The 1,153,433-nt window shown below is 39.3% G+C and overlaps 4 protein-coding genes, 1 long non-coding RNA gene and 2 other non-coding genes across 17 annotated transcripts; 3 read left to right on the top strand and 4 right to left on the bottom strand.

Annotated features, from left to right (window-relative positions):
- Positions 1 to 18,517: 18,517 nt before the first annotated feature.
- Positions 18,518 to 22,369, bottom strand: LOC127125738 (uncharacterized). 11 transcript variants are annotated; one of them, XR_007804795.1, is made up of 8 exons: positions 22,193 to 22,369; positions 21,656 to 22,022; positions 21,438 to 21,559; positions 21,245 to 21,354; positions 21,099 to 21,171; positions 20,894 to 20,971; positions 19,729 to 19,833; positions 18,518 to 18,874 (listed from the first exon to the last, which is right to left on the bottom strand). XR_007804795.1 is itself a non-coding variant. In XM_051054546.1 (8 exons), exons 1-8 carry the CDS (start codon positions 22,259 to 22,261, stop codon positions 20,697 to 20,699), a joined length of 807 nt encoding a protein of 268 aa, XP_050910503.1. In that variant the 5' UTR covers positions 22,262 to 22,369; the 3' UTR covers positions 20,107 to 20,696. The 11 variants fall into 11 exon arrangements, 5 of the variants coding, with proteins under 5 accessions (XP_050910501.1, XP_050910504.1, XP_050910503.1 ...); XR_007804796.1 differs by having other exon boundaries at positions 18,518 to 18,837; XR_007804797.1 differs by lacking the exon at positions 18,518 to 18,874 and adding an exon at positions 19,437 to 19,503.
- A 7-nt stretch (positions 22,370 to 22,376) lies between these two features.
- LOC127130002 (uncharacterized) lies at positions 22,377 to 23,585 on the top strand. Its single transcript, XM_051059088.1, has 4 exons — positions 22,377 to 22,537; positions 22,708 to 23,146; positions 23,243 to 23,373; positions 23,457 to 23,585. The coding sequence occupies exons 1-4, from the start codon at positions 22,469 to 22,471 to the stop codon at positions 23,583 to 23,585; spliced, it is 768 nt and encodes a 255-aa protein (XP_050915045.1). The 5' UTR covers positions 22,377 to 22,468.
- Positions 23,586 to 325,632: 302,047 nt separating this feature from the next.
- LOC127128976 (protein argonaute 5) lies at positions 325,633 to 326,562 on the bottom strand. The gene is made up of 5 exons (XM_051058320.1): positions 326,440 to 326,562; positions 326,275 to 326,348; positions 326,073 to 326,167; positions 325,938 to 325,969; positions 325,633 to 325,854 (listed from the first exon to the last, which is right to left on the bottom strand). Exons 1-5 carry the CDS (start codon positions 326,444 to 326,446, stop codon positions 325,685 to 325,687), a joined length of 378 nt encoding a protein of 125 aa, XP_050914277.1. The 5' UTR covers positions 326,447 to 326,562; the 3' UTR covers positions 325,633 to 325,684.
- Positions 326,563 to 461,855: 135,293 nt separating this feature from the next.
- LOC127133072 (small nucleolar RNA R71) lies at positions 461,856 to 461,962 on the top strand. The gene has a single exon (XR_007807067.1). It is a non-coding gene; the product is annotated as a small nucleolar RNA R71 (small nucleolar RNA).
- An 80,599-nt stretch (positions 461,963 to 542,561) lies between these two features.
- Positions 542,562 to 542,668, bottom strand: LOC127133685 (small nucleolar RNA R71). The gene has a single exon (XR_007807635.1). It is a non-coding gene; the product is annotated as a small nucleolar RNA R71 (small nucleolar RNA).
- Positions 542,669 to 847,631: 304,963 nt separating this feature from the next.
- On the top strand, positions 847,632 to 849,090 carry LOC127125737 (uncharacterized). The gene is made up of 2 exons (XM_051054542.1): positions 847,632 to 848,805; positions 849,018 to 849,090. The coding sequence occupies exons 1-2, from the start codon at positions 847,632 to 847,634 to the stop codon at positions 849,077 to 849,079; spliced, it is 1,236 nt and encodes a 411-aa protein (XP_050910499.1). The 3' UTR covers positions 849,080 to 849,090.
- Positions 849,091 to 849,099: 9 nt separating this feature from the next.
- Positions 849,100 to 849,790, bottom strand: LOC127125736 (uncharacterized). Its single transcript, XR_007804794.1, has 4 exons — positions 849,742 to 849,790; positions 849,519 to 849,616; positions 849,364 to 849,418; positions 849,100 to 849,240 (listed from the first exon to the last, which is right to left on the bottom strand). It is a non-coding gene; the product is annotated as an uncharacterized LOC127125736 (long non-coding RNA).
- Between the last annotated feature and the right edge of the window lie 303,643 nt (positions 849,791 to 1,153,433).

The raw sequence follows: 1,153,433 nt of genomic DNA, 5'->3' as shown, positions 1-1,153,433 counted from the left end.
GTTGCTATGCTTTGTGTAGACCTTACATTGCTGGTTATTTTGCACTTTGAATCATTAAAAACGGCTGAGTATTTACAAAGTTATGATGAACTGAAATCTGGTGCTTAAATGTGTTTTTGCTTGTTGTTTATTTGTTGGTTCAAATTGATGTAAATGGTTGTGGGATTTGTTTTGTACATGCTCTAAAGCTTCTATTGGTATGCCCATTGTCCATTTCTGGAAAGTTTCATTCATGAACAAAGTTTGATGTTCATATTTCTTCTGCTCGATTCATGCATATGACTGTGTTTTGTGGAAAATCAATGCTGGATTGTTGTTCACCTTGCCTTGCTGATCATGTCTATGTATTTATTTGGGATTTCTGGAAAAATTTCATCAAGCACGATTTTGTAGATGATGAATGTTGTTACTGTATGTTTAAAAACCCTAATTGTTGAAAGCCATGCCCAGAACGACCAATAATCATGTTGCAATTTACTGTTCCATTGGAACTGACCAATGGGAACATTTCCCTGGCCGTGAGCAAAACGCGGCGTTTTGCTAAATGAGGCGCACAATTACAAAAGTGCCACTGGTCAACTTGTTTGACTTTGGTTATTCATGTTCTTTGTCCATGTTTGCTCCAATTTGTTCATCATCTTCTAAAATTCACAACTCACTCAATTTAGCTCCAAAATTCATGAAATTTTTTCCATCATTTTCACATGAATGTCTATTATTTAATCATGATTTTTCCAGATTTTTTGGATCATTGGTTTTTAAATGGCCTTAGGGTTTGTGTAATGTGACCATATCTTGTACATGTTGTCAAAACCATTGTGAAATGATCATGTTAAATACATTTGAGTTGAAATTTTTTGTGGTTAATCTACACTCATTCATGCTCATTTTGATGTAAAGTTTGTGCATTTATCATATGTGGTGTGTGAGATGTGATTTTCTGAAGTAGGGTGTGACAATTTGTGTCACACCAATGATATGTCATTTCATGATTTTTGTTCACATGCTTTCTGACCTTCAAATAATGTGAAATTTTGCATGATTGTTCTCTCATATGTCTAGTTTGTGTATGATTTTTCCTGGATTTAATTGTGCAATTTCTCATTTGTTTGTGATTTTTCTTCCCTGCCTAGTCAAATGTTGACTTTGTGTGACACTTCTGGCCATTCCATTTGGGAAATTCTCATGCCTTATTGTATGATCATGAAACTTTACATGTGCATACTAGACATCTTGAGCTTTGCATTGGTGTTAATCCCATCCATTTCTCATCTGTTTTCATTTAGTTATGATTTTTTGAAGTTGACCCATGTATGTTTGACTTCTTTGTGCATACTTGAAACTTGTTTGACCTCCTGATTTTAATTGACCATCTTCCCATGATCCAATTGAGCTGAAATTTCATATGCATGTTATGTTATGGATTGTGATTGAGTATGAATTATTTCATGATTTTTTGGAATTGGTTATGTTTGCTTTTGAGCTGAGTTTTGCTGTTGACCTTTATATGCTTTCATTTGCCATGCCTTGCCTTCTTTGGTTTATGAAATGACAATGATGCATGATATGAGTTTGAATCCAATTGTGCTTGCTTCTTAAATGTTTGACTTGACTTTGGTTGACTATTTGTTTGCTGTTTTGACTTTCCCTTTTGTTTTTGACCCTAGGCTTGTCCTAGTGGTCTTTTGGACTTATGTTGAGTTCATCTGTTTCAGGTTAAGCATAGTGCTTCAAAGAAACCATACAAATTTGGTTGAATTTGATTATATCATGTGCTAACCTTTGTTTTGTAGGTGTGACTCATGTGACTTGAGTCTTGTGCTTTGCACATTGGTCCCTCTGATTTAATTGTTTGATTCATTTCCTTTTGATTTAAACTGTTGAACTGTTTGCTGATTAGTTGGACTATTTCAGGTACCCTTTTAGTTGCTTAAGTTCTCTGAACTTGCTTGCTTTGCTATTTAGCAATTGCTTTTGAGGTATAATTACTTCTTCTTCATGTAGTCTGGAGACCCGGCTCGTTATTTGGCCGGGCAAACTGTCTGAAGTCCTCCTTAAGAGGCAATGCTTGTGTATGTTTAATTTGTCCTTGTACAGAGTCAAAGACCTCCTAAGTGAAGAGGCAATTGGCAGAACCCAGGGATAAGCAATCTATCCCCTGCTATTCAGTGTGTCTTCTGTCTTGCTCACACCACTGTGTTGATGCATTTCAGATAAAAACCCAAGATCTTGTGCAATTGCACAGTTGAGTCAGTATCTAATGTGTAGAAGGGTTCCCACTTTCTGAACCCACACATTCTTGTCAAATGCTCTCCCAGGCCAGGGATAGAAGCAATGAGGCACACCCCTCATCTCCTTTCATCTGCTTCACCTTAGCCCCTCAATGGCAAGGTTAAGAGCAACACTCACCCCATTTCAGAGGTTTGTTTGTCGAGGTTGATATGACCCCTCGACTAAAACCTAACCCATGTTTGAGCCCCCTTGTTGGTGTGTTTATTTTATGCTGAACATGTTTGTGTGTGCTTGTGGTGTGATTGTATCCCCTAGGTTGTTAGACTCCGCGTAGTCTCGTTTGCATGACAATTAAGGTAGCACGGTTCCTTCGTATAGGACTTCCTTTCTTGCTTGTTTTTTTTAAAACACAAACAAACACCGTCCCCTCTTAAGGATACATTCACTCCTTCTACTACAGATGAGTAAGTCTCCAAAGGTCGAGCATCAGGTAGATTGTGCAGTGATGTTGTCCACTTAAAAAACACAAACCAACAGTAATTGTTTTGCCGAACTACGGCAACTCTGATTCTCATGTCCAGATGAGATACGTAGGCACGAGACGCGATGTCTTGCCGAGTTTGACTAACCACTAACACTAATTCTTTTCTCTCGCCCTCGTTGCGATTGAGACCTCCCCTTTCTCTTGCCCTAGTTGCAATCGAGACCCTTGCTTCCTGTGCAAGCCGTGTCCAGGATAGGTTGGCCCTCGTGCCATTTAGCTAGAAACCTTAACTTAGGGTTGACTTTGCATGACAACATCTAGGCTCGAGTCGTAGTCTCCCTAGAGTTGTGTCTCCCTCTGTTATCTGGTTAGGCTAGTCCTTTGTCCCTGCGTAGGGGAACTACATCGCCCTGATCTTCATACCAGATGAAGTATGTAGGCAGGAGATTGAGTTGATCTCTCCGGGCGCCCTTTTTCTTTTTCACCCTTTGTGTCTTAACCACCCTTGTGTGTGTTCTGGTTGGAGTCCGACATAAGTCCAGCGATTGGCAGTTGGTTTCCTGTGTGTGTTTTCTGGTTCGGATGCTGATGTAAGTCCAGTGATTGGCATTCGGGCTCCACGTTTGCCTTTGTCTTGTTTTGTTTGTGTGCGTGTCAGCCGAGCTACGAATGCTCTGATTCTTCTCTCGTCCGAGAAGATACGTATGCATAGGATACGATATCCTAGCGAGCATGTGTCGTCTCCCCAGTCCGAACTACTTCGACTCTGATGTCTATGCCTAATAGACTAAGTAGGCCCAGGATACGATGTCCTGCCGAGTCAGTTTCAGTCAGTCTCTTTTGTCTCTTTCAGCCAGTGTGTGTGTGTTTGAGCAGCGTGTTTAGCAACCAATATTCCTTCCTATTGTGCGTGGATCCCGTAGAGTACTACGGATGCGTAGGGGTGCTAATACCTTCCCTTCGCATAACCGACTCCCGAACCCATCCTCTTTGGTCGCGAGACCATGTTCTTTCCTAGGTTTACTCTGAGCGTTTCCTTTCCCTCTTTTGGGATAAATAACGCACGGTGGCGGCTCTGTTGTTTCTTTCTTTTCCCGCCGGTTTTTCGCGTGATGCGACAGAGGGACACAGGACTAGCCTAACCAGATAACAGAGGGAGACACAACTAGGGAGACTACGACTCGAGCCTAGATGTTATCATGCAAAATTATCCCTAAGTTAAGGTTTCTAGCTAACTTGCACAGGAAGCAAGCCTATCCTAAACATGACTTGCACAGGAAGCAAGCCAAACCAAACCTATCTTGCACAGGAAGCAAGCTAAAGCAAACCTATCTTGCACAGGAAGCAAGCCAAACTAAACCTAACTTGCGCAGGAAGCAAGCTAAACTAAACCTAACTTGCACAGGAAGCAAGCTAAAGCAAACACACAAGCACAAGTAGCACACACTATATGCAAGCAATGGGCTCAATCAAGGTTAGGTTTTAGTCGAGGGGTCATATCAACCTCAACAAACAAACCACTGTAACTGGGTAGTGTTAGCTCTTAACCCTAACATTGAGAGTTAGGGTGAAGCTGATGAAAGGTGAGTGAAGATGAGACTTCACAGCTCTTATCCCTGGCCTGGGAGAGCTTAAGACAAGGATGTGTGGGTTCAGAAAGTGGGAACCCTTCTACACATTTGACACTGACTCAACTGTACAACTGTACAAGATCTTGGGTTAGTATCTGCAATGCATCAACACAGTGGTGTGAGCAAAGCAGATGACACACAGAATAGCGGGGGATGGATTGCACATCCCTTGTATCTGCCAATGCCTCTTCACTTAGGAGGTCTTTGAATATGTACAAGGACAAATGTAAACAAACACAAACATTGCCTCTTAAGGAGGACTTCAGACAGGTGCCTGGTCAAGTAACAGGCCAGGTCTTCCAGACTACATGGAGTAAGGAAATTATACCTCAATGCAAATTGCTATCAAGCAAAGCAAAGCAAAGTTCACAAAGAACTACTAGCAACTAATGTACCTGAAATCAGTCAAACACAATTAGTATACCAGACACAAAGTTAAAACAAACAACATAAGCCAACAGACAACACAGTCAAGCATATGTGCAAAGCACCAGCTCATAACAAGTGAGCTAAGCAACCTACAAAACAAACAAGTTAGTTCATGATAAACAATCAAACTCATTCAACTTGTATTGATCTCTTTGAAGCATTTGTTGCTTAACCTGAAAAACCAAGCTTAAACATGAGCAACAAGACCACTAGGACAAGCCTAGGGTCAAAAGGGGATAAAAAATTCAAAACAGCAAGTGACAAGTGTCCAAAGTCAAGACAAATCAATCAAGAAGCAAACCCAAGTGGTTTCACATTCATATCATTCATCATTATCATTTCACAAGTAAATTAGGTCAAAGCATGGCATATAGAACCTCAAAGAAGTCAACAGAATGTCTCAACTCAAATTAAATCACAAACATTCCAAAAAATCCTCAAATAAATCATGATCAAACATCATCCACAACATGATAAGCACACCAAATTTCAGCTCATTTGGATCAAAGGAAGTAGGTCAATAAAAATCAGAAAGTCAAAGCAAGTTCAAGCATACTCATACAAAGCATCAAAACATGCACCAACTTCAATTAATCATAAAACAGAAACAACATATGATAAATGAATGGGACCAAAGCCATGATATACTTCAAGATGTCTATAATCCACATGTTAAGTTTCAAGTCCATCCAATTAAGCATTAGAATTTCACAAATCATATGGCATCATGTGTCATAAAAGTCAACAATTTGGTCAAACAGGGGAGAAATTGTCAATCAAATAGAAAATGCATTCAAAAATTCCAGAAAAATTCACATGTAAACTAGACATCCACAAGTATCTTCATGCAAAAATCCAGACCATTTTGAGTTCAATAAGCATGGTAATTAAAATCATGAAGTTGGACATGAATGGTGTGACACAAATTGTCACACCCCTATTCAAAAAATCATATCTCCACAACCAGTAATGATAAAATTACAAACTCTATACCAAAATCACCATGAACATGTCTAGTTTAAGCACAAAAAATTTGAGAGGCATTGGATTATGTATCATCATTTCACAAGCAATTTGGCAAAGCATACACAAAATGGACACACATGAACAAACCCTAGCATATTTAAAAATCCACACATGCAAAAAATCTGGAAAAATCATCATAATAAACTAGAGATCATGAGGAGCATTTCACAAAAAATCCCATCCAATTTGGATTAAAATTGAAGAACTTATGAATTTTTTAAGTTGGCCATGCAAAATGAAATAAAATTTGAAAAAGGAAAATGAATTAATTAAATAATAAACCGGTCAGTGGCAGAATGGTAATATTGGGGCTCACTAAGTGAAACGCCGCGTTTCACTTAGTGAGGTGGCGCTCAGTCATACGCTACATGGGCCATAAACATGCAAAGTCATGCAGGGACACGGTTTAAGGATCAAATGCGTTCTGGGTAACATTTTTCTAGGGTTTCTGGGCAACAGCAACATGTTCATCCACACGATGAACAATATTCTCAGATTTTGGAAGTGAGTACACTAATCAAACCGTCTAACCACGTACAACACAAATCCAATCCTATTTTACCCTAATTCGTACTAACAAAAGAGAACTAAGCAAAAACACAATTGACCAACAAACTTAAATTCCAAGTTTCTCTCTCAATAATCAACCATTTTCCACGATTCAAGTTTCAAAATAATCAGCATGGAAAGACCTTCAAGAAGCATAGCATGATTTGGACAAAGGTGTGGTTCGAAAGTTTACCTTGCTTGAAGCACAGTGTTGGAATGGTGGTTTTCTGGCCGTGTAAAGTATAAACAGATGAACAATGATGTCCCAGATGATGAATGAACAATGGACTTGGAGCTCAGCTGCCTTGATTTAGCTCAAAATTTGAACTGCCATGAGAGAAAGCTTAATGGAACAGTAGTGATCTTGGCCTTACAGTTGCGGAACAAGGCTTGCAATGGCCTCAACAATGATGAGAGATGGTGAATCAATGGACCAAGGCACGAATTCCTTTGAGATTTTTCAGAAAAGTTCCAAAATGAAGAATGAGAATTTTGAGAGGAAATGATTTTCAGATCTGATTTGTGTGTTGTGGCTAGGGTTTTCAGACTGAAAATGTGCACTATATACTCTGATTAGCAATGCTTAAGTGTGGTTAGTGAAAATGGTAATTGGTTTTAGCTTAAATGAAGTGTTTTGACAATTTGCTAAAACCAACCAAAAATGCATGGGGTGCATGTTAATGCACGAAAATGGGCTTTAAACAACCTCCAAATGTGATTTCTGAACATTGGCAAATGGTAAAATGCATTGGCAAGGCTTAAATTGAAAGCTCATTTTTTCACCTCTCTCTTTTTTAATTCATGCCACTTGAAAAAGGCCATTTTGCTTGGATGATTTTTGGTGAATTGTTATGAAGGATTTGGATAGAGCATATCAAATATGACTTGTAGCAAAAAACCTCACTCAATTTGGCCAAATGGTTTGGAAGATATGCCACTTTGAAGTTCAAAAATTTCTGAAAATGATTTGATCATAACTTGCCAACCATAAATGAGAAATGAGTGTTCTTGGACTTTTTGGAAAGGTGAGAGCAAGATCTTCAACTTTCATGTTGGACAAAATTTCATTTGAAGCTTGTATGATGATGTAAATTTGAGGAGAAAAACTTTCTATTTTGGGCAGCTGAAAATTACAGGTCACCTACCATTTTAGGAAACTTTTTGTCTGACTTCAAATTCTTCAATCTTGATCTTTGAAATGTCAAATGAGACTTGTATGGACATGAATGAACCCTTTCAAACCATCTCCCACCTTGAAATCCATAAAATCAGGCACAGTTGACCACAGTTGACCAAGGTTGACTTTCTAGGGTTTCTGGTGGACTGAACAATGACTGATGACTTCTGAGCAACCAATCCTTGACCAAACCATTTCAAAAGGATCCCTAGGTCATGTGGACATGTTGGACCAACCCTAGGGCCTTGTCTCAATGGAAATTGCACTTGCTTGCTTGATTGACTGATCTCCTGACCAGTTGACCTAATTTGTCTGAATGACTTGCACTTGGGCAAAGGACAATGCAATGCTATGCAATGGACTATGTTATGTTAATGACCTAATATGAAAATGTATGTACAGAAGGTAGGTGCAAATTTGAGGTGCTACAACGAGTTCTTTATGTCTAGGGTTTTGTCTCGTCAATCCAAGTGACGAGCTATCACATGCCAATTTCCTCACGCATTTCCCTCTTTCTCTCTCCTCTATTTAACTTAAAATTAGCATGTGATTTGGATATTGTATTATATTCACACCAGATCAAATTCATATTTCCTATAAATACTACTACTTCCTCATTTACATTCACCAAATCAAATCCTCATTTATATTCACACCAAATAAAATCCTCATTTATATTCACACCAAATCAAATCCTCATTTTATATTCACACTAAATCAAATATTACACATCCATGGCTCAAAGAAATTTAATTGTTTATATCCATTCCGAAGGGTCACTTTTCACAGATTCAAGTGAGGGATTCTCATTTTGCAATACGAATTTAACTATGTTCAAAATCCACATCAACTCCGACTTTCATCATTTAAAAGACCGTATTGAAAAGAAGTTGCAACGTTATGTTGAAGACATCATTTATCGTCAACCATTATTTAATGGAGATGATAATACCGTCTTTCACATGATGACACTGATTAAGACCGACGAAGATGTCAGGTCGATGTTTCAATGTCATGTAACATTATCTCAATTACCCAGCATTGAGATATATATTCGTCTAGTCAATAATCTTGAAGAACAACCGAGTGACAATGTTGAGGAACAACCGTCTCACAACGAAAATCACGGTTATCCAACGCAATCTGTACAGTCACACGACTATGGAATGAGTCAAGCCATTGACGAAGAGCCGACTCAAAATAATGAACCTTTCATACCAAATGAAGAGGTGGGTGAGAATAGTGAGGATGATCTTGAGGAGGTTCGATTTGAAGATCTATTCAGTGTTAGCGATGACGATGGCAATGAGGAAATATTCGACACACTGGCCGTTGCACTAAGAGCGCAACCAATTAGTTTGTACAACCCACCTGCGCACATGCAAAACATAAGTTTGGATGATGCCGAACCAATCTCCGTTTTCGGCAGTTTCATACCAACTCACAACTTTGACGAAATAGAGGAGGGCATAGAGTATGAAGATAAGGAAGAGTGTCTTCTGGCGTTGCAACAATATAAAACGTAGTCTAGATTTTTCTGTGGTTAAATCTGACAGTGTACGTTTTGTCATCAAATGTAGAAATTCAACATGCAATTTCAAATGCAGGGTCTCTTTGCGCAAGGCCAACTCAAGGTGGAGAGTTGGTAAGTCTAGTGGGCCTCATACGTGCACAACCACTTCCATGTCACAAGACCATAAAAAACTCAGTTCAGAAATGATTAGCAAGAGCATAATGGAGCTTGTAAATCGGGACGCTTCTCTTAAGGTGAAGGTTATTAATGCTCATGTTGTTGAGAAATACCGGTATATCATATCATACAAAAAGGCATGGATTGCAAAGTGTAAGGCGGTTGAGTCGCTCTATGGAAATTGGGAGACATCTTACAACGATCTTCCGCAGTGGATACTGGTAATGAAAACATATTTACCAGGTACTGTAACACCCCGATAAAAATAAGATAATTATTTAATTTAAGTTAATATTATATTTATTAATTTAATTAAATAATTGGAATTATTGGATTATTATTATTATTGGAATAATAATTATTGGAAAGTATATAAGTGGGAAATAAGAAAAGAGTTCCATTTTGGAAAAGAAAGTTTTTCACGTGAAACAGAGAAGCGGCTGGGAAGTGAGAAAAGGGCAAAGAGGAAGAGCAAGAGAACGAGGGTTGAAGAAGAGAAGAGCTTGAAGCTTAAAGATTCGCCGGATTAACTCAGGTAAGGGGGGTTTATCGTCGTTTAATGGGTATTATGGGTTAGCATGTAATGGGTAGTGATAAGCCGTTGATTTGACCCTAATTGGGATTGTTGAATGCTGAAAAATTGTGATGAATAAACTGTGTTTAAGCTGTAATTGAATCTGTAATTGGATGGGTAGTGATTTCCCGAACGTAGAGCTTTTTACGGAATTGGAATCGGAGGTCCGGAAGTCCTCCAACGGCGGAAAATGCGGAGAATTCTGCATTCTGCTTAGTGTTAGCGCAGGAACAACTTTCTGTCTTGCATTAACCGGTTAACTCAGGGTGTTAACCGGTTAACACTGTTAGGAATTGTGATGTATTGCTGTTTTGCTTGCGTTAACCGGTTAACCCAGGGCGTTAACCGGTTAACACTGTTGTGATTTGTGGAAATTGCTGTTCTGTTTGCGTTAACCGGTTAACCCAGGGCGTTAACCGGTTAACACTATTGAGTTTTGCCAGAAAGCGTGTTCTGTGTTGCGTTAACCGGTTAACCCAGGGCGTTAACCGGTTAACACTGTTGGAAATTGGAAAAATTGATATTTTAATGTTGTGAACATAATTGGTGATTGGCCTATATCGGTGTGTGACGTAGTAGGGATTATTTCCCGTTGTTTTGAGTAGGATAGGTATTAGTAGAGTGTGCTAATACTGTGATTGAATTATTTGGCATGACATGATATAATTATGTGATAAATATGCTGATGATGTGTGAAAATATGCATAATGTTGTGAATGTATATAATTGTGGATGGACTGTTTTATGGCTTAGAGTGTGAGCATATGTCCATTGTGGATTGTTGTTGATGTTGCATGCTAGGTGATTTCGCATAGCATAATGTGGCCTTTATGGTGGTAGCTAATTCCCACGGTGAGGAATTAGTGATGTTAGTCAATTTGGATTGTTGTTGATGTTTGCATGCTAGGTGATTAGCGTGCATAGCATGGCCCTTGGGGTGGTAGCTAATTCCCATGGTGAGGAATTAGTGATGTGAGTCACTAGGTCTCAAATGAGTGGGACTAGTGAGCTTGGTAGCCGTACCTGGATTGGTCGGTGAAGTTGAACTATATGTTCACGAATAGTCGGTACCGCATGCATGGAGTCTCATTGCATAATATATGTATGGCGTATAATATGAATGGATGTATTCCAATATTATACGTGTGTTTGTGTTGATATTGAGTATGAGTATGAGTTGTATTGGCATTGAGTATGATATTTGAGTTGATGTGCCGTTACTGAATGTGTGATGTGATTAGGGTGATTAATGTGTTAAATTACTTAACATGACATGATATTTTATAATGCTTATTATATCGATTGAAGAACTCACCCTTACAACTATTTTTCAGGTAACGAGCAGTGATTGAGTAGAAGCTAGTGCTTGGAGTCTAGTGTAGTTCCTTAGTGGGTCATGCTCTGATAGATGTAACATCGGGACGGGATGTTTTACCTTGTTGAATAATTTTACATGTAATGTGTTACATGTTTTGAATGATCGATTTGATCTCTATCCGCTGCGTATTGTGCAATACTTTATGTTTGGAGTTAAATAATGAGCATGACTAAATATTATGGTGAATGGTGTGAAGTGTTTGTGTGACACCCTTAATTGCATATTTACTCTGATTGATATATGTTGTTATTTTAAATTAAATATTTGGGGTATTTTAGAAGGGTGTTACATTAGTGGTATCAGAGCATAGTCGGTCGAGTCGAGTCGTAATTATTCTGTTTCCCCTGTACGGGATAGGTGTTGTATAACCCTATCAGTACTTATTATTTTATCTTGTTGGGTTCTCAGAATAGAGATGGCTGGAAGAAGTAGAGACGATGCTGCGATTGCTGAGGCTCTGGGTATGCTAGCTGGAGTACTTGGGGGAAATCCGAATGTTGTGGGAATGGGAGCTGCTCGTCAACTGAGTGAGTTCCAGAAGAACAATCCTCCAATGTTCAAAGGAGCATACGACCCAGAGGGTGCTCAGAAGTGGTTGAAGGAGATCGAGAGGATCTTCCGAGTGACTGAGTGTGCCGATAACCAGAAGGTCAGGTTCGGTACGCATATGCTGTCAGAGGAAACAGATGATTGGTGGGTTGCTACCCGCACTGAGTTGGAAGCTGCCGGGAGTGCTGAGGTCACTTGGGCGGTGTTCAGAGAGAGATTTCTGAGGAAGTACTTTCCAGGGGATGTCAGAGGAAGGAGAGAGATAGAGTTCTTAGAACTGAAGCAGGGCAACCGATCTGTTACTGAGTATGCTGCTAAGTTCACAGAGCTGTCGAAGTATTACACTCCCTATGATGAGGCAGTAGCAGATGGGGCATAGTTGTTTATGCTGTTAGCGACTTTGGAGGCTAAAGATAAACTGGTGATTTGCGATCTAGCCGTGGTGTGTGATTTTCCTGATGTGTTTCCTGAAGAAGTGAATGAATTACCGCCAGAGCGTGAAGTTGAGTTCTCGATTGATTTGGTACCTGGTACTAGGCCGATATCGATGGCTCCGTATCGTATGTCTGCTGTTGAGTTAACTGAATTGAAGAGTCAGTTAGAAGATCTGTTGGATAAGAAATTTATTCGTCCGAGTGTGTCACCGTGGGGTGCACCAGTGTTATTGGTTAAGAAGAAAGAAGGTACTATGAGGTTGTGTGTGGACTACAGGCAACTGAATAAAGTGACGATCAAGAATCGGTATCCTTTGCCAAGGATTGATGATTTAATGGATCAGTTGGTTGGTGCGAGTGTGTTCAGCAAAATAGATTTGAGATCGGGATATCATCAGATACGTGTGAAAACTGAGGATATTCAGAAGACTGCTTTCAGAACAAGGTATGGACATTATGAGTATTCTGTAATGCCTTTTGGTGTGACTAATGCGCCTGGAGTATTTATGGAGTATATGAATAGGATTTTCCATCCGTACCTAGACAAGTTTGTTGTGGTGTTTATTGATGACATTTTAGTGTATTCGAAATCTGAAGAAGAGCATGCTGAACATTTGAGAGTGGTTTTAGGAGTTCTACGAGAAAAGAAGTTATTTGCTAAACTATCCAAGTGTGAATTTTGGTTAGAAGAGGTTAGTTTTCTTGGTCATGTGATTTCAAGAGGTGGTGTTGCTGTTGATCCTTCTAAGATAGAAGCGGTATCTAAGTGGGAAGCTCCGAAGTCAGTTTCTGAGATAAGAAGTTTTCTTGGACTTGCAGGTTATTATAGGAAGTTCATTGAGGGATTTTCTAAGTTGGCGTTACCGTTGACGATGTTGACTAGAAAGGGGCAAGCGTTTGTTTGGGACTCAAAATGTGAAGAAGGTTTCCAAGAGTTAAAGAGAAGGTTAACTACTGCTCCTATTCTGATATTACCAAGTCCATCGGAACTATTTGAGGTTTTCTGTGATGCTTCATTGTTGGGTTTGGGTGGTGTTTTGATGCAGAATAAGCAGGTTATAGCTTATGCTTCGAGACAACTGAGGGTTCATGAGAGGAACTATCCGACGCACGATTTAGAGTTGGCAGCTGTGGTTTTTGTTCTGAAGTTATGGAGGCATTACTTGTACGGGTCAAGATTTGAGGTTTTCAGTGACCATAAAAGTTTAAAGTATTTGTTTGATCAGAAAGAGTTGAATATGAGACAGAGGAGATGGTTAGAGTTTCTGAAAGATTATGACTTTGGTTTGAATTACCATCCGGGTAAAGCAAACGTAATGGCTGATGCATTGAGTCGGAAATCATTGCATGTGTCTATGTTAATGGTTAAGGAATTGGATTTAATTGAGCAGTTTAGAGACTTGAGTTTGGTGTGTGAGAGTACTCACAATAGTGTTAAATTGGGAATGTTGAAGTTAACGAGTGGTATTCTGGATGAGATTAGAGAGGGTCAAAAATCCGATGTGCTTTTGGTTGATAAGTTGACTTTAGTGAATCAAGGTCAAGGTGGTGAATTCAGAGTTGATGAGAATGGTGTTTTGAAATTTGGTAATCGGGTGTGTATTCCGGATGTTACCGAACTTAAGAAGAGTATTCTTGAGGAAGGTCATCGTAGTGGCCTGAGTATTCATCCTGGAGCTACAAAGATGTATCATGATTTGAAAAAGTTATTTTGGTGGCCGGGAATGAAAAGAGAAATTGCGAGTTTTGTTTGTTCTTGTTTGACTTGTCAGAAGTCAAAGATTGAGCATCAGAAGCTGTCTGGGCTAATGCAACCGTTGGCTATTCCAGAGTGGAAGTGGGATAGTATCAGTATGGATTTTGTTTCTGGTTTACCGAGGACAAGTAAGAATTTTGAAGCTATTTGGGTGATTGTTGACAGATTGACAAAATCGGCTCATTTCATTCCGATCAGAATGGATTATCCGTTAGAGAGATTGGCTGAGTTGTATATTGAGAAGATTGTAAGTTTGCATGGTATTCCGTCGAGTATTGTTTCGGACAGAGATCCTAGATTTACATCGAAGTTCTGGGAAGGTTTGTAGAAGGCTTTGGGAACTAAGCTGAGATTGAGTTCTGCATATCATCCGCAGACTGATGGTCAGACTGAGAGGACGATTCAGTCACTGGAGGATCTTTTGAGGGCTTGTGTTTTGGAAAAGGGAGGTGCTTGGGATTGTTATTTACCTTTGATTGAGTTTACCTACAACAATAGTTTTCATTCGAACATTGGTATGGCACCATTTGAAGCTTTGTATGGTAGAAGATGTCGGACACCGTTATGTTGGTATGAGTCCGGTGAGAGTGTTGTGGTTGGACCGGAGATTGTTCAACAAACTACGAAAAAGATTAAGATGATTCAGGAGAAGATGAGGATTGCTCAGAGTCGTCAGGAGAGTTATCACGACAAGAGGAGGAAGTCACTTGAGTTTCAAGAGGGAGATCATGTGTTTCTTCGGGTTACTCCGATAACTGGGGTTGGTCGAGCTTTGAAGTCGAAGAAGTTGACACCTCGATTTATTGGTCCTTATCAGATTTTGGAGAGGATAGGGGAGGTAGCCTATCGTATCGCTTTACCGCCGTGACTTGCGAATTTGCATGAGGTTTTTCATGTGTCTCAGTTGAGGAGGTACATTCATGATCCGTCGCATGTAGTCCAAGTAGATGATGTACAGGTGAGAGATAACCTGACTGTCGAGACATCACCTATGAGGATAGAGGATCGAGAGTTGAAGCAATTGCGGGGTAAAGAGATTGCTTTGGTGAAGGTAGCTTGGGGAGGACCAGCAGGTGGCAATGTGACTTGGGAACTTGAGAGTCAGATGAAGGAGTCTTATCCTGAGTTATTCGCTTGAGGTATGTTTTCGAGGACGAAAACTCTTTTAGTGGGGGAGAGTTGTAACACCCCGATAAAAATAAGATAATTATTTAATTTAAGTTAATATTATATTTATTAATTTAATTAAATAATTGGAATTATTGGATTATTATTATTATTGGAATAATAATTATTGGAAAGTATATAAGTGGGAAATAAGAAAAGAGTTCCATTTTGGAAAAGAAAGTTTTTCACGTGAAACAGAGAAGCGGCTGGGAAGTGAGAAAAGGGCAAAGAGGAAGAGCAAGAGAACGAGGGTTGAAGAAGAGAAGAGCTTGAAGCTTAAAGATTCGCCGGATTAACTCAGGTAAGGGGGGTTTATCGTCGTTTAATGGGTATTATGGGTTAGCATGTAATGGGTAGTGATAAGCCGTTGATTTGACCCTAATTGGGATTGTTGAATGCTGAAAAATTGTGATGAATAAAGTGTGTTTAAGCTGTAATTGAATCTGTAATTGGATGGGTAGTGATTTCCCGAACGTAGAGCTTTTTACGGAATTGGAATCGGAGGTCCGGAAGTCCTCCAACGGCGGAAAATGCGGAGAATTCTGCATTTTGCTTAGTGTTAGCGCAGGAACAGCTTTCTGTCTTGCGTTAACCGGTTAACCCAGGGTGTTAACCGGTTAACACTGTTAGGAATTGTGATGTATTGCTGTTTTGCTTGCGTTAACCGGTTAACCCAGGGCGTTAACCGGTTAACACTGTTGTGATTTGTGGAAATTGCTGTTCTGTTTGCGTTAACCGGTTAACCCAAGGCGTTAACCGGTTAACACTGTTGAGTTTTGCCAGAAAGTGTGTTATGTGTTGCGTTAACCGGTTAACCCAGGGCGTTAACCGGTTAACACTGTTGGAAATTGGAAAAATTGATATTTTAATGTTGTGAACATAATTGGTGATTGGCCTATATCGGTGTGTGACGTAGTAGGGATTATTTCCCGTTGTTTTGAGTAGGATAGGTATTAGTAGAGTGTGCTAATACTGTGATTGAATTATTTGGCATGACATGATATAATTATGTGATAAATATGCTGATGATGTGTGAAAATATGCATAATGTTGTGAATGTATATATTATGTATGTAATTGTGGATGGACTGTTTTATGGCTTAGAGTGTGAGCATATGTCCATTGTGGATTGTTGTTGATGTTGCATGCTAGGTGATTTCGCATAGCATAATGTGGCCTTTATGGTGGTAGCTAATTCCCACGGTGAGGAATTAGTGATGTTAGTCAATTTGGACTGTTGTTGATGTTTGCATGCTAGGTGATTAGCGTGCATAGCATGGCCCTTGGGGTGGTAGCTAATTCCCATGGTGAGGAATTAGTGATGTGAGTCACTAGGTCTCAAATGAGTGGGACTAGTGAGCTTGGTAGCCGTACCTGGATTGGTCGGTGAAGTTGAACTATATGTTCACGAATAGTCGGTACCGCATGCATGGAGTCTCATTGCATAATATATGTATGGCGTATAATATGAATGGATGTATTCCAATATTATACGTGTGTTTGTGTTGATATTGAGTATGAGTATGAGTTGTATTGGCATTGAGTATGATATTTGAGTTGATGTGCCGTTACTGAATGTGTGATGTGATTAGGGTGATTAATGTGTTAAATTACTTAACATGACATGATATTTTATAATGCTTATTATATCGATTGAAGAACTCACCCTTACAACTATTTTTCAGGTAACGAGCAGTGATTGAGTAGAAGCTAGTGCTTGGAGTCTAGTGTAGTTCCTTAGTGGGTCATGCTCTGATAGATGTAACATCGGGACGGGATGTTTTACCTTGTTGAATAATTTTACATGTAATGTGTTACATGTTTTGAATGATCGATTTGATCTCTATCCGCTGTGTATTGTGCAATACTTTATGTTTGGAGTTAAATAATGAGCATGACTAAATATTATGGTGAATGGTGTGAAGTGTTTGTGTGACACCCTTAATTGCATATTTACTCTGATTGATATATGTTGTTATTTTAAATTAAATATTTGGGGTATTTTAGAAGGGTGTTACAGGTACCATTATAGAATTACAAACCCTACCTGTGATTTCAAATGATGGTTCATACTTGGGTGACCAAAGGATATTTCATCGTCTGTTTTGGGCGTTTAGACCATGTATACGTGGCTTCGCGTATTGTAAACCAATTGTGCAGGTTGATGGAACTTGGTTGTATGGCACGTACAGAGGGACTCTGCTGATGGTTATGGCACAGGATGGGAACGGGAACATATTTCCGATAGTGTTCGCATTGGTTGAAAGTGAGATAAAGGAAGCCTGGAGTTTCTTTCTTAAGAATTTGAGAATACATGTTACCCCCCCAAGCAAATCTATGCCTAATATCAGACAGGCATGAATCAATAAAGAGTGCATACAACAACCCGGAAAATGGATGGCAGTTTCCTCCTTCATCACACGTCTATTGCATTAGACATATCGCGCAAAACTTCATGCGGGAGATTAAAGACAAGGATCTGCGGAAAATAGTTGTTAACATGGGTTATGCGTTAACAGAGGCAACGTTTAACTACTATCGAGGGGAAATCCGAAGAACAAACAACGACGCTTTATCATGGATAGACAACATCCCTCGCGAGAAGTGGGCAAGGGCATTTGACGGAGGGCAACGCTGGGGTCACATGACAACTAACCTAGCAGAAGCAATGAACGCGGTGTTGAAAGAAACCCGGAACCTTCCAATCACTGCATTGGTCAAATCTACGTACTATCGTTTAGGATCACTATTTGGTAGAAGAGGCCATCAGTGGACAAAAATGTTAGCCTCTGGGCAGGTTTTCACTGATAACTGCAACAAGGGGATGGCTGAGGAAGTCATCAAAGCTAACACGCATAACGTCATGCAGTTCGACCGAGAGAGATTTTATTTCATGGTCCAAGAGAAGATTAATCATAACGACGGTCGACCAACCGGAACGTTCAGCGTTGGTCTGAGGAAACAACACTGTGACTGTGGGAAATTTCAGGCATTTCACTTACCTTGCTCCCATGTAATCGCAGCATGTTCGAGCATACGCCAGAACTATTCCATTCACATTCCAGACGTCTTCAAAATTCTTAACATCTTCAAGGTCTATCAGGAGAGTTTCCTAGGACTTCCCCATGAGGAGAATTGACCACAATATGAAGGATTTACTCTTTGCCACGACGACTCTATAAGAAGGAGGAAGAAAGGGCGCCCAAACAACACCAAGATTAGAACCGAGATGGACGACGTTGAGAAGGAAAAGAGAAGGTGTGGAATTTGCCGTGAAATAGGACACATGCGTAGGAAATGTCCTAATGTTGCAGGACCATCCCAACGACCTTCCAGATGATTATGTTGTTTTAAATATCCGTTCAGATGACTATGTTTTTTTATTTATTTATTAACTACTATGCACGTAATATATATAAACCATTGTGTATTTCTAATGTCTTTTGGGAACAAACATTTATGAAATACATTTGTTAATCAAAGGGTTATGGTTACAAAGTAAAACCACATTAACTAAACAACAACAACAACCAACACAACTGGTAATTAAAAAACTAATCAACAACAACAACCAACACAAGTGGACCGTCAACTCCTCTATTAACTTCACCACTATGTGTCGAAAACATACACTGGACATCTTCATCATTTTCTATACGATCCAGGTAATACATGTACGTACCATCGGGGCTTGCATCAGTCAACGTTATGTATGGACAACGATACTCTACTTTCCTCACCTTCATACGACGCCCGCCCAACTGTCGGAAGCCAGTGTGGATGGCAGAAATCAGTGTTCTGAAATTTCATTGCGGATCAAGGCAAACACTCATTTTTTCAGCGTGTCCATAAAATACAAGACCACAAACAGACATTCTGAACTAAAGAAAGGATTTGGTGGTCTGAGTTACATTTCTACAAGTTCTGCTATTTATACAAAAATTAATAGTTGAATACTCGGTCATTCATTGGCCGAGACAGTACAAACACAAAAACTTTTTGGCAGGAAAGATATCATTCCCAAAAAATGATTGACATTTTAGAGGGAAAAATAACAATTTTATTATTAATATATAAGACACAATTATTTCTATTATTAATATTCTAAAATTTAATCATTTTTATTATTAATATTTCAAAAATAATAATATCACAATTTTTTTTATTAACATGAAAAACTATAATTATTTACTATTTATTTTAAATATTTTTTTATAAAAAAGTTATTATTATTTTTAATTAAATCAATTATATTAATTAAATATAAAATTAATAATTAAAAATCAATTTATTAATTATTATTAGTATTTAATAAAATATTTTAAAAAAAAAAAATCTATCTTCATGTCCTCATCACTTGAAGTGACGAGCCCTAACTGCGTAAATTGGGCCTTCATCCCCTCGTCACTTGAAGTGACGAGCCCTAACTGAAAAAGGAGGTAGATTGGGAAATTATTTTCAGACTGGAGCATATTGGGTAAAAAATTTCAATAGGAGGGCATATGAAGCAAAATCTTGTTTTTTGAATGTAAAACAATTCTAATAGAAGCACACTCGATGCATTAAAGTGTTCCTCAATTTTATATGTATATAACAAATTCATATTCCAAAAAGTGGAATGAAATATTAATAGCAGACGCATAAGTACATACTATGAAAGCACATGGGCGCGAAATAAGTGCTTCTCTTCGCTCACATGGGCGCGAAATAAGTGCTTCTCTTCGCTATAGCAGCAGCTTCCACTCTACTTTTGCCACCTACAAAGTCATTTGTATAAAGTCATTAATTAAGACTTAAATAAAATCAAATGTCATAACGATTTAACACCCAAAAATTATATATATATATATATATATATATATATATATATATATATATATATATATATATATATATATATATATATATATATATATATATATATATATATATAAAAGATGAAAAAAAGGTAGAAGTTAAATTATGTTTTCTTTTCATTAATAACATTAGTTAAGTTGTTTTTGTAAACTTGAAATTGACAAAGATAAAAGTTCCAAATAAAATAGTTGTGATTTACCATTATTTTCAACTGGAAGTCTCGAAATTGCTTTAACAAGCAGACACAAAAAGGATAGTCATCCTTTTCTTAACAAATGTACTACAAATCTACCTTTTTTTATAAGCAGAGCATTAGGGACACTATCCCTTACACAAACCAAAAGGGCCAAACAGACCCAAGAAGAGCAGAACCAAGACCAAAACTAAAAAGAACCGACCCAAAACACACCCCCTGCAAGCAATCAAATCAAGTTAAATGGACAAAAGCTTAAACAGACCCTGCAGCAATAAGGCTATCCCTTCTAGCCTACGAAAAGCACCAAACACATGAACAAAAGAGGAAGATCGAAATGGCGCATGCACACAAACTGCAGCCAGCAACAAGCAACCAAATTGAAAATGGCCAACCAGCGCAGGACCCAAAACCGAAACAGGGCTGATTGCAAATAACCTGCTCAGAACACCAAATAAACCAGAAGCAAACCTCTAGCGAGACTACAACGCGAGTTCCTCGAAAGCCAGAACAGCGGAAAACAAATTCAAGCCGACAAAATGCAATCCATAAAATCCTTGTCTTTAGCCATCAACCATTTCCAATAAAATAGTTTGAATCTATGAAACTTACTCGATAAATCTTTAAAGCCTACATTAAAAAGCACTCTTTATGAGATGCAAAGGGCCTAAAGACTACATATACCACTTTATACTTGCCATCCCTATTGACATATCAATCTGATTAAGGGTCTTAGCACAGCTATAATTTTTAGTTAAATATATTACCTTGGCAGGATAATAGTTAGTTATATCAAGACCATGGTTCTCAGGCTCTGACCCTTGAACCGAAAATTCCTTCCTAATCTGAGGTCACGGAGAAAGATGTTGCAGAGAAGAGAAGACCTCATCAAAACATTTTCTTTTCCATTTCTCTAATATAAAGAAATGAATGGTGATTTGATGCACATATTTACAAAACAATATTGATTACCTGTTGGGAAATTGTTGGAGAGGGTGAATCATTGCACCTTTTAGGTGGATATTTGTCAAAAGATTTCAGCTCCCTGATTAACAAGAAGCAAATTAAACATTTTTCTTTGCATGATTTTGCAACATATTTACAAACTATTACAATACCTAATTAGATTGACGTTACTATCATTTTCAATCTGATCAATAACTTTTATCTCCTCATCTTCAGAAATCTTAAGTTCTTTCTTGAAACCATTTAATAAATTTGTCCTTTCCTGTCAAGACACATGATAAACAAAAGTAGTTAAGGACAATTTTCAAATACCATATAATACAGTTTTTATATTCATATGAATACCTCATTGAAATGGTTGTTTTTGTACAACAGAGCAGTCAACAGACAAGCATACGCTTCTATTTGTTTTTGATGAATTAGAGTTTTAAGAAACTCAGATGAGACGCCATCATTGACATGAAAATCTGAAATTAGTTTACATAATTCCAGTATTATTTAAAATCAAGAAAGAATGGAAGGGGATAAATGATCAAAAGCAGTAAAATAAACTTTTAGATTACCAGAGTAAGGAGTCAATTGATGCCCCGCAACAGGAACAGCAGGAGGAGTCAATTGATGCCCCGCAACTGGAACAGCAGGAGGAGTCAATTGATGCCCCGCAACTGGAACAGCAGGAGGAGTCAATTGATGCCCCGCAACTGGAACAGCAGGAGTAGTAGTAGGAGGAGTAAATTGATCCTCCACGTCTGCAATCAGATGTGTTGCGATGCCGGAATTATTATCAGAATCTAAGTCAGGAGTAACTTCACGCCCCACGATTGGAACTGCCGTAGTCGTGATGTCGGAGAATGAAGAATGAAGAGTCTGTGTCTCAGGATTCTTCCTCTTCCTCTGAGTCTTCTTTGTTTTTGTCTTTCTCAGCGGTTTCTATTGACATATGATAAAATGAAGGGTCAGAATCAAAAACAATTAAAAAAAGCAATTCTAAAGGTTTTGAGTTAAGCAATCTAAAATTCTTTAGTAGTTGCACCATAACTCCACTTAAGTGCCGATTCTATGGCATTAAATCCACCGCCATACAGCTCCTTATACCTAACCTTTCTGTCTTTTAATTCTTTCAAGAACTCCATACGGATTCTAGGCCAATCTTCCTCATTTTTCGACATCCCGAGCAAAGATGCTACACATCTAAAACCGCAATTGCCATCCGACTTAACATCAACAATTTTGTCCAAATATGGTTTGATATTATCGGGAATTTGAGAAAAATATTTTCTCAAATTCCCGATAATATCAAACCATATTTGGACAAAATTGTTGATGTTAAGTCGGATGGCAATTGCGGTTTTAGATGTGTAGCATCTTTGCTCGGGATGTCGAAAAATGAGGAAGATTGGCCTAGAATCCGTATGGAGTTCTTGAAAGAATTAAAAGACAGAAAGGTTAGGTATAAGGAGCTGTATGGCGGTGGATTTAATGCCATAGAATCGGCACTTAAGTGGAGTTATGGTGCAACTACTAAAGAATTTTAGATTGCTTAACTCAAAACCTTTAGAATTGCTTTTTTTAATTGTTTTTGATTCTGACCCTTCATTTTATCATATGTCATTAGAAACCGCTGAGAAAGACAAAAACAAAGAAGACTCAGAGGAAGAGGAAGAATCCTGAGACACAGACTCTTCATTTTTCATTCTCCGACATCACGACTACGGCAGTTCCAATCGTGGGGCGTGAAGTTACTCCTGACTTAGATTCTGATAATAATTCCGGCATCGCAACACATCTGATTGCAGACGTGGAGGATCAATTTACTCCTCCTACTACTACTCCTGCTGTTCCAGTTGCGGGGCATCAATTGACTCCTCCTGCTGTTCCAGTTGCGGGGCATCAATTGACTCCTCCTGCTGTTCCAGTTGCGGGGCATCAATTGACTCCTCCTGCTGTTCCAGTTGCGGGGCATCAATTGACTCCTCCTGCTGTTCCAGTTGCGGGGCATCAATTGACTCCTCCTGCTGTTCCTGTTGCGGGGCATCAATTGACTCCTTACTCTGGTAATCTAAAAGTTTATTTTACTGCTTTTCATCATTTATCCCCTTCCATTCTTTCTTGATTTTAAATAATACTGGAATTATGTAAACTAATTTCAGATTTTCATGTCAATGATGGCAATGATGGCGTCTCATCTGAGTTTCTTAAAACTCTAATTCATCAAAAACAAATAGAATCGTATGCTTGTCTGTTGACTGCTCTGTTGTACAAAAACAACCATTTCAATGAGGTATTCATATGAATATAAAAACTGTATTATATGGTATTTGAAAATTGTCCTTAACTACTTTTGTTTATCATGTGTCTTGACAGGAAAGGACAAATTTATTAAATGGTCTCAAGAAAGAACTTAAGATTTCTGAAGATGAGGAGATAAAAGTTATTGATCAGATTGAAAATGATAGTAACGTCAATCTAATTAGGTATTGTAATAGTTTGTAAAAGTTTATAGGAATAACTCAAACTAGTGGCATAATAAATGCTGCAAAACTAGGGCTCAAAATATACTGAGTTAAAAGAACTCAATTATCACGTGGACACAGAAAACGCGTTCAGAGTCTCCCATCTCCGGCAAAGAGCCTCACCGGAGCGGACCAAACGTTCAAATTCAACCACCAAATCTCTGCGTCCTCGCTCTATACCCTCCCTTAATTTCCATCAATCTTTCACCAATTAAACGAGGCAAACCGTACATGAGCCCTAGTTCACCGAATCTTAAATTAAATAAATATCATGCGTTAATCCAGTCCCAAATCTTAGGGTTAACGTTCCTCAGGGTGAATGCTACAAGATGGTAACAAAATTAGAAGAAAAAAAAAAGAAGGAATCAAATACCTCCGAAGCGGAGGTTTGCTCCGGCGATCGTTGGAATGAAGAAGATAACGACGCCGTGGAAACTCTTGAGTCAGGTACAAATTCTCTTCTCCGTGCTTCCCTTTCTTCACTCTTCTTCTTCTATCCCGTTCTTCTGAGTATTGATGAACGATTCCGTGCGCGGATTGCATATTACTCGGTCTAAACGGATTATTTTTTTATTATTTTTTATAAAAAATTAATTAAAAAAATCTAAATGTTTAATATAAATAATTATAAATATAATATATACGATATATTATTTGAAATTTAATACATTTTTAACTATTATAAATACTATAATATTTTTAAGTACAACACAAATTCAAAATTATTCAAAATAATAAAATATTCCACACAAATTAATAGAATGCGAAAAGTTATTAAGTGAGACATAGAATTTAATATTTATTCAATTATATTAATAAATTATATTTAACATAAAAATAACAAATATAATATAAGAGATAAAATTTAAAAGACAAACAACTCAACATGTTGTTTTTAGATGAAAAAAAAAATATTAGTATAATATTAGAATTTTTTTGTAATTAAAGTTTTTAAGACCGGTTTTCTAAGATCGTGCTAAAGAAACTCTTACAAAATTTGGATTGTAATTTAAAGGCATAAGCCCTATGTTTTCAGTGCGTGAGTGAAGAGTGGTTTAGCTCTTGTTGTTTCAGAGCTTCAATGTGAGGTTCTGAGCAACAACGAAGGAGAGCTCTGAAGTGAGTGAGGTTTTAGAGAATGAAATGAGTGAGAGTTTCTATGATCTTTTTCAGAATGAATGCATAGCCGAAATTGGTGATGAGCAAGGGATTTATAGAGATTCTTTCTAATAGAACCTCATTCTGTTAGCTTCTGATATATATATATATATATATATATATATATATATATATATATATATATATATATATATATATATATATATATATATATAATATTATATATATATATATATATATATATATATATATATATATATATATATATATATATGCTTAACCTAAAAATTACTGAGTCTCACAATTATCCTTCTGAGCATGTAGATACGTAACCACACACATGACATCTATCTCCCTGTTTCTTTTCCTCGGCAGTTTGCTCAGCGACCGGCGCCACAACAACCTCCAACTCGGCGACCCTAGTCTTGAGGGCCTTCTTCTCCTCATCCGTCGACTTAAGGTCAGCCTGCACCTTGGATGGAGACATGGATGGAGTATCATTTTCCTTTTGTTAGCATGAAATATATACACATTAAAAATGAAATAAAATTATTTAATGCTTTTCTAAGAGGATGGCATGTGATTATTTTGACAACACTCAACCATTTGCAATTTATACCAACTGTGATTACTTTAATTAAATGTATGATCGTATGATGCAGTATTTTAAAAATCGGGTCGGTCAAACCGGGAACCGGCCAAGTAACATGTCTAGTTCAACTGTTAGATCGCTTATGTCATTGGAACGATACAAATCGGTAAAAACTGATGTAAACCGAAAAAACCGATGCTTTTCCTAAACTGGCGGTTTGATTGCATTTTTTATTTTTATTTAAAAATAAAATAAAAAGCGTCATTTTGATTATTTTAATATATATATATATATATATATATATATATATATATATAATTTTAATAATGTAAAAATATTTAGTAATAAATAAAACCAATAGAACACATTAGTCTATTATAAACTGTGTTTTCTATGCTTTTAAAATATTTCAAACTAATAAGAACAAATAATGAAAAGAAAATAAAAATATTATATTAATATATAATAATTAATATTGAATAAAAATAATATAATATTATTTTAAGTTGTTATATATATATATATATATATATATATATATATATATATATATATATATATATATATATATATATATATATATATATATATATATATATATATATTATATATATATATATATATATATATATATAATTTTAATAATGTAAAAACATTTACTAATAAATAAAAACAATACAAGACAATGGGTGTATCATATAACATATTAGGTCTATCATAAACCCAACGTGTTCTATGCGTTTTAAAACATTTCAAACTAATAAGAACAAATAATGAAAAGAAAATTAAAATATTATATTAATATATAATATAAAATATTGAATAAAAATAATATAATATTATTTTAAGTTGTGTTATATATATATATATATATATATATATATATATATATATATATATATATATATATATATATATATATATATATATATATATATATATATATATATATATGTATAAAAGGGCGAAGCTTAACCTAAAAATTACTGAGTCCGACAGTTATCCTTCTGAGCGTGTAGACACGTAACCACACACATGACATTTATCTCCCTGTTTCTTTTCCTCGGCAGTTTCCTCAGCGACCGGTGCCACAGTAACCTCCAACTCGGCGACCCTAGTCTCGAGGGTTTTCTTCTCCTCATCCGTCGACTTAAGGTCAGCCTGCTCCTTGGATGGAGACATGGATGAAGTATCATTTTCCTTTTGTTAGCATGAAATATATACACATTAAAAATGAAATAAAAGTGTTTAATGCTTTTCTAAGAGGATGACATGTGATTATTTTGACAACACTCAACCATTTGCAATTTATGCCAACTTTGATTAGCACAACAAGTAGGTTATATCATACAAACAAATATACATATATCAATTATATACAATTATATACACAGAAAAAAGTAAGCTAAACCCATTGGAGACTACTCCCTAGCATAGTCGCCACTTAATTTCTGTAGCGATAAATTCATGACCATCAAGCTATGGATAAGCTAGACGTCGATAAAACCAGGGTCACCACCGCGCTTTTATTGTTTCCAAGAGAAAAGGGAAAAGTACGAAATGATGTTATACAGAGGTAAGGGGGTTGGTTATACAGAGGGAATGTGTTAGCACCCAAAGTGTCTTAGGTACTCCTAGGGAGCCCTTTCTTGCCTGCATATGTATTTTGTACAAAATGATGTTTTTAAACAAATAGAATGAGGGGATGAGAAAAGAATTCATTAATTATATTTTTGTGTTTGACAAGACCTTCGGACTTGTGCCTACGTACCAACATAAAATGAGGGATAAAAACCTCGTAGTTCGTGGTATAAATTTCAAAGTGGATGCATTGATGTTTAACAAAACTAAGTTTGAAAGGCACAAAGGCCTAAAATGGTTTGAATGAGTTAGTTGTTTTTGGTTGTTTGAAAGTTTTAAGTCAAGTATGATTAAGTCTATTTACAAGTTTGATTAAGAAAAGACTTTGAAAATGCAATGGCATAAGGCCAAAGTTTCTAGTTTGCAATATGGTCTAAGTTTAGAAAAAAACAGACACAAGCAAAGAAGATTTTTAAAAGGAGGGAGAGATTTTGAAATTAAAGAAATTAGGAGGAGATGAAGAGACTAATCCTAAGCATAAATTCAAAAGTTAAGAGTTGAAAAGATCTGACTAATGGGCTGCAATCCAATAGACAAGAATGTCATATAGAAACCCAAATTCCCTTGGACATTAGAATCAAGCAACAAAATGGTGCATAATATATCAACTTGAATAGCAAAGGAATAAAATAAATACAGCCACATCCAAACTTAGCAACTCCATGATCTTCTTCAAATTTGCCCATGTAGCAGATAAATTCCACAAGTTACATGTTCAAAATAACAACTTCACAATGATCATGTTGCAGATGAAATCAAAAAGGTCTTCAATGATGTATCAGATGAAATTTCAAATTACAAGCACTTGGTTTCATAAAAGTTGGCATTGGCCAAGTCCTTGTTGCATAGGGAATGTTGCCTAAATTCTAAGTCCAATTGTCTCAAACCAAACCAACAGTCTGTAGCGGTAAATTCATGATCATCAAGCTATGGATAAGCAAAACATCAATAAAACCAGAGTGGCCACCGCACTTTTATTGTTTCCAAGGGAAAAGGGAAAAGTACGAACAAAACCCAAAAGTAATAAGTTTTCAAATCAAAACTAATAAAATGTCAGAGATTTCAGGTAAGGGGGTTGGTTACACAAAGGGAAGGTGTTAGCACCCAAAGTGTCCTAGGTACTCCTAGGGAGCCCTTTTTTGTGTGCATATGTATTTTGTATAAATTGATGTATACAAGAAAATAGAATGGGGGGATGAGAAAAGAATTTATTAATTATATTTTTGTGTTTGACAAGACCTTCGGACTTGTGCCTACGTACCAACATAAAAATGAGGGGATCAAAACCTCGTAGTTCGTGGTATAAATTTCAAAATAGATGCATTGCTCTTAACAAAATTAAGTTTGAAAGGCACAAAGGCCTAAAAATGGTGTGAATGAGTTAGTTCTTTTTGACTTTTTGAAAGTTTAAGTCAAGTATAATTAAATCTATTTACAAGTTTGATTAAGAAAAGAAGTTTAAAAATGCAATGACATAAGGCTAAAGTTTCTAATTTGTAAAGTGGTCAAAGTTTAGAACAAAACTAGTTCAAGCAAAGAAGAATTTTAAAAAAAGGGGTAAAGATTTTGAAATTAAAGAAGTGGGGAGGAGATGAAGAGACTAATCCTAAGTACAAAATTAAAAGTTCAGAGTTGAAAAGATCTGACCAATGAGTAGCAATCCAAATTCCCTTGGACATTAGAATCAAGCAACAAATAATGCATAATATATCAATCTTGAAAAGCAAGGCATCAAATAAAGATAGCCACATCCAATCTTAGCCACTCCATGATCTTCTTCAAATTTGCCCATGTAGCAGATGAATTTCACAAGTCACAGGTTCAAAATAACAGCTTCATAATGATCATGTTGCAGTTCAACTCAAAGGGATCTTCCATGATGTATCAGATGAAATTTCAAATTGCAAGTACTTGGTTTCATAGAAAGTTGGCATTGGCCAAGTCCTTTAGTATAGGGAGGTTGCCTAGATTCTAAGTCCAAGGGTCTAAGATCAAGTCAACAGTCCACACAAAAGTTTTTTAGGGTTTTTATGTCTTATTATGTACATTAATGGTCAAAGACCACAGAAACAAACAAAATATACATAAACAAGATATATCACACAATATGGTCCAAGTGGACAAAGTGAAAATGGTATTAATATAAACAATTATAATGGTATGAATAATGGCAAATGAATAAAGACTTGAAATTAAATTGCATTAAAGTAAATGACTTGAAATTAAATGTTAGTTGTTAATGAGTTAGAAGTTAGTATTGTTTTTGCTTTTTCTTTCATTTTAAGTCATTCTTTGGAGAACACTCAACCCACTTATCACAAGCATGGATCCTTGAACCAAGACATCTTCCAAAGGAAGGAAAAAAGACCAAGTTTCCACACAATACCATGAACGAGGGGAGACTTACAATCTAACTAACTAGAATGTTATGCCTTTTGTGTCAAATATTTAGCGCTATGTTAAGCAATCGTAATTGGACTTATGTAGAAGTCATAACTATTTGAGGTCGGACAATAGAATTTTGGTGCTAATGCATGTTGGAGACATAGTATAGTGGACTATGCTCATGAAACATACCACACAGAAAAAGAATATGTAAAAGAGGTGGCCTAATCTCATCCATACTTATGTTGATTTTGCAATCAACTAGCCTTAGGATTTAGAGGTATCATATGTCAAATGAAATGGATGCATAAAGAAGGAGAATTAGATGAAGAGGGAGGGGAATGGATCAAAACTCAAATTGGTCAAAGGAGGACTTTTACCAAGTTAAGATCATTCATTCATTTTGGGAGATGGAATGTACATTCCATCAATCCCCTAAATCCAATGATCTTAACCTAACAAAGTCAAATCAACCTTGACCGAGGCCCAACAACACAAGTCAAACTTATACAAACCATCAAAATAGCTCAACACAATTATTTGACATTTATTCAATTTTAAAATACTAAAAATAATGCATTAAATTAAATATGGTTTGTCAAATTCCTAAAACCTCATCAAATCACCAAAGAAATGACCATGAGATTTATCATAGGTCAAACAAGGTCAAAGGACCTTGGAGAAAAAATTTCAGAATTTTTAGAGACTTAAAAGTTTTTTTAAACAATTTAAAATATTCACAAAATCCATTAAATCATGAAAAATATTAATAATGATCCAAAAAATAATTTTAATTCAAAATATGAAAGAGGAATTTATTTATATTTTTTTGGTGAAAGTCTCATTTTTTTGGATCAATATTAAAATTAATATGAATTAATGAAAACCAAATGAAATAAAATGAAAATCAGAAGAAGAAAAAAACGCGGACCACTTGATCTCCCTCATTAATTGAGGTGGCAGATCAAGTGGATGGAAACACGCGTTCCATGATGGAACTCAGTCAGCGTGTCACAGGCGTGGTAAGCACAACCAACGCCCAAGATTAAAACATTTTAAATCAGATCAATGGCTCAGAACCTGTCCAGCACACCACCGGTGCTGGACCTCCGGTCACCTTCTCAAGCGAGGTCCACCGGACTAGTTCACTCATCACCATCACTAAAATGAAAAAAGATGACATGATCTGAAAGAAAAAATGGCGTAAAGCACGAATCTGACCTCAATTTCAACTAACTCCAAATATATAGAAAGATATGAGGAGTTGAATTTTGAGGTGTGTCAACTGAGTTGCTTCGATTTGACCTCAAAGTAAGTCAATCTTCTTGCCTACATTGGTAGGAGTTCAGACAACCAAAGATCCAAGAGAATTGATGAGAATTGAGTGAGAATCGAAAAGAAGAAGATTTTTGAAAATTACCTTCAATGTTGTGCAGAATTGGATCTTGCTTGCTTCACGCTTGATTTGTCACACTCGAGGAGCTTGCAGAAGTGGTTTGGCAATGGTATAAAGCTTTGGATCCTGGAGCTTTTGAATCTCCAAACAGTGAGATTCAAACACAATTTTCAAGTTGAAAATTCTCAAGTTTTCCGTCGAATGGTGAGGGTTTGAATTGGGGGGAAAAGCTGGCGCGCAAAGTGTGTTTGGAATGAGCTCCAAGGCATTGTATTTATAGCATTTGGGATTGATAATTGCACACTTGAAAAATTGCTAAAATTAGCAAGGTGATGCACAAGCTTGCATGGGAGTGTACAAGCCCATGAATCAATCTATTATGATACAATTGTAACTTTACTGAAGTTCAAATCATGCTTGAATGGCAAGGCAATGTGAAGTGGAGTTTTGGACATTTGATTTTCTCCAATGATGCAGACCTATTAAGACCATGCGCAGCCCTAGCAAACCTCATCCAAAATGCATGAAGTAGGGTTCTTTGGAAGGCTTAGATCAAGGGGAACAACTTTGATGTTGGACACTTTTTCATTTGGAACTTGGATCATGGTGAATTTTAAGGTGGAAGTTTGGAAATTTCAACATGTTGAAAAATTTTCTAAGTGTCAAGTCATATATCTCAAAATTCCACCTTGCTTAACTTTTTATGTGAGCTTCGAATGAGAAATATGTCTTTATCAAAGTTGTATATATTTCAAAGAAATTCAAAATGGTCACCAATTTCATGTCATTTGGATTTAGAATGATAGAGTTATGTATTTTTGAAGTTGAGGAAAATCACTTGTTCAATGGTATAGGTCAAAAATGACCTATAATGTATCCTCATATCACATGCTCATAAAAATTGAATTGTCTCTTACTCAAAACATCAAAGTTGAATTATACATCGTTAACTTTATTATGAAACTTGGAAATCTTTCATCTCATAAAAATTGAGCAAGTTATGGCCTTGGGAAGTTGACTTTCAAATCAGGGTTTAGACAAACTGACCTATAATGTTTCAACATAGAAAATGATTTTCCAAGCCAAACTAGATCTAGGTCGCAACATGAAATTTGTTTGGAATGTCATTTAGAGTAACGTTTATCTTGGAATCATTTTCATATGGTGAAAATTGTAAGAGATAGGGTCTAGGGAGACCCAGTTTTGATTAGATGAATTTATCCGGCCAACCACCATCAACCAACTTGCTAACTTCCAATTCTCTTGAATTTATTGGCTCATGGTAGATCATATATGCATAAGATGATGAATTTTGAAGTTTCCCTTGAAAAATTTGATCAATTGGTGGGATAGCTTATTGAAGAAGTTACTCAGGATACCTAGTTAAACTAGGGTTTTCAAGGAAATTTACCTCCAAACTCTTGAAGAATACTCGATCAATATAACATGTAGAGATCATTGGGACTCATATATGATGCTTTGAGATATTGTGGATCAATCCTTGGTTGTGCTTTTTTCCATGAGGGTCTCAAACCCTAGATATGAGCTTGATGTATCCATGATGATCATGCCCTTCCTACAAAAGAGTTAGGCAAATGCGAAGGTATATTTTTGATATTTTGGTTAGTAAAAATGATAATATACAAGTATGATACAATCACATGGTGCTTGGTGATCTCTCCCAAAACAAACCCAATGGAAGAGGGGTAAGGAGGATGCCAAGGTATGATCCCAATGTTAATGCATATGATGAAATTACATGAAGGGATCTTAGGGTCAAAATTGGGGTGTTACAACTGCCCCTATTTAAGGACATTCTAACTGAGGAGATGAAGGTTAAAATCTTCATATCGACTCAGTAGAATGGGCTTAAATAACAACATATAGAAACAAACTTTGGTCCCTAAGAGACCTCATGATGCATATTATATGATTGTAAAAGCAAATTCTCTGTGGGGAAAGGTTACCACAAAGGAAAAGAAATCCGAGAGACCGAAGGTCCATAGGAGAATGATGCATTCCGTAAGGAAAACTCACTGGGGAAACAGAGACTCTGAAGGGGTAAAAAAGGTTATGCGTAGGCCAGGCTACGACTTAAAAACTGTTGGGGGACTAGAGGAATTCCATACAAAAAAATGGAAAGACTCAGTCGAGGAAACAAAAGAATATCTACAGGGGAAACAAAACAGATCAGAATAAAACTGACGTACTTGAATCATGCAGGAACAACGATTTCTATAAGGAAATACGCACTCAACTAAATTGGGGAATAAATAAACTTCAACGCAGGAGGAGCAGAAATCTACTATCCACTACCTATTACTGGGTAAGGAGATAATAAAGATCTGATAGAGAGGACACCCGTCATCAGTTAGGATGAACATATCAAGGATGACTCACTGAGAATCGCCAAGAGGGTGTATTCATTACTAGTTATTGGGTAAGAGTAGCCTTACTGGGGAAAGACTGCAGAAATAGGATTTACAACTACCGGTTGATGGGCAGAAGACCAAAGATGAGAATATCCGTCACCGGTTAAGGTGAACATATCAAGGATAGACTCAAAGGAAAGAAAATCCATCATCGGTTAAGATGAACATATTAAGGATATACTTGCATGGGGATGTCAAGGAGGATATCCGTCATCGGTTAGGATGAACATATCAAAGATAAACCAACTGAACAAAAAGTAGGAATTATATCTATCGAATGCTGGATGGAATACCATCAAAGAGAAAATCCATCACCGGTTAGGATGAACATATTAAGGATAGACTCTGCTGAGGAGCAACAATAGGAATCACATCTATCAGATACTGGATAGAATAGCAAAAGAGAGAGTATCTGTCACGGGTTAAAGTGAACATATCAAGGATAAACTCTGCAAAGGGGAAAAGCAGGATTTACAACTATCGGTTACTGTGTAGAAGACCACAAAGAGAAGGAAACCCGTCATCAGTTAGGATGAACATATCAAGGATTAACTCTCTGGGGAACACAATAGGGATTACAGCTACCTTTTACTGGGTAGAATACCAAAGATGAGAATATTCGTCATCGGTTAAGATGAACATATCAAGGATAGACTCAAAGCGGGGAAAGAAAGATATCCGTCACCGGTTAGGATGAACATATCAAGGATATACTTCCGGAAAAAATGAATCCACTGGGGATTCTACTGCTGGGAAAAAACAGGGGTGCTTTTGCCAGGTATTGGGCAAGAAGTAACAAACTGCAAACTAAGAAGAATATTACCAGCTACTGGGTAATAGACTCTTAGGGGACCCAAAATATATATCTAGGTAAGGTCTAGAGAGAAACAGTCAATCAAGACTCAACCCAACGAGGATATAACTCAAGGGGAGTGATTTCATCCATATAAACAATTGGGGAGGAAACTAAAACAATACTCATCCACGAGGAAATAACTCAGTGGGGAAGGGAGAAAGGTTAAAGTCTTTCTACTTAAGGGGCTGACACTCTATAATTGAAGGAGGATAGACACCAAACTTGTATAGGGATAAAGTACCGCCATAACAAAGACTAAGAATCTCAAATGATGAATCAACAAATATGATGATACAAATATGCAATTATGAAATTATACGAGTGTGTATGTATATGTATATGTATATATGATGATTATGCTGACAAAACGATCGCAAATGATACAAAGGTGTCACAAAATTTGAATCATCGGTACAATCCTCGGTCAATCCACAAAAGAGGGAGACAACTGCCAGAGAAAAGAGAGATCGCCATCCCAAAGGCTCAACCCTAGCCAGGGAAGGAGGAGATCCGCTGAGGAAACGAAACGTTATTGAGTCTGCAAGGAATTTTAGGTCAACGCCATATCAAATGGGAGACAACCATGAAGAGGATAAACATAAATAGCTGCTCCGAAACTAGGAGGGAACTCTGACTGAGAGCGAATCAGATGGTGACTGGTGAGTGTAGCCAACACAATCTACCGGGGAAACCAAACTTACTCGACTAGAGATTAAGATAAACATCAACCCTACTGGGGAATACATAAACTCCACTGGGGAATATCCACCAAATCTATCGGGGATGAAACACTCCGCATGGGAACTGAATCAACCAACTCGACCGGGGATAACTGAGGGGCTAACTGCTTGGGGAACCGTTGATGTTCCATACTTGAGACTCGTTGTTTATCGAAATGCTGTTGATAGTTCTCTTCAATTGCTTTAAAATTCTTGCTTTTATATGTTTAAGAAAATGATTTTGATTAAAAAGATTTAATTTAAAAAATGATCATAATAAAAATTTATAACTATTTGGCTGAAGTAAATAAGAGTGGAAACAATTGGATAAAAGCTCAACTTTATTTAATAGAATGGTAGTCTATAAATGACAAGACTCCATAGATCTTTACAAATTTGAAAATGGTAATTTACATGGAAAAGGGTTACATTGAATACAATTGACCACTAATCCACTGTGCTTTTGGCCGCTACTCTGGATGATGAATTGATGTCAACCCTTGTGCTCAACAAAGTTTTCTCTAACACTGGAAGATCAACAGAATGCAATTACTTGCCATAATCCCTAATCTTTGCATAAGTTACTCCAAGGTGGGGTACTCAACTTATCGGGAAAATCTTTCTATTTTATGTCTCTAAATTTTTCCTGGATCGCCCTTTCGGGTTTTCAATCCACTGAGACGCTCATTTTTGCCTAAGTCGCCCTTTCGGATTTTCAGCTTAGCGAGCTGTTCTTTCCTTTTTAGGCGAAGTATTTCTTGACTGCATCTGTGTTCACAGGATGAGTGAACTCTTCACCATCCATAGTTGTGAGAATTAAAGCACCGCCTGAAAAGGCTCTCTTAAAAACATATGGGCCTTCATAATTAGGAGTCTATTTGCCCCTAGAATCTGGCTTGAAAGATAATATTTTCCTGAGCACAAGGTCAACTTCCCTGAATACACGAGGTATGACCTTCTTATCAAAAGCTTTCTTCATCCTTTGCTGATATAACTGACCATGACACATGGAAATCAATCTCTTCTCTTCAATCAAATTCAACTGATCATACATGATTTGACACCATTCAGCCTCAGTCAACTTGGCTTCCACGTAATGAAGGAATCTCAACCTCTACAGGGAGCACTGCTTCCATACCATAAACAAGAGAGAAAGGGATTGCCCCTGTTGAAGTGCAGATGGATGTATGATACCCGTGCAAAGTGAATGGGAGCGTCTCATGCCAATCCTTATATGTCACAACCATCTTCTGAATAATCTTCTTGATGTTCTTATTTGCAGCTTCAACAACCCTGTAAGACCCTAATTTTGGCCCTAAGATCCCTCATGGCATCATAACATGGCATGTGCATAGCCTCAAGGATCATAAGCATCTTGGTTCCCTTTGCCTATGGGTGGGACCCCTTGTGAGTGGTTTGAGATCACCAAGCATGATTGAATTGTATATTATTGCTTTTTTCATTTTTATTGACTAACCAAAAGCACAAAAATATGTCACTAACATATTTTAGGTCAACTTCCCAAGAACATAACTCATTCATTTTTCATGATTTTGAGGTGAGACTTAATGCATTGGAAAGCTTAATGTGTCTAATTCAAATGTTATGTTGAGCAAAATTGCAAAATCTCAAAATAAGTACATGTGATAGTGCAAAACATTATAGGTCACTTTGGGCCAAATGCATTGAAATGTGAAAAAATCCAACTTCAAGTGCCCATAACATCTTCATCAAAAATCCAAATGATGCAAAATTTAAGTCCAAATTGATTGCCTTGAAAAGATCTACAACTTTCATGTTGAAGATTTTATCATTTGGAGCTTGCATCATTGAGACAGAAGGGCTTGAACATTGGCCAAATTTGGAAACTTCACATATGCATGTTTTGCACCCTACACTTCAAGCTCAAATTTCATTAATTTCCAAGGTCCAATTGGAGTTTTGATCAACATAGCATTTGTTCCTTATGCAATAAGCTTTTCAACCATTACTCATAAGGTTGCATTTGGAGTTTGGAAGCATCATTTTCGAAGAGATGAAGAATTAGGTGCATTTTTGGAAACCAATTGAAAACACATTGCATGAGCTGATTACATCCATTTTGCACGTCCATTTCATTCAATTATGATCTCAGCTCACCAAATCAAGTGGAATTGGGCCCTCCATGCGCCTGTACAGGGCCATGCATGGAGGCCCTTTCCATCCATGCACACGATTGATTCATGCTTGCAGCTTGCTTCATCTATAAATACAATGCCTGGCCCTCTCATTTCTTCAACCTGAAGGCGCCCCAATTGCTGCTGAATTCAAAACTCAACCCTCACCAAAGGAACTTTTCTCTTTCTTTCAAAAATTTCAGATCCGAAATTCAATTGCATTGATTGATTTTCTAGATCTATAAGTTCCTAAACCTTCTTCACTTGATCCATAGAGCTTTCTGTTTGCAAAAGGACTCAAAGTTCGTGGCTCAATTCTTCACAATTCAAAGGTTTTACTCAACTGAGTTTTGCTTCGAAACACCTCATATATTGTTCCATTTGCCTTGATTTTGTGTTGTCTGAAGTCCTCTGCATTGTGACGGTGTATTCGTCGCTATATGATCTATCGATTAAACCATAAGCTAGGGATACATTGAAATTTCGAGTCTCCACCGCACTTTTATTTATCCAAAGGACTGGCTAAAAAGCGAACAAAAGCCTAAGAAGTTTTACACGTAGAAAACTAATAAAAAGATCAGAGAGTCTGGGTAAGGGGTAAATTACGCAATGGGAAGGTGTTAGGCACCCACTACGTCCTAGGTACTCCTAGGGAGCCCTTTTCACACTTGTTGTATAAATTGTTATTTGTTATGACATAAACATTGTGCAAACATGATTGGGATGATGAGAAAAGAATATACAGTTTTTATTGGGTTATTGGGTTTGAACGGATGAACCCGCTGCCTACGTACCTTCCATCAAAGGTAAGGATCAAAACGCCGTAGTTCGGCTAAAAGATTTCCAAAAGTTGGTGGATTCAGTTTTAAACAATAGCACTGAGGCTTTTCATTATCAATGGGAGAAAACTCGACCAAGAACAACATCCACCATGTGAGGATAGCTTCGACGTACTAGAGGGGTTAGCCCTGTTTTCAGTACGGAAGTCTTACTGTCGACTCACTAAGGATAGGCAAGATTTACATCAACCACAATGATAATTGAAACCTATGGCTAATGCATGAAAAGATCAACAATGGACAAAGCCAAAACAAGTGAATGAGTGAAGTTAATTGATTGTGATTATGAAAATGGAGTCAAAGTATGATTAAGATTGATTCAAAGAAGTATTATGAAATGGAGTTTGAAAAAAGAGTCAAGGACTTGAGTCCAGGTTTTTAGTTTGAAAACATGAAGATGTTTGCACAATATCTATGTCAGGTTTGAAATCAAAGTGTGAAAAGGTTTAGGACATAATGAGGATGAATGGATGAAGATGGATTGTAAAACTTCTTAGAAGGTTCACTTCTTGAAATCATATGGGAGATGATTCAAGTGTGTCCTTTGGAATAGCAATGGATAATAACAAACAAACAAAGAAAGTCAACAAAAGCGGATATCGGATGCCAATCACTGGGCTTATACCAATCTCCTAAAATAAAACTGGATATCAGATGCCACTCAATGGTCTTACACTAATCTCCTCAAACAAAGAAATAAAAGGCGGATACCGGATACCAATAGATGGATTTACACCAATCTCCTAAAACAGAAATGGATATCAGAGGCCACTCAATGGACTTACACTAATCTCCTAAAACAAAATGAAACTTGGATACCGGATGCCAATCTGTCTGGGCTTACACCAATATCCAACATATGATCATAGGAAAGCAAATGCCAACTTGCAGGGACTTACAGTTGCAACCTCACATAAACAAACAAAAGCAAGACATGGATGTCAGATGCCAATCTGTCTGGGCTTACTCTAACCTCCACAGTATGGTCCTAGGAATACAAATGCCGCATTGCAGGGACTTACAGTTGTATCCTCACATACAAACAAACAAAGCAACATGTGATCATAGGAAAGCAAATGCCAACTTACAGGGACTTACAGTTGCAACCTCACAATCAAACAAATGCATCAAGCAAAGATAAGATGAGTGGCCAAGGTGATGGTCTTATACTCACTTCCATATCATAGGAGCAATGGCCAATGAATGGTCTTACAATTGTCCTCAATGGGTAAACAACAATGATAAGTCACAAAGACAAATGAGATGATTATGTATTGATGAGCAATAAATGATGATAAATGCCTAGAGCATACAAGCAAGCATGTGTATACAAAGCAATCAATCAATCAATGAGAATCAAACAGCACACTCTATAGCCAAACAAGGAGGCTCACACAAGAGGGTTAGGCATTGAAGCCAACTGGAATAGGGTCAAAGATTGCTCTTAACCTTGCCATTGAGAGGCTAAGGTGAAGCGGATGAAAGGAGATGAGGGGTGTGCCTCATTGCTCTTATCCCTGATCAGGGAGAGCATTTCAGAAAGTGTGGGAGTTCAGAAAGTAGGAACTCTCTCCACATATTATTGACTCGATTGATCTTGGGTTTTTATCTCAATGCTTCAACCATGTAATGGGAGCAAGGAGAGGACTCACTGAATAGTAGGGGATAGGCTACTTATCCCTTTGATCTACCAATTGCCTTACTTGAAGGACTTTTCCTGCTTGGGACAATTTTAAACACACACAAGCATTGCCTCTTAAGGAGGACTTCAGACAGTTTGCCCGGTCAAATAACAGGCCGGGTCTCCAGACTACATGAAGAAAGAGGGATTACCTCAAAGCAAATTGCTAAATAGCAAAGCAAAGCAAGTAAAGCAACTAAAGGGTACCTGAGAAAAAATCAAACAAATCAGTTCACAGTTCCACAATTAAATCAGAAAGAAAGGGAACAAACAGTTAATAGTAAACAGAGGTGCCAAAGCACAAGGCCAAACTCATATGAGTTACACCTACAAAACAAAGGTTAGCACATAATATATAACCAAAGCTCAAACAAATTGGCATGGTTCCTTTGAAGCACTATGCTTAACCTGAAACAAATGAACTCAACATAAGCCCAAAAGACCACTAGGACAAGCCTAGGATCAAAAACAAAAGGGAAAACCAAAACAGCAAACCATAGTCAACCAAAGTCAAGTTCAAGCATTTAAGAAGCAAGCACAATTGGTTTCAAACTCATATCATGCATCATTGTCATTTTATAGACCAAAGAAGTCAAAACATGGCAAAAGGGAGCACCCAAAAGGTCAACAGCAAGACCAAGCTCAAACCCAAACATAATCAATCCCAAAAATTATGAAATAATTCATACTCAATCACAATCCATATAATGACATGCATATAAAATTTCAGCTCAATTGGATCATGGGAAGATAGTCAATGAAAATCATGAAGTCAACACACATTCAAGCATGCACAAAGAAGTCAAACATTCATGGGTCATCTTCAAAAAATCATAACAAAATGAAAACAGATGAGAAATGGATGGGATTAACACCAATGCAAAGCTCAAGATGTCTAGTATGCACATGTAAAATTTCATGATCATACAATAAGGCATGAGGATTTCCCAAAGGATTTGGCAACATGTATCACATAAAGTCAACATTTGACTAGGCAGAGAAGGAAATTCACAAACAAATAGGAAATGGCATGATTAAATCCGGGAAAAAACACACATCAACTAGACATATGAGAGAAGGCTCATGCAAACAATTGGATCATTTGGAGGTCATGAAGCATGTGAACAAAAATCATGAATTTGCATAACATTGGTGTGACACAAATTGTCACACCCTTCTTCAAAAATTCATATCTAGCAAACCACAAATGGTAAATGCACAAACTCTACATCAAAACAAAGATGAATGAGTCTAGTTTCACCACAAAAAATTTCAGAACCATTGGATGCAAACTCATCATTTCACAAGGGTTTTGGCAATATGTATCATTTTTGGTCACTTTACATAAACCCTAAGGCCAATTAAAATTCATTGATCAGAAAAATCTGGAAAAATAATGGTAAAAAACTAGACATTTTCATGATCAAGATACAAAAAATCCCATGATTTTTGGAGTTGAAATGAATTAGAAATGATTTTTGGAAGTTGAGGTACAATTGGAACCAAACATGAACAAATAACATGAAGGGAAGGTCAAACATGGTTGACCGAGTGGCACACTTGTAATTGTGCGCCTCACTTAACAAAACGACTGCGTACAGGCTATGGCCACGAAATGTTTTAATTGGCTGATGGCCAATGGAACAGTACAATGAGCAACAGCAGCCAATCACCATTCACTTTTCTGGGCAACTTAGGGTTTTTGCAATTACAACAGCATGTATTCATCCTCAAAGTTCATCATCATCAAAAAACGAATTTCAACAGCATCATATAAACAAACATGACATGTGATATAGTGAACTTCATGCAACCTCAAACAACAATAAACCACACGATTCATGCAAGTTCCTGGGCAAAAAATGATTAGGGTTTCATGTATAGCATTCATCATCATCACTCATGAAGAACAAAATTTCCAGAAACTAAAATCGAGCATATCAATATGATCAACAATCAACACACAACACAAATATGACAGCCATTTTCACTAACTCATCTTGAACGAAGCAAATCGAGTGAAAACATATTCATGCACACAAATGGAAACTCAGATTTCTCAGCCATAACACAATTATTTTAAGCAAGGCATAGTTCATTAGAATCAGCATGACCAGAGCTACCTAAAACATAGCATGGCATAGCAAATGATTGAGGTCGAAACCTTACTTGTTTTTGAAGAAAAATGAGATGCAGTGGTTATTTGAAAGTTGTAGCCCGATACAGGTGAAGTTCTTGGTCCCAAATGATGTATCCTTGAAGAAGTTAAGCTCAAACTCACTTGATTCGACTCTAGCTCCAAGCTGCCATGGGAGAAGGCTTTGGAAAACAGAACACGATGAAGACTGGACAGATGATGAGCTGTGCTTGAAAAAGGCTCCAAATGATGTCCAGATGAAGGAACAAAGAGGAAAGGCTCGAGGGTTTTTGAAGTTTTGTGCAGAAATTCACTTTTTGGTAAAATGCAAATTGAGAGAAAAGAGAAAATTCTGGTCGTGTGGCTGCTGTTCCTAGGGTTGAAATGACAGAAAATTGCCTATATATGTCTGTTTTAACAATGTTAAACCAATGCTAAACTTGCTTAGTTCAAAATGAAACTAAATGGCCAAATTGCTAATTTGCACATAAGTGGATATGGAGGTGTAGTGTTGCACGAATTGGGCCTTTGGACAGGCTGCAAATGACCTTTATGCTTGCTGTTTTAGGTCTGCTCATAAATTGCTAACAAGGATTTGCTCTAAGGACTCCATTTGCAAAATTGCCAATTTCCACATATGCACATGAAGGTGCATGCTTCTGGCCAAGTTAGGGCTCTAGACAAGTTGCAAATAACATATTAAACAAATCCCAATTGGTCAAAAGTGTTAAAACTTGCCAAATCAAAAAGTCAAACTTTAGTCAAACTTGAATTTAAATGAAACAAGTCAAAAAATGCCATTTTGATTGGCAAGGTTTTGGTTCATGGAATTTATATTTTTGGAAAGAGGGGATGAAATGTGGTTTGTAGGAAAAAACCCCACCAAATTTGGCCTTATGGTTCATGAGATATGGCTTGTTGAAGTTCATAAATTTTTGAAATTGAATTGATCATATCTTGCAAACCAATCATGGGATTTGAGAGTTCTTGGACTTTTTGAAAATGGGAGAACAAGATCTTCAACTTTCATGTAGGGCAAAAATTCATTTGAAGCTTGTATCATGATGTAAGTTGAGGATCAAGAAGTTTCCATTTTTGGCAGTTGAAATTACAGGTCCACTTTCTATTTTGGGAAATTTCTGATTTGACTGGATTTTCTTCCATGATGAGGTTTGGCATGATACATGAGGCTTGTATGGACATGAATGAGCTCCTTCAAATCAATTCTATCCATCAAATCACTGATTAAATTCACAGTTGACCAAGTTTGACTTTTCTAGGGTTTTGGATGATTGAACCTCTTCTGATGAATTCCAAACCCTAATTCCTTGAGAACTTGATTCCAAATGATGTCCCAAGTCATATGAACTCTTGATTATTGATCATGGTGCCCAAATTCTGCAAGAATGGCCACCATCCATTGCTTTGACTGACTGTTGACTGTCTTTGACCTAATTGCTGATAATTGCTTCAACTGCAAGCAACAAGGTTAGCTGACAATATTTTTGTACTTTTTGGTTAGTAAACATGTGAAAAGCAAAGATATACAAATGCAAAACATGCTTGGTGATCAAGAATCAACTCACAAGGCAACCTACCCACTAGGAGGGAAACTAGGGCATGCAATGATCCTTGAGGCCATGAAATGATATGATATGGGCCATGAGGGATCTTAGGGCCAAAATTGGGGTCTTACATGCATAGAGGTATCATTATTATGTTTTTAATTTTTGAAATCAAGCAAGTTCAGTTGAACACCACCAAAGTTTCATCTCTGATTTCTCTCTCAATAGGGATCTAGAGTTGAATTGAGTGGCATAGGAGTGATGTACATCACTCCACCTTTCGAACAGTACCTAGATCGCGCATTTTGGTTGATGTTTTAATCTCTGTATTTTTTGGCCACCGTCTGGTCTCCAGATTGGATTTGAGCCGTCCATCTCAGTTTCCAGATCTAATCTCATCCATACAATGTTATGACCTTTTAATTGGCAGCGTGATTTGCATTGACTCTCGTGTATGGTGGAAGCATGCTCAGAGGCCGTGTGATGTGCCAACTCAATTAATGAGCCATCATCCAACGCCTCTCCTTTTTTCCAATTTTTAATTTTTGATTTCTATTTTCTTTTATTTCTTTTAATTCCATTTTATTTCTAAAATTCATATCTCTTTCATTATTGGTCCAAAAATTATGGGACTAATTGCATTATTTCTCTTTTAATTTCTAGTTTCTAAAAATGATTTTTAATATTTTTTATTTTATCATTTGCTATTTTTTAGTAATTTTCTCTTTTCTGGTTATTTTTAATTCATTTAAAATAGTTTTTGATATTCAAAAAATACAAAAATATTTTCTTAACCTCTTTGAATGATGATAGATCTATGAAAAATATTCTCATCAATTTATTAATTGATTTGATATTTATTTGAGATTTTAGTTCAATTAGGTTATTTTTATGCATTTTTAATTGATTTAAAATAGTTTCTTACTTCTAAAAATGCTGAAATTTTTTGTCAAACTTTGTTTGACCTTGTTGAACTTGGGATAATTCACTTGGACTTTTCAAAGTTGATTTGAAGTGATCTTGAAGTTTGACCTTTCTTTATTATTTTAATTCAAGTTTTATTTGAAATATTAAAAATGCCAAAAATATTTGACTTGTTTCTTGACCTCTAATCTTCATCTTGTTTCTATTTTCTATTGTTTGACCTTGATCTTCTCTATCTTTGGTCAACACTTATTGATTAGTACATACCATTTCATTTAATGCACTTTATTTTCTTTATTTCTTTCTTCTTCTTCTCCTTCTTCTTTTTCTTTTTTTGATCAATGAGTTAAAGATTGGTGGTTAGCATTGATTAGGGAGGTTTAATCTTCCTTGATTCAAATCTAATTCATCTTGGTCATGGATCAAGTGAATGGCTTTGCATTAAGGATAGATTGCTTCCTAAATCATGCAAAGGACCTAAATCAATACAAGATCATTTCTCATCTTCTTTTTGGTATGGCAAGTTGTTAGAGTTTGATTCACTAATCAAGACCTCTAACTTGTGTTAGTGCCTACATTATTATTGACCGGCCTCAGATAGTTGTGACTTCTACATAAGTCCAATTACAATTGCTTAACATAGCGCTAAATTTTCCTTATGGCACACTAACTACTAACATTAACCATTAACCATTAACATTTACTTCTTGCACTTTACTTTTATGCAATTTACTATTCTTGTACATATTATTCATTTGCTTTTTCCCTTTGCTCATTTGAGCACATGTTTATGTTAATGCAATTTGCCTTTTGCTCACTTGAGCACATAATTGTGTATATATCATTGTGCTTGTGTTTTGTTTTTGATTGTTGTGAACCAAATGCAAAGAAATGAACAAATGGACTTAGACTTTAGGACTTTTCCTATGCAAATTTGGAGCCAAAGAGCAACTAGGCATTGAGCCTTTAGAGTTCTATAAAAGTCAAAGAGCAACTAGGCATTAGGCCTTTAGAATGCTATAAATGTTGAAGACGACTTTGAAAGGACCAATTTCTAAACTCCTTCTTGTTCATTCTTGATTTGTTTGATAGAACTTTTTAATGTGTGTGTTCTTGTGCTAGGGATTCCAACATTGAGCCTGAGTGAGGAAACATTGCCATGGGCTTCTAAGAGCCATTGAGGGACTTTCCAAGAGCTTGATTAATTGTGTTGATTGTTTGAGCTTACTATTATTTTGCTTGCATATTCCAAAGGATGGGAGCTACTTGGATAATCAATATGATCTCAAGAGAGGAACTCCATTTATGGTCTTACTTCTTATCCCTTATCTCTTGTATGATTAGGACTTTAGCCATTCTTCTTGTTCCCTCCACTCTAACCCAAGCCAAAACTTTTGTGCAAACATTTAACACTTCTTTTTAAACATTAGAAACCTAAGCCTTATGCTTTTGATTTTCAAACTTTCTTTTCATAACACTTATTTTGAATTGAATCCTTAAATCAACTTTGACCATTTTGTATATACTTTTCATTGGTAAATATAACTCATTAAAATACTTTTGTGGTTTCAATGGCCACTTCCTTAATCAAAATTTTTTCCATAACCTTTAGCTATTAGGTTTGAGTTATCCTTGAGGTAGATGTAATACTCACCTATATCCTTAGTGATGGACAATGAGTCTTCCATGCTTATTATAGGGTTAACCCCTCACTAGCATGTTGAAGCTATCCTCACATGGTGGATTTGTGATTTTAGGTTGAGTTTTCTCCCTTGGATAACAAAAGACCTTAAGGCTTTTGGACCAATCAATTCACCAACTCATTTTGAGATTTTTTACCCCGAACTACGAGGTTTTGATCCTAATCTTTTTTTAAGATGGTACGTAGGCAATGAGTTTATCCATCCAAACACAAAAATGTAAATGACTTGTATATTCTTTTCTCATCTCTTCAATCATGTTTGCACAAATAATTTTTCACAAAAATACCAACCTTACAACAAATGTGAAAAGGGCTCCCTAGGAGTACCTAAGATGTTTTGGGTGCTTAAAACCTTCCCATTGCATAACCACCCCCTTACCCAGATCTCTGACATTTTTACTAGTTTTTGATTCAATAAAACTTTTAGGTTTTTGTTCGCTTTCTAACCATTCCTTTGGATAAATAGAAGTGCGGTGGCGACTCGACTTGTATGGTTTATCTTAGATTTAGTCAATATCTCTAATGGTAACAAATACCCCGCTACAAACCTCATTCATCTTGGGTCTGTAGGGAGAAGAATTATGATGTGCAATCCTGAAGTCTTTACAAAGAGCTTCCACCATATTATTATTCAAGTTCGATCCATTTTCAGTAATGATCTTGCTTGGCACACCATAACGATATATGATCTGATTCTTGATAAACCTTACAACAACTTGCTTGGTTACCTTTGCATATGATGTCGCTTCAACCCATTTTGTGAAGTAATCAATTTCCACCAAAATGAATCGATGTCCATTCGAAGCTTTAGGCTCAATCATGCCAATCATATCAATTCCCCACCAGGAGAAAGGCCATGGGGAGGAAATAACGTTCAACAATATCGGAGGAACATGAATCTTATAAACATAAACTTGACACTTGTGGCATTTCTTCACAAATTTGCAATAGTCAGATTCCATTGTCAGCCAATAGTAACCTGCTCTCAATATCTTCTTCGCCATTGCATGTCTATTGGAATGAGTAACAAAGGAACCTTCATGCATTTCAGTCATCAACAAGTCTGCTTCGTGTCTATTTACACATCTGAGCAAAACCATGTCGAAGTTTCTCTTATACAACACATCACCATTTAGGTAGAAATTGCCGGCTAATCTTCTCAAAGTCTTCTTATCTTTCAAAGATGTCCCAGACGGGTAAATCTGACGTTGGAGGAAACACTTGATATCATAATACCAAGGCTTCTCGTCTTTGACCTCTTCAACAAAAAACACATGAGCTGGCCTATCAAGATGCATCACAATCAAATTGGGAACGTCATTCCAATACTTCACTACGATCATTGACGCCAACGTTGCAAGAGCATTTGCCATCCAGTTTTCATCTCGGGGGATATGGTGAAACTTAACCTTTGTAAAGAAAGTTGAAATCCTCCTTGCATAATCTCTATATGGTATCAAACCAGGTTGATTCGTCTCCCATTCGCCTTTGATTTGGTTCACAACCAAAGCTGAATCTCCAAAGACATCTAAATATTTGATTCTGAGATCAATGGCCTCTTCGAGCCCCATAATGCAAGCTTCATATTCTTTCATATTGTTTGTACACTTGAAAGTCAATCTAACTGTAAATGGTAGATGCGTTCCTTGAGGAGTAATAATGACTTCCCTAATGCCATTACTGTACTGATTAACAACTCCATCAAATACCATACCCCAATAGGAACCAGGTTCTGGCCATTCTTCAAGCAATGGTTCATCACAATCCTTCATTTTCAAGTACAAGATCTCTTCATCAGGAAAATTATACTGCACTGACTGATAATCTTCAATTGGTTTGTGAGCCAAATGGTCAGCCAAGATACTACCTTTGATCGCCTTCTGAGATCGGTATTCAATATTGTACTCTGATAACAACATTTGCCAACGGGCAATTCTCCCAGTTAAAGCAGACTTCTCAAATATATACTTGATTGGATCCATTTTGGAAATCAACCAAGTGGTATGATTTAATATATACTGACGCAGACGCTTAGCAACCCAAGCCAATCCGTAACAAGTTTTCTCAAGCATAGAATACCGAGTCTCACAGTCGGTGAACTTCTTACTGAGGTAGTAAATTGCAAATTCTTTCTTTCCAGTCTCATCTTGCTGACCAAGGACACAATCCATACTATCTTCAAGCATAGTCAAATACATGATCAATGGTTGTTAGGGACCAATTAGTACTACTTTTCATATACTTTTATTGGTCCCTTTTACAATTTTCTTATTGAATTACACACTTTTATCCTCACAATTTAGTAAAAATGCAATTAAGTTTAATTGGTTATGTTTTGAGTAGATATTTCACGTATTTGTTAGTTTTGTAGAGTTTTTGGACAAGAGAACATTGGAGTGCATAACCATAATTTGGAAGAAGTTTCAATGGCATTTTGGAAGCATTTGAAGAACAAAACTTTGGGAGAAATATTTAAATGAAGCTTGCAAGGCAAATAAGCTGAAATTGCTTCAGTTCGCGCCGCGACCAAGGTTGGCGTCGCGAACCTTGCGAAAACAGCAAGCATTTGGTTTGGGCCAATTGTTCTGTTTTCAACCCAACTTTAGTGTGACAGTTTTGTATCATTTTTAGAGTGCTTTTCAGTTTTATACCAAAATGAACATTTAAGGAAAGGATGAACTCTTTAAAAAACAGAATGGAAAAAAAGGAAAAATCATTCGCAAGTTGTAGAAGAAAAACAGAGCTGAGTTTGGTATTTCATTTTGCTGTCAAAAATGATGATGAGGAACTAAACCCCACTTTGTCAAGATTGGAGGTATTAGCTATTCCTATTTGTTTATGTATTCCATTTGACTCTTGTATGTGACAAAAGGTTATTGATGTAATGAATGATATTTTTGCCCTATTTTGAATATTGAGATTTGAGTTGTTGTTGAGAAAGATTATTCAAGTCTTGACTTAAAATATGCTTTCAAGTAGTGAATGAGTTGTAGAAATAGATTTATACACTACTCTTCTTTTGTATCAAACATTAAAGATTGCTATATTGATAGTTAGGTAGAGAAATCATTTAACCATTAATATAGTGATTATCACAATATCATTTAGAAATAAATGATATTGAGAGGATACTTGAATATCATCAATAATTTGGAGTCCATATAGTTGTCATTAAAGAAACATAAGAAATTTGGATAGTGAACTCCAATCTTGCCAAGTCTTTTATATTTGATTAAAACTATTTTTATTGTCTTAGTGTCATTTTACTCAAAAGATAACTATTCCAACAAAACAACTTGGTTACATTTTAAGCTTATAACAATTTGAGTTATAGAACGGCGGTAATAACAACCAATCTCTGTGGATATGATATTAAAATATTTGCCGGAAATATACTTTTCAATAAATTAGCGTCGTTGTCGAGGATTGGTGTTCGATATTACAAGCATTGCAACAATTCATTACTCTAAGTTTTTTTATTATTACTATCACTCTTGTGTTTAACTTGGTTTGTTAGTTTTGTAGATTCTAGTGCATGCAAGAAAAGGCTACCGAGGAGCAATTTCAATTCGATCCCGAAATTGAAAGAACACTTCGAAAGCTCAATAGCAAAACACGAAGAAGAAGGAAACTAGCCGAAGAGAGGAACTGGAGAGAAGAAGTATCTACTTCTTCACTTGTTCAAATCAAAGAAGTGGGTGTAGAAACTTGTGAAGAAAACATGGCGGATGAAACTCCTACCAAAATGTCCGCAAATAGTCCAAGGCGGAATTCCTAATTTGCTCGTGGTGGAAGGAATACGGAGATGAAGACCGGAATCCTCCAACTCCTTTATGCAAATCCATTCACCGGAATGGACCATGAAGATCCGTATATCCATCTCATCAAATTCTATGAGATTGCGGGTTCTACGGGAATAGAGGAAGCGGGTGAAGAAGCATTATTCAAGAGAATGTTCCCACATTCCTTAGTGGGGAAATGTCGCTCCCTAGGATTTCCCGGATCCAGGTACAAACGCGAAAAAGAGTGGCGAGAGGGAAAATGATAGAGTCGCCAGCTATGTACTTTTATCCCATAAGGAGGGGAAAGGTAGTACTGCATAACCTAGGGGGAATGGATAAAACAAGTCTCGAACCAAAGAAATCTGGGTAAGGGGGCCGGTTACGTGAAGGGAAGGTTATCGCACCCCTTCACGTCTGTGGTACTCCACAGGATCCACGATTGCTAATCTATGTCTAAAGGTGCGTGTAAAAATCATATGTGCAATGCGAAAGAGAGAAAATCAAAGTAGGGAAAACAAAGAGTTATTTGCTCGCACAGACCCTACTCTGCTGCATACGTATCTCAAGAAGGATTGAGAATCAGAGCACCGTAGCTCGGCTAATCTATTTCTATTTGTTTTGTGTTTTTTAGGTGAACAACGTCACTACACAATCTACCGGATGCCCGACCTTGGGAGACTTACTCACCTGTAGTAGAAGGAGTCGACGTGTCCTTAAGGGAAGATCACGTTTGTTTGTGTTTTTTAGGAATGCTCATGCAAGAAAGGAAGTCCTAGACGAAGGAACCGTGCTACCTTAAGTTGACATGCAAATGAGAGACTACGAGTCTAGCAAACCTATTGGAAACAACAAACAAGTCTCAACGGAGACAACAAACACTGGAAATGGAATGCCAATCGCTGGGCTTACATCCAACTCCACAAAACAAGAAACAAACGGGAAACCGAATGCCAATCGCTGGGCTTACATCAGACTCCAAACACACACACAAATGCAAAAGCAAGCATAAGCAATTACATCAATCAATTAGCACACGCTATACACAAGCAAGAGGCTCAATCAAAGCTGGGTATTAGTCAAGGGGTCATATCGACCTTGACAAACAAACCAGTACTATCATGGGTGTTTTTGAGCTCTTAACCCTAACATTGAGAGTTAGGGTGAAGCAGATGAACGGGAATGAGAGTTGTGCCTCATAGCTCTTATCCCTGGCCTGGGAGAGCTTGAATCACTAGAAAGTGTGGGGGTCCAAAATGTGGGACCCTACTCCACATGACTGACACTACAAGATATTTGGGATGCTTATTCAAATGCACCAGCACGTAGTGCGAGCAATATGAATGACTCAACTGAATAGCAGGGGATGGATTGCACATCCCTTCTATCTGCCAATGCCTCTTCACTTAGGAGGTCTTTGAAGTACAAGGCACAAAGATAAACAAGCACAAACATTGCCTCTTAAGGAGGGCTTCAGACAGGTGCCTGCCAACATAACATGACAGGTCTTCCAGACTACATGGAGAATAGGATGATTACCTAGGTGGTATGCCAACCACAAGCAAAGCAACTCAAACAATGAGTTAAAGCGGCTAAAGTACCTGTAAGAAAAACTAAACAATCAGTACTATGTTCAAACAAACAACCAACAGATAACAACAGTCAAACAACCAATATACACAACATGCAAGCTTCATGTGAAAGCATTCAAATTATCATCTCAAATGACCTACAAACAGCAAGGGCTAGTGGACAAAGTAAATAGCAACACTCAAATGATGAGGCAACATCAACCTTGGAGATTGGATGCTTGGTCCTGAAATACACAGCTCAAATGTGAGTTCAAACCTCTAGGGCAAAGCCTAGGGTCAAAGATGGAGAAAAAAGTCAAAACAGCAACTAAAACTCAACATAAAGCTCATGTAAACAATCATGAACATGTCCTAAAAAGGACCAAATCAAAATCATCAAGCAAAGTCATTTCATGAGCATGAGAAGGCAAAGGCAATTTCAAAGCATGCAATTGATCATCAAGAATCAAAATTCCATATTAAAACAGAAATGACTCAAACAATTCTGGAAATTTTTATGAGCATACAACACACCAAACACAATCATCATACCAAAAATCAGCATCATCAGAGTTCAATGGATATGGAAATAAAATTGCACAAGTAAGTCAACTAATAGTGTGACACAAATTGTCACACCTAAAGTACATGTGTCCCAAACAGTGAAGGAAATAGCAAAAAATGCCAAATAAAATCTCATAAATCCATCAACATGTTAAGAATCATCATGCAAAATTTCAAGGCATTTGGATCATGTATGAGCATTTTATGATAGGATGAATGAGACATGGTACAAATGCATATATGTTCAAAGAGTCTAGCACAGACCAAATTCCAACCATGCACAATTTCAGAAATCAACATCAAAAAATAAAAGACATTTCAAGGATCATGTAGCAAAAAATTGGAGGTGAATTGGACTTGTATTCTATTTTTTATCATTTTTTGAAGTTGCATAAATTTTTTGAAATAATGAAGAATAAACATGTTAATTTGGAGGGAAAGAATTAAAGTGGTGAGCAATTTGAAAACACGCTGGAGTCCAGAATCGAACCGTGTACAAGGCTAAAACGCTGAGTTTAATTAAATGAGCTGGCGCGCTTACATCAGCGTTCAAGGCCTATGTGGCTTCGGTCAACTAATCAGAGCCAATCGTTTGGACATACAAGCGCTTGCGTGGACATGAATATGGACAAAACCCTAGGCCACCTCATCAATTGCAGATGGAGGCGCTAGCGGTGGAGCAGGGAGGAAACAACCGTCTTCCTCGCGAAGACGACGGAGCAACAACAAGCTCACATATTTTTTTTCCAGATTTTCATAAAAATGACATCAATCAAAAGCTTATGACATGTAGGTTCCAAATCCACCATTGTTTTATCCTAATTCCGAAAGAACCATGCAAATCGAAGAAAATAAAAATGAACATTCAAACTTTAATCTCATGTATCTTCCTCAATATTGCGCCATTTTTCATGTTCTTTATACCAGTGGAATCATCAGGCAATGCACTACAAGTATATGGCAATAAAAACAAGAATTAGGAGGTGCGAAATTCTGACCTTCTTGAAGCTTCAACAATGGCAGTGGTAGATTCAAGGCTTGGCGAGCATCCAAATCCCTTCTATCAACCATGTAATGACTTCTGAAGCACAAATCAACCTTTGGAATGGCTTGGATCTAGCTAGATCTTCAAAACTCCATGTTTATGTTCATGATTGGAATTGCTTGATTCTTCACCAATTTCTTCAATCAATGGCTTGAATCTTACCAAATGAGGATCAAGAATACAGAATATGCAATAAAAATCAAGTGTTCTTTGAAGAATTTTTGAATTTGGAAGAAGAGAAATTTTGGAGGGAAATTTTCAATCTAGATCTAGAATTGTGTATCATGAAAATTCTGTTATGATTAGCTATTTATATGACATGTTAATCCATTTCCTAATCATGTTTAGGCTTGGCTAATTAAATTTTAATGAGAAAAGAGGTGTTATGCAAAATTTGTTTTTTTCACCCCATGCATGCAATCCCACGTGAACAGTAACAAATGGCCATGCATTTTCACTTAAAACCATATTATGAACATGTTGGAATGGTTAAAAAGCTCATGTGATGCACCAATTTTGAATTCATGATTTTCCCTCCAAAAAGGTTATGAAAGAACAAATGATTATATGATGAATTTTCATGCAAAGTGATAAATGTTTTGGAAAGAACATGTCATGAGAAGAAATATGCAAAAAGGAGCACTCAATTTGGAGTTATGAGTCAAAAGTTATGATCTTTTGAAGTTCCAGGCACACTTGGCAATGATTTGATCACATCTCCTCAACCATTCATCATATGCTCATGATCTTGGACTTTTTGGAAATGGGAGAGAAAGATCTTCAACTTTCATGTTGGACAAAATTTCATTTGAAGCTTCTTTGATGTTGGAAAGTTGAGTTGAAGTTGGTCCAAAAACTTGCCATTTTTGGAAACTTGAAATTACAGGTCACTTTCCATTTTTGGAAACTTTTGATCTGACTTCAAAATCTTCAATGTAGACACTTGACATGATGAATAAACCTTTTTTGGACATGAATGAAGTGTCTTTGACCATTTCTCCACCTCCTAGCCCTCAGTTGACTTGCAGTTGACTTTTATGGGCCCCAGATGACTTGAAACTGCACTATGGACTTTGAGCCTCTAGCACTTGGTACAAATTGCTTTAAAATGAACCTTGATTCATGTAAGCTCTCTAGAACAACCATAGGGCCTTTTTCTCATGGAAATGCTTTGCTCCTTTGCACAGATGAATTCTCCTGATGCCAGTCTTGACTGATGGGATGCAATGTGCTAGGCAATGTTAATGCAAGGTTAATGACCTAAAAATGAAATGAATGTACAAATGGGGGGTGCAAATTTGAGGTGCTACAGCTGCCCCTATTCAATCAGCTGGGAACCTGAACGGATGAGAGCAACGGCTGTCAGAACTTCAAGGTACACAGGGATTGAATACCAAAAGAACCGTAGAAATTTGCACACTGCGGGGATGAAGCAAAGAAAAGAATGTTCACCAATGGCAGCTTCCACTGGAGATTTGATATGGACCACTGGACCAGACAAGACGTTTACCAACGACCCTACTGGGGATTTTAATCTTTATCAAAGAAAGGATACATGACCAGACATTGACCGATGACTGGAAAAAGATGCTCAAACAGACGTCAGCGGACGAATGGGAAAAAACTCGATGTTTACCGACATCGAAAGATGATGTTTACCGACACCAAAAGAAGGAACGACCAGACATCGAAAGACGATGAATGGGAAAAGGAACCATGACTAGACGCCAAAGGACGAATAGGAAGGACTCAGCCAGACATCAACGGATGAATGGGAGAAAGAAACCACGACCAGACATCGAAAGACGATGAATGGGAAAAGGAACCACGACTAGACGCCAAAGGACGAATAGGAAGGACTCAGCCAGACATCAACGGATGAATGGGAGAAAGAAACCACGACCAGACATCGAAAGACGATGAATGGGAAAAGGAACCACGACTAGACTCCAAAGGACGAATAGGAAGGACTCAGCCAGACATCAACGGATGAATGGGAGAAAGAAACCACGACCAGACATCGAAAGACGATGAATGGGAAAAGGAACCACGACTAGACGCAGGACGAATAGGAAGGACTCAGCCAGACATCAACGGATGAATGGGAGAAAGAAACCACGACCAGACATCGAAAGACGATGAATGGGAAAAGGAACCACGACTAGACGCCAAAGGACGAATAGGAAGGACTCAGCCAGACATCAACGGATGAATGGGAGAAAGAAACCACAACCAGACATCGAAAGACGATGAATGGGAAAAGGAACCACGACTAGACGTCAACGGACGAATAGGAGAAAGGAACCACGACTAGACATCAACAGACAAATAGGAGAAAGGAACCACGACCAGACATCGAAAGACGATGAATGGGAAGAGGAACCACGACTAGATGCCAACGGACGACTAGGAAGGACTCGACCAGACATCAACGGATGAATGGGAGAAAGAAACCACGACTAGACGTCAAAGGACGAATAGGAACAAAGAAACCACGACTAGACGTCAAAGGACGAATAGGAAGGACTCGATGTTACGAACATCGAACGATGATGTCTACTGACACCAAAAAAGGAATGACCCACACGGGGATCAACACGACACCTACTGGTATCATAAGGACGACATCTACATATGCCAAGACCAGGCAGACACCTGCCGGGGACTATACTGGGGAGTCAAGCTTTCCTTTCACTGACGGGTGAGGAAATAAACCTCTCTGGGGGTTACCAATCCTGAATGCTGTCAGGAGCCACCACTGCAAATATGCCATGCGGATTGTCGAACAATGATCTGCCTCCGTTGGGGATATGGTCCAATTAGGTTGAGCACATGTATGCATATGTTTGAATTTCTATGGCGTAATGCTCCATATTGAATGGAAATGCTACGCTATTTGAGGATGCAATGATTGCTACATGCAAAGTGCAAATGAAGGAAAACTCCTGCTGGGGGGAACTGGTCGCTCTGCTGACTTGATCCTCCAACTCTGTGGGGAGTCACAACAAATCTGCTACGGATGCTTTGCTGATCTGACACTCTGGACGACAGAGAAACCAACTCAACTGGGGAGTCTCAAGATGGGGAATACACCAACCCCTCAAACGTGCTGGGCAATAGCACTGCTGCTGGAGAAAGGATAAATCCCATCGGGGACAACTTTCACTGAATCCAATCCACTTGGAGACTCCGCTAGGGGAAACAACCAATGCTTACCTCCACTGGGGATAACTACCAACCCACGGGCAGGATTAACTCTACTGGGGATAATTTCCACCGAACATGATCCGCTTGGGGACTTCGCTGGGGAAAACCATTAACACAAAACTCCGTTGGGGAGACTTGCTAGGGGAAAACATTCACAACCCTGCTGGGGAAAGGCATTCACGACCCTGTTGGGGACTACAGCACTTCAGACCCGACTACTGAGGAACAGACTACCCACAGGCACCACCGCCGGGGATATAGCAACCTTCAGACTCAGTGGGGATTGACAGTCTTCAGACTTGCTGGGGAAAGAGCAACTTTCAGGCCTACTGCTGAGGGACAAACTATCCATTGACGCCTCTGCCGGGGATAAACAATTCTAATAGTTTTCAGACTTGCTGGAGAAAGAGCCACTTTCAAGCCTGCTGGGGAAACGTCCTCAACCCTGCTGGGGAATCCCTGATCTCGAATAAGTTGGGGAGACAAGTCCTGAACCTGCTTCTAGACAACCTAACTTCTCACACCACCGGACAATGTTGAAACACCTCTGCACAAACCGTGGCTTATCTGCTCTAGCCAGCAATCAAAGATAACAACCTGCAAAACAGCAAAACATACACGCCCCGGGGGATTGTATGGACAAGATACATCCAAGTGTATTCAACATTCAAAATGATTTTCAAATGTTTTATCTTTCTGCACGTTATTGTCTAGCCTTCATGTTTTTAGATGCAATGTTTATCAAAAATTCGTACTTTTTGCAAACAAAACAGTAAAATAAAAACAAGAGAGCAATTTAACTGAATAACGACTTTTATTGATTGAAAATGGGCCTATAAAGGCAAATACATCAGGAAGCAATCCCTAGGAAGAGGTAATTGCACACAAAAGGAAATAAACTATCCTATTGGCAATGTGAACACGACATCCACTATTTTCCAATTCTGTTATGACTCACAGATCGTCAATTTCCCCCAAATTCCTTGCTTTCTGAGAAGAATGATTGGACCGATCATATCCTTCGAGATGGTAGACACTGAAGCGCGATGAAATACAGATAACTCAGACTGTAGTCTTCGCTCTAATCCCTCTTTTGCCTGGATCTCCTTTTCAGGTTTTCAATCCACCGGGATACCCATTTTTGCCTAAGCCGCCCTTGTGCGTTTTCGACTTACTGGGTGTACATATTCTTTTCATTCTTTATCCCTAACTTTTGCCCGAACCCTTTCTTTCTTTTTTTTTGGTTCGCCGGGATGCCCTTTTTTGCCTGGACTCTTTTATTCTTTTTGTCCAGCGGGTCAATTTATGCGAAGTATTTTTTGACTACATCTGAGTTCACAGGGGATGGGAAATCTTCACCATCCATAGTTGTAAGCATCAAGGCTCCACCGGAGAAGACCTTCTTAACAACATATGGACCTTCATAATTCGGAGTCCACTTGCCCCTGTTATCTGTCCCGGGAGGAAGGATCCTCTTCAAAACTAAATCCCCTGTTTGATAGCTTCGAGGACGCACTTTCTGATCAAAGGCTTTCTTCATCCTTCTCTGATACAGTTGCCCATGGCACACAGCCGCTAATCGCTTCTCTTCGATAAGGCTCAACTCATTAAACCTTGTCCGAATCCACTCAGCTTCGTCCAGCTTGACATCCAACAGGACTCTCAGAGAAGGAATCTCCCCTTCAACAGGTAGGACCGCTTCCATACCATACACAAGGGAGTAAGGGGTTGCCTCGGTCGACGTACGTACTGAGGTACGGTACCCATGCAAAGCGAAAGGCAACATCTCATGCCAATCTTTGTACGTTACGACCATCTTCTGCACAATCTTCTTAATGTTCTTGTTTGCCGCCTCTACAACACCATTCATCTTTGGTCTGTAAGGAGAAGAATTGTGGTGTTCGATCTTGAAATCTCTACAGAGCTCTTTCATCATCTTGTTATTGAGATTCGAACCATTATCAGTGATGATCCTCTCAGGAACCCCATAACGACAGATGATCTCCTTCTTAATGAAACGGGCAACCACTTGCTTGGTAACATTAGCATAGGAAGATGCTTCCACCCACTTGGTGAAGTAATAAATCGCAACCAGGATGAAGCGATGTCCATTAGAAGCAGTAGGTTCAATCTTCCCAATCATATCGATGCCCCACATCGCAAATGGCCAAGGCGAATTCATGACATTCAGAGGGCTTGGTGGTACATGCACCTTGTCTGCATAAATCTGACATTTATGGCACTTCCGAGCGTATTTGAAACAATCGGATTCCATAATCATCCAGTAATAACCGGCTCTCAACAACTTCTTGGACATTGCATGACCACCAGCATGGGTACCGAACGACCCCTCGTGTACTTCTTGCATCAACATGTCTGCTTCGTGCCTATCCACGCATCTGAGCAGAACCATGTCAAAATTCCTTTTGTACAACACATCATCCTGATTCAAGTAAAAGCTTCCAGCTAGCCTTCTTAGGGTTTTCTTATCATTCTTTGACGCTCCTTCAGGATACTCCTGGCTTTTGAGGAAATTCTTGATATCATAGTACCACGGCTTCTCATCAACAACAGACTCGGCTGCAAACACATACGCAGGCCTCTCGAGTCGATTCACAGCAACGTGTGGCACATGATTATGCCAATGGACTTTAATCATAGAAGACAAAGTAGCCAAGGCATCATCCATCTGATTTTCATCTCGAGGGACATGATACAACTTCACTGTCTTGAAGAAAGTCAGGATCCTTCTGGTGTAATCTCGATAAGGAATCAAATGCGGTTGATGAGTATTCCAATCTCCATTGACTTGGTTAATCACTAGAGCGGAATCTCCATAGATGTCCCGAGTTTTGATCCTTAGATCGATGGCTTCTTCAATCCCCATGATACAAGCCTCGTACTCAGCTTCATTGTTGGTTACTTCAAAAGTCAACCTGGCAGAAAAAGGTAAGTGTGCACCTTTAGGGTTGATAAGTACTACCCCAACACCGTTTCCATTCACATCAACTGCCCCATCAAACATCAGTGTCCACTTGTCATCAGGATCCGGTCCTTCCTCGACAAGAGGCTCTTCACAATCTTTCATCTTTAAATACATGATGTCTTCATCAGGGAATTCAAACATCATCGGCTGATAGTCGTCAATCGGTTGCTCGGCAAGGTAATCAGACAAAATACTACCTTTGATGGCCTTTTGAGACGTATACTGGATATCATACTCAGTTAAAATCATCTGCCAACGAGCCACACGTCCGGTGAGAGTCGGCTTTTCAAAGATGTATTTCACTGGATCCATCTTAGAAATCAACAAGGTAGTATGGTTCAACATATACTGTCTCAGTCAGCGAGCAGCCCAGGCCAAAGCACAACAAGTTTTCTCGAGCTGCGAATATCTTATTTCACAGTCGGTAAACTTTTTGCTAAGGTAGTATATAACATGCTCTTTTTGACCAGACTCGTCATGCTGTCCCAACACACACCCCATTGAATTCTCAGTCACTGACAGGTACATTATCAGAGGCCTCCCAGGAACTGGAGGTATAAGGATTGGAGGTTTCTGCAAATACTCTTTTATCTTATCAAAAGCTTTTTGACAGTCATCATTCCACCTGATTGCTTGATCTTTTCTTAGCAATTTGAAAATCGGTTCACACGTGGCAGTTAGGTGAGATACGAACCGTGCAATGTAGTTCAATCTCCCCAAAAACCCACGAACCTGCTTTTCAGTTCTTGGTTCAGGCATTTCTTGAATAGCTTTCACTTTCGCTGGATCAACCTCAATCCCCTTCTCACTGACAATGAAGCCTAACAACTTTTCGGATCTCACCCCAAACGTACACTTGTTTGGATTCAGCCTTAGTTTGAATTTTCTCAGTCTTTCAAACAACTTCTGCAGGTTTACCAAGTGCTCCTCTTCTGTCTGAGACTTCGCAATCATATCATCCACGTACACTTCAATCTCTTTGTGCATCATGTCATGAAAGAGAGTTGTCATAGCCCTCTGATAGGTAGCACCGGCATTCTTCAGCCCAAATGGCATCACCTTATAGCAAAACATGCCCCAAGGTGTAATGAATGTCGTCTTTTCCATGTCTTCTGGCGCCATCTTAATCCGATTATAGCCAGAGAAACCATCCATGAAAGAGAAAACCGAGGATTGAGCAGTGTTATCAACCAATACATCAATGTGAGGTAATGGGAAGTCATCTTTCGGACTGGCTCTGTTTAGATCTCGGTAATCGAAACATATCCTGACTTTGCCATCCTTCTTCGGCACGGGTACGATGTTGGCCACCCAAAGGGGATAATTGGTAACTGCCAGAAAACCCGCATCCAGCTGCTTCTGAACTTCCTCTTTAATTTTGACAGCCATATCAGGACTAGTTCTGCGAAGCTTCTGCTTTACTAAAGGATAATCTTCTTTGAGAGGTAGCCTGTGTACCACAATATCTGTATCCAACCCAGGCATATCTTGATATGACCAGGCGAATATCTCCACATATTCTCTCAACATTTCAATCAGCCCTCTCTTGACATCTTCCTTCAAAGCAGCCCCGATTTTGATCTCTCTCCTGGCGTCCTCAGTACCAAGGTTAACAATCTCCAACTCCTCCTGATGAGGTTGGATGATCCTTTCCTCCTGTTTCAATAATATGACCAGTTCTTTGGGGAGTTCACAATCTTCCTCACTCTCCTCTTCGGCTTGGTAAATGGGATTATCGAAATCATACTGAGCCATAACAGAACTGTTCTTAGCGGAGTCCGCGAGATCGATTCTGCATGTTTAATGCTTTATCTTAGAAAAGAGTTCAAGAAAGTCACAAAAACAAAAACATTGCCATTTTTATTGTTTTGAAAATGAAAACAAAAACAGAAAGACAATGAGCACAAAATTTGATTGCAAAACGTCCTTTATTAATGATAATCATTGAAAACATGATGTGGCCCTAGAATGAACCACTACGCCCCGGGCAGAACGTAGGGTTTTTGTGCAGAATGAAAAAACAAAAGAAAATTACTCTGTCTGAAGAGTAACTTGGACCATTTCTTCGGCTGTCCAATTATCCACCATCTCCCCTGGAGCCTGCGGGCGCACCCAGTTGTCCACATCACAGTCGCTGTCACAGTCTTCACTACCGGCTGCAAAGACGTCTCCATGATTCATCAACCCAGGGCTGGGGAAGGTACTCGGCCCTTTCTGCTCACCCTGCTCTTCCTGAAGAGGTTGGTAGCCAATACCGAATTTGTCTTCTTTGAAGGGCAGATCAACCATCTTGCCCCAGCCTTCTGTCTTGCCAGAATTAACAACCTCCACAGCCTGCTTGTATAACGCAATTGAGACACCCGGCTTCTTCTGCTCGACTGAAGCCACCTTCTCAATAGCAATGGTCTCAAAAGCCTGACACAGCGTTTCATGAATTTCGCTATCCATCTCCACATACTTGAAGGAAGATAGATGACTCACAAGAATGTCCTCCTCGCCGCACACAGTCACAACCTGACCATTCCATACATACTTCAGCTTCTGATGGAGAGTTGACGACACTGCTCCAGCCCCATGTATCCAGGGACGCCCCAATAAACAACTATATGCTGGTTGAATATCCATCACATAGAAGACAATATCAAATACCTCCGGGCCAATCTTCATAGGCAAGGTGACTTCACTGAAGACTGATCGCTTGGATCCATCAAAAGCTCGGATGATGAGATCACTCGGAGTGAGAACAACCCCTTCAACGTCAAGTTTGCTCAAAACCTTCTTGGGCAATACATTCAACGAAGAGCCAGTATCCACCAACGCATGCGATAATACTGCACCCTTGCATTCCATGGTGATATGTAGAGCTCGGTTATGGTTGCGACCCTCAGGCGTCAAATCCAGGTCTGTGAACCCCAACCCATGTCTTGTACTGACATTCGCAATAAAACCCTCAAGTTGATTGACAGAAATCTCCTGAGGCACGTAAGCCAGATTCAACATTTTCAGCAAGGCGTTACGGTGTGCCTCAGAACACAATAGAATTGAGAGGATAGAGATTTTGGACGGAGTTTGATTCAGTTGGTCCACAATTTTATAATCACTCTTCTTAATGATTTTCATAAACTCCTCCACATCTTTCTCAAAGGATCCCTCAGGCGCCTCCTTCTGCACAGGTCCTTCTTCAACCATAGCTTGTTTACCTTTTGCTTTGGCAAGAGCCTCAGCATTGCTGTCTCTCAAAGTCTGTGGTGCAAACAGACGACCACTTCTAGTAAATCCTCCTGGTCCTCCCACATTGTCCACAGCCGGACCAACAGTCACTGGAGCTCTAACTGGCACATCAATTGTTACTGGAGCTTGACTTACCGGTCTGGTTTGACTTTCCGACCTTCTGTTATTGCGGTAAGCATTATCATACCTCCAAGGGACTGCCCTACTGTTCTCAACAGGTCTTCTACCAGAAACAGCAATAGTGGTAGGAGCACCAACAGTTACTGGCGCAGATATGGTCACAGAAGTACCAATAGTCGTGGGTGCATTAACATTTCTTGGCACACGTCCAGGACCCTCGGATGGTTTGAAGTATATGGTGACAGTTGACACCACTCCACGATCTTTCACAGCCCTACTAAACTGTAGGCAACCCTCATCAATCAGACCCTGGATACCTCTCCTCAGCTTGTCACAACCATTCTCTCGATCAACACAATCTGAACAACCCTCACCGCAGCCCGGGAACACTCCCCCTTTCAGCAGACGCTCTTTTACCACAAGCAGTGACGTCTGAACCTCATCAACACTGACTACCAAGTCTAAGGCCTCCTCACCTTCCACATTATTCACCCTGGGCCCACCATGTTGAGGCATAAGGTTATTCACAACATTCGGAACAGGAGCAAAGTTGATTGTTTTAGCATCAATCAGATCCTGGACCTTATGATGAAAAGCCCGACAGTTCTCAATATGGTGCCCCGGTGCACCGGAATGAAAGTCACAACGAACGTTGGCATCATACCTAGCAGGAATTCTTGTCAACGACGCGATGGTGCGAAGCTCGACAAATTTCAACTTGAGCAGTTCAGGAAGCAATTCGGCATACGTCATTGGTAGCGGATCAAAATGACGCTCGGGCATTCTCTGCCTTAGTTGAAACGGGCGTTGCTGTTGTTGTTGTTGTTGTGGAGCTCTTTGTTGTTGTTGTTGAGGTTGAGTTGGGATGGTCACAGCGGAAACCTGACGATACTGTCCTCTATTTACATTCCTTCTGTGTTGCACAACATTAGTCTCCCCCTCTCTCCTTCGGGGTGCTCCAGAAAAGGGCTTTTTAGAACCGGAAGACGAGGAACCAGAATCCTGAATCTTCCCTGCTTTAATAAGGCTCTCAGTCCTTTCTCCGCAGATTACCACATCGGAAAAGCTACCGAACAGGCAACTTCCCATCCGGTCCATGAACACACCCTGCAGTGTTCCAATGAACATGTCAGTCAGCTCTCTCTCCAACATAGGAGGTTGCACTCTTGCAGCTAACTCACGCCACCTCTGGGCGTACTCTTTGAAACTTTCACCAGATTTTTGAAACAGACTCTGCAGTTGGGTTCTGCTCGGAGCCATATCCATGTTGTGTTTATATTGCCTCAAGAAGGCTTCCCCCAGATCTTTCCAGCTTCTAACAGACTCCCTCTTCAACTCCATGTACCAGTCCAGGGAAGCTCCGGACAAGCTGTCCTGGAAAAAGTACATCCACATCTTCTCGTCATCTGTATAGGCTGAGATTTTTCTGTAGTAAGCCTGCACATGGGTGCGAGGACCAGAAGTGCCATTATACTTGTCAAAGGATGGCGCCTTGAATTTGTAAGGAATTCTCAGCCCATCAACCAAGCCCATATTGGTTACATCAAAACCCAAAGAGTTCTGACACTCCATGGCACGAATCTTCTCAGCAAGGGCATCAACCTTCCTATCCCTCTCTTCAGTCCTTACAACTTCGTCTTCATCACTCAGAAGGGTAAACATATCCTCCTGTCTGTCAACTAACGGAGCAGGATGGCGAACCGGAGCACGGGTTGCTATAACATTAACAGTCTCAGCAGCAACAGGTTGTCCGTTGATCCTGATACCCCTCAACTCATCTCCCACGGCATAGTTGTTGACGGGAATAGTGGCAGCAACAACTTCATTAACAGGGACCCACTCTGGTGAGGCACGGTTGACCGGTGGAATCACTGCTTCCTGTCTCTGGGCTAAGGCACGCAACTCCTCTTGCCCTTGAACGACCCCTTGCATCATGGTCATAAACTGGGCCATGTTAGCCCTCATCTCTGCCAACTCAGCTTGAACTTGGTCCATACTTCTATGTTGATTCAGTCTTGTAGCGTAGCGGTGCGGACGACGATCAGCAATCCTGCCTAAAACAGGAACCAGAGTGAGAAGTCTCGTTCAAGAACACCTGTAATGCAAGAATGATATGTGTATGATGCTTATGATGCGTATGATGCATATGATATGTTCATTTCTCAGACATCCAAGAGCCTTATCCATCTTTCAAGAAATGGCAACCTGCAATATAAACAACAAAGAAGCAAACTACACAGGATAATGAGCACAAGGTGAAACATCAACAATATCATCTATAGCCATGAGCAACAAGGATCATACAACATGGTTCAATCAAAGATTCAAATCATTAGAGTACAACAATGAATCCCATCCAACAATCCTGGAGGTGATTCTCAAAATAAACAACAAGACAAGCTACGAAAGTCGTCCTCCAGGAATGAGAGTCTTCAGATACTGGCACTGGTCTATCAACAGGTCACATTCTGAACACTCAGGTAAAGGAGTGAGCTTCTCCTTCAATTGCTCCCTGAGTCCCACCACTTCTTCTCTGAGCTGGCTCTCTGATGCACGCCTTAGGTCCACTTCCTTCTTCAACTGAGCATCTTTGTCTCTAAGCTGCTTTTCCAAGTCTCTTATCTTCCTTTGGTAATTAGCTTCCGCTTTTTGCAACCTCAAACGCTCATGGTGTTCTTCATTCAACATTGTCTCTATCTCCTCATAGGACCTCTTCTTACTCTTCAATCTGCTAGCATCTTCACCTTGCGCTCCTTTGAGTTTATGGGCCAAGTTCAACTTATCAGCTTTGGCTTTATAAAGCTCCATCTGGATCTCTTGTTCCTTCTCTTTCAACTAGCGATTCTCCATTAAGGCTCGTTTGTAATACTCAGCAGGCACATTCTCAGAATGTATCAAAGGTGGTTGCTCTTGCAATGGCTCCATCCTATCATATGGTAGCAACAGAGTCCCAACTCTATCCTTGACCCACTCGATGTAGGCAGGCATAACAATAGCAAACTTCTTCCCCAAAATAGATCCATCCTTGACACCAATAGTCTTCCAAGCGTTTCCCAATTGCTCCAATCTAGCTGGGTCACTCCGCTTCTCAAAGCACACACTCTCAGCTATCTCAGCATGGCCTTTTGTTCATGACAAAACCTAACTGACGGAGAGAAAGAACCGGGTTGTAGTTGATGCAACCCTTAGTCCCTATGAGTGGAACATTACGAAACTCTCCACAACTCATGATGACATTACGCACATTCATCCGGTAAGCCTGCCACTTGATATCATAGGAGGTGAGTGACATAATCCTCTGAGTCCACTTATGAGTGCTCTGAGTATCCACAAAAGGTCCACTGGTTGGCAGAAATGACAAGAACCATCTGAGTAGCAAAGGGAGACAAAACCTGATAGCTCCACCCTTACCATGCTTGCCGTGTATAGCATAATAAGTGTCAGCTAACAAGGTAGGAACCGGATTTCCTCCAATGAAAATAGTGACTGCAGCAAGATCCACAAAATTAGGCATGCTCGGGAACAAGACAACTCCATAGATCATGACGGCCAACTGAGCGTTGAAAGCTTCCCAATTCCCTTTCTTCGCTTCTTCCTTAGCCATTCTCACCAAGTACTTCAAGGGCAAACCCATAACATCACCACTTGGTTTCCAATTGTCACTCAATTCTTTGACACCCAACTGGAGAGCTTTAGCAACAACCCTGAAATCAACCTCCCTTGGCACATCCAGAAAGGGTACCTGATATCTGATCGGGACATGCATCAGGATGGAATACTCTTCAAGGGTAGGAGCCAACTAGTAGTCCTGAAAGGTAAAACAATGGAGCTCTGGATCATAGAACTGTAGGAGAGTCTGCAGAGGTACTGGGTCAACCACCATCTTCAACAGTGCCAGAATATCCCCATACTGATCATCAAACACCTTCTGATTACCGCCGGTCACAAGATTGCTCAACTCTACCAAAGATGTCAACGACTCACGGTGAAAACTGTAGGTGCAAGTCTTCCTCTTCAACTCTGGAATGGTTGCCATCTCTCCCAATGAACAGACTCCTGAATGAACCTGAGAAATGATATGCATGCAAGTTAGCTTTTTTCTTTTCTTGCATTTTTTCTCTTTTTTTTTTGCATTATTTTTTTGAAAATAAACATGCTATGATGCAAATGATGTAATGATTGGTTGGTTGTGTATCACAAGGCACAGGTTCAGAGCTTCGACATGAATTCGGAACCGGAAACCACAAACCAAAGTCATCTGGAACCCAAAGTCATATGGAACCCATACTTCAGAACCAATAGTCACCAACAGGACCCAAGAGTCACCAACAGGATACAGTCACCCACGGTACCTGTAAAATGATTCAATCCCGCCCCCGCTCACGGGTGTCATCTAGGTCAAGGTAAGGTCAGGAGAAACGCAGGATAAACAACCCTTTCAAGCATATCATCATATGCACACCAGATGTATGCAACGATAATACCCCATCAGGATCTGAACTGCTCGTGATATCATGTTCCGCTAAGTGGCGCTATACCACCCGCTTCCCATGAATCACTCTATTCCTAGGTGTCCTAGAGTTCACTCATAGCCTGGGTATTGGGCCTTTTACCTCTTGTAACTCCCACCAAACAGAGAAACAGATACACAGCCAGCACAGTGATAATATGATGTATGCAAACAGATATGCACATAGAATGCAATGCAAACAGATAAATATGCAAAGCAACAAATAAACAACATACAATAGACAGTAAACAAACAAACGCTAGGAAAGACCCGCTAGGGAACAATGGACCAGCAAGAGGTCAACATTGGGTAATCCCCAGCAGAGTCGCCAGCTGTCGCTCCCCCTAGGATTTCCCGGATCCAGGTACAAACGCGAAAAAGAGTGGCGAGAGGGAAAAGGATAGAGTCGCCAGCTATGTACTTTTATCCCACAAGGAGGGGAAAGGTAGTACTGCATAACCTAGGGGGAATGGATAAAACAAGTCTCGAACCAAAGAAATCTGGGTAGGGGGCCGGTTACGTGAAGGGAAGGTTATCGCACCCCTTCACGTCTGTGGTACTCCACAGGATCCACGATTGCTAATCTATGTCTAAAGATGCGTGTAAAAATCCTATGTGCAATGCGAAAGAGAGAAAATCAAAGTAGGGAAAACAAAGAGTTATTTGCTCGCACAGGCCCTACCCTGCTGCATACGTATCTCAAGAAGGATTGAGAATCAGAGCACCGTAGCTCGGCTAATCTATTTCTATTTGTTTTGTGTTTTTTAGGTGAACAACGTCACTACGCAATCTACCAGATGCTCGACCTTGGGAGACTTACTCACCTGTAGTAGAAGGAGTCGACGTGTCCTTAAGGGAAGATCACGTTTGTTTGTGTTTTTTAGGAATGCTCATGCAAGAAAGGAAGTCCTAGACGAAGGAACCGTGCTACCTTAAGTTGACATGCAAACGAGAGACTACGAGTCTAGCAAACCTATTGGAAACAACAAACAAGTCTCAATGGAGACAACAAACACTGGAAATGGAATGCCAGTCGCTGGGCTTACATCCAACTCCACAAAACAAGAAACAAACGGGAAACCGAATGCCAATCGCTGGGCTTACATCAGACTCCAAACACACACACAAATGCAAAAGCAAGCATAAGCAATTACATCAATCAGTTAGCACATGCTATACACAAGCAAGAGGCTCAATCAAAGCTGGGTTTTAGTCAAGGGGTCATATTGACCTTGACAAACAAACCAGTACTGTCATGGGTGTTTTTGAGCTCTTAACCCTAACATTGAGAGTTAGGGTGAAGCAGATGAACGGGAATGAGGGTTGTGCCTCATAGCTCTTATCCCTGGCCTGGGAGAGCTTGAATCACTAGAAAGTGTGGGGGTCCAAAATGTGGGACCCTACTCCACATGACTGACACTACAAGATTTTTGGGATGCTTATTCAAATGCATCAGCACGTAGTGCAAGCAATATGAATGACTCAACTGAATAGCAGGGGATGGATTGCACATCCCTTCTATCTGCCAATGCCTCTTCACTTAGGAGGTCTTTGAAGTACAAGGCACAAAGATAAACAAGCACAAACATTGCCTCTTAAGGAGGGCTTCAGACAGGTGCCTGCCAACATAACATGACAGGTCTTCCAGACTACATGGAGAATAGGATGATTACCTAGGTGGTATGCCAACCACAAGCAAAGCAACTCAAACAATGAGTTAAAGCGGCTAAAGTACCTGTAAGAAAAGCTAAACAATCAGTACTATGTTCAGACAAACAACCAACAGATAACAACAGTCAAACAACCAATATACACAACATGCAAGCTTCATGTGCAAGCATTCAAATTATCATCTCAAATGACCTACAAACCGCAAGGGCTAGTGGACAAAGTAAATAGCAACACTCAAATGATGAGGCAACATCAACCCTGGAGATTGGATGCTTGGTCCTGAAATACACAACTCAAATGTGAGTTCAAACCCCTAGGGCAAAGCCTAGGGTCAAAGATGGAGAAAAAAGTCAAAACAGCAACTAAAACTCAACATAAAGCTCATTTAAACAATCATGAACATGTCCTAAAAAGGACCAAATCAAAATCATCAAGCAAAGTCATTTCATGAGCATGAGAAGGCAAAGGCAATTTTAAAGCATGCAATTGATCATCAAGAATCAAAATTCCATATTAAAACAGAAATGACTCAAACAATTTTGGAAATTTTTATGAGCATACAACATACCAAACACAATCATCATACCAAAAATCAGCATCATCAAAGTTCAATGGATATGGAAATAAAATTGCACAAGTAAGTCAACCAATAGTGTGACACAAATTGTCACACCTAAAGTACATGTGTCCTAAACAGTGAAGGAAATAGCAAAAAATGCCAAATAAAATCTCATAAATCCATCAACATGTTAAGAATCATCATGCAAAATTTCAAGGCATTTGGATCATGTATGAGCATTTTATGATAGGATGAATGAGACATGGTACAAATGCATATATGTTCAAAGAGTCTAGCACAGACCAAATTCCAGCCATGCACAATTTCAGAAATCAACATCAAAAAATAAAAGACACTTCAAGGATCATGTAGCAAAAAATTGGAGGTGAATTGGACTTGTATTCTATTTTTTATCATTTTTTGAAGTTGCATAAATTTTTTGAAATAATGAAGAATAAACATGTTAATTTGGAGGGAAAGAATTAAAGTGGTGAGCAATTTGAAAACACGTTGGAGTCCAGAATCGAACCGTGTACAAGGCCAAAACGCTGAGTTTAATTAAATGAGCTGGCGCGCTTACATCAGCGTTCAAGGCCTATGTGGCTTCGGTCAACTAATCAGAGCCAATCGTTTGGACATACAAGCGCTTGCGTGGACATGAATATGGACAAAACCCTAGGCCACCTCATCAATTGCAGATGGAGGCGCTAGCGGTAGAGCAGGGAGGAAACAACCGTCTTCCTCGCGAAGATGGCGGAGCAACAGCAAGCTCACATATTTTTTTTCTTCAGATTTTCGTAAAAATGACATCAATCAAAAGCTTATGACATGTAGGTTCCAAATCCACCATTGTTTTATCCTAATTCCTAAAGAATCATGCAAATCAAAGAAAATAAAAATGAACATTCAAACTTTAATCTCATGTATCTTCCTCAATATTGCGCCATTTTTCATGTTCTTTATACCAGTGGAATCAGCAGGTAATGCACTACAAGTATATGGCAATAAAAACAAGAATTAGGAGGTGCGAAATTCTGACCTTCTTGAAGCTTCAACAATGGCAGTGGTAGATTCAAGGCTTGGCGAGCATCCAAATCCCTTCTATCAACCTTGAAATGACTTCTGAAGCACAAATCAACCTTTGGAATGACTTGGATCTAGCTAGATCTTCAAAACTCCATGTTCATGTTCATGATTGGAATTGCTTGATTCTTCACCAATTTCTTCAATCAATGGCTTGAATCTTACCAAATAAGGATCAAGAATACAGAATATGCAATAAAAATCAAGTGTTCTTTGAAGAATTTTTGAATTTGGAAGAAGAGAAATTTTGGAGGGAAATTTTCAATCTAGATCTAGAATTGTGTATCATGAAAATTCTGTTATGATTAGCTATTTATATGACATGTTAATCCATTTCCTAATCATGTTTAGGCTTGGCTAATTAAATTTTAATGAGAAAAGAGGTGTTATGTAAAATTTGGTTTTTTCACCCCATGCATGCAATCCCACGTGAACAGTAACAAATGGCCATGCATTTTCACTTAAAACCATATTATGAACATGTTGGAATGGTTAAAAAGCTCATGTGATGCACCAATTTTGAATTCATGATTTTCCCTCCAAAAAGGTTATGAAAGAACAAATGATTATATGATGAATTTTCATGCAAAGTGATAAATGTTTTGGAAAGAACATGTCATGAGAAGAAATATGCAAAAAGGAGCACTCAATTTGGAGTTATGAGTCAAAAGTTATGATCTTTTGAAGTTCCATGCACACTTGACAATGATTTGATTACATATCCTCAACCATTCATCATATGATCATGATCTTGGACTTTTTGGAAATGGGAGAGAAAGATCTTCAACTTTAATGTTGGATAAAATTTCATTTGAAGTTTATTTGATGTTGGAAAGTTGAGTTGAAGTTGGTCCAAAAACTTGCCATTTTTGGAAACTTGAAATTACAGGTCACTTTCCATTTTTGGAAACTTTTGATCTGGCTTCAAAATCTTCAATGTAGACACTTGACATGATGAATAAACCTCTTTTGGACATGAATGAAGTGTCTCAGACCATTTCTCCACCTCCTAGCCCTCAGTTGACTTGCAGTTGACTTTTATGGGCCCTAGATGACCTGAAACTGCACTGTGGACTTTGAGCCTCTAGCACTTGGTACAAATTGCTTCAAAATGAACCTTGATTCATGTAAGCTCTCTAGAACAACCATAGGGCCTTTTTCTCATGGAAATGCTTAGCTCCTTTGCACAAATGAATTCTCCTGATGCCAGTCTTGACTGATGGGATGCAATGTGCTAGGGAATGTTAATGCAAGGTTAATGACCTAAAAATGAAATGAATGTACAAATGGGGGGTGCAAATTTGAGGTGCTACAGGAAAGCAAAAGAGTGGTATCTTGATCAAGCACCAAGAGTGATGGCGGATTGGAATTTGTTAGAAGAAAAGTTTCTAGAAAGATATTTTCCTCAATCCCGATTCATGGAAGCTAAAACGGCTATTGCGGTATTCACTCAAGGAAGCAACGAGTCTCTAAATGAGGCTTGGGAAAGATTCAAGTCAATGTTGAGAAAATGCAAAGGCCATGGTTTTGATGAACTCACTCAAATCCATATTTTTCTAAATGGGCTCCAATCAACTCACAAGACACTTTCGGATGCTACCGCGGGTGGCTCCCTTATGTCAAAGAATATGGAAGAGGCAAAAGTCATTATTGATCGGATGGTACTCAATGATCGTCAAAGTCAACATGATCGTAGTCCTTCACAAAGGAAATCGGGAGTTTTTGAATTAAATACCAATGATGCTATTATTGCTCAAAACAATCTACTTTCTCAATAAGTGGAGTTTCTCACTCAACAAATGTCCAAACTTCCATAAAAAATGAAGGAAATTCAAGGATCTCAAGCTAGATATCAAGTAGCATGTTGTGAACTATGTCAAGGAGATCATCCAACCGGTTATTGTCCTCCATTGGAAGAAGTGAGTTATGTGAAATACCAAAATCAAGGTTATCAAAGGCAACCTCCACCCTACAACAACTCATATCAAAGGAACAATCAAGGCTATCAACCATCAAGGTTCAACAACCAAAATTTTCAGCAACAAAGTCCTTATTAACATCCAAATTCTCAAGGACAACAATCGCAAGGCGGAAGTTCAAAGCTAGAAGACACTCTCAGACAATTCATGCAAACCAAATGAGCAATGAGGCAGCTATAAATTTTTTGGAGATTCAAGTAGGCCAACTTGCGAAGCAATTGTCTGAACAACATGCAGGCTCTTCCTTCTCCGCTAACACTCAAACCAATCCAAAGGAGCATTGTAAAGCAGTTGTTACTATAAGCGGTAAAGAGTTGACAAGTGGAAAAAGTGAGGAGATTATAATAGAGAATGATATGGATGTTGTACCTGAAAATGAGGATGTGGAGTGTGAAAAGGAGAAAGAGGCAGAAACTGTTCACTTCACGTCGCGATCACCTTTCGCACCGCGAAAAGAGTAGAAACAGAAGGGATCAACAGAACAGCAGGGTGAAGTGGATGAGAAGAAAGAAGCAGAGCCGAGAAAAAAGAAGAAAGGAGACAAAGGAGTGAGTTCCATTCCAGCTCAACGTCTATCTTATCCGCACGCACCATCAAAGAAGGATAATGCTAGACACTATGCACGATTTATGGATATATTTAAGCAACTTCAAATAAATATTCCATTTGTCGACGCATTAGAGCAAATGCCAAGATATTCAAAGTTCATGAAGGATATTCTCACAAAGTAAAGGAGATATGTGGAAGACGAGACAATCTTGCTTGATGCACGTTGTAGCGCCATAATCCAAAAAACTCTTCCAAGGAAGGAATCCGATCCGGGCCGAGTTATTTTACCGGTAACCATTGGAGGCACTTACATTGGTAATGGTTTGATCGACTTGGGATATATCATCAATTTAATCCCCTTATCCATTGTTAAAAGATTGGGGAATATTGAGATTAAATCTACAAGGATGACTTTACAACTAGCCGATAAGTCTACCACTTCACCATATGGAGTTGCTCAAGATATGCTAGTGAAGGTGGACAAATTCTTGTTTCTGGTAGATTTTGTGATAGTGGACATGGATGAGGATCGTGATGTTCCTCTAATTCTTAGAAGACCATTCATGAAAACAGCCTGAATGATGATTGACATTGATGATGGACTCGTGAAAGTAAGAGTGCAAGATGAAGAGGTAACTTTCAATCTTTTTGAGGCCATGAAGCATCCTAATGATAAGCATGATTCTTTCCGAATCGATACCACCGAGGAGGAAATAGTGGAGGTTGCAAACCAAGTTCATGTTTCTAATCCGTTAGAGAGATCTCTTATTGGAGCTTACAATGTTTTAACCGAAAATGAAGAAAAAGAGATTGAAGCAATTTTGCATGAATTGGAGTCTTGTGGAGAGATTGCTTATCATGAGGAGACAAATGAAGACTTGGATGTGAAAAAGAAAGTGGAAGAGCCAAAACTAGAGTTGAAAATGCTACCTTCACACTTGAAATATGTGTTCCTTGGTGATGATTGTACTAAACCGGTCATCATTAGCAATACCTTGTCCATAAAAGAGGAGCATAAATTGATACAAGTGCTGAAAAAGAATGAAGGTGCAATAAGGTGGGTATTATCCAATTTAAAGGGTATTAGTCCGGCCTATTGTATGCATAAGATCATGATGGAAGACAATTTCAAACCCGTTGCACAAACTCAAAGGCGCTTAAATCCATCAATGAAAGAAGTGGTGAGAAAAGAAGTTGTCAAACTCTTGGAGGCCAGAATGATTTATCCTATCTCCGATAGTGAATGGGTGAGTCCGGTGCAAGTAGTTCCAAAGAAGGGTGGTATGACGGTTATCAAAAATGATAAAAATGAGTTGATTCCAACTAGAACGGTAACCGGGTGGAGGATGTGTATTGACTATAGGAGGCTAAATCAAGCTACAAGGAAAGATCACTTCCCGCTACCTTTCATGGACCAAATGTTGGAAAGGTTGGCCGTCAAGAATTTCTATTGTTTCTTGGATGGTTATTCGGGGTACAGCCAAATTTCGGTCAATCCGACGGATCATGAGAAAACGGATTTTACATGTCCTTTCGGCATTTTCGCTTACCGAAGAATGCCTTTTGGATTATGTAATGCACCGACAACCTTTCAACGGTGTATGCAAGCAATATTCTCGGATTTGATCGAAGAATGCATTGAGGTGTTTATGGATGACTTCTCCGTTTATGGGTCATCCTTTGATTTGTGCTTGAAAAATCTTGATGTGGTTTTGGGAAGATGTGTGGAAACAAACTTAGTGCTCAATTGGGAGAAATGCAATTTTATGGTCACCGAAGGTGTTGTTCTTGGTCACAAAATCTCTTTCGAAGGGCTAGAAGTCGATAGAGCAAAGGTGGAAGTCATTGAAAAATTACCACCTCTAACAAACATCAAAGGAATAAGAAGCTTTCTTGGACATTCCGGATTTTATCGAAGATTCATCAAGGACTTCTCAAAGATAGCAAAGCCCTTGAGTAATTTACTCAACAAAGGTACGCAATTTCTTTTCGATGAGTCGTGTCTAAAAGCATTCCTTGAGTTGAAAGAAATGTTACTCACCACACCCATAATCGTTACACCAAATTGGACACTTGATTTTGAACTTATGTGTGATGCAAGCGATTATGCGGTTGGTGCGGTTTTGGGTCAAAGAAGAGCTAAAAATTTTCATGCCATCCACTATGCTAGTAAAGTTTTAAATGAGGCGCAAGTCAATCATGCGACAACCGAAAAAGAGTTACTAGCTATAGTGTATGCATTGGAAAAGTTTAGAGCTTATTTGATCGGGTCCAAAGTTGTAGTTTACATCAACCATTCGGAAATCAAGTATTTGCTAACCAAGCCGGATTCCAAACAAAGATTAATTCGTTAGATTTTGTTATTACAAGAATTTGATTTGGAAATCCGGGATAAAAAAGGTTCCAAAAACTTGGTAGCGGATCATTTGTCCCGTTTGGTTAATGTGCAAATTACAAATAAAGAAGAAGAAGTAAGGGAAGAATTTCCAGATGAAAAGCTTTATGCGATTCAAGTGAGGCCTTGGTTTGACGATTTTGCTAATTACAAGGAAACTGGTTTGACACCGGAAGACCTCACTAGTAATCAAAGAAAGAAATTCTTAGTGGATGCAAAGTACTATGTGTGGGATGATTCGTATTTGTTCAAAGTAGGTGTGGATAGTATTTTAAGAAGGCGTGTGACACTTGAAGAGTCAAAAGACATCCTTTAGCATTGTCATAACTCTCTGTATGGAGGTCATTATAGCGGTTTGCGAACAACCACTAAAGTCCTTCAAGCGGGCTTTTATTGGCCGTCTTTGTTTAAAGACGCACATGAACACGCAAAGAGTTGTGACACATGCCAACGAAGTGGAGGGATAGGCAAGCAGGATGAAATGCCTCTAATCAACATGTTGGAAGTAGAAGTTTTTGATTGTTGGGGCATTGATTTCGTTGGCCCATTCCCCTCTTCATTCTCTAATGAATATATCCTCGTAGCCGTTGACTATGTGTCAAAATGGGTGGAAGCAATTGCTTCACCTAAGGCCGACTCCAAAACGGTGATAATTTTTGTAAAGAAAAACATATTTTCACATTTTGGTGTGCCTCGGGTGTTGATAAGCGATGGGGGGTCACATTTTTGCAATACACCTTTCGAAAAAGTTTTAGAACATTATGGTGTAAAGCACAAGGTGACTACTCCCTACCATCCACAAGCGAATGGTCAAACGGAAGTTTCTAACCGAGAAGTGAAGAGGATCCTTGAAAAAACGGTTTCGAGTTCTAGAAAAGATTGGTCATCAAAATTGGATGAAGCTTTGTGGGCGTATCGTACCACCTACAAAGCTCCTATTGGACTAACTCCATTTTAGATGGTTTATGGGAAGACTTGTCATCTCCCGATGGAAATGGAGCATAGAGCACTATGGGCTCTCAAATTCTTGAAATTTGACTCCACTCTAGCTGGAGAGAAAAGAAAAGGACAGCTCCATGAATTGGAGGAATCACGGAACAATGCTTACCATTCAAATAAACTGTACAAGGAAAAAGTGAAAGCGTACCATGATGGAAAGGTCCGTCACAAAGAGTTCAAAGTTGGACAAATGGTGCTTCTTTTCAATTTAAGATTGAAGTTGTTTCCCGGTAAGCTAAAGTCCAAGTGGTCGGGACCGTTTGTTGTAAAGGAGGTGCAAAACTATGGAGCCATCGTGGTTGAGGACCCAAAGTCACAGGAAAGCTGGACTATGAATGGGCAAAGACTAAAAGTCTACCACATTGGAGAAGTGAATAGAGACGTCTGTGTCATTTCCCTAACCGGACCATGAAGATCATTAAACTGTCGAGCTCAAAACGATGTTAAACAAAGCGTTTGTTGGGAGGCAACCCAACATCGTAAGTTTGCATTTCAATTTTTGTTAATTCAGTTTTTAAAAGTATTCTGTTTTGGTTTTTCTTATGAAAAAGGAGTTTTGTCCAATGCCCAAACAATTTTTAAAAAACTTCCTTCAGTTCGCCCCGCGAACAGCATTCGCCTCGCGAACTGAATGGAAAAATCCCGTTGGTGCCGCGAACCATGTTCACCCCGCAAACTGAGCGTGGCAGACCCTTTTAAGTTCTGTTTTGTGTTATTTCTATTTCACTCATATTTTACAACTTCACACTTCTCTTCATCACTTTCACTATCCCACTTCCAAATTCAAAATTAATCCTCTCCATTTCAAAAATCCCAAACTTTTTAACAAGAATCAAGTCAATCCTCAACAAAGGTATGTGTAATCTCTCTTCCTTTCCCTTTTTTGTTCCTCATTAAGGTGAATTAGGTTTTGTTAGAAAATGATTTAATTGCTGAATATCACCTTGCATGTTTAGAGAGGATTCAAATTAGGATTGGGTAAGGGTTTGTGGTTATGGTTGATAAAATTTTTGAGCAGAAGGAACCCTAGAGGCTACTGATATTTTTCTGGTTCGCAAGGTTCGCGCCGCGAACGGGCCATCACGCCGCGAACTGGGAAATTTCAGTTTCATATTTTTGGATTATGGCTGCTAACTTCACTCATGGCTATTATGTGGTTGTTTCTGATTTTGTTGCAGATGTCAAAACATACCAAAACAACGAGCTCCGGTCCTTCACGATCCGTGCGACGATTCACTAGTGATGAGGACGAGGAGAGATTTGAAAAATTGATCAAAAGGACCATTCAACAGGAAAGATTCATTCGTTTGTCACCGGGTGGAACTTATAGGAAGCTGGTGGCGAACTTTGAAAGAAGAAAATGGAACAAAATTTGTGAACCGGAGCCAGAGATCAACTATGACATTGTGCGTGAATTCTACGCCAATGCTCTTCAGTTGGAGGAGGGAGTGGCATTTCATTCTAAACAAGAGTGAGGGGAAAGATCATTTCCTTCAGTAGGGACGCGATCAACGCCTATTTGGGTAATCCTCTCATTTTGGCGGATAATGGGCGGTGCGAGTACCGTGCCAAAGAAATGGCCAATGATTGGGACCTTCCTACCGTGAGTGCTCATTTGTGTCTTGAGGGAAGGACTTATGATTTGAATGATCAGGGATTCCCGAAGTCGTGGAAGAGGGAGAGTTTGAACTTGGAAGCAAAGGCCTATTTGGTGCTTCTATTGAAAAATATTCGGCCACGGAGCCATAGCACCACCATTCCATTGGATGTCAGATGCCTCTTGTACTACATCATGATTGGTAAATCAGTAGATGTGGCATCCATCATTACGGGGGAGATGCGCAAAGTTGCGACTAGTGGAACCAAGTTCGGTGGGAAAGTTGGTGTTCTAACATATGATTATGAGACTTTGCCGAAAGGCAAATGTGCCCATTCCGGATGAGGTACACTTGTCTATCACTAGTATAATTGATGATGCTTATTTGAACAGGTTTCGCTAGAGCCAAATGGACAGATGGCGTTCGCCACCTATTGCTGTGAGAGTTTTGAGGCTTCTAGGAGGTCTCAATCATTCATTTTTGATGCTATGCAGCAGCAGTTTCAAAATACCTTTTTTGCGCCTGAAGCCCGCACTTTTCCGTCCTAGGCGGAGTATGCTGCTTATTCTAATTGGCCTGAGGGCAGGCCAACATTTATAGGGGGTGCAGGAGGTGGTGGTGCGACCCATGATGATGAGATGGAAGATGTCATTGGATCCGTAGGTGGTGGACATGATGAGGAAGATTGAGGATTTTGTTTGAGTAGTAGTAGATTTTTATTTTGAGCTTTTTATTATTATTGTTTTTGTTTAATTATGATTGTACTTTTGGTGGCTCTAGTTTCACCATAAACTTTGGTTTGTTAATTGCATGGATCTTTTGTGAGATTTGATTGTATGTTGCAATGAATTTTGGTATACCCTGTTTGTTTGTCTAAATTTTCGTATTCTTAAGTTAAGCTTGAAGGAACCAAGTAATGTTTGCAAGGAAGGAAGCGTAGGACACTTCGAGTGGTGATGATAAGAATTGGTGTCGGCATTTCAAGGTACACTTTATCGCTTTCTAGACTTAACATGAATGGTTTGATGGTGTGTTGCAAATTTCATTTCATAAATTCCTTGAGATACATGTCATTTTTGAATCAAAGTAGAACTTAACCAATTGTGAGGTAGCTTTCCATTGTACACTAAATGCGGGAAACCGAACATTATTTCAATTCATTCTTATCATGCTAAATCATGCATTAATCTATTTTTGTGAAAATTGTGAAAATGATAAAGGCATTGTTTGTTATTGAGAAAAACCACTTGGCCAAAAAGTTTTGAATCAACTAACCTTGTAAGGAGTGATCCTTAGTTAACCCCCTTTGAGCTTGTTTTAGGATTCATTTGATTGAGAAGTGTAAAGTCAATTGAAAATTTTGTGAATAAATGAATCCTAATTTCTTACGTTTCAATTGAACCTTCAACCGAGTTTGTTTGCAAATTTTGTCTTTCGCCTATGTCTAAGTGTAGCGGTGTATTCGTCACTTTATGATTTATTGACTAAATCAAAAGCAAAGCATACAAAGAAATCGAGTCGCCACCGCACTTTTATTTATCCTAAGGAATGGATAAAAAGCGAACAAAAGCCTAAGAAGTTTTACACATAGAAAACTAATGAAAAGATCAGAGAATCTGGGTAAGGGGTAAATTACGCAATGGGAAGGTGTTAGGCACCCAAAACGTCCTAGGTACTCCTAGGGAGCCCTTTTCACACTTGTTGAATGAAATGTTATTTGTTATGAAAATATTATTGTGCAAACATGATTGGGAGGATGAGAAAAGAATATACAAGTTATTATTTTTGTGTTTGAACGGATGAACCCGTTGCCTACGTACCTTCCATGAAAGGTAAGGATCAAAACGCCGTAGTTCGGCTAAAAGATTTCCAAAAAGTAGGTGAATTGATTTTAAAACAAGAGCACTAAGGCTTTTCATTATCAACGGGAGAAAACTCAACCTGAACCAACAATCCACCATGCGAGGATAGCTTCGACATACTAGTGAGGGGTTAACCCTATAATAAGTATGGAAGACTTACAATCAACTCACTAAGGATATGGTAAGATTTACATCAACCACTATGATAATTGAAACCTATGGCTAATGTATGAAAAATTATCAACAATGGACAAAGCCACAAAACAATTGAATGAGTGAAGTTAATTGATTATGAATATTCATAAAAAAGATGGTCAAAGTATGATTAGAATCCAATTCAGAAAGAAGTGTTAAGAAATGGAGTTTGAAAATCAAGGGCTTAAGGCCCAGGTTTCTAATTTGAAAACAGGTGAAAAGTTTGCACAATAATGTTTTCAAGTTTTTTTTTAAAGTCAACAAGTGAAAAGGGGTTTGAAGAAACAAAAGGGTGTGGGTGAAGGAGTGTAAAACTTCTTAGGTGTCCACCTCTTGAAATCATATAGAAGATGATCCAAGTGTGTCCTTAGGAATAGGCAAATGAGCAATAACAAATAAGCAAAACAAATGATACTGGATGCCAATCAATGGACTTATTCTAATCTCACAAACAAAGGTGGATACTGGATACCAATCAATGGATTTACACCAATCTCCTAAAACAAACATGGATATCAGATGCCAATCAACTGGACTTACACTAATCTCCTGAAACAAAACACAACATGGATACTGGATGCCAACAAATGGACTTATACCAATCTCACAAAAGCAAACCAAATATGGATATCAGATGCCAATCTATCTGGACTTATACCAATCTCCAAGGATGATCATGGGAATACAAATGCCAACAACATGGACTTACAATTGAATCCTCACATACAACCAACAAACAAAAGCAATAAGAAAGGGGAAATAAGTTGCCAATAAATGGGCTTACACTTAACTCCTACCAAATCACAGGAAACAATTGCCAATAAATGGACTTATGATTGACTCCTCAATGGTCATAGGAAACAACTGCCAATAAATGGACTTACAATTGACTCCTCAACTACAAGACAAAGATGTCACAAAGCAATGAACAATGATCATGCAATGATGTACAATTAATGATGATAAATGCACAGAGGCACACATAAGCAAGGATACACAGATGAATCAAGCAAGATAAGCAAACAAGTCAGTTAGCACACACTATATACAAGCAATTAGGCTCAAGCAAGGTTAGGCATTAAAGCCAACTGGAATAGGGTGATATGAGCTCTTAACCTTAACATTGAGAGTTAAAGTGAAGCCAGATGAAATGGAGATGAGGGGTGTGCCTCATAGCTCTTATCCCTGGTCAGGGAGAGCTTCAGATGATAGAAAGTGTGGGAGTTCAGAAAGTTGGAACTCTCTCCACAAGTGAATGACTCTATAGATCTTGGGTTAAGATCCACAATGCATCAACATGTAATGTGAGCAAAGGGATGAAACACTGAATAGTAGGAGATGGACTACACATCTCTTTTATCTACCAATTGCCTTATCAAAGGACTTTACCTGCTTAGCACAAAGATAAACAATCACAAACATTGCCTCTTAAGGAGGACTTCAGACAGGTGCCTGACCAAATAACAGGCCAGGTCTTCCAGACTACATGAAGAAGAGAAAGTATACCTAATTGGTTAAGCAACCAAGCAAAAGCAAGTTCAAAATGAACTTAAGCAACTAATGTTCCTGAAAACAATCCAACTCAATCAGTATACAACTCAAAAAGTCAAACAGATAATCCAACAGTCAACAGACAGTACACAATCAAACAAGTAAGGCTACAATGTGCAAGGCACAAGCTCAACTCAAATGAGCTAAAAGCATCCTACAAAGCAAGTCAAGGTTAGTCAATATCAATCAAATAAACCAACTCAAGCAATGTGAATTAATCTCCTTAAGGCCATGTGCTTCTTAACCTGAAAACAAGCTCAAACATGAGAAGCAAACCACTAGGACAAGGCCTAGGGTCAAAGAAGGAGAAATAATCTAAAACAGAACATGAAAATTGACAAGAATCAAGTTTAATCAATCAAGAACAATATCCAAGTGGTCTCATATCAATAGCATCAACCAAATTCATTTCATAAAGCAATCATGTCAAGGTATGCAAATTGAAAGCTCATTGAAGCAACATGATGAACAAAGGCATATTAATTCAAAAATGGTTCAATTAATTCCAAGCAAAATCATGGCTAAACAGAACACATCAAATGATCAACACACCAAAAATCAAGGCATTTGGACAAGTATAGGCATGGCAAAGAAATTCACTAAGTCAAGGTAAGCACAAACAAGCTCAAAGGAGGCACAAATTGATACCTCAACTTAAGGCAATCCTAAAACAGAAATGACAAGTGATAAATGACTCAAACCAAAGCCACAATAAACTTCAACACGTCAAGAATCAATGTACAAAATTTCAAGTCCATATGATAAAGCATAAGTATTTCCCAAATCATTGAAGTTCAACACTCATCAAAAGTCCAAACATGACCAACCAGCAAAGAAAATCTCAAACAAACCAGAAATGAATCCAAAAATTCCACAAAAATTCATGATCAAACCTAACATGTATAAGAAGCATCACACATAAAATCAGATGATTTGGTATTTATTTGGCATGGTAAAGAAAATCAGAAAATCAAGCAAGCCAAGGTGTGACACACATTATCACACCTCCATTAATTAGATCATATCTCAACAACCAAAAATGCTAAAAATGCAAACTCAACACCAAAATGTCAATTAGGATTTCTAGTTTAAGCATGTCAATTTTCACATTCATTGGATCAACCATCATTATTTCACAAAGAAAATGGCAAGCAAGGTACATGATAGCATATGCATGAACAAGCCCTAGGCAAGTTTAAATTCCAACCGAGCAAAAATTCTGGAAAAATATCCATAAAAAAGTAGACATCCTGAAGAACAAGGTACAAAAAATCTCACATCAATTGGATCATTATTCATTGAGTTATGGATTTTTGGAATGAAGAGAAAAATGAAAAAAACACATGAACAAGCATACATGAACATGGATAGCATAAAAGAAATAAATCAGCAAGGCAAAATGGAAATGTCAAAGGCCAAGAATCGAACTGGTGAGACATTTGAATTGAGGCGCTTCAACAATGAAACGCGCCGTTTCATTTAATGATGTGGCACGGCAAATTAAAAACAACCAATCAAAAGGCCATGTGGATGCCTCGCTGGACCAGTGCATGGGCTTAAACACGAAATTGCATGCAAACACACGCTCATGAAGATCAAACAGGTTCTGGAAAACGAAAACCCTAACATTCATACACATTCAACGTGTTCTTGAGCATCATGAACAAACTTCTCAGAAATTGAAAACCAACACATCAATGGACTCATCTCACATCACACATCAACAATCCAGGCTCAATTTATTCTAATTCTCAATAATATGAATGGATCGAGCAAAAGAAGTTTAACATGTCAAACTTATAATCATCACAACTAACTCATTACTGCATGAAATTCATGGATCTAAAGTTCAGCATGATCAGCATTAAAGGATCTACAAGATGCATCCACCAATTTCATGAATTATAAGATTCGAATTCTGACCTTAATGAAGCTACAGAAGTGAAATCGTGCAATTCAGGCCTGGAAAAGCTGAAACAGATCCTCCTCAACTCTTGGATGAATGAATGGATGAAGAATTGTAGCTCAACAGTGCTTGATTTGTCCAGAAACTTCAATTGCCATGAAAGGATGCAAGGTTCAACAATCTCGATTCTTGATGAATTCTTCAAGATCTTGCTTCAACAATCTTCAATTATGCTTGTAGATGATGAACAAACCACGAACCAAGAAAATGATATGAAGAATTTGGATGAAAAAGTTGAGAGAAGATTGAGAGAAAACTTTCAGATCTGAAGTTTGTGAATTGTTGTTATGATTTTCTGTTAGGATTAGCTATATATACCATCTGTTAATGAAGCTGCTAATCACAATTAAGCCAAATGCAAATGGATTAGTGAAATGAAGGTGTTGATGCAAATTGGCCAAATCACCCTTACATGTGCAAGGCAATGGAACAGTACCCGAGTTTGGCTTGGAATGCACTTAAAATGTGATTTTGAATCAAATGCCAATGGTGGGAAGTGAAGGCAATGCACAATTTTTGAATTTGGATTTTCCCTCCAAAATTCAAATGAAATTCAAATGAAAATGTCAATATTTTTGTGATGAGAATTGATGAAATGTAATGCATGATTTGGATAGTAGAGATCAAGAGAGAAATGTTCCAACAAGAACCACTTCAATTGGCCTTTTGGTTCAAAAGTTATGCAAGCTTGAAGTTCAAATTTACTTGACAATGATTGATCCATAATTTCTTAACCACACATGAGAAATGGACGTTCTTGGACTTTTTGGAAAGGTGAGAGCAAGATCTTCAACTTTCATGTTGGACAAAATTTCATTCGAAGCTTCCTTGATGATGTAATCTTGAGGAGAAGACCTTTCCATTTTTGCCAATTTGAAATTACAGGTCACTTACTATTTTTGGAAACTTTTCATCTGACCTCAAATTCTTCCATGTTGATGTTTGATATGTTAAATGAGACTTGTATGGACATGAATGAGGTCTCTCTAACCATCTCCCACCTTCAAATCCATGGTTGAATGCACAGTTGACTTGTGTTGACTTTCCTAGGGTTTCAGTTGACCTAACTATGCTCTGATGAAATCCAAGCCTCTACCACTTGAGATCTTGATTCAAAATGATATCATAACTCACATGAACTCTTGTAAATGATCAATGGTTCCCAAATTCTCAAGAATGGCCACCATTCATTGCTCAATGAATGCTTTTGACTGGCTTGACCTAGTGTTGCTTCATCTGCAAGTAACAAGGTTAGATGACAATATTTTTGTACTTTTGGTTAGTGATAAAGAGAAAAGCAATAATATACAAATGCAACACATGCTTGGTGATCAAGAATCACACTCAAAAGATGACCCACCCACAGGGAAAGGAGGCAAGGTGCACAATGATCCTTGAGGCAATGATATGATATGACATGATGCCATGAGGGATCTTAGGGGCAAAATTGGGGTCTTATAGATGCCCCTATTTAAGGTCATTCTAGCCGGAGAAGTGAAGTTTAGAAATCTTCATCTCGACGCGGTAGAATGGGCTTAAATAACAGTAATGAGACAAATTTTGGTCCCTAAGAGACCTCATGATGCAGATGTATGCATGTAAAAAGACACAACTCTGTGGGGATATGGTCCACAAAGAACAGATGATCCATCAGAGTAACACTCACCAGGAACAGAGACTCTGACAAGACTCTCACGGGGACTCTTATTGGGGATAAGAAGGAAAAGAATGCGTGAGCAGGACACGACTCTGGATTTAGGGGAAAACGAAACTGACATGACTTCACCGGGGAGAGAAGGACTCACACTGGGGAAAAGAAGATTTCCAAAGGACAACACATCCATTGGAAAGACACAAGCTGACTCAACATTATCCACAAAGGATAATTCGGATAAAAATCCGGACTCGGACCAGGAAAGATTCACAAATAATCTCCCTGCTGGGGAAACTTGCATATATTGGGGAAAACGCCAATACAGCAAAGGGGTAAAATCACAACAAGAATTCCACCGGGAAAGGTCTAACAAAGAGACTCTCCTGGGGAAAAGCAACAAGATGAGGTGTTACCGGTATAAAAGTAACAAGCTCAGGAAGAATGAATATCTAAGACCGGTATAAGGGTGAGAGATATCAATCAACCAAACATCTGAGAAAGACTTGAAAAAGGTACATCAACTCAGGAAAATCTGACTCCACAGGGGACCGAGGTCATAATAGGGAGCAGAAAGGAAGGAACACCAGGGATACCAGTTACTGGGTATATAATAGGTGACCGACCAAAGGCGTGAATTGGTTTTTACTGCCAAAACACTCATCATCCAAAACACAAACTGGTTAAAGGATGGATATTCGATTCTACAAAGAATACGAATCTTACTCAATTGGGGAAAATCAACAAAGGACTCCAACCAAAGAGCGCATGAGACATATTATTCATTACCGTCAGAACGTGAATAATATACTCGAAAGGAAGAGACACCAGAGATACCGGTTACTAGGTATATAATAGGTGACTAACCAAAAAGAGAGACAATCGATACCAAGCATACGGGTAAACGAAAGACAACTCAAGGGGATAAATTGCAAGCATCCGGCAATTATCCAAGGAACAAAGAATATTCGACTCCACAAAGGAATAACGAATCTTACTCGACTAGGGAAACACAACAGGTTTCGACTGAAGAGTGCATGAGATATATTATCCATTACCGTCAGAACGTGGATAACATACTCGCATGGAAGATTATCCATAACCGGTTACTGGGTTAATAAAGGATAAATCAACCGAAAAGAAAGGCATCGAGATACCAAAACTAGGTATATAAAGATGACCAATCAAAGGGAGCAACAATCATTACCAACAAAAGGGTAAATGAAAGGCGATTCGCTGGGGATGAATTGCATAAACAACAATTATCCACCAAAAACTCGAGAGGGATATATTGATAAACAATCAATAATCCGGGGAACAAATCACTAGCAAACGGTGAAAGGACCCACAGGCGACTTCAAAAGGGATAAAATTGCAGGCATACGACAATTATCCAGAAGACTTGCTGGGAAACAATTGCGAGCATACGGCAATTGACCAGAAGCAAGGAGGAAATATCAACATCGAACAACGAATGAAGATAACCACAAAGAGTAACCATCATCGGTTAGGATGAACAACAAGGTTAACTCTGCAAAAGGGAGCAAATTAGGGTTTACAACTACCGAAACGGGGTAGAAGACCAAAACTCTGGCTGAGGAAACAGGAGGTTTAACACTACCGAATACTGGGTAGCAAACCACAGACTCAACTGGGGATAGGATTGCTAGCAACCGGCAATTATCCACCAAAAAGCACAGACTCTGTTGGGAATAAAACCACAACAGCACAAGATCCACCAATAACCAGAACGAACCACAAAGGTTACCTCTGCTAGGGGAAAAGATATAGGACTTTCGACTACCGAATACGGGGTAGTGGCCATCAACTCTGGTGAGGATAAAAGGATTAGGGTTTACATCCACCGAATACTGGGTAGAAAACCAACAACTCCGCGTGGGGAATGGAAGAACCATAAATCCGCACGGGAAACCAAAATAGGGTTTGTAACAAACCACCAACTCTTGCCAAGGAATAAAAGGTATATAACCATAAATTCCGCCAAGAAGGCAAGAAACATAGGACTTACAGCTACCCGTTACTGGGTAGAGGCCCAAAACTCCGCTGGGGATAATATGAACTATTGCCGGTTACTGGGCAATTCATTCATTTATTCCACAGGGAAGCGCAAGAAACAGTTGACAAATAGCCAATTCGGGATCAATCCGAAAAGACAGACTGAATCAAGACTCGTCCTAATGAGGATATAACTCAAATAGGAATATCCATCCCAGTATATATGTTGGGAGGAAACGGAAGAAACCGTCGTCCACGAGGATATATCTCAGTGGGGAACTGCAGAAGGAAAAACAGACACTTTCTGCTTACGGGGCTGACTCTATATGGAGAGATTTAAACACCCGACATCTGCTTGGGAAGATCTAAAAAGAAGATCTATATCACCAATAGCAGAGAACAACAAACAAGAGATATATGGCAAACAATGCAACATGAATATCTGAATGTTAAAAGTATGCATGAATATGCGTAATTATGTTTGATGAATGCTGACAAAACAGACATTGCTAACACAAACAGGTCCAAGGATCAAACACCCGATACTATACTTCCAGGGGAAAAACCAACTGGAAAGCCAAACTGATGGAGATCTTTAAGCTACAAAAGCAAAGATCTGCGGGGAGGCAAAAGATCAGAGATATCAAGTAACACCAAATCTCTGAGTGATGGATCAACACACTTCCCAACTAGGGAACAGAAAGCCACAACAGGCAAGAACTGCCACAAAGACAAATCTGTTGGGGAAAAGGAGCAAACCTGAGATCTGCAGGGGAGTCCTCAGCATCAACTGAGAAACAGAAAGTTCACTGCACAAGCGAGGACTGCTTATGAAAGCAACTCCAAAACATCTCCGCTGGGGAACAACCCACAAAAGGAGAACAACATCATCCAAGTAGAATCTGCCACAAGCAATTCTACTGGGGAAAACTGTCAACCACTCTCTTGGGGAACAACCCACGGAGGAGAAAAGATCACTCAAGTAGATTCTGCAACAAGCCACTCTACTGAGGATCAAGAGCATCAGAAAATCAACCAAATCTAGGGATGATAGATCACCAACCAACCCTACTGGGGAAACAGAGGTTTCAACAGGCAGAAACTACCATAACAACAACTCTGTAGAGGATACCAACTCTGGTGGAGACTCCGAGGGGATTATTACAGATGCAATCCGGGCTCTGTTGGAAATACCAACTCTTTTGGGGATTCTGCACAGATACAATCTACCAAACCACAAACCTACTGGCGGCCTCGCTGAGGAATCCACTGGGGAAGGAGGAGAGCTGGGAAGTCAACCACTAAATGCTGACCCTTCTGAGGAGAACACCCACAACTGCTGAGGAGGAACACAATCACTGTCCTACTGAAGGGATAAGCGCACTGATGGGCAGACATGGCAAAAATGCAGTATATCAAATCAACAATCCTGGCGACAGTGCTGAGGAAGAAAGCAACAACTCCTCGGGCGACTGTACTGGGGAGAGTGATGGGGTACCAAGGTTTCAAACCACCCACTACCAAACTTCCAAGAGGAAAACACCCATGCTGGGGGGATAATATTGCTGGAGAAGAAAACGAAGTCTTCAACAGACATCTGCTTGGGGAACAACCCTACCAAAAGCTCTGCTTGGGGAACAACCCCAACAACCAAAACTGGAGAAAGAGGATACAACCAAATGCCAGGAATATGAACAAATGTCTTACCTGTTGGAAATCATGCCACCCTTGAGAGAGCACTGAGACATTCTTAAGTATCCTTTCATCATTGTGAATGTTCACTTTGTTTAAAACAACAATTTGAAAATTTTGTTTGTTTAAAACAATGACATTTTATCAATTAAAACATGCAAAACATTTGTTGAATTAAAACAAATAAGAGTGCAAATAATTGGATAAAAAGCTCAAATTTATTTGATGGAATGGTAGCCTGCAAATGGCAAGACTCCATAGATCTGTACAAATTTGAAATCAGTGATATATATTGGAAGAGGGCTACATTGAACATAATGATCCTTTCTCTACCAATTTGAATCTCGATGTATTCGAAGCTTCGGTTGACGACGAATCAAGAGATCTCTGACGAAAAGACGGCTGCGGAATAGAAAGTCTTGTCCGGATGCAGTCACTTGCCAAATCCCTAATTTTTGCCTAGATTGCCCCAGGGTGAGGTACTCAATCTAGCGGGATGCAAATATCTCTTTTTTTCCATGTCTCTAACTTTTGCCTGAATCACCCTTTCGGGTTCTCCACCGAGACGCTCATTTTTGCCTAAGTCGCCCTTTCGGGTTTTCAACTTAGCGAGCTATTCTGTTTTTCTTTTGCATATACTCCTTTTTTAGGCAAAGTATTTCTTGACTGCATCTGAATTCACAGGACGAGTGAAATCCTCCCCATCCATTGTTGTAAGCATCAAAGCACCGCCTGAAAAGGCTCTCTTAACAACATATGGACCCTCGTAGTTTGGAGTCCACTTGCCCCTGGAATCGGGCGCGAAAGACAAGACTTTCTTGAGCACAAGGTCACCTTCTCGGAACACACGAGGCTTGACCTTCTTATCGAATGCTTTCTTCATTCTCTGTTGATACAACTGACCATGACACATGGCAGTTAATCTCTTCTCTTCAATCAAATTCAGCTGGTCGTAACGACTTTGAATCCATTCAGCACCAGTCAACTTGGCTTCCATCAAGACTCTCATTGATGGGATCTCCACCTCTACTGGGAGAACAACCTCCATGCCATAAACAAGAGAGAAAGGGGTTGCCCCTGTTGAAGTGCGTACAGATGTACGATATCCATGCAAAGCAAATGGCAGCATCTCGTGCCAATCCTTGTACGTAACTGTCATCTTCTGGATAATCTTCTTGATATTCTTATTAGCAGCTTCAACAGCCCCATTCATCTTGGGTCTGTAAGGAGAGGAATTATGGTGTGCAATCTTGAATTCAACGCACAACTCATCCATCATCTTATTATTCAGATTAGATCCATTATCAGTAATGATCTTATCTGGCACACCATAACGGCAAATCAGCTGGTTCTTGATAAACTTCACAACCACCTGTCTGGTCACATTCGCATACGATGCGACTTCAACCCATTTGGTGAAGTAATCAATTGCTACGAGAATAAACCTGTGTCCATTAGACGCCTTCGGCTCAATCATGCCGATCATGTCGATTCCCCACATAGAGAAAGGCCATGGAGATGAAATCACATTCAGAAGTGTCGGAGGAATATGAATCTTGTACGCATAAATCTGACACTTGTGGCATTTCTTCACATATTTGCAGCAATCAGACTCCATTGTCAGCCAATAGTAGCCTGCTCTCAACATCTTTCTAGCCATGGCATGTCCATTGGAATGAGTACCAAATGAACCCTCATGGACCTCAGTCATCAACAGGTTTGCTTCGTGTCTATCCACACATCTGAGCAAAACCATGTCAAAATTTCTCTTATACAACACTTCACCACTGAGGTAGAAACTGCCTGACAACCTTCTCAAAGTTTTCCTATCTTTCACAGATGCCCCAGGCGGGTAGACCTGGTTCTGGAGGAAATTCTTGATATCAAAATACCAAGGCTTGTCATCATTCACTTCTTCAACTGCAAATACGTGAGCTGGTCTATCCAAGCGCATCACGGCAATGTTGGGAACTTCATTCCAATACTTGACAACAATCATTGAAGCAAGCGTAGCAAGAGCATCTGCCATCCGATTATCCTCTCGAGGAATATGATGAAAATCAACTTCTGTAAAGAATGTTGAAATCCTTCTCGCATAATCTCTATACGGAATGAGACCAGGCTGATTCGTCTCCCATTCACCCTTGATCTGATTGACAACCAGGGCCGAATCACCATACACATCAAGATGCTTGATTCTCAAATCAATGCATTCTTCCAATCCCATAATACATGCCTCATACTCTGCCATATTATTCGTGCATTTGAAAGTTAGCCTTGCTGTAAGCGGAATATGTGTGCCATGAGGAGTAATGATTACTGCCCCAATTCCATTTCCATACTGATTTACAGCGCCATCAAACACCATCGTCCATCTGGAACCAGGTTCCGGACCTTCATCAAGTGTAGGCTCATCAGAATCTTTCATTTTCAAATACAGAATCTCCTCATCAGGGAAGTCATACTGAACAGACTGATGATCTTCAATCGGCTGATGCGCTAAATGGTCAGCCAAGATACTACCTTTGATAGCTTTCTGAGCTCGATACTCGATATCATACTCAGACAACAACATCTGCCAACAGGAAATCCTCCCAGTTAAAGCAGGCTTCTCGAAGATGTACTTGATTGGATCCATTCTGGATATCAACCAAGTAGTATGATTTATCATGTACTGGCGCAAACGCTTAGCAGCCCAAGCCAAAGCACAACACGTCTTCTCAAGCATTGAGTACCGAGACTCACAATCAGTAAACTTCTTACTGAGGTAGTAAATAGCAGATTCTTTCTTCCCTGATTCATCTTGTTGACCGAGTACACAACCCATCGAGTCTCCAAGAACAGTCAAATACATGATCAGAGGTCTTCCTTCTACAGGAGGAGATAAGATCGGAGGTTCAGACAGATACTCCTTGATACTGTCAAAAGCTTTCTGGCAATCCTCGGTCCAATCATGAGACTAATCTTTCCGAAGGAGCTTGAATATCGGCGCACATGTGGCAGTCATGTGGGATATAAATCTGGAAAATATAGTTCAAGCGGCCAAGAAAACCTTGGACTTGCTTCTCAGTTTTGGGTGCAGGCATCTCTTGTATTGCTTTGACCTTTGCAGGATCAACCTCAATACCTCTTTCGCTGACAACAAAACCCAACAGCTTGCCGGAACGGACTCCAAATGTACATTTGTTCGGATTCAGACGAAGTTTGAACTTCCTCAGACGCTGAAAAAGCTTCAACAAATGCTCAACATGTTCTACTTCCGTTCGGGACTTAGCAATCATATCATCAACATAGACCTCTATCTCCTTGTGCATATATCAAGAAACAAGGTAGTCATAGCACGTTGATACGTGGCTCCGGCGTTCTTCAAACCGAAGGGCATCACTCGATAATAGAATGTTCCCCAAGGTGTGATGAATGTTGTCTTCTCCATATCTTCGGGTGCCATCTTGATTTGATTATATCCGGAAAATCCGTCCATAAACGGAAAGACTTTGAATTTAGCTGTATTGTCTACCAACATATCAATGTGTGGTAGAGGAAAATCATCTTTCGGACTAGCTTTATTCAAATCTCTATAATCAACACACATACGGACCTTTCTGTCCTTCTTAGGAACAGGCACAATGTTGGCCACCCATTGAGGATATGTAGAAGTCACCAGAAACCCCGCATCAATTTGCTTCTGAACTTCCTCTTTGATCTTCACTGCCATATCTGGATGAGTTCTTCTGAGCTTCTGCTTCACTAGCACGCACTCAGGCTTCAAAGGCAGGAAATGTTGCATAATATCTGTATCTAGACCCGGCATGTCTTCATATGACCAAGCAAAGATATCGGAATATTCTCGTAGCAAACTGATCAACCCCTTCTTGACAGACTCTTCAAGAAGTGCCCCAATCTTCACCATACGAACACAATCTTCAGACCCCAAGTTGACTGTTTCTAGATCTTCGAGATGCGGATGAATGATCTTCTCTTAGTGCTCAAGGAGACGGGTAATCTCATCAGGAATCCCTTCAACATCATCTTCCTCTGCCTCGAATACAGGGAATTCAAAATTGGGAGATGGCGTTGGATCATTATGTTCAATGGGTTTTAGAATCAACCTGCATAATGATTTTGGTTAATGAAAAACTTTTAGAATTTAGACAAGCAAACCATTATGCAGATGAAAGGGTTGCTTTTATTCTTGTTTTTTATGGGTTTTTTGTGATCACTGATTTCATGCAAAAGCAAAAAGTGAAAACAAATGGAAAAACAAATGTTTAACAATGCATTAATTGAATGAAAATATCATTGTATAAATGCTGCCAACAATGTCATCACTTCTCCTTTTGGCATGTGAGAAGGGTTTTAAACAAAGTGAACAATTACTCTGATCTATGAATGACTGTAGGAACATCTATAGCGACCCAAATGTGGCAGACACCACCAGGTATGATGAAATTGCTCAGATCCTCTGCATCCTCTTCCAAGATAGCAGCAGCCTCTTCAGGTTGATCAGCATGGATGAATCCTCCACTCTTGAACAGCCCTTGCTCGTTGAATGCCCCAGAAGAATAGCCAATGCCAGCCCGGGATTTGTTATCTTCAAGCTCAATCATCTTCCCCAAACCAGCAACTGCACCACACTCAATGGCCAGTTTCGTATCACGGTAGGAAGTGAATGAAGGGGACTTCTTCTCAATCGGCTCAGCAATAGATAAAGCTTGGAACGGAGTTCCAACTTCATCCTCAGCATCAATATATGAGAAAGAAGACAGGTGGCTGACCAGGAGAGCCTTTTCTCCCCCTACCACAACCAGTTTCTTGTTCTTGACGAATTTCAGCTTCTGATGTATGGGGGATGTCACGGCGCCAACCTCGTGAATCCATGGTCTACCAAGGAGACAACTATAGGATGGGTGGATATCCATAACCTGAAAGGTAACTTGGAAATCACTTGGTCCAATCTTGATTGGGAGATCAACTTCCCCAATCACAGTCTTACGCGACCCATCAAACGCTTTCACAACAACGCCACTCTGCCTCATGGGAGGCCCCTGATATGACAATCGAGAGAGTGTGGTCTTTGGCAATACATTAAGAGATGATCCAGTGTCCACCAGCACGTTGGACAAGGCATCAGTCTTGCAGTTCATGGAAATATGTAGAGCCATGTTGTGGTCTCTTCCCTCCTCAGGGAGATCAGCGTCACAGAAACTCAAAGTGTTGCAAGCGGTAATGTTTGCAACTATACTGTCAAATTGCTCTATAGTGACATCATGATCAACATAAGCCAGGTCCAAAACTTTCTGCAGAGCCTCCCTATGGGGTTCTGAATTCAGCAGCAAAGATAAAACGGAGATCTTGGACGGCGTTTGTAGAAGCTGGTCTACAACGTTGTACTCACTCTTCTTGATGAGCCTCAGCATCTCATCACATTCTTCATTCACAATGCCACTAGGGCCAACCGAAGAAACATGAGTCTTTTGTACGGAGGAGGGTTCGGCAACAGGTGCCGGGTTCTGAACATTCACAGTAGTCCCAACCGGACGCTCAACAGTGTCAGAAGCAACAACCCTTGCCTGAGGCTTAGGCGCAGAGAACACACGACCACTCCGGGTCAATCCGCTCACATCAGCAATATTTGTCACAGAAGTTGAAGGCAGCGACACTTCCTTCCCATCTTCCACAACAACGGGATTATATCTGAACGGAATCGCCTTATCCGAAGAATAAGGCACAGGGCCTGCAGGCTTGATTATCAGTGAAAGAGAGACCTTCGGCTTGCTGCCATCATAACGGATGACAACAGGCTCAGGCAGCTTGAACACAGGAGATATAACATTGACCTCTGGTTCATCTTCATCAATATTACGGTTCTGAAGAATCTCTATAGTTCCATCATCTAACAGCTCTTGAAGCTCTCTTCGCACTTGGCGACAACCCAGACGATTCACGGAACAGATGCGGCATCTGTCATGGTCATGCTCCATATGACTGTACTCACACAGGAGACGATGTAATTCGACCAATGACTGTCTAATATGACTGACATATTTGACTTTATATTTCCTAGGGCACCCCTGGACCATGTTCACTGATTTCCCATGCTCGGGCAATGGGTTCTTTGTAACATTGGGGCCTGAGTCCTCAAAGCTCAGAATACCGCATCTCATAAGGTCTTGCACCTTAGTCTTCAACGGAAAGCAGTTCTCTATGTTATGACCCGGAGCACCGGAATGATAAACACAGTGTTGATCTGGCTTATACCACCATTGCGGGTTCGCAGGCATAGCTGGAGGATCCCTTGGAGTAACCAACTTCCTCTCCAACAAGGAAGGATACAATTCAGCATATGACATAGGAATGGGATCGAAGCTGATCTTCTTCCTATCATAGTTCATATTGGCCTGGTTACTAGTGCTGCCACGAGGCTGGTAAGCCTGTTGCTGTGGACGGTGTTGCTGCTGATATTGAGGTTGTTGTTGATGCTGATGCTGATTAGGCTGCTGATACTGAGCACTATCTCTGAAGACAGGTGCTATGTGAGCCACCTAGTGCTGATGACTGGTACGACGTACCGGCTTCCTCTGAACAGAGGGTCTTCTTGGTTTAACATGGGACTGCACAACATGTGTCTCCCCATCTTTCTTCTTAAACGCCCCATACCGTTTAGAAGAGCTCTCATCCTTACTCAAACGTCCCTCACGGACTCCTTCCTCCAATCGCATCCCCATGTTCACCATCTCGGTGAAATCAGAGGGAGCACTCGCAACCATCCGCTCATAATAGAATGAGCTAAGAGTCTTCAAGAAGATCTTAGTCATTTCTTTCTCTTCCAGCGGAGGAGTAATCTGAGCAGCCAACTCTCGCCACCTCTGGGCGTACTCCTTGAATGTCTCTTTATCCTTCTGGGACATGGCCCTGAGTTGATCACGGTCAGGCGCCATATCCACATTATATTTGTATTGCTTGACGAAGGCTTCGCCAAGATCATTGAAGGACCGAATGTTTTCACTATCAAGGCTCATATACCAGCGAAGAGCCGCACCGGACAAATTATCCTGGAAATAATGGATCAGAAGCTGATCATTATCTGTTTGCGTAGACATTTTCCTGGCGTACATGACCAGGTGAGCAAGAGGGCAGGTGTTCCCCTTATATTTTTCAAAGTCAGGCACTTTGAATTTGATTGGAATTTTAACACCGGGAACAAGGCAAAGTTCAGCAGCAGACTTGCCAAAAAGATCTTTCCCTCTGAGGGTCTTCAATTCCTTACGCAGCTCAAGGAATTGGTCATTCATTGCGTCCATCTTCTCATTGACATCTCGGCCCTCAGACGACTCAGAATGATAGATGGTGTCGTCTACCCTAGGCATGGTATGCACGACAGGAGGAGCAGCAGCAAGGACCGGGCTAGATGCCGGCATAGAAGCAAAGGTCGGTGCTGGCAGATCAGGCATGAAACCTGGAGGCATACCCCACGGAAACCCGATTGGCATGGCATGCGGCATGAAATAGGCACTGGCAGCTGGCACAGTAGAAGACACCACTTCAGAAATAACTGTCCTCTGGGGAGGAGTTGCAGGAGGCGGAGAAGGTTGATTCTGGGCAACCAGAAATTGCTCCATCAGAGCACTCAGACGAGCGACCTCTTCCTTCAATTCTCTGTTCTCTTGCTCAAGTTGATCCATTACTCTGGCAGAATTGGCTCTTGTATAATACCGGTGAGTCAGCTTGTCTTCAAAATAAATGAAGAGCACAGAGTTAGGCCACAGACAAGAAGACCAAGAACGACACCTGCTTATGCAAAATGGCGACTCTGCTGGGGACGCAGAAAAACCTTTGTGGTTTTGCCTACTTTTCACCCTTGTTGTGTGATATATTGTTATTTGTTATTTGACATATTTTTGTACAATTTGGGATAACTGTATTGATTGTAATGTTTGAATTGCTTGATATACACTTGCTGTTTGCTTTGGTGATCTCTGTGAGATGAGTTCTATACCCGAACTCGAGTGCACCTTAGGATAGGAGAATGGCATAGTCTTGTCGACTGGTGTGGAGTATTCCTTAGCCAGTTGACTTGCGAGTCCATTCACTTGGTGGAGGTCATATTGAATTAATAATGTCACACAAGTTATTTGTGGTTAGGCATTATTCTTTCAATCATGTGCCTTAGAAGCCAAGGACCTTAGTTTACGAAGCCCATCTTGGCCTATTTTTAGGACGTAGTGCGGAGGTCGTTCAGATGTCAGATCTGATACGATTGTTACGCGATACTACACTCATAAGAGTCTCTCTTGAGAATATTTTTGGAATACGAGTATTCGTTCCTCCGATAATATCCGAAAGATGGGACGATGATTATGGGAACCTCTGGTAGAACATGTTTGGCAGGTTTAAACCCTAGTACACTCCCTTTGGGTGGTTCTTAACCGAGACTCCATGCTCGTGACTCTCAGCAAACTCGTGATTCATGGTTGAGTCGTTCAGATAACCTTAATATCAATGGAACCTGGGTGTTGATAAGGTGAAAACCTAAATCCACCAAAACGGATGGTTGATATTAAGGATGTTAGAGCCGGTTCATGTATCGTTAATATCAATGGAACTTGGGTGTTGATAAGGTGAAAACCATAATCCACCAAAATGGATGATTGATATTAAGGATACAATGAGCTTTCCCATGACCTTTGTCTGGTGTGATTTGCTTGATCCTTGAGTGTGATTGTTGCATTCATGCATTCATGCATTCATCTGCATTCATGTCATCAGAAAAATAAGAGAATTTTCAAGGAACTTAAAGGGTTTATTTGCAAAATTTTCAGACATGGAAAGACCAAAAAGGCATACAAAGAAGTACAGCTTTAGACAACCTGATGTGAAAGAGTTAAGGAATCTGACATCTTATGTATTAGATCCCTTGGGTTTCAAAGCTCGTTATGGGAAGCTTCTGCCTCTGTTGACTACTCAGGTTGATGAGGGTTTGATGAGTACTCTGGCTCAGTTTTATGATCCTCTGTATCACTGCTTCTCATTCCCGGACTTCACACTATTGCCTACGCTTGAGGAGTATTCTCATCTTATTGGGATCCCGATTCTGGATCAGGTGCCGTTCAGTGGCTTGGAGAGTATTCCGACTGCTCGAGAGATTGCGAACTTGTTGCACATAGATGAATCCCTGATTAAAGCTAATTTGACTGTCAAAGGTGGAATTCGAGGTCTTCCTTCCGAGTTCCTCATTGCTCAAGCTACCGTTTATGGGAAGACCATGAGTGAGGATGCCTTTGAGGCTTTATTTGTGCTACTCATCTATGGTTTGGTATTATTCCCCAACATCGACAAATTTGTGGATGTGAACGCCATTAGGATCTTCTCAGTTCTTAATCCCGTTCCGACTCTGTTGGGTGACGCCTATGTCTCTTTGCATCTGAGGAATGCAAAGGGTGGAGGAGTTATTGTGTGCTGTTTGCCTTTGCTGTATAAGTGGTTTATTTCTCACTTGCCGCAAACGCTTGCTTTCAAGGAGAACAAGAGTTGTCTACGGTGGTCTCAGAGACTCATGTCTCTCACTAATGATGATATCTCTTGGTATGATCGCGTGTATGATACTGTGCAGATTATTGATTATTGTGGTGAATTCCCTAATGTGCCTCTTCTTGGTACATGTGGAGGGATCAACTATAATCCCATTCTAGCACGTCGTCAGCTTGGGTTCCCCCTAAAGGATAAACCTCATAATATTCTGTTAGAAGGTGTATTCTTTCAAGAGGGTAAAGATCCCCAAGGCCTGAAAGCCAGATTTGTCCGCGCTTGGCACAAGGTTCATAAGAAGGGTAGGAATGAGTTGGGTCCGAAGAATTGCATTGCTTTGGAGCCATATACTTCTTGGGCCAGACAGAGAGCTGCCGAGTACCTTATGCCGTATGATCATCCGAGACCTACACCTTTGGATGTGGCTGGGCCTTCAACCCTCCCCAACCAAGATGTAGAGGAGTTGAGAGAAGAAGACCTTTCACGTGCCTGGATCCGTGAAAGAGAAGAATTGCTTCAACAGCTCAAGGAGAAGGACGCTTTGGTCGAGTTTCTTGAGCATCAGGTGATCGACGATCCGAACGATACTTGGACTTCTCTGCTTCCTCAGTCTTCCAAGTTCTGGAAGAGGAAGTATGATCGACTTGCAAAGGAGAAAGCGGACATGGAAGCAGCCTATGAGAGAGAGATCAAGAAGCTGTGTGCATCTCGTCTTCCAGCATCCCGAGCTTCTAGGGATCCATAGGATGTTATTTTCCTTTTCTCTTTGTAATTTGATCAAAAATGTTGTACTTCTTTGTTCCGAATATATTTGATGAGATATTTTCCATATGCTATTAAAATGCTTTAAATATTCAAAATTGCAAATAAATGCCCTGAAAGTTCCTTGAAAATAAAACAAAACATAAGCACAAACATTAACACACAAGAACATGGCCTCTTAAGGAGGACTTCAGACAGGTGCCTGACCAAATAACAGGCCAGGTCTTCTAGACTACATGAAGAAGAGAAAGTATACCTAATTGGTTAAGCAACCAAGCAAAAGCAAGTTCAAAATGAACTTAAGCAACTAATGTTCCTGAAAACAATCCAACTCAATCAGTATACAACTCAAAAAGTCAAACAGATAATCCAACAGTCAACAGACAGTACACAATCAAACAAGTAAGGCTACAATGTGCAAGGCACAAGCTCAACTCAAATGAGCTAAAAGCATCCTACAAAACAAGTCAAGGTTAGTCAATATCAATCAAATAAACCAACTCAAGCAATGTGAATTAATCTCCTTAAGGCCATGTGCTTCTTAACCTGAAAACAAGCTCAAACATGAGAAGCAAACCACTAGGACAAGGCCTAGGGTCAAAGAAGGAGAAATAATCCAAAACAGAACATGAAAATTGACAAGAATCAAGTTTAATCAATCAAGAACAATATCCAAGTGGTCTCATATCAATAGCATCAACCAAATTCATTTCATAAAGCAATCATGTCAAGGTATGCAAATTGAAAGCTCATTGAAGCAACATGATGAACAAAGGCATATTAATTCAAAAATGGTTCAATCAATTCCAAGAAAAATCATGGCTAAACAGAACACATCAAATGATCAACACACCAAAAATCAAGGCATTTGGACAAGTATAGGCATGGCAAAGAAATTCACTAAGTCAAGGTAAGCACAAACAAGCTCAAAGGAGGCACAAATTGATACCTCAACTTAAGGCAATCCTAAAAGAGAAATGACAAGTGATAAATGACTCAAACCAAAGCCACAATAAACTTCAACATGTCAAGAATCAATGTACAAAATTTCAAGTCCATATGATAAAGCATAAGTATTTCCCAAATCATTGAAGTTCAACACTCATCAAAAGTCCAAACATGACCAACCAGCAAAGAAAATCTCAAACAAATCAGAAATGAATCAAAAAATTCCACAAAAGTTCATGATCAAACCTAACATGTATAAGAAGCATCACACAAAAAATCAGATGATTTGGCATTTATTTGGCATGGTAAAGAAAATCAGCAAATCAAGCAAGCCAAGGTGTGACACACATTGTCACACCTCCATTAATCAGATCATATCTCAACAAACAAAAATGCTAAAGATGCACACTCAACACCAAAATGTCAATTAGGATGTCTAGTTTAAGCATGTCAATTTTCACATTCATTGGATCAACCTGTAAGACCCCAATTTTGGCCCTAAGATCCCTCATGGCCTATATCATATCATATCATGGCCTCAAGGATCATTGCATACCTTTGCTTCCCTCCTAGTGGGTGGGTATCTTGTGAGTGTGGTTCTTGATCACCAAGCATGTATTGCATTGTATATCATTGCTTTTCATATGTTTACTAACCAAAAGTACAAAAATATTGTCATCTAACCATGTTACTTGCAGATGAAGCCAATTAGGTCAAAATCAGTCAAAGTCAGTCATTGAGATGGATGGTGGCCATTCCTGAAGAATTTGGGCACCATGATCATTCATCAAGAGTTCATATGAGTTGTGACATCATTTGGAATCAAGATCTCAAGGGATTAGGGTTTGGAATTCATCAGAACATGGTTCAGTCAAGCAAAACCCTAGCAAAGTCAACTGTGGTCAACTGAGCATTTAATCAGTGATTTGATGGTGGGAATTGGTCTGAGAGGTCTCATTCATGTCCATATAAGCCTCATATAACATGTCAAGCATCCACAGTGAAGAAAATAAAGTCAGACAAGAAATTTCCAAAAATAGAAAGTTGACCTGTAATTGGAATTTGCCAAAAATGGAAACTTCTTCTCCTCAACATTACATCATCATACAAGCTTCAAATGAATTTTTTCCCAACATGAAAGTTTAAGATCTTGTTCTCCCATTTCCAAAAAGTCCAAGAACACTCATTTCTCATTTATGGTTGGCAAGTTATGATCAAATCATTCTCAAAAATTTTTGAACTTCAAAGTGGCATATCTTCCAAACCATTTGGCCAAATTGGGTGGGTTTTTTTGCTACAAGTCCTATTTGATGTGCTCTATCCAAATCCTTCATCACATTTTACCAAAACTCAACCAAGCAAAATGGCATTTTTAAAGTGGTTTGAAATAAATTAAGTGAGGTGAAAAAATGACCTTTCAAAATAACCATCTCCAATACATTTTACCAATTGGAATTGTTCAGAAAACTCATTTGGGATGTGTTGCCAAGGCCCAATTCGCAGCTGTAGCCATGCCCTTGCCACTTAAGTGAAATTCATCAAATTTCCAAAACATGTCATTTTAGCAAATTGTGATTACCACTTACTAACCAAACACTTAGTAACTAAACACAGAATATATATGGAACATTTTCTGCAGAAACCCTAGCAGCCACACTCTTACACAAACAGACCAAAACTCTCTTGCTCTCAAAAACATCCATTTCTTCATTTTGAAAATTTTGCTGAAATTTCTCAAAGAGCTCGAGCATTATTTGTTTGTCCATCATTTACCAACCATTTGGAAGCTATAGCAAGCCTCAAATCTCAACTGTAAAGCCATTTTCCAGCTCTGCTTCATCAAAGCTCTTCCATGGCAGTCTTCGAGTTGAGCCATTTCAAGGATTGTTGAGCCAAATTCCTTCACTCATTCATCATCTGGAAGCTTGTAGTGCATCTGTTTCTACACAGTACGGCCAAACAACATCTGTTTCGACACTGCTCTTCCAACTTGGTAAGAATTCGACTCTCTTATTTCACTAAATCATGCTATGCTTTGTGAAGATCCTTTCATGATAATTCTATTGAACTTTAAATCATTGAAAATGGTTGGTTATTCTGAAAGTTATGTTGAAATGAAATTTGATGTTCAAGTATGTTTTTGCACGATTCTTCCATATTAGCTCGAGTTAATGTAAATGGTCGTTGGATTATTGATGAGCATGTTGAGCTGATTCTATTGGTATGCTTACTTTCCATTTCTGGGCAAGAAAATTTTTCACGATTGTTGAAGATGATGAATGTTGCCACTGTTGCAAGAACCCTAATTGCAAACCCAGAATTCCTGTTTCATTCGCGTTTGGCTGTTGTTGTTTTTGCCTTTGCATGGAAATCACTGTTTTATTGCCCATGACAAATCACAGCGTGACACATCACTAAGTGAAACGCAGTGTTTCACTTAGTGATCCCCATAATTTCAAATATGCCACTGTCGTGCCTAATTGTCCCATTAAATCATGTTATTTCACAATTTTTATTTCATTTTGATCCCAATCTTTGAAAAATCATAGAGCATTCAATTTTAATCCAAAATTCATGGGACTTCTTGCAAAATGTTCATCTCAATCTCTAGTTTTTTATCATGATTTTTCCAGATTTTTGGCATGAGTGAATTTTAAAAGGTGCTAGGGTTTATCATATGTGTCCATTTCATGTATGTTTTGCCAAATCAATTGTGAAATGATGATGCATTATCCATTGACTCCCAAATTTTTTGTGCTTAAACTAGACACATTCATGGTGATTTTGGTGTAGAGTTTGTGAATTTATCATTGCTGGTTTGTGAGTTATGATTTTTTGAATTAGGGTGTGACAATTTGTGTCACACCATTGATGTCCAACTTCTTGATTTTCTTTACCATGCTTCTTGACCTCAAATTGGCTTGAATTTTTGCATGAATGTACTTATGGATGTCTAGTTTACATGTGATTTTTCCTGGAATTTTGGAATGCATTTTCTAATTGTTTGGGATTTTCTCCCCTGTTTGACCAAATTGTTGACTTTTGTGACACATGATGGTATATGCTTTGTGAAATTCTCATACTTTATTGGATGGACATGAAATTTGACATGTGATTAGTAGACATCTTAAACTTTGCCATGGTTTTAGTCCCATTCATTTCTCATATGTTGCCACTGTTTTATGATTTATTGAAGTTGGTGCATGTTTGGTTGACTTCTTTGAGCATGCTTGAACTTGCCTTGCCTTTCTGATTTTCATTGACCTACTTCCCTTGATCCAAATGATCTGAAATTTGATATGCTTATCATGTTATAGATGATGTTTGAGCATGAATTATTTGATAATTTATTGAAATGTTTGAGATTGGTTTTGAACTAAATCATTCTGTTGACTCTTTTGAGCTTCTATATGCCATGCTTTGACCTAATTTGCTTATGAAATGATGATGATGATTGATATGAACATGAAACCAATTGAGTTTGTTTCTTGATTGTTTGAACTTGATTTTGGACACTTGTCACTTGCTGTTTTGACTTTCTTATCTCTTTTTGACCCTAGGCTTGTCCTAGTGGTCATGTTGCTCATGTTTAAGTTTGTTGTTTCAGGTTAAGCAACAAATACCCAAAGAGATCATTACAAATTGAATGAGCTTGATTGATTATCATGAACTAACTTGTTTGTTTTGTAGGATGCTTAGCTCATATGCTTTGAGCTTTGTGCATTGCACATTGTGTTGACTGTTGATCCTTATCTCATTTTGATTTAACTTTGAATTGTATACTGATGTTGTCTGACTGGTTTCAGGTACCTTTAGTTGCTTACAGTTCTTTTAAGAACTTGCTTTGCTTTGCTTAATAGCAATTTGCATTGAGGTATAACTTCTTATTTTCATGTAGTCTGGAAGACCTGGCCTGTTACTTGGCCAGGCAACTGTCTGAAGTCCTCCTTAAGAGGCAATGCTTGTTTGTGTTTACATTTGTCCCAAGCAGGAAAAGTCCTCATTTGAGGCAATTGGTAGATCAAAGAGATATGTAGCCTATCTCCTACTATTCTGTGAGTCTTATCCTTGCTCCCATTACATGGTTGTAGCATTGAGATCCAAACCCAAGATCTATCGAGTCAATAATCTGTGGAGAGAGTTCCTACTTTCTGAACTCCCACACCTTCTGATATTCAAATGCTCTCCCTGACCAGGGATAAGAGCAATGAGGCACACCCCTCATATCCTTTCATCTGCTTCACCTTAGCCCCTCAATGGCAAGGTTAAGAGCACCATTAACCCTATTCCAGTTGGCTTCAATGCCTAACCTTTTGTGTGAGCCTGATTGTTTGGTTATAGTGTGTGCTGAATGACTTCATTGATTGATTGCTTATCTCATATGCACATGTTTGCTTGTATGCTTTATGCATTTATCATCATTAATTGCCCATTAGTGCATGATCATTACATTTGTCTCTGTGACATATCTTTGTTGTTTGCCCATTGAGGACAATTGTAAGACCATTCATTGGCCATTGTTCCTATGATATGGAAGTGAGTATAAGACCATCTCATTGGCCACTCATCTTCTCTTTGCTTGATGCATTTGTTTGTTGTATGTGAGGATGCAATTGTAAGTCCCTGCAAGTTGGCATTTGTATTCCTAGGACCATATTGTGGAGGTTAGAGTAAGCCCAGATAGATTGGCATCTGACATCCATGTTTTGCTTTTGTTTGTTGTATGTGAGGATGCAATTGTAAGTCCCTGCAAGTTGGCATTTGTATTCCTAGGACCATACTGTGGAGGTTAGAGTAAGCCCAGATAGATTGGCATCTGACATCCATGTTTTGCTTTTGTTTGTTTATGTGAGGATGCAATTGTAAGTCCCTGCAAGTTGGCATTTGTATTCCTAGGACCATACTGTGGAGGTTAGAGTAAGCCCAGATAGATTGGCATCTGACATCCATGTTTTGCTTTTGTTTGTTTATGTGAGGATGCAATTGTAAGTCCCTGCAAGTTGGCATTTGTATTCCTAGGACCATACTGTGGAGGTTAGAGTAAGCCCAGATAGATTGGCATCTGACATCCATGTTTTGTTTTTGTTTGTTTATGTGAGGATGCAATTGTAAGTCCCTGCAAGTTGGCATTTGCTTTCCTATGATCATATGTTGGATATTGGTATAAGCCCAGACAGATTGGCATCCGGTATCCAAGTTTCGTTTTGTTTTAGGAGATTGGAATAAGTCCATCTATTGGCTTCCGACATCCTTGTTTCTTTGTTTAGGAGATTGGTGTAAATCCATCTATTGGTATCCGGTATCCGCTTTTGTTTGTGAGATTGGAGTAAGACCATTGAGTGGTGTCCGGTATCATTTGTTTGCTTATTTTGCTATTGCTCATTGCCCATTCCAAAGGACACACTTGAATCATCTTCGATATGATTTCAAGAGGTGAACCTTCTAAGAAGTTTTACCCTCCATCCTCATCCATTCATCCATTATGTCCTAAACCTTTTCACACATTACTTTCAAACTTGAGATAAATATTGTGCAAACATCTTCATGCTTTCAAATTAAAAACCTGGACCCCAAGTCCTTGACTTTTTTCAAACTCCATTTTCATAATACTTCTTTTGAATCAATCTTAATCATACTTTGACCCTACTTTCATGAATACTCATAATCAATTAACTTCACCCATTCAATTGTTTTGTGGCTTTGTCCATGCTTGTTAAGTTTTCATACATTAGCCATAGGTTTGATTTATCCTAGTTGGTTGATGTTAATCTCACCTATTTGTCCTTAGTTGATTGAATTGTAAGTCTTCCTTGCTTATTATAGGGTTAACCCCTCACTAGCAAGTTGAAGCTGTTCTCACATGGTGGACTTGTTGTTTGTATAAGGTTGAGTTTTCTCCCGTGGATAACGTAAGACCTTAGGGCTTGTGTTTAAAATTGAATCCACTAACTTTTGGAAATCTTTTAGCCGAACTACGGCGTTTTGATCCTTACCTTTGATGGAAGGTACGTAGGCAACGGGTTCATCCGTTCGAACACAAAAATAATAAATTGTATATTCTTTTCTCATCATCCCAATCATGTTTGCACAATACTTATGTCATAAAAAATAACAATTTTATACAACAAGTGTGAAAAGGGCTCCCTAGGAGTACCTAGGACGTGATGGGTGCCTAACACCTTCCCATTGCGTAATTTACCCCTTACCCAGACTCTCTGATCTTTTCATTAGTTTTCTATGTGTAAAACTTCTTAGGCTTTTGTTCGCTTTTTAGCCAGTCCTTTGGATAAATAAAAGTGCGGTGGCAACTCGAATTCATTGTATGCTTTGCTTATGGTTTAATCAATAAATCATATAGCGACGAATACACCGCTACAGAAAAGTGGCGACTCCACTGGGGATGAATTGCATCAGATCCTTGGTGGTATTGCCTACTTTTCACCCTTGTTGTGCTATATTGTTATTTGTTATGACATAAATATTTTTGTACAATTTGGGATAACTGTATTGATTGTAATGTTTGAATTGCTTGATATACAATTGTTGTGTGCTTTGGTGATCTCTGTGAGGTGAGTTCTATACCCGAACTCGAGTGCACTCTAGGATAGGAGAATGGCATAGTCTTGTTGACTGGTGTGGAGTATTCCTTAGCCAGTTGACTTGCGAGTCCATTCACTTGGTGGAGGTCATGTTGGATTAATAATGTCACACATGTTATTTGTGGGTAGGCATTATTCTTTCAATCATGTGCCGCAGAAGCCAAGGACCTTAGCTTACCAAGCCCATCTTGGCCTATTTTTAGGACGTAGTGCGGAAGTCGTTCAGATGTAAGTTCTGATGCGATTGTTACGCGATACTACACTCATAAGAGTTTCTCTTGAGAATATTCTTGGAATACGAGTATTCGTTCCTCCGATAATATCCGAGAGATGGGACGATGATTATGGGAACCTCTGGTAGAACATGTCTTGCAGGTTTAAACCCTAGTACACTCCCTTTGGGTGGTTCTTAACCGAGACTCCATGCTCGTGACTCTCAGCAAACCCGTGATTCGTGGTTGAGTCGTTCAGACAACCTTAATATCAATGGAACCTGGGCGTTGATCAGGTATAAAACCTAAATCCCCCAAAACGGATGGTTGATATTAAGGATGTTCGAGCCGGTTCATGTACCGTTAATATCAATGGAACTTGGGTGTCGATAAGGTGAAAACCTAAATCCACCAAAATGGATGATTGATATTAGGGATACAATGAGCTTTCCCATGACCTTTGTTTGGTGTGACTTGCTTGATCCTTGAGTGTGATTGCTGCATTCATGCATTCACGCATTCATCTGCATCCATATCATCAGAAAAAGAAAATTTTCAAGGAACTCAAAGGAGTTTATTTGCAAAAAAATTTCAAACATGAAAAAACCGGAATTTTTTTTTCACCTGATATATCTGATGAGATATTCTCATACGATCAAAACATTAACATTTCAAAGTTTGCAAATAAAACCCTTGAGTTTCTTTGAAATAAAAAACAAGCATATGCACAAACACTTCATGCATCATTTGCATCAGCAGGTGTTTTGTTCCGGTCTCCCGTCCTATGGTCTGACCCTGCGATCTTCATTTATTTTGAAGCCGCACCTCGCCGGTACTATACCAGAGCCGATTCTTCGAGATTGATGGATTGCCTAGAGCAAGAGAGCTGTGAACTCAAGGAGGAATTTTCCCCAGAGTGCTTTTGATGGATTTATTCCTGTTGCTGGTTTGGGGAAGGTGATCGAGCTTGAAGATAATAGATCCCGGGCTGGCGTTGGCTACTGTTCTGGGGCATTTAATGAGCAAGGTTTGTTCAAGAGTGGAGGATTCATCCATGATGATCAACCTGAAGAGGAAGTTGCTGCTATCTTGGAAGAGGATGCAGAGGACATGAACAACTTCGTTATTCCTGGTGGTGTCTGCCACAATTGGGTCGCTGTAGATGTTCCTGCAGTCATCCATAGATCAGAGTAATTGTTCACTTTGTTTGAAACCCTTCTCCCATGCCAAAAGGAGAAGTGATGACATTGTTGGCAAAGCATATATACAATGATGTTTTCATTTAATTAATGCATTGTTAAACATTTGTTTTTCCTTTTGTTTTCACTTTTTGCTTTTGCATGAAATCAGTGATCACAAAAAACCCTGAAAAACAAAAATAGCTTTTTCATCTGCATAAATGATTTGCTTGTTTAAATTCAAAAGCTTTTCATTATCCAGAATCATTATGCAGGGATTTCTAAACCCATTGAACATAATGATCCAACGCCATCTCCCAATCTTGAATTCCTTGTATTTGAGGCAGAGGAAGATGATGTTGAAGGGGATTCCTGATGAGATTACCCGTCGCCTTGAGCATGAAAAGGAGCTCATTCAGCTGTATCATGAGAATCAGCAAAACAGTCAAACTGGGGCATTACAAATGTAATGTAAAAAATAAAAAATAAATAAAAAAAAAAAGGAGAAAGAAGAGGAAAAAAATAAGAAAAATCAAAAATCAGGAAAATTTTTTCAAATTTTTTTCAAAAGAAAAAAGAAAAAAAGTATACCCTCAAAGTCCCTAGTTGACTGATGCTGAATGGATTCAGAGTCGTTATGACCAACTGAATTTGATCGAAGAGAAGCGATTGACTGCCATGTGCCATGGTCAGTTATATCAACAGAGAATGAAGAAAGCATTCGATAAGAAGGTCAAGCCTCGTGTGTTCCGAGAAGGTGACCTTGTGCTCAAGAAAGTCTTGTCTTTCGTGCCCGATTCCAGGGGCAAGTGGACTCCGAACTATGAGGGTCTATGTGTTGTCAAGAGAGCCTTTTCAGGCGGAGCTTTGATGCTTACAACAATGGATGGGGAGGATTTCACTCGTCCTGTGAATTCAGATGCAGTCAAGAAATACTTTGCCTAAAAAAAAAGTATATGCAAAAGAAAAACAGAATTGCTCGCTAAGTTGAAAACCCGAAAGGGCGGCTTAGGCAAAAATGAGCGTCTCGGTGGAGAACCTGCAAGGGTAATCCAGGCAAAAATTAGAGACTTGAAAAAAAGAGATATTCGCATCCCGCTAGATTGAGTACCTCACCCTGGGGCAATCTAGGCAAAAATTAGGGATTCGGCAAGTAACTGCATCCTAACAAGACTTTCTGTTTCACCAGCTGTCATTTCGTCAGAGGATTCTCGATTCGTCGTCAACTGAAGCTTCGAATACATCGAGATTCAAATTGGTAGAGAAAGGATCATTATGTTCAATGTAGCCCTCTTCCAATATATATCACTGATTTCAAATCTGTACAGATCTATGGAGTCTTGCCATTTGCAGGCTACCATTCCATCAAATCAATTTGAGCTTTTTATCCAATTATTTGCACTCTTATTTGTTTCAATTCAACAAATGTTTTGCATGTTTTAAATTGATAAAATGTCATTGTTTTAAACAAATCAAATTTTTCAAAATTGTTGTTTTAAACAAAGTGAACATTCACAAGGTTGAAAGGATACTCAAGAATATCTCAGTGCTCTCCCGAGGGTGGCATGATCTCCAACAGGTAAGACATTTGTTCATATTCCTGGTTTGGTTGTATCTTCTTTCTTCAGATCTTTTTTGAGGTTGTTCCTCAAACAGAGTTGTTGGTGAGGTTGTTCCCCAGTATAGTCGCAAGCAGAGTGTTGTTGAAGACTTCGTTTTCTCCAGCAGCAATCTTCCCCAGCATGGGTGCTTTTCTTGTGAAAGGTTCAGCGGTTGATGGTTTGTCATCTTGGTGCCCCGTCACTTTCTCCAGTGGGTCGATATCCCCAGACTTTATTTGTCTCCTCAGCACAGTCGCGAGCAGAGTTGTTGTCACTCTCCCCAATACAGTTGCCAGCGGAGTTGTCTGTTTCCTCAGCACGGTCGTTTTCCTTTTGGAAGACTCGGTAAGTCAGTGGTTTGATACCCGGTACTTTACCTTTTCCCCGGCGAAGTCGTCTGCGGAATTGTTGCTATCTCTCCATCAGAGTGTTTGTTCTCCTCAGCAGAGCAGGATTTATTTTCCTACTCAGTGGTTGATTGGGTTGATATCCCAGTATTTTCACCCATTCTTTCCCAGCGTAGTCTGCAGAGTGGTTGTTGAGGCAGTTTTGCCTGTTGAATACTCCTTCAATCCCCAGTATGGTCGGTTAGTGGCTCTAGCATCCAGAGAACGGATTGATTTCCTGACTGTTTGTGATCCCCAGTAGAGTGGCTCATATTGCAGAATCTACTTGTTGTTATCAGTTGGCTATGTATATTCTCCCCGAGTAGAGTGGCTTGTTGCAGAATCTACTTGTGTGATACATTCTCCCTCAGTGGGTTGTGCCAGCGAAGTTATGTGGAGTTGCTTCTACAGCAGTTCTTGCTTGTGCAACGCACTTTTTGTTTCTCAGTTGACACTGGGATCCCCTGCAGATATCTTCGAGATTTTCTCTTGTTCCCCAACAGATTCGTCTTGGTGGCTGTTTTGCCCGTTGTGACTTTCTGTACCCTGGTTGGGTTGTTTGCTGATCCATCACTCAGAGATTTGGTGTTTCCTGATATCTCTGATCCTCTGCTTCTCCAGCAGTACCCGCAGATCTATGCTTTATAGCATATAGATCTCCGCATATTGGCTTTCCAGTTGGTTTTTCCCCTGGAAGTATAATACCGGGCGTTTGATTCCTGGACCTGTTTGTGTTAGATATGTCTGTTTTGTCAGCATTCATCAAACATAAATCGCATATTCATGCATATTCATAAAACATTCAGATATTCATGTTGCATTTCTCGCCATATATCTTTTGTTTGTTATTCCTTTCTATGGATACAGATCTCCTTTATAGATCTCCCCTAGCAGATGTCGGGTGTTTAAATCTCTCCATATAGAGTCAGCCCCATAAGCAGAAAGTGTCTGTTATCTGTCCTTCTGCAGTTCCCCACTGAGATATATCCTCGTGGATGACGGTTTCTTCCGTTTCCTCCCAACGTATATATTGGGATGGATTTTCCTATTTGAGTTATATCCTCAGTAGGACGTGTCTTGATTCAGTCTGTCTTTTCGGATTATTCCCGAATTGGCGTTTTGTCAACTGTCTTGTGCTTCCCAGTGGGTTGTTCCCCAGCGGAGTTTTTTGGGCCTCTACCCTTATACCGGTAGTTGTAAGTCCTATTTTCTTTGCCTTTTCAGCAGAATTGTTGGTTATATACCTTTTATTCCTCGGCAAGAATTGTTGGTTGTCTACCTGGTAGTCGATAGTCGTAAATCCTGTTTCTTACTCTCCAACAGAGTTTGTGGTTTGTTATAAACCTTATTTTTGGTTTCCCGTGCGGATTTATGATTTATTCTATCCCCACGCAGAGTTTTTTGGTTTTCTACCCCGTATTCGATAGATGTAAACCCTAATTCGTGGTTTTCCCCACCAGAGTATGGCTATTACCCCGTATTCGGTAATTGTAAGTCCTATCTTTTTTCCCTAACAGAGGTAACCTTTGTGGTTCGTCCTGATTATAAGTGGATTTCTGTTGTTGTGGTTTTATCCCTAACAGAGTTGGTGTCTCCCTGTGGTGATTTCTATCCCCAGTTGAGTTTGTGGTCTTCTACCCCGTATTCGGTAGTTGTAAATCCCAGGTGTTGATTGTTTCTCCCCAGCGGAGTTTGTGCCTTGTGGTACAGTCGGATAATTGCCGGATGCTTGCAATTTATCCCCAGCGGGTCTCCTTTCATTTACCCTTGTGTTGGTAATGTTGTTGTTCCCTTTGATTGGTCATCATTATATACCTAGTTTGGTATCCCGATGCCTTTTCTTTTCGGTTGATTTATCCTTTATTAACCCAGTAACCGGTTGTGGATAATCTTCCATGCGAGTATGTTATTCACGGTCTGCCGGTAATGAATAATATATCTCATGCACTCTTCAGTCAAAGCCTTTTGTGTTTCCCTGATCGAGTAAGATTCGTTTTTTTCCTTTTGTGGAATCGAATATTCTTTGTTGTTGGATAATTGTCGGATGCTTGCAATTTATCCCTTTGAGTTGTCTTTCGTTTACCCGGATGCTTGGTATCGATTGTCTCTCGCTTTGGTTAGTCACCTATTATATACTTCGGTATCTCTGGTGTCTTTTCCTTTCGAGTATATTATTCACGGTCTGCCGGTAATGAATAATATGTCTCATGCGCTCTTTGGTTGGAGTCCTTTGTTGATTTTCCCCAGCTGAGCAAGATTCGTATTCTTTGTAGAATCGAATATCCATCCTTTAACCAGTTTGTGTTTTGGATGATGAGTGGGTTGGCATATATACCAATCCACGTTTTCGGTAGATCACCTATTATATGCTTCGGTATCTCTGGTGTTTCTTACCATGCGAGTTTATTATCTACGTTCTGACGGTAATAGATAATATATCTCATGCGAGTTTTCTTATCCACGGTCTGCCGGTAATGGATATTATATCTCATGCACTCTTTGGGTTTGTGTCCCCAGTTGAGTAAGATTCGTTTTCCCGTTGTAGATTCGAATGTCCATCCTATAAACAAGTCTGCTGTTCTAGCTTTCTTCAGGGTGATGAGTGTCTTGGAACACAAACCAATTCACGATTTCGGATCTTATCCTATAAACAACCTACAACCCGGTTCAGGATAATTTTCCATGCGAGTACATTATCTACGTTTTGACGGCTATAGATAATACATCTCATGCACTCTTTTGTCGAACACTTTGTTTGTTTCCCCAACTGAGTAAGATTTGCATTCTTTACAGAATCAAATATCCATCCTATAAACAAGTTTGCTTTCGCTCTCTTCAGGATGATGAGTGTTTTGGCATATATACCAATTCACGTTTTGGTCAGTCACCTGTTTCATACCTACAACCCGGTATCCTTGGTGTTCCTTCTTTTCTGCTCCCTATTATGACTTTGGTCCCTTGTGGAGTCAGATTTTCCTGAGTTTATGTACCTTTTCCAGGTCTTTCTCAGATGTTTGGTTGATTGATATCTCTCACCCTTATACCGGTCTTAGATATTCTTTCTTCCTGAGTTTGTTACCCTTATACCGGTAACACTTCATTCTTTGGTGCTTCCTCAGTGGAATTTCCTTTTGCTTCTCCCCACGAGTCAGCTTATGTCTCTCCAATGGAGTTTTCTCCTTTGGAATTTTCTTTTCACCAGTGTGAGTCCTTCACTCCCTAGTGAAGTCTCCAGTCTGATTTCTTTTACCCTAATCAGAGTCGTGTTTGTTCACGCTGTGTCAGTTTTGTTTTTCCCCAACTTGAAGTCGTGTCCTGCTCACGCATTCTTTTTCTTTTACTATCCCCAACAAGAGTCTTGTTAGAGTCTCTGCTCCTGGTGAGTGTATTACTCCGATGGATCGTCTTTTCTTCTGTGTGAACCATATTCCCCATGGAATTTGTGTCTTTTGCATACATACATTTGCATCATGAGGTCTCTTAGGGACCAAAATTTGTCTCATTACTGTTATTTAAGCCCATTCTACCGCATCGAGATGAAGATTTCTAAACTTCACTTCTCCGGCTAGAATGACCTTAAATAGGGGCATCTGTAAGACCCCAATTTTGTCCCTAAGATCCCTCATGGCCTATATCATATCATATCATGGCCTCAAGGATCATTGCATACCTTTGCTTCCCTCCTAGTGGGTGGGTATCTTGTGAGTGTGGTTCTTGATCACCAAGCATGTATTGCATTGTATATCATTGCTTTTCATATGTTTACTAACCAAAAGTACAAAAATATTGTCATCTAACCATGTTACTTGCAGATGAAGCCAATTAGGTCAAAATCAGTCAAAGTCAGTCATTGAGATGGATGGTGGCCATTCCTGAAGAATTTGGGCACCATGATCATTCATCAAGAGTTCATATGAGTTGTGACATCATTTGGAATCAAGATCTCAAGGGATTAGGGTTTGGAATTCATCAGAACATGGTTCAGTCAAGCAAAACCCTAACAAAGTCAACTGTGGTCAACTGAGCATTTAATCAGTGATTTGATGGTGGGAATTGGTCTGAGAGGTCTCATTCATGTCCATATAAGCCTCATATAACATGTCAAGCATCCACAGTGAAGAAAATAAAGTCAGACAAGAAATTTCCAAAAATAGAAAGTTGACCTGTAATTGGAATTTGCCAAAAATGGAAACTTCTTCTCCTCAACATTACATCATCATACAAGCTTCAAATGAATTTTTGCCCAACATGAACGTTGAATATCTTGTTCTCCCATTTCCAAAAAGTCCAAGAACACTCATTTCTCATATATGGTTGGCAAGTTATGATCAAATCATTCTCAAAAAATTTTGAACTTCAAAGTGGCATATCTTCCAAACCATTTGGCCAAATTGGGTGGGGTTTTTTGCTACAAGTCCTATTTGATGTGCTCTATCCAAATCCTTCATCACATTTTACCAAAACTCAACCAAGCAAAATGGCATTTTTAAAGTGGTTTGAATTAAATTAAGTGAGGTGAAAAAATGACCTTTCAAAATAACCATCTCCAATACATTTTACCAATTGGAATTGTTCAGAAAACTCATTTGGGATGTGTTGCCAAGGCCCAATTCGCAGCTGTAGCCATGCCCTTGCCACTTAAGTGAAATTCATCAAATTTCCAAAACATGTCATTTTAGCAAATTGGGATTACCACTCACTAACCAAACACTTAGTAACTAAACACAGAATATATATGGAACATTTTCTGCAGAAACCCTAGCAGCCACACTCTTACACAAACAGACCAAAACTCTCTTGCTCTCAAAAACATCCATTTCTTCATTTTGAAAATTTTGCTGAAATTTCTCAAAGAGCTCGAGCATTATTTGTTTGTCCATCATTTACCAACCATTTGGAAGCTATAGCAAGCCTCAAATCTCAACTGTAAAGCCATTTTCCAGCTCTGCTTCATCAAAGCTCTTCCATGGCAGTCTTCGAGTTGAGCCATTTCAAGGATTGTTGAGCCAAATTCCTTCACTCATTCATCATCTGGAAGCTTGTAGTGCATCTGTTTCTACACAGTACGGCCAAACAACATCTGTTTCGACACTGCTCTTCCAACTTGGTAAGAATTCGACTCTCTTATTTAACTAAATAATGCTATGCTTTGTGAAGATCCTTTCATGATGATTCTATTGAACTTTAAATCATTGAAAATGGTTGGTTATTCTGAAAGTTATGTTGAAATGAAATTTGATGTTCAAGTATGTTTTTGCACGATTCTTCCATATTAGCTCGAGTTAATGTAAATGGTTGTTGGATTATTGATGAGCATGTTGAGCTGATTCTATTGGTATGCTTACTTTCCATTTCTGGGCAAGAAAATTTTTCACGATTGTTGAAGATGATGAATGTTGCCACTGTTGCAAGAACCCTAATTGCAAACCCAGAATTCCTGTTTCATTCGCGTTTGGCTGTTGTTGTTTTTGCCTTTGCATGGAAATCACTGTTTTATTGCCCATGACAAATCACAGCGTGACACATCACTAAGTGAAACGCAGTGTTTCACTTAGTGATCCCCATAATTTCAAAAATGCCACTGTCGTGCCTAATTGTCCCATTAAATCATGTTATTTCACAATTTTTATTTCATTTTGATCCCAATCTTTGAAAAATCATAGAGCATTCAATTTTAATCCAAAATTCATGGGACTTCTTGCAAAATGTTCATCTCAATCTCTAGTTTTTTATCATGATTTTTCCAGATTTTTGGCATGAGTGAATTTTAAAAGGTGCTAGGGTTTATCATATGTGTCCATTTCATGTATGTTTTGCCAAATCAATTGTGAAATGATGATGCATTATCCATTGACTCCCAAATTTTTTGTGCTTAAACTAGACACATTCATGGTGATTTTGGTGTAGAGTTTGTGAATTTATCATTGCTGGTTTGTGAGTTATGATTTTTTGAATTAGGGTGTGACAATTTGTGTCACACCATTGATGTCCAACTTCTTGATTTTCTTTACCATGCTTCTTGACCTCAAATTGGCTTGAATTTTTGCATGAATGTACTTATGGATGTCTAGTTTACATGTGATTTTTCCTGGAATTTTGGAATGCATTTTCTAATTGTTTGGGATTTTCTCCCCTGTTTGACCAAATTGTTGACTTTTGTGACACATGATGGTATATGCTTTGTGAAATTCTCATACTTTATTGGATGGACATGAAATTTGACATGTGATTAGTAGACATCTTCAACTTTGCCATGGTTTTAGTCCCATTCATTTCTCATATGTTGCCACTGTTTTATGATTTATTGAAGTTGGTGCATGTTTGGTTGACTTCTTTGAGCATGCTTGAACTTGCCTTGCCTTTCTGATTTTCATTGACCTACTTCCCTTGATCCAAATGATCTGAAATTTGATATGCTTATCATGTTATGGATGATGTTTGAGCATGAATTATTTGATAATTTATTGAAATGTTTGAGATTGGTTTTGAACTAAATCATTCTGTTGACTCTTTTGAGCTTCTATATGCCATGCTTTGACCTAATTTGCTTATGAAATGATGATGATGATTGATATGAACATGAAACCAATTGAGTTTGTTTCTTGATTGTTTGAACTTGATTTTGGACACTTGTCACTTGCTGTTTTGACTTTCTTATCTCTTTTTGACCATAGGCTTGTCCTAGTGGTCATGTTGCTCATGTTTAAGTTTGTTGTTTCAGGTTAAGCAACAAATACCTAAAGAGATCATTACAAATTGAATGAGCTTGATTGATTATCATGAACTAACTTGTTTGTTTTGTAGGATGCTTAGCTCATATGCTTTGAGCTTTGTGCATTGCACATTGTGTTGACTGTTGATCCTTATCTCATTTTGATTTAACTTTGAATTGTATACTGATGTTGTCTGACTGGTTTCAGGTACCTTTAGTTGCTTACAGTTCTTTTAAGAACTTGCTTTGCTTTGCTTAATAGAAATTTGCATTGAGGTATAACTTCTTATTTTCATGTAGTCTGGAAGACCTGGCCTGTTACTTGGCCAGGCAACTGTCTGAAGTCCTCCTTAAGAGGCAATGCTTGTGTGTGTTTACATTTGTCCCAAGCAGGAAAAGTCCTCATTTGAGGCAATTGGTAGATCAAAGAGATATGTAGCCTATCTCCTACTATTCTGTGAGTCTTCTCCTTGCTCCTATTACATGGTTGTAGCATTGAGATCCAAACCCAAGATCTATCGAGTCAATAATCTGTGGAGAGAGTTCCTACTTTCTGAACTCCCACACCTTCTGATATTCAAATGCTCTCCCTGACCAGGGATAAGAGCAATGAGGCACACCCCTCATATCCTTTCATCTGCTTCACCTTAGCCCCTCAATGGCAAGGTTAAGAGCACCATTAACCCTATTCCAGTTGGCTTCAATGCCTAACCTTTTGTGTGAGCCTGATTGTTTGGTTATAGTGTGTGCTGAATGACTTCATTGATTGATTGCTTATCTCATATGCACATGTTTGCTTGTATGCTTCATGCATTTATCATCATTAATTGCCCATTAGTGCATGATCATTACATTTGTCTCTGTGACATATCTTTGTTGTTTGCCCATTGAGGACAATTGTAAGACCATTCATTGGCCATTGTTCCTATGATATGGAAGTGAGTATAAGACCATCTCATTGGCCACTCATCTTCTCTTTGCTTGATGCATTTGTTTGTTGTATGTGAGGATGCAATTGTAAGTCCCTGCAAGTTGGCATTTGTATTCCTAGGACCATACTGTGGAGGTTAGAGTAAGCCCAGATAGATTGGCATCTGACATCCATGTTTTGCTTTTGTTTGTTGTATGTGAGGATGCAATTGTAAGTCCCTGCAAGTTGGCATTTGTATTCCTAGGACCATACTGTGGAGGTTAGAGTAAGCCCAGATAGATTGGCATCTGACATCCATGTTTTGCTTTTGTTTGTTTATGTGAGGATGCAATTGTAAGTCCCTGCAAGTTGGCATTTGTATTCCTAGGACCATACTGTGGAGGTTAGAGTAAGCCCAGATAGATTGGCATCTGACATCCATGTTTTGCTTTTGTTTGTTTATGTGAGGATGCAATTGTAAGTCCCTGCAAGTTGGCATTTGTATTCCTAGGACCATACTGTGGAGGTTAGAGTAAGCCCAGATAGATTGGCATCTGACATCCATGTTTTGTTTTTGTTTGTTTATGTGAGGATGCAATTGTAAGTCCCTGCAAGTTGGCATTTGCTTTCCTATGATCATATGTTGGATATTGGTATAAGCCCAGACAGATTGGCATCCGGTATCCAAGTTTCGTTTTGTTTTAGGAGATTGGAATAAGTCCATCTATTGGCTTCCGACATCCTTGTTTCTTTGTTTAGGAGATTGGTGTAAATCCATCTATTGGTATTCGGTATCCGCTTTTGTTTGTGAGATTGGAGTAAGACCATTGAGTGGTGTCCGGTATCATTTGTTTGCTTATTTTGCTATTGCTCATTGCCCATTCCAAAGGACACACTTGAATCATCTTCGATATGATTTCAAGAGGTGAACCTTCTAAGAAGTTTTACCCTCCATCCTCATCCATTCATCCATTATGTCCTAAACCTTTTCACACATTACTTTCAAACTTGAGATAAATATTGTGCAAACATCTTCATGCTTTCAAATTAAAAACCTGGACCCCAAGTCCTTGACTTTTTTCAAACTCCATTTTCATAATACTTCTTTTGAATCAATCTTAATCATACTTTGACCCTACTTTCATGAATACTCATAATCAATTAACTTCACCCATTCAATTGTTTTGTGGCTTTGTCCATGCTTGTTAAGTTTTCATACATTAGCCATAGGTTTGATTTATCCTAGTTGGTTGATGTTAATCTCACCTATTTGTCCTTAGTTGATTGAATTGTAAGTCTTCCTTGCTTATTATAGGGTTAACCCCTCACTAGCAAGTTGAAGCTGTTCTCACATGGTGGACTTGTTGTTTGTATAAGGTTGAGTTTTCTCCCGTGGATAACGTAAGACCTTAGGGCTTGTGTTTAAAATTGAATCCACTAACTTTTGGAAATCTTTTAGCCGAACTACGGCGTTTTGATCCTTACCTTTGATGGAAGGTACGTAGGCAACGGGTTCATCCGTTCGAACACAAAAATAATAAATTGTATATTCTTTTCTCATCATCCCAATCATGTTTGCACAATACTTATGTCATAAAAAATAACAATTTTATACAACAAGTGTGAAAAGGGCTCCCTAGGAGTACCTAGGACGTGATGGGTGCCTAACACCTTCCCATTGCGTAATTTACCCCTTACCCAGACTCTCTGATCTTTTCATTAGTTTTCTATGTGTAAAACTTCTTAGGCTTTTGTTCGCTTTTTAGCCAGTCCTTTGGATAAATAAAAGTGCGGTGGCGACTCGAATTCATTGTATGCTTTGCTTATGGTTTAATCAATAAATCATATAGCGACGAATACACCGCTACACAACCATCATTATTTCACAAAGAAAATGGCAAGCAAGGTACATGATAGCATATGCATGAACAAGCCCTAGGCAAGTTTAAATTCCAACCGAGCACAAATTCTGGAAAAATATCCATAAAAAAGTAGACATCCTGAAGAACAAGGTACAAAAAATCTCACATCAATTGGATCATTATTCATTGAGTTATGGATTTTTGGAATGAAGAGAAAAATGAAAAAAACACATGAACAAGCATACATGAACATGGATAGCATAAAAGAAATAAATCAGCAAGGCAAAATGGAAATGTCAAAGGCCAAGAATCGAACTGGTGAGACATTTGAATTGAGGCGCTTCAACAATGAAACGCGCCGTTTCATTTAATGATGTGGCACGGCAAATTAAAAACAACCAATCAAAAGGCCATGTGGATGCCTCGCTGGACCAGTGCATGGGCTTAAACACGAAATTGCATGCAAACACACGCTCATGAAGATCAAACAGGTTCTGGAAAACGAAAACCCTAACATTCATACACATTCAACGTGTTCTTGAGCATCATGAACAAACTTCTCAGAAATTGAAAACCAACACATCAATGGACTCATCTCACATCACACATCAACAATCCAGGCTCAATTTATTCTAATTCTCAATAATATGAATGGATCGAGCAAAAGAAGTTTAACATGTCAAACTTATAACCATCACAACTAACTCATTACTGCATGAAATTCATGGATCTAAAGTTCAGCATGATCAGCATTAAAGGATCTACAAGATGCATCCACCAATTTCATGAATTATAAGATTCGAATTCTGACCTTAATGAAGCTATAGAAGTGAAATCGTGCAATTTAGGCCTGGAAAAGCTGAAACAGATCCTCCTCAACTCTTGGATGAATGAATGGATGAAGAATTGTAGCTCAACAGTGCTTGATTTGTCCAGAAACTTCAACTGCCATGAAAGGATGCAAGGTTCAACAGTCTCGATTCTTGATGAATTCTTCAAGATCTTGCTTCAACAATCTTCAATTATGCTTGTAGATGATGAACAAACCACGAACCAAGCAAATGATATGAAGAATTTGGATGAAAAAGTTGAGAGAAGATTGAGAGAAAATTTTCAGATCTGAAGTTTGTGAATTGTTGTTATGATTTTCTGTTAGGATTAGCTATATATACCATCTGTTAATGAAGCTGCTAATCACAATTAAGCCAAATGCAAATGGATTAGTGAAATGAAGGTGTTGATGCAAATTGGCCAAATCACCCTTACATGTGCAAGGCAATGGAACAGTACCCGAGTTTGGCTTGGAATGCACTTAAAATGTGATTTTGAATCAAATGCCAATGGTGGGAAGTGAAGGCAATGCACAATTTTTGAATTTGGATTTTCCCTCCAAAATTCAAATGAAATTCAAATGAAAATGTCAATATTTTTGTGATGAGAATTGATGAAATTTAATGCATGATTTGGATAGTAGAGATCAAGAGAGAAATGTTCCAACAAGAACCACTTCAATTGGCCTTTTGGTTCAAAAGTTATGCAAGCTTGAAGTTCAAATTTACTTGAGAATGATTGATCCATAATTTCTTAACCACACATGAGAAATGAATGTTCTTGGACTTTTTGGAAAGGTGAGAGCAAGATCTTCAACTTTCATGTTGGATAAAATTTCATTCGAAGCTTTCTTGATTATGTAATCTTGAGGAGAAGACCTTTCCATTTTTGACAATTTGAAATTACAGGTCACTTACTATTTTTGGAAACTTTTCATCTGACCTCAAATTCTTCCATGTTGATGTTTGATATGTTAAATGAGACTTGTATGGACATGAATGAGGTCTCTCTAACCATCTCCCACCTTCAAATCCATGATTGAATGCACAGTTGACTTGTGTTGACTTTCCTAGGGTTTCAGTTGACCTAGCTATGCTCTGATGAAATCCAAGCCTCTACCACTTGAGATCTTGATTCAAAATGATATCATAACTCACATGAACTCTTGTAAATGATCAATGGTGCCCAAATTCTCAAGAATGGCCACCATTCATTGCTCAATGAATGCTTTTGACTGGCTTGATCTAGTGTTGCTTCATCTGCAAGTAACAAGGTTAGATGACAATATTTTTGTACTTTTGGTTAGTGATAAATAGAAAAGCAATAATATACAAATGCAACACATTCTTGGTGATCAAGAATCACACTCAAAAGATGACCCACCCACAGGGAAAGGAGGCAAGGTGCACAATGATCCTTGAGGCAATGATATGATATGACATGATGCCATGAGGGATCTTAGGGGCAAAATTGGGGTCTTACACTAAGTAGGAAGCATTATTGAATAAATTTGGTCTTGAAATCTAAAGTTAGGGAGAGTAAATTAGAAGAGTTGATTAGAAACTTGGAAAAGTGATGTTTTAGAAAAGGTGAAAGTGTGAAAAGAAACAAAAAAAAGTCACCTTTGAAATTATGGAGCAAAGAAAAAGAAAAGAAAGAAAAAACAAAGAGAAAGCTCATGGTTGTGTGGATGTGAAAAATAAGAAAAGAAGAAAGATTGGGATAAAAAAAAACAGAAATTGTGGTTGAGTTTGAATTTATGAGAATGCTCCCTTAGGATAGGCATTTTTGTTGAATTCTCTTAATCATATCCTTTCTTGTAACCCAAGCCACATTACAACCTTTGAAAGACCTCTTGATTCTCATTTTTCACATGATTTAGTATTTGCTTTGATGACCGCATGATTCGAGTTGTTGTTGATTTAATTGTTTGGATGAGTGAAAGAAAACCTTCATGTTTATTCATCATTATTATGATGTGTGTGTAAGTTTGATTCAATTTTGACATGTATTGCTTTGAACTCCTTGGTATGTTATTTGCACCCAACCATTGTTCTTATTCATGTTTTGTCTAGCATTGAGATAGGTGGATTGAGAAAGTGCTATACACTTTTGAACCATTTGAATGTCCTTGGTTAATCCTTGTTTCAATCTATTGTTTCATTACGTTGGTTGTTTTGGAGAAAACTTTTGTTTAGGGACAAACAAAATGATAAGTTGGGGAGAGTTGTTAGAGACCAATTAGTACTACTTTTCATATATTTTTATCGGTCCCTTTTACCATTTTCTTATTGAATTACACACTTTTATCCTCACAATTTAGTAAAAATGCAATTAAGTTTAATTGATCATGTTTTGAGTAGATATTTCACGTATTTGTTAGTTTTGTAGAGTTTTTGGACAAGAGAACATTGGAGTGCATAAGCATAATTTGGAAGAAGTTTCAATGGCATTTTGGAAGCATTTGAAGAAAAAAACTTTGGGAGAAATATTTAAATGAAGCTTGCAAGGCAAAGAAGCTGAAATTGCTTCAGTTCGCGCCGCGACCAGGGTTGGCGCCGCGAACCTTGCGAAAACAGCAAGCATTTGGTTTGGGCCAATTGTTCTGTTTTCAACCCAACTTTAGTGTGACAGTTTTGTATCATTTTTAGAGTGCTTTTCAGTTTTAGACCAAAATGAACATTTAAGGAAAGGATGAACTCTTTAAAAAACAGAATGGAAAAAAAGGAAAAATCATTCACAAGTTGTAGAAGAAAAACAGAGTTGAGTTTGGTATTTCATTTTGCTGTCAAAAATGATGATGAGGAGCTAAACCCCACTTTGTCAAGATTGGAGGTAGTAGCTATTCCTATTTGTTTATGTATTCCATTTGACTCTTGTATGTGACAAAAGGTTATTGATGTAATGAATGATATTTTTGCCCTATTTTGAATATTGAGATTTGAATTGTTGTTGAGAAAGATTATTCAAGTCTTGACTTAAAAGATGCTTTCAAGTAGTGAATGAGTTGTAGATATAGATTTATACACTCTTCTTCTTTTGTATCAAACATTAAAGATTGCTATATTGATAGTTAGGTTGAGAAATTATTTAACCCTTAATATAGTGATTATCACAATATCATTTAGAAATAAATGATATTGAGAGGATACTTGAATATCATCAATAATTTGAAGTCCATATAGTTGTCATTAAAGAAACATAAGAAATTTGGATAGTGAACTCCAATCTTGCCAATCCTTTTATATTTGATTAAAACTATTTTTATTGTCTTAGTGTCATTTTACTCAAAAGATAACTATTCCAACAAAACAACTTGGTTACATTTTAAACTTATAACAATTTGAATTATAGAACGGCGGTAATAACAACCAATCTCTGTGGATACGATATTAAAATATTTGTCGGAAATATACTTTTCAACAATGGTCTTCCTTCAATAGGAGGAGACAAAATCGGAGGCTCAAGCAGATACTCCTTAATACTGTCAAAAGCTTTATGGCAATCTTCGGTCCAATCACAAGACTGATCTTTCCAAAGAAGCTTGAATATAGGCGCACATGTGGTAGTCATGTGTGAAATAAATATGGAAAGATAATTCAAGCGGTCGAGAAAACCTCTGACTTGCTTCTCGGTTTTGGGCACAAGCATCTCTTGTATTGCTTTGACCTTGGCAGGATCAACCTCAATACCTTTCTCACTGACAATAAAGCCCAACAACTTACCAAAACGAACACCAAATGTACACTTATTGGGATTCAAGCGGAGTTTATACTTCCCTAAACGCTGGAATAGCTTCAACAAATGCTCAACATGTTCCTCTTCATCAATTAATTTAGCAATCATGTCATCGACATAAACTTCAATCTCTTTATGCATCATATCATGAAAAAGAGTAGTCATTGCTCTTTGGTAAGTTGCACCAACATTCTTTAAACCGAAAGGCATCACTCTATAACAGAATGTTCCCCAAGGCGTAATGAATATGGTCTTCTCCATATCTTCGGGTGCCATCTTGATCTGATTATATCCGGAAAATCCATCCATAAACGAAAAGACATCGAATTTAGAAGTATTGTCTACCAACATATCAATGTGTGGCAGAGGGAAATCATCTTTCAGACTGACTTTATTCAAATCTCTATAGTCAACACACATGCGGGCTTTTCCATCTTTCTTCGGCACATGCATTATATTGGACACCCATTGCGGATACTTAGCGGTCACAAGGAAACCATCATCAATCTGCTTCTGCACTTCTTCTTTGATCTTCACAGCTATATCAGGATGTGTTCTTCTCAACTTCTGCTTGACTGGCGGGCATTCTGGATTCAACCGAAATCTATGCTCCACAATCTCAGAATCCAAACCAGGCATGTGTTGATAGGACCAAGCAAACACATCTGAATACTCTCGGAGAAGATCAATCAACCCTTTCTTCACATTTGGACACAGTCGAGACCCAATCTTGACTTGCTTCACATCATCCTCGGAATCCAAGTTGACTAACTCAATCTGCTATTCAAATGGCTGAATGGCTTTTTCATCATGCTCAAGAAGACGAGATAATTCATCACTCACTTCTTCATCACTTTCCTCCTCAACCTCAAACACTGGGAATTCAAAATTTGGAGAAGGAGAAGGATCATTGTACTCAATGGGGTTAGAAACCAACCTGCATAATGATTTGATATTTTGATTTTAGAGAAGTGAAATTGTGACCAAATATTATGCAGATGGACAATTATATTGTTTATTAATGTGTTTTGTGATTACCATTTTCATAATAAAGTAAAAAGTAAAAACAAAACATCATAGATGTGGATGAATAGAATTAATTTTATTAATGATCAATTTGAAAATGCCCAACAATGTTCACTTCTCCCTTAGGCATAGGAGAAGGATTTTTAAACATATAAAAGAAATTACTTAGATTGATGCAAAATAATAGGGATATCAATAGTAGTCCAACTGTTGCAAGCCTTTCCATGCGTCACAAAATTGGTGCAGTCGTCCTCTTCGTCATCCTCTAGCACAATAACTAAGTATTGTTCATTCATGAATTAACCCTCCTCTATGGAAGCTAAGTTGCATATCCTCAAATCTAGCAGTTGATAAACCCTGCTGAAAATCCAGACCGGTTCTACCTTTAATGTCGGAGACCTCTACCATGCGCCCCCACTGATCAACATTTCCTTCTTCAACAATCTTATTTGCATCTTTCAATGAGGACATAGGTGCCCCAACTCTCTTTTCAGCGACAATAGACAAGGCTTGGGACGGAGTTCCAACCTCATCCTCAGCTTGAACGTAAGAGAAAGATGACAGATGGCTAACCAACAACTCCTTTTCCCCGCCAATGATAACAAGCTTTCCATTCTTCACAAATTTAAGCTTCTGATGCAATGTGGAGGTAACAACTCCCGCTTCATGGATCCATGGCCTTCGCAACAGACAACTGTTGGCCGGGTGGATATCCATTACTTGAAAATTAATCTGAAAATCACTCGGACCTATCTTCATTGGAAGGTTCACTTCACCAATCACTATTTTCCGCGAACCGTCAAAAGCTTTGACGATTACACCGCTATACCTCATGGGAACTCCTTGATATGACAACTTTGACAATGTTGACTTTGGCACATTTAATGACGATCCTATGTCAACAAGTACATTGGACAAAGCATCACCTTTGCAATTCATAGAGATATGCAAAGCCAGATTATGATTCCTACCCTCCTCAGGGAGTTCTTCATCACAGAAGCTGAGATTGTTGCAAGAAGTGATATTAGCCACAATATGATCGAACTGATCCACCATAACATCATGTTCCACAAACGCTTGCTCTAGAACTCTTTGTAGTGCTTCTTTGTGCGCTTCGAAATTCATTAGCAGAGACAGTACTGAAATCTTTGAGGGGGTTTGGAGTAGCTTATCCACCATATTAAACTCACTTTTGTTGATCAAACGAAGTACCTCATCATCATCATTAGTCTTCAAATTACTGGATTCACCAGACTGACACTTTGAAGTACTAACCGGATTTATAGTAGGAACTTCCACCTTCTTACTGATAGTTGATTCTCCCTTATCTTTTGGGAACACCGGCCCAAACACACGACTGCTTCAGGTCACCTTAGTAACATCAACAATGCTCACTACAGAGTTGGTCATAGGCAATGGAGCCTCTTGACCATCTTTCAACATTGTCGCATTGTACTGATACGGAACAACTTTATCGGATGAATACGGGAGTGGACCTGCTAACCGTATGACCAATGATGATACCGATCTGTTGTTGATGCTATTACCATTACTGCTGTCTGTAAGACCCCAATTTTGACCCTAAGATCCCTCATGCAATTTCATCATAAGCATTAGCATTAGGATCAAACCTTATCATCCTCCTTACCCCTCTTTCTTAGGTTTGTTTTGGGAGAGATCACCAAGCACTATGTGATTGTATCATACTTGTACATTATCATTTTACTAACGAAAATACCAAAAATATATATTTGCATTTGTCTAACTCTTTGTAGGTAGGGCATGATCCCATTGATCTATCAAGTTCATGTCTAGAGTTTGAGACCCTCATGGCTAAAGAGCACAACCAAGGATTGATCCATCAATGATTATAAGTATCATGTATGAGTCCCATTGATCTCTACATGTTATAACGATCAAGTATTCTTCAAGAGTTTGGAGGTGATTTGCCTTGGAAACGCTAGTTTGACTAGGTATCTTGAGTAACTTCTCCAACAAGCTATCTCACCAATTGATCAAATTCATCAAAGGACACTTCAATATTCATCATCTTATGCATATATGATCTACCATGAGCCTAGAAAGTCAAGAGAATTGAAGGTTAGCAAGTTGGTTGATGGTGGTTGGCCAGATGAATTCATCTAATCAAAATTGGATCTCCCTAGACCCTATATCCTACACTTTTCACCATATGAAAATGATTCCAAGAGAAAAGTTACTCTAAATGACATTCCAAATAACTTTCATGTTAAGACCTAGAGCTATTTTTTCTTGTAAAACTATTTTCTATGTTGAAACGTTATAGGTCATTTTGTCTAAACCCTAATTTGAAAGTCAATTTCCCAAGGTCATAACTTGCTCAATTTTATGAGATTAAAGATTTCCAAGTTTAACAATCAAATTCAAGATGTATACTTCAACTTTGATGTTTGAGTGAGATCTAAGTCAACTTTTATGAGCATGTGATATAAAGATACATTATAGGTCCTTTTTGACCTATACCATTGAACAAGTGATTTTTTCAAACTTCAAAAATGCATAACTCTATCATTCTAAATCCAAATGAAATGAAATTGGTGACAATTTTGAAGGTCTTTGAAAGAGCTACAACTTTTATCATTTGAAGCTCACATAAAAAATTACGCAAGGTGGAATATTGAGATATATGGCTTGACACTTAGAAAAGTTTTCAACATGTTGAAATTTCCAAACTTCCACCTCAAAATTCACCATTACCCAAGCTCCAAATGAAAAAGTGTCCATCATAAAACTTGTTCCGCTTGATCCAAGCTTTCCAAAGAACCTAAGTTCATGCATTTTGGATGAAGTTTGCTAGGTCTGCACATGGCTTTAACAGAGCTGCACCATTGGAGAAAATCAAATGTCAAAAACTCCACATATCATTGCCTTGCCACTCAAGTCTCATTGGAACCTTAGAACAATTGGATATGGATCATAATGGATTGCTTCATGGGCCTGTGCACGCCCATGCAAGCTTGTGCATGAAATGACCAAATTTAAAAAAAATCCAGGTGTGCAAATATCAGTCCCAATTGCTATAAATAGAGGCCCTTGGAACTTAATTCAAACATACCTTGCGCACCAGCTTTGCCCCCCAATTCAAACCCTCTCATTCCAAAGGAAAACTTGATAACTTTCAACTTGAAAATTGAGTTTTAATCTCAACTGTTGGAGATTCAAGAACTCCATGATCCAAAGCCTTGCACCATTGCTAATCATCTCCTGCAAGCTTCTCAAGTGTGATCAGATCGTATTTGAAGCAAGCAACATCAAGTTCTGCACAACATTGAAGGTAGTTTTCAGAAAACTTCATCTCTTCGATTCTCACTCAATTCTCATCAATTCTCTTGGATCTTTGGTTGTCTGAAGTCCTACCAATGTAGGCAAGAAGATTGAGTTACTTAGAGGTCAAATCGAAGCAACTCAGTTGACACACCTCAAAATTCAACTCCTCATATCTTTTTATATATTTGTAGTTAGTTAAAATTGAGGTCAGATTCGTGCTCTACGCCATTTTTTCTTTCAGATCATGTCCTTATTTTTCATTTTTTTGATGGTGATGAGTGAACCACAACGGTGGACCTCGCCTGAGAAGGTGACCGGAGGTCCAGTGCCGGTGGTGTGCTGGACAGGTTCCGAGCCATTAATCTCACTTGAAATGTTTTAATCTCACGCATTGCTTATAATTACCATTTGTGTTACGCATTGACTCGTGACTATGGTGGAAAGCGAACTAATGGCCACTTGATTTTCCACCTGAACTAATGAGGGAGATCAAGTGGTCCACGTTTTTTCTGATTATTTGATTTTCATTTAATTCCTTTTATTTTCATTAATTCATATTAATTTTAATATTGATCCAAAAAATATGAGAGTTTCAATAAATTTTTTCAAGTAATTTCCTCTTTAAAATTTTGAATTAAAATTATGTTTTGGATCATTATTAATATTTTTCATTATTTAATTGATTTTGTGATTGTTTTTAATTGTTTAAAAATACTTTTAAGTCTTTAAAAATTCTGAAATTTTTTCTCCAAGGTCCTTTGACCTTGTTTGACCTATGATAAATCTCATGGCCATTTCTTTGGTGTTTTGATGAGGTTTTAGGAATTTGACAAACCATATTAAATTTAAATGTATTATTTTAGTATTTTTAATTTGAATAAATGCCAAATAATTGTGTTGACCTGTTGTGATGACTTGTATAAGTTTGACTCTTGTTGTTGGGCCTTGGTCAAGGTTGATTTGACTTTGTCAAGTTAATATCATTGGATTTAGGAGATTGATGGAATGTACGTTCCATCTCCCAAAATGAATGGATGATATTAATTTGGTAAAAGTCCTCCTTTGACCAATTTGAGTTTTGATCCATTCCCCTCCCTCTTCATCTCATTCCCCTTCTTTATGTATTCATCTCATTTGGCCTATGATATCTCAAAGTCCTAAGGCTAGTTTATTTCAAAATCAACATAAGTATGGATGAGATTATGCCACCTCTTTTGCATATTCTTTTTGTGTGTGGTATGTTTCATGAGCATAGTCCATTATACTATGTCTCTAACATGCATTTACACCAAAGTTCTATTGTCCGACCTCAAATAGTTGTGACTTCTACATAAGTCCAATTGCGATTGCTTAACATAGCGCTAAATTTGTGACATAAAAAGGCATAACATTCTAGTTAGTGAGGTTATAAGTCTCCCCTCTTTCGTGGTATTGTGTGGAAACTTGGCCTTTTTTCCTTCATTTGGAAGATGTTTTGGTTCAAGGATCCATGCTTAAGATAAGTGGGTTGAGTGTTCTCCAAAGAATGACTAAAAAACAAAAATAAGAAAGAAAAAGCAAAACAATACTAACTTCTAACTCACTAACAACTAACATTTAATTTCAAGCCATTTACTTTAATGCAATTTAATTTTAGTCTTTATTCATTTGCCATTTTCATACCATTCTAATTGTTTATGTTAGTGTCATTTTCACTTTGTCCACTTGGACCATATTGTGTGATATATCTTGTCTCGATTGCTTATGTGGTCTTTGACCATTAATGTACATAATAACAACAAAAACCCTAAAAAACTTTTGTGTGGACTGTTGGCTTGATATTGGACAAATGGACTTAGAATGTAGGCAATATCCCTATGCTGAAGGGCTTGGCCAATGCCAACTTTTGTGAAACCAAGTGCTTACAATTTGAAACTTCATCTGATACATCTTCGAAGACCTCTTGAGTTCATCTACAACATGATTATTGTGAAGCTGTTACTTTAAACCTGTGACTTGTGGAATTCATCTGCTACCTGGGCTATTTTGAAGAAGATCATGGAGTGGCTAAGCTTGGATGTGGCTATCTTTATTTGATGCCTTGCTCTTCAAGTTGATATAATTGTGCATTATGTGTTGTTTGACTCTAATGTCCAAGGGAATTTGGGTTTCTATTGACATTATTCATCTCTTCCCCATTTCTTTAATTTCAAAATCTCTTCCCCTTTTAAAAAAACTTATTTGTTTGAACTATTTTGTTGTAAACTTTGACCACTTTGTAAAAAGATAGAAACTTTGGCCTTATGCCATTGCATTTTCAAATTTCTTTCCTTAATCAAATTTGTAAATAGACTTAATTATACTTGACTTAAACTTTCAAAGAGCCAAAAGAGAACTAACTCATTCAAACCATTTTGGGCCTTTGTGCCTCTTAAACTTATTTTTGTTAAAAGCGATCCGCTTACTTTGAAATTTATACCACGAACTACGAGGTTTTGATCCCTCATTTTTATGTTGGTACGTAGGCACAAGTCCGAAGGTCTTGTCAAACACAAAAATGTGATTAATGAGTTATTTTCTCATCCCCTCATTCTATTTATTTGTATACATCCATTTGTATAAAATACATATGCACACAAGAAAGGGCTCCCTAGGAGTACCTAGGACACTTTGGGTGCTAACACCTTCCCTCTGTATAACCAACCCCCTTACCTGTAATCTTTGGCATTTTATTAGTTTTGATTTGAAAACTTCTTATTTTTGGGCTTTGTTCGTACTTTTCCCTTTTCCCTTGGAAACAATAAAAGCGCGGTGGCGACCCTGGTTTTATCGACGTCTAGCTTATCCATAGCTTGATGGTCATGAATTTATCGCTACAGAAATTAAGTGGCGACTATGCTAGGGAGTAGTCTCCAGTGGGTTTAGCTTACTTTTTTGTGTGTATATAATTGTATATATGTAATGTATGTATATATGTATGTGTGATATAATCTGCTTATTGCGCTTGGTGATCTCTGAGTGGTGAGATAAGTCCTAACCCAAACTTGAGTGCAATTAAGATAGGAGGATGGTATAGTCATGTTCGACTTGTGTGGAGTAGTCCTTAACAAATTGGCTTGAGATCCATCTGCTCAGTGGAGAACCTTTTGGATTTGGAAATGTCACACAAGTATTTGTGGTTAGGAATTACTATTTCTAACTTGGGTCCGAGAAGGTGAGGACCGTAGAACATTTACCCCCTTTTGGCCTATTTAGGATGTAGTGCGGAGACTGTTCAAGTGTAGACTTGACAATAATTGTTACGCGATACTACACTCAGACGAGTTTTTCTTGAAAATATTATGGGTCGATGAGTCAGTCATCTTAATCTATAATATCTGATAGATGGAATTAAGACTCTGGGAACTTTTTAGAACATGATCTACAGGTTTTTATCCTTAGTTCACTCCTTTGGGATGGTTCTTACCCAGACTCCATGCTCGTGACTTACAACAAACCCTTGATTCTTGGTTGATCCAATCAAGTCTTGTCAATACCAATGGAACTTGGGTGTTGATAAGGTGTAAACCACAATCCACCAAAATGGATGATTGATCTTGACAATGACTTGATTCATCCCTTGACCTTTGTTTGTTTGCCTTATGTGTGATCCCTTATTTGTGATTGTTTCATTCATGCATTCATGCGCATCATAACATTCATCACACGAAAATTTCAAGGAACTGAGGTATTATTTGCAAATATTTTCAGACCATGGATTGTGGACGAAGGAACACTAAGAAGTACAGTTTCAGATGTCCCGACTTGAAAGAGTTAAGGAAGCTAGCATATTTTATATTAGATCCCTCAGACTTCAAACAACGTCATGGGAAGCTTTTGTCTATTTTGTCTGCTGATGTGGTTGAAGGACTCTTGAGTGTGTTGGTGCAGTTCTATGATCCTCTCTACCGTTGCTTCACTTTCCCAGATTATCAGCTTATGCCTACATTGGAGGAGTATTCTCATCTTTTGAGGATACCTATTTCTAGTAGAGTGCCTTTTAGTGGATTGGAGGAGATTCCCCGATCTAATCTTATTGCTGAAGCTCTTGACTTGAAGAAGTCTGAGATAGAGGCTCATTAGGTGAAGAAAGAAGGATTGTTTGGGTTTCCATCTGATTTCCTCATCAAGGAAGCTACTGCCTTTGCTCAAGCCGGTAGTGTGGATGCTTTTGAAGCTATCTTTGTGTTGCTCATTTATGGGTTAACTTTGTTCCCTAACATTGACAGTTTTATTGATGTTAACGCCATTAGACTTTTCTTGATTGGGAATCATGTGCCTACTTTGTTGGGCGATATGTATTTCTCCTTGCATTTAAGGAATTCTAAGGGTGGTGGAACGATTGTCTATTGCATTCCTCTTCTGTCCAAGTGGTTTATTTTGCACTTGCATCAGACACCTGCTTTTGTGGAGAATAAACAATGTCTACGGTGGTCTCAAAGACTAATGTCTCTCACTAATGATGATATGGTTTGGTATGATCCTTCTTTGAGCAGTTTGGAGATTATTGATTGTTATGGTGAATTCTCTAATGTGCCTCTCATTGGTGCACAAGGAGGAATTAACTACAACCCTGCTTTGGCTCGTCGTAAGCTTGGGTTCCCCTTGAGAAATAAACCTAATAACACTTTGTTAGAAGGTCTTTTATATCAAGAGGGTAAAGATCCCTAACATTTGAAGCAGAAGATTGTGCATGCTTGGCATAATGTGCATAGGAAAGGAAGATCCGAGCTTGGTCTATGCAACTGTGTAGCTTTGGAAGCTTACACTCTTTGGGTGAAGAAGAAAGCTTTGGAGTTGAAGATGCGTTATCCTTGTGAAAGACCTATGTATATGGTTGTGGTTGAGCCATTAACTCTCCCTAACCAAGATGTAGAGGAGTTGGAAGACGCACTCTCCAAGATGAAGCAAGAGAAGGATATGCGGGAAGAATGTTTCCATGCTTTGAGCAAGAAGCATGAAGAGTTGCAATTGGAGTCTAAATACAAAGATGCACTTATTGAGCTACTAGAAGACCGAGTGACAAAGACAGAGAGAGTCGGAGGTTTCATCTTCCTCTAGCATTCCTCAGCCTTCCGTTGCTTGGAAGAAAATTATTGATCAGCTTGTCCTCAAGAAGACTCAGATGAAGACTTCTTTTGAACCCGAGATCCGATGCATTAGAAGGAAGTACTGCCTTCAGCCAGATCTTCTGACGTTGTTGTTAGGGATCCTTATGATGCCTATTCTCCTTTTTCTCTTGTATTTTTCATTTGGTTTCTGAAATTATACTCAGTGTAATCCTTCCAATTATATAAATAAAAAGAGACTTTTATGGTCATATCTAATTATTGCAATTATTATTAAGTGTATATATTTGCATATGATATAGTAAGATCCTTGAAAATAAAAATAAATAATCAAGCATTGCATTTCATGCATCATTTAAATAAGCAGGTTTCTCTTTCGCCAGATGTCTCATTGGTGTTTCTTCTATGCTTCAGCCAAGCTGACGCATCGGTACAACACTTGCGTCAATCATCTAAGAATTATGGAACATTTAGAGCAAGAGAATAGAGAGCTGAAGGACGAGATCGCTCGACTGACTACCATGATGGAGTCAGTGTTACTGCTCAGAGCTAGTCTTCTCTAACGCCTGCAACTCCTCCTCCTCAGAGGACTGTTATTTCAGAGGTGGCTACCTCTACCATGCCTGCTACTACCGCTCATTTTGCGCCTACCATGCCTGTCGGATTCCCGTGGGGAATGCCGTCCAACTTCATGCCTGAAGGCTTTGCGCCTACCTTTGCTTCCATGCCGGTATCTAGCCCAGTCATGTCTGTGCCACCTCCCGTTGTGCACACCTTACCTCGTGTAGAGTACACCATTTATCACTCCGAGCCATCTGAAGGCCTGAATGTTTATGAGAAAATGGACGAAATGAAGGATCAGTTTCTTAAGCTGCGCAAGGAATTGAAGACACTAAGGGGTAAGGATTTGTTTGGGAAAAATGATGCTGAGTTATGTTTAGTGCCCAATGTGAAGATCCCGGTGAAATTCAAAGTGCCTGACTTTGAAAAATATAGAGGGAACACATGTCCGCTCAATCATCTAGTGATGTATGCCCGTAAGATGTCTACCTAAACTGACAACGATCAACTGTTGATCCACTACTTCCAAGACAGTTTGACTGGTGCTGCGCTCCGTTGGTATATGGGGTTGGACAGTGCAAGCATTTGCACTTTCAACGACTTGGGAGAGGCTTTTGTCAAGCAATATAAGTACAACATAGACATGGTGCCTGATAGAGACCAGCTGAGGTCTATGTCTCAAAAAGATAAAGAGACATTCAAAGAGTACACGCAAAGATGGAGAGAATTGGCTGCTCAGATCACTCCTCCTTTGGAGGAAAAAGAGATGACACATATCTTTCTAAAGACCCCGAGTTCATTTTATTATGAACGAATTATTGCTAGTGCCCCTAGTGACTTTACCGAAATGGTAAACATGGGGATGAGGCTTGAGGAAGGACTCCGAGAAGGACGTTTGTCAAAAGATGAAGCATCACCAAGTAAGAGGTACGATAGTGGCTTTGGGAAGAAGAAGGACAACGAAGCTAATGCGATTTCCAGTGGGAGGCAGAGAGGAGGCCTCAGATCAGAAGGAATCAACCACCCCGTCAACATCATCACCAAGTATCTTCAGTCATTCCTGTTTTAAATTTTTTCTCCATCTTTGACCCTAGGCTTTGACCTAGTGGTTTGTCTCTTACATTTGAGTTTTGATTTCAGGTTAAGCATTCAAGTCCCATAATTGATGATGCTTCATCACTTGAACATTGATGTTTGCTTTTGATTACTAACATTGTATGTTTTGTAGGGTTGATAACTCACTTGAGTTTGCTTTATGGTTTATGCATTACACATTGGGATTGACTGTTTGATATTAACTGTTGATTGTTTGTCTGTACAGTTGAACTGATTTGTTTAGTTGTTTTCAGGTACATAAGTTGCTTTAAGTTCATTTTGAACTTTGCTTTGCTTGGTTGCTTAACCACTTAGGTATAATCCCTAATCTTCATGTAGTCTGGAAGACCTACTGTTATTGGTAAGCACCTGTCTGAAGCCCTCCTTAAGAGGCCATGTTTTTGTTTGTTTAACTTTGTACCAAGCAGGAAAAGTCCTCTTATGAGGCAATTGGCAGATAAAAGAGATGTGTAATCCATCTCCTGCTACTCAGTGTGTCATTCACCTTGCTCACACCATGTGTTGATGCATGGTGAATAATAACCCAAGATCTTATAGAGTCAATCATTTGTGGAGAAGAGTTCCAACTTTTTGAACTCCCACACTTTCCATTGTTTAAAGCTCTCCCTGACCAGGGATAAGAGCTATGAGGCTCACCCCTCATCTCCATTTCATCTGCTTCACCCTAACTCTCAATGTTAGGGTTAAGAGCTCAAAATACCCCATTCCAGTTGGCTGTAAAGCCTAACCTTGCTTGAGCCCAATTGATTGTATATAATGTGTGCTAATTGACTTGTTTGTCTGCTTACTTGTTTCATCTGTGCATATTTGGTTATGTGTGTCTTTGTGCATTTATCATCATTACTTGTATAATCATTTCATGATCAATTGTTCATTGTTTTGTGACATCTTTGTTTTGTCCATTGAGGAGTCAATTGTAAGTCCATTTATTGGCAGTTGTTTCCTATGACCATTGAGGAGTCAATTGTAAGTCCATTTATTGGCAGTTGTTTCCTGTGATTTGGTAGGAGTCAAGTGTAAGTCCATTTTATTGGCAACTTGTTTCCTTTTTCTTATTGCTTTTTGTCTGTTTATGTGAGGAGTCAATTGTAAGTCCATTTATTGGCAGTTGTTTCCTATGATCATTCCTTGGAGTTGAGTGTAAGTCCATTTTATTGGCAACTTGTTTCCATGTTTCTTTGCTTTGTGAGACTAGTATAAGTCCATAGTGAAGGTGAGAAAAACAAGAAAGGGGGGGTTTGAATTGTTTGAAAAATAAGCGCTTTTGCAAAATGAAATCACACAATGATTTTATACTGGTTCGCTTATAACACAAAGCTACTCCAGTCCACCCGGCCAAGGTGATTTCGCCTTCAACAAGGACTTAATCCACTAATCTTGAAAGATTACAAACAACCCCTAAGAGAGAAGAAAATCTCTTAGTCCTCTCAAGTCTACAGACTACCAAGAGTCACTTGAGGAAATCAAATAAAAATAAGATACAAGATGTGTAATCTAGAGTGCTTCTAAGAAAGCAAATATTACAAACTTAAGAACAAATTTTTCACTTGATAAGCAAAAGCTTAGTGAAAATCTTTGAAGAACAAAGATGTTTTTCTTGAGCGTGATATAATTTCAGTATAGTTTTGGCTAGTTGATTTCTTGTTTACTGAATGAGATTTCTTCTCTATTTATAGGAGTTGAAGTAGAGTTGAAGTAGCGTTGAATCTGTTGGATATTGAGATGTAGTTACGCCATTCCATTAATAGCTTCTGCAGTAGACTTTTTCTCTTAGAAGTGACTACTTACCACAAGTAGTATCTTCTCTCTTGGAAGTTGAGATTAACGTCTCTTTCTAATTGAGGAAATCCATTTGCAGAACTTTAACTTGGCTTAAACGTTACTTCATCATGATTAACAATTCTGATTAGAGTCTTCGTGTATCTGGAGAAACTAGCTTCTGATGTTATCTCTTGAAAGTTCAGATGACGCTGATAACTTCAGAATTTACAGAAGGCATTAGTTCAGAGTCAGAGCTTCTAGACTTTACTTCATGTTCAGATGCTTCTGATACTTTGTAGTTTTGTCCAGAGTCAGAGCTTCTTGAATGAGATTCCACTTTAGATGCTTCTGATACTTGAGATTTTGCATCTGATCTTGTTTTGCATCTGATGACATCATCAGATTTATTTCTTCTTTCTATAGAACCCTGCACACTTAGAAACTTTTCGTTAGGGTGCCATTTTTGGTTTCATCCTTTGTTATCATCAAAATCAAGGAATCTGTTGTAGAACAATTTTTGTTCTTACAATCTCCCCCTTTTTGATGATGACAAAACAAATAAAATTATCAGATGAAACATGAAAAATATTAGATCAGATAGACAAAAGCTCCCCCTGAGTTAGCGCTAGGGAGTTCAGAAGTTCTTACCAGAGCTTTCCAAGTAATTAAGTTTCTGAAAACTTTCTGCAATGTCTTAATTTTAATGTTAGAGTTATTTAATCAGAGTTATTTATATCAGAGTTATTTAATCAGAGTTATTTATATCAGAACTATTTCTATAATTGTTGCAGAATGCTTAAGGTTTTAGACATAATTTTCATCAGAGCTATTTAATAATTTCTCCCCCTTTTTGGCATAATCAAAAAGGCATAAAAATAAAAGGAATAATAAAGAGAAAAAACACTTCATTAAAAAGCACAAAGACAAAAAACAGCAGTCAAAACATCAGATTCAACAGAATGTCAGAGCTAAAAAGAAGACAGAAGCAAAAACATTAGGCAAGCAAACAAAATAAATCCTAAGTGCCTAAGGGTTTGGAGGTTGAGGAAGTCTCTGAAGCAACATGGCAAACATGTTCTGGATGTTTTCATTCAGAGCATCTTGCTTGTCCATCCTGGCACGAAGCTCATTCTGATCTTTCTTTATCTCTTGCTGATCTTGCTTTATCTCTTTCAGAGTATTAAGAATCAGAGGGATCGCAGAGGAAGACTCCCCCTGAATCAGAGCCTGCTGAGCTTCAGCTTCAGCAGCAGCTTGGGCTTCTGCATCTGCCTTAGCCTTGGCTTCAGCTTCCTGAATCCTTAGAAGTTCTGCTTCCTTTGCCAGGCGTTCTTCTTCTAACCTCTTTGCTTCTTCCTCAGCTTCCCTGGCCAACCTTTCTTCCTCTAATCTCTTAGCCTCAGCCAGTCTCTCTTGGAGTCTTTCCTCAGAGTCTCTGATGTAGCCATTTCTGACTTGTTCAGAGATACTCTTCAGCCTATAAGACTCAGAGGTCATCCAACTAATGACTCTGTTCCAGTGTGTCCTAACAGATTTAGGATCATCACTTACTTCAGAGTTTTTAGCCAGAGACTTGATCTTCTGGATTGAAGCTTCTGCAACCTGTATAATGGCCTCCTCAAGGGTAGGTATGGTAAGTTCAGGTTCAGGTTCAGGTGAATGAGGTGGAGAGTTTTGAGGGCTGAGATTTAGAGGTTGAGGTTCAGTTTGTTGAGGTTCAGATTGTTGAGGTTCAGATTCTGCTTGAAGTTCAGAATCTGCGTCTGGTTGAAGACTAGGGGATGAAGCATATAGTGGATTTAGGTCTAAAGGGTCAGAGTCTGGTCCAGGTACAGCGGGAATAAATGGTGGAGTGATATTAGAGGTGAAGGGATCAGATGGTTGAGTTTCAGAGGGTAAGGTTGTTGTTTGTTGTGGTGGAAGTGAAGTTTGGAGGGGAGAGGTTACTTCAGATTGTCTTGAGGGTTGTGGAGCGAAATTTTTAGCATAAATTTCAGCTATTGTTGGGGAGTTTGGGTCAGAGTGTTCTTGATCAGAGGACTCATGATCAGATAACTCTTGGTCAGAAGAAGGGGAAAGGTAAGGGGGTGATTCATATTCAGAGGATGAGGAAGAGCTGTGGTGATATAGTTGATTAGGGTCAGAGGTTGTTGTGAAAGTACGAGCAATTTTTAGAACAGGTGGAGGTTGAGAGGTTCTGATGGTTGAAGGAGGGATTTCAGAGGTTGTAAATATTGGTTGAGAGGAGAGAGGGTTAGAGGAAGCCATTATAGATTCAGAAGAGACAGGAGGAATAGACTTACCAGAAGAGACATTCAGAGGTGCTGAAGCTTTGGTGCCAGAGGTTTCTCCAAGTCTGGCTTTCTTTGCCTTCCTTGCTTCCTCAGCTATCTTCTTCTCAGAAAGACCTCTTTTGTATCTGACCAAATCTTTTACAGAGTCCAGACAGTCTTCAAGGCGGAAATCAGAAATATCAATGCCTTCATCCAGACGATCCTGAAGGTAGATAGCAATGGCATCTCTGGGTTCATTCTTGAAGAACCTTTCAAGGCCATGAGGCATCTTCCTCTGATCCTTCAGAGCTTCCCAGGTCACATCCATAGTGGGCTTGACTCTGATGTCTTTGATGATTCCCATACTCCTCAGATTTTTGGCATTCAGAGGCTTTCCCACATCAATTGCCAGATCATCCATACATCTGGTCTTCTCCAGAGCATCTACCAAGCCATGCTCAATGAAGACATCAGAGAGCAATCTTCCCAGAGGAATGTAGGATCTGGGCTTCATGTTATTCCTGGTTTCTCTGACTGAATCCCTCAGATATCTGAAGAGGAGAACAGGGAGGTTGATCGGGATACCCTTCTGAATACAGTAAAGGATGCATTTCTGATCAGCATTTATGTAATCTGAAGAGTTGGAGGCTGGACGGTGATGGATTGTTCCCAGAATAATCTTCAGCCAAACTCGGAGGTTCTGATGAAGCTCCTTGTTCTTAGAGGGGTTTCCTTCAACATTTGCTTTGAAGATTGTAGGGTTAATGACTTCTGTGATGCGCTTGGACCTTGGAGGAATGTTGTAAATCCTTTTACCTCCAGCTTTCTCCATGTTTAGCAAGGAAGCAATTGATGCTTCAGTGATGACAATCTTCACACCCAGAACAAACGAGACAATGAACTGGTCATCAGCATCTGCACATCTCCAGAACTCCTTCACCAGAAGAGGATAGATTGGACCATACAATCTGTTGAAGTAGTTTTCCCAACCTTGCTTGCGAAGATCTTCAGTGAGATCAACGCCATTTCTTCTTAAATTCTCAAAATCTACCAGCGATTCACACAGTACATCTAAATCTTCAAAGGGAGTTGAAAGGTTTATGTGTTGTTCACGTTCAAGAATGTGAGGTTCTTTGTAGACTGGAGTTGTGGTGACGCCTATAACCATGGGTGTTTGAGTGTTTGAGGTTTGGGGATTAGAAGCGGCTTCCATTTGTTGGGAGAAGTTAAAAACTTCTTGCTCTTGAGGATTCATGAAGAAAATTGATGAAGAAGATGAAGAACTGAAGGAGTTGCAGAGAAAACTTCGAGAGAGGGTTTAGGGTTTAAGAGTGAGTGAAAGTGATAAGTGTGTGAAATGTGAGAAAAGTGTTTATATACCTAAGTAAAAACACATGCAAAACGACACACATACCAGCGTTAGCACAAAACTCAAAATGGCACGCTTGGGGGGAAAAATGATTACAGCTCATAAATGAATGTCTAATCCCACAGTTTGCACACTGCTCGAGGAAAACTCAAACGTCTGCCTTTTGAATTTCTTGACAGCTGTCTAGAAGTTCTAAAGTTTGACGCTTCAGAGTTCCACGCGTTGATGTATCTGATCTTCAGGAATACCAAGAGATTGGTTCTGAAGATTTCTAACTCAGATATCTTCTTAACAATGTAGAAGTATCAGAGTCAGAGGCAGAAGTGTATTTGTTTTTATCAGATTCTCATTTTACATGTTCAGAGCCAAATTTTACTCAGGGCAGTTTTTAATGTTCAGATTTTCTAATATAAAACGAAATCTATCTTCAGCCAGAGGCTTAGTAAAGATATCTGCCCATTGATGTTCTGTATCAATGAACTTCAGCGTTACTATTCCTTTCTGAACATAGTCTCTAATAAAATGATGTTTAATTTCTATGTGTTTGGCTCTGGAATGTAAAATAGGATTCTTACTCAAACAAATAGCAGCAGTATTATCACAAAGGATAGGAATGTTACTCTCAAAGATTTGAAGATCTTCTAGCTGATGTTTCATCCAGAGCATCTGAGTTGTGCACAGTGACGCTGAGATATATTCTGCTTCTGCAGTTGATAGAGCGATAGTTGACTGTCTTTTGCTAGCCCAGGAGATTAGATTGTTTCCCAGAAGCTGGCAATTTCCAGATGTGCTTTTTCGTTCTATTCTATCTCCTGCATAATCTGCATCACAATAACCAGAAAGCCTATACTCTGATGTTTTCTCATACATCAGGCCCAGGTTAGGAGTTCCTTTCAGATACTTAAGAATTCTCTTAACAGCTGTTAAATGAGATTCTCTAGGATCTGATTGGAATCTGGCACAAAGACAGACGCTAAAGAGAATATCAGGACGAGTAGCAGTCAGATAGAGAAGAGAGCCTATCATACCTCGATAGAGCTTCTGACAAACCTTGTTGCTTACCTCTTCCTTTTCCAGAATGCAAGTTGGGTGCATAGGAGTCTTTGCAGAGTTGCATTCAGACATATCAAACTTCTTCAGAACATCTTTAATGTACTTACTTTGATGAATGTACGTGACTTCTGGAGTTTGATTGATTTGAATTCCCAGAAAGAACTTTAGTTCTTGCATTAAACTCATTTCAAATTCTGCCTGCATTAACTTAGAAAATTCTTGGCAAACAGAGATATTAGCAGAACCAAAAATAATATCATCAACATAAATTTGGCATATCATGAGATCATTATTAAGGTTTTTACAGAAGAGTGTAGAATCAACTTTCCCTCTGATAAAATTTTGTTCCAGAAGAAAATTGCTCAGACGTTCATACCAAGCTCTGGGAGCTTGTTTAAGTCCATATAAAGATTTCTTAAGTTTGAAAACATGTTCTGGAAAGTTTGAATTTTCAAAGCCTGGAGGTTGATTAACATACACTTCTTCTGAAATATAACCATTAAGAAATGCACTCTTGACATCCATTTGGTATAATTTGATAGAATGATTAATAGCAAATGATACAAGAAGACGAATAGACTCTAACCTTGCGACTGGAGCAAAAGTTTCATTATAATCAATACCTTCTTGTTGACTATAACCTTGAGCTACCAGTCGTGCTTTGTTTCTGACAACTTCTCCTTTCTCGTTCAGTTTGTTTCTGAAAACCCATCTGGTTCCAATGACATGAGTGCCTCTGGGTTTAGGAACGAGATCCCAGACATCATTCTTGGAGAATTGATCTAACTCTTCTTGCATAGCTGCCACCCAATCATTATCTTGAAGAGCTTCATCACAGGACGTAGGCTCAATCAGAGACACTAGTCCCAGAGGAATATCTTCAGAAGTTCTGAAGGTAGATCTGGTTCTAACCGGTTCATCTTTGTTTCCCAAAATCAAATCTTCAGATACGTTGCTACGACTCTTGACTTTCCTTGGAATTTCTGGAGATTTAATTTCTTCAGAGTCTGGAGTGACAGTTGCTTCTGGAGTTTTCTCAGATTCTACCAGAGTGATCTCTAAATCTGCAAACTTTTCAACTAGCTTTGACTTTTCAGGGTCAAGCTTATCATCAAATCTAACATGAATTGATTCCTCCACAATTTTGGTTTCTGTGTTGTATACTCTGTAGCCTTTAGAGCGTTCTGAGTATCCTAACATAATACCTTTTGTGCTTTGGAATCAAACTTGTTCAGATGTTCTTTAGTATTTAATATAAAGCAAATGCATCCAAAAGGATGAAAATATGAAATGTTGGGTTTTCTTCCCTTACACAGTTCATAGGGAGTCTTATCCAGAATAGGTCTAATAGAGATTCTATTCTGAATGTAACACGCTGTATTTACAGCTTCTGCCCAAAAGTGCTTTGCTACATTTGTTTCATTGATCATGGTTCTGGCCATTTCTTGGAGTGTCCTATTCTTCCTCTCTACAACTCCATTTTGTTGTGGAGTTCTAGGGCAGGAGAAATCATGGGATATTCCATTAGAATCAAATAATTCTTCAAAATCTTTATTTTCAAATTCTCCACCATGATCACTTCTGACTCTAACAATTTTAGAGTCAAATTCTTTTTGCACTTTAGAACAGAAACTGGTGAATACAGAGTGAGACTCACTCTTGTGCTTTAGGAACTTTACCCATGTCCAGCGGCTGTAATCATCAACGATTACTAGTCCATACTTCTTTCCATTGACTGATGCTGTTTTCACAGGACCAAATAAGTCAATGTGAAGAAGCTCCAGAGGCTTGGAGGTAGAAACAACATTTTTCTTTTTAAAAGATGTTTTTGAAAACTTTCCTTTCTGGCAAGCTTCACACAGAGCATCTGAAGAAAACTTCAGTTTAGGTAAGCCTCTGACTAACTCAAGTTTAGTTAGCTGAGAAAGTTTTCTCATGCTAATGTGGCCTAAGCGTCTATGCCATACCCATTGCTCTTCGTGAACTGACATTAAACATTTAACATTTTGATCTTTTAAATCAGAAAGATTTATTTTGTAAATGTTGTTTTTCCTCTTGCCTGTGAAAAGGACAGAGCCATCGTTCTGACTAATGGCTTTACACGTTTTTTGATTAAAGATTACATCATAACCGTTATCACTTAATTGACTTATGGATAACAAGTTATGCATTAATCCTTCTACATAAAGAACATCAGATATAGAGGGAAGAGTACCGTTACCAATAGTTCCGGAGCCTCTGATCCTTCCTTTCTGATCTCCTCCAAAGCCTACAAAGCCAGCGTCTTTAAGTTTCAGGCTTTGGAACATAGACTTTCTTCCCGTCATATGTCGCGAGCATCCAGAGTCCAGGTACCATGACTGGTGTCTGAACTTTGCTGCATAGGATATCTGCAACATAGATAATCTTATCTTTCGGTACCCAGAATCTCTTGGGTCCTTTCAGATTAGTTTTCCCAGAGTTTCTTACAACTTTGGGTCTTCTAGCATTTTTAAATTTGTGTTCTTGTGTGTGTGTGTAGTGGTATGAAAAAGGCGATTTAATTAGGTTACTGGTAGAAGTTTTATCAGAATCAGAATCATACCCAATTCCCCTTTTATTATTCTGACCTACTCCATAAATCATGGATGCCATAATACTCCTATTTATCCCATTCTTCAGAAATTGTTGAAAGGCTTCTTCATATTTATAAATAATTTCATTTGAAGTTTGTGGTGCTTGAGACAACACTTCTTCTAATTCTAAGTTTTTCGTTTTAGCTTCATCTCTTTCTAACGTTAAAGATATGATTGTATCATCTCTTGTTAGAATTGTTGTCTCAAGTTTACTACACTCTTCAGATTTTGCTTTAAGAAGACCTTTAATGTTTTTAACTTTTTGTTTTAATTTCTGAAGAGAGGTAAGAGTTTCTGATAAACATGATTCTAAGTCAGATCTAGAAAGTTCAGAAAATACCTCTTCAGATTCTTCATCTGAGCTGCTGGATGTGGTAGCCATAAGAGCTACGTTGGCCTGTTCATCAGAGTCAGATTCTGATGATTCGGATTCACTATCGTCCCAGGTGGCCATTAATCCCTTCTTTGTTCTGAAGGCATTTTTCTTGAAGCTTTCTTTCTTAGAGTTATCTTTCTTCAGCTTGGGGCATTCATTTCTATAATGACCTGTTTCTTTACATTCAAAACAGGTAATATCTTTATTAGGTTTACCTTTTGAAGTTGACTCTGATCTATCCCCTCTGGGTCTTGATCTTCTGAAGTTGTTGTTGTTCCTTCTTTTCCAGAGTTGCTTAACTCTTCTGGTTAGTAAGGACAGTTCTTCTTCATCATCAGAGTCTTCAGGTTCAGAGTCGTCAGTATCTGCAGTTTCTGCCTGGAGAGCTTTGGTTCTGTCTGACTTCCGTCTTTCAGGTCTGGACTTCAGCGCCACTGACTTGTTCCTTTTCTGAGGCTCATCCTCCTCTAGTTCTATCTCATGGCTTCTGAGAGAACTAACAAGTTCTTCAAGGCTGATATTGTTCAGATCCTTTGATAACTTCAGAGCAGTAACCATTGGTCTCCATTTCTTTGGCAGACTTCTGACTATCTTCTTAACATGATCTGCAGTCGTGTATCCTTTGTCTAGCACTTTAAGACCTGCAATAAGAGTTTGGAATCTGGAAAACATAGCTTCTATAGCTTCGTCATCTTCCATCTTGAAGGCTTCATATTTCTGGATCAACGCCAGAGCCTTCGTCTCCTTGACTTGGGAGTTTCCTTCATGGGTCATCTTCAGAGAGTCAAGTATATCTTTAGCCGTCTCTCTGTTGGTGATCTTTTCGTATTCGTTGTATGATATAGCATTTAGAAGTATTGTTCTGGCCTTGTGATGATTTTTGAACTCACGTTTCTGATCTTCTGACATTTTGCTTCTGGGAACTTCAGCTCCATTTAAGGTTGGAGGTTTGTATCCATCTGTGACAATGTCCCAGAGGTCAGCATCATAACCCAGAAAGAAACTTTCGATTCTATCTTTCCAGTAATCAAACTTTTCTCCATCAAAAACAGGAGGCTTGGCATTGTAAGAATCTTTCTCATTTGAGTGGGCCATTTGTTTTTCTCGCACTGGATCTCTCTACACGGTTAAGTGTTTGATTTGAAAATCAATAACAGAGCCGGAGCTCTGATACCAATTGAAGGTGAGAAAAACAAGAAAGGGGGGTTTGAATTGTTTGAAAAATAAGCGCTTTTGCAAAATGAAATCACACAATGATTTTATACTGGTTCGCTTATAACACAAAGCTACTCCAGTCCACCCGGCCAAGGTGATTTCGCCTTCAACAAGGACTTAATCCACTAATCTTGAAAGATTACAAACAACCCCTAAGAGAGAAGAAAATCTCTTAGTCCTCTCAAGTCTACAGACTACCAAGAGTCACTTGAGGAAATCAAATAAAAATAAGATACAAGATGTGTAATCTAGAGTGCTTCTAAGAAAGCAAATATTACAAACTTAAGAACAAATTTTTCACTTGATAAGCAAAAGCTTAGTGAAAATCTTTGAAGAACAAAGATGTTTTTCTTGAGCGTGATATAATTTCAGTATAGTTTTGGCTAGTTGATTTCTTGTTTACTGAATGAGATTTCTTCTCTATTTATAGGAGTTGAAGTAGAGTTGAAGTAGCGTTGAATCTGTTGGATATTGAGATGTAGTTACGCCATTCCATTAATAGCTTCTGCAGTAGACTTTTTCTCTTAGAAGTGACTACTTACCACAAGTAGTATCTTCTCTCTTGGAAGTTGAGATTAACGTCTCTTTCTAATTGAGGAAATCCATTTGCAGAACTTTAACTTGGCTTAAACGTTACTTCATCATGATTAACAATTCTGATTAGAGTCTTCGTGTATCTGGAGAAACTAGCTTCTGATGTTATCTCTTGAAAGTTCAGATGACGCTGATAACTTCAGAATTTACAGAAGGCATTAGTTCAGAGTCAGAGCTTCTAGACTTTACTTCATGTTCAGATGCTTCTGATACTTTGTAGTTTTGTCCAGAGTCAGAGCTTCTTGAATGAGATTCCACTTTAGATGCTTCTGATACTTGAGATTTTGCATCTGATCTTGTTTTGCATCTGATGACATCATCAGATTTATTTCTTCTTTCTATAGAACCCTGCACACTTAGAAACTTTTCGTTAGGGTGCCATTTTTGGTTTCATCCTTTGTTATCATCAAAATCAAGGAATCTGTTGTAGAACAATTTTTGTTCTTACACATAGATTGACATTTGGTATCCATGTTGCATTTGTTATCTTTGTTTTGTGAGACTAGTGTAAATCCATTGATTGGTGTCTGGTATCCCTCTGGGTTTTGTGAGATTGGTGTAAGTCCATTGATTGGCATCCGGTATCCATTTACTTTGTTCATGTGTTATTTGCTTGTTGCCCATTCCTAAGGAATCACTTGGATCATTTACATATGATCTCAAGAGGTGAACATCTAAGAAGTTTTACATCCCTTAACCCTCCCACCTTTTGTTTCTTTAAACCTCCACGTGCATCTTAACTCAAACCTGAAAATTATTGTGCAAACTTTTCATCTGTTTCCAAACTAGAAACCTGGGCCTTAAGCCCTTGATTTTCAAACCTCACTTTTGATTAATACTTCTTTCTGAATTGAATCCTAATCATACTTTGACCATATTTTGTAAATACTCATAATTGGTTAATTCCACTCATTCAATTGTTTTGTGGCTTTGTCCATTCTTGATAAGTTTTCATACATTAGCCATAGGTTTCAATTATCATAGTGGTTGATGTAAATCTCACCACATCCTTAGTGAGTTGATTGTAAGTCTTCCATACTTGTTATAGGGTTAACCCTCATTAGTATGTTGAAGCTATCCTCGCATGGTGGATCGTTGGTTCAGGTTGAGTTTTCTCCCGTTGATAATGAAAGACCTTAGGGCTCTTGTTTTAAAATCAATCCACTTACTTTTTGGAAATCTTTTAGCCGAACTACGGCGTTTTGATCCTTACCTTTCATGGAAGGTACGTAGGCAACGGGTTCATCCGTTCAAACACAAAAATAATAACTTGTACATTCTTTTCTCATCCCTTCAATCCATGTTTGCACAATAAATATTTCATAAACAAATAACATTTCGTACAACAAGTTGTGAAAAGGGCTCCCTAGGAGTACCTAGGACGTTTTGGGTGCCTAACACCTTCCCATTGCGTAATTAACCCCTTACCCAGATCTCTGATCTTTTCATTAGTTTTCTATGCGTAAAACTTCTTAGGCTTTGTTCGCTTTTTAGCCATTCCTTCGGATAAATAAAAGTGCGGTGGCGACTCTATCCTTTGTATGCTTTGCTTTTGATTTAATCAATAAATCATAAAGTGACGAATACACCGCTACAGGAAGGTGTTAGGCACCCAAAACATCCTAGGTACTCCTAGGGAGCCCTTTTCACACTTGTTGTAAGGTTGGTATTTTGTGAAAGCTTATTTGTGCAAACATGATTGAAGAGATGAGAAAAGAATATACAAGTTTATTTACATTTTGTGTTTGAATGGATGAACCCATTGCCTACGTACCATCTTAAAAAGATTAGGATCAAAACCTCGTAGTTCGGGGTAAAAAATTTAAAATGAGTTGGTGAATTGATTGGTCCAAAATCCTTAAGGTCTTTTGTTATCAAAGGGATAAAAACTCAACCTAAAACCACAAGTCCACCATGTGAGGATAGCTTCAACATGCTAGTGAGGGGTTAACCCTATAATAAGCATGGAAGGCTCATTGTCCATCACTAAGGACATAGGTGAGTATTATATCTACCTCAAGGATAACTCAAACCTAATAGCTAAAGGTTATGGAAAGTTTGATTAAGGAAGGTGGCCATTGAAACCACAAAAAAAGCATTTGAATGAGTTATATTTACCAATGTAAAATATTTACAAAAAATGGTTAAAGTGGATTAGAGTCCAATTCAAAATAAGGGTTATGAGAAGAAAGTTTGAAAGTCAAAAGCATAAGGCTTAGGTTTCTAATGTTGAAAACAAATGTTAAATGTTTGCACAAAAAGTTTTGGCTTGGGTTAGAGTGGAGGGAAGAAGAAGAAGGGCTAAGATCCTAAGCATACAAGAGGTAAAGGGAAAGAAATGAACCACACTAGGAGTTCCTCTCTTGAGATCATATTGATGATCCAAGTAGCTCCCATCCTTTGGAATAAGCAATCACAAGCAAATATTTCAAGCATTCAAACACACAAATCATGCTTCTAGTAATCTTCCAATGGCTTTTGTATCTCTCTCTTTGGATGCTCATGGTAATGGTTCCTCAAAGTGACTCAAAGTTTGAATCCCCTAGCACAAGAAAACACACATCAAAAAGTTCTATACACAATCAAAGAATGGACAAGAGGGAGTTTAGAATATGGTCCTTTCAATGTTCATCTTTAAGCTTTAAGCATTCTAAAGGCATGAGGCCTAGTTGCTCTTTGACATTTAAGCACTCTAAAGGCATGAGGCAGTTGCTCTTCAAACTCCATTTTGCTTTGGTAAAGGTCCTAAATTCTAAGTCCATTTTGTCCAATTCTTGGCATTTGGTTCACAATCAAACAGACAAACACAAGCACAAAAGATATATACACAATTATGTGCTCAAGTGAGCAAAAGGCAAATAGCATTAACATAAACATGTGCTCAAATGAGCAAAGGAAAAAGCAAATGGATAATATGTGCAAGAAGAGTAAATTGCATAAAAGTAAAGTGCATAAACTAAATGTTAATTGTTAGTAGTTAATGGTTAGTGTGCCATAAGGCAAATTTAGCGCTATGTTAAGCAATCGTAATTGGACTTATGTAGAAGTCACAACTATCTGAGGCCGGTCAATAATAATATAGGCAACAACACAAATTAGGAGTCTTGATTATTGAACCAAGTCCCAACAACTTGCCATGCCAAAAGAAAAGAAGGATTGATCTTGTATTGGTTTAAGTCCTTTGCATGATTTAGAAGACAACCTATCCTTAATGCAAAGCCATTCACTTGATCAATTGATCAAGATAAATTAGATTTGGATCAAGGAAGATTAAGTCTCTCTAATCAATGCTAACTTATCAACCTTCAACTCATTGATCAAAAGGAAAAAGAAGAAGAAGAAGGAGATGAATAAAAGAAAATGAAATGGCAAAATTAAAGTGCATTAAATGAAGTGACATGTACCAATCTACATATGTTGACCAATGACATTGAAAGTCAAGGTCAAACAATCAAAAACAGAAGTTAGATGAAGATTGGAAGTCAAAAAATGAATAAAATATTTTTGGCATTTTTTAATATTTAATTAAACTTGAATTAAAGAAATAAAAGAAAGGTCAAACTTCAAAATCACTTCAAATCAACCTTGAAAGGCCCAAGTGATTTATCCTAAGTTCATCAAGGTCAAACAAAGTTTGACAAAAAATTTCAGCATTTTTAAAAGTCAGAAACTATTTTTAATCAATTAAAAATGAATAAAAATAACCTAATTGAACTAAAATCTCAAATAAATCTCAAATCAATTAAAAGAGATTGAGGAAATATTTTTGAATTTTTTGAATATCAAAAGCTAATTAAAATGAATAAAAATTAACCAGAAAAGAGAAAATTCACAAAAAATATCAAATGATGAAATAAAAAATATTAAAAATCCGAAATAGAAACTAGAAATTATTTGGGAAATAATGCAATTGGTCCCATAATTTTTGGATAAAAAATGAAAGAGATATGATTTTTTGAAATAAAATGAATTAAAGAAAATAAAATCAGAAAATAAAAAATGCAAAAAAACAAGGAGCGTTAGATCTGAGCTCATTAATTGAGCTGGCAGATCACACGCTCCAGAGATGCGCGCCTATGGTGATCCTTGGTCAAGTGCGCAACACATGGAATTAAAAAAAGTCATAACAAATAAGGGCTGAGATCAAATCTGGGAAATGGATCCAAGGGCCATGAAATGATCTGGAGATGAAGCAGCCACCGGAGCCACCGTCTTCTCTGGTGAGCATGCATTCTCCGGCCAGATTTGTAGAGAATCAAAACTTAACCAAATCATGCGATCTATACATCATTGGAAAGCTGGGATGATGTACATCATCCCTGTACCATCCATTTTCATTCTAGATTTCTATAATTTGAGAAATCAGAAGTTAAAAAATCTGGTGTTCATCATGAACTCAATGAATTTCAAAAATTAAAGTCACAATCATGATGCCTCAATTGAGAGGACTTCAGCCAGCACAAGATCTAAGCAAATAGGTCAATGGATGATGAGATTCGAATGAAATACCAGTTGAAGAGTAAGCTTGAATTCTGGTAACTTGAGCTCGATTCCTTGTTTGCCTTGTCAAAACATAATCCACCAAAATGGATGATTGATATTAAGGATGATTGAGCCGGTTCATGTATCATTAATATCAATGGAACTTGGGTGTTGATAAGGTGTAAACCATAATCCACCAAAATGGATGATTGATATTAAGGATACTATGAGCTTTCCCATGACCTTTGTCTGGTGTGATTTGCTTGATCCTTGAGTGTGATTGTTGCATACATGCATTCATGCATTCATCTGCATCCATGTCATCAGAAAAATGAGAAAATTTTCAAGGAACTTAAAGGGTTATTTGCAAATTTTTAGACATGGAAAGACCAAAAAGGCATACAAAGAAGTACAACTTTAGACAGCCCGATGTGAAAGAGTTAAGGAATCTGACATCTTATGTATTAGATCCCTTGGGTTTCAAAGCTCGGTATGGGAAGCTTCTGCCTCTGCTGACTACTCAGGTTGACGAAGGGTTGATGAGTACTTTGGCACAGTTTTATGATCCTCTGTATCACTGCTTCTCTTTTCCAGACTTTCAGCTGTTGCCTACGCTTGAGGAGTATGCACATCTTGTGGGTATTCCTATTCTGGATCAGGTGCCGTTCAGTGGCTTAGAGAGTATTCCGACTTCTCGAGAGATCGCAGACTTGTTACACATAGATGAATCCCTTGTTAAAGCTCATATGACCACCAAAGGTGGAATTCAGGGTCTTCCTTCTGATTTCCTCATCGCTCAAGCTACCGTTTATAGGAAGGCCATGAGTGAGGATGCCTTTGAGGCTTTATTTGTGTTGCTCATCTATGGTTTGGTATTGTTCCCCAACATCGACAAATTTGTGGATGTGAACGCCATTAGGATCTTCTCTGTTCTAAATCCCGTTCCGACTTTGTTGGGTGATACCTATTTCTCTTTGCATCTGAGGAATGTAAAGGGTGGAGGAGCTATTGTGTGCTGTTTGCCTCTGTTGTATAAGTGGTTTATTTATCACTTACCGCAGACGATCGCTTTCAAGGAGAACAAGGGATGTCTACGGTGGTCTACGAGACTCATGTCTCTCACTAATGATGATATCTCTTGGTATGATCGCTTGTATGATACGGTTCAGATTATTGATTATTGTGGTGAATTCCCTAATGTGCCTCTTCTTGGTACATGTGGTGGGATCAGCTACAACCCTATCTTAGCACGTCGTCAGCTTGGGTTCCCCCTAAAGGATAAACCTCATAACATTCTGTTAGAAGGTGTGTTCTTTCAGGAGGGTAAAGATCCCCAAGGCCTGAAAGCCAGGATAGTCCGCGCTTGGCGCAAGATTCACAAGAAGGGTAGAAGTGAGTTGGGCCCGAAGAACTGCATTGCTTTGGAGCCGTATACTTCTTGGGTCAGGCAGAGAGCCTCTGAGTATCTTATGCCTTATGATTATCCGAGACCTACACCTTTGGTTGTGGCTGGGCCTTCAACCCTCCCTAGGCAAGGCGTAGAGGAGTTGAGAGACGAAGACCTTTCACGTGCCTGGATCCGTGAAAGAGAAGAGTTGCTTCAACAGCTTAAGGAGAAGGACGCTCTGATCGAGTTTCTCGAACATCAGGTGATAGATGATCCGAATGATACCTGGACTTCTCTGCTTCCTCAGTCTTCCAAGTTCTGGAAGAGGAAGTATGATCGACTTGCTAAAGAAAAAGCGGATATGGAAGCAGCATATGAGAGAGAGATCAAGAAGCTTTGTGCATCTCGTCTTCCAGCATCTCGAGCTTCTAGGGATCCATAGGATGTTTATTTCCCTTATCTCTTGTAATAATTGACAATGTTGTACTTCTTTGTTCAAATATATTTGATGAGATATTTTCCATATGCTATTAAAATGATTAATATTCAAAAATTGCAAATAATACCCTGAAGGTTCCCTTGAAATAAAAACGAATCATGTGCACAAGCATTGCATGCATCATTTTGCATAAGCAGATGTTGTTCTGGTCTTCTTGTCTGTGGCCTAACTCTGTGCTCTTCATTTATTTTGAAGACAAGCTGACTCATCGGTACTACACCCGAGCTAATTCTGCAAGAGTGATGGATCAGTTAGAACAAGAGAACCGTGAGCTGAAGGAAGAGGTCGCCAGACTGAGTGCTCTGATGGAGCAATTCTTGGCTGCCCAGAATCAACCGTCTCCACCGCCTGCAACTCCTCCCCAGAGGACTGTTATATCTGAAGTGGTTTCTTCAACTGTGCCAGCTGCCAGTGCCCATTTCATGCCAGCCATGCCAGCCGGGTTTCCGTGGGGTATGCCTCCTGGTTTTATGCCTGATATTCCAGCTCCTACATTTGCTTCCATGCTGGCATCTAGCCCGGTCCTTGCAATGCCTCCTCCTGTCGTGCATACCATTCCCAGGGTAGACGACACCATCTATCATTCTGAGCCGTCTGAGGGCCGAGATGTTAATGAAAAGATGGATGCTATGAACGACCAATTCCTTGAGCTCCGAAAGGAATTGAATACCCTTCGAGGGAAAGATTTGTTCGGCAAGTCTGCTGCTGAACTATGTTTGGTTCCCGGTGTTAAGATACCCGTCAAATTCAAAGTCCCTGACTTTGAGAAGTATAAGGGGAACACCTGCCCTCTCAGCCACCTGGTTATGTATGCCAGGAAAATGTCTACTCAGACTGATAATGATCAACTGCTGATTCATTATTTTCAGGATAGTTTGTCTGGTGCAGCTCTTCGGTGGTATATGAGCCTTGATAGTGCATACATCCGTTCCTTCAACGATCTTGGAGAAGCCTTCGTTAAGCAATACAAATATAACGTGGATATGGCTCCTAACCTTGATCAACTCAGAGCTATGTCACAGAAAGACAAAGAGACATTTAAGGAATACGCCCAGAGGTGGCGAGAGCTGGCAGCTCAGATTACTCCTCCGTTGGAAGAGAAGGAGATGACTAAGATTTTTCTGAAAACTCTTAGTTCATTTTATTATGAGCGGATGGTTGCTAGCGCTCCCTCTGATTTCACCGAGATGGTGAACATGGGGATGCGATTGGAGGAAGGAGTCCGTGAAGGACGTTTGACTAAGGATGAAGGCTCTTGTAAACGATATGGGGCGTTTAAGAAGAAAGATGGGGAGGCACATGCTGTGCAGTCCCATGCTAAACTCAGAAGACCCTCTGCTAAGAGGAAGCCTATGCGTCATGCCAGCAATCAGCACCAGGTGGCTCATATAGCACCTGTTTTCAGAGACAATAATCAGCATAATCAGCAACAACCTCAGTATCAACAACAACATCGCCCACAGCAACAGGCTTACCAGCCTCGTGGCAACAGTAATCAGGCTAATTTGAATTATGAGAGGAAGAAGATCACTTTCGATCCAATTCCTATGTCCTACGCTGAGCTATATCCCTCTTTATTAGAGCGGAAACTGATTACCCCGAGGGATCCTCCGGTTGTACCTGCTAACCCTCAGTGGTGGTACAAGCCCGACCAATATTATGTTTATCACTCCGGTGCTCCCGGTCACAATATTGAAAACTGCTATCCGTTGAAGACTAAGGTACAAGACCTTATGAGGTGCGGCATACTGAGCTTTGAGGACTCAGGCCCCAATGTTACGAAGAACCCATTGCCTGAGCATGGGAAGTCGGTTAACATGGTCCAGGGTTGCCCTGGCAAATATAAAGTCAAATATGTAAGCCATATTCGACAGTCATTGGTTGAGTTGCATCGTCTGCTGTGTGAGTACAGTTATATGGAGCATGACCATGACAAATGCCGTATCTGTTCTGTCAATCGCTTGGGTTGTCGCCAGGTGCGTAGAGAGCTTCAAGAACTGTTGGATGAGGGTACCATTGAGATTCTTCAAAACAGAAATGTTGATGAAGATGAACCAGAAGTAAATGTGATTTCTCTAGTGTTCAAGATTCCTGAGCCTGTTGTCATCCGTTATGATGGTAGCAAGCCGAAGGTCTCTCCTTCTTTGGTAATCAAGCCTGCAGGCCCTGTGCCTTACGCTTCAGATAGAGCAATTCCCTTTCGTTACAGTGCTGTTGCTGTTGAAGATGGGAAAGAAGTGACGTTGCCTTCTACCTCTGTGGTAAATATTGCTGATGTGAGCGGGTTGACCCGTAGTGGTCGTGTGTTTTCTGCACCCCCGAAGCCTCACGTTGTTTCTGATTCTATTGAGCGTCCGGTTGGGACTGCAGTGAATGTTCCGAATCCGGCACCTGTTGCCAAACCCTCCTCTGTACAAAAGACTCCTACTTCTTCTGTTGGCCCGAGTGGCATTGTGAATGAAGAATGTGATGAGATGCTAAGGCTCATCAAGAAGAGTGAGTACAACGTTGTAGACCAGCTTCTACAAACACCGTCCAAGATCTCCGTGCTATCTTTGCTTCTGAATTCAGAACCCCATAGAGAGGCTCTACAGAAAGTTTTGGACGTGGCTTATGTTGATCACGAAATCACCATAGAACAGTTTGACAGTATAGTTGCAAACATTACCACTTGCAACACTTTGAGTTTCTGTGACGCTGATCTCCCTGAGGAGGGAAGAGACCACAACATGGCTTTACATATTTCCATGAATTGCAAGACTGATGCTATGTCCAATGTACTGGTGGACACTGGGTCGTCCCTAAATGTATTGCCAAAGACCACTCTTTCGAGATTGTCATATCAAGGGCCTTCCGTGAGGCAGAGTGGTGTTGTTGTGAAAGCTTTCGATGGGTCGCGTAAGACTGTGGTTGGGGAAGTTGATCTCCCAATCAAGATTGAACCAAGTGATTTCCAAGTTACCTTTCAGGTTATGGATATCCACCCATCTTATAGCTGTCTCCTTGGTAGACCATGGATTCACGAGGCTGGCGCCGTGACATCCACCCTACACCAGAAGCTGAAATTCGTTAAGAATAAGAAACTGGTTGTGGTAGGGGGAGAAAAGGCTCTCCTGGTTAGCCACTTGTCTTCTTTCTCATATATTGATGCTAAGGATGAAGTTGGAACGCCTTTCCAAGCTTTGTCTATTGCTGAGCCAATTGAGAAGAAGTCTCCTTCATTTGCTTCCTATCGTGATGCGAAACTAGCCATTGAATGTGGTGCAGTCGCTGGTTTAGGGAAGATGATTGAGCTTGAAGACAACAAATCCCGGGCTGGCATTGGTTTTTCTTCTGGGGTCTTCAACGAGAAAGGGCTGTTCAAGAGTGGAGGTTTCATCCATGCTGATCAGGCTGAGGAAGCTGCTACTATTCTGGAAGAGGATGTAGAGGATTTGAGCAACTTTGTCATCCCTGGTGGTGTCTGCCACAATTGGGTCGCTGTGGATGTTCCTACGGTCATTCATAAGTCAGCGTAATTTGTTCACTTTTTCAAAACCCTTCTCCCATGCCAAAAGGAGAAGTGATGACATTGTTGGCATCATATATACCATGATGTTTCATTCAATAAATTCATGTTAAACATTTATTTTTCCATTTGTTTTCACTTTTTGCTTTTGCATGAAATCGGTGATCACAAAAAACCCTAAAAACAAGAATAAAAGCAATCTTTTCATCTGCATAATGGTTTGTTTGTTTAAAATTCTAAAGTTTTTTATTATCCAAAATCATTATGCAGGTTGATCCTAAAACCCATTGAACATAATGATCCAACGCCATCTTCTCAATTTTGAATTCCTTGTATTCGAGGCAGAGGAAGATGATGTTGAAGGGATTCCCGACGAGATTACCCGTCTTCTTGAGCACGAAGAGAAGATCATTCAGCCGCATCTTGAGAATCTGGAAACAGTCAACTTGGGGTCTGAAGATTGCGTTCGAATAGTGAAGATTGGGGCGCTCGTTGAAGAGTCTGTCAAGAAGGGGTTGATCAGTTTGCTACGAGAATATTCTGATATCTTTTCTTGGTCGGATGAAGACATGCCGGGTTTAGATACAGATATTGTGCAACATTTCCTGCCTTTGAAGCCTGAGTGCGTGCCTGTGAAGCAGAAGCTCAGAAGAACTCATCCAGATATGGCAGTGAAGATCAAAGAGGAGGTTCAGAAGCAAATTGATGCGGGGTTTCTGGTGACTTCCACATATCCTCAATGGGTGGCCAATATTGTGCCGGTGCCTAAGAAGGACGGAAAAGTCCGTATGTGTGTTGATTACAGAGATTTGAATAAAGCTAGTCCGAAAGATGATTTTCCTCTGCCACATATTGATATGTTGGTAGACAATACAGCTAAATTCAAAGTCTTTTCGTTTATGGACTGATTTTCCGGATATAATCAAATCAAGATGGCACCCGAAGATATGGAGAAGACAACATTCATCACACCTTGGGGAACATTTTGTTATCGAGTGATGCCCTTCGGTTTGAAGAATGCCGGAGCCACATATCAACGAGCTATGACTACCTTGTTTCATGATATGATGCACAAGGAGATAGAGGTCTATGTTGATGATATGATTGCTAAGTCCCGAACGGAAGTTGAACATGTTGAACATTTGTTGAAGCTTTTTCAGCGTTTGAGGAAGTACAAGCTTCGTCTGAATCCAAACAAATGTACATTTGGAGTCCGTTCCAGCAAGTTGTTGGGTTTTGTTGTCAGCAAGAGAGGTATTGAGGTTGATCCTGCAAAGGTCAAAGCAATACAAGAGATGCCTGCGCCCAAAACTGAGAAGCAAGTCCGAGGTTTTCTTGGCCGCTTGAATTATATTTCCAGATTTATATCCCACATGACTGCCACATGTGCGCCGATATTCAAGCTCCTCCGGAAAGATCAGTCTCATGATTGGACCGAGGATTGCCAGAAAGCTTTTGACAGTATCAAAGAATATCTGTCAGAACCTCCGATCTTGTCTCCGCCTGTAGAAGGAAGACCTCTGATCATGTATTTGACTGTGCTTGAAGACTCCATGGGTTGTGTACTTGGTCAGCAAGATGAATCAGGGAAGAAAGAATCTGCTATCTACTACCTCAGTAAGAAGTTTACCGATTGTGAGTCTCGATACTCTATGCTTGAGAAGACGTGTTGTGCGTTGGCTTGGGCTGCCAAGCGTCTACGCCAGTACATGATAAATCATACAACTTGGTTGATATCCAGAATGGATCCAATCAAGTATATCTTCGAGAAGCCTGCTTTGACCGGGAGGATTGCCCGTTGGCAGATGTTGTTGTCTGAGTATGATATCGAGTATCGAGCTCAGAAAGCTATCAAAGGTAGTATCCTGGCTGACCATTTAGCGCACCAGCCGATTGAAGATCATCAGTCTGTTCAGTACGACTTCCCAGACGAAGAGATTCTGTATTTGAAGATGAAAGATTATGATGAGCCTACACTTGATGAAGGTCCGGAACCTGGTTCTAGATGGACGATGGTGTTTGATGGCGCTGTAAATCAGTATGGAAATGGAATTGGGGCAGTAATCATTACTCCTCATGGTACACATATTCCGTTTACAGCGAGGCTAACTTTCTAATGCACGGATAATATGGCTGAGTACGAGGCCTGTATTATGGGATTGGAAGAATGTATTGATTTGAGGATCAAGCATCTTGATGTGTATGGTGATTCGGCCTTGGTTGTCAATCAGATAAAGGGAGAATGGGAAACGAATCAGCCTGGTCTCATTCCATACAGAGATTATGCGAGGAGGATCTCAATGTTCTTTACTGAAGTTGACTTTCATCATATTCCTCGAGAGGATAATCGGATGGCAGATGCGCTTGCTACGCTTGCTTCAATGATTATGGTCAAGTATTGGAATGAAGTTCCCAATATCACCGTGATGCGCTTGGATAGACCAGCTCACGTGTTTGCAGTTGAAGAAGTGAAAGATGATAAGACTTGGTACTTTGATATCAAGAATTTCCTCCAGAACCAGGTCTACCCGCCTGGGGCACCTGTGAAAGATAGGAAAACTTTGAGAAGATTGTCAGGCAGTTTCTACCTCAGTGGTGAAGTGCTTTACAAGAGAAATTTTGACATGGTTTTGCTCAGATGCGTGGATAGACACGAAGCAAACCTGTTGATGACTGAGGTCCATGAGCGTTCATTTGGTACTCATTCCAATGGACATGCCATGGCTAGAAAGATGCTGAGAGCAGGCTACTATTGGCTGACAATGGAGTCTGACTGCTGCAAATATGTGAAGAAATGCCACAAATGTCAGATTTATGCGGATAAGATTCATATTCCTCCGACACTTTTGAATGTGATTTCATCACCATGGCCTTTCTCTATGTGGGGAATTGACATGATCGGCATGATTGAACCGAAAGCGTCCAACGGACACAGGTTTATTCTCGTAGCAATTGATTACTTCACCAAATGGGTTGAAGCCGCTTCGTATGCGAATGTGACCAGGCAGGTGGTCGTGAAGTTTATCAAGAACTAGCTGATTTGCCGTTATGGTGTGCCAGATAAGATCATTACTGATAATGGATCTAATCTGAATAATAAGATGATGGATGAGTTATGCGCTGAGTTCAAGATTGCACACCATAATTCTTCTCCCTACAGACCAAAGATGAATGGGGTTGTTGAAGCTGCTAACAAGAATATCAAGAAGATTATCCAGAAGATGGTTGTTACGTACAAAGATTGGCATGAGATGCTGCCATTTGCTTTGCATGGATATCGTACATCTATCCGCACTTCAACGGGGGCAACCCCTTTCTCTCTTGTTTACGGCATGGAGGCTGTTCTCCCAGTAGAGGTGGAGATCCCATCAATGAGAGTCTTGATGGAAGCCAAGTTGACTGATGCTGAATGGATTCAGAGTCGTTACGACCAATTGAATTTGATTGAAGAGAAGCGATTGACTGCCATGTGCCATGGTCAGTTATATCAGCAGAGGATGAAGAAAGCATTCGATAAGAAGGTCAAGCCTCGTGTGTTCCGAGAAGGTGACCTCGTGCTCAAGAATGTCTTGTCTTTCGCGCCCGATTCCAGGGGCAAGTGGACTCCGAACTATGAAGGTCCATATGTTGTCAAGAGAGCCTTTTCAGGCGGTGCTTTGATGCTTACAACAATGGATGGGGAGGATTTCACTCGTCCTATGAATTCAGATGCAGTCAAGAAATACTTCGCCTAAAAAGAAAAACAGAATAGCTCACTAAGTTGAAAACCCGAAAGGGCAGCTTAGGCAAAAAATGAGCGTCTCGGTGGAGAACCTGAAAGGGCGATCTAGGCGAAAGTTAGAGGCATTGAAAAAAAATGATATTTGCATCCCGCTAGATTGGGTACCTCACCCTGGGGCAATCTAGGCAAAAATTAGGGATTTGGCAAGTAACTGCATCCTGACAAGACTTTCTGTTCCACATCTGTCTGTTCGTCAGAGATTCTTGATTCGTTGTCAACTGAAGCTTCGAATACATCGGATTCAAATTGGTAGAGAAAGTATCATTATGTTCAATGTATCCCTCTTCCAATATATATCACCGATTTCAAATTTGTACAGATCTATGGAGTCTTGCCATTTGCAGGCTACCATTCCATTAAATAAATTTGAGCTTTTATCCAATTATTTGCACTCTTATTTGTTTCAATTCAACAAATGTTTCGCATGTTTTAATTGATAAAATGTCATTGTTTTAAACAAATAAATTTTCCAAATTGTTGTTTTAAACAAAGTGAACATTCACAATGATGAAAGGATACTTAAGAATTTCTCAGCGCTCTCCCAAGGGTGGCATGATTTCCAACAGGGTAAGACATTTGTTCATATTCCTGGCATGGTTGTATCCTCTTTCTCCAGTTTGTTGTTGGGGTTGTTCCCTAAGCAGAGTGTTTGTTGAAGACTTCATGTCCTTTCCAACAAATATTCTCTCCCCAACATGGGTGCTTTCCTCTTGGAAGATTCGGTAGTTGATGGGTCGACATCCCGGTACTTTGTCTGTTTCCTCAGCGCAGTCGCCAGTGGAATTGATGATGTGATATACTTCATTTATGCTATTTCTCCCCCTCAGAGTGCTTGTTGAGGTTTTCACCTCTTATCCCTTCAGCAGAGCAATGATTATTTCCTCTTCAGCAGTTGTTGATTTCCTCTTAAAAGGTTCAGCATTTGATGTTTGATCAACAGTTCTCTTTCTCTTCCTCAGATAATCCCCCAGTGGATTCGTGGTATGGTGGATTGTATCGGTGTGATTCCCCGACAGAGTTGGAATCCTCAACAGAGTTGCGTTTGTGGCAGTTTCTGCTTGTTGTGACTTCTGTTCCCTAGTTAGGTTGGTTGGTGATCTATCATCCTTAGATTTGGTTGATTTCCTGATGCTTTTGATCCTCAGTAGAGTGGTTTATGGCAGAATCTACTTGTGTGACCTTTTTTTCCTCAGTGGGTTTACCCCTAATGGAGTGGCCGACTTTATCCCCAGTAGAGTTGCTTGTTCGGCTAAATTCTACTTGTGTGTTCTGTTCTATTCAGTAGTTCTTGTTTGTGCAGTGAACTCTTGTTTCCCAGTTGATATTAGGGATCCCCCTGCAGAAACCTCGGGATTTCTCCATTTCCCAACAGATTTGCTTTTATGGCAGTTTCCGCCTGTTGTTAACTTCTGTTCCCTAGTTGGGTTGATTGATGATCCATCACTCAGAGATTTTGTGATTTCGTTGATATCTCTGATCTTTTGCTTTCCAGCAGATCTTTGCCCTTTTTAGCATGTAGATCTCCGGCAGATTGGTTTTACGGTTGGATTTCTTTGGATTTTCTTCCTCTGGAAGTGTAGTACCGGGCGTTTGATTCCTGGGCCTATTTGTGTTAGAAATGTTTGTTTTGTCAGCATTCATCAAACATAAATCACGCATATTCATGCATACTTTCAACATTCAGACGCATGATGGCATTTCTTGCCACGTATTCGTTTGTTTGTTGCCTCCTGCTATTGGTGATATAGATCTCTCCAGTAGATCTTCCCAAGCAGATGTCGGGTGTCTAATCTCTCAATATAGAGTCAGCCCCATAAGCAGAAAGTGTCTGTCTTTCCTTCTGCGATTCCCCACTGAGATATATCCTCGTGGATGACGGTTTTTTTTCGTTTCCTCCCAACACATATATTGGGATGAACCTTCCTATTGAATTATATCCTCATTAGGACGAGTCTTGTTTTAGTTTGCCTTTTTGGTTTGATCCTGAATTGGCATTTTTCAACTGTCTCTTGTGCTTCCCTGTGGAATAAATATATAAATTGCCCAGTAACCGGCAATAGTTTTTTTTATCCCCAGCGGAGTTTGGGCCTCTACCCAGTAACAGGTGGTTGTAAGTCCTATATCCCTTTTCCCTCTTGGCGGAATTTGTGGTTATATACCTTTTATTCCTCGGCAAGAGTCGATTGGTTTTCTACCCAGTATTCGGTAGTCGTAAATCCTATTTCTTTCTTGCTCCTCAACAGTTGGTGGTTTGTTATAAACCCCATTTGGTTTCCCTGTGCGGAGTTGTGTTTCTTTCGTTCCCCACGCAGAGAGTTGTTGGTTTTCTACCATGTATGCGGTAGTTATAAATCCTACTTTTATCCCCTAGCAGAGGTAACCTTTGTGGTTCATTCTGGTTGATGGCGGATTTTGTGGTCTTCTACCCAGTATTCGGTAGTTGTAATTCCTATGTTGTTGTTGCCTCCCTGGAGGAGTTTGTGCCTTTTGGTATAGTTGAATAATTGCCCAATATCCGACAATCATTCACTTTATCCTCAGCTGAGTCTTTGGTTTCCTACCCAGTAGTCGGTAGTGGTAAACCTTTTGTTTCCTCAGCCAGAATCTTTGGTCTTCTACCCCGTATTCGGTAGTTGTAAATCCTATATTGTTGTGGTTTTTCTCCCCAACGGAGTCTGTGCTTTCTTGTGGAATAGTTGGATAATTGCTCAGTATTCAGCAATTATTTTACCCTATCCTCATCCAGAGTTTTTGGTCTTCTACCCCGTATTCGGTAGTTGTAAATCCTAATTTCTCCCCTTCGCAGAGTTAACCTTGTTGTTCATCCTAACCGATGATGGTTACTCTATGCGGTTATCTTCATCCAGTATTCGATGTTGATATTTCCTCTCTCTTCTGGGTAATTGCCGTATGCTAGCAATTGTATCCCCAGCAGTTTTTTTTCCTTGTGGATAATTGCCGGATGCTAGCAATTTTATCCTCAGCGGGTCCTTTCACCGTAGGCCAGTGATTTGTGCCCCGGATCATTGATGTTTATCAATGCATCCACGGTGAGTTCTCTTTCATTTACCCTTTTTGTCGGTAATGATTGTTGCTCCCTTTGGTCGGTCACCTATTATATACCCAGTAACCGGTATCCCTGGTGTTCCTTCGTTTCTGCTCCCTATTATGACCTTGGTCCCCTGTGGAGTCAGATTTTCCTGAGTTGATGTACCTTTTTCAGGTCTTTCTCAGATGTTTGGTTGATTGATATCTCTCACCCTTATACCGGTCTTAGATATTCATTCTTCCTAAGCTTGTTACCCAGTAACCGGTAACACCTCATTCTTTGTTGCTTCCCCAGGAGAGTCTTTTGTTAGACATTCCACAACGGAGTTTCTGTTGTGATTTTACCCTTTTTGCTGTATTGGCATTTTCCCCAATATAGGCAGTTTTTTTTCCGGCAGGGAGGTTCTATGTGAATCTTTTTCCCAGTCCGAGTCCGGATTTTTATCCGAAGTATCCTTTGCGGATAGGGTGAGTCAGCTTGAGTCTTTCCTTTGGATTTGTTCCTTATGGAAACTTCTTTTCCCCAGTTTGAGTCCTTTACTCCCTAGTGAAGTCTCCAATCCAGTCGTGTCCTGCTCACGCTGTGTCTAGTTCTTGTTCCCCCTAATTTAGAGTCGTGTCCTGCTCACGCATTCTTTTTCTTATCCCCATGAGAGTCCTGTTAGAGTCTCTTTTCCTGGTGAGTGTATTACTCCGATGGATCGTCTTTTCTTCTTTGTGGACCAGTATATCCCCACAGAGTTTGTTCTTTTGCATGCATACATTTGCATCATGAGGTCTCTTAGGGACCAAAATTTGTCTCATTATTGTTATTTAAGCCCATTCTACCGCGTCGAGATGAAGATTTTAACCTTCACTTCTCCGGATAGAATGACCTTAAATAGGGGCATCTGTAAGACCCCAATTTTGTCCCTAAGATCCCTCATGGCATCATATCATAACATTGCATTGCCTCAAGGATCATTGGACACCTTGCTTCCTTCCCTGTGGTTGGGTTATCTCTTTTGAGTGATTCTTGATCACCAAGCATTCTTTACATTTGTATATCATTGTTTTTCTTTTACCACTAACCAAAAAGTATAAAAATATGTCATTAACCCTTTGTCTTGCAGATGAAGTAATAACAGGTCAAGGCAGCTAAAGGCATTCATTGAGCAATAGATGGTGGTCATTCTTGAGATTTGGGCCCCACAATTATTCACAAGAGCTTATATGAGTTATGATGTTATTTTGAAGCAAAATCCTAAGTGGTAGAGGCTTGAATTTCATCAGAACATTGTCAAGTCATCTGAAGACCTAGAAAGTCAACTGTAAAGTCAACTGTGGATTTGGAGGTGGGAAGTGGCTAGAAATACTTCATTCATGTTCCAACAAGTCTCATTTGACATTTCAAACACTCACATTGAAGAATTTGAGGTCCAGTCAAAAATTTCCAAAAATAGAAAGTGACCTATAATTTGAACTTTCCAAAAATGGAAAGGTTTTGTACCAAGTTCAACTTAATATTACATCACCAAGAAGGCTTCAAATGAAATTTTGTTGAACATGAAAGTTGTAGATCTTTCTCTCCCATTTCCAAAATGTCCAAGATCATGAGCATATGATGTGTGGTTGAGGAGATATGATCAAATCATGGCAAAATGTGCATGGGACTTCAAATGGACATATCTTTTCAACCAAAGCTCCAAAATGAGTGGTTCTTTTTGCATTTTGTTCATCATAACATGCACTTTCCAAATGTACCATTACATGATATGAATTGCATTTGCATGGTCTTTGGCTCATTCATGATGTTTTTGAAAAGAAATTTCATAAAACCATTTTTAATGTTTGTATGCATACAAAACCATTTCCAAAGCTTGCATGGGATATTTTTAAGTGATTTTGGTTCAGCAAAAGGCACTGTTCACGTGGCTACCACATGCATGAGGTGAAAAACCATTTTTGCACATACACCTCATAAGTGATTAATCTCATTTGCATTAGGCTTAAACTTGATTACAGAATCATTAGCATGGCATATATAAGAATAATCATAACTGCATTCAAGGATTAACTACCATTTTTCAGATCTAGATCCAAAATCACCAAAATTTTTCTCTCAAAATTTCTTCCAAATTCTTCACATCAAGCCTTTTCTAGTGCTAGATTCATGATCATGAAGCTTTGTTGAGCAAGTTTGAACGTGGAATTGAAGCAATTGGCGCCATATTGAAGCATACACGAAGCTTGAAGCATCCATGGTGATTTCAAAATCTGCTGGATTCTAGTGTGTTTGAACTTCATTCTCTCCACTAATCATCTCACTAAGCATCATAGAGGAACATTAGAGCTATCACAAGCCTTGAATCAAGCCAAATCCGAATCTGCACTTCAAGAGGTCACAATTCGAATCTCTTAATTTTAAAATTCATTGCTATGTAGTTGTAGATCTCTTTGTCCTGATGAATTTGAGCTTTGAATCGTGTGTTTTGGTGACCTATTGACTGAGTTAGGGTTGATTAAAGTTCCATGCATGAATCTTATTCTGTTCGATTTGATCTTGATATGTGGATTTAGGCTTAGCTATGCATTGATCTTTAATCTCCATTGAATGTACTACATGTTAGTGTCCTTGAATGTGATTTCTGGGAGAAAATTTCTGGACGTGCATGAATGTGTCCACTGTTCATCTTCTTCTTCATGAAGAAGATGAAGATCATACATCAGGCCACGGTTTTCTAATTAGGCCACGCTTTCCTGGTTTCGTCCACGGTGTACTAGGGCTCATTTCTCATTGGTTGTTCCTGTTGCCTTGTAAGCATTATGATTGGCTCACCTTGGTTTGACCGAGCGCTGACTCCACGTCGTTTAATGAAACGATTGCGTTTCATGATGAAACGCGCGCCACATTCAAATTCGCCCTGGCTTCGATCCTTGGCGATGGCAATTATTTCAAATGCTTCACACTTTTCTCTTTTCCCTCCTTATTTCATACTATATGCTTCACATGTTTTTTTATTTTTCCATCAACTTCCAAAAATCATATAAAATAGGAAAATGGATCAATTTGATCCCAATTTTTTGCATCTTGTTCCTCTGTTTGTCTACTTTTTAATGATCATAATTTCAAAAGTTGTGATTGGCTGGATATTATTTTGTGCTAGAGTGATTGATCATATGTCTTATTTTGACCTTGCCTTGCTTATCTCTTTGTGAAATGCTTGTTTCTTATCCAATGAATGTGAAATTTTACATGATGAAACTAGACACATTGCTTGACATTTTGGTTTTGATTTGACATTTTTCTCAATTAGCTTTTCTGTTTTATGCATGTGCTAACTTGGTGTGACAATTTGTGTCACACCTTTTGATGTTCAACTTGTATGATGTGTTTGCCATGCCAAATGATGTCCTATGCTTCTGATTTTTTATGTGATGCATACTACAAATGTCTTGATTGCTCATGAATTTTGTTGGAATTATTTGGATCATTTCTGTTTTAATTGAGATTTTTTCATTCATGTTGCTCACATATGAGCTTTGAAATTGCCTTGAACTTCACTTGATCATGAAATGCATTTGGTGATTGATTTTGATATGAGACCTTTTGGAATGTGTCAAGATGTGTTTGAAGTTGATTCATGTTAAATTTGAGCTCCTGTTTTAAATTTTTTCTCCATCTTTGACCCTAGGCTTTGACCTAGTGGTTTGTCTCTTACATTTGAGTTTTGATTTCAGGTTAAGCATTCAAGTCCCATAATTGATGATGCTTCATCACTTGAACATTGATGTTTGCTTTTGATTACTAACATTGTGTGTTTTGTAGGGTTGATAACTCACTTGAGTTTGCTTTATGGTTTATGCATTACACATTGGGATTGACTGTTTGATATTAACTGTTGATTGTTTGTCTGTACAGTTGAACTGATTTGTTTAGTTGTTTTCAGGTACATAAGTTGCTTTAAGTTCATTTTGATGTTTGCTTTGCTTGGTTGCTTAACCACTTAGGTATAATCCCTAATCTTCATGTAGTCTGGAAGACCTACTGTTATTGGTAGGCACCTGTCTGAAGCCCTCCTTAAGAGGCCATGTTTTTGTTTGTTTAACTTTGTACCAAGCAGGAAAAGTCCTCTTATGAGGCAATTGGCAGATAAAAGAGATGTGTAATCCATCTCCTGCTACTCAGTGTGTCATTCACCTTGCTCACACCATGTGTTGATGCATGGTGAATAATAACCCAAGATCTTATAGAGTCAATCATTTATGGAGAAGAGTTCCAACTTTTTGAACTCCCACACTTTCCATTGTTTAAAGCTCTCCCTGACCAAGGATAAGAGCTATGAGGCACACCCCTCATCTCCATTTCATCTGCTTCACCCTAACTCTCAATGTTAGGGTTAAGAGCTCAAAATACCCCATTCCAGTTGGCTGTAAAGCCTAACCTTGCTTGAGCCCAATTGATTGTATATAGTGTGTGCTAATTGACTTGTTTGTCTGCTTACTTGTTTCATCTGTGCATATTTGGTTATGTGTGTCTTTGTGCATTTATCATCATTACTTGTATAATCATTTGATGATCAATTGTTCATTGTTTTGTAACATCTTTGTTTTGTCCATTGAGGAGTCAATTGTAAGTCCATTTATTGGCTGTTGTTTCCTATGACCATTGAGGAGTCAATTGTAAGTCCATTTATTGACATTTGTTTCCTGTGATTTGGTAGGAGTCAAGTGTAAGTCCATTTTATTGGCAACTTGTTTCCTTTTTCTTATTGCTTTTTGTCTGTTTATGTGAGGAGTCAATTGTAAGTCCATTTATTGGCAGTTGTTTCCTATGATCATTCCTTGGAGTTGAGTGTAAATCCATTTTATTGGCAACTTGTTTCCATGTTTCTTTGCTTTGTGAGACTAGTATAAGTCCATAGATTGGCATCTGGTATCCATGTTGCATTTGTTATCTTTGTTTTGTGAGACTAATGTAAATCCATTGATTGGTGTCTGGTATCCCTCTGGGTTTTGTGAGATTGGTGTAAGTCCATTGATTGGCATCCGGTATCCATTTACTTTGTTCATGTGTTATTTGCTTGTTGCCCATTCCTAAGGAATCACTTGGATCATTTACATATGATCTCAAGAGGTGAACATCTAAGAAGTTTTACATCCCTTAACCCTCCCACCTTTTGTTTCTTTAAACCTCCACGTGCATCTTAACTCAAACCTGAAAATTATTGTGCAAACTTTTCATCTGTTTCCAAACTAGAAACCTGGGCCTTAAGCCCTTGATTTTCAAACCTCACTTTTGATTAATACTTCTTTCTGAATTGAATCCTAATCATACTTTGACCATATTTTGTAAATACTCATAATTGGTTAATTCCACTCATTCAATTGTTTTGTGGCTTTGTCCATTCTTGATAAGTTTTCATACATTAGCCATAGGTTTCAATTATCATAGTGGTTGATGTAAATCTCACCACATCCTTAGTGAGTTGATTGTAAGTCTTCCATACTTGTTATAGGGTTAACCCCTCATTAGTATGTTGAAGCTATCCTCGCATGGTGGATCGTTGGTTCAGGTTGAGTTTTCTCCCGTTGATAATGAAAGACCTTAGGGCTCTTGTTTTAAAATCAATCCACTTACTTTTTGGAAATCTTTTAGCCGAACTACGGCGTTTTGATCCTTACCTTTCATGGAAGGTACGTAGGCAACGGGTTCATCCGTTCAAACACAAAAATAATAACTTGTACATTCTTTTCTCATCCCTTCAATCCATGTTTGCACAATAAATATTTCATAAACAAATAACATTTCGTACAACAAGTTGTGAAAAGGGCTCCCTAGGAGTACCTAGGACGTTTTGGGTGCCTAACACCTTCCCATTGCGTAATTAACCCCTTACCCAGATCTCTGATCTTTTCATTAGTTTTCTATGCGTAAAACTTCTTAGGCTTTGTTCGCTTTTTAGCCATTCCTTCGGATAAATAAAAGTGCGGTGGCGACTCTATCCTTTGTATGCTTTGCTTTTGATTTAATCAATAAATCATAAAGTGACGAATACACCGCTACAGGAAGGTGTTAGGCACCCAAAACATCCTAGGTACTCCTAGGGAGCCCTTTTCACACTTGTTGTAAGGTTGGTATTTTGTGAAAGCTTATTTGTGCAAACATGATTGAAGAGATGAGAAAAGAATATACAAGTTTATTTACATTTTGTGTTTGAATGGATGAACCCATTGCCTACGTACCATCTTAAAAAGATTAGGATCAAAACCTCGTAGTTCGGGGTAAAAAATTTAAAATGAGTTGGTGAATTGATTGGTCCAAAATCCTTAAGGTCTTTTGTTATCAAAGGGATAAAAACTCAACCTAAAACCACAAGTCCACCATGTGAGGATAGCTTCAACATGCTAGTGAGGGGTTAACCCTATAATAAGCATGGAAGGCTCATTGTCCATCACTAAGGACATAGGTGAGTATTATATCTACCTCAAGGATAACTCAAACCTAATAGCTAAAGGTTATGGAAAGTTTGATTAAGGAAGGTGGCCATTGAAACCACAAAAAAAGCATTTGAATGAGTTATATTTACCAATGTAAAATATTTACAAAAAATGGTTAAAGTGGATTAGAGTCCAATTCAAAATAAGGGTTATGAGAAGAAAGTTTGAAAGTCAAAAGCATAAGGCTTAGGTTTCTAATGTTGAAAACAAATGTTAAATGTTTGCACAAAAAGTTTTGGCTTGGGTTAGAGTGGAGGGAAGAAGAAGAAGGGCTAAGATCCTAAGCATACAAGAGGTAAAGGGAAAGAAATGAACCACACTAGGAGTTCCTCTCTTGAGATCATATTGATGATCCAAGTAGCTCCCATCCTTTGGAATAAGCAATCACAAGCAAATATTTCAAGCATTCAAACACACAGATCATGCTTCTAGTAATCTTCCAATGGCTTTTGTATCTCTCTCTTTGGATGCTCATGGTAATGGTTCCTCAAAGTGACTCAAAGTTTGAATCCCCTAGCACAAGAAAACACACATCAAAAAGTTCTATACACAATCAAAGAATGGACAAGAGGGAGTTTAGAATATGGTCCTTTCAATGTTCATCTTTAAGCTTTAAGCATTCTAAAGGCATGAGGCCTAGTTGCTCTTTGACATTTAAGCACTCTAAAGGCATGAGGCAGTTGCTCTTCAAACTCCATTTTGCTTTGGTAAAGGTCCTAAATTCTAAGTCCATTTTGTCCAATTCTTGGCATTTGGTTCACAATCAAACAGACAAACACAAGCACAAAAGATATATACACAATTATGTGCTCAAGTGAGCAAAAGGCAAATAGCATTAACATAAACATGTGCTCAAATGAGCAAAGGAAAAAGCAAATGGATAATATGTGCAAGAAGAGTAAATTGCATAAAAGTAAAGTGCATAAACTAAATGTTAATTGTTAGTAGTTAATGGTTAGTGTGCCATAAGGCAAATTTAGCGCTATGTTAAGCAATCGTAATTGGACTTATGTAGAAGTCACAACTATCTGAGGCCGGTCAATAATAATATAGGCAACAACACAAATTAGGAGTCTTGATTATTGAACCAAGTCCCAACAACTTGCCATGCCAAAAGAAAAGAAGGATTGATCTTGTATTGGTTTAAGTCCTTTGCATGATTTAGAAGACAACCTATCCTTAATGCAAAGCCATTCACTTGATCAATTGATCAAGATAAATTAGATTTGGATCAAGGAAGATTAAGTCTCTCTAATCAATGCTAACTTATCAACCTTCAACTCATTGATCAAAAGGAAAAAGAAGAAGAAGAAGGAGATGAATAAAAGAAAATGAAATGGCAAAATTAAAGTGCATTAAATGAAGTGACATGTACCAATCTACATATGTTGACCAATGACATTGAAAGTCAAGGTCAAACAATCAAAAACAGAAGTTAGATGAAGATTGGAAGTCAAAAAATGAATAAAATATTTTTGGCATTTTTTAATATTTAATTAAACTTGAATTAAAGAAATAAAAGAAAGGTCAAACTTCAAAATCACTTCAAATCAACCTTGAAAGGCCCAAGTGATTTATCCTAAGTTCATCAAGGTCAAACAAAGTTTGACAAAAAATTTCAGCATTTTTAAAAGTCAGAAACTATTTTTAATCAATTAAAAATGAATAAAAATAACCTAATTGAACTAAAATCTCAAATAAATCTCAAATCAATTAAAAGAGATTGAGGAAATATTTTTGAATTTTTTGAATATCAAAAGCTAATTAAAATGAATAAAAATTAACCAGAAAAGAGAAAATTCACAAAAAATATCAAATGATGAAATAAAAAATATTAAAAATCCGAAATAGAAACTAGAAATTATTTGGGAAATAATGCAATTGGTCCCATAATTTTTGGATAAAAAATGAAAGAGATATGATTTTTTGAAATAAAATGAATTAAAGAAAATAAAATCAGAAAATAAAAAATGCAAAAAAACAAGGAGCGTTAGATCTGAGCTCATTAATTGAGCTGGCAGATCACACGCTCCAGAGATGCGCGCCTATGGTGATCCTTGGTCAAGTGCGCAACACATGGAATTAAAAAAAGTCATAACAAATAAGGGCTGAGATCAAATCTGGGAAATGGATCCAAGGGCCATGAAATGATCTGGAGATGAAGCAGCCACCGGAGCCACCGTCTTCTCTGGTGAGCATGCATTCTCCGGCCAGATTTGTAGAGAATCAAAACTTAACCAAATCATGCGATCTATACATCATTGGAAAGCTGGGATGATGTACATCATCCCTGTACCATCCATTTTCATTCTAGATTTCTATAATTTGAGAAATCAGAAGTTAAAAAATCTGGTGTTCATCATGAACTCAATGAATTTCAAAAATTAAAGTCACAATCATGATGCCTCAATTGAGAGGACTTCAGCCAGCACAAGATCTAAGCAAATAGGTCAATGGATGATGAGATTCGAATGAAATACCAGTTGAAGAGTAAGCTTGAATTCTGGTAACTTGAGCTCGATTCCTTGTTTGCCTTGTCAAAACAGATGATCAGTGAGATGGATGATGAAGGTTTAGAAGCATTAGATCTAAGAATTCAACCAGATGAAGTTGAATTTTAGATCTGAAATTTTTTAAGAGAAATGGAAATTGCTTCTTTGTTAAGGTTGGGGAATCACTTCAGTAGGGTTTCATGCGCCTTTAGGTTGAGTTTGAATGAAGCTGAACATGTTTATTTATAGTGGAATGGCAAAGCAATGCATGAAAGTTTCATGTGCATGAATGAAGAGGGCCTCCATGCATGGGCCTGTACAGGCGCATGGAGGGCCCAAATCCTAATGGTTTAGCAAGCTTAACATCAGCATAATCATTTTGGACGTGCAGTTGTGATGTAATTGGATTATGCATGAAGTTTGAAACAAGTTTCCATAATTGCACCAAAATCTTTCCCTCTTTGAAAGTGCCATTTGAAAAAATGAAACATGGGCCTATGGGTAATGGTTGGAAAGGTATTGATGTAAGGAACAATTGTTATGTTGGACAAAAATCCATTTGAAGTGTGGAAATTTGTGAAAATTGAGTTTAAAGTGTGATGTGCAAAACATGTCAATGCAAGGTTTCTAAATTTAGCCAACTTTCAAGCCCTTCTGTTTTGATGATGCAAGCCTCAAATGGAAAAACCTCCAACATAAAAGTTGTAGATATTTTCAAGGCAATCAAAATGGACTTAAATTTTGCATCATTTGGATTTTTGATGAAAGCGTTATGGGCACTTGAAGTTGGATTTTTTGCCTTTTAATGCCTTTGGTAAAAAAGGACCTATAATGTCTTGCATTATCACATGTATTTCCTTTGAGATTTTGAAATTTTGTTCAACATAAAATTTGAATTAGACATCTTACTCTTTCCAATGCATTTTATCCCACCTAAAAATCATAAAAAATGAATGAGTTATGTCCTTGGGAAGTTGACCTAAAATTAGGGTTTCAATCAAAATGAACTATTATGTTTTAGAATGGATGATGACCTTCAAAGCTTCAAATCAATTTTTGATGAACATGAAAGTTGTTCATATTGTCCTTAAGAACATTTTTTCTTTTGGAATGATCTCCATTTGACCAACACAACAAAAGTTAGGTCTCAGTGCATTTCAAAATAGTCAGATGAATTGACTGATCAACTTCTCAAGCCCACAACCCATATCTTGATTAATTGATGATTGAGGACACTCAAATAAGTTCAAATATGCATGAAATGAGGAATTAAAGAACTTACCTTGATTATATTTGACCATGGGCTGAGGTTGCTTCATGAGCAAGGCATTGTGGTGCACAAATGGATTAGGGTTTCTCTGGGGAACAAACCTCAAACCCTTTGAATTGATTTGATCAAAATAATGAATTGAGATACTAGGGAGGCATATTTGATGGATGAGAGCTTTGGGAACCGTTACCATGCTTGCTATCACCTTCTCTTGGCCATGTCATTGCACAAAGGATCTCCTAGAAGCTTTGAACCTTGTGATTGCTCAAGCTACAAACAAAAGATGTTAGTGACATATTTTTGTACTTTTGGTTAGTAAACAAAATGAGAAAAGCAATGATATACAATTCAAGCATGCTTGGTGATCTCAAACCACTCACAAGGGAGTCCCGCCCAAAGGCAAAGGGAACCAAGATGCTTTTGATCCTTGAGGCTATGCAAATGCAATGTTATGGTGCCATGAGGGATCTTAGGGCCAAAATTGGGGTCTTACAGATGCCCCTATTTAAGGTCATTCTAGCCGGAGAAGTGAAGGTTAAAATCTTCATCTCGACGAGGTAGAATGGGATAAAATAATAACAAAGAGACGAATTTTGGTTCCTAAGAGACCTCATGATGCAGATGTATGTATGCAAATGGTAAAAACTCTGTGGGGATATGCGTCCACAAAGGTAAAGATCAGGAGGAAATTGAAATTCCCTATGAGTAGAATACTCATAAATGGGACAGAGACTTTGGGGACTCTAATGGGGATAGAAGAGGGCTAGGAATGCATGAGCAGGTCACGACTCGAAGCTTGGGGAGCAGAAATCCAAAGGGGATAAACCAATGGAAAGACTCAAGCTGACTCGGAGACGCCCGTATTGGGGAACATGCTAATACAGCAAAAACTATCCACAATGGATACTTCGGATAAAAATCCGGACAAGGATAACCCACTAAGGGGCTTCGTTGGGGATGTTTAAAAAGATTTTCCCGGGGGAAGCAGCGAGATGAGGTATTACCGGTTACTGGGTAATAAGCTCAAAGAGACATGTGATCTGAACACCGGTATAAGGGCGAGAGATACGACATGCTCGGGAAGAAATGAATATCTAAGACCGGTATAAGGGTGAGAGATATAAAAACTCCAAAATATCTGAGGAAGACCTAAAAGGTATATTTCAACTCAGGGGTTCTGACTCCGCAGGGGACAAAAAGTCATAATAGGGAGTAGAGAGGAAGGAAACACCAGGGATACCAGTTACTGGGCATATAATAGGTGACCAACCAAGGCGTGAATTGGGGAATACTACCAAGACACTCATCATCCAAAAGAGGGCTAAAAGCAAACTCGATTATAAGATGAATATTCGATTCCGCAAAGGGGATACGAATCTTACTCAACAGGGGAGGAACAAAAGGCTTCGACCAAAGAGTGCATGAGATGTATTATCTATTACCGTCAGAACGTAGATAATACACTCGCATGGAAGATTATCCACAACCGGTTACTGGGTTAATAAAGGATAAATCAACCGAAAAGAAAAGGCATCGGGATACCAAAACTAGGTATATAATGATGACCAATTCAGGAGAGAAACAGTCATTACCAACAACAACAGGGTAGACGAGGGATGACTTGCTGGGGTTAAATTGCGTAATCAGGGCAATTATCTAGGCTAGCGAGGGAATATCAACACCGAATATTGGATGAAGACGGCCTTCAAGGAGGGGATTACACCTACCGGATAATGGGTAGGAAACCACGAAAAAGTAACCGTCATCAATTACGATGATCAAAAGGTTAACTCTGCAGGGGAAAGAGAGTAGGGTTTACAACTATCGGTATGAGGGTAGAAAACCACAGACTCCGCCGGGGAGAAGATGGATAATTACTGGTTACTGAGCAACTATTCATCTAAACTACGGGGAAGCAAAGGAAACATTCCCAAGATGCCAATTTAGGATCAAACCAAAGAGGCTCATTGAATCAAGACTTGTCCTAGTGAGGATATAACTCAATAGGGAAGCCCATCCCAATGTATGTCTTGGGAAGGAACAGAAATAACCATCATCCACAAGGATATATCTCGGTGGGGAATATGGAAGAAAGGACAAACGCTTTCTGCTTATGGAGCTGACTCTAAAATGGAGAGATCAGACACACACATCTGCTTGGTGAGACATATATCACCAAATAGCAGGAGATAACAAACAACGATATATGGCAAAGAATGCAACATGAATATCTGAATGTTATAATTATGTATGTATATGCGTGATTTATGATGAATACTGACAAACAAACATATCTAACACAAACATGTCCAGGAATCAACCACCCGGTATTACATCTCAAGAGAGAAAGCCAAGCCCACTGAGGACAATTGTCAATGAAAAACTCCGCAGAGGGGTGAATATCAGTCATTCCAGATGGGGACAATGATCATCACAGATAAAGTTCACCATAAAAGCAAATCTACTGGGGAATTTATCCGAGGAGGTAAAGGAAAACTGGGGATCAACCACCAAATATCGGATCTTCCAATAGAGAACACGTCTGTTGAGGAAAATGTCTACTCTGCTGAAGGGAAGAGAGGTGAATATCTCAACAAGCGCTCCACTTAGTAGGATAAACTACAAAAAGGTTCCAGAGGAAGAAAGTACAATCATGCCAGGAATATGAACAAATGTCTTACCCTGTTGGAGATCATACCACCCTTGGGAGAGCACTGAGGATCTCCTAAGTATCTTTTTGTCATTGTGAATTTTCACTTTGTTTGAAAACAAGTTATGAAAAATTCATTTATTCAAAAACAATGATATTTCCTTAATTAAAACATGCAAAACATTTCTTGAATAGAAACAAATAAGAGTGCAAATAATTGGGTAAAAGGCTCAAATTTATTTAATGGAATGGTAGTCTGCAAATGGCAAGACTCCATAGATCTCTACCAATTTGAAATTGGTGATGTATATTGGAAAAGGGCTACATTGAACATAATGACCATTTCTCCACCAATTCCGAATCCGATGTATTTGAAGCTTTGGTTGATGAGCAAGAATCTCTGACGGACGACAGTCGTAGAACAAAGTCTTGTCAGGATGCAGTTACTTGCCAAATCCCTAATTTTTGCCTAGATTGCCCCAGGATGAGGTACTTGTCGCATCACGCGAAAAACCGGCGGGAAAAGAAAGAAACAACAGAGCCGCCACCGTGCGTTATTTATCCCAAAAGAGGGAAAGGAAACGCTCGAAGTAAACCTAGGAAAGAACATGGTCTCGCGACCAAAGAGAATGGGTTCGGGAGTCGGTTATGCGAAGGGAAGGTGTTAGGCACCCTACGCATCCGTAGTACTCTACGGGATCCACGCACAAAAGGAAGGAAAATGGTTGCTAAAACGCTGCTCAAACACACACACACTGGCTGAAAGAGACAAAAGAAACTGACTGAAACTGACTCGGCAGGATATCGCATCCTGGGCCTACTTAGTCTATCAGGCATAGACATCAGAGTCGAAGTAGTTCGGACTGGGGAAACGACACATGCTCGCTAGGATATCGCATCCTATGCATACGTATCTTCTCGGACGAGAGAAGAATCAGAGCATTCGTAGCTCGGCTGACACGCACACAAACAAACAAGACACAGGCAAACATGGAGCCCGACTGCCAATCACTGGACTTATGTCAGCATCCGAGCCTAAACACACACACACTGGAACCCAAATGCCACTCGATGGACTTACATCGGCTTCCAAGCACGCTACAACACAACAGGTTAATAGGGAGTCGGGGACTCGAGCCTATAACTGTCAAACAAACACAAAAGAAGAGAAAAGGCGCCCGGAGAGATCAGCTCAATCTCCTGCCTACATACTTCATCTGGTGTGAAGATCAGGGCGATGTAGTTCCCCTACGCAGGGACAAGGATCTAGCCTAACCAGATAACAGAGGGAGACACAACACTAGGGAGACTACGACTCGAGCCTAGATGTTGTCATGCAAAGTCAACCCTAAGTTAAGGTTTCTAGCTAAATGGCACAAGGGCCAACCTATCCTAGACAAGACTTGCACAGGAAGCAAGGGTCTCGATTGCAACTAGGGCAAGAGAAAGGGAGGTCTCGATCGCAACGAGGGCGAGAGAAAGGAGAGATCTCAATCACACAGGGGTGAGAGAAAAGAGATCAGTGTTAGTGGTTAGTCAAACTCGGCAAGACATCGCGTCTCGTGCCTACGTATCTCATCTGAACATGAGAATCAGAGTTGCCGTAGTTCGGCCGAACAACTCTAAGCGTGGCTCACACAAGGGTTAAGCCACACATACTTGACTTGCACAGGAAGCAAGTCAAGCACAACCTACCTTGCACAAGGGCAAGTCTAAGCTAAACCTAAAGAGGCAAAGCAAACAAGCAATCACAGGAAGCACACTCTATATGCATACAAGAGGCTCAAGCAAAAAGGTTAGGCACTAGGGCCAACTGGAATAGGGTAAGTGTTGCTCTTAACCTTGCCATTGAGAGGCTAAGGTGAAGCAGATGAAAAGGAGATGAGGGGTGTGCCTCATTGCTTCTATCCCTAATCAGGGAGAGCATCAAATAATAGAAAGTGGGGGAGTTCAGAAAGATGGAACTCTTTCCCCATTATTGACTCGATAGATCTTGGGTTTTTATCTCGATGCTTCAACCATGTAATGGGAGCAAAGAGAGGACACACTGAATAGTGGGGGATAGGTTGCTTATCCCTACCTTCCACCAATTGCCTTACTTGAAGGACTTTTCCTGCTTGGGACAATTTTAAACAAACACAGACATTGCCTCTTAAGGAGGACTTCAGACAGTTTGCCCGGTCAAATAACAGACCGGGTCTCCAGACTACATGAAGAAGAAATGTTTATACCTCAAAGCAATTGCTAAAAAGCAAAGCAAGCAACTAAAGTGTACCTGAAAAAGTCAAACTTATTAGTAAACAAGTCAACAGTTCAAAGCAAAAGGAAATGAATAAACAGTCAACCACAGAAGGTCAACTGTGCAAAGCAAGACTCAAACACATGAGTCAAACCTACAAAACAAAGGTTAGTACATGATATGTAATCAAAACCAATCACATTTGTATGATCTCAATGGCAATGGTGCTCAACCTGAAACAGGAACTCAATAGTAAGCACAGAAGACCACTAGGACTAGCCTAGGGTCAAGGATGGAAGAAAAAGTCAAAGCAGCAGGTAAAAGTCAACCAAAGTCAAGGTCAAACAATTAGGAAGCAAACACAATTGGGCCCACATTCAAATCATGCATTATGATCATTTCATGAACATTTGAAGTCAAAGTAAGGCAAAGGAAAGCACACAAAAGTCAACAGAATGACTTGCATCAAAAGTCAACCCAAACATTTTCAAAAATCATCAAATAAATCACACTCAATCCTAACATCTAACATGGTAGACATGTAAAATTTCATGGCATTTGGATGAGAGGAAGGCAGTCAATTAAAATCAAGAAGTCAACACAAGTTCAAGTAAGCACAATGAAAGTCAATAAACATAGGTCAACTTCAGAAAATCATATCAAATTGAAAACAGATGAGAAATGAATGAGATTAACACCAATGCAAAGCTTGAGATGTCTAGTTATCACATATGAAATTTCATGATCATACAATATTGTATGAGAATTTCCCAAATGATATGGCAATGTGTAGCACAAAAAGTCAAACATGGACTAGGCAGGGAAGAAAAATCACAATCAAATGGAAAATTGCACAATAAATTCCAAGAAAATTCATACATGAATTAGACATATGATAGATGATTCATGCAAAAAATGGGATCAATTGGATGCAAGGAAGCATGTGAACAAAATTAGAGAAAATGCATGATCATGGTATGGCAACAAATGTAACACATAACTTCAAAAAATCATATCCAGCAAACCACAAATGGAAAATCCACAAACTCTATATGGAAACAAAGGTCAATGTGTCTAGTTTCATCACAAAAAGTTTCAAGGGCAATGGATGTATCATGAGTATTTCACAATTGAAATGGCCAAGGGTATCAATATTGCATACATGTTGGGAAAACAATCACCATTTAAAATCCAGTCAATGAAAAAAATATTAAAATTCACAATTAAATACTAGACTCAATCATGAACGTTATGGAAAAATTCTCATGATTTTTGGATGAAAATCGAATGAATTGTGAATTATGGAAGTTAATGAACAATTGGATGAAAACAATGAACAAGTAATATGTTTAATGGTCAAACGAGGGTCAACTGAATGGCATATTTGTAATTGATGGCCAACTTAAATGAAACGACCGTGCATTGGGGAGGTTTGGGAAATAACGTGATTGGTCATCTCCCAATGTAACAGTGCGCACGCAGGGTAAACAGCAACAGCAACCAATCGTGAATCAAATTTCTGGGAATTTCTCATGCTTATGCAGCTAGGGTTTCATGTTCATGCAGTTCATCAACTTCAACATCCAAACACCAATCATGAACAACAGCATCAATGATTAAACGTGGCCATGAAACATCATCACTAAGCAACATTTAGCTAACAACAGAACAAACACAACCATGGGAATTCCTCATGCAAGATAAACCAGTAGCGACCAAACAAAGTTTAAAGAAAATCTGGAAAATAAATTAAGGTTTTCAACAGTAGTAGCGTTTAGGGTTTATGCGACACAGTACAACTCATGCAGTAACGACATCACCACAGCCAAACACACTTCCAATATTCTGGGAAATTCTTAGGGCTTTGCACAGTAACAAATATTCTGGGCAAACGCATTTTGGAGTTTAAGCTACAGTAGCAACCTCATTTCAACCCAAAAATCGTGAAAAAATAATCAGTCCAAAACTCGAAATCAAACACACCATTGTGATCAACACACAACGTGCAGCATAAATCCAATATCCAAATTCATCAAAACATGTTAATCAAGATGAACTAAGCAAAAACAAGTTTACACATCAAACTTTGAATCCATATAAATCAGTGAATACTCAACCATTTTACGCAATCCATAGCTCATTAGAATCAGTGAAGCAAAGCCTACCTAAAGCATGGCATGGTTTAAAGGATAATGCAAATCGAAATCTTACCAATTTGGATGACAGTGGATGCTTTAGTGGCTTTTTCGTGGCAAATGCTTTGAACAGGTGTGCACAAGGCCTTCACAAGATGGATGGAAGGAGAAATTTGGCTCAGGATAGTTTGCAACGACTTTGATTTCAATCTGCCATGGATGGGTGGTCGAAGAAAGCAGAGTTGAAAATGCTGTGCAAGTGATGAATAATGCTTGAAATGAGCTTGCAATGTTGGTTAGAGCATGGAGGAATCAAGTGCTGCTTGAGGGTTATGGAGATTTTGGCAGAAAATGCAAGAGGAGTCAAAATGCAAAAGTGAGAGAGCCATGTTTTTGGTCTGTTGGAGGCTGCTTCTTTAGGGTTCAAATGAGCAGAAACATCCTATTTATTTGCTGTTTAGCCTTTGTTAATCAAGTGGTAACCTTGCTTAGCTTAATGAAACCAAATTGCCAAAATTGCTAAATTTGCATAAGTGGAAGTGGAGGGTGTAATCTGCCACGAATTGGGCTTGGTACAGGCTGCAAGTGACCTAAATAATTGCTGTTTTTGGTCTGCTGAAGAATTGCTAAACATTGCCTTCACTTGTGAAGCTATTTGCAAAGTTTGCCAATTTTGCAACTTTGGCCAAAATGGTGGCAAGATGATATCATGAGCACAAATTTTGACTTGAGACATGTTGCAAATGACATTTAGAAGGAATCCCCATTGGCCAATTGTGTAAAAAGTCAATGAATCAAAAAGTCAAAGTTTGGTCAAACTTTGATTTTTAAAGAAAAAGGTCAAAAAATGCCATTTTGATTGGCAAGGTTTTAGGTCATGAAGTTTATATTTTTGGAAAGGGGATGAAAAATGTGGTTTGTAGGAAAAAACCCCACCAAATTTGGCCTTATGGTTTGAGAGATATGGCTCTTTGAAGTTCACAAATTTGTGAAAATGATTTGATCATATCTTGACAACCACACATGGGATTTGAGAGTTCTTGGACTTTTTGAAAATGGGAGAACAAGATCTTCAACTTTCATGTTGGGCAAAAATTCATTTGAAGCTTGTATCATGATGCAAGTTGAGGATCAAGAAGTTTCTATTTTTGGCAGTTGAAATTACAGGTCCAGTTTCTATTTTTGGAAATTTTCTGATTGGCTTCAAATTCTTCCATGATGTTGATTGCCATGACATATGAGGCCTATTAGGACATGAATAAGCTCTCTCAGACCATTTCCATCCATCAGAACCAAAGAATCAACCACAGTTGACCAACTTTGACCTTCCTAGGGTTTTGGACTGTCTATGCACTGACTGATGAATTCCAAACCCTAATTCCTTGAGACCTTGACTTCAAATGATGTCCCAAGACATATGAACTCTTGATTATTGATCATGGTGCCCAAATTCCACAAGAATGGCCACCATCCATTGCTTTGACTGACTGTTGACTTTCTAGGGTTTTTGCCTGGCTATGCATTGACTGATGACCTTTGAGCCTTCAACCCTTGACTTGAACACTTCAAATAGACCTCCAAGTCATGTGAACTTGTTGGACAAACCCTAAGGCCTTGGCTCTCTGAGAAACACCCTTGCTTGATTGGTTGACTGATCTCCTGATCAGTTTGACCTAATTCTTGCTTGCTTGCTCTTGAGGCAACTGGGGACAATGCAAATGTTATGCAATGTATCATGATATGCTATGACCTAATATGAGATGGTATGCACAATGATAGGTGCAAATTTGAGGTGCTACAGCTGCCCCTATTCAATCAGCTGGGAACCCGAACGGATGATAGCAATGGCTGTCAGACTTTCAGGGTAAACAGGGATTGAATACAAAAGAACCGCAGAAATTTGCACCAACTGGATATAATACAAGAATGCCTGTCAGGATCGGCAAAGAAACAGTCTTGAGAGAAAAATCCGTCTGGAACGGAAAAAAGAAATCGGTCTGAATACCGAAACAGAAACGTCGACCTGGATACCAAAATAAATGGTAACACAGGGATAACCATGGCTTGAGCGCCGTAAGTACATCGACCTGATCGTCGGAAACTTCTTCGGTCTGAATACCGGAAGATTGGCCTGAGTGCCAAAGCGTGAATTGGTTTGTGTTCCAAAACACTCAACATCCTGAAGAGGGCTAGAAAAGCAGTCTTGTTAAAGGATAGACATTCGATTCCACAAGAGATACGAATCTTACTCGACTGGGGAGGACGACTTCGACCCAAGAGCGCATGAGACATATTATCTATAGCCGTCAGAACGTAGATAATAACCTCGCATGGAAGATCATCCATAACCGGGTTGTAGGTTGTTAGATGGATAAACGACCGAAAACATCCTGAAGAGAGCAAAGGCAAACTTGTTAAAGGATGAACATCCGATTCTGCAGGGAATACGAATCTTACTCTGCTGGTGATAACAATCGAAGGATTGACCAAAGAGCGCATGAGATATATTATCTATAGCCGTCAAAACGTAGATAATAACCTCGCATGGAAGATTATCCATAACCGGTTTGTAGGTTGTTAGATGGACAAACGACCGAAAACATCCTGAAGAGAGCAAAGGCAAACTTGTTAAAGGATGAACATCCGATTCTGCAGGGAATACGAATCTTACTCTGCTGGTGATAACAATCGAAGGATTGACCAAAGAGCGCATGAGATATATTATCTATAGCCGTCAAAACGTAGATAATAACCTCGCATGGAAGATTATCCATAACCGGTTTGTAGGTTGTTAGATGGACAAACGACCGAAAACATCCTGAAGAGAGCAAAGGCAAACTTGTTAAAGGATGAACATCCGATTCTGCAGGGAATACGAATCTTACTCTGCTGGTGATAACAATCGAAGGATTGACCAAAGAGCGCATGAGATATATTATCTATAGCCGTCAAAACGTAGATAATAACCTCGCATGGAAGATTATCCATAACCGGTTTGTAGGTTGTTAGATGGACAAACGACCGAAAACATCCTGAAGAGAGCAAAGGCAAACTTGTTAAAGGATGAACATCCGATTCTGCAGGGAATACGAATCTTACTCTGCTGGTGATAACAATCGAAGGATTGACCAAAGAGCGCATGAGATATATTATCTATAGCCGTCAAAACGTAGATAATAACCTCGCATGGAAGATTATCCATAACCGGTTTGTAGGTTGTTAAATGAATAATCGACCGAAAACAAAGGCATCTGGGTACCAGGCTAGGTATGCAAAAGATGACCAATCCAAAGAGGATAAAGTTGCTTACTCGGAGCAAGTATCCCAAAAGAAGGTGAAGACCCAATGGGGACAATACTGCTTGATCAAGGCAAGTATCCAAAGGGGAAAGAATATCAATACCACAAAGAGGGGATTACATCTACCGGTTTGTAGGCAGAAAACCACGGAAAAGTGACCAGTCATCATCGGGATGAGCACAAAGGGTTAACTCCAACAAGGGGAGGAATGTGGGATTTTACAACTACCAGCTTGTGGGTAGAAAACCACAAAGATATCCGCCAGGGGATGAAAGTGGGATTTTACAACTACCAGCTTGTGGGTAGAAAACCACAAAGATAGGACTTACAGCTACCGGTTTGTAGGTAGAGGCCAAACGATCTGCTGAGAGACAGAGTGAGAAAAAAGGATTTACAACTACCAGCTAGTGGGTAGAAGACCGTAAAGAAAGGACTTACAGCTACCGGTTCGTAGGTAGAAGCCAACAAATTCCGCTGAGGATAAGATGAATGAGTGCCGGTTAGTGAGCGACTATTCATTTATGCCCCAGGGAAGAACAGGAGACAACAGAAAGCCAATTCAGGATTGATCCAAAAAGGCAGACTGAACAAGACTCATCCTAATGAGGAAAGAACTCAATAGGGAAAACCCATCCCGTGTAGGGAGGGAACGGAAGCAACCGTCATCCACGAGGATGTATCTCAGTGGGGAAATGGAAAGAAAGGATAGACACTTTCTGCTTAAGGGGTTGGCTCTACATGGAGAGATCAGACACACCCATATTTGCTTGAGGAAAAATCTACTAGAGAGATCTGTATTACCAAATAGCAGAAGACAACCATCAACAGATACACGGCAACAGCTGCATCATGAGTATCCGAATGTTATGATTATGCATGTATGCATTATGCATGATGAATGTGTGATGAATGCTGACAAACAGACATGCTCAACACGCGGGTCCGGGAATCAACCGTCCGGAGAGAAAACCAAAGCCACCAGAGAGCAAAGAAAATCCACTGGGGACTGGGATAATAGGGAATAATCATCATCCTGCAGGGGAGGAAGGCCACCAGAGGCTTCCGGAGGGATCGTCGGTCACAACCGGAGAACAGAGTTCAACATATAGGCGGATGCGCCATAACAACTTGTGCTGGAAATCAGGGATACCAAGAAGCAATCAGATCTCTGATGAGGATACATAAGCATTGGTAAAGCTCATCATGCCAACAACTCCGCTGAGGATCCATCTGAGGACATGATGGAGTACTGGGATGTCAATCCTCCGGATACTGAATCTACAAAGAAAAACACCCATGCTGGTGGAGAGGAAGACTGGCCTGCTGGAGAGGCGGAAGTTGAAGTCTTCAGTAAACGCTCTGCTTGGGGAACTGCCCCACAATAAGTATTTCAACAGCAACCTTGTTGGGAATGCCCCACGGTAGGGCTCAAACAGCACTCTACTGGGGATGCCCCACAATAGAGCTAACAAGGATTTGGAGGAAGAATCTGTACTGCCGGGAACATGAAGATGAACAACTTCAAACAACACCGCATCGGGCAACTTCACTGAGGAGAGACCATACGAGGTTCTGCAGGACAAAGATACAGTCATGCTCGAGATACGAACAAATGTCTTACCTGTTGGTAATCATACCACCCCCGGGAGAGCACTGTGGGTCTCCTAAGTATTCTTTCCATCATTTGTGAAGGTTCACTTTGTTTAAGAACAAAAATTTCGAAAAATTTGTTTATTTTGAAAACAATGATATTTTATCATTTAAAACATGCGAAACATTTGTTGAGTTAAAACAAATAGGAGTGCAAACAATTGGCTAAAAGCTCAAATTGATGTGATGGAATGGTAGTCTGCAAAGGGCGAGACTCCATAGATCTGTACAAGTTTGAAATCGGTGATATATATTGGAGAGGGCTACATTGAACATAATGACCTTTCCTCTACCATTTCGAATTTTCGATGTATTCAGAGCTTCAGTCGATGACGAATCGAGAATCCCTGACGGATGACAGATGTACAGCACAGTCTTGTCAAGATGCAGTTACTTGCCAAATCCCTAATTTTTGCCTAGATTGCCCCAGTGTGAGGTGTTCAATCTAGCGGGATGCAAATTCTTTTTTCAATGTCTCTAATTTTTGCCTGGATCGCCCTTTCGGGTTTTCAACCCACCGAGACGCTCCTTTTTGCCTAAGTCGCCCTTTGGGGTGTTCGACTTAGCGAGCTTTTGATTTTTTTTGTTTTAGGCGAAGTATTTCTTGACTGCATCGGAGTTCCCAGGACGAGTGAACTCATTCATCCATTGTTGTAAATGTCAAAACATTGCCCGAAGAGGCTGGACGTTCATAGCTTGGAGTCCACTTGCCCCTGGACTTGGGCACGAAAGGCAAGACTTTCTTGAGCACAAGGTCCCTCGGAACACACGAGGCTTGACCTTCTTGTTGAATGCTTTTTTACTCTTTGCTGATATGACTGACCATGACACATGGCAGTTGATCTCTTCCTTTCGATCGAATTCAGCATCAGCCAACTTGGGTCTTTGAGGGTGCTATCTTTCTTTTGTTTGTTTTTGATTTTGCTTTTGATTTTGCTTTTGATTTTGCTTTCTTTTGATTTCTTTTGATTTTGCACCCTCCTCTTTCTTTCTTTTTCTCTTTTTTTTTGATAAATGCCCCAGTTGGCTGTTCTGCTGATTCTCGAGATGCAGCTGAGTGTGATCTTCTTTTCTTGCTCAAGAAATCGGGAAATACCGTCAGGAATCCCTTCAACATCATCTCCGTCTGCTTCAAATACAGGGAATTCAAAATTGGGAGATGACGTCCGATCACTATGTTCAATGGGTTTGAGAAATAACCTGCATAATGATTTAGAGATGAAAAGCTTTTTGAAAAACAAACAAGACAATCGTTATGCAGATGAAAAGATTGCTTTTATTCTTGTTTTTTTAAGGTTTTTTGTGATCACCAATTTCATGCAAAAAGCGAAAAGGGAAAACAAATGGAAAAACAAATGTTTAACATGAATTTATTTGAATGAAAATATCATTGCACAAAATGTTGCCAACAATGTCATCACTTCTCCTTTTGGCATGGGAGAAGGGTTTTTAAACAAAGTGATTATTACAAAGACTTAATGAACAACCATAGGAACGCCCACAGTGACCCAATTGTGATAGATCCCCCCAGGGATGACGACTGTCAGTATTTCTTGCATCAACAGCTTCTGCTTTTCTGAACAACCCTTCTGAAGAAAAGTCGGCGCCAGCCCGGGACTTGTTGTCTTCAAACTTGATTAGCATTGGGACCTAAGTCTTCCAAAATCAGAATACCTGACCTCACAAGGTCTTGAACCTTCATCTTCAGCTGGAAGCAGCTATCCACATCATGACCAGGAGCACCCGAGTGATACACACAATGCTGTTCAGGCCTATACCACCACCGAGGGTTGACGGGTATGGGCGGCGGGTCTCTGGGAGTGATCAAGTTCCGCTCTAACAGAGAGGGATACAGTTCGGCGTAGGACGTGGGGATTGGATCAAAAATGATCTTCTTCCTCTCATTACTTGTACCAACTTGACTACCATTGTGAGGCTGGGAAGCCTGCTGCTGAGGACGATGTTGCTGACGCTGATGCTGCTGAGCGGGTCTTCTCTGTTGCTGTTGAGTTTGAGTTACTGGAATAGTCACAGCAGCAACTTGCCGATACTGTCCTCTATTTGCACTCCTCCGACGGTGCACAGCATTTGTTTCATTCTCTCCCCTTTTGGGTGCCCCAGAGTATAGCTTCTTAGAATTGGAAGAGTTTGAAGAGCCAGGATCTTGTATCCTCCCTGCTTTGATAAGGCTTTCAGTTCTTTCTCCACAGACGACAACATCTGAAAAGCTACTGAACGGGCAACTTCCCAAACGATCCATGAACACACCTTGCAGGGTTCCAATGAACATGTCAGTCAGCTCTCTCTCCAGCATAGGAGGTTGCACTCTGGCGGCTAGCTCACGCCACCTCTGGGCATACTCTTTGAAACTCTCTTTATCTTTCTGATACAAGCTCTGTAACTGAGTTCGGCTTGGCGCCATGTCCATGTTGTGCTTGTATTGCCTTAGGAAGGCCTCACCCAAATCTTTCCAGCTTCTGACTGATTCTCGCTTCAGATCCATGTACCAATCCAAAGATGCCCCAGATAGGCTATCTTGGAAAAAGTACATCCACATCTTTTCATCATCAGTGTAAGCAGAGATCTTCCTGAAGTAAGCTTGCACATGGGTGCGAGGACAGGAGGTACCGTTGTACTTGTCGAAAGAAGGTGCTTTGAACTTGTACGGGATCTTCAACCCTTCCACCAGACCCATGTCGGTCACATCAAACCCAAGGGAGTTCTGGCATTCCATGGCTCGGATTTTCTCAGCAAGAGCATCCACTTTTCTATCCCTCTCTTCAGTTTTCACAACGTCATAGTCCTCACTGAGGAGAGTAAACGTGTCCTCTTGTTTGTCAACAGGTGAAGCAGGACGATGAACTGGAATCCGGGTAGCTCTGACATTGACCTCTGCAGCAAGAGGCTGTCCATTGATTCTGATACCCCCAAGTTCATCCCCGACGGCGTAGTCGTTAGTGGGAGCAGCAACGTTGATAGTCTCATGAGCGGGTGCAGTAACAGGCGAAGCACGGTTGGATGTTGGAATCACAACTTCCTGTCTCTGGGCTAAGGCACGCAGCTCCTCTTGCCCCTGAACGACCCCTTGCATCATTGTTATGAACTGGGCCATGTTTGCCCTCATCTCAGCCAACTCGGCTTGAACCTGGTCCATACTCCTCTGTTGATTGAGTCTGGTCGCGGTGCGGACGGTGATCAACAATCCTGTCTCAGTCAAGAACCGAAGTGAGAAGTCTTGTCCCCAAAACATGTCTGTAATGCAAGGATGATATGTACATGATATGCGTATGATGCGAATGTTATTTTATCATGAATGATCCTGAAAAGGATATGCGTATGCGAGTTAACTTTTTTTTCATTTTCATGCATTACTATTTTTTGGAAAATAAACATGCTATGATGCAAATGATGGAGCCAAGACTGGCAGTCTGTGCATCTGAGGAACCATCTGAAACCCCAAAGTCATCTGAGGAGCTGGCATCTGAACCCAAGTCTGGAGAACTGAGTCACCATGTGAGCGAGTACCCTCAAATTCAGCCCAGGGATCCGAAATAAACGGAACCCTCTGATCAATACCAGGGTCAAACCTCCGGCGTCCAGAAATAACGGTCCATAAATCCGACTCAAGATCATCAACACGGCATTACTGGCAGAAACTGTACCTGTAGAGATCAAACCCTCCCCTCACTGGTAGGTTCTAAGAACAGAAGTTTGTCAGTTTCAGCCCTTCAGTCGAGAATAATACGTTTACCACTGAAGGTTTAGCATTATTACGGGATAAAAGACCTCTGCTGACTCCCCTCAACAGGATATCCTAAAGCAAGTTCCCAGTCTCGGGGTCCTCGGATTGAGCAGCGAGAATGCGCCCACCAGAGCTAACATAATCACGTCTCGGAGGAGAGGCCTCGACTGAGTTCTCGAGAAATGGTCACCAGAGTCGACGATTTCTAAAGGAACATTTGTCATTATGGAACACCCATAGGACAAAATATATCCAACAGAAACCTCGTCTGGAATGTGGGTCTCATGAACGACTTAACGTAGCAACATGCCACGCAAGCCTCATGACTATCCACTCTAACACCTATGTGTACACTCAAGCCTGGGTAGTGGGCTTATTTCTCACAAAATATCCCATCCCAACAAACAGACAACCAGCAGATGAATATGAATAAATGCAAACATTAATGCAAACAATGAATGCAAACAGTAAATGCAAATATATACAAATGAATGCAATAAATAAAGCAGCACAAAGCAACCAAAGCCCTAACCTAGAGAGCGCTAGGAGAGACTCGCTTAGGGAAGATGGACCAGCATAGGTCAACTTCTCTATGTCCCCAGCAGAGTCGCCAGCTGTCGCATCACGCGAAAAACCGGCGGGAAAAGAAAGAAACAACAGAGCCGCCACCGTGCGTTATTTATCCCAAAAGAGGGAAAGGAAACGCTCGAAGTAAACCTAGGAAAGAACATGGTCTCGCGACCAAAGAGAATGGGTTCGGGAGTCGGTTATGCGAAGGGAAGGTGTTAGGCACCCTACGCATCCGTAGTACTCTACGGGATCCACGCACAAAAGGAAGGAAAATGGTTGCTAAAACGCTGCTCAAACACACACACACAGGCTGAAAGAGACAAAAGAAACTGACTGAAACTGACTCGGCAGGATATCGCATCCTGGGCCTACTTAGTCTATCAGGCATAGACATCAGAGTCGAAGTAGTTCGGACTGGGGAAACGACACATGCTCGCTAGGATATCGCATCCTATGCATACGTATCTTCTCGGACGAGAGAAGAATCAGAGCATTCGTAGCTCGGCTGACACGCACACAAACAAACAAGACACAGGCAAACATGGAGCCCGACTGCCAATCACTGGACTTATGTCAGCATCCGAGCCTAAACACACACACACTGGAACCCAAATGCCACTCGATGGACTTACATCGGCTTCCAAGCACGCTACAACACAACAGGTTAATAGGGAGTCGGGGACTCGAGCCTATAACTGTCAAACAAACACAAAAGAAGAGAAAAGGCGCCCGGAGAGATCAGCTCAATCTCCTGCCTACATACTTCATCTGGTGTGAAGATCAGGGCGATGTAGTTCCCCTACGCAGGGACAAGGATCTAGCCTAACCAGATAACAGAGGGAGACACAACACTAGGGAGACTACGACTCGAGCCTAGATGTTGTCATGCAAAGTCAACCCTAAGTTAAGGTTTCTAGCTAAATGGCACAAGGGCCAACCTATCCTAGACAAGACTTGCACAGGAAGCAAGGGTCTCGATTGCAACTAGGGCAAGAGAAAGGGAGGTCTCGATCGCAACGAGGGCGAGAGAAAGGAGAGATCTCAATCACACAGGGGTGAGAGAAAAGAGATCAGTGTTAGTGGTTAGTCAAACTCGGCAAGACATCGCGTCTCGTGCCTACGTATCTCATCTGAACATGAGAATCAGAGTTGCCGTAGTTCGGCCGAACAACTCTAAGCGTGGCTCACACAAGGGTTAAGCCACACATACTTGACTTGCACAGGAAGCAAGTCAAGCACAACCTACCTTGCACAAGGGCAAGTCTAAGCTAAACCTAAAGAGGCAAAGCAAACAAGCAATCACAGGAAGCACACTCTATATGCATACAAGAGGCTCAAGCAAAAAGGTTAGGCACTAGGGCCAACTGGAATAGGGTAAGTGTTGCTCTTAACCTTGCCATTGAGAGGCTAAGGTGAAGCAGATGAAAAGGAGATGAGGGGTGTGCCTCATTGCTTCTATCCCTAATCAGGGAGAGCATCAAATAATAGAAAGTGGGGGAGTTCAGAAAGATGGAACTCTTTCCCCATTATTGACTCGATAGATCTTGGGTTTTTATCTCGATGCTTCAACCATGTAATGGGAGCAAAGAGAGGACACACTGAATAGTGGGGGATAGGTTGCTTATCCCTACCTTCCACCAATTGCCTTACTTGAAGGACTTTTCCTGCTTGGGACAATTTTAAACAAACACAGACATTGCCTCTTAAGGAGGACTTCAGACAGTTTGCCCGGTCAAATAACAGACCGGGTCTCCAGACTACATGAAGAAGAAATGTTTATACCTCAAAGCAATTGCTAAAAAGCAAAGCAAGCAACTAAAGTGTACCTGAAAAAGTCAAACTTATTAGTAAACAAGTCAACAGTTCAAAGCAAAAGGAAATGAATAAACAGTCAACCACAGAAGGTCAACTGTGCAAAGCAAGACTCAAACACATGAGTCAAACCTACAAAACAAAGGTTAGTACATGATATGTAATCAAAACCAATCACATTTGTATGATCTCAATGGCAATGGTGCTCAACCTGAAACAGGAACTCAATAGTAAGCACAGAAGACCACTAGGACTAGCCTAGGGTCAAGGATGGAAGAAAAAGTCAAAGCAGCAGGTAAAAGTCAACCAAAGTCAAGGTCAAACAATTAGGAAGCAAACACAATTGGGCCCACATTCAAATCATGCATTATGATCATTTCATGAACATTTGAAGTCAAAGTAAGGCAAAGGAAAGCACACAAAAGTCAACAGAATGACTTGCATCAAAAGTCAACCCAAACATTTTCAAAAATCATCAAATAAATCACACTCAATCCTAACATCTAACATGGTAGACATGGAAAATTTCATGGCATTTGGATGAGAGGAAGGCAGTCAATTAAAATCAAGAAGTCAACACAAGTTCAAGTAAGCACAATGAAAGTCAATAAACATAGGTCAACTTCAGAAAATCATATCAAATTGAAAACAGATGAGAAATGAATGAGATTAACACCAATGCAAAGCTTGAGATGTCTAGTTATCACATATGAAATTTCATGATCATACAATATTGTATGAGAATTTCCCAAATGATATGGCAATGTGTAGCACAAAAAGTCAAACATGGACTAGGCAGGGAAGAAAAATCACAATCAAATGGAAAATTGCACAATAAATTCCAAGAAAATTCATACATGAATTAGACATATGATAGATGATTCATGCAAAAAATGGGATCAATTGGATGCAAGGAAGCATGTGAACAAAATTAGAGAAAATGCATGATCATGGTATGGCAACAAATGTAACACATAACTTCAAAAAATCATATCCAGCAAACCACAAATGGAAAATCCACAAACTCTATATGGAAACAAAGGTCAATGTGTCTAGTTTCATCACAAAAAGTTTCAAGGGCAATGGATGTATCATGAGTATTTCACAATTGAAATGGCCAAGGGTATCAATATTGCATACATGTTGGGAAAACAATCACCATTTAAAATCCAGTCAATGAAAAAAATATTAAAATTCACAATTAAATACTAGACTCAATCATGAACGTTATGGAAAAATTCTCATGATTTTTGGATGAAAATCGAATGAATTGTGAATTATGGAAGTTAATGAACAATTGGATGAAAACAATGAACAAGTAATATGTTTAATGGTCAAACGAGGGTCAACTGAATGGCATATTTGTAATTGATGGCCAACTTAAATGAAACGACCGTGCATTGGGGAGGTTTGGGAAATAACGTGATTGGTCATCTCCCAATGTAACAGTGCGCACGCAGGGTAAACAGCAACAGCAACCAATCGTGAATCAAATTTCTGGGAATTTCTCATGCTTATGCAGCTAGGGTTTCATGTTCATGCAGTTCATCAACTTCAACATCCAAACACCAATCATGAACAACAGCATCAATGATTAAACGTGGCCATGAAACATCATCACTAAGCAACATTTAGCTAACAACAGAACAAACACAACCATGGGAATTCCTCATGCAAGATAAACCAGTAGCGACCAAACAAAGTTTAAAGAAAATCTGGAAAATAAATTAAGGTTTTCAACAGTAGTAGCGTTTAGGGTTTATGCGACACAGTACAACTCATGCAGTAACGACATCACCACAGCCAAACACACTTCCAATATTCTGGGAAATTCTTAGGGCTTTGCACAGTAACAAATATTCTGGGCAAACGCATTTTGGAGTTTAAGCTACAGTAGCAACCTCATTTCAACCCAAAAATCGTGAAAAAATAATCAGTCCAAAACTCGAAATCAAACACACCATTGTGATCAACACACAACGTGCAGCATAAATCCAATATCCAAATTCATCAAAACATGTTAATCAAGATGAACTAAGCAAAAACAAGTTTACACATCAAACTTTGAATCCATATAAATCAGTGAATACTCAACCATTTTACGCAATCCATAGCTCATTAGAATCAGTGAAGCAAAGCCTACCTAAAGCATGGCATGGTTTAAAGGATAATGCAAATCGAAATCTTACCAATTTGGATGACAGTGGATGCTTTAGTGGCTTTTTCGTGGCAAATGCTTTGAACAGGTGTGCACAAGGCCTTCACAAGATGGATGGAAGGAGAAATTTGGCTCAGGATAGTTTGCAACGACTTTGATTTCAATCTGCCATGGATGGGTGGTCGAAGAAAGCAGAGTTGAAAATGCTGTGCAAGTGATGAATAATGCTTGAAATGAGCTTGCAATGTTGGTTAGAGCATGGAGGAATCAAGTGCTGCTTGAGGGTTATGGAGATTTTGGCAGAAAATGCAAGAGGAGTCAAAATGCAAAAGTGAGAGAGCCATGTTTTTGGTCTGTTGGAGGCTGCTTCTTTAGGGTTCAAATGAGCAGAAACATCCTATTTATTTGCTGTTTAGCCTTTGTTAATCAAGTGGTAACCTTGCTTAGCTTAATGAAACCAAATTGCCAAAATTGCTAAATTTGCATAAGTGGAAGTGGAGGGTGTAATCTGCCACGAATTGGGCTTGGTACAGGCTGCAAGTGACCTAAATAATTGCTGTTTTTGGTCTGCTGAAGAATTGCTAAACATTGCCTTCACTTGTGAAGCTATTTGCAAAGTTTGCCAATTTTGCAACTTTGGCCAAAATGGTGGCAAGATGATATCATGAGCACAAATTTTGACTTGAGACATGTTGCAAATGACATTTAGAAGGAATCCCCATTGGCCAATTGTGTAAAAAGTCAATGAATCAAAAAGTCAAAGTTTGGTCAAACTTTGATTTTTAAAGAAAAAGGTCAAAAAATGCCATTTTGATTGGCAAGGTTTTAGGTCATGAAGTTTATATTTTTGGAAAGGGGATGAAAAATGTGGTTTGTAGGAAAAAACCCCACCAAATTTGGCCTTATGGTTTGAGAGATATGGCTCTTTGAAGTTCACAAATTTGTGAAAATGATTTGATCATATCTTGACAACCACACATGGGATTTGAGAGTTCTTGGACTTTTTGAAAATGGGAGAACAAGATCTTCAACTTTCATGTTGGGCAAAAATTCATTTGAAGCTTGTATCATGATGCAAGTTGAGGATCAAGAAGTTTCTATTTTTGGCAGTTGAAATTACAGGTCCAGTTTCTATTTTGGAAATTTTCTGATTGGCTTCAAATTCTTCCATGATGTTGATTGCCATGACATATGAGGCCTATTAGGACATGAATAAGCTCTCTCAGACCATTTCCATCCATCAGAACCAAAGAATCAACCACAGTTGACCAACTTTGACCTTCCTAGGGTTTTGGACTGTCTATGCACTGACTGATGAATTCCAAACCCTAATTCCTTGAGACCTTGACTTCAAATGATGTCCCAAGACATATGAACTCTTGATTATTGATCATGGTGCCCAAATTCCACAAGAATGGCCACCATCCATTGCTTTGACTGACTGTTGACTTTCTAGGGTTTTTGCCTGGCTATGCATTGACTGATGACCTTTGAGCCTTCAACCCTTGACTTGAACACTTCAAATAGACCTCCAAGTCATGTGAACTTGTTGGACAAACCCTAAGGCCTTGGCTCCTTGAGAAACACCCTTGCTTGATTGGTTGACTGATCTCCTGATCAGTTTGACCTAATTCTTGCTTGCTTGCTCTTGAGGCAACTGGGGACAATGCAAATGTTATGCAATGTATCATGATATGCTATGACCTAATATGAGATGGTATGCACAATGATAGGTGCAAATTTGAGGTGCTACAGTACTCAATCTAGCTGGATATATATTTATTTTTTTATGTCTCTAATTTTTGCCTGGATCGCCCTTTCGGGTTTTCAATCCACCGAGACGCTCATTTTTGCCTAAGTCGCCCTTTCGGGTTTTCAACTTAGCGAGCTATTCTGTTTTTATTTTTAGGCGAAGTATTTCTTGACTGCATCTGAAATCACAGGACGAGTGAAATCCTCCCCATCCATAGTTGTAAGTATCAACGCACCGCCTGAAAAGGCTCTCTTAACAACATATGGACCTTAATAGTTTGGAGTCCACTTGCCCCTGGAATCGGGCGCGAAAGACAAGACTTTCTTGAGCACAAGATCACCTTCTCGGAACACACGAGGCTTGACCTTCTTATCAAAAGCTTTATTCATCCTTTGTTGATATAATTGACCATGGCACATGGCAGTCAATCTTTTCTCTTCTATCAAATTCAACTGGTCGTAACGACTCTGAGCCCATTCAGCATCAGTCAACTTGGCTTCCATCAAGACCCTCATTGATGGGATCTCCACCTCTACTTGGAGTACAACTTCCATGCCATAAACGAGAGAGAAAGGGGTTGCCCCTGTTGAAGTGCGGATAGATGTATGATATCCATGCAAAGCAAATGGCAGCATCTCATGCCAATCTTTGTACGTAACAACCATCTTTTGGATAATCTTCTTGATATTCTTATTAGCAGCTTCAACGGCCCCATTCATCTTGGGTTTGTAAGGAGAAGAATTATGATGCGCAATCTTGAACTCACTACATAGCTCTTTCATCATCTTGTTGTTCAAGTTAGATCCATTATCAGTAATGATCTTATCTGGCACACCATAGCGGCATATGAGTTGATTCTTGATAAACTTCACTACCACCTGCCTGGTCACATTTGCATATGACACCGCTTCAACCCATTTGGTGAAGTAATCAATTGCTACGAGAATAAATCTGTGTCCATTGGACGCTTTCGGCTCTATCATGCAAATCATGTCAATTCGCCACATGGAGAAAGGCCATGGTGATGAAATCACATTCAGAAGTGTCGGGGGAATATGAATCTTATCCGCGTAAATCTGACACTTATGGCATCTCAACATCTTTCTTGCCATGGCATGTCCATTGGAATGAGTACCAAATGAACCTTCATGGACCTCAGTCATTAACAGGTCTGCTTCGTGTCTATCCACGCATCTGAGCAGAACCATGTCAAAATTTCTCTTGTATAACACTTCGCCATTGAGGTAGAAACTGCCAGATAATCTCCTAAAAGTTTTCCTATCTTTAACAGATGCCCCAGGCGGGTAAATCTGACTCTGAAGGAAACACTTGATATCATAATACCATGGCTTGTCATCTTTCACTTCTTCTACTGCAAACACATGAGCTGGCCGGTCCAAGCGCATTACGGTGATATTGGGAACTTCGTTCCAAAGTTTGACTACTATCATTGAAGCAAGTGTATCAAGAGCATCTTCCATCCGATTCTCATCTCGAGGAATACAGTGGAAGTCAACCTCAGTAAAGAAAGTTGAAATCCTCCTCGCATAATCTCTATATGGAATGAGACCAGGCTGATTCGTTTCCCACTCACCCTTAATCTGATTGACAACGAGGGCCGAATCACCATAAACATCAAGATGCTTGATCCTAAGATCAATGCATTCTTCCAATCCCATAATACAGGCCTCATATTCAGCCATATTATTCGTGCATTTGAAAGTTAGCCTTGCTGTAAAAGGAATGTGTATGCCCTGAGGAGTAATGATTACTGCCCCAATACCATTTCCATATTGATTTACAGCGCCATCAAATACCATACTCCATCTGGAACCTGGCTCTGGCCCTTCATCGAGTGTAGGCTCATCATAATCTTTCATTTTCAAATACAGAATCTCCTCATCCGGAAAGTCATACTGAACTGACTGATAATCCTCGATCGGCTGGTGTGCCAAGTGGTCAGCCAGGATACTACCTTTAATAGCTTTCTGGGCTCGATACTCAATATCAAACTCAGATAACAACATCTGCCAACGGGCAATCCTCCCAGTTAAAGCAGGCTTCTCAAAAATATACTTGATTGGATCCATTCTGGATATCAACCAAGTCGGATGATTCAACATATATTGGCGTAAGCGCTTAGCAGCCCAAGCCAAAACACAACATGTTTTCTCAAGCATTGAGTATCGAGACTCACAATTAGTGAACTTCTTGCTTAAATAGTAAATAGCATATTCTTTCTTCCCTGATTCATCCTGCTGACCAAGGACACAACCCATTGAGTCTTCAAGAACAGTCAGATACATAATCAACGGTCTCCCCTCCACGGGTGGAGACAAAATCGGAGGCTCGGACAGATACTCTTTAATACTGTCAAAAGCTTTCTGGCAATCCTTGGTCCAATCATGAGACTGATCTTTCTGGAGGAGCTTGAATATCGACGCACATGTGGCAGTCATGTGGGATATGAATGTGGAAATGTAATTCAAGCGGCCAAGAAAACCTCGGACTTGCTTCTCAGTCTTGGGCGCAGGCATCTCTTGTATTGCTTTGACCTTTGCAGGATCAACCTCAATACCTCTTTCACTGACAATAAAGCCCAATAACTTGCCAGAATGGACTCCAAATGTACACTTGTTGAGATTCAGACGAAGCTTGTACTTCCTCAGACGCTGAAAAAGCATCAACAGGTGCTCTACGTGTTCAACTTCCGTTCTAGACTTAGCAATCATATCGTCAACATATACGTCAATCTCCTTATGCATCATATCATGGAACAAGGTGGTCATAGCTCGTTGATACTTGGCTCCGGTGTTCTTCAAACCGAAGGGCATCACTCGATAACAGAATGTTCCCCAAGGTGTGATGAATGTTGTCTTCTCCATATCCTCGGGTGCCATTTTGATCTGATTATATCCGGAAAATCCATCCATAAACGAGAAGACTTTGAATTTAGCTGTATTATCTACCAACATATCAATGTGTGGTAGAGGAAAATCATCTTTCGGACTAGCTTTATTCAAGTCTCTATAGTCCCCACACATCCGGACTTTTCAATCTTTCTTAGGCATGGGCACAATATTGGCCACCCATTGAGGATATGTAGAAGTCACCAGAAACCCCGCATCAATTTACTTCTGAACTTCCTCTTTGATCTTCACTGCCATGTCAGGATGAGTTCTCCTGAGTTTCTGCTTCACTGGCACGCACTCAGGCTTCAAAGGTAGAAAATGTTGCACAATATCAGTATCTAGACTAGGCATGTATGTAGCGGGGTATTCGTTACCATTGGAGATATTGACTAAATCTAAGGTAAATCATACAAGTCGAGTCGCCACCGCACTTCTATTTATCCAAAGGAATGGTTAGAAAGCGAACAAAAACCTAAAAGTTTTAACAAAAACTAGTAAAAGAAACAGAGATCTGGGTAAGGGGGTTGGTTATGCAATGGGAAGGTGTTAGGCACCCAAAACATCCTAGGTACTCCTATGGAGCCCTTTTCACAATTGTTGCAAAGGTTATTTGTTTTATGAGAGTTTATTTGTGCAAAAATGATTGAAGGGATGAGAGAATAATATACAACTTTATTTATATTTTTGTGTTTGAATGGATGAACCCACTGCCTACGTACCATCTTAAAAAAGATTAGGATCAAAACCTCGTAGTTCGGGTAAAAAATCTCAAAATGAGTGGATTGATTGGTCCAAAAGCCTTAAGGTCTTTTGTTATCAAAGGGAGAAAACTCAACCTAAAACCACAAGTCCACCATGTGAGGATAGCTTCAACATGCTAGTGAGGGGTTAACCCTATAACAAGCATGGAAGGCTCATTGTCCATCACTAAGGACAAAGGTGAGTATTATATCTACCACAAAGATAACTCAAACCTAATAGCTAAAGGTTATGAAAAAAATTTGATTAAGAAAGTGGTCATTGAAACCACAAAAGTATTTGAATGGATTACATTTTACCAATTAGAAGTATTTACAAAAATGGTCAAGGTGGATTAAAAGATTCAATTCAAAATAAGTATTATGAAAAGAAAGTTTGAAAATCAAAAGCATAAGGCTTAGGTTTCTAATGTTGAAAACAAAAGTCAAATGTTTGCACAAAAGTTTTGGCTTGGGTTAGGGTGGAAAGATGAAGAAAAAGGGCTAAATCCTAAGGAACAAAAAGGGTAAAGGATAAGAAAATGAACCACACTAGGAGTTCCTCTCTTGAGATCATATTGATGATCCAAGTAGCTCCCATCCTTTGGAATAAGCAAGCACAAAGTATAAGAAATCAAACAAGTCTCATAAGAGATCCTCAATGTATCTTGTATCTTCCACTTGGATGAACATGGTAATGATCCTCCAATTTAGCTCAAATGGAAACTCCTAGTTCAAGAGCACACACATCAAAAGTTCCATGGGGTAAAACACCCTCCTAACCAGAGACAAGGGAAACAACAAACTAAAAGGGAGATTAAGACTCGAGCCTAATAGTTGTCATGCAATCAACATCCTTAAGTTGAGGTCTCTAACAAGAACTTAACTCACAAGCAAGCAAACATCTCACACTATATCCATACAAGAGGCTCAAATAATGGGTGGGCTTTAGTCAAGAGGGGTCATGTCAACCTCGACAAACACGCCAAACTGTAAAGGGTAATCTGTAGCTCTTAACCACTAACATTGAACGTTAGGGTGACACTGATCAAATCGGAAATGAGGATGAGACCTCTTGCTCTTAACCCTGGCTAGGGTGAGCTCATGACAAAGAAAGCGTGGGGATCCAGAAAGTGGGATCCTATTCCACTTGACAGACACTGGACAAATGATCTTGGGCACATGTTCAGAAGCATCAGCACGTAGTGCGAGCATAATGAACGACACACTGAATAACGGGGGATTGGCTACTAATCCCTTTTATCCGTCCATTGCCTCTTCTCTTGGAGGTCTTATCAAATAACACATGCCTCTCTTGGAGGTCTTTGGGCACAATTGTAAAGCAAACACAAACAGAGCCTCTGAAGGAGGACTTGCCAGCAAAATGCCTGCCAAAAAGGTGATAGAACTTCAGACTACATGAAGTAAGAAGCTCACTACCTGAGTGGTGTGTCAACCACAATCCAAAGCTTAAGCAAGAGCAAAATCAAGCAAGCAACTAAGGTACCTGTACAAAGACTAAACAGTTAGTACTTCAGACATAAAACCAGAAAACAAACAGTGAAACCATCCACAGTTACTCAATTCAATGCATAAGTGTCCAGGCACTCAAATGAACTCATGAGCTCACCACATCAATTAAAACCCTACAAAAAAAACATAAGTCAGAAATCAATTCATTTTGTATCTCAAAGTGAGAACAAATCCAACCATCAATGATAAGTGTCCAAACCTGAAACACAAGACAAGGTTAGTTCATGTACAAAACCCTAGTGCAAAGACAAGATTCAAAACCCTACCAAATGACCAAAACAGAACTCAATCTTCTACACATTGCACATTCAAACACTTCATTCAATGTCCTCAAAAGGACCAGCATCAAATCAATAATCAAATGTCTCAAATTGCCTATGCCATGCAATGATAAAAAAATGTGCACAAAATGAACTTCCAACTTAGAAAATCCATATCAAATTAGAAATGCATGCAATGACTTTGACGTTTTTTGTACAAGTTCCTCATACCATGAATATTCAACATGCAAAAGATCAAATCCAGAATGATTCAAATGCCATGTGAACAAAAATGCACTAATTCAATGTCAAAAATGTGACACAAATTGTCACATTTTTCTCTATGTATCAAAAATGATGATAACATGTGAGAAAAATTCCAAACCAGTGACTAAAAATTCATATTATGTATGAATGTCATGTATGCAAAAAATTGGATCAGAAGGTTCAACATAGAGAATTTCACAAGGCATTGAATGCATTAGGTCAAATTAGCATAGCATAGATTCAAAACATCACACACAAAAATCCAGCCATCAACATTTCATGAAATTAATACCATAAAAAACTAGACATCCATACAAAACAATGAAAAAAAATTGGGACTCATTTGGATCATTTTTGCATTTTTTATGAATTAATCAAAACAAGCAAAACAAATGAAATAAACATAAAAAAATGGAGGGAAGAAAAAGCATTCAAATCAAATCAGAAAAAACTACAACCACACGATATGGCGCACATTGGCAATCAACGGTCCATGTTTAAACAGTGAAACACACCTTTTCACTAAAACACATCAACACGCACACTCAGCATTCAAAGCATACGCGGCTTGGTCAAACGCATCCTCTCCAATCAAACTTCCACTCAGCATAACACATGGAGCATACGCATGCAAACCCTAGGATACACGCAGACGCCGGAGCTACAACTCCGGTCGTCTTCTCCGGCACTACTCCGGTGGCTCCAACCAATTTTTTCCAGAATTCAACGAGACCAGTACCATTCGAACCGTCTCTCCATGTAGAATCCAAATATCAAATCATTTTCTCCTAATTCCTCATAGATTTTTCAGATCGAAGGGAAACATATTCTAGATCCAAAATTACAATCAACCATACATCCATAATACTCAACCAAATTCAATTCTAAGCATATGTACATGATCTACACAACATGATCTACAAATCTATATCCTAAAAACAGCAAAAGGAGAGGACGAAAATTGAGTCACCTTGAAATGGAGCTTCCTGTACACGCGTTCTCTCAAGCTCTATTGCTCCAGATCCACTCCTATGAACCTCTGTTGAAGCTTTATGCAAAAAGAATTAGATGAAACCACTTGAATCTACCTTAATTTCCAACTTCCATTGCCATGAGAATGCTCTTGAACAGCTCGAAATCTTGATGAATTGCAACAGATGATGGATGATTCTTGCTCAGTGAAGCATGAGGATCAATAATCTACAAGAATATTTGATGTTTGTGTGAAGAAAATGAGAATTCGAAGTGAGAGAAAAATTTGAGAGGTTCTTGAATTCTGATCTAAAAATGCTGTTATGGTTGTTATGATTAGGGTTTCAGTATTTATATCCCTTGCTAATGACAATGCTAATCCTCTTTTCCATTTGCTAATCATGATTAGTGAGATATGAAGCAATTTGCAAAAATGCACATTAAGCTCATGTGCCCATAATACACGTGACCAGCTCCATGCAATGGCTTGAATTTACTCAAGAGCAATCAAGGGTCATGATTTGAATATTAATTTGCTTGCATCTTAAGCCAAGAATGAATGGTGGAAATTTTCTTCAATTTGAACACATGTGAAATAATGAGCATACACACTTTCCCCATGCATGGCAAGGCTTATTTTGGGATGTCTTGAACATGAGAAGCATTTTGCAAAAAGAATGGACCAATTTGGAGCATTGTATCAAAAGTTATGCCATTTTGAATTTCCATGCACACTTTGTGATCAAATGAACCTAACTTCTCAACCATTCATCATATGGACATGAATCAGGACTTTTTGGAAAGGGGAGACAAAGATCTTCAAATTTCATGTTCACCAAAAATCCATTTGAAACTTCTTTGACATTGACAAGTCAAGTTGAATGTAGACCAAAAACTTGCCATTTTTGGAAACTTTGAATTATAGGTCAATTTCCATTTTTAGTAACTTTTGCCATGACCTTTGAATCTTCAAGATGGATGTTTAGAATGACAAATAGACCTCATTTGAACATGATTGAGGTGTTTCAACTCATTTCCCCACCTCATAGCCCTCAGTTGACTGCATAGTTGACTTTTGGTCCTCAGATGACCTTGAAATGTCTTGATTAACTTGAACCTCTACCACTTGGTGAAATTGCTTCAAAATGAAACCCTAGCTCATGTAAGCTCCTTATAATAATCATGTGATCCTCATCCCAAGAAAATACCTCATCTCTTGCACAAAAGATCTTCTTGAAGCTCTTGACCTAGTGATTGCTTAAGCTACAAACAAAAGATGTTAATGACATATTTTTGTGCTTTTGGTCAGTAAATAAAACAAGAAAAGTAATGATATACAATTCAAGCATGCTTGGTGATCTCAAACCACTCACAAGAGATCCCTACCCAAATGGAAAGGGAGCCAAGATGCTCAATGATCCTTGGGGATAAAATTGCTTAATCAGAGCAATTATCCAAAAGAAGGAGGGAATATCAATACCGAATATTGGATAATGATAACCGTCAAAGAGGGGATTACATCTACCGGATACTGGGTAGAAAACCACGGAAGAGTAACTGTCATCAACTAGGATGAACAACAATGGTTAACTCTGCACAGGGGGGAAAATAGGGTTTACAACTACCGGTATGAGGGTAGAAAACCACAAACTCCACTGAGGATAAGGTGAATAATTATTGATTACTGAGTAATATTCATTTACCACAGGGAACACCAGAGACAATCACAAGAGGCCAATTTAGGATCAAACCAAAAAGGCAAACTGAATCGAGACTCATCCTAATGAGGATATCACTCAATAGGGGAATCCATCCCAATATATGTGTTGGGAGGGAGCAGAAATAACCGTCGTCCACGAGGATATAACTCAATGGGGAATATGGCAGGAAAGATAAATACTTTCTGCTTAAAGGGGCTGACTCTATATTGAGAGATCAGACACACACATCTGCTTGGGGAAATATATATCACCCAATAACAGGAGACAACAAACAACGATATATGGCAAAGAATGCAACATGAATATCTGAATGTTATAATTATGCATGTATATGCGTGATTTATGTTTGATGAATGCTGACAAACAGACATATCTAACACAAACAGGCCCAGGAAACAACCACCCGGTGCTACATCTCAGGAGAGAAAGCCAGTATCACCGGAGAGTATCCAATCTGCCGGGGATCAGAGATACCAGAAAACAGCAATATCTCTGCAAGGGATGAATCATCACAGATAAAAATCCACCACACCAACAACTCTACTGAGGGATTTATCCGAGGAAAAGAAGGAATACTGGGGACCAACCACCAAATATCGAATCATCCAAAGAGAACACATCTGATGAGGAGGAAAGATCACTGCTCTGCTGAAGGGAGAGATACATCTCTTTGACGAACACTCTGCTCGGGAGAAACCACAAAAGGTTCTAGAGGAAAAGGATACAGTCATGCCAGGAATATGAACAAATGTCTTACCCTGTTGGAGATCATACCACCCTTGGGAGAGCACTGAGGATCTCTTAAGTATCCTTTTGTCATTGTGAATGTTCACTTTGTTTAAAAACAATTTCGTGAAAAATTTGTTTGTTTAAAACAATGATATTTTCTCAATTAAAACATGTAAAACATTTGTTGAATGGAAACAAATAAGAGTGCAAATAATTGGATAAAGGCTTAAATTTATTTGATGGAATGGTAGTCTACAAATGGCAAGACTCCATAGATCTATACAAATTTGAAATTGGTGATATATATTGGAAAAGGGCTACATTGAACATAATGACCATTTCTCCACCAATTCCGAATCCGATGTATTTGAAGCTTCAGTTGATGATGACTGAGCGAGAATCTCTGACGAACGACAGTTGTAGAACGAAAGTCTTGTCAGGATGCAGTTACTTGCCAAATCCCTAATTTTTGCCTAGATTGCCCCATGATGAGGTACTCAATCTAGCGGGATGCATATATTCATTTTTTCATGTCTCTAATTTTTGCCTGGATCGCCCTTTCGGGTTTTCAATCCACCGAGACGCTCATTTTTGCCTAAGCCGCCCTTTCGGGTTTTCAACTTAGCGAGTTATTTTGTTTTTTTTTATTTAGGCGAAGTATTTCTTGACTGCATCTGAATTCACAGGACGAGTGAGATCCTCCCCATCCATAGTTGTAAGTATCAAAGTACCTCCTGAAAAGGCTCTCTTAACAACATATGGACCTTCATAGTTTGGAGTCCACTTTCCCCTGGAATCGGGCGCGAAATACAAGACTTTCTTGAGCACTAGGTCACCTTCTCTGGACACACGAGGCTTGACCTTTTTATCAAAAGCTTTCTTCATTCTCTGCTGATATAATTGACCATGGCACATGGCAGTCAATCTTTTCTCTTCAATTAAATTCAGCTGGTTATAACGACTCTGAACCCATTCAACATCAGTCAACTTGGCTTCCATCAAGACTCTCATTGATGGGATCTCCACCTCTACTGGGAGTACAACCTCCATGCCATAAACAAGGGAGAAAGGGGTTGCCCCTGTTGAAGTGCGGACAGAAGTACGATATCCATGTAAAGCAAATGGCAACATCTCATGCCAATCTTTGTACGTAACAACCATCTTCTGGATAATCTTCTTGATATTTTTGTTAGCAGCTTCAACAGCCCCATTCATCTTGGGTCTGTAAGGAGAGGAATTATGATGTGCTATCTTGAACTCACTACGCAACTCTTTCATCATCTTATTGTTCAAGTTAGATCCATTATCAGTAATGATCTTGTCTGGCACACCATATCGACATATGAGTTGATTCTTGATAAACTTCACGACCACCTGCTTGGTCACCTTTGCATATGACGCCACTTCAACCCACTTGGCGAAGTAATCAATTGCTACAAGAATAAATCTATGTCCATTGGACGCTTTCGGCTCTATCATGCCAATCATGTCAATTCCCCACATGGAGAAAGGCCATGGTGATGAAATCATATTCAGAAGTGTCGGGGGAATATGAATCTTATCCGCATAAATCTGACACTTATGGCATTTCTTCACATATTTGCAGCAGTCAGACTCCATTGTCAGCCAATAGTAGCCTACTCTCAACATCTTTCTAGCCATGGCATGTCCATTGGAATGAGTACCAAATGAACCCTCATGGACCTCAGTCATCAACAGGTCTGTTTCGTGTCTATCCACGCATTTGAGCAGAACCATGTCAAAATTTCTCTTATAAAGCACATCGCCATTGAGGTAGAAACTGCCTGACAATCTCCTCAAAGTTTTCCTATCTTTAACAGATGCCCCAGGTGGGTAAGTCTGGTTCTGAAGGAAACACTTGATATCATAATACCATGGCTTATCATCTTTCACTTCTTCAACTGCAAACACATGAGCTGGTCTATCCAAGCGCATCACAGTGATATTGGGAACTTCATTCCAAAATTTGACCACTATCATCGAAGCAAGCATAGCAAGAGCATCTGCCATTCGATTCTCCTCTCGAGGAACATGATGGAAGTCAACCTCAGTAAAGAACGTTGAAATCCTCCTCGCATAATCTATATATGGAATGAGACCAGGCTGATTCGTTTCCCATTCACCCTTAATCTGATTAACAACAAGGGCCGAATCACCATAAATATCAAGATGCTTGATCCTAAGATCAATGCATTCCTCCAATCCCATAATACAGGCCTCATACTCAGCCATATTATTCGTGCATTTGAAAGTTAGCCTTGCTGTAAAAGGAATATGTGTGCCCTGAGGAGTAATGATTACTGCCCCAATACGATTTCCATACTGATTTACAGCGCCATCGAATACCATACTCCATCTAGAACCAGGCTCTGGCCTTTCATAGAGTGTAGGCTCATCACAATCTTTCATTTTCAAATACAGAATCTCCTCATATGGGAAGTCATACTGAACTGACTGATAATCCTCGATCGGCTGGTGTGCCAAGTGGTTAGCCAAGATACTACCTTTGATAGCTTTCTGAGCTCGATACTCGATATCATACTCAGATAACAACATCTGCCAACGGGCAATTCTCCCAGTTAAAGCAGGCTTCTCGAAGATATACTTGATTGGATCCATTCTGGATATCAACCAAGTCGTATGATTTATCATATACTGGCGTAAACGCTTAGCAGCCCAAGCCAAAGCACAACATGTTTTCTCAAGCATTGAGTATCGAGACTCACAATCAGTGAACTTCTTACTCAGGTAGTAAATAGCATACTCTTTCTTCCCTGATTCATCTTGCTGACCAAGGACACAACCCATTGAGTCTTCAAGAACTGTCAAATACATAATCAATGGTCTCCCTTCCAAAGGCGGGGACAGAATCGGAGGCTCGGACAGATACTCTTTAATACTGTCAAAAGCTTTCTAGCAATCCTCGGTCCAATCATGAGACTGATCATTCCGGAGGAGCTTGAATATTGGCGCACATGTGGCAGTCATGTGGGATATGAATCTGGAAATGTAATTCAAGCGGCCAAGAAAACCTCGGACTTGCTTCTCAGTTTTGGGCGCATGCATCTCTTGTATTGCTTTGACCTTTGCAGGATCAACCTCAATACCTCTTTCACTGACGATAAAGCCCAATAACTTGCCAGAACGGACTCCAAATGTACACTTGTTGGGATTCAGACGAAGCTTAAACTTCCTCAAACGCTGAAAAAGCTTCAACAGGTGCTCTACATGTTCAACTCCCGTTCTTGACTTAGCAATCATATCATCGACATATACCTCAATCTCCTTGTGCATCATATCATGGAACAAGGTAGTCATAGCCCGTTGATACGTGGTGTAGCGGTGTATTCGTCACTTTATGATTTATTGATTAAATCAAAAGCAAAGCATACAAAGAATCGAGTCGCCACCGCACTTTTATTTATCCAAAGGAATGGCTAAAAAGCGAACAAAAGCCTAAGAAGTTTTACACATAGAAAACTAATGAAAAGATCAGAGATCTGGGTAAGGGGTTAATTACGCAATGGGAAGGTGTTAGGCACCCAAAACATCCTAGGTACTCCTAGGGAGCCCTTTTCACAACTTGTTGTACAAAATGTTATTTGTTTATGAAATATTTATTGTGCAAACATGATTGAAGGGATGGGAAAAGAATGTACAAGTTATTATTTTTGTGTTTGAACGGATGAACCCGTTGCCTACGTACCTTTCCATGGAAGGTAAGGATCAAAACGCCGTAGTTCGGCTAAAAGATTTCCAAAAGTAAGTGAATTGATTTTAAAACAAAAGCCCTAAGGTCTTTCGTTATCCACGGGAGAAAACTCAACCCATATCAACAACAAGTCCACCTTGTGAGAAAAGCTTCAACTTGCTAGTGAGGGGTTAACCCTATAATAAGCAAGGAAGTCTTACAATTCAATAACTAAGGACAAAAAGGTGAGATTAACATCAACCAACTAGGATAAATCAAACCTATGGCTAATGTATGAAAACTTATCAAGAAAGTGGACTTGAGCCACAAAACAATTGAATGAGTGGAATTAACCAATTATGGGTATTTACAAAAACATGGTCAAAGTATGATTAGAATTCAATTCAAAAGAAGTATTATGAAAATGAAGTTTGAAAATCAAAAGCTTAAGGCCTAGGTTTCTAATTTCGAAATAGATGAAGATGTTTGCACAATAGTTTTCAGGTTTGGGTTAGCATGCAAATGGAGGTTTAAAGAAACAAAAAGGGTGAAGGTTAAGAGATGTAAAACTTCTTAGATGTTCACCTCTTGAGATCATATGTAGATGATTCAAGTGATTCCTTTGGAATAGGAAACAAACAAATATCAGGTAAACAATGTATCAGGCAAAGCCAACAAAGATGGATATCGGATGCCAATCGCTGGACTTACACCAATCTCCTAAAACAAAGAAACAATGATACCAGATGCCAATCAATGGACTTATACTAGTCTCACAAACAAAGAAATAAGGATACCAGATGCCAATCAATGGACTTATACTAGTCTCACAAAGAATGATCATAGGAAACAACTGCCAATAGCTGGACTTACAATTGACTCCTCACAAAAACAGACAAATGCAATAAGCAAGAGGAAACAAGTTGCCAATAAATGGTCTTACACTCGACTCCTACCAAATCACAGGAAACAATTGCCAATAAATGGACTTACGATTGACTCCTCAATGGTCAAACAAAGTGTCACAAAGAATGAACAATGATCATGAGATGATATACAAGTAATGATGATAAATGCACAAAGGCACACTCAAGCAAATATGCACAGATGAATCTAGTAAGCAAACAAACAAGTCAATTAGCACACACTATATACAATCAATTAGGCTCAAGCAAGGCTAGGCTTTACAGCCAACTGGAATGGGGTATTTGAGCTCTTAACCCTAACATTGAGAGTTAGGGTGAAGCAGATGAAATGGAGATGAGGGGTGTGCCTCATAGCTCTTATCCCTGGTCAGGGAGAGCTTTAAACAATAGAAAGTGTGGGAGTTCAGAAAATTGGAACTCTTCTCCACAAATGATTGACTCTATAAGATCTTGGGTTATTATTCACAATGCATCAACACATGGTGTGAGCAAGGTGAATAACACACTGAGTAGCAGGAGATGGATTACACATCTCTTTTATCTGCCAATTGCCTCATAAGAGGACTTTTCCTGCTTGGCACAAAATTAAACACACAAGAACATGGCCTCTTAAGGAGGACTTCAGACAGGTGCCTACCAATAACAGTAGGTCTTCCAAACTACATGAAGAAGAGGGATTATACCTAAGTGGTTAAGCAACCAAGCAAAGAAAAGTTCAATATGAACTTAAAGCAACTTATGTACCTGAAAACAACTAAACAAATCAGTATAGTACTCAGACAAACAGACAACAGTCAATAAGCAACAAACAATCCCAATATACAAAAGGTGTAAGCCATAAGCAAAACTCAAATGAGTTAGAATCAACCTACAAAACACACAAATGTTAGTAATCAAAAGCAAACATCAATGTTCAAATGATGAAGCATCATCAACTATGGAACTTGGATGCTTAACCTGAAATCAAAGGTCAAATGTAAGCCACAAACCACTAGGTCAAAGCCTAGGGTCAAATATGGAGAAAAAATTCAAAACAGAAGCTGAAAATTAACATGAATCAACTTCAAACACATCTTGACACATTCCAAAAGGTCTCATATCAAAATCAATCACCAAAAGCATTTCATGATCAAATGAAATTCAAGACAATTTTAAAGCTCATATGTGATCAACATGAATGAAAAATCTCAATTAAAACAGAAATGATTCAAATAATTCCAACAAAATTCATAAGCAATCAAGACATTCATAGTATGCATCACACAAAAAATCAGAAGCATAGGACATCATTTGGCATGGCAAACACATCATACAAGTTGAACATCAAAAGGTGTGACACAAATTGTCACACCAACTTAGCACAATCATAAGACAGAATTGGTAATTGATAAAAATGCCAAATCAAAACCAAAATGTCAAGCAAAGTGTCTAGTTTCATCATGCAAAATTTCACATTCATTGGATAAGAACCAAGCATTTCATGAAGGTATAAGCAAGGAAAGGTCAAAACAAGACATATGATCAATCATTCTAGCACAAAATAAAATCCAGCCAAGCACAACTTGTAAAATTATGATCAAAAAATAATAGACAAACATAGGAACAAGATGCAAAAAATTGGGATCAAATTGATGCATTTTCCTATTTTTTTATGATTTTTCTAATTTGATGAAAATGAATGAAATCACATGAACAAGGCATGGCAAGTTATGGAGGGAAAGGAGAGAAAATGATGAAGCATTCAAAAATCTGCTGGCGCCAGGAATCGATCCACTGCCAAATTTGAATGTGTGGCGCCAAGGTGCAAAACGCACCGTTCCACTTAAGTACGTGGCCAAGTCAAACGCTGATGTGTTCCAGTCAAACCAATACAAGCCAATGAACAAGCCAAGCAAGCATACACATGGACCAATCATGACCGAACCCTAGCACAGCGTGGATAGAAAACAGAAAAGCGTTGCTATCATCATGAAACCGTGGTCTAAACAATTTCGTAGCTAATGTCCAGATTCGTAGCAAAAACCATAGCAAAACTGTAGCAATTTCTGGAAAACGCATGAACATTCAAAGGTTGAAGATGAAGATCATGAAGATCTTCATCTGGATTTTCCAGATTTTTACAAAAGTGTCCAGAAATCATCCAAAACCAAACCAATCGATTCGTCATGCAATGTACATCAAAGATCAGCAAGCATTTCAACATGATTCACCATAACAAACTCAAATCGAAGAAAACAAAATTGAGCATCAAACTTTCAATTGAACATATCTAGCTCAAAACAGCACCAAATCACACGATTCAAAGCTCAGAATTACCAGCACATCAAGATCTACAACAACATGGCAAAGAAATTCAAAAATAAGAGATTCGAATTGTGACCTCTTGAAGTGCAGATTCGGATTTGGCTTGATTCAAGGCTTGTGATAGCTCTAATGTTCCTCTATGATGCTTGTATATATGATTGAAGGAGAAATTGAAGCTTAATTGCACACGAATCCAACAGATTTTGAAAATTCCATGGATGCCTTAAGCTTGGTGTATGCTTCAATATAGCGCCAATTGCTCCAATTCCACGTCCAATTCTTCTCAAGAACACTTCAGGATCATGAATCAAGCAATAGAAGAGCTTCTTGTGTGAAGATTTGCAAGAAAAATTTGAGAGAAAAGTTTGAAGAATTTTGGATCTAGATCTGAAAAATGAATGTTCCTCCCTTGAAAACAGTTATGCTTATGCTTATATACCTCATGCTAACGATTCTCTAATCAAGTTTAAGCCAAATGCTAATGAGATTGATTAAGTTTTGGAGTGTATGCACAAATTGTTTTTTCACCTCTATGCATGGAGTAGCACGTGAACAGTGCTCAAATCTGATCCAAATCCACTCAAATAAGGCCCATGCAAGCTTTTGAGATGGTTTTGTATGCATTCAATCATTAAAAATGGTTTTATGAAATTTCTCTTCAAAAACTTCATGAATGAGCACATGATAATGCAAATGGAATGCAAGCCATATAACGCATGATTTGGAAATTAGAGGTCAAGAGGAGAATGTAGCAAAAAGAACCACTCATTTTGGAGCTTTGGTTGAAAAGTTATGCTCATTTGAAGTCCCATGCACACTTTGCCATGATTTGATCATATCTCTTCATCCACACATTAGAAATTCATGATCTTAGACATTTTGGAAATGGGAGAGAAATATCTACAACTTTCATGTTCAACAAAATTTCATTTGAAGCTTTTTTGATGATGTAATATTGAGTTGAAGTTGGTCTAAAACCTTTCCATTTTTGGCAAATTCAAATTATAGTTCACTTTCTATTTTTGGCAATTTTTGACTGGACCTCAAATTCTTCAATGTTGATGTTTGAAATGTCAAATGAGACTTGTTTGAACATGAATGAAGTATTTCTAGTCACTTCCCACCTCCAAATCCACAGTTGACCTGGCAGTTGACTTTCTAGGTCTTCAGGTGACTGGTAAGTGTTCTGATGAAATTCAAGCCTCTACCACTTGGGATTTTGCTTCAAAATGATATCATAACTCATATGAACTCTTGTGAATGATCATGGGGTCCAAATCTCAAGAATGACCACCATCTATTGCTCAATGAATGCCTTTGATGCCTTGACCTGTTAATGCTTCATCTGCAAGACAAAGGTTAGATGACATATTTTTGTACTTTTGGTTAGTGGTAAAAAGAAAAGCAACGATATACAAATGTAAAGAATGCTTGGTGATCAAGAATCACTCTCAAAAGGATAACCCACCCATAGGGAAAGAAGCAAGGTGTCCAATGATCCTTGAGGCAATGCAATGATATGATATGATGCCATGAGGGATCTTAGGGACAAAATTGGGGTCTTACAGATGCCCCTATTTAAGATCATTCTAGCCGGAGAAGTGAAGGTTAAAATCTTCATCTCGACGCGGTAGAATGGGCTTAAATAACAGTAATGAGACAAATTTTGGTCCCTAAGAGACCTCATGATGCAGATGTATGCATGCAAAAGTAACAAACTCTGTGGGGAATACTGGTCCACAAAGACAAGACGATCCATCGGAGTAATACACTCACCAGGAAAAGAGACTCTAACAGGACTCTCATGGGGATAAGAAAAAGAAAAGAATGCGTGAGCAGGACACGACTCTGAATTAGGGGAAACTGACGCTGCGTGAACAGGACACGACTCGAGACTTTACTGGGGAGTAAAGGACTCAAACTGGGAAAAAAAAAGAATTCCAAAGGAAGACACATCCATTGGAAAGACTCAAGCTGACTCAAATTATCCACAAGGATACTTCGGATGAAAATCCGGACTCGGACTGGGGAAAAAGATTCACACAAAATCTCCCTGCCCGGGAAAAAAATTGCATATATTGGGGAAGACGCCAATACAGCAAAAAGGTAAAATCACAACAGGAACTCCACCAAGGAATATCTAACAAAGAGACTTTCCTGGGGAAAAACGCAAGATGAGGTGTTACCGGTTACTGGTTAACAAACTCAAAGAAACAGGTGATCTAAACACCGGTATAAGGGTGAAAGAACAACAAGCTCAGGAAGAATGAATATCTAAGACCGGTATAAGGGTGAGAGATATCAATCAACCAAACGTCTGAGAAAGACCTGAAAAAGGTACATCAACTCAGGAAAATCTGACTCCACAGGGGACCAAGGTCATAATAGGGAGTAGAAAGGAAGGAACACCAGGGATACCGGTTACTGGGTATATAATAGGTGACCGACCAAAGCGTGAATTGGTATATATGCCAAAACACTCATCATCCGAAAGGAGGGCTTGAAAAAAAGCAAATCGACTTACAGGATGGACAATTCGACTCCACAAAGGGAAAACGAATCTTACTCAGCTGGGGAAAAAACCCAAAGAGCGCATGAGATATAATATCCATTATCGTCAGAACGTGGATAGTATACTCGCATGAGATATATCATCTATTACCGTCAGAACATAGATAATATACTCGCATGGAAGGAACACCAGGGATACCGGTTACTGGGTATATAATAGGTGACCTACCGAAAAGAGAGACAATCGTTACCAAAACCAACAGGGTAAACGAAAGATAACTCACAAGGGATAAATTGCAAGCATCCGGCAATTATCCAAGAGACATATCACCAGTACTGGGAGATATGCTAAAAAAAAAGAGAACAAAGAATATTCGATTCCACAAAGGAATACGAATCTTAATCGACCGGGGAAATACAAAAGGCTTCGACGGAAGAGTGCATGAGATATATTATCCAAATCTCAAGAATGACCACCATCTATTGCTCAATGAATGCCTTTGATGCCTTGACCTGTTAATGCTTCATCTGCAAGACAAAGGTTAGATGACATATTTTTGTACTTTTGGTTAATGGTAAAAAGAAAAGCAATGATATACAAATGTAAAGAATTCTTGGTGATCAAGAATCACTCTCAAAAGGATAACCCACCCATAGGGAAAGAAGCAAGGTGTCCAATGATCCATGAGGCAATGCAATGATATGATATGATGCCATGAGGGATCTTAGGGACAAAATTGGGGTCTTACACGTGGCTCCGGCGTTCTTCAAACGGAAGGGCATCACTCGATAACAGAATGTTCCCCAAGGTGTGATGAATGTTGTCTTCTCCATATCCTCGGGTGCCATTTTAATCTGATTATATCCGGAAAATCCGTCCATAAATGAGAAGACTTTGAATTTAGTTGTATTATCTACCAACATATCAATGTGTGGTAGAGGGAAATCATCTTTCGGACTAGCTTTATTCAAATCTCTATAGTCCACACACATCCGGACTTTTCCATCTTTCTTAGGCACGGGCACAATATTGGCCACCCATTGAGGATATGTAGAAGTCACCAGAAACCCCGCATCAATTTGCTTCTGAACTTCTTCTTTGATCTTCACTGCCATATCGGGATGAGTTCTTCTGGGCTTCTGCTTCACAGGCACGCACTCAGGCTTCAAAGGCAGGAAATGTGCACGATATCAGTATCTAGACCAAGCATGTCTTCATATGACCAGGCGAAGATATCGGCGTATTCTCGTAGCAATTGTATCAACCCCTTCTTAATAGATTCATCCAAGAGTGCCCCAATCTTGACCTCTCGCACACAATCTTCAGACCCCAAGTTGACTGTTTCCAGATTCTTAAGATGCGGCTGTATGATCTTCTCTTCGTGCTCAAGCAGACGGGTGATCCCATCAGGAATCTCTTCAACATCATCTTTCTCTGCCTCAAATACAGGGAACTCAAAATTGGGAGATGGCGTTGGGTCATTATGTTCAATGGGTTTTGAAATTAACCTGCATAATGATTTTGGATATGAAAAGCTTTAGAATTCAAACAAGGCAAATCATTATGCAAATGAAAAGATTGATTTTATTCTTATTTTAGGGTTTTATGTGATCACCAATTTCATGCAAAAAGTAAAAAGGGAAAATAATTGGAAAAACAAACATTTAACATGAATTTATTGAATGAAAATATCATTGTATTTATGTTGCCAACAATGTCATCACTCCTCCTTTTGGCATGGGAGAAGGGTTTTTAAACAAAGTGATCATTACGTTGACTTGTGAATAACTGTAGGAATATCCACAGCGACCCAATTGTTGCAGATCCCACCAGGGATGACAAAATTGCCAGGATCCTCTGCATCCTCTTCCAAGACAACAACAGCTTCTTCGTCCTGACCAGTGTGGATGAAAGGCAAATACATGTCCACTCAGCCATCTTGTGATGTATGCTCGCAAGATGTTAACACAAACCGACAACGATCAACTGCTGATCCACTACTTTCAAGATAGCCTGACAGGTGTTGCGTTCCTGTGGTATATGGGGTTGGAGAGTGTAAGCATCCACACTTTCAACGATCTAGGCGAGGCCTTTGTAAAGCAGTACAAATATAATGTGGATATGGCTCCAGACATGGACCAGTTGAGGGCAATGTCCCAGAAGGATAAGGAGACCTTCAAGGAATACGCCCAGAGATGGAGAGAATTGGCAGCTCAGATAGTGCCACCCCTGGAGGAGAAGGAGATGACAAAGATCTTCCTGAAGACATTGAGCTCTTTCTATTATGAGAGAATGATTGCTAGTGCTCCCTCGGACTTCACCGAAATGGTGAATATGGGGATGAGACTAAAAGAAGGGGTCCGTGAAGGAAGTTTATCTCGAGATGATGGTTCCTCAGCAAAGAAATATGGAGGACTTGCTAGGAAAAAAGAGGGAGAGACTCATGTTGTGTACTCCCATGTTAAGAGAAGGCCCTCTGGGAGGAGGAAGGATGTGCGACCAATTGTCAACCAACACCAGGTGGCTCATATAGCACCTGCTTTCAGAGAAGTTCAACAACAACCACAACAATAACATCGTCAACAACAACAGGCTTACCAGCCTCGCAACAATAACAACACCAACACCAACAACTACGAGAGGAAGAGGGTGACTTCTGACCCGATTCCGATGACATATGCTGAACTTTATCCTTCTTTGATCGATAGGAAGTTGATAACTCCTCGTGATCCTCCTGTTGTACCAGTCAATCCTCAGTGGTGGTATAAGCCCGAACTTCATTGTGTGTATCATTCTGGTGCTCCCGGACATGATGTGGAGACTTGCTTTCCATTGAAGACCAAGGTGCAATACCTTGTGAGGAGTGGGATACTGTTCTTTGAGGATGTAGGCCCGAATGTGAAGAAGAACCCATTGTCTGAGCATGGGAAAGCAGATGTCAACATGGTTCAGGGGTGCCCTGGAAAGTACAAAGTCCTTTATGTGAATGACATAAGGCAGTCCTTAGTAGAGATGCATAAGCTATTGTGTGAACATAGCCATTATGAGCATGATCATGATAGGTGCCAAGTGTGAAGGTGAGAAGAACAAGAAAGGGGGGTTTGAATTGTTTTGGAAAATAAGTGCTTTTGCAAAATAAAATCACACAGGATTTTATACTGGTTCGCTTATAACATAAAGCTACTCCAGTCCACCCGGCCAAGGTGATTTCGCCTTCAACAAGGACTTAATCCACTAATCTTGAAAGATTATTACAACCAACGTCTAAGAGAAAGATCTCTTAGTCCTCTCAAGTATACAGACTGCGCAGAGTCACTTGAGGAATTAAAACAATTGAGGTAAAAACAGAATTTGTAATCTAGAGTGCTTCTAGGATAAAGCAAGTATTACAACAGTTAGAGCAGATAAGAAGTTTCACGTTATGAGCAAAAGCTCGTGAAAGATTAGAGAGAGTAGAGTAATTCTGTGCGTTCAGGTGTGTCTCTCAATGACGTTCGCCGTTCTTTATATAGAGGTGAAAAACGACCGTTAGTAGTGATGGCAGATATTTTGTCTTGATGAGAGTTTAATGCCATAACTTCTATTGTTTCTTGCCAGAACAAGTTTGTCTCCCTGAATAACTTCTTTCCAAATATAGTTTCTTTCCATTTGAAGTGGTAGTTGCCGTTACTCTTTCTGGATATGGAAATTCTTTGTCAGAGTCAGCGTTACTCTATTAGTCTGAGATCTTTGACTTCAGAGCTTCTGATATTCCTGTTTTAGGTTTTCAGTGTTGTCTTCAGATGACGTTGAGAGCTTCTGGTTTTCTGATATGTCGTTTGCTCAGAGTCAGAACTTCTAGAGCGCGCTTCTTCTACAGATGCTTCTGATATTCTGATATGCTGTTGTGCTCAGAGTTAGAACTTCTAGAGCGTGTTTCTACTTTAGATGCTTCTGATCCTCTGGTACTTTCTGTCTGATTTGATTCTATATCGGATGAGGCGATCAGATTCCTTTCTTCTTGTTTAGAGTCCTGCACACTTAGAAACTTTTTGTTAGAGTGCCATTTTTGGTTTCATTCTTTGTTATCATCAAAATCCTGGAATCTGTTGTAGAACATTTTTTTTCTTACAATCTCCCCCTTTTTGATGATGACAAAACAAACTCAAATGACAGATGAAACAATAAGATATAAGAGTTTATCAGATCAGATAGAAGAGAGCTCCCACTGAGATAGGCTAGGGAGTTTAGAAGTTCTTACCAGAGCTTCCAAGCAATGAAGTTTCTAGATACCTTTCTGCAATTTCTTAAGTCAAGTGTTAGATAGATTTATTTTATAGAATAGTATGTTTGCAGAGTGCTTAAGGCATTAGACAATTTTTCATCAGAGCTGTTTGATTTCTCCCCCTTTTTGTCAGAATCAAAAAGACTTAACGAAAAAAATAAGCAGGAAGAAAAAAATGTATATATATCTAGATAAGAGAAAAAAAACATCAGAGACACAATAGGAAAAACAACAAGCAAGAAAACATCCTAGGTGCCTAAGGGTTGGGAGGAGGAGGCATTCTCTGAAGCAGTTGGTGCAGCAGATTCTGAATGTTGGCGTTGACCGTGTCCTGTTGATCCAATCTGGCTCGAACTTCCTTATGCTCTTTTTAAAGCTCCTCAAGATTCCTGAGAACCAAGGGGGCAAAAGTAGAGGACTCCCCCTGAGTCAGAGCATTCTGTTCTTCAGCGGCTTTAGCTTTAGCTTCAGCGGCAACTTTTGCTTCAGCTTCAGTAGTGGCAGCAACATCAGCTAGAGCTTTGGCTTCAGCTTCCCTTACCCTTTGAAGTTCTTCTTGTCTTGCTCTTTCTTCGGCTTCCCTTCTGGCCTGTTCCTCAGCTTCTCTGGCTAAGCGCTCCTGTAGTCTTGCCTCAGCGTCTCAGATAAAGTCGTTTCTGACTTGCTCAGAGAGGTTCTTCAGTTTAAAGGCCTCAGAGGTCATCCAGCCAATGACTCTGTTCCAGTGTGTCCTAACAGAGGAAGGATCATCACTGATATCAGAGTTTATAGTCAGAGACTTGACCTTTTCCACTGATGCTCCTACAAACAGCATAATTGCTTCCTCTAAGGTTGACAGGGAGTGTTCTGGTTCAGATGGTTGAGGTGGAGAGTTTGGAGGGCTTAGGTTGAGAGTTGGAGGTTCAGCGGAAGTGTTTGGAGGGGTAATTTCAGAGGTATTGGGGTCAGAGGGTTGAACGTCAGAAGAAATGACACAGAAATCAGAGTTTAGGCACATAAATCAAGTTAGCACGCTTAGAGGGAGAAATGATTATTGCTCATTAATGATGTCTAATCCCAATAGTTTGCACACTGCTCGAGGAGATCTCAAGAGTCTGTTCCTTGATTACTGCTGGACAGCTGTCTAGAAGTTCCAAGGTTAGACGCAAGTCACTCCATGTGTTTTTGCTTTATCTGATCTTCAGGAATACCAAACGAATGGTTCCTGGAGATTTCTAACTCAGATAGCTTCTTAACTAGGTAGAAGTATCAGAGTCAGAGGCAGAATCTATTTGTTTATGTCAGAGTCTCATTTTACAGCTTCAGAGGCACATTTTATTCAGGGCAGTTTTGAATGTTCAGATTTTCTAAGATAAAGAGAAATCTATCTTCAGCTAAAGGCTTAGTAAAGATATCTGCCCATTGATGATCTGTATCAATGAACTTCAATGTTACTATCTCTTTTTGAACATAGTCTCTGATAAAATGATGTTTTATTTCAATGTGCTTAGCTCTGGAGTGTAGAATGGGATTCTTACTTAAACAAATGGCAGCAGTATTATCACAAAAGATAGGAATGTTACTCTTGAAGATTTGCAGATCTTCTAACTGATTCTTCATCCAGAGCATCTGAGTGGTGCACAATGATGCTGAGATGTATTCTGCTTCTGCCGTGGAAAGGGCGATAGTTGATTGCCTTTTGCTTGCCCAGGATATCAGATTGTTTGCCAAAAGCTGACAATTTCCAGATGTGCTTTTTCTTTCCAATCTATCCCCTGCGTAATCTGCATCGCAGTAACCAAAAAGTCTATACTCTGATGTTTTCTCATACATCAGGCCCAGGTTAGGGGTTCCTTTCAGATATTTGAGAATTCTCTTAACTGCAGTTAAGTGAGTTTCTCTAGGATCTGATTGGAATCGAGCACAGAGACAAACGCTGAAGAGAATATCAGGTCGAGTAGCAGTCAGATAGAGAAGGGAGCCTATCATACCACGATAGAGCTTCTGACAAACCTTTTTACTCACTTCTTCCTTTTCAAGAATGCATGTTGGATGCATGGGAGTCTTTGCAGCGTTGCATTCAACCATGTCAAATTTCTTCAGAACATCTTTTATGTATTTGCCTTGATGAACGTACATGACTTCTGAAGTTTGGTTAATTTGAATTCCCAGAAAGAACTTTAGTTCTTGCGTTAAGCTTATTTCAAATTCTGCCTGCATTAACTCAGAGAATTCTTGACACACAGAGGCGTTAGCTGAACCAAAAATGATATCATCAACGTATATCTGGCATATCATGAGATCATTGTTAAGGTTTTTACAGAAGAGTGTGGAGTCAACTTTCCCTCTGATAAAATTGTGTTCCAGAAGAAAGTTACTTAAACGTTCATACCAAGCTCTGGGAGCTTGTTTAAGTCCATATAAAGATTTTTTAAGTTTAAAAACATGTTCTGGATAATTTGGATTTTCAAAACCTGGAGGTTGGTTGACATACACTTCTTCTGATATATAACCATTAAGGAATGCGCTCTTGACATCCATTTGATATAATTTAATAGAATGGTTTATATCGAAAGATACAAGAAGACGAATAGATTCTAACCTTGCGACTGGAGCAAAGGTTTCATTGTAGTCAATACCTTCTTGTTGTCTGTAACCTTGAGCTACCAGTCGAGCTTTGTTTCTGACGACTTCTCCTTTCTCATTCAAATTGTTTCTGAAAACCCATCTGGTTCTGATAACGTGAGTGCCTCTGGGCTTGGGAACAAGATCCCAGACATCGTTCTTTGTGAATTGATCTAACTCTTCTTGCATGGCTAGAACCCAGTCGTTATCTTGAAGTGCCTCATCACAGGAAGTAGGCTCGATCAGAGACACTAATCCTAGAGGAGTTTCTTCAGAGGTCTTGAAGGTAGATCTGGTTCTGACCGGTTCGTCCTTGTTACCCAAAATCAATTCTTCAGATATGTTGAGGCGACTTTTAGCTTTCTTGGGAATTAATGGAAGACTGATTTCCTCAGAATTCTGAATGGAAGTTGCTTCTAGAGCTTTGTCAGATCCTGCAAGAGTGATTTCTAAATCTGCAAAATTCTCAACTAGCTTTGACTTTTCAGGGTCAAGCTTATCGTCAAATCTGACATGAATTGATTCTTCCACAATTTTGGTTTCTGTATTGTATACTCTGTAGCCTTTAGAGCGTTCTGAGTATCCTAACATAATACCTTTCTGTGCTTTGGAATCAAACTTGTTCAGATGTTCTTTAGTGTTTAAAATAAAACAGGAGCATCCAAAGGGATGAAAATATGAAATGTTTGGTTTTCTTCCTTTACACAGTTCATAGGGAGTCTTTTCCAGAATAGGTCTTATGGAGATTCTATTCTGAATATAACACGCTGTATTTACAACTTCGGCCCAAAAGTGCTTAGCCACATTCGTTTCATTGATCATGGTTCTGGCCATCTCTTGGAGTGTCCTATTCTTCCTCTCTACAACTCCATTTTGTTGTGGAGTTCTAGGGCAGGAGAAATCATGGGATATTCCATTAGTGTCAAATACTTCCTCAAAATATTTGTTTTCAAATTCACCACCATGATCACTTCTGACTCTGATAATTTTAGAGTCAAATTCTTTTTGCACTTTGGAGCAGAAACTAGTGAATACAGAGTGAGACTCACTCTTGTGCTTTAGGAATTTTACCCTTGTCCAACGACTGAAATCATCAACGATGACTAGTCCATACTTCTTTCCATTGACTGATGTTGTTTTCACAGGACCGAATAAATCAATGTGAAGAAGTTCTAGAGGCTTAGAGGTAGTAACAATAGTTTTCTTTTTGAAAGAAGTTTTTGAAAATTTTCCTTTCTGACATGCTTCACATAGAGCATCTGAAGAGAACTTCAGTTTAGGTAGGCCTCTGACTAACTCGAGTTTATTTAGCTGAGATAATTTTCTCATGCTAATGTGGCCCAAGTGTCTATGCCATACCCATTGCTCTTCGTGAACGGACATCAGACATTTCACATTTTGTTCTTTTAAGTCAGACAAATTTATTTTATAAATATTGTTTTTCCTCTTGCCTGTGAATAGGACAGAGCCATTGTTTTGATTTATGGCTTTACATGTTTTTTGATTAAAGATAACATCATAACCATTATCACTTAATTGACTTATGGATAATAGGTTATGCATTAATCCTTCTACGTAAAGGACATCAGATATAGAGGGAAGAGTACCATTACCTATAGTTCCGGAGCCTCTGATCCTTCCTTTCTGATCTCCTCCGAAGCCTACGAATCCAGCGTCTTTAAGTTCCAGGCTTTGGAACATAGACTTTCTTCCCGTCATGTGTCGCGAGCATCCAGAGTCCAGGTACCATGACTGGTGTTTGAACTTTGCTGCATAAGATGTCTACAACATAAACAATCTTATCTTTTGGTACCCAGAGTCTTTTGGGTCCTTTATGATTAGTTTTCCCAGAGTTTCTTATAACTTTGGGTTTTCTAGCATTATCAAATTTTTGTTCTTGTGTGTGTGTATAGTGATATAAAAACGGGGATTTAGGTTGGTCACTAGTAGAAGTTTTATCTTCCTTAGGATCATACCCAATTCCTCTTATATTGTTCTGACTGACTCCATAAATCATGGATGCCATTACACTCCTTCCTATCCCATTTTTCAGAAACTTTTGAAAGGCTTTTTCGTATTTATAAATTATCGTGTTTGAAGTTTGTGGAGCTTGAGATAACGCTTCTTCTAGTTTTAAACAATTTTTCTTTGCTGCATCTGTTAGTGATGTTAAAACTTTGTTTTCATCTTTTAGTTCTAGAATTGTCATCTCAAGTTTGCCACATTCTTCAAATTTTTCTTCAAGACAGCCTTTTATAGCTTTAAATTTTTGTTTTAGTTTCTGATATGAGCTAAGAGTTTCAGACAAGCATGATTCTAGGTCAGATCGAGAGAGTTTAGAAAATACCTCTTCTGATTCAGATTCTTTATCTGAGGTGTTCCTGGATGTGGTAGCCATGAACGCCACATTGGCCTGTTCATCAGAGTCAGATTCTGATTAGTCAGATTCACTATCATCCTAGGTAGCCATTAATCCCTTCTTGGTTCTGAGGGAATTTTTCTTGAAGCTTTCTTTTCTGGAACTGTCTTTCTTTAGCTTGGGGCATTCATTCCTGTAGTGACCTGTTTCTTTACATTCATAACAAGTAACATCTTTGTTAGTTTTACCTTTTGAGGTTGATTCTGATCGATCCCCTCTGGGTCTTGGTCTTCGGAAGTTGTTGTTCCTCTTTTTCCAGAGTTGTTTAATTTTTCTGGTCAGGAGGGACAATTCTTCTTCATCATCAGAATCTTCCTGTTCAGAGTCATCCGCATCTTCTGTTTCGGCCTGGAATGCTTTGTTTCTGTCAGATTTGCGTCTTTCAGATCAGAACTTTAATGCTACAGACTTGTTCTTCTTCTGAGGCTCATCTTCCTCTAGTTCTATCTCATGGCTTCTGAGGGAACTGACACGCTCTTCAAGACTTATGTTGTTCAGATCCTTTGACAGCTTCAGGGCAGTGACCATGGGTCTCCACTTCTTTGGCAAGCTTCTGACTATCTTTTTGACGTGGTCTGCAGTTGTCTATCCTTTGTCTAGAACCTTGAGACCTGCAATAAGAGTTTGGAATCTAGAGAACATTACCTTTATGGCTTCGTCATCCTCCATTTTGAAGGCTTCATACTTCTGGATTAGAGCCAGAGCCTTTGTTTCTTTGACTTGAGAGTTTCCTTCATGTGTCATCTTCAGGGAGTCAAGTATATCTTTAGCTGTTTCCCTGTTGGTGATTTTTTCATACTCATTATAGGATATGGCATTGAGAAGTATCGTTCTGGCTTTGTGATGATTCTTGAATTCGCACTTCTGATCATCTGTCATCTTACTTCTGGGAACTTCAACTCCAGCATTAGTTACAGGAGGTTTGTATCCATCTGTGACAATGTCCCAGAGATCAGCGTCATAGCCTAGAAAGAAACTTTCAATTCTATCTTTCCAGTAATCGAATTTCTCTCCATCAAAGACAGGAGGCTTAGCATTGTAACTGTCTCTTTCGTTTGTCTGGGCCCTAGTTTTTCTCGTTCTGGATCTCTCTACACGGTTAAGTGTTTGATTGGAAAATCAATAACAGAGCCGAAGCTCTGATACCAATTGAAGGTGAGAAAAACAAGAAAGGGGGGTTTGAATTGTTTTGGAAAATAAGTGCTTTTGCAAAATAAAATCACACAGGATTTTATACTGGTTCGCTTATAACACAAAGCTACTCCAGTCCACCCGGCCAAGGTGATTTCGCCTTCAACAAGGACTTAATCCACTAATCTTGAAAGATTATTACAACCAACGTCTAAGAGAAAGATCTCTTAGTCCTCTCAAGTATACAGACTGCGCAGAGTCACTTGAGGAATTAAAACAATTGAGGTAAAAACAGAATTTGTAATCTAGAGTGCTTCTAGGATAAAGCAAGTATTACAACAGTTAGAGCAGATAAGAAGTTTCACGTTATGAGCAAAAGCTCGTGAAATATTAGAGAGAGTAGAGTAATTCTGTGCGTTCAGGTGTGTCTCTCAATGAGGTTCGCCGTTCTTTATATAGAGGTGAAAAACGACCGTTTGTAGTGATGGCAGATGTTTTGTCTTGATGAGAGTTTAATGCCATAACTTCTGTTGTTTCTTGCCAGAACAAGTTTGTCTCCCTGAATAACTTCTTTCCAAATATAGTTTCTTTCCATTTGAAGTGGTAGTTGCCGTTACTCTTTATGGATATGGAAATTCTTTGTCAGAGTCAGCGTTACTCTGTTAGTCTGAGATCTTTGACTTCAGAGCTTCTGATATTCCTGTTTTAGGTTTTCAGTGTTGTCTTCAGATGACGTTGAGAGCTTCTGGTTTTCTGATATGCCGTTTGCTCAGAGTCAGAACTTCTAGAGCGCGCTTCTTCTACAAATGCTTCTGATATTCTGATATGCTGTTGTGCACAGAGTCAGAACTTCTAGAGCGTGTTTCTACTTCAGATGCTTCTGATCCTCTGGTACTTTCTGTCTGATTTGATTCTATATCTGATGAGGCGATCATATTCCTTTCTTCTTGTTTAGAGTCCTGCACACTTAGAAACTTTTTGTTAGAGTGCCATTTTTGGTTTCATTCTTTGTTATCATCAAAATCCTGGAATCTGTTGTAGAACAATTTTTGTTCTTATAAAGTGTGCACTATCGATGAGAGAGGATGTCGTCAAGTGAGAAGGGACATCCAAGAGATGCTATATCAAGGGATGATTGAGATACTTCAGAATCGTAATGAGGACGAAGTCGATGTTATCACCCCTGTGTTTAAAATGCCTGATCCTGTTGTTATCGAATATGATGGCAGCAAGAAGAAAGTTTCGCCAACTCTTGTGATTAAGCAAGCGGGTCCGGTCCTGTTTGTATCAGATAAGGTGGTTCCTTACCGTTATAATGCAGTCATGCTGGAAAATGGAAAGGAGGTGTCGTTGTCCTCAACTTCTGTGGTGAGGATTTCACATGTCAGTGGAGTGACCCGTAGTGGTCGTGTTTTCTCGGCTCAGCTGAAATCCCACGAAGACGTAGTGAAGAAGACTGTTGTCAATTTTGCTGGTCCCGTGGGGACTTCTTCTTCAAATAATTTTGTTCCTATTGCGAAGGGTGTTGACCCTGCTGTTAAAACCAATAATGCTCCTACCCTAGTTGGCTAGTCTGGCATTTTGAGAGAGAATGGTGATGAGATGTTAAGGCTCATCAAAAGTAGTGAATATAATGTTGTCGATCAATTGCTACAAACTCCATCAAATATATATGTATTATCTTTGTTGATGAATTTAGAGCCACACCGCGAAGCTTTGCAGAGGGTGTTGAATGTGGCGTACGTGGACCGCGATGTCACAATTAAGCAGTTTAATAGCATTGTTGCAAATATAATTGCCTGCAACAATTTAAGCTTCTGTGATGATGATCTTCCCGAGGAGGGAAAAGACCATAATTTGGCTTTACATATATCTATGAATTGTAAAGATGATACCCTGTCCAATGTGTTGGTGTAGCGGGGTATTCGTTACATTTAGATTTATTGACTTAATCAAAAAGTAAATCATTCAATTCACTCACCACCGCACTTCTATTTATCCAAAGCAAAGGTTAGAAAGCGATCAAAAACCGAGAAGTTCTATCAAATCAAAAACTAATAAAAATGTCAGAAATCTAGGTAAGGGGGTTTGTTATGCAATGGGAAGGTTTTAAGCACCCAAAACATCCTTAGTACTCTAAGGGAGCCCTTTTCACCAATGTTGTAAGGTAGGTTGGTATTTGTGAAAAATATTTGTGCAAACATGATTGGGGAGATGAGTAAAAAATATACAATATATTTACATATTTGTGTTTGAATGGATAAACCCATTGCCTACGTACCATCTTAAAAAAGATTCGGATCAAAACCTCGTAGTTCGGGGTAAAAATCTCAAAAGAAGTTGGTGAATTGATTGGTCAAAAACCTTAAGGTCTTTTGTTATTAAAGGGAGAAAACTCAACCTAAAACCACAAATCAACCATGTGAGGAGAGCTTCAACATGCTAGTGAGGGGTTAACCCTATAATAAGCATGGAACATTTATAGTCCATCACTAAGGATATAGGTGAGTATTATATCAACCTCAAGGATAACTCAAACCTAATAGCTAAAGTTTATGAAAATCTTTGGTAAGAAGTGGCCATTGAACCCACAACAACAATTGAGTGAGTTGTATTTACCAATGAAAAGTATTTACAAAGTAAGGTCAATGTTGACTTAGAATCCAATTCAAAATAAGTGTTATGAAAAGAGATTTGAAAAATCAAAAGCATAGTGATTAGGTTTCTAATTTTGAAAATAATTTTAATGTTTGCACAAGAGTTTGGCTTGGGTTAGAGTGGAGGGAAGAAGAAGAATGGCTAAATCCTAGACATACAAAGATGAAGGAGAAGAAATAAAACCACATTGGAGTTCCCTTCTTGAGATCATAGTGATGATCCAAGTTGTTCCCTTTCCTTTGGAATTAGCAAGCAATAACTCAAGCAATCAAGCAAATAATCAATCAAGCTCCTAGGAATCTTCCCATTGGCTTTTGTATCTCTCTCTTTAGATGCTCATGACAATGGTTCTTCTACTTTGCAAGTTTGGAATCCCAAGCACAAGAACACACAAATAAAAAAGTTCCATAATGCAATAGAAAGAATGGACAAGAGTGAGTTTAGAATTTGGTCCTTTCAATTTCTTCAAGATTAAGCATTCTAAAGGCATGAGGCCTAGTTGCTCTTTGACAATTTATAGCATTCTAAAGGCATGAGGCCTAGTTGCTCTTCAAACTCCATTAGCATAGGTAAGGTACTAAAATCTAAGTCTTTTGTCCATTTGCATTGGGTTCACACAAACACAACAGTATATACACAATAATGTGCTCAAATGAGCAAAAGGCAAATTGCATTAACATGAACATGAGCTCAAGTGAGCAAAGGGAAAAAGCAAATTAAGTAATGTACAATAATATTAAATTGCATTAAAGTAAATTGCAAGAATTAAATGACTTGAATTAAAAGTTAATGATTAGTAGTTAGTGTTAGTGTGCCATAAGGCAATTTAGCGTTATGTTAGGCAATCGTAAGTGGACTAATGTAGTAGTCACACCTATCTGAGGCCGGTCAATAAAACTATAGGCAACAAACAGAAGTTAGAGACCATGACTAGTAAGCCAACCTCCTACAACTTGCCATGCCAAAAGAAAAGAAGAATGATCTTGTATTGATTTAGGTTTTTTTGCTTGACCAAGAAGAAACCTATCCTTAATGCAAAGCCATTCACTTGATCTTTGATCAAGATGAATTAGATTTGAATCAAGGAAGATTAAGCCTCTCATATGTCAAGGCTAACCACCAATCTTTAACTCATTGATCAAAAAGAAAAGTCAAATGAGATATCCAACACACATTAATCAAACATGAATAGAATCAAAATCAATCAATGGTAAACAGAGGCAAGATGAAGTTTAGAAGTCAAGAAACAAATAAAATATTTTTGGTATTTTTGAGAATTAAAATAATACTTGAATTAAAATAAACAAATAAAGGTCAAACTTCAAATCCATTTCAAATCAACTTGAAAAAAGTCCAAATGGATCATCCTAAGTTCAACACGGTCAAACAAAGTTTGACAAAACATTTCAGCATTTTTGGAAACCATAAACTATTTTTAAATAATTAAAAATGAATAAAAAATAACATAAGTGAACTAAAATCTCAAATAAATCTCAAATCAATTAAGAAATTGATGAGAATATTTTTCATGGATTCATCATCATTCAAAGATGTTAAGAAAATATTTTTGCATTTTTTTTAATATTGGAAACTATTTAAAATGAATTAAAAATAACCAGAAAAGAGAAATTTCACAAAAAATATCAAATGACATCATAAAAAATATTAAAAATAAATTTCAGAAACTAGAATTAAAAAGAAAAATAATGCAATTAGTCCCATATTTTTTGGATTTCAAATGAAAGAGTTATGAATTTTTGAAATAAAATGAAATAAAGAAAATAAAATGGAATAAATCAGAAATTGTAAAAGGCCTGACGCGTTGGATCAAGCTCATTAAATGAGGTGGCACATCCAAAGGCCCTAATGCGCACGCTCATGGTGATCCAGAGTCAAATCTGAAAGACCAAGCATTATTAAACGTCATAACAACCAAGCGCTGGGATTCAATCTGGAAATATCAACCAACGGCCTGGATGTGATCCAACTCCGGTGACATTTGCAGGTTATGAAAACTTAATGAAAATGCGCGATCCTCATATCATTTGAAAGTTGGGGTGATGTACAACACCCATGTACCATTGGTTTCGTCTCAAGATCCCTACATGAAGAGAAATCTGAGATGGAAGTTTAGGGTGTTCAATCTGAATTTGATAAATCCGTGAAATTAAATACACCAATCAATTGCCTCTTATGAAAGGACTTCAGAGGAACTAACAAACACAAGAAATGAGCAATAGATTTGGAGTTTCGAATCAAAACAGTTTGAGGCAAAACCTTTGAAGAGCAACTTTCAAACACTTGATCCACTCCAATTCTCTTGTGCAACTTGTTCTTGAGATGGAAAGGAAGTGAGGCTAAGGAATTGGAGTTCAATAATCAACCAAGGAAGTTGAAAATTGAAACTGAAAAATTCAAGAAGAAATGAAAAATTCCTTTAGGTGAAGGGTGGGATTCCAATTCTGCAGAGTATTAGGCGTCTTAAGGTTGGAAATGGATGAAGCTGAGCATCTCTATTTATAGAAAATGATGAGGCAAGCAATGCAAAATTCATGTGCATGTGGAATGAGGGCCTCCGTGCATGGGCCTGTACAGGCGCATCAGATGCCCAAATGAAATGGCAATTGAGTGTTCAGATGTAAGCAAGATGAATTGGACGTGCAAATTTGAAGGAATTGGGTTGTGCACAAATATTTGACATGGTTTCCATAAATGCACATAAACTTTCACCTCTTTGAAAATGCACCTTGCAAAAATGAAACATGGCCTTGTGGGTTATGGTTGGAAAGGTCTTGACATGAGGAACAATTGTTATGTTGAACAAAAATCCATTTGGTGTTGGGAAATTAATGAAAACAGGCCATAAAGTTCAAGGTGCAAAACATGTGTATGTGAATTTAGCCAAAATTGACCAACTTCAAACTCTTCTATTTGAATGATGCAAGCCTCAAATGATAAAACCTTCAAAATAAAAGTTGTAGATATTTTCATGAAAATCAATTTTGACTTAATGTTTGCATAATTTAGGTTTTTTATGAGAAAGTTATGGGCACTTGAAGTTGGACTTTTTCACATTTCAATGACTTTGGTCCAAAGTGACCTATAATGTTTTGTATTATCACATGTATTTCTTTTAGGATTATGAAATTTTGTCCAATATAAAAATTGAAGTATACATCTTAAACTTTCCAATGCATTTTATCCCACCTCAAAATAATGAAAAATGATTCAGTTAGGTCCTTGGGAAGTTGAACCAAAATTAGGGTTTCAGTCAAAATGACCTATAATGTTTTGAAATGAATGATGACCCTCCAAGTTTCAAATCAATTTTTCATGAACATGAAAGTTCTTCATGTGGTTCTTAATAACATATTTTCTCTTAGGGTCATCTTCATTTGAAAACCACATCAAAAGTTATGTCTCAATGGATTTCAAAATAGTTAGATGAATTGACTGATCAACTTCTCAAGTCCAAACTTCAAATCTTGATGAATTGATGATTGAAAACACTCACATAGGCACACGTATGCCTAAAATGATGAATGAAAGAACTTCCCTTCATTTTATTTGATCATGGGTTGAGGTTGCTTCATGAGCAAGGCATAGTCAATGCCCACTTGAATTAGGGTTTCCTTGGGAAAAAATCCTGAAGCCCTTTGGTTTATCTTGATCAAATTGACAAATTGAGATACTTGGGAGGCATATATGATGAATGAGAGCTTTGTGAACCATTGTCATGCTTGCTTTCAACTTCATCTGGCTATATCAATGAGTATAAGGATCTCCTAGGAGCCTTCGATCACATGCTTGCTCAAGCTTCAAAACAAAAGATGTTAGTGACATATTTTTGTGCTTTTGGTTAGTAAACAAAATAAGAAAATCAATAATATACAAATCAAGCATGCTTGGTGGTCTCAAACCAACTCATACAAGTCCCAACCCTAGGGTAAGGAGCCAAGATACTATGATCCTTGAGGCAAATGGAATGTGCAAATGATATGATGCCATGAGGGATCTTAGGGTCAAAATTAGGGTCTTACAGATGCCCCTATTTAAGGTCATTCTAGCCGGAGATATGAAGGTTAAAATCTTCATCTCGACGACGTAGAATGGGCTTAAATAATAACAAAGAGACGAATGTTGGACCCTAAGAGACCTCATGATGCAAATGTATGTATGCAAAAGTTAATACTCTGTGGGGATATATGTCCACAAGGGATAAAAGAAATCAGGAGAAACTGAAAATCCCTTTGAGTAATACACTTGGGGAATAAAGGGGATAAAATGCGTGAGCATGTAACGTCTTGAAATTTGCGGAGAGACACGACGGGATTCCATGAAAATACATCAATGGAAAGACTCGAGCTGGCGCAAAGATGCGTGTATTAGGGAATATGCCAATACAACAAAACTATCCACAAAGGATACTTCGGATAAAAATCTGGACTCAGGATGGAGAAAAACCCACTAAGGGACTCAGACGGGGAGATCCATAAAGGACTCAGTTGAGGAAGAGGAAAATGAGGTATTACTGGTTACTGGGTAATAAGCTCAAAGAGACATGTGATTAAAACACCGGTATAAGGGTGAGAGAACAACACGCTCAGGGAAAATGAATATCTAAGACCGGTATAATGGTGAGATATATCAATCATCCAAAACATCTGAGGAAGACCTAAAAAGGTAAATCAACTCAGGAAAATCTGACTCCACAGGGGACAAAAGTCATAATAGGGAGCAGAAAGGAGGAACACCAAGGATACCGGTTACTGGGCATATAATAGGTGACCAACCAAGGCGTGAATTGGGGATTATTTCCAAGACACTCATCATCCGAAAGGAGGGCTGAAAAAGCAAACTCGACCACAGGATGGGTATTCGATTCTATAAGGAAATATGAATCTTACTCGACTCGGGAAGAAAAAGACTTCGACTGAAGAGCGCATGAGATATATTATCTATTACCGTCAGAACGTAGATAACATTCTCGCATGGAAGATTATCCACAACCAGTTACTGGGTTAATAAAGGATAAATCGACCAAAAAGAAAGGACATCAGGATACCGACTACTGGGTATAAAATGATGACCAATCAAAAGGGGAGAAACAAACATCACCAAACAAAGGTAAATGAAAGATGACTCGCTGGGGATAAATTGCTTGATCAAAGCATTTATCCAAGAGATATATCACCGGTTACTGGGTGGTATACTCAAAAAATGAAGGAATATCAATATCGAGTATTGGATAAAGATAACCAACAAAGAGGGGATTACATCTACTGGTTACTGAGTAGAAAACCACAGAAGAGAGTAACCGTTATCGGTTAGGATGAACAAAATCAAGGGTTAACTCTGCAAGGGGATAAATGGGGTTTATAACTACCGGTTACTGGGTAGTGTAGCACCTCAAATTTGCACCTATCATTATACATACCATCTCATATTAGGTCATAACATATCATGATACATTGCATAGCATTGCATTGTCCCCAGTTGCCTCAAGAGCAAGCAAGCAAGAATTAGGTCAAATTGATCAGAAGGTCAGTCCATCAATCAAGCAAAGTTGTTTCTCACAGAGCAAAATCCCTAGGGTTTGTCCATCAAGTTCACATGACTTGGAGGTCTATTTGAAGTGTTTAAGTCAAGGGTTGAAGGCTCAGAGGTCAGCAGTCAATGCACAGGCAGGCAGGAAACCCTAAATAGTCAACAATCAGTCAAAGCAGTGGATGGTGGCCATTCTTGTGGAATTTGGGCACCATGGTCAATAATCAAGAGTTCATATGTCTTGGGACATCATTTGAAGTCAAGATTTCAAGGAATTAGGGTTTGGAATTCATCAGGAGTGCACAGTCAGTCCAAAACCCTAGAAAAGTCAAAGTTGGTCAACTGTGGTTGATTCTATGGTTTTGATGGATGGAAATGGTTTGAGGGAGCTTATTCATGTCCTAATAGGCCTCATGTGTCATGGCAATCAACATCATGGAAGAATTTGAAGCCAATCAGAAAATTTCCCAAAATAGAAACTGGACCTGTAATTTTAACTGCCAAAAATGGAAACTTCTTGATCCTCAACTTGCATCATGATACAAGCTTCAAATGAATTTTTTCCCAACATGAAAGTTGAAGATCTTGTTCTCCCATTTTCAAAAAGTCCAAGAACTCTCAAATCCCATGTATGGTTGTCAAGATATGATCAATTCAATTTCAAAATTTTGTGAACTTCAAAGAGGCATATCTCTCAAACCATAAGGCCAAATTTGGTGGGGTTTTTTCCTACAAACCACATTTTTCATCCTCTTTCCAAAAATATAAATTTCATGTCCTAAAACCTTGCCAATCAAAATGGCATTTTTGGACCTATTCCTTTAAAAATCCAAGTTTGACTCATAGTTGACTTTTTGATTTATGGACTTTTTCTCACATTGGCCAATTGGGATTCACTTTATACCATATTTGTGACATGTTCCAAGCATAATTCCATGTTCATTCTACCATTACACTATTATTTTGGACCAAAAATGTAAAATTGGCAAATATGCAAATAGCTTCACAAAGTGAAGGCAAAGTGCAGCAATCCTTCAGCAGACCAAAAACAGCATTAGCAAATGTCATTTGAGACCTATCCCAAGGCCCATTTTCGTGTACAACCATACCCCTCCATTTCCTTATGCCAAAACTTAGCAATTTGCACTTGGGTTCATTTAAGCTAATCCAGCTTAGGCATTGGTTTAGCATTGTTAAACAGACAATATAAGGACATTTTTCTGTCATTTGAACCCTAGAGAGATAGCAGCTACAGCCACAAGCACACAGAAATTCCTCCTTCTTTCCTTCTTACATTTTGCACATTGCTCTCTTTTGGCCAAAATTCCCATAGTACTTGAGCAAGCTTTTGGTCATTCACTATCCAAGCACCATTTCAAGTTCATTTCCACTACCATTTCCCAGCTGGAAGAGGGGTTACACTACTGTTCTTCAGGGCCTCCTTCAATGGCAGAAATCGTTTCAAGCTAGCTTGTGCATCCTCGGTTGGAAATAGCTGCACCATTCATCATTTCAAGGTCTAAGGAATACCTGTTTCGAGTTAAAGTAGCCAAAACTCCATTGCAACACAGCTGTGCTTCAAACCAAGTAAATTTTCGAATACCTTCTTTCTCCATGCTATGCTATGTTTATGAAAGGTCTTTCCATGCTTGTTCCATTGCAATTTGAATCGTGCTAAGAGGTGAACTATGCTGTGTTAAATCTTGATTTTCATTTTGTGCACAAATGTGTTTTCCCTCGAGTTGGTTTAGTCATGATGAATTAGAGGAAATGGATGCTATATTCGTGTTGAGTGTGACTTGATGATGCTATTGGTATGCCTGCCATGGATTTCTGGGCATTTTGTTCCTGTGCTCGTGTTTGAATGTTGATGGATACCCTGTTTGAAACCTACATGTTTGCCCAGATTTTTCATGAACCATGTTTGGATTTTGTTGTTTGTGTGCTGTAGCATGAACCTACTGTACCAATGCCATGCTTTTTTTTTTGATTGATAATGTTGAAATTCGTTTGTTGGCTTGGTTGCATGAGAATGCCTTGCCATTGCTGAAACCCTAGTCTGTATGAAGCATTGCCCAGAAACCTTGATGATGATTGGCTGTTGTTATGCGTGTTACTATTCCATTGAAGATGGGCCAATAAAAACATTTCCAGTGTCCCTCCCAAACGCAGCGTTTGGTTTAATGAAACGCTATATTACGCTTTTGCCATGCGCTGACTTTAGTTTGACCCATTAGTTCATATCTTTTGTTCATGTTGCTTCAATTATTCATCAATCTTCAACAATTAATTTCTCTTTCAATTTTCATCCAAAAATCATGCAATTTTTTCCATAAGGTTCATGAATGTGTCTAGTATTTGATTTTGATTTTTAATTAATTTTTCATTAGCTGGATTTTAAATGATAATTGTTTTCCCAACATGTATGCCAAATTGATGCATTGTGCCATTCCTTTTGTGAAATCCTCATGTTGTATCCAATGCCTTTGAAATTTTTTGTGGTAAAACTAGACACATTGACCTTTGTTTCCATATAGAGTTTGTAGATTTCCCATTTGTGGTTTGTGAGTTACAAATTTTTGAAGTTATGTGTTGCATTTGGTGTTACATGAATGACATGCAATTTCACAATTTTTGTTCACATGCTTCCTTACATCCAAATGACCCCAAATTTTGCATGAATCATCTATCACATGTCTAGTTTGTGTATGAATTTTCTTGGAATTAATCTTGCTGTTTTCCATTTGATTGTGAATTTTCTTCCATGCTTAGTCATTTGTTGACTTTATGTGATACATGTTGCCAAATCTTTTGTGAAATTCTCACATCTTATTGTATGACCATGAAATTTCATATGTGATAACTAGACATCTCAAGCTTTCCATTGGTGTTAATCTCATTCATTTCTCTTCTGTTTTCAAATTGATATGATTTTTTGAAGTTGACCCATGCTTGTTGACTTTCTTTGTACATGCTTGAACTTGGTTTGACTTCATGATTTTAGTTGACTGACTTCCACTTATCCAAATGCAATGAAATTTGACATGCTTACCATGCTAGGTGTTAGGATTGAACTTGAATTATTTGGTGATTTTTGAAATTGTTTGAGTTGACTTTTGATGCAAGTCATTCTGTTGACTTCTTTGTGCTTTCATTTGCCATGCCTTGCCTTCTTTGGTTTGTGAAATGATGATGATGCATGATATGAACATGAATCCAATTATGTTTGCTTCTTAAATGCTTGAACTTGACTTTGGTTGACTATTTGTTTGCTGTTTTGACTTTCCCTTTTGTTTTTGACCCTAGGCTTGCCCTAGTGGTCTTTTGGACTTATGTTGAGTTCATCTGTTGCAGGTTAAGCATAGTGCTTCAAAGAAACCATGCCAATTTGTTTGAGCTTTGGTTACATATCATATGCTAACCTTTGTTTTGTAGGTTTGACTCATGTGTTTGAGTCTTGTGCTTTGCACAATTGATCATCTGTTTTGTCTGTGGATTCAATTCCTTTTGCTTTGACTTGTGAAATGTTTACTGATTAGTTTAACTCTTTCAGGTACCCTTAGTTGCTTAAGTTCTCTGAACTTGCTTTGCTTTGCTTTTTAGCAAATTGCTTGAGGTATAATCTCTTTTACTTCATGTAGTCTGGAGACCCGGCCTGTTATTTGGCCGGGCAAACTGTCTGAAGTCCTCCTTAAGAGGCAATGCCTGTGTTTGTTTAAAATTGTCCCAAGCAGGAAAAGTCCTCATTTGAGGCAATTGGTGGAAGGTAGTGATAAGCAATCTATCCCCCACTATTCAGTGTGTCCTCTCTTTGCTCCCATTACATGGTTGAAGCATCGAGATAAAAACCCAAGATCTAATCGAGTCAATAATGGGGAAAGAGTTCCATCTTTCTGAACTCCCCCACTTTCTATTATTTGATGCTCTCCCTGATTAGGGATAGAAGCAATGAGGCACACCCCTCATCTCCTTTTCATCTGCTTCACCTTAGCCTCTCAATGGCGAGGTTAAGAGCACACTTACCCTATTCCAGTTGGCCCTAGTGCCTAACCTTTGATGTTTGAGCCCCCTTGTTGGTGTGTTTATTTTATGCTGTATGTGTTTGTGATTGCCTGTTTGCTTTGCCTCTTTAGGTTTAGCTTAGACTTGCCCTTGTGCAAGGTAGGTTGTGCTTGACTTGCTTCCTGTGTAAGTCAAGTCTGTGTGGCTTACTCCCTGTGTGAGCCATGCTTAGAGTTGTTAGGCCGAACTACGGCAACTCTGATTCTCATGTCCAGATGAGATACGTAGGCACGAGACGCGATGTCTTGCCGAGTTTGACTAACCACTAACACCATTTCTCTTCTCTCGCCCTCGTTGCGATTGAGACCTCCCTTTTCTCTTGCCCTAGTTGCAATCGAGACCCTTGCTTCCTGTGCAAGCCTTGTCTAGGATAGGTTGGCTCTTGTGCCATTTAGCTAGAAACCTTAACTTAGGGTTGACTTTGCATGACAACATCTAGGCTCGAGTCGTAGTCTCCCTAGAGTTGTGTCTCCCTCTGTTATCCGGTTAGGCTAGATCCTTTATCCCTGCGTAGGGGAACTACATCGCCCTGATCTTCATACCAGATGAAGTATGTAGGCAGGAGATTGAGCTGATCTCTCCGGGCGCCCTTTTCTTTCTTTTGTGTGTGTTGTCTGACCTTTGCTAGGCTCGAGTCCGCGACTCCTTAGCATTTGCTGTCTGTCTGTTTGTTTGTGTTTGACAGTTGTAGGCTGAGTCCCAGACTCCCTATCTATCTGTTGCGTTGTTTAGGTTCGGATGTCAATGTAAGTCCAGTGATTGGCATTTGGGCTCCATGTTTGCCTCTTTGTGTGTGTTTTGGTTCGGATGCTGACATAAGTCCAGTGATTGGCAGTCAGGCTCCACGTTTGCCTTTGTCTGTTTGTTTGTGTGCGTGTCAGCCGAGCTACGAATGCTCTGATTCTTCTCTCGTCCGAGAAGATACGTATGCATAGGATACGATATCCTAGCGAGCATGTGTCGTTTCCCCAGTCCGAACTACTTCGACTCTGATGTCTATGCTTGATAGACTAAGTAGGCCCAGGATGCGATATCCTGCCGAGTCAGTTTCAGTCAGTCTCTTTTGTCTCTTTCAGCCAGTGTGTGTGTGTTTGAGCAGTGTTTAGCAACCAATTTTCCTTCCTTCTGTGCGTGGATCCCGTAGAGTACTACGGATGCGTAGGGTGCCTAACACCTTCCCTTCGCATAACGGACTCCCGAACCCATTCTCTTTGGTCGCGAGACCATGTTCTTTCCTAGGTTTACTTCGAGCGTTTCCTTTCCCTCTTTTGGGATAAATAACGCACGGTGGCGGCTCTGTTGTTTCTTTCTTTTCCCGCCGGTTTTTCGCGTGATGCGACAGCTGGCGACTCTGCTGGGGACTATAGAGAAGTTGACCTATGCTGGTCCATCTTCCCTGAGCGAGTCTCTCCTAGCGCTCTCTAGGGTTAGGGTTTTGGTTGCTTTCTGCTTGTTGTGTTTTATTGCGTTCATTGTATATATGTACATTTATTTGTTTGCATTGATTGTGTGCATTGATGTTTGCATTCATATTCATTATTCATTACTGGCTGGCTGTCTGTTTTTCTCTGTGTGGGGGGGAGTCAGTTGAGGTAAAAGGTCCAATGCCCAGACCATGAGTGCAATCTAGGATACCTAGGAATAGAGTGATTCATGGGAAGCGGGTGGTGTACGCCACTTAGCGGAACATTGATATCACGAGCAGTTCAGACTCTGATGGGGTATTATCGGTGCATACATCGGGTGTGCACAGGATAATATTTCTTGAAAGGGTTGTTTATCCTGCGTTTCTCTCAGCCTCACCCTGGCCTAGACTACACCCGTGAGTGGGGAAGGGTTATTTCATTACAGGTACCGTTGGTGACTCGGTTCTGTTGGTGACTTGGTTCTGTTGGTGACTCTAGTTCAGACGACAGTTTTCAGTTGACCTTAAGTTGGATTTATGTTCCGATTTTGGCTAAAGTTTCAACCCAGCAATCAGAGTTTGCGCAACCAGCCAGTCCAGTCTGCATCATGTGCATCATAGCATATTTATTTTTCAAAAGAAACGCATTGAAAAAAAAAAAAAGGGGTGAAAAAAAAAAAAGAGAAAAAAAAGAAAAAGAAAAAAGAACTAATCTCTGCATGCATATCATTTCTCAGGTACATTCACGAGCTTGTCTACTGATAAAGATGGCGACAGTCCCAGAGCCGAAGCGGAAGACCTGTGTCTACGTTTTCCATCGTGAGCCGTTGACTCCACTAGTCGAGTTGGGGAGCCTTGTGATAGATGACCGTCTGAGGAGTTTTGTTGGGCAGTATGGAGATATCTTGACATTGTTGAAGACAGTAGTGGACCCAGTGCCTCTGCAGACATTACTACAGTTTTATGATCCAGAGCTCAGATGCTTCACCTTCCAGGATTATCAGCTTGCACCTACCCTTGAGGAGTACTCTATCCTGTTGAGTATCCCTATTCAGCATCAGACTCCCTTCTTGGACGTCCCAAAAGAGGTCGACTTCAGATTGATTGCCAGAGCTCTCCGGTTGAGCGTTGAGGAGGTTGGTAAGAATTGGAGGCCCTGTGGGGAAGTAGTAGGTCTGCCTTTGAGGTTTCTGTTGAGGATTGCCAGAGTTGAAGCAGATAAGGGGAATTGGGAAGTTTTTCACGCACAGCTAGCTGTCATGATCTATGGGATCATCCTATTTCCCAGTATGCCGAACTTCATAGACCATGCTGCTATCAGCATCTTTATCAGAGGGAATCCAGTCCCTACCCTCCTTGCTGATACTTACTATGCCATCCACAGTAGGCATGGTAAGGGTGGAGCCATTAGATGCTGCTTACCTCTTCTGTACAAGTGGTTCATGTCGCTTCTGCCAGCCAGTGGACCATTTGTAGATACCCAGAGCACTCTGAAGTGGACTTAGAGGGTCATGTCGCTCACTTCCTACGACATCAGATGGCAGTCATACCGAATGGACGTGAGGGATGTTATCATTAGATGTGGAGAATTCCCGAACGTGCCACTTGTGGGGACCAGGGGTTGCATCAGCTACAACCCAATTCTCTCCCTTCGCCAGTTAGGTTTTGTTATGAGTCGAAGACCTCTCGAAGCCGAGATAGCGGAGAGTGTGTATTTTGAGAAGAAGGATGACCCTGTTAGGCTGGAGCAGATAGGGAAGGCCTGGAGATCAGTTGGAGTAAAGGATGGGTCCATCTTGGGGAAGAAGTTTGCCATAGCCATGCCCGATTACACTGATTGGGTAAAAAAGAGAGTGGAAACTTTGCTGTTACCCTACGATAGGACGGAATCGTTGCAAGAGCAACCACCCTTGATCCTTGCTGATAGTGTGTCTGCTGAGCACTATAAGCAAGCCTTGATGGAGAGTCGGCGTCTGAGGGAGAAGGAGCAAGACACTCAGATAGAGTTGTACAAAGCTCAGGCCGATAAGCTGCATTTGGCCCATCAACTCAGGGAAGTGCAAGGAGAAGATGCTAGTAGAGCGAGGGGAAAGAAGAGATCATATGATGAGATGGAATCCCTGTTAGATGCAGAGCATAGGGAATGTCTGAGACTGCAGAGAGCAGAGGTCGGTTATCAAAAGAAAGTCAGAGACTTGGAGAAGCAACTCAAAGACAAAGACAATCAGTTGAAGAAGGAGATGGAGTTGAGACAGAAGTCAGAGGAGTATCTTGGAGGAGAAGTCTTGGAGCTGAGGAGACAGTTGAAAGAGAAGATCACTCCGCTACCAGATTGTTCAGAATGCTCACTGTTGATAGACCAGTGTCATTACCTGAAGACCCTCATCCCTGAAGACCGTCTGCCTTAGACTGTATCTTTGTATTTTGTTGCTGAATCACCTCCAGGCTTGTTGGATGGGATTCATTGGTGTGTAATCCATCTCTTGGATCTTTATTGTTGAGAATCACCACCAGGCTTGTTGGATGGGATTCTCTTTTCTTTGTACTCTGTTTTCGAACATTCAGTTGTATGACTTCTTTTGTACCCTTATTCATATATAAGGCTGTTGATTTTCTCTGTTGCTCTCATTTTTCCCTGTATTCTGTTTATCTCTTTCTTGTTGCTGCAGGTTGCCATCTTTTTCAAGATGAGTCAGGCTCCTTGAATGCCTGAGAAATGAGCATCTCATGTGCATCATGCATATCATTAGACATCATAATCATATCATTTGCATAACAGGTGTTCTTGTGCAGTCTTCTCACTGTGGGTTCCTGTGTCCAGGCAGGATAGCTGATCAAAGACCACACCGCTACTCAACGAGGCTCAACCATCAACGCAACATGGATCAGGTTCAAGCCGAGTTAGCTGAGATGAGGGCAAGCATGGCCCAGTTCATTCATATGATGCAAGGGGTCGCGCAAGGCCAAGAAGAGCTCCGAGCAATGGTCCAGAGGCAAGAAGCTACATTGCCACCGCCCAACCAGCCTCTGCAAGAAGGAAACCCAGTTCCTGAGGTCCCTGCCGCTGCTATTCCCGTCAACAATTATGCTGTAGGAGAAGAGTTGAGGGGTATCCGAGTTGACGGTCAACCGATTGCTCCAGATGCTGTTAGTCCCAGAATCATCCATGCTCCGGTCCGTAATAGAATTCCAATTGTTGACAGACAAGAGGATTTGTTTACTATGCTCAGTGAAGACGACAACATGTTGGGTAGAAATGATGCGAGAGATCGCAAAGTGGAGGCCCTTGCTGAAAAAATCAGAGCAATGGAATGTCAAAACTCCCTCGGTTTTGACGTTACGAACATGGGATTGGTTGAAGGACTTAGAATCCCGCACAAATTCAAGGCGCCGTCATTTGACAAATACAACGGTACCTCTTGCCCTCGCACCCACGTGCAGGCGTATTACAGAAAAATATCCGCATACACTGACGATGAGAAGATGTGGATGTATTTCTTCCAGGATAGTCTATCTGGGGCATCCTTGGACTGGTATATGGAATTGAAGCGGGATTCAATTCGGTGCTGGAGAGACCTGGGTGAGGCGTTCCTCAGGCAGTATAAGCACAACATGGACATGGCTCCGACCAGAACTCAGTTACAAAGTTTATGTCAGAAGAACAACGAAAGTTTCAAAGAGTACGCCCAGAGATGGCGCGAACTAGCTGCGAGAGTTCAACCCCCTATGCTGGAAAGGGAGTTGACTGACATGTTCATTAGCACTCTGCAAGGTGTCTACATGGACCGGATGGGAAGTTGCCCATTCGGAAGCTTTTCTGACGTCGTCATCTGCGGCGAAAGAACTGAGAGCCTGATCAAGGCTGGGAGGATCCACGATACCGGTTCCTCATCGTCATCAAAGAAACCCTTCTCTGGGGCACCTCGCCGTAGAGAAGGAGAGACCAATGCTGTACAGCACAGAGGGGGTGTGTACAGAGCAAGTGCAAACAGGGACCAGTATCGTCCAGTAGCTGCAGTGACCATTCCTGCACCCCAACCGCGTCCACAACAACAAAGGGTTCAGCCACAACAACCGCAACGACCTCAACAACAACAACAACAACAACGACCTTTTCAGCAGAGACAGAGGTTGAATCCTGATAGAAGATTCGATCCTTTGCCTATGTCTTACGCAGAGCTACTACCCGAGCTACTCCGGTTAGGGTTTGTAGAGTTGCGTACGATGGCAACTCCTACCGTGCTGCCACCCGGCTATGATGCCAATGTAAGATGTGACTTTCACTCTGGGGCACCAGGCCACCATACTGAAAGATGCCGGGCGTTTCAGCACAAGGTCCAGGACTTGATTGATTCCAAGGCAATCAACTTCTCTCCGGTTCCGAATGTGGTAAACAATCCTATGCCACAGCATGGAGGGCATAGGGTTAATAACATTGAAGATGGGGAAGCTGAAGACCTAATCGTAGATGTTGAAGATGTTCAGACGTCTTTGTTGGTCGACAAGGGCCGATTGTTGAAGGGGGGTGTTGACCCAGGTTGTTCAGAAGATTGTGTGGGTTGTTCGAATCTACCAACGGTTGTGACCAGCTGAAGGCTGGAATTCAGAGTCTGATGGATGAGGGCTATTTGCAGTTCAGCCGTGCTACCAGAGATAATGGGGCAGTGTCTACTGTCACCATTTTTTATAAACCGGCCGAAGGAAGAGGGCGTGGGGCTGTCAGTACACCCACCACCAGCAATACTCCGGTTACCATTCCTACCCCGGTAACCATCAGAGCACCTACTACTATTGTGGCGTCCGGCAGAGGACAAGTTGGCAATAGTAGAGCTGTTCCGTGGAGTTATGACAATGCCTATCGCCGAGATAGGAGGGCTGGTAACCAGACAAGACCAGCTGTGCAAGCACCAGTTACTATCAGTGCTCCCGTGAGGATCCCTGCTGTTGCAAGTCCTGTGGTGGACAATGTTGGCGGACAGGGAGGTTTCACGAGGAGTGGACGACTATTTGCGCCTCAGCCTTTGAGGGATGCTAATGCTGAAGCGTCTGCCCGAGCTAAAGGCAAACAAGCAGTGGTTGACGAAGAACCGGCTCAGAAGGAGGCTGAGGGTTCTTTCCAGAGGGATGTTGAGGAGTTCATGAAGATCATCAAAAAGAGTGACTACAAAATTGTGGACCAACTCAACCAAACTCCGTCAAAAATCTCGATACTCTCCTTGCTGATGTGTTCTGAGGCACATCGGGACGCCTTGCTGAAAATGTTGAATATGGCATATGTCCCGCAAGAGATATCGGTCAACCAGCTGGAAGGTGTACTAGCAAATGTGAGTACCAGGCATGGTGTAGGTTTCACTGACCTAGACTTGACGCCTGAGGGCCGTAATCACAACAAAGCCTTGCACATCACTATGGAGTGCAAAGGTGCAGTACTATCTCACGTGCTAGTGGACATCGGGTCGTCCCTGAATGTCCTTCCGAAGCAGATTTTGAAGAAGATCGATGTCGAGGGAGTCGTGCTCACTCCCAGTGACCTGATAGTGCGTGCATTTGACGGATCCAAACGTTCGGTGTTTGGTGAAGTCACTTTGCCAGTGAAGATAGGTCCGGAGACCTTCGACATCGTGTTCTATGTGATGGACATTCAGCCTGCTTACAGCTGTTTGTTGGGGCGTCCTTGGATTCACGCCGCTGGAGCAGTCTCGTCAACTCTCCATCAGAAGCTCAAATATGTCTGGAACGGTCAGATTGTGACCGTGTGTGGCGAAGAGGAGATTCTGGTGAGTCATCTCTCCTCATTCAAGTATGTTGAGGTAGATGGCGAGATCCACGAAACCCTGTGCCAGGCGTTCGAGACTGTGGCGTTGGAAGGGGTTGCTTGTACCGAGCAGAGGAAGCCGGGTGCTTCAATTTCGTCGTACAAGCAGGCCAAGGAGGTGGTTGACTCCGGAAGAGCTGAAGGCTGGGGCAAGATGGTTGACTTGCCGGTAAAGGAAGACAAATTCGGCATTGGGTACGAGCCTCTCGCAGCAGAGCAGAACGTACAAGCAGGTCCGAGCACCTTCACCAGCGCTGGGCTGATGAACCATGGAGATGTCTTTGCTACTGATGGTGAAGACAGTGATCATGATTTGGATGTCTGGGTCCGCCCTTGTGCACCAGGCGAGATTATCAACAATTGGACGGCTGAAGAAGTGGTCCAAGTTACTCTACTGACAGAGTAATTTTCTTTTGTTTTTTCATTTTGCATGAAAACCCTACGTTCCGCCCAGGGCGTAGTGGTTCATTGTAGGGCCACATCATGTTCGCAATGTTTATAAATAAAGGACGTTTTTTTCAATCAAATTTTGAGATCTTTGTCTTTCTATTTTCTGTTTTTCCACTTTTTCAAAACAATAAAAATGGCAATGTTTTTGTTTTTTGTGACTTTATTGAAATCTTTTTCTAAAAACAAAACATTAAACATGCAGAAGTGATCTTTTGGCATCCACTGTGAACGACTCTGTTATGGCTCAGTATGATTTCAACAATCCCATCTACCAAGCTGAAGAGGAGAGTGAGGAAGACTGTGAACTCCCTGCAGAATTGGTCAGATTACTGAAGCAAGAGGAAAGGGTCATGCAACCTCATCAGGAAGAGTTGGAAACTGTGAATCTGGGTACTGAAGACGCCAGAAAAGAGATCAAGATCGGGGCTGCTTTAGAAGACTCTGTCAAGAGGAGGCTAATTGAGATGCTAAGAGAATATGTGGAAATATTCGCCTGGTCATACCAAGATATGCCTGGGTTGGATACAGACATTGTGATGCATCGGTTACCTCTCAGGGAAGAGTGCCCGTCGGTCAAGCAGAAGCTTCGCAGAACTAGTCCTGATATGGCTGTCAAAATCAAGGAAGAGGTTCAGAAGCAGTGGGATGCAGGTTTCCTGGCTGTTACAAGTTACCCGCCATGGGTTGCCAACATTGTTCCCGTGCCGAAGAAGGATGGCAAAGTCAGAATGTGTGTCGATTACCGGGACTTGAATAGGGCGAGCCCGAAAGATGATTTCCCATTACCTCACATTGATGTATTGGTGGATAATACGGCTCAGTCCTCGGTATTCTCTTTCATGGACGGTTTCTCAGGCTATAACCAGATCAAGATGGCGCCAGAGGACATGGAAAAGACGACATTCATCACACCTTGGGGCACTTTCTGCTACAAAGTTATGCCGTTTGGGCTGAAGAACGCCGGTGCTACCTATCAGAGGGCAATGACGACTCTCTTTCATGACATGATGCACAACGAAATCGAAGTGTACGTGGATGATATGATTGCGAAGTCGCAGACGGAAGAGGAGCACCTGGTAAATCTGCAGAAGTTGTTTGACAGACTGGTCAAGTTCAAACTGAGGCTGAATCCGAACAAGTGTACGTTTGGAGTGAGATCCGGGAAGCTCTTAGGCTTCATTGTCAGTGAGAAAGGGATTGAGGTAGATCCAGCTAAAGTCAAAGCTATTCAAGAGATGCCTGAACCGAAAACGGAAAAGCAAGTCCGTGGGTTTTTAGGGAGGTTGAACTACATTGCAAGGTTCATATCTCATCTAACTGCCACATGTGAACCAATTTTCAAACTACTCAGAAAGAATCAGGCGATCAAATGGAATGATGACTGTCAGGAAGCTTTTGACAAAATCAAAGAATACTTGCAAAACCCTCCAATCCTTATCCCTCCAGTTCCAGGGAGACCACTGATCATGTACCTTTCAGTCACTGAGACTTCGATGGGGTGTGTATTGGGTCAGCATGACGAGTCTGGTCGAAAAGAGCATGCCATATACTACCTAAGCAAAAAGTTTACCGACTGTGAAACAAGATATTCACTGCTCGAGAAAACTTGCTGTGCTTTGGCCTGGGCTGCTCGCCGACTAAGGCAGTATATGTTGAACCATACTACTCTGTTGATTTCTAGGATGGATCCTGTGAAATACATCTTTGAGAAGCCAGCTCTCACCGGACGTGTTGCCCGTTGGCAGATGATTTTAACCGAGTATGACATTCAGTACACGTCACAGAAGGCCATCAAGGGTAGTATTTTGTCCGACTATCTCGCCGAACAACCGATCGACGACTATCAGCCTATGATGTTTGAATTCCCTGATGAAGACATCATGTATCTGAAGACGAAAGACTGTGAAGAGCCGCTTGTCGAGGAAGGACCAGATCCTGATGACAAGTGGACACTGATGTTTGATGGGGCTGTGAATATGAACGGTAACGGTGTTGGGGCAGTGTTGATCAATCCCAAAGGTGCTCATATACCTTTCTCTGCCAGATTGACATTCGACGTCACCAACAATGAAGCTGAGTACGAGGCTTGTATCATGGGGATAGAAGAAGCCATTGATCTGAGGATCAAAACACTTGATATTTTTGGAGATTCTGCTCTAGTGATCAATCAGGTCAATGGAGATTGGAATACAAACCAGCCACATTTGATTCCGTATAGAGATTACACCAGAAGAATACTGACGTTCTTCAAGAAGGTGAAGTTGTATCACGTCCCCCGAGACGAGAATCAAATGGCTGATGCTTTGGCTACTTTATCTTCCATGATAAAGGTTCATTGGTGGAATCAGGTGCCACATGTTGCGGTAAATCGACTCGAGAGGCCTGCGTATGTGTTTGCAGCCGAGTCTGTTAATGCTATTGATGATAAACCGTGGTACTTTGACATCAAGAATTTCCTCAAGACTCAAGAGTATCCTGAGGGTGCGTCGAAGAATGATAAGAAGACCCTGAGAAGGCTGGCTGGAAGCTTTTATCTGAATCAGGATGATGTGCTGTACAAACGGAACTTTGACATGGTCTTGCTCAGATGCGTGGATAGACACGAAGCAGACCTGTTAATGCAAGAAGTGCACGAGGGTTCGTTTGGTACCCATGCTGGTGGTCATGCAATGTCGAAGAAGTTGCTGAGAGCCGGATATTATTGGATGACTATGGAATCCGATTGCTTCAAATATGCTCGGAAATGCCATAAATGTCAAATCTATGCTGATAAGGTGCATGTACCACCAAGCCCGTTGAATGTCATGAACTCGCCGTGGCCGTTTGCCATGTGGGGCATTGACATGATTGGGAGGATAGAGTCAACTGCTTCTAATGGACATCGCTTCATCTTGGTTGCGATCGATTACTTCACCAAATGGGTGGAAGCAGCTTCCTATGCCAACGTCACCAAACAAGTGGTTGCCCGGTTCATCAAGAAAGAAATCATCTGTCGTTATGGAGTCCCTGAGAGAATCATCACTGACAATGGTTCGAATCTCAACAACAAAATGATGAAAGACTTATGCAGAGATTTCAAGATTGAACATCACAATTCTTCTCCTTACAGACCAAAGATGAATGGTGCTGTAGAGGCAGCTAACAAAAACATCAAGAAGATTGCGCAGAAGATGGTCGTTACGTACAAGGATTGGCACGAGATGTTACCTTTCGCTTTGCATGGGTACCGTACTTCAGTACGTACGTCGACCGGGGCAACCCCCTACTCCCTTGTGTATGGTATGGAAGCGGTCCTACCAGTTGAAGTGGAGATCCCTTCTCTGAGGGTATTATTGGACGTCAAGCTGGACGAAGCCGAGTGGATTCGTACAAGGTTTAATGAGTTAAGCCTTATCGAAGAAAGACGGTTAGCAGCTGTTTGCCATGGGCAGTTGTATCAAAGAAGGATGAAGCGAGCCTTTGATCAGAAAGTGCGTCCTCGGACATTTCAAACTGGCGATCTAGTTTTGAAGTGGATCCTTCCTCCCGGTACAGATAACAGGGGCAAGTGGACTCCTAATTACGAAGGTCCATATGTTGTGAAGAAGGTCTTCTCCGGTGGAGCCTTGATGCTTACAACTATGGATGGTGAAGACTTTCCTTCCCCTGTCAACTCAGATGTAGTCAAAAAATACTTCGCATAAATTGACCCGCTGGACAAAAAGGAAAAAAGAGTCCAGGCAAAAATGGGCATCCCGGCGAACCAAAAAACAGAAAGAAAGGTTCGGGCAAAAGTTAGGGATAAAAATGAAAAAATTGTACACCCGGTAAGTCGAAAACCCGCAAGGGCGGCTTAGGCAAAAATGGGTATCCCGGTGGATTGAAAACCCGAAAGGGCGATCCAGCCAAAAGAGGGATTAAAGCGAAGACTACAGTCTGAGTCATCTGTACTTCGTCATGCTTCGTCAGCTGCCATCTCGAAAGATGTGATCGGTCCAGTCAGTCTTCTCAGAAAGCAAGGAATTGGGAGGAAACCGATGATCTTGAGTTATAACAGAGTTGGGAAACAGTGAATGCCGTGTTCACATTGCCATTAGGATAGTTTATTTTCCTTTTGTGCGCAATTACCTCTTCCTAGGAATTGCCTCCCAATGTATTTGCCTCTTCAGGCACACTTTCAATCAATAAAAGTCGTTATTCAGATAAATTGCTCTTTTGTTTTTACTTTTACTGTTTTGTTTGCAAAAACGTCCGAATTTTTGATAAACATTGCATATAAAAACATGAAGGCTACACAATGACGTGCAGGAAGATTAAAACATTTGAAAATCATTTTGAATGTTGAGGACACTTGACCGTATCTTGTCCATGTACTCCCTGGGGCATCTGTTGTCCTGATTTGCAGGTCGTCACTTGTGAATATTTTCCCCAGTAGGATCGTCACCTGTGAGCATTCGCCAACAGTGCTTTTCCCCAGACAGAATCATTCTCCTAGCTATGGATTTGTTCAAGCTTTCCCCAGCGAAGCAGTTATCTCTCCAGCAGAGTTCATCCTACCAGTGGATTGGACTAGTTTTCATAGCAGATCGATACCTACATCCCCAGCTGAGTTGTTTCTGCTTGTATGGTATGGGTCGCCCCCGGCAGAGTGACAGATATTCCCCGAAGCAGAGTTCATCATATCTGAGGATTGTCTGAGCCTTATCCCCCGAGAGTTTTCCTGTTGTATCTTCCCCAGCGGAACAGTGATTTCCTCAGCAGAGCGGTTATTTCCCCAAGCGGAAGTTTTTATGGATTCGTTGGACTCTCTCCAGCAGACTACCTGTACTTCTCCCTAGCAGAGTTGATTCATTTCTCCCCAACAGAGTTGCTTTCTTACTCCCCAGCGAGCTGCCTTATCTTCCCCTAGTGGAATGGTATTGTTGGTTCCCCAGCAGTTGTTTTGTTTCCCCCAGCGGATTTATCCTGAAGATTCCTCAGCACAGTCGTCCTGTGTATCTCTCCCCGCAGAGTTCTCATCATATTGCATTGCATATAGTAATCATTGCATCCTCAAAACTGCGTAGCATTTCCATTCCAGATGGAGCATTACGCCATAGAAAAATTCAAACATATGCATTCATGTGTTCGAAACCACATCAGACCGTATTCCCCGGCAGAGGCGGATCATCTTTATTCAACATCAGCACAGCACGTCTGTTACAGTTGCTTCGACAGCATTCAGAATTGTTTATCCCCACAGAGGTTTATTTCCTCACCCGATGGTGACAGAGGTTTATTTCCTCACCCGATGGTGACAGATAGTCTGTTTCTCCCCAGTGAGACCCCCAGCAAGTGATCAGTCTTGCCTTGATGTATCCCAGATATTGTTCTTTGTGATACCAGTAAGTGTCATGTCAACACCCGCGTATGTCTGGTCATTCTTTTGGTGTCGGTAAACGCCATTGCTTCGGTGTCGGTAAACATCGAGTTCCACCCAGTCATCGGTAAATGTCTGGTCATTTCTTTTGATGTCGGTAAACATCATCTTTCGATGTCGGTAAACATCGAGTCTCACCCAGTCATCGGTAAATGTCTGGTCATTTTTTGGTGTCGGTAAACACCATTGTTTCGGTGTCGGTAAACATCGAGTCTTTCTTTCAGTCATCGGTAAATGTCTGATAAATCCCCAACAGAAATCCCCAGTAGAGTCATCTGTAAATGTCCTATCTGGTTTCCAGTTGCAGATATTTGTTTATCTCTCACAATAAATTTCCCATCCCAGTCATCGGTAAATGTCTGGTCATTCTTTTTGATGTCGGTAAACATCATCTTTCGATGTCGGTAAACATCGTGTATCATCCCAGTCATCGGTAAATGTCTGGTCTTTCTTTGTTCACTTGTTAATAAAATCAGAATCCCCAGAAGTCGTCAGTAAACGTCTTGTTTGGTATCACCACAAAGATTTTGTTCCTCCCCAAGCGGAGATGCCATCGGTAAATGGCCCAGTTTTCTTCGATATCGGTAAATATCGAATTCCCAGTTCCAGCAGCCATCGGTAAATGGTCGTGCTGAAGTTGATATCGGTAAATATCAAGTTTTTAACCATCGGTAAATGGTTCTGTTTTTCTCATTATTTCCCAGCAGCCATCGATAAATGGTCCGGCTGAAGTTGATATCGGTAAATATCAAGTTTTAACCATCGGTAAATGGTTTTGTTTTGCTGAAATTTTGTTTTCCCCAGCCGCCATCGGTAAATGGTCGTGCTGAAGTTGATATCGGTAAATATCAAGGTCCCAGTTTCCAACCATCGGTAAATGGTTTTGCTTTTCTGAAGTTGTCATGCAGTTTGTCATCGATAAATGACGTGGTTCTCTTCGTATCTTATCCAGTCGGTGCAAATTTCTACGGTTCTTTTGTATTCAATCCCTGTTTACCCTGAAAGTCTGACAGCCGCTGCTATCATCCGTTCGGGTTCCCAGCTGATTGAATAGGGGCAGCTGTAGCACCTCAAATTTGCACCTATCATTATACATACCATCTCATATTAGGTCATAACATATCATGATACATTGCATAGCATTGCATTGTCCCCAGTTGCCTCAAGAGCAAGCAAGCAAGAATTAGGTCAAACTGATCAGGAGGTCAGTCCATCAATCAAGCAAAGTTGTTTCTCACAGAGCAAAAGCCCTAGGGTTTGTCCATCAATTTCACATGACTTGGAGGTCTATTTGAAGTGTTTAAGTCAAGGGTTGAAGGCTCAGAGGTCAGCAGTCAATGCACAGGCAGGCAGGAAACCCTAAACAGTCAACAATCAGTCAAAGCAGTGGATGGTGGCCATTCTTGTGGAATTTGGGCACCATGGTCAATAATCAAGAGTTCATATGTCTTGGGACATCATTTGAAGTCAAGATTTCAAGGAATTAGGGTTTGGAATTCATCAGGAGTGCACAGTCAGTCCAAAATCCTAGAAAAGTCAAAGTTGGTCAACTGTGGTTGATTCTATGGTTTTGATGGATGGAAATGGTTTGAGGGAGCTTATTCATGTCCTAATAGGCCTCATGTGTCATGGCAATTAACATCATGGAAGAATTTGAAGCCAATCAGAAAATTTCCCAAAATAGAAACTGGACCTGTAATTTTAACTGCCAAAAATGGAAACTTCTTGATCCTCAACTTGCATCATGATACAAGCTTCAAATGAATTTTTTCCCAACATGAAAGTTGAAGATCTTGTTCTCCCATTTTCAAAAAGTCCAAGAACTCTCAAATCCCATGTATGGTTGTCAAGATATGATCAATTCAATTTCAAAAATTTGTGAACTTCAAAGAGGCATATCTCTCAAACCATAAGGCCAAATTTGGTGGGGTTTTTTCCTAAAAACCACATTTTTCATCCTCTTTCCAAAAATATAAATTTCATGTCCTAAAACCTTGCCAATCAAAATGGCATTTTTGGACCTATTCCTTTAAAAATCCAAGTTTGACTCATAGTTGACTTTTTGATTTATGGACTTTTTCTCACATTGGCCAATTGGGATTCACTTTATACCATATTTGTGACATGTTCCAAGCATAATTCCATGTTCATTCTACCATTACACTATTATTTTGGACCAAAAATGTAAAATTGGCAAATATGCAAATAGCTTCACAAAGTGAAGGCAAAGTGCAACAATCCTTCAGCAGACCAAAAACAGCATTAGCAAATGTCATTTGAGACCTATCCCAAGGCCCATTTTCGTGTACAACCATACCCCTCCATTTCCTTATGCCAAAACTTAGCAATTTGCACTTGGGTTCATTTAAGCTAATCCAGCTTAGGCATTGGTTTAGCATTGTTAAACAGACAATATAAGGACATTTTTCTGTCATTTGAACCCTAGAGAGATAGCAGCTACAGCCACAAGCACACAGAAATTCCTCCTTCTTTCCTTCTTACATTTTGCACATTGCTCTCTTTTGGCCAAAATTCCCATAGTACTTGAGCAAGCTTTTGGTCATTCACTATCCAAGCACCATTTCAAGTTCATTTCCACTACCATTTCCCAGCTGGAAGAGGGGTTACACTACTGTTCTTCAGGGCCTCCTTCAATGGCGGAAATCGTTTCAAGCTAGCTTGTGCATCCTCGGTTGGAAATAGCTGCACCATTCATCATTTCAAGGTCTAAGGAATACCTGTTTCGAGTTAAAGTAGCCAAAACTCCATTGCAACACAGCTGTGCTTCAAACCAAGTAAATTTTCGAATACCTTCTTTCTCCATGCTATGCTATGTTTATGAAAGGTCTTTCCATGCTTGTTCCATTGCAATTTGAATCGTGCTAAGAGGTGAACTATGCTGTGTTAAATCTTGATTTTCATTTTGTGGACAAATGTGTTTTCCCTCGAGTTGGTTTAGTCATGATGAATTAGAGGAAATGGATGCTATATTCGTGTTGAGTGTGACTTGATGATGCTATTGGTATGCCTGCCATGGATTTCTGGGCATTTTGTTCCTGTGCTCGTGTTTGAATGTTGATGGATACCCTGTTTGAAACCTACATGTTTGCCCAGATTTTTCATGAACCATGTTTGGATTTTGTTGTTTGTGTGCTGTAGCATGAACCTACTGTACCAATGCCATGCTTTTTTTTTTGATTGATAATGTTGAAATTCGTTTGTTGGCTTGGTTGCATGAGAATGCCTTGCCATTGCTGAAACCCTAGTCTGTATGAAGCATTGCCCAGAAACCTTGATGATGATTGGCTGTTGTTATGCGTGTTACTATTCCATTGAAGATGGGCCAATAAAAACATTTCCAGTGTCCCTCCCAAACGCAGCGTTTGGTTTAATGAAACGCTATATTACGCTTTTGCCATGCGCTGACTTTAGTTTGACCCATTAGTTCATATCTTTTGTTCATGTTGCTTCAATTATTCATCAATCTTCAACAATTAATTTCTCTTTCAATTTTCATCCAAAAATCATGCAATTTTTTCCATAAGGTTCATGAATGTGTCTAGTATTTGATTTTGATTTTTAATTAATTTTTCATTAGCTGGATTTTAAATGATAATTGTTTTCCCAACATGTATGCCAAATTGATGCATTGTGCCATTCCTTTTGTGAAATGCTCATGTTGTATCCAATGCCTTTGAAATTTTTTATGGTAAAACTAGACACATTGACCTTTGTTTCCATATAGAGTTTGTAGATTTCCCATTTGTGGTTTGTGAGTTACAAATTTTTGAAGTTATGTGTTGCATTTGGTGTTACATGAATGACATGCAATTTCACAATTTTTGTTCACATGCTTGCTTACATCCAAATGACCCCAAATTTTGCATGAATCATCTATCACATGTCTAGTTTGTGTATGAATTTTCTTGGAATTAATCTTGCTGTTTTCCATTTGATTGTGAATTTTCTTCCATGCTTAGTCATTTGTTGACTTTATGTGATACATGTTGCCAAATCTTTTGTGAAATTCTCACATCTTATTGTATGACCATGAAATTTCATATGTGATAACTAGACATCTCAAGCTTTCCATTGGTGTTAATCTCATTCATTTCTCTTCTGTTTTCAAATTGATATGATTTTTTGAAGTTGACCCATGCTTGTTGACTTTCTTTGTACATGCTTGAACTTGGTTTGACTTCATGATTTTAGTTGACTGACTTCCACTTATCCAAATGCAATGAAATTTGACATGCTTACCATGCTAGGTGTTAGGATTGAACTTGAATTATTTGGTGATTTTTGAAATTGTTTGAGTTGACTTTTGATGCAAGTCATTCTGTTGACTTCTTTGTGCTTTCATTTGCCATGCCTTGCCTTCTTTGGTTTGTGAAATGATGATGATGCATGATATGAACATGAATCCAATTATGTTTGCTTCTTAAATGCTTGAACTTGACTTTGGTTGACTATTTGTTTGCTGTTTTGACTTTCCCTTTTGTTTTTGACCCTAGGCTTGCCCTAGTGGTCTTTTGGACTTATGTTGAGTTCATCTGTTTCAGGTTAAGCATAGTGCTTCAAAGAAACCATGCCAATTTGTTTGAGCTTTGGTTACATATCATATGCTAACCTTTGTTTTGTAGGTTTGACTCATGTGTTTGAGTCTTGTGCTTTGCACAATTGATCATCTGTTTTGTCTGTGGATTCAATTCCTTTTGCTTTGACTTGTGAAATGTTTACTGATTAGTTTAACTCTTTCAGGTACCCTTAGTTGCTTAAGTTCTCTGAACTTGCTTTGCTTTGCTTTTTAGCAAATTGCTTGAGGTATAATCTCTTTTACTTCATGTAGTCTGGAGACCCGGCCTGTTATTTGGCCGGGCAAACTGTCTGAAGTCCTCCTTAAGAGGCAATGCCTGTGTTTGTTTAAAATTGTCCCAAGCAGGAAAAGTCCTCATTTGAGGCAATTGGTGGAAGGTAGGGATAAGCAATCTATCCCCCACTATTCAGTGTGTCCTCTCTTTGCTCCCATTACATGGTTGAAGCATCGAGATAAAAACCCAAGATCTAATCGAGTCAATAATGGGGAAAGAGTTCCATCTTTCTGAACTCCCCCACTTTCTATTATTTGATGCTCTCCCTGATTAGGGATAGAAGCAATGAGGCACACCCCTCATCTCCTTTTCATCTGCTTCACCTTAGCCTCTCAATGGCGAGGTTAAGAGCACACTTACCCTATTCCAGTTGGCCCTAGTGCCTAACCTTTGATGTTTGAGCCCCCTTGTTGGTGTGTTTATTTTATGCTGTATGTGTTTGTGATTGCCTGTTTGCTTTGCCTCTTTAGGTTTAGCTTAGACTTGCCCTTGTGCAAGGTAGGTTGTGCTTGACTTGCTTCCTGTGTAAGTCAAGTCTGTGTGGCTTACTCCCTGTGTGAGCCATGCTTAGAGTTGTTAGGCCGAACTACGGCAACTCTGATTCTCATGTCCAGATGAGATACGTAGGCACGAGACGCGATGTCTTGCCGAGTTTGACTAACCACTAACACCATTTCTCTTCTCTCGCCCTCGTTGCGATTGAGACCTCCCTTTTCTCTTGCCCTAGTTGCAATCGAGACCCTTGCTTCCTGTGCAAGCCTTGTCTAGGATAGGTTGGCTCTTGTGCCATTTAGCTAGAAACCTTAACTTAGGGTTGACTTTGCATGACAACATCTAGGCTCGAGTCGTAGTCTCCCTAGAGTTGTGTCTCCCTCTGTTATCCGGTTAGGCTAGATCCTTTATCCCTGCGTAGGGGAACTACATCGCCCTGATCTTCATACCAGATGAAGTATGTAGGCAGGAGATTGAGCTGATCTCTCCGGGCGCCCTTTTCTTTCTTTTGTGTGTGTTGTCTGACCTTTGCTAGGCTCGAGTCCGCGACTCCTTAGCATTTGCTGTCTGTCTGTTTGTTTGTGTTTGACAGTTGTAGGCTGAGTCCCAGACTCCCTATCTATCTGTTGCGTTGTTTAGGTTCGGATGTCAATGTAAGTCCAGTGATTGGCATTTGGGCTCCATGTTTGCCTCTTTGTGTGTGTTTTGGTTCGGATGCTGACATAAGTCCAGTGATTGGCAGTCAGGCTCCACGTTTGCCTTTGTCTGTTTGTTTGTGTGCGTGTCAGCCGAGCTACGAATGCTCTGATTCTTCTCTCGTCCGAGAAGATACGTATGCATAGGATACGATATCCTAGCGAGCATGTGTCGTTTCCCCAGTCCGAACTACTTCGACTCTGATGTCTATGCTTGATAGACTAAGTAGGCCCAGGATGCGATATCCTGCCGAGTCAGTTTCAGTCAGTCTCTTTTGTCTCTTTCAGCCAGTGTGTGTGTGTTTGAGCAGTGTTTAGCAACCAATTTTCCTTCCTTCTGTGCGTGGATCCCGTAGAGTACTACGGATGCGTAGGGTGCCTAACACCTTCCCTTCGCATAACCGACTCCCGAACCCATTCTCTTTGGTCGCGAGACCATGTTCTTTCCTAGGTTTACTTCGAGCGTTTCCTTTCCCTCTTTTGGGATAAATAACGCACGGTGGCGGCTCTGTTGTTTCTTTCTTTTCCCGCCGGTTTTTCGCGTGATGCGACAGGTAGAAAACCACATAAATAGGCCTTACAACTACCGGTTACTAGGTAGAAGGCCACTAAACTCCGTCGGGGAAAAGATGGACAATTGCTGGTTACTGAGCAATCATTCATCTAAACAACGGGGAAGCTGCAAGGGAAAAAACAAGAATTAGTCAATCTAGGAGCAAACTAGAGAGACACAATGAAACAAGACTCAACCCGATGAGGATACAAACTCAGAGGAGTAATTCCATCCCAATACATATTTTGGGAGGAAACTGAAACAAAATCATCCACGAGGACATAACACAGTGGGGAGTATGGAAAAAAGGATAAACACTTTCTGCCTATGGGGTTGACTCTATATGGAGAGATCAGACGCAAACATCTGCTTGGGGAAATATATATCACCAAATAGCAGGAGACCACAAACAAAGATATATGGCAAAGAATGAAACATGAATATCTGAATGTTATAATTATGCATGTATATGCGAGGTTTGTGTATGTTAATATTGACAAATAGATATATCTAACACCACTAGGTCCAAGAATCAATGGACATACATCCGGTACTACATCTTAAAAGAGAAAGCCAGGCCCACAAGAGAAATCCAATCTGGTGGGGACAACCAATACCAGGAAACACCAATCTCTGTAGGGGATAAAAAACCAATGCTAAGAAACGAGCGAAGTTGCTGCCAGGGACAAAGATCACTACTAGGGGAACAAACAGGATCACCGATAATCAGAGACTGCTGTTGGGAATAAGCCAAGGGATCACAATCACAAAAGCTGGGGATCTTCCAACAGTAAGTAGAGACAAGGATAAGATTAGTCAGAGGAGAAATCTACTGGGGATCTTATCAGGAGGTGGTGTGAAATTCTATGGGGAACAACCACAAAACAGAAACACATCAACAAATCATCCACTTCTAACCACAAAAGGAATGTCTCTGCTGCGGAGAAGGAGAACGGTCACTCCATTGGGGAAGGAATCAATACATCTTCCTCAAAAGTTCCAACGCCGAATCAGGATCAGACAGAGCTTCAGCTAGGGGGAACTACACGGATAAGATTCTATCATAGAAGAAACTCTACTGGGGAACTTATTGGGACAAGATAAGGAATTCTGTAGGGAACAACCACCAACAGAAGTTTCAACACAAATCCTCATAATGCCGGAGGAACGAACTCTCCAGGGGAAAAGAGAAACAACACTCCACTGGGAATGGAAAATAAACATTTTCATTACCCACTTGTAGAACCTCAAATTTGCACCCCCCATTTGTACATTCATTTCATTTTTAGGTCATTAACATTGCATTTAACATTGCATAGTCCACTGCATCCTATCAGTCAAGACTGATATCAGGAGGGACTCATCAGTGCAAGGAGCCAAGCATTTTCATGAGAAAAAGGCCCTATGGTTGTTCTAGAGAGCTTATATGAACTCAAGGTTCATTTTGAAGCAATTTGACCAAGTGTTAGAGGCTCAAAGTCCACAGTGCAGTTTCAGGTCATCTAGGGCCCATAAAAGTCAACTGCAAGTCAACTGAGGGCTAGGAGGTGGAGAAATGGTTTGAGACACTTCATTCATGTCCCAAAGAGGTTTATTCAACATGTCAAACATCTACCTTGAAGATTTTGAAGCCAGATCAAAAGTTTCCCAAAATGGAAAGTGACCTGTAATTTCAAGTTTCCAAAAATGGCAAGTTTTTGAACTAACTTCAACTTGACTTTCCAACATCAAAGAAGCTTCAAATGAAATTTTGTCCAACATGAAAGTTGAAGATCTTTCTCTCCCATTTCCAAAAAGTCCAAGATCACGAGCATCTGATGAATGCTTGAGGAGATATGACCAAATCATTGCCAAGTGTGCATGGAACATCAAAAGGGCATAACTTTGGACTCATAACTCCAAATTGAGTGCTCCTTTTTGCATTTTGCTCCTCATGACATGTAGTTTCCAAATCATTCATCACATTACATGAGATTTCATCATATGGTCATTTGCATATTCATGCTTATTTTGGAGGGAAAATGCTAATTTTGAAATTGGTGCATCATGGGAACAAATGATCATTGCCATTGTGTTAATTGGAAGTTTTTAAGTGAAATTGATCAGCCATATAGCACTGTTCACGTGAGATTGCTCCATGCACCACCAATTTTCCAAATTTGCCAATACACCTTATTTTTCACTTAATCTCAACTAAACATGATTAATTTGGATTAAGAGTGGATTAACACAGAGTATATATACATAATCCTAACAGAATTGTAGCTTCTTCACCATTTCTAGATCTCAAATTCTTCTTCCCTCCATTTTTGCTCCACATTGAAATTTCAATTTCTTCCACATAGCACCTTGATTTTATTGAAGAATCATGATCAGTGAGCTTGATTGAGTGTGGATCCAGCTTTTGTTTGAAGAATTCGAGCCATAATCAAGCACTTGAATCTCAAGAACATGAAGATGGAAGTGGTGAATTGAGCTGGATCTAGGACGTGCCAAGCCTCAGTTACTGCACAAAGCTTCAAGTTATCATCTCAGGAGTTGTTTTGGATCATTGGAAGCCTTGAATCGTGCGTTTTCAGGAACTGTTCTTCAAGAGGTTAGAATTTTGAACCTCTTAATTCTTCAAATCGTTGCCATGCTTAAGTAGATCGCATCATGCTGAGCATTCTGGTGGTTGTAGAATTGAAATTGGTCGTGTATTGCATGAGTTATGCTTGATGGAAGTTTTGAAACCAATAATGTTTTTGCTCGATTCTTTAAATTCATGGCTTGTTTTGATGAAATTTTGATTGATCTGTAACCTACGTTGAAGGAGCTTTCATTTGGTATAATTATTGGCAAATTCTGGAATTTTTTTTTTTGCATGAGTACTGTTGAACCACCGTCTTCGCGAAGAAGACGGTTGTTTCCTCCATAGGCGCCGCCGTCTAGTTCTGGATAAGGTGGTTAGGGTTCTTGCCATGTGTGCATGCTTCGTGGCGACTTGATTGGCCTAGTTTCTTCTGACTAGCGCCATATATGTTTGACTTGGTGACATGGACGCGCCAGTAGGATTAATGGAACTATGCGTTTTGCCTCTCCCTCGCTTCGATTCCGCCTGGCCACACTTTTTGAAATTAATTCTCATTTTTGCTTTTCCCTCCATAATTTCATGTACATGTCACATTTTATTTCGTAATTTTTTATCCAACTTTGAAAATGCATATCAAATTGAAAAATGATCCAATTAATTCCAGGTTTTTTGCTAAATGATCCTTGAGATGTCTAGAATTTTATGGTTTTGATTTTATGATTTTACCATTTCTGGATTTTGAATTGTGGTTGATTGATTGAACATGTATGCTTTTGTGACCTTGCTTCATTCTTTCTATCATAAAATGCTCATACATGATCCAAATGCCTTGAAATTTTGCATGATGATTCATAGCATGTTGATGGATTTGTGTGATTTTATTTGGCATTTTTTGCTATTTCCTTCTCTGTTTGGGACACATGTACTTTATATGTGACAATGTGTGTCACACAATTTGATGTTGATTTTCTCCATTTTCATTGCCTAGCCAATTGAGCTCTTTTGTTTATGATTTTTGGCAGGATGATTGTGTTTGATGTGTTGAATGCTCATGAAAATTTCCATAATTGTTTGAGTCATTTTTGATTTAATATGGAGTTTTGGTTCTGGTTGACCAATTGCATGCACCTCTTGCTTGCCTTGTCTTCTCTTGCTCACTACATGACTTTTCTTGATGACTTTGATTTGGTCCTTTTTATGACATGTTGTTGATTGAATGTAGTTGCTTCATGTTGAATATTAAGTTTTGTTTTGACTTTTTGATTCACCTTTGACCCTAGGCTTTGCCCTAGGGGTTTGTACTCACATTTTGAGTTGTGCATTTCAGGTGCAAGCAATAAGTCTTGATGGTTGATGTTGATCTCATAAGTTGAGATGCAAAATGATGTGTTCTACTAACATTTGTTGTGTTGTAGGTTCCTTGGAGAGGAATTCACTTGATTGTTTGTCACTTGTTGGCTTGACTTGTTGTGTATATTGGTTGTCTGACTGTTGTTGTCTGTTAATAGTTTGTCTGAATACCATACTGATTGGTTGGTTGTTTACACAGGTACCTTAGTAGCTTTAACTCATTGCTTGAGTTGCTTTGCTTTGCTTGTGGTTGGCATACCACTTAGGTAATGACCTATTCTCCATGTAGTCTGGAAGACCTGTCATGTTATGTTGGCAGGCACCTGTCTGAAGCCCTCCTTAAGAGGCAATGTTTGTGCTTGTTTATCTTTGTGCCTTGTACTTCAAAGACCTCCTAAGTGAAGAGGCATTGGCAGATAGAAGGGATGTGCAATCCATCCCCTGCTGCTCAGTTGAGTCTTTCATTTTGCTCGCACTATGTGCTGATGCATTTGAATAAACACCCAAGATCCCTGTACATAGAGTCAGTCATGTGGAGTAGAGTTCCTCATTCTGGACTCCCACACCTTCATTGATTCAAGCTCTCCCAGGCCAGGGATAAGAGCTATGAGGTCCTACCCTCATTTCCTATTTCATCTGCTTCACCCTAACTCTCAATGTTAAGGTTAAGAGCTAATAACACCCCTTTCCAGTTGGCTTGTTTGTCGAGGTTGACATGACCCCTTGACTAAAGCCCAACCTTGTGTGAGTCAATTGTTGGCATATAGTGTGTGATACTTGTGCCTGTGATTGATGTTACTTGCTGTTTGTGCTAGTTTGCTCCCTGTGCGGGTTAGGTTCTGATTAGAGACCTCAACTTAGGGATCGTATGCATGACAACTTCTAGGCTCGAGTCGTAGTCTCCCTAGTAGCTTGTTATCTCCCTAGTCTCTGGTTAGGATAGAAGTTCTTTCCCTGTTAAGGGGAACTACGTCGCCCTGATCCTCATACCAGATGAGGTACGTAGGCAGGAGATCGAGCTGATCTCTCCGGGCAACCTTTTTGTTTTGTGTGTTTGTTTGTCTGGAGTCTGACATAAGTCCAGCGATTGGCAGTCGGTTTCCTGGGTATGTTTGTTGGTTCGGAGTCTGATGTAAGTCCAGCGATTGGCATTCGGTTTCCTTGTTCGTTTGTTTTGTCTGAAGTTGGATTGGCATTCCGTTTCCAGTTGTGTGTGTTTCGTTCGACGTCTCAGCGTCCCGTTTCAGTGTTTTGTTTGGCGTGCGTTAGCCGAGCTACGAGTGCTCTGATTCTTTCTCTGGTTAGAGAAGATACGTATGCATAGGACTCGACATCCTAGCGAGCACGTTTCCCATTTCCCCGAACTACGTTGACTCTGATGTTTGTTTCTGACAAACTACGTAGGACCAGGATGTGACATCCTGCCGAGTTACCTTCTTCCGTCTTTCATCTGTGTTTCCTTCCAGTGTGTGCAGTTTTGAGCAGTTTATCTAGCAACCTTTCTTCTATTCTTTTGAGCGTGGATCCCGTCGAATACGATGGATGCGTAGGGGTGCTAATACCTTCCCTTCGCATAACCGACTCCCGTATCTAGCAATCTCTGGTCGTAAGACCATTCCTTTCCAGGTTTACTTCGAGCGTTTCCTTTCCCTCCCTTTGGGATAAATAACGCACGGTGGCGGCTCTGTTTCTTTTTCCCGCCGGTTTTTTCGTGTAATGCGACACCATTCTGCTAGGAGGGAAAACCATCCGAGAAGGAGGAAACAACAACAATCAGGCTCCGATCAGGCAACTCTCATGGGGGAAAACTATTGGTGATCAATCCGAGGATAACCTGAAGGCGATCAACTGGAGATAACCTGTTGGCGGCCAAATTAGGGAAGTCTAACATGAACAACCCTGTTGAGGATGGATGGGAAGCAAACTTATTGGAGATCATAGTATGCGAATCCTCTGGGGATAAACCCACTGTGTTGAAAATTCCACTCATGATGGGATTTCCTGCTCACTCTACGGTAGAATTCCAATCTGAATAAGGGAATACCAACTTCCTTGAAAATATAGCATATCAATTTATCAATCTATAAGGGATTTTAGGTCAGTTCATACAAGGGATGACAACCATATAATTGAGAACACAAATGCTAGATCCAGACTCAATTGGGGGGCTAGAAGACCGAGGTTAAACTCCAGACACTCTCAGGGGATCTGGTGGAGTTAGAGATATACTTCTCTAAACAAATCAGGACCAAAGCTCCAGATTCTCTGGGGAAATTGGTGATGCTTAGCCTGCTCGCGGAGGAGACGATATGAAAGATAATGAAGAGGATACAAATATGCTAGGAATAATGAACAAATTCCTTACCCTTTTGGAGATCATACTATCCTTGGGAGAGCACTGAAGATGTCCCAATTATCCTTTTTGTCATTGTGAATGTTCACTTTGTTTAAAAATAGTTTATAAAAACTTTATTTATTTAAAACAATGATATTTATCAATTAAAACATGCAAATATTTATTGAATAGAAATAAATAAGAGTGCAAAGAATTGGATAAAGGCTCAAATTTATTTGATGGAATGGTAGTCTGCAAATGGCAAGATTCCATGGATATTTACAAATTTGAAATTGGTGATATATATTGGGAAAGGGCTACATTGAACATAATGACCATTTCTCCACCAACTCTGAATCCGATGTATTTGAAGCTTTAGTTGTCGATGACTGAGCGAGAATCTCTGACAAATGACGGTTGTAGAAAAAAGTCTTGTCAGGATGTAGTTACTTGCCAAATCCTTAATTTTTGCCTAGATTGCCCCAGGGTGAGGTACTCAATCTAGCGGGATATATTCATTCATTTTTTATATGTCTCTAACTTTTGCCTGGATCGCCCTTTCGGGTTTTTAATCCACAGAGACGCTCATTTATGCCTAAGCCTCCCTTTCGGGTTTTCAACTTAGCGAGCTATTCTAGTTTTATTTTAGGTGAAGTATTTCTTGACTGCATCTGAATTCACAGGACGAGTGAAATCCTCCCCATCCGTAGTTGTAAGTATCAAAGCACCGTCTGAAAAGGCTCTCTTAACAACATATGGACCTTCATAGTTTGAAGTCCACTTGCCCCTGGAATCGGGCACAAAAGACAAAACTTTCTTGAGCACAAGGTCACCTTCTCGGAACACACGAGGCTTGACCTTCTTATGAAAGGCTTTCTTCATCCTTTGCTGATATAACTGACCATGGCACATGGCAGTCAATCTCTTCTCTTCTATTAAATTCAGCTGTTCATAACGACTCTGAACCCAATCAGCCTCAGTCAACTTGGCTTCCATCAAGACTCTCATTGATGGGATCTCAACCTCCACGGGGAGCACAACTTCCATGCCATAAACAAGAGAGAACGGGGTTGCCCTTAAAGAAGTGTGGACAGATGTACGATAACCATGCAAAGCAAATGGCAGCATCTCATGCCATTCTTTGTACATAACAACCATCTTCTGGATAATCTTCTTGATGTTCTTGTTAGCAGCTTCAACAGCCCCATTCATCTTGGGTCTATAAGGAGAAGAATTATGGTGTGCAATCTTGAACTCGCTACAAAGCTCTTTCATCATCTTGTTGTTCAAGTTGGATCCATTATCAGTAATGATCTTGTCTGGCACACCATAACGGCATATAAGTTGATTCTTGATAATCTTCACAACCACTTGCCTGGTCACGTTTGTATATGACGCCGCTTCGACCCACTTGGTGAAGTAATCAATTGCTACGAGAATAAACTTGTGACCGTTGGACGCTTTTGGCTCTATCATGCCAATCATGTCAATTCCCCACATAGAGAAAGGCCATGGTGATGAAATCACATTCAAAAGTGTCAGGGGAATATGAATCTTATCTGCATAAATCTGACACTTATGGCATTTCTTCACATATTTGCAGCAGTCAGACTCCATTGTCAGCCAATAGTAGCCTGCTCTCAACATCTTCTTTGACATGGCATGTCCATTGGAATGAGTACCAAATGAACCCTCATGGACTTCAGTCATCAACAGGTCTGCTTCGTGTCTATCCACGCATCTGAGAAAAACCATGTCAAAATTCCTCTTATAAAGCACATTACCATTGAGGTAGAAACTGCCAAATAATCTCCTCAAAGTCTTCCTATCTTTAACAGATGCCCCAGACGGGTAAATCTGACTCTGAAGAAAACACTTGATATCATAATACCATGGCTTATCATCTTTCACTTCTTCAACTACAAACACATGAGCTGGTCTATCCAAGTGCATCATAGTAATATTGGGGACTTCATTCCAGAATTTCACCATAATCATCGAAGCAAGCGTAGAAAGAGCATCTGCCATCCGATTCTCATCTCGAGGAATATGATGGAAGTCAACCTCAGTAAAGAACATTGAAATCCTCCTCGCATAATCTCTATATGGGATGAGGCCAGGCTGATTCGTCTCCCATTCTCCTTTAATCTAATTAACAACAAGGGCCGAATCACCATAAACATCAAGATGTTTGATCCTAAGATCAATACACTCTTCTAAACCCATAATACAGGCCTCATACTCCGCCATATTATTCGTGCATTTGAAAGTGAGCCTTGCTGTAAAAGGAAAATGTTTGCTCTGAGGAGTAATAATCACTTCCCCAATACCATTTCCATACTGATTTACAGCGCCATCAAACACCATATTCCATCGGGAACCAGGGTCTAAACCTTCATCGAGCGTAGGGTCATCACAATCTATCATTTTCAAATACATAATCTCCTCATCGGGGAAATCGTATTGAGCTGACTGATAATCCTAAATTGCTTGATGTGCCAAGTGGTCATCCAAGACACTACCCTTAATAGCTTTCTGAGCTCGATACTCGATATCATACTCATACAACAGCATCTGCCAATGGGTAATCCTCCCAGTTAAAGCAGGCTTCTCAAAGATATACTTGATTGGATCCATTTTGGATATCAACCAAGTCGTATGATTCAACATATACTAGCGTAAGCGCTTAGCAGCCCAAGCCAAAGCACAACATGTTTTCTCCAGCATTGAGTATCGAGACTCACAATCAGTGACCTTCTTACTCAGATAGTAGATATCATACTCTTTTTTCCCTGATTCATATTGCTGATCAAGGACACAACCCATAGAGTCTTTAAGAACTGTTAAGTACATAATCAAGGGTCTCCCTTCCACAGGCAGAGACAAAATCGGAGGCTCAGACAGATACTCTTTAATACTGTCAAAGGCCTTCTGGAAATCCTCGGTCCAATCATGACGCTGATCTTTCTGGAGGAGCTTGAATATTGGCGCACATGTGGTAGTCATGTGGGATATAAAACTCAAAATGTAATTCAAGCGGACAAGAAAACCTCGGACTTGCTTCTCAGTTTTGGGTGCAGGCATTTCTTGTATTGCTTTGACCTTGGCAGGATCAACTTCAATACCTCTTTCGCTGACAATAAAGCCCAATAACTTGCCGGAAAGGACTCTAAATGTACACTTCTTAGGATTCAGACAAAGCTTATACTTCCTCAAACGTTGAAAAAGATTCAACAAGTGCTTAACATGTTCAACTTCCATTCTCAACTTTGCGATCGTATCGTCAACATACACCTCGATCTCCTTGTGCATCATATCGTGAAACAAGGTAGTCATAGCGCGTTGATACGTGGCTCCAGCGTTCTTCAAACCGAAGGGCATTACTCGATAACAGAATGTTCCCCAAGGTGTGATGAATGTTGTCTTCTCCATATCCTCGGGTGCCATTTTGATCTGATTATATTCGGAAAATCCATCCATAAATGAGAAGACGTTGAATTTAGCTGTATTATCTACCAACATATCAATATGCGGTAGAGAAAAATCATCTTTTGGGCTAGCTTTATTCAAGTCTCTATAATCCACACACATTCGGACTTTTCCATCTTTCTTAGGCACAGGCACAATATTGGCCACCCATTGAGGATAGGTAGAAGTCACCAGAAACCCCGTATCAATTTGCTTCTGAACTTCTTCTTTAATCTTCACTGCCATATCAGGATGAGTTCTTCTGAGCTTTTGCTTCACTGGAACGCACTCAGGCTTCAAAGGCAGGAAGTGTTGCACGATATCAGTATCCAGACCAGGCATGTCTTCATATGACCAGGGAAAGACATCGACATATTCTCGTAGCAACTCAATCAACCCCTTCTTCATAGATTCTTCAAGGAGTGCTCCAATCTTCACCTCACGAACACAATCTTCAGACCCCAAGTTGACTGTTTCCAGATTCTCAAGATGTGTAATCATTATGTTCAATGGGTTTGATCAACCTGCATAATAATTTTGGATATAAAAGAGATTTTAGAATTGAAACAAGGCAAATCATTATGCAGATGAAAAGATTGATTTTTATTTTCTTTTTAGGGTTTTATGTGATCACCAATTTCATGCAAAAAGCAAAAAGTGAAAATAAATTGGAAAAACAGACATGAATTTATTGAATGAATATCATTTTATTTATGTGCCAACAATGGCATCACTTCTCCTTTTGGCATAGGAGAAGGGTTTTTAAACAAAAATGAACATTACGTTGACTTATGGACAACTGTTGGAACATCAACAGCAACCCAATTATTGCAGACCCCTCCAGGGATGACAAAGTTGCCAGAATCTTCCTCTGCATCATCCTCCACAACAGCAACAGCTTCCTGATCTTCGACCGTGTGGATGAAGCCACCACTCTGAAACAGCCCATGCTTGTTGAAAGTGCCTCAAGAATAGCCTAGTCCAGCCCGGGATTTATTGTCTTCCAGCTTGATCATTTGTCCTAAACTAGTAGTTGCGCCATGCTTAATGGCCAACTTCACATCATTGTAGGATGCAAATGAAGAAGTTCCTTTCTTAGAAGGCTCAACAATATATAAATCTTGGAACAGAGTCCCAACCTCATCCTCATCATCGATATAAGAAAAGGAAGACATATGGCTTACCAAGAGAGCCTTCTCTCCCCCTACCACCACCAACTTTTTGTTCTTGACGAACTTCAACTTTTGTTGTATGGTGGATGTCACGGCGCCTGCCTCGTGAATCCATGGTATGCCCAACAAACAACTATATGATGGGTGGATATCCATGACCTGAAAAGTGATCTGGAAATCACTAGGTCCTATCTTGACTAGGAGCTCAACCTCGCCAATCACAGTTGTGCGCGATCCATCAAAAGCTTTGACGACCACTCCACTCTGCCTCATGGGAGGCCCCTAATATGAAAGTTTGGCCAGAGCATATTTTGGGAACATATTCAGCGATGATCCAGTGTCTACCAGCACATTAGACATGGCATCATCCTTGCAGTTTATTGAGATGTGAAGTGCCAAATTGTGGTTCCTTCCCTCCTCGGGGAGATCAGCATCACAAAAGCTCGGGTTATTACAAGCAGTAATGTTTGCAACAATGCTATCAAATTGCTCTATAGTGACGTCATGATCTACATACGCCACGTCTAACACCTTCTACAAAGCTTCACGGCGTGGCTCAGAATTCATCAACAAAGATAGCACATATATCTTTGAAGGCGTTTGTAGAAGCTGATCTACAACATTGTAGTCACTCCTCTTGATGAGCCTCAACATCTCATCGCAGTCCTCTTTCATCATTCCATTCTGGCCAGCAGGGACAAGAGTTCTAACAGCAGTGGCAGGTCTATTAATAGCAAGTGTCAGATTCGGAGAAATAGAAGAATTCCCCAAAGGACGAACGACACTATCAACAGGATCAACTCTTCTGGTGTCAGCTTGGGGTTTTGGCGGTGCCGAAAAAACACGACCATTACGGGTCAGACCACTAACATCAGCAATATTCACAACAGAAGTGGAGGGTAGATGCACCTTTATCCCATCTTCCATTGCAACCGCATTATAACGATAGGGAACAGCCTTGTCAGAAGAATATGGTACTGGGCCATATGGCTTAAATATGAGAGTAGGAGAGGCCTTCTGCTTACTGCCATCGTATCGGACGACAATAGGCTCAGGTATCCTAAATACAGGGGATATCACATTCACTTCGTCCTCATCATGATTCTGAAGTATCTCTATCACACCCTGATCCAGCATTTCTTGGATGTCTTTTCTGACTTGACGACATCCTCTCTTATTGATAGTGCAAACACGACAACTGTCGTGGTCATGCTCATAGTGATTGTATCCACACAACAGTCTGTGCATCTTGACCAATGATTATCTGATATGGATGATATATCGGACTTTATATTTGCCAGGGAAACCCTTAACCATATTGACAGCAGATTTCCCATGCTCGGACAATGGGTTCTTCTTCACGTTAAGACCTACGTCCTCGAAAAACAATATACCGCTTCTCACAAGATCTTGCACCTTGGTATTCAACGGGTAGCAATTCTCCACATCATGTCCAGGACACCGGAATGATAAACACAATGAAGCTCGGGCTTATACCACCATTGAGGGTTGGTATGTATAGCAGGTGGGTCACATGGAGTAATCAGTTTCCTTTCAATTAAAGAAGGATATAGCTCTGCATAGGTCATGGGAATAGGATCAAAAGTGACCCTTTTCCTATCATAGCTTGTACTGGTTTGATTGTTGTTTCGAGGCTGGTAAGCCTGCTGTTGAGGATGGTGTTGTTGTTGCTGATACTGTTGATGCTGCTGTTGCTGGTTCTGATTATGATGCTGATATTGTTGATTTTCTCGGAAACCAGGTGCTATATGAGCCACCTGGTGCTGATTACTGGCTAGATGCACAGTCTTCCTCTTCACAGAGGGTCTTCTAGATTTAACATGGGAGGTCACAACATGTGCCTCGCCATATTTCTTCTTTGCAAACGCCCCATAACGTTTGGCAGAAGAGCCTTATTCTCTGGTCAAGCGCCCTTCCCTGACTCCCTCTTCTAGACGCATCCCCATATTCACCATATCGGTGAAGTCAGAAGGAGCGCTAGCAATCATCCGTTCATAATAGAATGAGCTCAAGGTCTTCAGAAAGATCTTGGTCATTTCCTTCTCTTCTAGCGGAGGTACGATATGTGCAGCCAATTCACGCCACCTCTGGGCATACTCCTTAAATGTTTCTTTCTCCTTCTAGGACATGGACCTCAGTCGGTCCCTATCGGGAGCCATATCAATGTTATATTTGTACTGCTTGACGAAGGCTTCGCCAAGGTCGTTGAAGAAGCGGATTTCGTGCTGTCCAAACCCATGTACCATCTCAATGCGGCACCGGACAGGTTGTTTTGGAAATAAAGGATTAGGAGTTGATCATTGTCGGTCTGAGTCGACATCTTGCGTGCATACATAACCAAATGGTTGAGCGGGCAAGTATTTCCTTTGTACTTTCCAAAGTCAAGCACTTTGAATTTGACAGGAATCTTGACATTAGGTACAAGGCAAAGCTCAGCAGCAGATTTGCAAAAGAGGTCCTTCCCTCTAAGAGTTTTAAGTTCCTTGCGCAGCTCAAGGAATTGATCGTTCATAGCATCCATCTTCTCATACATGTCTGGGCCCTCAGATGGCTCAGAATGGTAAATGGTGTCATCTAGTCTCGGCAAAGTATGCACGACTGGAGGTGGAACAACAAGGACCGGGATAGATGCCGACAGAGAAGCAAAAGTTGGGGCGAGACCCTCTGGAACAAAGTTGGGAGGCATCCCCCATGGAAACCCGGCTGGCATAGCAGTAGGCGCGAAGTGAGCACTGGCAGCAGGCACAGTTGAGGAAGCAATCTTAGAAATGATTGTCCTCTAGGGAGGAGTTGAAGGCGTTGGAGAAGACTGACTTTGGGCGGCCAAGAAGGACTCCATCAGGGCAGTCAATCTTGCCACTTCCTCCTTAAATTCTATGTTCTCTTGTTCTAGGTGATCCATTAGCTTTGAAGAGTTGGCTCTGGTGTAGTACCGGTGCGTCAGCTTGTCTTCAAAATAAATGAAGAGCACAGAGTTAGACCACTGAACAAGAAGCCTGGAGGAAAACCTGCTTATGCACATGATGCATGCAATGCTTGTGCATATGATTTTATTTTTTATCAGAGGAACTTTTAGAGTTCTATTTGCAAAATATTGGAAATATATTAATCATTTAGACATATATGGAAATATCATATCAATAATATCTGGAAAATATTTTTTACACCAAAGAAGTACAATCTTGGTAGCCAAATACAATACAAAAGAGAAGGAAAATGAACATCCTATGGAACCCTAGAAACAATCGTCCAAATCTCTAGAGACCGGAAGATAAGCTGCACGAAGCCTCTTTACCTCTCTCTCATAGGCTGCCTCCATATCTACCTTCTCCTTGGCGAGTCAATTGTACTTCCTCTTCCAAAACCTGGAAGACTGAGGGAGAAGAGAAGTGACTACATCACCATGCTCTTCGATAACCCGATGCTCAAGAAACTCTATCAATGCATCCTTATCTCTAAGCTGCTGAAGCAGCTCCTCTCGCTCACGGACCCAAGCACGCGAACGGTCTTCATCTCTCAACTCCTCTACCCCTTGGTCCGGGAGGGTTGAAGGCCCAACCATAACCATAGGTGTAGGTCTCGGATAGTCATAAGGCATAAGGTACTCAAAAGCTCTCCTCATAACCCACGAGGTATAGGGTTCCAAAGCAATACAATTATTTGGACCAAGCTCTTTCCTTCCCTTCCTATGAATCTTGCGCCAAGCGTGGACCATCCTGCCCTTCAAGTTTTAGGGATCTTTACCATCTTGAAAGAACACACCTTCTAACAAAATGTTATTCGGTTTATCCTTTAAGGGGAACCCAAGCTGACGACGTGCCAAAACAGGGTTGTAGTTAATCTCACCACATGTACCAAGAAGAGGCACGTTGGAGAATTCACCAAAAGAGTCGATAATCTACACACCATCATACACACAGTTGTACCAAAAGATATCATCATTAGTGAGAGACATAAGTCTCGTGGACCACCGTAGACATCCTTTGCTCTCCTTGAAGGCGAGCGTATATGGCAAGTGCGAAATAAACCACTTGTACAACAGAGGCAAGCAACACACAATGGAACCACCACCCTTTGCATTCCTCATATGCAAAGAGAAATAAGTGTCACCCAACAGAGTAGGAACGGGATTAAGAGTAGAGAATATCCTAATGGCGTTTGTAAGACCCCAATTTTGGGCCCTAAGATCCCTCATGGCCCATATCATTCATATCATGGCCTCAAGGATCATTGCATGCCTTTGCTTTCCTCTTAGTGGATAGATTGCCTTGTGGGTTTGTTTCTTGATCACCAAGCATTCTTTGCATTTGTATATCTTTGCTTTTCATATGTTTATCATTCAAAAAGTACAAAAATATTGTCAGTCTAACCTTGTTGCTTGCAGTTGAAGTAATCATCAGCAATTAGGTCAAAGTCAGTCATTGATCAGTCAAAGCAATGGATGGTGGCCATTCTTGCAGAATTTGGGCACCATGATCAATAATCAAAGGTTCATACAACTTGAGACATCATTTGAAGTCAAGGTCTCAAGGAATTAGGGTTTGGAATTCATCAGAAATGGTTCAGTCACTCAAAACCCTAGAAAAGTCAAACTTGGTCAACTGTGGATTTAATCAGAGATTTGATGGATAGAATTGATCTGAAGGAGTTCATTCCTGCTTATACAAGCCTCATCTATCATGTTCAACCTCATCATGGAAGAAAATCAAGTCAATCAGAAATTTTCTAGAAATAGAAAGTGGACCTGTAATTTCAACTGCCAAAAATGGAAACTTCTTGATCTTAAACTTACATCATGATACAAGCTTCAAATGAATTTTTGCCCAACATGAAAGTTGAAGATCTTGTCTTCCCATTTTCAAAAAGTCCAAGAACATCAAAATCCCATGTGTGGTTGTCAAGATATGATCAAATCATTTTCACCAATTTTTGAACTTCAACAAGCCATATCTCTCAAACCATAAGGCCAAATTTGGTGGGGTTTTTTCCTACAAACCACATTTCTCATCCTCTTTCCAAAACTATAAATTTCATGACCTAAAACCTTGCCAATCAAAATGGCATTTTTGGACCTTTTCATTTAAATTCAAAGTTTGACCAAACTTTGACTTTTTGATTTATGGACTTTTTCTTGATTTGGCCAATGGGGAAATGTTCCATATATCATTTGTGATTTGTTCCAAGCCTAAAATCATCATCATACCACCATTACACCTCATTTTGACCAAAGGAACATAACTTGTTATTTTTGCAAATTGAAGTCAAAAGAGCAAAACAAGTTAACAACTCATAAGCAAACCAAAAACAGCAATTTGGTTGGTCATTTGCAGCATGCTAGAAGGCCCATTCGACCAGCACATACACCTCCATTTTCCACATTTTCCAAATTGGCAAATTGTACAATTAGTTTCATTTGAGCAAGGCAATGTTAGTAAACCACAAACAGATGCAAAACAGCAAAAAACCTGGTCATGTACAGCCTGTCCAAGCCCAACTCGGGTACAGTTTTGCACCACCATTTCCATTTGTACACAATTAGCAAATTGGCCATTTGCTCCATTTACACTAAACCAGTTTAGCACTCACTTAAGGGATGCTAAACAGACCCTTATAAGGACATTCTCTACTGAATCCAACCCTAGTTTTTTGCAGCAGCCACGACCAAAATACTCTCACTCTCACATTTTGCATTTTTGCTCAAAAGGATTTTCTGCACAAAAACTCCAAAAACCCTTGAACATCTTTGGTTCCCCCATCATCCAACCAACCTTTGGAAACTTTTTGAATCTTTAATCACCAGCTGGAGCTTCATTTTCTCACTCTGTTTTCATCGAGCTCAGCCATGGCATTTGTGAACTCGAGCTGGATTTGAGCTGGTTAAGTCAAGTTGCTTCAAGCAATCATCATTACCAACTTGGACCTGCATCTGTTCGAGCATAACAACATCATTCCATCACTATTTCCAGTTTTTCTTCAAAAACAAGTAAGCCCTCGACCCTCTCTTTTCTCCTATCCATGCTATGCCATGTGTAATTCCAATGTTGCTGAGCATTATGTAACTTGTACCATGCTAAATGATTAACCATGCTGTGAGAAAATCGAATTTCCTTGTTTGTGCACAAATGTATTTTCCCTCGATTTGGTTTGGTTATGATGAGTTGGAGAAAATGGATGCTATATTTGTGTTGTGTGTGACATGATGAAGCTGTTAGTACGCCTGCCATGAATTTCTGGGCATTTTGTTCTTTGCCCGTGTTTTGAATGTTGGTGATATCTTGTTACTTAAACTCTTACTCTGCCCAGAATTCCTCATGTTTGTTGTTAGTTTGTTGTTTATAATGAGCTTGCATGAAGAGCCTTATTACTACCATGCTGTGTTGGTTGAATGAGGCACATTGATGTTGAATACCATGCTGTTGCTTGCTGTTGTTTATGATGAGTACATGATGATGATTTGCTGTTCATGTTGAACCTACCCTGTCCAGGATTTCCATGATCAATGTTTGTTTGGTTGTTGGTTAATGTTTGCTTGATGTTCATTATACCATGCCATTGTGTGTTTTTGCTCGAAACCTGTTTGATGTTAATGATGAACATGAAGATGTATGTTGCCTGCTAGTAGAAACCCTAAAGTATGCATGAGAATCCAGGAAAATTGTGAAGTTCATTGGCTGTTGTTGCTTGTATTTGTATGAACATATTGTTATTGCTGTGATGTTGGCCATGCTGTAGATTGATGATGAGTTTTGATGAAAATGTTAATGCCCTGCTTGTTTGAAACTCTATGAACATGTCCAGAAATCCACCTTGATTCATGTTATGTTTGTTTGTGTTGAATGCTGTTGTTTATTTCGTTTGGTTACATGATGATGAATGTTACTGCTATGCTGTTGAACTTTGTTATTTTCCAGCTAAAACAGGGACTGTTCACATGCACGTGTGTTGTTTATTGTTGTTGTGTTTGTTGCGTGATATCACTATCTTCATTATCATGGCCGATGCATTCTATTTGGATTTTGGTTGATGATCTTGAAGCTGAACATAATGCCCTGCTGTTTGAAAAACCAGAATTTGCATTTTTGTTGTGTGTTGTCGTATGATGTTTGCATGAGATCCACTATGCCAGTGCCATGATTAGTTGTTGCTGTGCATTTGAGGTGGTTTGATCGGTTGTTTGAAGCAGAACTTGTTTTGCTGTTGGCCAAACCCTAGGGTTTATGTCTTAAACCCAGAAATTCATCCATTGGCCAGCTTTACTGTTTTATTGGCTGAGAGCCAATCAAAACATTTCGTTTTGCCTTGCCAAAACGCAGAGTTTTAATTAATGAGCCCAGAATTACAAATTATGCCACGGTTGACTTTGGTTTGACCCCATATGCCATGCTTATTTGCTCATGCTTCATCCAATGTTCATCAACTTCCATAATTCATTTTAAATTCATTTCAACTCCAAAAATTGTGAGATTTTTTGCATTAAACTCATGAATGTGTCCTCTATTTTATCATGATTTTTAATTAATTTTCCATGGTCTGGATTTTTAAATGATAAATGATTTCCCAACATGTATGCATAAATGACACATTGAGCCATTTCAATTGTGAAATTCTCATGTTGCATCCAATGAGCCTGAAATTTTTTGTGGTGAAACTAGACACATTGACCTTCATTTCCATATAAAGTTTGTGCATTTATCATTTGTGGGTTGAGAGTTATGATTTTCTGAAGTTATGTGTTACATTTGGTGCTATATGAATGATATGCATTTTCCCAATTTTTGTTCACATGCTTCCTTACATCCAAATGATCCCAAATTTTGCATGAATGATCTCTTACATGTCTAGTGTGTGTATGAATTTTCTTGGAATTAATCTTGCTGTTTTCCATTTGATTGAGAATTTTCTTCCATATTTGGTCATTTGTTAACTTTTTGTGCTATGCCTTGCCAAATCTTTTGTGCAATTCTCTAATCTTATTGTATGATCATGAAATTTCATATGTGATAACTAGACACCTCAAGCTTTGCATTGGTGTTAATCTCATTCATTTCTCTTCTGTTTTCAAATTGATATGATTTTTTGAAGTTGACCCATGCTTGTTGACTTTCACCATGCTTACTTGAATTTGGTTTGACTTCATGATTTTATTTGACTGCCTTCCTCTCATCCAAATGCATTGAAATTTTACATGTATACCATGTTAGATGTTAGGATTGAGTGTGATTTATTTCATAATTTTTGAGATTGTTTGAGTTGGCTTTTGAAAGAAGTCTTTGCTGTTGACTTTTTGTGCTTCCTCTTGCCATGTTTTGACTTCTTTGGTTTACAAAATGACCATGATGCATGATTTGATTATGAATCTAATTGAGAATGCTTCTTGAATGTTTAGACTTGGTTTGGGTTGACTTTTCCTTGCTGCCTTGACTTTTTCTTTCATCTTTGACCCTAGGCTAGTCCTAGTGGTCTTCTAAGTTTATGTTGAGTTCATCTGTTTCAGGTTAAGCACCAATGCTTTGAGGATCATTCAAATGTGTTTTAGTTTGATTGTTTAATGTGCTAACCTTTGTTTTGTAGGTGACTCATATGCTTGAGTCTTTGTGCCTTGCACAATTGGTCCCTCTGTGGTTGACTATTGGGTTATTTTCTTTTGATTTTGACTGTTGAGCTGTTTGCTAATAAGTTTGACTTTTTTCAGGTACTTTAGTTGCTTAAGTTCTTTGAACTTGCTTGCTTTGCTATTTAGCATTTGCTTTGAGGTATAAACCTTTCTTCTTCATGTAGTCTGGAGACCCGGTCTGTTATTTGACCGGGCAAACTGTCTGAAGTCCTCCTTAAGAGGCAATGCCTGTGTTTGTTTATATTTGTCCTAAGCAGGAAAAGTCCTTCAAGTAAGGCAATCGGTGGAAGGTAGGGATAAGCAATCTATCCCCCACTATTCAGTGTGTCCTCTCTTTGCTCCCATTACATGGTTGAAGCAATGAGATAAATACCCAAGATCTAATCGAGTCAATAATGTGGAGAGAGTTCCTACTTTCTGAACTCCCACACTTTCTATTTGATGCTCTCTCTGATCTGAGATAGAAGCAATGAGGCACACCCCTCATCTCCTTTTCATCTGCTTCACCTGAGCCTCTCAATGGCCAGGTTAAGAGCGACCTTTACCTATTACAGTGGACTTTCAAAGTCAAACCCTCTTGTGTGAGCCCCCCATTGTTTGGCTATAGAGTGTGCTGTTTGATTGATTGATTGCTTCATATGCACTTGCTTGCCTGTATGCTATGCATTTATCATCATCATTAATTGCCATTAGTGCATGATCATCTCATTTGTTTTGTGATGTTATTATTGTTGCTTGCCCATTGAGGACAATTGTAAGTCCATTGCTTTGGCATTTGCTCCTATGATATGGAAGGATAGAGTGTAAGACCTCATTGGTCACTCATATCTTCTGTTTTATCTGTTTGTATGTGAGGATACAGTTATAAGTCCCTGTAAGTTGGCATCTGTTGTCCTGTGATCATAATTTGATCTGTTTGATTGTATGTGAGGATACAGTTATAAGTCCCTGTAAGTTGGCATCTGTTGTCCTGTGATCATAATTTGATCTGTTTGATTGTATGTGAGGATACAGTTATAAGTCCCTGTAAGTTGGCATCTGTTATCCTGTGATCATAATTTGATCTGTTTGATGTTGTATGTGAGGTTGCAGTTATAAGTCCCTGTAAGTTGGCATCTGCTTTCCTGTGATCATAGTTTGTTTTATCTGTTTGTATGAGAGGTTGTAAGACCCCAATTTTGGGCCCTAAGATCCCTCATGGCCCATATCATCTCATATCATAACCTCAAGGATCATTGCATGCCTTTGTCTCCTCCTAGTGGGTAGACTGCCTTGTGGGTTTGTTTCTTGATCACCAAGCATACTTTGCATTTGTATATCTTTGCTTTCATATGTTTATCATTCAAAGAGTACAAAAATATTGTCAGTCTAACCTTGTTGATTGCAGATGAAGCAATTAGGTCAAAGTCAGTCAACAGTCAGTCAAAGCAATGGATGATGGCCATTCTTGCAGAATTTGGGCATCATGATTATTAATCAAAAGTTCATACAACTTGGGACATCATTTGAGGTCAAGTTCTCAAGGAATTAGGGTTTTGAATTCATCAGAAGAAGTTCAATCAGGCCAAAACCCTAGAAAAGTCAAACTTGGTCAACAGTTGATTTAATCAGAGATTTGATGAATAGAATTGATTTGAAAGAGTTCATTCATTCTTGTATAAGCCTCATATATCATGTTCAACCTCATCATGGAAGAAAATCAAGTCAATCAGAAATTTTCCAGAAATAGAAAGTGGACCTGTAATTTCAACTGCCAAAAATGGAAACTTCTTGATCCTCAACTTACATCATGATAAAAGCTTCAAATGAATTTTTGCCCAACATGAAAGTTGAAGATCTTGTTCTCCCATTTTCAAAAAGTCCAAGAACTCTCAAATCCCATGTGTGGTTGTCAAGATATGATCAAATCATTTTCACCAAATTTTGAACTTCAACAAGCCATATCTCTCAAACCATAAGGCCAAATTTGGTGGGGTTTTTTCCTACAAACCACATTTTTCATCCTCTTTCCAAAAATATAAATTTCATGACCTAAAACCTCACCATTCAAAATGGCATTTTTGGACCTTTCTCATTTAAATTCAAAGTTTGACCAAACTTTGACTTTCTGAGTTTTTGACTTTTTCTTGATTTGGTCAATTGGGAAATGCTTTAAACCATATTTGAAACTTGCTCAAAGTCCTTAAACCATCATCATACCACTTTTTTACCATCATTTTAACCTAAAATTCAAAGTTGGCAAAAGGTGCAAAAAGGAAGTACACAAACAAAACACATACAACAATTCTGCAGCAGACCAAAAGCAGCAATTGGCATGGTCATTTGCAGCATGCTCAGGCCCAAATTTGTGCAGACAAACACACCTCCTTTTCACTTGTTCCTCAATTAGCAAAAATGCAAATCACTCCACCAAGACTAAACCAGTTTAGCATTTGATTAGTAGAGATAAAACAGACAATATAAGCTGCATTTTCTGACATTGGTGGAACCCTAGACAGCAGCCACATACAGAAAAATACTTCTACTCTCTCATCTTGCATTTTGCTCGACTGAGATTTTCCACCCAAAACCATCAAAGCATACAAGTAACCCTTGGTTATTTCTTCACTTGGACAACATATTCAGCTCACCTTCACCATCAAATCACTGCTGTAAAGTCTTCATCATCTTCTGTTTTCCAAAGACCTCTCCCATGGTAGCTTGAAGCTAGAATCGATTCAAGCAAGGTTGAGCACAATTCCTTCTGAGATACATCATTTGGGACCATCATCTTCATCTGTTCAAGCTTCAAACCTTCAAATAATCACTGCTCTACACTTTTCTTCAAATCCAAGTAAATTTTCGAAACTCTAATTTCTTAAATCAATGCTATGCCATGTGTAGAGTATGTTCTTGTGGTTACATTAAGCTTGAAATTACTAAAAATGATTAAGTATCATGCTAGTTATGTTGAAATGAAATCTGGAATTGGTTTATGTTCTTGCTCGATTTGTGACAATCAATGAGTTCTAGTGGAAATGGCAGGTAGATTCATGTTAGTTAGAGCTTGCTGGTTAGTTGTGTGCATTTGATCTTCATTTCTGGAAAATATTGTTGTTAAGCTCGATTGAACATGATGATGATAACACCCTGCAGCTGAAATTCTGTCTTGCCCAAATTTTGCATGAATTTAGTTTTGTTTGTGGCTGTTTGTTGGTTGCACGATTGTTCAGGGCCATGCTTGTTTATGTGGTACTGTTGGAATTCATTTTCCCTTTGATGATGAGCTTTGATGCTATGCTGTTGTTTTTTTGATGAACATTGTTGAATGATGGAGCATGCCATGCTGTTTTGAACCACATGAACGTGCCTAGAAAAACCATATGAATTGCATTTGAATGCTGTTATTTGCTTTGTTGGTCGAATGATGAGAATGCTTAATATGTACATACTGCTGTTCAAACCTGACCATTGCCCAAAAAACCATATGATTTATGTTGGATGCTGTTGCTTGTATTTGTATGAGCATATTGTTGTTGCTGTACTGTTAGTTATGCTGTAACTGATAATGAATTGGTACTGCTGCTATTAAACCCTAAGGCTGCCCATGAAAACACATGTTTTGTTGCTATATCCTGTTGGTTGCTTGTTTTTGTTTATGATGATAACATGATAATGATGTTTGTTGCTGCTGTTATTTAAACCATTTACCTTGTCCATAATTATACCATGCTGTTGTTTATTTGGTTTGGTTGATAAATAATGATGAATGCTGTCTGCTTGCTGAATGCCATGGTGTTGTTTGGTTGATGTTCGAATGTTGAAATGCTATGCTGTTGTGTATGGATCATAAACTTGCTCATAAAATCCACATGCTGCTATTTGTTTGCTTGGTCGATTGGTTGATGTTGCTTGATGTTGCCATACCATTACCATGCTGCTGTCTGTTCTGTTTGGACGTTAATGCACACATGACACTACCACTGAATGTTCAAATCCTGCTGCAGTTTGAGGTCCCACGAGCATTGTCTTGTTTCCATGAGCTGAACATGTTAGCCATGATTTTGTTTGTTTGCTTGTTGTTTGGAAATTCAATTGATGATTGATTTTGATGAACACATATGCTGCCATGCTGATTAAACATTGCTGCTGTTTTAATCCCTTGTCCTGCCCAAATCCACATTGAATTGTGCTTGTTGTGTTTGGTTTATTGGCTTTTTGGACATTGCATGAGCATACTGTTACTGCACCATGCTGTTTGCTTGTGTTTGCTTATGATGATTACATGATAATGACAAACATGCCCTACTGTTTTGAACTTGCTCATAAAATCCACATGCGGTTTTTGTGTTTGGTGGTGGTTGTTCAATGTTACATGATGCTATGCCACGCTGTATGCTTGATGTTGTTGTTCATGATTCGATGCTTGCTACATGTTGCTGTCGGTTTTGATTGATTGATGAAGCTTTACATGATACCAATGCTATGCTGTTGTTTGTTTTGTTTCATAATGATGATAACTTTGAGCAATGCTTTGGCTGCTGTTAGAAACCCTAAGGGTTTATGTGAAAAAACCAGATTTTGAGCTCATTGGCGCATTACACTGTTCCATTGGCTGAGAGCCAATAGGAACATTTCGTTCCCTTCCTTCAAAACGCTGCAGTTTTGATTAGTGACTGCAGAATTACTAGAATGCCATCCGTTGACTTGTGTTTGACCATTAATCATGCTATGTGTTTCATACTTTGTTCAATTATTCATCAAAATTCAACAATTCATTTTTTGCTCATTTTAATTCCAAAAATTGTGAGATTTTTTGCATTAAACTCATGAATGTGTCTAGAATTTTATGGTGAATTTTAATTAATTTTCCATGTTTTGGATTTTAAATGATAAATGATTTCCCAACATGTATGCCAAAGTGATACATTGTGCCATTTCAATTGTGAAATTCTCATGTTATATCCAATGCCTTTGAAATTTTTTGTGGTAAAATTAGACACGTTGATCTTCATTTCCATATAAAGTTTGTGCATTTATCATTTGTGGATTGAGAGTTATGATTTTTTGAAGTTATGTGTTGAATTTGGTGCTATACCATGATCATGTATTTTCCCAATTTTTGTTCACATGCTTCCTCTTATCCAAATCACTTGAAATTTTGCATGAATGATCCCTTGTATGTCTAATTGATGTATGATTATTCTTGGAATTAATCTTGCTGTTTTCCATTTGATTGAGAATTTTCTTCCATATGTGGTCATTTGTTGACTTTTTGTGCTATGCCTTGCCAAATCTTTTGTGAAATTCTCAAATCATATTGTATGTCCATGAAATTTCATATGTGATAACTAGACTCTTTGAGCTTTGCATTGGTGTTAATCTCATTCATTTCTCTTCTGTTTTCAAATTGATATGATTTTTTTGAAGTTGACCCATGCTTGTTGACTTTCACCATGCTTACTTGAATTTGGTTTGACTTCATGATTTTACTTGACTGCCTTCCTCTCATCCAAATGCATTGAAATTTTACATGTCTACCATGTTAGATGTTAGGATTGAGTGTGATTTATTTCATAATTTTTGAGATTGTTTGAGTTGACTTTTGAAGGAAGTCTTTGCTGTTGACTTTTGTATGCTTCCTTTGCTATGCTTTGCATTCTTTTGCATATGAAATGACTTTGATGCATAATATAAGTTTGAATCCAATTGTGTTTACTTTCCTACATGATTGAATTTGACTTTGATTGAACATTGCTTGCTGCCTTGACTTCTTCTTTCATCTTTGACCCTAGGCTAGTCCTAGTGGTCTTCTGAGCTTATGTTTGAGTTCATCTGTTTCAGGTTAAGCACCAATGCCTTGAGGATCATTCTAATGTGATTGAATTTGATTGTTTGCCACATGCTAACCCTTGTTTTGTAGGTGACTCATACTTGAGTCTTTGTGCCTTGCACAATTGGTCCCCCTGTGGTTGACTATTGGGTTATTTTCTTTTGATTTTGATTGTTGACTTGTTTACTAATGAGTTTGACTTTTTCAGGTACTTTAGTTGCCTAAGTTCTTTGAACTTACTTGCTTGCTTTGCTTTTTTAGCATTTGCTTTGAGGTATAATTACTTCTTCTTCATGTAGTCTGGAGACCCGGTCTGTTATTTGACCGGGCAAACTGTCTGAAGTCCTCCTTAAGAGGCAATGCCTGTGTTTGTTTATATTTGTCCCAAGCAGGAAAAGTCCTTCAAGTAAGGCAATTGGTGGAAGGTAGGGATAAGCAATCTATCCCCCACTATTCAGTGTGTCCTCTCTTTGCTCCCATTACATGGTTGAAGCAAATGAGATAAATACCCAAGATCTAATCGAGTCAATAATGTGGAGAGAGTTCCTACTTTCTGAACTCCCACACTTTCTTTGATGCTCTCTCTGATATGAGATTGAAGCAATGAGGCACACCCCTCATCTCCTTTTCATCTGCTTCACCTGAGTCCCTCAATGGCCAGGTTAAGAGCGACCTTTACCCATTACAGTGGACTTTTAAAGTCAAACCCTCTTGTGTGAGCCTCCCATTGTTTGGCTATAGAGTGTGTTGTTTGCTATTCATTGATTGATTGATTGCTTCATATGCACTTGTTTGCTTGTATGCTATGCATTTATCATCATCATCAATTGCCATTAATGCATGATCATCTCATTTGCTTTTTGTGATGCTATCATTGTTGTTTGCCCATTGAGGTCAATTGTAAGTCCATTGCTTTGGCATTTGCTCCTGTGATATGGAAGGATAGAGTGTAAGACCTCATTGGTCACTCATATCTTCTGTTTTATCTGTTTGTATGTGAGGATACAGTTATAAGTCCCTGTAAGTTGGCATCTGTTGTCCTGTGATCATAATTTGATCTGTTTGTTTGTATGTGAGGATACAGTTATAAGTCCCTGTAAGTTGGCATCTGTTATCCTGTGATCATAATTTGATCTGTTTGATGTTGTATGTGAGGTTGCAGTTATAAGTCCCTGTAAGTTGGCATCTGTTATCCTGTGATCATAATTTGATCTGTTTGGTGTTGTATGTGAGGTTGCAGTTATAAGTCCCTGTAAGTTGGCATTTGCATTCCTGTGATCATATTGTTGCTTTTGTTCTTGTATGTGAGGATCCATTGTAAGTCCCTGTGATGTGGCATTGGATTTCCTGTGAGCATACTGTGGGGTTAACCTGAGTCCAGATAGATTGGCAGTTGACTTCCATTTCTCATCTTGTTTTCTTCTGTGGAGATTAGTGTAAGTCCATTGAGTGGCATCTGATATCCTGTTCTGTTTTAGGAGACTGGTATAAATCCATCTATTGGTATCCGGTATCCGCTTTTTATTTCTTTGCCTGTGGAGATTAGTGTAAGACCATTGAGTGGCATCTGACATCCCATTCTGTTTTAGGAGATTGGTATAAGACCATTGATTGGCATCCGATATCCGCTTTTGCTTGCTTTGTTTGTTCGTTATTATTAATTGCTATTCCAAAGGACACACTTGAATCATCTGCTATATGATTTCGAGAAGTGAACCTTCTAAGAAGTTTTACTATCCATCCTTCATCCATTCATCCCTCATTATGTCCTAGACTTTTTCACACTTTACTTTTCAAACTTGACATAAGTGTTGTGCAAACATTCTCATTGTTTTCAAATTAAAAACCTGGACTCAAGTCCTTGACCTTTTTCAAACTCCATTTCATAATACTTCTCTGAACTGATCTTAATTATACTTTGACTCCATTTTCATAATCATAATCAGTAACTTCACCCATTCACTTGTTTTGGCTTTGTCCATTAATGTTTTCATACATGAGCTATAGGTTTGATTTATCTTAGTGGTTGATGTTAATCTCGCCTTCTGTCTTTAGTGATTGAATTGTAAGCCTTCCTTGCCTATTATAGGGTTAACCCCTCCCTGGCAAGTTGAAGCTGTTCTCACATGGTGGACGTTGTTGTTTGTATAAGGTTGAGTTTTCTCCCGTGGATAACGTAAGACCTAGGGTTTGTGTTTAAAATTGAACCTAACCCACTTTTGGAAATCTTTTAGCCGAACTACGGCGTTCTGATCCTTACCTTTGATGGAAGGTACGTAGGCAACGGGTTCATCCGTTCGAACCCAATAACCCAATAATAAAATTGTATATTCTTTTCTCATCATCCCAATCATGTTTGCACAACATTTTTGTCATAACAATTATTAATTTAGCATAACAAGTGTGAAAAGGGCTCCCTAGGAGTACCTAGGACGTAGTGGGTGCCTAACACCTTCCCATTGCGTAATTTACCCCTTACCCAGAATCTCTGATCTTTTTATTAGTTTTCTACGTGTAAAACTTCTTAGGCTTTTGTTCGCTTTTTAGCCAGTCCTTTGGATAAATAAAAGTGCGGTGGCGACTCGAAATTTCACGTATCTCTTAGCTTATGATTTAATCGATAGATCATATAGCGACGAATACACCGCTACAGAAAAGTGGCGACTCTGCTGGGGATCGAACCCAGAATCTCTGGTTGTATTGCCTACTTTTCACCCTTGTTGTGCTATATTATTATTCTTTATCTGACATATTTTTGTACAATTTGGGATGAATGTATTGATTGTAATGTGTGAATTGCTTGATATACATTTGCTGTTTGCTTTGGTGATCTGTGAGATGAGTTCTATACCCGAACTCGAGTGCTCTCTAGGATAGGAGAATGGCATAGTCTTGTCGACTGGTGTGGAGTAGTCCTTAGCCAGTTGACTTGCGAGTCCATTCACTTGGTGGAGGTCATGTTGAATTAATAATGTCACACAAGTTATTTGTGGTTAGGCATTATTCTTTCAATCATGTTCCGCAGAAGCCAAGGACCTTAGTTTACCAAACCCATCTTGGCCTATTTTTAGGACCGTAGTGCGGAGGTCGTTCAGATGTCAGTTCTGATACGATTGTTACGCGATACTACACTCATAAGAGTTTCTCTTGAGAATATTCTTGGAATACGAGTATTCGTTCCTCCGATAATATTCGAAAGATGGAACGATGACTATGGGAACCTCTGATAGAACATGTCTGGCAGGTTTAAACCCTAGTACACTCCCTTTGGGTGGTTCTTAACCGAGACTCCATGCTCGTGACTCTCAACAAACCCATGATTCGTGGTTGAGTCGTTCAAACATTGTTAATATCAATGGATCCCGGATCAGGTGTAAAACCTAAATCCATCAAAGCGGCTGGTTGATATTAGGAATGTTTGAACCGGTTCATGTACCGTTAATATCAATGGAACTTGGGTGTCGATAAGGTGAAAACCTAAATCCACCAAAATGGATGATTGATATTAGGGATACATAGAGCTTTCCCACGACCTTTGTTTGGTGTGCTTTGCTTGATCCTTGAGTGTGTTTGTTGCATTCATATATCCGCGCATTCATCCGCATTCATGTCATCAGAAAAAAGAAAATTTTCAAGGAACTCAAAGGAGTTTATTTGCAAAAATTTTCAAAAACATGAAAAAACCGGGAAAATTTTTTCACCTGATATATCTGATGAGATATTCTCATGTATGATCAAAATGCTTAAATATTTCAAAGTTTGCAAATAAAACCCTCGGGTTCCTTTGATAAAAACAAGCATATGCATAAACACTTCATGCATCATTTGCACAAAACAGGTGTTGTTCCGGTCTCCCGTCCAGTGGTCTGACCCTGCGATCTTCATTTATTTTGAAGACGCACTTTGCCGGTATTATACCAGAGCCAACTCTGCCAGATTGATGGATCATCCTGAGCAAGAGAATTGAGAACTCGAGGAGGAATTTGCCAGCCTTAGTGCTTTTAATGGATTTATTCCTGTTGATGGATTTATTCCTGTTGATGGATTTATTCCTGCTGATGGATTTATTCCTGTTGATGGATTTATTCCTGGTTAACCGATCCCGGGCTGGCATGGGCTACTGTTCTGGGGCACTTAAGGAGCATGGTTTACTCAAGTGGAGGATTCATCCATGATGATCAACTTGAAGAAGAGGCTGCTACCTTCTTTGAAGATGATGCAGAAGATTTGAACAATCTCATCCTTCCTGGTGGTGTCTTGCCACAATTGGGTCGCTGTGGATGTTCCTACGGTCGTTCATAAGTCAGCGTGATTTGTTCATCTTGTTTAAAACCCTTCTCCCATGCCAAAAGGAGAAGTGATGACATTGCTGGCAGCATTTAATACAATGATGTTTTCATTCAATTAATGCATTGTTAAACATTTGTTTTTCCATTTGTTTTCACTTTTTGCTTTTTTGCATGAAATCAGTGATCACAATAAAACCTGAAAAAACAATAGAACAGCTTTTTCATCTGCATAACTGATTTGCTTGTTTAAAATACAAATGCTTTTCATTATCCAGAATCATTATGCAGGGATTTCTAAACCCATTGAACATAATGATCCAACGCCATCTCCCAATCCTGAATTCCTTGTATCTGGAGCAGAGGAAGATGATGTTGAAGGGGATTCCTGATGAGATTACCCGCCTTCTTGAACACCTAAAGAAGCTCATTCAGCTGTATCATGAAAATCAGCAAAACAGTCAAACTGGGGATCAAAAAAAAAAAGGAAAAAAGAAAAGATTAAAAAAAAAGAAAAAAAGAAAAAAGGGAAAAAGAAAAAGAAGAGGGTGAAAAATAAGAAAAAAATCAAAAACCAGGAAAATTTTTTTTCCAAGGGAAAAAGAAAAGTATACCCTCAAGTCCCTAGTTGACTGATGCTGAATGGATTCAGAGTCGTTATGACCAGCTGAATTTGATTGAAGAGAAGCGATTAACTGCCATGTGCCATGGTCAGTTATATCAACAGAGAATGAAGAAAGCATTCGACAAGAAGGTCAAGCCTCGTGTGTTCCGAGAAGGTGACCTTGTGCTCAAGAAAGTTTTGTCTCTCGCGCCCGATTCCAGGGGCAAGTGGACTCCAAACTACGAGGGTCCATATGTTGTTAAGAGAGCCTTTTCAGGCGGAGCTTTAATGCTTACAACAATGGATGGGGAGGATTTCACTCGTCCTGTGAATTCAGATGCAGTTAAAAGATACTTTGCCTAAAAAAAAAAAAAAAAAAAAAAAAAAGTATATGCAAATGAAAAAAGAATGAAAAAACAGAATAGCTCGCTAAGTTGAAAACCCGAAAGGGCGGCTTAGGCAAAAATGAGCGTCTCGGTGGAGAACCCGCAAGGGTAATTCAGGCAAAAATTAGAGACTTGAAAAAAGAGATATATTTGCATCCCGCTAGATTGAGTACCTCACTCTGGGGCAATCTAGGCAAAAATTAGGGATTTGGCAAGTAACTGCATCCTGACAAGACTTTCTGGTTCATCAGTCGTCATTTCGTCAGAGGATTCTCGATTCATCGTCAACTGAAGCTTCGGATACATCGAGATTCAAATTGGTAGAGAAAGGATCATTATGTTCAATGTAGCCCTCTTCCAATATATATCACTGATTTCAAATTTGTACAGATCTATGGAGTCTTGCCATTTGCAGACTACCATTCTATCAAATCAATTTGAGCTTTTTATCCAATTTATTTGCACTCTTATTTGTTTCGCTTCAACAAATGTTTTGCATGTTTTAAATTGATAAAATGTCATTGTTTTAAACAAATCAAATTTTTTTCAAAATTTTTGTTTAAACAAAGTGAACATTCACAAGATTGAAAGGATACTCAAGAATATCTCAGTGCTCTCCCGAGGGTGGCATGATTCCCAACAGGTAAGACATTTGTTCATACTCCTGGTTTGGTAGTATTTTCTTTCTCCAGATCTTTGTTGAGGTTGTTCCTCAGACAGAGTTGTTGTTGGGGTTGTTCCCCAGTACAGTCGCAAGCAGAGTGTTGTTGAAGACTTTGTATTCTCCAGCAGCAGTTTTTCCCCTAGCATGGGTGTTTTCTTGAGAAGTTTCGGCAGTTAATGGTTTGTCATCTTGGTGCCCCGTCACTCTCTCCAGTGGGTCGCATACCCCCAGACTTTATTTGTCTCCTCAGCACAGTCATGAGTATAACTGATTGATTGATACTCCCCTCGGAGTCGCGAGTAGAGCTGTCATTAATATCCCCACCAGAGTTGCAAGTAGGGTTGTTACCGCTTTTCCCCATGCAGTGTGCCAGCAGGATTTGTCTGTTTCCTCAGCATAATCGCTTTCTTTTTGAAGATTCGGTAAGTCAGTGGTTTGATACCCGGTACTTTACCCTTTCCCCGGCAAAGTCGTCTGCGGAATTATTGCTATCTCTCCATCAGAGTTATTCTCTCCAGCAGAGCAGGATTTATTTCCTGACTGTTTGTGATCCCCAGTAGAGTGGCTTGTATTGCAGAATCTACTTGTTGTGATCAGTTTGCAGTGTATTCTCCCCAAGTGGAGTGGTTCGTTGCAGAATCTATTTGTTTGATCTGTCCTCCCTCAGTGGTTTGTGCCCAAGAGAGTAGCCGACAGTTTTCCCCAGTAGAGTGGCTTATGCAGTTAGATTCTATCTGGATGATATCAATCTCCCTCAGTGGATTCTCCCCCAGCGGAGTTGTGTGGATTTGCTTCTACAGCAGTTCGTGCTTATGCACCCCTTTGTTTCTCAGTTGACACTGGGATCCCCTGCAGATATCTTTGGGATTTCTCTTGTTCCCCTACAGATTTGTCTTGGTGGCTGTCTTGCCCGTTGTGACTTTCTGTACCCTGATTGGGTTGTTTCCTGATATCTATGATCCTCTGCTTCTTCAGCAGTACCTGCAGATCTTTGCTCTTCAGCATGTAGATCTCCGCAGATTGGCTCTCCAGCTGGTTTTTCCCCTGGAAGTATAATACCGGACGTTTGTTCCTGAACCTGTTTGTGTTAGAACTGTCTGTTCTGTCAGCATTCATCAAACATAAATCACGCATATTCATGCATATTCATAAAACATTCAGATATTCATGTTGCATTTCTTGCCATATATCCTTTGTTTGTTGTGTCTCCTGCTATGGTGATATAGATCTCTTTACAGATCTCCCCAAGCAGATGTCGGGTGTTATAAATCTCTCCATATAGAGTCAACCCCATAAGCAGAGAATGTTGTCTTTCCTTCTGCAGTTCCCCACTGAGATATATCCTCGTGGATGACGGTTTCTTCCGTTTCCTCCCAACACATATATTGGGATGGATTTTCCTATTTGAGTTACATCCTCATTAGGACGTGTCTTTATTCAGTCTGTCTTTTCGGATCATTCCCGAATTGGCTATTTGTCAAATGTCTTGTGCTTCCCAGTGGGTTGTTCCCCAGCGGAATGTTTTTGGTTTTCTACCTCGTACCCGGTAGTTGTAAATCCTATATTTTCCTGCTCTTTAGCAGTTGGTGGTTTGTTATAAACCCTATTTTGGTTTCCCGTGCGGATTTGTGATTTGTTCTATCCCCACGCGGAGTTTTTGGTCTTCTACCCCGTATTCGGTAGATGTAAACCCTAATTGTGTGGTTATCTTCATTCAATATTTGATGATGATTTTCCTTTTGCTTGTATAAGTTGCTCAGATCAGCACTTATATCCTCAGCAAGTCTTTTGTGGATAATTGCCGTATGCTAGCAATTTTATCCCCAGTGGGTCTTTTCACCGTATGCTAGTGATTTGTTCCCCGGATCATTGGTTGTTTATCAATGTATCCCCAGCTAGTCTTCTTTGGATAATTGCCGGATGCTCGCAAATTATCCTCAGCAGTTCGCCTTTCATTTACCCTTTTGTCGGTAATGTCTGCTGCTCCTTTTGATTAGTCATCATGATATACCTATTCTGGTATCCCGATGCCTTTCTTTTCGGATTTTTATCCTTAAACAACCCAGTAACCGGTTAAGGATAATCTTCCATGCGAGGTTATTATTCACGTTTTGACGGCTATGAATAATATATCTCATGCGCTCTTTGGTTGGAATCCTTTGTTGATTTTCCCCAACTGAGCAAGATTCGTATTCTTTGTAGAATCGAATAGCCATCCTTTAACCAATTCGTGTTTTGGATGATGAGTGTTTTGGAACACACACCAATTCACGTCTTCGGATCTTATCCTATAAACAACCCAGTAACCGGTTCAGGATAATTTTCTTTTCGAGTGTATTATTCACGGTCTGCCGGTAATGAATAATATATCTCATGCGCTCTTTAGTTGGAATCCTTTGTTGATTTTCCCCAACTGAGCAAGATTCGTATTCTTTGTAGAATCGAATAGCCATCCTTTAACCAGTTTGTGTTTCGGATGATGAGTGTTTTGGAAGTGAAAACCAATTCACGTTTTCGGTAGATCACCTATTATATGCCCAGTAACCGGTATCCCTGGTGTTTCTTACCATGCGAGTTTATTATCTACGTTCTGACGGTAATAGATAATATATCTCATGCGAGTATCTTATCCACGGTCTGCCGGTAATGGATATTATATCTCATGCACTCTTTGGGTTTGTGTCCCCAGTTGAGTAAGATTCGTTTTCCCGTTGTGGATTCGAATATCCATCCTGTAAGTCGATTTGCTTTTTCAAGCCCTCCTTTCGGATGATGAGTGTTTTGGAAGTGAAATCCAATTCACGTTTTCGGTAGATCACCTATTATATACCCAGTAACCGGTATCCCTGGTGTTTCTTGCCATGCGAGTGTATTATTCACGGTCTGCCGGTAATGAATAATATGTCTCATGCGCTCTTTGGTCGGAGTCCTTTGTTGATCTTCCCCAGTCGAGTAAGATTCATATTCCTTGTGGAATTGAATGTCCATCCTTTAACCAGTTTGTGTTTCGGATGATGAGTGTTTTGGAAGTGAAAACCAATCCACGTCTTCGGATTTTATCCTATAAACAACCCAGTAACCGGTTCAGGATAATTTTCCTTTCGAGTATATTATTCACGGTCTGCCGGTAATGAATAATATGTCTCATCTGAGTATTCTATCCACGTTCTGACGGTAATGGATATTATATCTCGTTCGCTCTTGAGTCAATCTTTTGATTGTTTTCCCCTCAGAGTAAGATTCATATTCCTTGTGGAATTGAATATCCATCCTTTAAACAAGTCTGCTGTTCTAGCTCTCTTCAGGATGATGAGTGTTTTGGAAGTGAAATCCAATTCACGCTTTGGTCGGTCACCTATTATATACCCAGTAACCGGTATCCTTGGTGTTCCCTCCTTTCTGCTCCCTATTATGACCTCGGTCCCCCTGTGGAGTCAGATTTTCCTGAGTTTGTTACCCGTATGCCTGGTAACGTCTCATTTCGTTGTTACTTCCCCAGTGAAGTTTTCTGTTGCTTCTCCACCAGGAGTCAGCTTGTGTCTCTCCAATGGATTTATTTTCCATTTTGAATTCCCTTCCCAGTGTGAGTCCTTCACTCCCCAGTGAGTTCTCCAGTCTGTTTTCCTGTTTTCCTTAATCAGAGTCGTGTTTTGTTCACGTTGTGTCAGTTTTGTTTTTTCCCCAGTTTGGAGTCGTGTCTTGTTCACACATCTCTCTTTCTTTTATTATCCCCATAGAGTCTTATTAGAGTCCCTGTTCCTGGTGAGTGTACTACTCCGATGGATCGTCTTTTCTTCTGTGTGAATCATATTCCCCACAGAATTTGCATCTGCATCATGAGGTCTCTTAGGGACCAAAATTTGTCTCATTACTGTTATTTAAGCCCATTCTACCGCGTCGAGATGAAGATTTCTAAACTTCGCTTCTCCGGCTAGAATGACCTTAAATAGGGGCATCTGTAAGACCCCAATTTTGGGCCCTAAGATCCCTCATGGCCCATATCATCTCATATCATAACCTCAAGGATCATTGCATGCCTTTGTCTCCTCCTAGTGGGTAGACTGCCTTGTGGGTTTGTTTCTTGATCACCAAGCATACTTTGCATTTGTATATCTTTGCTTTCATATGTTTATCATTCAAAGAGTACAAAAATATTGTCAGTCTAACCTTGTTGATTGCAGATGAAGCAATTAGGTCAAAGTCAGTCAACAGTCAGTCAAAGCAATGGATGATGGCCATTCTTGCAGAATTTGGGCATCATGATTATTAATCAAAAGTTCATACAACTTGGGACATCATTTGAGGTCAAGTTCTCAAGGAATTAGGGTTTTGAATTCATCAGAAGAAGTTCAATCAGGCCAAAACCCTAGAAAAGTCAAACTTGGTCAACAGTTGATTTAATCAGAGATTTGATGAATAGAATTGATTTGAAAGAGTTCATTCATTCTTGTATAAGCCTCATATATCATGTTCAACCTCATCATGGAAGAAAATCAAGTCAATCAGAAATTTTCCAGAAATAGAAAGTGGACCTGTAATTTCAACTGCCAAAAATGGAAACTTCTTGATCCTCAACTTACATCATGATAAAAGCTTCAAATGAATTTTTGCCCAACATGAAAGTTGAAGATCTTGTTCTCCCATTTTCAAAAAGTCCAAGAACTCTCAAATCCCATGTGTGGTTGTCAAGATATGATCAAATCATTTTCACCAAATTTTGAACTTCAACAAGCCATATCTCTCAAACCATAAGGCCAAATTTGGTGGGGTTTTTTCCTACAAACCACATTTTTCATCCTCTTTCCAAAAATATAAATTTCATGACCTAAAACCTCACCATTTAAAATGGCATTTTTGGACCTTTCTCATTTAAATTCAAAGTTTGACCAAACTTTGACTTTCTGAGTTTTTGACTTTTTCTTGATTTGGTCAATTGGGAAATGCTTTAAACCATATTTGAAACTTGCTCAAAGTCCTTAAACCATCATCATACCACTTTTTTACCATCATTTTAACCTAAAATTCAAAGTTGGCAAAAGGTGCAAAAAGGAAGTACACAAACAAACACATACAACAATTCTGCAGCAGACCAAAAGCAGCAATTGGCATGGTCATTTGCAGCATGCTCAGGCCCAAATTTGTGCAGACAAACACACCTCCTTTTCACTTGTTCCTCAATTAGCAAAAATGCAAATCACTCCACCAAGACTAAACCAGTTTAGCATTTGATTAGTAGAGATAAAACAGACAATATAAGCTGCATTTTCTGACATTGGTGGAACCCTAGACAGCAGCCACATACAGAAAAATACTTCTACTCTCTCATCTTGCATTTTGCTCGACTGAGATTTTCCACCCAAAACCATCAAAGCATACAAGTAACCCTTGGTTATTTCTTCACTTGGACAACATATTCAGCTCACCTTCACCATCAAATCACTGCTGTAAAGTCTTCATCATCTTCTGTTTTCCAAAGACCTCTCCCATGGTAGCTTGAAGCTAGAATCGATTCAAGCAAGGTTGAGCACAATTCCTTCTGAGATACATCATTTGGGACCATCATCTTCATCTGTTCAAGCTTCAAACCTTCAAATAATCACTGCTCTACACTTTTCTTCAAATCCAAGTAAATTTTCGAAACTCTAATTTCTTAAATCAATGCTATGCCATGTGTAGAGTATGTTCTTGTGGTTACATTAAGCTTGAAATTACTAAAAATGATTAAGTATCATGCTAGTTATGTTGAAATGAAATCTGGAATTGGTTTATGTTCTTGCTCGATTTGTGACAATCAATGAGTTCTAGTGGAAATGGCAGGTAGATTCATGTTAGTTAGAGCTTGCTGGTTAGTTGTGTGCATTTGATCTTCATTTCTGGAAAATATTGTTGTTAAGCTCGATTGAACATGATGATGATAACACCCTGCAGCTGAAATTCTGTCTTGCCCAAATTTTGCATGAATTTAGTTTTGTTTGTGGCTGTTTGTTGGTTGCACGATTGTTCAGGGCCATGCTTGTTTATGTGGTACTGTTGGAATTCATTTTCCCTTTGATGATGAGCTTTGATGCTATGCTGTTGTTTTTTTGATGAACATTGTTGAATGATGGAGCATGCCATGCTGTTTTGAACCACATGAACGTGCCTAGAAAAACCATATGAATTGCATTTGAATGCTGTTATTTGCTTTGTTGGTCGAATGATGAGAATGCTTAATATGTACATACTGCTGTTCAAACCTGACCATTGCCCAAAAAACCATATGATTTATGTTGGATGCTGTTGCTTGTATTTGTATGAGCATATTGTTGTTGCTGTACTGTTAATTATGCTGTAACTGATAATGAATTGGTACTGCTGCTATTAAACCCTAAGGCTGCCCATGAAAACACATGTTTTGTTGCTATATCCTGTTGGTTGCTTGTTTTTGTTTATGATGATAACATGATAATGATGTTTGTTGCTGCTGTTATTTAAACCATTTACCTTGTCCATAATTATACCATGCTGTTGTTTATTTGGTTTGGTTGATAAATAATGATGAATGCTGTCTGCTTGCTGAATGCCATGGTGTTGTTTGGTTGATGTTCGAATGTTGAAATGCTATGCTGTTGTGTATGGATCATAAACTTGCTCATAAAATCCACATGCTGCTATTTGTTTGCTTGGTCGATTGGTTGATGTTGCTTGATGTTGCCATACCATTACCATGCTGCTGTCTGTTCTGTTTGGACGTTAATGCACACATGACACTACCACTGAATGTTCAAATCCTGCTGCAGTTTGAGGTCCCACGAGCATTGTCTTGTTTCCATGAGCTGAACATGTTAGCCATGATTTTGTTTGTTTGCTTGTTGTTTGGAAATTCAATTGATGATTGATTTTGATGAACACATATGCTGCCATGCTGATTAAACATTGCTGCTGTTTTAATCCCTTGTCCTGCCCAAATCCACATTGAATTGTGCTTGTTGTGTTTGGTTTATTGGCTTTTTGGACATTGCATGAGCATACTGTTACTGCACCATGCTGTTTGCTTGTGTTTGCTTATGATGATTACATGATAATGACAAACATGCCCTACTGTTTTGAACTTGCTCATAAAATCCACATGCGGTTTTTGTGTTTGGTGGTGGTTGTTCAATGTTACATGATGCTATGCCACGCTGTATGCTTGATGTTGTTGTTCATGATTCGATGCTTGCTACATGTTGCTGTCGGTTTTGATTGATTGATGAAGCTTTACATGATACCAATGCTATGCTGTTGTTTGTTTTGTTTCATAATGATGATAACTTTGAGCAATGCTTTGGCTGCTGTTAGAAACCCTAAGGGTTTATGTGAAAAAACCAGATTTTGAGCTCATTGGCGCATTACACTGTTCCATTGGCTGAGAGCCAATAGGAACATTTCGTTCCCTTCCTTCAAAACGCTGCAGTTTTGATTAGTGACTGCAGAATTACTAGAATGCCATCCGTTGACTTGTGTTTGACCATTAATCATGCTATGTGTTTCATACTTTGTTCAATTATTCATCAAAATTCAACAATTCATTTTTTGCTCATTTTAATTCCAAAAATTGTGAGATTTTTTGCATTAAACTCATGAATGTGTCTAGAATTTTATGGTGAATTTTAATTAATTTTCCATGTTTTGGATTTTAAATGATAAATGATTTCCCAACATGTATGCCAAAGTGATACATTGTGCCATTTCAATTGTGAAATTCTCATGTTATATCCAATGCCTTTGAAATTTTTTGTGGTAAAATTAGACACGTTGATCTTCATTTCCATATAAAGTTTGTGCATTTATCATTTGTGGATTGAGAGTTATGATTTTTTGAAGTTATGTGTTGAATTTGGTGCTATACCATGATCATGTATTTTCCCAATTTTTGTTCACATGCTTCCTCTTATCCAAATCACTTGAAATTTTGCATGAATGATCCCTTGTATGTCTAATTGATGTATGATTTTTCTTGGAATTAATCTTGCTGTTTTCCATTTGATTGAGAATTTTCTTCCATATGTGGTCATTTGTTGACTTTTTGTGCTATGCCTTGCCAAATCTTTTGTGAAATTCTCAAATCATATTGTATGTCCATGAAATTTCATATGTGATAACTAGACTCTTTGAGCTTTGCATTGGTGTTAATCTCATTCATTTCTCTTCTGTTTTCAAATTGATATGATTTTTTTGAAGTTGACCCATGCTTGTTGACTTTCACCATGCTTACTTGAATTTGGTTTGACTTCATGATTTTACTTGACTGCCTTCCTCTCATCCAAATGCATTGAAATTTTACATGTCTACCATGTTAGATGTTAGGATTGAGTGTGATTTATTTCATAATTTTTGAGATTGTTTGAGTTGACTTTTGAAGGAAGTCTTTGCTGTTGACTTTTGTATGCTTCCTTTGCTATGCTTTGCATTCTTTTGCATATGAAATGACTTTGATGCATAATATAAGTTTGAATCCAATTGTGTTTACTTTCCTACATGATTGAATTTGACTTTGATTGAACATTGCTTGCTGCCTTGACTTCTTCTTTCATCTTTGACCCTAGGCTAGTCCTAGTGGTCTTCTGAGCTTATGTTTGAGTTCATCTGTTTCAGGTTAAGCACCAATGCCTTGAGGATCATTCTAATGTGATTGAATTTGATTGTTTGCCACATGCTAACCCTTGTTTTGTAGGTGACTCATACTTGAGTCTTTGTGCCTTGCACAATTGGTCCCCCTGTGGTTGACTATTGGGTTATTTTCTTTTGATTTTGATTGTTGACTTGTTTACTAATGAGTTTGACTTTTTCAGGTACTTTAGTTGCCTAAGTTCTTTGAACTTACTTGCTTGCTTTGCTTTTTTAGCATTTGCTTTGAGGTATAATTACTTCTTCTTCATGTAGTCTGGAGACCCGGTCTGTTATTTGACCGGGCAAACTGTCTGAAGTCCTCCTTAAGAGGCAATGCCTGTGTTTGTTTATATTTGTCCCAAGCAGGAAAAGTCCTTCAAGTAAGGCAATTGGTGGAAGGTAGGGATAAGCAATCTATCCCCCACTATTCAGTGTGTCCTCTCTTTGCTCCCATTACATGGTTGAAGCAAATGAGATAAATACCCAAGATCTAATCGAGTCAATAATGTGGAGAGAGTTCCTACTTTCTGAACTCCCACACTTTCTTTGATGCTCTCTCTGATATGAGATTGAAGCAATGAGGCACACCCCTCATCTCCTTTTCATCTGCTTCACCTGAGTCCCTCAATGGCCAGGTTAAGAGCGACCTTTACCCATTACAGTGGACTTTTAAAGTCAAACCCTCTTGTGTGAGCCTCCCATTGTTTGGCTATAGAGTGTGTTGTTTGCTATTCATTGATTGATTGATTGCTTCATATGCACTTGTTTGCTTGTATGCTATGCATTTATCATCATCATCAATTGCCATTAATGCATGATCATCTCATTTGCTTTTTGTGATGCTATCATTGTTGTTTGCCCATTGAGGTCAATTGTAAGTCCATTGCTTTGGCATTTGCTCCTGTGATATGGAAGGATAGAGTGTAAGACCTCATTGGTCACTCATATCTTCTGTTTTATCTGTTTGTATGTGAGGATACAGTTATAAGTCCCTGTAAGTTGGCATCTGTTGTCCTGTGATCATAATTTGATCTGTTTGTTTGTATGTGAGGATACAGTTATAAGTCCCTGTAAGTTGGCATCTGTTATCCTGTGATCATAATTTGATCTGTTTGATGTTGTATGTGAGGTTGCAGTTATAAGTCCCTGTAAGTTGGCATCTGTTATCCTGTGATCATAATTTGATCTGTTTGGTGTTGTATGTGAGGTTGCAGTTATAAGTCCCTGTAAGTTGGCATTTGCATTCCTGTGATCATATTGTTGCTTTTGTTCTTGTATGTGAGGATCCATTGTAAGTCCCTGTGATGTGGCATTGGATTTCCTGTGAGCATACTGTGGGGTTAACCTGAGTCCAGATAGATTGGCAGTTGACTTCCATTTCTCATCTTGTTTTCTTCTGTGGAGATTAGTGTAAGTCCATTGAGTGGCATCTGATATCCTGTTCTGTTTTAGGAGACTGGTATAAATCCATCTATTGGTATCCGGTATCCGCTTTTTATTTCTTTGCCTGTGGAGATTAGTGTAAGACCATTGAGTGGCATCTGACATCCCATTCTGTTTTAGGAGATTGGTATAAGACCATTGATTGGCATCCGATATCCGCTTTTGCTTGCTTTGTTTGTTCGTTATTATTAATTGCTATTCCAAAGGACACACTTGAATCATCTGCTATATGATTTCGAGAAGTGAACCTTCTAAGAAGTTTTACTATCCATCCTTCATCCATTCATCCCTCATTATGTCCTAGACTTTTTCACACTTTACTTTTCAAACTTGACATAAGTGTTGTGCAAACATTCTCATTGTTTTCAAATTAAAAACCTGGACTCAAGTCCTTGACCTTTTTCAAACTCCATTTCATAATACTTCTCTGAACTGATCTTAATTATACTTTGACTCCATTTTCATAATCATAATCAGTAACTTCACCCATTCACTTGTTTTGGCTTTGTCCATTAATGTTTTCATACATGAGCTATAGGTTTGATTTATCTTAGTGGTTGATGTTAATCTCGCCTTCTGTCTTTAGTGATTGAATTGTAAGCCTTCCTTGCCTATTATAGGGTTAACCCCTCCCTGGCAAGTTGAAGCTGTTCTCACATGGTGGACGTTGTTGTTTGTATAAGGTTGAGTTTTCTCCCGTGGATAACGTAAGACCTAGGGTTTGTGTTTAAAATTGAACCTAACCCACTTTTGGAAATCTTTTAGCCGAACTACGGCGTTCTGATCCTTACCTTTGATGGAAGGTACGTAGGCAACGGGTTCATCCGTTCGAACCCAATAACCCAATAATAAAATTGTATATTCTTTTCTCATCATCCCAATCATGTTTGCACAACATTTTTGTCATAACAATTATTAATTTAGCATAACAAGTGTGAAAAGGGCTCCCTAGGAGTACCTAGGACGTAGTGGGTGCCTAACACCTTCCCATTGCGTAATTTACCCCTTACCCAGAATCTCTGATCTTTTTATTAGTTTTCTACGTGTAAAACTTCTTAGGCTTTTGTTCGCTTTTTAGCCAGTCCTTTGGATAAATAAAAGTGCGGTGGCGACTCGAAATTTCACGTATCTCTTAGCTTATGATTTAATCGATAGATCATATAGCGACGAATACACCGCTACAGAGGTTGCAATTATAAGTCCCTGTAAGTCGGCATTTGCATTCCTGTGATCACATTGTTGCTTTTGTTCTTGTATGTGAGGATCCATTGTAAGTCCCTGTAATGTGGCATTGGATTTCCTAGGACCATACTGTGGAGTTAACCTAAGTCCAGATAGATTGGCAGTTGACTTCCGTGTTTCATTCTTGTTTTCTTCTGTAGAGATTAGTGTAAGTCCATTGAGTGGCATCTGATATCCATTTTTATTTTAGGAGACTGGTGTAAATCCATCTATTGGTATCCGGTATCCGCTTTTTATTTCTTTGCCTGTGGAGATTAGTGTAAGACCATTGAGTGGCATCTGACATCCCATTCTGTTTTAAGAGATTGGTATAAGACCAGTGATTGGCATCCGATATCCGCTTTTGCTTGCTTTGTTTGTTTGTTATTATTAATTGCTATTCCAAAGGACACACTTGAATCATCCCCTATATGATTTCAAGAAGTGAACCTTCTAAGAAGTTTTACAATCCATCTTCATCCATTCATCATTCATTATGTCCTAAACCTTTTTCACACTTTATATTTCAAACTTGACATAAGTGTTGTGCAAACATCTTCATGTTTTCAAATTAAAAACCTGGACTCAAGTCCTTGACTTTTTTCAAACTCCATTTTCATAATACTTCTTTTGAATCAATCTTAATCATACTTTGACTTCACTTTCATAATCACAATCAATTAACTTCATTCATTCACTTGTTTTGGCTCTGTCCATTAATCTTTTCATGCATTAGCCATAGGCTTCAATTATCTTTGTGGTTGATGTAAATCTTGCCTATCCTTAGTGAGTCGACAGTAAGACTTCCGTACTTCAAACAGGGCTAACCCCTCTAGTACGTCGAAGCTATCCTCGCGTGGTGGATGTTGTTTTTGGTCGAGTGTTCTCCCATTGATAATGAAAAGCCTCAGTGCTTGTGTTTAAAACTGAATCCACCAACTTTTGGAAATCTTTTAGCCGAACTACGGCGTTTTGATCCTTACCTTTGATGGAAGGTACGTAGGCAGCGGGTTCATCCGTTCGAACACAAAAATAAATAAAACCCAATAACCCAATAAAACTTGTATATTCTTTTCTCACCATCCCAATCATGTTTGCACAATACTTATGTCATAACAAATAACAATCTTTTACAACAAGTGTGAAAAGGGCTCCCTAGGAGTACCTAGGACGTAGTGGGTGCCTAACACCTTCCCATTGCGTAATTTACCCCTTACCCAGACTCTCTGATCTTTTTATTAGTTTTCTACGTGTAAAACTTCTTAGGCTTTTGTTCGCTTTTTAGCCAATCCTTTGGATAAATAAAAGTGCGGTGGCGACTCGAAATTTCAATGTATCTCTTAGCTTATGATTTAATCGATAAATCATACAGCGACGAATACACCGCTACAGAAAAGTGGCGACTCTGCTGGGGAATAGCACCCAGAATCTCTGGTTGTAGTGCCTACTTTTCACCCTTGTTGTGCTATATTGTTATTCTTTATCTGACATATTTTTGTACAATTTGGGATCACTGTATTGATTGTAATGTGTGAATTGCTTGATATACAATTGCTGTTTGTTTTGGTGATCTGTGAGATGAGTTCTATACCCGAACTCGAGTGCACTCTAGGATAGGAGAATGGCATAGTCTTGTTGACTGGTGTGGAGTAGTCCTTAGCCAGTTGACTTGCGAGTCCATTCACTTGGTGGAGGTCATGTTGAACTGATAATGTCACACAAGTTATTTGTGGTTAGGCATTATTCTTTCAATCATGTTCCGCAGAAGCCAAGGACCTTAGTTTACCAAACCCATCTTGGCCTATTTTTAGGACCGTAGTGCGGAGGTCGTTCAGATGTCAGTTCTGATACGATTGTTACGCGATACTACACTCATAAGAGTTTCTCTTGAGAATATTCTTGGAATACGAGTATTCGTTCCTCCGATAATATTCGAAAGATGGAACGATGATTATGGGAACCTCTGATAGAACATGTCTGGCAGGTTTAAACCCTAGTACACTCCCTTTGGGTGGTTTTTAACCAAGACTCCATGCTCGTGACTCTCAACAAACCCGTGATTCGTGGTTGAGTCGTTCAAACATTGTTAATATCAATGGATCCCGGATCAGGTGTAAAACCTAAAATCCATCAAAGCGGCTGGTTGATATTAAGAATGTCTGAACCGGTTCACGTACCGTTAATATCAATGGAACTTGGGTGTCGATAAGGTGAAAACCTAAATCCACCAAAATGGATGATTGATATTAGGGATACATAGAGCTTTCCCATGACCTTTGTCTGGTGTGCTTTGTTTGATCCTTGAGTGTGTTTGTTGCATTCATACATTCACGCATTCATCCGCATTCATGTCATCAAAAGAGAAAATTTTCAAGGAACTTAAAGGGTTATTTTGCAAAATTTTTCAGACATGGAAAGACCAAAAAGGCATACAAAGAAATACAGCTTCAAGCAGCCTGATGTCAAAGAGTTAAGGAATCTGACATCATATGTATTAGATCCCTTGGGTTTCAAAGCTCGATATGGGAAGCTTCTGCCGCTGTTGACTACTCAAGTGGATGAGGGATTGATGAGCACTCTTGCTCAGTTCTATGATCCGCTCTATCATTGCTTCTTATTTCCGGACTTCCAGTTGCTGCCGACTTTGGAAGAATACTCTCACCTTATTGGGATTCCGATTCTGGATCAAGTGCCGTTCAGTGGCTTAGAGAGTATTCCATCTGCTCGAGAGATTTCTAGCCTGTTGCATATAGATGAAGATCTGATTAGGGCTAATCTTACTACCAAAGGCGGAATTCAGGGTTTTCCTTCCGAGTTCCTCGTTGCCCAAGCTACCTTTTATGGGAAGGCCATGAGTGAGGATGCCTTTGAGGCTCTATTTGTGTTGCTCATCTATGGATTGGTGCTGTTTCCCAACTTCGACAAGTTCGTGGACATGAACGCCATTAGGATCTTCTCAGTCCTTAATCCGGTTCCGACCTTGTTGGGTGATGCATATGTCTCCATGCATCTGAGGAATATGAAGAATGGAGGAGTCATTGTCTGCTGTCTACCCCTGCTGTACAAGTGGTTTATTTCGCACTTGCCGCAGACAGTTGCTTTCAAGGAGAACAAGGGATGTCTACGGTGGTCTCAGAGACTCATGTCTCTCACCAATGATGATATCACCTGGTATGATCGCGTGTATGATACCGTTCAGATCATCGATTCTTGTGGTGAATTCCCCAATGTGCCTCTTCTTGGTACATGTGGTGGGATTACCTACAACCCTGCGCTTGCACGTCGTCAGCTTGGGTTCCCCCTAAAGGATAAACCCCATAACATTCTGTTAGAAGGTGTATTCTTTCAGGAGGGTAAAGATCCCCAAGGCCTGAAAGCCAGATTCGTCCGCGCTTGGCACAATATTCGCATAAAGAGTAGGAATGAATTGGGTCCAAAGAACTGTATTGCTTTGGAGCCATACACCTCTTGGGTCAGACAGAGGGCTGCTACCTATCTGATGCCATACGATCATCCGAGACCTACACTGTTGGATGTGGCTGGGCCTTCAACCCTCCCTACCCAACGTGTAGAGGAGTTGAGAGAGGAAGACCTTTCGCGTGCCTGGATCCGCGAGAGAGAGGAATTGCTGCAGCAGCTCAAGGAGAAAGATGCTATGATTGAATTTCTCGAGCACCGAGTGATCGATGATCCGAACGACACTTGGACTTCTCTGCTTCCTCAGTCTTCCAAATTCTGGAAGAGGAAGTATGATCGACTTGCTAAAGAGAAAGCTGATATGGAGGCTGCCTATGAGAGAGAGATCAAGAAGTTGTGCACTTCTCGTCTTCCAGCATCCCGAGCTGTTAGGGATCCATAGGATGTCATTTACCTTTTCTCTTTGTAATAATTGAATTCAAAAATGCTGTATTTCTTTGTTTTGATATATTTCGAAAGAAATATTTTCCATGAGCAATCAAAATGTTTAATATTCAAAATATTGCAAACAAAACCCTAAGGGTTCCTTGAAAACCAAGCATTTGCACGAGCATTTCATGCATCATTCTTGCATAAACAGGTACCCATTTTCTGGTCTTTCGGTTCTAACGTCTGTTCTTCATTTATTTTGAAGACAAGCTGACTCACCGGTATTATACGAGAGTCAACTCTGCAAGGATTATGGAGCAATTGGAACAAGAGAACCAGAGTCTGAGAGATGAAGTCGCCAGACTTGGCGCATTGATGGAGCAACTTCTTGCTGCCCAGAATCAGCCTGCTCCTCAGCCAGCAACTCCCGTTCAGCGGACTGTTATATCAGAGATAGCTACTTCATCGGTGCCTGTCAGTGCCCATCAGCCTAATGCCATGCCTCCCGGTTTTCCTTGGGGGATGCCTCCTGGCTTCATGCCTGATCTGCCAGCTCCTACATTCGCTCAAATGCCGGCATCTAGCCCGGTCCCTGTACCCGTTCCTCCTGTCGTGCATACCATGCCGAGGGTAGACGACACCATCTATCACTCTGAAGCTTCTGAAGGCTCAGATGTTCACGAAAAAATGGATGCAATGAACGACCAATTCCTCGAGCTGAGAAAGGAATTGAGAACTCTTAGAGGCAAAGATCTCTTCGGCAAGTCAGCAGCCGAACTTTGCCTAGTTCCCGGTGTTAAAATACCAGTTAAATTCAAGGTCCCAGACTTTGAAAAGTATAAAGGGAACACTTGTCCTTTGGCACACCTGGTCATGTATGCCAGGAAGATGTCCACGCAGACCGACAACGATCAACTCTTGATCCACTACTTCCAAGACAGTTTGTCTGGTGCTGCCCTCCGTTGGTACATGAGCCTGGACAGCGTCAACATCCGCTCTTTCAATGATCTTGGCGAAGCTTTCGTTAAGCAATATAAATACAACGTTGACATGGCGCCTGACAGAGATCAACTCAGGTCTATGTCACAAAAGGACAAAGAGTCGTTCAAGGAGTACGCCCAGAGATGGCGTGAGCTGGCAGCTCAAATCACTCCACCATTAGAAGAGAAGGAGATGACCAAGATCTTTTTGAAGACTCTTGGGTCATTTTACTATGAGAGAATGGTGGCCAGCGCTCCCTCTGATTTCACCGAGATGGTGAACATGGGGATGCGTCTTGAAGAAGGTGTCCGCGAGGGACGGTTAGCCAAAGATGATGGTTCTTCCTCTAAACGATATGGAGCGTTTAAGAGGAAAGAAGGTGAAGCGCATGCTGTGCAGTCTCAGCCAAAGCATCGAAGACCCTCTGTTCAGAGGAAGCCTGCACATCGTGCCGGACATCAGCACCAGGTGGCTCATGTGGCACCCGTATTCAAGGATAATGCTCAGCAATATCAGCATCAACAGCAATATCCACAACCGCAATATCAACAGCAACAGCAGCGTCCACAGCAACAGGCTTACCAGCCTCGTGAAAGTACAACCAATCAAGCCAATGTGAACTATGATAGGAAGAAGGTCAGTTTCGACCCAATTCCGATGTCATATGCCGAGCTTTATCCCTCCTTGTTGGAGAGGAAGTTGGTTTCTCCCAGGGATCCTCCTGCTATTCCTGCCAATCCGCAATGGTGGTACAAACCAGACCAGCATTGTGTCTACCATTCCGGTGCTCCGGGCCACAACGTTGAAAACTGTTTCCCGCTGAAGAATAAGGTGCAAGACCTTATGAGAAGTGGAATTCTGAGTTTTGAGGACTCCAATCCGAATGTCACCAGGAACCCATTGCCTTCGCATGGGAAATCTGTGAACATGATTCAAGAAGACCTTGGGAAGTACAAGGTGAGGTACATCAGTCATATCCGGCAGTCATTGGTTGGATTACATAAGATGCTGTGTCAGCACAGCTATTTGAAGCATAACCATGACCAGTGCCACGTCTGCTCGGTCAATCGTTTGGGTTGTGACCAAGTCCGCCGTGAATTACAAATGCTGTTGAATGAAGGTACCATTGAGATTCTCCAGAATCGCAATGTTGATGTTGCTGAGCCCGAAGTGAGTGTTATCTCCCCGGTGTTCAAGATTCCAGAGCCCGTTGTTATTCGGTACAGTAGCAACAAGCCGAAGGCTTCCCCTGCTTTGATCATCAAGCCAGCCGGCCCTGTGCCGTATTCATCTGATAAAGCTGTGCCATTCCGGTACAATCCTGTTGCTGTCCAGGATGGGGTTGAAGTACCTCTGCCGTCTACTTCCGTGACCACTATCGCTGATGTTAGTGGGTTGACCCGAAGCGGTCGTGTATTTTCTGCGCCGGCAAAGGCTACCGCTTCTGACACTGTTGTGCACCCTGTAGGGAATGCTGTGAATGTTCAGAATCCGGCACTTGATGTTGCCAAACCCTCCTCGTCCGTACAAAAGACTCCTATTTCTTCAGTTGGCCCAAGCGGCATTGTTGATGAAGAATCTGATGAGATGCTGAGGCTCATCAGAAAGAGTGAGTACAATATTGTAGACCAGCTTCTACATACGCCCTCCAAGATTTCCATTCTTTCTCTATTGCTGAATTCAGAGCCTCATAGGGAGTCTCTGCAGAAAGTCTTGGACCTGGCATACGTTGATCACGACGTCACCCTGGAACAATTTGATAGCATTGTTGCAAATATTACTGCTTGCAACACTTTGAGCTTTTGTGACGCTGATCTCCCTGAGGAGGGAAGAGACCACAACATGGCTTTACACATATCCATGAATTGCAAATCCGATGCAATGTCCAATGTGTTGGTGGACACTGGATCTTCTCTGAATGTGTTGCCAAAATCCACACTCTCTCGTCTGTCATATCAAGGTCCTCCTATGAGGCAGAGTGGGGTTGTTGTTAAAGCTTTTGATGGGTCGCGTAAGACCGTGATTGGGGAAGTGGATCTCCCGATCAAGATTGGACCAAGTGATTTCCAGATCACTTTTCAAGTAATGGATATTCACCCATCATACAGCTGTCTCTTGGGCAGACCATGGATTCACGAGGCTGGCGCCGTGACATCCACCCTACACCAAAAGCTGAAGTTTGTCAAAAACAAGAAACTGGTTGTAGTAGGGGGAGAAAAGGCTCTCCTGGTCAGTAATATGTCTTCCTTCTCGTACATTGATGCAGAGGATGAAGTTGGAACTCAGTTTCAAGCTTTATCTATTGATAAACCAATCGAGAAGAAGTCTCCTTCATTCACTTCCTACCGTGATGCGAAACTGGCCATTGAATGTGGTGCAGTCGCTGGATTAGGGAAAGTGCTTGAACTTGAAGATAACCGATCCCGGGCTGGCATTGGCTATGGTTCTGGGGCATGCAACGAGCAAGGTCTGTTCACGAGTGGAGGATTCATCCATGCTGATCAACCTGCAGAAGAGGAAGCTGCTGCTATCATTGAAGAAGAAGATGCAGAAGATTTGAACAATTTTATCATTCCTGGTGGTGTCTGCCACAATTGGGTCGCTGTGGATGTTCCTACAGTTGTCCATAGATCAGAGTAATTGTTCATTTTGTTTAAAACCCTTCTCCCATGCCAAAAGGAGAAGTGATGACATTGTTGGCAAAGCATATATACAATGATATTTTCATTCAATTTTTGCATTGTCAAAACATTTGTTTTTCCTTTGTTTTCACTTTTTGCTTTTCTTTATGAAATCAGTGATCACAAAAAACCATAAAAACAAAAATAAAAGCTATCAAAGCAACATTTTTCATCTGCATAATGATTTGCTTGTTTAAATGCTGAATTTTTCTTAACCAAAATCATTATGCAGGTTGATACTAAAACCCATTGAACATAATGATCCAACGCCATCTCCCAATTTTGAATTCCCTGTATTTGAGGCAGAAGAAGATGACGTTGAAGAGATTCCTGATGAGATCACCCGTCTCCTTGAGCACGAAGAGAAGATCATTCAGCCGCATCTCGAAGACTTGGAAACAGTCAACTTGGGGTCTGAAGATTGTGAGCGCCTGGTGAAGATTGGGGCACTTCTTGAAGAGTCTGTCAAGGAAGATTTGATCAGCTTGCTACGAGAATATTCAGATATCTTTGCTTGGTCCTATGAAGACATGCCGGGTTTAGATACAGATATTGTGCAACATTTCCTGCCTTTGAAGCCTGAGTGCGTGCTTGTGAAGCAGAAGCTCAGAAGAACTCATCCAGATATGGCAGTGAAGATCAAAGAGGAAGTTCAGAAGCAAATTGATGCAGGGTTTCTGGTGACTTCGACATATCCTCTATGGGTGGCCAATATTGTGCCTGTTCCTAAGAAGGACGGAAAAGTCCGTATGTGCGTTGACTACAGAGATTTGAATAAAGCTAGTCCAAAAGATGACTTTCCTCTACCACACATTGACATGTTGGTAGACAATACAGCTAAATTCAAAGTCTTTTCCTTTATGGACGGATTTTCCGGATATAATCAAATCAAGATGGCACCAGAGGATATGGAGAAGACAACATTCATCACACCTTGGGGAACATTCTGTTATCGAGTGATGCCCTTCGGTTTGAAGAACGCCGGAGCCACGTATCAACGAGCTATGACTACCTTGTTTCATGATATGATGCACAAGGAGATAGAAGTCTATGTTGATGATATGATTGCTAAGTCCCGAACGGAAGTTGAGCATATTGAGCATTTGTTGAAGCTTTTTCAGCGTCTGAGGAAGTTCAAACTTCGCCTGAATCCGAACAAATGTACTTTTGGAGTCCGTTCCGGCAAGTTGTTGGGTTTTGTGGTAAGTGAAAGAGGTATTGAGGTTGATCCTGCAAAGGTCAAAGCAATACAAGAGATGCCCGCACCCAAAACTGAGAAGCAAGTCCGAGGTTTTCTTGGCCGCTTGAACTACATTTCCAGATTTATATCCCACATGACTGCCACATGTGCGCCGATATTCAAGCTCCTCCGGAAAGATCAGTCTCATGATTGGACCGAGGATTGCCAGAAAGCTTTCGACAGTATCAAAGATTATCTGTCCGAACCTCCGATTTTGTCTCCGCCAGTAGAAGGAAGACCTCTGATTATGTACTTGACAGTTCTTGAAGACTCGATGGGTTGTGTACTCGGTCAACAAGATGAATCAGGGAAGAAGGAGTTTGCTATTTACTACCTCAGTAAGAAGTTTACTGATTGTGAGTCTCGGTACTCTATGCTTGAGAAGACGTGCTGTGCTTTAGCTTGGGCAGCTAAGCGTTTGCGCCAGTACATGATAAATCATACGACTTGGTTGATATCCAGAATGGATCCAATTAAGTATATCTTCGAGAAGCCTGCTTTAACTGGGAGGATTGCCCGTTGGCAGATGTTGTTATCTGAGTATGATATTGAGTATCGAGCTCAGAAAGCTATCAAAGGTAGTATCTTGGCTGACCACTTAGCGCACCAGCCAATTGAAGATCATCAGTCTGTTCAGTATGACTTCCCTGACGAGGAAATTCTGTATTTGAAGATGAAAGATTGCGATGAGCCTACACTTGATGAAGGTCCAGAACCTGGTTCCAGATGGACGATGGTGTTTGATGGCGCTGTTAATCAATATGGAAATGGAATTGGGGCAGTAATTGTTAATCCCCAGGGATCGCACATTCCGTTTACAGCAAGGCTAACTTTCAAATGCACGAATAATATGGCGGAGTACGAAGCCTGTATTATGGGACTTGAAGAATGCATTGATTTGAGAATCAAATATCTTGATGTCTATGGTGATTCAGCTTTGGTTGTCAATCAGATCAAAGGTGAATGGGAGACGAATCAACCAGGTCTCATCCCATACAGAGATTATGCAAGGAGAATTTCAACTTTCTTTACAGAAGTTGAATTTTATCATATTCCTCGAGAGGATAATCGGATGGCAGATGCCCTTGCAACGCTTGCTTCTATGATAGTTGTCAGATGGTGGAATGATGTCCCCAACATTACTGTGATGCGCTTAGACAGACCCGCTCACATATTTGCAATTGAAGACGTGAAAGATGACAAGCCTTGGTATTTTGATATCAAGAATTTCCTCCAGAACCAGGTCTACCCGCCTGGGGCATCTGTGAAAGATAGGAAAACTTTGAGAAGGTTGTCAGGCAGTTTCTACCTCAGTGGTGAAGTGCTGTACAAAAGAAATTTTGATATGGTTTTGCTCAGATGCGTGGATAGACACGAAGCAAACCTATTGATGACTGAGGTCCATGAAGGTTCATTTGGTACTCATTCCAATGGACATGCCATGGCCAAGAAAATGTTGAGAGCAGGCTACTATTGGCTGACGATGGAGTCTGACTGTTGCAAGTATGTGAAGAAATGTCACAAGTGTCAAATTTATGCGGATAAGATTCATATTCCTCCGACACTCCTGAATGTGATTTCATCACCATGGCCTTTCTCTATGTGGGGAATCGACATGATCGGCATGATCGAGCCGAAAGCGTCCAACGGACATCGGTTTATTCTCGTAGCAATTGATTACTTCACCAAGTGGGTTGAAGCCGCTTCATACGCGAATGTAACCAGACAGGTGGCTGTGAAGTTTATCAAGAACCAGCTGATTTGCCGTTATGGTGTGCCAGAGAGGATCATTACTAATAATGGATCCAATCTGAACAACAAGATGATGGATGAGTTGTGCGCTGAATTTAAGATTGCACACCATAATTCCTCTCCTTACAGACCTAAGATGAATGGGGCTGTTGAAGCTGCTAACAAGAATATCAAGAGAATTATCCAGAAGATGACTGTCACGTACAAAGATTGGCATGAGATGCTGCCATTTGCTTTGCATGGATATCGTACGTCTGTACGCACTTCAACAGGGGCAACCCCTTTCTCTCTTGTTTATGGCATGGAAGCCGTTCTCCCAGTAGAGGTGGAGATCCCATCAATGCGAGTCTTGATGGAAGCCAAGTTGACTGATGCTGAATGGATTCAGAGTCGTTACGACCAACTGAATTTAATTGAAGAGAGGAGATTAACTGCCATGTGCCATGGTCAGTTATATCAACAGAGAATGAAGAAAGCATTCGATAAGAAGGTCAAGCCCCGTGTGTTCCGAGAAGGTGACCTTGTGCTCAAGAAAGTTCTGTCTTTCGCGCCCGATTCCAGGGGCAAGTGGACTCCAAACTACGAGGGTCCATATGTTGTTAAGAGAGCCTTTTCAGGCGGAGCTTTGATGCTTACAACAATGGATGGGGAGGATTTCACTCGTCCTGTGAATTCAGATGCAGTCAAGAGATACTTTGCCTAAAAAAAAAGTATATGCAAATGAAAAAGCAAATGAAAAAACAGAATTGCTCGCTAAGTTGAAAACCCGAAAGGGCGGCTTAGGCAAAAATGAGCGTCTCGGTGGAGAACCCGCAAGGGTAATCCAGGCAAAAATTAGAGACTTGAAAACAAAAAGAAATATATTTGCATCCCGCTAGATTGAGTACCTCACTCTGGGGCAATCTAGGCAAAAATTAGGGATTTGGCAAGTAACTGCATCCTGACAAGACTTTCTGTTCATCAGTCGTCATTTCGTCAGAAGATTCTCGATTCGTCGTCAACTGAAGCTTCGGATACATCGAGATTCAAATTGGTAGAGAAAGGATCATTATGTTCAATGTAGCCCTCTTCCAATATATATCACTGATTTCAAATTTGTACAGATCTATGGAGTCTTGCCATTTGCAGGCTACCATTCCATCAAATCAATTTGAGCTTTTTATCCAATTATTTGCACTCTTATTTGTTTCAATTCAACAAATGTTTTGCATGTTTTAAATTGATAAAATATCATTGTTTTAAACAAATCAAATTTTTCAGAATTTTTGTTTTAAACAAAGTGAACATTCACAAGATTGAAAGGATACTCAAGAATATCTCAGTGCTCTCCCGAGGGTGGCATGATTTCCAACAGGTAAGACATTTGTTCATATTCCTGGTTTGGTGGTACCTTCTTTCTTCAGATCTTTGTTGGGGTTGTTCCTCAGACAGAGTTGTTGTTGGGGCTGTTCCCCAGTACAGTCACAAGTGATTTGTTGTTGAAGACTTCGCTTTCTCCAGCAGCAGTTGTCCCTAGCATGGATGTTTTCCTTGTAGAAGTTTCGGCGGTTGATGGTTTGTCATCCTGGTGCCCTGTCACTTTCTCCAGTGGGTCGTATGCCCCAGACTTTATTTGTCTCCTCAGCACAGTCATGAGTATAACTGATTGATTGATACTCCCCTCGGAGTCGCGAGTAGAGCTGTTATTAACATCCCCACCAGGGTTGCAAGTGGAGTTGTTACCTCTCTTCCCCATGCAGTGTTGCCAGCGGAACTGTCTGTTTCCTCAGCATGATCGCTTTCTTTTTGAAGACTTCGGTAAGTCAGTGGTTTGATACCCGGTACTTTACCCTATCCCCGGCGAAGTCGTCTGTGGAATTGTTGCTATCTCTCCATCAGAGTTTTATCTCGTCAGCAGAGCAGGATTTATTTTCCTACTCAGTGGTTGTTTGGGTTGGTATCCCAGTATTGCAACCATCTTTTCCTCAGCTTAGTCTGCGGAATGTTTGTTGTGGCAGTTTCGCCTGTTGAATACTCTTTCAATCCCCAGTATGGTCGGATGATGGCTCTAGCCTCCAGTGAACGGATTTGATTCCCTGACTGTTTGTGATCCCCAGTAGGGTGGCTTACATTGCAGAATCTACTTGTTGTGATCAGTTTGCTGTATATTCTCCCCAAGTGGAGTGGTCCGTTGCAGAATATATTTGTTTGATCTGTCCTCCCTCAGTGGTTTGTTCCCAAGAGAGTAGCCGACAGTTTTCCCCAGTAGAGTTGCTTATGCAGTTAGATTCTATCTGGATGATATCATTCTCCCTCAGTGGGTTTTTTCCCCAGTGGAGTTGCGTGGATTTGCTTCTACAGCAGTTCGTGCTTACGCACTTCTTTGTTTCTCAGTTGACACTGGGATCCCTGCAGATATCTTGGGTCTTCTCTTGTTCCTCTACAGATTCGTCTTGGTGGCTGCTTCGCCCGTTGTGACTTTATGTACCCTGGATTGGGTTATTTCCTGATATCTCTGATTCTCTGCTTCTTCAGCAGTACCTGCAGATCTTTGCTGTACAGCACGTAGATCTCCGCAGACTGGCTCTCCAGCTGGTTTTTTCCCCTGGAAGTATAATACCGGACGTTTGTTTCCTGAACCTGGTTGTGTTAGAATTGTCTGTTTTGTCAGCATTCATCAAACATAAATCAAGCATATTCATGCATATTCATAAACATTCAGATATTCATGATGCATTTCTTGCCATATATCTTTTGTTTGTCGTGTCTCCTGCTATGGTGATATAGATCTCTTTACAGATCCCCCCAAGCAGATGTCGGGTGTTATAAATCCCTCCATATAGAGTCAACCCCATAAGCAGAAAATGTTGTCTTTCCTTCTGCAGTTCCCCACTGAGATATATCCTCGTGGATGACGGTTCCTTCCGTTTCCTCCCAACACATATATTGGGATGGATTTTCCTATTTGAGTTATATCCTCATTAGGGCGTGTCTTTATTCAGTCTGTCTTTTCGGATCATTCCCGAATTGGCTATTTGTCAGATGTCTTGTGCTTCCCAGCGGGTTGTTCCCCAGCGGAATGTCTTTGGGCCTCTGCCTACAAACCAGCAGTTGTAAGTCCTATCTTTTCCTGGCTTTCTTAACAGAATTTGTGGTTATACACCTTTTATTCTCCAGCCAGAGTTTTGGTTTTCTACCTCATCCCGGTAGTTGTAAATCCTATTTTCCTGCTCTTCAGCAGTTTGTGGTTTGTTATAAACCCTATTTTGGTTTCCCGTGCGGATTTGTGATTTGTTCTATCCCCACGTGGAGTTTTTGGTCTTCTACCCCGTATTCGGTAGATGTAAACCCTAATTTTGTGGTTATCTTCATTCAATATTTGATGATGATTTTCCTTTGCTTGGATAAGTTGCTCAGATCAGCACTTATGTCCCTAGCAAGTCTTTTGTTGGATAATTGCCGTATGCTAGCAATTTTATCCCCAGTGGGTCTTTTCACCGTATGCTCGTGAATTGTTCCCTGGATCATTGATTCTTTATCAATGCATCCCCAGCTAGTCTTCTTTGGATAATTGCCGGAGGCTTGCAATTTATCCTCAGCAGATCGCCTTTCATTCACCCTTTTGTCGGTAATGTCTGTTGCCCCTTTTGATTGGTTATCATTATATACCTATTTTGGTATCCCAATGCCTTTCTGTTCGGTTGATTTATCCTTTGTTAACCCAGTAACCGGTTCAGGATAATCTTCCATGCGAGTATATTATTCACGGTCTGCCGGTAATGAATAATATATCTCATGCACTCTTCAGTCGAAGCCTTTTGCGTTTCCCCAGTCGAGTAAGATTCGTTATTTCCCTTTGCGGAGTCGAATATTTCTTTGTTGTCGGATAATTGCCGGATGCTTGCAATTTATCCCTCTGAGTTGTCTTTCGTTTACCCGTATGCTTGGTATCGATCGTCTCTCCGTTTTGGATAGTCACCTATTATATACCCAGTAACCGGTATCTCTGGTGTCTTTTCCTTGCGAGTGTATTATTCACGGTCTGCCGGTAATGAATAATATATCTCATGCGCTCTTTAGTTGGAATCCTTTGTTGATTTTCCCCAACTGAGCAAGATTCGTATTCTTTGTAGAATCGAATGTCCATCCTTTAACCAGTTTGTGTTTTGGATGATGAGTGTTTTGGAAGTGAAATCCAATTCACGTTTTCGGTAGATCACCTATTATATACCCAGTAACCGGTATCTCTGGTGTTTCTTACCATGCGAGTTTATTATCTACGTTCTGACGGTAATAGATAATATATCTCATGCGAGTATCTTATCCACGGTCTGCCGGTAATGGATATTATATCTCATGCACTCTTTGGGTTTGTGTCCCCAGTTGAGTAAGATTCATTTTCCTTGTGGAATTGAATGTCCATCCTATAAACAAGTTTGCTTATCTAGCTCTCTTCAGGATGATGAGTGTATTGGAAGTGAAAACCAATTCACGTCTTCGGATCTTATCCTATAAACAACCCAGTAACCGGTTCAGGATAATTTTCCTTTCGAGTATATTATTCACGGTCTGCCGGTAATGAATAATATGTCTCATCTGAGTATTCTATCCACGTTCTGACGGTAATGGATATTATATCTCGTTCACTCTTGGATCAATCTTTTGATTGTTTTCCCCTCAGAGTAAGATTCATTTTCCTTGTGGAATTGAATGTCCATCCTATAGACAAGTTTGCTTTTCTAGCTCTCTTCAGGGTGATGAGTGTTTTGGAAGTGAAATCCAATTCACGCTTTGGTCGGTCACCTATTATATACCCAGTAACCGGTATCCTTGGTGTTCCCTCCTTTCTGCTCCCTATTATGACCTCGGTCCCCCTGTGGAGTCAGATTTTCCTGAGTTTGTTACCCGTATGCCTGGTAACATCTCATTTGCTTTGTTACTTCCCCAGTGGAACTTTTTGTTGCTTCTCCTCAGGAGTCAGCTTGTGTCTCTCCAATGGATTTATTTTCCATTTGGAATTCTTTTCCCAGTGTGAGTCCTTCACCCCCCAGTGAGTTCTCCAGTCTGTTTTCTGTTTTTTCTAATCAGAGTCGTGTTTTGTTCACGTTGTGTCAGTTTTGTTTTTTTCCCCAGTTTAGAGTCGTGTCTTGTTCACACATTTCTTTTATTATCCCCATAGAGTCTTGTTAGAGTCTCTGTTCCTGGTGAGTGTATTGCTCCGATGGATCGTCTTTTCTTCTGTGTGAATCATATTCCCCACAGAATTTGTGTCTTTTGCACGCATACATCTGCATCATGAGGTCTCTTAGGGACCAAAATTTGTCTCATTACTGTTATTTAAGTCCATTCTACCACGTCGAGATGAAGATTTCTAAACTTCACTTCTCCGGCTAGAATGACCTTAAATAGGGGCATCTGTAAGACCCCAATTTTGGGCCCTAAGATCCCTCATGGCCCATATCATTCATATCATGGCCTCAAGGATCATTGCATGCCTTTGCTTTCCTCTTAGTGGATAGATTGCCTTGTGGGTTTGTTTCTTGATCACCAAGCATTCTTTGCATTTGTATATCTTTGCTTTTCATATGTTTATCATTCAAAAAGTACAAAAATATTGTCAGTCTAACCTTGTTGCTTGCAGTTGAAGTAATCATCAGCAATTAGGTCAAAGTCAGTCATTGATCAGTCAAAGCAATGGATGGTGGCCATTCTTGCAGAATTTGGGCACCATGATCAATAATCAAAGGTTCATACAACTTGAGACATCATTTGAAGTCAAGGTCTCAAGGAATTAGGGTTTGGAATTCATCAGAAATGGTTCAGTCACTCAAAACCCTAGAAAAGTCAAACTTGGTCAACTGTGGATTTAATCAGAGATTTGATGGATAGAATTGATCTGAAGGAGTTCATTCCTGCTTATACAAGCCTCATCTATCATGTTCAACCTCATCATGGAAGAAAATCAAGTCAATCAGAAATTTTCTAGAAATAGAAAGTGGACCTGTAATTTCAACTGCCAAAAATGGAAACTTCTTGATCTTAAACTTACATCATGATACAAGCTTCAAATGAATTTTTGCCCAACATGAAAGTTGAAGATCTTGTCTTCCCATTTTCAAAAAGTCCAAGAACATCAAAATCCCATGTGTGGTTGTCAAGATATGATCAAATCATTTTCACCAATTTTTGAACTTCAACAAGCCATATCTCTCAAACCATAAGGCCAAATTTGGTGGGGTTTTTTCCTACAAACCACATTTCTCATCCTCTTTCCAAAAATATAAATTTCATGACCTAAAACCTTGCCAATCAAAATGGCATTTTTGGACCTTTTCATTTAAATTCAAAGTTTGACCAAACTTTGACTTTTTGATTTATGGACTTTTTCTTGATTTGGCCAATGGGGAAATGTTCCATATATCATTTGTGATTTGTTCCAAGCCTAAAATCATCATCATACCACCATTACACCTCATTTTGACCAAAGGAACATAACTTGTTATTTTTGCAAATTGAAGTCAAAAGAGCAAAACAAGTTAACAACTCATAAGCAAACCAAAAACAGCAATTTGGTTGGTCATTTGCAGCATGCTAGAAGGCCCATTCGACCAGCACATACACCTCCATTTTCCACATTTTCCAAATTGGCAAATTGTACAATTAGTTTCATTTGAGCAAGGCAATGTTAGTAAACCACAAACAGATGCAAAACAGCAAAAAACCTGGTCATGTACAGCCTGTCCAAGCCCAACTCGGGTACAGTTTTGCACCACCATTTCCATTTGTACACAATTAGCAAATTGGCCATTTGCTCCATTTACACTAAACCAGTTTAGCACTCACTTAAGGGATGCTAAACAGACCCTTATAAGGACATTCTCTACTGAATCCAACCCTAGTTTTTTGCAGCAGCCACGACCAAAATACTCTCACTCTCACATTTTGCATTTTTGCTCAAAAGGATTTTCTGCACAAAAACTCCAAAAACCCTTGAACATCTTTGGTTCCCCCATCATCCAACCAACCTTTGGAAACTTTTTGAATCTTTAATCACCAGCTGGAGCTTCATTTTCTCACTCTGTTTTCATCGAGCTCAGCCATGGCATTTGTGAACTCGAGCTGGATTTGAGCTGGTTAAGTCAAGTTACTTCAAGCAATCATCATTACCAACTTGGACCTGCATCTGTTCGAGCATAACAACATCATTCCATCACTATTTCCAGTTTTTCTTCAAAAACAAGTAAGCCCTCGACCCTCTCTTTTCTCCTATCCATGCTATGCCATGTGTAATTCCAATGTTGCTGAGCATTATGTAACTTGTACCATGCTAAATGATTAACCATGCTGTGAGAAAATCGAATTTCCTTGTTTGTGCACAAATGTATTTTCCCTCGATTTGGTTTGGTTATGATGAGTTGGAGAAAATGGATGCTATATTTGTGTTGTGTGTGACATGATGAAGCTGTTAGTACGCCTGCCATGAATTTCTGGGCATTTTGTTCTTTGCCCGTGTTTTGAATGTTGGTGATATCTTGTTACTTAAACTCTTACTCTGCCCAGAATTCCTCATGTTTGTTGTTAGTTTGTTGTTTATAATGAGCTTGCATGAAGAGCCTTATTACTACCATGCTGTGTTGGTTGAATGAGGCACATTGATGTTGAATACCATGCTGTTGCTTGCTGTTGTTTATGATGAGTACATGATGATGATTTGCTGTTCATGTTGAACCTACCCTGTCCAGGATTTCCATGATCAATGTTTGTTTGGTTGTTGGTTAATGTTTGCTTGATGTTCATTATACCATGCCATTGTGTGTTTTTGCTCGAAACCTGTTTGATGTTAATGATGAACATGAAGATGTATGTTGCCTGCTAGTAGAAACCCTAAAGTATGCATGAGAATCCAGGAAAATTGTGAAGTTCATTGGCTGTTGTTGCTTGTATTTGTATGAACATATTGTTATTGCTGTGATGTTGGCCATGCTGTAGATTGATGATGAGTTTTGATGAAAATGTTAATGCCCTGCTTGTTTGAAACTCTATGAACATGTCCAGAAATCCACCTTGATTCATGTTATGTTTGTTTGTGTTGAATGCTGTTGTTTATTTCGTTTGGTTACATGATGATGAATGTTACTGCTATGCTGTTGAACTTTGTTATTTTCCAGCTAAAACAGGGACTGTTCACATGCACGTGTGTTGTTTATTGTTGTTGTGTTTGTTGCGTGATATCACTATCTTCATTATCATGGCCGATGCATTCTATTTGGATTTTGGTTGATGATCTTGAAGCTGAACATAATGCCCTGCTGTTTGAAAAACCAGAATTTGCATTTTTGTTGTGTGTTGTCGTATGATGTTTGCATGAGATCCACTATGCCAGTGCCATGATTAGTTGTTGCTGTGCATTTGAGGTGGTTTGATCGGTTGTTTGAAGCAGAACTTGTTTTGCTGTTGGCCAAACCCTAGGGTTTATGTCTTAAACCCAGAAATTCATCCATTGGCCAGCTTTACTGTTTTATTGGCTGAGAGCCAATCAAAACATTTTGTTTTGCCTTGCCAAAACGCAGAGTTTTAATTAATGAGCCCAGAATTACAAATTATGCCACGGTTGACTTTGGTTTGACCCCATATGCCATGCTTATTTGCTCATGCTTCATCCAATGTTCATCAACTTCCATAATTCATTTTAAATTCATTTCAACTCCAAAAATTGTGAGATTTTTTGCATTAAACTCATGAATGTGTCCTCTATTTTATCATGATTTTTAATTAATTTTCCATGGTCTGGATTTTTAAATGATAAATGATTTCCCAACATGTATGCATAAATGACACATTGAGCCATTTCAATTTCGAAATTCTCATGTTGCATCCAATGAGCCTGAAATTTTTTGTGGTGAAACTAGACACATTGACCTTCATTTCCATATAAAGTTTGTGCATTTATCATTTGTGGGTTGAGAGTTATGATTTTCTGAAGTTGTGTTACATTTGGTGCTATATGAATGATATGCATTTTCCCAATTTTTGTTCACATGCTTCCTTACATCCAAATGATCCCAAATTTTGCATGAATGATCTCTTACATGTCTAGTGTGTGTATGAATTTTCTTGGAATTAATCTTGCTGTTTTCCATTTGATTGAGAATTTTCTTCCATATTTGGTCATTTGTTAACTTTTTGTGCTATGCCTTGCCAAATCTTTTGTGCAATTCTCAAATCTTATTGTATGATCATGAAATTTCATATGTGATAACTAGACACCTCAAGCTTTGCATTGGTGTTAATCTCATTCATTTCTCTTCTGTTTTCAAATTGATATGATTTTTTGAAGTTGACCCATGCTTGTTGACTTTCACCATGCTTACTTGAATTTGGTTTGACTTCATGATTTTATTTGACTGCCTTCCTCTCATCCAAATGCATTGAAATTTTACATGTATACCATGTTAGATGTTAGGATTGAGTGTGATTTATTTCATAATTTTTGAGATTGTTTGAGTTGGCTTTTGAAAGAAGTCTTTGCTGTTGACTTTTTGTGCTTCCTCTTGCCATGTTTTGACTTCTTTGGTTTACAAAATGACCATGATGCATGATTTGATTATGAATCTAATTGAGAATGCTTCTTGAATGTTTAGACTTGGTTTGGGTTGACTTTTCCTTGCTGCCTTGACTTTTTCTTTCATCTTTGACCCTAGGCTAGTCCTAGTGGTCTTCTAAGTTTATGTTGAGTTCATCTGTTTCAGGTTAAGCACCAATGCTTTGAGGATCATTCAAATGTGTTTTAGTTTGATTGTTTAATGTGCTAACCTTTGTTTTGTAGGTGACTCATATGCTTGAGTCTTTGTGCCTTGCACAATTGGTCCCTCTGTGGTTGACTATTGGGTTATTTTCTTTTGATTTTGACTGTTGAGCTGTTTGCTAATAAGTTTGACTTTTTTCAGGTACTTTAGTTGCTTAAGTTCTTTGAACTTGCTTGCTTTGCTATTTAGCATTTGCTTTGAGGTATAAACCTTTCTTCTTCATGTAGTCTGGAGACCCGGTCTGTTATTTGACCGGGCAAACTGTCTGAAGTCCTCCTTAAGAGGCAATGCCTGTGTTTGTTTATATTTGTCCTAAGCAGGAAAAGTCCTTCAAGTAAGGCAATTGGTGGAAGGTAGGGATAAGAAATCTATCCCCCACTATTCAGTGTGTCCTCTCTTTGCTCCCATTACATGGTTGAAGCAATGAGATAAATACCCAAGATCTAATCGAGTCAATAATGTGGAGAGAGTTCCTACTTTCTGAACTCCCACACTTTCTATTTGATGCTCTCTCTGATCTGAGATAGAAGCAATGAGGCACACCCCTCATCTCCTTTTCATCTGCTTCACCTGAGCCTCTCAATGGCCAGGTTAAGAGCGACCTTTACCTATTACAGTGGACTTTCAAAGTCAAACCCTCTTGTGTGAGCCCCCCATTGTTTGGCTATAGAGTGTGCTGTTTGATTGATTGATTGCTTCATATGCACTTGCTTGCTTGTATGCTATGCATTTATCATCATCATTAATTGCCATTAGTGCATGATCATCTCATTTGTTTTGTGATGTTATTATTGTTGCTTGCCCATTGAGGACAATTGTAAGTCCATTGCTTTGGCATTTGCTCCTATGATATGGAAGGATAGAGTGTAAGACCTCATTGGTCACTCATATCTTCTGTTTTATCTGTTTGTATGTGAGGATACAGTTATAAGTCCCTGTAAGTTGGCATCTGTTGTCCTGTGATCATAATTTGATCTGTTTGATTGTATGTGAGGATACAGTTATAAGTCCCTGTAAGTTGGCATCTGTTGTCCTGTGATCATAATTTGATCTGTTTGATTGTATGTGAGGATACAGTTATAAGTCCCTGTAAGTTGGCATCTGTTATCCTGTGATCATAATTTGATCTGTTTGATGTTGTATGTGAGGTTGCAGTTATAAGTCCCTGTAAGTTGGCATCTGCTTTCCTGTGATCATAGTTTGTTTTATCTGTTTGTATGAGAGGTTGCAATTATAAGTCCCTTCTTGTATGTGAGGATCCATTGTAAGTCCCTGTAATGTGGCATTGGATTTCCTAGGACCATACTGTGGAGTTAACCTAAGTCCAGATAGATTGGCAGTTGACTTCCGTGTTTCATTCTTGTTTTCTTCTGTAGAGATTAGTGTAAGTCCATTGAGTGGCATCTGATATCCATTTTTATTTTAGGAGACTCGTGTAAATCCATCTATTGGTATCCGGTATCCGCTTTTTATTTCTTTGCCTGTGGAGATTAGTGTAAGACCATTGAGTGGCATCTGACATCCCATTCTGTTTTAAGAGATTGGTATAAGACCAGTGATTGGCATCCGATATCCGCTTTTGCTTGCTTTGTTTGTTTGTTATTATTAATTGCTATTCCAAAGGACACACTTGAATCATCCCCTATATGATTTCAAGAAGTGAACCTTCTAAGAAGTTTTACAATCCATCTTCATCCATTCATCATTCATTATGTCCTAAACCTTTTTCACACTTTATATTTCAAACTTGACATAAGTGTTGTGCAAACATCTTCATGTTTTCAAATTAAAAACCTGGACTCAAGTCCTTGACTTTTTTCAAACTCCATTTTCATAATACTTCTTTTGAATCAATCTTAATCATACTTTGACTTCACTTTCATAATCACAATTAATTAACTTCATTCATTCACTTGTTTTGGCTCTGTCCATTAATCTTTTCATGCATTAGCCATAGGCTTCAATTATCTTTGTGGTTGATGTAAATCTTGCCTATCCTTAGTGAGTCGACAGTAAGACTTCCGTACTTCAAACAGGGCTAACCCCTCTAGTACGTCGAAGCTATCCTCGCGTGGTGGATGTTGTTTTTGGTCGAGTGTTCTCCCATTGATAATGAAAAGCCTCAGTGCTTGTGTTTAAAACTGAATCCACCAACTTTTGGAAATCTTTTAGCCGAACTACGGTGTTTTGATCCTTACCTTTGATGGAAGGTACGTAGGCAGCGGGTTCATCCGTTCGAACACAAAAATAAATAAAACCCAATAACCCAATAAAACTTGTATATTCTTTTCTCACCATCCCAATCATGTTTGCACAATACTTATGTCATAACAAATAACAATCTTTTACAACAAGTGTGAAAAGGGCTCCCTAGGAGTACCTAGGACGTAGTGGGTGCCTAACACCTTCCCATTGCGTAATTTACCCCTTACCCAGACTCTCTGATCTTTTTATTAGTTTTCTACGTGTAAAACTTCTTAGGCTTTTGTTCGCTTTTTAGCCAATCCTTTGGATAAATAAAAGTGCGGTGGCGACTCGAAATTTCAATGTATCTCTTAGCTTATGATTTAATCGATAAATCATACAGCGACGAATACACCGCTACAGCGTTCACATCCACAAAGTTGTCGATGTTGGGGAATAACACTAGCCCATAGATGAGAAGTACAAATATGGCTTCAAAGGCGTCCTCACTCATGGCCTTCCCATACATAGTAGCTTGAGCAACGAGGAAATCAGATGGGAGACCTTGAATTCCACCTTTGGTAGTCATATGAGCACCAACAATAGATTCATCTATATGCAACAGATCAGCAATCTCTTGAGAAGAAGGAACTCTCTCCAAGCCACTGAACGACAATTGATCTAGAATAGGTATACCCACAAGATAGGCATACTCCTCAAGCGTATGCAAAAGCTAGAAATCCGGAAATGTGAAGCAATGGTACAGAGGATCATAGAACTGCACCAACACACTCATCAGACCTTCATCCACCTGAGTAGCAAGAATAGACAGAATCTTCCCATGACGAGCCTTGAACTCCAAGGGATCTAATACATAGGATGTCAAACTCCTTAACTCTTTCAAGTCGGGTTGTCGGAAACTGTACTTCTTCGTATTCCTTCTTTACTTATGATATGGATGTGTATGAATGCATGAATGCATGGATGCAAAAATCACACTCAAGGATCAAGTAAATCAAACCACACAAAGGTCATGGGATGGATCAAGTCATCCTTAATATCAATCATCCATTTTGGTGGATTATGGCTTACACCGTATCAACACCTAAGTTCCATTGATATTAAGGATGTACAAGAATGGATCAACCATGAATCAAGGGTTTGTTGCAAGTCACGAGCATGGAGTCTTGGTTAGGAACCACCCAGAGGGAGTGTACTATGGTTAAACCTGACAATCATGTTCTACAAGAGGTTCCCATAGTCATCATCCCATCTTTCGGATATTATCGGATAAACGACTACTCGTATTCCAAAAATATTCTCAAGAGAGACTCTTATGAGTGTAGTGTCGCATAATAGTCGTATCAAATCTTACACTTGAACGACCTTCGCACTACATCCTAAAAATAGGCCAAGATGGGCTACATAATCTAAGGTCCTTGGCTTCTAAGGCATATATTGGAAAGAGTAATGCCTAACCACGACTACTCGTGTGACATTATTGATCCCAACATAACATCCACCAAGTGAATGGTCTTGCAAGTCAACTTGCTAAGGAATAACTCCACACAAGTCAACAAGACTATTGCATTCTCCTATCAAGTAATTCATACATTACAAACAATACAATCATCCCAAATTTGCACAAAAATATGTCACAAATAATATAAAGATACAATACAACAAAGGCAAAAAGTAGGCAAAACCCACTAGGCAAATTTCATCCCCAGCTGAGTCGCCACTTTTCTGTAGTGGGGTATTCGTTACCTTTAGATTTATTGACTAAATCAAAAAGTAAATCATACAATTCGAGTCGCCACCGCACTTCTATTTATCCAAAGGAAAGGTTAGAAAGCGAACAAAAACTGAGAAGTTTTATCAAATCAAAAACTAATAAAAATGTTAGAGATCTGGGTAAGGGGGTTGGTTATGCAATGGGAAGGTTTTAAGCACCCAAAACATCCTTAGTACTCTAAGGGATCCCTTTTCACCAATGTTGTAAGGTAGGTTGGTATTTGTGAAAAATATTTGTGCAAACATGATTGGGGAGATGAGGAAAAAATATACAATTTTGTGTTTGAATGGATAAACCCATTGCCTACGTACCATCTTAAAAAAGATTCGGATCAAAACCTCGTAGTTCGGGGTAAAAATCTCAAAAGAAGTTGGTGAATTGATTGGTCAAAAACCTTAAGGTCTTTTGTTATTAAAGGGAGAAAACTCAACCTAAAACCACAAATCCACCATGTGAGGAGAGCTTCAACATGCTAGTGAGGGGTTAACCCTATAATAAGCATGGAACATTTATAGTCCATCACTAAGATTATAGGTGAGTATTATATCAACCTCAAGGATAACTCAAACCTAATAGCTAATGTTTATGAAAAGCTTTGGTAAGAAGTGGCCATTGAAACCACAAAAACAATAGAGTGAGTTGTATTTACCAATGAAAAGTATTTACAAAGTAAGGTCAATGTTGACTTAGAATCCAATTCAAAATAAGTGTTATGAAAAGAGGTTTGAAAAAGCCAAAGCATAGTGATTAGGTTTCTAATTTTGAAAACAATTTTAATGTTTGCACAAGAGTTTGGATTGGGTTAGAGTGGAGGGAAGAAGAAGAATGGCTAGATCCTAGACATACAAAGATGAAGGAGGAGAAATAAAACCACATTGGAGTTCCCTTCTTGAGATCATAGTGATGATCCAAGTTGTTCCCTTTCCTTTGGAATTAGCAAGCAATAACTCAAGCAATCAAGCAAACAATCAATCAAGCTCCTAGGAATCTTCCCATTGGCTTTTGTATCTCTCTCTTTAGATGCTCATGACAATGGTTCTTCTACTTTGCAAGTTTGGTATCCCAAGCACAAGAACACACAAATCAAAAAGTTCCACAATGCAATAGAAAGAATAGACAAGAGTGAGTTTAGAATTTGGTCCTTTCAATGTCTTCTTCAAGATTAAGCATTCTAAAGGCATGAGGCCTAGTTGCTCTTTGACAATTTATAGCATTCTAAAGGCATGAAGCCTAGTTGCTCTTCAAACTCCATTAGCATAGGTAAGGTCCTAAAATCTAAGTCCTTTGTCCATTTGCATTAGGTTCACACAAACACAACAAAACAAGCACAATAGTATACACACAATAATGTGCTCAAATGAGCAAAAGGCAAATGGCATTAACATAAACATGAGCTCAAGTGAGCAAAAGGCAAAAGGAAATGAAATAATGTACAAGAATATTAAATTGCATTAAAGTAAATTGCAAGAATTAAATGACTTGAATTAAAAGTTAATGATTACTAGTTAGTGTTAGTGTGCCATAAGGCAATTAAGCGCTATGTTAAGCAATCGTAAGTGGACTAATGTAGTAGTCACACCTATCTGAGGCCGGTCAATAAAACTATAGGCAACAAACACAAGTTAGAGACCATGACTAGTAAGCCAAGCTCCTAGAACTTGCCATGCCAAAAGAAAAGAAGAATGATCTTGTATTCACTACGCCAAATAAGGGAAAAGAGGGCACTTATTTTGGCCTATAACAGCGCTTTCAAGCGCCCTCTAATCTGGCGCTGGCATAGGTAAAGACAGCGCTTTGTTTTCCTGGAGAAAGCGCTGTCTAAAGTGGCCACATTATAGTGCGCTTTTAGAAAAAAGCGCCCTCTGGAGTGGTCCATAAAGGGACACCTTAGAGGGCGCTTTCTGGAAAAAGCGCCCTCTAAAGTTGTCAATGTAAAGTGTTTAGAGGGCGCTTTCAGGAAAAAGCGCCCTCTAAAGTTGTCAATGTAAAGTGTTTAGAGGGCGCTTTCAGGAAAAAGCGCCCTCTAAAGTTGTCAATGTAAAGTGTTTAGAGGGCGCTTTCTGGACAAAGCGCCCTCTAAAGTGTTAGTTATTTTAAAAAAATTTGTTTGAAAAACAGTGGATATATATTTAATTGGTAACCTGTTCGCATGCTGCAAAAGTGTAAAATTCATATTGATTTCATCCTTTAATCCAATGTTATACACCATTAATCCATTGATATATACAACATGAATCCATTTATATACAACATTAATCCTCCATATATACAACATTAATATATGATTCTTTGATCAACAATATACAACAACATATTCATGATTTAGTAAAAGTACAACAACAATATACAACATATATACAACAACAGCATACAACAACAACATTTCATACATATATGTACAACAATATACAGCCTAGCTATATGATTCTTTGATCAACAATGAATTGACACAATTCATCCTTCATTTCATCCAAATGAGCTTTTGAGTAAGATTTGTATTCCTCAAAGTACTACAATTAAGAGAATAAAACATAGCAACCAACACCCAGTGACCACTGTATCCAAAAGCTGTCTAGTAGTTCTAACCAATACTAAACAAAATAACGCCCATCCACCCATGGTGGCAAACATGTTCTGTATATCCAAAAGCTGTCTAGTAGTTCTATCGCACATCCATACAAAATAAGGCTCAACCAAAAAAACAGATGGCAGCATAAGTAGTATATCCAAAAAAGGCATGGTGAATATCCTAACTCCTAAATCTATCCACGAAGCTTGTACGACAAATCAAGATCAACAGTAAAACATTACTTCTTTGACGTTTTCCAAGATAGATGGCAGAGTCGACACAAAGTTGGTGGCACTCCTATTTCCACTTGCAGAACCAGAATCAGAATTTTCAACTTCACTTATGTAGTATCTAGCGCGGAAAGCTAGCAAGTGTGCATAATAGGCAGGAGGAACTGCATACAAGATAACATTTTTGTTAAACTAAAGTTTTGTATAGCCTAAAACAAAAACAAGCAAAGGGAATCGAGTAACAAACCTATTGAGACAGATCGAGTACACCTCGCATAACTGAATGGAAAAAAATAGTATCAGAAGGCTTCTAAAATTAAATGAAAACAGTACAAGTTTAGAAAACATTAATTAAGATTAAAAAAGCAAATCATATCATTACGTGTAGCATAAGTTATTGGTCAAACTCTGTAGCTGGTCTGCAGTGAATTTATTTTCATCATACAGCACATGATAATGCGTTGGTCGACTAGTCCCCTGCAAAAAGAACACGTCCAAATGCAAGTAACACAGAACTGTCAAAAGGCGATTGAGCAACAAATAGTAAACAATGGCATAAAGTTAAATGACATAGCTAATATTACCTGAATTCCTGCATGGCTGTTAAGGTAAAAATCAAATTCCCTAGGGTGACAAATGCTGGTGTCTACCACGGTTCCTTTGACAATTTAGAACAACAAAATCAGCAAAAAGTGATAAATTCAAATGATAATATATACCAGCTGCGTTGAGAAATATATTGAAAAAACCTGGCATAATATTTCCACTTCTATCGGTCTCTTTGGGGTTGACAGGAAAGAGACGGGTGTGATGTCTCTTTTGGACCACTACAAAAGTAACTTTAGGTAGATACCCATCCTCTATTGAGACACAAGCCTGATGAAAAAAAATTAAAAATTAAACGCAGAGAATTTAGTGGTGTATTTTATGAACGACAAAGCAACAAGAAATCAACTTTGAGAAGTCCTAAATTCTGCCTACAATACAGGGCTGCAAAGTTGATGCAACAAAAAACATATAACAATATATGGTAAGTACCTGTATCTCCGACCATATTTTTTCTTTGCCAACCTTCAAGTCCGGACTTCTCCAATTATCACATGTAATCGGAATATGTTATCGAACAAGGAAACCAATGTAACTTGCCAACATTGAACCGTTAGGCTCAATTAGTTGGTCTTCAGCACTCCAATGTACTTCAAATTTTACACCCTTGTCTCTTGCACGAATGATTGACTTCATAACAGTCAATCCTCGTTTGATTTCTTTTTCAACATCAATAGCATGAACCTAAAATATCATAAAATTAGTTAGGTGATGTATAAGGGATACTTTCAAGATAGAATTGAATTGACTTCATAACAGTCAATCCCCTTATATTTTTGGTCCCTTATCTTTTGAAGATAGAATTGATATTTGTTTAGATGGACATGTTCCATTGTCGTAGAGGGATACTTTCAAATATCCAGCATCATCATCTACGCGAATGAGGCTTGACGACAATGGAGCATCTCCATCTAAACAAATATCAATTGATACTTTCGAGTATCCCTTGCCCCTTGCACGAATGATTGACTTCATAATAGCCATTTTACCTGTAAAAAAGAAAACAATTAAAATCAGATGACAAATGTAAAAACAATTAAAATCATAAAAGTCATTTTACCTGTAATAAAGAAAACAATTAAAATCATTTGACCTGTACCTTTTTCACTAAGTTCTCTTTCTTTTCTTGGTTGGAATATGTTCTACATGTCTCTTAACAACACGGACGGTTGGATTGATCCAAATACCCTCATTATGATCATTTCTAATATATGAATCATTTGATATAATATTCTCATCTTGATCATTTCTGGTAAACGATTCAATCTCAACATCAATATCACCTTGATCTCCAGTGTTTTCATCAATTACTTTGTTGGAAAAAAGAACTATAGACCATTTCGTACTTTTCGGATCATTGACATAGAACACTTGTCTAGCTTGAGAGGCTAGAATAAAAGACTCATCTTTGTATCCCACCCTATTAAGATCCACTTGCAAAAATCCTGACTTATCCATTCGAATGCCGTTATTATTTTCAACCCACTTGCAACCAAATATAGGAATCTGAAACTTCTCATAATCAAACACCCAAATGCGCTCGATAACACCAAAATACGACAGATTTGCAAATTTGGGGTTTAAGTCCTTCACACTTGATATGTGCATTGCTTCAGCTACCACGGTGACACCACTATTCTGCATAGTACTTTTATCATCTTGTTCTTTGGTATAAAATGTGTATCCATTAATCGCGTATGCGCTATAAGAAAAAACATGGAAACTTGGACCATATGCTAAGCATCTCAACCTTTCTGTTATTGAAGCGGGATCTGAATAATACTTTGAATAAATATGATCCTTAAACTAAGGTATAAAACATCGATTGTGCTCTCGTACTATCCAATTTTCATTTCTATTGGGATTTAAACCTCGGAGAACATCCTTGTGAATTTCAACATACGGCTCAACCTCATTCTCATTGTGCAGAACATACAAATGCACTTGATCCCGTTCGACCCTTGATACTGCCACGATTTTATTTCCAATTAGATTTTTTCCTTCTTTCTTTTCGACAAGCTGAGACTTGGGGAGTCCGATTGACTGAACATTAGACAAATATTCAGTACAAAACTCAATCGCTTCTTCAACAATGTATCTTTCAACCATACAACCTTCTGGTCGACTTCGGTTCTTCACGTACCCTTTTAATATTTTCATATAACGTTCAACAGGGTACATCCATCTCATATAAGCTGGTCCACACAATTGTGTCTCTTTCACAAGATGAACAACTAAATGTACCATTATGTCAAAAAATGATGGAGGAAAAAACATTTCAAGCTCACACAAAGTAATAACGATTTCTTTTTGCAACATTGGTAAGATCGCAGGATTGATCACCTTACTGCAAATTGACTTGAAGAAAGAACACAACTTAGTTATAGAGCTTCTTACTTTTTCTGGAAGAATGAACGTATACCTATTGGGAGAAAATGTTCCATTATAACATGGCAATCATGGGTCTTTAAACTCTTTAACTTGAGGTCTTTCATAGACACAAGTCTTCTAATATCTGAAGAGTACCCTTCTGGAACTTTAACTTCACTTAGAAACTTACACAATGTTTTTTTCTCCTTTCTAGATAGAGTATAAGCAGCAGGCGGTAGATATGTTCGTTTTCCTTTCTTCAAGGGTCCTAATTCAGTTCTTATTCCCATCGCTATCAAGTCCTTTCTTGCCTTAAGGCCATCCTTAGACTTTCCTTGTATATTGAGTAACGTGCCAATAACACTTTCAAATACATTTTTTTCAATATGCATAACATCAAGAAAATGTCTCACATACAAGGACTTCCAATACGGCAATTCAAAAAAAACTGACCTCTTCTTCCACCCACTTTTGACAAGTGTGTGGGCAAAAGGCTTGCCAAACTGAGTATCCAAATCTTTCACCTTTTCAAAAATTTGATCACCCGTCAATATAGGTGAAGCTCTGCCTTGTTCTGTCTCTCCATTGAACGCCTTTCTCCATCCACGGTAGTGATGATTTGAATTTAAGAATCTCCGATGACCGAGAAAGACATTCTTCTGACCAAACTCCAAGCGCTTCCAATCTGTTTTATCTTCACAAATAGGACACGCACATTGACCTTTTATGCTATACCCTGATAGATTTCCGTATGCTGGAAAATCATTAATTGTGCCAAACAACATCTCCCTCAAGTTGAAACTTTCTTTCCTATATCCATCATAAACCTCCACACCGGTCTCCCACAAAATCTTTAAATCTTCGATTAAGGGCTTCAAGTACACGTCTATGTCATTCCCTGGTTGTTTAGGTCCAGAAATCAACATAGACAACATCATGTACTTACGCTTCATACATAGCCATGGAGGTAGGTTATAAATCATAATAATCACAGGCCATGTACTGTGTGAGATACTCTGGATACCGTGTGGGTTCATTCCATCAGTAGATAATGCCAAGCGAAGGTTTCTTGATTCTTCTCCAAATTCAGGATAATCATTATCAATTCTCAACCACTGTGGTGAATCTGCCGGATGTCGATACTTTCCATCTATAATTCTTTCATCTGCATGCCAGGTCAAGTGTCTTGAATCGGTTTCACTACGAAACATGCGTCTAAATCTCGGAATAACAGGAAAATACCACAAGACTTTTGCTGGAGACAACTTGTTCTTATATCGCGAGACACCGCATTTAGGACACTCATTTAACGATGCATACTCATTTCGAAACAAAACGCAATCGTTTGGACATGCATGTATCTTATCATAGCTCATGCCAATAGAGCACAACATCTTTTTGGTCTCATATGTTCGATTGGGAAGAACATTATCCTCAGGAAGCATATCTTTCAAAAGGGCTAATAACTCTGTGAAACTTTTATCCGACCACCCATTGCCCGCCTTTAAGTTGTACAACTTTAATACCGCAGACAATCTTGTGAATTTAGTGCAACCATCATACAAAGGTTTCTCTGCATCACTTACCAACCTCTCAAACATTTCGGGACAATCCTTAAGATCTCCTTCAAGTGCTTCTGCAATCTCTTCAACTCGATCACAATCGTATGTATCTGCGCCACTATAGTTTGAGGCATAGGTCGTACTATCCCCCGGTTCAACATTCTCGTTACTTTTCTCACCATGCAAATTCCAACATGTATAACTTCGATCAATTCCATGCCTCATTAGATGCGATGTCAACTGAACTGCGTCAACCCGTTTCCCATAACAACAACCCAAGCAAGGACATATCATTCTACTGGGGTCTTCGGCGTGCGCAACGGCAAACTTAACGAATTCTGATACCCCATTCTCGTACTCTCTCGACAATCGATTGGAAGACATCCATGTATTATCCATTACTAATTAGAATAAACAAAAAACAATTTCAGAAGAGTTCAAACACATTCGGACCTAGGTTTCTAATGATACTGATGTTGACACAAAATCATATGTTCATAGGTCGTATAACCCTAACTACTGGGTAATGTAGTCCCATTGCATGTGCTATCATGGTCACTAAAAACCAACCGTCAATTTCCTAATAAAACCAAACTATTTAAATGACTATGAATATTGAAACTTTACAGGTCGAAACAAACGTAGCATAGACAACAATAACATAAAACAGAAATTGGGCAAAGCTAAAACAAAGCAATAACATAAAACAGAAATTGGGCAAAGCGTGTACCTTTGATTGGTAGAAGGAGGAAACGCGTAGTAATAATGTAGATCTAACAGAGGTGGAAGGAAAACGCCTTAGAACCCTAACATGAAAAAGAACGAAAATAACAGATAGTGAAATAACAAAACGCGCAGTATGTTATAATTTTAATGTTTACTAAAGGGGACATTAGAGGGCGCTTGTGGAAAAAAAGCGCCCTCTAAAGGGGGCCTAAGAGGGCGCTTATGGAAGCGCTCTCTAAGGCTTTCCAGAAGCGCTTTATAAGCTGGAAATGCACATGGACTTATAACAGCGCTTTATTAAAAGCGCCCTCTAAGGGTAACCTTAGAGGGCGCTTTCTAAAAAGCGCCATGTATTGGTGTCCCTCTATCTCCTCCTTATTTTTTCGTTTCACCTTAGAGGGCGCTTGTGGAAAAAAAGCGCCCTCTAAAGGGGGCCTAAGAGGGCGCTTATGGAAGCGCTCTCTGAGGCTTTCCAGAAGCGCTTTATAAGCTGGAAATGCACATGGACTTATAACAGCGCTTTAGTAAAAGCGCCCTCTAAGGATAACCTTAGAGGGCGCTTTATAAAAAGCGCCATGTATTGTTTTCCCTCTATCTCCTCCTTATTTTTTCGCTTCACCTTAGAGGGCGCTTTATTACAAAAGCGCCCTCTAAAGTGCGCTGTCTATTGCTCCTTATTTTTCGCTTCACTTTAGAGAGCGCTTTTATAATAAAGCGCCCTCTAAGGTGCGCTGTCTATTCCAGTTTTTGGCGTAGTGATTGATTTAGGTTTTTTGCTTGACCAAGAAGGAAAATATCCTTAATACAAAGCCATTCACTTGATCTTTGATCAAGATGAATTAGATTTGAATCAAGGAAGATTAAGCCTCTCATATGTCAAGGCTAACCACCAATCTTTAACTCATTGATCAAAAAGAAAAAGATGAAGAAGAAGAAGAATAAGAATGTACATAAATTGAAATTCAAATGAAATATCCAATACATATTGATCAAACATGAATAGAATCAAAATAAATCAATGGTAAACAGAGGCAAGATGAAGTTTAGAAGTCAAGAAACAAATAAAATATTTTTGGTATTTTTGAGAATTAAAATAATACTTGAATTAAAATAATACTTGAGTAAAAATAAACAAATAAAGGTCAAGCTTCAAATCCATTTCAAATCAACTTGAAAAAAGTCCAAATGGATCATCCTAAGTTCAACAAGGTCAAACAAAGTTTGACAAAACTTTTCAGCATTTTTGGAAACCAGAAACTATTTTTAAACAATTAAAAATGAATAAAAAATAACATAATTGAACTAAAATCTCAAATAAATCTCAAAACAATTAAGAAATTGATGAGAATATTTTTCATGGATTCATCATCATTCAAAGATGTTAAGAAAATATTTTTGCATTTTTTTGAATATTGGAAACTATTTAAAATGAATTAAAAATAACCAGAAAACAGAAAATTCCCAAAAAATATCAAATGCATCATAAAAAATATTAAAACTCAATTTCAGAAATTAGAATTGAAAAGAAAAATAATGCAATTGGTCCCATATTTTTTGGATTTAAAATGAAAGAGTTGGGAATTTTTGAAATAAAATGAAATAAAGAAAATAAAATGGAATAACACCAAGCATTATTAAAAGTCATAACAACCAAGCGCGCGCTCATGGTGATCCAGAGTCAAATGAGAAACACCAAGCATTATTAAAAGTCATAACAACCAAGCGTTGGGATTCAATCTGGAAATATAAACCAATGGCCTGGATGTGATCTGGCGTGGTGGACGGTGGTGTACACCACCGTCTTCTCCGGCGAGCATGCCAGCTCCGGTGACATTTGCAGGTTATGAAAACTTAATAAAAATGCGCGATCCTTATAGCATTGGAAAGCTGGGGTGATGTACATCACCCCTGTACCATTGGTTTCCTCTCAAGATCCCTACATGAAGAGAAATCTGAGATGGAAGTTTATGGTTTCAATCTGAACATGATGAATTCGTGAAATTAAATACACCAATCAATTGCCTCTTATGAGAGGACTTCAGAGGAACGGACAAACACAACAAAAGAGCAATATATTCGGAGTTTCGAATCAAAACAGTTTAAGGGAAAACCTTCGAAAAGCAGCTTTCAAACACTTGATCCACTCCAATTCTCTTCTGCAGCTTGTTCTTGAGATGGAAAGGAAGTGAGGCTAAGGAATTGGAGTTCAATAATCAACCAAGGAAGTTGAAAATTGAAACTCAAAAATTCAAGAAGAAATGCAAAATTCCTATAGGTGTAGGGTGGGATTCAAATTTTGCAGAGTATTAGGCGCCTTAAGGTTGGAAATGGATGAAGCTGAGCATCTCTATTTACAGCAAATGATGAGGCAAGCAATGCAAAATTTATGTACATGTGTAATGAGGGCCTACATGCATGGGCCTGTACAGGCGCATGGGAGGCCCAAATGCAATGGCAATTGAGTGTTCAGATGTAAGCAAGATGAATTTGACGTGCAAATTTGAAGGCATTGGCTTGTGCACAAATATTTGACATGGTTTCCATAAATGCACATAAACTCTCACCTCTTCAAAAATGTACCTTGAAAAAATGAAACATGGCCATGTGGGTAATGGTTGGAAAGGCCTTGACATAAGGAACAATTGTTATCTTGAACAAAAATCAATTCGGTGTTGGGAAATTAATGAAAAAAGGCCATAAAGTTCAAGGTGCAAAACATGTGTATGTGAATTTAGCCAAAATGGACCAACTTCAAACCCTTCTGTTTCAATGATGCAAGACTCAAATGATAAAACCTTCAACATCAAGAGATGCATGCGACCAAAACTAAGAAGCAAGTCAGAGGTTTTCTCGGCCGCTTGAGATATATTTCCAAATTCATTTCCCACATGACTGCCACATGTGCACCTATACTCAAGCTTCTTCGAAAAGATCAGTCTTGTGATTGGACCAAAGACTGCCATAAAGCTTTTCATAGTATCAAGGAATATCTGCTTGAACCTCCTATTTTGTCTCCACCTGTTGAAGGAAGGTCGTTGATCATGTATTTGGCTGTTCTCAAGGATATTATGGGTTGTGTCCTTGGTCAGTAAGATGAGACTGGAAAGAAAGAATTTGTGATCTACTACCTCAATAAGAAGTTCACCGACTGTGAGACTCAGTATTCCATGCTTGAGAAGACTTGTTGCACATTGGCTTGGGCTGCTAAGCGTCTGCGTCAATATATGTTGAATCGTACCACTTGGTTGATATCCAAAATGGATCCGATCAAGTATATATTTGATAAGCCTGCTTTAACTGGGAGGATTTCCCATTGGCAGATGTTATTATCAGAGTATGATATCGAATAACGATCTCAGAAAGCGATCAAAGGTAGTATCTTGGCTGACCATTTGGCTCACCAACCTCTTGAAGATTACCTGTCAGTGCAGTATGATTTTCCTGATGAAGAGATTTTGTACTTAAAAATGAAAGATTGTGATGAACCATTGCTTGAAGAAGGGCCAGAACTTGGTTCCCGTTGGGGCATGGTATTTGTTGGAGTTGTTAATCAAAATATAGAAATGGTATTAGGGATGTGATCATTACTCCTCAAGGCACGCATCTACCATTTACAGCTAGATTGACTTTCAAGTGTACAAACAACATGGCAGAATATGAAGCTTGTATTATGGGGCTTGAAGAGGCCATGAATCTCAGAATCAAGTATTTTGATGTCTTCGGTGATTCGGCTTTGGTTGTGAATCAGATCAAAGGAAAATGGGAGACAAATTAACTCGGTTTAGTACCATATAGGGATTATGCGAGGAGTATTTCAACTTTCCTTACAAAGGTTGAATTTCATCATATCCCTCGAGATGAAAACCGGATGGCAGATGCTCTTGCAACATTGGCCTCGATGATTATAGTAAAATATTAGAATGAAGTTCCCAATCTATCTGTGATGTGTCTTGATAGGCCAGCTCATGTATTTGTGGTTGAAGAGATCAAAGACGAGAAGCCGTGGTATTACGACATCAAATGTTTCCTCAAAAAAGTAAGATTTACCCGCCTAGGGCATCTTTGAAAGATAAGAAGACTTTGAGAAGATTAGCCGGAAATTTCTACTTGAATGGCGATATAATGTACAAGAGAAACTTCGACATGGTTTTGCTCAGATGCGTGGATAGACACGAAGCAGACTTGTTGATGACTGAAGTTCATGAAGGTTCCTTTGGTACTCGTTCCAATGGATATGCGATGGTGAAGAAGATGTTGCGAGCAGGTTACTATTGGCTGACAATGGAATCTGACTGTTGCAAATTTGTGAAGAAGTGCCACAAGTGTCAAATTTAGGCTGATAAGATTCATGTTCCTCCGACAATATTGAATGTTATCTCTTCCCCATGGCCCTTCTCCATGTGGGGAATTGATATGATTGAGATTATTGAGCCGAAAGCTTCGAATGGACATCGTTTCATTTTAGTGGCAATTGACTACTTCACAAAATGGGTTGAAGCGGCATCGTATGCAAATGTGACCAAGCAAGTTGTTGTAAGGTTTATCTAGAATCAAATCATATGTCGTTATGGTGTGCCAAGTAAGATCATTACTAATAATGGATCGAACTTGAATGGCAATATGGTGGTAGCTCTTTGCAAAGACTTCAAGATTGCACATCATAATTCTTCTCCCTACAGACCCAAGATGACTGGGGTTGTTGAAGCTGCGAATAAGAACATCAAGAAGATTATCCAGAAGATGGTTGTCACATATAAGGATTGGCATGAGATGCTCCCTTTTGCTTTGCATGGGTATCGTACATCCATCCGCACTTCAACAGGGGCAACCCCCTTCTCTCTTGTTTATGGTATGGAAGCAGTACTCCCCATAGAGGTTGAGATTCCTTCATTGTGTGTGCTCATGGAAGCCAAGTTGACTGAAGCTGAATGGTGTCATACCAGGTTTGATCAGCTGAATAATATTGAAGAGAAGAGGTTAATTGCCATGTGTCATGGTCAGTTATATCAGCAGAGAATGAAGAAAGCTTTTCATAAGAAGGTCAGACCTCGAGTTTTCAGAGACGGTGACCTTGTGCTCAAGAAGATTTTGACGTTCAAGCCAGATTCCAGAGGAAAATGGACTCCTAATTATGAAGGCCTATATGTTGTTAAGAGAGCCTTTTCAGGCGGCGCATTGATTCTTACAACTATGGATGGTGAAGAGTTCACTCATCCTGTGAATGCAGATGCTGTAAGACCCCAATTTTGGCCCTAAGATCCCTCATGGCCCATAGCATATCATATCATGGCCTCAAGGATCATTGCATGCCCTAGCTTCCCTCCTAGTGGGTAGGTTGCCTTGTGAGTTTTTCTTGATCACCAAGCATGTTTTGCATTTGTATATCTTTGCTTTTCATATGTTTACTAACCAAAAGTACAAAAATATTGTCATCTAACCATGTTACTTGCAGATGAAGCCAATTAGGTCATCATCAGTCAAAGTCAGTCATAATAGTGGATGGTGGCCATTCTTGAAGAATTTGGGCACCATGATCAATCATCAAGAGTTCACATGAGTTGTGATATCATTTGGAGTCAAGATCTCAAGTGGTAGGGGCTTGGAATTCATCAGAACATGGTTCAGTCAAGCAAAACCCTAGCAAAGTCAACTGAAGTCAACTGTTGGTCAACTGGGCATTTAATCAGTGATTTGATGGTGGGAATTGGTCTGAGAGGTCTCATCCATGTCCATATAAGCCTCATATAACATGTCAAACATCCACAGTGAAGAATTTGAAGTCAGACAAGAAATTTCAAAAAATAGAAAGTTGACCTGTAATTGGAATTTGCCAAAAATGGAAACTTCTTCTCCTCAAAATTACTTCATCATACAAGCTTCAAATGAATTTTTGCCCAACATGAAAGTTGAAGATCTTGTTCTCCCATTTCCAAAAAGTCCAAGAACACTCAATTCCCATGTATGGTTGGCAAGTTATGATCAATTCATTCTCCAAAATTTTTGAACTTCAAAAGGCCATATCTCTCAAACCATTTGGCCAAATTGGGTGGGGTTTTTTGCAACAAGTCACATTTGATCCACTCTTTCCAAAAATGTCATCATCATTCACCAAAACATCACCAATCAAAATGGCCTTTTTGAGCTTGCATGATTTATTTTCAAGTGAGGGTGAAAAGTGAATTTTCCAAATAACCATTTCCAATCCATTTTGCCATTTGAATAAGGTCTGAATTGACATTTGAAACATGTTACCAGGCTCATTTTCGTGCAGACTTACACCCCATTACCAACTTGGTTGAATTTTAGCAAATCACCAAAAACACTTCATTTAAGTTAATCATGATTAACATTCCATTAGCCAACACAAAACAGAAGTATATATGTTCATTTTCTGCAAAATCAAACCCTAGCAGCCACACATTCAAGACAGAAAAATTTCATTTCTCTCATTTGCTCATTTCTCCCATTTTTGAACTTTCTGCAAAAATCTTAAAAGAGCATAAGCTTTGGTCGATGGTTTCATGATCTATCATCATCTTGGCACCATTTTCAAACCCCATTTCTCAACTGTAAAGCTTTTCTACAACTGTTTCATCCGAGCTCTCTCACATGGCAGATTTGGTTTGCATCCATTCCAAGCTTTCTTGAGCTAAAGTAACTTGAGCATTCATCATCTGGAGCTTGGAGCTTCATCTGTTTCGGACCAAAATCACCAAACAACAACTGTTTCTCCAATTTCCACAAATCAAGTGAGTTTTCGACCATCACCATTTGTTAAATCGTGCTATGCATTAGATAGGTTTCCTTTCCCTGGTCACAATGAACTTTGAACCATCGAAAATGATTGAGTATTTTAAGAGAAATCTGGCTTTTAAGTTTTATGTCCAAATATGTTTCTTGCTCTTTGCTTCTTTGTTAGCATGTTTTATTGAGAATGAATGATATATTCTTGTTGTGCTTGGCTTGATGATTCTAATGGTATGTTGGATTTCCAAAACTGTGACAAAATTTCCACGAGTTGTTGATGAGGATGATGAATACTGTAAAAACCCTAGTTCCATGTTAAAGCTCAGAATCGCGTTTGGCTACTTCTGTTTGCATGAGATTTTCACTGTTTTATTGCTCCTGGACAATCACGTTGCAGTAGCGCCTTGCCTTGCTACGCTGCGTTTCATTAAACGTTCAGCGAAATTACAAGTTTGCCACGGCCTTTTTCATTTGTTTATTTAATTCATTATTGGTTCAATATTTATTTCATTTTGATCCATCAACTTACAAAAATCATAGCATCTTCATTGTTAATCCAAATTTCATGAGAATTTTTGCATTGTGTTCATCTGGATCTCTAGTATTTAATCATGATTTTTCCTGATTTTTTTGATGAGTGGATTTTAAATGGTGCTAGGGTTTTGTTCATGTGCTCATATTTTGTACCTTTTGCCAAAACATTTGTGAAATAATGATGCATTATCCAATGGCTTCCAAATTTTTTGTGCTTAAACTAGACACATTCATGGTGATTTTGGTGTAGAGTTTGTGAATTTATCATTTCTGGTTTGTGAGTTATGATTTTTTGAATTAGGGTGTGACAATTTGTGTCACACCATTGATGTGCAACTTGATGATTTTCAATACCATGCTTCTTGACCTCAAATTGCTTTGAATTTTTGCATGAATGCACTCTTGTATGTCTAGTTCACATGTGATTTTTATTGGAATTGTTTGTGGCATTTCCTAATTGTTTGAGAATTTTCTCCCCTGTTTGGTCATATGTTGACTTTTTGTGACACATGTTCTCATATTGTTTGTGAAATTCTCATACTTTATTGGATGAACTCGAAATTTTACATGTGATTAGTAGACATTTCATGCTTTGTCATGGTATTAATCCCATTCATTTCTCATATGTTATCACTGATTTATGATTTTTTGAAGTTGATACATGTTTGGTTGACTTCTTTGAGCATGCTTAAACTTGCCTTGCCTTTCTGATTTTCATTGACCATCTTCCCATTATCCAAATGAGCTGAAATTTGATATGCTTATCATGCTATGGATGATGTTTGATCATGAATTATTTGATAATTTTTTGAATTGTTTATGATTAGTTTTGAGTTAAGTCTTGCTGTTGACTTCTATGTGCTTCTACATGCCATGCTTTGACCTAATTTGCTTATGAAATGATGATGGTGCATGATATGAACTTGAAACCAATTGAGTTTGCTTCTTGATTGCTTGAACTTGATTTTGGTTGAATTTCATTTGCTGTTTTGACTTTCTCATCCCCTTTTGACCCTAGGCTTGTCCTAGTGGTCCTGTTGCTCATGTTTGAGTTCATGTTTTCAGGTTAAGCAACAAATGCTTCAAAGAAACTTATGCAAATTGAATGAGCTTGATTTGGTTATCATGAACTAACTCATTTGTTTTGTAGGTTGCTTGGCTCACAAGCTTTGAGCCTTGTGCATTGCACATTTACCTGATTGTTTTGACTGTTAATCTTTATCTCCTTTTGATTTAAACTTTGAGTTGTGTACTGATTCTGTTTGACTATTTCAGGTACCTTTAGTTGCTTAGTTCTTTAAGAACTTGCTTTGCTTTGCTTAAATAGCAATTTGCATTGAGGTATAATCCCTTTTCTTCATGTAGTCTGGAAGACCTGGCCTGTTACTTGGCCAGGCAACTGTCTGAAGTCCTCCTTAAGAGGCAATGTTTGTGCTTGTTTACTTTTGTCCCAAGCAGGAAAAGTCCTTTAAATAAGGCAATTGGTAGATCAAAGAGATATGTAGCCTATCTCCTACTATTCTGTGTGTCACTCACCTTGCTCACACTACTTGTGTAGATGCATAGTGAGTAAAAACCCAAGATCTATAGAGTCTAATCTGTGGAGAGAGTTCCTACTTTCTGAACTCCCACACCTTCTGATATTCAAATGCTCTCCCTGACCAGGGATAAGAGCAATGAGGCACACCCCTCATCTCCTTTCATCTGCTTCACCTTAGCCCCTCAATGGCAAGGTTAAGAGCACCATTAACCCTATTCCAGTTGGCTTCAACGCCTAACCCTTTGTGTGAGCCTAATTGTTTGGTTATAGTGTGTGCTGATTGACTTCATTGATTGATCACTTACTTCATATACACATGTTTGCTTGCATGCTTTGTGCACTCATCATCATTTATTGCTCATTAATGCATAACCATCTCATTTGTCTTTATGAATTATCATTGTTGTTTGCCCATTGAGGACAATTGTAAGACCATTCATTGGCTATTGTTCCTATGATATGGAAGTGAGTATAAGACCATCACCTTGGCCACTCATCTTATCTTTGCTTGATGCATTTGTTTGATTGTATGTGAGGATGCAATTGTAAGTCCCTGCAAGTTGGCATTTGTTTTCCTATGATTATATGTTGGAGGTTGGTATAAGCCCAGATAAATTGGCATCTGACATCCAAATGTTGTTTTTGTTGTTGGAGATTGGTATAAGCCCAGTGATTGGCATCCGGTATCCACTTTTATTTCTTTGTTTGAGGAGATTAGTGTAAGTCCATAGAGTGGCCTCTGATATCCAGTTCTGTTTTAGGAGATTGGTATAAGCCCAGTGATTGGCATCCGGTATCCGCTTTTGTTGACTTTCTTCTTTGTTTGTTTGTTATTACTCATTGCCTATTCCAAAGGACACACTTGAATCATCTTCTATATGATTTCAAGAGGTGAACCTTCTAAGAAGTTTTACAATCCATCCTCATTATGTCCTAAACCTTTTCACACTTTGATTTCAAACTTGACATAGATATTGTGCAAACATCCTCATGCTTTTCAAACTAAAAACCTGGACCCCAAGTCCTTGACTTTTTCAAACTCCATTTCATAACACTTCTTTCAAATCAATCTTAATCATACTTTGACCCTACTTTCACAATCACAATCAATTAACTTCACCCATTCAATTGTTTTGGCTTTGTCCATTGTTAATCTTTTCATGCATTAGCCATAGGTTTCAATTATCATTGTGGTTGATGTAAACCTCACCTTATCCTTAGTGAGTCGACTATAAGACTTCCGTACTGAAAACAGGGCTAACCCCTCTAGTACGTCGAAGCTATCCTCGCATGGTGGATGTGGTCTTGGTCGAGTTTTCTCCCATTGATAATGAAGAGCCTCAGTGCTATTGTTTAAAATTGAACTCACTAACTTTTGGAAATCTTTTAGCCGAACTACGGCGTTTTGATCCTTACCTTTGATGGAAGGTACGTAGGCAACGGGTTCATCCGTTCGAACACAAAAATAATAAAACTTGTATATTCTTTTCTCATCATCCCAATCATGTTTGCACAATATTTATGTCATAACAAATAACAATTTTATACAACAAGTGTGAAAAGGGCTCCCTAGGAGTACCTAGGACGTTTTGGGTGCCTAACACCTTCCCATTGCGTAATTTACCCCTTACCCAGATTCTATGATCTTTTCATTAGTTTTCTACGTGTAAAACTTCTTAGGCTTTTGTTCGCTTTTTAGCCAGTCCTTTGGATAAATAAAAGTGCGGTGGCGACTCGAATTCATTGTATACTTTGCTTATGGTTTAATCAATAAATCATATAGCGACGAATACACCGCTACAGGAAAAGTGGCGACTCTGCTGGGGAGAAACATTAGACCTTCCTTGGTGGTATTGCCTACTTTTCACGCTTGTTGTATGATATCTGTTATTTGTTATATGACATATTTTTGTACAATTTGGGATAACTGTATTGATTTTAATGTTTGAATTGCTTGATATACAATTGTTATTTGCTTTGGTGATCTGTGAGATGAGTTCTATACCCGAACTCGAGTGCACCTTAGGATAGGAGAATGGCGTAGTCTTGTTGACTGGTGTGGAGTATTCCTTAGCCAGTTGACTTGCGAGCCCATTCACTTGGTGGAGGTCATGTTGGATTAATAATGTCACACAAGTTATTTGTGGTTAGGCATTATTCTTTCAATCATGTGCCGCAGAAGCCAAGGACCTTAGTTTACCAAACCCATTTTGGCCTATTTTTAGGAACGTAGTGCGGAGGTCGTTCAGATGTAAGTTCTGATACGATTGTCACGCGATACTACACTCATAAGAGTTTCTCTTGAGAATATTTTTGGAATACGAGTATTCGTTCCTCCGATAATATTCGAAAGATGGAACGATGATTATGGGAACCTCTGATAGAACATGTCTGGCAGGTTTAAACCCTAGTACATTCCCTTTGGGTGGTTCTTAACCGAGACTCCATGCTCGTGACTCTCAGCAAACCCGTGATTCGTGGTTGAGTCGTTCAGACACCGTTAATATCAATGGAACCCGGATCAGGTGTAAAACCTAAAATCCACCAAAGCGGCTGGTTGATATTAAGGATGTCCGAACCGGTTCATGTACCGTTAATATCAATGGAACTTGGGTGTCGATAAGGTGAAAACCTAAATCCACCAAAATGGATGATTGATATTAGGGATACAATGAGCTTTCCCACGACCTTTGTTTGGTGTGCCTTGCTTGATCCTTGAGTGTGATTGTTGCATTCATGCATTCATGCATTCATCTGCATTTCATGTCATCAGAAAAAGAAAATTTTCAAGGAACTCAAAGGAGTTTATTTGCAAAAAATTTCAAACATGGAAAAAACCGGAAATTTTTTTTCACCTGATGTATCTGATGAGATATTCTCATGTACGATCAAAATCCTTAAATATTTCAAAGTTTGCAAATAAAACCCTCGAGTTCCTTTGAAATAAAAAACAAGCATATGCACAAACACTTCATGCATCATTTGCATAAGCGGGTGTTTTGTTCCGGTCTCCCGTCCTGTGGTCTGACCCTGCGATCTTCATTTATTTTGAAGACGCACTTCGCCGGTACTACACCAGAGCCGATTCTTCCAGATGTGATGGATCATTTTGAGCAAGAGAGCTGTGAACTCAAGGAGGAATTTTCCAGACAGAGTGCTTTCGATGGAATAGATCCCGGGCTGGCATTGGCTACTGTTCTGGGGCATTTAATGAGCAAGGTTTGTTCGAGAGTGGAGGATTCATCCATGCTGATCAACCTGAAGAGGCTGCTGCTATCTTGGAAGAGGATGCAGAGGACGTGAACAACTTCGTTATTCCTGGTGGTGTCTGCCACAATTGGGTCGCTGTAGATGTTCCTACGGTCATCCATAGATCAGCGTAATGGTTCACTTTGTTCAAAACCCTTCTCCCATGCCAAAAGGAGAAGTGATGACATTGTTGGCAGCATTTAATACAATGATGTTTTCATTCAATTAATGCATTGTTAAACATTTGTTTTTCCATTTGTTTTCACGTTTTGCTTTTTTGCATGAAATCAGTGATCACAAAAAACCCAGAAAAACAAGAAAACAGCCTTTTCATCTGCATAAATGATTTGCTTATTTAAAATTCAAAAGCTTTTCATTATCCAGAATCATTATGCAGGGATTTCTAAACCCATTGAACATAATGATCCGACGCCATCTCCCATTCTTGAATTCTTTGTATTTGAGGCAGAGGAAGATGATGTTGAAGGGGATTCCTGATGAGATTACCCGACTTCTTGAGCGCCAAAAGAGGCTCATTCAGCTGTATCATGAGAATCAGCAAACAGTCAAACTGGGGCATTGCAAATGCAATCAAAAAAAAAATGAAAAGAGAGAGGGTGGAAAAGATGAAAAATCAAAAATCAGGAAAATTTTTTCAAAATTTTTTCAAAAGAAAAAAGAAAAATTATACCCTCAAGTCCCTAGTTGACTGATGCTGAATGGATTCAGAGTCGTTATGACCAACTGAATTTGATCGAAGAGAAGCGATTAACTGCCATGTGTCATGGTCAGTTATATCAGTAGAGAATGAAGAAAGCATTCGATAAGAAGGTCAATCCTCGTGTGTTCCGAGAAGGTGACCTCGTGCTCAAGAAAGTTTTGTCTTTCGCGCCCGATTCCAGGGGCAAGTGGACTCCAAACTATGAGGGTCCATATGTTGTTAAGAGAGCCTTTTCAGGCGGAGCTTTGATGCTTACAACAATGGATGGGGAGGATTTCACTCGTCCTGTGAATTCAGATGCAGTCAAGAGATACTTTGCCTAAAAAAAAAGTATACGCAAATGAAAAGCAGAATAGCTCGCTAAGTTGAAAACCCGAAAGGGCGGCTTAGGCAAAAATGAGCGTCTCGATGGAGAACCCGCAAGGGTAATCCAGGCAAAAATTAGAGACTTGAAAAAAGAGAATATTTGCATCCCGCTAGATTGAGTACCTCACCCTGGGGCAATCTAGGCAAAAATTAGGGATTTGGCAAGTAACTGCATCCTGATAAGACTTTCTGTTCCACAGTCGTCATTTCGTCAGAAGATTCTCGATTCGTCGTTAACTGAAGTTCAAATACATCGAGATTCAAATTGGTAGAGAAAGGATCATTATGTTCAATGTAGCCCTCTTCCAATATATATCACTGATTTCAAATTTGTACAGATCTATGGAGTCTTGCCATTTGCAGGCTACCATTCCATCAAATCAATTTGAGCTTTTTATCCAATTATTTGCACTCTTGTTTGTTTCGATTCAACAAATGTTTTGCATGTTTTAAATTGATAAAATGTCATTGTTTTAAACAAATCAAATTTTTCAAAATTTGCTGTTTTAAACGAAGTGAACATTCACAAGATTGAAAGGATACTCAAGAATATCTCAGCGCTCTCCCGAGGGTGACATGATCTCCAACAGGTAAGACATTTGTTCATATTCCTGGTTTGGTTGTATCTTCTTTCTTCAGATCTTTGTTGAGGATGATTCCTCAAACAGAGTTGTTGGTGGGGTTGTTCCCCAGTATAGTCGCAAGCAGAGTGTTGTTGAAGACTTCGTTTTCTCTAGCAGCAGTTCTCCCCAGCATGGGTGTTTCCTTGTGAGTTTCGGCGGTTGATTGGTTTGTCATCTTGGTGCCCCGTCACTTTCTCCAGTGGGTCGCCTGCCCCAGACTTTATTTGTCTCCTCAGCACAGTCATGAGTAGAGTTGTTATTGATATCCCCATCGGAGTCGCGAGCAGAGTTGTTGTCACTCTTCCCAGTGCAGTTGCCAGCGGAATTGTCTGTTTCCTCAGCACGATCGCTTTCTTTTTAAAGACTCGGTAAGTCAGCGGTTTGATACCCAGTACTTTACCTTTTCCCCGGCGAAGTCGTCTGCGGAATTGTTGCTATCTCTCCATTAGAGTTTTTCTCTTCAGCAGAGCAGGGTTTATTTTCCTACTCAGTGGTTGATTTGGGTTGACATCCCAGTATTTTCATCCATCTTTTCCTCAGCGTAGTCTGCAGAGTGTTTGTTGTGGCAGTTTCGCCGGTTGAATACTCTTGCAATCCCCAGTATGGTCGGATGATGGCTTTGGCCTCCAGCGAACGGATTGATTTCCTGACTGTTTGTGATCCCCAGTAGAGTGGCTTATATTGTAGAATCTACTTGTTTGATCTGCCCTCCCTCAGTGGGTTGTTCCCCAAGAGAGTAGCCGACAGTTTTCCCCAGTAGAGTTGCTTATGCAGTTAGATTCTATTTGGATGATACCATTCTCCCTCAGTGGGTTGTTCCCCAACGGAGTTATGTGGAGTTGCTTCTACAGCAGTTCGTGCTCGTGCAACACACTTTTTGTTTCTCAGTTGACACTAGGATCCCCTGCAGATATCTTGGGTTTTCTCTTGTTCTCCTACAGATTTGTCTTGGTGGCTGCTTTTGCCCGTTGTGACTTTCTGTCCCTGGATTGGGTTATTCCCTGATATCTCTGATCCTCTGCTTTCTTCAGCAGTACCCCCAGATCTTTGCTTGACAGCATATAGATCTCCGCATATTGGCTCTCCAACTGGTTTTTCCCATGGAAGTATAATACTGGGCGTTTGATTCCTGGACCTGTTGTGTTAGAATTGTCTGTTTTGTCAGCATTCATCAAACATAAATCACGCATATTCATGCATACTCATAAACATTCAGATATTCATGTTGCATTTCTCGCCATATATCTTTTGTTTGTCGTGTCTCCTGCAACGGGTGATACAGATCTTCTTTATAGATCTCCCCTAGCAGATGTCGGGTGTTAAAATCTCTCCATATAGAGTCAGCCCCATAAGCAGAAAATGTTGCCTTTCCTTCTGCAGTTCCCCACTGAGATATATCCTCGTGGATGACGGTTTCTTCCGTTTCCTCCCAACACATATATTGGGATGGATTTTCCTATTTGAGTTACATCCTCATTAGGACATGTCTTGATTCAGTCCGTCTTTTCGGATTATTCCCGAATTGGCTATTTGTCAAATGTCTTGTGCTTCCCAGTGGGTTGTTCCCCAGCGGAGTAGTTTTGGGCCTCTACCCTCATACCGGTAGTTATAAGTCCTATTTTTCCTGGCTTTCTTGACAGAATTTGTGGATATACACCTTTTATTCCCCAGCCAGAGTTGTTGGTTTTCTACCTCATACCGGTAGTTGTAAATCCTATTTTTCCTGCTCTCCAGCAGTTTGTGGTTTGTTATAAACCCTATCTTGGTTTCCCGTGCGGATTCGTGATTTGTTCTATCCCCACGCAGAGTTGTTGGTCTTCTACCCCGTATTCGGTAGATGTAAACCCTAATTTTGTGGTTATCCCCACCAGAGTTTGGCCCTCTGCCTACAAACCAGCAGTCGTAAGTCCTATCTTTGCGGTTTTTCTACCTACAAATCGGTAGTTATAAACCCTGTTTTCTCCACTGGTAGAGTTAACTTTGTTGTTCATCCCAACCGATGACAGTTACTCTTTTGTGGTTTTCTATCCAATTTCTTTTGGTAGATGTAATCCCCTCTTTGCGGTTATCTTCATCTAATGTTTGATGTGGATTTTTCCTTCGCTTGGATAAGTTGCTCAGATAAGCACTTATATCCCCAGCAAGTCTTTTGTGGATAATTGCCGTATGCTAGCAATTTTATCCCCAGCGGGTCCTTTCACCTTTTGTCAGTGATTGTGTTCCCCGGATCATTGATTGTCATCAATGCATCCCAGCGAGTCTTCTTTCATTTACCCCCTTCGTTGGTAATGTCTGTTGCTCCCTTTGACTGGTCATCATTATATACCTAATTTGGTATCCCGATGCCTTTCTTTTCGGTTGATTTATCCTTTATTAACCCAGTAACCGGTTGTGGATAATCTTCCATGCGAGTATATTATTCACGGTCTGCCGGTAATGAATAATATATCTCATGCACTCTTCAGTCGAAGCCTTTTGTGTTTTCTTTGTTGAGTAAGATTCGTTATTTCCCTTTGCGGAGTCGAATATTCTTGTTGCTGGATAATTGCCGGATGCTTGCAATTTATCCCTTTGAGTTGTCTTTCGTTTACCCGGATGCTTGGTATCGATTGTCTCTCTTTTTGGTTAGTCACCTATTATATACTTCGGTATCTCTGGTGTCTTTTCCTTTCGAGTATATTATTCACGGTCTGCCGGTAATGAATAATATGTCTCATGCGCTCTTTGGTTGCAATCCTTTGCTGATCTTCCCCAGTCGAGTAAGATTCGTATTCCTTGTGGAATCGAATATCCATCCTATAAACAAGTCTGCTGTTCTAGCTTTCTTCAGGGTGATGAGTGTCTTGGAACACAAACCAATTCACGTCTTCGGATTCTTATCCTATAAACAACCTACAACCCGGTTCAGGATAATCTTCCATGTGAGTATTCTATCCACGTTCTGACGGCAATGGATATTATATATCGTTCACTCTTGGGTCAATCTTTTGATTGTTTTCTCCGCAGAGTAAGATTCATATTCCTTGTGGAATTGAATATCCATCCTATAAACAAGTCTGCTGTTCTAGCTTTCTTCAGGATGATGAGTGTCTTGGAACACAAACCAATTCACGATTTCGGATTTTATCCTATAAACAACCTACAACCCGGTTCAGGATAACTTTCCATGCGAGTACATTATCTACGTTTTGACGGCTATAGATGATATATCTCATGCACTCTTTTGTCGAACACTTTGTTTGTTTCCCCAACTGAGTAAGATTTGCATTCTTTATAGAATCAAATATCCATCCTATAAACAAGTTTGCTTTCGCTCTCTTCAGGATGATGAGTGTTTTGGAACACACACCAATTCACGTCTTTGGTCGGTCACCTGTTACATACCTACAACCCGGTATCCTTGGTGTTCCTTCCTGAGTTTGTTACCCTTATACCAGGTAACACCTCATTCTTTGGTGCTTCCTCAGTGAAGTTTCCTTTTGCTTCTCCCCAGGAGTCAGCTTATGTCTTTCCAATGGATTTATTTTCCTTTGGAATTCTTTTCCCCAGTGTGAGTCCTTCACTCCCCAGTGAGGTCTCCAGTCTGATTTCTATTACCCTAATCAGAGTCGTGTCTTGTGCACGCTGTGTCAGTTTTGTTTTTCCCAACTTGAAGTCGTGTCCTGCTCACGCATCCTTTTTCTTTTACTATCCCCAACAAGAGTCCTGTTAGAGTCTCTGTTCCTGGTGAGTGTATTACTCCGATGGATCGTCTTTTCTTCTGTGTGAACTGTATCCCCACAGAATTTGTCTTTTACATGCATACATTTGCATCATGAGGTCTCTTAGGGACCAAAATTTGTCTCATTACTGTTATTTAAGCCCATTCTACCGCGTCGAGATGAAGATTTCTAAACTTCACTTCTCCGGCTAGAATGACCTTAAATAGGGGCATCTGTAAGACCCCAATTTTGGCCCTAAGATCCCTCATGGCCCATAGCATATCATATCATGGCCTCAAGGATCATTGCATGCCCTAGCTTCCCTCCTAGTGGGTAGGTTGCCTTGTGAGTTTTTCTTGATCACCAAGCATGTTTTGCATTTGTATATCTTTGCTTTTCATATGTTTACTAACCAAAAGTACAAAAATATTGTCATCTAACCATGTTACTTGCAGATGAAGCCAATTAGGTCATCATCAGTCAAAGTCAGTCATAACAGTGGATGGTGGCCATTCTTGAAGAATTTGGGCACCATGATCAATCATCAAGAGTTCACATGAGTTGTGATATCATTTGGAGTCAAGATCTCAAGTGGTAGGGGCTTGGAATTCATCAAAACATGGTTCAGTCAAGCAAAACCCTAGCAATGTCAACTGAAGTCAACTGTTGGTCAACTGGGCATTTAATCAGTGATTTGATGGTGGGAATTGGTCTGAGAGGTCTCATCCATGTCCATATAAGCCTCATATAACATGTCAAACATCCACAGTGAAGAATTTGAAGTCAGACAAGAAATTTCAAAAAATAGAAAGTTGACCTGTAATTGGAATTTGCCAAAAATGGAAACTTCTTCTCCTCAAAATTACTTCATCATACAAGCTTCAAATGAATTTTTGCCCAACATGAAAGTTGAAGATCTTGTTCTCCCATTTCCAAAAAGTCCAAGAACACTCAATTCCCATGTATGGTTGGCAAGTTATGATCAATTCATTCTCCAAAATTTTTGAACTTCAAAAGGCCATATCTCTCAAACCATTTGGCCAAATTGGGTGGGGTTTTTTGCAACAAGTCACATTTGATCCACTCTTTCCAAAAATGTCATCATCATTCACCAAAACATCACCAATCAAAATGGCCTTTTTGAGCTTGCATGATTTATTTTCAAGTGAGGGTGAAAAGTGAATTTTCCAAATAACCATTTCCAATCCATTTTGCCATTTGAATAAGGTCTGAATTGACATTTGAAACATGTTACCAGGCCCATTTTCGTGCAGACTTACACCCCATTACCAACTTGGTTGAATTTTAGCAAATCACCAAAAACACTTCATTTAAGTTAATCATGATTAACATTCCATTAGCCAACACAAAACAGAAGTATATATGTTCATTTTCTGCAAAATCAAACCCTAGCAGCCACACATTCAAGACAGAAAAATTTCATTTCTCTCATTTTCTCATTTCTCCCATTTTTGAACTTTCTGCAAAAATCTTAAAAGAGCATAAGCTTTGGTCGATGGTTTCATGATCTATCATCATCTTGGCACCATTTTCAAACCCCATTTCTCAACTGTAAAGCTTTTCTACAACTGTTTCATCCGAGCTCTCTCACATGGCAGATTTGGTTTGCATCCATTCCAAGCTTTCTTGAGCTAAAGTAACTTGAGCATTCATCATCTGGAGCTTGGAGCTTCATCTGTTTCGGACCAAAATCACCAAACAACAACTGTTTCTCCAATTTCCACAAATCAAGTGAGTTTTCGACCATCACCATTTGTTAAATCGTGCTATGCATTAGATAGGTTTCCTTTCCCTGGTCACAATGAACTTTGAACCATCGAAAATGATTGAGTATTTTAAGAGAAATCTGGCTTTTAAGTTTTATGTCCAAATATGTTTCTTGCTCTTTGCTTCTTTGTTAGCATGTTTTATTGAGAATGAATGATATATTCTTGTTGTGCTTGGCTTGATGATTCTAATGGTATGTTGGATTTCCAAAACTGTGACAAAATTTCCACGAGTTGTTGATGAGGATGATGAATACTGTAAAAACCCTAGTTCCATGTTAAAGCTCAGAATCACGTTTGGCTACTTCTGTTTGCATGAGATTTTCACTGTTTTATTGCTCCTGGCCAATCACGTTGTAGTATCGCCTTGCCTTGCTACGCTGCGTTTCATTAAACGTTCAGCGAAATTACAAGTTTGCCACGGCCTTTTTCATTTGTTTATTTATATCATTATTGGTTCAATATTTATTTCATTTTGATCCATCAACTTACAAAAATCATAGCATCTTCATTGTTAATCCAAATTTCATGAGAATTTTGGCATTGTGTTCATCTGGATCTCTAGTATTTAATCATGATTTTTCCTGATTTTTTTGATGAGTGGATTTTAATTGGTGCTAGGGTTTTGTTCATGTGCTCATATTTTGTACCTTTTGCCAAAACATTTGTGAAACAATGATGCATTATCCAATGGCTTCCAAATTTTTTGTGCTTAAACTAGACACATTCATGGTGATTTTGGTGTAGAGTTTGTGAATTTATCATTTCTGGTTTGTGAGTTATGATTTTTTGAATTAGGGTGTGACAATTTGTGTCACACCATTGATGTGCAACTTGATGATTTTCAATACCATGCTTCTTGACCTCAAATTGCTTTGAATTTTTGCATGAATGCACTCTTGTATGTCTATTTCACATGTGATTTTTATTGGAATTGTTTGTGGCATTTCCTAATTGTTTGAGATTTTTCTCCCCTGTTTGGTCATATGTTGACTTTTTGTGACACATGTTCTCATATTGTTTGTGAAATTCTCATAATTTATTGGATGAACTCGAAATTTTACATGTGATTAGTAGACATTTTAAGCTTTGTCATGGTGTTGATCCCATTCATTTCTCATATGTTATCACTGATTTATGATTTTTTGAAGTTGATACATGTTTGGTTGACTTCTTTGAGCATGCTTAAACTTGCCTTGCCTTTCTGATTTTCATTGACCATCTTCCCATTATCCAAATGAGCTGAAATTTGATATGCTTATCATGCTATGGATGATGTTTGATCATGAATTATTTGATAATTTTTTGAATTGTTTATGATTAGTTTTGAGTTAAGTCTTGCTGTTGACTTCTATGTGCTTCTACATGCCATGTTTTGACCTAATTTGCTTATGAAATGATGATGGTGCATGATATGAACTTGAAACCAATTGAGTTTGCTTCTTGATTGCTTGACCTTGATTTTGGTTGAATTTCATTTGCTGTTTTGACTTTCTCATCCCCTTTTGACCCTAGGCTTGTCCTAGTGGTCCTGTTGCTCATGTTTGAGTTCATGTTTTCAGGTTAAGCAACAAATGCTTCAAAGAAACTTATGCAAATTGAATGAGCTTGATTTGGTTATCATGAACTAACTCATTTGTTTTGTAGGTTGCTTGGCTCACAAGCTTTGAGCCTTGTGCATTGCACATTTACCTGATTGTTTTGACTGTTAATCTTTATCTCCTTTTGATTTAAACTTTGAGTTGTGTACTGATTCTGTTTGACTATTTCAGGTACCTTTAGTTGCTTAGTTCTTTAAGAACTTGCTTTGCTTTGCTTAAATAGCAATTTGCATTGAGGTATAATCCCTTTTCTTCATGTAGTCTGGAAGACCTGGCCTGTTACTTGGCCAGGCAACTGTCTGAAGTCCTCCTTAAGAGGCAATGTTTGTGCTTGTTTACTTTTGTCCCAAGCAGGAAAAGTCCTTTAAATAAGGCAATTGGTAGATCAAAGAGATATGTAGCCTATCTCCTACTATTCTGTGTGTCACTCACCTTGCTCACACTACTTGTGTAGATGCATAGTGAGTAAAAACCCAAGATCTATAGAGTCTAATCTGTGGAGAGAGTTCCTACTTTCTGAACTCCCACACCTTCTGATATTCAAATGCTCTCCCTGACCAGGGATAAGAGCAATGAGGCACACCCCTCATATCCTTTCATCTGCTTCACCTTAGCCCCTCAATGGCAAGGTTAAGAGCACCATTAACCCTATTCCAGTTGGCTTCAACGCCTAACCCTTTGTGTGAGCCTAATTGTTTGGTTATAGTGTGTGCTGATTGACTTCATTGATTGATCACTTACTTCATATACACATGTTTGCTTGCATGCTTTGTGCACTCATCATCATTTATTGCTCACTAATGCATAACCATCTCATTTGTCTTTATGAATTATCATTGTTGTTTGCCCATTGAGGACAATTGTAAGACCATTCATTGGCTATTGCTCCTATGATATGGAAGTGAGTATAAGACCATCACCTTGGCCACTCATCTTATCTTTGCTTGATGCATTTGTTTGATTGTATGTGAGGATGCAATTGTAAGTCCCTGCAAGTTGGCATTTGTTTTCCTATGATCATATGTTGGAGGTTGGTATAAGCCCAGATAAATTGGCATCTGACATCCAAATGTTTTGGCTTTGTCCATTGTTAATCTTTTCATGCATTAGCCATAGGTTTCAATTATCATTGTGGTTGATGTAAACCTCACCTTATCCTCAGTGAGTCGACTATAAGACTTCCGTACTGAAAACAGGGCTAACCCCTCTAGTACGTCGAAGCTATCCTCGCATGGTGGATGTGGTCTTGGTCGAGTTTTCTCCCATTGATAATGAAGAGCCTCAGTGCTATTGTTTAAAATTGAACTCACTAACTTTTGGAAATCTTTTAGCCGAACTACGGCGTTTTGATCCTTACCTTTGATGGAAGGTACGTAGGCAACGGGTTCATCCGTTCGAACACAAAAATAATAAAACTTGTATATTCTTTTCTCATCATCCCAATCATGTTTGCACAATATTTATGTCATAACAAATAACAATTTTATACAACAAGTGTGAAAAGGGCTCCCTAGGAGTACCTAGGACGTTTTGGGTGCCTAACACCTTCCCATTGCGTAATTTACCCCTTACCCAGATTCTCTGATCTTTTCATTTGTTTTCTACGTGTAAAACTTCTTAGGCTTTTGTTCGCTTTTTAGCCAGTCCTTTGGATAAATAAAAGTGCGGTGGCGACTCGAATTCATTGTATACTTTGCTTATGGTTTAATCAATAAATCATATAGCGACGAATACACCGCTACAGATGCAATCAGGAAATACTTCGCCTAAATAATAAAAGCAAACCTCACTAGTTGAAAACCCGAAAGGGCGACTTAGGCAAAAATGAGCGTCTCGGTGGATTGAAAACCCGAAAGGGTGATCCAGGAAAAAATTAGAGACATAAAACAAAAAGAATTTCCCAATAAGTTGAGTACCCCACCTTGGGGCAACTTATGCAAAAATTAGGGATTATGGCATGCAACTGCATTCTGCTGATCTTCAGTGATTTTGAAGACTTGTTTGAGCACAAGGGTTGACATTTGTTTGTCCCCAGCAGTAGTCAAGAGCACAGTGGATATTGAGAGTTGGTAGAAGGATTAAGGATCATTTGTATTCAATGTAACCCTTTTCCGTTGTAAATTACCATTTCCAACATTGTAAAATCCATGGAGTCTTGTCATTTACATACTAGCATTCCATTAAATAAAGTTGAGCTTTTATCCAAATTGTTTCTACTCTTATTTACTTCAGCCAATAGTTTTAAATTTTATTATGATCATTTTGAAACCAAATTTTTAAAGTCAAAATCAAGTTTTTTTTATATATAAAGGCAAGAATTTTTCCAAAACAAGTAAGAGGAATATCAACAGCATTTCAACAGATAGCAAGTCCTTAAATGCGAGACATCAGAGGTTCCCCAAGAAGTTAATCCTTCGGGTATCCCTAGACATTTGTGTTGATTCAGTTCCTCGACAAAGTGTTTGATCCTCAGTGGAATTTCTTTCCTCGTCCCCAGTTGATTTGGTTGATTTAGATACCCTGCGGCGTGTTGTTTTCCCCGACAGAGTTTCTGCCTTCCCCAGCAAAGTTCATATTTTCTCAGCAGGGTTGATCTTCCCCCCAGTAGATCGCTTTGGTTTCCCCACCAATCTCCATTAAACTTGCTCCCAGTCAGAGTTTCCTCTTAATTTCTGAGCAGCTTTTTGTGATTTTTTGTCTGTGGGGCTGTCTCCCATTTTTATGGTGTTGACCTAAAATTCCCCACAGATTGGATGTTCTGTCCTCAGCAGATCTCCTGCTTCCCCAACTAGGGTTGAGCCTTTGGGGTATTGATCTCTCTGTTCTCCAGCAGTTGTCTCCATATTTTATGGATTGACTGAGGATTGTACCGGTGGTTCAAAAATCTTTGTGACACCTTTGTATCCGTTGTGATCATTTTGTCAGCATAATCATCATATATACATATGCATATTGTAAGACCCCAATTTTGTCCCTAAGATCCCTCATGGCATCATATCATAACATTGCATTGCTTCAAGGATCATTGGACACCTTGCTCCCTTCCCTGTGGGTGGGATCTCTTTGAGAGTGGTTCTTGATCACCAAGCATTGCTTGCATTTGTATATCATTGCTTTTCTTTTTAATCACTAACCAAAATGTACAAAAATATGTCATTAACCTTTGTTACTTGCAGCTTAAGCAGTCAACAGGTCAAGGCAATTCAAGTGAATCTTTTGTGCAAAGAGATGAAATTTCCATTGAGATATGAATCATGTGATCATTATTTTGAGCTTATGTAAGCTATAGGTTCATTTTGGAGCAAAGTCCCAAGTGGCAAAGGCCCCAAATTCATGAGAACATTTTCAGGTCATCTAAGGACCAATGCAGTCAACTGAAAAGTCAACTGTGGGATTTGAATTGAGAAATTGAGTTTCTTCATCCCATTCATGTCCAAATCATGCTTATTCATCATACCAAAGATCAAGGTTGAAGAATTTGAAGTCAAGTCAAAAGTTTCCCAAAATAGAAAGTGACCTAGAATTTCAACTTTCCAAAAATGGTAAGTTTTTGATCCAACTTCAACTCAACTTTCCAACATCAAAGAAGCTTCAAATGAAATTTTGTCCAACATTAAAGTTGAAGATATCTCTCTCCCATTTTCAAAAAGTTCAAGATCAAGAGCATCTGATGAATGGTTGAGGAGATATGATCCAATCATAGCCAAGTGTACATGGAACTTCAAATGGCCATATCTTTTGATTCATAACTCCAAATTTGGTGCCTCTTTTTCTAAAATGCTTCTCATGACATGAAGTTTCCAAATCAATCATCACATTGCATGAATCGTTACCATATTATCATTTGCATATCCATGCCTTTTTTTGGAGGGAAATTGCAAAATTCAAAAATGGTGCATCATGGGAACTTTCTACCATTGCCATTGTGTTTAAAAAAGGATTTTAAGTGTAATTGATCAAGGAAATGGCACTGTTCACGTGGGATTAGTCCATGCACCATGCATTTTTGATTTTTTGCAAAAGACCTTATTTTCATTAACCAAGTTAAGTATGGATTAGCAAAGTGATTAGGACTTCATATAAATACTCTAATCTAACAGAATTTGAAGGAGGTTAATCATTTTTCACATTCCTTTTTTGGAAACTTTTGATTTGACTTCAAAATATTCAAGGTATATGTTTGACATGATGAATAAGCCTCTTTTGAGCATGAATGAGATGCTTCCACTCACTTTCCCAACTCAAAGCCCTCAGTTGACTGCACAGTTGACTTGTATGGGCCTCAGATGACCTGGAAATGCACTGATGGATTTGGGCCTCTACCACTTGGCAAAGTTGATTCAAAATGAACCTTGGATCATATAAGCTCTTTAGAATAATCATGTGGCCTTCATCTCAAGGAAAGACTTGCTCTTTTCTACTGATGAATTCTCTTGATGCGAGTTCTGACTGCCAAGATACAATGCAATATGAAATGATGTATGACCTAAAAAGATGAAATGAATGCATGAATGAGGGGTGCAAATTTGAGGTGCTACACTAACATGCATTAACACCAAAATTTTATTGCCCGACCTCAAATAGTTGTGACTTCTACATAAGTTCAATTACGATTGCTTAACATAGCGCTAAATTTGTGACATAAAAGGGATAATCATTCTAGTTAGTTAGATTGTAAGTCTTCCCTCTTTCATGGTATTGTGGGGAAACTTGGCCTTATTTCCTTCCTTTGGAAGATGTCTTGGTTCAAGGATCCATGCTTGTGATAAGTGGGTTGAGTGTTCTCCAAAGAATGACTTCAATTAAAAAGCAAAAGCAAAACAATACTAACTTCTAACCAATTAACTACTAACTTTTAATTTCAAGTCCTTTACTTTAATGCCATTTATTTTTTGTTTCTATTCACTTGCCATTGTTCGTATCATTCTAATTGTTTATGTTGATGCAAATTTCACTTTGTCCATTTGGACTATATTGTGTGATATATTTTGTTTGTGTATACTTTACTTGTTTGTGTGGTCTTTGACCATTAATGTACACAATAACAACAAAAACCCTAAAAGACTTTTGTGTGGATTGTTGGCTTGATCTTGGATAATTGGACTTAGAATCTAGGAAACCTTCCTATGCTAAAGGACTTGGCCAATGCCAACATGTTGAGAAACCAAGTGCTTGCAATCTGAAACTTCATTTGATACATCATTCAAGATCCTTTTGAGTTCATCTGCAACATGATCATTGTGAAGCTGTTATTTTGAACCTGTGACTTGTGGAAGTCATCTATTACATGGGCTACTTTGAAGAAGATCATGGAATAGATAAGCTTGGATGTGGCCATCTTTATTTGATGTCTTGCTCTTCAAGATAATATAATTGTGCATTTGTGTGTTGCTTGATTCTAAAAGTCCAAGGGAATTCTGGGTTTCTATTGACATTCTTGTTTATTGGATTGCTACCCATTCGGTCAGCTCTTTTCAACCCTAAACTTATAATTTTGTACATAGGATATGTAGGACCCTAATTTTGACCCTAAGATCCCTCATGGCATCATATCATTGCACATTGCATTTGCCTCAAGGATCATAGCATCTTGGCTCCTTAACCCTAGGGATGGGATTTGTGTGAGGTGGTTTGAGACCACCAAGCATGTTTGAAATTGTATATTATTTCTTTTTTTATTTTTTTTACTAACAAAAAGCACAAAAATATGTCACTAACTTGTTTGTTTTGTAGCTTGAGAAATCATGTGATCCAAGGCTCCTAGGAGACCCATGTGCTCATTGATGTGGCCAGATGAAGTTGAAAGCAAGCATGACAATGGGTCACAAAGCTCTCAATCATCATATATGCCTCCCAAGTATCTAAATTTGTCAATTTGATCAAGATAAGCCAAAGGGCTTGAGGATTGTTTCCCAAGGAAACCCTAATTCAACTGTGCATTGACTATGCCTTGCTCATGAAGCAACCTCAACCCATGATAAAATACAACAAAGGGAAGTTATTTCATTCATCATTTCATGCATATTTGAGCTTCTTTGAGTGTCCCCGATCATCATTTCATCAAGATTTGAAGTTTGGACTTGAGAAGTTAATCACTCAATTCATCTGACTATTTTGAAATCCACTGAGACCTAACTTTTGATGTGTTTGTCAAATGATGATGACCCCAAGATAAACAATGTTCTTAAGAACCATATTAACAACTTTCATGTTCATAAAAAATTTATGTTAATCTTGGAAGGTCATCATCCATTTCAAAACATTATAGGTCATTTTGAGTGAAACCCTAATTTTGGCTCAACTTCCCAAGGACCTAACTCCCTCATTTTTCATGATTTTGAGGTAGGATCAAATGCATTGGAAATTTTAAGATGTCTACTTAAATTGTTATGTTGGACAAAATTTAATAATCCTAAAAGAAACACATGTGATAATACAAAACATTATAGGTCACTTTGGACCTAAGCCATTGAATCTTGAAAAAGTCCAACTTCAAGTGCCCATAACTTTATCATCAAAAATCCAAATGATGCAAATTTTAAGTCTAAATTGATTGTCTTGAAAAATTCTACAACTTTGATGTTGAAGGTTGAAAATATCTCATACACATGTTTTGCACCTTGAACTTCATGGCCTGTTTTCATAAATTTCCCAACACCAAATGGATTTTTGTTCAACATAACATTTGTTCCTCATTTCAAGACCTTTGCAACCATTACCCACATGACCATGTTTCAATATGGAAAAGTGCATTTTCGAAGAGATGAAGATTTATGTTCATTTATGTATAACATATTGAATCTCCATGCACATGCTAATCCAATCAAATCTGCATGTCAAAATTCATTTTGCTGATGTTTAGATTGCATTTCCAATTGCACTTGGGCCTCCCATGCGCCTGTACAGGCCCATGCATGGAGGCCCTCATTTCACATGCACACGGTTTCTTCATGTAATGTAGCATGCTTGGTGTCGTGGCTGGAAAAATGACAGAGTCGCCACCACCCTTTATTCGTTCCTAAGGAACAGGGAAATAATGATAAAACCTAATAGTTAAGAGTAAGAGACTAGGTTCGGGAGTCAGTTAAGTAAGGGGAAGGTGTTAGGCACCCCTTACCTCCATTGTACTCAATGAGGTCCTCCTCTAATTTTAGGGTAATGTGTCATTGAGATGTTTGCTTTATTAATTATCATTGATTAATTATTTATCTATTTATTGAAAATTATTTTATCATTTAAAAGAAAATTGATTAACTAAGGAAGGAAAACTTAAAAATGTTTTTGATTATTGTACTCGTTAGAGTTTACAACTCTATGCCTACGTACCTCCAAGTTCATTGAAGGATCAGAGTCCCGTAGTTCTGGTAGAAAAAAGTTGTTTGTTGATTGTTTTTATCCCTTGAAGATTCTCACGCATCGGGGGCGGAGAAGTGATTGATTTTAAGAAAATGGCTCAATACACTAGGGTAGAGGACTTATAGTTTGAAGTGTATGAATTTGATTTTTTCCCTTGATTGTTTGTAAAGATAGTATTTAATTTATTAAAAAAAATAGTGATTATACTAGAATATTATACATAATCCTTTATCCAGATTTTATCCCTCATTTAACCCTTCAAAACCTTAGAGTTTTATCCCATGTCATTGTCCAATTTGATTTGAAAATATAATTTAATTTAATTAAGAAAGTTAAATAAAATGTAATAAGATATATCCCTTATCCCAATTTTATCCCTAATTTACATCCCTTAAAATTCTAGAATTTATCCTTAAATTTTATCCCATAATTATCCCTGAAATTATCTCATAATTTTATCCCATAAATTTTATCCCTAGAAATTGTTATGGAATTTTATACATGTTTATCCCTTAATGTATCGCTTGTTTTTGTCTCTTCTTTTTTATCCCTTGTGTTTTTATCCCTTGTGTTTTTATCCCTTGTGTTTTTATCCCTTGAAATCCTAAGGTTTTATCCCATAACCTTATACCATATTATCCCTAATTTTTTTATCCCAAATTTCTATCCCATAATTATCCCAAAAAATTATCCATAATGTTATCCCACAGGTTAACCCTAATTCCTTAATTATATTTTTTCTAATTCTTTAATTATATATTTTGTTCTTTTTATTTTTTTATATATTAGTTATATATGAATTATAATAGTCTCATTTAACCCTAACTATGCCTAATTATCTTAATTATATTCTTATCTTAATTAAAAATCCTGAATAAACATTTTATTATATAAGTTTTTGTGTATTTTTGTTTTGATTCTTGACTTTAAAAGAAAGATTATTTTTGTATGTTTTTTTTAATTTAAAGGAAAAATAAATATTTTTGAATTAGAATGAATGTACTAAAATATTTTTATATTTTTGGATTCAATAAAACCTATCTATGTGTTATTTATATTTTAAATTTTAAATACGTGAGTTAAAATATTATTGTTTTTTTTATTTATTTTATTCTATTTAAAATAGATTTAAAAAAGTTTATCAAAACAAACTATTATTTAATTTGAAGTGATTTAATCAAAACTGTTATCGTTTATTTATTTATTTATTTTAATGGAGATATGTACAGAACAAGTTAGTTATTAAAATATGATGAAGCTTGATTGTTTGTAAAAATATTTTTTTTTTATAAAATTTTCTGATATTATTAGAATAATGGTAATTGTCAAGTTAATCACTAAATAGAAAAAAACAAATTCAATATTTATACCACAACAAACAAGACAATACTTTAAATAATTATGCGATATGAGACAACCAACCTACGGGGAGGAGATGGTCCCCGGTGATAAGATTCTTCATTTACTTTTCCTTGCTCTTCCTGCTTTTGGCCTTCTCGTTATTTCCCTTATTTTGCTCTTGCCCTTTCAAAAAGATTGGTGATGATGGTGGAGGCTTTAGGGTTTTGGTGTTCTTGTTCTTCAGTGTGAAGAGCAAGAACTTTTAGGGACTGAGTTTATAAATTGTGGATCTGGGAATAGTAAGTTTAATATGATTGAGTTGGTTTATTTAATATTTACAAGAGTTGTAAATTATTAGTAAAATAATTATTCTAGATTATTAATAAGAAATTTTGTTAATAAATAATCTAAATTATAATTAAAAAAACAAAAATAATAATAAAAAGAAAGAAAAAAACCATTAGGTAATCATCATGTGGTAGAGTAGTAATTGATTCATATTACTTAACAAAAATTGATTGTAAATTATTAGTAAAAATTATCATTAGTAAATTATAAGAAAAATAAAAAATATATTAGTAGATAATCTAAAAAACGATAAAAAATAAATAAAAGAAGAATGATATAGAAAAACAAACCATCAGATGATCATCATGTGGTTTTGGAAAAAATAAAAAAAGTATAAAAAGAAATCGCCATCAGAAATCATCATATGGCCAAAAGATTAAATTAAAAGATGTAGGAAGAATTAAAACGTAAAAAATAAAATTTGGAACCCTTAAGCAAAAGTTTGAGACTTTGTGAAACTTGTATGAAACCCTGTGCAAAACCGTGTGTAATTCTCCTCCCCCATTGTGAGAAAAAGGAGTCCTATTTATAGGACAAATTAGGTCATTATAAATGGAAATGAATTAATTGTGATGAAGCATAACCAATCGGAAATCAGATCTGAAAAATTGACAAAATACATTGAACCTGGACACTTTTGATATTTTTTTATTTTAAATAATTTGTAACTATTTTTATGAATAAAATGCAAAAAAGTGAAAAATCAATTTTTTTCAAATATATAAATTAAAAATACGAAAATTAATTAACAAAAGATAAAAAAATGCAAATTTTGATTTTTTTGTGATTTTTTATAATTAAAACACAAAAAGGGAAACATAAGAGAGGTGAGATTTGAACTCATGACCTCTCCATTCTAACTTCTTAGAAGTCCTCTTTTATCAATTTTGTCAACATGCTTAGTTGAAATAAAATGGAATCATAATACTAATATGTTAATGAGAGTTAATTATATTAATAATATTAAAACCTCTATAATTTCATCAATTTATACTTTTATTAATTAAATAGTACCCCTAATTAATTGATTTTTTTAATAAATAAGACATATTATCCTGATTAATAACCCTACTAACTTTCCTAAAAATTAATAATAATACCCTTTTTAGCATGCTCCTACAAATTATGTTTTTTTTTTTAAATCTAAATAATACCCTTAAACTAAAATCCACTCCTAAGAGGGACTAAAAAAACAAAATGGTCTCCCTTTGACTTTTTAGGTCATTTGACGAGATGATTGGTATGCTCTGGATGTGTTAGTGTCGGCTAAAAGTAAAAATGAAAAGGTGGTCAAAATTTGGGGTACGACACTTGGCTATAAATAAAAGTGTCATTCTTCATTCAATCACAACCTCAAGGTTCCTAACACTCTGCAGAATTGAAATCCTAACCTCCATTAAAAGGAATTTTGAGTTTTCTTCTTCAATTTTTCAGTTCAATTTTCAACTTCCTTGGTTGATCATTGAGCTTTAATTCCTAAGCCTAGCTACTTTACCATCTCAAGATCACACTGCATCAAAGGATTGGAAGAGATAGTGCCTTGTAAAGCTGCACTTCAAAGGTTGTTGTTCAAACTTTTTTGATTCGAAACTCCTTGGATCTTGCTCATTTCTTGTGTTTGTTGGTTCCTCTGAAGTCCTCATGTGAGAGGCAATTGATCTGTGCATTTAATTTCATTAATTGATCAAGTTCAGTTTGAACACCATGAATTTCTACCTCAGATTTCTCTTCATATAGTGATCTTGAGTAGAAACCAATGGCACAGTGGCGATGTACATCACCCCAGCTTTCCAATGATATGAGGATCGTGTATTTTTATGAAGTTTTTAAAACCTGCAACTCTGGTCGGAGCTGGCTTGCTTGCCGGAGACGACGGTGGTGTACACCACCGTCCGCCACACGTGGATGCATCTGGACCATTTGATCTCATTCCCATATTTCATCATAGCCTTTGGATGTTATGACTTTATTAAATGCTTTGTGTTTCGCTTTGACTGGAGCTTACCATGCACCCACATCTCTCATCCATCTGATGTGCCGCATCATTTAATGAATGTGATCCAACGCACCAGGATTTTTCTAATTTCTGATTTATTTCATTTTATTTTCTTTATTTCAAAAATTCATAACTTCTTCATTTTAAATCCAAAAAATATGGGACCAATTGCATTATGTCTCTTTTTAATTCTAGTTTCTGAAAATGATTTTTAATATTTTTATGATGTAATTTAATATTTTTTGTGATTTTTCTCTTTTCTGGCTATTTTTAATTCATTTAAAATAGTTTCCAATATTCAAAAATGCCAAAAATATTTTCTTAACATCTTTGAATGATGATGGATCTATGAAAAATATTCTCATCAATTTCTTAATTGATTTGAGATTTATTTGAGATTTTAGTTCAATTATGTTATATTTTTTTCATTTTTAATTGTTTAAAATTAGTTTCTGGTTTCTAAAAAATGATGAAAATTTTTGTCAAAATTTGTTTGACCATGTTGAACTTACGATGATCCAATTGGACTTTTCCAAGTTGATTTGAAATGGATTTGAAGTTTGACCTTTATTTGTTTATTTTTATTCAAGTATTATTTTAATTCCAAAAATACCAAAAATATTTTATTTGTTTCTTGACTTCTAAGTTTCATCTTGCTTCTGTTTACCATTGATTGACTTTGATTCTATTCATGTTTGGTCAATGTGTGTTGCTTATGTCATTTGAATTCCACTTATGTACATTTCCATTTCTTCTTCTTCTTCTTCTTTTTATTTTTGATCAATGAGTTAAAGATTGGTGGTTAGCCTTGACATATGAGAGGCTTAACCTTCCTTGGTTTAAATCAAATTCATTTTGATCAAAGATCAAGTGAATTGCTTTGCATTAAGGATATATTGCTTCTTGGTCAAGCAAAAAAACTAAATCAATACAAGATCATTCTTCTTCTCTTTTGGCATGGCAAGTTGTAGGAGCTTGGCTTACTAGTCATGGTCTCTAACTTGTGTTTGTTGGCTATAGTTTTATTGACCGGCCTCAGATAGGTGTGACTACTACATTAGTCCACTTACGATTGCATAACATAGCGCTAAATTGCCTTATGGCACACTAACACTAACTACTAATGAGTAACTTTTAATTCAAGCATTTAATTATTGCAATTTACTTTAATGCAATTTAATATTCTTATACCTTAATTCATTTGCTTTTACCCTTTGCTCACTTGAGCTCATGTTTATGTTAATGCAATTTTCCTTTTGCTCACTTGAGCACATTATTGTGTATATACTATTGTATTTGTTTTGTTTGTGTGAACCTGTAAGACCCTAATTTTGTCCCTAAGATCCCTCATGGCATCATAACATTTCATTTACATTGCCTCAAGGATCATAAGCATCTTGGCTCCTTCCCTTTGGGTGGGATCCCCCTTTGTGAGTAGTTTGAGATCATCAAGCATGCTTGAATTGTATATCATTGTTTTTCTCATTTTATTTACTAACCAAAAGCACAAAAATATGTCACTAACATTTCTTGTTTGTAGCTTGAGCAGTCACAAGGTCTAAAAGCTTCTAAGAGATCCTATGTGCATTAAATTGGCCAAGAGAATGTGAAAGCAAGCATGGCAATGGTTCCCAAAGCTATCATCCATCAAATATGCCTCCCAAGTATCTCACTTCATCATTTTGATCAAAGCAAATCAAAGGGCTTGAGGCTTGTTTCCCAAGGAAACCCTAATTCATCTGATCATCAACAATGCCTTGCTCATGAAGCAACCTCAGCCCATGATCAAATACAATCAAGGGGAGTTCTTTAATTCATCATCTCAAGCATATTTAAACTTATTTGAGTGATCTCAATCATCAATTCATCAAGATATGAGTTGTGGACTTGAGAAGTTGATCAGTCAATTCATCTAACTATTTTGAAATACACTGAGACCTAGCTTTTTATGTCTTGGTCAAATAAAGATGATCTCAAGAGAAAAAATGTTCTTAAGAACAATATGAACAACTTTCATGTTCATCAAAATTTGATTTGAAGCTTGGAAGGTCATCATCCATTCCAAGACATTATAGGTCATTTTTATTGAAACCCTAATTTTGGGTCAACTTCCCAAGAATATAACTCATTCATTTTTCATGAGTTTTGGATTAGACTTAATGAATTAGAAAGACTATTGTGTCTACTTCAAATGTTATGTTGAGCAAAATTTCAAAATATCAAAATAAATACATGTGATAATGCAAAACATTATAGGTCACTTTGGGCCAAATGCATTGAAATGTGAAAAATTCCAACTTCAAGTGCCTATAACTTCTTCATTAAAAATTCAAATGATGCAAAATATAAGTCCAAATTGATTGTCTTGAAACATTGGCCAAATTTGGAAACTTCACATATGCATGTTTTGCACCCTACACTTCAAGCTCAAATTTCTTTAATTTCCAAGGCCCAATTGGATTTTTGATCAACAAAGCATTTGTTCCTTATGCAACAAGCTTTCTAACCATTACTCATAAGGTAGCATTTGGAGTTTGGAAGCATCATTTTCGAAGACATGAAGAATTAGGTGCATTTTTGGAAACTTGATTCAATTTCCATGCATGAGCTGATTACACCTAAATTACACGTCCATTTCATTTATTCATGATCCCAGCTTGCCAAGCCATGTGGAATTGGGCCCTCCATGCGCTTGTACAGGCCCATGCATGGAGGCCCTTTCCATTCATTCAAAATTGAAGTCACACATTCAGCATTGCTTACAACTCTCTCCATCTATAAATACCTTGCCATAGCTCTTCAATTCTTCAACCTAATGGCGCCTAAATCCTTGCTGAATTGAATCCCCACCCATACCAAAGGAACAAACTTCATTTTTCTCTAAAATTTTAGATCTGAAATTCAATTGCATTTGGTTGAATTTTAAGATCTAAAGTTCCTAGACCTTCTTCATTTGATCCATTGAAGCTTCTGTTTGCAAAAGGAACCAAAGAGAGTGACTCAATTCCTCACAATCCAAAGGTTTTGCTCGACTGAAATTTGCTTCGAATCTCATCATACTTTGCTCCATTTTCCTTGATCTTGTGTTGTCTGAAGTCCTCTCTATATAGGCATCACTATTGTGTGCTTAATTGTTGAAATCGAGCAAGTTCAGTTGAACACCACCAAACTTCCATCTCTGATTTCTCTTTTAATAGGAATCTAGAGTGGAATTGAGTGGCATAAGAGTGATGTACATCACTTCACCTTTCGAATGGTGCCTGGATCGTGCATTTTGATGCACGTTTGAATCTCTGCAATTTTAATCTCCACCGGAGCTTGGCGGAGAAGACGGTGGCACTGGCCAGCGTCTGGTCTCCAGATCAGATCTGGACCGTCCCTTTCCATTGCCAGATATAATCTCAGCAGTCCATTGTTATGACTTTTAATTAAACTGCTTGTGGATGCATTGACTTGGATGTATTGTGGAAACGCGCTGAGAGCCATGTGATGTGCCAGCTCAATTAATGAGCCATCATCCAACGCCTCTCGTTTTTTCTAATTTTCATTTTCTGATTTCTATTTTCTTTTATTTCTTTTAATTCCATTTTATTTCTAAAATTCATATCTCTCTTATTATTGATCCAAAAATTATGGGACCAATTGCATTATTTCTCTTTTATTTTCTAGTTTCTAAAAATGATTTTTAATTTTTTAATTTTATCATTTTCTATTTTTTAATAATTTTCTCTTTTCTGGTTATTTTTAATTAATTTTAAATAGTTTTTGATATTCAAAAAATACAAAAATATTTTCTCAACCTCTTTGAATGATGATAGATCTATGAAAAATATTCTCATCAATTTATTAATTGATTTGAGATTTTAGTTCAATTAGGTTATTTCTATTCATTTTTAATTGATTAAAAATAGTTTCTGACTTTTAAAAATGCTGAAATTTTTTGTGAAACTTTGTTTGACCTTGTTGAACTTGGGATAATTCACTTGGACTTTTCAAAGTTGATTTGAAGTGAGTTTGAAGTTTGACCTTTCTTTAATATTTTAATTCAAGTTTTATTTTAAATATTAAAAATGCCAAAAATATTTTGTTTATTTCTTGACTTCCAATCTTCATTTTGCTTCTGTTTTCTATTTTTTGACCTTGATCTTCCCTATCTTTGGTCAACATTTGTTGATTGGTACATTCCATTTCATTTAATGCACTTTAATTCTTCATCATCTTCTTCTCTTTCTTCTTTTTCTTTTTTGATCAATGAGTTAAAGATTGGTGGTTAGCATTGATACATGGAGGTTTAATCTTCCTTGATTCAAATCTAATTCATCTTGATCATGGATCCAGTGAATGACTTTGCATTAAGGATAGATTGCTTCCTAAATCATGCAAAGGACCTAAATCAATACAAGATCATTTCTCATCTTCTTTTTGGCATGGCAAGTTGTTGGAGTTTGATTCACTAATCAAAATCTCTAACTTGTGTTGTTGCCTACATTATTATTGACCGGCCTCAGATAGTTGTGACTTCTACATAAGTCCAATTACGATTGCTTAACATAGCGCTAAATTTGCCTTATGGAACACTAACTACTAACACTAACCATTAACTATTAACATTTAATTCTTGCTCTTTATATCTATGCAATTTACTATTCTTGTACATATTATTCATTTGCTTTTCCCCCTTTGCTCACTTGAGCACATGTTTATGTTAATGCAATTTGCCTTTTGCTCACTTGAGCACATAATTGGGTATATATTATTGTGCTTGTGTTTTGTTTTGATTGTTGTGGACCAAATGCAAAGAAATGGACAAATGGACTTAGTTTCTAGGACATTCCCTATGCAAATTGGAGTAAAAGGACCGTAATGTTAAAGATGGAGCAAAGGTTTGTTCATGAGCTGTCATGTTCGCTGGGCGAAGGCCACGCGTTTTGAAAAAAAAACGGAAAACGAAATAAATAAATAAATAAATAAATAAATAAAAAGAAAAATCTTGGACTTGGACCTCTCTCATTTGAGCCCACAGGTCCACAAAAATCAGGTTATAAATTCAGAGTTTCAGTGAAACAAATATTCATTCTATTCCTATTACCCTGTCTGGGAAAAAGATAGTGAGAGAAGAACCCTGGGGAAAAAGATAGTGAGAGAAGAGCTAACAGAGTTCAGAGCAGCCTCCAAACCCTGAAGGGAACTCAACTGCACAGAATCACCTCTGCCTCACATAAACCCTAAAGATTGTTTTGTAAACCTCACGGGTGCAACTCAATTTCAATCAAGCTCTCCAATCAGGTTTGCCCTATTCCCATTATTTTACGCCTTCAATTTGAATGTTCTAAATGTGGGATAATTATGTATGAATGTATAAATAATGCCTTGAATGCTTAATCGTTTAATTTCTGAAGTGTATGCCACAGGGTTTGAGGTTTTTGAAACCATACTGTTATCCATGAAAAACCATAATGTTTTGCTCTAATCTGACTTACGTTGGTCATAGCATGTTTTCTCCTAATCCTTATCTTGTTCCACTAACCCTTTTGTTGAGTTTTTGTGAAGGCTCACATGACTTTTGCAGGGATAGCTCGCTGGATATTCCACTTTGCTTGTGGGATACCATTTGGGAGATTTATTTTGATTGCCTTGTTGGCACATTTACTTTATACATGTTTGTTTTGTATGTGTTCGTATCCCCGCAGGTAGCGCGGTTCCTTCGTCAAGGACTGCCTTTTTGCATGAGCATCCCAAACCCTAACCCTTCAATGATTTTTCTTCTCCTAAACACACGTTTACTCCTTCTACTACACGTGACTAAGTCTCCAAAGGTCGAGCATCCGGTAGATTGCGTAGTAACGTCTTGCGTCCAAAACCCAATCCATAACCCCGTAGTTAGCCGAACTACGGCTTTCTCTGATTCTCATTCCATATGATATACGTAGGCATAAGACGCGATGTCTTAGCGAGCACACACACCCCAACCCATAGGTCAGCCGAGCTACGAAGACTCTGATTCTCATATTCAAATGAGATACGTATGTAGTGGATGCGACATCCGCGCGAGTCATTTTCATTTAACCCCTTTTTTAGTAAACAGCACAAGATAAACTCACACCCTTTAGACAGGAACTACAAAAGTGGATCCCGTAGAGTACTACGGATACGTAGGGGTGCTAATACCTTCCCTTCGCATAACCGACTCCCGAACCCAAGATTTGGTTGCGAGACCTTGTCTTTTCCTTTCCTCTTTTTAGGTTTACTTCGAGCGTTTCCTTTCCCTCCTTTGGGATAAATAACGCACGGTGGCGACTCTTCTGTCATTTTCTTTCGCCGGTTGTTTTTTCGCACACTGTATTTTTCAGGTTGCGACAAGGATAACATGATCTATCCCATGACCTTTGTTTGGTGTGCTCTGTTTGATCCTTGAGTGTGATTGTTGCATTCATGCACCCATTTGCATCCATATCATCAATAATAAGAGATTTTCAAGGAACTTAAGATCTATTTGCAAATTTTCAAACATGGAAAGTCAAAGAAGGAATACGAAGAAGTACAGTTTTAGACAATCCGACTTGAAAGAGCTAAGGAATTTGACATCCTATGTATTAGATCCCTTGGGTTTCAAGGCTCGTTTTGGGAAGCTTCTGTCTATTCTGACTACTCATGTGGACGAAGGATTGATGAGTGTATTGGTGAAGTTTTATGATCCCTTGTACCGTTGCTTCACTTTTCCGGATTTTCAGCGTTTGCCCACGCTTGAGGAGTATGCCTACCTTGTGGGTATACCTATTCTAGAGCAGTTGCCGTTTAGTGGCTTAGAGAGTATTCCTACTTCTCAAGAGATAGCTGACATATTGCATATAGATGAATCTCTGGTTGGTGCTCATATGACTACCAAAGATGGAATTTAAGGTCTCCCTTCTGAGTTCCTCATTGCTCAAGCTACTATGTATGGGAAGGCCATGAGTGAGGACGCCTTTGAGACCATATTTGTACTTCTCATCTATGGGCTAGTGTTATTCCCCAACATCGACAAGTTTGTGGATGTGAATGCTATTAGGATTTTCTCTACTCTTAATCCCGTTCCAACTCTGTTGGGTGACACTTACTTTTCTTTGCATATGAGGAATGCAAAAGGTGGTGGTACCATTGTGTGCTGTTTGCCTCTATTGTACAAGTGGTTTATTTCTCACTTGCCGCAGACGGTCACCTTCAAGGAGAACAAAGGATGTCTACGGTGGTCCACGAGACTTATGTCTCTCACCAATGATGATATCTTTTGGTACAACCGTGTGTATGATGGTGTGCAGATTATCGACTATTGTGGTGAACTCTCCAATGTGCCTCTTCTTGGTACATGTGGTGGGATTAACTACAACCCTATTTTGGCACGTCGTCAGCTTGGGTTCCCCCTAAAGGATAAACCCAATAACATTTTGTTAGAGGGTGTGTTCTTTGAGGAGGGTAAAGATCCCGAAGGCTTGAAGGGCAGGATGGTCCGCGCTTGGCACAAGATCCATAGGAAAGGAAGAAAGGAGCTAGGACCGAATAACTGTATTGCTTTGGAGCCTTATACTTCTTGGATTAGGAGGAGAGCTTCCAAATACCTCATGCCTTACGAGTATCTGAGACCTACACCTTTGGTTGTGGCTGGGCCTTCAACCCTCCCTGACCAAGGAGTAGAGGAGTTGAGACACGAAGACCGTTCACGTGCTTTGATCCGTGAACGAGAGGAGTTGCTTCAGCAGATCAAGGAGAAGGATGCTTTGATAGAGTTCCTTGAGCATCAGGTTATTGATGATCCTGATGATGCATGGACCTCTCTACTTCCTCAGTCTTCCAAGTTTTGGAAGAGGAAGTACGATCGCCTCGCCAAAGAGAAGGCAGATATGGAGGCAGCCTACGAGAGGGAGGTGAAGAGGCTTCATGCATCTTATCTTCCTGTGTCTAGAGCTTTAGATGATTGTTTCTAGGGATCCATGGGATGATCATTTTCCTTCTCTCTTGTATTTGGATTACCAAGACTGTACTTTTTTGGTGTAAAAATATTTCCAAATATTATTGATATGATATTTCCATATGTGATAAATGTTTAATATTTCCAATATTTGCAAATAGAACTCTAAAGTTCCTATGATAAATAAAAACAAATCATATGCACAAGCATTGCATGCATCATGTGTATAAACAGGTTTTGCTTTAGGCTTCTTGTTCTATGGTTTAACTATGTGTTCTTCATTTATTTTGAAGACAAGCTGACTCACCGGTACTACACCAGAGTCAACATTTCAAGACTGATGGATCATTTGGAACAAGAGAACCGCGAGCTGAAAGAAGAAGTGGCCAGATTGATTGCCCTGATGGAGTCATTCATGGCTGCCCAGAGCCAATCTTCTCCGACACCTTCAACTCCTCCCCAGAGGATAGTCATCTCTGAGATTGTCTCCTCAATGGTGCCTTCGGCCAGCGCACACTTTGCTTCGACAGCCATGCCAGTCGAATTCCCATGGGGGATGCCTCCCAATTTCATGCCTGAGGCCCCTGCCCCCACCTTTGCTTCTATGCCGGCATCTAGCCCGGTCCTTGCCGTTCCTCCTCCTGTCGTGCATACTATGCCCAAAGTAGACAACACCATCTATCATTCTGAGCCGTCTGAGGGCCCAAATGTCTATGAGAAGATGGACGCTATGAACGATCAATTTCTTGAGCTTCGCAATGAATTGAAAACTCTTCGAGGAAAGGATCTTTTTGGAAAGTCTGTTGCCGAACTTTGCCTAGTTCCGAATGTGAAGATCCCTATGAAATTCAAGGTCCCTGACTTTGAAAAATACAAGGGAAATACTTGCCCTCTCAGCCACCTGGTCATGTATGCCAGGAAAATGTCGACTCAGACCGACAACGACCAATTGCTCATCCACTACTTTCAGGACAGTTTGTTCGGTGCTGCCGTACGGTTGTATATGGGCTTGGACAGTGCGAACATCTGATCCTTCAACGACCTTGGCGAGGCCTTCGTCAAGCAGTACAAATACAATGTAGATATGGCTCCCGATAGGGATCAATTGAGGGCCATGTCCCAGAAGGACAAGGAAACATTCAAAGAATACGCCCAGAGGTGGCAGCACAGATCGTGCCCCCGCTAGAAGAGAAAGAGATGACCAAGATCTTTTTGGAGACCTTGAGTTCTTTTTACTATGAGCGGATGATTGCTAGCGCTCCTTCTGACTTCAGCGAGATGGTGAACATGGGGATGCGTCTAGAAGAAGGAGTCAGGGAAGGGCGCCTGACCAGAGAAGAAGGCTCTTCTGCCAAACATTATGGGGTGTTTGGGAAGAAGAAAGAGGGTGAGGCACATGCTGTGACCTCCCATGTGAAACCAAGAAGACCCTCTGTGAGGAGGAAGACCGTGCGTCCTGCCGGTAACCAGCACCAGGTGGCTCATATAGCACCTGTCTTCAGAGACAATCAGCAGTATTAGCAACACAACAATCATCAGCAACAACCATATCCGCAATATCAACAACAGCAGCACCGTCCGCAACAGCATGCCTACCAGTCTCGAAACAGTAAACAAACCAGCACAAGTTACGAGAGGAAAAGGGTCACCTTCGATCCTATTCTGATGACGTATGTAGAGTTATACCCCTCTTTGATAGAGAGGAAGCTGATTACGCCACGAGACGCATCGGCTATACCTACCAACCCTCAGTGGTGGTATAAGCCTGAATTGCATTATGTTTATCATTCTGGTACTCCCGGCCACGACGTGGAGAATTGCTACCCTTTGAAGACCAAGGTTCAAGACCTTGTAAGGTGTGGCATTCTGTGTTTCGAGGACGTAGGTCCTAACGTAAAGAAGAACCCATTGCCCGAGCATGGGAAATCTGTCAACATGGTCCAGGGCTGCCCTGGCAAGTACAAAGTCAAATATGTCAGTTATATTCGACAATCTCTAGTCGAGATGCATCGTTCGCTATGTGATTACAGTCATTACGAGCATGACCACGATAGATGCCGAGTCTGCTCTGTCAATCAAAGAGGTTGTCGCCAGGTGCGTAAAGATGTTCAGGAAATGTTGGATGAAGGAGTCATTGAGATCCTTCAAAATAGAAATGTTGACGAAGATGCTGATGAGGTCAACGTTATTTCTCCAGTATTCCGGGTCCCCGAGCCTGTTATCATCAAGTATGATGGTAGCAAGAAGAAGGTTTCTCCTGCTCTGACCATTAAGCCAGTCGGCCCAGTACCGTACTCTTCTGAGAAGGCAGTTCCCTATCGCTACAATGTTGTAGCATTGGAGAATGGGAAAGAGGTGACACTGCCCGCTTCATTTGTTGTTAATATTGCCGACGTCAGCGGCCTGACCCGCAGCGGTCGTGTTTTCTCGGCTCTGCCAAAGCCGCAAGCTGATGCTCGAAGGAATGATTCCGCTGATTATGCTGAACGCCCGATTGGGAATGCTGTGAATGCTCTGAATCTGGCACATGTTGTTAAACCTGCCTCTATGTTGAAAACTTGTCTCTGATGGCCCGAGTGGCAATACAAAAGAAAACTGCGATGAGATGCTGAGGCTCATCAAGAGAAGTGAGTACAACTTTGTAGATCAGCTTCTACAGACGCCATCCAAAATCTCTGTATTATCATTGCTGATGAATTCAGAACCACACCGAGAAGCTCTGCAAAAGGTGTTGGATGTGGCGTATGTGGATCACGATGTCACGATTGAACAATTTGACAGTATTGTTGCAAACATTACCGCTTGTAACAATTTGAGCTTTTGTGATGCTGATCTCCCCGAGGAGGGAAGAGACCACAACCTGGCATTACACATATCTATGAGATGCAAAGACGACGCCATGTCCAATGTGCTGGTGGACATTGGGTCATCATTGAATGTGTTGCCAAAGTCCACTCTTGCAAAGTTATCATATCAGGGGCCACCCATGAGGCAGAGTGGAGTAGTTGTGAAGGCTTTCGATGGGTCTTGCAAAACTGTGATTGGAGAGGTTGATCTCCCAGTCAAAATCGGACCAAGTGATTTCCAGATTAGCTTCCAGGTCATGGATATTCACCCATTGTATAGCTGTCTCTTGTGAAGAATAAGAAGCTGGTGGTGGTAGGGGGAGAAAAGGCTCTCCTAGTTAGCCATTTGTCTTCCTTCTCATAAATAGATGCTGAGGATGAAGTTAGAACGCCGTTCCAAGCTCTATCTATTGCTGAACCTATTAAGAGGGGAACTTCTTCATTTACTTCCTATAAAGATGCAAAGTTGGCCACTGAGCATGGTGCAACTGCTGGTTTTGGGCAAATGATTGAGCTGGAAGACAACAAATCCCGGGCTGGCATAGGCTATTCCTTCAGTGTCTTCAACAAGCAAGGGTTGTTCAAGAGTGGTGGATTTATCCACACCGGTCAAGATGAAGAGGCTGCTTCTATTTTGGAAGAGGATGAAGAGGATTCTGGCAACTTCATCATCCCTGTAGGGATCTGCAATAATTGGGTCGTTGTTGATATTCCGACAGTGATCCATAAGTCAAAGTTGATCAAACCCATTGAACATAATGATTAAACACCATCTCCCAACTTTGAATTCCCTGTATTTGAGGCGGAAGAAGATGATGTTGAAGAGATTCATGACGAGATTACGCGTTTACTTGAGCATGAAAAGAAGATCATTCAGCCGCATCTTGAGAATCTGGAAACAGTCAACTTGGGGTCTGAAGAGTGTGTGCGAGAAGTGAGGATTGGGGAACTCCTGGAAGAGTCTATTAAGAAGGGGTTGAATTAGTTGCTACGAGAATACGTCGAGGTATTTGCCTGGTCTTATGAAGACATGCCTGGTTTGGATACTGATATTGTGCAACATTTCCTGCCTTTGAGGCCTGAGTGTGTGCCTGTGAAGCAGAAGCTCAGAAGAACTCATCCAGATATGGCAGTGAAGATCAAGGAGGAAGTTCAAAAGCAAATTGATGTGGGGTTTCTGGTGACTTCTACATATCCTCAATGGGTGGCCAATATTGTGCCCGTGCCTAAGAAATATGGAAAAGTCCGAATGTGTGTGGACTATAGAGACTTGAATAAAGCTAGTCCGAAAGATGATTTCCCTCTACCACATATTGATATGTTGGTAGACAATACAACTAAATTCAATGTCTTCTCATTTATGGATGGATTTTCCGGATATAATCAGATCAAAATGGCACCCGAGGATATGGAGAAGACAACATTCATCACACCTTGGGGAACATTCTGTTATCAAGTGATGCCCTTCGGTTTGAAGAACGTCGGAGCCACGTATCAACGAGCTATGACTACCTTGTTTCATGATATGATGCACAAGGAGATAGAGGTGTATGTTGATGATATGACCGCAAAGTCAAGAACAGAGGTTGAACATGTAGAGCACTTGTTGAAACTTTTTCAGCGTTTCAGGAAGTATAAGCTTCGTCTGAATCCTAACAAGTGTACATTTGGAGTCTGTTCCGGCAAGTTATTGGGCTTTATTGTCAGCGAAAGAGGAATTGAGGTTGATCCTACAAAGGTTAAAGCAATACAAGAGATGCCTGCGCCCAAAACTGAAAAGCAAGTCCGAGGTTTTCTTGGTTGCTTGATTTATATTTCCAGATTTATATCCCACATGACTGCCACATGTGCGCCAATATTCAAGCTCCTCCGGAAAGATCAGTCTCATGACTGGACCGAGGATTGCGAAAAGGCCTTTGATAGTATTAAAGAGTATTTGTCTGAGCCTCCGATATTATCTCCGCCTGTGGAAGGGAGACCGTTGATTATGTATCTGACAGTTCTTGAAGACTCGATGGGTTGTGTTCTTGGTCAGCAAGACGAATTAGGAAAGAAAGAGTATGCTATCTACTACCTTAGTAAGAAGTTCACTGATTGTGAGTCTCGATACTCGATGCTTGAGAAGACAGGTTGTGCTTTGGCTTGGGCTGCTAAGCGCTTACGCCAGTATATGTTGAATCATACGACTTGGTTGATATCCAAAATAGATCCAATCAAGTATATCTTTGAGAAGCCTGCTTTAACTGGGAGGATTGCCCGTTGGCAGATGTTGTTATCTGAGTATGATATTGAGTATCGAGCTCAGAAGGCTATAAAAGGTAGTATTTTGGCTGACCACTTGTCACATCAACCAATCGAGGATTATCAGTCAATTCAGTATGACTTCCCAGATGAAGAGATTCTGTATTTGAAAATGAAAGACTGTGATGAGCCTACGCTCGATGAAGGGCCAGAGCCTGGTTCCCGATGGAGCATGGTGTTCGATGGCACTGTAAATCAATATGGAAATGGTATTGGGGCAGTGATTATTACTCCTCAGGGCACATATTTTCCTTTTACGGCAAGGCTAACTTTCAAAAGCACGAATAATATGGCTGAGTATGAAGCTTGTATTATGGGATTGGAAGAATGTATTGATCTTAGAATCAAGCATCTTGATGTTTATGGTGATTTGGCCCTCGTTGTTAATCAGATTAAGTGTGAATGGGAAACGAATCAGCCTGGCCTCATCCCATATAGAGATTATACAAGGAGGATTTCAACATTTTTTACTGAGGTTGACTTCCATCATATTCCTTGAGATGAAAATCGGATGGCAGATGCTCTCGCTACACTTGCTTCGATGATTGTGGTTAGACTTTGGAATGAAGTTCCCAATATCACTGTGATGCGCTTGGACATACCAACCCATGTATTTGCAGTAGATGAGGTGCAAGATGATAAGCCATGGTATTATGATATCAAGTGCTTTCTTCAAAGCCAGATTTACCCGCCTGGGGCATCTGTGAAAGATAGAAAGACTTTGAGGAGATTGTCAGACAGTTTCTACCTCAATGGCGATGTGCTTTATAAGAGAAACTTTGACATGGTTCTGCTCAGATGCGTGGATAGACACGAAGCAGACCTGTTAATGACTGAGGTCCATGAGGGTTCATTTAGTACTCATTCCAACGGACATGCCATGGCTAGAAAGATGTTGAGAGTAGGCTACTATTGGCTGATAATGGAATCTGATTGCTGCAAATATGTGAAGAAATGCCACAAGTGTCAGATTTATGCAGATAAGATTCATATTCCCCCGACACTTCTGAATGTGATTTTATCACCATGGCCTTTCTCTATGTGGGGAATTGACATGATTGGTATGATAGGACCGAAAGCGTCCAACGGTCACATATTTATTCTCGTAGCAATTGATTACTTCACCAAGTGGGTTGAAGCGGCGTCATATGCAAACGTGACCCGGCAGGTGGTGGTGAAGTTTATCAAGATTCAACTCATATGTCGTTATGGTGTGCCGAATAAGATCATTACTGATAATGGATCTAACTTGAACAACAAGATGATGAAAGAGCTGTGTAGCGAGTTCAAGATTGCACATCATAACTCTTCTCCTTACAGACCCAAGATGAATGGAGCTGTTGAAGCTGCTAATAAGAATATCAAGAAGATTATCCATAAGGTGGTTGTTATGTACAAGGATTGGCATGAGATGCTGCCATTTGCTTTGCATGGATATCGTACGTCTGTCCACACTTCAACAGGGGCAACCCCTTTCTCTCTTGTTTATGGCATGGAAGTTGTACTCCTAATAGAGGTGGAGATCCCATCAATGAGAGTCTTGATGAAGCCAAGTTGACTGACGCTGAATGGGTTCAGAGTCGTTACGACCAATTGAACTTGATTGAAGAGAATAGATTGACTGCCATGTGCCACGGTCAGTTATATCAGCAAAGGATGAAGAAAGCCTTTGATAAGAAGGTCAAGCCTCGTGTGTTCCGAGAGGGTGACCTTATGCTCAAGAAAGTCTTGTCTTTCGCGCCCGATTCCAGGGGCAAGTGGACTCCAAACTATGAAGGTCTATACGATGTCAAGAGAGCCTTTTCAGGCGGTGCTTTGATACTTACAACTATGGATGGGGAGGATTTCACTCGTTTTGTGAATTCAGATGCAGTCAAGAAATACTTCGCCTAAAAATAAAAACAGAATAGCTCGTTAAGTTGAAAACCCGAAAGGGCGGCTTAGGCAAAAATGAGCATCTCGGTGGATTGAAAACCCGAAAGGGCGATCCAGGCAAAAGTTAGAGACATAAAAAATGAATATGTATCCCGCTAGATTGAGTACCTCATCTTGGGGAAATCTAGGCAAAAATTAGGGATTTGGCAAGTAACTGCATCCTGACAAGACTTTGTTCTACAAACTGTCATCTATCAGAGATTCTTGCTCAATCATCATCAACTGAAGCTTCAAATACATCGGACTCAGAGTTGGTGGAGAAATGGTCATTATGTTCAATGTAGCCCTTTTTCCAATATATATCACCAGTTTCAAATTTGTAAAGATCTATGGAGTCGTGCCATTTGCAGACTACCATTCCATAAAATAAATTTGAGCCTTTATCGAATTATTTGCACTCTTATTTGTTTTTTTCTCATTCAAAAAATATTTTGCATGTTTTAATTGAGAAATATCATTGTTTTAAATAATTAAATTTTTCATAACTTGTTTTTAAACAAAGTGAACATTCACAATGACAAAAAGGATACTGGGAATGTCTTCAGTGCTCTCCCAAAGATGGTATGATTCTCAACAGGGTAGAACATTTGTTCATATTCTTGGCATGTTTGTATCCTCTTCCTTCGGAGCCTTTTATCGTTTTCCCTCCCGAGCAGAGTGTGTGGTAAAGGTATTCAACCCTCCTTCCTCCTCAGCAGATGTGATCTCTTGGTTAGAGTAGTATTTGGTGATCTTTGGAAGTTTCTGATTAACGGTTGTTCACCAGAGATCCACCCCCTCCTATGATAATTTCCCCGGTAAAGTGGCTTCTATAGCGGAGCTTATCTATGCCATGATCCTGTTCCCAGTCGGAATGATTGATGTTCATTCCCCTGCAGAAGTCTTTGTTTCCTGGTACCCCTGATCCCCGGCAGATGGGATGTTCTCCACTAGGCCTGGTTTTCTCTCTTGAGATGTAGTACCAGATGTTTGTTCAATCGATCAGTGGACCTGTTTGTGTTAGATATGTCTGTTCTGTCAGCATTCATCATACATAAACCACACATAGGCATATATTTTTTTTAACATTCAGATATTCATGTTGCATGCTTTGCCATATATTTTTGTTTGTTATCTCTTGCTAATCGGTAATATATATTCCCCAAGCAGATTGTTTGTGTCTGATCTCCCCATGAAGAGTCAACCCCATAAGTAGAAAGTGTTTATCCTTTCTTCCACATTCCCCACCGAGTTATGTCCTCGTGGATGATGGTTGTTTTTGTTTCCTCCCAACACATATATTGGGATGGAATCCCCCATTGAGTTATATCCTCATAGGGATGAGTCTTGTTTCATCGTGCATCTCTAGCTTGTTCCTAGATTTGACTTCTGAAGATTATCCTTGCATTTCCCCATAGTTTGGATGAATGATTGCTCAGTAACCAGTAATTATCCATCTTTTCCACGGCGGAATCTGTGGTTTTCTACCTTTATACCAGTAGTTGTAAACCCTATTTTTATCCCCTTCGCGGAGTTAACCTTTTTGTTCATCCTAACCGATGACGGTTACTCTTCCATGGTTTTCTACCCAGTATCTGGTAGATGTAATCCCCTCCTTGACGGTTATCATTATCTAATATTCGGTATTGATAGTCCTTCACCCTTTTTGAGTATATCTCCCGGATCATTGCCTTTGTCAATGTATCCCCAGCGAGTCGTCTTTCATTCGCCTTTGGTAGTAATGATTGCTTTCTCCCTCAGATTCGGTCATCTTTATATACCTAGTATTTGGTATCCTGATGCCCCTTTTCTTTCGGTCGATCTATCCTTTATTAACCCAGTAACCGGTTGTGGGTAATCTTCCATGCGAGTATGTTATCTATGTTCTGACGGTAATAGATAACATATCTCATGCACTCTTTGGTCGAAGTCTTTATTCTTCCCCAGTCGAGTAAGATTCGTATTCCCTTTGTGGAAACGAATGTCCATCATGTAATTGAGTTTGCTTTTAGCCCTCTTTTGGATGATGAGTGTCTTGGGAATATTCCCCAATTCACGCCTTGGTCGGTCACCTATTATATGCCCAGTAACCGGTATCCCTAGTGTTCCTTCCCTTCTGCTCCCTATTATGACCTTTGTCTCCTGTGGAGTCAGATTTTCCTGAGTTGAAATATACCTTTTAGGTTTTCCTTAGATGATTTTTGATGTTTGATATCTCTCACTCTTATACCGGTCTTAGATATTCATTCTCCCCGAGCATGTTGTTCTCTCACCCTTATACCTGTGTTCGGATCACATGTCTCTTTGAGCTTATTACCCAGTAACTGGTAATACCTCATCCTGGTGTTTCCTTAAAGGAGTCATGTTTGGATGTTCCCCAGCGAGATCCCTTAGTGGATTCTCCCCATCTGAGTCCGGATTTTCATCCGAGGTATCCTTTGTGGATAATTCCGCTGTATTGGCATATTCCCCAATACATGCATCTTTGAGTCAGCTCGAGTCCTTCCATTGATTTATTTCCGTGGAATCTCTCTCGTGTCTCAGCGAGTTCTACGTTGGGACCTGCTCAGGCAATTTATTTCCTTTTCTATCCCCATAAGAGTCCCAGAGTCTCTGTCCCATGGAGTAAATTACTCATATGGATTGTCAGTTTCTCCGGATTTCTTTTCTCCTTTGTGGACACATATCCCCATAGAGTATTACCATTTGCATACATACATTTGCATCATGAGGTCTCTTAGGGACCAAAATTCGTCTCTTTGTTATTATTTAAGCCCATTCTACCCCGTCGAGACGAAGATTTTAACCTTCACTTCTCCGGCTAGAATGACCTTAAAGAGGGGCATCTGTAAGACCCTAATTTTGGCCCTAAGACCCCTCATGGCATCATAACATTTCATTTACATTGCCTCAAGGATCATAAGCATCTTGGCTCCTTCCCTTTGGTGGGACCCCCCTTTGTGAGTAGTTTGAGATCACCAAGCATGCTTGAATTGTATATCATTGTTTTTCTCATTTTATTTACTAACCAAAAGCACAAAAATATGTCACTAGCATTTCTTATTTGTAGCTTGAGCAGTCACAAGGTCTAAAAGCCTCTAGGAGATCCTATGTGCATTGATATGGCCAAGAGAAGGTGAAAGCAAGCATGGCAATGGTTCCCAAAGCTATCATCCATCAAATATGCCTCCCAAGTATCTCACTTCATCATTTTGATCAAAGCAAATCAAAGGGCTTAAGGCTTGTTTCCCAAGGAAACCCTAACTCATCTGATCATCAACAATGCCTTTCTCATGAAGCAACCTCAGCCCATTGTCCCATTACGCGAAAAACCGGCGGGAAAACGAAATAACAGAGCCGCCACCGTGCGTTATTTATCCCAAAGGAGGGAAAGGAAACGCTTGAAGTAAACCTGGAAAAGACATGGTCTCGCGACCAGAGAAAGATGGGATCCGGAGTCGGTTATGCGAAGGGAAGGTATTAGCACCCCTACGCATCCGTCGTACTCGACGGGATCCACGCACAAAAGAAATCGAAGAAAGGTTGCTCAACACTGCTCAAACACACACAAGGCTGGAAGGAAACGCAAAAAGACGGAAGAAACGGGACTCGGCAGGATATCACATCCTGGGCCTACGTACTCTGTCAGACACAGACATCAGAGTCGACGTAGTTCGGGACAAGGGGAAACGTGCTCGCTAGGATGTTGCATCCTATGCATACGTATCCTCTCTGACTGGAGAAGAATCAGAGCACCCGTAGCTCGGCTAACGCACGCCAAACAAAACACACACAGGAAACCGACTGCCAAACGCTGGACTTATGTCAGACTCCACACAAGCAGGCAAACAGGGAAACCGAATGCCAATCGCTGGACTTACATCAGACTCCAAACAAACAAACAAGACACAGGAAACCAACTGCCAATCGCTGGACTTACGTCAGACTCCAAGCACACACAAAGGGGTTGCAAAAGGAAAAAGGGCGCCCGAAGAGATCAGCTCATCTCCTGCCTACGTACCTCATCTGGTATGAGGATCAGGGCGACGTAGTTCCCCTAAACAGGGAAAGAACTTCCAGCCTAACCAGAGACAAAGGGAGATAACAGACTACTAGGGAGACTACGACTCGAGCCTAGAAGTTGTCATGCATACGATCCCTATGTTGAGATCTCTATCCTAACTTGCACAGGAAGCAAGCTATCCTAAACAGCACAAAATCAAACACAAGCACAAGAGAGCAAGCACACACACTATATGCAAACAAATGGCTCATACAAGGCTAGGCTGTAGAAACAAGCCAACTGGAATGGGGTGTTTTTAGCTCTTAACCCTAACATTGAGAGTTAGGGTGAAGCAGATGAAATGGAGATGAGGGTTAGACCTCACAGCTCTTATCCTTGGCCTGGGAGAGCTTGAATCAAATAGAAAGTGTGGGAGTTCAGAATGTAGGAACTCTTCTCCACAGATGACTGACACAACAAGATCTTGGGTTCTTATTCACAATGCATCAACACATGGTGTGAGCAAGGTGAATGACACAACTGAATAGCAGGGGATAGATTGCACATCCCTTCTATCTGCCAATTGCCTCTTAAGAGGTCTTTACCTGCTTGGCACAAAATTAAACATTCACAAACATTGCCTCTTAAGGAGGGCTTCAGACAGGTGCCTTCCAACACAACATGACAGGTCTTCCAGACTACATGAAGATCAAGAGATTATACCTCAGTGGTAAGCAAACCACAAGCTAGCAAAGCAAAGTTCAAATGAACTTAAAGCCACTTAGGTACCTCTTTGAAGAACAGAACCTTTGAACTGCACTATCCAAGGCTGGTAATGGTTCAAAACTCTTCTACAATGCTTGTTAAGATGATTGATGAAGAATTGGATGCTCCAGCACGCATGAATCTAGCTCAACTTGCAAACTCCATTGAACCTTCAAGCTTCATGTATGGTCAAATATGGCACGAATTACTCCAAATCCACGTTCAAATCTCCTCAGAAATACTTCATGATCATGATTCTAGCAAGAGAAATGGCTTTGATGTGAGAAAATTGGAAGTTCTTGATGAGAGAAAAATTTGATTGATTTCAAGATCTAGATCTGAAAACTGTTGTTAATGCCAAATGCAGTTGTGCTTAACATTATATATGCCTTGCTAATCATTCTGAAAACAAGTTTAAGCCAAAACCAATTGAGATTAACAAGTTATAAGGTGTGTGCACAAAATTGGATTTTCACCTCATGCATGAGGTGCATGCGTGAACAGTGCATTATGCTGACCCAAATCCATTTAAACAAGGCCCATGCACACTTTGGAATTGATATTTCATGCATATGATCAACCAAATTGATTTTACTAACTTTCCTTCAAAAAACCTCATGAATGAGCACATGATCATGCAAGTGAAATTCATGCCATGTAATGGATGTTTTGGAAACTACATGTCATGAGGAACAAAATGCAAAAAGAACCACCAAAATTGGAGCCTTGGTTCAAAAGTTATGCCCATTTGAATTTTCAAGCACACTTTGCCATGATTGGATCATATCTCCTCAACCACACATCATAAATCCATGATCTTGGACTTTTTGGTTATGGGAGAGAAATATCTTCAACTTTCATGTTGGACAAAAATTCATTTGAAGCTTTCTTGATGATGTAAACTTGAGCTGAAGTTGGTCCAAAACCTTTCCATTTTTGGAAATTCCAAATTATGGGTCACTTTCTATTTTGGGAAATTTCTGACTTGACTTCAAATTCTTCAATGTGAGTGTTTGAAATTTCAAATTAGACTTGTTTGAACATGAATGAAGTATCTCTAATCACCTCCCACCTTCAAATCCACTGTTGATTTTGTAGTTGACTTTTATGGGCCTCAGATGACTTGGTCATGCGCTGATGAGTTCTGAGCCTTCAACACTTGGCCAAGTTGCATCAAAATGATCCTTGAGTCATGTAAGCTCCCTAGAACAACCATAGGGCTTTCATCTCATGGAAAATGCTCTTGCTATCTTGCACAGTTGAATCTCCTGACCAGTCTTGACTGATGAGATGTAACATGCTATGCAATGCTAATGCAATCTTAATGACCTAAAAATGAAATGAATGTACAAATGGGAGGTGAAAATTTGAGGTACTACAGCTGCCCCTATTCAATCAACTGGGAACCTGAACGGATGAGAGTAACGGCTGTCAGACCTTCAAGGTAAACAGGGATTGAATACCAAAGAACCGTAGAAATTTGCACTCTGCGGGAGATGATACAAAGAAAAGCGAGGCCATTTACCGATGGCGGCTGCACAATAACTTCAGGAAAGTGAGGCCATTTACCGATGGTTAATTTACTGGAAACTTGATATTTACCGATATCAACTTGAGCGAGACCATTTACCGATGGCTGCTGGGAAACAACATCCAAAAGAAGCAGGACCATTTACCGATGGTGGCTTCAACTGGGAGTTTGATATTAAAAGGAAGCAAGACCATTTACCGATGGTGGCTTCAAAACAACTTGATATTTACCGATATCAACTTCAGCAAGACCATTTACCGATGGCTGCTGGGGAATAGATGTCACAGAAAGCGAGGCCATTTACCGATGGCGGCTAAGCTGGGCATTCGATATTTACCGATATCGAAGCAAGACTAGGCCATTTACCGATGGCATCTCCAACTGGGGAGGAAAAATATATTTGCAACTGGGACCAGACAAGACGTTTACCGACGACTCTACTGGGGATCTTTGATTTTTATCAAAGGAAGGACACCCGACCAGACATTTATGGATGACTGGGAGGAGACTCGATGTTTACCGACATCGAAAGATGATGTTTAACGACATCAAAAAAAACGACCAGACATTTACCGATGACTGGGAAACCAGATATACAACCAGACGTCAACGGACGACCGGGAAAAACTCGACGTTTATCAACACCAACGGAGAGGTGTCCAAACATCAACAGATGAATGGGAAAGGATACAACTAGACGTCAACGGACGAATAGGAAAAACTCAACGTTTATCGATACCAACGGAGAGGTGACCAGATATCCACGGATGAATGGGAAAGGAGAGATGTTACAATCATCGAAAGATTATGTTTACTGACATCAAAAAGGGACAACCAGACATTTACCGATGACTGGGAAAGGACTCGATGTTTACCGACATCGAAAGATGATGTTTACCAACATCAAAACAAAGGACGGCCAGACATTTACCGATGACTGGAGTGAGACTCGATGTTTACCAACATCGAAAGATGATGTTCACCGATATCAAAACAAAGGATACACATAGGTGCAGACACGACACTTACCGATATCACAGAGATGACATCTACATATGTCAAGGCAAGGCCAAACACTTGTCGGGGACCTCACTAGGGAGAATCAAGCTTTCCCTTCACTGCGGGCGAGGAAATAAACCTCTCTGGGGAATTATCAATCCTGAATGCTGTCAGTTAAGAGCAACTGTAGCAAATGTGCCGTACAGATGTTGAACAACGATCCGCCTCCGCCGGGGATATGGTCTGATTAGGTTTAACACATGAATGCATATGTTTGAATTTTTCTATGGCGTAATGCTCCATATTGAATGGAAATGCTACGCACTTTGAGAATGCAATGATTACTACATGCAAGATGCAAGATGATGAAAACTCCTGCCCGGGAGCAAACGGTCGCTTCGCCGAGCGCACAAATCTGAATAGACTCTCCAACTCTGTGGGGAGACGCACTGCCGGGGGTGCTTTGCTGATCTGATATTCTGGGGACGACAGAGAAACCAACTCAACTGGGGAGTCTCTGGCTGGGGAACACACCAACTTCTCAAACGTGCTGGGGACTAGCATTGCTGCCGGAGAAAGGATCCCACCGGGGACAAACCTTCACCGAATCCAATCCACTTGGGGACTCTGCTAGGGAAACAACCAATGCTCACCTCTACTGAGGATAGCGACCAATCCACGGGCAGGATAAACTCTACTGGGGATAAATTTCACCGAATCTGATCCACTTGGGGAACTCGCTGGGGAAAACCATCAACACAAACCTCTGCTGGGGAGATCTGCTAGGGGAAAACATTCACAACCCTGATGAGGAAAGGCATTCATAACCCTGCTGAGGATTATAGTACTTCATACCCGACCGTTGAGGAATAAACTACTCACTGACACCTCCACTAGGGAAAACCATCCTTCCGGCTCAGTGGGGACCGACAACCTTCAGACTAGCTGGGGGAACAATAGCCTTTGTACCTGCTGATGAGAGACACACTACCCACAAACGCCTCTGCCGGGGAAGAACAGTTATAATAGCTTTCAGACTTGCTTGGGGAAACAACCACTTCCAAGCCTGCTGAGGAATTCCTGATCTCGAATATGCTGGGGAGACAAGTCCTGAACTTGCTTCATCTGCTGGGGAAGATCCCCATCCCCTCACACTACTGGACAGTGCTGACAACATCCCTGAACAAACCGTAGCTTATCTGCTTCAGCCAGGAACCAAAGGTGATAACCTGCAACAAACAAGACATACATGCCCCAGGGGATGGCATGGACAAGATACCTTCAAGTGTACTCAACATTCAAAATGATTTTCAAATGTTTTATCTTTCTGCACGTTATTGTCTAGCCTTCATGTTTTTTATATGCAATGTTTATCAAAAATTCGGACGTTTTCGCAAACAAAGTAGTAAAAATAAAAACAAGAGAGCAATTTATCTGAATAACGACTTTATATTGATTGAAAATGGACCTGAAAAGGCAAATACAACAGGAAGCAATTCCTAGGAAGAGGTAATTGCGCACAAAAGGAAAAAAAATCTATCCTAGTGGCAATGTGAACACGGCATCCACTATTCCCCAATTCTGTTATGACTCACAGATCCGCAATTTTCTCCCCAAATTCCTTGCTTTCTGAGAAGAATGATTGGACCGATCCTATCCTTCGAGATAGTAGACACTGAAGCGCGACGAAGTAAAGATAACTCAGACTGTAACCTTCGCTTTAATCCCTCTTTTGCCTGGATCGCCCTTTCGGGTTTTTAATCCACCGGGATACCCATTTTTGCCTAAGCCGCCCTTGCGGGTTTTCGACTTACCGGGTGTACAAATTCTTTTCATTCTTTATCCCTAACTTTTGCCCGAACCTTTTCTTCTTTTTTTTTGGTTCGCCGGGATGCCCTTTTTTGTCTGGACTATTTTATTCTTTTTGTCCAGCGGGTCAATTTATGCGAAGTATTTTTTGACCACATCTGAGTTAACAGGGGACGGAAAATCTTCACCATCCATAGTTGTAAGCATCAAGGCTCCCCCGGAGAAAACCTTTTTGACAACATATGGACCTTCGTAATTCGGAGTCCATTTGCCCCTGTTATCTGTACCGGGAGGAAGGATCCTCTTCAAAACTAGATCACCAGTCTGATAGCTTCGAGGACGCACTTTCTTATCAAAGGCTCTCTTCATCCTTCTCTGATACAACTGCCCATGGCACACAGCCGCTAACCGTCTCTCTTCGATAAGGCTCAGCTCGTTAAACCTTGTTCGAATCCACTCAGCTTCGTCAAGCTTGACATCCAGCAAGACCCTCAGAGAAGGAATCTCCATTTCTACAGGTAGGACTGCTTCCATACCATACACAAGGGAGTAAGGGGTTGCCCCGGTCGACGTACGTATTGAGGTACGGTACCCATGCAAAGCGAAAGGCAGCATCTCATGCCAATCTTTGTACGTCACGACCATCTTCTGCACAATCTTCTTAATGTTCTTGTTTGCCGCCTCTACAACACCATTCATCTTTGGTCTGTAAGGAGAAGAATTGTGATGTTCAATCTTGAAATCTTTACAAAGCTCCTACATCATCTTGTTATTAAGGTTCGAACCATTATCAGTGATGATTCTCTCGGGGACCCCATAACGACAGATGATTTCCTTCTTGATGAACCGGGCAACCACTTGCTTGGTAACATTGGCATAGGAAGCTGCTTCCACCCACTTGGTGAAGTAATCAATCGCAACCAGGATGAAGTGATGCCCATTAGAAGCATTAGGCTCAAACTTCCCAATCATATCAATGCCCCACATCGCGAACGGCCAAGGCGAATTCATGACATTCAACGGGCTTGGTGGTACATGCACCTTATCTGCATAGATCTGACATTTATGGCACTTCCGGGCGTATTTGAAACAATCGGATTCCATAGTCATCCAATAATAACCGGCTCTCAAAAATTTCTTGGACATTGCATGACCACCAGCATGGGTACCAAAAGATCCTTCATGCACTTCTTGCATCAACATGTCTGCTTCGTGTCTATCCACGCATCTGAGCAGAATCATGTCAAAGTTCCTCTCGTACAACACGTCATCCTGATTCAAATAAAAGCTTCCAGCTAGCCTTCTCAGGGTTTTCTTATCATTCTTTGACGCTCCTACAGGATACTCCTGGCTCTTGAGGAAGTTCTTGATATCATAGTACCACGGTTTCTCGTCAACAACAGACTCAGCTGCAAACACATACGCAGGCCTCTCGAGTCGATTCACCGCAACATGTGGCACATGATTCCACCAATGAACTTTGACCATAGAAGACAAAGTAGCCAAGGCATCAGCCATCTGATTTTCATCTCGGGGGACATGATACAGCTTCAACTTCTTGAAGAACGTCAGGATCCTTCTGGTGTAATCTCTGTAAGGAATCAAATGCGGCTGATGGGTATTCCAATCTCCATTGACCTGGTTGATCACTAGAGCGGAATCTCCATAAATGTCCAGCGTTTTGATCCTTAGATCGATGGCTTCTTCGATTCCCATGATGCAAGCCTCATACTCAGCCTCGTTGTTGGTTACATCAAAAGTCAGTCTGGCAGAAAAAGGTATATGAGCCCCTTTTGGATTAATAAGCACTGCCCCAACACCGTTGCCATTCACATTCACAGCCCCATCAAACATCAATGTCCACTTGTCATCAGGTTCCGGTCCTTCCTCGACAAGAGGCTCTTCACAATCTTTCATCTTCAAATACATGATGTCTTCATCAGGGAACTCAAACATCATCGGCTGATAATCGTCAATCGGTTGCTCGACAAGGTAGTCTGACAGAATACTACCTTTGATGGCCTTCTGCGACGTATACTGGATGTCATATTCTGTTAAAATCATCTGCCAACGGGCAACACGTCCGGTGAGAGCCGGCTTCTCAAAGATGTACTTCACTGGATCCATCTTAGAAATCAACAAGGTAGTATGGTTCAACATATACTGCCTCAGTCGGCGAGCAGCCCAGGCCAAAGCACAGCAAGTTTTCTCAAGCTGTGAATATTTGATTTCACAGTCGGTAAACTTTTTGCTAAGGTAGTATATGGCATGCTCTTTTCGACCAGACTCGTCATGCTGTCCCAATACACACCCCATCGAGTTCTCAGTCACTGACAGGTACATTATCAGAGGTCTCCCAGGAACTGGAGGTATAAGGATTGGAGGTTTCTGTAAATATTCTTTTATCTTATCAAAAGCTTTCTGACAGTCATCATTCCACCTGATCGCTTGATTCTTCCTTAGCAATTTGAATATCGGTTCACACGTGGCAGTTAGGTGAGATACAAACCGTGCAATGTAATTCAATCTCCCTAAAAACCGACGAACCTGCTTTTCAGTTTTCGGTTCAGGCATCTCTTGAATTGCTTTTACTTTCGCTGGATCAAACTCAATCCCTTTCTCACTGACAATGAAGCCCAACAGCTTACCGGATGTCACCCCAAACGTACACTTGTTTGGATTCAGCCTCAGTTTGAATTTTCTCAGTCTATCACACAACTTCTGCAGATTTACCAGGTGCTCCTCTTCTGTTTGTGACTTCCCAATCATATCATCCACGTACACTTCAATCTCTCTGTGCATCATGTCATGAAAGAGAGTCGTCATAGCCCTCTGATAGGTAGCACCGGCATTCTTCAGCCCAAATGGCATCACCTTATAGCAGAACGTGCCCCAATGTGTAATGAATGTCGTCTTTTCCATGTCCTCTGGCGCCATCTTGATCTGATTATAGCCAGAGAAATCGTCCATGAAAGAGAAAACCGAGGATTAAGCCGTGTTATCAACCAATACATCAATGTGAGGTAATGGGAAATCATCTTTCGGACTCCCTCTGTTTAAATCCCGGTAATCGACACACATCCTGACTTTACCATCCTTCTTCGGCACGGGAACGATGTTGGCTACCCACGGGGGATAAGTAGTAACTGACAGGAAACCCGCATCCAACTGCTTCTGAACCTCTTCCTTGATCTTGATAGCCATATCAGGACTAGTTCTGCGAAGCTTCTGCTTTACCGAAGGACAATCTTCTCTAAGAGGTAGCCTATGCACCACAATATCCGTATCCAACCCAGACATATCTTGATACGACCAGGCGAATATCTCCACATACTCTCTCAGCATTTCAATCAGCCTTCTCTTGACATCTTCCTTCAAAGCAGCCCCGATCTTGACCTCTCTTCTGGCGTCCTCAGTACCCAGGTTAATAATCTCCAACTCCTCCTGATGAGGTTGGATAACCCTTTCCTCCTGCTTCAATAATCTAACCAGTTCCTTAGGGAGTTCGCAGTCTTCCTCACTCTCCTCTTTAGCTTGGTAGATGGAATTATTGAAATCATACTGAGCCATAATAGAATGGTTCATAGTGGAGTCCGTAAGATCACTTCTGCATGTTTAATGCTTTATTTTAGAAAAAAGAGTTCAAGAAAGTCACAAAAAACAAAAAAAAATCCATTTTTATTGTTTTGAAAAAGTGAAAAACAAAAACAGAAAGACAGGGATCACAAAATTGTTTGCAAAACATCCTTTATTAATGATATCATTGAAAAACGTGATGAGGCCCTACAATGAACCACTACGCCTTGGGCATAACGTAGGGTTTTGTGCACAATGAAAAACAAAAGAAAATTACTTTGTTTGAAGAGTAACTTGGACCACTTCTTCGGCTGTCCAATTGTTGATCGACTCCCCTGGTGCACACGGTCGAACCCAGTTGTTCAAATCACAGTCATTGTCACAGTCTTCACCACCGGTTGCAAAGACGTCACCATGATTCATCAGCCCAGCACTGGTGAAGGTACTCAGCCCTTTCTGCTCTCCCTGCTCTGCCTGCAGAGGTTGATAACCAATACCGAACTTGTCATCTTTGACGGGAAGGTCCACCATCTTGCCCCAGCCTTCTGCATTGCCCGAGTTGACAACCTCCATAGCCTGTTTGTAGGATGCCATTGAGGCACTTGGCTTCTTCTGCTCAGCGAAAGCCACCCTCTTAAGAGCAACGGTCTCAAATGCTTGACATAGAGTTTCATGGATCTCGCCATCCACCTCCACATACTTGAAAGAGGATAAATGACTCACCAGAATGTCCTCCTCGCCGCACACAGTCACAATCTGACCATTCCAGACATACTTCAATTTCTGATGGAGAGTTGACGAAACTACCCCAGCCCCATGTATCCAGGGACGCCCCAATAAACAACTATATGCTGGCTGGATGTCCATCACATAGAAGATAATATCAAATACCTCCGTGCCAATCTTCACTGGCAACGTGACTTCATTAAAAACAGACCGTTTGGATCCATCAAAAGCTCGGACAATGAGATCGCTTGGAGTGAGGACAACCCCTTCAACATCAATCTTGCTCAGAATCTTCTTGGGCAATACGTTCAAAGACGAGCCAGTATCTACCAACACGTGCGACAATACTGCGCCTTTGCACTCCATAGTGATATGCAGGGCCTCGTTATGGTTGCGACCTTCAGGTGTTAGATCCAAATCTGTAAACCCCAAACCATGCCTCGTGCTCACATTAGCAATGACCCCCTCCAATTGGTTGACAGAAATCTCATGAGGCACGTAAGCCAGATTCAACATTTTCAGCAAGGCATTACGGTGCGCCTTAGAGCACAATAGCAGAGAAAGGATAGAAATCTTGGACGGAGTTTGATTCAGCTGATCTACAATCTTGTAGTCACTCTTTTTAATAATCTTCATAAACTCCTCCACAACTTTCTCAAACGAACCCTCAGGCGCCTCCTTCCGTACAGGTTCTTCATCAACCACAGCTTGTTTACCCTTTGTTTTGGCGAGAGCCTCAGCATTGTTGTCCCTCAAAACCTGCGGGGCAAACAAACGACCGCTTCTGGTGAAACCTCCAGGTCCCCCTACATTGTCCACAACAGGACCCACAGTCACAGGAGCTCTACTTGGCAAACCAATTGTCACGGGAGCCTGATTAACTGGCCTGATCTGACTTTCCGACCTTCGGTGGTTGCGGTAAGCATTGTCATACTTCCACGGCACATCCCTACTGTTCTCAATCGGTCTTCTATCAGAAACAGCAACAGTAGTGGGAGCACTGACGGTTACTGGAGCAGAAATGGTAACAGGAGTACCAACGGTCACTGGTGCATTAACAATTCTCTGGCCACGTCCCTCTGACGGTTTGAAATAAATGGTGACCGTTGACACCACCCCACGATCTTTCACAGCCCTAGCAAACTGCAAACAGCCCTTATCAATCAGACCCTGGATACCATTCTTCAACTGTATACAACCATTCTCTGAATCAGCACAGTCTAAACAGCCCTTTCCACAGCCCGGGAATACTCCCCCATTTAACAGACATTCTTTCACAACCAACAGGGACGTCTGAACATCTTCCACATCAACTACCAAATCCACAGCTTCTTCATCTTCCACATTATTCACCCTATGCGCACCGTGCTGAGGCATAGGGTTGTTCACAACATTAGGCACAGGAGCAAAATTGATTGTTTTGGCGTCAATTAAGTCTTGGACCTTATGATGAAAAGCCCGACAATTCTCTATATGGTGCCCCGGTGCACCAGAGTGAAAGTCACAATGAACGTTGGCATCATACCCGGGTGGTATTTTTGTCAACGGAGCCATTGTACGCAACTCAACAAACCCCAATCTGAGCAATTCGGGCAGCAACTCAGCGTAGGTCATAGGCAACGGGTCGAAACGACGATCCGGCATTCTCTGTCTCAGCTGATATGGGCGTTGTTGTTGTTGTTGTTGTTGTTATTGTTAAGGTTGTTGAACTCTTTGTTGTTGCTGTTATCGTGGTTGAGGTGCTGGAATAGTTACAACAGCAATCTGGCGATACTGACCTCTGTTTATATTTCTTCGACTGTGCACGGCATTAGTCTCACCTTCCCTTCTGCGAGGTGCCCCAGAGAATGGCTTCTTTGAAGATGACGAACCAGCTTCCTGAATCTTTCCAGCTTTAATGAGGCTCTCGGTTCTCTCTCCACAAATCACAACGTAAGAGAAACTACCGAATGGGCAGCTCCCCATCCGGTCCATGAACACTCCTTGTAAAGTCCCGATGAACATATCGGTCAACTCCCTTTCCAGCATAGGAGGTTGCACCCTTGCAACTAATTCCCGCCATCTCTGGGCGTACTCTTTGAAACTTTCTCCAGACTTTTGACATAAGCTCTGCAACTGAGTTCGGCTCGGCGCCATGTCCATATTGTGTTTGTATTTCCTCAAGAAGGCTTCACCCAGATCCCTCCAACTTCTGATAGACTCTCTTTTCAGCTCCATGTACCAATCCAAGGAAGCTCCAGACAAGCTATCCTGGAAAAAGTATATCCACATTTTCTCGTCGTCTGTATAGGCAGATATCTTCCTGTAGTAAGCATGCACATGGGTGCAAGGACAAGAAGTACCGTTGTATTTATCAAAGGAAGGCGCTTTGAACTTATAAGGAATTCTCAATCCCTCAAACAAACCCATATTTTTCACGTCAAACCCAAGAGAGTTCTGACACTCCATGGCTCTGATCTTCTCACCTAGGGCATCAACTTTTCTGTCTCTCTCTTCAACTCTTCCAACCTCGTCATCTTCACTGAGCAGTGTGAACATATCCTCCTGCCTGTCGACCAACGGAGCAGGATGGCGAACTGGAGCCCGGGTAGCTCTGACATTAACAGTCTCTGCAGCAAGAGGCTGTCCATTGATTCTGATTCCCCTCAACTCATCACCCCCAACGTAATCATTGATAGGGACAGTGGCAGCAGCAAAATTATCATTCACAAGAACACCCACTGGCGAAGCACGATTGGCAGGTGGGAGTACAGCTTCCTGTCTCTGGGCTAAGGCACGCAGCTCCTCTTGCCCTTGAACGACCCCTTGCATCATGGTCATGAATTGGGCCATGTTAGACCTCATCTCTGCCAACTCAGCTTGCACTTGGTCCATGCTCCTCTGTTGATTCAATCTGGTTGCGTAGCGGTGCGGACGTTGATCAACAATCCTGCCTAAAACAGGAACCAGAGTGTGAAGTCTCGATCAAGAACACCTGTAATGCAAAATGATATGTGTATGATGCTTATGATGCGTATGATGCACATGATATGTTCGTTTCTCAGGCATTCGAGAGCCTAATTCATCTTTCAAGAAATGGCAACCTGCAATACAAACAACAAAGAAGCAACCTACACAGGAGTAATGAGCACAAGGTGAAAGATCCACAATCTCATCTATAAACATGAGCAACAAAGATCATACAACAAAGGTTCAAATGATCAGAGTACAACAATGAAATCCATCCAACAATCCTGGAGGTGATTCTCAACATAAACAACAGATACAAGCTAAGAAAGATGTCCTCCAGGAATGAGAGTCTTCAGATACTGGCACTGGTCTATCAACAGGTCACATTCTGAACACTCAGGCAGAGGCGTGAGCTTCTCCTTCAGTCGTCTTCGGAGCTCCACAACTTCTCCTCCAAGCTGGCTCTCTGATGCATGTCTCAAATCCACCTCCTTCTTCAATTGGATGTCTTTGTCCCTAAGTTGCTTTTCCAGGTCTCTTATCTTCTTCTGATAATTGGCTTCAGCTCTCTGCAACCTCAAGCACTCACGGTGTTCTTCATTCAACAAGGTCTCCATCTCCTCATAGGACCTCTTCTTGCTCTTCAATCTGCTAGCATCTTCACCTTGCATACCTTTGAGTTGATGAGCCAAGTTCAACTTATCAGCTTTGGCTTTGTAAAGCTCCATCTGGGTATCTTGTTCCTTCTCTTTCAACCGACGATTCTCCATCAAGGCTTGCTTGTACTGCTCAGCATGCACATTCTCAGCAAGGATCAAAGGTGGTTGCTCTTGCAAAGACTCCATCCTATCATAGGGAAACAACAAAGTCTCAACTCTCTTCTTGACCCAATCAATGTAATCAGGCATAGCAACAACAAACTTCTTCCCTAACACGGCTCCATCCTTGACACCAATGGTCTTCCAAGCTCTTCCTACTTGCTCCAATCTAGCAGGGTCACTCCGCTTCTCAAAATACACACTTTCAGCTATCTCAGCATCAAATGGTCTTCCATTCATCACAAACCCCAACTGGCGAAGAGAAAGAACCGGGTTGTAATTGATGCAACCCTTAGTCCCTATGAGTGGCACATTACGAAACTCTCCACAACTCATGATGACATTACGCACATCCATCCGGTAAGATTGCCACCTGATGTCATAGGAGGTAAGAGACATGATCCTCTGAGTCCACTTATGAGTGCTCTGAGCATCCACAAAAGGTCCACTGGATGGCAAAAGAGACAAGAACCATCTGAGCAATAAAGGGAGACAACATCTGATAAATCCACCCTTACCATGCCTGCTGTGTATAGCATAGTAAGTGTCAGCTAACACAGTAGGAACCGGGTTTCCTCCAAGGAAAATAGTGATAGCAGCAAAGTCCACAAAGTTGGGCATACTCGGGAACAACACAACTCCATAGATCATGATAGCTAACTAGGCATGAAAAGCTTCCCAATTTCCCTTCTTTGCTTCTTCTTTAGTCATTCTCACCAGGAACTTCAAAGGTAAACCCACAACATCACCACTCGACCTCCAATTGTCACTCACTTCCTTGATACTCAAATGAAGAGCTCTGGCAACAACCCTGAAATCCACCTTCTTTGGAACATCCAAGAAAGGCACCTGGTATTTGATCGGGACATTCATCAGGATGGAATACTCTTCAAGAGTGGGAGCTAACTGATAATCCTGAAAGGTGAAACAGCGGAGCTCTGGGTCATAGAACTGTAGAAGAGTCTGCAACGGCACTGGATCTACCACCATCTTCAACAATGTCAACAAATCCCCATACTGATCAACAAACACCTTCTAATTACCGTCGGTCACCAAGTTGCTCAACTCTATCAAAGACGTCAATGGCTCACGGTGAAAACTGTAGGTGCAAGTCTTCCTCTTCAACTCTGGAACGGATGCCATCTCTCACAGTGAATAGACTCCTGAATGAACATGAGAAATGATATGCATGAGGAGATTAGCTTTTTTCTTTTCTCTTTTTTTTCTTATTTTCTCATTTCTTTTTTTTTTGCATTATTTTTTTGAAAATAAACATGCTATGATGCAAATGATGCAAACACGACGGGCTGGCTGTGTATCTCGGAGCACAGGTTCAAAGCTTCGGCTTGAATTCGAAACCATAAAGTCATCTGAGACCCAAAGTCATCTGATACCCATTCTGCAGAACCAAGTCACCAACAGATCAATAGTCACCAACTGTACCTGTAATGATCATCCCTCCCCACTCACGGGTGTCATCTAGGCCAGGGTAAGGTCAAGAGAAACGCAGGATAAACAACCCTTTCATAGAATATCATCATGTGCACACCATATGTATGTACCGATAATACCCCATCAGGATCTGAACTGCTCGTGATATCATGTTCCGCTAAGTGGCGCAATACCACCCGCTTCCCAAGAATCACTCTATTCCTAGGTATCCTAGAGTTCACTCATATCCTGGGTATTGGGCCTTTTACCTCTTGAAACTCCCACCCCACAGAGAGACAAACACATAGCCAGCACAGATGAAAGTATGATGCATGCAAACATAAATGCAAACATAAATGCAAACATCAACAAATAAATGCAATAAATGAAACAGCAAAAGCAACCAAACCCTATCCTACAGAGCGCTAGGAGTGACTCGCTTAGGGAAGATGGACCAGCAAGAGGTCAACTTCTCTTGTATCCCCAGCAGAGTCGCCAGCTGTCGCATTACGCGAAAAACCGGCGGGAAAACGAAACAACAGAGCCGCCACCATGCGTTATTTATCCCAAAGGAGGGAAAGGAAACGCTCGAAGTAAACCTGGAAAAGACATGGTCTCGCCACTAGAGAAAGATGGGATCGGGAGTCGGTTATGCGAAGGGAAGGTATTAGCACCCCTACGCATCCGTCGTACTCGACGGGATCCACGCACAAAAGAAATAGAAGAAAGGTTGCTAAACACTGCTCAAACACACACAAGGCTGGAAGGAAACGCAGAAAGACGGAAGAAACGGGACTCGGCAGGATATCGCATCCTGGGCCTACGTAGTCTGTCAGACACAGACATCAGAGTCGACGTAGTTCGGGACAAGGGGAAACGTGCTCGCTAGGATGTCGCATCCTATGCATACATATCTTCTCTGACTGGAGAAGAATCAGAGCACCCGTAGCTCGGCTAACGCACGCCAAACAAAACACACACAGGAACCCGACTGCCAAACGCTGGACTTATGTCAGACTCCACACAAGCAGGCAAACAGGGAAACCGAATGCCAATCACTGGACTTACATCAGACTCCAAACAAACAAACAAGACACAGGAAACCAACTGCCAATCGCTGGACTTACGTCAGACTCCAAGCACACACAAAGGGGTTGCAAAAGGAAAAAGGGCGCCCGGAGAGATCAGCTCATCTCCGGCCTACGTACCTCATCTGGTATGAGGATCAGGGCGACGTAGTTCCCCTAAACAGGGAAAGAACTTCCAGCCTAACCAGAGACAAAGGGAGATAACAGACTACTAGGGAGACTACGACTCGAGCCTAGAAGTTGTCATGTATACGATCCCTATGTTGAGATCTCTATCCTAACTTGCACAGGAAGCAAGCTATCCTAAACAACACAAAATCAAACACAAGCACAAGAGAGCAAGCACACACACTATATGCAAACAAATGGCTCATACAAGGCTAGGCTGTAGAAACAAGCCAACTGGAATGGGGTGTTTTTAGCTCTTAACCCTAACATTGAGAGTTAGGGTGAAGCAGATGAAATGGAGATGAGGGTTAGACCTCACAGCTTTTATCCCTGGCCTGGGAGAGCTTGAATCAAATAGAAAGTGTGGGAGTTCAGAATGTAGGAACTCTTCTCCACAGATGACTGAAACAACAAGATCTTGGGTTCTTATTCACAATGCATCAACACATGGTGTGAGCAAGGTGAATGACACAACTGAATAGCAGGGGATGGATTGCACATCCCTTCTATCTGCCAATTGCCTCTTAAGAGGTCTTTACCTGCTTGGCACAAAATTAAACATTCACAAACATTGCCTCTTAAGGAGGGCTTCAGACAGGTGCCTGCCAACACAACATGACAGGTCTTCCAGACTACATGAAGATCAAGAGATTATACCTCAGTGGTAAGCAAACCACAAGCTAGCAAAGCAAAGTTCAAATGAACTTAAAGCCACTTAGGTACCTCTTTGAAGAACAGAACCTTTGAACTGCACTATCCAAGGCTGGTAATGGTTCAAAACTCTTCTACAATGCTTGTTAAGATGATTGATGAAGAATTGGATGCTCCAGCACGCATGAATCTAGCTCAACTTGCACACTCCATTGAACCTTCAAGCTTCATGTATGGTCAAATATGGCACGAATTGCTCCAAATCCACGTTCAAATCTCCTCAAAAATACTTCATGATCATGATTCCAGCAAGAGAAATGGCTTTGATGTGAGAAAATTGGAAGTTCTTAATGAGAGAAAAATTTGATTGATTTCAAGATCTAGATCTGAAAACTGTTGTTAATGCCAAATGCAGTTGTGCTTAACATTATATATGCCTTGCTAATCATTTTGAAAACAAGTTTAAGCCAAAACCAATTGAGATTAACAAGTTATAAGGTGTGTGCACAAAATTGGATTTTGACCTCATGCATGAGGTGCATGCGTGAACAGTGCATTATGCTGACCCAAATCCACTTAAACAAGGCCCATGCACACTTTGGAATTGATATTTCATGCATATGATCAACCAAATTGATTTTACTAACTTTCCTTCAAAAAACCTCATGAATGAGCACATGATCATGCAAGTGAAATTCATGCCATGTAATGGATGTTTTGGAAACTACATGTCTTGAGGAACAAAATGCAAAAAGAACCACCAAAATTGGAGCCTTGGTTCAAAAGTTATGCCCATTTGAATTTTCAAGCACACTTTGCCATGATTGGATCATATCTCCTCAACCACACACCATAAATCCATGATCTTGGACTTTTTGGAAATGGGAGAGAAATATATTCAACTTTCATGTTGGACAAAAATTCGTTTGAAGCTTTCTTGATGATGTAAACTTGAGCTGAAGTTGGTCCAAAACCTTTCCATTTTTGGAAATTCCAAATTATGGGTCACTTTCTATTTTGGGAAATTTCTGACTTGACTTCAAATTCTTCAATGTGAGTGTTTGAAATGTCAAATGAGACTTGTTTGAACATGAATGAAGTATCTCTAATCACCTCCCACCTTCAAATCCACAGTTGATTTTGCAGTTGACTTTTATGGGCCTCAGATAACTTGGTCATGCACCGATGAGTTCTGAGCCTTCAACACTTGGCCAAGTTGCATCAAAATGATCCTTGAGTCATGTAAGCTCCCTAGAACAACCATAGGGATTTCATCTCATGGAAAATGCTCTTGCTATCTTGCACAGTTGAATCTCCTGACCAGTCTTGACTAATGAGATGTAACATGCTATGCAATGCTAATGCAATCTTAATGACCTAAAAATGAAATGAATGTACAAATGGGAGGTGCAAATTTGAGGTACTACACCCATGATCAAATAAAACCAAGGGGAGTTCTTTAATTCATCATCTCATGCATATTTGAACTTATTTGAGTGCCCTCAATCATCAATTCATCAAGATATGAGTTATGGACGTGAGAAGTTGATCAGTCAATTCATCTGACTATTTTGAAATACAGTGAAACCTAACATTTTATGTGTTGGTCAAATGAAGATGATCCCAAGAGAAAAAATGTTCTTAAGATCAATATGAACAACTTTCATGTTCATAAAAATTTGATTTGAAGCTTGGAAGGTCATCATCCATTCCAAGAAATTATAGGTCATTTTGACTGAAACCCTAATTTTGGGTCAACTTCCCAAGAACATAACTCATTCATTTTTCATTATTTTGGGGTGATACTTAATGCATTGGAAATCCTATTGTGTCTACTTAAAATGTTATGTTGAGCAAAAGTTCAAAATCTCAAAAGAAATACATGTGATAATGCAAAACATTATAGGTCACTTTGGGCCAAATGCATTGAAATGTGAAAAAGTCCAACTTCAAGTACCCATAACTTCTTAATTAAAAATCCAAATGATGCAAAATTTAAGTTCAAATTTATTGTCTTGAAACGATCTACAACTTTCATGTTAAAGATTTTATCATATGGATCTTGCATCATTGAGACAAAACGACTTGAACATTGGCCAAATTTGGAAACTTTACATATGCATGTTTTGCACCCTACACTTCAAGCTCAATTTTCTTTAATTTCCAAGGCCCAATTGGATTTTTGATCAACATAGCATTTGTTCCTTATGCAACAAAATTTTTAACCATTACTCATAAGGTAACATTTGGAGTTTGGAAGCATCATTTTCGAAGACATGAAGAATTAGGTGCGTTTTTGGAAACTTGATTCAATTGCCATGCATGAGCTGATTACACCTAAATTACACGCTCATTTCATTCATTCATGATCCCAGCTTACTAAGCCATGTGGAATTGGGCCCTCCATGCGCTTGTACAAGCCCATGCATGGAGGCCCTTTCCATTCATGCAAAATTGAAGTCACACATTCAGCATTGCTTACAGCTCTCTCCATCTATAAATACCTTGCCATAGCTCTTCAATTCTTCAACCTAATGGCGCCTAAATCCCTGCTGAATTGAATCCCCACCCATACCAAAGAACAAACTTCATTTTTCTTTAAAATTTCAGATCTGAAATTCAATTGCATTTGGTTGAATTTTAAGATCTAAAGTTCCTAGACCTTCTTCATTTGATCCATTGGAGCTTCTGTTTGCAAAAGGAACCAAAGAGAGTGACTCAATTCTTCACAATCCAAAGGTTTTGCTCGACTGAAATTTGCTTCGAATCTCATCATACTTAGCTCTATTTGCCTTGATCTTGTGTTGTCTGAAGTCCTCTCTATAGAGGCATCATTATTGTGTGCTTAATTGTTGAAATCGAGCAAGTTCAGTTGAACACCACCAAACTTCCATCTCTGATTTCTCTCTTAATAGGAATCTAGAATGGAATTGAGTGGCATAGGAGTGATGTACATCACTTCACCTTTCGAATGGTGTCTGGATCGTGCATTTTGATGCACGTTTGAATCTCTGTAATTTTGGATCTCCACTGGAGCTTGCCGGAGAAGACGGTGGCGTTGGCCACCGTCTGGTCTCCAGATCAGATCTGGACCGTCCCTTTCAATTGCCAGATCTAATCTCAGCAATCCATTATTATGACTTTTTATTAAATCGTGTGTGGATGTATTGACTTGGATGTATTCTAGAAACGCGCTGAGGGCCATGTGATGTGCCAGCTCAATTAATGAGCCATCATCCAACGCCTCTCCTTTTTTCTAATTTTCATTTTCTGATTTCTATTTTCTTTTATTTCTTTTAATTCCCTTTTATTTCTAAAATTCATATCTCTCTTATTATTGGTCCAAAAACTATGGGACCAATTTCATTATTTCTCTTTTATTTTCTAGTTTCTAAAAATGATTTTTAATTTTTTTATTTTATCATTTGCTATTTTTTAATAATTTTCTCTTTTCTGGTTATTTTTAATTCATTTTAAATAGTTTTTGATATTCAAAAAATACAAAAATATTTTCTCAACCTCTTTGAATGATGATAGATCTATGAAAAATATTCTCATCAATTTATTAATTGATTTGAGATTTATTTGAGATTTTAGTTCAATTAGGTTATTTTTATTCATTTTTAATTGATTAAAAATAGTTTCTGACTTTTAAAAATGCTAAAAAAAATTGTCAAACTTTGTTTGACCTTGTTGAACTTAGGATAATTCACTTGGACTTTTCAAAGTTGATTTGAAGTGAGTTTGAAGTTTGACCTTTCTTTAATATTTTAATTCAAGTTTTATTTTAAATATTAAAAATGCCAAAACTATTTTATTTATTTCTTGACTTCCAATCTTCATTTTGCTTCTGTTTTCTATTGTTTGACCTTGATCTTCCCTATCTTTGGTCAACATTTGTTGATTGGTACATTCCATTTCATTTAATGCACTTTAATTCTTCATCATCTTCTTCTCCTTCTTCTTTTTCTTTTTTGATCAATGGGTTAAAGATTGGTGGTTAGCATCGATACATGGAGGTTTAATCTTCCTTGATTCAAATCTAATTCATCTTGATCATGGATCAAGTGAATGGTGTAACACCCTTTTTTCTACCCCAAATTATTTAGCATATAATCAGAGTAAATAAGCACGCATATAAAGAAAAGGGCGTCACATCGACGTTTTCGAAACTTAAAACTTTCAAAAACCAACAATACACCTGGTCATTCAAATAACACATTTCACTCATCATGAATATTCAAGTAATATGCATTCGCAGCGGAAAATAAAGAATACTCATGCATTTCATAAGATGATCCATGTCCCATACCATGATCAAATAAAATAAAACAATTAATGACATAAAGCATATCCAAAGAAGATACGAGTTCAATACCACTAATCTACCCAGTGTTACATGACCAGAGCATTGACTCATTACCTAATTTCAAACTAAATATGGAAACTCTCCAGCTATTCTTGAGCGAGCTATCGTCCACCTACTCCAGCAATACTACTCTGTAGTATCTGGACGATACCCATGTAAAGGTAACATTCAAACAGAAAGGGTGAGAATTCCAAATCATCATGAAACAACATAATAAGGCACAATGAATTGAAACACAATTTAAGAATTCATCACACTTTGTATTATTACATCAATAATATTAACAGACAATTATTCCACATATTTCACACGTGCATCACACTCACATCAATACATGCATTCAATGATCACATAACTATAGACGACTCAATGCAAGACAATGTGACTCCATGCATGTGGTACCGCAATGTGAACTCAAAGTTTCACTGCTTTCCGATTCAATACCTAGAATCCAAGCCACGCTTCCGATCCGGACAAGACCAAAGCCCTACGTCTGTTTCCAATGAAGGATCACCGCTTAATACTACGCCTAATCCCAATTAAGGATTAACGTCTGCTACGTCTATTTCCAATGAAGGATCACCGCTTAATACTACGCCTGATTCCAATCAAGAATCAACGTCTGCTCATGTGAATCCATAGTTTCACCACTTCCACAATGAAGTCAACCATGCTATGAATGAATGCACACATACCAACACATATGCAATTAAGACCCTTTATACCGTCTTAACATCCCACATATCACCATGACTCACAATTGGTACATATACACATTCATCACAACTCATCAATTACGATTACATATACACATCCATAACCATAAATCACTCATAATCCAATAATAGTATACATACACATTCATACAATATTTTATTCGCCAATATAGGCCAACCATCAAATAGGTACACATAGATTTCATTCCGAAATGCACACAACAATTAAATATCAAATTTTTCCATATTATATCAGTGTTAACCGGTTAACGCCCTGGGTTAACCGGTTAACGCAAGACAGACAGCAATTCTTGGCAAATTTTAACAGTGTTAACCAGTTAACGCCATGGGTTAACCGGTTAACGCAAGACAGAATGAAATTTTTCATAAATCGTAACAGTGTTAACCGGTTAACGCCCTGGGTTAACCGGTTAACGCAAAACAGAAAGTTGTTCCTGCGCTAACAACAAAACAGAATGCAGCATTCTCCGCATTTTTCATCGTTGGAGGACTTCCGGACCTCTGATTTCGATTCCGTAAAAAGCTACACGTTCAGAAAATTATGACTCATCCAAATATATATTCATTCACAGTTTTAGCATAATTTAACCATCACGATTTAAGAGTATTTATCAAAACCTAACAATTCCAAATCATGCCAATTAAGGATTTAACCTAAAACATGTTCCTACCCATTGACCAATCATACTAACCCATAATAATCAGAATTTCCCCCCTTACCTTGTAACTCTGATGAAAACCCTGGCTCCTCTCGCTTTTCCTCTCCTCTTTCTCTATTGCCTTTAGTGCTCAAGTGAATTCTAATTCTCACTCCCCTCACCTCTTACTATTTATAATAGTATTCTAGTTGGGCTTAACTCATGATATCCATCTAATTTAATCACTAGGCCCAATACTACCTGATATTTAAATACCTCTATTTAAATTTAAATAATTAATCACTCACTACGCACACGAATTGGATTAATTAATTCCATTATTTAATTATTTCTCATATCCGCTAGATAATGAATTAATACACCAATTAATTAATTAACACTCCACATAATTAAATTAAATTATAATCATAATAGTATAATAATTAAATACTAAAAAAATTGGGTTGTTACAACTCTCCCTCACTTAAAAGATTTTCGTCCCTGAAAATTTACCTCAAACGAACAACTCCGGATATGATTCCCTCATCTTACCCTCGAGTTCCCACGTAATATTTCCATTGGCGACTCCGCCCCATATCACTTTTACCAACGCAATCTCCTTACCACGAAGCTTCTTCACTTCTCGATCTTCAATCCGCACAGGTGATGTATCAACCGTCAAATTATCCCGTACTTGCACATCATCTAATGGAACAACATGCGACGGATCCGCAATGTACTTCCTCAATTGAGACACATAGAATACATCATGAAGATTAGAAAGTGATGGTGGTAATACAATCCGATATGCCACTTCACCTATCCTCTCGGAAATCTGATTAGGACCAATGAAACGCGGCGTCAACTTACGCGACTTCAAAGCTCTACCCATACCCGTTATTGGCGTAACTCGAAGAAACACATGCTCGTCCTTCTCAACTCAAGAGCTTTCCTTCTCTTATCATGGTAACTCTTTTGACGACTCTGAGAAGCCTTCATCTTCCCTTGAATCATCTTAATCTTATTTGTAGTCTCTTGAATCAACTCGGGTCCAACCACAACACTTTCTCCAGATTCGTACCAACATAAAGGAGTTCTACACCTTCTGCCATAAAGGGCCTCAAACGGTGCCATTCCAATACTCTAATGGAAACTGTTATTATATGTAAACTCGATTAAAGGCAAGAAACTATCCCAATTTCCTCCTTGTTCCAAAACACAAGACCTCAAAAGATCTTCAAGTGACTGAATAGTCCTCTCCGTTTGACCATCAGTTTGCGGATGATATGCTGAACTCAAACGCAACTTCGTACCCAAAGCACTTTGCAAACCTTCCCAAAATCTCGAAGTGAACCTCGGATCTCTATCTGAAACAATACTCGACGGTATACCATGCAAACACACAATCCTCTCGATGTACAACTTAGCAAGTCTCTCCATCGAATAATCCATCCTCATCGGAATAAAATGAGCAGACTTAGTCAGTCTGTCCACCACGACCCAAATCGCCTCACAATTACTCGATGTTCTTGGTAAGCCCGAAACAAAATCCATAGAGATACTATCCCACTTCCACTCGGGAATAGATAACGATTGCATCAAACCAGACGGCTTTTGATGTTCAATCTTTGACTTTTGACAAGTCAAACATGAATACACAAATTCCGCTACATCCTTCTTCATACCTTGCCACCAAAACATCTTCCTCAAGTCTTGATACATCTTAGTAGCACCAGGATGAATACTCAGACCACTTCTATGTCCTTCCTCAAGAATCCTCTTTCTCAAATCCCTACCATCCGGAACACAAACTCGATCCCGACACCTCATGATACCATTCTCATCAATCCAAAAGTCACCACCTTTACCTTGGTTAATCAATGTCATAACATCGACTAACTTCAAATCTGACCTCTGACCTTCTCTAATCTCGTCAAGAATGTCACACGTAAGCTTCAACATCCCAAGTTTAACACACGAAGCCGTCACTTCACAAACCAAACTCAAATCTCTAAATTGCTCCAACAATTCAAACTCCCGCATCATCAACATAGACACATGCAATGACTTCCTACTCAATGCATCGGCTACAACATTCGCCTTCCCAGGATGATATTTCAAACCAAAATCATAATCCTTCAAGAATTCCAACCATCTCCTTTGCCTCATATTCAATTCTTTCTGATCGAATAAGTACTTCAAACTATTGTGATCACTAAACACCTCAAACCTCGATCCAAACAAGTAATGTCTCCAAAGCTTCAACACAAACACAACGGCGGCCAACTCTAAATCATGCGTCGGTTAATTCTTCTCATGAACCTTGAGTTGCCTTGAAGCATAAGCTACCACTTGCCCTTTTGGCATCAGAACACCTCCCAAACCCAACAAAGAAGCATCGCAATACACCACGAAGGTTTCTAACGGATCCGGTAAAATCAAAATAGGAGCCGTAGTCAATCTTCTCTTAAGCTCTTGAAAATTCGCTTCACACTGCGAAGTCCAAATGAAAGCTTGACCCTTCCTAGTCAACTGCGTCAACGGTAACGACAGCTTAGAAAATCCCTCAATGAACTTCCTATAATAACCAGCCAAACCAAGGAAACTTCGAATCTCAGCAATAGACTTAGGAGCTTCCCACTGAGATACAACTTCGATCTTCGTAGGATCCACAGAAATCCCACCGCTCGAAATCACATGTCCAAGAAAACTTACTTCACTCAACCAAAATTCGCATTTGGAGAGTTTAGCAAACAACTTCCTCTCTTTCAACACCGATAACACAACCTTCAAATGCTCTGCATGATCCTCTTCGCCCTTGGAATAAATCAATATATCATCAATGAACACAACTACAAACTTGTCCAGATAATCATGAAAGATTCTATTCATATACTCCATAAATACACCAGGTGCATTCGTCACCCCAAAAGGCATCACGGAGTACTCGTAGTGACCGTACCTTGTCCTAAAAGCAGTCTTCTGAATATCCTCAGCCTTTACACGAATCTGATGATACCCAGACCTCAAATGAATTTTGCTAAACACACAAGCTCCAACCAGCTGATCCATCAGATTGTCAATCCTCGGAAGTGGATACTTGTTCTTAATCGTCACTTTATTCAGTTGTCTATAATCAACACATAATCTCATAGAACCTTCTTTCTTCTTGACCAATAGCACAGGTGCACCCCACGGCGACACACTAGGATGAATAAACTTCTTCTTGAGTAAGTCTCCAAGTTGACTCTTCAACTCTTTCAACTCAGAAGCGGACATTCGATAGGGAGCCATCGATACAGGACTAGTTCCAGGAACTAAATCAATCGAAAACTCGACCTCTCGTTCCGGCGGTAAATCACTTATATCTTCCGGAAATACCTCCGCAAATTCATAAACTATTGGCAGTTCTTCAATCGTCCTCTTCTCCCGAATATCAAAAGTTGCCAACAACATAAACAACTCGGCACCATCTTGCACCAATTCATCAACTTGCTTAGCAGACACACACCAATCTTCCTTAGCATCCACCTCAGGAAAATTAACCGTCTTCTCGAAACAGTTGATATACACCCGATTAACTTTTAACCAATTCATACCCAAAATCACGTCGAGTTGCTCTAACGGAAGACAAACTAAATCAATTCCAAAATCCCTACCAAATATGCTCAATGGACAATTCAGACACAAATAGGAAGTAGAAACAGAACCCATAGCAGGCGTATCAATAATCATACTTCTACGCATATCAGATAATATGAGATTCAGCCTCTTAGCACAATCCAAAGAAATGAAAGAATGTGTTGCACCGGTATCAATAATGGCAATCAAAGGTGTACCATTAATAAAGCACGTACCTTGGATTAGTCTATCATCGGTAGTGGTCTCCGCACCAGACAATGCAAACACCTTTCCCTTCACTTGCTCCTTCTTCGGCTTATCACATTGCAAACTAATGTGACCTTTCTCACCACAGTTGAAACAAGTCACGTTCGAACCAACTCTACACTGGCTTGCTCTGTGACCCATCCTGCAACAATTGAAACACTTCCAAGAATCTCTACTACACTCCGTAGCACGATGGCCTTCCACACCACATTTGAAGCACTTAAGTGGAATAGAAGATACTCCCCCACTTGGCTTCTTGCCAACACTAGATTGTCTCCTCTTGTCATCATATGGTTTTCCCCGATCTTGGTTTTTCCCCTTCAGACTCTTGTAAACAGAATCACTCTCCCTACTATCCTCGTCATAAATTCGGCTCTTGTTAACCAATTCTGTAAAACGAGTAATCTGTTCGTAACCAATGGCCTTCTTGATATCATGTCTCAAGCCATTCACAAACTTCAAACATTTAGATCTCTCAGCATTAGCATCGTCATTCCTGCCTGCAACCATCGTCCTGAACAACCCGAATAACCGAACAAACAGTATCGATCGTGTCAGATACACGAATCAAATACCACGGAAAACCTACTACTATTGACCAACTGGTCGACCAGGCTCTGATACCACTTTGTAACACCCCTTTTTCTACCCCAAATTATTTAGCATATAATCAGAGTAAATAAGCACGCATATAAAGAAAAGGGCGTCACATCGACGTTTTCAAAACTTAAAACTTTCAAAAACCAACAATACACCTGGTCATTCAAATAACACATTTCACTCATCATGAATATTCAAGTAATATGCGTTCGCAGCAGAAAATAAAGAATACTCATGCATTTCATAAGATGATCCATGTCCCATACCATGATCAAATAAAATAAAACAATTAATGACATAAAGCATATCCAAAGAAGATACGAGTTCAATACCACTAATCTACCCAATGTTACATGACCAGAGCATTGACTCATTACCTAATTTCAAACTAAATACGGAAACTCTCCAGCTATTCTTGAGCGAGCTACCGTCCACCTACTCCAGCAATACTACTCTGTAGTATCTGCACAATACCCATGTAAAGGTAACATTCAAACAGAAAGGGTGAGAATTCCAAATCATCATGAAACAACATAATAAGGCACAATGAATTGAAACACAATTTAAGAATTCATCACACTTTGTATTATTACATCAATAATATTAACAGACAATTATTCCACATATTTCAAACGTGCATCACACTCACATCAATACATGCATTCAATGATCACATAACTATAGACGACTCAATGCAAGACAATGTGACTCCATGCATGTGGTACCGCAATGTGAACTCAAAGTTTCACCGCTTTCCGATTCAATATCTAGAATCCAAGCCACGCTTCTGATCCGGACAAGACCAAAGCCCTACGTCTGTTTCCAATGAAGGATCACCGCTTAATACTACGCCTAATCCAAATTAAGGATTAACGTCTGCTACGTCTGCTACGTCTGTTTCTAATGAAGGATCACCGCTTAATACTATGCCTGATTCCAATCAAGAATCAACGTCTGCTCATGTGAACCCATAGTTTCACCACTTCCACAATGAAGTCAACCATGCTATGAATGAATGCACACATACCAACACATATGCAATTAAGACCCTTTATACCTTCTTAACATCCCACATATCACCACGACTCACAATTGGTACATATACACATTTATCACAACTCATCAATTACGATTACATATACACATCCATAACCATAAATCACTCATAATCCAATAATAGTATACATACACATTCATACAATATTTTATTCGCCAATATAGGCCAACCATCAAATAGGTACACATAGATTTCATTCCAAAACGCACACAACAATTAAATATCAAATTTTTCCATATTATAACAGTGTTAACCGGTTAACGCCCTGGGTTAACCGGTTAACGCAAGACAGACAACAATTCTTGGCAAATTTTAACAGTGTTAACCGGTTAACGCCCTGGGTTAACCGATTAATGCAAGACAGAATGCAATTTTTCATAAATCGTAACAGTGTTAACCGGTTAACGCCCTGGGTTAACCGGTTAACGCAAAACAGAAAGTTGTTCCTGCACTAACAACGAAACAGAATGCAGAATTCTCCGCATTTTTCATCGTTGGAGGACTTCCAGACCTCCGATTTCGATTCCGTAAAAAGCTACACGTTCAGAAAATTATGACTCATCCAAATATATATTCATTCACAGTTTTAGCATAATTTAACCATCACAATTTAAGAGTATTTATCAAAACCTAACAATTCCAAATCATGCCAATTAAGGATTTCAACCTAAAACATGTTCCTACCCATTGACCAATCATACTAACCCATAATAATCAGAATTTCCCCCCTTACCTTGTAACTCTGATGAAAACCCTGGCTCCTCTCGCTTTTCCTCTCCTCTTTCTCTATTGCCTTTAGTGCTCAAGTGAATTCTAATTCTCACTCCTCTCACCTCTTACTATTTATAATAGTATTCTAGTTGGGCTTAACTCATGATATCCATCTAATTTAATCAATAGGCCCAATACTACCTGATATTTAAATACCTCTATTTAAATTTAAATAATTAATCACTCACTATGCACACCAATTGGATTAATTAATTCCATTATTTAGTTATTTCTCATATCCTCTAGATAGTGAATTAATACACCAATTAATTAATTAACACTCCACATAATTAAATTAAAATATAATCATAATAGTATAATAATTAAATACTAAAAAAATTGGGTTGTTACAAATGGCTTTGCATTAAGGATAGATTGCTTCCTAAATCATGCAAAGGACCTAAATCAATACAAGATCATTTCTCATCTTCTTTTTGGCATGGCAAGTTGTTGGAGTTTGATTCACTAATCAAAATCTCTAAGTTGTGTTGTTGCCTACATTATTATTGACCGGCCTCAGATAGTTGTGACTTCTACATAAGTCCAATTACGATTGCTTAACATAGCGCTAAATTTGCCTTATGGCACACTAACTACTAACACTAACCATTAACCATTAACATTTAATTCTTGCTCTTTACATTTATGCAATTTACTATTCTTGTACATATTATTCATTTGCTTTTCCCCCTTTGCTCACTTGAGCACATGTTTATGTTAATGCAATTTTCCTTTTGCTCACTTGAGCACATAATTGTGTATATATTATTGTGCTTGTGTTTTGTTTTGATTGTTGTGGACCAAATACAAAGAAATGGACAAATGGACTTAGTTTCTAGGACATTCCCTATGCAAATTGTAGTAAAAGGACCTTAATGTTGAAGATGGATTAGAAGGACTAAACCTCTAAACTCACTCTTGTCCATTCTTGATTTACCTCATGGAACTTTTGATGTGTGTGCTTTTATGCTAGGGAATTCTATGAGAGCTCAAATTGAAGAACCATTTCCATGTTCATCCAAAGTGAAAGACACAAGATACATTGAGGATATCCTAAGGGGCTTGTGTGATTGTTTCTTGAGCTTACTATTATTTTGCTTGCATATTCCAAAGGATGGGAGCTACTTGGATCATCAATATGATCTCAAGAGAGGAACTCCATGTGTGGTCTTGTTTCTTATCCCTTATCTCTTGTATGATTAGGACTTTAGCCATTCTTCTTCTTTCCTCCACTCTAACCCGAGCCAAAACTTTTGTGCAAACATTTAACATTTATGTTCAAACATTAGAAACCTAAGCCTTATGCTTTTGATTTTCAAACTTTCTTTTCATAACACTTATTTTGAATTGAAACTTTAAGTCAACTTTGACCATATTTTGTAAATACTTTTCATTGGTAAATACTGTAAGACCCCAATTTTGGGCCCTAAGATCCCTCATGGCCCATATCATATCATATCATGGCCTCAAGCATCATTGCATGCCCTAGCTTCCCTCCTAGTGGGTAGATTGCCTTGTGGTTTGTTCCTTGATCACCAAGCATATTTTGCATTTGTATATCTTTGCTTTCATATGTTTATTAACCAAAAAGTACAAAAATATTGTCAGTTTAACCTTGTTGATTGCAGATGAAGCAATTAGGTCAAAGTCAGTTAACAGTCAGTCAAAGCAATGGATGGTGGCCATTCTTGCAGAATTTGGGCACCATGATCAATAATCAAGAGTTCATATGCCTTGGGACATCATTTGAAGTCAAGTTCTCAAGGAGTTAGGGTTTGGAAATCATCAGAAGAGGTTCAGTCACTCAAAACCCTAGAAAAGTCAAACTTGGTCAACTGTTGATTTAATCAGTGATTTGATGGATAGAATTGATTTGAAGGAGCTCATTCATGCTTGTACAAGCCTCATCTATCATGTCAAACCTCATCATGGAAGAAAATCAAGTCAAATCAGAAATTTTCCAGAAATAGAAAGTGGACCTGTAATTTCAACTGCCAAAAATGGAAACTTCTTGATCCTCAACTCACATCATGATACAAGCTTCAAATGAATTTTTGCCCAACATGAAAGTTGAAGATTTTGTCTTCCCATTTTCAAAAAGTCCAAGAACTCTCAAATCCCATGTGTGGTTGTCAAGATATGATCAAATCATTTTCACCAATTTTTGAACTTCACAGAGCCATATCTCTCAAACCATAAGGCCAAATTTGGTGGGGTTTTTTCCTACAAACCACATTTTTCATCCTCTTTCCAAAAATATAAATTTCATGCACCAAAACCCTACCAATCAAAATGGCATTTTTGGACCTTTTTCATTTAAATTCAAAGTTTGACCAAACTTTGACTTTTTGATTCTTTGACTTTTTCTTGATTTGGCCAATTGGGAAATGTTCCATATATCATTTGTGACTTGCTCCAAGCCTAAAATCATGTTCATACCACCATTATGCTATCACTTTGGACCAAAAGGTGTAAACTTGAAAATTGTACAATTGGCTTTATTAAGCAAAAGCAAGGTACAGCAATTCTGCAGCAGACCACAAACAGCAATTGCATTGGTCATTTGCAGCCTTGCCAAAGCCCAAATCGTGGCAAGCATGTACCTCCTCTTTCACTTATGCAAAGTTAGTAATTTTGGCAAATGGAGTCATATAAGCAAAGTAAGGTTAACATTGCATGAACAAACAACAAACAGCATTGGTAAAGGTTACTTGCAGCCTGTTTGAGGCCCACTCGAGCAGCTCACACCCTCCAATATTCACTTGTTTCCAAATTAGCAAAAACAGCAAATGGTTCATTTTAAGTTAAACCAACTTATCATTTGGATTAGCAACCTTAAACAGTGGAATATAAGCTGCATTTTCTGACATTCCAACCCTAATGGATAGCAGCCACGACCAGAAACATTCATTTCCTCTCATTTTGCATTTTTACCAAAAGGGATTTTCCTGCTCAAACACTCAAAACCCTTGAACAATCTCCATGGTTTATTCACTTGAACCTCATTTGGGAGGGTTTTCGAGCACCTAATCTCAACTGTAGTGCCTTTTCCTTGTTCTGTTTTTTCATCAAGCTCAACAATAGCAGATCATAGTGTGTGGATTCCCAAGCATCAATGAGCTAAAGTCATCCAACCCTTCATCATTTCCAAGCATTTGAAGCACCTGTTTGCACTCATAACTACCAAAACAACACTGCAGCTCGATTTTCTTCAAAATCAAGTAAGCAATCGACTTCCTTTATTTGCCTTGCTATGCTATGTCTTTGAAAGGACTTTCCATGCTTGTTCCAATACAACTTGAATCATGCTGATTGGTTAAACATATCATGAGAAATCTGAGTTTACATTTTTGCATCAAAACCTATTTTCCATCGATTTGCTCATTTGTTGTTGATTCAGTGACAACCATGGTTGGATTCTTGTTATTTGAGGTTTGTCAATGCTATTGCTGTGTTTAATTTGTTGATTTGGGCATTTTGAGATTTGAGCTTATGGTGAGGATGAATGTATGCCGCTGTTGTTTAAACCTACTCTGTCCAGAAAACCCTCATTGATTATGCTCATCTTGTGGTTGCGTGATGATTGCATGATGTTGTTGTGTGATACTTGGTCTGGTTTTGTTCATGATGCTGATTGCTTGAATATGCCATGCTGCTTGTTTTGAAAACCCTAAGACTCATTTCCAGAAATTCATGCTTGTGTTGTTTTGTTGTTCATGTCATGAAGAACATGGTTACTACCATGCTGTTTGCTTGATGTTTGTTCATGATGATTACATGATGATGTTCATGATGCTGTTAGAACCCTAGCAATATTTCCAGAAATTCGCATGAGTGTTCTTGTTTGATATTGTTTTGTTGTATGAACATTAATGCCTTGCTGTTGTTATTGGTATCTGCATGATCATTTGTTACTGCTATGCTGAAGATGATGTTGCTTGTTGTTATGATGAGCTGCCCAGAAATTCCACTTGATTTGTTGGGTTTTTTGTCGTATGATGTTTGTATGATATCCACTATGCCAATGCCATGATTAGTTTGTTGCTGTCCATTTGATGTTATTTTGATCGATTACATGAGGAACAATGCTGAAACCATGGCTGTTAAAACCCTAGGGTTTTAGAACCCAGTTTTTGAACTCATTTGCCCGAGTTACTGTTCCATTGGCAACAGCCAATGAGAACATTTCATTTTGTTTGCCAAAACTGTGTCGTTTGGATTAGTGAGGCGGGTATTTACTCAAATGCCATCGGTTGACCTTGTTTGACCATATGCCATGCTTATTTGCTCATACTTCATCCATTATTCACTCAACTTAAACAATTCATTTTCAATTCAAATTTCATCCAAAAATTATGAAATTTTTTCCTCATGTTCATGAATGTGTCCTCTATTTTATGGTGAATTTTAATTAATTTTCCATTGTCTGGATTTTTAATGATAATTATTTTCCCAACATGTATGCATAAATGATACCTTGTGCCATTCCTATTGTGAAATATTCATGTTGCATCCAATGAGCCTGAAATTTTTTGTGGTGGAACTAGACTCATTGACCTTCATTTCCATATAAAGTTTGTGCATTTATCATTTGTGGATTGAGAGTAATGATTTTTTGAAGTCATGTGTTACATTTGATGCTACATGAATGATATGCATTTTCCCAATTTTTGTTCACATGCTTCCTGGCCTCCATATGACTCCAAATTTTGCATGAATCATCTATCACATGTCTAGTTCATGTATGAATTTTCTTGGAATTAATCATGCTGTTTTCCATTTATTTGAGAATTTTCTTCCATGCTTAGTCATTTGTTGACTTTATGTGATACATATTGCCAAATCTTTTGTGAAATTCTCAAATCATATTGTATGTCCATGAAATTTCATATGTGATAACTAGACATCTCAAGCTTTGCATTGGTGTTAATCTCATTCATTTCTCTTCTGTTTTCAAATTGATATGATTTTTTGAAGTTGACCCATGCTTGTTGACTTTCACCATGCTTACTTGAATTTGGTTTGACTTCATGATTTTGCTTGACTGCCTTCCTCAGATCCAAATGCCATGAAATTTTTACATGCTTACCATGCTAGATGTTAGGATTGAGTGTGATTTATTTCATGATTTTTGAGATTGTTTGAGTTGACTTTTGAAAGAGGTCTTGCTGTTGACCTATTTGTGCTCTTTCTTGCCATGCTTTGCATCCTTTTGCATATGAAATGACATTGATGCATGATTTTATTGTGAATCCAATTGAGAATGCTTCTTGAATGTTTAGACTTGGTTTGGGTTGACTTTTCCTTGCTGCCTTGACTTTTTCTTTCATCTTTGACCCTAGGCTAGTCCTAGTGGTCTTCTAAGCTTATGTTGAGTTCATCTGTTTCAGGTTAAGCACCAATGCCTTGAGGATCATTCAAATGTATTTTAGTTTGATTGTTTAATGTGCTAACCTTTGTTTTGTAGGTGTGACTCACATACTTGAGTCTTTGTGCCTTGCACAATTGGTCCCTCTGTGGTTGACTATTGGTTCATTTTCTTTTGATTTTGACTGTTGAGCTGTTTACTAATTAGTTTGACTTTTTCAGGTACACTTTAGTTGCTTTAGTTGCTTGCTTTGCTATTTAGCATTTGCTTTGAGGTATAAACCTTTCTTCTTCATGTAGTCTGGAGACCCGGTCTGTTATTTGACCGGGCAAACTGTCTGAAGTCCTCCTTAAGAGGCAATGCCTGTGTTTGTTTAAATTTGTCCTAAGCAGGAAAAGTCCTTCAAGTAAGGCAATTGGTGGAAGGTAGGGATAAGCAATCTATCCCCCACTATTCAGTGTGTCCTCTCTTTGCTCCCATTACATGGTTGAAGCATTGAGATAAATACCCAAGATCTAATCGAGTCAATAATGTGGAGAGAGTTCCTACTTTCTGAACTCCCACACTTTCTTTGATGCTCTCTCTGATCTGAGATAGAAGCAATGAGGCACACCCCTCATCTCCTTTTCATCTGCTTCACCTTAGCCTCTCAATGGCAAGGTTAAGAGCGACCTTTACCTATTACAGTGGACTTTCAAAGTCAAACCCTCTTGTGTGAGCCCCCCCTTGTTTGGCTATAGAGTGTGCTGTTTGATATTCATTGATTGACTGATTTTTGCTTCATATGCACTTGTTTGCTTGTATGTTATGCATTTATCATCATCAATTGCCATTAGTGCATGATCATATCATTTGTCTTTGTGACATTATCATTGTTGTTTGCCCATTGAGGAAAATTGTAAGACCATTCATTGGCCATTGCTCCTATGATATGGAAGTGAGTTGTAAGACCATCACCTTGGCCACTCATCTTATCTTTGCTTGATGCATTTGATTGTATGTGAGGAAGCAACTGTAAGTCCCTGCAAGTTGGCATTTGCTCTCCTATGATCACATGTTGTTTTGTTTGTTTGTATGTGAGGATACAACTGTAAGTCCCTGCAAGTTGGCATTTGTATTCCTAGGACCATACTGTGGAGGTTAGAGTAAGCCCAGACAGATTGGCATCTGACATCCATGTTTGCTTTTCTTTGTTTATGTGAGGTTGCAATTATAAGTCCCTGTAAGTTGGCATTTGCATTCCTGTGATCATATTGTTTGCTTTTGTTCTTGTATGCGAGGATCCATTGTAAGTCCCTGTAATGTGGCATTGGATTTCCTAGGACCATACTGTGGAGTTAACCTAAGTCCAGACAGATTGGCAGTTGATTTCCATGTTTCATCTTTGTTTTCTTTTGAGGAGATTAGTGTAAGTCCATTGAGTGGCTTCTGATATCCCGTTCTGTTTTAGGAGATTGGTATAAGACCATTGATTGGCATCCGATATCCGCCTTTCTTTGCTTTGTTTGTTTATTATTATTCATTGCCATTCCAAAGGACACACTTGAATCATCTCCCATATGATTTCAAGAAGTGAACCTTCTAAGAAGTTTTACTTTCCATCCTCATCCATTCATCCTCATTATGTCCTAGACTTTTTCACACTTTACTTTTCAAACTTGACATAGATATTGTGCAAACATCTTCATGTTTTTTTTCAAACTAAAAACCTGGACTCAAGTCCTTGACTTTTTCAAACTCCATTTCATAACACTTCTCTTGAATCAATCTTAATCATACTTTGACTTCATTTTCATAATCACAATCAATTAACTTCACTCATTCACTTGTTTTGGCTCTGTCCATTGTTAATCTTTTCACATTAGCCATAGGTTTCAATTATCTTTGTGGTTGATGTAAATCTTGCCTATCCTTAGTGAGTCGACAGTAAGACTTCCGTACTGAAAACAGGGCTAACCCCTCAAGTACGTCGAAGCTATCCTCGCATGGTGGATGTTGTTTTTTGGTCGAGTGTTCTCCCATTGATAATGAAAAGCCTCAGTGCTTGTGTTTAAAATCAAATCCACCAACTTTTTGGAAATCTTTTAGCCGAACTACGGCGTTCTGATCCTTACCTTTGATGGAAGGTACGTAGGCAACGGGTTCATCCGTTCGAACCCAATAACCCAATAACCCAATAAAAAATGTATATTCTTTTCTCATCATCCCAATCATGTTTGCACAATATTTTTTTTTTGTCATAACAAATAATAATTTAATACAACAAGTGTGAAAAGGGCTCCCTAGGAGTACCTAGGACGTAGTGGGTGCCTAACACCTTCCCATTGCGTAATTTACCCCTTACCCAGACTCTCTGATCTTTTTATTAGTTTTCTACGTGTAAAACTTCTTAGGCTTTTGTTCGCTTTTTAGCCAGTCCTTTGGATAAATAAAAGTGCGGTGGCGACTCGAAAATCATTGTATGCTTTTCTTATGGTTTAATCGATAAATCATATAGCGACGAATACACCGTCACAAATACCACTCTTTCAAATACCTTTTTGTGGTTTCAATGGCCACTCTCTTAACCAAACTTTTCATAACCATTAGCTATTAGGTTTGAGTTATCCTTGAGGTAGATGTAATACTCACCTATAGCCTTAGTGATGGACAATGAGTCTTCCATGCTTATTATAGGGTTAACCCCTCACTAGCATGTTGAAGCTATCCTCACATGGTGGATTTGTGGTTTTAGGTTGAGTTTTCTCCCTTGGATAACAAAAGACCTTAAGGCTTTTGGACCAATCAATTCACCAACTCATTTTGAGATTTTTACCCCGAACTACGAGGTTTTTATCCTAATCTTTTTTAAGATGGTACGTAGGCAATGGGTTTATCCATCCAAACACAAAATGTAAATAACTTGTATATTCTCTTCTCATCTCTTTAATCATGTTTGCACAAATAAATTTTCACAAAATACCAACCTTACAACAAGTATGAAAAGGGCTCCCTAGGAGTACCTAGGATATTTTGGGTGCTTAAAACCTTCCCCTTGCATAACCAACCCCCTTACCCCGATCTCTGACATTTTTACTAGTTTTTGATTCGATAAAACTTTTAGGTTTTTGCTCTCTTTCTAACCATTCCTCTGGATAAATAGAAGTACGGTGGCGACTCGACTTGTATGGTTTACCTTAGATTTAGTCAATATCTCTAATGGTAACGAATACCCCGCTACAGAACCCAATGCAAAATGGAGAAAGGAGTTAGATTTTAGGACCTTACCTATGCTAATGGAGTTTGAAGAGCAACTAAGCCTCATGCCTTTAGAATGCTTTAAAATCGTCAAAGAGAAACTAGGCCTCATGCCTTTAGAATGCTTAATCTTGAAGAAGACATTGGAAGGACCTAATTCTCAATTCCCTCTTGTCCATTCTTTCTATTGCATTGTGGAACTTTTTGATTTATGTGTTCTTGTGTGCTAGGGATCCAAACTTGCCAAGTAGAAGAACCATTGTCATGAGCATCCAAAGTGATAGATACAAAAGCCAATTGGAAGATTCCTAGGAGCTTGATTGTTTGCTTGATTGCTTGAATTATATGATTATTGATTGCTAAATCCAAAGGAAGGAGCAACTTGGATCATCACTATGATCTCAAGAAGGGAACTCCATGTGGTTTTATTTCTCTTCCTTCATCTTTGCATGTTTCGAACCTAGCCATTCTCTTCTTCTCTCCACTCTAACCCAAGCCAAAATTTTGTGCAAACATTAACATTGTTTTCAAAATTAGAAGCCTAAGCACTATGGTTTTGATTTTTCAAACTCTTTTTATAACACTTATTTTAAATTGAATCCTAAGTCCACTTTGACCATATTTTGCGAATACTTTTCATATGTAAATACAACTCACTCAATTATTTGTGTGGTTCCAATGGCCAATCCTTGCCAAATCTTTTCATAAACATTAGCTATTAGGTTTGAGTTATCTTAAAGGTTGATATAATACTCACCTATATCCTTAGTGATGTACTATAAGTCTTCCATGCTTATTATAGGGTTAACCCCTCACTAGCATGTTGAAGCTCTCCTCACATGGTGGATTTATGGTTTTAGGTTGAGTTTTCTCCCCTTGATAACAAAAGACCTTAAGGATTTTGACCAATCAATTCACCAACTTCTTTTGAGATTTTTACCCCGAACTACGAGGTTTTGATCCTACCTTTTTAAGATGGTACGTAGACAATGGGTTTGTCCATTCAAACACAAAAATTGTAAATAACTTGTATATTCTTTTCTCATCTCCCCAATCATGTTTGCACAAATAATTTTCACAAATACCAACCTACCTTACAACATTTGTAAAAAGGGCTCGCTTAGAGTACTAAGGATGTTTTGGGTGCTAAAACCTTCCCATTGCATAACCAACCCCCTTACCCAGATCTCTGACATTTTTATTAGTTTTTGATTTGATAAAACTTCTCGGTTTTTGTTCGCTTTCTAACCTTTCCTTTAGATAAATAGAAGTGTGGTGGCCACTCGAATTGTATGATTTACTTTTGATTTAGTTAATAAATCTAAAGGTAACGAATACCCCGCTACAGGATAGTCTCTTTATCTTCTCCCTATTTCTTTAATTTCAAAATCTCTCCCTCCATTTTTTAAAAACCGTCTTTGTGTGAACTACTTTTGTTCTAAACATTGACCACTTTGCAAAAAAGATAGAAACTTTGGCCTTATGCCATTGCATTTTCAAACTACTTTTCTTAAATCAAGGTTGTAAATAAATTTAACTATACTTGACCTAAACTTTCGAAAAGCCAAAAAGAAATAACTCATTCAAACCATTTTTAGGCCTTCGTGCCTTTCAAACTTAAATTCTGTTAAAAGCAATGCATCCACTTTGAAATTTGTATCACGAACTACGAGGTTTTGATCCCTCATTTTTATATTGGTACGTAGGCACAAGACCGAAGGTCTTGTCAAACACAAAAATATAATTAATGAATTCTTTTCTCATCTCCCCATTCTATTTGTTTGTAAACATCACTTTATACCAAGTACATATGCACACAAAAAGGGTTCCCTAGGAGTACCTAGGACACTTTGGGTGCTAACACCTTCCCTCTGTGTAACCAACCCCCTTACCTATAATCTCTGACTTTTTATTAGTTTTGATTTGAAAACTTCTTACTTTTGGGTTTTGTTCGTACTTTTTCCCTTTTCCCTTGGAAACAATAAAAGCACGGTGGCGACTCTTGTTACTTGATCTCTAGCTTGTCAATAGCTTGACGATCATGAATTTACTGCTACACTGATCAACAATCTCTTTCCAAGCAAAGGAAGGCTGAGGCATGCTAGAAGATGAAACCTCTGACTCTCTCTATCTCTTTGTCACTCAGTCTTTAAGTAGCCCAATAAGTGCATCTTTGTCCTTAGACTCCAACTGCAACTCTTCATGCTTTTTGCTCAAAGCACAGAAACGCTCTTCCTACATATCCTTCTCTTGCTTCATCTTGGCGAGTGCGTCTTCCAACTCCTCTATATCTTTATTAGGGAGAGTTAATGGCTCAACCACAACCATAGACATAGGTCTCTCACAAGGATAAGGCATCTTCAACTTCAAAGCTCTATTCTTCACCCAAAGAGTTTAAGCTTCTAAAGCTACATAATTGCACGGACCAAGCTCAGACCTTCCTTTCCTACACAATTTATTGCTTCAAATGTTTGGGATCTTTACTCTCTTAATAGAAAAGACCTTCTAACAAAGTGTTATTAGGTTTGTCTCTCAAGGGGAACCCAAGTTGACGACGAGCCAAAGCAGTGTTGTAGTTAATTCCTCCTTGTGTACCAATGAGAGGCACATTAGAGAGTTCACCATAACTATCAATAATCTCCAAACTGCTCAAAGAAGCATCATACCAAACTATATCATCAGTAATAAGAGACATAAGTCTCTGAGACCACCGTAGACATTGTTTGTTCTGCACAAAAGCAGGCGTCTGAGGCAAGTGTAAAATAAACCACTTGTACAGAAGAGAAATGCAACAGACAATCGTTCCTCCACCTTTAGAATTCCTTAAATGCAAATAAAAGTACATAGCACCCAATAGAGTAGGCACATGACTCCCAATCAAGAAAATTCTAATGGCGTTGACATCAATAAAACCGTCAATGTTAGGGAACAAACCTAATCCATAAATGAGAAATACAAAGATAGCTATAAAAGCATCCACACTACCGGCTTGAGCCAAGGAAGTAGCTTCCTTGATGAGGAAATCAGATGGCAACCCAAACAATCCTTCTTTCTTCACCCAATAAGCCTCTATCTCAGACTTCTTCAAGTGCAGAGCTTTAGCAATAAGATGAGATCCGGGAATCTCTTCCATCCCACTAAATGGCAATCTACTAGAAATAGGTATCCCCAAGAGATGGGCATACTCCTCGAACGTAGGCACAAGCTGATAATCAGGAATAGTGAAGCACCGGTAGAGAGGGTCATAAAAATGAACCAACGCACTCAAAAGTTCTTCAACCACATCAGTAGACAGGATAGACAGAAGCTTCCCATGACGTTGTTTGAAGTCCAAGGGATCTAATACAAAAGATTCTAGCTTCCTTAACTCTTTCAAGTCGGGACATCTGAAACTATACTTCTTAGTGTTCCTTCGTCCATAATCCATGGTCTGAAAATATTTGCAAATAATACCTCAGCTCCTTGAAATTTTCGTGAGATAAATGTTATGATGCGCATGAATGAATGAATGCAACAATCACAAATAAGGGATCAAACACAAGGCAAACAAACAAAGGTCAAGGTATGAATCAAGTCATTCTCAAGATCAATCATCCATTTTGGTGGATTATGGTTTTCACCTTACCAACACCCAAGTTCCATTGATATTGAAAAGACTTGATTGGATCAACCAAGAATCAAGGGTTTGTTGTGAATCACGAGCATGGAGTATGGGTTAGAACCATCCCAAAGGAGTGAACTAAGGATAAAACTTGTAGATCATGTTCTAAAAAGTTCCTAGAGTCTTAATTCCATCTATCGAATATTATAGGTTAAGATGACTGACTCATTGACCCATAATATTCTCAAGAGAAACTCGTCTGAGTGTAGTATCGCGTAACAACTATTATCAAGTCTACACTTGAACGGTCTCCACATTACGTCCTAAATAGGCCAAGAGGGGGTAAATGTTCTATGGTCCTCAGCTTCTCAGACCCAAATTAGAGATAGTAATGCCTAACCACAAATACTTGTGTGACATTTATAAATCCAAAAGGGTCTCCACTAAGCAGATGGATCTCAAGCAAACTTGTTAAGGACTACTCCACACAAGTCGAACATGACCATACCATCCTCCTATCTTAATTGTACTCAAGTTCGGTTAGGACTTATCTCACCACTCAGAGATCACCAAGCACAACAAGCAGATTATATCACACAAATATACATACATCACATATATACAATTATATACACAAACAAAAGTAGGTTAAACCCACTGGAGACTACTCCCCATTAGAATCTCCACTTAATTTCTGTAGCGGTAAATTCCTTATCATCAAGCTATGGATAAGCAAGACATCAAATATCCAGAGTCGCCACCGCGCTTTTATTGTTTCCAAGGGAAAAGGGAAAAGTACGAACGAAACCCAAAAATAAGAAGTTTTCAAATCAAAACTAATGAAATGCCAGAGATTACAGGCAAGGGGGTTGGTTAGACAGAGGGAAGGTGTTAGCACCCAAAGTGTCATAGGTACTCATAGGGAGCCCTTTCTTATGCGCATATGTATTTTGTATAGAATGATGTTTACAATAAAATAGAATGGGGGGATGAGAAAAGAATTCATTAATTATATTTTTGTATTTGACAAGACCTTCGGAATTATGCCTACATACCAACATAAAAATAAGGGATCAAAACCTCGTAGTTCTTGATATCAATTTCAAAATGGGTGCATTGCTTTTAATCAAAAATTAAGTTTGAAAGGCACAAGGGCCTAGAAAATGGTTTGAATGAGTTATTTCTTTTTGGCTTTTGAAAATTTTAAGTCAAGTATAGTTAAGTTTATATACAAGTTTGATTTAAGAAAAGAAGTTTAAAAATGCAATGGCATAAGGCCAAAGTTTCTAATTTGCAAAGGGTCTAAGTTAAAAAAAAGACAAGTATAAACAAAGAAATTTTTTTTAAAAGGAGGGAGAGATTTTGAAATTAAAGAGATGGGGAGGAGATGAAGAGACTAATCCTAAGCATAAATTTAAAAGTTAAGAGTTGAAAAGATCTGACCAATATGCTGCAATCCAATAGACAAGAATGTCATATAGAAACTCAAATTCCCTTGGGTATTAGAATCAAGCAAAAAACAATGCACATAATATTAACTTGAAGAGCAAGGCATCAAATAAAGATAGCCACATCCAAGCTTTAGCCACTCCATGAACTTCTTCAAATTTGCCCATGTAACATATGAATTCCACAAGTCACGAGTTCAATATAACAACTTCACAATGATCATGTTGCAGATGAACTCAAGGGGATCTTCAATGATGTATCAGATGAAGTTTCAAATTGTAAGCAGATGGTTACATAAAAGGTGGCATTGGACAAGTCCTTTGCATAGGGAATGTTGCCTAAATTCTAAGTCCAATTGCCTTAGATCAAACCAACAGTCCACACAAGAAGTTTTTTAGGGTTTTTGTTTTTATTATGTACATTAATGGTCAAAGACCACACAAACAAACACAATATACACAAGCACAATATATCACAAAATATGATCCAACTGGACAAAGTGAAAATGACATTAACATAAATAATTAGAATGGTATGAATAATGTAAATGAATAGAAGCTTAAAAATTAAAGTGCATTAAAAGTAAATGGCTTGAAATTAAATGTTAGTTGTTAATGAGTTAGAAGTTAGTATTGTTTTTGCTTTTTTTTTAAGTCATTCTTTGGAGAACACTCAACCCACTTATCACAAACATGGATCCTTGAACCAAGACATCTTCCAAAGGAAGGAAAAAAGGCCAAGTTTCCATAAAATACCATGAAAGAGGGGAGACTTACAATCTCACTAACTAGAAGGCTATGCCTCTTGTGTCAAAAATTTAGCGTTATATTAAGTAATCGTAATTGGACTTATGTAGAAGTCACACCTATTTGAGGTCGGGCAATAGAATTTTGGTGTTAATGCATGTTAGAGACATAGTATAATGGATTATGCTCCTGAAACATACCACACACAAAAAGAATATGCAAAACAGGTGACTTAATCTCATCCATACTTATGTTGATTTTGCAATCTACTAGCCTTAGGATATTGAGATATCATAGGTCAAATAAAATGGATGTATAAATAAGGGGAATTAGATGAAGTGGGAGGGGAATATATCAAAACTCAAATTGGAAAAAGGAGGACTTTTACCAATTAAGATCATTCATTCATTTTGGGAGATGGAATGTACATTCCATCAATCCCCTATATCCAATGATCTTAACCTAGCAAAGTCAAATCAACCTTGACCAAGACCCAACAACACAAGTCAAACTTATACAAACAATCAAAATGGCTCAACACAATTATTTGGCATTTATTCAAATTAAAAATACTAAAAATAATGCATTAAATTAAATATGGTTTGTCAAATTCCTAAAACCTCATCAAAACACCAAAGAAATGGCCATGAGATTTATCATAGGTCAAACAAAGTCAAAGGACCTTGGAGAAAAATTTTCAGGATTTTTGGAAACTTAAAAGTCTTTTTAAACAATTAAAAATATTCACAAAATCAATTAAATCATGAAAAATATTAATAATGATCCAAAAAATAATTTTAATTCAAAATATGAAAGAGGATTTATTTACCATTTTTTGGTGAAACTCTCATATTTTTTGGATCAATATTAAAATTAATATGAATTAATGAAAATAAAAGAAAATAAATGAAATTCAAATAATCAGAAAAAATGTGAACCACTTGATCTCCCTCATTAATTGAGGTGGCAGGTCAAGTGGTCTAAAATCTGCGTTCCACCAAACACACGAGTCAGCGTGCCACACCAATGGTATTCAAAAGCAACACTCAAGATTAAAACGATTTGAACTGATCATGTGGCTCAGAACATATCCAGCACACCACCGACACTGAAACTCCGGTCACCTTCTCAGGCGAGGCTCACTAGACTGGTTCAGTCATCACCATCACATAAATGAAAAAGGAGGACATGGTCTGAAAGAAAAAAATGGCGTAGAGCACGAATCTGACCTCAATTTTAACTAACTCCACATATATAGAAAGATATGAGGAGTTGAATTTTGAGGTGTGTCAACTGAGTTGCTTTGATTTGACCTCAAAGCAACTCAATCTTCTTGCCTACATTGGTAAGACTTCAGACAACCAAAGATCCAATAGAATTGATGAGAATTGAGTGAGAATCAAAGAGAAGAAAATTTCTAGAAAATACTTTCAATGATGTGCAGAACTGGATCTTGATTGCTTCAAACTTTGTTTGATCACCTTCAGGAAGCTTGTAGAAGTGGCTTGGCAATGTAACAAAGCTTTGGATCCTTGAGTTTTTGAATCTCCAAACAGTGAGATTTAAACTCAATTTTCAAATTGAAAATTCTCAGGTTTTCCTTTGAATTGTGAGGGTTTGAAAAGAGGGGGAAAAGCTGGCTGTAGCGGGGTTTTCGTTACCTTTAGGTTTATCGACTAAACCAAAAGTCAACATACAATTCGATTCGCCACCGCACTTTTATTTGTTCAAAGAGAAGGCTAAAAAGTGAAAAAAAAGCCAAGGTAAGAAGTTTTTCCAATCAAAAACTAATAAAAATGTCAGAGATCTGGGTAAGGGGGATGGTTATGAAATGGGAAGGTTTTACGCACCCAAAACATCCTTAGTACTCTAAGGGAACCCTTTTTGCAAATATGTGGTGTAGGTTGGTATTTGTGAAAATATTTGTACAAAAGGTTGGGGGGATGAGAAGACAATATATTATATTTACAAATTATGTTGTTTGAATAGATGAACCCATTGCCTACGTACCATCACAAAGGTAGGATTAAAACCTCATAGTTCGGGGTAAAAATCTCAAAGATTTGTGAATTGATTTGACCAACAATTCACCATGTGAGGAAGGCTTTAACATACTAGTGAAGGGTTAACCCTATAATAAGTATGGAAGACTTATAATCCAATCACTAAGGATGAGGTGAGATTTACATCAACCACTATGATAACTCAAACCTATAACCAATGTTTATGAAAAGTTTTAATAAGGTGGCCATTGGAACCACAAAAACAACTTAAAGTGAGTTATGTTTACAAGTTAGGTTTATTTACACAAATGAAGTCAAAGTTGGATTAAGATTTATTCACAATGAGTATTTATGAAAATAGTTTTGAAAAAGTCAAAGGCATAAGGCCTAGGTTTCTAATTTGAAACAAAGTCAAAGTTTAGAAAATGATTTTGGCTTGGGTTAGAGTGAGGAGAAGAATAAAAGGGCTATTCCTAAAGCATACAAAGAGAATAGAGAAAAGGTAAACCCTTGGAGTTCCTTTTATTGGAATCATAGAGATGATTCAAGAGGCTCTTTTCCTTTGGGACTTAGCACACAATCAAGAAATCAAATAACTTGGATTGAAGCTCCTAGGATCTCCATTTGGATTGTCTCTTAACTTGGTTACTCATGACAATGGTCCTCTTCTCAAGGTGGGATGCCTATCACACAAAAGCAAACATCAAAAAGTTCACAACACAATAAGGGGAATGGACAAAGAATAGGTTAGGATGAGAAGTCCTTTAAGATCAACTTTGAAATTTAGCATTCTAAAGGCATGGGGCCTAGTTGTTCTTCAACAAATTTAGCATTCTAAAGGGATAAGGCCTAGTTGCTCTTGAACTCCTTTTAAGCATAGGTAGGTCCTAATTCTAAGTCCTTTCTCCTTTTGCATTTGGTTCACACAAAAACAAACACAAAGCAAACACAAGGTAACAATTATATTTATATACTATAATGAGCTCAAATGAGCAAAAGAAAAATGACATAAACATAAAATATGTGCTCAAGTGAGCAAAGGGAAAATCAATATGAATAATGAGCAAGAAATAAATGACATTAAAAGTAAAATGGCAAGAAATTAAATGCACAAATTAAAGTTAGTAATTAGTGTAGTTATGTTAGTTTGTCATAAGACAATGTAGCGCTATGTTAAGCAATCGTAAGTAGACTAATGTAGTAGTCACACCTATCTGAGGTCGGTCAATAAAACTATAGGCAAATAACACAAGTTAGAGATCATGACTAGTAAGCCAAACTCCATAAACTTGCCATGCCAAAACAAAAGGGGAAGGGCCTTGTATTGTCTTTAAGTTATTGGCTTGACCAAGAAGCAACATATCTTGGACATAAAATAACTCACTTGATCATGGATCAAGTTGAGTTTGGTTTGGATCAAAGAAGGTTAAACCTCTCATTTGTCAAGACCAACCATAAGAACTTAACTCATTGGTCATTGATGGAAAGAATGGGATGAAGATGAAAGGGAGGGAAAAGGTAGACAAGTATCAAATCCAATTGATCAAATATGGATCAAACCAACATCAATCAACACGAAACCGAAAAGAAATGAAGATTACAAGTCAACAAGTCAACAATATTTTTTTGATATTTTTTGAATTAAAAAAAAATGCAAAATAAAAATAATCAAATAAAGTCAAACCTCAAATTCAATTCAAATCAACTTTAAAAAGTCCAATTAAATTCTCATAGGTTCAACATAGTCAAACAAGCTTTGACTAATTTTCCCAACAATTTTTTGAAATCAGAAAGTATTTAAAAACAATTAAAAACAACTAAAAATAGCACAAAATGGATTAAAATCTCAAATAAATCTCAAATCAAATAAGAAATTGATGAGACTATTTTTCATTGACTTATCATGATCCATAAATGCTAGAAGAATATTTTTGGATTTTTTAAATATCAGAAAGTATTTTAAAATGAATGAAAACTATTAAAAAACCAAATAATTCACAAAAAATATTAAATGAAGTTACAAAAATAATTAAAAATAAAAATATGAAACTAGATTTTTCAAGAAATTTTTTGGAGTTGGTCTCATATTTTTATGACTTCAAATAAATTTTTTATGAATTTTTGAAAATCAATAGAATTAACTGAAAATAAACGAAAATAGAAATAAATGAAAAATGCGCAACCACTGAATGAGGTTCATTAATTGACGTGGCAGCCAAGAACGGTCCAGATGTGAGGGCGCATGGTGTGACCAAGTCAAACACGTGGCAAAGTGAATTAAATGAAGTACACATAATGGATGCACACGAATAAAACGTTAGAACCAAATCCAAAGGCTGTGGATGTGTACACATGGTGATGGTGGTGGAAACCACCATATTCTCCGGTGAACCAACAATCTCTGGCCACCAGTTGCTGAGAAATTTTTCTTAACAAAAATGGAAAATGAGGATATGAAATTGAAGTTTGTGTGATTGAGATCAGCATTGTATCCATGGATCTTCCTCACTCTTCCTATATTGAGAGAAATGTGAGGTGGAAGAGCATGGTGTAAGAACTGTAAATGCACGAAATGGAAAATTGAAACCACCATTGGCTTGCCTCAAGTGTGAGGACTTCAGAAAACCACACAAACAAGAGAATACTACACTGAATTGCAAGTTCTAGATCCAAAAAGTTTGAAGTTCTACCTCTGAATTGAAGCTCTTTAAGCCACGAAAACTTCAAGATCTTGACTCCTCTTTGCTCTAGGGATTTAGTGGAGATGATAGCCTAAGGAATTGAGCTTTGAAAATCAACTAATGATGTTGAATTTCAAGCTTGAAAGTGAGAAAAATTTATGGAAAATTCCTTTGGTATGGATATGGTTTCAGTGATGCAGTGTTTCAGATCTCCAAAAGGTTTTCAAATGAATGAGATGGAGTGTTTATTTATAGCTGAAATTGACTGTGCATCATGCTTCCCTCGTGTGCATGGCATTTGAAAATGGATATGCATGGGCCTGTACAGGCGCATGTGAGGCCCAAAGATGAGTGAAACATCTTACTGAGTTTATTTGGAATGGAATTGGAGGTGTACATGAAGTGGAACTAGCTTGCACATTAAGTTTCATCATGAAATGCCAAAATGAACATAAATGAAGAGCTCTTCGAAACTCCCAAATGGTAAGTCCAAAAAAGTAATGTGAGGAATGGTTGGAAACCCCTCGAAATAAGGAACATGAGTCATGTTGGAAAACAATTCATTTGGCATTTGTAAATCAATGAAAAATGGCTGTGAAAATTTAGGTACAAAACATGTTTAAGTCACCTTTGAAATATTTCACCAAAAGCAAGTCTATTCAAACCCCTTTGTGTCCATGATGCAAGTTTCAAATGGAAAAATATCCAACATAAAAGTTGTAGATATTTTCAATATGATCAATATAGAATCAAAATTTGCATCATTTGGATTTTATATGACAAAGTTATGGGCATTTGAAGTTGGGTACTTTTTCAAATTCAATGAATTAGATCAAATATGACCTATAATGTTTTGTATTATCACATGTATTTCTTTTAGGATTATGAATGTGTTTACAACATAATATTTTAAGTAGACATATCAAGCTTTCCAATTCATTTTGTATCACCTCAAAATCATAAAGAATAAGGAAGTTATGCCCTTGGTAAGTTGACCCAAAATTAGGGTTTCAGTCAAAATGACCTATAATGTTTTGAAATGAATGATAACCTTCCAAGTTTCAAATTGATTTTTTATGAACATTAAAGTTGTACATACGATTCTTAAGAACAGTTTCTCTCTTGGGGTCATCTTCATTTGACAAACACATCAAAAGTTACATCTCAGTGATCCTCAGTTTGGTCAGATGACTTGACTGGTCAACTTTTCAAGGTCAAACTTCCAATCTTGATGAATAGATGATTGAGTATCTTCAAATAGGCTCACATATGAATAAAATGATGAATGAAATAACTTCCCTTGATTAAATTGGATCAGAGGTTCAGATTGATTCATGGGCAAGGCACAGTCAAAGCATAGTTGAATTAGGGTTTCCTTGGGAAACAATCTTCAAGCCCTTTGGGTTATTTTGATAAAATTGGCAAATTGAGATACCTGGGAGACATATATGATGATTAAGAGCTTTATGGACCATTACCATGCTTTTTCTCATCTTCATTTAGCCATTGCATTGGGCTTAGGAGCCTCCTAGGAGCATTGGAGCACATGATCACTTGAGCTTCAAAACAAAAAGAGTTAGTGACATATTTTTGTGCTTTTGGTTAGTAGTCAAAATAATAAAAGCAATAATATAAAATACAAGCATGCTTGGTGGTCTCAAACCACTCACACAAGTTCCAACCCTAGGGTTGAGGAGCCAAACAAGCTATGATCCTTGAGGCAATGCACTTGCGCAATAACATGACACCATGAGGGATCTTAGGGTCAAAATTAGGGTCTTACAGATGCCCCTATTTAAGGTCATTCTAGCCGGAGATATGAAGGTTAAAATCTTCGTCTCGACGAGATAGAATGGGCTTAAATAAAAATAAGGAGACGAATTTTGGTCACTAAGAGACCTCATAATAGAAATGTATGCATGCAAAATAAAATCTTCATGGTGAATAGTTGTCACGAAGGAAAAGAAATCGGGAGAAACTGAAAATCCATAGGAGTAACACACTCACTAGGGGGACAAAGACTCTGGGGGAAATAAGGTAAAAATGCGTTAGCAGGTCACGACTTGAAAACTTGCTGGGAGACACGAAGGGATTCCACGATAATAAATCGATGGAAAGACTCGAGATGACGCAAAATTGCACGTATTGGGGAAAATGCCAATATAACAAGACTATCCGCAAAGGATACTTTAGATAAAAAAATTCGGACTCAAACGGGGGATGTCCACAAAGGACCCAACTGAGGAAGAAACAACGAGATATTACCGGTTACTAGGTAATAAACTCAAAGAGAGACATGTTATCAAAACACTGGTTACTGGGTGAGAGAACAACACGCTCAGGGAGAAATCTGACTCCACATGTGACAAAAAGTCATAATAGGGAGCAGAAGGAAGGAACACCAGGGATACCGGTTACTGGGCATATAATAGGTGACCAACCAGGCATGAATTGGGAACATATCCAAGACACTCATCATCCGAAAGAAGGGCTGAAAAAGAAAACTCGACTTACAGGATGGGCATTCGATTCCACAAGGAAATACGAATCTTACTCAACTTGGGAAGGAAAAGACTTCGACTTAAGAGCGCATGAGATATATTATCTATTATCGTCATAACGTAGATAACATACTCGCATGGAAGATCATCCACAACCGGTTACTGGGTTAATAAAGGATAAATCGACCTTAAAGAAAGGACATCGGGATACCGGTTACTAGGTATAAAATGATGACCAATCAGAAGGAGAAACAATCATTACCAAACAAGGGTAAATGAAAAATGACTCGCAAGGGGTAAATTACCTAACAAAAGCCATTATCCGAGAGATATATCATCGGTTACTGGGTGGTATACTCAAAAATGAAGGAATATCAATACCGGTTACTGGGTAAAGATAATCAACAAAGAGGGGATTACATCTATCGGTTACTGGGTAGAAAACCACAGAAATAGGACTTACAACTACCAGTTACTGGGGAGAAGGCCAGAAGATCCACTGGGGAAAGGATGAACAATTACTGGTTAATGAGCAATTGAACAACTAAACCACAGGGAACTGTAGGGGATAACAAGAAAGGGAGTCAGTCTAGGAACAAACTAGAAAGACACAATCAAACAAGACTCAACCCGATGAGGATATAACTCAGGGGAGTAATTCCCATCCCAATACACACTTGGGGAGGAAACTGAAATAATAATCATCCACGAGGATACAACTATGTGGGGAAGAAAGAAGGAAATATAGACACTTTCTTCCTATGGGGGTGACTCTATATGGAGAGATCAGACACAAACATCTGCTCGGGGAAGAATATTTCACCAATAGCAACAGATAACAAGCAAATATATATGGCAAAGAATGCAATTATGAATATCTAAATGCTATGATGTATGCATGATTTGTGTATGATGGATGCTGACAAACAGACATATCTAACACAAACGTAGTTGTATGCATATCTAAATGCTATGATGTATGCATGATTTGTGTATGATGGATGCTGACAAACAGACATATCTAACACAAACAAGTCCGAGAATCACGAGCAGGCACCCGACACAACAACTCAACAAGAAGGGCAAAGCCTACTAGAGAAATCAGTTTGGGAACAACCCGAGCGGGATGAAAATAAACCATCAGGGATATCAAACCCTATCCCAAAGCTACACTCACTGAGGATACAAAGAAGATATATTCAAGGGCAGCGGAAGAAGCTGATCGAATAGAGAACTCAACTCTGGCAGGGACTATCTCTGGAAGAAGAAGACGTCGATCACAGCTGGGGATAGGCAAAGTCACTGTTTCCAACTACAAGAAACGACATTCTACATAAGAGAAGCCTCCTGGGGCAAACAATCATGACATAAGGAAGATGCAGAAGATCTTCCCGGGAGATTCCATCAACTCTCTCGGGGACAGGCTGCTGAAAAATCGATAAGATCCGCCAGAGATGAAACTCTACTGGGGAACTTATCAAGGAATGATGTGAAACTCCATGGGGAACAACCACCAACCAGATACACATCAGTCAAAACACTCTCTTCAATCTGCTGGAGAGGAAACTCTGCTAAGGGGAGAAAGAGCAATTTGCTCCACTGGTGAAGGAAATGAACATCTTCAACACCAGCTCTCAATGCTAGAAGGAAATTTCAGACTCAGAGTGGACATAAATCAAACTCTGTTCTGGTAACCCTACCGGGGTCAAGCTACAAATATTCTCGAAGGAACTACCCAGGCTGAGGAAACCTATGTCAATAAACGACATGCTGAGGGTGAAAAGGGAGACAAGCCTTTCATCAATTGCTCTAGGCAACTTCCTGCTGAGGAGACACTTATCTGGAAAGATAGCTTTACAGGGAACAAATGCTTACTCCGCTGGTAACTCCTACTTATGCTTGGGAAAGACAAACCTCCTCGTGAGTAGAATAGCATATCAACTTTTATCAATCTATAAGGGATTTTAGGCCAGTCCACACAAGGGATGACAACCATATAATTGATAAAACACACAAATTCTAATTCCTGATATAGAGGGATACACGTCTCTCAAAGATCCAGGCAAGAACTGGTACAAAAGGGATCATCCACAGATCAACCATACAACCGAACACGGACTGCTAGAACTCCGTGGGGGAAGCAAGCATGTATGCACAAACAAACTATCCGAGAATGCGTTGGATGAACATCCACAAATTCTGCTAGGGGAAAGCAATCCAACAAGATAGATCAATCCACTGCCATCAACGAGAACTTCTCAAACCGGACCCTCTGGAAAGTTAATGATGTACTATTCTTTCAGCGCTTGCTGGGGAGACAACTTGAAAGCTAATGAAGAGGATATAAAAATGCTAGAATATGAACAAATGTATTACCTTTTGGTAATCAAACTATCCTTGGGAAAGCACTGAGGACATTCCACTTGTCCTTCCAGTCATTGTGAATGTTCATTTCTCCACCAACTCTGAATCCACTGTATTTGAAACTTTAGTTGATGATGACTGAGCGAGAATCTTTGACAGACAGCGGTTATAGAACAAAGTCTTTTTAGGATGCAGTTACTTGCCAAATCCGTAATTTTTTCCTAGATTGCCCCAGAGTGAGGTACTCAATCTAGCAGGATATATTTATTCATCATTTTTTCATGTCTCTAACTTTTTCCTAGACTGCCCTTTCGGGTTTTCAATCCACTGAGACGCTCATTTTTGCCTAAGCCGCCCTTTCGGGATTTCAACTTAGCGAGCTATTCTGTTTTTATTTTTAGGCGAATTATTTCTTGACTGCATCTGAATTTACAGGACGAGTGAAATCTTCCCCATCCATAGTTTTAAGCAACAAAGCACCGCCTGAAAAAGCTCTCTTAACAACGTATGGACATTCATAGTTTGGAGTTCACTTGCCCTTGGAATCGGGCGCGAAAGACAAGACTTTCTTGAGCACAAGGTCACCTTCTCGGAACACACAAGGCTTGACCTTCTTATCAAAGGATTTCTTCATCCTCTATTGATACAACTGACCATGACACATGGCAGTTAATCTTTTCTCTTCAATCAAATTCAGCTAGTAATAACGATTATGAACCCATTCAGCCTCAGTCAACATGGCTTCCATCAAGACTCTCATTGATTGGATCTCGACCAGATGAGGCTAGGCTAATTCGTCTCTCATTCACCCTTAATCGGATTAACAACCAGGGCCGAATCACCATAAACATCTAGATGTTTGATCCTAAGATCAATACATTCTTCCAAACCTATGATACAAGCCTCATACTTTACCATATTATTCGTGCATTTGAAAGTTAGCCTTGCTCTAAAAGGAAAATGTGTGCCTTGAGGAGTAATAATCACTGCCCCAATAACATTTCCATACTGATTGACAGCGCCATCGAACACCATACCCCATCGGGAACCAGGCTCTGGCCCTTCATCGAGCGTAGGCTCATCACAATCTTTCATCTTCAAATACAGAATCTCTTCATCAGGGAAGTCATACTGCACAGACTGGTAATCTTCAAGTGGTTGATGCGACAAATGATCAGCCAAGATACTACCTTTAATAGCTTTTTGAGCTCGATACTCAATGTCATTCTCAGACAACAACATCTGCCAACGGGTAATCCTCCCAGTTAAAGCAGGCTTCACAAAAATATACTTGATTGGATCCATTTTGGATATCAACCAAGATTGATGATTCAACATATACTGGCGTAAACGCTTAGCAGCCCAAGCCAAACCACAGCATGTTTTCTCAAGCATTGAGTACCTAGACTCACAGTCAGTGAACTTCTTACTCAAGTAGTATATTGCATATTCTTTCTTTCCTGATTCATCTTGCTTACCCAGGACACAACCCATGGAATCATCATGCACGGTCAAATATATAATCAATGGTCTCCCTTCAACAGGCGGAGACAGAATCGGGGGCTCGGACAGATACTCTCTGATACTGTCAAAGGCTTTTTGGCAATCCTCGATCCAATCATGACGCTGATCTTTTTGGAGGAGCTTGAATATAGGCGCACATGTGGCAGTCATGTGGGATATAAATCTCAAAATGTAATTCAAGCAGCCAAGAAAACCTCGGACTTGCTTCTCAGTTTTGGGCGCATGCATCTCTTGTATTGCTTTGACCTTGGCAGGATCAACCTCAATGCCTCTTTCACTGACAATAAAGTCCAATAACTTGCCGGAACGAACTCCAAATGTACACTTGTTCGGATTCAACCGGAGTTTGTACTTCCTCAAACGTTGGAAAAGCTTCATATCATCAACATACACTTCGATCTCCTTATGCATCATATCATGAAACAAGGTAGTCATAGCGCGTTGATACGTGGCTCCGCCGTTCTTTAAACCAAAGGGCATCACTCGATAATAGAATGTTCCCAAAGGTGTGATGAAAGTTGTCTTCTCCATATCCTCGGGTGCCATTTTAATCTGATTATAACCGAAAAATCCGTCCATAAATGAAAAGACATTGAATTTAGCCGTATTGTCTACCAACATATCAATATGTGGTAGAGGAAAATCATCTTTCAGACTAGCTTTATTCGAGTCACGGTAATCCACACACATTCGAACTTTTCCATCTTTCTTAGGCACGGGCACTATATTGGTCACCCATTGAGGATATGTAGAAGTCACCAAAAACCCCGTATCAATTTGCTTATGAACTTCTTCTTTAATCTTCACTGCCATATCAGGATGAGTTCTTCTAAGCTTCTGCTTCACAGGCACACACTCTGGCTTCAACAGCAAGAAATGTTGCACGATATCAGTATCTAGACCAGGCATGTCTTCATACGACCAGGAAAAGACATCGACATATTCTTATAGCAACTCAATCAACCCCTTCTTGACAGACTCTTCAAGGAGTGCCCCAATCTTCACTTCACGAATGCAGTCTTCAGACCCCAAGTTGACTGTTTCCAGGTTCTCAAGATGCGGCTGAATGATCTTCTCTTCGTGCTCAAGCAGACGGGTAATTGCATCAGGAATCTCTTTAACATCATATTCTTCTGCCTCAAATACAGGGAACTCAAAGTTGGGAGATGGTGTTGGATCATTATGTTCAATGGGTTTGATCAACCTGTATAACGATTTTGAGTATAAAGAGATTTCAGAATTCAAACAAGGCAAACCATTATGCAGATGAAAAGATTGATTTTATTCTCTTTTTAGGGTTTTATGGTGATCACCAATTTCATGCAAAAAAGCAAAAAGCAAAAATAATTTGGAAAACAAATATTTAACATGCGATTATTGAATGAATATCATTGTATTAGTCAAATATGCCAATAATGTCTTCACTTCTCCTTTTGGCATGGGAGAAGGGTTTTTAAGCAAAACGAACACATTACGTTGACTTATGGATAACTGTTGGAACATCAATAGCGACTCAATTATTGCAGATTCCTCCAGGTATGACAAAGTTGCCAAGGTCTTCCTCCTCATCATCTTCAACAATGGCAACAGCTTCCTGGTCTTCAACGATGTGGATGAAACCTCCACTCTAGAATAGCCCACGATCATTGGAAACACCAGAAGAGTACCATATGCTTGCTCGAGATTTATTATCTTCCAACTTAATCATTCTCCCCAAACCAGTAGTTGCACCATGTTCAATGGCCAACTTCGCATCATTATAGGAGACAAATGAAGAAAGTCCTTTCCTTGAAGGCTTAACAATAGATAAGGCTTGTAGCGGAGTCCCAACCTCATCCTCAACATCAATATAGGAGAAGGAAGATAAATGACTGACCAAGAGAGCCTTCTCTCCCCCTATCACCACCAACTTCTTGTTCTTGACGAACTTCAACTTTTGGTGCAGGGTGGATGTCACGGCACCTGCCTCATGAATCCATGGTCTACCAAACAAACAACTATAAGATGAATGAATATCCATGCCCTGGAAAGTGATATGGAAATCACTAGGTTCAATCTTGATCGAGAGTTATAATTCACCAATCACAGTTTTGCGTGATCCATCAAAAGCTTTCACTACCACTCCACTCTGCCTCATGGGAGGCCCCTGATACGAAAGTTTGGCAAGAGTGGATTTTGGCAATACATTGAGTGATGACCCTGTGTCCAACAACACATTGGACATGGAATCGTGTTTACAGTTCATAGATATATGTAAAGCCAAATTGTGGTCTTTTCCCTCCTCGGGAAGATCAGCATCACAGAAGCTCAAATTGTTGCAGGCGGTTATGTTTGCAACAATGCTATCAAACTGCTCAATCGTGACATCGTGATCCACATATGCCACGTCCAATACCGTCTACAACGCTTCACGGTGTGGCTCTGAATTCATCAGCAAAGATAAGACATATATCTTTGATGGAGTTTGTAGCAAGTGATCCACAACATTATATTCACTCCTCTTTGTAAGACCCTAATTTTGTCTGTAAGATCCCTCATGGCATCATAACATTGCACTTGCATTGCCTCAAGGATCATTAGCATCTTGGTTCCCTTTGCCTTTGGGTGGGACCTCTTGTGAGTGGTTTGAGATCACCAAGCATGCTTGAATTATATATCATTGCTTTTCTCATTTTTTGTTTACTAACCAAAAGCACAAAAATATGTCACTAACATCTTATGTTTGTAGCTTGAGCAGTCACAAGGTCCAAAGCTTCTAGGAGATCCTATGTGCAATAATATGGTCAAGAGGAGATGAAAGCAAACATGGTAATGGTTCCCAAATCTCTCATACATCAATAATGCCTCCCTAGCATCTCAATTCATCATTTTGATCAAAGCAAGTCAAAGGGTTTGAGGTTTGTGTCCCAAAGGAACCCTAATTCATCTGTGAACCACAATGTCTTGCTCTTGAAGCAACCTCAGCCCATGATCAAATACAATCAAGGGAAGTTCTTTAATTCTTCATTTCAAGCATATTTGAACTTATTTGAGTGTCCTCAATCATCAATTCATCAAGATATGAGTCATGGGCTTGAGAAGTTGATCAGTCAATTCATCTGACTACTTTGAAGTGCACTGAGACCTAACGTTTTATGTGTTGGTCAAATGGAGATGGTTCCAAATGAAAAAATGTTCCTAAGGACAATATGAACAACTTTGATGTTCATCAAAAATTGATTAGAAGCTTGGAAGGCCATCTCCCATTCCAATACATTATAGGTCATTTTGACTGAAACCCTAATTTTAGGTCAACTTCCCAAGGACATAACTCATTCATTTTTTTGATTTTGATGTGGGATCAAATGCATTGGAAAGATTAAGATATCTACTTAAAATGTTATGTTGAACAAAAGTTCAAAATCGCAAAGGAAATACGTGTGATAATGCAATACATTATAGGTCCTTTTGGGCCAAATGCATTAAAAGGCAAAAACGTCCAACTTCAAGTGCCCATAACTATTTCATCAAAAATCCAAATGATGCAAAATTTAAGTCCATTTTGATTATCTTGAAAAGATATACAACTTTGATGTTGGAGATGTTTCCATTTGATGCTTGCATCATCAAAACAGAAGGGCTTGAACATTGGCCAAATTTAGAAACTTTTCCTTGACATATTTTGTACATTACACTTTAAACTCAAAATTCACTAATTTCCACACCTCAATTGGATTTTTGCCCAACATAACAATTGTTCCTTACATCAAAACCTTTCCAACCATTACTCACATGATCATGTTTGGACTTGGCAAGTGGTATTTTTGAAGAGGAAAAACTTTTGGTTCAATTATGCATAACACTTTAAAATCCCATGCACAAGCATTTGCCATTCAAATTACACGTCCATTTCACCTTGGTTTGATTTCAGATTGCATTTGGCTTTGGTTTTGGGCCTTGTGCATGATCATGCAAGCCCATGCAAGGATTGTCCAATCTCATGCACACGACTTTGATCATGATTTCCTTGCCACTCCCTCTATAAATAGAGACCCTATTCCATTCAAAATTGACACCCAATTCAACCTGAATTGCTGCAGAAACCAAAACCCGACCTCTCACCAAAGAAGCTATTTCATTTTCTTCAAATTTTTCAGATCCAAAATTCAACTACATCTTGTTGAATCTTTGGATCTAAAGCTTCTAAACCTTCATCATTTAGTTCATTGATCTTCTGTTTTGGCAAAGAAAGCAAGGAATCGAGCTCAAGTTTCCAGAATTCAAGTTTGTTCTTCAACTGGTATTTGCTTCGAATCTCTCATCTCTTGGATCTATTTGCCTGGCCAAAGTGTTTTCTGAAGTCCTCACTTGAGAGGCAAGCTAGTGGTAGCTTCAATTTTGCTTTTCTTTGATCTGCATTTTTCATACTTGAATCTTCCACCTCAGATTTCTCAACCTATAGGAATCTTGAGTGTGATTCAAGGTTATAGGGGTGATGTACATCACCCCAGCTTCATTTTGGTATAAGGATCGTGCAAATTGGTGGAGGTTTGAAAACCTGCAAATCTGGCCGGAATTTGGAAGCTCACCGGAGAAGAAGGTGGCTCTGGTGGCCGCCAATTGCCAGTTTGAATCTGGACCGTTGGATCTTATTTCCATATTCAATCTCAGCCTTTGATTGTTATGACTTGTTTTAATTCTTTGTGTGACGCGGTTGACTAAGGATCACCATGAGCGCGCGCTTCAGGACCGTGTGATGTGCCAGCTCAATTAATGAGCCATCATCCAACGCTCCTTGTTTTTTCTAATTTCTTATTTTCTGATTTATTTTCTTTAATTCCCTTTTATTTCAAAAATCAATATCTTCTTTATTTTTAATCCAAAAAATATGGGACCAATTGCATTAGTCTCCAAATAAATTCTAGTTTCTATTTCTGATTTTTAATATTTTTTATTTTGTCATTTGATATTTTTTGTGAATTTTCTCTTTTCTGGTTATTTTTAATTCATTTTAAATAGTTTTTGATATTCAAAAAATACAAAAATATTTTCCTAACCTATTTGAATGATGATGGATCTATGAAAAATATTCTCATCAATTTTTTAATTGATTTGAGATTTATTTGAGATTTTAGTTCAATTAGGTTATTTTTATTCATTTTTAGTTGATTAAAAATAGTTTCTGACTTTTAAAAATGCGGAAATTTTTTGTCAAACTTTGTTTGACCTTGTTAAACTTGGGATAAATTACTTGGACCTTTCAAGGTTGATTTGAAGTGTTTTTGAAGTTTGACCTTTCCATTATTTTTAATTTAACTTTATTTTAATATTAAAAATGCCAAAAATATTTTGTTTATTGTTTGATCTCCAATCTTCATCTCACTTCTGATTTCTCATTCTTTGACTTTGACTTTCAATGTCATTTGGTCAATACATTTGGATTGGCACATGTTATTTGATCTTATGCATTTTGATCTTTCTATTTTCATTATCCATTCTCCATCTCCGTCTTCTTTCTTCTTCTTTCTTTTTGATCAATGAGTTGAAGGTTGATAAGTTAGCATTGATTAGGGAGACTTAATCTTCTTTGATTCAAATCTAATTCATCTTGATCAATTGATCAAGTGAATGGCTTTGCATTAAGGATAGGTTGTTTTCTAAATCATGCAAAAGGCTTAAACCAATACAAGATCAATTCACTTTTTCCTTTTTGGCATGGCAAGTTGTTGGAACTTGGTTCACTAATCAAGACTTCTAACTTGTGTTGTTGCCTACATTATTACTAACCGGCCTCAGATAGTTGTGACTTCTACATAAGTCCAATTACGATTGCTTAACATAGCGCTAAATTTGCCTTATGGCACACTAACTACTAACACTAACCATTAACAATTAACATTTACTTTTTGCTCTTTACTTTTATGCAATTTTACTATTCTTGCACATATTATCCATTTGCTTTTCCCTTTGCTCACTTGAGCACATGTTTATGTTAATGCCATTTGCCTTTTGCTCACTTGAGCACATAATTGTGTATATATTATTGTGCTTGTGTTTTGTTTTGATTGTTGTGAACCAAATGCAAAGAAATGGACTTAATTTCTAGGACTCTCCCTATGCAAAGAAATGGAGAAATGGACTTAGATTCTAGGACTTTCCTTATGCAAAATTGGAGTAAATGGACCTTAATGATGAAGATGGATTAGAAGGACCAAATATCTAAACTCACTCTTGTCCATTCTTGATTTGCTTCATGGAACTTTTGATGTGTGTGCTTTTGTTCTAGGGAATTCTATGAGAGCTTAATTGAAGGACCATTGCCATATTCATCCAAAGTGAAAGACACAAGATACATTGAGGATCTCTTAAGAGACTTGTTTGATTGCTTGAGCTTACTATTATTGTGATTGCTTATTCCAAAGGATGGGAGCTACTTCGATCATTCATATGATCTCAAGAGAGGAACTCCATTGTGGTTTTGTTTCTTCATCCCTCATCTTTTTGCTTTACTTAGGATTTAACCATTCTTCTTCCTCTCTCCACTCTAACCCAAGCCAAAACTCTTTTGTGCAAACATTTAACCATTGTTTTCAAACATTAGAAACCTAAGCCTTATGCTTTTGATTTTCAAACTCTCTTTTCATAACACTTATTTTGAATTGAATCTTCAAGTCAACTTTGACCATTTTGTATATACTTCTAATTGGTAAATATAACTCATTCAAATGTCTTTTTGTGGTTCCAATGGCCACTTTCTTAATCAAAAATCTTTCATAACCTTTAGCTATTAGGTTTGAGTTATCCTTGTGGTAGATGTAATACTCACCTATATCCTTAGTGATGGACAATGAGTCTTCCATGCTTATTATAGGGTTAACCCCTCACTTGCATGTTGAAGCTATCCTCACAGGGTGGATTTGTGGTTTGGTTGAGTTTTCTCCCTTTGATAACAAAAGACCTAAAGGCTTTTGGACCAATCAATTCACCACCTTGTTTTGAGATTTTTACCCCGAACTACGAGGTTTTGATCCTATCTTTTTTAAGATGGTACGTAGGCAATGGGTTTATCCATCCAAACACAAAATGTAAATAACTTGTACATTCTCTCCTCATCTCTTCAATCATGTTTGCACAAAAAATTTATCACAAAACAACAACCTTTACAACAAGTGTGAAAAGGGCTCCCTAGGAGTACCTAGGATGTTTTGGGTGCCTAACACCTTCCCATTGCATAACCAACCCCCTTACCCAGATCTTTGTTCTCTTTTACTAGTTTTTGTTAAAACTATTAGGTTTTTGTTCGCTTTCTAACCATTCCTTTGGATAAATAGAAGTGCGGTGGCGACTCGACTTGTATGATTTACCTTAGATTTAGTCAATATCTCTAATGGTAACGAATACCCCGCTACAGAAAAGTGGCGACTCTGCTGGGGACATTTGCCTAGTGGGTTTTGCCAACTTTTCATGCTTGTTGTATTGTATTGTCTTGTGACATATTTTTGTGCAATTTGGGATTACTGTATTATATGTAATGATTGATTTGCTTGATATTAATTCCTTGTGTGTTTGGTGATCTTTGTGAGATGAGTTCTATACCCGGACTCGAGTGCATTTAGGATAGGAGAATGGCATAGTCTTGTTGACTTGTGTGGAGTTATTCCTTAGCAAGTTGACTTGCAAGTCCATTCACTTGGTGGAGGTCATGTTGGGATCAATAATGTCACACAAGTAAGTTGTGGTTAGATATTACTCTTTCCAATATAGACCTTAGAAGCCAAGGACCTTAGTTTACCAAGCCCATCTTGGCCTATTCTTAGGATGTAGTGCGAAAGTCGTTCAAGTGTATGATTTGATACGATTGTTACGCGATACTACACTCATAAGAGTCTCTCTTGAGAATATTTTTTGGAATACGAGTAGTCGTTTCTCCGATAATATTCGAAAGATGGGATGATGACCATGTGAACCTCTTGTAGAACATGTTTGGCAGGTTTAAACCCTAGTACACTCCCTTTGGGTGGTTCTTAACCTAAACTCCATGCTCGTGACTTGCAACAAACCCTTGATTCATGGTTGATCCGTTCATGTATCCTTAATATCAATGGAACTTGGGTGTTGATAAGGTGTAAACAATAATCCACCAAAATGGATGATTGGTATTAAGGATGATATGATCCATCCCATGACCTATGTTTGGTGTGCTTTGCTTGATCCTTGAGTGTGATTGTTGCATTCATGCATTCATGCACTCATTTGCATTCATATCATCAATAATGAAGAAAATTTTCAAGGAACTTAAAGGGGTTTATTTGCAAAATTCTCAGACATGGAAAGACAAAGGAGGAATACAAAGAAGTACAATTTCAGACAACCAGATTTCAAAGAGCTAAGGAATTTGACATCCTATGTATTAGATCCATTGGGTTTCAAGGCTCGTTTTGGGAAGCTTCTTCCTCTTCTGACTACTTAGGTGGACGAAGGGTTGATAAGTGTATTGGTGCAGTTTTATGATCCCTTGTACCGTTGTTTCACGTTTCCGGATTTCCAGCTTTTGCCTACACTTGAGGAGTATGCCTACCTTGTGGGTATACCTATTCTAGACCAGTTGCCGTTCAGTGGCTTAGAGAGTATTCCTACTTCTCAAGAGATAGCCGACATGTTGCACATAGATGAATCTCTGGTTGGTGCTCATATGACTACCAAAGGTGGAATTCAAGGTCTCCCTTATGAGTTCCTCATTGCTCAAGCTACTGTATATGGGAAGGCCATGAGTGAGGATGCCTTTGAAGCCATATTTGTACTTCTCATTTATGGATTGGTGTTGTTCCCCAACATCGACAAGTTTGTGGATGTGAACGCTACTAGGATTTTTGCTACTCTTAATCCAGTTACGACTCTGTTGGGTGATACCTATTTCTCTTTGCATATGAGGAATGCAAAGGGTGGTGGTGCCATTGTGTGCTGTCTACCTCTGTTGTATAAGTGGTTTATTTCTCACTTACCGTAGACGGTCGCCTTCAAGGAGAACAAGGGATGTCTACGGTGGTCCACGAGACTCATGTCTCTCACTAATGACGACATCTCTTGGTATAACCGTGTGTATGATGGTGTGCAGATTATCGACTCTTGTGGTGAATTCTCTAATGTACCTCTTCTTGGTACATGTGGTGGGATTAACTACAACCCTGTTTTGGCACGTCGTCAGCTTGGGTTCCCCCTAAAGGATAAACCTAATAACATTCTGTTAGAGGGTGAGTTCTTTCAGGAGGGTAAAGATCCCCAAGACTTGAAGGGAAGAATGGTCCGCGCTTGGCCCAAGATTCATAGGAAAGGAAGGAAAGAGTTGGGTCCTAAGAATTGTGTTGCTATGGAGCCTTATACTGCTTGGGTCAGGAAGAGAGCGTCTGAGTATCTCATGCCTTACGAATATCCGAGACCAAACCTTTGGTTATGGTTGGGCCTTCAACCCTCCCTAACCAAGGAGTAGAGGAGTTGAGAGATGAAGACCGATCACGTGCTTGGATCCGTGAGAGGGAGGAGTTGCTTCAGCAGATCAAGGAGAAGGATGCTTTGATAGAGTTCCTCGAACACCAAGTTATTGATGATCCTAATGATGTATGGACTTCTCTACTTCCTCAGTCTTCCAAGTTTTGGAAGAGGAAGTACGACCGACTCGCCAAGGACAAAGCAGATATGGAGGCAGCCTACGAGAAGGAGGTGAAGAGGCTTCGTGCATCCTATCTTCCTGTGTCCCGAGCTTTAGATGATTGTTTCTAGGGATCCATAGGATGATTATTTTCCTTTTCTCTTGTATATGATTGACAATGTTGTACTTCTTTTCCCCGATATTATTGGATGAGATATTTCCACATGTGATAAATGTTTAATATTTCCAAACTTTGCGAATAGAACCCTAAAGTTCCTTTGAAATAAAACAAAAATATCATATGCACAAGAATTGCATGCATCATGTGCATAAGCAGGTTTTGTTCCCGGCTTCTTGTCCTGTGGTCTAACTCTGTGTTCTTCATTTATTTTAAAGACAAGCTAACTCACCGGTACTACACCAGAGCCAATATTTCAAGACTGATGGATCATCTAGAACAAGAGAACCGTGAGCTGAAAGAGGAAGTGGCCAGATTAAGTGCCTTGATGGAATCATTCATGGCTGCTCAAAGCCAGTCTTCTCCGACACCTTCAACTCCTCCCCAGAGGACAGTCATCTCTGAGATTGTCTCCTCGACTGTGCTTGCAACCAGTGCACACTTCGCTCCAATGGCCATGCCAGCCGGATTCCCGTGGGGGATGCCTCCCAATTTCATGCCTGAGGGTCCTGCTCCCACCTTTGCTTCTATGCCGGCATCTAGCCCGGTCCTTGCTGTTACTCCTCCGGTCGTGCACACTCTGCCCAGAGTAGACGACACCATCTATCATTCAGAGCCATCAGAAGGCCCGGATGTTTATGAGAAGATGGACGCTATGAATGATCAATTTCTTGAGCTTCGCAAGGAATTGAAAACTCTCAGAGGAAAAGATCTTTTCGGCAAGTCTGCTGCTGAACTCTGCTTGGTTCCTAATGTGAAGATCCCGGTGAAATTCAAGGTCCCTGACTTTGAAATATACAAGGGACATACTTGTCCTCTCAGCCACCTGGTCATGTATGCCAAGAAGATGTCGACTCAGACCGACAATGACCAATTGCTCATCCATTATTTTCAGGACAGTATGTCCAGTGCCGCACTGCGATGGTACATGGGTTTAGACAGTGCGAACATTCGATCCTTCAACGATCTTGGCGAGGCCTTCGTCAAGAAATACAAGTACAATGTGGATATGGCTCCCGATAGGGATCAATTGAGAGCCATGTCCCAAAAGGACAAGGAAATGTTTAAAGAGTACGCCCAGAGGTGGAGAGAGTTAGCAGCACAGATCGTGCCTCCGCTAGAAGAGAAAGAGATGACTAAGATCTTTTTGAAGACCTTAAGTTCTTTTTATTATGAGCGGATGATTGTTAGCACTCCTTCTGACTTCACCGAGATGGTGAATATAGGGATGCGTCTAGAAGAAGGGGTTAGAGAAGGACGTCTAACCAGAGAACAAGGCTCTTCTGCCAAACATTATGGGTCGTTTGCAAAGAAGAAAGATGGAGAGGCACATGCTGTGACCTCCCATGTAAAACCAAGAAGACCGTCTGTGAGGAGGAAGACCGTGCGTCCCGCCGGTAACCAGCACCAGGTGGCTCACATAGCACCTATTTTCAGAGACAATCAACAGTACCAGCAACATAACAACAATCAGCAACCACATCCGCAATATCAGCATCAACAGCATCGTCCGCAACAGCAGGCCTACCAGCCTCGAAACAGTAATCAAACCAGCACGAGTTACGAGAGGAAAAGGGTCACCTTCGATCCTATTTCGATGACGTATGCAGAGTTATATCCCTCTTTGATAGAGAGGAAGTTGATTACTCCGCGAGACCCACCGGCTATACTTGCTAACCCCCAATGGTGGTATAAGCCTGAATTACACTGTGTTTACCATTCTGGTGCTCCCGGCCATGACGTGGAGAATTGTTACCCTTTGAAGACCAAGGTTCAAGACCTTGTGAGGTGTGGCATTCTGTGTTTCGAGGACGTAGGTCCTAACGTGAAGAAGAACCCACTGCCCGAGCATGGGAAATCTGTCAACATGGTCCAGGGTTGCCCTGGCAAATACAAAGTCAAGTATGTCAGTCATATTCGACAATCGTTGGTCGAGATGCATCGTTTGCTATGTGATTATAGTCATTATGAGCATGACCACGATAGATGCCGAGTCTGTTCTGTCAATCAAAGGGGTTGTCGCCAGGTGCGCAAAAATGTTCAAGAAATGCTGGATGAAGGAGTTATTGAGATCCTTCAAAACAGAAATGTTGACGAAGATGCTGACGAGGTCAATGTAATTTCTCCAGTGTTTCGGTTCCCCGAGCCCGTTCTTATCAAGTATGATGGTAGCAAGCAGAAGGTCTCTCCTGCATAGACCATCAAGCCGGCCAGACCAGTACCGTACTCTTCCGAAAAAGCAATTCCCTATTATAGCACCTCAAATTTGCCCTCCTCATTCATGCATTCATTTTTTAGGTCATTTAACATTTCATATTGCATTTCATCATGTCAATCAGAATTAGCTCCAAGAGGATGTCATCCAAGTCACTTTGTGGGTTCTATCTGAAGGATCAAGCTTAATGGGCTCAGTGCAGTTCAAAATTCAACTATGAAGCCAAAAGTCAACTGTTGGTCAACTGAAGGTGAAATGGCCAGGGAATGACTTGAGTTACTTCCAACATGTTCAAATAGGGTCTATTCATCATTCAAAGGAGCAAAAGTTTGTTCATGAGCTGTCATGCTCGCTAGGCGAGCAGAATGGGTCGCCTAGCGAGTCCCAAGAAAAGCCACAAGAATCACCTGCGCTCAGAGGAATTTCCTAAACTGTCATGCTCGCTAGGCGAAGCCCACGCGTTTTGAAATAAAAAAAATAAAAATAAAAATAAAAATAAAAATAAAAAAAATAAAAAAAAATAAAAATAAAAAAAAAAAGAAACGAATAAATAAAATAAATAAATAAAAAGTAATAATAATAATAAATTTAAAAAAAATATATAATAGAAAAGTCTTGGACTTGGACCTCTTTCATTTGAGCCCACAAAGCCACGAAAATCAGGTTATAAATTCTAAAAAAAATTCAGTGGAAAAACCCTAGAGAGAAGAACGAACTAATCTGCAGCAGCCTCCGGACAGCTTTGAAAAATTCACTCGGACTCTGAGACTTTTTCACTTCCATCTCACACAAACCCTAAGATTGCTTTGCAAACCCAACCGTGCCATTCAATTTCAATCGATCCTCCCCAATCAGGTATGCCCTATTTCCACTACTTTATACTTTCAACCTGAAATTTCTGAATGTATGAGGTATTATGGGTGAATTTGGAAGAGTGGGTATCGTTAGGTTTTGCATGAGGGCACATGTTTTAGTATGTATGTCATGTCTTGATGTGTGGATCCTTGCCCCCTGACTTTGAGTTTTGATACCCTTTTAATGCATTTGGTTGACAAGAGGTTTAGGCCTCCTACCCTTGGTTGCTTTTTGTGAGCTTTTTGTGAACTTTAATGGCATGATTCATGTGATTCTCTTATTTGGTGCAACTCTTGATTGCACCCCATCTTGTTTCTCTAACTTGTTTGTTGAGTTTTTTTTGTGAAGGCTCACATGACTCTTGAAGAGATAGCTTGCTTGGTATTCCACTTTATTTGTGGGATACCATTTGGAGATTTATTCTGATTGCTTTGCTGACTTGTTTTCTTTGACGGTGCTAGCCTGAGAGATCTCTGGGTTTCTTATTTCTTTAGTTGTTGTTACTTCGGATCTTTATCCGTGTGGTAGATCTCTTGATCCCTTTTACATATTTCCAGCATTTTACCGCTTTCTTAGCTGGAAGACCTCGATAGGAGGCAATGGTTTTTTGTGTTTACTTTTATGCCCAAAGACCTCCAAGAAGAGGCACCAATGCTAAAGACCTCCATGAAGAGGCAATTGACGGATAAAAAGGATTAGTAGTCAATCCCCCGTTATTCAGTGTGTCGTTCTTTATGCTCGCACTACGTGTCGATGCTTCAGAACAAAAGCCCAAGATCTTTTGTCCGGTCAGTCAGTGGAGAGGGTTCCACCTTTCTGAATCCCCACTTTTTGTCATGAGCTCACCCTATCCAGGGTTAAGATCTATGAGGTCTTATCCTCATTACCCGCTTGATCTGCTCACCTTGACGTTCAATGTCAGTGGTTAAGAGCCCATTTGATTACCTTTCCATGGCTTGTTTGTCGAGGTTGATATGACCCCTCTTGACTAAAGCCCTACCCATGGATGTTTGAGCCCCCCTTGTTGGCGTGTTTACTTTATGCATGTTTGTTTTGTATGGTGTGATCGTCTCCCCAAAGGATTGCTAGGCTTCGTATAGTTTCTCATTTGCATGTCAGTTAAGGTAGCACGGTTCCTTCGTCTAGGACTTCCTTTTTTGCGTGAGCATTCCTAAAACACAAAAAAACTCATTGATTTTTCTTCTCCTAAGAACACGTTAACTCCTTCTACTACAGGTGAGTAAGTCTCCAAAGGTCGAGCATCCGGTAGATTGCATAGTAATGTCGTTCACCTAAAAACACAAACAAACTCATTGATTTTTCTTCTCCTAAGAACACGTTAACTCCTTCTACTACAGGTGAGTAAGTCTCCAAAGGTCGAGCATCCGGTAGATTGCGTAGTAATGTCGTTCACCTAAAAAACACAAAACAAACAAAAAATAGGTTAGCCGAGCTACGGTGCTCTGTAGAAAATGGGAAAGAGGTGTCCTTTCCATCCTCATCCATTATTAATATTGCCGATGTTAGTGGTCTGACCCGCAGCGGTCGTGTATTTTCAGCACCACCAAAGCCCCAGACTACTGCTGATTCTGTTGAACGCCCGATTGGGAATGCTGTGAGCACTCCGAATCTGGCACTTGTTGTTAAGCCCTCCTCTACATTCGTAACTCCTGCTTCTGTTGGCCCAAGCGGCAATATGAAAAAAGACTGCGATGAGATGCTGAGGCTCATCAAGAGAAGCGAGTACAATGTTGTAGACCAGCTTCTACAAACGCCATCCAAAATATCGGTGCTATCATTGCTGTTAAATTCAGAACCACACCGAGAGGCTCTGCAGAAGGTTTTGGTTGTGGCATATGTAGATCATGATGTCACAATAGAACAATTCGATAGCATTGTTGCAAACATTACTGCTTGTAACAACCTGAGTTTCTGTGACTCTGATCTCTCCGAGGAGGGAAGGGACCACAACTTGGCCTTACATATATCTATGGGTTACAAAGACGACGCCATGTCCAATGTGCTGGTGGACACTGGGTCATCATTGAACGTATTGCCAAAATCCACTCTTTCGAAACTGTCATATCAACGGCCTCCCATGAGGCAGAGTGGGGTAGTTGTGAAGGCTTTCGATGGGTCTCGCAAAACTGTGATTGGGGAAGTTGATCTCCCAGTCAAAATCGGACCGAGTGATTTCCAGATTACCTTCCAGTTTATGGATATTCACCCATCGTATAGTTGTCTCTTAGGCAGACCATGGATTCACGAGGCAGGCGCCGTGACATCCACCCTACACCAGAAACTGAAATTTGTGAAGAATAAGAAGCTGGTAGTGGTAGGGGAGAAAAGGCTCTCCTGGTTAGCCACTTGTCTTCCTTCTCATACATAGATGCTGAGGATGAAGTTGGAACTCCTTTCTAAGCTTTATCTATTGCTGAGCCTATTGAGAAGAGAACTCCTTCATTTGCTTCCTATAAGGATGCAAAGTTGGCCATTGAGTGTGGTGCAACTGCTGGTTTAGGAAAAATGATTGAGCTAGAAGACAACAAGTCTCAGGCTGGCATACGTTATTCATTTGGGGTTTTCAACACCCAAGGGCTGTTCAAGAGTGGAGGTTTCATCCACACCGATCAAGGCGAGGAGGCTGCTGCCATTCTGGAAGAGGACGAAGAGGATTCTGGAAACTTCGTCATCCCTGGGGGAATCTGCAATAATTGGGTCGTTGTGGATATTCCAACAGTTATCCATAAGTCGAAGTAATGTTCATTGTGTTTAAAAACCCTCCTCCCATGACAAAAGGAGGAGTGATGACATTGTTGGCGCATAAATACAATGATATTTTTCATTCAATAAATTCATGTTAAATGTTTGTTTTTCCAATTATTTTCCCTTTTCGCTTTTTTTGCATGAAATTGGTGATCACATAAAACCTAAATAAAATAAAATCAATCTTTTCATCTGCATAATGATTTGCCTTGTTTGAATTCTAAAGCTTTTCATATCCAAAATCATTATGCAGGTTTATCAAACCCATTGAACATAATGACTCGACACCATCTCCCAATTTTGAATTCCCTGTGTTTGAGGCGGAAGAAGATGATGTTGAAGAGATTCCTGACGAGATTACCCGTCTACTTGAGCATGAAGAGAAAATCATTCAGCCGCATCTTGAGAATCTGGAAACAGTCAACTTGGGGTCTGAGGAATGTGTGCGTGAAGTAAAGATTGGGGCACTCCTTGAAGAATCTGTTAAGAAGAAGTTGATAGAACTGCTACAAGAATATGTCGACGTCTTTGCATGGTCATATGAAGACATGCCAGGTCTAGATACTGATATTGTGCAACATTTCTTACCCTTGAAGCCTGAGTGCGTACCTGTGAAGCAGAAGCTCAGAAGAACTCATCCTGATATGGCAGTGAAGATCAAAGAGGAGGTTCAGAAGCAAATTGATGTGGGGTTTCTGGTGACTTCTACATATCCTCAATGGGTGACCAATATTGTGCCCGTGCCTAAGAAAGACGGAAAATTCTGGATGTGCGTGGACTATAGAGACTTGAATAAAGCTAGCCCGAAAGATGATTTCCCTCTACCACATATTGATATGTTGGTAGACAATACAACTAAATTCAATGTCTTCTCATTTATGGATGGATTTTCCGGATATAACCAGATCAAGATGGCACCCGAGGATATGGAGAAGACAACATTCATCACACCTTGGGGAACATTCTGTTATCGAGTGATGCCCTTCGGTTTGAAGAACGCCGGAGCCACGTATCAACGAGCTATGACCACCTTGTTTCATGATATGATGCACAAGGAGATTGAGGTATATGTTGACGATATGATCGTAAAGTCAAGAACGGAAGTTGAACATGTATAGCACCTGTTGAAGCTTTTTCAGCGTTTGAGGAAGTATAAGCTTTGTCTGAATCCCAACAAGTGTACATTTGGAGTCCGTTCCGGCAAGTTATTGGGCTTTATTGTTAGTGAAAGAGGTATTGAGGTTGATCCTGCAAAGGTCAAAGCAATACAAGAGATGCGTGCGCCCAAAACTGAGAAGCAATTCCGAGGTTTTCTTTGTCGCTTGAATTATATTTCCGGATTTATATCCCACATGACTGCCACATGTGCGCCGATATTCAAGCTCCTCCGGAAAGATCAATCCCACGATTGGACCGAGGATTGCCAGAAAGCTTTTGACAGTATTAAAGAGTACCTGTCTGAACCTCCGATCTTGTCTCCGCCCGTGGAAGGATGACCTTTAATCATGTATCTGATAGTTCTTGAAGACTCAATGGGTTGTGTCCTTGGCCAGCAAGACGAATAAGGGAAGAAAGAGTATTCTATTTACTACCTGAGCAAGAAGTTCACTGATTGTGAGTCTCGATACTCGATGCTTGAGAAGACATGCTATGCTTTGGCTTGGGATGCTAAGCGCTTACGCCAGTATATGATAAATCATACGACCTGGTTGATATCCAGAATGGATCCAATCAAGTATATCTTCGAGAAGCCTGCTTTAACAGGGAGGATTGCCCATTGGCAGATCTTGTTGTCTGAGTATGATATTGAGTATCGAGCTCAAAAGGCTATTAAAGGTAGTATCTTGGCTGACCACTTGGTACATCATCCGATTGAGGATTATCAGTCAATTCAGTATGATTTTCCAGACGAGGAGATTCTGTATTTAAAAATGAAAGATTGTGATGAGCCTACACTCGATGAAGGGCCAGAGCCTGGTTCCAGATGGAGTATGGTGTTTGATGGCACTGTAAATCAGTATGGAAATGGTATTGGGGCAGTGATTATTATTCCTCAGGGCACACATATTCCTTTTACAGTAAGACTAACTTTCAAATGCACGAATAATATGGCTGAGTATGAGGCCTGTATTATGGGATTAGAGGAATGTATTGATCTAAGGATCAAGCATCTCGATGTTTATGGTGATTCGGCCCTCGTTGTTAATCAGATTAAGGGTGAATGGGAAACGAATCAGCCTGGTCTCATTCCATATAGGGATTATGCGAGGAGGATTTCAACGTTCTTTACTGAGGTTGACTTCCATCATATTCCTCGAGATGAGAATCGGATGGCAGACGCTCTTGCTACACTGGCTTCGATGATTGTGGTTAAACTTTGGAATGAAGTTCCCAATATCACCGTGATGCGCTTGGACAGACCAGCTCATGTATTTGCAGTGGAAGAAGTGAAAGATGACAGGCCATGGTATTACGACATCAAGTGTTTCCTTCAGAACCAGGTTTACCCGCCTTGGGCATCTGTGAAAGATAGGAAGACTTTGAGGAGATTATCAGGAAGTTTCTACCTCAATGGCGATGTGCTTTATAAGAGAATTTTTGACATGGTCCTGCTCAGATGCGTGGATAGACACGAAGAAGACCTGTTGATGACTGAGGTCCATGAGGGTTTATTTGGTACTCATTCCAATGGACATGCCATGGCTAGAAAGATGTTGAGAGCAGGCTACTATTGGCTGACAATGGAGTCTGACTGCTGTATTCATTTCCTCCCAACACATATATTGGGATGGGTTCCCCTATTGAGTTATATTCTCACTAGGACGAGTCTTGATTCAGTTTGCCTCTTTGGTTTGATCCTAAATTGGCCTTTTGTGACTGTTTCCTGTGTTTCCTCATGGTATAAATGAATAATTGCTCAGTAATTAGTAATCATTCATCCTATCCTCGGCGGAGTCTGTGGTTTTCTACCCTTATATCGGTAGTTGTAAACCCTATTTTCTCCCCTTTGCAGAGTTAACCTTTTTGTTCATCCTAGTTGATGACGGTTACTCTTCCGTGGTTTTTTACCCAGTATCCGGTAGATGTAATCCCCTCCTTGACGGTTATCATTATCCAATATTCGGTGTTGATATTCCCCTTTTCTCTTGGATAATTGCTCTGATTAGGCAGTTTATCCCCAACAAGTCATCTTTCATATACCGGTTGTCGGTAATGTTTGTTGCTCCCCTTGATTGGTCATCATTATATACCTAGTTTCGGTATCCCGATGCCTTTCTCTCTCAGTCGATTTATCCTTTATTAACCCAGTAACCGGTTGTAGATAATCTTCCATGCGAGTATATTATCTACGTTATGACGGTAATAGATAATATATCTCATGCACTCTTTGGTCGAAGCCTTTTGTTCTTCCCCAGTTGAGTAAGATTCGTATCCTTGTTTTGGAATCGAATGTCCATCCCATTATCGAGTTTTCTTTTTGCCCTCTTTTCGGGTGATGAGTGTTTTGGGAATATTCCCTAATTCACGCTTCGGTTGGTCACCTATTATATGCCCAGTAACCGACATCCCTGGTGTTCCTTCCTTCTGCTCCCTATTATGACCTTTTTGTCCCCCGTGGAGTCAGATTTTCCTGAGTTGAAATATACCTTTTTTAGGTCTTCCTCAGATGATTTGGTTGATTGATATCTCTCACCCTTATACCGGTCTTAGATATTCATTCTTTTCGAGCATGTTGTTCTCTCACCCTTATACCGGTGTTCAGCTCACACGTCTCTTTGAGCTTATTACCCAGTAACTGATAATACCTCATCCCGCTGCTTCCCCAAGAAAGTTCCGTTGGGATCTTCCTCGGTGGAGTCCTTAGTGGACATCCCCACCTGAGTCCGGATTTTATCTGGAGTATCCGTTACGGATAATTTTTGTTGTGTTGGCATATTCCCCAACACATGCATCTTCGAGTCAGCTTGAGTCCTTCCATTGATTTATTTCATGGATCCTCTCCGTGTCTCTCAGCAAGTTTCAAGTCGTGACATGTTCACGCAATTCTATCCCTTTACTCCCCAGTAGAGTCTCTGTCCCATTGAATGACTTACTCATATGGATTGTCGGTTTCTCCGGATTTCTTTTCTTCTTTGTGGATGATGCGAATTGTTTCGCAAGTATACGAACGCGTCAGAGTAATATAAAATATTGTCGAATCCACAGATACCAAGTGTCAATCTATCGTTATCTATTGTTATGGTGTTTATCAAAGGCAATCAAAATAGGTGTTTCTGGAGTGTGCAATGAAAAGTAAAGTACTGAAATAAATTTAATTAATAAAGACAAGGTCGAATGTAATTCATGTATTCAGCAATGGGTGGTGATCTCGGCTCCTCAACGGTCTCTCCCTGGCCTACCAGAGCATAACTCCAATTCGTTGGATCATGCACACTAGTTATCATAGGATTTGGCAGTGTGAAGTAATGGATAGCGTCGCTGTCGACTAGCAGTCGGAACTGACATGGGTGGAAAGAGGCTCTCCTCATCAATCCTCTAGTCAAACAAAAGTCGATGTCCATGGTAGTGTACCTACAGTAGATCCGGAGATGTGACAGCTTGCAAGACAGACCTAAAGCGACAGCAATCTGCGTGATGATTCCGCCCACATGGATGACTCCTTCGGTAGATTTGGAGATACCGCTGAGACTGTATAATAAAAAGTTCCCACATGCTACTGGGCGAGACTGGGATGCACAAAATAATAGGAAGATCTCCTCTTCACTCAGTAATGTCTCTGCATCCGGCCTACCCAGGAAAGAATGTGCTAATATCATCTGAAAGTATCTGAAGGCGGGGTTATGTATGACATGAGACAGCTGCATAGATGGATCCTGGCTTCCGCCACCCGATATATCACTCCAAAACTTCTCAACCTCCTTACCCAGGAAATATCCCATAGGTGTCTCCGGGATAGCATCAGGAGTAGTCTGGAAACCCAATAAGTCGCTGAACTCTATCTGGCTGAAGGAGTACTCAACTCCGAAAAGCCTGAAAGCAGCATACACATCTGGTCCAGAATATGGGTCATAGTCGAATGAATTCAAGAACTCCAAAGTCAGGTTCCTATATGTGTTACTCAAGTCATCAGCAAACTCGTCCCAGTGAAGCTGGTGGCTAAGGAATCGGATACTCGGCTCGATACCCAGTGCCTCCATACAGTGCTGATCAGGATAACGTGTGGGTGCCATAGGGCGCTGATACAAAGCGATGTAGCGCTCCCTCTGAGCATTATCTCTATAGGCCACATGCATGTCATCAAAATCCTGCATCCTGTAAAAGTTAAGAAAGTGATTCTGAAAATACAAACCATTCAAAACTTAGTCTCAATGCAAAATATGATAAAATTAAATAAAAATAAAATTAAATAAATGCGAAAAAGTAAAATGAAAGAAAAACCATAGGTTGCCTCCCACGCAGCGCTTGTTTAACGTTATTAGCTTGACGATTAGAATTTATACACCTGTAGTAGTAGGGATCGGTGGGTCAATCAGGGTGTGGCTCGAGTAGTATGCTGGGATATCTCCTCCTTCGTAGAGCTTCAGTCTTTGCCCATTTACAATGAATGGACTACAGGTATCGTTCTTGATTTCTACTGCTCTGGATCTCAGAATCTTGGATACTTCGAAAGGACCAGTCCATCTTGAACGTAGCTTTCCAGGGAAGAGTCGTAACCTAGAGTTGAAAAGGAGAACAGGGTCGCCTATATTGAAGTTTTTCTTTACTATTCTTTTGTCATGATAGGCTTTTGTCCTCTCTTTATATATTTTTGCATTCTCGTAGGCAGATTGCCTAAGTTCTTCTAATTTATGAATGTCTAGGGTACGCTTTTCTCCAGCGGCTAAGTAGTCTAAATTCAAACTTTTAATGGCCCAATAGGCCTTATGCTCTAATTCGAATGGTAAGTGACATGATTTTCCATAAACTAGTTGATAAGGAGTAGCTCCTATAGGGGTTTTGAAAGCGGTTCTATAGGCCCATAATGCTTCTTGAAGCTTCTGAGACCAGTCTCTCCTAGAAATAGAAACAGTTTTCTCTAGGATTTGTTTTATCTCCCTATTAGATACTTCTACGTGGCCACTAGTTTGTGGGTGGTATGGTGTTGCTACTCTATGCCTAACTCCATATTTTCTAAAAAGTTTGTCAAATATTCTCGATATAAAGTGTGATCGTCCATCGCTTATGACTAAACGTGGTGTTCCAAATCTAGGGAATATATAGTTTTTAAATAGTTTGATTACTACCCTAGTGTCGTTCATGGGTGCAGCTATAGCTTCAATCCACTTAGACACATAGTCTACAGCTACTAAGATATACCTATTTCCTAAGGATGGTGGAAAAGGTCCCATGAAATCTATACCCCATATGTCAAAGATTTCTACTTCCTGAATGTTTCTTAGAGGCATTTCATCACGCCTTGAAATATTTCCAGTGCGTTGGTATCTATCACACTTGATAATGCAAGCATAGACATCGCGACACATGGTAGGCCAGAATAAGCCAGCTTGAAGAATCTTGGCGTACGTCTTAGAGGTGCTCGCATGTCCACCATAAGCTACAGAATGACAATGCTCGATAATACTATTGACCTCTTCTTCTGGAACGCAACGGCGAAAAATGCCATCTTTACCCCTTTTGAAAAGGAGTGGTTCGTCCCAATAGAAGTTTCTCACATCGTGGAAGAATTTCTTCTTGCGGTGGTAGTCAAGATCAGGGGGTACTATATCAACAGCTAGGTAATTAACGAAGTCTGCATACCAGGGTACGTTACTTATTGCTAAGGAATTTTGAGGGTGCTCATAAGGATCTAGGTTATTATCTTCAATGGTTTCTACTCTAGCGATCAGTCTATCATAGGCAAAATCATCATTTACGGGTACTAGTTCAGGTTTTAGATGTTCTAACCTAGAAAGGTGATCGGCTAATACATTTTTAGTGCCTTTTTTATCTCTTATGTCTAAATCAAACTCTTGTAGTAATAGAATCCATCGGAGTAACCTGGGTTGGCATCTTTTTTACTTAATAGTTAACGAATGGCAGCATGATCGGTGTAAACTATAATTTTTGCTCCTATTAGATAAGATCTAAATTTGTCTATAACGAAAACTACATCGAGTAATTCTTTTTCGGTTGTTGCGTAGTTAAGTTGGGCAGCATCTAGGGTTCTACTGGTGTAATAAATGGCATGTAATTTTTTATCTTTCCTTTGTCCTAGAACGGCTCCAACTGCATAATCACTAGCATCGCACATTATCTCAAAAGGTTCTGACCAATCAAGTGGTTTCATAATGGGTGCAGATACTAATGCTTGCTTTAAAAGATTAAATGCGTCATTACATTTTTCATTGAAAATGAATTCAACATCTTTCATTAAAAGTCTAGTTAAAGGTTTGGTTATTTTGGAGAAGTCCTTAATAAAACGCCGGTAGAATCCAGCGTGTCCAAGAAAGCTTCGGACTTCTCTGATGGTTTTTGGGGGTTTTAGGTTTTCTATAACTTCTATTTTAGCTTTATCTACCTCTATACCTTTTTCGGAAACTATATGTCCTAAAACTATTCCTTCGGTTACCATGAAATGACATTTTTCCCAGTTTAGCACGAGGTTCACCTCCACGCATCTCTCCAGGATTTTCTCAAGGTTAGCAAGACAATTACGGAAGTCAAATCCACAAACCGAGAAATCATCCATAAACACTTCCATGGTACCATCTAGGTAATCTGAAAAGATTGACATCATGCAGCATTGGAAAGTAGCTGGGGCATTACAGAGGCCGAACGACATTCATCTGTAGGCAAAAGTTCCATAAGGGCATGTAGAGGTAGTTTTTTCTTGATCTTCGGGGTGGATAGGTATTTCGAAGAATCCAGAATATCCATCTAGATAGCAGAAGTAAGAGTGTCTGGCTAGACGCTCCAACATCTGGTCTATAAATGGTAAAGGGAAATAATCCTTCCTAGTTGCTTTATTTAATTTTCTATAATCTATACACATCCTCCATCCTCCTTCTAAACGTTTTGCTACATGTTCGCCTTTATCGTTTTGCACGACTGTGATGCCTCCCTTTTTAGGTACTACATGCACAGGGCTCACCCACTTACTATCCGAGATCTGGTAGATTATACCTGCCTCAAGTAACTTAAGAACTTCCTTTTTAACATCACTCATTATAGGGTTTATTCTTCTCTGACGTTCCCTAGAGGGTTTTGAATCTTCTTCGAGCTAAATCCGATGCATGCATACGGATGGGCTTATACCTTTCAGGTCAGAGATATTATATCCTAAGGCTGAGGGATATCTTCGTAAAACGTCTAAAAGTTGGTTCGTTTCCTCTTGGCTCAAGGTAGCACTAACTATAACTGGACGGTTCATCTTTTCATCGAGGAACTCATATCTTAAGTTCTTAGGCAGTTCCTTAAGTTCTAAGGTTGGTTTCTTAGGGCATGGCATAGGATCTGGGGTAAGGGATAAACATTCGTAAAGGTTATCATCGATGTAGGGTTTCTTAAAGTCATCATCTTCCCTTATGAGAGTTGATGGTAACTTAATTGTTTTTATAATTTCTTTTTGTTCTAATTCTCTAACACATTCATCAATGATATCTAAGGCATAACACGAGTCTCCCATCACAGGTGCCATAAGAAATTTCGAAAGTATAAATTCTATTTTCTCGTCACCTACCTCAAATGTCAACTTTCCTTTCTTGACATCTATTATGGCTCCTGCAGTCGATAAGAATTGTTTACCTAGAAGGATTGGTATATCATTGTCCTCTTTGATGTCCATGACAACAAAATCAGTAGGGATAAATAACTGACCTATCCTAACTGGAACATCTTCTAGAATGCCTATCGGATACTTAACAGATCTATCGGCTAACTGAAGTGACATCTTAGTGGGCTGTAATTCTCCTAAGTTTAACCTCTCACAAACTGCTAAAGGCATTAGGCTCACACTAGCTCTTAAGTCTAGAAAATCTTTTTCGATGACATGATTACCCAAAAGGCAAGGAATGGAGAAATTTCCAGGATCTTTATCTTTCTTCCCTAATTTGTCCTCGGAAATAGCATTACATTCCAAAGGCTTCGGATCGTCAAGTCTACGTTTGTTGGTAAGGATGTCTTTGAGAAACTTTGCATAAGAAGGTATTTGGGTTATGGCTTCTGTGAAAGGGATTTCTACATGAATTTTTTCTATAACTTTAATAAATTTTTGATACTGTTTATTGATCTGGGTTTGTTTGAGTCTTTGCGGAAATGGTATAGGTGGTTTATACGGAGGGGGTGGTACGTAAGTTTTATCTTTAGGTTCTTCTCCTTTTTCTCGACCTTCCTGGTTTTCAGATTCCTCTGGTTCCTTTACTTCGTCCGTGGGTTTGGTACATTCCTTATAAGTTTCGGGTTCACTCAATCTAGGGTTTGGTGGCTCATCATAAGCGTTCCCACTTCGTAGGGTAATGGCATTGGCTTGTCCTCTCGGATTTTGTTGAGGTTGTCCAGGGAATTGTCCTACAGGAGTAGTCTGAGGGGCTTAGGTTAAAGCTACCTGAGAGATCTGGGTTTCAAGCATCTTGGTATGAGTAACTATTTGGTCAACCTTGGTTCCTAACTAAGTAATCAATTCTTTAACATGAATGTTTTGGTTCATGAACTCCTTGTTTTGTTGGGTTTGAGCGGTGATAAAATTTTCCACAATTTTCTCAAGGCTCGGTTTTGGTGGTACAGGTTGCATAGGTTGATTTGATCTAGGGGCTTGATAACTAGGTCTCGGAGGTGCATTATTTTGAATAGGGTTATTGTTTTTATAGGAGAAGTTCAGGTGATTCCTCCATCCAGGTTTGTAGGTATTCGAGTATGGGTTCCCTTGGGTGTAGTTCACTTGCTCAGAGTGGGTTTCATTTAATAGACTGCATTCTGCGGATTGGTGTCCTTTGGTTCCACATATCTCACAATCCGACGAAACTGCGGCTACAGTATTCGGGTTTATGCACATATGCTCGACCTTAAGGGCTAATGCGTCCATTTTAGCTTGCATCATGTCTATAGAGCTTAGTTCATGCACTCCTCCTTGGGCTTCCTTCTTCTCAACTGTCGCTCGTTCGACTCCCCATGATTGATGGTTTTGAGCCATATCTTCGATGAGGGCACTAGCTTCAGGATAAGGTTTGTTCATCAGAGCACCGCCTGCGGCAGCATCGATGGTCATCTTTCTGTCGTAATGAAGTCCATTATAAAAGGTTTGAATGATTAACCAATTTTCTAAACCATGATGTGGGCATGCTCGTAACAACTCTTTATATCTCTCCCAAGCTTCAAACAGCGATTCTCCTTGGTTTTGGGTAAATCTAGTTATATGGTTTCGAAGAACGGTGGTCTTACTCGGGGGAAAATATCTAGCAAGGAATACTCTTCTAAGGTTATCCCAAGTCGTAATGGAATTGGGTGGAAGGGAATCTAACCATGATAGAGCTTTATCTCTGAGGGAGAAAGGAAATAATCTTAAACGTATTACCTCAGGAGAAGCTCCATTGGTTTTAAAAGTGTCTGCTAATTGAAGAAATATTTTTAAATGTTGGTTTGGGTTCTCAGTAGCGAGACCTGCGAATTGTCTCTGTTGCACTAGTTGCAACATGGATGGTTTAAGTTCAAAATTATTAGATGGTATGGTTGGGTTTACTATACTAGAACTAGGTTCTTCATTAGATGGTAGAGCGAAATCTTTAAGAGGTCTTTGGTTTTGATCTTCGGCCATAGCTCTCTTAATTCTATGAAAGAATAAACGTGCGCGAGCGTAACGTTCAGGTTCCGCCAGAGGGTATACTAAGCTTAAACTTCCGGTGCTGCGAGTTCTTCGCATTGACCGGCGGGAAATAGCCTAAGTCTAAACGATATAACAACAGGAAAATGAAATTTGACGAAATTGGTCCCCGGCAACGGCGCCAAAAACTTGATGCGGATTGTTTCGCAAGTATACGAACGCGTCAAAGTAATATAAAAGATTGTCGAATCCACAGAGACAAAGTGTCAATCTATCGTTATCTATTGTTATGGTGTTTATCAAAGGCAATCAAAATAGGTGTTTCTGGAGCGTGCAATGAAAAGTAAAGTACTGAAATAAATTTAATTAATAAAGACAGGGTCGAATGTAATTCACGTAAACAATGGATAATCCAAGTACTTGCTAGTAGAGCTACTTATGGGCAATGTTTCCTACTTTGAAAAGAACTAATTTAACAGGAACTGTCGCTTTCGCGTATTCAGAACCGAGTTGTACTCCCTAATCAAACCCTCTTATTGTCACTTATAAAAAGGCGCGCATTGCGTTAGAGTAGTAAACCTATTTTTAAGAAATATAGTATCTTAACTAAGTTGAAAAGTATTATAACCTGGATTTCTTAACCAAAAGAGGTTCTCACGAACCAGACTCTAAACTTATAAACGCGTCCGAAAATAGTTTTAAAATCTCTTTTCTTCTTAATGTTAAAAACTCCTAATGAACTAGACAAAGCACTTTCGATGTTTTTGAAATAGTTAAAAACAATTAAGTTTAAAAAGACGTTGGACGACTTTCGATCTTACCCAACGGAATTGAAGTGCGGGAAAACTTAATTTGAAAGTTAAAATAGCCCTTAAGTATTTCTACGAACAATTGTACGGATTACTGGTTCAATTACGATCCTTACATTCTAACCTTATAAATTTAGCTAGACATGGTAAAGTAGAAGTGCATTAAAATAAATAAATTTAGTGCGAGTGCGGAAAGTAAATAAAAGTAGTGTGAGTGCGAGGAAATAAATAATTTAAAGCGAGTGCGAGGAAATAAATAATTTAAAGCGAGTGCGAGGAAATAAATAATTTAAAATGAGTGCGAGGAAATAAATAAAACTAAAGCGAGTGCGGGAAAATAAATAAAGTAAAGCGAGTTTGGGAAATAAATAAAGTAAAGGCGAGTGTGGGAAATAAATAAAGTAAAGGCGAGTAATAAAAACCTGCTCCAATCGGAGGGTTGAATAAATTTCAAAGCGGAAATGAAAATGGCGGCAGGATTAACTTCCTTCCAAAGTGCTCCAAACTCGATTACAGACTCGATTACACAATTGTGGTAACACTCCTATGCGAAGCGATTACCACTTTATAAAACTGAATATATGCCTAAGTGAAACAAAGTAGCTCTGAGTTTTCCTCTGCTTTAAGTTTGGATGATTGTAAAAGTGAATTCGAGTTTCTATTTATAAGCAAGTAAAAAGATGGAAATGACTTGGATGCCCTTCAACTTAAAAATGGGAGGGAAACTATTTTCCTCTTGTGGCGCCCGCCACAAGGCCATGGCGCCCGCCACAAGGCCAAAGTGAGTCACCTTAGTGGAGGTAGTGGAGAACATGGGAGTTGAGGGAAGTTGAGCTTGGACACGTCATGGCAGGGTCTGTGGCGCCAGCCATGGGGTAGGCCACAAGAACAAAATACTGAATTTTAGGGTTTTTGGCTCTTTTTCGCTCCTTTTCTCGATCGGGGCTCCGATTAAAGTAAAAACCTGAAAACAAAGGAAAACATACCAATAACACAACAAAATGATAATAAAACAACTAGAATGCATGTGAAATCGGAGTTGAAAATACGGTAAATTTCAGTGTTATCAGTGGACGCATATCCCCAAAGAGTTTTACCATTTGCATGCATACATCTGCATCATGAGGTCTCTTAGGGACCAAAATTCGTCTCTTTGTTATTATTTAAGCCCATTCTACCCTGTCGAGACGAAGATTTTAACCTTCACTTCTCCGACTAGAATGACCTTAAATAGGGGCATCTGTAAGACCCTAATTTTGTCCCTAAGATCCCTCATGGCATCATAACATTGCACTTGCATTGCCTCAAGGATCATTAGCATCTTGGTTCCCTTTGCCTTTGGGTGGGACCTCTTGTGAGTGGTTTGAGATCACCAAGCATTCTTGAATTGTATATCATTGCTTTTCTCATTTTTTTGTTTACTAACCAAAAGCCCAAAAATATGTCACTAACATCTTATGTTTGTAGCTTGAGCAGTCACAAGGTCCAAAGCTTCTAGGAGATCCTATGTGCAATAATATGGTCAAGAGGAGATGAAAGCAAACATGGTAATGGTTCCCAAAGCTCTCATCCATCAAATATGCCTCCCTAGCATCTCAATTCCTCATTTTGATCAAAGCAAGTCAAAGGGTTTGAGGTTTGTGTCCCAAAGGAACCCTAATTCATCTGTGAACCACAATGCCTTGCTCTTGAAGCAACCTCAGCCCATGATCAAATACAATCAAGGGAAGTTCTTTAATTCTTCATTTCATGCATATTTGAACTTATTTGAGTGTCCTCAAATCATCAATTCATCAAGATATGAGTCATGGACTTGAGAAGTTGATCAGTCAATTCATCTGACTACTTTGAATTGCACTGAGACCTATCTTTTAATGTGTTGGTCAAATGGAGATGGTTCCAAAAGAAACAATGTTCCTAAGCACAATATGAACAACTTTCATGTTCATCAAAAATTGATTAGAATCTTGGAAGGCAATCTCCCATTCCAATACATTATAGGTCATTTTGACTGAAACCCTAATTTTGGGTCAACTTCCCAAGGACATAACTCATTCATTTGTTATGATTTTGAGGTGGGATGAAATGCATTGGCAAGCTTAAGATGTCTATTTCAAATGTTATGTTGAACAAAAGTTCAAAATCTCAAAGGAAATACATGTGATAATGCAAGACATTATAGGTCCTTTTGGGCCAAATGCATTAAAAGGCAAAAAAGTCCAACTTCAAGTGACCATAACTTTTTCATCAAAAATCCAAATGATGCCAAATTTGAGTCCATTTTGATTATACGGAAAAGATATACAACTTTGATGTTGGAGATTTTTCCATTTGAGGCTTGCATCATCAAAATAGAAGGGCTTGAACATTGGCCAAACTTAGAAACTTTGCCTTGACATGTTTTGCACATTACACTTTAAACTCAAAATTCACTAATTTCCACACCTCAATTGGATTTTTGCCCAACATAACAATTTTTCCTTACATCAAAACCTTTCCAACCATTACTCACATGATCATGTTTGGACTTGGCAAGTGGTATTCTCGAAGAGGAAAAGCTTTTGGTTCAATTATGCATAACACTTCAAAATCCCATGCACAAGCATTTGCCATTCAAATTACACGTCCATTTCACCTTGGTTTGATTTCAGATTGCATTTGGCTTTGGTTTTGGGCCTTGTGCATGATCATGCAAGCCCATGCAAGGATTGTCCAATCTCATGCACACGGCTTTGATCATGATTTCCTTGCCACTCCCTCTATAAATAGAGACCCTATTCCATTCAAAATTGACACTTGATTCAACCTGAATTGCTGTAGAAATCAAAACCCAACCTCTCACCAAAGAAGCAATTTCATTTTCTTCAAATTTTTCAGATCCAAAATTCAACTACATCTGGTTGACTCTTTGGATCTAAAGCTTCTAAACCTTCATCATTTAGTTCATTGATCTTCTGTTTTGGCAAAGCAAGCAAGGAATCGAGCTCAAGTTTCCAGAATTCAAGTTTGTTCTTCAACTGGTATTTTCTTCGAATCTCTCATCTCTTGGATCTATTTGCGGCCAAAGTGTTTTCTGAAGTCCTCACTTGAAAGGCGAACTAGTGGTAGCTTCAACTTTGCTTTTCTTTGATCTGCATTTTTCATACTGTCGCATTACGCGAAAAACCGGCGGGAAAACAAAACAACAGAGCCGCCACCGTGCGTTATTTATCCCAAAAGAGGGAAAGGAAACGCTCGAAGTAAACCTGGAAAAGACATGGTCTCGCGACCAAAGAGAGATGGGATCGGGAGTCGGTTATGCGAAGGGAAGGTATTAGCACCCCTACGCATCCGTCGTACTCGACGGGATCCACGCACAAAAAGAAGGATAAAGGTTGCTAAAAACACTGCTTACAAACATCACACACAAGGCTGGAAGGAGACACAAAAAACAAAAGAAACTAACTCGGCAGGATATCGCATCCTGGGCCTACGTAGTCTGTCAGACACAGACATCAGAGTCGACGTAGTTCGGGACAGGGGGAAACGTGCTCGCTAGGATGTCGCATCCTATGCATACGTATCTTCTCGGACCAGAGAAGAATCAGAGCACTCGTAGCTAGGCTAACGCACACCAAATAAAACCACACAGGAAACCGACTGCCAATCGCTGGACTTACGTCAGACTCCGACACAAACAGGCAAACATGGAAACCGAATGCCAATCGCTGGACTTACATCAGACTCCGAACCAACAAACACACACTGGAAACCAAATGCCAATCGCTGGACTTACATCAGACTCCAAGCACACGACAAACAAACACACAAGAAACCGACTGCCAATCGCTGGACTTATGTCAGACTCCAAACACACACAAAGGGGGTTGAAAAAGAAAAAGGGCGCCCGGAGAGATCAGCTCATCTCCTGCCTACGTACCTCATCTGGTATGAGGATCAGGGCGACGTAGTTCCCCTACGCAGGGAAAAAGGACTAGCCTAACCAGATAGAAAGGGAGACACAAACTACTAGGGAGACTACGACTCGAGCCTAGAAGTTGTCATGCATACGATCCCTAAGTTAAGGTTGCTATCTAACTTGCACAGGGAGCAAGCTATCCTAAACAGCACAGGCAAAGCAAACATTCACAAATAGCACACACTATATACAAACAAAGTGGGCTCACACAAGGCTAGGCTTTAGTCAAGGGGTCATGTCAACCTCGACAAACAAGCCACTGTAACAGGGTGATGTTAGCTCTTAACCCTAACATTGAGAGTTAGGGTGAAGCAGATGAAATGGGAAGTGAGGGTAAGACCTCACAACTCTTATCCCTGGCCTGGGAGAGCTTCAGACAGATGAAAGTGTGGGAGTTCAGAAAGTTGGAACTCTTCTCCACATGTGACTGACACAACAAAGATCTTGGGTTAATATCCACAAAGCATCAACACAAGGTGTGAGCAAAGTGGATGACACACTGACTAGCAGGAGATGGATTACACATCTCTTTTGTCTGCCAATTGCCTTATCAAAGGACTTTTCCTGCTTGGCACAAAGATAAACATTCACAAACATTGCCTCTTAAGGAGGGCTTCAGACAGGTGCCTACCAGTAACAGTAGGTCTTCCAGACTACATGAAGTCAGTGAGTTATACCTCAAATGGTTAAGCAACCAAGCAAAAGCAAGTTCAAATTGAACTTAAGCAACTTATGTACCTATTGAAACATCAAACAAATCAGTACACAATTCAAGTAAACAGACAGACAGTCAATCATACAATCAGACAGACAAGGTATTAAGCAACAAGGTGCAAGCCACAAGCCAATGGGCACAACACAAATAACTTGGCATCAACATACAAAACAACTCAAAGTTTGTCAACATCAATCAATTAATCAACTCAAATGAGTAGGCAACTCCAATCATGGCAATGTGCTTCTTAACCTGAAATCAAAGTTCAAACATAAGCAACAAACCACTAGGTCAAGGCCTAGGGTCAAATAGGGAGAAAAAATTCAAAACAGAACATGAAATTTAACATGAATCAACCTCAATCAATTAAGAACACAATCCAAAAGGTCTCATATCAATAGCATTCACCAAATTCATTTCATGAACCAAACATTGAAAGGTATGCAAGTTGTGAACACATTGTGACATCAAAATGAACAAATGCACATTTATTCAAAAATGATTCAAATAATCTCAACAAAATTCATGAGTAAACAGAACATACAACATGATCATCACACAAAAAATTATGGCAATTGGACAACATTAGGCATGGTAATCAAATTGCATAAGGCAAGGCAAACATAACAAGCACATGTGTGACACCAAATGTAACACCAACTTAGCACAAGCCTAAAACAGAAATGATACATGGTAAAAACCTCCAACCAAAGCCAAAACAACCTTTAACATGTCTAGAACTAGTGTGCAAAGTTTCACATTCATAGGATAAAGAACAAGCATTTCATGATCAAGTGAAAATCAAGGCAATTCAAAAGCTCAAACATGACTATCTAGAATGAAACATCTCAATCAAATCAGAAATCAATCCAAAAGTTCCAACAAAAATCATGAGCAACCACAACATCCATATCAAGTATCATACAAAAAATCAAGGCATTTGGAATTCATTTGGCATGGAAAACAAATCAAACAAGTTGGACATCACAAGGTGTGACACACATTGTCACACCTACATTCAAATGATCATAAAACAGAAACCACAAAAGGTAAAAATACCAAATCAACACCAAAACGTCAAGCAAGGAGTCTAGTTTCAACATGTAAAATTTCATGAGCATTGGATAAACAACCAGCATTTCACAAAGGATATGGCAAGGTAATGTACAAAATGGACATGTATACACAAACCCTAGCACAAATTATTTTCCAGCCAAGCACAATTTATGAAAAAATAGTCAAAAAAAACTAGAGAGAAAATGGAATGCAATGCAAAAATCCTCATATTTTTCGGAGCATTACTTAATTTGTTATGAATTTTGAAAGGTGAAGAAAAAATAAAAAATCATGAAGCAAGCATATGGAAATGGCATGGAGGGAAATCAAATAATATGAAATGACATTTGAATAAATGCTGTGGCTGGGAATCGAAGGGAAGCGAAATTCAAATGGTGGCGCGCTACACATGAAACTCTGCATTTCATTAAACGCATGTCGCAAGTCAATAATGATGTGGCTTGGTCAAACGCGCCAGGACACATAGAAGCGCTATGTGGACAATGCGTGGCATATCGGTGGACGAATCATGTAATAACCCTAGCTAACGCATGCAAAGCAACAGAAATCCGCAGGAAACTATGAAGGTTGCATGAAAATTCCCAGGTAACTATGAAGGTTGCATGAAAATTAGCAGGTAACTGGAAAAGCTGAAGAACACGATGAATATCATGAAGATCTTCATCCATTTTTCCAGAAAAATTTCACATATTCCAGAAATGAAAAACAAGCATAGCATCACGTAGATCCTTCATCACACATCCATAATCCATAAACAATTCATCAATAATCATTCAAACATGCACGGATCGAAGAAAAGAAAAATCATCAACCAGACTTAAATCAATCGTTTCTCACTCAATTATGCATGGAATTCAATGATTCAAAGCTCAACATCATCAGCATTAAAAGATGAACAACAATAGCATAAACATTTTGAGAAAGGAGAGATTCAATTTGGAACCTATTTGATGAGCAGAGCTGGATTTCGTGTTGTGCAAGGCCTTGCAATGTACCAAACCTCCTCTAGAATGCTTGTGGAGTTGAATGGATGTGAAATTGAGGCTTAATCGTGCTTGATTCCACAAAAATCTGAATCCACCATTGTTGAGTTCAAGCTTCGAGCATGAGCAAAAGTGCACTGATTCTCTTGATTCTTGCTTCAAATCAACTTTATAATGCCTCCAGATGATGAATTGATCAAGAGAATGTGAAGCTATGTGAAGAAAATTAAAGAAAAATTTGAGAGAAAACTTTGTGATTTGGATCTAGATCTGAGAATTCTGATTGTGGTTAGCTGAAAATAGTTATGATTTACATTATATACTCCCTCCTAATCACTCTCCTAAACATGCTTAGTCAAATGGTAAATGGATTAGCAAAAAAGAGGTGCACATGCAAATTTGAGATTTCACCTTATGCATGGGAATTATGGATGAACAGTACACGGGTTTGTGACCAAATCCACTCAAAATGTCATTTTGGAGCCAATGGAAGTGGTAGAATGTGTAAACAATGCACCAATTTCAAATTTCAATTTTCCCTCCAAAAATCAAGTCAAATACCAAATGTTCATGTGATCATAATTCATGAAATGCAATGCATGATTTGGAAAGTATAGGTCAAAATATGAACAATGCAAAAAGAACCACTTGTATTGGACATATGGTTAAGAAGTTATGCACATTTGAAGTTCAAGTCACACTTTGCCAAGATTGATCCATATCTCTTCAACCACACATGAGAAATTCATGATCTTGGACTTTTTGGAAATGGGAGAGAAAGATCTTCAACTTTCATGTTGGACAAAATTTCATTTGAAGCTTTCTAGATGATGAAATCTTGAGTTGAAAACCATTCCATTTTTGGCAAATTCAAATTACAGGTCACCTGCTATTTTTGGAAAGTTTTGATCTGACCTCAAATCCTTTAATGTTGATGTTTGAAACGTCAAATGAGACTTATTTGAACATGAATGAGGCATCTCTAACCATCTCCCACCTCCAAATCCATGGTTGAACTGACAGTTGACTTCTGTTGACTTTCTAGGGTTTTAGATGAATTGCACATTGACTGATGAGCTTTGAGCCTTCAATCTTTGGCCAAACCACTTCAAAATGATCCTTGGGTCATATGAACTCATTAAACCAACCCTAGGGCCTTGATTCCATAGAAAATGCATTTGCTTGCTTGCACAACTGAATCTCCTGACCAGTCTTGCCTGATGACTTGGTGGACTATGCAATGACCAATGCTATGTTAATGACCTAAAATGAAAATGTATATACAAAAAGGGACGTGCAAATTTGAGGTGCTACAGCTGCCCCTATTCAATCAACTGGGAACCCGAACGGATGAGAGCAACGACTGTCAGACCTTCAGGGTAAACAGGGATTGAATACTAAAGAACCGTAGAAATTTGCACACTGCGGGAGATGACTTAAAGGAAAGCCAAGTAACCAGACAAGACGTTTACCGACGACTCCTGGGGGTCTTGATTTTGTGTCAAAAGAAAGGCTACAACCAGACGTCAACGGACGAATGGGAAAAACTCATCGTTTATCGACACCAACGGAGAGGTGACCAGACATCAACGGATGAATGGGAAAGACTCGACCAGACGTCAACGGACGAAAGGGAGAAGCTCGACGTTTATCGACACCAACGGAGAGGTGAACACTTCACTGGGGAAGGAAGAGGGTATTTGCAACCGGAAAAGAAATAGGCCGTTTACCGACGACTCTACTGGGGATTTCTGGCTAGGGAACTACCAGACATTTACCGATGACTGGGGTGAGACTCGATGTTTACCGACATCGAAAGATGATGTTTACCGACACCAAACAAAGACGACCAGACATTTACCGATGACTGGGAAATAGGATGTACAACCAGACGTCAACGGACGACTAGGCAAAAACTCAACGTTTATCGACACCAACGGAGAGGTGAACCTTTGGGGAAAAAAGTTAACACAACCAACCGTCAATGGACGATCGGGAAAAACTCATCGTTTATCGACACCAACAGAGAGGTGACTCTGACTGGAGAACAACTATACGTCAACGGACGAATAGGAAAAACTCAACGTTTATCGACACTAACGGAGAGGTGACTCTTGGGGAAGGGAACAACTATACGTCGACGGACGAATAGGAAAAACTCAACGTTTATCGACACCAACGGAGAGGTGAACAAACATCAAACAAAGATGACCTGTGGGGGAGATACAACTAAACGTCAATGGACGAATAGGAAAAACTCAACGTTTATCGACACCAACGGAGAGGTGAATAGACATCAAACAAAGATGACCTGTGGGGGAGATACAACTAAACGTCAATGGACGAATAGGAAAAACTTAATGTTTTTCGACACCAACGGAGAGGTGAATACTTCATTGGGGAAGGGAAAAGATGTTATGAACATCGAAAGATGATGTTTACCGACATCAACAAAGAAGACCAGACATTTACCGATGACTGGGTAGGACTCGATGTTTAACGACACCGAAAGAATGGTGTTTACCGACACCAAAGAAAGAACACACACACGCGGGTGTTGTCATGACACTAACCGGTATCACAGGGACGACATCTACATATGTCAGGGCAAGGCTAAACACTTGCTGGGGATCTCACTGGGGAAAATCAAGCTTTCCTTCTTACAGATGGGTGAGGAAATAAACCTCTTTGGGGAATATCAATCCTGAATACTGTCAGGAGTAACTGTAGCAAACGTGTCGTACAGATGTTGAACAAAGATTCGCCTCTGCCGGGGATTGTCTGATTAGGTTTCAACACATGAATGCATATGTTTGAATTTTTCTATGGCGTAATGCTCCATATCGAATGGAAATGCTACGCGTTTTGAGGATGCAAGGATTACTACATGCAAGATGCAAAATGATGAACTCCTGTCGGGGAGCCAACTGATCAGATACTCCAACTCTGTGGGGAGACTCTGTCTGAGGAATACTCTGCGGGGAGAGCAACGACTTCTCACTCAGGCTGGAGAATAGCACCACTGCTACTGGGGAAAGGATCCCAATCCACTCGGGGACTCCGCTTGGGACATAATCAAAGTGACTTCGCTGGGGAGAGATGACAATCCACAGGTAGGATAACCTCTACTGAAGATAATTTTCACCGGACCTGATCCACTCGGGGAACCTACCGGGGAAAACCAACAACACGAACTTCTGCTTGGGAAATCTGCTGGGGAACACATCATAACCCTGATGGGGACAGCATTCACCATCATGCTGAGGAAAAGCAAAACTCTGGTGGGGAAAGTAATATATCAGACCACGCTGGAGATAGACATCCACAACTCTGCCGGGCAAGCGTTCACGACCACGCTGGGGATAACAGTATTTCAAACCAGACGGCTGGGGGATAAAACCACTCCACTGACACCTTTGTTGGGGATACAACGTCCTTCCAATTCAGTGGGGATAATCAATCTTCAGACTCAGCTGGGAACTCGGTAGCTTTCAGACTAGCTGGGGATAAACCCACTCTCAGGCCTGCTGGGGACTTAAGAATCCTTAGTTCTGCTGGTAATAGAAGGCACTATCCACAGACGTCTCTGCAGAGGAGAAAAAGTAGTTCTGACAGTCTTCAGACTTGCTTGGGGAACAGTTACTTCCAAGCCTGCTGGGAAATCATCCTCAATCTGCTGAGGAACTCCTGATCTTGACATACTGGGGAAAACAAGTCTCGAACTTGCCTCATCTGCTGGGGAACATCCCCATCCTCTCACACTGCTGAGGAATCAACCATGGCTTACCTGCTTCAGCCAAGAATCAAAGGTAACAACCTGCAAAACAGCACGACAAACATGCCCCAGGGGGTTGCATGGATAAGATACGCTCAAGTGTCCTCAACATTCAAAATGATTTTCAAATGTTTTATCTTTCTGCACGTTATTGTGTAGCCTTCATGTTTTTATATGCAATGTTTATCAAAAATTCGGACGTTTTTGCAAACAAAACAGTAAAAATAAAAACAAGAGAGCAATTTATCTGAATAACGACTTTTATTGACTGAAAATGGGCCTGAAAAGGCGAATACATGGGAAGCAATTCCTAGAAAGAGGTAATTGCGCACAAAAGGAAAAACCTATCCTAATGGCAATGTGAACACGGCATCCACTATTTCCCAGTTCTGTTATAACTCACAAATCATCAATTTTTCTCCCAACCTCCTTGCTTTCTGAGAAGAATGATTGGACCGATCACATCTTTCGAGATGGCAGACGATGAAGCGCGATGAAGTACAGATAACTCAGACTGTAGTCTTCGCTTTAATCCCTCTTTTGCCTGGATCGCCCTTTCGGGTTTTCAGTCCACCGGGATACCCATTTTTGCCTAAGCCGCCCTTGCGGGTTTTCGACTTACCGGGTGTACGAATTTTTTTCATTTTTATCCCTAATTTTTGCCCGAACCTTTTCTTTCTGTTTTTGGTTCGCCGGGATGCCCTTTTTTGCCTGGACTCTTTTATTCTTTTTGTCCAGCGGGTCAATTTATGCGAAGTATTTTTTGACTACATCTGAGTTAACAGGGGACGGAAAATCTTCACCATCCATAGTTGTAAGCATCAAGGCTCCACCGGAGAAGACCTTCTTCACAACATATGGACCTTCATAATTAGGAGTCCACTTGCCCCTGTTATCTGTACCGGGAGGAAGGATCCTCTTCAAAACTAGATCACCGATCTGATAGCTTCGAGGACGCACTTTCTGATCAAAGGCTCTCTTCATCCTTCTCTGATACAACTGCCCATGGCACACAGCTGCTAACTGTCTCTCCTCGATAAGGCTCAACTCGTTAAACCTTGTTCGAATCCATTCGGCTTCGTCAAGCTTGACATCCAATAATACTCTCAGAGAAGGAATCTCCACTTCAACAGGTAGGACTGCTTCCATACCATACACAAGGGAGTACGGGGTTGCCCCGGTCGACGTACGTACTGAAGTACGATACCCATGCAAAGCGAAAGGCAGCATCTCATGCCAATCCTTGTACGTCACGACCATCTTCTGCACAATCTTCTTGATATTCTTATTTGCCGCCTCTACATCACCATTCATCTTCGGTCTGTAAGGAGAAGAATTGTGATGTTCAATCTTGAAATCACTGCAAAGCTCTTTCATCATCTTGTTATTGAGATTCGAACCATTTTCAGTGATGATTCTCTCAGGAACCCCATAACGACAGATGATTTCCTTTTTGATGAACTGGGCAACCACTTGCTTGGTAACATTAGCATAGGAAGCTGCTTCCACCCACTTGGTGAAGTAATCAATCGCAACCAGGATGAAGTGATGTCCGTTCGAAGCAGTAGGCTCAATCTTCCCAATCATATCAATGCCCCACATGGCAAACGGCTAAGGCGAATTCATGACATTCAGAGGGCTTGGTGGTACATGCACCTTATCAGCATAGATCTGACACTTATGGCACTTCCGAGCGTACTTGAAGCAATCGGATTCCATAGTCATCCAGTAATAACCGGCTCTCAACAATTTCTTGGACATTGCATGACCACCAACATGGGTACCAAAAGATCCTTCGTGCACTTCTTGCATCAACATGTCTGCTTCGTGTCTGTCCACGCATCTGAGCAGAACCATGTCAAAGTTTCTCTTGTACAGCACATCATCCTGATTCAGATAAAAGCTTCCAGCTAGCCTTCTCAGGGTTTTCTTGTCATTCTTCGATGCACCTTCAGGATACTCCTGGCTCTTGAGGAAGTTCTTGATATCATAGTACCACGACTTTTCATCCACAACAGACTCGGCTGCAAACACATACGCAGGCCTCTCGAGTCGATTCACCGTAACATGCGACACATGATTCCACCAATGAACTTTGATCATAGAAGACAAAGTAGCCAAGGCATCAGCCATCTGATTCTCATCCCGGGGGACATGATACAACTTCACCTTCTTGAAGAACGTCAGTATTCTTCTAGTGTAATCTCTATAAGGGATAATTTGCGGTTGATTGGTATTCCAAACTCCATTGACCTGGTTAATCACTAGAGCGGAATCTCCATAAATGTCAGGCGTTTTGATCCTCAGATCGGTGGCTTCTTCTATCCCCATGATACAAGCCTCATACTCAGCCTCATTGTTGGTGACGTCAAAAGTCAATCTAGCAGAAAAAGGTATATGAGCCCCTTTTGGATTGATAAGCACTGCACCAACACCGTTACCATTCACATTCACAGCCCCATCAAACATCAATGTCCACTTGTCATCAGGATCCGGTCCTTCCTCAACAAGAGGCTCTTCACAATCTTTCATCTTCAGATACATGATGTCTTCATCAGGGAATTCAAACATCATCGGCTGATAATCCTCAATCGGTTGCTCGGCAAGGTAGTCTGACAGAATACTACCTTTGATGGCTTTCTGCGACGTGTACTGGATATCATATTCGGTTAAAATCATCTGCCAACGGGCAACACGTCCGGTGAGAGCTGGCTTCTCAAAGATGTATTTCACTGGATCCATCTTAGAAATCAACAAGGTAGTATGGTTCAACATATACTGCCTCAGTCGGCGAGCAGCCCAGGCCAAAGCACAACAAGTTTTCTCGAGCTGTGAATATTTGATTTCACAGTCGGTAAACTTTTTGCTAAGGTAGTATATGGCATGCTCTTTTCGACCAGACTCGTCATGTTGTCCCAACACACACCCCATCGAGTTCTCAGTCACTGACAGGTACATTATCAGAGGCCTCCCAGGAACTGGAGGTATAAGGATTGGAGGTTTCTGTAAATACTCTTTTATCTTGTCAAAAGCTTTCTGATAGTCATCATTCCACCTGATTGCTTGATTCTTTCTTAGCAATTTGAATATCGGTTCACACGTGGCAGTTAGGTGAGATACAAACCTTGCAATGTAGTTCAATCTCCCTAAAATCCCACGAACCTGCTTTTCAGTTTTCGGTTCAGGCATTTCTTGAATAGCTTTGACTTTTGCTGGATCAACCTCAATCCCTTTCTCACTGACAATGAAACCTAACAGCTTCCCAGATCTCACCCCAAACGTACACTTGTTCGGGTTCAGCCTCAGTTTGAACTTTCTCAGCCGATCAAACAACTTCTGCAAATTAACCAGGTGCTCCTCTTCTGTCTGCGACTTCGCAATCATATCATCCACGTACACTTCAATCTCTTTGTGCATCATGTCATGAAAGAGAGTCGTCATAGCCCTCTGATAGGTAGCACCGGCATTCTTCAGCCCAAATGGCATCACCTTATAGCAGAACGTGCCCCAAGGTGTAATGAATGTCGTCTTTTCCATGTCTTCTGGCGCCATCTTAATCTGATTATACCCAGAAAAACCATCCATGAAAGAGAAAACTGAGGATTGAGCCGTGTTATCAACCAATACATCAATGTGAGGTAATGGAAAATCATCTTTCGGACTCGCTTTGTTCAAATCCCGGTAATCGACACACATTCTGACTTTGCCATCCTTCTTCGGCACTAGAACGATGTTGGCCACCCACGGGGGATAAGTGGTAACTGACAAGAAACCCGCATCCAACTGCTTTTGAACCTCTTCCTTGATCTTAACAGCCATATCAGGACTGGTTTTCTGAAGCTTCTGCTTGACTGAAGGACAATCTTCTCTGAGAGGCAGTCTATGCACCACAATATCGGTATCCAACCCAGGCATATCTTGATAAGACCAGGCGAATATCTCCACATACTCTCTCAGCATCTCAATCAACCTTCTCTTGACATCTTCTTTCAAAGCAGCCCCGATCTTAATATCTCCTCTGGCGTCCTCAGTACCGAGATTAACAATCTCCAACTCCTCCTGATGAGGTTGGATGACCCTTTCTTCCTGCTTCAACAATCTGACCAATTCTTTAGGGAGTTCACAGTCTTCCTCACTCTCCTCTTCAGCTTGGTAGATGGGATTATTGAAATCATACTGAGCCATAACGGAACTGTTCATAGTGGGTACCGTGAGATCACTTCTGCATGTTTAATGCTTTGTTTTAGAAAAAGAGTTCAAGAAAGTCACAAAAACAAAAACATTGCCATTTTTATTAATTTTGAAAAATGAAAACAAAAATAAAAAGACAGGGATCACAAAATTGTTTGCAAAACGTCCTTTATTAATGATATCATTGAAAACATGATGAGGCCCTACAATGAACCACTACGCCTTGGGCAGAACGTAGGGTTTTGTGCAAAATGACAAAACAAAAGAAAATTACTCTGTTTGAAGAGTAACTTGGACCACATCTTCTGCTGTCCAATTGTTGATCGACTCCCCTGGTGCACGCGGGCGAACCCAGTTGTTCAGATCACAATCACTGTCACCATCTTCACTACTGACTGCAAAGACGTCACCGTGATTCATCAGTCCGGCGCTGGTAAAGGTACTCGGACCTGTCTGCACACCCTGCTCCGCCTGCAGAGGTTGATAACCAATACCGAACTTATCCTTCTTGATAGGCAAATCCACCATCTTGCCCCAGCCTTCCGACTTTCCAGAGTTGACGACCTCGACCGCCTGCTTGTACGATGCAATTGAGGCACCTGGCTTCTTCTGCTCAGCAAAAGCCACCCTCTCAAGAGCAACTGTCTCGAATGCCTGGCATAAAGTCTCATGGATCTCGCCATCCACCTCTACATACTTGAAAGAGGATAGGTGACTCACCAGAATATCTTCTTCACCGCACACAGTCACGATCTGACCGTTCCAGACATACTTCAACTTCTGGTGGAGAGTTGACGAAACTGCCCCAGCTGCGTGAATCCAAGGACGCCCCAATAAGCAACTATATGCGGGCTGGATGTCCATCACATAGAAGACAATGTCAAACACCTCCAGACCGATCTTCACTGGCAAGGGGACTTCACCAAAAACAGACCGTTTGGATCCGTCAAATGCCCGAACAATCAGATCACTCGGAGTGAGCACAACCCCTTCAACATCAATCTTGCCCAGGATCTTCTTAGGCAGCACATTCAGAGACGAGCCTGTGTCTACCAGCACATGTGACAACACTGCACCCTTACACTCCATGGTGATATGCAAGGCCTTATTATGGTTACGCCCTTCAGGCGTCAAGTCCAAATCTGTGAACCCCAAACCATGCCTGGTACTCACATTGGCAATCACTCCCTCCAGTTGGTTGACAGATATCTCTTGAGGCACGTAAGCCAGATTCAACATCTTCAACAGGGCATTACGGTGTGCCTCAGAGCACAGGAGCAATGAGAGGATAGAAATCTTGGACGGAGTCTGATTCAACTGATCTACAATCTTGTAGTCACTCTTCTTGATTATTTTCATAAACTCCTCCACGTCCTTCTCAAATGAACCCTCAGGCGCCTCCTTCTGAGCAGGTTCTTCATCAACCACAGCCTGTTTGCCTTTAGCCTTGGCGAGTGCCTCGGCATGGTTGTCTCTCAACGGTTGCGGAGCAAACAGACGTCCACTCCTGGTAAAACCTCCTGGTCCACCAACATTGTCCACAACTGGACTAAAAACCACAGGAGTTCTTACTGGCACATTAATAGTCACAGGCGCCTGATTCACTGGCCTGACCTGATTCTCAACCCTTCGGTTGCTGCGATAAGCGTTGTCATACTTCCATGGCATAACCCTACTATCAACAGCCCTTCGGCCCGGAGCAACAATAGTAGTCGGATTACTGACAGTTACAGGAGCAGAGATGGTAACAGGAGTACCACCAGTTGTAGGCGCATTAACAGCCCTCTGACCACGTCCCTCGGACGGTTTGAAATAGATAGTGACGGTTGACACCGCACCACGATCCTTAACAGCCTGACTGAATTGTAAGCAGCCCTCATCAATCAAATTCTGTATACCAGCCCTCAACTGGTCACAACCATTTTCAGATTCAGCACAATCAGCACAACCCTCACAACAGCCCGGGTATACTCCCCCTTCTAACAAACGGTCCTTTACAACAAACAGCGATGTCTGAACATCCTCAACACTGAACACCAAGTCTTCAGCCTCTCCCCCTTCAATATTGTTCACTCGGTGTGCACCATGCGGGGGCATAGGGTTGTTTACAACATTCGGCACAGGAGCAAAATTGATAGTTTTAGCGTCAATTAGGTCCTGGACTTTATGATGAAAAGCCCGGCAGTTCTCAATGTGGTGCCCCGGTGCACCAGAATGGAAATCACAACGCACGTTGGCATCATACCCAGGTGGTATTTTTGTCAACGGAGCCATTGTTCTCAACTCAACGAACCCTAATCTGAGCAACTCAGGTAGCAACTCAGCATAGGTCATCGGTAACAGATCAAAACGTCGATCAGGCATCCTCTGTCTCGGCTGATACGGACGTTGCTGTTGTTGTTGTTGTTGTAGTGGCGGTTGTTGAACTCTCTGTTGTTGCTGTTGTTGACGAGGTTAAGGTGCTGGAATGGTTACAGCAGCAACCTGGCGATACTGATTTCTGTTTACAATTCTTCTGCCATGTTGCACAACACTGGTTTCACCTTCTCTCCGGCGAGGTGCCCCAGCAAATGGTTTCTTAGAAGATGAGGAACCCACATCCTGAATTTTACCAGCTTTAATCAGGCACTCTGTTCTCTTCCCATAGATTACCACATCTGAGAAACTACCGAATGGGCAACTTCCTATCCGGTCCATGAACACACCCTGCAAAGTACCGATGAACATATCAGTCAATTCCCTCTCCAGCATAAGGGGTTGTACTCTAGCAGCCAATTCACGCCACCTCTGGGCGCACTCCTTGAAGCTTTCTCCGGATTTTTGACAAAGACTCTGCAACTGAGTCCGGCTCGGCGCCATGTCCATGTTATGTTTATACTACCTCAAGAAGGCCTCACCCAAGTCTCTCCAACAGCGGATAGAATCTCTCTTAAGCTCCATGTACCAATCCAAGGAAGCTCCAGACAAGCTATCCTAGAAGAAATACATCCACATTTTCTCGTCATCGGTGTAAGCAGAGATCTTCCTGTAGTACGCCTGCACATGGGTGCGAGGGCAAGAAGTACCGTTGTATTTATCAAATGAGGGTGCCTTGAATTTGTAGGGAATTCTCAACCCTTCTACCAAACCCATATTGGTCACATCAAAACCCAAGGAATTCTGACATTCCATGGCTCTAATTTTCTCAACAAGGGCATCCACCTTACGATCCCTTTCTTCAACTCTCCCAACAACCTCATCATCTTCACTAAGCAGTGTGAACATGTCCTCTTGTCTGTCAACAATCGGAGCAGGATGACGAACAGGAGCCCGGGTAGCTCTGGCATTGACAGTCTCTGCAGCAAGAGGTTGTCCGTTGATTCTGATCCCCCTTAACTCATCACCCACAACATAGTCGTTGGCGGGAGCAGCAGCAGCAGCATTATCATGAACGGGCACACCCACTGGTGACGCACGGTTGGATGGCGGAATCATGGTCTCCTGTCTCTGGGCTAAGGCACGCAGCTCCTCTTGCCCTTGAACCACACCTTGCATCATCGTCATGAACTGGGCCATGTTAGCCCTCATCTCAGCCAATTCTGCTTGAACCTGGTCCATACTTCTCTGTTGATTGAGTCTGGTTGGGTAGCGGTGCGGTCTTTGATCAACTATCCTGCCTGACACAGGAACCAGAGTGAGAAGTCTCGATCAAGAACTCCTGTTATGCAAAATGATATGTGTATGATGCTAATGCATATGATGCACATGATATGTTCATTTCTCAGGCGTTCAAAGAGCCTAATTCATCTTCGAAAGATGGCAACCTGCAGCAAGAACAACACAGAAGCACAGAAACATCATACACAAGAGTAATGAGTACAAGGCGAAGCACCAACAACCTTATCCATAGAGAAGAGCAACATGATCATACAACAAAGTCAACAAAGATCCAACTGAATCAAAATACAACACTAAATCCCATCCAACAAGTCTGGAGGTGATTCTCAACAGAAACATCAGAAACACAAGCTAAGACAAATGACTTCCAGGAATGAGAGTCTTCAAGTACTGACACTAGTCTATCAACAGGTCACACTCTGAACATTCTGGCAAGGGAGTGAGCTTCTCCTTCAGTTGTCTTCTGAGCTCCATAACTTCTCCTCCAAGTTGGCTTTCTGACGCACGTCTCAAGTCTACTTCCTTCTTCAATTGGATATCTTTGTCTCTGAGTTGCTTCTCCAGGTCTCTTATCTTTTTCTGATAGCTGGCTTCAGCTCTCTGCAACCTCAAGCACTCACGGTGTTCTGCATTCAGCAAGTTCTCCATCTCTTCATAAGATCTCTTCTTGCTCTTCACTCCACCAGCATATACACTCTGCATATCTCTGAGTTGATGAGTCAGGTTCAACTTATCAGCTTTGGCTTTGTACAACTCCATCTGAGTATCTTGTTCCTTCTCCTTCAACCAGCGATTCTCCATCAGGGCTTGCTTGTACTGCTCAGCGGGTACACTCCCAGCAAGGATCAAAGGTGGTTGCACTTGCAAAGGCTTCATCCTACCATAGGGCAATAACAAAGTCTCCACTCTCTTCTTGACCCACTCCGTGTAGTCAGGCATAGCAATGGCAAACTTCTTCCCTAGGACAGCACCATCCTTGACACCAATGGTCTTCCAAGCTCTTCCTACCTGCTCCAATCTAACAGGGTCACTTCGCTTCTCAAAGTACACACTCTCAACTATCTCAGCGTCAAGTGGTCTTCCATTCATCACGAACCCCAACTGGTGAAGAGAAAGAACCGGATTGCAATTGATGCAACCCTTAGTCCCTACAAGTGGCACATTCCGTAACTCTCCACAACTCATGATGACACTACGCACATCCATCCGGTAAGACTGCCACCTGATATCATATGAAGTAAGAGACATAACCCTCTGAGTCCACTTATGAGTGCTCTGAGCATCCACAAAAGGTCCACTGACCGGCAGAAGAGACAGGAACCATCTGAGCAAAAGTGGGAGACAACATCTGATAGCTCCACCCTTACCCTGCCTACTGTGAATAGCATAGTAAGTGTCAGCTAACAAAGTAGGAACCGGGTTTCCTCCAAGAAAGATGATGACCGCAGCATAGTCCACAAAGTTGGGCATACTCGGAAACAAGACGATCCCATAAATCATGATGGCCAACTGAGCATGAAAAGCTTCCCAATTCCCCTTCCCTGCTTCTTCTCTAGCTACTCTCAACAAGAACTTCAGAGGCAACCCTACAACATCCCCACTGGACTTCCAATTATCACTGGCTTCCTTGATACTCAGATGGAGAGCTCTCGCAACAACTCTGAAATCAACCTCCTTAGGCACGTCCAAGAAAGGAACCTGATACCAGATAGGAACATTCAGCAGAATGGAGTACTCCTCAAGGGTAGGCGCCAACTGATAATCCTGAAAGGTGAAGCAACGGAGCTCTGGGTCGTAGAACTGTAGAAGAGTCTGCAACGGCACTGGATCTACTACCATCTTCAACAGTGTCAGAATACCCACATACTGATCAACAAACCCCTTCTGATTACCACTGGTCACCAGGTTGCTCAACTCTATCAGGGACGTCAAAGGCTCACGATGAAAACTGTAGGAGCAAGTCTTCCGCTTCAACTCTGGGACTGTTGCCATCTCTCACAGTGAATCGAACTCCTGAATGAACCTGAGAAATGATATGCATGCAGAGATTAGCTTTTTTCTTTCTTTCTCAATTTTTTTTTTTTTGCATATATTTTTTGAAAATAAACATGCTATGATGCAAATGACGCAGACAAGACTGGCTGGCTGTGTATCTCGGAGCACAGGATCAAAGCTTCGGCTTGAACTCAGAACCATAAATCATCTGAAACCCAAAGTCATCTGAGACAACACAATCTGAAGAACCAAGTCACCAACAGGATCACAAGTCACCAACAAGTCACCGACAAGTCACCAACTGTACCTGTAATAATGATCATTCCCTCCCCACTCACGGGTGTCATCTAGGCCAGGGTAAGGTCGAGAGAAACGCAGCATAAATAACCCTTTCATAGAATATCATCATATACACACCCGCAGTATGTAACGAAGATACCCCATCAGAGTCTGAACTGCTCGTGATATCAATGTTCCGCTAAGTGGCGCAATACCACCCGCTTCCCATGAATCACTCTATTCCTAGGTGTCCTAGATTTCACTCATAGCCTGGGTATTGGGCCTTTTACCTCATGTAACTCCCACCCCCACAGAGAGACAAACACAGCACAGCCAGATGAATAGATGAAAATGATGAATGAATGTAAACATAAATGCAAACATAAATGCAAACAGTAAATAAATGAATGCAATAAATGAAACAGCAAAAGCAACCAAACCCTATCCTAAAGAGCGCTAGGAGAGACTCGCTCAGGGAAGATGGACCAGCAAGAGGTCAACTTCTCTTTGTCCCCAGCAGAGTCGCCAGTTGTCGCATTACGCGAAAAACCGGCGGGAAAACAAAACAACAGAGCCGCCATCGTGCGTTATTTATCCCAAAAGAGGGAAAGGAAACGCTCGAACTAAACTTGGAAAAGACATGGTCTCGCGACCAAAGAGAGATGGGATCGGGAGTCGGTTATGCGAAGGGAAGGTATTAGCACCCCTACGCATCCGTCGTACTCGACGGGATCCACGCACAAAAGGAAGGATAAAGGTTGCTAAAAACGCTGCTCACAAACATCACACACAAGGCTGGAAGGAGACACAGAAAACAAAAGAAACTAACTCGGCAGGATATCGCATCCTGGGCCTACGTAGTCTGTCAGGTACAGACATCAGAGTCGACGTAGTTCGGGACAGGGGGAAACGTGCTCGCTAGGATGTCGAATCCTATGCATACGTATCTTCTCGGACCAGAGAAGAATCAGAGCACTCGTAGCTCGGGTAACGCACACCAAACAAAACCACACAGGAAACCGACTGCCAATCGCTGGACTCACGTCAGACTCCGACACAAATAGGCAAACAGGGAAACCGAATGCCAATCGCTGGACTTACATCAGACTCCGAACCAACAAACACACACTGGAAACTAAATGCCAATCGCTGGACTTACATCAGACTCCAAGCACACGACAAACAAACACACAGGAAACCGACTGCCAATTGCTGGACTTATGTCAGACTCCAAACACACACAAAGGGGGTTGAAAAAGAAAAATGGCGCCCAGAGAGATCAGCTCATCTCCTGCCTACGTACCTCATCTGGTATGAGGATCAGGGCGACGTAGTTCCCCTACGTAGGGAAAAAGGACTAGCCTAACCAGATACAAAGGGACACACAAACTACTAGGGAGACTACGACTCGAGCCTAGAAATTGTCATGCATACGATCCCTAAGTTAAGGTTGCTATCTAACTTGCACAGGGAGCAAGCTATCCTAAACAGCACAGGCAAAGCAAACATTCACAAATAGCACACACTATATACAAACAAAGTGGGCTCACACAAGGCTAGGCTTTAGTCAAGGGGTCATGTCAACCTCGACAAACAAGCCACTGTAACAGGGTGATGTTAGCTCTTAACCCTAACATTGAGAGTTAGGGTGAAGCAGATGAAATGGGAAGTGAGGGTAAGACCTCACAGCTCTTATCCCTGGCCTGGGAGAGCTTCAGACAGATGAAAGTGTGGGAGTTCAGAAAGTTGGAACTCTTCTCCACATGTGGCTGACACAACAAAGATCTTGGGTTAATATCCACAATGCATCAACACAAGGTGTGAGCAAAGTGGATGACACACTGACTAGCAGGAGATGGATTACACATCTCTTTTGTCTGCCAATTGCCTTATCAAAGGACTTTTCCTGCTTGGCACAAAGATAAACATTCACAAACATTGCCTCTTAAGGAGGGCTTCAGACAGGTGCCTACCAGTAACAGTAGGTCTTCCAGAATACATGAAGTCAGTGAGTTATACCTCAAATGGTTAAGCAACCAAGCAAAAGCAAGTTCAAATTGAACTTAAGCAACTTGTGTACCTGTTGAAACATCAAACAAATCAGTACACAATTCAAGTAAACAGACAGACAGTCAATCGTACAATCAGACAGACAAGGTATTAAGCAACAAGGTGCAAGCCACAAGCCAATGGGCACAACACAAATAACTTGGCATCAACCTACAAAACAACTCAAAGTTAGTCAACATCAATCAATTAATCAACTCAAATGAGTGAGCAACTCCAATCATGGCAATGTGCTTCTTAACCTGAAATCAAAGTTCAAACATAAGCAACAAACCACTAGGTCAAGGCCTAGGGTCAAAGAGGGAGAAAAAATTCAAAACAGAACATGAAATTTAACATGAATCAACCTCAATCAATTAAGAACACAATCCAAAAGGTCTCATATCAATAGCATTCACCAAATTCATTTCATGAACCAAACATTGAAAGGTATGCAAGTTGTGAACACATTGTGACATCAGAATGAACAAATGCACATTTATTCAAAAATGATTCAAATAATCTCAACAAAATTCATGAGTAAACAGAAAATGCAACATGATCATCACACAAAAAATTATGGCAATTGGACAACATTAGGCATGGTAATCAAATTGCATAAGGCAAGGCAAACATAACAAGCACATGTGTGACACCAAATGTCACACCAACTTAGCACAAGCCTAAAACAGAAATGAAACATGGTAAAAACCTCCAACCAAAGCCAAAACAACCTTTAACATGTCTAGAACTAGTGTGCAAAGTTTCACATTCATGATCAAGTGAAAATCAAGGCAATTCAAAAGCTCAAACATGACTATCTAGAATGAAAAATCTCAATCAAATCAGAAATCAATCCAAAAATTCCAACAAAAATCATGAGCAACCACAACATCCATATCAAGTATCATACAAAAAATCAAGGCATTTGGAATTCATTTGGCATGGCAAACAAATCAAACAAGTTGGACATCACAAGGTGTGACACACATTGTCACACCTACATTCAAATGATCATAAAACAGAAACCACAAATGGTAAAAATACCAAATCAACACCAAAATGTCAAGCAAGGAGTCTAGTTTCAACATGTAAAATTTCATGAGCATTGGATAAACAACCAGCATTTCACAAAGGATATGGCAAGGTAATGTACAAAATGGACATGTATACACAAACCCTAGCACAAATTATTTTCCAGCCAAGCACAATTTATGAAAAAATAGTCAAAAACAACTAGAGAGAAAATGGAATGCAATGCAAAAATCCTCATATTTTTCGGAGCATTACTTAATTTGTTATGAATTTTGAAAGGTGAAGAAAAAATAAAAAATCATGAAGCAAGCATATGGAAATGACATGGAGGGAAATCAAATAATATGAAATGACATTTGAATAAATGTTGTGGCTGGGAATCGAAGGGAAGCGAAATTCAAATGGTGGCGCGCTACACATGAAACTCTGCGTTTCATTAAACGCATGTGGCAAGTCAATAATGATGTGGCTTGGTCAAACGCGCCAGGACCAATAGAAGCGCTATGTGGACAATGCGTGGCATACAGGTGGACGAATCATGTAATAACCCTAGCTAACGCATGCAAAGCAACAGAAATCCACAGGAAACTATGAAGGTTGCATGAAAATTCGTAGGTAACTATGAAGGTTGCATGAAAATTCGCAGGTAACTGGAAAAGCTGAAGAACACGATGAAGATCATGAAGATCTTCATCCATTTTTCCAGAAAAATTTCACATATTCCAGAAATGAAAAATAAGCATAGCATCACGTAGATCCTTCATCACACATCCATAATCCATAAACAATTCATTAATAATCATTCAAACATGCACGGATCGAAGAAAAGAAAAATCATCAACCAGACTTAAATCAATCGTTTCTCACTCAATTATGCATGGAATTCAATGATTCAAAGCTCAACATCATCAGCATTAAAAGATGAACAACAATAGCATAAACATTTTGAGAAAGGAGAGATTCAATTTGGAACCTGTTTGATGAGCAGAGCTGGATTTCGTGTTGTGCAAGGCCTTGCAATGTACCAAACCTCCTCTAGAATGCTTGTGGAGTTGAATGGATGTGAAATTGAGGCTTAATCGTGCTTGATTCCACAAAAATCTGAATCCACCATTGTTGAGTTCAAGCTTCGAGCATGAGCAAAAGTGCACTGATTCTCTTGATTCTTGCTTCAAATCTACTCCATAATGCCTCCAGATGATGAATTGATCAAGAGAATGTGAAGCTATGTGAAGAAAATTGAAGAAAAATTTGAGAGAAAACTTTGTGATTTGGATCTAGATCTGAGAATTCTGATTGTGGTTAGCTGAAAACAGTTATGATTTACATTATATACTCCCTCCTAATCACTCTCCTAAACATGCTTAGCCAAATGGTAAATGGATTAGCAAAAAAGAGGTGCACATGCAAATTTGAGATTTCACCTTATGCATGGGAATTATGGATGAACAGTACACGGGTTTGTGACCAAATCCACTCAAAATGTCATTTTGGAGCCAATGGAAGTGGTAGAATGTGTAAACAATGCACCAATTTCAAATTTCAATTTTCCCTCCAAAAATCAAGTCAAATACCAAATGTTCATGTGATCATAATTCATGAAATGCAATGCATGATTTGGAAAGTATAGGTCAAAATATGAACAATGCAAAAAGAACCACTTGAATTGGACATATGGTTAAGAAGTTATGCACATTTGAAGTTCAAGTCACACTTTGCCAAGATTGATCCATATCTCTTCAACCACACATGAGAAATTCATGACCTTGGACTTTTTGGAAATGGGAGAGAAAGATCTTGAGTTGAAAACCGTTCCATTTTTGGCAAATCCAAATTACAGGTCAGCTGCTATTTTTGGAAAGTTTTGATCTGACCTCAAATCCTTCAATGTTGATGTTTGAAACGTCAAATGAGACTTATTTGAACATGAATGAGGCATCTCTAACCATCTCCCACCTCCAAATCCATGGTTGAACTGACAGTTGACTTCTGTTGACTTTCTAGGGTTTCAGATGAATTGCACATTGACTGATGAGCTTTAAGCCTTCAATCTTTGGCCAAACCACTTCAAAATGATCCTTGGGTCATATGAACTCATTGAACCAACCCTAGGGCCTTGATTCCCTAGAAAATGCATTTGCTTGCTTGCACAACTGAATCTCCTGACCAGTCTTGCCTGATGACTTGGTGGACTATGCAATGACCAATGTTATGTTAATGACCTAAAATGAAAATGTATATACAAAAAGGGAGGTGCAAATTTGAGGTGCTACAGCTGCCCCTATTCAATCAACTGGGAACCCGAACGGATGAGAGCAACGGCTGTCAGACCTTCAGGGTAAACAGGGATTGAATACCAAAGAACCGTAGAAATTTGCACACTGCGGGAGATGACTTAAAGGAAAGCCAAGTAACCAGACAAGACGTTTACCGACGACTCCTGGGGGTCTTGATTTTGTGTCAAAAGAAAGGCTACAACCAGACGTCAACGGACGAATGGGAAAAACTCATCGTTTATCGACACCAACAGAGAGGTGACCAGACAGCAACGGATGAATGGGAAAGACTCGACCAGACGTCAACGGACGAAAGGGAGAAGCTCGACGTTTATCGACACCAACGGAGAGGTGAACACTTCACTGGGGAAGGAAGAGGGTATTTGCAACCGGAAAAGAAATAGGACGTTTACCGACGACTCTACTGGGGATTTCTGGCTAGGGAACTACCAGACATTTACCGATGACTGGGGTGAGACTCGATGTTTACCGACATCGAAAGATGATGTTTACCGACACCAAACAAAGACGACCAGACATTTACCGATGACTGGGAAATAGGATGTACAACCAGACGTCAACGGACGACTAGGCAAAAACTCAACGTTTATCGACACCAACGGAGAGGTGAACCTTTGGGGAAAAAAGTTAACACAACCAACCGTCAACGGACGATCGGGAAAAACTCATCGTTTATCGACACCAACAGGGAGGTGACTCTGACTGGAGAACAACTATACGTCAACGGACGAATAGGAAAAACTCAACGTTTATCGACACCAACGGAGAGGTGACTCTTGGGGAAGGGAACAACTATACGTCGACGGACGAATAGGAAAAACTCAACGTTTATCGACACCAACGGAGAGGTGAACAGACATGAAACAAAGATGACCTGTGGGGGAGATACAACTAAACGTCAATGGACGAATAGGAAAAACTCAACGTTTATCGACACCAACGGAGAGGTGAATAGACATCAAACAAAGATGACCTGTGGGGGAGATACAACTAAACGTCAATGGACGAATAGGAAAAACTTAACGTTTATCGACACCAACGGAGAGGTGAATACTTCATTGAGGAAGGGAAAAGATGTTACGAACATCGAAAGATGATGTTTACCGACATCAACAAAGAAGACCAGACATTTACCGATGACTGGGTAGGACTCGATGTTTAACGACACCGAAAGAATGGTGTTTACCGACACCAAAGAAAGAACACACACACGCGGGTGTTGTCATGACACTAACCGGTATCACAGGGACGACATCTACATATGTCAGGGCAAGGCTAAACACTTGCTGGGGATCTCACTGGGGAAAATCAAGCTTTCCTTCTTACGGATGGGTGAGGAAATAAACCTCTTTGGGGAATATCAATCCTGAATACTGTCAGGGGCAACTGTAGCAAACGTGTCGTATAGATGTTGAACAAAGATTCGCCTCTGCCGGGGATGGTCTAATTAGGTTTCAATACATGAATGCATATGTTTGAATTTTTCTATGGCGTAATGCTCCATATCGAATGGAAATGCTACACGTTTTGAGGATGCAATGATTACTACATGCAAGATGCAAAATGATGAACTCCTGCCGGGGAGCCAACTGTTCAGATACTCCAACTCTGTGGGGAGACTCTGTCTAAGGAATACTCTGCGGGGAGAGCAACGACTTCTCACTCAGGCTGGAGAATAGCACCACTGCTACTGGGGAAAGGATCCCAATCCACTCGGGGACTCCGCTTGGGACATAATCAAAGTGACTTCGCTGGGGAGAGATGACAATCCACAGGTAGGATAACCTCTGCTGAAGATAATTTTCACCGGACCTGATCCACTCGGGGAACCTGCCGGGGAAAACCAACAACACGAACTTCTGCTTGGGAAATCTGCTGGGGAACACGTCATAACCCTGATGGGGACAGCATTCACCATCATGCTGAGGAAAAGCAAAACTCTGGTGGAGAAAGTAATATATCAGACCACGCTGGAGATAGACATCCACAACTCTGCCGGGCAAGCGTTCACGACCACGCTGGGGATAACAGTATTTCAAACCCGACGGCTGGGGGATAAAACCACTCCACTGACACCTTTGCTGGGGATACAACGTCCTTTAAATTCAGTGGGGATAATCAATCTTCCGACTCAGCTGGGAACTCGGTAGCTTTCAGACTAGTTGGGGATAAACCCACTCTCAGGCCTGCTGGGGACTTAACAATCCTTAGTTCTGCTGGTAATAGAAGGCACTATCCACAGACGTCTCTGCAGAGGAGAAAAAGTAGTTCTGACAGTCTTCAGACTTGCTTGGGGAACAGTTACTTCCAAGCCTGCTGGGAAATCATCCTCAATCTGCTGAGGAACTCCTGATCTTGACATACTGGGGAAAACAAGTCTCGAACTTGCTTCATCTGCTGGGGAACATCCCCATCCTCTCACACTGCTGAGGAATCAACCATGGCTTACCTGCTTCAGCCAAGAATCAAAGGTAACAACCTGCAAAATAGCACGACAAACATGCCCCAGGGGGTTGCATGGACAAGATACGCTCAAGTGTCCTCAACATTCAAAATGATTTTCAAATGTTTTATCTTTCTGCACGTTATTGTCTAGCCTTCATGTTTTTATATGCAATGTTTATCAAAAATTCAGACGTTTTTGCAAACAAAACAGTAAAAATAAAAACAAGAGAGCAATTTATCTGAATAACGACTTTTATTGACTGAAAATGGGCCTGAAAAGGCGAATACATCGGGAAGCAATTCCTAGAAAGAGGTAATTGCGCACTGTAAGACCCCAATTTTTGTCCCTAAGATCCCTCATGGCATCATATCATATCATTCATTTGCCTCAAGGATCTTTGTGCACCTTGCTTGCCTCCTAGTGGGTGGGTTATCTTATGAGTGTGATTTTTGATCACCAAGCATGTGTGCATTTTGTATATCATTGCTTTTCATTTGTTTACTAACCCAAAAGTACAAAAATATTGTCATCTAACATTGTTACTTGCAGCTGAAGCAATCAACAGTCAAAACAGTCAAATCATTCATTGAGCAATGGATGGTGGCCATTCTTGCAGAATTTGGGCACCATGATCATTCATAAGAGATTCATATGAGTTATGGTATCATTTGGTATCAAGATCTCAAGAGAAAAAGGCTTGAAATTCATCAGAACATAGCTCAGTCAACCAAAACCCTAGCAAAGTCAACTGGGCATTTAATCAGGAATTTGAAGGTGTGAGATGTTTTGAGAGGTCTCATTCATGTCCATACAAGCTTCATATAACATTTCAAACATCCACAGTGAAGAATTGGAGGTCAGACAAAAAGTTTCCCAAAATAGTAATGACCTGTAATTTTCACTTGCCAAAAATGGAAAGTCATTCTCCTCAAAATTACATGTCCAAGCAAGCTTCAAATCAAAATTTGTCCAACATGAAAGTTGAATATCTTGCTCTTGCCTTTCCAAAACGTCGAAGAACACTCATTTCTCATGTGTGGTTGGCAAGTTATGATCAAATCATTTCCAAAAATTTTGGAATTTCAAAGTGGCATAACTTTCAAACCATTTGGCCAATTTGGGTGATTCTTTTTTGAGCAAACCACATTTGATGTGTACTATCCAAATCCATCATTACATTTTATTAAAAACCTTCACATAAAAAGGTCATTTTTCAAGTGAACCATTTAATATTTGGTGGGAAAAAAGGTCAAATTCAAAAATACAAAGGATTTTCACTCCAAGCCAATGCTATTCACTTCTAAACATGATTTGTGATGTGCTGCAAGCAGAAAATCACTGTTCCATTGGTTCTAAGTTCAAAGGGGCATTTTGGCCAACTTAACATAAAGCTTGATTTCACTAATCCATTTGGTTTATGCTTAATCATGGTTTAACAGGTGATTAACAAGGGGTATAAGTTCCTAATCATAACAGAAAGTTCAGAATCCACAATCACATTTTCAGATCAAATCACAAAATTCACAAATTCTCTCAATTTTCTCAACTTTTCTTCACACTTTTTTTCAATTGTTCATCAAGAATTCTTCACTCTTTGTGCTATCTCTTGTGTGAATCATCAATTGCAGGTGAACTTGTAGATCTGTTGAAGCTCACAGTGAGGAAATCTTGAAGAATTGTGGCTATGGAATTTGGATCGTGCACATAACAGTTGGAGATTGCTGCAAATTCAAGCTGCTTCGAGCTGAAATTTCGATTCCATCTTCTTATCCATACCTTGCTGCACCTCTGTTTCACGATCTGAAGGCTGGAAGCGACCAAATCACGAACTGCATCATTCATAAGGTCAGATCTCGATTCTCACCATGCTTGAAATTGCGATATGGCTTTTGTAGATCTCACAACGTAGAATAGACTGCAATTCGAATCGTGCTAAACCATTGAGTATTGGTGAAGATATCTTGATTTGAACATTTGAATGCAAAACTGTTTTGGCTCGATCTCGTTAGCATGAGTAAAATTAATTGAAATGCTTGCTGTTTTAGTGTTCTACATGACGAGGCGGTTTGATTGGTATATGGCATGTTAGTTTCTTTGAAAATTTGTTCATGTGATTGATGAACACGATGAACAAGCTGAAGAACACGTCCAGTTTTCGTGTTTGATCCATTTTCGCCTGGCTTTCGTTTGAATTCGTGTTTCCCGCGGTCTCCAACCAATCAGAGCGCGCCATGGCGTTTAATGAAACGCTGCGTTTCAACGCTAGCGCTCAGTAATTACCAGTTTGCCACTCAGCATCAAAATTCATTTTAAATGGTTAAATGTTTATTTCATTTTGTGATTCAATTTCAAAAAATCATAGAATATTCATGGATGATCCAAATTGAGTGAGGATTTTTGTGTTCATTTCCAAATTCTCTCTAGTTTTTTTTAGGTATGATAATCAAAGTTGTGCCTGATTGATTTTTGATTTTGCCTAGAGACTTTGATCATGTATGCTTTGTGTATATGTTTTGCCATTTCATTCATAAAATGATGATGCTTGCTCCAAAATGCTTGAAATTTTATATGCATGTTCTTGACTCTTTCCTGGTGATTTTGATGTATAGTTTGCTAATTTTGAGTTCTTGTTAGAGAGATATGATGTGATCAAGTTGAGTGTGACAATGTGTGTCACACTATGTTTTGTCAACTTCATGAATTTTGTTTCCATGCTTATTGAATGTCATTTGCCCTGGATTTTTGTATGTGATTACTTTTGTATGTCTACTTTGAGCATGATTTTTTGTAGGACTTTTTGATCCATTTCCTATTTGATTGATAATTTTGTTTGCTGTTTAGTCTTTTTTGGGCTTTTCTTGAGTGATCATCTTATATAGCTTGTGAAATTCTCATGCATTATCATATGAAGCTGAAACTTTGTGGATTGGTTCTTAACATGTTTAACTTCATTTTGGCTTTGGTGTGGTTCATTTATCTTATGCCATTTCTGTTTTACACTTGCCTAAAGTTGGTACATGATTTGTGGCCTTGGTTGGGTTTGTTTTTGCATACCATGATTTGTCGATTTTAATTTCTATACTTCCTCTGCTCCAAATAGCATGAAATTTGATATGCTGCTCACTCAGTGTGTTCTGTTTAGACTTGAATTTTTGTGGAATTTATTGAGCTGTTTTGGTATTGGTTTGATGGTAATCATTCTGTTTGCTCATATGTGGTTCACACTTGCCTACTTTGGCCTAAATTGTGTATGAAATGGATGTGGTGCCCTGTTTTGATATGAGACCAATTGGATTCTCTTCTTGTTTGATTAATCTTGGTTGTGATCATTTTTCACTTGCTGTTTTAAATTTTTCATCTCCTTTTGACCCTAGGCTTATCCTAGTGGTCTTGTTTCTCATGTTTGAATGTGATTTTCAGGTTATGAAGCAAAATGCTTTATGGAGATTAATGCAAGTTGATTGAGTTTGGTTTATTTACTTGTTATGAACTAACTTGGTTTATTTTGTAGGATGCTTGGCTCACTTGAGTTGATTGTGCTTTGCACATTGCATTGTTTGTTTGTACATTGTTTGTTGGTTCTTATGTTGTTTGTTTTGATTCTGTGATTGGGATGCTGATTATATTTGATTGATTTCAGGTACCCTTAGTTGCTAATAGTTCTTTGAGAACTTGCATTGCTTTGCTTGCTAAGCATTTGCATTGAGGTAGAATCTCTTGTCTCCATGTAGTCTGGAAGACCTGGCTTGTTACTTAGCCAGGCACCTGTCTGAAGTCCTCCGTAAGAGGCGATGTTTGTGATTGTTTAACTTTGTCCCCAAGCACGTAAAGACCTCATGTGAGGCAATTGGTAGACAAAAGAGATATGTAGCCTATCTCCTACTATTCTGTGAGTCACTCACCTTGCTCACACCACATGTGTTGATGCATAGTGAGTAAAAACCCAAGATCTATCGAGTCTAATTTGTGGAGAGAGTTCCATCTTTCTGAACTCCCACACCTTCTGATATTCAATGCTCTCCCTGACCAGGGATAAGAGTGATGAGGCACACCCCTCATTTCCTTTCATCTGCTTCACCTTGGCTCTCAATGTCAAGGTTAAGAGCGCCATCTACCCTATTCCAGTTGACTTTTTAAGTCAAACCCTTTTGATTGAGCCTAATTGTTTGGTTATAGAGTGTGCTAAATGTTTGATTGATTGCTTGTTGCATTTATACGTGTTTGCTTGCTTGCATTTGTGCACTTGTCATCATTGATTGTTCATTATTGCATGATCATCATTGCATACCTTGTGGTTTGTTTGAGTTTACCCATTGAGGACAATTGTAAGACCATGTTCTCTGGCCATTGTTCCTGCGATTTGGAAGGGATAGAGTGCAAGACCATCTCATTTGGTCACTCATGTCCATTGCTTAAATGCTTGTTGTTTGTTGTATGTGAGGATGCAAGTGTAAGACCAGGTAGTTGGCTTTTGTATTCCTATGATCATATGTTGGATATTGGTATAAGCCCAGATAGATTGGCATCCGGTATCCATGTTTCGTTTTATTTTAGGAGATTGGAATAAGTCCATCTATTGGCTTCCGATATCCTTGGTTTTTTGTTTAGGAGATTGGTGTAAACCCATTTGTTGGTATCCGACATCCGCTTTGTTGTGAGATTGGTATAAGCCCAGCTATTCGCCTCTGGTATCACCTTGTTTTTATTTGTTTGATTTGTTTTGTTGCTCATTCCTGAGGACACGCTTGAATCATCTTCTATATGATCTGAAGAGGTGAACCTTTCTGAGAAGTTTTACATTCCATCATCCATACCCTCTTTGTCCTAAACCTTTTCACACTTTGAATTCAAAAACTTTGACTTGTTGTGCAAACATCTTCATGTCTTTTTAAACTAGAAACCTGGACCCTAAGTCCTTGACTTTTCAAACTCCATTTCATAATACTTCTTTGAATCAATCTTAATCATACCTTGACCATGTTTTTGTGAATACTCCTAATCAAGTAATCTCACACATTCAATTGTTTTGTGGCTTTGTCCATTGTTAACATGTTTTCATACATTAGCCATAGGTTTCAATTACCATAGCGGTTGATGTAAATCTTACCTTATCCTTAGTGAGTCGATTGTAAGACTTCCGTACTGAAAACAGGGTTAACCCCTCTAGTACGTCGAAGTCGACCTCGCATGGTGGATTGTTGATGTTGGTTGAGTTTTCTCCCATTGGTAATGAAAAGCCTTAATGCTTGTGTTTTAAAATGAACTCACTAATTTTTGGAAATCTTTTAGCCGAACTACGGCATTTTGATCCTTACCTTTGATGGAAGGTACGTAGGCAACGGGTTCATCCGTTCAAACACAAAAATAACTAACTTGTACATTCTTTTCTCATCATCCCATTCATGTTTGCACAATATGTCATAAACAAATAAACATTTTTATACAACAAGTGTGAAAAGGGCTCCCTAGGAGTACCTAGGACGTGATGGGTGCCTAACACCTTCCCATTGCGTAATTTACCCCTTACCCAGACTCTCTGATCTTTTATTGGTTTTCTACGTGTAAAACTTCTTAGGTTTTTGTTCGCTTTTTAACCAGTCCTTAGGATAAATAAAAGTGCGGTGGCGACTCGATTCTTTGTATACTTTGCTTATGGTTTAATCAATAAATCATATAGCGACGAATACACCGCTACAGAAAAGTGGCGACTCTGCTGGGGATAACATTAGACCTTCCCTGGTGGTATTGCCTACTTTTCACCCTTGTTGTATGATATTTGTTTATCTGTTATTTGACATATTTTTGTACAATTTGGGATAACTGTATTGATTGTAATGTTTGAATTGCTTGATATACAATTGTTGTTTGCTTTGGTGATCTCTGTGAGATGAGTTCTATACCCGAACTCGAGTGCACTCTAGGATAGGAGAATGGCGTAGTCTTGTTGACTGGTGTGGAGTATTCCTTAGCCAGTTGACTTGTGAGTCCATTCACTTGGTGGAGGTCATGTTGGATTAATAATGTCACACAAGTTATTTGTGGTTAGGCATTATTCGTTCAATCATGTGCCTTAGAAGCCAAGGACCGTAGTTTACCAAACCCATCTTGGCCTATTTTAGGACGTAGTGCGGAGGTCGTTCAGATGTAAGTTCTGATGCGATTGTTACGCGATACTACACTCATAAGAGTCTCTCTCGAGAATATTTTTGGAATACGAGTATTCGTTCCTCCGATAATATCCGAGAGATGGGACGATGATTATGGGAACCTCTGGTAGAACATGTCTGGCAGGTTTAAACCCTAGTACACTCCCTTTGGGTGGTTCTTAACCAAGACTCCATGCTCGTGACTCTCAGCAAACCCGTGATTCGTGGTTGAGTCGTTCAAACATCGTTAATATCAATGGAACTTGGGTATTGATAAGGTGTGAAACCTAAATCTACCAAAATGGATGATTGATATTAAGGATGTTAGAGCCGGTTCATGTACCGTTAATATCAATGGAACTTGGGTGTCGATAAGGTGAAAACCTAAATCCACCAAAATGGATGATTGATATTAGGGATACAATGAGCTTTCCCACGACCTTTGTTTGGTGTGCTTTGCTTGATCCTTGAGTGTGATTGTTGCATTCATGCATTCATGCATTCATCTGCACTTCATGTCATCAGAAAAAAAGAAAATTTTCAAGGAACTTAAAAGGGTTTATTTGCAAAATTTTCAGACATGGAAAGACCAAAAAGGCATACAAAGAAGTACAGCTTTAGACAGCCCGATGTGAAGGAATTAAGGAATCTGACATCTTATGTATTAGATCCCTTGGGTTTCAAAGCTCGCTATGGGAAGCTTCTGCCTCTGTTGACTACCCAGGTTGATGAGGGACTGATGAGTACTCTAGCTCAGTTTTACGATCCTCTGTATCACTGCTTCTCATTTCCGGACTTCCAGTTGCTGCCTACCTTGGAGGAGTATTCTCACCTCATTGGGATTCCGATTCTGGATCAGGTACCATTCAGTGGCTTAGAGAGTATCCCGACCGCTCGAGAGATTGCGGGTCTGTTACACATAGATGAAGCTTTGATTGAAGCTAACCTGACAACCAAAGGTGGAATTCAGGGTTTTCCTTCCGAGTTCCTCGTCGCTCAAGCTACCATCTATGGGAAGGCCATGAGTGAGGATGCCTTTGAGGCTTTATTTGTGCTGCTCATCTATGGATTGGTGTTGTTTCCCAACTTCGACAAATTCGTGGACATGAACGCCATTAGGATCTTCTCAGTTCTTAACCCCGTTCCTACTTTGTTGGGTGATGCCTATTTCTCTTTGCATCTGAGGAATGCAAAGGGTGGAGGAGTTATCGTCTGCTGTCTGCCTTTGCTGTACAAGTGGTTTATTTCGCACTTGCCGCAAACACTTGCTTTTAAGGAGAACAAGGGATGTCTACGGTGGTCTCAGAGACTCATGTCTCTCACTAATGATGATATCTCCTGGTATGATCGCGTGTATGATACTGTCCAGATTATTGACTATTGTGGTGAATTCCCTAATGTGCCTCTTCTTGGTACATGTGGTGGGATCAGCTACAACCCCATTCTAGCACGACGTCAGCTTGGGTTCCCCCTAAAGGATAAACCCCATAACATTCTGTTAGAAGGTGTATTCTTTCAGGAGGGTAAAGATCCCCAAGGCCTGAAATCCAGATTTGTCCGCGCTTGGCGCAAGATCTGCAAGAAAAGTAGGAACGAATTGGGTCTGAAGAATTGTATTGCTTTGGAGCCATATACCTCTTGGGTTAGACAGAGAGCTGCCGTGTACTTGATGCCATACGATCATCCGAAGCCTACACCGTTGGATGTGGCTGGGCCTTCAACCCTCCCTACCCAACGTGTAGAGGAGTTGAGAGAAGAAGACCTTTCACGTGCTTGGATCCGTGAAAGAGAAGAATTGCTTCAGCAGCTTAAGGAGAAGGACACTCTGATTGAGTTTCTCGAGCATCGGGTGATTGACGATCCCAATGACACTTGGACTTCTCTGCTTCCTCAGTCTTCCAAATTCTGGAAGAGGAAGTATGATCAGCTTGCAAAGGAGAAAGCAGATATGGAAGCAACCTATGAGAGAGAGATCAAGAAGCTGTGTGTTTCTCGTCTTCCAGCATCCCGAGCTTCTAGGGATCCATAGGATGTTAATTTCCTTTTCTCCTTGTAATTGAATCAAAAATGTTGTACTTCTTTGTCTCGATTATATTGAACGAGATATTTTCCATAATGATAAAAAAAAAACGCTTTAAAAATTCAAAATTTGCAAACAACACCCTAAGGGTTCCTTGAAAACAAAACAAAACATCTGCACAAACATTTCATGCATCATTTGCATAAGCAGGTACCTTGTTTCTGGTCTTCTTGTGCTGACTCTGTGTTCTTCATTTATTTTGAAGACAAGCTGACTCACCGGTACTATACTCGAGCCAATTCTGCAAGAGTGATGGAACAGCTAGAGCAAGAGAACAGAGAACTGAAGGAAGAGGTCGCCAGACTCGGCGCTTTGATGGAGCAACTTCTTGCTGCCCAGAATCAGCCTGCTCAACCGCCTGCTACTCCTGTCCAGAGGACTGTCATCTCTGAGATTGTGGCTCCGTCTGTGCCAGCCGCCAGTGCTCATTTTGCGTCTCACGCAATGCCAGCCGGGTTCCCTTGGGGTATGCCTCCGGGTTTCATGCCGGATATCCCTGCTCCAACCTTTGCTCATATGCCGGCATCTAGCCCGGTCCCTGTTGCTGCTCCTCCTGTCGTGCATACCATGCCGAGGGTAGACGACACCATCTATCATTCCGAGCCGTCTGAGGGCCCGGATGTTAATGAGAAGATGGACGCCATGAATGACCAATTCCTTGAGCTGAGGAAGGAATTGAAGACCCTCAGAGGTAAAGATTTGTTCGGCAAGTCTGCTGCCGAGTTGTGCCTTGTTCCCGGAGTGAAGATACCGATCAAGTTCAAAGTACCTGACTTTGAAAAATATAAGGGGAACACCTGCCCTCTTGCTCATCTGGTCATGTACGCCAGGAAGATGTCCACCCAAACTGATAATGATCAGCTGTTGATCCATTATTTTCAGGACAGTCTGTCCGGTGCTGCGCTCAGATGGTACATGAGTTTGGACAGTGCTAATATCCGATCCTTCAACGATCTTGGCGAAGCCTTCGTCAAGCAATATAAGTACAACATTGATATGGCTCCTGACCGTGATCAGCTCAGGGCCATGTCCCAGAAGGAAAAGGAAACTTTCAAGGAGTACGCCCAGAGATGGCGAGAGCTGGCTGCTCAAATTACTCCACCGCTAGAGGAGAAAGAGATGACTAAGATCTTCCTGAAGACTCTTAGCTCATTCTATTACGAGCGGATGGTAGCAAGCGCTCCCTCTGCCTTCACCGAGATGGTGAACATGAGGATGCGACTTGAAGAAGGTGTCCGTGAAGGACGATTAGCCAAGGATGAGAGCTCTTCTTCTAAACGATATGGGGCGTTTAAGAAGAAGGATGGAGAGGCACATGTTGTGCAATCCTATACCAAGCCTAGAAGACCCTCTGTTCAGAGGAAGACAACACGGCATAACAACAATCAGCATCAGGTGGCTCACATAGCACCTGTTTTCAGAGACAGTGCTCCGCGACAACAGCCTTGCCAGCAACAATATCAGCAACCGCAATATCAGCAACCGTAACATCAGTATCAGCAATAATCTCGTCCACAACAACAGGCTTACCAGCCTCGTGGCAGTACAACCAATCAAGCTAACATGAACTATGATAGGAAGAAGATCAGCTTCGATCCAATTCCTATTTCATATGCAGAGCTTTATCCTTCCTTGTTGGAAAGGAAATTGGTTAGTCCAAGGGATCCCCCGGCTGTACCGGTCAACCCTCAGTGGTGGTACAAGCCTGACATGCACTGTGTCTATCATTCTGGCGCTCCAGGCCATGACATTGAAAACTGTTTTCAGCTGAAGACCAAAGTGCAAGATCTGATGAGATGTGGCATTCTGAGCTTTGAAGATTCAGGCCCGAATATTACCAAGAACCCATTGCCCGCGCATGGGAAATCTGTTAATATGGTCCAGGGGTGCCCTGGGAAATACAAGGTCCAATATGTAAGCCATATTAGATAGTCGTTGGTCGAATTACATCGGTTGATGTGTCAATACAGCCACATGGAGCATGACCACGACAAATGCCGCATCTGCTCGGTCAACCGTTTGGGTTGCAATCAGGTACGAAGAGAACTGCAAGAGTTGTTGGACGAAGGTACCATTGAGATTCTCCAGAATCGCAATGTTGATGAGGATGAGCCGGAGGTGAACGTTATTTCACCAGTGTTCAAGCTACCAGAGCCTGTTGTTATTCGCTATGATAGCAGCAAGCCGAAGGTCTCTCCTTCATTGGTCATTAAGCCTGCAGGCCCGGTGCCTTATTCTTCAGACAAAGCTGTGCCGTTCAGGTACAACCCTGTTGCTGTGCAAGATGGGGTGGAAATGCCTTTGCCTTCAACGTCTGTGACCAATATCGCTGATGTGAGCGGGTTGACCCGTAGTGGTCGCGTGTTTTCTGCACCGCCCAAGGCTCCTGTTGCTTCTGATACCGCTGAGCGTCCGGTTGGGACTGCTGTGTAAATTCAGAATCCGGCACTTGATGTTGCCAGACGACCCTCCTCCTCTGTACAAAAGGCTCCTACTTCTTCAGTTGGCTTGAGTGGCACTTTGAACGAAGAATCTGATGAGATGCTAAGGCTCATCAAGAAGAGTGAGTACAACGTTGTAGACCAGCTTCTACAAACGCCATCCAAGATTTCCATTCTATCTCTGCTGTTGAATTCAGAACCCCATAGGGAGGCTCTGCAGAAGGTATTGGATTTGGCGTATGTCGATCACGACGTCACGATTGAACAATTTGATAGCATAGTTTCAAACATCATTGCTTGCAACACGTTGAGTTTCTGCGACGCTGATCTCCCTGAGGAGGGAAGAGACCACAACATGCCTTTACACATCTCTATGAATTGCAAATCAGATGCCATGTCCAACGTGCTGGTGGACACTGGATCATCCTTGAATGTATTGCCAAAAACCACACTCTCCAAGTTGTCATATCAAGGGCCTCCCATGAGGCAGAGTGGGGTTGTTGTGAAGGCTTTTGATGGGTCGCGCAAGACCGTGATTGGGGAAGTTGATCTCCCAATCAAAATTGGACCTAGTGATTTCCAAGTTACCTTTCAGGTAATGGATATCCACCCATCTTACAGCTGTCTCTTAGGCAGACCATGGATTCACGAGGTTGGCGCCGTGACATCCACCCTACACCAGAAGCTGAAATTTGTCAAGAACAAGAAACTGGTTGTGGTAGGGGGAGAAAAGGCTCTCCTGGTTAGCCACTTGTCTTCTTTCTCGTATATTGACGCTGAGGATGAAGTTGGAACGCCGTTCCAAGCTTTATCTATTGATGAACCGATTGAGAAGAAGTCTCCTTCATTTGCTTCCTACCGTGATGCAAAGCTGGCCATTGAATGTGGTGCAGTTGCTGGTTTGGGGAAGGTGATTGAGCTTGAAGACAAAAGATCCCGGGCTGGCATTGGCTACTGTTCTGGGGCATGTAATGAGCAAGGTTTGTTCACGAGTGGAGGATTCATCCATGACGATCAACCTGAGGAAGAAACTGCTGCTATCTTGGAAGAGGATGCAGAGGACTCGAACAATTTCGTCATTCCTGGTGGTGTCTGCCACAATTGGGTCGCTGTAGATGTTCCTACAGTCATCCATAGATCAGAGTAATGGTTCACTTTGTTCAAAACCCTTCTCCCATGCCAAAAGGAGAAGTGATGACATTGTTGGCAGCATTTAATACAATGATGTTTTCATTCAATTAATGCATTGTTAAACATTTGTTTTTCCATTTGTTTTCACTTTTTGCTTTTTGCATGAAATCAGTGATCACAAAAAACCCATAAAAACAAGAATAAAAGCAAACATTTTTTCATCTGCATAATGGTTTGTTTGTTTACATTCTAAAGTTTTTCATTAACCAAAATCATTATGCAGGTTGATCCTAAAACCCATTGAACATAATGATCCAACGCCATCTCCCAATTTTAAATCCCCTGTATTCGAGGCAGAGGAAGATGATGTTGAAGGAATTCCTGATGAGATTACCCGTCTCCTTGAGCACGAGAAGAAGATCATCCAGCCGCACCTTGAAGATCTGGAAACAGTCAACTTGGGGTCTGAGGATTGTGTTCGTCTGGTGAAGATTGGGGCACTTCTTGAAGAGTCTGTCAAGAAGGGGTTGATCAGTTTGCTACGAGAATATTCAGATATCTTCGCTTGGTCATATGAAGACATGCCGGGTCTAGATACAGATATTGTGCAACGTTTCCTGCCTTTGAAGCCTGAGTGCGTGCCTGTGAAGCAGAAGCTCAAAAGAACTCATCCAGATATGGCAGTGAAGATCAAAGAGGAAGTTCAGAAGCAAATTGATGCTGGGTTTCTAGTGACTTCTACATATCCTCAATGGGTGGCCAATATTGTGCCTGTTCCTAAGAAGGATGGGAAAGTTCGTATGTGCGTCGATTACAGAGATTTGAATAAAGCTAGTCCCAAGGATGATTTTCCCCTACCACACATTGACATGTTGGTAGACAATACAGCTAAATTCAAAGTCTTTTCATTTATGGACGGATTTTCCGGATATAATCAAATCAAAATGGCACCAGAGGATATGGAGAAGACAACATTCATCACACCTTGGGGAACATTCTGTTATCGAGTGATGCCCTTCGGTTTGAAGAACGCCGGAGCCACGTATCAACGAGCTATGACTACCTTGTTTCATGATATGATGCACAAGGAGATAGAGGTCTATGTTGATGATATGATTGCCAAGTCCCGAACGGAAGTTGAACATGTTGAACATTTGTTGAAGCTTTTTCAGTGTCTGAGGAAGTTTAGACTTCGCCTGAATCCGAACAAATGTACATTTGGAGTCCGTTCCGGCAAGTTGTTGGGTTTTGTGGTAAGCGAGAGAGGTATTGAAGTTGATCCTGCCAAGGTCAAAGCAATACAAGAGATGCCTGCGCCCAAAACTGAGAAGCAAGTCCGAGGTTTTCTTGGCCGCTTGAACTACATTTCCAGATTTATATCCCACATGACTGCAACATGTGCGCCGATATTCAAGCTCCTTCAGAAAGATCAGTCTCATGATTGGACCGGGGATTGCCAGAAAGCTTTCGACAGTATCAAAGAGTATCTATCTGAACCTCCGATCTTGTCTCCACCTGTGGGAGGAAGACCTCTGATTATGTATCTAACCGTGCTTGAAGACTCGATGGGTTGTGTCCTCGGTCAGCAAGATGAATCAGGAAGGAAAGAATCTGCTATATACTACCTCAGTAAGAAATTTACTGATTGTGAGTCTCGGTACTCTATGCTTGAGAAGACGTGTTGTGCTTTAGCTTGGGCAGCTAAGCGTTTGCGCCAGTACATGATAAATCATACCACTTGGTTGATATCCAGAATGGATCCAATCAAGTATATTTTCGAGAAGCCCGCTTTAACCGGGAGGATTGCCCGTTGGCAGATGCTGTTGTCTGAGTATGATATCGAGTATCGAGCTCAGAAAGCTATCAAAGGTAGTATCTTGGCTGACCATTTAGCGCACCAGCCGATTGAAGATCATCAGTCTGTTCAGTATGACTTCCCAGACGAGGAAATTCTGTATTTGAAAATGAAAGATTGTGATGAGCCTACACTCGATGAAGGTCCAGAACCTGGTTCCAAATGGACGATGGTGTTCGATGGCGCTGTAAATCAATACGGAAATGGAATTGGGGCAGTAATCATTACTCCTCATGGCACGCATATTCCACTTACAGCAAGGCTAACTTTCAAATGCACGAATAATATGGCTGAGTATGAGGCCTGTATTATGGGACTAGAAGAATGTATTGATTTGAGAATCAAACATCTTGATGTTTATGGTGATTCGGCCCTGGTTGTCAATCAGATCAAGGGTGAATGGGAGACGAATCAGCCAAGTCTCATTCCGTACAGAGATTATGCGAGAAGGATTTCAACGTTCTTTACAGAAGTTGACTTTTATCATATCCCTCGAGAGGATAATCGAATGGCAGATGCTCTTGCTACGCTTGCTTCCATGATTGTTGTGAAGTATTGGAATGAAGTTCCCAATATTGCCGTGATGCGCTTGGATAGACCAGCTCACGTGTTTGCAGTCGAAGAAGTAAACGATGACAAGCCTTGGTATTTTGATATCAAGAATTTCCTCCAGAACCAGGTCTACCCGCCTGGGACATCTGTAAAAGATAGGAAGACTTTGAGAAGGTTGTCAGGCAGTTTCTACCTCAGTGGTGAAGTGCTGTACAAGAGGAATTTTGATATGGTTTTGCTCAGATGCGTGGATAGACACGAAGCAAACCTGTTGATGACTGAGGTCCATGAGGGTTCATTTGGTACTCATTCCAATGGATATGCCATGGCTAGAAAGATGTTGAGAGCAGGCTACAATTGGCTGACAATGGAGTCTGACTGCTGCAGATATGTGAAGAAATGCCACAAGTGTCAGATTTATGCGGATAAGATTCATGTTCCTCCGACACTCCTGAATGTGATTTCATCACCATGGCCTTTCTCTATGTGGGGGATCGACATGATCGGCATGATTGAACCGAAGGCGTCCAACGGACACAAGTTTATTCTCGTAGCAATTGATTACTTCACCAAATGGGTTGAGGCCGCTTCGTATGCGAACGTGACCAGACAGGTGGTTGTGAAGTTTATCAAGAACCAGCTGATTTGCCGTTATGGTGTGCCAGATAAGATCATTACTGATAATGGATCTAATCTGAATAACAAGATGATGGATGAGTTGTGCGCTGAATTCAAGATTGCACACCATAATTCCTCTCCCTACAGACCCAAGATGAATGGGGCTGTTGAAGCTGCTAATAAGAATATCAAGAAGATCATCTAGAAGATGACAGTTACATACAAAGATTGGCATGAGATGCTGCCATTTGCTTTGCATGGGTATCGTACATCTGTACGCACTTCAACAGGGGCAACCCCTTTCTCTCTTGTTTACGGCATGGAGGCGGTTCTCCCAGTAGAGGTGGAGATCCCATCAATGAGAGTCTTGATGGAAGCCAAGTTGACTGATGCTGAATGGATTTAGAGTCGTTATGACCAGTTGAATCTGATTGAAGAGAAGCGATTAACTGCCATGTGCCATGGTCAGTTATATCAGCAGAGAATGAAGAAAGCATTCGACAAGAAGGTCAAGCCTCGTGTGTTCCGAGAAGGTGACCTCGTGCTCAAGAAAGTCTTGTCTTTCGTGCCCGATTCCAGGGGCAAGTGGACTCCAAACTATGAGGGTCCATATGTTGTTAAGAGAGCCTTTTCAGGCGGAGCTTTGATGCTTACAACAATGGATGGGGAGGATTTCACTCGTCCTGTGAATTCAGATGCAGTCAAGAAATACTTTGCCTAGAAAAAAAAGTATATGCGAATGAAAAACAGAATAACTCGCTAAGTTGAAAACCCGAAAGGGCGGCTTAGGCAAAAATGAGCGTTTCGGTGGAGAACCCGCAAGGGTAATCCAGGCAAAAATTAGAGACTTAAAAAAAAAGAGTATATTTGCACCCCGCTAGATTGAGTACCTCACCCTGGGGCAATCTAGGCAAAAATTAGGGATTTGGCAAGTAACTGCATCCTGACAAGACTTTCTGGTCACCAGCTGTCTGTTCGTCAGAGGATTCTCGATTCGTCGTCAACTGAAGCTTCGCATACATCGAGATTCAAATTGGTAGAGAAAGGATCATTATGTTCAATGTAGCCCTCTTCCAATATATATCACTGATTTCAAATTTGTACAGATCTATGGAGTCTTGCCATTTGCAGGCTACCATTCCATCAAATCAATTTGAGCTTTTATCCAATTATTTGCACTCTTATTTGTTTCAAATCAACAAATGTTTTGCATGTTTTAATTGATAAAATGTCATTGTTTTAAACAAATAAAATTTTTCAAAAAAAATTGTTGTTTTAAACAAAGTGAACATTCACAATGACAAAAGGATACTCAAGAACATCTCAGTGCTCTCCCGAGGGTGGCATGATTTCCGACAGGTAAGACCTTTGTTCATATTCCTGGCATTGGTTGTATCCTCTTTCCATTTGGAAGCTTCGGTAGTGGTTGGTTTGAGACCCCGGTACCCTGTCACTCTCCCCAGTGCAATCGCCAGCGGAGTATGGTTTTTCTCCTCAGCAGAGATGTTTTCCCTTTGAAGATTCAATGGTTGGTGGATTGATCTCACGGTACTTTACCGCGTTCCCCAGCATTGTTGTAAGCAGGGTTGTTGCTTCTTTCCTTAGCACAGTCGCTAGTGGGATTTGTGATATATCCCCAGAGCAGAGTGTTGCGGAAGATTTTGTTTTCTCCAATAGTACTCTCTTCCCCGGCCAAGTCGCCAGCGGAGTTGCTATATCTCCCCATCAGTGTGCTTATTCTTGCAGCAGGGCAGTGATTGTGTTCCTCCTCAGCAGTTGTGGATTTTCTCCTTAGAAGAGTCAGCATCCGGTGGTTGATCCCCAGCTCTCTTCCATATTTCCCAGTGGGTTCCCCAGTGACTTCCCCAGTGGATCTGCCTGTAAATTTGTGGTTTGGTGGATTGTATTTGTGCAAAATCCCCAAGGGAATGAGTATTCCTCAACAGAGTCAGGATTGCATCTGTGATATTCCCACCAGAATCTTCGCCAGAGTTGGAAACCGCGGTTTTCCCCAGTATGGGTTGGTTGGTAATCTATAGTACATAGATTTGGTTGATCTCTTGTTGCTTTTGATCCCCAGTAGAGTGGCTTGTTGCAGAATCTACTTGTGTGATCTTTTCTTCCTCCTCAGTGGGTTGTTCCCCAATGGAATGGATATTTGCATTATCCCCAGGTAGAGTGCTTGTACAGCCAGATTCTACGTGGATGATTTGTTCTCCCTTCGAGGGTTGTTCCCCAGTGGAGTTGTTGCGGATTTGCTTTCGTAGCAGTTCTCGCTTGTGCAGAAAGCTCTTGTTTCCCTGCAGATATTTTGGGATTTCTCCCTTTCCCCAACAGATTTGTCTTTGTGGCCGCTGTTGCCTGTTGTGACTTTATGTGCCAGCTGGGTTGATTGCTGATCCATCACTCAGAGATTTTGTGATATCTCCGATCTTTTGATTCCTGGTCCTGTTTGTGTTAGAATTGTCTATTTGTCAGCATTCATCAAACATAAATCACGCATATTCATGCATAATCATAAACATTCAGATATTCATGTTGCATTTTTGCCATATATCTCTTGTTCGTTGTTTCCTGCTATGGTGACATGGATCTCCTTTATAGATCTCCCAAAGCCGATGTCGGGTGTTTAATCTCTCAAAATAGAGTCAGCCCTTAAGCAGAAAGTGTCTATCCTTTCCTGCCATTTCCCCACTGAGATATCTCCTCGTGGATGACGGTTTCTTCCGCTTCCTCCCAACGTATATATTGGGATGGATGTTCCTTTTGAGTTATATCCTCATTAGGACAAGTCTTGATTCAGTCCGCCTTTTTGGTTCGATCCTAAATTGGCCGTTTTCAACTGTCTCTCGCGCTTCACTGTGGTATAAATGAATAGTTGCTTACAAACCGGCGCTCATTCATCATATCCTCAGTGGAACTTTTTTGGCCTCTGCCTACAAACCAGCAGTTGTAAGTCCTATCTTTACGGTTTTCTACCTACTACCCGGTAGTATAAACCCTGTTTTCTCCCCTAACGGAGTCGACTTTGTTGTTCATCCCAACCGATGACAATTCCCTTTCTGTGGTTTTCTACCCGATCTTTGGTAGATGTAATCCCCTCTTTGTGGTTATCTTCATCTAGTATTCGATGTGGATTTTCCTTCGCTTGGATGAGTCGCTTGAATAAGCACTTATATCCCCAGCAAATCTTTTGTGGATAATTGCCGTATGCCAACAATTTTATCCCCAGCTTGTCGTTGTGGATAATTGCTGTTTATGCAATTCATCCCCGGATCATTGATTTTTGTACCAATGAATCCTCAGCAGATCGCCTTTCATTTACCCTCTTGTTGGTAATGTCTGTTGCTCCCTTTGATTGGTCATCTTTATATACCTAGTTTGGTATCCCGATGCCTTTCTTTTCGGATTTTATCCTATAAACAACCTACAACCCGGTTCAGGATAATCTTCCTCTCGAGGTTATTATTCACGTTCTGACGGTTATGAATAATATATCTTTTTCACTCTTCGGTCGAAGCCCTTCGTGTTTCCCCAGTCGAGTAAGATTCGTATTCCTTGTGGAATCGAATATCCATCCTATAAACAGGATTGCTGTTCTAGCTTTCTTCAGGGTGGTGAGTGTTTTGGAACACAAACCAATTCACATTTCCGGATTTTTATCCTATAAACAACCTACAACCCGGTTCAGGATAATCTTCCTTTTGAGTATACTATCCACGTTCTGACGATAATGGATATTATGTCTCTTCCGCTCTTTAGTTGGAATCTTTTGCTGATCTTCCCCAGTAGAGTAAGATTCGTATTCCTTGTGGAATCGAATGTACATCCTATAAACAAGTCTACTGTTCTAGCTTTCTTCAGGGTGATGAGTGTCTTGGAACACAAACCAATTCACATTTTCGGATTTTTATCCTATAAACAACCTACAACCCGGTTCAGGATAATCTTCCTTTTGAGCGTACTATCCACGTTCTGACGGTAATGGATATTATGTCTCTTTCGCTCTTGGGTCAATCTTTTGATTGTTTTCTCCGCAGAGTAAGATTCGTATTCCTTGTGGAATCGAATGTCCATCCTATAAACAAGTCTGCTGTTCTTGCTTTCTTCAGGATGATGAGTGTCTTGGAACACAAACCAATTCACGATTTCAGATTTTATCCTATAAACAACCTACAACCCGGTTCAGGATAATTTTCCATGCGAGTATATTATCTACGTTTTGACGGCTATAGATAATATATCTCATGCACTCTTTTGTCGAATCCTTTGTTTGTTTCCCCAACTGAGTAAGATTTGCATTCTTTACTGAATCAAATGTCCATCCTATAAACAAGTCTGCTTTTCTAGCTTTCTTCAGGATGATAAGTGTTTTGGAACACACACCAATTCACGCCTTGGTCGGTCACCTGTTACATACCTACAACCCGGTATCTTTGGTGTTCCTTCCTTTCTGCTCCCTATTATGACCTTGGTCCCCTGTGGAGTCAGATTTTCCTGAGTTGATGTACCTTTTTCAGGTCTTTCTCAGATGTTTGGATTGATTGATATCTCTCACCCTTATATAGGTCTTAGATATTCATTCTTCCTGAGTTTGTTGCTCACTAACCGGTAACATCTCATCCTTTGGCTTCCCCTGGAAAGTCTTGTTTAGATCTCCCCAGCGGATTTGTGTCCCTATTCGAGTCGCTGTATTGGTGTAATCCCCAGTACATGCATTTTGTGAGTTAGCTTGAGTCTTTCCAATGGAAATGTTTTCCTTCGGAATTTCTTTCTCTCCCCAGTTTGAGTCCTTTACTTCCCCAGTAAGGTCTCCAGTCCGATTTCTGTTATCCCCTAGTCAGAGTCGTGTCTTGCGCACGTTGTATTAGTTTTGTTTTCCCCAACTCAAAGTCGTGTCCTGCTCACGCATTCTTTCTTTATTATCCCCATGAGAGTCTTGTTGGAGTCTCTGTTCCTGGTGAGTGAATTACTCCGATGGATCGTCTGTTCTTCTGTGTGAACCATATCCCCACAGAGTTTGTGTCTTTTGCATGCATACATTCGCATCATGAAGTCTCTTAGGGACCAAAATTTGTCTCATTACTGTTATTTAAGCTCATTCTACTGCTTCGAGATGAAGATTTCTAAACTTCACTTCTCCGGCTAGAATGACCTTAAATAGGGGCATCTGTAAGACCCCAATTTTTGTCCCTAAGATCCCTCATGGCATCATATCATATCATTCATTTGCCTCAAGGATCTTTGTGCACCTTGCTTGCCTCCTAGTGGGTGGGTTATCTTATGAGTGTGATTTTTGATCACCAAGCATGTGTGCATTTTGTATATCATTGCTTTTCATTTGTTTACTAACCCAAAAGTACAAAAATATTGTCATCTAACATTGTTACTTGCAGCTGAAGCAATCAACAGTCAAAACAGTCAAATCATTCATTGAGCAATGGATGGTGGCCATTCTTGCAGAATTTGGGCACCATGATCATTCATAAGAGATTCATATGAGTTATGGTATCATTTGGTATCAAGATCTCAAGAGAAAAAGGCTTGAAATTCATCAGAACATAGCTCAGTCAACCAAAACCCTAGCAAAGTCAACTGGGATTTTAATCAGGAATTTGAAGGTGTGAGATGTTTTGAGAGGTCTCATTCATGTCCATACAAGCTTCATATAACATTTCAAACATCCACAGTGAATAATTGGAGGTCAGACAAAAAGTTTCCCAAAATAGTAATGACCTGTAATTTTCACCTGCCAAAAATGGAAAGTCATTCTCCTCAAAATTACATGTCCAAGCAAGCTTCAAATCAAAATTTGTCCAACATGAAAGTTGAAGATCTTGCTCTTGCCTTTCCAAAAAGTCCAAGAACACTCATTTCTCATGTGTGGTTGGCAAGTTATGATCAAATCATTTCCAAAAATTTTGGAATTTCAAAGTGGCATAACTTTCAAACCATTTGGCCAATTTGGGTGATTCTTTTTTGAGCAAACCACATTTGATGTGTACTATCCAAATCCATCATTACATTTTATTAAAAACCTTCACATAAAAAGGTCATTTTTCAAGTGAACCATTTAATATTTGGTGGGAAAAAAGGTCAAATTCAAAAATACAAAGGATTTTCACTCCAAGCCAATGTTATTCACTTCTAAACATGATTTGTGATGTGCTGCAAGCAGAAAATCACTGTTCCATTGGTTCTAAGTTCAAAGGGGCATTTTGGCCAACTTAACATAAAGCTTGATTTCACTAATCCATTTGGTTTATGCTTAATCATGGTTTAACAGGTGATTAACAAGGGGTATAAGTTCCTAATCATAATAGAAAGTTCAGAATCCACAATCACATTTTCAGATCAAATCACAAAATTCACAAATTCTCTCAATTTTCTCAACTTTTCTTCACACTTTTTTTCAATTGTTCATCAAGAATTCTTCACTCTTTGTGCTATCTCTTATGTGAATCATCAATTGCAGGTGAACTTGTAGATCTGTTGAAGCTCACAGTGAGGAAATCTTGAAGAATTGTGGCTATGGAATTTGGATCGTGCACATAACAGTTGGAGATTGCTGCAAATTCAAGCTGCTTCGAGCTGAAATTTCGATTCCATCTTCTTATCCATACCTTGCTGCACCTCTGTTTCACGATCTGAAGGCTGGAAGCGACCAAATCACGAACTGCATCATTCATAAGGTCAGATCTCGATTCTCACCATGCTTGAAATTGCGATATGGCTTTTGTAGATCTCACAACGTAGAATAGACTGCAATTCGAATCGTGCTAAACCATTGAGTATTGGTGAAGATATCTTGATTTGAACATTTGAATGCAAAACTGTTTTGGCTCGATCTCGTTAGCATGAGTAAAATTAATTGAAATGCTTGCTGTTTTAGTGTTCTACATGACGAGGCGGTTTGATTGGTATATGGCATGTTAGTTTCTTTGAAAATTTGTTCATGTGATTGATGAACACGATGAACAAGCTGAAGAACACGTCCAGTTTTCGTGTTTGATCCGTTTTCGCCTGGCTTTCGTTTGAATTCGTGTTTCCCGCGGTCTCCAACCAATCAGAGCGCGCCATGGCGTTTAATGAAACGCTGCGTTTCAACGCTAGCGCTCAGTAATTACCAGTTTGCCACTCAGCATCAAAATTCATTTTAAATGGTTAAATGTTTATTTCATTTTGTGATTCAATTTCAAAAAATCATAGAATATTCATGGATGATCCAAATTGAGTGAGGATTTTTGTGTTCATTTCAAAATTCTCTCTAGTTTTTTTTAGGTATGATAATCAAAGTTGTGCCTGATTGATTTTTGATTTTGCCTAGAGACTTTGATCATGTATGCTTTCTGTATATGTTTTGCCATTTCATTCATAAAATGATGATGCTTGCTCCAAAATGTTTGAAATTTTATATGCATGTTCTTGACTCTTTCCTGGTGATTTTGATGTATAGTTTGCTAATTTTGAGTTCCTGGTTAGAGAGATATGATGTGATCAAGTTGAGTGTGACAATGTGTGTCACACTATGTTATGTCAACTTCATGAATTTTGTTTCCATGCTTATTGAATGCCATTTGCCCTGGATGTTTGCATGTGATTACTTCTGTATGTCAACTTTGAGCATGATTTTTTGTAGGAATTTTTGATCCATTTCCTATTTGATTGATAATTTTGTTTTCTGTTTAGTCTTTTTTGGGCTTTTCTTGAGTGATCATCTTACATAGCTTGTGAAATTCTCATGCATTATCATATGAAGCTGAAACTTTGTGGATTGGTTCTTAACATGTTTAACTTCATTTTGGCTTTGGTGTGGTTCATTTATCTTATGCCATTTCTGTTTTACACTTGCCTAAAGTTGGTACATGATTTGTGGCCTTGGTTGGGTTTGTTTTTGCATACCATGATTTGTCGATTTTAATTTCTATACTTCCTCTGGTCCAAATAGCATGAAATTTGATATGCTGCTCACTCAATGTGTTCTGTTTAGACTTGAATTTTTGTGGAATTTATTGAGCTGTTTTGGTATTGGTTTGATGGTAATCATTTTGTTTGCTCATATGTGGTTCACACTTGCCTACTTTGGCCTAAATTGTGTATGAAATGGATGTGGTGCCCTGTTTTGATATGAGACCAATTGGATTCTCTTCTTGTTTGATTAATCTTGGTTGTGATCATTTTTCACTTGCCGTTTTAAATTTTTCATCTCCTTTTGACCCTAGGCTTATCCTAGTGGTCTTGTTTCTCATGTTTGAATGTGATTTTCAGGTTATGAAGCAAAATGCTTTATGGAGATTAATGCAAGTTGATTGAGTTTGGTTTATTTACTTGTTATGAACTAACTTGGTTTATTTTGTAGGATGCTTGGCTCACTTGAGTTGATTGTGCTTTGCACATTGCATTGTTTGTTTGTACATTGTTTGTTGGTTCTTATGTTGTTTGTTTTGATTCTGTGATTGGGATGCTGATTATATTTGATTGATTTCAGGTACCCTTAGTTGCTAATAGTTCTTTGAGAACTTGCATTGCTTTGCTTGCTAAGCATTTGCATTGAGGTAGAATCTCTTGTCTCCATGTAGTCTGGAAGACCTGGCTTGTTACTTAGCCAGGCACCTGTCTGAAGTCTTCCGTAAGAGGCGATGTTTGTGATTGTTTAACTTTGTCCCCAAGCACGTAAAGACCTCATGTGAGGCAATTGGTAGACAAAAGAGATATGTAGCCTATCTCCTACTATTCTGTGAGTCACTCACCTTGCTCACACCACATGTGTTGATGCATAGTGAGTAAAAACCCAAGATCTATCGAGTCTAATTTGTGGAGAGAGTTCCATCTTTCTGAACTCCCACACCTTCTGATATTCAATGCTCTACCTGACCAGGGATAAGAGTGATGAGGCACACCCCTCATTTCTTTTCATCTGCTTCACCTTGGCTCTCAATGTCAAGGTTAAGAGCGCCATCTACCCTATTCCAGTTGACTTTTTAAGTCAAACCCTTTTGATTGAGCCTAATTGTTTGGTTATAGAGTGTGCTAAATGTTTGATTGATTGCTTGTTGCATTTATACGTGTTTGCTTGCTTGCATTTGTGCACTTGTCATCATTGATTGTTCATTATTGCATGATCATCATTGCATACCTTGTGGTTTGTTTGAGTTTACCCATTGAGGACAATTGTAAGACCATGTTCTTTGGCCATTGTTCCTGTGATTTGGAAGGGATAGAGTGCAAGACCATCTCATTTGGTCACTCATGTCCATTGCTTAAATGCTTGTTTGTTTGTTGTATGTGAGGATGCAAGTGTAAGACCAGGTAGTTGGCTTTTGTATTCCTATGATCATATGTTGGATATTGGTATAAGCCCAGATAGATTGGCATCCGGTATCCAAGTTTCGTTTTATTTTAGGAGATTGGAATAAGTCCATCTATTGGCTTCCGATATCCTTGGTTTTTTGTTTAGGAGATTGGTGTAAACCCATTTATTGGTATCCGACATCCGCTTTGTTGTGAGATTGGTATAAGCCCAGCTATTGGCCTCTGGTATCACCTTGTTTTTATTTGTTTGATTTGTTTTGTTGCTCATTCCTGAGGACACGCTTGAATCATCTTCTATATGATCTCAAGAGGTGAACCTTTCTGAGAAGTTTTACATTCCATCATCCATACCCTCTTTGTCCTAAACCTTTTCACACTTTGAGTTCAAAAACTTTGACTTGTTGTGCAAACATCTTCATGTCTTTTCAAACTAGAAACCTAGACCCTAAGTCCTTGACTTTTCAAACTCCATTTCATAATACTTCTTTGAATCAATCTTAATCATACCTTGACCATGTTTTTGTGAATACTCCTAATCAAGTAATCTCACACATTCAATTGTTTTGTGGCTTTGTCCATTGTTAACACGTTTTCATACATTAGCCATAGGTTTCAATTACCATAGCGGTTGATGTAAATCTTACCTTATCCTTAGTGAGTCGATTGTAAGACTTCCGTACTGAAAACAGGGTTAACCCCTCTAGTACGTCGAAGCCGTCCTCGCATGATGGATTGTTGATGTTGGTTGAGTTTTCTCCCATTGGTAATGAAAAGCCTTAATGCTTGTGTTTTAAAATGAACTCACTAATTTTTGGAAATCTTTTAGCCGAACTACGGCGTTTTGATCCTTACCTTTGATGGAAGGTACGTAGGCAACGGGTTCATCCATTCAAACACAAAAATAACTAACTTGTACATTCTTTTCTCATCATCCCATTCATGTTTGCACAATATGTCATAAACAAATAAACATTTTTATACAACAAGTGTGAAAAGGGCTCCCTAGGAGTACCTAGGATGTGATGGGTGCCTAACACCTTCCCATTGCGTAATTTACCCCTTACCCAGACTCTCTGATCTTTTATTGGTTTTCTACGTGTAAAACTTCTTAGGTTTTTGTTCGCTTTTTAACCAGTCCTTAGGATAAATAAAAGTGCGGTGGCGACTCGATTCTTTGTATACTTTGCTTATGGTTTAATCAATAAATCATATAGCGACGAATACACCGCTACACGCACAAAAGGAAAAACCTATCCTAATTGCAATGTGAACACGGCATCCACTATTTCCCAATTCTGTTATAACTCACAGATCATCAATTTTCCTCCCAACCTCCTTGCTTTCTGAGAAGAATGATTGGACCGATCACATCTTTCGAGATGGCAGACGACGAAGCGCGATGAAGTACAGATAACTCAGACTGTAGTCTTCGCTTTAATCCCTCTTTTGCCTGGATCGCCCTTTCGGGTTTTCAGTCCACCGGGATACCCATTTTTGCCTAAGCCTCCCTTGCGGGTTTTCGACTTACCGAGTGTACGAATTCTTTTCATTTTTATCCCTAATTTTTGCCCGAACCTTTTCTTTCTGTTTTTGGTTCGCCGGGATGCCCTTTTTTGCCTGGACTCTTTTATTCTTTTTGTCCAGCGGATCAATTTATGCGAAGTATTTTTTGACTACATCTGAGTTAACAGGGGACGGAAAATCTTCACCATCCATAGTTGTAAGCATCAAGGCTCCACCGGAGAAGACCTTCTTCACAGCATATGGACCTTCATAATTAGGAGTCCACTTGCCCCTGTTATTTGTACTGGGAGGAAGGATCCTCTTCAAAACTAGATCACCGATCTGATAGCTTCGAGGACGCACTTTCTGATCAAAGGCTCTCTTCATCCTTCTTTGATACAACTGCCCATGGCACACAGCTGCTAACTGTCTCTCCTCGATAAGGCTCAACTCGTTAAACCTTGTTCGAATCCATTCGGCTTCGTCAAGCTTGACATCCAATAATACTCTCAGAGAAGGAATCTCCACTTCAACAGGTAGGACTGCTTCCATACCATACACAAGGGAGTACGGGGTTGCCCCGGTCGACGTACGTACTGAAGTACGATACCCATGCAAAGCGAAAGGCAGCATCTCATGCCAATCCTTGTACGTCACGACCATCTTCTGCACAATCTTCTTGATATTCTTATTTGCCGCCTCTACAGCACCATTCATCTTCGGTCTGTAAGGAGAAGAATTGTGATGTTCAATCTTGAAATCTCTGCAAAGATCTTTCATCATCTTGTTATTGAGATTCGAACCATTGTCAGTGATGATTCTCTCAGGAACCCCATAACGACAGATGATTTCCTTTTTGATTAACTGGGCAACCACTTGCTTGGTAACATTAGCATAGGAAGCTGCTTCCACCCACTTGGTGAAGTAATCAATCGCAACCAGGATGAAGTGATGTCCGTTCGAAGTAGTAGGCTCAAATTTCCCAATCATATCAATGCCCCACATGACAAACGGCCAAGGCGAATTCATGACATTCAGAGGGCTTGGTGGTACATGCACCTTATCAGCATAGATCTGACACTTATGGCACTTCCGAGCATACTTGAAGCAATCGGATTCCATAGTCATCCAGTAATAACCGGCTCTCAACAATTTCTTGGACATTGCATGACCACCAGCATGGGTACCAAAAGATCCTTCGTGCACTTCTTGCATCAACATGTCTGCTTCGTGTCTGTCCACGCATCTGAGCAGAACCATGTCAAAGTTTCTCTTGTACAGCACATCATCCTGATTCAGATAAAAGCTTCCAGCTAGCCTTCTCAGGGTTTTCTTGTCATTCTTCGACGCACCTTCAGGATACTCCTGGCTCTTGAGGAAGTTCTTGATATCATAGTACCACGGCTTTTCATCCACAACAGACTCGGCTGCAAACACATACGCAGGCCTCTCGAGTCGATTCACCGTAACATGTGGCACATGATTCCACCAATGAACTTTGATCATAGAAGACAAAGTAGCCAAGGCATCAGCCATCTGATTCTCATCCCGGGGGACATGATACAACTTCACCTTCTTGAAGAACGTCAGTATTCTTCTAGCGTAATCTCTATAAGGGATCAAATGCGGCTGATTGGTATTCCAAACTCCATTGACCTGGTTAATCACTAGAGCGGAATCTCCACAAATGTCAGGCGTTTTGATCCTCAGATCGATGGCTTCTTCTATCCCCATGATACAAGCCTCATACTCAGCCTCATTGTTGGTGACGTCAAAAGTCAATCTAGCAGAAAAAGGTATATGAGCCCCTTTTGGATTGATAAGCACTGCACCAACACCGTTACCATTCACATTCACATCCCCATCAAACATCAATGTCCACTTGTCATCAGGATCCGGTCCTTCCTCGACAAGAGGCTCTTCACAATCTTTCATCTTCAGATACATGATGTCTTCATCAGGGAATTCAAACATCATCGGCTGATAATCCTCAATCGATTGCTCGGCAAGGTAGTCTGACAGAATACTACCTTTGATGGCTTTCTGCGACGTGTACTGGATATCATATTCGGTTAAAATCATCTGCCAACGGGCAACACGTCCGGTGAGAGCTGGCTTCTCAAAGATGTATTTCACTGGATCCATCTTAGAAATCAACAAGGTAGTATGGTTCAACATATACTGCCTCAGTCGGCGAGCAGCCCAGGCCAAAGCACAACAAGTTTTCTCGAGCTGTGAATATTTGATTTCACAGTCGGTAAACTTTTTGCTAAGGTAGTATATGGCATGCTCTTTTCGACCAGACTCGTCATGTTGTCCCAACACACACCTCATCGAGTTCTCAGTCACTGATAGGTACATTATCAGAGGCCTCCCAGGAACTGGAGGTATAAGGATTGGAGGTGTCTGTAAATACTCTTTTATCTTGTCAAAAGCTTTCTGACAATCATCATTCCACCTGATTGCTTGATTCTTTCTTAGCAATTTGAATATCGGTTCACACGTGGCAGTTAGGTGAGATACAAACCTTGCAATGTAGTTCAATCTCCCTAAAAACCCACGAACCTGCTTTTCAGTTTTCGGTTCAGGCATTTCTTGAATAGCCTTGACTTTTGCTGGATCAACCTCAATCCCTTTCTCACTGACAATGAAACCTAACAGCTTCCTAGATCTCACCCCAAACGTACACTTGTTCGGGTTCAGCCTCAGTTTGAACTTTCTCAGCCGATCAAACAACTTCTGCAAATTAACCAGGTGCTCCTCTTCTGTCTGCGACTTCGCAATCATATCATCCACGTACACTTCAATCTCTTTGTGCATCATGTCATGAAAGAGAGTCGTCATAGCCCTCTGATAGGTAGCACCGGCATTCTTCAGCCCAAATGGCATCACCTTATAGCAGAACGTGCCCCAAGGTGTAATGAATGTCGTCTTTTCCATGTCTTCTGGCGCCATCTTAATCTGATTATACCCAGAAAAACCATCCATGAAAGAGAAAACTGAGGATTGAGCCGTGTTATCAACCAATACATCAATGTGAGGTAATGGAAAATCATCTTTCGGACTCGCTCTGTTCAAATCCCGGTAATCGACACACATTCTGACTTTGCCATCCTTCTTCGGCACTGGAACGATGTTGGCCACCCACGGGGGATAAGTGGTAACTGACAAGAAACCCGCATCCAACTGCTTTTGAACCTCTTCCTTGATCTTAACAGCCATATCAGGACTGGTTCTCTGAAGCTTCTGCTTGACTGAAGGACAATCTTCTCTGAGAGGCAGTCTATGCACCACAATATCGGTATCCAACCCAGGCATATCTTGATAAGACCAGGCGAATATCTCCACATACTCTCTCAGCATCTCAATCAACCTTCTCTTGACATCTTCTTTCAAAGCAGCCCCGATCTTAATATCTCCTCTGGCGTCCTCAGTACCGAGATTAACAATCTCCAACTCCTCCTGATGAGGTTGGATGACCCTTTCCTCCTGCTTCAACAATCTGACTAATTCTTTAGGGAGTTCACAGTCTTCCTCACTCTCCTCTTCAGCTTGGTAGATGGGATTATTGAAATCATACTGAGCCATAACGGAACTGTTCATAGTGGATACCGTGAGATCACTTCTGCATGTTTAATGCTTTGTTTTAGAAAAAGAGTTCAAGAAGTCACAAAAACAAAAACATTGCCATTTTTATTAATTTTGAAAAATGAAAACAAAAATAAAAAGGCAGGGATCACAAAATTGTTTGCAAAACGTCCTTTATTAATGATATCATTGAAAACATGATGAGGCCCTACAATGAACCACTACGCCTTGGGCAGAACGTAGGGTTTTGTGCAAAATGACAAAACAAAAGAAAATTACTCTATTTGAAGAGTAACTTGGACCACATCTTCTGCTGTCCAGTTGTTGATCGACTCCCCTGGTGCACGCGGGCGAACCCAGTTGTTCAGATCACAATCACTGTCACCATCTTCACTACTGACTGCAAAGACGTCACCGTGATTCATCAGTCCGGCGCTGGTAAAGGTACTCGGACCTATCTGCACACCCTGCTCCGCCTGCAGAGGTTGATAACCAATACCGAACTTATCCTCCTTGATAGGCAAATCCACCATCTTGCCCCAGCCTTCCGACTTTGCAGAGTTGACGACCTCGACCGCCTGCTTGTACGATGCAATTGAGGCACCTGGCTTCTTCTACTCAGCAAAAGCCACCCTCTCAAGAGCAACAGTCTCGAATGCCTGGCATAAAGTCTCATGGATCTCGCCATCCACCTCTACATACTTGAAAGAGGATAGGTGACTCACCAGAATATCTTCTTCACCGCACACAGTCACGATCTGACCGTTCCAGACATACTTCAACTTCTGGTGGAGAGTTGACGAAACTGCCCCAGCTGCGTGAATCCAAGGACGCCCCAATAAGCAACTATATGCGGGCTGGATGTCCATCACATAGAAGACAACGTCAAACACCTCCGGACCGATCTTCACTAGCAAGGGGACTTCACCAAAAACAGACCGTTTGGATCCGTCAAATGCCCGAACAATCAGATCACTCGGAGTGAGCACAACCCCTTCAACATCAATCTTGCCCAGGATCTTCTTAGGCAGCACATTCAGAGACGAGCCTGTGTCTACCAGCACATGTGACAACACTGCACCCTTACACTCCATGGTGATATGCAAGGCCTTATTATGGTTACGCCCTTCAGGCGTCAAGTCCAAACCTGTGAACCCTAAACCATGCCTGGTACTCACATTGGCAATCACTCCCTCCAGTAGGTTGACAGATATCTCTTGAGGCACGTAAGCCAGATTCAACATCTTCAACAGGGCATTACGGTGTGCCTCAGAGCACAGGAGCAATGAGAGGATAGAAATCTTGGACGGAGTCTGATTCAACTGATCTACAATCTTGTAGTCACTCTTCTTGATTATTTTCATAAACTCCTCCACGTCCTTCTCAAATGAACCCTCAGGCGCCTCCTTCTGAGCAGGTTCTTCATCAACCACAGCCTGTTTGCCTTTAGCCTTGGCGAGTGCCTCGACATGGTTGTCTCTCAACGGTTGCGGAGCAAACAGACGTCCACTCCTGGTAAAACCTCCTGGTCCACCAACATTGTCCACAACTGGACTAAAAACCACAGGAGTTCTTACTGGCACATTAATAGTCACAGGCGCTTGATTCACTGGCCTGACCTGATTCTCAACCCTTCGGTTGCTGCGATAAGCGTTGTCATACTTCCATGGCACAGCCCTACTATCAACAGCCCTTCGGCCCGGAGCAACAATAGTAGTCGGATTACTGACAGTTACAGGAGCAGAGATGGTAACAGGAGTACCACCAGTTGTAGGCGCATTAACAACCCTCTGACCACGTCCCTCGGACGGTTTGAAATAGATAGTGACGGTTGACACCGCACCACGATCCTTAACAGCCCGACTGAATTGTAAGCAGCCCTCATCAATCAAATTCTGTATACCAGCCCTCAACTGGTCACAACCATTTTCAGATTCAGCACAATCAGCACAGCCCTCACAACAGCCCGGGTATACTCCCCCTTCCAACAAACGGTCCTTTACAACAAACAGCGATGTCTGAACATCCTCAACACTGAACACCAAGTCTTCAGCCTCTCCCCCTTCAATATTGTTCACTCGGTGTGCACCATGCGGGGGCATAGGGTTGTTTACAACATTCGGCACAGGAGCAAAATTGATAGTTTTAGCGTCAATTAGGTCCTGGACTTTATGATGAAAAGCCCGGCAGTTCTCAATGTGGTGCCCCGGTGCACCAGAATGGAAATCACAACGCACGTTGGCATCATACCCAGGTGGTATTTTTGTCAACGGAGCCATTGTTCTCAACTCAATGAACCCTAATCTGAGCAACTCAGGTAGCAACTTAGCATAGGTCATCGGTAACGGATCAAAACGTCGATCAGGCATCCTCTGTCTCGGCTGATACGGACGTTGCTGTTGTTGTTGTTGTTGTAGTGGCGGTTGTTGAACTCTCTGTTGTTGCTGTTGTTGACGAGGTTGAGGTGCTGGAATGGTTACAGCAGCAACCTGGCGATACTGATTTCTGTTTACAATTCTTCTGCCATGTTGCACAGCACTGGTTTCACCTTCTCTCCGGTGAGGTGCCCCAGCAAATGGTTTCTTAGAAGATGAGGAACCCACATCCTGAATTTTACCCGCTTTAATCAGGCTCTCTGTTCTCTCCCCGCAGATTACCACATCTGAGAAACTACCGAATGGGCAACTTCCTATCCGGTCCATGAACACACCCTGCAAAGTACCGATGAACATATCAGTCAATTCCCTCTCCAGCATAAGGGGTTGTACTCTAGCAGCCAATTCACGCCACCTCTGGGCGCACTCCTTGAAGCTTTCTCCGGATTTTTGACAAAGACTCTGCAACTGAGTCCGGCTCGGCGCCATGTCCATGTTATGTTTATACTGCCTCAAGAAGGCCTCACCCAAGTCTCTCCAACAGCGGATAGAATCTCTCTTAAGCTCCATGTACCAATCCAAGGAAGCTCCAGACAAGCTATCCTGGAAGAAATACATCCACATTTTCTCGTCATCGGTGTAAGCATAGATCTTCCTGTAGTACACCTGCACATGGGTGCGAGGGCAAGAAGTACCGTTGTATTTATCAAATGAGGGTGCCTTGAATTTGTAGGGAATTCTCAACCCTTCTACCAAACCCATATTGGTCACATCAAAACCCAAGGAATTCTCACATTCCATGGCTCTAATTTTCTCAGCAAGGGCATCGACCTTACGATCCCTTTCTTCAACTCTCCCAACAACCTCATCATCTTCACTAAGCAGTGTGAACATGTCCTCTTGTCTGTCAACAATCGGAGCAGGATGACGAACAGGAGCCCGGGTAGCTCTGGCATTGACAGTCTCTGCAGCAAGAGGCTGTCCGTTGATTCTGATCCCCCTTAACTCATCACCCACAGCATAGTCGTTGGCGGGAGCAGCAGCAACAGCATTATCATGAACGGGCACACCCACTGGTGACGCACGGTTGGATGGCGGAATCATGGTCTCCTGTCTCTGGGCTAAGGCACGCAGCTCCTCTTGCCCTTGAACCACACCTTGCATCATCGTCATGAATTGGGCCATGTTAGCCCTCATCTCAGCCAATTCTGCTTGAACCTGGTCCATACTTCTCTGTTGATTGAGTCTGGTTGGGTAGCGGTGCGGTCTTTGATCAGCTATCCTGCCTGACACAGGAACCAGAGTGAGAAGTCTTGATCAACAACTCCTGTTATGCAAAATGATATGTGTATGATGCTAATGCATATGATGCACATGATATATTCATTTCTCAGGCGTTCAAAGAGCCTAATTCATCTTCGAAAGATGGCAACCTGCAGCAAGAACAACACAGAAGCACAGAAACATCATACACAAGAGTAATGAGTACAAGGCGAAGCACCAACAACCTCATCCATAGATAAGAGCAACAGGATCATACAACAAAGTCAACAAAGATCCAACTGAATCAAAATACAACACTAAATCCCATCCAACAAGCCTGGAGGTGATTCTCAACATAAACATTAGAAACACAAGCTATGACAAATGACTTCCAGGAATGAGAGTCTTCAAGTACTGACACTGGTCTATCAACAGGTCACACTCTGAACATTCTGGCAAGGGAGTGAGCTTCTCCTTCAGTTGTCTTCTGAGCTCCACAACTTCTCCTCCAAGTTGGCTTTCTGACGCACGTCTCAAGTCTACTTCCTTCTTCAATTGGATATCTTTGTCTCTGAGTTGCTTCTCCAGGTCTCTTATCTTTTTCTGATAGCTGGCTTCAGCTCTCTGCAACCTCAAGCACTCACGGTGTTCTGCATTCAGCAAGTTCTCCATCTCTTCATAAGATCTCTTCTTGCTCTTCACTCCACCAGCATATACACTCTGCATATCTCTGAGTTGATGAGTCAGGTTCAACTTATCAGCTTTGGCTTTGTACAACTCCATCTGAGTATCTTGTTCCTTCTCCTTCAACCGGCGATTCTCCATCAGGGCTTGCTTGTACTGCTCAGCGGGTACACTCCCAGCAAGGATCAAAGGTGGTTGCACTTGCAAAGGCTTCATCCTATCATAGGGCAATAACAAAGTCTCCACTCTCTTCTTGACCCACTCCGTGTAGTCAGGCATAGCAATGGCAAATTTCTTCCCTAGGACAGCACCATCCTTGACACCAATGGTCTTCCAAGCTCTTCCTACCTGCTCCAATCTAACAGGGTCACTTCGCTTCTCAAAGTACACACTCTCAACTATCTCAGCGTCAAGTGGTCTTCCATTCATCACGAACCCCAACTGGCAAAGAGAAAGAACCGGATTGCAATTTATGCAACCCTTAGTCCCTACAAGTGGCACATTCCGTAACTCTCCACAACTCATGATGACACTACGCACATCCATCCGGTAAGACTGCCACCTAATATCATATGAAGTAAGAGACATAACCCTCTGAGTCCACTTATGAGTGCTCTGAGCATCCACAAAAGGTCCACTGACCGGCAGAAGAGACAGGAACCATCTGAGCAAAAGTGGGAGACAACATCTAATAGCTCCACCCTTACCCTGCCTACTGTGAATAGCATAGTAAGTGTCAGCTAACAAAGTAGGAACCGGGTTTCCTCCAAGAAAGATGATGACCGCAGCATAGTCCACAAAGTTGGGCATACTCGAAAACAAGACGATCCCATAAATCATGATGGCCAACTGAGCATGAAAAGCTTCCCAATTCCCCTTCTCTGCTTCTTCTCTAACTACTCTCAACAAGAACTTCAGAGGCAACCCTACAACATCCCCACTGGACTTCCAATTATCACTGACTTCCTTGATACTCAGATGGAGAGCTCTGGCAACAACTCTGAAATCAACCTCCTTAGGCACGTCCAAGAAAGGATCCTGATACCGGATAGGAACATTCAGCAGAATGGAGTACTCCTCAAGGGTAGGCGCCAACTGATAATCCTGAAAGGTGAAGCAACGGAGCTCTGGGTCGTAGAACTGTAGAAGAGTCTGCAACGACACTGGATCTACTACCATCTTCAACAGTGTCAGAATACCCCCATACTGATCAACAAACCCCTTCTGATTACCACTGGTCACCAGGTTGCTCAACTCTATCAGGGACGTCAAAGGCTCACGATGAAAACTGTAGGAGCAAGTCTTCCGCTTCAACTCTGGGACTGTTGCCATCTCTCACAGTGAATCGAACTCCTGAGTGAACCTGAGAAATGATATGCATGCAGAGATTAGCTTTTTTCTTTCTTTCTCAATTTTTTTTTTTTGCATATATTTTTTGAAAATAAACATGCTATGATGCAAATGACGCAGACAAGACTGGCTGGCTGTGTATCTCAGAGCACAGGATCAAAGCTTCGGCTTGAACTCAGAACCATAAATCATCTGAAACCCAAAGTCATCTGAGACAACACAATCTGAAGAACCAAGTCACCAACAGGATCACAAGTCACCAACAAGTCACCGATAAGTCACCAACTGTACCTGTAATAATGATCATTCCCTCCCCACTCACGGGTGTCATCTAGGCCAGGGTAAGGTCGAGAGAAACGCAGCATAAATAACCCTTTCATAGAATATCATCATATACACACCCGCAGTATGTAACGAAGATACCCCATCAGAGTCTGAACTGCTCGTGATATCAATGTTCCGCTAAGTGGCGCAATACCACCCGCTTCCCATGAATCACTCTATTCCTAGGTGTCCTAGATTTCACTCATAGCCTGGGTATTGGGCCTTTTACCTCATGTAACTCCCACCCCCATAGAGAGACAAACACAGCACAGCCAGATGAATAGATGAAAATGATGAATGAATGCAAACATAAATGCAAACATAAATGCAAACAGTAAATAAATGAATGCAATAAATGAAACAGCAAAAGCAACCAAACCCTATCCTAAAGAGCGCTATGAGAGACTCGCTCAGGGAAGATGGACCAGCAAGAGGTCAACTTCTCTTTGTCCCCAGCAGAGTCTCCAGCTGTCGCATTACGCGAAAAACCGGCGGGAAAACAAAACAACAGAGCCGCCACCGTGCGTTATTTATCCCAAAAGAGGGAAAGGAAACGCTCGAAGTAAACCTGGAAAAGACACGGTCTCGCGACCAAAGAGAGATGGGATCGGGAGTCGGTTATGCGAAGGGAAGGTATTAGCACCCCTACGCATCCGTCGTACTCGACGGGATCCACGCACAAAAGGAAGGATAAAGGTTGCTAAAAACGCTGCTCACAAACATCACACACAAGGCTGAAAGGAGACACAGAAAACAAAAGAAACTAACTCGGCAGGATATCGCATCCTGGGCCTACGTAGTCTGTCAGGTACAGACATCAGAGTCGACGTAGTTCGGGACAGGGGGAAACGTGCTCGCTAGGATGTCGCATCCTATGCATACGTATCTTCTCGGACCAGAGAAGAATCAGAGCACTCGTAGCTCGGCTAACGCACACCAAACAAAACCACACAGGAAACCGACTGCCAATCGCTGGACTTACGTCAGACTCCGACACAAACAGGCAAACATGGAAACCGAATGCCAATCGCTGGACTTACATCAGACTCCGAACCAACAAACATACACTGGAAACCAAATGCCAATCGCTGGACTTACATCAGACTCCAAGCACACGACAAACAAACACACAGGAAACCGACTGCCAATCGCTGGACTTATGTCAGACTCCAAACACACACAAAGGGGGTTGAAAAAGAAAAAGGGCGCCCGGAGAGATCAGCTCATCTCCTGCCTACGTACCTCATCTGGTATGAGGATCAGGGCGACGTAGTTCCCCTACGTAGGGAAAAAGGACTAGCCTAACCAGATACAAAGGGAGACACAAACTACTAGGGAGACTACGACTCGAGCCTAGAAGTTGTCATGCATACGATCCCTAAGTTAAGGTTGCTATCTAACTTGCACAGGGAGCAAGCTATCTTAAACAGCACAGGCAAAGCAAACATTCACAAATAGCACACACTATATACAAACAAAGTGGGCTCACACAAGGCTAGGCTTTAGTCAAGGGGTCATGTCAACCTCGACAAACAAGCCACTGTAACAGGGTGATGTTAGCTCTTAACCCTAACATTGAGAGTTAGGGTGAAGCAGATGAAATGGGAAGTGAGGGTAAGACCTCACAGCTCTTATCCCTGGCCTGGGAGAGCTTCAGACAGATGAAAGTGTGGGAGTTCAGAAAGTTGGAACTCTTCTCCACATGTGACTGACACAACAAAGATCTTGGGTTAATATCCACAATGCATCAACACAAGGTGTGAGCAAAGTGGATGACACACTGACTAGCAGGAGATGGATTACACATCTCTTTTGTCTGCCAATTGCCTTATCAAAGGACTTTTCCTGCTTGGCACAAAGGTAAACATTCACAAACATTGCCTCTTAAGGAGGGCTTCAGACAGGTGCCTACCAATAACAGTAGGTCTTCCAGAATACATGAAGTCAGTGAGTTATACCTCAAATGGTTAAGCAACCAAGCAAAAGCAAGTTCAAATTGAACTTAAGCAACTTATGTACCTGTTGAAACATCAAACAAATCAGTACACAATTCAAGTAAACAGACAGACAGTCAATCATACAATCAGACAGACAAGGTATTAAGCAACAAGGTGCAAGCCACAAGCCAATGGGCACAACACAAATAACTTGGCATCAACCTACAAAACAACTCAAAGTTAGTCAACATCAATCAATTAATCAACTCAAATGAGTGAGCAACTCCAATCATGGCAATGTGCTTCTTAACCTGAAATCAAAGTTCAAACATAAGCAACAAACCACTAGGTCAAGGCCTAGGGTCAAAGAGGGAGAAAAAATTCAAAACATAACATGAAATTTAACATGAATCAACCTCAATCAATTAAGAACACAATCCAAAAGGTCTCATATCAATAGCATTCACCAAATTCATTTCATGAACCAAACATTGAAAGGTATGCAAGTTGTGAACACATTGTGACATCAAAATGAACAAATGCACATTTATTCAAAAATGATTCAAATAATCTCAACAAAATTCATGAGTAAACAGAACATACAACATGATCATCACACAAAAAATTATGGCAATTGGACAACATTAGGCATGGTAATCAAATTGCATAAGGCAAGGCAAACATAACAAGCACATGTGTGACACCAAATGTCACACCAACTTAGCACAAGCCTAAAACAGAAATGAAACATGGTAAAAACCTCCAACCAAAGCCAAAACAACCTTTAACATGTCTAGAACTAGTGTGCAAAGTTTCACATTCATAGAATAAAGAACAAGCATTTCATGATCAAGTGAAAATCAAGGCAATTCAAAATCTCAAACATGACTATCTAGAATGAAAAATCTCAATCAAATCAGAAATCAATCCAAAAATTCCAACAAAAATCATGAGCAACCACAACATCCATATCAAGTATCATACAAAAAATCAAGGCATTTGGAATTCATTTGGCATGGCAAACAAATCAAACAAGTTGGACATCACAAGGTGTGACACACATTGTCACACCTACATTCAAATGATCATAAAACAGAAACCACAAATGGTAAAAATACCAAATCAACACCAAAATGTCAAGCAAGGAGTCTAGTTTCAACATGTAAAATTTCTTGAGCATTGGATAAACAACCAGCATTTCACAAAGGATATGGCAAGGCAATGTACAAAATGGACATGTATACACAAACCCTAGCACAAATTATTTTCCAGCCAAGCACAATTTATGAAAAAATAGTCAAAAAAAACTAGAGAGAAAATGGAATGCAATGCAAAAATCCTCATATTTTTCGGAGCATTACTTAATTTGTTATGAATTTTGAAAGGTGAAGAAAAAATAAAAAATCATGAAGCAAGCATATGGAAATGGCATGGAGGGAAATCAAATAATATGAAATGACATTTGAATAAATGCTGTGGCTGGGAATCGAAGGGAAGCGAAATTCAAATGGTGGCGCGCTACACATGAAACTCTGCGTTTCATTAAACGCATGTGGCAAGTCAATAATGATGTGGCTTGGTCAAACGCGCCAGGACCAATAGAAGCGCTATGTGGACAATGCGTGGCATACAGGTGGACAAATCATGTAATAACCCTAGCTAACGCATGCAAAGCAACAGAAATCCGCAGGAAACTATGAAGGTTGCATGAAAATTCGCAGGTAACTATGAAGGTTGCATGAAAATTCGCAGGTAACTGGAAAAGCTGAAGAACACGATGAAGATCATGAAGATCTTCATCCATTTTTCCAGAAAAATTTCACATATTCCAGAAATGAAAAACAAGCATAGCATCACGTAGATCCTTCATCGCACATCCATAATCCATAAACAATTCATCAATAATCATTCAAACATGCACGGATCAAAGAAAAGAAAAATCATCAACCAGACTTAAATCAATCGTTTCTCACTCAATTATGCATGGAATTCAATGATTCAAAGCTCAACATCATCAACATTAAAAGATGAACAACAATAGCATAAACATTTTGAGAAAGGAGAGATTCAATTTGGAACCTGTTTGATGAGCAGAGCTGGATTTCGTGTTGTGCAAGGCCTTGCAATGTACCAAACCTCCTCTAGAATGCTTGTGGAGTTGAATGGATGTGAAATTGAGGCTTAATCGTGCTTGATTCCACAAAAATCTGAATCCACCATTGTTGAGTTCAAGCTTCGAGCATGAGCAAAAGTGCACTGATTCTCTTGATTCTTGCTTCAAATCTACTCCATAATGCCTCCAGATGATGAATTGATCAAGAGAATGTGAAGCTATGTGAAGAAAATTGAAGAAAAATTTGAGAGAAAACTTTGTGATTTGGATCTAGATCTGAGAGTTCTGATTGTGGTTAGCTGAAAACAGTTATGATTTACATTATATACTCCCTCCTAATCACTCTCCTAAACATGCTTAGCCAAATGGTAAATGGATTAGCAAAAAAGAGGTGCACATGCAAATTTGAGATTTCACCTTATTCATGGGAATTATGGATGAACAGTACACGGGTTTGTGACCAAATCCACTCAAAATGTCATTTTGGAGCCAATGGAAGTGGTAGAATGTGTAAACAATGCACCAATTTCAAATTTCCATTTTCCCTCCAAAACTCAAGTCAAATACCAAATGTTCATGTGATCATAATTCATGAAATGCAATGCATGATTTGGAAAGTATAGGTCAAAATATGAACAATGCAAAAAGAACCACTTGAATTGGACATATGGTTAAGAAGTTATGCACATTTGAAGTTCAAGTCACACTTTGCCAAGATTGACCCATATCTCTTCAACCACACATGAGAAATTCATGATCTTGGTTTTTTTGGAAATGGGAGAGAAAGATCTTCAACTTTCATGTTGGACAAAATTTCATTTGAAGCTTTCTTGATGATGAAATCTTAAGTTGAAAACCATTCCATTTTTGGCAAATCCAAATTACAGGTCACCTGCTATTTTTGGAAAGTTTTGATCTGACCTTAAATCCTTCAATGTTGATGTTTGAAACGTTAAATGAGACTTATTTGAACATGAATGAGGCATCTCTAACCATCTCCCACCTCCAAATCCATGGTTGAACTGACAGTTGACTTCTGTTGACTTTCTAGGGTTTCAGATGAATTGCACATTGACTGATGAGCTTTGAGCCTTCAATCTTTGGCCAAACCACATCAAAATGATCCTTGGGTCATATGAACTCATTGAACAAACCCTAGGGCCTTGATTCCATAGAAAATGCATTTGCTTGCTTGCATAACTGAATCTCCTGACCAGTCTTACCTGATGACTTGGTGGACTATGCAATGACCAATGCTATGTTAAGGACCTAAAATGAAAATGTATATACAAAAAGGGAGGTGCAAATTTGAGGTGCTACACATACCTGAATCTTCCACCTCCGATTTCTCAACCTATAGGAATCTTGAGTGTGATTCAAGGGTACATGGGTGATGTACATCACCCCAACTTCATTTTGGTATAAGGATCGTGCAAATTTGTGAAGGTTTGAAAACCTGCAAATCTGGCCGGAATTTGGAAGCTCACCGGAGAAGAAGGTGGCTCCGGTGGCCGCCAATTGCCAGTTTGAATATGGACCGTTGGATCTCATTTCCAGATTCAATCCCAGCCTTTGATTGTTATGACTTGTTTTAATTCTTTGTGTGACGCGGTTGACTAAGGATCACCATGAGCGCGCGCTTCAGGACCGTGTGATGTGCTAGCTCAATTAATGAGCCATCATCCAACGCTTCTTTTTTTTCTAATTTCTTATTTTCTGATTTATTTCCTTTAATTCCCTTTTATTTCAAAAATCAATATCTTCTTTATTTTTAATCCAAAAAATATTGGACCAATTGCATTAGTCTCCAAATAAATTCTAGTTTCTATTTCTGATTTTTAATATTTTTTATTTTGTCATTTGATATTTTTTTTGAATTTTCTCTTTTCTGGTTATTTTTAATTCATTTTAAATAGTTTTTGATATTCAAAAAATACAAAAATATTTTCCTAACCTATTTGAATGATGATGGATCTATGGAAAATATTCTCATCAATTTTTTAATTTATTTGAGATTTATTTTAGATTTTAGTTCAATTAGGTTATTTTTATTCATTTTTAGTTGATTAAAAATAGTTTCTGACTTTTAAAAATGCTGAAATTTTTTGTCAAACTTTGTTTGACCTTGTTGAACTTGGGATAAATTACTTGGACCTTTCAAGGTTGATTTGAAGTGATTTTGAAGTTTGACCTTTCCATTATTTTTAATTCATGTTTATTTTAATATTAAAACTGCCAAAAATATTTTGTTTATTGTTTGATCTCCAATCTTCATCTCACTTCTGATTTCTCTTTGTTTGACTTTGACTTTCAATGTCATTTGGTCAATACATTTGGATTGGCACATGTTATTTGATCTTATGCATTTTGAACTTTCCATTTTCATTATCCATTCTCCATCTCCTTCTTCTTTCTTATTCTTTCTTTTTATCAATGAGTTGAAGGTTGATAAGTTAGCATTGATGGAGACTTAATCTTCTTTGATTCAAATCTAATTCATCTTGATCAATTGATCAAGTGAATGGCTTTGCATTAAGGATAGGTTGTTTTCTAAATCATGCAAAAGGCTTAAACCAATACAAGATCAATTCTCTTTTTCCTTTTTGGCATGGCAAGTTGTTGGAACTTGGTTCACTAATCAAGACTTCTAACTTATGTTGTTGCCTACATTATTATTGACCAGCCTCAGATAGTTGTGACTTCTACATAAGTCCAATTACGATTGCTTAACATAGCGCTAAATTTGCCTTATGGCACACTAACTACTAACACTAACCATTAACAATTAACATTTACTTTTTTCTCTTTACTTTTATGCAATTTTACTATTCTTGCACATATTATCCATTTTCTTTTCCCTTTGCTCACTTGAGCACATGTTTATGTTAATGCCATTTGCCTTTTGCTCACTTGAGCACATAATTATGTATATATTATTGTGCTTGTGTTTTGTTTTGATTGTTGTGAACGAAATGCAAAGAAATGGACTTAGTTTCTAGGACTCTCCCTATGCAAAGAAATGGAGAAATGGACTTAGTTTCTAGGACTTTCCTTATGCAAAATGGAGTAAATGGACCTTAATGATGAAGATGGATTAGAAGGACCAAATCTCTAAACTCACTCTTGTCCATTCTTGATTTGCTTCATGGAACTTTTGATGTGTGTGCTTTTGTGCTAGGGAATTCTATGAGAGCTTAATTGAAGGACCATTTCCATATTCATCCAAAGTGAAAGACACAAGATACATTGAGGATCTCTTAAGAGACTTGTTTGATTGCTTGAGCTTACTATTATTGTGATTGCTTATTCCAAAAGGATGGGAGCTACTTGGATCATTCATATTATCTCAAGAGAGGAACTCCATTGTGGTTTTGTTTCTTCATCCCTCATCTTTTTGCTTTACTTAGGATTTAGCCATTCTTCTTCCTCTCTCCACTCTAACCCAAGCCAAAACTCTTTTGTGCAAACATTTAACCATTGTTTTCAAACATTAGAAACCTAAGCCTTATGCTTTTGATTTTCAAACTCTCTTTTCATAACACTTATTTTGAATTGAATCTTCAAGTCAACTTTGACCATTTTGTATATACTTCTAATTGGTAAATATAACCCATTCAAATGTCTTTTTGTGGTTCCAATGGCCACTTTCTTAATCAAAAATCTTTCATAACCTTTAGCTATTAGGTTTGAGTTATCCTTGTGGTAGATGTAATACTCACTTATATCCTTAGTGATGGACAATGAGTCTTCCATGCTTATTATAGGGTTAACCCCTCACTTGCATGTTGAAGCTATCCTCACAGGGTGGATTTGTGGTTTGGTTGAGTTTTCTCCCTTTGATAACAAAAGACCTAAAGGCTTTTGGACCAATCAATTCACCACTTGTTTTGAGATTTTTACCCCGAACTACGAGGTTTTGATCCTATCTTTTTTAAGATGGTACGTAGGCAATGGGTTTATCCATCCAAACATAAAATGTAAATAACTTGTACATTCTCTCCTCATCTCTTCAATCATGTTTGCACAAACAATTTATCACAAAACAACAACCTTTACAACAAGTGTGAAAAGGGCTCCCTAGGAGTACCTAGAATGTTTTGGGTGCCTAACACCTTCCCATTGCATAACCAGCCCCCTTACCCAGATCTCTGTCCTCTTTTACTAGTTTTTTTTAAAACTATTAGGTTTTTGTTCGCTTTCTAACCATTCCTTTGGATAAATAGAAGTGCGGTGGCGACTCGACTTGTATGATTTACCTTAGATTTAGTCAATATCTCTAATGGTAACGAATACCCCGCTACACTCTTAATGAGCCTCAGCATCTCATCACCATCCTCTTCAAAATGCCAGACTGGCCAACCAGGATAGGAGCATTATTGGTTTTAATGATCGCACCGAATTACACCGTATTTTTTACTCGGATTTCACATGTTTATTAGGACTTTATCATCATTTTATTTGTATTATGCTCCCTTTTATCTTGTTTTCATATATTTATCACTTTTAGACTCTTTTGGAAGAAACGAAGCAAAAAGACCTAAAATTAGGGTTTTTCGGCGAAATTACACACATGGCGTTGCACATGGCGGCCACTATAGGGGAAGCCATGAGTCACCAGCCCTCAACCAAGAGGTAACCGCCACGTTCCCATCATTCACCCCATTTACACACATGGCAGGCTCCATGAAGGGATGGCGGGCGCCACCTTTGGAAATCACGTTCCCACTAAAGCCCACTAAGGAGAAGTTGGAGGGCACCATGGTCTTAACAAACTGCTGAGAATCTCTATAAATAGCTCATTTCATTTCGTTTTCTATCATTCAACTTAGTTTTACAACACTAAGCATATAGTTATCATTTGTAATAGCGACAATATGTCACATCGGGGGGTTATCGCACCATTGTGAGATTGAGTTGGGTCACTTCGAGTTGATGTCGTCTTTAGCTTCAAGAGTCGGAGGTTTAATTTTGTATCAGAATCGAAGCTTCCGTTTGGAACAGGTTCTTATTTATCGCTTTATTTATTTATTTCCCGCATCGCTTTTCCTTTATTTATTTCCCGCATCGCTTTTATTTTATTTATTTTCCGCACTCGCTTTACTTTATTTATTTCCCGCACTCGCTTTACTTTATTTATTTTCCTCACTCGCTTTTCTTCATTTATTTTCCGCACTCGCTTTATTTTATTTATCTTACGCACTTTACTCGCTCTTTACGCCTCACTTTCTAAAACAAACTTTTCATCATGATTAACGTTGTTATGTTTGTTTGTGTTACCATGTCTGGCTAAATCTTTTAAAGGTTAGAATATAAGGATCGCGGTTAAAGTAATGTTTCACATATTGAAATATATAGAAATACTTTAAAGGTTGTTTTGATTTTTAACTTGAGTTTTCGAAAACAAACTTGGTTAGTTTTAATTATTCGAGGAGTGGGAAAGCACCCTGGCGTAGTAACTAGGAATCTTTATCACTTTAAGGAAAAGCTATTTTTGAAATTGTTTTCGGACGCGTTGATAGGTTTAAAATCAGTAAACTCCTTAGGTAAACTTTCCAAATCAAAATCACTTTTCAACTAAGTTTACGAGTCTCATTTCTTAAAAATAGGTTTACTACTTAGCGTTTTGCGCACCTTTTATATGTGAAAATAAAAGGCCTTAATTTAAGGGTAAACTCTGTTCTGAATACGCAAAAACGACAGTTCCCGTTAAATGGATTCTTTTCAAGAGTAGAAAATATTGCCTCATAAGTAGTTCTATCTAGACAATCAAAACATCACTTAACTGACGTGAATTACATTCAACTTGTCTTTACCTGCATTTATTTTTTACTGTGATTTTGCAAAACCTAAACCTCTTTTATACCGCCTTAGATAAACACCGTAACGATAGTATTCGATAGATTAACGATTGGTCTCTCTGGGATCGATATTCTTTTATATTACTTTGATGTTATTCGTGCACTTGCGAATCACAGCGATCAAGTTTTTGGCGCCGTTGTCGGGGACCAACTTCGTTAAATTTCGTACCCTGTTGTTACACATGTAGCGGTGTATTCATTACCTTTAGATTTATTGACTAAATCAAAAGCAAAGCATACAAAGTAGAGTCGCCACCGCACTTCTATTTATCCAAAGGAATGGCTAGAAAGCGAACAAAAGCCTAAGAAGTTTTACAAAGAAAACTAATAAAAAGGGTACAGAGATCTGGGTAAGGGGGTAATTATGCTGTGGGAAGGTGTTAGGCACCCACAACATCCTAGGTACTCCAAGGGAGCCCTTTTCACAACTTGTTGCGAAAGGTATTGTTTATGAAAATATTTATTGTGCAAACATGAATGAAGGGATGAGAAAAGAATGTACAATTTTATTATTTTTGTGTTTGGATGGAAAAATCCATTGCCTACGTACCATTAAAGGATCAAAACCTCATAGTTCGGCTAAAAGATTTCCAAAAAGTAAGTGGATTGATTTTAAACAAAAGCACTAAGATCTTTCATTATCAAAGGGAGAACACTCAACCTGAACCCACAATCCACCATGTGAGGATGGCTTCAACATACTAGTGAGGGGTTAACCCTATAATAAGTATGGAAGTCTTATGATCAACTCACTAAGGATGCGGTGAGATTTACATCAACCACTAAGATAATTCAGATCTATAGCTAATGCATGAAAATTTGATTAAGAAATGGATACAAGGCCACAAAAACAATTGAGTGGGTTGGATTAACCAATTAGAGTATTTACAAAAACATGGTCAAAGTATGAGTTAAGTTCAATTACAATGATTGTTAATTAAAAGATTTTTGCAGAATCAAAGGCATATGGCCTAGGTTTCTAATTTGAAAAAGAATCATAAGTTTGCACAATTTTGGTTTTTTTGGTTTAAGGATGAAAAAGGTTCAAGGTTAAGCAGGTAAGAGGTAAGGGATAAGGGACAAAGCCACAAACAGGAATTCCTTTCTCAAGATCATAGGAATGATCCAAGTAAGTTCCTTTGGAATTAGGCAACATAAAGCATAAATAGATAAGCAAGCTCAAAAGAGCAACAAAGCTGGAAATGGATTGCCAATAAATGGTCTTACATCCAACTCCGAAAATGGAACGGGAAACGGAGTGCCAATAAATGGTCTTACGTCCAACTCCACAAAGCAACACAGGAAACAGATAGTCGATCAATGGTCTTACATCTAACTCCTCAAAACAACATGGGAAACAGATAGCCAATCAATGGTCTTACATCTAACTCCTCAAAACAACATGGGAAACAGATAGCCAATCAATGGTCTTACATCTGACTCCTCAAACAAAGTAAATAACAAATGCAAAAGCAATATGCACATGCAATCAAGCAAACAATCAATCAATTAGCACACTCTATACACAAGCAAGAGGCTCAGACAAAGTTGGGATTTAGTCAAGGGGTCATATCAACCTCGACAAACAAGCCAATACTGTTATGGATGCTGAGATGCTCTTAACCATTGACATTGAGAGTCAGGATGGGCAGATGAAATGGGAAATGAGGATTAGACCTCCTAGCTCTTAACCCTGGCCTGGGTGAGTTTGAATCAAAGAAGACGTGGGAGTCCAGAATGAGGGACTCCACTCCACTTGACTGACTCTATATACAATGACCTTGGGTTAGGTTCAAGAGCTTCAGCATGTAGTGCGAGCATAATGAACGACTCAAACGATTAGCAGGGGATTGATTGCTAATCCCTTCTATATGCCAATTGCCTCTTCACTTAGGAGGACTTAGGTAACCATGCCTCGACAAGGAGGTCTTTAGCACAAAGATAAACATACACAGACATTGCCTCTTAAGGAGGACTTCAGCCAAATGCCTGCCAAAAGAAACGATAGGGCTTCCAGACTACATGGAGAATAGAGTGGTTACCTAAGTGGTATGCCAACCACAAGCAAAGCAAAGCTCAAGCAATGAGCTAAAGTGACTAATGTACCTGTATGAAAAGCTAAATAATCAGTATTATGTTCAGACAAACAACCAACAGTCAACAGTGTTACAACTTCCAATATGCACAACATGTAAGTCATAAAAGGCAATCAATCAAGTGAGTTCACCCCAAAGGACCTACAATACAATCAAAGTTAGTTAACCAAAGCAAATTGCATCTCAAATGAGGAGATCACATCATCCATTAGAACTAATTGCTTGAACCTGAAATGCAAAGCTCAAAAGGTGAGTACAAACCACTAGTGCAAAGACTAGGGTCAAAGGCAAAGCAAAAAGTCAAAACAGAAGTGGATATTCAACATGAAGCTCATTTAATCAAGTAAGAACATGTCCTAAAAAGGACCAAAGCCAAATCATAAGGCAAGGCCATCATTCAATCAAGATGAGACAAAGACACACAATATGATCACATTGGGATATCAAACATAGAAATTCCACATTAAAACAGAAATGAATCCAATGATCATGAAAACTTTTACGTGCATACAACATGTTAAACACAATCATCATGCCAAAAATTAGAATCAGAAAAGATCAATTGACATGTGTATGAAAATGAACAAGTATAGCATCAAATTGTGTGACACACATTGTCACACCATACATCCATGTACCTAAAACAGAGATGAGAAATGCAAAAAATGCCAAACAAAAGCCAAGAGATCATGCAACGTGTTAGGAATCAGCATACCAAATTTCAAAGCAATTGGATCAAGTATGATCATTTCACAAAAGAATTGGCACAACATGTCACAATGTACATCATGTTCAAGCAACTAGGCACATTCAAAATTCCAGCAAGGCACAAATCCAGAAATTCACATCACAAAATAAAAGACATTTCAATGAACATATGAGAAAAAATTTGGATTTAATTGGAATCTATTCTATTTTTTATGATTTTTGAATGAAAATGAAAATAATGAAATAATATGGAAAAACATGTGAAGCAATGCTATTGTGAAAAATGAAATGGAATTGGAAATAGCATCATGGAGGATTCGAGCCCAGGTTCATGAAGTCACTAAAGGCGCTACAGGAAAATCAATTGGAATTAAAAGTGCACTTTGCTGAGAATCGAACCCTGGCTCCAGTGGTCATATAAGCGCTCAAATAAAACAAATGAGAAAATGCAAAACAAACGAACGCTGGAATCGAACCGAGGACGCTGAGGTTACAAGCGCATTTCACTAATTGAAACGCAGCGTTCCACTAATGATGTGGCGCCCAGTCATCAGGTCCAAGGCACACAAGGCTCGGTCAAAGGAACGAGAGCCAATGGAATGGCCAACAGGCGCATGCGTGGCGCCAGCTAGGAACAAACCCTAGCAACTTTTGCAGACGTCGGTTGGAACGGTGGTTTCCCACGTCTCCTTCGTTGAGACCGGTGGTGCTACAGTGCATTCATAAAAAAAAATTCCAGAAACACGCATGGCATATATCAATGAAAAGGTCTCAACAAGCACAACACGGATCTATGATTTGTTTGGCCTAAATCTCCATGAATTGAGAGAATCGAACAGAAACATTATTGACATTCAAACTTCAGATCAACATATCTCATGCAATATCCAACCAAATTAAAATCTAAAAGCATCAGCATTCTCAGCAGTGAAAACTCTACACAATCATGGCAATAGAATGAAAAATTATGATGATCGAAATCAAACCTTCTTGGAGAGCAGTGAACTGAAACAGCGTGTTCAAGGCCTCAAAAGTGTGTAGATCTTCTCCTTTACTCTTGTTATGAAGCTTGATGTAGAAATGGATGCTTGCCACGGCCTAGATCTTGTTGAATTTTAGAAAACCATGTTCATCTTCATAAGCTTGATGTGCTTGAATCTTGGCCAAAATCTTCAAATCAAGGCTTGATTCTTCATCAACAATGCTCAATAAACCAGAATATGCAAGAAAATTGCTATGCTATGTGAAGAATTTTGAAGTTTCAATTGAGAGAAAAATTGGAGGGAAATCTCAAATCTAGATCTAGAATGTGATTCTTATGAAAATTCTGTTATGATTTAGGCTTTATACTCTGTCCTAATCACCTTGCTAATCCACATTTGCATTGGTTAATTGAGATTAAGAAAAATGAGGTGTATGACCAAAAATGGAAAAGTGTGTGGTGCATGGAGAATTTGCATGTGAACAGTGCACATGCAAGGCATAAACTCACTCAAAATCTTCCAATGAACACAATGGTAATGGTATTTTTCATGTATGATCAATAGAATTCAAATTCTCCATTTTCCCTCGAAAATGAACATGCATGGCCAAATGATCATATGAATAAATTTCATGCAATGCAATGTTGGATTTGGAAAATATGAATCACAAGAAGCATAATGCAAAAAGAGGGACTCCATTTGGAGCTTTGGATCAAAAGTTATGGCTTGTTGAAGTTCCATGCACACTTTGCAATCCTTTGGCCATATCTCCTCAACCATTCATCAGATGCTCATGATCTTGGACTTTTTGGAAATGGGAAAGAGAGATCTTCAACTTTCATGTTGGAGAAAAATTCATTTGAAGCTTATTTGATGTTGGAAAGTCAAGTTGAATGTGGTCCAAAAACTTGCCATTTTTGGAAACTTGAAATTACAGGTCACTTTCCATTTTTGGAAACTTTTGATTTGACTTCAAATTCTTCAATAGGAATGTTTGACATGATGAATAAGCATTGTTGGAACATGAATGGGATGAAGAAATTCATTTCCCAGTTCAAAACCCACAGTTGACTCTCAGTTGACTTTCAGTTGACTGGCATTGTCCACAGATGACCTAAAGATGTTCTGATGAACTTGGACCTTTGCCACTTGATGAATAGGCTTCACAATGGAACCATAGCTCATATAAGCTCAATAAAATGATCACATGATCCTCATCTCAAGAAAAATCATCAGCTCTTGCACAAAGGATTCATTTGATGTGCCTGACCTGTGCTTGTTTGATGCTACAAAACAAAAGGTTAGATGACATATTTTTGTACTTTTTGGTTAGTAAACAAATGAGAAAAGCAATGATATACAATTCAAACATGCTTGGTGATCAAGAACCACTCTCAAAGAGATATCCCACCCATAGGTAAAGGAAGCAAGATGCACAGTGAACCTTGAGGCTTATGCAATGAGATGTTATGATGCCATGAGGGATCTTAGGGTCAAAAATTGGGTCTTACAACACCGTATAAACTAAGGCATTTTTAGCAGGTAAATGCGAAGAACCGGTAGTACCGAAAATTTAGTAGATCCTTTAGCGGAACCCAAACGTTATACTCGTACACGCCTCTTACTCATCCGAATTAAGAAAGTTATGGCCGAGAATCACGATTGGCGACCTCTTAAGGAATTTGCCCAACCCTCTGATGAGGAACCTAGTTCGAGTATAGTAAACCCCCTTATACCTGCTAACAATTTCGAACTAAAACCGTCTTTGTTGCGATTAGTACAACAAAACTAATACGCGGGTCTTGCTACCGAGAACCTGAATCAACATTTAAAAGTTTTTATCCAACTAGCCGACACCTTTAAATCTAAAGGCGCTTCACCCGATGCGATCCGTTTAAGATTATTTCCTTTATCCCTCAGGGATAGAGCATGTTCATGGCTAGATTCACTTCCAGCCAATTCAATAACTATCTGGGAAGATCTTAGGAGAGTATTCCTTGCTAGATATTCCCCCCCTAGTAAGACTGTTGTTCTTCGAAACCAAATAACTAGATTTGCTCAAAACCAAGGAGAATCGATTTTCGAATCTTGGGAGAGATATAAAGAGCTATTAAGAGTCTGCCCACACCATGGCCTAGAACAATGGTTGACCGTTCATACCTTCTACAATGGACTCCATTATAATACCAAGATGAGCATCGAGGCTGCCGCAGGCGGCATGCTGATGAACAAACCTTATCCAGAAGCTTGTGACCTAATTGAGGATATGACCCAAAAGCATTATCAATGGGGAACCGAATGAGCATCAATAGAGAAAAAGGAGACCCAAGGTGGAATACATGAGGTAACCTCTCTAGACATGATGCAGGCGAAAATGGACGCTTTAGCCCTTAGGATCAAACATATGTCTACAAACACTAACACCGTAGTAGTAGTCCACACAGAGTGCAAACTCTAAGGATCTAAAGGACACGAATCGACGAAGTGTAACCTTTTAAACGAACTAAATACCGACCAAGTGAATTACGCCCAAGGTAACCCGTTTTCAAACACTTACAACCCTGGATGGAAGAATCATCCAATATTCGCTTATAGAAACCAGAACCCTATCCAAAATAATGCACCTCAGAGACCGCAAGGTTATCAAGCCCAAAAATTAAACCAACCTATGCAAGCTCTGCCCCATAAGTTTAACCTTGAGAAGATCATGGAAAGCTTTGTATCGGGCCAGACTCACCAAAATAAAGAATTCCTAAACCAAAACATTCACGTAAACAAACTTATCATGCAATTAGGAACCAAGGTTGATAAGATAATCACTCACAACAAGATGCTTGAAACCCATATCTCACAGGTAGCACAAAACCAAGGCCCACAAACTACACCTGGAGGCCAATTTCCTGGACAACCTCAACCAAACCCTCGAGGGCAAGCTAACGCTATCTCGTTACGAAGTGGGACCACTTACGAAGGGCCTCCGAACCCAGAAATGAGCGAGTCCAAATCTTCTAAAGAGAATGTGCCTACCAACCAAGAAGAGGAACTAGAGGAACCTGAGAAACAAACCAACCAAGAAGGTGAAGCCAGGGAAAAAACTTATAAACCACCGCCCCCGTACAAACCACCAATCCCATATCCGCAAAGACTTAAACAAAACAAAGTCAATAACCAATATCAAAAATTTATAAAAGTGATAGAAAAGCTTCATGTAGAGATCCCTTTCATAGAAGCTATCACCCAAATTCCGTCTTACCCCAAATTTCTCAAAGACATCTTAACCAACAAGCGTAGGCTCGACGATCCAAAACCCTTGGAATGCAACTTTATTTCCGAGGATAAACTTGCTAAGAAGGAGAAAGACCCTGGTAGTTTTTCTATACCTTGCATTTTTGGAAATCATGTGATCAACAAAGCTTTCCTAGACTTAGGCGCTAGTGTAAGTTTAATGCCTTAGCTGTATGTAAGAGATTAAACCTAGGAGAATTGAAACCAACCAAGATGTCCCTTCAATTAGCCGATATGTCTTTTAAGTATCATGTAGGCATTTTAGAAGACATCCCAATTAGGATCGATCAACTTTATATCCCAACAGACTTTGTGGTCATGGATATCAAAGAAGACGAAGATATCCCTATCCTTTTAGGTAGACCATTCTTATCAATAGCCGGAGCTATAATAGATGTCAAAAGAGGGAAATTAACTTTCGAAGTTGGGGATGAAAAGATCAAGTTCATTCTTTCAAAATTCTTAATGGCACCAATTCTAGGAGACGCATGTTATGATATCGATATCATAGATGAGTGCATAAGAGAATTTGATCAGAGAGAACCTAAGATCAAACCATTTTCAAACCCGAGTGAAAAGGATGACGAGTTAGAGGAAACGGAACCTCTCACTAACGAATGTTTGGATCTTACTCCAGACCCTTCACCTAATTCTCAAAAACCAGCCCAAGAACTTAAGGAACTACCCAAGAACCTAAGATATGGGTTCCTGGATGAAGAAATGAACCGCCCAGTAATAGTGAGTGCCACCTTAAACCAAGACGAGACGAATCGACTCTTGCACGTTTTAAGAAAATACCCCTCTGCCTTAGGTTACAACATCTCTGATTTAAAAGGTATTAGCCCATCTGTGTATATGCACAGGATCTCACTAGAGGAGGATTCAAAACCTTCCAGAGAACATCAGAGGCGAATCAACCCTGTGATGAGCGAGGTGGTGAAGAAGGAAGTCCTTAAACTACTGGAAGCTGGTATAATCTATCAGATCTCTGATAGTAAGTGGGTAAGTCATGTACATATGGTTGTCGCATTACGCGAAAAAACCGGCGGGAAAACGAAAACAACAGAGCCGCCACCGTGCGTTATTTATCCCAAAAGAGGGAAAGGAAACACTCAAAGTAAACCTGGAAAAGACATGGTCTCGCGACCAGAGAAAGATGGGATCGGGAGTCGGTTATGCGAAGGGAAGGTATTAGCACCCCTACGCATCCGTCGTACTCGACGGGATCCACGCACAAAAGAAAGGATAAGGTTGCTAGAAGCTGCTCACACACACACACAAGGCTGGAAGGAAACAAAGAACGACAAAAGAAACTAACTCGGTAGGATATCGCATCCTGGGCCTACGTAGTCTGTCAGACACAGACATCAGAGTCGACGTAGTTCGGGACAGGGGGAAAACGTGCTCGCTAGGATGTCGCTTCCTATGCATACGTATCTTCTCTGAAGGAGAAGAATCAGAGCACTCGTAGCTCGGCTAACACACGCCAAACAAAACCACACAGGAAACCGACTGCCAATCGCTGGACTTACGTCAAACTCCACACAAACAAGCGAACATGGAAACCGAATGTCAATCGCTGGACTTACATCAGACTCCGAACCAACAAACACACATAGGAAACCAACTGCCAATCGCTGGACTTACGTCAAACTCCAACACAACACAAAGGGGTTGAAAAAGAAAAGGGCGCCCGGAGAGATTAGCTCATCTCCTGCCTACGTACCTCATCTGGTATGAGGATCAGGGCGACGTAGTTCCCCTACGCAGGTAAAAAGGACTAGCCTAACCAGATACAAAGGGAGACACAAACTACTAGGGAGACTACGACTCGAGCCTAGAAGTTATCATGCATACAATCCCTATGTTAAGGTTTCTATCTAACTTGCACAGGGAGCAAGCTATCCTAAACAGCACAAAAGCAAGCATACACACAATTAGCACACACTATATACAAACAAAGTGGGCTCACACAAGGCTAGGCTTTAGTCAAAGGGTCCTGTCAACCTCGACAAACAAGCCACTGGAAAAGGGTGATGTTAGCTCTTAACCCTAACATTGAGAGTTAGGGTGAAGCAGATGAAATAGGAAGTGAGGGTAAGACCTCACAGCTCTTATCCCTGGCCTGGGAGAGCTTCAGACAAATGAAAGTGTGGGAGTTCAGAAAGTAGGAACTCTTCTCCACATATGACTGACACAACAAAGATCTTGGGTTAATATCCACAATGCATCAACACAAGGTGTGAGCAAAGTGGATGACACACTGGATAGCAGGAGATGGATTGCACATCTCTTTTATCTGCCAATTGCCTCATAAGAGGACTTTTCCTGCTTGGCACAAAGATAAACAAACACAAGCATTGCCTCTTAAGGAGGGCTTCAGACAGGTGCCTTCCCACATAACAGGACAGGTCTTCCAGACTACATGAAGACAGAGAGTTATACCTCAATGGTTAAGCAACCAAGCAAAGCAAAAGCAAGTTCAAAAGAACTCAAAGCAACTTAGGTACCTGAAAAAATCTAACCCAATCAGTTTACAAGTCAAACAATCAGACAGACAACAGTCAATCACACAATCAGACAGATAAGGCATTAGGCAACAATGTGCAAGCCACAAGCCAATAGGCACAACACAAATAACTTGGCATCAACCTACAAAACAACATAAGGTTAGCCAACATTCATTAACTAATCAATCCAAATGAGTGAACCACTTCAACCATGGTAATGCTTCTTAACCTGAAATCCACAATCCAAACAGTGAGTCCAAACCACTAGGTCAAAGCCTAGGGTCAAAAGAGGGTCAAACATTCAAAACAGAACATGAAATTTAACATGAATCAACTTCGTTCAATCAAGAACACATTCCAAAAGGTCCCATATCAATATCATTAACCAAAAGCATTTCATGAACCAAACATGGCAAGGTATGCAAATTGTGACCACATTGTGACATCAGAAGCAATAAATGCACATTAAATAAAAAATGATTCAAATAATCTTGGCAAAATTCATGGGTAAAAAGGACATACAACATGATCATCACACAAAAAATTAGAGGCATTGGACATCATTAGGCATGGTAATCACATCACATAAGTCAAGACAAGCACAACAAGCACATGTGTGACACAAATTGTCACACCAAGTTAGCATAGCAATAAAACAGAGATGGATCATGGTAAAAACCTCAAACCAAAGCCAAAGCAACACTCAGCATGTCTAGAAATAGTGTGCAAAAATTCACATTCATTGGATAAGGAACAAGCATTACATGATCAAATGAAGTTCAAGGCCATTTGGAAGCTCAAATGTGACCAACCAGAATGAAAAATCTCAATTAAATCAGAAATGATCTAAAAAATTCCAAGAAATATCATGAGCAATCACAACATCTATAGCATGCATCATACAAAATATCAAGGCAATTGGATATCATTTGGCATGGCAAACACATCATTCAAGTTGAACATCACAAGGTGTGACACAAATTGTCACACCTAACTTAACACATTCATAAAATACCAATGGTAATTGATAAAAATACCAAATCAACACCAAAATGTCAAGCAAGATGTCTAGTTATAGCATGCAAAATTTCATAAGCATTGGACAAGAATCAAGCATTTCACAAATGATATGGCAAGGCAAGGTCAAGTATGGACACATGTTCAAACTCCTTAGGCAAAATAATTTCCAGGCCAGGCACAATTTTCATTTTGATAATCAAAAAATAGTAAACAAGATAAGGATCAAGATGCAAAAAATTGGAGATCATTTGGTTGATTTTTCAATTTGTTGTGAATTTTGGAAGTTCATGGAAAATTAAAATCAAGAACATCAAGCATGGCATGAAATATGAAGGAAATGATGAAAAAACAAGGCAAATGGCAAATGCGTTCAGCAGGATTCGATCCGCAGCCAAATTCAAATCCAAACGCGCCAAGCCAAAACTACTGTGTTTAGACATGAAACCCTAAGTTGGCGCGCATGCATTATTTGAAAATCCGCAGGAAACGCGTATGAACTCATGGCAAATTTCGCAGGTAAGCTATGCGTTCCGCAGGTAAACTTGCAGGAAAACTGGAAACGCGATGAACATGATGAAGATCATGAAGATCTTCATCTGGAAATTTCCAGATTCAAAAAAATGTTCCAGAAATCATCAAGGCTAACACCAATCAACTCGTCATCATGCACACGTTCCAAATCCAACATTAATTTGCTCTAATTCATCACATATTAAGAGAATCGAAGAAAATAAAGTAGATCTACAAAACTTCAACCAAGTCTAACTCAGTGAATACTGCACCAAATCGCTCGAATTTTACATCAGCATCATCACCAAACTATGATCTACACGAATATCACCAAGATTTGCAAAAATAAGGAACTCGAATTCTGACCTGTTGATGAACAGAAGTCAATTCAGCTTGCTTCAAGGCCTGGCAATGCTTCAGAGTTCTCCTATGATGCTTGTTGATGTGATTGGTGATGAATGTGAAGCTTAAACATGCACAAATCCAACAGGTTTTGAAATCACCATGACACCTTCAAGCTTTGAACCTAGCTCCACCAGTCACGATTTCTCTGGAATTTTAGTCCAAATCCTCTCAACAGTACTTCAGAATGATGAATTGATTAATAGAAAATGCTTAGGTTTGAAGAATTTTGATAAAAATGGTGAGAGAAAAATTTGAAGATTTTTATGATTCTAGATCTAGAATTGGTAAATGTGATGAAAACAGTTAGGATTAAGGCTTTATAGTCCATGTTAATTATGTTTAGGCAATGGTTTAAGCAAATGCAAATGAGATTAGGGACTTTGTGGTGTTTATGCAAAAATGATATTTCATGCTTGATGCACCTCCATGCACGTGAACAGTGCATGTTCAAGGCTTAAAATGACTTAAAAATATTCCATGCACATGTTGGAATTGATTTGGTATGCTCATGTTACACCAAAATGAGTTTATGCAATTTTTCACAAAAATCTTCATGATTGAACCAATTCCATGCAAATGAGATTTCATGCCAAATGATGCCATGCTTGGAAAATACATGTTACAAGGATCAATATGCAAAAAGAGCCACTCAAATCGGAGTTTTGGTTTGAAAGTTATGCTCCTTTGAAGTTTAAACCACACTTTGCCATGTTTGAACCATATCTCATCAACCACACATGATAAATCCATAATCTTGGCCTTTTTGGAAACGGGAGAGAAAGATCTTCAACTTTCATGTTGGACAAAATTTCATTTGAAGCTTTCTTGATAATGTAATCTTGAGTTGAAGTTGGTCCAAAACCTTTCCATTTTTGGAAAATTCAAATTACAGGTCACCTGCTATTTTTGGAAAGTCTTGATCTGACTTCAAATTCTTCAATGTTGATGTTTGAAATGTCAAATGAGACTTGTTTGCACATGAATGAGGCATCTCTAACCATCTCCCACCTCCAAATCCATGGTTGAATTGACAGTTGACTTCTGTTGACTTTTTAGGGTTTCAGATGATTTGCACATGCACTGATGAGTTTTGAGCCTTCAATGCTTGACCAATCACTTTAACATGATCCTTAGGGCTTTGATCTCATGGAAAAATGCACTTGTTGCCTTAGGGCTTTGAGACTTGTTTGCACATGAATGATTCATCGTACCAACCCTAGGGCTTTGATCTCATGGAAAAATGCACTTGTTGCCTGCACAGTTGAATCTCCTGATGCCAGTCTTGCTTGATGACTGATGGATTATGCAATGAACAATGCAATGTTAATGACCTAAAATGAAAATGTATATACAAAATGGGAGGTGCAAATTTGAGGTGCTACAGCTGCCCCTATTCAATCAACTGGGAACCTGAACGGATGAGAGCAATGGCTGTCAGACCTTCAGGGTAAACATGGATTGAATACCAAAGAACCGTAGAAATTTGCACTCTGCGGGATATGATACAGGATATTTGCAACAATAACCAGACAAGACGTTTACCGACGACTCTACTGGGGATTTTGATTTTTATCAAAGGAAATGTACAGCCAAACGTCAACGGACGAAAGGGAAAAACTCAATGTTTATCGACACCAACGGAGAGGTGACCAGACATTAACGAATGACTGGGAAAGACTCGACCAGACGTCAACGGACGAACGGGAGAAGCTCGACGTTTATCGACACCAACGGAGAGGTGACCAGACATCAACGGATGACTAGGAAAGACTCGACCAGACGTCAACGGACGAACGGGAGAAGCTCGACGTTTATCGACACCAACGGAGAAGTGAAACACTTCACTGCGGAAGGAAAGCAAATACTCGCAACCGGAAACCAGATAGGACGTTTACCGACGACTCTCCTGGGGTTTTCTGGCTGGGGAACAACCAGACACTGACTGATGACTGGGATAAGACTCGATGCTTACCGATATCGAAAGATGATGTTCACTGACATCAAACAAAGGACGACCAGACATTAACGAATGACTGGGGAAAATACTCGACGTTTACCGACATCGAAAGATGATGTTTACCGACATCAAACAAAGGACGACCAGACATTAAAGAATGACTGGGGAAAATACTCGACGTTTACCAACATCGAAAGATGATGTTTACCGACATCAAACAAAGGACGACCAGACATTAACGAATGACTGGGGAATAGGATGTGCAACCATACGTCAACGGACGAATGGGAAAAACTCAACGTTTATCGACACCAACGGAGAGGTGAACTTACTGGGGAAAAAGCTAAACACAACCAAACGTCAACGGACGATTGGGAAAAACTCAACGTTTATCGAAACCAACGGAGAGGTGAACTTACTGGGGAAAAATCTAAACATAACCAAACGTCAACGGATGAATAGGAAAAACTCGACGTTTATCGACACCAACGGAGAGGTGACTCCTGGGGAAGGGTACAACTATACGTCAACGGACGACTAGGAAAAACTCAACGTTTATCGACACCAACGGAGAGGTGACTCCTTCACTAGGGAAGGAGAAAATATTACGAACATCGAAAGATGATGTTTACCGACATCAAACAAAGACGACCAGACATTTACTGATGACTGGGTAGGACTCGATGTTAACCAACACCGGAAAAATGGTGTTTACCGACACCAAAAGGAAGACACACACGGGTGCAAATATGACACTTACCGGTACCACAAGAATGACATCTTCAACACGTCAAGGCAAGGCTAAACACTTGCTGGGGATCTCACTTGGGAGAATCAAGCTTTTCTTTCACGGACGGGTGAGGAAATAAACCTCTCTCGGGAATATCAATCTTGAATGCTGTCAGGAGCAACTGTAGCAAATGTGTCGTACAGATGTTGGACAAAGATCCGCCTCTGCCAGGGATATGGTCCAATTAGGTTTCAACACATGAATGCATATGTTTGAATTTTTCTATGGCGTAATGCTCCATATCGAATCGAAATGCTACGCGATTTGAGGATGCAATGATTACTACATGAAAAAATGCAAATGATGAACTCCTGCCGGGGAGCCAACTGATTAGATACTCCAACTCTGTGGGGAGACTCTGTCTGAGGAATACTCTGCGGGGAGTAGCACCAACTTCTCACTCATGCTGGAGAATAGCACTGATGCTGGGGAAAGGATCCCAATCCACTCGGGGACTCCGCTAGGGAAACAACCAATGGCGGCTTACTGGGGACGACCCATCCACAGGTAGGATAAACTCTGCTGGAGATAATTTTCAACGAACATGATCCACTCGGGGAACCTGCTGGGGAAAACTATCAACACCCTTCTGCCAGGGAAACCTGCTAGGGGAACACATCACAACCCTGATGGGGACATCATTCACCACTCTGCTAAGGAAAAGAAAAACCCTGTTGGGGGAAATAATATACCAGACCATGCGGGGGATGGACCTCCACAACCCTGCCGGGGACAAGCGTTCACGACCATGCTGGGGATAGCAGTGCTTCAAACCAGACTGTTGGGGGACAAAACCACTCCACTGACACCTTTGCTGGGGGAACAACATCCTTCCAACCCGGTGGGGATTAATAATCTTCAGACTCAGCGGGGAACTGACAGCTTTCCGACTAGCTGGGGGTAAACCCACTTCCAGGTCTGCTGGCGATTAATCAATCCTTAGCTCCTGCTGGGGATAGAAGGCACTATCCACAGACGTCTCTGTAGGGGAGAAAAATAGTTCTGATAGCCTTCAGACCCGCTTGGGGAAACAGCCGCTTCCAAGCCTGCTGGGGAATCATCCTCAATCCGGCTGAGGAATACCTAATCTTGAATGTATGCTGGAGAGACAAGTCTCGAACTTGCTTCATCTGCTGGGGAACATCCCCATCCTCTCACACTGCTGAGGAACCAACCATGGCTTGGCTGCTTTAGCCAGGAATCAAAGGATAACCTGCAAACAAAACAAACATGCCCCAAGGGGTTGCATGGACAAGATACGCTCAAGTGTCCTCAACATTCAAAATGATTTTCAAATGTTTTATCTTTCTGCACGTTATTGTCTAACCTTCATGTTTTTATATGCAATGTTTATCAAAAATTCGGACGTTTTTGCAAACAACACAGTAAAAAAAAAACAAGAGAGCAATTTATCTGAATAACGACTTTTTATTGATTGAAAATGGGCCTGAAAAGGCGAATACATCGGGAAGCAATTCCTAGAAAGAAGTAATTGCACACAAAAGGAAAAATCTATCCTAATGGCAATGTGAACACGGCATCCATTATTTCCCAATTCTGTTATGACTCACAGATCATCAGTTTTCCTCCCAACTACCTTGCTTTCTGAGAAGAATGACTGGACCGATCACATCTTTCGAGATGGCAGACGATGAAGCACGGTGAAGTACAGATAACTCAGACTGTGGTCTTCGCTTTAATCCCTCTTTTGCCTGGACCGCCCTTTCGGGTTTTCAATCCACCGGGATACCCATTTTTGCCTAAGCCGCCCTTGCGGGTTTTCGACTTACCGGGTGTACAAATTCTTTTCATTCTTTATCCCTAAGTTTTGCCCGAACCTTTTTCTCTCTTTTTTTTTTGGTTCGCCGGGATGCCCTTTTTTGCCTGGACTCTTTTATTCTTTTTTGTCCAGCGGGTCAATTTACGCGAAGTATTTTTTGACTACATCTGAGTTAACAGGGGACGGGAAATCTTCACCATCCATAGTTGTAAGCATCAAGGCTCCACCGGAGAAAACCTTCTTCACAACATATGGACCTTCGTAATTAGGAGTCCACTTGCCCCTGTTATCTGTACCGGGAGGAAGGATCCTCTTCAAAACTAAATCACCAGTTTGATAGCTTCGAGGATGCACTTTTTGATCAACGGCTCTCTTCATCCTTCTCTGATACAACTGCCCATGGCACACAGCTGCTAGCCGTCTCTGTTCGATAAGGCTCAACTCGTTAAACCTTGTTCTAATCCATTTGGCTTCGTCAAGCTTGACATCAAGCAAGACCCTTAGAGAAGGAATCTCCACTTCAACAGGTAGGACTGCTTCCATACCATACACAAGGGAGTAAGGGGTTGCCCCGGTCGACGTACGTACTGAGGTACGATACCCATGCAAAGCGAAAGGCAGCATCTCATGCCAATCCTTGTACGTCACGACCATCTTCTGCACAATCTTCTTAATATTCTTGTTTGCCGCCTCTACAACACCATTCATCTTCGGTCTGTAAGGAGAAGAATTGTGATGTTCAATCTTGAAATCTCTACAAAGCTCTTTCATCATCTTGTTATTGAGATTCGAACCATTATTAGTAATGGTTCTCTCAGGAACTCCATAACGACAGATGATTTCCTTCTTGATGAACCGGGCAACCACTTGTTTGGTAACATTAGCATAGGAAGCTGCTTCCACCCACTTGGTGAAGTAATCAATCGCAACCAGGATGAAGCGATGTCCATTAGAAGCAGTAGGCTCAATCTTCCCGATCATATCAATGCCCCACATGGCAAACGACCAAGGTGAATTCATGACATTCAGAGGGCTTGGTGGTACATGCACCTTATAAGCATAAATTTGACACTTATGGCACTTCCGAGCGTATTTGAAACAATCGGATTCCATAGCCATCCAGTAATAACCGGCTCTCAACAGTTTCTTAGACATTGCATGACCACCAGCATGGGTACCAAACGATTCTTCATGCACTTCCTGCATCAACATGTCTGCTTCGTGTCTATCCACGCATCTGAGCAGAACCATGTCAAACTTTCTCTTATACAGCACATCATCCTGATTCAAATAAAAGCTTCCAGCTAGCCTTCTCAGGGTTTTCTTGTCATTCTTCGACGCACCTTCAGGATACTCTTGGCTCTTGAGGAAGTTCTTGATATCATAATACCACGGCTTCTCATCAACAACAGACTCGGCTGCAAACACATATGCAAGCCTCTCGAGTCGATTCACCGCAACATGTGGCACATGATTCCACCAATGAACTTTGATCATAGAAGACAAAGTAGCCAAGGCATCAGCCATCTGATTCTCATCCCGGGGGACATGATACAACTTCACCTTCTTGAAGAACGTCAGTATTCTTCTGGTGTAATCTCTGTAAGGAATCAAATGCGGCGGATTGGTATTCCAATCTCCATTAACCTGGTTAATCACTAGAGCGGAATCTCCATATATGTCAAGAGTTTTGATCCTCAGATCGATGGCTTCTTCTATCCCCAAGATACAAGCCTCATACTCAGCCTCGTTGTTGGTGACGTCAAAAGTCAACCTGGCAGAAAAAGGTATATGAGCACCTTTTGGATTAATAAGTACTGCCCCAACACCGTTGCCATTCACATTCACAGCCCCATCAAACATCAGTGTCCACTTGTCATCAGGATCCGGTCCTTCCTTGACAAAAGGCTCTTCACAATCTTTCATCTTAAGATACATGATGTCTTCATCAGGGAATTCAAACATCATCGGCTGATAATCATCAAGCGGTTGCTCGGCAAGGTAGTCTAACAAAATACTACCTTTGATGGCCTTCTGCGACGTGTATTGAATATCATATTCAGTTAAAATCATCTGCCAACGGGCAACACGTCCGGTGAGAGCCGGCTTCTCAAAGATGTATTTCACTGGATCCATCTTAGAAATCAACAAAGTGGTATGCTTCAAGATATACTACCTCAGTCGGCGAGCAGCCCAGGCCAAAGCACAACAAGTTTTCTCAAGCTGTGAATATTTGATTTCACAGTCGGTAAACTTTTTGCTAAGGTAGTATATGGCATGCTCTTTTCGACCAGACTCGTCATGCTGTCCCAATACACACCCCATCGAGTTCTCAGTCTATGACAGGTACATTATCAGAGGTCTCCCAGGAACTGGAGGTATAAGGATTGGAGGTTTCTATAAATACTCTTTTATTTTGTCAAAAGCTTTCTGACAATCACCATTCCACCTGATTGCTTGATTCTTTCTTAGCAATTTGAATATCGGTTCACATGTGGCAGTTAGGTGAGATACAAACCTTGCATTGTAATTCAATCTCCCTAAAAACCCACGAACCTGCTTTTCAGTTTTTGGTTCAGGCATTTCTTGTATAGCTTTGACTTTTGCTGGATCAACCTTAATCCCCTTCTCACTGACAATGAAGCCCAACAGCTTCCCGGATCTTACCCCAAACGTACACTTGTTCGGATTCAGCCTCAGTTTGAACTTTCTCAGCCGGTCAAACAACTTCTGCAAATTAACCAGGTGCTCCTCTTCTGTCTGCGACTTCGCAATCATATCATCCACGTACACTTCAATCTCTTTGTGCATCATGTCATGAAAGAGAGTTGTCATAGCCCTCTGATAGGTAGCACCGGCATTCTTCAGCCCAAATGGCATCACCTTATAGCAGAACGTGCCCCAAGGTGTAATGAATGTCGTCTTTTCCATGTCCTCTGGCGCCATCTTGATCTGATTATAGCCAGAAAAACCATCCATGAAAGAGAAAACTGAGGATTGAGCCGTATTATCAACCAATACATCAATGTGAGGTAATGGGAAATCATCTTTCGGACTCGCTCTATTCAAATCCCGGTAATCGACGCACATCCTGACTTTGCCGTCCTTCTTCGGCACGGGAACAATGTTGGCCACCCACGGGGGATAAGTAGTCACTGACAAGAAACCCGCATCGAACTGCTTCTGAACCTCTTCCTTGATCTTAACCGCCATATCAGGACTAGTTCTCCGAAGCTTCTGCTTGACTGAAGGACAGTCTTCTCTGAGAGGTAGCCTATGCACCACAATATCGGTATCCAACCCAAGCATATCTTGATACGACCAGGCGAATATCTCCACATATTCTCTCAGCATCTCAATCAACCTTCTCTTGACATCTTCCTTCAAAGCAGCCCCGATCTTAATATCTCTTCTGGCGTCCTCAGTACCAAGATTAACAATCTCCAACTCCTCCTGATGAGGTTGGATGACCCTTTCCTCCTGCTTCAACAATCTGACCAATTCTTTAGGGAGTTCACAGTCTTCCTCACTCTCCTCTTCAGCTTGGTAGATGGGATTATCGAAACCATACTGAGCCATAACAGAACTGTTCATAGTGGATTCCGTGAGATCACTTCTGCATGTTTAATGCTTTATTTTAGAAAAAAGAGTTCAAAAAAGTCACAAAAACAAAAACATTGCCATTTTTATTTTTTTTGAAAAATGAAAACAAAAATAGAAAGACAGGGATCACAAAATTGTTTGCAAAACGTCCTTTATTAATGATATCATTGAAAAACATGATGAGGCCCTACAATGAACCACTACACCTTGGGCAGAACGTAAGGTTTTGTGCAAAATGAAAAACAAAAGAAAATTACTCTGTTTGAAGAGTAACTTGGACCACATCTTCTGCTGTCCAATTGTTGATCAACTCCCCTGGTGCACACGGGCGAACCCAGTTGTCTAGATCACAATCACTGTCATCTTCACCACTAGCTGCAAAGACATCACCGTGATTCATCAGCCCAGCGCTGGTAAAGGTACTCGGACCTGTCTGCACAATCTGCTCCGCCTGCAGAGGTTGATAACCAATACCGAATTTATCTTCTTTGACAGGCAAATCCACCATCTTGCCCCAGCCTTCGCAATTACCAGAGTTGACAACTTCCACCGCCTGCTTGTACGATGCAATTGAGGCACTTGGCTTCTTCTACTCAGCAAAAGCCACCCTCTCAAGAGCAACTGTCTCGAATGCCTGGCATAAAGTTTCATGGATCTCGCCATACACCTCTACATACTTGAAAGAGGATAGGTGACTCACCAAAATATCTTCTTCACCGCACACGGTCACAATCTGACCGTTCCAGACATATTTCAACTTCTGGTGGAGAGTTGACGAAACTGCCCCAGCTGCGTGAATCCAAGGACGCCCCAATAGGCAACTATATGCTGGTTGGATGTCCATCACATAGAAGATAATGTCGAATACCTCCGGACCAATCTTCACCGGCAAGGTGACTTCACCAAAAACAGACCGTTTGGATCCATCAAAAGCACGCACAATCAGATCACTCGGAGTGAGGATAACCCCTTCCACATCAATCTTACCCAGAATCTTCTTAGGCAGCACATTTAGAGACGAGCCAGTGTCTACCAGCACATGAGACAACACCGCGCCCTTGCACTCCATGGTGATATGCAAGGCCTTGTTATGGTTGCGACCCTCAGGCGTTAAGTCCAAATCTGTGAACCCCAAACCATGCCTGGTACTCACATTGGCAATCACTCCCTCCAGTTGGTTGACAGAGATCTCTTGAGGCACGTATGCCAGATTCAGCATCTTCAACAAGGCGTTACGGTGCGCCTCAGAGCACAGAAGCAATGAGAGGATAGAAATTTTGGACGGAGTCTGATTCAGCTGATCTACAATCTTGTAGTCACTTTTCTTGATTATTTTCATGAACTCCTCCACGTCTTTCTCAAACGAGCCTTCAGGCGCCTCCTTCTGAGCCGGTTCTTCATCAACCACGGCTTGTTTACCCTTAGCCTTGGCAAGAGCCTCAGCATTGTTGTCCCTCAACGGTTGCGGAGCAAACAAGCGACCACTTCTGGTAAACCCTCCTGGTCCTCCAACATTGTCCACACCCGGACTCACAGTCACAAGAGCCCTACTAGGCACACTAATAGTCACAGAAGACTGATTCACCGGCCTAACCTGATTTTCAGCCCTTCTATTGTTACGGTAGGCATTATCATATTTCCACGGCACAGCCCTACTATCAACAGCCCTTCTGCCCGAAGCAACAATAGTAGTTGGAGTACTAACGGTTACAGGAGCAGAAATGGTAACAGGAGTACCAACAGTCATAGGCGCACTAACAATCCTCTGGCCACGTCCCTCGGACGGTTTGAAATAGATAGTGATGGTTGACACCACCCCACGATCTTTCTTGGCCCGAACAAACTGTAAACAACCCTCATCAATCAAATTTTGAATACCAGCCCTCAACTGATCACAACCATTTTCTGACTCTGCACAGTCTACACAGCCCTCGTAACAACCTGGGAATACTCCTCCTTTCAACAGACGGTCATTTACAACACACAGCGATGTCTAGACATCCCCAACATTGACCACCAAGTCTTCAACCTCTCCCCCTTCAACATTGTTCACTCTATGCGCACCGTGCTGAGGCATAGGATTGTTCACAACATTCGGCACAGGAGCAAAATTGATAGTTTTAGCGTCAATTAGGTCCTGGACCTTATGATGAAAAGCCCGACAGTTCTCAATGTGGTGCCCCGGTGCACCAGAATGGAAATCACAACGCACGTTGGCATCATACCCAGGTGGTATCTTCGTCAACGAAGCCATCGTACGCAACTCCACGAATCCCATCCTGAGCAACTCAGGCAACAGCTCAGCATAGGTCATCGGCAACGGGTCAAAACGTCGATCAGGCATCCTCTGTCTAGGCTGATACGGACGTTGTTCTTGTTGTTGTTGTTGTTGTGGTGGTGGTTGTACTCTTTGTTGTTGCTGTTGACGAGGTTGAGGTGCTGGGATGGTCACAGTAGCAACCTGGCGATATTGCCCTCTGTTTACATTTCTTCTACCGTGTTGCACAGCATTGGTTTCACCCTCTCTCCTGCGAGGTGCCCCAGCAAACGGTTTCTTAGAAGACGAGGAACCCACATCCTGAATCTTCCCAGCTTTGATCAGGCTCTCAGTCCTCTCTCCACATATCACAATGTCTGAGAAACTACCGAATGGGCAACTCCCCATCCGGTCCATGAATACACCTTGTAAAGTACCGATGAACATATCAGTTAACTCCCTCTCCAGCATAGGGGGTTGTACTCTTGCAGCCAACTCACGCCACCTCTGGGCGTACTCCTTGAAGCTCTCTCCAGATTTCTGACAAAGACTCTGCAACTGAGTTCGGCTCGGCGCCATGTCCATGTTATGTTTATACTGCCTCAAGAAGGCCTCACCCAAATCTTTCCAGCATCGGATAGAATCTCTCTTCAACTCCATGTACCAATCCAAGGAAGCTCCAGATAAGCTATCCTGGAAAAAATACATCCACATTTTCTCATCGTCTGTGTAAGCAGAGATCTTCCTGTAGTACGCCTGCACATGGGTGCAAGGGCAAGAAGTACCGTTGTATTTATCGAACGAGGGCGCTTTGAATTTGTAAGGAATCCTCAATCCCTCTACCAGACCCATGTTGGTCACATCAAACCCAAGGGAGTTCTGATATTCCATAGCTCTAATCTTCTTAGCAAGGGCATCAACTTTCCGATCCCTCTCCTCGACTCTCCCAACATCATCGTCTTCACTGAGCAGAGTGAACATGTCCTCCTGCCTGTCAACCAGCGGAGAAGGATGGCGAATCGGAGCCCGGGTAGCTCTGGCATTAACAGTCTCTGCAGCAAGAGGTTGTTCGTTGATTCTGATACCCCTTAATTCATCCCCTACGGCGTAGTCATTGACAGCAGCAACATTCTCATGAACGGGTACACCCACTGGTGAAGCACGGTTGGACGGCGGAATCACGGCTTCCTGTCTCTGGGCTAAGGCACGCAGCTCCTCTTGCCCTTTGAACAACCCCTTGCATCATTGTCATAAATTGGGCCATGTTAGCCCTCATCTCAACCAATTCTGCTTGAACCTGGTCCATATTCCTCTGATGATTTAGTCTGGTTGAGTAGCGGTGCGGTCGTCGATCAGCTATCCTGCCTAGACACAGGAACCAGAGTGAGAAGTCTCGAGCAAGAACACCTGTTATGCAAAATGATATGTGTATGATGCTAAATGATGCGTATGGTGCACATGATATGTTCATTTCTCAAGCATTCAAAGAGCCTAATTCATCTTCAAGAGATGGCAACCTGCAATAATGAACAACCAAGAAGCAAGCTACACAAGATAATGAGCACAAGGTGAAACACCAACAACCTCATCTATAGATATGAGCAACAAGGATCATACAACAAAGTCATCAAAGATCCAACTGAATCAAAATACAACAATGAATCCCATCCAACAAGCCTGGGGGTGATTCTCAACATACACAACAGAGATACAAGCTAAGACAAACGGCTCCCAGGAATGAGGGTCTTCAGGTAGTGGCACTGGTCTATCAACAGGTCACACTCTGAACATTCTGGCAGGGGAGTGAGCTTCTCCTCCAGTTGTCTTCTGAGCTCCACAACTTCTGCTCCAAGTTGGCTCTCTGATGCATGTCTCAAGTCAACTTCCTTCTTCAACTGGATGCCTTTGTCTCTGAGTTGCTTTTCCAAGTCTCTTATCTTCTTCTGGTAACTGGCTTCAGCTCTCTGCAATCTCAAGCACTCCCGGTGATCTGCATTCAACAGGTTCTCCATCTCTTCATAGGATCTCTTCTTACTCTTCAAACTAACAGCATCTTCACCCTGCATGCCTTTGAGTTGATGAGCCAAGTTCAACTTGTCAGCTTTGGCTTTGTAGAGCTCCATCTGGGTATCTTGCTCTTTCTCTTTCAAACGGCGATTCTCCATCAGGGCTTGCTTGTACTGCTCAGCAGGTACACTCTCAGCAAGGATCAACGGTGGTTGCTCTTGCAAGGGCTTCATCCTATCATAGGGTAGTAACAAAGTTTCCACTCTCTTCTTGACCCAATCAGTGTAATCAGGCATAGCAATGGCAAACTTCTTCCCTATAACAGCTCCATCCTTGACACCAATGGTCTTCCAAGCTCTTCCTATCTGCTCCAATCTAGCAGGGTCACTTCGCTTCTCAAAATACACACTCTCGGCTATCTCAACTTCAAGTGGTCTTCAATTCATCACAAACCCCAACTGGCGAAGAGAAAGAACTGGATTATAATTGATGCAACCCTTAGTCCCTACAAGTGGCACATTACGGAATTCTCCACAACTCATAATGACGTTGCCCACATCCATCCGGTAAGACTGCCACCTGATATCATATGAGGTAAGAGACATAACCCTTTGAGTCCACTTATGAGTGCTCTGAACATCCACAAAAGCTTCACTGACTGGCAAGAGAGACAAGAACCATCTGAGCAACAATGGGAGACAACATCTGATAGCTCCACCCTTACCATGCCTACTGTGAATAGCATAGTAAGTCTCAGCTAACAGAGTAGGAACCGGGTTTCCTCCAATGAAGATAGTGACCGCAGCATAGTCCACAAAGTTGGGCATACTCGGGAACAAGACAATCCCATAAATCATGATGGCCAACTGAGCATGAAAAGCCTCCCAATTTCCCTTCTCTGCTTCCTCTCTAGCCATCCTCAGCAGGAACTTCAAAGGCAAACCCACAACATCCCCACTGGATTTCCAATTATCACTCACTTCCTTGATACCCAAATGGAGAGCTCTGGCAACAACTCTGAAATCAACCTCCTTAGGCACATTCAAGAAAGGAATCTGATACCGGATCGGGACATTCAACAGAATGGAGTACTCCTCAAGGGTAGGCGCTAGCTGATAATCCTGAAAGGTGAAGCAGCGAAGCTCTGGGTCGTAGAACTGTAGAAGAGTTTGCAACGGCACTGGATCTACCACCATCTTCAATAGTGTCAACAAATCCCCATACTGATCAACAAACCCCTTCTGATTACCACTGGTTACAAGGTTGCTCAACTCTATCAGGGACGTCAATGGCTCACGGTGAAAACTGTAGGAGCAAGTCTTCCTCTTCAACTCTGGACCAGTTGCCATCTCTCACAGTGAATAGACTCCTGAATGAACCTTAGAAATGATATGCATGCAGAGATTAGCTTTTTTCCTTTTTTCTTTTTTCAATTTTTTTCTTTTTCAATTCTTTTCATTTTTTTTTTGAAAATAAACATGCTATGATGCAAATGATGCAGACAAGACTAGCTGGCTGTGCATCTCGGAGCACAGGATCAAAGCTTCGGCTTGCATTCGGAACCACAAATCATTTGAGACCCAAAAATCATCTGAGACCCAGAGTCATCTGAACCCATAGTCACCAACAGGATCACAAGTCACCAACAAGTCACCGATAAGTCACCAACTGTACCTGTAATAATGATCATTCCCTCCCCACTCACGGGTGTCATCTAGGCCAGGGTAAGGTCGAGAGAAATGCAGCATAAATAACCCTTTCATAGAATATCATCATATACACACCCGAAGTATGTAACGATAATACCCCATCAGAGTCTGAACTGCTCGTGATATCAATGTTCCGCTAAGTGGCGCAATACCACCCGCTTCCCATGAATCACTCTATTCCTAGGTGTCCTAGATTTCACTCATAGCCTGGGTATTGGGCCTTTTACCTCATGTAACTCCCACCCCAACAGAGAGACAACACAGCACAGCCCGCACAGATGAACATGATGATGAATGCAAACATAAATGCAAACATAAATAAATGAATGCAATAAATTAAACAACAAAAGCAACCAAACCCTATCCTAGAGAGCGCTAGGAGAAACTCGCTTAGGGAAGATGGACCAGCAAGAGGTCAACTTCTCTATTTTCCCCAGCAGAGTCGCCAGCTGTCGCATTACGCGAAAAGACCGGCGGGAAAACCAAAACAACAGAGCCGCCACCGTGCGTTATTTATCCCAAAAGAGGGAAAGGAAACGCTCGAAGTAAACCTGGAAAAGACATGGTCTCGCGACCAGAGAAAGATGGGATCGGGAGTCGATTATGCGAAGGGAAGGTATTAGCACCCCTACGCATCCGTCGTACTCGACGGGATCCACGCACAAAAGAAAGGATAAGGTTGCTAGAAGCTGCTCACACACACACACAAGGCTGGAAGGAAACAAAGAACGACAAAAGAAACTAACTCGGCAGGATATCGCATCCTGGGCCTACGTAGTCTGTCAGACACAGACATCAGAGTCGACGTAGTTCGGGACAGGGGGAAAACGTGCTCGCTAGGATGTCGCTTCCTATGCATACGTATCTTCTCTGACGGAGAAGAATCAGAGAACTCGTAGCTCGGCTAACACACGCCAAACAAAACCACACAGGAAACCGACTGCCAATCGCTAGACTTACGTCAGACTCCACACAAACAAGCGAACATGGAAACCGAATGCCAATCGCTGGACTTACATCAGACTCCGAACCAACAAACACACACAGGAAACCAACTCCCAATCGCTTGACTTACGTCAGACTCCAACACAACACAAAGGGGTTGAAAAAGAAAAGGGCGCCCGGAGAGATCAGCTCATCTCCTGCCTATGTACCTCATCTGGTATGAGGATCAGGGTGACGTAGTTCCCCTACGCAGGGAAAAAGGACTAGCCTAACCAGATACAAAGGGAGACACAAACTACTAGGGAGACTACGACTCGAGCCTAGAAGTTATCATGCATACGATCCCTATGTTAAGGTTTCTATCTAACTTGCACAGGGAGCAAGCTATCCTAAACAGCACAGAAGCACACACAAGCACAAAAGCAAGCATACACAAAATTAGCACACACTATATACAAACAAAGTGGGCTCACACAAGGCTAGGCTTTAGTCAAGGGGTCATGTCAACCTCGACAAACAAGCCACTGGAAAAGGGTGATGTTAGCTCTTAACCCTAACATTGAGAGTTAGGGTGAAGCAGATGAAATAGGAAGTGAGGGTAAGACCTCACAGCTCTTATCCCTGGCCTGGGAGAGCTTCAGACAAATGAAAGTATGGGAGTTCAGAAAGTAGGAACTCTTCTCCATATATGACTGACACAACAAAGATCTTGGGTTAATATCCACAATGCATCAACACAAGGTGTGAGCAAAGTGGATGACACATTGGATAGCAGGAGATGGATTCCACATCTCTTTTATCTGCCAATTGCCTCATAAGAGGACTTTTCCTGCTTGGCACAAAGATAAACAAACACAAGCATTGCCTCTTAAGGAGGGCTTCAGACAGGTGCCTGCCCACATAACAGGACAGGTCTTCCAGACTACATGAAGACAGAGAGTTATACCTCAATGGTTAAGCAACCAAGCAAAGCAAAAGCAAGTTCAAAAGAACTCAAAGCAACTTAGGTACCTGAAAAAATCTAACCCAATCAGTTTACAAGTCAAACAATCAGACAGACAACAGTCAATCACACAATCAGACAGATAAGGCATTAGGCAACAATGTGCAAGCCACAAGCCAATAGGCACAACACAAATAACTTGGCATCAACCTACAAAACAACATAAGGTTAGCCAACATTCATTAACTAATCAATCCAAATGAGTGAACCACTTCAACCATGGTAATGCTTCTTAACCTGAAATCCACAATCCAAACAGTGAGTCCAAACCACTAGGTCAAAGCCTAGGGTCAAAAGAGGGACAAACATTCAAAATAGAACATGAAATTTAACATGAATCAACTTCATTCAATCAAGAACACATTCCAAAAGGTCCCATATCAATATCATTAGCCAAAAGCATTTCATGAACCAAACATGGCAAGGTATGCAAATTGTGACCACATTGTGACATCAGAAGCAATAAATGCACATTAAATAAAAAATGATTCAAATAATCTTGGCAAAATTCATGGGTAAACAGGACATACAACATGATCATCACAAAAAAATTTAGAGGCATTGGACATCATTAGGCATGGTAATCACATCACATAAGTCAAGACAAGCACAACAAGCACATGTGTGACACAAATTGTCACACCAAGTTAGCATAGGCATAAAACAGAGATGGATCATGGAAAAAACCTCAAACCAAAGCCAAAACAACACTCAACATGTCTAGAAATAGTGTGCAAAAATTCACATTCATTGGATAAGGAACAAGCATTTCATGATCAAATGAAGTTCAAGGCCATTTGGAAGCTCAAATGTGACCTACCAGAATGAAAAATCTCAATTAAATCAGAAATGATCTCACAAATTCCAACAAAAATCATGAGCAATCACAACATCTATAGCATGCATCATACAAAAAATCAAGGCAATTGGATATCATTTGGCATGGCAAACACATCATTCAAGTTGAACATCACAAGGTGTGACACAAATTGTCACACCTAACTTAACACATTCATAAAACAGCAATGGTAATTGATAAAAATACCAAATCAACACCAAAATGTCAAGCAAGATGTCTAGTTATAGCATGCAAAATTTCATAAGCATTGGACAAGAATCAAGCATTTCACAAATGATATGGCAAGGCAAGGTCAAGTATGGACACATGTTCAAACTCCTTAGGCAAAATAATTTCCAGGCCAGACACAATTTTCATTTTGATAATCAAAAAACAGTAAACAAGATAAGGATCACGATGCAAAAAATTGGAGATCATTTGGTTGATTTTTCAATTTGTTGTGAATTTTGGAAGTTCATGGAAAATTAAAATCAAGAACATCAAGCATGGCATGAAATATGAAGGAAATGATGAAAAAACAAGGCAAATGGCAAATGCGTTCAGCAGGATTCGATCCGCAGCCAAATTCAAATCCAAACTCGCCAAGCCATAACGACTGTGTTTAGACATGAAACCCTAAGTTGGCGCGCATGCATTATTTGAAAATCCGCAGGAAACGCGTATGAACTCATGGCAAATTTCGCAGGTAAGCTATGCGTTCCGCAGGTAAACTTGCAGGAAAACTGGAAACGCGATGAACATGATGAAGATCATGAAGATCTTCATCTGGAAATTTCCAGATTCAAAAAAATGTTCCAGAAATCATCAAGGCTAACACCAATCAACTCGTCATCATGCGCACGTTCCAAATCCAACATTAATTTGCTCTAATTCATCACATATTAAGAGAATCAAAGAAAATAAAGTAGATCTACAAAACTTCAACCAAGTCTAACTCAGTGAATACTGCACCAAATCGCTCGAATTTTACATCAGCATCATCACCAAACTATGATCTACACGAATATCACCAAGATTTGCAAAAATAAGGAACTCGAATTCTGACCTGTTGATGAACAGAAGTCAATTCAGCTTGCTTCAAGGCCTGGCAATGCTTCAGAGTTCTCCTATGATGCTTAATGATGTGATTGGTGATGAATGTGGAGCTTAAACATGCACGAATCCAACAGGTTTTGAAATCACCATGACACCTTCAAGCTTTGAACCTAGCTCCACCAGTCACGATTTATCTGGAATTTTAGTCCAAATCCTCTCAACAGTACTTCAGAATGATGAATTGATTAATAGAAAATGCTTAGGTTTGAAGAATTTTGAGAAAAATGGTGAGAGAAAAATTTTAAGATTTTTATGATTCTAGATCTAGAATTGGTAAATATGATGAAAACAGTTAGGATTAAGGCTTTATAGTCCATGCTAATTATGTTTAGGCAATGGTTTAAGCAAATGCAAATTAGATTAGGGACTTTGTGGTGTTTATGCAAAAATGATATTTTATGCTTCATGCACCTCCATGCACGTGAACAGTGCATGTTCAAGGCTTAAAATGACTTAAAAATATTCCATGCACATGTTGGAATTGATTTGGTATGCTCATGTTACACCAAAATGAGTTTATGCAATTTTTCACAAAAATCTTCATGATTGCACCAATGCCATGCAAATGAGATTTCATGCCAAATGATGCCATGCTTGGAAAATACATGTTACAAGGATCAATATGCAAAAAGAGCCACTCAAATTGGAGTTTTGGTTTGAAAGTTATGCTCCTTTGAAGTTTAAACCACACTTTGCCATGTTTGAACCATATCTCATCAACCACACATGAGAAATCCATAATCTTGGACTTTTTGGAAATGGGAGAGAAAGATCTTCAACTTTCATGTTGGACAAAATTTCATTTGAAGCTTTCTTGATGATGTAATCTTGAGTTGAAGTTGGTCCAAAACCTTTCCATTTTTGGAAAATTCAAATTACAGGTCACCTGCTATTTTTGGAAAGTCTTGATCTGACTTCAAATTCTTCAATGTTGATGTTTGAAATGTCAAATGAGACTTGTTTGCACATGAATGAGGCATCTCTAACCATCTCCCACCTCCAAATCCATGGTTGAATTGATAGTTGACTTCTGTTGACTTTTTAGGGTTTCAGATGATTTGCACATGCACTGATGAGTTTTGAGCCTTTAATGCTTGACCAATCACTTCAACATGATCCTTAGGTCACATGAACTCATTGTACCAACCCTAGGGCTTTGATCTCATGGAAAAATGCACTTGTTGCCTGCACAGTTGAATCTCCTGATGCTAGTCTTGCCTGATGACTGATGGACTATGCAATGAACAATGCAATGTTAATGACCTAAAATGAAAATGTATATACAAAATGGGAGGTGCAAATTTGAGGTGCTACAGCGGTACCCAAGAAGGGAGGCATCACAGTTGTGCAAAACGAAAAAGGAGAGCATGTCGCTAAACTCATAGAAAGCAGATGGTGTATGTGCATATATTATAGGAAGCTCAATAAGGCAACTAGGAAAAACTATTTCCCCCTTCCATTCATAGATCAAATGCTGGAGCGTCTTGCCAGACACTCTTACTTTTGTTATCTTGATGGATATTCTGGATTTTTCCAAATACCCATGCACCCCGAGGATTAAGAGAAAACAACCTTTACCTGTCCCTACGAAACGTTTGCTTACAGACGAATGTCGTTTGGACTCTGTAATGCGCCAGCTACTTTCCAATGTTGTATGATGTCAATCTTAGCAAATTATCTCAACGGAATCATGGAAGTATTTATGGACGACTTCTCAGTGTGTGTATTATACTTTGAAGACTGCCTTATTAACCTTGAGAAAATCCTAGAGAGATGCGTAGAAGTCAACCTAGTATTAAACTGGAAGAAGTGCCACTTTATGGTCAAAGAAGGCACAGTATTAGGACACATAATATTTGAAAGAGGCATTGAGGTCGATAAAGCAAAAATAGAAGTTATAGAAAATCTTAACCCTCCTAAGACAGTTAGAGAAGTCCGTAGTTTCCTTGGACACGCCGGTTTCTACCGACGCTTTATAAAAGACTTCTCTAAAATAACGAAACCCTTGACCAGCCTTCTGATGAAAGACATCGAATTTATTTTCGATGAGAAATGCATCAATGCCTTTAACCAGTTAAAACAAGCGTTAATCTCAACACCCATTCTACAAACCCCAAATTGGACTAAACCCTTCGAAATAATGTGTGATGCTAGTGATTTCGCTATAGGAGTTGTTTTAGGGCAAAGAAAAGATAAGAAACTACACGTAATATATTATGCTAGTAGAACCCTAGATGCCGCTCAATTAAATTATACAACAACAGAGAAGGAACTCCTAGCTTTAGTTTTCGCAATAGATAAATTTAGGTCTTATCTTGTAGGATATATGATTATAGTCTATACAGATCATGCAGCTATCTGTTACCTTCTGAGCAAAAAGGATGCAAAACCTAGATTACTTAGGTGGATCTTTTTTCTACAAGAATTCGATTTAGACATTAGAGACAAAAAAGGAATAGAAAACGTAGTTGCTGACTGTAGCGGTGTATTCGTCGCTATATGATTTATTGATTAAACCATAAGCAAAGCATACAAAGAAATCGAGTCGCCACCGCACTTTTATTTATCCTAAGGAATGGCTAAAAAGCGAACAAAAGCCTAAGAAGTTTTACACATAGAAAACTAATGAAAAAGATCAGAGAATCTGGGTAAGGGGTAAATTACGCAATGGGAAGGTGTTAGGCACCCAAAACGTCCTAGGTACTCCTAGGGAGCCCTTTTCACACTTGTTGAATGAAGACGTTATTTGTTATAAAAATATTATTGTGCAAACATGATTGGGAAGATGAGAAAAGAATGTACAAGTTATTATTTTTGTGTTTGAACGGATGAACCCGTTGCCTACGTACCTTTCCATGAAAGGTAAGGATCAAAACGCCGTAGTTCGGCTAAAAGATTTCCAAACATGAGTGGATTCAATTTTAAAACAAGAGCACTAAGGCTTTTCATTATCAACGGGAGAAAACTCAACCAAGCCAACAATCCACCATGCGAGGATAGCTTCAACATACTAGTGAGGGGTTAACCCTATAATAAGTATGGAAGACTTACAATCAACTCACTAAGGATATGGTAAGATTTACATCAACCACTATGATAATTGAAACCTATGGCTAATGTATGAAAACATATTAACAATGGACAAAGCCACAAAACAATTGAATGGGTGGAGTTAATTGATTAGGAGTATTCACAAAATATGGTCAAAGTATGATTAGAATTCAATTCAGAAAAGTGTTATGAAAATGGAGTTTGAAAAGTCAAGGACTTAAGGTCCAGGTTTCTAATTTGAAACAAGTGAGAAGTTTGCACAATAATATTTTCAAGTTTTGAAACAAGATGTGAAAAGGATTTTTGAAACAAAAAGGATGGGAGATGAAGGAGTGTAAAACTTCTTAGAAGGGTTCACCTCTTGAAATCATATAGAAGATGATCCAAGTGTGTCCTTAGGAATAGGCAAATGAGCAATAACAAATAAACAAACAAATGATACCGGATGCCAATCAATGGACTTACACCAATCTCACAAACAAAGATGGATACCGGATACCAATCAATGGATTTACAACAATCTCCTAAAACAAACATGGATATCAGATGCCAATCTATGGACTTATACTAATCTCCTGAAACAAACATGGATACTGGATGCCAATCAATGGACTTATTCCAATCTCACAAAAGCAAACCAAAACATGGATATCAAATGCCAATCTATCTGGACTTATACTAATCTCCAAAGGATGATCATAGGAATACAAATGCCAACAACATGGACTTACAATTGAATCCTCACATACAACAAGCAAACAGAAGCAAAACATGGATATCAGATGCCAATCTATCTGGACTTATTCAAATCTCCACAGTATGGTCATAGGAATACAAATGCCAACAACATGGACTTACAATTGAATCCTCACATACAACAAGCAAACAGAAGCAAAACATGGATATCAGATGCCAATCTATCTGGACTTATTCAAATCTCCACAGTATGGTCATAGGAATACAAATGCCAACAACATGGACTTACAATTGAATCCTCACATACAACAACACAAGCAAAAGCAAAACATGGATATCAGATGCCAATCTATCTGGACTTATTCCAATCTCCACAGTATGATCATAGGAATACAAATGCCAACAACATGGACTTACAATTGAATCCTCACATACAACAACACAAGCAATAAGCAAAGAGGACATAAGTGGCCAATGAAATGGTCTTACACTCAATCCTTTCCAAATCATAGGAACAATGGCCAAATAATGGACTTACAGTTGCTTCCTCAATGGGCAAACCAAAGATGGTCACACAGATATGAAATGATGATCATGCAATAATGAGCAATCAATGATGATAAATGCACAAAAGGCATACAAACAGATAGGCACAGATGAATGAACCAATAAGCAATCAATGATTCAGTTAGCACACACTATACACAAGCAATTAGGCTCAAGCAAGGGTTAGACTTTTAAAGTCAACTGGAATGGGGTGAATAGTGCTCTTAACCTTAACATTGAGAGTTAAGGTGAAGCAAATGAAAGGATATGAGGGGTGTGCCTCATGCTCTTATCCCTGGTCAGGGAGAGCTTCAAATGATGGAAGGTGTGGGAGTTCAGAAAGTTGGAACTCTCTCCACAAGTTAATGACTCTATAGATCTTGGGTTAAGATCCACAATGCTACAACATGTAATGTGAGCAAAGGGATGACACACTGAATAGTAGGAGATGGACTACACATCTCTTTTATCTACCAATTGCCTTATTCAAAGGACTTTTCCTGCTTAGCACAAACATAAACACACAAGAACATGGCCTCTTAAGGAGGGCTTCAGACAGGTGCCTAGCCACATAACAGGCTAGGTCTTCCAGACTACATGAAGAAGAGAAAGTATACCTAATTGGTTAAGCAACCAAGCAAAATCAAGTTCAAAATGAACTTAAGCAACTAATGTACCTGAAATCAATCCAACATAATCAGTATACCAATCACAAATTCAAGACAGACAAGATAAGAACCAACAGTCAACACAATCAATCACATGTGCAAAGCACAAGCTCAAATCAAATGAGCTAGAGGCATCCTACAAAACAAACCAAGTTAGTCCATAACAATCCAATAAACCAAACTTAATCAACTTGAATTAATCTCCTTAAAGCCATATGCTTCTTAACCTGAAAACAAACTCAAACATGAGAAGCAAGACCACTAGGACAAGGCCTAGGGTCAAAGAAGGAGCAATAATCCAAAACAGAACATGAAAATTGACCAAAATCAAGACTAAACAATTAAGAACAAAGTCCAATTGTTCTCATGTCAAAACTATGCACCAAATCCATTTCATAAGCAAATCATGTCAAAGCATGCAAGTTGGGATCACATTGGAGCAAACAGATTGAACCACTTCAAATCAAATCAAACATGGATCAATAAATTCCAAGAAAAATCATGTCTAAACAAAACACATTGAATGAGCAACACACCAAAAATCATGGCATTTGGATAAGTGGAAGCATGTCAATTAAATTCATCAAGTTAAGGCATGGCAAGACAAGCTCATACAAGGCACAAAATCATGCATCAACTTCAAGCAAGCATAAAACAGAAATGACATAAGATAAATGAACCAAACCAAAGCCATGACAAACTTCAAGATGCCTAGAACACATGTGTAAAATTTCAAGTCCATCCAATAAACAACAAGAATTTTACAGATCATATAAGATCATGACTCACAAAAGGTCCACAATTGGTCAAACAGAAAAGAAATTCTCAAACAAATTGAAAATGCACTCAAACATCCACAAAACTTCATGAGCAAACTTAACATCCATAAGTATCATCATGCAAAAATTCAGAACAATTGGCAATGAAATGGCATGGTAAATAAAATCAACAAGTTGGACAAGAAATGGTGTGACACACATTGTCACGCCTCCAATGATCAGATCATATCTTACAAACCAGAAAGGCAAAAATCACAAACTCAATACCAAAATCTCACTTAGGATGTCTAGATTGCACATATAAAAGTTCAGCTCCATTGGATCAAGCATCATGATTTCATAAAAGAAATGGCAAGCTATGTGCAAGAAATGACATACAAGAACAAACCCTAGGCAAATTTTAAATCCAACCGTGCACAAATCTTGGAAAAATATCCATAAAAAAGTAGACATGATGATGAACATTCCACAAAAAATCTCAGGTGATTTGGATCATTTTTTTAGGAGTTATGGTTTTTTCAATGTGATGAAACATTAAAAAAAGAATGAATGGAGTGGACATGAACAATGTGAAGACAAAGGAATAAATGCCAAAACCAAAAATGAAATTGCCTTGGAGCGGATTCGAACACGCGCGCTATTCAAATTGAAGCGCTACTTAAGTGAAACGCTGCGTTTCACTTAAGTACATGGCACAGTGTGATTGGTGCATGGCGAAATAAACATGAAATTCATGCAGAAACACGAGCAAATGGATCAAAGGCAATCTGGAAAACAAAAACCTAGCATTCATAGCATGTTCATCTTGTTCATAATCATCAAGAACCAAACCTCACAGAAATTCATGAAAATTATATCATTCGATCCGTCTTTCATCACACATCAACAATATAGCATGGATTTATCCTAATTCTACGCATGGCAAAAGAATCGATCACAATAAGTTTTAACATCCAATATTCAAATCCACATAACTTTCTCAAAACCTAATGAAATCAAGAGATCTAAAGCACAATGTGATCTACATTCCAAGATCTACAAAAACCACATGATAATTGCAAGAATTGAGAGTATCGAATTCTGACCTGAGCTGGAATGCAGAGTTGGATTTGTGATTTTCTGGCTTTGGAAAGGTAAAACAGATGATCAATGATGATGAGGAAGATGAATGAAGGCAAGACTTTAGCTCAGCAATGCTTAAACATGATGAAATCTCCAACTGCCATGTGAATATTCAAGCTTCAACAGCCATAATTCTTCAAGAATTTTCCAAGATTTGGCTTCAATTCACTTCAATAATCCCTGCAGATGATGATTAGCACAAGGAACAAGCAAAAGAAATGATGAAATTCGATGGAAAAAGTTGAGAGGATTTGAGAGAATTTGAGATGAAAAGAGTTTGGATATGAAATTGTGAAGTTGTTTTTATGATTTTCTGTTATGATTAGGACTTTATAGCATCTGTTAATCATGTCCATAATCATCATTAGCCAAAATGTAACTGGATTAGTGAAATGAGCATGTTAATGGAAATTGGCCAAAACACCCTCACATGTGCATGGCATGCTACAGTGCTCGTTTTTCACTTGGAGCAAGTCTAAAAATCTGTTTTAAGGCAAATGGCATTGGTTTGAAATGAAAATAATGCCTTCTCTTCAAATTCACCTTTTCCCTCCAAAAATTCAAATTGATTCAAGTGAAAAATGCCATTTTTTGTGATGAGAATTTATGAATTATGATGCATGATTATGATAGTGCACATCAAGAGTGAAATGCTCCAAAAAGAACCACATGAATTGGCCTTTTGGCTCAAAAGTTATGCCTTCTTGAAATTCAAAATTTCTTGACAATGATTTGATCATAACTTGCCAACCACAAATGAGAAATGGATATTCTTGGACTTTTTGGAAAGGTGAGGGCAGGATCTTCAACTTTCATGTTGGACAAAATTTCATTTGAAGCTTCCTTGATGATGTAAATTTGAGGAGAATACCTTTCCATTTTTGGCAGTTTGAAATTACAGGTCACTTACTATTTTTGGAAACTTTTCATCTGACCTCAAATCCTTCAATGTTGATCTTTGAAATGTCAAATGAGACTTGTATGGACATGAATGAGACCTTTCTATCCATCTCCCACCATCAAATCCCTGATTTTATGCACAGTTGACCACAGTTGACTTTGCTAGGGTTTTGGTTGACTGAGCCATGTTCTGATGAACTTCAAGCATCTACCACTTGAGATCTTGATTCCAAATGATATCACAACTCATATGAACTTCTTATGAATGATCATGGTGCCCAAATTCTTCAAGAATGGCCACCATCCATTGCTCAATGGCTGGCTTTGACTGTTTGACCTAATGTTGCTTCATCTGCAAGTAACAAGGTTAGATGACATATTTTTGTACTTTGGGTTAGTAAACAAATGGAAAGCAATGATATACAAATGCAAGACATGCTTGGTGATCAAGAACCACACTCACAAGGTATCCCACCCACAGGGAAGGAAGCAAAGGTGCAATGATCCTTGAGGCAATGTGATGATATGATATGATGCCAATGAGGGATCTTAGGGACAAAATTGGGGTCTTACAGATGCCCCTATTTAAGGTCATTCTAGCCGGAGAAGTTAAGTTTAGAAATCTTCATCTCGACGCGGTAGAATGGGCTTAAATAACAGTAATGAGACAAATTTTGGTCCCTAAGAGACCTCATGATGCAGATGTATGTATGCAAAAGACAAAAACTCTGTGGGGATATGGTTCACACAGAAGAAAAGACAATCCATCGGAGTAACACACTCACCAGGAACAGAGACTCTAACAACTCTCATTGGGACTCTTATAGGGGATAATAAAAAAATGCGTGAGCAGGACACGACTCTGACTCGGGAAAAACAAAACTGACACAGCGTGAACAAAACACGACTGGACTAGAGACCTCACTTGAAAGTAAAGGACTCACACTGGGGAAAAGAAAATTTCAAAGGACAAAACATCCATCGGAAAGACACAAGCTGACTCAAACTATCCACCAAGGATACTTCGGATAAAAATCCGGACTCGGACCAGGAAAAGATCCACAAAGAATCTCTCTGCCGGGAAAAATGCATTTATTGGGGAAAACGCCAATACAGCAAAGGGTAAAAAATCACAACAGGAAATCCACAGGGAAATGTCTAACAAAGAGACTCTCCTGGGGAAAAGCAACCAGATGAGGTGTTATCGGTATAAGGGTAACAAGCTCAGGAACATCTGACTCCACAAGGGACCACGGTCATGATAAGGAGCAGAAAGGAGGGAACACCAGGGATACCGAAGTATATAATAGGTGACCGACCAGAGCGTGAATTGGTTTTTACTGCCAAAACACTCATCATCCGAAAGGAGGGCTTGAAAAAGCAAACCAACTTACAGGATGGACATTCGAATCCACAACGGGAAAACGAATCTTACTCAAACTGGGGACACAAACCCAAAGAGTGCATGAGATATAATATCCATTACCGTCAGAACGTGGATAGAATACTCGCATGAGATATATTATCTATTACCGTCAGAACGTAGATAATATACTCGCATGGTAAGAAACACCAGGGATACCGGTTACTGGGTATATAATAGGTGATCTACCGAAAACGTGGATTGGTTTTTACTGCCAACACACTCATAATCCAAAACACAAACTGGTTTAAGGATGGATATTCGATTCTACAAAGAATACGAATCTTACTCTACTGGGGAAAATCAACAAAGGACTCCAACCAAAGAGCGCATGAGACATATTATTCATTACCGGCAGACCGTGAATAATATACTCGAAAGGAAAAGACACCAGAGACACCGGCTAGGGCATATAATAGGTGACTTAACAAAAAGAGAGACAATCGATACCGAGCATACGGGTAAACGAAAGACAACTCAAAGGGATAAATTGCAAGCATCCGGCAATTATCCAAGAAACAAAGAAATATTCGATTCCACAAAGGAAAGACGAATCTTACTCGACCAGGGAAACACAAAAGGCTTCGACTGAAGAGTGCATGAGATATATTATCCATTACCGTCAGAACGTGGATAACATACTCGCATGGAAGATTATCCATAACCGGTTACTGGGTTAACAAAGGATAAATCAACCGAAAAGAAAGGCATCGGGATACCAAAACTAGGTATATAAAGAGGACCAATCAAAAGGAGCAACAATCATTACCAAGCAAACGGGTAAATGAAAGAAGACCTGCTGAGGATGAATTGCAAGCATCCGGCAATTATCCACAAGGACTAGCTGGGGATGCATTGATAAACAATCAATGATCCGGGGAACAAATCACTAGCAAACGGTGAAAAGACCCACTGGCGACTTCAAAGGGATAACATTGCGAGCATACGGCAATGATCCAGAAGACTTACTTGCTGGGGAAATAATTGCTAGCATACGGCAATTGCCCAGAAGCAAAAGGGAATATCAACATCAAACAACGAATGAAGATAACCACAAAGAGTAACCATCATCGGTTAGGATGAACAACAAGGTTAACTCTGCAAAGGGGAGAAATTAAGGTTTACATCTACCGAATACGGGGTAGAATACCAAAAAACTCGCTGAGGAAACAAGAGATTTAACACTACCGACTACTGGGTAGAAATCAAAGACTCAGCTGAGGATAAATTGCTAGCAACCGGCAATTATCCACCCGTACCACAAGGCACAAACTCCGCTGGGGAGAAAAACCACAACATGGGATTTACAACTACCGAATACGGGGTAGAAGACCACAAACTCCGTTGGGGACAGAGTGAATGAATGCCGAATATTGAGCAATTATTCAACTTATTCCACAAGGAGACACCAATTCTGTTGGGGATAAAACCACAATCAGCCCAAAATCCACCATCAACCAGAATGAACCACAAAGGTTACCTCTGCTAGGGGAAAAAGAGATAGGACTTACGACTACCGAATACGGGGTAGTAGCCATACTTTGATGGGTATAAACACGAATTAGGGTTTACATCTACCGAATACTGGGTAGAAAACCAACAACTCCGCGTGGGGATGGAAGAAATCACAAATCCGCACGGGAAACAAAAATAGGGTTTATAACAAACCACAAACTGCTGGAGAGCAGGAACATAGGATTTACGACTACCGACTACTAGGTAGACAACCAAAACTCTTGCCGAGGAATAAAAGGTATATAACTACCAATTCCGTCAAAAGGGCAAGGAAAATAGGACTTACAACTACCGGTTACTGGGTAGAAGCCCAAAACTCCGTTGGGGATAGAAAGAATTATTGTCGGTTACTGGGCAATTCATTCATTCATTCCACAGGGAAGCACAGGAAACAGCTGACAAATGGTCAATTCAGGATCAATCCGAAAAGACAAAACCGAATCAAGACTCATCCTAATGAGGATATAACTCAAATAGGAACATCCATCCCAATATATGTTGGGAGGAAACGGAAGAAACCGTCATCCACGAGGACATATCTCAGTGGGGAACTGCAGAAGGAAAGACAGACACTTTCTGCTTATGGGGCTGACTCTACATGGAGAGATTTAAACACCCGACATCTGCTTGGGAAGACCTATAAAGAGATCTATGCCACCCATAGCAGGAGACACAACAAACAAAAGATATATGGCAAACAATGCAACATGAATATCTGAATGTTTATGAATATGCATGAATATGCGTAATTATGTTTGATAAATGCTGACAAAATAGACATTTCTAACACAAACAGGACCAGGAAACGAACGCCCGGTACTATACTTCCAGGGAAAAGCCAACTGGAAAGCCAATCTGCTGGAGATCCTTAAACTACAGAAGCAAAGATCTGCGGGGCAAAGGATTAGAGATATCAGGAAACACCAAATCTCTGAGCGATGGATCACACGAACAATCCAACCAGGGCACAGAAAGTCACAACGGGCAAAACTGCCACCAAGACAAATCTGTTGGGGAACAAGAGAAATCTCGAAATATCTGCAGGGGATCCCGGTATCAACTGAGAAACAAAAGTGCGCTGCACACGCAAGAACTGCTGGAAAAGCAACTCCACACAACTCGGCTAGGGTACAACCCACTTCGGGAGAATGTATCACACAAGTAGATTCTGCAACAAGCCACTCTACTTGGAGAGAACACACGTCCGACGGATCACATCAGTAGATTATGCAATATAAGCCACTCTACTGGGGATCACAAGCGATCAGGAAATCAATCTAATCTTTGGATGTTAGAGCCACCAACCGACCCTACTGGGGATTGAAGAAGCGTTCAACAGGCAAAAAACTGCCACAACAACCATTCTACAGACTAGGCTGAGGGAAAATGGATGAAAATACTGGGATATCAACCCAATCAACCACTGAGTAGGAAAATAAATCCTGCTCTGCTGAGGAGAACAAACACTCTGATAGAGAGAAAGCAACAACTCTACTGGCAACTGCACTGGGGAGAGTGACAACAACTCTGCTCGCGACTGTGCTGAGGAGACAAATAAAGTCCGGGGATGTCAACCCACCGACTGAATCTTCCAAAGAAGACACCCATGCTGGGGGAGACTGCTGCTGGAGAAAACTGAGTCTTCAATCAACACTCTGCTTGGGGAACAACCCCACCAGCAAACTCTGCTTGAGGAACAACCCCAACAAAAATCTGGAGGAAAAGAATACAACCAACCAGGAATATGAACAAATGTCTTACCTGTCGGAAATCATGCCACCCTCGGGAGAGCACTGAGAAATCCCCAAGTATCCTTTCAACATTGTAAATATTCACTTTGTTTAAAACAACAAATTTTGAAAAATTTTGATTTGTTTTAAAACAATGACATTTTATCAATTAAAACATGCAAAACATTTGTTGAATTGAAACAAATAAGAGTGCAAAAAATTGGATAAAAGCTCAAATTTATTTGATGGAATGGTAGTCTGCAAATGGTAAGACTCCATAGATCTGTACAAATTTGAAATCAGTGATATATATTGGAAGAGGGCTACATTGAACATAATGATCCTTTCTCTACCAATTTGAATCTCGATGTATTCGAAGCTTCAGTTGACGACGAATCGAGGATCTCCGACGAACAGACAGCTGCGGAACAGAAAGTCTTGTCAGGATGCAGTTACTTGCCAAATCCCTAATTTTTGCCTAGATTGCCTCAAGGTGAGGTACTCAATCTAGCGGGATGCAAATATATTCTTTTTTCATGTCTCTAACTTTTTCCTGGATTACCCTTGCGGGTTCTCCACCGAGACGCTCATTTTTTGCCTAAGCCGCCCTTTCGGGTTTTCAACTTAGCGAGCTATTCTGTTTTTCATTGCATATACTTTTTTTTAGGCAAAGTATTTCTTGACTGCATCTGAATTCACAGGACGAGTGAAATCCTCCCCATCCATTGTTGTAAGCATCAAAGCACCGCCTGAAAAGGCTCTCTTAACAACATATGGACCCTCATAGTTTGGAGTCCACTTGCCCCTGGAATCGGGCGTGAAAGACAAGACTTTCTTGAGCACAAGGTCTCCTTCTCTAAACACACGAGGCTTGACCTTCTTATCGAATGCCTTCTTCATTCTCTGCTGATATAACTGACCATGACACATGGCAGTCAATCTCTTCTCTTCAATCAAAATCAACTGGTCATAACGACTCTGAATCCATTCAGCATCAGTCAACTTGGCTTCCATCAAGACTCTCATTGATGGGATCTCCACCTCTACTGGGAGAACAGCCTCCATGCCGTAAACAAGAGAGAAAGGGGTTTCCCCTGTTGAAGTGTGTACAGATGTACGATATCCATGCAAAGCAAATGGCAGCATCTCATGCCAATCTTTGTACGTCACTGTCATCTTCTGGATAATCTTCTTGATATTCTTATTAGCAGCTTCAACAGCCCCATTCATCTTGGGTCTGTAAGGAGAAGAATTATGGTGTGCAATCTTGAACTCAGCGCACAACTCATCCATCATCTTATTATTCAGATTAGATCCATTATCAGTAATGATCTTATCTGGCACACCATAACGACAAATCAGCTGGTTCTTGATAAACTTCACAACCACTTGTCTAGTCACATTCGCATACGATGCGGCTTAAACCCATTTGGTGAAATAATCAATTGCTACGAGAATAAACCGGTGTCCATTGGACGCTTTCGGCTCAATCATGCCGATCATGTCAATTCCCCACATAGAGAAAGGCCACGGTGATGAAATCACATTCAGAAGTGTCGGAGGAATATGAATCTTATCCGCATAAATCTGACACTTGTGGCACTTCTTCACATATTTGCAGCAGTCAGACTCCATTGTCAGCCAACAGTAGCCTGCTCTCAACATCTTTCTAGCCATGGCATGTCCATTGGAATGAGTACCAAATGAACCCTCATGGACCTCAGTCATCAACAGGTTTGCTTCGTGCTTATCCACGCATCTGAGCAAAACCATGTCAAAATTTCTCTTGTAAAGCACTTCACCACTGAGGTAGAAACTGCCTGACAACCTTCTCAAAGTTTTCCTATCTTTCACAGATGCCCCAGGCGGGTAGACCTGGTTCTGGAGGAAATTCTTGATATCAAAATACCAAGGCTTGTCATCATTCACTTCTTCGACTGCAAATATGTGAGCTGGTCTATCCAAGCGCATCACGGCAATATTGGGCACTTCATTCCAATACTTCACAACAATCATCGAAGCAAGCGTAGCAAGAGCATCTGCCATCCGATTATCCTCTCGAGGAATATGATGAAAGTCAACTTCTGTAAAGAACGTTGAAATCCTCCTTGCATAATCTCTATACGGAATGAGACCAGGCTGATTCGTCTCCCATTCACCCTTGATCTGATTAACAACCAGGGCCGAATCACCATACACATCAAGATGCTTGATTCTCAAATCAATGCATTCTTCAAGTCCCATAATGCAGGCCTCATATTCTGCCATATTGTTCGTGCATTTGAAAGTTAGCCTTGCTGTAAACGGAATATGAGTACCAAGAGGAGTAACAATTACTGCCCCAATTCCATTTCCATACTGATTCACAGCGCCATCAAACACCATCGTCCATCTGGAACCAGGTTCTGGACCTTCATCAAGTGTAGGCTCGTCACAATCTTTCATTTTCAAATACAGAATTTCCTCGTCAGGGAAGTCATACTGAACTGACTGATGATCTTCAATCGGCTGGTGCGCTAAATGGTCAGCCAAGATACTACCTCTGATAGCTTTCTGAGCTCGATACTCGATATCATACTCAGACAACAACATCTGCCAACGGGCAATCCTCCCAGTTAAAGCAGGCTTCTCGAAAATATACTTGATTGGATCCATTCTGGATATCAACCAAGTTGTATGATTTATCATGTACTGGCGCAAACGCTTAGCAGCCCAAGCCAAAGCACAGCACGTCTTCTCAAGCATTGAGTACCGAGACTCACAATCAGTGAACTTCTTACTGAGGTAGTAGATAGCAGATTCTTTCTTCCCTGATTCATCTTGCTGACCGAGTACACAACCCATTGAGTCTTCAAGAACAGTCAAATACATGATCAAAGGTCTTCCTTCCACAGGCGGAGACAAGATCGGAGGTTCAGACAAATACTCTTTAATACTGTCGAAAGCTTTCTGGCAATCCTCGGTCCAATCATGAGACTGATCTTTCCGGAGGAGCTTGAATATCGGCGCACATGTGGCAGTCATGTGGGATATGAATCTGGAAATATAGTTCAAGCGGCCAAGAAAACCTCGGACTTGCTTCTCAGTTTTGGGTGCAGGCATCTCTTGTATTGCTTTGACCTTTGCAGGATCAACCTCAATACCTCTTTCGCTGACAACAAAACCCAATAACTTGCCGGAACGGACTCCAAATGTGCATTTGTTCGGATTCAGACGAAGCCTAAACTTCCTCAAACGCTGAAAAAGCTTCAACAAATGCTCAACATGTTCAACTTCCGTTCGGGACTTAGCAATCATATCATCAACATAGACCTCTATCTCCTTGTGCATCATATCATAAAACAAGGTAGTCATAGCACGTTGATACGTGGCTCCGGCGTTCTTCAAACCGAAGGGCATCACTCGATAACAGAATGTTCCCCAAGGTGTGATGAATGTTGTCTTCTCCATATCTTCGGGTGCCATCTTGATTTGATTATATCCGGAAAATCCGTCCATAAACGAAAAGACTTTGAATTTAGCTGTATTGTCTACCAACATATCAATGTGTGGTAGAGGAAAATCATCTTTCGGACTAGCTTTATTCAAATCTCTATAATCAACACACATACGGACCTTTCCGTCCTTCTTAGGAACAGGCACAATGTTGGCCACCCATTGAGGATATGTAGAAGTCACCAGAAACCCCGCATCAATTTGCTTCTGAACTTCCTCTTTGATCTTCACTGCCATATCTGGATGAGTTCTTCTGAGCTTCTGCTTCACAGGCACGCACTCAGGCTTCAAAGGCAGGAAATGTTGCACAATATCTGTATCTAAACCCGACATGTCTTCATATGACCAAGCAAAGATATCGGAATATTCTCGTAGCAACTCAATCAACCCCTTCTTGATAGACTCTTCAAGAAGTGCCCCAATCTTCACCATACGAACACAATCCTCAGACCCCAAGTTGACTGTTTCCAGATCTTCAAGGTGCGGCTGAATGATCTTCTTCTCGTGCTCAAGGAGACGGGTAATCTTATCAGGAATCTCTTCAACATCATCTTCCTCTGCCTCAAATACAGGGAATTCAAAATTTGGAGATGGCGTTGGATCATTATGTTCAATGGGTTTTAGAATCAACCTGCATAATGATTTTGGTTAATGAAAACACTTTAGATTTTAATTAAGCAAACCATTATGCAGATGAAAAGGTTGTTTTTATTCTTGTTTTCATGGGTTTTTTGTGATCACTGATTTCATGCAAAAGCAAAAAGTGAAAACAAATGGAAAAACAAATGTTTAACAATGCATTAATTGAATGAAAATATCATTGTATAAATGCTTTGCCAACAATGTCATCACTTCTCCTTTTGGCATGGGAGAAGGATTTTAAACAAAGTGAACAATTACTCTGATCTATGGATGACTGTAGGAACATCTACAGCGACCCAATTGTGGCAGACACCACCAGGTATGATGAAATTGTTCAAATCCTCTGCATCCTCTTCTAAGATAGCAGCAGCCTCTTCAGGTTGATCAACATGGATAAAACCTCCACTCTTGAACAAACCTTGCTCATTAAATGCCCCAGAACAGTAGCCAATGCCAGCCCGGGATCTATTGTGTTCCAGCTCAATTACCTTCCCTAAACCAGCAACTGCACCACATTCAATGGCCAGTTTAGCATCACGGTAGGAAGCAAATGACGGAGACTTCTTCTCAATTGGTTCATCAATAGATAAAGCTTGGAAAGGAGTTCCAACTTCATCCTCAGCGTCAATATATGAGAAAGAAGACAAGTGGCTAACCAGGAGAGCCTTTTCTCCCCCTACCACAACCAGTTTCTTATTCTTCACGAATTTTAGCTTCTGGTGTAGGGTGGATGTCACGGCGCCAGCCTCGTGAATCCATGGTCTGCCAAGGAGACAGTTATACGATGGGTGGATGTCCATTACCTGGAAGGTAACCTGGAAATCACTTGGTCCAATCTTGATTGGGAGATCAACTTCCCCAATCACAGTCTTACGCGACCCATCAAAAGCCTTCACAACAACACCACTCTGCCTCATGGGAGGCCCCTGATATGACAATCTCGAAAGAGTGGACTTAGGAAATACATTTAAAGATGATCCAGTGTCCACCAGCACATTGGACATGGCATCAGATATGCAATTCATAGATATATGTAAAGCCATGTTGTGGTCTCTTCCCTCCTCAGGGAGATCCGCGTCACAGAAACTCAAAGTGTTGCAAGCAGTAATGTTTGCAACTATACTGTCAAATTGTTCTATGGTGACATCGTGATCAACATAAGCCAGATCCAAAACTTTCTGCAGAGCCTCCCTATGGGGTTCTGAATTCTACAACAGAGATAGAACGGAAATCTTGGACGGCGTTTGTAGAAGCTGGTCTACAACGTTGTACTCACTCTTTTTGATGAGCCTCAGCATCTCATCAGATTCTTCATTCACAATGCCACTCGGGCCAACTGAAGAAGCAGGAGTCTTTTGTACAGAGGAGGGTTTGGCAACAGGTGCCGGGTTCTGAACATTAACGGCCGTCCCAACTGGACGCTCAGCAGAGTCAGAAACAACAGGAGCCTTTAGGGGTGCAGAAAACACGCGACCACTCCGGGTCAACCCACTCACATCAGCAATGTTGGTTACAGAGGTTGAAGGCAACGACACTTCCTTCCCATCTTGCACAGCAACGGGATTATATCTGAACGGCACAGCTTTGTCAGAAGAATAAGGCACCGGGCCTGCAGGCTTGATGACTAACGAAGGAGAGACCTTCGGCTTGCTGCTATCATAGCGAATAACAACAGGCTCGGGTAGCTTGAACACAGGAGATATAACATTCACCTCGGGTTCATCTTCATCAACATTGCGATTCTGCAGAATCTCAATGGTACCCTCATCCAACAACTCTTGGAGTTCTCTGCGCACTTGGCGACACCCCAAACGGTTCACAGAGCAGATGCGGCATCTGTCATGGTCATGCTCCATATGGCTGTACTGACACAGCAACCGATGTAATTCGACCAACGACTGTCTAATATGACTGACATATTTGACTTTATATTTGCCAGGACACCCCTGGACCATATTCACAGATTTCCCATGCGCGGGCAATGGGTTCTTGGTAACATTCGGGCCTGAATCTTCAAAGCTCAGAATTCCACATCTCATAAGGTCTTGCACCTTGGTCTTCAACGGAAAACAGTTTTCGATGTTGTGACCCGGAGCACCGGAGTGATACACGCAGTGTTGGTCTGGCTTATACCACCACTGAGGATTCGCGGGCATGGCATGAGGATCCCTGGGAGTAAGCAACTTCCTTTCCAACAAGGAAGGATATAGCTCTGCATATGACATAGGAATTGGATCGAAGCTGATCTTCTTCCTATCATAACTCAAATTAGCTTGGTTGGTTGTGCTGCCACGAGGCTGGTAAGCCTGTTGCTGTGGACGGTGCTGCTGTTGATATTGCGGCTGTTGTTGCTGATGCTGCTGAGGCTGCTGATATTGCTGACTATCCCTGAAAACAGGTGCTATATGAGCCACCTGGTGCTGATTATTTGCACGACGTGCAGGCTTCCTCTGCACAGAGGGTCTTCTGGGCTTAGCATGGGATTGCACAGCATGTGCCTCACCATCTTTCTTCTTAAACGCCCCATACCGTTTAGAAGAAGAGCTCTCATCCTTTGCCAAACGTCCTTCACGGACTCCTTCCTCGAGACGCATCCCCATGTTCACCATCTCGGTGAAATCAGAGGGAGCGCTTGCTACCATCCGCTCGTAATAAAAAGAACTAAGAGTCTTCAAAAAGATCTTAGTCATCTCTTTCTCTTCCAGCGGGGGAGTGATTTGAGTTGCCTGCTCTCGCCACCTCTGGGCGTATTCCTTGAATGTCTCTTTATCCTTCTGAGACATGGCCCTGAGCTGATCACGGTCAGGAGCCATATCAACGTTGTATTTGTACTGCTTGACGAAGGCTTCGCCAAGATCATTGAAGGATCGGATGTTGGCACTATCCAAACTCATGTACCATCTGAGTGCAGCACCGGACAGACTGTCTTGAAAATAATGGATCAGAAGCTGATCATTATCAGTTTGAGTAGTCATTTTTCTGGCCTACATAACCAGATGAGCAAGAGGACAAGTGTTCCCTTTGTATTTTTCAAAGTCAGGCACTTTGAATTTGATCGGAATTTTAACACCTGGAACAAGGCACAGCTCAGCAGCAGACTTGCCAAACAAATCTTTCCCTCTAAGAGTCTTCAATTCCTTTCTTAGCTCAAGGAATTGATCATTTATAGCGTTCATCTTCTCATTAACATCCGGGCCCTCAGACGGCTCAGAATGATAGATGGTGTCGTCTACCCTAGGCATGGTATGCACGACAGGAGGAGCAGCAACAGGGACCGGGCTAGATGCCGGCATATGAGCAAAAGTTGGAGCAGGCAAATCAGGCATAAAACCTGGAGGCATACCCCAAGGAAACCCGGCTGGCATAGCATTGGGCACGAAATGAGCACTGACTGGCACAGTCGAAGCAGCGACCTCTGAAATAACCGTCCTCTGGGGAGGAGTTGCAGGAGGTGGAGAAGGTTGATTCTGAGCAGACAGAAACTGCTCCATCAAAGCGCTCAGACGAGCGACTTCTTCCTTCAGCTCACGGTTCTCTTGTTCCAACTGATCCATAACTCTGGCAGAATTGGCTCTTGTATAGTACCGGTGAGTCAGCTTGTCTTCAAAATAAATGAAGAACACAGAGTTAGGCCACGGACAAGAAGACCAGAAACAAGTACCTGCTTATGCAAAATGATGCATGAAATGCTAGTGCATATGCTTTGTTTATTTTCAAGGAACCTTTAGGGCATTATTTGCAATTTTTGATCATTTAAAGCATTTTGATCTCATATGGAAAATATCTCATTCAATATATTTTGAACAAGGAAGTACAGAATTTTTGATCAAATTACAAAGAGAAAAGGAAAACAACATCCTATGGATCCCTAGAAGCTCGGGATGCTGGAAGACGAGATGCACATAACTTCTTGATCTCTCTCTCATAGGCTGCTTCCATATCCGCTTTCTCCTTAGCAAGCTGATCATACTTCCTCTTCCAGAATTTGGAAGACTGAGGAAGCAGAGAAGTCCAAGTGTCGTTCGGATCGTCGATCAACTTATGCTCGAGAAACTCAATCAGAGCGTCATTCTCCTTAAGCTGCTGCAGCAATTCTTCTCTTTCACGGATCCAAGCACGTGAAAGGTCTTCTTTTCTCAACTCCTCTACAACTTGGATAGGGAGGGTTGAAGGCCCAACCACATCCAAAGGTGTAGGTCTCGGATGATCATAAGGCATCAAGTACACGACAGCTCTCTGTCTGACCCAGGAAGTATAAGGCTCCAAAGCAATGCAATTCTTCGGACCCAACTCATTCCTACCCTTCTTATGAATATTGCGCCAAGCGCGGACGAATCTGGCTTTCAGGCCTTGGGGATCTTTACCCTCCTGAAAGAACACACCTTCTAACAGAATGTTATGAGGTTTATCCTTTAGGGGGAACCCATGCTGACGACGTGCTAAGATGGGGTTGTAGCTGATCCCACCACAGGTACCAAGAAGAGGCACATTAGGGAACTCACCACAATAGTCAATAATCTGAACGGTATCATACACGCGATCATACCAAGAGATATCATCATTAGTGAGAGACATGAGTCTCTGAGACCACCGTAGACATCCCTTATTCTCCTTGAAAGCAACCGTCTGCGGTAAGTGCGAAATAAACCACTTATACAGCAGGGGTAGACAGCAAACAATAACTCCTCCACCCTTTGCATTCCTCAGATGCAAAGAGACATAGGCATCACCCAACAAAGTCGGAACAGGATTAAGAACTGAAAAGATCCTAATAGCGTTCATATCCACGAATTTGTCGAAGTTGGGAAATAACACCAAACCATAGATGAGCAGCACAAATAAAGCCTCAAAGGCATCCTCACTCATGGCCTTCCCATACAAGATAGCTTGAACGATGAGGAACTCGGAAGGAAAACCCTGAATTCCGCCTTTGGTAGTCAGATTAGCTTTAATCAAATCTTCATCTATGTGCAACAAGCTTGCAATCTCTCGAGCAGTCGGAATACCCTCCAAGCCACTGAACGGCACCTGATCCAGAATCGGAATCCCAATAAGGTGAGAATACTCCTCCAAAGTAGGCAACAACTGGAAGTCCGGAAAAGAGAAGCAATGATACAGAGGATCATAAAACTGTGCCAAAGTACTCATCAGTCCCTCATCAACCTGAGTAGTCAGCAGAGGCAGAAGCTTCCCATAACGAGCTTTGAAACCCAAGGGATCTAATACATAAGATGTCAGATTCCTTAACTCTTTCACATCAGGCTGTCTAAAGTTGTACTTCTTTGTATGCCTTTTTGGTCTTTCCATGTCTGAAAATTTTGCAAATAAACCCTTTTAAGTTCCTTGAAAATTTTCTCATTTTTCTGATGACATGAATGCAGATGAATGCATGAATGCATGAATACAACAATCACACTCAAGGATCAAGCAAGGCACCCCAAACAAAGGTCATGGGAAAGTTCATTGTATCCCTAATATCAATCATCCATTTTGGTGGATTTAGGTTTTCACCTTATCAACACCCAAGTTCCATTGATATTAACGGTACATGAACCGGCTCGAACATCCTTAATATCAACCATCCGTTTTGGTGGATTTGGGTTTTACACCTGATCAACACCCAGGTTCCATTGATATTAAGGTTGTCTGAACGACTCAACCATGAATCACGGGTTTGCTGAGAGTCACGAGCATGGAGTCTCGGTTAAGAACCACCCAAAGGGAGTGTACTAGGGTTTAAACCTGCCGAACATGTTCTACCAGAGGTTCCCATAATCATCGTCCCATCTTTCGGATATTGTCGGAGGAACGAATACTCGTATTCCAAAAATATTCTCAAGAGAGACTCTTATGAGTGTAGTATCGCGTAACAATCGCATCAGATCTGACATCTGAACGACCTCCGCACTACGTCCTAAAATAGGCCAAGATGGGCTTGGTAAACTAAGGTCCTTGGCTTCTACAGCACATGATTGAAAGAATAATGCCTAACCACAAATAACTTGTGTGACATTATTAATCCAACATGACCTTCACCAAGTGAATGGACTCGCAAGTCAACTGGCTAAGGAATACTCCACACCAGTCAACAAGACTATGCCATTCTCCTATCCTAAGGTGCACTCGAGTTCGGGTATAGAACTCATCTCACAGAGATCACCAAAGCAAATAGCATTTGTATATCAAGCAATTCAAACATTACAATCAATACAGTTATCCCAAATTGTACAAAAATATGTCAAATAACAAATAACAATATATCACACAACAAGGGTGAAAAGTAGGCAATACCACCAAGGAATCTGATGTTTCCCCAGCAGAGTCGCCACTTTTCTGTAGCGGTGTATTCGTCGCTATATGATTTATTGATTAAACCATAAGCAAAGCATACAAAGAAATCGAGTCGCCACCGCACTTTTATTTATCCTAAGGAATGGCTAAAAAGCAAACAAAAGCCTAAGAAGTTTTACACATAGAAAACTAATGAAAAAGATCAGAGAATCTGGGTAAGGGGTAAATTACGCAATGGGAAGGTTTTAGGCACCCAAAACGTCCTAGGTACTCCTAGGGAGCCCTTTTCACACTTGTTGAATGAAGACGTTATTTGTTATAAAAATATTATTGTGCAAACATGATTGGGAAGATGAGAAAAGAATGTACAAGTTATTATTTTTGTGTTTGAACGGATGAACCCGTTGCCTACGTACCTTTCCATGAAAGGTAAGGATCAAAACGCCGTAGTTCGGCTAAAAGATTTCCAAACATGAGTGGATTCAATTTTAAAACAAGAGCACTAAGGCTTTTCATTATCAACGGGAGAAAACTCAACCAAGCCAACAATCCACCATGCGAGGATAGCTTCAACATACTAGTGAGGGGTTAACCCTATAATAAGTATGGAAGACTTACAATCAACTCACTAAGGATATGGTAAGATTTACATCAACCACTATGATAATTGAAACCTATGGCTAATGTATGAAAACATATTAACAATGGACAAAGCCACAAAACAATTGAATGGGTGGAGTTAATTGATTAGGAGTATTCACAAAATATGGTCAAAGTATGATTAGAATTCAATTCAGAAAAGTGTTATGAAAATGGAGTTTGAAAAGTCAAGGATTTAAGGTCCAGGTTTCTAATTTGAAACAAGTGAGAAGTTTGCAAAATAATATTTTCAAGTTTTGAAACAAGATGTGAAAAGGATTTTTGAAACAAAAAGGATGGGAGATGAAGGAGTGTAAAACTTCTTAGAAGGGTTCACCTCTTGAAATCATATAGAAGATGATCCAAGTGTGTCCTTAGGAATAGGCAAATGAGCAATAACAAATAAACAAACAAATGATACCGGATGCCAATCAATGGACTTACACCAATCTCACAAACAAAGGTGGATACCAGATACCAATCAATGGATTTACACCAATCTCCTAAAACAAACATGGATATCAGATGCCAATCTATGGACTTATACTAATCTCCTGAAACAAACATGGATACTGGATGCCAATCAATGGACTTATTCCAATCTCACAAAAGCAAACCAAAACATGGATATCAGATGCCAATCTATCTGGACTTATACTAATCTCCAAAGGATGATCATAGGAATACAAATGCCAACAACATGGACTTACAATTGAATCCTCACATACAACAAGCAAACAGAAGCAAAACATGGATATCAGATGCCAATTTATCTGGACTTATTCCAATCTCCACAGTATGGTCATAGGAATACAAATGCCAACAACATGGACTTACAATTGAATCCTCACATACAACAACACAAGCAAAAGCAAAACATGGATATCAGATGCCAATCTATCTGGACTTATTCCAATCTCCACAGTATGGTCATAGGAATACAAATGCCAACAACATGGACTTACAATTGAATCCTCACATACAACAACACAAGCAATAAGCAAAGAGGACATAAGTGGCCAATGAAATGTTCTTACACTCAATCCTTTCCAAATCATAGGAACAATGGCCAAATAATGGACTTACAGTTGCTTCCTCAATGGGCAAACCAAAGATGGTCACACAGATATGAAATGATGATCATGCAATAATGAGCAATCAATGATGATAAATGCACAAAAGGCATACAAATAGATAGGCACAGATGAATGAACCAATAAGCAATCAATGATTCAGTTAGCACACACTATACACAAGCAATTAGGCTCAAGCAAGGGTTAGACTTTTAAAGTCAACTGGAATGGGGTGAATGGTGCTCTTAACCTTAACATTGAGAGTTAAGGTGAAGCAGATGAAAGGATATGAGGGGTGTGCCTCATGCTCTTATCCCTGGTCAGGGAGAGCTTCAAATGATGGAAGGTGTGGGAGTTCAAAAAGTTGGAACTCTCTCCACAAGTTAATGACTCTATAGATCTTGGGTTAAGATCCACAATGCTACAACATGTAATGTGAGCAAAGGGATGACACACTGAATAGTAGGAGATGGACTACACATCTCTTTTATCTACCAATTGCCTTATTCAAAGGACTTTTCCTGCTTAGCACAAACATAAACACACAAGAACATGGCCTCTTAAGGAGGGCTTCAGACAGGTGCCTAGCCACATAACAGGCTAGGTCTTCTAGACTACATGAAGAAGAGAAAGTATACCTAATTGGTTAAGCAACCAAGCAAAAGCAAGTTCAAAATGAATTTAAGCAACTAATGTACCTGAAATCAATCCAACATAATCAGTATACCAATCACAAAGTCAAGACAGACAAGATAAGAACCAACAGTCAACACAATCAATCACATGTGCAAAGCACAAGCTCAAATCAAATGAGCTAGAGACATCCTACAAAACAAACCAAGTTAGTCCATAACAATCCAATAAACCAAACTTAATCAACTTGAATTAATCTCCTTAAAGCCATATGCTTCTTAACCTGAAAACAAACTCAAACATGAGAAGCAAGACCACTAGGACAAGGCCTAGGGTCAAAGAAGGAGCAATAATCCAAAACAGAACATGAAAATTGACCAAAATCAAGACTAAACAATTAAGAACAAAGTCCAATTGTTCTCATGTCAAAACTATGCACCAAATCCATTTCATAAGCAAATCATGTCAAAGCATGCAAGTTGGGATCACATTGGAGCAAACAGATTGAACCACTTCAAATCAAATCAAACATGGATCAATAAATTCCAAGAAAAATCATGTCTAAACAGAACACATTGAATGAGCAACACACCAAAAATCATGGCATTTGGATAAGTGGAAGCATGTCAATTAAATTCATCAAGTTAAGGTATGGCAAGACAAGCTCATACAAGGCACAAAATCATGCATCAACTTCAAGCAAGCATAAAACAGAAATGACATAAGATAAATGAACCAAACCAAATCCATGACAAACTTCAAGATGCCTAGAACACATGTGTAAAATTTCAAGTCCATCCAATAAACAACAAGAATTTTACAGATCATATAAGATCATGACTCACAAAAGGTCCACAATTGGTCAAACAGAAAAGAAATTCTCAAACAAATTGAAAATGCACTCAAAAATCCACAAAAATTCATGAGCAAACTTAACATCCATAAGTATCATCATGCAAAAATTCAGAACAATTGGCAATCAAATGACATGGTAAATAAAATCAACAAGTTGGACAAGAAATGGTGTGACACACATTGTCACACCTCCAATGATCAGATCATATCTCACAAACCAGAAAGGCAAAAATCACAAACTCTATCTCACTTAGGATGTCTAGATTGCACTTATAAAATTTCAGCTCCATTGGATCAAGCATCATGATTTCATAAAAGAAATGGCAAGCTATGTGCAAGAAATGACATACAAGAACAAACCCTAGGCAGATTTTAAATCCAACCGTGCACAAATCTTGGAAAAATATCCATAAAAAATTAGACATGATGATGAACATTCCCCAAAAAATCTCAGGTGATTTGGATCATTTTTTTAGGAGTTATGGTTTTTTCAATGTGATGAAACATTAAAAAAAAGAATGAATGGAGTGGACATGAACAATGTGAAGACAAAGGAATAAATGCCAAAACCAAAAATGAAATTGCCTTGGAGCGGATTCGAACACGCGCGCTATTCAAATTGAAGCGCTACTTAAGTGAAACGCTGCGTTTCACTTAAGTACATGGCACGGTGTGATTGGTGCATGGCGAAATAAACATGAAATTCATGCAGAAACACGGGCAAATGGATCAAAGGCAATCTGGAAAACAAAAACCTAGCATTCATAGCATGTTCATCTTGTTCATAATCATCAAGAACGAAACCTCACAGAAATTCATGAAAATTATATCATTCGATCCGTCTTTCATCACACATCAACAATATAGCATGGATTTATCCTAATTCTACGCATGGCAAAAGAATCGATCACAATAAGTTTTAACATCCAATATTCAAATCCACATAACTTTCTCAAAACCTAATGAAATCAAGAGATCTAAAGCACAGTGTGATCTACATTCCAAGATCTACAAAAACCACATGATAATTGCAAGAATTGAGAGTATCGAATTCTGACCTGAGCTGGAATGCAGAGTTGGATTCGTGATTTTCTGGCTTTGGAAAGGCAAAACAGATGATCAATGATGATGAGGAAGATGAATGAAGGTAAGACTTTAGCTCAGCAATGCTTAAACACGATGAAATCTCCAACTGCCATGTGAATATTCAAGCTTCAACAGCCACAATTCTTCAAGAATTTTCCAAGATTTGGCTTCAATTCACTTCAATAATCCCTGCAGATGATGATTAGCACAAGGAACAAGCAAAAGAAATGATGAAATTCGATGGAAAAAGTTGAGAGGATTTGAGAGAATTTGAGATGAAAAGAGTTTGGATATGAAATTGTGAAGTTGTTTTTATGATTTTCTGTTATGATTAGGACTTTATAGCATCTGTTAATCATGTCCATAATCATCATTAGCCAAAATGTAAATGGATTAGTGAAATGAGCATGTTAATGGAAATTGGCCAAAACACCCTCACATGTGCATGGCATGCTACAGTGCTCGTTTTTCACTTGGAGCAAGTCTAAAAATCTGTTTTAAGGCAAATGGCATTGGTTTGAAATGAAAACAATGCCTTCTCTTCAAATTCACCTTTTCCCTCCAAAAATTCAAATTGATTCAAGTGAAAAATGCCATTTTTTTGTGATGAGAATTTGTGAATTATGATGCATGATTATGATAGTGCACATCAAGAGTGAAATGCTCCAAAAAGAACCACATGAATTGGCCTTTTGGTTCAAAAGTTATGCCTTCTTGAAATTCAAAATTTCTTGACAATGATTTGATCATAACTTGCCAACCACAAATGCGAAATGGATGTTCTTGGACTTTTTGGAAAGGAGAGGGAAAGATATTCAACTTTCATGTTGGACAAAATTTCATTTGAAGCTTTCTTGATGATGTAAATTTGAGGAGAAGACCTTTCCATTTTTGGCAGTTTGAAATTACAGGTCACTTACTATTTTTGGAAACTTTTCATCTGACCTCAAATCCTTCAATGTTGATCTTTGAAATGTCAAATGAGACTTGTATGGACATGAATGAGACCTTTCTAACCATCTCCCAACATCAAATCCCTGATTTTATGCACAATTGACCACAGTTGATTTTGCTAGGGTTTTGGTTGACTGAGCCATGTTCTGATGAACTTCAAGCATCTACCACTTGAGATCTTGATTCCAAATGATATAACAACTCATATGAACTTCTTATGAATGATCATGGTGACCAAATTCTTCAAGAATGGCCACCATCCATTGCTCAATGGCTGGCTTTGACTGTTTGACCTAATGTTGCTTCATCTGCAAGTAACAAGGTTAGATGACATATTTTTGTACTTTGGGCTAGTAAACAAATGGAAAGCAATGATATACAAATGCAAGACATGCTTGGTGATCAAGAACCACACTCACAAGGTATCCCACCCACAGGGAAGGAAGCAAAGGTGCAATGATCCTTAAGGCAATGTGATGATATGATATGATGCCAATGAGGGATCTTAGGGACAAAATTGGGGTCTTACACTGACCATCTTTCTAGATTAGAGCATTTAAAGCCAAATCATTTACCCATAAATGATGACTTCACTTATGACAGACTAGTAGCTAAGATAGATACCAGTCCCCTTGAACCGGACAGAGACAACCTTGGGACGATTTCAGAGATTAGCAAAGTACCATGTTATGCTGGTTTCGTGAACTATCTAGCCACTGATATCATACCACCTGACCTCAACTATCAACAGAAGAAGAATTTCTTTAAAGATATAAGACACTTCTATTGGGACGAACCACTCCTTTTCAAAAGAGGAGTTGATAACAAATTTCGACGTTGTGTCCCCGAAGAAGATGTCAGAAACATCATAGAACATTGTCATTCTTCACCTTACGGTGGACATTCAAGCACATCCAAGACATACGCTAAGATCCTTCAAGCTGGTCTTTATTGGCCGACATTATGGCGTGATATCCATGCTTATATTGTCCGATGTGACCGGTGCCAGCGCACTGGAAACATCTAAAGACGTGACGAAATGCCTTTGAAGAACATCCAAGAAGTAGAACTATTTGACGTTTGAGGTATAGATTTCATGGGACCTTTTCCATCTTCATTGGGAAGAAAGTACATTTTGGTACCAGTTGACTATGTGTCAAAATGGATAGAAGTTATAGCCGCACCCACCAACAACACAAGAATAGTCATCAAGATGTTCAAGAATAATATCTTTCCTAGATTTGGAGTTCCACGACTTTTCATAAGCCATGGTCGATAATATTTTATATCCAGAATATATAATAAGCTCCTAAGGAAATATGGAGTCAAACACAGAGTAGCAACACCATATCACCCCCAGACTAATGGTCAAGTGGAAGTATCCAACAGGGAGATTAATCAGATCTTGGAGAAAACTATATCAATATCTAGAAAAGATTGGTCTGAAAAGCTAATAGAAGCATTGTGGGCTTATAGAACTGCTTACAAGACCCCCATTGGAACTACACCGTACCAGTTGGTCTACGGGAAGTCATGCCACTAACCTTTTGAACTCAAGCAAAAGGCATATTGGGCCATCAAGACCCTAAATTTGGATTACCTAGCATCTGGAAAGAAGCAAATCCTTGATATTCACAAATTGGAGGAACTTCGCTAGAACGCTTACAAGAATGCAGTTATATACAAGGAGAGAACCAAAGCTTGGCACGACAAGAGGATCGTGAAAAAGGAATTTAATATAGGAGACTTTGTTCTTCTCTTCAATTCGAGATTACGTCTTTTTCCAGGTAATTTGCGTTCGAGATGGACAGGCCCCTTTGAGGTGTCCAAAATCCTGAAATCTGGACCAGTCGAAATCCGTAACAACTCCTGTAATCCATTTGTGGTAAACGAACAAAGATTGAAGCCATACCAAGGAGGTGACATACCCACAGAATGTCATGACCAGACTCTGACCGACCCTCCAGTTCCTACCTCTAACATATAAAGTTCGAATCGTCAAGCTAACGACGTTAAACAAGCGCTGCATGGGAGGTAACCCATGACTTCTTTTCCTTTACTTTTACTCTTTTTAGTTTATATTTATTTGTTTTATGTGTATGTATATCTATGTGGAGACTAACAATTATAAAATTTAGGATTTCAGGTGTCCTCTGTTTCTAATCTAACTTTTCAAGAATGGAGAATATCGACACCTTGCCAGTAATCTTCCGTGACCCAGTTCAAGAGCAACGCTACACCATGCTTTCACAGCGCCCGATGCTACCTACTAGATATCCCGACTCAAGCTGCATGGAGGCATTGGGAATTGAGCCTAGTGTCAGGCACTTATGCAATCAGTTACAGTGGGATGAATATACAAATGCTATGCATGTGACTTACAGGAACCTGACTTTAGAGTTCCGGAGCTCGCTTGTCTACGAGCCCTATGTTGGTCACGCCAGTGATGGAGGATACATTAACTTCAAGTTGTTTGGGGCAGAATATACCTTCAACCACAAGCGTTTCGGTGACTTGCTTGGTTTCCAGACTGCCTATGATGCTTCGTCCGAGTTCCCCATGAGCTACTTTCTGAGTCGAGACGTCGAGACGTCGAGATGTTTTGGAGCGATATCACATGTGGAGGTAGTCCTGACCCTTCAACCCAGATCTCCAACAAGATTCACAACCCTGCTTTCCGATACATCCAAATGATCATTACCCACACCTTCCTGGGGAAGAGTGGCCCTGATGCGCATGTGAGTGTTGAAGAGATCGTCTTCATGTACTGTACTACTCAGTCACGCCCGGTAGACTATGGAGCTTTCTTGATCGAGAGCATACACCTTAATGCTCGCTCTGCTGCGAGCCCCATTCATGTCGGAAGCACAGTGACTCACATAGCCTCAGCCCTGGGACTCGATAGGAGACTGTCTCACCTAACACCTTATTACAGCTACACCTTGATGGATGTTGATTTTTGTATGGCTTGTTGTCTGATGAGGAGATCCTCTTTCCATCCGGATCAATACAGACTGTTAATTGAGGGTGACACCATTCACTACTTCACTTTAACTGACCCTCATGTGACTTGTGTCATTGATCAGGCCAACTGGGTCTACGCCATAGAAGGGCAGGGAGAGACAGTAGATGCGCCGAATCTCCAGACTCCGAGCATGTAGTCTGAATTGGTTAAGCTTCACATGGAGATAGTCGAGCTTCGCCATAAGCTTGCTGACGTTGCCCTGCAGGTCGAGGTAGCAGTTTCCTCACACGAAACCGAGACTGATATGTTGCATGATGAGATCGCCGATCTCCGACGCCAGATCACAGAGTTTCGAGGCTACGAGGTCGAGGAAACTCCACTTTATCCCGAGCGTTGATTCCGTCATGGACCGAGAAATAATGTTTGAATTTCCCTATTTTTTTCCGTATTTATTATTCATGCCTAATTTTATCGTTTCCTATAACATTATGCTTGCTTTATTTCCTAAGATCTCTGGACTCGTGAATTATTATTGACTCTTCTCACACATATATATATATGCATTATTATAATTATTATGTTTTTTTATGTCCATTATTTTATTTTGTTTTATTTTGTTTTCCTTTACTATCTTATTTTTTTTATTTTTTTTTGTTTTATTTAATTTTTTTTTACTTTATTTTGTTTCGTTTCATTTTATTTTATCAAGCTTAAAATCAAAAAAAAAAACAGCATTGGTGGATACCTATATACACCCCCCATTACAATAATGAAGACAGGAAGGATAACTATTTATACCTTCTTCAATATTTCCAAACATATTCTCTTCTTCTCCCAACTCTACCAAATTCATAAGAATTTCCAATCTTCTCACTTTCACTACAAACCAACAATTATCCATGTTCACTTATCCAACTCTCCACAAAAAATTCATTAAATTCCATTTTTTCCTTTCTTTTCTATAATTACTCATTTTTCTCTACAACCTCCATTAATGGCCGGATTGGAGTTTAACGACAGTACTCTTCGTGGAGGAAAGCCCGGTGAGCGACAAAACAAGATTTTGCAAAGATTGCAAACTCGGGAGATCCTCTCTACCAGATATGTCGACGAAGATTGTTTGTACACTCTAGGCACATATCATAGTGTATTCCACATGCTAGATAATTTAGGATTACACGATATTTTTGCTAGCAAAGCGCCCATCTACGATAGGCTCACTGGGGAATTTTTAAGTTCCTGATTTACACTGTCCATCCCGGCACTGCTAGCACGGTAGGTACCGTTTATTTTAGGATATTTAATGTAGAATACGAGTACACTACCGATGCTTTAGCGGGTTTACTCGGAATGCCTTATGGTGATGGTGCTATTTGTGAGACGCCCTTAGATGCTGAATGGGCAATCGAGGGATTTACTTTTTGGAACCGATTATCTAATGTGAATGTCACTTCCTTTGAGGGAACTTTGGCTTCTAATATCCATAACTCGACCATACGTATTTTTAGATACCTTTTAGCATGTACTATATTTAGCCGGGAAAATTCTAACAAAGTAAATGCCCGAGAATTTTGATTTTTACAGGGGTGCCTTACTAATCGCAAGATCAATCCTGTTCCTTTCATGTTGGCCCATATGTCTGCCATCCTTAAGAAAGGAGGAACCATCTCTTTCGGTGGTTTAATTACCACCATCGCTAGAACGTTGAATCTACACGTTGAGTTAGCCACATTGGAACCACTCCCTCACCGCACCATTAACTTGAAGTTTTAGAAAGATATGAAATTATGCAAGGTGCGGTGAGAAGGTGGTTTCTACCTTATGATACATGGTGCAGCTGTACCCAACATTGTCCTACCTTGGTCTCAGCGTACGGATGTGCGACATGCGAGGAATTGGACATACGACCTTGATGCTCCGCCCTTTATCGGTCCTTTGCCACCTAACGTTCCTATGGAAGAAGGGCAAGGAACCGATGATGAGTATGACCGGCGCAATCAGTCGCCCGCTCATGATATTCCTGCTGCATCACCTGCACACACCGCACCTTCTTCCTCTAACCCTTTTGCAGGTACCACTCCCGGTTTCTAAATCACCGAGGAGATGTGGCGCGAGCACCTGGCTCGTGAGGAAAGGCGTGACACCCTCATGAACACCATAAACCAACAACTGTCAGACAATATGAGTTTTATGGTAGCTTCCCAACAGCGTAGTGAGCGAGAACATCAGACTGTCACTGAGTCTTTTCTTGCGATCACTAATGAGCAGCAACGCATGTGACAGTCTAATGAGCGTCACTTCGCTCTCATCGAGGCCAACCAACGATCTCTCCTAGGTCGCTCTCGGAAGTTGCAGGAAGGACTTAGTACTCGATCCAGACGTCGTCGACCCAGGCATCCTGACCAGGGCGGTGACGGTACCTGTGCTCACCCCTATATCTCTCTCTCTCTACCAGGTTACTCCTACCCTATCTCATATTGAAACATTGAGGAAAATGTTCGGTTTAAGTGTGGGAGGAGACTTTATCGCTTTTCATCTTTCCTTTATTTTTATTGCTTTCCTTTACTTTTATTGCTTTTTATCGCTTTCTTTTACTTTTAGTATGTTTTGTTTATTTTAGTTGCTTGTTTTTCCCGTTCAATAAAATAACATGTATCTGACGAGTCATCTATGTAAGTGTATCCTTATTTCCCCCATCTCTTTAACCTTACCAAAAAAAAATTTTAGCCAAGAAACCAGTACATCTTGAACATTCAGGCTACAAGACAGGTTTATAATAGGATGTAAAAGACTTGGGAAAACTTTTTCAAAAATCGATATTGTCTTAACACCTTAGGCTTCATGATTATAAGAGTCGATCCCGATACCCCATCTGATGTAGCCCTAGTTTTTGTTCCAAATAGGTCCTTAAGTAGTTTATTCTAGCAGTCAGCTTCGGCTTAAGCATGCTCTACGTAGGGGACCGATGAAAATAAGTGAATGATCACAAAAAATCCCTGCTTTGTTCCCAAATCGCATGAAAATCCGGGCTAGGTGACTCTCACACGGTCATTTAACCCAGCAAAAATAAAAACATATGCGGAACATGCAGGAGAAAAATAAAAATAAATAAATAATAATAAGCCTATTTGTTTGTTGGTTCAGTGGTATCTGGTGCTGAACTTGGTAGGGTGGATCACGATCCAATCCTCCACAACTGGAAATTGGGTCAAATAAAGGGGTTACACCAACTTATGTACTAGAGCCGCATGCTTAGAAAAATAAAATAATAAGCCCATTTGCTGGTTGGTTCAGAGGTATCTGGTGCTGAACTTGGTAGGTGGACTACGATTCAATCCCCCACGACCGCAAATTGGGTTAAATAAAAGGGCTACACCAACTCACGTACCAGAGCCCCATGCTTAAGATCATAATCACTAACCGGTCACTTTACTATGAGTATGTACAGATAACATGCTTAATGTGATTACACTTGAATGAAAAGGACTTTAGGAAAACAAAAAGAAGGCTTAGGTATGGTGGGGTGATGTGGATTGACATGTATAAGAACGAAGCCTACGACCGCAATTGCGGGAAGTGTCACTACAATACCCTTAGTTCGATTCGTTAGTACCTATCGATACATTCCTTGAATGAACTCATAAGTCTTTTTGCCTCGAATTAACTCTAGTTGATACTGATTTTCTTGGATAAACTATAAAGAGTTTTGGTTGAGGACAAGCAAAGGTTTAAGTGTGGGAGAGTTTGATCGCACTGAATTACACTGTATTTTTGAATCGAATTTCACATGTTTATTAGGACTTTATCATCATTTTATTTGTATTATTATCTCTTTTCTCTTGTTTTCAGATATTTAGCACTTTCAGACTCTTTTAGAAGAAACGAAACAAAAAGACCTAAAATTAGGGTTTTTCGGCGAAATTACACACATGGCGTTGGACATGGCGGCCGCTATAGGGGAAGCCATGATTCACCAGCCCTTAACCAGGAGGTAAACGCCACGTTCCCATGATTCACCCCATTTACACACATGGCGAGCGCCATGAAGAGATGGTGGGCGCCACCTTTGGAAATCACGTTCCCACTAAAGCCCATTAAGGAAAGGTTGGAGGGCACCATGGTCTTTACAAACTGCTGAGAATCTCTATAAATAGCTCATTTCGTTTCGTTTTCTATCATCCAACTTAGTTTTACAACACTAAGCATATAGTTATCATTTGTAATAGCGATAATTCGTCACATCGGTGGGTTACCGCACCATTGTGAGATTGAGTTGGGTCACTTCGAGTTGCTGTAGTCTTTAGCTTCAGGAGTCGGAGGTTTATTTTTGTATCAGAATCGAAGCTTCCGTTTGGAGCAGGTTCTTATTTATCGCTTCATTTATTTATTTCCCGCATCGCTTTTACTTTATTTATTTCCCGCATCGCTTTTATTTTATTTATTTTCTAAACTCGCTTTACTTTATTTATTTCCCGCACTCGCTTTACTTTATTTATTTTCCGCACTCACTTTACTTTATTTATTTTCCGCACTCGCTTTATTTTATTTATTTTACGCACTTTACTCGCTCTTTACGCCTCACATTCTAAAACAAACTTTTCATCATGATTAACGCCGTTATGTTTGTTTGTGTTACCATGTCTGGCTAAATCTTTTAAAGGTTAGAATGTAAGGATCGCGGTTAAAGTAATGTTTCACAAATTGAAATCTATAGAAATACTTTAAAGGTTGTTTTGATTTTTAACTTGAGTTTTCGAAAACAAACTTGGTTAGTTTTAATTATTCGAGGAGTGAGAAAGCACTCTGGCGTAGTAACTAGGAATCTTTATCACTTTAAGGAAAAGCTATTTTTGAAATTGTTTTCGGACGCGTTGATAGGTTTAAAATCAGTAAACTCCTTAGGTAAACTTTCCAAATCAAAATCACTTTTCAACTAAGTTTACGAGTCTCATTTCTTAAAAATAGGTTTACTACTTTAGCGTTTTGCGCACCTTTTATATGTGAAAATAAAAGGCCTTAATTTAAGGGTAAACTCTGATCTGAATACGCGAAAGCGACAGTTCCCGTTAAATGGATTATTTTCAAGAGTAGAAAATATTGCCTCATAAGTAGTTATATTTAGACAATCGAAACATCACTTAACTGACGTGAATTACATTCAACATGTCTTTACCTATATTTATTATTTACCGTTATTTTTCAAAACCCAAATCTCTTTTATACCGCCTTAGATAAACACCGTAACGATAGTATTCGATAGATTGACGATTGGTCTCTGTGGGATCGATATTCTTTTATATTACTTTGACATTATTCGTGCACTTGTGAATCACAACGATCATTTAACAACAACAGGTTCAACACCCTTCGCAACAGGGACAAACTGGTTTGAAGAAGAAGTCCCCACGGGACTGACAGGACTAATAGCAGCTATCTTCACAATGTCTTCGTGGGATTTCGGCTGAGCCGAGAAAACACGACCACTACGGGTCACTCCACTAACGTCAGAAATGCTCACAACAGAGGTTGAGGGCAGCGACACCTCCTTTCCATCTTCTAGCATAACAAAGTTGTAACGGTACGGGACCGCTTTGTCTGATACATACGGGACAGGACCCGCTGGCTTGATCACAAGACTTGGCGATACTTTCTTCTTGCTGCCATCATACTTGATAACAACAGGATCAGGAATTTTAAACACAGGAGTGATAACATCAACTTCATCCTCATTACGATTCTGAAGTATCTCAATCATCCCTTGATCTAGCATCTCTTGGATGTCCTTTCTCACAAGACGGCATCCTCTTTCATTGATAGTGCACACCTGGAACCTATCATGATCATGCTCATAATGACTGTGGTCACACAACAGCTTATGCATCTCTACTAAGGATTGCCTTTTGTCATTCACATAAAGGACTTTATATTTTCCAGGACATCCCTGAACCATATTGACAGCTGCTTTGCCATGCTTGGGCAATGGGTTCTTCTTCACATTTGGGCCTACGTCCTCAAAGAATAGTATCCCACTCCTCACAATGTCTTGCACCTTGGTCTTCAAAGGAAAATAATTCTCCTCGTCATGTCTGGGTGCACCGAAATGATACACACAATAAAGTCCAGGCTTGTACCACCATTAGAGATTGGCTGGCACAATAGGAGGATCACACGGAGTTATCAACTTCTTATCGGTTAAGGAAGGATAGAGTTCAGCATAGGTCATAGGAATCGGGTCAAAGGTCACCCTCTTCCTCTCATAGTTGCTGGTGCTGGTGTTGTTATTGTTGCTAGGCTGGTAAGCCTGTTGTTGTTGACGATGTTGTTGTTGTGGTTGTTGTTGAACTTCTCTAAAAGCAGGTGCTATATGAGCCACCTGGTGTTGGTTAACAATTGGACGGACTTCTCTCCTCTTCACAGAGGGTCTTCTTTTGATATGGGAAGACACAACACGAGCCTCCCCCTCTTTCTTCCTAGCAAATCCTCCATACTTCTTTGCCGAGGAACCATCATCACGAGATAAACGTCCTTCACGGACCCCCTCTTCTAGCCTCATCCCCATATTCACCATTTCGGTGAAGTCGGAGGGAGCACTAGCAATCATGCGCTCACAGTAGAAAGAGCTCAAAGTCTTCAAGAAGATCTTTGTCATCTCCTTCTCCTCCAAGGGCGGTACTATATGAGCTGCCAGTTCTCGCCATCTCTGGGCATATTCCTTGAAGGTCTCCTTATCCTTTTGGGACATTTCCCTCAATTGGTCCCTGACTAGATCCATATCCACATTATATTTATACTGCTTTACAAAGGCCTCGCCTAGATCGTTGAAAGTCCGGATGCTTGCACTCTCCAGCTCCATATACCACCGGAGCGCAGCACCTGTCAAGCTATCATGAAAGTAATGAATCAGCAGTTGAACATTGTCAGTTTGTGTTGACATCTTGCGAGCATACATCACAAGATGGCTGAGCGGGCATGTATTTCCCTTGTACTTCTCAAAGTCAGGCACTTTGAATTTAACAGGGATTTTAATGTTGGGCACCAAGCACAACTCAGCAACACTCTTCCCAAAGAGGTCCTTACCTCTCAAAGTCTTCAGTTCCTTGCGCAACTCAAGGAATTGATCTTTAATTTCGTCCATTTTTTCATATACGTTCGGGCCCTCAAATGGCTCGAAATGATAAATGGTGTCTTCTACTCAAGGTAAGGTGTGCACAACGGGAGGTGGCACAGATAGGACCGGGCTAGATGTCGGTATAGAAGAAAGAGTGGGAGCGAATCCCTCTGGTATGAAGTTGGATGGCATTCCCCAAGGGAACCCAACTTGCATAGTTGGAGCGAAGTGGGCGGTGGCAGCAGGCACTGTTGAAGTAGCTACCTCAGAAATGACCGTCCTCCCGGATGGAGTTGCAGGAGTTGGTGAAGCTTGACTTTGCGCGGCTAGAACTGACTCCATCATGGCAGTCAATCTAGCGATCTCTTCCTTCAGGTCCCTGTTCTCTTGCTCAAGATGTTCCATTATCCTTGGATGATTTGCTCTGGTGTTATATCGGTGCGTCAGCTTGTCTCCAAAATAAATGAAGAGCAAAGAGTTAGACCATTGATCAAGAGCTCGGAACAAAACCTACTTATGCATATGATGCATGTGATGCTTGTGCACATGATTTTTTTTTATTAGAAGAACTTTATAGAGATCTATTTGCAAATGTTTTGAAAATTTTGAATTTTTAAGACATATATGGAATAGTCATAGCAATAATATTTGGAAACTTTTTACACCAAAGAAGTAGTACAGTTTTGGTAACCAAAAACAATACAATAGAAAAGGAGAATAAACATCCTATGGAGCCCTAGAAGCAATCGTCCAAAGCCTTCGAGATCGGAAGATAAGTCGCACGGAGCCTCTTCACCTCTCTCTCATAAGCTGCTTCCATATTGGCCTTCTCCTTGGCGAGCTGATCATACTTCCTCTTCCAAAACCTAGATGAATAAGGAAGGAGAGAAGTGACTACATCATCAGGATCATCAAGAACCTGATGCTCTAGAAACTCTATCATTGCATCCTTATCTTTGAGATGGTGAAGAAGTTCCTCACGCTCATGAACCCATGCACGCGACCAGTCTTCGTCTCTCAACTCCTCTACTCCTTGATTAGCGATGGTTGAAGGCCCAACCATAACCATAGGGGTAGCTCTCGGATACTCGTACAACATGCAGTATTCAAGAGCTCTCTTCCTTACCCAAGCGGTGTAAGGTTCCAAAGCGACACAATTCTTCAGACCAAGCTCATTCCTCCCTATCTTATGAACTTTGCGCCAGGCGCGGACCATCCTATCCTTCAAGTTTTGGGGATCTTTACCCTCTTGAAAGAATAAGGCTTCCATAAAAATGTTGTTAGGTTTATCCTTTAAGGGGAACCCAAGCTGACGGCGAACCAAAGCAGGGTTGTAGTTAATCCCACCACATGTACCAAGTAGAGGCACATTGGATAATTCACCACAAGAATAAATAATCTGAACGCCATCATAAACACGATTATACCAAGAGATATCATCATTAGTGAGAGACACAAGTCTCGTAGACCACCGTAGACATCCCTTGTTCTCCTTCAAGGCAAGCGTCTAAGGCAAGTGCGAAATAAACCACTTGTACAACAGAGGCAGACAGCACACAATTGAACCCCCACCCTTTGCATTCCTCACATGCAAAGAGAAATAAGTGTCACCCAACAGAGTCGGAACGAGATTAAGAGAAGAGAAAATCCTAATAGTGTTCACATCCACAAAGTTGTCGATGTTGGGAAATAACACTAGCCCATAGATGAGGAGTACAAATATGGCTTCAAAATCTTCCTTACTCATGTCCTTCCCAAACAAAGTAGCTTTGGCAATCAAGAAATCAGACGGGAGACCTTGAATTCCATCTTTGGTAGTCATATGAGCAACAATGTCAGATACATCCATATGAAGCATATCAGCAATCTCTTGAGAAGACGGAATCTTCTCCAAACCACTGAACGACAACTGGTCCAGAATAGGTATATCCACATGATAAGCATACTCCTCAAGTGTAGGCAAAAGCTGGAAATCCGGAAAAGTGAAGCATCAATACAGAGGATCGTAGAACTGCACCAACACACTCATCAGACCTTCATCCACCTTAGTAGAAAGAATAGACAGAAGCTTCCCATGGTGAGCTTTGAACTCTAAAGTCTCTAATACATAAGATACCAAACTCCTTAACTCTTTCAAGTCGGGTTGTATGAAACTGTACTTCTTCATATTCCTTCTTTGCTTATCCATGTCTAAAAATTTGCAAATAGACCTCTTAAGTTCCTTAAAAAATCTTTTTTTTGTTGATGACATGAATGTAAATGAATGCATGGATGCAACAAACACACTCAAGGATCAAGCAAGTCACACCACACAAAGGTCACGGGATGGCTCAAGTCATCGTCAATATCAATCATCCATTTTGGTGGATTATGGTTTACACCTTATCAACACCCAAGTTCCATTTATATTGAGGATATACAAGAATGGATCAACCGCGAATCAAGGGTTTATTGTAAGTCACGAGCATGGAGTCTCGGTTAAGAACCACCCAATGGGAGTGTACTATGGTTAAACTTGACAATCATGTTCTAAAAAGGTCCCCGTAGTCATCATCTCATCTTTCGGATATTATCGGACAAAACGACTACTCGTTCTCCAAAAATATTCTCAAGAGGGACTCTTTAGAGTGTAGTATCGCGTAACAATCTTATCAAATATTACACTTGAACGATCTTCGCACTACGTCCTAAAATAGGCCAAGATGGGCTAGGTATCTAAGGTCCTTGGCTTATAAGGTTTATATTGGAAAGAGTAATGCCTAACCACAACTACTCGTGTGACATTATTGATCCCAATAAGACCTCCACCTAGTGAATGGGATTGCAAGTTAACTTGTTAAGGAATAACTCCACACATGTCAACAAGACTATGACATTCTCCTATCATAAGTGCACTCGAGTTTGGGTATAGAACTCATCTCACAAGAAACCTCCAAGCATACAAGCAATTGATATATCAAGCAATTCATACATTACAAACAATACATTCATCCCAAATTTGCACAAAAATATGCCACAAATAAATATAAGCATACAACACACATAAGCAAAAAGTAGGCTAAACCCACTAGAGAATAGTCCCCAGCAGAGTCGCCACTTTTCTGTAGCGGGGTTTTCGTTACCTTTAGGTTTATTGACAAAACCAAAAGTCAACATACAATTCGAGTCGCCACCACACTTTTATTTGTCCAAAGGAAAGGCTAAAAAGCGAACAAAAGCCAAGGTAAGAAGTTTTTTAAATCAAAAACAAATAAAAATGTCAGAGATCTGGGTAAGGGGGTTGGTTATGAAATGGGAAGGTTTTACGCACCCAAAACATCCTTAGTACTCTAAGGGAACCCTTTTTGCAAATATGTGTTGTAGGTTGGTATTTGTGAAAAGATTTGTACAAAATGTTGGGGGATGAGAAGAGAATAGATTATATTTACAAATTTTGTTGTTTGAATGGATGAACCCATTGCCTACGTACCATCACAAAGGTAGGATCAAGACCTCGTAGTTCGGGGTAAAAATCTCAAAGATTGGTGAATTGATTTGACCAAAAGCCTTATGGTATTTTGTTATCAAAGGGAGAAAACTCAACCTAAACCAACAATCCACCATGTGAGGAAGTCTTCAACATACTAGTGAAGGGTTAACCCTATAATAAGTATGGAAGACTTATAATCCAATCACTAAGGATGAGGTGAGATTTATATCAACCACTATGATAACTCAAACCTATGACTAATGTTTATGAAAAGTTTTAATAAGTTAGCCATTGGAACCACAAAAACCACTTGAATTGAGTTATGTTTACGAGTTAGGTTTATTTACAAAAATGAAGTCAAAGTTGGATTAAGATTTATTCACAATGAGTATTTATGAAAATAGTTTTGAAAAAGTCAAAGGCATAAGGCCTAGGTTTCTAATTTGAAACAAAGTCAAAGTTTAGAAAATGATTTTGGCTTGGGTTAGAGTGAGGAGAAGAAGAAGAGAAGACCTATTCCTAAAGCATACAAAGAGAAGAGAGAAAAGGTAAACCCTTGGAGTTCCTTTTCTTGGAATCATAGAGATGATTCAAGATGCTCCTTTCCTTTGGGACTTAGCACACAATCAAGCAATCAAACAATTTGGATTCAAGCTCCTAGGATCTCCATTTGGCTTGTCTCTTAACTTGGTTACTCATGACAATGGTCCTCTTCTCAAGGTGGGATCCCTATCACACAAAAGCAAACATCAAAAAGTTCACAACACAATAAGGGGAATGGATAAAGAATAGGTTAGGATGAGAAGTCCATTAAGATCAACTTTGAAATTTAGCATTCTAAAGGCATAAGGCCTAGTTGCTCTTGAACTCCTTTTAAGCATAGGTAGGTCCTAATTCTAAGTCTTTTCTCCTTTTGCATTTGGTTCACACAAAAACAAACAAAAAGCAAACACAAGGTAACAATATATAATTATATACAATAAAGAGCTCAAATGAGCAAAAGAAAACTCATAAACATAAAATATATGCTCAAGTGAGCAAAGGGAAAATCAATATGAATAATGAGCAAGAAATAAATAACATTAAAAGTAAAATGGCAAGAAATTAAATGCTCAAATTAAAGTTAGTAATTAGTGTAGTTATGTTAGTTTGTCATAAGACAATGTAGCGCTATGTTAAGCAATCATAAGTACACTAATGTAGTAGTCACACCTATCTGAGGCCGGTCAATAAAACTATAGGCAAATAACATAAGTTAGAGATCATGACTAGTAAGCCAAACTCCATAAACTTGCCATGCCAAAACAAAAGGGGAAGGGCCTTGTATTGTCTTTAGGTTATTTGCTTGACCAAGAAGCAACTTATCTTGGACACAAAACAACTCACTTGATCATGGATCAAGTTGAGTTTGGTTTGGATCAATGAAGGTTAAACCTCTCATTTGTCAAGACCAACCATAAGAACTTAACTCATTGGCCATTAATGGAGAGAATGGGATGAAGATGAAAGGGAGGGAAATGGAAGACAAGTATCAAATCCAATTGATCAAATGGGATCAAACTAACATCAATCAACACCAAACAGAAAAGAAATGAAGATTACAAGTCAACAAGTCAACCATATTTTTTTGGTATTTTTTGAATTAAAATAAAATGTAAAATAAAAATAATCAAATAAGGTCAAACCTCAAATTCAATTCAAATATACTTTAAAAAGTCCAATTAAATTCTAATAGGTTCAACATAGTCAAACAAGCTTTGACCAATTTTCCCAACAATTTTTTAAAATCAGAAAGTATTTAAAAACAATTAAAAAAACTAAAAATAGCACAAAATGGATTAAAATCTCAAATAAATCTCAAATCAAATAAGAAATTGATGAGACTATTTTTCATTGACTTATCATGATCCATAAATGCTAGGAGAATATTTTTGGATTTTTCAAATATCAGAAAGTATTTTAAAATCAATTAAAACTATTAAAAAACCAAATAATTCACAAAAAATATTAAATGAAGTCACAAAAATAATTAAAAATCAAAATATGAAACTAGATTTTTCAAGAAAAATTTTGGAGTTGGTCTCATATTTTTATGACTTCAAATAAATTTTTTATCAATTTTTGAAAATCAATTGAATTAACTGAAATTAAAAGAAAATAGAAATAAATGAAAAATGCACAGCCACTGGATGAGGTTTATTAATTGACATGGCAGCCAAGAACGGTCCAGATGTAAGGGTGCATGGTGTGACCAAGTCAAACGCGTGGCAAAGTGAATTAAATGAAGTACACATAATGGAAGCACACGATTAAAACGTGAGAACCAAATCCAAAGGCTGTGGATGTGTACACATGGTGATGGTGGTGGAAACCACCATCTTCTATGGTGAACCAACAATCTCCGGCCAACAGTTGTAGAGAAATTTTTCTTAACAAAAATGGAAAATGAGGATATGAAATTGAAGTTTGTGTGATGGAGATCACCACTGTATCCATGTATCTTTCTAACTCTTCCTATATTGAGAGAAATGTGAGGTGGAATATCATGGTGTAACAACTGTAAATGCACGAAATGGAAAATTGAAACCACCATTGTCTTGCCTCAAGTGTGGGGACTTCAGAAAACCACACAAATAAGAGAATACTACATTGAATTGCAAGTTCTATATCCAAAAAGTTTGAAGTTCTACCTCTGAATTAAAGCTTTTTAAGCCACAAAAACTTCAAGATCTTGACTCCTCTTTGCTCTAGGGATGCAGTGGAGATGATAGGTTAAGTAATTGAGCTTTGAAAATCAACTAATGATGTTGAATTTCAAGCTTGAAAGTGAGAAAAATTTCTAGAAAATTCCTTTGGTATGGCTATGGTTTCAGTATTGTAGCGTTTCAGATCTCCAAACGGTTTTCAAATGAATGAGATGGAGTGTTTATTCATAGCTGAAATTGGTTGTGCATCATGCTTCCCTCGTGTTCATGGCATTTGAAAATGGATATGCATGGGCCTGTACAGGCGCATGTGAGGCCCAATGATGAGTGAAACATCTTGCCGAGTTCATTTGGAATGGAATTGGACGTGTACATGAAGTGGAACTAGCTTGCACATTAAGTTTCATCATGAAATGCCAAAATGAACATAAATGAAGAACTCTTTGAAACTCCCAAATGGTAAGTCAAAAAAAATAATGCGACTAATGGTTGGAAAGCCCTTGAAATAAGGAACAAGAGTTATGTTGGGAAAAAATTCATTTGGCATTTGGAAATTAATGAAAACTGTCTATGAAAATTTAGGTACAAAACATGTTTAAGTCACCTTTGAAAAATTTTCACCAAAAGCAAGTCTATTCAAACCTCTCTATTTTCATGATGCAAGCTTCAAATGGTAACACTTCCAACATCAAAGTTGTAGATATTTTGAATATGATCAATTTAGACTCACAATTGGCATCATTTGGATATTCTATGACAAAGTTATGGGCATTTGAAGTTGGGTACTTTTTCAAATTCAATGAATTAGGTCCAATATGACCTATAATGTTTTATATTATCACATGTATTTATTTTAGGATTAGAAAATTTTGCCCAACATAACATTTGAGGTAGACATATCAATATTTCCAATGCATTTGGTCTCACCTTAAAATCATAAAGAATAAGCAAGTTATGCCCTTGGTAAGTTGACCCAAAATTAGGGTTTCAGTCAAAATGACCTATAATGTTTTGAAACGAATGAGGACCTTACAATTTTCAAATGGATTTTTGATGAACATGAAATTTGTTCATACGGTTCTTAAGAACATTTTTCTCTTGGGGTCATCTTCATTTGACAAACACATCAAAAGTTATATCTCAGTGATCCTCAGTTTGATCAGATGACTTGACTGGTCAACTTTTCAAGGCCAAACTTCCAATCTTGATGAATAGATGATTGAGGATCTTCAAATAGGCTCACATATTCATAAAATGATTAATGAGCGAACTTCCCTTGATTAAATTTGATCAGAGGTTGAGATTGCTTCATGGGCAAGGCACAATCAAAGCATAGTTGAATTAGGGTTTCCTTGGGAAACAATCTTCAAGCCCTTTGGGTTATTTTGATCAAATTGGAAAATTGAGATACTTGGGAGACATATATGACAATTAGGAGCTTTCTGGACCATTGCCATGCTTTTTCTCATCTTCATCTAACCATTGCATTAGGTTTAGGAGCCTCCTAGGAGCATTGGAGCACATGATCACTTGAGCTTCAAAACAAAAAGAGTTAGTGACATATTTTTGTGCTTTTGGTTAGTAATCAAAATAAGAAAAGCAATAATATACAATACAAGCATGCTTGGTGGTCTCAAACCACTCACACAAGTTCCAACGCTAGGGTTGAGGAGCCAAACAAACTATGATCCTTGAGGCAATGCACTTGTGCAATAACAAGATGCCATGAGGGATCTTAGGGTCAAAATTAGGGTCTTACACTAGCGTGGAAGGGATCCTTCATGAAATTATGGTATCAAATATGAGATATCGAAGGTAATGTCACGACACTAATATCTGAACAATACAAACAGGATAAAATATAGAGAACAGTAATGCAAGAGACACAAGCAATTGTTAACCCATTTCGGTGCAAACTCACCTACATCTGGGGGCTACCAAGCCAAGAAGGAAATCCACTAAAATAGAATCAGTTCAAAGACTCTCATTAAACAACACAAGTTACAGTCATTTTCACCTAATCTCTACCCGTGTGACTTCTACCTAAGAACTCTTAGATATGAGATCCCACTCACTCCCCCTCAATCACACCAGTGATATTAAACAAGAATGACAATGAAAAGAAGACACTCTTCAAAGACACACACTTGATCTTACTTAACAGCTTCAATCAAGTAGACACACACTCATGCTTAAAAGCTTTGAGTGACAAATTACAACTCAAAAATCAGACCAATTCAATCATCTATGGCTGTGTTCATGGCTTCAGCCCAAAAATGGTAAGGCAAATTCTTAGCATGAATCATAGCTCTGGCTGATTCTTGAAGGGTTCTATTTTTCCTTTCCACCACACCATTTTGCTGGGGAGTAATGGTAGATGAGAACACATGATGAATTCATTCTGAAGAACAGAATTAAGCAAATTTGTTGTTCTCAAATTCCTTCCCATGATCACTTCTAATTTTGATAACTGGACTTTCCTTTTCTCTTTGAAGCTTTGGACAAAGATCTTTGAAGACTTAAAAAACATTATATTTTTCTCTTATAAAATTGATCCAGGTGTATCTAGAGAAGTCATCCACCACTACATATGCATACTTCTTCCCACCAAGGCTTTCCACCTACGTGGGTCCCCTCAAATCCATATGGAGGAGTTCCCTCGGAACTTTGGAAGTGGTGTCATGTCTGAGCTTATGGTGTGACATCCCTGTCTGTTTTCTAATCTGCATTCTCCACATAATTTTCCTTCATCAATCTTCAAGTTGGGAATTCCTCTAACAACTTCAACATATATAATCCTCTTCATACCTTTAAGATGCAGATGACCCAATCTTTGATGCCATATTTTCACTTCTTCTTCTTTGGCTAAAGTACACATTGAAGAATAACCAGTTTCTTGAGAACTCCCCATGTAACAGTTGTCTTTAGACCTGACTCCTTTCATGATCACTTCATTTTCTTTGTTAGTAATCATACATTCAGTTTTAGTGAAGTTTACATTTAGACCTTGGTCACACAATTGACTGATGCTTATTAGATTTGCAGTCAATCCCTTAACAAGTAGGACATTGTCAAGCTCAGGAACTCCAGGGCAATCAAGCTTACCAATCCCCTTGATTTCACCCTTTGCTCCATCACCAAAGGTTACATATCTTGTGGCAAGAGGATGAAGGCCAGTTAGCAAGTTTTTGTTTCCAGTCATGTGTCTGGAGCACCCACTGTCAAAATAGCAATCTTCTTTGGCTGAAACTCTGAAGGAAGTGTGAGCTATCAGACTTGTAAGATCAGTCCTAGGAACCCATTGCTTTTTGGTGACAGGTCTATAAAGTTTGGGTCAAAGGTTACTTCATCCTCACTTGAGTCTTCATCAGAACCACGTCTTCCAGTTAAGGCAGTCATAAGATTTGCAGACTCTTATGTTTCACTTTCATCAGACCAAGTGGCAGCAAGACTCCTCTTCTGTTTCTTCAGGTAGGTTCCACATTCAGTTCTAATGTGTCCATACCCATCACATTCATGGCACTGCACTCCTTTTCCCTCTTTGGGCTTTTCATCTAACCTTGTTCTTCTTCCAACATTATTGGATTTACTGATGTCAGATGAGATGTTCTTGACATTAGCCTTAGATCTTACATCCATCTTTTTCAGAAGTATGTTGAACTATCTTCCCAGCATAGCTACATCATTTGCCAGATCTTCATCGATATCTTGACCACCTTCCTCCTCTTCCTCCTTAGTGTTTGACATGAAGGCTATGCTTTTGGCTTTCTTTTCAGATCCATGGCACATTCCCATCTCAAATGTTTGGAGGGATCCAATTAGCTCATCAACTCTCATATTGGAGATGTCTTGAGACTCTTCTATGGCTGTCACCTTCATAGCAAATCTCTTAGGGAGTGACCTGAGTATTTTCCTTACTAATTTTTCATCTGACATCTTCTCTCCCAGGGCTCTTGAGGCATTAGCAATTTCAAGGATATTCATATTAAAATAATGAATATTTTCATCTTCTTTCATCCTTAAATTTTCAAACTTGGTAGTGAACAGCTGCAGTCTAGACATCTTCACTCTAGAGGTGCCTTCATGGGTGGTTTTGAGAATGTCCCAAGCATCTTTAGCCACCTCATAGTTGTTTACCAATCTGAAGATATCCTTGTCTACTCCATTGAATATAGAATTCAATGCTTTAGAATTTCCAAGGGCTAGATCATCCTCCTCCTTGGTCCATTGTTCTTCAGGCTTCTTATCAGTTATAGCTTCTCCTTCCTTAGTAACTACTGGATGTTCCCAACCTATTAACACAGCCTTCCAAGCCTTATTATCCAGAGATTTTAGGAAGGCTGCCATTCGAGGTTTCTAGTAGTCATAGTTGGATCCATCCAAAATAGGTGGCATGTGAATAGATCCTCCATCTCTCTCCATAGTACCAGAAAGTATAGTCCCTAGATCTCACCCAGAACCAGAGTAGGATGCCTGCTCTGATACCAATTGAAATTCTGGTATCAGATATGAGATGTCGAAGGTAATGTCACAACACAAATATCTGAACAATACAAACATGATAAATAATAAAGAACAATAATGCAAGAGACAAAAGCAATTGTTACCCTAGTTTGATGCAAACTCACCTGCGTCTGGGGGCTACCAAGCCAGGAAGGAAATCCACTAAAATAGAATCAGTTCAAAGACTCTCAGTCAACAAACTTGGTCTTACTTAACAGCTTCAATCAAGTAGACACACACTCATGCTTAAAAGCTTTGAGTGACAAATTACAACTCAAAAATCAGACAAATTCAATCATCTATGGATGAATTGAATGGCTTACAATCCACACGACCACACAAGACCTAAACCCTTATTATCTCTCAATATTTCTTTCGTTATTTCTTGTGTATCAAATCAGGTTTTCCATGTCCTTTTTATAGAAGCAATTGGCTGGGCTTGGACATCATAAAACCCTAAAACTATTTTCGATTCGAATCTTCTCATGACAGTTGATTAGATCTCTTTGGAAAACAAGTTAATCTCGTTGTAATTACTGATTGAATGCGTGTTTAAATCATATCTTCAATCATACATAGATTTGCATTAAAAACGCAATCACACAATACATAACATTCAGACTGAATGTTCTGTATACAAATGTCATGACATCGGGTCTGACATCACAGTAAAAATCCTGCATAATCACATTTTAAACATCCAGCAGGTTCAAGATATCTTATGTTAAGACATCACATGTGACAACTTGTGAACACTTTAGGTTTTATCAAAATTGCTGCCAACACTTAGAACCAACCGCTTCTATGATGAGGAACTCCCTGAGGAGGGTAGAAATCACAATTTGGCTCTGCACATTTCAATAAACTGTAAGGAGGATGCTCTGTCAAATGTGTTGGTCGACATTGGTTCCTCATTGAACGTACTTCCGAAATCAACTTTGTCAAGATTGTCATACCAAGGAGCTCCGATGAGATATTGTGGCGTGGTCGTCAAAGCTTTTGATGGTTCTTGCAAAATTGTGATTGGTGAAGTGGACCTTCCTGTGAAGATAAGTCCGAGTGATTTCCATATTACTTTCCAGGTAATGGATGTCCACCCAGCCTATAGCTGCTTATTAGGAAGGTCGTGAATACATAAGACATGAGTTGTTACTTCAATGTTGCATTAGAAATTGAAATTTGTCAAAAATGGTAAGCTTGTTATTGTTTGTGGGGAGAAGGCTTTGTTGGTAAGCCACCTATCATCTTTCTCTTATGTGAAAGTTGAGGATGAGATTGGAACTCTGTTCGAAGCCTTATTTATTACTGAGGAAGAGAGAGTTGGGGCACCCATGTCCTCATTCAAAGATGCGCAGAGAATTATTGAAGATGGTAAGCCTGAACAGTGGGGACAGATGGTAGAGGTCGCTGACAACAAGAGCAGAGCCGGTTAGGGTTTCCATTAAGGTTCATATGTGGTTAGAACTAAAGATGCACAACCCAGTTTCCGTAGCGGAGGATTCCTTCATGGTGATAAACAATACTTAGCTTTTGAAGAGAAGAGGTTAACTGCCATGTGTCATGGTCAATCATATCAACAGAGGATAAAGAAAGCTTTTGATAAGAATTTTAAACCTCATGTATTTAGAGAAGGTGACCTTGTGCTCAATAAGATTCTATCTTTCAAACCAGATTCTAGGGGCAAATGGACTCCTAATTATGAAGGCCCATATGTTGTCAAAAGAGCCTTTTTAGGCGGTGCTTTGATTCTTACAACTATGGATGGTGAAGAGTTCACACGTCCTGTGAACGCAGATGCAATCAAGAAATACTTCTCCTAAAAAGAAAATAAAATCTCGCTAAGTTGAAAACGGAAAGGGCGGCATATGCAAAAATGAGTGTCTCGGTGGATTTAACACGAAAGGGCGATCTAAGAAAAAGTTAGAGACATAAAAAAGGAAGAATTATCCTGATAAATTGAGTACTCCACCTTGGGGCAATTTATGCAAAAATTAGGGATTATGGCAAGTAACTGCATCCTGCTGATCTTCAGTTCTGAAGATTTGTCTTGAGCACATTGTCAAATTCTGGTTCGTCATCTCCAGTCGTCACCAAGAGCACAGTGGATATCAAGAGTTGGTAGAAGGATTAGTGATCATTGTATTCAATGTAGCCCTTTTCCATGTAAATTACCATTTTTCCACTTTTGTAAAGATTTATGGAGTCTTGTCATTTACAGACTACCATTCTATTAAATGAAGTTTGACTTTTATCCAATTGTTTCTACTCTTGTTTGATTCAGCCAAATAGATTTAAAATTTATTATGATCATTTTTTAAATTTAAATTTTAATCAAAATCATATTTTTCTTAAACATATAAGGGAATTAATTTTAAGCAATCGATTTTATTTAAAAGGAATATCAATGGTGGTTTGAAAGTAGAAAGCCCTAAATGTGGAGCATTATTGGTTCTCCCCAAGCAGTTAGCGTGATCCTTGTTTCATCCCCAACTGTATGTCAGCACCCGGTGTTTGTCGATTTCCCCAGCCGAGTTGCTCATCTTCTCCAGCTGAGTTTGATTGGCCTCTCCTGAGTTATAGGAATTCCATTGCAGCAGTTTGCATGGCTTCGGAAGAACTTTGTTTACCCACAAGTCGCCATCAGATTCGTCCCCAATCAGAGTTTCTCCCTGATTCTGAGCAGCTATTTGTATTTATCCCCTTGTAGGGTTGTCTCCCATTTGATATGGTGTTGAACTAAAAATCCCCACAGAGTTGATAGCAGTTTCCTTAGTAGATTTTCTCCTTTTTTCCCCAGCTAGGGTTGAGCCTTCAAGATGTTTGATCTCTCTCCAACAGTTGTTTCCCTCTTGTGTGGATTGGCCGAGAATTGTATCGAAGATTCAAACCAGCAACATTTTGTATCCTTTGTGATTGTTTTGTCGGCATAATCATCATATATGCATATATGTATACATATACACTCATATAGATTCTATTATTGCATTATTGTATTTTGTAATCCTCTGATATGATGGTACTTTATCCCAATGCATGTTCGGTGTGTCTGTCCTTCTTCAACTTTAACCTTTCTCCCTCCCCTACTGAGTTATTTCCTCGTGGATGATTATTATTTCAGTTTCCTCCCCAGTTGATTATATGGATGGAACCACTCCCCATGAGTTATATCCTCATTGGGTTGAGTCTTTGATTGACCGTGTCTTTCTAGATCTTACCTAGATAGATGTCATTGGTCCTCTAAGAGTCTATTACCCAGTAACTGGTAATATTCTTCTTAGTTTGTAGTTTGTTACTTCTTGCCCAATACCCGGCAAAGGTAACCCCTTTTTTTCCCCCAGCGGATTCGTTTTCATGTTTCTCAAGAAGTATATCCTTGATATGTTCATCCTAACCGATGACGGATATTTTCTTCCTCTCCTGTGAGTTTATCCTTGATATGTTCATCCTAATCGGTGATGGATATTCTCTTTCTGATATTCTACCCAATAAGAAGGTAGTTGTAATCCCTATTTTGTTCCTCAGAGAGTTAATCCTTGATATGTTCATCCTAACCGATGATGGGTTTCCTTCTCTTTGCGGTCTTCTGCCCAGTAACCGGTAGTTGTAAATCCTACTTTTCTCCCTTTTACTGAGTTTATCCTTAATATGTTCACTTTAACCAGTGACGGATATTCTCTTGTGGTTTTCTATCTAGTAACTGATAGATGTAATTCCCATTTTTCCCCCCGGAGTCTATCCTTGATATGTTCATCCTAATCGGTGACGGATATTCTCTTTCTGGTATTCTATCCAACGTTCGATAGATGTAATTCCTACTTTGTTCATGCAGTTTATACTTGATATGTTCATCTTAACCGATGACGGGTATCCTCCTTAACATCCCCAGGCAAGACTGTCCTTGATATGTTCATCTTAACCGATGATGGATTTTCTTTCCTTTGAGTCTATCCTTGATATGTTCACTTTAATCAGTGACGGATATTCTCTACCTTTGGTCTTCTGCCCAGTAACTGGTAGTTGTAAATCCTATTTTTCTCCAGCAAGTCTATTCTTACCCAGTAACCAGTAATGAATACGCCTCCTAGAGGCCCTCAGTGAGTCATCTTTGATATGTTTACCCTAACCGGTAGCGGATGTCCTCCCTGTCAGATTTTGTTATCACCGTACCCAGTAACCGGTAGCGGATGATATATTTATGCTCCTCCTGTGTTGAAGATCTTTTCTTCCCCAGTCGAGTTTGGGTATGTATTTCTTTAGTGAAATCGATGTTCCTACTTGGTTCGAGTACTTCAGTTTCATTCTAATCTACCCGTTTCCCCCACAAATGTTCCTTTTGTCCCCTAGCTGAGTCTTTCCATTGATTTATTTTCATAGAATCCCTCGTGTTCCCCAACAACTTTAAATCGTAGCCTGGCATACACATAACCCTTTTATCCCCAGAGTCTCTGTCTCCCCAGTGAGTTTTCCTTGCGGAATGCATTATACTCTTGCGGACTTTCAGTCTCTCCGGATTCTTTTCCTTTGTGGCAACATTTCCCCACAAAGATTCTTTTTAACATTCATATCATATGCATCATGAGGTCTCTTAGGGACCAAAATTTGTTTCTATATTTTTTTATTTAAGCCCCTTCTACTGAGTCAAAACGAAGATTTTAACCTTCATCTCCTCAGCTAGAACGTCCTTAAATAGGGGCAGGTGTAAGACCCCAATTTTGACCCTAAGACCCCTCATGCTATCCTCATCTTATGCATTAGCATTGGGATCACACCTTGGTATCCTCCTTACCCCTCATTCATTGGGTTTGCATTGGTAGAGATCACCAAGCATCATGTGATTGTATCATACTTTTTATTTTATCATTTTACTAACCAAAATACCAAAACATATGCCTTTGTATTTGTATAACTCTTTTGTAGGTAGGGCACATGCTCACCTTTGATTTATCAAGTTCATATCTAGGGTTTAAGATCCTCATTACTAAGAGCTAAATCAAGAATGATCTACAATGGATCTAGGCATCATATATGGATCCCCACGAGCTTCACATGTCATTTTGATCAAGAATTCATCAAGAGTTTGGAATTGGTTTGCCTTGGAAACCCTAATTCATCTGGGTATCTTGTGTGACTTCTTCAACAATTGATCAAATATTTCAAGGGATACTTCAAAATTCATCATCTTATGCATATATGATCTCCCATGAGTCCCAAAAGTCAAGAGAATTGCCAGCTAGCAAGTTTGTTGATGGTGGTTGACTAGAGGAATTCATATGATCAAATATGGGGTTCCCTAGACCCTATCTCCTACAATATTTGTCATATGAAAATTATTCAAAGATGAATGTTACTCTAAATGACATTCCAAACAACTTTCATGTTGAAGTTTAGATCTAGTTTTGCCTGTAAAGTCATTTTTTATGGTGAAAGATTATAGGTCATTTTGTCTAAACCCTTATTTGGAGGTCAACTTCACAAGGCCATAACTTGCTCAAAATGTATTAGATGAAATATTTACAAGTTTCACAATCAACTTCCAGATGTATAATTTAACTTTTATGATTGTAGGAAGAGCTAATTCAACTTTTATGAGCATGTGATATGAGGATACATTATAGGTCATTTTGGACCAATGCCATTGAACAAGTGATTTTCCTCAACTTCAAAAATGCATGACTCCTTCATATTAAATCCAGATGAGGTCAAATTTGTGACTCTTTTGAAGGAATTTGAGATAGCTACAACTTTGATGAAGGAACTTTTCTCATTTGAAGCTCACATAAAACGTTAGCCAAGGTGGAATAAGTGAACATATGGCTTGACACATATTTTTTTTGATATGTTTAATTTTCCAAACTTCCACCTCAAAATTCATCATGATACAAGCTTCAAATACAAAAGTGTTTGACGTGAAAGTTATTCCTCTTGATTTAACCTTTCCAAAAAGTCTAATTTCATCCATTTTGGATAAGATTTGAACGGGCTTCACATGGCTTGAACATTGCATCATCATTTGGCAAGATTGAATTTCAAACTTCCATGCACAATTGCCTAGCATTCCAACATGACTTCAGTAATGCTTATACTTGATTATGGATCAGATGGAGGGATTTCATAAGCCTGTACACGCCCATGTACCCATGCATCACACATTTCTAATTTTGGAAGTTCACTTCAAGTGTGCAAATATCAATTGAATTGGCTATAAATAGAGGCTCTATGCATCAGAAATGAGGACCCTGCGCGCCAACTTTGAATCCACACCTTCAAACCCTTCCATTTGAGAGGATAAACCTGATAATTTCCATTGGAAATTGAGTTTGAATCTCACTGTTTCGAGATTCAAAACTCCAGGGATCCAAAGCCTTTTGATCATTCTAATATACTCCTTCAAGCATTCAGAACAAGATCAAGCATAAGCAAGAGCAACATCAATCGAGTTCAGACCTACATTGAAGGTATTTTCTAGAAAATTTCATCTCTTCGATTTTCACTCAATTCTCCATACTTCTCTTGGATCTTTGGTTGTCTGAATTCCTATTAATGTAGGCAACAAGATTGAGTTACTTTGAGGTCAAATTGAAGCAACTCAGATCGTGCACCTCAAATTTCAACTCCTTGTATCTCTCAATATACTTGGAGTTAAGATGAATTGTGGCCAGATTCGAGCTCAATGCCATTTTTACTTTAAAATCATGTCCTTGTTTTTAATTTTGGTGATGGTTGTGTCTGAACCAGTATGGTGAAGCTCACCGGAGAAGGAGACCGGAATTGTAGCTCCGGTGGTGATTTGGCAGGTTCAGAACAATATGATCCATTTGAAATGAAATAATATCATGTGTTGGTTTGAATTACCATTGTTGTTGCGTGCTGACTCAAGTCCATTGTGGATTGCGCGCTTGTGACCACTTGATCTGCCACTTCAATTAATGAGGGAGATCAAGTGGTCCACGTTTTTTCTGATTATTTGATTTTCATTTTATTTGTTTTATTTTCATTAATTCAGATTAATTTTAATATTGATCCAAAAAATATGAGAGTTTCACCAAATTTTTTAAAATAATTTCCTCTTTCATTTTATGAATTAAAATTATTTTTTGGATCATTATTAATATTTTTCATGATTTAACTGATTTTATGAATATCTTTAATTATTTAAAAATAGTTTCTAGTTTCCAAAAATGATGAGATTTTTTCTCCAAGGTCCATTGGCCTTGTTTGACCTATGATAAATCTCATGGCCATTTATTTGGTGTTTTGATGAGGTTTTAGGAATTTGATAAACCATAATTTAATTTAATGCATATTTTAGTTGATTTTAATTATTTAAATGCCAAATAAATTGTGTTGAGCTTCTAATTTTGACTTGTTGAGTTTGACTTGTGTTGTTGGGCCTTGGTCAAGGTTGATTTGACTTTTTTGAGTTAAAATTATTGGATTTGTGGATTGATGAAATGTACATTTCATCTGCCAAAATGAATAAATGATTTTAATTTGGTAAAAGTCCCCCTTTGACCAATTTGTGTTGATTCCATTCCCCCTCCCTCTTCATCTCAATCCCCTTCTCTATTCATTCATGTTTTGGACCTATGATATCTCTATATCCTAAGGCTAGTTGATTGCAAAATTAACATGAGCAAGGTCCATTATACTATGTCTTTAACATGCATTAACACCAAAGTTCTATTGCCCGACCTCAAATAGTTGTGACTTCCACATAAGTCCAATTATAATTGCTTAACATAGCGCTAAATTGTTGACACAAAAAAGGCATAGCATTCTATTAAGTGAGATGGTAAGTCTCCCCTCTTTTATGGTATTGTTTGGAAACTTGGCCTTTTTTCCTTCCTTTGGAAGATGTCTTGGTTCAAGGATCCATGCTTGTGATAAGTGAGTTGATTGTTCTCCAAAGAATAACTTAAACAAAACAAAAGCAAAAGCAATACTAACTTTTAATCAACTAACAATTAACATTTAATTTCAAGCCATTTACTTTTATGCACTTTAATTTCAATTCTTTATTCATTTGCCATTATCCATACCATTAAATTTGTTTACTTAATGTCATTTTCACTTTGCTCATTTGAGCCTTATCCTGTGATTATATTGTGTTTGTATATACTTGTTTGTGTTTGTGGTCTTTTGACCTTAATGTATATAATAAGAACAAAAACCCTAAAAAATATTTTGTGTGGACTGTTGGATTTGATCTGGGACATTGGACTTAGAATTAGGCAACACTTCCTAGGCGAAGGACTTGGCCAATGCCAACTTTCATGAATCCAAGTTCTTGTGAAGTGAACATTCATCTGATACAATATTGAAGATCCATTTGAGTTCATCGACAATATGAACATATTAAAACTATTTTTTTGAACCTGTGTCTAATGCTCCTCTTTGAAGTCATCTGATACACGGGAGATTATGAAGAAGATCATGGAGTTGCTAAGCTTGGATGTGGCTATCTTTATTTGATGCCTTGCTCTTCACTTTGCTATTTGTGTATTGATATTGCTTTATTCTAAAGTCCAAGGGAAATTTGGGTTTCTATATGACATTCTTGCCTATTGGATTGTAGCCCATTGGTAAGATCTTTTCAACTCTCAAATTTTAAATTTGTGCTAAGGATTAGTCTCTTCATCTCCTCCCTATTTCTTTAATTTTAAAAATATCTCCCTGCTTTTGAAATCTTCTTTTCTTGTGTTTTCTAAACTAAAACTTTATTGCAAATTAGAAACTTTGGCCTATGCCATTGCATTTTAAACACTTTTTCTTAAACAAACTTGTAAATGAATCTAACTATACTTGACTTAAAATTTCCAAAGACAAAAATAACTAACACTCATTCAAACCTTTTTAGGCCTTTTGTGCCTTTGTCAAGCTTAAGCTTTTATTAAAAGCAATGCATTCATTTTGAAATTCATACCACGAACTACGAGGTTTTGATCCCTCATTTTATGTTGGTACGTAGGCACAAGTCCGAATGTCTTATAAAACACAAAAATATAATTAATGAATTCTTTTCTCATCCCTCCATTATATTGATTGCAAACATCATTTTGTACTAAAAGACATATGCATACAAAAAAGGGCTCCCTAGGAGTACTTAGGACACTTTGGATGCTAACACCTTCCCTCTGTGTAACCAACCCCCTTACCTGTAATATCTGTCATTTTATTAGTTTTGATTTGAAAACTTCTTATCTTTGGGTTTTGTTTATACTTTTCCCTTGGAAACAATAAAAGCGCGGTGGCGACTCTGGTTTATTGACGTCTAGCTTATCCATAATTTGATGGTCATGAATTTACCTTTACACCTCAGTGGAAGGAGTTCAATCAAGAATTGGTTTAATATGGATATAAGTATCATATATAGATCCCCATGACCTTCACATGTTATTTTGATCAAGAAATCGCCAAGATTTTGGAGTTGGTTTGCCTTGGAAACCCTAATTCATCTGGGTATCTTGTGTAACGTCTTCAACAAGTTTCTTCAAAAATTGATCAAATATTTCAAGGGGTACTTCAAATTTCACCATCTTATGCATATATGATCCTCCATGAGTCCCAAAAGTCAAAATAATAGCAAGCTAGCAAGTTGGTTGATGGTGGTTGACCATAGGAAGTCAATTGATCAAAACTTGGGTTCCCTAGACCTTATCTCCTACAATTTTTGTCATATGAAAATGATTCCAAGAAAAATGTTACTCTAAATGACATTCCAAACAAATTTCATGTTGAGGTCAAGATCTAGTTTTTCTTTGAAAGTCATTTTATAGGGTGAAAGATTATAGGTCATTTTGTCTAAACCCTAATTTGGAGGTCAACTTCCCAAGATCATAACTTGCTCAATTTTTATTATATGAAATATATTCAAGTTGAAAAATCAAATTCAAGATGTCTAATTCAAATTTTTTGTTTGGAGTAAGAGAAAATTCAACTTTTAAATGCATATGATATGGGGATACATTATAGGTCATTTTGGACCCATGCCATTGAACAAGTGATTTTCCTCAACTTCAAAAATGCACAACTCCTTCATAATAAACCTAAATGAGGTCAAATATATGACAATTTTGAAGGACTTTGAGAGAGATACAACTTTTATGAAGGAGATTTTCTTATTTGAAGCTCATATAAAAAGTTAGCCAAGGTGGAAGAAGTGAACATAGGGCTTGACACCTAGAAATGTTTTTGATATGTTTGATTTTCCCAACTTCCACCTCAAAATTCATCATGATCCAAGCTTCAAATGACAACATGTTCAACATGAAAGTTGTTCTTCTTGATCTAACCTTTCCAAAAAGTCCAATTTCATACCATTTGGACAAAGTATAAGTGACTTGCGTATGGCTTGAACTTGGATCACCATTTGGAATAAGTGAACTTGAATCTTCCATACACAAATGCATGGCCTTTCCACATGACTTCAACAATGTTTGTACTCAATTTTGGACTTGAAGGAATGATTACACGAGCCTATCACACGCCCATGCATCTACGCAAGCAAGTTACTATTTTTGAAATTTTGAATCAAGTGTGAAATTAGAAATGCCTTGGCTATAAATAAAGACCCTTGCCTTCAGAAATAAGGATCCCTGCGCACCAGCTTTGAATCCCCAACTCCAAACCCTCTCATACAAAGGATAACCTTGAGCATTTCCATTGGAAATCGAGTTTGAATCTCCACTGTTTTGAGATTCAAATCTCCAAGAGTCCTACTCCCTTTTTGATTCAATTCCATTCCATCAAGTGTCCAGAGCAAGGCCAAGAGCAATTGGAAGCAAGATCGTGTTCATCCAGACCTACAGTGAAGGTGAATTTCTAAATTTTTCATCTCTTCATTCTCACTTAATTCTCCATAATTCTTCTTGACTTTTGGTTGGCTGAAGTCCTACCAATGTAGCCAACAAGATTGAGATGTTTTGAGGTCAAATCGAAGCAACTCAGATTATGATCCTCAAATTTCAACTCCTTGTATCTTTCAATATACTTGGAGTTAGGAGAAATTGAGGCCAAATTCGAACTTCTGAGCATTTTTACTTTAAATTCATGTCCTCCTTTTTTTATTTTGGTATTGGTTGAAGGTGGACCAGTTCGGTGAGGTCCACCGGAGAAGAAGATCGGAGTTACAGCTCCGGCGATGTGTTGGCGTGTCTAAAAACCATATGATCCATCCATTTTGTTTTAATCTTGAATGTATGAACTAATTACCACGCGTGTGGCACATTGACTATGGTCCATCATAGAACGCGCGCTCTCATCCACTTGATTTGTCACCTCAATTAATGAGGTAGATCAAGTGGTCCACGTTTTTTGCTATTTTCTGATTTTTGATTTAATTGACTTATTTTCATTAATTCATATTAATTTTAATATTGATCCAAAAAATATGAGACTTTCACCAAAAAAATTTAAATAAATTCCTCTTTCATTTTCTGAATTAAAATTATTTTTTGGATCATAATTAATATTTTTCATGATTTAATTGTTTTTGTGAATATTTTGAATGGTTTAAAAATACTTTTAAGTTTCCAAAAATTATGAATTTTTTTCTCCAAGGTCCTTTGACCTTGTTTCACCTATGATAAATCTTATGATCATTTATTTGGTGTATTGATGAGGCTTTACGATTTTGACCAACCATAATTTAATTTAATGCATTTTTTAATTGATTTTAATTGTTTAATTGCAAAATAAATTGTGTTGAGCTTTTAATATTGACTTGTTGAGTTTGAATTGTGTTGTTGGGCCTTGGTTAAGGTTGATTTGACTTTGTTGAGTTAAAATCATTGGATTTAGGGGATTGATGAAATATACATTTCATCTCCCAAAATGAATGAATGATTTTAATTTGATAAATGTCCTCATTTGACCAATTTGTGTTGATTCCATTTCCCCTCCCTTTTCATCTCAATCCCATTATCTTCTCATTCATCTCATGGACCTATGATATCTCTATATCCTAAGGCTAGTTGATTGCAAAATCAACATAAGTATGGATGAGATTAGGTCCATCCCTTTTGCATTTTCTTTTAAGTGTGGTATATTTTAGGACTATGGTTCATAATACCATATCTCTAACATGCATTAACACTAAAATTTCTATTGCCTGACCTCAAATAGTTGTGACTTCTACATAAGTTCAATTGCGATTGGTTAACATAGCGCTAAATTTTTACACAAAAAAGGCATAGTATTTTAGCAAGTGAGATTGTAAATCTCCCCTCTTTCATGGTATTGTGTGGAAACTTGTCCTTTTTCCCTTCCTTTGGAAGATGTCTTGGTTCAAGGATCCATGCTTGTGAATAATGGGTTTAGTGTTCTCAAAGAATGACTTAAACAACCAAAGCAAAAGCAATACTAACTCCTAATCAACTAACAATTAACATTTAATTTCAAGCCACTTACTTTATGCACTTTAATTTTAAGTCTTTATTCATTTTCCATTATTCACACTATTTAACTTGTTCACTTTAATGCCATTTTAACTTTGCTCACTTGAGCCATACTTTGTGATTATATGGTAATTGTATATACTTGTTTGCATTTGTGGTCCTTTGACTTGAATGTACATAATAACAACAAAATCTCTAAAAGACATTTGTGTGGAGTATTGGATTTGATCTGAGACATTGGACTTAGAATTAGGCAACACTCCCCATGCAAAAAGGACTTGGCTAATGCTAACTTTCATGAAACCAAGTGCTTGTGAATTGAAACTTCATCTGAAGCAAATATTGAAGATCCATTTGAGTTCATCTGCTACATTGTCTTATTGAAGCTGCTACTTTGAACCTGTACCTAATGCCTATCTCAGAAGTCATCTGATACATGGGAGATTATGAAGGAGATTATGGAGTTGCTTAGCTTGGATGTGGTTATCTTTATTTGATGCCTTGCTCTTCATTCTGCTATTTTTGTATTGATATTGCTTGATTCTAAAGTCCAAGAGAAATTTGGGTTTCTATATGACATTCTTGTCTATTGGATTGCATCCCATTGATCAAATCTTTTCAACTCTTAACTTTTAAATTTTTGATTAGGATTAGCCTCTTCATCTCCTCTCACTTCTTTAATAAATCTCTCCCTCCTTTTAAAAATCTTCTTTGCTCGTGTTTTCTAAACCTAGACTCTATTGCAAATTAGAAACTTTGACCTTATGCCATTGCATTTTCAAACTCTTTTCTTAATCAAATTTGTAAATAAACTTAACTATACTTGACTTAAAATTTCAAAAGACAAAAAGAACTAACACCCATTCAAACCTTTTTAGGCCTTTTGTGCCTTTGTTAAACTTAAATTTTTATTAAAAGCAATGCATTCACTTTGAAATTGATTCCTCAAACTACGAGGTTTTGATCCCTCATTTTATGTTGGTACGTAGGCATAAGTCCGAAGGTCTTGTCACACACAAAAATATAATTAATGAATTCTTTTCTCATCCCTCTACTCCATTTATTGCAAACACCATTTTGTACAAAAACACATATGCACACAAACAGGGCTCCCTAGGAGTACCTAGGACACTTTGGGTGCTAACACCTTTCCTCTGTGTAACCAACTCCGTTAATGTAATCTCTGGAATTTTATTAGTTTTGATTTGAAAACTTCTTATCTTTTGGGTTTTGTTCATACTTTTCCCTTTTCCCTTGGAAACAATAAAAGCGCGTTGGCGACTCTGGTTTAATTGACGTCTAGCTTACCCATAGCTTGATGGTCATGAATTTACCGCTACAAGAGTATTAAGAAGTCATGTTTAAATCTGACCATTATATTGTTTATGGATTTCAAATTTTGTGGAAAAGGTACGGGTGGCAAACAGACATGTCTGCCCCGTTTAGGTCCTACCAACAAATACCCGCAAAAAAAGGGTCGGAAGGGGCATGCATAGTTAGGGGTATGAAGTTAAAACCTTGGTTTTTCCCGCTAAAAATGAAGGTGTAACAAACTTGCAGAGATTTTACCTTTTAAGCCTAAAATTTGCAAATTTTATGTTAATGTCGGGCCCGCAAAAAAACGGAATGGGGTAGGGCGGACATATTAGAGGTTGTAGACCAAAAACCTTGATTTTTCCTGCAAAAACGTGTTGCTAATACATGCATGCCAGATAGGGAAGGCCTATTTTCCACCCCTAATCGAGAGTTTCAAAATCAAGCTGATGCATTCTAGAACTCCTTGATGCATTCTCCCATAAAAACTTTGATGGATATATAGTCACCTTTCAAGCAGAGTTACGATAAATAAACAACATAGAAGTCTCCCTATGATGTTTCTCAAATCATATGTGTATGATTTCAATGGTTATGGTTGCCTTTTATGAGTTAGGTAGTTGATAAAAAAAGTCAATGGGGTGTTTCCAACCTTTTCTTAAGGATCAGGTTCGAGGAATGGAAGACCGAATATGATAATCTCGAGGCTAAATTATAGTTGTAGTGTCTCTATTTTTCTCTATTTACGAAATTAATCCTCATATTTTATTTTACTTTTTTAATATTTTTGGTCCCTCATCTCCAATTTTGGTCAAAAACACTTAAGTAAAACTTTTTTTGTAATATGTAATACATTTTTTATGATCTGACATGAGACAAATGAATTTTTTATTTGTCGGATCATTTTTTAATTAAAGCATAGATAAATCCTATAAAAAATCAAAATCTTTTTTATGAAAAAAATCTTTATTCTATACTTTCCCCCTTTTATGTCCAGATCTTGGGATTATCGACATTAAAGCTGAAATTGATGTTGTAAAAAAAGATTAATGCTTTTGAGAAAGAAAAAAAATATTTTTTTAGATTAGTCATAATAATCGAGCTTTATTTTTCTAGAATTTATTTTATGTTCGTTCACTCATACGCTAAAACACCTACATATCATCTTAGACTTGCATTGCACAAATTATGAATGATTTATGTTGATGTTTGGAAGTAGCGCATCCATGATCTGAAATCTAAATTGTTTATTGGAGTTGCAAGTGAAGAAGTTATTTAAAAAGGGATTTGTGTTTAAAATTTGTTGAAAAACTCAGAGATTATTAGATTTGAATCTTAGCACAAATACTCTTCACCTAAGAAGCACGAACACCTCGAACATTATCTCGACACTGACACGACCACATTAATAGTTATTTATAAAAATTAATAAATTAAACGTAATCACAAATGTCGATAGAAATATCTAACACCAACATAGACATACTTTTTTCAGAGGTGTCGGAGCTACATAGCTCTCCAGTCATTTTCTTCTCTTCCAAACCTTATATAGAACCACAAATACATGTTATTTATAGATCTAAAGAAACATAAAATAATAAGGCGCTGACTCCTTGTTAAACAATCCTTACAAAACAAATCAAAGAAGAAATCCACATCTTGTCGTTGACGGCTTGTATTCTCTCCCCATGTGATCCATTTTGATTTAATGATTTTTGTTTGTATTTTTTTTTACGTTTTGTTTAGGATTTTTTAATTTCGAATTATGTGAGCATGACCAGAAATATCTACGGGATAAGAGAGGCTGTTTGATATTTGTAAAACTCGAATGTCGTTCATAGAGAAAAATAATGACTTAAATGAAAAACTTAAATGAAAAACACAATTGATGTAGATCAATCAATGAAGAAACACACTTTAAGAACAAATGGAAATGAAGGACACAATGAAGTTAAGGCAAGGAAGAAGAAGATGGAGGGAATCATTGAATCGGAAAATAAAAAATGTGTGATGAATTTTTTTAATTTAATATTTAAATAATTTATATTATTTTAATTAAAAAATAATCTGACAAGTAAAAGAAATTCATTTGCTTCATGCCACGTCATGTTAGAAAAATTCAGTTTAATGTTTTTATAGACCAAAACAGTTTTAAAATAAAATAAAAGATTAATTTCATGATATCGATAAAATATAATGACAAAAAATGAAAATAATATGAAAGGCAAGAAAAACTAAAAGTGCAATATCTTAAAAATTAAGAGAAAAGAAGACAATCTCTTCGATACATTTTGATATTATATTTCATTTTATTAACATATCTACAACTATAAGATTCATAAAATAAAATTATTAATGTCAACTCAGTAAAAAAGTGATAGGTTGTGCAATATTCTAGTAAGATATTTTTGTACTCTTTTGGATATATAATACTCACATTATATTTATCAATACCTTCTTACACAAATACATTTAGCTAAATAACACATCGGTTTATAAGCAAACACACTGCACATATTTTTTGGACAATCTTGATCACTATCACATGGAATATTCGCCGCTGAAATGGAAAAAGAGAGGAAAAAAATGTCACTAAAATTTGATAAAATATTGGCAATGAATAAATAAAGAAGTCTGAAAAAAAGAAAAGAAAAATAACTTACCCTCAACGTTCAAAACAACAAGAAATAGAGAGAAAAAGAGAATCATAATATAAACAAACTTGATCATTGTAAACATATTTTTCACCATTTATCTGTACCCAACAAAATATGATTTATCACACTATATTTTCCACAAATAAATAATTTTTGGTATTTATAAAGATTGTGTTTTTTACGGTTAGCACTTTAGAGTTGTATAAAAAAACTTCCAATATAATTAATAATTATTAAATGTCTCTTTCTTTATTTTCATGAAATACCTCTTAACCACATCAATGTGCTGTTTCTTTTCCATCTAACTTATTAGTGAGGAGGTCGCATAAAAACTTGCTAATTATAAGAATTTATTCTTATTTTACCAAGTTTTGATAATTTTATAACTTTTCATGATAAGAAAGAGAAAATTGAAAAATAATAATATTGTTATTAATTTTATTTATTAAGTATCCCAATGTGTTGTGTTTTTTCTTTAGCACACTTAGTAACACTTAGTAAGGAGATTACATAAAAACTTTACCGTTCATGAAAAAATCGTCCTTTTCTTATTCATCAATTTTATTTTTTTAATAACCCTTCATAATGGTAAAAAGAAGATGACGTAAGAGTAACCATAATATTAATAACCAAATATTAGTTGGTCTAATAGTAATTGGTGTTAGATTTAGTAGAGTGAACTTTGATTTGATCTCCCATAATTGCGATTGAGAAAGGACTGAAATCATTTGATGTCAGAACTAACTATCGAACTGATTAGTCGGTCAAATGGACCGGATAATGGTGGTGAAAAAAACATAAAAATTAATAAATATAGAGAGAGGAAATTGCTTAAGGAACCCTAATGATTGCAGCGACACCCTCGTGAAAAATCAAAAGTATCCCTAGATTTCGAAGATTCATCTCGGACGCACCCCAAACACACAATCCATGCTGATATTGAGTCACACTCCAATATTTTTCTAAATTGAATCTGGAAATGTATCTCCGTAAACCTTACAAAGATGCCTTTCTGGATCCTACTTAACTAGAAACAAACACATAAACAGAAAGATACATAATGAAAAATAAAGTTAACATTAATAACATAAAAAATGAAACATTACATAGCTAATCATTAACATAAATCGAACATTGCATTTCAACATCCAAGTGGGTGTTCCAACATCTTCATAATATCTTTGATCGATCTCGCAACCGTCGCATCCAACTCGATCAAACATTTTTTCTCATAACAAAAAAATGATATTCCACATAACCCTTACATTTGCACCCGCCTTCGATTCAAAGTTGCTAAACACAATCTTTCCTTCGTTGTTAATCGAGGGTGAACGGTATTCAAGCTTCACAATTTTTTGATTTTCGAAGTATGGTAGGAGATTCTCTAACATGAAATTAAGATCTACAATAGCGGTGTACTCATTGAACTTAAATTCAATTGTGTGCTTCGCTCTGTTGAAGTAGACATAAGCGACATGTCAATTGATGTTCATTCTGGTGTAGTATGATTTGGTAAGAAATATGAGATAAGAGCCACATACTTATAGTAGTTTTAGGCCAATATGGACCTTAAAATATATCATGTACTATGGGACATTCCAAAGATGCATCTCTGATACCACCATATTATGTAATTTCGGAGATGTATTTTCGGAACCACCTAACACATAATCAAATTCAGAAACAAACAAAAACAAAACCTGTTTTAGAATATTTTTCTGGAAACTTAAACATGTATTGAAATCTTTAAAAATGTATATATTTGACATCATGAATATCAATAGAAAACATTTCTAACTACATAAATACATCATTGAATAAAAACTAGAAGGAGTCAAAATATGTGTCACTGGATAAATCTATATCTATGGATGATACCGCCTTTGACTACTATCTATTTGATTCTCTTTCAATCTCGCTCAACTAGGTGAACTCTTTCATACTTTCCAAAATTTTATCCGACTAAGTCTCGACTTTTCTTGATGAATGAGTTGTCCACTCTGGTGATGTCAGTGGTATAAGGCATCTCGATTTCAAATAAACTTGAATAAAATTTCACGTTTTTGAAAGCCATCCGATACACATAATAAGATCATTTGGATTTGGAGGTGGGTCATTGTGTAGGGAATTTTTTTTACCAGAAACTGTATCCATCAGATCAATAACACTCTTTTATACGTACTTGCTATAAGATATCTCATTTTAGGGAAGCAAAACCATTTATCCTCTAGTGTCAGTCCACTACTTGAAGGAACAAGAAATTCATAAGTTGCCTAAAAAAAAATATTTTTTCCCATATAGTCGTGTGTACGATTATTTATAGCCCTTTAACTCTTTGATATGTTGTTGGTGGAAACGTGTCTGATCATCCTCTTCTCTTTTACTGAGAAAAGAAAAAACTAGCTCAAAAATCGCAGTTATCGTCACCCTCAACACTAACGATCCGTTCAATGTATTTGTGTAAAATAATCGATGATGAATTGGATTTTTAGTAGAGGCGACGAAGGAGGTGGTTTGCTAATGTGAGCTTCTATGAAAACATTTTTTTAAGATTTTGAAGTTGGAGAATCCGAAAAAAGTTTATCAACATGTTCAAAATAGGAAGGATATCGCATCGTTGAATTCTCACTCTATTTTGATTTGACCTTCTTAGGAAAACCTTTTATTTTTACCGGTTGAGACAGTGGTTTTTGGAGAAGTCTTTCTTAATTTCTCTTTGATGTGGAGTTTTCTATTGTCATCAACTTTCTAAAATCTCTCTTGTATCACTTCCCATTCGGTCATGATAGAGATATTCGATTTACCATCCTTCATCACATTGTCATCATCAAACATGAGCCTTTTTCTAGTGAGTGCAAAACACATTCATTCATATCAGGCTATCAAGTTTCACCTTCTTTAAAATTAGACAAGCACGTGGGAGCCCATAAGTTCCCTAAGTGTGCAACCACACTTTGAGCTATCAAAACCTATATTCTCAACTTGTTTGGATTCTTGAAAAATAAAATTAGTCATGCTTGAGATATGTTGCTTACCAACTGAGAGTAGAGACTATTGTCTCTGAATCTGTGTTCCAACACCGTGATGATGTGATCAAATGATGTTCGTACTCATTATGCTGATTTTGGATCATTTGGTTCACAGAGTCCTAATCTCTACACAAATCATCCTTACTATTTCCCAACCAATTCTTTAGTGTAGCATGGGAATGTAAGACCCTAATTTTGACCATAAGATCCCTCTTGCTATCTCATCATATGCATTAGCATTGGGATCACACCTTGGCATCCTCCTTACCCCTCATTCATTGGGTTTGCATTGAGAGAGGTCACCAAGCACTTTTGATTGTATCATACTTTGTTTTTCTTTGTCTACTAACCAAAATACCAAAAAATATGTTATTGTATAGTTTAACTCTTTTGTAGGTAATGCACATGCTCACCTATGCTCTATCAAGCTCATATATAGGGTTTGAGACCCTCAATGCAAGGAGTTCAATCAAGAAATGGTTTAAATTGGCTCTAAGTATCATATATGGATCCCCATGATCTTCACATGTTATTTTGATCAAGAAATCCTCAAGAGTTTGGAGTTTGTTTGCCTTGGAAGCCCTAATTCATCTGGGTATCTTGTTTGACTTCTTCAGCAAGTCTCTTCAACAATTGATCAAATATTTCAAGGTATACTTCACATTACATCATCTTATGCATATATGATCCTCCATGAGTCCCAAAAGTCAAGAGAATGTCAAGCTAGCAAGTTGGTTCATGGTGGTTGACTAGAGAAAGTCAACGGGTCAAAACTGGGGTTCCCTAGACCCTATCTCCTACACTTTTTGTCATATAAAAATGATTACAATAAAAATGTTACTCTAAATGACATTACAAATAACTTTCATGTTGAGGTCTCGAGCTAGTTTTTCTTGGAAAGTCATATTTTATGGTGAAAGGTTATAAGTCATTTTGTCTAAACCCTAGTTTAGAGTTCAACTTCCCAAGGCCATAGCTTGCTCAATTTTTATGATCTGAAATCCATTCAAATTCCATGATCAATTTCAAGATTACTACTTCAACTTTTATGTTTTGAGGAAGTGCAAATTCAACTTGCAAATGCATGTGCCAAGAGGAAACATTATAGGTCATTTTGGGCCAATGCCATTGAACAAGTGATTTTCCTTAACTTCTAAAATGCATAACTCATTCATGCTTAATCCAAATTAGGTCAACTTTGTGACCAAATTAAATAGGTTTGAAAGAGCTAAAACTTTAGTAAAGGAACGTTTCTCATTTGAAGTCCATAGAAAAAGTTTTTCAAGGTGGAAGAAGTGAACATTTGACTTGGGACTTAGAAAATTTTCAAATATGTTTGATTTCCCAAACTTCCACCTCAAAATTCATCATAATCCAAGCATTAAATGAAAAAGTGTTCAACATGAAAGTTTTTTCCCTTGATATAACCTTTCCAAAACATCCAAGATCATCTCATTTTAATCAAAATTTAGGGACTTGCGCATTGGTGTAAGTTAAGGTATCATTTGGATAATTTCAAGTTCCACTTTTCATGTCCATTTGAATGAGCTTCTAACATGATTTCAGCATGAAGTACGTTGGATTATGGATCAGAATACATCATTTCATGGGCCTAATGCACGCCCATGCATCCATGCAAGGGAGAATTTGAAAATTTTCCAAATTTGGAAGTGTGCAAATATCATTCATATTGGCTATAAATAGAACCCTTGGTGATCAGAATTGGGATCCCTCTTGCCCAAGCTTCGACCCTCTCCTCCAAAACCCCATTGAAAGGATAATCTTGAAGGTTTCTTGAGAAACCGAGTTTCAATTCTTCTTCTGTTTTAGGATTGAAACTCCAAGAGTCCAAGCCTTTTAACCATTCAAATCATCTTCTACAAGCTTCTAGAGTCAAGCCAAGCCAAATTGGAAGCCAGATCAAGCAATTCTGAAGCTCCTCGAAGGTGAAATTTCAGCAACTTTTTCTCTTCGATTCTCTCTTAATTCTCCACTATTCTTGTTGATTTTTTGGTTTGCTGATGTCCTACCAATGTAGGCAACAAGATTGAGTTGCTTTGAGGTAAAATCGAAGTAACTCAGATCATGATCCTCAAATTTCAACTCCCTGTATCTTTTCATATACTTGGAATTTGACAAAATTGAGGCCAAATTCGAGCTCCTGAGCATTTTTTCTTTAAGTCCATGTCTTACTTTTTTATTTTGGTGATGGTTGATGGTGGACCAGTCTGGTGAGGTCCACTGGAGAAGAAGACCAGAGCTCTGACTCCAGTGATGAGGTGTCTTGCTTCCCAACCACATGATCCTTCCAATTTGCTTTAATCTCGTGCGTTGTTTCTGATTACCACATGTGCATCTCAGTTGACCAAGCCACATGTGGAATGCGCGTTGATCACCATCTGATATACCACCTTAATTAATGAGGGAGATCATATGGTCCACGTTTTTCTAAATTTCTGAATTTTCCTTTTAATTGCTTGTTTTTAATTAATTCATATTAATTTCATTATTGATCTAAAAAATATGGGACTTTCACAAAAAAAATTCAATTATTTTCCCGTCCATTTTCTGAATTAAAATTATTTTTTGGATCAATATTGATATTTTTCATGATTTAATTGTTTTTGTGCAAATTTTTTGTTAGACTATGGCACGGATCTAGAAGGGGGGGTTGAATAGATCCCAATTAAAAACTTGAGTCGGCGCTACCAATTTAAGAGAAAATTGGTTTTTAAAATTTGTTTTGAATGCGGAAGCGGCCGAGGAAAATTTTAGTCTAAAACGAACCGTTATTGGAAAACCGGATATGCGTTAAGCTAATGGATTTGAGATAAAATGAAATACTAATTACTACACAATTTGCACACTCAATTGATATATTTCACTAACTAGCAAGCCTAGTTCCAATGATCCAAAATACCAGATAAAACTGAATGTAAACTTAAGACAACTTTGGCTTATGCAAATTTACAAACACTTGGTGTGCATAAACACTCCAAGTGATATTTGAGTTGAGTAAGTAATTCAATTTATCCTAGTACAATATATTATTGTACTTAGTATTCAAACAGCAGTTTTAATCTCTTACTCAACTTATATCAAAGTTTGGGAAAAATGCTTAAACTAAAATCACTTAATTTTTAAGCTGAAAAACAGATTGTGCAGAAAATTAAAGAAGACGCAGATTTGATGAGGCAGTTCCCCCGCCGTCCTCGCTTCGGGGTACGTCTGCCCTCAATTCTAAAATTAGAATTGAGATATAGATTAGCTATCACCTATAAGATTTAATCGTTTTTACAAGGATTGCAAAGTATGTAAACAACAGAACTTCCACTGTGTTGAATGATACTTCTTATCCTTGCTCCTTGATTCAAGATGAATCAAGACCTTTGATCGTTGATGCTAGACCTCCGTTTCCTGCCACTCGTTGAGGAACCTTCCGTTCTTCAATCCCTTGGCCCGGCTGATCACGAACACGAACGAATCAAACCCGAATCCTTCACTACACAAACACCGAATCCGCTACTAGACTGATGAAGACGTTCTCTTATCAGTCATCTTCGCTCAGCTGAATGTTAATGAAGCAATTCGTCCAAAAACCCCCAAATACACGAACCGGTATTGGAGGATAAAACCCTAATGGTTTTATTCGAGAAAGAACCTGCCAAGACTTCAACTCGAACCCGATTCTCCAATCGCTGCTACGAACCTTATCACCTTCAATTTATCACGAATCACATTAAAAGTTATTATGTGCAGTTGATGTATTGTGAACTGTTGAAGATGAAGATGATGAATCTTTGACACCTTTTTCACTCTTTCTTGTTTCCTTGAACACTTGAATACAAATTGACAAATGTTAGTTGATACAAGTGTTTTGACTTGTATTTATAGTAACAGACAAAACCAAACAAACATAACAGAATTTTAAACATTTGAAATAATTCAGAAAACTGAGATTGCGCGCGAGCGGTCGACCATAGGTCGGCGTGCGCTGAGCCGTGAGTGATGCGCCGACCCCTATGGTCGACCTATCGTTCCATGCGCTGAGCCGTGGACAACATCACTATGTCATGCGCCGACGTCTTGGTCGACGCAAGGGGTTTATGCGCCGACCCGTGAGCTATGCGCCAACCCTATGGTCGACGCAAGCAGTTTTGCGCTGACCATCCTCCAGTTTGGGCTGAGCTTCGCGCTGACCCGTGAGCTTTGAGCTGACCCCTATGGTCGACTCAAAGCCTTCAAATCTGCAAAAACAAGTGTTTTGTGATTTTTCATGCATTTTGTCATGATCACACTTTGTCCACATGCTTTTAATGATTATAACATATTTAGAAAAAACGTAACAAAGGATATGGTGGCTAATGTGTTGCATTTGTTTGTAGACGTGCATGATGGTCTTTTGTCATCATCGAAACTTGATATCGTATGTATATCGTATGTTGTATGACACTTTGTCTTTACATACTCCCCCTTTTTGATGATGACAACCTGTATAAATCAACGTGACAGACAGCATGCGGTATTGACACATTTTGCACACTCCCCCTTTCTTTTGTAATCTAAGGCTATTTGCAGAAAGCGAAAGTGACTGTTAGTTGTGGACATTTTGTCAGACTGTTAGTTGTGGACATTTTGTCAGCACTTTTCTCCCCCTTTGACAACATCAAAAAGAGAGACAGAGTGATTATTCAAGATAACAACGAAAAATTCACAGGTAGTAGCAGAGATATAGATACCAACGAAATAATATCACGCTTATATCATTTCTTATCAATAGTCATTAATTAAAAGGAGAAGAATGCATAAGGAAATTACGGTCGCATAAACAGGCAAAGCGGAGAAAAACAGGAATACATGCAAAACAACAAGCAACATGTAATGTGCATATGAAGGGCTATTGTCTTAAGTGACGGTGGCCGGGATGGTAGCAGACGCTTGGGTTTCTGCTAGGGTCAGCCAGAGTTTCTAGGTAATCACACACACCTTCCAGATGCCTAAGACTCCCGGTGACATTCCGATCCAAATTTGCATACCGTTCATTTAGGCTTGTGGAGAGGTTGTCGAGCCGCTCATTTTGGGTTTGAAGTTGACTGTTAATTTGAGCAAGTCGGTCATCCTGGGATTGCATGAAGGATTGTTGGGCAAGTTGCATGCTTCGCATCATCTCCAACAGCTCTGAAGAATCAGCTTGATGTGGAGGGGATGGAGGAAATTCTTCCTCAACTTGGTGATACGGCTGGTAAGATTCACGTTGAGTTGTCCATCCCGTATGTTTCCATTCCCCCCAGCCACCCCATCGTGAAACATCTTCTTCATATGTATCCGGCTGCTGTACCCAAGCAGAGCCGGAGTAGTCATGCGTGCCAACGGGTGAAGGACTGTCGTCTCCACCATTGTAAGCAGCATCGTGCCTAGCTTCTTCTTCTTCTTCTTCTTCTTCTTCTTCATTTTCCACTTCATCGTCTTGTTCTTCGCTTTCATCACTGTCAGCCCTTGGAGGAACGTATCCTCTTCTAACAAACTTATATTTTCTCCGCTCCTTGCACCAAATATATCCCATCATAGACATGGTTTTTGTGCTAAACTCTTTGTCAGGTGAGATAGATGTGAACGGGAAAGACGGATGATTAACATTTGCTGCAGTAAGGACTTCTTGAATGAATGATCCGTAGGCAAGAGCAGTCCCTCGTCCGGAATCACGTAGATTATACATTCTACTAGCAATGTAGTATGGCCAGTTGATTTTTATCTTATTTTTCAGAATGTAAATCAAATGAACCTCGGGCTGTTCGACTCTGGAGAGACCGCCCTTCTTCGGCCGCAGGATGCGTGAGACAACCCACTGAAGAATCCTTTCTCCGGCGTTCAGCTTGCCGGCAGTGACGGTTCGTGGGAACAAGTCACTTTGCACAAACTCATCAGAATATGGTCGTGCCAGCATGTCATTTAATGCACTCTTAAACTCATAGCCATCTATGTGGTGAGAGTCAGTCACCTCAGATAGAGAATTTCCAGCATCATCCACAGACATGTCAAAATACTTGTTCCAGAAATTTGATTTAATCGATACCTTTGTAGAGCCAACTCTGGAGGAAAGCTTGTGCCCGCGAAAGTTCTCATGAAGACCGGCGTAGAAAACACGGACAAGGTCTTCACTGTATTTGGTGTTGCACTCCAAGAAGTTGATGAGGCCTTGATGCTGCAGCAGAGACAGGACTTCCGGTAGGTTCATGCGTTCAGCTTCAAGTTTGTAGAATGCATGTTGTTGCACAACTCCTCGTTTACCGATGTCTTTGTTGAAAATTTCGACACGAGCAGGTGGAACGAGTGATACAGCAGATACGGGAAGAGATGCACCGGATGATTCACGGGGTCTTTTGCCGGAGGATCTGCGTGATGAGGAAGCCATTTGAGAAGGTTTGAAACTAAGTGTTTGGATATAGAGAGAGGGTTTAATAAGGGTTTTGAGAGTGATTCTTCTAGAGAGAGGTTTTTCCCAATTTATAGTGGAAAGGTTAGGGTTTTGGGAAGATGGAAGAACAAAGGACACTAGCCAATAGGTAGATGCAAGTTACAGAGTAGTGGGTAGTTTGAAAGGTGATGGAATGTAAATGCACATTTAATGAATGTTTTTGAATGTGAATGCATGAAGGATGATTTAAAATTTTCTGCAGAAACACAAAATTTTCGAGCGATGCGTCGACCATACCCCTGTATGCGTCGACGCATACTGTTTGATTTTAAAAAATTGCAAAAATTATTTAGTCATGCGTCGACCATAGCCCTGCTACGGTCGACTCATACAGTTCAAATTTCCATTTTTCCCTATTCAGCACATGCAATGACCAGTTTGATGCATAATTATCAGTTCATACAGCAATAAACAACCAAAGAGAGATATCAAATATATATATATAAACAACATCATTATGAGATATAACTATTGTAGTCATGAGACTTTGCAGAGAGATAGAAAGAGAGGAACAATATCACCTTAATGCCGGAGTGACTTAGTGAATGGTAGACTTGTGCTCTATACCGTTTTACATCTACTTCCTTACCGTCTTCATCTTTGTTCAAGTTGGTACATGTAGGCATGGGGGTGTCTATGGCCTTAGCTTTTGCCATGTCAAATCTCTTGATAAGGTCCAAACAATACTTTGTCTGGCTCACGAAAGTTCCTTCTTTGAGCTGTTTGATTTGCAGACCGAGGAAGTATGTGAGCTCCCCCATCATACTCATCTCGAACTCGCCCTGCATAAGGTCAGAAAACTCTCTCACAAGATTCATGTTAGTAGACCCAAAAATGATATCAACTACATAAATTTGCACTAATATCAAGTGTTTTCCTTGACGTTTAATGAAGAGAGTTGTGTCAACCTTTCCTCTTGAGTATCCTTGATCGAGTAAGAACTTGCTTAGTCTCTCATACCAAGCTCTAGGAGCTTGTTTGAGGCCATACAAAGCCCTTTTCAGTTTATAAACATGATCAGGATATTCATGGGATTCGAAACCCGGAGGTTGTGCGACGTAAACTTCTTCATTTATGTGACCGTTAAGGAAAGCGCTCTTAACATCCATTTGGAATAGCTTAAAATCCTTTGCACAAGCGAAGGCAAGGAGAAGGCGTATAGCCTCGAGGCGGGCAACCGGCGCATAAGTTTCCTCATAGTCGATGCCTTCCTCTTGGTTATACCCTTGCGCGACTAAACGCGCCTTATTACGGGTTATTACCCCATTTTCGTCCAGCTTGTTCCTAAACACCCATCGGGTGCCGATTACTCGATGATCTCGCGGAGGAGGGACAAGGTCCCAAACCTCATTTCTGGTGAACTGATTAAGTTCCTCCTGCATTGATAAAAACCAGTGTTCATCGAGTAGGGCTTCTTTAGGGTTTTTAGGTTCCATCTGTGAAACGAAAGCGAAGTGATAACAGAAATTACTTAGCTTAGATCGAGTTGTTACACCCTTTGAGATATCTCCGATAATGTTGTCGATTGGATGGTCTTTGGAAGACTTCCAAGCTTGAGGAAGATCATCGTTTGAAGGCGGATGGTCTACCTCGGTTTCATCATGGTGTACATCTTTGTCCTCCTCAATTTTGACTATGTCGGGTTGATCAATCCCCGGCTCGCCACCTTTGAGTATGTCTTCGGTAGATGTACCTGCACCATGAAAAACACTACCCTTTCCGACGTTTCTCGGATTGGATTCATCAAAAGTAACGTGTACAGACTCTTCTACAGTAAGTAATCGCTTGTTGTATATTCTATATGCTTTGCTAGATGGAGAGTATCCGAGGAAGATACCTTCGTCAGCCTTGGAATCGAATTTCCCTAAGTTTTCCTTTCCATTGTTCAATACAAAACATTTGCAACCAAAGACATGTAGGTGGGAAACATTTGGCTTTCGCCCTTTTAAAAGTTCATACGGTGTTTTGTTTAGAATGGGGCGAATGAGCACCCTATTCAAAACGTAACAAGCCGTACTAATGGCGTCAACCCAAAAATATTTTGGTAAGCCACTTTCATTGATCATTGTTCTTCCCAATTCTTCCAAAATTTGATTTTTACGCTCCACAACCCCATTTTGTTGAGGAGTACGTGGAGCGGAGAAGTTATGATCAATACCATGGTTACCGCAATATTCTTCAAATAAGTGATTTTCAAATTCACCTCCATGATCGCTTCTAATTGCAACAATGTTTGTATTTAGTTTATTTTGGGAAAGCTTAGCAAATCGTTCAAAGGCGGCGAATGTGTCACTCTTACTTACTAAAAAAATAGTCCAACAAAATCGAGAAAAGTCGTCCACTATTACGAAACCGTAATAGTTTCCTCCTAGACTTTTAATCCTAGATGGCCCAAATAAATCCATATGGAGAAGCTCGAGAGGTCTCGTTGTTGAAACGATATTTTTGGATTTAAATGAGATCCTCGTTTGCTTCCCCTTTTGACAAGCATCACAAAGGTGATCCTTGGTGAACTTAATTTTGGGGAGACCTAGGACTAGATCTTTTGAGACTACTTTGTTGAGTAAGTCAAAGTTAACATGTGCTAAACGCCTATGCCATAACCATGAATCTTCACTCATGGTTACGAGGCATTTGTCACTAGTTAACGATACTTCATTTAAGTCAAGCATATAGACATTGTTCACACGAAGACCATTAAACATACTCTTCTTATCATCATTATGTACAATTTTGCAACAATCTTTTGAAAACGATACATTGTATCCTTTGTCGCATAATTGACTGATGCTAAGTAGATTGTGTTTAAGACCTTCGACAAGCAACACATCAGAAATAGTAGTAGAGGAGGGATTACCTACACTACCTCTACCAAGTATTGCTCCACGGTTGTTATCACCATAAGTTACATATCCCTTCTTCTTAGCCACAAAGTTAGTGAAGAGTGATATGTCACCTGACATGTGCCTTGAGCATCCACTGTCGAGAAACCATCTTCTCTCGGTAGTCTCGAGGCATTGTACCTGTGATAAGATAATTAACAAGAGAAGGTACCCAATGGCTTGTTGGGTCCTAAGTGGTGAGGAACAAAATGGTTGCATTTGGGCATCCATTGATAAATGCCTTTAGGAACTAAAAACCTCCTAAATCTACATTTGGCAATGGAATGACCTTTCTTGCAACAATAGAGACAAGAGAAAGTTGCATTTGGATTCCTTTTGCTATCTTCATCTTTTATAACATATTTATATTTTTGATATGGATTAACCATACTTTTTCGAAAATTTGATTTGTCGATAGCAAAAGTAATCTTGGGCTCAAGAGCCTTGTCAAGTTTGGCTTTTATGTTTCTTACTTCACTTTGCCAAATGTAACAAGTATCACACCCAAAGTTCATCATTCTACTTTTAAGGTCCTCATAACTTGTTTTTGTGCTTTCCACTATAGAAGCCTTAAGTGCCTCAAGTTTCCTTTCGGATTCTTGAATTTTTTGTTCTAAATGAGAAAAAATTTTCTTATTTGAGGCAAGCCTTTTAAAGGCCTCTTTCGCTTCATAGTGTAAAGTGTCAAAAGCAGTTTGCAATTCATGATGAGACATACTAGAGGAATTTTCATATTTAGCATGTCGTACCTGTTTCTTCTTGTTCTTTTGATGAGCAGAGAGACATAGATTTGCATTTTCATCTTCATCACTAGAGCTTTCATCATCGGAGGAGTCGCTATCGCTTTCCCAAGCGATGTATGCTCTCCTTGGCTTTGATGGTTTCTTGTGTGATTTGTATGAGTCTTTTTCTTTTGTCTTTTTGTTCATCGGACAGTCCGGTTTGTAGTGACCCGGCTTTCCACACTTATAGCACGACCCTCTAGTTGTTTTTCCTTTTGATTCATCATTTTTGGAGAACCTAGATTGCTTCCGGAAGTTTACCAAGTTCTTCTCGGAATGTTGGATGCCGTTCTTTTTCACGTAACGGTTGTAGCGTTTGACGAACAACCCCATATCTTCACTCTTGTCCTCTTCTTCTTCGTCACTCGATGAATAATCACTTTGCTCTTTTGCTTGAGACTTTGAGGAGGAAGTCTTTAGAGCTATTGATTTCTTTTCACTCACCTTAGCTTTGTCTTTCTTTTCTTTCCTTTCGTGTTGTTCCAAGCTTAAGAGAACTTGTTCGTGCTCTTGTAGTTTACCGAACAATGTTGTCAAGTCCAATGTGGTAAGATCATTTGCCTCTTTGATGGCGGTCACTTTCGGCTGCCATTCCCTGTTAAGACATCTTAAGATCTTATTAGTAGCAACATCATTGGAAATAGGTTTACCTAGTGAATGTAATCGATTGATTAGATGAGTGAATCTCTTTTGCATGTCGGCAATGGTTTCCCCTTGCTCCATGAAAAAGAGATCAAACTCTTGTGTTAGTGTATTGATTCTAGCCAATTTAACATCGTTCGTCCCCTCATGGGCAATTTGAAGTGAATCCCACATGGCCTTAACAGTAGGGCAATGGGATACACGATAGTATTCGTCTACACCTAATGAGGAGATTAAGATATTTTTGGCTTTCCAATCATAGTTGTATTTCTTTTCATCATCATCATTCCATTGTGCTTCGGGCTTAGGCACTATTTCATTATTCTCATTGGTCATGGTTATTTCAATTGGACCATTGAGAATAACATTCCATATTTTTCTATCTATGGAATTTATGTGCACCCGCATATAGTCTTTCCAATAACTATAATTTTCACCATTGAAAACGGGAGCTCTATTGTAAGCCCCTTTAGGTTCGTTAGCCATTTTCTATCAACGTTGTATTTTGAAGCACGGAGTGAACCGGAGCTCCTGATACCACTTGTTAGACTATGGCACGGATCTAGAAGGGGGGGGGGGTTGAATAGATCCCAATTAAAAACTTGAGTCGGCGCTACCAATTTAAGAGAAAATTGGTTTTTAAAATTTGTTTTGAATGCGGAAGCGGCCGAGGAAAATTTTAGTCTAAAACGAACCGTTATTGGAAAACCGGATATGCGTTAAGCTAATGGATTTGAGATAAAATGAAATACTAATTACTACACAATTTGCACACTCAATTGATATATTTCACTAACTAGCAAGCCTAGTTCCAATGATCCAAAATACCAGATAAAACTGAATGTAAACTTAAGACAACTTTGGCTTATGCAAATTTACAAACACTTGGTGTGCATAAACACTCCAAGTGATATTTGAGTTGAGTAAGTAATTCAATTTATCCTAGTACAATATATTATTGTACTTAGTATTCAAACAGCAGTTTTAATCTCTTACTCAACTTATATCAAAGTTTGGGAAAAATGCTTAAACTAAAATCACTTAATTTTTAAGCTGAAAAACAGATTATGCAGAAAATTAAAGAAGACGCAGATTTGATGAGGCAGTTCCCCCGCCGTCCTCGCTTCGGGGTACGTCTGCCCTCAATTCTAAAATTAGAATTGAGATATAGATTAGCTATCACCTGTAAGATTTAATCGTTTTTACAAGGATTGCAAAGTATGTAAACAACAGAACTTCCACTGTGTTGAATGATACTTCTTATCCTTGCTCCTTGATTCAAGATGAATCAAGACCTTTGATCGTTGATGTTAGACCTCCGTTTCCTGCCACTCGTTGAGGAACCTTCCGTTCTTCAATCCCTTGGCCCGGCTGATCACGAACACGAACGAATCAAACCCGAATCCTTCACTACACAAACACCGAATCCGCTACTAGACTGATGAAGACGTTCTCTTATCAGTCACCTTCGCTCAGCTGAATGTTAATGAAGCAATTCGTCCAAAAACCCCCAAATACACGAACCGGTATTGGAGGATAAAACCCTAATGGTTTTATTCAAGAAAGAACCTGCCAAGACTTCAACTCGAACCCGATTCTCCAATCGCTGCTACGAACCTTATCACCTTCAATTTATCACGAATCACATCAAAAGTTATTGTGTGCAGTTGATGTATTGTGAACTGTTGAAGATGAAGATGATGAATCTTTGACACCTTTTTCACTCTTTCTTGTTTCCTTGAACACTTGAATACAAATTGACAAATGTTAGTTGATACAAGTGTTTTGACTTGTATTTATAGTAACAGACAAAACCAAACAAACATAACAGAATTTTAAACATTTGAAATAATTCAGAAAACTGAGATTGCGCGCGAGCGGTCGACCATAGGTCGGCGTGCGCTGAGCCGTGAGTGATGCGCCGACCCCTATGGTCGACCTATCGTTCCATGCGCTGAGCCGTGGACAACATCTAATTGTTTAAAAATACTTCTGACTTTTCAAAAATAATGAAATTTTTTCTCCAAGGTTCTTTAACCTTGTTTGACCCATGATAAATCTCTTGACCATTTATTTGGTGTTTTGAAGAGATTTTAGGTTTTTGACCAAACATAATTTAATTTAAATGCATTTTAATTGGATTTTTAATTGTTTAATTGTGTAAAAATAATGTTGAGCCATTTTTATTGACTTGTGAAGTTTGACTATGTGTTTGGGCCTTGGTCAAGGTTGATTTGGATTTTGTTGGATTAAAATCATTGGATTTAGGGGATTGATGAAATGTACATTTCATCTCCCAAAATGAATGAATGATTTTAATTTGATAAAATTCCTCCCATGACCAATTTGTGTTTGTCTCATTTCCCCTCCTTATTCATCTTCAATCCCATTCTATCCCATCCCTTCCATTGACCAATGACATCTCAATATCCTAAGGTTAAATGGTTCATCAATAACTTTGTGTTGGATGAACCAATACAAGGATGGATGAGATTAGGTTCATACTTTGATCATTTTCTTTTTGTGTGTGGTATGTTTTAGGAGTATGGTTCATTATAGCGTACTTCCTTGGAATGCGACGGATCTCAGTCTCAAAAGAAGCCTTCATCTGAGTCTTCTCGAGGACAAGCTGGTCAACAATCTTCTTCCAAGCAACGGAAGGATGAGGCATGCTAGAAGATGAAACCTCTGGCTCTCTCTGTCTCTTCGTCACTCGGTCTTCAAGTAGCTCAATCAATGCGTCTTTGTCCTTAGACTCCAACAACAACTTTTCATGCTTCTTGCTCAAAGCACAGAAACACTCTTCCCACATATCTTTCTCTTGCTTCATCTTGACGAGCGCATCTTCCAACTCCTCTACATCTTGGTTAGGGAGAGTTAATGGCTCAGCCGCAACCATAAACATAGGTCTTTCACAAGGATAAGGCATCTTCAACTCTAAAGCTCTTTTCTTCACCCAAAGAGTGTAAGCTTCCAAAGTTATACAATTGCACGGACCAAGCTCGGATCTTCCTTTCCTATGCACATTATGCCAAGCATGCACAATCTTCTGCTTTAAATGTTGGGGATCTTTACCCTCTTGATAGAAAAGACCTTCTAACAACATGTTATTAGGTTTATCTCTCAAGGGGAACCCAAGTTGACGACGAGCCAAAGCAGGGTTGTAGTTAATTCCTCCTTGTGTACCAATGAGAGGCACATTAGAGAATTCACCACAACTATCAATAATCTCCAAACTGCTTAAAGACGGATCATACAAAACTATATCATCATTAGTGAGAGACATAAGTCTCTGAGACCACCTTAGACATTGTTTGTTCTCCACAAAAGTAGGCGTCTGAGGCAAGTGCGAAATAAACCACTTGTACAGAAGAGGAATGCAACAAACAATAGTCCCACCACCTTTAGAATTCCTGAGATGCAAAGAGAAATACATATCACCCAATAAATTAGGCACATGATTCCCAATCAAGAAAAGTCTAATGGAATTAACATCAACAAAACCATCAATGTTAGGGAACAAAGCTAATCCATAGATGAGTGTTAAACCCTAATTTTGACCCTAAGATCCCTCATGGCATCATATCATTGCACATTGCATTTACCTCAAGGATCATAGCATCTTGGCTCCTTAACCCTTGGGTTGGGACTTGTGTGAGTTTGTTTGAGACCACCAAGCATGCTTGAATTGTATATTATTGTTTTTTCTTATTTTATTTACTAACCAAAAGCACAAAAATATGTCACTAACTTTGTTTGTTTTGAAGCTTGAGCAATCATGTGATCCAAGGCTCCTAGGAGGCCCCTATGCTCAAGGAATGGCCAGATGAAAGTGAAAGCAAGCATGAAAATGGTTACCAAAGCTCTCAATCATCATATATGCCTCCCAATTATATCAATTTGTCAATTTGATGAAGATAAACCAAAGGGCTTGAGGATTGTTTCCCAAGGAAACCCTAATCCAACTGTGCATTGACTGTGCCTTGCTCATGAAGTAACCTCAACCTATGATAAAATACCATCAAGGGAAGTTCTTTCATTCATCATTTTATGCATATATGAGCCCATGTGAGTGTCATCAATTATTCATTCATCAAGATTTGATGTTTGGCTTTGAGAAGTTGATCAGTCAATTCATCTGACTATTTTGAAATCCACTAAGACCTAACTTTTGATGTGTTTGTCAAATGAAGATGACCCTAAGAGAAACAATGTTCTTAAGAACCATATGAACAACTTTAATGTTCATCAAAATTTTATTTTAAGCTTGGAAGTTCATCATTCATTTCAAAGCATTATAGGTCATTTTGACTGAAACCCCAATTTTGGATCAATTTCCCAAGGACCTAGCTCCTTCATTTTTTATGATTTTGAGGTGGGACAAAGTGAATTGGAAAGTTTAAGATGTATAATTCATTTTTTATGTTGGACAAAATTTCATAATCCTAAAAGAAACACATGTGATAATACAAAACATTATAGGTCACTTTGGACCAAAGTCATTGAAATGTGAAAAAGTCCAACTTCAAGTGCCCATAACTTTCTCATAAAAAATCCAAATGATGCAAAATTTAAGTCCAAATTGATTGTCTTGAACATATCTACAACTTTCATGTTTAAGGTTTTGTGATTTGAAGCATGCATCATTGAAACAGAAGGGCTTGAAGTTGGTCCATTTTGGCAAAATTTCCATATACATGTTTTGTACATTGAACTTCATGGCCAGTTTTCAATATTTTCCCAACTCCAAATGGATTTTTGTTCAACTTAACATTTGTTCCTTATGTCAAGACCTTTCCAACCATTACCCACATGCCTATGTTTCAATTTTGCAAGTGGCATTTTCGAAGAGGAGAAGTTTTGGTTCCAATTATGCATAACATGATTAATCTTCTTGCACACTCCATTGCATGGCTATCTGCATGTCCAAACCTGATCCATGTGACTTCAGCATGCAAAACCAATTGCTTTTGGGCCTCCCATGCACCTGTACATGCTCATGCATGGAGGACCCAAGCTCATGCACACACGAGTATTTCCTTGCTTGCATCATCCTTGCCTATAAATAGAAGGTTCATTTCACTTCAAAATCCAACCTAAAGGCGCTTGAAATTTTGCACAATTGAATCCCTAACCTTCACTCAAAGGAATTTTGATTTCTCTCTCAATTTTTCAAGTTCAATTTTCAACTTCATTGGTTGATCTTTGAACTTCAATTCCTTAGCCTAGCTTCTTTGTTACCTCAAGAACAAGCTGCATCAAAGAGTTGGAGTGGATCAAGCATTGAAAAGCTGCACTTTAAAGGTTGAAACTCAAACTATTTTTATTCGAATCTCCCTTGTTATTGATCATTTTTTGTGTTGGTTGGTACCTCTCAAGTCCTCATGTGAGAGGCAATTGATTTGTGCTTTTAATTTTATGAATTGAGCAAACTCAGATTGAACACCTCATTTTTCTATCTCAGATTTCTCCTTCTATGAGAGTCTAGAGTAGAAATTAAGGTTACAGGGGTGATGTACATCACCCCAGCTTTCGAATGATGTATGGATCGTGCATTTTGGTGAAAGTTTAAAAACCTGCAATTCTGGCCGGAACAGTGAAGCTCACCGGAGAAGACGGTGGTTTCCACCACCGTCCCCATGTCGATGAGTTCCTGGCCATTGGATCTGGCTCCCGGGATCTAATCTTAGCTGTGTTTTGTTTTGACTTATTTTAATGCAGCGTGTTTCTCTATTGACCAAGGTCTACCATGCGCGCGCGTCTCCCAGCCTTGTGATCAGCCACGTCAATTAATGAAGTGGGATCCAAGCGTTGTGGATTTTTCCAATTTTTAATTTCTGTTTTAATTTTCTTTTATTTCAATTTATTTTAAAAATTCATAACTTCTTTATTCGGAATCACAAAAATATGGGACCAATTGCAAATTTTTCTCTTAAATTCTAGTTTCTAAAAATGATTTTTAATTATCTTTGTGATTCCATTTAATATTTTTTGTGAATTATTTCATTTCTGATTGTTTTTAATTCATTTAAAATACTTTCCAATATTCAAAAATGCCAAAAATATTTTCTTAACATCTTTGAATGATGATGAATCTATGAAAAATATTCTCATCAATTTCTTAATTGATTTGAGATTTTAATTCAATTATGTTATTTTTCTTCATTTTTAATTGTTTAAAATTAGTTTCTGTTTTCAAAAAATGATGAAAATTTTTGTCAAATCATGTTTGACCATGTTGAACTTATGATGATCCAATTGGACTTTTCCAAGTTGATTTGAATTGGATTTGAAGTTTGACCTCTATTTGTTTATTTTAATTCAAGTTATATTTTAATTCCAAAAAATACCAAAAATATTTTTATTGTTTCTTGACTTCTAAGCTTCATCTCACTTCTGTTTACCATTGATTGATGTTGATTCCATTCATGTTTGATCAATGTGTGTTGGTTATGTCATTTGAATTTCAATTATGTACATTCCATTTCTTCTTCTTCTTCTTCTTTATTTTTTCTTTTTGATCAATGAGTTAATGATTGATGGTTAGCCTTGACATATGAGGGGCTTAACATTCTTTGGTTCAAATCAAATTCATCTTGATCAAAGATCAAGTGAATTGCTTTGCATTAGAGATAGGTTGCTTCTTGGTCAAGCAAAAAACCTAAATCCATACAAGATCATTCTTCTTTTCTTTTGGCATGGCAAGTTGTAGGAGCTTGGCTTACTAGTCATGGTCTCTAACTTGTGTTTGTTTGCCTATAGTTTTATTGGCCGGCCTCAGATAGGTTTGACTACTACATTAGTCCACTTACGATTGCTTAACATATCGCTAAATTGCCTTATGGCTCACTAACACTAACTACTAATTTCTAACTTTTAATTCAAGCATTTAATTTTTGCAATTTACTTTAATGCAATTTAAATTCTTGCTCATTAATTCATTTGTCTTTGCCCTTTGCTCACTTAAGCTCATGTTTATGTTAATGCAATTTGCCTTTTGCTCACTTGAGCACATTATTGTGTATATAATATTGCCTTGTGCTTGTTTTGTTTTTGTTTGTGTGAACCCAATGCAAATGGAGAAAGGACTTAGATTTAGGACCTTACCTATGCTAAATGGAGTTTCAAGAGCAACTAGGCCTCATGCATTTAGAATGCTAAATATGTTGAAGAGCAACTAGGCCTCATGCCTTTAGAATGCTTAATCTTGAAGATGACATTGAAAGGACTCTAATTCTAAACTCACATTTGTCCATTCTTTTATTTGCATTGTGGAACTTTTTGATTTGTGTGTTCTTGTGTGATAGGGATCCCAAACTTGAGCTAATCAGAAGAACCTTTGTCATGAGCATCCAAGATAAGAGATACTGATAAGTGCATTTTGATGCACGTTCTTCCATATTTGTACTTAAGCATTTCTTCGGTTTGCTTTACTTATTTTTATGTTTTAATGTGTTTTTACAATTTATTTTATTTTTGCACTTATTTGTTTTTCGCATTATATTTTCAGCATTAGCAGCTTTCACGAGAAAAATCATATCTTGAGCTACGAGTATCAGATTGAGGCTTGTGAGTATGCGTTGGAAAGCTAAGGAAAAGATCTACAACTTTTGTTCAGAAGTCGAGAGCTGAATCGGACTGTAGCAGGGCCAGAAAGTCTGTTGAAGTTACATAATTTTATTTGTATTTTTGTTGGGTCATTTGTAGTGGGCTGGGTCGACCCAGTTGAGTTGTAAAACGGGTCTTTGTTTTCCCCTAGGTCTAGCAGTCGTAAACCATGGGGAATTGAACGGGAAAATCACGGTTCATGTACGAATTTGAGAGCTTGCAAAGAATGACTATGGAGAACTAATTTCCCAAGAATCAATTCACTGTAATCGGATGCCACTTTGAGGTTCTTTTATAATTTTCCATTAATCTGTTCCTTTGAATTATATCTATAATCACAATTACTTGCTTAATTTAATTGTTTTTACATGATAGAATTCTTTAATTTGATTGTTGTCTGCTTTTGAATCAATTTCGTGATTAGTGTAGCTTTTGCATTATCGCGTTCGATCATATTGCGTTTGCTTAATTCGTAATAGTTTTAATCCGTTTGCTTTACTCGGAATTCAGGGACAGACTTCGTATAATTGTTATTGCGCTTGTCAAAAGCTTTTGTAATCGAATAGGATCAGACTCGTTTAGGGAATTGGAATTTTATATGGATCAATGATAAGTCGGAAGATGATATAGTGGGTTGATTCGTTTCAGCTTATTCAAATAATCACTTTTCATAATCACTTATTTTCTGCATTTTTGTAATTGAACACCAAATCAACCCCCCCATTCGATTACGTTTAATCATTACAAACAAGAATCCTTGAGACAATATCCGAGTTTAATTGTCGCTGTATTACGTTTTTACAAAATTACTCGTTTTTGATCCGCGCGCGACAGCGGATCAGATACAAAAGTCAATTGGAAGATTCCTAGGAGCTTGATTGCTTGAGTTATTTGCTTATTGCTTGCTAATTCCAAAGGAAAGGAGCAACTTGGATCATCTTTATGATCTTAAGAACAGAACTCCAAGGGTTTTATTCTCTTCCCTCATCTTTGCATGTTTAGGATCTAGCCTTTCTCTTCTTCTCTCCACTCTAACCCAAGCCAAACTTTTTGTGCAAACATTAACATTATTTTCAAAATTAGAAACCTAGGCATTATGCCTTTGATTTTTCAAACACTTTTCATAATACTTATTTCTGAATTGAATCTTAAGTCAAGTTTGACTTTATTTTGTAAATACTTTTCATTTATAAATACAACTCATTCAAATTGTTTTTGTGGTTCCAATGGCCACTTCTGCCAAAGATTTTCATGAACATTAGCTATTAGGTTTGAGTTATCATAGTGGTTGATATAATACTCACCTGTATCCTTAGTGATGGACTATAAGTCTTCCATGCTTATTATAGGGTTAGCCCCTCACTAGCATGTTGAAGCTCTCCTCACATGGTGGATTTGTGGTTTTAGGTTGAGTTTTCTCCCTTTTGATAACAAAAGACCTTAAGGCTTTTGACCAATCAATTCACCAACTTCTTTTGAGATTTTTACCCCGAACTACGAGGTTTTGATCCTACCTCTATAAGATGGTATGTAGGCAATGGGTTTATCCGTTCAAACAAAATTGTAAATAATTTGTATATTCTTTTCTCATCTCCCCAATCATGTTTGCACAAATATTTTCACAAATACCAACCTACCTTACAATATTTGTAAAAAGGGCTCCCTTAGAGTACTAAGGATGTTTTGGGTCCTTAAAACCTTCCCATTGCATAACTAACCCCCTTACCCAAATCTCTGACATTTTTATTAGTTTTTTATTTGATAAAACTTCTAGGTTTTTGTTCGCTTTCTAACCTTTCCTTTGGATAAATAGAAGTGCGGTGGCGACTCGAATTGTATGATTTACTTTTGATTAATCAATAAATCTAAAGGTAACGAATACCCCGCTACAATGAGCAACACAAAGATAGCTTTAAAAGCATCCACACTACCTGCTTGAGAAAAATTAGTAGCTTCCTTGATGAGGAAATCAGATGAGAATCCAAATAACCCTCCTTTCTTCACCCAATGAGCCTCTATCTCATACTTCTTTAAGTGAAGAGCTTAAGCAATAATACTAGACCAGGGAATCTCCTCCAATCCACTAAAAGGAACTCTACTAGAAACATGTATCCCCAAAAGATGAGAATACTCCTCCAAGGTAGGCACGAGCTGAAAATCTGGGAAAGTGAAACAATGGTAGAGAGGATCATAGAACTACACCAGTACACTCAAAAGTCCTTCAACTACATCAGCAGACAAGATGGACAGAAGCTTCCCATGTCGTTGTTTGAAGTCCAAGGGATCTAATACAAAAGATGCTAGCTTCCTTAACTCTTTCGAGTCGGGACATCTGAAACTGTACTTCTTAGTGTTCCTTCGTCCACAATCCATGGTCTGAAAATATTTGCAAATGATACCTTAGTTCCTTGAAATTTTCGTGTGATGAATGTTATGATGCGCATGTATGCAGGAATGCAACAATCACAAATAAGGGATCACACACAAGGCAAACAAAGGTTAAGGGATGAATCAAGTCTTTTTCAAGATCAATCATCCATTTTGGTGGATTATGGTTTACACCTTATCAACACCCAAGTTCCATTGATATTGATAAGACTTGATTGGATCAACCAATAATCAAGGGTTTGTTGCAAGTCACGAGCATGGAGTCTGGGTAAGAACCACCCCAGAGGAGTGAACTAAGGATAAAACCTGTAAATCATGTTCTAAAAAGTTCCCAGAGTCTTAATTCCATGTTTCGGATATTATAGGTTGAGATGCCTGACTCATCGACCCATAATATTCTCAAGAGAAACTCGTCTGAGTGTAGTATCGCATAACAACTGTTATCAAGTCTACACCTGAACATTTTTCGCACTACATCCTAAATAGGCCAAGATAGGTTAGGTATTCTAAGGTTCTCAGCTTCTCGGACTCAATTACAAATAGCAATACCTAACCATAAATACTTGTGTAATATTTCCAAATCCAAAGGAGTCTCCACTGAGCAGATGGATCTCAAGCCAACTTGTTAAGGACTACTCCGCACAAGTCAAACATGACTATACCATCCTCCTATCTTAATTGCACTCAAGTTCGGGTTAGAACTTATCTCACCACTGAGAGATCACACGACACAACAAGCAGATTATATCACACATACATATATACAAACATCACATATATACAAATATATTCACACAAAAAGTAGGCTAAACCCTCTGAAGACTACTCCCCAGCAGAGTCGCCACTTAATTTCTGTAGCGGGAAATTCATGATCATTGAGCTATTGAGAAGCTAAAGATCAATTAACAAGAGTCTCCACCACGCTTTTATTATTTCTAAGGGAAAAGGGAAAAAGTACGAACAAAACCCAAATAGTAAGAAGTTTTCGAATAAAAACTAATAAAAATCAGAGATCATAGGTAAGGGGGTTGGTTACAAAGAGGGAAGGTGTTAGCACCCAAAGTGTCCTAGGTACTCCTAGGGAGCCCTTTTTATGTGCATATGTGTTTTGTACAAAGTGATGTTTACAAACAAATAGAATGGAGGGATGAGTAAAGAATTCATTAATTATATTTTTGTGTTTGACAAGACCTTCGGACTTGTGCCTACGTACCAATATGAAAATGAGGGATCAAAACCTCGTAGTTCGTGCTACAAACTTCAAAATGGATGCGTTGATTTTAACAAAATTTAAGTTTAAAAGGCACAAAGGCCTAAAATGGTTTGAATGAGTTAGTTCTTTTTGGCTTTTTGAAAGTTTAAGTCAAGTATTGTTAAGTTTATTTACAAGTTTGATTTAAGGAAATAAGTGTGAAAAATACAATGGCATAAGGCCAAAGTTTCTATCTTTTTGCAAAAGTGGTCCAAGTTTAGAACAAAAAGTAGTTCACACAAAGAAGAGTTTGAAAATGGAGGGAGAGATTTTGAAATTAAAGAAATGGGGAGAAGATGAAGAGACTACCTTATGCACAAAATTTAAAAGTTTAGAGTTGAAAAGATCTGACCAAATGGGTAGCAATCCAATAGACAAAAATGTCAATAGAAACCCAGAATTCCCTTGGACTTTTAGAATCAAGCAACACACAAATGCACAATTATATTTGTCTTGAAGAGCAAAGGCATCAAATAAAGATGGCCTCTACCAAGATTATACCTTCCATGATCTTCTTCAGAAATAGCCCATGTAACAGATGAATTCCACAAGTCACAGGTTCAAAATCACAACTTTACAATGATCATGTTGCAGATGAATCAGAGATAAGTCTTCAAAGATGTATCTGATGAATTCAAATTGCAAGAACTTGGTTCTTCACAAATTGGCATTGGCCAAGTCCTTTTAGCTTAGGGAGGTTGCCTAGATTCTAAGTCCATTTGTCCAAGATCAAGCCAACAGTCCACTCAAAGTTTTTTTTTTATGGTTTTTGTGGTTATTATGTACATTAATGGTCAAAGACCAATCAAACAAGCAAAGTATATACAAACAAAATATATCACACAATATGGTCCAAATGGAAAAAGTGAATATTGCATTAACATAAACAATTAGAATGATATGTACAATGGCAAATGAAATAAAGTGCTAAAAAGTAAATTGCATTAAGATAAAAACTTGAAATTAAAAGTCAATAGTTAGTAAGTTAGAGGTTAGTTTTTATTTGCTTTTCATTTCAAGATATTCTTTGGAGAACACTCAACCCACTTATCACAAGCATGGATCCTTGAACCAAAACATCTTCCAAAGGAAGGAAAGAAGACTAAGTTTCCACACAATACCATGAAAGAGGGGAGACTTACAATCTCACTAACTAGAATGCTTATGCCTTTTGTGTCACAAATTTAGCGGTATGTTAAGCAATCGTAATTTGACTTATGTAGAAGTCGCAACTATTTGAGGCTGGGCAATAGAATTTTGGTGTTAATGCATGTTAGAGACATAGTATAATGGACTATGCTCTTAAAACATACCACACACAAAAAAATATGCAAAAGGTGTGGCATAATCTCATCCATACTCATGTCAATTTTTCAATTAACTAGCATTAGGTCTTTGAGATGTCATAGGCCAAATGGAAATGAATGGATGAAGAAGGGGAATTAGATGAAGAGGGAAGGGGATGAATAAGATCACAAATTGGTCAAAGGAGGAATTTTACCAAATTAATATCATTCATTCATTTTGCGAGATGGAATGTACATTCCATCAATCCCCTAAATCCAATGATATTAACTTGACAAAGTCAAATCAACCTTGACCAAGGCCCAACCACAAACAATCAAACTCAATTAAGTTAATACAAATGGTCAACACAATTTAAATGGCATTTATTCAATTAAAAATAATAAAATGGTGCATTTAATTCAAATATGTTTTGTCCAAATCCTAAAATCTCATCAAAACACCAAATAAATGGCCATGAGATTTATCATAGGTCAAACAAGGTCAAAGGACCTTGGAGAAAAAATTTCATAATTTTTGGACATTTAAAAATATTTTTAAACAATTAAAAACAAATGCAAAATCAATTAATTCATGAAAAATATTAATAATGATCCAAAAAATAATTTTAATTCATAATATGAAAGATAAAAATATTTGAAATTTTTTGGTGAAGGTCTCATATTTTTTGGATCAATATTGAATTTAATATGAATTATTGAAGAAAATGAAATTAAAATGAAATATCAAAAATTCAAAAATACGTGGACCATCAGATCTCCCTCATTAATTGAGGTGGCAGATCTGATGATCCAAAACGCGCGTTCCACATGTTCTTTAGTCAACCGCGTGGCACAAATGGTAATCACAAGGGATGGTCAAGATTAGAACGTGGAGGATGGATCCTATGGTTCAGATGCAAGACACCTCATCGCCGGAGCCAGAGCTCCGATCATCCTCTCTGGTGGCACTCACCGGTCTGGTCAAGATGAACCATCACCAAAAAATGAAACAAGGACATGATCTTAAAGAGAAAATGGCACTGAGCTCGAATCTGACCTCCAATTGCTCCAATTCCAAATATATTAAGAGATATGTGGAATTGAAATCTGAGGTACATGAACTGAGTTGCTTCGATTTGACCTCAAAGCAACTCAATCTTCTTTCCTACATTGGTAGGACTTCAGACAACCTAGGAATAAATGGAATTGAGCAATAAATTGAGAGAATCGAAGAGTTTAAAATTTCTGCAAATTACCTTCAATGGAGGTCTGAACTTGATGGATCTTGAGCTTGCTTGCACTTGGACTCACTTCAATTGCTTGCAGGAGAGGAATGGAAAGGTTTAGAATCAATGCATTCCTAGAGAATTGAATTCCAAAAAAGTGGAGATACAAGCTCAAATTCAAATGAATTTATCAGGTTTATCCTATGAGAGTGAAGGGTTTTCAATGGGGGATCAAAGCTGGCGCAATGTTGTTCTTAATTCTGAGCAAATGGAGCTGTATTTATAGGGGAATCAAGTGATATTTGCACACTCACTTCCACTTTCCAAAATTGGAAAATGAAGATGCCATGCTGCATGGGCGCGCATAGGCCCATGAAATGATGGTTTGAAGGTCCAAATTGAAGATCAGATGCTTTGAAGATTGATTGGAATGCAAGGCAACTGAACATTGATGCTTGAAGTTGGATCCATGGCAAATGATATCAGCCTGGTTAAGTCATGCGCAGCCTATGCATTTCTCATCCAAAATGAATGAACTTGAGCTCTTTGGAAAGGTGAGATCAAGAGGAACAACTTTTATGTTCAACACTTTTTCATTTGGAGCTTGGAACTTGGATAAATTTGAGGCGGAAGTTTGGAAAAATTTGACATATCAAACATTTTCTAAGTGTCAAGCCATATGTCTCAATATTCTAGCTTGCTTAACTTTTTATAGGAGCTTCCAATTAGAAAAGTGTCTTTATCAAAGTTATAGCTCTCTCAAAGACCTTAAAAATGGACACCTATTTCATGTCATTTTAATTTGAAATGATAGAGTTATGCATTTTTGAAGTTTGCAAAAATCACTTGATCAATGGTATATGTCAAAAGTGACCTATAATGTAGCCTCATATCACATGCTCAAAAAAGATGAATTAGCTCCCACTCCAAACATAAAAATTGAATTAGACACATTGAATTTAATTTTGCAACTTGGAAATCTTTCATCTCATAAAAATTGAGCAAGTTATGACCTTGGGAAGTTGACTTTCAAAATAGGGTTTAGACAAAATGACCTATAATATTTCAACATAGGAAATGATTTTCCAAGAAAAACTAGTTCTAGGTCTCAACATGAAAGTTGTTTATAATGTCATTTAGAGTAAGTTTTCTCTTGGAATCATTTTCATATGGTGAAAATTGTAGGAGATAAGTGATGCGGTGCTTTTCGCAAGTATACGAACGCGTCAGAGTAATATAAAAGATTGTCGAATCCACAGAGACCAAGTGTCAATCTATCTTTATCTATTGTTATGGTGTTTATCAAAGGCAATCAAAATAGGTGTTTTTAGAGTGTGCAATGAAAAGTAAAGTGTTGAATAAAGTTTAATTAATAAAGACAGGGTCGAATGTAATTCACATAATCAAATAATAATCCAAGTACTTGCTAATGGAACTACTTATGGGCAATGTTTCCTACTTTGAAAAGAACTAATTTAACGGGAACTGTCGCTTTTGCGTATTCAGAACCGAGTTGTACTCCCTAATCAAACACTCTTATTGTCACTTATAAAAAGGCGCGCATTGTGTTAGAGTAGTAAACCTATTTTTAAGAAATATAGTATCTTGACTAAGTTGAAAAGTATTATAACCTGGATTTCCTAGCCAAAAGAGGTTCTTACGAACCAGACTCTAAACTTATAAACGCGTCCGAAAATAGTTTTAAAATCTCTTTTCTTCTTAAGTTAAAATCCCCTAATGAACTAAACAAAGCGCTTTCGCTGTTTTTGAAATAGTTAAAATAATTAAGTTTAAAAAGACGTTGGACGGCTTTCGATCTTACCCAACGGAATTGAAGTGCGGGAAAACTCAAGTTGAAAGTTAAAATAGCCCTTAAGTGCTTCTACGAACAATTGTACGGATTATCGGTTCAATTATGATCCTTACATTCTAACCTTATAAATTTAGTTAGACATGGTAAAGTAAAAGTGCATTAATTTAAATAAAAGTAGTGCTAGTGCGGAAAGTAAATAAAAGTAGTGCGAGTGCAAGAAATAAATAATTTAAAGCGAGTGCGAGGAAATAAATAATTTAAAGCGAGTGCGAGGAAATAAATAATTTAAAGCGAGTGCGAGGAAATAAATAATTTAAAGCGAGTGCGAGGAAATAAATAAAAATAAAGCGAGTGCGGGAAAATAAATAAGATAAAGACAAGTAATAAAAACCTGCTCCAATCAGAGGGTTGAGTAAATTGCAAAGCAGAAATGAAAATGGTGGCAGGATTAACTTCCTTCCAAAGTGCTCCAAACTCGATTACAGACTCTATCACAGACTCTATTACACAATTGTGGTAACACTCCAATGCGAAGCGATTACCACTTTAAAATACTGAATATATGCCTAAGTGAAACAAAGTTGCTCTGAGTTTGCCTCTGTTCTAAGTTTGGATGATTATAAAAGTGATTTCGAGTTTTTATTTATAAGCAAGTAAAAAGATGGAAATGACAATGATGCCCTTCAACTTGAAAATGGGAGGGAAACTTTTTTTCTCTTGTGGCGTCCGCCACAAGGCCATGGCACCCGCCACAAGGCCATTTTGAGGCGCCTTAGTGGAAGTAGTGGGGAACATGGCAGTTGAGGGAAGTTGAGCTTGTACACGTCATGGCAGGGACTATGGCGCCAGCCATGGGGTAGGCCACAAGTGCAAAATGCTGAACTTTAGGGTTTTTGGCTCTTTTTCGCTCCTTTTCTCGATCGGGGCTCTGATTAAAGTAAAAACCTGAAAACAAAGGAAAACATAGCAATAAAACAACTAGAATGCATGTAAAATCGGAGTTGAAAATACGGTAAATTTCAGTGTTATCAAACTCTCCCACACTTAAACCTTTGCTTGTCCTCAAGCAAAAAATTAAAAAGCTCATAAAAGAAAAACTGGTGTAAACGAGTGCTTCAGGTAAAAATTCTAAGTTCAAGTCGGGATGCCGTGATAGGTACTAACTGAGTGAACTAAGGGTTCATGATGACACTAATCCGCAAATACGAATATAAACTTCATTCCTATATTAACCACCCCATATTATCCCACAATACCTAGGCCTGCCTCTTCATCTCTTTTTGTGTCCTTTTCATTCAGGCGCAATCACATTAAGCCCGTTATCCGTACATGCTTCATAGTAGAGTGTGTAAGACCCCAATTTTGTCCCTAAGATCCCTCATGGCATCATAACATTGCATTTGCATTGCCTCAAGGATCATTAGCATCTTGGTTCCCTTTACCTTTGGGTGGGACTCCTTGTGAGTGGTTTGAGATCACCAAACATGCTTGAATTGTATATTATTGCTTTTCTTATTTTATTTACTAACAAAAAGCACAAAAATATGTCACTAACATCTTTTGTTTTATAGCTTGAGCAATCACAAGGTCAAAGGCCTCTAGGAGATCCTTGGTACAAGGACATGCTCAAGAAGAGATGAAAGCAAGCATGGTAATGGTTACCAAAGATCTCATCCATCAAATATGCCTCCCTAACATCTCAATTCATCATTTTAATCAAAGCAAGTCAAAGGGTTTGAGGTCTTGTTCTTCAAGGAAACCCTAATCCATCTGTGCACCACAATGCCTTGCTCATGAAGCAACCTCAACCCATGGTCAAATACCATCAAGGGAAGTTCTTTAACTCTTCATTTCATGAATATTTGAACTTATTTGAGTATCCTCAATCATCAATTCATCAAGATATGAGGCATGGACTTGAGAAGTTGATCAGTCAATTCATCTAACTATTTTGAAATGCACTGGGACCTAACGTTTGATGTGTTGGTCAAATGGAGATGGTTCCAAAAGAAAAAATGTTCTTAAGGACAATATGAACAACTTGCATGTTCATCAAAGTTTTATTTGAAGCTTGGAAGAGCATCTGCCATTCCAATACATTATAGGTCATTTTGACTGAAACCCTAATTTTGGGTCAACATCCCAAGGACATAACTCATTCAGTTTTTAGGATTTTGAGGTGGGATCAAATGCATTGGAAAGCTTAAGATGTGTACTTCAAATGTTATGTTGAACAAAATTTCAAAATCTCAAAGGAAATACATGTGATAATGCAAGAAATTATAGGTCCTTTTGGGTCAAAGGCATTAAAAGTCAAAAAAATACAACTATAAGTGCCCATAATTTCTTCATCAAAAATCCAAATGATGCCAAATTTAAGTCATTCTTGATTTTCTTAAAAAGATCTACAACTTTGATGTTGGAAGTTTTTTCATTTGAAACTTGCATCATCAAAACAGAAGGGCTTGAAAGTTGGCCAATTTTAGAAACCTTGCCTTGACATGTTTTGCATATCAAAATTTAAACTCAAATTTCCTAAATTTCCACATTCCAAATGGATTTTTGACCAACATAACAATTGTTACTTACATCAAGAACTTTCCAACCATTACTCACATGGCTACATTTGGATTTGGCAAATATCATTTTCGAAGAGGAGAACCTTAAGTGCATTTTTGGGAAACTTGATTTAACTACCATGCATGAGCTGATTACATCAAAATTGCACGTCCATTTCATTCATTCTTCATTTCAGCTTACCAATCCATGTGGAATTGGGCCCTCCATGCGCCTGTTCAGGCCCATGCATGGAGGCCCCTTTCATTCATGCAAGTTTGAAATCACACTTTCAGCATGGCATTGGCTATAAATACATGGCATGAGAGCTTCCATTAGACGCCTAATTTCAACCTGAAATGCTGCAGAATTCATTCCTTAACCATCACTAAAAAAGCAAGTTTCATTTCTCTTAAAATTTTTAGATCTAGAATTCAGCTTCATCTGGTTGTATTCTTAGATCTAGTGCTTCTAGACCTTCACCATACACTTCATTGAACTTCTGTTTTGATAAAGCAAGCAAGGTTTCAAGCTCAAATCACCAGAACTCAAGCTTACACTCCAACTGGTATTTTCTTCGATTCTCCTAATCCTTTGACCTATTGGCTATGATTTTGTATTGGTTGAAGTCCTCTCAATAGAGGCATCATGTTTATGCTTTTAATTTTTGCAATTCATTGAGTTCATGATGAACACCAGATTTTTCAACTTCTGATTTCTCAAATCATAGAGATCTAGAATGAAAATGGATGGTATAGGGATGATGTACGTCATCCCAGCTTTCTATTGATATATAGATCGCACGTTTTGGTTGCCTTTTGAGTTTCTGCATTTTGGCCAGAATCTGGAAGCTCACCGGAGAAGACGGTGGCTCCGGTGGCTTCATCATCTCCAATTTAAATCTGGACCGTGTGATGATGTTTCCAGATTCGATCCCAGGCGTCCATTGTTATGACTTTTAATTCTTTCTCATGTGCACGCATTGACTTGGATCCATGGTAGGCGCGCGCTTCGTGGCCTCTTGATTTGCCAGCTCAATTAATGAGCTTAGATCAGATGGTCCACGCTTTTTACAATTTCTATTTTCTATTTTATTTTCCTTTTATTTTCTTTAATTCCAATTAATTTCAAAAATTAATATCTCTTTCATTTTTTATCCAAAAATTTTGGGACCAATTGCATTAGTTCCCAAATAAATTCTAGTTTCTATTTCTGATTTTTAATATTTTTTATTTTGTCATTTTGATATTTTTTGTGAATTTTCTCTTTTCTGGTTATTTTTAATTCATTTTAAATAGTTTTTGATATTCAAAAAATGCAAAAATATTTTCCTAACCTATTTGAATAATGATGGATCTATGAAAAATATTCTCATCAATTTTTGAATTGATTTGAGATTTATTTGAGATTTTAGTTCAATTAGGTTATTTTTATTCATTTTTAATTGATTAAAAATAGTTTCTGACTTCTAAAAATGCTGAAATTTTTTGTCAAACTTTGTTTGACCTTGTTGGACTTAGGATAAATCACTTGGACCTTTCAAGGTGGATTTGAAGTGATTTTGAAGTTTGACCTTTCCATTTATTTTAATTCAAGTTTATTTGAAGTATTAAAAAATGCCAAAAATAGTTTATTCATTTCTTGACTTCCAATCTTCATCTCACTTCTGTTTTTGATTGTTTGACCTTGACTTTCAATGTTATTGGTCAACATATGAGGATTGGTACATGATTGTTCCATTTAATGGATTTATTTCTTTTACCATTTTGTCATTTCCATTTCTCTTATTCATCTCCTTCTTCTACTTCTTTTTCTTTTTGATCAATGAGTTGAAGGTTGATAAGTTAGCATTGATTAGAGGGATTTAACCTTCCTTGATTCAAATCTAACTCATCTTGATCAATTGATCAAGTGAATGGCTTTGCATTAAGGATAGGTTGTCTTCTAAATCATGCAAAAGGCTTAAACCAATACAAGATCATTTCTCATTTTCTTTTTGGCATGGCAAGTTGTTGGGACTTGGTTCACTAATCAAGACTCCTAACTTGTGTTTGTTGCCTACATTATTATTGACCGGCCTCAGATAGTTGTGACTTCTACATAAGTCCAATTACGATTGCTTAACATAGCGCTAAATTTGCCTTATGGCACACTAACTACTAACACTAACTATTGACAAATAACATTTATTTTATGCAATTTACTTTATGCAATTTACTTTTATGCAATTTACTATTCTTGCACATATTATCCATTTGCTTTTCTCTTTGCTCATTTGAGCACATGTTTATGTTAATTCCATTTGCCTTTTGCTCACTTGAGCACATAATTGTGTATATATTATTATGCTTGTGTTTTGTTTTGATTGTTGTGAACCAAATGCAAAGAAATGGACTTAGTTTCTAGGACTTTCCCTATGCAAAAAAATGGAGAATTGGACTTAGATTCTAGGACTTTCCTCATGCAAAATTGGAGTAAAAGGATCTTAATGTTGAAGATGGATTAGAAGGACCAAATCTCTAAACTCACTCTTGTCCATTCTTGTTTTACTCCATGAAACTTTTGATGTGTGTGCTTTTGTGCTAGGAGTTTTCATTTGAGCTTAATTGGAGGATCATTATCATGAGCATCCAAAGTGAGAAATACAAAAGCCATTGGAGGATTCTTGGAAGCATGACCTTGTGTTTGATTGCTTATTCTTTGTGATTGCTTATTCCAAAAGGTGGGAGCTACTTGGATCATCAATATGATCTCAAGAGAGGAACTCCATTGTGGTTTTGTTTCTTCTTCCCTTCTCTTTTTGTTTTACTTAGGACTTAGCCCTTCTTCTTCTTCTCTCCATTCTAACCCAAGCTAAAACTCTTTGTGCAAACATTTAACCTTTGTTTTCAAACATTAGAAACCTAAGCCTTATGCTTTGGATTTTCAAACTTTCTTTTCATAACACTTATTTTGAATTGAATCTTTAAGTCAACTTTGACTATTTTGTATATACTTCTAATTGGTAAATATAACCCATTCAAGTATCTTTTGTGGTTCCAATGGCCACTTTCTTAATCAATTTTTTTCATAACCTTTAGCTATTAGGTTTGAGTTATCTTGGTGGTAGATGTGATACTCACCTATATCCTTAGTGATGGACAATGAGTCTTCCATGCTTATTATAGGGTTAACCCCTCACTAGCATGTTGAAGCTATCCTCACATGGTGGATTTTTGGTTTGGTTGAGTTTTCTCCCTTTGATAACAAAAGACCTTAAGGCTTTTGGACCAATCAATTCACCAACTCATTTTGAGATTTTTACCCCGAACTACGAGGTTTTGATCCTAATCTTTTTACAAGATGGTACGTAGGCAATGGGTTTATCCATCCAAACACAAAATGTAAATAACTTGTACATTCTCTTCTCATCTCTTCAATCATGTTTGCACAAACAATTTTTTCACAAGACAACAACCTTCACAAGTATGAAAAGGGCTCCCTAGGAGTACCTAGGATGTCTTGGGTGCCTAACACCTTCCCATTGCATAACCAACCCCCTTACCCAGATCTCTGTTTCTTTTACTAGTTTTTGTTAAAACTATTAGGTTTTTGTTCGCTTTCTAACCATTCCTTTGGATAAATAGAAGTGCGGTGGCGACTCGACTTGTATGATTTACCTTAGATTTAGTCAATATCTCTAATGGTAACGAATACCCCGCTATAGAAAAGTGGCGACTCTGCTGGGGACATTTTCCTAGTGGGTTTTGCCAACTTTTCATGCTTGTTGTATTGTATTATCTTGTGACATATTTTTGTGCAATTTGGGATCACTGTATTGTATGTAATGATTGATTTGCTTGATATTAATTCCTTGTATGCTTGGTGATCTTTGTGAGATGAGTTCTATACCCGGACTCGAGTGCACTTAGGATAGGAGAATGGCATAGTCTTGTTGACTTGTGTGGAGTTATTCCTTAGCAAGTTGACTTGCATGTCCATTCACTTGGTGGAGGTCATGTTGGGATCAATAATGTCACACAAGTAAGTTGTGGTTGGACATTACTCTTTCCAATATAGACCTTAGAAGCCAAGGACCTTAGTTTACCAAGCCCATCTTGGCCTATTCTTAGGATGTAGTGCGAAATTCGTTCAAGTGTAAGATTTGATACGATTGTTACGCGATACTACACTCATAAGAGTCTCTCTTGAGAATATTTTTGGAAAACGAGTAGTCGTTTCTCCGATAATATCCGAAAGATGGGATGATGACTATGGGAACCTCTTGTAGAACATGTTTGACAGGTTTAAACCCTAGTACATTCCCTTTGGGTGGTTCTTAACCTAAACCCCATGCTCGTGACTTGCAACAAACCCTTGATTCATGGTTGATTCGTTCATGTATCCTTAATATCAATGGAACTTGGGTGTTGATAAGGTGTAAATCATAATCCACCAAAATGGATGATTGATATTAAGGATAATATGATCCATCCCATGACCTTTGTTTGGTGTGCTTTGCTTGATCCTTGAGTGTGATTGTCGCATTCATGCATTCATGCACCCATTTGCATCCATATCATCAATAATGAAGAAAATTTTCAAGGAACTTAAGGGGTTTATTTGCAAAATTTTCAGACATGGAAAGACAAAGAAGGAATACAAAGAAGTACAGCTTCAGGCAACCAAATCTGAAAGAGTTAAGAAATCTGACATCCTATGTACTAGATCCCTTGGGTTTCAAAGCTCGTTTTGGGAAGCTTTTTCCTCTTCTGACTACTCAGGTGGATGAGGGATTGATGAGTGTATTGGTACAGTTTTATGATCCCTTGTACCGTTGCTTCACGTTTCCGGACTTTCAGCTTTTGCCTACCCTTGAGGAGTATACTTACCTTGTGGGTATACCTATCCTGGATCAGTTGCCGTTCAGTGGCTTGGAGAGTATTCCTACTTCTCAAGAGATAGCAGACATGTTACACATAGATGAATCCCTGGTTGGTGCTCATATGACTACCAAAGGTAGAATTCAAGGTCTCCCTTCTGAGTTCCTCATCTCTCAAGCTACTGTTTATGGGAAGGCCACGAGTGAGGATGCCTTTGAAGCCATATTTGTACTTCTCATATATGGGTTGGTATTGTTCCCCAACATCGACAAGTTTGTGGATGTGAACGCTATTAGGATCTTTTCTACTCTTAATCCCGTTCCGACTCTGTTGGGTGATGCTTATATCTCTTTGCATATGAGGAATGCAAAGGGTGGTGGCGCCATTGTGTGTTGTTTGCCTCTGTTGTATAAGTGGTTTATTTCTCACTTACCTCAGACGGTCACTTTCAAGGAGAACAAGGGATGTCTACGGTGGTCCACAAGACTTATGTCTCTCACTAATGATGATATCTTTTGGTATAACCGTGTGTATGATGGTGTGCAAGATTATTGATTCTTATGGTGAATTCTCCAATGTACCTCTTCTTGGTACATGTGGTGGGATTAACTACAACCCTGTTTTGGCGCATCGTCAGCTTGGGTTCCCCCTAAAGGATAAACCTAATAATATTTTGTTAGAGGATGTGTTCTTTCAGGAGGGTAAAGATCCCCAAGGCTTGAAAGCTAGGATGGTCCGCACTTGGCGCAATATTCATAAGAAAGGAAGGAAGGAATTGGGTCCTAAAAATTGCATCGCTTTGGAGCCTTACACTGCTTGGGTAAGGAGGAGAGCTTCTAAGTATCTCATGCCTTACGAGTATCCGAGACCTACACCTATGATTATTGTTGGGCCTTTAACCTGTGAGAAAATTCTTTACTTTGAATTAATTTTGAATGATAGCAAATTGTGTGATCATCATCCAAATGTTGGTTGTGCATTACATTACATGATACATTTGTGTTTTTATTGTGTTTTTATCCCATTCTATTGTTGCATAACTGTACATAAAGACCTACATTGATACATCTCTTAAAATAACTCATAAAATCCATTTTGTGTCAGTATGCATCAACACATAAGCCTATGCATCGATCCATACAGCATGTGGTAAATCACAAAACTTTTTTTTGTTCAGTATGCATCGATGCATACGAGTCATGTATCGACACATGAAAGGCAAAATGCTCTATGGATCGATCCATACGATCCTTGCATCGATGCATGATCAGTTGAAACACCCTATGTATCAATGCATACGTATTAGGCATCGATACATGTTAGTGGAAATGTCATATGCATCAATACATACGAATTATGCATCGATCCATGCTTAATTCAATTCACCAAAAACTCACTTATCTTACAGTATGCATCGATGCATACTCTCATGTATCAATGCATAAGTCTGTTTTGTGCTCTAACAGTTTCTGTTTTTCAGCATATATAAGAGATGTTGTGACAGCAGTGCAAAAATACGAATTCTTAGAGGGAAAAACAATTGAACACAAGATCAAAGCAGTGTGTAGAGGCAATTGTTTTTTGAGCAAATAGAAACCTGAAAGAGACTTCATCTTCTTCATCTTCTCAATCACTTTTCTTCAAGAACATCAAAACATAATCATTCTTGTTCTTTGGATTAAAGGATCAACGAGATAACGTTCAGTGGTATGATCAAGGATCTAGCTGAGGTTTTTCAGTGGAACGATCGAGGATCTAGCTGAGTTGAAGATTGAAGGGGGTTTCGAAGAAAAACCTACTGGTTTGTCCTTCAGGAACTGGAGTGTTCTTGCGGGTTTGTAAGTCACGTTTGCAGAACAGATTCAGCCGCAGCGTTGCGTTTGGAGATCGGGGGATTTCGCAAGCAGGTCGTGGAACCGGTGAATTGTTTCCAATTTCGTGCAGGAAATTCTTGATCGTGCTCAGATCAAGTGAAGGTTTCATACAAGAAGAAGTTCTTGGAATTTAGAATTCTGTCTTTGTATCATAACCTTGTATCAACGAATTCGGCATAATTGATAATCAAAGTTCTCAATTTCATTTGAAATTGAGAGGGAGACGTACCCATACGCGAGGACGATGTGGGGAACTTCCTTACCAAATCTCTGCGTATTGTATTCTTCCCTTACTCCTCTTTACGATTCCAATAGTTTTGCAAATTCAGTTAGTGTGTTGTGATGGTATCTTTTGCAAGACAGCAGCAGCTAGAAAACTTCTTTAACTAAACTTCACTGTTGTTCATTATTGATTACATACACACCAACTGTTTGACAAAATTGTTAGCTAGGTGTTATTCATTGGAAATAGACTTTAATGATAAGTGCATTCAATTGGCTAAAATTCTGGTGTTAATAGTTCTGTCATTCTTATCCAAATCCAGCATTAAGCTCGTGTGTCCGGTTTTCTAGTAGCGGTTCAGAATAGACGGAAGTCGATTCGGGACTGAAATTTTCCGCCAACTTTAAAAACTCTGATAAAATATTAAATCCGTTTAATTTTAAAGAGGTGATCTATTCACCCCCCCTCTCGATCACTAGCCATACCGTCTAACAAGTGGTATCAGAGCGCCGGTTCGCTGGTGCTCTGTGGCTGCCTGTAACAGTATGGATTCTGAACCAAAGGGGGCGTATAATAGAGCGCCTATTTTCAACGGTGAAAATTACGGCTACTCGAAAGACTGCATGCGAGTTCATATAAATTTTGTGGATAGGCTAGTATGGGCTGCCATTGAAAATGGTCCTTTTGAAATTACTATGACAAATGCGGCTGGCGCCATAGTTCCTAAACCAGAAGATGATTGGAATGAGAAAGATGAGAAAAAGTGGTCGTGTGATTGGAGAGCTCGAAACATGCTAATTTCAGCACTTGGTGTTGATGAGTATTATCGGGTATCCCATTGCACGATAGCTAAAGAAATGTGGGATGCTTTAGAAGTTGCCCATGAGGGTACTACTGAAGTAAAACAGTCCCGCATTAACACACTCAATCAAGAGTTTGAGCTCTTTCGCATGAAACAAGGAGAATCTATATCCAACATGCAAAAGAGATTCACTCATCTCACTAACCGATTGAATGCGCTTGGAAAACCTATTTCCAATGAAATTGCTACTAATAAAATTCTCAGGTGTCTTAGTAGGGAATGGCAACCTAAAGTAACAGCAATTAAGGAAGCCAACGATCTAACGAGACTTACGATTACAACTCTGTTTGGAAAGCTGGAAGAACATCAGCAAGCATTGGAAAGTCTTGAAAAATATGAGAACAAAAGTAAGAAGGAAAAGGAGAAGAAAAGAGACAAAGAGGGAGAGAAGAAGCCAATAGCTCTTGTGGCCTCTAGCTCTAAGTCCTCACGAAAAGAGCAAAGCGACAATGATTCAAATAGTGACAAAGATTCGGATGATGAGGAAATGGGACTGTTTGTAAGGAGATATAATAGATTCATTCGAAAGAATGGAGTCAAGCATTCCGACAAAAATCTCATGAAGTTTCAAAGACAATCTACAGATTCGAAACAAGAAGAGAACAAGAAGAGTAGAGGAAGAGGATCTTGTTTTAATTGTGGTAAATCTGGACATTATAAAACGGACTGCCCTATGAAATATAAGGATCAAAGAAAAGCTTCACCAAAAGGGTACAGCAAACAAAGAAGAGCGTACATTGCATGGGAAAGTGATAGTGATTCATCAAGCACACAAAGCTCAAGTGATGGTGATGAAGCCGCAAATCTATGCCTTATGGCTCACACAAAAAATCTGTCCTACCACAAGAAGAAAAACAATGACAAAAAGGTAAAACAAGCCTATTACAATAATTTCTCTTCTATGACTTTTTCCGAACTAAAAATAGCTTTTGAAAAACTGCACAACGAAGTTGTAGATGCTTTTAAAAGACTATCTTCCGACAAACAAATTTTTTCATTTTTGGAAGGTAAAGTATACAAAGCTGAAAATGATTTAGAAGCGTTGAAAGCTAGTATTGCAGAAAATTCAAAAGATATTGACATAGATGGATGTAGTAGAGTTAGGTATTGTGACGCTTGTCATATTTGGCAAAAAGAGGTAAACACTCTTAAGGTCAAATTAGAAAAAGCGTTGCAAACTAAGGTCACTTATGCCGTTGACTCTAGGTTGTTTAAGAAGTCATTAAATCCACCATATGCAAAATACTCTTTCATTCCAAAGGATTTAATGAACAAGAATAAACAACCACATCATCATAGTTTATGTCATTACTGTTGTCGTGCTGGCCATACCATTGAGAAATGCAAGTTTAGGAGATTTCTTGTCCCTAAAGCTATTTATCAATGGAAGCCAAAAGGCAACCATGTTAGCACTTACCCACTTGGACCCAATGAAAATTGGGTACCAACTTCTCTCTTTTGATATTGTAGGATGAGTGCCTTGCTTCCACGGATAGAAGGTGGTTTCTTGACAGCGGCTGCTCAAGGCACATGAGCGGTGACATATCGCTTTTTATAGACTTCAAGGCAAAGAAGAAGGGATATGTTACTTATGGAGACAATAACAAAGGAGCTATACTCGGCAAAGGTAGTGTAGGTAATCCCTCCACCACTACTATTTCTAATGTCCATCTAGTAGAGGGACTTAAACACAATTTGTTAAGCATAAGTCAACTATGTGACATGGGCTATAAAGTTTCTTTCACAAAAACTTGCTGCATAATTGAACATGCTGAACAGAACACTGTGTTTAAGGGTGTAAGAGTAAACAATATCTATATGCTTGACCTTTTTGATGTATCTTTAACAAGTACTAAATGTCTAGTCACCTTGAATGATGATTCTTGGCTTTGGCACAGACGTTTAGCGCATGTTAATTTCGATTTGCTTAATAAGGTTGTATCTAAGGATCTAGTAGTCGGTCTACCAAAAATAAAATTTTCAAAAGACCACCTATGTGACGCGTGCCAAATGGGAAAGCAAACGAGGGTCTCTTTTAAATCTAAAAATGTAATTTCAACTTCGCGACCCCTTGAGCTTCTCCATATGGATCTCTTTGGACCTTCTAGGACAAAAAGCCTAGGTGGAAATTACTATGGTTTTGTAATCGTTGACGACTATTCTTGATTTACTTGGACTATATTCCTTCATAGCAAAGATGAAACTTTTTCTGCTTTTAAGAGTTTTGCAAATCTGTCCCAAAACAAAATGAATTCCAAAATAGTCACAATTCGTAGCAATCATGGTGGTGAATTTCAAAATTATCACTTTGAGAAGTACTGTGACAAGTATGGTATTGAGCATAACTTTTCAGCTCCTCGAACTCCACAACAAAATGGGGTTGTGGAGCGTAAAAATCGTGTTTTAGAGGAGTTGGCAACAACAATGCTAAATGATGGTGGATTACCAAAATACTTTTGGGCTGATGCTGTTAGCACAGCTTGTTATGTTTTAAACAGAATCTTAATTCGCCCTATTTTAAATAAAACTCCTTATGAACTTTTGAAAGGAAGAAAGCCAAACTTGTCACATCTTCACGTATTCGGTTGTAAGTGTTTTGTTTTGAATAACGGTAAGGAAAACATTGGGAAGTTTGATGCAAAAGCGGATGAAGGCATCTTTCTTGGTTACTCACTGTCAAGTAAAGCATATAGAGTGTATAATAAGCGTTTACTTACTGTTGAAGAATCTGTCCATGTTTCTTTTGATGAGTCTTATCCGAAAAATGTCGGAAAAGGTATTTCTTTTGATGACACAGGTGTATCCACAGAAGACATACTCAAGGAAGCTGTTGAGGAAACTGATCAGTCCAAAACAGCTGCCCATGAGAAGGAGGAAGATACTAGTCATGAAGAAAATGGGGAAGAAAAGACAGCTGAAGTGAATGATCTTCCAACAGCTTGGAAATCCTCAAAAGACCATCCCATTGACAACATCTTGGGAGACATTTCAAAGGGAGTGATGACCCGTTCTAAGATAAGTAACTTTTGTTCTCACTTCGCCTTTGTTTCACAAGTAGAACCTAAAAATGCCAAAGAGGCCTTGATTGATGAATTTTGGCTAATGGCCATGCAAGAAGAGCTTAATCAATTTAAAAGAAATGACGTTTGGGAACTTGTCCCTCGTCCGCGAGATCATCATATCATAGGTACTAAGTGTGTTTTTAGAAATAAGCTTGATGAAAACAGAGTGATTACTAGGAACAAAGCACGCTTAGTTGCACAAGGGTATAACCAAGAGGAGGGCATAGACTATGAGGAAACTTATGCTCCAGTTGCTCGCCTTGAAGCTATACGTCTCTTGCTTGCCTATGCGTGTTCTAATGATTTTAAGCTTTACCAAATGGACGTAAAGAGTGCTTTTCTTAATGGTGTCATAAATGAAGAGGTATATGTTTCACAACCTCCTGGTTTTGAGAATGCTGAAAATCCAGATCATGTTTACAAATTAAAACGAGCCTTGTATGGTCTTAAACAAGCCCCTCGGGTTTGGTATGAAAGGCTTAGCAAATTTCTAATTGATCATGGATATTCAAGAGGTAAAGTGGATAATACTCTCTTTATTAAGCACAAAGGAAAGCACATCCTTTTAGTTCAAGTTTATGTAGACGATATAATTTTTGGTTCAACTAACATACACTTGGTTGAAGAATTTTCTAAGATTATGCAGGGTGAATTTGAGATGAGTCTAATGGGGGAGCTGAACTACTTCCTAGGACTGCAAATAAAGCAACTTGATGAGGGTACAACAGTATGTCAAACAAAATACTGCAGAGAACTACTCAAGCGCTTTGGAATGAATGACTCAAAATCAATTGACACCCCAATGCCTACCAACGAAAATCTAGATAAGGATGAGCATGGTAAGTGTGTAGATGTCAAAAAGTTCAGAGGTATGATTGGATCTCTCTTGTATCTTTCTGCTTCTAGACCTGACATCATGTTTAGTGTTTGTATGTGTGCACGCTATCAATCAAATCCTAAGGAATCACACCTAAAAGCTGTGAAGCGCATATTTAGATATCTTCACGGAACACCTAAATATGGGCTTTGGTATTCCAAAGGAAGTGATTGTAGTTTAGTAGGGTACTCCGACTCTGATTTTGCTGGATGCAAGTCAGATAGGAAAAGCACAAGTGGTACATGTCACCTGTTTCCAAATTCCTTGGTAAGTTGGCATAGCAAAAAGCAGGTTTCTGTGGCTTTGTCAACTGCAGAGGCTGAATACGTTGCAGCCGGTAGTTGTTGTGCTCAGATTTTATGGCTAAAGCAACAACTACAAGACTTTAACATTCAACTCAAACGTATTCCTATAAAATGTGACAACACTAGTGCCATAAACCTTACTAAAAACCCTGTTTTACACTCACGCACTAAACACATAGAGATTAGACATCACTTTCTTCGCGACCATGTTGAAAAAGGAGACGTTGTATTTGAGCACGTTGACTCCAAAAATCAGCTTGCTGATATATTCACTAAACCTTTGGCAACGGAACCGTTCTTCAACATTCGTCGTGAATTAGGGATCATAGATCTTTCTCATTTGATGTCTTAAGCTGTTGATTCTTAATTATATTATGCCTTACCTTGGTTGATGAGATTCGTTTTAGATATCATTTATCCATCACAAGATTACGTCAACAGAGGTAATATCATTCCTTTCTACAATTCTTTTACTACTAAGTGGTTGTGTATGTTAGAACAAAAGTTCTTACTCCAATTGATGTAAATTTTGATGCATATATTGTTTGCCTATACTGGTTGCACATTAACAATCTGACTTGTGAATTCTTCTTCTGCATAACCATCATAACATACTGCATAAAAATTCTCTAAAATCTGCTTTGGCATCAGTATGCATCGATTTAAACATGTTGGCATCGATCCATATCTTCTGCATATTTAAATTTTTTAAAAACAAGTTCAGGATGCATCGATCCATTCGTCGCATGCATCGATACATAGCCCTGGTACAAACAAAATTGCCTGATATGCATCGACCCATGGCGACATGCATCGATCCATACTGATACTATGTGTATTAAATGAATATTTCATCTCATATTACTCAAGTTTTATTTGAATTGTTGCACAATATATGGTTTAGCTTATGTAATTCTTAAACCCGCTCTATTCCTTAAATGCTTTTTACCTTCTGTTTATCTCTATTGTTATTACCCTTGCTTGTCATTCTTTGTGAGTGATACTTTACTTTGAAGCTTCCTTCTTTGGGACTGCTAGCTTTTTTATCAATCTTTTTGCCATATTCTGCTACAACATGTTGCCTTGATAAACCTAGTTCTTCCTCTTTTTGATGTTGTCAAAGGGGGAGAAATACAGATATGCACAAACTCAGGGGGAGTATCACACATCTTGCCAAGAATTTGCCATCATCAAAAAGGGGGAGTTTGTGAGAAAATTCTTTACTTTGAATTAATTTTGAATGATAGCAAATTGTGTGATCATCATCCAAATGTTGGCTGTGCATTACATTACATGATACATTTGTGTTTTTATTGTGTTTTTATCCCATTCTATTGTTGCATAACTGTACGTAAAGACCTACATTGATACATCTCTTAAAATAACTCATAAAATCCATTTTGTGTCAGTATGCATCAACACATAAGCCTATGCATCGATCCATACAGCATGTGGTAAATCACAAAACTTTTTTTTGTTCAGTATGCATCGATGCATACGAGTCATGTATCGACACATGAAAGGCAAAATGCTCTATGGATCGATCCATACGATCCTTGCATCGATGCATGGTCAGTTGAAACACCCTATGTATCAATGCATACGTATTAGGCATCGATACATGTTAGTGGAAATGTCATATGCATCAATACATACGAATTATGCATCGATCCATGCTTAGTTCAATTCACCAAAAACTCACTTATCTTACAGTATGCATCGATGCATACTCTCATGTATCAATGCATAAGTCTGTTTTGTGCTCTAACAGTTTATGTTTTTCAGCATATATAAGAGATGTTGTGACAGCAGTGCAAAAATATGAATTCTTAGAGGGAAAAACAATTGAACACAAGATCAAAGCAGTGTGTAAAGGCAATTGTTTTTTGAGCAAATAGAAACCTGAAAGAGACTTCATCTTCTTCATCTTCTCAATCACTTTTCTTCAAGAACATCAAAACATAATCATTCTTGTTCTTTGGATTAAAGGATCAACGAGATAACGTTCAGTGGTATGATCAAGGATCTAGCTGAGGTTTTTCAGTGGAACGATCGAGGATCTAGCTGAGTTGAAGATTGAAGGGGATTTCGAAGAAAAACCTACTGGTTTGTCCTTCAAGAACTGGAGTGTTCTTGCGGGTTTGTAAGTCACGTTTGCAGAACAGATTCAGCCGCAGCGTTGCGTTTGGAGATCGGGGGATTTCGCAAGCAGGTAGTGGAACCGGTGAATTGTTTGCAATTTCGTGCAGGAAATTCTTGATCGTGCTCAGATCAAATGAAGGTTTCATACAAGAAGAAGTTCTTGGAATTTAGAATTCTGTCTTTGTATCATAACCTTGTATCAACGAATTCGGCATAATTGATAATCAAAGTTCTCAATTTCATTTGAAATTGAGAGGGAGACGTACCCACACGCGAGGACGACGGGGGGAACTTCCTTACCAAATCTCTGCGTATTGTATTCTTCCCTTACTCCTCTTTACGTTTCCAACAGTTTTGCAAATTCAGTTAGTGTGTTGTGATGGTATCTTTTGCAAGACAGCAGCGGCTAGAAAACTTCTTTAACTAAACTTCACTGTTGTTCATTATTGATTACATACACACCAACTGTTTGACAAAATTGTTAGCTAGGTGTTATTCATTGGAAATAGACTTTAATTATAAGTGCATTCAATTGGCTAAAATTCTGGTGTTAATAGTTCTGTCATTCTTATCCAAATCCAGCATTAAACTCGTGTGTCCGGTTTTCTAGTAGCGGTTCAGAATAGACGGAAGTCGATTCGGGACTGAAATTTTCCGCCAACTTTAGAAACTCTGATAAAATATTAAATCCGTTTAATTTTAAAGAGGTGATCTATTCACCCCCCTCTCGATCACTAGCCACACTGTCTAACATAACCCTCCCTAATTCAGGAGTAGAGGAGTTGAGAGGCGAAGACCGTTCACGTGCCTGGATCCGTGCAAGAGAAGAGTTGGTTCAACAGATTAAGGAGAAGGATGCTTTGATTGAGTTCCTCGAGCATCAAGTTATTGATGATCCTAATGATGCATGGACTTCTCTACTTCCTCAGTCTTCCCGGTTTTGGAAGAGGAAGTACGATCGACTCGCCAAAGAGAAGGCAGATATGGAGGCAGCCTATGAGAGGGAAGTGAAGAGGCTTCGCGCATCCTATCTTCCTGTGTCCCGAGCATTAGATGATTGTTTCTAGGGACCATAGGATGATCATTTTCCTTTCGTATTGTACATGATTGACAATGATGTACTTCTTTACCCTGATATTATTTTATGAGATATTTCTATATGCAATAAATGTTAAATGATTCCAAAATTTGCAAGTAAAACCATAGAGTTCCTTTGAAATATAAAAACAAATCATGTGCACAAGCATTGCATGCATCATGTGCATAAGCAGGTTTTGTTTCCGGCCTCTTGTCCTGTGGTCTAACTCTGTGCTCTTCATTTATTTTGAAGACAAGCTGACTCACCGGTACTACACTAGAGCTAACTCTACAAGACTGATGGATCATCTAGAGCAAGAGAACCGTGAACTCAAAGAGGAAGTGGCTAGACTGAGTGCTTTGATGGAATCATTCCTGGCGGCCCAGAGGACAGTCATCTCTGAGATTGTCTCCTCAACTGTGCCTGCAGCCAATGCACATTTTGCTCCTACAGCCATGCTAACCGGGTTTCCGTGGGGGATGCCTCCCAATTTCATACCTGAGGGTCCTGCTCCAACTTTTGCTTCTATGCCGGCATCTAGCCCGGTCCTTGCCGTTCCTCCTCCTGTCGTGCATACCATGCCTAGGGTAGACGACACCATCTATCATTCTGGGCCGTCTGAAGGCCCAAATGTCTATGAGAAGATGGACACTATGAATGATCAATTTCTTGAGCTTCGCAAGGAATTGAAGACTCTTAGAGGAAAGGATCTTTTTGGCAAGTCTGCTGCCAATCTCTGCTTAGTCCCAAACGTGAATATTCCTGTGAAATTCAAGGTCCCTGACTTTGAAAAATACAAAGGAAATACTTGTCCTCTCAGCCACCTGGTCATGTATGCCAGGAAGATGTCTACTCAGACTAATAACGACCAGTTGCTCATCCACTACATTCAGGACAGTCTGTCCGGTGCTGCCCTAAGATGGTACATGGGGTTAGACAGTGCGAACATCTGATCCTTCAACGACCTTGGCGAGGCCTTCGTCAAGCAATACAAATATAACGTGGATATGGCTCCCATGTGAAACCAAGAAGGCCCTCTGTGAGGAGGAAGACTGTGCGTCCCGCCAGTAACCAGCACCAGGTGGCTCATATAACACTTGTGGTCAGAGACAATCAGCAGTATCACCAACGTAGCAACAATCAGCAACCACCACAGCAATATCAGCAACAACAGCACCGACCGCAACAGCAGGCGTACCAGCCTCGAAACAGTAATCAAAACGGCACGAGTTACGAGAGGAAAAGGGTCACCTTTGATCCTATTCCAATGACGTACGCAGAACTATATCCCTCTTTGATAGAGAGGAAGCTGATTACTCCGAGAGACCCACCGACTATACCTGCTAACCCTCAGTGGTGGTATAAGCCCAAATTGCATTGTGTCTACCATTCTGGTGCTCCCGGCCACGACGTGGAAAATTGCTACCCTTTGAAGACCAAGGTTCAAGACCTTGTGAGGTGTGGCATTTTGTGTTTCGAGGACGTAGGTCCTAATGTAAAGAAGAACCCATTTCCCGAGCATGGGAAATCTGTTAACATGGTCCAGGGATGCCCTGGCAAATACAAGGTCAAATATGTTAGTCATATTCGACAGTCCCTGGTCGAGTTGCACCGTTTGCTGTGTGATTACAGTCACTATAAGCACGATCATGATAGATGCCGAATATGCCCTGTTAACCGATTGGGTTGTCGCCAGGTGCGTAAAGATCTTCAGGAAATGCTGGACGAAGGGGTCATTGAGATTCTTCAGAATAGGAATGTTGACGAAGACGAGCCTGAGGTCAACGTAATCTCCCCAGTATTCTGGATGCCTGAACCTGTTATCATCAAGTATGATGGTAGCAAGCAGAAGGCTTCTCCTTCTCTGATCATTAAACCTGCTGGTCCAGTACCGTACTCATCTGAAAAGGCAATTCCCTTTCGTTACAACGCTGTTGCTGTAGAAGATGGGAAAGAAGTGCCTTTGCCTTCCTTATCTGTAGTGAACATCGCTGATATAAGTGGTTTGACCCGCAGCGGTCGTGTCTTTTCAGCACCACCGAAGCCTTGAGCTAATTCTGATTTTGCTGAACGCCCGATTGGGAATGCGGTGAATCCTCCGAATCCGGCATTTGCTGTTAAACCTTCCTCTGTACTGAAAACTCCTACTTCTGTTGGCCCTAGTGGCAATGAGAAAGAAGACTGTGATGAGATGCTGAGGCTCATCAAAAGGAGCGAGTACAATGTTGTAGACCAGCTTCTACAAACGCCATCCAAGATATCCATGTTATCATTACTTCTGAATTCAAAACCATATAGAGAGGCTCTGTAGAAAGTTTTGGATGTGGCATATGTAGATCATGATGTCACAATAGAGCAATTCGATAGCATTATTGCAAACATTACCGCTTGTAACAATTTGAGCTTTTGTGACTCTGATCTCCCTGAGGAGGGAAGAGACCACAACTTGGCATTACACATCTCCATGAATTGCAAAGACGACGCCATGTCCAATGTGCTGGTGGACACTGGGTCATCCCTGAACGTATTACCAAAGTCCACTCTCTCGAAACTAGCATATCAAGGACCTCCCATGAGGCAGAGTGGAATTGTTGTGAAAGCTTTCGATGGGTCGCGTAAAACTGTGATTGGGGAAGTTGATCTCCCAATCAAAATTGGACCAAGTCATTTCCAGATTACCTTCCAGGTTATGGACATTCACCCATCGTACAACTGTCTCTTGGGCAGACCATGGATTCACGAGGCGGGCGCCGTGACATCCACCCTACACCAAAAGCTGAAATTTGTGAAGAATAAGAAACTAGTAGTGGTAGGGGGAGAAAAGGCTCTCTTGGTTATCCACTTGTCTTCCTTCTCGTGTATAGATGCTGAGGATGAAGTTGGAACTCCTTTCCAAGCTTTATCTATAGCTGAACCTGTTGAGAAGAGAACTCCTTCATTTACTTCCTATAGAGATGCAAAGTTGGCCATCGAGTGTGGTGCAACTGCTGGATTAGGGAAAATGATTGAGTTGGAAGACAACAAGTCCCGGGCTGGCATTGGCTTTTCTTCTGGGGTTTTCAACGCGCAAGGGTTATTCAAGAGTGGAGGTTTTATCCACACTAGTCAGGATGAGGAAGCTGCTGCCGTCTTGGAAGAGGATGCAGAGGATTTTGACAATTTCATTATCCCTGGAGGGATCTGCAACAATTGGGTTGTTGTGGATGTTCCTACAGTTATCCACAAGTCAACGTAATGATCACTTTGTTTAAAAACCCTTCTCTCATGCCAAAAGGAGGAGTGATGACATTGTTGGCAACATAAATACAATGATATTTTCATTCAATAAATTCATGTTAACTGTTTGTTTTTCCAAATTATTTTCCCTTTTTGCTTTTTGCATGAAATTGGTGATCACATAAAACCCTAAAAGTAAAATAAAATCAATCTTTTCATCTGCATAATGATTTGCCTTGTTTGAATTCTAAAGCTTTTCATATCCAAAATCATTATGGAGGTTGATTTCTAGACCCATTGAACATAATGACCCAACGCCATCTCCCAATTTTGAATTCCCTGTATATGAGGCAGAGGAAGATGATGTTGAAGAGATTCCTGATGAGATCACCCGGCTACTTGAGCATGAAGAGAAGATCATTCAACCGCACCTTGAGAATCTGGAAACAGTCAACTTGGGGTTTGAAGATTGTGTGCGAGAGGTAAAGATTGGGGCACTCTTGGAAGAATCTGTTAAGAAGGGGTTGATTGAATTGCTACAAGAATACGTCGATGTCTTCGCCTGGTCATATGAAGACATGCCCGGTCTAGATCCTGATATTATGCAACATTTCTTGCCTTTGAAACCTGAGTGCGTGCCTATGAAGTAGAAGCTCAGAAGAACTCATCCTGATATGGCAGTAAAGATCAAAGAAGAAGTTCATAAGCAAATTGATGCAGGGTTTCTGGTGACGTCTACATATACTCAATGGGTGGCCAATATTGTGCCCGTGCCTAAGAAAGATGGAAAAGTCCGGATGTGTGTGGATTATAGAGATTTGAATAAAGCTAGTCCGAAAGATGATTTCCCTCTACCATATATTGATATGTTGGTAGACAATACAGCTAAATTCAAAGTCTTCTCATATATGGACGGATTTTCCGGATATAATCAGATTAAGATGGCACCCGAGGATATGGAGAAGACAACATTCATCACACCTTAAGGAATATTCTGTTATCGAGTGATGCCCTTCGGTTTGAAGAACGCCGGAGCCACGTATCAACGAGCTATCACTACCATGTTTCATGATATGATGCACAAGGAGATTGAGGTATATGTCGATGATATGATTGCTAAGTCAAGAACGGAAGATGAACATGTGGAGCACCTGTTGAAGCTTTTTCAACGTTTGAGAAAGTATAAACTTCGTCTGAATCCCAACAAGTGTACATTTGGAGTCCGTTCTGGCAAGTTATTGGGCTTTGTTGTCAGTGAAAGAGGTATTGAGGTTGATCCTACAAAAGTCAAAGCAATACAAGAGATGCCTGCGCCCAAAACTGAGAAGCAAGTCCGGGGTTTTCTTGGCCGCTTGAATTACATTTCCAGATTCATATCCCACATGACTGCCACATGTGGGCCAATTTCCAAGCTCCTCCGAAAAGATCAGTCCCCTGATTGGACCGAGGATTGCCCGTTGGCAGATGTTGTTATCTGAGTATGATATTGAGTATCGAGCTCAGAAGGCCATTAAAGGTAGTATCTTGGCTGACCACTTGGCACACCAGCCGATCGAGGATTATCAGTCAGTTCAGTATGACTTCCCGGATGAGGAAATTCTGTATTTGAAAATGAAAGATTGCGATGAGCCTACACTCGATGTAGGGCCAGAGCCTGGTTCCTGATGGAGTATGGTATTTGATGGCGCTGTAAATCAGTATGGAAATGATATTGGGGCAGTGATTATTACTCCTCAGGGCACACATATTCCTTATACAGCAAGGCTAACTTTCAAATGCACGAATAATATGGCTGAGTATGAGGCCTGCATTATGGGATTGGAGGAATGCATTGATCTCAGGATCAAGCATCTCGATGTTTATGGTGATTCAGCCCTTGTAGTTAATCAGATTAAGGGTGAATGGGAAACGAATCGGCCTGGTCTCATTCCATAAAGAGATTATGCGAGGAGAATTTCAACGTTCTTTACTAAAGTTGACTTCCATCATATTCCTCGAGATGAAAATCGGATGGCAGATGCTCTTGCTACACTTGCCTCGATGATTATGGTAAAGTTGTGGAATGAAGTTCCCAATATCACTGTGACGCGCTTGGATAGACCAGCTCACGTATTTGCAATAGAAGAAGTGAAAGATGATAAGCCATGGTATTATGATATCAAATGTTTCCTTCAGAACCAGGTTTACCCGCCTGGGGCATCTGCGAAAGATAGGAAGACCTTGAGGAGATTGTCAGGCAGTTTCTACCTCAATGGCGAAGTGCTTTACAAGAGAAATTTTGACATGGTTTTGCTCAGATGTGTGGATAGACACGAAGCAGGCCTGTTATTTGGTACTCATTCCAATGGATATGCCATGGCCAGAAAGATGTTGAGAGCAGGCTACTATTGGCTGACAATGGAGTCTGACTGCTGCAAGTATGTGAAGAAATGCCACAAGTGTCAGATTTATACGGATAAGATTCATATTCCTCCGACACTTCTGAATGTGATTTCATCACCATGGCCCTTCTCCATGTGGGGAATTGACATGATTGGCATGATAGAGCCAAAAGCGTGTAACGGACACAAATTTATTCTCGTAGCAATTGATTACTTCACCAAGTGGGTTGAAGCAGCATCATATGCAAATGTGACCGGGCAGGTGGTGGTGAAGTTTATCAAGAATCAGCTCATATGTCGTTATGGTATGCCAGATAAGATAATTACTGATAATGGATCTAACCTGAACAACAAGATGATGAAGGAACTGTGTAGTGAGTTCAAGATCGCGCATCATAATTCCTCTCCTTACAGACCCAAGATGAATGAGGCTGTTGAAGCTGCTAATAAGAATATCAAGAAGATTATACAGAAGATGGTTGTCACGTATAAAGGTTGGCATGAGATGTTGCCATTTTATTTGCATGGATATCGTACGTCTGTCCGCACTTCAACAAGGGCAACCCCTTTCTCTCTTGTTTATGGCATGGAGGTTGTGCTCCCAGTAGAGGTGGAGATCCCGTCAATGAGAGTCTTGATGGAAGCCAAGTTGACTGATGCTGAGTGGGTTCAAAGTCGTTATGACCAGCTGAATTTGATTGAAGAAAAGAGATTGACTGCCATGTGCCATGGTCAGTTATATCAGCAAAGGATGAAGAAAGCTTTTGATAAGAAGGTCAAACCTCGTGTGTTCCGAGAAGGTGACCTTGTGCTCAAGAAAGTCTTGTCTTTCGCGCCCGATTCCAGGGGCAAGTGGACTCCAAATTATGAAGGTCCATATGTTGTTAAGAGAGCCTTTTCAGGCGGTGCTTTGATACTGACAACTATGGATGGGGAGTATTTCACTCGTTCTGTGAATTCAGATGCAGTCAAGAAATACTTCGCCTAAAAAATAAAAACAGAATAGCTCGCTAAGTTGAAAACCCGAAAGGGCGGCTTAGGCAAAAATGAGCGTCTCGGTGGATTGAAAACCCGAAAGGGCGGTCCAGGCAAAAGTTAGAGATATGAAAAAAAAAATATTTGTATCCCGCTAGATTGAGTACCTCACCCTGGGGCAATCTAGGAAAGAATTAGGGATTTGGCAAGTAACTGCATCCTGACAAGACTTTGTTCTACATCTGTCATCCGTCAGAGATTCTTGTTCATTCGTCATCAACCGAAGCTTCGAATAGATTGAATTCAGAATTGGTGGAGAAATGGTCATTATGTTCAATGTAACCCTTTTCCAATATATATCACCAATTTCAAATTTGTAAAGATCTATGGAGTCTTGCCATTTGCGGACTACCATTCCATCAAATAAATTCGAGCCTTTATCCAATTATTTGCACTCTTATTTGTTTCTATTTCAACAAATGTTTCGCATGCTTTTAATTGAGAAAATATCATTGTTTTGAAAAAATGAATTTTTATAACTTGTTTTTAAACAAAGTGAACATTCACAAAGACGAAAGGATACTTAAGAGATCCCCAATGCTCTACCAAGAGTGGTATGATCTCCAACAGGGTAAGACTCGTTCATATTCCTGGCATAACTGTATCCTCTTCCCCCAGAACATTGTCGTGGTTCATCCCACCGAATAGAGTGTTTGTTGAGGTTATTTACCTCTCTTCCCATCAGCAGAGCAGTTGTTTCTTTCCTCCTCAGCAAATGTGTTTTCTCTGGAAGACTCGATTTTTGGGGTTTGGTCCCCAGAATCCCTTTATCCCTCGGATAGATTCCCCAGTAGAGTGGTTTATGTGGCAAATTCTACTTGTGCATTAAAATCTTTTTCCCCAGTTGTGACTGATGATTCATCCCCTGTAGAGAAATTGTTGTCCCCTGGTATCTCTGATCCCCGACAGATTGGATACTCTCCGGCGATCCTGGCTTTCCTCCTTGAGATGTAGTACCGGTTGGTTGATTCCTGGATCCGTTTGTGTTAGATATGTCTGTTTGTCAGCATTCATCAAACATAAACCACACATAAACATGCATAATCATAACATCCAGATATTCATGTTGCATTCTTTGCCATATATCATTGTTTGTTGTCTCCTGCTACTTGGTGATTTATATCTCCCCAAGCAGATGTGTGTGTCTGATCTCTCCATATAGAGAGTCGGCCCCTTAAGCAGAAAGTGTTTATGTTTCCTTCTGCATTCCCCACTGAGTTATATCCTCGTGGACGACGTTTGTTTTCGCTTCCTCCCAACACATATATTGGGATGGGTTCCCCTGTGGAGTTATATCCTCACCAGGACAAGTCTTGATTCAGTTTGCCTTTTTGGTTTGATCCTAAATTGGCCCCTCGAAGTTGTTTCCTTTTTTCCCGCGGTATAAATGAATAATTACTCGATAATTAGTAATCATTCATATTATCCCCAGCGGAGTCTGTGGTTTTCTACCTGGATACCGGTAGTTGTAAACCAAACTTTCTCCCCTTTGCAGAGTTAACCTTTATTCATCCTAAGTCGATGACGGTTACTTTTCTATGGTTTCCTACCCAGTATCCGGTAGGTGTAATCCCCTCCTTGGTGGTTATCTTCATCCAATTCTCGATGTCGATGTTCCCTTTTTTGCCTGGATAATTGCCCTGTTTACGCAATTTATCCCCAGCAAATCATCTCTCGTTTACCCTATTGTTGGTAACGATTGTTGCTCTCCTGATTTGGTCATTATTATATACCTAGTTTCGGTATCCCGATGCCTTTTCTTTTCGGTCAATTTATCCTTTATTAACCCAGTAACCGGTTGTGGATAGTCGTCCATGCGAGTATATTATCTATGTTCCGACGGTAATAGATAGTATATCTCATGCACTCTTTGGTCGAAACCTTTTGTTCTTCCCCAATAGAGTAAGATTCGTTTCCCCTTTGTGGAGTCGAATATCCATCCTATAATCGAGTTTGCTTTTAGCCCTCTTTTGGATGATGAGTGTCTTGGGAATATTCCCCGATTCACGCCTCGGTTGGTCACCTATTATATGCCCAGTAATCGGTATCCTTGGTGTTCCTCCCTTTCTGCTCCCTATTATGACTTTTGTCCCCTTTGGAGTCAGATTTCCCTGAGTTGAAATATACCTTCCAGGTCTTCCTCAGATGATTTGATTGATTGATATCTCTCACCCTTATACCGGTCTTAGATATTCAGTCTTCCCGAGCATGTTGTATCTCTAACCCTTATGTCGGTGATCAGATCACATGTCTCATTGAGCTTGTTGCCCAGTAACCGGTAACACCTCATCTCGCTGCTTCCCCAGGAGAGTCTTTTTAGACATCCTCAGTGAAGTCCGTTGTGGATCGTTTTTGTTGTATTGGCATATTCCCCAATACGAGCGCCTTTGAGTCAGTTCGAGTCTTTCCGTTGATTTATTCCCTTTGGAATTCTGCTTCCAACTTTGAGTCGTGCCCTTCTAACGCATTTCTTTCTTATCCCCATAAGAGTCCCCAAGATTTTGTCCCATTAAATATGGATTGTTGGTGTCTCCTGATTTTCTTTACTCCTTTGTGGACACATATCCCCACAGAGTGTTACTATTTTGCATACATACATTTGCATCATGAGGTCTCTTAGGGACCAAAATTCGTCTCTTTGTTATTATTTAAGCCCATTCTACCTCGTCGAGACGAAGATTTTAACCTTCACTTCTCCGACTAGAATGACCTTAAATAGGGGCATCTGTAAGACCCCAATTTTGTCCCTAAGATCCCTCATGGCATCATAACATTGCATTTGCATTGCCTCAAGGATCATTAGCATCTTGGTTCCCTTTACCTTTGGGTGGGACTCCTTGTGAGTGGTTTGAGATCACCAAGCATGCTTGAATTGTATATTATTGCTTTTCTTATTTTATTTACTAACCAAAAGCACAAAAATATGTCACTAACATTTTTTGTTTTATAGCTTGAGCAATCACAAGGTCAAAGGCCTCTAAGAGAACCTTGGCACAAGGACATGGTCAAGAAGAGATGAAAGCAAGCATGGTAATGGTTCCCAAAGCTCTCATCCATCAAATATGCCTCCCTAACATCTTAATTCATCATTTTAATCAAAGCAAGTCAAAGGGTTTGAGGTCTTGTTCTTCAAGGAAACCCTAATCCATCTGTGCACCACAATGCCTTGCTCATGAAGCAACCTCAGCCCATGGTCAAATACCATCAAGGTAAGTTCTTTAACTCTTCATTTCATGCATATTTGAACTTATTTGAGTATCCTCAATCATCAATTCATCAAGATATGAGGCATGGACTTGAGAAGTTGATCAGTCAATTCATCTGACTATTTTGAAATGCACTGATACCTAACTTTTGATGTGTTGCTCAAACGGAGATGGTTCCAAAAGAAAAAATGTTCTTAAGGACAATATGAACAACTTTCATGTTCATCAAAATTTTATTTGAAGCTTGGAAGAGCATCTGCCATTCCAATACATTATAGGTCATTTTGACTAAAACCCTAATTTTAGGTCAACTTCCCAAGGACATAACTCATTCATTTTTTATTATTTTGAGGTGGGATCAAATGCATTGGAAAGCTTAATATGTTTACTTCAAATGTTATGTTGAACAAAATTTCAAAATCTCAAAGGAAATACATGTGATAATGCAAGACATTATAGGTCCTTTTGGGTCAAAGGCATTAAAAGTCAAAAAAATCCAAATTCAAGTGCCCATAATTTCTTCATCAAAAATCCAAATGATGCAAAATTTAAGTCCATCTTGATTGTCTTGAAAAGATCTACAACTTTGATATTGGAGGTTTTTTCATTTGAAACTTGCATCATCAAAACAGAAGGGCTTGAAAGTTGGCCAATTTTAGAAACCTTGCCTTGACATGTTTTGCACATCACACTTTAAACTCAAATTTCCTAAATTTCCACATTCCAAATGGATTTTTGACCAACATAAAAATTGTTCCTTACATCAAGAAATTTCCAACCATTACTCACATGGCTACATTTGGATCTGGCAAATATCATTTTCAAAGAGGAAAACCTTAAGTGCATTTTTGGGAAACTTGATTTAACTACCATGCATGAGCTGGTTACATCAAAATTGCACGTCCATTTCATTCATTATTGTTCTCAGCTTGCCAATCCATGTGGAATTGGGCCCTCCATGCACCTGTACAGGCCCATGCATGGAGGCCCCCTTCATTCATGCAAGTTTGAAATCACACTTTCAGCATGGCATTGGCTATAAATACATGGCATGAGAGCTTCCATTAGACGCCTAATTTCAACCTGAAATGCTGCAGAATTCATTCCCTAACCATCACTAAAGAAGCAAGTTTCATTTCTCTAAAAATTTTCAGATCTAGAATTCAGCTTCATCTGGTTGTATTCTTAGATCTAGTGCTTCTAGACCTTCACCATACACTTCATTGAACTTCTGTTTTGATAAAGCAAGCAAGGTTTCAAGCTCAAATCACCAGAACTCAAGCTTACACTCCACTGGTGTTTTCTTCGATTCTCCTAATCCTTTGACCTATTGGCTATGATTTTGTGTTGGCTGAAGTCCTCTCAATAGAGGCATCATGTTTATGCTTTTAATTTTTGCAATTCATTGAGTTCATGATGAACACCAGATTTTTCAACTTCTGATTTCTCAAATCATAGAGATCTAGAATGAAAATGGATGGTATAGGGATGATGTACATCATCCCAGCTTTCTATTGATATATAGATCGCACGTTTTGGTTGCCTTTTGAGTTTCTGCATTTTGGCCAGAATCTGGAAGCTCACCGGAGAAGACGGTGGCTCCGGTGGCTTCATCATCTCCAGTTTAAATCTGGACCGTGTGATGATGTTTCCAGATTCGATCCCAGGTGTCCATTGTTATGACTTTTAATTCTTTCTCATGTGCACGCATTGACTTGGATCTATGGTAGGCGCACGCTTCGTGGCCTCTTGATTTGCCAGCTCAATTAATGAGCTTAGATCAGACGGTCCACGCTTTTTACAATTTCTATTTTCTGTTTTATTTTCCTTTTATTTTCTTTAATTCCAATTATTTTCAAAAATTAATATCTCTTTCATTTTTTATCCAAAAATTTTGGGTCCAATTGCATTAGTTCCTAAATAAATTCTAGTTTCTATTTCTGATTTTTAATATTTTTTATTTTGTCATTTGATATTTTTTGTGAATTTTCTCTTTTCTGGTTATTTTTAATTCATTTTAAATAGTTTTTGATATTCAAAAAATGCAAAACTATTTTCCTAACCTATTTGAATGATGATGGATCTATGAAAAATATTATCATCAATTTTTGAATTGATTTGAGATTTATTTGAGATTTTAGTTCAATTAGGTTATTTTTTTCATTTTTAATTGATTAAAAATAGTTTCTGACTTCTAAAAATGCTGAAATTTTTTGTCAAACTTTGTTTGACCTTGTTGGACTTAGGATAAATCACTTGGACCTTTCAAGGTAGATTTGAAGTGATTTTGAAGTTTGACCTTTCCATTTATTTTAATTCAAGTTTATTTGAAGTATTAAAAAATGCCAAAAATAGTTTATTCATTTCTTGACTTCCAATCTTCATCTCACTTCTGTTTTTGATTGTTTGACCTTGACTTTCAATGTTATTGGTCAACATATGAGGATTGGTACATGATTGTTCCATTTAATGCATTTATTTCTTTTACCATTTTGTCATTTCCATTTCTCTTATTCATCTCCTTCTTCTACTTCTTTTTCTTTTTGATCAATCAGTTGAAGGTTGATAAGTTAGCATTGATTAGAGGGATTTAACCTTCCTTGATTCAAATCTAACTCATCTTGATCAATTGATCAAGTGAATGGCTTTGCATTAAGGATAGGTTGTCTTCTAAATCATGCAAAAGGCTTAAACCAATACAAGATCATTTCTCATTTTCTTTTTGGCATGGCAAGTTGTTGGGACTTGGTTCACTAATCAAGACTCCTAACTTGTGTTTGTTGCCTACATTATTATTGACCGGCCTCAGATAGTTGTGACTTCTACATAAGTCCAATTACGATTGCTTAACATAGCGCTAAATTTGCCTTATGGCACACTAACTACTAACACTAACTATTGACAAATAACATTTATTTTATGCAATTTACTTTATGCAATTTACTTTTATGCAATTTACTATTCTTGCACATATTATCCATTTGCTTTTCTCTTTGCTCATTTGAGCACATGTTTATGTTAATGCCATTTGCCTTTTGCTCACTTGAGCACATAATTGTGTATATATTATTATGCTTGTGTTTTGTTTTGATTGTTGTGAACCAAATGCAAAGAAATGGACTTAGTTTCTAGGACTTTCCCTATGCAAAAAAATGGAGAATTGGACTTAGATTCTAGGACTTTCCTCATGCAAAATTGGAGTAAAAGGATCTTAATGTTGAAGATGGATTAGAAGGACCAAATCTCTAAACTCACTCTTGTCCATTCTTGTTTTACTCCATGAAACTTTTGATGTGTGTGCTTTTGTGCTAGGAGTTTTCATTTGAGCTTAATTGGAGGACCATTATCATGAGCATCCAAAGTGAGAAATACAAAAGCCATTGGAGGATTCTTGGAAGCATGACCTTGTGTTTGATTGCTTATTCTTTGTGATTGCTTATTCCAAAGGGTGGGAGCTACTTGGATCATCAATATGATCTCAAGAGAGGAACTCCATTGTGGTTTTGTTTCTTCTTCCCTTCTCTTTTTGTTTTACTTAGGACTTAGCCCTTCTTCTTCTTCTCTCCATTCTAACCCAAGCTAAAACTCTTTGTGCAAACATTTAACCTTTGTTTTCAAACATTAGAAACCTAAGCCTTATGCTTTGGATTTTCAAACTTTCTTTTCATAACACTTATTTTGAATTGAATCTTTAAGTCAACTTTGACTATTTTGTATATACTTCTAATTGGTAAATATAACCCATTCAAGTATCTTTTGTGGTTCCAATGGCCACTTTCTTAATCAATTTTTTTCATAACCTTTAGCTATTAGGTTTGAGTTATCTTGGTGGTAGATGTGATACTCACCTATATCCTTAGTGATGGACAATGAGTCTTCCATGCTTATTATAGGGTTAACCCCTCACTAGCATGTTGAAGCTATCCTCACATGGTGGATTTGTGGTTTGGTTGAGTTTTCTCCCTTTGATAACAAAAGACCTTAAGGCTTTTGGACCAATCAATTCACCAACTCATTTTGAGATTTTTACCCCGAACTACGAGGTTTTGATCCTAATCTTTTTACAAGATGGTACGTAGGCAATGGGTTTATCCATCCAAACACAAAATGTAAATAAATTGTACATTCTCTTCTCATCTCTTCAATCATGTTTGCACAAACAAATTTTTCAGAAGACAACAACCTTCACAAGTATGAAAAGGGCTCCCTAGGAGTACCTAGGATGTCTTGGGTGCCTAACACCTTCCCATTGCATAACCAACCCCCTTACCCAGATCTCTGTTTCTTTTACTAGTTTTTGTTAAAACTATTAGGTTTTTGTTCACTTTCTAACCATTCCTTTGGATAAATAGAAGTGCGGTGGCGACTCGACTTGTATGATTTACCTTGGATTTAGTCAATATCTCTAATGGTAACGAATACCCCGCTACAGAGTTGCCTGTTAGTGATTATGATCTTAGCATGGGGTTTCTGGCACATAAATATGTGTAAACCCTTTTATTGGACCCAACTGTAGTTGTGGGGGATCGGATCATAATCCGCCCTACCGAGTTCAGTGCCAAATACCTCTGAACCAACTAACAGTGGGTAAGTTTTTCTTTTTCTTTTTCTTTTTGTAGCAAATTTTTATAATTCTTTGGTTTAAATGACTTTGTGAGGGTCACCTATACGGAGTTGCTTTTTGCTTTCTTTTATTTTTTTATTTTGCTGGATCATTCACTTATTAGCATCGGTCCCCTATGTAGAGGATGCGTAGGCCGGAGCTGAATGTTGAGATAAACTACTGAGGTCTTATACGGATATGATGATTAAGGCCATGGCATATGGGGTTTCGGGAATGATTCCTATATTTACGAAGTCTATGGTGCTAAAATAATACTGATGTTTCGTAAAGTTCTCCCAAGTCACCGCATCCTTACTCAAAACATGTCTTTAAAACCTGAGAACTTTCGAAATAACACTGTTTTCTTTTGCAAAAAAATTTTGGTGGGGCTAAAGGTATGGGGAGATTAGATTGTACTAAAGATCTATTATATTTGGTGACTCGTCAGACTCATGCATTATACTAAGAAAACAAAACAAACGACTAAAAGGAAATAAAATAAAACAAACTATCTAAAAACAACAAAGAAAAGCGATAATGAAAAGACGAGAAAAATAATAAGGAAAAGACGATAGAGTCTCCTCCCACACTTAAATCGAACATTGTCCCCAATGTTTCGAAATAAGATAAGGGAAGAGTTACCTGACAACCTATTGCTGACACTAGTACCCTCGCCATCATGAGGTGGACGACGGGATCGGGTACGACAACGGTCTCTCTGATCCATCCTCGCCTGCAGGGCGTCCTGAGCGGTCCTCACCTCTCGAAGGTTACCTAGAATGGAACCTTGAGTGGCTTCAATGAGTGCCATGTGTCTCTGGTGGTAGTGTTGCTGACGGGCTTGTGTATCTGTGATCGTTTGCAGGGACTGTAGAACAGTGTCGTAGGACCTGTCTGTCCTCCACTGCGATTCTTGAATGAAGCTCATGTTGTCTTCCATTTGTTGCTGGATGGTAGAGAGTAGGTCATCACGCCTTTTCTCTCTAACCATGTGGTCACGCCACATCTCCTCTGTAATATAGAATCCAGGAGTGGTACCTGCAGAAAAAGAAGATGGTGCGGTGTGTGGTGGTGAAGGATGATGGGGGGACACATGGGGTACGGGAGATCTCTCTCTCCGATCATATTTATCATCAGTGTCATGTCCCGCCTCATCAGGAATGTTAGGAGGAAGAGGACCCAAAACAGGTGGAGCATCTAAAGCGTAGGTCCAATTCCTTTCATCTCGTACATCTGTACGTCTAGTGCACGGTAAAACAACAGATGGGATGGCTACACCATGAACCATAAGCATATAGCCTCCTTCTCTCTTCGAACGACACAATTTCATGTCTCTTAGAAATTTTAGGTTAATTGGGAGAAGAGGTAAGGGGTCTAGGGTAGCCATCTCATTGTTCAGGTTAAGTGCCCGAGCAATAGACGTAATCAATCCACCAAAAGAAATCGGTCCCGCTTTATTCAAAGTTAAAGTCATATGAGCAAGCATGAACGGGACCGAATTAACTCGTCTATTTATGAGGCTTCCTTGTAAAAATATAAGCTCTCTAGCATTAACCTTATTTGGATTCTCCCGGCCAAAAATAGTGCATGCCAACAAATATCTAAAAACTCTGATGGCCGGGTTATGGCTAGCTGAGGCAAGAACTCCTTCAAAAGAATTTATGGAAGTGTTTGATAATCACTCCCAGAAGGAAAATACCTCAACTGACCACTCTGAATCCAAAGGGGCCTCACAAATAGCACCGTCCCCATGAGGGATTCCTAACAAGCTGGCTAGTTCGTCGGTACTGAATTCATATTCAACGGCAAACATTCTAAATCTGACAATACCAACTGTGCTAGCAGTGTTAGGGTTGACAATATAGATTAAGGAACTCAAAAATTCAATTGTCAAACGCTCATAGGTAGGTTCTTTGTTGGAAAATAAATTATGCAAACCTAAAGTATCTAATAAATGAAATATGCTATGATAGATGCCTAAAGTGTAGAGACAGTTTTCGTCAACATACCTTGTCGGGAGGATTTCCCGATTTTGCAACCGTTCGATGATTTTTCTTTGTCTATCCCCCGGTTTCCCTCCTCGAAGAATGAATCCATTAAACTCCATTTGTTGGCTCTTGAAAATGTGACGGAGAAGATGAAGTGGAATGTGAAAAGGTTGGATTTTTACAAAATCCGACGGATGAAATTGAAAATGGAAATGGAAATAATGATTTGTATGGTGTGGTGGTTAGAAAAGTATGAGCTTTTTGTGGGTTCAAGGATGTTTTTCCAAGGTGAAAAAATGGGTTTGGAAGGTTGTAAGGTGTGAAAATGGTGAAGGAAGGGGTTCTGCCCCGACCTTTTACAGACGCTGTGGCGGGCGCCACAGGGTCCATGGCGGGCGCCACAAGTTTAAATCTGGCTGGGCCAGATTTTGGTCCTTTGGTTTGGGCTTCACTTGTCTTTTGGCTTTGAGGGGTCCGGATAGCATTTGTCTTATGATTTTCCTAGTATCATTGACTTGCATAATTTTTATAGAAGTAAAAATAAAAAATAAAACAAAGATTAAATATTATACTACGAACAATTGTACGGATTATCGGTTCAATTATGATCCTTACATTCTAACCTTATAAATTTAGTTAGACATGGTAAAGTAAAAGTGCATTAATTTAAATAAAAATAGTGCGAGTGCGGAAAGTAAATAAAAGTAGTGCGAATGCAGGAAATAAATAATTTAAAGTGAGTGCGAGGAAATAAATAATTTAAAGCGAGTGCGAGGAAATAAATAATTTAAAGCGAGTGCGAGGAAATAAATAAAAATAAAGCGAGTGCGAGAAAATAAATAAGATAAAGACAAGTAATAAAACCCTACTCCAATCGGAGGGTTGAGTAAATTGCAAAGCGGAAATGAAAATGGCGGCAGGAGTAACTTCCTTCCAAAGTGCTCCAAACTCGATTACAGACTCTATCACAGACTCTATTACACAATTGTGGTAACACTCCAATGCGAAGCGATTACCACTTTAAAATACTGAATATATGCCTAAGTGAAACAAAGTTGCTCTGAGTTTGCCTCTGTTCTAAGTTTGGATGATTGTAAAAGTGATTTCGAGTTTCTATTTATAAGCAAGTAAAAAGATGGAAATGACAAGGATGCCCTTCAACTTGAAAATGGGAGGGAGACTTTTTTTCTCTTGTGGCGCCCGCCACAAGGCCATGGCGCCCGCCACAAGGCCATTTTGAGGCGCCTTAGTGGAAGTATTGGGGAATGTGGCAGTTGATGGAAGTTGAGCTTGGACACGTCATGGAAGGGTCTATGGCGCCAGCCATGGGGTAGGCCACAAGTGCAAAATGCTGAATTTTAGGGTTTTTGGCTCTTTTTCGCTCCTTTTCTCGACCGGGGCTCCGATTAAAGTAAAAACCTGAAAAAAAAGGAAAACATAGCAATAACACAACAAAATAACAATAAAATAACTAGAATGCATGTGAAATCGGAGTCGAAAATACGGTAAATTTCAGTGTTATCAATAAGGTCTAGGGAGACCCAGTTTTGATCAGATGAATTCATCTGGCCAACCACCATCAACCAACTTGCTAATTTCCAATTCTCTATACTTTATTGGCTCATGGTAGATCATATATGCATAAAATGATGATATTTGAAGTGTTCCTTAAGAAATTTGATCAATTGGTGAGATTGATTATTGGAGAAGTTACTCAAGATACTTAGTCAAACTAGGGTTTCCAAGGCAAATCACCCTCAAACTCTTGAAGAAAACTTGATCAATATAACATGTAGAGATCAATAGGACTCATATATGATACTTATAACCACCTTGAATCAATTATTGGTTGTTCTCTTTGTTCATGAGGGTCTCAAAACCTTAGACGTGATCAATGAATCAATGAGATCATGCCCTTCCTACAAAAGAGTTAGGCAAATGAAAAAGACATATTTTTGGTATTTTAGTTAGTAAAATGATAATATACAAGTATGATATAATCACAAAGTGCTTGGTGATCTCTCCCAAAACAAACCCAATGAAAGAGGGGTAAGGAGGATGCCAAGTCATGATCCCAATGCTAATGCTTATGATGGAATTGCATGAGGGATCTTAGGGTAAAAATTGGGGTCTTACACATATTATTTTATTTGCAAATATATAATAATAACAATTATAAAAATTTGATTGACCATAAAAAATCTCTTTTATTCATATAATTTGGAAGGATTACACTGAGTACATTTTCAGAAACCAAAGTACAAATACAAGAGAAAAGGAAATTAATCATCCTAAGGATCCCTTAACAACAGTGTCAGATGATATGGCTGCAGGCGCGTACTTTCTTCGGATGCATCGGATCTCGGACTTAAAAGAAGTCTTCATCTGAGTCTTCTCGAGGACAAGCTGATCAACTATCTTCTTCCAAGCACCGGAAGACTGAGGCATACTAGAGGAAGATAGACCCTCTCTCTCTCTCTTTATCTTCACTGCTCGGTCTTCAAGAAGTTCAATAAGTGCATCTTTGTCCTCATACTCAAGCTGCAACTCCTCATGCTTTTGGCTCAAAGCATGGAACCACTCTTTCCACATATCTCTTTCTTGCTTCATCTTGGCGAGTGCGTCTTCCAACTCCTCTACATCTTGGTTAGGGAGAGTTAATGGCTCAACCACAACCATATACATAGGTCTCTCACAAACATACGACATCTTCAACTCCAAAGCTCTTTTCTTCACCCAAAGAGTGTAGGCCTCCAAAGCTACATAGTTGCGCGGACCAAGCTCAGATCTTCCTTTCCTATGCACGTTATGCCAAACATGTACCATCTTCTACTTCAAAAGTTAGGGATATTTACCCTCTTGATAGAAAAGACCTTCTAACTTAGTGTTATTAGGTTTGTCTCTCAAGGGGAACCCAATTTGACGATGAGCCAAAGCAGGATTGTAGTTGATTCCTCCTTGTGTACTAATGAGAGGCACATTAGGGAACTCACCACAACTATCAATAATATCAAAGCCTCTCAAGGAAGAGTCGTACCAAACAATATCATAATTAGTGACACGTACCACCTTAGACATTTTCTGTTCTCCACAAAGGAAGGCGTCTGAGGCAAGTGTAAAATAAACCACTTTTACAAAAGAGGAACACAATATACAATAGTTCCACCACCTTTAGAATTCCTTAGATGCAAAGAGAAATAAATATCACCCAACAATGTAGGCACAGGATTTCCAATCAAGAAGATTCTAATGGGGTTAACATCAACAAAACCACCAATGTTAGGGAACAAAGTTAACCGATAGATGAGCAACACAAACATAGCTTCAAAAGCATTCATACTACCGGCTTGAGAAAAGGCAGTAGCTTTCCCAATAAGGAACTCAGAAGTCAATCCAAACATTCCTCCTTTCTTCACCTAATAAGCCTCAATCTCAGACTTCTTCAGACGAAGAGCTTCAACTATAATATGAGATCTGGTAATCTCCTCCAATCCACTAAAAGGCACCTTGTCAGAAACAGGTATTCCCAAGAGATGGGCATACTCCTCCAACGTAAGCACGAGTTGATAATCGGGAAAAGTAAAGCAACGGTAGATAGCGTCATAAAACTGAACCAACACACTGAAAAGTCCTTCGACCACATCAGCAGAAAACACAAACAAAAGCTTCCCATGACGTTTCTTGAAGTCCAAGGGATCTAATATAAGACATGATAGCTTCCTTAACTCTTTCAAATCCAGACATCTGAAATTGTACTTCTTAGTGTTCCTTCGTCCATAATCCATGGTCTGAAAATATTTTCAAATAAAACCACAGTTCCTTGAAGTTATTTTTCGTGTGATGAATGTAATGATGCGCATGAATGCATGAATGCAACAATCACAAGTAAGGGATCATACACAAGGAAAACAAAGGTCAAGGGATGAATCAAGCATTGTCAAGATCAATCATCCATTTTGGTGGATTATGGTTTTCACCTTATCAACACCCAAGTTCCATTGATATTGACAATACTTGATTGGCTCAACCAAGAATCAAGGGTTTATTGTGAGTCACGAGCATGGAGTGAGGTTAAGAACCACCCCAAAGGAGTGTACTAAGGATAAAACCTGTAGATCATGTTCTGAAAAGTTCCCAGAGTCTTAACTCCATCTATCATATATTACAGGTTAGGATGACTTGAAGGTTGAGAAAAACAAGAAAGGGGGTTTGAATTGTTTTGAAAATAAAAACTTTTTCAGAAATAAAAACACACAGAATTTTATACTGGTTCGCTTGAAATTCAAAGCAACTTCAGTCCACCCGACCAAGGTGATTTCGCCTTCAAAAAGGACTTAATCCACTAATCTTGAAAGATTACACAACCAATCGTCTAAGAGAAAAATCTCTTAGCCCTCTCAAGTATTCAGATTGCACAGAGTCACTTGAGAAAATAGTTTAAGCTAAAGTAAAATGTAATGTAAAGTGCTTCTAACAACAAGCAAGTATTACAAAAAATATGAGAGCAATAGCTTTTTGAAGGTGAGAAAAACAAGAAAGGGGGGTTTGAATTGTTTTGGAAAATAAGCGCTTTTTCAAAATAAAGACCACACAAGGAATTTATACTGGTTCGCTTATAACACAAAGCTACTCCAGTCCACCCGGCCAAGGTGATTTCGCCTTCAACAAGGACTTAATCCACTAATCTTGAAAGATAGTTTACAACCAACATCTAAGAGAGTGATCTCTTAGTCCTCTCAAGTATACAAACTGCGCAGAGTCACTTGAGGAAATAAAACAACTTAGATAAAACAAAGTTTGTAATCTAGAGTGCTTCTAGGATAAGCAAAGTATTACAACAGTAAGATCAAAAGAATGTTTTACGTTCTAAGCAAAAGCGTCGTGAAAGATTGAGAGAGAGAGAGAGAGAGTAAAACGTTTATGTGCGTTGGGTGTCTCTCAATGCTGTTTGCTGTCCTTTAAATAGGGGTGAAAGGACCGTTGAAATTGATGGCAGATGATTTGTCTTGAATAGGAATTAATGCCATAACTTCTGTTGTTTCTTGCCAAAACAACTTTGTCTCCCTGAATAACTTCTTTCCAATAATAGGTTCTTTCCATTTAATTTGAAGTAGACGTTACTCTTTCTGAATTTAGGAAATCCATTATCAGTCTACGTGACTCTGGGAATCTTGGAATCTTGCTATGTTGATTCAGAGCTTCTGATGTTAATCTTTTAGAGTTCTGATGATGTCTTCAGATGACGCTGAGAGCTTCTAGAATTGATATACCGTTGTTCAGAGTCAGAACTTCTAGAGTGTACTCCTTCTTCAGATGCTTCTGATATTCTGCTGTTTTGCTCAGAGTTAGAACTTCTTGAGCGTGTTTCTACTTCAGATGCTTCTGATCTTCTGGTAATTTGTATCTGATATGATTCTGTATCTGATGACGCAATCAGATTCCTTTCTTTTTGTTTAGAGTCCTGCACACTTACAAACTTTTCGTTAGAGTGCCATTTTTGGTTTCATCCTTTGTTAGCATCAAAATCTTGGAATTTGTTGTGGAACAATTTTTGTTCTTACAATCTCCCCCTTTTTGATGATGACAAAATAAACTTAAATAGCAAATGAAACAACAAAATATCAGATCAGATCAGATAGAAGTGGGCTCCCCCTGAGATAGGTTAGGGAGTTCAGAAGTTCTTACCAGAGCTTCCAAGCAATGAAGTTTCTCGATACCTTCTGCAATTTCTTAAGTCTAGTGTAAGATGAATTTATTTTTTAAGAAATAATATGTTGCAGAGTGCTTAAGGTATTAGGCAATATTTCATCAGAGCTATATTCGATTTCTCCCCCTTTTTTTCAGAATCAAAAAGACTTAAACAAAAATGAAAAAAAAAACATTATATTCAGATAATGGAACAGCAGAGACAATGGCAAGAAAGCAAACAAGCAAACATCAGAACAAGGAAAAACAAAGCAACAAACAAAAAAAATCCTAAGTGCCTAAGGGTTGGGAGGAGGAGGCATTCTCTGAAGCAGTTGAGCCAGCATGTTCTGAATGTTTTCGTTGACGGTGTCCTGTTTGTCCATTCTGGCTCTGAGTTCCTTCTGGTCTTTCTGAAGTTCTTCAAGTGTCTTGAGAACCATGAGAATGACAGAAGAGGACTCCCCCTGAGTCAGCGCACTATGTTCTTCAGCAGCTCTGGCTTCAGCTTCTGCAGCTGCCTTTGCTTCAGCTTCAGCAGCAGCAGCAGCAGCATCAGCTAGAGCTTTAGCCTCAGCTTCCTTGGCCTTTGGATTTCTGCTTGTCTAGCTCTTTCTTCTTCTTGCCTCCTGGCTTCTTCTTCAGCTTCTCTGGCAAGTCTCTCTTGTAGTCTTGCCTCAGCATCTCTGATGAAGTCGTTTCTGACTTGCTCAGAGATGTGCTTCAGCTTGAAAGCCTCAGAAGTCATCCAACCAATGACTCTGTTCTAGCGTGTCCTTACAGAGTCAGGATCATCACTGATGCCAGAGCTAATGGTCAGAGACTTGACCTTTTGTACTGAAGCCCCTGCGAATAGCATAATGGCTTCCTCTAGGGTAGGCAAGGAATGTTCAGGTTCAGATGTTTGAGGTGGAGAGGTTGGAGGGCTTATGTTTAGTGTTTGAGGTTCAGGTTCAGGTTCAGGTTCAGGTTCAGGTTCAGGTTCAGAATCAGATTCAGATTCAGATTCAGCGGAAGGGTTTGGAGGGATAGTGTCAGAGGTATGAGGGTCAAAGGGTTGAACTACAGAAAGAGTGATGGTTGGTTGTGGTGAAGTTATTTCAGGTGGAGGTTGTGTTGGTTGTTGAGAGGCAAAGTTTTGAGCCTGAAGTTGGGCTAGGGTTGGAGAGGATGGGTCAGAGTGTTCTGTATCGGAGGAAATGGTAAAGTAGGGAGGTGATTCTGGGGCTGTGGATGAGGAAGTGGTTTGATTTAAATCTTCAGCTTCTGAACGTGGTAAAGAGGTATGGGCAAGATTGAATTTTGGTAAAGGTTGTGAGGTTCTGGTTGTAGAAGGTGGGGTTTCAGAGGAGGTGTAGATAGGTGTTGGGAGAGGAATAGAGGAAGCCAAAAGAGGTTCAGAGGGAATAGTAGGGGCAGACATACCAGAAGTTTCTTGCAGAGGCGCTGAAGGTCTTGATTCAGATGTTTCTCCTAGCCTTGCTTTCTTTTCTTTTGAAGACTTCTTCTCAGAGGGACCTCTTTTGAACTTGACGAAGTCTGATTCTGAATCTAGCATATCGTCTAGTCTGAAGTCAGAGATGTCTACTCCTTCATCCTTCAGACGCTGCATATAGTGGAGGATTGCTTCTCTGGGTTCATTCTTGTAAAACCTTGCAAGACCATGTGGTAGCTTCCTCTGATCTTTTAAAGCGTCCCAGGAGGTGTCCAGCGTAGGTTTGACTTAAATCTTCTTCAGAATTCCCATGCTCTTCAGATTTCTGGCGTTCAGAGGCCTTCCGGTATCTATAGCCAAATCTTCCATGAGTTTGTTCTTCTCCAGATGATCTACAAGCCCATTTTCGATCAGAACATCAGACAGAAGTCTTCCCAGAGGGATGTAGGTTCTGGGTTTCATGTTGTTTCTGGTCTCCCGTACAGAATCTCTGAGATACTTGAAGAGTAGTGCAGGGAGGCAGAGCTTCAAACCCTTGTGAATGCAATACAGAATACACTTCTGATCTGTATTGATGTAGTCAGAGGAGTTTGATGTTGGGCGGTGATGAATTGTTCCCAGAATGATCTTGAGCCACACCCTGAGGTTCTGATGAAGTTCTTTGTTCTTTGATGGATTGCCTTCAGTGTTGAGTTTGAAGATGGTGGGATTGATTCCTTGAGCAATGTATTTTGCCCTAGGATTGATGTTGTAAATCCTTCTTCCTCCAGCTTTCTCCATGTTCAGCAGTGAGGCAATTGACTTCTCAGTAATCACTATCTTGACTCCCAATACATAGGAGACTATGAAATGGTCGTCAGCGTCAGCAAATCTCCATAATTCTTTGATGAGGTTTGGGTAAACAGGGCCATAGAGGCGTTGAAAGTAGTTTTCCCAACCTTGTTGACGAAGTTCTTCAGTTAGGTCTACTCCATTCCTCTTCATGTTGTTGAAATCCACAAGTGATTCACACAACACATCCAGTTTATCAAAGGGAGTTGCCAGGTTGATGTGAGGCTCACGATCAAGAACATGGGGTTCCTTGTATACTGGAGTGATGGTTACGCCTGTAACGATTGGAGTGGGAATGCTTGTGCTTTGGGCTGTGTTGCTGGATTCCCTTTGTTGAGAATAGTTGAAAACTGATTGTTGTTGAGCATCCATTGTTGAAGAAGAACAAGATGAAGATGAACTGCTTGCAGAAATGCTTCAGAGAACTGGTTTGAGAAAGTGAGTGAGAGTGAAAAATGTGTGAAGTGTGAGAGGAGTGTTTAAATACCCTAAACAAAAACGCATGCAAAACGACACATAAAACATCGTTAGCACAAAACTCAAGTTAGCACGCTTAGAGGGAGAAATGATTAAGGCTCATAAATGAATGTCTAATCCCAACAGTATGCACACTGCTCGAGGAGATCTCAAACGTCTGCCCTTTGAATTTCTTCTGGATAGCTGTCTAGAAGTTCCAAGGTTAGACGCTAAGTGCTCCACGTGGTTTGATGTATCTGATCTTCAGGAATACCAAAGGATTGGTTCCTGGAGATTTCTAACTCAGATATCTTCTTAACTTGGTAGAAGTATCAGAGTCAGAGACAGAAGCTCATTTGTTTATGTCAGAGTCTCATTTTACATCTTCAGAGGCACAATTTATTCAGGGCAATTTTGAATGTTCAGATTTTCTAAGATAAAAAGAAATCTATCTTCAGCTAAAGGCTTAGTAAATATATTTGCCCATTGATGATCTGTATCAATGAACTTCAATGTTACTATCCCTTTCTGAACATAGTCTCTGATAAAATGATGTTTTATTTCAATGTGCTTAGCTCTGGAGTGTAGAATGGGATTCTTACTTAGAAAAATGGCAGCAGTATTATCACAGAAGATAGGAATGTTACTCTCGAAGATTTGCAGATCTTCTAACTGATTCTTCATCCAGAGCATCTGAGTTGTGCACAGTGATGCTGAGATGTATTCTGCTTTTGCAGTTGATAGAGCGATAGTTGACTATCTTTTGCTGGCCCAGGATATCAGATTATTTCCTAGGAGCTGGCAGTTTCCAGACGTGCTTTTTCGTTCCAGTCTATCTCCTGCATAATATGCATCACAGTAACCCGAAAGTCTATACTCTGATGTTTTCTCATACATCAGGCCTAGGTTAGGAGTTCCTTTCAGATATTTGAGAATTCTCTTAACTGCTGTTAAGTGAGTTTCTCTAGGATCTGATTGGAATCTGGCACAGAGACAGACACTAAAGAGAATATCAGGTCGAGTAGCATTCAGATAGAGAAGAGAGCCTATCATACCTCGATAGAGCTTATGACAAACCTTTTTGCTTACTTCTTCCTTTTCAAGAATGCATGTTGGATGCATGGGAGTTTTTGCAGAGTTGCATTCCGCCATGTCAAATTTCTTCAGAACATCTTTTATGTATTTGCTTTGATGAATGTACGTGACTTCTGAAGTTTGATTAATTTGAATTCCTAAGAAGAACTTTAGTTCTTGCATTAAGCTCATTTCAAATTCTTCCTGCATTAACTCAGAAAATTCTTGACAAACAGAGGCGTTAGCTGAACCAAAAATGATATCATCCACGTATATCTGGCATATCATGAGATCATTGTTAAGGTTCTTACAGAAGAGTGTGGAGTCAACTTTCCCTCTGATAAAATTGTGTTCCAGAAGAAAATTACTTAACCGTTCATACCAAGCTCTGGGAGCTTGTTTAAGTCCATATAAAGATTTTTTAAGTTTAAAGACATGTTCTGGAAATTTTGGATTTTCAAAACCTGGAGGTTGGTTGACATACACTTCTTCTGATATATAACCATTAAGGAATGCGCTATTGACATCCATTTGATATAATTTGATAGAGTGGTTTATAGCAAAAGAAACAAGAAGACGAATAGATTCTAACCTTGCGACTGGAGCAAAGGTTTCATTATAGTCAATACCTTCTTGTTGACTGTAACCTTGAGCTACCAGTCGAGCTTTGTTTCTGACGACTTCTCCTTTCTCATTCAGCTTGTTTCTGAATACCCATCTGGTTCCAATAACGTGAGTGCCTTCGGGCTTGGGAACAAGATCCCAGACGTCATTCTTTGTGAATTGATCTAGTTCTTCTTGCATGGCTGACACCCAGTCGTTATCTTGAAGTGCTTCATCACAGGACGTAGGCTCGATCAGAGAAACTAGTCCTAGAGGAGTCTCTTCAGAGGTTCTGAAGGTAGATCTGGTTCTGACAGGTTCGTCTTTGTTGCCCAGAATCAAATCTTCAGATACGTTGATACGACTTTTAGCTTTCTTTGGGATTTCTGGGGATTTAATTTCCTCAGAGTTCTGAGTGGCAGTTGCTTCTGGAGCTTTATCAGATCCTGCAAGACTGATTTCTAAATCTGCAAAATTTTCAACTAGCTTTAACTTTTCAGGGTCAAGCTTATCATCAAATTGACATGAATTGATTCTTCCACAATTTTGGTTTCTGTATTGTATACTCTGTAGCCTTTAGAGCGTTTTGAGTATCCTAACATAATGCCTTTCTGTGCTTTGGAATCAAACTTGTTCAGATGTTCTTTAGTGTTTAAAATAAAGCAAGAACATCCAAATGGATGAAAATATGAAATGTTTGGTTTCCTTCCTTTACACAGTTCATAGGGAGTCTTATCCAGAATAGGTCTTATGGAGATTCTATTCTGAATGTAACACGCTGTATTTACAGCTTCGGCCCAAAAGTGCTTTGCCACATTAGTTTCATTGATCATAGTTCTGGCCATCTCTTGGAGTGTCCTATTCTTCCTCTCTACAACTCCATTTTGTTGTGGAGTTCTAGGGCAGGAGAAATCATGGGATATTCCATTAGAGTCAAATAATTCCTCAAAGGATTTATTTTCAAATTCCCCACCATGATCACTTCTGACTCTGATAATCTTAGAGTCAAATTCTTTTTGCACTTTGGAGCAGAAACTAGTGAATACAGAGTGAGACTTACTCTTGTGCTTTAGGAATTTCACCCATGTCCAGCGACTGTAATCATCAACAATGACTAGTCTATACTTCTTTCCATTGACTGATGTTGTTTTCACAGGACCAAATAAGTCAATGTGGAGAAGTTCCAGAGGCTTAGAGGTAGTAACAATAGTTTTCTTTTTGAAAGATGTTTTTGAAAATTTTCCTTTCTGACATGCTTCACATAGAGCATCTGAAGAAAACTTCACTTTAGGTAGGCCTCTGACTAACTCGAGTTTATTTAGCTGAGATAGTTTTCTCATGCTAATGTGGCCCAAGCGTCTATGCCATACCCATTGCTCTTCGTGAACAGACATCAGACATTTAACATTTTGTTCTTTTAAATCAGAAAGATTAATTTTATAAATATTGTTTTTCCTCTTGCCTGTGAATAGGACTGAACCATTGTTTTGATTTATGGCTTTACATGTTTTTTATTTAAAGATCACGTCATAACCGTTATCACTTAATTGACTTATGGATAACAGATTATGCATTAATCCTTCTACGTAAAGAACATCAGATATAGAGGGAAGAGTACCATTACCAATAGTTCCGGAGCCTCTGATCCTTCCTTTCTGATCTCCTCCGAAGCCTACGAATCCAGCGTCTTTAAGTTCCAGGCTTTGGAACATAGACTTTCTTCCCGTCATGTGTCGCGAGCATCCAGAGTCCAGGTACCATGACTGGTGTTTGAACTTTGCTGCATAGGATATCTGCAACATAAACAATCTTATCTTTTGGTACCAAGAGTCTCTTGGGTCCTTTCTGATTAGTTTTCCCAGAGTTTCTTATAACCTTGGGTTTTCTAGCATTTTCAAATTTTTGTTCTTGTGTGTGTGTGTAGTGATATGAAAAAGGAGATTTGTGTTGGTCACTAGTAGAGGTTTTATCTTCCTTAGGATCATACCCAATTCCCTTTTTATTGTTTTGAATGACTCCATAAATCATGGATGCCATAACACTCCTTCCTATCCCATTTTTCAGAAATTCTTGAAAGGCTTCTTCGTATTTATAAATTATCGTATTTGAAGTCTGTGGAGCTTGAGATAACGCTTCTTCCAGTTCTAAACGATGTTTAATTGCTCCATCTCTTTGTAATGTTAAAGATCTGATTTCATCTTCTCGTTTTAGAATTGTCATCTCAAGTTGGCCACATTCTTCAAATTTTGCTTCAAGACAGCCTTTTATTGCTTTAAACTTTTGTTTTAATTTCTAATATGAGCTAAGAGTTTCTGACAAGCATGATTCTAGATCAGATCGAGAGAGTTCAGAAAATACCTCTTCAGATTCTTCATCTGAACTATTCCTGGATGTGGTAGCCATGAATGCCACATTGGCCTGTTCATCAGAGTCAGATTCTGATGAGTCAGATTCGCTATCATCCCAAGCAGCCATTAATCCTTTCTTTGTCTTGAAGGTATTTTTCTTGAAACTTTCTTTTCTAGAACTGTCTTTCTTTAGCTTGGGGCATTCTTTCCTGTAGTGACCTGTTTCTTTAGATTCATAACAAGTAATATCTTTGTTAGTTTTACCTTTTGAGGTTGATTCTGATCGATCCCCTCTGGGTCTTGGTCTTCTGAAGTTGTTGTTCCTCTTTTTCCAGAGTTGTTTAACTCTTCTGGTTAGGAGGGACAATTCTTCTTCATCATCAGAATCTTCTGGTTCAGAGTCATCAGCATCTTCAGTTTCTGCCTGGAATGCTTTAGTTCTGTCAGATTTGCGTCTTTCAGATCTGGACTTTAATGCTACAGACTTGTTCTTTTTCTGAGGCTCATCTTCCTCTAGTTCTATCTCATGGCTTCTGAGGGAACTGACAAGCTCTTCAAGACTGATATTGTTCAGATCCTTTGACAGCTTCAGGGCAGTAACCATGGGTCTCCACTTCTTTGGCAAACTTCTGAATATCTTTTTGACGTGGTCTGCAGTTGTGTATCCTTTGTCTAGAACCTTGAGACCTGCAATTAGAGTTTGGAATCTAGAGAACATTACCTCTATGGCTTCGTCATCTTCCATTTTGAAAGCTTCATATTTCTGGATAAGCGCCAGAGCCTTTGTCTCTTTGACCTGAGAGTTTCCTTCATGAGTCATCCTCAGAGAGTCAAGGATGTCTTTTGCGTTGAGAAGGATGGTTCTGGCCTTGTGATGATTTTTGAAGACACGCTTCTGATCTTCTGACATCTTACTTCTGGGAACTTCAACTCCATTTTCTGAGACGGGAGGTTTGTATCCATCTGTGACAATGTCCCAGAGATCAGCATCATAGCATAGAAAGAAGCTTTCAATTCTATCTTTCCAGTAATCGAATTTCTCTCCATTAAAAACAGGAGGCTTAGCATTGTAACTGTCTCTTTCATTTGTGTGGGCCATAGTTTTTCTCGTTCTGGATCTCTCTACACTGTTAAGTGTTTGATTAGAAAATCAATAATAGAGCCGAAGCTCTGATACCAATTGAAGGTGAGAAAAACAAGAAAGGGGGGTTTGAATTGTTTTGGAAAATAAGCGCTTTTTCAAAATAAAGACCACACAAGGAATTTATACTGGTTCGCTTATAACACAAAGCTACTCCAGTCCACCCGGCCAAGGTGATTTCGCCTTCAACAAGGACTTAATCCACTAATCTTGAAAGATAGTTTACAACCAACATCTAAGAGAGTGATCTCTTTGTCCTCTCAAGTATACAGACTGCGCAGAGTCACTTGAGGAAATAAAACAACTTAGATAAAACAAAGTTTGTAATCTAGAGTGCTTCTAGGATAAGCAAAGTATTACAACAGTAAGATCAAAAGAATGTTTCACGTTCTAAGCAAAAGCTTCGTGAAAGATTGAGAGAGAGAGAGAGAGAGTAAAACGTTTATGTGCGTTGGGTGTCTCTCAATGCTGTTTGCTGTCCTTTAAATAGGGGTGAAAGGACCGTTGAAATTGATGGCAGATGATTTGTCTTGAATAGGAATTAATGCCATAACTTCTGTTGTTTCTTGCCAAAACAACTTTGTCTCCCTGAATAACTTCTTTCCAATAATAGGTTCTTTCCATTTAATTTGAAGTAGACGTTACTCTTTCTGAATTTAGGAAATCCATTATCAGTCTACGTGACTCTGGGAATCTTGGAATCTTGCTATGTTGATTCGGAGCTTCTGATGTTGATCTTTTAGAGTTCTGATGATGTCTTCAGATGACGCTGAGAGCTTCTGGAATTGATATACCGTTGTTCAGAGTCAGAACTTCTAGAGTGTACTCCTTCTTCAGATGCTTCTGATATTCTGCTGTTTTGCTCAGAGTTAGAACTTCTTGAGCGTGTTTCTACTTCAGATGCTTCTGATCTTTTGGTAATTTGTATCTGATATGATTCTGTATTTGATGACGCAATCAGATTCCTTTCTTTTTGTTTAGAGTCCTGCACACTTAGAAACTTTTCGTTAGAGTGCCATTTTTGGTTTCATCCTTTGTTATCATCAAAATCTTGGAATTTGTTGTAGAACAATTTTTGTTCTTACAATTTTCACGTAAGAGCAGCAGCTCGTGAAAAAGAGAGAGAATGAGGGAGGTTTTTGTGAGTCTCAGGTGTGTTCTCTAGAGAAGTAATTCGTCCTTTATATAGTCGTTGTGAAGGACCGTTGGAGTGATGACAGAATCTTGATCAGTGAAGAATAATTAATGTTATTACTTCTATTATTTCTTTCTAAAACCATTTTGTCCGCCTCATTATTTATTTCTTTAAATACATTCTTTCCATACTGAGATTCTTTTCGGTTACGCGTTCTGGACTGGTGAGTCTGCATCAGAGTCTTTGATATACCAGATTTTGTTTTTAGAGGATGACTAAGTCTGACTTCATCAGAGCTTCTCAGTGCTATAGACTTCTTAATTATCAGAGTTTGAATCCAATAGTCTTTTGTCGGAGCTTCTGACTTCTTACTGTTGCGCTGGTATCTTCGTTGATCAGAATCAGAACCTTCTGAATGTATTCCTTTCTGAGTGGCATCTGATCATCTAATACTTTATATCTGACATAATTTTGTATCTGATGTATGGTCAGAATCTTGCGTAAATGTTCAGAGTCCTGCACACAGAAAAAATCTTGTTAGAGTACCATTTTTGGTTTCATCCTTTGTTATCATCAAAATCTTAGAGATATATTGTAGAACCAACTTTATTCTTACAAACTCCCCCTTTTTGATGATGACAAAATAGTTCAGATTAAAGATGAAACATTTAAAGAACTCTTAGATCAGATATTACAGTGGGCTCCCCCTGAGTTAGATCTTGGATAGTTCAGAGGTTCTTACCGGACCTTCCATGGTTTGGTGCTTTTAGTTACTTTCCTGCATATCTTAAGTAATTGATTTTATAATGTTTGTAGTGCTTGATAGGAATTAGTAATGTTTTCATCAGAGTTGTTTTAGTTCTCCCCCTTTTTGTCAGAATCAAAAAGACATAGCAACAAAAGAGATGAATGTTATGATGCGCATGAATGCAACAATCACAAGTAAGGGATCATACACAAGGAAAAAAAAGGTCAAGGGATGAATCAAGTCATTTTCAATATCAATCATCCATTTTGGTGGATTATGGTTTTCACCTTATCAACACCCAAGTTCCATTGATATTGACAATACTTGATTGGCTCAACCAAGAATCAAGGGTTTGTTGTGAGTCACGAGCATGGAGTGAGGTTAAGAACCATCCCAAAGGAGTGTACTAAGGATAAAACCTGTAGATCATGTTCTAAAAAGTTCCCAGAGTCTTAATTCCATCTATCATATATTACAGGTTAGGATGACTTGAAGGTTAAGAAAAACAAGAAATGGGGTTTGAATTGTTTTGGAAATAAAAACTTTTCAGAAATAAAAACACACACAAAATTTTATACTGGTTTGTTTGAAAATCGAAGCTACTCCAGTCCACCTGGCCAAGGTGATTTCGCCTTCAAAAAGGAGTTAACCCACTAATCTTGAAAGATTACACAACCAATCGTCTAAGAGAATAATCTCTTAGCCCTCTCAAGTACTCAGACTGCACAGAGTCACTTGAGGAAATAGTTTAAGCTAAAGTAAAATGTAATGTAAAGTGCTTCTAACAACAAGCAAGTATTACAGAAAGTATGAGATCAATAGCTTTTCGCGTAAGAGCGGCAACTCATGAAAAAGAGAGAGAATGAGAGAGATTTATGTGTGTCTCAAGTGTGTTCTCTAGAGAAGTAATTCGTCCTTTATATAGTCGTTGTGAAGGACCGTTGGAGTGATGATAAAATCTTGGTCATTGAAGAATAATTAATGTCATTACTTCTGTTGTTTCTTTCTAAAACCATTTTGTCTGCCTAATTATTTCTTTCTTTAAATACTTTCTTTCCATAATGAGGTTCTTTTCGGTTACGCGTTCTGGACTGGTGAGTCTGCATCAGAGTCTTTGATATACCAGAGTTTGTTTTCAGAGGATGACTAAGTTTGACTTCATTAGAGCTTTTGAGTGCTCTAGACTTCTTAAGTATCAGAGTCTGAATCCAGTAGTCTTTTGTCGGAGCTTCTGATTTCTTACTGTTGCGCTGGTATCTTCGTTGATCACAATCAGAACCTTCTGAATGTATTCCTTTCTGAGTGGAATCTGATCATTTAATACTTTATATTTGACATGATTTTGTATCTAATGTATGGTTAGAATCATGCGTAAATGTTCAGAGTCCTGCATACAGAAAAAATCTCGTTAGAGTACCATTTTTGGTTTCATCATTTGTTATCATCAAAATCTTAGAGATATATTTTAGAACCAACTTTGTGCTTACATGACTGACTCATCAACCCATAATATTCTCAAGATAAACTCGTTTGAGTGTAGTATCACTTAACAATTGTTATCAAGTCTACACTTGAGCAGTCTCCGCACTACGTCCTAAATAGGCCAAGTTGGGTTAGATGTTCTACGGTCCTCAGCTTCTCGGACCCCAAATCAGAGAAAGTAATGCCTAACCACAAATAACTTGTGTGATATCAATAGTTCCAAAAGGGTCTCCACTGAGTAGATGGGTCTCAAGCCAACTTGTTAAGGACTACTCCACACAAGTCGAACATTATCTCACCACTCAGAGATCCCCAAGCACAACAAGCAGATTATATCATACACACAAATATACAAACATCAAATACACAATTATATACGCCTAAAAAATTAGGCTAAACCCACCGAGGAGTACTCCCCAGTAAAGTCGCCACTTAATTTCTGTAGCGGTAAATTCATGACCTTTAACCTATGGATAAACTTAACGTTAATAAAACCAGAGTCGCCACCGCGCTCTTATTGTTTCCAAAGGGAAAGGTAAAAGTACGAACAAAACCCAAGTACAAGAAGTTTTCAAATCAAAATTAATAAAATGCCAGAGATTACAGGTAAGGGGGTTGGTTACACGAAGGGAAAGTGTTAGCACCCAAAGTGTCCTAGGTACTCCTAGGGAGCCCTTTTTTGTGTGTAAATGTGTTTTGGAATGAAAAGATGTTTGCAATAAATAGAGTGTGGGGATGAGAAAAGAATTCATTAATTATATTTTTTTGTTTCACAAGACCTTCGGACTTGTGCCTATGTACCAACATAAAAATGAGGGATCAAAGCCTCGTAGTTCGTGGTATCAATTTCGAAGTGAGTTGATTGCTTTTAACAAAAGTTTAAGTTTGAAATAGGCACAAATGGGCCTAAAAGAGTTCGCATGAGTGTTATTTCTTTTTGTCTTTTGAAATTTTAAGTCAAATATAGTTAAATTCATTTACAAGTTTGATTAAGAAAAAGAGTTCAAAAATGCAATGGCATAATGCCAAAGTTACTAATTTGCAATAAAGTCTAAGTTTTAAAAGAAAAACACAAGCAAAGAAGATTTTGAAAAAGTGGAGAGATTTGAAATTTAAGAAGTGGGAGGAGATGAAGGGACTAATCCTAAGCAAAAATTAAAATTAAGAGTTGAAAAGATTTGACCAATGGGATGCAATCCAACAGATAAGAATGTCATATAGAAAACTCACTTTCCCTTGGACTTTAAAATCAAGCAATATCAACAAGCAAGCAAGATGAAGAACAAGGCATCAAATAAAGATAGCCACATCCAAGCTAGCAACTCCATAGTCTTCTTCATAATATTCCCCTGGTATCAGATGACATACTCCTTGAATAACTCAGAAATAGGCATTAGACACAGGTTCAAAGTAACATTTTCATCAAGACCATGTAGCAGATGAACACAAATGGATCTCAACACTTGCATTATATAGAAGTTCAATTCACAAGCACTTGATTTTAGAAAAGTTGGCATTGGCCAAGTCCTTTTGCATAGGGAGTGTTGTCTAATTCTATGTCCAAGTCTCAGATCAAATCCAACAGTCCACCCAAACATTTTTTAGGGGTTTTTGTTGTTATTATGTACATTAAGGTACAAGATAACTATATACAATCAAAATATATTAACAGCATATGGCTCAAGTGAGCAAAGTAAAAATGGCATTAAAATAAACAAGTTAAATGGTATGAATAATGGCAAATGATAAAGGACTTGAATTTAAAGTGCCTAAAAGTAAATGGCTTGAAATTAAAAGTTAGTTAAATGTTAGTTGATTAGAAGTTAGTATTGTTTTTGATTTTCAATTGTTTAAGTCATTCTTTGGAGAACACTCAACCCTCTATTCACAAGCATGGATCCTTGAACCACGACATCTTCTAAAGGAAGGAAAAAAGGCAAAGTTTCCACACAATACCATGAAAGGGGGGAGACTTACAATCTCACTTACTAGAATGCTAATCTTTTGTGTTAAAATTTAGCGCTATATTAAGCAATTGTAATTGGACTTATGTAGAAGTTACAACTATCTGAGGCTGGGCAATAGAAATTTTAGTGTTAATGCATGTTAGAGATATGGTATAATGAACCATACTCCTAAAACATACCACACTTAAAAGAAAATGGCAAAAGGGTGGACCTAATCTTATCCATACTTGTATTGCTTTATAAACCAATTAGCCTTAGGATGTAGAGATATCATAGGTTAATGAAATGGATGGGATAGAAGGGGGTTGAAGATGAAGAGGGAAGGGAAATGAGACAAACACAAATTGGTCATGGGAGGACTTTTATCAAATTAAAATTATTTATTCATTTTGGGAGATGAAATGTATATTTCATCAATCCCCTAAATCTAATGATTTTAATCCAACAAAGTCAAATCAACCTTGACCAAGGCCCAAACAACATAGTCAAACTCAACAAGTCAATGGAAATAGCTTAACACAATTTATTCACAATTAAACAATAAAAAAACAATTAAAAATGCATTAAATTAAATTATGGTTGATCAAAAACCTAAAACCTCTTAAAAATACCAAATAAATGGCCAAGAGATTTATCATAGGTCAAACAAGGTCAAAGGACCTTGGAGAAAAAATTTCATTAGTTTTGGAAACCTCAAAGTATTTTTAAACAATTAAAGATATACACAAAAACAATTAATCATAAAAAATATTAATATTGATCCAAAAAATCATTTTAATTCAGAAAATAAAAGAGAAAAATATTTGAATTTTTTTGGTGAAAGTCCCATATTTTTTGGATCAATATTAAAATTGATATGATTCAAAGAAAATAAGGCAATTAAAATAAAAATTAGAAATTACAAAAAAACGTGGACCACTTGATCTCCCTCATTAATTGAGGTGGCTGTAGCGGTAAATTCATGACCATCAAGCTATGGATAAGCTAGATGTCAATTAAACCAGAGTCGCCACCGTGCTTTTATTGTTTCCAGAGGAAAAGGGAAAAGTACGAACAAAACCCAAAAATAAGAAGTTTTCAAATCAAAACTAATAAAATGCCAGAGATTACAGGTAAGGGGGTTGGTTACACAGAGGGAAGGTGTTAGCGCCCAAACTATCATAGGTACTCCTAGGGAGCCCTTTCTTGTGTGCATATGTGTTTTAGTATAAATTGATGTTTGAAATAAATAGAGTGGAGGGATGAGAAAAGAATTTATTAATTATATTTTTGTGTTTTACAAAACCATCGAACTTGTGCCTACATACCAACATAAAATGAGGGATCAAAACCTCGTAGTTCGTGGTAAAACATTCTAAGTGGAAGCATTGCTTTTTAACAAAAATTTAAGTTTAACAAAGGCACAAAATGCCTAAAAAGTTTTGAATGAGTATTAGTTATTTTTGTCTTTTGAAATTTTAAGTCAAGTATGGTTAAGTTTATTTACAAACTTGATTAAGAAAAGAGTTTAAAAATTCAATGGCATAAGGTCAAAGTTTCTAATTTGCAATATGGTCTAAGTTTAGAAAACACAAGCAAAAAAGATTTTAAAAGGAGGGAGAGATTTGAAATTAAAGAAGTGGGGAATATATGAAGAGACTAATCCTAAGCAAAAATTTAAAACTTAAGAGTTGAAAAGATCTGACCAATGGGTTGCAATCCAATAGACAAGAATGTCATATAGAAACCCAAATTTCCCTTGGACTTTAGAATCAAGCAATATCAATACACAAATAGCAATATTAAGAGCAAGGCATCAAATAAAGATAGCCACATCCAAGCTTAGCAACTTCATGATCATCTTCATAATCTCTCATGCATTAGATGAATTCAAAAATAGGCACCAGGCACAGCTTCAAAGTAACAGCTTCAATAAGACCATGTAGCAGATGAACTCATATGGGATCACAATACTTGCTTCAGATGAAGTTTCAAATCACAATCACTTGGTTTCATGAAAGTTGGCATTGGTATGAATAATGGGAAATGAATAAAGACTTAAAATTAAAGTGCATAAAAGTAAATGACTTGAAATTGAATGTTGGTTGTTAGTTGATTAGGAGTTAGTATTGGTTTTGCTTTTGTTTTGTTTAAGTCATTCTTTGGAGAACACTCAACCCACTATTCACAAGCATGGATCCTTGAACCAAGAAATCTTCCGAAGGAAGGAAAAAAGACCAATTTTCCACACAATACCATGAAAGAGGGGAGACTTACAATCTCACTTACTAGAATGACATGCCTTTTGTGTCAACAATTTAACGCTATGTTAAGCAATCGTAATTGGACTTATGTAGAAGTCACAACTATTTAAGGTCGGGAAATAGAAATTTTAGTTTTAATGCATGTTAGAGATATGATATTATGAACCATACTTCTAAACATACCACACTTAAAAGAATATGAAAAAGGGGTGGACCGAATCTCATCCACACTTATGTTGATTTTGCAATCAACTAGCCTTAAGATATAGAGACATCATAGGTCCATGAAATGAATAAGAAGATAATCCGATTGAGATGAAGAGGGGGTGGGGGAGTGGAATCAACACAAATTGGTCAAAGGAGGACTTTTATCAAATTAAAATCATTCATTCATCTTGGGAGATAAAAATGTATATTTCATCAATCCCTTCAATCCAATGATTTTAACTCAACAAAGTCAAATCAACCTTGACCAAGGCCCAACAACACAAGTCAAACTCAACAAGTCAATATCAAAAGCTCAACATAATTTATTTTACATTTAAACAAATAAAATCAATTAAATAATGCATTAAATTAAATTATGGTTGGTCAAAATCCTAAAACCTCATCAAAACACCAAATAAATGGCCATGAGATTTATCATAGGTGAAACAAGGTCAAAGGACCTTCGAGAAAAAATTTCATTAATTTTGGGAACTTAAAACTATTTTTTAACAATTAAAAATATTCACAAAAACAATTAAATCATGAAAAATATTAATAATGGTCCAAAAAATAATTTTAATTCAGAAAATGAAAGAGGAATTTATTTAAAAAATATTGGTGAAAATCTCATATTTTTTGGATCAATATTAAAATTAATATGAACTAATGAAAATAAACCAAATAAAACAAAAATTAGAAAATAGCAAAAAACATGGACCACTTGATCTCCCTCATTAATTGCGGTGGCAGATCAAGTGGTCCTTAGATGAGCGCCATCACATCACCGGAGCCAAAGCTTCGGTCTCCTTCTCCGGTGAGCTTCATCGGACTGGTTCACTCACAACCATCACCAAAATTAAAAAGAAGGACATGAATTTAAAGTAAAAACGCTCAAGCTCGAATATGGCCTCAATTTTGTCTAACTCCAAGTATATTGAAAGATACAGGGAGTTGAATTTTAAGGATCATGATCTGAGTTGCTTCGATTTGACCTCAAAGTAACTCAAACTTGTTTCCTACATTGGTAGAATTTAAGACAACCAAAGATTAAGAAGAATTATGGATAATTGAGTGAGAATCAAAGATATGAAAATTTCTGGAAAATACCTTCAATGCAGGTCTGTATAGACTCGACCTTGCTTCCACTTGCTCTTGATCTTGCTCATGACACTTGAAGGAATGGAAATAAATCAGCAAAAGGTATAGGACTCTTTGATATTTGAATCTCAAAACAGTGAGATTCAAACTCAATTTCCAAAGGAAATTATCAAGGATATCCTTTGAATGAGAGGGTCTTGGAGATTGGGATTCAAAGTTGGCGCACCGGGTGCTTAATTCTGATCACAAGGGTGTATATTTATAGCCATATCATTGCTAAATGCACACTTGAAATGAAGTTCTAAAAATAGAAATTTACATTGTATGGGTGCATGGCTGTGTGATAGGCCCATGTAATCATCTTTTCGGATCCAAAAGCAAGTACAAACATTGCCGAAGTCACATTGGTAAGCCATGCAATTGTGTATGAAATTTCAAGCTCACTTGTGCCAAATGGTCATCCATGTTCAAGCCATGCGCAAGTCACTCATACTTTGTCCAAATAGGATGAAATTGGAATTTTTTGAAAGGTTAGATCAATATGAACAACTCTTATGTTGAACACATTTTCATTTGAATCTTGGATCATGATGAATTTTGAGGTGGAAGTTGGGAAAATCAAACATGTCAAAAAAAAGTCTAAGTGTCAAGCTATATGTTCACTTATTCCACCTTGGCTAACTTTTTATGTGAGCTTCAAATGAAAAAGGTTCCTTCATCAAAGTTGAGCTCTCTCAAGGTCCTAAAAAATGGTCATAAATGTGTGTTTATTTGGATTTAATATGAAGGAGTTATGCATTTTTGAAGTTGAGGAAAATCACTTGTTCAATGGAATTGGTCCAAAATGACCTATAATGTATCCTCATATCACATGCATATAAAAGTTGAATTTTCTCATCCTCCAAACATCAAAGTTTAAGTAGACATCTTGAATTTGATTGTGAAACTTGTAAATCTTTCATCTCATAAAAATTGAGCAAGTTATGGCCTTGGGAAGTTGACATCCAAATTAGGGTTTAGACAAAATGACATATAATCTTTCACCATAAAAAATGACATTCAAATTAGGGTTGAGATCAAAGGTGAGCACATGCCCTACCTACAAAAGAGGTAGTTTATACAAAGACATATTTTTGGTATTTTGGTTAGTAAAGATAATAAAATACAAAGTATGATACAATAAAATGTGCTTGGTGATCTCTCCCAATGCAAAACCAATTAATGAGGAGTAAGGAGGATGCTAAGATGTGATCCCAATGGCAATGCATATGATGAGATAGCATGAGGTATCTTAGGGTCAAAATTGGGGTCTTACAGTGGCAGATAAAGTTGATCAGAGCGCGCTATCCATGTGTTCCCTAGTCAAATGTCCCACACGCATGGTAATCACTTTGTACGCTCGTGATTAAAACAATTTAAACGAATCATGTGGTTCAGAAGGATGCCAACACATCGACGGAGCCAGAGCTCAGGTCTTCTTCTCTAGTGTACCTCACCGGACTGGTCCACCCTCAACCATCACCAAAATGAAAAAGGAAGACATGAATTTAAAGAAAAAATGCTCAAAAGCTTGAATTTGGCCTCGATTTTATCTATATCCAAGTATATAGAAAGATACAGGAAGTTGAAATTTGAGGATCATGATCTGAGTTGCTTCGATTTGACCTCCAAGCAACTCAATCTTGTTGCCTACATTGGTAGGACTTCATACAACCAAAAATCAACAAGAATAATGGAGAATTGAGTGAGAGTCGAAGAGATAAAAAATTCTAAAAATCACCTTCAATGTAGCTTCAGATTGGCACGATCTTGCTCTCACTTATGCATGGCCTTGCTTCAGATGCTTAATGGAGTGGAAATGGATTAAAGAGAAGGAATGACTCTTGGAGTTTCAATCTCAAAAACAGTGAGAGATTCAAACTCGATTTCAAGCTTATCCTTTGAATGTGAGGGTTTAGGGTTGCTGATTTAAAGCTTGCGCGCCAGGGTCCTTAATTCTCAGCAAGAGGAACAACTTTCATGTTGGACAACTTTTCATTTGAAGCTTATATCATGATGAATTTTGAGGTGGAAGTTTGGAAAATCAAACATATCAAAAAAAATTCTTAGTATCAAGCCATATGTTCACTTCTTCTACCTTGAGTAACTTTTCCTATGGACTTCAAATGAAAAAAGTTCTTTCATTAAAGTTGTATCTCTTTCAAATCCCTTTAATTTGGTCACAAATTTGACATTATTTGGATTTAGAATGAAGGAGTTATGCATTTTTGAAGTTGAGGAAAATCACTTGTTCAATGGTATTGGCCCAAAATGACCTATAATTTTTCCTTTTATCACATGTATTTGCAATTTTAATTTGCACTTCCATGCAACTTGAATGGATTTAATCTCATAAAAATTGAGCAAGTTATGGTCTTGGGAAGTTGACCTCCAAATTAGGGTTTAGACAAAATGACCTATAATCTTTCACCATAAAAAATGACTTTCTAAGAAAAACTAGCTCAAATTAGGGTTTAGAGTAACATTTATCTTGGAATTATTTTCATATGACAAAAATTGTAGGAGATAGGGTCTAGGGAACCCCAGTTTTGACCAATTGAATTCCTCTGGCCAACCACCATGAACCAACTTGCTAGCTTGACATTCTCTTGACTTTTTGGACTCATGGAGGATCATATATGCATAAGATGATGAAATGTGAAGTATCCCTTGAAATATTTGACCAAGTGGTGAAGAAACTTATTGAAGAAGTCACATAAGATACCCAAGGCAAACCAACTCCAAACTCTTGATGATTTCTTGACCAAAATAACATGTGAATATCATGGGGATCTATATATGATACTTAGAGCCATAGTAAACCCTTTCTTGATTGAGCTCCTTGCAATGAGGGTCTTAAACCCTAGATATGAGCTTGATGGAGCATGGTTGATTACACACACTACCTACAAAAGCAACAAACTATACATTGACATATTTTTGGTATTTTGGTTAGTAAACAAAGAAAAAATGAAGTATGATACCATCAAATGTGCTTGGTGATCTCTCCCAATGCAAACCCAATGAATGAAGGGTAAGGAGGATGCTAAGGTTTGATCCCAATGTTAATGCATATGACGAGAATAACATGAGGGATCTTAGGGTCAAAATTGAGGTCTTACAATAGCCTCTTCATCTCCTCCCACTTCTTAAATTTCAAATCTCTCCCTCTTTTTAAAAACTTTCTATACTTTTGATTTCAAACTTAGACTTTGTTTTAATACTTAGAAACTTTGGCCTTAGGCCATTGAATTTTCAAACTCGTTCTTATATCAAATTTGTAAATAGATTTAATCATATTGACTTAAAATTTCAAAAGACAAAAAGAACTAAAAACTTCATTCAAAATTTTGGGCCCTTTGTGCCTTTTTCCTCTTAAACTTTTGTTAAAAGCAACTCACCAACTTATTTGAAATTTTTATCACGAACTACGGGGTTTTGATCAATCATTTTTATATTGGTACGTAGGCATAAGACCGAAGGTCTTGTCAAACACAAAAATATAATTAATGAATTCCTTTCTCATCCCCACACTCTATTTTTCGCAAACATCTTTTATACCAAATACATATGCACACATAAAAATGGCTCCCTAGGAGTACCTAAGACACTTTAGGTGCTAAAACGTTCCCTCTGTGTAACCAACCCCCTTACCTGTAATCTCTGGCATTTTATTAGTTTTGATTTGAAAACTTATTATCTTTGGGTTTTGTTCGTACTTTTTCCTTTTCCTTTGGAAAGAATAAAAGTGCGGTGGCGACTCTGGTTTTACTGACATTAATTTTATCCATAGCTTGATGGTCATGAATTTACCGCTACAGAAATTAAGTGGCAACTCTGCTGGGGAGTAGTCCTCAGTGGGTTTATCCTACATTTTTGTGTGTATATATTTTTATATTTGATGTTTGTATACTTGTTTGTGTGATATAATATGTTTGTTGTGCTTGGTGATCTCTGAGTGGTGAGATAAGTTCTAACCCAAACTTAAGTGCAATTAAGATAGGAGGATGGCATAGTCATATTCAACTTGTGCAGAGTAGTCCTTAACAAGTTGGCTTGAGTCCCTTCTACTCAATGGATACCCTTTTGGAGTTACTAATGTCACACAAGTTAATTGTGGATAGGCATTAGTTTCTATGATTTAGGGTCCGAGAAGCTGAGGACCATAGAACATTTAACCCAACTTGGCCTATTTAGGACATAGTGTAGAGACTGTTCAGGTGTAGAGCTGATAACAGTTGTTAGGCGATACTACACTCATACGAGTTTCTCTTAAGAATATTATGGGTTGATGAGTCAGTCATCCTAACCTATAATATCCAATAGATGGGATTAAGACTCTGGGAACTTCTTAGAACATGATCTACATGTTTTTAGCCTTAGTACACTCCCTTGGGATGGTTCTTGACCTGACTCCATGCTCGTGACTCACAACAAACCCTTTGATTCTTGGTTGATCCGTCAAGTCTCATCAATATCAATGGAACTTGGGTGTTGCTAAGGTGAAAACCCATAATCCACCAAAATGGATGATTGATCTTGATGATGATTTGATCCATCCCTTGACCTTTGTTTGTGTTTGCCTTGTGTGTGATCCCTTGCTTGTGATTGTTGCATTCATGCATACTGTCGCAACCTGAAAAATACAGTGCGCGAAAAAACAACCGGCGAAAGAAAATGACAGAAGAGTCGCCACCGTGCGTTATTCATCCCAAAGGAGGGAAAGGAAACGCTCGAAGTAAACCTGAAAAAGGAAAGGACAAGACGGGGTCTCGCAACCAAATCTTGGGTTCGGGAGTCGGTTATGCGAAGGGAAGGTATTAGCACCCCTACGCATCCGTAGTACTCTACGGGATCCACTTTTGTAGTTCTTGTCTAAAGGGTGTGACTTTATCTTGTGCTGTTTACCAAAAAAAAGGGTTAAATGAAAATGACTCGCGCGGATGTCGCCTCCACTGCATACGTATCTCATCTGAATATGAGAATCAGAGTCTTCGTAGCTCGGCTGACCTATGGGTTGGGGGGATGTGTGCTCGCTAAGACATCACGTCTTATGCCTACGTATCTCATCTGGAATGAGAATCAGAGCAAGCCGTAGTTCGGCTAACTACGGGGTTATGGAGTGGGTTTTGGACGAACGACGTTACTACGCAATCTACCGGATGCTCGACCTTTGGAGACTTACTCACCTGTAGTAGAAGGAGTAAACGTGTGTTTAGGAGAAGAAAAATCAATGAAGGGTTAGGGTTTGGGATGCTCAAGGGCAAAAAGGCAGTCCTTGACGAAGGAACCACGCTACCTGCAGGGATACGAACACATACAAAACAAACATGTACAAAGTAAATGTGCCAACAAGGGGCTCAGAAGTAAATAAACAAAAGAAAACAAATGCCTCCTATCGAGGTCTTCCAGCTAAGAAAGCGATAAAATGCGGAAAAGAGGTAAAAGTACCACACGGATAAAGATCCGAAGTAACAGCAATTAAAGGAGTAAGAAACCCAGGGATCTCCCAAGCTAATGCCATCAAAGAAAGGTGAGTCAGTACAGGTAATCGAAATGAACCTCCAGGGGGTATCCCACAAATAAAGTGGGAAAACCACGCAAACCATCTCTGCAAGAGTCTGTGAGCCCTCACAAAAACTCAACAAAAGGGTTAGTGAAACACGATAAGCATTTTTTTCATGGATAACAGTATGGTTTTAGAAACCTCAAACCCTGTGGCATACATTTCAGAAATCATGTGATTAAACATTCAAGGCATAGGTTTCACCCATTCATGCATAATTAAACCCGTGGGCAAAAACATAATGAAATTCATCCATCATACCTCATACATTCAGATGATCCAAATTAAGAGCATAAAATCATGGGAATGAGGCAAACCTGATGGGAGAGACCGGTTGAAATCAAATGGCACGGTTGGGTTTGCAAGGCAATGTTAGGGTTTGCGTGAGATGAAAGTGTGTGAGTCAGATTGAATTTTTCAGAGGTGCCTGGGGGTTGCTCTGAGTTCTCTGTCAGGTTTCTCTCCAGGTTTTGTCAAGGGTTTTGTTTCAAGGAAACCTCAGAGTATTTTGCTTCTCTTCCTTCTTCTGTCTGTTTTGTTTCAATGAAACTCTAGTATTTATAGGCTAATATTGGTAGCTTAGTGGGCTTTTGAGAGAGGTCCAAGTCCAAGTTTTTTCTATTATATTTTATTTTATTTTATTTTATTTTATTTTTTATTTTATTTTTTTAAAATAAAGTTTCTTGGATCTAATTCTGATTGACATGATGAAATGCAATATGAAATGCTAAATTAATGCATGAATGAGGAGGGCAAATTTTGGGGTGTTACAGCTGCCCCTATTCAATCATCAGCTAACCCGAGTAGGATGAAAGCGAACAGCTTATCAGATAAACGGGGTGAGCTGTGATTGAATACCAAAGACAGACCGAAAATTTGCGCGCCGAGAACACCACAAAAACGCGGAAATACACCGCGCTGTTTATTTTTCTTCCGATCCTCTGACTGGATCTGAATCAGTCTTCTGGCTTAATCTGAAGTTTCGATCCTCTGGCTGAACCTATACTCAATTTAGTCCTCTGGTTGGATATTAATTTTGATCCTTGGGCTGGATACGATTTTGATCTTCTGGCTAGATCTTCTTCGATCTTCTGGCTAGATCTCCTTCGTTTCGATTCTCTGGATGAATCTATTTCCTTTGATTCTCTGGCTGAATCTACTTCGATCTTCTGGCTAGATCTCCTTTGTTTCGATTCTCTGGCTGAATCTATTTTCTTTGATTCTCTGGCTGAATCTACTTCGATCTTCTGGCTAGATATGAATTGTTTCGATTCTCTGGCTGAATCTATTTCCGGTCTTCGGGCTAGACCTGACTTCGATCTTCTGGCTAGATCTTCTTCGATCTTCTGGCAGAGATCTCCTTTGTTTCGATTCTCTGGCTGAATCTATTTTCTTTGATTCTCTGGCTGAATCTACTTTGATCTTCTGGCTAGATCTGAATTGTTTCGATTCTCTGGCTGAATCTATTTCCGGTCTTCGGGCTAGACCTGACTTCGATCTTCTGGCTAGATCTGGATTGTTTTAATGATAAATTCCCATCATTAGGATCCCGCATCTGAGGCATGCGCTGGTTGACCCTCTTTTGAAATCTACACCCAACCTTCATATTAGATATGCAGCTTCGAGAATATTCCACTTTTGGGCGTCGTACATATTCTTCGGGCTAGAACATGTTGTAACGACTCCTCAATTAGACTTGGGCTTGCTGGGGAAATAAAGCTTGTAGGTGACTTCACTGGGGAATCTTCAAATTGAGCCTTAGGCTGGCTTATTTGAACACGATTCTCAGGCTGAATCTTCGAAATGACCCTCAGGCTGGATCACTGGAACACGATTCTCAGGCTGAATCGTCGAAATGACCCTCAGGTTGGATCACTGGAACACGATTCTCAGGCTGAATCTTCAAAATGAACCTCAGGCCGGATCACTCACGCTTGATCCTCTGGCTGGATCTCATGACCTTGGTTGTAAAGTAATTCTTCAGTCTGCTTGGAAGAACCTGTTTATCAGCTTATGTGTATGCTTGATATGATATGCATGCAAATGCAAATGTTATGCATGGTGTAAAAAGAAATCTGCTTGGGGAAGCAAACTCCGGTAGGGAACAGATCGCTGTATCAATCCTTGAATGCTCTGTGGGGAATGATCCGTCTGCCGGGACCAATGAGCCACCAAAAATAAATTGGCTGCTTGAAAAGTTGACCTTACGGGGGGAGTATCAACTATGGAAACTTTGTTCGGCGAGGCTTTGTGAGGAGAGTCTGTGGGGAAAACACTTCCTGGGGAAATGTCGTAGGAAACGACCTTTGCTGGGGATATGAACTTGCTAATCGCCCTCAAGCTGGGGATTAACAAATCTGTTAAAAATAATCTGCTGGGGAATGAGATGAACACTGGGAACACCACCCTCTCATCTGTTGGTTATGCAACCACTCCGCTGTTGCTAGGAAGATACAGTCTGACACTGTCAACTCCGCTGGGGATATATAGTCTGGATACTGTCAACTCTGCTGGGGAACATGCTCTGCTGAGGAGAGACTTTGTCAACCGCTTGGGGATGAGGATTCATGACTTGGCATCCGGTTCCTGTGACCTGCAACCAAAAATACACGTATGCCTCGGGGGAATTACTCGGTTTGAATTCACCGTCCGGGATTAAGCACATTCAAAGCAATTTTAAATGTTTTCCTATGCAAATCATCTGCAAAATCCACCATTATGTTCATATGCAATATGTTTTATCAAAAATTCGAACATTTTTGCAAACAAACGGATAAATGAAAAATAAAGAGGCTCTTTAACTGAATTATTCGACTCTTATTGGGGGGAAAATTTGTGCCAGGAATAGGCGAGGGTATCAGGAAGCTGATCCCTGAAAAGAGGTGATCGCTATAAAAAGAGAACTATCCTAATGGCAATGGGGATACGGGGTCCCACCGAGTTTCGACTCTGCTATGGCTCGTATGTCCTCAAGACGCTCTGCTCATCTTGCTTTCTGAAGTGGATGATTAGTCGATCTTTAACCTTCGAAGATTGCCGGATTGAATGAAACGGTGATATAACACTGATGAACTCAGATCACAGTCATTCGCTTATTCCCTAACTTTTGCCTGGATCGCCCCCTTTTCGGGTTTTCAATCCACCGGGATACCCATTTTTTCCTGAGCCGCCCTTTTGGGTTTTCGACTCACCGGGTGTACTCTTTTTTTATATCCCTAATTTTTGCCCGAACCTCTTTATTCTTTTTTTTTTGTTCGTCGGGATGCCCTTTTTTTGCCTGGACTGTTCTTTTTATCGTCCAGCGGGTCTATTTTATGCGAAGTATTTTTTTTTTAACTGCGTCTGAGTTAATAGGGGACGGGAATCCTTCGCCATCCATGGTTGTTAGCATCAAAGCTCCGCCATAGAAAATCCTTTTAACCACGTACGGACCCTCATAGTTCGGTATCCATTTGCCCCTGTGATCTGTGTTGGGAGGAAGAAATCTTTTGAGTACCAATTCACCGACTTGATACCCCCGAGGGCGCACTTTCTGACCAAATGATTTCTTCATTCGTCTCTGACCGAGATACGTCAATTCTGGGTACGTAGTTCCAGCATAGCGCCATTTCCCGTTGGTTTGATTGATGACCAAAGCTGAATTCCCGTATACATCCAGGGTTTTAATCTGTATATTGACGGCTTCCTCAAGTCTTAGGATACAAGCTTCGTATTCGACTTCATTGTTGGTGCAGGGAAAAGTTATTCTGGCACCAAATGGAATATGAACCCCCTTCCGGTGTGATCAACACTACACCAACTCCGCGACCATTGACGTGGACCGCCCCATCAAACATCATAACCCATTTGGATTCAGGGTCAGGCCCCTCCTCCGGGAGTGGTTCCTCTCAATCTTTCGATTTGAGAAACATGATGTCCTCATCAGGAAAGTCGAACCTCATAGGTTGGTAATCATCAACCGGTTGCTCTGCAAGATAGTCTGACAAGATACTTCCCTTGATGGCTTTTTGTGAAGTGTATTGGATGTCATACTCTGTCAGTATCATTTGTCACCTAGTAACCTTTCCGGTAAGTGCTGGCTTTTCAACAATATACTTGACTGGATCCATTTTTGATATCAATAGAGTCGTGTGAGTCAACATATACTGTCTTAGTCGGCGAGCAGCCCATGCCAAAGCGCGGCAAGTTTTCTCGAGCAATGAGTATCTTTGTTCACAGTCGGTAAACTTTTGCTAAGGTAGTATATTGCATGCTCTTTTCGACCTGACTCGTCATGCTGACCGAGCACACAACCCATTGACCTTTCTAACACAGTCAAGTACATGATCAACGGTCTTTCCTCTCAGCCTGTAGACTTGCCCCGATCTTGATCTCTTTCTTGTCGTCTGCGGTACCGATGTTGACGGTCTCAATCACCTCCTGATAAGGTGTAATAGCTCGGTCCTCCTGTTTCAACAATCTGGCTAACCCTTCAGGCAATTCATAATCTTCCTCAACCCCTTCTTCGGCTTAATAGATAGGATTGTCGAAGTCATACTTGGCCATAGCAGTGTCGTTAGTAGTGAGATCCGGGTGGTCCGCTCTGCATGATGGAGGATCATGTTTTACCTTAGAATGAGAGATTATTTTTTTTGGAAAGAAAGAAAAAACGAAAAAAGAAACATTGCCATTTTTTTTGTAAAAGTAGAAAAAAAACTGAAAGAAAGAGAACACGAAATTGTTTGCAAAAGCCGTCCTTTATTGATGATAAAAATAATTGAGAAATGTAACTAAATGGGTGGCCTACAAATGAGCCGTTACACCTTGGGCAAAGTGTAAGACTTTATTATGCATGTAATAAAGGAAAACAATAAAAATCACTCTTTCAGTAGAGTAACCCGGACGGTTTTTTCAGACGACCAATTGTCGAGCTTTTCTCCCGGGACACACGGGCGAATCCAGCTATCTAAGTTACAGTCGCTGTCAGCCTTGTCTTCATCTGCAGCATTGACGATGTGGGGAGAAACCAAACCGCCGCTGGAGAGAGTACCGGTTTCATTCTTCTGAGATCCCGGAGCATACCCCAATCCAAACATGTCTTCTTTGATGACTGGCTCCACAAATTTGCCCCAGCCTTGGGCATTACCAGCTTTAACCACTTCGACAGCTTGCTTGTATGAAGAGATAGAAGTCCCGACCTTCTCAAACTCAGGTGAACAGACAGCTTCGGGCGCGACCTCATTGATGTTTATGGCTTCGAAGCCCTGACACAGCATCTCGTGCATCTCGTCGTCCATCTCTACATACTTAAATGTAGACAGGTGGCTAAAAAAAATATCCTCTTCACCACAGACGGTGACGATCTGACCTTCTAGTCCATATTTGAGCTTCTGGTGGAGGGTAGAAGTAACAGCACCGGCAACATGAATCCAAGGCCGACCTAGCAGACAACTGTAGGTAGGCTGGATATCCATCACATAAAAGGTGCTCTTGAACACCTGCGGTCCAATCTTAACTGGCAACTCAACTTCGCCAAAGACAGCTCTCTTAGAGCCATCAAAAGCCCTCACAACTAAGTTACTTGGCCTCAGGATGGTGTCATCGCAATCCAACTTCATTAAGGCTTTCTTTGGAAGAACATTCAGAGAAGAGCCTGTATCAACCAAAACATGGGAAAGCATCACCCCTTTGCACTCCATTGTGATATGCAAGGCTTTGTTGTGATTCCTGCCCTCAGATGTCAGGTCATTATCGGTGAAACCTAGCCCCCGGCTAGCGTTTACATTGGAAACTACCGACTCCAGCTGGTTAACAGTTATCTCCGGTGGAACATAAGCCATATTCAGTACTTTCAACAAGGCTGCTCTGTGCGCCTCAGAGCACAACAATAGTGAGAGAATGGAGATCTTTGAGGGTGTCTGATTTAGCTGGTCGACTACCTTGTAGTCACTTTTCTTGATAATCCTCATAAACTCATCCACTTCCTTCTCGAATGCGGTCTTAGGAGGATCTTCCTCAGTAGTAACCTCTTCGGCGGCCATCTGTTTCCCTTTAGCCTTGGCAGCTGCCTCGGCTTCAATATTCGCGCGTAATGTTGACGGTGCAAATAGGCGTCCACTGCGAGTGAAGCCACCAACCCCTCCAACATTGTCTACAACAGAGCTATCAATGTCAATGTCTTCTTCGTTAACTTTCTGCCCCTGGCAGTAGATATCAGCCTCATAGTTCCACGGGATAGCACTGTCTTTCTCATACGGAACGGGTCCTGGTATTGTGATGGTGATCGGACCAACCAAAGTCGGTTGAGGGCTGTCAGAGTAAATTGCAACTGGTGCTGAACTTTCAATGTTCACCGTTGCTGGTTCTGTACTTTCTGGGAAATATATTGTTGTCGAAGCGGGTCTCTCGGGAACATATATTTCTTCAGGAGTGAAATAAAACGTCACCGTCGATACATCATTCTTCACTGGACGGGCCTGATCTAACTGAAGACAACCTTCATCTATCAGTTGCTGAATACCCCTTCTCAAACTGTCACATCCATTTTCGGCAGCTTGACAATTTCTGCATTCTTCCCCACAGCCCGGGAAAATCTGTCCTTTCAGAAGTCGGTCTTTAACCACCGATAGCGAAGTCTTCACCTTAGTCACATCAGAGACAAAATTCAAAGTTTCCCCACTATCAATAACATTAATCCTCTGCCCGCCGTGAGCCGGCATCGGGTTCTGGATAACATTAGGCACCGGAGCAAAATTGATAGCCTGGGCATCTCTCAAATCTTGTACCTTTAACTGGAGAGCCTTGCAATTATCTGTAGTATGGTCAGGTGCGTTGGAGTGAAAAGCACATCTGGCGTTGACATCATAACCTCTAGGCAAATTATTGGGATCGATTGGTGGGGCCAGAGTTCTCAACGTAACCAGATTCATGTCAATCAGCTTGGGAAGTAATACTGAATAAGGCATTGGGATTGGCTCGATGACCCGGTCCGTCTGCCTTGGACGTTGTTGATAGTGTCTCTGCTGACCCGGATTACCTCCTTGTTGTTGATTGTTGTACCTGGGTTGTTGTTGCGGATGATATTGCGATTGAGGAACAGGTGTTGGAATAGTGACTGCGGCCACTTGATCTTGATAATAATTAGGGCGTCCTCTACCCCTGCCTCTGCTGGCATACACAACGCTTGCCTCGCCTTCTTTTCTTCGCTGACCGTTACCAGCAAACGGTCTCTTGGGACCTGATGAGTTGGAAGCACTATTGTCTTGAATTCGGCCCATCTTCAACAGACTCTCGATTCTTTCTCCAGCAATTACTATCTCTGCAAAGCTGATTGACGGGCAAGCAGCCAATCTCTCAATATAATTGCCTTGAAGAGTGTTCATGAACATGTCCGCCATCTCCCTTTCAGACATAGGAGGTTGGACGGACGCATCAATCTGTCTCCAACGTTGAGCATACTCTCTAAAGGTTTCCTTGGCAGTCTGAGACATACCTTGCAACAAGGTCCGATTTGGAGCCATGTCCAAGTTGTATTGATATTGCTTGACAAAAGCCTCTGCCAAGTCTTTCCCGCTCTTGATGGTAGTACGAGACAAATGAGAATACCATTCACGAGAAGCTCCAGTTAGACTGTCTTCAAAATAGTACATCCACAACTTTTCATCTTCCGTGTGAGCTCCCAACCTTCCCAGATAAGATTGGAGATGAGTGCATGGGCAAGAAGCCCCGTTGTATTTCTCAAAAGTAGGGGGTTTGAACTTGTGAGGAATCCTTACTCCCTGAACCAGACCAAGATTTGTGACATCAAAGCCTAAGGAATTTTGAGACTCCAAAGATTTGAGCTTCTCAGCAAGCTCATCCATACGGCGAGTGGTCTCGAGGGCCTCGTCGTGCAAAGAAAATTGATCATACTTATAATCTTCAGTAACGGGGCGCCCGTTAATCCGAATTCCTTGATTCACATTGTACCTTCCGCCAATACCATTTCCAACATTCCCTGTGTTGCCAACATTACCCGGGTTTCCATCAGCATTTGCGTTACCCGCGTTACCAGTGTTCACATGGTTATCAGCGTTCCCAGGGTTACCAGGGTTTCCCTCAGCATTTGGTATCTCCACCTCCGGATCGGGTCTCGGTTGCTCAACCAATTCCCTCAGCTTTTCCTGGCCTTCTGCCATACCAGTCATCAATGTCATGAACTGATCCATCCTTTCATGCATATCAGCCAGCTCTTTCTGTACTTAGTCCATCGCTAGCTGTGGACGATTTTCCTTTGTCGGGTACCTGTGGACTCGCTTGGGACCAATAACTGCCTGATTCAAGGAACAAACATTAGACACTACGGTGACACCTGCAAAACAGACAAGGGTTAATATGCATGGTATGCGATGCACTGCTTGTTCCGTTTTAAGGCACCCCCGTTTTGGAAGGGAATACCCTGCAAATGAATAAGCATGAGATATTGTATGCAAATATGCAGATGATGTTATGCAATGCAAAGGCATGTCAATCAGAATTGATGGATCCGCTTGAACATCTGTCAGGTTGCACTGCCTGGAGATAAATTCACTGAGGAATATAATACAAGACCAAAACATTGCTCCAGAAAACCGGGTTGGTTGGAGGTTAAGGTTTCCTGAATTTAGCCCGCCCCTCACTGGTAGGTTCTAAGAACAGAAGTTCGTCAGCTTCAGCCCTTCAGTCGCGAATAATACGTTTACCACTGAAGGTTTGGTATTATTACGGGACAAAAGACCTCCATTGACTCCCCTCAACAGGACATCCTAATAGCAAGTTCCCAGTCTCGGGATACTCGGATTGAGCAGCGAGAATGCGCCCACCAGAGCTAACATAATCCCGTCTCGGAGGAGAGGCCTCGACTGAGTTCTCAGGAAATGGTCACCAGAGTCGACGATTTCTAGAGGAACATCCTGCCGTTACGGAACACCCGTAAGACATAATATATCCAAAAGAAACCTCGTCCGGGTGTGGTTCTTCACGAACGACTTAACGTAGCAACACGCCACGCAAGCCTCATGATTATCCACTCTAAAACCTGTGTGTACACTCAAGCCTGGGTAATGGGCTTATCTCTCATAGAACACCCCATCCCAACAAACAAAAAAACAGATCCAACAGATACATTAGATGCATGCAAGCAGGTAAGCAAATAAAGGTACAAAAGCATGAACACCCAATAAACAAGAAATCACACAAGCTAGGAGGGACTCGCTTAGAGAAGATGGACCAGCTAGAGGTCAACTTCTTTCATTCCCCAGCAGAGTCGCCAGCTGTCGCAACCTGAAAAATACAGTGTGCGAAAAAACAACCGGCGAAAGAAAATGACAGAAGAGTCGCCACCGTGCGTTATTCATCCCAAAGGAGGGAAAGGAAACGCTCGAAGTAAACCTGAAAAAGGAAAGGACAAGACGGGGTCTCGCAACCAAATCTTGGGTTCGGGAGTCGGTTATGTGAAGGGAAGGTATTAGCACCCCTACGCATCCGTAGTACTCTACGGGATCCATTTTTGTAGTTCTTGTCTAAAGGGTGTGAGTTTATCTTGTGCTGTTTACCCAAAAAAAAGGGTTAAATGAAAATGACTCGCGCGGATGTCGCATCCACTGCATACGTATCTCATCTGAATATGAGAATCAGAGTCTTCGTAGCTCGGCTGACCTATGGGTTGGGGGGATGTGTGCTTGCTAAGACATTGCGTCTTATGCCTACGTATCTCATCTGGAATGAGAATCAGAGCAAGCCGTAGTTCGGCTAACTACGGGGTTATGGAGTGGGTTTTGGACGAACGACGTTACTACGCAATCTACCGGATGCTCGACCTTTGGAGACTTACTCACCTGTAGTAGAAGGAGTAAACGTGTGTTTAGGAGAAGAAAAATCAATGAAGGGTTAGGGTTTGGGATGCTCAAGGGCAAAAAGGTAGTCCTTGACGAAGGAACCGCGCTACCTGCTGGGATACGAACACATACAAAACAAACATGTACAAAGTAAATATGCCAACAAGGGGCTCAGAAGTAAATAAACAAAAGAAAACAAATGCCTCTTATCGAGGTCGTCCAGCTAAGAAAGCGATAAAATGCGGAAAAGAGGTAAAAGTACCACACGGATAAAGATCCGAAGTAACAACAATTAAAGGAGTAAGAAACCCAAGGATCTCCCAAGCTAATGCCATCAAAGAAAGGTGAGTCAGTACAGGTAATCGGAATGATCCTCCAGGGGGTATCCCACAAATAAAGTGGGAAAACCACGCAAACCATCTTTGCAAGAGTCTGTGAGCCCTCACAAAAACTCAACAAAAGGGTTAGTGAAACACGATAAGCATTTTTTTCATGGATAACAGTATGGTTTCAGAAACCTCAAACCCTGTGGCATACATTTCAGAAATCATGTGATTAAACATTCAAGGCATAGGTTTCACCCATTCATGCATAATTAAACCCGTGGGCAAAAACATAATGAAATTCATCTATCATACCTCATACATTCAGATGATCCAAATTAAGAGCATAAAATCATGGGAATGAGGCAAACCTGATGGGAGAGACCGGTTGAAATCAAATGGCACGGTTGGGTTTGCAAGGCAATGTTAGGGTTTGCGTGAGATGAAAGTGTGTGAGTCAGATTGAATTTTTCAGAGGTGCCTGGGGGTTGCTCTGAGTTCTCTGTCAGGTTTCTCTCCAGGTTTTGTCAAGGGTTTTGTTTCAAGGAAACCTCAGAGTATTTTGCTTCTCTTCCTTCTTTTGTCTGTTTTGTTTCAATGAAATTCTAGTATTTATAGGCTAATATTGGTAGCTTAGTGGGCTTTCGAGAGAGGTCCAAGTCCATGTTTTTTCTATTATATTTTATTTTTATTTTTATTTTATTTTTATTTTTTATTTTTTTTTCGTTTTTATTTTTTTTTTATTTTTATTTTTTATTTTTTTTTTAAATAAAGTTTCTTGGATCTAATTCTGATTGACATGATGAAATGCAATATGAAATGCTAAATGAATGCATGAATGAGGAGGGCAAATTTTGGGGTGTTACACATACATGCGCATCATAACATTCATCACAGAAATATAAATTTCAAGGAAACTGAGGTTTTCTTTGTAAATATTTTCAGACTATGGATTATGGACGAAGGAACACTAAGAAGTACAGTTTCAGATGGTCTGATTTGAAAGAGATATGGAAGTTTCTATCCTTTGTATTAGATCCTTTGGACTTCAAGCAATGTCATGGGAAGCTTTTGTCTATATTATCTGCTGATGTGGTTGAAGGACTTTTGAGTGTGTTGGTTCACTTCTATGATCCTCTCTACCAAGGCTTCACATTTCCCGATTATCAGCTTGCACCTACGTTAGGGGAGTATGCCCATCTCTTGGGAGTACCCGTATCTGATAAACTACCTTTTAGTGGATTGGAAGAGATTCCCAGATCTCATATCATAGTTGAAGCCCTTCATCTGAAGAAGTCTGAGATTGATGCTCATTTGGTGAAGAAAGGAGGTATCCTTGGGTTGACTTCTAAGTTCCTCATTGGAAAAGCTTCTGTATTTTCCCAAGTCGGTAGTATGGATGTTTTTGAAGCCATCTTTGTATTGCTCATCTATGGTCTAGGTTTGTTCCCTAACATTGAAGGTTTTGTTAATGTAAACGCCATTAGAATCTTCTTGATTAGGAATCTTGTTCCTACTCTGTTGGGTGACATGTATTTCTTTTTGAATTTGAGGAATTCTAAAGGTGGTGGGACTATTGTGTGTTGTGTTCCTCTCCTTTACAAGTGGTTTATTTCGCACTTTCCTTAGACGCATGCTTTCTTGGAGAACAAGCAATGTCTACGGTGGTCACAGAGACTTATGTCTCTCACTAATGATGATATTGTTTGGTATGATTCTGCATTGAGTAGTGTGGATATTATTGATAGTTGTGGTGAGTTCTCTAATGTGCCTCTCATTGGTACAAAAGGAGGAATCAACTACAACCTTGTTTTGGCTCATCGTCAACTTGGGTTCCCCTTGAGAGATAAACCTAATAACACTCAATTAGAAGGTCTATTCTATCAAGAGGGTAAATATCCGCAACATTTGAAGCAAAGGATGATACATGATTGGCATAATGTGCATAAGAAAGGAAGATCTGAGTTTGGTCCATGCAACTATGTTGCCTTGGAAGCTTACACTATTTGGGTGAAGTAGAGAGCTTTGGAGCTGAAGATACCATACGCTTGTGAAAGACCTATGATTGTGGTTATGGTTGAGCCATTAACTCTCCCTAACCAATATGTAGAGGAGTTGGAATATGCACTTGCCAAGATAAAGAAAGAGAGAGATATGTGGGAAGAGTGGTTCCGTGCTTTGAGCCGAAAGCATGAAGAGTTGCAGCTTGAGTCGAAAGACAAGGATGCGCTTATTGAGATTATTGAAGACTAAGTGGTGAAGAGGTAGAGAGAACCAGAGGGTATACCTTCCTCTAGTATGCCTCATCCTTCCGGTGCTTGGAAGAAGATTGTTGATCAGCTAGTTCTTGAGAAGGCTCAGATGAAGACATCATTTGAGTCTGAGATTTGACGTATCCGACGGAAGTATGCACCCATAGCCAGATCATCCAACACAGTTGCTAAGGGATCCTTAGGATGATAGTTTCCTTCTTCTCTTGTATTTGTATTGTGGTTTCTGAAATTGTACTCAGTGTAATCCTTCCAAATTTTATGAATAAAAAGAGATTTTATGGTCAATCAAAGTATTTGTTATTATTTGAATATAGATTTGCAAATAGGACTTCCTATGTTTCTTGAAATTAAAAACAATAAAAAAACATTCCATTTCTTGCATCATTTGCATAACAGGTTTTCTTCCGCCAGATGTCTTATCATTTCTTCTTCTGTGCATCAGCCAAGCTGAATCACCGTTACAATACTCAGAATAATCAACTGAGGATCATGGAGCATCTAGAGCAAGAGAATCGAGAGGTAAAGGACGAGATCGCTAGATTAACAACTTTGATGGAATCTGTCATTACTGCACAAAATGAATCATCACCAACTCCTACAACTCCTCCCCAGAGGATTGTTATTTTTGAGGTTGCTACCTCAATTGTTCATGTTGTTGCTGCCAGTCAATCTATTGCTTATATGACTGTTGGATTCCCTTGGGGAATGCCGTCAAAGTTTATTCCAGAAGGGTATGCGCCCACCTTTGTCTCTCTACCTGCATCTAGCCCGATCATGTCAGTGCCACCTCCTGTTGTTCACACCCTTCCTCGTGTTGAGGACACTATCTACCATTTTGAGTCGTCTGAGGGTTCAGATGTGTATGAAAAGATGGATGAGATGAAAGATCAATTCCTCGAGTTACGCAAAGATTTGAAGACTTTAAGAGGGAAATATTTGTTTGGGAAGAGTGCTACTGAACTCTGTCTGGTCCCCAATGTTAAGATCTCGGTGAAGTCCAAAGTCCGAGACTTTGAAAAGTACAAATGGAATACTTGCCTGCTAATCCATCTTGTTATGTACGCCAAAAAGATGTCTACTCAGACTAATAATGATCAGTTATTGATTCACTATTTCTAAGACTATTTGACTAGAGCTGCCTTGAGGTGGTATATGGGTTTGGACAGTGCAAGCGTACGTACTTTCAACGACTTAGGTGAGGCCTTTGTCAAGCAGTATAAAAATAACATGGATATGGCGCCTGATAGAGACTAGTTAAGGTCTATGTCTCAGAAAGATAAGGAGACATTCAAAGAGTATGCTCAGAGATGGAGAGAACTGCCAGCCCAGATAAGTCTGCCTCTTGAAGAGAAAGAAATGACAAAGATCTTCTTGAAGACGCTGAGTTCGTTTTATTACGAATGTATGATTGGGAGTTCCCCCAATGACTCTATCGAAATGGTAAACATGGGGATGAGGCTAGAAGAAGGAGCCCGTGAAGGACGTCTGTCTAAGGAAGAGGCATCATCCAATAAGAAATATGGTGGAAATTTCTCCAAGAGGAAGAAGGGAGAAATTAATTCAGTATCAGTGGGGAGGCAGGGGAGGCCTCATGTCAGAAAGAGTTCTTAACCCTGTCAACATCAACATCAAGTTTCCTCAGTAATTCCGGTTTTTTCCAACAATTCCAACAATCAATCAAGTCCAATTCAGCAACAACAACATAAATAACAACCGCAACAAAGAACCAACTACAACAACAACAATCATCACCAACAAATATTTGAGAGTAAGAAGGTCTCTTTTGACCCTATTCCTATGACTTATGCAGAGTTATACCCATCATTGGTCCTCAAAAATCTCATCCAACCAAGAAATCCTCCACAAATTCCTGAGACACTTCCATGGTGGTTCAAACCTAATTTACACTGTTCTTTTCACCAGGGAGCCCTTGGCGATGATATAGAGCACTTCTATCCACTGAAGTATGAAGTTCAAAGCTTTTGAAGAGTGGAATGGTGTCCTTTGAGGACAAAGCGCCAAATGTGAAAGCCAATTCGTTGCCTGCTAATGGTAACGCTTTTGTCAACATGATAGATGGTTGTCCATGTGAGTTCAAGATTTATGATATCCGCTATATCAGAAGATCCTTAATGGCAATGCATAAAGATATTTGTTTGGTCAGTGAATGTGTGAGCATGACCATGACGGTTGTGTGATCTGTAGCGTGAACCCTCATGGATGTGTTATTGTCAAGAGGGATATTCAAAGGATGATGGATAAAGGACTTATTCAGATTTTTCAGTCCCGTCATTTGGGAGATGATGTAAATGTGATTGTACCAGTGTTTAAGACCTCTGAGCGGGTAGTTATTCAGTTTGATAGCCGCAGTAGTAATAATGTCAATAGATCGGTATCATTGTTGGCTATACGGTTAGCGAGCCATGTCCCGTATGCATACGATAAAGTTAGGCTATATCAATACAATGTCACTATGATTGAAAATGGTCAAGAGGTTCCTCTACCAGTTGCTAACTCAATGGTGAATATTGCAGATATTGCGAAGGTGACCCGTAGTGGTTCTATGTTCGGATCAGTTTTTCCAAAAGAAGTAGAAGATATTGTAGCACGTAAGAAGGCAGAGATTCCGGTGGTGAATCCGGTTAGTGCTCCAATGTGTCAGTCTGGTGAATCCATAAAATTGAAGACTAACGATGATGATGAGGTTTTAAAATTTATCAAGAGAAGTGAATTTATTGTTGATGAATTCTGAAGCATATAGGGAGGCATTGCAGAAAGGGCTAGAACAAGCTTATGTTGAGCATGACGTGAGCGTGGATCAATTTCACCATATAATTGCCAACATAACTGCATGTAACAATTTGAGTTTTTATGATGAAGAGCTTCTCGAGGAAGGCAAAAATCACAACTTGGCGCTTTATATTTCGATGAATTGCAAGGAGGACGCTCTGTCCAATGTGTTGGTTGATACTGGGTCATCTTTGAACATGCTTCCAAAATTAACTTTGTCAAGACTCTCTTATCAAGGCACCCCAATGAGGTACATCAGAGTGATTATCAAAGCGTTGGACGGTTCTTGTAAAACTGTCATTGGTGAAGTGGACCTTCCGGTTAAGATAGGTCCGAGTGATTTCCAAATTACTTTCCTGGTAATGGATATCCATCCGCCCTATAGTTGCTTGTTGGGAAGGCCATGGATTAATGAAGCAGGAGATGTGACGTCTACTATACACCAGAAGTTGAAATTTGTAAAGAACGGCAAGTTTGTCGTTGTTGGTGGAGAGAAGGCATTGTTAGTGAGCCATCTGTCATCTTTCACGTATGTTGATGTTAAGTGTAACACCTCAAAATTTGCCCTCCTCTCTTGGGATTAGCTTAACATATTGCATACCATTTTGTAGGTCACTAGTCATTAGCATGTTGCATATCATGTGGCTACATTGAGCAAGTCATTCTCCTAAGTCTTGGTCAGAAGATAGGAGGTTGAGATTCAAGCCGGAGGGTTTCATTGAATGGATCATTAGCCATATGAGGGTTTGTGATTCAAATTAGGGTTTTTTGATTCTCAAGGAGATTGAGCTTCATCTTGGTTGAAATGATACATCATCATCATCATGGTTTTGTCATCACCAAGAGATTGATCAGATGCCTTGAGGTTAGGGTTTTGACCACTGGTCAACCCTAATCAGTTGAATCATCTGCATTGGGCCAGTCAGGGCTTGGCAAGGAGATGGGGTCTACAATGGATATGGGGATCATCATGTGGTTATATTGAGCTTATGGAAGCTAGGGTTTCGTCATTGAGCCATTTCATCAGGAGTTTGAGGCTCAAGTTCATCAGTCAAGCTGAAATTCATCTATCAGTCAGAAAAGTCAACTGTGGTCAACTGTGCTTGAAGTGATGGATTTGGAGGTGGGAGAGAGTTAGAGACACTTCATTCATGTCTAGACAAGTTTCATTTGGCATTTCAAACATCAAGAATGAAGAAAATAAAGTCAGATGGAAACTTTCCAAAAATAGAAAGTGACCTGTAAGTGAAAACTGCCCAAAATGGAAAGTTTTTCACCTCAAAATTACATGTCCAAAAATGCTTCAAATGAAATTTTTTTCAACATGAAAGTTGTAGATCTTGCTCTCACCTTTCCAAAAAGTCAAAGAACATGAATTTCTCATGTGTGGTTGGCAAGTTATGGATTGATCATTGTCCAAAAGAGTTGAATTTCAAAGTGGCATAACTTTTGAATAGAATGGCCAAATTGGGTGATTTTTCTTTGAGCAAACCACATTTGATGTGTACTATCCAAATCCATTATCACATTTCATTGAAAGTCATCATAGCAAAAGGTCATTTTTCAAGTGAACCATTTGAAAATTGGTGGGAAAAAAGGTGATTTTGTGAAATACATGGCTTTTGCATACCAAACCAATTTCAACACGTTCCAAATGACAAATATGACTTGTTTGCACTGGTTTTCTACTGTTACATTGGATGCATCTAGAAAAGGGCATTTTGGCCAATTATGCATAAAACTCACTTTGCTAATTTCACTTGAATTTGCTTATTATGATTAGCACTTGGATTAGCATGTGGTATAAAACATTAATCATAACAGAAAATGCACAATCACACTTCACAATCTCAGATCTAACAAACTTTTCATCCAATTCTCTCCAATTTTCTCAAAACTTCTTCACACTTTTTTTCACATTTTCCATTGAATTCATCATCTATTGTGTTGTTTCTTGCTAGATCCTTCTTCTGCAGGACCTTGTGTACATCTGTTTCAACCAAATCGTGGCAATAGCATTGAGGAATTGGACTGTTGAAAGCTTAATCATCCATGGCAAATTGAAAGTTCTTCGAGCTGGTGCACAATTGAGCTGATCTATTCATTTCATTCAACTTCTACATCACTAAGCTGCATCTGTTTTCAACTTTTGGACCTGGAAGCTCACGATTCAACAGCTGTCATCATCAAGAGGTTAGAACTCGATTTCCATAATTCTCCAAATCATGATATGGTTTGTGTAGATCTAAGTTTGTAGAGCACGTTGCAACTTATAGTTTTGATTTCCATGCTAAATTGAATGAGATATCTTGATTAGAAGTTTGGATGTGAAACCTATTTTCGCTCGATTCGTGAAGCATGTTTAGAGTTAGGTCAAATGCTTGCCATTTTCGTGATGTATGTTGAACACCAGTTATTTTTGTATATGGCACGATGAATTTGGTTGAGAAATGTTCTTGATGATTTTCTGGAATTGTTGTTGTTGATGAATGATGAAGAACGCGTCCAGATTCGCGTTTTGATCTTGTTAGGCATGGCTTTGTTTTGAATTTCTTGTTTCCCGCTTCCATAGGCCAATCAGATGGCGCCACCGCGTTTAATGAAAACGCCGCGTTTTGCCTTCGCTGTAGCAGAATTACAAAATTGCCATTTTCAATATTAATTTCACATTATTTCATTTTTCTTTTTTCCAATTTTATTTCATTTTGATCAATAATCTTAGAAAATTCATAAGTTCTTCATTTTTAATCCAAATTTGATAAGAGTTTTTTAACCATTCTCCTTGTGATGTGTAGTTTTTTATGGTGATTTTTAATATTTTTGTGCACGCGTGGAAAAATAAAATGCTTAGGGATAGTTTGAATGTATCATTTATGTGTATGTTTTGCCATATTGATCATGAAATCTTGATGCCTTATCCAAAATGCTTGAAATTTTACATGCATGTTCTTGACTCTTTCCTAGTGATTTTGGTATATAGTTTGCTAATTTTGAGTTCCTGGTTAGAGAGATATGATATGCTCAAGTTGAGTGTGACAATGTGTGTCACACTATGTTATGCCATGTTCATGAATTTTGTTGCCATGTCTATGCTTTGTCTTTTGCCCTGGATTTTTGCATGTGATTCCATCTGTATGTTAGGTTTAACCATGATTTTTTGTAGGATTTGTTGATACATTTCCTATTTGATTGGTATTTTTGTTTGCTGTTTAGTCATTTTTAGGTGTTTTTTGAGTGATCAACTTTCATGACTTGTAAAATTTTCATACCTTATCATATGAAGATGAAATTCGGTGGAGTGGTTCTTAACATGCTTAACATCATTTTGGCTTTGGTCCCATTCATTTATCATTTGTTTCCACTATTTTACATTTGCTTGAAGTTGATGCACCTTTTGTGACCTAGTTTGGGTTGACTTTTGCATACCATGACTTCTTGAATTTAATTTCCATACTTCCTCTTGTCCAAATAGCATGAAATTTGATATGATGCTCATTGAATGTGTTCTGTTTAGAATTGGATTTTGGTGGAATTTATTGAGCTGTTTTGGTATTGGTTTGATTGTGATCATTCTGGTTGCTCTAATGTGTTTCAATCTTGCCTAGTTTGACATGTTTTGTATATGAAATGGATTTGGTGTATAGTTTTGATGTGAAACCAATTGGATTCTTTTCTTGCTTGATTAATCTTGGTTTTGATCAATTTTCACTTGCTGTTTTGAATTTTTCACCTCCTTTTGACCCTAGGCTCGTCCTAGTGGTCTTACTTCTTACCTTTGAGTTGTTTTTTCAGGATTAAAGAAGCAATCGCCTTAAGGAGTTTAATTCAAGTTGATTGAGTTTGGTTTAGTCGTTTGTGATGAACTAACTTGGTTTGTTTTGTAGGATGCTAACTCATTTGCTTTGAGTTTGTGCTTTGCACATGTGATTGATTGTGTTGTCTGTTGGTTCATAACTTGTCTGTTTTGACTTTGTGACTAGAATACTGATTATATTTGATTGATTTCAGGTACCATAATCGCTTTAGTTCTTTGAGAACTAGCTATTGCTTTGCTTTGCTTAAGCATTGAGGTAGACTCTCTTGTCTCCATGTAGTCTGGAAGACCTGGCCTGTTACTTGGCCAGGCACCTGTCTGAAGTCCTCCTTAAGAGGCGATGTTTGTGCTTGTTTACTTTTGTCCCCAAGCAGGTAAAGACCTCTATGAGGCAATTGGCGGATAAAAGAGATATGCAATCTATCTCCCGCTATTCTGTTGAGTCGTCCCTCTTCTCACACCACTGTGTTGACGCATTGAGGACAGTAACCCAAGATCTTGTACAGTCGTACAGTTGAGTCCGTGTCTTGAGTGTAGAAGGGTTCCCACATTCTGAACCCACGCTCCTTTGTCTGAAGCTCTCCCTGGCCAGGGATAAGAGCTGTGAGGTCTAATCTTCACTCACCTTTCATCTGCTTCACCCTGACTCTCAATGTCAGGGTTAAGAGCGAACACTACTGTAGCGGTGTATTCGTTACTATATGATCTATTGATTAAATCATAAGCAATGTATACAATGAATATAGAGTCGCCACCGCACTTTTATTTATCCTAAGGACTGGTTAAAAAGCGAACAAAAACCTAAGAAGTTTTACACGTAGAAAACTAATGAAAAAGATCAGAGATCGGGGTAAGGGGTAAATTACGCAATGGGAAGGTGTTAGGCACCCATCACGTCCTAGGTACTCCTAGGGAGCCCTTTTCACACTTTGTTGTTTGAAAATTATTATTTGTCATGATATAAGTAATGTGCGAACATGATTGGGAGGATGGGAAAAGAATGTACAAGTTAATTATTTTTGTGTTTGGATGGATAACCATTGCCTACGTACCTTTACAGGATCAAAACCTCGTAGTTCGGCTAAAAACTTCCAAAAGTTAGTTGATTCAATTTTAAAACACAAGCTTAAAGGTCTTACGTTACCCACGGGAGAAAACTCAACCTTGTATAACAACTAGTCCACCATGTGAGAAAAGCTTCCACTTGCCAGAGAGGGGTTAACCCTATAATAGGCAAGGAAGACTTACAATTCATCTACTAAGGACAAATAGGTGAGATTGATATCAACCAACTAGGGTAAATCAAACCTATAGCTAACGTATAAAGACTTAACAAGCATGGACAAAGCCACAAAATCACTTGAATGGGTGAAGTTATTTGGATTATTTACAAAAAGGTCAAAGTATGATTAAAGTCAATTCAGAATGAAGTATTTACAAAAATGAAGTTTGGAAAAATCATGGACTTAAGGTCCAAGTTTCTAATTTGGAAAGAAGGTGAGAATGTTTGCACAACACTTATTTCAAGTTTTTAAAACATGTGTGAAAAGGTAGGACACAATGAGGTGAATGGAATGGTGTGGATGTAAAACTTCTTAGAAGGGTCCACCTCTTGAAATCATATAGAAGATGATTCAAGTGGGTCCTTAGGAATAGGCTACAAATGAGCAATGATATGAACATGGTAACAGATGAAAGTAAATAAAAGCGGATCCTGGATGCCACTCAATGGTCTTATACCTGTCTCCTAAAACAAGTAAGGATATCAGAAGCCACTCTATGGACTTACACTAATCTCCATCAGAATAAAACAAAAACAAAACAGGGAAGTCAACTGCCAATCTATCTGGACTTATGTTAACCTCCACAGTATGATCCTAGGAATACAACTGCCACATCACAGGGACTTACAATGAATCCCCACATACAACAACAATGCTCAAACAAAGAGCAAAGAAGATATGAGTGACCAATGAGGTCTTACACTCTATCTCTTCCATGTCATGGGAACAGATGCCAGCTTACAGGGGCTTATAACTGGTTCCTCAATGGGTAAGCAAACAATGTCACAAGGACAAATGACATAATGGACATGCTACAGGGAGCAATGAATGATGGTAAACGCACTAAGGCAAGCAATCAATCATGTACAAATGAGTAATAAATCACAAATAATCAGGTAGCACACTCTATAACCACACAATTTGGGCTCAAGCAAAGGTAAGGCATTAAAGCCATCTGGAATAGGGTCAAAGTCGCTCTTAACCTGGCCATTGAGGGGCTCAGGTGAAGCAGATGAAAGGATATGAGGGGTGTGCCTCATTGCTTCTATCTCATGTCCGAGAGAGCATGTAAATATAAGAATGTGGGGGAGTTCAGAAAGATGGAACTCTTTCCCCTATATATAGACTCGATAGATCTTGGGTTTGGATCTCAATGCTACAACCATGTAATGGGAGCAAGGAGAAGACTCACTGAATAGTGGGAGATAGGCTACTTATCTCTACCTTCCACCAATTGCCTCAAATGAGGACTTTTCCTGCTTGGGACAAATATAAACATACACAAGCATTGCCTCTTAAGGAGGACTTCAGACAATTTGCCCGGCCAAATAACAGACCGGGTCTCCAGACTACATGAAGAAGAAGGTTCTATACCTCAATGCAAGTTGCTATTTAAGCAAAGCAAAGCAAGTTCTTAAGAGAACTGAGCGACTAAAGGGTACCTGGAAACAATCCAATAAAATCAGCATCCCATTCATAAACAGATAACAACATAAGAATCAATTAACAAAGTACAATTATACAAATAATGATGTGCATAGCACAAGGCTCACATGAACCAAACATCCTACAAAACAAATACATTAGTCATATGTGTCAAGTAATACAATCCATAATGGGGAGCAAATTCCTTAATCATTAACTCCTTAACCTGAAAAGGCACAATTCACTTCAAATGTAAGTAACATGACCACTAGGACTAGCCTAGGGTCAAAAAGATGGAAAAATCTTAAAACAGCAACCTATTCATGATCAAAGTCAAGTAATATCAATAACAAAGGGATCCCAATTGGTCCCATATTCAAATTATGCTCCTATTTCTATTTATGCAACATGGAAGGTAAAAGATGCAATATTAAACCACATACAAGCAACCAGCAAGATCATATCCAAATAAATGCCAAAATGGCACCAAAAAATCCACAAAAATTATGTTCTAACCAGAAGACATTCAGCAAGCCACATGTTAATTTTCAAGTCATTTGGACTAGTAGATCAATAGGAATTAAATCGACATGACAAGGCATGCAAAAACTACATCAAATGAGGTCCGAAATTATGCACCAACTTCAATTAGATGGTAAACAGCAATGGTACATTAAAAATACATGGGACCAAAGCTAAATGCTACATTAATGTGTCAGGAACTATGCTATCAATTTTCATGGTCATTGGATAAAGTATGTGCATATGGCAACATGCTAAAAAATGTGTCACAAGCTAAGTCCTAACAATGGTAGGCAGCAAGGAAAAATCTTAATCAAATTGAAAATGGATTGTAAAAAATCCACAAAAATTCACAGGGGATGTTAACATATTAAACAAGCTTCATGCAAAAATTCAAGGCCATTGGCCAAAGGGAAGCATGGTAAACAATTAGGGGAATATCGCCTATCAAACTATGTCCCATTATTACACATCCAAATTCAATAATTCATAGATAATAAACCATAGGCCTAAAATTTTCAAACCTATGTCAAAAAAACCAGAAGGATGTCAAGAATCAATGTCTCAATTTTCAATTAATTTAGATGTAGTATGTGGAATATAGAATTAAAATGGTGATGTGTATGGAAATAATGCACATTAATGATATCTCTAAGTCCAATTATATTTTTTCCAAGCACTATTTTTAATTTTGTATCTATAAAATAGTAGAGAAAAAATGATGATTAACAAAAAAAGTCTTGCATTTTTTGGATGATTATTGAGCATTTTGTGATTTTTAGAAGTCCTTAAATAATTATTTGAATATTGATTTGGATTAATAATGATTTAATTAATTTATTTTGAATGAAATGGCATAATGTATAATTACTGAAGCCACGCTTAAAACGCTGCGCGCCACTAATCAGACGTGGCAGCTTTCTATTCGCTCGGCCATGTGAAAACACAAGTTGGAATGGAATCCCAGCGAAACAAGATCGAAACGCGAATTCTGCAGAAAATCTATGAGCTCATCGCGATGTTCATCGCTCTATCGCACTGTTCATCATCATCATCGGCCATTTCGCACGGAATCTGGCATCGGAAACACGAACGCAAGGCAAACACGGACGAGCACGGATCAATGAAGCGAAATTTTCCAGAAAATGGCTATGAAGTTCATCGTCTTCACCGGTGTTCTTCGCTGGAAATCTCGGTTACGCACAAACGGCCATGGAAATCAACAAATAGCATACCGGTCGAACCGGTTTTCTCTCAGGAACTCAAATACATAATCAATTTCATCAATTAATCAACACACAGCTCGAATCGAAGGAAGAGAAAAATGGCGACAAAACCTAAATCATGAATTTCTCCCTCAATCTTTAACGAAATTACAAATCACAAATGGATACGTTATCTATGAGCTACGTACTACACAATCCCTAACTCGATTGAAGCTATTAGGCGATGCGAAATCCAACCTTTCTTGGAGCTAGCAGTGCTGAACCGTGCGATTTCCAGCTTAATTCGGTGAAACAGATGCAGCAATCGGTTGTGGAATGTGCGTGGAGCGGTTCTTGAAGCTCGAAAATCTCCGAATTGAACAAGTTCTTGGACTGTTATAGGAGATGCAGGTGGATTCTACAGTTGCGATTTGTGGATGATTCTTGAGTTTTACCTGCAAACAGAAACTCCAAAACACCTAACAATGATGAATATGCAGAGAATTATCACCAAGATCCATGGAAATTGCTCAATTGATGCAAAGAGTATATTGAAGTTTTTGAGCAAAAAAAATGGGAGAATGAGAGAATGTGATTTTCTTGTGAAAAATTTTCTGTTAGATTTGTGTAGAATGATTGTGAAATTGTGATTAGAGTCTATTTCTGTTAGAGATTAACAATATATATCCAATGCTTAATCCAATGATAATCTTAATTAGTGAACAATAGGATTAGAGTAGAATGGTTTATGTGAAATTTTGGATTTTTCTCTTCAATCCTTAGAAGCAAGTTCAGCAGAAAATTAACACTTGAAACAAGTCCAAAATATCATTTGGGAGCTGTTGGTATAGGCCTTGTTTGCAAATTCCCAATATTTTCAAATGTGGACCATTTTGCCCCTCTCCTTAAATTGATTCACTTCAAAAATGGCATTTTGCATTGAGCCTTTTCCAAAAAATCCAATTATGCAACTTTGAAGTACACATTAAATGGAGTTTGTGCATATAAAGAACTTGCATTTTGGATAAACCATGTGGTAGTTATGCCCTCCCGATTACGGGACTTTTTTGAAGTTCATCTGACCATATCTTGCAAACCACACATTGGATTTTTGAGTTCTTGGACTTTTTGGAAAGGTGAGCTCAAGATCTTCAACTTTTATGTTGGACAAATTTTGATTTGAAGCTTGTATGATGAAGTTATATTTGAGGGGAAAAACTTTCCATTTTGGGCAGCTGAAATTACAGGTCCACTTGCCATTTTGGGAAACTTTCTATCTGAGCTCAATTCCTTCAACCTTGACCTTTGAAACATCAAATAGGACTTGTATGGACATGAATAAGACATTTTCAACCACTTCCAATCATCAAATAACTGATTAAATGCACAGTTGACCACAGTTGACTTTTGTTGACTTTTGACTGACTGGGCCATGTTCTGGTGAATTTCAAGCCTCTTTCACATGAGATCTTGATTCCAAATAATGTCACAAGTTATATGAACTCTTTATTATTGATCATGGTGTCCAAATTCTTCAAGAATGGCCACCATCTATTGCTCAAGGCCTGATTTGACTGATTTGACCTGGTTTGCTTCAGCTGCAAGCAACAAGGTTAGATGACAATATTTTTGTACTTTTGGTTAGTGAACATATGAAAAGCAATGACATACAAATGCTATACATGCTTGGTGATCAAGAATCACACTCACAAGGTAACCCACCCACTAAGAGGGAAGCTAGGGTATGCAGTGATCCTTGAGGCCATGATATGATATGGTATGGGCCATGAGGGATCTTAGGGCCAAAATTGGGGTCTTACAGATGCCCCTATTTAAGGTCATTCTAGCCGGAGAAGTGAAGTTTAGAAATCTTCATTTCGACGCGGTAGAATGGGCTTAAATAATAGTAATGAGACGAATTTTGGTCCCTAAGAGACCTCATGATGCAGATGTATGCATGCAAAAGCAAATTCTGTGGAGAATATATGGTTCACACAGAAGAAAAGACGATCCATCGGAGTAATACACTCACCAGGAACAGAGACTCTAATAAGACTCTTATTGGGACTCTTTTAGGGGATAGTAAGAAAAAGAATGCGTGAGCAGGACACGACTTTGATTAGGGTAATGACAAAACTGACACAACGTGAATTAGACACGACTCCGAGTAGGGATAACAGACATCGGACTGGAGAACTTGCTGGGGAAGCAAAGGACTCACACCGGGGAATAAAGAATTCCAGAGGAAAATAAATCCATTGGAAAGACATAAGCTGACTCAAATTATCCATAAGGATACTTCGGATAAAAATCCGGACTCGGACCAGGAAAAGATTCACATAGAATCTCCCTGCCGGGAAATGCATATACTGGGGAATAAACACCCATATAGCAAAGGGTAAAAATCACCAAAGGAACTTCCACAGGGGAATGTCTAACAAAGAGACTCTCCTGGGAAAGCAACAAGAATGAGGTGTTACCGGTATAAGGGTAACAAACTCAGGAAGAATGAATATCTAAGACCGGTATAAGGGTGAGAGATATCAATCAACCAACATCTGAGAAAGACCAACAAAGGGTATAAAACTCAGGAAAATCTGACTCCACAGGGGACCAAGGTCATAATAGGGAGTAGAAAGGAAGGAACACCAGGGATACCGAGGTATATAATAGGTGACCGACCGAAAAAAGTGAATTGGTATATATGCCAAGACACACATCATCCGAAAGGAGAGCTTGAAAAAGCAAAAATCTTAAAGGATGGATATTCGAATCCGCAACGGGAAGACGAATCTTACTCAACTGGGGACACAAACCCAAAGAGTGCATGAGATATAATATCCATTACCGGCAGACCGTGGATAAGATACTCGCATGAGACATATTATCTGTTACCGTCAAAACGTAGATAATAAACTCGCATGGTAAGAAACACCAGAGATACCGAAGTATATAATAGGTGATCTACCGAAGACGTGAATTGGTATATATGCCAAAACACACATCCGAAACACAAACTGGTTAAAGGATGGATATTCGATTCTACAAAGAATACGAATCTTGCTCAGCTGGGGAAGATCAACAAAGGATTCCAACTAAAGAGCGCATGAGACATATTATTCATTACCGGCAGACCGTGAATAATATACTCGAAAGGAAAAGACACCAGAGACACCGAAGTATATAATAGGTGACTAACCAAAAAGAGAGACAATCGATACCAAGCATCCGGGTAAACGAAAGACAACTCAAAGAGGATAAATTGCAAGCATCCGACAATTATTCAACAACAAGAATATTCGACTCCGCAAAGGGAAATAACGAATCTTACTCGACCAGGGAAACACAAAAGGCTTCAACTGAAGAGTGCATGAGATATATTATCCATTACCGTCAGAACGTGGATAATACACTCGCATGGAAGATTATCCACAACCGGTATAAGGGTTAATAAAGGATAAATCGTCCGAAAAGAGAGGCATCGGGATACCAAACAGGCATATAATGATGACCAATCAAAGAGTGTAACAACATTACCAACAAAAAGGGTAAATGAAAGACTCACTGGGGATTAATTGCAAGCATCCGGCAATTATCCGCAAAAGCGAGGAATACATCGATAATCAATCAATGATTCGGGGAACAAATCACTAGCAAACGGTGAAAAGGCCCACTGGCGACTTCCAAAGGATAACATTGCAAGCATCCGGCAATGATCCAGAAGACTGCTGGGAAAACAAGTGCTTACTCAAGAGCAACTACCCAAAAGCAGGGGGAATATCAACATCGAATATTGAATGAAGATAACCACAAAGGAAGATTAGGGTTTACGTCTACCGAATACGGGGCAGAAGACCAAAAATCTAGCTGAGAAAACAAGGGGTTTAACAATACCGACTACTGGGTAAGAAACCAAAGACTCAGCTGAGGATAAAATTGCTAGCAACCGGCAATTATCCACATGTATCATAAGATACAACTCCGCTGGAGAGAAAAATCACAGCAACATAGGATTTACAACTACCGAATACGGGGTAGAAGACCACAAACTCCACTGGGGATATAAATCACCACAGGGAACAAAACTCTGTTTGGGATAAAACCACAACAACAGAAGATCAACCATCAGCCAGACCGAACCGCAAAGGTTACCGCTGCTAGGGGAAAAGAGATAGGACTTACGACTACCGGTATAAGGGCAGAAGCCATACTCTGGTGGGAATAACCACAAATTAGGGTTTACATCTACCGAATACGGAGTAGAAAACCAACAACTCCGCGTGGGGATAGAATAAATCACAAATCCGCACGGGAAACCAAAAACGAGGTTTATAACAGACCACAAACTCTGTTGGAGAGTAGGGAATTAGGATTTACGACTACCGACTACCAGGTAGAAAACCAACAACTCTGGCTGGGGACTAAAAGGTATATAACCACAAGTTCTGCCAAGAAAGCCAGGAAAATAGGACTTACAACTACCGGTATGAGGGTAGAGGCCAAAATCGACTCTTGCGGAGGAATAAAAGGTATATAACCACAAATTCCGCCAAGAGGAAAGGAACAATAGGACTTACAACTACCGGTATAAGGGTAGAGGCCCGAAAACTCCGCTGGGGATGAAAATCACCACAGGGAAGCACCAGAAACAGACGACAAACGTCAATTCGGGAAAGATCCGAAAAGACAGACTGAATCAAGACACGTCCTAATGAGGATATAACTCAAATAGGAACCTCCCTCCCAATATATGTGTTGGGAGGAAACGGAAGAAACCGTCATCCACGAGGGTATATCTCAGTGGGGAACTGCAGAAGGAAAGACAGACACTTTCTGCTTATGGGGCTGACTCTAAATGGAGAGATTTAACACCCGACATCTGCTTAGGAAGATCTGTAAAGATCTATATCACCATAGCAGGGAACAACAAACAAAGGATATATGGCAAAAATGCAACATGAATATCTGAATGTTTTATGAATATGCATGAATATGCGTGGTTTATGTTTGATGAATGCTGACAAAACGGACATATCTAACACAACAGGTCCAGGAATCAAACGTCCGGTATTACACTTCCAGGGGAAAACCAACTGGAAAGCCAATTCTGCTGGAGATCTATATGCTATAAAGCAAAGATCTGCGGGTACTGCTGGGAAGCAGAAGCAAAAGAATCAGAGATATCAAGAGAATACCAAATCTCTGAGCACTGGATCAGCGATCACCCCAACTGGGGCACAGAAAGTCACAACAGGCAAAGAGCCACAAAGACGAATCTGTCGGGGAACAAGAGAAAATCTCAAAGTCCTGCAGGGGATCCTAGCAAACACTGCTATGGAACGGATCCAACATAACTCCATCGGGGAACAACCCACTGAGGGAGCAAAGGTCACCCGGATAGAGTTTGGCTGCACAAGCAACTCTACTGGGGATATCGTCAACTACTCTTTTGGGGAACAACCCACTGAGGAAGGAAAGCACCAAACAAGTAGATTCTGCAGCAAACCACTCTACTCGGGGCGAACACACATCTGATGGATCACATCAGCAGATTCTGCAACAAAATCCGCTCTACTGAGGATCGAAAAGTAATCAGGAAATCAATACAATCTCTGGATGACGGAGCTATCAACCGACCATACCGGGGATTGAAAGAGGTTCAACAGGCAATACTGCCACAACAACCGCTCTGCAGACAAATGCTGGAGAAAGATGGATGAAAATACTGGGATATCAACCCAATCAACCACGGAGTAGGAAAATAAATCCTACTCTACTGAGGATAACAACCATTCTGATAGAGGGAAAGTAAACAACTTCACTGACGACTTTGCCGGGGAAAAGGTAAAGTACCGGGTATCAAACCACTGACTTACCGAGTCTTCCAAAAGGAAAGCGACCGTGCTGAGAAAACAGACGAATCCGCTAGCAACTGCGCTGGGGAGAGTGACAACAACTCTGCTCGCGACTTGGATGGGGATATCAATAACTGTTCTACTCGTGATTGTGCCGAGGAGACAAATAAAGTCTTGGGATAGCGACCTACTGGAGAAAGTGGCAAGGCACCAAGGTGACAAACCATCAACTGCCGAATCTTCCACAAGGAAAGCATCCATGCCGGGAAAAACTGCTGCTGGAGAAAATTGAATCTTCAACAACACTCTGCTTGGGGAACAAACCCACCAACAACTCGACTTGCAATTACGCTGGCAACTCACTTGGGGAGAAATACGGGATACGGGGATATCAACCCACTAACCACAAATTTTCTGAACGACTGAGCAATCAAGCCGGGGAGAGACTACTGCTGGAGAACAGACTGAGTCTTCAATACACCACTCTGCTTCGGGGAGTCAAAATCCACAGAAGCTCTGCTTAGGGAACAACCCCAACAACCAAATCTCTGCTTAGGGGACAATCCCAACAACCAAATCTGGAGAAGGATACAAACCAAACCAGGAATATGAACAAATGTCTTACCTGTTGGAAACCATGCCACCCTTGGGAGAGCACTGAGAAATTCTTTGAGTATCCTTTTATCATTGTGAATGTTCACTTTGTTTAAAACAATAATCTTTGAAAAATTTTGTTTTTTAAAACAATGATATTTTTATCAATTAAAACATGCAAAACATTTGTTGAATTGAAACAAATAAGAGTGCAAATAATTGGACAAAAGCTCAAATTTATTTGATAGAATGGTAGTCTGCAAATGGCAAGACTCCATAGATCTGTACAAATTTGAAATCAGTGATATATATTGGAAGAGGGCTACATTGAACATAATGATCCTTTCTCTACCAATCTGAATCTCGATGTATTCGAAGCTTCAGTTGACGACGAATCGAGAATCTTCTGACGAAAAGACGGCCGATGAACAGAAAGTCTTGTCAGGATGCATTTACTTGCCTGATCCCTAATTTTTGCCTAGATTGCCCCAGGGTGAGGTACTCAATCTAGCGGGATGCAAATATGCTTTTTTATCAAGTCTCTAATTTTTGCCTGGATGACCCTTGCAGGTTCTCCATCGAGACGCTCATTTTTGCCTAAGCCGCCCTTTCGGGTTTTCAACTTAGCAAGCTATTCTGTTTTTCATTTGCATATACTTTTTTTTTATTAGGCAAAGTATCTCTTAACTGCATCTGAATTCACAGGACGAGTGAAATCCTCCCCATCCATCATTGTAAGCATCAAAGCTCCGCCTGAAAAGGCTCTCTTAACAACATATGGACCCTCATAGTTTGGAGTCCACTTGCCCCTGGAATCGGGTGTGAAAGACAAAACTTTCTTGAGCACAAGGTCACCTTCTCTGAACACACGAGGCTTGACCTTCTTATCGAATGCTTTCTTCATTCTCTGCTGATATAACTGACCATGACACATGGCAGTTAATCTCTTTTCTTCAATCAAATTCAATTGGTCGTAACGACTCTGAATCCACTCGGCATCAGTCAACTTGGCTTCCATCAAGACTCTCATTGACGGAATCTCCACCTCTACTGGGAGAACAGCTTCCATACCATAAACAAGAGAGAAAGGGGTTGCCCCTGTTGAAGTGCGTACAGATGTACGATATCCATGTAAAGCAAATGGCAGCATCTCATGCCAATCCTTGTACGTGACAGTCATCTTCTGGATAATCTTCTTGATATTTTTATTAGCAGCTTCAACAGCCCCATTCATCTTGGGTCTGTAGGGAGAGGAATTATGGTGTACAATCTTAAACTCGGCGCACAACTCATCCATCATCTTATTATTCAGATTAGATCCATTATCAGTAATGATCCTCTCTGGCACACCATAACGGCAAATCAGCTGGTTCTTGATAAACTTCACAACCACCTGCCTGGTTACATTCGCGTACGAAGCGGCTTCCACCCATTTGGAGAAGTAGTCGATTGCTACGAGAATGAACCTGTGTCCATTGGACGCTTTTGGCTCAATCATGCCGATCATGTCGATTCCCCACATAGAGAAAGGCCATGGTGATGAAATCACATTCAGAAGTGTCGGGGGAATATGAATCTTATCCGCATAAATTTGACACTTGTGGCATTTCTTCACATATTTGCAACAGTCAGACTCCATTGTCAGCCAATAGTAGCCTGCTCTCAACATCTTCTTGGCCATGGCATGTCCATTGGAATGAGTACCAAACGAACCCTCATGGACCTCAGTCATCAATAGGTTTGCTTCGTGTCTATCCACGCATCTGAGCAAAACCATATCGAAATTTCTTTTATACAGCACTTCACCACTGAGGTAGAAACTGCCTGACAACCTTCTCAAAGTCTTCCTATCTTTCACAGATGCCCTAGGCGGGTAGACCTGGTTCTGGAGGAAATTCTTGATATCAAAATACCAAGGCTTGTCATCTTTCACTTCTTCGATTGCAAATATGTGAGCGGGTCTATCCAAGCGCATCACAGTAATATTGGGGACATCATTCCACCGTCTGACCACAATCATGGAAGCGAGCGTAGCAAGCGCATCTGCCATCCGATTATCCTCTCGAGGAATATGATAAAATTCAACTTCTGTGAAGAAAGTTGAAATTCTCCTTGCATAATCTCTGTATGGTATGAGACTTGGCTGATTCGTCTCCCATTCACCCTTGATCTGATTAACAACCAGGGCCGAATCACCATAGACATCAAGATACTTGATCCTCAAGTCAATGCATTCTTCAAGTCCCATTATACAGGCTTCGTACTCCGCCATATTATTCGTGCATTTGAAAGTTAGCCTTGCTGTAAATGGAATGTGCGATCCCTGGGGATTAACAATTACTGCCCCAATTCCATTTCCGTACTGATTAACAGCGCCATCAAACACCATCGTCCATCTGGAACCAGGTTCTGGACCTTCATCAAGTGTAGGCTCATCGCAATCTTTCATTTTCAAATACAGAATCTCCTCATCAGGGAAGTCATACTGAACTGACTGATGATCTTCAATCGGCTGGTGCGCTAAATGGTCAGCCAAGATACTGCCTTTAATAGCCTTCTGAGCTCGATACTCAATATCATACTCTGACAACAACATCTGCCAACGGGCAATCCTCCCAGTTAAAGCAGGCTTCTCGAAGATATACTTGATTGGATCCATCCTGGATATCAACCAAGTTGTATGATTAATCATGTACTGGCGCAAACGCTTAGCAGCCCAAGCCAAAGCACAGCACGTCTTCTTAAGCATGGAGTACCGAGACTCACAATCAGTGAACTTCTTACTGAGATAGTAGATAGCAAATTCCTTCTTCCCTGATTCATCTTGTTGACCGAGTACACAACCCATTGAGTCTTCAAGAACAGTCAAATACATAATCAGAGGTCTTCCTTCCGCAGGCGGAGACAAGATCGGAGGTTCAGACAGATACTCTTTGATACTGTCGAAAGCTTTCTGGCAATCCTCGGTCCAATCATGAGACTGATCTTTCCGAAGGAGCTTGAATATCGGTGCACATGTGGCAGTCATGTGGGATATAAATCTGGAAATATAGTTCAAGCGGCCAAGAAAACCTCGGACTTGCTTTTCAGTTTTGGGTGCAGGCATCTCTTGTATTGCTTTGACCTTTGCAGGATCAACCTCAATACCTCTTTCGCTGACAATGAAACCCAATAACTTTCCGGAACGGACTCCAAATGTACATTTGTTCGGATTCAGGCGGAGTCTAAACTTCCTCAAACGCTGAAAGAGCTTCAACAAATGCTCAACATGTTCAACTTCCGTTCGGGATTTAGCAATCATATCATCAACATAGACCTCTATCTCCTTGTGCATCATATCATGGAACAAGGTAGTCATGGCTCGTTGGTACGTGGCTCCGGCGTTCTTCAGACCGAAGGGCATCACTCGATAACAGAATGTTCCCCAAGGTGTGATGAATGTTGTCTTCTCCATATCCTCTGGTGCCATTTTAATTTGATTATAACCGGAAAATCCGTCCATAAAGGAAAAGACTTTGAATTTAGCTGTATTATCTACCAACATATCAATGTGTGGTAGAGGAAAATCATCTTTTGGACTAGCTTTATTCAAGTCTCTGTAATCAACGCACATACGGACTTTTCCATCCTTCTTAGGAACAGGCACAATATTGGCCACCCATTGAGGATATGTGGAAGTCACCAGAAACCCCGCATCAATTTGCTTCTGAACTTCCTCTTTGATCTTCACTGCCATATCTGGATGAGTTCTTCTGAGCTTCTGCTTCACAGGCACGCACTCAGGCTTCAAAGGCAGGAAATGTTGCACAATATCTGTATCTAAACCCGGCATGTCTTCATATGACCAAGCGAAGATGTCTGAGTATTCTCGTAGCAATTCAATCAAATCTTCCTTAACAGACCCTTCAAGAAGTGCCCCAATCTTCACCATACGAACACAATCCTCAGACCCCAAGTTGACTGTTTCCAAGTCTTCGAGATGCGGCTGAATGATCTTCTTCTCGTGCTCAAGGAGGCGGGTAATCTCGTCAGGAATTCCTTCAACATCATCTTCCTCTGCCTCAAATACAGGGAATTCAAAGTTGGGAGATGGCGTTGGATCATTATGTTCAATGGGTTTTAGAATCAACCTGCATAATGATTTTGGTTAATGAAAAACTTTTAGCATTTAAACAAGCAAACCATTATGCAGATGAAAAGGTTGCTTTCTTGTTTTTCAGGTTTTTTGTGATCACTGACTTCATGCGAAAAGCAAAAAGTGAAAACAAATGGAAAAACAAATGTTTAACAATGCATTAATTGAATGAAAACATCATTGTATATATGAGCCAAACAATGTCATCACTTCTCCTTTTGGCATGGGAGAAGGGTTTTAAACAAAGTGAACAAATCACGCTGACTTATGAATGACCGTAGGAACATCCACAGCGACCCAATTGTGGCAGACACCACCAGGAATAACAAAATTGCTCATATCCTCTGCGTCTTCTTCAATGATAGCAGTAGCTTCCTCAGGTTGATCATCATGGATGAATCCTCCACTCGTGAACAGACCTTGCTCATTGCATGCCCCAGAACAATAGCCAATGCCAGCCCGGGATTTAATCCATCAAAAGTACTCAGTCGGGAAAATTCCTCCTTGAGTTCACAATTCTCTTGCTCAAGATGATCCATCAATCTCGAAGAATCGGCTCTGGTATAATACCGGTGAGGTGCGTCTCCAAAATAAATGAAGATCGCAAGGTCAGACCACAGGACGGGAGACCGGAACAAAACACCCGCTTATGCAAATGATGCATGAAGTGTTTGTGCATATGCTTGTTTTTTTATTTCAAAGAAACTCGAGGGTTTTATTTGCAAACTTTGAAATATTAACATTTTGGTCGTATATGAGAATATCTCATCAGATACATCAGGTGAAATTTTTTTCCGGTTTTTTCATGTTTGAGAATTTTTTGCAAATAAACTCCATTGAGTTCCTTGAAAATTTTCTTTTTATCTGATGATATGGATGCGGATGAATGTATGAATGCATGAATGCAACAAACACACTCAAGGATCAAGCAAAGCACACCAAACAAAGGTCGTGGGAAAGCTCAATGTATCCCTAATATCAATCATCCATTTTGGTGGATTTAGGTTTTCACCTTATCAACACCCAAGTTCCATTGATATTAACGGTACATGAACCGGCTCAAACATCCCTAATATCAACCAGCCGCTTTGGTGGATTTTAGGTTTTACACCTGATCCGGGATCCATTGATATTAACGATGTTTGAACGACTCAACCACGAATCACGGGTTTGCTGAGAGTCACGAGCATGGAGTCTTGGTTAAGAACCACCCAAAGGGAGTGTACTAGGGTTTAAACCTGCCAGACATGTTCTATCAGAGGTTCCCATAATCATCGTTCCATCTTTCGAATATTATCGGAGGAACGAATACTCGTATTCCAAGAATATTCTCAAGAGAAACTCTTATGAGTGTAGTATCGCGTAACAATCGCATCAGATCTGACATCTGAACGACCTCCGCACTACGTCCTAAAAATAGGCCAAGATGGGTTTGGTAAACTAAGGTCCTTGGCTTCTAAGGCACATGATTGAAAGAATAATGCCTAACCACAAATAACTTGTGTGACATTATTAATCCAACATGACCTCCACCAAGTGAATGGACTCGCAAGTCAACTGGCTAAGGACTACTCCACACCAGTCAACAAGACTACGCCATTCTCCTATCCTAAGGTGCACTCGAGTTCGGGTATAGAACTCATCTCACAGAGATCACCAAAGCAAATAGCAATTGTATATCAAGCAATTCACACATTACAATCAATACAGTTATCCCAAATTGTACAAAAATATGTCAAATAACAAATAATAATATATCACACAACAAGGGTGAAAAGTTGGCAATACCACCAAGGATTAGCAATTTTATCCCCAGCAGAGTCGCCACTTTTCTGTAGCGGTGTATTCGTTACTATATGATCTATTGATTAAATCATAAGCAATGTATACAATGAATATAGAGTCGCCACCGCACTTTTATTTATCCTAAGGACTGGTTAAAAAGCGAACAAAAACCTAAGAAGTTTTACACGTAGAAAACTAATGAAAAAGATCAGAGATCGGGGTAAGGGGTAAATTACGCAATGGGAAGGTGTTAGGCACCCATCACGTCCTAGGTACTCCTAGGGAGCCCTTTTCACACTTTGTTGTTTGAAAATTATTATTTGTCATGATATAAGTAATGTGCGAACATGATTGGGAGGATGGGAAAAGAATGTACAAGTTAATTATTTTTGTGTTTGGATGGATAACCATTGCCTACGTACCTTTACAGGATCAAAACCTCGTAGTTCGGCTAAAAACTTCCAAAAGTTAGTTGATTCAATTTTAAAACACAAGCTTAAAGGTCTTACGTTACCCACGGGAGAAAACTCAACCTTGTATAACAACTAGTCCACCATGTGAGAAAAGCTTCCACTTGCCAGAGAGGGGTTAACCCTATAATAGGCAAGGAAGACTTACAATTCATCTACTAAGGACAAATAGGTGAGATTGATATCAACCAACTAGGGTAAATCAAACCTATAGCTAACGTATAAAGACTTAACAAGCATGGACAAAGCCACAAAATCACTTGAATGGGTGAAGTTATTTGGATTATTTACAAAAAGGTCAAAGTATGATTAAAGTCAATTCAGAATGAAGTATTTACAAAAATGAAGTTTGGAAAAATCATGGACTTAAGGTCCAAGTTTCTAATTTGGAAAGAAGGTGAGAATGTTTGCACAACACTTATTTCAAGTTTTTAAAACATGTGTGAAAAGGTAGGACACAATGAGGTGAATGGAATGGTGTGGATGTAAAACTTCTTAGAAGGGTCCACCTCTTGAAATCATATAGAAGATGATTCAAGTGGGTCCTTAGGAATAGGCTACAAATGAGCAATGATATGAACATGGTAACAGATGAAAGTAAATAAAAGCGGATCCTGGATGCCACTCAATGGTCTTATACCTGTCTCCTAAAACAAGTAAGGATATCAGAAGCCACTCTATGGACTTACACTAATCTCCATCAGAATAAAACAAAAACAAAACAGGGAAGTCAACTGCCAATCTATCTGGACTTATGTTAACCTCCACAGTATGATCCTAGGAATACAACTGCCACATCACAGGGACTTACAATGAATCCCCACATACAACAACAATGCTCAAACAAAGAGCAAAGAAGATATGAGTGACCAATGAGGTCTTACACTCTATCTCTTCCATGTCATGGGAACAGATGCCAGCTTACAGGGGCTTATAACTGGTTCCTCAATGGGTAAGCAAACAATGTCACAAGGACAAATGACATAATGGACATGCTACAGGGAGCAATGAATGATGGTAAACGCACTAAGGCAAGCAATCAATCATGTACAAATGAGTAATAAATCACAAATAATCAGGTAGCACACTCTATAACCACACAATTTGGGCTCAAGCAAAGGTAAGGCATTAAAGCCATCTGGAATAGGGTCAAAGTCGCTCTTAACCTGGCCATTGAGGGGCTCAGGTGAAGCAGATGAAAGGATATGAGGGGTGTGCCTCATTGCTTCTATCTCATGTCCGAGAGAGCATGTAAATATAAGAATGTGGGGGAGTTCAAAAAGATGGAACTCTTTCCCCTATATATAGACTCGATAGATCTTGGGTTTGGATCTCAATGCTACAACCATGTAATGGGAGCAAGGAGAAGACTCACTGAATAGTGGGAGATAGGCTACTTATCTCTACCTTCCACCAATTGCCTCAAATGAGGACTTTTCCTGCTTGGGACAAATATAAACATACACAAGCATTGCCTCTTAAGGAGGACTTCAGACAATTTGCCCGGCCAAATAACAGACCGGGTCTCCAGACTACATGAAGAAGAAGGTTCTATACCTCAATGCAAGTTGCTATTTAAGCAAAGCAAAGCAAGTTCTTAAGAGAACTGAGCGACTAAAGGGTACCTGGAAACAATCCAATAAAATCAGCATCCCATTCATAAACAGATAACAACATAAGAATCAATTAACAAAGTACAATTATACAAATAATGATGTGCATAGCACAAGGCTCACATGAACCAAACATCCTACAAAACAAATACATTAGTCATATGTGTCAAGTAATACAATCCATAATGGGGAGCAAATTCCTTAATCATTAACTCCTTAACCTGAAAAGGCACAATTCACTTCAAATGTAAGTAACATGACCACTAGGACTAGCCTAGGGTCAAAAAGATGGAAAAATCTTAAAACAACAACCTATTCATGATCAAAGTCAAGTAATATCAATAACAAAGGGATCCCAATTGGTCCCATATTCAAATTATGCTCCTATTTCTATTTATGCAACATGGAAGGTAAAAGATGCAATATTAAACCACATACAAGCAACCAGCAAGATCATATCCAAATAAATGCCAAAATGGCACCAAAAAATCCACAAAAATTATGTTCTAACCAGAAGACATTCAGCAAGCCACATGTTAATTTTCAAGTCATTTGGACTAGTAGATCAATAGGAATTAAATCGACATGACAAGGCATGCAAAAACTACATCAAATGAGGTCCGAAATTATGCACCAACTTCAATTAGATGGTAAACAGCAATGGTACATTAAAAATACATGGGACCAAAGCTAAATGCTACATTAATGTGTCAGGAACTATGCTATCAATTTTCATGGTCATTGGATAAAGTATGTGCATATGGCAACATGCTAAAAAATGTGTCACAAGCTAAGTCCTAACAATGGTAGGCAGCAAGGAAAAATCTTAATCAAATTGAAAATGGATTGTAAAAAATCCACAAAAATTCACAGGGGATGTTAACATATTAAACAAGCTTCATGCAAAAATTCAAGGCCATTGGCCAAAGGGAAGCATGGTAAACAATTAGGGGAATATCGCCTATCAAACTATGTCCCATTATTACACATCCAAATTCAATAATTCATAGATAATAAACCATAGGCCTAAAATTTTCAAACCTATGTCAAAAAAACCAGAAGGATGTCAAGAATCAATGTCTCAATTTTCAATTAATTTAGATGTAGTATGTGGAATATAGAATTAAAATGGTGATGTGTATGGAAATAATGCACATTAATGATATCTCTAAGTCCAATTATATTTTTTCCAAGCACTATTTTTAATTTTGTATCTATAAAATAGTAGAGAAAAAATGATGATTAACAAAAAAAGTCTTGCATTTTTTGGATGATTATTGAGCATTTTGTGATTTTTAGAAGTCCTTAAATAATTATTTGAATATTGATTTGGATTAATAATGATTTAATTAATTTATTTTGAATGAAATGGCATAATGTATAATTACTGAAGCCACGCTTAAAACGCTGCGCGCCACTAATCAGACGTGGCAGCTTTCTATTCGCTCGGCCATGTGAAAACACAAGTTGGAATGGAATCCCAGCGAAACAAGATCGAAACGCGAATTCTGCAGAAAATCTATGAGCTCATCGCGATGTTCATCGCTCTATCGCACTGTTCATCATCATCATCGGCCATTTCGCACGGAATCTGGCATCGGAAACACGAACGCAAGGCAAACACGGACGAGCACGGATCAATGAAGCGAAATTTTCCAGAAAATGGCTATGAAGTTCATCGTCTTCACCGGTGTTCTTCGCTGGAAATCTCGGTTACGCACAAACGGCCATGGAAATCAACAAATAGCATACCGGTCGAACCGGTTTTCTCTCAGGAACTCAAATACATAATCAATTTCATCAATTAATCAACACACAGCTCGAATCGAAGGAAGAGAAAAATGGCGACAAAACCTAAATCATGAATTTCTCCCTCAATCTTTAACGAAATTACAAATCACAAATGGATACGTTATCTATGAGCTACGTACTACACAATCCCTAACTCGATTGAAGCTATTAGGCGATGCGAAATCCAACCTTTCTTGGAGCTAGCAGTGCTGAACCGTGCGATTTCCAGCTTAATTCGGTGAAACAGATGCAGCAATCGGTTGTGGAATGTGCGTGGAGCGGTTCTTGAAGCTCGAAAATCTCCGAATTGAACAAGTTCTTGGACTGTTATAGGAGATGCAGGTGGATTCTACAGTTGCGATTTGTGGATGATTCTTGAGTTTTACCTGCAAACAGAAACTCCAAAACACCTAACAATGATGAATATGCAGAGAATTATCACCAAGATCCATGGAAATTGCTCAATTGATGCAAAGAGTATATTGAAGTTTTTGAGCAAAAAAAATGGGAGAATGAGAGAATGTGATTTTCTTGTGAAAAATTTTCTGTTAGATTTGTGTAGAATGATTGTGAAATTGTGATTAGAGTCTATTTCTGTTAGAGATTAACAATATATATCCAATGCTTAATCCAATGATAATCTTAATTAGTGAACAATAGGATTAGAGTAGAATGGTTTATGTGAAATTTTGGATTTTTCTCTTCAATCCTTAGAAGCAAGTTCAGCAGAAAATTAACACTTGAAACAAGTCCAAAATATCATTTGGGAGCTGTTGGTATAGGCCTTGTTTGCAAATTCCCAATATTTTCAAATGTGGACCATTTTGCCCCTCTCCTTAAATTGATTCACTTCAAAAATGGCATTTTGCATTGAGCCTTTTCCAAAAAATCCAATTATGCAACTTTGAAGTACACATTAAATGGAGTTTGTGCATATAAAGAACTTGCATTTTGGATAAACCATGTGGTAGTTATGCCCTCCCGATTACGGGACTTTTTTGAAGTTCATCTGACCATATCTTGCAAACCACACATTGGATTTTTGAGTTCTTGGACTTTTTGGAAAGGTGAGCTCAAGATCTTCAACTTTTATGTTGGACAAATTTTGATTTGAAGCTTGTATGATGAAGTTATATTTGAGGGGAAAAACTTTCCATTTTGGGCAGCTGAAATTACAAGTCCACTTGCCATTTTGGGAAACTTTCTATCTGAGCTCAATTCCTTCAACCTTGACCTTTGAAACATCAAATAGGACTTGTATGGACATGAATAAGACATTTTCAACCACTTCCAATCATCAAATAACTGATTAAATGCACAGTTGACCACAGTTGACTTTTGTTGACTTTTGACTGACTGGGCCATGTTCTGGTGAATTTCAAGCCTCTTTCACATGAGATCTTGATTCCAAATAATGTCACAAGTTATATGAACTCTTTATTATTGATCATGGTGTCCAAATTCTTCAAGAATGGCCACCATCTATTGCTCAAGGCCTGATTTGACTGATTTGACCTGGTTTGCTTCAGCTGCAAGCAACAAGGTTAGATGACAATATTTTTGTACTTTTGGTTAGTGAACATATGAAAAGCAATGACATACAAATGCTATACATGCTTGGTGATCAAGAATCACACTCACAAGGTAACCCACCCACTAAGAGGGAAGCTAGGGTATGCAGTGATCCTTGAGGCCATGATATGATATGGTATGGGCCATGAGGGATCTTAGGGCCAAAATTGGGGTCTTACAACTACCCTGTACAGTTGGCTTGCTCTTGCAGCCTCACCCTTGTTTGAGCCTCACTTGACTGAATATAGTGTGTGTTACTTGTGAATGTTTGCTTTATTTTGATTGAGCATGTGTGTTTTGCTTTGCCTGTTTAGGATTAGCTTGCAGCCTGTGCAAGTTAGGATAGAAACCATAACATAGGGCAATGATGCATGATAACATCTAGGCTCGAGTCCAGCTCCCTAGTAGTGTGTCTCCCTTTGTATCTGGTTAGAATTTCTTTCCTGTCCAGGGGAACTACGTCGCCCTGATCCTCATACCAGATGAGGTACATAGGCAGGAGACCGTGCGAGGTCTCTCCGGGCACTTTTTTCTGTTTGTGTGTGTTTGCTTGACAGTTGCTAGGCTCGAGTTCCCGACTCCTTAGTAGCTTGTTGCTTGTTTGTTCTCGTGTGTGTAGGAGACGGATGTAAGCCCAGCAATTGGCATTCCGTATCCTCTTGTTGTGTGCTTGGAGTCCGGTATAAGTCCATCAAGTGGCATCTGGTTTCCAGTGTGGGTTTGTTTGGTTCGGAAGCTGTTGTAAGTCCAGCTATCGGCGTTCGGGTTCCATGTTTGCCTTTTTGCGTGTGTTTTGTTTCGGCGTGCGTGAGCCGAACTACGGCAGCTCTGATTCTCGTTCCAGACGAGATACGTAGGCATAGGACGCGATGTGCTAGCGAGCCCTCTCCTCTTTTACCCCACCTGTGTTGTCTTCAGTGTGTGTGTGTGATGTTTGTTTAGCAACCTTTTCTTTCTTTTAGAGCGTGGATCCCGTCGAGTACGACGGACGTGAGGGGTGCTAATACCTTCCCCTTGCGTAACCGACTCCCGATCCCATTCTCTTTGGTCACGAGACCATGCTTTTCCCAGGTTTACTCTGAGCGTTTCCTTTCCCTCTTTTGGGATAAATAACGCACGGTGGCGGCTTTGTGTTGTTTTGTTTTAGCCCGCCAGTTGTTTTTCGCAGATGCGACAGCTGGCGACTCTACTGGGGACACATAGAAGTTGACCTATTGCTGGTCCATCTTCCCTAAGCGAGTCTCTCCTAGCGTTCTAGGATAGTTTAGGTTGCTTGTGCTATTTATTGCATTTATTATTCTGATTGTGTATATATTTGCATAAATATTTGCATGCATCATACTATCATGTTGCCGTCCTCTGTGCAGGTGGTTCCTCTATTTTGGGGTGGGTGTTCTGAGTGGGGCTAAAACCCAGGCCCGAGTACACACCTAGGATTAGTGTGGTCTCATGTTGCCTCCTTCATGTTAGGTCAACATGTGCTTGGCAATGTGATGTACCACAAGCCGGACGAGGTTCATTTGATAGTGCTCTTCCTTTGTGGGGTACTCCACTCTGGTTGAGTCACTTCATCTGAACTATTGACTTCGGTGACCGATCATTTCCCGGATCTTTGGTTTAGACGATCTCAGGAGAGCTACAATGGCACACCCGAAAGGGCAAACCCATTGAGTATCTCTGCCCGATTGTCGAGACTATTGTCCGCCTTAGGATGACCTGATTAGAATTTACCTGTGAGGGGAGGGTGATTCTTACAGATGCATGTTCAGATGGTGACTTTGATGGTGACTATTGGTTCCGCGGATCAGAGTCCTATTTATAAGTTGGATTTATGGACCTTTGTTTCCGAGACGCCGAAGTGCTGTCCGTATTATTTATCAGTAGGGATCCGTTTATTTCAGGATTCCCCGGGCCGATTCAGAGAAAGTTATGGGTATCTGTTCAGAGATTGTTTGATGATGATGGTGATGTATCTTCCGTTTATTTCGGAACCCTTGAGTTGGATTTGTGGTTACATATTCCCTCAGATGGTTGTGATCAGTTCAGAAATCAGGGTTTCAGTGCAACCGATGTTCAGATGACTGGGAGGATGGCAATGCATTCCATTCATTCATCAGCATCATTCCCATTTTGCATTCATACTGCACCTAACCTACGCCTAGCCATATGGGGAGTATTACGGATTGAGAATCTGGTTGAGAGACATCTTGAATTTCAAAATGTGGATGTCAAAATATTATCTATCTCGATGAAACCAGGATCAAAAGACAGAAGCTTCCTCGTATGGATAGACGTTGCATTCATGCATATTAACCTGTTTGCTGTTTTGCAGGTGTCAGTTCTAACCTGTTTGATTGACACAGGAATGATGAATCCGCCCAACACAGACATTCTCGAGCTGAAAGAGAAGATGGGAGAGCTGATCAATGTCATGCAAGAGTTCGCCTTGGGGCAGAAAGCAATTGCCGAGAAGGTGGGGAGGATTGAAGATTGGCTGAAGAAAGGGGAAACACAAGGAAACGCTTCGTCGTCTGGACCGAAGAAATCCTTTGGTAATGACCAGCGCAAGAATGAGGGTGAATCGAGTGCTGTGTATGCCCAGAGAGGACGCTGTAGGAATCGTTACTACCAGCACACTGCTGTGGTAACCGCCCCTGCTGGTAATCAGTCAGTCCAACAGCAGCAACCACCACCTCAATTGAGAGCACAGAGAGCTGGGAACCAAGTGAGAGGAAAGGGGGTTGATCGTCATTTTGATAGGCCACCCATGACATATGCTCTTCTGTTCAAGAAGTTGATGGATCTCGGAATGGTACAATTGAGGACATTAGCTCCATTGAGATCAGATCAGAAGCCACCTAATTATGATGAGAACGCCAAGTGTGAATTCCATTCTGGTGCGTCTGGACATAACATTGAGGGTTGTAGAGCCTTTAAGCATGCTGTCCAAGACCTGGTGGATTCCAAGGCCCTCAATTTTACACTGTCATTGAATGTTAATGCCGATCCCGTGCTGGTGCAGGGTCAGGTGATGGTGGGTGTAATCGCTGAAAATTTAGATCGCGTCTGTGCGGTGGGGGAAGAGACTGACAGTGACTGTGAGCTGGAGTCGTGGATAAAAGTGTGTGTACCAGGGTACTGGAAGGCCTAACAGATCATCACTGTCACTCTACTGGAAGAGTAATAATTTCTTGTTTTCAGTTTTATTTGCATGAAAGCCATACGTTTTGCCCGAAACGTATTGGTCCATTGTAAGGGCCACCTCATGTTTCATTTTGCAACATTTTGCATCATTAATAAATGGATGTTTTTCAATTAAAAGCGGTGTTCCCTGTTTTTCATTTATTTTTGCAGTTTAAAAACAACTAAAAATGGCAATGTTTGTTTTCATTTTTTTCCCTTTTGATTCATATTGTTCCGACTTCGAAATGTGACAATTCTCCGGATCTCATTGATAACAATTCGGTTACACCTCTGTATGACTTTGACAATCTGATCTATCATGCCGAAGAAGAAGGCGAAGAAGATTGTGATCTGCTGGGATTAGCCAGGTTGTTGAAATAAGAGGAGAAGATGATTCAGCCGCGTGAAGAGCGAGTTGAGCTTGTTAACCGGTATACTGCCGAGGTCAGAAGGGAAGTGAAAGTTGGGGCCGTTTCAGAGGCGAGCCGAGAGCAGAATGGTAGCCTTGTCGAAAGAGCATGTGGATACCTTCACCTGGTAGCGTCAGGATATGCCAGGGTCGGATACCGATGTCGTTGTGCACAAGCTATCATGGAGAGAAGACTGTCCTTCAGAGAAGCAAAACGCCGGTGCTACTTATCAGAGAGCCATGATGACTTTGTTTCATGATATGATTCATCATGAAATCGAATGCTATGTTGATGACATGATAGCAAAGTCCCAAAACAGAAGAGGGGCATCTGGTGGACCTGGCCAAGCTGAGTGGACCAGTTGAGATAACTCAAACTGAGGTTGAGTTCAGATAAGTGCATTTTCAGAGTGCGGGCCGGTAAGATGCTGGGGTTCATGGTAAGAGAGGAATCGAGGTTGATCCTGCTTAAAAAAAAATAAAAAACATAAAAAGGGAATGCCTGAACCGAGAACAGAAAAAGAGGTTCGTGGTCTATTAGGTAGATTGAACTACATGTCATGGTTCACATCTACTCTAACAGTCACGTGTGAACCTGTACTCAAGCTGTTGAAAAAAAAAGATCAAACGGTCAGGTGAAATAATGATTGCCAAGGGGCATTGAAAAAAAATAAAAAGAATGACTAGCAGGAACCTCTGAATCTGATGCCTCCTGTGAAAGGAGCAATTGTTAATCTGGTACTTGACGACCTTCGAGGGGTTTACGAGGTGTATTGGGTCAGCATGACGAGTCTTGTCGAAAAGAGCATGCAATTTACCTTAGCAAAAAGTTTACCGACTGTGAAACAATACATTCACTGTTCGAGAAAACTTGATGTACTTTGGCATAGGTTGCTCGCCGACTGAGACAGTATTTGCTGGTTCATACCACTTTGTGGATTTCGAGATGGATCTGATCAGGTAGATTTCTGAAAGAGCCAGCAATGACCGGACGGGTTGCGAAAGGGCCAATGATTTTGATTGAATACGATATTCGATATACCTCTCAGAAAGCAATCGAGGGGAGTGTATTGTCTGATTACATCGCCCAACAACCCGTGGAGAATTATCAACCGATGAAGTTTGAGTTCCCTGATGAGGACATCTCGAGGTACTCTAATCGAAAGATTGAGAGTAACCGATCCCGGAAGAGGGGCCTGACCCTGAATCCGAACGGGTTCTGATGTCTGATGGGGTTAATGTGAAGGAATTAGTGTTGCTTTGGTAATTCCGAAAGGATCCCATGTTCCTTTTGTTGCCCGGAAAGCATTTGAGTGCACCAACGATGGTGGCTGAGTACGAGGTTTGCATTGCATGGGTATCGGACATCGGTGCGCACATCTACTGGGGCAACTCCTTTCTCATTGGTATATGGAATGGAAGCGGTGCTACCGATTGAGGTTCAGATTCCCTCTTTAAGAGTCCTGATGGACGTAAAATTGCAAGAGGCTGAATGGGTGAGGACCCGGTACGAAGAGTTAAGCCTGATTGAAGAGAAGAGGCTGGCAGCCATCTGTCATGGGCAGTTGTACCAGCATAGGATGAAACGTGCTTTTGACAGAAAGGTACGACCTCGTGTGTATCACGTAGGTGATATGGTGCTGAAAAGGATCCTTCCTCCTCAAAACGATCGAAGGGGCAAATGGACACCCAATCATGAATCCCCAGAATGGTCAAGAAGGTTTTCTCTGGCGGAGCCTTGTTGTTAACGACCATGGATGGCAAGGATTTTCCATCCCCTGTGAAGGTGGACGCAGTTAAAAAATACTTCATATAAAGAGACCCGCTGGACGAAAAGAATAAAATAGTCCAGGCAAAAAAGGGCATCCCGGCGAACCAAAAAACAGAAAGAGAGGTTCGGGCAAAAATTAGGGATAAAATGAAAAATTGTACACTCGGCAAGTCGAAACCTGGAAAGGCGACTTGGGCAAAAATGGGTATCCCGGTGGACTGAAAACCTGAAAGGGCGGTCCAGGCAAAAGAGGGATTGAAACGAACAACTGCGTCCGGCATGATCGTTTGCGCTTTGGTTAAAGCAACATGGATAATACCCGGTAGGGATCAATCAGAAACGTCTTGTTCAGAAGGCAGAGAGCACGGAGAGTCTGAGGACATATGGGGTGTAACTGAGTTGGAACTCGATGAGATCACGGGTTTCACATTGCCATTAGGATATATTTTTCCTTTTGTGCGCAATTACCTCTTTTTAGGAATTGCTTCCTTTGTATTGCTCAATTTGAGCCACACACTTTTTCAATCAATAAAATGCATATTCAGTCAAATAATTTTGTTTTTGTTTTTCATTACCGCTTTGATTGCAAAAACATCCGATTATTTTGATAAAGAATCTTGCATTTTAAGACATACAGGTCCCTTCCAGTGCATGCTTATAAGATTGAAAGTTTGAAATCTTATTCGGAAGGTTGAGTGACCCAGTGTTGAAATCTTGACACGCCTGGGGCACGGTTTTATCTAACAATTTTTTTTGTAGGTGCTGTTAGGTATTTTCCCTCACTTGCAGGTTGTGATGTGGAAGCTTTTGACAAAACAAATCCCCATGGAGTCCAATCAGGGACGAGTGAATGGAAGAGCGGTGAAAAGACGACGAGACGTACGACGATCCCTGAGAATTAATCAAGAAGACTCTTCAAAGTCTGAAGATTGGAATGTCTGTATAAATCCCAGGAGTTCGCTCTCCGTCGGGTACGGAGTGGTCGGGAATACAAGATGATGGAGCAGAAAAGGTCCAGACGAGTTTGGGAGTTCTCAAAATTGGAAAGCTGACAATGGATTTGGGTGATGAATACCAATTGGCTCGACGAGTCGACGGGTGTTCGGTATCAGATTTCTTCATCTCTCTAAGCAGGGTCGTGAGGACTAATTCCCCAGCAGATTCAAGGTCTGTGGCTTCCCTAGCAGGGTCAGGATGGTTATCCCCAGCAGGTTTCAGATCGATGCTTCCCCAGTCGCCAGGCCTGAAGGTTGTTATTTCCCAGCGGAGGTATCTGTGAGGGTTTCCCAAAGCAGAGTCGGGATGTATATCCCCAGCAAGTCAGAGACCGTTGTATCCCCACGGAGTGTTGGTGGTTATTCCCCAGCAAGTTCCCAAGCGGATCGGGTGCAAAGGAGGGTTTCCCCAGCAAGGGTTGCCTTTTCCCAGCAGCAGTGTTATTCCCCAGCAGGGTGGAAATCGGAGTATTGGCGAGTTCCTCAGTAGAGTGTCTCGAGCTCCCCAGAAGAGTCCCTTGAGGGGGATGCTTTTTATACATTCATCATGAAAAAATAAGCATAGCATATTGCATAATAAATCGCGTAGCATTTCCATAAGTATGGAGCATTACGCAGAAAAATCAATCATGCATCATATTGCAAGCATGAGCTAGTCTCAGACCGTGGTCATCGTTTGAGAGGTGGTTGCCTGAGGGGGAAGGTGTTGCTCCGAGGAGTGTGGCACCGTGTTTTTATCAACAGTACTTTTCCAGTAGTGCGATACTGGAGGAAACTTTTCCGTCAGACAGAGATGGGAATGTTACGCGATCAGCGCGAGTCAAGCCATGGTTACCGCTTGAGATTTGGTTTCACCGGTCATCGAAGATGATACTCTAAGGAGTTTAACATCATGATGTCAGATCAGCAATGTTCCCCGGTAGTGCGATACTGGAGGAAGCTTCTCCGTCGGACAGAGATGGAAATGTTACGCGATCAGCGCGACTCAAGCCGTGGTTATCGCTTGAGAATTGGTTTTGACAGAAGTTGGAAGATGTTACTCTGAGGAGTTCAGCATCGTGATTTTAGAGCAACAATATTTCCCAGTTATTCCCTGGCAAGCGTCTGCCTGGTTTTGACATATGTGGATGTCGTCCTTGCGATACCAGTAAGTGTCGTGTCGATCCCTGTCTGGTCGAGCTTTCTTTGGTGTCAGTCAACATCATTGATTCGATGTCCAGTAAACGTCAAGTTTTTTCCTAGTCATCAGTAAATGTCTGATCGAGCTTTCTTCGATGTCCTGTAAACATCATTGTTCGATGTCCAGTAAACATCATTGTTCGATGTCCAGTAAACATCATTGTTCGATGTCCAGTAAACATCATTGTTCGATGTCCTGTAAACATCATTGTTCGATGTCCAGTAAACATCATTGTTCGATGTCCAGTAAACATCATTGTTCCATGTCCTGTAAACATCATTGTTCGATGTCCAGTAAACATCATTGTTCGATGTCCAGTAAACATCATTGTTCGATGTCCAGTAAACATCATTGTTCGATGTCCAGTAAACATCATTGTTCGATGTCCTGTAAACATCATTATTCGATGTCCTGTAAACATCATTGTTCGATGTCCTGTAAACATCATTGTTCGATGTCCAGTAAACATCATTGTTCGATGTCCTGTAAACATCATTGTTCGATGTCCTGTAAACATCATTGTTCGATGTTCTGTAAACATCATTGTTCGATGTCCTGTAAACATCATTGTTCGATGTCCTGTAAACATCATTGTTCGATGTCCTGTAAACATCATTGTTCGATGTCCAGTAAACATCATTGTTCGATGTCTGTAAACATCATCGTTCGATGTCCAGTAAACGTCGAGTTTCCACCCAGTCATCAGTAAGTGTCTGGTCGAGTTTTCTTTGGTGTCTGTCAACATCATTGGTTCGATGTCCAGTAAACGTCGAGTTTCCTCCCAGTCATCAGTAAGTGTCTGGTTGAAGGTGTACCCTCTGATATGTCTCCCTCAGAGTGGTGTTTGGTGTTATTTTCGACGGTGCCAGCGGAATTATCACAAGAAATGGAGAAAGGGAAATGTTGAGGCATTTTCTAGAGAACGGGGTTCAAATGGAGAAAAGGAGACACGAGGTGTTTTCTGGAGAACGGGGTTCACCATGGCGATCATAAGTTATCGTCAGACGACTGGGGTTCAAATGGAGAATGGGGTTCATTATGTTGGCAAACAAGATGTCGGGGTTCAAATGCAATGATCCGGGTCATTTGCGCAAAAGAGAAAAATTTCGGGGTTCAAGAAAAGCAATCATCAAAATTTTCAGAAAAGGAAAAAATAATAATCCCCAGCGGATATGTGGTGTTCAGGCCATGGTTATCCCTGTGTTGCCATTTATTTTGGTATCCAGGTCGACGTTTCTGTTTCGAGGATCAGGCCGACTTTCTCCGTGCCAGACGGATTCTTCGTCAAGATTGTTTCTTTGCCGATTCTGACAAGCATTGTTAATTATTTCCCATCAGAGTGCAAATTGTTCGTTTGTTCTTGGTATTCATACACTCTTCATCCTGATCATCTGAAAGCCAAGGCTATTCATATCGACAGGTTCACAGTGGATTGAATAGGGGCAGCTGTAACACCTCAAAATTTGCCCTCCTCTCTTGGGATTAGCTTAACATATTGCATACCATTTTGTAGGTCACTAGTTATTAGCATGTTGCATATCATGTGGCTACATTGAGCAAGTCATTCTCCTAAGTCTTGGTCAGAAGATAGGAGGTTGAGATTCAAGCCTGAGGGTTTCATTGAATGGATCATTAGCCATCTGAGGGTTTGTGATTCAAATTAGGGTTTTTTGATTCTCAAGGAGATTGAGCTTCATCTTGGTTGAAATGATACATCATCATCATCATGGTTTTGTAATCACCAAGAGATTGATCAGATGCCTTGAGGTTAGGGTTTTGACCACTGGTCAACCCTAATCAGTTGAATCATCTGCATTGGGCCAGTCAGGGCTTGGCAAGGAGATGGGGTCTACAATGGATATGGGGATCATCATGTGGTTATATTGAGCTTATGGAAGCTAGGGTTTCATCATTGAGCCATTTCATCAGGAGTTTGAGGCTCAAGTTCATCAGTCAAGCTGAAATTCATCTATCAGTCAGAAAAGTCAATTGTGGTCAACTGTGCTTGAAGTGATGGATTTGGAGGTGGGAGAGAGTTAGAGACACTTCATTCATGTCTAGCCAAGTTTCATTTGGCATTTCAAACATCAAGAATGAAGAAAATAAAGTCAGATGGAAACTTTCCAAAAATAGAAAGTGACCTGTAATTGAAAACTGCCCAAAATGGAAAGTTTGTCACCTCAAAATTACATGTCCAAAAATGCTTCAAATGAAATTTTGTTCAACATGAAAGTTGTAGATCTTGCTCTCACCTTTCCAAAAAGTCAAAGAACATGAATTTCTCATGTGTGGTTGGCAAGTTATGGATTGATCATTGTCCAAAAAAGTTGAATTTCAAAGTGGCATAACTTTTGAATAGAATGGCCAAATTGGGTGATTTTTCTTTGAGCAAACCACATTTGATGTGTACTATCCAAATCCATTATCACATTTCATTGAAAGTCATCATAGCAAAAGGTCATTTTTCAAGTGAACCATTTGAAAATTGGTGGGAAAAAAGGTGATTTTGTGAAATACATGGCTTTTGCATACCAAACCAATTTCAACACGTTCCAAATGACAAATATGACTTGTTTGCACTGGTTTTCTACTGTTACATTGGATGCATCTAGAAAAGGGCATTTTGGCCAATTATGCATAAAACTCACTTTGCTAATTTCACTTGAATTTGCTAATTGTGATTAGCACTTGGATTAGCATGTGGTATAAAACATTAATCATAACAGAAAATGCACAATCACACTTCACAATCTCAGATCTAACAAACTTTTCATCCAATTCTCTCCAATTTTCTCAAAACTTCTTCACACTTTTTTTCACATTTTCCATTGAATTCATCATCTATTGTGCTGTTTCTTGCTAGATCCTTCTTCTGCAGGACCTTGTGTACATCTGTTTCAACCAAATCGTGGCAATAGCATTGAGGAATTGGACTGTTGAAAGCTTGATCATCCATGGCAAATTGAAAGTTCTTCGAGCTGGTGCACAATTGAGCTGATCTATTCATTTCATTCAACTTCTACATCACTAAGCTGCATCTGTTTTCAACTTTTGGACCTGGAAGCTCACGATTCAACAACTGTCATCATCAAGAGGTTAGAACTCGATTTCCATAATTCTCCAAATCATGATATGGTTTGTGTAGATCTAAGTTTGTAGAGCACGTTGCAACTTATAGTTTTGATTTCCATGCTAAATTGAATGAGATATCTTGATTAGAAGTTTGGATGTGAAACCTATTTTCGCTCGATTCGTGAAGCATGTTTAGAGTTAGGTCAAATGCTTGCCATATTCGTGATGTATGTTGAACACCGGTCATTTTGGTATATGGCACGATGAATTTGGTTGAGAAATGTTCTTGATGATTTTCTGGAATTGTTGTTGTTGATGAATGATGAAGAACGCGTCCAGATTCGCGTTTTGATCCTGTTAGGCATGGCTTTGTTTTGAATTTCTTGTTTCCCGCTTCCATAGGCCAATCAGATGGCGCCACCGCGTTTAATGAAAACGCCGCATTTTGCCTTCGCTGTAGCAGAATTACAAAATTGCCATTTTCAATATTAATTTCACATTATTTCCTATTTGATTGGTATTTTTGTTTGCTGTTTAGTCATTTTTAGGTTTTTTTTGAGTGATCAACTTACATGACTTGTAAAATTCTCATACCTTATCATATGAAGATGAAATTCGGTGGAGTGGTTCTTAACATGCTTAACTTCATTTTGGCTTTGGTCCCATTCATTTATCATTTGTTTCCACTGTTTTACATTTGCTTGAAGTTGATGCACCTTTTGTGACCTAGTTTGGGTTGACTTTTTCATACCATGACTTCTTGAATTTAATTTCCATACTTCCTCTTGTCCAAATAGCATGAAATTTGATATGATGCTCATTGAATGTGTTCTATTTAGAATTGAATTTTTGTGGAATTTATTGAGCTGCTTTGGTATTGGTTTGATTGTGATCATTCTGGTTGCTCTAATGTGTTTCAATCTTGCCTAGTTTGACATGTTTTGTATATGAAATGGATTTGGTGTATAGTTTTGATGTGAAACCAATTGGATTCTTTTCTTGCTTGATAAATCTTGGTTTTGATCAATTTTCACTTGCTGTTTTGAATTTTTCACCTCCTTTTGACCCTAGGCTCGTCCTAGTGGTCTTACTTCTCACCTTTGAGTTGTTTTTTCCGGATTAAAGAAGCAATCGCCTTAAGGAGTTTAATTCAAGTTGATTGACTTTGGTTTAGTCGTTTGTGATGAACTAACTTGGTTTGTTTTGTAGGATGCTAACTCATTTGCTTTGAGTTTGTGCTTTGCACATGTGATTGATTGTGTTGTCTGTTGGTTCATAACTTGTCTGTTTTGACTTTGTGACTAGAATACTGATTATATTTGATTGATTTCAGGTACCATAGTCGCTTTAGTTCTTTGAGAACTAGCTATTGCTTTGCTTTGCTTAAGCATTGAGGTAGACTCTCTTGTCTCCATGTAGTCTGGAAGACCTGGCCTGTTACTTGGCCAGGCACTTGTCTGAAGTCCTCCTTAAGAGGCGATGTTTGTGCTTGTTTACTTTTGTCCCCAAGCAGGTAAAGACCTCTATGAGGCAATTGGCGGATAAAAGAGCTATGCAATCCATCTCCCACTATTCTGTTGAGTCGTCCCTCTGCTCACACCACTGTGTTGACGCATTGAGGACAGTAACCCAAGATCTTGTACAGTCGTACAGTTGAGTCCGTGTCTTGAGTGTAGAAGGGTTCCCACATTCTGAACCCACGCTCCTTTGTCTGAAGCTCTACCTGGCCAGGGATAAGAGCTGTGAAGTCTCATCTTCACTCACCTTTCATCTGCTTCACCCTGACTCTCAATGTCAGGGTTAAGAGCGAACACTACCCTGTACAGTTGGCTTGCTCTTGCAGCCTCACCCTTGTTTGAGCCTCACTTGACTGAATATAGTGTGTGCTACTTGTGAATGTTTGCTTTATTTTGATTGAGCATGTGTGTTTTGCTTTGCCTGTGTAGGATTAGCTTGCAGCCTGTGCAAGTTAGGATAGAAACCATAACATAGGGCAATGATGCATGATAACATCTAGGCTCGAGTCCAGCTCCCTAGTAGTGTGTCTCCCTTTGTATCTGGTTAGAATTTCTTTCCCGTCCAGGGGAACTACGTCGCCCTGATCCTCATACCAGATGAGGTACGTAGGCAGGAGACCGTGCGAGGTCTCTCCGGGCACTTTTTTTCTGTTTGTGTGTGTTTGCTTGACAGTTGCTAGGCTCGAGTTCCCGACTCCTTAGTAGCTTGTTGCTTGTTTGTTCTCGTGTGTGTAGGAGACGGATGTAAGCCCAGCAATTGGCATTCCGTATCCTCTTGTTGTGTGCTTGGAGTCCGGTATAAGTCCATCAAGTGGCATCTGGTTTCCAGTGTGGGTTTGTTTGGTTCGGAAGTTGATATAAGTCCAGCTATTGGCGTTCGGGTTCCATGTTTGCCTTTTTGCGTGTGTTTTGTTTCGGCGTGCGTGAGCCGAACTACGGCAGCTCTGATTCTCGTTCCAGACGAGATACGTAGGCATAGGACGCGATGTCCTAGCGAGCCCTCTCCTCTTTTACCCCACCTGTGTTGTCTTCAGTGTGTTTGTGTGATGTTTGTTTAGCAACCTTTTTTTTCTTTTAGAGCGTGGATCCCGTCGAGTACGACGGACGTGAGGGGTGCTAATACCTTCCCCTTGCGTAACCGACTCCCGATCCCATTCTCTTTGGTCGCGAGACCATGCTTTTCCCAGGTTTACTCTGAGCGTTTCCTTTCCCTCTTTTGGGATAAATAACGCACGGTGGCGGCTCTGTGTTGTTTTGTTTTAGCCCGCCGGTTGTTTTTCGCGGATGCGACACTAAGGAGGAGGTTGGAACGCCATTCCAAGCCTTATCCATTACTGATGAAATGAAGAAAATTGGGGCACCCAAGTCTTCTTTAAAAGATGCACAAGACTCTATTCAGGCTGGCAGCATTGACAAATGGGGTCGTGTGGTAGAGATTGTCGAGAACAAGAATAGAGCTAGATTGGGATTTCAACCATGGTCGTTCAATGCCAAAGCCAAAGTTATGCAACCAATTTTTCATAGTGGAGGGCTCATTCATGTGAATGATCAACACTCAGTTGCCATTATTGAAGACAATGGTGATGAAGATGAAGCTCGCGCCAACTTTGTGACGCATGGCCAGACTTGCAATAATTGGGTTGTTGTTGATGTTCCTATTATCATTCATCGCTCTAAGTAATTTGTTTTCTAATGTTTTAAGAAAAATCCTTCTCTTATTCCTAAGGTAGAAGTGAACATTGTTGGCATTTTTATTATTATCATCAATAAAATACAATTTTATTCATCCACAGCTATGATGTTTTATTTTTACTTTTTTATTTTTCCTAAAAATGGTAATCACAAAAAACATAAATAAATAATAATCTTCCATTTGCATAATATTTGTTCGCACTCCACTTCTCTAAACTCAAAATATCAAATCATTATGCAGGTTGGTTCTCAAACCCATTGAATACAATGATCATACTCCCTCTCCAAACTTGGATTTCCTTGTGTTTGAAGCCGAGGAAGAGAATGGTGATGAAGAAATATCTAATGAATTATCTCGTTTACTTGAACACGAGGAAAAAGCCATTCAACCATTTGAAGAGCAGACTGAACTGGTCAACTTGGGTTCCGAGGATGATGTGAAGGAAGTTAAGATTAGGTATCAACTGTGTCCAGAAGCTAAGAAGGGGTTGATTGATCTTCTTCGAGATTATTCTAATGTTTTTTCTTGGTCCTATCAAGACATTCCTGGGTTGGATTTTGAGATTGTGGAGCATAGATTACCGTTGAAGCCAGAATGCCCGCCGGTCAAGCAAAATTTGAGAAGAACTCATCCTGATATGACAGTAAAGATCAAAGAGGAAGTGCAGAAGCAGATTGATGTTGGTTTTCTTGTAACCTCCGAATATCCGTAGTTGGTGGCCAACAATTATGCATGTTCCTAAGAAAGATGGAAAAGTTTGCATGTGTGTTGATTATTGAGATTTGAACAAAGCTAGTCTGAAAGATGATTTTCCTCTTCCACACATTGATATGTTAGAAGACAATACAACTAAATTCAAAGTCTTTTCGTTGATGGATGGATTTTTCGGTTATAATCAACTCAAGATGGAACCTGAAGATATGGAGAAGACCATATTCATTACACCTTGGGGAATATTCTGTTATAAAGTGAGGCCTTTCGATTTAGAGAATGTTGGTGCAACGTACCAGAGAGCTATGACCACTCTTTTTCATAATATGATGCATAAAGAGATTGAAGTCTATGTTGATGATATGATTGCCAAGTCAAGTGATGAAGAAGATCATGTTGAGCATTTGTTGAAGCTATTCCAGTGTTTGAGGAAGTATAAACTCCGCTTGATTCCCAATAAGTGTACTTTTGGTGTTCATTCTAGTAAGTTGTTGGGCTTTATTGTCAGCAAGAGGGGTATTAAAATTGATTCTGCCAAGGTCAAAGCAATACAAGAGATGCCTGCACCCAAAACTGAGAAGCAAGTCAGAGGTTTTCTCGGCCGTTTAAACTATATCTCAAGATTTATATCACATATGACTGCCACGTGTGCGCATATATTCAAGCTTCTTCGGAAAGATCAGTCTTGTGATTGGACCGAAGATTGCTAGAAAGCTTTTGATAGTAACAAAGAATATTTGCTTAAGCCTCCGATTCTGTCTCTGCCTATTGAAGGAAAACCGTTGATCATGTATTTGACTGTGCATGATGAGAGTATGTGTCGTGTTCTTGGTCAGCAAGATGAATCTGGGAAGAAAGAGTATACAATTTACTACCTTAGTAAGAAGTTCACCGACTGTGAGACTTGGTATCCTACGCATGAAAAGACATATTATGCATTGGCTTGGGCTGCTAGCGTTTGCGCCAGTATATGTTGAATCATAATACTTGGTTGATATCCAAAATGGATCCAATCAAGTACATTTTTGAGAAGCATGCTTTAATTAGGAGAATTTCCCGTTGGCAGATGTTGTTATCAGAGTATGATATTAAAAACCGATCTAAAAAAGCTATCAAGGTTAGTGTCTTGGCTGACCATTTGGCTCACCAACCGATTGAAGATTATCAATCAGTGCAGTATGATTTTCCTGATGAAGAGATTTTGTACTAGAAGATAAAAGATTGTGATGAACTACTGATTGAAGAAAGGCCAAAACCTGGTTCCCGTTGGGGTATGGTATTTGATGGAGCTGTTAATTTGTATGGTAACGGCATTGGGGCAGTGATTATTACTACTCAAGGAACTCATTTTCCATTTATAGCTAGATTAACTTTCAAGTGTACAAACAATATGGTTGAGTATGAAGCTTGCATTATGGGGCTTGAAGAGGCCATTGATCTCAGAATCAAGTATCTTGACATCTATGGAGATTCAACTTTGGTTGTGAATCCAATCAAAGGTGAATGGGAGACTAATCAATTCGGTTTAATACCGTATAGAGACTATACGAGAAGGATTTCAACTTTCTTTACAAAGGTTGAGTTTCATCATATCCCTCGAGATGAAATCGGATGGCAGATACTCTTGTAACATTGGCTTCAATGATTATGGTGAAATTTTGGAATGAGGTTCCTAATTTGACTTTGATACGTCTTGATAGTCCAGCTCATGTGTTTGTTGTTGAAGAAGTCAAAGATGAAAATCCGTGGTATTTTGATATCAAGTGTTTCCTCCAAAGTCAGACTTACCCATCTGGGGCATCTTTGAAAGATAAGAAGACTTTAAGGAGATTAGTTGGTAGCTTCTACCTGAACGGTGACGTGCTTTACAAGAGAAATTTTGATATGGTTATGCTCAGATGTGTGGATAGACACGAAGAAGGCATGTTGATGACAGAAGTCTATGAAGGTTCCTTTCGTACTCAATCAAATGGACATGCTATGGTAAAGAAGATGTTGAGAGCAGGTTACAATTGGCTGACAATGGAATCTGACTGTTGCAAGTTTGTGAAGAAATGCCACAAGTGTCAAATTTATGCAGATAAGATTCATGTTCCTCCGACACTGTTGAATGCCATCTCCTCTCCATGGCCCTTCTCCATGTGGGGAATTGATATGATTGGCATGATTGAGCCCAAAGCTTCGAACGGGCATCGTTTCATTCAGGTGGCTATTGATTACTACACAAAGTGGGTTGAAGCGACATTATACGCAAATGTAACCAAGCACGTTGTTGTGAGGTTTATCAAGAATCTGATTATATGCTGTTATGGTGTGCCAAGTAAGATCATTACTGATAATGGATCTAACTTGAATAACAATATGGTGGAAGCTCTTTGCAAAGATTTCAAGATTGCACATTGTAATTCTTCTCCCTACAACCCTAGGATGAATGGGGTTGTTGAAGTTGCAAATAACAACATTAAGAAGATCCTTTAAAATATGGTTGTGACGTACAAAGATTGGCATGAAATGCTCCCATTTGATTTGCATGGGTATCGTACATCCATCCGCACTTAAACAGGGGAAACCCTTTCTCTCTAGTTTATGATATGGAAGTTATGCTCCCAGTAGAGGTTGAGATCCCTTCGCTGCATGCATGGTTTTAAATTGCGGTCCGCAACTGCAATTGCACCCGCAATATTGCGGATGCGGTTGCCTCCGCAACCGCATCAGACTAAAATTGCGGTGTGATTTTAAAATTACATCTTCAACTGTATTAGGAATCATATCAAACAGTTTCAATCATGATTCTTCAAGTATCTTAATCAAGAAACGAAATATTAGAATCCTAAAACTCAATTTACTTCATATAATTAAAAAAAACTTAACATTAAGTGTTTTTCAACATTGTATTTCAAACACGTACCTATAAAAATGCACACCGTAACGGCCGCAGTGCGCATCGCAATAAGCGCAAAGACCGCAATCGCAACACCCGCATCCGCAACCGCATCCGCATCTGCAACCGCAATTTAAAACCATGCATGCATGTGCTAATGGAAGCCAAGTTGATAGAAGCTGAATGATGCCTGACTAGATATGATTAGTTGAATTTGATTGAAGAATAGAGATTGACTGCCATGTATCATGGTCAACTGTATCAGCAGAGAATGAAGAAAGCTTTCGATAAGAAGGTTAGGCCTCGTGTGTTTAGAGATGGTGACCTCGTGCTCAAGAAGATGTTATCTTTCAAACCTGATACCAGAGGCAAATGGACTCCTAATTATGAAGACCCATATGTTGTGAAGAGAGCCTTCTCATGCGGTGCTTTGATTCTTACAATTATGGATGGGGAAGAGTTCATGCATCCTGTGAATGCCGATGCAGTCAAGAAATACTTCGCCTAAAAAGAAAAGAACAACTCGCTAAGTTGAAAACCCGAAAGGGCGGCTTTGGCAAAAATGAGCGTCTCGGTGGATTGAAAACCCGAAAGGGAGATCCAAGCAAAAATTAGAGACATAAAACAAAAATCTATCCTGGTAGATTGAGTACCCCACCTTTGGAAAATCTAGGCAAATATTAGGGATTTTGGCAAGTAACTGCATTTGGTTGGTTCTGATCAAGGAAACAATTTTTGAGCAAGTCATTTGGTCTGATTCATCATTCTCAACTGAAGACAATCACAATGGATTTTGAAGTTGGTAGGGAGAGTAATGATCATTGTATTCAATGTAGCCATTTTCCGTGTAAATTACCATTTTCAAACTTTGTAAAAATCTATGGAGTTTCGTCATTTACAGACTACCATTATATTAAATAAAGTTCGACTTTTATCCAATTGTTTATATTCTTATTTACTTTTGCTAAATAAAATTGAATTTTTATGATGATAATTTTAAAATAAATTAATGAATAATAATTGTTTTTCTTAAAATAATAAAAAACAATCACTTTAAGAATAATCGGTTTCAATAAGGAATGTCAACAACAATCAGAGAACAGGTAAGTCTTGAAGTGTGAAGCCTTGTTGGTCTTCCCCAAGCAGTTGGTTTGGTAACTATTTTCCTCCCCAATAGTTTGTCATAACCCCAGCTGAGTTGGTGGGTCACATCCCTAGTGGAGTCGAGCTGAGTTTTACCTCTTGTGCTTCCCGACAGAGTTCATCTTCTGATATGAAGATCCCTTGATCTCGGCAATATTATATTCTGAGCAGTATTTGTTTTAGTCCCCTGTAAGGTTATCTCCCATTTGATATGGTGTTAACCTAAAATTCCCCCGCAGAGTTGACAATTTGGATCCTCATCAGATCTTTTCTCTATCCTCGCATGGCTGGTTATTTATCCTTCAGTAGTGCTCTCTCTCCCCGTAGAGTTTGTCGTGATTGATTGGAAGCATGTTCTCCATGACTTTCCCAGCCATAGTTGATTTATGCATAGCTAGATGATTTATTTTCATCCCCATCATTTTCTCCAGTTGTTGTTTCCATCCTGTTGAGATTAGCCGAGTGTTACAGCAGTGATTCAAATCTTTGTTATTTATACATTATGTTGTTTTGTCAATATAATCATAATCATATTCATTCATAAAACATGGCATCAGATATTTCATTATACATTTTATCACATTTTATTTTTCTTCTTATCCCCTGCTTCGGTGATATCATTTACCTATGCAGATTCGGTGTGTCTGTCCTCCCTCAATTGTAGAGTGTCAGCCCCTTAAGCAGAAAGAGCTTAACCTTTCTCATTTCCCCACTGAGGTATTTCCTCATGGAGGATTATTATTTCAGTTTCCTCCCCAGCTAATTATCTGGATGGTGCCACTCCCCTTGAGTTATATCCTCATTGGGTAGAGTCTTTGTTTGACAATTTCTCTCTAGCTATTACCTAGATAGATATTTTGGTCCCTTGAGAGTCTATTACCTAGTAATTGGTAATATTCTTCTGAATCTTTGAGTACTTTACTTTTTCCAAATACCCGGTAAATGTAATTTACTTCCTTTGTTTTCCCCAGTGGATTCGTTTTCACGTTTCCCCTAGGTAGTCTATCCTTGATACCTTCATCCTAATCGATGACGGATATTCTTCCTTTTGTGGTTTTATACCTAGTACAAAGGTAGTTATAATCCCTACTTTTATTCCCCAGAGAGTTAATCCTTAATATGTTTATCTTAACCAATGACAAATTTTCTCCTCTTTGCGGTCTTCTGCCCAGTAATCGGTAGATATAAATCCTAATTTCTCCTTTAAGTTGATCCTTGATATGTTCACTTTAATTAGTGACGGATACTCTCTCTTTGGTCTTCTACCCAGTGACTGGTAGTCGTAATTCCTATTCTACTTTCCCCTGCTAAGTTTATCCTTGATATATTCATCCTAATCGATGACGGGTATTCTCTCTTTGGTATTCTACCCAGTAACTAGTAGATATAATTCCTATTTTCTCCCCGATAATCTATCCTTGATATGTTCATCCTAACCGATGACGAATATTCTTCCTTTTAGTTTATCCTTGATATGTTCACTTTAATCAGGTGACATATATTGTCTCTTTGGTCTTTTACCCAGTAACTGGCAGTTATAAATCCTATTTGAATTCTCTTACCAGTAGGTTATTCTTACCCAATAACAGGTAATGAATACACCTCTTTCTCCTCAGGAGCCATCCTTGATATGTTTACCTTAACTGGTAACGGGTGTCCCTCTGTCTGAGAGTATTATCTTCCTACCCAATAACCGGTAATAGATAATATATTTTTGGTACTCCTGCGTTGAAGTTTATTCTTCCCTAGTTGAGTTTGAGTGTGTATTTCCTTAGTGGAATTGCCTTTTCTTATTCGATTTGAGTATTTCAGTTTTATTCTGATTTACCCGTTTCCCCTGCAGATTTTCCCTTATTCCCCGGACTAAGTCCTTCCATTGATTTATTTTCATGGGAAATCCCCTCGTGTCCCTAGTAGATTTTTAAGTCGTGGCCTGGACTACGCATATTTTTTATCCCCTAGAGTCTCTGTCTCCCAAGTGAGTTTTCCTTATGGAATGAATTATGCTCCTATGGACTTTCGGTTTCTATGGACTCTTTTCCTTTGTGGAAATATATTACCCATATATATTATTTTAGTATTCATATCATATGCATCATGAGGTCTCTTAGAGACCAAAATTTGTTTCTTGATTTTGTTATTTAATTCCATTCTATTGAGTTGATACAAAGATTTTAACCTTCACATCCTCAGCTAGAATGTCCTTAAATAGGGGCAACGGTAAGACCCCAATTTTGACCCTAAGATCCCTCATGCTATCTCATCATTTGCATTGCTTTGGGATCACACCTTGGCATCCTCCTTACCCCTCATTCATTGGGTTTGCATTAGGAGAGATCACCAAGAACTTTTGATTGTATCATACTTTATTTTTTTATTTACTAACCAAAATGCCAAAAAATATGTCTATGTATGGTATTACTTCTTTTGTAGGTAGTGTATGCATCCACCAATGCTTCATCAAGCTCATATATAAGGTTTGACACCCTCAATGCAAGGAGATCAATCAAGAGATGGTTCACATTGGATCTAAACATCATATGTGGATCCCCATGATCTTCATTTATCATTTTGATCATGAATCCATCAAGAGTTTGATCTTGTTTGCCTTGGAAGCCCTAATTCATCTGGGTATCTTGTGTGACTTCCTCAACAAGTTTCTTCACCAATTGGTCAAAGATATCAAGGGATACACTATTATACATCATATTATGCATATATTATCATCCATAAGCCCTAAAGATCAAGATAACTTCAATTTTGCATGTTGGTTCATGGTGGTTGACCAGAAAAAGCCAATTGGTCAAAGCTGGGGTTCACTAGACCCTCTCTCCTACACGTTTTTTCATATGAAATTTATTCAAAGAGAAAGTTACTCCTTATGAAATTACAAACAACTTTCATGTTGAGGTCAAGATCTATTTTTGCTTGGAAAGTCATTTTTTATGATGAAAGATTATAGGTCCTTTTGTCTGAACCCTAGTTAGCAGGTCAACTTCCAAGAACTATAACTTGCTCATTTTTTATGAGATGAAGACCATCCATGTTTCATGATAAATTTCAAGATGACCTATACAACTTTTATTTTTTGAGAAACTTTAAATTCAACATGCAAATGCATGTGCCAAGAGGAAACGTTATAGGTCATTTTGGGCCATTACCATTGAATAAGAGATTTTCCTCAACTTCTAAAATGCATAACTCCTTCATGCCAAATCAAAATGAGGTCCAATTTGTGAAAAAATTAAATAGGTTTGAAATATCTACAACTTTTATTAAGGGACTTTTTCCATTTGAAGCCCATAGCAAAAGTTATTCAAGGTGGAAGAAGTGAACATTTGACTTGGTACTTAGAAACATTTCATTTATGTTTGATTTTCCAAAATTCCACCTCAAAACTCATTATTATCCAAGCTTAAAATGTAAAAGAGTTCAACATGAAAGTTGTTTCCCTTGATCTCACCTTTCTGAAAAGTCCAAGATCACCTCATTTGGCCAATAATTGAGTGACTTGCGCATGGCTTTTCTTCAAGGTGCCATTTGGATGAATCTCATGACCACTTTTCATTTCCAATTGCATGACTACATGACACACTTTAAGCATTGTTCATGATCAATTTTGGATCTTTTGACATCATTTGATGGGCATATCCCACGCCCATACATCCATGCAAGTGAGAATTACTATTTTTGGCATTTTGATGGAAGTGTGTGGAAATCAATTGCATTGCCTATAAATTCAACCCATTCTGCTCAGAATTGGGGACTCCTTGCCCAAGCTTTGATCCTGCAACCATAACCTTCACCATTAGAGGATATACTTGAAGGTTTTCAATTAAAAATCGAGTTTTAATTTCAATTCTATTTTGAAGATGAAACTCCAAGAATCCAAACCATTTCTTGATCCAATTCACTTCCTGCAAGCATCTAAAGTCAAGCCAAGGCCAATTGGAAGCAAGATCAAGTAAAATTCAAGCTCCCTCGAAGGTGATTTTTCAGAAACTTCATCTCTTCGATTCAATCTCAATTCTTCACCATTCTCTTTGATTTTTGGTTGGCTGAAGTCCTACCAATGTAGGAAACAAGATTGAGTTGCTTTGAGGTCAAATCGAAGCAACTCAGTTCGTGATCCTCAAAATTCAAATCTCTGTATCTTTCAATATACTTGGAATTGGAGAAAATTGAGGCCAGATTAAAGCTCCTGAGCATTTTTTTTGAAATAGTGTCCTTGTTTTTTCATTTTTAATTAAGTTGGAGGTGGACCAGTCCGGTGAGGTCGATCGGAGAAGATGATTGGAGCTAGGGCTCCGGTGGTGTGTTGTCAGCTTCACATCCATCTGATCCTGGTCCAATGATCTAATCTTGGCCTTTGGTTTGAATTACCACTTGTACATGCGCGTTGACTATGGACTATGGTGGATGATACGTGCTTGGCCATCAAATCTTCCACCTCAATGAATAGGGAGATCTAATGGCCCTCGATTTTTCCAATTTCTTTTTATTTTCTGAAATTTCATTTAATTTCTTTATTTTGTTTAATTCATAGAAATTTCATTTTTAATCCAAAAAATATGAGACTTTCACCAAAAATCATTAAATATTTATCTCTTTCATATTCTGAATTAAAATTATTTTTTGGAATAATTTTGATATTTTTGTGCATATTTTTAATTGTTTAAAAATACTTCTGACTTTTCAAAAATAGTTAATTTTTTTGTCTAAGATCTTTTGACCTTGTTTGACCTAGGATAAATCCCTTGGCCATTTATTTGGTGTTTTGAAGGGAGTTTAGGTTTTGACCAAATTAAAATGTATTTTAATTGATTAAATGTTTAAAAATGTTGTTGAGACATTTTTATGGTCTTGTGATGTTTGACTTTCTGTTTGAGCCTTTGTCAAGGTTGATTTGACTTTTGTTGGATCAAAAGCATTGGATTCAGGGGATTGATGAAATGTACATTTTATCTCCCAAAATGAATTAATGGGTTTGATTTGATGAAAATCCTCCCTTGGTCAATTTGTGTTTCTATCTTCCCCTTCCTCTTCATCTTCATCCCTATTCTTCCCCATTCCCTCATTTGACCAATGAAATCTCTAATGTCTAAAGGCTAATTGGTTCATCAATGACCTTGTGTCAGATGAATCCGTACAAGGTTGATTGAGATAGGTCCCTCCCTCTTGATATTTTCTTTTAATGTGTGGTATGTTTTTGGAGTTTCTTTTTCATACCAAATCTCTAACATGCATTACCACATAAATTTTTATTTTCCGATCTCAGATAGTTGTGACTTCTACATAAGTCCAATTACAATTGCTTAACATAGAGATAAATTTGACCCTAAAGGCATAACATTCTAGTAAGTGAGATTGTAAGTCTCCCATTCTTCATGGCATTGTGTGAAGACTTGACCTTCTTTCCTTTCATGAGAGCTAGTGGCATACTTATTGAATTATCCAAATTGGATCCCTTCTCATGGAAGATGTATTGGTTTATGGATTCATACTTGTGAATGAATGGTTGAGTGTTCTCCAAAAAATGACTTAATCAATTAAAAAACACCACTAACACTTGACTAACATTTTACTAATTCTTGTTAATATTGCTTTACTTCCAAGTCATTTACTTTATGCAATTTAAATTTCAGTCTTTTATCATTCTTTTCCATTTACATTTCATATGGCTTGTTTATGTTTATGTCATTTTCACTTTGCTCATTTGAGCCATATCTTGTGGTTGTATATTGTTTTTGTGTTTTGATTTTGTTTATGGTCTTAGGACCTTAAAATACTTAATAACAACAAAAAACACTAAAAAACATTTGGTGTACTATTGATCTTGATCTAAACCTTTGGACTTAGGATTAGGTAACATTCCCTGTGAAAAACAGGACTTGGCCAATGCCAACATTTTAAGACCAAGCTATTGGGAACTGAGCCCTCATCTGGTGCAAGCCCTAGATTTAGTTTGAATTCATCTGCTACTCTGTCTTTGTGCTTAATTGTTATTTTGATCCTGCGTCTGATGCTTTGCTCTAAGTTGATCAAGGAATATTTCATCTGATACATGAGAAGACAAAGAATACTCCTAGCTTTTGGGAGTGCTTGTTTGGATGTGGCTATCTTTATTTGATGTCTTGATCTTCATGATGTCTGGATATTGTTCATTGCTTGTTGATTTTTGCTTGATAAAAGTCCAAAGGAAAATGGGTTTCTATATGACAATCTTGTCTGTTGGATTGCTTCACATTGGTCAAATCTTTTCAACTTTTAACTTTTATTTTGTGCTTAGGATAGCCTCTTCATCTCCTACCACTTCTTAAATATAAAATCTCTCCCTCTTTTCAAAAACTTTATTTGCTTGTGATTTCAAACTTAGAGTTTGTTTTAATACTTAGAAACTTTGGCCTTAGGCCATTGAATTTTCAAACTCTTTCTTAACTAAAATTCTTAAATAAGTTTAATCATATTTACTTAAAATTTCAAAAGCCAAACAAAACTAACAAATTCATTCAAACTTTTGGGCCCTTTGTGCCTTTTTCCTCTTAAACTTTTGTTAAAAGCAATTCACCAACTTAGTTGAAATTTTTACTATAAACTACGGGGTTTTGATCCCTCATTTTTATGTTGGTACTTAGGCATAAGACCGAAGGTCTTGTCAAACACAAAAATATAATTAATGAATTCCTTTCTCATCCCCACACTCTATTTTCTCAAACATCTCTTATACCAAACACATATGCACACATAAAAAGGGCTCCCTAGGAATACCTAGGACACTTTGGGTGGTAACACCTTCCCTCTGTGTAACCAACCCCCTTACCTGTAATCTCTGGCATTTTATTAGTTTTGATTTGAAAACTTCTTATCTTTGGGTTTTGTTCATACTTTTTCCTTTTCCTTCTGAAACAATAAAAGCACGGTGGCGACTCTGGTTTTACTGACGTCAAGTTTATCCATAGCTTGATGGTCATGAATTTACCGCTACACTTACCTCCTAGGATCAAAGCCACCAATGCATTATCATCACATCCGATAACGACTCACTAATTCCATCACCTCCAAAATTAGCTACCAGTCCAATCCATACAATGGGATTTGAGGCTCACCAACAACAGACCATTTATCCAATAACATGAATGCATGCAACATATTATACATGCAACATAAACATCATGCACAATGATCCACTTCTAATACTGGCCATCATACATCAAATACATGTTATACAACTAAACAACATCAACATATAACATAACAAGCAACAACAATGCATTTAAGGTTATGTCACACCATCACATAAACATTATAATGCATTTCAACACCATATCACATAAAAATATGCATTTTCAATTACAGAAACCAATTTTAAATGAAATTACATGCTTTCAGCTTTCTGACGCTTCAAACAACACTCAAATCGGATACTCGGAACAAAAGTCATGATCAAAACCGTGATGGAACCCAATACTGCTTGACCGCGATGGGGAAGCGTCACGGGCATGACGCCTGCCACCAGGGGCTTCATGGCGTCCGCCATGGGTTCATGGCAGTTTCCATGGACCTTCAGAATACATATTTTACATTTCTCACTGTTGGAGGCCTTCTGGACCTCCAATTTTGATTCCATAAAAACCTTTGATCTCAGAATTCAACATACTATAATTATTCAATGATTAAAATAGTATATTCACATTATGTCACATATTAGCATAAAAACCATTCATTCTCATCAATTCATATATATCCCAAACCTTCCAACATCAACCATTGCAACAATTGATCATTCCAACATCAGTCACAATATCATCATACCACACACACATAATTCAACAAGTAATTGATCAATTCAACAATTACCAATTTTCACAATGTTCTTGAATATAGAGAAACACAAAACCTACATGGCATAATCTACCCATCATCATCATGTTAATCCTTAAATAATGATTAACCCCACCTTTACCTTACAGTTCCTAGCAAATGATTATTTGACCTTCAATAATGGTGAATTTTCCTCTTGAGCCCTAGCCCCTTCTTCTCCCTTTCTCAGTTTCTTCTGTGTTCTTCCAATTATTAGGTGTTCTCTATTTCTCTCCCATTATCTCCTTTTCTATTTTTTTATATCTCTTATTATTATTACTAATCCTACTAAATAGAATAATAACTACCTCTAACTATTTATTAACTTATTACTATTATCACTAATTTCCACCTATTAAATAATAATAATAATCCACTTAATTAACTAATTAAATTAATATTCAACTAATATTAACTAATTAACTAAATAATAACTAATATAATTAATTACTTTTACTCACCACACCACCATTTCTACACTTTTGCTCACACACTCCCCAATATCTTAATTTCTATAATTCTAAGGCAACTACCCCACACCAAGGGTAACACAACATATCAAAACACCAATCAATACAACACAACCACAACTATCACATAATTAGATCACGAATGTTAGTACCTTAAGATTGGCATTAATTTTGTAAAACAAATAATGTAATCACCTCTGTTGTTTTAATATGTTGGGTTGAAGAAGTTCAACATCTGGACCAACATGTCATGTAAGATGTCACGACATCGGGACTGTGACATCTCAGATGTGTATAAAACTGAATCAGTTAATTCTGGTTTGTGTTAAATGATTAATTAGGATATCTGGTGAATATCCTAACTCCTATGTGGAGATCTTGAAGATTCAATCAGAAGATTTGGTGAATATACAGTTTCCAAATATGGAGATCTTTTAGGAAATAAAAGATTGAAGACCTTGATTGTAGCAGAAGAATTCTTCCAGCTCTGTGACAGCAAAGGAAAAGCTTGCTGCGAATTCTGAAGGCCCAAATCCAGTTGGGTGGTTAGGTTATAAATAGCAGATTGTAACCTAGGTTTTGTAAGCCTCAAACAATGTAAAAATTAGGGGTGTGTGTGAGGTAAACCTCCCAACCTGTGGGAAGGTTCCCAGGTGTTTCTCAGTGCTTGAAAGCATGAGATTATTTGTAACTCAAAGCCTGTAGGCAAGAGTTGTTATGTTCTTGAACGAAGCTGTGAAGCATGTTCAAGTTGTTTAAACATTACATTGTAATTGTAGGGATAGGAATGGAAACTGGAGGTTTCTATCTAGGAGTTCCTAGGTATAGATTGCATTGTGTAGGGATTAAGTGAAGAGTTGTAAACGGGGGAGTTTAACTCTGAATTAATACTGCTAATAGTGGATCTACTTCCTGGCTTGGTATGCCCCCAGAGTAGGTAATGTTGTACCGAACTGGGTTAACAATTACTGGTGTTTTTACCTTCTGCACACTATATTCTGTCTGTTATAACTCATTCTGGTTTTAGTCTGTTTATGAAGGGAATAACAAACCTGACACATAGCCTGCAGTCTGAATGCAAAACAGAATGTTATGACATTCATCATTGACTGCTAATACTTATGTATAGACTGGTTGGTCTGTTACAGTTCAACCATCTGTAATGTTGGAACAGGTGATGTTCAAATCAATGTTGAGACATCATGCTGATAACTAGGCAGGATCAATAAACATAAGTGTTATGTTTGATCTCTACTGCGTCTTTGTACTAGATGGACAAAACTGGATGTTCTTATGTCCATGGTGGTATAGTAGCAGATGTCATGACATCTGTGACTGTGTACATATGAGTACTGGGTTTTAATTTTTATAACTGTCTTGCTGTATTAGTAACAATGTTGGATCAGATGTCATGACTTCGTGTAGAACATCTGAACTCTGACTATACCAGAATTTTAATTGGTATCAGAGCAGGCATCTTGTTCTGTTTCTGGATGAGATCCATGGGTGATACTCTCTGGTATCTTGCAAGGAGTTATGTCAGTACTGTTGTTGGAACCTGTGGAAGGTTCTGTGATTCCCCTGAATGGTCCCTTGAAGTAGGTGGATGGACCATTCATGACAGGATCTGTGTGTACCTGCCTCTAGAGGTTGGCAATTGGCCTTTGTGTGGGACAACCGTGCCAGTATTAAAACATATTCAAACTTGGTATGTTCTTGGAGGCTGATCTGGTGAAGTGTGTGGTCATAGGTTGAGTTGTATTATGATTTCCACTGCATAATACCTGGCAAAACTCAAACTCTGATGTAGTTTCCCCTCATTTGGATGAAAGACTGATGTATTCAAGATTTCATCATAATCTACTGAAGATGTCAAAGATACTTGAGTCTCCTCAAGTCAACTCATCATGACGTTTTCACTTCAGGATGGTAAGGATCACCTGATCACTGATTCCTTTACTCTCTTAGGTAGTGTATATGAAGACCTTGAAGACTTTCAAGGAGGATCTGTTCCAAGGAGGTGGAACTAATGTTCTATGTGATGTTAGAACATGTTGTTCAACAAGTATGCAGCTACGGGTTGAAGAGCAGATGTTTTTAGGTGTCAAAAAAAGGGATACTTTTGTTTGGAACCTACTCCTGACCGGGAAGAGGAGACATTTGTGTGTGCTAAGTTGACAAGGGTAGGGTCAACTGTGTGTGTGCTCAAGAAGGTCACTTTGAGAAGTCTGATCTCTAGAAGTGGAGCTGGTTGAGATGTGACATTGTGCAACCTCATGCTGTCTGTCTTATTCCCATATATTGATCAGGATTGGATAGTTACTCCTTGAAGTACTATGTTGTGTTGGAAGACAAGTCCCCTGGATGTTAGAAGTCAATAATGGGGTAACCTGATTGCTATATCATTTAAGAGGATTAGGACCATGAATCTTGTTATTCAAACACCACGCTCAGAAGTGGCAGTTCTTTTAAGGAGTGAAAATATGAAGATTCAGAGGGTGGGTGATGAAGTATGCTCTAGCAATGCATACCTACGATTGACTAATGTGGTTTTCTTTCACTAGTACTTATGGTCAACTGGAGTCTGATTGGTGTGATTGGAGTATGTATAGGTTTAACTCATAGAGTTAGTTGCCACTGGTAGGGATGGTGTATGTCATGTTTAGACATTTGTGTACAATGCATGGATATTGGTGTGGAGTTTCCATGATTGTTAATTTGAGGGGGAGTTTTGGTTAATCTCCTCACGTTCGGTCAGCCTAGGGTTTGGTTGGCTGTTGACCTGTGTCACATGGGTTCTGGTTGATGTGTGACACATTTGCAAGAAAGGATTCATCTCTCTCATTCCTAAGTGTGAATCTAATCTGGAAAGATTCTCAAAACTGTTGAGGTGCTTGCAAGTAGAAGATGTGGACACAAGAAGAGTATTTTCAAAATATTCTTATGGTGGAAGTATCTGAAAGGAAAATTGGGAAAGGATTTAAGATCTTTGTCTACTTGTGCCAAGTACAAGTAGTTAATTGATTATCCTTGGAGCTCAAGATAACTGATGTTTTTAAAGATGTTGGAACATCTCGTCTTCAAGACCCTGTGAAGAATCACAGGAAGGATAGTACCTTGGGTTATGATCTATCACTTTGGTGGCAGCAAAAACATATGATCTCTGAAAAGGTTTCCTGGCAAGAAACATGTTCAGCCTTGGTGTGTACAAGAAGAAGAAAACATCATAGTCCTGATGGTGGTTACTTGGATCAGTTTACTTCTGATCTAGGTAAGGAAGTGCATTAGCTAATGCACACTATGGAGTGAAGAACAAGTGGCAGCAGTCTTGACATCATGGAAACAACCTTGCTTTAGGAAGTGGAATCCTTGGTATAGCTGAAGGGATAGTTTCTAACTGGTCCTTCTGAAGACTCATGCATCAGAGTGTCTGATGTCTTTGGAAAAGAAGCAGGGATTCATCAAGGTGTGAGCTTGGATGACTTAACTGCAAACCTGCAGGATGGAGGATGTTTACTCAAACTTGGTTCCACAATCAAGTCTATGAGAACATTGAACTCTTGTTCTGTGAAGGGAGGAAGTTCTTTCAAGTGGCAGAAGAAGGAGCCGAATTCAACAGCTAGATGTTAAAACTCAATGTTGTGACATTTGGTTCAACATCAGAATCTTAGTTGGTGAAGTGGCACATCAACTTGAGATAGAAGGGTCTACAGGGTTGTAGATTAGATACTTCAAAAAGATCGTTCTCGTTTCAGTTCTTTGGATTTGCTGGATGGAGAGGATGTTACATGTTCATGTCTTGGAAAATCTAAGTTTTGTTCAACATGTAGCTTGAAGTTCAAGTCTCACTTGGAAGGTCAGAATATCTTTGGGAGAAGTCTGATAAACGTGGAAGGGTCAAAGAATGGCATTTGACTTTTTCATATGAGGATTCATGAAGGAGGTAATCAACCAATGGCATTTGGTCTATCTCAAAAGTGAGTTCGAAGAATCAAGACAATCAACTTATGGCAGCTGATTATTCTTGAGGAAGGTCTGAGACAAATTACCGTGAGCAGAAAAGGAGTAACTTGAAGACAAAAGGAGGTGTTTTCTATTCATCTCTTGGAGCTTGTGGAAGGAGTTCTGAGCTATCTATGGAAGATTATCTCTTGTAATGGGATGAGAATGCATATGTCCCAATTTTTTTCTGGATCATGCTTGTGATTCAGTGATATCTGAAGAATATCAGATGGTGTTATGTTGTGAAGTAGTTTTCTGTTCTGGTTAGAAGAGAGATAGTCACAGGGTGTGGATGTGTTCATCCAAGAGGGTTGAAAAGGGAGTGTGCTCTTGAAGACATGAAGATGCGTCTTATGTTTTCCATTCATCAAGTTATCTGGGTTCTCTTTGAATCAGGAAGTATGTGAAGGCCCAACTTTGGGGTGTTGGATATGTTCATGTGTGATCTCCAAGTTTCAAGAGGAGAGTTGGTTGTTCATGATAGGGGGAGTTCTGTCTTTGCACTGCAAGTAATCATCAAGCTTGTGGTGTATGGGTTCTTAGATAACAAGTTGTCCTTGTGAACAAAAAGGACAGAGTGTTCACAAGATGTCATAGGAGATGTCTTAACATAAGATATCCTATGTACCTGCTGGAAGTTGTATAAGGATATGTGGGTGTGTGGTGCTAGGTGTCAAGCTACCACTGGAGGTGAGAAAGTGGTTTTAGGAAATGGTGATAGGGAGAATACATGAAGAATGGAGACAGAAGCAGTGTCAAACGTCAAGACATAGCTTGCAACGTGTCTGACAACATTTATGGAATAGTCTTGGAACTGTTGTTTCTGGAAAGAAAAGTCAAGAGCTATAAAAGGTATTCAAAGATAATCTGGGATATTGGTGGTGATTCTCTGACTGATTCTCAGCAAATATTTATGGATCTTGACCAAGCATTTACTCCTACTGTTAATTCCTAAGCATGGTCTGGCCTATTTAAAGGATGTATCAGCACTCCTCTTCTCACAAGAGCGACATTTCATTCCCTCTAAACAATGGGGTTTGTTAAGATCTGGGCATACTGCTCCTAGATCTGGTTTTGTGAAGGTGTCATTTATAAATGTTTAGCTAAAAAGGGGGAGAGAAACATTGTCCTGAGGATGCATCAGAAGTAAGCAATATCTGGTAGCAAGGAGAAGATGGGTTCAGGCACAAAAGTCACTAACTGGGTATATCAGTTGTGTCTGGTGATCTGAGTTAAGAAGACAGTTGTGTCTTGTGATCTGAGTTACATTATCTATATACTCAGCATTACATATTCTTCAGGAAGCCCTCCTGTTAAGGGGAAGGGTTGTGATGCAGCTGTGTATTGTACAGCTTCTTCCTCATGTACACCAACAGTGGTGGTGGCAATGGGGCTGTCAATGACAAAGAGGAAGTGCAGACCCATATTGGGTTATTTGTTTTAGCTAAAACTTTCCAAAGGGGGAGATTGTTAGTACCTTAAGATTGGCATTAATTTTGTAAAACAAATAATGTAATCACCTTTGTTGTTTTAATATGTTGGGTTGAAGAAGTTCAACATCTGGACCAACATGTCATGTAAGATGTCACGACATCGGGACTGTGACATCTCACATGTGTATAAAACTGAATCAGTTAATTCTGGTTTGTGTTAAATGATTAATTAGGATATCTGGTGAATATCCTAACTCCTATGTGGAGATCTTGAAAATTCAATCAGAAGATTTGGTGACTATACAGTTTCTAAATATGGAGATCTTTTAGGAAATAAAATATTGAAGACCTTGATTGTAGCAGAAGAATTCTGTCAGCTCTGTGACAGCAAAGGAAAAGCTTGCTGCGAATTCTGAAGGCCCAAATCCAGTTGGGTGGTTAGGTTATAAATAGCAGATTGTAACCTAGGTTTTGTAAGCCTCAAACAATGTAAAAATTAGGGGTGTGTGTGAGGTAAACCCCCTAACCTGTGGGAAGGTTACCAGGTGTTTCTCAGTGCTTGAAAGCATGAGATTATTTGTAACTCAAAGTCTGTAGGCAAGAGTTGTTATGTTCTTGAACGAAGCTGTGAAGCATGTTCAAGTTGTTTAAACATTACATTGTAATTGTAGTGATAGGAATGGAAACTGGAGGTTTCTATCTAGGAGTTCCTAGGTATAGATTGCATTGGGTAGGGATTAAGTGAAGAGTTGTAAACAGGGGAGTTTAACTCTGAATTAATACTGCTAATAGTGGAAAAAGAACCATTGCATTGCTTATAAATTGAAGTCCATTGCCTCAGATTGGAAGAAGAACCATTGCCCAAGCTCTACCAAGAAATCCCATATCCACACTTGTGATAATACCTTGAGGATTTCATTGAACTTTTGTTTGTAAACTAGAACTCTAGAGATTCACATCCATTTTAATCACAATCAACTTCTGCAAGCAAGAGGAAGAAGGACCAAATGGAATTGCATCAAGATCGAGCTACAAAGTTGCTACATGAAGGTGGATTTTCTCAAACTTTTCCTCTTAGATTCTCACTCATTTCTTAAGATCTTGGCTTTATTTGTGTACGACTGAAGTCCTACCAATGTAGGCATTGATATTGAGTTTCTTTGAGGTTGAGTCGAAGCAATTCAGTTTGAACACCTCAACTTTCAACTCCACATTTCTCATTATAGAGAGTGAGTTGGAAAATTTGGAGGTCATATTTGAAATCCTCGTGATTTTCTCTTTAAATTTGTGTATGATCCATTTATTTTCATGAACTTTTCATTTGGACCATTCTGGCAAGCTAGTCGAAGAAGATGATCAGAGCTAGGGCTTCGGTGGTGTGTCGGTACAGTCCAGACCATTTGTTCCCGTGGCTATGTTCTAATCTAGTCCATCCATTGTGATTACCATTTGTACGCGTGCATTGACTAAGGACCATCATGGATGACATGCGTGTGGCCATCAGACCTGCCACCTCAATTAATGAGGGAGATCTGATGGCCCTTATTTTTCTGATTTAGTATATTTTCCAATTTAATTTTTTAAATACCATTTTCTTATAAAATTTACTATAATTTAAATTTTAATCCAAAAATTATGGGACAACCACTAAAATTTCATAAATAATTTCATCTTCACATTTCTGGATTAAAATCATTATTTGGATTGAGTTTGATATTTTTAGTGATTTTTGTGATTTTTGACTTGTTTTAATTGATTTTTAAATACTCGTGACTTTCAAAAAATGCCAAAAAAATAATCAGTGGTCCTTTGACCTTGTTTTCCCTATGATAAATCCCTTGGCCATTTATTTGGTGATTTGAAGGGATTTTAGGTTTTTGACCTTGTAAAATGTATTTTTCTTCATTTTAAAAATTGATTTAAATTGTTTTAATTGCTCTAATATTTTGTTGCGCTATTTTATTTACTTTGTATTAACTAAAGTTCTGTTTAGCCTTGGTCTTCGTTGAATTGGACTTTAATTTGGTCAATACCATTGGATTTAGGGGGTTGATGAAGTTTGAACTTCATCCCTCAAGATGAATGGATGGTATTTATCAAATGAGATTCATCCCTTGATTAGTTTGGGGTCTTTTTCACTTCATCTCTTCATATTCATCTCACTTCTTCCCCAATCCATTTCATGGCCAATGACTTTTCATAGATCAAATGCTAGTTGATTCATCAATGACCTTGTGTCAGATGAATCAACATGAGCTTGATTGAGATAGGTCAATCCCCTTTTATTTTTGTGTGTGGTATACTTTAGGAGCTTGGTCTTGATACCTTGTCTCTAGCATGCATTAACACTAATATTATTATTGTCCGACCTCAGATAGTTGTGACTTCTACATAAGTCCAATTAGATTGTTTAACATAGCCTTAAATTTATCCCGAAAGCAATAGCATTTTTGCAAGTGAGATTGTAAGTCTCCTATTCCTCATGGTATTATATGAAGATTTTTCCTTTTTTACATTTGTGAGAGGTAGTGACATACTTGTTGATTTTATTGATGTTAGATCCCTTCTTAGGAATGATGTCTAGGTTCATATCTTCATGCTTGTGAGTGGCTGGTTGAGTGTTCTCCAAAAAATGACTTAAAACAATTTCTTCTTCCACTAACATTCACTAACATCTCTTTGTATTGACTTTATTTTAATGTCATTTAATTTAATGCAATTTAAATTCTTGCACTTTATCATTCATTGTCATTTACATTCATGCAAATTGTTTATGTTTCAGTCATTTTCATTTTGCTCACTTGAGGCATTGTTTTTGTGCCTGTGATATATTTTGTTCTTGTGACTTTTTTTTGCTTGTGGTCTTCGGACCTTAAAACACTAAATAAAAACAAAAACCCTAAAAAATACATTGGTGTACTGTTGGACCTCTATTTGTGACTTGGCTTGGGCCTATGGACTTAGAGTAGACAACATCCCTGAGCTATGGAAGAACTTGGCCAATGCCATTAACTTGAGACCATTTCTTGGCCAATTTCATTCATCTGATATAAGCCTTGATAAATTCCCTTTGGTTTATTTGATACAATATTTCTTCCTTATCTGAATTGTCATTTTGATCTTATTGATATCATTTGATGCTTTCTCTTTGAGTGTGTTTCAAGGGACTTTTCATCAGATACATCTAAAGGACATTGAAGATTGCTTGATTTGGAGTGCTTGCTTGGATGTTTGGTTATATTTATTTGATACCATTTGGTCTTCTTATTAATTGCTTGGATGATTATGGCTTTGTTGCTTGCTTAACAATCTAAAGGAAATGGGTTTATAAATGACACTTTTGTCCTGTGGATGCTTCCCATGGGTTAGATCTTTTCAACTCTAAACTTTTAAATCTTGTATAGGATAGTCCCTTCATCTCCTCCTCTTTCTTTAACTTTAAAATCTCTCTCTCATTTTTAAAAACTTCTTTGCTTGATGTTTTCAACTTAGACTTGTTTTAATGAGTAGAAACCTTGGCCTTATGCCATTGATTTTCAAAACATTTTTTTAATGAAACTTGTAAATAAACTTAATCACATTGACCTTATTTTCAGAAAAGACAAAAAAGAACTAACAACCTCATCTAATCATTTTGGCCATTTTGTGCCTTTTCCTTAAAACTTTTTCAAAAGAGAGCATTTGGATTTGAGTTATCCTTGGTTGAGATATAATTCTCCCATTCCATGATATATTGATTGTAAGACTTCCCATTTATTAGGGGTTAGTGGCATACTTGTTGATTGAATCCAAGTTGGATCCCTTCCTCTTAAATGTTGTAAAGCCCTCATTATTGGTGGATGTTTGGTTGAGTATTCTCTCATTGATAACAAAAGATCTTTAAGCTTTTGTTAAAATTATTCCACCCATCTTTGAAATTTTTACCACAAACTACGAGGTTTTGATCCCTCATTTTTATGTTGGTACGTAGGCATAAGACCAAAGGTCTTGTTAAACACAAAAAAATGTAAATAATGAATTCTTTTTTCATCCCCTTATTCTATTTTTTATCAAACATTTTTTTCAACAAAAACACGTGCACACAAAAAGGGCTCCCTAGGAGTACCTAGGACACTTTGGGTGCTAATACCTTCCCTCTGTGTAACTAACCCCCTTACCTATAATCTCTGACATAGTTTTCATTTAAAAACTTCTTATCTTTGGGTTTTGTTCGTACTTTTCCATTTTCCTTGGAAACAATAAAAGCGCGGTAGAGGCTCTTGTTTATTGATGTTGAGTTAACCAATAGCTCAATGGTCATGAATTTACCGTTGCCGAAAGAAAGTGGCGACTCTGCTGGGGAGTAGTCCTCACTGGGTTTAGCCTAATTTTTTGTGCGTGTTATATTTGTTGATTATTGATGTTTGCGTATTTGTATATATTATTGTGTGATACTCTCTGTCTGTTGTGCTTGGTGATCTCTGAGTGGTGAGATAAGTTCTAACCCGAACTTGAGTGCAATCTAAGATTGGAGGAGGGTATAGTCATGTTCGACACAACATCATTATAAGAAATGTTAAAACATAACAAAAGACACATTGTTCCAAATTCCACGGTGTTACACATCAGAGTAGACACCGACACTAGAATAAAATGGAAGACTTCATCTTCCACTCTCATATGAGCTCATATTACGGATTATTTGTATGTTATCCACGTAGAGGAAACATTCGAACAAAAAGGATGAGATATCATAATTATATAAAGGAAATCATGATAATAAATAAGCATCAGATTATCACAAGCCCATCCCCCATTCCACAACACAATTCCACAGAATCCACACAATAGATATTCGCACATAATAGCAACATCACAACTATCCATACAGAAAAACGACACAACAACTATCCAAATAGGATAGAAACATAATAACCATCTAACATAACAATAACAACATAAAAACCATCCAACATTATAATAACATAATCAACCATCCAACACAATAATAAATGCAACTAACGTACAATGCAATAAGACTCAACAACTCGACTCAATGCATGTGGTACCAATATATGAATACTCGGGTTCACCGATTTGAACCTCACATCCTAGGATCAAAGCCACCAATTCTTTACCATCACCTCTGATAACGACTCATTAATTCCATTACCTTTGAAATCAGCTACCAACCCAATCCACACGATGGGATTTAAGGCTCACTAACAACGGCCATTTGTCCAGTAGCATGAATGCATACAACATATTATACATGCAACAAAAACATAATGCACAATGATCCACCTCCATAGTCAATGTACACCGCCAATACTGGCCATCGTACATCAAACACATGTTATACAGCTCAACAACATCAACATCCAACATAACAAGCAACAATAATGCATATAAGGTTATGTCACACCACCACATAAACATTACAATGCATTTCAATACCATCACATAGAAAAATATGTATTTTCAAGTACTAAAACCAATTTTAAATGAAAGTACACGCTTGCAACTTTCTGATGATTCAAACGATACTCGAATTGAACACCCGAGACAAAAGTTATGATCAAAATCGTGTTGAAACCAAAATCTGCCTGGCCGTGATGGGGAAGCTTCACGCGCATGGCTTCCACCACCAGGCGCTTCATGGCGTCCTCCATGGGTTCATGGTGTTCGCTATGAACCTTCAGAATGCATATTTTGCATTTCTCGCCGTTGGAGGCCTTCCGGACCTCCGATTTCGATTTCGTAAAAAACTCTAATCTCAGAATTCGACATACATAATTATTCAATGATTAAAACAGAAAATTCAAATTATATCACAGATTAGCATAAAAAATCCATTCATTCTCATCAGTTCATATGTACCCCAAATCTTCCAACATCAACAATTGTCATTCCAACATCAGTCACAACATCATCATACCACACACACACAATTCAGCAAGTAATTGGTCAATTCAATCATTAAAAATTATCACAATGATCATGAATATAGATAAGAGGAGCACAAAACCTACATGACATAATCTATCCACCATCATCATGTTAATCATTAGATAATCGTAACCCCACCCTTACCTTAGAGTTCCTAGCAATTGATTATTTGACCTTCAACAATGGTGAATTCTCCTCTTGAGCCCTAGCCCATTCTTCTCCCTTGCTCAGTTTCTTCTGTGTTCTCCCAAATGTTACGTGTTCTCTGTTTCTCTCCCATTATCCCCTTTTCTATTTTTTTACATCTCATATTTTTAATATTAATCCCACTAAATAGAATAATAACTACCTCTAATTATTTATTAACTTAGTACTATTATCACTAATTTCCACCTATTAAATAATAATAATAATAACAATAGTAATAATAATAGCCCATTCAATTAACTAATTAAATTAATATTCAATTAATATTAACTAATTAAGTAAATAATAAATAATATAATTAATTAGTTTTAGTCACTACACCACCCTTTCTACATTTTTCCCCAATACCTTAATTTCTATAATTCTAACACAACTGACCCACATCATGGGTAACACAATGTAGCGGGGTATTCGTTACCTTTAGATTTATTGACTAAATCAAAAGTAAATCATACAATTCAAGTCGCCACCGCACTTCTACTTATCCAAAGGAAAGGTTAGAAAGCGAACAAAAACCAAGAAGTTTTATCAAATCAAAAACTAATAAAAATGTCAGAGATCTGGGTAAGGGGGTTGGTTATGCAATGGGAAGGTTTTAAGCACCCAAAACATCCTTAGTACTCTAAGGGAGCCCTTTCTACAAAGTGTATTGTAGGTCGGTATTTGTGAAAATATTTGTGCAAACAATATTGGGGAGATGAGAAAAGAATATACATATTTACAATTTTGTTGTTTGAATGGATGAACTCGTTGCCTATGTACCATCAAAGGTAGGATCAAAACCTCGTAGTTCAGGGTAAAAATCTCAAAAGAAGTTGGTGAATTGATTTGTCAAAAGCCTTAAGGTCTTTTGTTATCAAAGGGAGAAAACTCAACCTAAACCAACAATCCACCATGTGAGGAGAGCTTCAACATACTAGTGAGGGATCCACCCTATAATAAGTATGGAAGACTTATAGTCCAATCACTAAGGATAAGATGAGGTTTACATCAACCACTATGATAACTCAAACCTATGGCTAATGTTTATGAAAAAAAGTTTTAAGAAAGATGGTCATTGGAACCACAAAAAATCACTTGAAGTGAGTTGTACTTACAAATTAGAAGTATTCACAAAAATGAAGTTAAAGTTAACTTAAGATTCAATTCAAAATAAGTATTAATGAAAAGTGTTTGAAAAATCAAAGGCATATGGCCTAGGTTTCTAGTTTTTGAAAACAATGTCAGTGTTTGCACAAAATGAGTTTGGATTGGGTTAGAGTGGAGAGAAGAAGAGAAGGGCTAGTCCTAAACATGCAAAGATGAGGGAAGAGATAAAACACTTGGAGTTCCTTTTCTTAAAATCATAAGGATGATTCAAGATGCTCCTTTCCTTTGGAGTTAGCAATCAACGAGCAGTCAAACAAATATTCAATCAAGCTCCTAGGATCTCCAATTGGCTTGTCTCTCTTAACTTGGATGCTTATGACAATGGTCCTTCTAACTATCTCAAGTTTGTAATCCCTATCACACAAGAAAAAACAATCAAAAGGTTCACAATGCAATAAGAGGAATGAACAAGAGAGAGTTTAGATTAGGGGTCCTTTGAAGACAACTTCAAAATTTAAGCATTCTAAAGGCATGAGGCCTAGTTGCTCTTGAACTCCATTAAACATAGGTAAGGTCAAAGAGTTCAGAAGCAAATTGATGCGGGGTTTCTGGTGACTTCTACATATCCTCAATGGATGGCCAATAGTGTGCCTGTGCCTAAGAAAGATGGAAAAGTCTGAATGTGTGGGGACTATCGAGACTTGAATAAAGCTAGTCCGAAAGATGATTTTCCTCTACCACACATTGACATGTTGGTAGATAATACAGCTAAATTCAATGTCTTCTCATTTATGGATGGATTTTCCGGTTATAACCAGATTAAAATGGCACCCGAGGATATGGAGAAGACAACATTCATCACACCTTAGGGAACATTCTGTTATCGAGTGATTCCCTTCGGTTTGAAGAACGCCGGAGCCACGTATCAACGTGATATGACTACCTTGTTTCATGATATGATGCACAAGGAGATCGAGGTATATGTCGATGATATGATTGCAAAGTCGAAAATGGAAGTTGAACATGTAGAGCACTTGTTGAAGCTTTTTCAGCGTTTGAGGAAGTACAAAGTCCGTCTAAATCCGAACAAGTGTACATTTGGAGTAAATTCCGGCAAGTTATTGGACTTTATTGTTAGTGAAAGAGGTATTGAAGTTGATCCTGCCAAGGTCAAAGCAATACAAGAGATGCCTGCGCCCAAGACTGAGAAGCAACTCCGAGGTTTTCTTGGCCGCTTGAATTATATTTCCAGATTTATATCCCACATGACTGCCACATGTGCACCTATATTCAAGCTCCTCCAGAAAGATTAGCGTCATGACTGGACCGAGGATTGTCAGAAGGCCTTTGACAATAATGTGCTCAAGTGAGCAAAAGGAAAATAGCATAAACATAAACATGAGCTCAAATGAGCAAAGGGAAAAGGCAATATGAATAAATGAGCAAGAAATTAAATTGCATAAAAGTAAACTGCAAGAATTAAATGCTTGAATTTAAAGTTAGTAATTAGTAGTTAGTGTTAGTGTGTCATAAGGCAATTTAGCGCTATGTTAAGCAATCGTAAGTGGACTAATGTAGTAGTCACACCTATCTGAGGCCGGTCAATAAAACTATAGGAAAATAAACACAAATTAGAGATCATGACTAGTAAGCCAAGCTCCTACAACTTGTCATGCCAAAAGAAAAGAAGAATGACCTTGTATGGAATTCAGGTTCTTTGCTTGATCAAGAAGCAACCTATCTTGGACACAAAGCAATTCACTTGATCTTTGATCAAGTTGAATTTGATTTGGATCAAAGAAGGTTAAGCCTCTCATATGTCAAGGCTAACCACAAATCATTAACTCATTGGTCAAAAGAAATAGAAGAAGATGAGAGATGAAAATGGAATGTACAAAATGAAAATTCAAATGACATAACCAAAACAAAATGATCAAATATGAACGGAATCAACATCAATCAATGGTAAACAGAAGTGAAATGAAGATTAGAAGTCAAGAAAGGTCAAACATATTTTTGGTATTTTTTGGAATTAAAACAATACATAAAATAAAATGAACAAAGTAAAGTCAAACTTCAAATCCAATTCAAATCAACTTGGATAAGTCCAATTGGATCATCATAAATCTAACATGGTCAAACTAGGTTTGAAAAACTTTCTCAACATTTTTTGAAAACAAAAACTATTTTAAAATCAATTAAAAGCATTAAAATATAACACAAATGAATTAAAATCTCAAATAAATCTCAAATCAATTAAGAAATTGATGAGAATATTTTTCATAGACTTATCATGATCCAAATGTGTTAAGAAAATATTTTTGGAATTTTTTAATATCTAAAAGTATTTAAAATGAATAAAAAACAATTAAAAACAAAATAATTCACAAAACATATTAAATGGAATCACAAAAATAATTAAAAATCAGATTATGAAACTAGAATTTAAGAGAATTTTTTTGCAATTGGTCCCATATTTTTGTGATTCCAAATAAAAGAGTTATGAATTTTTGAAGATAAATGGATTTAAAGAAAATAAAAACAGAAATTAAAAAAAAAGAGAAAAAATCTGGAGCGCATGATCCATCCTCATTAATTGATGTGGACCATCATGTCGCTCAGATACGCACGCTCACCATGTACATGAGTCAAGCGCGAAGTAACATGAATTAAACGAAGTCAAACAAGGGAAAGGCTAAGAATAGATCCTGCAATCACCATCCAATGGCTCAGAGTGATTCCACGTGGGGATGGTGGTGAAAACCACCGTCTTCTCCAGTGAGCCAACGAATTTCGGCCACCAGTTGCAGGTCTTGCAACCTCAACCAAACCACGCATGCCTTATATCAGATTAAAGCTGAGGTGATGTACATCACCCCTGTAACCTTGGATTTCACTCAAGATCCCTATGGAAGGAGAAATCTGAGATGGAAAATCCAGGTGTTCAATCTGCAGTTCATCAATTCATGAAATTAAAGCCACCATTGGCTTGCCTCTCACATGAGGACTTCAAAAAACCAAGCAAACTCAAGAAAAGCACAATATATGATGGGATTTGAAGCAAAACAATTGAGATGGAAACCTTTGAAGTGCAGCTTTGATGAGCACGATCCAACCAATCTCTTGCTTGCAGCTTGATCTTGAGGTATGGTATGAATGCAAGGCTTAGGAATTAGTATTGAAGATCAACTGATGTTGTTGAAAATCAAACTTGAAAAGTGAAATGAAAATGCAAAATTCCTTTGGTGTAAGGTTGGGATTAAATTCCAGCAGAGTTTTAGGCGCCTTCAGGTTGAGAATTGAATGAAGTAATGCATCTATTTATAGCTGAAGCTGCAAGGAGAGTGAATGGAACTCGTGTGCATTATCATTGGGTCCTCCATGCATGGGCCTGTACAGGCGCATGTGAGGCCCAAAACCAATTGGAATTGCAAGCTGAAGTGATTTGGAGAAGGTTTGGACGTGCAGATTGAATGGCAATTGCTTGTGTATGAAGTTTCATCATGAAATGCATAAATGATCAAAATTATTCCTTTCTTCGAAAGTCCCATTTGGAAAATCCAAACATAGGCATGTGAGTAATGGTTGGAAAGGTCTTGACATAAGGAACAAAAGCTATGTTGAACAAAGATCCATTTGGATTTTTGAAATTTATGAAAACTGGCCGTGAAGTTTGCTGTACAAAACATGTCTTGCCAAAAGTGACCAACTTCAAGCCCTTCTATTTCAATGGTGCAAGCCTCAAATGGAAAAACATCAAACACCAAAGCTATATATATTTTTAAGAAAATCAATTTGGACTTAAGTTTTGCATCATTTGGATTTTTAATGAGAAAGATATGGGCACTTGAAGTTGGACTTTTTCAAGTTTCAATGGCTTTGGTCCAAAGTGACCTACAATGTTTTGTATTATCACATGTGTTTCTTTTAGGATTATGAAATTTTGTAAAACATAATATTTGAAGCAGACATCTTAAGATTTCTAATTCAATTGGTCTCACCTAAAAATCATAAAAAATGAGTGAGTTAGGTCCTTGGGAAGTTGACCCAAAATTAGGGTTTCAGTCAAAATGACCTATAATGTTTTCAAATGAATGATGGCCTTCCGAGTTTCAAATGAATTTTTGATGAACATGAAAGTTTTTCATATGGTTCTTAAGAACATTTTTTCTCTTGGGGTCATCTTCATTTGACAAACACATCAAACGTTAGGTCTCAGTGGATTTCAATTTAGTCAGATGATTTTACTGGTCAACTTCTCAAGTCCAAACTTCAAATCTTAATGAATAAATGATTGAGGATACTCACATAGGCTCATATATGCATAAAATGATGAATGAAAGAACTTCCCTTGATTGAATTTGATCATAGGTTGAGGTTGCTTCATGAGCAAGGCACAGTCAATGCACAAATGACTTAGGGTTTCCTTGGGAAACAATCCTCAAGCCCTTTGGTTTATCTTGATCAAATTGGAAAATTGAGATACTTGGGAGACATATATGATGATTGAGAGCTTTGGGTACCATTGTCATGCTTACTTTCATCTTCATCTGGTTATTTCAATGATCATAGGAGCCTTCTAGGAGCCTTGGATCTCATGATTGCTTAAGCTTCAAAAGCAAAACAAGTTAGTGACATATTTTTGTGCTTTTGGTTAGTAAACAAAATAAGAAAAGCAATAATGTACAATTCAAGCATGCTTGGTGGTCTCAAACCACTAACACAAGTCCCAACCCTAGGGTAAAGGAGCCAAGATGCTATGATCCTTGAGGCAAATGCAATGAGCAATGATATGATGCCATGAGGGATATTAGGGTCAAAATTAGGGTCTTACACACAAAACATCAAAACACCAATCAACATAACACAACAACAAATATCATATAATTTGATCACGAAAAATAATTTAAATAAAATTGGGTCGTTATAGTGGACATTATCAAGACTTGGAGTTCACAGAGGTTGTTTATGGAAGTTCTTATTCCTCAACATCGATAACTCAACCAAGTATTTGTGGTAGATGCATTCATAGGAAAATTCCAACAATCTTGACAGTCACAACTAGCCAAGAGGATCGTTTCAGATGATTGAAGGATTGTGCTCCCTGATTTCCCAACACTCATCTCGAACTTAACAATCGCTAACGTATGGCAGGGTTTTCTTAAGCAACTTGAAGGCATAGAGAGGACTTTCCCTATGTGGCTCATCATGCCCCAATCTTCTAGGTCTTTGAAAATGTTTCCCCTTAAAAGTAGCTTGTAAAAAGCATGTCATCATATGACCTTGAGAGGCTTGCCTCAATGCTTGAATCTTGTAGCATTCTACCTATGATTATCTAATTCTTGAAATGGTATGCTTCAGATTGCCTGACCTTTGGAGGGTTGGACTCATTGATCTCTTTGTGACAACTTTCCCTAATTTGAGTCTTGAAGCGATTTGGTCTTGACTAACCCATTCTTGGGGTGATTTTCTTGGATTGACCGATAGTCAAAGATATTTTCCCCTTACTACACTTTTGTCACATGTTTATGCTCCTCGACCGACTGTGCATTATTGAAATTCCTTTGATGCTAAATGCTGACTTGCAATTAAAATTGTTCATTCAAAAATGGTAGTTTTAATGCAGTTTTTATGATGGTGATATCCAGTGAACGAGTTAATGATCAGAACACAATGTTGATCTAACCATTCATAGTGTGAAAGGTGGTGTGATCAACACAAATGATCAACAAAGAACTTTTTGAGTCAGGTTAACACAATCTTGTTGTAGTATGATTTCAAAATAAACCATGCTTCAAGTAGGTCTAATAAGGGTTGTAATGTGGTCTAGCTCACGAATTTTGAAATAAAGGATATAGGGCTCAAAAATTAATTTTAACCCAACCCTTCTTCTTGATGATATGCAATCTTACATTCAATTAATTCGGCATACACATCCAAATCTCAAGAGAGTTTGACAATGTAAGGGTAAAGTTGAGGATTCAATATGATATTTTCTTGAAATAACAGTCGCCTTGTTTATGTTTTTCTTTTTTTAAGGGTTTGGATGAACTATTTTGATTGATTTTTATCCCTACTTTTTCCTGGACCACTGCTCTAAAAAGTTTGGCCCACCGGGATGACCTGATTTTGCCGAAGTCGTGTTTTGTGGTGTTCGACTTAGCAGGGTCTTTTTTTGAACCATTTTCATAGAAATTTATTCTTTTGCTGAAAAGGTTATGACTTCCATATTATTGGTTATTAAAGAACAACCATTATAATTTATCTTGGCTTTTCACGACTTTTTCGACACTTTAAGATGTGCGTGAAGTGTGTTGTTAATGCTTGGGTGGGATGTTCCTCTTGAAAGTTGAATGCAAAGTCAAATTAATTGAACGAAACTACCCTATACATGGTTAAGATTAAGGGTTTTTTAATTTCAAAATAAACACCAACTTCTAGGCCCAAAATTGTTGACTAGATATTAACTCCTTATCTCTTTGGTGTTTGGAGATTTGAAACAATGCCTTATATCATCAACAAGGTTATATTCGAAAGCATACCGTATTAATTATGGGTATTTAGGTTTCGTCATCCTCCCTCCTGTCATACCCTAATTTTTAACCCTAGGATCCCACATCTCATTTGAATTTTTGCATACAATCAAGGTCACATTTTGGTCCTTCCCTTTATCCATCTTTGGGTTTGCTTTTGTAGGGATCACGAAGCACCTGTTTATTGGTGTTTTACCTTTGTGTTTATTTGATTCATTGTTTATCTAACCCCTAATCAAAATACAAAAAATATTTCTTCTTTCCCTTAAGTTTATTATGCAAGGCAAGGCTCCTCAAGTCAAAGGCATCTCAAAGTTTGATGGCTTACTTCTGAAGAAAAGTCAAAGGTTCATGTGTTTATTTACATGCCTTCTTCAACAAGAAACTTCAAGCTTTGAGAAATTTAATCAATTTTAAATCACGTAAATCTCATCTTGAGTTAATATGATGACCCATGTGCTTTGAAATGCAAGGAAAGTCCAAGTGTACAAGCTTGTTCCAAGTGGTTTGACCTAAAACCAATATTTTGAAGTCAAACGTTCCAAGGATCACAACTACTTCAATTCTCAACATTTTTGAATGCCCATTTTTTAGTATGGAACCAGTATTTTATGCCAACTTCAACATAACACAACTTTGTGCTCAAACATTAAAATGCAACCTTTCTTGGCACATTGTAAACTTGGACTTGATGTTAACACATTGCAAAAATAATAGGATCATAAAGCCTCTTGAGTAGGATGCCCCATTGAGTTGAACATGGTAACTTGAAACTGATAAAATCACCATTGCCCGAAATTTGATCATGACGAAACTAAATTCCAAGCCAAATTAGCAAGTGTTTTGGTACTAAACATGTTTAATTAAACCTCCAGAAGTTAATAGACACTTAAAACGCATCATTTGGTTGAGTTTTGATGGATTGCAAGTCACACTTTCCACGCATTCTGAGAAAATTGGTTTTACACGAATTGAGCATCATTTGGCACGTATGAGATTACCAATTGCTTCCTTAAAAATAAAGGAACTTGTTGCCTTAATTTTCAAGCTTTGGAGCCAAGAAACCCATGCTATAACTTGAAAATTTTCCAGAAAAATCAACTATTGTGTTTTGAGTTTAAGCCAGTTTCAATCCATTTTCATGATTCCATTAGCTCCATCGGCATTCTTTTAAACTTTTGCAACAATTCCCAAGCTTTGAGACCTTCTGAATTGCTCCAACCAGATCGAACTTCATCAACTTATGATCACCATCTGGATAAGGTAGTTCTTAGCAGCATTTGAACTCAAACAAGTTACCACAATGTAGTCCTTCACTCTCTAATGTTTTCCCCTAACTTATCTAGTGTTAATTGATTGGGTTCATCATTTAATTTTACTTTTCGTGTTTTGCTTGTTATTGAAACTTTTTTTAAATTCCCTTTGCTCAATTCACATAAATGAATTTGAGGCATAAGGTGGAATTCGTTATGAGAAGAGGATCACAATGGTGGTGGTCTCGTGTCTTTAAGTTACTAAACTATGAAACTTCGATGAGAGCTCTCCAGAGAAGACAATCGGAGTATCTCTCAGGTGGTCTGAGTTTGGACCAGACACGTTGGCATTTTGAAATGTTTTGATTGGTTAAATTCAAACTTGATCCTATGTTTGGCTTGCAGTGTGTTCCATCGTGTTTCTCATCATTTGGAATGTTGGATTTTCCGCATCAATTAATGAGACGTGATCCAATGCTCCTGGTTTTTTCTGATTTTAAATTTTTTTCTTTTATTATTTTAAATTCTTGTTTGGTTAAAAATTCGTAGTAATTTCATTTTTTATCAAAAAAATCCCAAAATAATTTCTAAAATTCTCTTTTATGTTTCTTCATATGATTTTTAGTTTTCCAAATTTTGTTTAATTGACTTTCTATTCTTCATAAATTTTCTCTTTTCTCCCTTGTTTTAATTGGTTTAAAAATACTTTTCTGCATTTTTAAATTCTCAAAATTTTATTTTATGGTTCTCATTTTATTTCTAACCTTCCATAATTTTCTTGGCCATTTATTTGGTGTTTTGAAGGAATTTATGGATTTTCCATTTTAAAAGTCATTTAAAAATACCTTTAATGCATTTTTATTTAATTTAATTGTATTTTATAAGTGAGATTGTATGTCTCATATTCCTCATGGTATTTGTAATGGTGCATTCGTGACCATCGAGTTATGGATAATCCCGACGTGAATAAAAATTCATAGTCGCCACCGCGCTTTATTCGTTTCCAAAGGAAATGGGAGAAAGTACGAACAAAATCCAAAGATAATAATTTTTCAAATAAAAACTAATAAAATGCCAGAGATTACAAGTAAGGGGGTTGGTTACACAGAGGGAAGGCATTAGCACCCAAAGTGTCCTAGGTACTCCTAGGGAGCCCTTTTTTGTGTGCAAGTGTTTTTGTTGAAAAGATGTTTTATAAAAATGGAGTCGGGGATGACAAAAGAATTCATTTATTATTTTTTGTGTTTGACAAGACCTTCGGTCTTATGCCTACGTACCAACATAAAAATGAGAGATCAAAACCCCGTAGTTCGTGGTAAAAATTTCAAAGAAGTTGATGGATTGATTTTAATAAAGGTTTTAAAAGAAAAGAGCACAAAACGGAAAAATGATTTAAATGAAATTTTTAATTCTTTTTGTCTTTTGGAAATTTAGTTCAATATGATTAAATTTATTCACAAGTTTGATTTAAGAAAAAGTTTGAAAATTCATTGTCGTAAAGGCAAAGTTTCTACTTATTAAAACATGTCTAAATTGAAAACACCAAAAAAGAAGGTTTTTGAAAAGAGGGAGAGATTTTGAAAATTTAAGAAGTGGGAGGAGATGAAGAGACTACCCTAAAAAAAATTAAAAGTTACGAGTGGAAAAGATTTGACCAATGGGAAGCAATCTAAAAGACAAGAATGTCATATAAAAACCCATTTCCTTTGGACTTTTGAGCTTATAATACGCATAGGCAATATCCTAGCATTTATACGAATGACAAGGCATCAAATAAAGATAGTTATAATATCCAAGTAAGCATTCCATTAGCAAGCATTCTTCAGTATCTTCAAATGTATCAGATGAAATATTTCCTTAGCAAACTTATAGAAACAATCATTAGGCATCAATTAGAATAACAACAAAACAATTAAGCACAGAGACAAAGGGACAGATGAACCAAGAGCACTCAGGGTTTGCATCAGATGAAAGACTTAGTCAAGGATGGTTCAGTCTCAAAATAATGACATTGGCCAAGTCCTTCAGAGCATAGGGGATGTTGGCTACTTCTAAATCCAAAAGCTCAAGTCAAGTCCAACAACAAAGGTCCAACAGTCCACCAACATATTTTTTAGGGTTTTTTGTTGTTATTAAGTATTTTAAGGTCCTAAGACCACAAGCAAAAAATATATACAATCACAAGATATGGCTCAAGTGAGCAAAATGAAAATGACTGAAAAATAAACAAGTTGCATGAAATGTAAATGTCAATGAATGATAAATGTACTGAAACTTAAATTACATTAAGTAAATGACTTGAAGTAAAGCAATGTTCATGAAATGTTAGTCAAATGTTAGTGGAGAGTTTAATTATTTAAGTCATTCTTTGTAGAACACTCAATCATTCATTCATAAGTATGAAGACATGAACCAAGACATCATCCATGAGAAGGGCTCCAACATGAATAAATTAACAAGTATGCCACTAGCTCTCATGAATGGAGAAAAGGTCAAGTCTTCACACAATTTCATGAAGAATGGGAGACTTACAATCTGACTTACTAGAATTCTAGGCCTTGTGGGACAAATTTAGCTATATGTTAAGCAATCTTAATTGGACTTATGTAGAAGTCACAACTATCTAAGGTCGAGCAATAAACATATTGGTGTTAATGCATGTTAGAGACTTAGTACAAAGAACCAAGCTCCTAAAACATACCACACACTAAAATAAAGTGGGAAGGACCTATCTCAGTCAGGCTCATGTTGATTCATCTGACACAAGGTCATTGGTGAATCAACTAGCATTTGACTTGTAGAGAACTCATTGGTCAATAATGGATTGGGAAAGAATATGGATGAAGATGAAAAGGGAATGGGAGATAGAAACCCAAATTGATCACAGGAGGAAATTCGTCTAATCAATACTATCCATTCATCTTGAGGGATGAAATGTACATTTCATTAACCCCGTAAATCCAATAGTATTGGTCAAATAAAATTTCAAATCAACCATGATCAAGGCCAAACAGAAAGTCAAACATCACAAAGTCAATCAAATGGCTCAACAATGTTTTTAAATAATTAAACAATTAAAAATCAAATTTAAAATGAATTAAAATGCATTTTTAAATGGAGAAAACCTTAAATCCCTTCAAATCACCAAATAAATGGGGATTTATCCTAGGTCAAACAATATCAAGGTACCTTAGAAAAAAAAATTAGAATTTTTGGAAAGTCAGAAGTATCTAAAAATATTTAAAAACAAGTCAAAAATCATTTAATTCATAAAAAATATCAAAATTAATCCAAAAAAAGATTAATTCAAAATATGGAGAGGAAAATATTTAAATATTTTTGGTGAAAGTCACATATTTTTTGGATTAAAAGTGAATTTATTATGAATTAAATAAAAAAGCTAATTAAAATAAAAAAATAAGAAATTAAAAAAAATGAGAAAAAACAAGGGCCATCAGATCTCCCTCATTAATTGAGGTGGCAGATTTGATGGCCATGTGCTTATGGTCCACCATGCGCTTTAGTCAATGCGCTTGCAACATGAGTCATTTGAACCAATGGTCAAGATTAGAACGTGGGAAGATGATATGATGGATAGGACTTTGCCACTACACCATTGGAGCTAGGGCTCCGGTCATCTTCTCTGGTGGACCTCACCAGACTGGTCCACCACCAACTTCCATGAAAATTAAAAGTGCATATACTAATTTGAAGAGAAAATGCCAGGAATTCAAATCTGCCCTCAAAACTCCAATTCTCACTATATTGAAGGATATGTGGAATTGAAAATTAATGAGTATGAACTGAGTTGCTTCGATTTGACCTCAAAGCAACTCAATCTTGTTGCCTACATTGGTAGGACTTCAGCCAACCAAAAATCAAGTGAAATGATGGAGAGTTGAAGAAGAAAAGTTTCACAAAATTCACCTTCTGTTTGTAATGATGAAGCTCGATCTTGATCTCAATTTGCTCAGGCTTGCTTCTACTAGCTTGCAGGAGATGATTTGGATGGAAAAGGGCTTTGAATTCTTGGAGTTTGAATTCCAAAATAGAATGGGAATCAAAACTCGATTTCAAGATAATCTTCAAGAAATTCTATCATTGGAGGGTGGGAGTGTTTAGAGGTCAAAGCTTGGGCCAAGGTGGATCCATTTCTGAGCTCAAGGCACTTGTATTTATAGCATGAGGATTGCTTTGCACACACTTCCATCAAAAATCCATAAATAGAAATGCTCTCATGCAGGCTTGTATGAGCGTGTACGAAGCCCATCAAATGATGTAAAAAGGTCCAAACTCATATACAAACTAACCTGAAACAATAGCATGAAGTCATGCATTAGTGAAATGGAAATTGATCATGGAACTTACCAAATGGAGCCATGCATTACACCCATGCACAAATCACTCAAAAATGCTCCAAATTCCATGATCTTGGACTCTTTGGAAAGCTAACATAAAGGGGAGAAACTTTTATGTTGAAAATATTTTCATTTGGAGCTTGGATCATGATGAATTTTTAGGTATAAGTTGGAGGAATCAAACATAGTTGAAAACTTTCTATGTTAAAAGTCAAATGACCACTTTTTCCACCTTGAATAACTTTTTCTATGAGCTTCAAATGAAAATGGCTCCTTATTCAAAGTTGTAGATATTTCATTCCGATTCAAGTTGGTCACAAATTTGGAACCATTTGAATCTTGAATGAGGTAGTTATGGATTTCAGAAGTTGAGAAAATTGTTTGTTCAATGATGATGGCCCAAAATGACCTATAATGTTTCCTCTTGGTACATGCCTTTGCAAGTTGAATTGGACATTTATCAAAGAATAAAAGTTGTATAAGACATCTTTAAATTAACCATGAAACGTGGATGACCTTCATACCACAAAAATTGAGAAAGTTATTGTTCTTGGAAGTTCACCCCCTAACTAGGGCACATACAAAATGACTTATAATCGTTCACCATAAAAAATGACTTTCCTAGAAAAACTAGCTCTTGATGTTAAAATTAAAGTTTCTTGGAATGTCATAAAGAGTAACTTTGATCTTGTAATCCATTTCATATGACAAAAATTATAGGAGATTGGGTCTAGGGAACCCTAGTTTTGACCAGTTGACTTTCTCTTGTCAACCTCTTTGAACCATCTTGCAAACTTGAAGTTACTTTGCTATTAGGGGCTCATGGAGAATCATATATGCTTGATATCATGTATAATGAAGTATACCTTGAAAAATATGATCAAATGTTGTAGAAACTTGTTGAGGAAGTCACACAAGATACCTAGATGAACTAGGGCTTTCCAAGACAAACAAGCTTCAAACTCTTGATGCATTATTGATCAAATTGACAAATAAAGTACATGGGGATCAATATATGATGATTATAACCAATGTGAAAATTTCCTTAATTTATCTCTTGCATTGAGGGTCTCAAACCCTAGATGTGAACTTGTTAAGGCTCAGGTGGACACACACACCTACAAAAGAAATGAAATTGTAGTAGACATATTTTTGGTATTTTGGTTAGTAAACAAAGGAAAATAAAGTATGATACAATCAAATATGCTTGGTGATCTCTCCCAATGCAAACCCCATAAATGAAGGGTGATGAGGATACCAAGGTGTGATCCCAAAGCCAGTGCAAATGATGAGATAGCATGAGGGATCTTAGGGTCAAAATTAGGGTCTTACAGCTGCCCCTATTTAAGGACATTCTAGCTGAGGATGTGAAGGTTAAAATATTCGTATAAACTCGGTATGATGGACTTAAATAACAACATCAAGAAACGAATTTTGGTCCCTAAGAGACCTCATGATGTATATGATATGAATGTAAAAATAATCTTTGTGGGGAATATATTGCCACAAAGGAAAAGAATCCAGAGAGACTGAAAGACCATAGGAGCACAATGCATTCCATAAGGAAAACTCACTGGGGAGACAAAGACTCTAGGGGGTAAAAAGATATGCCTATATCAGGCTACGACTTGGAAATTGTTGGAGACGCGAGGGGGATTTCCATGAAAATAAATCAATGGGAAGAATCAGACTGGGGAGAAAGTTATCCTCAGGGGACAAGAATAGATCAGAACAAGACCAAAATACTCAAGCCAAAAGGAAATTTGATTTCACAAAGAAATATGAACCCAAACTCAAATGGGGAAGAAAAACTTCAGCATAGGAGTAAAAAAAGATATATTATCTACCATCGGTTACTGGGTAAGAAGATAATACACTCAGACATAGGGACATCCGTTTCCAATTAGGGTAAACATATCAAGGATGACTCGATGAGAAAAATGAGGAATATTCATTATCGGTTACTGGGTAAGATTAGCCTACTAGGAAAAAGAAACCAAATAGGAATTACAACTACCGATCACTGGGCAGCAGACCAAAGAGAAAGTATTTGTCACCGGTTAAAGTGATTATATCAAGGATAAACTCAAAGGAAGAATATCCACCATCGGTTAGGATGAACATATCAAGGATAGACTGCCAAGAAAAATGGTAATTACAAGTATCGGTTACTGGGCAGAAGACCAAAGAGACAGTACTTGTCACCGGTTAAAGTGAGCATATCAAGGATAAACTCAAAGTAAGAATATTTGTTATCGGTTAAGATGAACATATCAAGGATAGACTCAGAGGGGAGAATAGGATTTATAGCTACCATTACTGGACAAAATACCTCAAATAGGAATTACAACTACCTTTTTACTAGGTAGAAAACCAAAAAGAAGAGAAAATGTGTCACCGGTTAAAATATACATATCAAGGACAGACTCTCTGGGGAAATAATACGATTTATAACCACCTTTTTACTGGGTAGAAAACCAAACAGGAAGAATATTTGTCACCGGTTAAAGTGAACATATCAAGGATAAACTTGTTGGGGAAACGAAAAAAATGAATTCGCTGGAGAAATAAAAGGAGTAAATTACCTTTTATCAATTACTGGGTAAATAACAGGTAATAAAAACTCAATATGAAGAACGATATTACCATTTCTGGGTATTAAACTCTTGGGGAACCAAAAGATTTATCTAGGTAAGAACTAGAAAGAAACGGTCAAACAAGATTCAACCCAATGAGGATATAGCTCAAGGGGAGTGGTCCCATCCAGATAACGAACTGGGGATGGAGTTGAAATAATAATCATCCACGAGGAAATAACCCAGTAGGGAGGGAAAAAGGATAAACTCCGCTTAAGGGGATGGCACTCTATAATTGAGGGAGGACGAACATACCAAATTTGCATGGGCGAATAATATTACCAAAGCAGGGGATCGGAAGCAAGGTCAATGTGATAGAACACACAATGAAATATCTGATGCAATGTTTATGCATGAACATGCATGAGTATGTGTATGATTATGCTAATAAATGAGCATAAATGATACAAATAATAAGGATCTGAATCATCACAACCGGATACTCAACTAATCTCAACAAGATGGGAACACCAACTGGAAAACCTGCTAGGGATGAAAATATATCATAAAGGATAAAAGTCCAAGCTGCAAAACAAATTCAACTTTGGCTGGGGAAAGACATGGAGAAAATGTGTCTAGCCACATACTCCTGAAAAACTCAGCGCTCTAAAGAGATTATATATATATATATATATATATATATATATATATATATATATATATATATATATATATATATATATATATATATATATATATATATATATATATATATATATACGGAGCAATTAAAAGGATAGACAAATCCAACTCAAACTCATCTCTCAGAAGAGGAGGAGATACTTCTAGGGGATAATCCAAGATCATCAAAGATCTTGCTTAAAATTCAAACTCTCTAGGAGAGGAGAAGATACATACTAGAAAACTCTGCGGGGGACGAAAGCACTGCTGAAAATATCAACTGATATGCTGAGGATAAAGAAATCTGCTGAAGATCCATATCTCAAGCTGAGGGATAATATATATATATATATATATATATATATATATATATATATATATATATATATATATATATATATATATATATATATATATATATATATATATATATATATATATATACTTCAAAGCAACAACTCAACACTGCGGGGAATTTTAGGTCAATACTATATCAAATGGGAGACAACCCTGCAGGGGAAAACATCAATACTGCTCAGAATCAAAATATTGTCTGAATGAAGAGACTTTCTATCAGAAGATGAAACTTCACCGGAGATTTCATTAAAAATCAAACTCTGTGGGTGATCAGTCACCATTTTCACTATATTTTCGTTCCTTATCTGACAAGAAACCAAGTATTTTGAGACACTCTGTACGCATTATGGTACCTGTAAGACCCTAATTTTGACCCTAAGATCCCTCATGGCATCATATCTTTGCACATTTGCATTTATCTCAAGGATCATAGCATTTTGGCTCCTTACCTTTGGGTGGGACTTGTGTGAGTTGGTTTGAGACCACCAAGCATGCTTGAATTGTATATTATTTCTTTTCTTATTTTGATTACTAACCAAAAGCACAAAAATATGTCACTAACTTTGTTTGTTTTGAAGCTTGAGCAATCATGTGATTCAAGGCTCCTAGGAGGCCCCTATACTCATTGGTGTGGCAAGATAAAGTTGAAAGCAAGCATGAAAATGGTTCAAAAATCTCTCAATCATCATATATGCCTCCCAAGTATCTCAATTTGTCAATTTGATCAAGATAAACCAAAGGGCTTGAGGATTATTTCCCAAGGAAACCTTAATTCATCTGTGCATTAACTGTGCCTTGCTCATGAAGAAACCTCAACCCATGATCAAATACAATCAAGGTAAGTTCTTTAATTCATCATTTTATGCATATTTGAGCTTATGTGAGTGTCCTCAATCATCAATTCATTAAGATTTGAAGTTTGGGCTTGAGTAGTTGATCAGTCAATTCATCTGACTATTTTGAAATCCACTGAGACCTAACTTTTGATGTGTTTGTCAAATGAAGATGACCCCAAGAGAAACAATCTTCTTAAGAACCATATGAACAACTTTCATGTTCATCAAAAATTGATTTGAAGCTTGGAAGGTCATCATTCATCTCAAAACATTATAGGTCATTTTGACTGAAACCCTAATTTTGGGTTAACTTCCCAAGGACCTAACTCCTTCATTTTTCATGATTTTGAGGTGCGATAAAATGCATTGGAAATTTTAGGATGTCTACTTAAATTGTTATGTTGGACAAAATTTCATAATCTTAAAATAAACACATTTGATAATACAAAATATTGTAGGTCACTTTGGGCCAAAGTCATTGAAATGTGAAAAAGTCCAACTTCAAGTGCCCATAACTTTCTCATAAAAAATCCAAAGGATGCAAAATGTAAGTCCAAATTGATTGCCATGAAAAGATCTACAACTTTGATGTTGAAGGTTTTGTCATTTAAGTCCCGCATCATTAAAACAGAAGGGCTTGAAGTTGGTCCATTTTGGCAAAATTTCCATACACATGTTTTGTACCTTGAACTTCATTGCCTGTTTTCATAAATTTCCCAACACCAAATGGATTTTTGTTCAACATAACATTTGTTCCTCATGTCAAGACCTTTCCAACCATTACCCACATGGCTATGTTTCATTTTGGCAAATGTTATTTTCGAAGAGGAGAAGATTTGTGTTCAATTATGCATAACATGATTAAATTGCTTGCACACCACATTGCCTTGCCATGTACACGTCCAATTTCATTTGTTTCATCATCAGCATGCAAAACCAATCAAGTTTGGGCCTCCCATGCGCCTGTACAGGCCCATGCATGGAGGACCCAAGCTCATGCACATACGAGTTTGCCATTGCTTACATCATCTCTTGCTATAAATACACATGCCTGGCTTCATTCAAAACCACCCTAAAGGCGTCTGAACTGCTGCACAAGTGAAATCCCAACCTCCATTAAAAGGAATTCTGAGTTTTCTTTTCCAATTTTCAAGTTCAATTTTCAACTTCATTCATTGATCATTGAGCTTCAATTCCTAGATCTTGCTTCCTTGCCATCTCAAGAACAAGCTGCATCAAAGAATTGGAGTGAATCAAGTGTTTGAAAGCTGCTCTTCAAAGGTTTTCCCTCAAACTGTTTTCATTCGAAACTCCTTGGATATTGATCATTTCTTGTGTTTATTGGTACCTCTGAAGTCCTCATGTGAGAGGCAATTGATCTGTGCATTTAATTTCATGAATTGAGCAAGCTCAAATTGAACACCATAAATTTCTATCTCAGATTTCTCCTTCTATGAGAGTCTAGAGTAGAAATCAAGGTCACAGGGGTGATGTACATCACCCCAGCTTTCCAAAGATATATAGATCGTGCATTTTGGTGAAGCTTTTAAACCTGCAAATCTTGGCCGGAACTGTGAATCTCGCCGGAGAAGACGGTGGTGTACACCACCGTCCCCACGTGGATGAGCTCTGGACCATAGGATGTTGTTTCCAGATTTAATCCCAGCCTTTGAATGTTATGACTTTCATTAATACCATGTGTGATGCTGTTGACTCAAGTACACCATGCGCGCGTGTTTCCCTGCCCTCAGATGCGCCACGTCAATTAATGAATTCAGATCTAACGCCTCTGGATTTTTGGCATTCTTAATTTCTGATTTTTATTTTCTTTTATTTCAATTATTTTCAAAAATTCATAACTTCTTCATTTTTAATCCAAAAAATATGGGACTAATTCCATTATTTCCCTTTTCAGTTCTAGTTTCTGAAAATGATTTTTAATATTTTTTATGATTCCATTTAATATTTTTTGTGAATTTTCTCTTTTCTGGTTATTTTTAATTCATTTAAAATAGTTTCCAATATTCAAAAATGCAAAAAAATATTTTCTTAACATCTTTGAATGATGATGAATCAATAAAAAATATTCTTATTAATTTCTTAATTGATTTGAGATTTATTTGAGATTTTAGTTCAATTATGTTATTTTTTCTTCATTTTTAATTGTTTAAAATTAGTTTCTGGTTTCTAAAAATGATGAAAAAATTTGTCAAACCTTGTTTGACCATGTTGAACTTAGGATGATCCATTTGGACTTTTCCAAGTTGATTTGAAATGGATTTGAAGTTTGACCTTTATTTATTTATTTTAATTCAAGTATTATTTTAATTCCAAAAAATACCAAAAATATTTTTATTGTTTCTTGACTTCTAAGCTTCATCTCACTTCTGTTTACCATTGATTGATGTTGATTCCATTCTTGTTTGATCAATGTGTTTTGGTTATATTATTTGAATTCCATTTATGTACATTCCATTTCTTTTTTTTTTTTTTTCTTTTTGATCAATGAGTTAATGATTGGTGGTTGGCCTTGACATATGAGGGGCTTAACCTTCTTTGATTCAAATCAAATTCGTCTTGATCAAAGATCAAGTGAATTGCTTTGCATTAGAGATAAGTTGCTTCTTGGTAAAGCAAAAAAAGCTAAATCCATACAAGATCATTCTTCTTTTCTTTTGGCATGGCAAGTTGTAGGAGCTTGGCTTACTAGTCATGGTCTCTAACTTGTGTTTGTTGCCTATAGTTTTATTGACCGGCCTCAGATAGGTGTGACTACTACATTAGTCCACTTACGATTGCTTAACATAGCGCTAAATTGCCTTATGGCACACTAATACTAACTACTAATGACTAACTTTTAATTCAAGCATTTAATTCTTGCAATTTACTTTAATGCAATTTAATTTCTTGCACATTAATTCATTTGTCTTTGCCCTTTGCTCACTTGAGCTCATGTTTATGTTAATGTAATTTTCCTTTTGCTCACTTGAGCATATTATTGTGTATATACTATTGTGTTTGTTTTGTTTTGTTTGTGTGAACCCAATGCAAATGGAGAAAGGACTTAGATTTAGGACCTTACCCATGCTAATGGAGTTTGAAGAGCAACTAGGCCTCATGCCTTTAGAGTGCTAAAATTGTCAAAGAGCAACTAGGCCTCATGCCTTTAGAATGATTAATCTTGAAGATGATTTGAAAGGATCTTTAATTCTAAACTCTCTCTTTGTCCATTCTTTTATTGCATTGTTGAATTTTTTGATTTGTGTGTTATTGTGTGATAGGGATCCTAAACTTGAGCTATTAGAAGGACCATTGTCATGAGCATCCAAGATAAGAGAGACAAATCCAATTGGAAGATTCCTAGGAGCTTGATTGAATATTTGCTTGATTGCTTGAGTTAATTGCTTATTGCTTGCTAAGTCCAAAGGAAAGGAGCAACTTGGATCATCTTTATGATCTCAAGAAGGGAACTCCAAGTGGTTTTATTTCTTCTCCCTCATCTTTGCATGTTTAGGACCTAGCCATTCTCTTCTTCCCTCCACTCTAACCCAAGCCAAACTTTTGTACAAACACTAACATTGTTTTCAAAATTAGAAACCTAAGCACTATGCTTTTGATTTTTCAAACTCTTTTCATAACACTTATTTTGAATTGAATCTTAAGTCAACTTTGTCCTTATTTTGTGAATACTTTTCATTTGTAGATATAACTCACTCAATTGTTTTTGTGGTTCCAATGACCATTTGTGTTAAAGCTTTTCATAAACATTAGCTATTAGGTTTGAGTTATCCTAGAGGTTGATATAATACTCACCTATATCCTTAGTGATGGACTATAAGTCTTCCATGCTTATTATAGGGTTAACCCCTCACTAGCATGTTGAAGCTCTCCTCACATGGTGGATTTGTTGGTTTAGGTTGAGTTTTCTCCCTTTGATAACAAAAGACCTCAAGGATTTTGTCAAATCAATTCACCAACTTATTTTGAGATTTTTACCCCGAACTACGAGGTTTTGATCCTATTCTTTTTTTAAGATGGTACGTAGGCAATGGGTTTATCCATTCAAACACAAAATTATAAATAACTTGTATATTCTTCTCTCATCTCCCCAATCATGTTTGCACAAATATTTTTCACAAATACTAACCTACCTTACAACACATGTAAAAAAGGCTCCCTTAGAGTACTAAGGATGTTTTGGGTGCTTAAAACCTTCCCATTGCATAACCAACCCCCTTACCCAGATCTCTGAGATTTTTATTAGTTTTTGATTTGATAAAACTTCTCGGTTTTTGTTCTCTTTCTAACCTTTCCTTTGGATAAATAGAAGTGCGGTGGCGACTCGAATTGTATTGATTTACTTTTGATTTAGTCAATAAATCTAAAGGTAACGAATACCCCGCTACAGTACCTTTAAAGTTAATTTTCATTCCTGTAAGTTATTTAAGCAATTTTATTAATTATCAGTTTTATTTTATATTTTCGTGATTTTACGTGTAGGATGTCTGTGTTTTTGTCCAGCAGGTCCAGGTGGAAGAACGGAGGAACTTAGAGCGAGATAATGCGGAATTCCGACAAGCAGAGGAATGGAAAAATCCCAGTACAAGAGGCCTGACACGGCCATCCGTGTCACCTAACATGGGTCGTGTCAGGCAAAAGGAGAATGAAGCAAAAAACAGTAGCCTGACTCGCCTGGCCGTGTCAGGCCTTATCCCATATCAGGTCAAGCCCCATGGGCGTGTCAAGTGAAGCAGTGAGCTGTGTCAGCCCAAGCCTAAAATTTTTTCTTTTCATCGGGCTTTTGATTATCGGGCTTGTAGAGAGATTTTTGGACATGTCCATCTATTGCTTGGAATTTTCACTATATAAGAGTACCTTTTATCAAAGAAAAGATCATCTTGGAACAAGGCAAAATACAGTATTATGAAGCAATCAAGTATTAAAGAGAACAAGGAGTTCGGAGAGCTGAAAGTTTTCATGAGCGGGAGAGATTGAAGATCAAAGTCATCCAATTACTTGTAATGTGTAATTTTTATCTTGCATTTGTTTTAAACAATATGAGTAGCTAAACCCCCCAATGCTAGGGGATGTCCCTACTTTAGAATTGTAACGAATTTGAGTTTACATTTGCATTTATAATATTACTTTTACGGTAACCTTTTGATGTGTTTATTGTTTTCTCTTTCAGACCAATTGAGATTGATTTGTGGTTATCAATTAGGCTGGACCGCCATTGATAAGGTTTTCAAAAAGTTACTCTATAATAGATATCACCTAGGACTAGGGATACCCTATATGAACCAGAGTATTCTTGATATTATAAAGCTTAACTTCACCTTAATTGGCTATGGACATAGAAACTAGGGTAGATTGATTAAAGGTTTTCTCACCAAGGACTTGGGAGAAAATACCCTTAAGAACTGGTAGTAATTGCTATTTGTTGATGCAATAGTGACTCAGAGTTGTTACAGGGATAAATCATACACCTTCCCTGGCATTGTTCCTTTTTCCTATAAACCTTTATTTTCATCCTTATTTTCTTTTACCTTTATTCTTATATTTTTACACCTAAAAACCAAATTAATACTTTTTGTTTAATTGAATGATAATTTAAACTCGATATTGACTTGCAGTCCTTGAGATCGACATTCGGTGAATTTCCCCATTATTACTATAAAAGGCAAAATAGTCCACTTCCTATTTTCCTGATCAAGTTTTTGCCGCTGTTGTCGGGGATTGCCAAAATATAGAGTTTAATTTTTAGTTCAATTAAAATTTTGTTGCTTTGCAATAAAATTATTTTTCTGTCATTTATATAATTTAATTCACTAATCTTTGTATGCGAGGAGAGGCCTCAGCAAAATTTATTTTTGACGCAGAAATCGAGAGAACCTTTCACCGGAGACGTAGAAACACTAGATTGGATTCCAAAGAAGAAGTTCCCTCCGATCACTTAGATTCAGAAAAAGAAACTATGGCTGAAATTCCTCTAGTTCCACCGCTTCCACCTCCGAAAAGACTCTTAGGTGACTATGGAGGTGCAAATGCGCCAGGTGGTAGATTGACCATTGTCAACGAACCGGTGAATGTGACAAACTTTCAACTGCATCCTAGCACAATCAATTAACTCGAGAGAAAATATTTCACCGGAAAGGTTAATGAATTTGCCAACAAGCACCTGCGGAGATTCATGACCATGAGTACTACTTTGAAAATTGATGGTCATATTGATGAAGCAAAGAAGTTAAGAATGTTCCCATTCATCTTATTTGAAGTGGCAGAATAGTGGTTCTACTCTCTTCTAGCTGGAAGTATTACATCATGAGAAGAGTTAGAAACAGCTTTCTTAAATGAGTATTTCCCTGCATCAGTATTTATGAAAAAAAGGTATGAAATCTTGAACTTCAAACAGAAAGATGGTGAGTCTTTGGGAGATACCTAAAAAAGATTCAAAAGAGTCCTAGTAGCATGCCCAACTCATAATCTGGACCAGACTGAACAAATGCAGATGTTTGTGAATGGGCGAAAAATAAAGACAAAACAGTTAATTGATACAGCAGCCGGTGGCTCAACAAATTTCTCAACAACCACCAGTATTAAAAGGATCATTGAAGCGATAGCCGCAAATGAGCATCTGGAATTATATGATAGGTGTACAAGCAAACCTGAAGGAGTCATTGACTTGAAAGTAGAAGCAAATAAAATCCATTTGGAAGATACGGTCGCTGCTGAAGTAGAGAAGAAATTAAAAGCAATGAATATAGGTACTCAACAGGTAGCTTAAATTCAACCTGCTCAGACCATCACGTGTGAAATCTGTAATGGACCTCACCATACTGTGTATTGCTTTGCAACTCCTCAATAAATTGAAGAGATAAAATTCTTAAAGCAGAACAACCCCTACTCTAACACTTACAATCCAGGTTGGAAGAATCATCCAAACTTCTCCTGGAAAGATCAGAAAGGGAATGTTCCACAACAGGGTCAAGGTCAATATCAGGCTCAATATCAACAACAACAAGCTCCAAGGAAAGCAGACTGGGAGATTACCATTGAAAACATGGCAGTTCAAAATAGGAAATTTGAAGAAGAGACGAGAAACAATCATAAAAACACCACCGCCTCTCTAAAGAACCTTGAAGTTCAACTGGGGCAGATAGCATAACAACTAGCATGTTCTCGAACACCAGGTTCCTTACCAAGTGAAACAGTTCAAAATTCGAGAGGTCAAGAGAATATTAGTATTGTCACGACGAAAAAGAAAAAGGCTGCTAAAAAGAAAAAAATTATATCATCGGGCGAGCCATTTGAAGAGGAAATTACAAAGGAGACTAAACCAGTGATTAAGTTGACCTACCCTCAGAGAGTCACAAAGAAGGAACCAAGTGAGTCAGACTTAGAGAAATCCATGACAATGTTTAAAAAGGTTGAGGGTCATATGTCTTTGTTTGAAGCACTCGAAAGAATGCCCATGTACACGAAATTCATGGAAGAGGTAATGGCTGAAAAGAAACCAACAGCAAAATAACAGGTAGACTGGAAGGAAAAGTATAGTGCAAATTCACTGGAGCAGAAAATTCCAAACAAACAGAATGATCCTGGAACGGTAACAGTACCATGCACAATTAAAAGAAGAACCTTCAAAAGGGCACTAATAGATTCTGGAGCTAGTGTGAGTTTGATGCCATTATCAATCTATCACAGATTGGGTATTAAAAATGTCAGTGATACAAAGACAAATCTGAAGTTTGCGGATCACTCGAGAAAGGATGCATATGGTATAGCAGAAGACGTACTGGTAATAATAGAGGACCTAAGTTTTCCGGTTGATTTTGTAATCCTAGACGTACCTGAAGATGATGAGGCACCCATCATTCTGGGTAGACCTTTCATGCAGACAAGTCGATGCAATCTCGACATAGACCATGACACATTAACCTTGAAAGCTCACAACAAAGAGATAACATTGAATACTATTGAAGACCAGGAGCTAGATGAAGATACATAATCTCACTATCAAGTAGGCGTAATCAGGACAGAGGAGAGAAGGCAAAGTAACATGCCAACATCAGAGAAAGATGCAGGAAGGCCCTCTTGACTCTCGTTACTGCCATTAGCCACCCTGAATGGAAAGACTCCTATCTCCATTCCAAAAACCAAGAAAAAGAAAGAAAAAAAACGAAAACATGGTAAGGAGATGAAGGTTAAAAAGGACTTATGGCACAAAGGAATCCATACGGATGAAAGAGACAACTTCCTAGTTTCGGACAAGAGATGCAACAAGGTTTGGAGGCTGAAGTACCCCCCGTAACAAGGGGGATGAACCATCGAGCCACGCGACGTTAAACGAAGCACTTCGTGGGAGGAAACCCACGCGTTACTCGTTCTAATTTTTGTTTGTTTTTGTTTGTTATTTTAGGTTTGCACAATGCCTTGCATAAAAGGGAGAAGGTACTCACATGAAAAAGGTTGAAAATTTTGAATTTAGTATGGGCATGTTGCACTTTCTGTCCCATCCCCCTCAGTGGGGCACTCTGAGTCACCCTCCTTCTATACTATTCTAAAACATTGAGGTCAATGTTTAGTTAAAGTGTGGGGAGATTTTCCTATTCTTTTTACATTTATTTTTGTTTTGTTTTATGATTTATTTGATTAGTTCCCGATTTTTACCGTTAACATTTGGTTTATTTTTACTGTCGGGTATCATGTGTTGCATGTATTTCAGGCTCTTGGTATTATAGTTGGATGAGGTAATGATAAATACCGGTAATGGATGAAAGGATCACTCCATTTACTACTGCTTGTTGCGAAGGATCTTCCCAAAAAGTCGATACTGCTGAAGAAAATATCGGACGCGATTTCTAAGGCTTAACTAAAGTAGGTTCCCTATGCATTCTGAGTTGAGTAAGAAGTCGCACCATACTCGAAGTACTATGGATGCTATCAAGCTTTACCTGACATGGTGAGTGCATAAAAAGCCAAACACATTTGTCATCATGAGAGATATTCAGGTATGTCTTATCACTCTAACTTTGCGTAGGTTCTCTGGGAGTTTCACTTCATGTATACACACACTGAGACACATTGTTTGTTTATAGCCCTGAGCCTTTCTAGCCATCCCGTTAATATTATCCTTTGTTAACCCCATTTGATCATGTACCCTTTGTTTGTCTAACCACATAAATGTAACCCGCGGCCCAAAACACTTCCTTACCCTAATCAGAGTCAATATGATGTCATTAAGTTATGTTAAATTCTAAGTTTGGGGTAAACCCCATAAGCATCAAAAATCAAGGTGCGTACAAAAAAAAGAAGAAAAAACGAACATAAGAAATTTGAGAAAACAAAATATAGTTGATGGTTCGAAAGAAGCACTCACCGAAGGAAGAATACTCAGTTAGAAAAAAAAAGTGAATATCAAAGAAAAACTGAGCAATTGAAAAAGAAAAGAATAAAACACAGTGAAAAGAATATAAACATTGACTCTGAACCCAAAACCACTTGTTTTCCTTTTTGTTTGTATTTACCACACCATGACCCAAGCCCCGTTACAACCCGAAAGACCTCAAAAAGTGTGTGTTGTGTGTAATTGATATGAAAGGAGAAACTATTCAAACTTATGAGTTGATATTGCATATTCTGAATTGGAAGTGAAAACACTTTAACCCCGAGAGACTTGGTGAGATTATGATATAAGTTGACATGTGAAGCGGTACCTCGATGAGGAAGTGCGGCAGAAAACTCATTAGGAAAAGCAGGAACTATAAAAGGGAGAGTGAAGGCGTTGGCGAAAGATCTCAGTAGTATCATGGTAAGAATACAAATTTTGGGAAGTGACACTTTGTCATATAGGACATTACTTGAGGACAAGCAATGAGCTAAGTTTGGGGTTGTGATCAGTCACCATTTTCACTATATTTTCATTGCTTATCCGACAAGAAACCAAGGATTTTGGGACACTGTGTATGCATTATGGTACCTTTAAAGTTAATTTTCATTCCCGTATGTTATTTAAGAAATTTTATTAATTGTCAATTTTATTTTATATTTTCGTGATTTAACGCGTAGGATGTCTGTGTTTTTGTCCAACAGGTCCAGGTGGAAGAACCGAGGAACTCAGAGCGAGACAATGTGAAATTCCGGCAAGCAAAGGAATGGAAAAATCTCTGTACAGGAGGCCTGACATGGTTCGTGTCAGGCAGAAGGAGAATGAATAAAAAAATAGTAGCCTGACACGGCTCATGTCATGCCTTATCCCATACCGTGTCAAGCCCCATGGGTGTGTCAAGTGAAGCAGTGTGCTGACACGGCCACCCGTGTCAGCTGACACGGGCCGTGTCAGCTAACACGGGCCGTGTCAACCCAAGCCCAAAATTTTCCCTTTTCATCGGGCTTTTGATTATCGGGCTTGCAGAGAGATTTTGGGACATGTCCATCTATTGCTTGGAGTTTTCACTATATAAGAGAACCTTCTACCAAAGAAAAGATCATCTTGGAACAAGGAAAAATACAATATTATGAAGCAATCAAGTATTACAGAGAACAAGGAGTTCGGAGAGTTGAAGGTTTTCATGAGCGGGAGCGATTGAAGATCAAAATCATCGAATTACTTGTAATGTGTAATTTTTATATTGCATTTGTTTTAAACAATATAAGTAGCTAAACCCCCCAATGCTAGGGGGTGTCCCTGATTTAGAATTGTAACGAATTTGAGTTTACATTTGCATTTATTATATTATTTTTACGGTAACCTTTTGATGTGTTTATTGCTTTCTCTTTCGGACCAATCGAGATTAATTTGTGATTATCAATTAGGCTGGACCGCCATTGATAATGTTTTCATAAGGTTAATCTACAGTAGATATCACCTAGGACTAGGGATACCCTGTGTGAACCAGAGTATTCTTGATATTATAAAGCTTAACTTCACCTTAATTGGATATGGACATAGAAATTAGGGTAGATTGATTAAAGGTTTTCTCACCAAGGACTTGGGAGAAAATACCCTTAAGAACTGGTAGTAATTGATATTTGTTGATGCGATAGTGACTCAGAGTTGTTACAAGGATAAATCATACACCTTCCCTGGCATTGTTCCTTTTTCCCTGTAAACCTTTATTTTCATCCTTATTTGCTTTTACCTTTATTCTTATATTTTTACACCTAAAAACCAAATTAATACTTTTTGTTTAATTGAATGATAATTTAAACTCGATATTGACTGGCAGTCCTTGAGATCGACATTCGGGGAATTTCCCAATTATTACTATAAAAGCCAAAATAGTACACTTGCTATTTTCCCGATCAGTGGGGCCTTACCGGGGATACACAATCTTCCAGGAAAAATAAAAGGCCACACGAGCATGCAAATCAACAACAAATTCCTCAAAAGGAAAGATACAATCATCAGACTCTTATTGGAGATTGAGAAATAAACCAATTCCAAGGTACAAAATACATTAACAAGATCTGCAGAATCACGCAGGGGAGAAATTGCCATGGTTGTGCAACAACCAAATAAAGGTGCTAGGGACCTGGAAACCAAATAAAGGTTCCACGGAGATCCAGGGTTCATTCAAAAACACAAATGCAAATGGATATCATAAATCCTCAGCTGGGGACAAATGATGAACTACAAAGAGATCAACATATCAACTCTACTGGAGATAAATGATGAATTGCTTGGGGGATCAGCCCGTCAACTCTACCGGGGATGAACGACGAACTATGGGGGAGGCAAAATAACCAACCAAATTGCTTGGGGAAGACAATAATTCTTCATACATCAAGAGTTTACCATTCTTATATTGTTGTTGACATTCCGTTTGAAATCGTCTCTTCTTAAAGTAAATGCCTTATTATTTCGGAAAAATGATTATTCATTGATTTATTTATTTCAAAATTATCATCATAAAATTCAATTTTAAAAACATAAACAAACAAGAATGAGAAATAATTGGATAAAAAGCTCAACTTTATTTAATAGAATTGTAGTCCGCAAATGGCGGGACTCCATGGATCTTTATAAAGTTTGAAAATGGTAATTTATATGGAAAAGGGCTACATTTAATACAATGACCACTACTCTCCCTACCAACTTTGAAATCCACCGTGCTATTATCTTGGGTTGAGAATGATGAATCAGAACCAAATGACTGCTCAAAACTACTTCAGGACCGGCCAGATGTAGTTACTTGCCATAAATTCCTAATTTTTTCCTAGATTTCCCCAGGGCAGGGTACTCAATCTACCGGGATAATTTCTGTTTTATGTCTCTAACTTTTGCCTGGATCGCCCTTTCGGGTTTTCAATCCACTGAGACACTCATTTTTCCCTAAGCCGCCCTTTCGGGTTTTCAACTTAGCGAGTTGTTCTTTTCTTTTTTAGGTGAAGTATTTCTTGACTGCATTGGCATTCACAAGACGCGCGAACTCATCACCACCCATAGCTGTAAGAATCAATGTACCGCTTGAAAAGGCTCTCTTAACAATATACGGGCCTTCATAATTAGGAGTGCATTTGCCCATAGCATCAGGTTTAAACGATAGAATCTTCTTGAGCACGAGGTTACCTTCTCGGAACACACGAGGCTTGACCTCCTTATCAAAATCTTTCTTCATTCTCTGTTGATATAACTGACCATGACACATGACAGTCAATCTCTTCTCTTGAATAAAATTGAGCTGGTCAAACCTGGTCTAACACCATTCAGCTTCAATCAACTTGGCCTCCATCAAGATACGCAACGACTAGATCTCAACTTACACGGGGAGTACAACTTACATTCCATAAACAAGAGAGAAAGGGGTTGCCCCTGTTAAAGTGAGGACGGATGTACGGTACCCATGCAAAGCAAATGAGAGCATCTCATGTAAATCTTTGTATGTCACAACCATCTTTTTAATAATCTTCTTGATATTCTTGTTCGAAGCTTCAATAACCACACTCATCTTAGGTCTTTAGGGAGAAGAATTATGATGTGCGATCTTGAATTCTTTACAAAGAGATTCCATCATATTGTTATTCAAGTTCGATCCATTATTAGTAATGATATTACTTGGCATACCATAACGACATATAATCTGATTCTTGATAAACCTTATAACAACTTGCTTGGTTACATTTGCATACGATGCCGCTTTGACCCATTTTGTGAAGTAGTCAATACCCACTAAAATGAAACGATGTCCGTTTGATGCTTTGGGCTCAATCATGCAATCATATCAATTTCCCACATGGAGAAGAGCCATGGAGAGGAAATTATATTCAATAGTGTCAGAGGAACATGAACCTTATCCCCATAAATTTGACACTTGTGGCATTTCTTCATAAACTTTAAACAATCAAATTCCATTTTCAGCCAATAGTAATCTGCTATCAACATCTTCTTTGGTATAGCATATCCATTGGAATGAGTACCAAAGAAACCTTCATGGACTTCAGTCATCAACATGTATGCTTTGTGTCTATCCATGCATCTGAGGAAAACCATATTGAAATTTCTCTTATAAAGCACATCACCATTCAGGTAGAAGTTAAAAACTAATCTTCTCAAAGTCTTCTTATCTTTCAAAAATTCCCCAGACGGGTAAGTTTGACTTTGGAGGAAACATTTGATATCAGAATACCATGTCTTTTCATCTTTGATGTCTTCAACCGCAAAAACATGAGTTGACCTATCAAGGTGCATCACGGGAAGATTAGGAACTTCATTCCAATATTTTACCATGATCATGGAAGCCAACGTTGCAAGAGCATCTTCCATCCGATTTTCATCTCGAGGGATGTGATAAAATTCAACATTTGTAAAGAAAGTTGACATCCTCCTCTCATAATATCTATACGGTATCAAACATGGTTGATTCATCTCCAATTCACCTTTGAACTGATTAACAACCAAAGTTGATTCTCCATAGACATCAAGATATTTTATTCTGAGATCAATGGCTTCTTCGATCCCCATAATACAAGCTTCATACTCAACCATACTATTTGTACACTTGAAGGTCAATCTAGCTGTAAATGGAAAATGAGTGCCTTGGGGAGTAATAATCACTGCCCCAATGTCATTACCATATGAACTAACAGCTCCATCAAATACCATGCCCCAACGGGAACCAGGCTCTGGCCCTTCTTCAAGGCATTGCATTCTAGTAAGTGAGATTATAATTCTCCCATTCTTCATGGAATTTATTGGAAACTTGACATTTTCTCCTTTCATGAGAGTTAGTTGCATACTTGTTGAATTATCCAAGTTGGAGCCCTTCTCATGGAAGATGTCTTGGTTTAAAGATTCATACTTGTGAATGAATGGTTGAGTGTTCTCCAAAGAATGACTTAATCAATTAAAACTCACCACTAACATTTGACTAACCATTGACTAACTCTTATTAATATTGCTTTACTTTCAAGTCATTTACTTTATGCACTTTAAATTTCAGTACCTTTATCATTCATTTACATTTACATTTCATGCAACTTGTTTATGTTTCAAGTCCTTTTTCACTTTCCTCACTTGAGCCATATCTTGATTGTATATTTGGTTTGCTTGCTTTTGTTTTGTTTGAGGTCTTAGGACCCTAAAACACCTAATAACAACAAAAACCCTAAAAAGCATTTGTAGGGTTGTTGGGACTTGATCTGAACTTTTGGACTTAGAACTAGGCAACATTCCCCATGCTAAAGAACTTGGCCAATCCCAACATCTAAGAATGGGTTATCTTTGACCATGCCTTCATCTGATGCAAGACCTTGGATCCCTTGATTCATCTGCTACTCTGTCTTTGTGTTTAATTGTTATCTTGCTATTATTGCCTATTTTTGGTATTTTGTTCTGAGTTGATCAAGGAATATCTCATCTGATACAAGGCAATTTCCTTCTTAAAACTATTCTTGGATATAAACACGACTCCTAGAGTCACCGACCTTATTGGAACTTCAACACACTTGTGGACTAGCCATATCATGAAGAAGATTCCAAATAGATCTACTCTGGATGGAGTCTTCGTATCATTCTAATAAGGTGTAAACACCTTAGTTCGATACTACGTGACTTCCAACCCTAATAACATGTTTTTGGTTTAGGTAAGGTTCTTAGAGTCACTGATCATATCCGAATTTTAAACGCAATGGTCGGTTAGCCACATCATGATGAAATCAAAAATTGGTCTACTCTAGGTGGGGTGTTCATATCATTCCAACGAGGTGTAAACCCATTGGTTCAATATGACACCACCAATTCTAAGATACTTATTGAAGCTTCTTCTTAATAGATCCCAACCCCATAGAGTATATATACAAAAATAAATACAGTAGCAATGCAATATAATAGGAAAGAGAGAAAACACAAGAAGAAAACAAGACAAATACAACAAACATAAACACACAACAACCTAACTAGGCTTGACTCTCTTTAGGGAGTTAGGATCCCGAACATAGTTGTCATCTGTTGCACCTCATAAAAAAGAATACGATGCTCGCGAGATGGACTAATAGAGTCGCCACCGAACTTTATTTATTCTCAAAGAGGGAATGACAAAATATCGATAAAACCCCTACAAGAATGACAATGATTATGGTCTTCGCAACCAAATCAGGGTTCGTGAGTCGATTACACAAGGGGAATGTATTAGCACCCCTCACATCTGTTGTACTCAATGAGAGTCATTTGTTTAGTTGTACACGTTAGTGTTAGCTTAGAAATGTTAGGTTTTTTGAGTTATTGAAAGGAAAATGAATAAGAAAAAAGTTTTATTTTTTATTAGGGTGTCTGACAAGACTTTTAATCTCGCTTCTACGTATCTCATGGTGCGATGGAGAACTAAAGACTACATTGTTCTGGGTATAAAATGTTTGTTGTTGGTGGATTTTAGTGAAATCTATTTTGTTTCAATCGACAGAAAAACGTTACTTGCTACCCAAAACAAGTGGAGAAAGGAACATGTGTATCAGGGTAGAATGGATTTACAAATCAACATTCACGGGAAACGTCACTAGTTTACTCACACATAAATGGATGAAGCATTTTCTCGCATCATCTTGAGACAAGATATCTTTTATTTATGAAAAGGGGTTTGAAAATCACTGCACGGTGACGAGAAAAGAGTTTGATGCATTTGATTGTTTTTAGGAAGGCGACGAATAACTGAGCAACGAAATGTAAGCCCACCAACTGATTATTTGAGGAGCAAGAAAGTGTAAACCACTCATTCTTTTTCGTCCAAGTTATTTTAGGAAAATTTATTAGTTGAACTTAGGTATTTTACTCGAATCATGAAAGATTCAGCAATATGTTGTAAGCCACTCGTTCAATCATTCGAGGTTTATGAAAGTGTAAATCTCTCATCCCTTCTTTTTCCGGTTTTTATTAAGAAAAAGGATTGAAACGCTTCAAACAAGCAAGAGAGAAAAGCTAGATGTTGATCGAGAGTTCGACGTATTAGTGAAAATGGTTTTATGAAATGGTTTAAGGGTTTGAAAATTATTTTGAAAATAACTTGTTGTTGGATCAAAGATTGGACTAGCATTGCAAAATAATTTGGAAGTGATTTGAAATGGTGGGAAAGATTGTTAAAAATGATGGATACAAATAGTAACGCAAAGGGTGCAAATTGGATCACAAAGGGTGCGAGTTCAAATGTAGTGATGTGAACTCAAGCACAAGGCGTAAAGTAAACGCCATAAGAATAAAATTGAATATACATACAAGGATTCAACATGATAAAGGGATACAAGATTATACATAATATTTACATCACACATCCACAATAAATAAATCGAAAATGTAAAAGAAAACATGCACGGATTAAAATCATGACGCAAAGATGTGAATCAAATATGTGTACGTGAAGACGTGAAAAGGCTACTGTTGAAAGTATATTTCGTGTCGGGTTTTTGTTATCGTATCCACAGGGATTGTAAGATATCACCGCCGTTCGATGGTTGTATTAATCTTAGCTCAATGTAACAATAGGGTTTTGGTTTTAATCAAGTTATCTTGCATAAAAAGTAATAAATGGCGGTAAAAGTTTTGGTTTGAATAAATGAGAAATATTGCCAAAGTTAGGTTTCAATGATCACTTTGCATGTATTTGCTCAGTCAACAATCTTATAAACTCCTTTAGATGATAAATCATTTCACAAAGTCCTCTCAATATGTTTCTCTCGAACACACATTGTGAGTTTTGCCATTTTGATCCATTGTTTCTCTCGAACACAATCTATCAAAATGACAACTTTTTGGTTCAACCTTATGGTGAACAAAATCATTCATTACTATCTCTAGCTAACAAACAAGTTTGGATGAAAACCTAGGTCAAGAGTCGGTAAACATCTCTCGACCATAAACCAACACAAAGAGTTTTAAATAGAAACAAAGTTTTCATCATATATTTACCATTAAAGAGTTTACATATGAGGATCCTTACATTTACACACAAAGCTAGTAATCACCTACATCTAACCTTGACAAATGGATGACTTAGCTACTCATTTTCATGGTAGCTTGGTCGGCAAGTAAGGAAAGAAGGTTGATCAACATCCAAGTCGGATAATCGAAGTTGGATGGGAATCCACCTTCTTTTTGTAGAAGATGGTTCTAAGATGAAGAGAAATGAAAATTAGGGCATAAAAGATCCCCTAGAACAATGCTGTAAAATATCTCTCCAAAGTACAAAAGTGGAAAAAGTTGGTAAAAATTAGGTCTGGTGCTCAAAAGTGGCACCTGCTACTTATAGACCTCTGTTGGGCTGTCATGCTCGCTAGGCGAGCAGAATGGCTCGCCTAACGAGGGTCTAATATGGGCACATAAGGCACCTGCGCCCAGAGAAACAGGGTCTGCTGAACTGTCACGTTCGCCTAGCGAACATACCTTCGCTTAGCGAAGGACACGCTTCAACCTTCGCCCCAGCGAGGTTGAGAGGTTTTGCTACTGGAATGCTCGCTGGGGACTCGCTAGAGCTTCGCCTAGCGAGTGAGTGCTGGCTGCGCTTTTCACCAAAACAGAATGAACTCGCTACCATCTTCGCTATCAGCTCGCCTGGCGAATTTATTGACAATTTACTGGAGCTTTTCGCTTGGCGCTCGCCTAGCGAACCAATGCTTCGCCACAGCCCTCGCCTAGCGAGCAGGCTGATGAATGCTTGTTTGCTTTGGTTCCTTTGCCAACTTTCTTGTGTCTTCAATTTCAATTATTTCATGCCTTCTTTCTGCATAATAACACACAAATCAAAGGCACCAAGCTTGTTTATCAATGTAATGCATTTCATCAAAAACCAAGGTGATTTTGACAATTTTAGCAGGGAAATAGAGTGAAAGATGCCCACATATGATAGCTCAAATAAGCACTTTTGGGCATCTAACAACTCTCCCCAACTAGATTCTTGCTTGTCCTCAAGCAAAGTATGCCTCTTGAAGGACAAGAGGATTTGCTTTAAGAAAATGGTTTCTCAGAAGTTGGATAAACGGCTCAAACACAAGCGAAATCAGCAAATACAAGTTTCCAACGGTTTGAATAAAATAATACACAAGAACTAAAACTTAAATAGCAATGCAAAATATTTATCTATCTACAACAGTACTATTCTGAATGAATCATCCTATCTCTCCTCTTCGAATAAGGAATGAAGATTTTACGCGTTTGCAACCGCGGGATTAATCTCACTCTCTAACAAACAATGAAGAAATCAAATAGATTCATACAATGTCTAACAATTATAAATGGTACTGTGGAAGCATAAAGATCACTAAGGGCTTTTCGGTTGAAGCTTGGTTAGGTTAACAAACAAGGGTCATTTCTAAGGCCATTGAAACGAAAGTGCCGATGCAAAAGTGACATTCACAGTATTATTCACACTACTCGACTTTGTTTCATTTGTTTCTTATTTGAAACCTTCACAACACATATTCCACAACTCAATTTTTATTTTTCAGTATTTTTCTTCCAAGCAAGCATTCATTTTCATTCTTTTTATTTTTGTTCTTTTCTTTCACATCATATATACAAAACAGATGTTTCTTTTCTATATTTTCTATACATATATTTTTCTATGCTTGCTCGGTTTTTCTTTTCTTTTTCAAGAGTATGCTTGCTCGGTTTTTCTTTTCTTTTTCAAGAGTTGTGGTACTTACCGATTCTTTTTCGTTCTCCCCAACTTATTTCTTACTCACCCTAAGTGAATGCTCTTAACTTTTTACGGCAAAAGAACAATAATCAAGATTTTCCGGGTTGTAAAAAAAAAGATTTTTGAGATCTCGCTTTATTTCAAGCCGAGATTCAACTGTTTAAGCTCAAAGGGGTTAACAAATACTCTCTCTGCTCACAGGTAAGTTGTTTTTGGGTGTAGTTGTGCTCAAAAGAAAACAAGTGCCTTGATCATTTCTAATTGCTTCCACAATTTCACAATAATAAAAGACAAAGCATGAATCTCATGAATCAACAAAACTTATTAGAATCCAGCATTTAAGTGTACAATGGAGGTTTCCTCACAATTTGTGGTTTTAAGTTCTAGATGAAACATTCATTCAATTATGTTGCAAAAAGACAATATTCAATTTACCAAAAAGAGTAAAGTTCCTAATGCATTCTAAAATTCTAGCCGAAGGTAACCATGTACCTTAGCTTCATTCACTTGTTTATTCTTATCATTGCCATCCAAGCTCGGATGCACCTTCATTGGGTACTTCTTGAGGAGCAACCAATCTAGAAGGGTTTGCCACTCAATCAACCAAAAATTTATTAAACACACAAAATTGAAAACATAAATAATTAACATTAACTGAAAATATAAATTTGTTCATGGGGGACAAAACACCCCAATAGTACAACACCAAAATCAAGATACAAAATCCGAAAATACAAATAGAATTGACATAAAAGCTGAAAAAATACAAAAACTTAACCCACTAAGGGCTCAGGACTCCTCCTCGCTACCGGCCTCAGAACCGGTAGCCTCATCATCAACATCATCATCATCATCAACAGCATCAGCGCCCACCCCCTCACTATACACTGGCGTGTCCACAGGCCAGTTGGCGTGAAGCAGAAACTGCTCACGCGTCATCAAAGCATGGGCACCACTTCCTTGCAGCTACAACCGCTGCATAGAGTTGTGCATATCCAACATGGCTCTCTGGGATGCCGCCATCCATTCCAAACTGTAATTGCACACAGCTTGGACGTACGGATCAAGTCTAGGAGTAGAAGTACCAGGACCATCAGAAGCCCGAGTACTTCCTGAGGCTGCACTGCCACCGGTAGTCTTTGCTCTACAATATTTGGCCACATACCGATCATCGATAGGTGACGGGATCCTTACCTGCCCACGAGACGGAAGTCTCACCCTTGCCTGAACGCATAAACTCATGATCAAACACGGGAAAGCTAGGGGACAATTAACACGAGCCCCCGACTTAAGCCCGCTCTCGACCACGGACTTCAGCTCATTTGCGATGATCCTCGCCACATCGATCTCGACATTGGTGAGGATGGAATGGACCAAATGTGCCACTGGGATCGGCACAGTAGAGGTGTGTGATTTAGGCTGGATGTTGGTCAAAACCAAGAGCAGTATCAGTTGAGCCATGGGAGTCATGTCCTCCCGGTGATACCTCATTGGAACCCCAGATGGGTTCAGCTCAACCGATTTCCCTGGTAAAAGCAGGGCGGCAGTAATGGCAGGAACATCACGGTGAAGCCTTAGGTCAATGTGGTATTGGTCTCTCTCTTCAGCTCCCAGCTGGAGTGGTTCCCCAAGGATTCGGTTGATAGCATCCCGGTCAAATGGAATTGGACGCCCGGCAACTCTAGATACCCAAGTAAAGGGCTCGTCGTCGTCGGGTAGTGCGTTAGCATAAAATTCACGCACTGTCGCTATGTCGTAATGCTCTAAGGGATTAATCAACCTATCCCAATTCTTCGCGTCAATCAACCCGGCAAAATTTCTGTAAGTGCCCTGTGGGTTGATCAGAAATCGCTTCTCTGGAAGTATTTTTCGCTTCTCCAGAGCGATGTACCGTGCAGCCTGTTTCGGGCCGACAAACTTGTCTTGGTCAAACTGGATAGGCACTGTCCGAGAAGTAGTCGCTCCCTTTCTTTTCTTACCCGCTCCAGACCTTGACTCCATTCTGCAAAATATGAGAGAAAACAACACACACCAAACAAACAGATTAGACATCAAATCATAATTTAAAAGACTGCCATGCTCGCTGCTGCTTCGCCTAGCGAAGTGGCAGCGAACGCTCGCCCCAGGCTCGCCTAGCGAGTGCTAGCGAACCTTACGGGTTTTGGGGTTTTTCAGCATGTTCAGATGGTTCTCCCCCAAAACCCATACTCAATTGGTTCCAACATCAGAACCTAATGATTTCTCAAGCAAATAATCGTTCTATGCTATTGGGGATTACCTATTTGCATGCAAAACCTAAAAATCCCCAATTCCTAAACCTAAAATCCCAATTTGCAAAACCCTAAATACCACATGCAAAGCTAAAGTTTCCCATACTCCACTCATCCTAATTGTTATTCATATTGGAAATTTAGAATTCAAACAACAAGAAAAATGTAGTAGGGCAAACCTTAGTTACACGGATTCGGAAATGTGAAGAGAGTAGAGTTTGCAAATGACCGAATAGAGCAAGTGTTGGTGATATAGATGCAAATGAGAGAGTGTGAAGAGCTTATCAAAAATTCCTCAGCAGAGCCGTACAGAAAATTTTTGAGTTTGGGGCAAAATGGTTGCCCTGCTGATATTTAAATACAAACTGTCATGCAGCGCTCGCTGCTGCCTCGCCTAGCGAGCAGCTAGCGAACTTGCTCGCTACTGCCTCGCCTAGCGAGCTGCAAGCGAGCATGACAGCAAGTGCTTTTATCAAATGCAGCACTTGCAAGTTCATCCAGAACAGTTTTATCACAAGGTAACCCAACACAACACAACACAAAAACAGTAAATACTTACAATGTTGGGATGCCTCCCAACAAGCGCTTGTTTAACGTCGGCTAAGCTCGACGGTGCGATGCTCACAGAGGAGCATCGAGCGGTAGAGCACAGCTCTCGCGATCCACATGACCGCCGAGATAAATTTTCAATCGTTGGCCATTCACTGTCCAACTATCTTTCTGGTCTATGTCTTCAATGACAATAGCCCCATATTCCTTTACTTCTTTCACCCGAAATGGCCCCGACCATTTTGATTTCAACTTCCCGGGAAACAATTTCAACCGGGAGTTGAACAATAGGACCAATTGTCCGGGCACAAATTCTTTGTTACGGAGCTTCTTGTCGTGATACTTCTTTGCCTTTTCCTTGTACAACCAACTTGAGTGGTATGCGGCATTGCGCATCTCCTCCAACTCCAGTAGTTGTACCTTCCTTTTGTTACCGGCCAACTCATGTTCAAAATTTAAAAACTTTAGGGCCCACAAGGCCTTGTGCTCCAATTCAACCGGCAAATGGCAAGTTTTACCAAATACCAATTGAAATGGAGTTAGGCCAATTGGAGCCTTAAAGGCCGTACGGTAGGCCCATAATGCTTCGTCCAATTTTTGGGACCACTCCTTTTTTGAATTAGACACGGTTTTTTCGAGGATTCTCTTAATCTCTCGATTAGAGACCTCAGCTTGCCCGTTAGCCTGAGGGTGGTACGGAGTTGTCACCCTATGCGATACACCTTAATGTTTTAAAATAGTTTCCAAAGGTGCATTACAAAAGTGTGACCCTCCGTCACTTATCAACACTCGGGGGGTTCCGAAACGGGAGAATATGTTTTTCTTCAAAAAATTTATCACCGTTTTGGCATCCGCCCGAGGTGAGGCGATCGCCTCAACCCACTTAGAGACATAATCAACAGCGACAAGCATGTACTCATTCCCATAAGAGGGTGGGAAAGGTCCTACAAAATCTATGCCCCAACAATCAAATACTTCCACTTCTTGGATATTTTGGAGAGGCATCTCATCTCTCTTACCTATCCCACCGCTTCTTTGGCAACTGTCACAACTTTGCGCATGGGTATGTGCGTCTTTGAAAATAGTTGGCCAATAAAATCCCGATTGAAGAATTTTAGTGGCCGTTCTAACCCCATTATAATGTCCGCCATAAGGCGAGTTGTGACAATGCCAAAGGATGCTCTGGGCTTTATCACCAGTTACGCATCTCCTTAATAGGTTATCACTACCCAACTTAAACAAGTATGGGTCATCCCAAACATAATACTTCGCATCCGAAAGGAACTTCCTTTTTTGGTTCGAAGTTAGGTCGGCAGGCACAAAACCACTAGCCTTGTGGTTCGCAAAGTCTGCAAACCACGGCCTAACTTGAACCGTAAACAATTTTTCATCAGGAAATTCTTCCCGGATTTCCTTTTCAGACGCGGTAACCTCCACGTTCACTAATCGGGATAAATGATCCGCTACCAAGTTTTCCGACCCCTTCTTGTCTTTGATTTCCACATCGAATTCTTGTAACAAGAGGATCCAACGGATGAGCCTTTGCTTCGAATCCGGTTTGGTTAGCAGATATTTAATCGCCGCGTGGTCGGTATACACAACGACTTTAGACCCTATAAGATAAGACCTAAACTTTTCTAGCGCATACACTATTGCAAGTAGTTCTTTTTCCGTTGTGGCATAATTTATTTGAGCCTCGTTAAGAACCTTACTCGCATAATGTATCGCATGGAAAGTTTTGTCTTTTCTTTGGCCAAGTACCGCTCCAACAGCATAGTCACTCGCGTCACACATTAGTTCAAAATTTTCATTCCAATCGGGGGCGACTATTATTGGAGCGGTAACCAATTCTTCTTTTAAAACCTCAAAAGCTTGCAAACAATCTTCGGTGAAGAGAAATACCTGGTCCTTGGCGAGCAAATTGCTCAAAGGCTTAGCCACCTTTGAGAAGTCCTTGATAAAGCGCCGGTAGAACCCCGCGTGCCCCAAAAAGCTACGGATGCCCTTCACATTCACCGGAGGGGGTAATTTTTCAATTACTTCAACCTTAGCTCTATCCACTTCAAGCCCCCTTCTAGAGACTTTGTGGCCTAGCACGATCCCCTCGGTCACCATGAAGTGACACTTCTCCCAATTAAGCACCAAATTGGTTTTCACACATCTTTCCAACACCGTCTTCAAATTTGCCAAGCATAGACTAAACGTCCCACCAAATACCGAGAAGTCATCCATGAAGACTTCCATTGTTTTCTCTATCAGATCGGCAAAAATGGCTTGGACACATCGTTGGAAGGTCGCCGGTGCATTGCACAGCCCAAAGGGCATTTTTCGGTATGCGAACACTCCAAACGGACACGTGAAAGCCGTCTTCTCATGATCAACCGGGTCAACCGCAATTTGGTTGTACCCGGAGTAGCCGTCCAAAAAACAATAGTATTGTTGGCCCGATAGTCTTTCGAGCATTTGATCCATAAATGGGAGTGGAAAATGGTCCTTTCGAGTCGCGGTATTCAACCGTCTATAATTTATACACATTCTCCACCCCGTTGCAACTTTAGTGGGGATCAATTCGTCCTTGTCATTTCGGATTACGGTCATTCCACCCTTCTTCGGAACCACGTGCACGGGACTAACCCATGGACTATCCGAGATCGGTGTCATACCCCGATTTTGCTCCTGATTTTTTTTGGCATGCTTGGCCTAACCTAATTTTGGTTTTACATGAGGTTTGGTTTTGATCCAAAGTCATGGTGTTGTGATTGTGGATACCCCTATGGTCTGGGTCATCTGAACAACCAAGTTTCTTGTGTTTCTAGCCACTTGTCAGTCATGTTTGTTGGTTCATGGATACTATGTCAAAACCCTAGCCTTGTGGTCTCATTTGATGTTTTTGTTCATATATATTATTAGTCAAGTTATTTTCTTTTTCAAAGTCAAGCACTCAAGTCATAAACAAAACAATTTGGAAACCAGCTTCAAACCATTTTGTTAATCCATTTCCATTTATTTCATGTCTTTGTAAACCATTACATGTGAATCCCTACAAAAAAATATGAAATTTGGCATTTTTGACCAACTGTTGACTTTGGTCAACAGTTGACTTTTTGGTCAACTTTGACCAAAGTCAACCCAATTTCATTAAACCCTAAATTCACCCATAATTGTCCATTGAATTCCATTTACAAAGAAAATACAAAAAGAAAATACATTTTAACCATTTGTTGACTTTGGTCAACAGTTGACTTTCTGGTCAACTTTGACCAAAGTCAACCTTCCCATTTTTTTTGACCATCAAAAACCTAACCTAACCTAATTTGCCTTGATTCTTCATCCAATCCCCATGCTTGGTGAGATCTTTCTCTTGTTTGCTTCCATTGCAAGTAATGCATTTTTGTATACCATGTCACTTTGGCATTTTGGAACCATTGACCCTTGGCTTTGGTTGGTCCCTAACAGATTTCCAAAGAGTTCCCTAACAACGTGAGTTTGTCTCTTGCCCATCACTCTTGGCTTGAACCTGAAACAATGCAGCATAACCATGCAAATACATGACCTAACCAATGGAGACACTATGCTACCCCTGCTGCTGCAGCAGTTCATGCTACAACCTACTGCACACACTTTGCCTTGTCTATTATTCTGTAGCAGCACCATAAGCACATAACCAGTGGAGCCTATACTTGACTTTGAGTTTGTCATGATGATAATGGCATGGAAGCTGCAACCTGGAAACCCCTGCTCACAATCCAACACAACAATGGCGGTTTCATGACGGTTAACAGCTGAATGGCTAGTGGGGTTTTGAACTGTCTTCGGCGGATGAATTTGAAGAGAAGTTTCCACCTTTGGCTGGCGGCATCGCATTCAGAAGAGCAACTCCTACATGGGCCTGCTTTAAAGCTCCAACATCATTGGTTCCATCCCCGCACATCAATGTTACCCGTCCAACTGTTTTGAAAGTGGTCAAGATAAGTTCCTTTCGCTCAGGAGCAACTCTAGCAAAAGAAAAACTTTCACATAAGGGATGACCAGAAGATGAGCTGATGTTTGTTGCAACATCTCAACGCAATCAACTCCAACTTGCAATAAACCAACATTACCACATAAGCATAAAACCAACTGCAGCAGCACCACATGAGTGTGCTCATTCCTTGCTCACAATACACCACATTACAAGGCCAAATCTCCATGATTTAACCAACAAAAGGCCATAACAAACCTACAATTGGCCCTGCAGTAGACAAAAAAAACATGAATGGAAGCCACAATAGTTTTACCCAAAACCGAAACTATTTGTAGATTGAAACAGGCAAAATGAAGACTTACTGGTTTCACCGTGGCATTAACAATAGGCTTGATGAATATTGTTGGTTAAGAATCAGATGAAGTTCTATTACGGTTATTTTACCCTTCGGCTGGAAATTCGAGATTGGTTCCTACTGTCATGAAATTTTCCAGGTTGGATTTCTGGTACAGGCATTTATGCAAAGGTTTGAGTTCAGTCCTAATATTGCATCTCATAGCCTTCAGTTAGGTCCAGAAAGTGAATCAAATGAAACTAGAGCTGATGTTGAGTCTCACTTGCATTCATCAAAATATGATAACAATGGTAGCCACTTTCAGAGGCTGCAGTATCAAGTAACAAAATTGTTTAAGGGCTTTTCAAGTCCACCTGATGTTGAAAATGAAAACATGCCGGAGTCAAACTATGGCCAATTATCAATCTACATCAATAGCAGGAAAACAGCCGAGTAAGATTTACGGTGCATGAGCTGAAGGTTACGGTCATTACCTATCAAAACAGAAGCGGAACGGTGAGGTAAAAGTTGAAGTCAGCCGCCAATTCGTGTCGGCATAGCAGCACCCTGCAATACCAAAGCCATTCATTAAAATTTCCCAAGAGTTTCGGACATCCAGATTTTCAAAAGTTGAATTCAGAACTAGAGCCAAAGCAACAACATACCTGTAACACACTTGTTGTAATGCCATGAACCAAATATAATACAGCCTGCTGCAACCATGTAAAACCCGTATCAAGTTGATACCAAATCTATCAAACCAATAACCCAATAACCATCATGGAATCCTGTCACGATTTCCCCTACAAATCCAGCTGCAATGCCCGTAACGGTTCCTTCTCCTATACCTGCTGTTACAATATCCTGTCAACAAATTCCTACAAAGCCTTGGTCCTGCCGCCAAGCATCAACAGCCTGCAAAACCGACGAACACATTGTACACCAAACCAACAGCCTCTTCTTTTTAGATCTTACTACAAGCTTTCAGCATTGTTGAAAATGACTTCAGACAGAACAAAGGTGGTTCAGTTCCAGCCACACACAATGTTCATCAATAGGGTTGGATGTAGTCTCTGCCTACAGCAATCTGATACTCAGTCTGTCGTATGGATACATCCCACTGATCCTCCAAAACCATTTGAGTGGCAGTCGTCAGCTAAAGTTGAACTTTTGAAGTTACGGATAGATGGCTACAAATGGAGTACACCATTCCGTGTAGGTTATGAAGGTATAATGCACATTAGTTTGGAAAAAGATGTTGGAGATGAAACAATGCAATTAAGGGTTGCAGTAAGAAGTGGTGCTAAGAGATCACGATTTGAAGTGGTTTTTCGTCTGAATTCATTGTCAAGTCCTTACAGAGGTGAAAATCGTTCGATGTTCCTACCCATTCGTTTTCGTCAAGCTGATGGTATCGGTGATTCCTGGCAACTGCTGCTTCCAAACTCTGTTGCTTCTTTTCTGTGGGAAGATCTTGGTAGGAGATGTTTGTTGGAACTCTTGGTAGATGGTACTGACCAAATGAAATCACTGAAGTACGATATCGATGAAATTTCTGATCACACGCCTGTCCATGTAGCAGAAGGACCAACCAGAGCGTTGCGTGTTACAATTGTAAAGGAAGAGAAAACCAATGTTGTTAGGATCAGTGATTGGATGCCTGAAACTGAACCTATAGGAGTTATGAGCCGAAGACATTCATCATCAGTGAATGATTCTCAAAAGCAACAGCTAATGTCAGATACGGACTTTGAGTTTCACATCAATGTTGATCTTGCTGAGTTTGGGGTGTCTATTGTTGATCATACACCAGAGGAAATTTTGTACCTGTCTGTTCAGAATCTTGTTCTGGCATATTCAACCGGTTCGGGATCCGGAATCAGTAGATTCAAACTCAAAATGTGTGGGCTACAAGTGGACAACCAACTGCCATTACCTCAATTTCTTCCGTTTGGTAATCCATAGACAGTGTGAGGATTTGGATTGTCTTGGCCAATGGCCAAACAATCAGATAAGTTACAGTTGGAATGTATGGGGACTGGTTTATGCATTGTTGTCTTTGTTTTAACCGGCGCCGAAGTTCTCACTGTTTGAACTTGTTGGTGTCCCACTGGAGAGAATTATGCAGGGTATGCTGAAGTTTACGTATGTGGATTGTTTGTGCAGATTGTATGCGGCATGGATGCCGTGATGAGTATGCTTGCTTCAACTTCCTGCTGGAGCAATAAACCAACTGGGAAAGGCCATATTGACGTATTTGTACGCGACAATTGAACCGAAACTACTTTAAGTCAGCCAATGTATTACAGACATCCCCATGAAATCCAATCCGTGTTTTAACCGTAACCTTCCATGTTCCATTTTGATCCTTGAATAACCAGTGATGAACCTGTGAAACCATGACAAAACAATGCATAAGTTCAAAATTAGTATGGCTACATAATGCACATCAAAATTAAGACATGTCCACAACCTACCAAACATGAATAAGATTGCAGCAAACCAAGCTCACCATTTTTTTTACTGCGGTAAAAAAGGGGACACATTAATCAGTCAATTTGCAAAACCTACAGTGCAAAATCATTAACCAACAGTCAGAGGGCAAAGTCCAAAAACATCCCAAATTGGTATGAGGTCAAAGCAGAGAGGAAAGTTTGTGAAGGATACCTTTTCTTGAATCTAACATGGATAGGGCAATTCAATTTCTGAGCATCCAAAGTGCTTTGCAGAGCTACTTTTGAACACAAGGGCACCAATTTGTAACCCTAATTCACAGAAGTATAAAGAGCAAGGTAGAATCAGTAAAAGAGGACAACAAAACCCTAGAGAGAACACAGAGAGCTGGAGGCGAAAATCTGAGAAGAAACCCTAAAATCCCAAAATCAATTACCTGGAGGCCAGCTTCTTCGTGTCCTTCACCACCACCGCCGTGACACTTTATAAGTACTTCTCGTTCTTTCTTTTTATCTTTCTCATGTGCTTGTTGTTGAAATTATTGTGTGAGCTGAGAGTGATTGAGAGGGGTTCGTTGAGAACGAGAGTGGCATTGAGAGAAATGTGAAGTTTGGTGAGTGTTGATGAACATTACCGAGAGAAGAGAGAGTGAAGGAGTGAGCTTGGGAAGGTTGAGTTCGTGAGGTGGGGAGGAAGATGACGATGAAGACGAACCTCTGTATTTCCATTTTCTTTTTTCTTTCTTTTTAATTAATTCTTTTATTATTTAATTTATTTCATTTTTAACACAAAAATCAGAAAAATGTATATGCTTTTATTTTCTTTTATTATTATTATTTACTTTTTATTTATTTAGCTTATTTTGTTTTTTAACCGAGATAATAAAAAACCCTTAAAAATATTTATTTTGTTTTTTTTATTTTAAATCTTTTTTTTAGCCCGGTTCATATATTTAACATAGTATATCAGTAGCAAATATTGTTGAGTGGTCTAGTGGAAAGAGGTTAGTTTTATAATATTAAATGGGGAGGGTTCAATACTCATGTGTGACACTTTTTGCTTTTTGTTTGATTGTATTTTCCTTTAGCATTTTTATTCTTTTAGTATTTTGTTAATATCTGTTTTTTATGTTTATTATAATTTCATTTGTTAATAATGCATAGTTATTGTATTTGAATTTAGTTCAAAAAACCATTTTTCTCAAACTATAAAAATCATACTTTTCTCGATTTAATATCGAGCCCATTTTTTCCACCCTTTTGTAAGTCGATTGCTTTTAAGCATCGCCATCAACCTCACATAGCTTACTCTTGGGCTTTCTTACAATGAGCCGGTTCCCTTACACTTACACGTTGTTTAATGCTCATTCATTTCTTTTCTTTGATTATTTGATTTGATCACATGTTTGTTTAAATATTTTACTTGTGTGATTAACTGTGGCCTACTTGTATGGTGTATGAGGCATATACTTATATTGTTTGATTGCCATGACAACCCCCATTCATAACAAATGTATCCCTCTCCCATGAAATGTATAATATTTATTTTTTTATTCTTTATTCATCTGTTAATACAAGAATTAAAATGAACATTCGATAACCATTTCAAAGCAAGATCAAAACCTCGATCCAACGTCGAGTAATCATTTTTTCAAAACCTAACAGAACCTGCACGTATTCATCCACCCTTTTGTAAGTCGATTGCTTTATGCATCGCCATCAACCTTGTAAGTCGATTGCTTCATGCATCGCCATCTACCCTTATCCCTAACACTTCTCCTCGCTCCTTTCGTCGATTCTTGTTCCGATTAGGTAGCACCCATTAGATAGAACCCTTTGTATGATAACATAGGTAGTTTTCCCATATCCTTTTGTATGATAACATAGGTAGAATTCCCATTTTCTTTGCATGCTAACATTAGGTAGATGTTCCCATTTGTAAATCCTAACACTTAAGTACATATTGCATGACAACTTTAGGGCAGAGCTTCCTCACTTCTAGACCTTTCTGAGCGTCTCCGATCCTGTGGCATGTAGTCCATCCTATTGCAAAGAGGTAATTGCCTAAGACTCGATTCAGCGAGCTGCGACACCTACTGCTAGGGCGTGGACACATTGCCCACTCTCTTTTGACACAACTGGTGTCCTCCTTATCTAAGTCCATATTCAGATGGCAACCCCTATGTAGGGGAACTACATCGCCCTGATCCTTGTTCCAGACGAGGTATGTACGCAGGTGGTCGTGCGAGACCACTCCGGGCACCTTTCTTTTTTCTTTTTGTGTGTGCTTGACAGTTATAGGCTCGAGTTCCCGACTCCCTATTAACTTGTTTGGTTGTTGTGTGCTTGGAAGCTGATGTAAGTCCATTAAGTGGCATTCGGGTTCCAGTGTGGTTTTGTTGGGTTCGGATGCTGATGTAAGTCCAGTGATTGGCAGTCGGGCTCCACGTTTGCCTTTTGTGTGTGTTTTGGTTCGGATGCTGATGTAAGTCCAGTGATTGGCATTCAGGCTCCATGTTTGCCTGCTTGTGTGTTTGTTTGTTTTGCCCTTTGTAGCCGAACTACGGCAACTCTGATTCTCATGTTCAGATGAGATACGTAGGCACAAGATGCGATGTCTTGCCGAGTTTGACTAACGACTAACAACTAATCCTTGTTTTCTTTCGCCCTCGTTGCGATTCTTTTCTCTCGCCCTCGTTGCGATCGAGACCTTCCCTTTCTCTTGCCCTAGTTGCAATCGAGACATTTGTTCCCGTAGTTAGCTGAACTACGTTTTGCTCTGATTCTCATTCCCGATGAGATACGTAGGCATAAGACGCGATGTCTTAGCGAGCACACTTATCCTTAACCCCTAGGTAGCCGAGCTACGAAGACTCTGATTCTCATTCCAGATGAGATACGTATGCAGTGGATGCGACATCCGTGCGAGTCATTTTTCTTTGACCCCTTCTTTTAGTAAATAGTACATTAGATAAACATACACCCTTTAGACAGAAACAACAAGAGTGGATCCCGTAGAGTACTACGGATGCGTAGGGGTGCTAATACCTTCCTTTCGCATAATCGACTCCCGAACCCAAGATTTGGTTGCGAGACCTTGTCTTTTCCTTTCCTTTTCTCCAGGTTTACTTCGAGCGTTTCCTTTCCCTCCTTTGGGATAAATAACGCACGGTGGCGACTCTTCTGTCATTTTCTTTCGCCGGTTGTTTTTTTTCGCAGACCGTATTTTTCGGGTTGCGACAATCGGGTAAATCATTCCCGCATCCAATAGCTTCACCACTTCCTTTCTTACAACCTCCTTCATCGTAGGATTTAAGCGGCGTTGTGGTTGAGCCACCGGCTTAAAATCTTCCTCCATCAAAATCTTGTGCATACAATAGGATGGACTAATTCCTTTTAGATCGGAAAGAGTCCAACCCATAGCTTCTTGATTGGTTTTTAGCACAATGATTAGACGGGCTTCTTCTTCTTTTGTCAAAAGGTTGCTTATGATGACCGGCTTTGCCTCGATCTCATCTAGAAACACATACTTCAAAGTCGAAGGTAACACTTTTAATTCAATTGGCGCTTTTTCATCAATGACCTCCTTCTTCAAGTTTTCCTCCTCTACTTCCCATGGTTGTAGGTCGTCGAAACTATCAAGTTCCTTTAAGCATTCCTCAAGAGCTAGCTCTTCTTCCACAGTGAAAACCTCCAATGAGTCGTCAAGAGCTAACTCCATAAGAGATATCTCATGAATATGCTTTGAAACCTCCATAATAGCGTCTTCGATCACATCGATGCGAAAGCTATCATTTCTATCTTTGGAATGCTTCATTGCCTCGAATAGATCGAATGTGACTTCCTCATTTTGAACTCGCACCTTCATTAAACCGTCATCAACATCTATCATCATTCTCGCGGTCTTCATGAATGGTCGGCCCAAGATGAGCGGAGCATCATCATCTTCCTCCATATCAATAACAATAAAATCAACCGGGAAAAAGAATTTGTCGACCTTCACCAAAACATCTTGGGCTACGCCATGAGGATGGGTTGTCGATTTATCCGCCAATTGCAACGTCATTCGGATGGACTTAATCTCAATGTTGCCAAGCCTCTTGATAATTGACAAAGGTATAAGATTAATGCTCGACCCCAAGTCAATAAGTCCCTTCCCGACATACACGTCACCAATTTTAACCGGCAATGTAACTCTTCCTGGATCAACCTCTTTCTTAGGAAGCGTCCTTTGAATAATGGCACTACAGCTCGCATCAAGGACGATGGTCTCCGGTTCCGTATACCTCCGCTTTTTGGTTAGTATGTCCTTCATGAATTTAGCATACTTGGGCATTTGTTCCAAGGCTTCGGCAAACGGAATGTTGATTTGCAACTGTTTAAAAATATCCATGAACCGGGCGTAATGCCGTTCATTCTCCCTTTTGGAAGGAGCATGAGGATAAGGAAGGTTTTGGATAGGAGTAGCGCTCACTACCTCCTTTCCCTTTGCAATTCTAGCACTCTTCCATCTAGGCTTTTTCACTACCTCCCTTATTACCTCATCACTTGTATTTTTTTCCATCTCCACACCTTTCTCTTTTTCAAATTCACCATTATTTTTATTCTTTTCAACTTCTTCCTCATCACTCCACACTCCTACTTCACCATCAACATTTTCCTCCACTATTTCCTCCTCAATTTCTTTTTCTTTCTCTCTTTGTTCACTCTCAACTCTTTTTTTATTCTCACTACCCAACTCCCTCCCACTTCTCGTCATAATCGCCTTACAATGTGCATTAGGATTTGTTTGCGTGTTTGCCGAAAAGGAAGGACCGGTTTGTTGTTCCGCGAGTTGCTTAGCAAGTTGCCCAACTTGAGTCTCGAGATTTTTTATGGCCGCGTCGTTGCTCTTTTGGTTAGCCATTGACATTTGCATGAATTGCGTCAATGTCTCTTCCAATTTAGAAGTTACGACCGGCGGTTGTTGAGGTTGAGGTTGATAAGGATTTTGGGGAGGGTTTTGACGGCTAGAAGAACCACCTCCATAACCTTGGTTATGATAATAGTTGCTTCTAGGTTGGAACCCTTGGTTCCCTTGGAATTGTTGTTGTTGATTTTGAGGGTGCGGTTGATAAGGTTGTTGTTGTTGTTGTTGTTGTTGTCTCGGTTGATAGTCCCGTTGATTGGCCATGTAGTTTACTTCGTCAAAACCGGGAGGTGGACAAAATCCGGTGTCATGTTCACCTTTACAAAGTTCACAACAAGCTATTTGTTTAGCTTTTGACGGTTCTCTTAACTCTTTGATTTGTTGCGTTAAGAGTTCCACTTGTTGTGAGATGAGCTTGTTTTGGGCAAGGATGGCATCGTTCGTCCCAAGCTCAAGCACTCCCGCCTTCTTCAAAGAATTTCCTCGACTTTGAATCTAAAGATCATTCAAAGCCATTCGATTTATAATGTTCGTGGCTTCTTCGGCACTTTTTGACAATAAAGAGCCACCCGAGGTAGCATCCAACAACGTTTTGCAGTTTGGTTGAAGTCCATTTCTGAAGATATGGATTTGAGTCATTTCATCAAATCCATGCCCTTTACATTTCCGAAGCATGGACTTGAATCTTTCCCACGCTTCATTCAAAGATTCACTGGTTCCTTGTGAAAACACCGAGATGGCCGTCTTGGATTCCATGAACCGGTTATGGGAGAAGAATCTTTCTATGAATTTCTCTTCTAAGACGTTCCAGTCTGTCATTACGGCTGGTGTTTGATCTAGGTACCAATCCTTTGCTTTACCGAGCAAAGCGTGGGGAAATAATTGTCTGAACAACGGAAGCTCCTGAGCCTGATCCACTCCGGCAGCCAATGCTATCTCATAAAATTTTGTGAGAAAAGCAAATGGGTCTTCATGGTCCATTCCGGTGAATGAACTTCCATATAATAGATTTAGAGTTCCCGTTTTCATCTCAGCTTGCCTTCCGGTGTGGTTGGCAAACTGAGCGGTGTTCCTTGGACTATTGATGCATGGAGTAGAAATAGGTGGTGGTGGTTGTGGCTCCATGTTTGGTATGAATGGTGGTGGATTTGTGGTTGAAGAACTTTCTCCTTGCTCTTGGCGTTGTCTAGCCTGTTGCCTCCTACGTCTCGTTTTGCTATTGAGCCTCCTTGCGGTTCTCTCGATCTCAGGATCAAAAAGAAGTTCGTCCACAGGGATTTGCCCTCGCATAAAACGTAAGTTGCACACTAAACCAAACAAATTACAAGCACAAGTCAAAAATTCACAAGCTAAAACTTAAACAACCATTGCGATGCTCGCAATATCAATTTACAATCCCCGGCAACGGCGCCATTTTGTTGAAAGTATATTTCGTGTCGGGTTTTTGTTATCGTATCCACAGGGATTGTAAGATATCACCGCCGTTCGATGGTTGTATTAATCTTAGCTCAATGTAATAATAGGGTTTTGGTTTTAATCAAGTTATCTTGCATAAAAAGTAATAAATTGCGGTAAAAGTTTTGGTTTGAATAAATGAGAAATATTGCCAAAGTTAGGTTTCAATGATCACTTTGCATGTATTTGCTCGGTCAACAATCTTATAAACTCCTTTAGATGATAAATCATTTCACAAAGTCCTCTCAATATGTTTCTCTCGAACACACATTGTGAGTTTTGCCATTTTGATCCATTGTTTCTCTCGAACACAATCTATCAAAATGACAACTTTTTGGTTCAACCTTATGGTGAACAAAATCATTCATTACTATCTCTAGCTAACAAACAAGTTTGGATGAAAACCTAGGTCAAGAGTCGGTAAACATCTCTCGATCATAAACCAACACAAAGAGTTTTAAATAGAAACAAAGTTTTCATCATATATTTACCATTAAAGAGTTTACATATGAGGATCCTTACATTTACACACAAAGCTAGTAATCACCTACATCTAACCTTGACAAATGGATGACTTAGCTACTCATTTTCATGGTAGCTTGGTCGGCAAGTAAGGAAAGAAGGCTGATCAACATCCAAGTCGGATAATCGAAGTTGGATGGGAATCCACCTTCTTTTTGTAGAAGATGGTTCTAAGATGAAGAGAAATGAAAATTAGGGCATAAAAGATCCCCTAGAACAATGCTGTAAAATATCTCTCCAAAGTACAAAAGTGGAAAAAGTTGGTAAAAATTAGGTCTGGTGCTCAAAAGTGGCACCTGCTACTTATAGACCTCTGCTGGGCTGTCATGCTCGCTAGGCGAGCAGAATGGCTCGCCTAGCGAGGGTCTAATATGGGCACATAAGGCACCTGCGCCCAGAGAAACAGGGTCTGCTGAACTGTCATGTTCGCCTAGCGAACATACCTTCGCTTAGCGAAGGACACGCTTCAACCTTCGCCCCAGCGAGGTTGAGAGGTTTTGCTACTGGAATGCTCGCTGGGGACTCGCTAGAGCTTCGCCTAGCGAGTGAGTGCTGGCTGCGCTTTTCACCAAAACAGAATGAACTCGCTACCACCTTCGCTGTCAGCTCGCCTGGCGAATTTATTGACAATTTACTGGAGCTTTTCGCTTGGCGCTCGCCTAGCAAACCAATGCTTCGCCATAGCCCTCGCCTAGCGAGCAGGCTGATGAATGCTTGTTTGCTTTGGTTCCTTTGCCAACTTTCTTGTGTCTTCAATTTCAATTATTTCATGCCTTCTTTCTGCATAATAACACACAAATCAAAGGCACCAAGCTTGTTTATCAATGTAATGCATTTCATCAAAAACCAAGGTGATTTTGACAATTTTAGCAGGGAAATAGAGTGAAAGATGCCCACATATGATAGCTCAAATAAGCACTTTTGGGCATCTAACAGCTACCAGTACCACAAAAAATTAAATCTGATATAAACATAACGATGTGGGGTCGTTGAATCTTAACGTAAATCAAAATGACAAATTGTTAACGCATAATCGGTCATCGCAAGTCAAATCAAGAAGAAACAATATAATAAAATCAAATAGAAACACAAAGTTGCAAATCAAAATGTGAATTGGTAAGCACAAAAAAAATGGATTACCGCAATGCTAAACCATCGGACGCATGTAAAAATTGAAATGCAAGATAACTGATTGAAAAATCGCACGTAAGCCAATAAAATTAACCATTAGCTTGTTACACTTAACGTGATCATCGCAAGACGGATCTAAATCTCACGACAACCAAATTAAAAAACAATAAGAAAAAACACAAAGCCGAAATACAACACGTTAAGCAAAAAACCAACAATGTTGCTAATGTAAGAATGCGATCATCGTAACCAGATCGAAATGACATAAATGTCACACATCATGCACACATATACGCAAGACATGATTAGATCCGAACAACATAATCAAAGCATAAATAAAACAACAGTATCTCATGCAGATTTTATATTTCATTATTCAACAATGTTAGAGTATTTCTACGTCAGATCAACGTAATCGAAAATAAAAAAATAGCATAACACACACGCATTATCCAATAAAATTCCGCGTCGTTACCAAATTGAAACAAAACTATAAAAAAATAGCATCAACAATATATATATATATATATATATATATATATATATATATATATATATATATATATATATATATATATATATATATATATATATATAAAAGAACATGAAAACATGAGATCATGAGATGAACGATAATTCTGCATATAATAAAAGAATTAGCAAACTTCAAACAAACCAAACAATAAGATCAAAGTCAATATCCTTCTGCACGTCAAACCCTTACTGAAAGCCGCTTTGGTCTCTTTCCTTTCCTTTCAATATATATATATATATATATATATATATATATATATATATATATATATATATAGATATCAACTCGGATCAATGAATTTTTTTAAATGACAACATGGCCTTCTTAACAATTTTAGTGTAAAATATAATGACAAACTAATTAAAATTAATAAAATAAAATATATTAAAATAAATAGAATAAAACTGAAATGAAACTACAATTAATTCTATTTAATTATTTAAAATATTTTGATAAAGAAAAAAATGAATAAAAAATCAGGCATGAAAATGCTTGAAAAATTAAAATGAATGCATCAAAATGATCAGCGTAAAATAAACTTCTCGGATATGTACATGTTTTTATCAAGTTTTGAAATAAAAAAATTATCGGTTAAAAAACCCAGATTGATCAAAATTCGATCAAAAATGAGTCAAAAAATTAAACGAGCACGCCATGTTAAACTACGCGAACCATAGATTAATAAAACTGGCGTCTGCAAGCTAAATTTTGAAATTTTCGCTCGCTAATTTCACGTAAATTTGAAAATTGATTTAATCGACTGAGTATAAATCCGAAAATTTATTTTTTTGACATTTTGGGCATTCTACGAGATGAAATGCATGTCCTTCTATGCAAGTGATGCAAATGCCATGATGCATGTATTGACTCAATGATTTAGGTCAAAATTAGAGTGTGACAATTGGATGACTTGAATTTTTTTTACCAATCGATTGACTTTAGTCTCCAATCGATTGGTTAGTTCAAAAAGTATTTTGAAAAGATGTGGGACACTTTCTTAATCACTTAGATTTGTTTTGAAAACATTTTTAAGTTGTAAAAAGATATTTAAAAAAGTATGATTTCTTGGACCCATTTTTAAATCTTTTTAATGTCAACTTTTGTGTTATCATCGTTTAGATATATGTATCACTATTATGCATAAAGATATTTAGAAAAGTATGATTTATTTTACACATTACATATTCAGTTTTCTCAACCTTCATCAAATGATATTCAAACATACATGCAAAATATGTTAATCCAAGAGAAAATAAATTATTACCTAGGACCGTTTATCAATTTGTAAATATATATTATTTTTGTTTTCTCATATTTAATATTCAATTTTTTTACCTATTATTAATTTTTCTGGATGTTTATGTCATGTTCATTGCCAACGAATAACTATTTGTCCCTAAAAAAATTGATTAATAATGCTATACTCGTTACATTATAGTCTTGATTCAATGATGAAAGAAATTATTAGCGCGTTAGTGATATTCTTTGTAAAATGTTACCCTTACAATTGAATAATTTTTATTTATGTTGAATTTTTTTCAACATGTAGAACTATGGAGGAATACAACCTTATGTGCCGTAGTCAAAGAAATAAAAATATAAAATTATATTTTTCAAAAGTAAGTGATATTATTTGTGACATTCTTAAATTTTTTATAATTTATCACTTGTGCTTTGTTTGAATTAACCACTATATACATATTATTTTTAGATGCGGAAACAGCCAAACAAATACGTGTTCGGATATTATGTTAAGAAAAACTGGTTGGATATTGTCTTTGAAGATATTAGGGATTCATGAGGTAAGATAATCACATTATCCATATGCATAAAATTTATTTATATTAGTTAAATTAATTTGTTGTTGTTAGCTACTAAAATATTTATGTTTTTGTTGTTTTTGTTGAGATTGAAAATTAAATGTTATTGTTGTTGTGTTAACATAATTTAAATTTTGTTCAAATTATAAGTGTTTAATAATGTGACACCTTTCACACAAGAAGATAAAGATGGCATTCGTTCATTTTCTAGATTATTATGATTTAAACTAATTTATTATGGATTGATGTCTAGTAATACAGATTAATATAATGTAAATGTATGTGTGTCATTTTGAATTGGTTTTAACATTATATTTTTGTGTATATACAATGCTCCTAGTTTGTTGCCTTGGTGAAATCATATATATATATATATATATATATATATATATATATATATATATAATACAACTCAAAATGAAAAATATGTAATATTTAAAAAATTAATATTTTTCTTCTCGATCGGAACTCCCATTTGAGATAAATACTTTCATTTCACCTCAGATTATAAAACCAACGGAGAGGAAAACTAACGTGCTTCATTTCACCTCGGATTATAAAACCAACAGAGAGAAAAACTGACGTGCGTTTTTTCAATTTTAAAAATACAATAATATTAATGATGGGGAATGAACACGTGACAAGTACAACTCTCTCCTCAATGGACATACACTGACGCACTTTCCACTACACCGTTTTTACCTCCCCTAATAAATAGGAGTAAAACCCATTTTTCATCTAATATGAAATTACTATTTCTTAGTAGTGAAGTTTCCAACAGATGAATAAATCAAAAGGAGATGCCTCTCTTTTCCTTTCATGTGTTCAATTTGCGAAAGTGAACTTGAAAAAACATATCATTTGTTTTTTATTGCATCTTTGCTGTTAAAATTTGATAGTGGTTAAGCAACACAATCGGTCTTAATATTCCATACCAATCCACTTGTAGTCTTCGGGATTTCTGTGACAATAGATACCCTCAATGTTCAATCATTTTGAAAGATGCCACTTTTTTTTATGATCAATGATATCTAGTCCTCTAAAAATTCCATCAGGTTTCATGGCCAAAAAATAAACTTCAATTAGTCTGTACACAAATCTTAGCTCATATTAATATCACAAACTCTTTTATGGATTGCTCTTAGATGTGTAGAAATTGCATATGAAAAAGATTGTTCTAGGTTATGGGTTAAACTAAATCAGATTCCCTCAATGTGATGCATTTGCTTCTTTTAATTCAAACTTGATTTCTTGACAACTTAGATTTAGATGACATTTTTGCTCTAACCTTATTTTTAACATGTCATTTATCAATTCAAAATTCTAACTTTATTAAAAAACATTGATAAAATAGTCATTGATGTTGTATTACATTTTATTAGTATCACTTTCACGTACAAAGTAATAACTACAAGTTTCATGAAATTAAAAAAATAAAATAAGAAATTCAATTATTGAATGCCAACATAATATCTAATTGAAAGCTGGTGAAATATATAGTCTTATTGTATTTAGTCACTTGGGTCTGATGCTGATACTAATAACATACACAAAAACCACGTTCACAACTTCGTCTAAAACCAAGAGTACACAAAGTTTTAGGACATTCTTGACGTTTTGCACATGGAAAATCTGTCACTGTAATAAAAATTGATAGAAAAAAATTAAAGTACTAAAATAGTAGAAAAAAATATGAATAAATTTAAAAAGGTTTAAGAAACGGCTTACCGTAAGATTCCTTTGCATCAACAAATAGAAAAATAAAAATAATCATAACATAAACAAGTTTAAAAACCTTAGCGATATTTTCTCCCATTTGTATGTTTCAAATAGAATATGCTTGTATCACTTATAATTAATAAATTTCGTGTTTTACTTATAGATATTTTATCTTGACGTATAGGAATTAAAGTTTTAAGGATACACATCTTAAATTTTAAATATGTATAAAATGTCTTTTGGGAACATCAATGTGTTGGGTATTTGTCCATTTAATAAGGAAATAAATTTAAAAACTTATCAATCTTCAGAATTGATTATTTTCTTTAACAGTTTTAACTATTGTATACCCTTTCATGAAAGAAAAAGGAAAGCCATCAAATTAAATAATATAAGTTAGTAATTATTAAATTTTAATTATTATTATTATTATTATTTTAATTAATTATTAAATTTATCAATCTTCAGAATTGTCCTAAATGTTATTTTTTTATTTATCATTTTAAATTTAAATTCTTTATGAAAATAATGCGTCATGTGGATTTTTTTTATTATTATCAAGTATTATGTCACATGAATGAATTTATTAAACATTATTCGTCTGAGTAATAGAAATGAGTGTAATTGTATTGATTTGTGTTATTATTTTTTTTATAAATGAAAATAAAATACAAAAATAATAATTTTTATTTGAAACACAACCCCGCAAACTCAACTGAACTCAACCTATATAAATAAGTGAGTTGGTTTGACTTGATTTTGACCGTGAAATTGTGAGTTGAACGACGAATCAAACTCATTGAAATTTGAACGGGTTGAATAACAGGTTAGGACAAACTCAGTCAAATTCAACCTAGATACACCCCTAATTATTAGTGATAGGACTAAATAAATTTCTCATTAACAATAGGTCAAATTATAACATTTATTCTCATAACTTCATTGCTAATATGTTGAGAGTTTCACTTCTCTAATTGATTATTGATGAAGTCGCATGTCTCTAATAGATTAAGGGGGGAGAATCTCAATACAACTTTGTTGTTGTCTCTTAAGCTTAATTTTATTTCGTTATTATTATTATTTATTGAATCTCTTCTTTACTTGTATATCTTTGGATTAATTTTTTGAATCCACACATTTTGTCATGTATAATTCAAGTGTATACATTTGAGTATGATAATTATATTTTATGTCAATTAATTGAGTTAGTGGAACAAGAATCATATTTGATGTTGGCTCAAGTTATGTGGGAAGTGGAATCTAGATTTCATGTGTTGACTCGAATCACTCACAAACCATGATTTAAATCATACAAATTCCTATTAGCCACTGCCTAGTTTGATTTGAATCACCACTCACATATTTTCTCACATTTTTGAGATTGCCTCTGTTCAATTTGATTCGAATCACATGTTCTGCAAGACTCGAATCATGACCCTTCATGACTCGAATTACAGTTATAACCTGACTTGAATCACATGAAAAATTTGTCACTTATTTATGTTGATATAATCTAACAACCATTTTTCATCTACTTTTCACACACACAAACACACATACTCTCTCTCTCTCTCTCTCTCTCTCTCACACACACACACACACATACACACACATACATACATACACACACATACACACACGCACACACAAACACACACACACACACACACACACACACACACGCATGCATGCACACACAAACACACACATACTCTCTCTCTCTCTCTCTCTCTCTCTCTCTCTCTCTCTCTCTCTCTCTCTCTCTCTCTCTCTCTCTCTCTCTCTCTATCTCTATCTCTCTCTTTTTCACACTCTCTCTCTCACACACACACACACATAAACACACACACACACATAAACACACACACACACACTTTCACTCTCTCTCTCTCTCTCTTGAATTTTAATTTTGTAGGTTATGCATGCTTAGATAATTATTTATTGGTATAGTTTTTCGTTAATTCCTATTGGTAGAGATTAATTACATAAGATTATGTTTTGTTAGAATCAAAACATTTTTGTGTTTTAGTGCTGATTAAAATATGCAAATTGTGGTGTTAGAATCCTGTAGCAATTGGATTTGAGAAAGAACACATCTCGTGTAATTCGCAAATTGTAAATTTATTGTAGTTTGTAACTCTTTGGATTTAATCTTTAATCAATCTGAGATAGTTGTTGATTGTGTAACTATATCCGTGATTAATTTCCAATTCAAGTATAAAGTCTTCATTTTTCGCTATAAGACTTCTGCATCGAAGACTCTGACTTTTCATTTTGAAAATTTGTCAATTTTTTAAAAGGCCTCCTAGATTGTTGTAATTCACCCCTCCCCCCCCCCCCCCCCTAGATTGTTTCTCTACTCCATGTTACCAGACAACAATTGGCCTTAGGGCTGGTCTTCTGATCGAGTCTAAACAACACAAAAGTTTGGGAATATTGGTTACGGTGATCCAAAGGGAGCGTATAATAGAGAACCAATTTTTAAAGGCGATAATTATGCTTATTGGAAAGAAATCATGTATGTAAATTTACTATCAGTTGACAAAAATCTATAGGTAGCAGTTATTGATGGGCCTTTCATCCCTAGAAACGAATTCGATAATGCTATTAAACACCCAAAGGATTGGTAAGATGTTGAAACTAAAAAGGCTTCATAGGATTTGAAAGCTAGGAATATACTTCTCTCAGCTTCAAGCGTGAAAGTATTCTACTCAATTTCACGTCATAAGAGCGCAAAATCTATGTGGGTCTTCAAATCGTTTATGAGGAAAGTGAAGACGTCAAGGATTCTAAGATCAATATGTTAACATATGAGTTCGAACTTTTCCATATGGAACCTGAAGAATCCTTGGAATTGATGTTGACTTGTGTCATTTATTTAATCAATAAATTAAACAACTTAGGAAATTCCATTTCTAACAAAGATTGTGATAATAAAATATTTACATCTTGTATAGGGAATGACAGCCGGAGGTTATCGCCATAAAAAAATCTAACAATGTTAATACTTTGGACATCACAAAGTTGTTTGGGAAGCTTACTGAACATGGGAATGAGCTGAAAAGACTTGTGGATAGCAAAGTGAAGTCAAAAAAGAAGGAGAAAGGTAACTAAGAGAAAAAGGATCTTTCTTTGAAAGCTTCATCATCTAAGGCGAAGAAATCAAAGGAAAAAAGTGATCATTCTGATGAAGAATCTCCTAAGGAAGAGGAGATGAGGTTTTTCGTTAGACGCTACAATTGATACTTGAAAATAAACAAGCTAAATCATTCTTGAACAAAGTTTGATAAATTTCAAAAAGTCTCATTCGCCTAAAATAAAACATAATAAAAACGATGAATACATCACATGTTATGAGTGCGGATGATCGGGACATTATAGAACTACTGGTCCAAGTCTCACTAAGCATCATGAAAATAAGGATAAGGAATTTTACAAGACAAATGGATAAAACTCCAAAGGCCGTAGAGCCTCGTGTGGGAAGAAGAGGATGAGAGCTCCTCCTCAAATTTCTACTCAAGCTCGGATGATGAATATTCTAACCTATGTTTAATGGCACAAAATAAAAGTGAAACTCATAGGTATACTTTTTTGATCCTGAAGATTAACTTTCATATAGAGAATTGTTGAAAGATTTTAAAGAAATGTATGCGGATTTTTTAAATGCTCCTAAGAAAATTTCTCTCCCAAAGAAAGTCATTTTAAAACTTAAAAAGGACATTAATGATCTTAATATCACTTTGTATTCCTTAAGGGAAGTGCCTACATCTCTAGTTGATGAACATTTTAATGTTTTTAACACTTTAGTTGAATAGGTAGAAGAAGTAGAGTGTGTGACATGTCCAACTTTAAAATTTGATATTGAAAATCTCAAAGGACAATTAACAAATGTTATTTCACTATCTACTAAGATTTCTACTAATTCAAGTGATAGAGGGACCGTTTCTAAGAAAAACCATCACGTTACTAGAAGAAATAGAAAGAGTATTTCATCTAAAGTTGTATGTCATTATTGTGGGGATAATTGTCACATTAGACCTCGTTGTCATATTAGAAAAGTCCATGTTCCTAATGGTAAAATGACATGGATACCTAAGTGTTCCTTAACCAACCCCAAAGGACCCATTAGTTGGGTACCTAAATTGCTTATTTCTTTGTCTGCAGGAAAGTTTTGTCTCCGCCAAAAGGTTATGGTTCCTAGATAGTAGATACTCAAGACACATGACGAGATATGCTTCGAAGTTCATCAAGTTTGAGAAGAAAAAAAGTGGTCACATCACATATGGGACAATACAAGAGGCAAAAGTTCACTGGACGGTGTTATCGTAAATCCCTCCGTAATAACCATAGAATGTGTACTTTTAGGTAAAGGGATTAAACACAACTTACTTAGTGTTAGTTAATTATGCGACAAAGGATACTCCGTGGTTTTTGATACACTAAGTTTCTTAATTGAGCATAAGGCATGTAAATACGTTGTGTTTAAGGGTTCTAGGATTGATAATATCTATATGCTTGATTCAGATGATGTATCAATGCATGGAGCTAAATACTTAGTCACCAATAGTGAAGAATCTTTATTATGGCATAGGCATTTAGCTACGTGCATTTTGACTTAGTCGATAAAATAGCATCCAAGAATCTAGTGATTGGTATTCCAAAAATTAAATTTTCAAAACACAAACTATGTGATGTTTTCCTAATGGGAAAACAAACGAGAGTGTCGATTAAATCGAAAAATGTTGTTTCGACATCAAAACTTCTTGAACTTATCCATCTAAACTTATTTTGCCCTTCGAGGCCAAGAAGTTTAGGAGGATAATTATTAAGGGTTTGCAATTGTGGATGACTATTCTAGATTCACTATGAAACTTTTAAGGGTTTCGTTAATTTTGCTAAGCTTTACCAAAATCTCTTCAATTTAAAAATTATCACATTGCATAGTGATCATGGTGGTGAATTTTTAAACCATCAATTTCAAAACTTTTATAACGAAAGTGGGATTACTCATAACTTTTCATGTCTAAGAATTCCACGACAAAATGGTGTTATTGAGCATAAAAAATGTATTTTAGAAGAATTCGCTAAAACCATGATAAGTGAAATGAGATTTCCTAAGTACTTTTGAGAGGATGCGATTAATATCGCATGTCATGTCTTAAATAGGGTGGTTATTCGACCAATCCTAGAGAAGATGTAACACCCTAAATTTTCCCGCATAAATTTAAAATATTTATCAAAGTAAAATAATTCAAATTGCAATTTAGAATGCTACACTACAACATGCAATCAACCTACTCAATCGAAGGACATGTAACACTTGACAATTATAAAAATAGTAGTAATAACCACATGTCTGAATGTTAACTTTTATTAAATAGCAGCGGAACAATGATAACAAACAGTTAACTCAACATATTTAACATCAATATAATATTTCATAATAAGAAATGTTAAAACATAACGAAAGACACAACGTTCCAAAATACTCAGTTTTACACATCAGAGCAGACGCCGACACTAAAATAAAACGGAAGACTTCATCTTCCACTCACATCTGAGCTCCTACTGTGGATTATCTGCATATTATCCACGTGGAGAAAACATTCAAACAGAAGGGGTGATATATCATAATTATATAAAGGAAAGCATGATAATAAGTAATCATCAGATTATCGTGTGCACACCATCCATTCCACATAATCCACACAATGACTATTCACATATAATAACAACATAACAACCATCCAACATAATAATAACATGACAAAATTCAACCAATTTACAATGCAGTGAGACTCAACAACTCGACTCAATGCATGTGGTACCAATACATGGACACTCAGGTTCACCACTTAGATTCTCACCTCATAGTATTAAAGTCATCAATTCGTTACCATCACCTCCGATAATGTCTCACTAATTTCATCACCCCTGAAATAAGCTATCGGCCCAATCCACACAATGGGATTTGAGGCTCACCAACGACTGACTATTAGTCCAACAACATGAATGCATGCAACATACAATACATGCAACAACAACATCATGCATAATGACCCACCTCCATAGTCAATGTACACCGCCAATACCGCCCATCATGTATTAAACACATGTTATACAACTCAACAACATCAACATACAACACAACAAGCAACAACAATGCATTTAAGGTTATGTCACACCACCACATAAACCTTTCAATGCCTATCAACACCATCAAATAGATAAATATTCATTTTCATGTACTGAAACCAATTTTTAATGATAGTACATGCCCTCATCTCTCTGACGCTTTGAACTGCACTCGAATCTGTCACTAGGAATGAAAGTTATGAATTTTTAAAGTTTTTAAGAAAATGTTCCCAGTGAAACCGGTTACACTACATCCAGTAGTACAACCCACACTATCTCTCTCTCACACACACACACACACGGTAATCGGTTACTCAAAAATTGGTAATCGGTTACACCCTCATTTTCAGCCCTTGTGTGGCCTCTGTTACACAGGGTAACCGGTTACCCCAAAACCAGTAACCGGTTACACCCCTCAAATTTTTCCCAGAAATGTATTTTTACATAGTGTAACCGGTTACTCCATATTTGGTAACCGATTACACTTATGCAGAAGCACTTTTCTACAACTTTTTCAAAATGAAAATCACCCATAATTCATCCCAAAACCCCATTTTTCTTCCAAATCGTTTATACCACATTTTTACACTGTAAGACCTTAATTTTGACCCTAAGATCTCTCATGGCATCATATCATTCCATTTTTTTGCATTTGCGTCAAGGATCATAGCATCTTGGCTCCTTAACCTTTGGGTGGGAACACTTGTGAGTTGGTTTGAGATCACCAAGCATGCTTAAATTGTATATCATTGTTTTTCTTATTTTGTTTACTAACCAAAAGCACAAAAATATGTCACTAACATATGTTGTTTTGTAGTTTGAGAAATCACAGAGACTAAGGCTCCTAGGAGGCCCATATGCTCATAGATTTGGCCAGATGAAGTGAAAGCAAGCATGAAAATGGTTCACAAAGCTCTCATTCATCATATATGCCTCCCAAGTATCTCAATTTGTCAATTTGATCAAAGAAAACCAAAGGGCTTGAGGATTGTTTCCCAAGGAAACCCTAATTCATTTGTGCATCAACTATGCCTTGCTCATGAAGCAACCTCAACCCGTGGTCAAATACAATCAAGGTAAGTTCTTCCACTCATTATTTCATTAATATTTGAGCTTATTTGAGTATCCTCAATCATCAATTCATCAAGATTTGAGGTCTGGACTTGAGAAGTTGATCAGTCAATTCATCTGACTATTTGGAAATACACTGGGACCTAACTTTTAATGTGTTTGTCAAATGAAGATAACCCCAAGAGAAAAACTCTTCTTAAGAACCATATGAAAAACTTTCATGTACATCAAAAATTTATTTAAAGCTTGGAAGTTCATCATCCATTTCAAAACATTATAGGTCATTTTGATTGAAATTCTAATTTTGGGCCAACTTCCCAAGGACATAACTTACTCATTTTTTATTATTGTTAGGTGGTATCAAATGCATTGGAAATTTTAATATGTCTACTTAATTTGTTATGTTGAACAAATTTTCATAATCCTAAAAGAAATACATGTGATAATGCAAAACATTATAGGTCACTTTGGACCAAAGGCATTGAAATGTGGAAAAGTCCAACTTCAAGTGCCTATAACTTCCTCATCAAAAATCCAAATGATGCAAAATTTGAGTCCAAATTTATTTACTTGAAAAGATCTATAACTTTTCTGTTTAAAGATTTTTCATTTGAAGCTTGCATCATTGAAACAGAAGGGCTTAAAGTCGGCCATTTTTGGAAATTTCCACATACACATGTTTTGCACATTAGACTTTATGACAAATTTTCACTAATTTCCCATTTCCAAATGAAGTTTTACTCAACATAACAATTGATCCTCATGTCAAGGGCTTTCCAACCATTACCCATAAGGCCATGTTTCATTTTTGGAAAAGGCATTTTCGAAGAGGAGAATATTTTGGTGCATTTTTGGAAATTACTTGAAAACTCATTGCATAAGCCAATTGCATCAATTCTGCATGTCCATTTCAACTTAGTGTGGTATCAGCACTCATTTGCAATAGGATTTGGGCCCTCCATGTGCCTGTACAGGCCCATGCATGGAGGCCTTCTTCATTCATGCACACACTCTGCTCATGCTTGCAGCTCCCATTTGCTATAAATAAGAGTGTTAGGCTTCATAATTCAGCAACCTGAAGGCGCCTGTTATGCTGCAAGAATCATTCCCTAACCATACCTAAAGGAATTAACTCTTTCATCTCAATTTTTCAGATCTGATTTTCAACTACATTGGTTGATTATCAGACCTAAAATTCCTTGGCCTTGCTTCATCTTCATCTCTAGATCACACTGGAACCAATAGCTTTGAAGAATTGTGCTCAACAGATCCACACTTCAGAGGTGGATATCCAAACTTTCCTTCTTCGAAACTCACTTATTTTTGCTTGTTTCTTGCATTTATTGGTTTGGCTGAAGTCCTCTCATGAGAGGCATTTGAACTATGCTTTTAATTCTGCAAATTCATTGAGTTCCAGTTGAACACCATCATTTTCCACCTCTGATTTCTCTTCCCATGGAGATCTAGAGTAAAATAAATGGCACAGGGGTGATGTACATTACCCCAGCTTTCCATTGTTGTATAGATTGCCTCATTTGGTGGAGATTTTTTCTCTGCAACTCTCGCCGGAATCTCTGGTCTCGCCTGTAAGACCCCAATTTTGGCCCTAAGATCCCTCATGGCCCATACCATATCATATCATGGCCTCAAGGATCATTGCATGCCCTAGCCTCCCTCCTAGTGGGTGGGTTGCCTTGTGAGTGTTGGTTCTTGATCACCAAGCATATGAAGCAATCAACAGTCAATCAGTCTAATCAGTCATTGAACAGTGGATGGTGGCCATTCTTGAAGAATTTGGGCACCATGATCATTCATCAAGGGTTCATATGAATTGTGACATCATTTGGAATCAAGATCTCAAGGGATTAGGGCTTGGAATTCATCAGAACATGGTTCAGTCAAGCAAAACCCTAGCAAAGTCAACTGAAGTCAACTGTTGGTCAACTGTGCATTTAATCAGTGATTTGATGGTGGGAATTGGTTTGAGAGGTCTCATTCATGTCCGTATAAGCCTCATATAACATGTCAAACATCATCATGGAAGAATTTGAAGTCAAACAAGAAATTTCCAAAAATAGAAAGTTGACCTGTAATTGGAATTTGCCAAAAATGGAAACTTCTTCTCCTCAAAATTACATCATCATACAAGCTTCAAATGAATTTTTGCCCAACATGAAAGTTGAAGATCTTGTTCTCCCATTTCCAAAAAGTCCAAGAACACTCAATTCCCATGTATGGTTGGCAAGTTATGATCAAATCATTCTCAAAAAATTTTGAACTTCAAAAGGCCATATCTTCCAAACCATTTGGCCAAATTGGGTGGGGTTTTTTGCTACAAGTCATATTTGATGCCCTCTTTCCAAATCTTCCATCACAATTCACCAAAACTTCACCAATCAAAATGGCATTTTTAAAGTGGCTTGAATTTAATTAAGTAAGGTAAAAAAGTTGACTTTGCAAATAACCATTTCCAACCATTTTTACCACTTGGAATTGTTCAGAAAACTCATTTAGGATGTGTACAAAGGCCTAATTCGCAGCTGTAAGCCATGCCCATACAGTTTTGAGTGGAAATCCAATTAGTCAAAACACCTCTTTTGTGCAAATTGTGATTATTTTTCCATTAACCAGCTAATGCAAACCTTAAACAGCATATATATTCTCCATTTTCTGTTGGAAAACCCTAGCCACTCTCACTCAAACAGACAAAAATCTCATATCCTCTCAAGCTCTCATTTTGGCTCATTGGAAATTTTTTCTGAAAACTCCAAGGAACTCGAGCCTTGTTTTGTTTGTTCCATCATTTGCCAACCTCTTGGAACCACTTGCAAGCATCAAAGAACAACTGTAAAGCTGGAATCTACCACTGCTACATCAAAGCTCTTCCATGGATATTTTCGAGTTGAGCCATTTCAAAGGTTGCTGAGCCAAATTCCTCCTCCCATTCACCTTCTGGAAGCTTATTGAACATCTGCTTCAACCTTTCATGGCCTAATCACTTCTGTTTCACCACTGCCCTACAGATCAAGTAAGAATTCGACTCTCTTATTTCACTAAATCATGATATGCCTTAGCTAGGTCTTACTTTGCTGGTCATTTTAAGCTTTGAATCACTGAAAATGGTTGGTTATTCTGAAAGTTATGTTGACATGAAGATTGATGTTCATTGTTGTTTTTGCATGATTCATCCATGATAACTCGATTTAATGTTATTGGTTGCTGGAATATTGTTGTGCATTGTGTGATGGTTCTATTGGTATGCTTACTTTCCATTTCTGGGCAAGAAAATTTTTCACGATTTGGATGAAGATGAATGTTGTTACTGTTGCCATAAACCCTAGTTGAAAACCCAGAAAAACGCGTGTGGTTTTTGTTTGCATGAGAAGCTACTATTCCATTGGCCATGACCAATCATCATGTGACATGCAGGATAAGTGGAACGCAACGTTCCATTTAGATGTCCAAATAATTACGAATATGCCTTTCCCGTGCCAATTATTCATTTAATCATTTTATTTTCTTAATTTTTATTTCATTTTGAACACAAACTTACAAAAATCATAAGTCATCCATTTTTGATCCAAAATTCATGGGACTTTTTGAAAAATGCTCTGCTTGATCTCTAGTTTTTTATGATATATTTTCCAGATTTTTGGCATGAGTGGATTTTTAATTGTGCTAGGGTTTTGTTCATGTGTCCATTTTTTGTACACTTTGCCAAAACAATTGTGAAATGATGATGCTTTATCCAATGACTTTGAAATTTTTTGTGCTTAAACTAGACACATTCATGGTGATTTTGGTGTAGAGTTTGTGAATTTATCATTGCTGGTTTGTGAGTTATGATTTTTTGAATTAGGGTGTGACAATTTGTGTCACACCATTGATGTCCAACTTCATGATTTTCATTACCATGCTTCATGAACTCAAATTGGCTTGAATTTTTGCATGAATGTGCTTATGGATGTCTAGTTTACATGTGAATTTTCTTGGAATTATTGATGGCATTTCCTAATTGTTTGGGATTTTCTCCCCTGTTTGATCATATGTTGACGTTTTGTGACACATCATCTCATATTGTTTGTGAAATTCTCATACTTAATTGGATGAACTTGAAATTTGACATGTGATTAATAGACATCTTAAGCTTTGTCATGGTTTTGATCCCATTCATTTCTCATATGTTGTCACTGATTTATGATTTATTGAAGTTGGTGTATGTTTGGTTGACTTCTTTGAGCATGCTTGAACTTGCTTTGACTTTCTGATTTTCATTGACCAACTTCCCTTGATCCAAATGAGCTGAAATTTGATATGCTTATCATGCTATGGATTATGTTTGATCATGAATTATTTGATGATTTATTGAGATGTTTGAGATTGGTTTTGAATTGAGTCTTGCTGTTGACTTCTATGAGCTTCCATATGCCATGCTTTGACCTAATTTGCTTATGAAATCATGATGATGATTGATATGAACATGAAACCAATTGAGTTTGTTTCTTGATTGTTTGAATATGATTTTGATTGGATTTCACTTGCTGTTTTGACTTTCTCATCCCTTTTTGACCCTAGGCTTGTCCTAGTGGTCTTGTTGCTCATGTTTGAGTTCATTTTTTCAGGTTAAGCAACAAATACCCAAAGAGATCATTACAAATTGATTGAGCTTGATTTGATTATCATGACTAACTTGTTTGTTTTGTAGGTTGCTTGGCTCATATGCTTTGAGTCTTATGCATTGCACATTTAACTGATTATGTTGACTGTTGATTTCTATCTCCTTTTGCTTTGACTTTGAGTTGTGTACTGATTCTGTTTGACTGTTTCAGGTACCTTTAGTTGCTTAGTTCTTTAAGAACTTGCTTTGCTTTGCTTTAATAGCAATTTGCATTGAGGTATAATTCCTTATATTCATGTAGTCTGGAAGACCTGGCCTATTACTTGGCCAGGCAACTGTCTGAAGTCCTCCTTAAGAGGCAATGCTTGTGTGTGTTTACATTTGTCCCAAGCAGGAAAAGTCCTTTTAATAAGGCAATTGGTAGAATCCAAGAGATAAGCAACCTATCTCCTACTATTCTGTGAGTATTCTCCTTGCTCCCATTACATGGTTGTAGCATTGAGATCTTAACCCAAGATCTATAGAGTCAATAATCTGTGGAGAGAGTTCCTACTTTCTGAACTCCCACACCTTCTGATATTCAAATGCTCTCCCTGACCAGGGATAAGAGCAATGAGGCACACCCCTCATATCCTTTCATCTGCTTCACCTTAGCCCCTCAATGGCAAGGTTAAGAGCACCATTAACCCTATTCCAGTTGGCTTCAATGCCTAACCCTTTTGTGTGAGCCTGATTGTTTGGTTATAGTGTGTGCTGAATGACTTCATTGATTGATTACTTACTTCATATGCACATGTTTTCTTGTATGCTCTATGCATTTATCATCATTAATTACTCATTAGTGCATGATCATTTCATTTGTCTCTGTGACATATCTTTGTTGTTTGCCCATTGAGGACAATTGTAAGACCATCAGTTGGCCATTGTTCCTATGATATGGAAGTGAGTATAAGACCATCTCATTGGCCACTTATTTTCTCTTTGCTTGATGCATTTGCATTTGTTGTATGTGAGGATGCAATTGTAAGTCCCTGCAAGTTGGCATTTGCTTTCCTATGATCATATGTTGGATATTGGTATAAGTCCAGACAGATTGGCATCCGGTATCCAAGTTTCATTTTGTTTTAGGAGATTAGTGTAAGTCCATTGAGTGGCCTCTGATATCCATTTCTGTTTTAGGAGATTGGTGTAAATCCATCTAGTGGTATCTGGTATCCGCTTTTTTTTTGTGAGATTGGAGTAAGACCATTGAGTGGCATCCGGTATCATTTGTTTGCTTATATTATTATTGCTCATTGCCCATTCCAAAGGACACACTTGAATCATCTTCTATATGATTTCAAGAGGTGAACCTTCTAAGAAGTTTTACAATCCATCCTCATCCATGCATCCCCATTATGTCCTAAACCTTTTCACACATCACTTTCAAACTTGAGATAGATATTGTGCAAACATCTTCATGTTTTCAAATCAAAAACCTGGACCCCAAGTCCTTGACTTTTTTCAAATTCCATTTCATAATACTTCTTTTGAATCAATCTTAATCATACTTTGACCCTACTTTCACAATCACAATCAATTAACTTCACCCATTCAATTGTTTTGGCTTTGTCCATTATTAATCTTTTCACACATTAGCCATAGGTTTCAATTATCATTGTGGTTGATGTAAACCTCACCCTATCCTTAGTGAGTCGACTATAAGACTTCCGTACTGAAAACAGGGTTAACCCCTCTAGTACGTCGAAGTTATCCTCGCATGGTGGATGTTGGTCTTGGTCGAGTTTTCTCCCATTGATAATGAAAAGCCTCAGTGCTATTGTTTAAAATTGAACTCACTAACTTTTGGAAATCTTTTAGCCGAACTACGGCGTTTTGATCCTTACCTTTGATGGAAGGTACGTAGGCAACGGGTTCATCCGTTCGAACACAAAAATAACTAACTTGTACATTCTTTTCTCATCATCCCAATCATGTTTGCACAATACTTATGTCAAAACAAATAACAATTTAGTACAACAAGTGTGAAAAGGGCTCCCTAGGAGTACCTAGGACGTAGTGGGTGCCTAACACCTTCCCATTGCGTAATTTACCCCTTACCCAGACTCTCTGATCTTTTTATTAGTTTTCTACGTGTAAAACTTCTTAGGCTTTTGTTCGCTTTTTAGCCAGTCCTTTGGATAAATAAAAGTGCGGTGGCGACTCGAATTCATTGTATGCTTAGCTTATGGTTTAATCGATAAATCATATAGCAACGAATACACCGCTACAGAAAAGTGGCGACTCTGCTGGGGACATCGATCCTTGGTGGTATTGCCTACTTTTCACCCTTGTTGTGCTATATTGTTATCTGTTATATGACATATTTTTGTCCAATTTGGGATAACTGTATTGATTGTAATGTTTGAATTGCTTGATATACAATTGCTGTTTGCTTTGGTGATCTGTGAGATGAGTTCTATACCCGAACTCGAGTGCACTCTAGGATAGGAGAATGTCATAGTCTTGTTGACTGGTGTGGAGTATTCCTTAGCCAGTTGACTTGCGAGCCCATTCACTTGGTGGAGGTCATGTTGGATTAATAATGTCACACAAGTTATTTGTGGTTAGGCATTATTCTTTCAATCATGTTCCGCAGAAGCCAAGGACCGTAGTTTACCAAACCCATCTTGGCCTATTTTTAGGAACGTAGTGCGGAGGTCGTTCAAATGTAAGTTCTGATACGATTGTTACGCGATACTACACTCATAAGAGTTTCTCTTGAGAATATTCTTGGAATACGAGTATTCGTTCCTCCGATAATATTCGAGGGATGGAATGATGATTATGGGAACCTCTGGTAGAACATGTCTGGCAGGTTTAAACCCTAGTACACTCCCTTTGGGTGGTTCTTAACCGAGACTCCATGCTCGTGACTCTCAACAAACCCGTGATTCGTGGTTGAGTTGTTCAGACAACCTTAATATCAATGGAACCTGGATGTTGATCAGGTATAAAACCTAAATCCCCCAAAAAGGATGATTGATATTAAGGATGTTAGAGCCGGTTCATGTACCGTTAATATCAATGGAACTTGGGTGTCGATAAGGTGAAAACCTAAATCCACCAAAATGGATGATTGATATTAGGGATACAATGAGCTTTCCCATGACCTTTGTTTGGTGTGCTTTGCTTGATCCTTGAGTGTGATTGTTGCATTCATACATTCATGCATTCATCTGCACTTCATGTCATCAGAAAAAGAAAATTTTCAAGGAACTTAAAAGGGTTTATTTGCAAAATTTTCAGACATGGAAAGACCAAAAAGGCATACAAAGAAGTACAGCTTTAGACAGCCCGATGTAAAAGAGTTAAGGAATCTGACATCGTATGTATTAGATCCCTTGGGTTTCAAAGCTCGCTATGGGAAGCTTCTACCTCTGCTCACTACCCAGGTTGACGAAGGGTTGATGAGTACCTTAGCTCAGTTCTACGATCCGTTGTATCACTGCTTCTTATTTCCGGACTTCCAGCTGTTGCCGACTTTGGAGGAGTATTCTCATCTCATTGGGATTCCGATTCTGGATCAAGTGTCGTTCAGTGGCCTAGAGAGTATCCCGACTGCTCGAGAGATTTCCAACTTGTTGCACATAGATGAAGTGTTGATTAGGGCTAATCTGACTACCAAAGGCGGAATTCAGGGTTTTCCTTCCGAGTTCCTCATTGATCAAGCTACCTTTTATGGGAAAGCCATGAGTGTGTTAGACGGTGTGGCTAGTGATCGAGAGGGGGGTGAATAGATCACCTCTTTGAAATTTAACGGATTTGAAATTTTATCAGAGTTTTCAAAGTTGGCGGAAAAATCAGTCCCGAATCGACTTCCGTCTATTCTGAACCGCTACTAGAAAGCCGGACACACAAGTTTAATTGCTGGATTTTAATGAGAATGACAGAAACAATTCACACCAGAATTTTAACTAATTGAATGCACTTATCATTAAAGTCTATTTCCAATGAATAAAATCTAGTTAACCGTTTTGTCAAACAGTTGGTGTGTATGTGATCGATGATAAACAACAATGGAATTTGATTAAAAGTTTTCTTGCCACTGCTGTCTTGCAACAGGAACAATCACCACACACTTACTGAAATTGCGAAAACAGTTTTGAAACGTAAAGAGGAGTAAGGTAAGAATACGATACGCAGAGATTTGGTAAGGAAGTTCCCCACGTCGTCCTCGCGTGTGGGTACGTCTCCCTCTCAATTTCAAATGAAATTGAGAACTTTGATTATCAATTTTTGCCGAATCCGTTGATACAAGGTTATGATACAAAGACAGAATTCTAAACTCTAAGAACTTCTTCTTGTATGAACCTTCACTTGATCTGAGCACGATCAAGATTTTCCTGCACGAAATTGCAAACAATTCACCGGTTCCACGACCTGCTTGCGAAATCCCCCGATCTCCAAACGCAACGCTGCGGCTGAATATGTTCTGCAAACGTGACTCCCAAACCCTCAAGAACACTCCAGTTCTTGAAGGACAAACCAGTAGGTTTTTCCTAGAAACCCCCTTCAATCTTCAACTCAGCTAGATCCTCGATCGTTCCACTGCAAACCACAGCTAGATCCTTGATCGTACCACTGAACGTTATCTCGATGCTTCTTTAATCCAAAGAACAAGAATGGTTATGTGTAAATGTTCTTGAAGAAAAGTGATTGAGAAGATGAAGAAGATGAAGTCTCTTTCAGGTTTCTAATTGCTCTCAAACAATTGCTCCAACACTGCTTTTGATCTTGTGTTCAATTGTTTTCCCTCAATGAATTCGTCACTTTTCACTGCTGTCATAACCCTGTCTTATATATGCTGCAAAACAGTTACTGTTATAACATAAAACAGCTTTATGTATTGATGCATAAGAGTGTGTATCGATGCATACTGTAAGATAGGTGAATTTTTGGTGAAATTTATTAATCATGTATCGATGCATAATTCGTATGTATCGATGCATGTGATTATTTCACTAGTATGTATCGATGCCTAATGCGCATGTATTGACACACAGGCTGTTTCAATTGGTCATGTATCGATGCAGGGATCGTGTGGATCGATGCATAGAGTCTTTAGCCTTCCATGTATTGATGCATGACTCGTATGCATCGATGCATACTGAACAGAAGGGTTTTGTGATTTATCACATGCTGTATGTATCCATGCAGAGACTTATGTATTGATGCATACTGACATAAAATGCATTTTAATTGTTATTTTAAGGGAAGTATCAATGTAGGTTTATATGTACAGTTATACAACAATAGAGTGGGATGGAAAGCATAATAAAAACACAAATGTATCATGTAATGCAATGCACAACCAACATTTGGATGATGATCACACAATTTGCTATCATTAAAAATTAATTCAAGGTAAAGAATTCTCTCACAAACTCCCCCTTTTTGATGATGGAAAATTCTTGGCAAGATGTGTGATACTCCCCCTGAGTTTGTGCATATCTGCATTTTCTCCCCATTTGTCAACATCAAAAAGAGGAAGAAACAGATTTATTAAGGTAGCATAGTGTAGCAGGACATGGCAAAAAATGGATAACAAGCTATCAATCACAAAGAATGAAGCTTCAAAGTAAAGAATCATTCACAAAGAATGACGAATAAGGGCAATAACAATAGAGATAAACAGAAATAGAAAAGCATTTTAAAGATACGAACGAGTTTAAGAGTTACATAAGCTAAACCATATATTGTGCAACAAAATAAAACTTGAGCAATATGAAATGAAATGCAGTGAAATGAAAAAATGGTTGGTTAATTTGGATTGTGGCCACCACAGGACTCCTCATCATGTCTGTCAGGATCTCGGTAGCTTGGCGGAGGCGGAGGAGGAGGCATTGTGTCTGGATTTTGGCCCATGAAGGAGTATTGCCTAAATCGGTTCTGCACTTCAATGCTTCTAAAGCTGTCCATAATACCAGGATTTTCACGACAGTCGTCCATAAAGCCGGACATTTCGTTGTAGAAAACCTGATGCCATTTAACCAAGTCTTGGTGCCAAGCGTGTTGATTCTGATACATCCGTGTATGCTCATCATGCCAGTCCCGATGCTCGTTGTGCCATTCAGATTGTTGAACATGCCAGTACCGTGCTTCTTCATGGCGTTCTTTGTTGACAATTTCCATCTGTTGAAGCATATGAGTGATGTCCGCATTTGGTGTTGAGGCTGAAGTACCACCGGAGAATGGAGGGGCTGTAGGTTCAGGTACATAGTTGGTAGGAGACCACCTTCGTGGCACCCAATCACCCCAACCAGCATTGGCCTCAGCTTGTGGGGCATCTGTTTCAGCCGCATCCTGCATTTCTTCATCAGGCTGATCTTCAGCAACATGGATGCGTTCCGAGGGCATGTCAAAGTTGTAAATTCTGGTTTTGGATTTTCTTTCGAAGAAATAGAAACATTTGCGGTCCTTGTCCCACCGATATCCCATATGCGATAGAGTGGCAGAGTCAAACTCTTGAGCAGCAGATGGAGATAGGAGAGGAACAATAGGTATTGCAACTTTCCAAAACTTAAGAATTTTCATTATTTGAGAGGCATAACCTAGAGCCACATTCTTGGAGCTGTCTCGCACGAAAAATAGACGTTTTACAAAGTAATTAGCCCAATTTAAGAACACCTTATTTTGCAAAATGTAGAGAAGATGTATGATGGGCCTGTCCAACCGCGAATGTCCACTGTTTGTTGGACGCAGAATATGTGTAATAATCCAGTGAAGAATACGCGGAGTTTGCTTGATCATACCAGACGTGACGTGTTCATCATCACTCAACGGTCTGTCTATCTTTAGGATAGATGGAGTAAAGTCCTTCATGTCAAATTCAGGATCAAAATGCAGGTCATGCTAGGACTTGACAGCCATCGACGGAAGCGGCATTTGAAATACCGTTTCCCAATCAGAGGCTTCAAAGGTATATGTTCTGACTCCAATAGAACACCGGAACATATAGCCTCTACCAGTTTGTAAGCCAGCATAAAAGACCCGAATGAAATCCTCATGATAATCATCCTTTGTGGACAGAAACGACCCAAGTCTTTGTGCATGTAAGAGTTCAACCACTTCATTTAGGTGTAGGTGAATAGCATCTGTTTTATCAAAGACGTGAGGTTTCATGACTAACCTTGTCTTGAAGGATTCCTCAAATTCAGCAGCAACAACAGGATGAAGTAGCTCTAAGGCATTTGAAGGAACGTCTGGTGGTTGCTGAGATGTACCGGCTGTTTCCTTTCCCTTTCCTTTTCCCTTGGCTCTGGCTGGAATAGTGCGTGGAGGCATGGTGATGTGAGATTTAGGGTTTTAGAGAGAGAGTGGAGATGAGGAGGATTAGGGTTAGCCACTGGTTTTGGGGTTTTTGAGGGCAGATGATATGAAGTCTTGAGATGGGAAGTGATATGATTGGCTGATGTGTCGATGCATGAGAGAGAAAGAAATGCATTTAATTCAGATAGCATCAGTATGTATCGATGCAGATGGTCATGCGTCGATGCCAAATATTCACAATGGGCATGTGTATCGATACATGCGATGGATGCATCGATGCATCCTGAAGCAGTTTTTAAAATATTTGAATTTCAGAATGTATGGATCGATGCTTGCTTCGTTTGTGTCGATGCATACTGATGCTGAACTAGCTTTTAATGAATTTTAATGCAGTATGAATATGCATTATGCACTATGTCATGATGATTATGCTCAAGAGAGATTCAGAAGTCAGATTGTTAATGTGCACACAATATGGATAAGGAGTATATGCAATCAAATTTTATATCAACTAGAGTAAGAACATTTGTTCTAACATACACAATCACTTAGCAATAAGAAAATTGTAGAAAGGATTGATATTACCTCTGTTGGAGAACTCTTGTGATGGATAATTGACATCTAAAACAGCTCTTATCAACCATGGTGAGGTATAATATAATTAAGAGGTAACATGCTTATGACATCAATTGAGAAAGATCTAAGATTCCCAATTCGCGACGAATGTTGAAGAAAGGTTCCGTTGCCAACGGTTTAGTGAAAATATCAGCAAGCTGATTTTTGGAATCAACGTGCTCAAAGACAACGTCTTCTTTTTCAACATGATCACGAAGGAAATGATGTCTAATCTCTATGTGTTTAGTGCGTGAGTGTAAAACAGGGTTTTTAGTAAGGTTTATGGCACTAGTGTTGTCACATTTGATAGGAATACGTTTGAGTTGAATGTTGAAGTCTTGTAGTTGCTGTTTCAGCCATAAAATCTGAGCGCAACAACTACCGGCTGCAACGTATTCTGCCTCTGCAGTTGACAAAGCCACAGAAACTTGCTTTTTGCTATGCCAACTGACCAAGGAGTTTGAAAACAGGTGACATGTACCACTTGTGCTTTTCCTATCTGATTTGCAGCCAGCAAAATCAGAATCGGAGTACCCTACTAAGCTACAATCACTTCCTTTGGAATACCAAAGCCCATATTTAGGTGTTCCGTGAAGATATCTAAATATGCGCTTCACCGCTTTTAGGTGCGATTCCTTAGGATTTGATTGATAGCGTGCACACATACAAACACTAAACATGATGTCAGGTCTAGAAGCAGAAAGATACAAGAGAGATCCAATCATACCTCTGAACCTTTTGACATCTACACACTTACCGTGCTCATCCTTATCTAGATTTCCGTTGGTAGGCATTGGAGTGTCGATTGATTTTGAGTCATTCATTCCAAAGCGCTTGAGTAGTTCTCTGCAGTATTTTGTTTGACATACTGCAGTACCCTCATCAAGTTGCTTTATTTGCAGTCCTAAGAAGTAGTTCAGCTCCCCCATTAGACTCATCTCAAATTCACCCTGCATAACCTTAGAAAATTCTTCGACTAAGTGTATGTTAGTTGAACCAAATATAATATCGTCGACATAAACTTGAACTAAAAGAATGTGCTTCCCTTTGTGTTTAATAAAGAGAGTATTGTCCACTTTACCTCTTGAATATCCATGATCGATTAGGAATTTGCTAAGCCTTTCATACCAAACCCGAGGGGCTTGTTTAAGACCATACAAAGCTCGTTTTAATTTGTAAACATGATCTGGATTTTCAGCATTTTCAAAACCAGGAGGTTGTGAAACATATACTTCTTCATTTATGACACCATTGAGAAAGGCACTCTTTACGTCCATTTGGTAAAGCTTAAAATCCTTAGAACACGCATAGGCAAGAAAAAGACGTATAGCTTCAAGGCGAGCAACTGGAGCATAAGTTTCCTCATAGTCTATGCCCTCCTCTTGGTTATACCCTTGTGCTACTAAACGTGCCTTGTTCCTAGTAATCACTCCGTTTTCATCAAGCTTGTTCCTAAAAACCCACTTAGTGCCTATGATATGATGATCTCGCGGACGAGGGACAAGTTCCCAAACGTCATTTCTTTTAAATTGATTAAGCTCTTCTTGCATGGCCATTAGCCAAAATTCATCAATCAAGGCCTCTTTGGCATTCTTAGGTTCTACTTGTGAAACAAACGCGAAGTGAGAACAAAAATTACTTATCTTAGAACGAGTCATTACTCCCTTTGAAATGTCTCCCAAGATGTTGTCAATGGGATGGTCTTTTGAGGATCTCCAAGCTGTTGGAAGATCATTCACTTCAGCTGTCTTTTCTTCCTCAATTTCTTCATGACTAGTATCTTCCTCCTTCTCATGGGCAGCTGTTTTGGACTGATCAGTTTCCTCAACAGCTTCCTTGAGTATGTCTTCTGTAGATACACCTGCGTCATCAAAAGAAATACCTTTTCCGACATTTTTCGGATAAGACTCATCAAAAGAAACATGAACAGATTCTTCAACAGTAAGTAAACGCTTATTATACACTCTATATGCTTTACTTGACAGTGAGTAACCAAGAAAGATACCTTCATCTGCTTTTGCATCAAACTTCCCAATGTTTTCCTTACCGTTATTCAAAACAAAACATTTACAACCGAATACGTGAAGATGTGACAAGTTTGGTTTTCTTCCTTTCAAAAGTTCATAAGGAGTTTTGTTTAAAATAGGGAGAATTGAGATTCTGTTTAGAACATAACAGGCTGTGCTGACAGCATCAGCCCAAAAGTATTTTGGTAATCCACCCTCATTAAGCATTGTTCTTGCCAGCTCCTCTAAAACACGATTTTTACGCTCCACAACGCCATTTTGTTGTGGAGTGCGAGGGGCTGAAAAGTTATGCTCAATACCATACTTGTCACAAAACTTCTCAAAGTGATAATTTTGAAACTCACCACCATGATCGCTACGAATTGTAACTATTTTGGAGTTCATTTTGTTTTGGGACAGATTTGCAAAATTTTTAAAAGCAGAAAAAGTTTCATCTTTGCTATGAAGGAATATAGTCCAAATGAATCTAGAGTAGTCATCAACTATTACAAAGCCATAGTAATTTCCACCTAGGCTCTTTGTCCTAGAAGGTCCAAAGAGGTCCATATGTAGAAGCTCAAGGGGTCGTGAAGTTGAAATTACATTTTTAGATTTAAAAGACACCCTTGTTTGCTTTCACATTTGGCACGCGTCACATAGGTGGTCTTTTGAAAATTTTATTTTTGGTAGACCGACTACTAGATCCTTAGATACAACCTTATTTAGCAAATCGAAGTTAACATGCGCTAAACGTCTATGCCAAAGCCAAGAATCATCATTCAAGGTGACTAGACATTTAGTATTTGTTAAAGGTACATCAAACAAGTCAAGCATATAGATATTGTTTACTCTTACACCCTTAAACACAATGTTTTGTTCAACATGTTCAATTATGCAGCAAGTTTTTGTAAACGAGACTTTATAGCCCATGTCGCATAGTTGACTTATGCTTAACAAATTGTGTTTAAGTCCCTCAACTAAATGGACATTTGAAATAGTAGTGGTGGAGGGATTACCTACACTACCTTTGCCGAGTATAGCTCCTTTGTTGTTGTCTCCATAAGTGACATATCCCTTCTTCTTTGCCATGAAGTCTATAAAGAGCGATATGTCACCGATCATGTGCCTCGAGCAGCCGCTGTCAAGAAACCACCTTCTATCTGCGGAGGCAAGGCACTCATCCTACAACATCAAAAGAGAGAAGTTGGTACCCAATTTTCATTGGGTCCAAGTGGGTAAGTGCTAACATGGTTGCCTTTTGGCTTCCATTGATAAATGCCTTTAGGGACAAGAAATCTCCTAAATTTGCATTTCTCAATGGTATGGCCGGCATGGCAACAATAATGACATAAACCATGATGATGTGTTTGTTGTTTCTTGTTCATTGAATCCTTTAGAATAAAAGAGTATTTTGCATATGGAGGATTCAATGACTTCTTAAACAACTTGGGGTCAACGGCATAAGTAACTTTAGGTTGTAGCGCTTTCTCTAATTTGACCTTAAGAGTGTTTACCTCTTTTTGCCAAATATAACAAGCGTCACAATACCTAACTCTACTACATCCGTCAATGTCAATATTTTTTGAATTTTCTGCAATACTAGCTTTCAACACTTCTAACTCAATTTCAGCTTTGTTTACTTTACCTTCCAAAAATGAAAAAATATGTTTGTCGGAAGATAGTCTTTTAAAAGCATCTACACCTTCGTTATGCAGTTTTTCAAAAGCTATTTTTAGTTCCAAATAAGACATAGAAGAGAAATTATTGTAGTAGGTTTGTTTTACCTTTTTGTCATTGTTTTTCTTCTTGTGGTAGGACAAATTTTTTGTGTGAGCCATAAGGCACAGATTTGCTGCTTCATCATCATCACTTGAGCTTTGTGTGCTTGATGAATCGCTATCACTTTCCCATGCAATGTACGCTCTTCTTTGTTTGCTGTACCCTTTTGGTGAATCCTTTCTTTGATCCTTATACTTTATAGGGCAATCCGTTTTATAATGTCCAGATTTACCACAATTAAAACAGGATCCTCTTCCTCTACTCTTCTTGTTCTCTTCTTGTTTCGAATTTGTAGATTGTTTTCGAAACTTCATGAGATTTTTGTCGGAATGCTTGACTCCATTCTTTCGAATGAATCTATTGTATCTCTTTACAAACAGTCCCATTTCCTCATCATCCGAGTCTTTGTCACTACTTGAATCATTGTCGCTTTGCTCTTTTCGTGAGGACTTAGAGCTAGAGGCCACAAGAGCTATTGGCTTCTTCTCTCCCTCTTTGTCTCTTTTCTTCTCCTTTTCCTTCTTACTTTTGTTCTCATATTTTTCAAGACTTTCCAATGCTTGCTGATGTTCTTCCAGCTTTCCAAACAAAGTTGTAATCGTAAGTCTTGTTAGATCGTTGGCTTCCTTGATTGCTGTTACTTTAGGTTGCCACTCCCTGCTAAGACACCTGAGAATTTTATTAGTAGCAATTTCATTGGAAATAGGTTTTCCAAGAGCATTCAATCGGTTAGTTAGATGAGTGAATCTCTTTTGCATGTCGGAGATGGATTCTCCTTGTTTCATGCGAAAGAGCTCAAACTCTTGATTGAGTGTGTTAATGCGGGACTGTTTTACTTCAGTAGTACCCTCATGGGCAACTTCTAAAGCGTCCCACATTTCTTTAGCTGTCGTGCAATGGGATACTCGATAATACTCATCAACACCAAGTGCTGAAACTAACATGTTTCGAGCTCTCCAATCACACGACCACTTTTTCTCATCTTTCTCATTCCAATCATCTTCTGGTTTAGGTACTATGGCGCCAGCTGCATTAGTCATAGTAATTTGAAACGGACCGTTTTCAATGGCAGCCCATACTAGCCTATCCACAGAATTTATATGAACTCGCATGCAGTCTTTCCAGTAGCCGTAATTTTCACCGTTGAAAATAGGCGCTCTATTATACGCCCCCTTTGGTTCAGAATCCATACTGTTACAGGCAGCCACAGAGCACCAGCGAACCGGCGCTCTGATACCACTTGTTAGACGGTGTGGCTAGTGATCGAGAGGGGGGGTGAATAGATCACCTCTTTGAAATTTAACGGATTTGAAATTTTATCAGAGTTTTCAAAGTTGGCGGAAAAATCAGTCCCGAATCGACTTCCGTCTATTCTGAACCGCTACTAGAAAGCCGGACACACAAGTTTAATTGCTGGATTTTAATGAGAATGACAGAAACAATTCACACCAGAATTTTAACTAATTGAATGCACTTATCATTAAAGTCTATTTCCAATGAATAAAATCTAGTTAACCGTTTTGTCAAACAGTTGGTGTGTATGTGATCGATGATAAACAACAATGGAATTTGATTAAAAGTTTTCTTGCCACTGCTGTCTTGCAACAGGAACAATCACCACACACTTACTGAAATTGCGAAAACAGTTTTGAAACGTAAAGAGGAGTAAGGTAAGAATACGATACGCAGAGATTTGGTAAGGAAGTTCCCCACGTCGTCCTCGCGTGTGGGTACGTCTCCCTCTCAATTTCAAATGAAATTGAGAACTTTGATTATCAATTTTTGCCGAATCCGTTGATACAAGGTTATGATACAAAGACAGAATTCTAAACTCTAAGAACTTCTTCTTGTATGAACCTTCACTTGATCTGAGCACGATCAAGATTTTCCTGCACGAAATTGCAAACAATTCACCGGTTCCACGACCTGCTTGCGAAATCCCCCGATCTCCAAACGCAACGCTGCGGCTGAATATGTTCTGCAAACGTGACTCCCAAACCCTCAAGAACACTCCAGTTCTTGAAGGACAAACCAGTAGGTTTTTCCTAGAAACCCCCTTCAATCTTCAACTCAGCTAGATCCTCGATCGTTCCACTGCAAACCACAGCTAGATCCTTGATCGTACCACTGAACGTTATCTCGATGCTTCTTTAATCCAAAGAACAAGAATGGTTATGTGTAAATGTTCTTGAAGAAAAGTGATTGAGAAGATGAAGAAGATGAAGTCTCTTTCAGGTTTCTAATTGCTCTCAAACAATTGCTCCAACACTGCTTTTGATCTTGTGTTCAATTGTTTTCCCTCAATGAATTCGTCACTTTTCACTGCTGTCATAACCCTGTCTTATATATGCTGCAAAACAGTTACTGTTATAACATAAAACAGCTTTATGTATTGATGCATAAGAGTGTGTATCGATGCATACTGTAAGATAGGTGAATTTTTGGTGAAATTTATTAATCATGTATCGATGCATAATTCGTATGTATCGATGCATGTGATTATTTCACTAGTATGTATCGATGCCTAATGCGCATGTATTGACACACAGGCTGTTTCAATTGGTCATGTATCGATGCAGGGATCGTGTGGATCGATGCATAGAGTCTTTAGCCTTCCATGTATTGATGCATGACTCGTATGCATCGATCCATACTGAACAGAAGGGTTTTGTGATTTATCACATGCTGTATGTATCCATGCAGAGACTTATGTATTGATGCATACTGACATAAAATGCATTTTAATTGTTATTTTAAGGGAAGTATCAATGTAGGTTTATATGTACAGTTATACAACAATAGAGTGGGATGGAAAACATAATAAAAACACAAATGTATCATGTAATGCAATGCACAACCAACATTTGGATGATGATCACACAATTTGCTATCATTAAAAATTAATTCAAGGTAAAGAATTCTCTCACAGAGTGAGGACGCCTTTGAGGTTCTGTTTGTGCTGCTCATCTATGGATTGGTGCTATTTCCCAACTTCGACAAGTTCGTGGACATGAATGCCATTAGGATCTTCTCGGTTCTTAATCCAGTTCCGACTTTGTTGGGCGATGCTTATGTCTCTTTGAACTCCAGGAATACGAAAGGTGGAGGAGTTATTGTCTGCTGTTTACCCCTGCTGTACAAGTGGTTTATTTCGCACTTGCCGCAGACAGTTGCTTTCAAGGAAAACAAGGGATGTCTACGGTGGTATCAGAGACTTATGTCTCTCACCAATGATGATATCACCTGGTATGATCGCGTGTACGATACCGTTCAGATCATCGACTATTGTGGTGAATTCCCTAATGTGCCTCTTCTTGGCACATGTGGCGGGATCAGCTACAATCCCATTCTTGCACGTCGTCAGCTTGGGTTCCCCCTAAAGGATAAACCCCATAACATTCTGTTAGAAGGTGTATTCTTTCTGGAGGGTAAAGATCCCCAAGGCTTGAAAGCCAGATTTGTCCGTGCTTGGCGCAGTATTCGCAAGAAGAGTAGGAACGAGTTAGGTCCAAAGAACTGCATTGCTTTGGAGCCATACACCTCTTGGGTCAGACAGAGGGCTGCCACCTACTTGATGCCGTACGATCATCCGAGACCTACACCGTTGGATGTGGCTGGGCCTTCAACCCTCCCTACCCAACGTGTAGAGGAGTTGAGAGAAGAAAACCTTTCACGTGCTTGGATCCGTGAAAGAGAAGAATTACTGCAGCAGCTCAAGGAGAAGGACGCTATGATTGAGTTCCTCGAGCACCGAGTGATCGACGATCCGAACGACGCTTGGACTTCTCTGCTTCCTCAGTCTTCCAAATTCTGGAAAAGGAAGTATGATCGACTTGCAAAGGAGAAAGCAGACATGGAAGCGGCCTATGAGAGAGAGATCAAGAAGTTGTGCACTTCTCGTCTTCCAGCATCCCGAGCTTCTAGGGATCCATAGGATGTCATTTGCCTTTTCTCTTTGTAAAAAATGTTGTACTTCTTTGTCTCAATATATTAAATGAAATATTTTCCACGAGAATTTAAAATGCTATAATCATTCAAAATATTGCAAATAATACCCTAAGGGTTCCTTGAAAACAAAGCATCTGCACGAGCATTTCATGCATCATTTTTGCATAAGCAGGTACCCTTTGTTTCTGGTCTTCTTGTCCTAACCTTTGTTCTTCATTTATTTTGAAGACAAGCTGACTCACCGGTATTATACGCGAGTCAATTCTGCAAGAGTCATGGAGCAACTAGAACAAGAGAACAGAGAATTGAAGGAAGAGGTCGCCAGACTTGTCGCTTTGATGGAGCAACTCCTCGCTGCTCAGAATCAACCTACTCCGCCGCCCGCAACTCCTGCTCAGAGGACAGTCATCTCAGAAGTAGCCACTTCTACTGTGCCAGTCAGCGCTCATGCGCCCAATGCTATGCCGCCCGGGTTCCCTTGGGGGATGCCTCTAGGCTTTATGCCAGATCTTCCTGCGCCAACCTTTGCTCATATGCCGGTATCTAGCCCGGTCCCTGTTCCCGCTCCTCCTGTCGTGCATACCATGCCAAGGGTAGACGACACTATCTATCACTCTGAGCCATCTGAGGGCTCAGACGTTCATGAAAAGATGGATGCCATGAACGACCAATTCCTCGAGCTGAGAAAGGAATTGAGGACTCTTCGCGGTAAAGATTTGTTCGGCAAGTCTGCGGCCGAACTCTGCTTAGTTCCCGGTGTGAAGATACCGATCAAATTCAAAGTACCTGACTTTGAAAAGTATAAGGGGAACACCTGTCCACTCGTTCACCTGGTCATGTACGCCAGGAAGATGTCTACTCAGACGGATAATGATCAACTGTTGATTCATTATTTTCAAGACAGCTTGTCCGGTGCAGCGCTCAGATGGTATATGAGCTTGGACAGTGCCAATATCAGATCCTTCAATGACCTTGGTGAAGCTTTTGTCAAGCAATATAAGTACAACGTCGATATGGCGCCTGACCGAGATCAACTCAGGTCCATGTCGCAGAAGGACAAGGAATCGTTCAAAGAGTACGCCCAGAGATGGCGAGAGCTGGCAGCTCAAATCACTCCACCGCTAGAAGAGAAAGAAATGACCAAGATCTTTCTGAAGACTCTTGGCTCATTCTATTATGAGCGGATGGTAGCAAGCGCTCCCTCTGATTTCACCGAGATGGTGAACATGGGGATGCGTCTCGAGGAAGGTGTCCGCGAAGGACGGTTGGCAAAGGACGATAGCTCTTCTTCTAAACGGTATGGTGCGTTTAAGAGGAAAGAAGGCGAAGCACATGCTGTGCAATCTCAGCCCAAGCATAGAAGACCCTCTGTTCAGAGGAAGCCCGCACATCGTGCCGGACATCAGCACCAGGTGGCTCATGTAGCACCTGTCTTCAAGGACAATGCTCAGCAACATCAGCAATACCAACATCAACAATATCAACATCAGCAACAATATCAACAGCCGCAGTACCAACAACAACAGTCTCGTCCACAGCAACAGGCTTACCAGCCTCGTGGAAGTACAAGTAATCAAGCAAACATGAGTTATGATAGGAAGAAGATCAGTTTTGATCCGATTCCCATGTCTTACGTAGAGTTTTATCCCTCTCTAATAGAGCGGAAGATGATTACTCCAAGAGATCCTACGGCTATACCGGCCAACCCTCAGTGGTGGTATAAGCCTGACCTGCACTGTGTCTATCATTCTGGCGCTCCGGGCCACGATATAGAGAATTGTTTTCAGCTGAAGACCAAGGTTCAGGACCTTGTGAGATGTGGTATTCTGAGTTTTGAGGACTCAAGCCCGAACGTCACCAAGAACCCATTGCCTTCGCATGGGAAGTCTGTTAATATGATTCAGGAATGCCTTGGGAAGTACAAGGTCAGATACGTGAGCCACATCAGGCAGTCGTTGGTTGAATTACACCGTTTGCTGTGTTAGTACAACTACTTGGAGCATAACCACGACAAGTGCCGCGTCTGTTCGGTTAATCGCTTGGGTTGCGATCAAGTACGCAGAGAGCTTCAAAAGTTGTTGAATGAGGGTATCATTGAGATTTTGCAAAATCGCAATGTTGATGAAGCTGAGCCTGAAGTAAATGTCATCTCACCAGTGTTCAAGCTGCCTGAGCCCGTTGTTATTCGTTACAATAGCAACAAGCCGAAGGCTTCCCCTTCCTTGGTCATTAAACCCGCAGGCCCTGTGCCCTATTCCTCTGACCGAGCTGTGCCATTCCGATACAACCCTGTTGCTGTCCAAGATGGGGTAGAAGTGCCTTTACCTTCCACTTCCGTAACCACTGTCGCTGATGTAAGTGGGTTGACCCGAAGTGGACGTGTATTTTCTGCGCCTCCTAAGGCTGTTGCTTCTGAAGCTGCTGAATGTCCTGTGGGGACAGCTGTCAAAGTTCAGAATCCGGCACTTGATGTCGCCAAACCCTCCTCCTCCGTACAAAAAACTCCTGTTTCTTCAGTTGGCCCAAGTGGAATTGTTGATGAAGAATCTGATGAGATGCTGAGGCTCATCAGAAAGAGTGAGTACAACATTGTAGACCAGCTTCTACAAACGCCATCCAAGATTTCCATTCTTTCTCTGCTGCTGAATTCAGAACCCCATAGGGATGCTCTGCAGAAAGTCTTGGATCTGGCGTATGTTGATCACGACGTCACCCTTGAGCAGTTTGATAGTATTGTTGCAAACATTACCGCTTGCAACACTTTGAGCTTTTGTGACGCTGATCTCCCTGAGGAGGGAAGAGACCACAACATGGCTTTACACATCTCCATGAATTGCAAATCAGATGCAATATCCAATGTGCTGGTGGACACTGGATCTTCTCTAAATGTATTGCCAAAATCCACACTCTCTCGACTGTCATACCAAGGTCCTCCTATGAGGCAGAGTGGGGTTGTTGTGAAAGCATTCGATGGGTCGCGTAAGACCGTGATTGGAGAGGTTGATCTCCCAATCAAAATTGGACCATGTGATTTCCAAGTTACCTTCCAGGTAATGGATATCCACCCATCTTATAGCTGTCTCTTGGGCAGACCATGGATTCACGAGGCTGGCGCCGTGACATCCACCCTACACCAGAAGCTGAAATTTGTCAAGAACAAGAAACTGGTTGTAGTAGGGGGAGAAAAGGCTCTCCTGGTTAGCCATCTGTCTTCTTTCTCGTACATTGACGCTGAGGATGAAGTTGGAACGTCATTCCAAGCTTTATCTATTGATGAACCAATCGAGAAGAAGTCTCCTTCATTCACTTCCTACCGTGATGCGAAGCTGGCCATTGAATGTGGTGCAGTTGCTGGATTAGGGAAGGTGCTTGAACTTGAAGACAATAGATCCCGGGCTGGCATTGGCTACTGTTCTGGGGCATGTAATGAGCAAGGATTGTTCACAAGTGGAGGATTCATCCATGCTGATCAACCTGAAGAAGAGGAAGCTGCTGCTATCTTAGAAGAAGATGCAGAGGACGTGAACAATTTTGTTATTCCTGGTGGTGTCTGCCACAATTGGGTCGCTGTGGATGTTCCTACAGTTATCCATAGATCAGAGTAAATTGTTCACTTTGTTTAAAACCCTTCTCCCATGCCAAAAGGAGAAGTGATGACATTGTTGGCAAAGAATATATACAATGATGTTTTCATTCAATTAATGCATTGTTCAACATTTGTTTTTCCATTTGTTTTCACTTTTTGCTTTTTGCATGAAATCAGTGATCACAAAAAACCATGAAAAACAAAAACAGCTTTTTCATCTGCATAAATGATTTGCTTGTTTAAAATTCAAAAGCTTTTCATTATCTAGAATCATTATGCAGGGATTTCTAAACCCATTGAACATAATGATCCAACGCCATCTCCCAATCTTGAATTCCTTGTATTCGGAGCAGAGGAAGATGATGTCGAAGGGGTTCCTGATGAGATTACCCAACTTCTTGAGCACAAAGGAAGCTCATTCAGCTGTATCATGAGAATCAGCAGAACAGTCAAACTGAGGCATTACAAATGTAATGTAAAAAAAAAAAAAAAAAAAAAAGAAAGAAAGAGGGTGAAAAAGAAGAAAAAAATCAAAAATCAGGAAAAAAATTTCAAAATTTTTTCAAGAGAAAAGCATACCCTTAAAGTCCCTAGTTGACTGATGCTGAATGGATTCAGAGTCGTTACGACCAACTGAATTTGATTGAAGAGAAGCGATTGACTGCCATGTGTCATGGCCAGTTATATCAGCAGAGAATGAAGAAAGCATTCGACAAGAAGGTCAAGCCTCGTGTGTTCCGAGAAGGTGACCTCGTGCTCAAGAAAGTCTTGTCTTTCGCGCCCGATTCCAGGGGCAAGTGGACTCCAAACTACGAGGGTCCATATGTTGTTAAGAGAGCCTTTTCAGGCGGTGCTTTGATGCTTACGACAATGGATGGGGAGGATTTCACTCGTCCTGTGAATTCAGATGCAGTCAAGAGATACTTTGCCTAGGAAAAAAAAGTATATGCAAATGAAAAAAACAGAATAGCTCGCTAAGTTGAAAACCCGAAAGGGCGACTTAGGCAAAAATGAGCGTCTCGGTGGAGAACCCGCAAGGGTAATCCAGGCAAAAATTAGAGACTTGAAAAAAATAGTATATTCGCATCCCGCTAGATTAAGTACCTCACCCTGGGGCAATCTAGGCAAAAATTAGGGATTTGGCAAGTAACTGCATCCTGACAAGACTTTCTATTCGTCAGTCATCATTTCGTCAGAAGATTCTCGATTCGTCGTCAACTGAAGCTTCGGATACATCGAGATTCAAATTGGTAGAGAAAGGATCATTATGTTCAATGTAGCCCTCTTCCAATATATATCACTGATTTCAAATTTGTACAGATCTATGGAGTCTTGCCATTTGTAGGCTACCATTCCATCAAATCAATTTGAGCTTTTTATCCAATTATTTGCACTCTTATTTGTTTCAATTCAACAAATGTTTTGCATGTTTTAAATTGATAAAATGTCATTGTTTAAACAAAACAAATCTTTTCAAAATCATTTTTCAAACAAAGTGAACATTCACAAGATTGAAAGGATACTCAAGAATATCTCAGTGCTCTCCCGAGGGTGGCATGATCTCCAACAGGTAAGACATTTGTTCATATTCCTGGTTTGGTTGTATCTTCTTTCTTCAGATCTTTGTTGGGGTTGTTCCTCAAACAGAGTTGTTGTTGGGGTTGTTCCCCAGTACATTCGCAAGCAGAGTGTTGTTGAAGACTTCGTTTTCTCCAGCAGCAATTTTCCCTAGCATGGATGTCTCCTTGCGGAAGTTTCGGCGGTTGATAGTTTGTCATCTTGGTGCCCCGTCACTTTCTCCAGTGGGTCGATATCCCCAGACTTTATTTGTCTCCTCAGCACATTCGCGAGCAAAGTTGTTGTCACTCTCCCCAATGCAAGTGCCAGCAGAGTGGTCTGTTTCCTCAGCACGGTTGCTTTCTTTTTAAAAGACTCGGTAAGTCAGCGGTTTGATACCCGATACTTTACCCTTTCCCCGGCGAAGTCGTCCGTAGAATTGTTGCTATCTCTTCATCAGAGTTTTTTCTCCTTAGCAGAGCAGGATTTATTTTCCTACTCGGTGGTTGATTTGGGTTGACATCCCAGTATTGCGTCCATCTTTTCCTCAGCATAGTCTGCAGAGCGTTTGTTGAGGCAGTTTTGCCTGTTGAATACTCCTTCAAATCCCCAATATGGTCGGATGACGGCTCTAGCATCCAGAGAACGGATTGACTTCCTGACTGTTTGTGATCCCCAGTAGAGTGGCACCTATTGCAGAATCTACTTGTTATGATCAATTTGCTATGTGTGTTCTCCCCAAGTAGAGTGGCTTGTTGCAGAATCTACTTGTGTGGTACATTCTCCTTCAGTGGGTTGTTCCCCAACGGAGTTATGTGGAGTTGCTGCTACAACAGTTCTTGCTTGTACAATGCACCTTTTTGTTTCTCAGTTGACACTGGGATCCCCTGCAGATATCTTCAAGATTTTCTCTTGTTCCCCGACAGATTCGTCTTGGTGGCTGTCTTTGCCCGTTGTGACTTTCTGTACCTTGATTGGGTTGTTTCCTGATATCTCCGACCCTCTGCTTCTTCAGCAGTACTCGCAGATCGTTGCTTCTCAGCATACAGATCTCCGCAAATTGGCTCTCTAGTTGGTTTTTCCTCTGGAAGTATAATACCGGGCGTTTGATTCCTGGACTTGGTTGTGTTAGGATTGTCTGTTTTGTCAGCATTCATCAAACATAAATCACGCATATTCATGCATACTCATAAACATCCAGATATTCATGTTGCATTTCTTGCCATACATCCTTTGTTTGTTATTCCCTGCAACGGGTGATACAGATCTTCTCTATAGATCTTCCCTTAGCAGATGTCGGGTGTTATAAATCTCTCCATATATAGAGTCAGCCCCATAAGCAGAAAATGTTTGTCTTTCCTTCTGCAGTTCCCCACTGAGATATATCCTCGTGGATGACGGTTTCTTCCGTTTCCTCCCAACACATATATTGGGACGAATTTTCCTATTTGAGTTACATCCTCATTAGGACATGTCTTGATTCAGTCTGTCTTTTCGGATTACTCCCGAATTGGCTATTTGTCAAAAGTCTTGTGCTTCCCAGTGGGTTGTTCCCCAGCGGAATTTTTAGGGCCTCTACCCTCATACCGGTAGTTATAAGTCCTATTTTTCCTGGCTTTCTTGGCAGAATTTGTGGTTATACACCTTTTATTCCCCAGCCAGAGTTGTTGGTTTTCTACCTAACAGTCGGTAGTTGTAAATCCTATTTTCCTGCTCTCCAGCAGTTTGTGGTTTGTTATAAGCCCTATTTTGGTTTCCCGTGCAGATTTGCAATTTGTTCTATCCCCACGCGGAGTTGTTGGTCTTCTACCCCGTATTCGGTAGATGTAAACCCTAATTTTGTGGTTATCCCCATCAACTTTTGGCCCTCTGCCTACAAACCAGCAGTCGTAAGTCCTATCTTTGCGGTTTTTCTACTTACAAACCGGTAGTTATAAACCCCGTTTTCTCCACTAGCAGAGTTAACTTTGTTGTTCATCCCAACCGATGACGATTCCCTCTTTGTGGTTATCTCCATCTAGTCCTGGATGTTGATTTTCCTTTGCTTGGATAAGTTGCTCAGATCAGCACTTATATCCCCGGCAAGTCTTTTGCGGATAATTGCCGTATGATAGCAATTTTATCCCCAGCAGGTCCTTTCACCTTTTGTCAGTGATTGTGTTCCCCGGATCATTGATTTTCATCAATGCATTCCCAGCGAGCCTTCTTTCATTTACCCTCTTGTTTGGTAATGTCTGTTGATCCCTTTGATTGGTCATCATTATATACCTAGTTTGGTATCCCGATGCCTTTCTTTTCGGATTTTTATCCTATAAACAACCTACAACCCGGTTCAGGATAATCTTCCTTGCGAGGTTATTATTCACGTTTTGACGGCTATGAATAATATATCTCATGCACTCTTCAGTCGAAGCCTTTCGTGTTTCCCTGGTCGAGTAAGATTCGTTATTTCCCTTTGCAGAAGCGAATATTCTTTGTTGTTGGATAATTGCCGGATGCTTGCAGTTTATCCCTTCGAGGTTGTCTTTCGTTTACCCGTATGCTTGGTATCGATTGTCTCTCTTTTTGGTTAGTCACCTATTATATACTTCAGGTATCTCTGTTGTCTCTTCCTTTCGAGTATATTATTCACGGTTTGCCGGTAATGAATTTTATATCTCTTGCGCTCTTTGGTTGGAGTCCTTTGTTGACCTTCCCCCAGTCGAGTAAGTTTCGCATTCCTTGTGGAATCGAATATCCATCCTATAAACAAGTCTGCTGTTCTAGCTTTCTTCAGGATGATGAGTGTTTTGGAACACAAACCAATTCACGTCTTCGGATCTTATCCTATAAACAACCTACAACCCGGTTCAGGATAATCTTCCATGTGAGTATTCTATCCACGTTCTGACGGCAATGGATATTATATCTCGTTCACTCTTGGGTCAATCTCTTGATTGTTTTCTCCGCAGAGTAAGGTTCGTATTCCTTGTGGAATCGAATGTCCGTCCTATAAACAAGTCTTCTGTTCTAGCTTTCTTCAGGATGATGAGTGTTTTGGAACACAAACCAATTCACGTCTTCGGATCTTATCCTATAAACAACCTACAACCCGGTTCAGGATAATCTTCCATGTGAGTATTTTATCCACATTCTGACGGCAATGGATATTATATCTCGTTCACTCTTGGGTCAATCTCTTGATTGTTTTCTCCGCAGAGTAAGTTTCGTATTCCTTATGGAATCGAATGTCCATCCTATAAACAAGTCTGCTGTTCTAGCTTTCTTCAGGATGATGAGTGTTTTGGAACACAAACCAATTCACGATTTCGGATCTTATCCTATAAACAACCTACAACCCGGTTCAGGATAACTTTCCATGCGAGTATATTATCTACGTTTTGACGGCTATAGATAATATATCTCATGCACTCTCTTGTCGAACACTTTGTTTGTTTCCCCAATTGAGTAAGATTTGCATTCTTTACAGAATCAAATATCCATCCTATAAACAAGTTTGCTTTCGCTCTCTTCAGGATGATGAGTGTTTTGGAACACACACCAACTCACGCTTTGGTCGGTCACCTTTTACATACCTCAACCCGGTATCCTTGGTGTTCCTTCCTTTCTGCTCCCTATTATGACCTCGGTCCCTTGTGGAGTCAGATTTTCCTGAGTTTATGTACCTTTTCCAGGTCTTTCTCAGATGTTTGGTTGATTGATATCTCTCACCCTTATACCGGTCTTAGATATTCATTCTTCCTGAGTTTGTTACCCTTATACCAGTAACACCTCATTCTTTGGTGCTTCCTCAGTGAAGTTTCCTGTTGCTTCTCCCCAGGAGTCAGCTTGTGTCTTTCCAATGGATTTATTTTCCTTTGGAATCTTCTTTTCCCCAGTGTGAGTCCTTCACTCCCCAGTGAGGCCTCCAGTCTGATTTCATTCCCTAATCAGAGTCGTGTCTTGTGCTCGCTGTGTTAGTTTTGTTTATCCCCAACAAGAATCTTGTTAGAATCTCTGTTCCTGGTGAGTGTATTACTCCGATGGATCGTCTTTTCTTCTGTGTGAATCTTATCCCCCACAGAGTTTGTGTCTTTTGCATGCATACATTTGCATCATGAGGTCTCTCAGGGACCAAAATTTGTCTCATTACTGTTATTTAAGCCCATTCTACCGCGTCAAGATGAAGACTTCTAAACTTCACTTCTCCGGATAGAATGACCTTAAATAGGGGCATCTGTAAGATCCCAATTTTGGCCCTAAGATCCCCCATGGCCCATACCATATCATATCATGGCCTCAAGGATCATTGCATGCCCTAGCCTCCCTCCTAGTGGGTGGGTTGCCTTGTGAGTGTTGGTTCTTGATCACCAAGCATATGAAGCAATCAACAGTCAATCAGTCTAATCAGTCATTGAACAGTGGATGGTGGCCATTCTTGAAGAATTTGGGCACCATGATCATTCATCAAGGGTTCATATGAATTGTGACATCATTTGGAATCAAGATCTCAAGGGATTAGGGCTTGGAATTCATCAGAACATGGTTCAGTCAAGCAAAACCCTAACAAAGTCAACTGAAGTCAACTGTTGGTCAATTGTGCATTTAATCAGTGATTTGATGGTGGGAATTGGTTTGAGAGGTCTCATTCATGTCCATATAAGCCTCATATAACATGTCAAACATCATCATGGAAGAATTTGAAGTCAAACAAGAAATTTCCAAAAATAGAAAGTTGACCTGTAATTGGAATTTGCCAAAAATGGAAACTTCTTCTCCTCAAAATTACATCATCATACAAGCTTCAAATGAATTTTTGCCCAACATGAAAGTTGAATATCTTGTTCTCCCATTTCCAAAAAGTCCAAGAACACTCAATTCCCATGTATGGTTGGCAAGTTATGATCAAATCATTCTCAAAAATTTTTGAACTTCAAAAGGCCATATCTTCCAAACCATTTGGCCAAATTGGGTGGGGCTTTTTGCTACAAGTCATATTTGATGCCCTCTTTCCAAATCTTCCATCACAATTCACCAAAACTTCAACAATCAAAATGGCATTTTTAAAGTGGCTTGAATTTAATTAAGTAAGGTAAAAAAGTTGACTTTGCAAATAACCATTTCCAACCATTTTTACCACTTGGAATTGTTCAGAAAACTCATTTAGGATGTGTACAAAGGCCCAATTCGCAGCTGTAAGCCATGCCCATGCAGTTTTGAGTGGAAATCCAATTAGTCAAAACACCTCTTTTGTGCAAATTGTGATTATTTTTCCATTAACCAGCTAATGCAAACCTTAAACAGCATATATATTCTCCATTTTCTGTTGGAAAACCCTAGCCACTCTCACTCAAACAGACAAAAATCTCATATCCTCTCAAGCTCTCATTTTGGCTCATTGGAAATTTTTTCTGAAAACTCCAAGGAACTCGAGCCTTGTTTTGTTTGTTCCATCATTTGCCAACCTCTTGGAACCACTTGCAAGCATCAAAGAACAACTGTAAAGCTGGAATATACCACTGCTACATCAAAGCTCTTCCATGGCTATTTTCGAGTTGAGCCATTTCAAAGGTTGCTGAGCCAAATTCCTCCTCCCATTCACCTTCTGGAAGCTTATTGAACATCTGTTTCAACCTTTCATGGCCTAATCACTTCTGTTTCACCACTGCCCTACAGATCAAGTAAGAATTCGACTCTCTTATTTCACTAAATCATGATATGCCTTAGCTAGGTCTTACTTTGCTGGTCATTTTAAGCTTTGAATCACTGAAAATGGTTGGTTATTCTGAAAGTTATGTTGACATGAAGATTGATGTTCATTGTTGTTTTTGCATGATTCATCCATGATAGCTCGATTTAATGTTATTGGTTGCTGGAATATTGTTGTGCATTGTGTGATGGTTCTATTGGTATGCTTACTTTACATTTCTAGGCAAGAAAATTTTTCACGATTTGGATGAAGATGAATGATGTTACTGTTGCCATAAACCCTAGTTGAAAACCCAGAAAAACGCGTGTGGTTTCTGTTTGCATGAGAAGCTACTATTCCATTGGCCATGACCAATCATCATGTGACATGCAGGATAAGTGGAACACAGCGTTCCATTTAGATGTCCAAATAATTACGAATATGCCTTTCCCGTGCCAATTATTCATTTAATCATTTTATTTTCTTAATTTTTATTTCATTTTGAACACAAACTTACAAAAATCATAAGTCATCCATTTTTGATCCAAAATTCATGGGACTTTTTGAAAAATGCTCTGCTTGATCTCTAGTTTTTTATGATATATTTTCCAGATTTTTGGCATGAGTGGATTTTTAATTGTGCTAGGGTTTTGTTCATGTGTCCATTTTTTGTACACTTTGCTAAAACAATTGTGAAATGATGATGCTTTATCCAATGACTTTGAAATTTTTTGTGCTTAAACTAGACACATTCATGGTGATTTTGGTGTAGAGTTTGTGAATTTATCATTGCTGGTTTGTGAGTTATGATTTTTTGAATTAGGGTGTGACAATTTGTGTCACACCATTGATGTCCAACTTCATGATTTTCATTACCATGCTTCATGAACTCAAATTGGCTTGAATTTTTGCATGAATGTGCTTATGGATGTCTAGTTTACATGTGAATTTGCTTGGAATTATTGATGGCATTTCCTAATTGTTTGGGATTTTCTCCCCTGTTTGATCATATGTTGACTTTTTGTGACACATCATCTCATATTGTTTGTGAAATTCTCATACTTAATTGGATGAACTTGAAATTTTACATGTGATTAATAGACATCTTAAGCTTTGTCATGGTTTTGATCCCATTCATTTCTCATATGTTGCCACTAATTTATGATTTATTGAAGTTGGTGTATGTTTGGTTGACTTCTTTGAGCATGCTTGAACTTGCTTTGACTTTCTGATTTTCATTGACCAACTTCCCTTGATCCAAATGAGCTGAAATTTGATATGCTTATCATGCTATGGATTATGTTTGATCATGAATTATTTGATGATTTATTGAGATGTTTGAGATTGGTTTTGAATTGAGTCTTGCTGTTGACTTCTATGAGCTTCCATATGCCATGCTTTGACCTAATTTGCTTATGAAATCATGATGATGATTGATATGAACATGAAACAAATTGAGTTTGTTTCTTGATTGTTTGAATATGATTTTGATTGGATTTCACTTGCTGTTTTGACTTTCTCATCCCTTTTTGACCCTAGGCTTGTCCTAGTGGTCTTGTTGCTCATGTTTGAGTTCATTTTTTCAGGTTAAGCAACAAATACCCAAAGAGATCATTACAAATTGATTGAGCTTGATTTGATTATCATGACTAACTTGTTTGTTTTGTAGGTTGCCTGGCTCATATGCTTTGAGTCTTGTGCATTGCACATTTACCTGATTATGTTGACTGTTGATTTCTATCTCCTTTTGCTTTGACTTTGAGTTGTGTACTGATTCTGTTTGACTGTTTCAGGTACCTTTAGTTGCTTAGTTCTTTAAGAACTTGCTTTGCTTTGCTTTAATAGCAATTTGCATTGAGGTATAATTCCTTATCTTCATGTAGTCTGGAAGACCTGGCCTGTTACTTAGCCAGGCAACTGTCTGAAGTCCTCCTTAAGAGGCAATGCTTGTGTGTGTTTACATTTGTCCCAAGCAGGAAAAGTCCTTTTAATAAGGCAATTGGTAGAATCCAAGAGATAAGCAACCTATCTCCTACTATTCTGTGAGTCTTCTCCTTGCTCCCATTACATGGTTGTAGCATTGAGATCTTAACCCAAGATCTATAGAGTCAATAATCTGTGGAGAGAGTTCCTACTTTCTGAACTCCCACACCTTCTGATATTCAAATGCTCTCCCTGATCAGGGATAAGAGCAATGAGGCACACCCCTCATATCCTTTCATCTGCTTCACCTTAGCCCCTCAATGGCAAGGTTAAGAGCACCATTAACCCTATTCCAGTTGGCTTCAATGCCTAACCCTTTTGTGTGAGCCTGATTGTTTGGTTATAGTGTATGCTGAATGACTTCATTGATTGATTACTTACTTCATATGCACATGTTTGCTTGTATGCTCTATGCATTTATCATCATTAATTGCTCATTAGTGCATGATCATTTCATTTGTCTCTGTGACATATCTTTGTTGTTTGCCCATTGAGGACAATTGTAAGACCATCAGTTGGCCATTGTTCCTATGATATGGAAGTGAGTATAAGACCATCTCATTGGCCACTCATTTTCTCTTTGCTTGATGCATTTGCATTTGTTGTATGTGAGGATGCAATTGTAAGTCCCTGCAAGTTGGCATTTGCTTTCCTATGATCATATGTTGGATATTGGTATAAGTCCAGACAGATTGGCATCCGGTATCCAAGTTTCATTTTGTTTTAGGAGATTAGTGTAAGTCCATTGAGTGGCCTCTGATATCCATTTCTGTTTTAGGAGATTGGTGTAAATCCATCTAGTGGTATCTGGTATCCGTTTTTTTTTTTTTTTGTGAGATTGGAGTAAGACCATTGAGTGGCATCCGGTATCATTTGTTTGCTTATATTATTATTGCTCATTGCCCATTCTAAAGGACACACTTGAATCATCTTCTATATGATTTCAAGAGGTGAACCTTCTAAGAAGTTTTACAATCCATCCTCATCCATGCATCCCCATTATGTCCTAAACCTTTTCACACATCACTTTCAAACTTGAGATAGATATTGTGCAAACATCTTCATGTTTTCAAATCAAAAACCTGGACCCCAAGTCCTTGACTTTTTTCAAATTCCATTTCATAATACTTCTTTTGAATCAATCTTAATCATACTTTGACCCTACTTTCACAATCACAATCAATTAACTTCACCCATTCAATTGTTTTGGCTTTGTCCATTGTTAATCTTTTCACACATTAGCCATAGGTTTCAATTATCATTGTGGTTGATGTAAACCTCACCCTATCCTTAGTGAGTCGACTATAAGACTTCCGTACTGAAAACAGGGTTAACCCCTCTAGTACGTCGAAGCTATCCTCGCATGGTGGATGTTGGTCTTGGTCGAGTTTTCTCCCATTGATAATGAAAAGCCTCAGTGCTATTGTTTAAAATTGAACTCACTAACTTTTGGAAATCTTTTAGCCGAACTACGGCGTTTTGATCCTTACCTTTGATGGAAGGTACGTAGGCAACGGGTTCATCCGTTCAAACACAAAAATAACTAACTTGTACATTCTTTTCTCATCATCCCAATCATGTTTGCACAATACTTATGTCAAAACAAATAACAATTTAGTACAACAAGTGTGAAAAGGGCTCCCTAGGAGTACCTAGGACGTAGTGGGTGCCTAACACCTTCCCATTGCGTAATTTACCCCTTACCCAGACTCTCTGATCTTTTTATTAGTTTTCTACGTGTAAAACTTCTTAGGCTTTTGTTCGCTTTTTAGCCAGTCCTTTGGATAAATAAAAGTGCGGTGGCGACTCGAATTCATTGTATGCTTAGCTTATGGTTTAATCGATAAATCATATAGCGACGAATACACCGCTACATCGCCGGAGAAGACGGTGGTGTACACCACCGTCTATTTGCCAGAAAAAATCTGAGTCGTGCGACGCTTCTCCAAATATAATCTCATCCTTCCATTTTTATGACTTTTTTAATGGCCTGGTGTTTCTCATTGACCAGAGTGTTTGGTGCGCGCGCATACCTGGACCTTTGGATGTGCCAGCTCAATTAATGAGCTTCGATCCAACACACCACATTATTTAGCATTTTCCAATTTCTGATGTAATTTTCTTTTATTTCTTTTATTTCATTTTAATTCAAAAAATCACATCTCTCTCATTTTAATTCCAAAAAATATGAGACCAATTGCATTATTTCTCTTTTAATTTCTAGTTTCTAAAAATGAATTTTAATATGTTTTGTTTTATCATTTGATATTTTTTATGAATTTTCTCTTTTCTGGTCATTTTTAATTCATTTTAAATAGTTTTCAATATTCAAAAAATACCAAAATATTTTCTTAACCTCTTTGAATGATGATGAATCTATGAAAAATATTCTTACCAATTTATTAATTGATTTGAGATTTATTTGAGATTTTAATTCAATTAGGTTATTCTTTATGCATTTTCAATTGATTAAAAATAGTTTCTGGTTTCTAAAAATGCTGAAATTTTTTGTCAAACTTTGTTTGACCTTGTTGAACTTAGGATGATCCATTTGTACTTTTCAAAGTTGATTTGAAATGGATTTGAAGTTTGACCTTTAATTGTTTATTTTAATTTAAGTATTATTTTAATTTTGAAAAATACCAAAAATATTTTATTTGTTTCTTGACTTCTAAGTTTCAATTTGCTTCTGTTTACTAGTGTTTGACCTTGATTCCATCTATCTTTGGTCAATGCAATTTGCTTATTTCATTTGAAGTCCATTAATGTACATTCTTATTCATCTTCTTCTTCATCCTTTTTATTTTTGATTAATGAGTTAAAGATTGGTGGTTAGCCTTGATGTATAGGAGGTTTAAGATTGGTGGTCCGTGAGACTTATGTCTCTCACTAATGATGATATCTCTTGGTACAACCATGTATATGATGGTGTGCAGATTATTGACTCTTGTGGGGAATTCTCCAATATGCCTCTTCTTGGTACATGTGGTGGGATTAACTACAACCCTATTTTGGCACGTCGTCAACTTGGGTTCCCCTTAAAGGATAAACCTAATAACATTCTGTTAGAAGGTGTGTTCTTTCAAGAGGGTAAAGATCCCCAAGGCTTGAAGGGCAGGATGGTCCGCGCTTGGCGCAAGATTCATAGGAAGGGAAGGAAAGAGCTTGGTCCGAAGAACTGTATTGCTTTGGAACCATGTACCTCTTGGGTTAGGAGGAGGGCTTCTGAGTACCTTATGCCTTATGAGTATCTGAGACCTACACCTCTGGTTATGGCTGGGCCTTCAATCCTCCCTGACCAAGGAGTAGAGGAGTTGAGAGACGAAGACCACTCACGTGCTTGGATCCGTGAACGAGAGGAGCTACTTCAGCAGCTTAGAGATAAGGATGCATTAATAGAGTTTCTTGAGCATCAGGTTATCGACGAGCCTGGTGATATGGTGACTTCTCTTCTTCCTCGGTCTACCAAGTTTTGGAATACGAAGTACGATCGACTTGCCAAAGAGAAGGAAGATATGGAGGAAGCCTATGAGCGAGAGGTGAAGAGGCTTTGTGCAGCTTACCTTCCAGTCTCGAGAGCTTTAGATGATTGTTTCTAGGGTTTCATAGGATGTTACTTTCCTTCTCTCTTGTATTATTTGGTTACCAAGACTGTACTTCTTTGGTGTAAAATATTTTCCAAATATTACTGATATGATATTTCCATATATGTCTAAATGATCAATATTTCCAATATTTGCAAATAGGACTCTAAAGTTCCTCTGATAAATAAAATAAATCATATGCACAAGCATTGCATGTATCATGTGCATAAGAAGGTTTTGCTCCAGGCTTCTTGTTCAGTGGTCTAACTCTGTGTTCTTCATTTATTTTGAAGACAAGCTGACTCACCGGTACTACACCAGAGCCAACTTGTAACACCTCAAAATTTGCCCTCCTTTCTTGGGACTAGCTTAGCATATTGCGTTTCATTTTGTAGGGCATTAGTCATTGCATCTTTGCATATCATGTGGAAACAATGAGCAAGTCATCCTCCTAGGTCTTTCTCAGAAGATGGAGAGGTTGAAAGATTCAAGCTTGAGGGTCTCATGAATTGATCACTAATCATCTGAGGTTTGTGCTTCAATTAGGGTTTCTTGGTTCCTCAAGGAGGTGGAGCATTATCTTGGTTGAAATGGTACATCATCATCATCATGGTTCATTATTCATGCTCAGATTCCTTGGGATTAGGGTTTTGACCTCTGGTCAACCCTAATCAGTTGCATTATGCCAATCAGGGTTTTTCAAAGGAGATGAGGTCTTTAATGAGATGAAGATCATCATATGATTTTGTTGAGCTTGTATAAGCTAGGGTTTCATGTTGGAGCCATTTCATCAAGTGGTTGAGGTTCAAAATCATCTGTGCATGGCCAAGTCATCTATCAATCACAAAAGTCAACTGCAAAGTCAACTGTTGGATTTGGAGGTGGGAAGTGGTTAGAAATACTTCATTCATGTTCAAACAAGTCTTATTTGACATTTTAAACATCAACATTGAAGAATAAAGTCAGGTCAAAACTTTCCAAAAATAGAAAGTGACCTGTAATTTGAATTTGCCAAAAATGGAAAGGTTTTCAACTCAAGATTACATCATCAAGAAAGCTTCAAATGAAATTTTGTTGAACATGAAAGTTGTAGATCTTTCTCTCCCATTTCCAAAAAGTCCAAGATCATCAATTTCTCATGTGTGGTTAAGGAGATATGATCAAAACTTGACAAAGTGTACATGGAACTTCAAATGGGCATAACTTCTCAACCAAGACTCCAAATTGGATGGCTCTTTTTGCATTGTTCTTATTTTGATCCCTAGTTTCCAAATCTTGCATTACATGACATGCATTATCATCACATGAATCATTTGCAAATTCTTGCATTTTTGGAGGGAAAAATTGGAGTTTAAATTTGGTGCATTGTTTAAGCATTCCACCACCACCATTGGCTCCAAAATGGATTTTTAAGTGAAAATGAATACAAATTCGTGTACTGTTCATTCATGATTTTCATAAATAAGGTGAAAAACCAAAATTGCACTTGCACCTCATATTTGCTAATTACCATTACCATTTGGCTAAACATGATTAAAGCTTGATTAGCATGATATATATATACCATAACCCTAACTGTTTTTAAGGACAATTATCACAATTTTCAGATCTAGAAAATTCATCAAACTTTTCCTCTCAAATTTTCTTTGAAATTCTTCAAACACAATCCACTTCTCTTGATAAATTCATCATCTGGAAGCATCATGGAGCAAGATTGAAGGAAGAATCAAGAGAATTCGTGCATGTTTGAAGCATATGCAAGCTTGGAAGCATTAATGGCAATGTCAAATTCTGCTGGATTCAAGAGCAATTAAGCTTCGATCTACCTTCCAATCATCCATACAAGCATTATAGAAGAGGATTGGAGAATTGCAAGGCTTGAATCAACATAATTCCAATTCTGCACTTCAAGAGGTCACAAATTCGATCTCTCTAATTCTTAAAATTGTTAGGATATGTTTGTAGATCTTGTTGTTGTGGTGATGCTGAGCTTTAAATCATGCAATTCCATGCTGTTTTGAGTTAGATATAGGTGATTTAAGTTGTGATGGTGAAACTTGATTGATTCGATTCATGCATGTCTTGATGGTTCTTGGTGAATTAGTTGTGGATTATTGTTGTATGATGAAGGATCTTCACGTTAGTGTGTTTAATTATGAAATCTGGAAATATTGTTCTTGATGTTCTTGAGCTGCCACTGTTCATGCGCGTGCTGTTGAAGAAGATGATACAGAGCTTTTGGGAACGGTTTTTGATCTTTTTTTTACCACACAAATGCGTTGCCTATTGTTTGCTAGGGCTTGCACGTGATTGGTGCATGCCAGCGCCCATGCGCGCGTTTTGATTGGCCAGAGCCAGCGTTTAATGGAACGCTGCGTTTAGCAGCCAGCGCGCCAATGCATTTTTGAATGCCTACCTAGTTCGATCCTCAGCCATGCCGGTTTTTCAAATGTCATGTTATTTTGCTTATTTCCCTCCATGATTTCATACCATGCTTCACTTATGTTTTTTTTAATTTTTCTTCATCTTAAAAATTCACAACAAATTAAATAATCATCCAAAAAATATGTGGTTTTTTGCATTGTGTCACATTTCCTGTCTAGTTTTTTTGGATGATTAATGCCAAAATTGTGAATGGCTGGATAATTATTTTGTCTAAGGAGATTGAATACATGTCCATTCTTGACATTGCCTTGCTATATCATTTGTGAAATGCTCATTTTTAATCCAATGCTTCTTAAATTTTACATGTTGAAACTAGACTCATGGCTTGAAATTTTGGTGTTGATTTGGTATTTTTACCATATGCCATTGCTGTTTTATGAATGTGCTAAGTTAGGTGTGACAATTTGTGTCACACCTTGTGATGTCCAACTTGATTGATGAGTTTACCATGCCAAATGAATTCCAATTGCCTTGATTTTTTGTATGATGCACATTATGGATGTTGTGATTGCTCATGATTTTTGTTGGAATTTTTGAGATCATTTCTGATTTAATTGAGGTTTTTCATTCTGGATGGTCATATTTGAGCTTCTAAATTATCTTGAATTTCATTTGATTGTAAATGCTTGTTCCTTATCCAATGAATGTGAAATTTTGCACACTATTTCTAGACATGTTGAATGATGTTTTGGCTTTAGTTTGAGATCTTTACCATGATCCCTCTCTGTTTTATGCTTATGCTAAGTTGGTGTGACAATTTGTGTCACACATGTGCTTGTTATGCTTGCCTTGACTTATGCAATGTGATTACCATGACTAATGTTGTCCAATCCTCCTAATTTATTGTGTGATGATCATGTTGTATGTCCTGTTTACTCATGAATTTTTCCAAGATTATTTGAATCATTTTTGAATTAATGTGCATTTGTTCATTCTGATGTCACAATGTGGTTACAACTTGCATACCTTGTCATGTTTGGTTCATGAAATGAATTTGGTAGATGATATTGATATGGGACCTCTTGGATTGTGTTCTTGATTGATTGAGGTTGATTCATGTCAGATTTCATGTTCTGTTTTGAGTTTTTTCTCCATCTTTGACCCTAGGCTTTGACCTAGTGGTTGGTTGCTTATCTTTGAGCTTTGGTTTCAGGTTGAACATTCAAGTTCCATAGTTGATGATGCTCTATCACTTGAGCATTTGATGTTTACTTTTGACTACTAACCTTGTGTGTTTTGTAGGGTTGTTAACTCATTGGAGTTTGACTTATTGGCTTATGCCTTTGCTCATTGGGTTTGACTGTTTGATATTAATGTTGTCTGTCTGTTTGTACAGTTGAACTGATTTGTTTGATGTTTCCACAGGTACATTAGTTGCTTTAAGTTCACTTTGAACTTTGCTTTGCTTGGTTGCTTAACCATTGAGGTATAACTCTCTTGACTTCATGTAGTCTGGAAGACCTGTCCTGTTATGTGGGCAGGCACCTGTCTGAAGCCCTCCTTAAGAGGCAATGCTTGTGAATGTTTATTTGTGTGCCAAGCAGGAAAAGTCCTCTTATGAGGCAATTGGAAGATAAAAGAGATGTGTAATCCATCTCCTGCTATTCAGTGTGTCATCCACTTTGCTCACACCTTGTGTTGATGCATTGTGGATAATAGCCCAAGATCTTTGTTGTGTCAGTCTTGTGGAGAAGAGTTCCTACTTTCTGAACTCCCACACCTTCTACTGTTTAAAAGCTCTCCCAGGCCAGGGATAAGAGCTATGAGGCACACCCCTCATCTCCATTTCATCTGCTTCACCCTAACTCTCAATGTTAGGGTTAAGAGCTAACATCACCCTGTTACAGTGGCTTGTTTGTCGAGGTTGACATGACCCCTTGACTAAAGCCTAACTTTGTGTGAGCCCATCTGTTTGTATATAGTGTGTGCTTGCTCTTGTGTTTGTGATTTCTTTGCTTGTGCTGTTTAGGATAGCTTGCTGCCTGTGCAAGTTAGATAGAAACCTCAACCTAGGACCATTGTGGATTGCATGGTAACTATTAGGCTCGAGTCAGTCTCCCTTTTAGTTTGTCATTTCCCAGTCTCTAGTTAGGATAGGAGTTTCTCCCCTGTTTAGGGGAACTACGTTGCCCTGATCCTCATACCAGATGAGGTACGTAGGCAGGAGATCGTACGAGATCTCTTCGGGCACCCTTTTCTTTTTGTGTGTGTGTTTGCTTGACAGTTATTAGGCTCGAGTTCCAGACTCCCTATTAACTTGTCTGTTGGTTAACCTTCTTGTGTGTGTTAGGAGATGGATGTAAGACCAGCGATTGGCATTCCGTATCCTATTGGTGTTTGTTTGTGTGGAGTCTCACGTAAGTCCAGCGATTGGCAGTTGGTTTCCAGTGTGTGCCTGTTGGTTCGGAGTCTGATGTAAGTCCAGCGATTGACATTCGGTTTCCATGTTTTCCTGTTTGTGTGGAGTCTGACGTAAGACCAGCGATTGGCAGTCGGTTTCTTGTGTGTGTGTTTTGTTTGGCGTGCGTTAGCCGAACTACGGTAGCTCTGATTCTCATTCCAGATGAGATACGTAGGCATAGGATGTGATATCCTAGCGAGCCCGTTCCCCTCTTCTTCGATCTGTGTTGTTTCTAGTGTGTGTGTGCATTCTTTTGAGCAGTGTTTAGCAACCTTTCTTCTATTCTTTTGAGCGTGGATCCCGTCGAGTACGACGGATGCGTAGGGGTGCTAATACCTTCCCTTCGCATAACCGACTCCCGATCCCATCTCTCTTTGGTCGCGAGACCATGTCTTTTCCAGGTTTACTTCGAGCGTTTCCTTTCCCTCTTTTGGGATAAATAGCGCACGGTGGCGACTCTGTTTGTTTTGTTTTTTCCCGCCGGTTGTTTTTCGCGGATGCGACAGCTGACGACTCTACTGGGGACTTGAGAAGTTGACCTCTTGCTGGTCCATCTTCCCTAAGGGAGTCTCTCCTAGCGCTCTCTAGGATAGTTTAGGTTGCTTGTGCTGTTCTATTTATTGCATTTATGATTATTGTACTGTGATTATTTGCATAAATGTTTGCATGCATCATACTATCATTGTGTTGTCTTCTGTACAGGTGGTTCCTCTGATTTGGGGGGGTGTTCTGAGTGGGGCTAAAACCCAGGCCTGAGTATACACCTAGGATTAGTGTGGTCTCACGTTTCCTCACATGTTGGATCAGCATGTTGTTGCGACGTGACATACCACAAGCTGGACGAGGTTCTTCTGAGTGAGCTCTTCCTTAGTGGGGTATTCCACTTTGGTTGGGTTATCTCTTTAGGGCTGTTGACTTCGGTAGCCGTGCTTTCCCGGATCTTTGGTTTAGACAATCTTAAGAGAGTTGCAACGGCACACCCGAAAGGGCAAACCCGTTGAGTATCTTTGCCCGATTGTCGAGACCATTATCCACCTTAGGATGACTTGATTAGAATTCACCTGTGAGGGGAGGGTTGATTCTTACGGATGCATGTTCTGATGGTGACTTTGATGGTGACTAATGGTTCAGTTATTGGTCAGAGTTCTATTTATAAGTCGGATTTATGGATTTATTTCTGAGACACCGGAGTTCTGTCCGTGGTATTTATCAGTGGGGATCCATTTATTTCAGGATTCCCTGGGATGGTTCAGAGGATCTGGTGGTTATCTGTTCAGAGGAATTTCTGGTAATAATGGTGATGCATTCTCCGGTTCCGTTTATTTCGGAATTCCTGAGTTGGATTTATGGTTGCTCAGTACCTCAGATGGTTGAGATCAATTCAGAAACCAGAATCCAGTATAAGGGTTGTTCAGATGACTTGGAGGATGGCACAGTGCATTGCATTCATGCATCAACATCATTCACATTTTGCATTTATTTGCATCTAACTCATGTTTATCCATATGTAGAGGACATTTTTTGATTGAGATCCTGGTTGAGAGACTTCTTTGTTCCAGACATGAGGCCCGGCTTGAAAGATGACGTCGTCTACAGTTTCTTCAATCCAGAGATTGATGTGTTGAGAGATATGATAGCATTGATTACACCTGACCATGTGGGGTTGTTCCGTGAGTATTATGGTGGTATTCTGAAGGTGGTTTTCAGGCTCACAGACAGTGATAGGAGCGCCATCCATACTCTTCTCCAATTTTATGACCCGGGCTTGAGATGCTTCGTTTTCCCGGATTACCTGTTGGGACCTTTGATGGAGGACTATGCCAGCATCCTGGGTATCCAGATCAGAGATCAGATTCCATTCTATGTCACTAAGGAGGAACCTGATGTTGTTGAGATCTCTCGTGCTCTTTATTTGAGCCCAGAGGTGACCAACGGGGGTTTGAAGGAGAAGGGGAAGTTGCCCGGTTTTCATCTGAGTTTCTTGGAGGCTAAAGCCAAGGAGCATGCTGTTGTGGGTAATTGGAGGACCGTTTGTGCTTTGATTATTGTGAGCATTTATGGGATCGTCATGTTCCCTAATCAGAAGAACTTTGTGGACATTAATGCCATCCGGGTGTTTATGCAGAGGAATCCTATTCCTACCTTGGTTGGGGATGTTTATTACTCGGTCCATAATCGGAACGAGAAGAGGCGAGGGGGATTGATCAGATGTTGTGCTCAACTGTTGCGCAAATGGTTTATGGGGTATCTGCCTTCCAGAGGTGCTTTTGTTTCTCTTGATCCTACGGTTAATTGGGCGACCAGGTTGATGGGTTTGCGGGCCAAGGACATAGCTTGGACTCACAATGGTATGGCCGGACGAGACTTCATCTACAGTTGTAGGAGTTTTCCCAATGTGCCTCTCATAGGAGTTCAGGGTTGCATTAATTACAACCCGACGCTTCTTAGGAGACAGATGGGGTTCCCTATGGAGGTTCCTCCTCTCGAGCGCGAGATTCAGGAGTCATTCTATTTCCTGGCTGAGGTTAATCTGCCACGGTTGAGGCAAGTGTCTGGGGCATGGCGAAATATTCAGAGAAAGGGCAAGGTTCCTTTTGGCAAGGTTAACAGCAGGTCTTTTCCTCCATTTGATGATTGGCTTAGGAAGAGGATTGAGCTCACCCATCTACCATTTCCTGGAGGTGATCCTTGGTGTCCGTTGATTGAGGGGCCATGTTCTTCTGTCAGCATGGAAGAGTTCCTTGAGATGAAGAAAGCCAGAGATCAACTGCAAGCAGAGAATACTGAGTTGGAGATGAGTGTTTCTAGGATTCAGATGGCTAATCAGGAAATCAAAGGGAGAATAGAAGACCAGGATAAGAGACATGCCATGGAGGTGAAGCGCTTTGAGATAGATACTGCCTATTACCGCAAGATCAACCAAGCGTTGGAGTCGTCTACAAAGGAGCATGACCTTACCAAGGAGGAACTAGCTAGGGCCTTGAGGGTTATTGAAGATGAGAAGAGGAGACAAATCCTTGTGAGGGACCAGAGAGATGCCAGAACTAAAGTCCTTGCCACAGAATGGGAAACTGAGAAAGCGAAGATTGTTGCTGAGAGAGATCACTATCTTGCTGAGAGGGATCATTACTTCAGACAGATGAAGATTCACCAGAAGGAGATAGGGAGATTGCAGCAGGAGAACACTGAGCTTAGGTTCGCGGTGAAGTTTACCAAGATGGTTGATGATGCGGAGCCTTCTGTGGGGCCTTCGTCAGCCTAGACCTTTATTATGTGTGTTGGATTACCGTCAGGCCTGTTGACGGAATTCACTTGTTTGTATTTTCTTACTGATTCTGGAGAATTGTATTTGATTGGTATCAGACTTGATGTATGACTCTTGCACATATGGCGCCCTTTTGATATGCAATGGTTGTTTTCATTCAGTGATCCATCTTCAAGCTTTATTTGCTTTCCTGTATGCACTCACACAGCACACACATGGTTAGGTGGTATCTTTGCTAAATCATATATCTCTGATCTGTATGATGAAATCAAATGGTGAATGTCAGAATATTGCTGTCGGATTATTATCTGTCTCGATGAAGCCAGGATCGCAAGACAGAGTGTTCCTCATGTGGAGAGACATTGCATTCATGCATAATCATAATAACTTGTCTTCTATTTTGCAGGTGTCCATTTCTAACGTGCTTGGTTGTTTCAGGAATCATTGCTCGTGCGCGTAGAGACATTCCCTTGCACACAACCTGTCCGCACCGATATTTTACCAGACGCAACACACCTAGGCTGATGGATCTACCTAATACAGATCTTCTCGAGCTGAAGGAGAAAATGAACGAACTGATTAATGTCATGCAAGGGTTTGCTGTGGGCCAGAAAGCACTTGCTGATAAAGTGGAGAAGCTCGAGCGGGCTTCAGCTGCTAACAGTGGTGTCAACTTGGAGGGTGTCTCTAACCATGGCCTTGGTGGTTCCAGGGATGGAGGAGATCTCGGGAAGAGGACAACTGTTGGTGTAGTGACTAATAATGCTGGGGGTTTTGGTGCTGCCACAAGTGGTAGACCAGGTCCGATGGGTAACAATATGAAGGACAACCTGTTTCCTCCTTTCTTTGGGGCTGAGGAGGATAGAGAGGAGGATAGAGAAGCAGATCAATTCTCCATGCTTAACGAACAGTTTGGTCAATATGGTGTTCAACCGCCAAATAAAGAGATTCAGGTGCTGGCGGAGAAGATAAGGGCTCTGGAAAGTCATGCTACTCCGGGGTTTGTTAATATGTCGAATATGGGGCTGGTTGAGGGGATTGTGATCCCACAAAAGTTCAAAGCGCCTGCGTTTGACAAGTACAATGGGAGTTCTTGCCCGAAAACTCACCTTCAGGCTTTTGTCCGTAAGATCTCTGCTTATACGATGGACCAAAAGCTGTGGATGTACTTCTTCCAGGACAGTCTGTCCGGAGGATCCCTGGAGTGGTACACCAAGCTGAAGTCTTCTGACATTAAGAGCTGGCAAGATCTTGGAGATGCGTTCTTTAAACAGTACAAGTTCAACGCTGATATGGCTCCTAGCCGTACCCAGCTGCAGGGTATGTCTCAGAAGCCTAATGAGGGGTTTAAAGAGTATGCGCAGAGATGGAGGGAGTTAGCTGCCATGGTCCAACCTCCATTGGTAGACCAAGAAATGTCAGATCTGTTTATGGGTACCCTGCAGGGGACATTTGCAGAAAGGATGGTTGGATGCCCGGTTACCAATTTTGCTGATATTGTGGTGGCCGGAGAAAGAATTGAAAGTTGGTTGAAGTTGGGAAAGATACAGGGTAATGCTTCGTCGTCTGGGTTGAAGAAGCCCTTTGGAAATGGCCAACGTAAAAAGGAGGGTGATACCAGTGCCGTATATACCCAAAGAGGACAGAGTAGGGATCGTTACTACCAGCACACTGCTGCGGTAACCATTCCTGCTGATAATCAGCCTGCACAGCAACAGCAGCAACCGCAACAACAACACCAGCCATTTCAACAGGGACCGCATAGGGCTGGGTATCAGGTGCGAGGACGAATGAATGATCGTCAATTTCATAGACCACCTGTGACCTATTCATTCTTGTTGAAGAAGCTGAAAGACTTGGGGTTGGTCCAGTTGAGGACGTTGGCTCCGTTGAGACCTGATCAGAGGCCTCCCAGTTTTGATGAGAACGCTAAATGTGAATTTCACTCAGGTGCCCCTGGACACAATGTAGAAAATTGTAAAGCTTTTAAGCATGTGGTCCAGGACTTGGTGGATTCTAAGGCAATCAATTTTGCATCGTCTCCAAATGTTAATGCTAATCCCATGCCCGCGCATGGTCAAATAGGGGTGAATGCAATTTCTAAAGAGGGCAGAATCGGGCTGTTGAGTGTGGATCAGTTGAAGACTCCACTGGCTGAGATCAAAAGACAGGTGTTGAAGAGTGGGGTCTCTCTGGGCTGTGATGACTATTGTGCTGCGTGCGCTGTTGCTATCAACGAGTGTGTACTGTTGAGGGAGGTTGTCCAGAGGCTGATGGATGAGGAAAGCCTCAGGTTTGAGAAGATTGATTCGGGGAAGGAGGATGTCTCCACCATAACCATTTACTTCGACCCGGTCGATTTGTCAACGCTGGCAGATGCGGCTCCAGTTACTATCACGGTACCTAGGCCAATTCCTTATGACAAAGATGATGCCGTGCCGTGGCATTATGGTGGAGAAGTCTACTGTAATGGGGAGAAGTTGGAGGATCAGACTGCAGGTGAAACCATCGTTTCAAAGGTGGATAATGCCGGACCTAGTGGTTTCACTCGCAGTGGAAGGTTGTCTGCCCCTGATGCTTTGAGGAGTGGAGATGGAGAGAGAGAAAAGAAAGAAAAGGCCGAGGCTTTAGCCAGGGCAAGAGGAAAACAAGTGGTGAATGAAGGTACTCCTGTGGTGACACCGACGCCTGGTGGGTCGGAGAAAGAACTTGATGACGAAGCCGAAGAATTTCTGAGAATCATCAAGAAGTCAGAGTACAAGCTTGTTGACCATTTGCAGCAGACTCCATCCAAGATCTCAATCTTGTCCTTATTGCTGAGCTCCGAGGGGCATAGAGAGGCTTTGCTGAAAATTCTGAAGAGAGCCTATGTTCCCCAGGAGATAACAATCAATCAGTTGGAGACGGTGGTGTCAAATGTCAATTCCAGTCATGGGCTGGGTTTCACCGATTTAGATCTAACTGTGGATGGGAGGAATCATAATCGGGCATTACACATTTCTATGGAATGTAAAGGAGCCGTGCTTTCGCACGTGTTGGTTGATACTGGCTCCTCTTTAAATGTGTTTCCAAAGAAAACCCTGGCGAAACTGAACTGTGAAGGTTTGATCTTGACGCCCACTGACCTGATAGTGAGAGCTTTTGACGGTTCGAAGCGGGCTGTGTTTGGAGAAGTAGAGTTCCCGGTGAAGATCGGGCCTGAGGTGTTTAAGTCGATATTTTATGTCATGGATATTCAGCCGGCATACAGTTTCCTGTTGGATCGCCCATGGATTCATGCTGCTGGGGCAGTGACCTCGACTTTGCACCAAAAGTTGAAGTATATCTGGGACGGGCAGGTTGTCACCATTTGCAGAGAGGAGGATATTTTCGTCAGCCACCTATCGTCGTTCAAATACGTGGAAATGGACGGTGAGATATGGGAAACGCCAAGTCAAGCATTCGAAATCGTAAGGTGGAGAATGCTCTTTTTGCCAAAGAAGAGGAGAAACTGTCCATTTCTTCGTATAAGCAGGCCGCTGAGGTGGTGAAGAATGGAGAAGCTCTTGGTTGGGGGAAGATGATGGACATCGCCGCCAAGAAGGATAGATTTGGAGTGGGTTATCAGTCGGGCCGAGGCTCGTCTGGACAAGGCAGAGGACGTCGTCCGTCGTTCACATTCACCAGTGCTGGAATGCTGGATCCATATCACATCTGTATGGTGGGTGAAGAAGTCGACAGTGATTGTGAAATGGATCAATGTATAAAGCCGTGCGTACTAGGGATGGAAGTCCAGAACTGGAAGGCCGAAAAGATCATCACTGTCACTCTACTTGAAGAGTAATATTTTTTGTTTTCAATTTTATCTGCATGAAAGCCATACGTTTTGCCCGAAACGTAATGGTTCATTGTAAGGGCCACCTCATGTTTCACTTTGCAATTTTTGCATCATGAATAAAAGGATGTTTTTCATTAAAAGCGGTGTTCCCTGTTTTTCATTTATTTTTGCAGTTTAAAAACAAAAATAAAAATGGCATTGTTCTTCATTGATTCACCATCCACAAGTGTAATTGGACCTTTTGGAAGCAAGAATTCACCATTTTCGAGCTGCTCTTGGAACTGTTGAAGGTTGCATCATTAATGGCAAGTGAAGATTCCAGCAAAATCGTGCAAGATTAACATCAAATCCTTCTTCCATTCACTTATCCAAGAGCTGAAGAACATCTGTTTGGACCTTGCAAGGCCTGAAAGTCACGATTCCACTTCTGCATTCCAATTAAGGTCAAAAATCAATCCTCATAATTCTTGAAATTAGGACATGCATTTTGTAGATCTTTGAATGTAGAGTAATCTGAGCTTTGTGGCATTGAATTTCATCAAGAAATGAATGAGTTAGGTCGAATTTAAGTTTGATACATGAACTTTCTTTTGCTCGATCCAGACATGTTAGTGAGAATTAGGATAAGGTGATTATAGCATGTTAATGTACGTTCGAAGACGAGTGTAATGTTATGCTGTTTGCTGATTTCTGGAACAAATGTTCATAACCTGGAGATTTGGTGATGAACACGATGAAGGTCTAGGGTTTTTGAGTCCAGAAACACATTTGATCTCTTGAGCGCGTGTTTGCATGATTGTTGGTGTTTATGGCCATGCATTGGTACACCTGGCAATGACTTGGCTGATTCATTGGTTAATAGCGCTCTCCGTGTCCACGTAGGTTTAATGAAACGCATAGTTTCATTGCAGCGCGCGTTGGTTTGAATTCCAACATGGGTCGAGTCTTGGCTGTAGCATGTTCAAATATTGCTTTGGCATTTTTAAGTTCATTATTCATTCATGTTCATGTATGCTTGTTTATGTGATTTTTATTTTTCTCTCCACTTCCAAAATTCATATCTCCATGATTAATGATCCAATTGAGATGAGGTTTTTTGCATGATGTTCCCCAAGATGTCTACTATTTTTTGATGATTTTTCCAGAAATTGTGCACGCATGGATTTTAATTTTGCTTAGGGAATGTGTATACATGTGTTTTCTTGACATGCCTTGCCATTTTGATTGTGAAATGATGAGATTTGTTCCAACACTCTTGAAATTTTGTATGCTTAAAATAGACATCCTAATGGTCATTTTGGTATAGAGTTTGCATTTTTCCTATTCCTGGTTGATGCGATATGATCTGTTGAATGTAGGTGTGACAATGTGTGTCACACCATTGCTTGCTTGACTTGAGGAATTTATTTGCCATGCCAATTCAATGCCAATTAATCTTATTTTTTGCATGATGATACTTCTAGATGTTAGGATTGCTTGTGAAGTTTTGTGGAATTTTTGAGTGCATTTCCAATTTGATTGAGATTTTCTTTACTGATTGGTCATGTTGGGACTTTTTGGGAGTCATGAACTTAGATGATTTGTGAAATGCTTTATGTTTATCCTATGAGCTTGAAATTTTGCACATTGATTATAGACACTTTGAAGTTAATTGTGGCTTTGGTTTGATACATTTATCATGTGTGGATTCTGTTTTATGCTTGTGTGAAGTTGATGCATCTAATTGTGCCTTGTTTGAGCTTGTTTTGCCTTGCCTTGCCTTAGTGAATTTAATTGCCATACTTCCACTTATCCAAATGACTTGATTTTTGGGATGATGATCATGTGATGGATGCTGTTTAGACATGATTTTTATGGAGATTTATTGAATCATGTTTGAGTTGATGTGGATTGGTTCATTTTGTTTGGTTCTATGAGCTTTGAACTTGCATGCTTTGCACTAAATGCCTTGTGAAATGAAATTGGTTGATGATATGGATATGAGACCACTTGGATATTGTTCTTATTTGATTAAGCTTGATTCATGCCAATTTTCATGTTCTGTTTTGAATTATTTCTCTCATTTTGACCCTAGGCCTTGTCCTAGAGGTTTGCCTTTCACATTTGAGCTTTGTTTCAGGTTAAAAAGCACAATTGCCATACTTGATGATATTCACTCATTTGAAGTTGATCCATTGCTTGTTGATGACTAATCTTGAGTTTGTGTTGTAGGCTTTGAAGCTTAAGCTTAGGCTTTGTGGCTTGCACCTTTGTGCATTGATGCTTGTTTGTCTGCTTGTGTACAGTTGACTGTCTGTTGTCTGTTTGACTTTTGTTTGAGTTGTGTACTGATTATGTTGGATTGTTTTCAGGTACCTTAGTTGCTATAGTTCCTTTGTGAACTTTCTTTTGCTTTGCTTGATAGCTTGAGCATTAAGGTATAATGTCTCTAACTTCATGTAGTCTGGAAGACCTGGCCTGTTATTTGGCCAGGCACCTGTCTGAAGTCCTCCTTAAGAGGCAATGCTTGTGATTGTTTATATTTGTCCCTAAGCAGGAAAAGACCTTTGATAAGGCAATTGGCAGAACACAAGAGATGTGCAATCCATCTCCTGCTATTCAGTTGAGTCATCCCTTTGCTCACACAACTGGTGTTGATGCATTTTGGATATTAACCCAAGATCTATGTTGAGTCAGTCATAAGTGTAGAAGGGTTCCAACTTTCTGAACCCACACTTTCATCTGTCTAAAAGCTCTCCTAGGCCGGGGATAAGAGCTGTGAGGCACACACCTCACTTCCCATTTCATCTGCTTCACCCTAACTCTCAATGTTAGGGTTAAGAGCTAACATCACCCGATTCCAGATGGCTTGTGTTTCACAGCCTGACCCTTGTGTGAGCCCACTTTGTTTGTATTTAGTGTGTGCTATTTGTGATTGATTGTTTTGCCAGTGTTGTTTAGGATAGCTTGCTCCCTGTGCAAGTTAGATAGCAACCTTAACTTAGGGAGGATTTGCATGATAACATCTAGGCTCGAGTCGTAGTCTCCCTAGTTGTGTCTCCCTTTGTATCTGGTTAGGCTAGTCCTTTGTCCCTGCGTAGGGGAACTACGTCGCCCTGATCCTCATACCAGATGAGGTACGTAGGCAGGAGGTGAGCTGATCTCTCCGGGCGCCCTTTTTGTTTTGTCTTTGTGTGTGTTAGGAGATGGATGTAAGTCCAGCGATTGGCATTCCGTATCCTCTTGTTGTATGCTTGGAGTCCGATGTAAGTCCGGCGATTGGCATTTGGTTTCCAGTGTGTGTTTGTTGGTTCGGAGTCTGATGTAAGTCCAGCGATTGGCATTCGGTTTCCAGGTTTGCCTTGTTTGTGTGGAGTCTGACATAAGTCCAGCGATTGGCAGTCGATTTCCTGTGTGGTTTTGTTTGACGTTCGTTAGCCGAGCTACGAGTGCTCTGATTCTTCTTTAGTCCGAGAAGATACGTATGCATAGGATGCGACATCCTAGCGAGCACGTTTCCCCCTAGTCCGAACTACGTCGACTCTGATGTCTATGCCTGATAGACTACGTAGGCCCAGGATGCGATATCCTGCCGAGTTAGTTTCGTTTGTTTTCTTGTGTCTCTTTCAGCCAGTGTTTGATGCTTGTTTGAGCAGCGTTTAGCAACCTTTTTCCTTCCTTTTGTGCGTGGATCCCGTCGAGTACGACGGATGCGTAGGGGTGCTAATACCTTCCCTTCGCATAACCGACTCCCGATCCCATTCTCTTTGGTCGCGAGACCATGTCTTTTCCAGGTTTACTTCGAGCGTTTCCTTTCCCTCTTTTGGGATAAATAACGCACGGTGGCGGCTCTGTTGTTTTCGTTTCCCGCCGGTTTTTCGCGTAATGCGACAGCTGGCGACTCTGCTGGGGACGTAGAGAAGTTGACCTCTTGCTGGTCCATCTTCCCTAAGCGAGTCTCTCCTAGCGCTCTCTAGGTTAGGGTTTTGGTTGCTGTTTGCTGTTATTTATTGCATTCATTTATTTATTGTTTGCATTTATGTTTGCATTAATGTTTGCATTCATTCATATTCATCTGTGCTGGCTGTGCTGTGTTTCTCTGTTTGGGGTGGGAGTTACTCGAGGTAAAAGGCCCAATACCCAGGCTATGAGTGAAATCTAGGAAACCTAGGAATAAAGTGATTCATGGGAAGCGGGTGGTATGCGCCACTTAGCGGAACATTGACATCACGAGCAGTTCAGACCCTGGTGGGATATTATCGTTACATACTTCGGGTGTGTATATGATGATATTCTGCGAAAGGTTATTTATGTAGCGTTTCTCTCGACCTTACCCTGGCCTAGATGACACCCGTGAGTGGGGAGGGAATGATCATTATCACAGGTACAGAAGGTGACTTGTCGGTGACTTGTTGGTGACTCTTGGTACTGATGGTGACTGTGAATTATGGACATTTATTTCTGGGATGCCGGAGTTCTGTCCGTGGTTTATCAGCGGGTTCCGTTTATTTCGGATCCCCGGGTTGAATTTGAGAGTACTTGTTCAGAGGATCTGGTTGTCATCCGTTCAGTGGATGTTCCTGTGATGATAGTGATATATCCCTCGGTTCCGTTTATTTCGGAACTCCCCAAGTTGGATTTATGGGGACTTAGTCCCTCAGATGACTGATGATTGGTTCAGAGACTTAATGGATCTTCGGATGACTTGGTGGCACAGTGACCTGCATTCATGCATTTGCATCAGTCCCATTCCGCATTCATCTGCATTCAACCCATGTCTATCCGTACTCAGGGTCCATTTTTTTGATTAAGATTCTGGTTGAAAGACATCCAGAGGTCAAAATGTTATTGATATAAAATTGTCCGTCTCAATGAAACCAGAATCAAAGGACAGGATATTTCTAGTACGGATAGACATTGCATGCGTGAGTCATACTAACCTGTTTGCTGTTTTGTAGGTTTCGGTATCCAACCAGTGCGCATAGCTCTTCCGTTCAGACATCCAGTCAGACTCGACAAATCCAAACTGATGGATCCGCCCAATGCCGACATCCTCGAACTGAAAGAGATGATGAGGGAGTTGTTCAGTGTTGTGCAAGGGCTTGCCTGGGGGCAGAAAGCCATGGATGAGAGATTGGAAAAGATTGGGAAATGGCTGATAGTGGAGAAAGTCCAGGGAAAGGCTCTGTCATCCGAAGTAACAAACCCCTCTGGCACTATAGTAAAGGAACCCTCTGGCAGTGGTCAGCTCAAGCAAGAGGTTGAGCCAAGTGGTGCGCAGGTCAAGAAAGAACGCGGTAAGGATCGTTATCACCCTTATGCTACCACTGTAACCACTCCTGTTGGTAATCTACCTGTACCACCGCAACAACCGCCACCTCAACAGAAAGCACCGAGAGCTAAGAGCCAGGTGAAGAAGGGGAAGATGGATCGTCAGTTTGATAAGCCACCTGTGACTTATACTCTTCTGTTCAAGAGGTTGAGGGATCTTGGGTTAGTTCGGCCGAGGATATTGGTTCCTATAGAACAGCAGCGGAGGCCTCCAAACTATGATGAGAATGCCAGGTGTGAGTTCCATTCTGAGACGCCCGGACACCACATTGAGGGTTGTAGAGCTTTTAAGCATGTCGTCCAAGATATGGTGGACTCCAAGACCATCAGTTTGGCACAGATAATGGATGGGGATGTCAACCCCGTACCCAGGCAGGGTCCTATAAAAGTGAAGATGGTGAAAAAGGACAAAAGAGGAATGAAGGTGACTGAGGAGGATCAGTTAAAAGTTCCAATGTCTGTGGTCCCAAAACTTCTGGTGAAGGATGGAGTTTTCCCTAATGTTGATAATTGTTGTGCGGCCGTCGCCACAAAGGGGTGTGTAGTGATGGGGGATACGACCCAGAGGATGAAGGAAGTGGAAATGGACGGTGAAAAATTTGGAATACCCTGTGTTGAAACCGTCAAGGTGGAGAACGCCGTTGTTGTTGAGAAAGAGAAGAAGCTGTCCATTTCTTCTTATAAACAAGCTCTAGAGGTGGTGAAGAACCAAGAGGCCCAAGGCTGGGGAAGGATCATCGACATCGTGGTAAAAGCAGACATGTTTGGGGTCGGTTATCAGCCAGATCAAGAGTCGTCTAGACCAAACAAAGGATATCGTCCACCGTACACCTTTGTCAGCGCAGGAATGCTGGATTCTGATCATGCTGGTTCAGTGAGTGAAGAGATCGACCGTGACCGCGAGCTCGAGTTGTGGATAAAGTCGTGCGTGCCAGGCAACTGGAAGGCCTCCAAAAGCATCACTGTCGCTCATCCGGAAGAGTAATATTTCTGTGTTTTAGTGTTGTTTGCATGAAAGCCATACGTTTAGCCCGGAACGTACTGGTCCATTGTAAGGGCCACCTCATGTGTTTCATTTTGCAACATTTTGCATCAGTAATAAATGGATGTTTTTGTGATTAAAGGCAGTGTTCCCTGTTTTTCACTTTTTGCAGTTTTAAAAATAAAAATGGCAATGTTTTTCGTTCTCTTTTCTTTTGAATTTGTCTCGTTCCAACCTCAAAAGTGATCATTCTCCTGATCTCATTGATAACAATTCGGTTACACCTCTGTATGACTTCGACAATCCGATCTATCATGCCAAAGAAGAAGGCGAAGAAGATTCTGATCTGCTGGAATTAGTCAGATTGTTGAAACAAGAGGAAAAGGTGATTCAATCGCACAAGGAGCGATTCGAAATTGTTATTCCAAGCACCGCCGAGGTCAGAAAAACAGTGAAAGTTAGGGCCGCTTCAGAGGCAAGTCGAGAACGGAATGGTAGCCCTGTTGAAAGAACATGTTGATATCTTCGCCTGGTTGCATCAAGATACACCAGGGGGAATACCCATGTTGTGGGGCGCAAGCTACCATTAAGAGAGGACTGTCCCCTAGAGAAGCGGAAGATGGCGCTGAAAAGGGATGATAAGATGAGAATGTGTGTGGACTGCTGAGACGTGAATAGAGCTAGTTCGAAAGATGAATTCCCGGTACTTCGCATTGATGTATGGGTTGATAGTGCAACTCAATTCTCGGTGTTTACCTTCATGGATGGCTTTTTGGCCAAAATCAAATGGAATTGTCGCCAGATGATATGGAGTAAACATTGTTCATCACACCAGAGAGTACTTTCTTGCTATAAGGTGAAGAAGAATGTCGGTGCCACGTATCCAAGGTCAAGGGTGACTTTGTTTCATGATATGATTCATCGTGAAAGCGAATGCCATGTTGATGACATGATGACAAAGTCCCAAGCAGAAGTGGGGCATCTGGGAAATCCGGGGCAAGTTGTTTGACCAGGTTGAGACAACTCAGACTGAGGACGAGTCCGAATAAGTGCACTTGTGGGGTGCTGTCCGGTAAAGCTGTCGAGGCTTATTGTGAGCGGATAAGAGGAATCGAGGTTGATCCTGCAAAAAAAAAAAAAAGAAAAAAAAAAAAAAAAAAAAAAGAAAAGAGCAATGCAAGAAGCGTCTGAACCGAAATAAAAAAAAAGAAAGAGATCAAACGGTCAGGTAGAATAATGATTGCCAAGGGGCATTGAAAAGATGAAAGGGTAAGTTGCAGGAACCTCTGATTCTGATGCCTTCCGTGGAAGAAACAACTGTGAATCTGGTACTTGAAAGCCCTCAAGGGGTCTATGAGGTGTGTGTTGGGTCAGCATGACGAGTCTTGTCGAAAAGAGCATGCAATTTACCTAAGCAAAAAGTTTATCGACTGTGAAACAATACACTTACTGCTCGAAAAAACTTGATGTACTTTGGCATAGGCTGCTCGCCGACTGAGACAGTATGCTGGTTCATACCACTTTGTGGATGTCCAAGATGGATCTGATCGAGTATGTGTTTGAGAAGCTAACATTGATCGGACGGGTTGCGAGAGGGCAAATGATGTCGACTAAATACGATATTCAGTATACCTCTCAAAAAGCAATAAAAGGGGAGTGTACTGTTTGATTACTTCGCCCGCAACCCATTGAGGATTATCAGCCAAGGAAGTCTGAGTTCCCTGATGAAGATATCTCGAGGTGCTCAAGTCGAAAGATTGAGAGTAACCGATCCCGGAGGAGGGGCCTGACCCTGAATCCGAACGGATTCTGATGTCTGAGGGGGAGAGTAATATGGATGAGTTAGTGATGCTTTGGTTACGCCAAAGGGATCCCACGTTCCCTTCGTTGCCCGGTTAGCATTTGAATGCGCCAACAACGGCGGCTGAGTACGAAGCTTGTAGCCCGGGTACCGAATCTCGATGCGTGCATCTACTGGGGCAAACACCTTTCTCACTCAGGTATGGGATAAAAGTTGTACTACCATTTGAGACCCAGGTTTCATTGTGGAGAGTTCTGATGGATGATGAATTAGAGAAGGCTGAGTGGATAAGGACTCGGTATGACGCGTTGAGCCCGACTAAGGAAAAGAAGTTGGCAGTTATTTGTCATGGGGCAGTTGTACCCAGTGAATGAAGCGTGTTGTTGATCGAAAGCGCGACCTCGTGCGTACCACGTGGGAGAGCTGGTATTGAAAAGGATCCTTCCTCCTCAACGATCGTGGGGCAAATGGATAAACGGTTATGAATGTCCGTTCGTGGTCAAGAAGGTTTTCTCTGACAGAGCCTTGTTGTTGACGACCACGGATGATGAAGATTCTCCATCCCCTAGGAATGCGGACGCAGTTAAAAGATACTTCGTGAAAGAGACCCGCTGGACAAAAAGAATAAAAGAGTCCAGGCAACAAAGGGCATCCCGGCGAACCGAAAAAAAAAAGAGTAAAGGTTCGGGCAAAAATTAGGGATAGAAAAAAACTGTACACCCGGCAAGTCGAAAACCCCACAAGGGCGACTTGGGCAGAAAAGGGTATCCCGGTGGACTGAAAACCCGAAAGGGCGGTCCAGGCAAAAGAGGGAATGAAACGAACAACTGCGTCCAGCATGATCGTTTGTGTTTTGGATATGATTCGGATGATCCCAGACAGAGATCGATTGGAAGCGTCTTCTTCAGAAGACAGACGGAGAAGTCTTGAAGACATACGGGATGTAACCAAGTTGGAACCCGATGAGATCACGGTTTCACATTGCCACTAGGATAGAGTTTTTCCTTTTGTGCGCAATCACCTCTTTTCAGGGTTTGCCTCCTGTGGGTTGCTCGGTTTTGAGCCGCCTTATTGTTTCAGTCAATAAAGTGTGTGTTCAGTCAAATAAATTTTGTTTTTGTTTTCATTACCGCTTTGATTACGAAAACATCCGTTTAGGTTTGACAAATAATACTTGCATTTTGAAACATAGAGGTCCCTTCCGATGCATGCTTATAAGATTGCAATCTGGAAACCTTATTCGGAAGTTTGAGTGACCTAGGTGTTGAAATGTTGGCACGCCAGGGGCACGCTTTTATCCAACGACCTCTCGTGCAGGTACTGTGAGATATCTTCATCCACTGGCGGGTTGTGATGTGAAGCATCTTTAGACCAAAGAGATCCCTGCAGAGTCCGCAGGGGCAAGGGATGGACGAACAGTGAAAAGACGTCGAAAAATCACGACGACGATCCTGGAAGGTTAATCAAGAAGACTCTTCAAAGTTTGATGACTGGGAAGTTTGTATGAATCCCAGGAGCTCGATCTCCATGGAGTATGGAGAAGTTGGGAATACAAAGTGATGAATCAGAAAAGTCCAGACGAGTCTGGGAGTTCTCGAAAGTGGAAAGCCGACACCATGGTTGGATGATGAATGCCGATGTTCGACGAATCGACAGGTGTTCCGTGTCGAATAAGCCGTATTTCCCCAGTGAGTTTGAAAGTATTATTTCCCTAGCCGATTCAAGATCGGTGTCTCCTCAGTGAGCTTGAAAGTTGCCACGTCCCCCAGTGGGAGTGTTAGTGGGTAGTTTGTTCCTCCGGGTTGAGGACGTTTCCCCAACAGACCTTTCCCCAAGCACGTATGAAAGCTATCAGAGCTATGTTCCCCTGTAGAGACGTCTGTGGATAGTGCCTTCTATTCCCCAGCAGGCCTATATTTGCCGTTTTCCCCAGTTGAGTTCCCAGCTGAGTTTGAAGGCAGGTTATCCCCACTGAGTTGGAAGGATGTTGTATCCCCCCAGCAAAGGTGTCAGTGGGGTGTATTCCCCAGCAGTCTGGTTTGAAGTACTGCTATCCCCAGCGTGGTCTGATGTTATTCCCAACAGAGTTATACTTTCCCCACCAGAGTTATGCTCTTCCTCAGCAGAGTGGTGGATGTTTGTTCCCGTCGGAATTGTGAAGTTTTTCCCTAGCAGATCTCCCGAGCAAAGATGTGTGTTGATAATTTCCCTCAGCAAGTTCCCCAAGGGGATCCGGTTTGGTGAAGATTATCTTCGGCAGAGTTTATCCTACTTGTGGATTGGGTGGGTCGTCCCCAGTGAAGTCGCCTTATCTTTTCCCCAACGGTCGGGTTTGAAGTACTGTTATTCTCAGCGCAGTCGCCTTGTTTATTCCCCCCAGCGGAGTAGCATTTAGTTCCCAAAGCAGAGTTTATCCTACTTGTTGGCATTTCTCCCCAGCGAGTTGTATTGATTGTTTCCCAAAGTGGAGTCCCCGAGTGGATTGGGTCCTATGAAGGATGTCCCCAGCGGAGTCTATCCTTTCCCCAGCAATGGTATCATTTCTCCAGCATGAGTGAGAAGTTGGCGCTCTCCCCGCAGAGTATTCCTCAAACAGAGTCTCCCCATAGAGTTGGAGTATCTGATCAGTTTTGGCTCCCTAGCAGGAGTTCATCGTTTTGCATTTTTGCATGTAGTAATCATTGCATCTTCAAAAATGCGTAGCATTTCCATTCAATATGGAGCATTACGCCATAGAAAAATTCAAACATATGCATTCATGTGTTAACCATCAGACCATATCCCCGGCAAAGGCGGATCGTTGTTCAACATCTGTCAGCATGTTTGCTACAGTTGCTCCTGACAGCATTCAGGATTGATACCCCCCAGAGAGGTTTATTTCCTCATCCATTGGTGAAAGGAAAGCCTGAGTCTCCCCAGTGAGATCCCCAGCAAGTGTTTAGCCTTGCCCTGACATATGTAGATGTCATCTTGTGATACCAGTCAGTGTCATGTCAGCACCCGCGTGTGTTCTTTCATTGGTGTCGGTCAACACCATCTTTCGGTGTAAACATCGAGTCTTTCCCAGTCATTCGTTGATGTCTGGTCTTCTTTTGATGTCGGTCAACATCATCTTTCGATGTTCGTAATACCCTTATTCTTCCCCAGAAGAGTTACCTCTCCGTTGGTCTCGATAAACGTTGAGTTTTTCCTATGCGTCCGTTGACGTATAGTTGCTTGTTCCCCACAGATCATTTGGTAATGCCTGATGCCTCCCCAAAGATTCACCTCCCCGTTGGTCTCGATAAACGATGAGTTTTTCCCAATCGTCCGTTGATGATTGGTTGTGTTCACTTTTCCCCAAAGATTCACCTCCCCGTTGGTCTCGATAAACGATGAGTTTTTCCCAATCGTCCGTTGATGATTGTTTGTGTTCACTTTTCCCCAAAGAGTCACCTCTCCGTTGGTTTCGATAAACATTAAGTTTTTCCCAGTCATTCGTTAATGTCTGGTTGATTCCCAGCCAGAATCCCCAGTAGAGTCGTCGGTGGACGTCCTATTCGGTTTCCAGTCTGTTCTCCTTCTCCGTTGGTGTCGATAAACGTCGAGCTTCTCCCGTTCGTCCGTTGACGTCTGGTCGAGTCTTCCCATTCATCTGTTGATGTCTGGTTACCTCTCCGTTGGTTTCGATAAACGTCGAGTTTTTCCTAGTTGCCCGTTGGCATCTAGTGGTAATTTCCTTCTCCTTCTCCGTTGGTGTCGATAAACGTCGAGCTTCTCCTTCTTCGTTGGTGTCGATAAACGTCGAGCTTCTCCCGTTCGTCCGTTGACGTCTGGTCGAGTCTTCCCATTCATCCTTTGATGTCTGGTCACCTCTCCGTTGGTTTCGTTAAACGTCGAGTTTTTCCTAGTCGTCCCCAGTAGAGTTACCTCTCCGTTGGTTTTGGTAAACGTTGAGTTTTTCCCATGTCGTCCGTTGACGTATGGTTGTATCTCTTTCCCAGTCATTCATTAATGTCTGGTTACCTCTCCGTTGGTTTCGATAAACGTTGAGTTTTTCCTAGTCATCCGTTGACGTATGGTTGTATCTCTTTCCCAGTCATTCATTAATGTCTGGTTACCTCTCCGTTGGTTTCGATAAATGTTGAGTTTTTCCTAGTCGTCCGTTGGCGTCTAGTTGTGATTTCTATTCCCATTCATCGTCTTTCGATGTCTGGATGTGGCCGTACCCTTGGAAAAATCAAAATCCCCAGTAATAACATCAGATCCCAGTTGAAGTTACTGTCGGATCCCCTCAGAGTGCAAATTTCTACGGTTCTTCGGTATTCAATCCCTGTTTACCCTGAAAGTTTGACAGCCGTTGCTCTCATCCATTCGGGTTCCCAGTTGATTGAATAGGGGGAGCTGTAGCACCTCAAATTTGCACCTCCCATTTTGTACATTCATTTTCATGTTTAGGTCATTAACATTACATTGTCCACTACATAGCATTGCATTGTCCATTGCCCAAGTGCAAAGTCATCAGTCAAGACTGGTCAGGAGATCCAGTTGTGCAAGCAAGCAAGTGCATTTCCTATTGAAGCAAAGCCCTAGGGTTGGTTCATCAAGTTCATATGACCTAGGGATCATTTTGAAGAGGTTTGGCCAAAGGTTGGATGTTCAGAGCTCATCAGTCATTGCACAATGCATCTGAAACCCTAGAAAGTCAACTAAAGTCAACTGTGCATGAAATCATGGATTTGAAGGTGGGAGATGGTTAGAGAGGCCTCATTCATGTCCATACAAGTCTCATTTGGCATTGCAAGCATAAACAATGAAGAATTTGAGGTCAGATGAAAAGTTTCCAAAAATAGTAAGTGACCTGTAATTTCAAATTGCCAAAAATGGAAAGGTCTTCTCCTCAAGATTACATGTCTAAGCAAGCTTCAAATGAAATTTTGTCCAACATGAAAGTTGAAGATCTTGCTCTCACCTTTCCAAAAAGTCCAAGAACATGAATTTCTCATGTATGGTTGGGAAATTATGGATCAATCTTTGCCAAGTCAATTTGAAGTTCAAAAGTGCATAACTTTCACACCATAAGGCCAATTGATGTGGTTCTTTTTGTAACATTTCTATTTTAACATGAGCTATCCAAAACATACATCAAAAATCATGCATCTCCATTACAAAATTTTTGCATTTTTCATTTGAATTTGGAGGGAAAATTGCAATTTGAAAAATAAGCATTGTCCATGCATTCCAACATTGGCATTTGGCTAAAAATGATATTTCAAGGTGAATTAACACATGAACTCGTGTACTGTAGCAATCATTCCATGCACATAAGGTGAATTGACCAAATTTGCATAACACTTGCATTTCACTTAATTCCAATTGCATTGCTTAATCTTAATTAGCAAACATGATTAACAGACCATATATATTGCAAATCATAACAGAAATTGGGGTTAACACATCAAAATCTCAGATCTAGATCCATTTTGCATTTTTTCACAAACTTTTTCTCTCAACTTTTCATCCAAATTCTGCACAAACCTTGCATTGTTCTTCATTGATTCACCATCCACAAGTGTAATTGGACCTTTTGGAAGCAAGAATTCACCATTTTCGAGCTGCTCTTGGAACTGTTGAAGGTTGCATCATTAATGGCAAGTGAAGATTCCAGCAAAATCGTGCAAGATTAACATCAAATCCTTCTTCCATTCACTTATCCAAGAGCTGCAGAACATCTGTTTGGACCTTGCAAGGCCTGAAAGTCACGATTCCACTTCTGCATTCCAATTAAGGTCAGAAATCAATCCTCATAATTCTTGAAATTAGGACATGCATTTTGTAGATCTTTGAATGTAGAGTAATCTGAGCTTTGTGGCATTGAATTTCATCAAGAAATGAATGAGTTAGGTCGAATTTAAGTTTGATACATGAACTTTCTTTTGCTCGATCCAGACATGTTAGTGAGAATTAGGATAAGGTGATTATAGCATGTTAATGTACGTTGGAAGACGAGTGTAATGGTATGCTGTTTGTTGATTTCTGGAACAAATGTTCATAACCTGGAGATTTGGTGATGAACACGATGAAGGTCTAGGGTTTTTGAGTCCAGAAACACATTTGATCTCTTGAGCGCGTGTTTGCATGATTGTTGGTGTTTATGGCCATGCATTGGTACACCTGGCAATGACTTGGCTGATTCATTGGTTAATAGCGCTCGCCGTGTCCACGTAGGTTTAATGAAACGCATAGTTTCATTGCAGCGTGCCTTGGTTTGAATTCCAACATGGTTCGAGTCTTGGCTGTAGCATGTTCAAATATTGCTTTGGCATTTTTAAGTTCATTATTCATTCATGTTCATGTATGCTTGTTTATGTGCTTTTTATTTTTCTCTCCACTTCTAAAATTCATATCTCCATGATTAATGATCCAATTGAGATGAGGTTTTTTGCATGATGTTCCTCAAGATGTCTACTATTTTTTGATGATTTTTCCAGAAATTATGCACGCATGGATTTTAATTTTGCTTAGGGAATGTGTATACATGTGTTTTCTTGACATGCCTTGCCATTTTGATTGTGAAATGATGAGATTTGTTCCAACACTCTTGAAATTTTGTATGCTTAAAATAGACATCCTAATGGTCATTTTGGTATAGAGTTTGCATTTTTCCTATTCCTGGTTGATGCGATATGATCTGTTGAATGTAGGTGTGACAATGTGTGTCACACCATTGCTTGCTTGACTTGAGGAATTTATTTGCCATGCCAATTCAATGCCAATTAATCTTATTTTTTGCATGATGATACTTCTGGATGTTAGGATTGCTTGTGAAGTTTTGTGGAATTTTTGAGTGCATTTCCAATTTGTTTGAGATTTTCGTTGCTGATTAGTCATGTTGGGGCTTTTTGGGAGTCATGAACTTAGATGATTTGTGAAATGCTTTATGTTTATCCTATGAGCTTGAAATTTTGCATATTGATTATAGACACTTTGAAGTTAATTGTGGCTTTGGTTTGATACATTTATCATGTGTGGATTCTGTTTTATGCTCGTGTGAAGTTGATGCATCTAATTGTGCCTTGTTTGAGCTTGTTTTGCCTTGCCTTGCCTTAGTGAATTTAATTTCCATACTTCCACTTATCCAAATGACTTGATTTTTGGGATGATGATCATGTTATGGATTCTGTTTAGACATGATTTTTCTGGAGATTTATTGAATCATGTTTGAGTTGATGTGGATTGGTTCATTCTGTTTGGTTCTATGAGCTTTGAACTTGCATGCTTTGCACTAAATGCCTTGTGAAATGAAATTGGTTGATGATATGGATATGAGACCACTTGGATATTGTTCTTATTTGATTAAGCTTGATTCATGCCAATTTTCATGTTTTGTTTTGAATCATTTCTCTCATTTTGACCCTAGGCCTTGTCCTAGAGGTTTGCCTTTCACATTTGAGCTTTGTTTCAGGTTAAAAAGCACAATTGCCATGCTTGATGATATTCACTCATTTGAAGTTGATCCATTGCTTGTTGATGACTAATCTTGAGTTTGTGTTGTAGGCTTTGAAGCTTAAGCTTAGGCTTTGTGGCTTGCACCTTTGTGCATTGATGCTTGTTTGTCTGCTTGTGTACAGTTGACTGTCTGTTGTCTGTTTGACTTTTGTTTGAGTTGTGTACTGATTATGTTGGATTGTTATCAGGTACCTTAGTTGCTATAGTTCCTTTGTGAAATTGCTTTTTCTTTGCTTGATAGCTTGAGCATTAAGGTATAATGTCTCTAACTTCATGTAGTCTGGAAGACCTGGCCTGTTATTTTGCCAGGCACCTCTCTGAAGTCCTCCTTAAGAGGCAATGCTTGTGATTGTTTATATTTGTCCCTAAGCAGGAAAAGACCTTTGATAAGGCAATTGGCAGAACACAAGAGATGTGCAATCCATCTCCTGCTATTCAGTTGAGTCATCCCTTTGCTCACACAACTGGTGTTGATGCATTGTGGATATTAACCCAAGATCTATGTTGAGTCAGTCATAAGTGTAGAAGGGTTCCAACTTTCTGAACCCACACTTTCATCTGTCTAAAAGCTCTCCCAGGCCAGGGTTAAGAGCTGTGAGGCACACCCCTCACTTCCCATTTCATCTGCTTCACCCTAACTCTCAATGTTAGGGTTAAGAGCTAACATCACCCGATTCCAGATGGCTTGTGTTTCATAGCCTGACCCTTGTGTGAGCCCACTTTGTTTGAATATAGTGTGTGCTATTTGTGATTGATTGTTTTGCCGGTGCTGTTTAGGATAGCTTGCTCCCTGTGCAAGTTAGATAGCAACCTTAACTTAGGGATGATTTGCATGATAACATCTAGGCTCGAGTCGTAGTCTCCCTAGTTGTGTCTCCCTTTGTATCTGGTTAGGCTAGTCCTTTGTCCCTGCGTAGGGGAACTACGTCGCCCTGATCCTCATACCAGATGAGGTACGTAGGCAGGAGATGAGCTGATCTCTCCGGGCGCCCTTTTTGTTTTGTCTTTGTGTGTGTTAGGAGATGGATGTAAGCCCAGCGATTGGTATTCCGTATCCTCTTGTTGTGTGCTTGGAGTTCGATGTAAGTCCAGCGATTGGCATTTGGTTTCTAGTGTGTGTTTGTTGGTTCGGAGTCTGATGTAAGTCCAGCGATTGGCATTCGGTTTCCAGGTTTGCCTTGTTTGTGTGGAGTCTGACATAAGTCCAGCGATTGGCAGTCGATTTCCTGTGTGGTTTTGTTTGGCGTGCGTTAGCCGAGCTACGAGTGCTCTGATTCTTCTTTAGTCCGAGAAGATACGTATGCATAGGATGCGACATCCTAGCGAGCACGTTTCCCCCTAGTCCGAACTACGTCGACTCTGATGTCTATGCCTGATAGACTACGTAGGCCCAGGATGCGATATCCTGCCGAGTTAGTTCCGTTTGTTTTCTTGTGTCTCTTTCAGCCAGTGTTTGATGCTTGTTTGAGCAGCGTTTAGCAACCTTTTTCCTTCCTTTTGTGCGTGGATCCCGTCGAGTACGACGAATGTGTAGGGGTGCTAATACCTTCCCTTCGCATAACCGACTCCCGATCCCATTCTCTTTGGTCGCGAGACCATGTCTTTTCCAGGTTTACTTCGAGCGTTTCCTTTCCCTCTTTTGGGATAAATAACGCATGGTGGAGGCTCTCTTGTTTTCGTTTCCCGCCGGTTTTTCGCGTAATTCAGCTCAATTCTCGGTGTTTTCCTTCATGGATGGCTTTTCTGGCTATAATCAAATCAAAATGTCGCCAGATGATATGGAGAAAACAACGTTCATCAGACCGTGGGGCACTTTTTGTTATAAGGTGATGCCGTTTGGTCTCAAGAACGCCGGTGCTACTTATTAGAGAGCCATGGTGACTTTGTTTCATGATATGATTCATCATGAAATCGAATGCTATGTTGATGACATGATAGCAAAGTCCTAGACAGAAGAGGGGCACTTGGTAGATCTGGCCAAGTTATTTGACCGGCTGAGACAGTTCAGACTGAGGTTGAATCCGAACAAGTGCACTTTCGGGGTGCGGTCCGGTAAATTGCTGGGGTTCATTGTAAGTGAATGAGGAATCGAGGTTGGTCCTGCTAAAGTAAAAGCAATAAGGGAAATGCCTGAACCGAGAACAGAGAAGGAGGTTCGTGGTTTCTTAGGTAGATTGAACTACATTTCACGGTTCATATCTCATCTAACATCCACGTGTGAACCAATATTCAAGTTATTGAGAAAAGATCAAACGGTCAGGTGGAATAATGATTGCCAAGCGGCATTTGAAAAGATAAAAGAGTATTTGCAGGAGCCTCCGATTCTGATGCCTCCTGTGGATGGACGACCGTTAATCCTGTACCTGACAGTCCTCGAGGGGTCTATGGGGTGTGTATTGGGGCAGCATGACGAGTCTGGTCGAAAAGAGCATGCCATATACTACCTTAGCAAAAAGTTTACCGACTGTGAAACAAGATATTCACTGCTCGAGAAAACTTGCTGTGCTTTGGTCTGGGTTGCTCGCCGACTGAGGCAGTATATGCTGGTTCATACCACTTTATTGATTTCCAAGATGGATCCAATCAAGTACATTTTTTGGAAGCCAGCATTTACCGGACGGGTTGCGAGGTGGCAAATGATTTTGACTGAGTATGATATACAGTATACTTCTCAGAAAGCAATCAAGGGAAGTGTATTGTCTGATTACCTCGCCCAGCAACCCATTGAGGATTATCAACCGATGAAGTTTGAGTTCCCTGATGAGGACATCATGTTTCTCAAATCGAAAGATTGTGAGGAACCAATCCCGGAGGAGGGGCCTGACCCTGAATCCGAATGGATTCTGATGTTTGATGGGGCCGTTAACGTGAATGGTAGTGGTGTTGGTGCTGTTTTGGTTACGCCGAAAGGATCCCATATTCCTTTTGCCTCCCGGCTAACATTTGAGTGCACCAACAACGTGGCTAAATACGAAGCTTGTATCTTGGGTATTGAAGAGGCGATTGATTTGAGGATCAAAAACCTTGTTATATATGGAGATTCAGCTTTGGTTGTGAATCAGGTTAACGGAAAATGGTATACGCATCAATCTCATTTAGTTCCATATCGGGACTATACGAGGAGATTGTTGACGTTTTTCACCAAGGTGAAAATGCATCATGTGCCTAGAGAAGAGAATCCGTTGGCGGATGCTTTGGCTACTCTGGCTGCCTTGATTAAGGTGCAGTGGTGGAATCAGTTCCCCAGTGTTGAGGTGGGACGTCTGGATAGACCGGCTTATGTGTTTGCTGTTGACACAACGCCTGACGATGAGAAGCCGTGGTATTACGATATCAAGCGCTATTTGGAAACCCAAGAGTATCCTGAGGGAGCATCCAAGAAGGACCGAAAGACTCTGCGGAGGTTGGCCATGGTGTTCTACTTGAATAAGGATGGGGTTTTGTACAAGCGGAATTTCGATTGGGTTTTGCTCAGATGTGTTGATGACAAAGAAGCAAGCCAATTGATGAAAGAGGTTCATGAGGGGTCGTTTGGTACCCATGCCAGTGGGAATGCAATGGTGAAGAAGTTGCTGAGGGCAGGTTATTATTGGATGACAATGGAGGCCTAGTGTTTCAATTTCGTGCGGAAGTGTCATAAATGCCAGATTTATGCTGACAAGGTGCACGTGCCTCCGAATCCGTTGAGTTTGATGTCGTCTCCGTGGCCGTTTGCTATGTGGGGCATTGATATGATTGGGAAGATTGAGCCTACGGCTTCGAATGGGCACCAGTTCATATTAGTGGCTATTGATTACTTCACCAAGTGGGTGGAAGCAGCCTCTTACGCAAATGTGACGAAGCAGGTTGTCGCCAGATTCCTGAAGAGAGACATCATTTGCAGATATGGGGTTCCCGAAAGAATCATTACTGACAATGGTTCTAATTTGAACAATAAGATGATGGCAGAACTGTGCTGGGAATTCAAGATCGAGCATCACAATTCTTCTCCTTATCGTCCAAAGATGAATGGGGCGGTTGAGGCAGCTAATAAGAATATTAAGAAGATTGTGCAGAAGATGGTTGTGACCTATAAGGACTGGCATGAGATGTTGCCATTTGCATTGCATGGGTATCGAACTTTGGTGCGTACATCTACTGGGGCAACGCCTTTCTCACTCGTGTATAAAATGGAAGCGGTGCTACCGGTTGAGGTTCAAATTCCTTCTTTGAGAGTCCTGATGGACGTGAAGTTGCAAGAGGTTGAATGGGTAAGGACTCGGTATGAAGAGTTGAGCCTGATTGAGGAAAAGAGGCTAGCGGCCATTTGTCATGGGCAGTTGTACCAGCAGCGGATGAAACGCGCTTTTGACCGAAAGGTGCGACCTCGTGTGTATCACGTAGGTGATATGGTGCTGAAAAGGATCCTTCCTCCTCAAAACGATCGTAGGGGCAAGTGGACACCCAATTATGAAGGTCCATTCGTGGTCAAAAAGGTTTTCTCTGGCGGAGCCTTGTTGTTAATGTTGGTGTAAGCCCTAGAGGCCAATACATTTTGGTACTTGTATCGAAGTATTTATTAATAATAAAAGGCATTCTCTTTATTATGGTTGATTAATAAAGTCCCTAGAATAGATAGTCCGTTTAATGTATTAAGTGTGACTTAATCATGAGAACACATTAAACATAAGGACACTATTCCTAAAGTATCCGTAGTCGAGCTTTAGTGTGAAGTGGGATAACATTAAAGCATTAAGACTATTATGTTTGTAGACTGATGATCACATCTCATGGATCATGGATAAAGAGTTATCAAGTCTTAAACATAGGTACGAATATTAGGAGTAATATTTATACCGGATTGACCCACTATGAGAATACTATATAGAAAGTTATGCAAGGTGTCATAAGTTATTCTCATGGTGATAATAATGTATTCCACTCTTCGACCTGAAACCACTATGGACCCTAGATGTAGAGTCGAGTGCTTTATTGCTGATCCAACGTTGTCCGTAACTGGATAACCATAAAGACAGTTGATGGGTACTCCACAAAGCATGCTGAGGGACATGAGTGACCTAGATGGAATTTGCCCATCCTGCATAACAGGATAAATGTCTATGGGCCCAATATTGAACTGGACAAGGATGACACGGTCTATGCCTTGTGTTCAATATAGACATAAGGGCAAAAGGGTAATTATACACATAATTATTATCACAGAAAGGTTTTGTCAGATCACATGACATTTTCGTGTCTTGGGTAGCAGTGATGTGTTGCTAGATACCGCTCACTGTTTATTATGTTAAATGTGTGATTTAATATAATTGCCAATGTCACGAAAACCTACAGGGTCACACACAAAGGACGGATTGATGAGAAATAGGGTAACTAAGGAATACCGTAAGGTACGGTGCCCTTAAGTGAATTATAGAACATCGTAAGGTACGGTGTGCTTGAGTAGAATACGAAATATGGTAAGGTACCACGGGCTTAAGTGATTTTGGGCATATTATAAGACATGGGCCAAAATACACTTAAGTGGGCTTTTAGCTTGAAGCCCACACAAGTGGTTCTATAAATAGAACCCTTGTGCAAAAGCAAAAATTTGCGGTTGCATTCTTTTCGTTTTCACTCTCTCTCTCTCTCTCTCACTCAAAGCCTTCATTCGTACCAGCTAGCACTGAGATTGAAGGAACCCGTTCGTGTGGACTGAGTAGAGACGTTGTCATCGTTCAACGTTCGTGATCGTTTCGTGGATCTGCATCAAAGGTTTTGATCGTCCCAAGAGATCTGCACCAAAGGTTTCGATCATCACAAGAGGTAAATATTCTATCACTGATCATGACCATTCGTAAGGATCTCTAAAGGAGAAATTTTAATTTCCGCTGCGTTTTGGACCGCAATTCTCCATCAGTTAACGACCATGGATGGCGAAGATTTTCCATCCCCTGTGAATGCGGACGCAGTTAAAATAGACCCGCTGGACAAAAAGAATAAAATAGTCCAGGCAAAAATGGGCATCCCGGCGAACCGAAAAAATGATGCAAAGGTTCGGGCAAAAATTAGGGATAAAAATGAAAAAATTGTACACCCGGCAAGTCGAAAACCTGAAAAGGCGGCTTGGGCAATAAAGGGTATCCCGGTGGACTGAAAACCCGAAAGGGCGGTCCAGGCAAAAGAGAGATTGAAACGAACAACTGCGTCTGGCATGATCGTTTGTATTTTGGTTAAGGCACCAGGATAATCCCCGGTAGGGAACAGTCGGAAGCGTCTTGTTCAGAAGGCAGAAAAGTATGGAGAGTCTGAGGACATATGGGGTGTAACCGAGTTGGAACTCGATGAGATCACGGTTTCACATTGCCATTAGGATAGATTTTTCCTTTTGTGCGCAATTACTTCTTTTCAGGAATTGCTTCCTTTGTATTGCTCAGTTTGAGCCACACTTTTTCAATCAATAAAATGCATATTCAGTCAAATAATTTTGTTTTTGTTTATCATTGTCGCTTAATTGCAAAAACATCCAGTTATTTTTGATAAAGAATCTTTGCATTTTAAGACATACAGGTCCCTTCCAATGCATTGTTTATAAGATTGAAAACTTGAAATCTTATTCGGAAGGTTGAGTGACCCAAGTGTTGAAATCATGACACGCCTGGGGCACGTTTTTATCTAACGATCTCTTTTGCAGGTGCTGTTAGATATTTTCGCTCACTTGCAGGTTGTGATGTGAAGCCTTTTTGACAAAAGATCCCCGTGGAGTCCAATCAGGGACAAATGAATGAAGGAATGGTGAAGAGACGGCGAGGGACGTACGATGATCCTCGAGAATTAATCAAGAAGACTCTTCAAAGTCTGAGATTGGAAGGTCTGTATGAATCCCAGGACTTCGATCGCCGTGGAGTACAGAGAAGTCGGGAATACAAGGTGATGAATCAGAAAAGTCCAGACGAGTCTGGGAGCTCTCAAAAGTGGAAAGCTAACATTGGGTTTAGATGTTGAAAACCAGGGCTTGACGAGCTGACGAGTGTTCTGTGCCAGAATTTCCTTGTTTCCCCAAGCAGAGGCGGAACTGTTATCTCCCCGGCAGATGCAAGGTCCGAGTCTTCCCTAGCAGGGTCAGGATAGTTATCTCCCCAGCAGGTTCCAGATCGGCGTTTCCTCAGCAGCCAGGCCTGAAGGTTGCTATTCCCAGCGGAGGTGCCTGTGGGTAGCTATTTCCCCTGGCATGGTGGAGCTTGTGAATTCCCCAGCAAGTCAAATACCGTTGTTTCCCCCACAGAGTGCGTTGGTGGTTTCTTCCCCAACGAAGTCCCCAAGTGGATCGGGTTCAGTAGAGGTCATCCCCGATGAGGGTGGTCCTTGTCCCAGCAGCAGTGCTATTCCCCAGCGGGGTGGAGATTGGAGTGTTGTCGAGTTCCTCAGCAGAGTGCCTCGAGCTCCCCAGAAGAGTCCCTTGAGGGGGATACTTTTTATGCATGCATCATTTAAGAGATCATAGCATATTGCATAATAAATTGCGTAGCATTTCCATAATTATGGAGCATTACGCTGAAAAAAATCATGCATCATCATTGCAAGCATAAGCTGGTCTCAAGCCGTGGTTACCGTTTGAGATTTGGTTTCGCCAGTTGGTGAAGATGCTACTCAAGCCGTGGTTACCGTTTGAGGAGTGGTTTCGCTAGTTGGAAGATCAACATCAGCATTGCAAGCATCAGTTACTCAAGCCGTGGTTACCGCTTGAGATCTGGTTTCGCCGGATGGTGAAGATGTTACTCTGAGGAGTTTAGCATCATGACGTTGGAGTAACAATGTTCCCCAGTAGTGCGATATTGGAGGAAATTTTTCTATCGGACGGAGATGGAAATAAAATCAAAGAACGTTACGCGATCAGTGCAAAAATACATTTCAATTGGAGAAAAGGAAGTGTTGCGGCATTTTCTGGAGATCGGGGTTCAAATGGAGAAAGGGAGACACGGGATGTTTTCTGGAGAACGGGGTTCACAATGGCGATCGCGAGTTATCGTCAGGCGACTGGGGTTCAACTAGAGAGCGGGGTTCATTGTTTGGCAAACAAGACTACTATGAAGATGTCGGGGTTCAACTGCGGTGATCTGGGATCATACGCGCGAAAATATTTGTTCGGGGTTCAAGAAAAGAAAAAAGGATTATCAATTAGAAAGTTTCGGGGTTGAAGAAAAAGTAAAAGAAATGATAATATAATCCCCAGCGGATGCGGTGTTCAGGCCATGGTTATTCCTGTGTTACCATTTATTTTGGTATCCAGGTCAACATTCTGTTTCGGTATTCAGGCCGACTTTTTCCGTACCAGACGGATTCTTCTTTTGAGATTACTTCTTCGCCGATTCTGATAGGCATTGTTAATTATTTTCCCATCAGAGTGCAAATTGTTCGTCTGTTCTTGGTATTCAATCACTCTTCACCCTGATCATCTGAAAGCCGAGGCTGTTCATATTGACAGGTTCACAGCGGATTGAATAGGGGCAGCTGTAACACCTCAAAATTTGCCCTCCTTTCTTGGGACTAGCTTAGCATATTGCGTTTCATTTAGTAGGGCATTAGTCATTGCATCTTTGCATATCATGTGGAAACAATGAGCAAGTCATCCTCCTAGGTCTTTCTCAGAAGATGGAGAGGTTGAAAGATTCAAGCTTGAGGGTCTCATGAATTGATCACTAATCATCTGAGGTTTGTGCTTCAATTAGGGTTTCTTGGTTCCTCAAGGAGGTGGAGCATTATCTTGGTTGAAATGGTACATCATCATCATCATGGTTCATTATTCATGTTCAGATTCCTTGGGATTAGGGTTTTGACCTCTGGTCAACCCTAATCAGTTGCATTATGCCAATCAGGGTTTTTCAAAGGAGATGAGGTCTTTAATGAGATGAAGATCATCATATGATTTTGTTGAGCTTGTATAAGCTAGGGTTTCATGTTGGAGCCATTTCATCAAGTGGTTGAGGTTCAAAATCATCTGTGCATGGCCAAGTCATCTATCAATCACAAAAGTCAACTGTTGGATTTGGTGGTGGGAAGTGGTTAGAAATACTTCATTCATGTTCAAACAAGTCTCATTTGACATTTTAAACATCAACATTGAAGAATAAAGTCAGGTCAAAACTTTCCAAAAATAGAAAGTGACCTGTAATTTGAATTTGCCAAAAATGGAAAGGTTTTCAACTCAAAATTACATCGTCAAGAAAGCTTCAAATGAAATTTTGTTGAAAATGAAAGTTGTAGATCTTTCTCTCCCATTTCCAAAAAGTCCAAGATCATCAATTTCTCATGTGTGGTTAAGGAGATATGATCAAAACTTGACAAAGTGTACATGGAACTTCAAATGGGCATAACTTCTCAACCAAGACTCCAAATTGGATGGCTCTTTTTGCATTGTTCTTATTTTGATCCCTAGTTTCAAAATCTTGCATTACATGACATGCATTATCATCACATGAATCATTTTCAAATTCTTGCATTTTTGGAGGGAAAAATTGGAGTTTAAATTTGGTGCATTGTTTAAGCATTCCACCACCACCATTGGCTCCAAAATGGATTTTTAAGTCAAAATGAATACAAATTCGTGTACTGTTCATTCATGATTTTCATAAATAAGGTGAAAAACCAAAATTGCACTTGCACCTCATATTTTCTAATTACCATTACCATTTGGCTAAACATGATTAAAGCTTGATTAGCATGGCATATATATACCATAACCCTAACTGTTTTTGAGGACAACAATCACAATTTTCAGATCTAGAAAATTCATCAAACTTTCCTCTCAAATTTTCTTTGAAATTCTTCAAACACAATCCACTACTCTTGATCAATTCATCATCTGGAAGCATCATGGAGCAAGATTGAAGGAAGAATCAAGAGAATTCGTGCATGTTTGAAGCATATGCAAGCTTGGAAGCATTAATGGCAATGTCAAATTCTGCTGGATTCAAGAGCAATTAAGCTTCGATCTACCTTCCAATCATCCATACAAGCATTATAGAAGAGGATTGGAGCATTGCAAGGCTTGAATCAACACAATTCCAATTCTGCACTTCAAGAGGTCACAAATTCGATCTCTCTAATTCTTAAAATTGTTAGGATATGTTTGTAGATCTTGTTGTTGTGGTGATGCTGAGCTTTAAATCATGCAATTCCATGCTGTTTTGAGTTAGATATAGGTGATTTAAGTTGTGATGATGAAACTTGATTGATTCGATTCATGCATGTCTTGATGATTCTTGGTGAATTAGTTGTGGATTATTGTTGTATGATGAAGGATCTTCACGTTAGTGTGTTTAATTATGAAATCTGGAAATATTGTTCTTGATGTTCTTGAGCTGCCACTGTTCATGCGCGTGCTGTTGAAGAAGATGATACAGAGCTTTTGGGAACGGTTTTTGATCTTTTTTTTACCACACAAATGCGTTGCCTATTGTTTGCTAGGGCTTGCACGTGATTGGTGCATGCCAGCGCCCATGCGCGCGTTTTGATTGGCCAGAGCCAGCGTTTAATGGAACGCTGCGTTTAGCAGCCAGCACGCCAATGCATTTTTGAATGCCTACCTAGTTCGATCCTCAGCCATGCCGGTTTTTCAAATGTCATGTTATTTTGCTTATTTCCCTCCATGATTTCATACCATGCTTCACTTATGTTTTTTTAATTTTTCTTCATCTTAAAAATTCACAACAAATTAAATAATCATCCAAAAAATATGTGGTTTTTTGCATTGTGTCACATTTCCTATCTAGTTTTTTTTTATGATTAATGCCAAAATTGTGCATGGCTGGATAATTATTTTGTCTAAGGAGATTGAATACATGTCCATTCTTGACATTGCCTTGCTATATCATTTGTGAAATGCTCATTTTTAATCCAATGCTTCTGAAATTTTACATGTTGAAACTAGACTCATGGCTTGAAATTTTGGTGTTGATTTGGTATTTTTACCATGTGCCATTGTTGTTTTATGAATGTGCTAAGTTAGGTGTGACAATTTGTGTCACACCTTGTGATGTCCAACTTGATTGATGAGTTTACCATGCCAAATGAATTCCAATTGCCTTAATTTTTTGTATGATGCACATTATGGATGTTGTGATTACTCATGATTTTTGTTGGAATTTTTGAGATCATTTCTGATTTAATTGAGGTTTTTCATTCTGGATGGTCACATTTGAGCTTCTAAATTGTCTTGAATTTCATTGGATTGTGAAATGCTTGTTCCTTATCCAATGAATGTGAAATTTTGCACACAATTTCTAGACATGTTGAATGATGTTTTGGCTTTGGTTTGAGATCTTTACCATGATCCCACTCTGTTTTATGCTTATGCTAAGTTGGTGTGACAATTTGTGTCACACATGTGCTTGTTATGCTTGCCTTGACTTATGCAATGTGATTACCATGACTAATGTTGTCCAATCCTCCCAATTTTTTGTGTGATGATTATGTTGTATGTCCTGTTTACTCATGATTTTTTCCAAGATTATTTGAATCATTTTTGAATTAATGTGCATTTGTTCATTCTGATGTCACAATGTGGTTACAACTTGCATACCTTGTCCTGTTTGGTTCATGAAATGAATTTGGTAGATGATATTGATATGGGACCTGTTGGATTGTGTTCTTGATTGATTGAGGTTGATTCATGTCAGATTTCATGTTCTGTTTTGAATTTTTTCTCCATCTTTGACCCTAGGCTTTGACCTAGTGGTTGGTTGCTTATCTTTGAGCTTTGGTTTCAGGTTGAACATTCAAGTTCCATAGTTGATGATGCTCTATCACTTGAGCATTTGATGTTTACTTTTGACTACTAACCTTGTGTGTTTTGTAGGGTTGTTAACTCATTGGAGTTTGACTTGTTGTCTTATGCCTTTGCTCATTGGGTTTGACTGTTTGATATTAATGTTGTCTGTCTGTTTGTACAGTTGAACTGATTTGTTTGATGTTTCCACAGGTACATTAGTTGCTTTAAATTCACTTTGAACTTTGCTTTGCTTGGTTGCTTAACCATTGAGGTATAACTCTCTTGACTTCATGTAGTCTGGAAGACCTGTCCTGTTATGTGGGCAGGCACCTGTCTGAAGCCCTCCTTAAGAGGCAATGCTTGTGAATGTTTATTTGTGTGCCAAGCAGGAAAAGTCCTCTTATGAGGCAATTGGCAGATAAAAGAGATGTGTAATCCATCTCTTGCTATTCAGTGTGTCATCCACTTTGCTCACACCTTGTGTTGATGCATTGTGGATAATAGCCCAAGATCTTTCTTGTGTCAGTCTTGTGGAGAAGAGTTCCTACTTTCTGAACTCCCACACCTTCTACTGTTTAAAAGCTCTCCCAGGCCAGGGATAAGAGCTATGAGGCACACCCCTCATCTTCATTTCATCTGCTTCACCCTAACTATCAATGTTAGGGTTAAGAGCTAACATCACCCTGTTACAGTGGCTTGTTTGTCGAGGTTGACATGACCCCTTGACTAAATCCTAACTTTGTGTGAGCCCATATGTTTGTATATAGTGTGTGCTTGCTCTTGTGTTTGTGATTGCTTTGCTTGTGCTGTTTAGGATAGCTTGCTGCCTGTGCAAGTTAGATAGAAACCTCAACCTAGGACCATTGTGGATTGCATGATAACTATTAGGCTCGAGCCAGTCTCCCTTTTAGTTTGTCATTTCCCAGTCTCTGGTTAGGATAGGAGTTTCTCCCCTGTTTAGGGGAACTACGTTGCCCTGATCCTCATACAAGATGAGGTACGTAGGCAGGAGATCGTACGAGATCTCTCTGGGAACCCTTTTCTTTTTTTGTGTGTGTTTGCTTGACAGTTATTAGGCTCGAGTTCCAGACTCCCTATTAACTTGTCTGTTGGTTAACCTTCTTGTGTGTGTTAGGAGATGGATGTAAGACCAGCGATTGGCATTCCGTATCCTATTGGTGTTTGTTTGTGTGGAGTCTGACGTAAGTCCAGCGATTGGCAGTTGGTTTCCAGTGTGTGTCTGTTGGTTCGGAGTCTGATGTAAGTCCAGCGATTGACATTCGGTTTCCATGTTTGCCTGTTTGTGTGGAGTCTGACGTAAGCCCAGCGATTGACAGTCGGTTTCTTGTGTGTGTGTTTTGTTTGGCGTGCGTTAGCCGAACTACGGTAGCTCTGATTCTCATTCCAGATGAGATACGTAGGCATAGGATGCGATATCCTAGCGAGCCCGTTCCCCTCTTCTTCCATCTGTGTTGTTTCTAGTGTGTGTGTGCATTCTTTTGAGCAGTGTTTAGCAACCTTTCTTCTATTCTTTTGAGAGTGGATCCCGTCGAGTACGACGGATGCGTAGGGGTGCTAATACCTTCCCTTCGCATAACCGACTCCCGATCCCATCTCTCTTTGGTCGCGAGACCATGTCTTTTCCAGGTTTACTTCGAGCGTTTCCTTTCCCTCTTTTGGGATAAATAGCGCAAGGTGGCGACTCTATTTGTTTTGTTTTTTCCCGCCGGTTGTTTTTCGCGGATGCGACACAACTCTTCAAGACTGATGGATCACCTTGAGCAAGAGAACAAAGAGCTGAAGGAGGAAGTGGCCAGATTGACTGCCCTGATGGAGTCTTTCATGGCCGCCCAAAGCCAGTCATCTCCAACGCCTTCAACTCCTCCCTAGAGGACAATTATCTCCGAGATTGCCTCTTCGACAGTGTCTGATGCCAATGCCCATTTCGCACCAACTGCTATGCCAACCGGGTTTCCCTGGGGGATGCCCGCGAATTTTGTTCCTGAGGGTCTCGCTCTAACGTTTGCTTCTCTGTCGGCATCTAGCCCGATCATTGATGTGCCGCCTCCGGTCGTGCATACTATGCCAAGAGTAGACGACACCATTTATCACTCTGAGCCATCTGAGGGCCCAGATGTATATGAAAAAATGGATGCTATGAATGATCAGTTCCTTGAGCTTCGCAAGGAACTCAAAACTCTCAGAGGGAAGGACCTATTTTGCACATGCCCCAGACGCCTGCTGTTTTGGAGAACAAACAATGTCTACGGTGGTCTCAGAGACTTATATCTCTCACTAGTGATGATATTGTTTGGTATGATTATGCATTGAATAATGTGGACATTATTGAAAGTTGAGGTGAGTTCTATATTATGCCTCTCATTTGTACCCAAGGAGGAATCAACTACAACCCTGCTTTGGCTAGTCGTCAACTTGGGTTCCCCTTGAGAGATAAACCTAATAGCACTTAATTAGAAGGTCTATTCTATCAAGAGGGTAAATATACCCAACTTCTGAAGAAAAGGATGGTAAATTCTTGGCATAATGTGCATAGGAAAGGAAGATCCGAGCATGGTCCATGCAACTGTGTAGCTTTGGAAGCTTAGACTATTTGGATGAAGAAGAGAGTTTTTGAGCTGAAGATTTCGTACGCTTGTGAAAGACCTATATCTATGGTTATGGATGAGCAATCAACTCTCCCTAACCAAGATGTAGAGGAGTTGGAAGACGCACTCACCAAGATGAAGCAGGAGAAAGATATGCGGGAAGAGCATTTCCATGTTTTGAGCTGAAAGCATTGGGTGTTGCAGCTTGAGTCTAAAGACAAGGATGCGGTTATTGATATTCTTGAGGACCGAGAAGTGAAGAGACAGAGAGAGCCAGAGGGTCTACCTTCCTCTAATATGCTTTAACTTTCTGGTGCTTGGAAGAAGATTGTTGATCAGCTAGTTCTTGAGAAGGCTCAGATGAAGACATCCTCTTAGTTCGAGATTCAACGTATCCGAAGGAAGTATGCACCTATAACCAGATCATCTGATGCAGTTGCTACGAATCCTTATGGTCAATCAAAATGTTGTTATTATATATATATATATATATATATATATATATATATATATATATATATATATATATATATATATATATATATATATTGTAGCGGGAAATTCATGACCATCAAGCTATTGACAAGCTAGAGATCAATTAACAAGAGTCGCCACCGCGCTTTTATTGTTTCTAAGGGAAAAGGGAAAAAGTACGAACAAAACCCAAATAGTAAGAAGTTTTCAAATAAAAACTAATAAAAGTCAAAGATCATAGGTAAGGGGGTTGGTTACACAGAGGGAAGGTGTTAGCACCCAAAGTGTCATAGGTACTCCTAGGGAGCCCTTTTTGTGTGCATATGTATTTTGTACAAAGTGATGTTTACAAACAAATAGAATGGGGAGATGAGAAAAGAATTCATTAATTATATTTTTGTGTTTGACAAGACCTTCGGTCTTGTGCCTACGTACCAACATAAAAATGAGGGATCAAAACCTCGTAGTTCGTGATACAAATTTCAAAGGGATGCATTGCTTTTAACAAACATTAAGTTTGAAAGGCACAAAGGCCTAAAAATGGTTTGAATGAGTTAGTTCTTTTTTTGGCTTTTTGAAAGTTTAAGTCAGGTATAGTTAAGTTTATTTACAAGTTTGATTTAAGAAAATAAGTTTGAAAATGCAATGGCATAAAGCCAAAGTTTCTATCTTTTTTGCAAAAGTGGTCAAAGTTTAGAACAAAAATAGTTCACACAAAGAAGATTTTGAAAATGGAGGGAGAGATTTTAAAATTAAAGAAATAGGGAGAAGATGAAGAGACTACCCTATGCACAAAATTTAAAAGTTTAGAGTTGAAAAGATCTGACCAAATGGGTAGCAATCCAATAGACAAAAATGTCAATAGAAACCCAGAATTCCCTTGGACTTCTAGAATCAAGCGACACAAAAATGCACAACTATATTATTTTGAAGAGCAAAGGCATCAAATAAAGATGACCTTATCCAAGCTTATACATTCCATGATCTTCTTCAGAAATAACCCATGTAACAGATGAATTCCATAAGTCACAAGTTCAAAATAACAGCTTCACAATGATCATGTTGCAGATGAATCCAAGAGAGGTCTTCAAAGACGTATCAGATGAAGTTCAAATTGCAAGAACTTGGTTCTTCACAAATTGGCATTGGCCAAGTCCCTTAGCTTAGTAATGTTGCCTAGATTCTAAGTCCATTTGTCCAAGATCAAGACAACAGTCCACTCAAAAGTTTGTTATGGTTTTTATGATTATTATGTACATTAATGGTCAAAGCCCATACAAACAAGCAAAGTATATACAAATAAAACATATCACACAATATGGTCCAAATGGACAAAGTGAAAATTACATTAACATAAACAATTAGAATGATATTTACAAGGGCAAATGAAATAAAGTGCTAAAAGTAAATTGCATTAAGATAAAGAAAACTTGAAATTAAAAGTCAATAGTTAGTAGGTTAGAGGTTAGTTTTGTTTTGCTTTTGCTTTTTCAAGATATTCTTTGGAGAAAACTCAACCCACTTATCACAAGCATGGATCCTTGAACCAAAACATCTTCCAAAGAAAGGAAAGAAGGCCAAGTTTCCACACAATACCAGGAAAGAGGGGAGACTTACAAACTCACTAACTACAATGCTTATGCCTTTTGTGTAAAAAATTTAGCGCTACGTTAAGCAATCGTAGTTGGACTTATGTAGAAGTCACAACTATTTGAGGTCGGACAATAGAACTTTGATGTTAATGCATGTTAGAGACATAGTATAATGAACTATGCTCATGAAACATACCACACACAAAAAAGAATATGCAAAAGGTGTGGCCTAATCTCATCCACACTCATGTCAATTTTTCAATCAACTAGCATTAGGATATTGAGATGTCTAGGCCACATGGATCGAATGAATTAAGAAGAGGAATGAGATGAAGTGGGAAGGGGATGAATGAGATCACAAATTGGTCAAAGGAGGACTTTTATTAAATTAATATCATTCATTCATTTTGGGAGATGGAATGTACATGCCATCAATCCCCTAAATCCAATGATATTAACTTGACAAAGTCAAATCAGCTTTGACCAAGGCCCAACAACAATAAGCAAGCTCATACAAGTCAATACAAATGGTCAACAAAATTAAATTGGCATTTATTCAATTAAAAAAATAATAAAATAGTGCATTTAAATCAAATATATTTTGTCTAATTCCTAAAATATCATCAAAACACCAAAGAAATGGCCATGAGATTTATCATAGGTCAAACAAGGTCAAAGGACCTTGGAGAAAAAAATTCATAATTTTTGGACATTTAAAAATATTTTTAAACAATTAAAAATAAATACAAAATTCATTAATTCATGAAAAATATTAATAATGATCCAAAAAATAATTTTAATTCTGAATATTAAAGAGAAAAATATTTGAATTTTTTTGGTGAAAGTTCCATATTTTTTGGATCAATATTGAATTTAATATGAATTATTGAAGAAAATGCAAATAAAACAAAAATTCAGAAAATCAAAATTACGTGGACCATGAGATCTCCCTCATTAATTGAGGTGGAAAATCTGATGATCCAAAGCGCGCGTTCCATATAGACATGAGTCAACTGCGTGGCAAATGTGGTAATTAACACCAACGCTCAGGATTAAAACGTGAGAGGAGGATCATGTGGTTCAGAGGTTGGCCAAGTCATCGCCGGAGTCAAAGCTCTGGTCATCTTCTCCTGTGGACCTCACTAGACTGGTCCACCATGAACCATCACCAAAAAGAAAAACAAGGACATGTCTTGATAGGAACAATCTATGCTTGTCTGGCGAGCATTCTGGCTTCAACTGTAATCTATGCTCCACAATCTCAGAATCCAACTCAGGCATGTCTTGATAGGACCACGCAAACACATCTGAATTCTCTCGAAGAAGACCAATCAACCCCTTCTTAGCATCTGGACACAGTCGAGAGCCAATCTTGACTTCCTTCACATCATCTTCTGAACTCAAGTTGACTAGCTCAATCTGCTCTTCAAACGGCTGAATAATCTTTTCATCTTGCTCAGGAAGACGAGACAATTCTTCACTCACTTCTACATCACTTTTCTCCTCGGCCTCAAACACGAGGGAATTCAAAGTTTGGAGAAGGATAAAGATCATTGTATTCAATGGGGTTAGGAACCAACCTGCGTAATGATTTGATATTTTGATTTTAGAGAAGTGAATTTGTGACCAAATATTATGCATATGGAAAATTATATTGTTTATTTATGTTTTTTGGTGATTACCATTTTCAAAATAAAGCAAAAAGTAAAAATAAACATCAAAGATGTGGATGAATAGAATTAATTTTATTGATGATCAATTTAAGATGCCCAAACAATGTTCAATTCTCCCTTAGGCATAGGAGAAGTATTTTTTAAAAATATGAAAGCAATTACTTAGATCGATGCAAAATAATAGGAATATCAACGGCAGTCCAATTATTGCATTTCTTTCCATGCGTTACAAAGTTGGTGCAGTCTTCCTCTTCACTATACTCTAGCACAACAACTAAGTGTTGTTCATTGCCATGAATGAACCCTCCGCTACAGAAGCTGAGTTGCATCTCTTTCGGTCTAACAGCTGACAAGCCTCTCTGGAACCCCAATCTGGTTCTGCCTTTGTTGTCGGAGACCTCTACCATGCGCCCCCACTGATTAACAGGACCTTCCTCAACAATGTTCTGAGCATCTTTTAGAGAGGACATAGGTGCCCCAACTCTCTTCTCTGTAGCAATAGATAAGGCTTGGAACGGAGTTCCAACCTCATCCTCAGCTTCAACATATGAGAAAGATGACAGATGACTAACCAATAACACCTTCTCTCCTCCCACAATCACTAGCTTGCCATTCTTAACAAATTTGAGCTTTTGGTGCAGAGTGGAGGTAACAACCCATGCCTCGTGAATCCATGGCTTTCCCAATAAGCAACTGTAGGCTGGGTGGATATCCATGACTTGAAAAGTAATATGAAAATCACTCGGACCTATCTTAATTGGAAGGTCCACTTTACCAATTACCGTTTTGCGCAAGCCATCAAAGGCTTTGACAATTACCCCACTATATCTCATGGGAGCTCCCTGGTAAGATAACTTTGACAAAGTTGACTTCGGAAGCACATTGAGTGACGAACCGGTGTCAACAAGGACATTTGACAAAGCATCCTCCTTACAGTTCATTGAAATATGCAAAGCCAGATTATGATTTCTTCCCTCCTTAGGGAGTTCTTCGTCGCAAAAGCTCAAATTGTTGCATGAAGTGATGTTAGCCACAATGTGATCATAGATATCCACAGCAACATCCTGCTCCACATACGACTGTTCAAGAACTCTCTGTAGTGCTTCTCTGTGTGTTTCAGAATTCAAAAGCAGAGACAACACAAAAATCTTTGAGGGGGTTTGGAGCAGCTGCTCAACCACATTAAACTCGCTCCTTTTGATCAGTCGGAGTACCTCATCATCATCATTGGCTTTCAAGTTGCTGGATTCACCAGACTTATCTTTTGAATAGCCAACTGGATCTGCATTAGGTATCTCCATCTTCTTACTAACCACTGTATCCTCTAGGACCACTGGCCCAAACACTCGACCACTGTGGGTCACCTTCGTAACTTCAACAATGCTCACCACTGAACTAATCGTAGGTAACGGGACCTCTTGACCATTCTTCATCATCGTAGCATTATACTGGTACGGTACAACCTTATCAGATGAATACGGGACTGAGCCCACTAACCGTATTACCAACGGCGATACTGATCTTTGACTGACATTCTTGTTGTTGCTGCTATCATATTGAATTACCAACCGCTCTTGTTTCTTGAAAACGGGCACTATGACATTGACGTCGTCATCTACATGACGGGTTTGACAGATTTGGATCATGCCTTCATCCATCAGACGCTGGATGTCCCTTTTCACCACAACACACCCTCTTGGGTTCACGCTACAAACAATACAACCATCATGCTCATGTTCACAGTCACTCACCATATAGATGTCCTTGTGTATCTACACCAAGGCTCCACAGATAAAATTCACATCAAAAACTTTGTACTCACTAGGACAACCGTCCACCATATTTAGTGAAGAGTTCCCATGAGCGGGCAAAGGGTTTGCTTTTACATTCGGCGCGTGGTCCTCAAAGGACACCATACCACTCTTCATGAGCTTTTGAACCTCATATTTTAATGGATAATAGTTTTCAATGTCATGCCCAGGTGCACCTTGGTGAAAAGCACAACGAAGCTCAGGTTTGTACCACCAGGGAAGTGGTTATGGGATCTGCGGTGGGTTCCTCGGTTGAATTAAATTCTTGAGGACCAAGAATGGATACAACTCTGCATACGACATAGGAATCGGGTCAAAAGAGACCTTCTTCCTCTCAAAATGCTGCTGATGTTGATTATTGTTGATATTGTTGTTCTTGTAGGTGTTCGTTCTTTGTTGCGGTTGTTGTTGTTGACGTTGATGTTGTTGTTGTTGTTGAATTGGTGTTGTTTGTTGATTAGAAAATACCGGAATAACGGAAGACACTTGATGATGATGATGTTGACGGGGTGGTGGATTTCTTCTCGCTTGAGGCCTCCTCTGCCTCCCACTGGAAATTGCATTGGTTTCACTGTCCTTCCTCTTGCTGAAACTACTGCCATACTTTTTACTCGTTGACGCCTCATCTCTTGACAAACGTCCTTCACGAACTCCTTCTTCAAGTCTCATCCCCATGTTTACCATTTGGGTAAAATCACTAGGGGAACTAGCGATCATGCGTTCATAATAAAATGAACTCAGGGTTTTTAAGAAGATCTTTGTCATCTCTTTCTCCTCCAAAGGAGGATTGATCTGGGCAACCAACTCCCTCCATCTCTATGCATACTCTTTGAATGTCTCATTATCTTTCTGAGACATAGACCTCAATTGGTCTCTATCTGGCGCCACGTCCACATTGTACTTGTATTGCTTCACAAAAGCCTCACCTAGATCATTGAAAGTTTGGATGCTTGCATTGTCCAACCCCATATACCAATGAAGTGCAGCACCAGTCAGGCTATCCTGGAAGTAGTGAATCAACAATTGGTCATTATCTGTTTGAGTTGACATCTTTCGAGCATACATCACAAGATGATTGAGCGTACAAGAGTTCCCCTTATATTTTTCAAAGTCAGGCACTTTGAATTTCACTGGGATTTTGACATTGGGTACCAAGCATAATTCGGAAGCACTCTTCCCAAGCAGATCTTTACCCCTCAGCGTCTTCAATTCCTTGCGCAACTCAAGAAATTGATCTTTCATTTTGTCCATCTTCTCATAGACATGTGGGCCCTCAGATGGCTCGGAATGATAGATGGTATCCTCTACGCAAGGCAAACTGTGTACAACTGGAGGTGGCACGGACATGACCGGGCTAGATGCCGACATGGAAGCAAAAGTAGGCGCAAAGCCTTCTGGCACAAAATTGGGCGGCATTCCCCACGGGAATCCAGCAGGAAGGTTTGGCACGAAGTGGGCGGTAGCAGCAAGCACGGTAGAGGTAACCACTTCTGAAGTAACACTCCTCGCGGAAGGAGTTGCAGGCGTTGGAGAAGCTTGGCTTTGAGCAACAAGAACTGACTCCATCATGCCAGTCAGCCTGGCGATCTCGTCCTTCAATTCTCTATTTTCTTGCTCTAAGTGCTCCATAATTCTCAGATGATTGGCTCTATTATTGTACCGGTGAGTCATCTTGGTTAAAGCATAGAAGAAACACCAATCAGACACCTGGCAAAAACCTGCTTATGCAAATGATGCATGAAATGCAAGGCTTGATTATTATTATTTTCAAGGAACATACTATATCATTTGCAAATATATAAATTTAAATGGCAATTGCAACAATTTGATACGACTAAAAATCTCTTTTTATTTATATAAATTGGAAGGATTACACTGAGTACAAATTTCGGAAACCAAAATAAAAAGATACAATAGAAAAGGAGACTAGTCATCCTAAGGATCCCTAACAAGAATGTCAGAAGATTTGGCTGAAGGCGCGTACTTCCTTCGAATGCGACGAATCTCGGTCTCAACAGAAGCCTTCATCTGAGTCTTCTCGAGGACAAGCTGATCAACAATCTTCTTCCAAGCAACGGAAGGCGGAGGCATGCTAGAAGATGAAACCTCTGGCTCTCTCTGTCTCTTCGTCACCGGTCCTCAAGTTGTTCAATAAGTGCATCTTTGTCCTTAGACTCCAATTGCAACTCTTCATGCTTTTTGCTCAAAGCATGGAAACGCTCTTCCCACATATCCTTGTCTTGCTTCATCTTGACAAGCGCATCTTCCAACTCCTCTACATCTTGGTTAGGGAGAGTTAATGACTCAACCACAACCATAGACATAACTCTTTCACAAGGATAAGGCATCTTCAACTCTATAGCTCTCTTCTTCACCCAAAGAGTGTAAGCTTCCAAAGCTACACAATTGCACGGACCAAGCTCGAATCTTCCTTTGCTATGCACATTATGCCAAGCATGCACAATCTTCTGTTTAAATGTTGGGGATCTTTACCCTCTTGATAGAAAAGACCTTTTAACAACATGTTATTAGGTTTGTCTCTCAAGGGGAACCCAAGTTGACGACGAGCCAAAGCAGGGTTGTAGGTAATTCCTCCTTGTGTACCAATGAAAAGCACATTAGAGAATTCACCACAACTATCAATAATCTCCAAACTGCTTAAGGGAGGGTCATACCAAACTATATCATCATTAGTGAGAGACATAAGTCTTTAAGACCACCTTAGACATTGTTTGTTCTCCACAAAAGCAGGTGTCTGAGGCAAGTGCGAAATAAACCACTTGTATAGAAGGGGAATGCAACATACAATCGTTCCACCATCTTTAGAATTCCTTAGATGCAAAGAGAAATACATATCACCCAACAAAGTAGGCACATGATTCCCAATCAAGAAAAGTCTAATGGCGTTAACATCAACAAAACCATCAATGTTAGGGAACAAAGCTAACCCATAGAGGAGCAATACAAAGATAGCTTCGAAAGCCTCCATACTACCAGCTTGAGCAAAAGTAGTAGCTTCCTTGATGAGGAAATCAGATGACAATCCAAATAACCCTCCTTTCTTCACCCAATGAGCCTCTATCCCAGACTTCTTCATGTGAAGAGCTTTGGCAATAATACTAGATCGGGAATATCCTCCAATCCAATAAAAGGTACTCTACTAGAAACAAGTATCCCCAAAAGATGAGAATACTCCGCCAAGGTAGGCACAAGTTGAAAATCTGGGAAAGTGAAACAATGATAGAGAGGATCATAGAACTGCACCAGTACACTCAAAAGTCCTTCAACTACTGTAAGAACAAAAATTATTCTACAACAGATTCCATGATTTTGATGATAACAAAGGATGAAACCAAAAATGGCACCCTAACGAAAAGTTTCTAAGTGTGCAGGGTTTTAAGGAAAGAAGGAAGAATTCATCAGATACATAATTATATCAGATACAAATTATCAGAAGACCAGAAGCATCTGAAGTAGAAACACGTTCAAGAAAATCTAACTCTGAGCAAAACAGCAAAATATCAGAAGCATCTGAACAAGAAATACGCTCTAGAAGTTCTGACTCTAAACAACGGTATGTCTAACTCCAGAAACTCTCAGCGTTATCTGAAGAAACAATCAGAACTCAAAAGGGATCAACATCAGAAGCTAGATAGCAGATTCCAAGATCTCCAGAAACACAAAGACTCTGATTATGGAATTGCTAAATAAGGAAGAGTAACGTTAACTCTAAATAAAGTTATGGAAATGGATTTCCTAATACAGAAAGAGACGTTAACTCCAAAAATACAAATGAAAAGGAACTATTTTTGGAAAGTAGTCATTCAAGAAGAGAAAGTTGCTTTGGCAACAAGTAACATAAGTTATGGCACTAATTATTATTCAAGAGTTATTATCTGCTATGATTTTTCAACGGATCCTTCTCTTCTATATAAAGGACTGCAAATCAACATTGTGAACACACAACACACAACAACAACACAAGAAGATTTTACTGAAACATCAACACACAAAAACACTGTTTATTCTCTCAATCTTCACGAAGCTTTTGCTTAGTACGTGAAATACTTTGTTCTTACTGTTGTAATATTTGCTTATCTTAGAAGCACCCTAGATTACATAAGCTTTCATCTATTGTTTTATTTTCCTCAAGTGACTCTGTGTAGTCTGTAGACTTGAGAGGACTAAGAGATCTTTCTCTTAGACGTTGTTTGTAAACAATCTTTCAAGATTAGTGGATTAAGTCCTTGTTGAAGGCGAAATCACCTTGGCCGGGTGGACTGGAGTAGCTTTGTGTTATAAGCGAACCAGTATAAAATCCTTGTGTGATTTTCATTTTGAAAAAGCGCTTATTTTTCAAAAACAATTCAAACCCCCCTTTCTTGTTTTTCTCACCTTCAATTGGTATTAGAGCTCCGGCTCTATTATTGATTTTCTAATCAAACACTTAACAGTGTAGAGAGATCCAGAACGAGAAAAACTATGGCCCACACAAATGAAAAGGATAGTTACAATGCTAAGCCTCCAGTCTTTGATGGAGAGAAATTCGATTACTGGAAAGATAGAATCGAAAGTTTCTTTCTGGGCTATGATGCTGATCTCTGGGACATTGTTACAGATGGATACAAACCTCCTGTCACAGAGGATGGAGCTGAAGTTCCCAGAAGTAAGATGTCAGATGATCAGAAGCGAGTCTTCAAAAATCATCACAAGGCCAGAACCATACTCCTAAATGCTATATCCTACAACGAGTATGAAAAGATCACCAACAGAGAAGCAGCCAAAGACATACTTGACTCTCTGAGGATGACTCATGAAGGAAACTCTCAGGTCAAAGAGACAAAGGCTCTGGCGCTTATCCAGAAATATGAAGCTTTCAAAATGGAAGATGATGAAGCTATAGAGGCAATGTTCTCTAGATTCCAAACTCTGATTGCAGGTCTCAAGGTTCTAGACAAAGGATACACAACTGCAGACCATGTCAAAAAGATAGTCAGAAGCTTGCCAAAGAAGTGGAGACCCATGGTTACTGCTCTGAAGCTGTCTAAGGATCTGAACAATATTAGTCATGAAGAGCTTGTTAGTTCTCTCAGAAGCCATGAGATAGAACTAGAGGAATATGAACCTCAGAAGAAGAACAAGTCTGTAGCATTAAAGTCCAGATCTGAAAGACGCAAATCTGACAGAACCAAAGCCTTCCAGGCAGAAACTGAAGATGCTGATGACTCTGAACCAGAAGATTCTGATGATGAAGAAGAATTATCCCTCCTGACCAGAAGAGTTAAACAACTTTGGAAAAAGAGGAACAACAACTTCAGAAGACCAAGACCCAGAGGGGATCGATCAGAATCAACCTCAAAAGGTAAAACTAACAAAGATATTACTTGTTATGAATGTAAAGAAACAGGTCACTACAGGAATGAATGCCCCAAGCTAAAGAAAGACAATTCTAGAAAAGAAAGCTTCAAGAAAAATACCTTCAGGACAAAGAAAGGATTAATGGCTACCTGGGATGATAGGGAATCTGGCTCATCAGAATCTGACTCTGATGAACAGGCAAATGTGGCATTTATGGCTACCACATCCAGGAGCAGCTCAGATGAAGAATCTGAAGAGGTATTTTCTGAATTCTCTCGATCTGATCTAGAATCATGCTTGTCAGAAACTCTTAGCTCATATTAGAAATTAAAACAAAAGTTTAAAAATATAAAAGGCTGTCTTGAAGCAAAATTTGAAGAATGTGGCAAACTTGAGATAACAACTCTAAAACGAGAGGATGAAATCAGATCCTTAACATTACAAAGAGATGCAGCGAATAAAAAATGTTTAGAACTGGAAGAAGCGTTATCTCAAACTCCACAGACTTCAAATGCAATAATTTATAAATACGAAGAAGCCTTTCAAGAATTTCTGAAAAATGGGATAGGAAGAAGTGTCATGGCATCCATGATTTATGGAGTCAGTCAAAACAATAAAAAGGGAATTAGGTATGATTCTAAGGAAGATAAAATTTCTACTGGTGACCAACTTAAATCTCCGTTTTCATATCACTATACGCACACACAAGAACAAAAATTTGAAAATGCTAGAAAACCCAAAGTTATAAGAAACTCTAGGCAAACTAATCTAAGAGGACCCAAGAGATTCTAGGTACCAAAAGATAAGATTGTGTATGTTGCAGATATCCTATGCAGCAAAGTTCAGACACCAGTCATGGTACCTGGACTCTGGATGCTCGTGACACATGACGGGAAGAAAGTCTATGTTCCAAAGCCTGGAACTTAAAGATGTTGGATTCGTAGGTTTCGGAGGAGATCAGAAAGGAAGGATCACAGGCTCCGGAACTATTGGTAATGGCACTCTTCCCTCTATATCTAATGTTCTTTACGTAGAAGGATTAATGCATAACTTGCTATCCATAAGTCAATTAAGTGATAACGGTTATGATGTAATCTTTAATCAAAAGACATGTAAAGCCATTAATCAGAACGATGGCTCTGTCCTTTTCACAGGCAAGAGGAAAAACAACATTTATAAAATTAATCTTTCTGATTTAAAAGAACAAAATGTTAAATGTCTGATGACTGTTCACGAAGAGCAATGGGTATGGCATAGACGCTTGGGCCACATTAGCATGAGGAAACTTTCTCAGCTAAATAAACTCGAGTTAGTCAGAGGCCTACCTAAACTGAAGTTTTCTTCAGATGCTCTATGTGAGGCATGTCAGAAAGGAAAATTTTCAAAAACGTCCTTCAAAAAGAAAAATGTTGTTTCTACCTCTAAGCCTCTGGAACTTCTCCACATTGACTTATTTGGTCCTGTGAAAACAGCATCAGTCAATGGAAAGAAGTATGGACTAGTCATTGTTGATGATTACAGTCGCTGGACATGGGTGAAATTCCTAAAGCACAAGAGTGAGTCTCACTCTGTATTCACTAGTTTCTGCTCCAAAGTACAAAAAGAATTTGACTCTAGAATTATTAGAGTTAGAAGTGATCATGGTGGTGAATTTCAAAACAAAGATTTTGAGGAATTATTTGACTCTAATGGAATATCCCATGATTTCTCCTGCCCTAGAACTCCACAAAAAAATGGAGTTGTAGAGAGGAAGAATAGGACACTCCAAGAGATGGCCAGAACCATGATCAATGAATCTAATGTGGCAAAGCATTTTTGGGCAGAAGCTGTAAATACAGCGTGTTACATTCAGAATAGAATCTCTATAAGACCTATTCTGGAAAAGACTCCCTATGAACTGTGTAAAGGAAGAAAACCAAACATTTCATATTTTCATCCTTTTGGATGTTCTTGCTTTATCTTAAACACTAAAGAACATCTGAACAAATTTGATTCCAAAGCACAGAAAGGTATTATGTTAGGATATTCAGAACGCTCTAAGGGCTACAGAGTATACAACACAGAAACCAAAATTGTGGAAGAATCAATTCATGTCAGATTTGATGATAAGCTTGACCCTGAAAAGTCAAAGCTAGTTGAAGATTTTGCAAATTTAGAAATCACCCTTGCAGGTTCTGATAAAGCTCCAGAAGCAACTGTCACTCAGAACTCTGAAGAAATTAAATCCCCAGAAATCCCAAAGAAAGTTAAAAGTCGTATCAACGTATCTGAAGATTTGATTCTGGGAAACAACGACGAACCTGTTAGAACCAGATCTACCTTCAGGACTTCTAAAGATACTCCTCTGGGACTAGTGTCTCTGATTGAGCCTACGTCCTGTGATGAAGCACTTCAAGATAACGACTGGGTTTCAGCCATGCAAGAAGAATTAGATCAATTCACAAAGAATGATGTCTGGGATCTTGTTCCAAAGCCCAGAGGCACTCACGTTATTGGAACCAGATGGGTATTCAGAAACAAGCTGAATGAGAAAGGAGAAGTCGTCAGAAACAAAGCTCGACTGGTAGCTCAAGGTTACAGTCAACAAGAAGGTATTGACTATAATGAAACCTTTGCTCCAGTTGCAAGGTTAGAATCTATTCGTCTTCTTGTATCTTTTGCTATTAATCATTCTATTAAATTATATCAAATGGATGTCAAGAGCGCATTTCTTAATGGTTATATATCAGAAGAAGTGTATGTCAACCAACCTCCAGGTTTTGAAAATCCAAATTTTCCAGAACATGTTTTTAAACTTAAAAAATCTTTATATGGACTTAAACAAGCTCCCAGAGCTTGGTATGAACGTTTAAGCAATTTTCTTCTGGAACACAATTTTATCAGAGGGAAAGTTGACTCCACACTTTTCTGTAAGAACCTTAACAATGATCTCATGATATGCCAGATATACGTTGATGATATTATTTTTGGTTCAGTTAACGCCTCTGTTTGTCAAGAATTCTCTGAGTTAATGCAGGCAGAATTTGAAATGAGCTTAATGCAAGAACTGAAGTTCTTTCTGGGAATTCAAATTAACCAAACCTCAGAAGTCACATACGTTCATCAAAGCAAATACATTAAAGATGTTCTGAAGAAATTTGACATGGCAGACTGCAACTCTGCAAAAACTCCCATGCATCCAACATGCATTCTTGAAAAGGAAGAAGTAAGCACAAAGGTTTGTCAGAAGCTCTATCGAGGTATGATAGGCTCTCTTCTCTATCTGACTGCTACTCGTCCTGATATTCTCTTTAGTGTCTGTCTCTGTGCCAGATTCCAATCAGATCCTAGAGAATCTCATCTAACAGTAGTTAAGAGAATTCTTAAGTATTTGAAAGGAACTCCTAACCTGGGCCTGATGTATGAGAAAACATCAGAGTATAGACTTTCTGGTTACTATGATGCAGATTATGCAGGAGATAGATTAGAACGAAAAAGCACATCTGGAAATTGCCAGCTTCTGGGAAACAATTTGATATCCTGGGCTAGCAAGAGACAGTCAACTATTGCTCTATCTACTGCAGAAGCAGAATATATCTCAGCATCACTATGCACAACTCAGATGCTCTGGATGAAGAATCAGTTAGAAGATCTGCAAATCTTCGAGAGTAACATTCCTATCTTCTGTGATAATACTGCTGCCATTTGTCTAAGTAAGAATCCCATTCTACATTCCAGAGCTAAACACATTTAAATAAAACATCATTTCATCAGAGACTATGTTCAGAAAGGGATAGTAACATTGAAGTTCATTGATACAGATCATCAATGGGCAGATATCTTTACTAAGCCTCTAGCTGAAGATAGATTTCTTTTTATCTTAGAAAATCTGAACATTCAAAATTGTCCTGAATAAAGTGTGGCTCTGAAGATGTAAAATGAGACTCTGACATAAACAAATGTGTTTCTGCCTCTGACTCTGATACTTCTACCAGTTAAGAAGATATCTGAGTTAGAAATCTCCAGGAACCAATCCTTTGGTATTCCTGAAGATCAGACACATTAACACGTGGAGTACTTAGCGTCTAACCCTAGAACTTCCAGACAGCTGTCCAGACGAAGATCAAAGGGGAAACGTTTGAGATCTCCTCGAGCAGTGTTCATACTGTTGGGATTAGACATTCATTAATGAGCCTTAATCATTTTCCCCCAAGCGTGCTAACTTGTGCTTTGTGCTAACGCTGAATAGTGTGTCGTTTTGCATGTGTTTTTGTTTAGGGTATTTAAACACTTTTCTCACATTTCACACACTTATCACTCTCACTCACTCTCAAACCCTCTCTGAAGCATTTCTGCAAACACTTCATCTTCACCTTCTTCGTCTTCAACTATGGATGCTCAACAACAACAAGTTTTCAACTTTTCTCAGCAAATGGAATCCAACACTGCCCAAAGTTCAAGCATTCCAACTCCAACTGTTACAGGAGTCTCCATTACTCCAGTGTACAAGGAACCCCATGTTCTTGACCGTGAACCCCACATAAACCTAGCAACTCCATTTGAGGGACTGGAAGTTTTGTGTGAAACTTTTGTGGACTTTGACAACATGAAGAGAAATGGGGTAGATCTTACTGAAGAACTTCGTCTACAAGGATGGGGAAACTACTTCCAAAGGCTTTATGGCTCTGTTTACCCAAATCTCATCAAAGAATTCTTGAGATTTGCAGACGCTGATGACCATTTCATCGTCTCCTTCGTTTTGGGGGTAAAGATAGTGATTACTGAAAAGTCAATTGCTTCTTTACTAAACATGGAGAAAACTGGAGGAAAAAGGATTTACAACATCAACCCTAGGTCAAGGCGCATTGCTGAAGTAATCAATCCAACCATCTTCAAACTCAACACTGAAGGAAATCCTTCAAAGAACAAAGAGCTTCATCAGAACCTCAGAGTATGGCTCAAGATAATTCTGGGAACCATTCATCATCGCCCAGCATCAAACTCCTCTGACTACATCAATGCAGATCAGAAATGCATTCTGTATTGCATTCACAAGGGTGTGAAGCTCTGCCTTCCTGCACTTCTCTTCAGATATCTCAGAGATTCTGTAAGGGAGACAAGAAACAACATGAAGCCCAGATTCTACATTCCTCTGGGAAGGATTATGTCTGATGTTTTCATTGAGAATGGGTTGGTAGATCATTTGGAGAAGAACAGGCTGATGCAAGATCTGGCGATAGATACTGGAAGACCTTTGAACGCCAGACATCTCAAGAGTATGGGAATTCTGAAGAATATTCAAGTCAGACCCACTATGGATACCTCCTGGGATGCCTTGAAAGATCAGAGGAAGCTGCCCCATGGTCTTGCAAGGTTCTTCAAGAATGAACCTGTAGATGCAATCCTCCTCTACATGCAGCGTCTGAAGGATGAAGGAGTTGATATCTCTGACTTCAGATTGGACGATTGTCTGGACTCAGAAGAAGATTTTGTCAAGTTCAAAAGAGGTCCCCCTAAGAATAAATCTTCAAAGGCAAAGAGAGCAAGGATAGGAGAAACCTCTGAAGTAAGATCTCCAGCGCCTCTGCAAGAAACTACTGGTACGTCTGCTCCCTCTATTCCCTCTGAAAAATTGATGGCTTCTTCTAATCCTCTCTCAACACCACCTATATATACAACCTCTGACACCCCACCTTCTACAACCAGAACCTCACAACCTCTACCCAAATTTAATCTTGCCCATACAACACTACCTTTATCTGAAGCTGAAGAAATGAACCAAACCAGTTCCTCATCATCTTCAGCCCCAGAATCACCTCCATATCTTAACCTCTCCTCTGACCAAGAATACTCTGACCCTAACTCTCCAACCTTAGCCCAAATTCAGGCTTAAAACCTTGCTTCACAACAACCAACACAATCTGAAGCAACTTCACCTCCCCCAGAACAAACAACCAACATTACTTTTGAAGACCAACCTTCTGAACCTCAACCCTCTGACCTCCACACCTCTGATATCACCCCTCCAAACACCTCCGCTGAACCTGAACCTGAAGCTGAAACTGAACCTCTACCATTAGACTTAAACCCTCTTTACTCTTCACCCCAAAGATCTGAACCTCAACCTGAAGCAGAACCTGAACCTCTAACACTCAACCTCAGCCCTTCAACCTCTCCACCTCATACCTCTGAACCTGACCTTTCTATACCTACCCTTGAGGAAGCCATAATGCTGTTCGCAGGGGCTTCAGTACAAAAGGTCAAGTCTCTGACCATTAACTCTGAAGTCAGTGATGATCCTGACTCTGTAAGGACACACTGGAACAGAGTCATTGGCTGGATGACCTCTGAGGCTTTTAAACTGAAGCACATCTCTGAACAAGTCAGAACGACTTTATCAGAGATGCTGAGGCAAGACTCCAGGAAAGACTTGCGAGAGAAGCTGAAGCCAGAAGGCTGGAGGAAGAGAGACTAGCAAGAGAAGCTGAAGAGGAAGCCAGAAGGCTGGAAGAAGAAAAAGCAAGGGTAGCTGAAATCCTAAGTGTAAAGGAAGCTGAAGCTAAAGCTCTGGCCGATGCTGCTGCTGCTGCCGAAGCTGAAGCACAAGCTGCTGCTGAAGCTGAAGCAAAGGCCGCTGCTGAAGCACAGCAGGCTCTGACTCAGGGGGAGTCCTCATCTGTTGTTCCTATGGTTCTCCAGACGCTGGAAGAACTGAAGAAAGATCAGAAGGAACTCCGTGCCAGAATGGATAAACAAGATACTGTCAACGACAACATTCAGAACATGTTGGCTCAATTGCTTCAGAGAATGCCTCCGCCTCCCAACCCTTAGGCACTTAGGATTTTGTTGCTTTGCTTTGTTTTCTGATGTTTGCTTGTTCCTTTTGCCTCTGTTGCTTTTTATCTGAATACAATGTTTTTCTCTTGAATTATTTATTTTTGCTATGTCTTTTTGATTCTGACAAAAAGGGGGAGAAGTCATTAATAGCTCTGATGAAAATTATGTCTAAATACCTTAAGCACTCTGCAACATATTTTTCTTATAAATTTATCTAACTCTAGACTTAAGAAATTGCAGAAGGTATCAAGAAACCTCATTGCTTGGAAGCTCTGGTAAGAACTTCTGAACACCCTAGCCTATCTCAGGGGGAGCTCTTGTCTTTCTGATCTGATATTGTCTATGTTTCATCTGCTAATTAAGTTTGTTTTGTCATCATCAAAAAGGGGGAGTTTGTAAGAACAAAAATTGTTCTATAACAGATTCCATGATTTTGATGATAACAAAGGATGAAACCAAAAATGGCACCCTAACGAAAAGTTTCTAAGTGTGCAGGGTTCTAAGGAAAGAAGGAAGAATTCATCAGATACGTAATCATATCAGATACAAATTATCAGAAGACCAGAAGCATCTGAAGTAGAAACACGTTCAAGAAAATCTAACTCTGAGCAAAACAGCAAAATATCAGAAGCATCTGAACAAGAAATACGCTCTAGAAGTTCTGACTCTAAACAACGGTATGTCTAACTCCAGAAACTCTCAGCGTTATCTGAAGAAACAATCAGAACTCAAAAGGGATCAACATCAGAAGCTAGATAGCAGATTCCAAGATCTCCAGAAACACAAAGACTCTGATTATGGAATTGCTAAATAAGGAAGAGTAACGTTAACTTCAAATAAAGTTATGGAAATGGATTTCCTAATACAGAAAGAGACGTTAACTCCAAAAATACAAATGAAAAGGAACTATTTTTGGAAAGTAGTCATTCAAGAAGAGAAAGTTGCTTTGGCAACAAGCAACATAAGTTATGGCACTAATTATTATTCAAGAGTTATTATCTGCTATGATTTTTCAACGGATCCTTCTCTTCTATATAAAGGACTGCAAATCAACATTGTGAACACACAACACACAACAACAACACAAGAAGATTTTACTGAAACATCAACACACAAAAACACTGTTTATTCTCTCAATCTTCACGAGGCTTTTGCTTAGTACGTGAAATACTTTGTTCTTACTGTTGTAATATTTGCTTATCTTAGAAGCACCCTAGATTACATAAGCTTTCATCTATTGTTTTATTTTCCTCAAGTGACTCTGTGTAGTCTGTAGACTTGAGAGGACTAAGAGATCTTTCTCTTAGACGTTGTTTGTAAACAATCTTTCAAGATTAGTGGATTAAGTCCTTGTTGAAGGCGAAATCACCTTGGCCGGGTGGACTGGAGTAGCTTTGTGTTATAAGCGAACCAATATAAAATCCTTGTGTGATTTTCATTTTGAGAAAGCGCTTATTTTTCAAAAACAATTCAAACCCCCCTTTCTTGTTTTTCTCACCTTCAACTACATCAGCAGACAAGATAGACAAAAGCTTTCCATGACGTTGTTTGAAGTCCAAGGGATCTAATACAAAAGATGCTAGCTTCCTTAACTCTTTCAAGTCGGGACATCTGAAACTGTACTTCTTAGTGTTCCTTCGTCCATAATCCATGGTCTGAAAATATTTGCAAATCATACCTTAGTTCCTTGAAATTTTCGTGTGATGAATGTTATGATGCGCATGAATGCATGAATGCAACATTCACAAATAAGGGATCACACACAAGGCAAACAAAGGTCAAGGGATGAATCAAGTCATTGTCAAGATCAATCATCCATTTTGGTGGATTATGGTTTACACCTTATCAACACCCAAGTTCCATTGATATTGACAAGACTTGATTGGATCAACCAAGAATCAAGGGTTTGTTGCAAGTCAGGAGCATGAAATCTGGGTAAGAACCATCCCAAAGGAGTGGACTAAGGATAGAAACCTGTAGATCATGTTCCAAAAAGTTCCCAGAGTCTTAATTCCATCTATCGGATATTATAGGTTAAGATGACTGACTCATCAACCCATAATATTATCAAGAGAAACTCTTCTGAGTGTAGTATCGCATAACAACTATTATCAAGTTTACAGTTGAACAATTTCTGCACTACGTCCTAAATAGGCCAAGATGGGTTAGGTGTTCTATGGTCCTCAGCTTCTCGGACTCAATTAGAAATAGTAATGCCTAACCACAAATACTTGTGTGACATTTACAAATCCAAAGGAGTCTCCATTGAGCAGATGGATCTCAAGCCAACTTGTTAAGGACTACTCCACACAAGTCGAACATGACTATGCCATCCTCCTATCTTAATTGTATCAAGTTCAGGTTAGAACTTATCTCACCACTTAGAGATCACCAAGCACAACAAGCAGATTATATCATACATACATATATACAAACATCACATATATACAAATATATTCAGACAAAAAGTAGGCTAAACCCACTAGAGACTACTCCCCAGTAGAGTCGCCACTTAATTTCTGTAGCGGGAAGTTCATGATCATCAAGCTATTAACAAGCTAGAGATCAATTAACAAGAGTCGCCACCGCGCTTTTATTGTTTCCAAGGGAAAAGGGAAAAAGTACGAACAGAAGCCAAATAGTAAGAAGTTTTGAAATAAAAACTAATAAAAGTCAGAGATCACAGGTAAGGGGGTTGGTTACACAGAGGGAAGGTGTTAGCACCCCAAGTGTCCTAGGTACTCCTAGGGAGCCCTTTTTGTGTGCATATGTATTTTGTACAAAGTGATGTTTATAAACAAGTAGAATGGGGAGATGAGAAAAGAATTCATTAATTATATTTTTGTGTTTGACAAGACCTTCGGTCTTGTGCCTACGTACCAATATAATAATGAGGGATCAAAACCTTGTAGTTCGTGATACAAATTTAAAAGTGGATGCATTACTTTTAACAAAAATTAAGTTTGAAAGGCACAAAGGCCTAAAAATGGTTTGAATGAGTTAGTTCTTTTTTTGGATTTTTGAAAGTTTAAGTCAGGTATATTTAAGTTTATTTACAAGTTTGATTTAAGAAAATAAGTTTGAAAATGCAATGGCCTAAGGCCAAAGTTTCTATCTTTTTTGCAAAAGAGGTCAAAGTTTAGAACAAGAATAGTTCACACAAAGAAGATTTTAAAAATGGAGGGAGAGATTTTGAAATTAAAGAAATAGGGATAAGATGAAGAGACTACCCTATGCACAAAATTTAAAAGATTAGAGTTGAAAAGATCTGACCAAATGGGTAGGAAATGCACAAATGCACAACTATATTATCTTGAAGAGAAAAGGCATCAAATAAAGATGGCCTCATCCAAGCTTATCCATTCCATGATCTTCTTCAGAAATAACCCATGTAACAGATGAATTCCATAAGTCACAGGTTCAAAATAACAACTTCACAATGATCATGTTGCAGATGAATCCAAGAGAGGTCTTCAATGATGTATCAGATGAAGTTTAAATTGCAAGCACTTGGTTCTTCACAAATTGGCATTGGCCAAGTCCCTTAGCTTAGGAAAGTTGCCTAGATTCTAAGTCCATTTATCCAAGATCAAGCCAACAATCCACTCAAAAGTTTTTTATGGTTTTTATGATTATTATGGACATTAATGGTCAAAGACCATACAAAGAAGCAAAGTATTTACAAACAAAACATATCACACAATATGGTCCAAATGGACAAAGTGAAAATTACATTAACATAAACAATTAGAATGATATGTACAAGGGAAAATGAAATAAAGTGCTAAAAGTAAATTGCATTAAGATAAATAAAACTTGGAATTAAAAGTAAATAGTTAGTAGGTTAGAGGTTAGTTTTGTTTTGCTTTTGCTTTTGCTTTTTCAAGACATTCTTTGGAGAAAACTCAACCCACTTATCACAAGCATGGATCCTTGAACCAAAACATCTTCCAAATGAAGGAAAGAAGGCCAAGTTTCCATACAATACCAGGAAAGAGGGGAGACTAACAATCTCACTAACTAGAATGCTTACGCCTTTTATGTAAAAACTTTAGCGATATGTTAAGCAATCGTAATTGGACTTATGTAGAAGTCACAACTATTTGAGGTCGGCCAATAGAATTTTGGTGTTAATGCATGTTAGAGACATAGTATAATGAACTATCCTCATGAAACATACCACAAAAAAAAAAGAATATGCAAAAGGTGTGGCCTAATCTCATCCATACTCTTGTCAATTTTTCAATCAACTAGCATTAGGACTTTGAGATGTCATAGACCAAATGGAATGAATGAATTAAGAAGAGGAATGAGATGAAGTGGGAAGGGGATGAATGAGATCACAAATTGGTCAAAGGAGGAATTTTATTAAATTAATATCATTCATTCATTTTTGAAGATGGAATGTACATTCCATCAATCCCCTAAATCCAATGATATTAACTTGACAAAGTTAAATCAACCTTGACCAAGGCCGAACAACAATAAGCAAGCTCATACGAGTCAATACAAATGGTCAACAAAATTAAATTGGCATTTATTCAATTAAAAAATAATAAAATAGTGCATTTAAATCAAATATGTTTTGTCCAATTCCTAAAATAGCATCAAAACACCAAAGAAATGGCCATGAGATTTATCATAGGTCAAACAAGGTCAAAGGACCTTGGAGAAAAATTTTCATAACTTTTGGACATTTAAAAATATTTTTAAACAATTAAAAACAAATGCAAAATTCATTAATTCATGAAAAATATTAATAACGATCCAAAAAATAATTCTAATCCAGAATATTAAAGAGAAAAATATTTGAATTTTTTTGGTGAAAGTCCCATATTTTTTGGATCAATATTGAATTTAATATGAATTATTGAAGAAAATGCAAGTAAAACAAAAATTCAGATAATCAAAATGACGTGGACCATCAGATCTCCCTCATTAATTGAGGTGGCAGATATGATGATCCAAAGCACGCGTTCCACATAGACATGCGTCAACTGTGTGTCAAATGTGGTAATCAACACCAACACTCAGGATTAAAACGTGAGAGGAAGATCATGTGGTTCAGAGGTTGGCCAAGTCATCGTCGGAGCCAGAGCTCCGGTCATCTTCTCCGGGGGACCTCACCGGACTGGTCCACCATGAACCATCACCAAAAAGAAAAACAAGGACATGATCTCGAATCTGACCTCCATTCACTCCAATTCCAAATATATTGAGAGATATGTGGAATTGAAATTTGAGGTACATGAACTGAGTTGCTTCGATTTGACCTCAAAGCAACTCAATCTTCTTACCTATATTGGTAGGACTTTAGATAACCAAATAATCAATAGAATTGAGCAAGAATTTGAGAGAATCTAAGAGTTTAAAATTTCTAAAAATTACCTTCAATGGAGGTCTGAACTCAATGGATCTTGATCTTGCTTATGCTTAGACTCACTCCACTTGCTTGCAGGAAGAGGATTGAATGGTTTAGAAGCAATGGATTCTTTCACTTTCCAAATTTTGCAAATGGTGATGTAATGTTGCATGGGCGTGCATAGGCCCATGAAATGATAGCTTGAGGTCCATAATTGAAGATCAGATGCACTGAAGTAGGCTTGGATTGCAAGGCACATGTACATTGATGTTTGAAGTTTGATCCATGCCAAATGATATCAGCCTATTTAAGCCATGCACAACCTATTCATTTCTCATACAAAATGAATGAATTTGAGCTCTTTAGAAAGGTGAGATCAAGAGGAACAACTTTGATGTTCAACACTTTTTCATTTGGAGCTTGGAACTTGGATAAATTTGAGGTGGAAGTTTTGAAATTTTTGACATATCAAATTTTTTCTAAATGTCAAGCCATATGTCTCAATATTCCACCTTGCTTAACGTTTTACATGAGCTTCAAATGAGAAACATGTCTTCATCAAAGTTGTATCTCTCTCAAATACCTTCAAAATGATCACCAATTTCATATCATTTTGATTTGAAATGATAGAGTTATGCATTTTTGAAGTTTGGAAAAATCACTTGATCAATGGTATAGGTCAAAAGTGACCTATAATGTATCCTCATATCACATGCTCAAAAAAGTTGAGCTATCTCCCACTCCAAACATAAAAGTTGAATTAGACACATTGAATTTGATTTTGCAATTAGGAAATATTTCATATCATAAAAATTGAGCAAGTTATGGCCTTGGTAAGTTGACTTTCAAATTAGGGTTTAGACAAAGTGACCTATAATGTTTCAACATAGAAAAATGATTTTTCAAGCAAAACTAGCTATAGGTCTCAACATGAAAGTTGTTTATATTGTCATTTGTAGTAAATGTTCTTTTGCAATCATTTTCATATGGTGAAAATTATAGGAGATAGGGTCTGGTGAGACCCAGTTTTGATCTGATGAATTCATCTGGCCAACCACCATGAACCAACTTGCTAATTTCCAATTATCTTGACTTTCTTGACTAATGGTAGATCATATATGCATAAGATGATGAGATTTGAAGTTTCCCTTGAGAAATTTGATCAATTGGTGAGATAGCTTGTTGGAGAAGTTACTCAAGATACCAGTCAAACTAGGGTTTCCAAGGCAAATCACCCTCAAACTCTTGAAGAAAACTTGATCAATATAAAATGTAGAGATCATTGGGACTCATATATGATGTTCATAACTATTATTGAATCAATTCTTGGTTGTGCTCTTTGTTCATGAGGGTCTCAAACCCTGGATGTGAACTTGATAAATCAAATAAGATCATGCCCTACCTATAAAAGAGTTAGATACATACAAAGACATTTTTTTTTGGTATTTTAGTTAGTAAGATGAAAATATAAAAGTATGATATAATCTCAAAGTGCTTTGTAATCTCTCCCAAAATAAACCCAATGAAAGAGGGGTAAGGAGGATGCAAATATATGATCCCAATGCTAATGCTTATGATGGAATTGGATGAGGGATATTATGGTCAAAATTGGGGTCTTACATATATATATATATATATATATATATATATATATATATATATATATATATATATATATATATATATATATATATATATATATATATATATATATATATATATATACACACACACACACACAAATAGGACTTCATATGTTCCTTGAAATGAAAAACAATCAAAAACATTACATTTCATACATCATTTGCATAACAGGTTTGTCCGCCAGATGTATTATCAGTTCTTCTTTTGTGCATCAGTCAAGCTGACTCACGGTTACAATACTCACTCTAATAAACCAAGGATCATTGATCATCTAGAGCAAGAGAACCGAGAGCTGAAGGATGAGATCGCTAGATTAACAACTTTGATGGAATCTATGATTGCTGCCTAAAATTAGTCATCACTAACTCCTGCAAATCCTCCCCAGAGGACTGTTATTTCTGAGGTTGCTACCTCAACTGTTCTTGTTGCTGCTGCCAGTCAATCTCTTCCTTCCATGCATGTTGGGTTTGCTTATGGAATGCCGTCAAATTTTATGCCAGAAGGGTATGCGCCCACCTTTGTCTCTCTGCCGACATCTAGCCCGGTCATGTCAGTACCACCTCTTGTTGTCCACATTCTTCCTCGTGTTAAGGACACTATCTATCATTCTGATCCATTTGAGGGCCTAGACGTATATGAAAAGATGGATGGGATGAAAGATCAATTCCTCGAGCTGTTCAAAGAGTTGAAAACTCTGAGTGGGAAAGATTTTTTTGGGAAGATTATTATTGAACTCTGCTTGGTCCCTAATGTTAAGATCCCAGTGAAATTCAAGGTCCCAGACTTTGAAAATTACAAAGGGAATACTTTCCCGCTAAGCCATCTTGTTATGTACGCTAGAAAAATGTCTACTCAGACTGATAGTGATCAGTTATTGATTCACTATTTCCAAGACAGTTTGACTGAAGCTGCCTTAAGGTGGTACATGGGTTTGGACAGTACAAGCATCCGTACTTTCAACGACTTAGGAGAGGCCTTTGTCAAGTAGTATAAGTACAATATAGATATGAAGCCTGATCAGGACCAGTTGAGGTTTATGTCTCAGAAAGATAAGGAAACATTCAAAGAGTATGCCCAAAGATGGAGAGAGTTGGCTGCCTAGATAAGTCCACCTCTTGAGGAGAAGGAAATGATGAAGATCTTCTTGAAGACGCTGAGTTTGTTTTATTATGAATGTATGATTGCGACTTCCCCTAATGACTTCACAAAAATGGTAAACATGGGGATGAGGCTAGAAGAAGGATTCATGAAGGACGTTTGTCTAAAGAAGGAACATCATCCAGCAAGAAATATGGTGGGAGTTTCTCTAAGAGGAAGGAGGGAGAAACTAATTCAGTGTCAGTATGGAGGAAGAGGAGGCCTCACGTCAGGAAGAGTTCTCAACCCCGTCAACATCAACATCAACTTTCCTCAGTAATTCCGGTTTTTTCCAATAATTCCAACAATCAATCAGTTCCAATTCAACAACAACAACTGCAACAAAGAACCAACTATAACAACAACAATAATCACCAACAAAGATTTGAGAGGAAGGAGGTATCCTTTGACCCAATTCCTATGACTTATGCAGAACTGTACCCGTCATTGGTCCTCAAAAATCTCATTCAACCGAGAAATCCTCCGCAGATCCCTAAGCCACTACCATGGTGGTTTAAGCCATACCTTTATTGTGCCTTTCACTAGGGAGCCCCTGGCCATGACATTGAGAACTGCTATCCATTGAAGTATGAGGTTCAAAAGCTGGTAAAAAGTTGTATGGTGTCTTTCGAGGACAGAGCGCCTAATGTGAAAGTCAATTCGTTGCCTGTTCATGGTAACGCTTCTGTCAACATGGTGGATGGCTGTCCCAGGAATTTTAGAGTTTTTGATGTACGACGTATCCGAAGATATCTAGTGGAAATGCATAGAACTCTGTGTTTAATTAGTGATTGTGAGCATGATCATGATGGTTGTCATTTGTAGTGTGAACCCCCGTGGGTGTATGATTGTCAAGAGGGATATCCAGAAGTTGATGGATGAGAATGTAATCCAGATTCAACAGTCAAGGGATATGAGAGATGTGAATGTGATTGTACCAATGTTCAAGACCCCTGAGAGCGTAGTTATTCATTTTGATAGCAGCAACAATAATAATGTTAATAGATCGGTATCATTGTTAGTTATACGGTTAGCGAGACCCGTCTTTTATGCACCCGATAAAGTTGTGCCATATCAATATAATGCCACTATGATTGAAGATGGTCGAGAGGTTCCTCTACCAGTTGCAGATTCAGTAGTGAACATTGCAGATATAGCAAAGGTGACCCGTAGCGGTCGTGTGTTTGGTCCAGTATTTCCAAAAGAAGTATACGATGTTGCAGCAAGTAAGAAGGCGGAGATTCCAATAGTGAATTCGATTAGTGCTCCCACGTGTAAGTCTGGTGAGTCTAGCAAGTTGAAGACTAACGATGATGATGAGGTTTTAAGATTAATCAAAAGAAGTGAATTTAATGTTGTGGAGAAACTGCTCCAGACTCCATCAAATGTCTTTGTGCTTTCACTGCTGATGAATTCCGAAGCGCATAGGGAGGCATTGCAAAAAGTGTTGGAACAAGCTTATGTCGATCATGACATGACAGTGGATCAGTTTGACCATATAGTTTCCAACATAACTTCTTGTAACATTTTAAGTTTTTGCGATGAAGAGCTTCTAGAGGAAGGCAAAAATCACAACTTAGCATTACACATTTCAATGAATTACAAGGAGGACACTCTGTCCAACATGTTGGTTGACATTGGGTCATCTTTGAATGTGCTTCCAAAATCAACTTTGTCAAGACTCTTTTATCAAGGCTCCCCAATGAGGTACAACGGCGGAATTGTCAAAGCGTTGCATGGTTCTCATAAAACCGTCATTGGAGAAGTGGACCTTCCGATGAAGATAGGTCCGAGTGATTTCCAAATTACTTTCAAGGTAATGGATATCCATCTGGCCTACAGTTGCTTGTTGGGAAGGCCATCGATTCATGAAGCTGGAGCAGTGACGTCTACTCTACACTAGAAGCTGAAATTCGTGAAGAACGATAAGCTTGTAGTTGTTGGTGGAGAGAAGGCATTATTGGTGAGCCATCTGTCATATTTCACGTACGTTGATGCTGAGGAGGAGGTCGGAACGCCGTTCCAAGCCTTATCTATTGCTGATGAAATGAAGAAAACTGGGGCACCCATGTCTTCTTTGAAAGATGCAGAAGAGGCTATTGAGGCAGGCAACATTAATAAGAATAGAGCCGAATTGGGATTTCAACTAGGTACCCTCAATGCCAAAGCCAAAATTATGCAACTAGTATTCTGCAGCAGAGGGTTCATTCACGAGAATGATCAACACTCAGCTACCATTATTGAAGACAGTGGCGATGAAGACGAAGCTTGCGCCAAATTTGTGACACATGGCCAGATTTGCAACAATTGGGTTGCTGTTGATGTTCCTGTTGTCATTCACCGTTCTAAGTAATTTGTTTTCTATTGTTTTAATAAAAATCCTTCGCATATGCCTAAGGGAGAAGTGAACATTGTTGGGCAATTTTATTATTATCATCAATAAAATACAATTTTATTTATCCACACCTATGATGTTTTATTTTTACTTTTTTCTTTTTCTGAACATGGTAATCACAAAAAACATAAGTAAATAATAATCTTCCATCTGCATATTATTTACTCGCACTCCACTTCTCTAAAATCAAAATATCAAATCATTATGCAGGTTGGTTCTCAAACCCATTGAGTACAATGATCTTACTCCCTATCCAAACTTTGATTTCCTTGTGTTTGAAGCTAAAGAAGAGGATGATGATGAAGAATTGTCTGATGACTTATCTAGTTTGCTTGAGCATGAGGAAAAAGCCATTCAACTTGGGTTCCAATGATGATGTGAAGGAAGTCAAGATTGGCTCTCAACTGTGTCCAGAAGCAAAGAAGGGATTGATTGATCTTCTTCGAGAATATTCTGATGTGTTTTCTTGGTCCATCAAGACATGCCTAGTTTGGATTCTGAGTTTGTGCAACATAGATTTCTGTTGAAGCTAGAATGCTAGCCAATCAAGCAAAAGTTGAGAAGAACTCATCCTGATATGGAAGTAAAGATCAAAGAGGAAGTGCAGAAACAGATTTATGTTGGTTTTCTTGTAACCTTTGAGTATCCGCAGTGGGTGGCAAATATTGTCCTTGTTCCGAAGAAAGATGGAAAAGTCCACATGTGTGTTGACTATAGAGATTTGAACAAAGCTAGTCCAAAAGATGATTTTCCTCTGCCACACATTGTTATGTTGGTAGATAATATAGCTAAATTCAAAGTCTTTTCGTTTGTGGATAAATTTTCCTATTACAATCAAATCAAGATGGCACCTGAAGATATGGAGAAGACCACATTCATTACACCCTGGGGAACATTCTGTTATAGAGTGATGCCTTTTGGTTTAAAGAATGTTGGTGCAACATACCAGAGAGCTATGACCACTCTTTTTTAAGATATAATACATAAAAAGATCAAAGTTTATGTTTATGATATGATTGCTAAATCAAGTGATGAAGAAGAACATGTTAAGCATTTATTGAAGCTATTCCAGCGTTTGAGGAAGTACAAACTCTGCTTGAATCCCAATAAGTGTACTTTTGGTGTTCGTTCTAGTAAGTTGTTGGGCTTTATTGTCAGCAAAAAGGGTATTGAAGTTGGTCCTGCCAAGGTCAAAGCAATACAAGAAATGCCTACGCCTAAAACTGAAAAGCAAGTCAGAGGTTTTATCGGTCGCTTGAACTATATATCAAGGTTTATATCGTATATGACTGCCATATGTGTTCCTATATTCAAGCTTATTTGAAAAGATCAGTCTTGTGTTTGTACCGAAGATATCCAGAAAGCTTTTGACAGTATTAAAGAATATCTGCTTAAGCCTCTGATTCAGTCTCCACTTGTTGAAGGAAGACCGTTGATCATGTATTAGACTGTGCTTGAAGAAAGTATGGGTTGTGTTCTTGGTCAGCAAGATGAATTTGGAAAGAAAAAGTATGCAATTTACTACCTCAATAAGAAATTCACCGACTGTGAGACTCGGTATTTTATGTATGAAAAAACATATTGCGCATTGGCTTGGGCTGCTAAGTGTTTGCGCCAGTATATGTTGAATCATACTACTTGGTTGATATCCAAAATGGATCCAATCAAGTACATTTTTGAGAAGCCTGCTTTAACTGGGAGGATTGCCCGTTGGTAGATGTTGTTATCCGAGTATGATACTGAATATCGATCTCAAAAAGCCATCAAGGGTAATGTCTTGGTTGACCATTTGGCTCACCAACTGATTAAAGATTATGAGTCAGTGCAATATGATTTTCCTAATGAAGATAATTTGTACTTAAAAATGAAAGATTGTGATGAACCATTGATCGAAGAAGGGCCAAAATCTGGTTCACATTGGGGCATGATATTTGATGGAGTTGTTAATTCATATTGTAATGGCATTAGGGAAGTGATTATTACTCCTCAAGACACTCATTTTTCGTTTACAGCTAGATTGACTTTCAAGTGTACAAACAATATGGCAGAGTATGAAGCTTGCATTATGGGGCTTGAAGAAGCCATTAGTATGAGAATAAAATATCTTGACGTCTATGGAGATTCAACTTTGGTTGTGAATCAGATCAAAGGTGAATGGGAGACGAATCAACCTGGTTTGATACCATATAGAAACTATGCGAGGAGGATTTCTAATTTCTTTATAAAAGTTGAGTTTCATCATATCCCTCTGTAGCACCTCAAATTTGCACCTCCCATTGCATTGCATCAGGCAAGACTGGTTAGGAGATTCTACTGTGCAAAGCAACAAGAGCATTCTCCATGAGATCAAAGCCCTAGGGTTGGTACAATGAGTTCATATGACCCAAGGATCATTTTGAAGTAGCTTGGCCAAGTGTTGAAGGCTCAGAACTCATCAGTCCATGTGCAAATCATCTGAGGCCCACAAAAGTCAACTGAAGTCAACTGCACAGTCAATTGTGAATTTGAAGGTGCGAAGTGGTTAGAGATGCTTCATTCATGTTCAAACAAGTCTCATTTGACATTTCAAACATCAACATTGAAGAATTTGAAGTCAGGACAAGACTTTCCAAAAATAGCAGGTGACCTGTAATTTGAACTTTCCAAAAATGGAAAGATTTTGGACCAACTTCAACTCAAGATTACATCATCAAGAAAGCTTCAAATGGAATTTTGTCCAACATGAAAGTTGAATATCTTTCTCTCCCATTTCCAAAAAGTCCAAGATCATGGATTTCTCATGTGTGGTTGAGGAGATTTGGTCCAATCATGGCAAAGTGTGTTTCAAACTTCAAATGGGCATAACTTTCAAACCAAAACTCCAAAATGAGTGGTTCTTTTTGCATTTTGATCGTTATAACATGTATTTTCCAAGCATACCATCACTTGACATGAATTTCATTTGCATGGCTTTTGGTTTATTCATGAAGTTTTGGGAAGAAAATTGCATAACATCATGTTGCATGATCATGTACATACCAAACTATTTCCAATATGTGCATGAACTCATTTTTAGTGGTTTTGGGCTAAGAATGTGCACTGTTCACGTGCATGGGGGTGCATGGAGTGAAAATTTCATTTTTGCACTTACACCACAAAATGGATTAATCACAATTGCATTTGGCCTAAGCAAGTTTTAAAGATGATTAGCATGGAGTATAAATGGTTAATCATAACTGTTTTACATCATTAACACATTTCAGATCTAGATTCAAGAAAAAATCACAAAATTTTCCTCTCAATTTTTTTCCAAAATTCTTCAAACACAAACACTTTTCATTGATCCATTCATCATCCTGAGGTGTTGTTGAGTATAATTGGACGTGGAAGCAGAGGAAATCGTGGCATTCTTGTTCATGTTCATAGCTTGGAGCATCCATGGCAGTTGAAGATTGAACTGGTTTCGTGCATCCTTGAGCCTCACATTCATCATCATTCATCTCAATAAGCATATTGGAAGAGAGTTGAGGACTTGTTTGAGCTTGTAACGCGCGATTTCCCATTTTGTTCATCAAGAGGTCAGTTTTTCGACCTCTTAAATTCTAAAATTCATTATGCCTATTGTGTAGTTTATTGATTGGTGATAATGCTGATGAAAATTTGGAGTGATTTGGTGCTGTTTTGAGCAAGATACATGCATTTCAAGTTTTGATGTTAATCTTTCTTTTCTTCGATTTGGCTTGGATATGTTGTTTTTGTATGATTTGTTCATGGATCCTTGATGTATGTGTGATGATGAACCGATTGCTGTGCTCATTTTTCATTTCTAGAATATTTTTGTGAAATCTGGAAAAATTGCATGAAGATCTTCATGATCTTCATCGTTCATGCATGGTGTTCTTCATTTTCCAGATTTGCTACAACCTTGCTACAGATTAGCTACGAAAACTTGCATGTGTTTTTGAATTTAGTTACGAACGCCATGCAGCGCGCCAGGTTTAGGGTTAGATGTCAAAACGTCAGCGTTTTAAGGTTGGCGCGCGCTGGTGATTCAAAATTGGCCTTGGTTCGATTCCGGGCGAGAGAACTTCTTCAAATTGCCTTGCCTTTTTCTCTTTCTCCATCATTTTTTCATGCTTGGCTCATTTTTGATTTCATTTTTTCCTATCAACTTCAAAAAATCATTTAAAAATGAAAATTAATCCAAATGACCTCCAATTTTTTGCATCATGATCCTCATTCTGTCTACTTCTTTATGATCATTAAAATGCAAATTGTGCTTGGTTGGAAAAATGATTTGTCCTAGGGTGATTGAACATGTGTCCATTTGTGCTATTGCCTTATTCATTTGATCATAAAATGCTCAAAAATGATCCAATGCTTCTGAAATTTTGTGTGTTGATTCTAGACATGTTGAGTGATGTTTTGGCTTTGGTTTGAGATTTTTCCCATGATCCATCTCTGTTTTATGATTATGCTAACTTGGTGTGACAATTTGTGTCACACATTTGGTTGTCTGTTTTATGCTATGTGATTGCCATGCCTAATGATGTCCAATGCCTCTAATTATTTGTGTGATGATCATGTTATATGTCCTGTTTACTCATGAATTTTGTCAAGATTATTTGAGTCATTTTTGATTTGATGTGCATTTGTTTCTTCTGATGTCTCAATGTGATCACCATTTGCATCCCTTGCCATGTTTTGTTCATGAAATAAATTTGGTTAATGATTTTGATATGGGACTTTTTGAGATGTGTTCTTGACTGGATGAAGATGATTCATGTTAAATTTCATGTTCTGTTTTGAATTTTTGATCCATCTTTGACCCTAGGCTTTGACCTAGTGGTTTGTGGCTTACATGTGGGCTTTGATTTCAGGTTTAAACTTCCAAGTCCATAGTTGATGATGCTTCCACATTTGAGCATTGATGTTTGCTTTTGATTACTAACATTTGGTTGTTTTGTAGGTTGATGTTAACTCATTTGAGTTTGCCTTGTGGCTTGCACATTGTGAACATTGTCTGTCTGTTTGTTATTGCTTGTTGATTGTTTGTCTGTACAGTTGAACTGATTGGTTTAGATTTTTCACAGGTACCTAAGTTGCTTTGAGTTCTTTTGAACTTGCTTTTGCTTTGTTTGGTTGCTTAACCACTGAGGTATATTTTCTCTGACTTCATGTAGTTTGGAAGATTTGTCCTGTTATGTGGGCAGACACCTATCTGAGGCCCTCCTTAAGAGGCAATGCTTGTGTTTGTTTAACTTTGTGCCAAGTAGGTAAAGACCTCTTAAGAGGCAATTGGCAGATAAAAGGGATGTGCAATCAATCCCCTGCTATTCAGTTGTGTCATTCACCTTGCTCACACCATTGTGTTGATGCATTGTGGATAATAACCCAAGATCTTTGTTGTGTCAGTCATATGTGGAGAAGAGTTCCTACATTCTGAACTCCCACCCTTTCATTTGTCTGAAGCTCTCCCAGGCCAGGGATAAGATTTGTGAGGTCTTACCCTCACTTCCCATTTCATCTGCTTCATCCTAACTCTCAATGTTAGGGTTAAGAGCTAACCACACCCGATTCCAGTTGGCTTGTGTTTACAGCCTAACCTTGTATGAGCCCAATTATTTGCATATAGTGTGCGTGCTTGCTTTTTGTGCTTGTATGTATTTGCCTATGCTGTTTAGGCTAGCTTGCTTCCTGTGCGAGTTAGATAGAAACTTAACATAGGGATCGTATGCATGACAACTTATAGGCTCGAGTCGTAGTCTCCCTAGTACTTTGTTAGCTCCTTGGTCTCTGGTTAGGATAGAAGTTCTTTCCCTGTTTAGGAGAACTACGTCGCCCTGATCCTCATTCACCTTGCTCTCCGGGCACCCTTTTTCTTTTTCACTCCTTTGTGTGTGTTTGGAGTCTGATGTAAGTCCAGCGATTGGCATTCGGTTTCCATGTTTGTCTGTTTGTATGGAGTCTGACGTAAGTCCAGCGATTGGCAGTCGGTTTCCTGTGTGGTCTTGTTTGGCGTGCGTTAGCCGAGCTACGAGTGCTCTGATTCTTCTCCGGTCAGAGAAGATATGTATGCATAGGATGCGACATCCTAGCGAGCATGTTTCCCATTTTCCCGAACTACGTCGACTCTGATGTCTGTGCTTGACAGACTATGTAGGCCCAGGATGCGATATCCTGCCGTGTTAGTTTCTCTTGTCTTTCTGTGTTTCCTTCCAGCCTTGTGTGATGTCTGAGCAGTTTTTAGCAACCTTATCCTTTCTTTGTGCGTGGATCCCGTCGAGTACGACGGATGTGTAGGGGTGCTAATACCTTCCCTTCGCATAACCGACTCCCGATCCCATCTATCTCTGGTCGCGAGACCATGTCTTTTCCAGTTTACTTTGAGCGTTTCCTTTCCCTCCTTTGGGATAAATAACGCACGGTGGCGGCTCTGTTGTTTCGTTTTCCCGCCGGTTTTTCACGTAATGCGACAGCTGGCGACTCTGCTGGGGATGAACAGAAGTTGACCTCTTGTTGGTCCATCTTCCCTAAGCGAGTCTCTCCTAGCGCTCTCTAGGATAGGGTTTGGTTGCTTTGCTGTTTCATTTATTGCATTCATTTGGTTATTGTTTGCATTTATGTTTGCATTCATCATATTTTCATCTGTGCTGGCTGGTTGTGTGTTTCTCTGTTGGGGTGGGAGTTACATGAGGTAAAAGGCCCAATGCTCAGGCTATGAGTGAACTCTAGGACACCTAGGAATAGAGTGATTCTTGGGAAGCGGGTGGTATTGCGCCACTTAGCGTAACTTGATATCACGAGCAGTTCAGATCCTAATGGGGTATTATCGGTACATACATCTGGTGTGTACATGATGATATTCTACGAAAGGATTGTTTATCCTGCGTTTCTCTTGACCTTACCCTGGCCTAGATTACACCCGTGAGTGGGGAGGGGATGATCATTATTACAGGTACCGTTGGTGACTTGTTGGTGACTCTTTGGTTCTGTTGGTGACTTGGTTCAGATGACTTTGGGTCTCAGATGTTTTTTTGGGTCCCAGATGACTTTGTGGGTTCCGAGTGCAAGCCGAAGCTTTGATCCTGTGCTCCGAGATGCACAGCCAGCCAGTCGTGTTTGCATCATTTGCATCATAGCATATTTATTTTCAAAAAAAATAATGCAATAAAAATAAATAAATAAAAAGAAAAAGAATGAAAAAAAAACGCTAATATCCTCATGCATATCATTTCTCAGGTTCATTCAGGAGTCTATTCACTGTGAGAGATGGCATCCGTTCCCGAGTAGAAGCGAAAGACGTGTTCCTACAGCTTTCACCGTGAGCCTTTGACATCTTTGATAGAGTTGAGCAACTTTGTGACCGGCGGTAATCAGAAGGTGTTTGTTGATCAGTATGGGGATTTGTTGACACTATTGAAGCTGGTGGTAGATCCAGTGCCGTTGCAGACTCTTCTACAGTTCTATGACCCAGTGCTCCGTTGTTTCACTTTCCAGGATTATCAGTTAGCGCCCACTCTTGAAGAGTACTCCATCCTGATGAATGTCCCGATCAGGTATCAGGTGCCTTTCTTGGATGTTCCAAAGGAGGTTGACTTCAGAGTTGTTGCCAGAGCTTTTCATCTAAGTATCAAGGAAGTGAGTGACAATTGGAAGTCGAGTGGTGATGTGGTGGGGTTGCCTTTGAAGTTCCTGTTGAGGATAGCCAAAGAAGAAGCAAAGAAGGAGAATTGGGAAACTTTTCATGCTCAGTTAGCTATCATGATCTATGGAGTTGTGTTGTTCCCGAGTATGCCCAATTTTGTGGACTATGCTGCAGTCATTGTTTTCCTTGGAGTAAACCCGGTTCCTACTTTGTTAGCTGACACTTACTATGCTATACACAGCAGGCATGGTAAGGGTGAAGCTATCAGATTCTGTCTCCCTTTATTGCTCAGATGGTTCTTGTCTCTCCTGCCAGTCAGTGGACCTTTTGTGGATGCTCAGAGCACTCATAAATGGACTCAGAGGATTATGTCTCTTACCTCTTATGATATCAGGTGGCAATCTTACCGGATGGATGTGCGTAATGTCATCATGAGTTGTGGAGAGTTTCGTAATGTGCCACTCATAGGGACTAAGGGTTGCATCAATTACAACCCGGTTCTTTCTCTACGTCAGTTGGGGTTTGTGATGAATGGAAGACCACTTGATGTTGAGATAGCTGAGAGTGTGTATTTTGAGAAGCGGAGTGACCCTGTTGGATTGGAGCAAGTGGGAAGAGCTTGGGAGACCATTGGTGTCAAGGATGGAGTTGTTCTAGGGAAGAAGTTTACAGTTGCTATGCCTGACTACATTGATTGGGTCAGGAAGAGAGTTGAGACTTTGTTGTTGCCCTATGATAGGATGGAGTCTTTGCAAGTGCAACCACCTTTGATCCTTGCTGAGAGTGTGCCTGCTGAGCACTACAAGCAAGCTTTGATGGAGAATCGTCGGTTGAAGGAGAAGGAACAAGATACCCAGATGGAGCTTTACAAAGCCAAAGCTGATAAGTTGAACTTGGCTCATCAACTGAAAAGCATGCAGGGTGAAGATGTTGCTAGACTGAAGGGTAAGAAGAGGTCCTATGAGGAGATGGAGACCCTATTGAATGCAGAACACCGTGAGTGCTTGAGGTTGCAGAGAACTGAAGCTACTTACCAAAAGAAGATCAGAGACTTGGAGAAGCAACTCAGAGACAAAGATGTCCAATTGAAGAAGGAGGTAGACTTGAGACATGCATCAGAGAGCCAGCTTGGAGGAGAAGTTGTAGAGCTCAGAAGACAACTGAAGGAGAAGCTCACTCCCCTGCTAGAGTGTTCAGAATGTGACCTGTTGATAGACCAGTGCCATTATCTGAAGACGCTCATTCCTGGAGGACATTTGTCTTAGCTTGTATCTCTGTTGTTTATGTTGAGAATCACCTCCAGGCTTGTTGGATGAGATTCATCGTTGTACTCTGATCATTTGGATCTTTGTCTGAATTATGTTGTTGTAATCCTTGTTGCTCATATCTATAGATTAGGTTGTTGATGTTTCACCTTGTGCTCATTTTCCTGTGTAGGTTTGCTTCTTTGTTGTTCTTGCTGCAGGGTTGCCATTTCTTGAAAGATGAATCAGGCTCTTGAATGCTTGAGAAATGAACATATCATGTGCATCATACGCATCATAAGCATCATACACATATCATTTCGCATTACAGGTGTTCTTGTTCGAGACTTCTCACTCTGGTTCCTGTGTCAGGCAGGATAGCTGATCAACTTCCGCACCGCTACGCAACCAGACTGAATCAACAGAGGAACATGGACCAAGTGCAAGCTGAGTTGGCTGAGATGAGGGCTAACATGGCCCAATTCATGACAATGATGCAAGGGGTCGTTCAGGGGAAAGAGGAGCTGCATGCCTTAGCCCAGAGATAGGAAGCTGTGCTCCCACCTCTTAGTCGTGCTTCGCCAGTGGGTGTTCCTGTGAATGATGGTGTTGCTGCTGCTGCTCCCGTCAATGATTATGTCGTGGGGGATGATTTGAGATGAATCAGAATCAATGGACAACCTCTTGCTGCAGAGACTGTTAATGCCAGAGCTACCCGTGCTCCCGTGCGCCATCCTGCTCCGCTGGTTGACAGGCAGGAAGACACGTTCACACTGCTCAGTGAGGATGATGAAGTTGTGGGAAGAACTGAAGAGAGGGATCGAAAGGTTGATGCCCTTGCTGAGAAGATTAGAGCCATGGAGTGTCATAACTCTTTGGGTTTCGATGTTACAAACATGGGTCTGGTGGAAGGGTTGAGAATTCCCTACAAGTTCAAAGCGCCTTCATTTGACAAATACAATGGTACTTCTTGCCCTCGCACCCATGTGCAAGCTTATTACAGGAAGATCTCTGCTTACACAGACGATGAGAAAATGTGGATGTATTTTTTCCAGGATAGTTTGTCTGGAGCTTCCTTGGATTGGTACATGGAGCTGAAAAGAGAATCTATTCGAAGTTGGAGAGATCTGGGTGAGGCCTTCTTGAGGCAGTACAAACATAATATGGACATGGCGCCGAGCCGGACTTAGTTGCAGAGTCTTTGTCAAAAGTCTGGAGAGAGTTTTAAGGAGTACGCCCAGAGGTGGCGTGAATTGGCCGCAAGAGTACAACCCCCTATGCTGGAAAGGGAGTTGACCGATATGTTTATCGGGACATTACAAGGTGTATTCATGGACCGGATGGGGAGCTGCCCGTTCGGTAGTTTTTCAGATGTTGTAATCTGTGGGGAAAGAACAGAGAGCTTGATTAAAGCTGGGAAGATTCAGGATGCTAGTTCCTCATCTTCGAAGAAGCCGTTTGCCGGGGCACCCCGTAGGAGGGAGGGTGAAACCAATGCTGTGCAACACAGAAGAAGTGTGAATAGAGGGAAATATCACCAGGTTGCCGCTGTAACCATTCCAGCACCTCAACCTCAACAACAACAACAACAGAGGGTTCAACAACCACCACAACAACCACCACAACAACTACCACAACAACCACCACAACAACCACCACAACAACAACAGCAACGTCCGTATCAGCCTAGACAGAGGACGCCTGATCGTCGTTTCGACCCGTTGCCAATGACCTATGCTGAGTTGTTGCCTGAACTGCTCAGATTGGGGTTTGTTGAGTTGCGCACCATGGCTCCGTTGACAAAAATACCACCTGGGTATGATGCCAAAGTTCGTTGTGACTTCCACTCTGGTGCACCGGGGCACCATATTGAGAATTGTCGGGCTTTTCATCATAAGGTCCAGGACTTAATTGACGCCAAAACTATCAATTTTGCTCCTGTGCCTAATGTTGTTAACAATCCTATGCCTCAACATGGTGCGCATAGGGTAACAATGTGGAGGATGGAGAAGTTGTTGACTTGATAGTTAATGTTGAAGATGTTCAGACTCCATTGCTGGTGGTGAAGGACCGTCTGTTGAATGGGGGAGTATTCCCGGGCTGTGGTCAGGGTTGCTCAGACTGTGAAGAGACAGAGAATGGTTGTGTACAGTTGAGGGATGGTATCCAGGGATTGATGGATGAGGGTTGTCTACAGTTGGCTCGGGCTGTTAAAGATCGTGGAGTGGTGTCAACTGTCACCATTTATTACAAACCGTCTGAGGGGCGTGGCCAGAGAATTGTCAGTGCATCTACAACTGTTGGTACCCCTGTTACCATTTCTGCCCCAGTAACCGTCAATGCTCCCACTACAACTACTATTGTTGCTTCAGGTAGAAGGGTTGTTGAAAATAGTAGGGTTGTGCCGTGGAAGTATGACAATGCTTATCGCAGTAACAGAAGGGCTGAAAGTCAGATCCGGCCAGTTAATCAGTCTCCAGTGACTATTGGTTTTCCAGCTAGAGCTCCTGTGACTGTGGGTCCAGTTGTGGACAATGTAGGAGGACCAGGAGGGTTTACAAGGAGTGGTCGTCTGTTCGCACCGCAGCCTTTGAGAGACAATAATGCTGAGGCTCTCGCCAAAGCTAAGGGCAAACAAGCTGTGGTGGATGAAGAACCTGTTCAGAAAGAGGCGCCTGAAGGATCATTTGAGAAAGACGTGGAGGAGTTCATGAAGATAATCAAGAAGAGTGACTACAAGATTGTAGATCAGCTGAATCAAACTCCGTCCAAGATTTCTATCCTCTCGTTGCTTCTGTGTTCTGAGGCACACCGTAATGCCTTGTTGAAAATGTTGAATTTGGCTTACGTGCCTCAAGAGATCTTTGTCAACCAGTTAGAGGGGGTCATTGCTAATGTCAGCACCAGGCACGGTTTGGGATTTATAGACTTGGATCTAACGCCTGAAGGTCGTAACCATAACAAGGCCCTGCATATCACTATGGAGTGCAAAGGTGCAGTATTGTCGCACGTGTTGGTAGATACTGGCTCGTCTTTGAATGTGCTGCGTAAGAAGACTTTGCGCAAGATTGATGTTGAAAGGGTTATCCTTACTCCGAGCGATCTGATTGTTCGTGCTTTTGATGGATCCAAATGGTCTGTTTTTGGTGAAGTCACATTGCCAGTGAAGATTGGCCTAGAGGTGTTCAATATTGTTTTCTATGTGATGGACATTCAGCCAGCATATAGCTGTTTATTGGGACGTCCCTGGATTCATGGGGCTGGGGCAGTTTCGTCAACTCTCCATCAAAAACTGAAGTATGTCTGGAACGGTCAGATTGTGACTGTGTGCGGTGAAGAAGACATTCTGGTGAGCCACCTATCCTCTTTTAAGTATGTAGAGGTGGATGGCGAGATCCATGAAACTTTATGCCAGGCATTCGAGACTGTTGCTCTTGAGAAGGTGGCTTTTGCTGAGCAGAAGAAGCCAAGTGCCTCAATTGCATCTTACAAACAGGCTATGGAGGTTGTCAACTCGGGCAATTCAAAAGGCTGGGGCAAGATGGTGGACCTGCCCGTCAAGGAAGACAAGTTCGACATTGGTTATCTACCTCTGCAGGCAGAGCAGATTGAGCAGAAAGGACCGAGTTCCTTCACCAGCGCTGGGCTGATGAATTATGGTGACGTCTTTGCAACCGGTGCGAAGACTGTGATAGTGATTGTGATCTAGACAACTGGGTTCGCCCGTGTGCAGCAGGGGAGTCGATCAACAACTGGACAGAAGAAGATGTGGTCCAAGTTACTCTTCAAACAGAGTAATTTTCTTTTGTTTTTTCAATGATATCATTAATAAAGGACGTTTTGCAAACAATTTTGTGATCCCTGTCTTTCTGTTTTTGTTTTTCACTTTCAAAACAATAAAAATGGCAATGTTTTTGTTTTTTGTGACTTTCTTGAACTCTTTTTTCTAAAACAAAGCATTAAACATGCAGAATTGATCTTACGAATCCCACTATGAATAATTCTGTTATGGCTCAGTATGATTTCAATAATCCCATCTACCAAGCTGAAGAGGAGAGTGAGGAAGACTGTGAACTCCCCAAAGAATTGGTCAGATTGTTGAAGCAGGAGGAAAGGGTCATCCAACCTCATCAGGAGGAATTGGAGATTATTAATCTTGGTACTGAGGACGCCAGAAAAGAGATCAAGATCGGGGCTGCTTTGAAAGAAGATGTCAAGAGAAGGTTGATTGAGATGCTGAGAGAATATGTGGAGATATTCTCCTGGTCGTATCAAGATATGCCTGGGTTGGATACCGATATTGTGGTGCATAGATTACCTCTCAGAGAAGATTGTCCTTCAGTCAAGCAGAAGCTTCGGAGAACTAGTCCTGACATGGCTGTTAAGATCAAGGAAGAGGTTCAGAAGCAGTTGGATGCGGGTTTTCTGTCAGTTACGACTTATCCCCCGTGGGTGGCCAACATTGTTCCCGTGCCGAAGAAGGATGGCAAAGTTAGGATGTGTGTCGATTACCGGGATTTGAACAGAGCGAGTCCGAAAGATGATTTCCCATTACCTCACATTGATGTATTGGTTGATAATATGGCTCAATCCTCGGTTTTCTCTTTCATGGACGGTTTTTCTGGTTACAATCAGATTAAGATGGGACCAGAGGACATGGAAAAGACGACATTCATTACACCTTGGGGCACGTTTTGCTATAAGGTGATGCCATTTGGGTTGAAGAATGCTGGTTCTACCTACCAGAGGGCTATGACGACTCTCTTTCATGACATGATGCACAAAGAGATTGAAGTGTACCTGGATGATATGATTGCGAAGTCGCAGACAGAAGAGAAGCACCTGGTCAATTTGCAGAAGTTGTTTAACAGGTTGAGAAAATTCAAACTGAGGCTGAATCCAAACAAGTGTACGTTTGGGGTGAGATCCGGTAAGCTGTTGGGTTTCATTGTCAGTGAGAAAGGGATTGAGGTTGATCCAGCAAAAGTCAAAGCTATTCAAGAAATGCCTGAGCCGAAAACAGAAAAGCAAGGTCGTGGGTTTTTAGGGAGATGGAACTACATTGCACGGTTTGTATCTCACCTAACTGCCACGTGTGAACCGATATTCAAATTGCTAAGGAAGAATCAAGCAATCAGGTGGAATGATGACTGTCAGAAAGCTTTTGACAAGATAAAAGAGTATTTGCAGAAACCTCTAATCCTCATACCTCCCGTTCCTGGGAGACCTCTGATAATGTACCTGTCAGTGACTAAGAACTCGATGGGGTGTGTATTGGGACAGCATGACGAGTCTGGTCGAAAGGAGCATGCCATATACTACCTTAGCAAAAAGTTTACCGACTGTGAAATCAAATATTCGCAGCTCGAGAAAACTTGTTGTGCTTTGGCCTGGGCTGCTCGCCGATTGAGGCAGTATATGCTGAACCATACTACCTTGTTGATTTCCAAGATGGATCCAGTGAAGTACATATTTGAGAAGCCGGCTCTCACCGGATGTGTTGCCCGTTGGCAGATGATCCTAACAGAGTATGATATCCAGTACACGTCGCAGAAGGCCATCAAAGGTAGTATTCTGTCAGACTACCTTGCTGAGCAACCGATTGATGGTTATCAGCCGATGATGTTTGAATTCCCTGATGAAGACATCATGTATCTGAAGATGAAAGATTGCGAAGAGCCTATTGTCGAGGAAGGACCGGATCCTGATGACAAGTGGACACTGATGTTTGATGGGGCTATGAATATGAATGGCAACGGTGTTGGGGAAATGCTTATTAATCCTAGAGGTGCTCATATACCTTTTTCTGCCAGGCTGACTTTTGATGTAACCAACAATGAGGCTGAGTATGAGGCTTGTATCATGGGTATAGAAGAAGCCATTGATTTGAGGATCAGAACTCTGGACATTTATGGAGATTCCGCTCTAGTGATTAATCAGGTCAATGGGGATTGGAATACTAATCAGCTGCATTTGGTTCCTTACAGAGATTACACCAGAAGAATACTGACGTTCTTCAAGAAGGTGAAGCTGTATCACGTCCCCCGGGACGAGAATCAGATGGCTGATGTCTTGGCTACTTTGTCGTCCATGATCAAATTTCATGTTCTGTTTTGAATTTTTGATCCATCTTTGACCCTAGGCTTTGACCTAGTGGTTTGTGGCTTACATGTGGGCTTTGATTTCAGGTTTAAACTTCCAAGTCCATAGTTGATGATGCTTCCACATTTGAGCATTGATGTTTGCTTTTGATTACTAACATTTGGTTGTTTTGTAGGTTGATGTTAACTCATTTGAGTTTGCCTTGTGGCTTGCACATTGTGAACATTGTCTGTCTGTTTGTTATTGCTTGTTGATTGTTTGTCTGTACAGTTGAACTGATTGGTTTAGATTTTTCACAGGTACCTAAGTTGCTTTGAGTTCTTTTGAACTTGCTTTTGCTTTGCTTGGTTGCTTAACCACTGAGGTATATTTTCTCTGACTTCATGTAGTCTGGAAGACCTGTCCTGTTATGTGGGCAGGCACCTGTCTGAAGCCCTCCTTAAGAGGCAATGCTTGTGTTTGTTTAACTTTGTGCCAAGCAGGTAAAGACCTCTTAAGAGGCAATTGGCAGATAAAAGGGATGTGCAATCCATCCTCTGCTATTCAGTTGTGTCATTCACCTTGCTCACACCATTGTGTTGATGCATTGTGGATAATAACCCAAGATCTTTGTTGTGTCAGTCATATGTGGAGAAGAGTTCCTACATTCTGAACTCCCACCCTTTCATTTGTCTGAAGCTCTTCCAGGCCAGGGATAAGAGCTGTGAGGTCTTACCCTCACTTCCCATTTCATCTGCTTCACCCTAACTCTCAATGTTAGGGTTAAGAGCTAACCACACCCGATTCCAGTTGGCTTGTGTTTACAGCCTAACCTTGTATGAGCCCAATTGTTTGCATATAGTGTGTGTGCTTGCTTTTTGTGCTTGTATGTATTTGCCTGTGCTGTTTAGGCTAGCTTGCTTCCTGTGCGAGTTAGATAGAAACCTCAACATAGGGATCGTATGCATGACAACTTCTAAGCTCGAGTCGTAGTCTCCCTAGTAGTTTGTTAGCTCCTTGGTTTCTGGTTAGGATAGAAGTTCTTTCCCTGTTTAGGGGAACTACGTCGCCCTGATCCTCATACCAGATGAGGTACGTAGGCAGGAGATGAGCTGATCTCTCCGGGCGCCCTTTTTCTTTTTCACTCCTTTGTGTGTGTTTGGAGTCTGATGTAAGTCCAGCGATTGGCATTCGGTTTCCATGTTTGCCTGTTTGTGTGGAGTCTGACGTAAGTCGAGCGATTGGCAGTCGGTTTCCTGTGTGGTCTTGTTTGGCGTGCGTTAGCCGAGCTACGAGTGCTCTGATTCTTCTCCGGTCAGAGAAGATACGTATGCATAGGATGCGACATCCTAGCGAGCACGTTTCCCATTTTCCCAAACTACGTCGACTCTGATGTCTGTGCTTGACAGACTACGTAGGCCTAGGATGCGATATCCTGCCGAGTTAGTTTCTCTTGTCTTTCTGTGTTTCCTTCCAGCCTTGTGTGATGTCTGAGCAGTTTTTAGCAACCTTATCCTTTCTTTTGTGCGTGGATCCCGTCGAGTACGACGGATGCGTAGGGGTGCTAATACCTTCCCTTCGCATAACCGACTCCCGATCCCATCTATCTCTGGTCGCGAGACCATGTCTTTTCCAGGTTTACTTCGAGCGTTTCCTTTCCCTCCTTTGGGATAAATAACGCACGGTGGCGGCTTTGTTGTTTCGTTTTCCCGCCGGTTTTTCGCGTAATGCGACACCCTCGAGATGAAAACCGGATGGAAGATGCTCTTACAACATTGACTTTAATGATTATGATGAAATTTTGGAATGAAGTTCCCAATTTGATTGTGATGCGTCTTGACAGGCCAACTCATGTATTTGATGTTGAAGAAGTCAAAGATGAAAAGCCATGGTATTTTGATATCAAATGTTTCCACCAAAGTCTGATTAACCGTCTGGGCCATCTTTGAAAGATAAGAAGACTTTGAGAAGATTAGTTGGCAACTTCTACCTGAATAGTGATGTGCTCTATAAGAGAAACTTCGATATGGTTTTGCTCAGATGCATGGATAGACACAAAGCAGACCAATTGATGACTGAATTCCATGAAGGTTCCTTTGGTACTCATTCCAATGGACATGCTATGGAAAATAAGATGCTGAAAGCAGGTTACTATTGGCTGACAATGGAATCTGACTGTTGTAAGTTTGTGAAGAAATTCCACAAGTGTCAAATTTTGTAGATAAGATTCATGTTCCTACGACACCGTTGAATGTCATTTCCTCTCCATGGCCCTTCTCCATGTGGGGAATTGATATGATTGGTATGATTGAGCCCAAAGCCTCGAACGAACATCGTTTCATTCTGGTGGCTATTGACTACTTCACAAAGTGGGTTGAACTGGCAACGTACGTAAATGTGACCAAGCAAGTTGTTATAAGGTTTATCAAGAATCAGATTATATACCATTATGGTTTGCCAAGTAAGATCATTAATGATAATGGGTGGAACTTGAACAACAATATGGTGGAAGATCTTTGCAAAGACTTCAAGATTGCACATCATAATTCTTCTCCCTACAGACCTAAGATGAATGGGGTTGTTGAAACTGCGAATAAGAACATCAAGAAGATAATCCAGAAGATGGTTGTCACATACAAAGATTGGCATGAAATGCCCCAATTTGCTTTGCATGAGTACCGTACATCCATCCATACTTCAACAGGGGCAACCTCTTTCTCTCTTGTCTATGGTATCGAGGTTGTGCTCCCAGTAGAGGTTGAGATCTCGCCGTTGTGTGTGCTAATGGATGCCAAGTTGACAGAAGCTGAATGGTACCAAACCAGATATGAATAGTTGAATTTGATTGAAGAGAAAAGATCGTCTGCCATGTGTCATGGTCAGTTATATCAGCAAAGAATGAAGAAAGCTTTCGATAAGAAGGTCAGGCCTCGTGTGTTTAAAGAAGGTGACCTCGTGCTTAAGAAGATTTTATCTTTCAAACCTGATGCCAGGGGAAAATGGACTCCTAATTATTAAGGCCAATATGTTGTGAAGAGGGCCTTCTCAGGCGGTGCTTTGATTCTTACAACTATGGATGGTGAAGAGTTCACATTTATTATGAACGCCAATGCAGTCAAGAAATACTTCGCCTAAAAAAGAAAAGAACAGCTTGCTAAGTTGAAAACCCGAAAGGGCGACTTAGGCAAAAAAGAGCGTCTCGATGGATTGAAAACCCGAAAGTGAGATCTAGGCAAAAATTAGAGACATAAAACAAAAAACTTATCCTGGTAGATTGAGTACCCCACCTTGGGGAAATCTAGGAAAAATTAGGGATTATGGCAAGTAACTGCATCCGGTTGGCCCCGATCTTAGAGCAACTTTGAGTAAGTCATTTGGTTCTAATTCATCATTCACCACTAAAGAGAAGCACAATGGATGTTGAAGTTGGTAAGGAGAGTAGTGATCATTGTATTCAATGTAGCCATTTTCCATGTAAATTACGATTTTTCAAACTTTGTAAAGATCTATGGAGTCTCGCCATTTGCGGGCTAACATTCTATTAAATAAAGTGAAGCTTTTATTATTTATTTTCTTATTTACTTCTGTTAAATAAAATTGAACTTTCATGATGATAATTTTGAAATAAATTAATGAATAATTATTTTTCTTAAAATAATAAAAACAATAACTTTAAGAATAATCAATTTCAGTAAGGAACGTCAACAACAATCTGGGAATAGGTAAGTCTTGAAGTATGAAACGTTGTTGGTCTTCCCCAAGCATTTGGTTTAGTAACTATTCTCCTCCCCAACAGTTTGTCATTCATCCTCAGTTGAGTTGGTGGGTCACTTTCCCAGTAGAGTCGAGCTGATGATCAATTCCCTTTGCAAACTCACATTCCCCAACTACGATCCGATTATCTTTGCCTTGGAATTGGTTTATTTCACAATTCTAAAAAGAATTCGATGATTAATAAGGAATGTGACGAATTTGGTCATATCATCCTCAACAATTTTCTTAGATCCCCATGCATAGTTTTATCTCTTGTGTCCCCTGGCGGAGTTCATCTTCTGACATGAAGATCCCTTGTTCCCGACAGTATTGAATTCTGAGCAGTATTTGTTTTTGTCTACTGCAGGGTTGTCTCCCATTTGATATGGTGTTGACCTAAAATTCCCCACAGTGTTAACAATTTTGATCCTCAATAGATCTTTTCTCTATCCTCGGTATATTTGGTTGTTGATCCTTCAGGAGTGCTCTCTCTTTCCGTAGAGTTTGTCGTGATTGATTGGAAGCCTGTTCTCCATGACTTTCTTAGCCATAAATGATTTGTACAGAGCTGGATGATTTATTTTCATCCCTAGCACTTTTTCCAGTTGATGTTTCCATCTTGTTGAGATTAGCCGAGTGTTGCAGCAGTGATTCAAATCTTCGTTATTTGTATCCTTTGTGCTGTTTTGTCAACATTGTTGATTCTAAGTGTTGGCAGCAATTTTGGTAAAACAAAGAGTGTTCACAAAATGTTATGTGTGATGTCTTAACATAAGATATCCTATGTACCTGCTGGAGTTCAAGAACATGTTCATACAGGATTGTTTCAGAATGCCACATACAATGCCATGGCTTCTGATATTGGTTGTACCTGCTAGAGCTTAAATGAAAGACATGTTCATGCAGGATTGTTTCAGATGACATACACAAGGTCATGGCATCTGATATGGTTGTACCTGCTGGAAGTTATAAAAGGATTTATTGGATTATGCAGGATTTTTCCAGGATGTCAGACCCGATGCTACGACATCCTGTACACAGAACATTCAGTGTGAATGTCTGGTGTTTTGTGATTGCACAATTAATGGCAATCTTTGTATGATTGAAGATCTGATTAGCTGGCGCATTCAATCATGGATTACAACCAGATTTACTTATTTTCCAAGGAGATCTAACCATCTGTTATAAAAAGATTTGATTGGAAAGTAGATTTAGGGTTTTCAAGATGTCCAAGCCCAGCTGGATGCTTCTATAAAAAAGGACTTAGAAAACCTGTTTGAATACACAACCAAGACTGAGCGAAATATAGAGAGAGAGCTAGGGTTTGTGTCTGTTTAGTCGTGAGACTTGTAAGCCATTCAAGTCATCCATTGATGATTGAATTGGACTGATTTGTGGTTGTAATTTGTCACTCTAAAGATGTTAAGCAAGAGTGTGTGTCTTTTTGATCAAAGCTGTGAAGCAAGATCAAGAGTGCGTCTTCTTAATTGAAACTGTGAAGTAAAATCAAGAGTGTGTAATTGAAAAGTATTTTCTTTTCTCAAGGGATTGTTGTTTAAGATCACAGTGTGATTGTAGGGAAGTGAGTGGGTTCTCATATCTAAGAATGCTTAGGTAGAAATTGCACGGGTAGAGATTAGGTGAGAAAGACGGTAACTTGTTGAAGTGTATGGAGAGTCTTTGAACTAATTCTATTTTAGTGAATTTCCTTCCTGGCTTGATAGCCCCCAAACGTAGGTGAGTTGCACCGAACTGGGTTAACAATTCCTTGTGTCATTTGCTTTACCATTCTGTATCTTTATCCTATTTATGTTAACAGATATTAGTGTCGTGACATTACCTTCGACATCTTATATCTGATACCAGAATTTCAATTGGTATCAGAGCAGGCATCCTGCTCTGGTTCTGGGTGAGATCTAGGGACAATACTTTCTGGTACAATGGAGAGAGATGGAGGATCTGTTCATAGGCCACCAATTTTAGATGGTTCTAACTATGACTATTGGAAACCTCGAATGGTAGCTTTTCTGAAATCTCTTGATAATAAGGCTTGGAAAGCTGTGTTAACAGGTTGGGTGCATCCTGTCATTACCAAAGAAGGAGAAGCCATTACTGAGAAGAAGCCTGAAGAACAATGGTCCAAGGAGGAGGATGATCTTTCTCTTGGAAACTCTAAAGCATTGAATGCAATATTCAATGGAATAAACAAGAATATTTTCAGGCTGGTAAACAACTGTGAAGTGGCCAAAGATGCTTGGGACATTCTCAAGATCACTCATGAAGGCACCTCTAGGGTAAAGATGTCTAGACTTCAGCTGCTCACCTCCAAGTTTGAAAACTTAAGGATGAAAGAAGATGAAAACATTCATGAATTTCACATGAGTATCCTTGAAATTGCGAATGCCTCCGAAGCCCTGGGAGAGAAGATGACAGATGAAAAACTGGTAAGGAAAATACTCAGGTCACTCCCTAAGAGATTTGCAATGAAGGTGACTGCCATAGAAGTGTCTCAAGACATTTCCAACATGAGGGTAGATGAGCTAATTGGTTCCCTCCAAACCTTTGAGATGGGATTGAATGATGGAACTGAAAAGAAAACCAAAAGCATTGCCTTCATATCAAACACAGAAAAGGAAGACAGTCAAGATGTGGATGAAGAGTGGGCCAATGAAGTTGCAATGTTGGGGAGACAATTCAACAGATTGTTAAAGAAAATGGATGTAAGATCCAAGGCAAATGTCAAGAACATCTCACCTGACATCAGCAATGGAAGAAGAGTAAGGTCAAATGAGAAGCCAAAAGAAGGAAAAGAAGTAAAGTGCTATGAATGTGATGGGTATGAACACATTAGAACTGAATGTGGAACCTACCTCAAGAAGCAGAAGATGAGTCTTACTGCCACCTGGTTAGATGAGAGTGATACAAAAGAGGCTGCAAATCTGGTGACTGCATTAACAGGAACATGGGGTTCTGATGAAGACTCAAGTGATGAAGAAGTGACTTTTGAAGCATTGGCCTCCACCTACAGAAAGTTGTGTCACAAAAGTGTAGAGCTGTGTAAACAGGTAGAAATCCAGAAGAAGGGGATAACTCAACTTGAGAATGAGAAGGGAAAACAATTGGAAACCATCACCAAATTGAAAACAAAAGTTGTGGCTCTGAAGGTCAAGCTAGATAAAAGTCAACAAGTTGAAAGCCAGAAGATAATACAGCTAGAGAATGAAAAGGCAGAACATGTGGAAACCATCTCCAAGCTAAAAACTAAAGCTATGCTCTTAAACTCAAAACTAGAAGAGATAACCAAGTATGTAAGGATGCTAACCAATGGATCTGACTCCTTAGACAAGATTCTCCAAACTGGACTAATCACAGGAGCCAAATCCGGAATAGGGTACCATAAATCTAAGGCTGAAAGCAATTACACTAGTTGCAAACCTCAAGCTAAACCTAAATGCAGCAACAGTAAGAGCAGTCCAAAGATGTCACATCATATGTCACATCATTAGAAGAGAAAACAACAGAAAGGCAAACACCAAAGATGGAGATGTCATTACTGTGGGAAATTTGGTCACTCAAGGCCCTTCTGCTATAAGCTATATGGTTACCCTACCCCTGTTCATCAACAGACTCACTATCAACCCAGACCCAAATAGCACAGGCCTATCAACAAGAAGCAATTGGTTCCTAAGACTAATGTTACAAGTCTAATAGCTCACATTCCCCTCAAAGAAGAGTGGTATTTTGATAGTGGATGTTCTAGACACATGATTGGAAACTCAGACTTGATAACTGATCTTCACCCTCATGATATAAGCTATGTAACCTTTGGTGATGGAGAAAAGGGTGAAATAAAGGGGATATGCAAGCTTGAGTGTCCTGGAGCTCCTAAACTTGACAATATTCTACTGGTCAAGGGCTTGACTTCAAATCTAATAAGTATCAGTCAGCTAAGGGATCAAGGTCTGAATATCATCTTCACTAAAACTTAATGTCTGATTATTAACAAAGATAATGAAGTAATTGTGGAAGGAATCAGGACCAAAGACAACTGTTACATGTGGAGCTCTCAAATGGATGACTCCTCTAAGATGAGTACAGTTTCTAGAAGAACCTTCAAGGGTAATGAAAGACAAGTCTGTGGGAAATGTCAGACAAGGATGTTACACTAGAAGCTAAGACCTAACCTCAATGAAGAGAATGTCATGATGGCCCAAACATCTGAAAAAGGGGAACATGTGACTGGTTATATGCAGTCTGAAATTAGTGAGAGCTTTGTTGAGATAGAAAGTGAAAGGACATCTGCTCCTACACATTTGAAAGATGAAACTGATGTTTATATATCAGATGAAAGCAACAATTCTCAACTAGGTTGGATGAATCTACTGATAATTATATACAATGTCACACTTGATGTCATGACATTGTATTATGACAACCTGTATGGTACAACTATGTCCAAAGATCATATTCAACACAACTGGACTAAGTACATTATTTGCTTTCATCACTCAATTAGAAAATATATGGAAAACAAACTCATAGTTCTACAGCATGAAATGCAACTAACTAATAAGGCTGCAAGGGATTTGTATGATGTCCAACTGAAATTGAAAGGGGGAAATTAGGGGCTTGGTTTCTTGAGAAAATATGGCCATTAATGTGGAGTGGAAAAGGTAACAAAAATATTGCCTGCCCAATGAAAAGAGAGAGCCACATTAATAATGAATCATCATCTAGTATTGGAAATAGTGTCTATTTCATTTGCACGCTCTGTCTGAACACAATTATTTCCATCTTCATCAAACTACTCAGAGAACATCTGCTAGGGCAAATAAATTTTCTTCAAAAATTTAACAACATGTCTCAACATCCGTCATCATCTAGCTCAAAACCCCTTCATACAAGAACTCCCTCCATGGAGTTTCTAGATGAAGATTTGATGGACGTGACTCCTCTGCGTATGATACCAGGTGACGTCCCAGGCTCCTCTTCCATGGCTAGAGCTAAGCAAGGTAACACTCCTGAAAAATCTCCTGATAAAGAGGACATGCACTTTACTGATCGCACCATAAGAAACCTAGTTACTAGGATATTGAATGAAGAATATGGAGTCAAGGATATTTTTACACCTCTGTCCAGAAGGGACCCCTCTCCTGAGGTGGAAACCCAAGCTGAGAAAGATGATGAGTCATCTAAGACAGAAAAGGAAGTAGCTGCTAAGGGACTATGTTCTCTTGGAAAAAAATTACCTAGCATGTTTCTTGATACTACTCAGGATATTGAGGAAGAAAGGTCTGAGAAAGAAGATAACACTTTGGTCAATCTTGTGAAAACAAGTGTAGCTAATAAACTGAGAAAAAGGAAGAGTATGGTTGAGATAAGGACAGATAGGAGAGAGAAAGAGGTTGCTGGTATAGGTCCCTCCAAGTCTTGGAGTAAAGTAGAGGTCAAGAAGAGGAATGAAAGTGAGAGCTCTGAATCTGATGAGGATGTTGAAGACGATGTCCCAGACATCTCCCTTGTTAAAAGGAAGACTGTAAAGAAGTCTCCAAACAAAGTGGCTGCTGTTCATCTAGACAATATCTCTTTTCACGTAGAAGATGGTGCTGCCAAATGGAAGTTTGTCCCTCAAAGAAGGGTAGCGGTTGAAAGAGAATTGCGAAAAGAGGCTGTTGAAGTAAAGGAAGTCATGGAGTTAATTAAGGCAGCTGGTCTTATGAAAACTGTGACTGCCCTGCCTCAGTGCTATGAGGGGTTAGTGAAAGAATTCATTGTGAATATTGATCAGTGCATTTTGATGCACGTTCTTCCATGTTTGTACTTAAGCATTTCTTCTGTTTGCTTTGATTATTTTTATGTTTTAATGTGTTTACATAATTTATTTTATTTTTGCACTTATTTAATTTTCGTATTTAATTTTCAGCATTAGCAGCTTTGGCGAGAAAAATCATATCTTGAGCTAGGAGTATCGGATTGAGATGTGCTACCAGTCGATGGAAAGCTAAGAAAGAGATTTACAACTTTTGTTCAGAAGTCGAGAGCTGAATCAGAATGTAGTAGGGCCAGAAAATTCATTGAAGTTACAACATTAGTTTTATTTAAATTTTGGGTCATTAGTTTTGGGCTTGGGTTATGTTTTCGATCCAGTTGGGTTGTAAACCAAATTCCTTGTTTTCCATATACCTAGCAGCCGCATAACATTAGGGACGATACACGAAAGACTCGAAAGCTTTGGCAAGAAATATCATGAAGAACTAATTGATCCAAATAATTTACTGATTCGGTCTTTGCCTATCATCGACTATCGTAATTCCAACCGCAGATTAACTATTCCAATTTTATTATAATATCAACTGACAGGCGCAATTGATAGTATAAGTTGTATGTTCCTATTATCCGAATTAAGCAAACGGGATTAAGTTTCATGAATTAAGCAAACATGAATTAAACGGACTCGATAACAAATTAAGCAAACGAAATCGTGACTATAGTTAGGATCACACAATCAATCGGATTAAATAAATATAGCATATGTAAATCGGATTAAGCAAACAAAATACATATATTAATATTGAAAAGAATAAAAAACCTTAATAAGAATTACTAAAATCTCAAGGTATCGGAACCCGAATACAACAAATTGTTTGGATCAATTAGTTCTTCATGAGAATTCTTGCCAAAGCTTTCGAGTCTTTCGTGAATCGTCCCTAATGTTATGCGGCTGCTAGGTATATGGAAAACAAGGAATTTGGTTTACAACCTAACTGGATCGAAAACATCACCCAAGCCCAAAACTAATGACCCAAAATTTAAATAAAACTAATGCTGCAACTTCAATGAATTTTCTGGCCCTGCTACAATCTGATTCAGCTCTCGACTTCTAAACAAACATTGTAGATCTTTTTCTCAGCTTTCCATCGACTAATAGCACATCTCAATCCGATACTCCTAGCTCAAGATATGATTTTTCTCGCGAAAGCTGCTAATGCTGAAAATTAAATACAAAAATTAAATAATTTCAAAAATAAAATAAATTATGAAAACACATTAAAACATAAAAATAATCAAAGCAAACAGAAGAAATGCTTAAGCACAAACATGGAAGAACGTGCATCAAAATGCACTGATCAAATTCCCCCATACTTGAACTTTTGCACTCCGAGCAAAATGAAAAATAAAACAAAACACAAACACATCAACAGTTACTCATTCTAGGCTACAAGTCATCTTCGGTTAAGTTTGCATCGATAGGTACTAATCTTGCACACTAAGGATATCGTAGGAACACTAATCCATAATTGTCCAGTCATAAACCTCCTGAATACACAAATCAACTCGAATCATGTTATTATGTTAAAGCCTAACTTACTCCTCATTCGTTTTGGTCTTTTTCATTCAGGCGCAATCACATTAAGCCAGTTATCTCCACACACCCATAGCAAGGCGACCGGTTAGTGACTCTGATCCTTTTTACACGGGATTCTAGTACCTACGGGGCATAACCCTTTGCTTATTCAGTTGTAGTTGTAGGGGATCAGACCGTAATCCGCCCTACCAAGTTCAGCACCAGAAACCGCTGAACCATTTGACAACTAGTCTTATTTTCAATTTTTTTTGAAGGTTCTACATCTGTTGGGTTAAGTGATCGGGTGAGGGTCACCAAACTTAGAAGGTGCATTCCTTGTTTTTTTTTCCGGAGCACTCACTTATATTCATCGGCTTCCCTGCGTAGAGTGCGTGTGAGATGGTGCTGACTGCTGAAACAAACTACTCAAGAGCTATAAGAAAAATGAGAACTCAAGGCTATGTCATAACAAGTATTCAAAATGATTTTCATATTCAGGAGATTTAAGGTGTTAAAACGATACCGATCTTGTGAACTTCTCCCAAGTCTCTACAAACCAACCTCAAATTATTCTATAGCCTAAAACTTTCAACAAAAATGCAATTTTTTTTTGAAAGAAAACAAAAACAAAACAAAACAAAGAACAAAAACAAAGAAAATAAAGTATTCCCTCCCCCACACTTAAAATATGCATTGTCCTCAATGAAAGAAACAAGCATAAAATAAGAGAGAGAAGAGAGCGGAAAGAACACAACCGAGTAGTCAAGGAGGATAGGTGATCACATAAGCAGTCTATCCCAGAGAGATATGTTCTACATTTTCTTCTTCCAAAGTGGGGCTATCATGGAATAGCTTTGGGTAATGTCCATTGAACTTGAAATTTTTATTAGTATCTTCGCCTTTTATTCTAGGATCAAAGAATCTTCTAAAAGTAAAAGTGTCAAATGGACACGTGAAGGTGATCTGATCTGGAATGTCAGACAATGTCCAACCAAATGCCTTTTTATGCTTCCTTAAAACCTGCAAAAGCTTATTTTCTTGATCGAAATCAAGGTTAGAAGAAATTATAGCCAGTAGTTTTTCATTCATCTCTAAATAAGCATATTTCATATTTTCAGGAAGTTGCTTCAGCTCGAGGGAAGGTGGCTGCTCAATAGAAGGAGTGTTTGGGGCAGCCGGGATGTCAAGAGATTTATCTACATGAACAACTTTATTTGCAACCTCATCTGCAATAAGAATATCAACTTGCAAGGCAGCCTCAATTTCAGCACAAACAGAGCAAATTTTAGTTTCAGTACAAATATCACAAGAATAAACATCATCAAAACCAGACAATGATGGAAAATCAGATGCAAACAAATCACTACAAGTATCATCAACAATTTCAGAAATCAAATCTATTTGAAAAACATAATGTTCTTCCAAGGATTGTTGGTTTGATCCTTGAGCTTGCTGCATGGCATTCACCAAAGTGGCAAGCTGCCCAATCTGTGTTTGCAAAGTCTTTAAAGTAGAATCTACTTGTTGTTGAAACTGGAGATTATTTGCAGCCATTTGTTTGACAATATCTTCTAGTGAAGGTCCAGAAGGTGCAGAGCACACAACCTCAAATTCCTTCAGATGCTCATGCGGATCCTCACCTGCAAGACCACTAAACCTTGGAAACAAGTGTATTAAACTAGATTTCAATTCAAAAGGAACAGAAACATCAGAATATTCAATACAAAAGTCATTATAATTAACATCAGGAGCAGCAAACTGCCTTAATGTTCTTTGATCATGCATGTAATAAAAAAAAACACAGAAATACTAACTATATCCGAAATAGACAAAAACAAATAGAAAGAAGAAAAACGATTAAAATAAATTCAGAAAAATACAAAAGCACCAAACTTAATCTAATGACGTGAAATAAAAATTTTAAGATTTTTTTTGGATTTTTTCGACACTATCAAAACAGTAACAAATTAATTAAAAATAGAAAAACAAGGAATTTGGCAAATTTGACGTCAGAGTCACTTACTCTGTTAGAGTAAGAGAGTATTGATCGCACGATTTTTCTGTTTCCAATAGGCAAAAAACTTATACAATCAAACACAAATTTTCCAAAAACCGGTTTTTTCTGACTCTAGACGCAACTCCGAACGTGAAAATATAGAAAAATTCGGAAAAATAACAGGAAATTGCAGAACAACAAAACACACAATACTTAAAACTAAACTATTGGCTAATTCGACAAGAATCCCCGGCAACGGCGCCAATTATGATCCGCTGTCACACGTGGATCAAAAACGAGTATTTTTGACAAAACGTAGTTAGCGACAAATTGACTCGGATTATCGTTCTCACAAGGATTCTTGAATGAATTAAATAATGATAGTAACGATTAATGGGGTTTTGGTTGGTTTAGGATTCAATTAAAAATTAGATTAAAATAAGTTATTATTGAAATAAGCTGTAGCAATAATTTACTGATTCGGTCTTTGCCTATCATCGACTATCGTAATTCCAACCGCAGATTAACTATTCCTATTTGATTATAATATCAACTGACAAGCGCAATTGATAATATAAGTTGTATGTTCCTATTATCCGAAATAAGCAAACGGGATTAAGTTTCATGAATTAAGCAAACATGAATTAAATGGACTCGATAACGAATTAAGCAAACGAAATCGTGACTATAGTTAGGATCACACAATCAATCGGATTAAATCAATATAGCATATGTAAATCGGATTAAGCAAACAAAATACATATATTAATATTGAAAAGAATAAAAAACCTGAATAAGAATTACTAAAATCTCAAGGTATCGAAACCCGAATACAGCAAATTGTTTGGATCGATTAGTTCTTCATGAGAATTCTTGCTAAAGCTTTCGAGTCTTTCGTGAATCGTCCCTAATGTTATGTGGCTGCTAGGTATATGGAAAACAAGGAATTTGGTTTACAACCCAACTGGATCGAACACATAACCCAAGCCCAAAACTAATGACCCAAAATTTAAATAAAACTAATGCTGTAACTTCAATGAATTTTTTGGCCCTGCTACAGTTTGATTCAGCTCTCGACTTCTGAACAAACGTTGTAGATCTTTTTCTCAGCTTTCCATCGACTAGTAACACATCTCAATCCGATACTCCTAGCTCAAGATATGATTTTTCTCACGAAAGCTGCTAATGCTGAAAATTAAATACGAAAATTAAATAAGTGCAAAAATAAAATAAATTATGAAAACACATTAAAACATAAAAATAATCAAAGTAAATAGAAGAAATTCTTAAGCACAAACATGGAAGAACGTGCGTCGAAATGCACTGATCAAATTCCCCCACACTTGAACTTTTGCACTCCGAGCAAAATGAAAAACAAAACAAAACACAGACACATCAACAGTTACTCATTCTGGGCTACAAGTCATCTTTGGTTAAGTTTGCATCGATAGGTACTAATCTTGCACACTAAGGATATCGTTGGAACACTAATCCACAATTGTGCACTCATAAACCTCCTGAATACACAAATCAACTCGAATCATGTTATTATGTTAAAGCCTAACTTACTCCTCATTCGTTTTGCTCTTTTTCATTCAGGCGCAATCACATTAAGCCCGTTATCTCCACACACCCATAGCAAGGCGACCGGTTAGTGGCTCTGATCCTTTTTACACGGGATTCTAGTACCTACGTGGCATAACCCTTTGCTTATTCAGTTGTAGTTGCAGGGGATCGCACCGTAATCCGCCCTACTCAGTTCAGTACCAAAAACCGCTGAACCAACTGACAACTAGTCTTATTTTCAATTTTTTTTAAGGTTCTACATCCGTTGGGTTAACTGACCGGGTGAGGGTCACCAAACCTAGAAGGTGCATTCCTTGTTTTTTTTTCTGGAGCACTCACTTATATTCATCGGCTTCCCTGCGTAGTGTGCGTGTGAGATGGTGCTGGCTGCTGAAAGAAACTACTCAAGAGCTATAAGAAAAATGAGAACTCAAGGCTATGTCATAACAAGTATTCAAAATGATTTTCATATTCAGGAGATTTAAGGTGTTAAAACGATACCGATCTTGTGAACTTCTCCCAAGTCTCTACAAACCAACCTCAAATTATTCTATAGCCTAAAACTTTCAACAAAAATACAATTTTTTTTGAAAGAAAACAAAAACAAAACAAAACAAGGAACAAAAACAAAGAAAATAAAGTATTTCCTCCCCCACACTTAAAATATACATTGTCCTCAATGAAAGAAACAAACATAAAATAGGAGAGAGAAGAGAGAGGAAAGAACACACCCAAGTAGTCAAGGAGGATAGGTGATCACATAAGCAGTCTTTCCCAAAGAGATATATTCTACATGTTCTTCTTCCAAAGTGGGGCTATCATGGAATAGCTTTGGGTAATGTCCATTGAACTTGAAATTTGTATTAGTATCTTCGCCTTTTATTCTAGGATCAAAGAATCTTCTAAAAGTAAAAGTGTCAAATGGACACGTGAAGGTGATCTGATCTGGAATGTCAGACAATGTCCAACCAAATGCCTTTTTATGCTTCCTTAAAACCTGCAAAAGCTTATTTTCTTGATCGAAATCAAGGTTAGAAGAAATTATAGCCAGTAGTTTTTCATTCATCTCTAAATACGCAAATTTCATATTTTCAGGAAGTTGCTTCAGCTCGAGGGAAGGTGGCTGCTCAATAGAAGGAGTGTTTGGGGCAGCCGGGATGTCAAGAGATTTATCTACATGAACAACTTTATTTGCAACCTCATCTGCAATAAGAATATCAACTTGCAAGGCAGCCTCAATTTCAGCACAAACAGAGCAAATTTTAGTTTCAGTACAAATATCACAAGAATAAACATCATCAAAACCTGACAATGATGGAAAATCAGATGCAAACAAATCACTACTGTAGCACCTCAAATTTGCACCTATCATTATGCATACATTTTCATAATAGGTCATAGCATATCATGATCCATTGCATAGCATTTGCATTGTCCCTCAGTTGCCTCAAGAGCAAGTAATCAGAAATTAGGTCAAACTAATCTCCTGATCAGTCAACCAAGCAAGCAAAGGAATTTTTCATTGAACCAAGGCCTTGGGGTTTGTCCAACAAGTTCACGTGACTTGGGGATCCATTTGAAGTATTTTGGTCAAGGATTGAAGGCTCAGAGGTCATCAGTTCATACACAGACAGTCAAAAACCCTAAAAAAGTCAACTGTCAGTCAAAGCAGTGGATGGTGGTCATTCTTGTGGAATTTGGGCACCATGGTCAATAATCAAGAGTTCAAACAACTTGGGACATAATTTGAAGTCAAATTCTCAAGGAATTAGGGTTTGGAAGTCATCAGTCAATGCATAATCAATCAGAAACCCTAAAAGTCAACTGTTGGTCAACTGTCCATTTAATCAGTGATTGGATGATTGGATTTGGTTTGTGAGAGTTCATTCATGGCCAAATAGTCATCATATATCATGCCAAACACCATCATGGAAGAATTTGAAGCCAGATCATGAATTTCCCAAAATGGAAACTGGGCCTGTAACTGAAACCTGCCATAAATGGAAAGTCTTGATCCTCAAACTTACATTGTGATACAAGCCTCAAATGAATTTTTGCCCAACATGAAAGTTGAAGATCTTGTTCTCCCATTTCCAAAAAGTCCTAGAACTCTCAATTCCCATGTATGGTTGGCAAGTTATGATCGAATCGATTCCAGAAAATCTTGAACTTCAAAGGGCCATATCTCCCAAACCGTTTGGCCAATTTTGGTGGGGTTTTTTCCTACAAGTCACATTTGATCCCCTCTTTCCAAAAACATAAATTTCATGAGCCAAAACTTCACCAATCAAAATGGCATTTTTTGACTTTTCTCATTTAAATGCAAGTTTGACCAATGTTTGACTTTTTGATATAAACCTTTTTCTACCATTTGGCCAATTGGAACAGCTCAGGAATATCATTTTAAGTGTGTTTGCAAGCTCAAATTATGCAGTGCATGAGGCCATGGCTTGATTGCTTGAATTGTAAGAAAAGTACAATTTCACCATACTTGTCCATACCATCCCACAACCATGCCTTGTACCTCAAAAGAACAGCAGCATTATGCATCATTTTTTTCTGTCATTGTGAACCTAATTAGCAGCCTAACCAACAGCAAAACAAGGGGCCATACTAACTTGCTTAAAATTTGGAAAATGAAAGTACTTTGCAACCATCCACCCATGCTTCCACAACAATGCCTTGTACTGTCCAGCAAACTTTGAGCATTTTTTCTGTCCTGGCCAGCCCCTAGTAGCAGAGAAAAACCACCTTTGACAGCAAAAAGAAAGGATGGCTCACTCTCTAAAAATCTCACTTTTGCTGTTGCAATTTCAAAAGGGCTGTCAAAAACTCTAACAGCAGGATTTTCTATGATTTGCTGTCATAAGAAGTCAGCAATAACAGGCACAAAAACCACATGGGACAGCAAGAAACCAACAGAACTCATTCTCTCACTTTGGCTCAAAAAACACATTTTATGCATTTTCCAAAATCAGTCCAAAAACTTCAAAAGAACTAAACCTTGTCTGGCCTAAAACACCATCTATTCATCATTTTGAACCTATTTTCAATCACCATTTCTGAACTGTAAAGCCTCACAACACTGCTGCTACAAGAGACATCAGCCATGGCAGCATGCGTTTTCTTCCATTTCAAGCCTCAGTGAGCAAAGTACTTCAAGCATCTATCATTTCAAAGCTTAAGGTTCATCTGTTTCGTGCTTAAACCGCCAAACAACAACGGTTTCACTTCTTGCTTCAAAAAAAAAAACAAGTAAGGATTCGAACATCTCATTTCTTGAAATAATGATAGGCTTTGTGTAGAGCTTGCCTTGCTGGTTACTCTGCTCTTTGAATCGTGATGATTGGTTGGATATTTAGAGAGTTAGGGTGAAATGAACTTTGATGTCCAAACTTGTTCTTGCTTAATATTTTTTGTTTAGCATGGTTTAATGGTTATTGATGTTGGATTATGGATGTGCATGTTTAGATGAACATTTTGGTGTTTTTGTTTTTGAATTTGGACAAAAAAATTTCCAACCTGGGTTTGATGAATATGCTGCTACTGTAAATATCTTTTTTCTTCTGCTACATGATACTGGGCGTCGACGCATGCAGTCGGCGCGCGCCCCACGGGTCAGCGTGCGCTGACCCTATGGTCGACCGTTCGCGCCCCACGGGTCAGCGTGCGCTGACCCTACGGTCGACCATTCGCGCGCAAAGTAAAAGGCCTGGGGCGAGGGGGATTCGAACCCCAGACCTTTGCCTCAAAGCTTCAAATACCAAGTGTTTTACCACTGGGGCGCAATGCCAATTCATTTATTTAAACGCCATCCATGAAATATATATTAAAAAGGAGCGCTGACCTCCCCATTTAAATGAAACGCTGAGTTTCAACACTCAGCAAGGGGCGTTTTGGTCTTTTGGCATTTCATTACATATTTATTCCAATTAAAATCATTTCATCTCAATGTTTATTTCGCTTTGTGACACCAACTTACAAAAATCATAACTTGCTCATTTTTGATCCAAATTCAATGGGATTTTTTGTGTTGTGTTCATCATGATCTCTACTTTTTTATCATTATTTTTCCAGAATTTTTGGATGAGTGTTTTTTTTAATGGTGCTAGGGCTTGTAACATGTGACCAATTTTTGTACATTTTGCCAAATCAATTGTGAAATGATGAGAATGTATCCAATGGATCCCAAATTTTTTGTGCTTAAACTAGACACACTCATGGTGATTTTGGTATAGAGTTTGTGAATTTATCATTGCTGGTTTGTGAGATATGATTTTTTGAATTAGGGTGTGACAATTTGTGTCACACCATTGATGTCCAACTTCATGATTTTCATTACCATGCTTCTTGACTTCCAAATGACTTGATATTTTGCATGAGCCTACTCTTGTACGTCTAGTTGACTTGTGAATTTTCTTGGATTTAATTGAACTATTTTCCATTTGTTTGAGATTTTTCCTCCCTGCCTAGTCAAATGTTGACTTTGTGTGACACATGTTCCCATTTCATTTGTGAAATTCTCATACTTTATTGGATGGACATGAAATTTTGCATGAGATAACTAGACATCCTCATCTTTACCATGGTTTTGATCCCATTCATTTATCATACACCATTCTTGACTTAAGATTTTTCTAAGTTGATGCATGTTTGGTTGACTTCTATGAGCATGTTCAAAAGTGCTTTGACTTTCTGATTTTCATTGACTGCCTTCCACTTGTCCAAATGAGATGAAATTTGACATGCTTATCATGCTATGTGTTAGGTTTGATCATGATTTATTTGGTGATTTTTGGAAAATGTTTAGATTGCTTTTGATGCAAGTCTTGCTGTTGACTTCTATGAGCTTCTGTATGCCATGTTTTGACCTAAATGGTTCATGAAATGATGATGATGATTGATATGAGTGTGAATCCAATTGGTTGTGTTTCCTAATTGTTTGAACATGATTTGGGATGCTTGCCCTTTGCTGTTTTAACTTTCTCATTCACTTTTGACCCTAGGCTTGCCCTAGTGGTCCTGTTACTCACCTTTGAGTTTGTGATTTCAGGTTGACCATCAAATGGCCATTAAGACCAATTCTTTTGATTGAGCTTACTCGAGTATCATTGTCTAACCTATTTGTTTTGTAGGTGGCTTGGCTCACATGCCCTAAGCCTTGTGCCTTGCACATCCATGTGCCTCTAATGGACTGTGGTTGTCTGTTTTTGTTTGTTTTGTTTGAAGTTGCATACTAACATCTGCTTGACTGTTTCAGGTGCTTTAGTTGCTTAGCTCTTTGTGAACTTTTTGCTTTGCTTTGCTTGTATAAGCAATTTGCATTGAGGTATGTCTCTTTTACTTCATGTAGTCTGGAAGACCTGGCCTGTTACTTGGCCAGGCAACTGTCTGAAGTCCTCCTTAAGAGGCAATGTTTGTGACTGTTTATTTTTGTCCTTGCATAGAGTCAAAGACCTCCTAAGTGAAGAGGCAATTGGTGGAAGGTAGGGATATGCAATCTATCCCCCACTATTCAGTGTGTCATCTGCTTTGCTCACACCACTGTGTTGATGCATTTCAGATACAAACCCAAGATCTTGTACAACTGTACAGTTGAGTCAGTTCTAAATGTGTAGAAGGGTTCCCACTTTCTGAACCCACACATTCTTGTCTTGAGCTCTCCCAGGCCAGGGATAAGAGCTGTGAGGTCTCATCCTCACTTCATCCTTTCATCTGCTTCACCTTAGCCCCTCAATGGCAAGGTTAAGAGCACATTCACCCCATTCCAGAGGTTTGTTTGTTGAGGTTGATATGACCCCTCGACTAAAACCTAACCCTTGTTTGAGCCACTTGTTTGTGTATAGCGTGTGCTATCTGTGCTTGTAGGATTGTTTGACTTGCTTCCTGTGCAAGTTAGGATTGTTTGACTTGCTTCCTGTGCAAGTTAGGATTAGTTTAGACTTGCTTCCTGTGCAAGTTAGGTTTTGCTTGGCTTGCTTCCTGTGCAAGTTAAGTGTGTGTGGCTTGCTTCCTGTGTGAGCCATGCTTAGGATAGGTTGGCCCTTGTGCTATTTAGCTAGAAACCTTAACTTAGGGATGATCTGCATGATAACATCTAGGCTCGAGTCGTAGTCTCCCTAGTTGTGTCTCCCTCTGTTATCTGGTTAGGCTAGTCCTTTATCCCTGCGTAGGGGAACTACGTCGCCCTGATCCTCATACCAGATGAGGTACGTAGGCAGGAGATGAGCTGATCTCTCCGGGCGCCCTTTTCCTTTTTCGCCCTTTTTCTTTTTTTCACCCTTTGTGTCTTAACCACCCTTGTGTGTGTTCTGGTTGGAGTCCGACATAAGTCCAGCGATTGGCAGTTGGTTTCCTGTGCGTGTTTTCTGGTTCGGATGCTGATGTAAGTCCAGTGATTGGCATTCAGGCTCCACGTTTGCCTGTGTTTGTGTTTGTTTGTGTGCGTGTCAGCCGAGCTACGAATGCTCTGATTCTTCTCTCGTCCGAGAAGATACGTATGCATAGGATGCGACATCCTAGCGAGCATGTGTTGTTTCCCCAGTCCGAACTACTTCGACTCTGATGTCTATGCCTGATAGACTAAGTAGGCCCAGGATGTGACATCCTGCCGAGTCAGTCTCAGTCAGTTTCTTTTGTCTCTTTTCAGCCAGTGTGTGTGAGTGTGAGCAGTGTTTAGCAACCAATTTATCCTTCCTTTTGTGCGTGGATCCCGTAGAGTACTACGGATGCGTAGGGGTGCTAATACCTTCCCTTCGCATAACTGACTCCCGAACCCATTCTCTTTGGTCGCGAGACCATGTTCTTTCCTAGGTTTACTCTGAGCGTTTCCTTTCCCTCTTTTGGGATAAATAACGCACGGTGGCGGCTCTGTTGTTCTTTCTTTCCCGCCGGTTTTTCGCGCGATGCGACAGCTGGCGACTTCACTGGGGATATAGAGAAGTTGACCTATGCTGGTCCATCTTCCCTGAGCGAGTCTCTCCTAGCGCTCTTTAGGTTAGGGTTTTGGTTGCTTTATGCTGTGTTTATTTATTGCATTCATTATTTACTGTTTGCATTCATTGTCTATTGTTTGCATTTATGTTTGCATTAATGTTTGCATTTATTCATCTGTTCACCTGGCTGGTTGTTTGTTTCTCTCTGTGTGGGGGGAAGAGTCAGTTGAGGTAAAAGGTCCAATACCCAGACCATGAGTGCAATCTAGGATACCTAGGAATAGAGTGATTCATGGGAAGCGGGTGGTATGGCGCCACTTAGCGGAACATTGATATCACGAGCAGTTCAGACCCTGGTGGGATACTGTCGTTACATACTTCGGGTGTGTATATGATAGTATTTCTGCGAAAGGTTATTTATGCTGCGTTTCTCTCAGCTTTACCCTGGCCTAGACTACACCCGTGAGTGGGGAAGGGTTATTTCATTACAGGTACCGTTGGTGACTCGGTTATGTTTGGTGACTTGGTTCTGTTGGTGACTCTAGTTCAGACAACAGTTTTCGGTTGACCTTAAGTGGGATTTATGTTCTGATTTTGACTGAAGCTTCGACCTAGTATCAGAGTTTGCACAACCAACCAGCCAGCCGTGTCTGCATCATGTGCATCATAGCATATTTATTTTTCAAAAGAAACGCATTGAAAAAAAATATATAAAGAAAAATCAATCAAAAAAAAAAAGAAAAAAAAAAGAAAAAAAACTAATCTCTGCATGCATATCATTTCTCAGGTACATTCCCGAGCTTGTCTACTGATAGAGATGGCAACAGTTCCCGAGTTGAAGCGGAAGACCTGTTCCTACAGTTTCCACCGTGAGCCGTTGACTCCGCTAGTTGAGTTGGGTAGCCTCGTGACAGACGATCGACTGAAGAGTTTTGTTGGGCGGTATGGAGATATCTTGACAGTATTGAAGACGGTAGTGGATCCAGTGCCTCTGCAGACGCTTCTTCAGTTCTACGATCCAGAGCTCAGATGCTTCACTTTCCAAGATTACCAGTTAGCACCTACTCTCGAGGAGTATTCTATCCTGTTAGGTATCCCTATTCAGCATCAGACTCCCTTCTTGGACGTTCCAAAGGAGGTCGACTTCAGATTGATTGCCAGAGCTCTCCGGTTGAGTGTTGAGGAGGTCGGTAAGAATTGGAAACCCTGTGGGGAAGTTGTAGGTCTGCCATTGAAGTTCCTGTTGAGAGTAGCCAGAGTTGAAACAGAAAAGGGGAATTGGGAAGTTTTTCACGCACAGTTAGCTGCCATGATCTATGGTATCATCCTATTTCCCAGTATGCCAAATTTCATTGACTTCATTGCTATCAGCATTTTCATCAGAGGGAATCCAATCCCTACTCTTCTAGCAGATACTTACTATGCCATTCACAGCAGGCATGGTAAGGGAGGAGCCATCAGGTGTTGCCTACCTCTTCTGTTCAAATGGTTCATGTCTCTTCTGCCAGCTAGTGGACCATTTGTAGATACCCAGAGCACTCTTAAGTGGACTCAGAGGGTCATGTCACTCACCTCCTATGACATCAGATGGCAGTCGTACCGGATAGATGTGAAGAATGTTATTATGAGTTGTGGAGAATTCCGGAATGTGCCACTCGTAGGGACCAAGGGTTGCATCAATTACAACCCAGTTCTTTCTCTTCGCCAGCTAGGATTTGTCATGAGTAGAAGGCCACTTGAAGCTGAGGTAGTTGAGAGTGTGTATTTTGAGAAGCGTACTGACCCTGCTAAGTTGGAGCAGATTGGGAGAGCCTGGAAATTTGTTGAAGCGAAGGATGGATCCGTCTTAGGGAAGAAGTTTGCCATTGCAATGCCCGATTACACTGATTGGGTAAAGAAGAGAGTGGAAACTTTGCTGCTACCCTACGATAGGATGGAACCGTTGCAAGAGCAACCACCCTTGATCCTTGCTGATAGTGTACCTGCTGAGCACTATAAGCAAGCCCTGATGGAGAATCGTCGGTTGAGAGAGAAAGAGCAAGACACTCAGATGGAACTATACAAAGCTAAGGCTGATAAGCTGCACTTGGCCCATCAACTCAGGGAAGTGCAAGGAGAGGATGCTAGCAGAGCACGGAGCAAGAAGAGATCATATGAGGAGATGGAATCCATGTTGGATGCAGAGCATAGGGAGTGTTTGAGGTTGCAGAGAGCAGAAGTCAGTTATCAGAAGAAGATCAGAGACTTGGAGAAGCAACTCAGAGATAAAGACATCCAGTTGAAGAGGAAAGAGATGGAGTTGAGACAGAAGTCAGAGGATTATCTTGAAGGAGAAGTCTTGGAGCTGAGAAGACAGTTGAAAGAGAAGATCACTCCTTTACCAGATTGCTCAGAATGTTCGCTGTTGATAGACCAGTGTCATTACCTGAAGACCCTCATTCCGGAGGACCGTCTGCTATAGACTGTATCCTTGATTGTATTTTGTTGAGAATCACCTCCAGGCTTGTTGGATGGGATTCATTTGCGTGTAAGCCATCTCTTGGATCTTTTTGTTGAGAATCACCTCCAGGCTTGTTGGATGGGATTCTTTTCCTTTGTATGTTGTTTATTCAGATTTTCTGTTGACATTGGTTGTATGCCTTTTACCCTTATGTATATATAAGGATGTCAGCATTTCCTTGTATCTGTTTGTTCTCTTGTTTCTGCAGGTTGCCATCTTTTCAGGATGGGTCAGGCTCTTTGAATGCCTGAGAAATGAGCATATCATGTGCATCATACGCATCATTAGCATCATACTCATATCATTTTGCATAACAGGTGTTCTTGATCGTGACTTCTCACTCTTGGTTCCTGTTCAGGCAGGATAGCTGATCAACGTCCGCACCGCTACTCAACAAGACTGAATCAACAGAGAAGTATGGATCAATTTCAAGCTGAGTTGGCTGAGATGAAGGCTAGCATGGCCCAGTTTATGAATATGATGCAAGGGGTTGCGCAAGGTCAAGAAGAACTTCGAGCTATGGTTCAGAGACAAGAGGCTGCAAATCCACCGATCAACCATGCTCCGCCAGAGGGAGGTCCGGTCAATGATAACAATATTGCTGCTGCTGTACCCGTCAACAACTATGCTGTAGGTGATGAGTTGGGGGGTATTCGAATCAACGGTCAACCTATTGTTCCAGATGCCGCTAATGCCAGAGTAGTCCGTGCTCCGGCCCGTAATCCTGCTACGATTGTTGACAGACAAGAGGATATGTTCTCTCTGCTCAGTGAAGACGAAGACGTTCTGGGAAGGGTTAATGAGAGAGATCGTAAAGTTGAAGCTCTTGCTGAGAAGATCCGTGTTATGGAAAGTCAGAATTCCCTCGGTTTTGATGTTACCAACATGGGATTGGTTGAAGGTTTGAGAATCCCTCACAAGTTCAAAGCACCATCCTTCGACAAATACAATGGTACTTCTTGCCCTCGCACCCATGTGCAGGCTTATTATCGAAAGATCTCTGCTTATACCGATGATGAAAAGATGTGGATGTATTTTTTCCAAGATAGTCTATCTGGGGCTTCTTTGGACTGGTACATGGAATTGAAGAGAGATTCGATCCGATGCTGGAGAGATCTGGGTGAGGCCTTTTTGAGGCAATACAAACATAACATGGATATGGCGCCTAGCCGGACTCAGCTGCAGAGTCTATGTCAGAAATCCGGAGAAAGCTTCAAGGAGTATGCTCAGAGGTGGCGTGAACTGGCTGCTAGAGTTCAACCCCCTATGCTGGAGAGGGAGTTGACAGATATGTTTATCGGTACTCTTCAAGGTGTGTTTATGGACCGGATGGGGAGCTGCCCATTCGGTAGTTTTTCTGATGTTGTCATTTGTGGAGAAAGAACTGAGAGTTTGATTAAAACTGGGAAGATCCAAGATGCTGGTTCCTCTTCTTTTAAGAAGCCATTTGTTGGGGCACCTCGTCGGAGAGAGGGTGAAACTAATGCTGTTCAACACCGCAGAGATCAGAACAGAATTGAATACCGTCAAGCTGCTGCAGTGACCATTCCGGCACCTCAACCTCGTCAGCAACAACAACAAAGAGTTCAACAACCGCAACAACAACAACAACAGCAACGTCCTTTCCAGCCTAGGCAGAAATTGCAGGCTGATAGAAGATTTGATCCTCTGCCCATGTCCTACGCAGAGTTACTACCCGAACTACTCCGGTTGGGGTTTGTAGAGTTGCGTACAATGGTTCCGCCTACAGTATTACCTCCTGGATACGACGCCAACGTCCGTTGTGACTTTCATTCTGGGGCACCAGGCCACCATACTGAGAAGTGTCGAGCTCTCCAGCACAAGGTTCAAGATTTGATCGATGCCAAGGCAATCAACTTCGCTCCAGTGCCTAATGTCGTAAACAACCCTATGCCTCAGCATGGTGGGCACAGAGTGAACAATATTGAAGGGAAAGAAGCTGAAGATCTGATTGTTAATGTTGATGATGTTCAGACTTCTCTGCTAGTTGTGAAGGGCCGTCTGCTGAAGGGGGGTGTCTACCCGGGCTGTGATGAAGATTGTTTGGGCTGTGCAGAATCTGAGAATGGTTGCGACCAGTTAAGGGCCGGTATCCAAGGTATGATGGATGAAGGTTGTTTGCAATTCAGTAGGGCTGTAAAAGATCGTGGAACAGCATCAACTATCACCATTTACTTTAAACCGTCTGAAGAACGTGGACAAAGGGTTGTTAGCGCACCTGCAGCAAATGGTACCCCAGTTACCATTCCCGTGCCTGTAACCATCAGTGTTCCAACTACTATCGTTGCGCCTGGAAGAAGGGTTGTTGAGAATAGTAAAGCCGTGCCATGGAAGTATGATAATGCTCACCGCAATTACAGAAGGGCTGAAAGTCAGACAAGACCAGTGAATCAAACTCCAGTGACAATTGGTTTACCAAATAGAGTTCCTGCAACTGTTGGTCCGGCTGTGGATAATGTAGGGGGTCCAGGAGGTTTTACCAGAAGCGGTCGTCTGTTCGCACCGCAGCCTTTGAGGGACAATAATGCTGAAGCTCTCGCCAAAGCAAAGGGTAAGCAAGCTGTGGTTGAGGAAGAGCCTGTCCAGAAGGAAGCGCCCGAGGGGTCATTTGAGAAAGACGTGGAGGAGTTCATGAAGATAATCAAGAAGAGTGACTACAAGATTGTGGATCAGTTGAATCAAACTCCGTCCAAGATTTCTATACTTTCACTGTTGTTGTGCTCTGAGGCACACCGTAATGCCTTGCTGAAGATGTTGAATTTGGCTTACGTGCCTCAGGAGATTTCTGTCAATCAACTGGAGGGTGTGATGGCCAATGTGAGCACCAGGCATGGTGTAGGATTCACCAACCTGGACTTACCGCCTGAAGGGAGAAACCATAACAAAGCCTTGCACATCACCATGGAGTGCAAGGGGGCAGTGTTGTCTCACGTATTGGTAGACACCGGGTCGTCGTTGAATGTGTTGCCTAAGCAGATTCCGAGGAAGATTGATGCGGAAGGGTTTGTGCTTAATCCCAGTGACCTGATCGTTCGTGCTTTCGACGGATCCAAACGTTCTGTGTGTGGAGAAGTTACCTTGCCTGTGAAGATAGGTCCTGAGGTTTTCGATATCATCTTCTATGTTATGGACATCCAGCCTGCCTATAGTTGTTTGTTGGGGCGTCCATGGATTCATGCAGCAGGGGCAGTCTCGTCGACTCTCCATCAAAAGCTCAAGTATGTCTGGAATGGTCAGATTGTGACTGTGTGCGGTGAAGAAGAGATTCTGGTGAGTCATCTATCCTCGTTCAAATATGTTGAGGTGGATGGCGAGATCCACGAAACCTTATGCCAGGCGTTTGAGACTGTGGCTCTTGAGAAAGTGGCGTACGCTGAGCAGAGGAAGCCGGGTGTTTCGATTACTTCTTACAAGCAGGCTAAGGAGGTTGTTGATTCTGGCAAAACTGAAGGCTGGGGCAAGATGGTGGATTTGCCGGTTAAAGAAGACAAATTTGGTGTTGGTTATGAGCCTCTCCGAGCAGAGCAGAATGGTCAAGCGGGTCCGAGTACCTTTACCAGCGCTGGGCTGATGAATCATGGCGACGTCTCTGCAACCGGTAGTGAAGACTGTGACAGCAATTGTGATTTGGACAACTGGGTTCGCCCGTGTGCACCAGGGGGGTCTATCAACAACTGGACGGCTGAAGAAGTGGTTCAAGTTACTCTTCTGACAGAGTAATTTTCTGTTGTTTTGTCATTTTGCATGAAAATCCTACGTTCTGCCCAAGGCGTAGTGATTCATTTTTGTAGGGCCTCATCATGTTTTAATGATTATCATTAATGAAGGACATTTTTTTGAACAAATTTTGTGATCCCTGTCTTTCTATTTTTTTTGTTTTCATCTTTTTTCAAAAAAAAAAACAATAAAAATGGCAATGTTTTTTGTTTTTTGTGACTTTATTGAACTCTTCTTTCTAAAATAAAGCATTAAACATGCAGAAGCGATCTTATGGCATTCACTATGAACAGTTCTGTTATGGCTCAGTATGATTTCGACAATCCCATATACCAAGCTGAAGAGGAGAGTGAGGAAGACTGTGAACTCCCTGCAGAATTGGTCAGATTGCTGAAGCAGGAGGAAAGGGTCATCCAACCTCATCAGGAGGAGTTGGAAACTATTAATTTAGGTACTGAGGACGCCAAAAGAGAAATCAAGATTGGGGCTGCTTTAGAGGACTCTGTCAAGAGGAGGCTGATTGAGATGCTGAGAGAATATGTGGAAGTGTTCGCCTGGTCGTATCAAGATATGCCTGGTTTAGATACAGACATTGTGATGCATCGATTACCTCTTAGGGAAGGATGTCCTTCGGTCAAGCAGAAGCTTCGTAGAACGAGTCCTGACATGGCAACTAAGATCAAGGAAGAGGTTCAGAAGCAGTGGGATGCAGGTTTTATGGCTGTTACAAGTTATCCCCCATGGGTGGCCAACATCGTTCCTGTGCCGAAGAAGGATGGTAAAGTTAGAATGTGTGTCGATTACCGGGATTTGAATAGAGCGAGTCCGAAAGATGATTTCCCATTACCTCACATTGATGTATTGGTTGATAATACGGCTCAATCCTCGGTATTCTCTTTCATGGATGGTTTCTCCGGATATAATCAGATCAAGATGGCGCCAGAGGACATGGAAAAGACGACATTCATTACACCTTGGGGCACGTTCTGCTATAAGGTGATGCCATTTGGGCTAAAGAATGCTGGTGCTACCTATCAGAGGGCAATGACGACTCTTTTTCATGACATGATGCACAAAGAAATTGAAGTGTACGTAGATGATATGATTGCGAAGTCGCAGACAGAAGAGGAGCACCTGGTTAATTTGCAGAAGCTGTTTGACCGGTTGAGAAAGTTCAAGCTGAGGTTGAATCCGAACAAGTGTACGTTTGGGGTGAGATCCGGGAAGCTTTTAGGCTTCATTGTCAGTGAGAAAGGGATTGAGGTTGATCCAGCTAAAGTCAAAGCTATTCAAGAGATGCCTGAACCGAAAACGGAGAAGCAAGTCCGTGGGTTTTTAGGGAGGTTGAACTACATTGCAAGGTTCATATCTCACCTAACTGCCACATGTGAACCAATTTTCAAACTGCTCAGAAAGAATCAGGCGATCAAGTGGAATGATGATTGTCAGAAAGATTTTGACAAAATCAAGGAGTACCTACAGAAACCTCCGATCCTTATACCTCCAGTTCCTGGGAGACCTCTGATAATGTACCTGTCAGTGACTGAGAACTCGATGGGGTGTGTATTGGGACAGCATGACGAGTCTGGTCGAAAAGAGCATGCCATATACTACCTTAGCAAAAAGTTTACCGACTGTGAAACAAGATATTCACTGCTCGAGAAAACTTGTTGTGCTTTGGCCTGGGCTGCTCGCCGACTGAGACAGTATATGTTGAACCATACTACCTTGTTGATTTCTAAGATGGATCCAGTGAAGTACATCTTTGAGAAGCCGGCTCTCACCGGACGTGTTGCCCGTTGGCAGATGATCTTAACAGAGTATGACATTCAGTACACGTCTCAGAAGGCCATCAAAGGTAGTATTCTGTCAGACTATCTCGCCGAACAACCGATTGAAGATTATCAGCCTATGATGTTTGAGTTCCCTGATGAGGACATCATGTATCTGAAGATGAAAGACTGCGAAGAGCCTCTTGTCGAAGAAGGACCGGACCCGGATGACAAGTGGACACTGATGTTTGATGGGGCTGTGAATATGAATGGTAATGGTGTTGGGGCAGTGTTGATCAATCCCAAAGGTGCTCATATACCTTTTTCTGCCAGATTGACGTTTGACGTCACCAACAATGAAGCTGAGTATGAGGCTTGTATCATGGGGATAGAAGAAGCCATTGATCTGAGGATCAAAACACTCGACATATTTGGAGATTCAGCTCTAGTGGTCAATCAAGTCAACGGAGATTGGAATACGAATCAGCCGCATTTGATTCCGTATAGAGATTACACCAGAAGAATACTGACGTTCTTCAAGAAAGTGAAGCTGTATCATGTCCCCCGGGATGAGAATCAGATGGCTGATGCCCTTGCTACTTTGTCATCTATGATCAAAGTTCATTGGTGGAATCATGTGCCACATGTTGCGGTGAATCGACTTGAGAGGCCTGCGTATGTGTTTGCAGCCGAGTCTGTTGTGATTGATGAGAAGCCGTGGCATTATGACATCAAGAATTTCCTCAAGACTCAAGAGTATCCTGAAGGTGCGTCAAAGAATGACAAGAAGACCCTGAGGAGGCTAGCTGGAAGCTTCTATTTGAATCAGGATGATGTGTTGTATAAGAGAAACTTTGACATGGTCTTGCTCAGATGCGTGGACAGACCCGAGGCGGACATGTTAATGCAGGAAGTTCATGAAGGTTCCTTCGGTACTCATGCCGGCGGACATGCAATGGCTAAGAAATTGTTGAGAGCGGGTTATTACTGGATGACTATGGAATCCGATTGCTTCAAGTATGCTCGGAAGTGTCATAAGTGTCAAATCTATGCTGATAAGGTGCACGTACCACCAAGCCCTCTGAATATCATGAATTCGCCTTGGCCGTTTGCCATGTGGGGCATTGATATGATTGGGAAGATCGAGCCTACTGCTTCGAACGGACATCGCTTCATCTTGGTTGCAATTGACTATTTCACCAAATGGGTGGAAGCAGCTTCCTATGCTAACGTTACCAAACAAGTGGTTACCCGGTTCATCAAGAAGGAAATCATATGTCGTTATGGAGTTCCTGAGAGAATCATCACTGACAATGGTTCGAATCTCAACAACAAGATGATGAAAGAGCTTTGTAAAGATTTCAAGATTGAACATCACAATTCTTCCCCTTACAGACCGAAGATGAATGGTGCTGTAGAAGCGGCAAACAAGAACATCAAGAAGATTGTGCAGAAGATGGTCGTTACGTACAAGGATTGGCATGAGATGTTGCCTTTCGCTTTGCATGGGTACCGTACCTCAGTACGTACGTCGACCGGGGCAACCCCTTACTCCCTTGTGTATGGTATGGAAGCTGTCCTACCTGTTGAAGTGGAGATTCCTTCCCTGAGAGTTTTACTGGATGTCAAGTTGGACGAAGCCGAGTGGATTCGAACAAGGTTTAACGAGTTGAGCCTTATCGAGGAGAGACGGCTAGCAGCTGTATGCCATGGACAGTTGTATCAGAGAAGGATGAAGCGAGCCTTTGATCAGAAAGTGCGTCCTCAAAGCTATCAGATTGGTGATCTAGTTTTGAAAAGGATCCTCCCTCCCGGTACAGATAACAGGGGCAAATGGACTCCTAATTATGAAGGTCCGTATGTTGTGAAAAAGGTCTTCTCCGGTGGGGCCTTGATGCTTACAACTATGGATGGTGAAGATTTTCCGTCTCCTGTCAACTCAGATGTAGTCAAAAAATACTTCGCATAAATTGACCCGCTGGACAAAAAGAATAAAAGAGTCCAGGCAAAAAATGGGCATCCCGGCGAACCAAAAAAAAAAAACAGAAAGAAAAGGTTCGGGCAAAAATTAGGGATAAAATGAAAAGAATTTGTACACCCGGTAAGTCGAAAACCCGCAAGGGCGGCTTAGGCAAAAATGGGTATCCCGGTGGATTGAAAACCCGAAAGGGCGATCCAGGCAAAAATTAGGGATTAAAGCGAAGACTACAGTCTGAGTTGTCTGTACTTCATCGAGCTTTGTCGTCTGCCATCTCGAAAGATGTGATCTGTCCAGTCATTCTTCTCAGAAAGCAAGGAGTTGGGAGGAAAACTGATGATCTGCGAGTTATAACAGAATTGGGAAATAGTGGATGCCGTGTTCACATTGCCATTAGGATAGATTTTTCCTTTTTGTGCGCAATTACCTCTTTCTAGGAATTGCTTCCCAATGTATTTGCCTCTTCAGGCACATTTTCAATCAATAAAAGTCGTTATTCAGATAAATAGCTCTTCTGTTTTTATTTTTACTGTTTTGTTTGCAAAATGTCCGAATTTTTGATAAGCATTGCATATAAGAACATGGAGGCTACACAATAGCTTGCAGGATTACAAAACATTTGAAAATCATTTTGAATGTTGAGGACACTCGAGCGTATCTTGTCCATGTACCCCCTGGGGGCATTTTGTTGTGCTGTTTTTCAGATTGGCATCCGTGAGGACGTTTCCTCAACAGATATTCTCCCCAAGCAAGTTTGGAAGACTATCAGAGCTATGTTTCCCTGCGGAGACGTCTGTGGATAGTGCTTTCTATTCCCCAACAGATCTAAGGGTTGCCTATCCCTAGCAGGCCTGTATTTGCCGTTTTCCTCCCCGAGTGAGGCAGGTTCACTGAAATTTACCTCCAACATTTATCCTACCTGTGGACTGAAGGATATCCCCGGCGGAGTTTACCTTTCCCCAGCAGCAAGTGCTATTCTTCAACATGAGTGTGAAGTCGTTTCGCCATTCCTCAAGCAGAGTTCCCCGCAGATTATTTCCCCAAGAGGAGTCTCCCCACAGAGTCAGAGTATCTGATCATTTCGGCTCCCTAGCCAGGGTTCATTTGCATTTTGCATGTAGTAATCATTGCATCCTCAAAAATTGCGTAGCATTTCCATTCAATATGGAGCATTACGCCATAGAAAAATTCAAACATATGCATTCATGTGTTAGCTTCATCAGACCGTATCCCCGGCAGAGGCGGATCATTTCATTCAACATCAGCACAGCAAGACTGCTACAGTTGCTCTTGACAGCATTCGGAATTGTTTATTCCCCACAGAGGTTTATTTCCTCACCCGATGGTGACAGAGGTTTATTTCCTCACCCGATGGTGACAGAGGTTTATTTCCTCACCCGATGGTGACAGAAAGTTCGTTTCTCTCCAGTGAGACCCCCAGCAAGTGGTCAACCTTGCCTTGACACATCTAAGATGTCGTCCTTGTGATACCAGTAAGTGTCATGTCAGCACCCACGTGTATTTCTTTTGATGTCAGTAAACATCATCTTTTGGCGTCGGTAAACACCATTGTTTCGGTGTCTGTAAACATCGAGTATTTTCTCCAGTCATCAGTAAATGTCTGGCCATCTTTGTTTGGTGTCGGTAAACACCATTGCTTCGGTGTCTGTAAACATCGAGTCTCACCCCAGTCATCGGTAAATGTCTGGTCATTTTTGATGTCGGTAAACATCATCTTTCGGTGTCTGTAAACATCGAGTATTTTCTCCAGTCATCAGTAAATGTCTGGTCATCATTGTTTGGTGTCGGTAAACACCATTGTTTCGGTGTCTGTAAACATCGAGTCTTTCCTTCAGTCATCGGTAAATGTCTGATAATTCCCCAACTAGAAATCCCCAGTAGAATCATCTGTAAATGTCCTACCCGGTTTTCAGTTGCAAATATTTGTTTGTCTTTCCCCGATAAATTTCCCATCTCCAGTCATCGGTAAATGTCTGGTCATTCTTTTTGATGTCGGTAAACATCATCTTTCGATGTCGGTAAACATCGAGTCTCATTCCCAGTCATCGGTAAATGTCTGGTCATTTCTTTTGATGTCGGTAAACATCATCTTTCGATGTCGGTAAACATTGAGTCTCATCCCAGTCATCGGTAAATGTCTGGTCAATAAAATCAAAATCCCCAGAAGTCGTCGGTAAACGTCTTGTCTGGTATCACCACAAAGATTTTGTTCCTCCCCAAGTGGAGACGCCATCGGTAAATGGCCCCAGTTTTCTTCGATATCGGTAAATATCGAATTCCCAGTTGCAGCAGCCATCGGTAAATGGTCTTGCTAAGTTGACATCGGTAAATGTCAAGTTTCTTTGAAGCCACCATCGGTAAATGGTCTTGCTTCCTTTCTACATCAAAATCTGTTTCCCAGCAGCCATCGGTAAATGGTCGTGCTGAATTTGATATCGGTAAATATCAAGGTCCCAGTTTTAACCATCGGTAAATGGTTTTGCTTTTCAGAAGTTTGTTTTCCCCAGCCGCCATCGGTAAATGGTCGTGCTGAAGTTGATATCGGTAAATATCAAAGTTCCAGTTCTTCAACCATCGGTAAATGGTTTTGCTTTTCTGAAGCTGTCAATTGCAGTCGTCATCGGTAAATGACGTGGTTCTTCTTGTATCATATCCAGTCTGTGCAAATTCTACGGTTCTTTGGTATTCAATCCCTGTTTACCCTGAAAGTCTGACAGCTGTTGCTATCATCCGTTCGGGTTCCCAGCTGATTGAATAGGGGCAGCTGTAGCACCTCAAATTTGCACCTATCATTATGCATACATTTTCATAATAGGTCATAGCATATCATGATCCATTGCATAGCATTTGCATTGTCCCTCAGTTGCCTCAAGAGCAAGTAATCAGAAATTAGGTCAAACTAATCTCCTGATCAGTCAACCAAGCAAGCAAAGGAATTTTTCATTGAACCAAGGCCTTGGGGTTTGTCCAACAAGTTCACGTGACTTGGGGATCCATTTGAAGTATTTTGGTCAAGGATTGAAGGCTCAGAGGTCATCAGTTCATACACAGACAGTCAAAAACCCTAAAAAAGTCAACTGTCAGTCAAAGCAGTGGATGGTGGTCATTCTTGTGGAATTTGGGCACCATGGTCAATAATCAAGAGTTCAAACAACTTGGGACATAATTTGAAGTCAAATTCTCAAGGAATTAGGGTTTGGAAGTCATCAGTCAATGCATAATCAATCAGAAACCCTAAAAGTCAACTGTTGGTCAACTGTCCATTTAATCAGTGATTGGATGATTGGATTTGGTTTGTGAGAGTTCATTCATGGCCAAATAGTCATCATATATCATGCCAAACACCATCATGGAAGAATTTGAAGCCAGATCATGAATTTCCCAAAATGGAAACTGGGCCTGTAACTGAAACCTGCCATAAATGGAAAGTCTTGATCCTCAAACTTACATTGTGATACAAGCCTCAAATGAATTTTTGCCCAACATGAAAGTTGAAGATCTTGTTCTCCCATTTCCAAAAAGTCCTAGAACTCTCAATTCCCATGTATGGTTGGCAAGTTATGATCGAATCGATTCCAGAAAATCTTGAACTTCAAAGGGCCATATCTCCCAAACCGTTTGGCCAATTTTGGTGGGGTTTTTTCCTACAAGTCACATTTGATCCCCTCTTTCCAAAAACATAAATTTCATGAGCCAAAACTTCACCAATCAAAATGGCATTTTTGACTTTTCTCATTTAAATGCAAGTTTGACCAATGTTTGACTTTTTGATATAAACCTTTTTCTACCATTTGGCCAATTGGAACAGCTCAGGAATATCATTTTAAGTGTGTTTGCAAGCTCAAATTATGCAGTGCATGAGGCCATGGCTTGATTGCTTGAATTGTAAGAAAAGTACAATTTCACCATACTTGTCCATACCATCCCACAACCATGCCTTGTACCTCAAAAGAACAGCAGCATTATGCATCATTTTTTTCTGTCATTGTGAACCTAATTAGCAGCCTAACCAACAGCAAAACAAGGGGCCATACTAACTTGCTTAAAATTTGGAAAATGAAAGTACTTTGCAACCATCCACCCATGCTTCCACAACAATGCCTTGTACTGTCCAGCAAACTTTGAGCATTTTTTCTGTCCTGGCCAGCCCCTAGTAGCAGAGAAAAACCACCTTTGACAGCAAAAAGAAAGGATGGCTCACTCTCTAAAAATCTCACTTTTGCTGTTGCAATTTCAAAAGGGCTGTCAAAAACTCTAACAGCAGGATTTTCTATGATTTGCTGTCATAAGAAGTCAGCAATAACAGGCACAAAAACCACATGGGACAGCAAGAAACCAACAGAACTCATTCTCTCACTTTGGCTCAAAAAACACATTTTATGCATTTTCCAAAATCAGTCCAAAAACTTCAAAAGAACTAAACCTTGTCTGGCCTAAAACACCATCTATTCATCATTTTGAACCTATTTTCAATCACCATTTCTGAACTGTAAAGCCTCACAACACTGCTGCTACAAGAGACATCAGCCATGGCAGCATGCGTTTTCTTCCATTTCAAGCCTCAGTGAGCAAAGTACTTCAAGCATCTATCATTTCAAAGCTTAAGGTTCATCTGTTTCGTGCTTAAACCGCCAAACAACAACGGTTTCACTTCTTGCTTCAAAAAAAAAAACAAGTAAGGATTCGAACATCTCATTTCTTGAAATAATGATAGGCTTTGTGTAGAGCTTGCCTTGCTGGTTACTCTGCTCTTTGAATCGTGATGATTGGTTGGATATTTAGAGAGTTAGGGTGAAATGAACTTTGATGTCCAAACTTGTTCTTGCTTAATATTTTTTGTTTAGCATGGTTTAATGGTTATTGATGTTGGATTATGGATGTGCATGTTTAGATGAACATTTTGGTGTTTTTGTTTTTGAATTTGGACAAAAAAATTTCCAACCTGGGTTTGATGAATATGCTGCTACTGTAAATATCTTTTTTCTTCTGCTACATGATACTGGGCGTCGACGCATGCAGTCGGCGCGCGCCCCACGGGTCAGCGTGCGCTGACCCTATGGTCGACCGTTCGCGCCCCACGGGTCAGCGTGCGCTGACCCTACAGTCGACCATTCGCGCGCAAAGTAAAAGGCCTGGGGCGAGGGGGATTCGAACCCCAGACCTTTGCCTCAAAGCTTCAAATACCAAGTGTTTTACCACTGGGGCGCAATGCCAATTCATTTATTTAAACGCCATCCATGAAATATATATTAAAAAGGAGCGCTGACCTCCCCATTTAAATGAAACGCTGAGTTTCAACACTCAGCAAGGGGCGTTTTGGTCTTTTGGCATTTCATTACATATTTATTCCAATTAAAATCATTTCATCTCAATGTTTATTTCGCTTTGTGACACCAACTTACAAAAATCATAACTTGCTCATTTTTGATCCAAATTCAATGGGATTTTTTGTGTTGTGTTCATCATGATCTCTACTTTTTTATCATTATTTTTCCAGAATTTTTGGATGAGTGTTTTTTTAATGGTGCTAGGGCTTGTAACATGTGACCAATTTTTGTACATTTTGCCAAATCAATTGTGAAATGATGAGAATGTATCCAATGGATCCCAAATTTTTTGTGCTTAAACTAGACACACTCATGGTGATTTTGGTATAGAGTTTGTGAATTTATCATTGCTGGTTTGTGAGATATGATTTTTTGAATTAGGGTGTGACAATTTGTGTCACACCATTGATGTCCAACTTCATGATTTTCATTACCATGCTTCTTGACTTCCAAATGACTTGATATTTTGCATGAGCCTACTCTTGTACGTCTAGTTGACTTGTGAATTTTCTTGGATTTAATTGAACTATTTTCCATTTGTTTGAGATTTTTCCTCCCTGCCTAGTCAAATGTTGACTTTGTGTGACACATGTTCCCATTTCATTTGTGAAATTCTCATACTTTATTGGATGGACATGAAATTTTGCATGAGATAACTAGACATCCTCATCTTTACCATGGTTTTGATCCCATTCATTTATCATACACCATTCTTGACTTAAGATTTTTCTAAGTTGATGCATGTTTGGTTGACTTCTATGAGCATGTTCAAAAGTGCTTTGACTTTCTGATTTTCATTGACTGCCTTCCACTTGTCCAAATGAGATGAAATTTGACATGCTTATCATGCTATGTGTTAGGTTTGATCATGATTTATTTGGTGATTTTTGGAAAATGTTTAGATTGATTTTGATGCAAGTCTTGCTGTTGACTTCTATGAGCTTCTGTATGCCATGTTTTGACCTAAATGGTTCATGAAATGATGATGATGATTGATATGAGTGTGAATCCAATTGGTTGTGTTTCCTAATTGTTTGAACATGATTTGGGATGCTTGCCCTTTGCTGTTTTAACTTTCTCATTCACTTTTGACCCTAGGCTTGCCCTAGTGGTCCTGTTACTCACCTTTGAGTTTGTGATTTCAGGTTGACCATCAAATGGCCATTAAGACCAATTCTTTTGATTGAGCTTACTCGAGTATCATTGTCTAACCTATTTGTTTTGTAGGTGGCTTGGCTCACATGCCCTAAGCCTTGTGCCTTGCACATCCATGTGCCTCTAATGGACTGTGGTTGTCTGTTTTTGTTTTTTTGTTTGAAGTTGCATACTAACATCTGCTTGACTGTTTCAGGTGCTTTAGTTGCTTAGCTCTTTGTGAACTTTTTGCTTTGCTTTGCTTGTATAAGCAATTTGCATTGAGGTATGTCTCTTTTACTTCATGTAGTCTGGAAGACCTGGCCTGTTACTTGGCCAGGCAACTGTCTGAAGTCCTCCTTAAGAGGCAATGTTTGTGACTGTTTATTTTTGTCCTTGCATAGAGTCAAAGACCTCCTAAGTGAAGAGGCAATTGGTGGAAGGTAGGGATATGCAATCTATCCCCCACTATTCAGTGTGTCATCTGCTTTGCTCACACCACTGTGTTGATGCATTTCAGATACAAACCCAAGATCTTGTACAACTGTACAGTTGAGTCAGTTCTAAATGTGTAGAAGGGTTCCCACTTTCTGAACCCACACATTCTTGTCTTGAGCTCTCCCAGGCCAGGGATAAGAGCTGTGAGGTCTCATCCTCACTTCATCCTTTCATCTGCTTCACCTTAGCCCCTCAATGGCAAGGTTAAGAGCACATTCACCCCATTCCAGAGGTTTGTTTGTTGAGGTTGATATGACCCCTCGACTAAAACCTAACCCTTGTTTAAGCCACTTGTTTGTGTATAGCGTGTGCTATCTGTGCTTGTAGGATTGTTTGACTTGCTTCCTGTGCAAGTTAGGATTGTTTGACTTGCTTCCTGTGCAAGTTAGGATTAGTTTAGACTTGCTTCCTGTGCAAGTTAGGTTTTGCTTGGCTTGCTTCCTGTGCAAGTTAAGTGTGTGTGGCTTGCTTCCTGTGTGAGCCATGCTTAGGATAGGTTGGCCCTTGTGCCATTTAGCTAGAAACCTTAACTTAGGGATGATCTGCATGATAACATCTAGGCTCGAGTCGTAGTCTCCCTAGTTGTGTCTCCCTCTGTTATCTGGTTAGGCTAGTCCTTTATCCCTGCGTAGGGGAACTACGTCGCCCTGATCCTCATACCAGATGAGGTACGTAGGCAGGAGATGAGCTGATCTCTCCGGGCGCCCTTTTCCTTTTTCGCCCTTTTTCTTTTTTCACCCTTTGTGTCTTAACCACCCTTGTGTGTGTTCTGGTTGGAGTCCGACATAAGTCCAGCGATTGGCAGTTGGTTTCCTGTGCGTGTTTTCTGGTTCGGATGCTGATGTAAGTCCAGTGATTGGCATTCAGGCTCCACGTTTGCCTGTGTTTGTGTTTGTTTGTGTGCGTGTCAGCCGAGCTACGAATGCTCTGATTCTTCTCTCGTCCGAGAAGATACGTATGCATAGGATGCGACATCCTAGCGAGCATGTGTTGTTTCCCCAGTCCGAACTACTTCGACTCTGATGTCTATGCCTGATAGACTAAGTAGGCCCAGGATGTGACATCCTGCCGAGTCAGTCTCAGTCAGTTTCTTTTGTCTCTTTTCAGCCAGTGTGTGTGAGTGTGAGCAGTGTTTAGCAACCAATTTATCCTTCCTTTTGTGCGTGGATCCCGTAGAGTACTACGGATGCGTAGGGGTGCTAATACCTTCCCTTCGCATAACTGACTCCCGAACCCATTCTCTTTGGTCGCGAGACCATGTTCTTTCCTAGGTTTACTCTGAGCGTTTCCTTTCCCTCTTTTGGGATAAATAACGCACGGTGGCGGCTCTGTTGTTCTTTCTTTCCCGCCGGTTTTTCGCGCGATGCGACAACTACAAGTATCATCAACAATTTCAGAAATCAAATCTATTTGAAAAACAGAATGTTCTTCCAAGGGTTGTTGGTTTGATCCTTGAGCTTGCTGCATGGCATTCACCAAAGTGGCAAGCTGCCCAATCTGTGTTTGCAAAGTCTTTAAAGTAGAATCTACTTGTTGTTGAAACTGGAGATTATTTGCAGCCATTTGTTTGACAATATCTTCTAGTGAAGGTCCAGAAGGTGCAGAGCACACAACCTTAAATTCCTTTAGATGCTCATGCGGATCCTCACCTACAAGACCACTAAACCTTGGAAACAAGTGTATTAAACCAGATTTCAATTCAAAAGGATCGAAACATCAGAATATTCAATACAAAAGTCATTATAATTAACATCAGGAGCAACAAACTGCCTTATTGTTCTTTGATCATCCATGTAATAAAAAAAACACAGAAATACTAACTATGTCCGAAATAGACAAAAACAAATAGAAAGAAGAAAAACGATTAAAATAAATTCAGAAAAATACAAAAGCACCAAACTTAATCTAATGACGTGAAATAAAAATTTTAAGATTTTTTTTGGATTTTTTCGACACTATCAAAACAGTAACAAATTAATTAAAAATAGAAAAACAAGGAATTTGGCAAATTTGACGTCAGAGTCACTTACTCTGTTAGAGTAAGAGAGTATTGATCGCACGATTTTTCTGTTTCCAGTAGGCAAAAAACTTATACAATCAAACACAAATTTTCCAAAAACCGGTTTTTTCTGACTCTAGACGCAACTCCGAACGTGAAAATATAGAAAAATTCGGAAAAATAACAGGAAATTGCAGAACAACAAAACACACAATACTTAAAACTAAACTATTGGCTAATTCGACAAGAATCCCCGGCAACGGCGCCAATTATGATCCGCTGTCACACGTGGATCAAAAACGAGTATTTTTGACAAAACGTATTTAGCGACAAATTGACTCGGATTATCGTTCTCACAAGGATTCTTGAATGAATTAAATAATGATAGTAACGATTAATGGGGTTTTGGTTGGTTTAGGATTCAATTAAAAATTAGATTAAAATAAGTGATTATTGAAATAAGCTGTAGCAATAATTTACTGATTCGGTCTTTGCCTATCATCGACTATCGTAATTCCAACCGCAGATTAACTATTCCTATTTGATTATAATATCAACTGACAAGCGCAATTGATAGTATAAGTTGTATGTTCCTATTATCCGAATTAAGCAAACGAGATTAAGTTTCATGACTTAAGCAAACATGAATTAAACGGACTCGATAACGAATTAAGCAAACAAAATCGTGACTATAGTTAGGATCACACAATCAATCGGATTAAATCAATATAGCATATGTAAATCAGATTAAGCAAACAAAATACATATATTAATATTGAAAGGAATAAAAAACCTGAATAAGAATTATTAAAATCTCAAGGTATCGGAACCCGAATACAACAAATTGTTTGGATCGATTAGTTCTTCATGAGAATATCTCTTTTCACGTAGAAGATGGTGCTGCCAAATGGAAGTTTGTCACTCAAAGAAGGGCAGCGGTTGAAAGAGAATTGTGAAAAGAGGCTGTTGAAGTAAAGGAAGTCATGGAGTTAATTAAGGCAGCTGGTCTTATGAAATGACTGCCCTGCCTCAGTGCTATGAGGGGTTTGTGAAAGAATTCATTGTGAATATTGATCAGTGCATTTTGATGCACGTTCTTCCATGTTTGTACTTAAGCATTTCTTCAAAGTAGTAGGGATTTCTGCAAAGTTTTTGTAAGGGGTAAGTGTGTGAAACTTTCACCAACTATCATCAACAAGTTCCTAGGGAGAGGAACTGATGGAGGAGTAGATCTAGAGACCACAGACAATGAGGTCTGTAGGATTATTACAGGTGGCCAAGTTAAGGAATGGCCTAGTAGGAAACACCTATCAGCTAGTAAACTAACTGTCAAATATGCCATCTTGCACAAGATTGGTTCAGCTAATTGGGTACCTACTAATCATATCTCTACTATCTCCATTGTTCTTGGAAGAATCATTCATGCAATTGGAACCAAGATAAACTATGATTTTGGAAAGTTTTTGTTTGACCAAACCATCAGACATGCCTCCACAAATGATGTGAAATTACCCATTGCCTTCCCCTCCCTAATTTGTGGCATTATCCTGAGCCAACAACCAGGCATCCTGAGTACAAGTGACATTCCAAGCAGGAGAAAGTCCCCTCTATCCATTCATTATAAGCTATTTGAGGGAAGTCATGTCAATGATGTCATGACATCTGCCAGAAGGGAGCCTACATCTCAAAGGAGCTTGATTGATCAACTAAAATAAACCTGCAAGGAATTGGATAATGGTATAAGGGTGGCCAAGGCTAGAAAAGAAGCTTTAGAAGTTCTTATCTGTAGCCTGGAAAAGGAAGAAATAGAGAAGGCTGATAAGGATTCAAATGCAAGATCAAAATCCCAATCCAGTGGCAGCTCTGGAAGCTCTGAAGACTTTGAAGGTGAAGGTGAAGGTGAAGGTGATACTTCTTCTTCTAATTAATGGTTCCTGCTTGTGTTGAAGACTGGTAAGGTGAAGTCTGTGAGGTGTGCTAGAAAGATTGATGGAACTTGGTCTGCTGTTTGGAAGACTGATGTTGTTATTGTTTTTTTAGAAAAATGTATTTCGGGTCATTCCTCATTGATGCCTGTTTTGTAATATTTAGGGCTTTTAAAGAGTTCCTTGGATTTGTTCATTATCTCAGCTATCACAGCTGTGTATAATGATGGTTTGTACTTCCTAAATATTTAGGCTAATAGACATTTATTTTGTCTGATTGGTCACCTTTGGTCAATTTTGACTAAAAAGGGGGAGAAGTGCTGATATGGAAGCTGTTGTGGAAGTTGTATAGCTGGAGGACAACTATTATTGAAGGAAGTGCACAAGTGTTAAAACAAAATGTTGTTCTGTTTACATATGTCAAAGAGGATGTCTAATATGGTGCACAGGTGTTGATGTTGAAGCAGATGTCAGAATGACATTCTGGCTGGTACAGGTGCTGGAGTTACAGTAGCTGTTATGTTCATGGAGACTGTGTGCACAAATTTAGGGGGAGAAGGAGTACCCTTGTGCATTTGTGTGTCTTACTAATTGCACCCATAACTAGTAATTCTATTTTTGTTGCACAAATTTAGGGGGAGGAGAAGTACCCTTGTGCATGTGTGTATTACTAGTAGCTATAGCTAGTAATTGTTTTGCTTCTGCTGCTGTTTAAACTACTGTTAAGTTGTTTAACTGCTGATAGTTTACCTTGTGAACAAAAAGGACAGATATATGTTTTAGCCAAAATTTTCCTAAGGGGTAGTTTGTTGATTCTAAGTGTTGGCAACAATTTTGGTAAAACAAAGCGTGCTCACAAGATGTTATGTGTGATGTCTTAACATGAGATATCCTATATACCTGCTGGAGTTCAAGAACATGTTCATACAAGATTGTTTCAGAATGCCACATACATGGCCATGGCTTCTGATATTGGTTGTACTTGCTGGAGCTTAAATGAAAGACATGTTCATGCAAGATTGTTTCAGATGACATACACAAGGTCATGGCATCTGATATGGTTGTACCTGCTGGAAGTTATAAAAGGATTTATTGGATTATGCAGGATTTGTCTAGGATGTAAGACCCGATGTCACGTCATCCTGTACACAGAATATTCAGTGTGAATGTCTGGTGTTTTGTGATTGCACAATTAATGGCAATCTTTGATGATTGAAGATCTGATTAGCTGGCGCATTCAATCATGGATTACAACCAGATTTACTTATTTTCCAAGGAGATCTAACCAGCTGTTATAAAAAGATTTGATTGGAAAATAGATTTAGGGTTTTCAAGATGTCCAAGCCCAGCTGGATGCTTCTATAAAAAGGGACTTAGAAAACCTATTTGAATACACAACCAAGACTGAGCAGAATATCGAGAGAGAGCTAGGGTTTGTGTCTGTTTAGTCGTGAGACTTGTAAGCCATTCAAGTCATCCATTGATGATTGAATTGGACTGATTTGTGGTTGTAATTTGTCACTCTAAAGCTGTTAAGAAAGAGTGTGTGTCTTCTTGATCAAAGCTGTGAAGCAAGATCAAGAGTGTATCTTCTTGATTGAAACTGTGAAGTAAAATAAAGAGTGTGTAATTGAAAAGTATTTTCTTTTCTTAAGGGATTGTTGTTTAAGATCACAGGTGTGATTGTAGGGAAGAGAGTGGGTTCTCATATCTAAGAGTGCTTAGGTAGAAATTGTACGGGTAGAGATTAGGTGAGAAAGACTGTAACTTGTTGAAGTGTACGGAGAGTCTTTGAACTAATTCTATTTTAGTGAATTTCCTTCATGACTTGGTAGCCCCCAGACGTAGGTGAGTTGCACCGAACTGGGTTAACAATTGCTTGTGTCATTTGCTTTACCATTCTGTATCTTTATCCTATTTATGTTAACAAATATTAGTGTCGTGACATTACCTTCGACATCTTATATTTGATACCAGAATTTCAAACATAATCATAATCATATACATGCAGATTCATGCATAAAACAAGACATCAGATATTTCATTATACATTTTACCGCATTTGATTCCTTTATTCTTATTCCCTACTTTAGTGATATCATTCACCTATGCAGATTTGGTGTATCTGTCCTCCCTAAATTATAGAGTGTCAGCCCCTTAAGTAGAAAGAGTTTAATCTTTCTCATTTCCTTACTGATTATTTGGATGACGCCACTCCCCTTGAGTTATATCCTGATTGGGTCGAGTCTTTGTTTGACCGTTTCTTTCTAGCTATTACCTAGATATAAATTTTGGTCCCCTGAGAGTCTATTACCCAATAACTAGTAATATTCTTCTCAATTTTTGAGTACTTTACTTTTTCCCAATACCCGATAAATGTAACCCACTTCCTTTATTTTCCCCAGCTATTTCACGTTTCCCCCCTAGGTTATCAATCCTTGATATGTTCACTTTAATCGGTGACAAATATTCTTCCTTTTGTCGTTTACTACCCAGCAAAAAGGTAGTTATAATCCCTATTCTTATTCCCCAGAGAGTCTATCCTTGATATGTTCACTTTAATCAATGACTTATTTTCTCTCCCTTTTCGGTATTCTGCCTAGTAACCGGTAGTTATAATTCCTATTTTCCCCCTCTGAGTCTATCCTTGATATGCTCATCCTAACCGATGATGGATATTCCCTCTTTGGTATTCTATCCAGTAGCTGATAGATATAATTCCTATTTCTCCCCGACAGTTTATCCTTGATATGTTTACCCTAACCAGTAACAAATATTCTTCCCCTTTGCCCCAGGCGGTCTATCCTTGATATGTTCATCCTAAAAGATGACGAATATTCTTCTTTTTGAGTTTATCCTTGATATGTTCACTTTAATTAGGTGACTAATACTCTCTCTTTGGTCTTCTGCCCAGTAACCTGCAGTTATAAACCCAATTTGAGTTCTCGCCCCAGTAGGTTATTCTTACCCAGTAACAGGTAATGAATGCACCTCTTTCTCCTCAGCGATCCATGCTTGATATCTTTACCATAACCGATAACATATGTCTTACTGTCAGAGTATATTATCTTTCTACTCAGTAACCAGTAATAGATAATATATCTCTAGTACTCTTGTGTTGAGGATCATTCTTCCCAAGTTGAGTTTGAGTGCATATTTCCTCAATCAAATTGCCTTTTTCTTGTTTGATTTGAGTATTTCAGCTTTGTTCTAATTTACCCGTTTCCCCTACAGATTTTCCTTTATTCCCCAAACCGAGTCCTTCCATTGATTTATTTTCATGGAAATTACCCTCATGTCTCCAGCAATTTTCAAGACGTAGTTTGGCGTATGCACAACTTTTATCCCCCCAGAGTCTGTGTCTCCCTAGTGAGTTTTCCTTATGGAATGCATTATGATCCTGTGGACTTTCAGTCTCTCCAGATTCTTTTCCTTTGTGACAATATATTCCCCACAAAGATTACTTCATATGATATGCATCATGAGGTCTCTTAGGAATTAAAATTTGTTTCTATATGTTTTTATTAAAGTCCATTCTACTAAGTTGATACGAAGCTTTTAACCTTCACATCCTCAGTTAGAATGTCCTTAAATAGGGGCAACTGTAAGACCCCAATTTTGACCCTACGATCCCTCATGCTATCTCATCATTTGCATTGGCTTTGGAATCACACCTTGGCATCCTCCTTACACCTCATTCATTGGGTTTCATTGGGAGAGATCACCAAGAACTTTTGACTGTATCATACTTTGTTTTTTTATTATCCATTAACCAAAATACCAAAAATATGTCTATTTATAGTTTTACTTCTTTTGTAGGTAGTGTGTGCATCCACCAATGCCTCATCAAGCTCCTATCGAGGGTTTGAGACCCTCAATGCAAGGAGATCAATAAATAGATGGTTCACAATGGTTCTAGACATCATATATGGATCCCCATGTTCTTCATTTATCATTTTGATCAAGAATTCATCAAGAGTTTAAAACTCATTTGCCTTTGAAGCCGTAATTCATCTAGGTATCTTGTGTGACTTCCTCGAAAAGTTTCTTCAACATTTGATCAAATATATCTAGGGATACGTCATTATACATCATATTTTACATATATGATCCTCCATGAGTCCAATAGATCAAGATAACTTCAAGTTTGCAAGTTGGTTCATGATGGTTGACTAGAGAAAGTCAACTAGTCAAAACCGGGGTTCCCTAGACCCTATCTCCTACAATTTTTATCATATGAAAATTATTAAAAGATAAAATTTACTCCATATGACATTCCAAACAACTTTCATGTTGTGGTCAAGATCTAGTTTTACTTGGAAAGTCATTTTTTATGGTGAAAGATTATAGGTCATTTTGTCCGAACCCTAGTTAGGAGGTCAACTTCCAAAGACCATAACTTGTTCAATATTTATTATATGAATTCCATCAAAGTTTCATGATCAATTTCAAGATGTCCTCTCTAACATTTATTCTTTAAGATACTTCAAATTCAACCTGAAAGGACATGTGCCAAGAGGAAACATTATAGGTCATTTTGGGCCATTACCATTGAACAAGAGATTTTCCTCAACTTCTAAAATGTATAACTCCTTCATGCCAAATCCAAATGAGGTCAAATTTGTGACCAAATTTCATAAGTTTGAAATAGATAAAACTTTAACGAAGGAACTTTTTCCATTTGAAGTCCATAGAAAAAGTTATTTAAGGTGGAAGAAGTGAACATTTGGCTTGGTACTTAGAAATATTTCATTTATGTTTGATTTTCCAAACTTCCACCTCAAAATTCATCATAATCCAAGCATCAAATGGAAAAATGTTCAACATGAAAGTTGTTTCCCTTGATCTCAACTTTCCAAAAAGTGCAGTATAACCTCATTTGGCCAAAGATTGAATGACTTGTGCATGGATTTTCTTCAAGGCTCCATTTGGATGAATCTCATTACTATTTTCCATTTCCAATTGCATGACTTCATGACACAATTTTAGCATTGCTCATGATCAATCTTGGACCTTCTGAATTCACTTCATGGTCCTATCACACGCCCATGCATCCATGGAAGTGAGAATTATTTGTTTGGCATTTTGATGGAAGTGTGTAGAACTCAATTGCATTGCTTATAAATACCATCATTCTTGCTCAGAATTTGGGACACCTTGCCCAAGCTTTGATCTTGCAACCACACCCTCACCATTAAAGGATAAACTTGAAGGTTTTCAATTGAAAATCGAGTTTCAATTTCACTTCTGATTTGAAGTTGAAACTCCAAGAATCCAAGCCATTCTTTGATCCAATTCACTTTCTGCAAGCTTCTGAAATCAAGCGAAGGCCAATTGGAAGCAAGATCAAGCTCCCTCGAAGGTGATTTTTCAGAAACTTTCTCTCTCAATTCTTCACCATTCTCTTTGATTTTTGGTTGGCTGAAGTCCTACCAATGTAGGCAACAAGATTGAGTTGCTTTGAGGTCAAATCGAAGCAGCTCAGTTCATGATCCTCAAAATTCAAATCCCTTTATCTTTTAAGATACTTGAAATTGGAGAAAATTGAGGCTAGATTTGAGCTCCTAAGCATTTTATCTTTGGAATAGTGTCCTTGTTTTTCATTTTTCATTAAGTTGAAGGTGGACCAGTCCGGTGAGATCAACCGGAGAAGATGACCAAAGCCCTAGCTCCGGTGGTGTGTTGGCACACCTCCTGACCATCTGGTCATGTTTGAATATTTTAATCTGAGCCATTCCTTTTAATTACCACACGTGGATTGCATTGACTTGAGTCCCATATGGATAACACGCGCGTGGCCATCAGATCTGCCACCTCAATTAATGAGGGAGATCTGATTACCCTTGTTTTTTGGTATTTTTTGATTTTTCATTTAAAGAAGGCGGGACTATTGTTTGCTGTGTTCCTCTTCTGTACAAATGGTTTATTTCGCCCTTCCCTCAGACGTCTGCTTTCTTGGAGAACAAGCAATGTTTACGGTGGTCTTAGAGACTTATGTCTCTCACTAATGATGATATTGTTTGGTATGATTCTGCATTGAGTAGCTTGGATATTATTGACATTTGTGGTGAATTCTCTAATGTCTCTCTCATTGGTACACAAGGAGAAATCAACTACAACCCTGCTTTGGGGTGTCGTCAACTTGGGTTCCCCTTGAGAGATAAGCCTAACAACACTCACTTAGAAGGTTTGTTTTATCAAGAGGGTAAAGATCCCAACATTTGAAGTAGAGGACGGTGCATGCTTGGCATAATGTGCATAGGAAAGGAAGATCCGAGCTTGGTCTGCACAATTGTGTAGCTTTGGAAGCTTACACTATTTGGGGTGAAGAAGAGAGCTTTGGAGCTAAAGATGTTGTATGCCTATGAAATACCTGTGTCCTTGGTTGTGGCTGAGCCATCAACTCTCCCTAACCAAGATGTAGAGGAGTTGGAAGACGCATTCATCAAGATGAAGCAAGAGAGAGATATGTGGGAAAAACGGTTCCATGCTTTGAGCCGAAAGCATGAAGAGATGCAGCTTGAGTCTAAAGACAAGGATGCACTTATTGAGATTCTTGAAGATCGAGCAGTGAAGAGACAGAGAGAGCCAGAGGGTCTACCTTCCTCTAGCATGCCTCAGCCTTCCGGTGCTTGGAAAAAGATTGTTGACCAGCTAGTCCTTGAGAAGGCTCAGACGAAGACATCCTTTGAGTCCGAGATTCGACGCATCTGAAGGAAGTACGCACCCACAGCCAGATCATCTGATTTCGTTGCCAAGGGATCCTTAGGATGAGAGTTTCCTATTCTCTTGTATTTGTATTTTGGTTTCTGAAATTGTACCCAGCGTAATCCTTCCAAATTTTATGAATAAAAAGAGATTTTACGGTCAATCAAATTGTTACCATTGTTATTATTTGATATTTGCAAATAGAACTTCATATGTTCCTTGAAATTAAAAATAATAAAAAACATTGCATTTCATGCATCATTTGCATAGCAGGTTTTCTTCCGCCAGATGTCTTATCAATTCTTTTTATGTGCATCAGCCAAGCAAACTCATCGCTATAACACTCGCGCTAATCAACCGAAAATAATGGAACATCTAGAGAAAGAGAACAAAGAGCCGAAGGATGAGATTGCTAGGTTAACGTTGATGATGGAATCTATCATTGCTGCGCAGAACCAATCATCACCAACTCCCGCAACTCCTCCCCTGAGAACTGTCATTCCTGAGGTTGCTACCTCAACTGTTCCTATTGCTGCCAGTCAATCTGGTCCCTCTATGCTCGTGGGATTCCTTTATGGGATTCCATCCAACTTTATTCCAGAAGGGTATGCACCCACCTTTGTCTCTCTGCCGGCATCTAGCCCAGTCATGTTAGTGTCGCCTCTTGTTGTTCATACTCTGCCTCGTGCTGAAGATACTATCTACCATTCTGAGCTGTTTGAGGGTCCAGATGTGTATGAGAAGATGGACGAGATGAAAGATCAGTTCCTAGAGTTGCATAAAGAATTGAAGACTCTAAAAGGAAATGATTTGTTTGGGAAGAGTGTTGCTGAGCTCTTCTTGGTCCCCAATGTTAAGATTCCGATGAAGTTCAAGGTCCCCGACTTTGAAAAGTACAACGGGAATACTTGTCCGTTGAGCCATCTTGTGATGTACACCAGAAAAATGTCTACTCAAACTGATAATGATCATTTGCTAATTAACTATTTTCAAGAAAGTTTGACTGAAGCATCTTTAAGGTGGTACATGGGTCTGGACAGTTCGAGCGTCCGTACTTTCAATGACTTAGGCGAGGCCTTTGTTAAGCTGTATAAGTACAACATGGATATGGAGCCCAATAAAGACCATTTGAGGTCTATGTCTCAGAAGGATAAAGAGACCTTCAAAGAATATGCCCATAGATGGAGGGAGTTGGTTGTCCAGATTAGTCCACCCTTGGAAGAGAAAGAGATGACGAAGATCTTCTTGAAGACGCTGAGCTCATTTTATTACGAGCGTATGATTGCAAGTGCCCCCAATGACTTTACCAAAATGGTAAATATGGGGATGAGGCTAGAAGAAAGATTTCGTGAAGGACGTCTGTCTAAGGAAGAAGCACCGTCTAGCAAGAAGTATGGTGGGAGTTTCTCTAAAAGGAAGGAGGGAGAAACTAATTCGGTATCTGTGGGGAGGCAGAGGAGGCCTCATGTCATAAATATTTCCCAACCTCGTCAACATCAACATCAAGTTTCATCAGTATTTCTTGTATTTTCAAACAATTCCAGCAATCAACCAATTCAGATTCAGCAACAACAACGTCAACAACAACCACAACAAAGAACCAACTACAACAATAATAACCAACAAAGGTTTGAGAGGAAGAAGATCTCCTTTGACCATATTCCTATGTCGTATGCAGAATTATACCCGTCCTTGGTTCTCAAGAACCTCATTCAACCAAGAAATCCTACGCAAATTCCTAAGCCACTTCCATGGTGGTTCAAACCAGACCTTCACTGTGCCTTTCACCAGGGAGCCCCTGGCCATGACATAGAGAACTACTATCCGTTGAAGTATGAAGTCCAAAAGCTTGTAAAGAGTGGAACGGTGATCTTTTAAGACAGAGCACCTAATGTGAAAGCTAATCCTTTGCCTGCTCATGGTAATGCTTCTATCAATATGGTAGATGGTTGCCCTGGTGAGTTCAAGGTTTATGATGTCCGCCATATCAGACAATCTTTGGTGGCGATTCATAAAGATATTTGTTTAGTAAGTGAATATGAGCATGACCATGATGGTTGTGCAATTTGTAGTGTGAACCCTCGTGGATGTGTTATTGTCAAAAGGGATATCCAGAAGTTGATGGATGAAGGACTTATTCAGATTTTCCACTCAAGGGATATAGATGATGTGAACGTGATTGTACCGGTATTTAAGACCCCCTGAGTAGGTAGTTATCCAATTTGATAGCATTATCAACAACAATGTAAATAAATCGGTATCATTATTGGTAATACGGTTAGCGGACCATGTCCCTTATGCATACGATAAAGTTGTTCCATATCAATATAATGCCACAATGATAGAAAATGGTCAAGAGGTTCCTCTACCAGTTGCAGACTCCGTGGTGAACATTGCTGATATTGCAAAGGAGGCCCGTAGTGGTCGTGTATTTGGTCCAGTTTTTCCCAAAGAAGTAGAAGATGTTTTAGCAAATAAGAAGGCAGAGATTCCAATGGTGAATCTAGTTAGTACTTTAGTGTGTCAGTCTGGTGAATCCAATAAACTGAAGACTAACGATGATGATGAAGTTTTGAAATTGATCAAAAGAAGTGAGTTCAATGTGGTAAAGCAGTTACTCGAAACTACATCAAAGATCTTAAAGGTAAAGAAAAACAAGAAAGGGGGGTTTGAATTGTTTTGGAAAATAAAACTTTTTAAGAATATAGACACACTCAGAATAAAAGAAATTGACACCGAATTTTATATTGGTTCGCTTGAAATTCAAAGCTACTCCAGTCCACCCGGCAAAGGTGATTTCGCCTTCAAAAAGGACTTAATCCACTAATCTTGAAAGATTACACAAACAACCGTCTAAGAGAATAATCCCTTAGCCCTCTCAAGTATTTAGACTGCACAGAGTCACTTGAGGAAGTATCTTAGTAATGAGATGATTGGTAATACACAGTGCTTCTAACAATAAGCATATATTACAGAAATATAAGAACAACAATTTTTCACGTAAGAGCAACAACTCGTGAAATAATGAAAGAGGATGATTGAGAGGTTTTTATTCTTGTGTGTCTCAGGTGTTTTTTTCTTGTGTGACATTCCATCCTTTATAGAGGAGTTTGAGAGGACCGTTGGTTGATGACGGAATCTTGGTCATTGAAGAATGATTAATGTCATTACTCTCCTTGTTTTTTTCCAAAACAGTTTTAGGTGCGTCAAAATTTCCTTCTAGAAATAGTTTCTTTCTAAATGAAGATTTCTTCATGGTTACACATTCTGAGTCAGCGAATCCTGTATTCAGAGTCTTGATATGCAATGTTCTTCTTTAGAGGGAACTTGTATCTGATTATCTCAGTGTTTCTCTTTAATCTTGACTTCTTCAGATCGTGCATCTTCAGAGTCTGGATTTATTCTTCTCTTTCAGAGTTTCTGCCTCCTTTTGTTTTGCTAGCGCTTGTGTTAGAGTCAGAACCTTCTGTTCATGTATCCTCTGAGTAACATCTAATGCTGGATTCTTTATCTGATGATTTATCTATCTGATTGTTTGATTAGAGTCCTGCACACTTAAGAAATTTTTTGTTAGGGTACCATTTTTGTTTCATCCTTTGTTATCATCAAAATTTTAGAGATACATAACCAATTTTGTTCTTACAATCTCCCCCTTTTTGATGATGACAAAACAAGACAGAGTAAAGGTGAAACAGTACAACAAAATCTCAGATCAGATAAGGAAGGGGACTCCCCCTGAGTTAGATTCTTAGGTTAATCAGAAGTTCTTAACGGACCTTCCTTGGTTTAGCTATTTTCCTGCATATCTCTAGTCATTAGTTTAATAATTTAATGTTTGCAGTGCCTTTAGGGGTTTTAGTTATGTTTCCATCAGAGTTGTTGTAGTTCTCCCTTTTTTTGTCAGAATCAGAAAGACATAGCAAAAAACAGATTTTTATATAGCAGAGAGAAACAAGTATAGATAAGCAGCACAGAAGGTATAAATCAGAAAGCAAAAAAAAGCACCGGAAGGAAAAGCAACAAACAAATAGCCTAGGTGCATAAGGGTTTGGGTGCGGAGGCATCCTTTGTAGCAGTTGAGACAACATGTTTTGAATGTTGATGTTGACGGAGTCCTGTTGGTCCAGCCTAGCTCATACCACTTGTTATTCCTTTTGTAATTCCTCCAAAGTCCTTAAGACTAGAGGGGAAAACCCAGAGTTGGAATGCTCCCCCTGAGTCAAAGCATCAACCCTGGCCTTGGCAGCTTCTTTTGTTGCAATACGTGCTGCTTCTTCAGCTTCGGCTATAGCTTTTGCCTCAGCCTGAACAGCAGCCGCAGTAGCAACAACTTCAATAACATCCTTTTCTTCAACTTCTCTGATCCGCTGTTCTTCTTCTAAGCGCGCGTTCTCTTCTGCTTCCTTCCTATCATGTTCCTCAACTTCTCTGGCCAAACAATCCTGGAGCCTTATACCAGCATCTCTGATGAAGTCATTGCGGACTTGTCCAAAGAGGCCTTTCAGTTTGAAGGCTTTAGAGGTTATCTAACTGATCACTTTGTTCCAGTGGATCCTTACTTCAGAGGGATCATCACTGATGCCAGAGTTGATAGTCAGACACTTGATCTTCTCTACTGAAGACTCTGCAAAAACTTTTATTGCTTCTTCAAAGGTAGGGAAGGCATCTTCTGGTTCACTGGAAGAGACTGGGGAGGATGGAGAAGGTGGATTGGTGTCATCAAGATTCAGAGTGGGAGTGATGGGAGAAACGGAAGTTGGTGGTGTGGGAATGGCAGAGGGGGACGGTGTTGTTTGTTCAGGTTGTGGATTAGGTTCAGATGGTGAGTGGATTGGTTGAGGTTCAGAGTTGATTGGTTGTTCAGGAGGTGGATTTGGTTGTTGTGTAGGAGGTGGTGTTTGAGGCTTTTCAGATGTTATTGGATTTGGATGTTCAGGGGGTGGGGAAGTGACTTTTGGTTCAGGTTCAGTGTGTGTTGTCTGTTGAGAGGCCAGAGTACGAGCTTGTAGCTGAGCCAGAGTGGGGGATTAGGGGTCAGATGGTTCATTGTCAGAGGAGAGTACATAGTATGGTGGGGATTGAGGTGAGGATGATGATGATGGTGAGGTAGTTTCATTCAGCATTTCTGCTTCAGAAATGGGTAGTGTGGTGGTAGCAAGGTTGAATTTAAGTGAGGGTGGGTTAGAGGTTCTGGTGGTTGACGGAGGTGTTTCAGAGGAGGTGTATATTGGAGTGGTTTGTGGAAGAGAAGAAGCAATAGATTTTATTTTAGCAGAGCGGGAGAGAGGTATATACTTACTTGGAGAGCCAACTAGAGGGATTGGAGGTCTTGACCCAGAAGATTCTCCCAGCTTTGCTTTCTTTGCCTTCTTGGACTTCTCAGAGGGCTCTCGCATCCTCTTCATGAATTGTGGTGGATGCTCAGGTAGCCAGTCCATTGAGAAATCATAGATGCCCACCCCTTGATTGGTAAGATCCTGTAGATAGTAAGCTACCACTTCTGGAGGATCAATCTTGGAGAACAGATATAGTCTGTTGGGAATCTTCCTATGATCCCTGAGTGCTTCCCAGGAGGTGTCTAGTGTTGGTTTAGCTCTGACTTGATCAATGATTCCCATGCTCTTCAGATTCCGAGCATTCAGAGGTCTTCCAATGTCAATAGTGACATCTTCCATTAGTCTGAGATGGATCAGGTGATCCACTAAGCCACTCTCAATTCGAACATCTGAGATAAGTCTTCCTAGAGAGATGTAGTTCCTGGTCTTTATGTTGTTTCTGGTATCTTTGACAGAGTCTCTAAGATACTTGAAGAGTAATGCTGGCAGACACAGTTTAAGCCCTTTGTGGATGCAATACAGTATACACTTATGATTTGTGTTGATATAGTCAGAAGAGTTCGATGCAGGGCGGTGATGAATGATGCCTAGGATAATCTTCATCCAGACACGGAGGTTCTGATGGAGCTCCTTGTTCTTGAAGTGTTTGCCTTCAGCATTCTGTTGAAAGATAGTAGGGTTGATGTTGTAGATGCGTCTTCCTCCTGTCTTCTCCATGTTCAGAAGAGAAGCAATAGATTTCTCAGTGATGACTATCTTGACTCCTAGAACGTGAGACTCTATGTAGTGTTCATCTGAGTCTACAAAACGCCATAGAGTCTTTGAAAGTAGGTTTCCCACCCTTGCATCCTTAACTCTTCAGTTAGGTCTACACAATTCTTTTTCATGTTTTCAAAATCCACTATCGGCTCACACAGTACTTCAAGCTTTTCAAACGGTGTTGCTAGGTGGATGTGGGGTTCACAATTAAGGATATGGGGTTCCCTGTAGATGGGGGTTGAGACGATGCCGATGGTTGATGTTGTTTGTTGAGTAGAAATGGGTGTCGACTAAGTTGAGTTCATTTGTTGAGAGAAGTTGTAGACAGATTGTTGTTGAGCGTCCATGAAGAACAATTTTGATGATGAAGGTTGAATGAAGAACTTGATGAAGAAACTGCAGAAATCTTGAAGATGATGAAGAACTGAGAGGGATAGGGTTTAGTGTATACGTGAGTATAAAGTGTGAGATTGTAGGATGCATGGAAAACGACAACATTAAGAGACTTTAACTGTTAAAACATTAAATGCAGCACGTTAACCAAGTTAGCAGGTTTGCAAGAGAATGATTACAGCCCATGATAGAGGTCAAATCCCTAAATCAGCACACTACTCGAGGAGATTTCAAGAGTTTGTCTCTTGATTTCTGCTAGACAGTTGTCAAGAAGTTCCAAGGTCAGACGCATGAGGTACCATGTGTTACTTTATCTGATCTTCAGGAATACCAAAGGGTTGGATCCTTAGGATTTCTGATTCAGATAACTTCTAACTGGTAGTAGCATCAGAGTTAGATCCAAATACCAGATCTTTAATTCAGAGTCTTATTCTGCTAATTCAGAGAAGCACATTTATTCTGGACAAATTTGAATGTTTAAAATTTTCAAAATAAAAGAGAATTTGTCTTCAACGAGGGGTTTAGTAAAGATATCAGCCCATTGATGGTCTGTATTAATAAATTTTAATGACATTACCCCTTTCTGAACATAGCTCTAAGGAAGTGATGTTTTATTTCTATGTGCTTGGATCTGGAATGCAGAATATGATTCTTACTTAAACAAATGCCACCAGTATTATCACAGAAAATAGGAACGTTACTCTCAAAGATTAGGAGGTCTTCAAGTTGATTTTTCATCCAGAGCATCTGAGTAGTGCAGAGTGACGCTGATATATTTTCTGCTTCTGTAGTGGACAAAGCTATGGTTGATTGCCTTTTGCTGGCCCAAGATATAAGATTATTTCCCAAGACCTGACAGTTCCTAGATGTACTTTTACGTTCCATTATGTCCCCTACATAATCTGCATCACAATAACCAGAGAGTCTATACTTTGATGTTTTCTCATACATCATGCCAAGGTTATGGGTTCCTTTCAGATACCCGAGGATTCTTTTAACAACTGTTAAATGAGATTCTCTGGGATCTGATTGGAATCTGGCACAGAGACATACTCTAAACAAAATATCAGGGCGAGTAGCCGTCAGATAGAGGAGGGAGCCTATCATACCCCGATAGAGCTTCCGACAAACCTTTTGGATAATTTCTTCTTCCTCCAGAATGCAGGTTGGATGCATTGGTGTCTTAGCAGGTTTGCATTCAGTTTCTTCAGAATGTCTTTTATGTACTTACTTCGATAAACATAGGTAGCTTCTGAAGCGTGATTGATTTGAATTCTTAGAAAGAACTTGAGTTCTTGCATCAAGCTCATTTCAAATTTTGCCTGCATTAGCTCATAGAATTCTTGACATACAGAGGGGTTAGCTGAACCAAAAATAATGTCATCAACATATATCTGGCATATCATGAGATCACTTTTAATGTTTTTACAAAAGAGTGTATAGTCAACCTTTCCTCTAATAAAATTATGTTCTAGAATAAAGTTACTTAGTCTTTCATACCAAGCTCTACGAGCTTGTTTTAAACTATTTAGTGATTTCTTAAGTTTAAAAACGTGTTCTGGACATTTGGAGTTTTCAAAACCTGGAGGTTGATTGACATTAAATTCTTCTGATATATAACCATTAAGAAATGCACTATTGACATCCATTTGATATAGTTTGATTGAATGATTCACAACAAATGAAACAAGCGAATAGATTCTAACCTGGCGACTAGGGCAAAGGTTTTGTTGTACTCAATACCTTCTTGTTGACTGTACTCCTGTGCCACCAATCATGCTTTGTTTCTGACTACTTCTCCCTTTTCTTTCAGTTTGTTTCTGAACACCCATCTGGTTCCAATAGTGTGAGTTCCTTTAGGCTTTGGAATAAGATCCCAGACATCATTCTTTGAGAATTGATCTAGTTCTTCTTTCATAGCTAGAACCCAGTCGTTGTCTTGAAATGCCTCATCACAAGAAGTAGGCTCAATCAGAGATACTAGTCCTAGAGAAGTTTCTTCAGATACTTTGAATGTTGACCTAGTTCTGACAAGTTCATCCATGTTTCCTATAATCAAATCTTCAGAGATGTTGGGATGACTTCTTGATCTTTTCTGGATAGTTGAGGCTTCAATTTCATCTGGACTTTGTTTATCAGATACTTCTGGTGCTATAGTCTTTTCGTCAGAACCTTCAAGAGTGATCTCCAAATCTGCAAGTTTCTCAACTAGCTTTGACTTTTTAGGGTCAAGCTTATCATCAAATCTGACATGTATTGGTTCTTCCATAATTTTGGTTTCTGTGTTGTATACTCTGTAGATTTTAGAGCGTTCTGAGTATCCTAACATAATACCTTTTTGTGCTTTTGAATCAAACTTGTTCAGATGTTCTTTAGTATTGAGAATAAAACAAGAGCATCCAAAATGATGGAAATAAGAAATGTTGGGTCTTCTTCCCTTACACAGTTCATAGGGAGTCTTCTCCATAATAGGTCTTATAGAGATTCTATTCTGAATATAACACGTTGTATTTACTGCTTCAGTCCAAAAGTGCTTAGCCACATTTGTTTCATTGATCATGGTTCTGGCCATCTCTTGGAGTGTCATATTCTTCCTCTCTACAACTCCATTTTGTTGTGGAGTTCTAGGATAGGAGAAATCATGGGATATTCCATTAGAATCAAATAGTTCCTCAAAACATTTTTTCTCGAATTCGCCACCATGATCACTTCTGACTCTGATGATTTTAGAGTCAAATTCGTTTTGCACTTTGCAACAGAAGCTAGTGAATACAGAACGAGACTCACTCTTGTGCTTTAGGAATTTTACCCATGTCCAACAACTAAAATCATAAAAAATAACTAGTCCATACTTCTTTCCATTGACTGGCGCTGTCTTAACATGCCCAAAAAGGTCAATGTGAAGAAGTTCCAGAGGGTTAGAGGTAGAAACAATATTTTTATTTTTGAAAGATGTTTTTGAAAATTTACCTTTCTGACATGCCTCACATAATGCTTCTGAAGAATACTTCAGTTTAGGTAGGCCTCTGACTAACTCGAGTTTATTTAGCTGAGAGAGTTTTCTCACGCTAATGTGGCCAGAGCGTCTATGCCATACCCATTTCTCTTCATGAACAAACATCAGGCATTTTACATTTTGTTCTTTTAGGTCTGAAGATTTATCTTGTAAATATTGTTTTTCCTCTTGCCAGTGAATAGGATTGTTCCATTATTCTGATTAATTGCTTTACATGTTTTTTGATTGAAGATTACATCATAACTGTTATCACTTAATTGACTTATTGATAACATAATATTGTTGCGGGGTATTCGTTACCTTTAGATTTATTGACTAAATCAAAAGTAAATCATACAATTCAAGTCGCAATCGCACTTCTGTTTATCCAAAGGAGAGGTTAGAAAGCGAACAAAAACCGAGAAGTTTTATCAAATACAAAACTAATAAAAATGTCAGAGATCTAGGTAAGGGGGTTGGTTATGCAATGGGATGGTACAAACCAATTGCCTCTCACATGAGGACTTCAGAGGTACCAACCAATACAAAAAATGATCAATACCCAAGGAGATTCGAATGAAAACAGTTTGAGAATCAACCTTGAAGTGCAGCTTTTCAATGCTTGATCCACACAAATTCTTTGATGCAGCTTGTTCTTGAGGTAACAAAGAAGCTAGGCTAAGGAATTGAAGTTCAAAGATCAACCAATGAAGTTGAAAATTGAACCTGAAAAATTAAGAGAAAAATCAAAATTCCATTGAGTGAGGGTTTGGGATTTCACTTGTGCATAATTTCAGGCGCCTTTAGGTTGAAGTGAATGAAGCCTTCTATTTATAGCCAAGGGTGATGCAATGCATGAAATATCCGTGTGCATGTGAAGTTGGGTCCTCCACGCATGGGCCTGTACAGGCGCATGGGAGGCCCAAAAGCAATTGCAAATGCAAGCTGAGATGAATGTGAGATGGTTTGGACATGCAGATTTCGTTGTATTAGCTTGTGCACAAAGATTCAACATGGTTTCCATAAATGATCACAAAACTTCACCTCTTCGAAAATTCCATTTGCAAAATTGAAACATAGGCATGTGGGTAATGGTTGGAAAGGTCTTGACATAAGGAACAAATGTTATGTTGAACAAAAATCCATTTGGAGTTGGGAAAATATTGAAAACTGGTCATGAAGTTCAATGTACAAAACATGTATATGGAAATTTTGCCAAAATGGACCAACTTCAAGCCCTTCAATTTCAATGATGAAAGCCTCAAATGACAAAACCTCCAACAACAAAGTTGTAGATATTTTAAAGAAAATGAATTTGGACTTAAAGTTTGAATCATTTTGATTTTTGACGACAAATTTATGGGCACTTGAAGTTGGACTTTTTCACATTTCAATGACTTTGGTCCAAAGTGACCTATAATGTTTTGTATTATAACATGTGTTTATTTTGGGATTATGAAATTTTGTCCAACATATAAATGGAAGTAGACATATAAAAATTTCCATTGCACTTGCTCCCACCTCAAAATCATTAAAAACGAAGGAGTTATGTCCTTGGGAAGTTGACCCAAAATTAGGGTTTAAGTCAAAATGACCTATAATGTTTTTAAATGAATGATGACCTTCCATGTTTCAAATGAAATTTTGATGAACATAACAGTTGTTCATATGGTTATTAAGAACATGTTTTCTCTTGGGGTCATCTTCGTTTGACAAACACATCAAAAGTTAGGTCTCAGTGGATTTCAAATTAGTCAGATGATTTGACTGGTCAACTTCTCAAGTCCAAACTTCCAACCTTGATGAATGAATGATGGAGGACACCCACATGGGCTCACATATGCATAAAATGATGAATTAAATAAATTCTCTTGATTGTATTTGATCATGGGTTTAGGTTGCTTCATGAGCAAGGCACAGTCAATGCACAGTTGAATTATGGTTTCCTTGGGAAACAATCCTCAAGCCCTTTGGTTTATTTTGATCAAGTTGACAAATTGAGATACTTGGGAAGCATATATGATGATTCAGAGCTTTGTGAACCATTGTCATTCTTGCTTTCATCTTCATTTGTCCATTTCAATGGGCATAGGAGCCTCCTAGGAGCCTTGGATCACATGATTGCTTGAGCTTCAAAACAAACAAAGTTAGTGACATATTTTTGTGCTTTTGGTTAGTAAACAAAATAAGAAAAGCAATAATATACAATTCAAGCATGCTTGGTGGTCTTAAACCAACTCACACAAGTCCCAACCCAAGGGTTAAGGAGCCAAGATGCTATGATCCTTGAGGCAAATGCAATGAGCAATGTTATGATGCCATGAGGGATCTTAGGGTCGAAATTAGGGTCTTACAGTTATTCATTAATCCTTCTATATAGAAAACATCAGATATAGAGGGAAGAGTTCCATTACCAATAGTTTCGGAGCCTCTGATTTTTCCTTTCTGATTTCCTCCGAAACCTACGAAGCCAACATCTTTAAGTTTCAAGCTTTGGAACATATACTTTCTTCCCGTCATGTGTCGCGAGCATCCAAAGTCCAGGTACAATGATTGGTGTCTTAACTCTGCTGCATAAGATATATGCAACATAAACAATCTTATCCTTTGGTACCCGAAATCATTTGGGTCCTTTGTGATTAGTTTTCCCAGTGTTTCTTAGAACTTTGGGTTCCATTACCAATAGTTTCGGAGCCTCTGATTTTTCCTTTCTGATTTCCTCCGAACCCTACGAATCCTTGTGTATGTGTGTAGTGATAAGAAAAAGGAGATTTAGGTTTGTCATTTGTAGAAGATTTATCTTCACTAGGGACATACCTTATTCCTCTTTTATTATTCTGACTTACTCCATAAATCATGGATGCCATTCTGATTTTTCCTTTCTGATTTCCTCCGAACCCTACGAATCCTTGTGTATGTGTGTAGTGATAAGAAAAAGGAGATTTAGGTTTGTCATTTGTAGAAGATTTATCTTCACTAGGGACATACCTTATTCCTCTTTTATTATTCTGACTTACTCCATAAATCATGGATGCCATTCTGCTCCTCTCTATCCCATTTTTCAAAAACTTTTGAATTTTTTTTTATATTCATATATCATTGTGTTAGAAGTTTGTGGGGCTTAGGATAGTGCTTCTTCAAGTTTTAAACATTGTTTATTTGTGGAGTCTCTTTCTTTTATCAAGATTTGGTTTTCATCTTTTAGTTTTGAAACAGTTATCTCAAGCTTGTCACATTCTTCGATGGTTCCTTCAAGAACTTCTTTTAAAGCTTTAAATTTTTGTTTAAGTTTCTAATATGAGTTTAGAGTTTCAGAAAGGCATGATTCAAGGTCAGAGCGAGAAAGATCAGAAAATACCTCTTCAGAATTAGATTCTCCATCTGATGTATTTCTAGAGGCGGTGGCCATGAGTGCAACATTCGCCTGTTCTTCAGAGTCTGATTCGGAGGAATCAGATCCACTGTCGTCCCAGGTGGCCATCAGTCCCTTTTTGGTTCTGAATGAACTTTTCTTGAAACCTTCTCTTTCGGAGCTTTCTTTTTTCATCTTGGGACATTCGTTTCTGTAATGACCTGTTTCCTTGCATTTATAACATTTTATTTCTTTGTTTGACTCACCTCTGGAAGTCGATTCTGAGTGATCTCCCTTGGGTCTTGGTCTTCTGAAGTTATTATTCCTTTTTCTCCATAGTTGCTTTACTCTTCTGGTCAAAAGGGATAACTCTTCTTCATCGTCAGAGTCTTCCTTTTCAGAGTCATCATTGTCTTCCTCTTCAGCTTGGAAGTCTTTGTTTCTTTTTGGTTTGCGTCTTTCAGATCCGAACTTTAGTGCTACAGACTTGATCTTCTTTTGAGGCTCATATTCCTCAAGTTCTATCTCGTGGCTTCTGAGTGAGCTGACGAGTTCCTCAAGGATGATATTGTTATGATCTTTTGATAACTTTAAAGTTGTGACCATGGGTCTCCATTTCATTAGCAAGCTTCTGACTATCTTTTTGACATGATATGCAGTTGTGTAGCCCTTTTCCAGAACTTTAAGTCCTGCAATTAAAGTTTTAAATCTAGAAAACAATACCTCTACAACTTCATCGTCCTCCATTTTGAAGGCTTCGTATTTCTGAATTAGAGCCAGAGCCTTTGTCTCTTTGACTTGAGAATTTCCTTTGTGAGTCATCCTCAGGGAGTCAAGTATTTCTTTAGCAGTTTCCATGTTAGTGATATTTTCATATTCATTGTAGGAAATGGAATTTAGTAGTATCGTTCTGGCTTTGTGAGTGTTTTTGAATTCACGCTTCTGATCATCTGTCATTCTGCTTCTGGGAATGGCAACGCCAGCGTCAGTCATAGGTGGTGTGTATCCGATTGTGACTATATCCCATATATCAGCGTCGTAGCCCAGAAAGAAACTTTCAATTCTATCTTTCAAATAATCAAATTTTTCTCCATCAAAGATTGGAGGTTTAACATTGTAACTATCTCTTTCATTGGTGTTGGCCATAGTGTTTTTGTCACGCTGGATCTCTCTACACTGTTAAGTGTTTGATTATAAAATCAATAACAAATCTATTACTCTAATACCAATTGTAATTACTCTGATACCAATTGAAGGTAGAGAAAAATAAGAAAGGGGGGTTAGAATTATTTTGGAAAATAAAACTTTTTAAGAATATAGACACACTCAGAATAAAAGAAATTGACACAAAATTTTATACTAGTTCGCTTGAAATTCAAAGCCACTCTAGTCCACCCGGCCAAGGTAATTTCCCTTCAAAAAGAACTTAATCCACTAATCTTGAAATATTACACAAACAACCGTCTAAGAGAATAATCCCTTAGCCCTCTCAAGTATTCAGACTGCACATAGTCACTTGAGGAAGTATCTTAGTAATGAGATGAATGGCCATACACAGTGCTTCTAACAATAAGCAAATATTATAGAAATATAATAACAACAATTTTTCACGTAAGAGCAGCATCTCGTGAAATAATGAAAGAGGATAATTGAGAGATTTTTATTCTTGTGTGTCTCAGGTGATTTTTTCTTGTGTGACATTCCATCCTTTATATAGGAGTTTGAGAGGACCGTTGGTTAATGACGGAATCTTGGATATTGAAGAATGATTAATGTCATTACTCTCCTTGTTTATTTCCAAAACAGTTTTGGGTGCATCATAATTTCCTTCTAGAAATAGTTTCTTTCTAAATGAAGATTTCTTCATGGTTACACATTCTGAGTCAGTGAATCCTGTATTCAGAGTCTTGCTATGCAATGTTCTTCTTCAGAGGGAACTTGTATCTGATTATCTCAGAGTTTCTCCTTAATCTTAACTTCTTCAGATCGTGCGTCTTCAGAGTCTGGATTTATTCTTCTCTTTCAGAGTTTCTGACTTCTTTCGTTTTTCTAGCGCTTTTGTTAGAGTCAGAACCTTCTATTCACATATCCTCTGAGTAGCATCTAACGCTAGATTCTTTATCTAATGATTTGTCTAGCTGATTGTTTGATCAGAGTCCTGCACACTTAAGAAAAATTTCGTTCGCGTACCATTTTTGTTTCATCCTTTGTTATCATCAAAATCTTAGAGATACATTGTAGAACCAACTTTGTTCTTACAGATCTTTGTGTTGTCACTATTGATGAACTCTGAAGCACATAGGGAGGCACTGCAGAAAGTGCTAGAGCAGGCTTATGTTGAGCGTGATGTGACCGTGGATCAGTTTGACCATATTGTTGCCAACATTACTTCTTGTAATAATTTGAGCTTTTATAATGAAGAGCTTCCCGAGGAAGGCAAAAATAACAATTTGGCGTTACATATTTCAATGAACTGTAAGAAGGACGCTATGCCCGATGTGTTGGTAGACACTGGTTCGTCTTTGGATGTGCTGCCAAAATTAAATTTGCCGAGACTCTCTTGTCAAGGCGCTCTAATGAGATATAGTGGCGTAATTGTCAAAGCATTCGACGGTTCTCATAAGACCGTCATTGGTGAAATGGACCTTCCAGTGAAGATAGGTTCGAGTGATTTCCAGATTACTTTCCAGGTAATGGATATTCACCCAACCTATAGTTGCTTGTTGGGACGGCCATGGATTCATGAAGCAGGAGTTGTGACGTCTACTCTACACAAGAAGCTGAAATTTGTGAAGAACGACAAGCTTGTCGTTGTTGGTGGAGAGAAGGCATTATTGGTGAGCCATCTGTCATGTTTTACATATGTTGAACCTGAGGATGAGGTTGGAACGCCATTCGAAGCCTTGTCTATTGCTGAGGAGAAGAAAACTAGGGCATCCATGTCTTCTTTAAAAGATGCTTAAAAGGCTATTGAGGCTGGAAACATTGCTCAATGGGGTCGTATGATAGATATTGCTGAGAACAAGAATAAGGTTGGATTGGGATTTCAACCAAGTTCGTTCAACATCAGAACTGAAGTTATGCAACCAAGTTTCCACAATGGAGAGTTCATTCATGGGAACGATCAACACTCAGCTGCCGTGATTGAAGACAGTGATGATGAAGACGAAGCTTGTGCCAACTTTGTGACGCATGGCTAGACTTGCAACAATTGGGTTGCTTTTGATGTTCCTACTGTTGTTCATCGCTCTAAGTAATTTGTTTTCATTTTTAAAGAAAAATCCTTCTCCTATGCCTAAGGGAGAAGTGAATATTGTTGGACACTTTTATTATTATCATCAATAAAATACAATTTTATTCATCCACATCTATGATGTTTTATTTTTACTCTTTTCTTTTCGGAAAATGGTAATCACAAAAAACATAAATAAATAATAATCTTCCATCTTCATAATATTTTGTCGCACTCCACTTCTCTAAAATCAAAATATTAAATCATTATGTAGGTTGGTTCTCAAACCCATTGAATACAATGATCCTACTCCCTCTCTAAACTTTAATTTCCCTGTGTTTGAAGTTGAGGAAGAGATTGATGATGAATAAGTATATGATGAATTATCTCGTTTACTTGAGCACGAGGAACAATACATTCATTCGTTCGAAGAGCAGATACAACTAGTCAACTTAGGTTTCGAGGATGCTGTGAAGGAAGTCAAGATTGGGTCTTAACTGTGTCAGAAGCTAAGAAGGGGTTGATTGATCTTCTTAGAGAATATTCCGATGTGTTTTCCTGGTCCTATCAAGACATGCCTGGTTTGGATTATGAGATTGTGGAGCATAGATTTCCGTTGAAGCCAGAATGCCCGCCGGTCAGGCAGAAATTGAGAAGAACTCATCCTCATGTGGCAGTAGAGGTTAAAGAAGAAGTGCAGAAGCAGATTGATGCTGGTTTTCTTGTAACCTTTGAATATCCTCAGTGGGTGGCCAATATTGTGCTTATTCCTAAGAAGGATGGAAAAGTCTATATGTGTGTTGATTATAGAGATTTAAATAAAGCTAGTCTAAAAGATGATTTTCCTCTAGTGCACATTGATATGTTGGTAGACAATACAGCTAAATTCAAAGTTTTTTCGTTTATGGACGGATTTTCCGGTTATAATCAGATCAAGATGGCAGCTCAAGATATGGAGAAAACTACATTCATTACACCCTGGGGAACATTCTGTTATAGAGTGATGCCTTTTGGTTTATAGAATGTTGGTGCAATATACCAGAGAGCAATGACCACTCTTTTTCATGACATGACGCATAACGAGATTGAAGTTTATGCTGATGATATGATTTCCAAATCAAGTGATGAAGAAGAGCATGTTGAGCATTTGTTGTAATTATTCCAGCGTTTGAGAAAATATAAACTCTACTTGAATCCCAATAAGTGTACTTTTGATGTTCGTTCTGGTAAGTAGTTGGGCTTTATCATCAGTGAGAAGGGTATTGAAGTTGATCCTACCAAGGTCAAAGCAATATAAGCAATGCTTGCACCCAAAACTAAGAAGCAAGTCAGAGGTTTTTTTCGGCCGCTTGAATTATATCTCAAGATTTATATCGCCTATGACTGCCACATGTGCGCCTATTTTCAAGCTTCTTCGGAAAGACCAGTCTTGTGATTGGACTGAAGATTTCCAAAAAGCTGTTGATAGTATCAAAGAATATCTGCTTGAGCCTCCTGTAGCGGAGTATTCGTTACCTTTAGATTTATTGACTAAATCAAAAGTAAATCATACAATTCGAGTCGCCACCGCACTTCTATTTATCCAAAGGAAAGGTTAGAAAGCAAACAAGAACCAAGAAGTTTTATCAAATCAAAAATTAATAATAATGTCAGAGATCTGGGTAAGGGGGTTGGTTATGCAATGGGAAGGTTTTAAGCACCCAAAACATCCTTAGTACTCTAAGGGAGCTCTTTTTGCAAAGTTGTACGGTAGGTTGGTATTTGTGAAAATATTTGTGCAAACATGATTGGGGAGATGAGAAAAAAGAATGTACAAATTATTTACAATTTTGTTGTTTGAATGGATAAACCCATTGCCTACGTACCATCACAAAGGTAGGATCAAAACCTCGTAGTTCGGGGTAAAAATCTCAAAATAAGTTGGTGAATTGATTTGTCAAAAGCCTTAAGGTCTTTTGTTATTAAAGGGAGAAAACTCAACCTAAACCACAATCCACCATGTGAGGAGAGCTTCAACATACTAGTGAGGGATCCACCCTATAATAAGTGTGGAAGACTTATAGTCCAATCACTAAGGATAAGGTGAGGTTTACATCAACCACTATGATAACTCAAACCTAATTGTTAATGTTCATGAAAAGTTTTAACAAAAGTGGTCATTGGAACCACAAAGTCATTTGAGTGAGTTGGATTTACCAATTTGAAGTATTCACAAAATGAAGCCAAAATTGACTTAAGGTTCAATTCCAAATAAGTATTAATGAAAAGAGTTTGAAAAATCAAAGGCATAATGCCTAGGTTTCTAGTTTTGAAAATAATGTCAATGTTTGCACAAAATGAGTTTGGCTTGGGTTAGAGTGGAGAGACGAAGAGAAGGGCTAGTCCTAAACATGCAAAGATGAAAGAAGAGAATAAAACCTTTGGAGTTCATTTCATGAGATCATAAAGATGATCCAAGATGCTCCTTTCCTTTGGACTTAGCAATTAACTCAAGCAATCAATCAAATATTCAATCAAGCTCATAGGATCCTCCAATTGACTTGTCTTTCTCTTAACTTGGATGCTCATGACAATGATCCTTCTAACTATCTCAAGTTTGGGATCCCTATCACACAAGAACAAACAATCAAAAAGTTCACAATGGAATAAGAAATGGACAAAGAGGGAGTTTAGATTAGGGGTCCTTTAAAGTCAACATCAAGATGTAAGCATTCTAAAGGCATGAGGCCTAGTTCCTCTTCAACAATTTTAGCATTCTAAAGGCGTGAGGCCTAGTTGCTCTTGAACTCCATTAAGCATAGGTGAGGTCCTAATTCTAAGTCCTTTCTCCTTTTTGCATTGGGTTCCCACAAACAAAGACAAAACAAGCATAAGACAAAATTATATTTACACAATAATGTGCTCAAGTGAGCAAAAGGCAAATGGCATAAATATAAACATGAGCTCAAATGAGCAAAGGGAAAAGACAATATGAATAAATGAACAAGAAATTAAATTGCATTAAAGTAAATTGCAAGAATTAAATGCTTGAATTAAAATTTAGTGATTAGTAGTTAGTGTTAGTGTGCCATAAGGCAATTTAGCGCTATGTTAAGCAATCGTAAGTGGACTAATGTAGTAGTCACACCTACCTGAGGCCGGTCAATAAAACTATAGGAAAATAAACACAAGTTAAAGACCATGACTAGTAAGCCAAGCTCCTACAACTTTCCATGCCAAAAGAAAAGAAGAATGACCTTGTATGGATTTTAGGTCTCTCATATGTCAAGGCTAACCACAAATCATTAACTCATTGGTCAAAAGAAAAAGAAGAAGAAAAGAGATGAAGATGAAATGTACAAAATGGAAATTCAAATGACATAATCAATACATAATGGTCAAATGTGAATGGAATCATCATCAATCAATGGTAAACAGAAGTGAAATGAAGATTAGAAGTCAAGAAAGGTCAAACATATTTTTGATATTTTTTGGAATTAAAATAATACATAAAATAAAATGAACAAAATGAGGTCAAACTTCAAATCCAATTCAAATCAACTTGGATAAGTCCAATTGGATCATCATAAGTCTAACATGGTCAAACAAGGTTTGACAAATTTTTTCAACATTTTTTGAAAACAGAAACTATTTTTAAACAATTAAAAATAAAGAAAAATAACATAATTGGACTAAAATCTCAAATAAATCTCAAATTAATTAAGAAATTGATGAGAATATTGTTCATAGACTTATCATCCTCCAAACATGTTAAAAAAATATTTTTGGCATTTTTAATTATCAAAAGGTATTTTAAATGAATTACAAACTATCAAAAACAAAATAATTCACAAAAAATATTAAATGGAATCACAAAAATAATTAAAAATCATATTATGAAACTAGAATTTAAGAGAAAATTTTTGCAATTGGTCCCATACTTTTGTGATTCCAAATAAAGAAGTTATGAATTTTTGAAAATAAATGGAATAAAAGAAAAATAAAACAGAAATAAAAAATATGAAAAAACCACAGCGCTCAGATCCACTTTCATTAATTGACTTGGCTGATCCTAAGGCCATGAAGCGCGCGCGCATGGTGTTCACAAGTCAACTGCATCACATGTTGTATTAAAAAAGTAAACATAATGCAAGGCCATGATTAGATCTTGAGAGTTGGATCCAAAGGTTATGGATGTTCCACATGTGGACGGTGGTGGAAACCACCTTCTTCTCCGGTGAGAAGGGAAAAACCGGCCACCAGTTGCAGGTTTTGCAACCTCAACCAAATCATACGATTCTTATACCAAATTAAGGTTGGGGTGATGTACATCACCCCTGTAACCTTGGATTATTCTCTAGATCTCTATGGAAGGAGAAATTAGAGATAGAAAATCCAGGTACTTGGTCTGAAGTTCAACAATTCACAAAGTTAAAGCCACCATTGGCTTGCCTCTCACATGAGGACTTCAGAAAAACAAGAAAACTCAAGCAATGCACAATATATAGTGAGATTCAAAGTAAAACAGTTCAGATGGAAACCTTTGAAGTGTAGCTTTGATGAGCACGATCCAACCAATCTCTTGCTTGTAGCTTGATCTTGAGGTATGGTATGAGTGCAAGGCTTAGGAATTTGTGTTGAAGATCAACTGATGTTGTTGAAAATCAAACTGGAAAAAAGAGAAATTCAAATTCAAATTCCTTTGGTGAGAGGTTAGGATTCAATTCCAGCAGGGTTTCAGGCGCCTTCAGGTTGAGAATTGAATGAAGTGATGCATCTATTTATAGTTGCAGCTGCAAGGAATGTATGACAAGCTCGTGTGCATGAGAATTGGGTCATCCATGCATGGGCCTGTACAGGTGCATGTGAGTCCCAAAAGATAATGGTTTTGCAAGCTGAAATGATTTGAAGCAAGTTTGGACGTGCAGATTGAATGGCATTTGCTTGTGTATGAAGTTTCATCACGAAATGCATAAATGGTCACAAATATTCATCTCTTTGAAAGTCCCATTTGGAAAATCCAAACATAGGCATATGGGTAATGGTGGGAAAGGTCTTGACATAAGGAACAAAATCTATGTTGAACAAAAATGCATTTGGAGTTTGGAAAATTGTGAAAATTGGCCATAAAGTTCAAGGTACAAAACATGTGTTTGAAAATTTTTGCCAAAAAGGACCAACTTCAAGCCCTTATGTTTCAATGATGCACGCCTCAAATGGAAAAACCTCCAACATAAAGGTTGTAGATATTTTCAAGAAAATCAATTTAGACTTAAATTGTGCATCATTTAGATTTTTGATGAGAAAGTTATGGGCACTTGAAGTTGGACTTTTTCAAGATTCAATGGCTTTGGTTCAAAGTGACCTATAATGTTTTGTATTATCACATGTGTTTCTTTCAAGATTATGAAATTTTGTCCAACATAACATTTGAAGTAGACATCTTCAAATTCCCAATGCACTTGATCTCACCCCAAAATCATAAAAAATGAGTGAGTTAGGTTTTTGGGAAGTTGACCCAAAATTAGGGTTTCAGTCAAAAGGACCTATAATGTTTTGAAATGAATGATGACCTTCCAAGTTTCAAATGTATTTTTGGTGAACATGAAAGTTGTTCATATGGTTCTTAAGAACATTTTTTTGGGGTCATCTTAGCTTGACAAACACATCAAAAGTTAGGTCTCAGTGGATTCCAAAATAGTCAGATGATTTGACTGATCAACTTCTCAAAGCCAAACTTCAAATATTGATGAATAAATGATTTAGGATACTCACATAGGCTCATATATGCATAAAATGATGAATGAAATAACTTCCTTTGATTGAATTTGATCATAGGTTGAGGTTTCTTCATGAGTAAGGCATAGTCAATGCACAGCTGAATTAGGGTTTCCTTGGGAAACAAGCCTCAAGCCCTTTGGTTTATCTTGATCAAATTGGCAAATTCAGATACTTGGGAGACATAGATGATGACTGAGAGCTTTGGGAACCATTGTCATGCTTTCTTTCATCTTCATTTGGCCATTTCATTGAGCATAAGGGCCTCCTAGGAGCCTTGGATCTCATGGTTGCTTGAGCTTCAAAACAAAACAAGTTAGTGACATATTTTTGTGCTTTTGGTTAGTAGACAAAATAAGAAAAGCAATAATATACAATTCAAGCATGCTTGGTGTCGCAACCCAAAAAATACAGAGGTGCGAAAAAACAACCGGCGAGAAGAAATGACAGAAGAGTCGCCACCGTGCGTTATTTATCCCAAAGGAGGGAAAGGAAACGCTCGAAGTAAACCTGAAGAGAGGAAAGGAAAAGACAAGGTCTCGCAACCAAATCTTGGGTTCGGGAGTCGATTATGCGAAGGGAAGGTATTAGCACCCCTACGCATCCGTAGTACTCTATGGGATCCACTCTTGTTGTTCTTGTCTAAAGGGTGTATGTTTATCTAATGTACTATTTACTAAAAGGGAGGGTAAAAGAAAATGACTCGCACGGATGTCGCATCCACTGCATACGTATCTCATCTGGAATGAGAATCAGAGTCTTCGTAGCTCGGCTACCTATGGGTTAAGGATAAGTGTGCTCGCTAAGACATCGCGTCTTATGCCTACGTATCTCATCGGGAATGAGAATCAGAGCAAAACGTAGTTCAAACTAACTACGGGAATAAGGGTCTCAATTGCAACTAGGGCAAGAGAAAGGGAAAGTCTCGATCGCAACGAGGGCGAGAGAAAGGATCGCAACGAGGGCGAAAGAAAACAAGGATTAGTTGTTAGTCGTTAGTCAAACTCGGCAAGACATCGCATCTTGTGCCTACGTATCTCATCTGAACATGAGAATCAGAGTTGCCGTAGTTCGGCTAACTACGGGAACAAAGGTCTCGATTGCAACTGGGGCAAGAGAAAAGGAAAGTCTCGATCGCAACGAGGGCGAGAGAAAGGATCGCAACGAGGGCGAAAGCAAACAAGGATTAGTTGTTAGTTGTCAGTCAAACTCGGCAAGACATCGCATCTTGTGCCTACGTATCTCATCTGAACATGAGAATCAGAGTTGCCGTAGTTCGGCTACATAGGGCGAAACAAAACACACGCACAAAAAGGCAAACATGGAACCCGAACGCCAATCGCTGGACTTACATCAGCTTCCGAACCAAACATACCCACACTGGAAACCAGATGCCACTTGATGGACTTATACTGGACTCCAAGCACACAACAAGAGGATACGGAATGCCAATGGCGGGGCTTACATCCGTCTCCTACACACACAAGAACAAACAAGCAACAAGTTACTAAGGAGTCCGGAACTTGAGCCTAGCAACTGACAAGAAAACACACACAAAAAGAAAAAGGGTGAAAAACAAAAAGGGTGACCGGACAGACTAACAGGGAGTCGGGAACTCGAGCCTGATAGCTGTCAAGCACAACACACTCAAAAAAAGAAAAGGGTGCCCAGAGAGATCTCGTGCGACCTCCTGCCTACGTACCTCATCTGGTATGAGGATCAGGGCAACCTAGTTCCCCTACATAGGGGAAAGGATGAACAAACAAACTAATAGGGAGACCAGAGCTCGAGCCTAATAGTTGTCAAAACAAACAAAAAGAGAAAAGGGCGCCCGGAGAGATCTCGCTCGATCTCCTGCCTACGTACCTCATCTGGTATGAGGATCAGAGCGACGTAGTTCCCCTACATAGGGGTTGCCATCTGAACATGGACTTTCAAAAGAAGGACACCAGTTGTGTCAAAGGAGAGTGGGCAATGTGTTCACGTCCTAGCAGTAGGTGTCGCAGCTCGCTGAATCGAGTCTTAGGCAGTTACCTCTTTGCAATAGAACGGACTACATGCCACAAGATCGGAGACGCTCGGAAAGGTCTAGAAGTGGGGAAGCTCTGCCCTAGAGTTGTCATGCAATATGTACTTAAGTGTTAGGATTTACAAATGGGAACATCTACCTAATGTTAGCATGCAAAGGAAATGGGGATTCTAACTATGTTATCATACAAAAGGATATGGGAATCCTACCTATGTTATCATACAAAGGGTTCTATCTAATGGGTGCTACCTAATCGGAACAAGAATCGAAGAATGGAGCAAGGAGAAGTGTTAGGGATAAAGGTAGATGGCGATGCATGAAGCAATCGACTTACAAGGTTGATGGCGATGCATAAAGCAATCGGCTTACAAGGTTGATGGCGATGCATAAAGCAATCGACTTACAAAAGGATGGATGAATACGTGTTGGTTCTGTTAGGTTTTGAAAAAAAAATGATTACTCGACGTTGGATCGAGGTTTTGATCTTGTTTTGAAATGGTTATCGAATGTTCATTTTAATTCTTGTATTAACAGATGAATAAAGAATGAAAGAATAAATATTATACATTTCATGGGAGAGGGATACATTTGTTATGAATGGGGGTTGTCATGGCAATCAAACAACATAAATATATGCCTCATACATCATACAAGTAGGCAACAGTCAATCAGACAATAAGACATTTAAACAAGTATGTGATCCAAATCAAATAATCAAAGAAATGAAATGAATGAGCATTAAACAAGTCAGAGGTTTTTTTCGGCCGCTTGAATTATATCTCAAGATTTATATCGCCTATGACTGCCACATGTGCGCCTATTTTCAAGCTTCTTCGGAAAGACCAGTCTTGTGATTGGACTGAAGATTTCCAAAAAGCTGTTGATAGTATCAAAGAATATCTGCTTGAGCCTCCTGTAGCGGAGTATTCGTTACCTTTAGATTTATTGACTAAATCAAAAGTAAATCATACAATTCGAGTCGCCACCGCACTTCTATTTATCCAAAGGAAAGGTTAGAAAGCAAACAAGAACCAAGAAGTTTTATCAAATCAAAAATTAATAATAATGTCAGAGATCTGGGTAAGGGGGTTGGTTATGCAATGGGAAGGTTTTAAGCACCCAAAACATCCTTAGTACTCTAAGGGAGCCCTTTTTGCAAAGTTGTACGGTAGGTTGGTATTTGTGAAAATATTTGTGCAAACATGATTGGGGAGATGAGAAAAAAGAATGTACAAATTATTTACAATTTTGTTGTTTGAATGGATAAACCCATTGCCTACGTACCATCACAAAGGTAGGATCAAAACCTCGTAGTTCGGGGTAAAAATCTCAAAATAAGTTGGTGAATTGATTTGTCAAAAGCCTTAAGGTCTTTTGTTATTAAAGGGAGAAAACTCAACCTAAACCACAATCCACCATGTGAGGAGAGCTTCAACATACTAGTGAGGGATCCACCCTATAATAAGTGTGGAAGACTTATAGTCCAATCACTAAGGATAAGGTGAGGTTTACATCAACCACTATGATAACTCAAACCTAATTGTTAATGTTCATGAAAAGTTTTAACAAAAGTGGTCATTGGAACCACAAAGTCATTTGAGTGAGTTGGATTTACCAATTTGAAGTATTCACAAAATGAAGCCAAAATTGACTTAAGGTTCAATTCCAAATAAGTATTAATGAAAAGAGTTTGAAAAATCAAAGGCATAATGCCTAGGTTTCTAGTTTTGAAAATAATGTCAATGTTTGCACAAAATGAGTTTGGCTTGGGTTAGAGTGGAGAGACGAAGAGAAGGGCTAGTCCTAAACATGCAAAGATGAAAGAAGAGAATAAAACCTTTGGAGTTCATTTCATGAGATCATAAAGATGATCCAAGATGCTCCTTTCCTTTGGACTTAGCAATTAACTCAAGCAATCAATCAAATATTCAATCAAGCTCATAGGATCCTCCAATTGACTTGTCTTTCTCTTAACTTGGATGCTCATGACAATGATCCTTCTAACTATCTCAAGTTTGGGATCCCTATCACACAAGAACAAACAATCAAAAAGTTCACAATGGAATAAGAAATGGACAAAGAGGGAGTTTAGATTAGGGGTCCTTTAAAGTCAACATCAAGATGTAAGCATTCTAAAGGCATGAGGCCTAGTTCCTCTTCAACAATTTTAGCATTCTAAAGGCGTGAGGCCTAGTTGCTCTTGAACTCCATTAAGCATAGGTGAGGTCCTAATTCTAAGTCCTTTCTCCTTTTTGCATTGGGTTCCCACAAACAAAGACAAAACAAGCATAAGACAAAATTATATTTACACAATAATGTGCTCAAGTGAGCAAAAGGCAAATGGCATAAATATAAACATGAGCTCAAATGAGCAAAGGGAAAAGACAATATGAATAAATGAACAAGAAATTAAATTGCATTAAAGTAAATTGCAAGAATTAAATGCTTGAATTAAAATTTAGTGATTAGTAGTTAGTGTTAGTGTGCCATAAGGCAATTTAGCGCTATGTTAAGCAATCGTAAGTGGACTAATGTAGTAGTCACACCTACCTGAGGCCGGTCAATAAAACTATAGGAAAATAAACACAAGTTAAAGACCATGACTAGTAAGCCAAGCTCCTACAACTTTCCATGCCAAAAGAAAAGAAGAATGACCTTGTATGGATTTTAGGTCTCTCATATGTCAAGGCTAACCACAAATCATTAACTCATTGGTCAAAAGAAAAAGAAGAAGAAAAGAGATGAAGATGAAATGTACAAAATGGAAATTCAAATGACATAATCAATACATAATGGTCAAATGTGAATGGAATCATCATCAATCAATGGTAAACAGAAGTGAAATGAAGATTAGAAGTCAAGAAAGGTCAAACATATTTTTGATATTTTTTGGAATTAAAATAATACATAAAATAAAATGAACAAAATGAGGTCAAACTTCAAATCCAATTCAAATCAACTTGGATAAGTCCAATTGGATCATCATAAGTCTAACATGGTCAAACAAGGTTTGACAAATTTTTTCAACATTTTTTGAAAACAGAAACTATTTTTAAACAATTAAAAATAAAGAAAAATAACATAATTGGACTAAAATCTCAAATTAATTAAGAAATTGATGAGAATATTGTTCATAGACTTATCATCCTCCAAACATGTTAAAAAAATATTTTTGGCATTTTTAATTATCAAAAGGTATTTTAAATGAATTACAAACTATCAAAAACAAAATAATTCACAAAAAATATTAAATGGAATCACAAAAATAATTAAAAATCATATTATGAAACTAGAATTTAAGAGAAAATTTTTGCAATTGGTCCCATACTTTTGTGATTCCAAATAAAGAAGTTATGAATTTTTGAAAATAAATGGAATAAAAGAAAAATAAAACAGAAATAAAAAATATGAAAAAACCACAGCGCTCAGATCCACTTTCATTAATTGACTTGGCTGATCCTAAGGCCATGAAGCGCGCGCGCATGGTGTTCACAAGTCAACTGCATCACATGTTGTATTAAAAAAAGTAAACATAATGCAAGGCCATGATTAGATCTTGAGAGTTGGATCCAAAGGTTATGGATGTTCCACATGTGGACGGTGGTGGAAACCACCTTCTTCTCCGGTGAGAAGGGAAAAACCGGCCACCAGTTGCAGGTTTTGCAACCTCAACCAAATCATACGATTCTTATACCAAATTAAGGTTGGGGTGATGTACATCACCCCTGTAACCTTGGATTATTCTCTAGATCTCTATGGAAGGAGAAATTAGAGATAGAAAATCCAGGTACTTGGTCTGAAGTTCAACAATTCACAAAGTTAAAGCCACCATTGGCTTGCCTCTCACATGAGGACTTCAGAAAAACAAGAAAACTCAAGCAATGCACAATATATAGTGAGATTCAAAGTAAAACAGTTCAGATGGAAACCTTTGAAGTGTAGCTTTGATGAGCACGATCCAACCAATCTCTTGCTTGTAGCTTGATCTTGAGGTATGGTATGAGTGCAAGGCTTAGGAATTTGTGTTGAAGATCAACTGATGTTGTTGAAAATCAAACTGGAAAAAAGAGAAATTCAAATTCAAATTCCTTTGGTGAGAGGTTAGGATTCAATTCCAGCAGGGTTTCAGGCGCCTTCAGGTTGAGAATTGAATGAAGTGATGCATCTATTTATAGTTGCAGCTGCAAGGAATGTATGACAAGCTCGTGTGCATGAGAATTGGGTCATCCATGCATGGGCCTGTACAGGTGCATGTGAGTCCCAAAAGATAATGGTTTTGCAAGCTGAAATGATTTGAAGCAAGTTTGGACGTGCAGATTGAATGGCATTTGCTTGTGTATGAAGTTTCATCACGAAATGCATAAATGGTCACAAATATTCATCTCTTTGAAAGTCCCATTTGGAAAATCCAAACATAGGCATATGGGTAATGGTGGGAAAGGTCTTGACATAAGGAACAAAATCTATGTTGAACAAAAATGCATTTGGAGTTTGGAAAATTGTGAAAATTGGCCATAAAGTTCAAGGTACAAAACATGTGTTTGAAAATTTTTGCCAAAAAGGACCAACTTCAAGCCCTTATGTTTCAATGATGCACGCCTCAAATGGAAAAACCTCCAACATAAAGGTTGTAGATATTTTCAAGAAAATCAATTTAGACTTAAATTGTGCATCATTTAGATTTTTGATGAGAAAGTTATGGGCACTTGAAGTTGGACTTTTTCAAGATTCAATGGCTTTGGTTCAAAGTGACCTATAATGTTTTGTATTATCACATGTGTTTCTTTCAAGATTATGAAATTTTGTCCAACATAACATTTGAAGTAGACATCTTCAAATTCCCAATGCACTTGATCTCACCCCAAAATCATAAAAAAATGAGTGAGTTAGGTTTTTGGGAAGTTGACCCAAAATTAGGGTTTCAGTCAAAAGGACCTATAATGTTTTGAAATGAATGATGACCTTCCAAGTTTCAAATGTATTTTTGGTGAACATGAAAGTTGTTCATATGGTTCTTAAGAACATTTTTTTGGGGTCATCTTAGCTTGACAAACACATCAAAAGTTAGGTCTCAGTGGATTCCAAAATAGTCAGATGATTTGACTGATCAACTTCTCAAAGCCAAACTTCAAATATTGATGAATAAATGATTTAGGATACTCACATAGGCTCATATATGCATAAAATGATGAATGAAATAACTTCCTTTGATTGAATTTGATCATAGGTTGAGGTTTCTTCATGAGTAAGGCATAGTCAATGCACAGCTGAATTAGGGTTTCCTTGGGAAACAAGCCTCAAGCCCTTTGGTTTATCTTGATCAAATTGGCAAATTCAGATACTTGGGAGACATAGATGATGACTGAGAGCTTTGGGAACCATTGTCATGCTTTCTTTCATCTTCATTTGGCCATTTCATTGAGCATAAGGGCCTCCTAGGAGCCTTGGATCTCATGGTTGCTTGAGCTTCAAAACAAAACAAGTTAGTGACATATTTTTGTGCTTTTGGTTAGTAGACAAAATAAGAAAAGCAATAATATACAATTCAAGCATGCTTGGTGTCGCAACCCAAAAAATACAGAGGTGCGAAAAAACAACCGGCGAGAAGAAATGACAGAAGAGTCGCCACCGTGCGTTATTTATCCCAAAGGAGGGAAAGGAAACGCTCGAAGTAAACCTGAAGAGAGGAAAGGAAAAGACAAGGTCTCGCAACCAAATCTTGGGTTCGGGAGTCGATTATGCGAAGGGAAGGTATTAGCACCCCTACGCATCCGTAGTACTCTACGGGATCCACTCTTGTTGTTCTTGTCTAAAGGGTGTATGTTTATCTAATGTACTATTTACTAAAAGGGAGGGTAAAAGAAAATGACTCGCACGGATGTCGCATCCACTGCATACGTATCTCATCTGGAATGAGAATCAGAGTCTTCGTAGCTCGGCTACCTATGGGTTAAGGATAAGTGTGCTCGCTAAGACATCGCGTCTTATGCCTACGTATCTCATCGGGAATGAGAATCAGAGCAAAACGTAGTTCAAACTAACTACGGGAATAAGGGTCTCAATTGCAACTAGGGCAAGAGAAAGGGAAAGTCTCGATCGCAACGAGGGCGAGAGAAAGGATCGCAACGAGGGCGAAAGAAAACAAGGATTAGTTGTTAGTCGTTAGTCAAACTCGGCAAGACATCGCATCTTGTGCCTACGTATCTCATCTGAACATGAGAATCAGAGTTGCCGTAGTTCGGCTAACTACGGGAACAAAGGTCTCGATTGCAACTGGGGCAAGAGAAAAGGAAAGTCTCGATCGCAACGAGGGCGAGAGAAAGGATCGCAACGAGGGCGAAAGCAAACAAGGATTAGTTGTTAGTTGTCAGTCAAACTCGGCAAGACATCGCATCTTGTGCCTACGTATCTCATCTGAACATGAGAATCAGAGTTGCCGTAGTTCGGCTACATAGGGCGAAACAAAACACACGCACAAAAAGGCAAACATGGAACCCGAACGCCAATCGCTGGACTTACATCAGCTTCCGAACCAAACATACCCACACTGGAAACCAGATGCCACTTGATGGACTTATACTGGACTCCAAGCACACAACAAGAGGATACGGAATGCCAATGGCGGGGCTTACATCCGTCTCCTACACACACAAGAACAAACAAGCAACAAGTTACTAAGGAGTCGGGAACTCGAGCCTAGCAACTGACAAGAAAACACACACAAAAAGAAAAAGGGTGAAAAACAAAAAGGGTGACCGGACAGACTAACAGGGAGTCGGGAACTCGAGCCTGATAGCTGTCAAGCACAACACACTCAAAAAAAGAAAAGGGTGCCCAGAGAGATCTCGTGCGACCTCCTGCCTACGTACCTCATCTGGTATGAGGATCAGGGCAACCTAGTTCCCCTACATAGGGGAAAGGATGAACAAACAAACTAATAGGGAGACCAGAGCTCGAGCCTAATAGTTGTCAAAACAAACAAAAAGAGAAAAGGGCGCCCGGAGAGATCTCGCTCGATCTCCTGCCTACGTACCTCATCTGGTATGAGGATCAGAGCGACGTAGTTCCCCTACATAGGGGTTGCCATCTGAACATGGACTTTCAAAAGAAGGACACCAGTTGTGTCAAAGGAGAGTGGGCAATGTGTTCACGTCCTAGCAGTAGGTGTCGCAGCTCGCTGAATCGAGTCTTAGGCAGTTACCTCTTTGCAATAAAACGGACTACATGCCACAAGATCGGAGACGCTCGGAAAGGTCTAGAAGTGGGGAAGCTCTGCCCTAGAGTTGTCATGCAATATGTACTTAAGTGTTAGGATTTACAAATGGGAACATCTACCTAATGTTAGCATGCAAAGGAAATGGGGATTCTAACTATGTTATCATACAAAAGGATATGGGAATCCTACCTATGTTATCATACAAAGGGTTCTATCTAATGGGTGCTACCTAATCGGAACAAGAATCGACGAATGGAGCAAGGAGAAGTGTTAGGGATAAAGGTAGATGGCGATGCATGAAGCAATCGACTTACAAGGTTGATGGCGATGCATAAAGCAATCGGCTTACAAGGTTGATGGCGATGCATAAAGCAATCGACTTACAAAAGGATGGATGAATACGTGTTGGTTCTGTTAGGTTTTGAAAAAAAAATGATTACTCGACGTTGGATCGAGGTTTTGATCTTGTTTTGAAATGGTTATCGAATGTTCATTTTAATTCTTGTATTAACAGATGAATAAAGAATGAAAGAATAAATATTATACATTTCATGGGAGAGGGATACATTTGTTATGAATGGGGGTTGTCATGGCAATCAAACAACATAAATATATGCCTCATACATCATACAAGTAGGCAACAGTCAATCAGACAATAAGACATTTAAACAAGTATGTGATCCAAATCAAATAATCAAAGAAATGAAATGAATGAGCATTAAACAAGTCAGAGGTTTTTTTCGGCCGCTTGAATTATATCTCAAGATTTATATCGCCTATGACTGCCACATGTGCGCCTATTTTCAAGCTTCTTCGGAAAGACCAGTCTTGTGATTGGACTGAAGATTTCCAAAAAGCTGTTGATAGTATCAAAGAATATCTGCTTGAGCCTCCTGTAGCGGAGTATTCGTTACCTTTAGATTTATTGACTAAATCAAAAGTAAATCATACAATTCGAGTCGCCACCGCACTTCTATTTATCCAAAGGAAAGGTTAGAAAGCAAACAAGAACCAAGAAGTTTTATCAAATCAAAAATTAATAATAATGTCAGAGATCTGGGTAAGGGGGTTGGTTATGCAATGGGAAGGTTTTAAGCACCCAAAACATCCTTAGTACTCTAAGGGAGCCCTTTTTGCAAAGTTGTACGGTAGGTTGGTATTTGTGAAAATATTTGTGCAAACATGATTGGGGAGATGAGAAAAAAGAATGTACAAATTATTTACAATTTTGTTGTTTGAATGGATAAACCCATTGCCTACGTACCATCACAAAGGTAGGATCAAAACCTCGTAGTTCGGGGTAAAAATCTCAAAATAAGTTGGTGAATTGATTTGTCAAAAGCCTTAAGGTCTTTTGTTATTAAAGGGAGAAAACTCAACCTAAACCACAATCCACCATGTGAGGAGAGCTTCAACATACTAGTGAGGGATCCACCCTATAATAAGTGTGGAAGACTTATAGTCCAATCACTAAGGATAAGGTGAGGTTTACATCAACCACTATGATAACTCAAACCTAATTGTTAATGTTCATGAAAAGTTTTAACAAAAGTGGTCATTGGAACCACAAAGTCATTTGAGTGAGTTGGATTTACCAATTTGAAGTATTCACAAAATGAAGCCAAAATTGACTTAAGGTTCAATTCCAAATAAGTATTAATGAAAAGAGTTTGAAAAATCAAAGGCATAATGCCTAGGTTTCTAGTTTTGAAAATAATGTCAATGTTTGCACAAAATGAGTTTGGCTTGGGTTAGAGTGGAGAGACGAAGAGAAGGGCTAGTCCTAAACATGCAAAGATGAAAGAAGAGAATAAAACCTTTGGAGTTCATTTCATGAGATCATAAAGATGATCCAAGATGCTCCTTTCCTTTGGACTTAGCAATTAACTCAAGCAATCAATCAAATATTCAATCAAGCTCATAGGATCCTCCAATTGACTTGTCTTTCTCTTAACTTGGATGCTCATGACAATGATCCTTCTAACTATCTCAAGTTTGGGATCCCTATCACACAAGAACAAACAATCAAAAAGTTCACAATGGAATAAGAAATGGACAAAGAGGGAGTTTAGATTAGGGGTCCTTTAAAGTCAACATCAAGATGTAAGCATTCTAAAGGCATGAGGCCTAGTTCCTCTTCAACAATTTTAGCATTCTAAAGGCGTGAGGCCTAGTTGCTCTTGAACTCCATTAAGCATAGGTGAGGTCCTAATTCTAAGTCCTTTCTCCTTTTTGCATTGGGTTCCCACAAACAAAGACAAAACAAGCATAAGACAAAATTATATTTACACAATAATGTGCTCAAGTGAGCAAAAGGCAAATGGCATAAATATAAACATGAGCTCAAATGAGCAAAGGGAAAAGACAATATGAATAAATGAACAAGAAATTAAATTGCATTAAAGTAAATTGCAAGAATTAAATGCTTGAATTAAAATTTAGTGATTAGTAGTTAGTGTTAGTGTGCCATAAGGCAATTTAGCGCTATGTTAAGCAATCGTAAGTGGACTAATGTAGTAGTCACACCTACCTGAGGCCGGTCAATAAAACTATAGGAAAATAAACACAAGTTAAAGACCATGACTAGTAAGCCAAGCTCCTACAACTTTCCATGCCAAAAGAAAAGAAGAATGACCTTGTATGGATTTTAGGTCTCTCATATGTCAAGGCTAACCACAAATCATTAACTCATTGGTCAAAAGAAAAAGAAGAAGAAAAGAGATGAAGATGAAATGTACAAAATGGAAATTCAAATGACATAATCAATACATAATGGTCAAATGTGAATGGAATCATCATCAATCAATGGTAAACAGAAGTGAAATGAAGATTAGAAGTCAAGAAAGGTCAAACATATTTTTGATATTTTTTGGAATTAAAATAATACATAAAATAAAATGAACAAAATGAGGTCAAACTTCAAATCCAATTCAAATCAACTTGGATAAGTCCAATTGGATCATCATAAGTCTAACATGGTCAAACAAGGTTTGACAAATTTTTTCAACATTTTTTGAAAACAGAAACTATTTTTAAACAATTAAAAATAAAGAAAAATAACATAATTGGACTAAAATCTCAAATTAATTAAGAAATTGATGAGAATATTGTTCATAGACTTATCATCCTCCAAACATGTTAAAAAAATATTTTGGCATTTTTAATTATCAAAAGGTATTTTAAATGAATTACAAACTATCAAAAACAAAATAATTCACAAAAAATATTAAATGGAATCACAAAAATAATTAAAAATCATATTATGAAACTAGAATTTAAGAGAAAATTTTTGCAATTGGTCCCATACTTTTGTGATTCCAAATAAAGAAGTTATGAATTTTTGAAAATAAATGGAATAAAAGAAAAATAAAACAGAAATAAAAAATATGAAAAAACCACAGCGCTCAGATCCACTTTCATTAATTGACTTGGCTGATCCTAAGGCCATGAAGCGCGCGCGCATGGTGTTCACAAGTCAACTGCATCACATGTTGTATTAAAAAAAGTAAACATAATGCAAGGCCATGATTAGATCTTGAGAGTTGGATCCAAAGGTTATGGATGTTCCACATGTGGACGGTGGTGGAAACCACCTTCTTCTCCGGTGAGAAGGGAAAAACCGGCCACCAGTTGCAGGTTTTGCAACCTCAACCAAATCATACGATTCTTATACCAAATTAAGGTTGGGGTGATGTACATCACCCCTGTAACCTTGGATTATTCTCTAGATCTCTATGGAAGGAGAAATTAGAGATAGAAAATCCAGGTACTTGGTCTGAAGTTCAACAATTCACAAAGTTAAAGCCACCATTGGCTTGCCTCTCACATGAGGACTTCAGAAAAACAAGAAAACTCAAGCAATGCACAATATATAGTGAGATTCAAAGTAAAACAGTTCAGATGGAAACCTTTGAAGTGTAGCTTTGATGAGCACGATCCAACCAATCTCTTGCTTGTAGCTTGATCTTGAGGTATGGTATGAGTGCAAGGCTTAGGAATTTGTGTTGAAGATCAACTGATGTTGTTGAAAATCAAACTGGAAAAAAGAGAAATTCAAATTCAAATTCCTTTGGTGAGAGGTTAGGATTCAATTCCAGCAGGGTTTCAGGCGCCTTCAGGTTGAGAATTGAATGAAGTGATGCATCTATTTATAGTTGCAGCTGCAAGGAATGTATGACAAGCTCGTGTGCATGAGAATTGGGTCATCCATGCATGGGCCTGTACAGGTGCATGTGAGTCCCAAAAGATAATGGTTTTGCAAGCTGAAATGATTTGAAGCAAGTTTGGACGTGCAGATTGAATGGCATTTGCTTGTGTATGAAGTTTCATCACGAAATGCATAAATGGTCACAAATATTCATCTCTTTGAAAGTCCCATTTGGAAAATCCAAACATAGGCATATGGGTAATGGTGGGAAAGGTCTTGACATAAGGAACAAAATCTATGTTGAACAAAAATGCATTTGGAGTTTGGAAAATTGTGAAAATTGGCCATAAAGTTCAAGGTACAAAACATGTGTTTGAAAATTTTTGCCAAAAAGGACCAACTTCAAGCCCTTATGTTTCAATGATGCACGCCTCAAATGGAAAAACCTCCAACATAAAGGTTGTAGATATTTTCAAGAAAATCAATTTAGACTTAAATTGTGCATCATTTAGATTTTTGATGAGAAAGTTATGGGCACTTGAAGTTGGACTTTTTCAAGATTCAATGGCTTTGGTTCAAAGTGACCTATAATGTTTTGTATTATCACATGTGTTTCTTTCAAGATTATGAAATTTTGTCCAACATAACATTTGAAGTAGACATCTTCAAATTCCCAATGCACTTGATCTCACCCCAAAATCATAAAAAAATGAGTGAGTTAGGTTTTTGGGAAGTTGACCCAAAATTAGGGTTTCAGTCAAAAGGACCTATAATGTTTTGAAATGAATGATGACCTTCCAAGTTTCAAATGTATTTTTGGTGAACATGAAAGTTGTTCATATGGTTCTTAAGAACATTTTTTTGGGGTCATCTTAGCTTGACAAACACATCAAAAGTTAGGTCTCAGTGGATTCCAAAATAGTCAGATGATTTGACTGATCAACTTCTCAAAGCCAAACTTCAAATATTGATGAATAAATGATTTAGGATACTCACATAGGCTCATATATGCATAAAATGATGAATGAAATAACTTCCTTTGATTGAATTTGATCATAGGTTGAGGTTTCTTCATGAGTAAGGCATAGTCAATGCACAGCTGAATTAGGGTTTCCTTGGGAAACAAGCCTCAAGCCCTTTGGTTTATCTTGATCAAATTGGCAAATTCAGATACTTGGGAGACATAGATGATGACTGAGAGCTTTGGGAACCATTGTCATGCTTTCTTTCATCTTCATTTGGCCATTTCATTGAGCATAAGGGCCTCCTAGGAGCCTTGGATCTCATGGTTGCTTGAGCTTCAAAACAAAACAAGTTAGTGACATATTTTTGTGCTTTTGGTTAGTAGACAAAATAAGAAAAGCAATAATATACAATTCAAGCATGCTTGGTGTCGCAACCCAAAAAATACAGAGGTGCGAAAAAACAACCGGCGAGAAGAAATGACAGAAGAGTCGCCACCGTGCGTTATTTATCCCAAAGGAGGGAAAGGAAACGCTCGAAGTAAACCTGAAGAGAGGAAAGGAAAAGACAAGGTCTCGCAACCAAATCTTGGGTTCGGGAGTCGATTATGCGAAGGGAAGGTATTAGCACCCCTACGCATCCGTAGTACTCTACGGGATCCACTCTTGTTGTTCTTGTCTAAAGGGTGTATGTTTATCTAATGTACTATTTACTAAAAGGGAGGGTAAAAGAAAATGACTCGCACGGATGTCGCATCCACTGCATACGTATCTCATCTGGAATGAGAATCAGAGTCTTCGTAGCTCGGCTACCTATGGGTTAAGGATAAGTGTGCTCGCTAAGACATCGCGTCTTATGCCTACGTATCTCATCGGGAATGAGAATCAGAGCAAAACGTAGTTCAAACTAACTACGGGAATAAGGGTCTCAATTGCAACTAGGGCAAGAGAAAGGGAAAGTCTCGATCGCAACGAGGGCGAGAGAAAGGATCGCAACGAGGGCGAAAGAAAACAAGGATTAGTTGTTAGTCGTTAGTCAAACTCGGCAAGACATCGCATCTTGTGCCTACGTATCTCATCTGAACATGAGAATCAGAGTTGCCGTAGTTCGGCTAACTACGGGAACAAAGGTCTCGATTGCAACTGGGGCAAGAGAAAAGGAAAGTCTCGATCGCAACGAGGGCGAGAGAAAGGATCGCAACGAGGGCGAAAGCAAACAAGGATTAGTTGTTAGTTGTCAGTCAAACTCGGCAAGACATCGCATCTTGTGCCTACGTATCTCATCTGAACATGAGAATCAGAGTTGCCGTAGTTCGGCTACATAGGGCGAAACAAAACACACGCACAAAAAGGCAAACATGGAACCCGAACGCCAATCGCTGGACTTACATCAGCTTCCGAACCAAACATACCCACACTGGAAACCAGATGCCACTTGATGGACTTATACTGGACTCCAAGCACACAACAAGAGGATACGGAATGCCAATGGCGGGGCTTACATCCGTCTCCTACACACACAAGAACAAACAAGCAACAAGTTACTAAGGAGTCGGGAACTCGAGCCTAGCAACTGACAAGAAAACACACACAAAAAGAAAAAGGGTGAAAAACAAAAAGGGTGACCGGACAGACTAACAGGGAGTCGGGAACTCGAGCCTGATAGCTGTCAAGCACAACACACTCAAAAAAAGAAAAGGGTGCCCAGAGAGATCTCGTGCGACCTCCTGCCTACGTACCTCATCTGGTATGAGGATCAGGGCAACCTAGTTCCCCTACATAGGGGAAAGGATGAACAAACAAACTAATAGGGAGACCAGAGCTCGAGCCTAATAGTTGTCAAAACAAACAAAAAGAGAAAAGGGCGCCCGGAGAGATCTCGCTCGATCTCCTGCCTACGTACCTCATCTGGTATGAGGATCAGAGCGACGTAGTTCCCCTACATAGGGGTTGCCATCTGAACATGGACTTTCAAAAGAAGGACACCAGTTGTGTCAAAGGAGAGTGGGCAATGTGTTCACGTCCTAGCAGTAGGTGTCGCAGCTCGCTGAATCGAGTCTTAGGCAGTTACCTCTTTGCAATAAAACGGACTACATGCCACAAGATCGGAGACGCTCGGAAAGGTCTAGAAGTGGGGAAGCTCTGCCCTAGAGTTGTCATGCAATATGTACTTAAGTGTTAGGATTTACAAATGGGAACATCTACCTAATGTTAGCATGCAAAGGAAATGGGGATTCTAACTATGTTATCATACAAAAGGATATGGGAATCCTACCTATGTTATCATACAAAGGGTTCTATCTAATGGGTGCTACCTAATCGGAACAAGAATCGACGAATGGAGCAAGGAGAAGTGTTAGGGATAAAGGTAGATGGCGATGCATGAAGCAATCGACTTACAAGGTTGATGGCGATGCATAAAGCAATCGGCTTACAAGGTTGATGGCGATGCATAAAGCAATCGACTTACAAAAGGATGGATGAATACGTGTTGGTTCTGTTAGGTTTTGAAAAAAAAAATGATTACTCGACGTTGGATCGAGGTTTTGATCTTGTTTTGAAATGGTTATCGAATGTTCATTTTAATTCTTGTATTAACAGATGAATAAAGAATGAAAGAATAAATATTATACATTTCATGGGAGAGGGATACATTTGTTATGAATGGGGGTTGTCATGGCAATCAAACAACATAAATATATGCCTCATACATCATACAAGTAGGCAACAGTCAATCAGACAATAAGACATTTAAACAAGTATGTGATCCAAATCAAATAATCAAAGAAATGAAATGAATGAGCATTAAACAACGTATGAGTGTAAGTGAAAGGGAACCGGCTCATTGTAAGAAAGCCCAAGAGTAAGCTATGTGAGGTTGATGGCGATGCTTAAAAAGCAATCGACTTACAAGGGTGTAAAAAATGGGCTCGATATTAATCGAGAAAGTATGATTTTTATAGTTTAAAAAAATGGTTTTTGAACTAAATTCAAATACAATAACTACGCATTATTAACACATGAAATTATAATAAGCATAAAAAGAGATATTAACAAAATACTAAAAGAATAAAAAAAATGCTAAAGGAAAATAAAATCAAATAAAAAGCAAAAGGTGTCACACATGAGTATTGAACCCTCCACACCTAATATTATGCAACTGCCCTCTCTCCACTAGGCCACTCAACAATATCTGCTATTAAGATACTACCCAAAATATATGAACTGGAATAAAAGTTTAAAATAAAACAAAACAAAGATTTCGTGGTTTTTATATTATTTCTGTAAAAAAACAAATTTAATTTTAAAAAAAATAATTAATTAATTAAAAAAAAAACAGAAAGGAAATGGAGAGTGAAGGCACAGAAGCTCGTCTTCTCCAATCTCCCAGCACGTTCCTCTCTCTAGAGACATTCATCTCCCTCCACACTCGAAACAGAAACAAACTCAACAGAAAGAAAACCAGACAATATTCCTAACCCAATACTCGTTTCATCCTACCATCTTCTTCTCAACAAAGACCAAAACGTACCGACAACAAACAACTAGGAAAAACGCTGAACCTTTCCTAGAGCAAAATCAAAAGATGCAAACAAAAGGTCACATGTTATGAGGATGTCGAGAGAAATGTGATGATTACCTCCTCAAAACGAAGCTCGGCGCGGTTATGATAGTGGTGCGAGGAACTGGTGCGCCTTCTTCAGGTAACTTCCTTCGTCGTCGAATCCGATCCTAGGGTTTCTCTCGCTTCTGCCTTTTTGCAACCTTGTATTGAAAAAGTTATTTTTAGGGTTTTTGATTCAATTCCGCCTCCAGGTCTTTGTTGTTGATTCCTTTTCCTTACTGATTTGCTCTCTCTTTTTATCCCACGCCGTTAGGGTTTCGAATTGGTATCCTTGTGTTCAAAGGAGTAACTCTGTGAAGTCCCTTCGGTGTCCAGAAATTGGATTGACCTCTTTGATGCTATGTTCGACAATGGTAACCTGAACCCACTCTTTCTTCTTCATTTCTGTCTCCACTCTGTTTTGGGTAATCTTCTGAATTTTACTGCTTTGGCTAATTAACTTTACCTTTTTACTGCAGTGAAAATGGTGTCTGATGAATTTCAATTTTGATTCTTCAGCTTGTTAATCTCAACCAGCTTCTTCTGCCATGGCCACTTACATGGTGAGTTTTTCGACTGTCAGCTGATGTACCATGCCAAGTTTGTCATTTTAGGTGTTGTGTGGTGTAACACAATTGGGTAGGCTTAGGAACTGGTATGCACAAATCTTGATAGCCCAATGTTGATAGCTTACTGACAACTTATCATGGTCTGCTGTTAGGTTTCCATTGCCCTGTGTTTTTGTTGCTTTGATTCTTCTTGAACAGGGTGCAGTTTTGATGCAGGTTTTGTGGTCATGAGCTACCACACACATGTAATGATGTTGTGGCTTACTTGTGGTCTTGGTTTAGATTTTAAGTTAGTCACCTGGTTTCTATTGTCATAGCTGGTGGTTTTGCTAACATGATTCAGGTTTGGTAAGCTAACACACTCCATGGCTTGACATTGGATTGATGGTGTGCAGCTGGTGTTGATGTAATCCTGTTGGTCAGTGTATGCTGTTGATTGTCAAATGACCCTAATTGGCATAAGTTCAGTTGAATTATTATGCTTTATAACAAATCTGAACTGGTTTTATTGGTGTAGGCTAGTATGTGCATAACTTGACAATTCAATGAGTAGAGCTTGTTGATGATGATGATGGCATGATAAGCTTGATGGTTCCATGATAGTTCAGGATAGTGGTATGGAGTTTCAAAGTTTGGACTGCTCCTTATATTCTATTATCTCATAGAACTATTGGCATGATGGTTTGGTGCATCTCATGGGATATCCGTCCTTGGTTTAAACAATGCCTTAGCATGTACCTTGTGGTATTCTGATTTTGTTTGACGGCTTTTTCTAACAGGTTAGTAGACTGCTGCTGCTGCAGGTTGTGGACATGGTTGAAGGTTTGAGTTAGGAAAGGTTCTAGTTCCTTTAACGAGGCACGGGAAGCTGGATTAAGTAAGGAGAAAGGAACTCTAGGTGACATATGGGAAACTATATCAGGCAGTGATCTTGTATTGCTGTTAATTTCTGATTCCGCACAGGCAGATAATTATGAGAAAATATTTTCCCACTTGAAGCCAAACAGCATACTTGGGCTGTCCCACGGTTTTCTTCTTGGGCACTTACAGTCAATTGGACTTGATTTTCCCAAAAACTTCAGTGTAATTGCTGTGTGTCCAAAGGGGATGGGCCCATCTGTAAGGAGGCTGTATGTACAAGGCAAGGAGATAAATGGTGCTGGAATTAATTCAAGTTTTGGAGTCCACCAGGATGCGGATGGCAGGGCTACTAATGTTGCTTTGGCGTGGTCTGTTGATAACAGAGTATTGGTTCCTGGTGTTGTACCTACAGGTGTGGTTGGAGTAATGGTGGAAGGTTGGTGAACGCGTTCGATCTACAAGGCCGGCAGGTGATCTAGGCCCTCTATATCCATTTACGGCTGGTGTCTTTGTGGCATTGATGATGGATTTATTGATGTTGCAGGTTGAATGCAGGTTTGACATGTTGAAACTATCAAATGATGGAAATGGCAGCGCTGATGTATTGGGTGAGCGAAATCGAGGCCCTAGGACTAGTAGATCAAAACTCCAGCTGTCTGTGAAAGCTTATACAACCAAGGTAGGAGGTTGTAACGAGCAAGGGAACATCATCATTGTTACTTTCGGGAATTGGATCTGATTTGAGGAAAGGTTTTAGCTTGTCTTCAAGGAAATCTTCCCCGAATGCCTTAATATTGTCAACAGTCACCTCTCCATCAAGCAAAAACTTTCTACCATCATCACTTCCTGTGAATGCAAGTACTTTGGGAGTTTTCTTAGAGATACCAAAATAATCTGCTACAGGTTTTCCAACTTCTTCATTATCCATTTCCACATGAACAAAAATCAGCTTTCCCTTGAAAATCTTTGATTGTGTTAGGTCTACTGTGGAATTTGTGTTATGAATTGCTTGATACATGTTAGGAGTTTCTGAAGTATTGGGGCATGTTGAAGCTTGAGGTATGTTTACTGATTAAATAGTGCCCTGCCGTTTGTTATGCCAAGATGAATTTCTTAAACATGATGTTAACTAATCTGAATATGATGTCATGTATATGAGCTGCTGCCATGCTCTTGAACAAAACAGGCACATCCTTGACATACAATGGTTCTGCACATTTGTAGCATGTCATATGTTACTACTTTGAATGCTACTAGGATTTACTTGAATGAACATGGGCCTGACTGGTATGAAATGCCTTGAAATCTGCACTGCTCATTAATGCCTTGACTTGGTCTTACAACTTGGCAATGTGACATGGTTCTTGGTTGTGTAGGCTGATTCAACGATCCTTATGGTTGCATTGTTTTCATCAATCATGTTCAATGTTGGGAGTGATAGACAGTTTGAACAATGCATTCAATTGGACAAATTTTGCCTTGAATTTCTTTGCCATTTGCACGTTTTGACTTGGACTAGCTGAAGCAATGCATTGAGCGGTGGAACTTGTCATCATTCATTCTGCAGCATAGCTTACATTCCTGACTTGTCAAGTTCATGGTTTTAGAGTTTTGAACTGGTTTGTTCAATGGGACTTACTTGCAAATGAAGTAATCAAGAAAAATCATCAACAAACATGAAGATTGGATGACACAATGAAACAAAGGGCCAGGCCAAGTTTGGATAGTCAAGAGCAAGTGAGGGTTGACTTTGGTCAAAGTTGACCAAAAAGTCAACTGTTGACCAAAGTCAACTGTTGACCAAAGTCAACAATTGGTCAAAAATGCGTTTTTTTTGTATCTTCTTTGTAAATGAAAAATGAAATATTGGTTAGGATGAAATTTAGGGTCTAAAGAATTTGGGTTGACTTTGGTCAAAGTTGACCAAAAAGTCAACTGTTGACCAAAGTCAACAGTTGGTCAAAAATGCCGAATTTTGTATTTTCTTGTATGGAATCACATGTAATGAAATAAAATTGAAATGGATTAACAAAATGGTTTGAAGTTGGTTTCACAATTGGTTTAATCATAACTTGAATGTTTGACTCTTGAAAAGAAAATAACTTGACTGATAATGTGTGTGAACAAAACCATGAAATAAGACCATAAGGTTAGGGTTTTGACATAGTATCCATGAACCAATAACATGACTGGCAAGTGGCTAGAAACACAAGAAACTTGGTTGTTCAGATGACCCAGACCATAGAGGTATCCACAATCACAACACCATGACTTTGGATCAAAACCACAATCCTCATACAAAACCAAAGTAAAGCTAGGCCAAGCATGCCAAACAAACATCAAAGATTTAGGACCAAAATCGGGGTATGACAACTGCCCCTATTTAAACGTCTTCAACTAGAGAATATGAAGCAGGATATTCTTCATATGATCATAGTGGGAGATGGTTAAATACTAAGAAGACCCGGATTTTGATCCTGAATCCCTATGAAATAATTAACAATGTCTGTCAGAATCGACAAAGAAGCAATCTCGAAAGAAGAGTCCGTCTGTTACGGTGAAAAATCGGCCTGAGTACCGAAACAGAAAGTTGACCTGGATACCAAAATAAATGGTAACACAGGAATACCCATGGCCTGAACGCCACACATTAGTCTGAACACTAAGCATTGGAAAATGAGAGTATCAATGTTGGTCTGATCACCGGAAATCTGGTCTGAACACCACTTCGATCTGGAAATCGGAAATTGGCCTGAATGCCACTTCGGTCTGGATACCGGAAACTTCTTTGATCTGAAAATCGGGAAAGACTGGCCTGAATGCCACTTCGGTCTGGATACCGGAAACTGCTTCGATCTGAATATCGGGAAAGACTGGCCTGAATGCCACTTCGGTCTGGATACCGGGAACTGGCCTGGATGCCACAAGTTGCATCGACCTGAATGTCGGAAACTTCTTCGATCTGAAAATCGGAAACTGGCCTGAATGCCACTTCGGTCTGGATACCGGGAACTTGGCCCGAATGCCACTTCGGTCTGGATACCGGAAACGGGCCTGAATGCCACAAGTTGCATCGACCTGAATGTCGGAAACTTCTTCGATCTGAATATCGGAAACTTCTTCGATCTGAAAATCGGAAACTGGCCTGAATGCCACTTCGGTCTGGATACCGGGAACTGGCCTGAATGCCACTTCGGTCTGGATACCGGAAAAAACTGACCTGAATGCCACTTCGGTCTGGATACCGGGAACTGGCCTGAAAGCCACTTCGGTCTGGATACCGGAAAAACTGGCCTGAATGCCACTTTGGTCTGAATACCGGGAACTGGCCTGAATGCCACTTCGGTCTCGATACCGGAAAAACTGGCCTGAATGCCACTTTGGTCTGAATACCGCCTCGGTCTGAACACCGGAAAATTGGCTCGAATGCCATAAGTACATCGACCTGATCGTCGGAAACTTCTTCGATCTGAAAATCGGAAATTGGCCTGAACGCCACTTCGGTCTGAATACCGCCTCGGTCTGAACACCGGAAAATTCTTCATGTCTATCAGCATCGACGAAGATAACAAACAGTGATACATGAGCCGACACGCATGCCAAAGACCCATGCTGGGGATAACACGCCACGAACCAGCTATTCTTTATTCCACCCTAGCACACGAACACTTCGCGTTTAGCTGGGGATTAATCTTTCTTGTTTTGCTCCTTTTTGGACCCCGAAACCTCTTTGATTACCATTCCTATCTTTGCTCGACAGAAACTCTGATTCAAAGTCACGATGCCAAACTCCTCAGAGTAACACCTTCTCCTTTGGGCAAAACCCCCTCTCAAACAAATACCACGGCTTGAGACTAGCGTATGCTTGCAATAATGATGCATGATCTTTTTCAAGCGTAATGCTCCATAATTATGGAAATGCTACGCGATTTATTATATTTTTTTATGCTATGCTTATTCTACATGATGAATGCATAAAAAGTATCCCCCTCAAGGGACTCTTCTGGGGAGCTCGAGACACTCTGCTGAGGAACTCGCCAACACTCCGATCTCCACCCTGCTGGGGAATAGCGCTGCTGCTGGGAAAAGGCAACCCTTGCTGGGAATGACAAGACGACTTGCTAGGGATAATCAGGCGACTTCACTGGGGAGAGCCAACCAATCCACAAGGAGGATCAACTCTGCTTTGGGAAATAAATACCACTCCGCTGGTGAAGCTCCTCCAATCCACAGGTAGGATAAACTCAGCTAGGGATGCAGATATCCTTCCACTACGGAAAACTCAACCAATCCACAGGTAAGATAACTGCTGGAGATATATTTCTTTGAACCCGCTCCACTCGGGGAATGACTGAGGAAAATCATCAACACAAACCTCCACTCGGGAGATCTGCTAGGGAAATCCGCTCGGTTGGGGGAGCACAACTCTGGTGGGAAAGCAAATATACCAGACTCTGTGCTGGGGAGAGACATCCAAAAACCTGCTGAGGATGAGTGCTCACGACCACGCTGAGGATAACACTCTCACACCCACTGGGGAGATACAGCTTACTGGACACGGAACACCTGTCGAGTTGTCGAACAACGACCTTCATCATCCACCTACCGTGTCGACTTTCCACTTTTGAGAACTCCCAGACTCGCCTGGACTTTTCTGACTTATCCCACAAAGATCGGATTCCTGGGATTCATACAAACTTTCCAGTCCTTAGACTTTGAAGAGTCTTCTTGATTAGCTTTCAGGATCGTCGTCGCAACTCTGTCACGGGCTTTTCACCGTTAGTCTATCTATTGCCCCTGGTCGGGCTTTGCAGGGATCTCTTTTGTCAAAAGGTTTCATACCACTACATGCTAGTGAATGAAGATATCTAACGGTACCTGCACAAGAGATTGTTAGATAAAAGCGTGCCCCAGGCGTGCCAACACTTCAACACCTTGGTCACTCAAACTTCCGAATAAGATTTCCAGATTTCAATCTTATAAGCACGCATCGGAAGGGACCTCTATGTTTCCAAATGCAACTATTCTTATCAAAACGAATGGATGTTTTCGTAATCAAAACGGTAATGAAAACAAAAACAAAATTATTTGACTGAACACGCATTTATTGACTGAAACAAAAAGGACGGCTCAGAACTGAGCGACGCACAGGAGGCAAACCCTGGAAAGAGGTGATTGCACACAAAAGGAAAAAATATCTATCCTAATGGCAATGTGAAACCGTGATCTCATCGGGTTCCAACTCGGTTACACCTCATATGTCCTCAAGACTTTCCGCACCTTCGGCCTTCTGAACAAAACGCTTCTAATCGGTCTCTGTCGAAGATTATCCAAGTCATTCAAAGCCCAAACGATCATGCTAGACGCAGTTGTTCGTTTCATTCTCTCTTTTGCCTGGACCGCCCTTTCAGGTTTCAGTCCACCGGGATACCCTTTTTTGCCCAAGTCGCCCTTGTGGGGTTTTCGACTTGCCGGGTGTACAGTTCTTTTCTTTTATTATCCCTAACTTTTGCCCGAACCTTTTCTCTTTTTTCTCGGTTCACCGGGATGCCCTTTTTCTGCCTGGACTCTTTTATTCTTTTTGTCCAGCGGGTCTCTCTTTTTTTTTCCCGAAGTATCTTCTAACTGCATCCGCATTCACAGGGGGTGGAAAATCCTCATCATCCGTGGTCGTCAGCAACAAAGCTCTGTCAGAGGAGACCTTTTTGACCACGAATGAACATCCATAACTATGTATCCGTTTGCCCCACGATCGTCTTGAGGAGGAAGGATCCTTTTCAACACCACATCACAAAAAAGTGGGTTGAAGCGGCATCGTATGCAAATGTAACCAAGCAAGTTATTGTAAGGTTTATCAAGAATCAGATTATACGCCGTTATGGTGTGCCAAGTAAGATCATTACTGATAATGGATCGAACTTGAACAATAATATGATGGAATCTCTTTGCAAAGACTTCAAGATTGCATATCATAATTCTTCTCCCTACAGACCCAAGATGAAAGGGGTTGTTGAAGCTGCGAATCAGAACATCAAGAAGATCATTCAAAAGATGGTTGTGTGTAGCAGGGTTTTCGTTACCTTTAGGTTCATTAATTAAACCAAAAGTCAACATACAATTCGAGTCGCCACCGCACTTTTATTTGTCCAAAGGAAAGGCTAAAAAGCGAACAAAAGCCAAGTAAGATGGTTTATCAAATCAAAAACTAATAAAAATGTCAGAGATTCTAGGTAAGGGGGTTGGTTATGAAATGGGAAGGTTTTACGCACCCAAAACATCCTTAGTACTCTAAGGGAACCCTTTTTACAAATATGTGTTGTAGGTTGGTATTTGTGAAAATATATGTACAAAAGATTGGGGGGGATGAGAAGAGAATATATTATATTTACAAATTTGGTTGTTTGAATGGATGAACCCCTTCCATACGTACCATCACAAAGGAGGATCAAAACCTCAGAGTTTGGGGTAAAAATCTCAAAGATTGGTGAATTGATTTGATCAAAAGCCTTAAGGTCTTTTATTATCAAAGGGAGAAAACTCAACCTAAACCAACAATCCACCATGTGAGGAGGGCTTCAACATACTAGTGATGGGTTAACCCTATAATAAGTATGGAAGACTTATAATCCAATAACTAAGGATGAGGTGAGATTTACATCAACCACTATGGCAATTCAAACCTATGACTAATGTTTATGAAAAGTTTTAACAAGGTGGCCATTGGAACCACAAAACAACTTGAAATGAGTTATATTTACAAGTTAGGTTTATTTACAAAATAAAGTCAAAATTGGATTAAGATTCATTCACAATGATTGTTTATGAAAATGGTTTTGAAAAGTCAAAGGCTTAAGGCCTAGGTTTCTAATTTAAAACAAAGTCAAAGTTTGAAGAAAAGATTTTTGGCTTGGGTTAGAGTGGGGAGAAGAAGAGAAGGGCTAGTCCTAAAGCATAAAAAGATAAGATAGAAAAGATAAACTCTTGGAGTTCTTTTTTCTTGAAATCATAAAGATGATTTAAGATGCTCGTTTCCTTTTGACTTAGCAAAAAAATCAATCAATCAAACAATATTTGGATTCGAGCTCCTAGGATCTCCATGTGGCTTGTCTCTCTTAACTTGGCTACTCAGGACAATGGTCCTCTTTTCATAATCTTGAGGTAGGATCCCTATCACACAAGAGCAAACATCAAAAAGTTCATAACACAAATAATGGGAATGGACAAAGAATAAGTTTGGATGAGAGAATCCCTTGAAGTCAACTTTGAAATTTAGCATTCTAAAGGCATGAGGCCTAGTTGCTCTTTCACAAGTTTTAGCATTCTAAAGGCATGAGGCCTAGTTGCTCTTGAATTCCTTTAAGCATAAGTATGTCCTAATTCTAAGTCCTTTCTCCTTTTTGCATTTGGTTCACACAAAACAGAGACAAAACAAACACAAGACAACAATATATTTATATACAATAATGAGCTCAAATGAGCAAAATAAAAATGACATAAACATAAAATATGTGCTCAAGTGAGCAAAATGAAAAGCATTATGAATAAATGAGCAAGAAATAAATGGCATTGAAAGTAAAGGGCAAGAAATTAAATGCTCAAATTAAAGTTAGTAATTAGTGGAGGTTATGTTAGCTTGTCATAAGACAATGTAGCGTTATGTTAAATAATCATAAGTGGACTAATGTAGTAGTCACACCAATCTGAGGACGGCCAATAAAAATATAGGCAAATAAACACAAGTTAGAGATCATGACTAGTAAGCCAAGCTCCATAAACTTGTCATGCCAAAACAAAAGGGGAAGGGCCTTGTATGGACTTTAGGTTATTTGTTTGACAAAGAAGCAACCTATCTTGGACACAAAACAACTCACTTGATCATGGATCAAGTTGAGTTTGGTTTGGATCAAAGAAGATTAAACCTCTCATTTGTCAAGACCAACCATAAGATATTAACTCATTGGCCAAATGATGAAAAGAATGGGATGAAGATGAAAGGGAGGGAAAGAGAATACAAGTATCAAATACAATTGTTCAAATGTGAACCAAGTCATCATCAATCGATGTCAAACAGAAAAGAAATGAAGATTACAAGTTAACAAGTCAACCATAATTTTTTGTATTTTTTTGGAGTAAAATAAAATGCAAATAAAAATAATCAAAATAAGGTCTAACCTCAAATTTAATTCAAAACAACTTCAACAAGTCCAATTAAATTCTCATAGGTCTAACATGGTCAAAAAAACTTTGACTAATTTTCTCAACAATTTTGGAAATCAGAAAGTATTTAAAAACAATTAAAAACAATAAAAAATAACACAATATGAATTAAAATCTCAAATAAATCTCAACTCAAATAAGAAATTGATGAGACTATTTTTCATTGACTTATCATGATCCATAGGTGTTAGGAAAATATTTTTGGATTTTTCAAATATCAGAAAGTATTTTAAAATGAATTAAAACTATTAAAAACCAAATAATTCACAAAAAATATTAAATGAAGTCACAAAAATATTTAAAAATCAAAATATCAAACTAGATTTTTCAAGAAAATTTTTGGGATTGGTCTCATATTTTTGTGACTTCAAATAATTTTTTTATGAATTTTTAAAAATAAAAGGAATTAATTGAAATTAAAAGAAAATAGAAATAATAGAAAAAAGTGCAGCCACTAGATCAAGCTCATTAATTGACGTGGCAAGCAGAAACGACTCAGATGTGAGGGCGCATGGTAGACATAAGTCAAACGCGCGACATAATGCATTAAAACAAGTAAACGCAATGGAAGCTCATGATTATAACTTTGAGACACGATCCAAGGGCTGGGAAAGCGTACATGTGGTGATGGTGGTGGAAACCACCATCTTCTCCGGTGAACTACCAGAATCCGGCCACCACTTGCAGAGAAAAAAATTGTAACGAAAATGAAAAACAAGGACATCAAATTGAAGCTCAGGTGATGTGCATCACCATTGTATCCTTGGATCTTCTTCACCCTTCCTATTTTGAGAGAAATGTGAGGTGGAAGATCATGGTGTTCAAACTGAAAGTGCACGAAATGGAAAATTGAAACCACCATTGGCATGCCTCAAATGTGAGGACTTCAGAAAACCACACAAACAAGAGACTACTACATTGAATTGCAAGATCTAGATCCAAAAAGTTTGAAGTTCTACCTCTGAATTGGAGCTCTTAAGGCCATAAATTATTCAAGATCTTGATCCCTTTTTGCTCTGGAGATGTAATGGAGATGATAGGCTAAGGAATTGAGCTTTGAAAATCAACTAATGATGTTGAATTTCAAGCTTGAAAATGAGAGAAAAATCTGAAAATTCCTTTGGTATGGGTTGGGATTTCAGTGCTGCAGCATTTCAAGTCTCCAAAGGGTTTATGAATGAATGAGAGGGAGCTCTTCTTTATAGTTGAAAAGGGTTGTTTCATGATTCCCTCGTGTGCATGGAAATTTGAAACTTTGATGCATGACCCTGTACAAGCGCATGTGAGGCCCAATGATGGGTGCAAAACCAAGCTGAACTCATTTGGAATGGAATTAGACGTGTACATGTGATGTAATCAGCTTGCACATTAAGTTTCACCATGAAATGTCAAAATGATCATAAAGAAAGAGCTCTTCGAAATTCCCTCATGGAAAGTCCAAAAACGTAATGTGAGTAATGATTGGGAAGCCATTGAAATAAGGGACAAAACTCATGTTGGGAAAAAATTCATTTGGCATTTGGAAATTAATGTAAACTGGATGTGAATGTTTGGGCATAAAATATGTCTAAGTCACCCTTTGAAAATTTTCACCAAAAGTAAACCTATTCAAACCCCTCTGTTTGTATGATGCAAGCTTCAAATGGATTTTTCATCAAAACTTTATGGGCATTTGAAGTTAGGTACTTTTTCAAATTCAATGACTTAGGTCCAAGGTGACCTATAATGTTTTGTATTATCACATGTATTTCTTTTAAAATTATGAAATTTTGTCCAACATAACCTTTGAATTAGACATATTATTATTTCCAATGCATTTGGTCTCACCTCAAAATCATAAAAATTAAGGAAGTTAAGTCCTTGGGAAGTTGACCCAAAATGAGGGTTTCAGTCAAATTGACCTATAATGTTTTGAAATGAATGATGACCTTCCAAGCTTAAAATGGATTTTTATGAACATTAAAGCTGTTCATATGGTTCTTAAGAACATGTTTTCTCTTGGGGTCATCTTCATTTGACAAACACATCAAAAGTTATATCTTAGTGGACCTCAATTTAGTCAGGTGACTTGACTGGTCAACTTTTCAAGGCCAAACTTCCAATCTTGATGAATGAGTGATTGAGGATCCTCAAATAAGCTCACATATGCATAAAATAATGAATGAAAGAACTTACCTTGATAAAATTTGATCATAGGTTGAGGTTGCTTCATGAGCAAGGCACAATTGAATTAGGGTTTCCTTAGGAAATAATCCTCAAGCCCTTTGGGTTGTCTTGATCAAATTGGCATGTTAAGATACTTGGGAGACATATATGATGATTAGGAGCTTTGTGGATCATTTTCATGCTTTTTCTCATCTTCATCTAGCCATTGCATTGGGCTTAGGAGCCTCCTAGGAGCATTGGAGCACATGATCACTTGAGCTTCAAAACAAAAAGAGTTAGTGACATATTTTTATGCTTTTGGTTAGTAAACAAGTAAGAAAAGCAATATAATACAATACAAGAATGCTTGGTGGTCTCAAACCACTCACACAAGTCCCAACCCTAGGGTTAAGGAGTCAAACATGCTATGATCCTTGAGGCAATACACTGAGCAATGATATGATGCTAAAAGGGATCTTAGGATCAAAATTAGGGTCTTACAGATGCCCCTATTTAAGGTCATTCTAGCCGGAGATATGAAGGTTAAAATCTTCGTCTCGACGAGGTAGAATAGGCTTAAATAATAAAAAAGAGACGAATTTTGGTCCCTAAGAGACCTCATGATGCAAATGTATGCATGCAAAATAAAATCTTCATGGTGAATAATTGCCACAAAGGAAAAGAAATCAGAAGAGACTGAAAAATCCATAGGAGTATCGCACTCACTAGGGAGACAAAGACTCTGGGGGAAATAAAAGTAAAAATGTGCGAGCAGGCTATGACTTGAAAACTTGCTGGGAGACACGAAGGGATCCCACGAAAATAAATCGATGGAAAGACTCGAGCTGACGCAAAGATGCATGTATTGGGGAATATGCCAATATAGCAAAACTATCCACAAAGGATACATCGGATAAAAATCCGGACTCAGACGGGGAAATCCACAAAGGATTCAGCTGAGGAAGAAAAAACGAGATATTACCGGTTATTGGGTAATAAACTCAAAGAGAGACATGTCCTCAGAACACCGATTACTGGGTGAGAAAACAACAAGCTGAGGGAGAAAAAAGTATCTAAGACCGGTATAAGGGTGAAAGATATCAATCATCCGAAACATCTGAGGAGGACCCAAAAGGCACATCTCAACTCAGGAAAATCTGACTCCACAGGAGACCAAAAAGTCATAATAGGAAGCAGAAGGAAGGAACACCAGGGATATCTGTTACTGGGCATATAATAGGTGACCAACCAGGCATGAATTGGGAACATATCCAAGAGACTCATCATCCGAAAGGAGGGCTGAAAAAGAAAACTCGACTTACAGGATGGACATTCGATTTCATAAGGAAATACGAATCTTACTCGACTAGGGAAGAACAAAGACTTCAACTAAAGAGCGCATGAGATACATTATCTATTACCGTCATAACGTAGATAACATACTTACAAGGAAGATTATCCACAACCGGTTACTGGGTTAATGAAGGATAAAATTGACCGAAAAGAGAAAGGACATCGGGATACCGGATACTGGGTATAAAATGATGACCAATTAGAAGGAGAAACAATCATTACCAAACAAGGGTAAGCGAAATATGGCTCGCCAGGGATGAATTTCCTGACAAAAGCAATTATCCAAGAGATATATCACCGGTTACTGGGTGGTATACTCAAAAATGAAGGAATATCAATATCGGTTACTGGGTAAAGATAACCAACAAATAGGGGATTACATCTACCGATTATTGGGTAGAAAACTACAAAAATAGGACTTAGAACTACCGGTTACTGGGTAAAAGGCCACAAGATCCACTAGGGAAAGGATGAATAATTACTGGTTACTAAGTAACTGAACAACTAGACCACATGGAATTGCAGGGGATAACAAAAGAGGAAGTCAATCTAGGGACAAACTAGAAAGACACAATCAAACAAGACTCAACCCAATGAGAATATATCTCAGGGGAGTAATTCACATCCCAATACACATTTAGGGTGGAAACTGAAACAATAATCATCCACGAGGACATAGCTCAGTGGGGAAGAAAGAAGAAAAGATAGACACTTTCTTCCTATGGGGCTGACTCTATATGGAGAGAACAGACACAAGCATCTGCTTGGGGAAATATATTTCGCCAATAGCAGGAGATGACAAACAAGGATATATGGCAAAGGATGCAACATGAATATCTGAATGCTATGATTATGTGTGTATATGCATGATTTGTGTATGATTAATGCTGACAGACATACATATTTAACACAAACAGGTCCAAGAATCACAAACAAACATCCGGCATAACATCTCAACAAGAAGGGGCAATGCCTACTGGAGAAATCAGCTTGGGAACAACCCGAGCAGGATGAAAATAAATCATCGAAGATATCAAACCCTTCCCCACAGCTACACTCGCTGAGGATACAAAGAAGATGTACTCAGGAGCAGCGAAAGAAGATGATCAAACAGAGAACTTAACTCTGGTGGGGATTATCTCTGGAAGGAGAAACACGAGAATACGTCGATCACAGTTGGGGACAGGAAGAGTCACAGCTTCCAACTACAAGAAACAAAATTCTACACAAGAGGAGTCTTCCAGGGGCCAACCATCCTGACATAAGGAAGATGCAGAAGAACCTGTCGGGGACTTTCCATCAGTTCTCGGGAACAGGTTGCTGAATATCAATAAGATCCGCCGTAGAAGAAACTCTACTAGGGAACGTACCAAGGGATGATGTGAAATTTCGTGGGGGACAAACACCAACCAGATACACATCAATCAAAACATTTCCTTCTATCGGCTGGAGAGAAAACTCTGCTAAGAGGAGAAAGAACAACTTGCTCCACTGGGGAAGGAAAAAACACATCTTCCACATTATCTCTCCATACTAGAAGGACTCTTCAGACTCAAAAGGGATACGAATTATCAAACTCGAATCAGGAAACCCTATTGGGGATAAACTACAAGTATTCTCAAAGGAATTGCCTTGGCTGAGGGAATTGGAAATGAATCCTTCGTCAACACGTGACATGCTGGGGACGAAAAGGGAAAAAAACCCGTCATTGATTGCTCTTAGGCAACTTCCTGCTGAGGAGACAACTATCTGAAAGATACCTCTGCAGGGAACACATACTTACTCCGCTGAGAGCTTCTATTCATACTGGGAAAAGACCAAGTCTTCGTGAGTAGAATATCATATCAACTTTTATCAATCTATAAGGGATTTTAAGTCTGCCCCCCACAAGGGGTGACAACCATCTAATTGATAAAACACAAATGCTAGTGCCTGATATAGAGGGATACACATCTCTAAAAGATCAAGGAAAAAACTGGTACAAAAGGGATCATCCACAGATCAACCAACCATGGAACGCTAAGACTCCGCAGGGGAAACAAGCATGTGTGCATAAACAAACTATCCGGGAACTGTTTGAATGAACATCCACAGATTCTGCTAGGAGAAAGCAATCCAACAAGATAGGACAATCTACTGCCATCAGAGAAGACTCATACCAGACTCTTTGGGAAGCTGCTGATGTAACAATCTTTATGCGCTCGACAGGGAGACAACTGAAAGCTTACGAAAAGGATATAAAAATGCCAGAACATGAACAAATATCTTACCCATTTGGAAATCATACTATCCTTGGGAAAGTACTGAGGCGGTCCCACTTATCCTTTCAGTCATTGTGAATGTTCATTTTGTTTACATCGGTTTATTTATGAAAACTTTATTAAAACAATGATATTCATTTAAAACATGCAAGCATTTGTTAAACAGAAACAAATAAGACTGCAAAAAGTTGGATAAAGGTTCAAATTGATTTAATAGAATCGTAGTCCGCAAATGGCGAGACTCTATGGATGTTTTCAAATTTGAAATTAGTGATATACATGGAAAAAGGGCTACACTGAACATAATGACCATTTCTCCACCAACTCTGAATTCACTATATTCGAAGCTTCAGTTGACGATGATTGAGCGAGAATCCTTGACAGATGATAGTTGTAGAACAAAGTCTTGTCAGGATGCAGTTACTTGCCAAATCCCCAATTTTTGCCTAGATTGCCCCAAGGTGAGGTACTCAATCTAGCGGGATATATATTCATTATTCTTTTTCATGTCTTTAACTTTTTCCTGGACCTCCCTTACGGGTTTTCAATCCATCGAGACGCTCATTTTTGCCTAAGCCGCCCTTTCGGGTTTTCAACTTAGCGAGCTATTCTGTTTTTATTTTTAGGCGAAGTATTTCTTGACTGCATCTGAATTCACGGGACAAGTGAAATCCTCCCCATCCATAGTTGTAAGCAACAAAGCGCCGGCTGAAAAGGCTCTCTTAAAAACATATGAACCTTCATAGTTTGGAGTCCACTTGCCCCTGGAATCGGGTGCGAAAGACAAGACTTTCTTGAGCACGAGGTCACATTCTCGGAACACACGAGGCTTGACCTTCTTATCAAAGGCTTTCTTCATTCTCTGCTGATACAACTGACCATGGCACATGGCAGTTAACCTTTTCTCTTCAATCAAATTCAACTGGTCATAACGACTCTGAACCCATTCAGCCTCAGTCAACTTGGCTTCCATCAAGACTCTCATTGATGGGATCTCAACCTCCACGGGGAGCATAGCCTCGATGCCATATACAAGAGAGAAAGGGGTTACCCCTGTTGAAGTGTAGACATATGTACCATAGCCATGCAAAGCAAATGGCAGCATCTCATGCCAATCTTTGTAAGTAACAACCATCTTCTGGATACTCTTCTTGATGTTCTTGTTAGCAGCTTCAACAACCCCATTCATCTTAGGTCTATAGAGAGAAGAATTATGATGCACAATCTTGAACTCTTCACACAGCTCTTTCATCAACTTATTATTCAAGTTAGATCCATTATCTGTAATGATCTTGTCTGGCACACCATATCGGCATATGAGTTGGTTCTTGATAAACTTCATAACCATCTGCCTGGTCACATTCGCATACGATGCCGCTTCAACCCACTTTGTGCAATAGTCAATGGCTACGAGAATAAAACGGTGACCGTTCGACGCCTTAGGTTCAATCATGCCAATCATGTCGATTCCCCACATGGAGAAAGGCCATGGTGAGGAAATAACATTCAGAAGTGTCGGGGCAATATGAATCTTATCCGCATAAGTCTGACACTTGTGGCATTTCTTCACATACTTGCAGCAGTCAGACTCCATTGTCAGTCAATAGTAGCCTGCTCTCAACATCTTATTCGCCATAGCATGTCCATTGGAATGAGTACCAAATGAACCCTCATGGACTTCAGTCATCAACAGGTTTGCTTCATGTCTATCCATGCATCTGAGCAGAACCATGTCAAAATTTCTCTTGTAAAGCACATCACCATTAAGATAGAATTTGCCAGATAATCTCCTTAAAGTCTTCTTGTCTTTAACAGATGCCCCGGGTGGGTAAGTCTAACTTTGGAGAAAACACTTGATATCATAATACCAGAGCTTATCGTCTTTTACTTCTTCAACTACAAACATGTGAGTTGGTCTATCCAAGCGCATTACAGTAATATTTGGAATTTCATTCCAATACTTCACTACAATCAATGAAGCAAGCGTAGCGAGAGCATTTGCCATCCGATTCTCATCTCAAGGAATATGATGGAAGTCAACCTTAGTAAAGAAAGTTGAAATCCTCCTCGCATAATCTCTGTATGGGATGAGGCCAGGCTGATTCGTATCCAATTCACCCTTAATCTGATTAACAACAAGGGCCGAATCACCATAAACATCAAGATGTTTGATCCTAAGATCAATACACTCTTCCAAACCCATAGTACAAGCCTCATACTCCGCCATATTATTCGTGTATTTAAAAGTTAGTCTTGTTGTAAAAGGAAAATGTGTTCCTTGAGGAGTAATAATCACTGCCCCAATACCATTTCCATACTGATTAACAGCACCATCGAACACCATACCACAGCGGGAACCAGGATCTGGTACTTCATCGAGCGTAGGCTCATCACAATCTTTCATGTTCAAATACGAAATTTCCTCATCAGGGAAGTCGTATTGCACAAACTGATAATCTTCAATTGGTTGATGTGCCAAATGGTCAGGCAAGATACTACCCTTAATACCTTTTTGAGCTCGATACTCAATATCATACTCAGATAACAACATCTGCCAACGTGCAATCCTCCCGGTTAAAGCAGGCTTCTCAAAGATATACTTGATTGGATCCATTTTGGATATCAACCAAGTTGTATGATTCAGCATATACTGGCGTAAACGCTTAGCAGCCCAAGCCAAAGCACAACATGTTTTCTCATGCATTGAGTACCGAGACTCAAAGTCAGTAAACTTCTTACTTAAGTAGTATACCGCATATTCTTTCTTCCTTGATTCATCTTGCTGACCAAGGATACAACCCATGGAATCATCAAGCACAGTTAAGTACATAATCAATGGTCTCCCTTCAATAGGCGGAGACAGAATCGGAGGCTCAGACAAATAGTCTTCGATACTATCAAAGGCCTTTTGGAAATCCTCAGTCCAATCATGATGCTGATCTTTCCGGAGGAGCTTGAATATAGGCGCACATGTGGCAGTCATGTGGGATATAAATCTCGAAATCTAATTCAAGCAGCCAAGAAAACCTCTGACTTGCTTCTCAGTTTTGGGTGCATGCATCTCTTGTATTGCTTTGACCCTGGCAGGATCAACCTCAATACCTCTGTCGCTGACAATAAAGCCCAATAACTTGCCGGAACGGACTCCAAATGTACACTTGTTCGGATTCAAGCGGAGCTTGTACTTCCTCAAACATTGGAAAAGCTTCAACAGGTGTTCTACATGTTCAACTTCCGTTTTCGACTTTGCAATCATATCATCGACATACACCTCGATCTCCTTGTGCATCATGTCATGAAACAAGGTAGTCATAGCACACTGATACATGGCTCCGGCGTTCTTCAAACTAAAGGGCATCACTCGATAACAGAATGTTCCCCAAGGTGTGATGAATGTTGTCTTCTCCATATCCTCGAGTGCCATTTTAATCTGGTTATAACCGGAAAATCCATCCATAAACGAAAAAACTTTGAATTTAGTCGTGTTGTCTACCAACATATCAATGTGTTGTATAGGAAAATCATCTTTCGGACTAGCTTTATTCAAGTCACGGTAATCCACACACATTCGGACTTTTCCAACTTTCTTAGGCACAGGCACAATATTGGCCACCCATTGAGGATATGTAGAAGTCACCAGAAATCCCGCATCAATTTGCTTCTGAACTTCTTCTTTAATCTTCACTGCCATATCAGGATGAGTTCTTCTGAGCTTCTGCTTCACAGGCACACACTCAGGCTTCAACGGCAAGAAATGTTGCACGATATCAGTATCTAGACCAGGCATGTCTTCATACGACCAGGCAAAGACGTCTACATATTCTCGTAACCACTCAATCAACCCCTTCTTAATAGACTCTTCAAGGAGTGCCCCAATCTTCACTTCATGAATGCAGTCTTCAGACCCCAAGTTGACTATTCCAAGATTCTCAAGATGTGGTTGAATGATCTTCTCCTCATGATCAGGCAGATGGGTAATCTCATCAGGAATCTCTTCAACATCATCTTATTCTACCTCAAATATAGGGAACTCAAAGTTGGGAGATGGTGTTGGATCATTATGTTCAACGGGTTTGATCATCCTGCATAATGATTTCGAGTATAAAAGAGATTTTAGAATTCAAACAAGGCAAATCACTATGCAGATGAAAAGATTGATTTTATTTTCTTTTTAGGGTTTTATGGTGATCACCAATTTCATGCAAAAAGCAAAAAGGAAAAATAATTTGAGAAAAACAAACATTTGACATGCGATTATTGAATGAATATCATTGTATTAATCATGCCAACAATGTCTTCACTTCTCCTTTTGGCATGGGAAAAGGGTTTTTTGAACAAAATGAACATATTACGTTGACTTATGGATAACAGTTGGAACATCAACAACGACCTAATTATTGCAAGTTCCTCCGGTTATAACAAAGTTGCCAAGGTATTCCTCTTCATCATCTTCAACAATGGCAGCAACTTCTTGATCTTCAACGGCGTGGATGAAACCTCCATTCTGTAATAGCCCAAGATCATTGGAAACACCAGAAGAGTACCTTATGCCATCTCGGGACTTGTTATCTTCCATCTTGATCATTTCCCCTAAAACAGTAGTTGCACCATGCTCAATGGCCAACTTCGCATCATTATAGGAGACAAATGAAGAAAGTCCTTTCCTCGAAGGCTCAGCAATAGACAAAGCTTGGAACGGAGCCCCAGCCTCATCCTTAGCGTCAATGTAGGAGAAGGAAGATAAATGGCTGACCAAGAGAGCCTTCTCTCCCCCTATCACTACCAACTTTTTTTTCTTCATGAACTTCAACTTTTGGCATAAGGTGGATGTCACGGCGCCTGCCTCGTGAATCCAAGGTCTGCCAAGCAAACAGCTGTAAGACGGATGAATATCCATGACCTGGAAGGTGATCTGGAAATCACTAGGTCCAATCTTGATCGGGATTTCTAATTCGCCAATCACAGTTTTACGCGATCCATCAAACGCCTCCAGAACCACTCCACTTTGCCTCATGGGAGGCCCCTGGTATGATAGTTTAGCAAGAGTGGACTTTGGCAATACATTGAGTGATGACCCTATATCCACCAACACATTGGACAGGGAATCCTCTTTACAATTCATAGATATATGCAAAGCCAAATTGTGGTATTTTCCCTCCTCGGGAAGATCAGCATCATAGAAGCTCAAATTGTTGCAGGCTGTTATATTTGCAACAATGTTATCAAACTGCTCAATCGTGACATTGTGATCCATGTATGCCACGTCCAACACCCTCTGCAAAGCTTCGCGGTGTGGCTCTGAATTCATTAACAAAGATAATACAAATATCTTTGATGGAGTTTGTAGCAACTGATCAACAACATTATATTCACTCCTTTAGATAAGCCTCAATATCTCATCACCATCCTCTCTCAACATGCCAGACTGGCCAACTAGGATAGGAGAATTATTGGTTTTCACAACAACAAGGTCAACACCCTTCGCAACAGGAACATAATTATTTGAAGAAGTAGTCCCCACGAGACTGGCAGGATTAACAGCAGTTCTCTTCTCAACTTCTTTGTGGGATTTCGGGTGAGCCGAGAAAACACGACCGCTACGGGTCACTCCACTGACATCTGAAATGCTCACCACGGAAGTTGAGGGCAACGACATCTCCTTTTCATCCTCTAGCATGACTGCATTATATCGGTAAGGAACGAATTTGTCTGATACATACAGGACAGGACCCGCTGGCTTAATCATAAGAGCTGGCAATGCTTTCTTCTTGCTGCCATCATATTTGATAACAACAGGCTCAAGAATTTTAAACACGGGAGTGATAACATGACTTCGTCCTCATTACAATTCTGAAGTATCTCAATCATCCCTTGATCCAACATCTCTTTGATGTCCTTTCTCACTTGACGACATCCTCTCACATTGTTAGTGAAAACCTGGCACCTATCATGATCATGCTCATAATGGTTTTGTTCACACAATAGCTTATGCATCTCAACTAAGGATTGCCTTATGTCATTCACAAAAAGGACTCTATACTTGCCAGGGCACCCCTGAACCATGTTAACAACTACTTTCCCATGTTCGAGCAATGGGTTCTTCTTCACATTCGGACCTACATCCTCAAAAAACAGTATCCCACTTCTCACAAGGTCTTGCACCTTGGTCTTCAATGGATAGCAATTCTCCACATCATGTCCGGGAGCACCAGAATGATACACATAATGGAGTTCGGGCTTGTACCACCATTGAGGATTGGCTGGCACAGCAGGAGGATCACGAGGAGTTATCAACTTCCTATCGATCTAGGAAGGATAAAGCTCAACATAAGTCATCGGAATCGGGTCAAAAGTTACCCTCTTCCTCTCATAGTTGCTGGTTTTGGTGTTGTTATTGTTGCGAGGCTAGTAAGCTTGTTATTGTTAACGATGTTGTTGTTGTGGTTGTTGTTGAATTTCTCTGAAGCATGTGCTATAAGAGCCACCTGGTGTTGGTTGATTGTTGGACGAACATCCTTCCTCCTCACAGAGGGACTTATTTTAACATGGAAGGACAGAGCATGAGTGTCTCCCTCCTTCTTCCTAGCAAATCCTCCATACTTCTTTATTGAGGAACCCTCATCACGAAATAAATGTCTTTCACGGACCCCTTCTTCTAGTCTTATCCCCATATTCACCATTTCGGTGAAGTGCGAGGGAGCACTAGCAATCATTCTCTCGTAGTAGAAAAAGCTCAAAGTCTTCAGGAAGATCTTTGTCATCTCCTTCTCTTCTAGGGGTGGCACTATCTGAGCTGCCAGTTCTCGCCATCTCTGGGTGTATCCCTTGAAGGTTTCGTTATCCTTCTGGGACATCGCCCTCAGTTGGTCCCTGTCTGGTTCCATATCCACATTATATTTGTACTGCTTTAAAAAGGCCTCACCTAGATCGTTGAAAGTGCGGATGCTTGCACTCTCCAACCCCATATACCACTAGAGCGTAGCACCTGCCAGGCTATCCTGAAAGTAGTGAATCAGCAGTTGATCATTGTCAGTTTGTGTTGACATCTTACGAGCATACATCACAAGATGGCTAAGCGGGCATGTATTTCCCTTATTCTTCTCAAAGTCAGGAACTTTGAATTTAACAAGGATTTTAATGTTGGGCACCAGGCACAACTCAGCAGCAGTTTTCCCAAAGACGTCCTTACCCCTCAAAGTCTCTAGTTCCTTGCGCAACTCAAGGAATTGATCTTTCATTTCATCCATTTTTTCATATATGTTCGGGCCCTCAGATGGCTCGGTGTGATAAATGGTGTCTTCTACACGGGGAAGGGTGTGCACAACGGGAGGTGGCACAGACAGGACCGAGCTAGATTCCGGCATAGAAGCGAGAGTAGGAGCGAAGCCTTGTGGCATGAAGTTGGATGGCATTCCCCAAGGGAATCATGCTGGCATAGTCGGAGCAAAGTGGGATGTTGCTGTAGGCACTGTTGATGTAGCCACTTCAGAGATGGCCGTCCTCGCAGGAGGAGTTGCAGGAGTTGGTGAAGCTTGGCTTTGCGCGACCAAAACTGACTCCATCATGGCGGTTAGTCTAGAAATCTCCTCTTTCAAGTCCTTGTTCTCTTGCTCGAGATGTTCCATTATCTTCGGATGATTTGCTCTGGTGTTATACCGGTGCGTCAGCTTGTCTTCAAAATAAATGAAGAGCAAAGAGTTAGACCACTGATCAATTTGGAACAAAACCTGCGTATGCATATGATGCATGCAATGTTTGTGCATAGGATTTGCTTTTTAATTAGAGGAATTTTATAGAGGTCTATTCGCAAATATTTGGAAAATATTGATTTTTTTTAAGACATATATGGAATACTCATAGCAATAATATTTGGAAACTTTTTACACCAAAGAAGTAGTACAGTTTGGGTAACCAAATATAATACAAGAGAAAAGGAGAACAAACATCCTATGGAGCCCTAGAAGCAATCATCCAAAGCCTTCAAGATCGGAAGATAAGTTGCACGAAGCCTCTTTACCTCTCTCTCATAAGCTGCTTCCATATCGGCCTTCTCCATGGCAAGCTGATCATATTTCCTGTTCCAAAACCTGGATGAGTGAGGAAGAAGATAAGTGACTACATCATCAGGCTCATCAATAACCTAATGCTCTAGAAACACTATCATTGCATCCTTATCTTTGAGTTACTGAAGAAGTTCCTCACGCTCACGAACCCATGCACGCGAACGGTCTTCATCTCTCAACTCCTCTACTCCTTGATTAGGGAGGGTTGAAGGCCTAACCATAACCATAGGGGTAGGTCTCGGATATTCGTACATCATACGGTACTCAAGAGCCCTCTTCCTTACCCAAGCGATGTAAGGTTCCAAAGCAATACAATTCTTCGGACCAAGCTCATTCCTCCCTTTCCTATGAATTTTGCGCCAGGCGCGAACCATCCTATCCTTCAAGTTCTGGGGATCTTTACCCTCTAGAAAGAACAAGCCTTTAGAAAAAATGTTGTTAGGTTTATCCTTTAAGGGCAACCCAAGCTGATGACGAGCCAAAGCAGGGTTGTAGTTAATTCCACCACATGTACCAAGAAGAGGTACATTGGAGAACTCACCACAAGAGTCAATAACCTGAACGCCATCATAAACATGATTATACCAAGAGATATCATCATTAGTGAGACACATAAGTCTCGTGGACCCCCGTAGAGATCCCTTGTTCTCCTTGAAGGTGAGCGTCAGAGGCAAGTGCGAAATAAACCACTTGTACAACAGAGGCAAACAACACACAATGGAACCACCACCCTTTGCATTCCTCATATGCAAAGAGAAATAAGTGTCACCCAACAGAGTCAGAACGGGATTAACAGAAGAGAAAATCCTAATAGCGTTCACATCCACAAAGTTGTCGATATTGGGAAATAACACTAGCCCATAGATGAGGAGTACAAATATGGCTTCAAAGGCTTCCTTACTCATGGCATTCCCAAACAAAATAGCTTTGGCAATCAGAAATTCAGATGGGAGACCTTGAACTCCACCTTTGGTAGTCATATTAGCAACAATGTTAGATATATCTACATGAAGCATGTCAGCAATCTCTTGGGAAGACGGAATCTTCTCTAAACCACTGAACGACAACTGATCAAGAATAGGTATACCCACATGATAGGCATACTCCTCAAGTGTAGGAAAAAGCTGGAAATCCAGAAAAGTGAAGCAACGATACAAAGGATCGTAAAACTGTACCAACACACTCATCAGGCCCTCATCTACCTTAGTAGAAAGAATAGAGAGGAGCTTTCCATGGCGAGCTTTAAACTCCAAAGGCTCCAATACATAAGATGTCAAACTCCTTAACTCTTTCAAGTCGGGTTGTCTGAAACTATACTTCTTCGTATTCCTTCTTTGCTTATCTATGTCTGAAAATTTACAAATAAACCTCTTAAGTTCCTTGAAAATCTTTATTGTTGATGATATGGATGCGAATGAATGCTTGATGCATGGATGCAACAATCACACTCAAGGATCAAGCAAGTCACACCACACAAAGGTCACGGGATGGCTCAAATCATCTTCAATATAAATCATCCATTTTGGTGGATTATGGTTTACACCTTATCAACACTCAAGTTCCATTGATATTGAGGATATACGAGAACGGATCAACCGCGAATCAAGGGTTTGTTGTAAATCGCGAGCATGGAGTCTCGGTTAAGAACCACCCAACAGGAGTGTACTATGGTTAAACCTGACAATCATGTTCTAAAAAGGTCCCCATAGTCATCATCTCATCTTTCGGATATTATCGGATAAAACAACTACTCGTCTTCCCAAAAATATTCTCAAGAGGAACTCTTTTGAGTGTAGTATCGCGTAATAATCGTATCAAATCTTACACTTGAACGACCTTCGCACTACGTCCTAAAATAGGCTAAGATGGGCTAGGTATCTAAGGTCCTTGGCTTCTAAGGTTTATATCGGAAAGAGTAATGCCTAACCACAACTACTCGTGTGACATTATTGATCCCAACAAGACCTCCACCAAGTGAATGGACTTGCAAGTTAACTTGTTAAGGAATAACTCCACACAAGTCAACAATACTATGCCATTCTCCTATCATAAGTGCACTCGAGTTCGGGTATAGAAATCATCTCACAAGAAACCACCAAGCATACAAGCATTTAATATATCAAGCAATTCATACATTACAAACAATACAGTCATCCCAAATTTGCACAAAAATACGTCACCAATAAATATAAACATATAACACACATAAGCAAAAAGTAGGCTAAACCCACTAGAGTCAGTGTCCCCAGCAGAGTTGCCACTTTTATGTAGTGGGGTTTTCGTTACCTTTAGGTTTATTGATTAAGCCAAAAGTCAACATACAATTCAAGTCGCCACCACACTTTTATTTGTCCAAAGGAAAGGCTAAAAAGCGAACAAAAGCCAAGTAAGAAGTTTTATCAAATCAAAAACTAATAAAAATGTCAGAGATTCTAGGTAAGGGGGTTGGTTATGACATAGGAAGGTTTTACGCAACCAAAACATCCTTAGTACTCTAAGGGAACCCTTTTTGCAAATACGTGTTATAGGTTTGTATTTGTGAAAATATATGTACAAAAGATTGGGGGTGATGAGAAGAGAATATATTATATTTACAAATTTTGTTGTTTGAATGGATGAATCCATTGCCTACGTACCATCACAAAGGAGGATCAAAACCTCGGAGTTCGGGGTAAAAATCTCAAAGATTGCTGAATTGATTTGATCAAAAGCCTTAAGGTCTTTTGTTATCAAGGGGAGAAAGCTCAACCTAAACCAACAATCCACCATGTGAGGAGGGCTTCAACATACTAGTGAGGGGTTAACCCTATAATAGGTATGGAAGACTTATAATCCGATCACTATGGATGAGGTGAGATTTACATCAACCACTATGGCAACTCAAACCTATGACTAATGTTTATGAAAAGTTTTAACAAGGTGGCCATTGGAACCACAAAACAACTTGAAATGAGTTATATTTACAAGTTAGGTTTATTTATAAAATGAAGTCAAAATTGGATTAAGATTCATTCACAATGAGTGTTTATGAAAATGGTTTTGAAAAGTCAAAGGCTTAAGGCATAGGTTTCTAATTTAAAACAAAGTCAAAGTTTGAAGAAAAGCTTTTTGGCTTGGGTTAGAGTGGGGAGAAGAAGAGAAGGGCTAGTCCTAAAGCATACAAAGATAAGTGAGAAAAGATAAACCCTTGGAGTTCCTTTTTCTTGGAATCATAAAGATGATTTTAAGATGCTTCTTTCCTTTGGACTTAGCAAACAATCAAGCAATCAAACAATATTTGGATTTGAGCTCCTAGGATCTCCATTTCGCTTATCTCTCTTAACATGGCTACTCATGACAATGGTCCTCTTTTCATAATCTTGAGGTATGATCCCTATCACACAAGAGCAAACATCAAAAAGTTCATAACACAAATAATGGGAATGAACAAAGAATAAGTTTGGATGAGAGAATCCTTTGAAGTCAACTTTGAAATTTAGCATTCTAAAGGCATGAGGCCTAGTTGCTCTTTCACAAGTTTTAGCATTCTAAAGGCATGAGGCCTAGTTGCTCTTGAACTCCTTTAAGCATAGGTATGTCCTAATTCTAAGTCCTTTCTCCTTTTTGCATTTGGTTCACACAAAACAAATACAAAAAAACACAAGACAACAATATATTTATATACAATAATGAGCTCAAATGAGCAAAAGAAAAGCATTATGAATAAATGAGCAAGAAATAAATGGCATTGAAAGTAAAGGGCAAGAAATTAAATGCTCAAATTAAAGTTAGTAATTAGTGGAGGTTATGTTAGCCTGTATTAAGACAATGTAGCTCTATGTTAAGCAATCATAAGTGGACTAATGTAATAGTCACACCTATCTGAGGCCGATCAATAAAAATATAGGCAAATAAACACAACTTAGAGATTATGACTAGTAAGCCAAGCTCCATAAACTTGCCATGCCAAAACAAAAGGGGAAGGGCCTTGTATGGACTTTAGGTTATTTGCTTGACCAAGAAGCAACCTATCTTGGACACAAAACAACTCACTTGATCATGGATCAAGTTGAGTTTGGTTTGGATCAAAGAAGATTAAACCTCTCATTTGTCAAGACCAACCATAAGATATTAACTCATTGGCCAAATGATGAAAAGAATGGGATGAAGATGAAAGGGAGGGAAAGAGAGTACAAGTATCAAATACAATTGATCAAATGGGAACCAAGTCATCATCAATCAATGCCAAACAAAAACGAAATGAAGATTACAAGTTAACAAGTCAACCATAATTTTTTGTATTTTTTTGGATTAAAATAAAATGCAAATAAAAATAATAAAAATAAGGTCAAACCTCAAATTTAATTCAAATCAACTTCTACAAGTCCAATTAAATTCTCATAGGTCTAACATGGTCAAATAAACTTTGACTAATTTTCTCAACAATTTTGGAAATCAGAAAGTATTTAAAAACAATTAAAAACAATAAAAAATAACACAATATGAATTAAAATCTCAAATAAATCTCAACTCAAATAAGAAATTGATGAGACTATTTTTCATTGACTTATCATAATCCATAGGTGTTAGGAAAATATTTTTGGATTTTTCAAATATTAGAAAATATTTTAAAATGAATTAAAACAATTAAAAACCAAATAATTCACAAAAAATATTAAATGAAGTCACAAAAGTATTTAAAAATCAAAATATGAAACTAGATTTTTCAAGAAAATTTTTGGGATTGGTCTCATATTTTTGTGACTTCAAATAAATTTTTTTATGAATTTTTGAAAATAAAAGGAATTAACTGAAATTAAAAGAAAATATAAATAATAGAAAAAAGGGAAGCCACTAGATCAAGATCATTAATTGATGTGGCAAGGAGAAACGACTCAGATTTGAGGACGCATGTTGGACATAAGTCAAACGCGCGACATAATGCATTAAAACAAGTAAACGCAATGGATGCTCAGGATTATAACGTTGAGACACGATCGAAGGGCTGGGAAAGCGTACACGTGGTGATGGTGGTGGAAACCACCATCTTCTCCGGTGAACTACCAGAATCCGACCACCACTTGCAGAGAAAAAAATTGTAACGAAAATGAAAAACAAGGACATCAAATTGAAGCTCAGGTGATGTACATCACCACTGTATCCTTGGATCTTCCTCTACCTTCCTATTTTAAGAGAAATGTGAGGTGGAAGATCATGGTGCTCAAACTGAAAGTGCATGAAATAGACAATTGAAACCACCATTGTCTTGCCTCAAGTGTGAGGACTTCAGAAAACCACACAAACAAGATAATACTACATTGAATTGCAAGATCTAGATCCAAAAAGTTTGAAGTTCTACCTCTGAGTTGGAGCTCTTAAGGCCACAAATTCTTCAAGATCTTGATCCCTTTTTGCTCTTGAGATGTAATGGAGATGATAGGCTAAGGAATTGAGTTTTGAAAATCAACTAATGATGTTGAATTTCAAGCTTGAAAATGAGAGAAAAATCTGAAAATTCCTTTGGTGTGGGTTGGGATTTCAGTGCTGCAGCATTTCAAGTCTCCAAAGGGTTTATGAATGAATGAGAGGGAGCTCTTATTTATAGCTGAAAAGGGTTGAGTTCATGATTCCCTCGTGTGCATGGCAATTTGAAACTTTGATGCATGGGCCTGTACAGGCGCATGTGAGGCCCAACGATGGGTGCAAAACCAAGCTGAACTCATTTGGAATGGAATTGGACGTGTACATGTGATGTAATCAGCTTGCACATTAAGTTTCACCATGAAATGTCAAAATGATCATAAAGAAAGAGCTCTTCTAAACTCCCTCATGGAAAGTCCAAAAAAGTAATGTGAGTAATGGTTGGAAAGCCCTTGAAATAAGGAACAAAAGTCATGTTGGGAAAAAATTCATTTGGCATTTGGAAATTAATGAAAATTGGCTGTGAAAGTTTGGGCACAAAACATGTCTAAGTCACCCTTTGAAAATTTTCACCAAAAGTAAGCCTATTCAAACCCCTATGTTGTAGATATTTTCAAGATCATCAATTTAGACTCAAATTTTACATCATTTTGTTTTTTCATCAAAACGTTATGGGCATTTGAAGTTAGGTACTTTTTCAAATTCAATGACTTAGGTCCAAGGTGACCTATAATGTTTTGTATTATCACATGTATTTATTTTAAAATTATGAAATTTTGTCCAACATAACATTTGAATTAGACATCTTATTATTTCCAATTCATTTTGTCTCACCTCAAAATCATGAAAATTAAGGAAGTTAGGTCCTTGGGAAGTTGACCTAAAATTAGGGTTTTAGTCAAAATGACCTATAATGTTTATAAATGAATGATGAGCTTCCAAGTTTAAAAAGGATTTTTTATGAACATGAAAGTTGCTCATATGGTTCTGAAGAACAGTTTTTCTCTTGGGGTCATCTTCATTTGACAAACACATCAAACGTTATATCTTAGTGGACCTCAGTTTAGTCAGGTGACTTGACTGGTCAACTTTTCAAGGCCAAACTTCCAATCTTGATGAATGAGTGATTGAGGAACCTCAAATAAGCTCACATATGCATAAAATAATGAATCAAAGAACTTCCCTTGATAAAATATGATCATAGGTTAAGGTTACTTCATGAGCAAGGCACAATTGAATTAGGGTTTCCTTGGGAAACAATCCTCAAGCCCTTTGGGTTGTCTTGATCAAATTGGAAAGTTGAGATACTTGGGAGACATATATGATGATTAGGATATTTGTGGACCATTGTCATGCTTTTTATCATCTTCATCTAGCCATTGCATTGGCCTTAGGAGCCTCCTAGGAGTATTGGAGCACATAATCACTTGAGCTTCAAAACAAAAAGAGTTAGTGACATATTTTTGTGATTTTGGTTAGTAAACAAGTAAGAAAAGAAATATAATACAATACAAGCATGCTTGGTGGTCTCAAACCACTCACACAAGTGCCAACCCTAGGGTTAAGGAGCCAAACATGCTATGATCCTTGAGGCAATGCACTGAGCAATGATATGATGCTATAAGGGATATTAGGGTCAAAATTAGGGTCTTACATTGTGACATATAAAGATTGGCATGAGATGCTCCCATTTGCTTTGCATGGGTACCTTACATCCATCCTCACTTCAATAGGGGCAACCCCTTTCTCACTTGTTTGTGGCATGGAAGTTGTGCTTCGAGTAGAGGTTGAGATCCCATCACTGCGTGAGCTAATGGAATCCAAGTTGACATAAGCTGAATGGTGCCATACCAGATATGATCAGCTAAATTTGATTAAAGAGAAAAGATTGACTGCCATGTTCCATGGTCAGTTATATCAGCAGAGAATGAAGAAATCATTTGACAAGAAGGTCAGACCTAGTGTGTTTAGAGAAGGTGACCTCGTGCTCAAGAAACTTTTATCTTCCAAACCCGATGCTAGGGGAAAATGGACTCCTATTTATGAAGGCCAACATGTTGTTAAGGGAGCCTTCTCTGGTGGTGCTTTGATTCTTTCAAGTATGGGTGGTGAAGAGTTCACGCGTCTTGTGAAGGCCGATGTAGTTAAGAAATACTTTAGCTAAAATGAAAAAGAACAACTCGCTAAGTTGAAAACCTGAAAGGGCGACTTAGGAAAAAATGAGCGTCTCGGTGGATTGAAAACCAAAAAGGGTGATCTAGGCAAAAGTTAGACACATAAAACAAAAATTATCTCGGTAGATTGAGTACCCCACCTTGGGGAAATCTAGGCAAAAATTAGGGATTATGGGAAGTAACTGCATTCGGTTGGTCTTAACCATGGAGGCGGCTTTGAGCAAGTCATTTGGGTCTAATTCATCATTCTCAATAGAAACCAAGAGCACAATGGATATTGAAGTTGGTAGGAAGAGTAGTTATCATTGTATTCAATGTAGCTCTTTTCCATGTAAATTATCATTTTCAACTTTTGTAAAGATCTATGGTGTCTTTTCATTTACAGACTACCATTCTATTAAATAAAGTTGAGCTTTTTTATGCAATTGTTTCTACTCTTATTTATTTCTGCTAAATAAAATTGAACTTTTATGATGATAATTTTGAAATAAATTAATGAATAAAAATTATTTTTCTTAAAAAATAATAAAAACAATTACTTTAAAATCGTTTTCAGCAAGGAATATCAACAGCAGTCTGAGGATAGATAAGTCTTGACGTGCGAAGCCTTGTTGGTCTTCCCCAAAGAAGTTGGTTTGGTAATTTTCCTCAGAAGTTCTTCAGGTATCCCCAGCTGAGTTACAGGTTTACATCCCCAGTAGAGTAAAGTTGATGATCAGTCCCTATCCCACAATTGCGGTACCCCTCTTGATATCCTCCTGTTTGATACTTTGGAGATCTGGAACCTGTATTTGGTTTCCATTCGCATATTTGTGTTGCATGACTTTTGCAGTTCATTAGATCCTATTATCTTTTCCTTGGAATTGGTTTATTTCCCAATTTCCTAAGGGAATTTGATGATTTTTGAGGGATCAATGATCTTGGTCATAACATCCTCAGTACCTTGCTTAGACCCCCATAGTTTTACCTCTTGTATTCCCCGGTGGAGTTTATATTTTGATATTAAAGATCCCTCGTCCTCGGCAGTTTTGAATTTTGAGCAGTATTTTGGTTTGGTCCCCTGCGGGGTTGTGTCCCATTTTTGATATGCTGTTGACCTAAAATTCCCCGCATAATTGACAATTTGGATCCTCAACAAATCTTCCCTCTTTCCCCATCCAGGTTTGAGTTATTAAGAGCTAGATGGTATGTTCATCGCCAACATTTTTTCCAGTTGGTGTTTCCATCTTGTTGAGATTACCCGAGTGTTGCAGCGATGATTCAAATATTTGATATTTGTATCATTTATGTTGTTTCGTTAACATAATTATAATCATATACATACATATTCATACATAAAACAAAGTATCATATATTTCATTATGCACTTTATTCCACTTGACTACTTTATTTTGATCCCCTGCTACGATAATATTGTTTCCCTATGCAGGTTTGGTGCGTCCGTCCTCCTTTAATTGTAAAATGTCAGCCCCTTAAGCAGAAAGAGTTTAACCTTTATCATTCCCCACTGAGTTATTTTCCTCGTGGATGATCATTATTTCAGTTTCCTTCCCAGTTAGTTATCAGGATGGAATCACTCCCCTTAAGTTATATCCTAATTGGGTTGAGTCTTTATTTGAACGTTTCTTTCTAGCTATTACCTAGATAAATATTCTGGTCCCTTGAGAGTGTATTACCCAGTAACTGGTAATATTCTTATAAAATTTTGAGTACTTTACTTTTTCCCAATACCCGGTAAATGTAATTTACTTCCTTTGTTTTCCCCAGCGGATTCATTTTCACGTTTCCCCGATAGTCTATCCTCGATATGTTCTTCCTAACTAATGACATATATTCTTCCTTTGTGGTTTTCTACCCAGTAAAAAGGTAGTTGTAGTCCTTACTTTTATTCCTCAGAGAGTCTATCCTTGATATGTTCATATCAACTGATGAGGAATATTCTCTCTTCGGTATTTCAATCCAGTAACTGATAGATATAACTCCTATTTTCCCCCAGCAGTCTATCCTTGATATGTTCATATTAGTCGATGACAAATATTCTTCCTTTGAGTTTATCCTTGATATGTTCACTTTAAACGGTGACAAATATTATCTAGTTGGTCTTCTGCTTAGTAACTGGTAGATGTAAATCCTACTTTCCCATCTGAGTCTATCCTTGATATGTTCATCTCAACTGATGACGGATATTCTCTCTTTGGTATTCTATCCAGTAATTGATAGATATAATTCCTATTTTTCTCGGGCACTCTATCCTTGATATGTTCATCTTAATCGATGATGGATATTCTTAATCTCTATTTGGTCTTATGCCTAGTAACCAGTAGTTGTAAACCCTATTTGATCATTTTTCCCCGTAGGCAATTCTTACCCAGTAACTGGTAAGGAATACACCTCTTTTTCCTCAACGAGTCATCCTTGATATGTTTACCCTAATCGGTAACAGATGCCTCTCTGTCAGAGTATATTATCTTCCTACCCAGTAATCGGTAATAGATAATATATTTATGGTACTCCTGTGACGAAGTTTATTCTTCCCCGATTGAGTTTAACTCAGGCATTTCAGCTTTGTTCTGATCTACCCGTCTCTCCTGCAAATTTTACAACAGTTTTCAAACCGTAGCCTGGCCTACGCACAACTTTTATTCCCCAGAGTCTCTATCTCCCTAGTGAGTGTTCCCTATGGAATGCATTATGCTCCTGTGGAATTTCAGACTCTCCGAATGCTTTTCCTTTATGGCAATGTATTCCCCACAAAGATTATTTTAACATTCCATATCATATGCATCATGAGGTCTCTTAGGGACCAAAATTTATTTCCAGATGTTGTTATTTAAGTCCATTCTACTGAGTTGATACGAATATTTTAACCTTCACATTCTTAGTTATAATGTCCTTAAATAGGAGCAGTTGTAAGACCCCAATTTCGACCCTCAGACCCCTCATGCTATCTCATCATATGCATTAGCTTTGGGATCACACATTGGCATTCTCCTTACCCCTCATTCATGGGGTTTGCATTGGGAGAGGTCACCAAGAACATTTGATTGTGTCATACTTTGTTTTTCATTATTTACTAACAAAAAAACCAAAAATATGACTATGCGTAGTTTACTTCTTTTGTAGGTAGTGTATGTGTCCATGCATGCTCCATCAAGCTCACATCTAGGGTTTGAAACCCTCAATGCAAGGAGACTAATCAAGAGATGGTTCAAATTGAATATATACATCATATATGGATCCCTATGAACTTCACATATCATTTTGATCAATACTTCTTCAAGAGTTTGAAGCTTGTTGGCCTTGGAAGCCCTAATTCATCTATGTATCTTGTGTGACTTCCTCATCACGTTTCTTCACCATTTGATCAAATACTTCAAGGGATACTTAATATTCCATCACCTTATACATATATGATCCTCCATGAGTCTAAGAGATCAAGAGAATTTCAAGTTTGCAAGTTGGTTCATGGTGGTTGGCTAGAGAAAGTCAACTGGTCAAAACTGGGGTTCCCTACACCCTATATCCTACAATTTTTGTCATATGAAAATGATTACAAGAGAAAAGTTACTCCTTATGACATTACAAACAACTTTCATGTTGAGGTCAAGAGCTAGTTTTGCTTGGAAAGTCATTTTTTATGGTGAAAGATTATAGGTCACTTTGTCAAAACCCTAGTTAGGAGGTCAACTTCCAAGGACCATAACTTGCTCAATTTTTATGAGATGAAAGTCATTCAAGTTTCATGAACAAATTCAAGATGTCCTTTTAAAATTTGATTATTGTAAGAAATTCAAATTCAACTTTCAAGGGCATGTTCCAAGAGGAAACATTATAGGTCATTTTGACCCATTACCATTGAACAAGTGAATTTCCTCAACTTCTAAAATGCATAACTCCTTCATGCCAAATCCTAATGAGGTCAAAGAAAAGGTTATTCAAGTTTATTGTAAGAAAATGCATAACAAGTGATTTTGGCCCATTATAGCTACAATGTTTTTGAAGGAACATTTTCTATTTTAAGCCCATAGCAAAGGTTATTCAAGGTGGAAGAAGTGAACATTTGCCTTGGTACTTAGAAAATTTTCAAATATGTTTGATTTTCCAAACTTCCACCTCAAAATTCATCATGATCCAAGATTCAAATTGAAAGGTGTTCAACATGAAAGTTGTTCCCATTGATCTCACCTTTCCAATAAGTCCAAGATCATCCCATTTGGGAACAAATTTCATGTTGAACACTTTTCCATTTGAAGCTTAGATCATGATGAATTTTGAGGTGGAAGTTTGGAAAATCAAACAGATTTGAAAATTTTCTAAGTACCAAGTCAAATGTTCACTTCTTCCACCTTGAATAACTTTTGTTATGGGCTTCAAATGGAAACAGTTCCTTCATTAACGTTATAGATATTTCAAACCTTTTAAATTTGGTCACAAATTTGACCTCATTTGGATTTGGCATGAAAGAGTTATGCATTTTATAAGTTGAGGGAAATCACTTGTTCAATGGTAGTGGCCCAAAATTACCTATAATGTTTTCTCTTGGCATATTCCTTTGCAAGTTGAATTTGAACTTCTTCCAAGAATAAACGTTGGACAAGACATCTCGAATTTGATCATGAAACTTGAATGGCTTTCATATCATAAAAATTTAGCAAGTTATGGTCCTTGGAAGTTGACCTCCTAACTATGGTTCAGACAAAATGACCTATCATCTTTCACCATAAAAAATGAATTTGCAAGCAAAACTAGTTCTTTACTTCAACATGAAATTTGTTTGGAATATCATAAGGAGTAATGTTTATCTTAGAATAATTTTCATATGACAAAAATTGTAGGATATAGGGTCTAGGGAACCCCAGTTTTAACAAGTTGAGTTTCTCTGGTGAACCACCTTGAACCATCTTGCAAACTTGAAATTCTCTTGATATTTGGGACTCATGGAGGATAACATACGCATAAGATAATGTAATATTAATTATCCCTTGAAATTTTTCATCAAATGTTGAAGAAACTTGCTGAAGAAGTCACACAAGATACCCAAATGAATTAGGGCTTCCAAGGAAAACAAGCTTCAAAATTTTGATGAATTCTTGATCAAAATGATAAATGAAGATCATGGGGACCCATATATGATGCCTAGAGTAATTATGAATCATCTCTTGATTAGTCTCCTTGCACTGAGGGTGTCAAACCCTAGATATGAGCTTGATGGAGTATGGGTGAACACACACACTACTTACAAAACCAATAAATTATATATTGACACAGTTTTTGCATTGGGTTTAGTAAATATTGAAAAAAAAAGTATGATACAATCAAATGTGCTTGGTGATCTCTCCCAATGCAAACCCAATGAATGAGGGGTAAGGAGGATGCCAAGGTGTGATGCCAAAAGCTAATGCATATGATGAGATAGCATGAGGTATCTTAGGGTCAAAATTGGGGTCTTACAACTTCCCTTATTTAAGGACATTCTAACCGAGGATGTGAAGGTTAAAATCTTCGTATCAACTCAATAGAGTAGACTTAAATAACAACATCTATAAACAAAATTTGGTCCCTAAGAGACCTCATGATGCATATGACATGGAATGTTAAAATAATCTTTACGGGGAATATATCGCCAAAAAGGAAAAGAATTTGGAGAGACTGAAAGTCCACAGGAGCATAATGCATTCCATAAGAAAAACTCACTGGGGAGATAGAGACTCTGGGGGGAATAAATAGTTATGCGTAGGCCAGGCTACGACTTGAAAACTGTTGGAGACACGAGGGGAATTTCCATGAAAATAAAACAATAGAAGGACCCGGTTGGGGGTAAGGGAAAATCTACAGGGGAAACGGAAAGATCAGAACAAAGCTGAAATACCTGAATCAAACTCAACTAGGGAAGAGTCATCTTCAACACAGGAGTACTAGAAATATATTATCTATTACTGGTTACTGGGTAGGAAGATATGATATTCTGAGAGAGGGACATCCGTTACCGGTTAGGGTAATGTAGCGGGGTATTCGTTACCTTTAGATTTATTGACTAAATCAAAAGTAAATCATACAATTCGAGTCGCCACCGCACTTCTATTTATCCAAAGGAAAGGTTAGAAAGCGAACAAAAACCGAGAAGTTTTATCAAATCAAAAACTAATAAAAATGTCAGAGATCTGGGTAAGGGGGTTGGTTATGCAATGGGAAGGTTTTAAGCACCCAAAACATCCTTAGTACTCTAAGAGATCCCTTTTCACCAATGCTGTAAGATAGGTTGGTATTTTGTGAAAAATATTTGTGCAAACATGATTGGGGAGATGAGAAAAGAATATACAATTTATCTATAATTTTGTGTTTGAATGGATAAACCCATTGCCTACGTACCATCTTAAAAAAGATTAGGATCAAAACCTCGTAATTCGGGGTAAAAATCTCAAAAGAAGTTGGTGAATTGATTGGTCAAAAGCCTTAAGGTCTTTTGTTATCAAAGGGAGAAAACTCAACCTAAAACCACAAAATCCACCATGTGAGGAGATCTTCAACATGCTAGTGAGGGGTTAACCCTATAATAAGCATGGAAGTCTTATAGTCCATCACTAAGGATATAGGTGAGTATTATATCAACCTCTAGGATAACTCAAACCTAATAGCTAATGTTTATGAAAAGCTTTGGCAAAAGTGGCCATTGAAACCACAAAACAATTGAGTGAGTTGTATTTATAAATGAAATTTTTTCACAAAGTAAGGTCAAAGTTGACTTAAGGATTCAATTCAAAATAAGTATTATGAAAAGAGTTTGGAAAATCAAAAGCATAGTGCTTAGGTTTCTAATTTTTAAGACAATGTTAATGTTTGCACAAAATTTTGGCTTGCGTTAGAGTGGAGGGAAGAAGAAGAATGGCTAGGTCATAAACATGCAAAGATGAAGGAAGAGAAATAAAACCATATGGAGTTCCCTTCTTGAGATCAGAGTGATGATCCAAGTTGCTCCCATCCTTTGGAATTAGCAAGCAATAAGCAAATAACTCAAGCAATCAATCAAATAATCAAGCTTCTAGGAATCTTCCAATCGCTTTTGTATCTCTCACTTTGGATGCTCATGACAATGGTTCTTCTAATTGGAAAGTTTGGATCCCTAGCACACAAGAACACACAAATCAAAAAGTTCCACAATACAAATAAAGAATGTACAAGAGTGAGTTAAGAATTAGGTCCTTTTGATTCATCTTCATCATTAAGCATTCTAAAGGCATGAGGCCTAGTTGCTCTTTGACATTTTATAGAATTCTAAAGGCATGAGGCCTAGTTGCTCTTCAAACTCCATTAGCATAGGTAAGGTCCTAAAATCTAAGTCCTTTGTCCATTTGCATTGGGTTCACACAAACACAACAAAACAAGCACAATAGTATATACACAATAATGTGCTCAAGTGAGCAAAAGGAAAATCACATTAACATAAACATGAGCTCAAGTGAGCAAAGGGCAAAAGCAAATGAATTAATGTGCAAGAAAGTAAATTGCATTAAAGTAAATTGCAAGAATTAAAGACTTGAATTAAAAGTTAGTCATTAGTAGTTAGTGTTAGTGTGCCATAAGGCAATTTAGCGCTATGTTAAGCAATCGTAAGTTGACTAATGTAGTAGTAGTCACACCTACCTGAGGCCGGTCAATAAAACTATAGGCAACAAGCACAAGTTAGAGATTATGACTAGCAAGCCAAGCTCCTACTACTTGCCATGCCAAAAGAAAAGAAGAATGATCTTGTATTGATTTAGGTTTTTTGCTTGACCAAGAAGCAACCTATCTCTAATGCAAATCCATTCACTTGATCTTTAACCAAGATGAATTATATTTGAATCAAAGAAGGTTAAGCCCCTCATATGTCAAGGCTAACCACCAATCTCTAGCTCATTGATCAAAAAAAAAGAAAAAAAAGATGAAGAAGAAGAATGTACATGAATTGAAATTCAAATGAAACATCCAACCTACATTGATCAAACAAGAATAGAATCAAAGTCAATCAATGGTAAACCAAAGCAAGATGAAGTTTAGAAGTCAAGAAACAAATAAAATATTTTTGGTATTTTTGAGAATTAAAATAATACTTGAGTTAAAATAATCAAACAAAGGTCAAACTTCAAATCCATTTCAAATCAACATGAAAAAGTCCAAATGGATCATCCTAAGTTCAATAAGGTCAAACAAAGTTTGACAAAAAATTTCAGCATTTTTGGAAACCAGGAACTATTTTTTAACAATTAAAAATGAATAAAAAACAACATAATTGAACTAAAATCTCAAATAAATCTCAAATCAATTAAGAAATTTATGAGAATATTTTTCATAGATTCATCATCATTCAAAGATGTTAAGAAAATATTTTTGCATTTTTTGAATATTGGAAACTATTTAAAATGAACTAAAAATAACCAGAAAAGAGAAAATTCACAAAAAAATCAAATGGCAAAATATAAAATATTAAAAATCATTTTCAAAAACTAGAATTAAAAAGAGAAATAATGCAATTGGTCCCATATTGTTTGGATTTAAAATGAAAGAGTTATGAATTTTTGAAATAAAAGGAATTAAAGAAAATAAAATGAAATAAATCAGAAATTGCAAAGAGCCTGGCGCGTTGGATCAAGCTCATTAAATGAGGTGGCATATCCAGAGGCTGTAAGGCGCGCGCTCATGGTGATCCAGAGTCAAAGGAGAAACACATTGTATTTAAAAAGGTCATAACAATGGATGGCATAGATTAGATCTGGAAATATCAACCAACGACCTAGATGTGATCTGGCGTGGTGGACGGTGGTGTACACTGTTGGTGTAAGCCCTAGAGGCCAATACTTTTGGTACTTGTATCGAATCATTTAAAGGCATTTTCTTTATTATGATTGATTAATAATTGGAATAGATAGTCCGTTTAATGTATTAAGTGTGACTTAATCATGAGAACACATTAAACATAAGGACACTATTCTTAAAGTATCCGTAGTCGAGCTTTAGTGTGAAGTGGGATAACATTAAAGCATTAAGACTATTATGTTTGTAGACTGATGATCACATCTCATGGATCATGGATAAAGAGCTATCAAGTCTTAAACATAGGTATGAATATTAGGAGTAATATTTATACCGGATTGACCCGCTATGAGAATACTATATAGAAAGTTATGCAAAGTGTCATAAGTTATTCTCATGGTGATAATAGGGTATACCACTCTTCGACCTGAAACCACTATGGATCCTAGATGTAGAGTCGAGTGCTTTATTGCTGATCCAACGTTGTCCGTAACTGGATAACCATAAAGACAGTTGATGGGTACTCCACGAAGCATGGTGAAGGACATGAGTGTCCTAGATGGAATTTGCCAATCCTGCGTAACAGGATAAATGTCTATGGGCCCAATATTGAACTGGACAAGGGTGACACGGTCTATACCTTGTGTTCAATATAGACATAAGGGCAAAGGGGTAATTATACACATAATTATTATCACAGGAGGTTTTGTCAGATCACATGACATTTTCGTGACTTGGGTAGCAGTGATGTGTTGCTAGATACCGCTCACTGTTTATTATGTTAAATGCGTGATTTAATATAATTGTCAACACCGCGAAAACCTATAGGGTCACACACAAAGGACGGATTGATGAGAGATAGAGTAACTAAGGAACACCGTAAGGTACGGTGCACTTAAGTGGGAGACGAAATATGGTAAGGTACCAAATACTTAAGTGATTTTGGGCATATTATAAGATATGGGACAAAATACACTTAAGTGGGCTTTTTAGCTTGAAGCCCAAACAAGTGGTTCTATAAATAGAACCCCTTGGGTAGAAGCATTGTCACTCCAATCCACTCATATAGAAATTCAAGTAGAGACTTGGAATTTTGTTTCCCTCTTTCTCTCAATCAAAGCCTTCATTCATAACAGCTAGCACTGCAATTGAAGGAATCCGTTCGTGTGGACTGAGTAGAGACGTTGTCATCGTTCAACGTTCGTGATCGCCCCGTGGATCTGTATCAAAGGTTTTGATCATTATCAGAGATCTGCACCAAAGGTTTGAATCGCCACAAGAGGTAACGATTCTATCACTGATCATGCCCATTCGTAAGGATCACTAAATGGAGAAATTTTTAAATTCCGCTGCGCCTTGGATGGCAATTCTCCTACATACACCACCGTCTTCTCTGGCGAGCATGCCAGCTTCAGTGACATTTGCAGGTTATGAAAACTTAATGAAAATGCATGATCCTCATATCATTGGAAAGCTGGGGTGATGTACATCACCCCTGTGCCATTGGCTTCCACTCAAGATCACTACATGAAGAGAAATCTGAGATGGAAGTTTATGGTGTTCAATCTGGACTTGATGAATTTATGAAACTAAGTACACCAATCAATTGCCTCTTATGAGAGGACTTCAGAGGAACCAACAAACACAAGAAATGAGCAAGATCCGGTGAGTTTCGAATTGAAAAAGTTTGAACAACAACCTTTGAAGTGCAGCTCTACAAGGCACAATCCATTCTAATTCTTTGTTGCAGCTTGGTCTTGAGATGGAAATGAAGCCAGGCTAAGGAATTGGAGTTCAATAATCAACCAAGGAAGTTGAAAATTGAAACTGAAAAATTCAAGAGAAAAATGCAAAATTCCTTTAGGTGAGGTGTGGGATTTTAATTCTGCGGAATATTAGGCACCTTTAGGTTGGAATTGAATGAAGCTATGCACTTGTATTTATAGAATGAGATGATGCAAGCAAGGCAAAGCTCATGTGCATGTGGAATGAGGGCCTCTATGCATGGGCCTGTACAGGCACATGGGAGGCCCAAATGCAATTGGTTTAGCATGCTGAAGTGTAATTGATCAGGTTTGGACGTGCAACTTTGATGGAATTGGCTTGTGTAATATGTTTTGATATGGTTTCCACAAATGCACCCAAACTTTAACCTCTTCGAAAATGCACTTTGCCAAATTGAAACATGGCCTTGTGGGTAATGGTTGGAAATGTCTTGGCATGAGGAACAATTGTTATATTGAACAAAAATCCATTTGGGATTGGGAAATTTATGAAAACAGGCCATGAAGTTCAATGTACAAAACATGTGTATGTGAATTTTGCCAAAACGGACCAACTTCAAGCCCTTCTGTTTCAATAATTCAGCCTCAAATGAAAACACCTTAAACATAAAAGTTATAGATCCTTTCTAGAATATAAATCCTTTTTATGAGAAAGTTATGGGCACTTGAAGTTTGACTTTTTCACATTTCAATTACTTTGGTCCAAAGTGACCTATAATGTTTTGTATTATCGCATGTACTTAATTTGGGATTATGAAAATTTGTCCAACATAACAAATGAAGTAGACATCGTAAACTTTCCAATGCATTTGATCCCACCTAAAAATCATGAAAAATGAGTGAGTTAGGTCCTTGGGAATTTGACCCAAAATTAGGGTTTCAATCAAAATGACCTAAAACGTTTTGAAATGGATGATGACCTTCCAAGCTTCAAATAAATTTTTGATGAACATGAAAGTTGTTCATATGGTTCTTAAGAACATTTTGGCTCTTGGGTTCATTATCTTTTGACAAACACATCAAAAGTTAGGTCTCAGTGGATTTCAAAATAGTAAGATGAATTGACTAATCAACTTCTCAAGTCCAAACTTCAAATCTTGATGAATTGATGATTGAGGACACTCACATAGGCTCATATATGCATGAAATGATGAATTAAATAACGGAGGGAGAAGAATTATGATGTGAAATCTTGAAGTCTTTGCAACGAGCTTCCACCATATTATTGTTCAAGTTAGATCCATTATCAATAATGATATTACTTGGCACACCATAACAGAATATAAGCTGATTCTTGATAAACCTCATAACAATTTGCTTGGTTAAATTTGCATACGATGCCGCTTTAACCCACTTTGTGAAGTAATCAATAGCCACCAGAATGAAATGATGTTTGTTCGAAGCTTTGGGCTCAATCATACAAACAATATCAATTCCCCACATGGAGAAGGTCCATGGAGAGAAAATAACATATAACAGTGTTGGAGGAACACGAATCGTATCTGCATAAATTTGACACTTGTGGCATTTCTTCATAAACTTGCAACAATCAGATTCCATTGTCAACCAATAGTAACCTTCTCTCAACATCTTCTTTGCCATAACATGTCCATTGGATTGAGTACCAAAGGAACCTTCATGGACTTCAGTTATAAATAGGTCTACTTCGTGTCTATCCACACATCTGAGCAGAACCATATCGAAGTTTCTCTTATAAAGCACATCACCATTCAGGTAAAAGTTGCCAGCTAATCTTCTCAAAGTCATTTTATCTTTCAAAGGTGCTCTAGATGGGTAAATCTAACTTTGGAGGAAACATTTGATATCAAAATACCACGGCTTTTCATCTCTGACCTCTTCAACATCAAACACATGAGCTGGCCTATCAAGACGCATTACAGTTAAATTGGGAACTTCATTCCAAAATTTCACCATAATCATGGAAGCCAATGTTGCAAGAGCATCTTCCATCCGGTTTTCATCTCGAGGGATATGATGAAACTCACCCTTTGTAAAGAAAGTTGAAGTCCTCCTCGCATAATCTCTATACGGTATCGAACCAGGTTGATTCGTCTCTCATTCACCTTTGATCTGGTTCACAACCAAAGCTGAATCTCCATAGACATCCAAATATTTGATTTTGAGATCAATGACATCCAAAGCTTCATACTCATCCATGTTGTTTGTACATTTGAAAGTTAATCTAGCTGTAAACGGAAGATGAGTTCCTTGAGAAGTAATAACCACTGCCTGAATTCCATTACCATATGAATTAATAGCTCCATCAAATACCATGCCCCAACGGGAACCAGGTTCTGGCCCTTCTTTAAGCCATGGTTCATCACAATCTTTCATCTTCAAGTACAAGATCTCTTCTTCAGGAAAATGATATTGCACTGACTAATAGTCTTCAATTAGTTGGTGAGCCAAATGGTTAGCCAAGACACTACCTTTGATAGCTTTTTGAGATCAGTATTCAATATCATACTCGGATAATAACATCTGCCAAAGGGAAATCCTCCCGGTTAGAGCAAACTTCTCAAATATGTACTTGATTTGATCCATTTTGGATAACAAACAAGTAGTATGATTCAACATATACTGGCGCAGACGCTTAGCAACCCAATCCAATGCGCATCATGTCTTTTCAAGCATAGAATACAAGTCTCACAATCGGTGAACTTCTTACTAAGGTAGTAAATTGCATACTTTTTCTTCCCAGATTCATCTTGCTGACCAAGAACGCATCCCATACTCTCATCAAGCATAGTGAGATACATGATCAAAGGTCTTCCTTCAATAGGCAGAGACATAATCGGCGGCTCAAGCAGATATTCTTTGATACTATCAAAAGCTTATGGAAATCTTCGTTCCAATCACAAGACTGGTCTTTCCGAATAAGCTTGAATATAGGTACACATGTGGCAGTCATATGTGATATAAATCTTGAATATATAATTCAAGCGTTCGAGAAATCCTCTGACTTGCTTCTCAATTTTAGGCGCAGGCATTTCTTGTATTCCTTTGATCTTGGCAGGATCAACTTCAATACCCTTCTCCCTGACAATAAAGCGCAACAACTTACCAGAACGAACACCAAACGTACATTTATTAGGATTCAAGCAGAATTTGTACTTCCTCAAACGATGGAATAACTTTAACAAATTCTCAACATGTTCTTCTTCATTACTTGATTTGGAAATCATATCATCAACATAAACTTCAATCTCTTTATGCATCATATCATGAAAAAGAGTGGTCATAGCTCTCTGGTATGTTGCACCAGTATTCTTTAAACCGAAAGGCATCACTCTATAACAGAATGTTCCCCAAAGCATAATAAATATGGTCTTCTCCATATCTTCAGGTGCCATCTTGATCTGATTATAACCAAAAAAATTGTCCATAAACGAAAAGACTTTGAATTTAGTTGTATTGTCTACCAACATATCAATGTGTCGTAGAGGAAAATTATCTTTTGGACTAGCGTTGTTCAAATATTTGTAATCAACACACATGCGGACTTTTCCATCCTTCTTAGGAACAAGCACAATATTGGCCACCCACTGAGGATACTTGGAGGTAACAAGGAAACCAGCATCAATCTACTTATGCACTTTCTTTTTTATCTTAACTGGCACATCCAAATGAGTTCTTCTCAACTTCTGCTTGACCGGCCGACATTCTGCCGTCAATGGCTATCTATGCTCCACAATCTCAGTGTAAGACCCCAATTTTGACCCTAAGATCCCTCATGATATTCTCATCATATGCATTAGCATTGGGATCACACCCTAGAATCCTCCTTACACCTCTTTCATTGGGTTTGCATTGGGAGAGATCACCAAGCACATTTGATTGTATCATACTTTGTTTTTTATCATTTACTAACCAAAATACCAAAAATATGTCATTGTAGAGTTTAACTCTTTTGTAGGCAGTGCACATGCCCACCTATGCTATATCAAGCTCATTTCTAGGGTTTAAGACCCTCATTGCAAGGAGCTCAATCAAGAAGTGGTTTACCATGGCTCTAAGTATCATATATGTATCCCCATGAGATTCACATGTTATTTTGATCAAGAAATCATCAAGATTTTGCAGTTGGTTTGCCTTGGAAACCCTAATTCATCTAGGTATCTTATGTGACTTCTTCAACAAGTTTCTTCACCAATTGGTCAAATATTTCAAGGGGTACTTCACATTTCATCATATTATGCATATATGATGCTCCATGAGTCCCAAAAGTCAATAGAATATCAAGCTAGCAAGTTGGTTCATGGTGGTTGACTAGAGAAAGTCGACTGATCAAAACTGGGGTTCCCTAGACCCTATCTCCTACAATATTTGTCATATGAAAATTATTACAAGATAAAAGTTACTCTAAATAAAATTAAAAACAGCTTTAATGTTGAGGTAAAGATCTAGTTTTTCTTTGAAAGTCATTTTTTATGGTGAAAGATTATAGGTCATTTTGTCTAAACCCTAATTTAGAGGCTAGCTTCCCAAGACCATAACTTGCTCAATTTTTATGAGATGAAGTCCATTCAAGTTTAATGATCAAAATTCAATATGTCTACTTTAAATGTGATGTTTTGAGGAAGTTCAAATTCAACTTTTAAATGCATGTGATATGAGGAAACATTATAGGTCATTTTGGGCCAATACCATTTAACAAGTGATTTTCCTCAACTTCTAAAATGCATAACTCCTTCATGTTAAATCTGAATAAGGTCAAATTTGTGACCAATTTGAAGGACTTTGAGAAGCTACAACTTTTATGAAGGAACATTTATCATTTGAAGTCCATAGAAAAAGTTACTCAAGGTGGAAGAAGTGAAAATATGGCTTGGTACTTAGAATTGTTTTTGATATGTTTGATTTTCCAAACATCCACTTCAAAATTCATCATGATCCAAGTTTCAAATGAAAATGTGTTCAACATGAAAGTTGTTCCTCTTGATCTAATCTTTCCAAAAAGTCCAAATTCATCTCATTTGGACAAAGAATGAATAACTTGCGCATGGCTTAAAGTTGAAGGACCATTTGGAAGATTTGAAGTTCTATTTCTCACACGAATGCATGGCCTTTCCACATGACTTCAGCATTGCTTACACTCATTTTTGGACCTAAATGCATCATTACATGGGACTATCACATGCCCATGCATCCATGCAAAGGATATTTCTATTTTTGGAATTTTAAAAGAAGTGTGCAATTATCAATCACTTGGCCTATAAATAGAACCCCTCATGCTCATAATTATAGACCCTAGCGCGCATGCTTTGAATCAGTAACCCTAAACCCTCACATTCAAAGGATAAGCTTAGTGATTTTTATTGAAAATCGAGTATGAATCTCTCAACTATTTTGAGATTGAAACTCCAAGAGTCCATCACTTTTCTTGATCCATTTCCTCTCCATCAAGCCTTTGAAGCAAGGCCAAGCACAATTTAGAGCAAGATCGTGCCAATCTGAACCTGCAGTAAAGGTGAATTTCTGAATTTTTCATTTCTTCTATTCTCACTCAATTCTCCATTATTCTTGTTGATTTTTGGTTGTCTGAAGTACTACCAATGTAGGCAACAATATCGAGTTGCTTAGATGTCAAATTGAAGCAACTCAGATCATGATCCTCAAAATTCAACTCCCTGTATATTTCTATATACTTGGAGTTAGGTGAAATTGAGGCCAAATTCGAGCTCCTGAGCTTTTTTACTTTAAATTCATGTTCTCCTTTTTTATTTTGGTGATGGTTGAAGGTGGACCAGTCCGATGAGGTCCACCGGAGAAGAAGACTGAAGCTCTGGCTCCGGCGATGTGTTGGTGTGCCTTTGAACCACATGATCCATTCATTTTGTTTTAATCTTAGTCGTTGGTGTTGATTACCGCATGTACATCACTGTTGACTCTATAACACATGGAACGCACACTTGGAGCCACTTGATCTACCACCTCAATTAATGAGGGAGATCAAGTGGTCGACGTTTTTTTTGTAATTTCTGATTTTCATTTTTATTGACTTATTTTCATTAATTCATATTAATTTTAATATTGATCCAAAAAATATGGGACTTTCACAAAAAATTCTCAAATATTTTTCTCTTTTATTTTCTGAATTAAAATTATTTTTTGGATCAATATTAATATTTTTCATGATTTAATTCTTTTTGTGCATATTTTAAATTGTTTAAAAATACTTTTAAGTTTCCAAAAATAATGAAATTTTTTCTCCAAGCTCCTTTGACCTTGTTTGACCTATGATAAATCTCTTGGCCATTTATTTTATGTTTTGAAGAGGTTTTAGGATTTTGATCAACCATAATTTAATTTAATGCATTTTAATTGATTTTTAATTGTTTAATTGTGAATAAATTGTGTTGAGCTATTTGTGTTGACTTGTTGAGTTTGACTTTTGTTGTTGGGCCTTGGTTAAGATTGATTTGACTTTGTTGGATTAAAATCATTGGATTTAGGGGATTGATGAAATGTACATTTCATCTCCCAAAATAAATGAATGATTTTAATTTGATAAAAGTCCTCCCACGACCAATTTGAGTTTATTTCATTTCCCCTCCCTCTTCATCTACAACCCCTTTATATCCCATTCATTCCATTGACCTATGATATCTTTATATCCTAAGGCTAATTGGTGCATAAACCAATATAAGTATGGATGAGATTAGGTCCACCATTTTGCCATTTTCTTTTAAGTGTGGTATGTTTTAGAAGTATGGTTCATAATATTATATCTCTAACATGCATTAACACTAAAATTTCTATTGCCCGGCCTCAAATAGTTGTGACTTCTATATAAGTCCAATTACGATTGCTTAACATAACGCTCAACTTTGACCCAAAAGCATAGCATTCTAGTAAGTGAGATTGTAAGTCTCCCCCTTTTCATGGTATTTTCCTTCCTTTGGAAGATGTCTTGGTTCAAGGATCCATGCTTGTGAATAGAGGATTGAGTATTCTCCAAAGAATGACTTAAACAATTGAAAAGCAAAAGCAAATACTAACTTCTAATCAACTAACATTTGATTAACTTTTAATTTCAAATCATTTACTTTGTGCACTTTAAATTTAAGTCATTTATCATTTGCCATTATTCATACTATTTAACTTGTTTACTTTAATGTCATTTTCACTTTGCTCACTTGAGCTATATCATGTGATTATATTGTGATTGTATATACTTGTTTGTGTATTTTGTTTGTGTTTGTAACCTTTTGACTTTAATGTACATAATAACAACAAAAACCTTAAAAAAATTGTGTGGACTGTTGGATTTGAACTGAGACTTTGGACTTAGAATTAGGCAATATTCCATATGCAAAAAGGACTTGGCCAATGCTAACTTTTCTGAAACCAGTCATTGTGAATTGAACTTTCATCTGAAGCAAGTATTGAGATCCCACTTGAGTTCATCTGCTACATGATCTGGATTCAAATGTTATTTTGAACCTGTGACTAATGCCTTATTCTGAGCTATTCAAAGGATTATTTCATCTGATACATGGGGAAGATTATGAAGAAGATCATGAAGTTTCTATCTTGGATGTAGCTATCTATATTTGATGCCTTGCTCTTCTTGTTATTTGTGTAGTGATATTGCTTAATTCTAAAAGTCCAAGGGTAAATTGAGTTTTTATATGACATTCTTGTCTATTGGATTGCATCCCATTGGTCAGATCTTTTCAACTCTTAACTTTTAAATTCTTGCTTAGGATTAGTCTCTTCATCTCCTCCCACTTCTTAAATTTCAAATCTCTCCCCCCTTTTAAAATATTCTTTGCTTGTGATTTCTAAACTTATACTTTATTTCAAATTAGAAACTTTGGCCTTATGCCATTGCATTTTCAAACTCTTTTCTTAGATCAAACTTGTAAATGAACTTAACCATACTTGACTTAAAATTTCAAAAAAAGATAAAAAGAACTAACACTCATTAAAACTCTTTTAGGCCCCTTATACATCTTTTAAGTTTAAATTTTTGTTAAAAGTAAACCACTCACTTTGAAATTGATACCACGAACTACGAGGTTTTGATCCCTCATTTTATGTTGGTACGTAGGCACAAGTCCGAAGGTCTTGTCAAACATAAAATATATAATTAATGAATTCTTTTCTCATCCCCAAACTCTATTTTATTGCAAACATCTTTTATACCCAAAACACGTGTACACACAATAAAGGGCTCCCTAGGAGTACCTAGGACACTTTGGGTGCTAACACCTTCCCTCTGTGTAACCAACCCCCTTACGTGTAATCTCTGGAATTTTATTAGTATTGGTTTGAAAACTTCTTATCTTTGGGTTTTGTTCGTACTTTTCCCTTTTCCCTTGGAAACAATAAAAGCGCGGTGGCGACTCTGGTTTTATTAACGTCAAGTTTACCCATAGCTTGATGGTCATGAATTTAGTGCTACACTCAGAATCCAAACCAGGCATGTCTTGATAGGATCAAGAAAACACATCAGAATACTCTCGAAAAAGATCAATCAACCCCTTATTAGCTTCTGGGCACAGTTGAGACCCAATCTTGACTTCCTTTACATCATCTTCGGAACCCTAGTTGACTAATTCAATCTTCTCTTCAAACGGATGGATGGCGTTTTCCTCGTGCTGAAGTAAATGAGATAATTCATCAAATACTTCTTCATCATTAGACTCTTCCTCAGCTTCAAACACAGGGTAATCAACATTTGAAGAGGGAAATCAAAGTTTGGAGAGGGAGTAGGATCATTGTATTCAATGGGTTTGAGAACCAACCTGTATAATGATTTGATATTTTGATTTTAGAGAAGTGATTTGTGACCAAAGATTATGCACATGGAAGATTATTATTTAATTATGTTCTTTGTGATCACCATTTTTAGAAAAGAATAAAGTAAAAATAAAATACCATAGATGTAGATGAATAAATTTGTCTTTTATTTATGATAATAGTAGAAATGCCCAATAATGTTCACTTCTCCCTTAGGAATAGGAGAATAATTTTTCTTAAAAAATGAAAAAATAATTACTTAGAGTGATGAATAATAGTAGGAACATCAACAGCAAGTCAATTGTTGCAAATTTGGCCATGCGTCACAAAGTTGGCGCATGCTTCGTCTTCATCCTCACCGTCTTTGATCACAACATCTGAGTGTTGATCATTCCCATGAATGAACCCTCCACTGCAGAAACTTGGTTGCATTAGTTCAGCTTTGATATTGAACAACCATGGTTGAAATCCCAATCCAACCCTATTCTTATTCTCAACAATCTCTATCATACGACTATATTGATCAATGTTGCCATCCTCAATAGCCTTTTGTGCATCTTTTAAAGAAGACATGGGTGCCCCAGTTTTCTTCTCCCCGGCAATAGAAAAGGCTTAGAACGGCGTTCCAACCTCCTCCTCAACTTCAACATAAGTAAAAGATGACAAATACCTCACCAATAGTGCCTTCTCTCCACCAACAACGACAAGCTCGTCGTTCTTCACGAATTTCAACTTCTGGTGTATAGTAGATGTTACAGCTCCTGCTTCATGAATCCATTGCCTTCCCAATAGACAACTGTAGGCCGGGTGGATATCCATTACCTGGAAAGTAATTTCGAAGTCACTCGGACCTATCTTAACGGGAAGGTCCACTTCACCAATGGCAGTTTTTCGGGAACCGTTGGATGCTTTAACAATTATGCCATTGTACCTCATTGGGGCGCCTTGATAAGAAATCCTTGACAAAGTTGACTTTGGAAGAACATTCAAAGATGACCCAATGTCGACCAACACATTGGACTTAGCGTCCTTCTTATAATTCATTGAAATGTGCAGCCCCAAATTATGATTTCTACCTTCCTTATGAAGCTCTTCATCACAAAAGCTCAAATTATTGCAAGAATTAATATTGGCAACAATGTGATCAAACTGATCCACAGTCACATCATGCTCAACGTAAGTCTACTCGAGCACTTTCTGCAACGCCTCCCTATGTGCCTCAGAGTTTGTTAATAGTGACAACACGAAGATCTTTGATGGAGTTTGGAGCAGCTGCTCCACAACATTGAACTCACTTGTTTTGATCAATTTCAACACTTTATCATTATCGTTAGCCTTTAGTTTGCTGGATTCCCCAGACTGACACACTGAAGTACTAACTGGATTTTCTACTGGAATCTCTTCCTTCTTACTTGCTGCAGCATCTTCTATCTCTTTCAGGAAAACTGGACCAAACACTCGACCACTACGGGTCACCTTTGCAATATCAACAATGTTCACCACAGATTCTACAACTGGTAGAGGAATCTCTTGACCATTTTTAATCATTGTGGCATTTTATTGATAAGGAATAGTTTTATCTGATGCATACAGAACAGGGCCCGCTAACCGTATAACCAACGACGATACCGATCTATTGACATTGTTGTTATTGCTGCTATGAAACTGAATAACTACCGACTCAGGGGTTTTAAATACTGGCATGATCCCATTCATATCATCTATATATATGGATTGGAAAACCTGAATAAGTTCTTCACTGTCATACCCCGATTTTGCTCCTGAATTTTTTATGTTTGTGTGGCATGCTTGGCCTAACTTTACTTTGGTTTTGTATGAGGATTGTGGTTTTGATCCAAGGTCATGGTGTTGTGATTGTGGATATATCTATGGTCTGGGTCATCTAAAAAAAACAGGTTTCTTGTGTTTCAAGCCACTTTCTAGTCATGTTATTGGTTCATGGATACTATGCCAAAACCCTAACCTTATGGTCTTATTTCATGGTTTTGTTCATACACATTATCAGTCAGGTTATTTTCTTTTCAAAAGTCAAACATTCAACTCATGACTAAACCAATTTTGAAAACCAACTTCAAACCATTTTATTAATCCATTTCAATTTTATTTCATTACATTTTGATTCCATACAAAAAAATACACAAAAATTGACACTTTGACCAATTGTTGACTTTGGTCAACAGTTGACTTTTTGGTCAACTTTGACCAAAGTCAACCCAAAATCCACAAACCCAAAATTTCACCCTAACCAATAATTCATTTTTTATTTACAAAGAAAATACAAAAAAAAATGCATTTTTGATCATTTGTTGACTTTGGTCAACGGTTGACTTTTTGGTCAACTTTGACCAAAGTCAACCCTCACTTGCTCTTGCCCACCCAACTTGGCCTGGCCTTTTTTTTTTCTTCAATGTGTCATCCAACCCTCATGTTTATTTATGTTCGTTCTTGGTAGCTTCCATCACAAATAACACATGTGGTGCACCTTGACTTTGTAGCTTTTGAACCGTTAACCATTCGCCACTGGCCTGCCCCTAACCATGGACCAAGGAGCCCCTAACAGTTCAATCATTATCCTTTGCTCATGCCCCTTTGGATGCAACAAAAAACCTTATGCAACAAATCCATGGATGCAGATGGTCTAGCCAATGCTGCTGCCACAATCATGTCACATCCTGCTATGACAGCAAACAGAATTAGCTCTGCCATTTTGGTTTACAAAGAAAATCTCAACACAACATTTTTTAAGTTAAGTATGGTACGGCAACCATATCCAGCTACAGACTATTACAAGGGAAGTGCATATTTGTTTCAATATTACTCCATTATATTAGGAACTGATGTAAGGTACAGCAACATCACAAGAAGAGCAATTTAAACATGCATTGAAAAGAAAGGTTACATATAACATTCAGGTTTCTAATCCAATCAAGACAAATGGCACGAATAAGCTCCAAACTGGAAAATACATATCCCTTTTGCCATGATGCTTGCCCGGTTTTTTCCCTGCATTTATTTCTACAGACCGTTACGAGCTCGTCCTAGAACCTGCAGGATATCTTCTAACGGCGTGATGCAGCCTACAAAGTCCAAAAAAAACAACAGCTGCTCCTACAATAATGCACACAACAAAACGCAGGTTAAGTGAAAAATGAAAACATGCCGGAGTCGAACTATGGCCAATTATCAATCTACATCAATAGCAGGAAAACAACCGAGTAAGATTTACGATGCATGAGCTGAAGGTTACGGTCATTACCTATCGAAACAGAAGCGGAACGGTGAGGTAAAAGTTGAAGTCAGCCGCCAATTCGTGTTGGCATAGCAGCACCCTGCAATACCAAAGCCATTCATTAAAATTTCCCAAGAGCTTCGGACATCCAGATTTTCAAAAGTTGAATTCAGAACTAGAGCCAAAGCAACAACATACCTGTAACACACTTGTTGTAATGCCATGAACCAAATATAATACAGCCTGCTGCAACCATATAAAACCTGTATCAAGTTGATACCAAATCTATCAAACCAATAACCCAATAACCACCATGGAATCCAACACCAGTGATCACACCCTCAGATACGCCGACCGTTATAGCGGTTCCCTCTCAAATCCTGGTAGAAGCAGTGATTACGGGGCTGTAGAAGTGAAGCACCAAGTGGTAGAGGCTGTATATCTGCTGCAATCAAGAGATGTTCTTGTATGATTATTGATAATCAAGGAGGTGATGATTTAGAACTGAAAGGCTTGGACTCTTGTGGCATTGATTGTTCCAATAGCCGAGTGTGTAGTTTTTCAACCTATTCAAATCCGATGAGTTTAATAGAGGACAAATCATCTATTGAAGAGGATAAACAGTTGACCAAGTCACAAAAAACATGAGTCTGGCAAGGATATCATCCCAGCCCCAGGTGCTAGGCTCCAAATTGGTGAAGGTCTTAATGATTCTGTGGTCTGTGCACCTGCTAAAATAGACTCACAAGTTGTAATGCATGAAGAAATCTCTCCTAATGTTCATGTGAATTGTTGTCAAGTTGGAAGCAATCAAGATTCACCAGATCCATCATTACCAGCAAGTGCCAATGAAAGTATCAGACATGTGATTCATTCAAATGCATCTGATACATTTGATCATGGTGGAATAAATCTTGATCTTGTGGCGGGTCCCAATGAAAGTGAAAAAAATCGTTACCTCCAAATAGTATCGCCATGCCTCAGAATATGGTGATGGTTTGTGAGGATATGAAGCAAACATCTGGCGACAGCAGTAAAATCAATGACAAAGCATCTAAGATTAGTGTAGACAGCCCAGAAAATCAAAACTGTGTTATACATCACACTTACAATGGCCATTTGTAGGGTTCTTAATTCAGAAAAGCCTGGTGAAGAGATAGCTGGAGTTTTGTTGGATCTTGTTGGGGATAATGCATTTGAAACTGTGCAAAATCTTCTACTGCACCGGAAAGAGATTGTTGATTCTATTCATTATGGCTTATCAGTATTCAAGTCTGATACAAGTGCTGCAAATGCCCAGTCTCGCATGCCTAGTAATGGGACACAGGTTACTGTACAAACAGAATCAGGTAAACAAATTGACAAGCTTCGGCGCAAGGAGGAAAAGCGAAACAGGCGAGGAATAGAGCATGCTGGGGGTGATGACTTGTCTACACTGGATTTCTCATCTTTACTTCAAGCAAGTGAGAGGAAAAATTTGGTTGATGGGATGATTAGTACTGGAGATAGGGCAATAGCTGTTAATGCTCTTCCTGAAGGAACTATCAAAAAGTATTGTAAGGGGTATGAAGAGGTACTGTTCCCCCAAAACCAACTGCGCCAATGAAACCTGGAGAAAGACTGATTGAGATCAGTGAGTTAGATGACTTTGCTCAAGCCGCTTTCCGTGGTTACAAATCGCTGAACCGTATTCAGAGCAGGATATTTCAAACTGTTTATGGAACCAATGAGAATATACTTTTCATTTATGGAGGAGCCTTCATTGACTTAGAGAAAACAATTTCAGACAGGTGCCAAGACTCTTCTGTTGGATTTGGAGCACCTGTTCGTACAAAGATGAAAGCCGGAAGTATCACTGAGGCGGCTGTCGCATCATCCTTATTAGTAACTGTTGAAGAACGATTCAGGGACAGTGGAGATTTCTGGCAGAGATCAAGAAGCAGAAAACAAACACCCTGCAGCCATCAATCCAAATATGTGGATAGCATCCTTTCCAAGCCACAGCAACATGCCTAACTACATCAATAACAAACCATAGCAAACCAAAACTCCAAAGTCACTGCAGTAAAAAACACAAATTAATTACCAAGCAGTTAATTCAAGAATTATTCCCAAATTGGAATAGAAACAAAACAGAGAGGAATGCTCAGATGCTCAGGTTACCTGTTCCAAGTCCATGCATCAAACAGGTTAATCCGATTTCTGAACATCCAAAGTGTTCTGCAGAGTTACTCTTTTGGAACCCAAGGCATTTTTGAAACCCTAATCAGCAGAGCATAAGTAGAAGGAAGAGAATCAGTAAAAGGGAGGAATCAGTAAGAAAAAACCCTAGAGAACAACAGAGACCTAGAGGCAAAAATCTGAAGCAAAGAAAACCCTAATTTCTAAAGGTTAGAGGCGGCCACTATTCACAGAAGACTTGGAGGCGAAAGTCTGAAACAAAGAAAAATCCCAAAATCGATTACCTGGAGGCCAGCTTCTTCACGCCTTTCACCACCGTCGTGACACTTTGTAAGAATTTCTCCTTTTTTCCTTTTATCCTTTTCATATGCTTGTTGATGGAGATATCGTGTGAGTGAGAGAGAGATGTTGAGAGTTGAGAGAGAACGATTTTGGTGAGATAGAGAGAGCGCGTTTGAGAGGGTTTTGGTGAGAATGAGAGATAGGTGCGAACGAGATTCAGAGAGCGATGAGGGAGAGTTTTCTCTGAGCTTGTTTAATTTAATTTGTTTTTAACACAAAAAATCATAAAAATGTTTATTTTGTTTTTTTATTTTAAATCTTTTTTTTAGCCCGGTTCATATATTTAGCATAGTATATCAATAGCAAATATTGTTGAGTGGTCTAGTGGAAAGAAGCTAGTTTCATAATATTAGATGGGGAGGGTTCAATACTCATGTTTGACACTTTTTGCTTTTTATTTGATCTTATTTTCCTTTAGCATTTTTTATTCTTTTAGTATTTTGTTAATGTCCTTTTTATGTTTATTATAATTTCATTTGTTAATAATGCATAGTTAGTGTATTTGAATTTAGTTCAAAAAACCATTTTTTCAAACTATAAAAATCATACTTTTCTCGATTTAATATCGAGCCCATTTTTACACCCTTGTAAGTCGATTGCTTTTTAAGCATCGCCATCAACCTCACATAGCTTACTCTTGGGCTTTCTTACAATGAGCCGGTTCCCTTACACTTACACGTTGTTTAATGCTCATTTATTTCTTTTCTTTGATTATTTGATTTGATCACATGTTTGTTTAAATATCTTACTTGTCTGTTTAACTGTGGCCTATTTGTATGGTGTATGAGGCATATACTTATATTGCTTGATTGCCATGTCAACCCCCATTCATAACAAATGTATCCCTCTCCCATGAAATGTATAATATTTATTCTTTCATTCTTTATTCACCTGTTAATACAAGAATTAAAATGAACATTCGATAACCATTTCAAAACAAGATCAAAACCTCGATCCAACGTCGAGTAATCATTTTTCAAAACCTAAACAGAACCAGCACGTATTCATCCACCCTTTTGTAAGTCGATTGCTTTATGCATCGCCATCAACCTTGTAAGTCGACTGCTTTATGCATCGCCATCAACCTTGTAAGTCGATTGCTTCATGCATCACCATATACCCTTTTCCCCAACACTTCTCCTTGCTCCTTTCGTCGATTCTTGTTCCGATTAGGTAGCACCCATTAGATAGAACCCTTTGTATGATAACATAGGTAAGATTCCCATATTCCTTTGCATGCTAACATTAGGTAGATATTCCCATTTGTAAATCCTAACACTTAAGTACATATTGCATGACAACTCTAGGGCAGAGCTTCCCCACTTCTAGACCTTTCCGAGCGTCTCCGATCTTGTGGCATGTAGTCCGTTCTATTGCAAAGAGGTAACTGCCTAAGACTCGATTCAGTGAGCTGCGACACCTACTGCTAGGACGTGAACACATCGCCCACTCTCCTCTGACACAACTGGTGTCCTCCTTTCTAAGTCCATATTCAGATGGCAACCCCTATGTAGGGGAACTACATCGCCCTGATCCTTGTTCCAGACGAGGTATGTAGGCAGGTGGTCGTGCGAGACCACTCCGGGCACCTTTCTTTTTCTTTTTGTGTGTGTTTTGGTTCGGATGCTGATGTAAGTCCAGTGATTGGCAGTTGGGCTCCATGTTTGCCACCTTTTTGTGTGTAGGTGTCTTGTTTTGTTTGGCGTGCGTGTCAGCCGAACTACGGCAACTCTGATTCTCATGTTCAGATGAGATACGTAGGCACAAGATGCGATGTCTTGCCGAGTTTGACTAACAACTAACAACTAATCCTTGTTTCCTTTTGCCCTCGTTGCGATCCTTTCTCTCGCCCTCGTTGCGATCGAGACCTTCCCTTTCTCTTGCCCTAGTTGCAATCGAGACCTTTGTTCCCGTAGTTAGTTTGAACTACGTTTTGCTCTGATTCTCATTCCCGATGAGATACGTAGGCATAAGACGCGATGTCTTAGCGAGTACACTTATCCTTAACCCATAGGTACCCGAGCTACGAGGACTCTGATTCTCATATTCAGATGAGATACGTATGCAGTGGATGCGACATCCGTGCGAGTCATTTTCTTTGACCCTTTCTTTTAGTAAATAGTACATTAGATAAACATACACCCTTTAGACAAGAACAAACAAGAGTGGATCCCGTAGAGTACTACGGATGCGTAGGGGTGCTAATACCTTCCCTTCGCATAATCGACTCCCGAACCCAAGATTTGGTCGCGAGACCTTGTCTTTTCCTTTCCTTTCTCCAGGTTTACTTCGAGCGTTTCCTTTCCCTCCTTTGGGATAAATAACGCACGGTGGCGACTCTTCTGTCATTTTCTTTCGCCGGTTGTTTTTTTCGCACCTCTGTATTTTTCGGGTTGCGACATTCACCCATAAACCTTTGAATATCCCTCTTAACAATAACACATCCTCAAGGGTTCACACTGCAAATCACACAACTATCATGGTCATGCTTACATTCACTGACCAAACAGATGTCTTTATGAATTGCCATCAAAGATTGTCTGATATGGCGAACATCATAAACCTTGAACTAACCAGGACAACCATCTATCATATTGACCAAAGCATTACCATGAGAAAGCAATGAATTAGCTTTCATGTTAGGCGCTCTGTCCTCAAAGGACACCCTCCCACTCTTTACAAGCTTTTGGACTTCATTCTTAAATGGATAGCATTTTTATATGTCATAGCCATGGGCTCGCTGGTGAAAAGCACAACGAAGTTCAGGTTTGAACCACCATGGAAGTGGCTCAGGAATTTGTAGAGGATTTCTGGGTTGAATGAGGTTCTTGAGAACCCAGGACGGGTATAATTCTGCATACAACAAAGGAATAGGGTCAAAAGAGACCTTCTTCCTCTCAAACCTTTGTTGATTATTATTGTTGTTGTAGTTGGATCTTTGTTGCGGTTGTTGTTGACGTTTTTGGTGCTGAATCAAAACTGATTGATTGTTTGAATTATTGGAAAATACAGGAATCATTGATGAAACTTGATGTTGATGTTGTCAAGGTTGAGTTCTCATCCTGACATGAGGCCCCATCTGCCTCCCTATTGATACAGAATTAGTTTCTCCCCCCTTCCACTTGGAGAAACTCCCACCATATTTCTTGCTAGACGGTGTTCCTTTTTTAGACAGACGTCCTTCACAAACTCCTTCTTCTAGCCTCATCCCCATATTTACAAATTTGGAAAAGTCCTTGGGGGCACTCGCAATCATATGTTCATAATAAAACGAACTCAACGTCTTTAAGAAGATCCTCGTCATCTCTTTCTCTTCCAATGATGGACTAATCTGGGCAGCCAACTCCCTCCATCTCTAAGCATACTCTTTGAATGTCTCCTTATCCTTCTGAGACATAGACCTCAACTGGTCTCTATCGGGCGCCATATCCATGTTGTACTTGTACTTCTTGACAAAGCCCTTGCCTAGGTCGTTGAAAGCGGCACCAGTCGTTGAAAGCACTTGCAATGTCTAAACCCATATACCATATACCATCTCAAAGCGGGACCAGTTAAACTACCTTGAAAATAGTGAATCAGCAACTGATCATTATCAGTTTGAGTAGACATCTTTCTGGCGCCGCTACGCCAAAAACTGGAATAGACAGCGCACCTTAGAGGGCGCTTTATTACAAAAGTGCACTCTAAAGTGAAGCAAAAAAATAAGGAGCGAACAACTGGAATAGACAGCGCACTTTAGAGGGCGCTTTTGTAATAAAGCGCCCTCTAAGGTGAAGCGAAAAAATAAGGAGGAGATAGAGGGACAACAATACAGGGCGCTTTTAAAAAAGCGCTCTATAAGTCCATGTGCATTTCTAGTTTATAAAGCGCTTTTGGAAAGCCTTAGAGAGCGCTTTCATAAGCGCCCTCTTAGGCCCCCTTTAGAGGGCACTTTTTTTCCACAGGCGCCCTCTAAGGTTCCCTTTAGTAAACATTAAAATTATAACATACTGTGCGTTTTGTTATTTCACTCTCTGTTATTTTCGTTCTTTTTCACGTTAGGGTTATCACTACTACGATTTTCGCTACTTCTAAGGCGTTCTCCTTCCACCTCTGTTAGATCTACGACGTTTCCTCCTTCTATTAATTCGTTGTTAGCTGTTCGATTTTGACACCATAGGTATTTTTCTAATCTTCATATTACTTGGTTTCTCTTCTGACGTTCGCTATTGTTCATTTTTTGGTTTCATTTTTCTTGGTTCATACATTTATTGAGTATTCTCAACAATAATTATTGTGTTGCAATGCTAGCAATGGAGACTAGGCATTATGGGTTAAATTTCACCAACTGTTCCATTTGTTTCTCGATGTAGAAAAAGGAGGCAGCAATATCTAAAACACCTTCTACCAATCAAAGGTACACTATGCAGCTTATGAGTGTATTTATTCTAGCATACATAGCGTAGCTAGTAACTTAAGAAGTTTAGGTATGGATGTTATTTGATAGAGTAAATTAGAGTCGACTATTCTTCTGTTAGCTTTCAGTTAGACCATTATACAATTCTACATATATATTTTCTAGTCAATGTTTATCTTTTGTAAAAACTATATGATGATATATAACAATGCTACAAATTAGTGCATACCACTAATGCTTAATGCATGGTTCATACATTCTCATGCTATTGAAGTCAGAGATATCTGAAAATGTTGAGAAACTAACTTAATAAACCAAAATTGTTTTGGTTTTGGGTTGTTGTTGGAGACATGAATGCCCTACACAGAGACTAACTCAATAAAGCGAAATTGTTTTGTCTCATCCCATTTTTGGTTTCTCTTCTAAAATTGTTTTTTGTTTATTCTAATTAGTAATGGATAATACATGGATGTCTTCCAATCGATTGTCGAGAGAGTACGAGAATGGGGTATCAGAATTCGTTAAATTTGTCGTTGCGCACGCCGAAGACCCCAGTAGAATGATATGTCCTTGCTTGGGTTGTTGTTATGGGAAACGGGTTGACGCAGTTCAGTTGACATCGCATCTAATGAGGCATGGAATTGATCAAAGTTATACATGTTGGAATTTACATGGTGAGAAAAGTAACGAGAATTGTTCTAAGTGAAGTTAAAGTTCCAGAAGGGTACTCTTCAGATATTAGAAGACTTGCGTCTATGAAAGACCTCAAGTTAAAGAGTTTAAAGACCCATGATTGCCATGTTATAATGGAACATTTTCTCCCAATAGGTATACGTTCTATTCTTCCAGAAAAAGGAAGAAGCTCTATAACTAAGTTGTGTTCTTTCTTCAAGTCAATTTGCAGTAAGGTGATTGATCCTGCGATCTTACCAATGTTGCAAAAAGAAATCGTGTGGACCAGCTTATATGACATAATGGTACATCTAGTTGTTCATCTTGTGAAAGAGACGTTATATGAAAATATTAAAAGGGTACGTGAAGAACCGAAGTCGACCAGAAGGTTGTATGGTTGAAAGATACATTGTTGAAGAAGCGATTGAGTTTTGTACTGAATATTTGTCTAATGTTCAGTCAATCGGACTCCCCAAGTCTCAGCTTGTCGAAAAGAAAGAAGGAAAAAATCTAATTGGAAATAAAATCGTGGCAGTATCAAGGGTCGAACGGGATCAAGTGCATTTGTATGTTCTGCAAAATGAGAATGAGGTTGAGCCGTATGTTGAAATTCACAAGGATGTTCTCCGAGGTTTAAATCCCAATAGAAATGAAAATTGGATAGTACGAGAGCACAATCGATGTTTTATACCTTGGTTTAAGGATCATATTTAGTCAAAGTATTATTCAGATCCCGCTTCAATAACAGAAAGGTTGAGATGCTTAGCATATGGTCCAAGTTTCCATGTTTTTTCTTATAGCGCATACGCGATTAATGGATACACATTTTATACCAAAGAACAAGATGATAAAAGTACTATGCAGAATAGTGGTGTCACCGTGGTAGCTGAAGCAATGCACATATCAAGTGTGAAGGACTTAAACCCCAAATTTGCAAATCTGTCGTATTTTGGTGTTATCGAGCGCATTTGGGTGTTTGATTATGAGAAGTTTCAGATTCCTATATTTGGTTGCAAGTGGGTTGAAAATAATAACGGCATTCGAATGGATAAGTCAGGATTTTTGCAAGTGGATCTTAATAGGGTGGGATACAAAGATGAGTCTTTTATTCTAGCCTCTCAAGTTAGACAAGTGTTCTATGTCAATGATCTGAAAAGTACGAAATGGTCTATAGTTCTTTTTTCCAACAAAGTAATTGATGAAAACACTGGAGATCAAGGTGATATTGATGTTGAGATTGAATCGTTTACCAGAAATGATCAAGATGAGAATATTATATCAAATGATTCATATATTAGAAATGATCATAATGAGGGTATTTGGATCAATCCAACCGTCCGTGTTGTTAAGAGACATGTAGAACATATTCCAACCAAGAAAAGAAAGAGAACTTAGTGAAAAAGGTACAGGTCAAATGATTTTAATTGTTTTCTTTATTACAGGTAAAATGGCTTTTATTACAGCAAATCGAGTCGGTTGCATCAAAAAAAAAGGTATAAACACAATTATATGATATTTATGCATAGAAAATGTTAATTCTTGATCTTATACTTCACCTAACTAATTTTATGATATTTTAGGTTCATGCTATTGATATTGAACAAAAAGAGGTTGTTGTTAAGAAGACTGCGGCTATCAAAAAAAACATACATCTCAGAGATGCTTTTGCTACTTAGTTTTATTTCTTTTTAAGTTATGAATTGGTTGTATATTTAGAATCTTTAGAAGTTAAACGATTATATATCAGTGGATTGTTGTATATGTATGGATTGTTGTATATAAGGCTTGTTGAATGCAATGTGTGAAAAAGGGCTTCAAATTATACAGTTTTAGGTGTACTGCTTCAATATACAGGTTGTCTAAAATAAATAAAAAAATATAGCACTTTTTAAAAAAAAAAATTTAAATAACCACCCACTTTAGAGGGCGCTTTCCAAAATAAGCGCCCTCTAAACCCTTTAAATTTCCACTTTAGAGGGCGCTTTCCAGTAAAAGCGCCCTCTAAACCCTTAAAAGTTTCCACTTTAGAGGGTGCTTTCCAGTAAAAGCGCCCTCTAAACTCTTAAAAGTTTCCACTTTAGAGGGCGCTTTCTTTAAAAAGCGCCCTCTAAAGTGGCCTTTAAAGGGCTTAAAGAGCCACTTTAGAGAGCGCTTTCACCAGGAAAAAAAGCGTTGTCTTTACCTATGCCAGCGCCAGATTAGAGGGCGCTTTAAAGCGCTGTTATAGGCCAAAAAAAGCGCCCTCTTTTCCCTTATTTGGCATAGTGCGTACATCACAAGGTGGCTTAGTGGATAAGTGTTCCCTTTATACTTTTCAAAGTCGGGGATCTTGAACTTCATCAGGATTTTCACATTGGGGACCAAGTAGAGCTCAACAACACCCTTCCTAAACAAGTCCTTTCCTCTTAAAGTCTTCAACTCTTTGTGCAGCTCGAGGAACTGATCCTTCATTTCGTCCATTTTCCCATACACGTCTGGACCCACAAATGGCTCAGAATCGTAGATGATGTCCTTAACACGGGGCAGAGTGTGAATAATCGGAGGTGGCACTGACACGACCAGGCTAGATGTCGGAAGAGAGACAAAAATGGGTGCATACCCTTCAGACATATAGTTGGATGGCATCCCCCAAGGGAATCCAGCAGACATAGAAGGACCGAATTTACTGACAACAACAGGAACAGTTGGGGTAGCAACCTTAGAAATGACAGTCCTCTAGGGAGAAGTTGTTGAAGATTGGTTTTGTGCAGCAATGACAGATTCCATCAGTGTCGTTAACCTGGCAATCTCATCCTTCATCTCTCTGTTCTCTTGCTCTAGATGCTCCATTATCCTCGGTTGATTAGCACGAGTGTTGTATCGATGAGTCAACTTGGCTGAAACACAGAAGAATAACTGATAAGACATCTGACAGAAGGAAACCTGCTATGAAAATGATGCATGAAATGCAATGTTTTTTATTGTTTTTTATTTCAAGGAACATATGAAGTGTTATTTGCAAATATATAATAAAAATTTGATTAACCATAAAATCTCTTTTTATTCATAAAATTTGGAAGGATTACATTGAGTATAATTTTAGAAACCAAAGTACAAATACAAGAGAAAAGGAAACTAATCATCCTAAGGATCCCATAGCAATGATATCAAATGATCTGGCTGCAGGCGCATACTTCCTTCGAATACGTTGAATCTCAGACTCAAAGGACGTCTTCATCTAAGCCTTCTCAAGGACAAGTTGATCAACAATCTTCTTCCAAGCACCGGAAGGCTGAGGCATGCTAGAGGTGGATAGGCCTTCTAGCTCTCTCTGTCTCTTCACTTCTCGATCTTCAAGAATCTCAATAAGTGCATCTTTGTCTTTTGACTCAAGGTGCAACTCTTCATGCTTTTGGCTCAAAGCATGGAACCACTCTTCCCACATATCTCTTTCTTGCTTCATCTTGGCGAGTGTGTCTTCCAACTCCTCTACATCTTGGTTAAGGAGAATTGATGGCTCAGCCACAACCAAAGACATAGGTCTTTCACAAGTGTACGACATCTTCAGCTCCAAAGCTCTCTTCTTCACCCAAATAGTGTAAGCTTCCAAAGCTACACAGTTGCACGGACCAAGCTCGGATCTTCCTTTCTTATGCACCTTATGCCCAGCATGTGTCATCATCTTCTTCAAATGCTGGAGAACCCAACTTGACAAAGAGTCAAAGAAGGGTTGTAGTTGATTCCTCCTTGTGTACCAATGAGAGGAACATTAGAGAATTCACCACAACTGTCAATAATATTCACACTACTAAATGCAGAATCATACCAAACAGTATTATCATTAGTGAGAGACATAAGTCTGATACCACCATAGACATTGTTTGTTCTCCAAGAAAGCAGGCGTCTGAGGCAAGTGCCAAATAAACCACTTATACAAAATAGGAACGCAACACACAATAGTCCCACCACCTTTATAATTTCTCTAATGCAAAGAGAAATACATGTAACCCAACAGAGTAGGAACATGATTCCCAATCAAAAAAATTCTAATGGTGTTAACATCAAGAAAATCGTCAATGTTAGGGAACAAAGCTAGACCATATATGAGCAACACAAATATGGCTTCAAAGGCATCCATACTACCGACTTGAGCAAAGACAGTAGCTTTACCAATGAGGAACTCAAAAGTCAATCCAATAATACCTCCTTTCTTCACCAAATGAGCATCAATCTCAGGTTTCTTCTGATGAAGAGCTTCAACTATGATATGAGATCTAGGAATCTCTTCGAACCCACTAAAAGGTACCTTGGCAGGTACCGGTATTCCCAAGAGATGGGCATACTCCTCTAACATAGGCACAACCTGATAATTAGGGAAAGTGATGCACCGGTAGATAGGGTCATAAAACTAAACCAAAACATTCATAAGTCCTTCAACCACATCAGTAGATAATACGGACAAGAGCTTCCCATGATGTTGCTTAAAATCCAAGGGATCTAATACAAAGGATGATAACTTCCTTAGCTCTTTCAAATCAGGACATCTGAAACCATTTTTCTTAGTGTTCCTTCGTCCATAATCCTTGGTCTGAAAATATTTGTAAATTACACCTCAGTTCCTTGAAATTTATTTTTCTGTGATGAATGTTATGATTTGCATGTATGCATGAATGCAACAATCACAAACAAGGGATCACATACAAGGAAAACACAAACAAAGGTCAAGGGATGGATCAAGTCATCATCAAGATCAATCATCCATTTTGGTGGATTATGGTTTTCACCTTATCAGTTCCATTGATATTGACAAGACTTGATCGGATCAACCGTGAATCAAAGGGTTTGTTGTGAGTCACGAGCATGAAGTCAGGTTAAGTACCATCCCCATGGAGTGCACTAAGGATAAAAACCTGTAGATCATGTTCTATCAAAGTTCCCAAAGTCTTAATCCCATATATCGGATATTACAGGTTAGGATGACTGACTTATCAACCCATAATATTCTCAAGAGACACTCGTCTAAGTGTAGTATTGTGTAACAACTGTTATCAGGTCTACTCCTGAACAGCCTCCGCACTACATCCTAAATAGGTTAAGTTGGGTTAAATGCTCTACGGTCCTCAACTTCTCGGACCCCAAATCAGAGAAAGTAATTTAACGGTAAATTCATGACCATCAAGCTATGGATAAACTTAACGTCAATAAAACCAGAGTCGCCACCACGCTTTTATTGTTTCTAAAGGAAAAGGGAAAAGTACAAACAAAACCCAAAAAATAAGAAGTTTTCAAATCAAAACTAATAAAATGCCCGAGATTACAGGTAAGGGGGTTGGTTACACAAAGGGAAGGTGTTAGCAACCAAAGTGTCTTTGGTACTCCTAGGGAGCCCATTTTTTATGTATGTATGTGTTTTTGTATAAAAGATGTTTGAGAAAAATAAAGTGCGGGGATGAGAAAAGAATTCATTGATTATATTTTTGTGTTTGACAAGACCTTCGGACTTGTGCCTATGTACCAACATACATTGAGGGATCAAAACCTCGTAGTCTGTGGTAACAATTTCGAAGTGAGTGGAATGCTTTTAATCAAAAGTTTAAGTTTAAAGAGGCACAAAAGGTACAAAAGTTTGAATGGGTGTTATATCTTTTTGTATTTTGAAATTTTAAGTTAATATGATTACATTTATTTACAAATTGGATTTACGAAAAGACGTTCAGAAATTCAATGGAATAAGGCCAAAGTTTCTAATCATTAAAACATGTCTAAGTTTGAAATCGCAAGCAAAGAAAGTTTTTGAAAAGAGGGAGACATTTTGAAATTTAAGAAATGGGAGGATATGAAGAGACTAATCCAAAGCATAAAATTAAAAGTTAAGATATGAAAAGATCTGACCAATGGGATGCAATCCAACAAACAAGAATGTCATATAGAAAATCCACTTTCCCTTTGGACTTTAATCAAGCAATAATTAGCAAAGCAATAGCAATATCAAGCATCATGAAGATCAAGGCATCAAATAAAGATGGCCATATCCAAGCAAGCAAATCCCACAGCTAGCAACCTTCTTTGTCTTCTCATGTATCAGATGAAATATTCCTTGATTAACTCAGAACAATGCATTAGACATGAGATTAAAATAACAATTGCATCAAGACCACGTAGCATATGAATTCAAGTGGATCCCAATACTTGCATCAGATGAAAGCTCAAATTACAATAACTTGGTCTCAAAAATGTTGGCATTGGCCAAGTCCTTTTGCATATGGAACGATGCCTAATCCTAAGTCCAAAAGTTCAGATCAAACCCAACAGTCCACACAAATATTTTTTAGCGTTTTTGTTGTTTATTAGGTATTTTAAGGTCCTAATACCACAAGCACAAACAAAATACACAAACAAATATATAAAATCATAATATATGGCTCAAATGAGCAATGTGAAAATGGCATAAACTTACACAAATTAAATGTAATGTAAATGGCAAATGAATGGTAAATGACTAGAAATTAAATTGCGTAAAGTAAATGACTTGAAAGTAAAGCAATATTAATAGGAGTTAGTCAAATGTTAGTCAGAGTTAATTAAATGTTAGTATAGTTTTTCTTTTCAATTTATTAAGTCATTCTTTGGAGAACACTCAACCATCTATTCACAAGCATTAATCCTTGAACCAAGACATCTTCCAAAGGAAGGAAAAAATGCCAAGTTTCCGCTAAATACCATGAAAGATGGGAGACTTACAATCTCACCTACTAGAATGCTATGCCTTTAGGGTAAAATTTAGCTATATGTTAAGCAATCGTAATTGGACTTATGTAGAAGTCACAATTATCTGAGGTCGAGCAATAAAAACTTAGGTGCTAATGCATGTTAGAGATGTGGTATAATGAACCAAACTCCTAAAACATACCATACACTAACAGAAAAAAGATCAAAGGATGCACCTATCTCATCCATACTTGTATTGGTTCATCTAACACAAGGTTATTGATGGACCAATTAGCCTTAGGATCTTGAGATTTCATTGGTCAATGAAAGGGACGGGAAAGAAGGGGATGAAGATGAAGAGGGAGGAGAGATGAGAGAAACACAAATTGGTCATGGGAGGAATTTTATCAAATTAAAATAATTTATTCATTTTTGGAGATGAAATATACATTTCATCAATCCCCTAAATCCAATGATTTTAATCCAACAAAAGTCAAATCAACCTTGACCAAGGCACAAACAAATAGTCAAACACCACAACTCAATAAAAACGACTCAACATAATTTTTACACAATTAACCAATTAAAAATCAAATTAAAAATGCATTTAAATTCAATTTAATTTGGTTAAAACCTAAAATCTCTTCAAAACACCAAATAAATGGCCACGAGATTTATCCTAGATCAAACAAGGTCAAAGGACCTTAGTCAAAAAATTTCATCATTTTTGAAAAGTCAAAAGTATTTTTAAACAATTAAAAATATGCACAAAAACAATTAATTCATGAAAAATATCAAAGTCAATCCAAAAAATAATTTTAATTCAGAAAATGAAAAACAAAAATATTTAAAGATTTTTGGTTAAAGTCCCATATATTTTTGGATTCCAAATGAAGTTATTATGAATTAAACAAAATAAAGCAATTAAATGACAAATCAGAAAATAAAATAAAAATAAGAGCCATCAGATCTCCCTCATTAATTGAGGTGGCAGATCTGATGGACAAAACACGCACTCTATCATGTTCCCAAGTCAATGCGTGTACACGCATGGTAATATAAGAGAAGGCCAGGATTAGAAGATGGGGAGAAGATCTGATGGATAGGAGCATGCCACCATACCACCGGAGCTAGGACTCCAGTTGTCTTCTCCGGTGGACCTCGCTGGAGTGGTCCACCACCAACCACCACTAAAATAAAAAACAAGGACATGGATTCAAAGAAAAAATGTTCAGGAGCTCAAATCTGGCCTCAATTTTCTCCAATTCCAAGTATATAAAAAGATACAGGGATTTGAATTTTGAGGATCATGAACTGAGTTGCTTCGATTTGACCTCAAAGCAACTCAATCTTGTTGCCTACATTGGTAGGACTTCAGCCAACAAAAAATCACAAAGAATGGTGAAGAATTGAGAGACAATAAAAAAGATGAAGTTTTTGAAAAATCACCTTCGAGTTTCTTCAAATTCACTTGATCTTGATCTGGATTTGCTTGCTTTCTCTTCCTCTTACTTGTAGTGATTAATTGAAATGAAAAGGGCAATGAATTCTTGGAGTTTGAATTTCCAAAACAGAAGATGAAATTCAACTCGATTTCAAATGAAACCTTCAAGAATTCTATAAAATGGAGGGTTTGGATTGTTCTGGAAAAGCTTGTGCAAGGTATTGATGAAGTTCTGAGCTCATTGCACTTGTATGTATAGGCTTGGCAATTGATTTTCACACACTTCCATTCAAATTTCAAAAATAGAAATTCAAGTGTGCATGCTTGCATGGGCGTGTGCAAAGCCCAAAGAATCATTTGAAAAGGTCCAAAATCGTGCATAGGTCATTCTGAAAGCAATGCATTAAGCCTTGCAATATTGAAATGAGTTTGATCTTGAAATCCTTCCAAATGGTACCATGCATTGCACCCATGCACAAGTCCTTTAATATTAATCCAAATGAGATTATTTTAGACTTTTCGGAAAGGGAAGATCAAGGGGAACAAATTTCATGTTGAACACTTTTCCATTTGAAGCTTGGATCATGATGAATTTTGAGGTGGAAGTTTGTGAAATCAAACATATATGAAAATTTTCTAAGTACCAAGTCAAATGTTCACTTCTTCCACCTTGGATAACTTTTTCTATGGACTTCAAATGGAAAACTTTCCTTCATCAGAGTTGTATCTCTTTCAAACCTATTCATTTTGGTCAAATTTTTTACCTTATTTGGATTTTTCATGAAGGAGTTATGCATTATAGAAGTTGAGGATAATCACTTGTTCAATGGTAATGGCCCACAATGACCTATAATGTTTGCTCTTGCCACATGCATTTACAAGTTTAATTTGAACTTCCTCCAAACATAAAAGTTTAAGTATACATATTTAATTGGATCATGAAATTTGAATGGATTTCATATACTAAAAATTGAGAAAGTTATAATCTTGGGAAGTTCACCTCCTAACTAGGGTTCAGACAAAATGACCTATAATCTTTCACCATAAACAATTACTTTCCAAGCAAAAATAGCTCTTGACTTCAACATGAAAGTTGTTTCAAATGTAATTTTGAGTAACTTTTCTCTTGGAATCATTTTTATATGACACAAATTGTTGGAGATAGGGTCTAGGGAACCCTAGTTTTGATTAGTTGACTTTCTCTAGTCAACGACCATGAACCATCTTGCTAGCTTGACATTCTCTTGACGTTTGGGACTCATGGAGGATCATATGGGTATAAGATGTTTTAATATGATGTATACCTTTAAATATTTGATCAAATGATGAAGAAACTTGTTGAGGAAGTCACATAAGATACCTAGATGAATTAGTGCTTTCAAGGCAAACAAGCTTCAAACACTTCATGATTCCTTGATCAAAAAGATACGTGAGGAACATAGCTATATATATGATGTCTATAATCAATGTGAACCATTTATTGATTGATCTCATTGCCTTGACGGTCTTAAACCCTAGATATGAGCTTGATGGAGCACAGTTGAGCATACACACTACCTACAAAATAGACAAAGTCATACATAGACATAATTTTGGTATTTTGGTTAGTAAATAATAAAAACAAAGTATGATACAATAAAAATATGCTTGGTAATCTCTCCCAATGCAAACCTAATGAATAAGGGGTGAGGACGATGCCAAGATGTGATCCCAAAGTCAATGCATATGATGAGATAGTATGAGGGATCTTAGGGTCAAAATTGGGGTCTTAGAGTAATGACTAACCACGAATAACTCGTGTGACATTAGTAACTCCAAAAGGGTCTCCACTGAGTATATGTATCTCAAGCCAACTTATTAAGGACTACTCCACACAAGTTGGACATGACTATACCATCTTCCTATCTTAATTACTCTCAAGTTCGGGTTGGAACTTATCTCACCACTCGGAGATCGCCATGCACAATAGACAGATTATATCACACAAACAAATATACAAACATCAAATATACAAATATATACACATAAAAAAGTAGGCTAAACCCACTGAGGACTACTCCCAAGCAGAGTCACCACTTAATTTCTGTAGCGGTAAATTCATGACCATCAAGCTATGGATAAACTTGACGTCAATAAAACCAGAGTCACCACCGCACTTTTATTGTTTCCAAAGGAAAAGGGAAAATTACGAACAAAATTCCAGAGATTACAAGTAAGGGGGTTGGTTACACATAGGGAATATGTTAGCACATAGTGTCCTAGGTACTCCTAGGAGCCCTTTTTCATGTGTGTTTGTGTTTTTGGTATAAAAGATGTTTGATAAAATAGAGTGTGGGGATGAGAAAAGAATTCATTGATTATATTTTTTTTTTTGACAAGACCTTCGAACTTGTGCCTACGTACAAACATAAAAATGAGGGATGAAAACCTCGTAGTTCGTGGTAACAATTTCAAAGTTGTTGAATTGCTTTTAATCAAAACTTTAAATGAAAAAGGGAACAAAGGGGCCAAAAATTTGAATGATGTTTTTAGTTCTCTTTGTCTTTTGAAATTTTAAGTCAATATGATTAAGTTTATTTACAAATATGATTTAAGAAAGAGTTTGAAAATCCGTTGGCATAAGGCCAAAGTTTCTATTTAAAATAAGGTCTAAGTATGAAATCACAAGCAAATAATGTTTTTGAAAAGGGGGGGGGAGATTTTGAAATTTAAGAAATGGGAGAAGATGAAGAGGCTATCCTAAGCACACAAATTAAAAGTTAAGAGTTGAAAATATCTGACCAATGAGATGCAATCCAACAAGCAAGAATGTCATACAGAAAACCCACTTTCCCTTTGGACTTTGAATCAAGCAATAATCAAGGAGCAATTAGCAATATCTAAACATTATGAAGATCAAGGCATAAAATAAAGAAAGCCACATGTAAACAAGCAATTCCCATAGCTAGTAGTGTTCTTTGTCTTCCAATGTATCAGATGAAATATTCATTGATCAACTCAAAGTAAAGCATCAGACATAAGGTCAAAATAACAATTAACACCAAGACAAAGTAGCAAATGAATTCCAACAAATCCCAATACTTGGACCAGATGAAGTATTAGTTCATAATAACGTGGTCTCAAAATGTTAACATTGTCCAATTCCTTTTTGAACAGGGAATGTTGCCTAATCCTAAGTCCAAGAGTTCAGATCAAGGTCCACAGTCCACCAAAGATTTTTTAGGGTTTTTGTTGTCATTAAGTATTTTAAGGTCCTAAGACCACGAACAAAACCAAAATGCACAAACAATATATATACAATCACAGGATATGACTCAAATGAGCAAAGTGAAAATGACATAAACATAAATAAGTTAGATGGAATGTAAATGGCTGTGAATGATAAATGACTCAAATTTAAATTGCAAAAAGTAAATGACATGAAAGTAAAGCAATATTAACAAGAGTTAGTCAAATGATAGTCAAAGGTTAGTCAAGTGTTAGTGGTATGATTTTTTTAATTGATTAAGTCATTCTTTGGAGAATACTCAACCATCCATTCACAAGCATGGATCCTTAAACCAAGACATCTTCCATGAGAAGGTCTCCAACATGGATAATTCAACAAGTATGCCACTATCTATCATGGAAGGAAAAAAGGTCAAGTTTCCATACAATACCATGAAGAATGGGAGACTTACAATCTCACTTACCAGAATGATATGCCTTTAGGGTCAAATTTAGCTCCATGTTAAGTAATCATAATTGGACTTATGTAGAAGTCATAACTAACTGAGGTCGGACAATAAAAATTTAGGTGTTAATTCATGTTAGTCATTTGGTATGAAGAACCAAGCTCCTAAAATATACCACACACTAAAAGAAGCGATCAAGAGGGATGGACCTATCTCAGTCATACTTGTGATGGTTCATCTGACACAAGGTCATTGATGAACCAATTAGCCTTAAGACATTAGATATTTCATTGGTCAAATGAGGGAATGGGAAATAATAGGTATGAAGATGAAAAGGGAGGGGAAGATAGAAACACAAATTGATCAAGGGAAGATGTTATCAAATTAAAACCATTCATTCATTTTGGGAGATGAAATGTACATTTCATCAATCCCCTAAATCCAATGGTTTTGATCCAACAAAAGTCAAATCAACCTTGATCAAGGGCCAAACAAATAGTAAAACAACACAAGACCATAAAAATGGCTCAACATAATTTTTACACATTTAATCAATTAAGAATCAATTTAAAAATGAATTAAAATACAATTTAATTTGGTCAAAACCCAAAATCTCTTCAAATCACCAAACAAATGGCCAAGAAATTTATCCTAGGTCAAAGAATTTCATGATTTTTGAAAAGTCATAAGTATTTTTAAATAATTAAAAATATGCACAAAAACATTTAATTTAGAAAAATATCAAAATTAATCCAAAAAATAAATTTAATTTATGATGTGAAAGATAAAAATATTAAAAGATTTTTGGTGAAAGTCCCATATTTTTGGGATTAAAATGAAATTATTATGAATTAAACAAAATAAAAGGATTAAATATAAAATCAAAAATTAAAATAAAAATAGAAAAAATAAGGGCCGTCAAATCTCCCTCATGGCCACACGCGCGTGTTCCATGTTGGGCTCTAGTCAACTCAATGTACACATGGTAGTCAGATACAACGGTCCAGATTAGAACATTTAAACTTAATCGGATAACCAGGAATTGTGACAACACACTATCGGAGCTAGGGCTCCGGTCATCTTCTTCGCTGAC

The sequence above is a fragment of the Lathyrus oleraceus genome, chromosome 3 (assembly GCF_024323335.1).
Source record: "Lathyrus oleraceus cultivar Zhongwan6 chromosome 3, CAAS_Psat_ZW6_1.0, whole genome shotgun sequence".
In the NCBI taxonomy this organism is placed as follows: Eukaryota; Viridiplantae; Streptophyta; class Magnoliopsida; order Fabales; family Fabaceae; genus Lathyrus; species Lathyrus oleraceus.
The sequence above is the reverse complement of the archived record's forward strand: the minus strand, read 5'-3'. Positions and strand labels throughout refer to the sequence as shown.

Bases quoted from the DNA above. Each gene is read 5' to 3' on its own strand.
- LOC127128976 (XM_051058320.1), bottom strand. The intron at 326,168-326,274 runs GTAATATTAGCT...TTCTTTTTGCAG, and splicing joins ACAGCCATGCAGGAATTCAG to GGGACTAGTCGACCAACGCA. The intron at 325,970-326,072 runs GTAATGATATGA...TTTTCCATTCAG, and splicing joins ACCAATAACTTATGCTACAC to TTATGCGAGGTGTACTCGAT.
- LOC127125738 (XM_051054543.1), bottom strand. From the start codon at position 22,261: ATGTCGAAAAATGAGGAAGATTGGCCTAGAATCCGTATGGAGTTCTTG. The intron at 21,560-21,655 runs GTAATCTAAAAG...AACTAATTTCAG, and splicing joins TCAATTGACTCCTTACTCTG to ATTTTCATGTCAATGATGGC. The intron at 21,355-21,437 runs GTATTCATATGA...GTGTCTTGACAG, and splicing joins AAAACAACCATTTCAATGAG to GAAAGGACAAATTTATTAAA.
- LOC127130002 (XM_051059088.1), top strand. From the start codon at position 22,469: ATGTCGAAAAATGAGGAAGATTGGCCTAGAATCCGTATGGAGTTCTTG. The intron at 22,538-22,707 runs GTTAGGTATAAG...ATATGTCATTAG, and splicing joins AAGAATTAAAAGACAGAAAG to AAACCGCTGAGAAAGACAAA. The intron at 23,374-23,456 runs GTATTCATATGA...GTGTCTTGACAG, and splicing joins AAAACAACCATTTCAATGAG to GAAAGGACAAATTTATTAAA.
- LOC127125737 (XM_051054542.1), top strand. From the start codon at position 847,632: ATGGAATCCTGTCACGATTTCCCCTACAAATCCAGCTGCAATGCCCGT. The intron at 848,806-849,017 runs GTAATCCATAGA...TTGTTTGTGCAG, and splicing joins ACCTCAATTTCTTCCGTTTG to ATTGTATGCGGCATGGATGC.